This window comes from Schistocerca americana, chromosome 4, assembly GCF_021461395.2.
Source record: "Schistocerca americana isolate TAMUIC-IGC-003095 chromosome 4, iqSchAmer2.1, whole genome shotgun sequence".
In the NCBI taxonomy this organism is placed as follows: Eukaryota; Metazoa; Arthropoda; class Insecta; order Orthoptera; family Acrididae; genus Schistocerca; species Schistocerca americana.
Window position 1 is genome coordinate 422,215,149 of NC_060122.1, and position 1,069,417 is coordinate 423,284,565.

At 43.0% G+C, this 1,069,417-nt stretch overlaps 2 protein-coding genes, 2 long non-coding RNA genes, 2 other non-coding genes and 1 pseudogene across 6 annotated transcripts in view; 3 read left to right on the plus strand and 4 right to left on the minus strand.

The window, feature by feature from the left end:
- Window positions 1-126,304: 126,304 nt before the first annotated feature.
- Window positions 126,305-827,428, minus strand: LOC124614004. The gene is made up of 4 exons (XR_006979673.1): window positions 827,282-827,428; window positions 455,317-455,353; window positions 260,170-260,228; window positions 126,305-126,415 (listed from the first exon to the last, which is right to left on the minus strand). It is a non-coding gene; the product is annotated as an uncharacterized LOC124614004 (long non-coding RNA).
- On the plus strand, window positions 183,017-185,218 carry LOC124614003. The gene is made up of 2 exons (XM_047142812.1): window positions 183,017-184,926; window positions 185,159-185,218. The coding sequence occupies exon 1, from the start codon at window positions 183,158-183,160 to the stop codon at window positions 184,910-184,912; it is 1,755 nt and encodes a 584-aa protein (XP_046998768.1). The 5' UTR covers window positions 183,017-183,157; the 3' UTR covers window positions 184,913-184,926; window positions 185,159-185,218.
- On the plus strand, window positions 278,081-278,155 carry Trnas-cga. The gene has a single exon. It is a non-coding gene; the product is annotated as a tRNA-Ser (tRNA).
- LOC124614233 lies at window positions 344,874-344,991 on the minus strand (annotated as a pseudogene).
- Trnat-agu lies at window positions 510,823-510,895 on the plus strand. The gene has a single exon. It is a non-coding gene; the product is annotated as a tRNA-Thr (tRNA).
- A 130,499-nt stretch (window positions 827,429-957,927) lies between the features above and the next one.
- Window positions 957,928-963,160, minus strand: LOC124612851. The gene is made up of 2 exons (XR_006979579.1): window positions 962,974-963,160; window positions 957,928-958,317 (listed from the first exon to the last, which is right to left on the minus strand). It is a non-coding gene; the product is annotated as an uncharacterized LOC124612851 (long non-coding RNA).
- A 45,582-nt stretch (window positions 963,161-1,008,742) lies between these two features.
- Window positions 1,008,743-1,069,417, minus strand: part of LOC124612765 (F-box/WD repeat-containing protein 7) — a 139,768-nt gene continuing 79,093 nt past the window's right edge. Inside the window, exons 8-12 of the mRNA XM_047141159.1 lie at window positions 1,062,672-1,062,853; window positions 1,055,039-1,055,264; window positions 1,046,339-1,046,549; window positions 1,037,800-1,037,904; window positions 1,008,743-1,010,663 (exon numbers count right to left, since the gene is read on the minus strand). Of these exons, the coding sequence (XP_046997115.1) occupies window positions 1,010,497-1,010,663; window positions 1,037,800-1,037,904; window positions 1,046,339-1,046,549; window positions 1,055,039-1,055,264; window positions 1,062,672-1,062,853 (891 nt within the window). The 3' untranslated portion in view covers window positions 1,008,743-1,010,496. The remainder of the gene's footprint in view (window positions 1,010,664-1,037,799; window positions 1,037,905-1,046,338; window positions 1,046,550-1,055,038; window positions 1,055,265-1,062,671; window positions 1,062,854-1,069,417) is intronic.

The window sequence follows — 1,069,417 nt, forward strand, 5'->3', positions numbered from 1 at the left end:
GAAGCAAGTGTGTACCACTAGCAAGAAGTGTTGAGGATCGAGGACGCCAGTGAGATTGTCGTTGCACCGAAACGACCTCAGTATCGATGCCGCCCGGGAACGATTACAATACTGCATTAAGGAACCAGCGTCACGGCTCCTGCCTCGGTGTCGCTCCATTAACTGCAGGTTTCGCTGGCAGACAGCTACGCTGGCACAGCCCGCGTTGCCAGACGGCAGGGCGGGGCAGGGTGTTACGTAACCGCCGCCAGCCCGGCACTTCTCGTTCCAGCGGGTGGCGGCCTATCGCTGCAGCGCCCGCCACCTCCTGCGTCTGTTTGTTTGGGTCCGATAGAGGAGCGGTTACTCGGACACGACCTTGCCAAGGCTGCCCTCCCGTCGTGAGCTGAGCACTACTATCGGAAGCGCAAGCGCAACGCTCTTCGTTCGGCCCGCACAGTAGGCGGATTGTCGTCAATTGAAACCTTCTGTATTTACTAAGTCATTGGCTACATAAAAAATCTACTTACTAAGCGGCGGCAGGAGAACGCACATACAAAAAATTGTTACAATTTGCAAGTATTCGGAGCCATCTTTTGGCAGAAGGGCTGAAGGGGAAAGAAGAGGGATGAAGGAAAGGGACTGGTAGGGTTTGGGAAGATGGATAGAGTTAGAAAAAGTCGCCCAGGGCGTACATGACGAGAAGGAATGACTCTCATTCCGTCAGACAAGTCTCCCCTGACCTCGGGATCTGGGCAACGTTTTCGAATTCTCAGCAGTCCTTTTCCTTCACCCCTCTTCCTTCTCCTTCAGCCCTTCTGCCAGAAGAAGGAGTCACTGGACCTGAAAGGTTCCACGCTGTAATATCTTTTTGTACATCCGTTCTCCTGCCACCGCTTGCTGAATAGATTCTTTATATATATTGAGTTACTCATATTTTCAGGAATTGGTTATTTTGTTGATATACGAGGGTGAGTCAAATGAAAACCTTAAATTTGTAATAACAAATCGAAATTTCGCGCCCTTATCCTGTAAGTTGGTAAGCGTGCTACAAACAGCGTGCAGAATGGCCTGTAGGTGGCAGCATAGAGCAGATGCACACATACCGTCGCAGTATCAGTATAAAGATGGCCGATCCACGTGCGACTTGCACCAGAGAAGAACAGCGTTCTGTTATTCGGTAGTGAAGGTATGAAACCTATTGAAATTCATCGACGAATGAAGGTTCAGTACGGTGATGCATTTTTGTCACAGCAGCAAGTCTATGAATGGAGTAGGAAGTTCGGAAATGGTGTGACTTCAGTGGAAGATGCTCCTCGTCCACATCACGTACAACGAGTTGTCACCCCACAGAACATTGCAGCATTTGAAGCCATAGTGAAGGAAAACCGCCGAGTGACACTGAATGACATTGCAGCATGTTTCCAGATTAGTCACGGGTCTGCACACCACATTGTGCATAATATGCTCCAGTTTCACAAAGTGTCTGCAAGATGGGTGCCACGGCAGCTGACTCCTCAAATGAGAGAACGACGTGTTGATGCTTGTGAAGAACTTCTTCGGCGCTTTGAACGAGGTGATGGCTTCCTTGCAAGAATTGTTACTGGGGACGAAACCTGGGTTCACTTCCACCAGCCGGAAACGAAGAGAGCGAGCAGGGATTGGCGCCATTCCTCATCACAAGAAAAAATGGCTCTGTGCACTGTGGGACTAAACAGCTGAGGTCGTCAGTCCCCTAGAACTTAGAACTACTTAAACCTAACTAACGTAAGGACATCACACACATCCATGCCCAAGGCAGGATTCGAACCTGCGACCGTAGCGGTCCCGCGGTTCCAGACTGAAGCGCCTAGAACCGCTCGGCCACACCGGCCAGCTCATCACCAAAACCAAAGAAGTTTCCAACAGAACCATCGGCAGGGAAGGTTATACTGACAATCTTTTGCGACAAAAAGGGCGTCATTTTGGAGCATTACACGCCTAGAGGGACCACTGTCACCAGTGCATCATACACAGATCTCCTAAAAAATCATGTGTGGACTGCAGTCAAACCAAAGCGACGTGGATTGCTGTCAGCAGGCGTTCTTTTGCAACATGACAATGCAAGGCCCCACACTGCCCGTACAACAGTTGCAACAATCACAGACCTGCATTTTGAGTGTCTTCCTCATCCACCATACTCAACAGACCTTGCCCCAAGTGATTTCCACATGTTTGGACCACTCAAAGGCGCAGTGGGAGGAAAGAAGTTCCGTTCTGATGAAGAGGTACCCCACGCGGTGCATGAGTGGTTGCGCGGACTACGAAAAGAATTTTTTTCTAAAGGAATTAATGCACTTTGTAAGCGCTGGAGGACGTGGGAGAGATTATGTTGAAAAGTGATATAGCATTGTACCACTTCTTCACAATAAATAATATTTAAAACAATATTTAAAGTTTTCATTTGACTCACCCTCGTATTAACTTCGTATTTACTGACAGACCTGTAATCCGTTACTGGTTACTAGTATCTATTACCGACACATTAGTGTTTTCATTTCAAGACATTAATTTTTTCGATTAATATCCCCTGAGAAAAGCGACAGAGAGAAAAATATATTTGTCACCGATCTGTAAATATCACTAAAATTATTATTAAACCCTTTGGAAAGGAATTAGATTTTATTCATGTAGATAAATAAGCTAGCATTGGAAGCGATAAAGCACAGTCGAATATTTGCAAATTGTAGAACGGAATGATGCGTATGATTTATCACTTTGTCTGTAAACTTAAGTTACTATACTGAAGAATACGCAGGATGGATGACCTAAAACTTGCATCGCAAATATTGCGCAACCGGAAAAGTTCTATTGATGTGCGGTTTTCACAGAATGGATTGGTAGTCAGGGGCTAGAACTGTTAACCAATCAACAGATCATAATAATGCTTGGAAAGTGTACATTTTGTATAAACATACATTTTTAAAAAAATGGAACAATGTCTACTGACATTAACAGACTGAAGTTGGGGTAAATTAGTATGTCACTGGTGTTTGCAGCAGTATTCCAGTGCGAGTCGTTTACGAGATAACGTATTTTGAAAAGTTCCCACAGGGAGAGTTGTACAATACCTGTGGTAGCATACCCTAAAGAAAGTGCATACGCTAGTTATGTGAGTTCTGACCAGTAAAGAGACAACAAACTATCACAGATTGTGTTCAAAATGACCACTAGGAAGCGGCAAAACACACTTCCACTCTGGTGTGGAACAACTGCTGAACACTTGTTAGTATTTCAACGGAGATGTCCGAGCAGCTTGCAGCAATACGTAGTTGCGTATCGTGAGGTGTAGTTGGTATGTCCTTTTAGACAGCATCTTTCAGCTTTCCCCGAGAGAAAAAAGTCTACAGGCGTCAAATATGGGCAACGGGTCGGCCAAGGTACAGGTCGAATCCAATGATTTGGATACAATTATGAAGACATGCTGTAGTACTTCATGCACTATGGCCTGGACAGCCATCATGTTGGTAGCACAGATTCCTCCTAGTCTGCAGAGGAATGTCTTCTAGCATCCGTGGAAGATGGTTTGTTAGGAGGCTGCGATAGTTGTGCGCGTTTAGTGTTCCGTCTATGAAAAACGGGTCTATGAGCTGACGGTTCACTATCCCACACCACACGTATTGTTCACAGACCAACAGTGCATATTGCGGCGGTTTACCTGGCCATAATTGGTAAATGTGGCGACATCACTGAACAAGATACATGATACATCTGGAGTATTCAGTCTTAATGCCCATATACAGAAGTTACAACGATTCTCATAAATGTTTTCATGCAACTCTTGATGGAGAGAGATGTGACAGGGATGGAACCTTTGTCGATGGAGAATGTGTGGGGCACTTGCCTGGTTCATACCACTTCCTAGCGCGATTGCGCGAGTGCTAACGTGCGGATCAAACGCAACAGAAGCAGTCACTTGTTTCCTTTTGTTACGTTGTCTGGGTGTTACACTACAACTTACACACAATTGTTTGAAGAGGTCGAGAAATAACCACCGAGATGGTTGACGTCTATTGGGATATCTTGCCGCATACACCGCAGAAGAACGAACTGCCGTATTCCCTATACTCTGCATACACAATGAGCATATCGGCTTTTTCTGCATTGGTAAATCCCATCGTCTGCTCACGACCTACTGCTTGGACTGTCACCCAGTAACTGACTAGCAAGTCGTAATGCACTCAAGGAACACACAGGCACACTGTAAGCAAACATAACAGCATAGTATCAGCAACTAAACGGGTTGAATGGTACAAACAAGTGTCGGTGCGAAAATTTTCCGAAATACGATATCTAGTAAACGAATCGCACTAGAATCCTGAAACAAACACTACTGACATTCTACGGTACCCTTCTTTTAAGTTGTTAGTGTCAACAGGCATTGTTCCATTTAAAAAAGTATATGTTTGCACAAAAATACGTTTTCTAAGTATTATTACAATTTGTTTATTGGTTAAGAATACGAGCCCCTAACTACCAATCCATTCTGTGAAAACCGCACATCAATAGCACTTTCCATTTCCGCAATGTCTGCGGTGCAAGTTTTAGGTGATTCACCCTGTATACAATTCTAGAACTTGCATTAAACTTTATCTGCAACAACACAAACACAACAGCACACTACACAAGCAATGAAGTCATCCATTTGGCAATCTATACGAAGAAAATGCCTATGTCATTTATCTCAGTATTTCAGCATCCCTCATGATTATTTCCCATCACATCAGTATTAACATCAAGAAAACATCTACATCTACATATATACTCCGCTAGTCACCAAGCGGTGTGTGGCGGAGGGCACTATTCGTGCCAAAGCCAGATTTTTCCCCTCTGTTACACTCGCGCATCGCGCGAGTAAGAAGCGACTGTCTGAATGCCTCAGTACGAGCTCTTATTTCGCTTATCTTTGAATGATGATCATTGCGCGATTTGAAAGTTGGTGGTAATAATATATGCTCTACATCCTCGGCGAAGATCGGATTTTGGAATTTAGTGAGCAGCCCCATCCGTTTAGCGCGTCGTCTATCTGCAAGTGTCTCTCACTTCAAACTTTCTATGAGATTTGTAACGCTCTCGCGATGGTTAAATGTACCAGTCATGAATCTTGCCGCTCTTTCTTGGACCTTCTCAATCTCTTGAATCAAACCCAACTGGTAAGGGTTCCATACAGACTATAAATACTGGACGAACTAAACTATTGTAAGTAATTTCCTTTGCTAAAGGACTGCATTGCTTCAGGATTCTACCAATAAACCGCAATCTAGAGTTCGTCTTACTCGTTACTTGTGCAATCTGATCGTTACATTTGAGATCATTTCGAATAGTCACATCCAGACACTTGACGGATGTTACCGCTTCCAAAGACTGGGCATTTATTTTGTATTCGTACATTAATGGGGCTTTTCGCTTTGTTATACGCAGTAAGTTACACTTACTAATATTGAGAGATAACTGCCAGTCATTACATCATGCATTTATTTTCTGCAATTCCTCATTGATTTGTCACACCTTTCGTGTGATACTACTTTCCTGTAGACTACAGCATCATTGGCAAGCAGTCTAATGCAGCTGTCAATACCATCAACCAGATCGTTTATGTAAATCGTAAAAAGCAGTGGACCTATTACGCTGTCCTGGGGCACACCTGATGTTACACTTGTTTCTGTTGAAGTCTCCCCATTCAGGACCACATACTGGTCTCTGTCTGCTAGAAAACTTTCTATCCAACCGCATATGTCATCCGATAGACCGTAAGCGCGCACTTTTTGGAGCAAGAGACAGTGCGGAACTGAGTCAAAAACACCTTCCGAAAGTCGAGGAGTCCGCAGCTCGTGGTCGTGCGGTAACGTTCTCGCTTCCCACGCCCGGGTTCCCGGGTTCGATTCCCGGCGGGGTCACTCTAGAAAGGTCATTATGGCTGAACACAAAATACCTTCCATGATTCTACAACAAATCGATGTCAGTGAAATTGGCCGGTAATTATGTGCAACCGATTTTCTGCGCTTTTTATAGACTGCTATGACCTGGGTCTTCTTCCATTCCCGTGGAACTTTCCGCCGTTCCAATGATCTCTGATAGATGATGGATAAGAATGGTGCTATATTTGTAGCACAGTCAACAGAAACCTTATGGGGATACCGCCTGGGCCAGATGCCTTCCTGGCGTCTAAGGATCTTAGACCTGTTTTACTATCCTAGATACACTTAACACTATGTCGGCCATCATTGCCTTTGTTCGATAACTGAAAGGGGGAATGGTGCTGAAGTCCTCTATCGTAAACGAGTTTTTGAAAGCTAGGTTTAGAATTTCGGCCTTCTGTTTATCATCAACCGTTACAATACCCGTACTGTCAGCAAGAGAAGGTATTGAACACCACTCTCAGACTGTGATAATGTGCGGGTCGGAGTTAAAATCGCTAATTTGTAATTTAGCAACTACGTTACGCGTTACTCCATGATATTTCCCCCTCTGCTTTCATTTACCTTTATTTAAAGACACAAACAATGTTTTGATTATAATAATAACGAAAAGGATTTCTTATAAATGCAAAGAGAAGAATTCACGACACCCATAAAGCGACGTGAATAAACTATTTGTTTTATATCTAAACACAACCAAAAGTGAGGACATAAAGTGACGCTAGGCAGGCGGACGCTTAGATCCCCCATGGTACACAAAACGGGTCAGATCGCTGTTGCAGAAGCCACGAAAAAAGCATGCCAAATTTAAAAGAACGCGTACTTCAATGCGAGATACTTTTAATAATTTCCATAACGAAACTCTGTCTCGAAATCTGGCCGAAAACGCGAAGTGATGCTGGTCATACGTAAAGTACATCAATGGCAAGACGCAATCGATACCTTCACTGTGCGATAACAATGGTGAAGTCACTGATGACAGTGCCACTAAAGCAGAGTTATTAAAAACGGTTTTCCGAAACTCATTCATCAAAGAAGACGAAGTAAATATTCCTGAATTCCAATCAAGAACAAATGCCAAGATGAGAAAAATAGAAGTAGATATCATCGGTGTCGGAAAGCAGCTTAAATCAATAATGGCAAGGCTTCTGGTCCAGATTGTATACCAGTCAGGTTCCACTCAGAGTATGGTGATACAATAGCTCCATATTTAGCAATTATATACAACCGCTCGCCCACAGAAAGATTCGTACCTAAAGACTGGAAAATTGCTCAAGTCACACCAAGTGGGAGCAATCCGTTGAACTACAGGCCAATATCACTAACCTCGATTTGCAGTAGGGTTTTGGAACATATACTGTATTCGATCATTATGTAGTACCTCGAAGAAAATGATTTATTGACACATTGTCAGCAGGCATTCAGAAAATATGGTTTTTGTGAAACACAACTAGCTCTTTATACTCATGAAGTAATGAAGTTATCGTCAGGGGATGTCAAACTGATTCCATATTTCAAGATTTCCAGAAGGCTTTCGACACCGTTCCTCACAAGCGTCTTCTAACCAAACTGCGTGCCTATGGAATATCGCCGCAGTTGTGCGACTGGGTTCGTGATTTCCTGTCAGAAAGGTCACAGTTCGTAGTAACAGACGGAAAGTCATCGAGTAAAACAGAAGTAATATCAGGCGTTCCCCAAGGAAGTGTGATAGGCCCTCTATTGTTCCTGATCTATATTAACAATATAGGAGACGACCTTAGTAGTCGTCTTAGATTGTTTGCAGATGACCAAAACGACTTGCAAAATGATTTAGATAAGATATCTGTAATGGTGCAAAAAGTGGCAATTGACTCTGAATAAAGAAAAGTGTGAAGTTTTTCACATGAGTGCTAAAAGAAAGCCACTAAATTTCGATACGCGATAAGTCACACAAATCTAAAAGCTGTAAATCCAAGTAAATACTTAGGGATTACAATTACAAATAACATAAATAGGAACGATCACATAGATAATGTTGTGGGTAGAGCAAACCAAAGACTGCGATTCATTGGCAGAACACTTAGAAGGTGCAACAGGTCTACTAAAGAGACTGCTTACACCACGCTTGTTCGCCCTATTCTGGAGGATTGCTGTGCGGTGTGGGACTGACGGATGGCATCGAAAAAGAACTAAGAAGGGCGACTCGTTTTGTACTATCGCGAAATAGGGGAGATAGTGCCACAGACATGATACGTGAATTGGAGTGGCAATCATTAAAACAAAGGCGTTTTTCGTTGCGACGGGATCTTCTCATGAAATTTCAATCACCAGTTTTCTCCTCGGATTGCGTAAACATTCTGTTGGCACCCACCTACACAGGGAGAAATGATCATCTCGATAAAATAAGAGAAATCAGAGATTGCAAAGAAAAATTTAAGTGCTCGCTTTTCCCGTGCGCCTTTCGAGAGTGGAACGGTAGAGAAACAGCTTGAAGGAGGTTCATTGAATGCTCTGCCAGGCACTTTATTGTGAACAGCAGAGTAATCACGTGGATGTAGATGTACCCTATGGGAGGCTGCGGGTCGCAGCGGACGGCGAGACTCGGTAGCTGGCGTGGTCGGAAGTTACATGGCTGTGTGTCATTTGCTGTGGGAAGCAGACAGGGAATAGAATGTTCTAGAACTATCTTGACGGAGACAGAATTTCCATGAGCTAAAATTCGCACGGGATGTCGACGTCGAAGGGGAATCCATGTACTGACCTATGCGATATCTGGATACATCAGGAATGTCGTAAAATAGTCGCTGTTGTTTCTAAATCCTTCCGGTTAAGGACAGTTTATTTTATTAAGATAGTAAAGAAGGGAATGAAGGACAGTGTTAGTTTCCTGTTTTAGATTTAAAATGATTCCATTCATTTGCGACATTGAGTGAATCTAAAGTAGGGTTTTTCAAACTGTGTTCCGCGGAGCACTGGTGTTCGGCGAGAAATGAGTAAGTGCTCGGCAGAACACTATTAACAACATCGCGTTTTTTCGACATTTTTATGATAGTAATATGTTTTTAAAATTATATTACGTTTTCTGTGTTATTAGACATGATTTAAAATTTAAGTAATCACTGAATAAAACAAGATTTTATCATCTTTTAAAAATTTATTAGCTTTCAGAGTAAACCAGGTGTTCCATCAAAGTACCAGGATTCTACGAAAGTACCGTTAGAGGAAAAGTTTTAGAACCCTGATCTAAAGGAACTCACTGTCAGGAAGCATGTCTCTAGTGGAGAGGGATTACAGCTCGAAATATCGAGTTGCTACTAAACTGGCTTAGAGGCAGGTCGCGTACACGAACGCAGCACTCTGAATGTTTATTTCGGAGTTAAATTAGTACCGTTGAAGTACTAGCGCTTTTCGGATAGTGCTCCGAGTATCCGAAGTAACATTTGGATAGCGACGGGTTATTATTTTGTAGTAATCACACTGAAGAAACGTGTGGGGTGAGTGACTATCGCTACGGTCGCAGGTTCGAATCTTGCCTCGGGTATGGATGTGTGTGATGTCCTTAGGTTAGTTAGATTTAAGTAGTTCTAAGTTCTAGGGGACTGATGACCTCAAATGTTAAGTCCCATAGTGCTCAGAGACATTTTAAGTGACTATTTGGCTGTGTGTGTAAGCACAATTTCTGACGGTAGGTTCTGATTTCGAGTAAAAACGCTGTTTCAGCGTAAAGCGTAAGCGATTCAGGCGTATGGATTTGCATGTGCGAGAATATCTGATGTTAAGTCTTCGTTGCTCAATAACGCAGATGGCCAATTGGTCGGGTGTTCCAACTATTAAGCGCCATTTTTTTTTTTGCTACAGTTTTAAATTTGATACATGATGCAGAGACTGGTAGTTTGACGCTGAATGTAAATAAATGTAACATATTGCGCATACGCGGGATAGAAAATCTACTAGTGTACAACTACACCATTATGAACAAAGTGTTGGGGGCAGTATCTGCCACACAAAACACTTAGGAGCGACAGTAAGTGGAAGATCACACTAAACGAATAGTTGCAAAAGCAGATGCCAGACTGAGATTCACTCGACAAATCTTAAAGAAACGTAACTCAAGCACAGAAGAAGTGAGTTATAAAACACTTGTTAAATCAATTGTTTAGTAGTGCTCATCACTCCAGGACAGTTACCATGTAGGACTAACAGAAGAGATGGAGACGGTCCAACTAAGAGCGTTGCGCCTCGTGTGGGATCATTTAGCCAGCACGAGAGAGATACAGAGATGCTCAAGAGACTTCAGAGGCAGAAGCTACAAGAGACGCGCATCACGCAGAGGTTTACTATTGAAATTCCGAGAGAACTCTTTGCGGCAAGAGTGGGCTAACATATTAATTCCTCCAACATACAACTCGCGAAATGCCCACAACGAGAAAATTCGTGAAATTAAAGCTGATACAGAAGTTTATCAACAATCATTCTTCACCCGCGCCATTGAAATGTTCAAATGTGTGTGAATTCCCAAGGGACCAAACAGCCAAGCTCATCGGCCCCTAGACTTACACACTAATTAAACTAACTTAAACTGAGGACAACACACACACCCATGCCCGAGGGAGGACTCGAACCTCCGGCGGGAGCGGCCGCACAATTCGTGACATGGCGCCTCTAACCGCGCGCCATTCCTCAATCGAACAAGAAGGGGGAATCATTTAGGGGTAGCAGTAACTCCGTCCACCACACACTGTCACGTAGCTTGCGGGATACTGATGTAGATGCAGACGATGCTCAGGCGGGCAGGTGCTTCTTTAAGAATCGTTGTTTAAAGTCCCGCGTGGGTGTGGAAATTTTGTTGTATAAGAATGGAAAGCAGAAAGTTGGAAGGAGTATATAGAGTGTCTATATAAGGGCGATGTACTTCAGGGCAATATTATGGAAATGGAAGAGGATGTAGATGAAGATGAAATGGGAGATATAATACTGCGTGAAGAGTTTGACAGAGCACTGAAAGACCTAAGTCGAAAGAAGGCCCCGGGAGTAGACAACATTCCATTAGAACTATTGACAGCCTTGAGAGAGCCAGTCCTGACAAAACTCTACCATCTGGTAAGCAAAATGCATGAGACAGGTGAAATACCCTCAGACTTCAAGAAGAATATAATAATTCCAATCCCAAAGAAAGCAGTTGTTGACAGATGTGAAAATTACCGAACTATCAGTTTAATAAGTCACGGCTGCAAAATACTAACGCGAATTCTTTACAGATGAATGGAAAAACTGGTAGAAGCAGACCTCGGGGAAGATCAGTTTGGATTCCGTAGAAATACTGGAACACCTGAGGCACTACTGATCCTACGACTTACCTTAGAAGCTAGATTAAGGAAAGACAAATCTACGTTTATATCATATGTAGACTTAGAGAGAGCTTTTGACAATGTTGACTGGAATACTCTCTTTCAAATTCCGAAGGTGGCAGGGGTAAAATACAGAGAGCGAAAGGCTATTTACAATTTGTACAGAAACCAGATGGCAGTTATAAGAGTCGAGGGGCATGAAAGGGAAGCAGCGGTTGGGAAGGGAGTGAGACAGGGTTGTAGCCTATCCCCAATATTATTCAATCTGTATATTGAGCAAGCAGTAAAGGAAACAAAAGAAAAATTCGGAGTAGGTATTAAAGTCCATGGAGAAGAAATAAAAACTTTGAGGTTCACCGATGACATTGTAATTCTGTCAGAGACAGCAAAGGACTTGGAAGAGCAGTTGAACGGAATGGGCAGTGTGTTGAAAGGAGGATATAAGATGAACATCAACGAAAGAAAAACGATGATAATGGAATGTAGTCGAATCAAGTCTGGTGATGCTGAGGGAATTAGATTAGGAAATGAGGCAGTTAAGTAGTAAAGGAGTTTTGCTATTTGGGGAGCAAAATAACTGATGATGGTCGAAGTAGAGAGGATATAAAATGTAGACTGGCAATGGCAAGGAAAGCGTTTCTGAAGAAGAGAAATTTGTTAACATCGAGTATAGATTTAAGTGTCAGGGAGTCGTTTCTGAATGTATTTGTATGGAGTGTAGCCATGTATGGAAGTGAAACGTGGACGATAAATAGTTTAGACAAGAAGAGAATAGAAGCTTTCGAAATGTGGTGCTACAGAAGAATGCTGAAGATTAGATGGGTAGATCACATAACTAATGAGGAGGTATTGAATAGAATTGGGGAGAAGAGGAGTTTGTGTCACAACTTGACTAGAAGAAGGGATCGGTTGGTAGGACATGTTCTGAGGCATCAAGGGATCACCAATTTAGTATTGGAGGGCAGCATGGAGGGTAAAAATCGTATAGGGAGACCTAGAGATGAATACACTAAGCAGATTGAGAAGGATGTAGGCTGCGGTACGTACTGGGAGATGAAGCAGCTTGCACAGGATAGAGTAGCATGGAGAGCTGCATCAAACCAGTCTCAGGACTGAAGACCACAACAACAACAACAACAACAACTATATTCTAGTGTTACACCATTTCCAAATTCAAAGTGCTTGTGGTAGTTTTCTTGGAGTTTGTAAACAACTAATGAATGGACAGTTTCTTTCTGTAGTAAGTGCCTATTTCGTGCTAAAGATAATGATTAACGTGACTGACAGAAGTGTCATCCAGGGCGCACAAGGGAGGGCATTCGCCAGATACGAATGTCTTTCGTGTGCTGTCGTCAGAAACAATAGGTGCTAAACACGACTGCAATTATCAGTCCCTTGGTAATGTGAGATGCAGATTCAGAGAGGACAGTGCGCCCCTTAAGTAAAATTCTTATTTCATTATAGTTTCGATCTTTTTATTTGTTGCTGAACTCCTACTTTCCAGGTCACCTTATTTATCTAGATTACTTTTAAATAACTACAGCGTGTAATATCAAGAGCGGAGGAGAGCAGGATTATCCTTGAGTGCAAAATCGACGTGATGCTAATGTGTCTTGGTTTCAAGTGCTCGCGGCATCCTGCAAAGTGAGAGTGTCGTTGTCATGCAACGTGCCCTGACTAGTTAATGGGGTGGCACCTATGCACTCAGGTAACTGGATACTGACTCCTACTGAGACAAATTATATTCCCCTCATATGTAGCTTTTATTTAAAGAAAAACATTCTTCCAGTTACAGCTATAATAACGTGAAATTTTAGTTAATATTTTTCAAGTCATCGCCAAGCAGGAAAGCTTTGCATGCTCATAAGTACATACACTGACGGAAAAAATCGCAACACCAAAAAATAATTAATGTAGAGTACCGAAATTTCGGGAAGCATTTGATTAATAACCGGTGTAACCGCCAGAAAGTTGAACGCAAGCATGCACTTTGTTGTACAGGTGCCGGATGTCTGCTTGTGGGATGGATTTCCATGCCTGTTGCACTTGGTCGGTCAATCCAGGAACGGTTAATGCTGTTTGTGGATGACACTGGAATTGTCTTCGGATGACGTCCTAAATGTACTCGACTGGAGACAGATCTGGTGATGGAGTGGGCCAAGGCAACACGTCGGCACTCCATAGAGCATGTTGCTTTACAACAGCGGTATGCGAGCGAAAGTTATTCTGTTAGGAAACACCCCCTGCAGTGCTGTTCATGAATGGCAGCACAACGGGTCGAATCATGAGACTGAAGTACAAATTTGCAGTCAAGATGCGTGGGATAACCAGGAGAGTGCTCCTGCTGTCATACGAAATCGCACCGCAGATCATAACTCCAGGTGAAGGTCCAGTGTGCCTAGCAAGCAGACAGGTTCGTTGGAGGCCCTCAGCTGGCCTTCTTCTAACCCATACCCGGCCATCACTGGCACCAAGGTAGAACCATCTTTCTTCAGAAAACGCATCAGATATACACCCTGCCGTGCAATGAGCTCTCGTTTGAGACCATAGAAATCGGAAATGGCAGTGGTTTGGGGTCAGTGCTATGCGTATACAGGGTGCCTTGATCGGAGGTGTCCTTGAAGTAACCGATTTGCAACTGTTCGTTGTGTCGCTTTGGTGCCAACTGCTGCTCAAATTGCAGTTGCAGGTGCGCAATGCGCCACAGCCACAAGGCGGACACTTCCTCTCGGCAGTACCACGTGGCCGTCCGGAGCCCAGTCTGCTTGCGAAAGTACATTCTCGTGAGCACCGCTTCCAGCAATCATGTACAGTGGTTACATTCCTCAAAAGTCTTTCTTCAGTATCGCAGAAGGAAAAACCAGCTTCTCTTGTCATATAACAAGATCTCACGCAAACTCAGTGAGGCGTTGATAATGGCGTCTTTGTCGCCTTAAAGGCATTCCAATCTCAAAGGTAATTAACACTCACTACCATTCTAGCGTGTATTTAAAGCAAACCTGATTTCCATCCTCATATTGGCGCTACGAACGGTACTCTTAAGCGACTGGCGCCAAATCTGAATAGACATCATATTTCAGATGTAGGAACAGGCCTTCCAACTTCCGTTTATATCGCTCAACTTAGCCTTGGTGTTGCGATTTTTTTTCCCGTCAGTGTATTTTCGATCTACTAAGAAGAAGAATTTAAATCTCTGACGTTTCGTAGAGCTTTAGAATTTCCATGGCTTCGCTGAATTGCGTGAGACAAATACCATGATCATACCCTTGTCAACGACGCGAGTGAGCTCTTTCCTCACCTTTGACTAGTTTGAGAATGTGTTCTGGCTCTAATGATCTCTTGTTGGGTGCTACGTAGTTTTAGGACATGAGTACTTATTTCAATGTATGGTTTAAATTTGTTGCGACTTATCATCCTGTGAAGTCTAAAAAATGGTTCAAATGGCTCTGAGCACTATGCCACTTAACTTCAGAGGTCATCAGTCGCCTAGAACTTAGAACTAATTACAAATAACTAACATAAGGACATGACACACATCCATGCCCGAGGCAGGATTCGAACCCGCGACCGTAGCGGTCGCCCGGTTCCAGACTGTAGCGCCTAGAACCGCACGGCCACTCCGGCCGGCCCTGTGAAGTCTGATATCTATCTTTTAATAATGTGTTAGTGTTTGTCTCGGTTTTGGAAGGTTCTTTATAAAATGTGCGACCCATTAATAAATAAATATTATGTAAGCCTATTGCGATTGACCTGTAAGACGATTCTTGTGCTAATATAAATTTACATACTCGATTGCTGTGAGTTATCCAAATATAAAAAATGAAGTTTGATAAGCACAAATAAAAATTGGTTACAACATTCAGGTTTGATCCAATCAACGGACACAGCCTGTACAGGTATTTCTTGCCAACTAGAGTGGTTCATTGGTATCACGAACTGCACGATCATTTCTCTTTTTTGTCTCATAATCAAGTACACATGTTATTAAAAACATTTTGTGTTTCGCAGTCTTATTTTTCTGAAAATTCTAGTGCATCTGGAGTATTTATCTTAAAAAACTTTATGAAAACATCTTGAGTGAAATCAGAAAAAAAATGTATTAAGCATGTGCTTCGAGCGAAGAGATTCGAAGATAACAAAAAGTGTCGTATAGAATAGTAAAGCAATGTGACCAGAAACGAGGACTTATTAAACCTCATTTTCTCTTTATACGTTAACTCCAAATCTAACCTATTTTCACCACCTTTGACTCCATACGGGAACTGCTGTGCACACCGACTGTGTATTATTATATACGGGAGAACTGGAACATAGAAATCAGTTGCAATCCAACTGGTTTCTTACTATCTCCAGATAGCAGCTATAAATAGCCATCTTCAGTGCATCTGAGTCAGATGCAATCCAACAGACTTCCAGCAGCACAGTTCACCATGCGACTGTATTGGTGTACAGGCAGATACGAGAGCAATAATAATAGACAGCTGTGGTCTTGGGTGTGTTCACCGAATGCACTGGACATCGACTTACAAATGTGTCAGGAATAGCATACCGAGCCACTGAGTTGTTGCTGTTATGAGATGATTTACCTACATGCAGATTTGTCACAGGGTCAAATATGATTATGCAACAACTACGGCAAAAATAGAAGTCATCACAGATTATGCTAAGGCTCAGTCTAGATACAGTGTGGGTCATATAGTGAAAGGGAAAGAAGATAAGGATTTCTGGCCAGACGAGTATAGGGTACTATTAACAGAATTAGAAAATGGTATACCGAGAGTAGTATTCGTCATGAATAAAAAAGCAGGGCAGAGAGAGAGTCATTGTGAACAGTGATAGGGCCGTTCTCAACAGGATCGACAGCAAAACAGCACCGACGATAATAGTTCAGGTATACATGGCGACGTCGCGAGCAGAAGATGAAGAAACAGACAAAGTATATGAGGATATTGAACGGGTAATTCAGTAAGTAAAGTGAGATGAAGATCTAACAATTATGGAGAATTGGAACGCGGTTGTCGAGGAGGCAACAGAAGAATGGGTCACGGGAGAATATGGGCTTGGTAGTAGGAATGAGAGAGGAGAAAGACAAATTGAGCTCTGCAATAAACTTCAGCTCACCTAGACTCACAAGAGGAAGAGGTATAGTTAGAAGAGATGTGGAAAGTTTTTAGTTAGATTACGTCATGGTTAGGCAGAGATTCCGAAGTCAGGTATAGGATCGCAAGGTGTTCCCAGGGGCAGATGAAAACTCAGATCCAATTTAGTAATGATGAAGAGTAGAGTGAAGACTTAGAGAATAGTCAGGGAGAAGGGAGAATAAATGGGCTCTGAAATGATATACACCCCCCCCCCCCCCCGCCTCCCTCCGAAGTACTAAGGAATGATGACATTAGCTTGAGGTTCTCTGAGGCTACATACTGCAATAACGAGTAGCTCATTTGGCAGTTCAGGTGAAGAGGAATGGACATCTCTAAAAAGGGCAATCGCTGAAGTTGCAAAGAAAAGCATAGATACAAGGAAGGTAACTGCAGAGAAATCACGTGTAAGGAAGAAAGGCTTCATCTGACCGACCAAAGATGGAGAAACAAAAATGTTTAGGGAAATTCAAGAATACAGAAATACAAGCCACTTAGGAATGAAATAAATAGGAAGTGCAAGGAAGCAAAGGTGAAATGGCTGGTTGAAAAATTTGATGAAATCAAAATGATATGTTTGGCGGAAGGACTGACTCAGCATTTACAAAAGTAAAAACAATTTTCGGTGAAATTAGAAGCAAGTATGGAAGCATTAAGAGTGCAATGAGAATTCCACTGTTAAATGCAAAGGAGACAGTGGGTAGGTAGAAAGAATACACTGAAGGCCTCTATGAGGGGCAGGACTTACCCGATGACAAGACAAAAGAAGAAACAGGAGTCGACAGAGAAGAGAGAGGGGATCCAGTATTATAATATGAATTTAAAACAGCTTCAGACAACTTAAAGTCAAACAAGCCAGAAGGGATAGATGACATTCCACTGGAGTTTCTAAAATTGTTGGGAGACGTGGAAACAAGAAGACTATTTACGATGCTGTTAGAATGTATGAGACTGGAGATACTATACTATCAGACTTTCGGAAAAACATCGTCACGCAATTCCGAAGATAGAGCCGACAAGTGCGAGAATTATTGCGGAGTCAGCGTAATAGATTACTCATCCAAGTTGCAGACAAGAGCAATGTACAGAAGAATGGAAAAGAAAATTGAGGATGTGTTAGATTTCGATCAGTTTAGCTGTAGGACATGTAAATGCACCAGTGAGGGAATTCTGACACTGCGGTTGGTAACGGATGCAAGACTGAAGAAAAATCAAGGCACGTTCATAAGATGTGTCGACATGGGAATAGCGTTCGACAATCTAAAATGGAGCAAGATTTTCAAAATTCTGAGTGAAATAGGAATAAAAGACAGGCAACATGCAGTATGTACAAGAACCAACAGGGAACAATATGGTTGGGAGACCAAGAACGAAGTGCTCAGATTAAAAAGGATGTAAGACAGGGCTGTAGTCTTTCGCCCCTATTGTTGAATCTATACATCGAAGAAGCAATGACGGAAATAAAAGAAAGGATCAAGAGTGAGATTAAAACTCAAAGTCAACGGATGTCAATGATAAGATTCGCTGATGACATTGCTACCCTCACTCAATGTGAAGAATAATTACAGGAACTGATGACTGGAGTGAACGGTGTAATAAGCACAAAATACGGATTGTTAATAAATCGAAGACAGACGATAATATTGAGAACTAGCAGAAATGAGAAGAGTGAGAAAAGAAACTTATCAGAATAGGGGATCACGAAGTAGACGTATCAAGGAGGACATAAGAAGTAAACTAGCACTGGCAAAAAGGGCAGTCCTGGCCTAGAGACAGGTGTAGAGGCTAAAACCTGTAGGGGAAGACAAGAGTTTGGGATGGGATACATCCAGCAAATACTCGAGGATGTAGTTTGCAATTGCTACTCTGAGATGAAAAAGTTGGGACATGAGAGGAATTTGTGGCGGGTGGCGTCAAACCAGTCAAGAGGCTGATTACTTAAAACAACAAAGTCGGATGCATAACATAGTCCTTGTCGTATGCGTCCTCTTTGGAGCCTAACCTTGACTAAGTTACGCCTGAGTAGTAGGCATCTCGCCGCTTTTATTTAGGCTGTGTGCCGTTTCTGTTTGGTAGGCACAGACGGTCTCAATAGCTTTCCGAACTCCTCATTAAGGGTCATAGGCTCTTGTATCAGCGTGACGTAGGTCTGTTCCAAGAAGTGAACCTAAAGAGGAATGCATGCCACCTAGCGCGACGCGCAGATGTGACAGCAGAACAAATACAGCAGTAGCAACGCTGAGACAACTGCGCGTCACCCCACCCATTCCTTGAAGACAGTACTTGGTTACAGCCTTCAAAGCAATAGTGCCAATTTTTATTGAGACAGAATGGCTTCGTGACAGGTATTAAATGAACCAAGAATGACCCAATGTGCAACGTATACTCAACATTAACTAGTAGTGGAGCGCTGTCTTATCTATAGAAAACTGTCCCTCAAGATTCAGTTCAGATGGAGCTGGCCACTTAAGCAAGGTGCTGATAGCTACGAACATGAAGGCGCCACCAAAAATAATGTCAACATAAGAGACAGTTCTGGCAGCAACTGTTTACTCTAGGGGTAGCGTTAGGAGCGCCTCAGGGAAGTGTGGTAAGACCGCACTTGTTCTCTATATAACTAAATGATCTGACGGGTAAGGTGAATAGTAATCCGCGACTGTTTGTTGATGTCGCTGTAGTGTATGGGAAAGTTTCGTCGTTGGGTAATTGTAGGAGGATACAGGAGGAATTGTACAAAGTTTATATTGTTCTGATGGATGACAGCTTGCTCAAAATGTAGAAAAATGTAAGTTAACACTGGCGAGTAGGAAAAACAATCCAGTAATGTTCGAATACAGTATTAGTGGCGTGCTGATAGATAATGTCACGTCGATTAAACATCTAGGCGTAACATTGCAAAGAGACATGAAGTGGAACGAGCGCTTGAGGTCGGTAGTAGAGAAGGAAAATAGTCGACTTCGGTTTATTTGAATTGTTCTAGAACAGTGTAGCTCGTGTAAAAAGGAAAACGGGTCCAGAACACTAGTGCGACCCCTTCTCGAGTACTGATCGAATGTCTGGGATCCCCATCATGTCGGATTACAGGAAGGACATGGAAGCAGTTCAAAGCCTCTCTGCTAGATTCGTTACCTGTAGGCTCCATTATCACGCGAATATCAGGAAGATGTTTCGTGTACTCAGATGGGAAGATGAAGTTCCTTTCGCGGGCACTGTTGACTGCGGAACGATTCTACTGCCGCCAAAGATCATTTCGCTTAAGGATCGCGGAGACATGATGAGAGAGCTCGTGTGGAACCATACAGACAGTTGTGTCTTCCTCGCCCCATTTGCGTGTGCAGCAGGAAAGGCAATGAATAGTATTGCTGTAAGGTACCCTCCACTATGCACCGTGTAGTGGCTTGCGGCGTATGTACGTCGATTTAGATGTAGATTTTGGAACATGTACTGTGTTCGAACATCATGAATTACCTCGAGGACGACGGTCTATTGACATGCAGTCCGCACGGATTCAGAAAACATCGTTCTTGTGAAACTTTAGTTGAACGATGACATTGGTAATGTTGTGGGGAAGACAAATCCAATGATTACGTTTTAGTGGCGGAGCACTTGAAAGATGCAACAGGTCTACTAACTAGACGGCCTGCTCTGCTCTTGTTGGTCTCTGCTAGAGTACTGCTGTGCTGTATGGGATCCGTACCAGAGAGGACACCGAAAATGTTAAAAGAAGGAAAGCTAGTTTTATATTATTGCGAAATGGGGGAGACAGTGTCACGGATTTGATAAGCGAGTTGGGATGGCAATCATTAAAACAAAGGAGTTTTTCGTTGCGGCGAGATCTTTTCACGAAATTTCTGTTTCCTGTGAATGTGATAATGTTTCACTGTCGCCAACCAATATAGGGAGAAATAATCATGATAATAGAATAAGAGATATCAGAACACGTACAGAAAGATTTAAGTGTTCATTTTTTCCACGCACTGTTACAGACTGGAACGGTAGGGAATTACTTTGAAGGTGGTTCGATGAATCCTCTGCCTGGCACTTACGTATTGCAGAGTAGTCATACAGATCAGATGTAGATCATAGTCAGGCGCAAATGTCCTTTAGGTGTAATGTGCGCAGCACGTTTGTCAAAATCAAGAAGGAAGGGAAGTGCAGTAATGCCTGTACAAAATTAGTATTTCCCTTTGATAAAGAGACTCAAAAGAGAAAAAAAAAATGCCAATCAGGTTTCATCTGTGCACTGCGATGAATATTTGAATAAACGGTAAGTGTTCTTTGTAAATTATTGAAATATGATTACGAAAGTGGCGTTGTTGTTTTACATGTTTTAATGCATTTGCAGTACTATAATGGAATGTGCTTGCCGTTGTCATAGTGCCACTTTACTGTGCTAGTTTTTGAAATGTGTAATCGGAGTGATCGTAGTTAGTACATTCAAGTTCCTGGACGAATCTTTCTGTCTGTATCGGTGTGTGCGCACTTTCGGAACTCCCTGGCAGATTAAAACTGGACTGGGATCCGAACCCGAAATCTTGCCTTTCGCGAAAGACGCAAACTAACCAGGCACGGTTCACGACACCCTCAGGGCTCCAGTTCTGCTAATACCTTGAAACGTTCCGTTCGTTCGTCCTCGAAGCTTCCGTAGCGTCGCGCGAAATTACGAGGGCGTGTTGAACAGTAATGCCTCCGAGCTTTTTATGCGAAAACAGTTAAAAGCTTTTTAAATAAAACAAACGTTATTAACAATCTACATCTTTATTCTTCATGTCTAAATATTTATTTCTCAACACAGTGACCCTGGCGTAGCCGTCCTAGCGACAACACATTTCTCTGAACGAAAGACCAGTTTGTTAATACGGTCGCTGCAGAATGTTTGATATTCTTGACGGTCTCACCTCTGCTTGCACCGCTCCATCACTGTCAGACTGAAGTCCTCCCAGGTGTTCAAGTTCTCTAAACAGACGAAAATCGGATAGGGCCAAATCGGGGCAATATGGAGGATGATCGATGACAGTGAACAAAGAATGGTTCAAATGGTTCTAAGCACTATGGGACTTAACGTCTGAGGTCATCAGCCCCCTAGACTTAGAACTACTTAAACCTAACTAACCTAAGGACATCACACCCACCCATGCCCAAGGCAGGATTCGAACTTGCGACCGTAGCAGCCGCGTGGTTCCGGACTGAAGCCCCTAGAACCGCTCGGCCACAGCGGCTGGTGACAGTGAACTCAGGGCCTTGAATTACTGCAGATGCCACAGCGCTCGTGTGTGGTCTGGGATTGTGCTCCGTGAGCACGCGAACCCTTCGGATTCGAAACTCGATTACAGTACGCTGTTTCTCACGCACCGACCTAGTTGCGTTACACGTCGGCATGTTACTTACTACAATTCGAAACTCTCTAGCGGCAAAGGATTGCAAATATGTAGACATGAAGAATAAAGATGTAGAGTGTTAATAAGGTGTGTTTTATTTTGAAAGTTTTAATAGTTGTCACATAAATTCGGGGGCATTACTTTTCAGAACTCCCTCGTACACTTGCGGCTACGGCCACACACACTTCGAGATTTGCGGCGCGAGAAACATACTCTGCGGCGTACTGCTCCGCTGATGTAATTGGAAACGTTCACTGGCAGACCAGGATTAATTCTCTGGATTGCTACACACGTAAAATCAGTATCAATAACGGTCACCAGCCCCGCTATGACCGGCGAGACAGAGCTAATTTTTCACCGAGAGTCAATAATTAAAATCCCTGTTTCAGTCCAACTATTTGAATAACGATTCTGAGATTCGACCACCGTACTGGAATATGTTCATCGCCAACAGTTCAAACACTGCTCCCAACTGGCCCCTAACAATAAATCAACCAAACAAAACACCATTATAGTTCAAAGCCAAAGGAAAAAGTCTCGCAAAAACACCACACTTAAATCTGCCTGGCAACAAATGAAATTTATTGTCGCGAAATACACCTGGCCATGTCCGTTACATTTACCCGACACCACATTCTGCTAGCTAATAACTCCACGCTCTGCTCTGAGGCCTCTTTTCACTGAACAAGCCCACTCTCACCACATGATATGATTGAAGTCATGGGATAGAGAAATGCATATGCAGGGTGTCCCATTTATTTTGACCACCATAAATAACTGTTTGTTCAGATGCAAACTACAAAATGTTTCAAGCAAATGTTATTTATCCGTCAGGGGGACACCAATCAGTATGATTGCCTTCGTTGTAACTTTGTTTTTTACAAAGATATAAACAGTAGTATGACTTCTTTAAATGGCACCATGTATTTTTTATTCGGTAATTCATTTCCTTTTCTCAAGTCCTATTCAAAAATGTATCACAGTGCACCATTCACTGAAACACAACGTTATTAATTACATAACACAACACTGACTTTGAGCCCAGGATCACAAACTCGTCCACTTGCTGGAGTTGTCAGAAAACAAATGAAAACCACGTAAGGACATAACACATAATAACTTTGACTCTCCTGTACCATTGCTCAGGAGTAGAACATTCGAAGGTGCTTAAAGTGGTGACCCTGGTAACCGATACACTGGTGCACTCGTTGAATGAAAGAATTATTTACTGCTTCCAGTGTTGCCTGGTGAAGAGAGTTACAAGCAAGCACGATACGTTCCTGCGTGTCCTCTGGAGTTGTTGGAATACCGCGATAGACAACGTCTTTAATGCATCCCCAAAGAAAGAAGTCCAGAGGATTTAAATCAGGAGACCTAGCAGGCCAAGCAACTGTTCCTCCTCGACCAATCCATCTGGCAGGATACCTTCGGTTCAGAACACAACGTGCACGCAAGGCATTATGTGCTGGATATCCATCTTGTTGATACCACATAAGCATTCTGGTTCTTAGCGGCACTTCATCCAGAAGAGGAGGAAGAATTCATCTGAAGAATTTGGCATACGCTGTGCCGTTTAGACAACTATTGATGAAATAAGGGCCAATAATTGTTGTGCCAAGAATCACACACCAGATATTAACTCTCTACTGACGCTGATGTCCCACCTGTCTAACCCATAGTCGGTTGTCGTTGGACCAATAATCCCTGTTTCTTGTATTTACCTGTCCTTTCTTTGAGAAGGAACATTCATTGCTAAATAGAACATTGGAGAAGAAGTTCGGGTTGGCGACGATTTGCTGCTGTGCCCACTGACAGAACTGTACACTATTCTGGAAATCATTCCCATGCAATTATTGATGTAGGTGTACATGGTAAGGATGGGACCGGTGACGTGTAAGAATACGATGTACACTGGATCAAGCTGTCGTGTGCTCACAAGGGAATTCATAGCAACGGAAGGGAGAACAGTAACTTTGGCAGCTTCGTCTGTGCCAGTGCTACGACGATTGCGTTGTTGTGGGTTGAAACTTCCAGTTTCCTAAAACGTCGCAACAAGACGAGAAAACATCTGTCGGGAAGGTGGGTTCTCGGTTCAAATGACTCTAAGCACTATGGGACTTAACATCTGAGGTCATCAGCCCCCGTGACTTAGAACTACTTAAACCTAACTAACCTAAGGACATCACACACATCCATGCCCGAGGCAGGATTCGAACCTGCGATCGTAGCAGCAGCGCGGTTCCGAACTGAAGCGCCTACAACCGCTCGGCCACTGCGGCCGTCGTGGGTTCTTGTCAGGATATCACACTCTGTACAGTTCCGCTGCTTGTGTAGCATTGCTCCTACCTTCAACAACAACAATAAAAAAACGTTATGTCGAGGCAATTTCTAGGAAGGACAACCTTTACTGTATGCCTACTCTACACAACAGTATTTAAAAGGACTAAACTACTGTAGTAAATGTACCCTACATAAGAAAACAGTATTGTAATGCTGTTCTGCTAACTTACATTACCCATAGATGCGTAGCATTTCTACCCTCTCTTAGTTGGTGTACATTCTACTCACATAACTCTTCAACTGACGATGGTTGATGGAATGACGGGTGCGCATTCTACTTATGTTTACATTTGTCCTCTGTCAATGTCAGCACGTAAATGTGTTCCATTACCCCCGAGTACGTGCACTAAGCGCTGGGGGTGTCAACGTCAAAGTTGTGTTATGTAATTAATAATGTTGTGTTTCAGTGAATTGTACACTGTGATACATTGTTGAATAGGTCTCTAGGAGAGGAAATGAATTACCAAATAAAAAATACAGGGTGCCCTTTAAAAAAATCATACCGCTGTTCATATCTTTGCAAAAAACAAAGCTACAACGAAGGCAATCATGTTGATAGATGTCCCCCTGACGGCTAAAGAACATTTGCTTGAAACATTTTGTAATTTGCATCTGGTCAAGATAAATGGGACACCCTGTATACAGCTGGCAGTAGTATAGGATAAACAAGTACGAGTATAAAAGGGTAGTACATTGGCGGAGCTGTCATTTGTACTTAGGCGATTCTCGTCAAAGGCTCTGACGTCATTATGGCCGCACGACTAGAATTAATTTACTCTGAACGCAGAACGGTTGTTGCAGCTAGACTTATGTGAAATTCCGTTTCGGAAACCGTAAGGAAATTCATTATTCTGAGATTTGCAGTGTCAAGATTCTGTCGAGAATACAAAATTTCAGGCATTATTTTTCATCACGGTCAACACATTGTCCGACGGTTTTCACTTAACGACCGAGAGCAGCGGCATTTGCACAAGTTCTCAGTGCTAACAGACAAGCAACGGTTCGTGAAATAACCGCAGAAATCAACGTGAGACGTACGATGAACGTATCAGGGAAGCGCGACGAAATTTGGTGTTAATGGGTTATGCTAGCAGACGGCCGACGCGAGTGCCCTTGGTACCAACATGACATCGCCCGCAGCGCCTCTTCTAGGCTCGTGACCATATCGGTTGGACCCTAGACGACTGGAAAATCGTGGCCTGGTCATATGATTCTCGATTTCAGTTGTGTGAGCTGCTGGTAGGTTTCGTAATGGCGCAGATACCACGGAGCTATGGAACCAAGTTGTCAATAAGGCACTGTGCAAGCTGGTAGTGGCTCCATAATGGTGTGGGGTGTGTTTAAATAGAATGGACTGGGTCTTCTGGATGTTCGGCCACTTGAAGACCGTGTGAAGCCATTCATGGGAGAGATCCGATTTGACTTTTGTTTCATGACTTTTGTCACCTCAGTGTACTCCAGAACACTCGCCGGGAAAGACTGACAAGTGCCTACGCAGAGTTCGATGTTCACGGAAGGGAAGGCACTTTCGGTTTGTAGACTTTCTCCAGCGAAAAAGTATCCTTGTTGGTCACGAAAGATCGCTAAGTACAAACAAACGAAAAGTTAACCATTTAAAATTCAGAGGGCCTATAGCTTGCCTTCTCAACCCCGTGAGGAATATCGGACGACTTCTCGATTTCGCGAGCGCCCAATCACTCTACGAAATCGTTTAACCTTTTAGCCAATCAGAATCAGGAGCATTCTTATTGGCCATCTTCTGCTCCTGCTTAAAGTGCTTCTCTCAGGTTCTGCCTCCTTGCGCTGTCATGGGGGAAAATCTTTTTCTCTAAGCCACTCATGCAGATTCTCCCCCCATAACCGAATTAGGTGGGCTAAGGAAAAATCGGCCCATCAGATTCAGCTTCGTTTCCCCAGAATTTGACGCTGTCACAGACTTGGTAAACTGAACCTGAATAAAACAATGAAAGGACCAGTCTTGTTGCGTTAAAGTAGCATCATCAGGCGGTTCTATACAGAAAGGTAATCTGTATAGTACACAAAGCCTGCGAAAATTTTCAGTTATTTATTGCACAAGAACTAAACATTGTACAGATGTCATACATACTGCATTTTGAAGAAAAACTCTGAAAGTTTTCTTTTTCGATATGCGGACCATGATTTCTTTGGACTCCTTATGAATGTGTCTCGTACGCGCTCCACATTCACTTCACCCGACGTCCGCTTCTCTTTGCCGGGCAGAAGCAACCTGCCGTAATGAATTTGTTGCGCCAGTGGTAAATTGCCTTCCTTGTTGGTGGCTTCTTGCCGTACTTGGATCTAAACATCCGTTGAACAGCTGTAGCACACTTGTTTTTGTCGAACTCCAACACACAGAAAGCTCGCTCCGCATCTGAACTCGCCATGTTTGCGACTAGCGTTGACTATCGACAAATTACCAAACTACGCTGTGGTCGTATACATGAAAAAGAAACTTTCGGGGTTTCTCTTCAAAATGACGTATCTATGTTATCTATACGATGTTTGGTTCTTGTGCAATAAATAATTGAAAGTGTTCTCGGACTTTTAATTTAGAGTCGAAACATTTCTCCCAGTACTCGACAATTTGTACGCCGAATTTGTGAGGAGGAAGGAAAGCTATAGAACACTGTTGGACTCCTTCACAGTTTTCAGTAACCTTCAGAACAGTTCACCTGATGATATTACAGAACGTGCAACAAGACTCCAAGCGTCATATGACACAGTTTTAGAGCCTTAATTCCCTAGTGAATGTGTACATTTTGCAGAACTTTTGAAATCTTAAGGATCGGTTGGTAGTGCATGTTCTGAGGCATCAAGGGATCACCAATTTAGTATTGGAGGGCAGCGTGAAGGGTAAAAATCGTAGCGGGAGACCAAGAGATGAATACACTAAGCAGATTCAGAAGGATGTATGTTGCAGCAGGTACTGGGAGATGATGAAACTTGCACAGGATAGAGTAGCATGGAGAGCTGCATCAAACCAGTCTCAGGACTGAATACCACAACAACAACAACAACAAGAGATTAGTGATATACCAGTCGAAATGAGTAAATTTTTACGAAAAGAGAGGTTACAGTCCATGTTTCCGGATGTTGACATTGTTCTTAGAATACTTCTATGTATGGCACTTACAAATTGTTCAGCAGAAGCTAGTTTTCGGCTCTTAAAAGACTGAAGTCGTACCTACGTTCTACGTTGTCTGACGAGAGATTGAACGCCTTGTCCATTCTTCACATCGAAGCAGACCTCCTAACTGATAACCGTCTCAACTATGAAGATATGACCAACGAGTTTTCTGCCGTCAAAGCCAGACGCAAACTTTGCTGACTGGTGAGTTTGTTTATTTATTCATATTAGTTTTAAAAATTTGAGATTTTAATGTGATTTTTATTATAACTTAAAGCGCCATTCATTGGATTTACAAACTACGTATTACCTGTTTATTTTACAATTGCCGATGGCAGAACGCGGAACTAAACCTCGTTTACGTGCAGATGTGACCGAAGGCACCCAACAATACTAAACAACACCAAAATGACCCAGGGCGGTCGGCGATGTACTGATACTGTAGTATATTACAACTGGAGCGTATTCTTGGCGTCTGCTGAAATGTATAGGCACCGCGGAAATATACGTTATCGGAGAGCACGATCAGATGAAAAAATGTTAATAAATAACGTAGTTCAGTTCTGTCGATAAATACGTAAAAGCTTTGTTAATACCGTTAGAAAGAGCTATGGTGAGAGCAGTAGCTGCAGTACAAAACTGTTCAGCCCTTACATGGGTTAAAGGTATTGTGTACATTTATTATGCAGCTTCTAGCTGCACAGATCCTAATGCTTTACACCTTAACTATTAGATTATAAAACAAATTTGATTTTTCCACACTAATCTGTAAAATTATGTAATAGCAAATCCAGTTCTGTGTTTGTTCGTCTGCATTTAGATATTAGTTCGTGCACCGAAATTTGTATTTCATTATCATTTCTTACCCTTTCCTGTGGATTCACGTGTTAATACCGAACGTGTTTTTTTATCTGCTACAAGTTATTAAATCGTAAAACGACAGTTTCATTTTAATTATGAACGCATCTCTGTAAAAGTACGTATTAATTTCGAATGTATGACAAGTTCGCTTCAATTTTTAGATCGTAACACAACTTTTATTTTCATTTTCGACAGTTTCGTGTAAAAGAACATATTCAAAGTGAATGTATAACAAAAATCGGTTGTCTCCTACACGCTCTGCTGAATTTTTAGGCAATAAAGGAAAAGTTATTTTCCTTGTGTTTGTTTTGTTGTCTTTCGACAGATGAATGTGTTAACACAATGCCGTTTTAAGTTTGTTTTATCCGCTACCGTACACCAAGTACCGTTCAGAAACCATATTACATTTTGATTGAACGCGACTAGATCGCTGACGCGTCCTTCAGAACAACGAATAGCAGAGTACGGAGACAGCTCACAGTGCTCCCACCCAAAACGGCAGTTGTGAAGTGATCGGGTTATAGTTATTATTTAAAATATGATTTTTTGGGGGAGGGGGGGGGAGGGAGGAGCAGATAACATGGTGTGCCTAAGGGCTAAAAATTTTTAAATCCGCGACTGTGAAGGACAGCCAATAAATGTAAACCTAAACAAAAAGTATTACAGTTGTGCTCTGTATACTAGCACACGGAGTCGCCCCCAAGATTCGAGGTTACAGAATGCAATCCGATGAAGAGGGGAAGTAGTGAACAAATAATAAGCGGCACAGCGCTGGGGCATATAGTGCAAGGGATGAGGCACTACGGCAAACAGAACCGTAGTTAATGTAATAAATGTGATTAGGATCTAAAACAAGAAGCATAAAGTAAAATACCGTCAGCGGAGTGTCTGTCTGAGAAATAAAACCCTTTAAACAGCCCCGTTACTGCAAGTATAAAAAAATCCCCCAGAAGGAAAAAGTTATGCAAGATTAAAAATCGGGAAGCGAGAAGTTAATTAAGCTGTTAGGCCTAATGTGCAAATTGAATGCAGATGAAGGAGCAAAAGTATTAAAAAAACCTTATAAGGCTATAACTCTTATTGAAGACAGTTACCAGTAACAAACTACTCAGAAACGAGAATGAACATCAGATAATAAGAGACCCCATTTATAATGGCTAACCTATCGAACCAGAGGAACAGTTTAATGAACCGCCTAACATAACCTGAATGTCGAAATAATCTTACTTAATCTTGCACAACTTTTTCTCCTGGGTTTTTTTATCTTTGTAGTAAGGGGCTGGTTAATGGCTTACGCTTCTCAGACAGACACTCTACTGATGGTATCTTATTTTATGCTTCTTGTGTTACATATTTTAATCATATTTATTACATTAACTAAGGTTCTTCTTGTCATAGTGCTTCATCGCCTGCGCTGTTCAATCCACTGCTCTCCCGGTTATTTTTTGTTGACTACTTCCCCTATTCGTTGGGTTGGATTCTGTGACTATGAAAGTTGGGAGGGAGGGGGGGGGGGGCGGGCGCCTCCTTGTCCTAACATACATTACACTACTGTAAGTAGTTTTTATTTAGATTTACTTTTATGGGCTGTCCTCAATTTCTTTAATATATAGGTTACAAGGATGCTTACCTTTCTATGTAGAACCACTTGAGGATGCTGCTTTAAGGCAGCGAAATAAACCGTTTGCGGTTTTATTCGAGTTCAGTTTACCATGAATTTTAACGGCTGTGGCTGACTATATCATAGAGTTGTATGAAACTGTCGTAGACAACAGGTAAAGGAAGGGCGCACAGCACGAACACGAATTGAGATATTATAACCGTCTTCTATTTTCCGAACTTAAAAGTCGTTCTCACTCATCGGTTGCGGGGTCAGCACTTCTACGATATTCCGGAGAAACGGCGTAGTCTAAGAAGTGTTTCCAAAATCAACCTTTCACTATGCAATGGAGTCCATGCTATTTAGAAATTTCTTAAAATTATGTTTCCGACAGAGATTACAGCCATGACTTACGATCACACCTCACAGCTACGGTAAGAGATTTGTCCACGAAATGAAGGGCACCAGGTTCGAGTCTCAGTCGGGTAGCGCAGTTTATATCATCCTGAAAGTTTCAATATGAATTATTGTTTGTGTTGTTGTGGGTCAAAATATGGTTAAAAGAAAGTAAAATGCTGAAGCCTTGTATGAGTATTCTCAGTAAGCAGTCCAGTCCTCTCGAAACGGAGTAAAGTTACGTCCAAACAATGCATCTTTTCAAGTGTTAAGAGACGCTAGGGACCAAAAGCGAATACATTGAAATTGGCTGAGTATACGCAATCACTACAAAGACGCTACAGCATCCGCACGTCATCTCGATGTTCATGCAATCGACGTTAAATGTCACTATAGGATTTGGTATTCTGCTTGTAAAACTGATAATGAATCTCTCTAGATAGTACACATTATGAACACGTTTATGAGACAATTGACACGGGAAGATGCATACTGTGATTATGAAAGAGCACTTGTAATTGGGCATTCTGACGTAAATCGCACCCTGAGCCAGTCCAGTTACGATCTCCATCCACTAGTATACCGAGAAGTGGTTAGCACACTGGACTCTCCTTTGGGAGGACAACAGTTCAAATCTGCATCCGACTATCGTCCTGAAGGGTTTTAGGTGATCTCTTCAAACTGCTAAAGGTAAATGCCAAAATGGTTCCTCTGAGAAGGACACGGTCCATTTCCTTCCATATCCCTGCCAAATCAGAACTTGTTCTGTGTCTCTAATAACCTCATACCTAATTGTCAACGGTACGTTAAATCCTAATCTCATCTTCCTGTCTTCCATCCACAACTCACATCTTCTATGTATAAAGCCAAGTGGTTTCTAAGAGGTGTATATCAAAATCTAGTAAATAGAGTTACAATATAAACACGAGCCAAGTCAGCTTTAATCGAGCAACTGCAAAGAAAATTTGAAGTCTACATGTACATTTATGATTTGTATACCACTATGAAGTGCATTTCAGGAAGGTACTTCCCATTGCACAACATATTACGGTTTCCTCACGGTCGCGTACGGAGAGCACTGTTGGTAGTCTAATTTTGTTTTCACGTTCCCTACCGGTGATATAGGTAAGGGGTGGTTGTATGTTGCTAGATTTCTCAAGCTGTACTATTTACTGAAACTCTGTAAGTGTACTTTCGCAGGATAGCTGGCGCTTTTCCTTTAACGTCCGCCAGTTCAGCTTTTTCAGTATCTCTGTGACGCCGTTGCGAGGGTAAAACAAATTTGTGACAATTCGTGCTGCCCGTTTTTGCACACCTTCAACGTCCACCATTATTCCTATTTGGTATGGATCCCTCATGCTTGAGGAGTACTCTAGGATGGGTCGCACGAGTATGCTGTGAGAAATGTCCTTTTTAGACTCATTTCATTTTGCCGGTATATTACCAATGAACCGAAGTATAACATCTGTCTTTACGTCCCCCGTCGGAAGTTTAAGTAGTGTGTAGGCTTAGGGACCGATGCCCTCAGCAGTTTGGTCCCGTAAGACCTTACCACAAATTTCCAATTTTTCTTTACCTATGATTGGGCCTACATGTTCACTGCATTTCATGTGTCTACAAATGGTTGCGCCTAAGTATTTATGTCAGTTGATGATTCCAGTTGGGACACCTTGATAATTCAGTCTTAATATACTATGTTCTTTTCATTTTGTGAAGAGCGTAATTTTATATTTTTGAACATTTAAAGCAAAATGTCGGTCTTTACATCACTCTTAAGTCTAATCAAGATCTGACTGAATACTTATTCATTATAGATAACTACATCATCTGCGAAAAATTTTAAGTTACTGTTAATAGTGCTAAGCCAGTAATAAAAGATAAGAACACTCTTCGACAGGACTCGCCTGAAGTTACTTTGCCGTCTGTTGATGACACTCCACTGCCGAGAGAACATGCCAAGAAATCCTCAGGTCATTCACAAATTTCGTTTGTTACCCACGTAATCGTGCTTTCCTCAATAATCGTTTGTGTAGCACTGAATCAAATACTTTTCGGAAGTCAAGAAATACTACACCTATCCGACTGCCTCGATCCGTGGCTTTCAAGATTTCAAGCGAAAAAAAGCGTGAGTTGGGTTTCTCATGAACGATTTTTTAGGAATCCATGCTGGTTGACATGGAGGAGGTGATTCTGTTCGAGATACTCCATTAAGTTTAAGCTCTCAATATGTTCTAAGATTCTACATTAGATGGATATCAAAGGTACTGCACTGTAATTTTGTGGATTACTTCCGGATATTACTTATGCTTTCTGTTTTGTTCGAGGGATTGGCTGTGTGTTATGATTAAAAGGGGGGAAGCAAATAAAGTGATCAGTCACAAGGTCATAAACTTTGCAACCTGATGTTTTCTGCATGGCTGTAACTGCACCACTAACATTGGACTACGCCTGTCAGTATAGATTAACGTTTTGCGTCCACGTGTCCACACTTCAGCGCTCGAGTTGCTGTTCAAGGGAAAATAAGCATAAATGGCTTGTTATTGCCACGTGTACTTGGAGGCACAAACGAACCTAAAAAGATACTACTCCTAATACCTGTAATTTTTTGTCTGCAAATGAAGTAAACACTAATGTAATATTTTTCAGTACACCGTCCTCAGCCACCAATAGAAACATCTGGACTTTTACCCGTTACAACCTGTATGTATTCAATGATGTGTGTATCTGGAGAATAAGGATTTCATCAAGCAGGCACAAACAGCATTTAATGTACTGGGTGACTTGAGCTTCAGTGTGTTGGCGATATCAGGACGTGGCGACACTATCTTCAAAGCGAACTTCTGAGGGATGATAGGGCGAGCGCCCGGGCTGCAATTTGCAAGGAAACGAGCGGAGGATGGCCGTGGCCGTGCGTGCCGGCAGCGATAGCGGCAGCTGACGAGCCTGCGGAGGGCGCCTCCCGAGCTGCCGACTGCTGCTGCTGCACGTCCTGACCCAGCTGGTCACGCACGCCACACAACAGCTTCTTCCCAGCGCCGTGACGTCACATACTACGGGCTGCGGCCAACGAGATACACGCGCCCTGCAACGAACTTGTGGTTTCACACTAGTTTGCTTGTCCGCCACTCTTCGCGAACACTCGGCTCCGTGCAGGGCCCACAGGGAATTTTTTATTTATTTATTTTCACTTCAAGTTCCGTAGGGAGCACATCTCCTAGGTCATGGAACGTGTCAGTACACGAAATTACAACATAAAAGTAATAACAGTTAAAATAAAATGTTTATGAACCCGAAAAAAGCCAAGCCACAAGTTTAAGTAAACGCAAACAACAATACAAGACGAATCAGCTTGATTTTCCAAGGAACTAAAAATGGTTCAAATGGCTCTGAGCACTATGGGACTTAACATCTAAGGTCATCAGTCCCCTAGAACTTAGAACTACTTAAACCTAACTAACCTAAGGACATCACACACATCCAGGCCCGAGGCAGGATTCGAACCTGCGACCGGAGCGGTCACGCCGTTCCGGACTGAAGCGCCTAGAACCGTACATCCACCGCGTCCGGCTCCAAGGAACTCCTCGACAGAATAGAAGGAGTGACCCATGAGAAAACTCTTCAGTTTCGATTTGAAAGCGAGTGGATTACTGCTAAGATTTTTGATTCTAGTGGTAGGTAATTGAAAATGGCTGCTGCAGTATACTGCACACCTTTCTGTATAAGAGTTAAGAAAGTCATATCCAAATGCAGGTTTGACTTCTGCCGAGTATTAACTGAGTGAAAGCTGCTTATTCTTTGGAATAAGCTAATGTTGTTAACAATATATACATATATTGAGAAGCCAATGTCAAAATACGCAGACTCGTGAAATCGGTATGTAATTGAATAGGTAGCCACTAAAGGTCTTAAATTTCCCGTGTGCTATCGAGAGCTTACATGCATTTAAACGAGCAGTCAAGAATTATTAAAATCGTCTGAAGTAGTTACTCGCTTCCCGCCGGAGATGAATGCTGGCACTCGTAAGACCTGCAGTGAGACATGGTGTGACGTACGCGCCATGGGCTGTCTTTCTCGTGGGCCACGCTATGGGTACGGGGCCCACAGGAAATACGGGACCCGCAACGAACTTGTGACGTCACAACAGTTCCCTCGAGGCCCACGAGAAAGACAGGCCGTGGCGCGTACTTGGCAGCACGTAGCCGTCTCCAGCGGAGAGCGAGAGACTGTTTCAGACGAATTTAATAATTCTTAGCTGCGTGTGTAAATACATGCAAGTTCTCTTCAGCACATGGCAAAGTTCTTTAGTGGGTACACTTTCAATTACATACTGATTTCTTGTGAGCCCTGCAAGGAGCCGAACACTCATGAAGTGTGGCTGGCAAGCCGACTACTGTGACGTCACAAGTTCATTGCAGGGCCTATATATCTTATTGGTGCGGAGCCTCCTTGCCTGATTTACATCGCGAACGTTCGGCTACATCTGGGGCCAGGCGGGAAATCGGTATGTCAACGAAAAGGTATCCAATGAAGTACGTAACTTCGCCATATATTATACAGAACGCGGGTCTATTTAAATGTACAGCTACGAAGTATTAAACTGCTATGAAATAGTAACTCGCTCCCCACAGGAGACTGATGTTGCAAGTCGTATGACCTGTAGTGTCAGGTGTTGCGATGTACGCCTGCTACAAGCACCACAAACAAACCATGCCACGCCTAGGCAGCTGTCTAGTGAGAGCGCGACACTTCAACTGTTATCCTTTTCCTTCATCGCTGTACATCGATAATGCTTCTGATACGATTGTACGAGGGTCACTCCAAAAGAAATGCACACCACTTTTTTTTTAATCCATGTTTTATTTTACATGTTTTAAAGTTTTATAGCGTGTAGATACATCCTTTAGGAACAATATTTTCATTTCTCCACATAATTTTCATCCCTCTCAACTGCCTTACGCCATCTTGGAACCAGCGCCTGTATACCCGCACGGTAAAATTCTGGGCCAACCTGTTGGAGCCATTGTTTGGCAGCGTGCACAAGGGAGTCATCATCTTCAAACCTTGTTCCACGAAGAGAGTCTTTCAGTTTCCCAAAGAGATGATAGTCACATGGAACCAGGTCAGGACTGTAAGGGGGGTGTTTCAGTGTTGTCCGTCCGAGTTTTGTGATCGCTTCCATGGTTTTTTGACTGACATGTGGCCGTGCATTGTCGTGCATCAGCAAAACATCTAGCTTTTACCGCTGTGGTCGAACACGACTCAGTCGAGCTTGAAGTTTCTTCAGTGTTGTCACATATGTATCAGAATTTATGGTGGTTCCACTTGCCATGATGTCCACAAGCAAGAGTCCTTCGGAATCGAAACACACCGTAGCCATAACTTTTACAGCAGAAGGTGTGGTTTTGAATTTTTTTTTCTTGGGTGAATTTGCATGATGCCACTCCATTGATTACCTCTTCGTCTCTGGTAAAAAATGATGGAGCCATGCTTCATCACCTGCCACAGTTCTTCCAAGAAATTCATCTCCACCGTTCTGGTATTGTTCCAGAAGTTCGCTGTCTACCGTTTTTCTTGTTTCTTTGTGAGCCACTGTTAACATCCTGGGAACCCACCTGGCACAAACCTTTTTTAACGCCAACAGTTTCAATATTCTGCAAATACTTCCTTCCCGTACCCCAACGTAGCGTGACAATTCATTCAGTGTGATGCGTCTGTCAGCAGTCACCAATTCGTTAACTCTCTGCACATTGTCTGGAGTGTTTGCAGTACGAGGCCTGCCGCTGCGAGGACAGTCCTCAATATTACAGTGCCTACTCTCATCACGTAACCTGCTTGCCCACCGACTAACTGTACTGCGATCGACAGCAGCATCTCCATACTCCTGTTTCAACCTCTTGTGGATGTTTCCCACTGTCTCGTTTTCACAGCACAGGAATTCTATGACAGCACGTTGCTTCTGACGAACGTCAAGTGTAGCAGCCATCTTGAAGACATGCTGTGACGGCGACACTCACGGTAACAGGTTGAACTATGTTTGAAAACAAGCGGGAAGGATGTATCTACACACTGTAAAACTTTCAAACATGCAGAATGAAAACTGTATTTTTACAAAAATAGTGTGCATTTCTTTTGGAGTGTAATACATCCATTTTCCACGTGTTCTATGATGTCAAAAAGTAAAGTCGTATGGAACTGTTAGCTGGAAGAGTCCGAAGGTCAGAATCAACCGCCCTCATTTGGAACGTTTTGTTTTACTTTCGTCCTTTGCGCACACTGGCACCTTTCCTTCGTGAGGTGTGAGAGTTTTGTGTTTCAAGCTCACACACCCACTCACCTGCTCACCTACTTTACCACCCATCCGAATGCACATACATACACACACACACACACACACACACACACACACACACATAAATAATGTAATGGAGCAATTTACAAATAAATAAACAAAAATAAAATAAAAAGTGTATCAGATAAGCATCGGGGACTGTAAAGGGTGTGTGCTTAGTGTGATGTGCTTGTGTTGGATGTTAATGAGAGGAGGGAGATCGTGAAACCCGCTGCTGGCACATAGCGTACTCTTCTCGAACACCACCGAGGGGGCCGCCGAGTTGAACGTCCCCATCTGACGGACGGATCACCATCAGTAATGCCACATAACCTCACTTCATGAGACCCTGCTGAGAGGTTTGGAGTTTAATACAGGACATTGGTGTAAATTTTGGGCATCAAGAACTGTACGCCAACGTCCCTCCTCCCCTTTGCCGTAAGGGCAAAGGGGACGCTGTTAACAGCACGTGGCTTACCCATCTCAGTACTGCCCGCGCCGGAAGTTGCGTAATCTTGGTGATCTGACAGGAATCGGCGCATTCAACGAGGCAAGACAATAGGTTCTATGAAGTCTGAAATAGTAACACAGAATATAAGAGCAAAAGCAAAGAAAGAGAGTTTCTTCGTAACAGTACTGACGACGCGGGGTAGCTACAACTAATTTCTACAGAAGGCCGTAAAGAACCAATTCCAAAAACCTCGCTCGCTATGTGTTAATAATATGCTACTTTGGGGTCAGCTTTATGAGCTTATGAGTCACTCCACTGACGGAGAGAACCAGGTCCATGTCTACAAACTACCGTGTGGTTATAATTAAAGTGCAGCTACTCACAGAGGTACATTAAGGGCCTTAATTATTTTATGGCAGTGAAACCTGGTAGACATGTTAGTACGTTAGCGAGGAACCAGTTTACGCTGGAAGAAAATTAGTTCCAATTCTGGCCACCAGAAGCAAATCTGGTGCTGTTGATCACGTTGTTTTACAGATGTAGCATCTCGTCGACGTCTACGGTGCTCATATCGAACAAATTGTGTTTGTGGCAGTTAACAATCAAATCAGCATTACGACTTTCTCAGTTGTTTGACCTTTTCTACCCACGTCCCGTACCTAATCTATTACATGCAGAGAAATTTCTATAAGTCATTCTTACCTACACACAGACAGACTTGCACCTGGTGGCTAAAACTGGAACTAATTTGTTTCCAGCGTAAACCGGTTCCGCATTAAAGCAGTAGCATATCTACCAAGTTTCGCTGCCGTACTAACTGTAGTCCATACTGGACCTCTCTGACAAGCTGCACTTCAATTATAACCACCAGTTACATCTATAGCTATTCTTCGCAAGCCACCTTACGTGATGTGGTATTGGGCACTTGTAGTACCACCATCTTTTCCGACAGCAGCCTGGGTGGCGAATTCGGCAGCGACACGTTGCTTGTTGAAATCATGCGTGAGGACTGCCTGCAATGTTCCGTACGACACACCGGCAATGGCAGCGTTGTCGTCTATTGTTCTCTGGCGACCCTCATGCACAAATTGCCTAATTGTTTTCGATTGGTTTGCTCGTGAAATGTCGTCCTGATCTCTTGTTGTCTTCCAGTGATGTTGCTGTGCTCTTGAAGCGCGTGCCACTCAAAACACCTCTCACGACTCCTTGCAGCTTCGCTGTACGCTTCGAAAATCATACCAAGCGTCCCTGTGGCGGCCTTTCCCAGTTTAAAACATAATTTCACGTTCGCTCGTTGTTCTAACTTGCTGGCCATGCTGAAATCACAGTCGATGTAAAAAACATGGTCAGAACAGCAAAAGCTGCACAGCTCCCGATGTAAACAGGACGCTGTCTCTCGCCGTAGTGACTTGTGCGTACGGCCTTGCGCTGTCATCTGCTGGCGGGTTCTGAGCTAATAACGAAACGTTTTGTAGAAAAAGAATTACAAACAAACATTAATCTTATGGCACATATGACGTTAACTGACGAATGGCTTTCTTGCCTCTGGGAGTGGTAGTGCGTCTTCAACTGTCAGAAGTTAGTGAAGTTTACAGCAGAGGCGCGGCTGCGTTTGTTACGCTGTGTTTTAAACTTCAGATTGGAATCATGCTTCACTATTTGGGTATCGAGCAACATTATTTGGGAATCTGTGACCCGTGGTCTAGGGCTAGCATTTTTGATAAATAATCCAAACGTCCTCGGTCCCGTTTTCGAAACCCGCCTCCAATTAAGCTTTGACTAACAACAATCAGCATTGGCGGCCGAAGACTTCCGGCATAAGAAGTGACCTTCATTCTACCAACGGCCTTGTCAGACAGGGTGCACAGAGGTTCAGGGCACTTTCTTATCCCTGGGATGGGAACTGATCTTAAAGGCTGAAGAATCAGCAATGATCACTGGCATGAGGACGCAGAAGGCAATGGAAACCGCTGCTATAAAGACACATAATGTACATCCACAGGACATGTTGTCTGCAAATCAAAAAGTTTAGGGACGATTCTCCATTGCCGAAGGATTTCAGATTAGTCACCCATTCGAATCTCTGGGAGGGGACTGCCAAGAGGGAGAGAGGGAGGCGACTTTTTGGAAAAGATTGAATGACCACGAAAGGATAACGTCCTACGAGTCGTTGTGTGGACTGTCAGAACTTTGAACGTGATAGAGTAGCTAGAAAATCTGAACAGGGAAATGCAAAGGTTCATCTAGATATAGTAGAGGTCAGGGAAGTGATATGGAAAGAAGACAAGGATTTCTGGTCGGATGAGTATAGAGTAATACAGAGTGACAATTAACTGAACTATATGAAATAAAATCGGCATAACTTCTGAACAGTTTGCGTTAGGACGTTCAAACTGCACGGTCGGCCGCGAGACATCGTGGGAATCAGTACGCGCATGCATGGTTTGGTTTAGCGACGAAGCCCACTTTTATTTGGATGGTTTCGTCAATAAGCAAAATTGGCGCATTTGGGGTACAGAGAATCGAGAAGTCTCTTCACCCTCGACGGATGACTGTGTGGTGTGCAATGTGCAATCACGAAATAATCGATGCTATATTCCTTGATGGCACGGTGAGTACCGAACGATAGCTGACGGTTTTGGAAGCTGATTTCATCCCCACTATCCAAAGCAACCCTGGTTTCGACAAGGTGTGGTTCATGCAAGACGGAGCTCGACCCCTTCGAAGCAAGAGAATGTTTCATGTCCCGGAGAGCACTCTGTGGACGGCATCGCGGCTCTGAGATATCCAGAGGCCACTGGCATGGGCCTCGATTTGCCGCCGTATTCTCCGAATCTGAACACATGCGACTCTTTTGTTGGGCTATATTAAAGACAAGGTGTACAGCAAAAACCATAAAACCATTGCTGAGCTGAAAACAGCCATTCATGAGGTCATCGACAGCATCGATGTTGTGACACTTCAACGGGGTCTACAGAATTTCGCTATTCGTATGCGCCACATCGTCGCCAATAATTACAGGCATATAGAACATGTCATAACCTGAATCCGAATATCTGTAGTGAAGTTTACATATTGAATAAAGTGAGTGCAAGCCGTAGTTTGTAACTAATTTACGTTTTTTTTCATATCGCTCAATAATTGACACCCTGTATCAACCATAACAGAAAATTGTATAATGGGGGTAGGATTCGTTATGAATAGGAAGGTAGGGCAGAGAATGCGTTACTGTTAACAGTTCAGTGATAGAGTTATTCAGAATCGACAGCAAACCAACACCGACAACGATAGTTCAGGTATACATGCTGACGTCGCAAGCTGAAGATGGACAGATAGAGAAAGTACATGAGGATATTGAAAGGATAATAAAGTACGTAAAGGGAGATGAAAATCTAATACTCATGGGAAAGTGATGAAGTTGTGGGGGAAGGAGTAGAGGAAAAGAATGTAGGAGATTATGGGCTTGGGACAAGAGGAAAGGCTAATTGACTTCTGTAGTAAATTTCAGCTAGTAATAGCGAATGCTCTGGTCCAGAATCACAAGAAGAGGAGGTATACTTGGTTCAAAATGGTTCAAATGGCTCTGAGAACTATGGTACTTAACTTCGAAGGTTATCAGTCCCCTACAACTTACAATTACTTAAACCTAACTAACCCCAGGACATCACACACATCCATGCCCGAGGCAGGATTCGAACCTGCGACTATAGCGGTCATGCGGTTCCAGACTGTAGCGCCTAGAACCGCTCGGCCGCCACGGTCGGCGGTATATTTGGAAAAGGTGGGATGATACGAGAAGATTTTAGTTAGATTACATCATGGTCAGACAGAGATTCCGAGATCAGATATTGGATTGTAAGGCGTTCCCAGAAGCAGATACAGACTCATATAATGAGATAGTGATTAAGAGTAGGCTGAAGTTTAAGAGATTAGTAAGAAGAATCAATAAGCAAAGAAGTGGGATACGGAGGTACTAAGGAATGGCAAGATACGCTTCAGTTTTCTAAGGCTATAGATAAAGCAATATGGAATAGCTCAGTAGGCAGTACAATTGAAGACGAATGGACATCTCTAAAAAGGGCAATCACAGAAGTTGGAATGAAAAACATAGGTACAAAAAAGTAACTGCGAAGAAACCATGGGGAAATGAAGAAATAATTCAGTTGATCGATGAAAGAAGGAAGTACAAATATGTTCAGGTGAATTCCGAAATACATAAATACAAGTCACTGACGAATGAAATAAATAGGAAGTGCAGGGAAGCTAAGATGAAACGGCTGCAAGAAAAATGTGAAGAAATCGAAAAGGAGATGATTGTCGGAAGGACTGACTCAGCATATAGGAAAGTCAAAATAAGCTCCGGTGAAATGAAAAGCAAGAGTGGTACCATTAAGAGTGCAACGGCAATTCCACTGTTAAATGCACAGGAGAGAGAGGATAGAAGGGAAAGAGTACATTGAAGGCCTCTATGAGAAGGAAGATTTCCCTGATGTGACAGAAGAAAAAACAGGAGTCGCTTTAGAAGGGCTAGGGGATCCAGTATGAGAATTAAAATTTAAGAGAGCTTTGGAAGACTTGAGATAAAATAAGGCAGAAAGGATAGTTAACATTCCATCAAATTTATAAAATAATTGGACCAAGTGGCAACAACACGACCATTCATGTTGGTGTGAGTCTGGTGACGTACCATCTGACATTCGGAAAAATATCATCCGCACAATTGCGAAGACTGCAAGTGCGAGAATTATCATACAATCAGCTTCACAGCAATGCATCCAAGTTGCTGACAAGAATAATATACAGAAGAATGGAAAACAAAATTGAGTATGTGTTAGATGACGACCAGTTTAGCTTGATGACGATCAGTTTAGCTTAGGAACGGTAAACACACCAGAGAGGCATTTCTGACGCTGCTGTTGATAATGGAAGCAAGACTAAAGAAAAATCAAGACACGTTCATAGGATTTGTCGACCTGGAAAAACCATTTGACAATATAAAATAGTGCAAGATGTCCGAAATTCTGAGAAAAACAGGGATAAGCTATAGAGAAAGACGAGTAATATACAATATGTACAAGAGCCAAGAGGGAATAATAAGAGTGTACAACCAAGAACGAAGTTCTCGGATTAAAATGGGTATAAGACAGGGATGTAGTATTTACTCCGTTCTGTTCAATGTGTACATCGAAGAAGCAATGATGGAAATAAAAGAAAGGTTCAAGAGTGGAATTAAAATTTAATATGAAAGGATATCAACGATACCATTCGCTGATGACATTGCTATCTTGAGTGAAAGTGGACCAGAATGACGTGATAATCTCAATGGAATGAATTGTCTAATAAATACAGATTATGGATTGAGAGTAAATCGAAGGAAGACGAAAGTAATGAGAAGTAGCAGAAAAGAGAACAGTGAGAAACTTAACATTAGGATTGATGGCCAATAAGTTGCTGAAGCTAAGAAATTCTACTACCTAGGCAGCAAAATAACCAATGACGGATGGAGCAAGGAGGACAACAAAGGCAGACTATCACTGGCAATAAGGGCATTCCTGGCCAAGGAAAGTCTACTAGTATCAAACATACGTCTTAATTTGAGGAAGAAATTTCTGAGAGTGTACTTTTGGAGCACGCCATTGTATGTAGTGAAACATGGACTGTGGTAAAACTGGAACAGAAGAGAATCGAAGCATTTGATATGTGGTGCTACAGACGAATTTTGAAAATTAGGTGGACTGATAAGGTAAGGAATGAGAAGGTTCTGCACAGAATCGGAGAGAAATGTGGAAAACACTGACAAGGAGAAGGAACAGGGCGATAGAACTTCTATTAAGACATCAGATAATGACTTCCATGGTACTGAAGGGAACTGTAGAGGCCAAAAACTGTAGAGGAAGACAGAGATTGGAATACATCCAGCAAATAATTGAGGACGTAGGTTGCAAGTGCAACTCTGAGATGCAGAAGCTGTCACAGGAGAGCAATTCGTGGCGGACCGCATCAAACCAGTCAAAAGACTGATCACTAACAAAAAGACAGGGAGGGGGGGGGGGGAGGGAATTCACTCACCAATGCTTGAAAAAGAAAACTACTAAAATTAGAAAGGTTCGATTGCTACAAGCGTAACTCCCGTGCGTTCTGCGTTTTCATTCGAGTTTCCGCTTTGCAGTGCTCACATAACCTATCGAATATTTTGTATTTTTTCACACACTGGCCATAAAATTCGCGAATAAAGAATATTAGGTCTTTGCTATGTTATTTGATGTTTTGTATGTGCCTCTTAGTTGTGTATTGGTTTGCGTTTTGACTCTGTAGGTAAAATTTAACTGCCCCACTCCCCACCCCAGCCAGACCACTCCATCTTCGCGAGGGAAAACAAAGGAGAAAGACCTTTCAAAGCGATATCTAGTAATAAAACATATACACCTCTATTATTTCATACATCTACTGAAGACTCCTCTCAGTTTGTTAAAATTTACCGAACAAAGCTACAGTGGTTTGCTGCTCACCTCATACAGCAGCTTTTTTGACTTTAATGTTTGTGTTCAGTGGACTATTGTGCTGAGGATCGAAAGGCAGCGAAAGAGAAACAAAACGCCCATACAGTAAATTGTATCCTCCAACAGGAAGAGTCCACGTTGTAGGGAAAACCTTAGCATCGTTAAAGGGCAACGTTTCGCCGCGAGAGATACCGCAACTGTATATTTTCAGAATATTTTACATTTTTTATTATCGGTTGCATGACGAATAGTATCTACCATTTACTTGAATTAGCGATACCAATTACATTCATTAATGACATACAACTGGGACTGTGAAAATAAGGATTTCTTAAAGCTTTGACGTCTTTGTATAATAGTCATCTTACTGAATTTTACACTGAACTGTTCGGGAATGTGGCGTAATTATCTCAGTTAAGAAGCTAAAGGTAATATCCCTGTGAACTGCTCATTGCGTAGTACATTACCGAACGAAAAAAATTCCTGACGAATTCAGCCTTGAAGCAATGAAGTGAAATGTAAATGACGTCTTCGATTAAGATAAAGAATCTGTTGTTGGCTTTTGGTTGCGCACTCATTTATTATTTTTATGACAATTTTTAAAAACTAAACAGGCTTTTTATTTCTTCAAATACGTCATTACATGCTTAAAACAGTATTTGTGTTATTTGGAGTAAGTTTTCGTCATTAGTGCACACTCCTCGACTATTTCTCCATTAATCGTGATTTTGTTTGATGTTTTCTTTTCCCTAGCAGTGTACATTTGACCTCGATTTACACAGTAGTTATACTGTCTACCATTGAGCACGTGGCGACTATTTCAGATGAGCTACCGCTGCGTCCTTTCTGCTACATTCCCACTCCATACAGATTCGCGCGATCACCTACGAATTCCGAAGCCTGTCACTCTTCAGAACGCCTAGAGGTGACTCCGAAGGCATGCACTGACGCACAGGTATTGCGTTGCAGCACGTACTCGTCAGCGATAACGAGTACCAGCGCCTGTCTGCCGTATCTCCCCAACCAATTGTTTATTGTTCCCACCGCACTTCAAGTAAGCACCTCTTATACTCCTTCTCATGCACTTTCCCACATTAAAGAAAAAAAAGAAAAATTATAATGCGGAGCAGGTTTTTCTTCATTCGCCATTCACTTCTTGACTAATTCTCCACGAATGTTGATTTCCTTGCTGTCTAGGGAACTACTCAGTGTGCTTTGTTCTACCTAGTGGGCTTCGATGGAGATATCCTACAAAAAGTTCTGTTGATCCTTGAGGAATGAGGCGCAACACTAAGTAACATGCAATTAGTGACTACACAGCCCGTAAAAGGAAAGGTGACTGATTTCGTCATTCATGCAGGAAGTTTCAAGAGGAATCGGACATTGGTAATTAGATGATAGTGTGCCTCATTCGACGGGGACGACTTCGTATACACTGATGAGCCGAAACACTATGAGCGCTAGCCAGCGCAAGATCGAATCCTGCCTATTGGCGTCGCAGGTAAGTGATGCTGTAAATATACGAGTGCTGTGTTTTTTTTCCAACCTCCGATCGAATGCGATATGGAAATCACAATGAAAATCAAAAATATTTTATTTACAACATTTGGCTACACCTTCCAACTACTCCTCTACATAGTAGTCGCTCCCACTTGGATGTTTGTCGTAGCATAGTACCAACTTGCCAACATCCTCGTCATAGAACGCAGCCGTCTGGGATATCCGCCAGTTCCCTACGCTGGTCTGCAGATCGCTTTGTGTGATAAAATACTGTCCTCGAAGCCAGCGGATCATGTGATCGAAGAGACGAAAATCAGAGCGAGCTAAGTGCGGGCTTTATGATGGGTGATCAAACACTTCAAGTCGAAAACGCTACAGGAGCATCTACAGTGCATATGCAGTATGCGGCCTGGAATTGTCATGAAGAAGGAAACGCATGGAAGTTACGTTATATTGTCTGCATGGAAGCTGACGGAACCGGTCAGTAGGACTCACACTTGGCGGGAGATGCTATTTTTGTAGGCACATTTATGTGCTCACCGTGCGCTCAGAACTGAAATGTGCGATGTGTGGCTGTAATAGCCATCGTATAAGCAGAGTAAAGTTGGATGGGGATCATTATACGGAACCTAAATCGGGGCAATCTACTGACAAAAGAGATTTGGACAAAAGGTAGACTGTTACGGCACGGTGCCTTGGACCGAGGACCTCGGAAACTGCGAAGCTGGCCGGGTGTTCGCAGGTTGCTGTCGTCAGCATCTGTGCAAAATGGCTGAAGGACGGTGGAACCAAGAGTAGGCGACAAGGTGTTGGACGTCGACGCTGCATCACAGAAAAACATGAAAGTCGCAAGGTTTCCCTCTCTGTAAAGCAGGGTACGCAGCGATCTGTGGCAGATCCGACGACAGGGTACAATTACTGTGCAGGCACATGCGTTTTGGATCACACCATCCAGCACGCATTGCTAAACCTGGGGATTTGCAGCAGACGACCCCTACGTGTTACATTGTTGACACTACGATATCGTTAATTACAACTGCAGTCGGAACAGGCTTATGGAGATTGGACAGCGGATGAATAGAAACGTGTTCCCTGGTCGGAGGAGTCACATTTTTTGCTACACCAGGTCGCTCGTCGGCTGCTCAAGGCACGTACCGCGCAGCGTATGCAGGCTGGACAGCGGTAGGGGGGAGGGGGGATCTATGAAAATTGTATGACCTGTGCGTAGACATCTGGTCCCATGTACTTTCGGAAAACAACCAAAGACTTGGAGAATCCATGCCAAGAAGAATCGTTGTTAAATTGCTTTCCAAAAGTGGACTAGCACGCTATTAAGCAGGAGTCGTAATGTCTTTGTCACATCAGTGTATATTAGCAACAGTTTCCGAGAAGCAACAAACTTTGAACATAATTTCCAACCTTTTCTAATGTTTTTCTCGCTTAAAGCTGAACATCAGATAGTTAACAAATGAACTCATTTGTAAAGTAATTAGGAGTTTGAAGCTGTTTTATACATAAGAGTTCCATTCTTAAAAGTATCGGGGGTTTACTGGAACAAAACTAGTTGTGGCAAAAATATATGCCTGGCTCAGATTCTACATCTACATCTATACTCCGCAAGCCACCTGACGGTGTGTGGCGGAGGGTACCCTGAGTACCTGTAGCGGTTCTCCCTCCTATTCCAGTCTCGTATTGCTCGTGGAAAGAAGGATTGTCGGTATGCTTCTGTGTGGGCTCTAATCTCTCTGATTTTATCCTCATGGTCTCTTCGCGAGATATACGTAGGAAGAAGCAATATGCTGCTTGACTCCTCGGTGAAGATATGTTCTCGAAACTTTAACAAAAGCCCGTACCGAGCTACTGAGCGTCTCTCCTACAGAGTCTTCCATTGGAGTTTATCTATCATCTCCGTAACGCTTTTGCGATTACTAAATGATCCTGTAACGAGGCGCGCTGCTCTCTGTTGGATCTTCTCTCTCTCTCTTCTGTCAACCCTATCTGGTACGGATCCCACACTGCTGAGCAGTATTCAAGCAGTGTGCGAACAAGCGTACTGTAACCTATTTCCTTTGTTTTCGGATTGCATTTCCTTAGGATTCTTCCAATGAATCTCAGTCTGGCATCTACTTTACCGACGATCAACTTTATATGATCATTCCATTTTAAATCACTCCTAATGCCTACTCCAGATAATTTACGGAATTAACTGCTTCCAGTTGCTGACCTGCTATTTTGTAGCTAAATGATAGGGGATCTATCTTTCTATGTATTCGCAGCACATTACACTTGTCTACATTGAGATTCAGTTGCCATTCCCTGCACCATGCGTCAATTCGCTGCAGATCATCCTGCATTTCAGTACAATTTTCCATTGTGACAACCTCTCGATACACCACAGCATCATCTGCAAAAAGCCTCAGTGAACTTCCGATGTCATCCACAAGGTCATTTATGTATATTGTGAATAGCAACGGTCCTATGACACTCCCCTGCGGCACACTTGAAATCACTCTTACTTCGGAAGACTTCTCTCCATTGAGAATGACATGCTGCGTTCTGTTATCTAGGAACTCTTCAATCCAATCACACAATTGGTGTGATAGTCCATATGCTCTTACTTTGTTCATTAAACGACTGTGGGGAACTGTATCGAACGCCTTGCGGAAGTCAAGAAACACGGCATCTACCTGTGAACCCGTGTCTATGGCCCTCTGAGTCTCGTGGACGAATAGCGCGAGCTGGGTTTCACACGACCGTCTTTTTCGAAACCCATGCTGATTCCTACAGAGTAGATTTCTAGTCTCCAGAAAAGTCATTATACTCGAACGTAATACATGTTCCAAAATTCTACAACTGATCGACGTTAGAGATATAGGTCTATAGTTCTGCACATCTGTTCGACGTCCCTTCTTGAAAACGGGGATGACCTGTGCCCTTTTCCAATCCTTTGGAACGCTACGCTCTTCTAGAGACCTACGGTATACCGCTGCAAGAAGGGCGGCAAGTTCCTTCGCGTACTCTGTGTAAAATCGAACTGGTATCCCATCAGGTCCAGCGGCCTTTCCTCTTTTGAGCGATTGTAATTGTTTCTCTATCCTTCTGTCGTCTATTTCGATATCTACCGTTTTGTCGTCTGTGCGACAATCTAGAGAAGGAAATACAGTGCAGTCTTCCTCTGTGAAACAGCTTTGGAAAAAGACATTTAGTATTCAGTGGAAGAATCCTAAGAAAAGCTCTTCCACGGGAGCAGGAGCGTCCATAGCACTCGCTGAAAAGATGCGTGACTATTGCTCATCAATCTGGTATCTTTACTAGGTAAATTAATAGAGGAGATAAAATCCAATTAAGAGCGGCGCGTTTCGTCACAGGTTTTATTAATAAACGCGAGGTTTGCACCAAGATGCTCATTAAACTCCAGTGGCAGTTGCTATAAGAGTAACAACATGATGAAGATTACTGTTGAAATTCCAAGAGCGTACGTTGTAAGAAGAGTCATAAAATATACCATTTTGTCTCACATACAGTTCGTGAAATGACCGCGACGAGAAATCAGAGCAATTAGAGATCACGCGCAGACTTAACGGCTGTCACTCTAGCCACGCTCCATTCGCCACCAACGGAGCTAGTAAAGCGAGAACGATAGCGGTAGTACAGAAAGGACCGTCCGCCACGCTCCTTGATGTGGCCTACAGACTGCAGATGTAGATGCAGATGCTGGGACTTGCGAGCTTCCTATATTTATGCACTCTTGGAACTAACTCAGCTCTCTCCGTCGGTCCAGTCTAGTAGAAATTATATAATTACAGTATTATATTAACTAAAATTGTTAGTAATCCTATGTTATTGCATTGGATCAGTAGTTATGTACTGCCAGGAGCATAGCCTGACGTCAAACAAAGCATGTTCGATATGATGTGTGGAGACTTTTACCCACGTAGCATATTTAAATTTAGAGCTGAAAAATTTCCGTACAATTGAACATGGCCGGCCGGGGTGGCCGAGCCGAGCGGTTCTAGGCGCTACAGCCTGGAACCGTGCGACCACTACGGTCGCAGGTTGAAATCCTGCAACGGGCATGGATGTGTGATGTCCTTAGGTTAGTTAGGTTTAAGTAGTTCTAAGTTCTAGGGGACTGATGACCTCAGAAGTTAAGTCCCATAGTGCTCAGAGCCATTTGAACCATTTGAATTGAACATGACTCAACTCTGTTATGTATGTATAGTGGAACTGAAGCAAAGGCACCACGTTTCCGATTTCCATAACCAGATGAAACTGACATTGTGCCAACAAGAAGTGGATGCACGCGTTGATCGTCTTCAAGTCTCAGATAAGATCACTTTAAAGACGCCGGCTACACAATCTTGATGAAGACAGACAGACCATTAAGGTTACAACACGATAAAAAGTTTGTTATCAGCAGATACTTGTATTTGAGAAATAAGGTTGTCTGCAGATGGGTAATGACCCGGGATGGCATATTTGCAGACTGGAATGTTAATAACTGAAGGATATGATCGGACAGAACGCTTATCTCTACAACTGGTATGAACCACATCTTGAACACATTAAACGGCATTGCTAATTCACTGGCCTGCCTGAACATTTTTATGCGGTTTCCCATACTTGGATGAATGCTTGGTTCTTTCCCCATCGCCTCAGAATCTAAAACACTGAAGTACGAGGGGGGATCCAAAAGAAACCGGACTCCGAGGGCGCTGCCACTCGTAGACGCAGTGCAGGGTTCTCACGCTAGATGGTGTTAGTAGAGACCTTCATGAAACAGCTGTGCAGACGGCGTAAGTGTAGAGCTGAACGTGCAAGTGCGGTATTGTGTTTCTCTGACTGTTGGCGGGTTACCTCTGCGAAGTCGTTATGACAAATTTAAAAGAACAAAGATTGTGTGTGAAATTTTGTTACCTGCTTTAAAAAAACTGCAACGGAGACACACCAAATGCTTCAGGAAGCTTTCCAGGAGGACGCTATGAGCCGCACACAGGTTTTCGAATGGTTTGGGCGCTTTAAACGTGGTGAGATGTGTGTTGAAGACCAAGCTCGTTCAGGACGCCCTTCATCATCACGAAATGAGAACATTGAGAAGGTCCGCCAAAAGATCAACGAGGAACGTCTCCAAACGATCGACCACTTTTCAGCAGAGACAGGAATCAGTTGGAGCTCGTGCCAGCGGATTCTGAGTGAGGATTTGCACATGAAACGTGTTGCCTTCTCACACAGGAGCAAAAAACCTCCCGCATGAATGTGTGTCACGACTTGAAAACAGAGATTGCACGTGATCCAAACTTCTTGAACAAAGTCATTACAGGGGATGAGAGTTGGTGTTACGGGTATGACCCAGAAACCAAGCAAGCGTCAAGCCAGTGGAGGACTCCCAACTCTTCCAGACCAAAAAAAGCAAGGCAAGTGAGGTCAAATTTGAATACGATGATCATTGTCTTTTTTGATGTTCGTGGAAGTGTGCATCGGGTATTCGTACCCCCTGGCCAGACTGTTAACCAGCACTTTTACTTGGATGTTTTAAGGCGTCTGCGAGAGGATGTGAGGAGGAAACTCCCGGAACTTTGGCGATCAGGTGACTGGTTTCCGCATCACGACAACGCTCCAGCACACACGGCCTTACGAGTGACCCACTACTTGGCATATCAGAGGTGGTCTTTCGTTCCCCACGCTCTTATTTCCACGAATGAAGAAAACGCTAAAAGGGGAGCGTTATGACGATGTGGAGGCGGTAAAGACAGCTTCGCAAAGGGCACTGGACAGTATCAAACTTGAATAGTTCCAAACATGCTTCCAACAGTGGGAAAAGAGACTTGACAAGTGCATCGCATGTAATGGGAAGTATTTTGAAGGTGACTGAAGTAATTTTGTAAAAATTTTCATCAATAAACTTTTTATGACAACAATCCGGTTTCTTTTGGGTCCCCCCTCGTACTCTGAGAGACTGACGGAATCTGTGCACAGAGCTCCTCTCCGTAACTTATGAGGACGTTTTAACTTCACAAGGGGCATCCATAGACAGGAACAAAAGTGACGAGTCGAAGGCGAACAAGTGCTCACGAGATGCATATACACTCCTGGAAATTGAAATAAGAACACCGTGAATTCATTGTCCCAGGAAGGGGAAGCTTTATTGACACATTCCTGGGGTCAGATACATCACATGATCACACTGACAGAACCACAGGCACATAGACACAGGCAACAGAGCATGCACAATGTCGGCACTAGTACAGTGTATATCCACCTTTCGCAGCAATGCAGGCTGCTATTCTCCCATGGAGACGATCGTAGAGATGCTGGATGTAGTCCTGTGGAACGGCTTGCCATGCCATTTCCACCTGGCGCCTCAGTTGGACCAGCGTTCGTGCTGGACGTGCAGACTGCGTGAGACGACGCTTCATCGAGTCCCAAACATGCTCATCTTGCTGGCCAGGGTAGTTGACTAACACATTCTAGAGCACGTTGGGTGGTACGGGATACATGCGGACGTGCATTGTCCTGTTGGAACAGCAAGTTCCCTTGCCGGTCTAGGAATGGTAGAACGATGGGTTCGATGACGGTTTGGATGTACCGTGCACTATTCAGTGTCCCCTCGACGATCACCAGTGGTGTACGGCCAGTGTAGGAGATCGCTCCCCACACCATGATGCCGGGTGTTGGCCCTGTGTGCCTCGGTCGTATGCAGTCCCGATTGTGGCGCTCACCTGCACGGCGCCAAACACGCATACGACCATCATTGGCACCAAGGCAGAAGCGCCTCTCATCGCTGAAGACGACACGTCTCCATTCGTCCCTCCATTCACGCCTGTCGCGACACCACTGGAGGCGGGCTGCACGATGTTGGGGCGTGAGCGGAAGGCGGCCTAACGGTGTGCGGGACCGTAGCCCAGCTTCATGGAGACGGTTGCGAATGGTCCTCGCCGATACCCCAGGAGCAACAGTGTCCCTAATTTGCTGGGAAGTGGCGGTGCGGTCCCCTACGGCACTGCGTAGGATCCTACGGTCTTGGCGTGCATCCGTGCGTCGCTGCGGTCCGGTCCCAGGTCGACGGGCACGTGCACCTTCCGCCGACCACTGGCGACAACATCGATGTACTGTGGAGACCTCACGCCCCACGTGTTGAGCAATTCGGCGGTACGTCCACCCGGCCTCCCGCATGCCCACTATACGCCCTCGCTCAAAGTCCGTCAACTGCACATACGGTTCACGTCGACGCTGTCGCGGCATGCTACCAGTGTTAAAGACTGCGATGGAGCTCCGTATGCCACGGCAAACTGGCTGACACTGACGGCGGCGGTGCACAAATGCTGCGCAGCTAGCGCCATTCGACGGCCAACACCGCGGTTCCTGGTGTGTCCGCTGTGCCGTGCGTGTGATCATTGCTTGTACAGCCCTCTCGCAGTGTCCGGAGCAAGTATGGTGGGTCTGACACACCGGTGTCAATGTGTTCTTTTTTCCATTTCCAGGAGTGTTCATCAAATACGCGATAACGCCAAGGAAACTCTCTCAGGAAGTTCCACAGGCACACCTGGGTCGCGATTGAGCATTCTCAAGCACAACGCATCTCGCAGTAGTTCTGCCTCTTCAGCGTGTGTAGGAGAGCTTCAGTGGAGCCTGCAAAGTAGGACAAGGAAGATAGCATTTTAAAAGAAGTGAGGCAGGCTGTGAATCATGCCTGGATCACTGAATCGACAGGGTATCGATCTCAATGTGCAGAGACTTGTTTCTGAGTTCCAGTACAGCGCGGAGTCTCTTAAGAAGTTTCTAGATGAAACGTATTGGTTGCTAGTGGTTTTCCACAAGAGCCTTTTCCATCACACTGGACACTGTGTTCCCCCCAGAATCCCACCACAAAAAATTCGAATTCGGCTACAGCCTCAATGTTGGCATGACATACTGAGAAAATTTTTAGGGCTCACTAGCGTTTTCAGTAGCGAGTATCACATTAAGTGTCAGCGACTGTAGAGCTGTCACTTTTTAACCAACACAATGTAGGCTTTTAGGGTTGCATAACTCAATGGATGGTGCTACAGAAAACTGCTGAAGTTTAGATGGGTAGATCACGTAACTAATGAGGAGGTACTGAATAGAATTGAGGAGAAGAGGAATTTGTGGTACAAGTCGAAGGGATCGGTTGATAGGACATGCTATGAGGCATCAAGGGATCGCCAGTTTAGTATTGGAGGGCAGCTTGACGGTTAAAAATGGTAGAGGGAGACCAAGAGATGAATACACTAAGCAGATTCAGAAGGATGTAGGTTGCAGTAGTTACTTGGAGATGATGAAGCTTCCGCAGGATAGAGTAACATGGAGGGCCGCATCAAAGCAGTGTCTGAACTGAAGACCACAACAACAACAACAACAAGAACTCAGTGGGTAAAAGACGGAATGCTTACAGCATCACTTTGTTGTCCGTCTGTCTGTCCATCTGTTGAAACCACTTTTTCTCAGGAACGGGTAAGGGCATCAAGTTGAATTTTATGTCAAACGCTAAGTTCTACGGACCCTTGGCGGGGAAAAACATTTAAGCTTCTAAGTCAATGCAATCAAAAAGCACGGCCGTCTGTGAAGAGCCCTTTTTCTCAAGAACGGGTAGAGGTATCAAACTGAGATGTACGTCACATACCAAGGTCTGCGGTCCCTTCGAGGCGCAAGAAGTTCAACCCTCTAAGTTAATGCAGTCAAAGGATGCGGCCATTTACATAACGTATTTTGATACTCGCAACCTCACTTACGAAAATCTATAGGTGAACTATGTATTACACAACTAGCGAACCCGTCAACGCTTCGCAATTATTAAATATGTATGGGAATTGGATTTATATCTTGTTCTCCATCTCCCCGCTTTCTCTGTCCGTCTTCTCATCCCCAACTCTTTGTCCATCTCCTCCTTCTCCCCCCCCCTCTCTGTTCATAACCTCCTCCCCCCAAATCTGTCCATCTCCTCCGCCATTATGTAGAGAAACTTACTACAATGAGCTTTGCCACCAAACTGTGAAACTACTACAAGAAGTAGTTATCATTATAAGTATGATTATTGCCATTCAAATAAATTATAGAGTAATGGCTACCAGTCAAAGCTTGTAAAAGACACGCGTTAGAATTAAACAGAAGCTTCTAACTAACAATTGAAAAGTGGAAAGAGGTTTATATTCTGCGTAGTATAAGGTGAGAATAGTGGGACATGTTCACCCTGGGAAGAAGACAAGAGCAAGAAAAGGAACAAAAAGAGGATGTGGAAGCCGCACTTCTTGATGAAGGTAAAAAATCTCAGAACTCCCTTAGACACAACGTCAGGTGACATGCAACCTTCCTTATGAGGGGCGCGGGAACTGGGTACTGACGGCTACTGAACACTAAGCTCAGAAATAATAGGGAACTTATAGAAATGTATCGACTGAAAGTCTGCGGGACGAGAAAGCTGTTACAGCATAGGTTTAAAAAAAAGCCGTTCGTTATGCAAATAAAACGACGAAACACTGAATGGAGAGTGACAAAATAGAAGCAAAAGTAATTTGTCCAGAGCAACAGAAGGCAGACAACTTCAGATAAGACAGAAAGAGAAGAATAGCTCATGGCATTCTTTGAGAGAGTAACAAAAGATGCCAGAAAATGTGATTAATTCATTATTTGAATACGTTAGATTGCAGAAATAAGCCGACATGAGTAGTAATAGATTTTTCAAAAAATTAGAGAGCTCGGACACATTCAAAAGATTTGCCGTCGTAAAAACTAGTTTTGTAGTTGTTCCTGCCTAAGTATTTCATAGTTGAACGTCGAAAGTCTCTTTGCAAAAATGACGAACGCCTCACTAGCAACATCAAGTGTTTGTATTACCCGTTACTTGCTGCAAGAAAGCCTGAAAGAGAGCAACGCGAATAATTATTTTACTTGTTGTGTAACACAAACTAGATGTCACGTGCCGTTAAACGGCTCATAAAAGTACAGACTGATTATGAAGATCAAGTACGATCAACATAGCATGTCCGTATTGATGAGTGTGTGCAGGTTCTGCAGGGACATTATTTTTGTATGTAGTTCGCTAATGAAGTGGGGGTAGGGTCCAGTGACAATCATTGAACTGGGAGTCGTGATGATCTTTGATCGACGTATGGTTTTCTGTGGTTTGCCTAGATCGCTCGAGGTGGAAGTCACGACGCTTTAGTAAGGAAGTCTATATCCAGTCCCATTAAAATAAATTAGTCTATTATGAACGAAAATTAAATTTCTAAGAATACGTTTTTCACGAAGGGCCAAACCTATAAAAAAGCCATTACTCTCCAAGAAAATATTTGTAAACCTAAATGAATACATCATAAGGCATATTATAGCATTTTTCTTTTCCATCGAAGTATTGTGGATTTCTCTATTGCTTTGAGTCAATCGTTAACAGTAATTGGGAATTTAGGTATCCTCTCTGAATGCTTTCACAACTGTTGCCGATCTTTCACCTATCAAATTTCTTGCCGAAAAGGGGACAACGCTTACAATTATTAAAATTATTTTTATTCGTGGCAGAAGCACAAGTACAAAAAAAGGGAAATTTCAGAATACACAAAACAAGTAACTTAAAGCTAACACTTCTCGCTACAAACGCATGGAAGGTTCCACGATAGGCGACAAAAAGTGCGCGGCCTCAAGAGGATTTGGAGCTTCCTTCTCGGCGCAAGACGCGGGACAGAACCGACAACAGACTAAATGGTCCAGAGTTTGAGCTTCTCTTCATTCTCAGTTGTTACTGACGACGGGATACCCTCATTTTTGGAGAATATATTTGGATCTTCCGACTCCACAGCGTAGGTGATAGAGAGCACGCTATATAGCGCTCTTTGTGGTTAGGTTGGAGATTTCAGATTGTAGAGGCCAATCAGCAGCGATTAAAGCTTGTGCTTTACACATTTACATTCTTGCTTTGAATGGAGTCATTGCTAGTGTTTCTGAAGATACTCCTGGACCTAAGTCTCTTAGGGGGCGATCATCAGTGTTCAGAATCGGACGCAAAGATTTATTTCTCCTCTTCAGCATCACTTCTTCTGATCAACTTTAGGCCAAATGTTTATGAAATTTGCAGGGCTATCCTCCCTCACCTTCTCACCCCTCCTTACTGCAACATTTTTCTGACTGCCATGCTGTAACAAAAACTTTTTCTGGGAATGTAATTCGTCATTGAGCAAGTAACGCGTTTCAAATGAGAGAAATAATCGGTGCTGTGGACATCGCTCTCTTATCAACCATTTGATAAGATGTTAACTGATTTCTCAAGATGGGGACAGGCAAATAAGATAAGCTGTAAAGTCTAATGGCGATGACCACATTTCAACTTTATTTTTGCCCTCTGGCAGCTGCTGACGAAACCTGTGACACGAACGCTTTGGGGGCGCCACGGACTTCGCTGTGACAGGGCGTTATTCTTTCTGCTGGTAACAACGGTAAAGATAAGATTACCTCCTCACCTATGAGGCGACAGACATATCAAAAAATCTTAATGCTACAATCAGGGTGTAGCAAAAGAAGTGCATTGGGGATGGAAATGCTAAAATATCCAGAATTCTAAAGCGTGATTTCTCTTCCGAAATCAACTTTATGAATTCTCCCTATAAACAGTTTCTCTGATAAAGTTAACTGTTTGTGCTGAAAATCGTCATCTATGCCAAATATATGGGCGTGAAAGTTTGAATATTTGGAACTGGTCAACTTTCACGAATTGTGTGATAAAAGATGTCTTTCGCAATAGACTGTAGAAAATCACCAAGAAGTTTCAAATGGCTCGGAGGACACACGGCACCTGTACTCGTACATGCTACGTGTGTCTTAAGAATCAGTCAATCCTCTTATCCACGATTTCCTTCTGTGGATTAAATTGACATAGGCCATCCCTCCCATCGGTCCATCAATGCTTTACCTCTCCAATACGTAAACAAAATCGGGTACACACCATCTTAAATCTTCAACAGCATGCACAGTCTCTGAGCCTTATCTTTATACCTCCCAATGACGAAGTTTTCCCATAAGATATTGACTCTACCCAGTTACTCCAATGTATGTTTCCTAACTCCTCCTTTCATGGCTGCTACATGTGTTGCAGTTACAAATTACCTATATTACATTATCTAACAGAAAGCCATCTCTGAGAGAATTCTTCTTACGTTTGTTACGTTATTTGATAGTAAAAACATTCATGCATATTTTTCCAGGCGGTCTTCACATTCCCGGAAATACTATTTGTTAATTACTAGATTACATGGTTTAGCTTTATTCTTTGCTAATAAAGTTGTCACATTCTGCCCACATTTAAAAAACATCAAAAACAGTTACAGCATGAAGTGTCAACTTTCTTTTTCTCATTTCTTTTGGCCAGTACTCGGAATATATATTAAGAAGTGACTTCACGAGTGTGTTGAGAATACTTGTATGTTTGCCCTTAATCTCTATTTAATCATTCTAGTTCATAGTAGATAAAACACACATACTTAATAGGTAACCAATCCCTCGGTTTCACATTAAGAGGCTTGATATGTTAATCACTACAGCCTTTTTATTGCACACACTCAAATAATTTATTTATTATTACTCTCTTGTCAAGACATAATTCGAGCCTTCTGTATCACTTTCGTCCATCAACTACTACACTATTTATTAGCAGTCTTTTATCAGAGATAGCCACATGCTTGGATACATCAACCAGACAATTTCCTCACCGGATTACTGCTTTACTTTTCCTTACATGTTCGCACATCACACTTGTCTTCACTTGGGGAATGGTTTGCATTCCTATCCCTTTCCCATTTCTATTTTTTTTTTGTTTTTTTTTTGTTTCATGGCTAACTTGTGTATCACCGCTAAACATCGTGTGCCTTGGTTAGCCATATATGGGTCTTATCGTTGTACGTATCTTACTGTATGATGCTATTATACATTAGTAAGTTGTAATTATGGTGATGTGGTCTGCAGAACGAAGAGCCGTTTTCAAAATTCTGCTGAAATGATAATACAGCATTGAAATGACAGAAATAGAATATTGGCTTTTCAGAAATGTTTTGTTTGCATTGTCATTGGTCTTGCACTTTAATGTTTCTCTACCTGAGACTTTAGTTTGCTTTTAGCTCGGTACATTAAATAGGACGCGATTGTATGGCCGAAGAGGGACGACACGGTGTCTCTAGACTTCGTTGCCACTGATTCAAATCCAGGTGATGCTCACGCCACCCTCACATTACTGGTAGAGTGGTGTTAACGTCCGGGCTACATGCCATTCAAACGTTCAAACAAAATCCCAATAGTCTTTCGCGCAATAATTTCTTGTCAGATTTACGAATGGCTGTATCACTGAATCAGATCTGCTGTTCTGTTTTCTTAGCTTCGTAATCACTCGATACTGTCTCTCTCGTTGACAGCTTGTGTGTGGAAAGTTTTCCAGTTGATTTTGTCGGTTTAGTTTAGACTACAGCTGTCTTTTATGTTAAACCTGGAATCGATAGCGTTACGAACAAGAAACGCACACGGCTCAATAATATACCCCATGACTACTGATAGGGCAGAGCGACCACGAAAGCTCCACTACTTGTCATTCAACTTCGCGGTGTGTGGTTTGTCACTTGTTACACCGTCTGCGCAACATCTATACCGGAAGAACCTGCGAAAAATTATTGTCATCGTGAATAGTGTAAATCACACTAAGAAGTATTAGAAACTTTATGGACCTACGTGAATTACTGAATACCATTTTCAGTAGTTTTTGGCGAGTACTTTGACGCCTTGAAACAGCTTCTATTACTCCCAGAATGAAATGAGGAGACGAGGTACTGGCGGAATTAAAGCTGTGAGAACGGGTCGTAGTCATGCTTGGGTAGCTCAGTTGGTAGAGCACTTGCTCGCGAAAGGCAAAGGTCCCGAGTTCGAGTCTCGATCCGGCACACAGTTTTAGTCTGCGAGGAAGTTTCAGCCTTTATTATTGACCATCTAGTGTGTGAATTACACGGTGACAATATACTAATATGCCTTGGATGGAGTACACATTAGAACGAAGAGCAGCAGACAACAGTCGGTCAACATGTACTACACTTGTTGTGTTGCGATATTCCCTGGTTGCTAGGTTATTTGTTGTTAATTGGAGGTAGAATGAACACAGTATCAACGAACTAGACTATAAAGTGAATATATGAAAAGAGAAGAAGAAACATTGTCAGTGAAAAAAAGACATTATTGAGTGACGGTACGCCCTTCTGGGCACCGAGCAATGTCATGCACGTGAGTGCACTGGCGAGTCAGAGTTGAGGAAGCGTGATCACCCGACGCTCACCGGGCAAAGCCCAGAGTCAGACATGAGAAGCGAGGAGGCAGCTCACGGTTCGGCCTGCAGGCGACAGTATTCGCCACGTGCCTGTCCAAAGCGATTTGTCGGTAGATATGTTTGTCAAGGTAGGAAGGCACGAGGCACCCGAGTTTGACCAGATACACGCGGTGCCTTTCACGATCCTTTGTGCCCGCTGCGAAAGCCTATCGGACGTTTTGAAACTATAGTCACAAGAGAAAGAGCAGGAAACACTATAGTTATGTAAGAGTTAAACATATTAGATTAAAGGTCACATCGAGACGAAACAGATAGTCTACGCTAAATTATGGAGCACAATTAGTTTGGTAGCTATAGAGCCGTAAGTACATATTCCCGTAAATTACGAGTATTTACATTCGTCATATTAACTGTGCAGAGATGAGCGATGGCTGAGAAGAAACGTGATGCAAAGCTGAATGCTGGTCTGGTACCAAAAGCTAGGAATTAATATTTATTTTTGTACTATTAATGCTTTTCTATATTTTATTTGGAGTCTTAGTAAAAATATTGTTAATGATAATTACAAATACGAAAACTGATGCCGTATGATGAAATAGAGGTAAAGCCGAGTTGGCTGAGATGCCGTAACCTATGGTGTATACAACGTGACTCGAGAAAATTGAGATTAAGCTGTATTGGAAACGCAGTAGCAATTGCAATCGCCCACACTAGCACCTAAGAATAGCACCCGCTTTCGATAACAGTCGCCACATAACAGCTGGTGATTCACCCTTCCTTAACATGTGATAAAAAATTTCATACTATTTTTAAGTGACCTGCCTTTGTGTAACCTTATATACTGCAGGGCATGAAAGACAAGTAATTTGACATTTATAACATCTGTGTAAACTGAAGACTTTTAATGGGGCGAGGATACATGTAATATGAATGACGCTCAGGAACGGTCAACTCGACTATAAATAGGCGAGAGAAGCGCTTGGGTGAGCAATCTTTTGCTGCCCAGGGTTGCGAAAGGTCATGGTAGCATGTGTTGGGAGATGAGCGATGAAACGGCCACGTGATGGTCTTTTTTCTTTTTTAAAAAAAAGAAAAAAATTGGTAGTGTGTTAAATTGCGGGAATTAAAAATATTATGACCAGTTTTGGGCGTTGCATATTTTTCGACAGTCATTGGATAAATTCTGACAGTTGCTGGGTCTTAGGCCTTGGAAATATGGTGACTGTAGTCTGATTTTCGAGCGTCGCTGAATTTTGAAATATTTTCGACCGTCGTTGCATTTGATTATGCAATCTCATGGAGGCTATGATTTTATGTAGGCAGCTCTGGAATTTCAAATATTTCGAACGAAGTTTGGACTTTGATTATTTCTTTTGAATTGGCAATGTGACAGAAGACAGAACATTCGTCCGTTGATCAGCAGCAACTGAAACTACATGCATTTTTGCATAGTGTTATTGTGTTGAGGAACTACTAAATGGAGTGATTTCAATAATTACATGTTTCACGTAAAGATCTCTCTCACTAAATTTTTCTAAGAAAAGAATCGATGTACCGGTACCGGATGACTTAATTAGCCGGCCGGAGTGGCCGAGCGGTTCTGGGCGCTACAGTCTGGAACTGCGAGACCGCTACGGTCGCAGGTTCGAATCCTGCCTCGGGCATGGATGTGTGTGGTGTCCTTAGGTTAGTTAGGGTTAAGTAGTTCTAAGTTCTAGGGGACTGATGATCTCAGAAGTTGAGTCGTATAGTGCTCAGAGCCATTTGACTTAATTAGATTGCGTTGAGCATGAATCTAAAAGAGCACCCATCCTCCCTCGGCTCTCTAGGCACCGGAAGAGGGGGTAAGGTCGTAATTGTCAGAAAAATGATAACGGTAGTGAATGGTACTGGTATTAGCTAATTAGGATGCAAGTAATGAGAGGATCGCATTCATATATGGAGTCCAAATCAAAAGCAACTCCGTCTCTAATGACTTCGTTGTCGACGGGACGTTAAACACTAATATCCTCCTCCTCCTCCTCAAAAGCAACTGTGAAGATAATGTTTCAGAAAATGAGACACCCAAGCTACGACAGTGCTGAGGAAATTAGATAAATATTTTTCATCCTTATTCTCTACTATGATAGGCTGTTGTACAACGTTGTTAATTGCCTAGCCCGTCATTTAAGGAACTCTCCGAAGCAAACATAGTTACACCTGGCTTGGTGATAGTTATCTGGTGTCTTTCTGTTAGTTGTCAATCCAATGGCTTAACTTTTTAGCATGAAAACTTTTGTTTAAGTAACGTATAAAACTCTTAATAAATTTCATTCTTAAAAAACTATTGTTAGAAGTCTCAAATACACAAAAAAAAGAACAACCTACCACGAAGAAGTGATGCAAACTGGTTAGAAATTGATATTCATATAGGTATCGACGGAAAATGCAAATTCCAAATCTATCCGCTGTGACGGATGTAGTGATGGCATATGGCACTGTTAATGGTGATCAATCTCTCGGATGGGAACGTTAAGCTCGGCGATGCTGTTCGTGAGGAGTAAGCTATATACTTGCATGGTGTTTCATATCTCCGTTCCTCATTATCATCAACAGCAACAAAAGATGACATTACATATTACGCACACACACACACACACACACACACACACACACACACACACACACTCCATACATATATGAAATACAAGTAGTTACAAAAAAAATGGCTCTGAGTACTATGGGACTTAACATCTGTGGTCATCAGTCCCCTAGAACTTAGAAGTACTTAAACCTAACTAACCTAAGGACGTTACACCCATCCATGCCTGAGGCAGGATTCGAACCTGCGACCGTAGCGGCCACGCGGTTCCAGACTGAAGCGCCTAGAACCGCTCGGCCACACCGGCCGGCAGCAAGTAGTTACAGCTAAGACACCTAACACGCACAATGTTCAAGTGGTGTCAAGTATTTCATAGCTAGGCTTGTAGCAAGTAAATAATTGTCATTGTTAATATAAAAATAGCTCAACAATCTGTAATAACTACAGCTTATTGGTAGTGAAAACAATGTATACTGTAAACATGTGCCGATTCATTGAGTACTAACTCTCAGTTATCGGCTTAGTGCATATATTTGAAATCGTTATGACACATTTCTGAGGGAAGCACCTTGGTCATAGACTGATGATTAATCATAATTAATAACAACGCAATGTCGTTCTCTTGCAAACCTGAATACAGTGTCATTTACCAACAGATCGGCTTTTTTCTCAATTAAGCTGGTTGGTCTAAAAGCAACACAGCGATCTTTAACACACTTGTGACATTTCTTTGTAAATGAACCGTTATGAATGAAAAGTTGTAGATGCCTCGCGTGGTGTAGGTTAGTCTCACTGGACTGTTATATTTTCAGGGGACCTTGATAAATTTCTTCGAACAGGCATCGAGCAAGCTTTCATCTCGTACCTACAATGATTGTTAATTGGGGCTGTCTTTCTCAGAAGCTACGCTTAAATCATAACATTATTATCCATTTTCTACAGCCTGTTCACAATCCAGCTTTTCACGTCGTTACATTGTTGCCTCTACCCTCAGTATAGTTTAAGCATTTTTGTTGTGCTCGCGTGTAATAGTTCAGACAGTGCAGTATCTCGTGGCTTTCTCGTTGTTAGACGTGACGTACAAGCAATGAATATCTGAAACGCATGGAATAATTCTCAGTTACTTTAGCCGCAACACTTGTACTTACACTCATCATTTCTCCTTTTGTACTCATTTCTAACTATGACTAGTTTTACTGTTTCACAACCAGCCGCCGGGAGAGCTTACGTAAATCGCAGTTCTCTCCTTTGCTTTTTATTTCTTACAACTTCTATTCAAGGGTAACCTTTCAATATCTTACTGTTGGTCCACGTAATGCGGAGTAGGCGATGTGAAAGGACATCTAATCCCTTGAGAGTATATTCGAGAACCACAACAGGTTTCGAAAAATTTATAAATACTGTTAACCCTTTGGTAAAGTGTGCAACTACACAACAAGGTTAATGTGGTATGTAGACTATCAGTTTTTTTTAGTGTTTCGATTAAATTTACCGTTTCTTCACGGTCTGTAGACCCTGTCTTTATGTATTCATACTTATTAAACTCGCCGTCTTCAGCAAAACATTCTCACCTCTCTCTTCCTACAGCGTTGTTGAAGGTCTCAGGCACCTACTAGGTACTCGAAAACAGACGTAAAACGACACTTTGCAGGCTCTCGGAATGCATATCTTTAGTAATCTTCAGTAATCTGTCATTGCAATGTTAAGAGACTTGTAAATTACGTTCATGAATTACATTATCACTCGATACTAGAGTTTCCATCTTATGGTTTGTAGTTTCGTCTCAGACTACTTCGGATTGTGAGGTTGCTGTTAGAGAGCATTCCGACATGATATGATATCAACAGCTATTACGCGTCTTATCCTGAAGCAGATACTAAATAAAGCTACAGAAATAGCGGTCATGGTCGCGCTTTATTCGTTTCTCGTCGAAGATAAGAAACGGGTCCACGTCAAAGACGACAGGAAATACCAATGACTGTAAAACGTTTTCCTTCGGGTATGAACCGTATAACATGGCGGCTGTAACTAAAAGATACCGTCAAACTAATGAAAGGTAAACGACTATCTTATCTTTTAACTTGTGGATATTATCAGCACAAAGCGAAGTTTGACATCTACTGTAAACAAGTGTAAGTGGAACTTATCTCTTATGTAGAACTCGCTGCAGCCTGTGATGTCTTTACTAGCGTAAGTGTAAGCAACGTTCTACTGTTCCCTGCGTTGAAGATAGAGTGAAGATCAAGAAGTATTGTTCACTTGAGGTGAAACATCTGTTGCAGGCTTACACTGACGTGACTATCTTCAACGCAGGGAACAGTAAACTGGTCCTTACACTTACCCTAGTAAAGACAGCGAGTTCTACATAAGAAATAAGTTCCACGTAAATCGCAGTTTTCTCCTTTGCTTTTTATTCCTTACATCTTCTATTCAGGAGTAACCTATCAATATCTTACTGTTGATCCACAACGAAGGTTGTGGGATAGAGATGAGCACATACACAGACGGCGGTGTATCGCGTACACAGCATACGCGAGGGCAGTGCATTAGCGGAGTTGCCATTTGTACTCAGGTGATTCATGTAAAAAGGTTTCCGACGAAATTATTGCCGCGCGACGGGGTTTAACGGACTTTGAATGCGGCCGGGTAGTGGGAGCTAGACGCACGGGGTTTAACGGACTTTGAATGTGGCTGGGTAGTGGGAGCTAGACGCGTGGGATGTTCCATCTCGGAAATAGTTAGGGAGTTCAATATGACGAGATTCACAATGTCAAGTGGGCCGAGAAAACCAAATTTAAGGCGTTACCTCACACCACGGGTAACGTAGTGGCTGACGGCCTTCACGTAACGATCAAAGCGTAGAGGCGTTTGAGTAGAGTTGTCAGCGCTAACAAAGCAACACTATGTGAAATAACCGAAGAAATCATTGAGGAAACTACCTTGAACGTATCCATTAGGACAGTGCGACGAAATTTGGCGTTAAGGGGCTATGGCAGTAGATGACCGATGCGAGTGCATTTGCTAACGGCACGACATCGCTTGCAGCGCCTCTCCTGTGCTCGTGACCATATTGGTTGGACCCTAGACGGCTGGAAAACCGTTTCCTGGTCAGATAAGTCCCGATTTCAGTTGGTAAGAGTTGATGGTAGGGTTCGAGTGTGGCACCGACCCCATGAAACCATGGACCCAAGTTGTCAGCAAAGCATTGTGCAAGCTGGCGGTGTCTCCATAATTGTGTGGATTGTGTGTACATGGAACTGAACCGATCGTTGACTGGAAATGGTTATGTTCGGCTACCTGAAGACCCTTTGCAACCTTTCGTGGACTTCGTATTCTCAAACAACGATGGAATTTTTATGGACGACAATGCAGCACGTCACCGTACCACAACTATTCGCTATTGGTTTGAAGAACTTGCTGGAGGATTCACACGAATGATTTGGCCACCCAGACCGCCCAATATGAATCTCATCGAACGTTTATGGGACTTAATCGAGAGGTCACTTCATGCACAAAATCCTGCACCGGCAATACTTTCACAATTATGGACAGCTATAGAGGCAGCATAGCTCAAATGGCTCTGAGCACTATGGGACTTAACATCTGAGTTCATCAGTCCCCTAGAACTTAGAACTATTTAAACCTAACTAACCTAAGGACATCACACACATCCATGCCCGAGGCAGGATTCGAACCTGCGACCGTAGCGATTGCGAGGTTCCAGACTGAAGCACCTAGAACCGCTCGGCCACACCGGCCGGCTAGAAGCAGCATGGCTCAATATTTCTGCAGGGGACTTCGTAATATGCACGCCTACATTTTTTTCAGAATCACATTCTCGTGATATCAAAAAAAAGGAATTCAACGTAAATAAAATAATAAATAATTACTGTAAATGACATAATTTAAAATTCTGTAAGAAAATATATCTCAGACAATACTCATGGAAAAAGATAATGAAAATCTCCATCTTTTGTTATCTATGATTCCTCTAGAATAATCCTTCTTCTTGTTCGAACTGTTGTACTGATCGGACGTGGTTGATGTCTCGTAACACAGAGCTCTGTAAAAAACTGTATTATGTTGTTAATTAATGTTTGAAAAATAGAGTTGATGTGTCATTGAAATGAATCTTCTTTGTTTGGAGTTTTATTTCATTATGATTCTCGTCCTATATAAATGTTGTTTTCTGATCCGCTACAATGGAGCGCAGCCTTTAGCTCTGTTGACCTACAGCGCTGTTTATTGGTAAATGTTGAATAATAAGCGATTAACATTGAGAAATATTTTCAAATGTTAATGCATATAGTAAAGATATAAAAAGATTTAATATGTATTATTTGTTAGTGGTAAAACAGCGTCTGAAGGAGAATCGATACGTTATTGTCTTATGTTAGCCGCCATCGTAGTGAAATATTACAGCGGCAGTTTTAAATTGAATTTTTATACAGACATAAACATTGTTGGTCATAATTGCGATAATAGTTGTGTACTGGTGGACCAGAACCCACTCAGAAGTAATAAATTCCAGTTAAACTGTGAATAATCTTTAAATATAGTTAACTCCTAAGAATGCAAACCGCATCTTACGTGATATAAATTGTTATCTGCTGATGTATGAAGCCTGGTTATTTCGTAATAACTTTTATGAAATATTGTGACAGGAAAAAATACATTAGTGTTGCGTGTGTCTGGTATTGTGTGACAAAACTGTTCATTTTGCTTAAAGAAAAGTGTTGCCGCCTCGAGTAACAGTATCATTAAATTAGATAAACGATCTGTAACTAGTAATTAAACTATTATGCAACAGCTCTGAAAATTACTAAAAATCGTTACTCTTGTATAGCTCAGATTATTTATCACACATTTAGATTCTTTGCTGCTTATCTATGATTACTTATGTGAATGAATTTAGTACCATTTACACTGCTTGACAGGCAACATTCTACACGTTCCTAGGTGGAGATTTCTTTAGCAAAATAACGATCACTAGCCGGTAAAAGCAGTGATTAAATAAAACCTCATGTTACATTAATAATAAGTAACTGGTTTTGTTGTAGTCTTGCCGAAATAGAACAATACGACACGCCACAACTTCCAACGACTTGTTGAGTCCCTGTCACGTCGAGTTACGTCAACAGGCCAGGGAAGAGGAGCTCCGACACGATATTAAGTGAGATCCCATCACTTTTGTCACCTCAGATTATAAACCCTGAGAGTATTTTACGGAAAGCATAACAGAAATGCGACGCCCTCAGCAAAACCTATTTATAAGAGCTGGCGAATCGATTCTGGTTGGAAAAGATGCGTACATATTCGATGTCCTGGATAGGAGGAACAATACGTGACATAATTTTATCTCAATATAATTATTTTAGCAAATATTAGTAAATAAGGCTACCTTACAGTACTTTGTTCATTATGCATTACAAGGGACTAAATTAATGTCGTGGGGCTCGGCTTTTCAGGTGGTATGTCACCAGCACTGAACGTGCCTTTGTGTTGAGAGGACAAGAGTGCATCCACGCATACAAACGAAGATATACGATAAATACAGCCATCGAATTATACACACACCTCTCAACTGTTATGTTCACAGTGAATGCGAGTACCCTGGATTCCTTATGGATAGACGACACGCATTCCTCAGCGCATAACTGTAAGTGCTAGTGGATGAAGCCTCCATTCCTGAAGTCCTTCGGCGTTGAGTGTTCTCAGTTAGATCCATAGTGGTCACTAGTGTTCTGCGAATAGCGTAACACAATTATCGAAACAGAGAAAAACGTCATGATCGTTCCGGCGACAACCAGCAATAATTCCAAGCCGGCCGCGGTGGCCGTGCGGTTCTGGCGCTGCAGTCCGGAACCACGGGACTGCTACGGTCGCAGGTTCGAATCCTGCCTCGGGCATGGGTGTATGTGATGTCCTTAGGTTAGTTAGGTTTAAGTAGTTCTAAGTTCTAGGGGACTTATGACCTAAGATGTTGAGTCCCATAGTGCTCAGAGCCAATAATTCCAAGAATCAATTGACAACAATCACCGAGCGTATTTTGTTAAACTGCAGACGCTTTTACATGGTAATAACAATGACAACAATATCGAGTAGTTTACATATGCTATAACTGATGTCATGTCAGGGGCCTACGTGCTCCCGCTCCCCTCCCCTCCCTTCGCCATCACCCTTTTTTTCAAAAGAGGTTCTCATTTGGCCTTACGAAGCTGAATGGCCGCGTTCTAGAAACTTCAGTCACAGGAACTTCTGAATTGGTTATTGGGAATTCAACTCGGGACGGCCATTCGGTGCTCAATGACCCTAACTATTGCGTTATGGAGGAGGTCACTTTACACTACGACTCGTATTTATTTCATGCCATTTTTTATCACTGATTCGTGCTAACAACTCGCTTTTGGGGGTGCACGGTTCGTAGCGATGCCTATTCAATTCACGGCTAGCATTGACCGTGGCATTTGAATCTGAATGGCAGAAGTTCAGTGAATGCGTCCTGAAAAAATGTAAAAAAGATGAGAGAGGACGGGGAACGGAGGGGGCGTGCGGAGAAGGGAATGGCGGGTGATATTAAGAGATTCTAAAAAAGTATGAGGCAGTTTCTGAGTCTTGGTGGTATCGGTCAAAAGTGTCTGCAGTTTTACTTTTCTTGCTACATTTATTATTATTATTATTTTCTTTCCATACAGCATTCAGTTACGGCTATGTATAATCACGAGGAGTTTCCCGATTATGGACTTTACCCTTGGCGAAGGGCTGAATTTCGGTCTGATAGGATTTCTGACGCTGCTGAGAGTTCAGATGATATTCTGAATCAGGAGCATCTTGGTAGTATGTGAATGCGAATTTTTCGAATTGGAGAAAGGCATGAAAATTTTTCAGACAACATGGACTAGGAATACCGACAATTATTTCCGAATGTATACAAATTTTTCACTGTTATTTGATATCTTGAGCACCAACCTGACTGGGGAGGGGGGGAGGGGGAGGGGCAGTGTTTCTCGATGTATGATTTTTTGCAGACACATTTATTTATTTTTATACTAAACTGCCAGGAAACTGTCAGTGCGATTTCTTTTTTTTTCATATCATTAAACCTAGGTTGTCTTCACTTTGTATACTACCCAAGTAGAAGAATTCATTTACTTTCGACGCGCAGGTCGCCGAAGTGGCGTCAAATCGAAAGACCTGCACCAGGCGAACGGTCTACCCGACGGGGGGCCTTAGCCACACGACATTATTATTATTATTATTATTTACTTGTTCTAGAGTTGTGTATCCTATCTCAATGTTTGTTCTCGGTTGGCTGCCCAATTTATGAACCACAACCATTTTAGTTTAGTTTTCATTTATCTGTACACGGTTGGCCATTAAAACTGCAATACCACGAAAGCGGCATGGTACAATCATCAAATGGTCATTGTTCGATGTGCTAAATGCACTGCTGGAAAAATAATAGTTACGCCTGGCAAGACGTAGATTTTGATCCGATGATGGCATATGCCCCTTGGGGGTAGTAGATATACTGATAACGATTTCAACGTCGCCCGCCAACACATACCTGCCAGAGGGACATCTGTGTCTACCTTTTAATAGGGAATACTCATAGCCAGAAGGCTCAGTGTGGTACATACGTGCGAAGCAAGCAGGCAACCATGCTACGGAGACGCAGTCGTGCATCTTACACCCAAATGAGCCAATGGAAATGGAGATGTCGTGTGGCTAGGGCCTCCCGTCGGGTAGACCATTCGCCTGGTGCAAGTCTTACGACTTGATGCCACTTCGGCGACTTGCGTGTCGATGTGGATGAAGTGATGATGATAAGGACAACACAACACCCAGTCCCTGAGCGGAGAAAATCTCCGACCCAGCCGGGAATCGAACCCGGGCCGTTAGGTATGACATTCCGTCGCGCTGACCACTCAGCTACCAGGGGCGGACAATGATCCAATGAAAGAGGTCAGCGGTGGTCTCGTGGTTCTAGGCGCGCAGTCCGGAACCGCGGGCCTGCTACGGTCGCAGGTTCGAATCCTGCCTCGGGCATGGATGTGTGTGATGTCCTTGAGTTAGTTAGGTTTAAGTAGTTCTAAGTTCTAGGGGACTGATGACCACAGAAGTTAAGTCCCATAGTGCTCAGAGCCATTTGAACCATTTGAAAGAGATCAAATTGTGGCTTTCGGAATGGTGGGATGGTCCTTTAGGAGAATTGCCACCCACATTGGATGTACTGTATCGTTTGCAATGACGCTGGTATCAGGTCATGTGAACATTCTCACACTCGTAGACGAGCTTCTGGACGTCCACGCAGCAAAGACGCCCGCCAGGATCGTCGTATTGTGAGGGCAGCAGTACAGCCACCACAGCACAGGTAAGAGGACTTGTCAGCCCAGACGTGTCAACACGAACTTTTACGAACTGCTTGCTAGCAATGGGAGTACGTGAACGCTCACCTCTAGCCCGTCGTCCACTCGTGTGTAGGACTTGGCTGGCGCCACTTGGAATGGCGCGCCGTGGTCTGCAGTGATGAAAACAGATTCTATCTCCACGCATGCGATGGTCGTTTGTGCGTACAACGTAGACCTGGTGAGTGCTGTTTCGTAGAGTGCATTCGTCCAAGATACAATGGCCTCATCCCAGGCCTCATGGTTTGGGATGCGATAAGCCACAACGCTCGCTCATCTTTGGTGTTTCTGGAGGGGACGCTAACTGGCGCTCGATACGTGGAGAATGTTGTCACACCCGTTCTTTTGCAGAAAGGTGATGTGTTGTTCCAACAGGCCAACAGGATAGCACTCGCACATATACTGCCCGTGAAGCTTAATGTGCTATAAAAGACGTGGAGCAACTTCCCTGGCCAGCATAGTCCCCTGGATTGTCTCCAATCGACCACGTGTGGGATATGATAGGACGAGAAGTGATTCGTACGACTATACAACCAACAACTCTTAAATAACTACGTAAACAGGTCAAGCAGGCGTGGCATAACGTATCCCAGGACAGTATTTGCTATCTGTACAATCGACTGGATGCCGGAGTCAGCGCCCGTGGAGGCATTATGCTTGTTTCAGCATGGGTCGATATCTGGTACCTCAAACGGCTTGTGCTATTGACTTGTAAATGTAATTATTTCATACATTCTATAAGTGCCGTAGCAACAGCAAATCCTGGCCAATTGGAAACCTCTAAAAAGGTGTACTAATTTCTTTCCGGCAGTGTATTAGCATATCAATACAACCGCTCAAAGAAGTTAGGAATAACGCAATCAACTGTCTGCTCATATGAAAAGATTGCACAGTGAGTTTCTTACTCAGAAATGGAGTTTGAGTGTTGGTAGTTTGCGAGAACGTCGTGTTATGCTTCTTGTAAGAAGTAGAAATGTCTACGAGCATGTGTCGGGGTACGACAGCGCCGGTTTCTGTGACTGGTTTGATGCGGCCTGCCCCGAATTCCTCTCCTGTATCAATCTTTTAATCGCAGAGTGATGGCACTTATTGCTTGATGCTTTAACACGTGTCCTGTCATCCTGTGTCTTCTTCCTGTTAGTGTCTTTCATACATTCGTTGCCTGGCCGACTCTGCGGAGAACCTCCTCATTCCTTACCTCACTAGTCAACCCTTTTTAAGCATTCTCCTGTAGAACCACAACGCAAATGCTTCGATTGTCTTCTATTCTGGTTTTACCAGAGTCCATGTTTCGCTGCCAGAAAATGCTGTGCTCCAACGACTTTTGTACGAATATAGAATAATGGGCTCAGACGAGTAATACCCAACGTATCTCAGCATGACTAGCGCCCGAGAGGACAGACTTAACTGAGGTGACAAGACTCATGGCGTATATCTTACTATCGTGTCGGACCTTCTTTTTCCCGGCGTAGTACAGCAATTAGATGTGGCATGGACTCGAAAAGTCTCCCCTGCAGAAATATTGAGCCTCTGTAGCCGTCCATAATTGCGAAAGTGTCGCCAGTGCAGGACTTTATGCACCAACTGACTTCTCGATTATGTCTCATAAATGTTCGATGGGATCAATGTCGGGCGAACTGGGAGGCCAAATCGTTCGTTCGAGTTGTGCAAAATGTTCTTAAAACCAATCGCGAACAATTATGGTCCGGTGAAATGGGGCACCGTCATTGATAAAAATTCCATCGTTGTTTGGGAACATTTCCAGTAAATGATCGGTTCAGTTGGACCAGACGATCCATCCACGCTGGTCACACCATTATGGAGCCGCCATCAGCTTGCGCAGTGCCTTGTTGACAACTTGGGTTCATGGCTTCGTAGGGTCTGCCCCACACTCGAACGCTACCATCAGCTATTCCCGCTGAATTTGGGATGTATCTGATCTGGCCACAGTTTTCGGGCCGCCTAGGATCCAACCGAAATGGTCACGAGCCCAGAAGAGGCGCTACAGGCGATGTCGTGTTGTTAGCGAAGGCTCTCGGTCGTTTGCTCCCGTAGCCCTTTAACCCCAAATTTCGCAGCACTGTGCTAATGGACCCATTCGTCACAGTCTCACATTCATTTCTGCTGTTATTTCACGCAGTGATGCTTGTCTGTTAGCACTGACGACTCTACACGAACGCTGCTGCTCTCGGTCGTTAAGTGAAAGTCGTCGGCGATTGCGTTTTCCGTGGTAGTCTCGGCGTACTCTTGACTTTGTAAACATCCGAATATTGAATTCCTTAACGATTTCCAACGCAGTCAGCCGCGAACAGATTCGCAACTGCGCCCAAGTTTGCACCTCCTTGTTCGAATGAAACCGACTCCACGCATGTCTTTCTTCCATTCGCCAAAGATTCCATTATCACACGGCTAAAGATTCGGGCTGTACGGACGATGTTTCAGTGTTTCCTTAATCAAATTCCTGAGACATAGCCTAGGTCCAATTGGTCCAATTGACAGTGTGTGAGTGGACGTTATCATGGAACAGGATGATTCTGTCCGACAGATGTTTAGACTTTATGGCGCTTCGCAGTTTCTGCAAAGTGTCTTCATAGCACTGCTCATTGATTGTCGTTCCAAGCTCGAGGAACTCGACGAGCAGAACTTCACGATAACGCCCGCCCCCACACTGACAATCAGACTGAAGCTACACTTCAGCGATTTGTTTGGGAAACACTGCAACACCCTCCGACCAGCCCGCAGCTTTCACCGTGTGATTTTCACATCTTCAGCGATCTGAAGAAAGATGTGCGTGGACGTCGGTTTCAGTCGGACGAGGAGGTGCAAGAGTGCGAGCGATTGTGGATTCCCAGCGTCTGACCGCGTTCTACGAAAAAGGAATTGATCGTCTCATCTCCCAATGGGTAAATATCTACATCTACATTTACATGATTACTCTGATATTCATAATAAAGTGCCTGGCAGAGTGTTCAATGAACCACCTTCAAGCTGTCTCTCTACCGTTCCACTCTCGAAGGGTGCGCGGGAAAAACGAGCACTTAAATTTTTCTGTGCGAGCCCTGATTTCTATTATTTTATCGTTATGATCTTTTCTCCCTATGTAGGTGGTTTCCAGCAGAATGTTTTCGCAATTGGAGGACAAAACTGGTGACTGAAATTTCATGAGAATATCCCGTCGCAACGAAAATCGCCTTTGTTTTAATGATTGCCACTCCAGTTCACGTATCATGTCTGTGGCAGTATCCCCCCATTTCGCGATAATACAAAACGACCGCCCTTCTCTGTACTTTTTCGATGTCACCCGTCAGTCTCGTCTGATGTGGATCGCGCACGGCACAGCAATACTCCAGAACAGGGTGGACAAGCATGATTTTAGCAGTCTCTTTAGTAGACCTGTTGCACCTTCTAAGTGTTCTGCCAGTGAATCGCAGTCTTTGGTTTGCTCTATCCACAACATTATCTATGTGATCGTTCCAATTCACATTATTTGTAATTGTAATCCCTAAGTATTTAGTTGAATTTACAGCCTTCAGATTTGTGTGACTTATCGCGTAATCGAAATTCAGCGGATTTCTTTCAGTATTCATGCGAGTAACTTCACACTTTTCTTTATTCAGAGTCAATTTCCACTTTTCGCACCATACAGATATCTAAATCATTTTGCAGTTCGTTTTGGTCATCTGATGACTTTAGAAGACGGTAAATGATAGCATCATCTGCAAAAAATTTAAGGCGGCTACTGAGATTGTCTCCTATGTCGATAATATAGATCAGGAACACTAGAGGGACTATAACACTTCCTTGGGGAACGCCGGATATTACTTCTGTTTTACTCTATGACTTTCCGTCTATTACTACGAACTGTGACCTTTGTGCGTTGTTGAATTACGTGATGCAAAAAGTAATCTTGCGGATGGCACGACTTCAGATGCTTATCGTTTCCGACGAGTAACTGAAATGCAGAATCACAGGGTGGGAGAATTAACAACAGGTGCCGATTTTATCTCTCTCGTAGGCCGATAGGATTCGTTACGTAAAGATGGCTTTCTTTTGTGCGTCATCCAACGGCAGGTGTATCCTTTATATAACACTACTTTTATCACGTACTAAGCAAATTACACGCATTATGACTTCAATTGTTCTCCTCTGTACTACAAAAACCTAGCTATAAAAAAATAAGACGTTTAACTAACCTATGGGCTTCGTGATAAATTGCTCAACCGTTTCTGGGCAAGATCATTGCTGTCCAACGATATGATGTCTTGTGTTTTTCAGTGTCAGTTTGATCTGTGCCAGAAATATTTAAGAATAAATTTATGAAAAAAAAACAGATGCAAAAATTCATGCCGATCGGACATCGTAGGAGGTAGCAATTATTCTGTCTCGTTTGTGAACAACATTAATGCACTGCTTCCTTTTTTTAAAGAAACGTAAGCCTATGAAAACTGACGGAGTTTGTGAAAGACTGACATATCGAGTGGAGACAAATCCGCGACATTGAAACTCTTATTCTAATATTTCTATAGCAACCTATTGTCGCAGTTATCTTCATGATATTGCAGGTTTTGCTGAAATACTGAACTTCATTGTGCGTTCAAAGTCTGTTAATTCTCGTCGTGCGGCCATAATCACGTAGGTAACCTCTTCATATGAGTCACCCAAGCACAAGTGACAGCTCCGCCAATGAGCTGCCGTTTTACGCCTTGTGTACGTGACATTACTGCCATCTGTATGTGTGCATATCAGTATCCCGTGACTTTTGTCACCTCAATACAAATGCGCAAAACGCAATAAAAATATTAAAATAATAACTGAAGGATTGTTTGAAGTTTCTGTAAGCGTTTCTCAGTTTTAAAGTAGAGACGAGTGTCACAATGACAGGTTACAGAAACTGTTCAAAGAAGTTCTCTAACATAGCTTGTAATTGACTAAGCAGTCATCACTGGTTCATGGGCATATGAGTTACTACTGCCATACAGCTCGAGAACTTATTTTGGAGGACGGTAGTAAGTACTTAAGTGGAAACAGCTTCTGCCCCGATGCCCCAACAAAAATGGTTCCCACGCAGAATGAAATTCGAAAGACAGCGAAGAAACAAACAGAAATAAGTTTCTAATCATGAGACTTGTTACAGTAGTGGAGTGTGATAATACTCAACAGCTAACATAGGAAGATTACGAAAATACACAGATCGTAGAATCTACAGATGGCAACGGGAATTACGAAAAGGGTACAAACAGTATGGACATGAAGTGAAAAATGGAAGAAGTTTATACCCGGACCCACGGCCTAATTTCGAAATGTGTTAAAAAACAATGAGACTAGCTAAATTAGAGGATATGCCTGTGTTAACCGTAGCAATAAGACGCCTGGTTAGGCACATTGATCGGAAAAGTTGTACCTTACATTTTCCTGTCCTGAAGGAAGTTGATCATATACAGCTCATTGTCAACAACTTGTCTACAAATAGAAAAGAACTGCATACTCTACATGTCGTCTTTAAGAGGAGGAGAACAACCTTGATATTGAGCATCTGTACAGGCAATTAGTGATAACACATAGCCGAGATGTACATAATTGCGTGTTAGACTGGCCTCATAGCCATGAGTGCGCTAGGTTCCCGTAGCATTCACTTACAATCAAATCGCATCTTAGCGGCAATTGAACAGAGACAAATGATTAAAATCGGTCAGATAAATGCGCAGGGCAGTGTCATGGTGATAAAAGAACTCGGAAAAGTCTTAGAGGAGTTGGACCTACACGTACTACTTACACAGGAGCCGTATTCCAGGAACGGGGCATTACCCCACATAGCAGTTACAGCAGAGATCATAATATCAGCGCATCATAGGACAGTGATTGTGGTCCCAGATAAAGACATGACAGTGGCAAAGATACTGGTACATCAACTCTGTGACAAACACGCGGTTACATAGAAATAATGGCTGCCTTAGAAATATTTTGTATAACTAATCAATTTTAAATACAAGGATACAACCACACATAGAAAACTTAAAAACGGCAGCAGTACAGGGTTGACACGAAGACACATTTTCACAAAGGACGCAAACGCGAAATAAACAATGTGGCGTAGCAGGGTCATAGATAAGAAGTGGACTCTGTCTTCAGGACGCTAAACAAAAACTTGGTCTTCATGCCATGAATAGGTCTCTCAACCCAACTACTTTCCAAAATCGCGAAGGCGCAGCAAAAAAAAAAAAAAAAAAGACAATACGCTGGCAGACTCAAAAGCCAGTGAACACATTGCCAAGTGAAATGTCTGTGATGGACTTACAGCAAGTGCCCATACTCTCATTTATTTTACTATTACAAACGAAATAATGATCTAGATGATAACATCGATTCAGTGTGACTCTACAGTCTATGCAAACGAATTGGCAACTTTTAAAGGCAGAATTCAAGACACAAACACTGCAAGGAAGCGGGTTTGACGTAGACGCCTAAGCCGACAAATTGAAGCGAGCGTTGCAGAGGGTTTAAAATTCCTGCAGTCGCGCCCTACAGTCCTTAAGACGCAGAGAAAGGCAGGCGAGGAGATACTACCAAAGAAACTTAGAGGAAACAGAACGACAACGAACGCTGAGTTCCTATAGAATAGTCAAACAGCAATACAAAAAACTTGTACTATAAAGAAGAGAAGAAACGTAGGAGGCGTACATTAGGGACCAAATGGTAACAGATGTTTGCGGTTTTGCATACAAGCTTGCAACAAACAAGATTGGTCACCCACTGTATTATCAACGATAATATAGGAACGATCCGATGACGACAGACTGGGAGAATTCAGCGCAGTACCTACTCAGGACTTTGTTACCTGACGATACAAGGATGGAAGACACAAAGTACTATCAGCATCGCCGGCCGGGGAGGACGAGCGATTCTAGGCGATACAGTCTGGAACTGCGCGACCGCTACGGTCGCAGGTTCGAATCCTGCCTCGGGCATGGATGTGTGTGATGTCCTTAGGTTAATTAGGTTTAAGTAGTTCTGAGTTCTAGGGGACTGATGACCTCAGAAGTTAAGTCCCATAGTGCTTAGAGCCATTTGAACCATTTTGAACTATCAGCATCTTCGATCTGAATTACTAGAGCGGCATGTGAATAACAGTGTTGTGATTCCATTTGTCCAGGAGGAAGTGAGACAGACAATAACGAAGTTAAAGAAGAAGAAAGCACCAGGACCTGACGGAATACTGGCCGAAATGTTGCATATACTCGTGGACCAATTTGTGCCATACACAACAGTGGATCTGGGAAATCTCGAATAATATTATACTGAAAAAAGGTAGACAAAGACCAAAAGAACTGAAATTTTACTGGCCGATTTGTTTGGTAAATGCGCTAGCCAAAGAACAGGAAAATTTTCTGTGCCGCCATCTGAGAGACCGCAGACAGGTAATAGGAGGCATGAGCCACCTGCAGTACTGTTCAGGAAAGTGAGATGCACTGAGGTTGCGATAAGTCACGCAATGAATTCTGTAAACACCTCAGAAGACAAGTGTGTTACAGGTATTATGATTGATACAGCTGGTAGGTTTGATAATTTGTGGTGGCCTGCCCAGATCAAAAGACTTGAGCAGATGGACTGTCCCAGGTGTCTTTATAACAGTCTACGAGATTACTGCACAAAGAGGCAGGTTCAATGAGAATGTCCCGGAAAGGCAACTGTGAAAGATATCACCACAGCGCTCTGTTTGTGGTCCAGAGTTCTGGGATGTTGGCTCAGAGCCATTACTGAACTAGCTTCAGAGTATAACGAACACTAGAGGCCGCATCGCAGGCGATCTGCAAATTATAGTCTCTGCTAACACAAGGACTAACTGAGACCAAAACAGTAGGGTAGTTCTTGAAACCCTAAGCACGTGGTGCGCAGAAAACAGACTAAGATGGTAGCGCACAAAACATTTTATATTTACTGAAAGGAACATTATCAAGAAGGAGAAATCCCACAATCAGAATAAATGACCAACTTGTGAAAGTAGAAGAAATATATATGTATCTTGGCATTAACGTTGACGAAAAGCAAGAAATCATGTGCCTGACACGCAGACGATTGGCCAAAGAAGTTTTCAGCTGCCACTAAGGGCAATAAGAACTTACTACAATGCAGCCTTACTCGCTATTGCGGGGTATGGGTCGAGCGTTTGGACTCATAGAGCCAGGAAGGTAAGGACAGCACAGGCGGGCATAGAGAACTGTATGCCTGCGCCTGACAGATGCGTTCAGAGCTACTACGGCTGAGACGCTGCTACTGATATTAAGCTTGCTACCTTTAGACCTAGCAACAAGAAAGTGAGGCGTACAATACCGGTACAAAAAGCGCGAATACCATAAATTAAAGGCGATACTAGGCACAAGTTCCGTATTGAGTAAGGAAATAAAGGCATACGTTCATAGAGACAAGAAACCTGGGACAGGGCTGAAACAGGAAGAAGAACCTACCAGTTCCTTCGTGACATAAAAGAAATAACAAGAATGACATACCTCCTTCTGACCAAAGGAGCTACAAATTATCTGTCGGGACATGGTTTGGATCGCAGCTACTTAGTAAAAATACGACAGCACACCACAGACACTTGCGAACGTTGAACAATCGGCACTCCAGATCACATCGTCTGGGAATGTGCTATTAGAGAAGATGTTACAGACCAGCACAGCAAAGCAATGAAAATACAACAGTCTATGATATCATAATGAAAGAGGACCTATGGCATAAGCTGAACTTACCGACAGCTAAAATAGCATCTTATGAACTGAAAACGTACGTGGCTTACTCGGCCGGAGTGGCCGAGTGGTTCTAGGCGCTACAGTCTGGAACCGCGCCACCTCTACGGTCCCAGGTTCGAATCCTGCCTCGGGCATGGACGTGTGTGCTGTCCTTAGGTTAGTTAGGTTTAAGTAGTTCTAAGTTCTAGGGGACTGATGACCTTAGAAGTTAAGTCCCATAGTGCTCAGAGCCTTATGAACCATTTGTTTTTCCTGTGACCCCATCTTCCATCTCCCAATCTGTACACCTTGGCTGGCACAGCAGCGCAGCCTCTATGTATCATGAGTTGCATCTCAGAACGCCGGGGGCTAAAAATTCAGACAAATGAGAAATCCAGCATGGTTGTGATACCAGTCATCTTGTTCTGATACAAATTACAGTAGTGTAGTGTTGTGTAGTGTAGTGCCCTGTAATGTAGTGTTGTATAGTAGTGAAGTCCAGAACTATATATTACAAAATCTGTGATCACCAGTGCTGCGTAGTGTAATAGAGTAGTAGCCTCTGGATTCCGGATGAAAAGATATCTGTGCTCCAGGTGGCCAAATGACAGTATGTAGATTTTCTTTATTTTTATTTATTTATTTTAGTTATTATAATTATTTTTCTTTTTATGTAGATGTTGTATGTAGATTTTTTCCACTTAAACAAAATAATTCTTAGTTTTTACTAACACATTTGAAATTATGTTAAAATATTATATGCAATATTCATGCCAATTCATGTCCAACAGTCGTCTGTTCTTTTATTTAATAGGGTTGGAACTTTAATAGTGGCAACTATTTATTTACAGTTCGTGGCAGCCCCATCAGTCAAACAAATCAGTAACAGCTTGCACTGTACGTGCTTGAGCATTGTCCTGCAAAATGATGGTTACGTCCTGCAGAAAGTGTCATCACGTCTGTCTCTAAGCTGGTCGTAGGTTATGTTCCAAAAATGAACAGCATAGAGACAGAAGTGATGACACTTTCTGCAGGACCTGACCATCATTTTGCAGGACAACGCTCAAGCACCTACCGTGCAAGCTGTTACTGATTTGTTTGACTGATGGGGCTGCTAAGTGCTATACCACCTACTGCACTCCCCTGACTTAAGCCCTCGTGAGTTCAACTCGATTTCTAAACTGAAGGAAACACTTCATGTCATTCTCTTCAGGAATGCTACAAATTCGTCGGGCAATAGACCGCGCTACTCGAACTGTCTACACAACTGGCACTGCTAAGAGTATCGTACGACTTCCACATCGTTGGCAAAGGGTTATACACAATGCTGGTGACTACTTTGAAGGTCAGTAAAACTTTGAAATACGTATCTATTTTGTACGAGCTGTAAATAAATAGTTGCCACTATTAAAGTTCCAACCCTCGTACATAACGGATTAAATATTAAAACAAAATAGCAAATAAACAGATGTCCACTGTAGCACAAGCGAAAAACAGAGAGTCTGACACAGAAGCCCCAATGTCGAATTGAATAGTGATCCTACGTCCACCCACGGTGTCATGCCGCTGCTCGTCCGTCACCCCCCCCCCTCCCCCTCCCACGATAGGTAGCTAAACCCATTAGGGGAGAATCCCTCCACGGCAGGGGACCGAGGACGCCACTCTCAACTAATGGAGGAAGCCGTGTTCCTGTCTGTCACCGAGACGCGCAGTCTGCGTTGAAGTGTGATACGAATTTAACACCTTCCCTCTCCCAAAGAGAGTACTAGTAAAAAATAAAATACGAGAACCAACGCAGGCTCAATTAAAGTCTGATGCCTGTAACATATTAACTAGAATATTACACAGAATAATAAAAACAAGGCCGCGCGGGATTAGCCAAGCGGTCCAAGGCGCTGCAGTCATGGACTGTGTGGCTGGCCCCGGCGGAGGTTCGAGTTAGGGACTGATGACCTTAGCAGTTAGGACCCATAGGATTTCACACACATTTGAACATTTGAATAAAAACAAGAAATTTATTTGCGAGCTACTGGTTAATTGGGCCTCGAAAACAATGTGGATAACTGGGCGATGATTTCGACGTTAGTTTGAAAAAGTTCATTGTGCGATTATGGAAAGTACTGTAGTCAGTCACGGAATATAGAATTTCGTCCGGCCTTTTTGATTAGGCCTACTACACATCGAGATTTCTTTTGTATTTGCACTGAATGTGGACTCGTTTGTGCGACCAAACGGATTCTAAATTGTATCTACTTACTTATTCAGCAAGCCACTGTAAATTGCATCGCGGAGAACGCATCGCACCGATTTCTATTCCATTCCCGTATTGAACGAAAGAAAAATACACTCTGTATACCTTTTTCTCACATACTATGGTTAAAGCATAATAGTCGCATTGTCTTCATCGAATACAAGTTACCTAAACTTGCCCAACAAGGTTTCACGGGAACGGAGCCGTATTTCTTCTAAAGATTCCAAGTTCGCCGAGGATTTCTTTTACACTTTCGTATCGGCTATAACCAATCTGTGTCGATGTCGATCTTAACAGCGAGCCTTTCAAATTTTTTCGTTGTACGTTTTAATGCTCACTTGATAAGGACCCCAAACACCGGAACAATACTCTAGATTTGGTCGTACTGGCCTCTTGAGGGCGTTGTGTGCAAACGCTAAAATGAAATGAGATGGTCGGCAAAGAAAAAGAATTCGTGGCGGGCTGTATCAAACCAGAGAGAGAACTGGTGAGATAAAAAGACATCTTGTATGCGATTTCCTCATAGGTGCATACATGCACTGAATTTTCCCAGAACTCTTCCAATAAATCTACGTTTTTCATTCGTCTTTACTAATTCTGATTTTATGCTTCGTCCCATTTCACATCACTTTTTAGTATTACCCCTAAATGCGTAAACTAAGTGGTATGCACAAAATGTTCACCATTAATGTTGTGAATATTTAGTGTCAACTTATTTCACTTTCTTAAAGCCGTTGCATTACAGAAATTGCAATTATGGAAAAGTCTTGATCGTAAAATTCTTTATTAAATGCTTCACTTTTCGAAAAATCATCTTCAGACGTAAGTCTTGGGACAATGTACAGGGATTATGAAAAAAAAGGAACAAAAAATGGCTCTGAGCACTATGGGACTTAACATCTGAGGTCATCTGTCCCCTAGAATTTAGAACTACTTAAACCTAACTAACCTAAGGACATCACACACATCCATGGCCGAGGCAGGATTCGAACCTGCGGCCGTAGCAGTCACGCGGTTCCGGACTGAGTGCCTACAACTGCACGGCCACCGCGACCGGCAAAAAAGGAACACATATCAGTATAATGCATTGTCATGATAAACACTGAATGCACAGTTATTTCAATACTTACATGTATATGGTTTTAGGCTCAACAATATGAGCACATGGACTGTGTACAATAATATCATTCTCATTTCACAGAGGCCGCATATTGTAGTACTGTTATCAATACAATGAAAAAGTGTCAAAGTGGCTGTAGCGTATTAAACTGTCAAAGAAATAAAATAGACCGGCAGACGGCAAAAGCATTATCCAACGACAATTCGCATCGATGAGTAAACATACTAAGATTACTTTCTCTGTAAACGACGTAAGAACTTTTATGAAAGGAGAGTTTTAAATGCTGTCGTTGGGTAAAAGTTAAATGAGAGTAAAATGTGCACCTAAATATGACAATGACACAGATAATAGTTAATGGCAGTAAAAAGTATATCGAAATACAACAGTAAGGCAGTAGGTAAAAACTAATCATTGTGTGTGTATTGAACTGGGGACCTAGAAACGAGAGACTGGCTTCGTCCCCGCCATAGCCCTCACTGGTTCACAACCCCCACAACAGGCTACAGGAGTTCACGCACCTCACCGCCGCCCCACACCGAACTCAGGGTTGTGCTGTTCGACTCCTTTCCTTTTCTTTTAGGATGAGAATGCGCGGCCGCCTGGAACAACTCAAGTGGAGAGGAGGATATGTGGCGAATGGACTGACGTGTCCCTTTCCCTGACTTAACTCCCGTCGAGCACTTGTCGGATGCGTTGGAGAGACGTATTGGGACACGTCCATATGCACCAGTGACCATCCAGCTGCTGTCAACAGCGCCCGTGGAAGAATGGAATGCTTTACCAAAAGGACTCCACACCAATCTTCAGGCCAGCATAGGAGCACCTTGTAGAGGGTGCACTACCGACCGTGGTGGCCACATTCTCTATGGAGAACGATGTTCCACCTTTGTAATGTCCAGAAGACCATGAGGAATCGCGGCGACTTCAGTAGAATTTTTGTCCTTGAGTAAAAGTGAAATTTCTGTTCATCTCATTGCGTATTTCTTTTAGTTACCTTCTGTACTATTTCGTAGTAGTTATTTCTATGTATGGTCCAGGTTTCATCGAGTTACGTTACTTAGCAGCGAAGCATAATATGACAGTTACTTTCGTCTTTAAGTTTTGCACACCAGTGTATACTGAAAACATTAGAGGTCCTATTATGCTTTCTTGGGGCACACCCGAAACGGTTCAAATGGCTCTAAGCACTACGGGACTTAACATCTGAGGTCATCAGTCCCCTAGACTTAGAACTACTTAAACCTAACTAACCTAAGGACACGACACACGTCCATGCCCGAGGCAGGATTCGAACCTACGACCGTAGCAGCAGCGCGGTTTCGGACTGAAGCGCCTAGAACCGCTCGGCCACAACGGCCGGCTGGCACACCGGATCTTACTTTCGTTTCTGTGGTACATTCGCCGTCCAATGTAAAGTACTGGTTTCTGTTAGTCAAATATTCATCGAGCCAACCACATGTTAGATCATATCTTAGCTAGTAGCCTACTATATGGTACCGAAAATTTCACAAGTGAGTCACACTAAAGTACGAGGGTGAGTCAAATGGAAACCTTAAATATTATTTACTGTGCAGAAGTGGTACAAAGCTGTATCACTTTTCAACATAATCTCCCCCACGCTCAATGCAAGTCCTCCAGCGCTTCCAAAGTGCATAAATTGCTTTAGAAAAAAAATTCTTTTGGTAGTCCGCGCAACCACACATGCACCGCGTGGCATACGACTTCATCAGAATGGAATTTCTTTCCTCCCATTGCGTCTTTGAGTGGTCCAAACATATGGAAATCACTTGGGGCAAGGTCTGGTGAGTATGGTGGATGAGGAAGACACTCAAAATCCAGGCCTGTGATTGTTGCAACTGTTGTACGGGCAGTCTAGGGCCTTTCATTGTCATGTTACAAAAGGACACCTGCTGACAGCAATCCACGTCGCTTTGATTTAATTGAAGGCCGCAGATGATTTTATAGGAGATCTGTGTATGATGCAATGGTGACAGTGGTCCCTCTAAGCATGTAATGCTCCAAAATGACGCCTTTTTCGTCCCAAATGAGAGTCAGCGTAACCTTCCCAGCTGATGGTTCTGTTCGAAACTTCTTTGGTTTTGATGATGAGGAATGGCACCATTCCTTGCCCGCTCTCTTCGTTTCCGATTGGCGGAAGTGAACCCAGGTTTCGCCCTCAGTAACGATTCTTGCAAGGAAGCCACCATCTTCTCGTTCAAAGCGCCGAAGAATTTCTTCACAAGCATCAACACGTCGTTCTCTCATTTCAGGAGTCAGCTGCCGTGGCACCCATCTTGCAGACACTTTGTGAAACTAGAGCAAATCATGCACAATGTGGTGTGCTGACGCATGACTAATCTGTAAACATGCTGCAATGTCATTCAGTGTCACTCAGCGGTTTTCCTTCACTATGGCTTCAACTGCTTCTGTGGAGTCACAACTCGTTGTGGCTGACCTGGACGAGGAGCATCTTCCACTGAAGTCACACCATTTGCGAACTTCCTACTCCATTCGTAGACCTGCTACTGTAACAAGCATGCATCACCGTACTGAACCTTCATTCGTCGATGAATTTCAATAGGTTTCACACCGTCACTACGCAAAAACCGAATAACGGAACGCTGTTCTTCCCTTGTGCAAGTCGCAAGTGGGGCGGCCATCTTTATACTGATACTGCGACGGTATGTATGCATCTGCACTATGCTGCCACCTACAGGCCATTCTGCACGCTGTTTGTAGCACGCTTACCGACTTACAGGATAACGGCGCGAAATTTTAATTTATTATTGCAAATTTAAGGTTTTCATTTGACTCGTCCTCGTAGTAACATCGATCTGGAACCGTCTAGTTTCTAGCATGACATTCTAGCTTGCAGGATCTGAGTCAAGTTCAGAGCTACAGTACTCTGCCGATTACTTTTTTCGGCAAGGTTATTAGAGCAGCTGGGGAGACGCAAGCAGCGTGGCGCGTAAGCCGGTGAGAAGCCGTCCTTGGCTGGAAGAGTACTGCCAAGGGAAACGGCGCTTCCTCTTTTTCAATTAACGGGAGGTAGGGAGTTATTCCGCGCTGTCTAACTCAAATGAAAAAGGCTCAAAACACAGAGATCCTGCGACGGCAGTCGCGAAAGTTATGAATGTTAATCAGAGATGAGTTCTGTTGATCGCAAACTTTCTGCCCTCGCTTTCCATTTATTTGCATCGCGCCCGTCCTCCTGTAGTCAGGAATCTGACAGCAGGCGTTCAGCCGCCCGTCGGGAGAACATCGCGGCTCCCGTTTCATTAAACGTCGTATCAATTTGGCCGGCCACGCTTTGTTCCTGTGTGTGTGTACGTGCGTGTTGCGTGTGTGTAGTGGCGCATTTTTTACGGAACTCGGACGGCTCAAACAAAATATCCACTTCGTGAATGAACGGCAGCCCGGTTATAACGGAAGGTAATGCGCGTGAGTGGCTTTTGAGTACAACCTTACAGACAAATTAGCTATGCTTGAATTGTTCAACGAATGCGAACGTAAAACTCTATCTACCAGTTTGACAGAAAATCCTAAAAAGTTTTGTTTTACGTTAAATCACTACACGATTCTAAGTCATCTCTCCAGACAGTCTGTGACCATAAGGCAGTGAAACAGAAAATGACACAGAAAAGCCCGAAATACTAAATGCCCTCTTCCAAAACTGTTTCGCCGAGGAAGATCGAGTCGTAGTTCTTCCTTTAAATAGTTGCACGAATGACACAATGACAGATATAATGGACCGAGGCATAGAAAAGCAACTTAAATCCCTCAACAGAGAGAGGCCTGACGAGATACCAGTTCGGTTCTGTATAGAATATGCGAAAAAACTTGTCCTTCTTATAGCACCAGTATACAGTGCGAAGCTTTGCCAATGACTGAGAAAAATACAGGTCATTCCCGTTTTCAAGAAGGATAATCGAACAGATGCAGAAATCTATAGGCCTACGTGTCTGACGTCTGTCTCACTAAGAATTTTTGAACATGTTTTATGCTCGCATGTTATGACATTTCTGGAGACCAAAGATCTCATCTGTAGAAACCAACATAGGTTCCGAAAACAACAATCGTGAGAAAATCACCTCGCTCTGTTCGTCTACGAGACCCAGAAAGCAGTAGATGCGGGCGCCCAGGTAGATGTCGTGTTTCTTCGCTTCTGCAAAGCATTCGATACAGTTCGACACCACTGCCTGGTGAATAAAATACGAGTGGACAGAATATTAGATCAGCTGTGTTACGGAAGAGTTTCTAGCAAAGAGAATACCGCATGTCATTCTGATTGGGAAGAGGTCTTCAAGCGTGAAAATAACTTCGGGTGTGTCCCAGGAGAATGTTATAGGACCGTTACTTTTCACAATATATATTGAGTGTAAGGGGCAAAGGTGCAGATATTTCTGTCGGTGAGTAAGGACGGTCAACAGAACAACATTACATCAGTTGGCTGGGTTGGGTTGTTTTGGGGAGGAGACCAGGTCATCGGGCCGGCCGCTGTGACCGAGTGGTTCTAGGCGCTTCAGTCCGGTACCGCGCTGTTGCTACGGTCGCAGGTTCGAATCCTGTCTCAGGCATTGAAGTGTATGATGTCCTTAGGTCAGTTAGGTTTATGTAGTTCTAAGTGTAGGGGACTGATGACCTTGGATGTTAAGTCCCATAGTGCTTAGAGCCCTTTGAACCATTTATTCGAGGTCATCGGTCATTACATCAGTATTTACGTCATTTGAAGGTAGTATGTTTTTAGATTGGTTAGCACCTCTGAATCCATGTGGTAATGCTTATTTTACCCTGGGCAGCAGGTCAGGTGTTGAAGTGTGGACACATGGGCCTCAAACGGTTGGTCCTTACTGTCAGGGGTAGTCCACTTAGCGGTACAGTTACGACCGAGCAGAAAACATCTGGTTGTAAAGTTTGTGACATGTTTGTGGGAGGACTGCTCAACACAGAGAAAAAACAACCAATACGCTGATGTATGTACATATTAAGGTGTCACATATAAAAATATCTGCACTTATACCTGTTACATCCTGTGTAAATTACCTAGTAGATAACATGCCGGAAGATCCAAAAGGCTTTTTGAGGATGATGTTGTATACAGAGACGTCGGGCCGCTATAAAATTGTAGTGAAATGCAAGAAGACCTGCAACTATCGACTCTTGGTGCAGTGAGTGACAGATGACCTTCAACATAAACAAATATAACGTATTTCGAATACATAGACATAGAGACCTATTATTGTATGGTTACAGGATTGCACACAATCACTGGAAGGAGTTACTTCCGTAAAGTATCTAGAAGTATGCGTACCGAACAATTTGAAGTGGAACGACGACACATAATTAATCGCGAGTAAGGTGGTTCAGCTTCATCGTATTAACTACTATTAAAATTTCAAGAGCGTACGTTCCTAGTCAACCAACTAGTCAGCCACTGCGTATATTGCTACCTCCTATGCCTGTCTCGCGAAAAGACAACCAAGGTAAATTCAAAGAGATTCGAGCCCACCCGGAGATACCAGCAATCGTTTTTCTCGAGAACTATACGAGAGTGGAAAGGAATAGGAGGAAGTGACAAAGTGACACTTGTACACAAAGTACCTTCCATCATACAACGTTACGTGGTTTACGGATTACAGCTTTAGATGCAGATGTTTGTCACTGGTATCACTCTATCAATTACACACACATCTGAAACTTCTGTGCAGATTGATACAGCAAAATAACACTGACGGACGAAGCAGGGACGACGTAAAAATGAGATTTATACAGCCAAGGTGGGCATTCCGAGCCAAAAGAAGTCTAATAGCATGAAACATCGGTCTTTATTTGAGGAAATTTCTGAGAGGCGTGGGCTGTGGGAAAACTGGAAAAGAAAAAAATCGAAGCGGTCTAGATGTTGGAACTTAGATAGACCGGTAAGTTAAGGAACGAGGCGGTTCTCCGCAGCATCGACGAAGAAAAAGGAAAAAGGGCTACAGCTAGAGGAATCTGCAGCAGGTAAAAAAGGCAGCGGATGACGGAGATTTGAAGACATCCAACAAATAATTGAGGATGAGGGTGCAAGTGTTACTCTGAGATGAGGAGGTTGGCGCAGGAGATGAATTCGTGGCGGGCTGCATCAGACCATCAGGACACGACTAAAAAAGAAGAAAAATAGTGTGCTGAACCGGCGTTTGAACCAGATACTTTGTTTCCACAGGGCATTGCTCCGTCGTGGCTTACCAGCGTCACTACTGCTAGTACCAGTCTCATACTTTCTAGACTTCACAGAAGCTCTCTGGTGGGGTGCCCGGATAGTTCAGTCCATAATAGCCTTATCCGCAAAAGGCAAGGTTCTGGGCTCGAGTCCACATCCAGCACACAGTTGCAATCTGCTAGGAACAGCGCACACCTCGCAGCGCAGAGAGTAAGCTTCATTTTCTAAACATCTAGTTGTTTATATTTATGATGCGAGTGGAGCTTCTTCGGAAGTCAATTGTGACTAATAAAAGTGGAAGGTCGATAAATACAAGTTCCTGTTGTGATGAGAGTAAGGAAGGGAAGGTTGAGAGGAATGGAAAGCATGCTTAGCGTATATTATTGCTTAAGAATAAAAAGACGAAGGTGATAACGAGTAGCTGAAAGGGGAACAACGGTCTGGTTAATGACAAAATGGGGAACCACACGGAAGTGCTAAGTAGGATACGCAGGACTTAGGAACAAGGACGACATGAGAAGGGCATTGGCTCGAGGAAAGAATACTTTCTTCAGTAAAAGAGCCCTACTACTGTTAAGTATTAATTCGTAAATGTTAAGGTCGTATGGCATTGCGACTGACATATCCCGGGACATGGATTCAGCCATATTTTCTCCGATCACACAGGCGGATATGTGATGGTTGTGTCGACTCTGGTTTTATGATTGTGTTGTATGATGATGATGATGATTATGATGATGATGATGAGAGGAGGGAGAGGGTGAAACCCGGTGCCAGCTCGTACGCTACTCCTTTCGAAGTAGGACCTCCGAGCTTAACGTCCTCACCAGATGCACGGACCACCATCTACAGTGTCACGTGCCCTCTCTTCATGAGAATCTACCGAGGCGTCTGGAATTTATTTCAGGACACTGACGTAAATACTGGTGATCAGGAGCATTAAGTCAACACCTCTCCTCCTCTTGCCGGCCAAATACTGGCAGTGAAAATTACACCCAAACGGCTATCCTGCGGATCGAGCACCAACGCACATGCGGGTAAATATTTTTATGTAATTGAGGACTGGTTGGAGCACAGCGTTATTTCAAAGTATATAAATACGCAGAAGAAGAAAAAGGAAGCGTTAGAAATGTGGTGCTATCGAAGAGTCATAGATATTAAATGGACAAATAAGGTCAAAAATGAAGATGTACTCAAAAGACTAGGCGAGGAAGAAGTCAATCGAAAACTCTTGACAGATGAAGGGAAAGTTTAGTGGAACATGTGCTACTGGCACCCAGGCATAAGTAGGTGTTATAACGAGCAGCTGTTGTTGTAGTCTTCTGTCCTAAGATCGGTTGGCGGAACCCTCTATGCTGACCTTGATCTCCCTCTGGAGATTTTACTCCCTACACTTCCCTTCTTAGCCACACTGAAAATTTCGTGATACGTACATCTGTCAACTGATCCCTTGTCTTAGTCAGCTTTACCACAAATTTAGTTTGTCCTCAGTTCTATTCAGTAACTCTTCACGTTTTTCTGCTCTACCCATCGAATCCTCAGCATTCTTCTGTAGTACTGCATTTCAAACCTGTTTCCTTCTTGTCTGATTTATCTTCCATATTTCACTTCCATAAAAGGTTACATTCCAGACAAAAACTTGAGAAAAACGCTTCTTAACTCATGAATTTGTATAGGATGTTAAAAAATTCCCCTTTTCCAGAAACACTCTTTTTGATAGTGCCAGTCTGCTCTCTCTATCGCTGGCCGAAGTGGCCGTGCGGTTCTAGGCGCTGCAGTCTGGAACCGCGAGACCGCTACAGTCGCAGGTTCGAATCCTGCCTCGGGCATGGATGTGTGTGATGTCCTTAGGTTAGTTAGGTTTAACTAGTTCTAAGTTCTAGGGGACTAATGACCTCAGAAGTCGAGTCCCATAGTGCTCAGAGCCATTTGAACCATTTTTTTGCTCTCTCTATCCTCTCTACTTCTGTCACCGTCCCCCCTCTGCAAATGACAAACTCATCGACTACTTTTAGTGTCACATTTCCTAATCCAATTCCATCAGCATGACCATATTTTATTCGACGACATTCCATTACCGTTGTTTTACTTTTGCTGGTTTTCACCTTATAAGCTCTTTTCAAGACACTAACCATCGCTAATGAAGACATAAGAAAATTATGGCCTATAGAAACGTCTACAGAATCGCGTTGTTGACACGCAAAGCTACTGTGTCCAGCGTACAGAAACTGTCGGTAGCCATGTTTCTTAATTTAGATAATGTACTTGTACATTTGTACATTATGCGTGTTTCTTTGTAAGACTGTTTCATAATTTCAAGGTGTTTTCTCGAATATATGAAAATGAAGCCTTTTCGATGCTTCACTACAGACACAATTCATTTGTTGTTTTCGTTTCTAATAGAAAATTCGCAGAATGAATACACGGACAAAGTGAGGATTGTCAGCTAGTTGTAATACGGGGAGTTTATAAATTAGTTATACAAAAGCAATCATTAATTGTGAAAGAAGTAAAAAACTTACAGAAATATTTGATACTGAATGCAGTATATCTTCACGTTTTATTTACAAATGTTCAATGTGGCTACCTTTTTTAACAAGACAAAAGTCCCATCTGTAAGCAGTTTCTTATCAAATCCAATGAAGCAAGTCTTGAAGTACGGTGGCAACTGATTGGGTTATCCGTTGTCGCAGCTCGTCGACGTTTGCCGGTAGCGGAGGAATAAACACTCTGTCTTTAATGTAACCCCATACACAGTGATCCATTAGTGTTTAGTGAGGTGACTGCGATGGGCAGGATATTGTTCCACCACGTTCAATCCATGATGACTGTTGGAATAACACTCATTCGCGCATGCCACCTACCGGGAATATCTGGAATTAACAGTGGCAGGCGGGAATAAAATTTGAAGATTTACTGCATTCAGTGCTGTATCAAACATGTCTGTAAATCATTTACCCTTTTCACTATTAAAGGTTTCTTTTGTGTAACTAATTTATAAACACCCTGTATAAGGTATAGCTAATCGGAAAGGAGACCCTGGCTGTAGCGGCGTTGTATGTAATCACAATATGCAAATGTATTTATCTAGAGATCGCTGGTATTCCCAGTTGAATTAGGGGAATTGGTGACTTCGCAGCAATTTCTTCATTTCTGGAAAGTTGTTTCTGAAGTACTTTCCATGATGGATTCCTCCCGATCAGCACAATGAGCGGTTACCCAATTTCTTCACGCAGAAGGGGATCAGGCTTCAGAAATTTATCATAGGATGAAAGAGGTGTTCTGAGGGCAGTATCTCGCACGTTGCACAATATTCAGGTGGTGTCTGCGTTGCGGTGCGGAACGTGTAAACAGACAGGACATGCCACGCCCTGGGCAGGTCACCACTAGTGCCGCGATTTCGGCTGTGGAGGAGCTCACGCGGACGAATCATCGGACTGCCAAACGTGGCACTGCTATTGAACTGTCGATAAGCAAAGAAACTATGCAGCACATAACCCACGAGGAGCTTCGTTGGGACAATGTTTGTGCACGATGGGTACCCAAGCATCTTTCAGAGAATCAGAAGAGGACGACCCATCTGTTGAGATACGCGGACCAAGGAACGTATTCCATTGCTCAGATTGTGGTATGTGATGAAACGTGGTGTCACCACTTCGACCCTGTCTGCAACCAGATGAGCGTGGAGCAGCGGCATCCCGACTTCACTCATCCCAAAAAAAAAAAAAAAAAAAAAAAAAAAAGCCCGTCCTGCCACGAAAGCCGCAAAAGTGATGTTTAGTTTCTTTTCAACGAAGAAGAACCACTGTTCATCGATTAGCTACCGCGGAGTCCAACAGCTAACGCTGAGCAGTACTGCAGCACGTTACTGAGATTGAAACAGGCCACCAAGAACAAGCACAGACGCAAGCTATCGAATGGGATAGTGCTTCTTCAGAAAAACGATGGCCGCATGTGACCAAGAAAATCTTGAGCTCTTCAAAACTCAAACATCCTGCTTACAGCCTCCATATCTCCCCATGTGACTGTGCATTACGTTGCTTCGCTTTTGTCGACTACCTTGCACCTAAAGCGACGTAAGTGACTACTGCAAACGTAGCTATTTTGTCCTTAAAGAACTGCGTTGTTAGAGGTACTTTGATCAAATTCGTTCCCGATATACATTTATTGCCTACAAACGCAGTCTTTGTACAACATCAGTGACGTTTTGGAAGTACTGTCTATAATCAGAAAAAAATTATTTTTGTAAGTCGAACCAGCCCTCTAGAAAAAAAAGAAGAGAACGAACCACATGTACAGCAAAAATTTCGCACCATAATGTCAGAAAAGGCCAATTAGTGCAACACGTAAGGCTTGTAATATTCTCAAATGCAGTAAGAAAACAATGAAAGTGTCTAGTGTGACTACGCTTTAATACTTGAGGCAACAGATTGTCACAACACATTATATTTTAAAATGACAGATCATCCTGCACGGACTAGCTTTCAAGGGGAAACTAAAATATTTGACTCCCGAAACGAGTAGACACAGACCTTTGCGAACATAAGATCTGAACGCTAAAAATTAGAAATAAATACAAAAACGTGAAAGATGGGAGCGTTTCAAAATACAGACGTCTTCGAATTACTTTATAACACGAAGATTTCATTTTATGTAAAGCGATTTTGATATTCAGAAATAATCCTTTTCCAGTTAGCTGTATCAAAGGCCACGGCCAAACATTTGAGCGAGCTTTTCTCAGACGTTCTTAGTTTTCTCTAGTTTCTTATCATATTGCTGTTAGTGTCAAAATTGTACCGACAACAGCGAACAAACACAGTTCTGAAGGCATCTCAAAATAAATTTTAGATGTCACACTTATTACAAAGCTAATTTGAGTACCGGAGCACAGGTCTTTCCTATGTGAAGTGCAATTATTATTACCCTTGCTCACAACAATGGAAGAAAAATCCACTTTTTATCACCAGTAACAGCACAAGAAAAATTTTGGCTTTCGGCGCTTTTAAGCAGTCCACAGATTCATCTATCCCTTTCTGATCTTCGTGCGTTAGTATCAGCATTTTCTGCCACATCGCGAACAATGTTATTGCAGTCCAGTACATCAGATACAGATATAGCTTACGAAACTTTTGAAAATACGAGTATCAGTAACCCCGAGGCGGTTACTACTTTCTCACTTCTACATTGGCAAGGAACACAATATCAGCTACGTGTTGTAATAGTATGTTTAAGTACAAATTTTCTTATCAGATTCATTGATGTGACTTTTAATTTCCAATATAAATTTAGAAGGAATACTGAATGCACGCACAAATGCGCAGCTCAAATGGTTACTGATTTAGTCGCGTCAAATACTTCCGTAACTGTAGGTTACAGCGAAGTGCTACCAAAATGGAAATCGCCAGATTCCACTTTGACAACAAGGATATGAAGCTATATTTTGATGGGAAACAGCTGAACCATCACGAAAGTCCGCATTATCTAGCGGTCACTCTCGGCACAACGGTCAACTTGGAAGAGAACTTGCTGAAAAAAACCGCTAAGACACGTTGCAGAAACTTTGTGATAAGATATCGGTCTCAACACCTCCAACACTAAGAACATCCACTCTCGGACTGGTGTATCCTGTGGCAGCCTGGATCAACGGCCCATATACCAGCCTCGTCGACACACAGCTCATTCAGACTATGGGCATCGTCACAGCAGCAACCAGAATCACTCCAGCTTTCTGGGTACCTATTCTCAGCCATATACGAGGGCGTACTAAAAAGTAGTGCCTCCGAATTTTTATGTGAAAACTCTTAAAACTTCTTACATAAAATAAAAGCTATTAACACTACATATGTATTCGTGTCTACATATTTATCTGTCAACATAGTCACCCTGGCAACGAACACATTTCTCTTAACAAGAGTTCAGTTTGTTGATACCGTCAGTGTAGACTTGAATTTGTTGACGGAGCCACAACCTCACCTTTGCTGGCACTGCCTCTCCATTATCAAAGTGAAGTCCTTGGAAACAGACGGAATGGAATGGGGCCAAGACGGGACTGTATGGAGGATGATCGATGACAGTGAATCCAAAGCGTTCGGACTGTTGCAGATGTCGCAGAACTCGTTTGCGGTCTGGCATTGTGATGCTGAAGGAAAGGTCGTTCCATGTGTGGACGAAGTTCGAATCCGAAACTCAGATTGCAGCACGCTGTTTCTCACGCGCCTACATAGGTACGTTACATAATGCAGTGTTACACGCTGCAGGTCGAGGCCCTCTTGCGGCAGTGGGCTGCAAATATGTAGAAATGAAGAATAAAGATTTAGAATGTGGGTAAAGTTTGTTTTATTTACTAAGTTTTAACAGTTTTCACAAAAAATTCGGAATCATTACTTTTCAACACATCCTCATAGCTCCGTCATTTCTGCCGCGAGAATCTGCTCGAAAGCGGGAGTTAACAGAAGTAGCTGATGATCCTTACCCCTCTGTACATGAGGACATTCTCGTATTCAATAAGAAAAGACTTCGCTCCCGTCATCCAGCTCGACAATGTGCAAAACGTTTGGTGGGTAATGGAGCAACAACAACAGACGGAAATATGGCGGGACAACGTTACCGCAGAACAGCTGAAATGCCTCGTATCTCTCCCTGGCCACCAGGTTTTTAGGAGCACCGAAAGATAGCGCCTACGCTCAACGGCACTGATAGTAAACTTGGGCTGAGTCAATGTACAAATCGAGATTGACAACATCGCCTAGCTGTGACTGTAGTATCGCCTAGCTGTGACTGAGGTGCAGAACGACAAACTGTTCAACGTATCATACGTACGTGCCCAAAACGATCCTTTCCTGGCGATCCGGAGGAGTTCCTCATGGTAACAAAGATATCAATTGAATATGTTCACCAGTTGAATGTATTTCTGGATCTTCTGTGCTTTGTTAATATTTAAAATTTAATTAACTCATAAGCACGATTTTTTTTCTGTGTGTTAAATATGTGTGTATATGTATTGATCGAGAAAAATGTTTTCTTGTGTAATGTAATGCTAGACATACACTAAATACGCTGATACTCGTATCAAACAACAACACTAAGAACTACAAGAACGACGACGATGACAGCGACGTTGACGATGACAACGACACCAACAACAACAACAATAGTGATTATCATGATAAGGGAAGCAAGTCACTTTCCTCGTACACATACCTCTATCCAACACCCACAGTTTGCAAATCATATGCAATGAGTTGGCCGAATAGAGGGACCAAGCAAATGACGTAAAATCCATGTGGAAAGTACTCATCTTTCCCATGATAATATCGGACAGCGCCACTGTCCCGAAACGGGTGAAAGGTCTACAGGCCCTAAAACGCATCCTTCTCTTTGTTGCAGCGCGGTGTAGCCGCGTGGTCTTAGACGCCTTGCCACGGTTCGCGCGGCTCCCTCCCGTCGGCGTGGATGTGTGTGTGTTGTCCTTAGCGTAAGTTAGTTTAAATTAGATTAAGTAGTGTGTAAACCTAGGGACTGATGACCTCAGCGCCGGCCGAAGTGGCCGTGCGGTTAAAGGCGCTGCAGTCTGGAACCGCAAGACGCTACGGTCGCAGGTTCGAATCCTGCCTCGGGCATGGATGTTTGTGATGTCCTTAGGTTAGTTAGGTTTAACTAGTTCTAAGTTCTAGGGGACTAATGACCTCAGCAGTTGAGTCCCATAGTGCTCAGAGCCATGTTGATGACCTCAGCAGTTTGGTCCCATAGGAACCTACCACAAATTTCCTTTCCTTCTCTTTGTTGGAAACTGAAGAAAGCAATAGTGCTGGACACCTGCAGAACAGCATGGAGGGGTCTTGGAGAACTTAATTATAACTTGTTGTTTAAGGCATTATCGTCATATCAATAGCGCGTTGATGTGAGTGAGCTAACATATAATAACCTCAATTCAAATTTGCACGCCGGCCGTGGTGGCCGTGTGGTTCTAGGCGCTGCAATCCGGAACCAAGGGATTGCTACGGTAACAGGTTCGAATCCTGTCTCGGGTATGGATATGTGTGATGTCCGTAGGTTAGTTAGGTTTAAGTGGTTCTAATTTCTAGGGGACTGATGACCTAAGATGTTAAGTCCCATAGTGCTCAGAGCCATTTGAACCATTTGCCAAATTTGCACGTGCTTGAAGAAAGACATGTAAATAAATGTGTAAAAGTACTGACAAGCAACTTTCAGTAATGATTCAAGATATAACATGCACCGTATACACGTTATTCGCAGATAAAAGCGTGGCAATAAAGATTAAATGTAGCAACGGCAAATAAGCGTACACAAATATCCACCCACGCATCAGTCTTGCACGGAATGAGGAAAATGTAATACCGAAGGATCAGATACTCAAGGCGATGTGTTGAGATCAAATTTAGGTGTAAAGACTAAAAACTTCTGGCTTAAACCAAATTGGATGGGCCAAACATCACTGCCTGAGCAAGTCGGGTGGTTGTCAACGGGAACGGACAGACACTCAGTGTAGTTTCTCAACCGTTCGCATCGCTGGCTTTTCCTCGTCAGTTGCAAGCGTTATGAGTCGTCACAAGGTCGGAAATAATAACTGCGGCGTCGCAATTTAGTGAACTGTTTTGCTGCAAGGACGCCCGCGTACAGCCTTCCTCTAATGCTTTTTCCGTTTGTTTCTCTACTTTACTAACAGGGAAAAAGCTGTACGCTATGTGCAGCTTTAAGAAACGCTGGCCTCCAATTCGATCTGATTTATCCATTTCAGCTGTTGCACGCCCCAAACCTATGCAGTAAGCAACGAAAGACGTGGACAAATAAGCTACCAAAAGCATCAGCCTGTTATCTGAACGAGCACACTACGTTTTTCTGACCCATCTCAATCAACGGCTTTAGCACGTACTTGGTTCTGAAACAACATACATTCGCGCGAGCAGTAGTACAACGTGGTGAAAAGCGTCCTGGCTATTCTTCCCATTGAACTGCAGTGAGGGCGGATACTGAAGTGAGACGTTATGTAACGGCGTAGTGTTACTTTCAAAAGATTCTCTTTAACGTTCGCTGGGATCCGCATCCGCATCAAGCGATTCTACAGGCTGGTCAAGATAAAAGAGGTCCCGTGTTATACAAAAGGTGACATTTGAAGCTATCTGAGTATTGTTATTTCTTAACGCTAGGGCGGCGCTCGAACGGCATCACGTGATGTCGAGCGGCGTTTTAGTGATCAGTGCTGCGTTATCAGCAATTAGTTTGCAGCTTGTTGTCAATACAGTTCTGCAGGATGCCTTCTGCAATCGAACAAAGAGACTTTATTGTTAACACTTTTTTCAATGTAAATCGTTTAAAGCGTTAAACGACGAGTTCATGACAAAATATCCAGAGACAGCTGCTCCTGCAAAAAGTGTTGTGTAGAAACTGTTCACTTCAGTCGCTAACGACAAACGTAACCGTGTAAAGAAAGCTTGTTCGCTGCAAAGTATTGAACGTGTTCGCGAGACTATGGTAAGAAGTTCACGGAAATCAACTAGACGTCTATCCTCCCAACTAAACTCCAAACGAACGTCATGCCAGAACATGTTGAAGCTGTTGCATTTGCGAGCATACTAAGTAAGAGTGTTGCAAGAATTAAAACCTACATATTGCGCACAGTGAGAACACTATAACGAATGGTTACTCACGCATGTCTTCCCGGGTTCGATTCCCGGCGGGGTCAGGCATTTTCTCTGCCTCGTGATGACTGGGTGTTGTGTGATCTCCTTAGGTTAGTTAGGTTTAAGTAATTCTAAGTTCTAGGGGACTGATGACCATAGACGTTAAGTCCCATAGTGCTCAGAACCAGAACCACGCATGTCGTTGATGGTTCTCTGGGTCCAAATCATTACTTCAGCTCAGACAAAGCATGGTTTCACCTTAGCAGATACGTAAACACTCAATCACACGCCATTGGTCAACAGATAATCCCATGGAACGCTCCGATGTATCCGTGCATGATTTAAAAGTACGCGTTTGACGTGCTTTTTGGTGCCGACGGATTGTAAGCACAATATTCTTTAACAACACTGTGAACTCTCAAGTGTATGACACGAATTTCTTGGACCCACTGATAGCGCAACTAACGGAGGAAGAACAAGACTACGCGTTTTTCTTGCACCAAGATGGCGCTACGGCACGTACTTCACGGTTTTCAACGTCATACGTCCGTGAAACTTTCGGAGAAGAACGCACAGTTTCCGCAGGTTTATGGTCCCCCAGATCGCCCGATCCGTCTACCTGTGATTTTTACCTACGCGGTGATTTATAGGGTAAAGTCTACAGCAACAACCCGGATACAATTGAAGAGTTGAAAACATACATTCGCAGCGCGATTGCGGAAATCATATCAAATGAATTGGCAAAAGTTTCCGGACATTTGTTGAGTCGTGGTGAGCTGTGTATCGAAGTTTATGGTGAATACTTTCAGCAGCTCCTATGAACTGTTGACCTACTTAATTTTCAGTACGCTGTTTTCGATAATAATAATTTATTACTCTGTATTCTATACAATAAACGACTGAATTGTCTGTAAGTAGTTTATAAGGCATGAGGCCATTTTTAATCTGACCACTCTGTATTTAGCGTGCGGTAATGGAGGATACGCCATTTGTGTGGCAATGTGTCGTCTGTAATTCTAGAAACTGTCCTTAAGTTCTGTTCAGGGTGATACTCATTTGAAATGAACCGCCGGTTCCCAGAGCACCGTATAAGCATACCGGGTAAAATATTAATTGAGCCTAGGAGACGTAACACTAATACTGTAGATCACCGCCTGCAGCTTCGACAGTGGTCTCAGTTCGGAGAGGAAGAAAGTCCACAAGCTTCTTCAGGTATGCAATACTCAACTGAAGCCACTTATTTACGATTAGATTATGTAGAGCTGCCAAACTGCGGGGGTATGGATTCTAAGTTTCACCCGCTGTTTCGAATAGGGGCAGATTTTTCTATGGGATTAAGAATCAGTCGAGGTAGCCTGAGTGTTCGTTAAACCATGAACGAAAGCGTGTTGATATTGTGGAAGAAAGGATCGCTCACGGCTTACTCACCATGAAGACGTAGAAGAAAGGACAACACTTGCTCTCCCAAAATGTTCAAATAATCATCGTTCACGACCACTTAAACGATTAGGCCTAAGTCATGGTAGAAGAAACACCCCCAATACTTCAAACGTCTCCGGCCTGAACTACACCTTCTACACACGGCAGGTTAAGCGCCAGATTGGGCAGCTGGTGGAGTCGACTCCTTGCATCGTTTGAAGAGAGGAAAAATCATGACCCTCCTTACCACACCACACAGCTACTTCAGCCGGCCGGAGTGGCCGAGCGGTTCTAGGCGCTACAGTCTGGAACCGCGCGACCGCTACGGTCGCAGGTTCGAATCCTGCCTCGGGTATGGATGTGTGTGATGTCCTTAGGTTAGTTAGGTTTAAGTAGTTCTAAGTTCTAGGAGGCTGATGACCTAAGCAGTTAAGTCCCATAGGGCTCAGAGCCATTTGAACCAACACAGCTAGAGTCAGTTGCTTTGCAGTTTTTGTGTTGTTTGGCCCATCATTACAGACGTGAACCTATACGCTGAGATGAAAAAAGTCATGGGGTAACAATATGCACATACACAGGTGGTGGAAATATCGCGTACACATGGTACAAAAGGGCCGTGCGTAGGCGGAGCTCTTATTTGGATTCAATAGACTTTTAACGCCGAATGGTAGTTGGAGCTACAGCTAGACGAACAGGACATTCCATTTTGGGAGTCGTTAGGGAATTCAACATTCCACGACCCACATGTCAGGAGCGTGCCGAGAATTCCGAAATTCAGGCATTACGTCTCACAACAAACAAGGCAGTGGGCAGTGGCCTTCATTTAAGAACCGAGAGCAGCAGCGCTTGCGTAGCGTTGTCAGTGCTATCACACAAGCAACACTGGGTGATCACAAATCAATGTGAGACTTGCGACGAACGTATCCTTTAGGACAGTGCGGCCTGATTTGGGGTTAATGGCTTATGGCAGCAGACGACCGACGCAAGTGCACGGCACCCCCCCCCTTCCCCCTCCCCCCCCCCCCCTCCTGCAGCGCCTCTCCTGTACTCGTGACCATATTGGTTGGACCCTAGGCGACTGGATAACGGTGGCCTGATCGGATGTGGCCCGATTTCAGTTGATAAGAGCTGACGATAGGGTTCGAGTGTAACTCAGACCCAACGAAGCCTTGGACCCAAGTTGTCAATAAGGCACTGCGCAAGTTGCTGGTGGCTCCATAATGGTATGGTCTTTGTTTACATGGAATGGACTGGGTCCTCTGATCCAACTGGACCGATCATAGACTGGAACGGATTGTGTTCAGCTACTAGGAGACCGTTTGTAGCCTTTGTGGACTTCATGGTCCCAAACAACGACGATGTTTTTATCGTTGGCAATGTGTTCTGTTACCGGACCACAGTTGTGCGCGATTGGTTTAAAGAACATTCTGGACAATACGAATCAATTATCTGCCTACCCAGATCGCCCGACATGAATCCCATCGAACATTTATGGAGCATTTTCGAGAGGTCAGTTAGTGCACAAAATGCTGCACAGGCTACACTTTCGCAAGGGAATGACGACAGTAGTTACTAGAAAAAAAAACATCATTCTTAGCTAAAGGGAGGCACTTCTGATACTTTGGTAATTGGGTAGTTGTGGTGTCGGTCTTGACAACAAGGAGCCGGTTGGACAACTACACATGCGCGTATGCTTGCAAGACGACGTTTTATTGTTTTTGAAGTTGGCAACACTTAATCGGGGAGATATTTCTTTGAGACGTACTCCTATTACTTTATTTGCTCTGAACAATAACAAACAAACATTACTCGAAGTATTTTTTATTTAAATTAAAAGGAAGGTCAGCGGTGGCCGTAATATTGATGTTTTATTGATGGCAGAATCGATTTTCGATCACATAGTGATCATCTTCAGTGCTGATATGTACAAATTAAACTCAGACACTGGTATCAAGTTATCAATAACCAAAACTGAGAAGCGATCACAATAACTATACCAGAGACAATCTCATAGCCGACGCCACGTGATGGACAGTGGAGCCCTCTGTACTGACTATATAATCAGCTCTTCCTCGAGTTCTCTCGAAGTTCGCCGCAGTACCTCCGAGGATGTCTCCCGCAGTCGGAGACGAAACGTCAGGGGAGAGTTTTATATTTCGACCACGGCCTATCAGCCCGGAAGTTTTAAGTGAAGACTGTTGATGGTGATCCATCTGTAGGATGGGGACGTTAAGCTCCATGGCCCCCTTGCTGCTATTCAAGAGGATTAGACTATGTTCATCCCAGGTTTCATCCTCTCCCTTGCCTCATCATCATCATCATCGTCGTCATCGTCACAAAATTTGTGAACCTGTCTACGTAAAAGATGAGATTGAACATGTGCGGTCAACTTTCGTGAAGAATGGCTATTCTAGCAAGGATATAGATCAAGCACTTCGCTCTAGGCAGAGAATCAGGATCAAAGACGAACAACAGTCGCCCAAGGGCAAAGTTTTTCTTCCGTTCATTAGTAAGGTCACAGATCGCATTGGGAAAGTTTTAAGCATGTATGGGGTGGAAACTATTTTCAGACCCACCAGGAAAATGAAAGAATATTTAAGATCGGCAAAAGAAGCACGACACCTTTTAGCTACACCGGGGGTATATAAAATTCCTTGTAGTTGTGGACAGGTTTATATCGGTACCACAAAGAGAAGTGCGAACACCCGTCTTGTTGAACATAAGAGGAATTGCCACCTGGGTCACACGGATAAATAGGCCGTAGCGGAACATGTTTACCAGGAAGGTGATCATGAAATAATATTCAGCGAGATGAGCGTCATATCAAAAACCTTGCATTATTATGCACGCATGTATAGAGCGCCTATCGAGATTGATAAACACCGTAATAATTTTAACAGGAAACACGAAGGTGTTAAAGTCGATAAAATTTGGATGTCAGCGTTGCACCGCAAGCGTGACGATCGATTACTTTCAATCGAGAATGTTGGCATTACCAGAGACAATCTCATAACCGACGCCACGTGATGGACAGTGGCGCCCTCTGTACTGCCTATATAATCAGCGCTTCCTCGAGTTCTCTTCGCAGTTCGCCGCTGTACCTCCGAGGATGTCTCCCGCAGTCGGAGACGAAACGTCAGGGGAGAGTTTTATATTTCGACCACGGCTATCAGCCCGGAAGTTTTAAGTGAAGACAATACCGGCCGTGAAAGCTTACATTGTGTGATCACCATCATCAGTGTCGCATACCCTCACTTTTCTGAGACACCTCGAAGAGGTTTGGAATTTAAGACAGGATATTCGTGCAAAGACTGGTGCAAAAAATTTACGCCACTACCTCTCTTCCCCTTGCCGGCCAAATAATATCAATGAAAATTTCAACCACAACCAGGATTAGAACCAGCTGACCTCCGAGTTGAGCATCACAGTACAAGGGTGTGTTAGCTACTTCTTTCAACTGAAGTTAACCCTTCTTTTTTAAACATGGAATTGGCACAATGATTGTCAGGGGTAAGGGGAGCGAAGTCGGCAGGGGTGGCAAACCGAGGCCTAGCCGCTGTGTCACCGTCACCCATGACAACCGCTGTGCCAGGTTAGGACATGAATAGAAGCGATGTCGAATGGGAACCGCCATTTATTTTTGTCCCGGGTGCTCAATAGGGACAGACTTCCCTAACCGCTCAAGGCCCGAAAACATTGGGGGTACGACATGAAAGGGAAACAAAAGAGGAGGAAGAAGGCAAAAACAAAGAAGGGTAAGGTGGGAGGCACAGTGCTATTTCTTCGAGTTTATCTTCTGCTCTCTGACCGGGGCTTGGCTGGTACGCCATACCGTTCTGGAAAGGTCGTGATGCGTCAGGCAGGTCGAATGTCGGGTTCGGCAAAGTTACACTCTATGAGGAATCGGTGGTATTATGGCGTCCGTTCAAGTGCGGTGTGAGCATACCAGAAGTCGAGCTTGGAGTGCGCCCCGTCGCTGAGGAGGTAGACGGTCGTCAGGCCCTTGAACCATGTGATAGCATGGAGCTTGGTGAGTGGAAAATTCGTGTCCTCCGGAAGAAGAAGGAATTGCGAGCTGACCATCGTTGGCGGAGCGCCGAGATAACAAAATAACAAACCAGTTTCCGTTGCACGAATTGCCAGACATCAATCGTCGACGGACATCAGTATCCACGCTGTGGCAGCTAGTACATAACAGTGATTCAGCCAGACCAACGCGCTAAAGTCGCTGGTTTGTCGGGTATTTACTGTCAGCGACGCGGTACCACAGGGCTCGTTCTTCGGTTGCAAGGAAGGGGGTTGGGGTTGTTTCGGGGGAAGAGACCAAACTGCGAGGTCATCGGTCTCATCGCTTTAGGGATGGACGGGGAAGGAGGTCGGCCATGCCCTTTCAAAGGAACCATCCTCGCATTTACCTGGAGAGATTTAGGGAAATCACGGAAAACCTAAATCAGGATGGCCGGACGCGGGATTGAACCGTCGTCCTCCCGAATGCGAGTCCATTGTGCTAAGCACTGCGCCACCTCGGTTGCAAGGAAGGGCGTAGGGATGTCCTTCCACCCCGTGATACCTGGGCGGAGGTTCTTCAACGTATTGTGGGGCGTGCGCTGCGAAAACAGCTTGTAAAAGTCTTTCGTTTATGGTGCGCACGTGGTCGCAAGGGCGTCAGAGTAGGTCGATGTTTGGGAAAGTGCTAGTGCAATGTGTGCCACATTGACAGGCGAGACAGGAGAGGCCAGCATAAGGACCTCCAAGAGGCTGGGTGTGGGAAATGTGGAAGGCCCGCGCCAACGCCTTGTCCTATTGGTTGAATATAAAGCGGATGTTCTGGCTCGAACAAGAACGGGAGCGAGTCCTCCTGCTGAAGTGGGGAAGGTGAGGGCGTCGCACCGGAACTTAAAGACGGTGCCCGCCGATAAGAAGCACACGAAGGCCATCTGGAATTGCCGTACTATGGCAAGTGGCAGAGGGAAAATTTGGGCAACGTTTGCCAGCTCGGGCGTAGCCCTCTCGCTAGAGCGGATTCAAGCTGCGGTCGAGGTTGTGTTGGATGTGGGCTCGTATCGTCGGAAGCGATCGTCAGAAGGTGTACACCATTGTACGGTGGGTGTGTCCGCTAAATGTGATACCCAGCTAACTGAGTTTGTCCGCTGTGGGCAGCGGCAGTGTCCCCTCGTCTTGGAGGCCTCGACAGATGTTCGTAATCGCTGGTTTGGTCACATTGGGGATCTTTCCCGAGGTTCTTCACTACTGATGATTCGTGCGGTGGCATTACGTATGGGTGTACGTGCCAGAAGGAGGACGTCGTCCGCATGTGGACATCTGCTACGGAGGTCGCTGTACAATCACTGACAGGCAGAAAAGCGCAGTGTCGGTCAGCGTCGCAGACCTTTCGGAAATTTAGTAAGACGTCCTAGGTGGTGTGAGGTGGTTGTTATTGTGAAGGCCGCGTCTGTATGAAGAGGAGGGTCTGCGAAGCCTGGGAACCGGCGTTATGGAAGCGGCAGTGCGGCGGCAGCAGCAGCAGCTCACGCGGTTTACGGCGCCGGGCTCGTCTCGCGTGGTGGCGGCGGCAGAGGCGCCGCCCGCGCCTTAAATATTTGAAGCCGCGAGGCTCGCCCTTGCAAATCGGCCTGTGACGCTTTACGACGCGGCTGTGGCGTCGGCGGGGTAGGCGCGTCCGCATTCGCCGCACGCAGCTGACGCTCGTCGCGTGACGCGCCTACACTGCCGACGCCACAGCCGCGCTGCGGCAGTGCGTACGGGGCGGCAGCTCACAATGGCTCGCACCTCCCAACAGCGAAGCCGTTTCGGGAAAATCACATAACACAAGCTGTTTTACTTTATTGAGACCCGCTTCGGATACTAATCGACTACTCTGCTCAGATTTGACACCTCTACCGCTTCACCAGACGCATGTTATTTCCGGTAATAGCTTAGAACGATGCGTTTCGGCGTCTCAAGGCACCTTCAGTTGCATATATCTTTAAATTACTATACAGGGCATGGTAGCTAAAATATGAATGCAGTACAACACGGATCTGTTCTGCGATGGAATTCACCGTGTAATATTGCTGTCCGGAATCGCTTTGCAAAAAGTATCTGTGCTCAGTAACAACGTTTTACTCAGTTTATATAGTAGCCATAGTAGTAAGTGCACGAAGCTTACCTAAGTTACATGTTTGTTTACATTGAGTACGGTAGTGGCACCTCTTCCCCTCACTGTTGGACAGTGGTTAGCGACGCTATTATCTTGTTACTATCGGATGGACCACAGGTGTCCGTTGCAACTTAGTGAAAACTGCTCTTAAATAGATTTACTCGTTCTGGATTTGCTTCAGTGGCCTGTCTTAACTGAGTCACCCAATATTTTTGTATTGTTCACACTCTTGATGACATTAATGTATGAAAAAACACCGTCTGGATCACAACATTTGTTATTGACACCTATGCTCTGCCGACCTTCTTCAGCTCTGAAACTCTGACTGTTTGTCAACAGTTGTACGTCATTCGTACCACTGCTGGCAGGGTGCTGTTTGTGAACAGTCGTTCGTCGTTTGTAGCATTGCTATCAAATTGCGTCTTGCTGCGCCAGATCTGCAGGTCATCTGCAGGTCGGATCAGAGAGGTATGCATCAATAAAAGAAACTGTGATCTAGTCGGTGTTTCTTCATTTACGTATTACTGCAACTCAAATAACGTGTCCTATGATATGGCGTCACTCATGAAACTCTTGATGAGAAGTGACATTTGCCCACTTAACCTCATTGGAAACACGGAAGAAACAATACCCTGGAAAACGGGAATGAAAAACACAAAACAATGTAATAATAAAAACACAGCAGCACGTGAAAAACAGCCGCGCACCGAAGGGTTCAATCGTGCCGTATTGATTGAAGCGGAGGAAGAGGGAAGTTTTGAAAATGACACTTACGGATGTAACCGAATTACCTGTAATATAGATCTCGAACCCGCCTCCTTCGCCGAGGTCGCTAGCGCACGCCTTTGCGATGGTGCTGGACTCAAAAGTGAGCTGGTGCGAATCATGGTGATGAAAAATATTCACTGACAGTATTGGCCTGACAAGAGGAGGGGAGGTGGTGGCATGAAGTTTCTGATTATCTGTCTTTGCGTCAATGTCCTGCATTAAATTACAAATATCTCTGCAGTGGCTCTCGAAGGAAAGTCGTATGGCATAGTTGGCTGTGAGACCCTGAAGGGCAGGCTGAGCCACGTCAGTTGAAAAGGTGTTTTCTACCCTTCGCACCCTTAGAGACCTTTCCTTCGCAAAGTGTGTGAGTTGTATGCTGTTTATATGGAGCTTCCAAGTGTACATGGCTTTTGTGTGTGTGTGTGTGTGTGTGTGTGTGTGTGTGTGTGTGTGTGTGTGTGTGTGTCGTATGACTATTGATTATAAGAGAAGGGAGAGGGTGAAACCGGGTTCCAGCACACAGACTACTCTCGAATAACACCAAGGAGGCCGCCGAGACTAACGTTCCCATCCGACGGACAGATCAACAGTGTCGCAAGCTCTCACTTCATGAGACACTGCGAAGGGGTTTGGAATTTAATCCAGGACACTGGCACAAAAATTGGTCATCAGGGACTCTGCGCCACCACGCCTCCTGTCTCCTCTACCTTGAAGGTAAGGGAAAATTGTGAACAGCGTGATGCATACCTGGACGGTCACTATCCAAGTACTGGTCACACCCGACGATGCTCGACTTAAATGATACGACATGAAGCGGTGTGTTCACAGCGGCACGACAGTTGACACTCATCAAGTGATGGCATGTGCCACTGCTGATGGTGATCCGTCTGTCGGACGGGGACATCATTAATGGCCTGATTGCGGCTGTTCTGTCGAGTTATTGTCTCCATTTCATACTTTTTCCCCGACGACTCAGCAGTGCTCTTCTGGTGCTGGTTGGAGCACACTTCCAGGAAACTTCGCAGCACCTGAAGAACAGCGCTGGGTCGGTCGTCGGAAAATTGTGTACTAAATGAAACACTAACTTGGCAGACTACCGAGAAGCAAACCATTCATTTGGGTCACCTAGGAAATCCTGGTGACATTACGGTTGGTGGTCTCCTTGGCGCTAATAGACAGGATTAGGCTATGTGTCTGCACTGGGTTTCAGTCTGTCCCTTCTCTCATCATCATCATCATATACGGAAGAGCCAAAGAAACTGGTACACCTGTGTAGGGCCCCCGCGAGCAATGAGAAGTGCCGCAACACGACCTGGCATAGACTTGAAAAAAGTCTGCAGCTGTGCTGGAGGGAAGTGACACCATGAATCCTGCAGGGCTGTCCATCAGTTCGTAACAGTACGAGGGGGTGGAAATCTCTTCTGAACACCATGTTGCAAGGCATCCCTGATATGCTCAATAAACTCTGGGGATTTTGATGGCCAGCGGAAATGTTTAAACTCAGAGGAGTGTTCCTGGAGCCACTCTGTAGCAATTTGGGGTGTCGCATTGTCCTGCTGGAATCGCCCAAGTCCGTCTGAATGCACAATGGACATGAATGGGTGCAGATGACCAGAAAGGACGCTTACGTACGTGTCACCTGTCAGAGTCGAAACTATACGTAACAAGGATCCCATATAACTCCAACTGATAACCCCACACCATTACAGAGACTCCACCAGCTTGAACAGTCCCCTGCTGACATGCCGGATCCATGGATTCATGAGGTTGTTTCCATACCCGTACACGTCCATCCGCTCGATAAAATCTGAAACGAGACTTGTCCGACCTGGCAACATGTTTCCAGTCATCAGCAGTTAAATGTCGGTGTTGACGGGCCCAGGCTACGCGTAAAGCTTTCTGTCGTGCAATCATCAAGGGTACTCGAGTGGGCCTTCGTCCCCGAAAGCCCATATCGATGATGTTTCGTTGAATGTTTCTCATGCTGAAACTTTTTGATGGCCGAGCATGAAATCTGCATAAATGTGCGGAAGGGTTGCACTTCGGTCACGTTGAAGGGTTCCCTTCAGTCGTCGTTGGTGTCGTTCTTGTAGGATTTTTATCCTGTAGCAGCGATGTTGGAGATTTGATGTTATACCCGAGTCCTGATATTCACGGTACACCCGTGAAATGGTCGTACGGGAAAGTACACACTTCATCACTACCTTGGAGATGCTGTGTCCTATCACTCGTGCGCCGACTATAACACCACGTTCAAATTCACTTGAATCTTGATAACCTGACATTGTAGCAGCAGTAACTGGTCTAAAAACTACGCCAGACACTTGCGGTCTTATATAGGCGTTGCCTGTTTACATATCTCTGTGTATGAATACGCATGCCTATACCAGTTCCTTTGGCGCTTCAGTGTATAACAGGAACACAACGCTACACCACAGGAGCATGCGTCGCACTCAGCTACCAGTCGACCACAATATTATTGCACCTGGAAACGAAGGTGCTTCGGTCGGCTTACCGTGAGTCTGCGCGTAATCGGGGTTGATAAGGATGAGCACAACTAAGCTGAAAGCATTGACAGTGCGACGCATTTTCCTTAGTCACCACTGTACTTGTTTACTGCAACGTCGCCGTGTGTTTCTGATAAAGGTCAAGTGCAGTAATATCGTAACTGAGTAGTACACTTCACAAATACACATACAAGACAACTGTCACCTATATGCAAGGATTGGTACCGATGTGCGCGGAGGAAAAACAGGCTTACCGATAGGCGGCTCAACCCAATCCGCGGAATATCCCAGTCAACTATGTCCGACGCTCGCTCGCTCTACCGCTAAGGCTGAAGGCACAGTGGCTTCGATATCGGTGCAATCCGCCGACGACTGACATCGGCCGAAGATTTTTTCAAATCAGTACGCCACGACGTGCGCGGTCACATTATAGCCGATTTTATCTCCCGAACGTACAGACTTTGGACGGCAATAGGAGGAATTCAGATCAGTTTGTTTTCTTCGGTCAAATCGACCGACGTTCTCGCACACGAAATATGGAGCCTGACAAACTGATAAATTAAGTCCAATAAAGAATGAGTTTGTGGCATCCATAGGATGAAAATGTCATAATCGGGATATAGTTCCTATCTATTGAGTGAAATCGCAGGTTTGTATATGTAGATGTATGTTTATTCGAAACCGCAAAAAGGCAAAATCTTTATTGGAAATTTTAGGCATAGTTTTAGGCATAGATTAAACCTCAAAAAAATAATTTGTTCAGGTGAAAAGGGTGGCGTATCTTATATGCTAATAGCTACTATACTGGAGCTCTTTTGTGCCTACAAATTATTATTACTGCTTACTGGCGTTTGATGCCAGTAGGGTAGTGATTCTGTAAAATGAAGTGGTTTGCAAATGTGGTGTGCGGTATGTATTTCCACTTTTAACTGCTTTAGGTATTCAGAGTATGTTATGCTACGCTTTATGCTTGTCTTTCGCTCATGTGCTAAATAAAAGTTGTTGAAGGTTAATTGATGTACGTCTGCACAACTTTAAGCAAATACAGCGAAACGGAATGTTTATAACTTGCTTTTCAGGGTCAAGATGAATTATGTCGAGTATGTAGCTGAACGTTTCTCCCGTCATATCTTATATTCGTAAAACTTGTATCATTATTCCGATAACCAAGGACAGAGTGGCTAGTACCCACCACGTTCTTTACGAGACAGGAAAGCACTCGTAGCCAAGCACAATGGCGTCATGATAGCCATTTCACCCTAAGAGATTAAAATCTAACCTACTTCATACATAGAACAGATTCTAACCTAATCTAACCTAACCTAACATTCTTTGACCTTGACAAAAACCGACGTAGAAGATAGAAGATCGGACGCACTATGACCACACAATCGGCCGATGTTATCGGGCAACCTCTGGCGACGGTGTCTGGTGACTGTTGGCGGTGCTACTGTGAACGCAGCCTAAGCAGCCAGATGCAACCACCAAGCGTCTTTCTTCTGCCGCTGCCTCGGTGACCCGCTTCTTCCGTTGCTTCCGGACAGATTGCCCACGGTCTCTCTCGTCGCTAAACCGGCGGCGCTTGCTGCGGCTCCTTTGATTGATTCCAACACCTTCCCGCCTGTACCAAGAAAACTGCCCCTTTGGTGCCACCCGCTGAGTGGGTCGGAACCACAACTGTGCCCGATTATCACGGCACAGTGTACGATGATCAAAATGTTGATGTGTCTGAGGACAGCAGACGGCAAGCGCCTGTATTCCAGGCTCAAGAACTTATTTCGGTGCCCATAGTTTTTCCATAGTTTTTCCTTGTTCTTCTCTGGCACCCCTCGCCAGTAGGACGCTGTCTTACACTTAACTATCACAGTGATAGAAACTGACAACATGCGTGCTTGATATTCACTCTAATACTTCCACTATTAACTTTCTTTGCACATTACGCGAACAAGGGAATTTCTCGGCATATAGTCGAAAAAAATAGCTTTGTGGTTGACAGATTGCACTGCCACGGGGCAGCGTTGGCGGCATGGAGTCAGCCATTTTTGAAACAGCCCTGCATGTATCTACAAAAGATGCAACTCAGAAAGTACACTGAAGAGCCAAAGAAACTGGTACACCTTCCTAATATGATGTAGGGCCCCCGCCAGAACGCTTAAATTCCCCAACACAACGTGGCATAGACTTGCCTAATGTCTGAAGTAGTGCTACATTGAACTGACACCATGAATCCTGCAGGACTGTCCATAAATCCATAAGAGTAGGGGGGTCGGGGGTTGGAGATCTCTTCTGAACAGCAGGTTGTAAACCGTTCCAGATATGCTCAATAATATTCATGTCTGGGGAGTTCGGTGGCCAGCGGAAGTGTTTAAACTCATAAGAGTGTTCCGGGAGACTCTCCGTAGTAATTATGGACCTTTGGGGTGTCGCATTGTCCTGCTGGAACTGCCCAAACATGTGGGAATGCTCAATGGACGTAAATGAATGCTTACGTACGTGTCACCTGCCAGAGTCGTATCTAGACATATCAGGGGTCCCATAACACTCTAACTGCACACGCCCCACACCATTACAGAGCATCCACCAGCTTGAACAGTCCCCTGCTGACATGCAGGGTCCATGGGTCCATGAGGTTGTCTCCATACCCGTACAAGTCCATTCGCTCGATACAATTTGAAACGAGACTTGTCCGACCAGGCAACATGTTTCCAGTCATCAACAGTTCAATGTCGGTGTTGACTGGCCTAGGCGAAACGTAAAGCTTTGTGTCGTTCAGACATCAAGGGTACACGAGTAGGGCTTCGGCTCCGAAAGCCCATATCGATGATGTTTCATTGATTGGTTCGCACGCTGACACTTTTTGATGGCCCAGCATTGAAATCTGCAGTAATTTGCGGAAGGGTTGCACTTCTGTCACGTTGAAGGATTCTCTTCAGTCGTCGTTGGTCTTGTTCTTGCAGGATTTTTTTCCGGCCGCAGCGATATCTGAGATTTGATGTTTTACTGGATTCCTGATATTCACGGTACGCTCTTGAATTGGTCGTAGGGGAAAATCCCCACTTCATCCCTAAGTCGGAGATGCTGTGTCCCATCACTCGTGCGCCGAGTATAACACCACGTTCAAACTTAAATCTCTACAACCTGGCATAGTGGCAGCAGTAACCGCTCTAACAACTGCGCTAGACACTTACTGTCTTCTATAGGAGTTGCCAGCTACAGCGCCGTACTCTGCCTATTTACACATCTCCGTATATGAATACGCATGACTATACCAGTCTATTTGGCGCTTCAATGTATAATGACTTGTTTAAGCCAAGGATGTACTTCTTTTTTTGAAACAGTTGAGGTTTATGTCAGCAAAATTTATCAGAGGTTTTCAATGGGTGTATTGCATTTCCGAAGTTTGGTTCTGGATCTTCAAAACTCTGTATTGTACTGAAAAATATTCCATCTACAAATTTCGTTGGAAGCGGTGTTACTAACAATCACTTTCCAGAAGCCATTTCTTAATTTTACGTGGTACACATACTCGTTGGTACAATGATAATTAAAATGAATGTGGCGGAAGAAAATTCTGGGAATCTGGAAAGTCACGGAAGCCATACGACGTCCTTCATTTGAGCTAGCATTTTTAACAGTTTATCGAGAAGATTTATAGCAGCTAAAGCAGATTACTGTCCGAAGGTGAGCATCAATAAAGTCTTGCGATAAAGAGCTGATGCTGAGGCACTGATTATATGTGGAGATATTTTTATCATGTTAGATATTGTGACGTAACCAAGCTTAATGCACGTTAGAAACCCTTCTTTACAGGTGCATATAGACCGCTTCGTTTATAAAAAATTATAACCTCGTGTAAATTGAATTTCAGTCGATACGAATAAAACGTTAATTAAAAGTTAATTAAAAAGAAACATGAGTATGTAAATTTTATAAAGTTATTTACTATAATTTTTTCACTAATTTTTTTTGCTATATTCACGTAAAAAATTTATGTAAGGCAATGTAAATGATTAGATTCTTTGCCTACAATTGTAGTCTCTCTGATCTCTCTCGTTTGACGGGAAGAAGAATGAAAATGTCCGACACTTTTGTGCAGCCCTAGCGAGTAACTGGAATCCTGTAGTTTAAGTGTTCACTAAATACAGAAGCTGGAATTAATGAGCTTTTGTTACTTAGTACTTCAAATCACCCATTGTGCTATTACGATTTTGGGAAGTTCTAGAGCAGGGGTCTGCGTGTTGTGTTGTCCTTATCCTCGTACAGTCATAACTGACACGAAAATCCGCTGCATGGCGTCACATGAAAAGTTTAAGCCGATGTAATTTCGTATCGGTGTATGTCTCGACCCTAATGAATGTCCTGAATTATCGAAACACATTATCGTATCTTCCATTGTTGAGATGGCTGAATGAGCACGTCCCGAAAGCCAATTTTTTTTTTTAAAAGGTTTGAGAGATCATAAACAGGAAAATCTCGAGACAACAGACATACCCAGAAATAGACAACGAAGCCAACATACAACGAGATAAGTATCAGTTTTTCGATTTGTCAAAATGAACATGACTATTTGCAATTTTACGAAAAATAACGAATATCTCTACAGTTTGTACGTCATTGGAAACATAATCCCTTTTGAAAGAGCATGTCACAATAGTGACGTCTCATACAAAAGTGACAAATATTATGAAGAGAAAATAATAAAAAAGTATGCTGGACTAAAACTGTTTGAATTGAGAATTATTAAGTGATTGATTCGGAAAGATAATTTATGGCATAGAAGTAATGTTGATGAATTGTAGACCTTTAAAGTAGAAAACTTTCTTTGTAAAACGAAAAAACATGTCGATAATTCGTAGGGAACATTGAGTCCTTATGATTACCAGACTGTTGTGCACGTAAGAAGAAGAGTGGTGGAGCGGTGAAGAATTGCCCACCAGACGTGTTCGCTGGGTACCAATTAGGCGGTGGACTATTTTCTGATGACGCGGCCTTCGATGTCAACGAGATGCACTTGTAACGGGACATCATCTTCTAGTATTACTTCTGCTCAACAGTAGTTGTCTATACCAGTATTATTTTTCGAATTTTGAACAGGTAAAAATTATCTCAGTTGCTTTTCTGAAAACTTTCATATAATTTTATACACAGTATGTTGTATTTCACGCCAAAATTTATGAAAAGGAAGTACTTTATAAAATATTTTAGTTTCGATGTTATAATCGATAAGTACTAGTTCTGAATGTACAGTTAAATTATTTTTTAGAAAGATTTGAAATTACGAATTATTTGCACACTTAAAATTTCTATTATTAATAATGCAATCCTGTACTGTTTTCTATGTTTATTTCTGGATTCATCTATGAAATTATAATGGAAATTAATAATGTAACGAAAACTGGTAGGGCTTCATTTGTTAAGAAACATTGTAAACCCTTTGGAATATTGTTATTTCCCCAGAGTGTGAGAGTCGTAAACTTGCCTCTGATGAGATCGAACGTATTTTTGTATAATAGATGGGGCTTTGTTAATGTAAAAAATCAAAATACTGTATAATATTCGAAGATGTGAGAAAATCAGTGGAAAATATATTTATGTAAAAAAATTCTGCAACAACAATCTTCAGATTTATTTAGTTCAAACCAACACTGAGGACCTGATGCTTGATTTTCAGCTTCAAGAACCAGACTCCTAGACAACAAGAACTGGAGCCATCTCAAAATGACAAGCTAAGTAAACTTGAAAGAGTATTGTACTCTTTGCTCCTCTCAAATGTTCATAAAAGACTTTGCCTATTAATTACTTGAACGGGGCATTGATTAATGTAGACAATAGATGAAAGAAGAAAGGAGGAAGGAGATTACACACTGCACTTGTTTTCACGCTCAAAAGTCAACTTATGAGCCTTCAGTGAGTGACCTTGGCTAAAATGAACATTCTGGACACAAGACAGATGACAGTTTTGGGGGTACCTGTGCGCCATCTGCAGTCGGAATCCTTTATTGGTCGAACAGTGTCAGACATCCTTAGAGCGTGGTTGCATTCGGGCCGTACGTTCTGGCTGTACGTGGTTTAGTTTATATATCGAGACTGAGCAAAGGGTAGTAATTTATTTGGAGTGCGTAGACCCACAGTAGTCCTACCATGTGATCCGAAGAACATAGGAATGATAACACAGCTACTGTTATAAATTTATACGGCAGTTTGCAGAGTGTGATTGCAATAAAACGCTTTGAGAGTTTCAGTGCAGAATTTAAATCATCTCTATTTACGTTGCATGTAGAATAAATTAATTTACTAAAAACGGGTAAGAGGCAGAACTATATTTGAAATGATATAACCGGATTGTTTATCTGTTTGTGTTGTAATTCGTCTGACTAAATGGCCGTTGTAAAAGAGACTAACAGTTCTAATATATCGTTTAATTTTCAGTCCCATTTGAACATTTTTTTAAATACGCGACTGGTTTAGATCTGCCTATGTGGTTGCATCAGCAACCCGTCGTGCCTCTGTCAGAACTGCACATTGGAATTTTGTTCTGACACGGGCACGATACAACTACAAGCTCTGAAGATGCTCCAGGAACTAGTCATGTACTTCAAAAACGTTCAACTGGGAATGAAAAATGAACGATATATTAGAACTCTTTCAAATATTAATACAACTGCTGTTCTTTCACAGTGAATATGTCGACTGTAATGATAACATACAAACTTTCTGATAAATCACGTGAATATAATATCTTTCAATCTGCGTTGGAGACATCGCTGAACTTAATTTAACAAGTACTACAGGTAATGCAAGATTTTGATATGATATCAGAAGTGGCAGTGTGACAGTTCAAATCTAATGTTGACCAGTAATTACTCAGTCTTACCCTATAACTAGATTCTGTAACTACAGAGGATGGACGAAGATATGTAAACACCAAAAACATAACACAGTATCGTGCCTAATACGGTGTAGGAAACTGGTTGGCATTCAAAAATTCTTCCATTCGTCTCGGAATGAATAAATAGAGGTCCAGTACTGTTTCATACCATCGTTCCTGCAAAATAGTGACGGAGGTGAATAGCGTCACGTACTCTTGTCTCTGGACTAGGCAACAAACGTTCAATAATAATGAGATCTGGTGACTGTGGTGCCCAGGGCAGATGCGACAATTAATCCTCGTGTTCAAAAAACCAATCCCGGACGATGCGAGCTGTGTGAACATGGGCCTTGTCGCCTTGCAACACGGTATCACCACTGAGGAACAAACATTGCACCAAGGGCGTTTTCCCTTTACCGTGTACAATAGGAGGCAGCGGTGCCCAGAAACACTCTCGGGTTTGTAACGCTAATTCCCAGCTTGTTCTTCTTTGACAGAAATATATGCACTGATGTTAGATAACTCAATCTTGTGTTGCTTTGAAACGTCGATAACGTCACTGATGTCTCGCGTCTCGTAGGTTCAATGACGCCATTGTTCAAATAGATACGTATCTTGACGGCCAAGTGGATTATTTTGTGCGTTTCAGAACGTTATGTAAGCGTTTTTCTCACATAACTCAATGACAGCCACTTCATGAGAAGACTTGGCTGCTGCAGCTGTCATGCCCCCTTCAGATTGCCATTCAAGTTGATTTATAGTGTCTTAAGATCAACGTAACAGGCGCAATGCTTGGGCGACACAGACTCGATGGGAATGATTATAGTTAATCTCTATTGAGACATTCAATCACTGTTTCATCAATGGTGAAATTTTTAAGGTACCCTTAGTTGCTTTTAAAAATATAATTCCTGTATTTGCTTTACAATTAAAGTTTCTAGCCGAGCCTTTCTTTTTGTCTTTGTTTTTATTTCGTTCCGAAAGATGACAACAATACTTTTCTAAAATCATATCCTACCTGCTGCGAATAACGTATCATCATAATCCAATTTGTTTGAGTTGACCCCGAAAATTTGTCAATGAAATAACACACTTTGCGTCGTAACCACCTTCACAAGATAAAGAGCGTCAAATTTTACATTGATAATTATCATTGTCTCCACCATATTTTACAGTTTCAAATTGTCCAGAATACCAACAAGTATTTCCTTCAAAAATGGTTCAAATGGCTCTGAGCACTATGGGACTTAACATCTGTGGTCATCAGTCTCCTAGAACTTAGAACTACTTAAACCTAACTAACCTAAGGACATCACACACATCCATGGCCGAGGCAGGATTCGAACCTGCGACCGTAGCGGTCACGCAGTTCCAGACTGAAGCGCCTAGAACCGCACGACCACACCGGTCGGCCAGTATTTCCTTCAAAAGTTCCATATACATCGACAGCACGCGCTAAAAACATAACCTCAAACGCCACACAGTGGAAAAGAAACGTGACTGACGGATGAAACTCGAGCGACGTGAAGTAAGCGAGCGAACTTCATGACTATGTTCCATTTAACACCTGAATCACGTGTTTGGAAGAACGGCTTGCATTTCACACCCGTGTGTGATTGGAAGATGGGCATGATGATATGCACAAAAGTTTAGAGAGGAAATTAGTGTAACAAACTCGTGCGTGTTTCAAGGCACTATTGCCTCCAACTGAACACGGAAAAGGAAATACGCTACCAAGGGATGGCCCTGATCATCAAAAATGGTCACATAATCCTTGGCAGTAATACAGCCTTGCAGAGTAGGCATGGGGGTCCATGGGATCCATGGAATACCACCATATGACTGCCCAAATGATCACCGAATCCCCGCCATGCTTCACTCTTGGAACGTAAACTCGGCAAGAAGTTGGAAACAGCGTGCAACAATACTCATCCGCCCAAATCATTTTCTTGCATAGTTCTGCAGTCCATGTTTTACGGTTTCGGCACTATAGTTTCCTGTTACGGCCATTTGCATCACTCATGAGTGGTTTTGGAATTCTAGCTCGCCTTGCTGGTCCCTGCTTACGGTGCTCCCTTCGGTTTGTTTTGGTGCTAGCAAGGTACGCGAGTGCAATATTCTGTTCTGCAGTGATTTTTGCAGCTGTCCTCCCCTTATTTTTCGTCACAATCCTCTCCAATGACCTGTATGTTGCGATCACTCAACGCACATTTTCTTCTTAATTGTGACTTAGTGGATGATATTTTTCCCCTTTTTCTGTACGTAATATAAATCTTCGATATGGTGCTTCTCGAAACACCAAACACTTCGGCTGCCTTGGTTACGGACCCTGCATACGAGCACCAGCAGTTTGACCACTTTCGAATTCCGTCAGATCCGACACAATGCACTCACAGCTACACAAAACACTGTTGTGATCACGACCGACACTTCCAACATATTGAGAACGCTACACAAGTACCGTTCGTGGTCAAATACAACAGCGCAATCTGTAGGTTTGGCTAGCATCTGCATTTACGTTGAAGCATGCACTTTTCGCGCTATTTCCATATTTTGTCCAACCCATGTATGTTTCAATAGATCAAAGTAACCATTACTCTACCTGCAGGGTAAATAGACTCTCTGAGTTACATTAAGCTTCAAATTCTACAGGCCCCAATCGAAATAACAGGCCTTTCGCATACATTCTAATCAAAAATGCTGCCATTACTTTCGCAGACGACATGTGTCGTACCAGCATTACTACAGTGTCTATTATGTATAGCTGAGAATGCGCAGAAACTCGTGTTTGACCTCTTTCGCAACAGCGACATCTAATCCACAGGGAGTCTCCGTACTCCTTTGGCAAAATATAGGACAATGTTCAGGGATATTTTCTGAGTATTTTGGTTTAAGGGAACTGCGGTCTATATCTTTGCATGTGTGTGTACTCTACCGATAATATATACACAACAGTGTGACTGTCGACACAAAGCGTTGTGTGTCTTCTTTGGAAACAAACTTGTTCCATTCATTCAGGGTACTCACTGTTGACGACAGTAATGCCCGTTTCACTCTTCGCCTTCGAGCTTGCTTTCACTACTGCTGGGTTTCGTCTTGGATTTATTTTTCCTGCAATATTAGCTGTACGCTAAAAACTCCCTACTGCAGTATGGATAGGTTTACTGATAAAGAGTGTGCATCTCCTGCACGGGTTCACTGAATGCAGTGGAAATGCAGCACAATGGCGCTACGCTGTCCCCGCTGCGACGGTAACCACATCACAGTACACTGGCATCTTTGCATTCCTCTGCGTTTTGTGTTTTACGATATGTGTTGGTGATTACACGTGACAGGGTTGTCACTATCGCGAAGATATTATCACAGAAAACAAAGGCAACTAGAGTAAAAAACTAAACACGCCATAGTCTCTTTATTAATATGTAAGGAACCGCCGAAATCACGGTTCCTACATAACAAAATATTCCGAAAATTTTCCATAACAATCACCGAAACTATTGGTGGAGTTTGGGATCACCGAGTGTATAGTGTACCTAATTAAGGGGAGAAAGGAAAGTTGGAACTAACGTTATGAGAGACGGGGCACTAAACAGGAGGAGAAACGTGGAGAAGGAAGTAACAGTGACTTGTTTGAGTAAATTCCGGTATTCATCGGCAGTGATTCATGGAGCCATTGAAAATCTACAACGATACAATTAGAGCCACAAGTACCAGAAAAAAATCACTTGATGAGATGCAGTTTATTTCCACTGCTAAATTACAAACATATCACGCGCTGTGCTATTTGAAATGGTCGCTGAACTAATTATCAGGCTAAACACAGGTCAGGTGAGGTACAGCGGCGTGCGCCTAAAAGAATTTGCGTAGGCAACTTGCCGTGCTCCAGCGTGTATCATGCTGCACCCGCAGGCGCTCGTTAAACGAAGCAGTGTTCGCATGTAAGTCAGGTCCTTCGACAGAAGATTGTATACTGTAAGTGATCCGAACAGCCACATGACATAGCAACAGATGTTTCTATTTCATTTAAATGTACACTCGGATTCCGACTTTCTGAAGGTTGGTAATGAATTCTTCACAGAACTGCATCTAGTTCTGGCGTCAGAATCCGGCTTCAGAGCCTAGTGCAAAGTTTATTATCTTAAATACTGTCTTATGACCACACATTTAAGTGGAATGATCAGTTTTTCAAACCGATAGTATGTCTAGGGGAAGCGCCTCAGCCTCGATACTTTTGTGTCGTGGAAACAGTGCAAAGGGGAACTACGTCGTTTTCATGAACACCGCAGTAAGATTAATCCGAAGATTCAGTTCACCATGAAGAAAGAGCTAGATGGCAACGTAAGGATCTTAGTGATGCAAACTCCAACCTTTTCCTGGCAGCAGTTAAAGACGGTACCTCCACTTTGCAAAACGACATATCCTGTATTATTACTTTCTTCTTGGTACGTAATATACTTTTACTTTCAGGTAATTCGTGAATAAAGCCTAAAAAATTATGTGAATTTCCTTTTTTGTATTTTTTTTACAAACAGAATTTGTTGACAAGAGGTCATCTAAATGAGCAGTATACGGTTGATGTCGATAAATAAAATGTGATACAGTTCTTTTAATGTTTAAGTGCACCATTATCGTTGGACTCTTTAAAGACTCTGTGTCTTTTATAATGTAAATGATGAAATGGGACAGGATTTACGTGTTATAGAAATATGAATGCTTTCGTAACAGTTGAGTTGTTAGGCCGTGTAATTTTCCTATTCGAACTCCTAGAATAGTTGAATTTTCTACTCTTGCGCTGGGATATTTTTCAGAATTCTCATGCTCTCCTAGGATGGCTGTTCAGCAGTGTTCAATTAGCCAGGGACACCAGCAGGTATCTCGGGAATATATCAGCAGGAAGGATCGAAACGTCGAGTATCTTAGATATTTGAAGAGAAAGATGACAAGGCCTAACACTTCAGAAGTTTTTATAAGGCTTGACATGGTCAAGAATGTGTAAAAGCGATCTTAATTTTCAATATAAGCTTTATTTGTCAAGATCGCGAGTCCGTAAAACGATGTAACCGGTTTCGCAAGTACTAGCCATCATCTTCAGGTCATAAAATATCGTTACAGAGAGTAATATGCCACATGTTGCGCAATCAAGTACTGAGTAGTGACTCAGTATTTGATTGTACAACATGTGATGTTGAAGAAATGAGATTTTAGCACCAAAGCTGTTGTTTATTGCTATGAGTGAATGTGCTGAATGTGGATAATAAAGTTATCAGTGATAATATGATTCATGTGGTAACTATTAACGTGTTTTTATTTAGGAGATGGTTGGTGTGGACGGTTCATATCATGTCATCACACTTAAATGTACCCCATATCTTCGTTAAAAGATGTCATCGATGTAGTTAACCTTATAGTATTATGCTTACATATGTGCGTAATATATATTTTTCTTAATTTTGGTACCTTCATTATCCAGCATGATGTGATCCACGCGACAGTGATATTGTATACAGAATGGAGAATGATTCTTACTGGATTACACTGTGCGTCACACTGGGTTGTTCGGTATCGGCCGCCATCCTGTCGGCCGCCCTTTCAAACACGAGCGCCCCCAGTTATGTGCCGCGTTCCCTACAAGCGCCACTGCCACACGAGGGCGCCGCCACGAACGATTACGCCGCTGCCAATGAGATGTCAGCATCCACTCGCCGGAGCTCCAGAGGCGGGTGTACTTAAGTTCGAACATTCGTGGACTGACCCCCTTTTTGAATGTTTGCCAGCTGAAGAACATTTACAGACTTCTACAGTGACCTGAACTCGGCATCTTCTGAATAGACATTTGTATTGAAGAGTGACAGATTTATAAATCTTTTGTATCTGTTTATATTTGTACATTCAAATTTACTGCTAGCATCTGACGCTGCCATTACAGCTACAACGTTATGTGTTATTTTTACTTCTGGATATTAGATGTAGAATAAATTAATGTCTGAATTCTCTGTTCATGAACGGCGTCTGTCCCTTGCTCTGTATCCACCACAGCACTGCACAGCGTGCAAAGGAAAAGATAACAAACTTTTTTATACTAGTTGTTCTCTTAATGATGACAGATGATCGTGCAAATAATTTTATTATAAGGTCTCACATAATGTCTGGTATATCCAATTTACGCCGCCATTGTATTAATATCATTATCTACGTTCAGAGCGAGAACGTTCCATCACATCACAGATGTACAATAACCTGTGATTTCCTTTTCAGCACTATTTAAGAGGATATGAACCATTTTATCACTGATACCTTTATTATAATTATACTTATCTTAGAAAACAGTTTAAGGAAAGGCAAACCTACGTCTCTAGCATTTGTAGACTTAGAGAAAGCTTTTGACACTGTTGACTGGAATACTCTCTTTCAAATTCTGAAGGTGACAGGGGTAAAATACAGGGAGCAAAAGGCTATTTACAATTTGTACAGAAACCAGATGGCAGCTATAAGAGTCGAGGGACATGAAAGGGAAGCAGTGTGTAGGGAAGCAGCATACTCACGCCGTATAAAATTCGCATCAGTCTTTCCATTGTGTGCCAGCCTAGTCCGCTGTAACTAGCTCTGACGTCATAAATGTTGCGCAATACTTTAAAAATCAAGTAAATAACTTGAAACTTTTCTAGCATGTCAGGAGTAATACTAAATCAATATATGTTGAATATCAGTTCAATAACTTTGACCATTTTCGAACTTTGGACGTTTTTCTGTAAAAATCATTGGCGCAACAGAAAAGAGCTAGAAACTTAAAAATTTATATTTGGATTCCTTTTGCATAATAATTTAGTAGAAACAGTATTCTGGATCTCACAAATTAAAATTTTAGTTGAAATTCATGATTTTCTGGTTTTTGTCTTAAAAAATTAAGGAAGCAAGATAGATTAAGTAGGCGAATAAATAATGCTAGGATGTTTAAATTTAAGTAGAAGGGAGATCCGCTATAATCATGAAGATGTGAGAAGTTTCAGCTGAATAACTATGAAACTATAGCGATAGCGTATCTCCAAAGGGCAAGTTCAGAGCTCGTCTATTGTGTGTAGTGTAATTAAATTAATTCTCTCGCCAAAAATAGTTGACTTAGCCACGTCAGACTTTTATTATGATTACTTACCTGTGTGCTGATTGGACATTTAAATTAAGAGCTTCATCGGCCATCAGCAAAGGAGGCAATGATTTATTGAATAACTTAAAGTGGTGCATTACTAGCCCAGTGGCTAGTCGGGAGAGCGGATTTGGTCAGGCGTTCCCTTAGCCGTCCGCACCGCGGCTTTATGTATAAGAACGCTGCGCGAGAAAGGAAGGCCCCAGTTCTCTCCAGACGCTGATTAGCGCACCACCTGTGCTGGTAGTCGCGTTGCGTCGGTATCATTGCTATAAACAGCCTCGGATGCCGTAATAAGTTACTCGGGATACGTGTAACCATGAAATCGTTTTCGAGTGAAGTGTTAATTCTCGGATGACTTTAATGATCTATTTTCAGTTTGCGTATGTCGTATTTGCACGTGCTGCCGCGGGACAGACATTCTACCATTACTTAGCGTGGCGTTTGATGAACATTATCATCAAATTATGGCGAGCATTCACTTAAACATTTAATTTGAACAGTTATAGTTGCATCAGCGCATTGGACTCTGAACTGCTCTGGTAGTTGGATTGTGTGGATTCTTTTTGGTCTGTGACTTTCAGAATATAGTGAACATTTTAGAGAGAATCGTTTTTGATTATGAATCCCAGACAATCTCCTAATTCCTCAGAGCTATAAGCGGTAGCTATAAATGTATTTCTCAGATGAAGTGGGCACTAGGAATTCTAATTACAGGCTTCACGTTTTGCTAATCACTTTCTGGTTGCCAATATTGTAGTTAGAGAGCCAGTGTTGAGAACGGCAAACAACAGCAATAAATAATAGGAACATTTTAATAACAAAATATTTCACCCACCGCCCCACAAGTGGTTGGGTAGGGAGTGAGACAGGGTTGTAGCCTCTCCCCGATGTTATTCAATCTGTATATTGAGCAAGCAGTAAAGGAAACAAAAGAAAAATTCAGAGAAGGAATTAAAATCCATGGAGAAGAAATTAAAACTTTGAGGGTCGGCGATGACATTTTAATTCTGTCAGAGACAGCAAAGGACTTGGAAGAGCAGCTGAACGGAATGGACAGTGACTTGAAAGGACGATATAAGATGAACATCAACAGAAGCAAAACGAGAATAATGGAATGTCGTCGAATCAAATCGGTTGATGCTGCGGGAATTAGATTAGGAAATGAGATGCTTCAAGAAGTAAATGAGTATTGCTATTTGGGGAGCAAAATAACTGATGATGGTCGAAGTAGAGAGGATTTAAAGTGTAATCTGGGAATGGCAAGGAAAGCGTTTCTGAAGAAGAGAAATTTGTTAACATCGAGTATAGATATAAGTGTCAGGAAATCGTTTCTGACAGTATTTGTATGGAGTGTAGCGATGTATGGAAGTGAAACATGGTCGATAAATAGTTTGGACAAGAAGAGAATAGAAGCTTTCGAAATGTGGCGCCACAGAAGAATGCTGAAGATTAGATGGGTAGATCAGATAACTAATGAGGAGGTATTGAATAGAATTAAAGAGAAGTGGAGTTTGTGGCACAACTTGACTAGAAGAAGGGATCGGTTGGTAGGACTTGTTCTGAGGGATCAAGGGATCACCAATTTAGTATTGTAGGGCAGCGCGGAGGTTAAAAATCGAAGAGGGAGACCAAGAGATGAATACACTAAACAGATTCTGAAGGATGTAGGCTGCAGTACGTACTGGGAGATGAAGAAGTTTGCTTAGGATAGAGTAGCATGGAGAGCTGCATCAAACCAGTCTCTGGACTGAAGACCACAACAACAACAACCTTTATTATACACATTCTGCACATGCATCAGAATAAAATTTTGTTCTCTGTAACAGGTGACAATGGTGAAAGCCCCAAACTAGTCAGCCAGCAAGTAAACAACAGCTTTGGTGTTAAAATGTCTTTTCTTCAACATTTGAAAGCTTCAAGACACGACGATCTGAAAACGTTTATAGCATGTGATGTGTTACATACTGTAACGATATCTTATGATCTGAAGATGATTATTAGAACAATCGAAACCGGTCATATATTTTATAAAGATTTTACCCAGAAGATCTTACTGTCAGCGATTAAGGAGGTCTGCTCGTTACGCAAAATGATGACGAGAATACTGGGCACAAAAGGAATTGGCTCGTACCTGCAGAGACGGCGCGGCATGGGCGCGGGGTTGGGTGGCTCAGGGGTATTGGTGGGGGCTCCATTGTGAATGACCATCACGTGGCAGGGGAGGTACAGTTCGACAGCTGCTTTGCACAAACGTACCTCTCGCATTACTTGTAAGCCACAGCCACTAGCCCGCGTTTGATCATATTAGCAGATTAGTTGTCATTTGTTAGTGTCACCAAAAATTCGATAAATATGTTCGAAGTCAATAGTTTCTCACTAGCGTACCGACAATGAAATAGTTACATAAACAAAGGATCAATCAAAGAAAAACAGGATCGATCAAGCGCTGCCACAATTAAGTCTCATTAAAACAAAAAAGGGGCAGAAATGTTCGTGCAGCAGACAAACTCGCTTACTACAACATTTATAACGTGTCACGTAAAAATTATTTTGGAGTTTTCTGAGAACTTGTTCGGCAGAGATACCTAAAAATAAAATTATATTGTCTTTCCTATGCATCTTTCCAAAGTGTCCGCCCCCGGTAGCTGAATGGTCAGCGTGGCGGATTTTCATTCCTCTGGGCCCGGGCTCGATTCCCGGCTGGGTCGGGGAATTTTCTCCGCCCAGGGACTGGGTGTTGTGCTTTCCACATCCTATCATCCTCATCGACTCCAGCTCTCCTAAGAGGCGTCAGATTGAACGACCGGCACCCGGCGAAGGGCCTGCCCGACAGGGGGCCCTAGCCAGACGATTATATAAATAAATCTTTCCAAAGTAATGAAACTTCGAGAAGTACCTGTAGCTATGCTTTACACGCTGTACTGTGTGACTTGAATACCTAGCACTCAAACACAGTTTCTAATATGACATTTGTTTCCTCGTTTGTCAGTTCCGATTAAAATTGGATGGCCCTGCATATAATCACAAGCCTCTGATTATCAACAACTTCCTCAGCACGTACAGTGCACGAAGAGAGCGGTGACGTGCTAAGCAGTGGGGAGATAGTAACGAGAATGTCAGAATCGTGCAGGTCGCTAGGCGCCTGCCAACTGAGGCGGCCGTCCCTTTGGAACCACGAAACGGAATCGCCAGCGATCGTGACGAGACCACGTTTCTGCGCCGGTGTGGCGTTATCTTGCGCGAGCTCTGGCTGCTACTGTACTGCAGAGCGCAGGCGCGGCGCCTGGCCACCTACCTGAGTGTGGCGTAGCCAGTGGAAGACGTGGACATGGCAGTGGCGTTGGGGCGGGGCTGCCCCGCGCTAAGGGCGCCTCTCTTCTCGTCGCGGCCGGCCGCTCCCCGCTGACCGTTACTGCGAACAAAACACACGCGCCTGTCAGGGAGGACGCCATCTGTGCAGCACAACAGTCCTCCTTTTACGACAGATTGTGGCCGGTTACTGTACCAGGCACCACGATAAACCCATAATTACACTAAACTACAATAGAATACGAATAATCTAGCAAATGAACAAGCACATACAGCATAGAAACACTAGCAAAACGTAGATATAGGGAACAGTTATGTAAGGGAAGAATCGATTCGTGACATCTGAGACGTGAATTATCTCGAGTATTAAACTACGAGAGTGAGTCAAATGAAAAACTTAAATATTTTTTAAAAATATTATTTACAGTGCAGAAGTGGTACAAAGCTGTATCACTTTTCAACATAATCTTCCCCACGCTCAATGCAAGTCCTCCAGCGCTTACAAAGTGCATAAATTCCTTTAGAAAAAAATTCTTTTAGTAATCCATGCAACCACTCACGCACCGCGTGACGTTCCTCTTCAACAGAACGGAACTTCTTTCCTCCCATTGTGTCTTTGAGTGGTCCAAACATATGGAAATCACTTGAGGCAAGGTCTGGTGAGTATGGTGGATGAGGAAGACACTTAAAATGCAGGTCTGTGATTGTTGCAGCTATTGTACGGGCAGTGTGGAGCCTTGCATTGACATGTTGCAAAAGGACACCTGCTGACATCAAACTACGTCGCTTTGATTTGATTGCAGGCCGCAGATGCTTTTTTAGGAGATCTATGTATGATGCGCTGGTGACATTGGTCCCTCTAGGCATGTAATGCTCCAAAATGACGCCTTTTTCGTCCCAAAAGAGAGTCAGCATAACCTTTCCTGCTCATGGTTCTGTTCGAAACTTCTTTGGTTTTGGTGATAAGGAATGGCGCCATTCCTTGCTCGCTCTCTTCGTTTCTGGCTGGTGCAAGTGAACTCAGGTTTAGTCCCCAGTAACGATTCTTGCAAGGAAGCCATCACCTTCTCGTTCAAAGCGCCGAAGAAGTTTTCCACAAGCATCAGTTCGTCGTTCTCTCATTTCAGGAGTCAGCTGCCGTGGCACCCATCTTGCAGACACTTTGTGAAACTGGAGCACATCATGCACAATGTGGTGTGCTGACCCATGACTAATCTGTAAACATGCTGCAATGTCATTCAGTGTCACTCAGCGGTTTTCCTTCACTATGGCTTCAACTGCTGCAATGTTCTGTGGAGTCACAACTCGTTGTGCCTGTCATGGACGAGGAGCATCTTCCACTGAAGTCACACCATTTGCGAACTTCCTACTCCATTCGTAGACTTGCTGCTGTGACAAACATGCATCACCGTACTGAACCTTCATTCGTCGATGAATTGCAATAGGTTTCACGCCTTCACTACGCAAGAACCGAATAACAGAACGCTGTTCTTCCCTGGTGCAAGGCGCAAGTGGGGCCGCCGTCTTTATACTGATACTGCGACAGTATGTGTGCATCTGCACTATGCTGCCACCTACAGGCCATTCTGCACGCTGTGTGTAGCACGCTTACCAACTTACAGGATATCGGCGCTAAATTTCGATTTGTTATTACAAATTTAAGATTTTCATATGACTCACCCTCGTAATAATGGAATGTATTGCTCAGGAGCAGCTTCTGACCAGCACCGGTGAAGGTGCAACTGTCTACAATACTAATATTTCCTGTCTTATTTTTATTCTTTTCTTAAAAACTGAAATTTTGTAATTTCCCATTTCAAAAGTTTCACATTTTCTAGTTTTAGAAACTAATCACAACTGTAACTTATACAGGAGATGAAAAAAATCTCCACATCGCCACACCTCCACGTGATGCTGCACGGGCAATGGTGATCGCGGCCTTAGCTGCGTAGTGAAATTTCGCTGTATGGTGAGGGCCGATAATGCGGACTATAATCCAGTCGGCGTAAGAAGATCCGTGACAGCTCACAGCGCTGTTGCCAGCTTTCAGCTGCGAGTCGCTAACGGCTGCAGGCGAAAACAGTAACTGTCTGCAAAGCTGTGACAACACTGAGACCGAGCGAGGTGGCGCAGTGGTTAGCACACTGGACTCGCATTCGGGAGGACGACGATTCAATCCCGCGTCCGGCCATCCTGATTCAGGTTTTCCATGATTTCCCTAAATCGCTCCAGGCAAATGCCGGGATGGTTCCTTTCAAAGGGCACGGCCGATTTCCTTCCCCATCCGCCCCTAATTCGATGAGACCGATGTCCTCGCTGTCTGGTCTCCTCCCCCAAAAATCAACCAATCAACAACAGTGAGGCGTTGCCATAAACACGTTTACAAAATCGCGTTACGTTATTGGCTGAGGCAGTCCCGCGAAGCTGCCGCGCCAGGCCCACTGCAACTGTTGGGGATCACCTTACGCCGACCCAACTATAGGTGGACAGAGTGGAGCACTATGGCCCACAAAAAAATTATCACATGGTGGGCCCTAGTTGTCTAAATGCGGCCTTTAAAAAGTGTAGCCTTGAACAAGTTCTCTTTGTGTCCAAATTCAACTAAGGAAGAATATTGTACGTTGAAGGTAGTTCACATAGGAAGACATGTTTCGTGGTCGCTGTTTCAATCTAGTGACCGATTTTAGAATAAAATGAAAGAGTACACACGCCATAAGTAGTTTTTCGCATCTTCTACCGTTTTTTCGTTGCTGTGAGACACATGACTATGTTTTGTACAGCTTTGTACAAATTACCAATACTACATACTTAAGTGTTGTGAAATACATTAAAGCTATTTCCAGGATAATGTTAATTCTTCAGTGAGAGACCTTTATGCTGAGCAAAATTTTGTATATTTTAAAACTGGTCAGATAACATGTGCGTGGTTAAACCGTAGTTCGTCAGTCGTGCACAATCTCGTACCTTGGAACACGTGATATCTGCAAATGAACTGAGCTTCTTTAAATCCTGAACAATGTTCCCTATCTTGAAAATGGAAGTTTCTCTTGGTTGCCGATAGCTTCTATTTCAAAATATTTTTAACTTTTAATTGATTTTTGATAATACTTCCTCTTAATTTAATTTCAATTACTGATTATTACTGTGTATTAGAGTAATAATCTATGACACAGACTGATAGACTGAGACGACAAAAGTCATGGGACACGTCCTAATATCGTGTCGGACCTCCTTTTGCTCGGCGTAATGCAGCAGCTCGATGTGACATGGATTCAACAAGTCGCTGGAAGTCCCCCGCACAAATATTATGCCATGGTGCCTGTATAGCATCTCTAATTGCGAAAGTGGAAAGTGTTGCCGGTGCAGCATTTTGTGCACGAACTGACGTCTCGACTATATTCCATGATTGTTCGTTGGGTTTCATATTGGGCGAACTGGAGGGCCAAGTAATTTGCCTGAATTTCCTAGAATGTTCTTCAAACCACTCCCGAAGAGTAGTGGCACGGTGACATGACGCATTCTCATTATTAAAAATTTCATCGTTGTTTGGCAACATGAAGTCCATGAATGGCTGCAGATGGTCTCCAAGTATCGGAACATAACCATTTCCAGTCAATGATGGGTTCAGTTGGAACAGAGAACCGTGTCAATCCCAAGTAAAGACAGCCCACACCATTATGGAGTCACCACCAGCTTGCACAATGCCTTGCTGACGACCTGGGTTCGCCCGCATCTCGTGGTCGTGCGGTAGCGTTCTCGCTTCCCACGCCCGGGTTCCCGGGTTCGATTCCCGGCGGGGTCAGGGATTTTCTCTGCCTCGTGATGGCTGGGTGTTGTGTGCTGTCCTTAGGTTAGTTAGGTTTAATTAGTTCTAAGTTCTAGGCGACTGATGACCTCAGCAGTTGAGTCGCATAGTGCTCAGAGCCATTTGAATCACGACTTGGGTTCATTGCTACGTGGGGTATGCACCATACCCGAACTCTATCAACAACCACGGTTTTCCTGTCATCTAGGATACAACCGGAGCGGTCACGAGCCCAGGAGGCGCTGCAGGTGATAGCGTGCTGTTAACAAAGGCACTAGCGTCATCGTCTACTGCCATAGCCCCTTAACGCCAAATTTCGTATGTCTCACAACGATTTCTTCTGTTATTTCACACAGTGTTGCTTGTCTGTTAGCACTGATAGCTCTACGCAAACGCCGCTGTTTACGGTCGTTAAGTAAAGACCGTCAGCCACTGCGTTGTCCGTAGTGAGAGGTTATGCCTGAAATTTTGCATTCTCGGCACACTGTTCAAACTGTGGATCTCATAATATTGAATTCCCTAACGATTTCCGAAATTGATTGTCCCATGTGTCTAGTTCCAACAACCATACCGCGTTCAGAGTCTGTTAATTTCCAGTGTGCCGGCATAATCACGTTGGAAACCTTTTGGCATGAATCTCATGAGTCCAAATGACAGTTTCGTCAATGCACTCCCGTTTTATATCGTGTACGCGATACCGCCGCCATCTGTCTATGAGAATATCGCTATCCCATGACTTTTTTGTCACCCTCAGTGTAAAGTACACTAAGGACAAGATTTTCTCTACTACAAATGGCTCTGGGCACTATGGGACTCAACTGCTGAGGTCATTAGTCCGCTAGAACTTAGAACTAGTTAAACCTAACTAACCTAAGGACATCACAAACATCCATGCCCGAGGCAGGATTCGAACCTGCGACCGTAGCGGTCGCGCGGTTCCAGACTGAAGCGCCTTTAACCGCACGGCCACGGCCTCTACTACAACACTTTTAAAATTCAATAGAATATTTGTTCCTCGGTAAATGACCAAGTTTCAGCTTTTCACATTTGGAGAAACATTTTTTCCTCGGAGTAAGTTCTGTAATTTCAGAGAAAGTCGGCAGCACACGTAAAGTGAACGCTACCGTTTCCCAACGGAATAAGCAAATATTCACACATCAAAAAAAGTTTTGCATCACCTCTGTTCCGAGAGTTCCGGAACCTGTACAGAAAATTGGAATAGACATCAACATTAACATCATTTCCGCCCTTTTTATTTCTCATGAAAACCACACATTGCATGTTGTACCACCATACGGCGAGACCTTCAGAGGTGGTGGTCCAGATTGCTGTACACACCGGTACCTCTGATACCCAGTAGCACGTCCTCTTGTATTGATGCATGTCTATATTCGTCGTGGCATACTATCTGCAAGTTCATCGAGGCACTGTTGGTCCAGATTGTCCCACTCCTCAACGGCGATTCGGTGTAGATCCCTCAAGAGTGGTTGGTGGGTCACGTCGTCCATAAACACCTCTTTTCAATCTATCCCAGGCATCCATGTTCGGTAGGGTTCATGTATGGAGAACATGCTGGCGACTCTAGTCGAGCGGTGTCGTTATCCTAAAGGAAGTCATTCACAAGATGTGCACTATGGGGGCGCGAATTGTCGTCCATGAAGACGAATGCCTCGTTAATATGATGCCGATGTGGTTGCACTATCGGCCGGAGGATGGCGTTCATGTATCGCACAGCCATTACGGCGCCTTCCATGACAACCAGCGGCGTACATCGGCCCCATATAAAGCAACCACAAAACAGCAGGGAACCTTCACCTTGCTGCACTCGCTGGACAGTGTGTATAAGGCGTTCAGCCTGATTGGCTTGCCACTAAACACGTCTCCGACACTAGTCGTTGAAGAGAATGTGATGCCAATCCTGTGCAGTCCATACGACATGTTGTTGGGCCCATCTGTACAGCGCTGCATGGTGTCGTGGTTGTAGAGATGGACCTTGCCATGGACGTAGGGAGTGAAGTTGCGCATAATGCAGCCTATTACGCTCAGTTCGAATTGTAACACGACATCCTGTGACTGCACGAAAAGCATTATTCAACATGGTGGCGTTGCTGTCAGGGTTCCTCCGAGCCATAAGCCGTAGGCAGCGGTCATCCACTGCAGTAGTAGCCCTTGGGTGGCCTGAGCGAGGCATGTCATCGACAGTTCCGGTCTCTCTCTCTATCTCCTCCATGTTCGAACAACATCGCTTTGGTTCACTCCGAGACGTCTGGACACTTTCCTTCCTGGCGATCGAACCGTTGTATTGACCGTCTAGGCATGGCTGAATTACAGACAGTACGAGCCGTGGACCTCCTTCCTGGTGGAATGACTGGAACTGATCAGCTGTCGGATCCCCTCCGTCTAATAGGCGCTGCTCATGCATGGTTGTTTACATCTTTTGGCGGGTTTAGTGACATCTCTGAACAGTCAAAGGGACTGTGTCTGTGTTACAATATCTACAGTCAACGTCTATCTTCAGGAGTTCTGAGAACTGGGGTGATGCAAAACTTTTTTTGATGTGTGTATTAAACTTCTATTACACGGCTGGCTAGAGCGGAAGTCTGAGAAGTCTTCCAATGTACAACACTCTCTATGTATAACAGTCGCGAAGGAGATATTGACAAATACGAAAACTGATTATGGAAGGATAGAAAAGATAACAAAATTTAAATACCTAGGGGAAATAATACAACCGAGTGCTTTGGACGAAGAAGCGAACTTAACAAGGACAAGGAAAAGGCAAGTAGGTTTTCAATCAGCAAAAATCTAGTGTAGGAAGAAATTTTTGTCCATAAATGCAAATCTGAGGTACTACAACACTGTCATTAGATCAAAATGCCGTTATAGTTTAGGATGCCTTTCTTTAAATACAGACAAACAATTAGGCGAAATAGAAGAGAAGGAAAGGAAAATATTGGGACCAAAATATGAGACTGTAAAATTGAAAATAAGGAGTAATAAAGAATTTTATGAAAGAGTAGAACAAATATTAGATGCAATGTGGAAAAGAAATGCTGCATTCTATGAATACTCAAAAAGGCTAGATAAGAAAGGAATAACAAAATGAATTTTTTACTTTTTTGACAGAAACCCAAAAATATCATTGACGTGGATCAGAAAAGTTAAAGCAGACCTGAAAGAAATGGAAATAACGAAGGAACAAACAGGAAAAAGAGAAAAGTGAAGAACGAAAGTAAAAATGTTTCGAGGGCTTCTGGGAGAAAACAAACAAAAAAAGAGTATTATGGACAGAATAAAGAAGAAAACAACGTAACCAAAGAAATAAACTATTGGAAAGAAAGAAAAAACATAAGAAACAAAACGTAAGTTATTTCATGTGGTCTTCAGTAGACTAAACTATGAAAGAAAATGATGTCTATCCTGCATTCCCACTAGTACCCTCCAATGCAAAGCAAGACTCATTGAAGTTCATGATGAATTGTCTCTCTGTACAGGATAAAATGACACTTTGGAAGAGCTGAACTCGACGTTAGCACAGTGGAAAATACACAAAATCAACATTAGCACGATAGAAATAGACAACCCTGAAGATGATCACTTGCAGCTTTGATCTATAAACCACGAACGCGCAATCATATACCCAAAAATGTTTTACTGAAAATACAGAACGGTATGCTTCATCCATCCGAAGATATGTACCGGGTGTTTATTGTTAAAGTACAGTTACCCAGAGGTACAGTGTGGGCTGTAATTATCATATGACAGCGAAACTAGGTAGATATGATAAGGCGTTAATGTGGAACCGATTTATACTGGCAAAAAAATTAGCTCCAACTGTGGCTATCAGGCGCAAATCTCGCGCTACATGTTGTATGTATGGCGATATGACATCCACACTGTCATTTGACAAGCCATAACGTGAGTGAACATTACGGCTACCAAGCAAAAGAGACCATGCACTGTTAGTGAAACTGTTTTATGTGAACGACAGCAATTACAGTGCTGCAGAGAGAGAGTATTGCCGACTGAAAAGTCTGAGGAGAGGCCTGATGTCATAAAATGTTTCACAAAAGATGATAATAAAATTCTAAGACACAGGAGAGTTTAGTGTGGCACCTGGAAGACGAAGGCCTACGACGAGATTGTTGTTGCTGTAACTGACCATGCAGCACGTGCAGTGTCACGAAAATTATCCATCCCATGGTCAACAGTACGGGAAGTTTTGCGTCTGTTTTAAACTAATATCCGTACAGGATCCAGACGGAGCAGCAACTGAAACCTCATAATCCACAGTAACGTTCTGAATTTTTTCTTCGGTTCCTGGCACAGATCGAAGTTGACAACATATGGCCGGGAGTGTCGAGGTACATTTTACACTACAAGGTGCAATGAATACACAAACTGCCGAATTTGACGTACTGTTAAAAGACGTGTTGCGCACGAAGAGCCATTGCTCTCCACGTATGTCACTGTCTGGTATGGATTTACAAGCACCTTTATTCTCGGTCCGTTCTTCTTTGAAGAGAATGCACCCAGACGATCTGTCAGGGGTAGCGTCACGTCTGCACGTTATCGGGACCTCCTGGTACAGCATGTGATTCTCGCTTTGGAAGAGCGTACCTATGTAGAAACCACTCTTTTTATGCAATATGGGGCAACACGTCATATCGCTTACCCACTGAAAGATCTGCTTGCTGCAACCTTCCATGAACGTATTATCACCAGAGGCTTTCCAGATGCTTGGCCTGCAAGATTATCTGACCTGAAGGCCAGTATACAGGATCATGTTGCTCAGATTCCACGGGAACTGTTGCGAGCAACTGTCGACAACGTCGTTTTACGGATGCAGCATTTCGTTGACATTTCAGGTGCTCATATTGAACAAATTGTGTAAGTGCGGTTAACAGTAAAATCAACATTATGCCTGTCTCACTTGTTCAACTTTTCCTGTCCGCGTCCTGTTTCTAATTGTAACATTATGTGATTGCCCTACCACTTTAAACCATTCACTAACCGAGCAGTCGCTCGGCAACAGCTACAGTTAGCAAATAAAGTCCTGTGACGTGACGTGTTTATTGTGGAATCTCCGTCAGAGATACAGTGAGCTATTGACTTTAAAAGCCGCTGCGCGAAAGGCGGACAAAAGAAGAACATTTTTAGACATTCTTTTTGATGTACGAGATATTCTCGATGAACAGCTACTCATTCTTCTGTCTCTCGTAATTTGTGTCGGACACGCATGTCTTGCCACCTATTATTATTGTTTAGAAATATTATTTTAGTGTAATGTGAAAGTGCCATACTGCATAGCAGTAGATTCATGTGGGCAGCCATATTGTGCGACGTGTATCTGGAAATGTTAAAAGATGTAAGTTCGTTATATATCGACTGCCACAAATTCAAAGTTAAATGGAACTTGTGTATGGACTAATTATTTGGTATAGAACCTATGTCTCACTACCTCATGACCATACGTATTCAATTTTCTTTTATGTTTCTGCAAATTTTGATGTTTCACAGTCATAAATTGTTTCGTCGAAATCGAACGGAAGTTGCATACAGCGAAATAGTTTCTCCGCACCTTATTCTACTGGTAAATGCATGATAAACTTCGGTCCCTTAGGAAATTCATGTTGAGATATCCAAAAACAATTATATTTTTAATAGTCATTTAGCCCTGACCAGTAAAGGTATTCAAAACCACTACAATAACTAGTTATGCTATTGGCCTAAAATACAATATATATCGTTATGTGCTTTTCTCTGCAAATATATTTCCACGGCAGATTATAGCTGTATGATAACGCACAAAAGTAAATATATTGTTATATAATCCATCACATATGGAATCATTTCTACACATTTGTCTTACATTAAGAGCACAAGATTTGCATCTAGTGGCCAAAATTGGAGCTATTCTTTTCCAACCTAAATCGGCTCCGCATTAACTTATGAGAATACGATATTTACAGCCCACACTGGGCCTCTGTGAATAGCTGCACTTTAATTATAACCACATGGTATTCTCAAAATGGTTCAAATGGCTCTATGGGACTTAGCATGTGAGGTCATCAGTCCCCTAGACTTAGAACTACTTAAACCTAACTAACCTAAGGACAACCCACATCCATGCCCGAGGCAGGATTCGAATCTGCGACCGTAGCAGCAGCGCGGTTCCTGACTGAAGCGCCTAGAACCGCTCGGCCACAGCGGCCGGCTGGTATTTTCAAGACAAAGGTGTTTTACTACTGTTTAACCACGTCCTTGTGCGTCTTTCTAACGAGACTTGTAAGATCACAGGCGCTGCTAACGCACGGAGGCTTGAGAAACAGACAATAGGATGAGGTGCGAATCCAAAGACAGTCGAGCATAGTTCTTGAGGAGGCAGCGTGTTACAGCTTTGGGAATTGAGCAGGCAACGACTGAGCCAGTGCTATTGGCGGGATGTACCGACCATAAAGGAAACCGTTGCCGTCATAAGGGCAGCGGGGAAACTGAAAGGTTAGAGCTAGTGAAATTCCTTGGCGAGCGGCTATTTAAAGGTGGTCCATGGGGCGAGGGCCAATATGGCGGGAAATGGAGCGTGGCGCGATTTATTTCACGACTGCTGCGAGAATAAAACCGTACCAATAAACGTGCGGAATAGGCAATAGCACCATATGAAAGGTAGAACCGAGGCAAGGAAGCACATTTAAGACCTACTCTGCAGGTGACGCAGAACATTTGCTAGAGACGATGAAAGCAGTAGAGCTATCTTTCTTTTTTTAAATTAATAACTTTCGAAGGTCTTAAGCGCCTGTAAAAAAAGCGTCCACTGAAGGCCCTTTAAGTGCGCTTTGGGTATACGGCATGAGAATGTTATTTTTATGATCAAAAAATTTAAAACATAGTATAAAGGTGGATGGGATAAGAAATGAGAGTACCAATCTTTAGATGTATAATTATTCTTAAGTTTAAATAAGTAGTTAACAGTAATATCAATTCTGATTGCTTAATCACATAATATGTAAATATCAAACTATGTGCCCCAGAACACCTAGGACACTAAGTAAACGCCAGCAAAATTCTAGTCCTGACTTCATACATATCAGTTCTTAGCGAAAAATTTTAATATAACTGTTATTCGTGGAAAAGTACACGCGTAGTCGGCAAGCGATAATATGCAAGATTTGCCTATGAATCACAGTGAAACAGTCATAGTGTTAATTGATAATTAATCGAAACCCTCAGCTGCCGACAGGTGTTGTTGATATACCTCAGTGGGGACAGCTGAAAATGTGTGCACCGACCGGGACTCGAACCCGGGATCTCTTGCTTACATGGCAGACGCTCTATCCATCTGAGCGGTCGGGGCACACACCTTAGCTGTCCATTGAGGTATATCAACAACACCTGACGGCAGTTGAGGGTTTCGATTAATTATCATTTATTCTAGAGAAGCTGCACGGTCATCAATGGCATCTGTTCTTTCGAGAACAGTTACTGTCTTCATATATAGTATTAATTGTCAGCGAAATCAGTGTAATACACTTGCGCAATGTTCGGATATACAGTGTGAACATTAATAAAATAGAGGAACTGCAGGGACGGATTCCGCGTACTGTAAGCAGCAGAACGGTCTGGTATTCATGTCGGGAACAAGCCGAGATGTTATTTGGTACGGTCAGGCAGATGGAAACGGTCGACTGGCAGCACGGCTATACCAAAACAAATACCCTCACAGGCAACAACCACATACACAACATTTCAGGCCCTTTTTGGGTGTTTGTTTGATTATGGGTTATTTCTGACAGACGAATGTGCTGGGAAGCGATGGACTGTGCGTACACCAGATTTGGAGGACCAGATTCTGCCTCTCGACCGTTTCCATCTGCTTGGCCGTACACAAACACCATCTCGGCTTGTTCCCGACATGGGTACCGGTCCATTCTTCTGCTTACCGTAAGCTACGTCAGTCATACAGAGTGCAACACACAAGGAACCCAGCCATGTTGTCGGAGGAACGCTCGTTCTTCAGCGGCATCTACCATGGCAACGATGCATTACCGGACACATGTTCATAGGAGCTTTTTTCGTCTGTTTCCAGTCAGGAATCTGTCCCTGCAGTTTGTCGGTTTTATTAATGTTCACCCTATATGGTTCGCATGAGAGCATAAAAAAAGTAAAAGCATTTCTGTTAGTTTTCCATAAGCAGATTGACACCTATAAAACCGACACACCAACATTGGTTTTGTATGTGTTCAACGAGATAGGACCCCTGGTAATGCGGAATCTTGTGGACATGACACTTCTTGGGACCTATAAAATTTCTTGATATTCTCACAGACTTAGGAAAAGATTTCTACAGCAGATTTTGCAAACTCTGACTCTGATCTGCAGCGTGGTGTTCAGCACCGTAAACTGTTGCGTGATTTCGGGAATCGTGATAATTTCCGCAGTTATCTTAACGGATTTTAATTTATTTCATGAATCACAACGAGAGAACAGAACTTTAAATTATCTTCTAAGGTTATCATACCTGCATCTACAGCATTGACCTGTAGCTAGATTCGCGAGTGTCTACGTGCAGCCGCTATCATAGGCCAAAATGTGAAACCAGCCCCATAGTGGGAGAGAATTTCTGCTTTCTGTCCCACTCCAAGAGAGAAGGATGAGTTACTGGTTGATCAAAGCAGATTCTTTAAGAGAAATTGCCAGTATTTTTACGTATTTTTCATTGGGCGGAAACCGGAAGGGGTCAACAGCGGTTGGCTGGCGATAATCTGGTGATGGCACAACCAGCAAGATTTTGAGAAGCATATATATATATATATATATATATATATATATATAGGGGTGTATATATATATATATATATATATACACTCCTGGAAATTGAAATAAGAACACCGTGAATTCATTGTCCCAGGAAGGGGAAACTTTATTGACACATTCCTGGGGTCAGATACATCACATGATCACACTGACAGAACCACAGGCACATAGACACAGGCAACAGAGCATGCACAATGCCGGCACTAGTACAGTGTATATCCACCTTTCGCAGCAATGCAGGCTGCTATTCTCCCATGGAGACGATCGTAGAGATGCTGGATGTAGTCCTGTGGAACGGCTTGCCATGCCATTTCCACCTGGCGCCTCAGTTGGACCAGCGTTCGTGCTGGACGTGCAGACCGCGTGAGACGACGCTTCATCCAGTCCCAAACATGCTCAATGGGGAACAGATCCGGAGATCTTGCTGGCCAGGGTAGTTGACTTCCACCTTCTAGAGCACGTTGGGTGGCACGGGATACATGCGGACGTGCATTGTCCTGTTGGAACAGCAAGTTCCCTTACCGGTCTAGGAATGGTAGGACGATGGGTTCGATGACGGTTTGGATGTACCGTGCACTATTCAGTGTCCCCTCGACGATCACCAGTGGTGTACGGCCAGTGTAGGAGATCGCTCCCCACACCATGATGCCGGGTGTTGGCCCTGTGTGCCTCGGTCGTATGCAGTCCTGATTGTGGCGCTCACCTGCACGGCGCCAAACACGCATACGACCATCATTGGCACCAAGGCAGAAGCGACTCTCATCGCTGAAGACGACACGTCTCCATTCGCCCCTCCATTCACGCCTGTCGCGACACCACTGGAGGCGGGCTGCACGATGTTGGGGCGTGAGCGGAAGACGGCCTAACGGTGTGCGGGACCGTAGCCCAGCTTCATGGAGACGGTTGCGAATGGTCCTCGCCGATACCCCAGGAGCAACAGTGTCCCTAATTTGCTGGGAAGTGGCGGTGCGGTCCCCTACGGCACTGCGTAGGATCCTACGGTCTTGGCGTGCATCCGTGCGTCGCTGCGGTCCGGTCCCAGGTCGACGGGCACGTGCACCTTCCGCCGACCACTGGCGACAACATCGATGTACTGTGGAGACCTCACGCCCCACGTGTTGAGCAATTCGGCGGTACGTCCACCCGGCCTCCCGCATGCCCACTATACGCCCTCGCTCAAAGTCCGTCAACTGCACATACGGTTCACGTCCACGCTGTCGCGGCATGCTACCAGTGTTACAGACTGCGATGGAGCTCCGTATGCCACGGCAAACTGGCTGACACTGACGGCGGCGGTGCACAAATGCTGCGCAGCTAGCGCCATTCGACGGCCAACACCGCGGTTCCTGGTGTGTCCGCTGTGCCGTGCGTGTGATCATTGCTTGTACAGCCCTCTCGCAGTGTCCGGAGCAAGTATGGTGGGTCTGACACACCGGTGTCAATGTGTTCTTTTTTCCATTTCCAGGAGTGTATATACACTTGGTGCTAGAGATGCAGAGAGAGAACACATCGGCTTTGTCTGTGCTTTCAGTAGACAATGCTTAAAAGCTGATGATCGTTTTTAAACATTGTGTTTTTCTCAGAGCTGATCGCAGATGCTGTGACCAAACTTTTAATTTTCAGTACCATTGAGGCCAATCTCTGCATCTGAGTTCTAGAACGAAGGTAAACATATGCAGCATTTATGAATAACGTGAGGAGCTGGACGAGGAGTCATTTGTTTTTCCGAGTCCGAGTCTTGCTTTCCTGAATTAATTCGCGCATTCAACTAGTTGAACTCAACATTTGCTTACGCAAGGGGGATAGGGCTCGTACATTGACGGAAAAATATCGCAGCACTAAAAAATAATTAATGTAGTGTAATAAAATTTCGGGAATAAAATTGTATGGGTAACATATTTAAGTGATTAACAATACAAGATTACTGGTTGATGTAAGGGCGAGATAAGCCATTGCAAAAGTGAAATGTTGGTACATTAATAACCTCGTGTAACCGCGAGAATGTTGAATGCAAGCATGCAAACGTGATCGGTCAATACGGGGACGGTTAATACTGAAAGTGGTTGACGCTGGAGTTGTCTGATGATGTCCCATATGTGCTCTAAGGAGATAAATTTGGTGATCGAGCAGCTCACGGCAATATATCGACACTCTGTAGAGCATGGTGGGTTAGAACAGCGGTATATGGGCGAGCGTTATCCTATTGGAATACACACCCTTAGACGCTTTCATAAAAGGCAGCACATCAGGTCGAATCACCAGACTGACGTACAAATGTGCATTCAGGGTGTGTGGGATAACCACGAGTGTGCTCCTGCTGTCATACGAAATCGTACCCCACATCATAATCATAATCCTAGGTGTAGTCTGACACGCGGACAATTTGGTTGCAGGTCGTCAAATGGCCTCATTCTAACCAACACGCCATGCCATTACTGGCACCGAGGCAGAACCAGATTTCATCAGAAAACACAACAGACTTACATTGTACCGTCCGGTGAGCTCTCGCTCCACACCTCTGAAGTCGAAAATGGCGATGTTTTGGGGTTAATTGAATGAACGTTACAGGACGTCAGGCTCAGAGTTGTCCTTGAATTAACCGATTTGCAGCTGTTCTGTATTTCACTGCACTTAAAAACGGGTCCCGAAGGGAATGGCTACAACTATCAGGTTCCTGAGATGACACCAAAACTTTATCGGTACCTCATCAGAAAATAAAGGTTGTAATGGTACTTGAATTACGTAACCATTAGGGCACCTCACCTCAACCTCGCGATAGCAGCAATATTCTACAGTGTTTCTGTAAAATAGTTAACATATTTCTGTGACAACATTCAGATTTGATTTCATTAATGTGGAGGTACTTCGATACATAGATATGTATATATTGCAACGATATTGTTCTTATGTGTATTCTTTCTTTTGTCACTATGATCTTTGACGTACTTGTAACTCTGATTTTTGGCCGCGTAAGCGGTTATTAGAGAGTCAAGCTTTGGTCGTCATGTTAAAAAGACGCAAATTGTAGTCAGTTTATGAAACGTGAACTTTAACAGTGAGGAAGATATTTTCAAGTATGTTTTATATTGTGAAGTGGTGTTTTGGAACGAGTTATGACATATTGCAATAAAAGTAATAAAAAGGAAGTGTAACTTAAATTCGAAGTGCTGATTACTTTTTTACATCACCATTGTCCTAACTTTCAAAAGTTTAATCTTCAAGAATGGTTTATGAAACACATCTATAAAACTTTCGAATATCGCGGAATAACACCTAGGCCTCTTTGCATCCGAGCTTGGAATCATCACTACCTAGATTTTCGACGATTGAGCCATGAGTTCACAACGAGACCAGCGTGGGAAACACAAAAAGATGAGTGCCTAGTTTATCCATTATTTCAAGAAATGACTTTATTAACTGTGCTCTAATGACATCTGCCGCATAATATAGCTTTGTTGTTGCCCGAAAATGCAATATTTAGCAGCGTGAGCAACACTACAATCATAATTAATTTTTGATCTTCGTTGTGTTAGGGTTGTAACACATTGACTTTTAGTCACTTGTTGTCAAAGACTACACGATTGTGAGTCAATGTTATAAGTGCTGCGAGTATGATCACTGGACCAAAACAGGTAGAAAACAAGAGGCTATATGCTCCAAATGTGGCCAAACCGGCCACAGATAGTCCGAACGCAAGGCCAGTTGACCCATAGCATGTGTCCCATGTAGACACAGGAGGTGACAGTTCAGTATAATAAGTCAAAAAGAGGAGAGTGCCAGACATACAGACAGTTACTAGACAGTCTCAAAGGCAGTACTGATTATGGTAATTAATCAATACACAGCGAACAACATTGGTAACAATAATATACGCGACAATACTACAAGAAAGCACAAACCTCCCTCCACCGGAAGCTGAAACTTGCGGCGTGCATCTCATGGCGCCGACAGCTCGACCTACTGCCGGACAGCACGTGCAGTTATGATCACATACCCGCACTGTTACATACAACAACACTATCGGAGAGCTACACATTTACAACGGAATGTATTGATGATATTATTTTAAATGGATCGACACATAACGAAGTAGCAAAACTAATAAAGAAACAAATGTTCTAGTGGATTGGCTTTCAGACTTTGTTAATCCAAATAACAGAGAAATTAGAGGACTGGTTACTGAACGATCCAGAATCAAATGCTGGGGAAAAATACACCTCCGTGTCAGGAACAGCCGCGGGAATATACAATCCAAACACTAGATCCAACGCAAGGCAACACACAACTCACACCGAAAACCAAACACAACTAGAAACCACAACTAAGAAGGAAAGTAAATACAATACAACCAAGTGTGAGTGCTACACAAAGTCTGTGGCCATTCTATCAGCTGGACTATTGGACCCAGACACACCAATACCAAACACTGTGACCAAACCACTTATTACAGAATGCATCAACAAAACCGGAGAGAAAGAGACGATAGACAAAGGAGACATCGACTTAAAAACATCCACTCCTGAAACACTACCGACCCCAAGATCACAACCAGAGACTGTGGTTACACAAAAGATAATACATTTTGAAAACGAAGTTGCTAACGATGAAAACAAAAATGATGGAAGATCACATAACTGTAACATACATAATCAAAACACACCAACAGATGGAACCACCACAAAAATAACCACTACTCCACCGGTACAACAATCTACCACTGCACAATCCAACAATGCCACTAAAGAGCAAAGCAATAAACGCCCATCAACATTCAATTCTCAATCTAACAACAACATACCAAATCAGAAGAAACCTACTCCCAATGTAGCAGCTTGTTTCGTAACACCAGTAAAACCACACAAAAAGATTCTTCTACAGACGGCACAAAGTCTTTTAAGATCTTTCCGAGGACGAAAGAGGTGATCAATGCGTATGACGTAATGAAGGTAGTGTAATACCAAGATACACAGCACGCGCCACAAAATGCCGACATCAGTACGTCACCAGACGCCACGCCTACGTCCAAGGCTGCTGCCCCGAGGTCCAACGCACCCACCACCAACGGCGCCATTGCACAAACATTTCGGTCCCGGTCCCAGAGATGCCCTCACCCGGCACCAGCCCGATAGCGCTTAGCATCGCAAAAGCCGGTTCAAATGGTTCAAATGACTCTGAGCACTATGGGACTTAACTTCTAAGGTCATCGGTCCCCTAGAACTTAGAACTACTTAAACCTAACTAACCTAAGGACATCACACACATCCATGCCCGAGGCAGGATTCGAACCTGCGACCGTTACGGTCGCGCGGTTCCAAACTGACGCGTCTAGAACCCCTCGGCTACACCGGCCGGCGCAAAAGCCGGGCCCACAGCAGCCAACAATAGTGCGTTAGAACTTAATATTAAGCTAAGTAGGCTAGAAAGAAAGCAAATTTTACAGGTAGCTCAAAGGATGCTGTTTAGGCGGCTGCATACAAAGGGGGAAAAATTGGAAATTTGTGGTAAGTTCTATGGGACCAAACTGCTAAGGTCATCGGTCCCTAGGCTTAACTCTACTTAATCTAACTTAAACTAGCTTACGCTAACGACAACACACACACCCATGCCCAAGGAAGGACTCGAACCTCCGACGGGGGGCAGCCGCGCGAACCATGACAAGGCGCCTTTGACCGCAGGGCTATCGCGCGTGGCATCCAAAGGGTGACTTTGTCTGTTTCCCAACTATGGAACAAACAGACCGAATCACTCTTAAGATGGAAAGCATACCTACCGACTCCGACCAGTTGTTAGACTTAATGATGCAAGTATGTATACGAAGAGGAGAACAGTTTAAGACAGACAATATTTATGCGGGCCATGTCAGGGCACACGGACGGAAACACTTCGACTAAGCTCAAACTGATTGCAAATGCTACGTACATGTTAAACAGGAATAGCATCACTAATGAACATTCTTCAGCTGAATGCAGTGAGCAGCAAGCAAGTTAGTGCCGAACTCCTCAAAATAGTTAAAGACATAAACACAGATATTCTGTGACTACAAGAACCATACAGTAACGAAGGCAAGGTGACATGCTTTCCGACAAATGTGATAACCACAATCGGTAGTCAGGACAGCAATACAGGAATTTCCATATTGAATAAACACATAAACATTGTCAAAATAACCAAATTATTTAATGAACACTTGGTAATATCCACAGAAGATATCCACAGAAGATATCTGGATAATTGCTTCATTGTATGCCCAATACAGTTTTCCAATAGCGCCTTACGCAATTTGCTTTTTGATCCGTCATGTGCACTGTGTGTCGGTATCTTCCCTTCTGTGTTAGCTACGTGTAGTCTCGTTTCCTGTATGACGTCGTTTATTATGCGTCCTCTGTCGTCTGTTGTGTCAGAGCACATGCGTACCTTCTTGCCTTGCACTTATTCGCAAGGTCCAGGGAAAAATCTTGTGCAGGCATTTACAGGCGCACAGAGCACTCCACGGCCTAAGCCAACACTAGTTCGGCTTCAAAGAGGGAAAGTCGACTGATGCTGGAATCAACCAAACATTAAAAATTACCAACAGTACCACGGCTAAGTGTGCAATGGCAATTATGGTCGACATTGCCATTGCCCTTGATAATCCCCGATGGCCCGCAACGTTTAAGTGACTCAAACAACTGGAGGTACCCAAAAAAAAAAAAAAAAACTGTCGAACAGTCTACTAGGCTACAGTAAGAACAGAGTGATCGAATGGCAGATGGACGGCCGAAAAGTTATTAAACGTGTTACAAAAGGCTGTCCCCAAGGGTCGATCTAGGGCCCCATTTTCTATTAGGACATCACTGTTCAACTTTTCCTGGTACTACTGGACGGAACAATAACAACAAATGGAGCTGTCACATATGCATACGATCTTTTAGTTGTAGTGTCTACTGACAATAGGTCCCAGCTAGAAGAAAGAGCAAGCAGAACACTAAAACATTAACACAATAGTGTCACAATGATAAACTCAAGATAGTCGATAACAAAACAACATATGCTTTACTGAAAGAGTCCCTTTAGAGAAACCTTAGTGTTAAAATATCGGACACAAACATTAAACGAGCAGTCACTACTTAGACTACACATAGATGTAAAGCAAAATTACCATGAACACATGCACATTGTCACAAACAAAGCCGAAGAAATACTACAAAAACTGCCAAGATTAAATTCAGAACAGCTGAAACTCCCCTTCTCACTTTCACGGTCATATCATTGTACTCTCTTCGAGTCAGTGCTTAACTTCGCCGCCAGCACATGGGCGGACAGGCTGAGTCTATCAACAAACCAGACCCTCGTCAGTCGAGGACAAAGGAGCGGCGTACTTAGATTGTCGAGAGCTTTCGCCACCACCTCAGTAGATTCACTCTGTGTGGTGTTCGGAATCTACCCAACAGACATTACGATAAGGTATTGAGCGGCTGTGTAGTGGCTTAAGGCGGAAGGCACGACCAGGTTCAAAAGATCGCTGGAGTGGCAACTGACACGAAACACCAATTAAGAAGTTGGAGAATGGGTACGTTGCACGGTGAGTGGGCCACAAAGACCGCAGGCTACACCAGTTCTTTCCCCATGTAAAGGAGAGTCTGAAACTCAAACGTATCGATCCCAACCGCAGTATGGTCCACTTATTAAAAGCACTTAAACCGCGTGAGTCTCAGGCAGACACTAAGATGTCCGTGTGGGGAAGAAGGCTCCCAAGAACACAAACTCTTGTTCTGCGAACAATATACCAACACCAGACACCCATTACACGTAAACCTCAACAATATTCAAGAGGCCATAAACGCAATGCTCAGAGACGAAGACCAAAGGACCATGTTAAAACGCTCACTGACGATGTATCCAAAGCGATATGTTGAACGTCCGAGCCAGACAACGAGCCTATATGCAAAAACAAGAAGGAATCCACAGATTCACAGAGTGGGAAACAGCATTGATTCTGGCATGGAATCAAGTGATTCCGACAGGCCTGTAAACGAAAACGAAGAAATACCCTAAATACGCAACACAATAGCTAAAAAAAACATTAATGTTAAAAACTCTGCATCTAAGTAATGAAAGAAATACTGACAACATACTGTAAAGACAATTGTTAGAAATCAAGGTTTACTTAATAGGAAATCTAGAGTAGATCTTAATTTTAGATGAAGAGCTGTGATTGTCTTGATGGACAATTCCAAGAGACGCACCGTCGTAAACACTTACACTATCATCTTTTCTATCTTCTGTTTTTATTCTTCCTAAAAATTCGGTTATGTTTTATATTTACATTTTCCAAAATTCTGTTAATTTAGTAAATTTTTTATATCTGCTGCAGACACAAACAACAAAAGATGACCAACAAGAAAAATTTAAACAAAAAAAACAAAGAAAAAGTAAACAAAAAGTATAAGGAAACAAATAGAAAAGAAATACAAAAGCCTGCCTTCACGTGGCGGACACGGGCAACGGTGCTATGGGAGGTGGGAGTTGGCCTGATCTGTACAAATATCTCAGTCCCCGCGACCCATCGCAGCGGCCAATGGCTATAAGGCAAATAACGACCCACCATAAGCAAGCAGAAGGTGGATCACAAAGAAAAATGGAGAAAGTGAAAAGAAATGAAAGTGTCGCTGTGTTGCCAACTGCTGCTCGAATTTCTGCTGCAGACGCAGAACGATGCGCCAGAGCCATACGCCGAATGCGATGGTCTTCCCTCTTGGTAGTGCCTCATCGCCGTCCGGATCCTGGTCTTCTTGCTGCCGTACATTCTCCTGACCACCGCTGTCAGCAATCGTGTACTGTGACTAATCCTTCCACGTCTTTCTACAATATCTCAGAAGGAACATCCAGCTTCTCGTAGTTTTATTACACGACCTCGTTCAAATTCAGTGAGATGGTGATAAAAGGCATCTTTGTCACCTTAGACGCGTTCCTGACTAATATCAACTGACCCCATCCAGTACCAAAGGTAGCTAACGCTCTCTATTGTTAGCAGCGTGTATTTAAAGCAAACCTGACTTGTATCCTCATAGCTTCTATATCACCATTTATAGCCGTCCTATCGCCTTCACCCCCAAGTACCTTGGCGTCACCCTTGACCGTCGCCTCTCCTGGACCCCCCATCTCCGGACAATCCAAGCCAAGGCACACTCCCGACTCCGTCTCCTCAAGCTCCTTTCTGGCCGCACATGTTGTCTGGACCCCTCCACCATCCTCCACCATCCGCATCCGCCCTATCCTCTGCTACGCCCACCCTGCCTGGAATCTCCGCCCCTCCTACCTTTTACAAATCCCTTCAAATCCCAGAACGCCATGTTCTCCACCTCACCTATTGCATCAGTCTCCCCTCCCCATGCGGATCTGGTATGACCTTATTTCGTTCCTGCACTCCTCCTTTTCCTTAAACGGGTATGGATCCTCTACACCTCCTGTAAACTTGATCCGCCTCACCTGCTTGTCTCTCCCAAACTCTCCCACCCCTGTCCGCTGCCTCGCCTGTATTCCCACGTCCCCCCTGCTCCCCATCTCTCCACTCTCCATACCATCTCCCAAGGTGGCTTCCACCAACTCCCCCTCCCTGATGATGCCCTCATACCCTCCATCTACCCCACCTATCAACTTTGATCCTCCCTATCCTCACCCTGTGTTTCCTTAGGGCACCCTCTCTCCCTTCTCTCCCTCCTCCCTTCCTCCCTCCTTCCTCCCCCCAGGCTTCCCTACCCCTGTACCTTCTTTTCTCCCCCTCCCATCTCCACTGCCACTGGCATCTACAGACTCCCCTCTCCCTCCTCCCCCACCTTTTCCCCTTTTGGCAGGTCCCCGGACTCGCACACGTCACGTGAACATTCGCGCGCTGGAGATCATCGCCAACGGTTCTGTGTGTGTGCCGTCGTGTTAGTGCTTTAGTGTTTTCACCATCAACGCTCCATCGTTCACGTGTGTCGTTTCAGTCATCAGTGTCCGTGTACAAGTGCTGAACGTTATTTTTATTATTATTATTATGTGCGATTGGACCCATATGGATCACGCAAAGCTTTCCGATTAAATTTTTTAATTCTCCAAACTTCTCTCATTCTTTCCCCATGAATTCTCTTTCTTTCCTCTGTCCATTTTGTCCCCTGTCTCTTGCAAACTTCATTCTCGGGTTGTACTTTCCAACTATTGATTTTTTGCCTGTATACATTTCTGTCTATAACTTCTGAAGAATTTATTTGTGCATTTGCTAGATCTGTTTTGGTTTCTTGTATCCAGGGTATGGTTTTCAATTTTTCAATGTATATTAAAATTTTGTGGGAGAGTCTGGGTGTTGGGAGTCTGTGGATATGACCGTAAAATTTTAGTCTTCTTTTCCGGATGTCTGCGGCGAGGTTAGATAATTTTTCTGTAGTTTTCCGAGACTGTAACCTGTATCCATCTTCCGTTCTTTTTGGGCCAAGAATCTTTCTGATAATTTTGCGTTCCTCTTTCAGGATGCCTTCCAGGTCGCCTTTTCTATGGAGTGTGAGTGTTTCGCTGGCATATAGTGCTTCGGGCTTGATTACTGTATTGTAGTGTCGTATTTTTGAGTGGATGGAGAGACATTTTTTATTGTAGATGTTGTGGGTTTTCCAGTATGCTCTTTTCAGTTTTTGCAGTCGAACTTTTTGTGCAGTTTTCTCTCCCCCTGTGGGTTCTAGGACCTCGCTTAAGTATTTAAAGAATGGAACTCTCTCAATTTGTCCATATTTTGTAGTCAGTGTTTGAGTTTCAAATTTTGAGCAGATGAATTTGGTTTTTTGGAAGGAAATTTGTAGCCCAACTTTTTCGGCGCATTTTTTGAGAATGTCTATCTGTTTAATTGCTGTAGTCTCGTTTTCTGCTAGAATGACCACGTCATCTGCAAATGCCAAGCATGAAATTTTAATACCATCTTTAGATCTTCCTAGTTGTATAGGCTTCCAGTAATTTTGATTCTTCAGTTCTTTTTCCCATTCTCGGATGACTTTGTCTAAGACAAGGTTGAAGAGGAGTGGAGACAAGCCGTCACCTTGTCTGACGCCGGTTTTGATCAGGAAGGGCTCTGATATTTCACCCAGGAATTTTATCTTAAAAGTTGTGTTTGTGAGCGTTTCTTTGATAAGGTTTAGGGTTTTCGGATCGAGTCCTAGCTCCTCAAGGATAATAAAGAGAGATTGCCTATCGATTGAATCATAAGCCTTTGCGAAATCAACAAAGGAACAAATGATCGGACTGTTTCTGACTGCTTTGTATTTTAGTGTTGACTTCAAATTGAAAATTTGTTCTGCACAGGATCGGTGAGGGCGAAAGCCAGCTTGGTATTCACCAATACTGTGTTCGAGTTGTTCTTGTGTTCGTTGAAGAAGACAAGCTGAGAGGATTTTATAAGTGACTTGGAGAAGGGAGATTCCTCGATAGTTGTTTATATCTGCCATGTCTCCCTTTTTATGCAGTGGATGAATTAGGGCGCATTTCCAATCTTCTGGTAGTTTTTCTGTCTGCCAAATGTCTGTGATGATTTGAGTGAGTTCTTTGAGGGAATTTGGTCCAAGATTTTTATGTAGTTCTGCAGTGATATTATCTTCTCCGGATGCCTTGTTGTTTTTCAGTCTATGAATATGTCTTTGGGTCTCCTCTAGTGTAGGTGGTGGGGATTCTGGATTTGTGTAGATAGCAGTTTCTTGAGGGAATCCTGAAGAAGGTTCAGGGCAATTGAGGAGTCCGGAAAAGTATCTTGCCAGCTCCTCACAATTTTCCCGATTTGTGAGCGCTAGTTTTCCATCTGGTTTTCTAAAACATAGATTTCGTGAGCCGTATCCATTGATTCTCCCAGCAAAGGTCTTATAGAAGTCTCGTACATTATAGTTACGGAAATTTTCTTCAATAGACTCACACTGTTCCTTGAGGTACTTCCTCTTGACTTGTCTGATTGTTTTTGCCACTTGTCTTCTGGTGTTGTGGAAGTGATCTAGATTTTCTGGGGATTTTTTACTGTTATACTTCAGAAAGGCTTTCTGTCTTTCTTCCAGCGCTTTTTCACATCCAGAGTCCCACCAGGGGTGTTTTGTGTTCTTTTTCAATGGGATCAGTTCTTTTGCCTTCTTTGTAATTTTTGTTCGAAATTTTTCCCAAGAGTCAGCTGGTTCCTTTTCCCACTCCTCCTTCAGATTGGTTTCTTTGATTGTTCGTGTGTCAAATTTCATCATGTGTGTTTTCTTCGGATAGAATTTTTTTGGGGTGAATTTCACTTTAATGCGTGTTAAGTAGTGGTCTGAGTCAATGTTCGCCCCTCTGCGGACTTGGACATCATGGATCTCTTTCTGTACGAAATAGGAGATGGCAATGTGGTCAATCTGATATTCGCCGATCTCTTGTATGGGGGACCTCCAGGTCTTTTGTTTTCTAGGTTTTTTTCTCAAAGATGTAGACATTATTTTTAGATTATTTTGTTGGCATAGTTCAATAAATCTCAGTCCGTTTCTGTTGGTGAATCTGTGTGCTGGATATTTTCCTACAGTTTTTTGGTGTTCTTTCTCTCTGCCAATTTGTGCATTGAAATCTCCCATTAAGATTTTGATATTATCCCGGGGAATTTTGGCCATGACATCATCAAGTTTAGTCCAGAATTTTTCAGTTTGTAGTTGGCGTTTTTTGTTGTCTATGTTTGTGGGTGCATGAACATTTATCAATGTGTATTTCTTGTTGGCGCACTGGATACGCATGGTCATGAGGCGATTATTTATTGAAGAGACCTCTCTAATTGAGCCTAATATATTTCTGTGCACCGCAAATGCCATGCCCAGGAGTGGCGTACCATTGGCAATTCGTTTGTCAGTCTTGCTCTTGAAGATGCGATAGTTTCCATAGTCTATTGTATTTTCATCCGTGAATCTAGTTTCTTGTAACGCTAAGATCTTAATTTTTTGTTGGTCTAGCTCTGTTACTACGTTGTGTAATTTTCCAGGTTGAATTAGGGTCTGAATGTTAAAGGTACCAATGTACATGGGAACCTTGGGACGAAGTTTGCTTGAGAACTCTGATCGTGATGGCCCGGGTTCCCCAGAATCCGAAAACCCAGTTGTTGTCTGTCGACGAGTGGATTGGTTACCACCTGGGGTAATTCTGTCATTACTCTCACGAATCATGATAGCTTGTAAGTTTTGGTTCAGTGTTTCCACTGGGTGTTTAGAACCAGGGATTGTCAGTTCCTGGAGCATATAATACAGCCGCACCTACTAGATGGACAGACGCTGACCTCGCTGCCGCTCGACTCGAGTACAGACGCATTGAGGATTTGGAATGTGAGATTTTTTTTCAAGGTTTTCTCCTATAGATCCGCCGTGTTCCGCGTGTGAACGGCTCCGTGCTTTTTTATTCAAGTATCTACTGTCTTTTGTCCACCATTATGTTTTGTTTTTCTGTATCTTCCTTGTGTCTATTTGTTCTATCTATGGCCGAAGAGCGGCGTAATATTGGCGCTGCCGGCCTACCTTTTGTGTAAGGTATTGAAATAACAATAAAGGGAAAAAAATCCTCATACCGGCGCTGCTAGCGCCACTCTTACGCGACTGGCGCGAATTTCGAGTTGAGGACATCTTTCAGATATAGAAACATGCCTACCAACTTTCGTTTATATCGTAGAACTCTTTCTTGGTGCTGCAGCTTTTTTCCGTCAGTATACAGGGTGTTACAAAAAGGTACGGCCAAACTTTCAGGAAACATTCCTCACACACAAAGAAAGAAAATATGTTATGTGGACATGTGTCCGGAAACGCCTACTTTCCGTGTTAGAGCTCATTTTATTACATCTCTTCCAATCACATTAATCATGGAATGGAAACACACAGCAACACAATGTACCAGCGTGACTTCAAACACGTTGTTACAGGAAATGTTCAAAATGTCCTCCGTTAGCGAGACACATGCATCCACCCTCCGTCGCATGGAATCCCTGATGCGCTGATGCACCCCTGGAGAATGGCGTATTGTATCACAGCCGTCCACAATACGGGCACGAAGAGAGTCTACATTTGGTACTGGGGATGCGTAGACAAGAGCTTTCAAATGCCCCCATAAATGAAAGTCAAGAGGGTTGAGGTAAGGAGAGCGTGGAGGCCATGGAATTTGTCCGCCTCTACCAATCCATCGGTCACCGAATCTGTTGTTGAGAAGCGTACGAACACTTCGACTGAAATGCGCACGAGCTCCATCGTGCATGAACCACATGTTGTGTCGTACTTGTAAAGGCACATGTTCTAGCAGCACAGGTAGAGTATCCCGTATGAAATCATGATAACGTGCTCCATTGAGCGTAGGTGGAAGAACATGGGGCCCAATCAAGACATCACCAACAATGCCTGCCCACACGTACTGTAGAGCAATGAGTCGCATGTAAACACAAACACCAAAGTCAACATTACCTTCCTTCAATTGGGCCAACTGGCGGTGAATCGAGGAAGTACAGTACATACTGACGAAACTAAAATGAGCTCTAACAAGGAAATTAAGCGTTTCCGGACACATGTCCACATAACATCTTTTCTTTATTTGTGTGTGAGGAATGTTTCCTGAAAGTTTGGCCGTACCTTTTTGTAACATCCTGTATATAGTTTTCTGGGGCTTTCCTTTGATCTGTTAACTAATGTAGCAATCAGTAACGGCTTGTGTGGATATAGCTAATGGTACGTCATTATTACCATTTACTTTCTAGTTTCTTCCACTTGTGACAAGATGTTATCGTATATGTTTAATTATCCACTTGAACCATTCTGAACCGAGCGAGGTGGCGCAGTGGTTAGCACACTGGACTCGCATTCGGGAGGACGACGGTTCAATCCCGTCTCCGGCCATCCTGATTTAGGTTTTCCGTGATTTCCCTAAATCGCTTCAGGCAAATGCCGGGATGGTTCCTTTGAAAGGGCACGGCCGATTTCCTTCCCCATCCTTCCCTCACCCGAGCTTGCGCTCCGTCTCTAATGACCTCGTTGTCGACGGGACGTTAAACACTAATATCCTCCTCCCTCCCCTCCTGAACCATTCTGCACTTAATAACCACTTGTATATCTGTATATATAAGAGAATTTTATTTTGACCTTTTGATTCATATCGCAGATAGATGAAACCTTACTCATCACATCTGTGTGAGGTATAGTGCTCATATTTCGTGCATGAATGACCCACCGCCTTATTCAGACGTCTAATATAATTATCTGTTGCGCAGCTTCTTTTTAATAATTCGCATGGTCTTGTGGGGCGCTATCTGTTCATTGTGTAGGTCACCGGGTTGAGATCTTGACAGCCTCAACCGTAACCTCACACCGGCAGCTACCTGCCGCCCCGGAGCTGAGGTGCCGGTGGCGGTGGCGGTGGCGGGGCAGACCACGGCGCAGCCGCAGACGTTGAGCGCGGCGCGGCGTCGCAGACTGCCTGATTGGGGACGCTGCACACTCAGCAGGGCGGCGGGACTCAAAGTCCGCCACAAAGGCACAATTAGCAGCGCCGCAATCAAACGCTCCTTGCCTGCTAGGCTCGCCACCTGCAGCGCACCTGTCCGACCAACCAACCCGAGCTGTCACCCCGATGGGGTCTCTCTGCGCTGACGACTTTCTCCGGTCTGATATTTAGAGCGAAATGTCTGACGGAAATAACACGTCTTTCCCAAACATATGTACAGGGTGACAATTACTGAACATGTAAAATAAAATCGTCATAACTTCTGAACAGTTTGCGGTAGGACGTTCAAGATGCACTGTTGGCCGCGGGGCATGATGGGAAGTAGTATGCACACGTGTCGTTTGGTTTGGAGACTAAGCCCACTTTCATTTGGATGGGTTCATCAATAAGCGAAATTTGCACATTTGGGGGACTGAGAATCTGCGTTTCGCGATCGAGAAGTCTCTTCACTCTCAACAGGTGTATGGTGTGCAGTGTCCAATGGCGGAATAATCGGTGCGATATTTCTTCCTGCTACGGTGACTACCGAACGGTACGTGAAGGTTTTGGAGGACGATTACATCCCCATTATCCAAAGTGTCCCTGATTCCTACAGTTCCCCACAGTCGTTTAATGAACAAAGTAAGAGCTTATGGACTACCAGACCAATTGTGTGATCGGATTGAAGAGTTCCTAGATAAAGGAACGCAGCATGTCATTCTCAATGGAGATAAGTCTTCCGAAGTAAGAGTGATTTCAGGTTTGCCGCAGGGGAGTGGCGTAGGACCGTTGCTATTCACAATATATATATATAAATACCCTTGTGGATAACATCGGAAGTTCGCTGAGGCTTTTTGCGGATGATGCTGTAGTATATCGAGAGGTTGTAACAATGGAAAATAGTACTGAAATGCAGGAGGATCTGCAGCGAATTGACCCATGGTGCAGGGGATGGCAATTGAATCTCAATGTAGACAAGTGTAATGTGCTGTAAATACAGAGAAAGAAAGATCCTTTATCATTTAGCTACAATACAGCAGGTCAGCAACTGGAAGCAGTTAATTCCATAAATTATCTGGGAGTACGCATTAGGACTGATTTAAAATGGAATGACCATATAAAATTAATCGTCGGTAAAGCAGATGCCAGGCTGAGATTCATTGGAAGAATCCTAAGGAAATGCAGTCCGAAAACAAAGGAAGTAGGTTACAGTACACTTGTTCACCCAGTGCTTGAATACTGCTCGCAGAGACAGAGACAGAGAGACAGATAGAGACACAGATAGAGAAGATCCAACGGAGAGCAGCGCGCTTCGTTACAGGAGCACTTAGCAATCGCGAAAGCGTTGCGGAGATGATAGATAAACTCCAGTGGAAGACTCTGCAAGACAGACGCTCAGTAGCTCGGTACGGGCTTTTGTTGAAGTTTCGAGAACATACCTTCACCCAGGAGTCAAGCAGTATATTGCTCCCTCCTACGTTTATCTCGCGAAGAGACAATGAGGATAATATCAGAGAGATTAGAACCCACACAGAGGCATACCGACAGTCTTTCTTTCGACGAACAATACGAGACTGGAATAGAAGGGAGAACCGATAGAGGTACTCAAGGTACCCTCCGCCACACACCGTCAGGTGGCTTGCGGAGTATGGATGTAGGTGTAGATGTGGTTCGTGCAAGACGGAGCTTGAAGCAGGAGAGTGTGTGCTGGCCTGGAGGAGCACTTTCGGGACCGCATTCTGGCTCTGGGGTACCCAGAGGCCACTGGCATGGGCCTCGAATGGCCACCGTATTCTCTGGATCTCAACACATGCGACTCCTTTTTGTGGGGAAATATTAAAAACAAGGTGTACAACAGTAACCCCAAAACTATTGCTGAGCTGAAAACAGCCATTCAGGAGGTCATCGACAGCATCGATGTTCCGACACTTCAGCAGGTCATACAGAATTTAGCTATTCGTCTGTGCCATATCATCGCCAATGATGGCAGGCATGTCGAACATGTCATAAGCTAAATCCGAATATCAGTACTTATATATTGAATAAAGTATGTGTACGCCGTAGTTTGTGACTAATTTACGCTTTTTCTTATAGTTCAATAATTGTCACCCTCTACTTGCCCTGGGGAAGAGTGCGTGTTAATCCTGTTTGTAAGATACGTAATAGAGCTGATGCTTGTAACTCAGACCTAAATAGATGTCAGAATGTCAAATCAAACACCCTTCACTCCTCTAATTTCCAAACTGTTATTTTATTGAGCTATCAGTTTCGGCGAAATATTACGCCATCTTCAGGTACCCTGACCGACGTGTAGGAAGATTCCATCCTCGATTCCCGTCAAAATAGGGACCAGCATTCAGAGACTGGTATCTGTAGATTCGACACAGTCGGCAGGTGATGTTTGAAGTGATCGCTGTACCAAGCGGAAATCTACATATACCGTCTTTGAATGCTGGCCCCTGTTTTGACCGGAACCGAGGTTGGAATCTTCTGACGCGTCGGTCAGGGTCCCTGAAGATGGCGTAATATATAGCCGAAACTGGTAGCCCAGTAAAATAACAGATTGGAAATTAGACGGCTGAAAGGTGTTCGACATGACATTCTGTACTGATTAGCCGTGTCCCGCAACCATCTCTGAAAAGATGGACATACAGGGACTAGATCAATAACGTCCGTTGCAGGATACTACAACTTTTTCTAAGGTGTAACATTGTCATGGTTTGTTTATGACATTGTAATCTTGTCAGAGACAAGAATAGTGCTACTGTAATATCGTAGTTTATCGATCCTGTCGGAGTCTGCTCCTCGATGAAGATTCCTGCGAGCGCCACGAGCGGTGCTTTCAACATCGTCACTGATAGGATGATCTGACCAATGAAGAACCTCCAGAGCGCCGACGAATGAAGACCGCCAGGACAGTGTTATAACCGACGTGCACCTAGCCGCCTTCTTTAGGTTCGAGATTAGTTCCGTGTTACTACTTGGTGCGGAACGTTACACCGAACTGTTGATAGCTAGCTCTACCGGGAAGCATTCAGTGTACATAGACACACGTTCACATCTTTCCTCTGCTTACGGCTAGCCACGGCCGCCACAAGTTGTCAACAGTGTAGTGGCTCTCCAGAAACAGGTTGAGTGAAATATATTCATTTAAACTGCACATGTCACAACTAATCTTTTGCTTGCCTCTCCAGGTTCCTACGGCGACGTACCCCTTTGGCCATCTTCCACCTACACTCCTGGAAATGGAAAAAAGAACACATTGACACCGGTGTGTCAGACCCACCATACTTGCTCCGGACACTGCGAGAGGGCTGTACAAGCAATGATCACACGCACGGCACAGCGGACACACCAGGAACCGCGGTGTTGGCCGTCGAATGGCGCTAGCTGCGCAGCATTTGTGCACCGCCGCCGTCAGTGTCAGCCAGTTTGCCGTGGCATAGGGAGCTCCATCGCAGTCTTTAACACTGGTGGCATGCCGCGACAGCGTGGACGCGAACCGTATGTGCAGTTGATGGACTTTGAGCGAGGGCGTATAGTGGGCATGCGGGAGGCCGGGTGGACGTACCCCCGAGTTGGTCAACTCGTGGGGCGTGAGGTCTCCACAGTACATCGATGTTGTCGCCAGTGGTCGGCGGAAGGTGCACGTGCCCGTCGACCTGGGACCGGACCGCAGCGACACACGGATGTACGCCAAGACCGTAGGATCCTACGCAGTGCCGTAAGGGACCGCACCGCCACTTCCCAGCAAATTAGGGACACTGTTGCTCCTGGGGTATCGGCGAGGACCATTCGCAACCGTCTCCATGAAGCTGGGCTACGGTCCCGCACACCGTTAGGCCGTCTTCCGCTCACGCCCCAACATCGTGCAGCCCGCCTCCAGTGGTGTCGCGACAGGCGTGAATGGAGGGACGAATGGAGACGTGTCGTCTTCAGCGATGAGAGTCGCTTCTGCCTTGGTGCCAATGATGGTCGTATGCGTGTTTGGCGCCGTGCAGGTGAGCGCCACAATCAGGACTGCATACGACCGAGGCAAACAGGGCCAACACCCGGCATCATGGTGTGGGGAGCGATCTCCTACACTGGCCGTACACCACTGGTGATCGTCGAGGGGACACTGAATAGTGCACGGTACATCCAAACCGTCATCGAAGCCATCGTTCTACCATTCCTAGACCGGCAAGGGATCTTGCTGTTCCAACAGGACAATGCACGTCCGCATGTATCCCGTGCCACCCAACGTGCTCTAGAAGGTGTAAGTCAACTACCCTGGCCAGCAAGATCTCCGGATCTGTCCCCCATTGAGCATGTTTGGGATTGGATGAAGCGTCGTCTCACGCGGTCTGCACGTCCAGCACGAACGCTGGTCCAACTGAGGCGCCAGGTGGAAATGGCATGGCAAGCCGTTCCACAGGACTACATCCAGCATCTCTACGATCGTCTCCATGGGAGAATAGCAGCCTCCATTGCTGCGAAAGGTGGATATACACTGTACTAGTGCCGACATTGTGCATGCTCTGTTGCCTGTGTCTATGTGCCTGTTGTTCTGCCAGTGTGATCATATGATGTATCTGACCCCAGGAATGTGTCAATAAAGTTTCCCCTTCCTGGGACAATGAATTCACGGTGTTCTTATTTCAATTTCCAGGAGTGTATTTGTCATTAGCAAAGGGTACGTAGTATTTGGCTCCTCGGAATAAACGTTTACCGACAAGCATCATAACATAATGTCTTGAAAATAGATTATAAGATCACCATCAATAGAAGTGAGATAAAGGAACGCAATCGAATTAAATCAGGTGATACTGATAAAATTAGATTTGGAAACTAGACACTAAAAGCATTCGGTGAGTTTTGCTATATGGGAAGCTGATAATGGTCGAAGTAGTGAGTATATGACATGCAGACTACCAATAGCAAGAAAAGCGTTTTTGAAGAAGAGAAATTTGTTAACATCGAATGTAAATTGAAGTTTATGTACACATATACAGGGTGGTCCATTGATAGTGACCGGGCCAAATATCTCACGAAATAAGCATCAAACGAAAAAACTACAAAGAACGAAACTCGTCTAGCCTGAAGGGGGAAACCAGATGGCGCTATGGTTGGCCCGCTAGATGGCGCTGCCATAGATGAAACGGATATCAACTACGTTTTTTAAAAATAGGAACCCCCATTTTTTATTACATATTCGTGTAGTACGTAAAGAAATATGAATGTTTTAGTTGGACCACTTTTTTCGCTTTGTGATAGATGGCGCTGTAATGTCACAATAGTGGTATCACGTAACATTCCGCCAGTGCGGACGGTATTTGCTTCGTGATACATTACCCGTGTTACAATGGACTGTTTACCAGTTGCGGAAGAGGTCGATATCGTGTTGATGTATGGCTATTGTGATCAAAATGCCCAACGGGCGTGTGCCATGTATGCTGCTCGGTATCCTGGATGTCGTCATCGAAGTGTCCGGACCGTTCACCGGATAATTACGTTGGTTGGTTGGTTGGTTTAAAGGCGGGAGAAGGGACCAAACTACGAGGTCATCGGTCCCTGATAGCTTAAGGAAACAGGAAGTGTTCAGCCACATGTGAAACGTCAACCACGACCTGCAACAAATGATGATTCCCAAGTAGGTGTTTTACACATCATTAGCAGACAAATTGCATGAGAATCTTGAATCTCAAAAACATCGGTGTTGAGAATGCTACATCAACATCGATTGCACCCGTACCATATTTCTACGCACCAGGAATTGCATGGCGACGACTTTGAACGTCGTGTACAATTGTGACACTGGGCACAAGTGAAATTACGGGACGATGACAGATTTTTTGTACGCATTCTATTTAGCGATGAAGCGTCATTCACCAACAGCGGTAACAGATACCGGCATAATATGCATTATTGGGCAACAGAAAATCCACGATGGCTGCGACAAGTGGAACATAAGCGACCTGGCCGGGTTAATGTATGGTGCGGCGTTGTGGGAGGAAGAATAATTGGCCCCCATTTTATCGACGGCAATCTAAATGGTTCAGTGTATGCTGGTTTCCTACGTACTGTTCTGCCGATGTTACTACAAGATGTTTCACTGCATGACAGAATGTAAATGTACTTCCAACATGATGGATGTCCGGCACATAGCTCGCGTGCGGTTGAAGCGGTTTTGAATAGCATATTTCATGACAGATGGATTAGTCTACCATGGCCCGCACGTTCACCGGATCTGACGTCCTCGTATTTCTTCCTGTGGGGAAAGTTGAAGGATATTTGCTATCGTGATCCACCGACAACGCCTGACAACATGCGTCAGCGCATTGTCAATGCATGTGCGAACATTACGGAAGGCGAACTACTCACTGTTGAAAGGAATGTCGTTACACGTATTGCCAAATGCATTGAGGTTGACGGACATCATTTGAAGCATTTATTGCATTAATGTGGTATTTACAGGTAATCACGCTGTAACAGCATGCGTTCTCAGAAATGATAAGTTCACAAAGGTACATGTTTCATATTGGAACAACGGAAATAAAATGTTCAAACGTACCTACGTTCTGTATTTTAAGTTAAAAAACCTACCTGTTACCAACTGTTCGTCTAAAATTGTGAGCCATATGTTTGTGACTATTACAGCGCCAGCTATCACAAAGCGAAAACAGTGGTCCAACTAAAACATTCATATTTCTTTACGTACTACACGAATATGTGATAAAAATTGGAATTTCTATTTAAAAAACGCAGTTGATATCCGTTTGACCTATGGCAGTGTCATCTAGCGTGCCAACCATAGTGACATCTGGTTTCCCCCTTCAAGCTAGACAAGTTTCGTTCTTTGTAGTTTTTTCGTTTGACGCTTATTTCGCGAGATATTTGGCCCGGTCACTATCAAAGGAGCACCCTGTATATGCGTGCTGTCTGTTCTGACGTCGAGTTACTGTAAGAGTTTGAACATATACTGTGTTCGAACATTATGAACTACGTCGAAGAAAACGTTCTACTGACGCACATAGCATGGATTTAGAAAATGTCGTTTGTGTGGAACACAACTAGTTCTTTATTATCATTAAGTACTGAGTACTATCTACAGGGATTTTCTAATTGGCTCCGCATTTCTATACTTCCGTCTTTCTTTCATTTTTTCCTTACTCTCTGCTGTTCTGTCTGTGTGTTCTGTTATGTCGGACATGTCAGTCGGAACGTCGTAACAGACACCATACGTATATATATGTGTGTGTTTCTTCATGTCTATGAGCGCGATAGCCGTTACCGTTATTATCGTGCAGATGCACATTATGTCCGAACTCCTGTGGGAATCAGGGTGAGCTGCTAGCAGGAGGAGAATGGACAGGGCTGCTACTTGCACACTACAGGATGGGAATTTGGTTGGTTGGGAAGCGTGCTATGATAGCCAAGGAGGTCAAGGCAACCGCTCGCTTCGAGCATGCAACCCGAATTTGAATCCCGGTCCGGCACAAATTTTTAACCTGTTGTCTATATATTAATTTCAAAGCCCCGAATGTGGCTGCTGTAGCTGGATTCTCTTAATTCATAAACTGAAGTGTCAGGAAGCCTTTTCTGAAGGTATTTCTCTGGAGTCTTGTATGTAAGTGAAACGAGAACGGTAAGGAGTTAAGATAAGAAGAGAGTGGAGGCTTCTGAAATGCGGTGTCATTAAAGATTGCTGAATATTACTTGGGATTATTTTCTAACTTATGAAGACGTACTGAGTCGAATTCTAGGGAAAAGAAATTTGTGACACGACTAGAAGAAGGCATCGGTTAATAGCACACATTTGAAGCATCAAGGGACTGTCTGTTTGCTAATGGAGGAGGGTGGGGGTGGGGTGGGTGTAAAAACTGTAGAGGGAGACCAAGATTCGAGAACAGTAAACAGGATCAAACGGCAGAATTTACTGCAGAGACGAAGACGCTTGGACAGGTTGGACTAGTGCAGAGAACTGCATCATACCCGTCTTTGGACTGAAGACCAAGAAGATTTTCTCAAGGATTCTGTGATAGTGACAAACAACTAGTGCAAAACACACCTCGCCATATTCAAACATACTCTCATGCAAATATGCTTACAGCAAAAATCAGTAGTCAACCTCTTAAAAATGCACACTGGACGCTTTGAAACGATGTAGATGGCATAGAACTGGTATCGGTCAATCATACGACCACCCACTGCTGAGGTTATAATTGTGAAGTGGTGTGTACAAGAAACTTCCTGGCAGATTAAAACTGTGTACCGCACTGATAGTCAAAGTCGGGACTTCTGCGTTTCGCGGGTAAGTGCTCTACCACTGAACTTTCACAGTAGAGCTCCTGTGAAGTTAGGAAGGCGGGAGATGAGGTATTGGCGGTAGTAAAATTGTGAGGACAGGTCGTGGGTCGCGCTAGGGTAGATCAGTCGGCAGAGCTCTTGTAAAGCTCCCAACTTCGAGTCTCCGCCCGGCACACAGTCTTATTCTTTCAGGAAGTTTCATATCAGTGCACAATCCGCTCCAGAGTGAAAATTTCAGTATGGTGTGTACCCGTCAGTTGCATGGAATTGGCGCGTTGAGACGGGACATGGAGACGTGGCAGAATGACAGAAAGAAGGAGCTATCGGTTTGGACGTGCCCACGACCATAACGTGAATGAAGTTGCTCGGTTTGTTGGTGTATCAACGCGATACAGCGTGTCGACAAGGAATAGTGTACTACTGGCAGCCGTGTAAGACGGCATACGAACAGGAACATAATGTCACGGCTTATCGATGGCAATCGATTTCCTAACGCTCACGAATTGATGCTGGCAGTGAATGCACGCCCCTATCACCTAATTTTCGTACGAACATACCGAAATGAACAGCTTGCAATGGACATTTTGAATCGGATACCAAGTTGCCCGCATCGCCACAGTACGTTGCAGGTTTTCAGTGGTCCAGACAACACAGAAACTGAGCGGTAGTCGCGGTAAGTAATGTGCATCAGTGGCAGCACAGAATCAATACATTCACTGCACGATAGTTATGGTGATGTCACCAATGGCAATGCTACTGAAGTTGAGTTACTGTATACGGTTTTCCGAAATTCCTTCATCCAAGGAGACAAAGTAAATATTCCAGAATTCGAACCAAAAAGTGCTGCCAAGATGAGTATTTAAGAAGTAGTTTTTTCAGGTGTAGTGAAGGAACTCAAATCACATAATTAAGTCGTCTTCCGGTTCGGGTTGTATACCAGTCAGATTCCTTTTCCAGTATGTTGATATAATAGCTCAGTTCTTGGCAGTCATACAAAACCGCTCGCTCGACGAAAGATCCGTACGTAAAGACTGGGAAGTTACAAGGGTCACACCATTAATCAAGAAGGGAAATCGGAGTAATCTGCTGAATTATAGAACAATGTCACTGAAGTCGATTTTCTGTAAGATTTTCAATATTTACTGTGTTCGAACATTATAAATTACTTCGAAAAACCAACAATCTATTGGCACATAGTCAGCAACGATTCAGAAAACATCTTCGTATGGAACACAGTAGTCTTTATCCTCACGAAGTAGTGAATGATATCGACAGAGAATCTCAAATTGGTTACATATTTACAGATTTCCAGGTGGCTTTTGACACCGTTTCTCACAGGCGACTTCTAACCAAATTGCTTGCCTGTGGAGTACCATCTGAGTTGTGTGACTGGTGCGACTGGATTTGTAATATGATAGAAATTCATCGAGTAAAACAGAAGTGATATTCTCGTTCCCTATATAAACGATTCAGGAGACAATCTGAGCAGCCCCCTTAGATGGTTTGCAGGTGATGCTATCATTTACGGTCATTACATGATCAAAAATAATTGCAAAATCGTTTAGACAAGATATCTATATGGTGTGAAAATAGGCGATTGCTGTAAATAATGAAAAGTGTGAAGTCATCTAGTTCAATAATAAAAGTAATCTGATAAATTTCGGTTACACGATAAATTACAAGTCTAAAGCCTGTCAATTCAAACAAATACATAGGGATTACAGCTACGAGCAACTTAAATTGGAACGATCACGTAGATAATGTTGTGGGGAAGGCTAACCAAAGGTTGCGATTTACTGGCAGAACACTAGGAAGATGGAAAAAATCCAATAGAGAGACCGCCTACACTAACCTTGCCCCTTCTCTGCTATAGTACTGCTGTGCGGTTGGGATCCTTACCAGACAGGACTAACAGAGGACACCGAGAAAGTTCAAAGAAGGCAGTTTGTTTCGTATTATCGGGAAACAGGGGAAAAATACGATAACAGAGATCAGGTGGCAGTCATTAAAACAAAGGCGTTTTTCTTTGCGGTGAGATCCTTTGACGAAATTTCAACCACCAAGTTTCTCCTTGAAAAGAGAAAATACTCTGTTGACATAGGGAGAAATGATCCTCGTCAGAAAATAAGATAAATAAGAGCTGCCACGGAAAGATTTAAGTTTTCGTTTTTCCAGCACGAGAGTGGAACGTTAGTGAAACAGGTTAACAGAGGTATGATGAACCCTCTTCAAGGCACTTAAGTGTGAACTGGAGAGTAATCATGTAGATGTAGTAGTAGATTTTGTCCCTTTTCAGACGAAAAAAAGGCGTCGAGTACACCGAACGCCCAGTATGATGATTAACCCACAGTGCGCAGATGATGGTGAGGTTGGTTCTGTGATGTTTTGAGGATATTTATCGTGCCGTGGCTTAGGCCCAACCATTCGGGCTACCATGGAAATGTACCAGGATTTCTTTACAACATTCCCGGTGACGAAGTATACCCATTTCTTCTACTTCCTGTACACACTCACATCTTAAAGATGACAAAAGACGTGTTCGCTGTACTGCACAGCACATTATTGGTTTCAAGAACACTCAGGCATTTTATTGAACCTGGACAAACCCTTTAAACCACCCGATCTTAATTCCGTAGAAAATGTGTACGACTATTTTGAACTGCTGGTGAAACGAAGAATCCAGTATTCCCGCAATTTGCTGGCTCTGCAGGATCTGATTATCAGTGGGTAGTTTGAGTTGGACATACCATACCTGAATGAATTGTGGACTCTCTTTCTCGCCGAACTGAGGCCGCAATAGGGCTAGAGGCGGTACTGGCGTGATATTTCTAATTTTTTGTCCGGTTTGTTTCGAAGGTACCCGTGTACTGCTAGACTCCATCTGTATTGCATGGTCAACGGTCAACTGATAACCAAGACACACACGTACACAGTATCTTCACAAGAATGTAAGAGACTAACAGAACCTAGAACGTTGTACTGGACGGCGACAACCGAAACTAACACCGGTTGTGGATCAAGGAAGAGTATTATGAGCCGTAATATATCAAATACGCCGTTTGGTCGATGTAAATCTTTTTAGAATTTTGATACGAGGCACGCTAACCTAGAACAGAGCAGTCAACCTTTAACTAAAACTTTAAATTTTCTGTCTTGATAGTTGTGACTGTTCCGATTTCTGATGATCTATTTACTATGTACGCTGTCACCAAATGTCCAAATCACTTTCCCAGCCAGTTTTATTTTGGCCACACAAACGACCTCTCACGTGCAGTTAGCTATCTTTCAGATTGGTCGCTGACGGTGATACTATTTACAGCAGTGTGAAGGTAATCGCAGTGCAGTGCAGTAATACTTGGTCAGAATTTTCAATGGGTGTAATGAATTACAGCTCTCTTTAAATGTGAGTAAATGCAAGATAATTCTCACAATAGTCCGCCATCGTACCTCACAGCCAGCGTGTTTGGCTGCTACACTGAGGTCCCGCATTCGATTCCAGGTACTGCCAGGCATTTTCCTTCGTGGGAGGACTGGTATGAGGTGCACTTCGACCTGTTTCACTGTTGACATGATTTTCCAGAATTATTTAGAAGGTGATGTATTCTAGAATAGTATCTTACTTTAGCAACAATAATATCCTCAGTAAATCAGAGTTTGAGTTTCAAAAGACTTCCTCTACAGAACGCCATTTATATGTTCGCTCACCAAATTTTACAAGAATTAAATGATAAAATAGCACCGGTTTGTATTTTTTGCGACCTATCTAAGGCATTTCATTTGGTGAATCACAGTATTCTCCTATATAAACACAAGTTTTGTAAGACTGATGGTGCGGCCAACCAATGGATAATGTCATATCTAACCAAAAGAATGCAGAAAGTTGTATTTAGTAATTCAACCAATATAGTTCTTGGACGTAATTTTGACTAAGAAGAAATCACGTATGGGATTTCCTAGGGCTCAGTCTTATGTCCACTATTGTTCATAATATATGTAAACGGTCTTCCCTCTAATACACAACGAGCATAATTAGTTCTTTTTGCAGATGACACTAGTAATAAACGAAGCATACATACAGCAGCAGAAGAAATGAATGTTCTTAAAAGTATCATTGATTGGTTTTCAGCGAATGGTCTCATCCTCAGTTTTAAAAAGACACAATATATTCAGTTCTGCAGATCTAGGGCTACTACACCAATGATAAGTGTAACACATGGTGAGGAAAATAAGAAATACGGTGAAAACTTCAAAATTCGTGTGTGTCCCTATTGGTGAGAATTTGAACTGGAAAGCAGATTTTGGAATGCCTAAAATAACTTAATTCAGCCAAATTTGCACGCAGAATCTTTGAAAATATTGGGGACAGACAAATCTGTAAGTTGACATATTTTGCATATTTTCATTCAATAACGTCACGTAGAACAATTTTCTGGGGTAACTCATCCTTGACAAAGAAAGTCTTCATTGCTCAAAATCGTGCTGTGAGAAGAATATGTGGTGCTCTCCCACGATCATCTTCTAGACGTCTGTTCAAGGAGTTTGCGACTGTGACTACTGCTTCACACTATATTTATTCCCTCATGAACTTTTTTGTAAATAATCCACTACGATTGAAATAAACAACTATGTACATAATTACAATGCTAGAAGGAAAATGACAGTCATTACTCCAAATCAAGGTTGTCTTCAGCAAAAAAAAGGGGTGCACAATGTTGCAACAAAGCTTTTTGATCACTTACCCAGTGATATAAAATATCTGACACACAACGAAGTAAAATCTGAAAACAAACTGAAAAAGTTTTTCCTTGACAATTCCTTCTATTGCATAGAATAATTTCTGGTACACTAATGTGTAAAAGGTAGTGGGTAGGAATAAAAAAAAATTTAAAATGTTCACCACATAACCATATTTACAAAAAAAATGGATCAAATGGCTCTGAGCACTATGGGACTTAATAGCTGTGGTCATCAGTCCCCTAGAACTTAGAACTACTTACACCTAACTAACCTAAGGACATCACACACATCCATGCCCGAGGCAGGATTCGAACCTGCGACCGTAGCAGTCGCGCAGTTCCGGACTGCGCGCCTAGAACCGCGAGACCACCGCGGCCGGCCCATATTTACAAATTAATTTGCAATGCGAACATCAAATGACTTCTTCCTCATCACCACGACATATCACGCAGAATGATTCATGCAACATGAATCTAACGCAGTCTCGTAAGGCCAAAAGAGGAGCTACTTGAAAGAAGTAGCGGCCCGAAATCCAAGAAAGCCGACAGCAACCAAGAGCGGTTTGCTGATCCCACACCCTTCCAAACCCCACCACCCAATGACGCTGCTGGCAGAGGGTGACACGGCGGCCGGTCGGTCCCGACTGGCACCTCATCGCCAGGAGCGTAATTCTGCTGCTCACAATAATAACATCAAAGAACGGGACAGTATCAGGGTACAAGATTAGAGGTAAACTTGTGAAGCCCATCACCTCATTTAAATATTTGGGGTTATTACTAACAATAAAAAGGAATGTGAAATTGGACAGACAGGTAATGTTTGTAGTAGGTAGGCGAAATGAAGTCTTAGATTCGCTGACAGGGTTGTGTGAAAGGGCAGTGCCTTTGAAAAGGAAATCGCATGCTATGCGCCAATGTGACAAATTGCAGAGTACTGCTGCATTATTTGATGTCCTTATCGTGTGGACATGGCAGCAGAAGTCGAACGAATTCAGAGTGACGCAGCTGGAGTTGTAAGGAAGAAGGGAAAGTTCTTATGAAAGCGTGAGAGAGATGCTTGTGATACTGAACCGAAAATTTTTGGAAGAAAGGTTCCACTGTTCTCGTGAAACCCTGTTCGATAAATTTAGAGAACCGATATTCCAGGAAGGCAGGGCGATAATTTCGCTGCACCGTCGGATATCTCGCGTAGGGAATATGGGCAAGATAGATTAGTGACTGTACAGAGGAAATACACAGTAATGTTTCCATCGCCCCGTACGCAGATGGAATGGGGTATAAAGTTTGTTATATTGGTACGAAGTTCCAAAAAAGAAAAAAGAGTAGGATTTATCGCCCCTTCGACGAAGAGATCGTTACAGATGGCACACAAACATGAATTACGGAAGGGTAGGGAAGGAACCATCCCAGCATTTGCCTTAAGCGATGTGGAAAATCACCGAAAACCTTGATAGCCGAGAGGATATTCAAAGCGCCCTCGAGCGGACACCTATTTAAAGTGTAAATGCGAATGTGGAAATTTTTTCCGATACCAACAAACAACGAACAGTTGGTGACCAAATGAGGGTGACAACTAAAAGCAGATGAAACGGCCAGAAACACCAATGCAGTTCTTGAGACTGGGGTTGTGGCCCAAAAACGCGGTGAATCGGGAGGATAAAATATTGTGACTAAAGACAAAAATATTGCTAACCTGAATAGAATGAAAGTATTTTACAAAGACGAAGCATCTGGAATGGATGAAAAACCATGCCAAAATTTGATAAAATGCTAGAGATAATATGAAAAGAGTAAGTGTATAATTTACGATTGTAGAATACTACCAGTAGAATTGAGACAATTAACACGATAACCATATGTATGATAGGGTATGCTAATTATTTAGAAAGTTGAAGAGCGTTGGCGCTACTGTCCCATTAATCGAGAGTTGCACAAAATATTATTAAAGAAAAGTTAACAGATGAACGGGTATCTAAGAAGAGACCAATGTTGATTGAGAGGAAAAGAAAGGAACAGCAGAAACCAGAATAACTCTGAGCTTTACTTTAGAGAGAATTATTACGATGAAGAGAAAAATATATAGTTAACCTAGAAATGGCTGGGTGATACTCTTTGGAGATTTGAACAAAACTAGAAAACACTTCGGGGGAGGGGGTATAAAACACAGTCAATTTACACAAAACCGTGAATACAGAATTAGATTTTATTGACGTTAAGCAGCGACTAGAATAAAAAAGGAAATCAGATGAAGCTATCTCCCATTCCTGTTCATTTATTTTCTTTACAGAGAGTGAAATAAAAAAACAACACAACCGAACAGTTAGAAGAATGTATTCCCGGAATTTCTGTACTCTACTTTAATTATTTTTTAGTGTTGCGACTTTTTTTGCCAGTGCATTTCCCTCAACATATGTAGGGCGTGTTTATGTAGATTATAGATAGGGTACTATAATAAACTTTTTCTCGTTTATAGTTAAAAATTTCTTTTAAATCTTTCAGTGGGAAGTACTATTGTAGGCATTTTTGCCTACGATGAACAAGAGCTTCCACAAATAGCTTGTAAAATTCTGATCTAGCTTTCACCATTATTTGAATATTTGATATTTGATAATCTCAACTAACAAAGAAACATCATCAACTCGACCTCATATTTCAAGGAGGGAAAAGTACACTTGCAAGATATCAGCCCTAATAATCGATCTCTTTCGAGATTTTAGACCATAACTTTCATAGTAAAGGGACCGATGACCTCGCTGTTTGGTCCCCTCTTCCAAGTCGAGCATCCAACCACCTGACAGTGCGCAGTTACTATCTTCTGATACGGCTTTTAAGTGTCGCGCGAAGTACTGTACAGCGGAATGACAACGAGAGCCCTCGTATTCCCAGATTGTTCAAGGTGAGGGAAGAGGAGGGGGGCGGAAGGTGGACATATGTCGCAAATGTGTTATGAAATCGTGTTCTGGAATACATCTTATTCTACGTGAAAAATAGGTAAGTAATGTGAGTACAGTACATTATGTGACAACCTTACGAACATGTAAGTTCGGTATTATTTAACAATATTTTTGTATTGATATTCTGCATCTGTATACGCTACGAAAGCAAAATGAGTAAACCTAAGCAATTGAGGAATTATTGTGAAATGAAATTATTTTCGATTTACAATCACTTTTAAGAATAGGACATCTTTTGCATAAGTACTTCACTTTAACATTGCCACCTTCAAAATCCAAAGAAAACAACGCACAACTGTGGTGTGATTATGAAATAGTGCTCTCTACTTCTTAAATGACACGCTCATTCGTTTCATTTACATACGATGCATTTGTGAATATCAACATAAAAATGTTGGAAGCAAAGAGATCTCTGACAAAATCTACCAATGTCACAGAAATATTTCACAAACCTCTTAGTCCACTGTGCAGTACTCCGCACTCGGATGCTAAGCGTCTGCAGTGGGGCGTAGCGAGTTGTAAACACACCGCGAAATTTAAAAGCTGTACATCCGGAAGATCATAAGTGCGTAGTATTAGAATTATGGTCGAAATTTTCGCCTGTAATAGATTGCTGGGACTGATATCTCGCAAGTTGGTTATTTCCTCTTAAAATACGAGGTAAGTTGGTGATGTTTTCTTGTAATTTAAAAATTTACATGAAGTGTCTGACAAGAATTATTAAGAAAGGAAATAACTTTCCTGGATGAGTCCGCGATCATTGTCAATATTTTGTAAATAAAGTCATCACTTAATTTATTTCTTTATTCATTACATCGTTTTTGCCAGTGCTATCAAATATCAAAATCTTAGAACTTGCAAAGAAAGGCAGTAGCCGAAACGATGCAATAAATAATCTAATTTTTTAAGCCACCTAGATGGATTCATTAACAAAATGTATGATAATAAAATTGACTAAGTCTCTGTGTAGGCATAAGATACGGTTAAATACAGACAAAATTAAATTGCGGTAATAGATAAATTAGATATGAAACTGAGGGTAGGAACTCAAGGGGACTGCGGCAGAAAGTGCTCAAAATTAATTTGGGAAAAATTAGAATGTTCACGTTATCTGCTGGTAATAAGTACTTCCATGTGTAAAGCTAAAATATACTGTCTTCTATATACATTGCTCCATCTTACTGTGATTATGTTCTTGTCTTCGTATTTAATCAGATATAAAATGCAGTTTCTCAAAACACCCTCTTGTGGGTTAGCACTTTCTGCCGCTGCCCTCTTCCGTTAAGACAAGAAATAAGCAGAGTATGCGATCATAGTTGGTACGGTTATGTAATATTTGACGACACACGTTAAACTGATTCTTTAAGTTTATGATCTGAGAATGCCTGAGCGCCGAAACGCTTAATCAGAAATAATGAAATGCAAGCAAGAGAGAAAAATTTTATGTGCAAGTGCACAAACATGGTTCCTGACTTCTATAAAGACTTCCTGCCTTGCATTACTATCCCTAATGACCTCGTCGTCGACGAGCCGGTAGACAGATCTTTCCTCTTTTATTATCTGGATCCTATGTTACACATTGGATCGTTTGTGACGGTTGTGAGACTACTAACCCTACGGGATATTTTTCCACTGGATTCCTGATACTGTTGTTGGTTGACGACACAGGTCTAGTGGCAAAAAGTAAGAAGTACTTGTATTTTAAATGTTTGGGTAGACGTTAATGAAGAATGTAGTAACGACCTTCCAGTTAATAACAAGGTAGTTCACTACACGAGTGGATAAACGCATACAAACTGGCGACTGTGACTGTGAAATTGAACGTAAAGGGAAATTCACGATACAGTATGCCATCTTCATTCTTGACAGTTTCAACAACCAATGAAATTCAGTTTAAGAGAAGCCTAAAGGATTTATTGGTGGCCAACTCCTTCTACTCCATTGATGAATTTCTGAGGAAAACCAACTGATTTGTATATAAGTACAACATAACTTCTGCACAATTTCAGTGCAGTAATGTGTTCACTGAAAATTTGTGTGTGTGTGTGTGTGTGTGTGTGTGTGTGTGTGTGTGTAAGTATAATCTAACTTCTGCACCATTTCAGTGCAGTAATGTGTTCATTGTAAATAAGTATTACAGTAGTTGTATTACATGTTTCTTACCTTATAAATAAATATAAAACTTTTTTATTTTAAATTCAGTGCAATAGTATTTGTAAAATGACTCTTAGTGTTAATTAAAAAATGACGATCATTCCACTTGGGACCTGTGGAATGGTACATTAGCTTATTTGTTTTAGTTTAAATATTTGTCATGTATTGTTGTTTTTCTGACATGTTCCACATCCTGGAGGACCTCCTCACTACGGATCAATTGGAATGAAAGTAAATCTAATCTAAAAAATACTGCGGTATCCCGGGAAACGTCGATAGTAAAATACATGTTTATATAGTGTTTTTGCTTCATGAGTGCAAATAAGGGAATCATACCGAAACTAATGCTTGCTATTTCTTTGTAGTCCAGTTTGGCTGTCCGAGGCAGATTATGTCACAGTTTAATTTTTCAATCTTGTTAGATTTGTTTCGTGGTCCTCCAACAAAAACAGCAACAACAAGGAGGCATTTCAAAACGGGGTCTGGCATCGATATGTGTGTAAAATTAGTGTTTGAATTCCTCTCTTCCTATTAACATCCGTCGACAATTGCTGAAGGTGTATGGTGACGATACAGTAGACATGAATAATACGAGGCGTTGGGGCAGTAGTGAAAAAGGCGTGCACCAGAAGTAATTTTCCAGTCAGTTTTGGTCAGCTGCTATTCCTCATAATTAACAGCTTTTCGATGAACACATCCGTTGCGGTCGGTGGATTATGGTCGAGGTGTGGAGACCAGAACGTCAGCTGTAATGACTTAATCGATAAGTTAGGCGTCGTCGGTTATCGGAAAGCGTGTGCTAGTTAGGACCCGCGGATGCTACAGGAAAAAGAAAAAGATTATTGAATGGAAATTCGTTGCGATCTATTGGATCAATACGAGGCTTAACTGAGAATTTTCTGGGCACCATAATTATGGAACATATGCTTCCGCCTCTGCGCGTCGGAATGCAGAAGATAGTCTTTGGAATTGCGATAGGCAAATTTTGCAGCAAAGGTGAAGTCTGTGGCACGGTCATCTGCATACTAAGGTGCACGATCTTCTGGAACGTACAGCGTATGGTTCTTTCTGATGACTTGCATCCCAAATTAGCTTAACTCAGGACGCAATAAGACGACACAGTCTAGTTCGAAACCGTAAATTTCCAGTTTTGGAACTCATTGCCCAGTTTGGTCGGACTGTACTATTATATCAACCGTAAGTTCTGATTTAGCACCTTAAGACCTCCATCTCTTTGGGGCTAAGAAAGATGGACTATGTTGCCAACATTATCTAGACCCAGATGACGTCTTCACTGCTGTAAGACGGCTAACCTAAGCTACATCAGAATTTTACGAGCTATTTGAGCAAGCTCTTGTTCATCGTAGGGAAAAATGCCTACAATAGCACTTCCCACTGAAAGATTTAAAAGAAACTTTTAATTATGAACGAGAAAAAGTTTATTATAGTACCCTATCTGTAGCCCGCCCGGTTAGCTGAGCGGTCTAACGCACGGCTTTCCGGAGCGGGAAGGAGCGCCTGGTCTCCGGCACGAATCCACCCGGCGGACTTGTCTCGAGGTCCGGTGAGCCGGCCAGTCCGTGGTTTGCTTTAGGCGGTTTTCCATCTGCCTTGGCGAATGCGGGCTGATTCCCCTTATTGCGCCTCAGCTACATTATGTCGGCGATTGCTGCGTAAACAAGTTCTCCACGTGCGCGTAAACCATCATTACTCTACCATGCAAACATACGGCGGGGACGGAGCCTCTCCGTCGTTTCTAGGTCCCCAGTTAACATACATCATACAACCATATCTATAATCTACATAAACGCGCCCTACACATGTTGAGGGAAATACATTGGCAAAAAAGTCACATCACTAAAATGTAGAGTACAGAAACTTCGGGAATACATTCGTCTACGTTACATATTTAAGTCATTAAACTGCAAGATCACAGGTTAATGCAATGACGAGGTAAGTCATTTACCCACCAAAATGTTGAATGCGAACATGCATGCATTGTGTCGTACAGGTGCCGGAAGTCCGTTTGCGGGATGCAGTTCCATGCCTGTTACACTTGGTCGGTTAATACAAGGATGGTAATACTGACGCTGGAGTTGATGTCCAATGACGTCCCGTATGTGCTCGACTGAAGACAGATCTCGCAGGTCAAGGCCACGGCAACATATCAACACTCTGCAGAGCAACTTGGGTTACAACAGCGATATGCGTGCGATCGTTGTCCTGTTGGTAAATACCTCTTGGTATGCTGTACATGGGTGGCAGCACATCAGATGGAATCACCAGACTGAAGTACAGATACGTAGTTAGGGTGTGTAGGATAACCACGAGAGTGCTCCTATTGTCATTCGAAGTCGCAACCCAGACCATAATTACAGGTGTAGGTACAACGTGTAGCACACAGACAGGTTGGTTGCATACCCTCAAATGGCCTCCTAACCACCGCACTGCCGTTGTTGTCACCGAGGCAGAACCCACTTCATCGGAAAACACAACACATCTTCACCCTGCCCTCTGATGAGCTCTTGCTTGACACCACTGAAGTTGCAAATGATGGTGGTTTGGGGTCAATGGGCCGGCAGCTGTGGCCGACCGGTTCTAGGCGCTTCAGTCCGGAACCGCGCTGCTGCTACGGTCGCAGGTTCGAATCCTTCCTCGGACATGGCTGTGTGTGATGTCCTTAGGTTAGTTAGGTTTAAGTAGTTCTAAGTCTAGGGGGCTGATGACCTCAGATGTTAAGTCCCGTAGAGCTTAGAGCCATTTGGGGTCAGTGGAATGCACGCTACAGGGCTTCTGGCTCGGAGATATCCTTGAAGTAACCAATTTGTAACAGTTTGTTGTGTCACTGTTGTGGAAACTACTGCTCAGATTGCTGCTGCAGATAAAGCACGATGCGCCGGAGTCATACGCCGAAGTCGAATGTCTTCACTCTCTGTAATGCCACATGGCAGTCCGGACTCTAGTCTTCTTGGGACCGTACATTCCCGAGAGCACCCCTGCCAGCAGTCATATACAGTGGCTACATTCCTGCCGCGCCTTTCTGCAGTATCGCAGAAGGAACATCCAGCTTCTCGTAGCCCTATTACAGACCTCGTTCAAACTTAGTGAGGTGTTGATAATGGCGTCTTTGCCACCGTAAAGGCAATCCCGGCTAACTTTAACTCACCATGTCCAATCTCAAAGGTAACTACCGTTCACGACTTTGACAGTGTGCATTTCAAGAAACCCTGATTTACATCCTCATATTGGCGCTACTGGCACCACTCTTATGCGACTGGCGCGAAATTTGAATAGATATCATCTTTCAGATATAGAGACACGCCTACCAAACTTTTATTTATGCCGCACGACCACTTCTCGGTGTTGTTATTTTTTCAGTCAGTGTATGTGGAAAAATTACTGTAACTGAACTCCTGTTCTATTTACCTACGTTATTATTCTTTCTGTTGCAAATTCCATGAAATTAAATGTGAGGCGCCAGTTTCGTAATGACGCTCGTAGTACCGCCTCATAAGGTAGTACCGTTTGCTCCTGATACAGCCTGCATTTTCACTACGTACTCAATGTTTTACTGTCAATCCGTGTCAAAGTATTGTGAAAGGAACCGACTTTCTTCTCACCGTGTACTTTTGTTTCTTTCAAAGAAAAAAGGAAGTAGCTTAAATCAGTGCAGACAAGTGTTTATGCTTGATGTACTGCCTATAACTTTCCTAAACGAATGCCGAAAGGGTTCCGCGCAGAGTAAAACTTAAGTTATCGTGTCTGCGGGTCATTAAATCAGTGGCGTATTACAAAACGAAGGATGGGCTGTGAGGGCACAGGGTACTTGAAAGGACACTGCGCGACTGCCGCCGTCTCACTTCAAACCACAGGGATGCTCCTCCCCTCAAAAGCCAACAAAGATGTGTTGGTTTTGTTCATTAGTCGCGAAGCCCCTGCGACACGGCAGAAGCTGCGTCCAGCAGGGGTGTGAAGCGTCTCCCCCCGGCATGCGAACGGCGCGCCGGTTATGAGGCGGCGGCGACGTCACAGGAAATGACGAAGATTCCGGGCCGCAGAAGCCAGCTGGCCAATGACGCAAATCGAATAAGAATTCCTGCCGATAGCTGGCGGCCCCGAGGCCGGGACAAACCCTAAAGGAAATTACGTCTGGCGCGCTGTGCTGCCTCTGCTGCTTAATGGACGCTGTATTTCATTTTCTTATCCAAACAAGCAGCGAGGGAACTTCATTTCTCATTTCGCAGCCGCGATATTCCTCATTTGCTCTGTGCGCGCACCCCCCCCCCCCCACCCAACCCCACCCCTTCATCGAACAACCGTCCTCCCAGCTGAGCTTTTAGATAGGGAGCAGATGGCGGACCACTTGTTCCATTCACGCTACTGCGCGAGACGTGAGTAGGAACGAGTCTACAAACAACTTCGTTCCGCCGACTCAGACATGTATTTTGAGGCAGGGTGGGATGCAAGCAGTGCCACGTAGTGATTGATAAACACACACACACACACACACACACACACACACACTCACTGGTCATACCGGACTCGAGAGTCCATTACCACAGCAACGTATTTTCGCCATCTGTCCCTGTCTTGGGCTATTTACTTCCATTCACCTTCAATACCTAGGCCCCTTAAATCAGCCTTCACATTGTCCTCTCATCTACGCCTCGGTCTCCCCACAGGACGTTTCCCTTCAAGTGCCCTACCAGTACTCTGCGCGCTGCCCTGCCCTCATCCATACGTGACCCGCTCATCGCAGCCTACGTGATTTAATAATACTGATTATGTCAGGGCATGAATAGAGTTCGTGAACCTCTTTGTTATACAGTTTTCGCCACTCTCCGCTAATGTCATCCCTTTTTGCTCCGAAAATTTTCCTCAAAATTTTGTTTTCAAATACTCGAAACGGCTTTTCATTTTGCACAGTTGGAGACCAAGTCTCACACCCATACAGCATAACTGGTAGAATAATAGTTTTGTATATTCTAATCTTTAAATTCCTAGACAATATCCGTGATGAAAGTAATCTATTCAGTGAGAAGTAGCACGCATTTCCCGCCCGTAATCTCTTCTTCAGTTCGGATTCAATCTCATTTCTCGAAGTGATGTCCACGCCTAGATACTTAAATGTGTTCACTTTTTCAAACTGCATGTCTCCAACTCTTAACATTTCCTGATCTACTGCTGTTGGCATTCTAGTAGTAACCAGGTATTTAGTTTTGTCTTCACTTATCCTTAGTCCTACATCTTCACTAGCCTTGATTAATGCATTCACATTTACTGTTACAGATTCTTTCCTATCGCTAATGATATTTAGATCATCTGCATACCCTAATATCTTAATATTTCCATTTAACTCCACACCCTCTGAATTATCTGCTGCCGGTCGTGGTGGCCGAGCGGTTCTAGGCGCTTCAGTCTGGAACCGCGCGACAGCTACGGTCGCAAGTTCGAATCCTGCCTCGGGCATGGATGTGTGTGATGTCCTTAGGTTAGTTAGGTTTAAGTAGTTCTAAGTTCTAGGGGACTGATGACCTCAGATGTTAGGCCCCATAGTGCTCAGAGCCATTTGAACCATTTGAATTATCTGCTGTCATTCGTACAATATATTCTAGGACTAAATTAAAAAGTAGCGGAGACAGGGCATCTCCCTGCTTAAGTCCGTTTTTTTTTTTTTTTTTTTTTTTTTTTTTTTTTTTTTTTTTTTTTTTTTTTTTTTTTTTTTTTACAAATTCTTCTGACTCCAATTTCCCCACGCGTACTCTACCTTTTGCGTTTTTCAGACTCGCTTCTGTAAGTCTAACATACTTCTTTGGTATTCCAAGTTCCAAAAGAATTCTGTACAATTGATACACATATCGTATAAAATACTTGCCACCCCAAGCAGGCGCCTAGCTAATTCGTATAACACCGTCTCTAGCCTTGCTAATGGCTCCAGTGCAAAGAGAAAAAAGAGTTCAAAAATGGTTCAAATGGCTCTGGGCACTATGGGACTTAACATCTGTGGTCATCAGTCCCCTAGAACTTAGAACTGCTTAAACCTAACTAACCTAAGGACATCACACACATCCATGCCCGAGGCAGGATTCAAACCTGCGACCGTAGCGGTCACGCGGTTCAAGACGGAAGCGCCTAGAACCGCAAGGCGACGCCGGCCGGCGAAAAGAGTTCGTAAGTTTGTTCAAGTTCACTATCTGATCAAAAGTATGCGGAATTGATTACTAAATGTCACGAGAGGTGGATCCGCCAATACAAAAGGAGGCGGGAATTGATGGTTTGTCAGTAGGGAAGCAGCACAGTTGGGCGGCCGAGAGTGCTCAGTGACTTTATGCCGCTAAAGGGAGTGGTAGGGTGATGGTGAGCTCCGATTGGTAAGTTAGCCTTAAAATTTTTATTCTCAAAATTAATTTTACAACAAATATTCAGCAAATTAATGTGGCACAGTTTAAATTTGCATTATACTACGTAATGTCTTCAACATCTCAACACTGAGGTGCGTTACAATTAGTTCACAATTTAAACAAGAAAATCAAAATTCACAATTCAAAGAAAAAGCAAGTCATACACTGCTAGCATTCCAAAATAATATTAACACACAAGAGCAACGAATTCCTTGAATATTTCAACAACTTCTTGTGTCAAGAAAATTGCCCGACGGCAGTCAGCAAAACAACAACAGACGGCCGGTGTGGCCGAGCGGTTCCAGGCGCTACAGTCTGGAATCGCGCGACCGCTACGTTCGCAGGTTCTAATCCTGCCTCGGGCATGGATGTGTGTGATGTCCTTAGGTTAGTTAGGTTTAAGTAGTTCTAAGTTCTAGGGGACTGATGACCTCAGAAGTTAAGTCCCATAGTGCTCAGAGCCATTTGAACCATAAACTGTTTATTGTTCATGTTTCAGTTCCATACATGGCTACACTCCAGACAAAAACCTTCAGAAAAGACGTCCTATATTCGATGTTAACACATTTCTTCAGAAACGCTTTTCTTTCCATTACCATTCTACATTGCATATCCTCTTTACTTCGGCCAGCATCAACTATTTTACTGGCCAAATAGCAAAAATCGTCCACTACTTTATATGTCTTCTTTCGTAATCTAATTCCCTAGCATCACCTGATTTAATTTGACTACATTGACGTTCATCTTATATTCTCTTTTCAAATCACTGTTCATTCCGTTCAATTGCTCTTCCATGTGTTTTGCTGTCTCTGACAGGTTTGTAATGTCATTGGCAAACCTCAAAGTTTTTATTTCTTCTCCCTGAATTTTATTTCCTACTCCAAATGTTTCTTTGGTTTCCTTTACTTCTAATTGAATATACGGATTCAATAACATCCGGTGTAGGCTACAATCTTGTCTCGCTCCTTTCTCAACCACTGCTTTCCTTTCATCCCCTCAACCCTTATTGCTGTTGTCTAGTTTCTGTACACGTTATAAGTAGCGTTTCGCTCCCTGTATTTTACCCCTGCTCTCTTCAGAATTTCAAATAGAGTATTCCAGTCAACAGTGTCAGAAGCTTCCTCTAAGTCTACAAATGCAGTAAATGTAGATTTGCCTTTCCTTAACCTATCTACTGTGATAAGTCGTAAGGTCAGTATTGCCTCGCGTGTTCCTACATTTCTCCGGAAGGCAAACTAATCTCCGGTGAGGTCTGCTTCTATCAGTTTTTCCATTCGTCTGTAAGGAATTAGTGTTTAAACTGATAATTCGATAATTTTCACACCTGTCAGCAACGGCTTTCTTTGGAATTTGAATTACCACATTCTTCTTGAAGGGTAGGGATATTTTTCTTGTCTTATACATCTTGCGTACCAGATGGAAGAGTTGTGTCACAGCTGACTCTATCAGTAGTTCTGGCAGAATGTCGTACACTCCTGGGGCCTTGTTTCAACTTCGATTTTTTTTGTTATGGTTTTAGGGCGCAAAACTGCTACGGCCATTAGCTCCCGGTCTGTGGCTTAGGGAATGGAAAAAAAAAACAAACAGGAAATCAATAGCAATGGGAGCATAACTCAAAAAGTGGGGAAACAAAAAAACAGAAGGAAAGCTTAGAAAACCAGTATAGGGGGGGGGGGGGGGGCGGGGGGTTGTTTTCCCCAAAAAGAGCTTCATATGACCGACGTCATCTCACTGACACTAATAAACTCGAGGACGCGATCGGCTGAGCGCGTGTCATCTGCTAAAATGGAAGATATATCAGGCGACAGCTGTAGACGGGCGCGTAACGGAGTAAAATAGGGGCACTCAAGTAAAAGGTGTCTCACCGTCCACAGCTGAGAGCATTGGGGACAAAGCGGGGGAGGATTGCCACTTAAAAGTTGCCGATGGCTAAAAGGACAGTGCACTATCCGGAGTCTAGTTAAAATTACCTCCTCCCGACAACGAGTTCGGGAGGAAGAGGTCCAAGTACAGGGAAGAGCTTTCACGTCCCGCAATTTATTATTGGGAAGTGTAGACCAATGTGCGTGCCGTAAAAAAGCAACACGACGACATAAAATACTCTGTAGATCGGCGAAGGGAATCATGCGAATAGCTGGCTGAAGGAGAGAGACTGCAGCCTTGACTGCTATATCGGCCGCCTCGTTTCCACGGATACCAACGTGTCCTGGGATGCAGAGGAATGCCACAGAGACGACCCCCAAGTGGAGCAAGTGGAGGCAGTCCTGAATCCGGTGGACCAGCTGGTGGACAGGGTAAACGGGTTGGAGACTGAGGAGAGAGCTCAGAGAATCTGAGCATATAATATACTGTATCCGCTGATGGCGACGGATGTGTTGGACAGCCTGGAGAACAGCGTAAAGCTCTGCAGTAAAAACCGAACACTGGTCGGCAAGCCGAAATCGATTAGGGGTGTCGCCAACAATATAGGCACTCCTGACTTCGATATTCCACAGCTTTGTCAGATTCTTCTCGCAGTATCGTATCTCCAATCTTATCTTCATTTACGTCCACTTCCCTTTCTATAATACTGTTTTGAAGTTCTTTTCCGTTGTATTGACTCTCTGTATACTCCTTCCATCTTTCAGCTTTCCTTTCTTTGTTAGGACTTTTCCCCAAAGGTCTCTTCAGTTTTCGTGTAGGCAGTATCTATCTTTCACCTAGTGAAATTTGCTTCTAAGTCCTTACATTTGTCCTCTACTAATTACTGCTTTGCAATTTTGCATTTCCTATCAATATCATTTTTAGACGTTCGTATTGCCTTTCGCCTGCTTTATTTGCTGCATTTTTAAAATTTTCTCCTTTCATCAATTAAAACCCCCTAGGTAATATAAAATTTATATTTGAAGCGGATTCGTGTTCATTGAAACACATTAAAGAAAAAAAAGACCATCTTGCGACACAGTTAAGTGAGAAGAAACCCGATCAACTACGAAACAAATATGATGATGTCCTCCTCGCCGTGTCCGGCGACAGCGACTCCGTCAGTCTTCTCTGTCCTAGTTGTGGTAGGCTCGGATGTGGCTCGCGAATCCGAATTTCGCTTTGAATATCCTGTTGCATGAAGCACAGTGAAGTTGACCAGCAGAGTTGTAAGTATACGTATAGACAGGCTTGAGCTGAGATTTTCGGAGCTCTCTTTTAGCATCCAGGTTCATTAGACGCTTTTGCTCGAATTGTTCGATGCTCTTATGTACAGTTGATCGCCACTCCGATCGGCGCAATGCTAGCTCCTCCCAACGGTTGCTTGGAATGCCACAGGCTGCAAGGTGGCGTTTAATGGTGTCTTTATATCGCAGGTGTTGGCCACCTTTCCTCCTCTTCCCGCACGAGAGCTGCGAGTAGAACACCGCTTTAGGTAGCCTACTGTCATCCATGCGTACTATGTGACCACTCCATCTCAGTTGATGTTTCATTATTAAAGCTTCAATACCAGCCAGTTTCACGCGGCGCAAAATCTCCGTGTTTGGGACACGGTCTTCCCATTTGATGCGCAGAATTGATCTCAGACATCGAAGATGAAATTTATCTAGCTTCTTAATGTCAGCTTTGTAACAGCACCAGGTTTCCGAGGCATAGAGTAAGGCGGACAATACTACTGCTTTGTAGACTGCAATTTTTGTTTGTAGTTTGAGATCATGTGATTTCCATACTCGGTCATTAAGCTTACCGAAGGCTGAGGCTGCGCTGGCTATACGCGCTGCGATTTCCGTTGTCAGGCTGTTGTCACTTCTAATTTGGCTTCCCAGGTATTTGAAATTTGACACATTTTGCAAGGGTTTGTTATTTATCTCAATACTGGAGTCATCTACATTAAGGGGGGACGTACATGAAAATGACCAAATTTGTGAAAAAAATTTTATTGGCTCTTCATTTACTACATGGTATTGAAATTTCAATTACCAAATATTACGTTCCAATTCCGCTTCTAAGGGGGAAAAAAATAATAATTTGTAATAGCTTGCACAGGGCGACGCCCCCCCATCTTGGTCTTCATCCTCTCATATATCTATTTATACTGCGTTTTTTTCCAGTTTTGTGCAGTCACAATGCAGGGAACGTTTGTGTACTACATCAAGAAGGCTGTGGAATAATATCTCTGCCGCTGGTTTTATATTCTTTGATTTATAGCGTTTGTTTACGAGTGTTTGTTTGGAATACATTTTTACGAAAGTTGTAAGTAGACTTGTTATTATATTTTGCAGCATGCCGCGTTCTAGTAAGGTGTTTAAAAAGGTTAGAAAGTGTCAAGCTTCTCGATGTAGTAAAGACAACTTGAAAACCAGCCCCATAATAACAAATGGAAACGATACTTCAACCAAGAAAGCGAGTGCTTCGAGAAGGAAAATTGACAGCTGTCAATCACTTGATGATTGTGGCTCAGACACTCAAGCTACTAGTGGTTTTAGGCTTATTGATTTGAAAATACTATCTGATATTATATCATCTGCTTGTGTATGTGCTGACTGTGGTGCAAAAAGTTTGAGATTATATGACGAAGAAAACAGAATTGGAATAGTGTGTATGTTGCATCTTACTTGTGAAAGCTGTCATTCAGACACTGCTTTTAGAACTTCGGCATCAAGTAACCGGATATATGAAGCAAATATGCGTTTAATATATGGCATGAGATGTTTGGGCATAGGCAGGGAAGGTACCAGACTGTTTTGTGGGATCATGAACATGCCACAACCAAGTGCTAGGTACACCACTGGAAATAAAACACTGCTAAGTGCTCTTCAAGAGGAAGTGGAAGAAAACTTGAAGTCCTCTGCAAAGGAAGCTGTGAAGATGAATAGTGAACTAAAGACAGAAGCAGATAACACGCCAGACACCGATTTGTGTGTGTCATGTGATGGAACGTGGATGAAGCGTGGACATACATCACTGTATGGAGTATCATCTGTCATTAGTGTTGATACTGGAAAAATTCTTGACGTTCAGGTAATGAGCAAATATTGCTATAGCTGTGTACTCGGAAAGAGAGCTGGTGAAGTGGAAGAAAATAAGTGGCAGGTTGAACACAAGAAAGTGTGCTGTAGAAATTATTCTGGTTCTAGTGGTGGAATGGAACCTGCAGCTATGAAACTTATGTTCCATCGAAGTGTGGAAAAGTACGGTGTTAGATACACAAAATACCTTGGTGATGGTGACTCCAGCTCCTTCAAAACTGTTTTGGAAAGTGAACCTTATGGTCCCCATTGTGCTATAGAAAAGTTGGAATGTGTTGGACATGTGCAAAAACGAATGGGAGGCAGACTTTTAAAATTGAAACGTGAATTGAAGGGCAGGAAACTTGAGGATGGAAAACTTTTAGGTGGTCCCAACAGACTCACAGACAAAGAAATTCATTCTTTACAAGTGTACTATGGCAAGGCAATAAGGGACAACAGTGGAAATTTGAATAACATGCAGAAGGCTGTGTGGTCTATTTATTTTCATAAACTATCCACAGATGACAAACCTGTACATAATTTGTGTGACATATCGTGGTGCAAATTCAAGCAGGCTGAGCGTGATGGCATGAACTATTCACACAAGCACAGTTTACCTGTGGCTGTTTTAAGTGCTATAAAACCAACATTTAGGTGTTTAGCAGAGCCAGACCTCCTACGAAAGTGTGTGCATGGAAAGACACAAAACCCTAATGAAAGTTACAACTCACTGATTTGGAAACGTTGCCCAAAAACAACATTTGTTTCAACAATTATTGTTGAAATTGCTGCATATGATGCTTGTTTAGTTTTTAACAATGGTAATCTTGGAAGAATAAAAACTCTACAGAGGCTAGGATTTCATCCAGGAGCTTTCACCTATTCAATATTGAAGGACATCGATGACAAAAGAGTTGCTGCGGCTGATATTACAGCCAATAAAATTGAACAGCAGGTTAACCAAAGAAGACAAGCAAAGAAGAGACTGCTTGCAGATGAAGAGGAGTATGCATATGGCTTGCACTAGTTCACACAGAGACGGTAAGACCTAATACAAACACTATCAAATCATTGATTCAGTTTTCCCGTAACTTACATTTTTATAACTTTATGTACCTTTTTCTCAAAAACCACAAAAGGTAGAGAAGTGAAATTTGGTATATGACTAGTCAGTACTATAGTGAAAAATTCTGTGGAAGGAATTTTCATTTAATAAAATAGTAAGGTATTTATGGTAGAAAATATTCCTTAAATTTGATATATTATTTTTCAGGGAAATTGGGAGACCCGTAAAAACTGAACAAAAGAAGATATAAAAATTCTGCTCCACAGAGTTTTGTAATTATTTGGTATGAAAGTGTGTACAAAAATTCATTAACATTGCTCTCACAGTTTTCTCAAAAAAGGAACATTTGTAATTACATTGTTGAAAAAAAATTAATTGTTAATAATTAAAGATGTAAAAGGTCAATAAAAATGAAAATTTAGGTTCATATGCGCATAACATTTCTTAATAACTGTACCAAATTTGGATTGATTATCTTAAAAAATTAGAGTTTTATAAAATACTTTTAAAATTACTGCAGTTTCGTGTACGTCCCCCCTTAAGACCTCTAAGTGGCTGTTTGAGAACTTGCGTCTTAGTGATGCTAATGGCTAAGCCAAATCTTCTGCAGGAGGCAGTTAGCAGATTTATGTAAGTCTGAAGAGTTTCGCAAGAATTAGCCATCATGCATACATCATCCGCGTAGAGAATCTCTAAGATGGATAGTTTGGTTACGCGACTTTTTGTTCTGAGGCGAGAGATGTTGAAGACACTTTTGTCTGTCCTTGTGTCGAGACTATTTGATTACTACAGGCTTTGGTCGTGTCTCTCATAACAACTGCGAAGTAAAGTGAGAAGAGTGTGGGAGCCAGAACACAGCCTTGTTTTACACCACGTGTCACGGGAAACTGTTCTGAGAGCTTGTCCTCATGGCGGATTTTTGCCATCATGTTTTCATGAAACTGCCAAATCAAACTGACAATTTTGTCAGGGCACCCAGTTTTCTTTAGTATGATCCAGAGACCTTCCCGTGGGACACGATCAAAAGTTTTTTCCAGGTCTACAAAGCACATGAACAAAGGCCGATGTTGCTCTAAGCTTTTCTCTTGCATTTGTTTGACAACAAATATGGCATCCACTGTGCCTCTGTTTGGGCGAAAGCTACACTGGGTCTCTGGTAGCAGTTTTTCTGCAAAATGTGTTAACCGGGTGTTAATTATGTGGGCAAGGACTTTTCCCGCTGCTGAGAGAAGAGAAATGCCCCTGTGGGAGCTGCAGTCTGATATGTCACCCTTGCCTTTATAGATCTTGGAAATACAAGCATCTTTCCAGTCTTTTGGAATCATTTCATACTCCCAAATCCTTAAGATCAGAGCAAACAATGGTTTCTTGATGTTTGGACCCCCATATTTATATAGCTCTGATGGCAAGTTATCTAATCCTGCTGTTTTGTCATTTTTCAGCTTAGCCAGTGCTGAAATGAATTCATCGTAGGAAGGGGCATCCGCAAGTTGTTCCTCAACTGGCAGGTCTTCAAGTGCTTCTATCTATGGAATATCGGTTGTCTGATGGTCGGGATTAAGAACGTCTCTCCCTGGAGGCACCACCTTATCGTAGCACTGTCCGTGCGGGTGGGAGAGTTTGCGTGTTCCTGTGATGCTGAGAGCTATACCGGTGGTAGCGTAGCTACTGGCAGGTTCAACCTAGCCGGTCAGGTCTCAGCAGAGGAGCCAGACGAAGTGTGCCTCACAACGACCTACTGTCCTTTCCTCCCTTTCCCTTCCAGTCCCTTCCCTTTCCTTCTTCCCTTCTGTCAGTCTCTTCATCGGTGTAGGAGGCGGGTAATATCGATAGGTAAACACTCACGGCTTCTGTACCGACGAAGCAAGGCACCTGTGATGTGCCTTAAGGGCGTATGTCAGGATACTTCCAGTGGCATATGACCATTCAATGCATCCCCTGCCTCTTGCCAGTCGTATCGGCCCTACGATCCACTGCCAACCAGAGGTAGAGGACGAGAGAGTGGATCTGCATCTGCGCAACTGCTTGTCCACTTTAAATACCTTCACGCGCAGATGACTCCGGCAAAGTTTCAATGGACTATGAGCTTTGAAAGTCCTGCGGCGATGGAGTACTGATGGTGAGGCAAGGGTTTGGTGTACCTGAACCTTAGTTGGTGCTCTGCACGTTAGGCGGTCAAACGGTGATGGTCGTTCTGGTACTCGTGAGAGACGGGAGGACTGGTTCGGCAGCTCGTCAGACGACAAAGCAGCCCTATTTAGGATCGCTCTGCTTTCCCTAGTCCAGGGAGGGGCCTAGAAAAGGTGGCCTAAACATAGCCCGTCTCAACTCAGCACAAGTGGCAAACTGCGGTCACTTGTTCACTAACATATGCGGTCAAAAAAATAATAAAATAAACAGTTACCTTAAATATGTAATGATTGGAGTCTGGAACGTCCGTACTTTACAGGATAACGACAATAATCAGTGCCCAGAGAGAAAGACAGGACTTATCGCAAGGGAATTGGCTAGATATAACATCGACATTACCACCATAAATGGAACACATCTTAGTGACTCTGGACAGTTATGTGAACCGCTCGGAGGTTATACCTACTACTGGAGTGGAAAATCATCCGCTGAAAGGGCAGAAAGTGGGGTAGGCTTTGCCATACGCAATAAATTGGCATGTTCACTAACAGAACTCCCAAAAGGTATCAGTGACAGAATAATAACACTCAGACTTCACCTGGCATCCAAGAAATATCTTCACTTGATCAATGTATACGCACCTACATTGCCATCTCCGGATGAAGAGAAGAACAAGTTCTACCAAGACCTCCGACATGTCCTTAGGGATATTCCTTCTGCAGATAAACTTCTGTTACTTGGTGATTTTAATGCTCGTGTTGGGAATGATTTCAGTGTTTGGAATGGAGTCCTCGGTCGCCATGGGATTGGAAAATGCAACTCGAATGGTTTGGATCTTCTAACTCTATGTGCCGAGTTTGAACTCTGTCTGACAAATACATATTTTCGTCTGCCTGAAAAATATAAAACGACATGGATGCATCCGCGATCTAAACACTGGCACCTTCTGGATTATGTGATAGTACGGAAAAAAGATCTTGCTGACGTACTGGTCACACGTGCAATGAGAGGCGCTCAGGGATGGGCAGACCATCGACTCGTGTGGTCCAAATTAAAGATAACTTTGAAGGCACCACGCCGAGCTTCACACAAAATACCAACAAAATCGTCCTGCAAAATCTTAGCCAATGATCAGACGATGAGTGCAAAACTGGATGAAAAATTTGGTGTCGATGGCCTTTTGATATCTGAGTCTGCCCCTGTAGATGAACAGTGGAGTGCATACGCTAGCAGACTGCGTGGCTGTGCTTCAGAAGTCTTGGGAAAGCCTCAGAAGAAGCACCAGGACTGGTTTGACGACTCAGATCCAGAGATCAGAAAGCTAATTAATGATTTCAGAACCTCTCTTCGCACCCCTGATGATAACAAGCGTAGAGCAGCGCATTACAATCTGAAAGTGAAGGTACGTGCTCTCAAAGACAGTTGGTGGGCAAATAAAGCAAATGAAATACAGTTATATGCCGACACACACCAAACGGGCAGATTCTTTGAGTCCCTGAAAACTATCTTTGGTCCAAGAGTTGGGAAGATAGCACCAGTCTATAACAAAGATAAAAGTTGTCGGCTGACGCAACTGAGTGACATCCTGTCTCGGTGGGCGGAACATTTTAATGACGTTCTTAATCCCGAAACAAATATACTACGTGTAAGTTGTCACTATATGTGCGCACATGCCAAAATAACAAGTACAAAACGTGTGTAGTGTCCTGAACACAACTGCACTACTGCACTGGCCAGTATATCTTGCTCAGAGGCAACGTAACTGCATAACTAGGTGAGGATACACAATAAATAGAGATTAGCCTAGTAACGCCAATAAATGTTGCACCTAGAAGTCACTAGGTTCTCTCAAATCGAAGACACTACTGATTGCATCAGGGACAGAGCTTACCAGCAATTGTCACGGAAAGTTAGAATAACCCTGTCTGCTCAGTCACCCAGGCTAAGCCGCTGTCTCCAATGTTTCCTTTCAGAAACAGGCCTCTCAGATAGCCCTAAAGCAAACTGGCACCCGGCGTGCCGTACTACAACAGTTCGGCCAGCTCACTCTTCTTAATACCAGCCAATTCGACCACGGGAGGTCAGGCGTACGGTTACATCCATAAGCCTCGCTTCTTGGGCGGTGTGCGCAGGTTTTTTCCCGATGTTTGTCGTCGCACTGTCGCTACCTGTTCACGCCCGGCGCCTGGCAGTGACGTCCGTGTTGCGGTGCGCTCGCCGGCAGCGTCCCAAAGAAGACACTCAGCGGTGTCCGTAGAGCACCGGCGCGGTTATTCAGGAGCTGCGGTTCAATTACGTATTTTGACCGCACGAACTTCTAACGTGGACTAGTCATTAAATGTCACCTGAGTAAGAAACCAATCGGGGATATTTCAGCGCTTCCAAAGGTGCCGAAGTCGACTGTTACTGATGTGAATGCGCAGTCTAAATAGGAAGAAAGCCGGCCGGGGTGGCCGAGCGGTTCTAGGCGTAACAGTCTGGAGCCGCGCATGCCTCGGGGATGGATGTGTGTGATGTCCTTCGGTCAGTTAGGTTTAAGGAGTTCTAAGTTCTAGGGGACTGATGGCCATAGAAGTTAAGTCCCATAGTGCTCAGAGCCATTTGAACCATTTTTTTAACCACGAAGAAACAATCACAGCTAAACCAAGACCAAGCAGACGTACAGGAGCAGTCGAACGTTCAAGAAAGTGTTTCTACAAGATCACCAGAAATCAACGGAAGGATTTACATGCGAGTTCTAAAGCGCTATATGAAGTGTCCGTTTTGTGAAGGTGCATGATACAAGATGTAACAGAAGTCATGGAATACCTCCTAATATCGTGTTGGACCTCCTTTTCCCCGGCGTAGTGCAGCAACTCGGCGTGGAATGGACTCAACATGTCGTTGGAAGTCCTCTGTAGCCGTCGTAATGGCGAAAGTGTTGCTTGTGCATAATGTTGTGCACTAACTGATCTCTCGATTATGTCCCAGAAATACTCGATAGGACTCATGTCGGGTCATGTGGGTGACATAACCATTCGCTTGAACTGTTTAGAATGTCCCTCAAATCAGTCCCAAACAATTGTGGCCTGATGACATGGCAAATTGTCATCCATAAAAATTTAATCATTGTTTGGGAACATGAAGTCCATGAACGCTTGCGAATGGTCTGCAAGTAGCTGAGCATGCCCATTTCCAGTCAATGGTCGGTTCATTTCGGCCAGAGGCCCCAGTCCGTTCCAGTGTTCCGCGACTGTTTGAGAGTGAAGTAATAGAGAATTATTTTGAAGATGGTTCGATGAAATCTCTGCTAGGTACTTAAGAGTGATTCGCGGAGTATTGATGTAGATGTAAACACAGATCACTCCACTATGGAGCCACCAACAGCTTACACAGTGACTTGTTGACAGCTTGGGCCCATGGCTTCGTGGGGTCTGCGCCACACTCAAATCCTACCATCAACTCTTCCCGTCTGAAATCGGGACTCACCTGACCAGGGCACACTTTTCCATGTGTCTTGGGCCAAATAGATATGGTTGCGAACCTAGTAGAGGCGCTGCAGATGATATCGTGCTGCTGGCAAAGGCACCCACGTGGCTCGTCTGCCGCCTTAGCCCATTCACGCCAAATTTCGCCCCGCTGTTCTAAGGGATATGTTCGCCGTACGTCCCACATTGACTTCTGGGGTTATTTCACGCGGTGTTACTTATCTGTAAACAATGACACCTCTACGCAAACGCTACCGTCTCGGTGGTTAAGTGAAGGCCATCCGCCAATGCGTTGTCTGAAATGAGAGACAATGCTTGAAATTTCGTGTTTTCGGCAGATTCTTGACACTGTTCATCGCGGAATATTGAATCCCCTCACGATATCCGAAATAGAATGTGCCACGCGTTTAGCTCCAACTACATTCCGCGTTCAAAGTCTGCTAATTACCGTCGTGCGGCCAGAATCACTTCAGGAACGCTTCCACATGAATCACCTAAGTAATAATGACAGTTCTGCCAGTGCAATGCTCTTTTACACGTTGTGTACGCGATACTATCGCCATCTGTATATGTGCATATCGCTATCCCATGACTTTTGTCACCTCTGTGTAGAAACCGTGGTAGCCAGAACAGTAGAAGTTTGTCTAATCTATGAAGGAAGAGAACAATAGTCTCTGGACTTTCTGTGAATAACAAAAGAACAATCTTGGATTCGCGGCTTGGTGCCACGGTAGCGTCCGTCACAGTTTACTACTATGTAGAACGTCCTTGGCCTGGTTGTAGTTGATGCCCGTGACGGTGGGAGCTGGATATGGAACTCGGTGATTACATCCCGCGACGTGTTGCACAGGCAGCACTCGGTGAGGGTCAGAGGTTTGGACGCGGCAAGCGAGGTACTCCTTAGACTGCGGATGTGGGCGGACGTCAGTCAGGCGAATCTGGTGCGCTCGGTGACGGGAGCTATGTGTTGGGGGACTGCAGCAAGGTGGCAACAGCCTTACTCCCGACGAGTTGCAGCTGCGCTAGGTGAAGAGAGCTACCTCCTGAAGAACCACGAACGGTCGGCGCCTGGACACGGATCTGCTCCGGCGTGCAACTGCCGTAGATCGTTGTTGCTTATTTGGCGAGCATTCCTCGCTCGGCATGTGCGCAGGTTTGTACATTAGAATGTTATTCCTGCTAAACCTCTCGTTGTGGTGTGTGATTACCTGACTTCCTGAATCAGCCTCAGTTGGTGTAAAGATGCTTGTCGTCGAGCTGGTGCGAAGAAATTCTCGGACCAAGATTGGCCTCCAGTGAGGTTGCACAGGTGGAAATTATTGTCGCAGCAGGTTCGGCCAACGTGTTGGCCTGCGGTGATATGGGTGGCCGTGTTTAACAACGAGACGACTGCGAGATTGACTCACTGCTGTAGATCGTCCGAGCCGCGACCTCTACAGCTGGGTCTCGGAGGGATTCTGGGACCAGCGCTTGTAACCAAGTGACTGGCTGCAGCGAGGTAGTGCCGCGCTAGCAGCGACGCCTGCAGCGAGCCTTACGCACCCAGGACGCCTGGCGACTTCCGGAGTCTGTGTAGCGAGTGGACGAAGAATGCAGGCCGCTTCTCCTACACAGATGTCTGCAGGGTAGCCGAATCGTAGGCGCTAGCTATACGAAACTACACTACCAGCGGTCCAGCCAGCCCAATTACTGTGTGTAGGGAGTTGATACCCTTCTCTCAGTTTCACCATAGTCGGACCGCCGTAAGAGGATCCCTGGCAAGTAGTAGCGCTGCTGCGAGCTTTCAGCTTTGGAGACCAAACGCCTGCAGGCTAAAACAATGGCCATCTACAGAGCTGTGACAGTACTGAGGCATTGCTACACTGAGGCATTGCCCAAGCCACTGCATCTGCCCATGATCAACTTACGCCGATTCTACTCTATACGCATACAATTAGGGTACACATATTCCGCCGTTGGAAGGTAAAGAGGTGGCGGCAGGAAGGGCATCCGGTAATCCTTTAAACTAACAATGCCACAACGGAGGTACAAGGAATAGAGGAAGAAGGACTGTTAAAAATGACGACTGACAGACTCAGTGTATGAATTAGAACAACACATAAAATTCTGTCGCATGCTTGCGAAGCCACAAGGTGAAGACTTTGCATCGGACGGCCGACGTGAGCGGTGTGGAAGTCTAAGGTCTTGGTAAGTTGCACTAGAAGAATCAGTTTTGAGTTCGGCGTGCATGCTGGCGCTGGCGCCACATGTTGAGGATCCTCGATTCGTTGCTGATTTGTCTTCTGAACACGCTGGGTGTCTTTCCGAGGACGTGGAGAAAGCGACCAAACGGCTCGACGCTGACACACACTGAGGGAATTCAAGACGGAGGAAGCTGTCTTCTGCACCGTCCGAGCTTTGGACGACACCGGGAGTTTTACATCAGCTGACATCTCGCAAGATGTTCCCCGTGAGCACGTTTGTGAACTTCCATATTTCTAGAAGCTAGCTTTAACCGAGCAAGAGCCGTTTCGGAGAGTGATCGCATCTCTGTGTTTGGCGTTATTCGTGTCCCTGTTGGAGAAGAAGACTCCGCTTTGCTCTCTGCCCTGTGACTTGGCGTGCCGAGGTGCGTTGACTTCTGGCTCATGCTTTAGCTCAGACTTCTAGTTTAGAATTGCGTGGTGGCCGCCAACGTACAGTCTCCAAATTAGAATGTAACGGCCAGCGTTACTCTGCGCGCCGCTTCTAACCACCTTCTGGTGGGTCACACTAGTCTTATTTGTGCCTTAAAGTCTAACTAGTTATTGCGAAGAAGTTTGCTAAATTTTTATTCCTTTGCTGTTTACTTATGTTTAATGTATTACTACCAAATTCTCGTTATGAATCCCAGCTGGGACTGACACGTGTCTTGAAACTTAAGTCTCGCGGCATTATGTAGTAATCTGGTGAACCATTATTACTTCTGCCCGCGTTAAAAGCTGCCTGGCAGCGGTCGGAGCAATCTCTGTAGCCAACGTTTCGATAATATTTATGCGTGTAAGTTGAATCTGTTCTGCGTGCCGACGCGTGTATTCGTTTCAGTTCCCGCACCAAGAGTGTCGTATTTAAATTTTTTAACGGTTGGCGTTTGAACTTACATTAATCCGGTCTGGGGTCTACTCAGGAGCGGGATATAACCCTTCGGCTTTGACCAATGACATCATAATTTACTCATAGATTTTCATGTCTTTATTTTCGAGCCATAGATAATAAATCGATTATCTTCCGTGGCGTGGCGTCATAATTGAAAATTGAAATAAATAAATGTGATTTTAAAAGACATGGGTAGACATTGTGTACAATTTGTGTCGGTTGTATTTATTTAAATCATTTGTTCTGACAATTCAATCGGTACTTGTTTTCATTCTTAGTGAGTTTCAGATATTTCGGAAGAATTGTTTTTCATTCTGGGCAATTTTTAATTTTTGATTTTCGATTGTAGGTATGGATTTATCTATTCTTGTGATTATGGAAGACTTGCAGCACGATTCGTCTACTGTAGTACGGAACATAATTTTTACAGTTGTCGCTTTTTTCCGCCTTCACTAGCACTAGTACAACTACGATATTTTTCAGTCGATACTAGCACTATCGAAGGCGAAAAGACCGACATGCGAAAAATTTGTATCTGTACTTCAGTCGATCTATATAGGTCAACTGAACAATAAGATACTAGTGACATCAAAGACGGAAAAATCTAAATACGCAACACTAGCATCCTGTATCTCAGTTGAACTACGAAGGTAGTTTCCTGTTCTTCAGCTGATATATATAGGTTAACTGAAGTGCGGGATACAAATCTTATGTATGTCACTATTTTCGCCTGCGCTAGCACTAGTATCCGGTTCATCAGTTGACTTATATGCAAATTTTAGTGTTGTAGGTTTTTTCGCCGTCGCTGGTACCGCTACGATAATTTTCTGTCGATATTATTAGCATCGAAGGCGAAAAAAAAATTTGTATCTCATACTTCAGTTGATCTATATACACTCCTGGAAATTGAAAGAAGAACACCGTGAATTCATTGTCCCAGGAAGGGGAAACTTTATTGACACATTCCTGGGGTCAGATACATCACATGATCACACTGACAGAACCACAGGCACATAGACATAGGCAACAGAGCATGCACAATGTCGGCACTAGTACAGTGTATATCCACCTTTCGCAGCAATGCAGGCTGCTATTCTCCCATGGAGACGATCGTAGAGATGCTGGATGTAGTCCTGTGGAACGGCTTGCCATGCCATTTCCACCTGGCGCCTCAGTTGGACCAGCGTTCGTGCTGGACGTGCAGACCGCGTGAGACGACGCTTCATCCAGTCCCAAACACGCTCAATGGGGGGCAGATCCGGAGATCTTGCTGGCCAGGGTAGTTGACTTACACCTTCTAGAGCACGTTGGGTGGCACGGGATACATGCGGACGTGCCTTGTCCTGTTGGAACAGCAAGTTCCCTTGCCGGTCTAGGAATGGTAGAACGATGGGTTCGATGACGGTTTGGATGTACCGTGCACTATTCAGTGTCCCCTCGACGATCACCAGTGGTGTACGGCCAGTGTAGGAGATCGCTCCCCACACCATGATGCCGGGTGTTGGTCCTGTGTGCCTCGGTCGTATGCAGTCCTGATTGTGGCGCTCACCTGCACGGCGCCAAACACGCATACGACCATCATTGGCACCAAGGCAGAAGCGACTCTCATCGCTGAAGACGACACGTCTCCATTCGTCCCTCCATTCACGCCTGTCGCGACACCACTGGAGGCGGGCTGCACGATGTTGGGGCGTGAGCGGAAGACGGCCTAACGGTGTGCGGGACCGTAGCCCAGCTTCATGGAGACGGTTGCGAATGGTCCTCGCCGATACCCCAGGAGCAACAGTGTCCCTAATTTGCTGGGAAGTGGCGGTGCGGTTCCCTACGGCACTGCGTAGGATCCTACGGTCTTGGTGTCCATCCGTGCGTCGCTGCGGTTCGGTCCCAGGTCGACGGGCACGTGCACCTTCCGCCGACCACTGGCGACAACATCGATGTACTGTGGAGACCTCACGCCCCACGTGTTGAGCAATTCGGCGGTACGTCCACCCGGCCTCCCGCATGCCCACTATACGCCCTCGCTCAAAGTCCGTCAACAGCACATACGGTTCACGTCCACGCTGTCGCGGCATGCTACCAGTGTTAAAGACTGCGATGGAGCTCCGTATGCCACGGCAAACTGGCTGACACTGACGGCGGCGGTGCACAAATGCTGCGCAGCTAGCGCCATTCGACGGCCAACACCGCGGTTCCTGGTGTGTCCGCTGTGCCGTGTGTGTGATCATTGCTTGTACAGCCCTCTCGCAGTGTCCGGAGCAAGTATGGTGGGTCTGACACACCGGTGTCAATGTGTTCTTTTTTCCATTTCCAGGAGTGTATAAGTCAACTGGAGTATGGGATACAAATTTTGTATATGTCGGTTTTTTTCGCGTTCGTGTAGTTCAGCTGAGGTACAGGATGCCAATTTTACACATATCGACTTCCTTGTCTTCGCTTGTACTAGTATCCTATATAGGTCAACTGAAATATGGGATACAAGTTTTACGTTATGTCAGTCTTTTCACCTTCGCTAGTAGTAGTATCAGCTGAAGAATAGGATGCTAGTAGTAGCAGAGGCGAAAGAGCAACACCTGTAAAACTAGTATCCTGTACTGAAGAACAGGATGCTAGTGTTAGCGAAAGCGAAAAAGTCGATATACGTTAAATTTGCATGTCGTACTGCATTTAGCCTTTACAGATCAGCTGAGAAGTTTTGGATACAGCTCATATATGTCAACTGACATGTTAACGTTACTTCTGTCCTCTTTTTTCTTTCTTTTTTCCACTAGTATCCCGTTCTTCACTTGTGCTACATAGGTCAACTAATGAATAGAATACAAGTACTCAAAGTAGCGATATAATTAACATTATGTTCAAAATATGAATGTACGTGATACATGTCTACAATCTGTTTTCTCTGTTCTGCATTCCTCCGTTTCTCAACATCTGTCTTTGTGTTAAATCTGTGACAATTTCTGACGTCACTGCCCAAAGCCGACGGATTGTAGCCCATTCTACAGTAATCCCCCGGTCGGCAAGGACCAAGCGAACGAGGTGCTTTCCAACCTGCTAAATTTGTTACCTCGGTTGGAGATGTTCTTATCGGAAATTACTTTAAGTGCATTGTTGTCCTTTGTTTATTTGTTATTATTACAATTCTTGGTGGTGTTCAGCGATGGTACAACGCGCAAGTAGTGTGTCTTGGCATGATTCTGAAACTGGTACGCTAAATTTGCAATTATCATGCCAGTCTCCCGATATATTTGCTTTGGTCGTTTCGGTGCTGCCTAACGCAGCCTCCTCTGTCTTCCCCTCACCCTGAGGGGTGACTTGTCTAATTCTTGATTATATTTTGTACCTACACAGTCACATGTGTCTACGTCACTTGTTTTAGAAGGCGAGAGCAGGGATTCTGTTAACTGTACTGACTTCGGCCCAATGGCAGCGCACACTGTGGGCCAGTTCTCTTGTGTTGTCATTCCAACATTCTATTGCTCAGAGCTTGGTTAAAATTACGCTCTGGACAACTTGCTGTTCTAGAGTATCACTTGGGTAATGATGTTATTAATTTCAGGTTTTAATGTTAGTAACTGTTGTTTTTGAACTGCCTAGTGACTTGATTGGATCTCAGGTTTTGGATATAAGTAAATGTTATTAATCTTGCCAGACCAATTTAATGTTCCAATAAGCAATGAGATGCTATCTTTTTACTAGCTTAAACAGTTTGGTTAAATTACTTACATGTTTCATTTTTAGTAAATGTGTAACTGTTCTAATTTACCCATCTTATATTGAGTATCAACCTGTTTTGCTACATGCCTTTCGGAATTAATAAATGTTGTTTTGGAAACTTGTCAATGTTGTGAGTCCCCATTTTCCCTGTCCTTCCACTTGCAACCAACCGGGAGCGGAGTCTAGCGTAATAATCACGTTGTTCATTGGTCAGAACTCCTCTTCCAATCCAACGATGACGATATTTGTTCCAGTGCTTACGGACATTCATACCTAAGTCTAACGGTGAAAAGTCGTGTTGAAAACACATTCTCTCGCGAATGACAAGTTATACATAGATCAACAGCATGTTATGGCAGTACATCTAGAATGAACACAAAGTAACACGCGACATTCAAACTGGGTGGTAGCATGTAAGGTTCTGTTCGTTTACCTTGTACAACTTCAGTACAGGCGTTTACAGAGAATCCTAGATGGTTATCTGGGACAAGGATAGTGAGTGGATTATCACCGTTCCAAACATGGCTGTTATGGCAACTGAATACACACCATGGATGAAAGAGGCCTCATCTTTGAATCCGCAGCTTGTGGTCTCGCGGTCGCGTTCTAGCTTCTCGAGCATGTGATCCGGGTTCGATTCCCGGCGGGGTTAGGTATTTCCACCTGCCTCGAGATGACTGGGTGTTTGTGTTGTCCTTATCATTTCAACCTCATCATGAAAGTGGCGAGATTGGGCTGAGCAAAGGTTCGGAATGTGTACGGGCGTTGATAGCTGCGCCGTTGAGCGCCCCGCAAACAAAACATCATCATTTTTGAACAACAACAACTAGGAAATTCAGCAGAGTAATTCCGAGTTGGGTAATTCATTGACAGAAATGATCTCTGGGTTTAAACTCAATTTGCCCAACTATTTGCACACGACTTTTGTGATAGGATTTAAAAGTTTCTCCCCTCATATTCTTCTTCGGATTATGCATTTCACCGGCAAGTGACGGCTACTTATTTATGAATCTTCTCCCAAAAGAGCTTGTAACACCTGAAATTTTGGAAACCGTTATTTTTTGAGAACCTTTGCTATCTCCCTGTGGCTTACTCGTATATTTTCATCCGCCGCCGCGATTATCCTGGTAAACCCGAACTTTATCGACAACATTTCGAAGGATATTCAAGAATATTTCTTGACAAGGGAAATTCGCCATCGCATCCTCCTCAAATTTAGTGGTAAAATAATCTACTGGACAGCCCGTCAAAAACTGAACATATATCAAACACGAAAACAGGAAGAAGGTGCACCGAACTGTGAAAAAAGAAGCGAAATGGAAACAGCGAAAGGCCCAAGCTCAAGATATGCAACATCGAGTAAATTGCAAGAACTGCGTCGTCGTAGTTGTACGTTCATGGTGTTGGACTGCCAATTGGCAGGTCCTTATTCAAATCTCCCTCGTACCCAATTTGTTTCACAAAATTATGAACTTTCTGTCCGGTCTTTGATGTGTCTGTTCCCCTTCTGCAGTCTTGGCAGTTGTCATACTATACACTGGTTATAGAGTATTGGTCATGTGGTAAGAATATATTACCGTCGCAAGTACATGTGATGAATAGTGAGAGCAGGCGAGATCTCACCGAAATGAAAACAACAAATAATCGGGTGCAAACTATGTTAGAACAATGAAATTCAAGAATAAGACTTCCAAAACGGAACACAAGAGTAATAACATGTACTTGTGTAGAACAAACAGGAGGTACGAACGTCAGAAGGTCCTTTCCATACACCTTGCTGTTGCAAACCGAAGTTATACCACGACACAGACACAAATTTGAATACGGCGAACAGACACGTCAGTGAATGGACGGACTGTTCATAATTTTGTGAAAAAAATGGGGCACGGGGGAGATTTGAACACAATCTCGCCCTTCGGAGACTAATGCCGCAACCACATGACCACCACGCCGTGGCTCTGCCAATTCGCTCGATGTTGCACATCTTGAGCTTCAATCGTTCACTATTTCTGTTTGCTTCTTTTTCACTGTTCATTAAATTTTCTTCCTATTTTTAAGTTTGATCAGTTTTTTATTGGTTATCCACTGCACTGGGCCATCTAACCACTAACTCTGAGGGGTTTTTGTATGTCCATCCTTCTGACTGGAGGTTTGAGGAACATCGACCGTTCAATTATGTAATAAAATGGAACACTTACAGACGTCCTTAGGATATTATTTATTATATGGCTACCACTTTCGGTGCTTCAGTATACCACCTTCAGACCTTAAATGACGCTGAGGGAGTTAACTCCAATCTTATACAAGATTCATTAGTGGTCAACATCTATGAACTGGTTTTCCCAGGCTACCTGTAAGGACATATTGTTTCTCCAACAATCAACTACAAACTTTTGTAGTTGTTATTTGGAGACACAACATCGTTGTGTATGTGTAGAGAGCAGTTTTCATTTAGTTACTAAAATATGGCTACAACTTATATTTTATGTTTGCATGCGGTAATATTCGTCTATTACGCTTTTGACGGATGATGAATGCAATGTATGTTCAGATAGCAGAAATATTTTTACATGGTATAATTACAATTTAACAAATTTCAGATTTTGTTTATTTTACTTGTACTCAGAAACCTTGGTTCTTGCCGAATTTAACTGATTCTAGGTCAATGGGAAGAACCCTATAGGTTTTGATGAGTGAGTTTACTATTATCATAACATGTGACATAAATGCTTGTTTCTTTTGATTGCATTGACTTAGAAACTTAAAATTTTTACACCACCAAGGGACCATACACCTTAGTAAGTGAAATAAATTTGAAATTGATACGGCAAACTTTTCCGGAGTAGAAGGGTCTTGACTGACGGACGGACGAACAGACAGATGGATAAACAATGAAAATATTTTCTTCGTGCTATGTAGTTACAAATTAACTATTTTCAGATTGTTTACTTTATTTGTACTGAAAAACCTTTCTCCTTACCAAATTTCTTGATTCCAGACCAACGGGAAGTACGCCATAGATTTTGATGAGTGAGCTTGTGAGTTTCAAAATATATGAGGTAAATGACAGAAGCTTTCTATCGTATTGATTTAGAAGCTTTGCAACGCCAGGGTTCCATAGACTTCAATATGTGACATAAATTTACCAGAGAAAAAGAGGTCTTAGAAGACAAACACATAGACGGGTGGATAAAATATGACAAAAATATTTTTTTTTCGTATGATATTATTTCAAATTAACAATTTTCTGATTTTCTTCTTTACTTGCAGTGCGAAACTTTACTTCTTGCCATATTTCACGATGCCATGTCAACGGGAAGCATCCTAAGATTTTGATGAACGAGTTTTCGAGTATCAAAACATGACATAAATGGCCGTATCTTTTGGCTTAACTGTCTTAGAAACTTAAAATTTTGACACCTCCAAGAGACCATACACCTTAATGTGTGACATAAATTTGATCTTCCTGAGAGAAAAAGAGTCGGACAGACAGAGTTCCGTTTTTACAGATTAGGCTACGTAATCCTAAAAACGAAGCATAATATGGCGTCAACAGTTACGTTAATAATGAAAAGGTTTAATTAATATAACATGTTAAAGTAACTGGAAAACGATTCGAACATTTTGTTTTCTGTTGGAGCCGATCGATGACATATCAAGTGCAAGGAGTCGGTAGGAAGAGATCAATTCACGAGAACCGAACAGGATGACGGAAGATTAATCCGGGGTTCCCCGGCCACTCTGTCTTTCTACGGTACAGCCTACAAAATAGCGTTTCTTTAAAAAGATCCAGCTATGATTTGTCTGGAGAACTCTCCGTATCTTCAGTGACTCGATGATAATATAGGGTTCAGCTAGTGAACATACACTGAATCAGACACGATAGCCCTGCTGGGAAATGGGAGGTGCTGTGGTCACGTAGGTGTCTGTCGTTGACCCACTTATCGATTCGGTAATGGGCGATGAGAGCAGCGCCAATCAGCGCTGTGTCTGTGTCTGCGGCCGCCCTGCCCACTGACGCATTCCCGAGTTGTCCTGATCCCTCTCTCCTCCAGGCGCCCAACAGAGGGCGACCTGCCACGCTGGCTATCCGCTGAAGAACTGTAGAAGAGGGCCCATTGACGTTGTGCAGCAACGAAACAAGAGGAAAGAGTAAAACTAAAAGGTCATTGGAACGTCTTAAAGATAACAGTAAAGATATTGTATTATTTGCCATCGAGTGCATCTTGTACCAACAGTCAGTCGGCACGTTGACTCATGCAAAAAAATATTAGCCACAACGCATTTCAGTTTAACGATAATTCTAAAATATATTTCCATGAAAAGCCAAAGGAACAGGTACACCTGCCTAATGTCGTGTAAGGCCCTATCGAGCACCGATAAGTGCCGCAACAAGACAACTCTCTGAAGTAGTATTAGAGGGAACTGACACCATGAATCCTGCAGGGCTGTCGATAAATCCGTAAGAGTACGAGGGATGGAGATCTCTTCTGAACAGCACGCTGCAAGGTATCCCAGATACGCTCAATAATGGGCAGTTTGGTGGCCAGCGGAAGAGTATAAACTCAGAAGAGTGTTCCTGAAACCACCCTGTAGCAATTCTGAACGTGTGGAATGTCGAATTGTCCTGTTGGAACTGTCACCTGTCAGAGTCGTATCTAGAAGTACAGAGCCTCTAACAGCTTGAACAGTCCCCTGCTGACATGCAGGGTCCATGGATTCTTGAGGTTGTCTCCATACCCGTACACGTCCATCCACTCGATGCAATATGAAACGAGACTCGTCCGACCAGGCAACTTGTTTCCAATCATCAACAGTCCAATGTCGGTGTTGACGGGCCCGGGCGAGGCGTAAAGCTTTGTGTCGTGCAGTCATCACCGCGAGTGGGTCTTCGGCTCCGAAAGCCCATATCGGTGATATTTCGTTGAATGGTTAGCACGCTGACGCTTGCTGATGGCCCACCTTTGAAATCTGAAGCAATTTGCGGAAGGGTTGCACTTCTGTCACCTTGAACGATTCTCTTCAGTTGTCGTTGGACCCCTTCTTGCAGGATCTTCTTCCGGCTGCATCGGTGTCGGAGATTTTATATATTACCGGATTCCTGATATTCACAGTATGCTCGTGAAATTGTAGTTCGGAAAAATCCTCACTTCATCGCTACCTCGGAGATGCTGTGTCCCATCGCTTGTGCACCGACTATAACACCACGTTCACTCACTAAAATCTTGATGACCTGCCATTGTAGCAGCAGTAGCCGATCTAACAACTGCGCCAGACAGTTGCTGTCTTATACTGGCGTTGCCAACCGCAGCAGCGTATTCTGCCTGTTTACATATCTCCGTATTTGAATACGCATGCCTATACCGCTTTAGCGCTTCAGTGTACATCTGAACAGATACGCAATTCGCCGAAATGCCTTTATATTACGGTGTAGTGTTCCGTTTCGTTATCAAGACGAATGATGCTGGTCGGGGCGTGGGCTCCACAACACACGTAAAATATGCACAGGAATTAGAAAAGATAAGGAAACAACAAAAACACAACACATTACCATGCCTAATACGGCGCAGGGTACCCGTTGGTATTCAAACCAGTTCAAGGAGTCTTGGAACGGATAAGGACAGGTCCTACATCGTTTCCAAGCGAATGTTAGACCATTATTCCTGTAAAACAGTGGAAAGTTCTCGGAACGATGATGATGGTGGATAGTGATCACACAAATTTCTTTCCAAAGTAAACAACAAAGGTTCAACAATATTGACATCTGTTGACTGTGGTGGCTATGGGAGATGCGATAATTCATCCTCGTGCTCACGAAGCCGATCTTGGACGATAAAAGTTGTGTCAACAGGGGCCCTGGGGTCCTGGAACACAGCATCACCATTGGGGAACAAACGCTCTATCATGGAATGGACTTGATCAGCCGAAATGGTCACATAATACTTGGCTGTAATGCCACCTTGCAGAGAAACAATGAGGCCCAGGGAATATCACGATAAGACTGCCCAGATAATCCCTTTAACTCGACCAGATGTTGGAAAGAGTGTGGAACAAGACTCATCCGACTAAATGGGTTTGTTCCATTGCTCCATAGTCCACGTTATATTTCTACGGTATCAAGCTGTCGTTTTACGGACATTTCGCCACTGATGAATGGCCTTGGAATTCCAGTTAGCCTTGCAATTCCCTGCTTATCGAGCTCCCTTAGTGTTCATGCTTTTGGCGGGTATGCAGCCAGAGTTCATCGTCCTGACGATACCATATTTCGACGGTCCAACTGGCCATCATCTCCACGTGAGACAGCACGTGCAACAATCAGGCCGGATGTGAGGTAACATCAGGTACGGCGGCTCTTTTAGATACGGGAAGAGGCCGCTTTTTATCATTCCGCCACATGGAATTGGAGCTCTTCATCGGTTTTTAGATCATTTTAACTGCCTTCATCCACGTATCAAATTTTCAATGGAAATTGAAAAGGATGGAAAATCACTATTTTTTGGATATTTTAGTACACAGAAAATAAAATGGGACATTGGAATGCATATCGTAAACCTAAGCATACGGACCTTTACCTCCATGCTACTACTTGTCATGCACCACATCAACGCGTGGGAGTTTTATGTACACTGGTCAAGAGAGCCTACACTACTTCGGATTCTGATAATTTGACGCAGGAAATGAAATATCTTAAGGCCGTTTTCAGGCAAAATGGATGTACTGATAATCGTGCTTTCCAGTTTGGATCCCCTTGGAAAATTTTGGAAGTTTGTGGTAAGGCCCTAAGGAACTAAACTGCTGAGGTCATCGATCCCTATGCTTACACACTAGTAGTTAATCTAACTTAAACTAACTTACGTTAGGGACAACACACACACCCACGCACGAGGGGGACTCGAACCTCTGACGGGAGGAACCGCGCGAACCGTGACAAGGCGCCCTTAGCCCGCGCGGCTACCCTGCGCGGCAATCCCCTTGTGAACCAGCAATGGACACATGTAAATCAGTTCCTTTTTTTTTTACCTTTGCGTGAGTATTTCTTCGAAAATTTCAAGAATACTCGAAAAGGACGATATTCGAAGTGTTCTTTTGCCTTTGGTCAAAACTAGAGCCCTTCGTGGATCTGTTGAAGATGATCTGTGATTGAGAAAGCCTGAAGTATATAAAATTAAGTATCAATGCGGAGAGGGTTATATTGGGAAGACTGTTCGAACGGTTTATCACGGATGTGTGGAACATCAGCGTCACACATGTTTGCTACAGCCTGAAAAATCTGCCATCGCTGAGCATTGTCTCAATGAAAGGCATAATATGTCATCTAAAGAGACGCAAATTATTGCTCCAGCTTCCCATTACTGGGTTGTGTATTGAAGGAATCCATCAAAATACGATTATCCGACGACGTTATTAATAAAGGTAAAGGTTTTCCTTTAAACAAGATGTAGAATCCTATTTTATCAGATATCAAACAAAAACGATCGTGGTTTCGACCAGCTTTATTTTAATTTGCGATTCATCGATGCTGTTAATTTCTAGCGCCGGCGGCGCTGCAATTCTTCGCTTTGCAAAGGGCAGCTAGCTCTTCCACTTTTCACGAACGTGCAGCGGACTGTTCCTGGGTATAATGGTGTCGCCGTCTCTGATGTTACTTCACTTCCGGAGCTATTATGCGTCTGCAAACTCACATGAAGATGGCGGCCAGCTGGACAGTCGAAATATCGTGTCGTCTGGACTGTGAAATCCGGCTGCATACGCGTGAAGAGCCAGAACATTTATTACGCCGGAAAGATCTACGTAATCACTCCCTTCCTGTTGTTTTTGTACTGACAGGGTTCGCGAATGCGACGTTCAGTTATGCAGTGACTTTTGCAGCTGTCGTCGCCTTATTTTTCATCATAACTCTTTTCAATGACAGTCGGTCACAATCATTGAACACATACTTTTTGACTTAATTGACGATACACTGGAGGTATGAATTAATAAACGCCTTCAGTCACAACTTTTCCTGTTTTATTAAGTACACGATGTATTTCGGACGCTGTGAGTCCATCATCAGGTGTAATCTGTCTTAATACATGCTTTATTTTTTCCCATGAATGAGGTGAAATGCATATTCCACGTAATACAAGAACGCATTTTTAACGATTTAGCGCCAGCATACATTCTTTTCTCCTTCGTTTTCGTACATATCGCTTCATTCGGGAGTCAAATTTGCATACACATGTTTGTTAACACTTCATAGATGTTTACGTACACAAGTCGAAGCTGCGAAATACTTATAAAATTAAATCAACTGATTATTTTTTTCCGATTTCCCTGTATGTGGTATAAATCTTTCATACGGTGCCTCTTGAAAGAATAAACACTTCGGCTCCCTTCGTAACTGAGGAAGCATCCACCATATGAGCACCAACAATTTACCGAAGTCGAAGTGAGAATTCACTTAGGTCCGACGTAATGCCCTGACAAGTACACAGAGCACTGTTCTGACCTGCGATGGCCGGCCGGTGTGGCCAAGCGGTTCTAGGCGCTTCAGTCTGGAACCGCGCGACCGCTACGGTCGCAGGTTCGAATCCTGCCTCGGGCATGGATGTGTGTGATGTCCTTAGGTTAGTTAGGTTTCAGTAGTTCTAAGTTCTAGGGGACTGATGACCTCAGATGTTAAGTCTCATAGTGCTCAGAGCCATTTGAACCATTTGACCTGGGATGACACTTGAAACGTATAGAGGACATTGCACGGGTACCATTCGTGGACAAATACAGTGTGCAAACTGCAGACCTGGCTATAACCCGCTCTTATGTTCAAGGTCGCACTTTTTTTCTAGACGTTTTTCCATACTGTTTCGAACCGCTGTACAGTGTCGACCTCAAATTCGCGACACCATGAAGGTGGCCTGCAACATACGTCAAATTGTCTTAAACTGTACTACATGCTTGGATAAGCAAATAATCACTTGCCGCAATCGCAAATGGAAGGTACCAGTAGCGCCATCTGCTTCACGTATATAAGAAAAGATTACGCAGCGGGATTCTCATTCAGAAATGAATTTGATAGTTGTTTGTGAAAAGTTTCTGTGATTCCTCGCGTAAGAAGGAACCAGACCGTTTCAGAATTCGAAAGTATTAGGATCGTGGCCAGCTGGCTCGGTAGCTCAGCGTGTTTGGTCAGAGGGCTGGCTGTCCTCCGTAATAAAAAAATAAAAAAAATTGACAGAAGTATTCAGCAATGAACGTGAAGGGATGTCATGTGACGTCCGCCCCAGCCAAATGCCGACAAACAATGACGAGCAAAGTGAAGGAAAAAAAAATGGGAATAACTTCTTTGACTACTAATCAGAATGTCCTGGGACCAAGGTTCGAACCTAGACAGTAGTTAAACTTTGAATATAAATCCTCGGCAGTGGTGGCCGAAGACTTCCGGCATAAGAAGACACTCTCATTCTGCCAACGCCCTTGTCAAAGAGAGCGGAGGAGTGGACAGAGGTTCAAGGCACCCCTCTTACCCTTGGGGTAGAAAACTGCCATTTAACGGCGAAAGGATCAGCAAAGATCAACGGAATGATAATGCAGAAGGCAGTGGAAACCACTGAATAACATTTATCTTGTACCAGAGAAAAATGAACTCGTCGTTACAATGTTTGGTTCTTTAGCTTGCTCCGGGAGGAGATCAAGTGGATACTATAAGACATAATACATTAGTTCACTTTATTACAGCATAGATAAGAAGAATTACTTAACATTGTACAAGCCATTCTACAGGAGTGGCACGAGTATTTATAATTGTCTCTGAACATTAACGTGTCAGTTGATACAGATAGTATTCAAGTCTGTCACTCAGAGTACATTGAACAACTTTCACGTTGAGTTGTGCCAAATACTTTGATCACACCGCTAGCCTTCTAGAAGCTGTCGTCTTACTCGATGATCGCGGACTGGACAGAGCGGCCCTGTCCTCGGCCGTAAACAGAAGAGTTGTTACGGCGGCGTAGCGAAACGTTTCTGGGCGTGGTTACGCCGGTGTCGCTCATTCATCGATCACCAAAATATTCCGGTGGTCATGAGGTAAAGATGGAATAACCAACGAAGGGGCAACATTTTGCGAGTTAGAGTATGGAATGTCAGAAGTTTGTACCTAGTAAGAAAGCTAGAAAATCGGAAAGGGGAAATGCAAATATCCAGTCTAGAAACAGTGAGAGACAGTGAAGTGAAATGGAAAGAACATAAGGATTTCTGGTTAGACGAATGTAAGTCAATATCAACAGGAGCAGAAAATGGTACAATGAGAGTAGGATTCGTTATGAAGAGGACTGTCGAGCAGGGCTACTGTGAACAGTTCAATGATAGGGTTTTTCTCATCGGATTCAACAGCAAACCTACGTCGACAACGATAGTCGCAAGTAGTAGATTGAGAATAGAGAGACTGTACGACGTTACTAAACGGGTAATTCAGTATGTAAAAGGAGATGAAGACCTAATAGTCATTAGGGACTGGAATGCGGTTGTAGCGGAAGGAATAGGAGAAACGGTTACGGGGAGTATGGGAATGAGAGAGGAGAAATGTTAATTGAGTTCCGCAATAAATGTAAAAATGTAAGATGGTAACAGCGAATACTCTGTTCAAGGATCACAAAATGAGGAGTTATATAAGGAAAAGGCCGGGAGATATGGGAGGATGTCAGTATGATTACATCATGGTCAAACAGAGTTTGTAAGGTCCGAGCGGTTGCAGGTATAGACTCATATCACAATTCAGTAATGATAAAGAGCAAACTGAAGTTTAAGAGAATCGTCAGGAAGAATTAGTGTGGAAGGAAGTAAGTTGCTTATGTTGTGAGGAATGATGAAACGCGTTTGAAGATCGCTAAGGATGTAGATACTGCGATAAGAAGTATAAGAGTAGGCAATTCAGTTGAAGAGGAGAGGACATTTCTAAAAATAGCAGTCACTGATTTTGGACAGACAAAAATACGTACAAGGAAGGTAACTGCGAAGAAACCTTTGGTAACAGAACAAATACTTCAACTGATCGACGAACAAAGCACAAAAAAGTCAGAGAAATGCAGGAACTCAGCAATATAAATCTCTTAGAAATGAAATAAATGGGAACTTCATGGCAATCAAGGAGAAATGACACGAAAAAATGAAAAAAGTAGTGATCGTCGTGAGGACTGACTCAGCATACAGAGATGTCAAAACAACGTTCGGTGAAATTAAAAGTAAGGATGGTAACATTAAGAGTGAAATGGGAATTTCACTGTTGAACATAGAGGAGAGGGAGTATGGGTGAAAAAAGTGTACTGAAGGACTCTATGAGGGAGAGGACTTGTCTATGGGCATGATAGAAGAAGAAATTGGAGTCGACCTGGACAATATAGGGGACCCAGTATTAGAGGCAGAACTGGAGCTCTGGAATGCTTGAGATGAAAGTATGCAGAAGGAATGCATAACCCTCCATGTTGATTTATCCAGTCACTGGAGGAAGTGGAAGCCACATGACTATTCAAGTTAGTATGTAGAATCCATGAGACTAGCAACGTTCGATCAAAATTTCGGAAAAATAATATCCACACAGTTCCGAAGATAACAAGAGCAGATAAGTGCGAAAATTATAGTACAATTAGCTTAACAGCTCATGCATCCAAGCTACTGACAAGAATAATACAAAGAACAATGGTAAAGAAAACTGAGCATCAACGATTAGTTTGGCTTCAGAAAGGGTGAAGACGCCAGAGACGCAGTTCTGACGTTACATTTGATAACGGAAGCAAAACTGAGGAAAAAGAAAGACATGCCCATAGAATTTGTCGATCTAGAAGAAGCGTTCGACAAAGTAAAATGGTGCAAGACGTTGGAAATTTTGAGAAAAATAGAAGTAAACTATAGGGAAAGACGGGTAATATACAATACGCATGAGAAGCAAGAGGTAACTATAAGAATAGAAGACAAAGAACGAAGTGCTCGAATTAAAAAGTGTGTAAGGCAGCGTTGCAGCCTTTCACCCCTACTGTTGGACCTTACTTCAAAGAGGCAATGAAGGAAACAAAAAAAGGTTCAAGAGTGGGATTAAAATTGCCGGGGAAAGGATATCAGTGATAAAATTCGCTGACGACATGTCTATCTTTAGTGAGCGCGAGGGAGAACTACAGAATCTGTTAGATGGAATGAACGATCCAATGAGTACGGAAAAAGGACTGAGAATAAACCGTCAAAAGATAAAAGTAGTGAGATGTAGCAGAAATACGAATAGCGAAAAATTTAACATCAAAATTGCTGATGACGAAGTAGACGAAATTAAGGAAATCTGCTACCTTGGAAGCAAAATAACCCATGTCGGACGAAGCAAGGATATAAAAAGCGGACTAGCACAGACAAAGAGGGCATTTGTGGCCAGGAATAGTCTATTTGTATCAAATGTAATCCTCAATTTAAGGAAGGCGTTTCTTTCCCTATAGCTTACTCCTATTTTTCTCAGAATTATCGAGCATGTTGCACCATTGTATGGCAGTGAATCATAGACAGTGGGAAAACCGGAACAGAAGAGATTCGAAACGTTTGGTACGTGATGCTACAGAAGAATCTTGAAATTTAAGTGAACGGCTGTTGTCTGAAATATGTTATATGTACTAGAAATTTAACTGAAATATAACATAGGTACAGGTTATGAGGCTAAGGCATTCCAGTTGACAAGAATTAATCAGTTATCGACCTCGTACATGAAGCTGATCAATCAAGCATAAAATTCTGATGGCGATTGAATTACATTGCAGCCTATCTATAATTTTCAGAATAACAAGAGAGATTATTTAATAGTCAGTAACTAAAGCCGAAATTTTTTCTCAGTTACTGTATTATTTTGTGCCTTGAACTGCTAAATATCAGCTGGTACATGTTGTTGATGTATTTTACCAGGAATTAAAACAAATTACAATACTGTCGTTAAACATACATTCTTAAAAGGTTAAACGTGTGTCTGTATGTTGCGCCAGTATAAGTCTCAGACAAATTCTCGGTTCTTTATTTGTCGTAGGAAATTCGAATAAAGTTCTCATTTCGTTCTTAATGTTCGAACTACATTCTCTCAAGTTGACAGGGTAATGCCAATTTTAAGATGAATAGTTAAGTGTCACAGTACTTTGACAGTGTCTTGAACAAGGCACTGATGAGGTGGCTCGTTGATTTGAGAGTAACACTCTTAAAAACGTAGTGGACCACCCATATTTAAGCTTTCTATGGTTTCCTAAAATCGTTTAAGATGAATAATAAGATGGATCCTATATGAAAACATTTTGATGACAAGATTATTTTTCACTGAATGGTGGTTTACTTGAATCAAGCTGGAGGTAATGTGGCTGCCGGCCACAGAGATTTTCTCACTTGCTTTCGATAGCAAATCAAATAAGGATACTTAATGGAACAGTAGATCTAGTAATGAATAAGAAAATAGGGATGTTGTTGAGCACCATCATAGCATCCTCATGGCCGAGATACCTAACCAATGCTCACCAAAGTAGTGCACGTTTATATGCCTACTAGAGCTTAAAAGAATGCGTGACGTGAGGAGATGAGAGAAATTATTCAGATCATTACGGTGAACTTAAGTTTAATTCTGATGGGAGGCTCAATATGAGGAAAAGAAAGAAAAATGGAAGAAGAACATGGATTTGGAGAAAAAATGAAATTGGAAGCCACTTGGTAGAATTTTTCATAGAGCAATCATTGGTAACACTTTTTTTCAGGATCATGAAAGAAATCTGCATAGGTGGAAGAGACCCGAAGGAAACGTAAAGTATCAGATCGATTAGACAGAGATTTGGAAAACAGACTTTAAAATACGGAATATTTATAGCGGTAGATGTGGAAGCTGGCCTTAATTTTTTGGTTATGAACTGCACACTGAAACAAAAGAAATTGCGGGAAAGTAGGTAATTAAAAAGATGCGAGCTTGATAAATTGAAAGAAACACAAGTTATTGAGACTTTCAAAGATAGCATTAGGCAACGATTGACTCAAATAGGGAAAGGAATACAACAGAAAACGAATGGGTAGATTTGAGAGATGGAGGAGAGAATGCAGCAGCGGATCAAATACGCAAAAAAAATAAGGCCCAGTAGGAATCCATGGTTTCCCAAAATCGACTAAGGCAGATTTCCTTCCCAGTGTTTGTTCCTTCTACGCTTGTCCTCGCATCCAGTGACCTTGTCGGCTAGTCCTTAAACCCTTCTTTCCTGAGCGACGTCTGCTTCCCTCGAGCACGTAAAACTCCCTCACCCTCTGAGAGTTTCACGTTGTCGAAGTTCAGAGTCTCATATAAACCGCAGTTATTGAAACACGCGTCACTGATGGCACAAGCGCTTGATTTGGTGAGATTTCTACGGTGCTGCGAGTGTGTGCAGCAGGAAGAGATTAGGTTTTATCGGCTCGCATTGTCCGCCGACTGCACGTTTTTCACTTTTTCTGGCTATCGGCCGTAACACGGCGTTAATAATTTGGCACTGCACCCGGCCGCGAATGCGGTAATAGGCTCGTATTGGACAACTCCGGCACGGTATGACGTCAGCGCGACATGCGCGGCCAAAGGTCAAACAGCTGCAGGCCGGCGTGAGCACCGCGGTCCGCTGGAGGACAATCTCTTCTTCTGATATTATCCTACACCTGTTTGGCGAGTACTGAATACTAGCGCGGAATCTTTCTACCGTAATACTGACGAAGATATGAAAAACAAATATGAGATAACAAATACCCCTCTAAGACGAAAAAAAGAAAAAAAAAAAACGACACACCATGAAGGAATTATCCGAATGGGACGGAAACCGGTAGGTGTGATGTGCGTGTACAGACAAACAAACGATTAAAATTTCAGAAAAAATGGATGATTTATTCAAGAGATAGAGGTTCACAAATTAAGCAAGTCAGTCAGGCAACGTGTTGGTCCAACTATGGCCTCTATGCAAGCAGCTATTCGGCTTGGAATTGATTAACAGTTCTTGGATGTCCTCCCGAGGATATCGTCCCAAATTCTGTCCAATAGGTGCGTCAGATCGTTAAAATCCCGAGCTGGTTGGAGGGCCCCTCCCCATAATGCTCCAACATTCTCAATTGGGAAAAAAAGATCCGGAGATCTTGCTGGCCGAAGTACGGTTTGGAAAGCACGAAGGCAAGCAATAGAAACTATTCCCCTGTGGGAATGGCCATCATAAGCTCAGCATAGCTTGCTATGACGGGCAACAAAATGGGTATAGAATATCATTGACGTTCCGATGTGCTGCAAGGGTGGCACGGATGACAACCAAAGGGCTCCTGCTTTGAAAAGAAGTGGCACCCCAGACAATCAATCCCGGTTCTCGGGGTGTATGGCAGGCAACTGTCAGGCTGTTACCCCATCGCTCTTTGGGGTGACTCCGGACACGTCTCTGGGCTGGAATACCATTGACTGGAGTAGGATTGTCTTCAGAGATGATTCCACTTCGATGCAAGCCCTGATGACCAGCAGAGACGAAGTTGGACACGCCTCAGTCAGTGACAAGAAACCAACTTGATTGTCGCCCACCATAGGCCAGACAATCAAGAGTGATGGTCTGGGGGGCCCTTTGCTTCTCATCCGCGGCAGACTTGCAGCACAGCTGTACGTCTACGATATTCTACACCCCATTTTGTTGTCCTTCCAGTCAAGCCATCTTGGGCATTCATTTCAGCACGATAATGTCCGCCCTTACACGGCGAAAGTTTCTACTATTGTCTTCGTGCTTACCAACCCTTCCTTGGTCAGCAAGGTCGCCGAATCTCTACCCTATTGCGAAAGTTTGCAATTTTATGGGCAGGGCCCTCCAATAAACTCGGGATTTTGACGATCTAACGCACAAATTGGAAAGAATTTAGCACAATATCCCTCAAGAGGACGTTCAACAATTCTGTCGATCAGTGCCAAGTCGAATAACGGCTTACATAACGGCCAGAGGTGGACCAACTCTTTATTGACTTGCTCAAATCGAGAAACCCTTTCTCTTGAATAAACCATCCAAGTTTTCTGAAATTGAAATCATTTGTTTGTTTCTACATGTACCGATTGCCGTCCCATTCGTGTAAGTCCTTCTTGGTGCGTCTTTTTTTGTCTTAGACTGTATTTCTGTCAACTACTTAAAATTGTCCTTTTATACAGCATAATCCATAACACGTTGAGTTTCCATTAATTGTTATTACTTCTCTGTCTCTGTTTCCGTTCCACACTACCACTTATAGATTTCTTCTATCTAGAATGCTATTTCTAAATTTTTGCACTGCTTGTAGAAACATATACAAGTTCCATATAGACAGTCCCTCCCCCATCCCCCCTAAGAACCACACACCTTGAGGTAGCTTGGGAGTCCTAACGATACAGAAAGAAGTCGTACCGCAGGTGCAGCTACACCGACGTAGTTACAGAGGCAAGAGTCTGTAAGATTGACTGGCCTTGTAACATCGGCCATGCCATGTTGCTACTACAAACGGTTGAAAGCAATGGGAAACTATAGCTGTTACATTTTTCGAGAACATGAAGCTTTCCTGATGATAGTATTCTTCTGGGCAAAATATTCCGGAGGTGAAACAGTTTCTCGTTTGGATTTTCGGACGGAGACTACTAAGGACGATGTTATCGTTAGAAAAAGGAGACACTCCTCGGGTCGAGACGCGGAATGTTAGCTCAGGTGGTTTGGTTAGTTAGAGAATCTGAAATGAGAGAAGGATGGCGTGAAGTTACAGTGGGACTCAGTGAAGGCAGTGGTAGAACGAACAGGATTGCCGGTCAGATGAACACACGGTTATCGAGAGACAATCAAATAGGGATAAAGCAAGCGTATGTATAGTAAGGAATAACATAATAGCAATGTAGGTGGGCTACCATAAACACCATGGTGAACGATTACCATAGCGAAGACATACCCACTACAGTATTACAGTTATGTAAACTGCTCCACAAAACTTAAGATAGAGGCAGATAAAGTAACGCAACAGATTAATTACTCGATGAAAATGAATGAAAGTGTGGGAACATATTTCCAGAGGTCTCCTAGTCGAGGACAGAAAGTTGGGAGTCGCATGGCTTGAGGTCAACATGAATATAGTGTCAAATGAGGCTGTCCCCGGAACACGATGCAGTTGAAGGAACGCGAAAAGACTGTGCGTGTCAATGAGCGGGCAGTTAAGGTGCGCTATGGTGGTGTTCTTCATTACAGTGTGACACGGAGACAACATCTCGATGACTTCACACGGAGAAGAGTCATCGGGAAACTGGAGGAGGTGGACCAACGCATTATTGACTTGCTCAATTTGAGAAGCTTGTTCGCTTGAATAACCCATCCAGTTTTTCTGAAACTGTAATCATTTGTTTGTCTGTAAGTGTACATCATGTCTACCGATTTCCGTCCCATTCGTATGAGTTCTTCTTGGTGCGTCTTTTTTTTTGTCTTAGAGTGTAGCCCACGAGTTTGATACTGCTCACGGCATTGTTTCACGTGCATAGGTAGAGTTCCGAACCACAGGCGGTGCTGCCCGAAGGAGAGTACCTGGTCGACCAAGGTGAACTGCAACAGCAGACCACCGCTACATTGTACGAGGGTATTTCGGAAAGTAAAGATACACCGTACGCTAGAGGAACAGAAGAGTTTTGGCGAGCAAGTTGGCAACACTGGTATTAACCTTGAACTGTTAACTTTCTCCTCGGGGTCGTTCGGCAGTTGAACATAGCTTCTGGTTGGAGTAAGTCTTGTTTAAAATGGCTGCGCCGATTCAGAATCCCGCCAAATGAGAAGTGCGCTCCGTCATACGTTTTCTTCATGCAAAAGGTCAGCGACCAGTGGATATTCACAAAGAAATTGTTTCTGTTTATGGGAGCATTGGCAAAAGATTCCGGAATAGACCCCCATTCAGATCTCCGGGAGGGGATTGCCAAGGGGGAGGTTACCATGAGAAAAAGATTGAATAATCAACGAAAGGATAACGTTCTACAAGTCGGGGCGTGGAATGTCAGAAGCTTGAACGTGGTAGGGAAACTAGAAAATCTGAAAAGGGAAATGCAAAGGCTCAATCTAGATATAGTAGGGGTCAGTGAAGTGAAGTGGAAGGAAGACAAGGATTTCTGGTCAGATGAGTATCGGGTAATATCAACAGCAGCAGAAAATGGTATAACAGGTGTAGGATTCGTTATGAATAGGAAGGTAGGGCAGAGGGTGTGTTACTGTGAACAGTTCAGTGACCAGGTTATTCTAATCAGAATCAACAGCAGACCAACACCGACAACGATAGTTCAGGTACACATGCCGACGTCGCAAGCTGAAGATGAACAGATAGAGAAAGTGTATGAGGATATTGAAAGGGTAATGCAGTATGTAAAGGGGGACGAAAATCTAATAGTCATGGGCGACTGGAATGCAATTGTAGGGGAAGGAGTAGAAGAAAAGGTTACAGGAGAATATGGCCTTGGGACAAGGAATGAAAGAGGAGAAAGATAAATTGAGTTCTGTAACAAGTTTCAGCTAGTAATAGCGAATACCCTGTTCAAGAATCACAAGAGGAGGAGATATACTTGGAAAAGGCCGGGAGATACGGGAAGATTTCAATTAGATTACATCATGGTCAGACAGAGATTCCGAAATCAGATACTGGATTGTAAGGCGTACCCAGGAACAGATATAGACTCAGATCACAATATAGTAGTGATGAAGAGTAGGCTGAAGTTCAAGACATTAGTCAGGAAGAATCAATACGCAAAGAAGTGGGATACGGAAGTACTAAGAAATGACGAGATACGTTTGAAGTTCTCTAACGCTATAGATACAGCAATAAGGAATAGCGCAGTAGGCAGTACAGTTGAAGAGGAATGGACATCTCTAAAAAGGGCCATCGAAGAAGTTGGGAAGGTAAACATAGGTACAAAGAAGGTAGCTGCGAAGAATCCATGGGTAACAGAAGAAATACTTCAGTTGATTGATGAAAGGAGGAAGTACAAACATGTTCCGGAAAAATCAGGAATGCAGAAATACAAGTCGCTGAGGAATGAAATAAATAGGAAGTGCAGGGAAGCTAAGACGAAATGGCTGCAGGAAAAATGTGAAGACATCGAAAAAGATATGATTGTCGGAAGGACAGACTCAGCATACAGGAAAGTCAAAACAACCTTTGGTGACATTAAAAGCAACGGTGGTAACATTACGAGTGCAACGGGAATTCCACTGTTAAATGCAGAGGAGAGAGCAGATAGGTGGAAAGAATACATTGAAAGCCTCTATGAGGGTGAAGATTTGTCTGATGTGATAGAAGAAGAAACAGGAGTCGATATAGAAGAGATAGGGGATCCAGTATTAGAATCGGAATTTAAAAGAGCTTTGGAGGACTTACGGTCAAATAAGGCAGAAGGGATAGATAACATTCCATCAGAATTTCTAAAATCATTGGGGGAAGTGACAACAAAACGACTATTCACATTGGTGTGTAGAATATATGAGTCTGGCGACATACCATCTGACTTTCGGAAAAGCATCATCCACACAATTCCGAAGACGGCAAGAGCTGACAAGTGCGAGAATTATAGCACAATCAGCTTAACGGCTCATGCATCGAAGCTGCTTACAAGAATAATATACAGAAGAATGGAAAAGAAAAGGTGACGATCAGTTTGGCTTTAGGAAAAGTAAAGGGACGAGAGAGGCAATTCTGACGTTACGGCTAATAATGGAAGCAATGCTAAAGAAAAATCAAGACACTTTCATAGGATTTGTCGACCTGGAAAAAGCGTTCGACAATATAAAATGGTGCAAGCTGTTCGAGATTCTGAAAAAAGTAGGGGTAAGCTATAGGGAGAGACGGGTCATATACAATATGTACAACAACCAGGAGGGAATAATAAGAGTGGACGATCAAGAACGAAGTGCTCGTATTAAGAAGGGTGTAAGAGAAGACTGTAGCCTTTCGCCCCTACTCTCCAATCTGTACATCGAGGAGGCGATGATGGAAATAAAAGAAAGGTTCAGGAGTGGAATTAAAATACAAGGTGAAAGGATATCAATGATACGATTCGCTGATGACATTGCCATCCTGAGTGAAAATGAAGAAGAATTAAATGATCTGCTGAACGGAATGAACAGTCTAATGAGTAAACAGTATGGTTTGAGAGTAAATCGGAGAAAGACGAAGGTAGCGAGAAGTAGTAGAAATGAGAACAGCGAGAAACTTAACATCAGGATTGATGGTCACGAAGTCAATGAAGTTAAGGAATTCTGCTACCTAGGCAGTAAAATAACCAATGACGGACGGAGCAAGGAGGACATCAAAAGCAGACTCGCTATGGCTAAAAATGCATTTCTGGCCAAGAGAAGTCTACTAATATCAAATACCGACCTTAATTTGAGGAAGAAATTTCTGAGGATGTACGTCTGGAGTACAGCATTGTATGGTAGTGAAACATGGACTGTGGGAAAACCGGAACAGAAGAGAATCGAAGCATTTGAGATGTGGTGCTATAGACGAATGTTGAAAATTAGGTGGACTGATAAGGTAAGGAATGAGGAGGTTCTATGCAGAATCGGAGAGGAATGGAATATGTGGAAAACACTGATAAGGAGAAGGGACAGGATGATAGGACATCTGCTAAGATATGAGGGAATGACTTCCATGGTACTAGAGGGAGCTGTAGAGGGCAAAAACTGTAGAGGAAGACAGAGATTGGAATACGTCAAGCAAATAATTGAGGACGTAGGTTGCAAGTGCTACTCTGAGATGAAGAGGTTAGCACAGGAAAGGAATTCGTGGCGGGCCGCATCAAACCAGTCAGTAGACTGACGACAAGAAAAAAAAATGGGAGCATTATGAATCGACAAAATGTAACGAAATGGTGTCGTCACTTCTCTGACCGTAGGACCGATGTTCATGACGAACAAAGAACAGGTCGGCCATCTGTGATCTCTGATGCCCTTCTTCGGAGAAGAATAGACGTCTCACATTGAAAGAATTGCTTCAGATCGTGCCGGACGTGTCAATGACAACTCTTTATGACGTTGTGACTGCCAAGTTAGGGTACAGGAAATTGTGTGCGCGCTGGGTTCCAAAACTGTTAACGGAAGAACACATAAAGAAAAGGATGGGCTTTGCACTCGACTTCCTCAGACGCTATGCTGAAGCAGGTGATGCGTTCCTTGATCACATTGTGACAGGTGACGAGACGTGGGTTTATCACCATACACCCGAATCCAAGCAACAATCAATGCAATGGCGCCATTCGAATTAACCAAAAGCCAAGAAATGCAAAACGTCGATTTCAGCGAAGAAAATCGTGGCTTCTCTTTTTTGGGACGGACAAGGCATTCTTCTGTTGGAATTTATGCCTCCTGGAAAGACAATTAATGCTGCTGCGTATTGCCAGACTTTGAAACGTCTTCGAAGGGCAATTCAAAACAAACACAGGGGAATCCGCCATACAGCCCGGACCTTGCGCCCACCGACTTCCATGTCTTCCGTTACCTGAAGTCAATCTTGGTGGAAAATCATTCCACGACGATGAAGAGATCAAAGATGAAGATGAAATGTGGTTCCGACAACAGGCGGCAACCTTCTATGACTGTGGGTTATAGAAGCTCGGGCACCGACTTAACAAATGTTTGGATAACGGTGGTGATTATGTCGAAAAATAACAAATAATCCAGTTAATAAGATGTAACTGACGTTTTATAAATAAATGTTCTATTTAAGGACTACGAGCCATTTTATCTTTACTTTTCGAAATGCCCTCGTACAACAGTCAAGAAGGGACCCCGTGAAACAGTGGGTGCAATTGCACCCACATTTAACAGGACTCTCCACAGTGGTATGGCAACTGCACGGAGCTGTTCACTCGACGACCAGTGCGCTATGTTACGTTGACACTCGCACAATGACACCGCAGTTTACGATGGTGTCAAAGTACGGAGACTGGACCAACGAGGAATGAGATCGAGTGCTCTTGTCGTATGAGAGCAGATTCAGTTTGAGTAGTGATTCTGGACGGTTTTATGGATAGCAGTGCGCGAGAGTTTCCAAAAGCGCGCTTGGAGAAATTTTTGGAACGAGAGGATATTCGGCGAATGGACTGGTCCCATCGAGCATGCGCGGGGGGGGGGGGGGGGGAGGGGGGGGGGGGGACGTGTTGCAACACATCCACATGCTGTTGCAACACATCCACGTGCACCAACGACCATCCAGCAATTGTCAAACTCGCTGGTATGGTAGAGGAATGGAGCGCCCTACCACAAAAATTCCTTAACAACCTCGTGGTCAGCATGGGAGGACGTTGCAAGAGTATGCAGTGGCGTCCGTGGTGATCTCACGATATATTAAGGACCTTGTCTCTCTTTTTGTAATGTCCGGGCGATCATCATAAAACGGCGGTGTCTTCAGTGTAATTATTGTCTTTGAAATAAAAGTGTCATTTCTGTTCGTCTTATTGCGCATTTTCTTCAGTTATCTTCTTTATCGTACTGTATCAGTTTTTTCTATGTGAAACATCATACGAATCCTACTTTCATTCTTAAGGTTTGCACACAAGTGTGTACATATTAGTTTCGCATACGATGAAGATACTGAAAAAAGGTATGATTAGATAAAATAAATTATTTAGTGCTTAAAGCAGATACAAATTTAACTGTTATGGAGAACTGGAATTCAACAGGTAGGAAAAGAAAAAATGAAAAATAGTAGGAAATATGGACTAGAAGCTTGTATTCGTGGAAGAGAAATTTATACAGCAGTATGTTTCAGATAGATTATGTAACTGTAAGACAGAAATTTAGATATCAAATTTTACACTGTAAAACATATGCGCTCTGACCATAATCTGCATATTAAACTGAGTCTCAGTTCATAAACTAAAAGAAAACTCCGCGCGAACAGACCATGAAGGCCTCACGGTATCGACCGGCCGCCGTGTCATCTTCACCCACAGGGATTACTGAATACGGATATGGAGAGGCATGTTATCAGTAAACCGCTCTCTCAGCCGTACGTCAGTTTACGAGACTGGAGCTGCTGCTTCTCAATCAAGTAGCTCCTCAGTTTGCCTCACAAGGGCTGAATGCACCCCGCTTGCCAACAGCGCTCGGCAGACCTGATGGTCACCCATCCAAGTGATAGCCCAGACCGATAGCGCTTTACTTTGCTGATCTGACGGGGAATCGATGTTATCACTGTGACAAGTCGCCGTTGGCGAGTTGCAGTTCATGCATAACTGAAAAGGACGAATGAGTGTGTAAGTGAAAAGATTCCCATCCGGAGAGTGACTGAAAACATTATTATAACTGATGTAACCTCAGACACTTGTGTCAGTAAGAGAGACTTGCGTCGGTGCATTATCTCACATGAAGTGAAAGCTATCAAACCCGGGGAATGAGTGAAAAACATTCGTGAAGCTACGTGGGCACATGGACTAGTTTCATTACACTGAAACAACCGAATGAACTAAAAAAGAATCGGCTCCCCAATCAGTTGCTAAAACCAGTCGTTTGTCCCCATCACTAATTGTATCCAGTTCCAGATGTTATTCAGTCTGTATAGTGAACCAGCAGTAGAGGAAAACAATGAGAAGCTTGGAAAGACAATTAAACTGTAGGGTGAAGAAGTAAAAAATTTGAGGTTTACTGACGACGTTGGAGTTCCGTCAGAGAAGGCAAAAGGCCTGGAAGATCAGTTTTTCGGAGTTAGTAGTGTTTTGAAAAGAGATTGTGCGGTGAACGTCAACAAAAGTAAAACAGGAGTAATTGGGTGTAGTCGAGATAAACCAGATGTTGCTGACAGAATTATGTTACGACACGAAAAACTTAAATTAATGGATAGGCTATACTATGTGAGCAGCAAAATAACTAACAATGTCTCACATAGAGGCTACAGCAAGAAAAACGTTTTTTATAAAGAGAAATTTGTTAATGCTGAATATTAATTTAAGAGGTAGAATAATTTTCTGAAAGTATTTGTCTGGATTACAGCCTTGAAAGGGAGTGAAGCGTGGGCAATAAACAGTGCAAACAAGAAGACAATGAAATCTTTTAAAATGTGGTGCTGCAGAAGAACGCTGCATATTAGATCAGTATGTTGAGTTAATACTGAGAAGGTGCCGAACAAATAGGAGAGCAACGAAACTTATGGTATGATTAAAAGAAGAGATTTGTCGACAGTATGCACACTGACGCATCAAGTAATAGTATGGTAGTTGATGGCATTGTTTATGTGGGGGATGGGAAAAATATCGTAGAGATAGACCATTCATTCCACTAATAGTGTAAGTAGAGGAATGTGTTACAGTGAACGAATGTAAGTGGTGATAAACGGGAATGAGAGAAAGAACATCTGTTGTTCGTCAGATAGTATGTGGCACTTGTCCTCTGTGTAAATGGATGCTTGACTAGTTTCTTTGTTGTATCCTTCGTACTTTTTCCATCAGACACTTTGATGTTGAATGTAAGATTTTTTAAATCGTGTATCAATATGCTCCACAAAAATCTCTAGGTATTTGACAACACTTACCAGAAACGGGCTGAAATATTGTAATGCCAAGAGTGGCTCATTCCCACTGCTTGCAGACTGAATTGTAGGACAGCTCAGCAGTTACACCTTGAATGCAGGAAGTGAGGTTTTTTTCTTGTGGTAAGCACGAATACTGACTCCTGCACGCAAGATTTCTTCCCAACAACGAAAGTTGAACGGGTCGGCCTGCATGCCAGGCGTAGTGAGTCTGCCAGCAAATTCTAGCGGCCTACTATAGTGGTCGCTAGCAGAGCGAGAACTATGTCCCGCTGTCACGTGGAACAAATAGTGCGGAGGTTGTTATCATTACGCACCGGTACGTAAGTCGCGCCCCGCGTCTTAACCTGCAGGGTCCCAGAGACAGTCAGTGGGAGTTTCAGTTTATCTCATCTCACTTGTTTAAAGACGGAAATGCCACGGTCGCTGACGACGAATCAGGTTTGGGATCAACTACTTATCATCAACACAAGACGATGCCACGGAGTAAAGTCTACAGTGAAAAGAGGACATTAATGTTCACCAGCTGAATTTGGTCCCTCAGTGGGACTTGCACAGGCAAGAACTACAGTACAGCCATTCTTGAAGTTGAGTATTTGTGGTACTAAATAAATGAGTTGGAACTAGAATTTGTAGTCATTCTAGTGGATGCGCTTTATACGTATGTGTACCTGATGCTATTGGTTGGGAGTAGCGCCCCTATTCATACTGACATGTCAGCTGCACCTCGAGATTTGTTGTCAACGTACGAATACATTTGAACTTACAAGATGTATAATCAATAAAACTCATAGTTTTTCACGATTTTCAGGAGAAATATATATTTTTTGCTGAGTCATTTTCAAGCTGTATAGGAAAGTAATTCGGTTACAGTAACTTTAATATGTAAAACTTCCGATAAACAGACTGCAGGATAATTTCAAATGAAGTTTTTTATTTTTGTACTTTTTATCTATTTTTTACATATAAATGAGATTTTTCAATTTAAATTATTCGTAGAAGCAATAAGTAAAACCTTGAGGCAGCTACACGAGCAATGAACAAAGATCAATATGTTAACGCATGCTAACGACGATCACTTACTCCTAGATTCTTAAACGAAAGTGGCAAGAAGAATGCAGTTATGCAGTTAGGATGCGAGGTTGTATAAATTAAACCACAGTGAAGAGGAAAGTTCAAATACTTAAGTGAGTAGTTCAAAAAAATTACAACAGTGGGGCACGATGCGTTCAGAAAAGAACAGATGATTACGTTGTGCACTTTGCTTAGCGGAACAAAACTTAAAATGTATAATTTCATAACAGATACAGAATATTTATTTGTATAATAGACGTTGAGTGCCACGAAGGTCAATGACATGAGCTTCTGAACTAGTGAGACTGTCTACTAGCCTAGTATTAGACACTGACTTCCGCACAAGCATGAAGAATCAGTAATTCTACAGCGTGTTAGACCAACCTAATGCTGCACGAAGAGTGAAGATAAGACATCTACAGTGGCAGGAAACGTAGTGTGTAACACTTGACATGTCCGAGAAAAGATCGTTTTGGTTCTGACATTCAGCGGGGCATACCTACTGTACATGTACACTGACTGGAAGACCAGATTTCGAGGACTAAGGACAAATGGGAAACAACGAAGCCTGAACTGTTGCATCAAAGGTATTCTGTCATTGAACAGAGTGTGTGTGGTCAGTAGAATAGGAATACCAGCATGAAAGGAACAAAGCTGAAAAAAAGCAGTAGATATGTAAAGATACAGTGTAACATTTAAAGCTGAAGTCAGCTTTCAGTAAACTTTCTCTCCCTTGAGAAATGTCATGTTGTCTCAGATGATTGGCTACCCCCCTTAAATGAAATAATGTTCTACAACCAAAGAAAACAGTGATTTAGGCAAGAAAACTTAACGCAAGAATAACAAGCGCAATCCTAATGTGTCATCATTGCTATTGCTGTTTCAATATATTTGTTTAAAATTTCAGGTATATAACAAAAGTACTCCACGTTGATGGTACAGATGCGAAAAACAAGTTTGGGTAAAGAAATGAAGACACTGAATATTTTTATCGAAACAGTCAGATGCCAGTCCTATTATTATTCCTGCAAACGCTGCTACTGAAAAGCACAACAAATCAAAAGACAACCATTTCACTAACGCAGAGGTCTTTATATTACAGTCGCGCTGAATTTTGTACTCAGTTCCTGATGCATGACTGTACAGCGTCTTACAAACGTGTTGTCATCACGAAGCGGTACATGTTTGTCAAGAGACTTTAGTGTACAATCACAATATATTTGCATAATCACTACCCTCAGTATACGAGTATCTATTACGAGTGATAGTAGGACCATGGAACATCACGATACTTTAAAGGCAACACACACACACACACACACACATACACACACACACACACACATTTTCAGTGGGTGCAAAGTACTGCGAAAGTCGTATGATTCTTTTGCATCCTACATGATAAATTTCAAACTGTTGTCAGATTCAGTACGAAATACAATATATCAAACCAATTTTTTAAGGAATTTATGGTCAATGTACTTTGCCGCAAACGTTATCTCTTTCGCTGTGCAACTTTTCATCGCATAAGTTAGCATTTGTAACTTTCAGTCGTAAACCGTAATGGAGTTTGCGACCATTTGCTGGGCTGTGTTTTATGGAAACAGACCATTCAATATGTTTATTGTGCGCTGCTGTCACTCATGGTGAGATATCTGACGACAGTCCATTTCATTATTCTGTGATCCCTATCAGTCAGAGGCGAACGTCGACAACAATTTTCCTTATCTGATGCCTTACGAATTTGCTTAGGCATCGTAACAGCATCAAGTGTGTCTTTTGATAAGTCGAATAACTTGACGCTGTTTGTAATAAATGATCCTTTAAATGAATAGTACTATCTGCATCTTGGACACGATTTCATATCTTCCGTTTTACATGATCTGTTTAAAACCTGTTTGGTAAGAGAGTTACTGATACACAACACATTGCACTACATAGAATATAAAGAAAGATCCGGGTTTAGGTTGTTTCTGGCGGTTCGTGTGAAGTAATTTAGCGAAACCATTGAAAATCAATGGACGACCGACAGATTTTTACCTGAATTTTATCAAACGTGAGTCTAATCTTTCAATTTCTTCACAACATCGCTTGGTCGTAGTACGCGTATGAAAAATCCCAGTATCAGAATCACCCTCCACGGAAGGTCGTCCAGTTGCAGACCCCTGGAAGTAACTTAACTGCTGCGAAAGACTGTAAAATTTCTTTTCGATGCTCTTAACGGAAGAATTAAGTCGGGTGATGCTGAGGGAATTAGATTAGGAAATGAGGCATTTAAAGTAGTAGATGGGTTTTTCTGTTTTGGGAGCAAAGTAACTGATGATTGCCGAAATAGAGAGGATATAAAATGTAGACTGGCAATGGCAAGGAAAGCGTTTCTGAAGAAGAAAAATTTGTTAAAATCGAATATAGATTTAAGTGTCAGGAAGTCATTTCTGAAAGCATTTGTATGGAGTGTAGCCATGTATGGTAGTGAAACGTGGACGATAAATAGTTTAGACAAGAAGAGAATAGAAGCTTTCGAAATGTGGTGCTACAGAAGAATGCTGAAGATTAGATGGGTAGATCACATAACTAATTAGGAGATATTGAGTAGAATTGGGGAGAAGAGAAATTTGTGGCACAAGTTGATTAGAGGAAGGGATCGGTTGGTAGAACATGTTCTGAGGCATCAAGGGATCACCAATTTAGTATTGGAGGGCTGCGTGTAGGGCAAAAATCGTAGAGGGAGACCAAGAGATGAATACACTAAGCAGATTCAGAAGGATGTAGGTTGCAGTAGGTACCGGGAGATGAAAAAGCTTGCACAGGATAGAGTAGCATGGAGAGCTGCATCAAACCAATCTCTGGACTGAAGGACAGAACAAGAACAACGGAAGAATGTGGATAAATGAAAAGATGTTGAAGGCAGTGTGACAGGACCCGTACAATCTACAGTATGTACATATACTTAATCAATCTTGTGAATGACATTGGAATTCCATGAGGCTGTGCGCAGACGATGAGGTTGTCTATAATAAAGTAGCAACGCCATAAGACTAGTGACCTGCAGGAAGACCTATAGCAGGTTGATGACTGGTGCGGGGCCTGGCAGTTCATCCTGGACGTAAGTAACAGTAACAATTTCACAAAATAGGTGAAGGAATCGGCTAGCGAACAGTTATACTATTGGTGACAAATCGCAGGAAACAGTACCCGTGAAATGCCTTGGAGTAACCATCCAGAGCGACTTAAAGTGAAATGACGACATGAAACAAATAGTAAGAGAACCAAATGAGAGGATGAGATTCACAGGCAGCTTCTTAAGATAATGCAATTCATCTACGAATCAAGAGGCTTACAGAACAGTTGTTCGAGCAACTCTTGAGTGTTTCATATCGGTCTGAAATCCTTACCAGATTCGATTAATAGAACAATAGGGACGATCCAACGAAGAGCGGCGCGTTTCCTCACGGGATCGTTAAGTCAGCGCGAAAACGTTATGGATACGCTCAACAAATTCCAGTCGCAGACGCAACGAGAGAGGCGTTATTTACTGAGACATTTACTACTGCGATTCTGAGAGAGTATCTTCCGGGAAGAGTCAGGCAACATATTACACTATTGGCCATTAAAATTGCTACACCAAGAAAAAATGCAGATGATTAACGGGTATTCATTGGACAAATATATTTTACTAGAACTGACATGTGATTACATTTTCACGCAGTTTGGGTGCATAGATCCTGAGAAATCAGTACCCAGAACGACCACCTCTGGCCGTAATAACGGCCTTGATACGCCTGGGTATTGAATCAGACAGACCTTGAATGGAGTGTACAGGTACAGCTGCCCATGCAGCTTCAACACGATACTACAGTTCATCAAGAGTAATGACTGGCGTATTGTGACGAGCCAGTTGCTCGGCCACCATTCACCAGACGTTTTCAATTGGTGAGAGATCTGGAGAATGTGCTGGCCAGGGCAGCAGTCGAACATTTTCTGTATCCAGAAAGGCCCGTACAGGATCTGCAACATGCGGTCGTGCATTGTCCTTCTGAAATGTAGGGTTTCTCAGCGATCGAATGAAGGGTGGAGCCACGGGTCGTAACACATCTGAAATGTGCCGTCAATGCGAACAAGAGGTGACCGAGACATGTAACCAATGCCACCCCATACCATCACGCCGGGTGATACGCCAGTATGGCGATGACGAATACACGCTTCCAATGTGCGTTCACCGCGATGTCGCCAAACAGGGATGCGACCATCATGATGCTGTAAATAGAACCTGGATTCATCCGAAAAAATGACGTTTTGCCATTCGTGCACCCACGTTCGTCGTTGAGTACACCATGGCAGGCGCTCCTGTCTGTGATGCAGCGTCAAGGGTAATCGCAGCCACGTTCTCCGAGCTGATAGTCCGTGATGCTGCAAACGTCGTCGAACTGTTCGTGCGGATGGTTGTTGTCTTGCAAACTTCGCCATCTGTTGACTCAGGGATCGAGACGTGGCTGCACGATCCGTTACAGCCATGCGGATAAGATACCTGTCATCTCGACTGCTAGTGATACGAGGCCGTTGGGATCCAGCACGGCGTTCCGTATTACCCTCCTGAACCCACCGATTTCATATTCTGCTAATAGTCAATGGATCTCGACCAACGCGAGCAGCAATGTCGCCTTACGATAAACCGCAATCGCGATAGGCTACAATGAGACCTTTATCAAAGTCGGAAACGTGATGGTACGCATTTCTCCTCCTTACACGAGGCATCACAACAAAGTTTCACCAGGCAACGCCGGTCAACTGCTGTTTGTGTACGAGAAGTCGGCTGGAAACTTTCCTCATGTCAGCACGTTGTAGGTGCCAACCTTTTGTGAATGCTCTGTAAAGTCAATCATTTACATATCACAGCATCTTCTTCCTGTCGGTTAAATTTCGCGTCTGTAGCACGTCATCTTCGTGGTGTAGCAATTTTAATGGCCAGTAGTGTGCTTCCTCCAACATACGTCCCGCGAGATGACCACAACGAGAAACGTAATGCGGATGTTGACCAACACTTATTCTTCTCACCTGACATTCGTGATGGAACAGGGAAGGGGGGACCAGATAGTGGTACCAGATGTACCCGCCGTCGCGCACTTTATGACACTTTGCGGAATATAGATGTAAATGTGAATCAAACAGGACTAATGCAGGAGTTGGTCTAATAATAAATAAGAAAATAGGAATGCAAGCGGGCTACTATGAACATCATAGTAAATGCAGTATCATAATCAAGACAGACACAAAGTCAACGCGTACCATGTTACTACAAATTTATATCCATACTACCTCCGTTGGTGATACTGTAAGAATGTATGATGAGAGAAAAAAAACCGTCCATATCGTTAAGGAAGATGAAACCTCAACTGTTGTGAGACACTGGAATTCAATAGCATCAACATGAAGGGAAAGGAAAAATAACAGGACAACACTGAGTATAGGAAAGAAATGAAAGGAGAAGCCACCTGGTAGAATTTTGCAAAGATCACAATTTAATCACTGCTACCAAATGCTGTAAGAATCAAGAGAGATGTTAGTATATTTGGAAAAGAGACAAGGAGATGTCAGAAGGTTTCAAATAGATCACAGTATGCTAAGACAACGACTTTGAAAGCAGTTTAAAATGGAAAACGTGTACAGGGATAGATGTAGACTTTGGACGTAATTTACTAGAAATGAACTGCAAACAAAACTAAGAAAATTGCAAAAAGTTAAGAAATTAAGAAGGTATGAGGCAGATAGATTGAATGAACGGCTAGTTGCTGAGAGTTTGAAAGGGAGCATTAGGCAAAGATTGAATTAAACAGAAGAAAGGAATGCTATAGAAGACGGATGAGTATGACTGAGAAATGAAATAGTGAAGGCAGTAGGGGAGCAAATTGGCAAAACGACGAAGCCCAGTATAAAGATTTGAATAATACGCGAGATATCGAAATAAATTGACGAAGGAGAAAATGTAAACATGCAGCAAGTGAAGCAAGCAAAATGAAATATAGGCATCTAAAAGCACGAGAAAGCGTAAAATGGCGAAACAGCAATAGCCAGAGGAGATAAGATATGGAAAGCTATTGTAGCACGTGTGACTATAAGAAAGGTGGATGCCACCTATAGGAGAGCTGAAGAAATCTTTGGAGGAAAGAGAAGCAAATGTAAGTATATCAAAAGCTCAGACACCAAATCACACTTCGCATTAATGCGGAAAATGTAGATGCAAACTAACTGCTGGCAACGTTTTTGAATTAAATCCCTCCCCCAGCACCCCTCACTCTATCTTCCTCTCCCTCTCTCTCTGAGACCACAGTTTGAAAAAAAAAAAAAAAAGTTCAAATGGCTCTGAGCACTATGGGACTTAACATCTGAGGTTATCAGTCCCCTAGAACTTAGAACTACGTAAACCTAACTAACCTAAGGACATCATACACTTCCATGCCCGAGGAAGGATTCGAACCTGAGACCGTAGCAGTCACGCGGTTCCAGACTGAGCGCCTAGAACCTCTCGGCCACAACCGATGGCCCACACAGTTTGCAGTGGCGAATATAGTAGCGTACTGTGTCTTAATGGTGGTGGGATCTTAATAACACGAATTCTGTCTCACCAGTCACCTAATTTAAAATTCGGTTGTATAACTTGTATTGTAAGTGCAAGATTTCATAGGCCTCGACATCCTTCTTAGATCTGTGTCTTTAAGGGGTCAAGCAAGCTATGAGTGAGTGAAGGAGCCGTTTGTATACGGGGATGAATGTTCAGTTTTGCAAATGAAAAATGTTATCTGAAAGAACTTCATTGTTACAGAATTGAGAGAAGGACAATTATCGTGCCTCTGTGTTCCATTTCGCATGAAAAGAATGTATCACAGCCCAGTTAGATGAAATTAATTTCTACGAAAGGGTACGCGAGAAACTGTCTCATTCTGCGTAGATATCTGGGAGTAGTTTTTAGCGCTGCAAATTAATGACAAACACCTTCTTTATCGCTAGTGTATGTTTTATTGATCACGGAACATTCGTACATACTGAACGTCTGCACTATGTCCACCGTGGATTTACTCTGTCAGTAGCATTTAACTGTGTTGTGCCGTGTGTGCGGTTCAGTTATATCAACACCAAAGTCATCCTTTTTAAAATCTGATCCACTGTTCAGTACCACCAAGGTCGGAATTAGTGTTTTCCAAGGGTGTAGTAATAACTACACACCTCACAGGAGCACAGTGAAGTGTGATAATCGTAAGTCTGTCAAATATTTTTCATCGCAGACACATTTAAAACTGATAAACTGTGATTCTGGTTCACTGACCGCCATTGCATTATACAGGGAGGAAAAAACTTTGCGAGATTATTCAGAGGTGTTTGTTGGGTATGCGGCGCGGCACGTTACTTTTTACCGCCCTGCCAGTGTCCATCAAAGTTCATTTGTCCAGCTAAAAGCTGTAGTAGAAAATACTAGACGACTACTGTCTATTGCAGGTCGCAACATACATAGAATTGTCCGGTAAACGTGATGTGGCTAGCTACTGAAATAAAAGATTTAACTTGGCAATGTAAATTTTCAGGTGTATATTTAGGATAAAGATCACAGTTAATACTGCCAAGTCCGTACTAAGTGGCTACACAATGTAAAGTTCACACGCACACCACAATCACACACATAGCCAGTTTATGGTGTTTACACCCGTTACCGAAGTTAATAGAGTTCACCGGATCGTTTAGTTATGAAAATGCTCACTCAAATGTTGTGCACTCTGCTCTACACGTAATACCTGTTCCAGTCTTAGATCGCACAACACGCCACGCGGTTTTAACTAACAGTCAAAAGCAATCATTTTGATATTCCGTCCGAAATTCCACACGACTTCCACTATACCGTTCACTTAAATACACTTTGTACTACTTCGCGAACTCGTAATTAGCATTTTTCCGCGATTTTACAGTACTTTCGTCGGAGCTGCTTTCAATGAGATGTTACTAGTTCGAACCCTCAGCCCCGACCCCCCCTAGATCACACCAAAGGCTTTGTTATCAGCATAGATTGGCGCGAGCCTGCATTTTTCTGATTGGCTGATATCACAAACAGCAAATCAGGTTGCAATATTATCCCGCGCTAGCCCGCGCTTTACTTCAATGACCAATCATAGTAAAACATTTCTTTCTATGGCAATTGCTAAATAAATAAATTTAGAAAAGTATCAAATATAAAGCTATTCCTTCTGAAATTACCGATTAATTTATGTTCTACTCACGATTTATTAGTACCATAAACTGGCTGCACATTTAATTATAGTAAATCCTCTGTATAGTTTAACTGGTACTTCGTGAATAAACAAAACAAGTTTCATTTACTTCTGTTCTTCTTCACTCATATAACACTCACACTGCTAATTACTACACACATAAAACAATTATAATTATGCAAATACATTAAATATTAATCAAACATAACTTTACAACATTATTTTGACTGCGACTGCTAGCACCGTCCATCAACTGCTGACCTCTGCCGCCTACTAGTACAACTACGTGCAGCTCTGTAACTCAGGTCCATGTCAGCTGGTAACATCTGTTGATGACTCATACCTATAACGATATCGTCCTAACAAGTGACAGTAGCGATGCGAAGACGCTACGTCTCAGGTAGTTTGTAATCCGAAAACCGTGTTCTTCATTTGAACATAGTATAATTTGAATATAAAATAAGTATAATAAGTTGATGGTGATGTATTTGGCAGACAACGTGTCATATAACGAATCAAATAAACTTAGCTAAACGGGTCAACTAATTACGGGAGTGTGCTGAAAAGTAACGCCTCCGAATTTTTTATGTGGAAGCGCTTAAAGATTTTCAAACAAAACAAATGTTGTTAACATTCTCAATCTTTATTCTTCATGTCTACATGTTTATTTCTCAACATAGTCATCCTGGCGACGAACACGTTTCTCCCAGCGAGAGACCAGTTTCTCGGCACCATCACTGCAGAATGTTCGACGCTGTTGATGGAGCGACAATCTCACCTCCGCTTGCACCGCTTCGAGGCATAGGATCGTAGCACACGTCGCGGCGCTCGTGTGTAGCCTGGCATTGATAGGCTGCTCCGTGTGTGGAGAAACTCCCCTGATATGTACTTTCAGTTTTCTGAGGGTCTCTCACACAGCGACATAGTCACGTTACACACTGCCCTATTACTCCATACAGTTCAGAGCTTTCTAGCCGTAAAGGGTTGTAACCTGCGTCAAGCGAAGCGGGAGAGTAATATGCATGACATGTAATACGTCAACCGGTATTGAGAAGGAGTAAAAACTTCAAAGGCATTACTTACATGTCCTCGCACTAACGTATGATATCTTTCTTTCTTTTTTTATGACTATAACATCGCATATCAACGAAGAGATAACAAAAACTTACGAAACAAAATACGTAATACAACAACCAATGATCACAACACTTACATCTTTGTAACAGACTTTGAAGCGAAGCATCGCAAACTATCGCACATACTCAAGCAACCACAGAAATTCACCTATTAGTTTAGTAGTGGCGACAGTTCAAACGAAGAAGTAGACGCGAGTGTCTCTTGAAGTCTTGTAAACTAGGATATTCACAGGGTAACAAATTTCAACTCATTTTGGTCTGCCTGTGTCCATTATAAGGCCAAGACGCACACACACCGCGCCGCCACTCGTGGGATATGAACCTCCACTGCACACGTTTGAGTGGTTTGAGCGGGGGCGTGGGACAGCCTTCCCCGCGCTGACATTTGGCTAAGTAGCTCTTGCGTAAATGTCTCTCCAAAACGGTGCACGCCGCTAATATAGGAGTCGCTATTATGTTCCCTCAGAACTGTCCCAAGTCGGGTTGACATTCACAAGCGAACTTTGGCCAGCGACACGTAAAACCCAACACGGTGGCGCACTGGTTAAGACAACAGACGCGACTATGCGAGAGACATGCTTAAAATTCGGCCATCACAATTCCTTTTTAATGATTTCACCGAAGCTATTAAAGAAAATACTGAAATCGTTCCTTTGGATAAGACCTAGACGATTTGGTACCTCTCTGTTGTCAATCCAAGCTTACCCTCCTCCTGTAAAGATCTTGCCAAAAGTACGTTAAATCCCAATCTTCCTTCTTTGTGTGGGTGTAAAATATGGTATCTTCATTTAGATGAAAAGGGTTGGCGCATTCAGCTATACACCGATTTGTAGTGTTGCGAACAGAGTCCCCGCTTAATTAAGAAGACATCTCCTCTTTTGGGGAAAGAAAAAGGAAGACTGGGGGTAAAGCCTGATCGAGGATGATGTCATAAGACACAGAGCACTAATCGGATTTCCTCGGGCCTGGTGGTCTAGTGGCAAGGCGTGTGCATGGAAACCGAGAGGTCACGGGATCGAGCCCCGATCAGCTTCGAAAACTGGTGTTCTTGCCTATACTCTTTACCATCAACTTTTTACTGAAATGTGAGGCTGCGCTACAGTTTCTCAGAAACTGTTTCCTAATACTTAAATTTTTATTGAATGTTAACATATTTTTCTTTTTCAGAAAAGCATGTCTTATTATTGCCATCTGGACTCTCCTATCTGTTTCCTTTGGCCATCGCCAGGTATTTTACTGTCGGAATAGAAGAAATCGTTTTCTACTTTTAGCATCTTATTTTCTAACAAAATTTATCTCAGCATAACCCGCTTAATGCGACTACACTTGTAACCTCCTTACAACGTCATTTCGAGACAATGTCCATTCCGTTCAACCGATTTGTCGTTTGACATTTGTGACAGAACTGAAATGTCATCTACAAACATTACTTTCTTTTATTCCTGATCCGTAAACTTTAGTTCAAAACTGCTGTCTCTCTTCCACAGCTTTCACCACTCATAAATTCAGTTTGATTTCTAAACAAATTTTTATCCCCGATAACTGCGGAATTTCGGAAAGTGTATTCCAGTGAAAATCAACAAAAACATTTTGTATGTGGTGTCACCGCCAGACACCACACTTGCTAGGTGGTAGCCTTTAAATCGGCCGCGGTCCATTAGTATACGCCGGACCCGCGTGTCGCCACTGTCAGTGATAGCAGACCGAGCGCCACCACACGGCAGGTCTAGAGAGATGTACTAGCACTCGCCCCAGTTCTACAGCCGACGTTCATAGCAAAGGTTCACTGACAACTACGCTCTCATTTGCCGAGACGATAGTTAGCATAGCCTTCAGCTACATTTGCTACGACCTAGCAAGGCGCCGTATTCAATTGATAATTAATATTATGAAGCACGTACCGTAACGAGAGATGTTCTACAATTGTGGATTAAAGTTAAGTGTTACATCATCTACGTACTTTATTTGCAATTCTCAAGATATTGTCCTGTTCCAGACCTCACGCCAGTCAGCGTGTAATTAAACGCGTGCATTTCGGCCTCCTCTAGAAACACAGTGTTGGCTCTTCTGCCAATACTACATTCTAAATTTCTAAAAACTATAATTCTGAGCTACTGCCTGTTTTCTAAAACGTCAGTGTTGCAGTACGTGTCGCTACATTACGGCTGAATCCAAATTTATCTCCTGTTACTTCAGCCGCGCGGGGTAGCCGCTAGCTACTACTACGTTGGGGCTGGATATCTCGTGCTATACACTGTATCACCTCGCTTTAAGCTGACTAAGAGACAATAAATAGAGATTCAGATGAAAGATAATATAGGTGTATACATCTAAAATTGCGGAAATGGAAGGTGCTACTGATGTGCGGGTTTCACAGTATGTTTTGGTAGTCAGGATCTGGTATTGTTAGCCAATCAACAGATTGTAATATTATTTAGAAAGTGTATTTTTTGTGCAAACATACGCTTATTAAATGGAACAATCCCTATTGATATTAAAAGACTAAAAGTAGTGTAAATTAGAGTATTAGTGGTATTTGCTGCAGGATTCTAGCGCGAGTTTTCTACAAGATATCGTATTTTGACAATTGTACAATCCCTGTGACAGCAGACAGTAAATAATAACAGAAGTGCATACACTAGTTATGAGGATTCTGACCTGCAACGAGACGACTGATGATCACAGGTTTTCAAAATGACTACCAGCAGCGGCAGTAAGCCCTTCCGGCCTGGTATGGAACGACTGCTGCAAATATGCTAGCATTTCAGCGGAGATGTCCGAGCAGGCTGCAGTAAAACGTCGTTGCATATCATCGGGTGTATTTGGTATGTTCTTGTAGACAGCGTCTTTCAGTTTTCCATACAGAAAAAAGTCAACAGAGGTCAAATGCGGATAATGTGCCGGCCAAGGTACAGGTCCTTTGCGTCCAATCCAACGATATGGAAACAATTCGTAAAGATGTACTTCGTGCGCTACGGGCTGGGCAGCCATCATGTTGGTACCATAGGCTTCTCCTAGACTGCAGAGGAACGCCTTCTGGCGTACGTGGATGATGCGCTGTTGGGAGGCTGCGATACTTGTGTGCGTTCAGTGTTCCGTCAGTGAAAAGTCGCCCCATGAGCACATAGTTCACTATCCCACATCAGACGTTTACATTCCATGGACGTTGACTTTCCACCTGACGAAGCCAAAGGATATTGCCAACGGACCAGTAGTACATGATTCGGCGGTTCATCACTAAAGAAGATACGTGGTACATCTGGAGTTATCCTTTCTTAATGTTCATGTACAGAAGTCAACACGATTCTCATAACTGTTTCCATGCTGCTGTTGATGTAGAGAGATGTGATAGACATGGAACCTATGCCGATGGAGAATTTGTTGGAGACTTGCCTGACTCATGCTACTTCCTCGTGCGATTGCGCGGAAGCTAACATGAGGATCAAATGCAACAAAAGCGGGAAGAACATTAATTTCCCCCTCTTTTGTCATCACTTCTTTATTTCTGTTACGTTTCCTAGTCGTTACACTACCATTTTCACGTAATGGATGCATCGATGATAAATAATTGCCGAAGTGGTTGACATCTGTTGGGATATCTTGCAGCATACACCGTACACGGACGAGCTGCATTTTTCTACAATCTCCATATACCAAGAGCATGTCGGCTTTTTCTGCTTTGGTAAATCCCAGCTCCATTCACCATCTATTGGTTGGAATGTCACACACTAAACGACTAGCAAGTCGCAGTTCACTCAAAGAACGCACAAGTTCCCTTTAAACAAACATAACAACATCGTACGTAGCAGCTACTGAGTTTCAATGCACAAACAACTGTCGGAGTGGAAACTTTCCAAAATACGGTACCTCTTAAACGGGGAGTTCTTTGGATCGGCGCCAATTACGGCTTTCCGGCGAAAATTTGAAAGGGCCAGTTTTGTCTTGGTCACTCGTGGTTGAACTTATGCACCGGCTGCCCGCGGATGCTGCCTTAATTGGTGAGCTCACGTGATGCTCTTTTGCATAGGAAGCACATTACTTTTTTAGTTTCCTGGATTAACTTGCAAGAAGTCGGTCCTCTTCAGATGTTTCTTTGAACGATGATAGAATTATTCATTTATTGACGTCTTGAAACGGAACTCTGTGATTTGCAAATTGATTTCAGCTTCACGCCTGTGTGGACTTGGATATCCAGTCAGTCTTTCCACTTCCTTTCTTGTATAAAGGGCATGTAGCCTCTATATTATCCCCCTAATTTGTGATTATTTTAAGCGGAGTCTGTGATGGTACGGTAAGATAATATATTAAAGAATTAACTTCAGATATCCATGGTCGCCTGAATATTTGAACATTGTTAATCAGTCGACAGTATCCGCATATTGGCGTGCGGGTCAGGTATCGAAGCTTGAAGCTCGTTGCGGAGGCTAGAATCATACGTAGACTGTATGCAGCCGGCTCGATCGTGGCGTTCAACCTCCTTACCACTCCGTCCCGATTTACTGCCGTCTCTTATGGAAGATAAATGGAATAAAAAGTCCGAGCATTCAGGTTGCCCCTCCCTCCATCAGTTTCGTGGGTATAGCTTTTATTCTAATTTCTCGATATTGCAAGTATTGCTTGTTTCAGTATGTAATAAAGCCAGATAATGATTCTTCTCGATAATTAACAACCATTATGATCTATTTTTACCAGAGACTCAACTATATAATGTCTTTTCTCTACCCAAAAAAACAGACGGTGTAATATTTTTCTACAAAGTTAGTAAGATACAATAAACAAGCAATAAACCCACAGCGCGTGGAGTGCATATCAAGCTACATCGTAATTGCATGTAGTCTTTGGTCCACATAGTAGTGTATTTAACATACATTTAATTACAGGCGTACTCACTTTCCGCACTCAGGGCCAATGTCACATCGGTTCATAAACGCTATACTACGAATTGTATGAAGAGTATGCAGCCTCTCTCAGCTGGAAGGAATCCAGTTAACTAATTTGGGGGCTTCTGTTATGCGGTACCTTCGAGTGTTGTAAAAATGTTATGTGTTGGCCTTTCTTTGTGGAACTGAAGACCCAGTGTGTGGATAATGGGTATAACCCTTGTAAGGGCTGAACAGTCGACAGTATACACCTCAAAACCCCTGATACCTGCCCAGAGGAATTACCGCCATTTGGAAAGAAAGGCATTAATCATCGGATATGGCGTAACGAAACTTTTGATAGGGCAAGCTACCGCCTGATCGTAAGCCCTTGTATTGTTTTGTATGGAAATGGGGACCTAGAAACGAAGGATAGGCGTTGTCGCCGTCATAGCCATAAGTGATTCGCAACCCTACAGCAGGCCACAGCAGTCCACTCACCCCACCGCCGCCCCACACCGAACCCAGGGTTATTGTGCGGGTCAGCCCCCCAGTGGACCCCCTCCCCCTCCGCCGTCTCATACCAGACGAGTGTAATTATGGTGTACGCGTACATGGAGAAAGTGTTTGCACAGCAGTCGCAGACATAGTGTAACTCAGGAGGAATAAGGGAAACCAGCCCGCATTCGCCGAGCCGATGGAAAACCGCCTTAAAAACCATCCTCAGACTGGCCGGCACACCAGACCTCGACACTAGTCCGCCAGTCGGAATGCGTAAGACCGCACGGCTAACTGGGTGGGCTCATAAGCCCTTACTGGCAATATTAGAGCCGCACAATAAATTACCAGAGCGGACAGCACAGTGCCTGTAGCGATGGACCTTGCTGCTCAGTAGCTACAACTACGGAATCCTCTAACTTGCACAATTAACACGATAATGCCGGCGCGTCGTCCTGCCAGCCTATGGGTCCCCACTCAGAGTCCGGTGGGCAGAGGTCTGCTTCCATATAGACTCATCATGCCCTGACACTGTACAAAACTTTCCCAAAACATCTACCAAGACACCGAATGCCACACGACACGACTAAACGCTTTAGTATGTCCTGAATTGGTCCCATCCACGCTGCCTCCCAAGTTACTAGCCTCCACAACTTCCCCTCTGCAGACCCCTTTCGCTTAAAGGATCTACTAGTTATTGGTGGAGTTATGCTGCTAACCAGAGTTCTCAAATTCAGCGTCGTTATTTCCCAACCACGGTGGTCTCAAGAGTTTACATCTTCTGCGTGAGGGCCACTAGGGGAATGAATCACAAGGAGAACATCATGGGTCGAAATGTGTATTGGCCGCAGATCAATAAAACACTGAAAATCCGGCCAATATGTGTCCAAGGTGTGCTGAACAACAAGCAGCCCGCACCTTGTCCAGCTGCAAGGTAGCTGTAGAGCCTGCTCTCGCTGTGCCTGTGGGCAGCTACAAGGACACATCTCTGGTCCAGCTCATGAGGCCCGAGCATTCAGGCACCATCATAGGTGGGTTCGAGCGACAATCTTCCGTAATCAGGGACACCGCATGTGTATCATCTCCACCAAGGGCAACAAGATGGTGCACAGATGATGCTATGGTGTATCGAGAGGTTGTAACAATGGAAAATTGTACTTAAATGCAGGAGGATCTGCAGCGAATTGACGCATGGTGCAGGGAATGGCAATTCAATCTCAATGTAGACAAGTGTTAAGTGCTGCGAATACATAGAAAGATAGATCCCTTATCATTTAGCTACAAAATAGCAGGTCAGCAACAGGAAGCAGTTAATTCCATAAATTATCTGGGAGTACGCATTAGGAGTGATTTAAAATGGAATGATCATATAAAGTTGATCGTTGGTAAAGCAGATGCCAGACTGAGATTCATTGGAAGAATCCTAAGGAAATGCAATCCGAAAACAAAGGAAGTAGGTTACAGTACACTTGTTCGCCTACTGTTTGAATACTGCTCAGCAGTGTGGGATCCGTACCAGATAGGGTTGATAGAAGAGATAGAGAAGATCCAACGGAGAGCAGCGCGCTTCGTTACAGGATCATTTAGTAATCGCGAAAGCGTTACGGAGATGATAGATAAACTCCAGTGGAAGACTCTGCAGGAGAGACGCTCAGTATCTCGGTACGGGCTTTTGTTAAAGTTTCGAGAACATACCTTCACCGAAGAGTCAAACAGTATATTGCTCCCTCCTACGTATATCTCGGGAAGAGACCACGAGGATAAAATCAGAGAGATTAGAGGCCACACAGAAGCATACCGACAATCCTTCTTTCCACGAACAATACGAGACTGGAACAGAAGGGAGAACCGATAGAGGTACTCAGGGTACCCTCCGCCACACACCGTCAGGTGGCTTGCGGAGTATGGATGTAGATGTAGATGTAAATGTAGAACCAGCTGCTGAACCGAAGTGAAGCAGCCGCTGCCACCTTCCCAGGAATTACGCACAAAAGGAGGCGGCTTTTTCTCCTCTATGGATGCCACCAGGCACCAGCACGAGTACCTAACCTCCCAGTATGCTTACAAATACCACAACTGGCAGTGTGAAACCAGTTTTCAAGTACCAATGGAATCAAGATAGAACCAGCTTCCGACAGCAGGGGCTACTCCTGCCTTCGACACCCCCCTACCCTCCCGCCGGCCCTCTTCTCTTCACACACAAAACCAACCCCAGCCACGCCTCTGTAACTTCTGTGACTCCTCCAGTGCGCAGGCACCGGAATGACTATTAGTGGCTATACACACTAGTCAACAGTTAAAATGGAGAGGAATCATATATCCGTGCTGAAGCTAGGTCCAGACACAGTTCATAGCAATATAGAGGGCATGCTGAGGAGGTTAGCAGCCAGCAGAGGTAAACATGCAGCTGCTTACGGAAGTTGCCGAAGACAACAAGAAGGGCGGCTCCAACCTGTCGCTAATTCCCACTAGAACAAATGGGAACTGAGAGGGCGCCGCTGATTTTCACGTGACGCTAGGCTGGCGGCACCATGGGACCTGGGAGACTCCGCTCGTCCGGGGCTGTATATGACGCCAACCTGAATAAGCTACAAGCAATTCGTGTTTAATTTTCGCTATGATCCATCTGCCTCAAGTATCATACACTGTCTTTGACAGCTGTGACCTGTTCTTTGCTTACAGTTTAACCCTCGGACTAAAGAGTGATTCTTGCGCATATGACTTGCCCTGGATTACCTTACCGACTCTGCTTAAGGATCAACTGCGAGCGAATTCTGTCCTTGGTCTCTGCTCTGAATCACCGTTGGACTGTGTATGTGATTTTGGTGTGAACTATGGTGAGTGTCCAATAAACACTAGCTGAAATGGAGAATAAACCTCCTACTTACCTAGCTGCACACCACATCCTCCAACTCTCCGTTGTCACCAAAGTCACATGAATATCCTGGTTCAATGGAGTAATACGTGCAAACTTCAAGTAAATCTAAAAATAAATAAATAAAAATAAAAAAGCCAAGCCAATACGTTTTTCCGCACCTCTCGCATTTCCATGGTACATATTTCACCTATCTGTTTACCACCAATCCCCAATCCACCCCTCCCACTAAGACAGGACTCAGGACTAAGCCTTGATATGAAATTAATGTGGAATCCTCAACTCCTTACGGTCCAGCACAAAGCCCGAAACCGACTGAAACCACTAATAGGCCATAGTTGGGGTCTACATCCTCCTACCAATATCCTCACCTGTAAATCTCTCATCTGCGACATCCAAACATGCTGTAACGATCGTCCATGGTACGACCGTTAAGGAGGGCTGGGGGGCCATTCTTCCGGTTGACAGGATGGCATATCTCTGGGGTTGGATAGATGGCGAGGGAGACAGGAGCCCGTTGTAGCGTCTTGCTGTTGCACAGGACAATCATCATTCCAGATTCATCAAGAACAGGTAGACTTCAGGAGAACTATTTATTCTTACATCAAGATGGAGCCGAAACAGATGTGCACCCTCATCTGGTGGGTGCAGCCTGGTGTCAACACACGGTATCTCCACATTGCGGCAGTTGCAGCCACGCACACTGCTGGAAGGCAGCATGATGACATAGCACTGAGGTGGCAGTGGCGGGCAGCTGGTGTCAAGGCAGAGGTCTTCCAGGCCACAGTGACTGCGCTTAGCACAATTGACAGTTGCTAGGCGAAGGCTTCACTGGGTTCCATTGGCAGCTCAGCGGTGTCGAACGTCGGACCCCAAGGAGTATGGCCGGCGGCTGCCTAGCGGTGGTTCACGACTCACAGGTTCGCTGCGCTCTATCGCCCAACTCTTTCTGCTGGCAGGCCACCGAGCCTGCCTATCGGTAGCATCCTCAAGCTGGGTTATTTTGCCGTCTGGCGACAGTGGCATGTGCAGCCAACTGACGTAAAGGTGTGTAGAGGCGTCGTTACCTGAGTGTTGCAATCTGTTGGCATAATACTAGGGTGATTTTTAGGTAAACTGAGTCGTCATCGAATGCCTTTGGGATGGTAAGTGGCTGTCTACCGAAATTCTTCTACTTCGTGGTTTTCCATTCGCACTGTGACACCAATATTGTCTGGAACTCCAACTCTTCTGCATTCTACGAATAGCAGAAAGACATGAAGTTTCCATCGACTTCCACATCACCTTGCCCAACTTACATTCTGTATCAACTCACCCTTTTCCCGCGTCTTTTGGTGCACCTTAAGGACCAATATATTTATCGGCAAATCCAAATGCACTACCCAACATCCTACCGTATCCAGATTCCCTGCCACTCCACTACATCCATATCAAACCTCCTATGCAGTGCCATAGTTTATACACCCTCTCCTACTGTACTTTAAAGTCCCCTACCCAGTTATGAAATCCATCCCGAGATACTCCTTTCCTTTCAGTTGAAGTCCATAACGCACCAACTAAGGCCATTTTTCAGTTTTCTCCCTGCATCATGCTCCTCCACTCCGCCCCCCCCCCCCCTCCCCAACCCCTCAAGACCCGTTAGCTTCTTCCTGCTGTTCCACAGGGCATTCATCATTCCAGCTTCTTCTAGAACATGATAGTTTTCATGGACCTCACTTAAATAGTACTAGCATCAAAAGGATCTCCCATTATAGCCTGGTGTGTAAAACTTAAGGACGAGAGTAATATCCGCATGATGTGTCACTGCCGTGTAACATACCTCCAAGGAACATGGACCACACATGCAAAGAACTGCTGCAGTATTGTACAGAAGGTAACAGAAATATGCAATGAGACGAATAGAAATGATATTTTTTATTCAACGACAATAATTACACTAAAGTCACCTTGACCCATAGTGGTCTGCTGGACATTACAAAAGGCGAGATATGTTCCTAATAGGATATCTGATCACTGAGGATGATAATGCAAGCTCTGCGACGTTTTCTCCTGCTGTTAACAAGGTCGATAAGGAGTTCTTGTGGCAGGGCGCTCCATCAGCGGGTTTGACACTGCTGCATGGTAGCTGCTGCACATGGACGTGCTGCAATACGGTCATCCAACGTGTCAACATGTGCTCGATGGGGTTCAAGTCGGGGGAACGGGCAGACCAGTCATTCGCCGTATACCCTCTCCTTCATCTTCCACCTACGCCAATTGTGGTCCATAAAAATGAAAAAAAATGGTTCAAATGGCTCTAAGCACTATGCGACTTAACTGCTGAGGTCATCAGTCCCCTAGAACTTAGAATTACTTAAGCCTAACTAACCTAAGGACATCACACATATCCATGCCCGAGGCAGGATTCGAACCTGCGACCGTAGAGGTCGCGTGGTTCCAGACTGTAGCGCCTAGAACCGCTCGGCCACTCCGGCCGGCCATAAAAATGAAGTTAGGGCTGAGTACACTCCTGAAAAGACAAAGACGCACTTAGAGAAGGAGGACAGTGGCGCAATAACGTTGGTCGATGGGTGTTCGGCCGGCCCGTATGGCCGTGCGGTTCTAAGCGCTTCAGTTTGGAACCGCGTGACCGCTACGGTCGCAGGTTCGAATCCTGCCTCGGGCATGGATGTGTGTGATGTCCTTAGGTTAGTTAGGTTTAAGTAGTTCTAAGTTCTAGGGGACTGATGACCTCAGCAGTTAAGTCCCATAGTGCTCAGAGCCATTTGAACCATTTGATGGATGTTCAGAGGTTTAGAGGTCAGTATGTTCACACAACAGTATACCACCCCAAATCAGAACATCTGAGCCACCAAAATGATCATTTTTGACAATGCTGGACCTAGCCTCATCTGGTGAGAGGTGAAAACACCCCCTGGAATGCTGTTCATTAATGGCAGTACAATAGGTCGAAGCACCAGACTGACGTACAGTTTTGCAGTCAGGATGCGCGGGATAACCGCGAGACTGCTCCTGCTGTGATACGAAAGCGCACCCCAGACCATAATAACGGGTGTAGCTGCAGGTGTGTCTATCACGCAGCCCGGTTGGTTGCAAGCTTTCATCTGCCCTCCTAACCACCGCACGGCCGTCACTGGCACCGAGGCAGAACCAGCTTCCATCAGAAAACGCAACAGACCTCCACCTTGCCCTCCAATGAACTCTCGCTTGACACCACTGAAGTCGTAAATGGCGGTGGTTTGTGGTCAGTGATTGTACGCTACAGGTCGTCTGGTTCGGAGCTGTCCCTGACGTAACCGATTTGTAACAGTTGTTGATAGCAACAGCTGCTCAGATTGTTGCTGCAGATGCAGTACCATGCTCCAGAGCCACACGCGCCGAACACGATGATCTTCCTTGTCGGTAGTGCCACGTTGCCGTCCAGAGCCCGGTCTTCTTGCGACGGTACATTCCATTGATCACCGCTGCCACTAATCATGTACAGTGGCTACATTTCTCCTAGGTCTTTGTGCAATGTAGCAGGAGTATCCAGCTTCTCGTAGCCTTATTGGACGACGTCGTTCAAACTCAGTGAGGTGCTGATAATGGTGTCTTTCTCGCCTTAATGCATGTACGAAGGCCACTCCAAAAGAAATGCACACTATTTTTGTAAAAGTACAGTTTTCATTCTGCATGTGTGAAAGTCTTACAGTCTGTAGTACATCTTTCCCTCTTGTTTTCAAACTTAGTTCAACCTGTTCCAGTGAGTGGCGCCGTCACAGCATGTCTTCAAGATGGCTGCTACACTTGACGTTTGTGAGAAGCAACGTGATGTCATAGAATTCCTGTGCTGTGAAAACGAGACAGTGGGAAACATCCACAAGAGGTTGAAAAAGGTGTACGGAGATGCTGCTGTCGATCGTAGTACAGTTAGTCGGTGGGTAAGCAGGTTACGTGATGAAAGCGGGCACGGCAATATTGAGTACTGTCCTCGCAGCGGCAGGCCTCGTACTGCACACACTCCAGACAATGTGCAGAGAGTTAACGAATTGGTGACTGCTGACAGACGCATCACAGTGAACAAATTGTCACAGTGCGTTGGGATAGGGGAAGGAAGAGTTTGCAGAATACTGAAAGTGTTGGCGTTAAAAAAGGTTTGTGCAAGGTGGGTTCCCAGGATGTTGGCAGTGGCTCACAAAGAAACGAGAAAAACGGTATGCAGCGAACTTTTGGAACAGTACGACAATGGTGGAGATGAATTTCTTGGAAGAATTGTGACAAGTGATTAAACATGGCTCCATCATTTTTCACCAGAGACGAAGAGGCAATCAATGGAGTGGCATCTTGCAAATTCACCCAAGAAAACAAAATTCAAAATCACACCTTCTGCTGGAAAAGTTACGGCTACGGTGTTTTTCGATTCCGAAGGAGTCTTGCTTGTGGACATCATGCCAAGTGGAACCGAAGAAACTTCAACCTCGACTGAGTCGTGTTCTACCACATCGGCAAAAGCAGGATGTTTTACTGTTGCACGAGAATGCACGACCACACGTCAGTCAAAATACCATGGAAGCGATCACAAAACTCGGATGGACAACTCTTCAAACACCCGCCTTACAGTCCTGACCTGGCTCCATGTGACTGTCATCTCTTTGGAAAACTGAAAGACTCTTCGTGGAACAAGGTTTGAAGATGATGATTCCCTTGTGCACGGTTCCAAACATTGGCTCCAACAGGTTAGTCCAGAATTTTACCGTGCGGGTACACAGGCGCTGGTTCCAAGATGGCGTAAGGCAGTTGAGAGGGATGGAAATTATGTGGGGAAATGAAAATATTGTTCCTAAAGGATGTATCTACGCAATGTAAAACTAACAAACATGTAGAATAAAATATGGGTTTTTTAAAAAAAAGGTGTGCATTCCTTTTGGAGTGACCCGCGTAGAAACACGTCTACCAACTTTCGTTCGTGTCGCATAACTCCTTCTCGGTTCTGCGATTTTTGGAAAATGAAGAGATTAGCGCAGGAGAGGAAACCGTGGCGGGCCGCGTTAAGCGGTGTGACTTCCGTTCGCACAACAGCATCATCCTCGAACGGCGAGAGACGCTACGAATCGCAATGTGAGCGGCGGATGTGCCGCTCCGTTCGCGCAGTGGGTGCGGAGTAGGCCAGGCCGGAGCCGGGCGTCCGCGGGCGCCGCCGGTTCGTTAGGGCGGCTCGCGGGGGAGTGCTCGAAGCGGGGCGCCGCTATCTGCAGGCGTGATTAATGCAGCGGATGGCCGCTCGTTATCCCGGACAAAGCGCGCCACCGCCCGCTAGCTGACAACGGCGCCCGCTCCCCGCTCCGCCAGGCGCAGCGCGGCGCGGCGCCGAGCGGCGGCCATTTATCTGCGGCCATTTACTGCTCGGCCGCAACTTTTGCCGGCGCTCACCTTTTATCGTTCGATTAGAGCGGCCCGCTACGCGGCTCACGTAAACAGAGATGAAATAACGCCCGCGCGCCACAGATATTACGGCGATCAGCAGCACCGCGCTCTGGCATCCCGGTCACGCGGTCCCACCAAACTTGCTGGCGGGTAATGCGATCCTGAGCGGCAATTCGCCACTCGTCGGCCGGCCTGCCTCTCAAGCGTGACGCGCTGTTTGGTCCAGCTACTTTGGTGCCCCTGCTACTGCTGACGGTGTGGCAGAAACGCCAGCGACAAAACCCGTGTTTTGGTAACTACGAGATTGTAAACAGTGGCGACTCAAGTATTGATATGGCTAATTTGGCCAGTAATTCAATAATTCAAAGCCTGCATACTCGTGTTATAAGCTACTACTTCCAACAGCCCTACCACAACAAAGGCCAAACTTTAATAATGATTGTGGTGTTGCTCACTCTGCTAAATACTGCATTTTCGGGCAACAACATAGTTATTATGTGGCAGGTGTCATTAGAGCACAGTCAGTAATGTCATTTCATGTAATAATGAATAAACTAGGCACTCATCTTTTCGTGCTTCCCACGCTGGTCTCATTGTAAAATCATGGCTCAATCATCGAAAAAAAATGGCTCTGAGCACTATGGGACTTAACATCTGAGGTCATCAGTCCCCTAGAACTTAGAACTACTTCAACCTAACTAACCTAAGGACATCACACATCCATGCCCGAGACAGGATTCGAACCTGGACCGTAGCGGTCGTGCGGTTCCGAACTGAAGCACCTAGAACCGCTTGGCTCAATCGTCGAAAATCTAGGTGGTGATGATTCCAAGCTCGGATGCAAAGAGGCCTAGATTTTATCCTGCTATATTCAAGAGTTTTGAAGATGCGCTCCATAAACCATTCTTGAAGATTACACTTTTGCTGGACAATGGTGATGTAAAAAAATAATCAGCACTCCGAATCTAAGTTACACTTCCTTTTAATTGCTTTTATTGCAATATCACGTGACACACAAACATCACTTCACAATTCAAAACATACTTGAAAACATCTTCCTCACAGTCACTGTTAAAGTTCACATTTTATAAGCTGACTACGTCCAATACTTGACCTTCTCAGTCTCTAACTCTCTAACAACTAACTAATAATCGCGTACCCGCTAAAAAATCAGAGTTACAAGTACGTCAAAGATCATAGTGACAAAAGAAAGAATACACATAAGATAATATCATTGCAACATAAACATATCGATGTATCACAAATGAAATCAAATCTGAATGTTGTCTCAGAAATATGTTAACTACTTTACAGAAACATGGTAGAATATTACTGGTATCGAGATGTTCAGGTGAGGTGCCGTAATGGTTGCGTAATACAAGTACCATTACATACTGAACTTCCGAAAGCGATAGATAAATCTGTCGATACAGGTTAAGTGCACTAAACTATTTCATTTGTGCAGTTGACGAATGATTTTATTTTGAAAAATATATGCAGGGTGTTAAAAAGAGTATTCAGTAATTTGAGAGATGGTAGTACACTCAAGAAGAACAAAAAGTGATCAGTAATGTCGCGTTCCGGCTCAGCCTCACTATACCAGAATGAAGTAAGTGCGAACTGCGTATCGCAATCGGGATGTCAACGACGATGGGTTAGTTATAAATTGCTGTCAACCTTTATATCGGAGATGAGAGGGAGAGAATCTGCTTGGGTTGAAGCAAATAAGTTTGCTGAAAATAGATTACAGAATTGCAACAGGCACAGAAGATTCGTTAGTTTCCATCAAATTTATACTCCACATACGTATGTGAGGTGTTGGGCCATAAACCCCTTAGTAAGATTCAGTCTATTTATTCGAACTTGCTACTTCAAAGCTAACTGCCGGTACATATAAGAAACAAGTACAAAGCAGTCACTTGTTCTTGGTTAGCACTGAAATCTCTCTAAGTAATTGAGACAAAGACTGACGGCCTCTGTTCAACACTATTCCAATGAAACTCTAAAAATCCTACTTGACCTGCAGTTCCCGAGCGCCCACCAGAGTCTTTCACCGTCTTCTCGTAGTTGAAGTCTTCATCAGCTGTATCGGCTGCTATGGGCCTACCCGGCCCCGCTGGCGTCTCCCTGCGGAATCTCCAAACTGCCGGCACTGGCTCTGAATCTGCATCTGAATCTCTGCCTCTAGCTATTCCGCTGCCTGCCCTTTTACTTCGTTTCTCATGCACTTGGGTGCACACGAGTTAATTTGTTTCACACGACCCTTTCATTTCTAAGTGATCGGATTGCACAAGAATGTCTATGGTTCCACACGACACTCTCGTTTCTAATTGTTCGGCTTGCACAAGAATGCCTTCGGTTCCATACGACACTTTCGTTTCTAGCTGCACACAGCTTAATTTGGTTTCACACGAGTCTTTTCCGCACGTGACTGACACTCTCTCTTGCTATATTATCGCCCTGGTGTTTGCGTCTTCCATTGCACAAGTTTGATTCATGTTGCTTTCTCTGGCAGGAAGTCAAACACTACATTATTTGATCAACGAGCCATACTTGGCAGCCTCCTGGTGGACTATTTCTTAATGTCGGCTGGCTGTTTACCTATGGAGCCTGAGCTCTTATTATGGTCACAAAAGCAAGAATAAAAATTTTCTGCGGTCACGACAGTAAGCATGGTCTCTAAATTGCATACCTTAAGAGCTATTGCAAATTCTTTGGTTTCCGTATTCTGAGAGGGGATAGTTGACACGTCCGTTTCATGCTATATCGATCACCGACTTCAATGACGCCCAGGATGGACAGTCTGCCCACGGCGAGAGGTCGCTCCGCTGTTTCGGGGAGTTCTTAGGCCGAGCGCAAGCTCAGGTAGGCGGCTGTGTCTCGTGATTGCTGCCAGAATGGACGGAGCGCGCGCAGTGCCTGAGTGTGGCGGCCTGCGTGGGCGCTGGGAGGCGTGCCATTCACTGAGCCAGAACGGCGCGATTAAGAAGCAACGGTGTAGAAGGAAGCAGTCCTGTTACCGCCGCGGACGAGGACGTTTACCACAGGGCACAGCAACGCGCGCTTCGCTGAAGGAAGGCATGGTGCGGTGTGTGGTTGCCGGATCAAGCCGAGGGCTGTGGACTTGACGGCTGTTTCCGTTGTTCCACAACTGGAGAGGATCTATCAGATTCCCTGTTACCGGCAAACGCAGCTGTATCGCCAAAGTGTCAAATATTCTTCTGTAAGCCTAGGGGCAGCAGCCTTTTCAGTAGTTGCAAAAAAAAAAAAAAAAATGGCTCTGAGCACTAAGGGACTTAACAGCTGAGGTCATCAGTCCCCTAGAACTTAGAACTACTTAAACCTAACTAACCTAAGGACATCACACACATCCATGCCCAAGGCAGGATGCGAACCTGCGACCGCATCGGTCGCGCGGTTTCAGACTGAAGCGCCTAGAACCGCTCGGCCACTTCGGCCGGCTAGTAGTTGTAGGGACAACAGTCTGGATAATAGACTGATCTGGCCTTGTAACACTAACCAAAACGGCCTTGCTGTGCTGGTACTGCGTACGGCTGAAAGCAAGGGGAAATTACAGCCGTAATTTTTCCCGAGGGCATCCAGCTTTACTGTATGGATAAATGATGATGGCGTCCTCTTGGGTAAAATATTCCGGAGGTAAAATAGTCCCCATTCGGATCTCCGAGCGGGGACTACTCATCTACATCTACATCAACATCTACATGACTACTCTGCAATTCACATTTAAGTGCTTGGCACAGGGTTCATCGAACCACAATCATACTATCTCTCTACCATTCCACTCCCGAACAGCGCGCGGGAAAAACGAACACCTAAACCTTCCTGTTCGTGCTCTGATTTCTCTTATTTTATTTTGATGATCATTCCTACCTATGTAGGTTGGGCTCAACAAAATATTTTCGCATTCGGAAGAGAAAGTTGGTGACTGAAATTTCGTAAATAGATCTCGCCGCGACGAAAAAGTCTTTGCTTTAATGACTTCCATCCCAACTCGCGTATCATATCTGCCACACTCTCTCCCCTATTACGTGATAATACAAAACGATCTGCCCTTTTTTGCACCTTTTCGATGTCCTCCGTCAATCCCACCTGGTAAGGACCCCACACCGCGCGGCAATATTCTAACAGAGGACGAACGAGTGTAGTGTAAGCTGTCTCTTTAGTGGACCTGCTTCATCTTTTAAGTGACCTGCCAATGAAACGCAACCTTTGGCTCGCCTTCCCCACAATATTATCTATGTGGTCTTTCCAACTGAAGTTGTTCGTGATTTTAACACCCAGATACTTAGTTGAATTGACAGCCTTGAGAATTGTACTATTTATCGAGTAATCGAATTGCAACGGATTTCTTTTGGAACTCATGTGGATCACCTCACACTTTTCGTTATTTAGCGTCAACTGCCACCTGCCACACCATATAGCAATCTTTTCTAAATCGCTTTGCAACTGATACTGGTCTTCGGATGACCTTATTAGACGGTAAATTACAGCATCATCTGCCAACAACCTAAGAGAACTGCTCAGATTGTCACCCAGGTCATTTATAGAGATCAGGAACAGCAGAGGTCCCAGGACGCTTCCCTGGGGAACACCTGATATCACTTCAGTTTTTCTCGATGATTTGCCGTCTATTACTACGAACTGCGACCTTCCTGACAGGAAATCACGAATCCAGTCGCACAACTGAGACGATACCCCACAGGCCCGCAGCTTGATTGGAAGTCGCTTGTGAGTAACGGTGTCAAAAGCTTTCCGGAAATCCAGAAATACGGAATCAACCTGAGATCCCCTGTCGATAGCGGCCATTACTTCGTGCGAATAAAGAGCTAGCTGCGTTGCACAAGAACGATGTTTTTTGAAACCATGCTGATTACGTATCAATAGATCGTTCCCTTCGAGGTGATACATGATGTTTGAATTCAGTATATGTTCCAAAACCCTACTGCAAACCGACGTCAATGATATAGGTCTGTAGTTCGATGGATTACTCCTACTACCCTTCTTAAACACTGGTGTGACCTGCGCAATTTTCCAATCTGTAGGTACAGATCTATCGGTGAGCGAGCGGTTGTATATGATTGCTAAGTAGGGAGCTACTCGAGAGGACGTCGTTATCAGGAGAAAGAAAACTGGCGTTCTACGGATCGGAGCGTGGAATGTCAGATCCCTTAATCGGGTAGGTATGTTAGAAAATTTAAAAAGGGAAATGGATAGGTTATAGTTAGATATAGTGGGAATTAGTGAAGTTCGGTGGCAGGAGGAGCAAGACTTTTAGGGTCAGGCGAATGCAGGGTTGTAAATACAAAATCAAATAGAGGTAATGCAGGAGTAGGTTTAATAATGAATAAAAATGTAGGAATGCGGGTAAGCTACTACAAACAGCATAGTGAACGCATTATTGTGGCCAAGATAGACACGAAGCCCAAGCCTACTACGGTAGTACAAGTTTATATGCCAACTAGCTCTGCAGATGACGAAGAAATTGAAGAAATGTATGATGAGATAAAAGAAATTATTCAGATAGTGAAGGGAGACGAAAATTTTATAGTCATGGGTGACTGGAATTCGGTAGTAGGAAAAGGGAGAGAAGGAAACGTAATAGGCGAATATGGATTGGGGGGAAGAAATGAAAGGGGAAGCCGCCTGGTGGAATTTTGCACAGAGCACAACTTAATCATAGCTAACATTTGGTTCAAGAATCATAAAAGAAGGTTGTATACATGGAAGAAGCCTGGACATACTGGCAGGTTTCAGATAGATTATATGATGGTAAGACAGAGTTTAGGAACCAGGTTTTAAATTGTAAGACATTTCCAGGGGCAGATGTGGACTCTGACCACAATCTATTGGTTATGAACTGTGGATTAAAACTGAAGGAACTGCAAAAAGGTGGAAATTTAAGGAGATGGGAGCTGGATAAACTGACTAAACCAAGGTTGTACAGAGTGTCAGGGAGAGCATAAGGGAACAATTGACAAGAATGGGGGAAAGAAATACAGTAGAAGAAGAATGGGTAGCTTTGAGGGATGAAATAGTGAAGGCAGCAGAGGATAAAGTAGGTAAAAAGACGAGGGCTACTGGAAATCCCTGGGTAACAGAAGAAATATTGAACTTAATTGATGAAAGGAGAAAATACAAAAATTCAGTAAATGAAGCAGGCAAAAAGGAATACAAACGTCTCAAAAATGAGATCGACAGGACGTCCAAAATGGCTAAGCAGGGATGGCTAGAGGACAAATGTAAGGATGTAGAGGCTTATCTCACTAGGGGTAAGATAGATACTGCCTACAGGAAAATTAAAGAGACCTTTGGAGATAAGAGAACCACTTGTACGAACATAAAGAGCTCAGATGGAAACCCAGTGCTAAGCAAAGAAGGGAAAGTAAAAAGGTGGAAGGAGTATATAGAGGGTCTATACAAGGGCGATGTACTTGAGGACAATATTATGGAAATGGAAGAGGATGCAGATGAAGATGAAATGGGAAATAGGATACTGCGTGAAGAGTTTGACAGAGCACTGAAAGACCTGAGTCGAAACAAGGCCCCAGGCGTAGACAACATTCCATTAGAACTACTGACAGCCTTTGGAGACCCAGTCCTGACAAAACTCTTCCATCTGGTGAGCAAGATATATGAGACAGCCAAAATACCCTCAGACTTCAAGAAGAATATAATAATTCCAATCCCAAAGAAAGCTGGTGTTGACAGATGCGAAAATTATCCAACTATCAGTTTAATAAGTCACAGCTGCAAAATACTAACGCGAACTCTTTACAGACAAATGGAAAAACTAGTAGAAACCAACCTCGGGGAAGATCAGTTTGTATTCCGTAAAAATATTGGAACACGTATGACAATACTGACCCTACGACGTATCTTAGAAGCTAGATTAAGAAAAGGCAAACCTACGTTTCTAGCATTTGTAGAAGTAGAGAAAGCTTTTGACAATGTTGACTGGAATATTCTGTTTCAAATTCTGAAAGTGGCAGGGGTAAAATACAGGGAGCGAAAGGCTATTTACAATTTGTACAGAAAGCAGATGGCAGTTATAAGAGTCGAGGGAAGCAGTGGTTGGGAAGGGAGTGAGACAGGCGTGTAGCCTATCCCCAATGTTATTCAATCTGTATACTGAACAAGCAGTAAAGGAAACAAGAGAAAAATTCGGAGTAGGTATTAAAATCCATGGAGAAGAAATAAAAACTTTGAGGTTCGCCGATGACATTGTAATTCTGTCAGAGACAGCAACGGACTTGGAAGAGCAGTTGAACGGAACGGATAGTGTCTTGAAAGGAGGATATAAGATGAACATCAACAAAAGCAAAACGAGGATAGTGGAATGTAGTAGTATTAAGTCGGGTGATGCTCAGGGAATTAGATTAGGAAATGAGACACTTAAAGTAGTAAACGAGTTTTGCTATTTGGGGAGCAAAATAACTGATGATGGTCGAAGTAGAGAGGATATAAAATGTAGACTGGCAATGGCAAGAAAGGCGTTTCTGAAGAAGAGAAATTTGTTAACATCGAGTATAGATTTAAGTGTCAGGAAGTCGTTTCTGAAAGTATTTGTATGGAGTGTAGCCATGTATGGAAGTGAAACATGGACGATAAATAGTTTTGACAAGAAGAGAATAGAAGCTTTTGAGATGTGGTGCTACAGAAGAATGCTGAAGATTAGATGGGTAGATCACATAACTAATGAGGAGGTACTGAATAGGATTGGGGAGAAAAGAAGTTTGTGGCACAACTTGACTAGAAGAAGGGATCGGTTGGTAGGACATGTTCTGAAGTATCAAGGGATCACCAATTTAGTATTGGAGGGCAGCGTGGAAGGTAAAAAACGAAGAGGGAGACCAAGAGATGAATACACTAAGCAGATTCAGGAGGATGTAGGTTGTAGTAGTTACTGGGAGATGAAGAAGCTTGTACAGGATAGAGTAGCATGGAGAGCTGCATCAAACCAGTCTCAGGACTGAAGACCACAACAACAACAACAGCCTAGAAAACTTCCAGTGCCGCAGTGTAGTGTTTTAACCTACCCATGCACGCATGACAACCTCGCAAGCAAGCTGCCGCGTGTTATCAGTAGAGCGAGCTGCTCTATTCCCATCCAAGCCAAGCTATTCCCCGACAGCCCGTCCTCCCGCTGTGTAACGCAATGGTTTATTCTGTATGCTTTCATTAGAGTGCGGTTCGGATGTTGATGAAAAGACTTTTTAAATTTCTTTTTATTTTTTATTTTTTGAACCCGAGTATCACAAGACCATGCTCAGTGAAATACACATTCAATTTGGGTTATTGTAGGTCAGAAAATAGTGGATTTATTTGTTGTTTTTGTTTTTTTCCTTTTCGGCTGATTACGGGCTTATTTACGGTTTTTTTCTGCAACTTCATTCTCTTTCGACTAGTACTGGTTATTCTCAATTAGAAACATCATCAGGACACCTCTAATACAGGTCTCTTGTAGTAAGTGGAACCATTTCTGAAAGTCGAGATACTTATCACCTAAGAAGCTGAAGATTATGGTAATGCAACGCCAAATAAAGCAAGGTTTTGGAAGTCTAGTTTCTGCTACCATATCGTGTTTCAGCCAAATACGTGCCCGGCTATCCCAGTTTCAATTAATTTTTCCAGGATGCGTATTGCGCTGCATTTATTCTAAGTGGCCAAAATAGTCCATTGTAAATTTATCAAATGAATTTTAGCAAATACGAAGTTTGTTTATAATTTTTATTGTCTGAAAGAAGAAGGTTTTCTTTCACACTACGCTTTCTTCGCACTACGTTACATACCACCGGAGCGAGTGAGGTGGAGCAGTGGTTAGCACACTGCAATCGCATTCGGGAGGACGACGGTTCAATTCCGCGTCCGGCCATCCTAATTTAGGTTTTCCGTGATTTCCCTAAATCTCTCGAGGCAAATGCCGGGATGGTTCCTTTGAAAGAGCACGTTCGACTTCCTTCCCCATCCTTCCCGAGACCGATGACCTCGCTGTTTGGTCTCTTCCCCCAAACAACCCAACCCAACATACCACCAGAGTGTGTTTTTAATATCCTCTGAACAATACTTTTTTTCTATTTCGCTCAATTTTTGCCGTAAATGTAGACAGCCTATACACTGCTAAATGGCCTCAAGTCCTTAGTATATATTTCCACACACTTGTCAGCCACCAAGTCTTTGTCCTCTTTCAAAATATTTATGGAGTGATGAAAGTGCTGGTTAAATTACAAACATATTGTAACATACTCCAGGTTCCCAAATGAGTGGTTAGTAACTTTTTACGCAGTTTTCAGTTCGAGACACTTACCGATTCATCTGAAAACATTTCCCGTGCTGGACTTGCGCTCTGCTTCGTTTCTGGTATATGATCACCAATTCTTAATTTATCCTCAGTCTCCTTTAAGTCTGATTTATTGATTTTGCCGCTCTCAGATTTATGATAAATGAGCTGCAGTGAAAGTACCTACGCATTCATATACCTGGCTTTGAGACAGCAACCAACCACAAATTTAAGTTCCTTTATTCAAAAGGTACCGTTGCCGGTTTCGAATCATTACAACTCATCGTCAGAGGGCTTTCATGCTTTCATTAGAGCATGTGATGCATTTTTTACTTATCAGTTGTCCTAAAATATAAATAATACATAATTATAAGCACGTCACACAGATGGTTGCGTTACACATTTGCACTGGGATGTGACTCACGTGAAATGTCGGTTTGGAGTACTTGTTTCCATACTCAAAACTGGCATTTCACGTGAGTCACAGGACTGGAATACACCAAAGTTTTTTCATGTCCAGTGGGTTCAGATCGGAGGACCTGGGAGGTCGTGGTATTGGCGAGCCACAACCGATACACATGTTGTCGATGATGATGTTTGGTTTGTGGGGCGCTCAACTGCGCGGTAATGAAGGCCCGTACAATCTCCCAATCTTAACACAGTCCAATTTTAGCCACGTTCACAAATGATGATGAAACGATGGGTACACCCCAAACACCCAGTCCCCGGGCAGAGAAAATCCCCAACCCGGCCGGGAATCGAACCCGTGACCTCGTGATCCAGAGGCAGCAACGCTAGCCACTAGACCACGAGCTGTGCATACTTATTGTCGAAACGCTACGTACCTGTACCTAGTATCGGGAATGATAATAATATCAGACCAGTTTTTAACTTTCTAATTCACGGCTCGCTTGTTGCGTTTCGAAACAAATATAAAGTTAGACATTAACCGTGTTGTAACATAGTCATGACGGCTTTTGTGCACACGTTTTTGAGGAAACCACTGGTTTCCAGACCAATGTTTTTTAGGGTTAATTGCTTGTTTCACTCTGCTTTACTCGTCTCTTTAGTTTGAGTCTATAATAATCAAACACGTCGTAAACCTCTTCCTCTGGACCCTGCGGAAATCGCTACTTACCTACGTCATGGAGCTAAAATGTACCTGGATTTTCAACGCAGTTCAGGGGCACACGCTGTTTTTCCAGTCGTGAAAGAGAGTCCTGCGCACACCAGTCTCTCAACATTCCTAGAACGATAATTAGAGGCTTAGACCGTGCACGATTTGTTGATGTACAGCAAGAAGAGTTTTGAGCACGAGAAATTTCCCACCGAATTAGCGGATGCCACAGCGACTTCATTCGAGCATCCATTTACCACAGTGGGACACAAAACAATGAAAACCTGTCTCGTAATGGTCGCCCACGGTGTACAAAATTAGCTACCGGGTTACGAGAATACTATGCGACATGCTGTCGCTGCATCTACAACTGTGCATGCACACTATCTGATCAAAAGTGTCCGTACATCCTATGTAATGCAGAATTCACCACTAGACTTCACAAGAGCCGAACCAGCATTGTGCTGCCAGCAGAGAAGCAGTAACAGCAGAGTGGGTTGGTCAGGAGAGCCCGGTTTCTTAGAACGTGGACTACTCATTGGATGTCACTTGACCAACAAATACTTCAGGGACTTTTCAACTCTTTTAAAGCTGCCAAAAGGAACTGTTGGTGATGTGACTGTGACTTCGGAACGCGTAGGAACTACCGGACCTAAACAAAGACCATGCAGATATCTTGAACTGAAGGCCAGGGACCATGGAGCATCGCGGAGGGTTGCTGTAAAAAACCCGTAAGAAATCAGCGGAAGGAATCAATCAGGTGTTCGAAAGTGCTGCCACCTCTCCAGCTAGCACAGTGACTGATAATCGATGCTTGATTTCCGATAAAGAGTGACGCAACCGGACAGTGCCTGACTGCAGACGAGTGATTTGGACCGATGAATCACGATGTATCCTGGGGAAAACCCATGGAAGTGTTTGATTTTGGGTTTAGCCTCGAGAACGATACCTGACATCGCGTATACTGCCAAGAGTGATGTACAGAGGAGCTGGTGTTACGATTGGAGGTGTTTCTCGTGGATATCGTGTGGTTTCCTATTGTGCTTAAGAAAACGCCAAATGTCGAAGAATAATTTTAGGGCATTGTATACTGTGTACTGAAGAGGAAAAGTTGGGAGACGATGATTGTTTGTATGGGCATGACACTGCAGCCTTTTATAAAGCGGCATCTATGAGGTAATGGTTTCTGGACAACAACATTTACGAAATGGACTAGCCCGCCCAGAATATTAACCTGACCGTAGTGGAACACATTTGGTGTATAATAAAATGCAGCACCTGCAGCCGCAGTTTTCATGTAATTTTATTATATAGCAACCAGTTTCAGTGAATTAATACACAATCTTCATATCTCAACTAAAGCTTAGGAGGTGAGCCCAAGAGGCCTGAAGATGGTGTATTGATTCACCGAAAATGGTTGCAATACACTCTGAAGAGGCAAAGAAACTGATACGCCTGATTTATCTCGTGTAGGGCCCCCGCAAGCGCACCGAAGTGCCGCAACACGACGTGGCATAGACTCGACTAGTGTCTGAAGTAGTGTTTGAGAGAACTGACACCATGAATCCTGCAGGGCTGTCCATAAATCCATAAGTGTGCGACGGGGTGGGGATCTCTTCTAAATAGCACGTTGCAAGGCATCCCAGATATACTCAACAATGTTCATGTCTGGGGAGTTTGGTGACCAGCGGATGTGTTTAAACTCAGAAGAGTTTTCCTGGAGCCACTCTGTAGCAATTCTGTACTTGTGGGGTGTCACATTGTCCTGCTGGCATCGGAATGCACAAGGGTTACGAATGGATGCAGGTGATCAGACGCGATGCTTACGTACGAGTCACCTGTCAGAGTCGTATCTAAATGTATCAGCGGCCCCATATCACTCCACCTGACACGCTCCACACCGGTACAGGGCCTCCACCAGCTTGAACATTCCCCTGCTGACATGAAGGGTCGATGGATTCATGAGGTTGTCTCCATACCCGTACACGCCCATCCGCTCGATACAACTTGAAACGAGAACCGTCCGACCAGACAACATGTTTCCAGTCATCAACAGTCCAGTGTCGGTGTCGACGGGCCCAGGCCAGGCGTAAAGATTTGTGTCGTGCAGCCATCAAGAGTACACGAGTGAGCCTTCGGTTCCGAAAGCCGATATCGATGATGTTTCGTTGAATGGCTCGCACGCTGACACTTGTTGATGGCCCAGCATTGAAATCTGCAGCAATTTGCGGAAGGGTTGCTCTTCTGTCACCTTGAACGATTCTCTTCAGTCGTCGTTGGTCCTGTTCTTGCAGGATCTTTTTCCGGCCGCGGCGATGTCGGAGATTTGATGTTTTACCGGAGTCCTGATATTCATGGTACACTCGTGAAATGGTCGTGCCCGTATCTCGTGGTCGTGCGGTAGCGTTCTCGCTTCCCACGCCCGGGTTCCCGGGTTCGATTCCCGGCGGGGTCAGGGATTTTCTCTGCCTCGTGATGGCTGGGTGTTGTGTGCTGTCCTTAGGTTAGTTAGGTTTAAGTAGTTCTAAGTTCTAGGGGCTGATGACCATAGATGTTAAGTCCCATAGTGCTCAGAGCCATTTGAACCATTTGAAATGGTCGTACGGGAAAATCTCCACTTCACTGCTATCTCGGAGATGCTGTGTCCCATCGCTCGTGCGCCGACTATAACATCACGTTCAAACTCACTTCACTCTTGATAACCTGCCTTGGTAGCAGCAGTAATCGATCTAACAACTGCCCCAGACACTTGTCTTATATAGGCGTTGTCGACCCCAGCGCTGTATTCTGCCTGTTTACATATCTCTGTATTTGAATACGCATGCCTATACCAATTTCTTTGGCGCTTCAGTGCAATAAAATAACAGCAAAACGACGTCTGCAGGTGTTTCATTTTATTACGTAAGTAAACAGCCGAAGTCCTGTAGACCATCAGTCAGAAGGATGCACGTGCAAAAACATTTGGAATGATTTATAACGTGTACTTCTGTATAGACCCCGCTGTTCAACGAGACTACCTCCTATGGTTCTCTCCGCTCTTGACGAAAAATTGGCTGCCAATCCTCCACAAACATTCAAATACCTCATTTCAAGTACCCTCGGCAGGGTTCATGTCGTCATAAAGGCGGAGAGTGGACGGATACCATTTTAATGTTTACTCTTAGCTGTCTCGATATTTTTGATCATGGGTGTATTTGCTTACATCTACCGAGCGAGGTGCCACAGTGGTTAGCACAGTGGACTCGCGTTCAGGAGAACGACACACCAGATTCGCGTCTGTCCATCCAGATTCAGGTTTCCCATCAATCATCTGAATCGTTCTAGGCAAATACGAGGATGGTTCCTTGGACGCGGCGCGGCCGATTTCCTTCTCCGTCCTTGAAGCATTCTGAGCTTGTGCTCCACCTCTAAAGAAATCAGTGGCGGCGGAAAGTTAAATCCTTTCTCTCCTTCGTTTTATATCTGTATTCAGCAAGCAACCAAGAGGTGTGTGACAAAGGGTCCATCTATCTCTTGCAGAGGTGGGTATGTGGTGCATTTATCCACATGTACCACCTGCGTGTTATGAGACGTAGAGAAAACTCTCTAAACCCCTGTAATTCATTAACCTTAATTGGGATTCTTCCCGTAAACCAAGTGGGGAAGATAACTTTTAATTGGCTGTTCTATGTTTTAGTTACATATATGTATATTTACTTAAAAACGTGAGTTTTGCGGAGGCTTTTGTGAAATAAATGATACAGATGAAATTGACAGAGCTTCGTCTACCTGGTAGTTCCTGGCAGATCCTGTACGACGAGGGTCAGGCTTTCCGGAACCGCCGTCTCCTGAAACATGTAAAGAAGGAATTGTACGTGAGGCAAGAACCTCGCTTTCTCATCATTCTAAGTTAGAAAACACATTGACCTGAAAACTTGTTGATTACACAACGTTGATCGCGGAGATTGAAACAGCTACAAAAATGATATAGTGAACGTCATCGGCGTGAAATAATGCAGCCCTGTGCGAAAACTCATATGCAGGTTACTTAATAGAAAAAGAAAATTGCATAATTTTCAGCACTTCAGAAAGTTGAGTAGATGTAGTCGTTAACGTAGGCTAATGTGAGGGCCATCAACCCGAAGAAAAGTAATTCAAATTCTGGTAATAGGAGAAAATATAATCGCAAAAAAAGACAGGGAAGGCGAAGAATGGTCGTAGGCTACTCTCCTGATCACTAGCCCGGGCAGCAGTGTCTCGGGTTAAAAATCAGTGTATCGAGAGATGAGGCTATGTGACAGTAATTAACTCTATCCGTCCGTCGGAAGGAATATTTAAGTGCGGCAGATTCACATGTGCTTTCCGAGTGGAGAGGGCTAAACACTGTCACGTGTTTTTACTTTCTCCCTTCCTTTCATTTTGTCACATACGACCAATGTGTACCACACGACAGTCACCTATATGATCCAAGATACACATTTCACAAGATGACAGCAGCCATGTACGTTTCCTTGGACTTCGCCAAATTTGCAGAGCAGAGTTGCCATGCTGACCTCTAAGCTCAGCATCGTGTGTAGTGCTGGTTTTTGGAACCACGGCGTATAACAAGAAAAGTGCCTCTCAGAGCATCATTAGCTGAAGTAATAGAATTTGATCGTTCCCTGAATATTGAGGGTTGTTTGATATGTCTGATAAATGTCCATGAAAGAATGGAAAATTTTTGTTGCACCTTCGCGGTTGGTAATCTCCATTATTCCAAATAATATTACCAATGTACAGCGAATGATTCATTGTTGACAGTCTGAACTTGTCAGTGTGTCCACTACGATTGTAAATGGAGTAAACCGAATTTCGTGCTGTTACTAAACATTTTCATTTCAGGGGTTGGTCTCCGGCACAAATCAAAACGGAACTGGATGAAGTTCACGCGGTCACTACACCACCATTGAAGACCAATTACTTTTGGATTAATGTATGTAAACATGTTCGAACAAGCACCGAAGACGATGCGCGCTCAGCCCGTCCAGTTGAAGTCGTCACAAAGGAAACCATTGACAAAATCCATGACATGGTAATGCGAGACCGCCGAATAAAAATTTGCGACATTGTTGAGACCGTAGTCATCTCAACTGTGCGAGTACACAATATACTGTACGGAGAATTCGCTATGAAGAAGCTATGTGCGCGGTAGGTGCCGCGATTGCTCATAGTCGACAAAAAACGCGTCTGGTACAACATTTCAACACAATGTCTGGCGATGTTTAATCGGAGTTCGCAAAACTTTTAGCGCATATTTGTGACTGTTGATGGAACCTGGATCGACCATTACATCAAAGTCAAAACGGCAGTCAAAACAATAAAGTTTGGTGAAAGTGCACCAAAGAAGGCACAAACGATTCTGTCAGCTGGTAAGGTGACGACCACTGTTTTTAGGGAATTCCAAGGAATAATCCACATAGATTTCTTCGGAAAAAGCAGACGATAACTGTGCCGTGTTATGCGTCATCACTGGATCGTTTGAAACTTGCAATGGCTGAAAAGAAGACAAAGTTTGGCGTGGAAATAGTGCTCTTTCACCAGGATAACGCACCATCTCATACAACAGAGATAAAAATGGCCAAAGTGCATGAATTGGGCTTTGAATTGGTTCCTCATACAACCTAGTCACCAGACTTAGCCCCAAGTGACTTCTTCCTCTTCCCAAACTTGAAACTTTGGTTTGCTGGCAAGAAATTTTCATCAAATAAGTGATAATTATAGCCAACGAGTATTTTTGCAGAACCTGACGGAACCTATTTTTCTGAGAGGATGAAAATCCTGCGGTACGCTGGACCAAAGGAGACTATGTTGAAAAGTAAGATGCGTTGTTTAAAAACAAAAAAAATTTTCTTGTTTTGTTACCAGACTTATCAAACTGCCCACATATGAACCTTTACCAGCGTTTAATGAGTAGCCGTTAGCCGGCGTAAAGCAACCAAAAATAGTATTTTATGACCCCATGATATTTGAATTTATCCCATTATTTCTGAAACATTCACATTTCTGCAGCCAAAAGATGCCATAAGAACTAAGTAATTCCCAACATTAAACATGATGACTTAGAATTTCCTACGTATTTACAAAAACCCGGTTATTAATTGATATTATTATCTCTCTGAAGGGCGAGAACGTTTCACCTTGATCTCGCATTTCACAAAATAAACGAAAGTTTTGATTGAATAAGGAAATAATAAAGCAGAAATAAATCAGGGCAGTGAAGTGTCATGCATGTGTCAGGAAAAATAGTCGTAAAAAGATCCTAATCGACTGCAATCGGAGACGAGTGTATCATCTTGTCACTGCTAGTGAGTCCCAAAGCCTACAGGAATTGCTGCCGACAGCAAATGCAGACACATGCAATCAGTCTCCAAGCGAACATAGCGGCGAGAAGAGCACGCAGTCGTTGCTTGGAGCCAAGTACCTCGCAAAATGCTCTTGCCCACAGCGCCAAATAAAGTTAAGTCTCCAGTGGGCCAAACAACACAGAAACTAAGCAGTAGCTGTAGAGCTGGGGGCGTTTAGTGTGGTCCGATGAATTGTGATTTGACCCTTTTTCAAATGACCCTAGTCGACGAGTGTTCCGACTTATCAATGAAACGTTTAACTCGCAATGTGTGGAAGGTGTAATTCTACCTGGGGTGCTTATATGATATTCTGGGGGCGTTTATCATACCATGAGTAGCGCACACTGATTCGGTTACCACGAACGTAAATCAAGATGTTTACTTTATCATTCTTCTACATCTTCATTATCAGTGTACTGTTTCCCTTTCTTCCACATCTTTGTGATGAGTGTACTGTTTAAAATAGTGCAAGATGTTCGAAATTCTGAGAAAATTGGGGTAAACTGTAGGGAAATACGGGTAATATACAATATGTACAAGAAGCAAAAGGGAACTGGAAGATCAAGAACGAAGTTCTCAGATTAAAAATGGTCTAAGGCGGGGATGTAGTCTTTCACTTCTACTGTTCAATCTCTTCATCGAAGAAGCAGTGACAGAAATAAAAGAAATGTCCAAGAGTGGGATTAAAATCAAGGTGAAAGGATATGGTGCAAATGGCTCTAAGCACTATGGGACTTAACATCTGAGGTCATCAGTCCCCTAGACTTAGAAGTACGTAAACCTAACTAACCTAAGGACATCACACACATCCATGCCCGAGGCAGGATTCGAATCTGCGAACGCAGCAGCGGCGCGGTTCCGGACTGAAGCGCCTAGAACCACTCGACCACAGCTGCCGGCGGTGAAAGGTTATCAGTGGGAAGATTCGGTGATGACACTGCTATCCTCAGTGAAAGTGAAGAACTACAGAATATGTTGAATGAAATGAACAGCCTAATATGTACAAAATGTGGATTGGGAGTAAATCGAAGAAAGAGGAAAGTAATGAGAAGTAGTAGAAATGAAATACGGAGAAACTTAACATCAGGATTTGTGATCACGAAGTAGACGAAATTAAGAAATTATGCTACCTAGGCAGCAAAATAACCTATGATGGGCGAGCGAGGAGGGCATAAAGAAGAGACTAGCACTGGAAAAACAGGCATTCCTGGCCAAGGGATGTCTACTAGTATCAAACAAAGGTCTTAATTTGACGAAGAAATTTCGGAGAATGCACATTTGGTGCACAGCATTGTATTATAGTGAAACATGGACTGTGGGAAAACTGAAATAGAAAAGAATTTCATATGTGATGCTACAGAAGAATGTTGAAAATTCGCTGAACTGATAAGGTAAGCAATGAGGAGGTTCTGCGTTGAATCGGAGAGGGAAGGAATATATGGAAAACACTGACAAGAGGGAACAGGATTATAGGACATCTGTTAAGACATCAGGGAATAACCTCCCATGTACTGGAGGAAGTTGTAGAGGGTAAAAACTGTAAAGGAAGACAGAGATTGGATACGTCCAGCAAATAATTGAGGATATAGGTTACAAGTACTACCCTAAGATGAAAATTTTGGCACAGGAGAGGAATTCATGGCAGGCCACATCAAACCAGTCAGAAGGCTGATGACGCAGAAAAAAAAAGAACTGTTGGCACTCCCGTTTTACAAGATAACTTCAGCCATGTGCACGGGGCATCAAACACACGTTCCTGGTGCCCAATCGCACCTCCAGTGCCCCACTAAATCAACCAATCTTAATCCTATAGAAAATGTCTGGTATGTTTTAGAATAGAGGCTGAAATGCAGCAATCAACATCTCGGCTCTACGGGATATAATCATCAATGAGTGGCTTCAACTGGATACGGTGTACCTGAACAAACCTGGGGACTCTCCTCTTCTCCGTCCACCTCAGTGGCTGTGTGGACACCGTAGACCCTTGCTACGCAGAAAACCTGGGATTACTCTTTAGTGGAAGGATTGGGATGGGCTCCCCTCAGCCTCGCGATGGCAGTGCAGTACCTACTTGAATGAGAAGTGGCCGCTCCAAAATCTGCAAAGCGGATAATATCCGAGAGAGCAGTGTGCTGACATCCACATGACGCCATTGCGGGAGGATGACACGGTGGCCGGTCGGTTTCGATTGGCCCATTTGTGGTCAGAGCGTCAGAGCTTTGCTTTGCTGCTTCTCCAAATTGAGGCCATTACTAACGCTCAAAACTTGAACCGTATTAGCAACACACTAACTCCTGGGTGTAGTAATGTGGCTGAATTGTCATTTAGAGTACCCTACATATCTTTACTTATATTTTTATGGTCTCATGGCACTTCTCAGGTCTATTTACATAATGAGTGGGTAACTGAAACGTTCTTTTCGTAGTTCGTATTATGCTTGCGAGATGCATGTGTAACTCCACACATTGCCTACAGTTAAGATAGGAACTGAATTAGCTGTTCAGTTCCGTTTGTGAGAAAAATGTGTGTGAAATCTTATAGGACTGAACTGCTAAGGTCATCAGTCCCTAATCGTACACACTACTTAACTTAAATTATCCTAAGGACAAACACACTCACCCATGCCGGAGGGAGGACTCGAACCTCCACCGGAACCAGCCGCACAGTCCATGACTGCAGCGCCTTAGACCGCAAGGCTAGTTTGTGAGAAGCTGTATTTTATTTATTCGGCATGTCAGCCTAATAGAGAGGCGGTGAAGGGGAGCTAGCGACCATCCTTCGGCGCGGCCATAAATGTAAAGTGGGCTTCAGGGCCGAAGCTGCCTCCACCCTCGTTTTTTTCTCCCGGCTCAGCGCGGGTCATGTTAACGCAAAGGGTGGTAACGCGTCAGGCAGCTAGCAAGCCCTCGTGGAAAGACACGATGGCGACGTGAAGGAATGTCTCCTTTACTTAAACGAAAAAGGAGGCGCTTGGAATCTTCCGTGGGAACTGAAAGACATAGCATCTCAACATCTGCTTTGGAACGTGGTTGGAAATACCGATGGCTTCTCCCTCTTGCAGACACTGTGCCGAAATCTTGGAATTTTATTGGAGCAGTGGTCGCAATCTCGGCAAAACTTGGCTCTTTTGACGGCGCTCGGATTCATTGCTGCCACTGGTGGATGAGTGGAAGCTTTTCCAAAATTAGAGAGACGATAGAATTTTAGTAAAGTCACAGACAACTCTGCCCTCTGCCTAGAAGAACGACCGTCTCGCTGAAGCTTCGTGGGCAGCGCGCGCGAAGATGGGACCTGTACACTGTCGACTGCTGCACTTGGCCGGCATGCACACACGCACGAGTATTGGAAATGGCTCTGAGCACTATGGGAGTTAACTTCTAAGGTCATGAGTCCCCTAGAACTTAGAACTACTTAAACCTAACTAACCTAAGGACATCACACACATCCATGCCCGAGGCAGGATTCGAACCTGCGACCGTAGCGGTCTCGCGGTTCCAGACTGTAGCGCCTAGAACCGCTTCGTCACCCCGGCCGGCGTATTGGAAATCATTTGTTGAGATTCAGGCAGCATTTAGGGGCACAGTCTTTGTTTACATTGCGGAGTCAGTAGTTTCATTTATTGATGACCACAGTTAGTTGTTTGATTTGCAGGGTGGAAACTTCTTGGCAGATTAAAACTGTGTGCCGTACCGAGATTCTAACTCGGGACCAGTTGCTTTTCACGGGCAAGTCCCGAGTTCGAATCTCGGCCCGGCGCACAGTTTTAATCTGTCAGGAAGTTTCATATCAGTGCACAAGAGTGAAAATCTCATTTTGCAGGATAGACTTTACCAGTGTGGACAGTGTTGCTCTTCGAAGTTCACGTTTTATGTATTAGCATTTTCTGATATCCTTTTCGCTTGACCGTTGGCAATATTCACTTTGCGAACCAAACACTGGTACCAAGGTCGGAGTTAAACATAACTGTTTCTTGAACTTTGCACTTATTGTCATCTGGTTGAAGGTTTCGCACTTGAATGCACATTAAGAGAAATAAACAGCATCTTTTATAAGCTCGCATTTTCATTAAGTAGTTAGCCGTTTGCCTTGACTAATATGTGGTTTCGTGTGGTGGTTGACCTGCGTATTTCATGCGTGACAATTAATTTTTAAACGTAGGCCTATCCCTGTTAACTTCAGATTTGATAAGACGCTATCTGTTATGCGACTTGTTTCATTACCTTTTAAAAGTAAATTCGCATGATAGCATAGGAAGCGTCATTCCGTTTTGCGATCATGGGGGCGTTACTTTTGCACCTCAGGGTACAGCAACCGCAAGCACCTCAACTCACAGTGACTGTCTTTTTTCTTTTGTTCGTTTCAGTATGCTATGAACGGCCCTCCCGGTTAGCCGTGCGGTCTAACGCACTGCTTCTAGGCGGGAAGGAGTGCCCGTTCCCGGCACGAATCCGCCCGGCGGATGAGTGTCGAGGTCCGGTGTGCCGGCCAGTCTGTGGATGGTCTTTAGGCGGTTTTCCATCTGCCTCGGCGAACGCGGGCTGGTTCCCCTTATTCCGCCTCAGTTACACTATGTCGGCGATTGCTGCGCGAACACTTTCCACGTACGCATTCACCATAATTACTCTACCACGCAAACATTGGGGCTACACTCGTCTGATGTGAGACGTTCCCGGGGAGGGAGTCCACTGGGGTCCGAACCGCACAGTAGCTTTGTGTTCGGTGTGGGGCGGCGGTGGGGTGAGTGGACTGCTGTAGTCTGTTGTGGGATTGTAAACCGCTAAGTGCTACGGCGGGGACGAAGCCTCTCTGTCGTTTCTAGATCCTCAGTTCCATACAATACTATGAATGTGAATTTTGTTACCTGTCGGAATCTGTCCTTTGTTAACCCTATATAACTTCATACCACGGTACGGAACCTGTCTTTTGTTAAGCCTACTTAACTTCATACCAGGGTACGTCTTAAAATTATGTGTACAATGAATTGTCAAAACGAACTGTTGTACAAAATTTCCAGTGCCCAGATAGCTGTATGGGCACGTTTCGAAAGCTAATAACTTAGAAAGAAACTTCTTGTTCAGCGTACTTACAAAGAAAATATGTAACCTCGGTACAGACATCTTCTTTCGTCTCCAGCAGACTCGGTGAACTGGCAGAGACTGGAAATTGTTTTGAAGATCAAAACCGATCGGTTAAGACTTGAGGAAACAGGTTCTCTGTGGTTACAGCAGGCAGGCTGTGCGGACAATGAGTCCGGCTTTTGTCGGCAACAAAATCACGGGGGCGGCAGCCGGCGACAGAGGGAGACTGGACTGGACGCTGGCTGAGATTTACGACTTGTTTGCCGGAGCGCAGAGCACGGCAGCAGCACAGTGGGGGCGGCTCTGGCCGCTGACTGCACGTCCCCCGCCGCGATAGCGTGGGCGGCTGCAGGGACAGCAGTTTCCAGGGCCCCAAACAAGTTGTCTCGCGTCCGCCGCACTGTTTTAAGGCTCCAGTTTTATCAGTGACTTACATCTAATATTTGCTGCTGGACATTAAAAAGAATGTTTACCGAAATGAAATTAAGCGTTCTTCGCTTTCCATTAATGTAACTGCAGGACATTAAAATCCCCACACTGAGACGGATAAAAATAACTGGTCAGGTGCGACTAGGGTTTACGCACTGGTGGTTCCGCACAGTTAATGTAGACAGTTCATCCCTCCAGGAAATCTAGAATCACGACGATTTTTGCCTGTTATCTATAGTGATACTGGCAAGTTATCGCTCCTAGGAATTCCAAGACTTTCGAGAATGTTTTAAGTTCGAAATCGGATAGCAAATGACAAAAAATATTTATATCGTGTTATATAATTATAAATTAACACTTCCCACTACTTGTACTGCCTGGCTTTATGCCAAATTTCGTGATTGTAGGTCAACGGAAGTATCCTACGGTTTGTGATGAATGAGTTTGCGAGTAACAAAATATGTGACAAGTGGCCGTACCTTTTCATTTTATTTACTTAGAAGGTTACATTAATTACACCGCCAAGGGAGTGGTGGGTGGTTGTTGGGGTGTTTAAGGGGGACTACCGCCAAGGGAATATAGACCGTAGCAAGGGAATAAATTTTACCTTGGGACGTCTACCCGCTCCTCAGAAAAAAAATGGGTCTTAACAGACAGACTGACGGACAGACAGTTGGATAACAAATGATTTTTTTTGTGTGGTATAATTAGAAGTTCACAATTTTCGAATTTTTTTCCTTTAACTGTACCGTAAACCTTGCTTCTTAGCAAATTTCATGTTTCTAGGCCAACGGTAAGTACACTGTAGGTTTTTATGAGTGAGTTTTCGAGTATCAATATATGTGACACAAAAAAAAGGCAGTATCTTTTGATTGGACTGTCGTAGAAGCTTCAATTTATTACACCATAAGGCACCGTAGACCTTAGTATGTGACACAGATTTCAACTTGGTACGTCTACCCGTTCTTGAGAAAAAGGTGTCTTAATAGGCGGGGCCGGCCGTTGTGGCCGAGTGGTTCACGGCGCTTCAGTCCGGACCCGCGCTGCTGCTACGGTCGCAGGTTCGAATCCTGCCTCGGGCATGGATGTGTGTGATGTCCTTAGGTTAGTTAGGTTTAAGTAGTTTTAAGTCTAGGGGACTGATGACCTCAGATATTAAGTCCAGTAGTGCTCAGAGCCATTTGAACCATTTTTGAATATACTGGGGTAGGGACAAATGTAATTACCAATTAACAATTTTCGGATTTTTTTCCCTTTATTTGTTCTCTGAGACCTTGCTTGTTGCCAAATTTCTTGATTCTCGGTCAAACAGGACGTATAGATTTTGATCCGTGAATTTTCAAGTATCAAAATACGCGACACAAATGGCCGTATCTATTGATTGCATTGACTTAGAAGCTTCAATTTTTTGCAGTGCCAAGGGACAGTAGGCCTTAGTGTGTGACAGAAATCGAACAAACTCCTGAGGAAAAGGGGTTTCTAACAGTCGGACAGTCAGAAAGACGTACAACGAAGTGATCTTGTGGCTATTCCATTTTTACCAACTGAGGTACGGAATCGCAAGAACGAAATTTTATTTATTGTGCGTACACAGTACAGCAGTTAGAATAGATGATTAAATATGTAGATTTGGTGATATACAAGGTCCGAAATTTAGTGCACAGTGGTGTCACCTCTGGCAGCAACAAGGCCCTAGCTCTTCTGTGTATTATGTCGGACTGAGCTTGGATAACAGGCACATGTACTGCTTTAACTATATACTGGAATTCATCAGTCATAGTTGCAAGAGTTTGGTGGCGTGCCAGTCTCTTAGCTAGCAACGACCAGATGTTTTGAATGGGCTGCAGATGTGGAGAACATACCGTCAAAGGTAACAGTCAGACACCTTCTGTATCGATGATGCAGTCTTACATTATCTTCTTGACAGATAACGTTCCAAATACCTCAAAGATAGGACACGGGAACAGGTCTTAAGGCCAGAGTTGTGACGGCTGCTCTCTAAATTACCATTTGTGCGAAGCAGAGATGGTCATGTGACACACTCAATTGCTCTCCATACAAACATGCCGCCTGCTGGCCCGTATGAAGATGACGAATACAGCCTGGCACACTCGTTCTCCTCGAAGCCTAGACACTTGGTTATGGTAAAAGGGCCACTACACATTGTTGTAGAGTCTGTGAGAGTCTTATTTAGGTTAAGTTTTGTGAGTGATGTGTTTTTGTATGACAACGATACAGTGTATGATTCATTATTTTTATATGAATCTGGTCGTTTTAAGAAAATGCTTGTGGTTTTAAGAAATATTAACCTTCTGTTTTTCTCGTAAGATTATTTTCTCTCTCGTGTGAATGTATCCGAGTTGAGACAGTGACAATTATCAGATGATCTGACTAGTTTATGTTGCCTTTTCTCCAGATGAAACTCCAGCATTAATTCACCTTGATTCAGATGTAAGTTTTAATTGTGTATTCGCTTCAAGAATCGTTCAAGGTAATGTTCAGAGTTATTCCCTTACTGGTTAAGCAGTATGGGTGGACTAGCCCGTTCCTAGAGCTAGTCAGGGCTAGTCTGAACATTTTAGTGGTACAGCTTCTTCATGCTACTGAGATGGTGAGATTACAATCGACCATTTTGACGTTATCAATGGCTGGTTGCCTCTGACACCACGCAGTTACTTTTGCTCTCCTCTGTTTATCTCCACTCTCTTGCTGTGTCGTTGACGCTATTCTGTATGTCTTCTTCTGTGAAAAAATGATATTTCACGCTGAATACTTCTGACAGTACCAGAATTCTATCTCATCTTCTAACGGTTTAATCACTGTAGCATCGTCTATATCTGCATTTATGCTCCGCAAGCCACCCAACGGTGCGTGGTGGAGGGCACTTTACGTGCCACTGCCATTACCTCCCTTTCCTGTTCCAGTCGCGTATGGTTCGAGGGAAGAACGACTGCCGGAAAGCCTCCATGCGCGCTCGAATCTCTCTAATTTTACATTCGTGATCTCCTCGGGAGGTATAAGTAGGGGGAAGCAATATATTCGGTACCTCATTCAGAAACGCGCTCTCTCGAAACCTGGACAAAAAGCTACACCGCGATGCAGAGCGCCTGTCTTGCAGAGTCTGCCACTTGAGATTCCTCAGCATCTCCGTAACGCTATCACGCTTACCAAATAACCCTGTGACGAAACGAGCCGCTCTTCTTTGGACCTTCTCTATCTCCTCTGTCAATCCGACCTGGTACGGATCCCACACTGATGAGTAATACTCAAGTATAGGTCGAACGAGTGTTTTGTAAGCCACGTCCTTTGTTGATGGACTACATTTTCTAAGGACTCTCCCAGTAAATTTCAACCTGGCATCCGCCTTACCATCAATTAATTTTATATGATCATTCCATTTCAAATCGTTCCGTACTCATACTCCCAGATATTTTACAGAATTAACTGCTACTAGTATTTTTTTCTGATATAATATAATCATACAATAACGGATCCTTCTTCCTATGTATTCGCAGTACATTGCATTTGTCTATGTTAAGGGTCAGTTGCCACTCCCTGCACCAAGTGCCTATCCGCTGAAAATCTTCCTGCATTTTGCTGCAATTTTCTAATGCTGCAACTTCTCTGTATACTACAGCATCATCCGCGAAAAGCCGCATGGAACTTCCGACACTATCTACTAGGTCATATATATATATATATATATATATATATATATATATATATATATATAGTGAAAAGCAATGGTCCCGTGGCTCAGTTCCTACAGAATACAACAAGTACCGAGTTTGATATAAGAATACCACAATGAATGGTGCCTATAAAAAAACAATGGATGTGAACCAAACAGATGAGCAGTGTGTCCGAAGGCGGGGTCAGGGACAAACACGCAAACAGAAACAGCGGGACAGCGTAAAGAATTTAACACTTAGGCAAAGCGAGCATAAATATGAGTAAGCAAGACTTGTGTTAGCTTACAGCTGACTGTGGAGTCCGCATGGTAGAACCAGAAAGGCTACGGCTCCACAGCCGTTGTCCAATGTGGACACTCTTGCCGCTTACGGTGGAGTTGCGGATCATTCCGACTTTCGACCATGAATAGTTCCTTGTCTGAGATACCTGTGCATGAGTCTAGTGGGGATACCAAATCCATTCCCCCTTTAAGAGGCACATACATCAGAAGACGCCCAATCGTTTGCTAGAGTAACTGAGTCAAGGGATGTTGGGGCGCGTGGGATTTCTGCCAGAGGTTTCGCCTAAGCACTCTCCGCCTACACATCATGAGCGTCGATTTGGATGGTGACGGGCTGATGGTCCACCAGAGACTGGTGGTCGAGATCTGATGAGAACTGGAGGCAACTCCTCCTGGCTGTGGCAACCATGGAGAGAGGCACTCCACCTCCATCAGTTCTCCTGAGTAGTGGGTTTCTCTGGTTGAGGGCATAAGTTATATGGCGAGTTGGACACAGGCGGTGTGAATGTCTGCGGGTGCCGCTCGGTGCTTCGAGCCATTGGCCCCTCCCGCCTGTGCGAAGGTCTCCGGTATGTCTGATCTGTAGATCCCTTTGCTGAGTTTGATGTGGGCGTAGCTGAATAGAATGGCATGCCATATGCTACTGACCTACTGCAACTATATAAAGTTACACTACTGGCCATTAAAATTGCTACACCAAGAAGAAATGCGGATGATAAACGGGTATTCATTGGCCAAATATATTATACTAGAACTGACATGTGATTACATTTTCACGCAATTTGCGTGCATAGATCCTGAGAAATCAGTACCTAGAACAACCACCTCTGGCCGTAATAACTGCCTTGATACGCCTGAGCATTGAGTCAAACAGAGCTTGGATGGCGTGTACAGGTACAGCTGCCCATGCAGCTTCAACACGATACCACAGTTCATCAAGAGTAGTGACTGGCGTATTGTGACGAGCCAGTTGCTCGGTCACCACTGACCAGACGTTTTCAATTCGTGAGAGATCTGAAGAATGTGCTGGCCAGGGCAGCAGTCGAACATTTTCTGTATGCAGAAAGGCCCGTACAGGACCTGCGACGTGCGGTCGTGCATTATCCTGCTGAAATGTAGGGTTTCACAGGGATCGAATGAAGGGTAGAGCCACGGGTCGTAACACATCTGAAATGTAACGTCCACTGTTCAAAGTGACCTCATTGCGAACACGAGGTGACAGAGACGTGTAACCAATGCCACCCCATACCATCACGCCGGGTGATACGCTAGTATGGCGATGACGAATACACGCTTCCAATGTGCGTTCACCGCGATGTCGCCAAACACGGATGCGACCATCATGATGCTGTAAACAGTACCTGGATTCATCCCAAAAAATAACGTTTTGCCATTTGTGGACCCAGGTTCGTCTCGTCGTTGAGTACACCATCGCAGGCGCTCCTGTCTGTGTGCAGCGTCAAGGGTAACCGCAGCCATGGTCTCCGAGCTGATAATCCCTGCTGCTGCAAACGTCATCTAACTGTTCGTGCAGATGGTTGGTGTCTTGCAAACGTCCCCATCTCTTGACTCACGGATCGACAAGTGGCTGTACGATCCGTTACAGCCATACGGATAAGATGCCTGTCATCTCGACTGCTAGTGATACGAGGCCATTGGGATCCAGCACGGCGTTCCGTATTACCCTCCTGAACCTACCGATTCCATATTCTGCTAACGGTAATTGGATCTCGACCAACGCGAGCAGCAATGTCGCGATACGATAAACCGCAATCGCGATAGGCTACAATCCGACCTTTATCAAAGTCGGAAACGTGATGGTACGCATTTCTCCTCCTTACACGAGGTATCACAACAACGTTTCGCCAGGCAACGCCGGTCAACTGCTGTTTGTGTATGAGAAATTGGTTGGAATCTTTCCTCATGTCAGCACCTTGTAGGTGTCGCCACCGGCACCAACCTTGTGTGAATGCTCTGAAAAGCTAATCATTTGCATATCACAGCATCTTCTTCCTGTCGGTTAAATTTCGCGTCTGTATCACTTCATCTTCGTGGTGTAGCAATTTTAATGGCCAGTAGTGTATTTGCAACACTTCAAAAACGTTGGATCTGTAATGGCAAGAGTATACAACACGAAAACGGACTTAGATGTGAGAGCAAGTTCTCACCACCAATTTGATATATGTCGCGTATCGTGATGACGGCATCTACGAAAAACGTAGCACAGAGTACGACGACACGTGGCACTCGCGAAAAATACCGGATGTCAACCCAAATGTCGAGAGGTAAGGCACAAGGCGCAGACAGAGATAAACACAGAAACTGTAAGAATGCGTCAGAATTTAACACACAGGTGAGCGTAAACAAAGTAAACGAGATCCGGACTTGAGCTGTCGAGCCGGCCGCTGTGGCCGAGCGCTTCTATGCGCTTCAGGCTGGAACCGCGCGACCGCTATGGTCGCAGGTTCGAATCCTGCCACGGGCATGGATGTATGTGATGTCCATAGGTTAGTTAGGTTTACGTAGTTCTAAGTCTAGGGGACTGGTGACCTCAGATGTTAAGCCCCGTAGTGCTCAGAGCAATTTGAACCATTTTGAGCTGTCGAGCCGGCAAAGCCGCGACTCCAGACTCATGTATCCGACTATCACGCCACTTTCAGCGGAGTTGTGCATCACTCTGACTCTCCACCGCAAATAAATGAGCTTAGCGGGGATACTAAAATTACGATTGTCACATCCTAAGAAATTCATACAAATATCTGTATATGAGTTCTGACTTTAATACGCTTGGTGCTGATTAGCCACCATGCCTGTAGCTCCATTACTTTCCTGTTGCTTTTCTGACCTATGATTACGCAGAAAGTTTTCCTCCGTTTGACGTCCTCAACTGTTTTCAGGCAACCTGACATCATCACCTCGAGAACTCATCAAACCACAACGTTGCCATGTATGGAAGCTCTTATTTCAACCCATGATATCCTCATAATCTACGTCATCGTAGTGATTTGGTTCTAAACACCAGGCCCGTTAATCCGTTACTTCTGTCATTAATATTTACATGTTATATCAGATCTATATTCTTTCGATGATTATTTCACATTTTCATCGATTCTTGTGCATGGCCGCCACGGAATTCCAAAACAACACATTGTGGAAAATCACCTAATAATTAGCGTTATACCTGGTGTGAAATTTCCATAGTCAAAACATTGTGTATAGTAAATATGAATACAACACACTCGGCTTGACAAACAGCATATGTAACGCAAAATTACGCTACTACTGTAGAATATCCAGTTTTGTGATTTTCCTTTACTTATGAAGTACTTCTACCAAGCAGCGACGAAAGGATCAATTAACATGATGCTCTTCGAACGTTGTTAATTAATCGAATTATAATTTTGTTTGGAAAAATCGGATTTTATCAAACTAAATGAATTACTGAGTTAGGAGAGCGACCACTTCGTCGTTTGATGAAGACTGCTTCGCTGTAAATCGGATTTTGAGCAACAGATCGCTTGGGGATAAATCAGGTGATCCAAAAAACAGAGCTCAAAAAGTAGCAGTTCGCCATTGCGACTATTGATCTCTGAGATGAAACGTTCTCCAAGGGGAAGAACATTTTTCTGGTACGCCAGTCTTCATCATTTCCAGTCTGTTCTTATATCCGAAACACACTGCAACAACTGATAGAGTACTGACACACCTTAGGCCAGACTGATTGAATAAAAACACATGTATGTTGTAGAAATCGGACCACTGTTTCTCCATTAACTCAAGAATACTAAGTTTACTACTCCACATTTTATCCAAAGGAGGTTCTAATTTATAGGTTATGCATTAGTTAATTACTATGATTACATCTCCAGTGGTGTGTTACACACCAAGGGGGAGGGCGCATCTCATTATATCATTATATAAGGAACAAAACTGCGATTTACTTGTCTGAAATATTGTAGCAAGTTCTCATATTTTTCAGCTGATAAATCAGATTTTTTCTTTTTACACACGTGATTTTTTTGACGGCACCAAACCAGGCATATTTCTGACAAAGAGCTTCATACAAAATCAAAACTACAAAGACTCTGCTGCCACTACCGCAAAGAGTTTTATTCATTTTCGACTGTTAATATTTCTCATCTCTTCGTAATAAAATAGATTACAATTGGTTTTTATTATATAGAAACAATTTCACAAAGGTTTTCGTATTTAAAATTTCTGCCTAAAATTAATAACACTGTAATCTTTTGTGAAATTCTCTTTTTCCATTACACAAAAAAGGAGTTTTCTGTTTTTGGTTATGTTTGACATGATTCAAGACTCGCCCACACATTTAAATTAGTTTTTTTTTTGGTAATAAGTCGTGTACAGTTTTAGCATTCTGCCGGTTGTTTTTTATTTTATACCGAAATTGGAAACGCAAGTTGTCCCAGCAAAGTAGCACCCAGTGTCTGCGTACTTTTGCCTTACATTACTAACGTGCGCATGTACTCTTTTATTTACAGGGTGGTTATAACTAAACTTTCGCTACTTGAGAGGGACCCCCACGTAAAACGCGTGTTCATAGGACAATGAAACTTTGCGGAAGCATTTGTAAAGACATGCGGAAACAAACAACGAATAAATGATTGAAAGAAGCAGAATTTAATTTTCACGTGAGAGGGTGACATTTGTTAACTGCGTACCACGTTTCTCGTTCCCGGTCACAAACGTTGCTCAGTGTGATTAGCATCTGCATCTACAACAGTTCGGAACCAGACTAGACGCTGCAGGACTATTGTCTGCAGCAATTGTCCAACGGTGGACCATGGAGATTCAGCTCTCGTGACACGGCTCGTTCACTGCTTGAAGAACGCAGATTGCGTCCAACATTCTTAGCCGTGGCCATAGTAACTTCCTCAACAATTTGTGGCGCAATTGGCCGTCGGATTCTACCAGGACCAGTTCCCAAATCCCCAGTTAATTCGAACTTCCGAATCATGTTCTTCAACCACGGTGCGGAAAAAGGATCTCTCCGTATCCCTTTAATGTGTCGATATTCGCGAAGAGCAGCATCACTATCACTGTTGTTTCGATAAAACAGCTCTACGAGTAAAGCGCTGCTCACCTTGTCCAGAGCCATGTTGACTGTCTGCAGCTGTAATGCACACTGGTTACTGCGTTTCAACTCTACGTCGCCGTACCAGTACCGGCGGCTAACGGCAAGTCACGACGCCACCACTACTAACAACACAAATCTTGCAGCGCACAGTCTGCGCATCTTTCATATAAAATTGGGTACCAATACGGTAACTGGTTTTCTGCCTGCACTGGCTCACGTGGCGAAAGTTTAATTATAACCACACTGTACATCCAAAAATGTTGTCTTGTTACCCAACAACACATTGAAACACCAATCAAGTATCTTGAAATATGCAGGGATCGTGTGCTTCACTAGTTAAGGTATTGCATTTTTTAGTAACCTGAGTCATTTACATTTCAAGTGGCAGTATGTGTTGATGTTATTCTACATGTGTTATCGCTGTCCTGCTGGTAGAGCTGTTTTTCAGCCATCTCTTCTAAGAATGAAACTTCCTGACCGTTTAAAACTGTGTGCCGGACCGAGACTCGAACTCGGGACCTTTGCCTTTCGCGGGCAAGTGCTCTACTAACTGAGCTACCCAAGTACTACTCACGACCCGTCCTCACAGCTTCAGTTCTGCCAGTACCTCGTCTCCTACCTTCCAAACTTCACAGGAGCTCTTCGGTATAGGTTCGCAGGAGAGTTTCTGTGAAGCTAGGAAGGTAGGAGACGAGTTACTGGCAGAACGGAAGATGTGAGGACGGGTCGTGAGTCGTGCTTGGGTAGCTCAGTTGGTAGAGCACTTGCCCTCGAAAGGCAAAGGTGCCGAGTTCGAGTCTCGGTCCGGCACACAGTTTTAATCTTCCAGGAAGTTTCATATCAGCGCACACTCCGCTGCAGAGTGAAAATCTCACTCTTCTAAGAATACCTCGTGGAAAGGTGCGTACGCAGTCTGTGAGTTGCGCTGACAAGAATTCGTAGTGGTGAAACTTCCTGGTGGGTTAAAACTCTGTGCCGCACCGAGTGGTGCGGGCAGAATAACAGCTTCGCCAGCAGAACAATAAGACTACATGTATAACAACAACACAAACTATCTTTGAAGATGCTTCAATAAATAAATCCGAAACGCATGTAGTAAAACGTATATTGCATTTATTGAGTTAGTCAAAGACAGACCTAACGTAAAAATGATTAACATAAATCTACTAGCGACATAGAATTGCCAAAATAAGGACATTATAAAGTTGATAATGCTAGCAAAATATCAGTTCCTTCTCTTTCGCCCTATCGCACTCTAGATGAGTGCCGACAAGCAGCTACACGTCGTATCGTTTTTAATTGTTCGAAAAGCGTATTTAAGAATAACGGTGCTAGTAATAACGGGATTCATCAAAATTTCCTACTACTTCGTCAAAATTTACCGACTTCGCCCTTGAGAAAGAAGCAACCATTTTACGCACCCGGCTAAACGGATGAAACCATATCAACTGCGTGCAAGGTACACCGTAGGTAATTGAAAACGAATGTAGACTGAGAAATTAGTATGGTGAAGAGCAGCCAGCGAGCAGATGGCGGCCGCTCCCCACTGTTGCCGGCAAAGGGCTCTCGGAGCGACAACCGCCGCTGTTTGAGGTAATCGGTAATTACGCGGCGAACGAACGAGTGTGCGCTGGAAACCGCGGAACGTGAAAATCTAGCTTCCATTTCTCGGAGAGGACCAATTAAAGTTTTAATTAGCAGCAATGTTGAAGGGCTACATTACAGAAATGTTTGACGTCAACCCTCGGCTTGGACGTCGTCTTGTTTTGGAGGATTATGTCATGAACTCATTCCTGCGGTGATGCAGCGGTACAGTCACTCAGACGACTTCGTGGAATAGGACGTGGAGTGCTTCCCGATTAACAACCAGCAATCTTAATTGGAAGTAAACGTGTTCTAAAAATTACTTTTTTTTTTTTTTTTTTTGCTCGTGGACTGCCACAAAATACAAAATTGGATTTCCGGTAAGTGGTCCGTCAGTTAGCTCCGACGGTGTAGCACTATCATTTTTACAAAATTAGTACTCCTTTAGGTTTTCGCTATTGGCCATATTTTCTGAAGCAGTCACTAAAAGATAGCGAATGTGTTGTAAAACGGTGACTACACAAATTTCCCCCTTTTTTTTAGTGCGGCGGGGCGGTTGATAAAACTCAACCTCTGCACTTAAGTTTATCGATTATTTTTAGATGGAGATGTGACTGTAATCCATACAAAAAAAGTATGAGTTAAAAACATTTTGCAACAAGTACGCAGCCAGACTTCGATGTATAAAATAGACTCGTTGTACGAAAACTCGGTTTAAGCAGTTCAGAGGTGGTGCTGAAAAGTAACGTATACGATTTTATTATGTGAAAACTCTTAAAGCTTTTTAAATAAATCAAAAGTAATTTTTTTTAACATATACATCTTTATTCTTCATGTCCACATATTTGTAGCCCTTTGTCGCTAGAGGGCTCCGAATTGCAGCATATAGCTTGCTGGTGCGTAACGTAACTACGTCGGTGGGTGAGAAATAGCATGCTGTAATCGACTTTCGAATTCGAAGAGTTCGTCCACACATGGAGCACCCTCTCCTTCAGCACAACAATCCCAGACCACATACGAGCGCTGCGATATCTGCAACAATCCGACGCCTTGGGTCCACTGTCATCGATCATTCTCCATACAGTCCGGACTTGGCCCCGTCCGATTTTAAAATGTTTCCAAAAGTTAACTCTGATAGTGTTGAAACGGTGTAAACAGAGGCGAGGTTGTGGTTAGATCAACAAAGTCAAACTTTCTGTATTGACGATATCAACAAACTGGACTCTCGTAGGGAGAAATTTGTTCGTCACCAGGGTGACTCTGTTGATAAATAAATCAAATTTTTAAACATGGCTGAAGCAGCAACTATCGTAAATCTTCTCTTCATAATTACGCTGTACAGATGGAGGTGATATTTTAATTTTAACTACCGACGACGCCTTTGGCACGATTGTTTTATGTATCTTCGCTGCAGAATGTGATTTTAGTAAGTGAATAGAAGTTTTTGTGCTTGTAATATTTCGGCAGTTTTCAAGGTTACTTAAAGCTATAAGTGTTTGTTTTTTCTTCTACCTCAGTTATGTTGCTAAGTTTTTTGCTAATGAAGGTGTCTTCCTGTTCACGCGTATTTATGCTTCTGATGAAGGTATATTTAGATATATTTATATATACCGAAACCGTGGTTAAGGATTTCAATAAATCTTTATCCTGCAACTGTTTGGGTGTTATCATTTACCATCACACTTAGAATAAAGATGTAGAATGTTAAAAACGATTGGTTTAATTGAAAAGCTTTGAGTTTTCACATAAAAAATTACTTCTTAGCACGCCCTCGTAATTTTAATGCAAAATAAAAGGAAAAATACAGGTAAAATAATAGTCATATGAATATCTGCCAGACAGTACCTACATAAATTTCTTATGAAATCCAATACCACAATTTGAATAGTTCCTAGATCATCGCTGGCCAGAGTACCCGAGCGGTTCTAGGCGCTACAGTCTGGAACTGCACGATCGCTACGGTCGCAGGTTCGAATTCTGCCTCGGGCATGGATGTGTGTGATGTCCTTAGGTTAGTTAGGTTTAAGTAGTTCTAAGTTCTAGGGGACTGATGACCACAGCAGATAAGTCCCATAGTGCTCAGAGCCATTTGAACCTAAATCATCTGTGTCAATTATATCACATATGTCAACAACATAGTCAATTTCTCACAGTGATATTATAATTCATATGGTAACATCGCATATGTACATACTTCTCCTCCTCAACAGTTTCACTTTTGTACAACCCAGTTATCAGCCTCAAAATGCAATCCTACCTTTTCCTATATCGTTAAAGATGACGCTTTACATACCCTGTTTTTCTATCGTGGATTCGTGTCGCTACACGAACACAACGGTATTCGTGTTGATACATGAGTGTTGGATTGGTAGAACAGAATCGAAAGGCGGTACAAGAGTCCTTACAATGACACAGCATTCCCTCAGTAACCAACCAGGATGCGTGAGAGAGAGGCTATGCGACTGCCTCCTGCGGCTACCTGGAGATCAACTCCTCTGGCTCTCGTTCCTTCGTATTTTAGCTTTGCTCCAGGGCAAATGGCTTAGGGCAGGCTATCTGCTTCGGGCGCTCTTGTGTTTTAGCTTGGCTACAGAGCCGATGAGCTTAGACCAACTGCCTTTCTCATTCCTTCCGTATTCGTACTGAAAATATCTCTGTTCCCTACGATTATGTTTGTCTTGCCACTCATCCCTGTTGCCTAAAAGATGGGCACTCAATACAACTCTAATTTTCGTTGACCGTCCCACTTTAAACCCTGTTACCGAACACAGATTCTCGGTCGACACTGCCACAAACCACTGGGCGTCCTGTACACTTTTATGTTACATGTCATTCCGATGACGGAACATTTCACATGAACTGTTACATCTCTACTGCAGCCACGTACACGCATTACTGCTGTTTTCACTCACAATCAGTGGTAAGTAGAGCTCCGCTCTACCAAAACTACGGTTCGGTAATTTTGGTACAATACACGTGGTTAGGCCATTTTAATCCATAATTGGAAATAGATGATAGGGATAGAGATGAGGTAGAGCAAAATGCTTGAGATAAAAGCTGTAGATGGTAAAGAGGGTCACACACTACTACTAATGACCGTGATGTTAAACGTGATTTTCAAGGTGGTTTGGAGGTTAAAGTCATTTTTAAATGGAAACCCCAATATTTGATTTAAGATTTGAAAAGAGCGGCAAATTTTATGTATAAAATGATACGTCATTCAAGGTCATGACAAGGTTCAATGAAGGTCAAATAAGTAAACATATTTGTAGTTCTAGTAAGGATTATCTCTGAATGGAGGAGGGATAAAGTAAAATACGTTGTCAAATACAAATTGGAAAGAGCACTGGAAAAACTTAATTATCTAAGGTCACTCGAAGGTTGAGTTTTGTTTCATGGAAATCCCCAATTATGGCGTCATATTTGGAGAGAGCGAAGAGGGATTTCTTTTAATGTGTTTATTGGTAAAATAAATACATCACATTGTACATATTTTATTTTGACTTTTGAAAGACACATTAAAACTAAAAGAAAGGTAGATCATTGATTTACAAGTCGCTGAGTGAGTTCCAACACCTCTCATTACTTGGGATGCCCCTTCCGGACTGTATCTGACATTGTATTTTACTATCTCTAGTATCACTAAAAATGTATTTGCCTATTTGACCTTCATTGAACCTTGTCCTGGCCTTGAAGAATGTATCATTTTCTACGTAAAATTGCCGCTCTTCTCAAATCTTAAATCAGCTATTCGGGTTCGCATTTTAAAAAATGACTTTAACCTCCAAATCATCTTAAAAACAACGTTCAGGATCACGACCATTAGTAATAATGCGTGACCATCTTCACTACCTACAACTTTTATCTGAAGCTTTTTCCTGTATCTCATCCCTATACCGAATTATTCTCTATTATGGGTTAAAATGTTAGAATCATCGGTACTATTGTTAACATTGGTAGGGAAAGAAACATAAATGAATGCACGAAAGAAACTGAGAGCAGACGGCTTCTCTTTGTTTTTCGTTTGTGGGTGGTTCAAATGGCTCTGTGCACTATGCGACTTAACTTCTGAGGTCATCAGTGGCCTAGAACTTAGAACTAATTAAACCTAACTAACCTAAGGACATCAAAGACATCTATGCCCGAGGCAGGATTCGAACCTGCGACCATAGCGTTTTCGTTTGTTTTGCACATAAATAGGAAAGCACATCGTTCAGTGTGAATCCATTGTGTTTTCTGTATCCTTATAAAATGTAAATTGCAATTTATAAGCAATACAAATTTGTTGATCGCGTAACTTCTGCACTTTCGTGTAACCAAAGCAATTAATTTTGATGCAAAAAAAAGGTTCAAATGGTTCTGAGCACTATGGGACTTAACATCTGTGGTCATCAGTCCCCTAGAACTTAGAACTACTTAAACCTAACTAACCTAAAGACATCACACACATCCATGCCCGAGGCAGGATTCGAACCTGCGACCGTAGCAGTGGCGCGGTCCCGGACTGCGCGCCTAGAACCGCTAGACCACCGGGGGCGGCAATTTTGATGCAAATATAGTGTACATGCACAGGTATAAAATATCTATATTATTATTGTTGTTTATTGTACTGAATAGAGCCTTCTTCATCATAAGTTTCCTTTTATTATTGATAAGTGCGAGAGATGTTTATGAATAACAAACAGTTCGCCACTTCCAGTTTGTAGGGGAATCTTGTACGGGGAATCTTGTATGACACTGATTGCATACGCACACAAAGTGATCAAAATTAGGTAACGCCCTATGGTATACAACACCAATGCTTTGTGACTGACTTCTGCAACTAACAATAATAATAACAATAATAATATATACTCCATAATAATACTGTGTTGGCGCTATAAGAGTGTAGTAGCCTAAGTGATTAATGAAGCAATTTCTCCTCTATTGTGGAAACTACTAAACCAAAGAAGTGATTTTCATGAGATATTTAAGCATCTGTTATATATGTGTCTTAATTTTACTGTCATAGATGTATGATACAAAGTACAAAGATAGTGTGTATGGTGGGTGGACAATCTGAGAAAGATGTTGATTTTTCGTTTCACAAGCTGTAACTTGCACTACACTTCAATGCTAATATTTGACAAAAAAAAGAGAGAAATTGGTAACTACTTACGTTATCAGTATTCCACACCTACAAAACAGTGATAATAATCATTTTAAAATAACTTCCTGATGAAGCACAACAGCAACATTTTGTTTTGATCCTTCAGAAAATTTCATTTTACCCCTTATTTTACCACGGGTTGGGAACCACTGTAATAGAGGTTAGCACTGAATTTCGCCTTGCGCAATGTTTACATAGAGAGAGAAGACAGTTCTGTGATTAGATATAGTACAAACTAGGCAAAAACGAAGTTTCAGACATGGAGCTATAATTGGTCAAGTATCACCATACCCACAAAGCCATACGTAGAATAGTTCATGAAGTGTTTAGCCAATTAGGTGCTAGAGGAAATTAACAGCTGCGGAAGGAAACCACCATTTGCTATCAAGTAGGAACAAAATTATGAAAGTGCACGTTTTACATTAAGAGGTTATTGTTTTAATTTTAGCGTTTAACTAGGCCTAACAAACTCCAGTGGTTTCTCGCTATATTTCTTGTTTCACCCACGAAAAGACGTACGGACTACTAATAGTCCGGTGCGACCGGCCAGCCAGGGTTTCCCCGGGTGCACGTGCGTGCGCAGCGGCGGTGGCGCCGCCGGCGGCCGCCGCCCGTACCTGGCGTGGCGCAGCTGGCGCGAGCGCGCCCAAGCGAAAGATCGATATGTCCGCGCCTAGCCGCGCCACCCGGCATTCCTGCACACACGCACCGCAGAGGCGGGCCCACGTCCGCGCCAAGTGCCGCCATATCTCACGGCGCCGGGGCGGCTTTACCCACGGGACGTCTCAGATCATTACACAGGGTGTCTGGGACACACCTAAAAACTGGAAGGCCTTAATTTCGACCCTGACACCTTTTCTACTAATTTTATTTTGTTATTTCGAGAACAGTAAGGACTAACCTGTATGACCAGTCGAAAACTAATAACCAGCCGAAGACGTAGATTACATCCCTCCATATCCTGAAATCCTTGATCTGACCTTGGCTGTCCTATAGCTCGAATTGAAATGAAATGATCACATGGCATTGATGGCTGGGTGTCCCTCCCTGAAGTCTTTGCAGTTGATGTCACATTGGGCGACTGCCGTGTCGATGATGATGAAATGATGATGACAACACAGCACCTACTTCCAGAGCAGCCGGAAATCGAACGCGGGCCCGCTGTTCGGTAGTCAGATGCCCTGACCACTCTGTTGAGGGGGCGGACATAGCTCGAATTATATGTGATTGACAGTGGGTGAGGAAGCTAATATTTCGTGCAAGCAGCCATACTTGACACGGTTCTCTGCTCGCACCTACAAAACAGGCAACGCAGCGAGATGGAAGTAGCATTGAGTGACATTTGGCCTCTACCAGTCGACTCGCTGATACATCAATAACACTTTCCTTGCACGTGTACACCAATATTGCCTAGTTATCCGCTCAATTAAAAGTTCTGTCACTCTGTTGAAATCCTGCAACTCTCCGTCTTGCCGTCCGCAGTCATTTACCTTTCCTCGCGCGGATGCTTCATCTCCCTTTAACCACAAATAGCCCTACAAAATATGCACATTCCATTGGATCTGCTGTAATTTCCAGTCACGATGTGTTGAAGTGGCTGTACCGAGACACACTACTTACCCTACACCTACATACACTACAAATCTTTTGTCAACGAAAGTTCAGTGAATTACCAGGCTGTGAAACCTGACCCTGCCTTCTCCTTCCAATAATACCTCCTACTCTTCCATCCGTACTACACCCTCCGTAAAGTCTCCCCTTTCACTCTCTTTTCCTATTTCATTCTGAAAGTATGAATTAAAAAAAAACGCCTTCAGTCACAAATTTCCCTATTTTATTAGATGAACAATGCATTTCTGACTCTGTGGGTTCATCATCACGTGTAGCTTGTCTTAATAGATACTTTATGTAGGGTGTAGTACACAGGGAAGATTAGGAAGTATTATTGGAAGGAGAAGGCAGGGTCAGATTTCACTGAATACAGTTACGTTTGAAGCAGTAAAATGTGAATAAAATTACTAAGTTATTCTTCTTCACAGGATCGTCATGGCACAGTCAACGCTCAAATTCTCTACCTTATTTATATTTTCCACTATGCACCCCATCACCTACCCTTATCTCCACAGCTGTAGCCCACTAGACGCCTTTGTTTACACCGGAATCTACGAACCTACAGAACGCCTACGTTTTCTCTCAAATGGTTCAAATGGCTCTGAGCACTGTGGGACTTAACATCTGAGGTCATCAGTCCACTAGAACTTAGAACTACTTAAACCTAACTAACCTAAAGAAATCACACACATCCATGCCCGAGGCAGGATTCGAATCTGCGACCGTAACGGTCGCGTGGTTCCAGCCTGAAGCGCCTAGAACCGCTCGGCGACACCGACTGGCCGTTTTCTCCCCTAACTATATTTTCCCAGAGCTGGTTTTTCAACTTTCAGTGAATATACGTGAATATACTGCGCTTCATTTTAAGATTTTCGTCTTTATGAACCACATTATTCACTTTTTAATGTTTTTAATTAAAAACAAATAAAATGAAGGGTTTATTTTCTAATGCTGTCAACGAAAGTGATACTTTTAATAATTTAAAACCGTATGTAAATGTCTCAACTTCTTAATCACTCGATTTCATGTGTTTTTAAGCCTAAAGGTCAAAGAGCGCGATGTGTTTGTACTACTGACAGCCAGCGCCTCGCCCATATGCAGCGAAGGAGGATGAAACAACTGCTTCCCAGTTTTCGTTGGACGTGATTCTGTGTCTCGTAGCAAGCCTAGACTACTTCAGGAGGACGTCGAGTGGCTACTACAGCATACGTGAAACATTAGTTCAAAATTTTGGTAAACATTTTTGGAATTCAGTGATCAATTAATTGTTATATTTAGATTAAAGTTCAGTCTTGATCACGTTATGTCTGTTTTAATGAGTAACCGGTTTCGGTTTTTTCTATAAAACCATCCTCAGACCCATTGGCTCCCTTGGGTTGGTAGGTGGAGCTCTCCTTGCTGCTGTGCAGTTGACTGCACAGCAGCAAGGAGAGCTCCACCTACCAACCCAAGGGAGCCAATGGGTCTGATGATGGTTTTATAAAAAAAACCGAAACCGGTTACTCATTAAAACAGACATAACGTGATCAAGACTGAACTTTAATCTAAATATTAGTTCAAAAAATGGCTCTGAGCACTATGGGACTCAACTGCTGAGGTCATTAATCCCCTAGAACTTAGAACTAGTTAAGCCTAACTAACCTAAGTACATCACAAACATCCATGCCCGAGGCAGGATTCGAACCTGCGACCGTAGCGGTCTTGCGGTTCCAGACTGCAGCGCCTTTAACCGCACGGCCACTTCGGCCGGCGAAACATTAGTTGATATGAGTAAAACACTTTACTCTCCAACACTCAACTTCGATGCTTTCCATGTCCATTCGAATGTCGCCGAGCACAAGACTACTATTTATACTTGGCTAGCACTGAAGGACAGGCACATTATCAATTTAATTTTAAACTTTGCTGCACAGTTCTGACTAATAATACAAGCTCTGCCTGGTCTGAGCTATGTTGATGCTGTTATCTTCACTGACGATCACTGAGTTGGGAGAGCAGTGCTGCGGTCTGACGTAAAAAGTCTTCTGGTAGGCGCGGCATATGGAAGCTCTTAAGGGTGTGTCTTTGTCGACGATTTTATTTGTCGCTGCATCTAGCAGCGACTGTCCTTAGCTCATAGTGCCGCTGCGAGGTATCATCTGTAATCTGGGACCACACTCTTCGGACCGATACCGTACATGATGCTATCTTAGGACGGTATTGCTTTTTGAAACATTTTATGAAGGGGCTTCGTAATGACGAGAGTTTGCTCTTGACATTACAGATGCAGCAGCAAGCACGGTGACTGAATATTTAAGTCGCTTGGTTACGTGGGAAGTCCTGATTATGGGAAGTTGTTAACAATATTACGTAACTTCAATGTAGACATCTTCCTCGGCCGTTGACCAAAGTGGCTTTGCACTTCATCCACAATCACCTTGACATAATGAACATTCAGAACCAAAATAAAAAAACATGACAAAATTATGATTCTAGACTGGTCACCTTTTCCAGCGGATTAGCTGCAAAATAAATATGCAAGAATTATTTCCAAGAAGTTGTTGGTGTGAAACGGAAGTAGAATGTTGTTCTCTTAAGAATTATCTTCAATAACCATTAAGTAACGTTACGTAGTCTCGCTATTGCTTGATGGCTGCAATACGCAACGATGCAGAGCTAGTGAAATGCGGGCAGTGGATGATAACTTCTGTACTGATCCAAGACTAAAATGTCAACTAGGAAAATATAATCAGAATAGCGGAAGCACTGAAGCCAACGACATGAAACGTCACAAAGAACTTCAAACGAGAAAAGAGCTATAAATATGTTAGGCTTCAAATTTCCCCTTTTAATCATACAAAATCAACAACAGTGAATGCCCAGCGTTACTCGCAAACGTTGACCACCGTTCACCAAGCGATCAAATCAAAATGACCAGGTAATCTGAGCCGTGGGGTCATTCTGCTCCTTGACAATGCAAAGCCTCATACAGCCAACACAGTCACGGCCCACCTGCAGATATTCAAATGGGAGGTTCTCGGCCACCCTCTATACAGTCCGGAATTATGTCCCTGTGATTACGCCATTTTTGATCCCCTTAAAAAGGCTCTCAGGGGCCCACCTCGGACGACGACGTCCAGCTGTACATGTGGAACTGGTTAACATGGCAGCCATTCACCGCCTTGTGTTACTGTGGGACAAGTGTCTCAATAGCCAGGGTCAATACTTCTAACATACAGGTACTGGTTTCTGTAATTATGTCTCCGGCTCTTTCCTTTTTGAACGCTCCGTATACATAGGTAATAAACATATTATTGAGTATGTCAGTAATCAGTGACAAATGCCATAGAACAAATTGAGATCTAGTAAAGAAATATGATCAGCGAGTCCATGAACAGAATTTCAAAACAAGAATTAAAATGAAGCTAAAAGCAAGATGTAAGACAAATCGCATAGTACGGAGCTGATCCTATATGCATCACTTGAATTAAGAGTGACCTTCTAATATTTCTGAGTATCTGTTGACAGATTGAATGTGTACTAGAACAATAAAGTGATTGCTTGGCGTAAGCCTACCTGTTACAAAAGAAATGAGATAACTGACAACATTCTGATTGCAGATGACCCAACTTAAGTGTACGTTATCATTGATGCATCAATTTCAGAAGTCCAGTATGGCTTCGTGAGAGGAAATCCGCGTTTATATCTTTTTAAATACATGCAACAACTCAAAAGAATGAGCAGAACTCAAATAATAAATAAATTGTTAATAGATAACATGAAAACATTTGAAATAACACTGCGAAAGATAGTATAGAAAGCATTAGAAATAACTGAAATATCATCGGGTTTGATCTGAAGTGCTGAACAACAGCATATCAATACAAAAGTTGAAGCCCTGCACAACCCCAATAAATTTAACGACTTAAGTCAGACAAGAGAGTCCACTTTCATCGAATTTCTTTAGCGGATTACATTCCACACATGAATAGTGGGCGAGGCAAACCTTTCTAGAAGTTTAGGCTCTTTAGGAAGATCCCAAGGAGCTGGAATTGAAACGAGGACAATTCTGGATGATAACACTTGAGACAGGATTTTAAAAAAACGTTGTTTACTATATAGTGAAGGAGAATTGCCCAAATGGCTTGATGTAACCTATGGGCATGGATATATTACTTTATTCCACAGTTAGTTATATGTGTAACCCTAGGGTAATTCGGTCATTTAAAATTTAATCTCATATAAGTAAAACAAATATATTTTGCCCAAACTAACTTTACATACTCGTAAATATGGGGGTTCACAGAAATTTTTCCGGGAGGGACGGGAGGGTGGGGGGCCGGGGTGGGTTGGGGACTAGGGAGAGGGAAGGGAAGAGGAAGAGAGGGAGGAGGGCTGGGCGGTAAACGGACTAAAACTGCAATTGTTGATATAAATGAGCTTGTCAGTTTCGAGACGTATCATACTACAAGAAAATATAGGTGGTACAAACTTATTTAACCCCAGAGAACGGATGGTTACTAATTTGCTTCTAGAAGTGCGTGATAATTGCTGTAGTGAAAACAGAAATTTGTGCTCCAGATTCCAGGGTGGGGGCGGGGTTGGAAAGCGGCATGGAAGTATTTTAACTACTATTCCTCCATAAAAACTTTACCCAACTAAGAACATGTTTTTTGAGCGAATGTGAAAAATCGCGATATGGTCACCATCCAGGTTATTTTGATCAGTACATAAGGGGAGTTTTAATGAAAAACAAAAAATTGCTGGGTAGTAGCTACATATTACTTACTTACGGCTTTATTAGAAAAGGATACAGAGCTACAGACAGCTTATTTTATGTAACTGCTAAAGTATATGAGAAAATGAGCACTGGATTATGAGTTATTCTTACTTTTTCCATATATTAGCTGCAGAATCATTTAGTACAAAAGTATTTGCAATGACAAGCAGAACAGAAGTTATATCTTAGATCATAATAATAGAATGAGTGTTGACGTTTGAAACCTAATTCAATTACATTTTCCATGAACAAAATGCTTTTTGCCAAGAGCTCCAGGTTTCATGGAATCATACATTACATCTTCGGCAGCTTATCATCTCACGCTTTGCCGCAACTCAGTTTGAATCGTCCAAGACACCGCACACAAGAAACACGAGGAACAGTCTATTAATTGATATTTGACGTTGTTTTCTTCTTCTTGTTAGATTGTCATGCGACATTTTCAGGTCTACATAATGCCAAGACCTTCAATGTTATTTCCACATTTCTCTGTGTCATCTGATTTCTTCTTTGGAATGGTTACAGAGAATGGTGAATTGGAGACATAGACGCTTGTTGTCCTGGTTGGGGATGTGTTAGAAAGGAGAGACTAAGCTGGAGCGTCAAGATTATAAGACTTTTGCTCTGAATTCTAAGGAGGGTAAATACATGCCATGTGGGATTGTACTTGAAAAAACCTTTCTTTCGTTAAAATATTACCCTATCCAAAGGCTGTATACATGAGCAACCAGGGGTGATGTACCCTTTCTATAGCCATTGGTTCTCTTTGAACGGCAGCATAGTTAGTTATGGGGTAAATTATATGAAAGGTAGAAGTGTCACTTCAGCTCTGTATTAGATTTAGAAATCATAGTGACTGACATCTGGCAGTACATTCCAAAGGTGTCAAAAAGCTTTGACTGTTATTATTCAATACTTCCCCAGTCAGCAATGGTATGTACGCATAGTAATGATTTTGACAGTGGTTGTATTGGTTATGGTATGCGGTCATTATTAAAAGAACGAATAAGACCAACAATTGTAAGCTCTGCTACAGTATAAGTGCCGAAAATTACTACACTTAAATTGTGTTAACAATTTGACATCAGAAAGAACACAACTAATGTTCATGAGGACCGCTGTTCAGATCTCTGACCGGCCATCCAAATTTTGATTTTCCGTCCCTTAACTGCTAAAGGCAAATTTTGGAATGATTTCTTTGAAAATAATATCGCCGATTGCCTTCTCCTGTCTTACCAATCCGAACTCATCCGCCGTCTCTAATCACCTCATAGCCGGCAGGACGTTAAACCCCGTCCTTCCTACCTTTTTATAAACTTCTTTGAAACACTTGCTTTTGAACTTGACAACATGCAATGTAAAACTTGCAGCAGCTTTGCAAAAACCTACAGCTGTGACATTCTCAGCTTTTTCAACGTCTGTCAGCTTAAGAGCTTCACGCATTCCTTATGTGACAACAGTTTCTGTTTACGGCAGCTTGTTGTTTACGGCAGTTTGTTGTTTGGTGGAGACCCGGTTTCAACAATATTAGGTTTCAACAATATTATTTGCCAAGTATTCCATCACATTTGCTTCAGTCACAACTTTGTGATACATTTAAATGATATCCAGTTCAAAAATTTTAATCATTCCAGAAGTCGGATGGCCAATCTGCAGCAGTCTTTAGGTTCCCTCAAGAATGCTTTTTCTTTTTACGCTTATACAAAGGTAGGTTTTTCTTATCCCAGAAGCTATTTGAGTTCTATAGCGTGATACTTTGTTCTATAGGGTCGCGACAGGCGCTGCATAGTGCAGTCCCAGAGCGCATGAACGTTGCTGTCCAGGCACAACACTTGTAATAGGACAACTTATTTTTTGTTCCGATCAGTGAACATCACACAAACAGCGAAACAGTGTATGTTACGAAGCATCACTCAGACACCCTGTAAAAGCACAAAAAGATCCGATCTTCATAAAATGACGCACGGGAAGACAATAATTGTAGCTGTGCTGTAAGTACCAAACAGACTTGTAATAATAGGATAATAAATAAAATCCACAGTAGATGGAGAAACTTCTCCGAAACATCTAAAAGGAGAAAAAATGTGTTTGATCAAGGCAGAAGCACATTTCCTTATAATTTGTTAGGAAGCAAACGCGGGCAAGAAATGAATTTCGACTCAAAATGAGTCGATCGTCTTTTCTCTTGTACGTCTTAAATAAATAAATGCTACGAATTTTTTTGCACTTTTGATAATGGCATGTGATCCCAGTATCCTCATAAAAGTCTGATCAAAATAATCCAAAGTGCAAAATCACATTCTGAAGGTTGGCTTCAATGCAATGTGAAGGAAAAGCAAAAAAGGAAGTGGCGTCATAAAAGTAACGCATTGTAACCTATGACTATGAAAAATACACAGCACTTAAACTCGAATGATAAGTTTCCAGAGCTTCAGCTGTACAGCAGGAAAGTTACCAGTGGAAGGGTTCATCTATATACTGTTCACGAGGAAAATTTTTCTAGAAAAACAAACGTTTGCAATACACAAATAAGAGTTCACATTAACCTCAGCTGCAGCTACATTCGGCTGGCGCCAAATACGAATAGACGTCTAACAATGCAAGTTACGTTTATATTTATACCGTCGTGTAGTAAGCCCAGGTTAATCAAGTTCTCTTAAATAGCGAATTCAAATCAAATGAACTGGCATTTTGCGAAGGATGCTGCATAGAAGTATAAGATATTACTAATGGGTTAGTCTGTTAGCAAGGAAGTTACTTAAAATATATTTTGTAAATTATGACGTAGTTAGTGATATTTTAAGGGGAACTGCTTAGGACAGATGGCAGTTGATACTAAACTATCACACAAAATAGACATATTTCAGTTGTCGAAGTCTGCAAGAGACGTTTTTAAGGTTGGCAACATGTCACTCTTCAAAAATGGTTCAAATGGCTCTGAGCACAATGAGACTTAACTTCTGAGGCCATCAGTCCCCTGGAACTTACAACTACTTAAACCTAACTAACCTAAGGACATCACATACATCCATGCCCGAGGCAGGATTCCAACCTGACCGTAGCGCTCGCGCGGTTCCAGACTGTAGCACCTAGAACCGCTCGGCCACATGTCACTCGTGTTCGTGCATCTATAATGTACGCTGTATTGGCTTGTGTTTGTTTATTTACAAAATGAACACGTAATCTCTGAAATGCCTTTTTTCAGTAATACCTGTACGTCACCACTTATTACCTCGGACTAGTAACGGTCCAATAGTAACGGTCCAATCCCGTGGACCCGCATGGCTGGCACATGGAAGCTAGTAGAAGCAAAGGTAACTATTTACTACGATCATGCTGACGCATTCCTGAACTTGTTACATATCGCAGATTTATGTCGCCGTGTGCTTAGAAACGTGGCACAAATAGTAAAGAATGTCACAATCTAATATCCAAATCAGTGGTAGACAATCGCCTCCTCTCTCTTTTCGGTACATAGTAGTAAGTAGTAGTCTAAGCGCTGTACAGAAGTGACGGGAGTTGGCCTCGCTCTGCCACAGTTACGACAGGGACCGGCGTCGGGAGAACGCTTCCCGGATGCCTGTAAAATATGATTCGATGCGAAAGTGAACTCTGCTGTGTAATTTCATTACATTCGCGAGCTGCGATAAAGCGTTAAGTAATTCCTCACTTTCGAGTCGTTTAACATGACGGGAAGCTCCGAATTTATGGTAATGGGAGCTCTAATTTATCATGGTTCCTGTGCCTATCGGAAGAACCACATCGCAGAGAAGGCTGGGGAAATTAAACTTTGGTATTAATTTTTATGGTTTTAATGAATTGGGGGGAGTGGCTTTTAAAGTAGCTTTAGGAAGTCTGTAACTGCCGCACTGCCGCTCCTCTGCAGTACTCCATTTTTTGACGTCGCTCTGGCTATAGAATGTCTGGTAGTTGAGATGGGTGTGCGACGTTATTGGCTGCATTATCTGTCGGAGTCAGACCACATATTTGCTATGCTCTAAATGACGCTTATAGCTGTAATTTTCGAGGGTTTATAACTTGTGTATTGGAAATCACGGAGCAGTTCTAAGAAAACAGCAAACACGATTCAGTCATATTGGAACGAGGTTTTCGGCAAATGATGTACAGTGTAGGGGAAAATAATTTTTTTATATGGGCAATACACTTAACTCCTGTATCAACCGAGATACTGAATAATAGTCACTTTGTCGTCACAGGGACCACTAGCGGGAAAGTTGTTGGGTAGTTCTGATTTTTTCCATTCTATATATTTTTGGGTGCTGAATCCGAATCTGAGATTATTCAACATAACTTCGTGACGCAGCATTGAAAAAATACAAGAAAGGTAAAAAAATTCTCTTTCTGGAAGTCTTGTGCTTGTAACTTGGAAACCACCAACTTTTCGTAGTTGACCTACATAAAATTTCCTAAAAATCTCACTATTTAGACTTTTACGAACGTTTGATACTCAACCGCTGTTTGAAAATTTACGTATTTCTGTTGTCCCCGCAGAACTCTCTTCTTTCCACTCCAGAATTCTTATGTGTTATTAAAGACTGTAATTTAGTGAATATCTCCTAGTTTTAAGTTTAATACAAGTAGACTGATTCATCTGTTATATCACATTGCATTTAAATTCTGTGCTAATATCATTCCATCTTGAACGTCTTTTCGTTCTTCGTCTGCGCCAGGACCAGTTCGAGAACATTTTTCCACACGAGCGAGCTATCGTTTGGCGTCCTCCCGTACCCTTTTCCCTCGTACAAGTTCATCCGTGTCAGTTTCCGGTACTAATTGTGAAACACACCGTATAAATATCTTGCCGCTTGGGCGACCCCCTCCCCCACCTTGACGCCCCAAGTGACAGACCTCGACGACATTACGGTAGCAGGAAATGTCTTTCTCATGGGTCTACTTGGCCGAGAACATGGACTACCCCGAACGATTTGAGGTACAGGCAGTACGTATCTTCATTGTATAAAAATAAAACCAATATTGCCTTACTACTACCGAAGCTGCTGCACGACAACACTCATTTCGAGTTTACTTTCAGGTGCAGCAGTGGTTATCCAGTCAAACCACACTCGGTGTTCGGCCGGCCGGGGTGGCCGAGCGGTTCTAGGCGCTACAGTGCGGAACCGCGCGACCGCTACGGTCGCAGGTTCGAATCCTGCCTCGTGCATAGATGTGTGTGATGTCCTTAGGTTAGTTGGTTTAAGTAATTCTAAGTTCTAGGGGACTGATGACCTCAGAAGTTAAGTCCTGTAGTGCTGAGAGCACTGGGTGTTCAACAAAGAACGAGTAGGGGGTGGAAGGCAACAAGGCGTAGTCTCGTGCAACTGCCAACCACTTTGAACCCTCCACTGGACTCGATACACCGGCCATTTGTTCTAAACGTGAACAAAGACTGTCAACACAATTGTAGATGTAGGGAGGCAGACATTCAGTGTAACTCGATGCACATAGTGCGAGGAGTTGTGTGAAAACGTCGAGCCGCCGAAAGACAGCGTTGACATAGATGAAGAAGAGACGAAAGAAAAAGACCAAGAACGTATTGAAAAAAGACGCATACACCATGCGGAAGGTACGTCTAATCACATAATCTGTTTCGTAATCATTCGTCTTTTCTTGAGATACGATCACAAGTTGTTTTCTCGCCATCTCTTTCACTGTCCAGATGAACAAGCCCCAACGATGATGATAGAACGACTCGAACCTGTGCCAGGACGCGCCGCCTTCGAAGAATCTCAAACAGGACCCTCTAAATGACAACGGCGTTTATAGTATTTGCTCGTATAACAATGTAGTATACACTGAAGAGCCAAAGAAACTGGTACACCTGCCTAATATCGTGTAGGGCTCCCGCAAGCACGCAGAAGTGCAGCAACACGACGTGACATAGATTCGACTAATATCTGAAGTAGTGCTGGAAGGAACTGACACCACGAATCCTGCAGGGCTGTCCATAAATCCGTAAGAGTACGAGGCGGTGGAAATCTCTTCTATACGGCATGTTGAAAGGCATCCCAGATATGCTCAACAATGTTCATGTCTGGGGAGTTCGGTGGCCAGCAGAAGTGTTTAAACACTCAGAAGAGGATTCCCGGAGCCACTATATAGAAATTCTGGACGTGTGGGGTGCCGCACTGTCCTGCTGGAATCGCCCAAGTCCGTCGGAATGCACAATGGACATGACTGAATGCAGGTGATCAGACAGGATGTTTACGTTGCTTACGTACGTGTCTTATAGAAGTGTTGCCGACCGCAGCGCCGTATTCTGCCTGTTTACATGTCTCTGCATTTGAATACGCATGTCTACATCAGTTTCTTTGGCGCTTCAGTGTATAATCATATCTGACATAGTAATAGGCAAAAAATTTTCAAGATTATTCGTTAGAATTTCAACTTTTTTGTAACTCAGTTTGTACAATTTCGCATTTAATTAAATAACTTGAACATAACGTAATTTTAGAAAAAGACGAGCGATTTTGCATATATGACCTTAATAAGGTATGTGCAGAGAATTGGGAGCAATTCACTGGCAGCCTATAACAATAAATTAGAGTTTTGATGCGGAAAAAGAGGAGCGTTGTGGAGACAACAGAAATACGCCACTTTTTCAATTAGCGCTTCATCGCTAAAGGTTAGTGTAAGAGGAAACTTTAACAGTGAAATTTGTAGGACATGTTATGTACTATCATTCCGAATAGGGAGGTTATGGACGGCAAGAAGATAGTTTCCGAGTTATAAGCAAAAAGACTTCAAGGAGAATATAATACACTCCTGGAAATGGAAAAAAGAACACATTGACACCGGTGTGTCAGACCCACCATACTTGCTCCGGACACTGCGAGAGGGCTGTACAAGCAATGATCACACGCACGGCACAGCGGACACACCAGGAACCGCGGTGTTGGCCGTCGAATGGCGCTAGCTGCGCAGCATTTGTGCACCGCCGCCGTCAGTGTCAGCCAGTTTGCCGTGACATACGGAGCTCCATCGCAGTCTTTAACACTGGTAGCATGCCGCGACAGCGTGGACGTGAACCGTATGTGCAGTTGACGGACTTTGAGCGAGGGCGTATAGTGGGCATGCGGGAGGCCGGGTGGACGTACCGCCGAATTGCTCAACACGTGGGGCGTGAGGTCTCCACAGTACATCGATGTTGTCGCCAGTGGTCGGCGGAAGGTGCACGTGCCCGTCGACCTGGGACCGGACCGCAGCGACGCACGGATGCACGCCAAGACCGTAGGATCCTACCCAGTGCCGTAGGGGACCGCACCGCCACTTCCCAGCAAATTAGGGACACTGTTGCTCCTGGGGTATCAGCGACGACCATTCGCAACCGTCTCCATGAAGCTGGGCTACGGTCCCGCACACCGTTAGGCCGTCTTCCGCTCACGCCCCAACATCGTGCAGCCCGCCTCCAGTGGTGTCGCGACAGGCGTGAATGGAGGGACGAATGGAGACGTGTCGTCTTCAGCGATGAGAGTCGCTTCTGCCTTGGTGCCAATGATGGTCGTATGCGTGTTTGGCGCCGTGCAGGTGAGCGCCACAATCAGGACTGCATACGACCGAGGCACACAGGGCCAACACCCGGCATCATGGTGTGGGGAGCGATCCCCTACACTGGCCGTACACCACTGGTGATCGTCGAGGGGACACTGAATAGTGCACGGTACATCCAAACCGTCATTGAACCCATCGTTCTACCATTCCTAGAGCGGCAAGGGAACTTGCGTTCCAACAGGACAATGCACGTCCGCATGTATCCCGTGCCACCCAACGTGCTCTAGAAGGTGTAAGTCAACTACCCTGGCCAGCAAGATCTCCGGATCTGTCCCCCATTGAGCATGTTTGGGACTGGATGAAGCGTCGTCTCACGCGGTCTGCACGTCCAGCACGAACGCTGGTCCAACTGAGGCGCCAGGTGGAAATGGCATGGCAAGCCGTTCCACAGGACTACATCCAGCATCTCTACGATCGTCTCCATGGGAGAATAGCAGCCCGCATTGCTGCGAAAGGTGGATATACACTGTACTAGTGCCGACATTGTGCATGCTCTGTTGCCTGTGTCTATGTGCCTGTGGTTCTGTCAGTGTGATCATGTGATGTATCTGACCCCAGGAATGTGTCAATAAAGTTTCCCCTTCCTGGGACAATGAATTCACGGTGTTCTTATTTCAATTTCCAGGAGTGTAATTCCAATCCCAAAGAAAGCAGGTGTTGACAGATGTGAAAATTACCGAACTATCAGTTTAATAAGTCACAGCTGCAAAATACTAACGCGAATTCTTTACAGACGAATGGAAAAACTGGTAGAAGCCGACCTCGGGGAAGATCAGTTTGGATTCCGTAGAAATGTTGGAACACGTGAGGCAATACTAACCTTACGACTTATCTTAGAAGAAAGATTAAGAAAAGGCAAACCTACGTTTCTAGCATTTGTAGACTTAGAGAAAGTTTTTGACAATGTTGACTGGAATACTCTCTTTCACATTCTAAAGGTGGCAGGGGTAAAATACAGGGAGCGAAAGGCTATTTACAATTTGTACAGAAACCAGATGGCAGTTATAAGAGTCGAGGGGCATGAAAGGGAAGCAGTGGTTGGGAAGGGAGTGAGGCAGGGTTGTAGCCTCTCCCCGATGTTATTCAATCTGTATATTGAGCAAGCAGTAAAGGAAACAAAAGAAAAATTCGGAGTAGGTAGTAAAATTCATGGAGAAGAAGTAAAACCTTTGAGGTTCGCCGATGACATTGTAATTCTGTCAGAGACAGCAAAGGACTTGGAAGAGCAGTTGAACGGAATGGACAGTGTCTTGAAAGGAGGACATAAGATGAACATCAACAAAAGCAAAACGAGGATAATGGAATGTAGTCAAATTAAATCGGGTGATGCTGAGGGAATTAGATTAGGAAATGAGACACTTAAAGTAGTAAAGGAGTTTTGCTATTTAGGGAGTAAAATAACTGATGATGGTCGAAGTAGAGAGGATATAAAATGTAGACTGGCAATGGCAATGGCAAGGAAATCGTTTCTGAAGAAGAGAAATTTGTTAACATCGAGTATAGATTTAAGTGTCAGGAAGTCGTTTCTGAAAGTATTTGTATGGAGTGTAGCCATGTATGGAAGTGAAACATGGACGATAACTAGTATGGACAAGAAGAGAATAGAAGCTTTCGAAATGTGGTGTTAGAGAAGAATGCTGAAGATAAGGTGGGTAGATCACGTAACTAATGAGGAGGTATTGAATAGGATTGGGGAGAAGAGAAGTTTGTGGCACAACATGACTAGAAGAAGGTATCGGTTGGTAGGACATGTTTTGAGGCATCAAGGGATCACAAATTTAGCATTGGAGGGCAGCGTGGAGGGTAAAAATCGTAGAGGGAGACGAAGAGATGAACACAGTACGCAGATTCAGAAGGATGTAGGTTGCAGTAGGTACTGGGAAATGAAGAAGCTTGCACGGGATAGAGTAGCATGGAGAGCTGCATCAAACCAGTCTCAGGACTGAAGACCACAACAACAACAATAAGCAAAAAAACGCCAAAAATGAGGTTTTTTCTCATTTTTGTATTTTTTAAATGTTGCGTCACGAAGTATTGTTGACAGCCCTCAAATACGGAGTCAGCACCCCAAAGAACACATAGAGTGAAAGAAATCAAAATTATCACACAACTTTCCTGGTAAAAACACAGTTCGAATGGAGCAGAAGTAATTATTTATTTAATGCAACCATATACCTTTTTAACGGTATTATAAAGGGCTTGAAAAAATGAGTACAGTGTTATAACGTTTTTAATGTTGATAAAAAATCCCCACAGTTGTTATTGCATATGCGTTTGTTATGCCACAACCGGTTTCGTTCTAACTGCACATCTCCATGTGACAAGATATTCACATATATACACGGTGTCTCTCGTACGGGTCATAAGGCGCATTTTCTTTGGTCCAGCAGATGTTTGAAACGCTGCCCATCACAACTTTCCTGCGACATCTAGCGTCAACGGAGTACGTCTGTTTGTTTCTTGTTACAAACAAAATTATTTTTAAAGTAGAATTGGCTAATGGCTCTGAGCACTATGGGACTTAACATCTGTGGTCATCAGTCCCCTAGAACTTAGAACTATTTAAACCTAACTAACCTAAGGACATCATACACATCCATGCCCGAGGCAGGATTCGAACCTGCGACCGTAGCAGTCGCGCGGTTCCGGACTGAGCGCCTAGAACCGCTAGACCACCGCGGCCGGCAAAGTAGAATTTAACGAGTCCATTCGATGGAGCGGTCCTATATCAGTGTAGGGTGATGTTCGGTTTATCGGTATATATAGTAATAGGTGAAGTAAAACACGAAGAGCAAGCAGTACTCCAGTAGCGGCTGAGTTGCGCTGCTGCACGGCGGTAACTGACAGGATAAAGCAGAAGAAACTCCTTTAATTTACCTTATCGTTAAGTATAGCACTTAATGAACGGCAAGACTATACATTTGCAACGGAATTCCTGACCAACTAAACAGTGAATAAGTTGGCGTGGTTGGCTGCTATCAAAGAAAATTTCAGCAACTGATTTGGATTCCACAATCAAAAATGAGCTTCTTTTGCTACTTTGTTATTAATTCTACATTGTGGACACATGATCGATTAACAGTCCGCATAGTATTAAAAAACCCTTAAGTTTTCTTATATTAAAGTAGCCAATAATTTCTTACAGTAAAACAAAGTAAAAAAAAAGGAAACAGGAAAAGAGGAATCCAAAATTAATCACTATTTCATTGGATCAGTCCCTTACTGTATGCGTTCAAACAAACCGCCGTTTCATCTGCGGCACCGTTCCAGTATAGAACGGATGCAAGCTGTAGGACGCAGTACATCATTTGACGTATCAAACCCAGATAAGCCCCGGCTGATGCGACTTTTCATCTCGTCACTGTTTTTACATTTTTCTGCATAATATAAATAGAAGTCAAGGACGGACACAACGGGTGACCTAATTGGCAATTCACCATCAATATGTCTGTCTATTGCTTCATTGGGAAAAAGATCCCGTCCTCCTTGGCATGCAGATGCAATGCAGCGGCACGGTCTACCATCCTGTTGCATCTACGCCACATGCCTCGTTCTTAAATTAGTATCATAGTGCATAGTAGGCAGTTCGTTCCGATGGAAGCTGGTATACATCGCTCCCGTTCAACCTGCCTTCAAAAAAATTGGCACCAACAACACGCACAGCGATAATACCAGCCCAACAAATGACGGAATTGGTGATCTGCAGCAGGCAGTTATTTGGTTCAGCAGCATTTGGCAGTACGATTTAGAGCTTCTGCGCTGAAAAATTATGAGTCGTCTGTGAATAGGGTTTTTCTTGTACAAGAAGACTTTACCCATTATCAAAATCACATTTGTTTCCTACGGAAGCGGGTACTTGTTGGATTCTGCAGTGCAGCGTGGCGAGAAGAAGACGTATGTCCTCTGTCAGCTGCAATGTCTTCCGGCACTTGTCGTATTGGTAAACATTTGTCCGCCACGTCTTCCTTGCCCAACTTCTTCCCTCTCGTGAGCCACCGAGCCACGCGCCGTCTGCTACCTCCGTGCGGCGCCGCTACTCCTCCCAATTAATACATATCGATAAACCGAATATAGCTCTAGACTAATCTGAAACCGCTTTATCGAATGGGCTCCGTAATTCAATTTTAAAAATAATTCTGTTTGTAATGGGAAATAAGTCGACGTTTTCCGTGGAATCTAGACGTCGTAGGGAAATGGCGATGTGCAGCTACTCATATGTAAGAAAAACGAAATTGCGAATTTAAATATCTTCAACATTTCGCGGCCCTGTCAGCAACTGTATAACTATTAATTTTAATTTTAGTAATGAACAGCCTCAGTTGCACCGTTTACCTAGAATTTACCTAGGTTTCATTCAGGATAACGTAACCTTCTTCAGAATAACAGTAACTACCGTTTGTCCGTAGTGGACATCGTCAGACTGTAAAAACTTATCTGAAACTGTCTCGGCCCCACTTCGCAACCGCGTCGTGGTCGCGAAGTGGGGCCGAGGCAGTTTCAGATAAGTTTTTACAGTCTGACGATAATTCATGGATTTGTAGTTTTAGCTTGACGATGTCCACTATGGACCAACGGTAGTTACTGTTATTCTGAAGAAGGTTACGTTATCGCGAATGAAAGCTAGGTAAATTCTAGGTAAACGGTGCAACTGGACCTGTTGATTATTAAAATTAATATTAAGAAATCGCGAATATCTGCCTAAACATGCCTGACAACTCTTAGGAGAGACACCCTGCAAATCGCTTGTTCTAACATTAGTCAGGTGGATTTTCTCTACTGTTTCGGCAGGTGCGAGGGACATTCAGTAAGTAATACAATGCGTTTTGAGCAGTAACGATTGGAAAAATTGGTAATTTGTTGTGTAACACCATGGAATATTCCCGCTTCGGGCCCAATAGTTTCCTGAAGGTCCGATAGGTGGCGGCGCTATGTGTAACCTTCAAAATGCTGTTTGTAACGGAGGTACGTTCCAAGCAGAGTGCTGTCGTTGAGTTTCTTTTGGTGAAAAAACAGAGCATCGCAGATATTCATAAATGCTTTGCGGAATGTCTACAGAGACTTGGCAGTGAAGAAAAACACGAAGAGTCGTTGGACGTGGCGTCTGTCATCATCGCAACAAGTTCGCGCAAACCCGTTCGATTTCCCGTGTGCCGGTTGGCAACACACAGCTGTGAATGTTGCAACGTTGGAACGTTCGGAGACTCTCATTCGAGGAGATCGACGTATCACAAACACGTCGCTGCACAAGTGGATGACTCTGTTGGTCGCTGCCACACTCGTCCATCAAGTAGGATATTGAAAGATGTGTGCCCACTGGCTTCCCCGCAGTCTATCAAAGGTCCGTAAAGAGTAAAGAAGGGTCATCTGTGCGGCATTGCTTGCGCGTTACGTGGCTGATCGTGACAATGCTTTGTCGAACATCGTCGCTGGTGATGAAACACGGGTTCATCATTTCGAACCGGAAGGAAAATAGCAATCCATGGAATGCCGCCACACCATCTCTCCTCCAAAGGAAAAGTTTAAAGTCGGGCCATCAGCCGGTAAAGCCACGGCAACGGCCTTCTGGGACTCTGAAGGGTTATTCTGGTCGATGTCCTCCCTGATGGTGCGACGATCAGCTTTGAAGTGTACTGGGCGCCCCTCAAGAAACTGAAGAAACGTCTTCAGTGTGCTCACCGCCACAAAAATGTAAAACGAATTCTCCTTCTCAATAACAACGCCAGGCCTCACACAAGTCTACGCATCTGAGGGGATCTCACAAAACTTCATTGAACTGTTCTCCCTCATCCACCCAACAGCTCGGATATCGCACCTTCCGACATCCATGTTTGGCCCAATGAAGGATGTACTCTGGGAGAAGCAGTACGTGAATGATGGGGTGACGCCGACCAGTAGAGTGATATCCTGCTGGCATACAGGCCCTCCCAGTAAGGTGGCGTTAAGGCCGTCCCGTTCAAAGACCGTCGCAATCAATGGAGATTATATCGAAAAATACGATTTTGTATCCAAAAGAGTGGAGAATAATATAGTGTATTGGTATCGTGAATAAAACCAACCCTCTTACAGAAAAGAAATATGTTGCATTACTTATTGAATGTCCCTCGTTTTTGCAATTTCATTGTGCAAGTTGTGTGCGGAGTTAGCCCAAACAGATACTGCTCACGACATCTTTCATGTGACCCGCAGTGACGGTGGAAAGAGTCGTTTTCTGCCGTTACAATGAAAATGATTTTAAAGACGAATTTTATTTGCCCTTTCGATAGAGCGGTCCAAAATTAGGTTAGTGGGATATTCGTTTCATCGGTATGTATTAACGGGGATGATAAGTCAAAGAATTACCAATACTGCAGCAGCAACAGCACCGCCCTGTAATGTCTGCTGCCGTCATGCAGCAGCGCTGCTCATTCGCTGTTGGAGTGCTGGTTATTCTTTACGTTTTACCGCCCCTGTTAATACATATCGATAAAACGGATATCGCACTAGACTAATTTGGGACCGCTCTATCGAATGGGCACGTAAAATGGCAGTTTAAAAATCATTTTGATTATAATACGAAACAAACTGACGTTCCTCATTGGCTGCGGGCGTCGCGTGAATCATATGATGAGCAGGATTTGTATGAGCTGACTCCAACTACGCAATGCAAAACGAAATTGCAAAGACACCGGAACATCAGAGGAAACGCGCCTGAACGTTCTTGGTAGACACACCCTGTATATATACTGTCCGAGTGTGTGGCGTGTAAACACTTGTTATCTATCTTATTAAAGCCATTACAACCTCTCCTTAAGTAATTTATTGCAATAGCGCCCGACATTCATTTGCGTATACTTCTGGTAACAGCAGAACGTAATTATTGTAACACGCTCGTTCTCTTTAAACTGTTAATCAAGACAGACACAGCAAGACTAATAATTGATAATCCGACTTCTTCTATGGAAAAGAGAATCTTAAGAAAGCAGGCAGCGATACGCTGTATCTCTTACTTGTAGCAAATATTCTTTCTGGCCTATGGTAATAGGTGGATCATTAATTTGTCAGTTCATTTTAAAATTTTAGTGATATAATTCCAATCCGTGATGGAAGGGGGAAAGCATATGACATGTTACATATAGTGACTCGAAAACTGACCACATGCGAAATAAATCGCTAAAAGGCACAAGCTGGAGTGCGACTAGCACACTGATTGAGTTCGCCGGCCTCCAAGCATAACCAGCAGGGAACGTAGAGGCATGCAGCGCTATACTGACTCTATGTAAAACTTGTTACAACCTGCTACTGTATTATATCTGAAGAATACACGTGTTCAATTGTTTTTCCTTGATTATCGTGAGATCCTATAAGGTTCCGCAACTGTAGAAATTTGTAATAATTAAACAACCAATCCAGTTGCACGATGCTATACTCACATGACCGGTTTAGAAAACTGGCTAGTAATTATTCACAGCGCCGTTCACGAGGGCACCACAGTTCTGGATCGGTCGAGGATTTTGTGTCTGCCCACTGCCAACAATGGTGATCTAACAGTACAGTAACCGCCTGTACCGTAGCCGTTACAATGTCAATGTTGAGTGATGTCATGTCAAATCGGTAAGCGTATGTGTAGAGCCATCCTGCACCACTTCACGAAAGCGGGGCTTATTCTCCCCCCCCCCCCCCCCCGGCCCATCCCATCACTTCACCCCCCTTCCACCCCCGCCCCCCGCCGCTCCGAGAGACCCTCGGCTGGCCACATGGTGGGGCAGTAGGTGGGCCAAGGTTGCTTCCTCTGATGCCCGAGTTCCTCTGAAAGTACGTCCAGGACGTTTTGAAATAAGTGTAGCCATCATGAGGTTTTCATGAAATGTTCCGTCTTTAATGACTGTTTAAGGGGACGTCCATGAATTATATGTGAGCTCAGAATGGGGATTTGGAGGCGGGGGAGGGGGGAAGGGAGGGTTCCGACAAAACCATGCCAAATCTCATTCAAAGGGGCGGGTTATGAAAATATCATGTTAACTTTTTAACTCAGAGAATTACATTATTATAAAGGATAACATTTTGTTCTGTACAATTAATCCTGAGGATAGACGATATTAAAAATATGAAAGTGCCCACCAATCTTTAAGGTCTCTCTGAACTGACCCTAATGTTTTACACATGTATATGACTGGGAGTGCCCAATATTTGAGACAAGTGCCTCACAAGTGTTAAATTACATTCGGAGACTTCTCTGCTGCGACGGTCGAATTCACAGCGCGTAAGCCAATGAGTCAGTCGTGATATTCTGCAATGCATATAAAGGTGACGTTAATGTGTTCAGCCTTAATTCGTATTAAAACTTTTACAATGTGTATGTTAAATGACATGCCGACAAGTCTAAACCCAGGTGCAAGCAAGACGTTAAGCATTTGTGAGAGAAAATTAAGCTTTTTGTCTTAGTGATAATATAAATCAGGACATTGAAAAGCTACATAATGATATAGTTCAAAGTAAGGTACAAACAATGTCGTCTTTCAAGTGCAAAGTAAATAAAAGTTCAGTGACATTTAATGCATATAATACACCAATGAATAGTCAATCGAGTTTACTATCATTTAGTATGTTTGACGATGCTGGCGCTGATTTAGCGTTCAGCATTTGAAGATGCCACTATGGCTCCAGTGACATGTTTATATGAAACAGGTATGCCTCATCATATTCAAAGTGCACAAATGCACATGTATGTCAGTAATACCATATTATTATTTTAAACTGTAGACAAACTGCTGGTTATATTTGTGTTTTCCGCATATTTTGCTGCAGATCTGAAGATGGTCATTATAGACCAAAACTGGTCAGCACGGAGAACGAAAACAATTAGAAGCTCTTTTTTCCAGGAGGTTCTCGAAATCACTATAGAGCGACACTTTGATGCTGCTGCGATAAGACGCCAAGATGTCTGTACACTGTCAGGGTAGACAACTGAGTTTCTGATAAGTATCCCGCAACAACTACTATCTTCAGTCTTCTGCCAGTTGGAGAAGAACAAGCACTATACAATTTGTCTCTGTCAGTAACGAGTAATATTTGACATTTTCTGTCTCTCAGAATATGAAGAGGAACAAACGCTGTCCTATACTTATCTGAAATTGTGACTAAGATATTTGACTGTGTACTGCAGGAACGAGTAGCAAGCAGAGCTCTTGTCTCTCACAGAACAAGGAAGAGCTCAGAAGCCGCGAGTTGCTGGAAGTGCCTAACCTATAGAGTGTCATGGTGAACTCATCGATTTACAAAGACATACGAAAGGCGTCACTTTCATTCCCGTAACGCGAGAGGAGTTCCTGGCAAATTTCAAGTCTATGCGCTTTCATTTCAGGAGTCAGCATCAGGGGTACCCATCCTGCACAGATCTTCCGATAGCCAAGCAAAGCAATAATGTGACCCAGACGTTCCTGTGAAATGCCGATTCTACTTGAAATTTCTCTCTGAGTGGTACGACGATCGTCCTTAAACAATCTGTCAACATTTTGCTTGTGGAGCTCGGTGGTAGATGTCGCAGGATGTCCACCTCTTTATTTTTCACGCAGGTCAGATGTTCCAACCTCAGTATCTCTCCCAACGACGCACAGTACTCGCATCAACACAATCACCATAAACTGCTTTCATTCCCTGATGAATCTCCTTTGGGGTGACACCTTCTGCTGTCAAGAATTCAATGACTGCACGTTGCTTAAATCGCATTGACCGACCGTCTACACAGGGTTCCATACTTTACGCTGTAACAACACAACCGTTCAATGCTAAGGCTTCCCGCCAACTGGAGCTGTATAAGAGAAGAGGCTACAGATCAAGACTGTACCTGCCGCATATCAATGCTGCAAACTGCTGAAGAGTTACGAAGGTGGAGGCATTACTTTTCAGTCAATCCTCTCCAGACAAGGGTAAACTACTGGGAGAATAAATTGTTCTTAAATTGAATCCTGATGTATTTGCACCCTTATCCCCTTCCTACGAATCACAGTTTCTCCTCTCTATTCCAGAAATACCTATGGTAAGTATCTCCCTCTCATTCCGTTAACGGTGACTCATCAGACCTCTACCCAATATGGCAGTATTATTGCCAACGTACTTATTGTCTACAAGGGACCACATCTTCACATCCTAGCTTCTGATAGGACCTTTGGAGGGACGCAACACAAGTGCATTTGTAACCTTTATGTTTCAGTTATAAGAGTCGAGGGGCATGAAAGGGAAGCAGTGGTTGGGAAGGGAGTGAGGCAGGGTTGTAGCCTCTCCCCGATGTTATTCAATCTGTATATTGAGCAAGCAGTAAAGGAAACAAAAGAAAAATTTTGTGTAGGTATTAAAATCCAGGGAGAAGAAATAAAAACTTTGAGTTTTGCCGATGACATTGTAATTCTGTCAGAGACAGCAAAGGACTTGGAAGAGCAGTTGAACGGAATGGATAGTGTCTTGAAAGGAGGATATAAGATGAACATCAACCAAAGCAAAACGAGGATAATGGAATGTAGTCGAATTAAGTCGGGTGATGCTGAGGGAATTAGATTAGGAAATGAGGCACTTAAAGTAGTGAAGGACTTTTGCTATTTGGGAAGCAAATTAACTGATGATGGTCGAAGTAGAGAGGATATAAAATGTAGACTGCCAATGGCAAGGAAAGCGTTTCTGAAGACGAGGAATTTAACATCGAGTATAGATTTAAGTGTCAGGACGTCGTTTTTGAAAGTATTTGTATGGAGTGTGGCCATGTATGGAAGTGAGATGTGAAAAATTAATAGTTTGGACAAGAAGAGAATAGAAGCTTTCGAAGTGTGGTGCTACAGAAGAATGTTGAAGATTAGGTGGGTAGATCACGTAACTAATGAGGAGGTATTGAATAGGATTGGGGAGAAGTTTGTGGCTCAACTTGACTAGAAGAAGGGATCGGTTGGTAGGACATGTCCTGAGGCATCAAGGGATCACAAATTTAGCATTTGTGGGCAGCGTGGAGGGTAAAAATCGTAGAGGGAGACCAAGAGATGAATACACAAAGCAGATTCAGAAGGATGTAGGTTGCATTGGGTACTGGGAGATGAAGGAGCTTGCACAGGATAGAGTAGCATGGAGAGCTGCATCAAACCAGTCTCAGGACTGAAGACCACAACAACAACAACATGTTTCAGAAGCAACTATACTAGCAGCTCGCTAATCCTAATCATTCAAGACATCGTTTCAGCCTCTAGACGGAACAAATCTTGCAAATACAGTGTCACGCAGCTGAATCTGCAGTTCACCTATCACACATTTATCAGTTAAAATACACAGCGATAAGACCTTCATCGAGTAGATTAATACCGAATAATCAATGAATAAACATTTGACCCACCAGGTTATCCGAGAGCGCTAATGCGCTGCTTCCTGGATTTGGGCAGGCGCGCCGTTCCTGGATCGAGTCCGGCAGGCGGATTAACGACGAGGGCCGGTGTGCCGGCCAGCCTGGATGTGGTTTTTAAGCAGTTTTCCACATCCCACTAGGTGAATACCGGGTTGGCCCCACGTCCCGTCTCAGTTACACACCTCGCAGACATTTGAAATACGTTCGCACTATTTCATGGTTTCCACTAGATGCAGACAGCTGGGTACACTCGTTCTCTCTGGGGGGTATGGGATGGCGGCAGGAATGGCATCTGGCCGCCCCTTAAAATTAACCACGCCAAATCCGATTTAACCATGTCGACCCAGGGCAAAGCTGCGGGACAAAGGCCTTAGCAAAAGCAAAAGAAATCAACAAATAAACAGATCAGGTATCCAAGTGTATATCGATGTATCTTCCGAAAAAAAAAAAAAAAAATATTGTCCAGCTTCATCTGGGCGCTTTCAACGATTAGGCTGATGTTAACAAATGTCACGTAAATGATGTTCCAGTATTTGAAGAGTTGTTGCGAATTTGTGGCTAATGCCCAGAGAAAATCCTATTGAATGCCGAATCACAATTGTTACAGCCTCTTCTTCTATCCTCGCATGCTGGGGTTTTGATGTATACATTTTTTTGATAAATAACTCTATAAAAAAAGACAAACGAGCTTCCCGCCATGCTGTGAAAGCACAAAGAAAGTCTACCGGCCGCCGTGGCATCCTCTGCCTTGCAGCGTCATGCGGGTCTGGTACGAGGGGCATATGGTCAGCACACCACTCTCCCGGCCGATAATGCAGGCTTTCCAGACCGTAGAACCGCTATTGTTCGGTCAAGTAGCTCCACAGCTGACATCACAGGGCTAGGAGCTCTCCGTTCCAGTCCTCCTACCAAGGAAAAAGACCTGTCAGTACCGGGAATTGAACCCAGATCTTCAGCATGGCAGCCATCTGCGCTGGTACTCACCTGCGGAAGTGGCCACATGCCTCTATTGCAGGTTTCTTGATTTTCTTCTTGATCAGCATAATAATCGTTTTTTTATTGGTTGAAAGCTCATTACAATTTTGGATGTTCTTTTTTCCATCTTGTGACATCTACTTTCTATTTATTTATATTCTCCATAATTTATTCGATAAGACCTGTAACTTCCAATTCCTGTCTGGTTACTCTCTTCGTTATTCCGGATGATGGCTTGTAGCTAGCTAATCTTCTTAAAAATCTTATCTCTGCAAGCTTGTACTCGTTGTACATCGCCAACTGTTATTGTCCGTATCTTGCTTCATCTACATCTACATGATTACTCTTCAATTCACATTTAAGTGCTTGGCAGAGGGTTCATCGAACCACAATCATACTATCTCCCTACCATTCCACTCCCGAACAGCGCGCGGGAAAAAAGAACACCTAAACATTTCTGTTCGAGCTCTGATTTCTCTTATTTTATTTTGATGATCATTTCTACCTATGTAGGTTGGGCTCAACAAAATATTTTCGCATTCGGAAGAGAAAGTTGGTGACTGAAATTTCGTAAATAGATCTCGCCGCGACGAAAAACGTCTTTGCTTTAATGACTTCCATCCCAACTCGCGTATCATATCTGCCACACTCTCTCCCCTATTACGAGATAATACAAAACAATCTGCCCTTTTTTGCACCCTTTCGATGTCCTCCGTCAATCCGACCTGGTAAGGATCCCACACCGCGCAGCAATATTCTAACAGAGGACGAACGAGTGTAGTGTAAGCTGTCTCTTTAGTGGACTTGTTGCATCTTTTAAGTGACCTGCCAATGAAACGCAACCTTTGGCTCGCCTTCCCCACAATATTATCTATGTGGTCTTTCCAACTGAAGTTGTTCGTGATTTTAACACCCAGATACTTAGTTGAATTGACAGCCTTGAGAATTGTACTATTTATCGAGTAATCGAATTGCAACGGATTTCTTTTGGAACTCATGCGGATCACCTCACACTTTTCGTTATTTAGCGTCAACTGCCACCTGCCACACCATATAGCAATCTTTTCTAAATCGCTTTGCAACTGATACTGGTCTTCGGATGACCTTACTAGACGGTAAATTACAGCATCATCTGCGAACAACCTAAGAGAAGTGCTCAGATTGTCACCCAGGTCATTTATATAGACCAGGAACAGCAGAGGTCCCAGGACGCTTCACCGAGCGAGGTGGCGCAGTGGTTAGCTCACTGGACTCGCATTCTGGAGGACGACGGTTCAATTCCGTCTCCATCCATCCTGATTTAGGTCTTCCGTGATTTCCCTAAATCGTTTCAGGCAAATGCCGGGATGGTTCCTTTGAAAGGGCACGGCCGATTTCCTTCCCAATCCTTCCCTAACCCGAGCTTGCGCTCCGTCTCTAATGACCCCGTTGTTGACGGGACGTTAAACACTAACCACCACCATCACCACCCAGGACGCTTCCCTGGGGAACACCTGATATCACTTATACTCGATGATTTGCTGTCTATTACTACGAACTGCGGCCTTCCTGACAGGAAATCACGAATCCAGTCGCACAACTGATACGATACCCCATAGGCCCGCGGCTTGATTAGAAGTCGCTTGTGAGGAACGGTGTCAAAAGCTTTCCGGAAATCTAGAAATACGGAATAAACTTAAAGTCCCCTGTCGATAGCGGCCATTACTTCGGGCGTTGCACAAGAACGACGTTTTCTGAAACCATGATGCTTACGTATCAATAGATTGTTCCCTTTGAGGTGATTCATAATGTTTGACTACAGTATATGCTCCAAAACCCTACTACAGACCGACGTCAATGATATAGGTCTGTAGTTCGATGGATTACTCCTAGTACCCTTCTTAAACACTGGTGCGACCTGCGCAATTTTCCAATCTGTAGGTACAGATCTATCGGTGAGCGAGCGGTTGTATATAGTTGCTAAGTAGGGAGCTATTGTATCAGCGTAATCTAAAAGGAACCTAATCGGTATACAGTCTGGACCTGATGATAATGCATTTGGTTTATAGTACTTCCTCTTAACTTTGTATTCAGCGTCCTGTACATGGTCCCACTTATTCATTGCCTGACAAAAAGAAGGTTAAAGACACAGAAGACAAGGTCGGAATTCAATGTAACTTCGTATACGTATACACCATCGACCGGTACATAAATGATGAGAATGCCTGTTCTGTGTGACTGGTTGAACAGCCACCATAGTCCGTAACCTGGAGACTTCTCTGAAACGTAAACGGTCCAGTCACGTTAACGTGACCACCGCCTATGTTCGATGCCAACACGCAATAACCACTCACAGACGGCAGGTGGCAGCAACTAGCGGTGGACTGTGTATAAAGCGTGTCGGTGGGACGCGGAAAACAGAGCAGCCGTTATCGTAATGCGAAAACGGAGCGGTCTATCTGACGTCCTGAGGACGACCCTCGTGCCATAAATGGAAACATTTTCGAAACGGCTAAATTTGTAAACTGTTTGCGTGCCGCCGTAGTTGAAGTACACTGTGCAGAACAAAATGGCGCCATCCAATACCGGCACCCAGGTAACAGGGGTGCACCAGGGGCAATAGATGACATCGGTGAACGACCGCCGAAGAGATGGGTATGGGCGAATAGACGTGCAACTCTGAGCAACTAGCCGCCCAGAGCCACCAGATGAGCCGAGGGCCTGCGAACACTGTCTCCTCAACGACCATTCAGTGGACGTTGCTGCGTAAGGGTCTTCGCAGCAGGCGCCTGATGCTGAATGCTGTTCATCGGGGACAAACGCTGGAATTCATCCCCTACTATTCTTACAAGGGAACCTCTCCATCGCACCCCCCTCAGATTTAGTTATAAGCTGGCACAGTGGATAGGGCTTGAAAACCTGAACACAGATCACTCGAGAAAACAGGAAGAAGTTGTGTGGAACTATGAAAAAAATAAACAAAATATACAAACTGAGTACTACATGTGCAAGACAGGCAACTACAAGGAAAGTTTGAGCTCAGGAGCGCCGTGGTCCCGTGGTAAGCGTGAGCAGCTGCGGAACGAGAGGGCCAGGGTTCAAGTGTTCCCTCGAGTGAAAAGTATACTTTCATTATCTTCAGACAATTATTATGCGAAGCTGCACAGGTACACAGAGCAGTATTGTTTACGTGATCGTGTGTCAATTATCAACGTTCAGGCACTCACACATAATCAACTTCGCTCTCCAAAATTCCAGGACATGTTCAGGTTTGCAGGATTTGACGGTCTACACACGGAAAAATTTGAAAACGTTAAAAACATATTTTTTGACAGAGCACAGGCAAAACTGTGCGACTGTGAAACTGTTGCAGTCATTTGTTTCAGTTTATGTGACAAACTCCTATGTTTTAATCACTTTTTTGGGAGTGATTATCACATCCACAAGAAAACCTAAATCGGACGAGGTAGAAGAATCTTTTTACCCATTCGCCAAGTGTACAAGTTAGGTGAGTCGACAACATATTCCTGTCATGTGACGCACATGCCGTCACCAGTGTCGTATAGACGTCGTATCAAACGCATTTTCCTGTGGAGGAATCGGTTGACCTATGACCTCGCGATCAAATGTTTTCGGTTCCCATTGGAGAGGCACGTCCTTTTGTCTACTAATCGCACGGTTTTGCCGTGCGGTCGCAAAACACAGACACTAAACTTATTACAGTGAACAGAGACGTCAATGAACGAACGGACAGATCATAACTTTGCGAAAATAATGAAGGTAAACTTTTCACTCGAGGGGAGACTTGAACCAAGGACTTCTCGTTCGGAAGCTGCTCACGCTAACGACGGGACCACGGCGCTCTTGAGCTCAGACTATCCTTGATGTTGCCTATCTTTCGCATGGGCTACTCAGTTTGTATATTTTGCTTATTTTTTTCATAGTTTCACACAACTTCTTCCTGTTTTCTCGATTGATCTGTGTTCAGTTTTTCAAGGCCTATCCACTGTGCCAACATAACTAAATCTGATGGGGGGGGGGGCGATGGGGAGGTTCCCTTGTTAGAATAATTCGGTGAATAAATTTTTAGATTTTCTTTTACATTTATTAGTGCAATACTTATGAAAACTGCTTCTGCTTACGATATGTGAACGGTTGATACCGCCGTACCATACCGTAAAATGGTGTACGGTAATAAATAAAACACACAAGTTAACAAACTGAACACTGCTATCTCCTATCTTAAATACGAAATCAATGACAGAAATGCATCTTATAAATGTCATCGTGATGATACAAGTAACGTAGTCCGAAATGAAAGCAGACGTATGTATCTGACATGGTAGGTACGTAATTCTGTAACACATGGTAAACAAGGCGAATACTGAATGATATTTTCACTCTGCAGCGGAGTGTGCGCTGATATGAAACTTCCTTGCACATTAAAACTGTGTGCCCGACCGAGACTCGAACTCGGGACCTTTGCCTTTCGCGGGCAAGTGCTTTACCATCTGAGCTACCGAAGCACGACTCACGCCCGGGTGTGAGTCGTGCTTCGGTACCTCAGATGGTAAAGCACTTGCCCGCGAAAGGCAAAGGTCCCGAGTTCGAGTCTCGGTTGGGCACACAGTTTTAATCTGTCAGGAAGTTTCAAGGCGAATACTAACTCTACTGACAACATTTCTCATGTTGTTCCGGCACGTTTCCTGAGTATTACGGTGCAACATGCCAGTGTCTCAAGTGACTCGTCACAGACCAATAACTACATTAAGATGTATTTGTCTTGTCAGTCAAGTTAGCTTTGTATCTGAGAAAACGCTTGGACAGTAAGTGAAACCATTATAATATGCAATCACTAAAACATACAACAGAAACGCAGATAATGCACAATCCACAGGCAACTGCCTACGCCGCAACTGGACGTCGATGGCGATAGCTGGCCTTTTCAGAAGAATCACTTCTTGTGCCGGCGTGAAACGTCGGAAGGCAAAGTCTCCAGGCAGGAGGAGGGAGCTTTATGGTCTCGGTAATGTTTTCGTGGCACTCCCCGGGTGATCTCATCATCCAGTGAAGCACATGGAACAACCAGATATGCATTTATCCTTCGGGACCATGACCACCACTATATGCAGTTCATTTTTTCTCGACACGATGGCTTCCCAGCAGGACAATGCAACGTGTCACACAGCTCGCAGTTTACGTGCATTTTTCGAAGAGCACCAGCATATTTTTATCGTACTCCCCTGGCCACCAAACTCTCCTGATTTAAACCCAGTAGAGAATTTATGAGACTACGTCCATCGGGTAGTTCACTCTATGGATCTTCAAACGAGAGATCCAGACAGCTGTCCACCGCACTGGAGCCAGCTTTGCTTCGTGCACGTCTCGCACTGCAAAAGATTGTTATCCAGACAACAATTTTTTTCTGGGTTTGTGACCGCATTGTCAATAACTACCGATGTTTCGGTCACTGTTGCAAGTGCCGTACTTCAGGGTGTATTTGTTTACATTTTATTGACTGTGACAATGGCCACGGAAGCCTACGTTTATGTTGGAAATTGGAAATTTGTGGTAAGGTCTAATGGGACCAAACTGCTGAGGTCATCGGTTCCTAAGCTTACAGACTACTTAATCTAACTTAAACTAACTTACAGTAAGGACAACACACACACCCATGCCCGGGGGTTTATATTGTTATTCAAATTTTTGAAAGGTGGTCATATTAATGTGACTGGACAGTGTAGTATTACGTGACAGGCCGGCCGATGTGGCCGTGCGGTTCTAGGCGCTTCAGTCTGGAGCCGCGTGACCGCTACGGTCGCAGGTCCGAATCCTGCCTCTGGCATGGATGTGTGTGATGTCCCTGGGTTAGTTAGGTTTAAGTAGTTCTAAGTTCTAGGGGACTGGTGACCTCAGAAGTTATGTCCCATAGTGCTCAGAGCCGTTTGAACCATTAAGTGACGGCACTTACCAGTTATAATGTTTCTGTAACGTTCCACGGAACGCGAATAGAGAAATACGGTATTCGTTTGACAGATCTAATAATACGCAGTATTAAGTCTATCGAGGTACATCATTTAACTGCGAAAGCCACTGTCCACTCCCCTTCTGCCTGGAAATGAATCATTCACATCAAACATACATAACGTTAACGATAGAAGTATTTTATTATTTTTATATATACCGCCAAGAAAAGCATTAAAAAACTTGCAGCTAAGGAAGGTTTATAGCAGATTTTTGGCGGTGTACATAGAAATGTCTATTACCAAGGCAGCGGATCACAACTTAAAGTAGTGTGTGTGAAATATTTTGTAATGAAGTCTGTTAGATTCAGAAGGTGTAAAATCAACAAGAGAGTTGTAGATAAAAATTTCAATAATATTATAACACTGACTGATTTTCTGCTGTCTTTTCATAAGTTACAACAGTGTTTACGGTCACCTGCGTAGTCGAATGTCCGGACTTGTTCTGCAAGTGATCTTTGCCTAGTATTTGATGGTGAGAACTATCATTAGGGTCCTCCCCCTCCCTCCTCTCCCCTCTCCGGCCTGAGGGAGAACTTGGTCTACTCAACGTACTGCACAGGGCTGATTTCTTCAAACGCGAACCATGCGGAAACAATGGACTGGGCCAGTAGCGCCCATCAGCTGTTGTTTAGTGGACATCTTCATGCCCGTGTGGATCCTCCCACCAGGACCAGTTGGTCAAATTTATACCTCAACCTCATTGTCATGTACTGCGACCGTTATTGTGGCATATAGTTATGTGCATCCCCCACTCCCGACCATGCGTCCTCCTACGGCCAAAGACGCCTACCTCACCCTGCTACGTCGAGTGTTACGTAACTTGGTCCAACAGAAGTATCGTACGATGCGTTGGCAGTTGTGTGGCGCAATATCCAACAAGTTTACCTACCCACATATGTTCGAGCGTCATGGAACTTGGCTACCAGTGGTAAAATTGAGAAGTGACGGAAGTCACATGCAATTGGATTAGCTGACAGCCTGTTGTGTGCCGCCTGCCAACACTTCTACGAGGACGCGCACTACCTCACGTGCCCATCAACGCTTGGTGTCTGGGAGCACAGCCGCAAGATGGTCGCCTACTTTCTCTGCATTTCCCTGACCATGGTCGAACGTAAGGCATATTCTCTTTCCTGAGGACATACACTTCCCGGCTGCCAAAACCAACGCCATACTCTGAATAAAAGGTTGGACGCTCAGCTTTCTCTATGGCGATGGATACAAATCAGGCCTTAGCCTTTGGTGCGAGTTACAGACTGCCCATGACGCCTTGGAGCGACGACCAAAGTACCGGGCCTTGTTCGCCAATTGCTTGCACGTAGTATTCTTTCTCCCCTGCCCAATTGGGACGTAATGGGCCCTATTCCCAGTACGCCTCCCTGTGACTTACCCCTCCCGCTCTTCTCGCTGCATTTTCATATTTCGTTCCCGTCTCCTAGGGACGTCACAAAGGCTAACGCATCTTCCCCGCCGAACAACAAGGCAACCTTCATAAGGCAGCACAATTACACTCCCCCCCCCCCCCCCCCCACCAATTGTCACAATGCTGATATAAGACATCTAATCCTAGAATCATGTCGTAGCCTTCACTCACATGTGGCTCAATCTCTGTACATTGTTTAAATTGAACCATATCCAGCAAAAGCCTATGTCCATCGATTCTAATGGTGTGAATCTGTATCCCCCACTCCAGTCTGTACCGTGGTGTGTGCCACTGCTTATGTTTCACCAGGTCACTAATGGCGACTGACACATGCGCCCCTATGTCCAATAATATCCTTCAACCTTTTTTTCCTGATATTGCTCTTATCGCAAAATGCACCTTTGCAATCGATTTCGTATCATCCAGTCTTACTGGGAATGACTGTAGATTGACCTGGAATTCCCGTTGGCGTTTAACACCTTATTGTTCCCCAGTCCTCTAATTCTAAAATTATTACTTCCTCTTACTTTATCCACATCATCGTAAGGATGGGACGGTGCGGCCTTATATACACCATTCGTCCACACCTGAAACATTTTATACTAGAAAACACTTTCTATTTACCCTGCATTCCAGTCGACAAATCGATGTTCTCACACTCTATAGCTAACTGCACTGTTGTGCGTAAATCCGTTGGACCTCCTGTCCATACACGTCTTGACATATCCGCTTGTCCCCCAACCCTCTTAAAAAGCATCGATCGTACTCTGCTCAGCCTCTTGCAAAATAATTTCATTAACTGCAGCACCCTGTGCTAATTCATAGGTACATCTATTAATTTTCCTTGTCGTATCCGCAAATTGTTCGATAGTTTCCTTATTTTTCTTAGTTATTATCTCTAGTTGTTCCCTACAGCGTCTGGCAATATTTCTTTTCGTGTATCTCTCAATTGACTCTTCTTTAAATTTTTCGAATGTTGTGGCTCCCTTAAGAGCTTCTGTATACCCTACATGAGTTTTCCCTTCCCCTGTTAGTCTCAGTTTTGCAACACTCAATAACTCCTTATCATACCAACCTTCCATCTCCGCCAGATTTCCAAGGCCGGCATATCTTCGGATTCCTTAAGAGAAAAAAGGAGCAATGAAACTTGCGATTGAAAAATCTACACCGTGTTGTGATGATCGCAACTCTACCGACCTACGCACTTCTGTATTATCCACTGTTAATTGTACCATATTTTCTAACAATATGTGTACTGCTTCTGGTTGTGTCACACCTTACGTCACTGGTTTTGTCGAGGCCTTGTCCTTGCAGGACTCATTTTGAGAACAAACTTTCACAAGACAAGAAATAAAATAAATTAATTCTTACATCCAATCATGAGCCATCCTGACTCCCGGCATTGCCTAGCCATATGCCCCTAACGGTTACTTGTATAACGTTTTACCAGAACTACTTCTGTACATGGTTCCGAGTACCCCACATGATCACGTTGTGCACATCTAACAGGCACTAACAAATCGTGGCTTCCATAACCTCTAAAATTAGATTAATCCACTGGTACACCACTTGCAATAAAATCTCCTAAAAAAACGCACAACTGTCAAACGAATCCTCCATGACCAAAATAGAGTCCAAATTTTTGGATTCACTGTACCATGGGCTGTCGGTTCAGACATTGCTCTGACGCCAGTGTTAGATGTCACACGGATGCAGAGTGAAATGAGGTGTCAGGATGACAGCAGATTTGGTTTAATTAACTTTTTTATTCTGGCCCTGAGTCGTAGCATATCAGTAACAGCTTCGTGGAGGCGTCAAATTCTATCTCATGAGAAACAATAGACGTCCGGCATTGCTGACAGTGCAAAGAGCGAGGCCGAACGTGGCATCACTCGAATGATGCTGTCGAGCTGCGACCGCGATTACAGGCGGCGTGGCTGACAGATCTGTGAAGGCAGCTGTGACCTCCCTCCAGCCAGCGGGCAGCTCTCTGCTCCACCAGCTGCTGCTTTTGTCATTAGGGCAGGCTTGTGCTGTAGGCTATGATACTAAGAGGAGAAATTTTGGTACACAATTTGGTGAGAACTTATACGCTCCAGACTATGTTCGTTTGAGGCTTAAGGCACGTACTCTTAAACTCTTCACTGGTGGCAAGTGAGGAAAGGCTTCCTTCCCTACGCTAGCGCATTGCAGCGTCAGCTGATACTGTACTGTGCCCAAATGGCTCTGCTTCACAACACGTATAGGACGTGTTTTGCATCCTGCTGGCTGCAGCTGCCTCTGTTGCAGCTCATTTGTACACTGGCATACTTTTTGACTGAATGCCTGTCCTGCTGTCTCCTCTTTATTGAACTCAAACAGAAGAATTTGTCAGAAATGTTCCAATTTCCCCACTTGGAGCTTCGTTTCATAGCGTCATCTCCAGATGACAAAACGACATTACACACTGCTGGCCATTAAAATTGCTACACCAAGAAGAAATGCAGATGATAAACGGGTATTCATTGGACAAATATATCATACTAGAACTCACATGTCATTACATTTTCACGCTATCTGGGTGCATAGATCCTGAGAAATCAGAACCCAGAACAACCACCTCTGGCCGTAATAACGGCCTTGATACGCCTGTGCATTGAGCCAAACAGAGCTTGGATGGCGTGTGCAGGTACAGCTGCCCATGCAGCTTCAACACGATACCACAGTTCATCAAGATTAGTGACTGGCGTATTGTGACGAGCCTGTTGCTCGGCCACCATTGACCAAACGTTTTCAATTGGTGAGAGATCTGGAGAATGTGCTGGCCAGGGCAGCAGTCGAACATTTTCTGAATCCAGAAAGGCCCGTACAGACCTGCAACATGCGGTCGTGCATTATCCTGCTGAAATGTAGGGTTTCGCAGGGATCGAATGAAGGGTAGAGCCACGGGTCGTAACACACCTGAAATGTAACGTCCACTGTTCAAAGTGCCGTCAATGCGAACAAGAGGTGACCGAGACGTGTAACCAATGGCACCCCATACCATCACGCTGGGTGATACGCCAGTATGGTGATGACGAATACACGCTTCCAATGTGCGTTCACCGCGATGTCGCCAAACACGGATGCGACCATCATGATGCTGTAAACAGAACCTGGAATCATCCAATAAAATGACATTTGCCATTCGTACATCCAGGTTCGTCGTTGAGTACACCATTGCAGGCGCTCCAGTCTGTGATGCAGCGTCAAGGGTAACCGCAGCCATGATCTCCGAGCTGATAGTCCATGCTGCTGCAAACGTCGTCGAACTGTTCGTGCAGATGGTTGTTGTCTTGCAAACGTCCCCATCTGTTGACTCAGTGATCGAGACGTGGCTGCACGATTCGTTACAGCCGTGCGCATAAGATGCCTGTCATCTCGACTGCTAGTGATACGAGGTCGTTGGGATCCAGCACGACGTTCCGTATTACCCTCCTCAACCCATATTATGCCAACTGTCATTGGATCTTGATCAACGCGAGCAGCAATGTCGCGATACGATAAACCGCAATTGCGATAGGCTGCCATCCGACCTTTATCAAAGTCGGAAACGTGATGGTACGCATTTCTCCTCCTTACACAGGGCAACACAACAACGTTCCACCAGGCAACGCCGGTCAACTGCTGTTTGTGTATGAGAAATCGGTTGGAAACTTTCCTCATGTCGGCACGTTGTAGGTGTCGCCACCGGCGCCAACCTTGTGTGAATCCTCTGAAAAGCTAATCATTTGCATTTCACAGCACCTTTTTTCTATCGGTTAAATTTCGCGTCTGTAGCACGTTATCTTCGTGGTGTTTTTAATGGCCAGTAGTGTATAAACTTATCTAGTAACAGTGAACTACAAATAAATAATAACAGACGATATAAATCCATACCAAACTGGAATAAGAACATGCAAAAAAGAAAAAAAACGCACGAAATTATGCACCAACCTAGTATTTATACAATTTCGTTTGATGTTCTTGTCTATGGAAAAGCCTAGCCGTTCGCCATCATTGCTTTCTTTCAGAAATTAACTCCGATTCCAAGCTCTTACTGACACTGTGGCGAAGGGCATGAGGAGAGAGAGTAGTTACACTGATTCATTCTGGGACGGCTGATTTTGTCGTGCACTGGCAGTGGGTTGTTTATATAGAGAGAGATAGTATCTAAGTGACGGCAGTCTACGCTACTCCTGGTGGTAAATCGTCTCCAGCGCAGAGTAATTGCAGACGAAAAGCAATCAGAGTCGTCGAGCACTGACTTTGACAATTAATCGAAGAGCTAACGAGGCACAGGTGGTGCAGACGACGTTCAGGAACTCCGGCAACACGTTTTTGCCATTAGAGGCCGCCGACAGTTGTGGAAGTTGCGACAAGACAGAAACGAGACTGCGCGCAATACTAAGGAAGCATTTTTCGCCACGTGTTTGTGCCCACCCGCTCTCCAGATCGTCCGAATCAGTGTTATTAGCCGAACAGTTTGTTAGGCAACAACATCGTGTCTCCGGCGAAGTCTCCCACACAATGTCACGCAAAAATGTTTTGACCAGTGGTACCAGTGAATGCAGACCTCTGTGGTCGGAAACTAATCCTACTTTGAACGCGATCACTGCTTACTGAACATGTATGGCAAGTAAACGAATTTGTTGCGGTAGACTTATTCCCTTTGTTCTATTCTTCATACACACTTTAAGCAATTGTAAAAGGTGTGCCTCAGACAGTGTAGTGTGCCAGTAGGACCCCTCTGTATGAGATCCTATTTTCCTACGGTTAGCTTTGTGGTCATCAATGACAGTTCGCCGTTTATCATTGCATCAATGCTCTGTCAGAGAAAAGAGTGTGAAGCTTTGATATGAGAGGTTGGGATTCGTAGTATTCTACAGACGACAAACTATTTTAGAATGTTTTTCTTCAGTAATCCAGGTGATGAGCGAAAAGATTATGACCAGTTCTCACTGTGAGTACCTGTGCCGCGTTTTGGCTTTGCGGGTACGTGACGTGGCAAAGAAAGTACACGAGTGGAGCAGGCACGCAATGGGGATTGACTCTAGCGACAATATGGGCCGCAAATTCTACTGACATAAGTCACTTTGACAAAGGACAGGTTGTTTAGCCCGGCTCCTGGGAACGAGCATCTCGACGAAGGCGGAGATGGACGGCTGTTCGCGTATTGCTGTTATGAGCATCTGTGGAAAATGAGCGAAGGACACAGACAACATCATTAGGTGACAAGACGTTGGACGTCCAAGCCTCATCATAGATCGTGCATGACGGCGGCTTGTCCGCTCTGTAATGAAGGATAGACAGAGCTGATGACAAAGTACAATGACGGTGCAGGCACGAGTGTATGGGAGCGCACTGCAGAGCGTACATTGTTGGGCATGCGGATCTGAAACAGACGACACCCACGTTTTCGCACGTTAATCCAACGACATCGCCACTTACAATTGCAGTGACCACGGGCTCATTAAGATTGGACCGTGGATCAATAGATACTTGTCGCCTAGTCGGATGAATCACTTTCTTGTTGGACCACGTCGTTGGATAATGTCCGGATACGCCGTCATCGACGCGAAAGGCTGTTCGAAACATACACTGTGTCACAGACACATCCCGGCTGAGGCAGTATTATGCTACGGTACTATGAATGAGGTTCACCTGGTCATACAGAGGACCTGTGGTAGAAATCGAAGGCACCATGGAGGCTGTGAACTACGTGAACGTTATTGTGGACAGACTCATCCCTTCATGTCTAATTTCTTCCCCAATGGCGATGGCAACTTTCAGCAGGATAACTGTCGGTATTATAGACCCAGAATCGTGCTACATCGGTTTGAGGAGCATGATAGTGAACTCATGATAATGTCTTGATCACCAAATTCAATTGATCTGTTGGAACACATCTTGGACGCTGTTGGCCACCAGCTCTGCGTCCGTAAACCATCGGCCTATAATTTTTGGTAGGTATACACGTGACAGTTTGCCACTCACAGAGAGATTTTTCGATTAATAGGTGCCGTGTAAGCAGTGCTGAGAGTCAGCTCGCCGGCACTTTCCCAGAGTGAGACAATATCTCAGGTAGTCGCACTCTGCGAGTTTAGACCTCCTGGGTACACGACAACCTCCATGTCTCGAGAGCTGCTCGCCCTACCTCTCAGACAGGAAAAGCCATACCGGCACCGACAGGACAGCTGAGAGTGAGAATGACGAGCGGCCATATTACGCCCCAGATACCTGCCGTATTTCACAGTTCGTTCACTACCACATCTTAGTAACATATTTTACCATACTCGTGCACCTATGAAATAAAAGTGCATGCGAAACTGCGTGTTTTTAGCAATAACTTGTCGCCGTGGCGTGTTTCTGAGCGAATAAATTGCCCGTTTTACCTCCTAAACGAAAATCACGAACAGTTAGTCTATTTCTAATGTTATACACGTAAACAATGAAGCGCAGCAAAGGACGTATTAAATCATTGTAGACAATTATATGGAATTAGTAAACGAGAAGAAAAAAATGTCACTGTGGAGACTCAATACCACGATAGAATGAAAATATGAATTATCCTCTGCGCCACATTACCAGCATTGTCAGGACACTAGCAACTTGAAACTAATGTCAGAATTGCTACGCACTGTGAAGTGAATGTCAGCGCTGTGTCGCCAAAGGGGTGAAGAAGAAAGCTACCAGGAAGTGCATTCAGGACGAAGTGTACGAGCGAAGACCAACGTTATGGAATGTACAATTACTGGACTAATGGAACTGACAGAAGAAGTAAATTTTTTTGGCTGAAGTTTTTAAAACCATCACAGAAGATATTTAGCGGAATGGCCAAAATTTAAGGAATTCCGGAAATATTATGTAAACAATTTAGCTGAATCAGTTATATAGGCCTATGTTACTTTTAGAGTGAAAGTGTGAAATTTTAAAAGGAAGTCCTTCAGGTTTTTCTTAAATTCGAAAGTGTATTGAATTCTACGTATTGTGTAGTTTAGCTTGTTCTGGAGGCTAAAAACAGCAATGGAAAAGGAGTTTGAAAATATTTTTCTTTATGGATGGTCACCGCTGCGCTAGATAAGAAAGATGTGGCGCTGCGCCTGGAGAGACGTAACAGCCATTCGGCATGTGATGGAAGACACTGAAGTGCCTGCACACTTAGGAGTCGACGAAACACATATAGCATATGGAGGTAATGCAATTATCGTAACCGGTCCTATGGGGCACTGAAATAGTGAAACAGATGGACGTTGCAGACGCGAAGTGTGTAAGCAATCATAGTTTTGTTCGTCAAGAACTTTCACTGCTCTTGCCGTGTAACATTACAGCTGCAATAGATGTGATTCGCCAGAACTAATGACTACACAAGTTAACGATTCACATCCAGTGGAAACTTGTTATGAAGCTTCTGGAGGTAACAGCGGCAAGCAAAACTTTTCCTACACGTGGCACTATAAAGACAATGTAGATTGTAAGGCCAAAAGATTTTACAGACTTCACTGTCAAATTGTCGCCGAAAGTCGTCCGAACACTCCACACTTTGCGTGTACTATGCATGCTGTTGCACCATCTTGCTAATAATAATTTCTTTAGTGTTTGCCTTACGTTCTCATGAAATACCGAAAAAGTTTTTGGATCACTTTATTAGTATGAAAACTCAACACGCTTGGAATCCTACAAATTATCTTCACAGATGTGCAATAGATTCGATGACATACTTTGTTAATAGAGCGTAGTGCGTTACACTGAAACGCGAATTTTGAACAGAAAGTTACAATTACTGTGCGCAGGGCAAACATAATACACTGCTCTGTAAAACTTAAGGACGAGCTAGATAAAGTAACATATTTACTGCTCCACGGAAATGAATGAAAGTGCGAGGGCACGTTGTCAGAAATCTCTGAGTCGTGCATAGGAAGTTCACCGTCACATGACGTCATAAGTGCTTGTTATATGGGGTGCTTGAGGTGCTCTGGCAGGCGTGGTCCACAACAGCAGTGAAAATTTCAAACATATATTCGTATTTTGCAGCTTTCTTCATTCTAATTCCGTAAAGAGCAGAATTAAAGACTGTCTCAGCGCCACATAGGGCAGGCCGCAGAAGACGAGGCAGCTGAAGGAACAGGAAAAGAGTGTGTGTGCGTGTGTGCGTGTGTGTGTGTGTGTGTGTGTGTGTGTGTGTGTGTGTGTGTTCTAAGGCGCTGCAGTCATGGACTGTGCGGCTGGTCCCGGCGGAGGTTCGAGTCCTCCCTCGGCCATGGGTGTGTGTGTTTGTCCTTAGCATAATTTAGGTTAAGTAGTGTGTAAGCTTAGGGACTGATGACCTTAGCAGTTAAGTCCCATAAGATTTCACACACACATCTGAACATTTTTTGTGTGCGTGTGTGTGTCATTCGGCGAGAAGTTACGATGCACAGTTGTGGTCTTCTTTATATCACCACGGGCTGGAGACAACATTTGGCGAGGCGTAAACGGGGAAGAATCATCGGAAAATTGTAAGACGGATGCAGTGTGACGATTGTGGTCCAGGAGTTTGGTATTACTCACAGTATTGTTTTACGTGCATGGGAAGCATTCTGAACCACAGACACTGCTCCCCGAAGGAGAGCAGATGGTCGATGACAGTGAACCACAGCAGCATACTAGGTGTGGCTACGAAATTTTGGAAATTTGTGGTAAGTTCCTATGGGACCAAACTGCTGAGATCTTCGGTCCCTAGGCTTACACACTACTTAATCTAACTTAAACTAACTTACGCGAAGGACAACACACACACCCATGCCCGAGTGAGGACTCGAACCTCCGTCGGGGGGAGCCGCGTGAACCGTGACAAGGCGCCCCAGACTACCCCGTGCGGCGGCTGTGAAATAACGGGACTCTTGGTGTAAAACTCTATCCCAACTCTATCCCAACACCTGTCCATGCGAATTTTCCGTTGATGGAAACAATGCTGAAAGCCTTCTTCTGTTCCTTGATTAAACGTGCCGCGTTTTCTTTCTCTGCTTCGGTAGACCGAAATCGTGTTCCGTTTCACGCAGATTTGACCTTGGCGAACAGATGAAAGTCACATGGTTGTGGGTCAGGAGAATAAGTTGGGTAGTCTAACAATGGGGTACTGGCGTTTTGCTAGGAACCACCTAACAGACAGTGCGGTATGAGATGGTGCGCGGTCTTGACGCAGAGCACGTGACTTGTTTTTCCACAACTCGGATCGTTCTTATTCTCTTTTTTTCTTACGGAGTTTAGCAAGTACCTCCAGGTAGTAATGCTGATTAATAGTTTGATCTTCAGGAACCTAGTGAAGATATACAATTCCATGAATGTTGAAATAACAATCCTCGCTCTGAATCTTGATTCGTTCGTTCGAGCTTTCTCCGCTCTGGGTGAAGTTGGCCCCTCTAGTGCATGGGCTGGGGCTTATTTTCTGGATCATAAGTGAAAAACCAAGATTCATCACCTGTTATCACTCTTTCCAAGTAATTAGGAGTATTTTCAATAATATTCAAAGTGTCAGTACAAACGTTTTTACGAGTTCCTTTTTGTTCGATCGTGAGAATTTTCGGGACCAGCTCTGCGCACAGTTTTCTCTTATTAAATTGGTTGCGTAAAATTTTCCATGCGCATTCTTTGTCAAGCCATACACTCTCAGCAATCGGTCTAATACTCAACCGACAGTCATATCGAATCAGATTACCTACTTTTTCGGTGTTTCCATCCGCATTTGGTATTAAAAGGCATCCCGGGCGTGAGTCATCTCCAGTTTCTTTTCGGGTATCTTGTAAACACTTGAACCACTCAAAGCGTCCCGTAAGTGATAAACAGTCTTCGCTATATACTCCTTTTAGTGAAAGATGGGTTTCAGGAGCGGTTTTTCGAAGTCTCATGTAAAGCTTCACGACAATTCGTTGCTCTGTTAATCCACTTATCATTTTCCAAACTAAACTAAACTCCGTCCGAACAGGCCATGAAGGCTAAACGGTACCGACCGGCCGCCGTGTGATCCTCAGCTCACATGCGTCTCTGGATGCAGATATGGAGAGGCATGAGATCAGCACACCGCTCCCCCATCCGTATGTCAGTTTCCGAGACCGGAGCCGCTACATCTCAGTCAAGTAGCTCCTCAGTTTGCCTCACAAGGTCTGAATCAGCCCGCTTGCCAACAGCGCTCGGCAGACCGGATGGTCACCCATCCAAGTGCTAGCCCAGCCCAACAGTGCTTACCTTCGGTGATCTGACGGGAACCGCTGTCACCATTCCGGCAAGGCCGTTGGCTTATCAGTTTTCAGCCAAAACTAAATAGCAGCTCTTACACAAACGAAGGCCAGGGCCAAACTGATTTGTGTACAGACACCAGTGAAGGCGCAATCGACCGAGGAGGCTTCACGCTGCACGGGTATTGGTCGTACATTTTAGCTGCATGCGCACTCACTCTGTGACGGGATCAGACCAATTATTTTATAGCCGCATCTCGTATCACCGCTACATTGTGCAACAGACTCACGTCGGACAGCATGCGCAATTGCAACTACAGTTAATAACACTGCAGGGCACGCTATCTCACTCTCCACAGTGGCTCGGTGACTGCATGGTCGACCGAGCGAGGTGGCGCAGTGGCTAGCACACTGGACTCGCATTCGGGTGGACCACGGTTCAATCCCGCGTCTGGCCATCCTGATTTAGGTTTTCCGTGATTTCCCTAAACCGCTCCAGGCAAATGCCGGGATGGTTCCTTCGAAAGGGCACGACCGACTTCCTTCCCCGTCCTTCCCTAGTCCGATGATATCGATGACCTCGCTGTCTGATCTCCTCCCTCAAACAGCGCAGCCCAACTGCACTGTCGTGGTCTCCTTGCTCAAAGACCAGTACGTTTTTTTGTGTTGACTCTCGCACATCGGAGGTGCGAAGAGCGTAGGGAGTGGACCAAAGGGGAGTGTGTTCGAGAGCTCGTCTCGGATGATAGCTGATTCAGTTTGAGTAATGACTCTGGACCTACCCTCATATGGCGAGCAGTGGGAAAACGTAATACATCCAGTAACACTGTAGAGCATGATCGTTTTGGTGGTCCAGTTATTATGGTATGGGGAAGCATAATGTTGTTTCTGCGTGCTGTCCTCCAACTCTTTGAACACGGTACGCTCACTGATCGACATTATTCTGACGATGTACTACTCCTTCCCCATGTACGTCTTTTGAGGGACGCATTCGGTCCTGAACTCAGTGTTATTGGCGAGAATGGGCGACCGCGTCGAACAGAGCAGGTGGGGGAGCTCTAGGAACGATAGGGTATTCGGAGAATGAACTGGCCTGCCCGTTTCCGCAACTTGTAGGGTATTGTGGGGAGGCGTATTGCCGCGTGTCCTATCTTGGCTGCCTCAACATGTATGCGGGCCGGCTTTTCGATGCGTACAGTAACGTCGCCTGGAGAACGTGCAAATAATTTACAGACGATATTTGCATCAGAGCTTTTTGTTTACAGAAACGACCTTTGGAATCTGGCTGCAGGTGGAAAGGGCAGCAGAAGAGCAGCAGTACGCAAATATTAGACTAACCAGCTATGCGGTTTTTTCTTGTTTGATATTCACGACGCACGACGCATATGTACCGGGAAAAGTACGTCACATTCGCTCGACGACATTCTCCAGATAGTGCTGGAAAAGAAGTACAGTGTTTCTGAAGTCAGGACCCATTTGCGATTGTCGCTACTGAAGCTCTCGTGCATATCTTGATCAACATGCTTCGTTCAGGCGAGGCAGCTCTAATGAATTCGTTATAATTATATCTATCTTCAAGGGCTTAAGGGCTAACTTAAGCACAATATATAAAGCCATACAGGAAGTCCTTATCGGAGCTCATTAAAAGCCGGAAGTTAATTTTCTGGAATTATTGCTTATCAGCACTGTAATCTCCATAAGAATAACATTGCCCGAAGTGAATTTTCCAGCAACAAATAGACAAGTAAAATAATAGACGGAGAAAAATTCTAAGTCCGAATCAAGTTCACGCGCTCAAAGAAGCGAAACCCACCCACCATCCCCGCTCCTATACACAATAGACCACCCATAGTAAACTATCTATATGCCTATTTTATTCACCCTGAAAAGGAGACCTCACTTACCGTGAGGCCATTTTATTGGATGGCCTTCGGCTGTGCGTCTGAGCAGGACTTTGAGGTTTTTAATCTATTGAGGTAAAAAGAATCTACAATAATAATAAAAATAAGGGATTAGGGATTATTCTGCAACAAGGTCCTAGTAATACTAGGTCCCTTGTTGCTGCAGAAAAGAATTTATTAAGGGCTAACTTAAGCACAATATATAAAGCTATACAGGAAGTCCTTATCGGAGCTCATTAAAAGCCGGAAGTTAATTTTCTGGAATTATTGCTTATCAGCACTGTAATCTACATAAGAATAACATTGCCGGAAGTGAATTTTCCAGCAACAAATAGACAAGTAAAATAATAGACGGAGAAAAAGTCCGAATCAAGTTCACGCGCTCAAAGAAGCCTTTTTGCAGCTGCTGAAAATGGGAAATAGTTTCGTAAATACTGGTTTATATAAGAAAAACGGTATCTGACTTTTCGATTTCTCTCACAAAGGGAAGGCCTCAGAGACGGCCAAACCCATTCGGCTCGTTTTGCGGGGTCGTTTGTGTAAAATTTAAAATGAAAGACCCCCAGTATAGTTTAGTTCAACACATCAAAACCTCATGAGGTGCAATGGACTCAAAATCGACACGATCGGTAGATAATCGAAAACTGGGCGTATTTCATTATAATGTATGGGATCCACAAACGCGTATTTTCCTAGAAATCGAGGAAAGAAGCTGTTACGACAGTCGCTTATGTATCCATAAAGTAAACACTTCTCAACGAAAGCGCCGCTGGTGTGGCGAGAAAGACATCTGGCTGGGGAGTAGAGGCCCTGTGTCCGATTTGCAAATGCATTCTGCAATTTTTTCTATTTATATTTTTTCGGTATCGAAATTGGTGGAAATAAGACGGTTAATAAAGTAATCAATAAGGAATAATTACAAGGTAGGCGAATTAATTTCTTAAATGACTTGTATTAGTAAATGATATTAATTTTTATCCAGTTTGCCCTGCAATGTCTCTTTTACTCACCCTCTTACATGTCCTCACTTTCCTTCGAAAAAGTACGTGGATCGTAACAATCATACAAACATTCGAAGCAAATACACTCGCGACACCAACAACATCTAATTAATACAGTCTTCGCACTACTACGTCGTTCCTTTCGAAAATTTGGCGGAATTCAGACTTGGTTTTCATTTAAAATCTGTCTTTATCGGGAATTAATTTTAATGCACATCACGCATACGGTAACATCGCCTGAAAAACTATGCTGCAAGTTGGTCATAAATTATACTATGAATTGCTGTTGCATCCGCGCGGCTGTGAATTGTCCGCTGGGTTCACAGAAACACATTGCAATTCTGAAACCTCCAAATAAAGCTCTGTACAGCACCTCGCTGTAAACAAGCATCGCTCGGGCGACTATTTGTGGTCCATCGTGAGCAATTTCTCAGCAATGTTCAAATGGTTCAAATGGCTTTGAGCACTATGTGACCTAACATCGGAGGTCATCAGTCCCCTAGAACTTAGAACTACTTAAACCTAACTAACCTAAGGACGTCAAACACATCCATGCCCAAGGCAGGATTCGAACCTGCGACCGTAGCGGTCGTGCGGTTCCAGACTGAAGCGCCTAGAACCGCACGGCCACACCGGCCGGCGTCCCACCCATCAAATGGTTCAAATGGCTCTGAGCACTATTGGACTTAACATCTGTGGTCATCATTCCCCTAGAACTTAGAACTACTTAAACCTAACTAACCTAAGGACGTCACACACATCCATCCCGAGGCAGGTTTCGAACCTGCGACCGTAGCGGTCGCGCGGTTCCAGACTTAAGCACCTAGAACCGCACGGCCACTCCGGCCGGCCTCAGCAGTGTTACTCGGAATTGTTTACATACAGCGAGGCTTCAGTTTTCTTTCTTGTCTAATGCAAGTCGTTTGAGAAATTAATTTTCCTACCTTGTATTATTCCTACTAATTGTTTTACTAACCCTTCTATTATAAAATATACAATATATACAGAATCGAGAATAGACAATAAGAATGGAATACCAAGAACGAAGTGCTCTGTTTAAAAAGGGCTTAAGACAGGGATGTAGTCTTTCGCCTCTACTGTTCAGATTATACATCGAAGAAGCAATGACAGAAATAAAATAAAGGCATTAAAATTCAGGCTGAAAGGACATCAATGATAAGATTCGCTGATGATATTGCTATCCTGAGTGAAAGTGAAGAAGAATTACAGGGTGTGTTGGAATGAAATTAACTGTGTAATGAGTACGGAATATGGACTGAAAGCAAATGGAAGAAAGACTAAAATAAGAAGAAGTAGCAGAAATGAGAACAGCAAGAAACTTAACATCAGAATTGGCGATCACGAAGTACACGAAATTAAGGAATTCTGTTACCTTTGCAGCAAAATAACCACTGGAGGTTCGAATCCTGCCTCGGGCATGGATGTGTGTGACGTCCTTAGGTTGGTTAGGTTTAAGTAGTTCTAAGTTCTAGGGGACTGATGACCTCCGATGTTAGGTCACATAGTGCTCAGAGCCATTTGAACCATTTGAACACTGGGCATAAGAGGCAGACCAGCACTGGCAAAAAAAGGGCATTCGTGGACTAGTATCAAAATAGGTCTTAATTTGAGGAAGTAATTTCTTAAAACCTACGTTTGAAGCACAGTATTGTACGAGTATAGTAGTGAGGCATGGACTGTGAGAAAACCGGAACAGAAAAGAAGCGAAGCCTTTGAGATGTAGTGCTACAGAACAATATTGAAAATGAGATGGACTGATATGGTAGGGAATGAGAAGGGTTTTCATAGAATCGACGAGAAAAGGAACCTACGAAAAACACTGACAAGGAGATGGGACAGGATGATAGGAGATCTGTTCACACATCAGGGAAAAAGTCCCATTGTACTAGAGGGAGCCGGAGAAGGTAAAAACTGTGGAAGAAGAGAGAGATTGAAGTAAATCCAGAAAATAATTGAGGATGTAGGTTGCAGTTGCTACTCTGAGATGAAAAGGTTGGCACAGGAGGGAAATTCATGGCGGGCCGCATCAAGTCATTCAGGAGGCTAATAAATACAAAAAAATCCTATCAATTTCAATGCAGAAATATACAAATAAAACAGTTGAAGAATGCGCTTCACAATCGAAGAAACGTTGTCGACTCCCCAGGCAGATGCCTTGGTTGCTACATCAGTGGCGGTTTCGTTGAATAGCGCTTACCTTATGGGTGCATAAATGGCATTCTCGAGAGTATCTTTCTTCTATTTCTACGAAAATATGCGTTTGTGGACGCAGTACATTATGAAGAAAAATGCTCAGTTTTCAATCATCTATCGACTACGTCAATTCTGAGTTGATTGCGCGTCATGAGCTTTGGGGATGGTTTCTCAAAACTGGAGAAGTTTTGAGCTGAAATATCTTGGAGTCTTGGACTTTAGGTTTTACACAAACGGCCTCCCAAATACGAGCTGAATCGGTTGGCCGTGTCTGACTCGTTTCTCTTGGCAGCATTAACTGTACATTATTTCATTTTTTTCCACACGTAGATGGGTCTCACTTTGTGTACACTACTGGCTACTAAAATTTGAGCGTCAAGAGGGCAGCAAGCGACCTCAAATTGTCATGAAGTGAACTACATGTTTGGATTGGCATTTCTGTACAATAAAACACTGTAGGTGGAAATGATGTCATCTACATTCTGTATACAAGAAAATATTACTTCACAAACCGCATATGGATACAGGTCGTTTGTGGAAAGATCTTATTATGCCTTGCGTAGGAAGGAGAAACGACTACAGATAACCATCGCGAGTAGAAATTCAACAGCGGCGGGGTCAAGGTCGAGACTGCTGTTTATGGTTTCGCGATAATGCTACTTGAGTTGGTCGAAATCTCTCAACTGTCACGCGAATATGGAATACATGTGTTCAGGACAGTCATAAAGCCATACAGGATTTCAGTGGCCCCGATCGACTAGTGCCCGAGAGGTCAGTTATATTGTTCGCTCCTGTATTTAGGACCGTACTGCTGTGTTGCCTACCCTGAGTCTAGACACTGGCTGGTTTGTAGGAAGACATGTATATATACAGATAATACGACAGGCTCTCGAGTACCACGGATTATCACCATGACGAGCATTGTTGCGGCTTCCTTTGACGTGACAGGAGAGATATTGGGGCTGACAGTGATGCCCTCAACAAGAAGACTGGACACGGGGATTTCAGACGAGTTCCATTTCTGCGCGCTGAATGACGAATGTCATAACCGTGTGCTGAGGCTACGAGGAGAACTAACTTAGCGAGCTTCAATTCATCGTTGTCGCACGAGCCAAGCATCTGGCGTTATGGCATGGGGTACCATTGGGTACACAATAATATTACCTCTAATTTGGACAGCAGACCGTAATTTTATGACGTGTTACAGTCGTTGGCAGTGGGCTTCTCTCTAGGTTTCCGTATCTTAAAACAAGCTAATACAAGATCCAACATAATTGCCCATCTCGATCGCCGTTTCTATTTTTATCTTTCAAACAATGCTAAAATAAATAAATTCTATTAATCGTTTTGCGTCCGCGCGGCTGTGCAGTTACCGCTGGGTTTCCAGAAGTACATTGCACTTTTAAATCCTCCAGAAAAGGTTCTGTACCGCGCCTCGCCGTAAACAAGTATCGTTCAGTCGGCTGTCTGTGGTCCATCATGAAGAATTCGCGGCAGTGTTACTCGGTGCTGTTTTCATACAAAGAGGCTTAAAATTTTCGTTTCTTTCCAATCCAAGTCATTTGAGACATTTATTTGCCTATCTTGTCATTATTTCTTACTGATTGTATTATTAACGTTCCTATTCCTAACAACTTCGATAGTGAAAAATACAAATACAGAAAGTTGCAGCCTTAACGCGTTTCGGGGACAGCCGTCACCAGAATCTGCCCCACAAACAGAACAAATGAGAAATAATTTTTCTACAAAAAATAAAACAACACATTGAATTCAACAAGTCGAAGATATGCTACATTGAAAATCTCGATACACAACTTCCTGTCAATTTGCCTGTACACTTGTACCACGAATATTGCTGCCCAGAGAGTAGCCTACTTAAATAAGAATCTGCGACCGTTAGGTGGCGTTAAATGCAACTGGAATTGTCGAATAGAATTAACATTAAAGTCTACAAACTAAGCCTGTAGTTGTTTAAAAAAATAATCTATAAAAATTACGAAATGGGAATGTCACGCTAATATTCAAAGTAAGTACATTGAACATTGAGTCATTTCATAAAAAATGGCATCCAGTCATTTCATACAAAATAATATATAAAAAGAAAAAGAAAATGGACAGTTGTTAAAAACAATTTGGCGTATGCATTTAAAATTACACAAAGCAATGTTTAATGTAACTTCATTGTTACTGTAAGTTGCGTAAAGCTGTATCGCGATCTCTTTTTCTTTTCGTAAGTTGAGGACATAAAACATAATGACTTTATTATTGAAATATGTTGCAAGGGCATTACTTAACTAGTTAACGTAGAAAGAGCTGTCGACTTTGGTATCGTCACCATATCGCGTCTGTTGTGTTTAATTGTCGTGTTGATGCTGCAAACATGACCTCATCTGTCGCGACCTGCGGTCGATGCCCACACGAAGCAGTCAACAGTGTGAGCTGGCTTCCATTTCCACTCACTAAATAAATGCCAAAGCTGTTTAATAATGCATGATGTAGTGGTTCCAGGTCGGTGGTGGGAGCAGTGCAACTAAATATGTGGACCGATTGATTTTTTGAAATGTAAGTTGCATAACACGAACTCGTAATCGCTCTATGCTGTGTATTTAGTCAAAACTGTCTTTGAATAACTGCAGGTTCACGTTATACATTAAGAGAAAAAGTGATAATGATAATTTGTAACAAAGTCATACCAATAGCGAATGGTTGCCACGTGGAAGTGTTGCGGATCTCCCGCAAAAAATTGGAAAGTAAAACTGAAAATAGAATGGTAGTTAACATAAATATGTGTAGCGGAATAGCAATAAATCACTCGAACACATTTTGGTTGAGTATTAGTTTAATATATTATAAATTATTCAGACGTACAGGGAACGATGCTTACATGGGGAGATCAGGATGATAAAAGACGAAAGCTAAGATCGAGGCGTCTGCTAAAACTGAAGGCCGCTACCGCATTTATTTGTGCAGATATAAACGTTTCCAGAATGGCAGAAGTGAAGCTGTGTGGAGGGGCGTGAGTCGTGCTTGGGTAGCTCAGATGCCAGAGCACTTGCCCGCGGAAGGCAAAGGTCCCAAGATCGAGTTTCGGTCCGGCACACAGTTTCAATTTGCCAGGAAGTTTTTAAAATATAAATGTTAACATATGGACTCATTGGACTCATTTGTCCACAATAGTTACGCAAAGTTTTACACACAACAGATAATTTTTAGAAAGGGGTATTGCAAGAGGCAAGCACAATCCTCGGCTCAGGCTGCCCACATTACTACACCAGTAAGTTTGGAAAATTTCAAAGTACGAATTTAATCTGAAAGCTTTTGATCGTTCAAAAATGGTTCAGATGGCTCTGAGCACTATGGGACTTAACATCTGAGGTCGTCAGTCCCCTAGAACGTAGAACTAATTAAACCTAACTAACCTAAGGACATCACACACATCCATGCTCGAGGCAGGAGTCGAACCTATGACCGTAGTGGTTGCGCGGTTCCGGACTGAAGCGCCTAGAACCGCTCGGCCACACCGGCCGGCCTTTTGTTCGTTAAGCAATCGCTATTACTTAAGACAGTCTCTCTAACTAAACAGCACTGGTCAAGAGACAAGTGTATCGGTGAACTGACGAGGTACAATGTACCGAGATTTCAAATGTGGTATGTTTTCGCTTTGTTCTATGGAATATGTTATTGTATTCTGGTAGAAAAAGTTATTCCCCCCTTTTTTTTTGACAGATTGTGATGATGGCTGCGGTAGAGGCTCATTAAGATGTATATTTTTAATAAATGAAAATGTAAATAGCCATCAGGGCAGACAACTGTATTGACTAGTTCAATGGTTCAAATGGCTCTGAGCACTATGCGACTTATCTGAGGTCATCAGTCGCCTAGAACTTAGAACTAATCAAACCTAACTAACCTAAGGGCATCACACACATCCATGCCCGAGGTAGAATTCGAACCTGTGACCGGAGCGGTCGCTCGGCTCCAGACTGTAGCGCCGAGAACCGCAAGGGCCACTCCGGCCGGCTATAGACTAGTGATAATGTCGCAGACTTGTACAGTGATTTTATTTTATTTATAGAAAAAATAACAGAAGAACGCCTGCTGCGCATGATATCCTGACCTACCTCAGTAAAGAAGATGTTTGGCTGTTACCCTGGCCAGATCGGTCTCCAGATCGAGTCACGAGTTGCCGAGCGAATGTCACTATACCACTTACTAGTCACTACTACTGATGAAATGTGGCATAAAGTTGAAACAGCATGTAATAGCGTCATCTGTCATCCAAGCTCAGTTGGACCCAATGTCTAGCCGGGTTAGGGCCGTTGTTACTGCCTGAGATGGCAGCTCAGTGTGCTTAATTTTAATCACCTACAAATTTAATCCCGTGATCTTTCTACTGTTTGCCTCCATAGGTGAATGATCAACGCGGCTGACTGCCATGCATTGTAAGTGGATTTTTATGTTGGCGGGAATACTAGACCGGGTCACTAGTGGATCCAGGTCAGCAAAACTGACGATGGCCTGGAGATCGGTGTTGCTGACCCCACGCCCCTGTATACCGCATCCAATGACGTCATTGGCAGAGAATGACACGGCGATCGGTCGGAACCAATGGGTACAGTTTACGTCACGGTACTGTACACGGATTATAAGGAATGTTTCGATATTCGCTATCCTCGCTGGTGGCCAGTGGTGCAGGCGGACACTGGCAGGTAAGTCGGCGGGTTTGCAGGCTGCGCTGCGGGCTGCAGGCCGGCAGGGGCGCGTGTCCGGCGCGGCGAGCGCAGGGTGGGGCCGGCGTATTGATCCCGGCGGCGGCGGCGGCGGCGGCGGCGGCGGCGGCGCGCCCACCGAGGCTCGTAGTACGGCGTGCACGTGGTGTGCTGCGGTGTGGCCGCCATCCAGCCGGCCGCGCCTCTCAGCGAGCCCTCCGCCGCCTCCGCTATTGAGCGGATACCTGTAGCCTCACTCCACCGGCTGCAGCTCCACTGCCTTCCTTTCTCACCTCCATTTGCCTGCCTACTTGCTGATCACATCTCTGCAAGGAGTCTATAATCTACTAATCCGACTCAGTGGTGCCGTAAATGCACTGTCATTAATGCTTCTGAGATTGGCCTGATTCATCAGCCACATGACACCGATTCTGTATGGAATAAAAGAGGTAAAGTCGTCTTAAACCTGAAATTTCGTTCTAGTTTTGTTTTGGGTTATCAGTTTACTCACCGATTTGTTATAACCTACCTCAACTTCCTCTCCTGTGTCAGCGCCTTCATCTCAGAGTAACACTTTTATCCATTTTTTGTTCGATGTATTCCAGTTTTGGCTCTCTAACGCTCTAGTACTATGGAATTTATTTCCTGCTGTCTTAATACATGTGCTATCATTCTGTCCATTCCTCTTGTCAGTGCTTTCCATATATTTCTTTCCTTGCCAATACTGCAGGGAACCACATCATTTAGCGGTCCACCTAATTTTCTTCTTCTACAGCATCACATCTCAAATGCTTCCATTCACTTCTATTTATGTTTGACAACAGTCCCTTTTTTCACGTCCATACATTGCTGAACTCCAAACGTTCATTCTCTGAGATTTCTTCCTCATGTTAACTCATTGACACCATAATACTATTTTAGGGACGAATACTCTCTTTGTTTTTAGAGGGGAGTGTTCAAAATGGTTGAAATGGCTCTGAGCGCTATGGGACTTAACATCTGATGTCATCAGTCGCCTAGAACTTGGAACTAATTAAACCTAACTAACCTAAGGACATCACACACATCCATGCCCGAGGCAGGATTCGAACCTGCGACCGTAGCGGTCGCTCGGTTCCAGATTGTAGCGCCTAGAACCGCTCGGCCACCACGGCCAGCCGAGGGGAGTGTTGTCCATGGAGCATAGTATACCTAAGAATACATGATGTTTCCTAGTCACCGGGTCAATCTAGTGATCAATTTTAGAATGACAATAAGGCCCTTGCACAAGAGACCACCATAAGCTGTTTGTGCCAAGTTTTTATTCTTTTTGTTGTTGTGCGACATGAGGTTGTGTTTAGTACAGCGGTTGTAAACATTATTACAAATTCTACATGTTTAAGTGCTGCATGACATGTTGAATTTATTTTGAGCTTACTCTTAACTCATCAGTTACAGAATTTCATGGTGAGTAAAATTCTGTACACTGTATTTTTATAACTAGTTGCATAACTTGCGGACGGTTAAGCCATACTTCACGAAGAGTCGTGTCCCACTTTGCACCCAGAAACAAAATGATGCCTTTATCATGGAACATTTGATACTCGCGAGTGAACTAAGTCTTGTTACTTTCTCTACAACTTTCTCTGTCTCCGAAAATGGAAACTTGTGCCAAGTTGCCAAACTCTTTTTAAGTTCTAGCTGTTTTTTTATATTAGTTATTTTAAATTTGATGTCACTTACTGATTGGTGTGTAACAGTATAATAATGTAACACATAGAATATTAAATAAATATTAACAAGATTTTCTCCATTGTAACACTTTTGAACTTGAATAGTGTATTTGTTCCTTAGTATGTGACCATGTTGTAGTTTGGAACAGTTTTTCACATTTGGGAAAGTGTTACCTTTCTCGAGGAAGCCGGCCGGAGTGGCCGAGCGGTTCTAGGCACTGCAGTCTGGAACCGCGTGACCGCTACGGTCGCAGGTTCGAATCCTGCCTCGGACATGGATGTGTGTGATGTCCTTAGGTTAGTTAGGTTTAAGTAGTTCTAAGTTCTAGGGGACTGATGACCTCAGCAGTTAAGTCCCATAGTTCTCAGAGCCATTTTTTTTCTAGAGGAATGTTTGTACATTCAGAAGAAAAGACTGTAGCACACATATAGTGAATCATATCTGTCATCTGCGATCATTCTAAATACTTCCGGGTATCCCATTCTTCTGCAAAGAATTTCGTGGACGCAGTCTTCCCTGTCAATTGATGCAAAAAACGATGGCAGACCTGCTAGCTTCTGAAATACATACCTCAGGCACAACCGACACACACCATCTGACGAAGATGAATCGCTGGGCTGTCGATTGATTACGCGGAAACCGTTACATCTCAGGTTTTCTCGGCGTGACTGATTAACGGCGTGCTTTCGAGTGGTTACTCCAGATGTTGATTCCAGTTTTCTGCACGATATTTCGACGACCGACCCAGTCACCTTCTCCAGATGCTGTGAGCTTTATTATTATGCATGCTCACGGCCTGCGCCCTAACCACACTGTCGGTGTCGCACTGCCGATTGCGGCCTACGGCATCCTCTATGCCCTTTGACGCTTATTTGTTTTTCGGAACCAGCACTTTTATTTCGTAAAACATACATCCTCTCATTGTTTCCCACCTCTTGATAGATGAACTGCTTGGAGAGATATTAACAACATCCGAAAGCAGACTCATAAACATACAAGATATACAGTGGACACTGTACTGTTGCGACCTAATTTCTTGCGTTTATATTAGTTTGTCACGGCTCGTTTCCGATAATGTATTGAGATGTAATGTTCTTGAGTTCTTATCTCACGCCCCACACCGAAACCAGGGTTATTGTGTGGTTCCGCCCCCAGTGGACCACCCCCGGGAACGTCTCACACTAGACGAGTGTTACCCCAATGTTTGCGTGGTAGAGTAATGATGGTGTACGCGTACGTGGAGAAAGTGTTTGCGCAGCAATCGCCGAAATAGTGTAACTGAGGCGGAATAAGGGGAACGAGCCCGCATTCGCCGAGGCAGATGGAAAACCGCCTTAAAAACCATCCACAGACTGACCGGCACAACTGACCTCGACACTAATCCGCCTGGCGGCTTCGTGCCGGGGACTGGCACACTTCCCGCCCGGAAGGCAGTACGTTAGACCGCGCGGCTAACCGGGCGGGCAAAATGTATATGCTTTTCATCAGACATATTGTAATACTCCGTCGCTCTTGTAAACCACATCGAGAAGTAGTGATAATTTGGGATACCGCAGCAGACATCACGGTCATCACTGTAATTTGCACAGGGCTACATTAAGGTGGCACAAACCTATTCTTTACCGCTCATATTCTCTCTATACATAAATGACCTGGTGGAGAGCGTGAACGCCGCGCGGGATTAGCCAAGCGGTCTAGGGCGCTGCAGTCATGGACTGTGCGGCTGATCCCGGCGGAGGTTCGAGTCCTCCCTCAGGCATCGGTGTGTGTGTTTATCCCTAGGATAATTTAGGTTAAGTGGTGTGTAAGCTTAGGGGCTTAGCAGTTAAGTCCCATAAGATTTCACACACATTTGAACATTTTTTGAGAGCGTGAAAAGAGATTTACGGGTGTTTGCTGATGGCACTGTGGTGTACAAGAGGGGTCGTCCTTGAGTGACTGTAGGTGGATACAAGATGACTTAGACAGAATTTCTATTTGGTATGATGAACGGCAACTTGTTCTAAATGTAAAAATATTAATAATTACTATTAAAAACAGTCTTGATCACGATTTATTTAACAAGGTGACCGGTTTCGACCACTATTGTGGTCATCTTCAGACCATTGAGTAGGAACCTCTTTCTGTTGGAGAATCACTACTACAGGCAAATATTACGGAGATACTTGGTGAAATCAAATGGGATTCCTGGAGGGAAGATGACGCTCTTTCCGCGAAGTACTGCTGCGCAAATGCAGATAACCGGCACCTGAGATCGACTGCAGATGGATTCCACTGCCGTCAACGTACATTTAGTGTAAGGATCACAAAGGTAAGAAGCGATTAAATAGGGCTCGTACAGAGGCTTATAGACAATCGTTTTTCCTTCGCTCTGTTTGCGAGTGGAACTGGAAAGGCTATGACTTGTAGTGATACGTGGTACCCTCCGCCACACACCATACGGTGGATTGCGGAGTATGTGTGTAGATTTTGATGAGAAATTTTAGAGTTCACAGGAATGGTAAGCCAGCTGCTTAGCAAATCAGTTTTAATGACTTATCATTGGGAAGGTGCCATAGGTACTACTTGTTGATTAAAAGAATTATTACATCCTAAGAAATTTATTCTGTGGTTAACTTAAGTCCCATATCTTAGTGCTGTGATACAGTATAAAAGAAAATAAATTCACTAACAGGATATTCACAACGACAGAAGAAGATGCACCATTGACAATTATACTCTGACGGGAAAAATCGCAACACCAAGAAGGAGTTGTGCGATGTAAACGATAGTTGGTGGACGTATTTCTACATCTGAAAGCTGATGTCTATCCAGATTTCGGGCCAGCTGCGTAAGAGTGGCGCTAGCAGCGCCTCTACGAGGGTGGAAATCAGGCTGTAAGGGTCCGGAGCGTTAGCTACCTTTATGATTGGACATGGTGAGTTGATGTTAGTGAAGAATGCCTTTAAGGCGACAAAGCCGCCATTATCAACACCTCACTGAGTCTGAACGTATTCGTGTAACAGAGGTACGAAAAGCTGGATGTTCCTTCTTCGACACTGCAGCAAGACGTGGCAGGAATGTAGGAACTGTACACGATTGCTCGCAGCGGTGTTCACGAGAATGTACGGTCGCAAAAAGGCCGGGCTCCGGACGGCCACGTGGCAATACCGAGAGGAAAGACCATCGTGTTCGGCGTATGGCTTTGGCGCATCGTACTTTATCTGCAGCAGCAATTTGTGCAGCAGTTGGCACCACCAACAGTTACAAATCGGTTACTTCAAGGACAGTTCCGAGCCACGTACGCTGTAGCGTGCATTCCGCTGACCCCAAACCACCACCATTTGTGGCTGCAGTGGTGTCAAGTGAGAGCTTATTAGAAGGCTGGGTGGGGTCTGTTGTGTTTATGATGAAAGCTGATTCTGCCTCGGTGCCAGTGACACCAGTGTGTTGGTTAGAAGCAGGCCAGCTGAGAGCCTGCGGTCAACCTTCCTACGTTCTAGACACACTAGACCCATACCTGGCATGTGATTTCGTATGACTGCAAGAGCACTCTCGTGGCTATCCCTTGCACGCTGACTGGAAAACTGCAGTCAATCTTGTGATTCGACCTGTTGCGCTGCCATTCGTAAACAGCATTCCAGGGGGCGGTTACACAGGCTATTAACTTACCAGAACTTCACATTTTCAGTGGATTATCTCGCGATTACATAGACCTATGATCTTGCACTGTTAATCACTTAAATATACAAATGTAGATTCCCGAAATTTCATTCCTTTAGGTTAATTATTTTTTGGTGTTGCGATACTTTTTCCGTCAGTGTATATAGATGTAGAGAACACATGCTACTATTCATAGTAACAGAAACACACATTTCAGAGCTGAACAGAGAATGTCTGAACCAAGAAAAAATGTGTTGGAAAAACAACCGCCTAATTGCTACTAAACAGTGGGATAGCATGTTAAAATAAAGCCTATTACGCACAAAAGCGTTACGGAGCATTACACGTATCCTAATACAGCCCAAGTGTATCAACACCCACGTAGTTCAAGTCAAAAACGAAGTAGCATAAATTCACTTCTTAGAATCGTAAACTTATGCAGTCCACAAGTAAGACACTGCCACGATATTTTACGAGTAAATAACGAATAAGAGCAATTCAGATACATTTACGGGTACTGCTGGTTGAATCGGTTGACTTACTGCCAAATGGTTTAGAACACAAAGAAAACGGCATAAATCCATTTATTTAAATCGGAATCTACACGAAAATCACCGAGTGCAACATTCCCGCAATGAATGAAGGCAACTTGGAAACGTTTACTATTATTACAAGTGAATAGGTTGGGCTACGGTCAGGTGGTTCAAAACGCAAATGAAACGCCCTACATTCACGTGATGAAACCGTTACCTTTGCAAAACCGATGGCCGAAGCACTTAGCGATACCCCAAGCACTTGAAGAGCATTCGGAACACTATATGGAGGAACATTGCAGCTCCTAACACTAGACCAAAGTTTACCAACGGTGGCCTGCTCCACTGCGTCCACCCACGGCTTCCGCTAGAGAATTATTCTGACCATTGGAGATACCGAGTGCTACCATAGCAGTTTCACGCGTGATTTTACCTTTATCTAATACTGACAAAGGCTGGAGGAGGAGGCTTTGACAGATTCACAAATTTCTCTGGTCAAAGCCTCGTGTATGCAACCACAGACTTAAAGGTGCTCTGCACCGTTACAGCTGAATATTGGCGGAATTATGTAAGTTACAAAGAGAAGAATTGAGCTGCGAGACATGCCTTCAATTCTACAAAATGTTCATCATTTCTTCAAGTTCGAGGGCCGTTCAATAAGTAATGCAACACCTATTTTCCTGAAAGATGGTTTATTCAGGATTCCAACACATCATATTATTCACCACTCTTTTGGCTACAAAACCTTAGTTTTGAACATAATTTCCTTTCATTGCCACGGCCGTACGCCGCCTTATTGTGAGGGCCTGTAGGAACGCATGGTACCACTCTATGGTCGACGTCGGAGCCAAAATTTCGGTGCACCAATGACCTCCCCATCATCCACATACTGCTTCTCGCAGAGTGCAACCTTCATTGGACCAAACAGATCGAAGTCGGAAAGTGCTAGATCCTCAATGTAGGAACAGCACAGCACTCCGTCTTCAGGCCACAAGTGGGCCATCGGGACCATCCGACCGCTGTGTTATCCTCAGCTGAGGATGTAGATAGGAGGGGCGTGTGGTCAGCACACCGCTCTCCCGGTCGTTATGATGGTTTTCTTTGACCGGAGCCGCTACTACTCGGTCGAGTATGTCCTCAATTGGCATCACGAGGCTGAGTGCACCCCGAAAAATGGCAACAGCGCATGGTGGCCCGGATGGTCACACATCCAAGTGCCGGCCACGCCCGACAGCGCTTAACTTCGGTGATCTGACGGGAACCGGTGTATCCACTGCGGCAAGGCCGTTGCCTGAATGTAGGTTGGAGGAGCCTAATGACACAGCCCAATGACACCTCGCACAACCACTTACTCTGCTTTTGTTCACTGACAGGTGTCCCTATAAATTCCGCAAGCGACTCTGAATATCTGGGATCTTCTGGTTTTCCATCAAAAGAAACACAATGACAAATCCTTGCTTGGATAGCAGGGAAACAAGACAAAACCAAAAGAAGCCAGTTTCTTAATGATAGAAGCACGTGTATCAGAGTTCTGCTAGCTCTCTACGAACGCAGATTTCCTTATTCTTTACGTTGCGAAACCTAACTGTTATATAGGTTTTACTTCATTTTTCATCAAGCGGAATTGTAGAAGAACACAAGCAAATAACTTATTACAATTACTCTTAACAATGACGAGTGATGGTGTGGTGTCGTGAGGACAAGGTAAATAATTTCCTGAAATAATTTTTATTGCTTCAGTGACTTTTTACAAATATTGATTAGCACAACGGTTTTAGACAACTTATTGCAATCATCAAGTCATTACTTTTACATGCACATTAATCTGAAGAGATGGGGATTACTTGCTGGATATGCGAGTGAGATTATATACGAAACTTAACGTTGTGCATAGAGTTTAATTTCTGTTAGTGTGTAACTCACTTGAGTTGTATGTCACTAATGTATTTACTTACATTTTTGTTGCAAATTTTTTTATCTGGTACACAGAACAAAACCAATAAACGCATCAACATCACTTATCACTTTCATATTCAGATGTTTACATTCCTAAGACTGACAAATATTGTTAAGATAAACGTATTTAAATGATAAGGTAGCACCAACAATGAAAACACGAACTTTTTTGTGAAATCATTTGCATGTCGTGACACATATTAAATAGTATTATTATTTGTTATTTCTTGGTTTTTCAGTAATGTTAAGACAGTATTTTTATTAAGTTAACTCGTTGCATTAATAAAACAAGCATTCCACAATGCTCAAATCTTTGAAAATATTTACATTGTTACTTTTGAGCTTATCATTTAGCAACCAGCTACCGTTTGCCGTACTTTGAATAAAAATTTCTAAATCTTCATACAAGTCCACTTCGTGTCCCTTGTCCATTTTATGTAAGAAATGAATAGCATTTTCTGTACGTTGGAATGGATGGCATAATGCTTAATGTGGATAGGTATTGGTGATTTCAATTGATTGTGTGGTAGCCATTTATGTGTAGGTTGCATCAGTTTTGGCTCTCCAAGTTTAAGTTATATAGAAGGCTTTGCGCGTACTACAGATCACTTTGTAAATGCTTAATTGTGTGTGCTTATCTGTTTGTCTGTTTATGTCTTGAAGTTTTATGTAAATTTCCTGCAAAACCACTAACATTAGCTGGACACTGAACATATATAATCTGAAATTGAAAATAAATCTGACTGAGGAAACGTGTTGGACATCTACGGTAATAACCATTAAAATACCATTGACTACTGCTCCTTAAAGTGGAGGACAAGGAAACAAATTTTAAAAAACAGTTATTCATTGCTGGTCTCAGCTATAGTACTGCTTGCTTAAAAAACTTCTCTTCTGAACATGTTAATGGATTTTTGTGTTATTTTCATGCCCTCTATTTTTTAATGTTTGATTAGCGTAGTTAAAGATGAACGAAGTATGTTTTGAAAGCTACTTTTTTCTTGATTATTTAAGCAAAGCGATACCCACAGCCAGCATTTTAACCTCCCAAAACGAGTGTCAAATCTTCCGGTAGAACCCAGGCTTAACGACCTCGAACTGAGCCGCGATGTTCCTTGTCTACTCAGTTTGCTAAGTTATTGCGCAGCTATGGCAGCTGGACTGCAGAATTAGTCTCCTTGTTACTTCATGTTGCGCTGTGTACAGCCTTCAGAGTTTGTGGTCTCAAGTCGTGGAGTAAACGTCCAAACTCCACTGTTTTTCCCTTTGTATCTGATGTACAGAACGGGAAGGACAATTTTTTTGTTGAAAGGGATGGATATCGACACTGAACTTCAGCTATGTTTATTTTAAGCTAGGGAATGGCGACAGTATCCGTGTGACAGGGTGCTGGAACGGTCGCAGCGCAATAACAGCCATACGAGGAAGCGTTACAGAAACGATTGGAAAATCTATTTCGGCCATATTTTACATAGGTTCATATCCTTGTTGACCTCAGGATGTGTCGAAATTTCTCCCCACCAATGGTACAACTTTCTGTGAACAGACAGATAACCAAACCTACCTAAACGGTACAGCCAAAAACTGCTACACCTGCCTAATATCATATGGCATCCCAAATAAGCTCAAAAATGTTCACATCTGGGGAGTTTGGAGCCACTCTGTAGCAATTCTGGATGTGTGGGGTGTCGCATTGTTCAGCTGGAACTGGTCAAGTCGGTCGGAATGCACAATGTACATGAATGGAGGCAGCTGATCAAACAGGATGCTTACGTACTTGTCACCTGTCAGAGTCGTATCTAGCCGTATCACGGGTCCCATATCACTCCAACTGCACACGCCCCACACCATCACAGAGTCTCTAGCAGCTTGAAGAGTAGCCTGCTGACATGGAGGGTCCATGATTTCATGAGGTTGTCTCCATACCCGCACGCGTCCATCCGCACAATACAATTTGAAACGAGACTCGTCCGACCAGGTAATATGTTTCCAATCATCAACAGTCCACTGTCGGCGTTGACGGGCCCAGGCGATGCTTAAGATTTGTGTCGTTCAGTCATGAAGAGTACAGGAGTGGGCCTTCGGTTCCGAAAGTCCATAGCGATGATGTTTCGTTGAAAGGTTCGCACGTGACAGTTGTTGATGGCCCAGCATTGAAATCTGCTGCAGTTTGCGGAAGTCTTGCGCTTCTGTCACGTTAACCGATTCTCTTCAGTCGTTGTCGGTCCCGATCTTGCAGAATTTTTTTCGGGCCGCAGCGATGTCGGAGATTTGATGTTTGCCGGATTCAGATATTCACGATACACTCATGAAACGGTCGTACAGGAAATTTCCCACTTCATCTCTACGTCGGAGACGCTGTGTCCCACAGGTTGTGCACTGACTAAAGCACCACGTTCAGACTCATTTAGATCTTGATAATATACCATTGAAGCAGCAGTAACCGATCTAACAACTGCGCCAGACACTTGTTGTCTTACATAGACGTTGCCGACCACAGCGCCTTATTCTGCCTGTTTACATATCTCTGTATTTGAATAGGCATGCCTATACCAGTTTCTTTGGCGCTTCAGTGTTTGTTACATAGTGACTGCTAAGGACTGAATCACAATCTATCATTTCTGGAAATGAGCAGGAGTTTTTTAAGGGATAAAAACGTCACCTGTTTCCCTACCCTCCTCCCCCTTTGGGGACGCCTATGAATTGAGATACATCAACTCGCAGTAAGGTACAACGATGGTTCAGAATTAAACTGAGACAAGAGACACTGTATGTCAGAATAACTAACAAAATCGACCTGTATTTTGATTCGTAGAGGTACAATTGGTCTGAAGAAGAATGGGAGGTGTCCGTGAACAGTTCCCACAGATGGAGCTAAAGCTAACGCATAGACGTTATCTTTGAGATGACTGATGACATGTGAGAGTCAATGCCAACAAGAATCCGGCTTGTAACGTGAATAGACGCTTGGAAAACTGAGGAGATAGTTTGGTGATTAGATAGACCACATCTTATCGAAGTATTACAAAGAGGACTGTGGTATCATAATGAAGCTTGCTGAGTCCATGTTGAATGAGATAATCCAATCTCTTGAATAACAGATTTCCGTGAAGGCGAGCTCAGTTTTCGTCAAAACTGTTTTCATTGGATGCATTGCGGAGAGCTGCCGAAATTTAGAAACTAATCTTAGTGATATGAAGAATTCAGAAAGGTCATACAAGTTCAAGAACATTGTTGTTGCGCGGGACGGTAGTATAGAAGTACACTTGGTATAAAATTGGGCGTAAGTCAATTTCGCACTCATTATACAGTCCGTTACTTAGTCAGACTATCGAGCGCGAAGTAAATGTTGAATGACCTGTGAGAGCTTTCGTTTTCGGAATTGGTGAAGCAGATTTCCCTGGTGTGAGCTTATCTATTTGCAGAATTGTCTTAATTGGGCACATCACGCAGAGAATCTGAAATTTCGAAACTAATATCAGCGATGCGATGAATGCATAAAGGTACATAAAAATTCTAAAATTATTGTATCAGGATATAGTTGCTCCATAAGATGATAATACCGCAATATCCTTGGTGGAAAATGGGGCATCATACTACCTCGCTCACATGTCATACTGTATACTTCACAGTCAGATTGTTTTATCGATCACCAAAGCAACGTTGAGTGACTGAGAGCTATCGTTCTTAGAACACTAAGGCCTTTAAAATGGGAAAATATAAAATAAAATGCATGGCTTAAAAGATTGGTGAGTAGACAGATATTAAGCGATGAACGCGTTTTTCAAAAAGCATAAATGAGCGTGCACATGTTAAGAAATGACGCGTAACAGTTAAGATGAAGTAGATTGTGTACCACATACCGTCGAATGTAATGAGTAGAAGGAATAGTTTCATAGGGCAGCAGTACCTACCACAAACATCAAATTTTGTTACACACTCCGAAAAACGCCTAGAGTTACCCAAGCGTTATGGAAAAGGCTTAGAGACAGAAACCGGGAATAGAAAATGTGTTTCCTACTGGTTTAAACGCTTTTTAGATGGAGAAGGTGCTGTTAATGATGCCCAAGTGAGCTGGCGCGGAGGTTAGCAGAATGGACTCGCATTCGGAAAGAGTGAGAATTTATAATCCATTCCGGCCATTTGGAGTTTGGTTTTTGGTAGTTTCCCTACACTGACTAATGTGCACACCGGATGGAATCGATGGAGGTGCCGATTTTCCTTTCTTGTTCACAATCTGTCCGAGGTTCTACTCTGTCTCTAATGACTACATCGAGGATTGGTAGATAACCTCTCATTTAGGTGTGGTCTTAGAGATTGATACCTCAGGAATTAAAAAGTACTAAGAAATGAGAAATTTCCTTATAAATTTATTTTCCTTGTCAAACACGTAAACTGCGGCTTACGAACGTCAATCTTATTTATTTAGCAATAAATAATCAATAAATCAAATAAATAATTGACAAATAAAACTTTTTGACAGTCATGAGACGTAATTACCATGATTAACAATAACATGAAGACTGTGGACCCGTTCAAAAATGGTTCAAATGGCTCTGAGCACTATGGGACCCAACTGCTGAGGTCATTAGTCCCCTAGAACTTAGAACTAGTTAAACCTAACTAACCTAAGGACATCACAATTATCCATGCCCGAGGCAGGATTCGAACCTGCGACCGTAGTGGTCTTGCGGTTCCAGACTGCAGCGCCTTTAACCGCACGGCCACTTCGGCCGGCTGTGGACCCGTCATCATCTACTTACTTTCTGATACAGATAGTACATGGTTTGATATGACCGCTTTCAGTTGCTTCAGATCGTCACCTTCAATTCAGTATGCCGTAACGTGTTCTTTCAAGCCTTAGGAAACAACATTATTAACGGTTAATGACAGTGCATCATCTTTATTCAGTGTGAGGCAATAGTGGATTACCCTTTAATACGACTGAAACCGCTCGTATAAGGATATAAACATTATTGCATTAGGAAATAAATCAATTCTGACTGCACATAGCAATGAAATGAGGTCACCTTGACACCTGGAGGAGATCAGTCTTCTTGGTAGCTAAATAAACTTATCTTTTACCTTTCACTGATACTTTACATTCAACTAGTACTTTTACTATGCCAGTTTGTTTTTATATGTAATAAAATCACCTTTGACTACATTTTCTCATATCGTTTTACTAAAATGGTTATTATACGTAATTGATTACTGTATCACCTTCCTTTTGACTGTAGTTTCTGACATTTAATTACGCTCAGTAAATATTTCATATTAAAGGTCACTTACCGACGCTGTAGGTGCCAAGATTTCTGACTTTTACCAAGCAGTTTGTTAATAACGTCGCTGAACTTTACGATAGGTGACCTCTGTGTAGCCGGTTTTAAGTTAATTAGCTCTCTTGCTGTCCGTACGTATGTAATAACTTCATGTTTCACAAACTCTGAATTTCCTTTGTTTTTCTTCTCGTCTTATACCTGTAGAAAATAAAATTAAAATGTCGCTAATATCTGTACGAAAATACCAATCACGGGGATCTCCATAAAGGACTTCATAAAAAGAGCAAGATGTTAAGAGGAAATCCTGTTCGCATTTTACACTGCACAAATTGACTGACGACCAGATACAACACCAATGGACGCTAAGGTAAAGTTTGTCGACACGTGTGACAAAGATCCTTAAGTTCAGAGAAGCAGCATCAGCTGGAACGTGACGTGGTGTTACCATTTCGATAAGAATAGTAAAGTCTTTTCTTATACTCTTCGTGACAAAGATACAAAATGACATATTCCAGCAGGCTAACGGAAGACCGCGCACTCTTGTTCATACCACGAACGCCTTGAGAAATGTACGGATCCTATCCTCTCGTAGTCATCCTTAGAGTAAGTCTGGGATACGACAGGAACACGTATACTTTTGTATGTCCTCCTATCCAGCAATCTTCATGAACTGACGCAGCATGAGTTTCAAGCACGATGAAAAATTCCTTTAAATGACACTCACAGACTGTTTGCTTCCATGCCACAATGAATAAAGGAGTGTATTCATTCCCGTTGGGTCACAAGTAATACTGATGTTAACGATGGAGATCAGTTCCAATATGGAATTGAATGTTTAAGTGTTTAATATCCGTTACATCTCCACATCCATACATTTTATAAAAAGAAATAGCTGTATGTATGAATGCATGTGTGTGTGTGTGTGTGTGTGTGTGTGTGTGTGTGTGTGTGTGTGTGTGTTCGAAATCTCATAAACGACGGGAACGATTTCAACCAAACTTGGTACACATATCCCTTACTGTCAGGGTAAGAACCTACCTCATGCATGCATTATTGTTACTTCTGTCCCACTGACTCTATTCGCAATAAATTTTGCAGACAGCATCTAAATATTCCGCTAAACTCACCTACAAAATTATATCACGGTGTCCAACATAATGCCGGAGCTACGACGTCGTAAACACTGAGACGTGCAAAGAACTGCCGCATCATGCGTGACGTTTAAATTTATTACTTCTTTTCTGCTAATTCTATTCCCAGCATATTTCGCAGACAGCATATGAATATGTCGTTGAAAGTATCTACACGACTACATCGTCGTAAGACACATAGTTGAAGAGGTAAGACGTCTCAAACGCTGAGATGCGTGCAAAAAATGCTGCATCATTCATGAAGTTTTAATACATTTATTCTTTACCATGAGTAGATCCCTTCAGTCGAGCCCACTGAAGAAAGTACCTAACACCCGGTAGCGCTTCTCACAGCTTTCAGCTGCGAAGCATAAACGGCTGTGGGCGCAAAGAATAGCCGCCTATAGAGCTATGAAGACGTGTTGCCACAAAATAGCGTTGTAGGCATGCGAAGCTGCTGTACTTATACATTTGTACATTAAGCATGCTTCTCCGTACGACTGTTTCATAATTTCAAAGATATTTTCAACAATAAATGGAAATGAAGTTTTTTCGGTGTTACACTGCAAATACAGTTCATTTTTTTGTTTCCGTTTCTAATAGAAAATTTGCAAAATGAATACCCCGAGCAATGCCGGGTTTGTGAGATGGAAGTTTTTGTAACTATGTCATTGAATGCTTCATTGTGTAACAGTTTCCATTTACGCCAGCAATTTAAAAGATGTAATGTGCTGTAAAAGCTGAGCACAAGTTCTCTAAAAGCATACTGCGGACCCTTTCTGTTTGTTAGAGCATTATCTTATATTTATTCACATTTAATGAGAACTGAAATTCTACATAGCTTGGGACATAATTACATCAAGCTAAACCGAGTGAAATGTTTTGAAATGAGTCAGTAGTATGACTCACGCACAGTTGTCAACGTAAAGTCAACGGGACCAGCGCGTTCGCCAGTATGTGGAGAGTAGGCGCCACAGCACGGCCTGCAGTGGACACGATGTATGGCACACGAGTTTCATGCGAAACGCCGCTGGCGCAAGAAATAAAAGGCTACGTACGCAGGGCTTAGATGCGTCCATATTTATTACCACCGGTCGGCAACACGCTGCTCTGGCGTTGTTTTGTTATTTCACCAGTTTCAAAACAACGGGGCCTGCCCTTATCGCTTTTCCGGTCCATTTGATTCCGATAGAAATGCATCACAGTCCGAGCAGCGCTGCTAGCTTTTAGTACTGATAATTTTTCATTTTTGTCTTTTTTTTGTATCAGCTCTGCCATGATACGAGAATCAAGACTGCTGCCATTTACAGCAGAATTATTTATTGAAAAATGAAATTTGGCAACTGGTGCAACATACACTCTGTGTATTAGAACCGAGTCCACAGTGCCGTAAGGACGAGGCCAGCTGTGGCAGACGCACTGTCCCACAAAATACGAAGCAGTCTGACGAGATGCACGTCAAAGTCAACACTGTACACGCTGATTCAGCTGCTCCTGCCTATGTCGCTTCTTCAACTCGCAGTGTTATATCCGGTCTTAAAGACCACGCGGGAGATTTTCATATTCTTTCTCTCGCTACGCACAATCTATTAGTCGTACAGAAAAATTAACAGGACTTTTTATAGAAAATTTATGATAGTTAAATTTTGTACACAGATAAGTTTTCGCTGGGTGCCACGATCTTCGAGTAACTCAAGAAAGACATACAAAACTGATCTTCAAACGCATCTCCACCCCCACACTAATATGTCACCTGTCAGGAGTGTTGGTACGTTGTTCGTGGCACTCCTTCCTACAACTGTACGACTATTTCAGACTACACGAACTATTCCCGACACTGGACTCGCATTCGGGAGAACGACGGTTCAATCCCGTCTCCAGCCATCCTAGTTTAGGTTACCCGTGATTTCCCCAAATCATTTCAGGAAAATGCCGGGATGGTTCCTTTGAAAGGGCACGGCCGATTTCCTTCCCAATCCTTCCCTAACTCGAGCTTGCGCCCCGTCTCTAATGACCTCGTTGTCGACGGGACGTTAAACACTAACCACCACCACCACTATTCCCGATGTTCGACCTTTCTTGAGCCCTATTCATTGAGGTATTACATCACCAGCATTGTCGGTTATCTCGCTAACATTATTAATTTAAACGTGCCTCTGACGGTAATGAAACCAATACGACTTTTGTAAACGTTATGCTAAAACTACACTGAAGCGACAAAGGAATTGGAAGAGGCATGCCTATTCAAATACAGGGATATGTAAACAGGCAGAATACGGCGCTGCGGTCGGCAACGCCTATATAAGACAACAAGTGTGTGGCGCAGTTGTTATCAAGATTTCAGTGAGTTTGAAAGTGGTGTTATAGTCGGTGCACAAGCTGTGGGACACAGTATAGCCGAGGTAGCGATGAAGTGGAGATTTTCCTGTACGACCATTTCATGAGTGTACCGTGAATATCTGAATCCGGCAAACATCAAGTCTCCGACATAGCTGCGGCCCGAAGAAAATCCTGCAAGAACGGGACCAACGACGACTGAAGGGAATCTTTCAACATGACAGAAGTGCAACCCTTCCGCAAATTGCAGCAGATTCAATGCTGGGCCATTAACAAATATCAGGTACGAACCATTCAACGAAACATTGTCGATATGAGTTTTCGGAGCCTAAGGCCCACTCCTGTACTCTTCAAGACTGAACGACACAAAGCTTTAACCCTCACCTGGGCCCTTCAACATTGGAGTGTTGATGGTTGGAAACATAATGCGAGGTCGAACGAGTCTCGTTTCAAATTGTATTGAGTGGATGGACGCGTATAGGTATGGATCCATGGGGACTCTTCAAGCTGGTGGAGACTCTGTGATGGTCTGGGTCGTGTGCAGTTCGAGTAATATAGGACCCCTGATACGTCTAGATACGACTCTGACAGGTGACACGTACGTAAGCATCCTGTCTCATCAGCTACATCCATGCATGCCCATTGTGCATTCCAAATGAACAATGCGACGCCTCACACGTCCAGAATTGCTACAAAATGGCCCCAGAAACACTCTCCTGAGCTTAAACACTTCCGCTGGCCACCAAACTTCCCAGATGTGAACATTATTGAGCGTATTTGGGATTCCATACGATATTAGGCACATGTATCATTTTTTGTCTGTTCAGTTTAGGTAGGTTTGGTTATCTGTCTGTTCACAGAAAGTTGTACCATTTCCTTGGTCCGGAGAAATTTCTACACATCCTCTAACTACGCTAGTCAAACATTAAAAAACGGAGGGCATGAAAATAACAAAAATAAATCCATGAACATGTTCAAAAGAGAATTTTTTTAAAGCAAGCAGTGCTATAGGTGAGACCAATGATGAAGAACTGTTCTTTTTTTTTAAATTTCTTTTCCTGGTTCTCCACTTTAAGGAACAGTACTCACTGGTATTTTAATGGTTATTACCATATATATCCAACACAGTTTCTCAATCACTCAGATTTATTTTCTATTTCACATTGTATACGTTCAGTGTCGACCTAATGTTACTTGTTTTGCCGGAAATTTACATATCAAAGTTCATGACACATAGAAACACAACAGACAAACACATAAGAACACACAATAAGCATTCACAAAGTAATGTGTAGGACGTGCAAAGCCTTCTATATAGCTTAAACTTGGAGAGCCAAAAATGATGCAACCCACACATCAATGGCAACCACACAAACAACTGAAATCACCAATACCTACCCACATTAGGCAGTATGGTCATCCATTCCACGATACCGCGAATGATCTTCATTTATTTCATAAAATGGACGACGGACACGAAATGGACTTGTATGAAGAATTAGAAACTTTTATTCAAAGCACAGCAAACGGTAGCAGGTTGCTAAATGATAAGCTTAAAAGCAACAATGTAAATTTCTTCAAAGATTTCTGCAATGTGGAATGCTTGTTTATTAATGTAACGAGTTAACCGAATTTAACTCATTAAAGGAACTTTACAAATAAAAACAGCACAAACTGATAAAGTCTACACACACACACACACACACACACACACACACCACACACATACACACACACACGAAAATATATAAACTAAAATCTGCAAAGACGCACCGTTTACACACAAAAGAAATATCATATAAAAGTCAACACACACAGCTAAGAAGCGCAGAGAAAACACACACAGTCCGCAGCTCGCGGTCGTGCGGTAGCGTTCTCGCTTCCCGCGCCCGGGTTCCCGGGTTCGATTCCCGGCGGGGTCAGGGATTTTCTCTGCCTCGTGATGACTGGGTGTTGTGTGATGTCCTTAGATTAGTTAGGTTTAAGTAGTTCTAAGTTCTAGGGGACTGATGACCATAGCTGTTAAGTCCCATAGTGCTCAGAGCCTTTAAAAACACACACACACACACACACACACACACGAGCGCGCGCGCACGCACGCACACGTACACGCACGCAAGCTCACTCACACACACACACACACACACACACACACAAATATAAAATGCAAATAAAATTCAAATTTGGCGCCGAACTTTCTCGTGAACAAATGAACACTGACTGGGCTGGGACACATAACAAACCACAATCACTCTGTGTTGTGGTGAAGTGAAAGGTGTTATTTGTGAAAAATGTTTGTTGTAAATACGTTTGCATCACAACACCTCAGCGGAGAATGGAAGTACTTGTCACACGAAAGCGTAAGTAAAAACGAATATAGACGCGAAAACATCGCGAAAAACGGAATTACATTCTAGAAGATAGGTTAACTAGCAGAAAAAAAAGATTCTCATCAACATCGTTTGGTTGCAGATGACAAGCTACCTGTAGTAATTAACACACAAGTGATCCAGAAAATTCATGCATACCAAATGTAAAGGTAGTTACAAAAAGAAACGATCTGTTGTTTGAACTAAAAATGCACATAATTTTATAATCATTTAACTAAAATGTTCACCTTGCAGAATAAATAAAAACGAAAACCCACTGATAATGGCACAGTGGAGCCAAAACATGTTTGGGTACTGAGAAAAACGGTGTTTTGCATAAGTAGCGGACCCCACATTCAACAATTTTAACTGCAAACACGGCCAACACAAGGAGCTGCAAATCAAAATGATGGTTATTTGAAGTGTAGTTTAGGTAGTTCTTCTACATATCCATCACAACAGCGCGTTACGTAGAACTATAACACGTGACCCTTAGTAGGCTACAATTTTCTTATACTGTAGCACCAAAGGTACAGTATGCGGCAGTGCCCGAGTCAGACAGTGAAGTAAAATTTAGTACTAACAACAGTGAACTGAAAAAGGTTAATTATGTTAAACATAATGACGAATTGCAAAACGGCGAGAGTAAAATTACGATCGGAAAAATGGAGAACAGCGCTGTCATCATTTCGTCGCTTCCCATTATTCGACGTTGTACCAACTGGCACTGTACGCTCGACCAACAAACGAGGATAGTAGAAACACAAGAGGGCAAACTTGAAAGTGATGATATGACGCGTGTAGGGAAAATACGACTTCTTGAAATCGTGAGTCTGTAGTCAAAAGCCAGTCACCAGCATGAAACGTGCTGCAGCCATTACTTGTTATCCGATGATCAATGAGTCGACATCATGTGGAACTCCATAACGCAGCGTCAGAGGCATCCAAGACTCACTGACACTTTCACCATGACGCAGTGGACGTTCAATAGACGTTCTCTACACACCACAGAGGGAACCCTTGAGATTTGGCCTAGCGATGTAATATAACACAGCCACATTTTTAAGTCTTCGATTTTAATCTTTAGGGAATACTCCGGTAGTTGTATGTATCGATACCAACAAAATACAAATGGAAAGTTTGCTGTTAGAAACTCAAAAGTGACGAAGACTCTAGTCCGTTAGGCAGTGAGCTGACGAAGTGGTAAGCCAAACACTCGCATCCAGGAAGATCGGTGTTCAAGCTCACGTCCGGCCAGCCAGATTCTGGTTCCATGGTTCCCCAGATCTTTAACGCAATCCGCCATTTCCAATGACCTCGATGTTGACGGAACATTAAATTATGATCTTCCTTCCTGTTTTTTTTCGACAGTTTTGCTGTTCGTTAGTAGTACTAGGATTTGTTTTTTCCGGAAGTGTCTAGTAGTGTAGTGTTTAACTTCAATTTTATTGCCCTGAATTAAATTTCACTTTAGTTACGTCTTTGTCAGTACCTCTGTTTTCTTTGTCACACACTTATTTCTTTCGTTACTTTTTCTAAAGCACATGTTACGTTCATTACAGAAGTAATAATGAATCCGCCGCACTGCAAACAACGTTTTAAGGACCTACTACAGACACAAAACAATTCAGCTCTTGAGCGAGAAACAATAAACATACGAATGTGGTTATAATGACAGACTAAAGCCGTGCTCCGCAACAATATTCCACAAATTGACATACGTGTGTAGTTAGATTTGTCAATGGCGGTTTGATCACTTATTAAATGTGGCATCTTACAAGAGTCAAATGAATAATAATAATGAACGTATGGCATTGGTGGCCGGGAGACCCCTCGCGGGGCGGTTCGGCCGCCGCTCCACGAATTCTTTAACGCCACTACGGCGACTTGCGAATTAATGAGGATGAAACGATGATGGAAGACACACTACACCGTCCACTCGAGGCAGAGAAAATCGCTGACCCCGCCGGGAATCGAACCCGGGACATTGTGCTCGGGAAGAGACAACGCTACCGCAAGACCACGAGCCGCGGACAATAGTCGAATATTCATTCTGAAAGGGAGTATACAAGGAGATACAGCTGTACCTGCCGATCTCGTTCTATGCAACCCGCAATGTTATATCTGGCCTTCGAAAACCTCTCGTGAGATTTTCGTATTCTCTCGACCTCTTCGAGCGAACTATTAATCCTACAGAAAAATGAACGAACCTTTTTGTTGGAAATTTAATATAATTAAATTTTGCACTGGGATACGCTTTCACTAGAGGCCGTAGTTTTGCAGGTATTCAAGGAAAACGCACAACGGTGACCTTCAACTGCACCCTCATCCCCACACACTGCCTCTGCTGATCAGGGTTTTTAGGATGTTGTTCATGGCACTCCCTCCTACCACTGCACAAAAATTTACCACTGCACGAATCGTTTGCCATATTCGACTTTTTTCGGTCTTCATTGACTGGTCCGTTTGCGCACTGTCTTAGCCGAGCACTTACACATTGTAGAAACGACGGTTGAGTAAATTTACCTGACGATTTTGTGAATTTTAACAGCATAAAGTAACCAATTACATCTTTGTATTCGTCGGGCTTATAAGGGTTAAGTTTGGATTGAATTATCTATGCAATTAAACTGAAGAGCCAAAGAAACTGGAACACCAGCGTAATATCGTGTAGGGCCCACGCGACCTTCGCCTTCGGCTCCGAAAGCCCATATCGATGATGTTTTGTTGAATGGTTCGCACGCTGACACTGGTTGGAGGCCCAGCACTGAAATCTGCAGCAATCTGCGAAAGGGTTGCAATTCCGTCACGTTGAACGATTCTCTTCAGTCGTCATTGGTCCCGTTGTTACAGGATCTCTTTCCGGCCGCAACGATCCTTTCTGTAGAAGGGATCGCTGTGTCAGAAATATGCGGATACCAGTCGTTGAATTCTGGCCCCTATTTTGATTGGAAATAGGAAATTGGTAAGTTCTTATGGGATCAAACTGCTGAGGTCATCGGTCCCTAGGCTTACACACTGCTTAATCTAACATAAACTAACTTACGCTAAGGACAACACCCACACCCATGCTCGAGGGAGGACTCGAACCTCCAACGGGGGGATCCGCGCGAACCGTGACAAGGCGCCCAGACCGCTCGGGTACCCCGCGCGGCTTTTGACTGTACCAGCGATGGGAATGGCAAGTGATGATCTAAGAGATCGCTGCGTTCAAAAATCTGTGGATACCAGTCATTGACTGCTGGCCCCTATTTTGACTGGACCGGCGATGGGAATCTTCCTACACGTTGGTCAGGCGGTCTGAAGATGGACTAACGTATCGCCAAAACTGGTTGGTCAATAAAATAACGACTGGAAATTTAGACGGCTGAAAGGTGTTTTGATTCCACATTCTGTACGTGATTGTAGTGTCCCCAGCAGTGTTCGAAGCGTCGTAAAGACTAAGGGTGGACACATCCCATTTTAATTTCCACTATTGGATGTCCGGATATTCTTGATCAGGTAGTGTACATATCGTCGTAATGCTTCCGGCGCACTTAGGAACCTGTCAGCTGCATATGATAAACCTGTCAGCTGCATATGATACCATCCTCCAAAAACTGCAGGTGAATGAGACCCATGACAGGATGCAAAAGCTCACACTATCTTGTGCCACACGGTGTGTAGGAAGCTATAAGTAGGAACGTCAAAAGCGTGCGACTTCTTCCGTTACATTTCCGAATACTAATTCATTCGAAACAGAAGAATATTGAAGCCCACGTATTTTACTCGCGCTTCTCACGTGACTGCAGTGGTCAGTTCCGCATTACGTAGAGGTGTCCGGGTACTTTTCATCGGATAGTGTAGTTCCGGTTATCGAGACGAGCGCGTCAGCCTGTCCCGGTGTGTGCTTCGGCGGCGGCGGTGCGGCAGCGCTCCAGAGCCACGGCGGGCGGGCTATCGCTCCGCGGCATATACTCTGTGCTCTGTGCACTGTGCAGGCCAGCCGCAGCGGCGCGACGCTCCTATTATTACTGGTCCTCCCGCGCTACAGTTATTAACGGTCCCGACCGCGAGAGCACCAAGCTCCCGGCTCGGCGCCAGCGTCCTCCCTAATCCAAACTTAATTATAAAACTCACAAATTTCACCGGGAAAGGGGCAGCATTCTGGCGCGAGATAAGGACTTAATTTAAACAGTGTCCAGGGCGCGGCGCTGCAGCTGTTTCGAGTCCGATATTCCGCCGCGGGCGAACGCTGGCCCACCGACAAAGGGGCTGGGAACCTGGGAACCTCTCGCTGGAGCGGTATGCGCGGTCTGCGGGTGCCGCCACGCGGTGATAAGGGCAGGCCGTACTGATCGATCAAGCGCGTCGTTACCGAGCCCAGTACTGTAACTACGTAGTACGCTAGACCATACACTGATGGAAAAAAATTCGCAACACCAAAAAATACTCAATGTACAGTAATGAAATTTCGGGAATACATTTGTCTAGGTAATATACACTACTGGCCATTAAAATTGCTACACCAAGAAGATGACGTGCTACACACGCGAAATTTAACCGACAGGAAGAAGATGCTGTGATATGCAAATGATTAGCTTCTCAGAGCATTCACACAAGGTTGGCGCCGGTGGCGACACCTACAACGTGCTGACATGAGGAAAGTTTCCAACCGATTTCTCATACACAAACAGCAGTTGACCGGCGTTGCTTGGTGAAACGTTGTTGTGATGCCTCGTGTAAGGAGGAGAAATGCGTACCATCACGTTTCCGACTTTGATAAAGGTCGGATTGTAGCCTATCGCGATTGCGGTTTATCGTATCGCGACATTGCTGCTCGCGTTGGTCGAGATCCAATGACTGTTAGCAGAATATGGAATCGGTGGGTTTAGGAGGGTAATACGGAACGCCGTGCTGGATCCCAACGGCCTCGTACCACTAGCAGTCGAGATGACAGGTATCTTATCCGCATGGCTGCAACGGATCGTGCAGCCACGTCTCGATCCCTGAGTCAACAGATGGGGACGTTTGCAAGACACCAACCATCTGCACGAACAGTTCGACGACGTATGCAGCAGCATGGACTATCAGCTCGGAGACCGTGGCTACCCTTGACGCTGCATCACTGACAGAAGCGCCTTCGATGGTGTACTAAACAACGAACCTGGGTGCACGAATGGCAAAACGTCATTTCTTCGGATGAATCCAGGTTCTGTTTACACCTTCATGATGGTCGCATCCTTGTTTGGCGACATCGCGGTGAACAAACTTGGAAGCGTGTATTCGTCATCACCGTAACTACCCTTGATGAACTGTGGTATCGTGTTGAAGCTGCATGGGCAGCTGTACCTGTACACGCCATCCAAGCTCTGTTTCACTCAATGCCCGCCAGGCGTATCAAGGCCGTTATTACGGCCAGAGGTGGTTGTTCTGGGTACTGATTTCTGAGGATCTATGCAGCAAAATTGCGTGAAAATGTAATCACGTGTCAGTCCTAGTATAACATATTTGTCTAATGAATGCCCGTTTATCATCTGCATTTCTTCTTGCTGTTGCAATTTTAATGGACAGTAGTGTATTTAAGTGGGAAACATTGCAAGATCAGAGATTAATGTAAGCGCGGAATAAGCCATTGCAAATACGAAACGCTGGTAATTTAATAACCGATGTAATCGCTAGAATGTAGCATGCAATCATGCAAACGTGCATGGATTGTGTTGTGCAGATGGCGGACGTCAGTTTGTGGGATGGAGTACCACGTCTGTTGCACTTGGGTCAATACAGGGACGGTTAATGATGTTTGTGGATGACACTGGACGTGCCCAATGATGTTCCGTATGTATTCGATTGGAGACAGATCTCGTGATCGAGCAGATCAGGGCAAAATGTTGACACTCTGTACATCATGTGTTGTTGTTCTTGTTGTTGTTGTTGTGGTCTTTAGTCCTGAGACTGGTTTGATGCAGCTCTCCATGCTACTCTATCCTGTGCAAGCTTCTTCATCTCCCAGTACTTACTGCAACCTACATCCTTCTGAATCTGCTTAGTGTATTCATCTCTTGGTCTCCCTCTACGATTTTTATCCTCCACGCTGCCCCCCAATATTAATTTGGTGATTCCTTGAAGCCTCAGAATATGCCCTACCAAACAAACCCTTCTTCTAGTCAAGTTGTGCTACAAGCTCCTCTTCTCCCCAATTCTATTCAATACCTCCTCATTAGTTATGTGATCTACCCATCTAATCTTCAGCATTCTTCTGTAGCACCACATTTCGAAAGCTTCTATTCTCTTTTTGTCCAAACTATTTATCGTCCATGTTTCACTTCCATACAGGGCTACACTCCATACAAATACTGTCAGAAAGGACTTCCTGACATCTATATTCGATGTTAACAAATTTCTCTTCTTCAGAAACGCTTTCGTTGCCATTGCCAGTCTACATTTTATATCCTCTCTACTTCGACCATCATCAGTTATTTTGCTCCCCAAATAGCAAAACTCCTTTACTACTTTAAGTGTCTCATTTCATAATCTAATTCTCGCAGCATAACCCAACTTAATTGAACTACATTCCATTATCCTCGTTTTGCTTTTGTTGATGTTCATCTTATGTCCTCCTTTCAAGGCGCTGTCCATTCCGTTCAACTGCTCTTCCAAGTCCTTTTCTGTCTCTGACAGAATTACAATGCCATCGGCGAAACTCAAAGTTTTTATTTCTATCATGTGTTACAACAGCGATATATGGGCGAGCGTTATCGTGTTGGAAAGCACACCCTCGAATGTTATTCATGGTTGTCAGGACAACAGGTCCAATCTCAGGACTCACGTACAAATTTCCAGTCAGGGTGCGTGGGATAGCTACGAGAGTACTTCTGATGTCATACGAAATCCCATACCAGGCTACAACTCCAGGTGTGGCTCCAGTGTGTCTAGCACGCAGGCAGGCTGATAACCAACACGCGACCGTCAATCGCAGCAACGCAGGACCAGCTTTCACTGGTAAACACAAAAGTCTTCCACCCTGACCTCCAGTGAACTCTCGCTTGACACTACTGAAGACGCAAATGGCAATTGTTTGGGGTGAACGGGTGCAACATGGTCTACATCAAAATCACAAAAAATCTGCGAGCGGCCATCAGTGCATCTCTGCTTGGCAGTCATCAATTAACTCGTGAACAACACCGATCATTCCTATCCTGTATCGTTAGTGGCGACGAGAAATATCTTTAAGCTAACGTAAGGAAAAGAAGGGAATGTTGGGCCCAAACAAAGCAACAACTCCCCGTACAGAAACCTATGCGCATCCACAAAAATAATGTTATGATTCTGGTAAAACAGCAACGGTTTGGTGTTCTACAAATTGCTTCCCCGACATGTAATCGTCACTGCTGATACTTATTGTCAAGAACTGAGACGTCTTGCAGGCACAATCCAAGAACAACAAGACTGCGTGAAGTGATGCTACTTCACCATAACACCTGCCCGCATTGTGCTAGAGAGACATATACAGGAGTTGGGTTGGGAAGTCATTCTGCACTCACTTTGTTCACCTGATCTTGTGCCATCACATTTCTACCTTTCCTGCTCTCTATGGAACAGCCTTAAAACTACTTTCGGATGAAAATGTGCTCCTAAAACTGCTCGACGAGTTCTTCGCCTCAAAACCAAGTGATTTCTATAATCGCGGACTCGAAACGTTATCCCAGTGTTGATAGATTGTTTTAAACAGCGAAGAACATTACATTATTGATGACTAAAGTCTCTGTTATGTGTATCTGTAGTGTTTATTAAACTAATAGAAAAACGCTACGAACTTATGCACCAACCCAATAGACACCACGTTTAGGTGCGGTCCCATGTACAGGCATATCCGTTTGAGGGGAGAGCGAGCGAGCGAGCGAGCGAGCGAGCGAGAGAGGAGATTGAGAGACTTTAATACCGGGTGTAAGACTGGCGAACTATGGAACCACTTACCCGATTTGCCTCTTTCTTTTTGAACTCGCTAAATTAAAATAAACCCGTTGGAATACTTTAATTACGCAAAGACTGACAGCTATCTAAACGGTCATGAACTCTAGTGTGTTGATTTAGAAAAATGGTTCAAATGGCTCTGAGAACTATGGCACTTAAATTCTGAGGTCATCAGTCCCATAGAACTAAGAACTACTGAAACCTAGCTAACCTAAGGACATCACACACATCCATGCCCGAGGCAGGATTCGAATCCACGATCGTAGCGGTCGCGCGGTTCCAGACTGTAGCGCCTAGAACCGATAGGCCACACCGGCCGGCTGTTGATTTACACCTGAGCAACGGGCGTAACAAGATACAAATTCGATTAAAGAAAAACAGAGGAACCTGTGAAGACTCTACAGTTTACGTGACTGAAGCTGCTGTCGTTACGCTAATTTTGTTATATAAAACGTTTCCGGTGTACTTGTCGTCCTAAATCTGGGTAAAACTTCGAGGTTTTCATGAAATGCTCCGTCTCCGTCATGAACAACTGACTATCATGCAGGATACTGTGATAACTATTTATAGCCCACAGGTGGCCTGTGATTGATCGGCGAACGTCTTCATCACGTCATGCTGAGAGAGATTGCGTCCATGCCTATGCTTCTTGTTGGAACGCGGACAGTTCAGCGCATGAGCTCGCTTCCAAGTTCTACCAAGACTGCAACCGCTGTACCGATCGAAGCTGACCTCTCCCGTTAAAATTCTTGTTGCATTTTTAACGGTACTATAGGACAAAATGTTGTTTTCATCAAACATTATCTACATTAACATACATAATCCACATGCCTTAATTTATCTTGCCTTCGCGGTCCTTACATGGTATATATAAGACACGTTGGTAGCAGCAGAACTCTTCTGTGGTCAGTTTCAAACGCCATTTCTCTAAATTTTCTTTGTAGTATTTAGCGAAGGGAATGTCGTCTTAGCTCAAGGGATTCCCCATCTGAGTTCGCGAAGCATCTCTGTAACACTTGCGTGTTGATCGAACCTCCAGGTGACCATTCTTCGAGCACATCTCTGAATTGCTTCAATGTCTTCCTCTCATCAAACCTGGTAGCAGTTCGAAACACTTGGGCAGTACTCAAGAATGGTTCGCACTGGTGATCTGTACGCAGTCTCCTTTATAGATGAGCCATACCTACTAAAATTCTCGCAATAGCCCGAAGTCGACCATTCAATTCCTCTCCTACCGTCCTTAGGTGACCATTCCATTTCATAATACTTTGCAAGGTTACGCCTAGGTGTTTAATCAACGTGACTGTGTCAAACAGCACATTACTAATGCTGTATTCGAATGTTACTGGATGGTTTTTCCTACTCATCAGCATTAAGTCACATTTTTCTGCATTTAGACTTAGCTGCCATTCATAATTCAAACTAGAACTTTGGTCTATGTCATCTTATATCCTCCTACGACACTTTCCCGTAGTTCACAGTATCATCAGCGAACTACCGTGGACTGCTGCCCACTCAGTCCGTTAGATCATGTATGTGCGTAGAAAATGACAGCGGTTCTAGCTAACTTCTCTGGGGAAATCCTGATGGTACCCTTGATTCTTACGAACACTCGCCTTAGAGCGTTCTTCAGAATCAAGGGTATGATCAAGATTAGAGTTAGAGGACAACGTACTTGGTCCTATTACTTAAAAAGTGTTCAAGGCACTCACGCATTTGGGAAGCTACTCTGTATTTTCGGACCTCCGTTAACAGTCTGCAGTGGGTCACCATGTCAAGCGCTTTCCGGAAATCTAGGAATATGAGTCCGGCTGTTTCTCATCATCCATTGTTTGTAGTATATCATGTGAGGAAAGGGCAAGCTCAGTTACCCACGAGAGATACTTTCGAAATCCGTGCTGATTTCTGAAGCTTTTAAGTACAAAGTAAATTTATTGTACACTCCTGGAAATGGAAAAAAGAACACATTGACACCGGTGTGTCAGACCCACCATACTTGCTCCGGACACTGCGAGAGGGCTGTACAAGCAATGATCACACGCACGGCACAGCGGACACACCAGGAACCGCGGTGTTGGCCGTCGAATGGCGCTTCCTGCGCAGCATTTGTGCACCGCCGCCGTCAGTGTCAGCCAGTTTGCCGTGGCATACGGAGCTCCATCGCAGTCTTTAACACTGCTAGCATGCCGCGACAGCGTGGACGTGAACCGTATGTGCAGTTGACGGACTTTGAGCGAGGGCGTATAGTGGGCTTGCGGGAGGCCGGGTGGACGTACCGCCGAATTGCTCAACACGTGGGGCGTGAGGTCTCCACAGTACATCGATGTTGTCGCCAGTGGTCGGCGGAAGGTGCACGTGCCCGTCGACCTGGGACCGGACCGCAGCGACGCACGGATGCACGCCAAGACCGTAGGATCCTACGCAGTGCCGTAGGGGACCGCACCGCCACTTCCCAGCAAATTAGGGACACTGTTGCTCCTGGGGTATCGGCGAGGACCATTCGCAACCGTCTCCATGAAGCTGGGCTACGGTCCCGCACACCGTTAGGCCGTCTTCCGCTCAAGCCCCAACATCGTGCAGCCCGCCTCCAGTGGTGTTGCGACAGGCGTGAATGGAGGGACGAATGGAGACGTGTCGTCTTCAGCGATGAGAGTCGCTTCTGCCTTGGTGCCAATGATGGTCGTACGCGTGTTTGGCGCCGTGCAGGTGAGCGCCACAATCAGGACTGCATACGACCGAGGCACACAGGGCCAACACCCGGCATCATGGTGTGGGGAGCGATCTCCTACACTGGCCGTACACCACTGGTGATCGTCGAGGGGACACTGAATAGTGCACGGTACATCCAAACCGTCATCGAACCCATCGTTCTACCATTCCTAGAGCGGCAAGGGAACTTGCTGTTCCAACAGGACAATTCACGTCCGCATGTATCCCGTGCCACCCAACGTGCTCTAGAAGGTGTAAGTCAACTACCCTGGCCAGCAAGATCTCCGGATCTGTCCCCCATTGAGCATGTTTGGGACTGGATGAAGCGTCGTCTCACGCGGTCTGCACGTCCAGCACGAACGCTGGTCCAACTGAGGCGCCAGGTGGAAATGGCATGGCAAGCCGTTCCACAGGACTACATCCAGCATCTCTACGATCATCTCCATGGGAGAATAGCAGCCTGCATTGCTGCGAAAGGTGGATATACACTGTACTAGTGCCGACATTGTGCATGCTCTGTTGCCTGTGTCTATGTGCCTGTGGTTCTGTCAGTGTGATCATGTGATGTATCTGACCCCGGGAATGTGTCAATAAAGTTTCCCCTTCCTGGGACAATGAATTCACGGTGTTCTTATTTCAATTTCCAGGAGTGTATTTGAACTTACAATATGCTCAAGATTTTTGCTGCAAACAGATATTAAAGATATTGGTCTATAATTTTGTGGGTTCATTCGTTTACCTTTCTTATACAGAGCGTCACAGAAATGTTGTGACAAATTTCGAGGGGTTGCAGAGAGTGTCTTGAGAAACAAATCGGGGATAGGAAGCCGTCTCCGGAAATGTCTCCCTAGTTACAGGCGCCAACGCCTGTCAGTAGGCCGCCCCTTCGGCAGCCGAGTGACGTTGTTCGCTGACAGGCACTAGCCGGTAACTCTCGCAATGTTTGTTATTCAGTGATGGTGACTGATTGCCACGACCTAGCTGCAGCTTAGACAGGCCTTGTCTCCTATGATTGCGATGCACTGTTCCCTTGGTGAATGACGGTTTCAGGCACGGGTTTCCATTTGAATTTTATTTTTCTACTGCGTACTGAGAAACGCTGAAGATTTTAAAAAATATTTCCAGGAAAAAAATGAACTGTGGATGGAAACCCGTGCCCGTCATTCAGCGAAGCAACAGAGACTGCACCATATTTCTTCAAACAATAGACGTTTCGACCCTCTTCTGAGATCTTCTTCATGATCTGTGGTGTCCACTGTAGACTGAGCATTCAGTTGAGTCTACAGTGGAAACCAGAAGATCTTGAAGAAGATCCCAGCAGACAGGTTGATTGTTTGAAGAAATATGACACAGTCTAACAACGCAGAAGATTTTAATTTCACCTTGCTTCTTATTCTTCTCTGAGGATCGTGGTAATCAATCGCGTTCACCGAATAACAAACAACATTGCGGTCCGTCTGCGTAAAAAGTCACATTTGCTGCTGAAGGGGTGGCCTTCGGCAGGCGCCGGCTTTACTGATTCCTATCTTCCATTTGTTTCTCGAGACACCCTATACAACTCATCGAAGTTTGTCCCAATATTTCGTGTGCATCCTGTACGCAGTAGTCACCTGCGTTTTTTCTAGTCACTGGGGACTTTGTGGTGGGCGAGAGCTACGCGATAATTTATGTGTTCAGCAACTAATGATTTCTCAAGTTCTCGATTTTTAATGTGCCTTCGGTGTTCTGGACAGAGGCCACTAACGGTACCGACTGATCGATGTAGTTGATTCCACGCTGACAAATGTGAGTGCTGGGGTGCAATGCTTCGACTGCATCACGTACCCACAACCATGGGCAGTACTTTACTAGGTGGTGATCAACGGAGACAAGGATCATCAGCTAGTAAGCAACCATAATTGTCCTTGCACTCAAAAATTCACAACTGAGACAGAAACAGACATGAAACTAAATTTTGTACCCATTACCATAGAATGGTCCATCAGTAAATAAATACCAATAACCGCAATTGCAACAGCAAGTCCAACCATAATCTGACAAACACTTATTTGTGAATACGTGCTATACAAAACTTAACAGACTCCCACTAGTCAAAGGAAGTAAACAAAGAAAGTAAACACAATACACCAAACAGCCAGAGAAAATGGATACAATAGGCAAATAATAACCGAAGTAAATACGAAAATAAACAAGCAAATGAACAAAGAACAAACCATGGGTAAACTGCCAGTCACAATAACGAATCTTGAAAAATTTGATAACTTATCTTCTATGTCTCCATTCATCTAGTTTCCAAGTAATAATATCCGCAGGTATTCTTAAATATCACAAGACATTACAAAAAAATTCACACCTAAACTGGACAAATAGTTCCTCAAGAGTAAATAGAAATTAAACATAAATGTTAAGAGTTGTTCGCCGAAGTAGGTTGTGAGCTGCTGGTAAAATGGCAATCAAAGCAGAACGGTCAGTCAAAGCACTATATGCGAGAGACACTAGGTAAGCGGTAAATCTCATGAAAGGAGCGTTAGTAAATTAGAGGATTTTGCAGCGAGAAGCGTCAAGGAAAAACCGTCGGCGCCAGCAGCGATGCAAAGCAGCATCCGCCTCAGCGGTTCCATATTAAGTCTCCAAAAGTCACACACGCCAAGTTTTCTTTCCAACTTTGGCCGCTGGAAGCCGCTCTTGTTTTTCGCTGCTTGTTTATCTGTTTACGCACAGCGCTTGCACAGCTGGACGAGTTTCTTCAGTCTCTTATTTCTTTTTCTGTCGTTTAGAGTTTAATGCGCCCAACAGTTTTAGTTGAATGCAGTAATCTTTTAGGACAACTAGAAGTTACTCGATTTAGTTCAACGCAGAAATGACGAGATAGCTATACCGAGATCATCTCGGAGGCCAAAAGGATATCATAAAATGCTTTATGAGCTATTAAAGATCCGACATCGGAAGGAGTCTTCCGTGGACTAAGAACCATCCCAATATTCGTCTGAATTAATTTAATCACAGATAAATATTAATGAAGATGATACGTTTACAGCCGCGGCGCGGTATAATCTATTCTGATACTGTCTGTGAGCTACGGCAATCTAGCGTCGATGTTCTTACTGGAAGGAGACGAAAGAAAGAAAGCGGCTGCATTAGCGACACCTTCTGCCGGAGACCAGGTAATACCTGGCTGCAAGGAGCATTAAAGTCGTTCAGAACCTCAAAACCCAGCATCTTCCTCTTCCTTTTTATTAAGCAGATACGACCCCAAATTCGTAAACTCAAAGACACCTTTCATTCTTATTCAACAATATATACCAGCATTGCAAATCCATCAACTAGTGCCCCGGAGACACTTCATCATCATCAGACTCAATGATCCACATTACCATTCACCCACACTGGAAATTCACTCATAACAACTCTCATAACCCCTCCACAAAACAGACCTAGCCACTACGCCGAGCCTCGAACATTCTCAGCGTTCAGAATGCGATTTTCACTCTGCAGCGGAGTGTGCGCTGATATGAAACTTCCTGACAGATTAAAACTGTGTGCCGGACCGAGACTCGAACTCGGGACCTTTGCCTTTTGCGGGCAAGTGCTCTACAGTTTTAATCTGTCAGGAAGTTTCATATCAGCGCACACTCCGCTGCAGAGTGAAAATCTCATTCTGGAAACATCCCTTAGGCTGTGGTTAAGCCATGTCTCCGCAATATCCTTTCTTCCAGGAGTGCTAGTTCTGCAAGGTTCGCAGAAGAGCTTCTGTGAAGTTTGGAAGGTAGGAGACGAGGTACTGGCAGAATTGAAGCTGTGGAGACGGGTCGTGAGTCGTGCTTGGGTAGCTCAGTTGGTAGAGCACTTGAACGCGAAAGGCAAAGGTCCCGAGTTCGAGTCTCGGTCCGGCACACAGTTTTAATCTGTCAGGAAGTTTCATTCTCAGCATTGTTTAGCGAGATTAACTTAGAACACACAGGCAAGAAATTAAAAGTAAATTGAACTTACTACCAAGAATTTACGTACGAAAGGCACTATACATTAGAAATGGTAATAAAGGATCTCACTCCTTAGTAAGAGCATTTTCAGCACCACACGATATCAAAGACAAAAGTAAAAAATGAGACCTTGGTTTACCATAGGAAACATCCTGCAGAACCGTTTAGAACAACTATTCAAGTATATCGATGGCAGTGATGTCCCCAGTATAACGACCACGTGTCCTAAAATCGCAACAATCAACCACCTGTCCTGCAAGAAACACCGCCTTTATAAACAATGGTCGAATCTACAATCTCCATCTATCTGCAACACGCACGAGAAATCTCAGCCTACCTATACCCACAAGTGAAAATCCAAACACCCTCCCGAAAAACCTGAACTCAGCGTTCACATACGCACTGTTGATAAACCACTGCATACAAACCATTCCCTTCGTCCTCCACGCACCATTGAAGACACGATCCGTTTCGTAGCCTTAAGTCTCAAAAATATCTACGCTTTCTAAAGATTACCTCCTTCAGCAAATCAAACTCGCCAATCGCATTATGTTCCGGCTCAGTACATACGTTACCTACTTCCAAAATCGGATCTATTTCATTTTTGATAGCTTCCAAACTCTAGGTTAATCGTAACAGCTCTCTGTCTAAAAATGGCGCAGCACACATACAATTTTCTGTACCAAAACATCCATTGCCTTCGCTTCTTATCCATACTCTCAGACAACGTAAAATCCATGCACTTCTCCTCAATGAATCCTTCCTCCAATCCCACGTTTGCGTACGCATGTTTCCTTACATCCTACGTCGAACTGGTAATACCAGTCCTATTGGCCGTGGCGGAGTAGCCATTATCCATTTCCGAAATATCCCTTCCACCCCTCAACCACTCCTAAACGATCCAACTGAGCATCTCATCTTCACCCTCTTTCTCCAAAAAATCACATTAATCCTTACCAACAATTACACCAACCCCACATGGCCACAACATGTACATCCCTGCCCACACCCAATCTAACACAAACACTAGCACTAATACCATTATTGCTTCCCCTAATCTCATCAGGTGTACCAAAGTAGAAGTCCTAGACACAACTGAAAGTGATCATGTACCTGTCGTTTACCAGCTCTCATACCTTGTTCTAACCAAGTCCTAATCATCCGCTCCAGAAAACCCATGAATATTCCCGCGCAGACTGGAATGCATACCGTCCGCAAATTCAAATCCTGATCGAAAGCTACGACCTCCACCTTCAGCGTGAGGCTGACTTCCTACAACAGACCATCTCAAATGCAATTTCCAACCATATCCCATACCCAAATATCTACTGTGGACGCTCCATTCTCCCTCCACGCACTGTTGCTCTTTTCCAAGAATCCCATAGTCTATATAGAGAAGTCCTTCGTACTTATGGCCGAGACAGACTCCTGCGCCACCGGCAACTTCAGCGACATGCTCGCTGTTACTTGCAAGCTAAACAATGGCGAGACTGGCAGATGAAACGCTCTAAATTAAACAAAACACCTACAAAGCACCGAAAATCATTCTATTGGCTCTTCAGAAACATCCCCATTCCCACGTTTTCCACGTCACTCAACAACAGACCCCTTCCTAACAACTTCACCAAAACAACTACTTTATATTCTAATTGTATGATACTCTCACCATGCCACTTGATCCTAATATTGATAACTCGATGCGTTCAAGCTTCTTTATATATATGTCCGAAAGAACAGATAGCATCTTGATATTGATACAGTTAAGACTCACCGGACATTTGACCATCTTTTTCTGTGCGGATGCACAAACAGTGCCCGAACTCTTACGGTAATCGGCGGTAAAGCCGCGAGTAATGAGTATGATGGACAAGGGCACTATGAATATAGTGCGGGACAATAAGTTGCGAATGTGAGTATCACGGGAGGCGTGCCGGAGATAAGTCCCTGCAGTCGCACTATCCTCTGTGTCCTCGGTGGCTCAGATGGATAGAGCGTCTGCCATGTTAACAGGAGACCCCGGTTTCGAGTCCCGGTCGGGGCACACATTCTCAACTGTCCCCGTTGACTTCGCCAACGCCTGTATGCAGCTAAGGGTATTAATTTTATTATAATTTCAAGCTTCTTTACCATACCCATTTTATTTCCCATCAACTAAATAAAAGAAAATCTCCCATACTTGTCGCCACGGACATCCAAAAATGCCTTTGACGAGGAATGTTCTCCAAGATACAAACCTTTGGGCCCCTCGTTAACTACGTCTACCTTATAGCGTCCATTCTTCACCACCGTCCTACAGATGTCACAATCAACCGCAACTGCTCACGCCTATTTAACCCCAATGCGAGTACGCTTCAAGGCTCTGTCTGTTCCCCCTACTTTACATCTGGGACACTAGGGACATTACAGACATCACCAGCAACCTGCCTCCTGCAATACACGAACGGCACCGCCTACATAGCTATCCACCGAACCCAACAACTCTCTCATGCTTCCCTATAACGCAACTAGACCCTCATGTTCGAGTCGCGTGGAAACTTCACTTGAATCTACAGAAAAGCCAAGTCGCCTCTGGTCGCACAACTCGACGTTTTCGTCGTTCACATTTCCACATCTTCGTCTATGATCAACCCGCCCCTCTGAACAACACAATAAACTAACCGCTGACAGAAAGCTAATATGGAATATTCACCTAATTACCATCTAACAAAAAGCCCAGAAATTAATAAAATTACTAGCAGGACACAAATGAGGTCTACAGCCTTCTACTATTATCCTCACTTACAAATCCCTCACCCGCCCTATCCTAACTTACGCCAACATTGTCTGGATCTCCGCCTCCCCTAAATTCTACAAGTCTCCTGAAACTCTGGAAAACCATGCACTCTGCCTTACCTTCTGCATCATCTATCTTCCTCATCTCGTACCATGTACGAACACACCCGCTTACAACACCTTCTTCTCTTCCTACAACACCTTTGGATCCAATAAGTTAATCGAAAATCAGATTCAGTATCCAATAGTTCACCCAATAATCACCAATCCGAGTATACTTTTCCGCCACTACATCCGCACTGCACCTACGTTATGCTTTCATGCCTTATCCATCCTCTTCCCCGGTAACTTCAGATGACTGCCACTACCCAACGATGAAATCCGTGCCGAGATATACCCCTTCTTTCAGCTCTTGTCACAACGCTCAACCTCCGCATCGTCCCATCTTCCTCCCTCCCCCTCCTTCCATCACACTGATTTCTGCAGTCGTATTCATCGCTGCACCTCCATCACGAGCATGACCATTTTCATGTACCAATAGAGTCGCCATTACACAATAACACCACAAACGTTTAATGGTGATTACATTTTAACTTAAGATTATCTAAAAGTTTTAAACATTATAAAACTGTTCATGAATGTTTTACTTATAAAACGCTATTTTAATTATTTCTTATGTGTTTCAAAACGCCATTTAAATATATCTAACCTTTGGCTCAGGAACGTTTTTGTTCTCTGCCAGCTCACTCATTCGTGGACAGTTGAAAAAATCGTAAAAAAAAGAAGTGAGGTCATTAGTTCTGTCTATGTTAGTCGTGACTCGCTCCATCTGACCTGTCAGACTGACTCACCTGTTCTCTTGGGATCGTCAGACCCAACCCTTAGTGACATTTTTAAACCAGCTTAAGCATTTAACGTAGCACCCTTGGCGCAGCAAGCAATTGATGATGAGTTAGAAGTAGAACAGATGGTAGAAGTCAGAGCTGTAAATGTTACACATCTGATGACAATTTCCTGTCATCATCCTCGTACTCTCCACCGTTTGCTAGTGCAGCAACAACGGGTAACAAAGTAGTTAGATCAGTTTTGATTTTCACTAATTTCTTCCATTTCGCGTACGATCGGACCTTACTTTCCGAAATGTCCTCGCACAGACGGGCAAGTCAGTATAGTGTCAACCTATATACCATTCAATGTAATGTCTGTAAGGAATATAAGAAAGTTTTTCCACCATTGTACGATTGTGATAAGGGTTTCATAACGCAGGTATAATTTGAGTGAGGCATTTTAGTCACATCCGCTCCCGGTATCACTTGCAATGTGCGGCATACTTTAAAAGGAGACTAACTGGAGGACAGTGCCCAATCTAATATAGACGTCTACCTCATTAGAGGGAAGACGTGTCCGATGACGTGATAAAAGAAGAAACAGAAGTCGATTTAGAAGAGATTGGAGATCCAATATTAGAATCAGAATTTAAAGCAGCTTTGGAAGATTTAAGATAAAATAAGGTAGCAGGGATAGATAACAGTCCATCATCATTTCTAAAATAATTGGGTGAAGTGGCAGCAAAACGACTATTCACGTTGGTGTGTAGAATATATGAGTCTGGCGACATACCATCTGTCTTTCGGAAAAATATCATCCACACAATTCCAAAGACTGCAAGAGCTCACTAGTCTGAGAATTATCGCACAATCAGCTTAACCGCTCATGCATCCAAGTTGCTGACAAGAATAATATCCAGAAGAACGGAAAAGAAAATAGAGGATGCGCTAGATGAGGATCAGTTTGGCTTTAGGAAAGATAAAGGCATCAGAGAGGCAATTCTGACGTTGCGGTTGATAATGGAAGCAATACTAAAGAAAAATCAAGATACATTCGTAGGATTTATCGACCTGAAAACGACGAAGTAAAACAGTGGAAGATATTCGAAATTCTGAGAAAAATAGGTATAAGTCATAGTGAGAGACGGGTAATGTACGATATGTACAAGAGCCAAGAGAAAATAATGAGAGCGGACGACCAAGAACGAAGCGTTCGGATTAAAAACGGCGTGAGACAGGCATGTAATCTTTCGCCCCTACTGTTCAATCTGTACATCGAAGACGCAATGATGAAAAAAAAGGTTCAGAAGTGGAATTAAAGTTGAAGATGAAAGGATGCCAATGATACGATTCGCTAATGACGTTGCTATCCTGAGTGAGTGAAAGTGAAGAATAATTACATGATATGCTGAATGGAATGAATAGTCTAATGACTACAGAATACGGACTGAGAGTAAATCAAAGAAAGATGAAAGTAATGAGAAGTAGCAGAAACGAAAAAAGCGAGAAACTTAACATCAGGATTGGCGATCACAAAGTAGATAAAGTTAAAGAATTCTGCTATCTAGGCAGCAAAATAACTCATGACGGACGGAGCAAGAAGACTAGCACTGGGCAAAAAGGGCATTCCTGGGAAAGAGAAGTCTGTTAGTATCAAACATAGGCCTTAATCTGAGAAAGAAACTTCTTAGTTTCTGAGTCTGGAGTACAGCACTGTATCATAGAGAAACATGAACTGTGGAAAAACCGGAACAGAAGAGAAAGGAAGCATTCGAGTTGTGGTGCTACAGACGAATGTTGAAAATAAAGCGGACTAAATAGGCACGGAATGTGGAGGTTCAGCGTAGAATCGGAGAGGGAAGGAATGTACGGAAAACGCTGACAAGACGAGGGAACAGGACGATAGGACATCTGTTAAGACATCAGGGAATAAGTTCCATTGTACTAGAGAGAACTGTTTCTGTAGAAGGTAAAAATTGTAGAGGAAGACAGAGATTAGAATACATCCAGCGAATAATTGAAGACGTAGTTTGCAATTGTGACTCTGAAATAAAGAGGTTGACACGGGAGAGAAATTCGTGACGGGCCGCATCAAAGCAGTCAGAAGATTTATCGTTAAAAAGAAAAAAAAACTCATTTGCGTCCCGACTAGCAGACGGTCAATTCTTCTTTAAAATCGACTTAGCAGACGCTTATTTACAGTTGCCGGTGTATGTAGAAACAAGGGTGGCACTGAGGCTTAACAACCCTGTTGGGTTATATCAATACAGCAGGCTTCTATTTTGCTGCAGCTATTCCACCCCCATCCCCCTCCCCGCCGCTACATTTCTACGATAGAGCAGCTCATTCTGGGCATAACTCAGAGTGAAAACTACCTGAACGTAAGGAGCAACACTGGAGCAGCACCTAGCAAATCTGCAAGCTCTACTGGAAAGATTGAAATCACACGATCTGTACTGCTGGCTGGACAAATCCAGTAGGCTCTACCTACGCCATATGATTAAGCAGGAACTGATTGAAACCTTCGGGCGAGAATGACGACGCACATGGGACAAGTCGCTTCAAATCCTGGAAATTGTAAAGAAATGGATACAAAATCCAGCAAAACTGTGTTCTTTTTAAATTTTTGAGGTCGCCGATTACGAATCCGAATTACAAAATTCAAACTGCTGGATCCAATAGACCGGATTAAAATTTATAAATTTAATGAACTCGAGTATAACATAGTGTATAAGGTGTTTTGTGGCCGCTGATAACGAATTAGAAGTCGGACTTACCGTACTGAAATGTTCTGTTTGATATTTTACATTTTTAAATCGAAATGGTAGTCACATTCGTGGCTTGGGACATTGTCGCTACTATATAGCGCAAAATTAATATTATCACATTAATATAAAGCACTAAGTGTTGAACGATAATACGAACTTGGTGGTATTCTCTATAAATGTACTCCACCCGTCCAGCCACTGTTTAATAGCAACGTCAAATCGGGCGCTTTTCCTTTGAGCCTGGTACCACCTCGTCCTCAATTTCGACAATATTAATCGCAATTGCTGTCCATTAGAAGCAGTCAGCTGAAACTGACTGCCTACGTCCTCAGACAATTTTACCTGCCCAACCACGAATCAAGACTGTTAGTACCCATACATCATATAAAGTCAAATATTTATTTGCATCTGTACCTTCCTGAATGTGAAATATATGCTGAAAAAGAAACCATTTAAAATGGTCATCACAGTATTTATTGATTAATTTTCTATTCAGTTATGAAGTAGTTTTTAATTGTTTGATAATTTATTAACTACTGTGCATTATTGCACAATAGTTTCCACAATATCGTAAGTTACTGCAGAATGTTGTGCAATACTGCACAACAATTGTCGTGTGGCACTGCCCAGCGGCAAAAAATGGACATCCACTAAAACCGCGCAAACACGACCACATAAATACATTTAAACTTTCTAACTATTATGGAAGTAGGACAGCCATTTACAAAAGTTATACCACACAGAAGAAATTTTGTAGCCAACGATTTCGGATGGTATCAGTAGTAATTTAGTTTGTTGGTATATGTCGTCACATCGGTTCAAAATGTCGCAGACCTACCTTCTGGAGTGCTAGCCATCTTATTTTAACCTGACAACTGGCATGGGTCACTATCATATATTAAACAGGCCACACGAACAATATCTGAAAAATGTGGCATGGTGCGATTCATTTTTTATTCACAACTGTCACGGTACGTGTTATATCAGCTTGAGACGTGAATAGCATCGCAGGACTGGAAAACTATGCATCAGTCCTACCTACACTAGTTTCCTCTGGAGTAAAGTCGGAACGTGCATTCTTTTCTATTTCTACTCTGTGCAAGTTCTGAAGCTAGCTGGTCTACTGTCCGATGCTATATTTCTGTTTCCCACTCCCAGAAATCTGAAGGAGCCACAGTATTTCATGATGAAATTAACTACAGCTCGAAGTTAATTCTGTAGGCAGCCCAAATAGCAAACTCGTGCAACTGCGCAAAGAAGGATTAAGTTTGTATGACCAGAAGCATTTCAGAAAGCATTTCTTTAGCTAAAAAAGTACACGAAATCCGATCCCTGCCTGCTATCTTTTCTCCAGGTAAGTTACTAGTTCTTGCGACAGATGCGTCACGGTACGGCGTAGGCACCTTACAGTGACACGGAAGCGATGACGGAACTAAGTAAACACTTGCTTTCCCATACAGAACACTATCAGAGCAGAGTTAAATTATTCTCAAGAGAATAAGAAGTCTTGGCAATTACCAGTCGAATCAAAAAATTCCTTGGTGTCTTGTGTGGCGCCAAATTCCACCTTATAACTAACGGGTAATTCAATATGTAAAATGAGATGAAAATCTAATTCTCGTGGGGGACTGGATTTCGGTAATAGGGGAAGGAACTAAAGATAGTATTACAAGAGATTATGGGCGTAGTAGTAGGAATGAGAGAGGAGAGAGGCCAAGTAAGTTAGTGATAGTGAACAGACTATTCAAAAATAACAAGAGGAGGAGGTGTACTCTTACTTGGAAAAGGCCTGAGATAAGGGAAAATTCCAACTGAATTATATGGTGGTCAGACAGAGATTCCAATATCAGACACTGGACTGTAAGGTATACCTGTAAGTAGATATAGATTCAGATCACAATTTAGTAACAATGAATAGTAGACTGAAGTTAAGGGACTCGCTGCTCATGCCCATGAATCCAAAAGTTTACGTAAGCGTTCTAACGCGCCGCAAATAGATGGAAAACAGTTTTCTTGAATAGCAATTTAGCCTACAAATTTCCCTCAATAACCAGTTTAAGAGATGAGCAAAGTTATCAGAGAAGAAACATAAGTCCTTGAAGTTCCAGACATTGTCATAATGTCCTTGTGAATAGTTGTCTTGCTACATACACGTCTATTTTCTAAGATAAGTGGTGTGACTGTGCCACCCTGTACAACGGAGTGAATGTCTGTCCTCTCGGGTGCTGGTCGCGTGGGGCTGTTGATATGCTGTAGGCGTTAAGTAAGATCCTCCTGAACCCGTCGATTCCATATTCGTAACACAGTCGTGGGATCTCAACCAACGCGAGCAACAATATCGTGGGCTGGCAGCCTGGATAGGCTGCAGTCCTACGTCGAATTCGACACCTCTCGTTATATGCTTCGCTTTCTTACCCGAGGCATAAGACGATCGCCTCAGAAACTACCAAAACAAATGCGATTTTCAAATGAGAAACGCTGCTGAGTAATCCTTATTTACGTACAGAATGTCGAAGGCGTTATTCCTATTTGCGCCAAAATGCTACTCGTTTGTATATCTCAACAAATGGAACACTTTGTGCCAGTTATTCATGATGTCGCAATTTTAACGACAAGCATTGCACATATCGTGAACACTAACGGCCCTAAAATATTCCCTTTGGACGCCATGATCTACGTTAAGATCGATCAGCTCAGTTCTGTCTATGGAATACTTTCCAATTCGAGTTTGGGTTCTAACGACCTCTCATCGGCTCATCGGGCATAACATTACTTCCTCCCTGATGTTTCAGATTGAAATATCAGCCTGCTAGGCACTGACATATTCGCCACACATGCCCTCAGACGTTGTTTGGTGGGTGTGCCTTCCCTGAGGCAGAGCTGACACACGTCCTGTGAGCTACGCCAGCAGGGCTTACCGTGGAATGAGCAGAGGCCCGGGGGAGGCGTTCAGCTCGTCAGACGGGGACGTCCGCTGTCCCCCACATTGATCCACGTCCTCGACGCTACAGTACCATTCGTGACAATCCACTCGAAAGAGACAACAAACGTGAATATCAGATCAGCCTGTAAGTACAGCACCATATCACGTTCGTGCAGTGAGACCTAAAGGTTTGTGGGGATTAACAGCAGCGGTTCGGAGACCAATGAGCCGAACAATGTACCACAAATTTGGGATCAGGTCTGATTCCCCTATAAGAACGTGAAACACCGTGGATGCCACGCAAGAATAAATTTTATGGGAATCCACAAACTCATTTTCACAGGTCTAGTAGAGATGTTGCTAAACTAGTAAAATCAATGCGGCAGAGTACAGTATTGATACCAGCCGCGTGTAGGAATGACCTAGGAGCCCTGTTGAAAGGAATGACAAAACAGTTGTTACAGAGTAGTAGAATCTTGAAGATCAAAAATGTATCATGTAACTAACACAGAAGTACTGAATCGAATTGGTTTTATATACTAGCTCTTTTTACAAACTTATCCTGCATAAGCATATGTTACATATACTTAACACATGCACAGGATGTTTAGAAAAAGTTGTCACGTGTTCCTATAGGAGGTAGTTAAAATTAGAAGTTCGTATAGTTGTATGACCGGAAACCTACCCCTGTTGATATATTGGCAAAACTGTTCTCAGCTTCCCGTCTGTCCGTTACTTAGAATTAGATTCCCTAAGCAGTTCTTTGTGCGGTTACCACGCATCCTGACACATGCTTAAGCCCTTCTTCGCAACGAATCACGCACTTTTTCAAATACACCTGTCACTATTCGGATTGCCTCGCATGCTTTCGTCACACACTCTTGTAACGTCTGCATATACTTAGTGGGTTGGGCATACACCAATGTCTTTTAATGTTCCCACAGTCAGAAAACCACTGATTTCATGTTTCGTGAACGGAGAGACCACTCCCCCGGTTCTCCTAAATCAATTCATCCCCATGAAACGTTACAGCGAGATACCGTCGCACGATTCGTAGGAGATGGGATGGCGCTGCGTGGTGCATAAACCACAGGCGTTGCCTTTCTGCAAAGGTAACGTTCTCCAACAGCGGTGGTAGCTCATCGCCCAGAAATCGGTGATACACAGCACCTGTTAATATCTTCGGTAAAGTATATGGCACTATATCTCTGTCGCTGCTTGGGGATTTGCATCTGCCCACACGTACGCATTGTGGTAATTTACGATGCCCTCTCTAGTGAATCCAGCCTCCGCTGTAAATAACACCATGGAACACTACGTATTACTCGTCATATGTGAAACGGCACATATATTAACAAGTATTAGTTTCCGGACAAATAATTAGCCACGCGGAGTGGCCGCGCGGTTTGAGGCGTCATGTGACGGACTGCGCGGCCATTCCCGCCGGAGGTTCGAGTCCTCCCTCGGGCATGAGTGTGTGTGTGTGTGTGTTGTTCTTAACATAAGTTAGTTTAAGTAATGGGTAAGTCTAGGGACCGATGACCTAAGCAGTAGGAATATGTGACACTTTTGTTTAAACAATTTGTATAGATTTCTCGTGCATTTAACATTTGACTCATATTTGTGCACATATCTTGTTTGAATCTGCGGCGAATTCCGCTCTTGAGTTTCATGTAAATCCAAAAGAAACTTGTATTTCTACCTGGGTAAGAAGTATGTAAAAAGTAGTGGACAGTTATTCAACATTTTAGATGTGAAAAGGGAACAAACATTTTTATGTTTGTAACTGGATAATAATTTCATCTCATTTTTTCACTTTCATTCACATTCCTCCTCTTGTTAATGTAAAATAAGAGACAGATTGCGCTTCATACTTTAAAGTACTGTACTCCAAGACAACTAAATAGATATGAGAAATGCCAACGAGTCGCTTTCTATCATTTTTACGTGTCACTGCTTCTCGTTTTCATCACCACTTGTATATAACTAATAATAAATTATTATTACTAAATATTATTGAATTTGCATATGAAGACGCATTTTTGTATGTATATAATACGGTTGCGTTATTAGAAATGTTCTGCGCTTATTTGAATTTTTGTTGGCTATCGGACTTCTCTTGCATTTCATTTGTAGTTGCAGGCAGCGGACTCCGAGAACACAGGCGCTTGACGTAATCAAGAGAATCCTCCTTCTATGCTCTTCACTTTACTTCAGTAAATAAAAAATACTTGATATTGTTGTTCACTGTACTATTATTCATGCACACGTATGATACATTGAACTCGCAACACTTCATATTTAAAATCGGACATCTTCATCGTCCTTCTACATACGAGAGAGTGTGTGTGAAAAAAAAATCATGCACAAATAATTGAACGAAAAAATGTTTTTTCGTTTGTCTGCGCCTTACCGCGCATTCATAATTAACATCTTTGCTACCTTTTATGTTCGATCGGTGTTTCAATCTTTTGTTTTTTCGTTTTTTAATAAATATTAATTTTAAGATATCCTGGTGGTCTTACCTCATTTACCTACACACACACCGATCAGCAGTAGGCACATCTTACTGCCTCAGCATTTTCGTACAAAGGATGAATCGTGTGTGTACCAAATGTTGTTGTGATTGCTCAAGGCGTTGGTGAGTTATACTTGGGTGTCACCCCTTTGCATCCTCATACTCAGCCACAGGAATGATAGAAATGTCCTACTGGGACACTAATCTGGGACGCGAATCTTTTTCTTCGACATTTGGTACAAATTTGTTCAGGCGGTATGGAGATATGCTGATATGCCACTGCCTTTGCTCCTCAACACAACACCCCCCCCACCCTTAAAGGTGATACGTCATTGAGATCGTCATCAATGAGCCCAGCTACTCCGAAAGCTACAGCTTCGATACTAATATCGATTTATTGTGTATTCTTAAACGTTACAACTCCTCAACCCCCTTACCCCTAGCGGTGGTAGGGGTACATTACCTCCACCATATTTTATGCAGCTTTAAAAATTACAAATAATGACTCGTGGAGATATGCTGACTCGGTTGAAAGTTCTGCAGACGTTTCTGTGTTACGGTCCTCTGCCACGATATTTTCACCTCCACCCCTAGAGGATGTAGGTGGTTCTTACACCCACATTGCTTCTTCGCAGGTAGTAAGTGATACGTATACCGATTTTGTTGGAATCGATCTTTGGTTAGGAAGAGATGTTCAGTATACATACATATATCAGTGCATCCATCCATCCATACATACATACGTACAATGACTTCTTATAGCCAGACCAGCCGATAAAGCAGACGTTGTCCAGGTATTTATTTATTCTAGTCTTCTATTAGCCTATCCCCTCCTCCCTCGTCTCTCTGTCCATCTCCACCTTCCCCTCTCTCTATCCATCTCCCCCTTCCCTCCAGCTCTGTTCATTTCCTCTTTCCCTCTTTCTGTTCAACTCCTTCTGCCGCCTCTGCAATCTCCTTTGCACCCTCTCACTGCTCATATTCTCATCCTCTTTAACATCCATCTCCACCTTTCACCTGACTCTACAGCCATTGTGGCCCGTTCATATACTACCTGCGACACATTCTACATACATATTCTACATACACATACTACATGCGCATCATGCCAGTACTGATGGAAATCCAATTGGACAGGCGGTTCTCCATGTACTTCACAGTAAGGATAAGCTATTTTTTCACCCAATCCCCACCTCTACAGGGGGTATATGTTCTTACCCCCACAACAGTTCTTCCCAGATTGTAAACAATAATTATGTCTAGGTGGTTACAATGGTTGTGTTCACGCAGTATCTGTATACGCTGAGAGGTGACAAAAGTCATTGGACAGCGATATGCACGCATACAGATGGCAGTAATATCGCGTACACAACGTATAAAAGGGCAGAGCATTGGCGGAGCTGCCATTTGTTCTCAGGTGATTCATGTAAAAACTTTTCCGACGTGATTGTAGCTACACGATGGGAATTAACAGATTTTGAACGCGGAATGGTAGTTGGAGTTAGGCGTATGGAACATTCATTTCGTAAATCGTTAGAGATTTCAATAGTCTGAGATCCATAATGTCAATAGTGTGCCAAGAATACCAAATTTAAAAACATTACCTCTCACCACGGACAACGCTGTGACTGATGACCTTCACTTAACGACCGAGAGCTGCGGAACTTACGTACTGTTGTCAGTGGTAACAGACAAGCAACACTGCGAAAAATAACAACAGAAATCACTTTTGGACATACGACGAACGTATCCGTTAGGACAGTGCGGCGAAATTTAGCGTAAATGGGCTATGGCAGCAGACAACCGACGAGAGTGCCTCACCTGCTCTCGTGAACATATCAGCTGGACCCTAGGCGACTGGAAAACAGTGGCGTGGTCGGATAAGTCCCGATTTCATTTGATAAGACCTGATGGTAGAGTTCTAGTGTGTGTGTGTGTGTGTGTGTGTGTGTGTGTGTGTATGTGTGTGTGTGTGCAGAGAACACGAAGCCATAGACCCAGTTGTCAATAAGGCATTGTACAGGCTCGTCGTGGATCCATAATGATGTAGGCTCTGTTTACATGAAATGCTCTGGGTCCTCTGGTTCAGCTGAACTCTTCATTGGCTGGAAACGGTTATGTTCGTCTTTTAGGAGACCATTTGCAGCGATTCACGGACTTCATATTCCCAGACAACGATGTACCATGTCACCAGGCCACGATATTTCGTGACTGATTTGAAAAACATTCTGGACATTTCGAGCAAATGATTTGGCCATCCAGATCGCCGGGGATGTATCCCATCGAATATTTACCGGATATAACCGAGATGTCAGTTCGTGCACAAAATGCTGCACCAGCAACTCTTTCGCAATTATGGACAGCTATAGATACAATATGGGTTAATGTTTGTGCAGGGAACCTCTAACAATTTAGTGAGTCCATGCTACGTCGAGTTCCTGTACTACACTGAGACAAGGAAGGTCCAACACGATATTAGAAAATATCCCAAGACTTTTGTCACCTTAGTATAAAGCATGCAATTCCGAAGGACATTGTAATGTGAAAATACAGACACTGTATAAATACAGACATTGTAACAATCAATGATGTATCCATGCCTCGACGGGCTAAACTGACGATAAATCATTTTTCTCTCCCTGTGCGGGAATCACGAAACATAAGAGTGTAAATGTTGTGAACTTCGTAACATATAGAAGTTTTGGTCAGTCCGGAAGGCGTGTTAGGACAGCCAAAGTGGTTAACGCACGCACTCCCAATAAGCTGAAAATCCGGGTTCGAGTCCCGGTCTGGCACAGATTCTCATGAGTCACAAACAGCTGACGTCAATCCGGATTCTCAAAATACGAAGCCACTTCGTAATATAATTGTGTGTATAAATTTTTGTTGAAATCGATCCAGCGACTTATAAGGAGAGGTGGAACATACATACGTACATACATACGCACGTAGATAAATACATGCACACTCACATAAATACAGAGATTTTTATAATATGTATAGATTCATTGATACAGTTACCCTGGGAAGATGTGGACTACCACTCCCTCTCTTGCATTTAACCAGGTCCTCAAGTATTTTGCTTTGCATTAATTACAATACAGATGTCATAAGAAGTCTTATATTTAATATGAAATCTAACCCTTAGAAATAACCATATCAAAAGTTGCAGAAGTAGTAGTAACTGTAGGGGAAAATAAAATTCGTCAGTGAAAAGTAGAACAACACAGGCAGGCAGATTTATACTCAGGACGCCGACAGCAAGTACGTGAGGGAGGGGCTGGACAGGGAGAACAGGAGGGACGTGAGAGAACACGAGCAATGAAGAGAGGTGGACAGAGAGCTGCGCGGTTGATTAAGAATGGAAAAAAAGAGAAGTGTTGCTGCGAGAAGATGTTTGACAGAGATAAAGTGGCCGTATGTTAAATTTTAAGGGAAAAATTATTGGACAGACGAAAGAAAGTTTGTAACACTCTAGAGGATGCCTGCAATAGATCCATGGTACAGCGCTACTCCTTTACCAGGATTTTTAAGTTGACCGTGATCGTGTGTACTAATGGGAAATAATCGGAGCAAATTTCGTTTCCTGAAGGATTAAGTATTGAAAGCAGCAAAGTTATTCGAACAGGAGTCGAACCAATGGTACGTTGTTTAAGAAGCAAAAATTATGGTCATGCAAATCGAATACGGTGGCCAACCTAAATTAAGCAAAAGTGACTTCAGGTAAATGTATATTAAAGACGGTTATCTAATTGATTAATTTTCATTACATTTCTGTTAGGTAAATGGAAACGACAACAGCGGAAAACTCTAGCATGTATTCGCAAAATAATTAGTCATGATCCTAAAAGTTGTTTGTTTAAGTTAGTGGCAACAATATATTTTACGCTAATGTATACTGCTTGCGTTACAGTATAAAAAATAATGCTAAATTACACTACAGCGCTTAATATGGGAAAAGTACTGACAATTTGGACATGAGGTGGCCCTAAAACTACAGTATCTAATGAGAGTACTTTTTTTACTGTTACCAAGTTGTTATTTTAACTAACATGAGCACTTAAGGTTCCATAGACGATGTGTAAACATTTGCATTGTGGAGAAGATGAGTTGTATGAGGGGGCCCTGGATCTGTAATGATTTAATAGCACAAATAGTTCAATAATAATTAATTAAGTTTTACGTGGACTTCCGCTCTGGATTACTGGCTAACTGACATTAACATGGTGGGGACCCTAAAACTGTCCTGTCTCACAACACGTTTCTTGATTAAATCTTCCAATAACAAACGATAGTAACAACGTACATAAAAGGAATAAACACACAAAATCACTATTTACAAACGTATTATAACGATATGACTGTCTTAAGCCTTCAAACTGTTAGGGCCTAGACCTTGTGTCAATAATTACAGTTCTCTAGTAACTAAATTCTGAGAAATGGTTTTAACAAAAAGTTTAACTTCTGAATAAAATAGCAGTTAAGTGTTCTTTTAGTATGGTTTAAACTTAAGAACTTTAATGCCCACGTGGAGCACTTTCCTAAAAAGACTATTTGCACAACCAAATCACATTACTCCACGAAATTCAACAATTCTTTTAATTATTGCCATTCATCATTTAAGCACTTTCACTTCCTTATAAAAGGAATACTAATAACACCTTTGTAACAGGTACAGGGACCAATCAAGGTTTAGAGTGAAACTATAGGGATAGAACAAAGCCGTATGATGCAATCACAGCTCTTGTTGCAATATGCTCTGCAAAATATCTTCTTAGCGTCGTAATTGCAGAGTTTAGAGCTACCCAATAAATGCCACTATTCACTGGCTAATAATTACTCCACTTTTACTGCAATCTGTGCCTCATTTATCATTCAGGACAGTCACTTGTCGAGCGCTAACCACTGATTATATGTGCTACACAGACTTCTCGCACTAAATCGCGCGACTCCACCTTTTCTTTTCCCACCTAAGCTTTTTCGTTGCGGATGGACCCCCTTTCAGCTTTTCTGTAGCATACAATTCTACATGTCCTAAGCATGAACCAGTTGTGCAACGTGTCCCATGAATTCTGCGACAAACTTTGAGGGTTTCAGAGGGTGTCTTGAGCAAAAAATCGAGGACAGCGGACGTCGTCCAACGACGCTACAGAGCGCTGAAGTTATAGGCACCAGCGCCTGCCACCAGGCCACCCCTCTGGCAGCAAACGTGACTTCCTACACTGACTGACTGTAGGCGGAATGTCGCACAATGTTGTTGGATTTTCAGTGATCGCCACTAATTGCCACAATATTCAATGGAGCTAGCCGCTGTGTGAAAGTGCTCTGTTGCCTTGGTGGATGCCAGTTGTGAACACGTGTTTCCACCTGCAGTACATTTTTCTCCTGGAATCCTCGAAGCTCACCAATGCTTTTCGATATAGAGGAGAAAAATGAACTGTAGGTAGAAATGCATGTCCCAAACCGTCATCCATCAGGACAATAGAGCATCGCATTTGTAGGAGACAAGACATTTCTGCACAGCAGCTAGCTCATAAAAACAAGAGCACAAGATAGGAAAAGAATGACAGCATAAAAAGGTATGAATCCATAATTTTTCAAATATCTGTAATTACGATTTCAAAACTAATAGCTACATGTATACAAACAGCAAAGAACACTCTTTATCTTTAACAGATGAAAAGCCCACTGAAGATGCTGCAACTGCAGTGAAACATGTTTGGGCTAAAAAACAAAATTGTGTTTTGCGAAAGGCAGACCCTATCCAAAAACATACGTATTGTTAAAGCAAACACGGAAAAAAGAGCTTTAACCCCAAAATGATAATTGGTAAATTCTGCATTTATTACTCTTATACTAAGAAATGTATGTGACTGAGACGATGCAAAACGTGTTCATGTTTTCAGCTAAAACAGGAGGAGCTTCTCTATCCAGACTGGTTTGCAGTGAAATAACAACTGTCCAACATCGCACAGTAAAAACAATGGGAACCAATAGGTAGAGTTTAGAATGGAAGATCAAAACATAAAATTGTAATATTTGTCCCAACACGAGAAGAAATTTGTTTGAATATTACATAGACGATAAGGCAGCGAATAAACTACTGAAAATCGAGAGGAGTCACACGGCTACTAACGTAGCAAATAAGTAAGTAGAACAATGAGAAGGGTGAAAGCCATTTTCATAAGTTTTTAAATGTATATCTCCTAACTACAGTGATGACTGGGTGTTGTGTGATGTCCTTAGGTTAGTTAGGTTTAAGTAGCTCTAAGTTCTAGGTGACTGATGACCATAGATGTTAAGTCCCATAGTGCTCAGAGCCATTTTTCCTAACTACAGTATTTACTAGTATCACAACATCTAGAAGTAATTGAGACTGTATAAGCCGTGTTTGTGTTCTTTGCTAAATCAAAGTAAGCTACTCGTTCAAGATTGGAAGGCAATTAAATAATCATTGAACCACATCACACAGAGACAATGATGGGAACGAAAAGGCAGAGTTTAAAATGCAAGCTCGAAACCTGTTCCATCACGTAAAGACGTTTGTATGAATGTCATTTATGAAAACGTGGCAGATCAATACCATTACTGACTTAGCAAATAGTCAAGTAGAATAAAGAATAGGTTGAAAGCAGTAGATTCGTAAAAGTACCTAGACACGAAGGATGCCTGTTATTTTTTATCTCTTGCTATTTAATTTATTGGTCTGTAACTATAGGACGATTGCCTAACCGTTGCCGCATAATATAATATGAGTTAATATGGATACAGTTCTAAAATGTAGATGCATGTGAAAAAATTGCCCCCATGTATAATTTTAATGTGAGCTATATAATCTAACACAAATATTTTCTGAACAGATGAAGTACAGTGTCGAATATAACGAGTGAAATAAATAAAATGTCCACCCTAAATGGTTCCAACGCGCAACTCCACATGCACGAACACTGTTGTGTCTAAATAACGCAGTTTTTAATTCCGTTAAATGTCGGTTTTATGTCCGGGAAATGAAGTTACTCTGACGCTCGATAACACGTTACGCGTAACTAGTTTCAGTTGTGTTGTGTTAACTGCGACACAGGCACCGGAAACGCGCCGTACCATCTGTTAGGCCAGTGAGGACGGCGCTCTCAGTCCTGTACGATGAATCAGCGGTGACGGGAGCTGCGGTACCGGGAGGAAGACGGCGAGAACTACATAGGAGGACGTCCTCTGTTCCAGTACTGCCGCAGCGCACACTGGGCTTTAAACAGCCGTATTTTGTATCGCGATAGCGGCTGCATGAACTGGGTTTCATGGGAGGCCAAATACGTTCTGAGATCTATCAGTATTTGCTTGGTGGCCATGGCTGTTGCTGATTTGGCGGTGAACATCATTCACGGTAAGAGAAGGAGTGCCCTTCACACCCAGCGATCCAAAGCCGCTTTTTAGCAAATCGTGAGGGAAGCAAAGGAGAAATTTCGAATGAAAGTAAGTTCAGAGAGAAGAAATAAAATTTTGAGGTCTGCTGATGACATTGTCATACTGTCAGAGACAGAAAAGGACTTGGAAGACCAGCTGAAAGGAATGAATAGTGGTTTGAAAAAGGGTTTTTAAACAAAAGTGAAATAAGGGCAATGGAATGTAGCCTAATTAAATGCTGAGGGGATCAGGTTAGGAAAATAGACCCTAAAAGCAGCAGGTGAGTTTTGTTGTATGAGCAGCAAAATAAGCGACTATGGTTGAAGAAGAGAGAATACTCGCCGGCCTCTGTGGCCGAGTGGTTCTAGGCGCTCCAGTCCGGAACCTCGCTGCTGCTGCGGTCGCAGGTTCGAATCCTGCTTCGGGCATGTATGTGTGTGATGTCCTTAGGTTAGTTAGGTGAAGTAGTTCCAAGTCTATGGGACCGATGACCTCAGATATTATGTCCCATAGTGCTCAGAGCTACTTGACCATTTTTTAGAGAATACTCAGTAGCATTAGTAAGAGAAGAGTTTTCCAGAATGAAATTTTCACCCTGCAGCGGAGTGTGCGCTGATATGAAAGTTCCTGGCAGATTAAAACTGTGTGCCGGACCGAGACTCTAACTTGAAGCTGACTCGAAGCTGTGAGGACGGGGCGTGAGTCGTGCTTGGGTAGCTCAGTTGCTGCCGGCACGGTAGCTCAGCGTGTTCGGTCAGAGGGTTAACAGCCCTCTGTAATAAAAAAACTGAGCTAATCGATCAACAACGAACTTCAACGGTTGTCTTACGACGTCCGCCCCGAGCAGATGCAACGAACAAAAGCGAGCAAAATGACATAAAAAATATAAAAAAAAGTTGATACAGCACTTGCCCGCGAAAGGCAAAGGTCCGGAGTTCGAGTCTCGGTCCGGCACACAGTTTTAATCTGCCATGAAGTTTCAAGAGAAGAGTTTCTCAAAAAGACTAATTTGTCAACATCGAATTTAAGTTTTAATGTTGGAATATCATAAACATATCTACAGTCTTATGTAAACTGAAGGTAGAGGGAGGAGAAAGGAAAGGAATATTGCAGTCAGCTGCATCGGGACTTTATTCGGGATCAGCGACGACGAGTGAAAATGTGTGCCGCACTGGGATTCGAAGCCGGGATCTGCTGCTTACTAGGCTCTTTCGTTAACTACTACGCCACCCGGATACAGTATTTATCGAAATCGCGCGGACTATATCGGCACACTTCTCGGCCTACCTACATTTCCACCTAGCGCCACCTATCTGCAGTTCCTGTTCATGTCCTCCATGCTTACTACTTTGAGATTGCCGCATGAAGTTGGGCGTAATTGTGTATCCGCACTGAAAGTGTTTGACTCATTTCCCATCGAAGCGAATAAACACCATGCAGTCATATAATATCTATAGTCTGCTCGTCGATTTTCAATTTGCATACGACAGCCTTCACAGGAATAGCCTATACAATGCGCTGCATCACGACAGAATCGCCGAGAAGCTAGCGAGAATGGTGGAAACTTTTATGGATGGGTTAGGTCAGAAACGTTAGAGATTGAGAAAAGTCTGAGACAAAGGGATGCTGTCTCATGCATTCTGTTCAATGTCATCTTTGAGGAAGCAATAACAGAATGTAGGCAACAGGAGTGAGCTGGAGTACAGATGGACGGTAATTTCAGCTGTCTCGCATATGCAGACGATACAGTGCTATTAAGTCTATCAGACTGTGAGCTGAACGAAATGTACCATAAAGTGTACTATTACGCACAGAATTTTGGGCTAAAGGTTAATCAAGACAAAGCGGAGTTCATGCAATTGGGAAGAAGACAAGAGCAGGAAAAATTTCTTGGAGCAGCTGGCATGAGGTTCAAGAAAGTTCACCAGTTTAAATGCTTGGTATCTCGGGCTACCAGTGACAACAGAACAGGAATGGACATCATGGAAAGAATCCAGCTGGAATGAAATGCATGTATTTCCTCAGGGAGACGCTCAGCCCCATATCAGTATCAGTGAATACTAAGATGAGAATATGTAACACTGTGACACGCCCAGCAGTCATGAACGGTTCAGAAACGTGGAACATGACTAAACGAGAAAACTAAAAACTATTAATATTTGAAAGTAGAGTTCTAAGGACTATAAGGGGACCGATATTAGGTAAAGAAGACTGGAGGAGGAGGAAGAAAGAGGAAATCTACCTATTGATGCAATAACCAACAATCTTACATAAGATGAGGAGCAAAAGAATCCAGTGGTCGGGCCATGTAGACCGTAAGCCAGATGGAAGACAGGTGAAGAAGGACGACCAAAGCAGCGCTGGGTGGACGACCTGACGAAGGATGTGGCTGCCCTGGGGATTGAAGACACCTGGAGGAACGGAGCACAAAGCAGAAAGGAATGGAGGCATCACGTGATCTGCAGGGCCTGCGACCGTTGGATACGTATGTATGTATCTGTTTTGAAGGTATTCGTCTGGAGTGTAGCCAAGCACGGAACCGAAGCGTGAACGATAAACAGTTCAGACTAAAACCGATCAAATCTTTTGAAATGTGGTGTGATACGAGTACACAGAAGATTATATGGGTAGCTTGGATAACTAATAAGGAGATAATGACTCGAATTGGCGTAAAAGTAATTTATGGCAGAAACTGACTAAAAAAGGGTCGGATAATAGAACACATCATGAGACATCAAGGCACTGTTAATTTGTAAGTGGAGTGGAGAGCAATGCGTAAAAGTTATGGAGCGAAATCATGTCCTTGTTTTGGTTTTAGGGAACTACTTTTTCTGCTTACTGCAAATAAAATTTCACATTGCAATAAGCAGAAGAATAACAGCTCCAAACCCGGAACAAGAACACAAGCATAGCAGTATCTATGAAATTTGCCATTGGACATGCCGTTCGAATAATAAAGGCGAATCACGTATGGCACGAAAAATTCACTTCATTCCATTGTTTTATAAAGTGAAAAGTAACAGCACAATATTAGACGCAGCTGAGTATGACAAGACGATAAAACTGATGATGTTTTTCATAGTCTGTTGTAGGGACAAATTAATTTTTTGGCGAAGCAAAAAAGTTTACAAAGGTATACGTCTCAACATTACTATTGGTCTCCAATCGACAGGGGATCTCAAGTTGATTCCGTATTTCTAGATTTCCGGAAAGCTTTTGACACCGTTGCTCACAAGCGACTTCGAATCAAGCTGCGGGCCTATGGGGTATCGTATCAGTTGTGCGATTGGATTCGTGATTTCCTATCAGGAAGGCCGCAGTTCGTAGTAATAGACGGCAAATCATCGAGTAAAACTGAAGTGATATCAGGTGTTCCCCAGGGAAGCGCTCTGGGACCTCTGCTGTTCCTGATCTATATAAATGACCTGGGTGACAATCTGAGCAGATCTCTTAGGTTGTTCGCAGATGATGCTGTAATTTACCGTCTACTAAAGTCATCCGAAGACCAATATCAGTTGCAAAGCGATTTAGAAAAGATTGCTGTATGGTGTGGCAGGTGGCAGTTGACGCTAAATAACGAAAAGTGTGAGGTGATCCACATGAGTTCCAAAAGAAATCCGTTGGAATTCGATTACTCGATAAATAGTACAATTCTCAAGGCTGTCAATTCAACTAAGTACCTGGGTGTTAAAATTACGAACAACTTCAGTTGGAAAGACCACACAGGCAATATTGTGGGGAAGGCGACCCAAAGGTTGCGTTTCATTGGCAGGACACAACAAGTCCACTAAAGAGACAGCTTACACTACACTCGTTCGTCCTCTGTTAGAATATGGCTGCGCGGTGTGGGATCCTTACCAGGTGGGACTGACGGAGGACATCGAAAGGGTGCAAAAAAGGGCAGCTCGTTTTGTATTATTACGTAATAGGGGAGAGAGTGTGGCAGATATGATACGCGAGTTGGGATGGAAGTCATTAAAACAAAGACGTTTTTCGTCGCGGCGAGATCTATTTACGAAATTTGAGTCACCAACTTTCTCTTCCGAATGCGAATAATTTTGTTGAGCCCAACCTATATAGGTAGGAATGATCATCAAAATAAAATAAGAGAAATCAGAGCTCGAACAGAAAGGTTTAGGTGTTCGTTTTTCCCGCGCGCTGTTCGGGAGTGAAATGATAGTTGATTGTGGTTCGATGAACACTCTGCCAAGCACTTAAATGTGAATTGCAGAGTAATCATGTTGATATAGATGTAGAAGTAAAGTGATATTGCTTAAATGTTGTGCTTGTATAGTGATGGAGGTACCAACAAGGGTCGACGATGACGAGAAGAAAAGAGAAATGAAGAGAAGAGAAGGAAAAAAGAGTCTTTCGTTGTTGTTTACACCAACGGAGCAATGCCGTAGGTGAAAACAGGTGTTTTCGTTCAAATGCAAGATGAATCAGTGACATTAAATGGTTCCGGTGAGAATCTGCTGCCGCAAGATCGTCTCACTCCCGGCGTTCCCTCTAATTTGAGAGCAGCAGGGATTCGCGTGACGCTTCCGCGGCCATTTACAAAATTAATAACGAAGGCTGGAGCCGTGCGTCGTCACGTCTTCCGTGACCACACGGCAGAATCCCCGCTTGTAAATGTCACTCCCGTTACCACCCTAAACTGGACGGACGGCACCACCCAGCTGCCGGCACGCAAAGTTTCCGCGTTATGTCTTCCCCTCTATATCTACAGCTCGCTACCGCGGCTGTCAGTTGAGATTATATCGATCTGTATGTCAGCTGAGACGCGGCAATTAACATAGCTGTAACGCACGCGTCAACACTTCTCTGATGAACTCGTGACCTGGTTTTATGAATGAAACAACAGACAGCTCAGTTGTGGCACTGGTTATAAAACTTCCACGGCTGAAACTGGGTGTTTCGTCTGACTACTGGAGCTTTCCGAAGGGCAACTGGATCAGATATTACTTGCCGCTAATACTAAGAGAGACCGTAGAAAGAAGGGAGTGTTGCTAGCATAACGATGTGAGTTCACAAAGTAATGGCACCCAGAGACGCAAGTAGGGCATGGCGCCGCTTCCGTGGGGGGCGGAGTTTTTTGACAGCCGAAAGAAAAGTGGAACGCCAGAAGAAAGGCGAAAAACGGAAGCTACAAGGGAGAAGAAGACGAACAGGAAGAAGAGAAATGATTAAAGCGCAGCTGAAGGGCAGTAAAATTGAAATGAGGTGAGGATGTATGGTAAAATCAGTACGATATTCTGAGCAACAGATACGTAAGACATATCTTTCCATGTCAGGGAGACTCTCGTTTCTTGTTTTCGGCAACTGGATGGAACCACTTCGTTACGCCAAATGAACCACTGCAGCATAAGTGTAAAGAATATATATGACGTTTGTCATTTATTAAGGCTTTCTGTTTAACGTCAATAAAACAACGAAAATGGAACCGCAAGAAATGGGACATTTGGTAGTATGTTGTTCCATTTTTTGAATCACAGCAGTCAAAAAAAGAATGTTTCACCTTTTATTTTAAGTAAGAAAGTAATTAAAAATATGTGTTGAGTACGCACACGTATATCTTCTAGCCATTTCTGTAAACAGCTGGAAATATCAACCACCATTACGCAGTACATTTACTCACATATGAAACTTGTTATCAACAATCCATTTGAGTTTCAGAGTAACAGAGATGGTCATAGTGCAATACTAGAAAGAAAAATGAACTGTATGATCCTTTAAGGCATCTCAGTTTCTCGCAGAAAATGGTGAAATATGCAGTTATAAAACTCTTTGACGATCTAATCACGAAAATAAAATGTCTGACAGATAGCTGAAGTGCTTTCAAATGTGCCGCCCGGAGTGGCCGGCCGGAGTGGCGCTACAGTCTGGAACCGCGCGACCGCTACGGTCGCAGATTCGAATCCTGCCTCGGGCATGGATGTGTGTGATGTCCTTAGGTTAGTTAGGTTTAAGTAGTTCTAAGTTCTAGGGGACTGATGATCTTGAATAGAAATGGTTAGTCATTTACAATTTTTTGTAGATAAAAATCCTCTGCCCTGATAGCATAAATCCATATAAATAGAGTTTACGTTTTTTTAAAGAAATTTGTGTTCTGCGATTGTTCAGTTGTCACATTCCACATCGTAACGTTTATATGATCACGAATATCTAAATGAGATAACCATTTTAACCACCGAAGGCTGTCAGTTAATAATCAGTCAGTTAATAATGGCCTGAAGCCGAAACTGGGCAGTAGTGTAACTTATACGCACGGTCCATTACAGGAATAAAACTGACAGCCATCGGTTGTTGAAATGGTTCCGTCATTTAGACGACATATTGAAGCTGTGGACCCGTACATGAAGGATGTGAAAAATTGATCACGAGTCTGATTTTTGAAATACATAACGAACAAATGGTAAAGTCATGTTGATTTCACTAAATGAATAAGTAAGCAAGTAGCGGTGAGGATTAAAGATAATACGGGGTTATGCCAGCGGGGAGGAGTATGACGAAAAGTCGAAGTTTGATCTGGGCGGTAGTAACTGTACCCGTGCCACTGACTGCGCCGACCGTGATCATATATGCTGCTTTATTTTTCATAGCGAACGCTGATCCCCTTTCCATACCGAGCAAACCCATTACTGAAACAAGAAGATAGTAAGAGATCTGTAATTAAAGTAGTGGCAACATTGATAGAAAGCAATATTTACTGAACCAACACGTACAATTGCATTATATTCCTTCAATGTAGTTACCTAAAAAAAAGTGACCACACTGAACTTCTTGTAATATGCTAGAGAGCTGTTGGGACCGATGGCAAAGCGTCCTCTGTTGCCGATAGCGACGGAGCGCAGCCCTGCGCGGAGTGCAGATGCCGCGTCAGGAAATCGGCACTCTCGAAAGGGTTCCTTCAAGAGGTCGAAGTCACAAGGATACATGACCGATGAGCATGGAGGGTGTTCCAAGACGTCCTAGTGCCACCGTTGCAAGGACTGAGCCACATTTTGCGTCATGACAACATGCTTTGTCATGCAACACGATAGGGCTATCGCCTCGCAATAAAGGTAGAGGTTTGCGCCGCATAGCCGGACGCAAATGTCGCTCCAGAAATCGGCAATCTCATCTTGAGGAGCGGACTCGTGCGCTGCAAATTAGACTTGAATATTACTAAGGACCCTACAGATTTTTGTTTATACATCTTCAGAAATCTTTTCACCAACTATGTAAATTTTAGTGTGGACTATTGCCAGCCACGCCAGCGTAAGCGTGCATTTTTTCCTCTGATTGTTCGACAGGTTAGCTAAGCTTGACTTAAGCCCAGCCCAGTATTTGTTGGAAAATAAATTGATATTATCTCACAAATAGGTCTGCATAAACCGTTACGCTGAAAGTGCGATACGGAGCATTTGTGAATCGGTTTTCAATAGTAGAAAAAAATCTGTTTCTTATCCTCCCAAGAATCCACCCAAATTTGCATCTGCAACCCACACAGGGAATTTCTGTAAACTAAATGCCAATGCATTTAAATAAAACATTACACAATTTGGCTACCAGACGCGCAAGAAACTAAAGACAGTTTTGCGCACATCTGTTGGCAATACGTAGAATAAATTTACAAAGTCGGGAGTACATAAATTCAGCTTTGGGTCCTGTGATAATGTTTATATTGGGCAGGCAGGGTGTGATTTTTTAACCAGATCCGGGGAGAAGTGCAATAAAAACACTGCTGCTTTGGGTTGTAGTCCTAGCGATCAGAAGCATCATTTTGACACGACAGAAAGACGTTTAACGATCTTACACATAGAGCCAAAAGCTTTACACTTAGATATTTATAAGTATTTTACTGATAACCAACGCGTAATCTGAAATGAACAGATCCGTTCTCGCAGGAAATGGCTTTTCGATGTTTTCCAGAATTTGCTATGAGAGCGGCTGAGCACTTCGCTTACTGTGTGGGGCATCAATGTCTGAATCTGATAAACAATATTGTTTCCGTTTAATTTTCATGTAATGCATCTCCCCCGTCCCCCAACATCTTCCTCCCCTCCATTACCCTCCATCACCACAAACTCTTGGTGTCTGCCATCTGTGTTTAATATTTTATGGTTTGAGATGCACGATTACACTACGTATTTCGTACTCTGAGTTTATAGCATTTGTAAAGCGTTACAAAACGCTACTATTTTGACGTTTGACGGTGCGTGGCACCAAGTAATATTTCTTATTTTTATATGCACATGACGTATAATCTCCCATGGCTGCTTTTTGATTGTACTAAAATATTTACAATGTTTTATAAAAGAAAGTGGTTGTACTCTTTAGCAGAAAACGGTTCTTAGATTTGATGTAAGCACAGTGGCGCAGGTTGGGTGCTTCCTGGCTCCGAATTTGGGTCTGACAGACTTTCTGTCCTAGTTTCAACGAAAATATTGTAATCCCCTTCCCCTGTTTTACTGCCTGTATTTAACGTTGAGGCATATGTTTGTATTGATGACTTCCATTTTGATTTTATGTGTCTTGTCATATTGCACATTGTTGTGATTCTAGTTTTTGACTATGTGTGGACCCACGTAATATCCTCGAATTCAAACAAGTATTCTGTGTACCCTTTTATCACTATAATTTTGTCACTACCGTTTGTATAAAGAAAATATTTCTCTTATTCTATTATAGTAAGTTGGTTAATAGCCACCAGACACATGGTACAATAAATGTACATTAGTTGACACGCCTTGGAGCCACTATACAATCTGTAATACCACTTGGCGGCAAAAATATCTTCTTGATCCGCATTCTGCAGAATTGCGTCTGCTGTGTGCGAATTTTTGTTTCACATCTAAGTGGGCAATTGCTCCTAGGTAGGTTCAGTACAGTTTGTGCCAAGTGGTTTCAATCAAGTGGAGTTTTATAGCTATCAGCTACTGTGTTTTATAAAATATATTTTGTATTTGATTTTGTGTAGGTATGTGGTGATGGATAAATTCAGAAATGCCACATATGAGCAATAAAGTGACTCTTTGCCCGATGGCTGACTTTTGCCTTTGCGAGCTAGTGAAGCTGCATGCAGAACTACTAATTTTTATAGTGATGGTTGCCTGCCTCAGGCATGACTTTATATCACATTTGTACCAATCTTCCTTCTTATGTATAAAAGTCTATTGCCAAGCAGGTAGGTCTGTATCAGCAAACCACGATAGGACCATGCTAAACTCCGAAACTGGCGCCGGCAAAAGGCTGGCGAAGCTCTGTGGTGGAGCACTATCTGAAGGCCGGAGGTCGAGTTCGTATTGCCGACATCCTGGTGGAGCTAAGAGTGAACTGAATTTTTATGAATGTTTCAGATGGGACACAGTCAGCTGTTCGCTTAGTCTGCTTCTAAAGGCTGCTCAGTAAACACATCTATGGACGACAGGCTCGTTCCTAGGGGAGGTGTGGACGTTTTAGTGTGTGTGTGTGTGTGTGTGTGTGTGTGTTTTGGGTGGCCGCGGGGGGGGGGGGGGGGGGGGGACGGTTTCGTTGTGTAGGTGTGCTTTGCCTTGGCAGTAATGGAGGCGTCCTCCCAGATGCGAACAAGTTTTGCTGTAGAATTTCTAGCAGTCGAATTGCGCCTGCAGAACTCAGCCGCGCAATCTCCATTATCAGTGACTACAGACCTTGAATACTCAAAATAACTGACCACCACGTAGCCAGTAATATTTGTGGATGTTCAAATGGCTCTGAGCGCTATGGGACTCAACTGCTGAGGTCATTAGTCCCCTAGAACTTAGAACTAGTTAAACCTAACTAACCTAAGGACATCACAAACATCCATGCCCGAGGCAGGATTCGAACCTGCGACCGTAGCGGTCTTGCGGTTCCAGACTGCAGCGCCTTTAACCGCACGGCCACTTCGGCCGGCTTTGTGGATGTCAGGTCTGTTGTCATTAGGACAACCTATAATCATCACTTTGGTCTTTGTGATGTTAATTTCAAGAGCATATTCTCTTCTCGTTCAGCAAACCTTCGCATGATGGTTTGCAGTTCGAAAGCTTCCTTGTAATCCACGAAGCACATGAACGTCTTGATCTTATATTCCTTTACCTCCCCTATCAGCTGCCGTATGCTTATGATCTGTTCACTGGTTCCCTAGCCTGGAATAATCCCTGCTCGTTCATCCAATATTTGCGAAAGTAAGAAGGTCTTCAGCCTCTCATTCAATATAGGGGGCATGATTTTATGATACGTTTCGCGCAACTGTTTTACACATCGACTAGCGACCCGCTCCAGCTTCGCATGGGTAGTATTAGGTACCTACGGTCTGACGGCTTGTCTGGCGTAGCAGTAATTGGTTACATATTCAAATTTTCCCCATGACCCAGTCTGTTAGCGAAAGCCGATCAATTTTTGAGATTAGCCTTCAAATACGGACGGAAAATCTCAGCGGTGGACTTTAATTCATCATAATCCACCCTTTTGCAAGAAATATTTAAAATTATAAACATAAATGTTCCTCGTGAATCTATTACCGAAAACCGTAACAAAAATATTAAAGTAATTCCTTCACATACAGACAGAAAAATGCGGCGGGGGACTTTAATTTTCAGTATGCATAAATCTATAAAAGGCAGATAATTGTAATTATTTTTAGTAATTATTGTTTTTGTAATTTGGTCTGATGGTTAGCACTGTAGGCTACTGACACTGTAGTCCCTGGTTCTATTCTCACCAACTACCCCAAAATTAACTGAAGTGGAAAGACCAGGAACTATATGGATTCAGTCTTGTACGGTTAGGTTAGTACACATTTTATTGGAATTAAGTTAAAAACTTTCTTCAAATGTGTGCAACGGAGACAAAACGGTGAAACATATTCATATAACATTCTGTTATATAGTTCACAACTTGCAGGTCGTCCGCCTCTGCATTCAGCTAGTTCCCTTGCTTCATCAAAATACAACGCTTTTTAAAGGCTACTGCTGAAGAGTTATATCAATGCATGAGATAACAGCGTCATACAAATAAGGCAGATGCACATCTTAATGAATTAGGTATATTTGTGGCACTGTCAGATCAATCTCATTCGGTGGTTGCGTCCTTTATCCAGTACTGGCATCTGGATCCCAAAGGTACATCTTCCAAGCCGAAAATTCATAAGAAGACAGAGTCTCGTAAGAAATCAGTTCTAAATAGCCAGTTATACGGCTGAAGTTATATAAAGCGCTTTTGGTCGACCTGCGAACTGGAGACGTTTTAGATGTTATCGAGAAGTGTAAAGAACGCTGGAAGGTAAGTCCACCTTGCAATGTTTACCTCACTGAAACGTTGAAGGTTTGATCTGTGCAGTGAATGACTAAGAGTTCGTGGCATCTGTCTCTGACGGTTGTGCAGATAAAGAAAAATCAGTCGTATTGTAGAGAACTGACGCAGGCATTTAAAGACGATCTGTGAGCATGGCAGGAAATGACACCGAATTCTGCCGTCTGGTTGTCAAATTTAATATAGGGTATTGCGGAAGGATTCATCAACCCGCCAGGTTAGCCGAGATCGCTAATGCGCTGCTTCCTGGGCTCGGGTAGACGCGCCGACCCCGGATCGAATCCGCCCGCCGGATTAACGACGAGGGCCGGCGTGCTGGCCAGCCTGGATGTGGTTTTTAGGCGGTTTTCCACATCCCTCTAGGTGAATACTGTGCTGGTCCCCACGTCCAACCCGTTACACGACTCACAGACATTTGAAACACATCCGAACTTTTCCATGATTTCCACTAGACGCAGACAGATGGGGTACTCTGATTCCGTCCCAGGAGGTACGGGGTGACGGCAGGAAGGGCATCCGGCCACCCCTTCACATTAACATGCCAAATCCGAATTAACCACGCCAAGGCGCAAGCGATAGAATAGAATAGATAGATTGCGAAAGTATTCATCTGATTTGATGAGTCTGTACCTTCTACGTGATTGCAGACAGAAAGTTTTGAATTTTAGCTTATCCAACGAAACTGTATGTTGGCGCTAGATTCATGTGTTTGCGTGTAGCTGTTGTCTGGTGGAGTTATTTGGGCCGCTCGCTCTTCCATTACCCCATATACAATGCAGCAAGAAAAGTGGTTTTTCTCCTATCCAACAGGTGAAATTCAGTTTACACCCACGTCTCGTCATTTTCGTTGACAGTAGGGCACTGCATCTCCTACAGTGCAAGAGCTGTGAGGATTTCACGTTGCACCATTAGCCTGTAAAGTCGCCTGATTATCTTCGTGAAGCTTTGTGAAATACTCCGTCTGTGTGTCTCCAGTTCCAACAAATTTGGATGGACTACACGCCATATAACAACAGCAATGAGTCAGACGTGCTCAGAGGTAGTTCACGGGTACCTTTCGAGTATTTCGATATAAGGAACCAACGGTCTGCGGTGTCAAACAGAGTTACTGTGTTAGGCTTGTATCCTACTGCGTTGAAAATAGTGCACAACTATGGAAATATCGACGGTACGCGCTGTGAGTCTTGTTTCCATTCGTTCGTGGTACCTGCTGCTACCAACACTGATGCCCTCTTGAACTTGTTGCCCTAAAGCAATTGTTTGTAACTTGGGGGCAATTACCCTCTGAGGTATAAAATGAAATTTTCTAAAGGGTAAAAACAAAAGGGTTCAATTGTGTTTCGTTCAAGAAATCAAATCATTTTTGAAAGGTCATTACTACTACTACTACTACTACTACTACTACTACTTCATGAGACTGTAATAGAGATGACATTAGTTCCCAGTAAATACTTTTTACAGTACATTGTTTCATTAACGTGTGACACAGTGTGTTGGAGGTTATAGCTAGCGAAACGATGTATGAATATCTTCGGCACACAGTCCACCCTCTACATATATACTTTGTACCATGCATCTAAGACAGAAAATACATATGGTTAAATATCCCATGAAAATGCCTTGTCGGAGTTTGCGTAGTTCCCAAAATATATTAGAAATTGTCTGTTTATTCACTTCGAAACAATAAACGAATCAATTGACTGTGAAACACTACTGAAACCATGTAATGGCTACTTCATTGCTGTAGGGTCTACACTGTCTTATTACTATTGTTATTATTACTGTTATTTTTACAAGTGTCCAGACACAAAATATTGGCAGACTGAAGTCTTCCAGTTCCTGTCAAATCAGAAGTAAGGTGCCCAGTAATCAAATCACTTACAGGCAATAATTATGGTACACACATTTTATGCTGTTTGACTTTAAAATGGGGTGTAGGTTGTGGCTGTGGAGGTAGCAATTGTCTACCCTTTCTTTTCTAGAAAAAAGTCCGCCCCTGGTAGCTGAGTGGTCAGCGCGACGGAATGTCATACCTAACGGGCCGGGTTCGATTGCCGGCTGGGTCGGAGATTTTCTCCGCTCAGGGACGGGGTGTTGTGTTGTCCTTATCATCATCATTTCATCCTCATCGACACGCAGGTCGCCGAAGTGGTGTCAACTCGAAAGACTTGCACCAGGCTAACGGTCTACCCGACGGGAAGCCCTAGCCACACGACATTTCCATTTTTTTTTCTAAAGAAGAGTTGTAGGTAGTAGTCACGGTATACCGAGAAGTTCTTCATCAGACTATATATATAAAAACAAGATTGCAAGCAGTAAGCAATAGTACTACTGACTCACTAGTTCGTGTTTAAAAACCATGTATTATCTATGTTTCGTCATTGTAAAAATAAGAGGATTTCAAGATAATTCTTTTTCATTCTAAAGCTCAGTTAGGCACTAACGTTGATGGTGGTTGATGGGCCGGCCGGAGTGGCCGTGCGGTTCTAGACGCTACAGTCTGGAGCCGAGCGACCGCTACAGTGGCAGGTTCGAATCCTGCCTCGGGCTTATCCGTGTGATGTCCTTAGGTTAGTTAGGTTTAATTAGTTCTAAGTTCTAGCAGACTGATAACCTCAGAAGTTAAGTCGCATAGTGCTCAGAGCCATTTGAACTATTTTTGGTTGATGGTAGTTGGGGAGCGGATGGTGGGTAGGTAGGTCGGGGAAATAGCTAATATCTGTTCGCACACGGTGGTAATTGTCTCAGAAAGGTTGCCCTAAAGTTTGCACCCAGTACTGCTCGGAGCGGACAGGGTTACTGATAAACAGTTGGCCGACATACAACTCGTGCATGGATCTACTGAATGCAACGGAATAGCGGCACAACAACACTGTGCCGAGCTGTCCCCTCTTCGACAACCACGTCAGCCTTACATAGTCATCTATGAGAAACCAAATCCTGTGCTTTGTGTTATACTTTTTGACGATTACCTATTACAAACCTTTTCACTGTTCTAGAGACATTTGCTCTTAAAAAAAGGAAATTGGTGCAACAAACTTAATAAATCGTAATTTCATTGTTGTACTCTAACGAACTGCCTGACACCGTGGGTTATGTCAAAATACTCAGAAGGTGTCCCTGAACAACCTCTGAAAGTTTGTCTGTGTTCCGGTTCACCATGTATGTTGTTCAGATATAAACTATGATGGTGTGCAACAATTTAATATCTACGGAAATGGCCTGTTGATTGAACTATCACAATGTGTCGCTGTTATGTACACATTATTGGACTGAGGACGGAGAGATTAGCGATGAGCAAAATGGAGAATTTCCACAAATCGTCAACTCTGTTCCCGAGTATAAAAAGGAACAGAATACACATTCGAGAAATGAGATCAATTACTGGTACAGCCTGCCTGCTTGGAATACCCTGCGCTTCAGTCAAGCAGCCGTTGCACTCGTAAACTTCTAGGTTTTGGATGTGACCGTGTCCGTTATATATTCTTCCATGCCACCTGCTGCCTTGTAAAGACAATAATTTTATGTAAGTAAATCAGAGATACATTCGTTTCTAATGGTGGATTTTCGAATAACATTTTCCTCTTATGTTAAACATGAAGTATGCACGACCCAACATATTTTTCATGTATCGTTTAATGCGGTGTTCCTTTATGTATTGCAAATGGTCCAAAGTCCGTTAAACACTAACCTTTGTTTCCGTTCCATGCGCCATGAACTTTCCTGAGAGAGACCTTGTGGCATAACATCACTGTAATAAAACCCTGGAAGTAAAACCATTTGACAGTGTTGAAGCGCTGCAAGCAGAGGCGAGGTTGCGGCTCCGTCAACAAATTCAAACATTCTACAGTGCGGATATCATCAAATTGGTCTATCGTTGGCAGAAATGTATTCGTCGCTAGGATGACTATGTTGTGAAACAAATAAGGCAGCATATAGAATGAAGATGTAGAATGTTAATAACGTCTGTTTTATTTAAAAAGCTATAAGAGTTTTCACATAAAAATGTCGGAGGTATTATTTTTCAGGACGCCTTCCCGTAACACACTATTAAATTGGACTAAAAAGTATAAAATAATTTCTCCTAGCCTCATACAGATTTCTAACCCCATATAGACTGTCCTAAAAATTTGTGGTCGTCAATTATTAATGTAAGATTTACATCCGAAACCGTGGGACACATGTAGTGGATAATAGTTAGGTGAACTATTCATGCATCAGTTATGTTTCGCATGCGCCCCACATTTTTCGTTGCGAATCTTACAAGCATTGTCAAAGTTATTAAAATACACAAGCAAAAATTTTTGGCATTGTCTGTATGGGGCTAGCAATCTGTAAGGGTCTAGGAGAAAATATTTTATACTTTTTAGTCAGATTTGAAAACAAATAATATGAAAAATGATTTTATTTAAATAATTATTTCATTCTAGGCTCACTAGCACGAATTTAGAGAATTCCTACCACCTTTAATGCTTAATAGGGTCTATAAGTTTCTCACCCTCAGCAGCGGCTGCGAGTAGTGTAACCTAAGAACTTCACATAGTAAGTTACATATGTCATGCCACGCCAAGACCTTTGGTCAACAACAGTGGCACATTGGCAGACGAGAGTACACGTTCCGGTTCTGCTGCGCTGCAGTGAACAAGTTCATCACAGTGTAGGAGTGAAATGGCGCGGCGACTGGAAAGGTACTCCTGAGTTGAGACACGCTGGACAATACGATTCTTGCGGGCAAAACGTTTAAATTTCACGCAGATCCACAGTGAACGCTTGGTTGTATATGGACCGAGCCATAGTCAAATGGTGCCAACTATTTGACGAAGAGCCCAGAGGCGTGGGTGCTGAGGACAATTTGAGGAAAACCGAGGAAGAACACCTGTGTGGGGAGCAAGACTTTTTCAACAACGATGATGACGATCACGCAGCAGTTACGGAATGGCTCCGTGACCAAGGGGCGGGATTCTTTCATCCAGGAGTTCAACGATTTCTAGAATTTTCCAGCCGTTGTTTACAGGGGCTTGGATGACTACGTTGCAAACTGTGTGATGTATATGCATCACTTTGAAGCGTAGTGCAGCATTCAATAAAAGTTACTTGATCTGCCATAATAATGTGTAACTTACTTTTTCAAGTGACCTCGTACTAGATGAAAACGTAAGTTATTCTGAGAGCATGACTACAGTTTGCAGTTACACTAAAGCAATTCTCACTGCTCTAAAAAATGTGAAAAAGGACTGCAAAAGAGCCAAAGTGCCACTCTTATTGACCGATGGTCTTGGCATGGGATGACATGTTTAATTTACTATGTGAAGTACTTAAGTTACCTTACTCGCAGCCTCTGCTGCGGGTGAGAATCTTATAGACCCTATTAAGGTGGTAGGAATTCTCTAAATTTCGTGCTAGTGAGCCTAGAATGAAATAATTATTTAAATAAAATAATTTTTGTATTATTTGTTTTTAAATCTGACTAAAAAGTATAAAATATTTTCTCCTAGTCCCTTACAGATTTCTAGTCCCACACAGACAATACCGAATCTAGGCGCTCAGTCCGGAACCGCGTGACTGCTACGGTCGCAGGTTCGAATCCTGCCTCGGGCATGGATGTGTGTGATGTCCTTAGGTTAGTTAGGTTTAAGTAGTTCTAAGTTCTAGGGGACTGATGAGCATAGATGTTAAGTCCCATAGTGCTCAGAGCCATTTGAACCATTTGAACAATACCGAAAATTTGTGTTTGTGTATTTTAATAACATTGACAATGCTTGTAAGATTCGTAACGAAAAATGTGGGGCGCATGCGGAACATAACTGATGCATGAATAGTTCACCTAACTATTATCCACTGCATGTGTCCCACGTTTTCGGATGTAAATTTTACATTAAAAATTCGCGAGCACAAATTTTCAGGACAATCTAAAAGGGGTTAGAAATCTGTATGAGGCTAGGAGAAATATACTTTTTAGTATAATTTAAAAACGTTTTACACGAAGCAGTGCTGAAAAATAATACCTCTCTGAGGGAAATCACTTTGAAATCGATTACAAACCAATAAAATAAAGCAGAAATGTTTGGGTTAATGATAAACTGAGCTTTAACCTTTGTTCTGTTGCCATATTGACAATACGAACTCTTGACAGCTGTCCTCAATTTCTTGTACACCTAAGTATAAGGGGAAATCAAAAAGTTTCCGTTCGGAGAGTGTACAGTTCAGAATCGGTATGGCAATCGTGCAAGATCGGTGTGAGCACTGAGGCAACCATCCCACCGACGCACCAGGTTGAATGTTGCCATTTCATAAAGCACCGCGTCCTGCTGGGGGAAAGTCCGTAACTGTCTGCTGCACATCTTCATCTGAGAGGAATCTTCGAACCTTCCAAGTCTATTTTTATGGGACCAAAGGTGTGATATTCGCAAGGGGAGAGATCAGGACGATTGGGTACGTGCTATAGCGTCATCAACTTTAGTTGCTGTAACTTCTGTGTAACTTGCAGATGGACCAGCGTCTCGAGTCGAAATGCGACGAGAACGGATTTTGATGCACAATTCCACAACTGTGGCTTCCGACAGACATGCTGCCACATATACATTCTTCGGTCTCTACCGGAAATCTACCGGTGTTTTTCCTTTGTCAGCCAAGAAAAGAATAACAACACGTTGGCTCTGTTTTGATGTATTTGGTAATAACGTCGCCATACTTGACGTTCCGCATTTGCCGCACACATGGTGGAAAGACACGAATATGGTGGTGATAAGTTCTTGTGGGACAAAACTGGTGAGGTCATCTGTCCCTTAGCTTAAATACTACTTAATCTAACTTAAACTAACTTACGCTGACAAGACACACACCCATGCCCGAGGGAAGACTCGAACCTCCGACAGGAGGAGCCGCGCGAACTGTGGCAAGGCGCAATAGACCGCTGAGCTACCCAGCTCGGCAAAGACACGAATGGCACACTAATCCCTTGAGTGCGTGTCGGTGCTTGTATACTCGCGCCAGAATCGAGCTACGTTGCATGTACGCTGCAGCAGTGGCCTCAAACGGAAACGTTTGATCGCCCCTTATACACTACTGCTCATTAAAATTGCTACACCACGAAGATGACGTGCTACAGACGCGAAATTTAACCGACAGGAAGAAGATGCTGTGATATGCAAATGATTAGCTTTTGAGAGCATTCACACAAGGTTGGCGCCGGTGGCGACACCTACAACGTGTTGACATGAGGAAAGTTTCCAACCGATTTCTCATACACAAACAGCAGTTGACCGGCGTTGCCTGGTGAAACGTTGTTGTGATGCCTCGTGTAAGGAGGAGAAATGCGTACCATCACGTTTCCGACTTTGATAAAGGTCGGATTGTAGCCTATCGTGATTGCGGTTTATCGTATAGTGACATTGCTGATCGCGTTGGTCGAAATCCAATGACTGTTAGCAGAATATGGAATCAGTGGGTTCAGGAGGGTAATACGGAACGTCGTGCTGGATCCCAACGGCCTCGTATCACTAGCAGTCGAGGTGACAGGCATCTTATCCGCACGGCTGTAACGGATCGTGCAGCCACGTCTCGATCCCTGAGTTAACAGATGGGGACGTTTGCACGACAACAACCATCTGTACGAACAGTTCGACGACGTTAGCAGCAGCACAGACTATCAGCTCGGAGACCATGCCTGTGGTTACCCTTGACGCTGCATCACAGACAGGAGCGCCTGCGATGGTGTACTTAACGACGACCCTGGGTGCACGAATGACAAAACTTCATTTTTTTTCGGTTGAATCCAGGTTCTGTTTACAGCATCATGATGGTCGCTTCTGCGTTTGGCGACATCTCGGTGAACTCGGTTGGAAGCGTGTATTCGTCATCGCCATACTGGCGTATCACCCGGCGTGATGGGATGGGGTGCCATTGGTTACACGTCTCGGTCACCTCTTGTTCGCATTGACGGCACCCTGAACAGTGGACGTTTCATTTCAGATGTGCTACGACCCGTGGCTCTACCCTTCATTCGATCCCTGCAGAACCCTATATTTCAGCAGGATAATGCACGATCGCATGTTGCAGGTCCTGTACGGGCATTTCTGGATACAGAAAATGTTCGATTGCTGCCCAGGCCAGCACATTCTCCAGATCTCTCACCAATTAAAAACGTCTGGTCAATGGTGGGCGAGCAGCTGGCTCGTCACAATAGGCCAGTCACTAGTCTTGATGAACTGTGGTATCGTGTAAAGAAGCTGCATGGGCAGCTGTACCTGTACACGCCATCCAAGCTCAGGTGTATCAAGGCCGTTATTACGGCCAGAGCTGGTTGTTCTGGCTACTGATTTCTCAGGATCTATGCACCGAAACTGGGTGTAAATGTAATCACATGTCAGTTCTAGTATATTATATTTGTCCACTGAATACCAGTTTATCATCTGCATTTCTTCTTGGTGAAGCAATTTTAATGACCAGTAGTGTATAACTGGAAATGATCAGCACAGAGGTGCATTTGCTGTGGGGCAGACTTGATGACGCTGCACTGGCATACAACGGGGAGAGGATCGGATCTAATAGCGAAGACGGAGGATCTCAGTCGCTCTTGCAAAATAACGCCGTTGCCAGAATTTAAGTAGTAAGGAGCATCTGGAAACAAACGGAAAGTAACAAACATCGGAGAAGTACTAACAACTCTTTCCGTTCTGCCAATAGCAACCAACCCGCAAGGAAACGCAAACGTGAACGCGTTGGAGTCTCGTACTTCTCAGCTCTCCTATGTCGAATAGTCGAACAGCAGGTGAGAAGGAAAGGCACCGACTTTCTGCGAGAAGAGTGACGTGGACGGATGAGGGCGGGCGCCGGAGTCGGAGACGAGTATCGCGGGCCTGGCAACGGGCGGCCGGCGCGGCGTGCTGCCGGCTGCTGCGGCCACACCCCTCGCGGCGCGGCGCGGCGCGGCGCGGCGCAGACCGGGCTATTGATCGCAGCGGCGGCGGCGGCGGCGGCGGCCGGGAGCGACCGCGCGCATAGCGCCGAGCCGCGCCTCTGCGCGCCGCGGGACGCGACGGTGGCGGTGGCGGTGGCGGTGTCGGGCCACGCCGCCGTGTCCGCGGGCCGGCCTCCAGAGGCGCCACGCCGCGCGCCGACAGCCTCTCGCTTGTTGGGGCAGGTGGAAGTGTCTTCCTCGCCAGCATCGTGCCCTTTACGACGCGAGTTCGCGCAAGGCGGGCGACTAAAAGACGGAAACGCGTCTGGTATGCGGCTGAAATCGGTCAGCGGTCACCTGACATCCCCCGCTTCTGCGGTCCGATCTTTGTCTTGACTGACAACTTTGCGAAAGCGTTGTTAAGGATTCCACCACAGCTACATAACTGTGACAAGTAAGGCGATAAATATGATTCATTTTCAACAGTTTAAATTGTGCTCTTAGGTGCCTGCCTAATATCTGCCTGATATAGGGTGATTCAGTTATAAAGTGATTCAGCTGCCCCTATCCAGGGGTTTTCTGCAATCTACAACACCTTCGAATGCCACACATAAGATTTTCGTATTCTTTCGCTCGCTATGTGCAAACTGCTGCTCCTAGAGAAAAAATGAGCAGGACCTTTTTGCAGGAAATTCAATGTATTTAAATTTGGTACTAAAATGCGTTTCTGCTAGAAGCTGTAGTTTTGGAATTATTTACGAGTAAAACATGTAAAAATGAACTTCAAATAGGTTTTCATTTAATACCACGAAAACAGTGGCCTACAACGAAAATATATCCCAGTAAAAAATTTACCTACATTAAACTTCCTACAAATAGGTGCTTTCCAGTTTTTTTTAATAGTTTGCACATAGTGAGTGAGAGAATATGTAAACTACACACGTGGTTATTTAAGGCTTTGCACCTTGCATAAAACCTATCGGAACGGACAGCAGATTCATCGTATTTATATATATACGGGGTGCTCCATTGACAGTGACCGGGTCAAATATCTCACGAAATAAGCATCAAACGAAAAAACTACAAAGAACGAAACTCGTCTAGCTTGAAGGGGGAAACCAGATTGCGCTATGGTTGGCCCGCTAGATGGCGCTGCCATAGGTCAATATCAACTGCGTTTTTTTAAAAATAGATGGCGCTGTAATAGTCACAAACATATGTCTCACAATTATATATATATATATATATATATATATATATATATATATATATATATATATTGCCTTTACAAATTTCTGCTTGTGTCTGTGTATGTGCGGATGGATATGTGTGTGTCTGCGAGTGTATACCTGTCCTTCTTTCCCCCTAAAGTAAGTCTTTCCGCTCCCGGGATTGGAATGACTCCTTACCCTCTCCCTTAAAACCCACATCCTTTCGTCTTTCCCCCTCCTTCCCTCTTTCCTGATAAAGCAACCGTTTGTTGCGAAAGCTTGAATTTTGTGTGTATGTTTGTGTTTGTTTGTGTGTCTATCGACCTGCCAGCACTTTCGTTTGGTAAGTCACATAATCTTTGTTTATATATATATATATATATATATATATATATATATATATATATATATATATCGGGGCGGTTAGTAGACCCGCAACCGCCGGCCGAAGTGGCCGTGTGGTTAAAGGCGCTGCAGTCTGGAACCGTAAGACCGCTACGGTCGCAGGTTCGAATCCTGCCTCGGGCATGGATGTTTGTGATGTCCTTAGGTTAGTTAGGTTTAACTAGTTCTAAGTTCTAGGGGACTAATGACCTCAGCAGTTGAGTCCCATAGTGCTCAGAGCCATTTGAACCATTTGAAGACCCACAACCGAGCGCCTCCCCAGGTGGCGGATAGGGGAATGCCTCCTAGATATAGGTGGTACCGAGGAAATGAAATACTCGGGGCGGACCAAAACTACTAGTAGCGTCTGTTCCCACAGTGGGCGGCTACAAAAGGCGTCTGCTCCACATGTCAGTGGCGGCCTCAACCAACATCCTGATCTGGAAAGTCAGGTTGTAGTCGGCAGCATGCCATACATCCAACTACTAAACATTATGATGGTACACCGAGAAAAATCTCATTTCTCGGGGCCCCAGTCAATAGACTGGGATCGTCGTGAGCATCGGATTCCGGGGGCTCACGGACATCATGAGAAGAATCGGAGCTTCTCAAACTCCCTCAAGACCAAACGCAAACACTACATCGGCACACTCAACGTGAACACACTGATGAAGACAGGAAAGATGAAACAACTGACAGACACTCTCAAAAAATTTCAAATCAAAATATGTGCACTGCAAGAATCACGATTCACAGACGAAGATCATTTCAACACGGAGAATTTCAGAATATACAAAGGAAAACCATCGAGACAACTGAAAAACCTAAGGCTTTATGGCACAGGATTTGCAGTACACAGGTCTATCACGGACAGCATAATCGACTTTTCGTCACCAAACGAAAGAATCAGCACCATCTCAGTGAAATCAGCCAATAAATCCTACACAATAATCAGCGCACATGCACCGACTAATGACTACAACAGGAAAAACCCGGACGAAATTGATGACTTCTGGACGACAATGGAAGAAACTATCAGAAAAATTCCTACACATAGAGTCAAAATAATACTGGGAGACTTCAACGCTAAACTCGGAAAAGAAAAGATATACAGACATATCACAGGAAAACATACTCCACACAAGGACACCAACAAAAACGGAAAACATCTGATAGACTTTTGCAAAAGCCACGACCTCGCCATTATGTCAACAAAATTCAAGAAACCAAAACGAAAACTTACCACATGGAAATTCCCCAGCGGAAAGCAAGAACTACAAATCGACCACGTAATAGTCCAGAAAGACTCACAAAAATAAATTTTGAACATAGACACCCGTAAAGGCTACTTCGACTCAGACCACCACCTACTACAGATCAGGATTCGTCTTTTGCCCAATAAAAAGTTCCAGAAGAACAAAATTGTTAGACCAGATCCAGAATACGCTACTTTAAACCAGACACAAATATTACACAAAATTAAAATGGAGAAAACGACAGACTGGACACAACTTTCACGAAGAATCCGGGAGGCCATGAAACTAGCAAAAGCACCACGCACACGGAAACACCGTTGGTGGAACCAAACATGTGACCAAGCTATTGACCAACGAATCAGTGCATGGAAAAAATTTAGTAGCCATTAATCCCAAGAGAATTGGATGAACTTCTTGAAAACACAGAAGCAATCAAGCGAAATCATTCGCAGTGAAAAACGACAGTATGACAAACGGCGACTGACAGAGATCGAATCGGACTTCATGAAGAACAATACAAGAAACTTCTACAGAACGCTCAGAGAAAATATGACTGGATATCAGCCACCCAACTTGCGCTTCAGAAGACCGGATGGAACCCTAGAAACCAATACCAAAAACAATTGTGACATTCTGGCAAAGTACTTTGAAAAACTGCTCTACACGGACCCCCCTATGGAAGAAATGATGACAGAAACGAGCACATACAATCCAGATAGTGAACCTCCAACTCTAGAAGAAGTTAAAGAAATAATCAAGTCACTCAAGAATCGTAGAGCACCAGGAGAAGATGGCATCATCGCGGAAATCTGGAAGTTACAAGACCCAGAACTCACCAAAGACATCCACAGGATCTTGGAAGACATCTGGAAGACCATGAAAATTCCTGACGACTGGAAAACTGCCCTGATACACCCACTACACAAAAAAGGTGACAAGACTGACCCGAACAACTACAGAGGAATATCCCCACTACCGGTCACATACAAGATCCTCTCTAAAGGTTTACTGAACAGACTAGCATGCCAGACCGACCACTTGATTGGGGAATACCAAGCAGGCTACCGTAAAGGGTGGTCTTGTGCGGAACAAATTTGGAACCTGAAAATGATTTTACAACACAAACAGAACCTGATCATTACCTTTGTTGACTTCAAAAAGGCGTACGACTCTATCGACCGGAAAACTCTCTTCAAAATTCTAGCAGAATACAAAGTAGACAACAGAACACGGGCTATCATAGAGCAAACTTTAACCAACACGACCTCCAAAGTAAAGTTCTGTGGGGAACTATCAGAGCCCTTTGAAATTCGCACAGGTGTCCGACAAAACGATGGCCTCTCACCTCTCCTTTTCAATCTGGTGTTAGATAAGGTCATAAAAGAATGAGAAACATCACAACAGGGGATAACCTTAGGAAACCTACAGATTAAATGCCTGGCTTTTGCAGACGATTTGGCGATTGTCACGAAAGGTATAAAGGAAACAAAAGACGCTATTGAAAAACTGCACGAAATCGCTTCCAAAAGTGGACTACAGATCTCTTACGAAAAGACACAGTTTATGAGCACAAAGAAACTCTCATCTCTGAACACAAAGTATGGAACGATTTACAAAACGGCAAACTTCAAATACCTCGGTGAAACACTACAAATGAGTGGACATAACAGAGACTCAAACGAAGAAAGAAAGACTAAACTGGACAAGGCATACAAAGTAGTGTGGAATCATCACAACAAGAAGTCTATCTCACAAAAAGCCAAATTACGCCGTTACGACACGGTGGTGCTCCCCGAGGCACTATATGCAGCAGAGACCACACTAATCCTAGGGCATACACGTATCAGACAATTAGAAAAAATAGAACGGAAAATACTTAGGAAAATATTTGGTACAACTAACAACAATGGAATATGGATCAAGAAACCTACAGAGGAACTGTACAAACATACGGAGACAATCACAGAAAAGATTAGAAAACGCAGACTACAATTCTATGGACACCTATACAGAATGCCATCACACAGGCTGACCAAACAGATCTTTGACTGGGTAACCACTAGAAACAACAAATGGGTGGCAGAGGTAGAAAACGACCTGAACCAACTCAACATAACAGCAGACACAATAAACGACATAATAAAATTCAGAAACATCATTAAGAAAAGTAAACTCCATGAGATACAATGTGACAAACGAACAGGCATAAAATGGACCGAAGAACGCAAGCAAGATCACAGCCTGAGGATGAAAGAAATATGGGCAACAAAAAAGGCAATCAAGATGAAGCCGCAGACACAAAGCCGACAAAAAGCATGGACAGAGGACCGGAAACAGAAACACAGCGAGCGAATGAGGGAAGTTTGGGCAGCAAGGAAGGCAGCAAAAGGAAGCTCTATAAGGGCAAAACACCAATAATACATATATATATATATATATATATATATATATATATATCATTGCTACTCGTTTTACTCCCAACGCATTAAGCTGTGATCTAAGAGTGATGTCTAATCAGAGCCCCAGAAGTCGCGATGTATTAGGAAGAAAATTGATCAAATATTTATTACAAGAAGGAATATAAATGACCTTGCTGGTTGTTTTTGTTCCACACGCAGCATTTTCATCTTTCGTTCTTGATCAGACTGAAGTCACACTGTGGAACGAACTCATTACTGAGACAGCACGATCTTAAATATAAATAATATCGAATATCACAGAAAATACTTCTGTTATATGAATAACATACTCCCAGAACGTGTTGCAAAGATGCCAAAAAGATGTTAGCATGTACCTACATTGTAAACTACTTCTGTCGATCTGCATCAAAATGTCTCTGACCACAAAACGAATGCGTGCAACTGATTGCTTCAAAACCGATCGCAGTACACTTTCTTGGGACTTCTACAGACGACGCGTCATTAACTGACATTTAATCACAACAAATCGCACCTACACATAAATCTTCATTGTGCCTTTGGTTTAAAACGGCATAGTGTCATACTACGCAAGCTATAATATGGAAACAACCGTAATGTGTCGTATCAAAAATAGCGAACAAGGAACGTCATGTGACCGCTTCCAGATTTCTGCTGAATGTCAGACGCACTTCCCAATTTTAGTCTCTCGTAGTGCGCGACGTCAGCACCAGACCATGCAGGCGTTGGTTTACACAATACGAAATTAATACTTCCGCAATGGAAACAGCTAGTATCTAGCGTGCCCCAGGGGTCGCTACTAGGTCTGATACCCTTCCCATTGTGTATCAATGGTGTGCCATCAGTCCTGTCACATCATGCACCTCAAACATCACTTTAAGTGGATGTCCTGCTTAGCAGATGCTTCTTCATCACCAGCGTCGTGTCTTTGCGACGTGGAACGACATATTAGACCTAGCACACTTCGATCTCCTTCTCGTTCTTCTTCTTCTCCTTTTTATTTCTTCTCCTTCCTTCCTCCTCTTCTTTTTCTACCCGTCTTTTTCCATTTCTCTACCGGCTAAGCAATTCTGAATGGATTTTGGATAGTGGTGGTCAGATGCCCTTCCCGAAGCTACTACTCCCCCCCCCCCCCCCCCCCCCCCCCGTCCCTCACCCCTGGGACTGGATTTGTGTTGCTCATGTGTGTCGGCGTCTAGAGTAAATCTCGTGTTCAAGTGAGGTAGCATTTTTTTAATTTTTTCTTACATCATTCTTCAGACGGATAGTGTGACACCAGATAATAAATACATGCGAATCATTTAATAACTGTGTGTCCTTATTTAATATTAACTGCGATCGCCTTCAGATCCGTCAGTATGCCAGACTAAGTCTCCTGAACGATATCATCCATTCGTTCACTACACCTTACTACCAATTGTTACTTTGAAAGCTTTATTGAAGCAGTTGGCGACAATTCCTTTATTTACCACTTATATAATAAACGTGTGATATTCAGGATATCCTAAAAGTGTCCAGTTATCACTAGTTTTTGCCCTATATGCCCAGGCCGCTCAACACGAAGCTGTAATGGGGGCATGTCCAGCACGTTTTCCATCCCAGCAGGGGGAAAAGAGTGGATGACATTAATTCCACCCGTTGTGTCCAAGCAGACAGTCTCTGCAACTCCCCAACCTCTTTAGCTGCCACCTTCTTCTTAAAAAGCTTTACGTAACTTTCGATGTTCTCCAGCAGACGCGATTACAAGTATGCCACCACGCTGAACATACACTACTGGTCATTAAAATTGCTGCACCACGAAGATGACGTGCTACAGACGCGAAATTTGACCGACAGGAAGAAGATGTTGTGATATGCAAATGAATAGCTTTTCCGAGCATTCACACAAGGTTGGCGCCGCTGGCGACACCTACAACGTGTTGACATGAGGAAAGTTTCCAAACGATTTCTCATACACAAACAGCAGTTGATCGGCGTTGCCTGGTGAAACGTTGTTGTGATGCCTCGTCTAAGAAGGAGAAATACGTACCATCACGTTTCCGACTTTGATAAAGGCCTGATTGTAGCCTATCGCGACTGCGGTTTATCGTATCGCGACATTTCTGCTCGCGTTAATCGAGATCCAATGACTGTTAGCAGAATATGGAGTCGGTGGGTTCAGGAAGGTAATACGGAACGCCGTGCTGGATCCCAATGGCCTCGTATCACTAGCAGTCGAGATGACAGGCGTCTTATCCGCATGGCTGTAACGGGTCGTGCAGCCACGTCTCGATCCCTGAGTCAACAGATGGGGACGTTTGTAAGACAACAACCGTCTGCACGAACAATTCGACGGCGTTTGCAGCAGCATGGACTATCAGCTCGGAGACCATGGGTGCGGTTACCCTTGACGCTGCAACACAGATAGGGGCGCCTGGGATGGTGTACTGAAAGACGAACCTGGGTGCACGAATGGAAAAACGTCATTTTTTCGGATGAATCAAGGTTCTGTTTAGAGCATCATGATGGTCGCATCCGTGTTTGGCGACATCGCGGTGAACGCAGATTGGAAGCATGTATTCGTCATCGCCATACTGGCGTATCACCCGGCATGATGATATGGGGTGCCATTGGTTACACGTCTCGGTCACCTCTTGTTCGCATTGACGGCACTTTGAACAGTGGACGTTACATTTCAGCAGGATAATGCACGACCGCATGTTGCAGGTCCTGTTCGGGCCTTTCTGGATAAAGCCAGCACATTCTCCAGATCTCTCAGGAATTGGAAACGTCTGGTCAATGGTGGCCGAGCAACTGGCTCGTCACAAAACGCCAGTCACTATTCTTGATGAACTATGGTATCGTGTTGAACCTGCATGGGCTGCTGTACCTGTACACGCCATTCAAGCTCTGTCTGACTCAATGCCCAGGCGTATCAAGGCCGTTATTACGGCCAGAGGTGGTTGTTCTGGGCACTGATTTCTCAGGATCTATGCACCCAAATTGCGCGAAAAATTAATCACATTTCAGTTCTACTATAATATATTTGTCCAATGAATATCCGTTTATGATCTGCATTTCTTCTTGGTGTAGCAATTGTAATTGACAGTAGTGTACATCCTTTGCAGTGAACCACACTACAAAAAATACACTAATAGTACTCTCAAACCCCACGTAGGAAGGAGCTATTGTGCGCGTAGGAAGAAAATATCTTCCGATTAGGCGGCTGAACCTCCCCATCTGGATCTCCAGACAGAAATAACATACGACTCATGCTTTACAGATCCATCAGAGTAAGTCAAAATCGAAAGGGTACGTACGTGGATTACCCTAACTTGGAACTTAAGAAAGCCCATCCCTGAAGAAACAAACAGCGCACACTCTGCTGCAGAGTGTAAGATTCTTTATGGAAATGTCCCATAGCATTGGCTGAGCTATTTATCCGCGATAATCTTTTGCCCATGATCAAAGTATACAAGAGCGCTTCTGTAAATTTTAGAAAGTGGGGGAGGCGTTCTGGACGAACTGAAATAATAAGGTCAGGAGCGCCTGATTGCTCAGTTGGTAGCAATATTGCTCCAGAGAGACAAGGGTCCGAGTTCGAGTTGGAGGCTGGCACATAGTTTCAAAAAGTACTTGCTGTTGGAGGTCGACGATTCTGGTACAAAGATATACCGAGCACTAAAAACCACGGAGAGCATAGAAAAGAGGTATGGCTAACCTCCAAGACCTTTGAGTGGGAAACTTACGTAACAGATGAATTAATTAGAAAGTATCAAGAACATGAAGAGAGAGAAGGCAACGCTAGCCACTGTATAAAGGGCGAAACGTATATCTATATCCAACGCATGTAGTCTAATAAATTAATCTCTTGTTGGTATACTTGTTAGGGGAAAATTTCAGAGGTGTCGGGAACTGGTTTTCATGACTCCGCAAGGCGGTGATGTCAGGGGAAAAAGTGTATATCTGTGTGTTTGGAGGAGAGGGAGGGAGATGGGGGGATGGGGTGATGGGGGGATGGCGGGGGGGGGGGGCTGATTGCTGTCGTGGTACCTTCTCAGACAACAGTAGCAGCAACATGCACGTACTGACATTTGCTGTACCACAAATGGTGCCCCTACTGAGCACGTGTAATGTGAGTTAAATACTTGGAGAGATGTTCTACGCACTGAAACCTGTGTCTGTTTTCTGTACATGTTGCAGTATTCGCACAGTCGTCCTCGGAAATTCCAAAGGTACTGATGGATACACTGCAATAGTAGAGCTTTATTCAAATCCTTTTTTTATTTTTAATACTAGCCTTTTTCTGTTTTGCTTTCACTTAAAGTGCAAATCGTCTGGTTTAAAGAGAAATAATTGTCTATCTATTTAATGTATCGTTCGCAGAACTATATCTTAAAAGCACATTCAATTAAGTTGATGTAAGGTAATATAAAATGATATAAATCAGGACAAGTAGATACATCTCAATCATGTTTTCTTTAACAATTTTGCTCAGTTCTGCCTTCTCTCAACTTAGACCTTAAATGTTGAGTTGCAGGATTCAGATTTGTGGTCCTATTTCCTTTGAGTACTTAAAGAGCTGTTTTGTCATAATTCGTATAGTCCTGATTCTTAAGGGCGTTATCACGTTTGATAATGCTGTAATCCTAGGTAAGGATGCCTTATTAGAAGCCCTGCTACCCATACACGTTAAAAACTTCATACGAATTTGCTGGTTATAGACATTTTTTGAAAGTGTACCTGTTACTAATAGGGATATTTACATACGATATTTACATTGAGAAAAACAGAAAAAAAGGTCAAATGATTTGGCTAAAAGTAAGAAATAAAATACACTGAGGTGACAAAAGACATGGGATACCTCTTAACATCGCGTCGGACCTCCTTCTTCCCGACATAGAGCAGCAACTCGAAGAAGGATGCTCTAAAAAAGTCGTTGAACGCTCCCCACGGCTTCTAAAGCCGTCCATTATTGCGAAAGTGTTGGTAGTGCAGGATTTTGTGCACGAACTGACTTCTCGATTATGTCCCATAAATGTTCAATGGGATTCATGTCGGGCGATATGGCTGGCAAATCATTCGCTCGAATTCTCCGGATTGTTTTTCAAACATTTCGCGAACAATTATGGCATAGTGACGTGGCGCATTGCCATCCATAAAAATTCCATCGTTGTTTGGGAACACGGAGTCCATGAACGGCTGCAGACGTTCACCAAGTAACCGAACATAGCCATTTCCAGTCAATGATAGTTTCTGCGCCGCGCTTTAACCCTCCCATCAGATCTTACCAACTGATAGCGGGACTCATCTGACCAGACCACGACTATCCAGTCGTCTAGGGTCCAACTGATATGGTCACGAGCCCAGGAGAGGCGCTGCACTCGACGTCGTGCTGTCAGCAAAGGCACTCACGTCTGTCGTTTGCTGCCATAGCGCATTAACCCCAAATTTCGCCGCACTGTCCTAATGGATACGTTCGGCGTATCCCACATTGATTTCTGCCGTTATTTCACGCAATGGTGCTTGTCTGTTAGTACTGACAACTCTACGCAAACACCGCTGCTCTCAGTTGTTAAGTGAAGACCGTCGGCCACTGCGTTGTCCGGCACACTTTTGGCTCTGTGGATCTCGGAATATTAAAATCCCTAACGATTTCCGAAATGGAGTGTCTCATGTGTGTAGCTCCAATTACAAATCTGCTTACAAAGTCTGTTAATTCCCTTCGTGTGGCCATAATCACGTCGGAAACCTTTTCAAATGAATCGTATGTGTACAAATAACGACTCCGCTAATGCACTGGTCTTTTATACCTTGTGTACGCGATACTTCTGCCATCTGTATATGTACGAGTTCATGTACTACATGCATTATCGTTCCTGATGCTTGGAGGATGATTCTCTGTTCATAAATTCTTGAGACTGAAACATTATTGAAACTTTTTTGCGCCTTCAAGCACAGATAAAAGAAATTTGTCAAGGCTACACAGTAGCAGATTGAACAGTCTACGTGGCTCAACAGAAAAATATCTTCTAACGCTCTTTAAAATTGTTTGAGTCAAAGTTAAACACTAAATTTTAGATTTTACATTGGCACCTCATTAGCTGTCCATGATTTCGAGCACCATTCAAAGGCGCGTCAAATGCTTTGCCGATATGTTTTATTCGTTTCTTTTGGACAAATCATTTCACAAAAAAATTTACAGTTTTCTCTGATTTTTCTTTCTTCTTTCTTGTTTTGTTCAGAAAGGATGAAAAATAGTATATGTAAATATCGACCTGTGTTCTCTTATCATTAAGAGTATGTATAGCACGGGAAAGCAGATGAGGTGTCTATTCAGAATTTAACGTTCAGCGTTTATCTTAGAATTTGAAAGAGTACCTGAGAATATTTGACTGGTGGACTTTCCTTCATTACCTTAATTACTTTCAAGTAATTAAATCTTTTCCAGAATAAATTTTTACTCTGCAGTAGAGTGTGCGCTCTCTGGCAAATTAAAATTCTGCGCCTGGCCGGATCTCGAACATGGGATCTTTGCCTTTAGTTGCACATTTGCGCTACTGATTCAACAATTGAGACACGACTGTTAGCAGATCGAATTTCGACTCTGCAGAGGACTGTGATCTGATTTGTAACTTCCTGGCAGATTAAAAATGTGTATCAGACCAAGACTCGAGCCTGGTGCCTTTGCTTTTCGCAGACAAGTTCTCTACCGACTGAACTATCCAAGTCCCACTCACGATCAACCTGTACAATTTTAATTCTGCCAGTGCCTCATATCCTGCCTTCTAAACTTAAATTATCATTTGTTTCAGGAGTGCTAGTGCCGCGAGGTATGCAGAACTTCTGTGAACTTTGGAAGGTAGGAGATAAGGTCCTTGCTCAACTAAACCTCTGAGGGCAGGTCGTGACTCACGCTTGGATAGCTCAGTCGCTCAGTCTACTCTCCTTACCGGTGTAGTGTGGACGTCTTGTTTACATCACACCAGCAGAGCTGTGTGTGGGCAGTTGTTTACTTCCTGGCTGTAACTAGAGCAAACGCTCTAAATACGACTTTTTTTGCAGAGGGCATCGCCTTCCTCTGCGGGTGTCGACTGTACTATCTGGATATTGGCACTGCACGTAAACTCCTTCAGATCAGCTCCCATGCAATTCCCTGTGCGCTGATCTTAACATATTCATCCATGATCTTCAACTGGTGAACACATGGTACCACATCCACAGTATAGACATGACTATACTTACTTCACCGGTCACACATGCAGCCGACTCAATCGGACTTAGGTCACTCACTCCAGATGGCGATATATGAAGCGGAACTGGCCAACATGTTTTTTTTTTAATCACTCGGCCTCCACTTGTGCCATAGTCCTCATTCCCCTCAGAGTATGGGAAAGCTGGTGCCCTTGGAAACTCAACACTGCCCACCCGGCCTCCTAGGTCTGTCGAACAGCCATAGAAGATACATAAAATAAAAGTGTCGACCTTCACAGTCGTTACCCCTCAGGCCTAGGAGGGTGGATTGACTGTAAAACTTGCCCTCAGGAGGACCTTCATAGTGCGTGGTAGAGAAGCAGCTGCATGGTGCACACACACAGTGGACTTTCACTTTATCATCCTCAGAGAATGTTCCAATCAGCCACCTCCACTGGACAGACTGGCATCAGTCAATTATGTCCAAGCAAAGACCGTTCCTCTCATGTACCTCCATTTGGAAGGAGCCTTAATGCACGCACATGCACAAGGAAGCTATCCATGGAACGACCTTCAATGTATTAAATGCTCACAGAGAGCAAAAGGCGGCGACAGGTGCTGGCCCACATTATCCACGTGGAGGACAGTAGACGTATCAGCGAACAGTGGGATATAGCCAAGGCTTTTCATGAGTATCATGCTCGACTGTACTCGGTGCAGCAACCGGATCCAGTGGTTGTTATGGACGTCTCAAGGTTGATCTACGGCTCCAAACCGCGGGCGTTGGAAGCTGAATTGAAAGGGATCGTGACAGAAGACAAGGTGTCGGATACTAGTGACAGGGGGGCGGCCAACAAGACCTCAGGACCGACTGGCCTCCCTTTGGTATTTTATCGGGCCTTCAGGCAGCTGGACAGACATATGCCACGAACTTACGTCGCCAGATGTACCACTCCTTGTAACCTTCTAAGAAGGGTTGATAGTGCCTATTCATAAACGGAATGGTAGCTTCCGTATCCATGATTACCGACCCTTGACGCTGCTGAATAGTAACATAAAACTTTTCAGCAGACTGGTGGCCCAGCGTTTCAGGAGTACAATACAGTACGTAATTTCGCAGGATCAGGCATCGTTTGGGGTCCCCGGCCCCACAACATGCATGCAGCTCTGTGCCGATGTAGGGACATGGTAACATTGGTGAATGTTCGGCGCATAGCACGTGCGCTGGCGTCCATCGACTTTAGTCAAGCGTTTGACCGAGTTGACCACTCATTCTTGACTACACTTCTCCACAGCATGCGATACCCAGGCGGCTGTATTGAAGTGGGGATGCGCTTATTTCGCTATGCATCATTGAGGGTGCTCGTTAATACTTGTTTTAACGGTGGCCATCCAGATTCGACTTTCAGTGTGCCAAAGTTACCCACTGTCAGCGACATAATACAAGTTGGCTTTAGAACCCTTGTTATGTAACCCTACGCTACAGACTGACTGGAATGACGTTTAGTACAACCATCTTCCGATGCACCGCATGTGCTAACGAGTCGGTGCTGGTCTCCCGTGGTAGTGACCATACGAGAATCACCATGGAATGGGTCAGACTTACAAGGCCGTCTCGGGTAGTCGCATTACGGTCGAAAAGTCAGTCGCCACGTGTACTGGTATTGGATTTCCACGTGGCAGTGTCATCCCTTTACGTGTCAGCGACCAGAGGAGATGCTTGGGTTTAGATTTCAAGAACGATATACACCATACGACAACCCATAATTATAGGCGCCTTCTGCACCAAATTAGAGCATGGATAGCAGATCCTTTGGGCTTTGAACATCCTCTAGAAGACACAGTATGCCAGTGTCTATCTAGCATCGCGCATTCCACATATTGCGTAGGCACTTCCAATGGCCCGTAGCATAACGGCTACTCTCGGCTACTTCGTTAGAACAGGGACGTTGTTCAAAGTTCGATAGCAATCAAGGACTTCGTTAATTAACATTTACGGTTACCACACCATTGTCCCACCAGCCTCACGAACTTGCTGCCAGAAGGACTACCGCCGACCTCCCTCGAGTCCCCAGAGTGGTTACAAAACATCCCCCACCGTTCCTCTAACTTGGGAGTTTCTACTTGGAATTCAGTTACACACACGAGACGCTTTCCTGGCTTCACCCTCGGCGACGGTGGAGGAGATCAACTGCGCCCTGCAACGGAGACCATAACAGAACGTGGTGGAAACGAAATATCCCAGCATGGAATGGCGCGTCGTGTGGCGGACAGTCCACGCGGCCATGATTGACTCCGAAGTCCAGACCACTTGGTATGTCACAGGCAATAGGAAACAAGTCTCATAGGAATGTCTACACAAAATCCGCGTGGTAGAATCCCCCAATTGTGTGCAGTATAATATGGCTGACACGGACGAAAAGCGTCTTTGCTGCGCAGAGGCCGCTGTCGTCTGGTACATCGTGAAACACATTTTGGATATTCTACTGCGGGTAACACCGACACACTTCATCACTAAAACTCTTCATCTTCCGGACGAGACGTACCATCCGGGACCAAGACCAGCGTCATGCTGTCCATTACTTATTTAGTAATGGACCAAAGAATGTACTCGATTTCTGCAACTGCATACAGAAACGGCATTGCTTGGTAGTTCGGAACCCCAAGTATAGACAATATTTTTCAACTACCTCTTCCTCCGCGCAGCTGGACCATCCATGACGAGAGAAGATGAACTTGTAACGCAGCTGGCTTTAGAACTAACAACGATGACCCAACAAAAGTTGCGAGAAGGTACGCTAGGGTGGTCTGGCGACGTTAGGACCGTAGTTGCAACTACTAGTGGACTGAACGCTCCCTCAGTAGGAGAGGGACCTCCCTTTTCTCTTCTTTCTTCGTGGCACGAAATAACGTCGTGTATATTGTGGGGAAAAAATTACTCCTGGATAGAGTTTGCCGTGTTCTTTTCATCCGAGATTCCCCTTCCCCTCCTTCTTCCCCGCGATGTGAAGGGGGTATCGTGGGGGAAAAAAAACGTCGGTAGAGCGCTTGCTTGCGAAGGGAAAAGGACCCAGGTTCGGGTTCCGGTCTAGAACACAGCTTTGATCATGCAGTAAGTTTCAGCCTTTTTTCTGCGTAACTAGAGTGACATTGTTCAATTTGATACCCAACTTCTCCATTTCTCACTGTTCGTTTGGCTATGAAAATTCGAACAAGAATCAATTATGTAATTTATAGGGAGTCTTTGTTTCGCTTGGCTCAAGTATTTGACACTGTATAACATTATGTTCTGAAAGCTGTTCGTTTAGATTATATATCGTGTGCTTCAAAACCAAATTTATTAAACGTTTTCACCAATTAATAGCAATATATATCAGTCTACCGTCTAATAAAATATGAAATCGGAAATGTTATAATTCCCAGCAATTTTCTACTTATTACTGGAACCTCAAATTTACATCTTGCATCATCACTTACTTTATATGTAAGTTAGTGATTGTTTAGTAGTGTATTGTAAGAAATGTCTTATATAGTTTTTTGTTCGCTGCTCTTTAGTGCCATAGCTGTTTTTCCGCTCTAGTTTCTACCTCATTTACATCATTTGCTCCATAACTAATAAAATATTCAGGGAATTTCTCTTGTTAGATATATGGTGTTAAGGTACAGCTCTTTGGGGCCCGTCTAATTTTGCTATTTAGACCAGAAACAATTCTGACCTTTATTTCTCGATATCCTCTCTCCCTCGTTACATAGTGTCAGCATGACTTTCTATAATCTCAAATTTAGTTAAAAATATAAATATCAAAACAATTATTAGAATTTACAAGTTCGCTTTGTCGAACACTTTTTATCGGAGTAACTCGTGATTCGTAGTAATGAGAAGTTCCTGTGCAGCCCTCACATTTTGAGTCCGTAAACAGACGTAATCCAGTGATTATGCTGAATGAAAGTTCCAGTCTCTCTGTATTTTCACTTTCCAAATAAAATTAATTGATTTTTACAGTGTCAACTACAATATGGAAATAAATATTGTAAGTCATAGGGGAAACACCATAGCTCAATCTTTTAAATATTTACTCGCTGTATTGGTAATAACACGACAAAATGGGACCACTCATTGACCTAAGACGACATGCGGTAAATTAGCCTGGTAGTAGGAAACGTCTTGTAAATTTAAAGAAGTAACACGTAAAAGTGACATGTACTTCGCCAGCTATTCACGTCCTTAAGCTGATGTGTTAACCTGAAAATTACGCTTCGATTGAAGCAGTCAATATGAGGTTCGTGTTATTTACCGTTTCAGCAAGTATATTTAACACTGAAATCCCAAAACAATGCACTTATTATTCAGAAATACGCCCGCCCTAAAGGGTTAAATTACTGTATATTCAGTAAGGAAATGGGGCGAAAAATAGCGCTGTTCTTTTCGTTAAAAAGCTACAAGTGGGAATCGATGGGCGACCTTTCGTGACAGGCTCGAATTAATAATAGGTTCCGGAACGAAAATACAAAGCCTCAAGTCACGGGCGGTCAGGCGTCGCACGCACGATCGAAGGCAGGATAGCGTCGCATTCCAGGACCTGCGGACCACCGAGAGCTCAAAGGAAGGTGATGGCTGAAGCCGTGGTGCTCAAGGCGACTCGGACATATCACTCTGCTGTGCGGACGTTTTCGAGAGTACAATCCGTTGGAAGCGCGAATCATCCACGTCAAGCGACCCGTGTGCTACGAAGTCGGGTCGAATTAAATGGGGCCGGCCGCGGTGGTCTCGTGGTTCTAGGCGCGCAGTCCGGAACCGCGCGACTGCTACGGTCGCAGGTTCGAATCCTGCCTCGGGCATGGATGTGTGTGCTGTCCTTAGGTTAGTTAGGTTTAAGTAGTTCTAAGTTCTAGGGGACTGATGACCACAGCTGTTAAGTCCCATAGTGCTCAGAGCCATTTGAACCATTTTCGAATTAAATGGGGGGCAGTCAGATGAAAGTGAGACACATGGAGAAAACGTAAGTAAGCCGATTATAATTTCAAAAGTAATCGCCATAAATGATAATACATTTATCCGCCGGCCGAAGTGGCCGTGCGGTTAAAGGCGCTGCAGTCTGGAACCGCAAGACCGCTACGGTCGCAGGTTCGAATCCTACCTCGGGCATGGATATTTGTGATGTCCTTACGTTAGTTAGGTTTAACTAGTTCTAAGTTCTAGGGGACTAATGACCTCAGCAGTTGAGTCCCATAGTGCTCAGAGCCATTTGAACCATTTGAACATTTATCCCACTCTGAGACAAGATGGTCAAGTGCCTGCATGGAAAAATTGCACTTTCCTGCAGAACCATGACTGTACCCAGAGTGCTCCTCTTCGTCCAAAGAATTCGACGGCCACGAATACCTTTCTTCAGGGCTCCAAAAATGTAGAGATCACATGGGGAGGGATCGAAACTGTATTGAGACTGTGTAAGGGCTCACAAGGAAACTTTTGCAGCTTGCAAATATGTTGCCAAGGTTATTTCCACTACGCTCCAGAAGTTTTGCTGGGAAGCACTTACACATCTTCCATACAGTCCCGGTTCCTTCTCATGCGATTTCCATATTTTTGGAGCTCTGGAGAGGAACATTCGTGGGTGTCGATTTGCTTCATGTGAAGAGGTCTACACCTGGCTACAGTCATGGTTCCGTAGGCAACCGCAAACATTTTCCTCTGAAGGCACTGACCGTCTTGTCTCACACTGGAGTGAATGTACACTACTGGCCATTAAAATTGCTACACCAAGAAGAAATGCAGATGATAAACGGGTATTCATTAGACAAATATATCATACTAGAACTGACATGTGATTGCATTTCCACGCAATTTGGGTGCACAGATCCTGAGAAATCAGTACCCAGAACAACCAGCTCCGGCCGTAATAACGACCTTGATACGCCTGGGCTTTGAGTCAAACAGATCTTGGATGGCGTGTACAGGTACAGCTGTCCATGCAGCTTCAACACGATACCACAGTACATCAAGAGTAGTGACCGGCGTATTGTGACGAGCCAGTTGCTCGACCACCACTGACCAGACGTTTTCAATTGGTGAGAGATCTGGAGAATGTGTTGGCCTGGGCAGCAGTCGAACATTTTCTGTATCCAGAAAGGCCTGTACAGGACCTGCAATATGCAGTCGCGCATTATCCTGCTGAAATGTAGGGTTCTGCAGGGATCGAATGAAGGGTAGAGCCACGGGTCTGACGCATCTGAAATGTAACGTCCACTGTTCAAAGTGCCGTCAATGCGAACTAGAGGTGACCGAGACGTGTAACCAAAGGCACCCCATACCATCACGCCGGGTGATACGCCAGTATGGCGATGACGAATACACGCTTCCAGTGTGCGTTGTCCGCGATGTCGCCAAACACGGATGCGACCGTCATGATCCTATAAACAGAACCTGGATTCATCCTAAAAAAAATGACGTTTTTCCATTCGTGCAGCCAGGTTTGTCGTTGAGTATACCATCGCAGGAGCTCCTGTCTGTAATCCAGCGTCAAGGGTAACCGCAGCCATCGTCTTCAAGCTGATAGTCCATGCTGCCGCAAACGTCGTCGAACTGTTGGTGCAGATGGTTGTTGTCTTGTTGTCCCCATCTGTTGACTCAGGGATCTAGACTCGGCTGCACGATCCGTTAGAGCCCTGCGGATAAGATGCCTGTCACCTCGACTGCTAGTGACACGAGACCGTTGGGTTCCAGCACGGTTTACCGTATTACCCTCCTGAACCCACTGATTCCATATTCTGCTAACAGTCATTGGATGTCGACCAACGCGAGCAGCAATGTCGCGATACGATAAACGGCAATCGCGATAGGCTACAATCCGACCTTTATCAAAGTCGGAAATGTGATGGTACGCGTTTCTCCTCCTTACACGAGGCAACACAGCTACACTTCACCAGGCAACGCCGGTCAACTGCTGTTTGTGTATGAGAAATCGGTTGGAAACCTTCCTCATGTCAACACGTTGTAGGTGTCGCCACCGGTGCCAACCTTGTGTGAATGCTCTGAAAATCTAATCATTTGCAAATCACAGTATCTTCTTCCTGTCGGTTAAATTACGCGTCTGTACGACGTCATCTTCGTGGTGTAGCAGTTTTAATGGCCAGTAGTGTAACAACATGTGTGACGATTAATTTTGAAAAAATAAATAATATATTTACTTTTTCCATCTGTCTCGTTTTAATTTGACTGCCTCTTATAAACAGCACATACAATGCTGATTATAGTCAGCGTTCACGCTTATCAGGAAAAGTACGGACTGAACCGCTCTATGCCTACGACTACGAGGATCGCAGAATCTGCTACAGTTAATGTTGATAATGAAGTCTAAAATTCAACGATGTAAGAAATTACCGAGCTCTGAATCGTAACAAAGTATGTTTTTCTGGCCATTATTTCGAAACTGATCTGACGCAGCTCTTCATGCTAGGTTTTCCTTTGCACATCTCTTCCTCTTTGCAGGAATGTAGCAACTTAAGTCAATTTGACACTTCTTACTGTAGTCAAGTCCTGGTCTTCCTGTATCATTTTTGTCTCTCACACTTCTCCCGGTTACAAAGCTGGCGATTCCTGTATTTTTAGAACGAGGCCTATCAACTGATCCCTTCTTTTACTCAAGTTTCGCCACAAATTTATGTTTTTCCACATTCGATACAGCACGTCCTCATTAGTTATCCGATTTCCCATCCAGTCTTCAACATTATCTCGTAGTACCTCATTTCAAAAGCTTCTATTCTCTTCAATTATTACTGGTTTCCTGATCGTAAGTTTGGTGCAAATACAGAATTTTTTGACCAGCCGAGATTTGATTTTCATTTATAAAGCACCTTCTGTGGACATTCTAGGAATACGGATACGTAAGGTACCTACAGGTTTCGGTATTTACTGATAAAAACAGTATTTCTTTATAAAATTACCCTATTGTCTACTTACGGGGGTTCTTACCTCTTGTTCACATATTCTGCACTACTTTTTCCTTCGTTCTTAGCGGAGGCTGAGGTCGAAAGAAACTTAACTACTCCTTCACTCTAGACAATTTTTCGCCTTTTTAGTTTTCCGTAAATCAGTCGATAAAAAGGGAGCCTATAATAGGATCACTTTGTTGTCCGTCTGCCTTTCTGTCTGTTAAAAATGTTTTTCTCAGAAAGAGGTAGAGGTATAAAGTTGAAATTTACGTCAAATACCAACACTTTTAGCCCCTTGGAGATGTACAAAATGTAAGCTTCTGACTCAGAGCATTCAAAAGACACGGCTACTTATGTCACGTATTTTGATACTCGCAAAATCACTCATCAAAACCTGTAGATGAACCGTCTGTATACACAATTAAGTTTGTACCGTACCGTCAATGCACTAAGGTTAGACTGAGGGGAGGTGGCCATGCAAACAAACATATTGTATTCTGTTGTTATCTGAATTATTCTGTTGTTATCTGAATTATCCATGTTTCACTTCCTTATGAGGCCTCACTTCAGGAATATAACTTCAGAAAAGGCTCACATTTAAGTTTACATTCGATGTAAAAAAAATTTCTCTCTTTCAAAAAAGTTTTTATCATCATCACCAGTCAACATTTTATATTCTCTCTACTTCGGCCAGCATCAATTGCAGCATAAGTGGAACATACGTCTTCTACGTCTAGTGCTTCTTTTCCTAATCAAAGTCCCATCACCTGATTTAACTCTGTTACATTCCATTACCCTGGTTTTAATTTTGATGATATTTATCTTACAATCTCTGTTGATGACAGTACCCATTCTGTTCAACTGATCTTTCAAGACCTTTCCTGACTCATAGAGTTACGTCATTCGGAAACCTTAAAACTGTTCATTTCTTCTCCTTGAACTTTATTTCACTATATAAATTGGTTTTCTGTACCCCTTCATCAATGAACAGATTGAATTACGTCGGATATAGGCTACAACTCGTTTTCACTCCCTTCTCGACCACCGATTTCTTTCATGTCCTTCAACTCAAGACAAATTAAGAAGTGCGAATGCATGCCAAATGGAACGCACTGACGAATATATCGTGTCTTCTATTAGATATATCAGAATAAAGATGTCATGTGGAGTTGAAGACTGTTTCACTTGAGCTTTCGGCCAAAGCCTTCTTCAGAAAGGAAAACACACAAACATTCACACAAATATGCACAACTCATGCTCTCATGAACGCTGTCTGTGAGTGCTCCGGGGCAGCCGGGGATAGTGCTCTTGTGTCCGTGAGGTGTGCTTGCTTCTGTAAATCTGTGTCTGTTTTACTTTCTGAAGAAGGCCTTGGCCGAAAGCTCATCTGAAAGAATCTTTTCCATTTGCCTGTCTGCAGCTCTACGTATCATCTTTACGGTGGGTATTAATCAGTGCTTCCGGTAGTACTGTTGATATTACGACCTGGATTTTCCATTGTTTGATTTATCAGAACAAGGTATGTAGCAAAACACATTTGCCGTACCACCGCTGATCTCAATTCCTCTTTCGCATTTACAACGAATTTTTCGTCCAATATAAATCTTTTCCAGTTATTTGACTGTTGCTTTCTCTTCTTTCAGCCTAAATGTTGTTTCGTGATCTGTTGAGTCAGTGAACGCAAAAGTGGTGCGCATATAGAGCAGGTTCTTTTCTTTGGTCTTCCGACTGCTTTTGTATGGCCCACAATCATTTTTTCTCTTGTGTCAATACCTGCACCTAGATCCTACTTCCTCAGTTATTTGTTTTATGTGTTCTAAGCTCTCTCGTCCTCTACAGTTTTTGCACTCTACAGTCATATAAGCTTTCACCTGGCGTCATAACGCATTTCCTACAGTCCTATCACTTTTTTCAATTAGTGATTCCATTTCTTTCCTCAAGGATTGGCGGAGTACCACCTCATTTCTTATCTTACAAGTCCACTTAATTTTCTGCTTTCATCTGTAATGCCTTATCTTATACGCTGATATTATCTTCTTTTTCCGATATTCGATCAACTAATATTTATTAAAAGATCACAAACAGGAAAGTATTATTAGATAACGTAACCTGTTTGTCATACACGAGGTGCACATTCCTACTGTACCACATGTTTTCCAAGAATTGATGTGTTCGAATTTTTTTCTATGAAATTCCTTTTAGGAAAATCTGGTGCCCGCGGTCAGCTAAAAACAATCAAAAACTAAGTCAGCTCCAGAATGTAAAATACTGTAAGGCAATTACAAAGAACGCTATTCTAATGATTAAGAAAACTCTAAACGGAAGTGTATATAGACGCGCTTTTTGTATATAACAGAATGGTTAAGGGGGAAAGGAAGAGAGGAGGGAGATAACCGTTTAAAGGCCGCTCCACATAGGAGTAATTGGACTTTGTCTTGTCTGTTTTGTGGATAGGTAATAATTAATATTGCAGTAGTATTTAATTAACAACGGTGTTATTCATGTGAAGTGATTTGGAGAGATAGCTGATCTGTGTGGCTAGACGAGATTTATGTCGGACAGAAATAAATAGCATGTATTCTCGTTATAACCCCTACTTCTAGCGAACCTCTCTGCTACTATATGAAATCGAGGAAAAGGTGCAAACATCATTGTTCCTGCTTAATATTCTGGTGTGGCGTTGGACGTTATTGCATAATATCCATGATACCGTTATCCAATGGTTCAAATGGCTCTGAGCACTATAGGACTTAACAGCTGTGGTCATCAGTCCCCTAGAACTTAGAACTACTTAAACCTAACTAACCTAAGGACATCACACACATCCATGCCCGAGGCAGGATTCGAGCCTGCGACCGTAGCAGTCGCGCGGTTATACCGTTCTCATCTAACATGTGCAAGAATGAGAAGATTCGTGTCGTGTAGCTTGTACGACGAAGCAAATAGGTCAGCACAGGCTTTCTCAACAACTGTGCCCAGATTAAAGGATTATCCACTGAAGTAAAGGTCTTCGGCATACACGTACTATGTACTGTGGGACAGAAATAATGACACGTCACAGAAATATGATAGGAAAAGCATCGGACCTAATATCGCACCCTCGTAGACGCCTGTCTCCGTTGCAAATGAATTACATTTGTATTCTGCCACCAGTGTCGGCATGGTCTTGTGCCTATAGCAAGCAAAGTATGTAATGGAATGAAGCACCGAACCATTTAATCTTCATTCATAACATAAGAGGAATATAAATTTGTTTATTTTTTGTTAATATTTACAGACGCACTTCCGCAGTTGTTACGTCAGTTACGTTTTTCATCATTTATTCTTAATTAAAATTGTGAGACAAGAGAAAGATAAATACATCAAAAAATGGTTCAAATGGCTCTGAGAAATATGGGACTTAACTTCTAAGGTCATCAGTCCCCTAGAACTTAGAACTACCTAAACCTAACTAACCTAAGGACATCACACACATCCATGCTCGAGGCAGGATTCGAACCTGCGACCGTACCGGTCGTGCAGTTCCAGACTGTAGCGCCTAGAACCGCTCGGCCACTCCGGCCGGCTTTAAATACAGCAGTTCAGGAACATTTAACAATATTATGTAATAGCTGCGACTCAAAATACACTACTGGCCATTAAAATAGGTACACCACGAAGATGACGTGCTACAGACGCGAAATTTAACCGACAGGAAGAAGGTGCTGTGATATGCAAATGATTAGCTTTTCAGAGCATTCACACAAGGTTGGCGCCGGTGGCGATACCTACAACGTGCTGACACGAAGAAAGTTTCCAAACGATTTCCCATACACAAACAGCAGTTGACCGGCATTGCCTGGTGAAACGTTGTTGTGATGCCTCGTGTAAGGAGGAGAAATGCGTACCATCACATTTCCGACTTTGATAAAGGTCGGATTGTAGCCTATCGCGATTGCCTTTTATCGTGACGCGACATTGCTCCTCACGTTGGTCGAAATCCAATGACTGTTATCAGAATATGGAATCGGTGGGTTGAGAAGGCTATACAGAACGCCTTGCTGGATCCCAACGGACTCGTATCACTAGCAGTCGAGGTGACAGGCATCTTATCTGCATGGCTCTAACGGATCGTGCAACCGCGTCTCGATCCCTGAGTCAACAGATGGGGACGTTTGCAAGACAACAACCATCTGCACCAACAGTTCGACGACGTTTGCGGCAGCATGGACTATCAGCTCGGAGACCTTGGTTGTGGTTACCCTTGACGCTGGATTACAGACAGGAGCACCTGCGATGGTGTACTCAACGACGAACCTGGGTGCATGAATGGAAAAACGTCATTTTTTAGGATGAATCCAGCTTGTGTTTATAGCATCATGATGGTCGCATCCGTGTTTGGCGACATCGCGGACAACGCACATTGGAAGCGTGTATTCGTCATCGCCATACTGGCGTATCACCCGGCGTGATGGTATGGGGCGTCTTTGGTTGCACGTGTCGGTCACCTGTTGTTCGCATTGACGGCACTTTGAACAGTGGACGTTACATTTCAGATGTGTTAGACCCGTGGCTCTACCCTCCGTTCGATCCCTGCAAACCCCTACATTTCAGCAGGATAATGCACGACCGCTTATTGCAGGTCCTGTACGGGCATTTCTGGATACAGAAAATGTTCGACTGCTGCCCTGGCCAGCACATTCTCCAGATCTCTCACCAATTGAAAACGTCTGGTCAGTGGTGGCCGAGCAACTGGCTCGTCACAATACGCCGGTCACTACTCTTGATGATCTGTGTTATGCTGTTGAAGCTGCATTTGCAGCTGTACCTGTACACGCCATCCAAGCTCTGTTTGACTCAATGCCCAGGTGTATCAAGGCAGTTATTACGGCCAGATGTGGCTTTTCTGGGTACGGATTTGTCAGGATCTCTGCACCCAAATTGCGTGAAAATGTAATCACATGTCAGTTCTAGTATAATATATTTGTCTACTGAATACCCGTTTATCTTCTGCATTTCTTCTTGGTGTAGCAATTTTAATGGCCATTAGTGTATATTGGAATGAATGTGAGAAATTTTAATTTGAGGTACAAAGGAAACGAAAGGGCACTGATGTGTGACTGTATCCACTCCACATACGCATAGTATCTAATAAAAGAAAATCATCTAACACTGAGTATTACGGGTAAAAACAAAAGCGGCAGTCTTATGCCATAACGAAGAAAGAAAAGGAATTCTCACACTCGAGGAAAAATATCTCATAGAAGCCATCCAGCACCCGCCCTCCCTCCATCTCCACCCCAACACGCCACACTACTCTCGCCCTGCACAGTTCCCACGATCTCTTAGTCATGCTGCTGCATCTGATCAAGCCAATGTGGAGTATGCTGCAGTATAAGTTGTGTGGAGTGAAATGTTTAAACCTGATATATCAGGCACAGGCCAGCATGGAAAGGATTGAAGCCTTCCAAGTGGCGGAAGGCTCCTTTCGGTGAATTGCCAGAAAAGTTGGACATGCTGTAACAGTTGTGCAACGATCTTTGCATCAGTGGTCACGTGAACATTCTCACACCCAAAGACGAGGTTCTGGACGTCCACGCAGCAGAGACGCCTGCTAAAATCTTCGTATTGTAAAGAAAGGAGTGGCACATCGTGCAGATACCACAGCACATATAAGAGGGCTCGTAAGCTCAGATTGTTGCTAACCGGTTATTAGCAGTGGGACGAGGGTCACGCACATCTCTGGCCCGTCTTCCACTCACGCCTCAGCATCGAGTTCCACGGATCGACTGATGCAGTCATAGGATCACTTGGTAGATGGGATGGCACGCCGTGGTCTTGAGTGATGAAATCAGATCCTGCCTGCAAGCAATTGATGGTTGTTGAAGCATACGACGTAGACCTAGTGAGCACTGTCTCGTAGAGTGCATTGGTCTGGATGCGATAATCTACGACTCTCGTTCATCTTCGGTGTTTCTGGAGGGGCGATAACAAGCGTTCGCTATGTGCAGAACGTTGTTAGACTCGTTCTTTTGTCTTCTTTCAACGGAAGGTGACGTGCTGTTTCAATAGGATACTGTTCTCCCATACACTGCCCGTGAAACTTAACATGCTATGCAACACGGGCAGCAACCTCCCTGACCAGCACAATCTCCAGACTTGTATCCATTTGAGCACGTGTGGGATATGACGGGACGAGAAGTGACTCGTGGGACTCGCCAACCAACAACTCTGACAGAATTACGTGAACAGGTCGGGCAGACATGGCATAACGTACCCGAGGACAGTATTAGCCCTCTGTACGATCGACTGGATACCAGAGTCAACACCTGCAATGCAACCTGTGGACGTTACAACACGTACTAAAATGAGTGTTTCAGCTTTGGTACCTGACACCCCAGAGCCGCTTGTGCTACTGATGCGTAAATGTAATCATTTCATGTACTCCATACGTACTGCTGCAACAATAAATATCGAGTGAATTTGACGCCTCTAAAAGGGTGTACTAATTTATTTCCTTCGCACGATGATGGAATTATTATTAGAGTTCATTACATCTGGCAATTCTCAAGTACACTGACGTGGATCATTGTCAAGTATTGCGTTTAAATAAATGATCTTCATCAGACCCCGAAGGTCTACATCTACATCTATATCTACATCTATATGATTACTCTGGAATTCACATTTAAGTGCTTGGCAGAGGGTTCATCGAACCAAAATCATACTATCTTCCTACCATTCCACTCCCGAACAGCGCGCGGGAAAAACGAACACATAAACCTTTCTGTTCGAGCTCTGATTTCTCTTATTTTATTTTGATGATCATTCCTACCTATGTAGGTTGGGCTCAACAAAATATTTTCGCATTGGGAAGAGAAAGTTGGTGACTGAAATTTCGTAAATAGATCTCGCCGCGACGAAAAACGTCTTTGCTTTAATGACTTCCATCCCAACTCGCGTATCATATCTGCCACACTGTCTCCCCTATTACGTGATAATACAAAGCGAGCTGCCCTTTTTTGCACCCTTTCGATGTCCTCCGTCAATCCCACCTGATAAGGATCCCACACCGCGCAGCCATATTCTAATAGAGGACGAACGAGTGTAGTGTAAGCTGTCTCTTTGGAGGACTTGTTGCATCTTCTAAGTGTCCTGCCAATGAAACGCAACCTTTGGCTCGCCTTCCCCACAATATTATCTATGTGGTCTTTCCAATTGAAGTTGTTCGTAATTTTAACACCCAGGTACTTAGTTGAATTGACAGCCTTGAGAATTGTACTATTTATCGAGTAATCGAATTCTAACGGATTTATTTTGGAACTCATGTGGTCTTCCTGAACGTGGGAAATCACTAGTATCAAAATGATCCTCCTCAACACCAGAAAACCATGTTCTTGCCGTGCTCTGTCCAGTGTCATTATCCGCATACAAGGTGCAAATGGTTTTGGCAGAACTCAAAAAAGCATGTGATTTCTTCATTTGACGCTCCGTTTCCTACCGTCCACAGCTCCACTCACAGTCTCCAGGTGAGAAAATGTCAATGTATAATCTGAAATAGCAACAGTAAACTATAAATAAAATTTGACAGTTGATGAATAAACGCATAGCAACAGGAATATCAATATGCAAAACTAAAACGCGACGAACTTATGCACCAGCTTAACAGTATGTATGTATTTAATCATGTATTCTCTCTACAACACTGTACACGCATAACACGTAAAATTTCGTAATTTGTGATCTTCCGCAATGTTGGAATTTATTAGACCAGCGTAGACATGCTAGTAATCGTTTACATGTCACTGTTCCACTGAGGCATCAAGTGAATGTGAGGTGAGCCCAGTGCTGGCAGGCAGTGGGCCAGAGGAGACAGCCGCGGAACGTGGCAGGGGGGGTCGGCCACGGAGGGCGAGCAACGCGCCGGCCGCGGCGCCGTGGTGCGGGCAGCGGCGGCCGCGATGGCCCTCGACGCTAAGCGGGCGCTCTTTGTGGCTCCGAGGGCACTCGGCCGCCGGCGACAACAGCGGCGCAGCAACAGGCAGCCGCCGCCGGCCCGCCGGCCATCGATAACCCCGCGGCGCTCGCGGCCGCCGCCACGCCGATCACTCCACCCGCCCTCGCAGCGCGGAGCTGCGGCTGCGGCCGCGGGCTGCAAATGCCGGCAGCTGCGCTCCGCGACACCGGCAAGGAGCAGGAGAGGCGCCGCACACAAATCGCATTCGTTGCAGGTGAAAAGGATACGGGCTACAGTTATAGTTGGTGGTGATTTCAATCACCCCTCGGTGTGATAGTGAAAACACTTGTTTAAAGTCGATGGTAAGCATGAAACGTCGTCCGAAATCGTACTGAATGCCTTCTCAGAAAAATTATTTTGAACAACTAGTTCAAGTACCCCACTCTCAGCATCAAATAAACCTGAGGAAAGAGGCAGCATCATGACGCATACAGGATTAGTGGCCTCATGGTCTTTGTAGAGTGACTGAATACCGTAACAGTCAAATAAATCAAAAATAAACACAAAATATATCAATTGAAGAAAGCACATAAAAACTCGCTTGACGTCTTCCTAAGAGACGGTCTCCATTCCTTTCACCCTAACTACGAGGGCTGCCCAGAACGTAATGCGAAACGTTACGCATGTATTATGTTAAGTCTCCTTAGTGACCGCGACAAGTTTCCGTCACTTTCGACAGATAGCGTAACTGCAGGACAGTGTCATAATGGTGTCTGTAGCTGCTGTACGTTACAAGCAACTTGCTGTCATTGAATTTCTCACTGTAAATAAATAAACAAATAAATAAATCTGTGGGGAATATTCACAAATGCTTGTGCAAAGTCTATGGAGCATCTGATGTCGACACAAGAACAGTGGAAACTTCGTGGCAGATTAAAACTGTGTCCGGACCAAGACTCGAATTCGAGACCTTGTTAGAGCACTTTGCCCACGAAAGGCAAAAGTCCCGAGTTCCAGTCTCGGTCGGGCACACAGTTTTAATCTGCCAGGAAATCTCATATCACCGAACACTCCGCTGCAGAGTGAAAATCTCATTCTGGAAACAAGTACAGTTAATCGCTGGGGACGGTTAGTGAGGTCATCAGAAGGGAGTTTGGCGGAGCTCCACGAGTTGCAGCGGTCGGGGAGACCATCCACGGCTGTCACACTTGACGTGTTGCAGCCACCTGATGTCATTAGCGAGGACATTAAAGGATGCCATTCGTGGAATACATTTTGAGGACGATGAGGAGGTGATTCTCACAGCGAAGCACTGGCTCCGCACCTGGACAAGGGTTGGTACTGTTAGGGCATACACGCCCTTGTTTCACGCAAGAGGAAGTCCGTAGAACGGGACGGAGATTACGTGGAAAAATAGGGTGTATAGATAAAACACCTTCCTTTCGTGTGTGTGTGTAATTCTCATCACGTTCAATAAGGAATTGTTGAAGAAAAAAATGTGATGCATTACTTTCTGTACAACCTTCGTATGTAAGCACAGATCAGATGTGGTTTAAGTTCAAAGAAATAATATGGATAGCAATTGAGAGATACTCTCAGGAACATAAAAAAACACACAGAGGGAAGAAAGGTACCAAAGCGAATCTTTGCAAATAAGTACAGTGAGATCCGATATACAAATGATCCAACTCTGGTGCTAACGCGCATGCCCACACAACCTGCAATGGCGCTGCAGTCGGGCAGGGGGCCTTATTTAACCAACTCATAGTGGAAGAGTCATACATGCGACGGTCACACCGCGACTCGAAGAGGACGTTAGCAGGCGCGGATTGCCAGGAAGACGTCAGACGACATTTCTCTCAGTTAAGCCAGTTTGAGCGAGGCAAAATCATCTGCATGAAAAACACAAACTGGTCGACACGCCTTATGGCTCACCACGTCGAACGATCGAAGTGTTCAGTCAGACTATGCTGGGAGCAGTGGACACAAAATGGCACTCACGTCCGAAGTACATCGTCCGGAGCGATCAGGAAGACGACCAGGCGAGAGGATCGAAGGATGTTGCGGCAAGCCGCTACGGCTCCTACAGTGACTCACGATACAAGCAGGTGTACGCGCACCAGTTGTTCCACAAACCATTTACAGACACCTTGTGGATGCGAATTTCTTATCCAGGCGTACTTGTCGTGTGCTGCACTTAACACCGAAACATCGGACACACTGTCTACAGTGGTGGCAAGACAGGACGACGTGTACTGCCACATGTTGGATGATCTTTAGCGATGAATCCCTATTCGTTTTGGGGACGGATGATAACCGCATACTGGTGTGGAGGCAGCGTGGTGAACGTTACACTTCCACCTATCCTGTTGCGCGCCACTCCGCTCGCACAGCCGGCGTAATGGTCTGCGAGGCCACAGACTTACAGAGCGAATCCCTTCTAAATGTGGTACGTGGAACTTTGACGGACCAGTGTTACATTGAGGACTTTCTTCAGCACCAAGTGGGACGTTTCCTACATGGTCTACCAGGGGCACTCTTCCAGCAAGATAACGCTTGTCCGCTTACCGCCCGAGATGCTCAAGACCTGCACCATATAGAACATGTGTGGGGCCAGCTGAAACGCCACACGTAACAGTGTCATTCAATACATGATTTGGAGGTGGTTGTTCAAGATTTGTGGGCCAATCTGCCTCAGGACAACATCAGATGTCTAATCAGCTCGATTTCCGCACCGTATTGTGGCATGTATTGCAGCAAAAGGTGGTCCAACGTGTTACTGACGTTGCACGTATTTGTCTATTTTTACTCACTGTATTTGTTTATTTTTCTTGAATTTGGTATCAAGTGAATCTCTCATCTGTATCATTATGTCTAATAAATTTCACTTCGATTCGATGCTCCCCTCTTGATGCTCTATTTTCAACGTTCCTCAGAGTATATACCAAATAAATTAATAAGAGATGATGCTGACCTCACATGATACACAAAACAGATCAGAACACTGTTGCAGAACCAACGGATAAAGCACACAACATTTAAAAGAACTATTTCAAAGATAAATAGCTTGAATGTGGTTCGATGAACCCTCTGCAGGCATTTGATTGTAAACTGCTGAGTAATCATGTAAATGTAGATGTAGACGTAGAACAGACTGTAGAATTTCCCAGCGTGTATTGCTAATGGAAAGCTGTAGGATCACGTTTCGGGTGGCCAAGTAGAGATAAGTGTCATACTCGTCATCTTCTGGTGAAGTACGACCATTCGAGCGGACGACCATACATCCCGACCAACTTGCAGATGTGGTACTGTGTACCAAACCAAGAAAAATATATTTGCTAAAGATGGGCTCTACCGTAAGAGCTATGAGCACTTGTTCATCTTAGATATTGTGAAACACATCGCTTCTACTGCAAGCACTTTGCTTTCATTAGTTTCAGAGGGGTAGCATGGACCAAAACAAGAAAAAAAGTCCATGTAAACATGGGCTATAAAGTGTATACCTTGAGAATAATGAGCATTTGTTCAGTAGAACAGATGTGTTTCACAGCAGCGAGGATGAACAAGTGCTCATAGCTCTTAAGCTATGCTTTTCAGAGCCCACGTTTACTTCACTTTTTTCTTGTTTTGGCCCATACTTAAACGTCCACATTTGTACCTAACTAAGGTTGTCGGTGCAGTTCTGGCACACCCTGCATACAGAGAGGAAAGCATAAATGAAATAAAAATCGATCAGGGAGCAAAACAGGGATGTACTCCTTCACCAATACTTCTTGAGTTTTATATTGACAATGTCACTAAAAATTAGAATTCAGATAATTGTCTGGGAAACAGACAAACAGATTTATCTAAGCTCCTAATTATTTGCAGATAAAGTAAAAATAGAAGAAATTTATGAGGAGTCCCATATATCAGAAATCAGTTAAACCAAATATATACAGAATAAAGTCTTCGAATTACAGTCCATAAGTCGAAAGTTACATCTAACATTAATATCGTCTTAGGGTGGAGAAATGAATATTACACATCATCTTCAGCTTAGGAAAATGGAGGAAATCGGTTGGTTCTTTTTGCATCTGATGTGGTCTTCGGTGGCTCTTAGAAAACGTAAAAAACTTTTTTTGCCATTTTTGTATGCCAAAACCACAAGCGGATTCTTGGGTGACTATCCGTAGAAAATGGCTGAAATTATTACGATATATTCCTAAGACTGTGATCTCTAGCAGCCTTGAAAATTTTCGTGATAGCTTTATCCGTTAAAGAAGTTCAAAGTTACCCTACTTGTACGTTCAAAATAAGCACGTAAATCCCGTGTCAGGTGGAAACGCAGTGTATAAAGTGATACAGCACGGAGAGATATCGTCTAAAGTGTCTCCGTCATCACCGTAAATGTTCTATGAAGCACATGTAATACTGAAGCTCATGCAAAATATTTTTGCAAGTAAAGTTCGTGTAGGGTGTACAATTAGTTTTACGTTATTTCAACTTCTCGTGAGTAAACTATCAAATTTTACTAACCAATACATTTATTTTCATATGAGTGACGTGCTCTACTGCGACAGGGAAAAGAAAGAAATCAGCGGAACAGCAAGATGGCATAATGTTTCGAATTACTGCCAATGTGTAAAGTCACGTTTTTCTGTGTTTTTAAGCAACAGCACGTCGACCAACGAACATGACATGCTGTATAACGAAAAATGACAACAAACGTAGAAAATACGCCGAAAAACGGCAACAAACATACAAGCCATGCAGTGACTCAGAATTGAATTAAAAATAATAAAGGAAAAACACTAATGATAGCGATATTGTCGCTGAAGCTAGTTTGAGAAGAATGTAAACAAAAGTGTTTTGCATCAAGGCGGACTAACAATGCCATATTGATGTAATACAACATTTTAAGTACTCCTTTCGCTATTGTCTGTTACCATCAATTCGCCTTACACTAGCACAAAGATTTCTAAATTAAGCAATCGGTGAGTAATAATTTCCAGCACAGGATTCTACAAAAAATATACTGTTGTCCAAAATTACAGCAAAAAACTGAAATTTTGCAGAGTTGCATTTATTTTGCCACTAAACAGTATACACAGATGAAAGTGAAGTAGAAACAATGTAAAGAGCACAGAACGCAAATAACTGTAACATGCATAACAGTAGACAAACATGATCTTCGTTTTTTCCAACTTAACAGATTTATACACACATTCCGACAACTGGTTACTGTGCTCAGGTGTGTGACCACCTCTGGCAGCAGCGCAGGCCTGATAACGATGCGGCATGCTGTGAATGATGTCATCAGTATCATGTTGGGGCAATAACGCCCATGCTTCCTGCAGAGCTGCTCGCAAGTCTTGGAGAGTGGTTGGTGGATACTAATTTCCCGTATTCCTAGTGCATCCCAGGCATGTTCTGTGGGGATCAAATGGGGAGAGCGAGCAAGCCACGCCACGATTGCAAATTTTTTCCGTTTCCAAAAAAATGTCAATCACCCATGCGGACGCGCATTATCGCCCATTAATACGAAATCTGGGCCCACAGCACCTCGCAACAATCCCACATGAGATTCCAAGAACTCTTCACGATACCTGACAGTAGTTAAACCTTGCTGATTCAACCGTGCAAGTTCATGAAGAGGAGTTCGAGTGGTCAACATAATCCCTGTTCGCACTATTAGGGACTCTCCTCTATATCGATATCTTTCCACAATGTTTGGGTCCCGAAATCGTATCCCATGTTTCCTCCAGATGCGAATTTGTCGAGAATCGCTCTCCCAGACCAAATTGCGACTCATTTACGAAGAGAATATTGGCCCACTGTTCGGCTGTCCAGGTGGCATGTTGACGGTTCCACTCTAGACGTTCCCTTTTGTGAAGACGCGTCAGACGTACACGCACACTAGGTCTCCGGCAATGAAGGCCACTCGGCAGGAACCTGCTGTACACCGTTTGCCTCGATACAACACGTCCAGTGGATGCTGTGAAGTCACATGCCAGTTGCCGTGTAGTACTAAGGCAGTACCTTCGTCCCCTTCCTTACAGCCAAATAACGCTCCTCTCTTTCTGATGTCACGCTGGGTCGACCCTGCTGGTCTTCGGGATACAGTTCCGATCTGTATGAACTGTTGCCACATCCTAAAAACAACAGTAGGGTTCACGTTAAGCCATCGGGCGACATCATTTTCCGTCTGTCCTACTTCCATGCTTCCTGTGTCCTCCCACGGCAGAGTCTGGTAGGCGTCTTTGCTGTGCTTTGCCGCGCGGAATTAGCCGAGCGGTCTAGGCCGCCTCAGTCATGGACTGGGCGGCTGGTCCCGCCGGAGGTTCGAGTCGTCCTTCGGGCATGGGTGTGTGTGTTTGTCCTTAGGATAATTTAGGTTAAGTAGTGTGTAAGCTTAGGGACTGATGACCTTAGCAGTTAATTCCCATAAGATTTCACACACATTTGAACATTTGCTGTGCTTTACAGCACCGACTATGACTGGGTACACGGCGATTTGGACTACCCGACAAATACTACCCTGTTTGATAGGCACCCTGACGTCATCGTTGGCGTGGTCGTTCGTTGACCGGAATGTTATCTTCCGTACAGAAGGCTATCGTACGGACATCTATTGACAGTTGTATGATTATATCGTGGGTATAAACTGGACAGGGAGATAGTGGTTTGTTACTTTCATTTTGGACACGAATATATACAACAACCTTCGTCTCTAAATGCAAACTACGAGGGTAGGAACTTTAATAGTGGCAACTATTTATTTACAGCTCTTACAAAACAGATACGTGTTTCAAAGTTTTGCTGACCGTCAAAGTAGTCACCAGCATTGTGTATAACTCATTGCCAGCGATGGTCGTAGGCTGTGTTCCAAAAACTAGCAGCAGAGAGACGGAAGTGATGACACTTTCTGCAGGACCTGACCATCATTTTGCAGGACAATGCTCAAGTATGTACAGTGCAAGCTGTTACTGATTTGTTTGACTAATGGGGCTGCTAAGTACTATACCACCTACTGCACCCCCCTAACTTAAGCCCTCGTGAGTTCAACTCGATTTCTAAACTGAAGGGAACACTTCACGGCATTCGCTTCAGAACTGCTACAAATTCTTCGGGCAATAGACCACGCCGCTCGAACTCTCAACACAACTGGCACTGCTAAGAGCATCCTACGACTTCCACATCGCTGGCAACGGGCTATAAACAATACTGGTGACTACGTTGAACGTCAGTAAAACTTTGAAACACGTATCTATTTTGTACGAGCTGTAAATAAATAGTGCCAACCCTCATATAACACTGCAGCACTGCCGCCAACTATTTTGTATACACCGACCCTTGTTTAGGCGTGATTACACTACGCTACCATTTGAACTATTTGACCATAAGTTCAGAAATGGTTCAAATGGCTCTAAGCACTATGGGACTTAACATCAGAGGTCATCAGTCCCCTAGATTTAGAACTACTTAAACCTAACTGACCTAAGGACATCACACACATCTATGCCCGAAGCAGGATTCGAACCGGCGACCGTAGCAGCAGCGCGGATCCGAACTGAAGCGCCTAGAACCGCTCGGCAACAACGGTTGGCCCCATAAGTTCCTTTATGTCACTGCGCAGGAATGCAACAGAGAAATTTTGAAACAAGAAAATTTGCCGATGTCCATAGAGAACAATTTCCACCCTCCTCTTTTGTTTGATTTTCCAATACGCATTGTTAGGACATCTCCACTTAAAATCCTTGTGTTGTTCTACCACAAGCCACCACAGACTCCAGACATGCGCGTAAAAAGAGTGATGCGTGAAAACTTCTCACTGAAGTTTCTCGTAGCATGTGGGGCAACGGATGAAGGAAGTACTCTGCGTGATTTCATCCATCTCAGATGGTCTCCCACATGTCTGCTGGTTCTCTTTTCCACGCTGTATGTACATCACAAGATTTTCCTGAAAAACGTTTTTTTCTATACTTAAACTGTATAATAACGTCAAATGAGTATTTATTAACGTTAAACAGGGAACCGTGATCATATTATTTGAAACAACCAACGCTTGCTAGATCGTGTTTCATCATTATAACGGCAGGTAAGCAGAGGGCGAATGTGCCATCTTCTGCGCCTGTACGTTTCATAGGGACGACGACAGCGGTGATGGTGTGTTTTGTTTGTAGGCTTGACAACGAAGCTTTTAGCGCTCTTGGTGCTGTCGTTGCCAACCTATCGATTGTCAACGCCGCTTTTAGTCTTTGGACCGGCTAACTGTGGTCAGAGGCCGTGCGGACCGAACGAAAATGCTTGCTTAAGCCGTGCGCAAGAGCGGAGCTGGATCTGGGTTATAGCAGTAGCCAGCAGAGAGAGGGCGTGACTGGCGTGTGCCAAGCGGCTTGTATGCTGGACACGTGAGCTTCCTGGGGCAGGGCAGCGAGAGTTCCTGTGCACGTGACTTCACTCTAGTACGCCGCCGCCACAAGCGAGGGACCTCCAACCATTTTCACCAGCGTTTGTTAAAGTATGAAACTTCTTTATTTAAATGAGTGAGTCTGTACTTAAATTGCTGAATGACTGAGACCCCCAATATCCTAGCGCAACGCAATCTGACTGCTCAAAACCTGACTTCAAATAATTAATTCAAAAGAATGGCCCTGACTAATGAGAAATCCTAACAATAACCTATACATTTCATTAAGCACTTACCTCACAAAAATCTTCATTACGCGAACTACTGCAATACAGTGAGCGTCAATATTGCCAGCTAAATAGAAGATTCTAACTGCTAAAGGCACTAACTACTAATAGGCATGTGGTTAGCAGAGGAAAGATTTTATTGCAAACCAAATAATAATTTTTTTACCTTAATAATGCGACATCCAGTTCAGACACGAATATAAATCGTCATTGACCTCTAGTACAAAGGTATACAATCATGAATAATTTTCGATCTCCGTGTCGGATACTTCCAGATCGTTAGCCATCGCTAACACTTCAGACACATACCCTCCATCAATGCTAACTTCTCTTACAAGTAACGTGATATTTGAGTGAAGGAGTTTAGGTCTGGCCAGATCATGAAAGTTACGACGGTGCATTTTGGTGCTTAAACTGTTTTTGAATAGAGTCACTTTGAAATTATTGAAATAAAACTTTTGTAAAACATTTCGAACAAAGTCAATTGTTGCTAAAGCTTTTTCCTCTGTAATTGTCAATGATGTATTCAAATTTTAACTAATTCATTCAAAAGTCTACAATCACTAGTGTTAAGTTTTTTTAATTCATTCGTTCTGCGAGCTTAAAATATTTGTTGCTGATGAAGGTTTGGACGTTCATTTGCTCTATCTAAACAGAAAATTTTACTGGCATCAGCCATTCAGATATTTCTGAGAAATTTTACTAGTTTATGAAGTCACGATTTATAACTGCAGTTGCTGCATTTGTTTTAAAGATTTGGTCAAATTAACTCTTACTTTGTGTTATAAAAGTATCAATCTACGCAAGTATTTTCTGTGACATCTAATAAATGATTGTAAGTGAAAATCTTACAGAAGAGTGCAAAGAATAGATGTGCATTCGACCATTCAGTTATCAGCAGGCAGTGTTAAGTAACGGGCTTGCGGCGGTGTCGTGTCAGCACTAGAGTGTCACAAATCGCAATTGAGTAACATCAGCAAATCAAGTGTTCAAGATATTCTCGAGGATGTTGAAGAAGAGAAAAGTCTGTGACTCCCGAACAAAAATAACGCCACGTGGATGTCTGCTGTGACTTGATTTAAATGCAAATACGGACAGCTCTTTCCTGGAAAAGATTGTCATGGATGACTAGACTTGGTGTTATCAATACGAACCTACCATGAAACGAAAAAGTGCAGAAATCCACTTGGAGAGTAAACGCTTTCACGACATGACCGTCATTGAAGCCAATGTGACGCGCGAGGTGAGCAACGTCCCAAAGAAGGTCTTTTCTGACAGTTTAACGTGGGTGTATGAATGTCGTGTGCGTTGTATTCCAGTGGGACGGAGGGGGAGGTGGCAGGGGAAACAATGTAGACCACTTGAAGCATTAAAACCACCATCTAAATGTTTCTACAACTGTTACTAATCGAGTCTCGATACTTTTACCCTTATTTACGACAAATAAGTTTCAAGTACACCTAACTGTGTTGAATTCATGGTGAAATAGACCTACTCTAGCTGAAAATGAAAACTGAATGGTTCTGAAGAAGATATGTAGAGACATCGCACACACACACACACACACACACACACACACACACACACATCACCGAATACATTGTATATATTAATGTCGGCGTGTGGGTGCGTGTTTTCCTTGTTTTTTGTTCTTTTATTACAATCTATATTATTGTACAAAGCTCAAAAATATAAAGATGGCCTGCATACTGCAATTTTAATGCCATGGAAACAGAAATATTTACACATACGCCCTGTCTAAGGCAAACAGAAAATAAGTAACGTAATTTGATGGCCTCAATATCTCAATATATGTTTAAAAAATTGACATCCTGCCATAGTTGAAAATCATTGGCCATCGTTATACAGTGTATGCGAGAACATGTCAGTATGAAGTCAGCATGCATAACTGAATGAAAGGTATTATTACGGGATCGGTGCGTCGATTCTACAAAGGGCAGGTCAGAGCAGTCCCGCACTAAACTGATGCACTATCAAATCTCTCAATAAACTCGATGACAAAGCCGGCCGCGGTGGTCTAGCGGTTCTAGGCGCGCAGTCCGGTACCGCGTGACTGCTACGGTCGCAGATTCGAATCCTGCCTCGGGCATGGATGTGTGTGATGTCCTTAGGTTAGTTAGGTTTAAGTAGTTCTAAGTTCTAGGGGACTGGTGACCACAGATGTTAAGTCCCATAGTGCTCAGAGCCATTTGAACCATTTTTTTTCGATGACAAAGCAAATCATGTTGTGTAGCCTACATGCTTCATTCAATGCATCGTACTGTAATTTACGTTTCCAATATTTCTGCTTGCTCGCACTAACAAGGCACCTACTTCTTCATCTTCACAACTTAAAGAAGATATTTCGGACGTAGCTGACTCTTTCATTTACTGCTTACAGTGCTGTGTAGACTACACGGCATTAATGAATGAGAGCAATAAATCAATCAGTGATCAGCCACTTTTGTGACGTAACCTTCGAAGAGATTAGAGTCCTGATGCCACTCTTTCGTTTAGAACAGAGGCGGCCAATGATCCGTCTCGCGGGATGTGCCCTGGCATAACTGCCGTTGCGCTCTGCCTACCTGCACACTCCCCACCCCCCAGCCACCGTGGCACGCTGTCACAGCGTAAGGAGGAGGAAGAGGGGGAAACTGTGAATTCGCCTCATTTATATCGCAGCTGCAGTCGCTATGCATAGGATGTGACTTCGTATTTGACATTCCCGTAACGACAATCACAAACAGAACATATTTTGAGTATTAATCATTTTTGGCGCGCTGAAGACATAATACAGTTTTTATCTGGTTCAAGAAAGTGTCGGCCTACCGGCAGACACAGACAATAGCACAATTTTTGCACTCTGGTTTCCACATAATAGTGACTTATTTAGTTTCATAATCGAAAAAAGGACATTTGCACACACATGTTGATCGAAATACTGTAGAAATTTTCCAACGTCACTATGGAGGTGTGGAAACCTGAGGAAAACAATGTAGCCATTGTGGACAATTTAATGCAGATGAATTTTCCTTTAAAACATGGATTACGTTGCAGACCAGTCAGTTGCATCTTCGCATGCATGGGGACACTTTCTACTGAAATGGCAAACGGCCTCGAATACAGCTCGAAAACGGAAGTAAGATTGGCAATCTTCAAAATATTTAGAAAATTATTCTTATAATTTCTGCAAGGCAATAATGAATCTTCAAACCTGGCGTTTTCTTTAATGCCACTGAGCTTAGAAAATTATCATTATAGTTTCTGCAAGGCCATAACGAATCTTCAAACCTGGCGTTTTTTTTAATGCTACTGAGCTTAGTGAACTGGACAGTTAATAACTTTTTAATAATGTGGGGCCACTGTCACAACATATTTCTTTAAAGTCAGTACCGCCATTAGACTGTTTTTTATTTGCAGTGTTAACATTTATACGATCATGATTTCGGCTTTAAAGTGCCATTATCAAGTGTTTTAATGTTATACAGTGCCTAAGTTGGCATATTGTCGTATTTAAAATACACTATTGTACACATTGTCTAAGGGTCAAGATGGTATACTCAAGTGATAAAACAAAGCAGTAGGCTTTTACCAGAAGTATTGACCCTTAGACAATGTGTCTAATAGTGTATTTTAAATACGACAGTACGCTATCTTAGACACTGTATAACATTAAAACACTTGATAATGGCACTTTAAAGACGAAATCATGACCGTGTAAATGTAACACTGCAAATAAAAAACAGTCTAATGGCGGTACTGACTTTAGCCGGCCGCGGTGGTCTAGCGGTTCTAGGCGCTCAGTCCGGAACCGCGCGACTGCTACGGTCGCAGGTTCGAATCCTGCCTCGGGCATGGATGTGTGTGATGTCCTTAGGTTAGTTAGGTTTAAGTAGTTCTAAGTTCTAGGCGACTGATGACCACAGGTGTTAAGTCCCATAGTGCTCAGAGCCATTTGAACCATTTTTTTGAAGCCGGTACTGACTTTAAAGGAACTGGACAATGTTTGTCAGAATTTGTCCCTTATACCCTGTTATTTACTTTTTAATGTATTCCCATCAAGTCAGAAATATATTCTTTCTAACCTCGCAGTGTCTTACTGTGGGCAGTGTGCAGTCAAGTCCACTTAAAATGCGAGGTCTGCAGTCCATTCTAGATGTTCGGACTTTCGTTTCTGCTCTCCTTTTTCTTTCATAAATTCAACAATAGCGGATTGTAAATCTTCGAAGCAGGCCCTTGACTTAACCAGCGTACTTTGCAGTAACATATAAATTCTCCATACTCTCCGTTCAGTTCCATTGAAAACTTCTGCAACTGACAATGAGACTTCAAAAATTTTGCTGTTCATACTAACAATTTCTTCACGTGCTCCATGCCTACAAATTTAGCACGAAGTACCTCTTGATTTACAGAACAGTGAATCCCATCTGTCGTTCTTTGTAATTGTTTGCTCCCTCTTTGCCCACTACATCTTCAAATTCTTTCTGCGTGATATTGCAACGTCGTTTCATAGCAAATTTTGAAGTACCTGCGGATGCAATTGCATAATGTATATTGAGACTTCTTATCCCTCTCTTCTGTGATTCCCATCCAGTTTTAAAGGTTTGTGACGACGGATTGCTGCACAGTCTCTTTTTATGCAAACAGCCACTGGACCTGTGAACGTCCTTCATACCACGAAGAAATAATGAAGGGAAAACAGCACCGACACTACGATCCTTCCGAACTGTGAGAGTGTTACCGAGCGAAAAAAGCCACACAATAGTAGAGCAGGAAATGTTGCTCTGTGCCGAGTACTTCCGAGGAGAACCGAGCGAAGCCGAGACAACATAAGCCGCTGTCGGCCCACGGACCGCATACCTGCTACGTGTGCTATTTGGCATCCCATGGCCAGTCTTTGTTTACTATAACAACTGATCATTTGCAAATATTGATAAAACACTTCTGAATTTTTGCGTGAGCATATACTTCGTAGTTCAAACTCATGTTAGACTTTCTTAACATGCCCGATGAATTTTGGCTGTATCACTGTGTAAGAACGTTATATGCATCACCCAAAAACGCCACGTGCTACCCGTGCTTCGCTGGTGCCCTGAAAGGCTTTGTGGGCGATTTGTGGGTAAGTTCTCGACGGTAGCTTGCACTTGAAAAGCTGCCCAAAGCACACTGATTGAAAGGAGGAGGAGGAGATTAGTGTTTAACGTCCCGTGGACAACGAGGTCCTTAGAGACGGAGCGCAAGCTCGGCTTAGGGAAGGATGGGGAGGGAAATCGGCCGTGCCCTTTGAAAGGAACGATTCCGGCATTTGCCTGAAGCGATTTAGGGAAATCACGAAAAACCTAAATCAGGATGGTCGGAAACCGGTTTGAACGCGCGTGCCGATTGAAACCTACATGTTTACTGTGTCACGAATGATCATCAGTGACAGTTTATTGCTGGCTTTCTAAATTTTTCGGTGTTATGATAATGCAGTGGTGTCCATCCACAGCGATATGAAATTGGATCTGCGGGAAACACAATTATCGAAACAGATGCCCGATTTTCCCAGAGGAATGTTGGAGCATAATGTGTTTCCATTATCATATTCGTACAATCTGGTTTAATGAAGTCGAAAGTATTGTCTTTTGACGATGTTAAACCTTACGGTACACAGCTGAAAGCGTAACTATTTATTATGTTCTAACAAATGAGACGATGAAGGCAGCTGGTTGGGCAACAGTTACTTCATGTATCGATCTCTATATTTTCCCCACTAACAGATTTAGTGCTTGTTCTACAATCTTCACTGACGAAGTTAATACCAATCTGATACATCCAGTGCGAATAAACTCAACATTCACAGACGCATTGTTGTACCAAAACCCGATTTAACAACTCATCTGTAACTACTAAATTTTAGTAGAAAGGATGGAAAGAATAAAATATGGTATAATCGTTCGCAAATAAGGGCTGTTGTCCGTGGCTCAAAGTGGATGATACGTTCTTTAAAGCTACTGTGAATATATTACTACTAGAGATAGCAGTTATCGTTGAAACAACAGGTTTTCGGTTACACCTGGATCTTTTAGTCTTCCATTTAACATGTCCGTTAAAATCGCACAAAAACGGCCGGTTTCTGAAATAATCGATTTTCGGTTTTTTATTACATTTACTTCCAGTAATAAACGTAGACTTCAAACAGCATTTGAGAGATTCTGGTGGAGGTGAAAGAGGAGCAGCTCGTGACCACACGTCAGTAAAATGAAAGGTACATCAACTAAATTTATCTTCTCCTCCGAGGAACATTGTGGATGTTTTCGCCTTCGATAGTGTCGCATATTTGTTGTGCCTCCTCCCTTTTTAATATTTCAAAGCAAAAGGAGCATTGGCATTGCAGTTCACTGCTACCACTCTTTGTTTAATAAATCCAAACTAGGCATGGTACCATTCACCAACACAACTGATGGCCTGGGACGGCAGCGAGAAACCGCCATATAGACCAGATGGGGACAAGTCTTGCACATTACATGTACAAGCATGCCGTCTAGTAGGCCAGGTCGCACGGTGACAGGTACATCATTGTCCCTGCGATACTGTACCGATTCCTATGTCATATGTTTGTTGCTAGCTTCTGACTGTAGGCATCGTCATAAAAATGCGGCTAATCACATTTCCCAGTTCCTACAATAATTCAATATTTAAAAGCAAAGGAAATTTCAAGAACAAACTTACTCGTTTTCAAAAAAGTTGTACTCAAAAACGAAAAATTTTAGCGCTGCTGCTACGGCAAATTGGTATGCCGGTTTTCTTACCTGGTTATTAGCGAAAACTGAAAAAACGTGTTATAACCGAAGCCAAAAAAATACCGAAAAATATCGGTTATTCGAAACTAAAATAACGGTGTCGGTTTTAATCGGTCGGTTTTTTTTCATGCCTCATTTCTGCTAGAAAGGTGCGCCAGAGACCCATTGTTAGCTTCATATTATCTACAAGCTTACTGCAAAATCTGTTCCTAAGATTGCAGTAGTCTCGCAATGGCTGTACAATGGTTGAGAAACCTAAGTAACCTAAATATAATTTCAAGTAACATCGCATATCTCCTGAATGTCGAAAAACACGTATGTTAGGAGCTGCTTACGTAGGAACACTTCCTATATAGCCTCCTCAGTCAGATGCGCTGTCAGCATAGCAGATAAAGCCAGCGTGAGAGTACTTCACTACAGGACCACTTCATGACGTATTTCCAGACAGACAAATTTACCAATGAGCCATCCGAACAGCATCAGATCGACGGAGGTGACTTATCGCAAATGTAACATATCATAAAATGTTACACTAATATTTGAAAGAACCATTTCCCAAGTATCACCAAACCATACAGGGAAACCACTTGTAATTACTCTACTGAGGTACTATTGCTACGTCTTTAGCAACCAGTGTATGCCGTACGCCCTTTGCGTTGCGTTAGTGCTACGTCTTGTAGGATGCATCAAGTAAAGGCAGTACTTACCGCTGCTTTTGACGCTAGCCGCTCCGCATGTCGATTCCTGTAACAAAAAGAGATGCGGGTCAGAAGTCGAGATAATTAATTACAGCGTAGGAATGGGAAATGGTTATGTGAGAGATAACAGGTTGAAAGGCCAAAACCTATCCGTAGAAGTACTTAAACAATAAAGCAAAAAAATAAATAGAATACATACTTCGTTTTCAGCATTTATAGAGGTCTAAAATACTTCACTGATAAGAGAAAACCCGGGTTGAGAGACGATGACCATTTCTTAAAAGATTGTCAGCACACTGATACATGCTAGTCTCAAGACAACCAAGTTTTACCGCCTTTGGTGAAATATCACAGGGGGGAGAATTTCTCACTGCGATTCAGAGTTTGTATTCCAATTTGCCGCCTGTTAGAAGAGGGCGTACGTTTAAACGGGTTTCAGCAACTGCCGTCTTCGCGCTTGCGGAAACAATCTTAAGTGTTTTTCTATAGTACCTTAATATAAAGGATGTAATGTCATCAATTTTCCGTATATTTCTATCCAGCACCACTCTCTTCTTGTCTTAATAACTTTTCCCCAATTTCTGCTCCCAAAATTTCTCATCTGGTCAATTTTTCTTCCTTACAGCCCTCCCTCTATTACCAGTTGTATTAACTATGGTTAAGTTGCAGCCTCTTCTGCCTAGAGTTCTCCGTAAATATCTCCCTTATCCTTGCTATTTCCTCTTCATCCCTGATCAGAGTGGTGGAGTGATAAGAAAATGGACTCGGATGGTGATTTAAATCCTTTTCCAGCAATTCAGATTTAGGCTTTTCGCAGTTTCCCTAAACTGGTCGAGGTAAATGTAGGGATACTTTCTGTGTAAAAGACAAGCAGACACGCCGATTTCCTTCCCCGTGCCACATCCCGAGTTTGCGCTCGGTTTCTAATGACTTCATTGTCGAGAAGATATAACTCTAACCTTGTTTCATTCATGTTAATTCTGCCCCTTATTAGATCAACTTGCTTGTCAATAGTCTTCGCAGTACCATATTTCAAATATTGCTAGAATCTGTTCTTCTTGGACTCCTTTCGACTTTCACTTTCGGTGAGTTTATTGTGCGAACATTTTTCTTGATTCTAGACCAAGAGTTGTTTTATTGAGAGAAGTCGCTTTTCTTACAATTCAGTTTGGTTGCTTCCAAGCTATCTCAGTTATTTTCCTTGATCCCTGCTTCTCCTACAAAGAAGAATAAATGAAAATAGGAGCCTACCGAAATCCTCTATCCGAATAAGGGGCATTAAATACGCATACAGGATTATCTAACGACGCACTGAACAAGAAGTGTATAGTGAGAATTGTATTAGCAGCGAAAGGATATCCGAAGAAGATAAAAATCTTGGGAGTTATATACTGTATACAACGGACGTCCAATAAGAAATGCAACACTTTTTTTCTGAAAGCGGGTTTCTTTTATTCAGCATTCCAATACACCATGTTATTCCCCGATAGTTTGGCTACAAAACCATTTTTCTCAACAAAATCTCCGCTCAATATATCGGTCTTACGCAACCTTATTTGGAGCGCTCACCTGTACTCGTATGCCCGCATGGTACCACCCTATTGGTCGACGTGGGAACCAATCTCTTGCCGCATCAATAACCTTCCCATCGTCCACGCAATGTTTTCCACGGAGTGTATCCTTCTTTGGGCCAAACAGATGGAAGTTGGAATATGCGAGATTCGGGTTGTAGAGTGGATGAGGAAGAACAGCCCACTAAATGTTTTTGAACTCCTGTCGGGTGAGCAGACTTGCGTGAGGCTTTGCTTTGTCATGGAGGAGGTGAAGTTCTCCTTCATTTTTGTGGCGACGAAAACGCTGAAGTAGTTTCTTCCATTTTGTGAGGGTAGCAAAATACACTTCAGACTGATCGTTGCACCATGAGGGAGAACAGAAAACAGAGTCCCAGAAGGCTGTCGCCTTAAAATTACCGGCTGAGGATGCGGCCTTGAACTTTTTCTTCAGAGGAGATGTGGTGTGGCGCCACTCCAAGAATCGCCATTTTGCCCGGTTCGAAGTGACGAACCCATATTTCATCATCTGTGACAATATTCGACAAATAATTGTAGCCTTCAGCCTCGTAATGCGCAAGCACAAGCAATTCCGCACACACTGTACTTTGTTGCTGCTTGTGGTCTTCCGTTAGGCGGCGAAGAGCCTTTGAGTACTCCAACTGGTGGACGAGTGTGTCAGCACTACCAACAAAGACGTCCACTTGTGCAGCGAGATGTTTGATTGTGATCTGTCGATCAGCTCGCATGAGAGTGTCCGCACGTTCCAAGATTGCAGGAGTCACAGCTGTGTGCAGCCGGCCGGCACGCGTGAGATCGGACAGGTTTGCGCGACCTTGTTGCCATTACAGACGCCTCGCCCAACGACTCACCGTACTTTTGTTCACTGCCAGTTCTCCGTAGACATGCTGCAAGCGCCTATGAGTATCTCCGATGCCCTAGCCTTTCACCAACAGAAACACAATGACAGCTCTCTGCTTGGAGCAGATCTGTGTTACAAACGCCATTTTGAAGACTGCGCACAGCGCTGCCACCTATCGAAACTTTGTGAAACTATAGATGATGAAGCAGGAAAATTCCGCGATATCCCTTAACAAAATCCACATATTTTTGGTCACGAAAACAATATGTTGCATTACTTATTGAACACCCCTCATATGTAGACACGAGGAGGTCAGCGCAAGAATAGACGAGTTCGGTGTGTCTGAACCAATTTTAAGGCAAACGACTTAAAATAAGTATAAGTGCCTAAGAAACAGCAGACTGACGTTGTTTTTGCAGATGTTTCTATGTTGTCGTCAAAATAGTGAGGGATGGTACAAATCGGTCACGCGGAGTGGCCGCGCAGTTTGAGGCGCCATGTCACAGATTGCGTGGCACCTCCGAACGAGGTTCGAGTCCTCCCTCGGGCAGGAGAGTGTGTATTGTTCTTAGCATAAGTTAGTTTAAGTTGGTGTGTAAGTCTAGGAACCGATGACCGAGGGGGGGGGGGGGGGGGGGGATTTTACACAGTAACAACTCTTGGGATGGGAAGTGACTTCAAAGTAGACAACACCGAGATATTGCCAATCTCAGGTCTCGTGGTAAATCGATTTTCTGGGGAAAGTAAGCAGAGAAGAGTCCTTTGCTGATACAGTGGGAAGAGCGTGCCTATGACACCAATTGGGATGAAGAAGTTAGAGACGCCAGTATGGACGTTCTCTGAAACAGACCGCACAAGAATGGACATCGGTTTTATGGGTGGTACAAGAGCCCACGCGTTGCAGTATGTAAATAAACTCTCCGCTCGTAGCAAAACACTGGCGCAATTTTTCCTCTGATTTCTCTCACGCTCACAATACGTTTTTATCATTATAATTTGTGTACTGAAGTACGTGAAGACTATCTGCAATTATTAACCAGGATCTCGGTTTTTATAAATTATTTTACAGCGTAAATAATAGATTGTGTGCTACCCCCCATTTATTTTGCAGCTCTGTACTCGGTCGACGCTCACAGTATTGCTGTCCAACATTGCAAGTAGGATCGAAACATTCAGTCAATATGTTCTGATACTCTTTTCACAAGGATCAAAGGATTACATTAATTCGGCAACGTGCAATATGCGTTTGAGGTCACCATACAGGTGCGCTCTCTGCCATGACTAATGGATCTCAAGCGGAAATCAAAAGAGGAGTACAACTATAATTGGAACAATGACTAAATTGACTTTCAGGATGTTCTTATAAGAACCTCTGGTCGATCGCGACATTAATACCACAGCGAAAAGTCGATGAAGCGCTGTGCAGATGTGTTGCACATCTTCTCTAGTATGCGCGCGGTCACATCACGCTGCACTTCTCAGTTCTGAGCACACGTGAGCACGTAAAAGTGCCTACAAAATAGTGCTCCCGCCAAGTGTGAAATGTCTGCCGAGAGATTTCGCCTGATTTTATGCAACTCCACGTAACATACCTGTCATGCGTTTCCTTCTTCATGACGGTTCTCGGCCGCACGTTACAGGTGCAACAACGACGCTCCTGCACCGTTTTCGATGGGAAATGTTCGATCACGCACCATTTGTTTTTTCGTCGTCAGTCTTGTGTTTGGTTTGAAGCAGCCCGCCACGAATTCCTCTCCTGTGCTAACCTCTACATCTCAGAGTAGCACTTGCAACCTACGTTCTCTATTATTTGCTTCCTCTACAGTTTTTGCCTTCTATAGCTCCCTCTAGTACCATGGAAGTCATTCCCTCACGTCTTAACAGATGCCCTATCACCCTGTCCCTTCTCCTTGTCAGTGTTTTCTGCATATTACTTTCCTCTCCGTTTCTGCACAGAACGTGCTCGTTCCGTACCTTGTCAGTCCACCTTATTTTCAACATTCGTCTGTAGCACCACATCTCGAATGCTTCGATTCTCGTCTGTTCCGGTTTTCCCACAGTCCATGTTTTACTACCATACAATGCTGTACTCCAGACGAGCATTCCCAGAAATTTCTTCCTCAAATTAAGGCCGATATTTGATATTAGTAGACTTCTCTTGGCCAGGAATGACCTTCGTGCCATTGTTAGTCTGCTTTTAATGTTCTCCTTGCTCCATCCGTCACTCATTATTTTACTGCCTAGGTAGCAGAATTCCTTAACTTCATTTACTTCGTGACCATCGATCTTGATATTAAGTTTCTCGCTGTTCTCATTTCTACTACTTCTCATTACCTTCGTCTTTCTTCGATTTACTCTCAATCCATACTCTGTACTCATTAGACTGTTCATTCCATTCAGCAGATAATGTAATTCTTCTTCATTTTCACTCAGGATAGCAATGTCATTAGCGAATCGTATCATTGTTATCCTTTCACCTTGAATTTTATTCCCACTCCTGACCTTTCTTTTATTTCCATCATTGCTTCCTCGATGTACGGATTGAATAGTAGGGATGAAAAAGGTTCAAATGGCTGTGTGCACTATGGGAGTTAACATCTGAGGTCATCAGTCCCCTAGAACTTAGAACTATTTAAAGCTTATTAAGGACATCGCACACAGCCATGCCCGAGGCAGGATTCGAACCTGCGACCGTAGTGGTCGCGCGGTTCCGGACTGAAGCGCCTAGAACCGCTCGGCCACCGCGGCTGGCTAGGGGTGAAAGACGTCTTACACCTTTTTTAAAACGAGCACTTCGTTCTTGGTCGTCCACTCTTATTATTCCCTCTTGACTGTTGCACATATTGTATGTGACCCGTCTCTTCCTATAACTTACCCCTGTTTTTCTCGGAATTTCGAACATCTTGCACCATTTTACATTATCGAACGTTTTTTGCAGGTCGACAAATCCAATAAGCGTGTCTTGATTTTTCTTCAGTCTTGCTTCCATTATCAACCGCAATGTCAGAATTGCCTCTCTCAGTGAATTTACCTTTGATAAAGCCAAACTGACCGTCATCTATCGCATTCTCAATTTTCTTTTCCATTCTTCTGTATAGTATTCTTGTCAACAACTTGGATGCATGAGCTGTTACGCTGATTGTGTGATAATTCTCGCACTTGTCAGCTATTGCCGTCTTCGGAATTGTGTGGATGATGTTTTTCCGACGGTCAGATGGTATGTCGCCAGACTCATACATTCTACATACCAACGTGAATAGTCGTTTTGTTGCCACTTCCCCCAAGGATTTTAGAAATTCTGATGGTATGTTATCTGTCCCTTCTGCTTATCTGATCTGAAGTTCTCCAAAGCTCTTTTAAAATCTTATTCTAATACCGGGTCCCCTATCTCTTCTAAATCGACTCCTGTTTCTTTTTCTATCACATCGGACAAATCTCTCCCCCCCCCCCCCCCCCCCCCATAGAGGCTTTTTTTCACCTATCCGCTCTCTCGTCTGCATTTAACAGTGGAATTCCCTTTGCACTCTTAATATTATCAACCTTGTTTTCAATGTCACCGAAGGTTGTTTTGACTTTCCTGTATGCTGAGTCAGTCCTACCGGCCATTATTTCTTTTCGATTTCTTCACATTTTTCATGCAACCATTTCGTCTTAGCTTCCTTGCACTACCTATTTATTTCACTCCAGCAACTTGTAGTTCTGTATTCCTGAGTCTCCCGGAACATTTTTTAACTTCCTCCTTTCATCGATCAATTGAAGTATTTTTTCTGTTACCGTCGATTCTTCGCAGGTAGCTTCTTCGTACCTATGTTTTCCTTCACAACTTCTGTTATCGTCCTTTTTGGGGATGTCCATTCCTCTTCAACTGTACTGCCTACTGACCTATTCCTTATTGCTGTATCTATAGTCTTAGAGAACTTCAAGCGTAGCTCGTCATTCCTTAGTATTTCCGTATCCCACTCTTTGTGTATTGATTCTTCCTGACTAATCCCTTAAGCTCCAGCCTACTCTTCATCACTACTGCATTGTGATATGAGTCTACATCTGCTTCTGGGTACGCCTTACAATCCAATATCTGATTTTGGAATCTCTGTCTGACTATGATGTAATCTAACTGAAATCTTTCCGTATCACCCGGCCTTTTCCAAATATACCTCTTCCTCTTGTGATTCCTGAACAGAGTATTCGCTATTACTAGCTGAAGTTTATTACAGAACTCAATTAATCTTTCTCCTCTCTCATTCCTTGTCCCAAGCCCACAATTTCCTGTAACCTTTTCTTCTACTCCTTCCCCTACAACTGCATTCCAGTTCCCCATGACTATTAGATTTTCACCTCCCTTTACATACTGTATTACCCTTTCAATACCTCCATACACTTTCTCTAACTCTTCGTCTTCAGCTTGCGATGTCGTCATGTATACCTAAAGTATAGTTGTCGGTATTGGATTGCTGTCGATTCTGATAAGAATAACCCTGTCATTGAACTGTTCACAGTAACACACTCTGTGCCATATCTTCCTATTCATAACGAATCCTACTCCCGTTATGCCATTTTCTGCTGCTGTTGATATTACCCTGTACTCATCTGACCAGAAATCGTTGTCTTTTTTCCATTTCACTTCACTGACCCCTACATATCTAGATTGAGCCTTTGCATTTCCCTTTTCATATTTTCTAGTTTCCCTATCATTTTCAAACTTCTGACATTCCACGCCCCGACTCGTAGAATGTTATTATTTCGTTGATTATTCAATCTTTTTCTCATGGTAACCTCCCCCTTGGCAGTCCCCTCTTAGAGATCCGAATGGGGGACTTTTCCATAGTCCTTTGCTCGAGATCATCATGACACTTCTTCAATTAAAAGCCACATGTCCTGTGGGTACAGGTTACATGTCTTTCATGCAGTGGTTTACAATGCCTTCTGCATCCTCATGCCGTTGATCTTTGTTGATTCTTCCACCTTCAGGAGCAGTTTCCCACCCCTAGGACAAGAGAGTGCCCTGAACCTCTGTCCGCTCCTCCGCCCCCTTTGACAAGGCCGTTGGCAGAGTGAGGCTGACCTCTTTTGCCGGAAGTCTTCGGCCACCAATGCTGATTATTAATCAAAATTTAGGCAGGAACGGGGTTCGAACCAGGGACCGAAGACGCTTTCGTTATGAATCAAAGACGCTGCCCCAGGACAAATTACGAAAATTGAGCACCCTATGCCCTGGAATTCGCTCCCTCTGATTTTCATCCTTTCGCTCATATGATGCTCTCGCTATGAGGACAGATTTTTACAGACAGCGAGCTGCAGATCAAAACAGGGAATTGGGAGAAAACACGAGTGGCTGCCTTCTATGACGAGGCTGATGGGAAGTTGGCATAACGCTTCGTCATGTGCATTAGTCGGCGCGACATCTTTGTGGAGAAGTAGTAAATATGCGCTTTCCATTTCGCGACCCATCGGAAATTGAAAAGCAACAGCCTTTATACAATAGGGGGACATTCGTGAGCTGTTAAGATTGTAATTCCAGTATCTTACGAAGTAAGGAATATAAAACAACAGGGGTCTGCATTCCGTGTAAAAATCGTGGGAAGAAATCCTGTGGTGCCACGGGAAGGAATTGCCCCACTTACCGGATGCTAGAACAACGTCTCATTTCAAGAATCGACTATGGCTGAGCAGAGCTCAACTAACAGGATGCTTAAACACAAGTCCCCGAGTAAAAGAAGGAGGGATGCTGTGAGGGATAATAGATTTAAGGAATTTTTAAGGTCGCTTTCGAGCACCTTAAAAACTACGACAGTCGAGAAAGAAATTCAAACAGATCCCTTTATGGTGGACAGATGCATTCAAACTGATTCTCAGGACAGGAACACAGCTCCCCCTTCCCCAAACCGGGGAGAAAGGCCGAATAAAAATCTTCAACGGCAGAAGCATCCTGTAGTGGTGGCGGCCTCCCTGGCCCCTACTCACGAAACTAAACAAACTAAACGACAACCACTCCAAGAAAGTACAGTTACCAGCACCAGCGCAAACCAAACTGAGGCTGATACTCCAGTAATCAGGCTACCGCCTGTAGATCCGATTAGGGTGTATCCCAACATTGAATTCACAGTGCAACTGGCAAGACTGGAGCAGCCGGCTATCCTGACCACTGCCTTACGACATGTGGTCCGGGTAGGACATGAGGATGGAAGAAAGGTCACCTTCTCGGTAATGGAGGCTGTGGATAGAATACAATTAAAGTCAGTGAACCTCCCCACCGACTTCGGAGCCCTGCGAGACTTACTTAAGAAGTGTTTGACAGACGTGGGGAGAAATTTGACTTAAATGACGTCTACACTCAATCAGTCCTGGCTCATGGTCGAATCGCATTTGATTGGAGCAAGACTTGGCCTGACGATAGAATGCACACTTACTTCCCATAATGACAAAACTAACTGTTGGACAACTAAACACGCATAACAGCAGACTTGTGATGCAGGAGCTCCGAATAGAGGTGGAGGAGAAGAGGCTTGACGTACTCTGCTTGCAGGTGCCGTACTCTCAAGCTGGGAAACTTTCATTTGCAGCCGCTACATGGCAAACAGCTAGTAGTGGGGAAGCCCCCAAAGCGGCAATTGTCATCACAAACCAGTCTCTACGTCTAACAACACTTGCACAATTTTCCACCAGTCACTGCAATGTCGTGGGGGTACAGGCTCCCATGGGAATTATAACTTTTATAAATATGTATTTACAATACGGAGATAACATTGAACAACATCTGGATCACCTAACCAGGGTAGCCACGGCGTTGCGGGGACGCAAACTGGTTATAACAGCCGATATAAATGCAAAATCTCCCCTGTGGTACAGTGGCACAAGAGATGAAAATAGCGAGAAAGTGGAGGATATGATTATGGCTTTACAACTTGTGGTTGCAAATAGACCTGGCAACCCTCCCACTTATGCAGCGGGAGGGGGGCGCGGCACCAATATAGATGTAACGTTAGTTACACCAAATTCTGCCAACATCATTCAGAATTGGGAAGTCAGAGAGAACGCCACAACAAGCGACCATAATCTTATAATGTTCAGCCTAGGAAATGGAGGCTGTCACTGGGCCGCAGGGTGGGAGTTGCAACTGAACTTCAAGAGAGCTGACTGGGAGAGGCTAGCGAGAGAGTGCGACATTCCTCCATTGCCAGAAGGTGACGCACAACAGGACCTGGACATAGACAAGCGGGCTGAAGAACTGGTGGGCGCAGTTACCAGAGCGGTTAAGGTTCAAAATGGTTCAAATGGCTCTGAGCACTATGGGACTTAACATCTGTGGTCATCAGTCCCCTAGAACTTAGAACTACTTAAACCTAACTAACCTAAGGACATCACACACATCCATGCCCGAGGCAGGATTCGAACCTGCGACCGGAGCAGTCGCGCGGTTCCGGACTGAGCGCCTAGAACCGCGAGACCACCGCGGCCGGCAGAGAGCGGTTAAGGCTGCTGTTCCAACCAGGAGGAGGGCCATGGCGGCCTCCCCGTCACCATGGTCAGCTGAACTTGAGGAAATGCGTCAGTCTGTCAGAAGGCTGAGGAGGCACTACCAGCGCAGTGTCGTCTGGTGGGAAAAGCAAAGATGGTTACTGCTATACCGGGAGGCAAAAAACAAATTTCAAAAAGAACTGAAAGAAGTTAGAATACGCAGTTGGGAAAGATTTGTGCTGGACCAGCTGGCCTTGGATCCATGGGGAATACCTTACAAACTAGTAAGGGAAAAGATCCGATCCCCAATGACGGAGTCCTGGCAGGAGACTGCCGAGGTCCTTCTCCGGTCCCTGCTCCCTGACAACGATAAGGCCAGCGACACGGAGGGCCAGTCCCAGTTACGAAATCAAGATCTGGATAGAGTAGTTAACAACAGGGCAGTCTGCCCCTTCTCTGAAGAGGAGGTGGCTGGTCACATTAAAGAACTAAAAACAGGAAAAGCCCCCAGCCCAGACGGCATTGTGGCGGAGGTGGTGCAGTTCCTGGCACCTCAACTGGTGGCGCCACTAACCCAGTTATACAATGAGTGCCTAAGACAGGAAAAATTCCCGAAAATCTGGAAAGAGGCAAACGTTGTAATAATCAAAAAGGGACCCAACAAGGACCCAGCGGACGTCAAGTCCTATAGGCCGATTTGCCTACTGAACATCCTTGGGAAATTATTTGAAAAACTGCTAGCTGACAGACTGACTGCACACCGAGTGCTGTGCGGGATGAGTGGCAGGCAGTTCGGCTTCAGGCCGGGGCGATCGGCAACCGACGCGATCGCTCTGGCGGCTGAGGTCTGCGACTCTACCCCATACAAGTACGTTGTTGGCATCATGGTTAACATCAGTGGCGCCTTTGACAACCTGTGGTGGCCTTCGCTCTTCTCCTGCTTGCGGGAGAAGGAGTGTCCAGGGTCGCTATATGGTTGCCTGAGGAGCTATTGTGAAGGGCGGGAGGTCTGGCTATCATCCCCTAGCGGTAGAGTAGGAAAAATCTATAACTAAGGGATGTTCCCAGGACTCCGTCTTAGGTCCCCTGTTCTGGGACATCCATACGGAACCGCTTTTAGATAGTTTGGAACAGAGTGAAGAAGTGTTAGAGGTGATAGCCTACGCGGATGTCCTCCTTCTGCTGGTCGGCGGCCGGAGCAGCGAGGACATCGAGCCAAAAATAGACAGGGCAATGACCAAATTACAACTGTGGTGCACAAATACCAAGATGACGATCTCACCGACAAAATCGACGTACTTATTACTGAAGGGACAGCTGGTAAGGAACCCCACAGTCAGAATCGGAGGCTCACCAGTTATAAGACGACAAGAGACTCGCTACCTGGGCGTCATCATCGATGAAAGGTGGAACTTTGGAAGGCACATTGATTCCGTAACCCAAAAAGCATTACAATTATTAAACAACCTTACCTCAATAGGCCATAAACGATTTCATCTTCCACCACACCTAATCAAGTTGTACCATAATAGCATATTAACGTCAGTAGTGGGTTACGGATCGGGAGTCTGGGCACATAGGCTCACGAGGGTGGTGCCTGCCATGGCAGTGAGAAGAGTACAAAGAAACATGCTCTTAAGATCCATAGGGGCGTACAGAACATCTCCAGGAAGTGCACTTTTGATAATAATGGGGCTCTGTCCTTTAGATATAAAAACTCGAGAACAAGCAGCATGGTATTGGGTCAAGAAGGGGAACAACGCGAAAATAGAGAACATCCTGGGAACACTGGTAAGGGACAAAGGAGAAATACGCAGAAGGGGCGAGGACTTATGGCAGCAGTCTTGGGAAATAGAAGAAACTGGCAGAAGAAACTTCGGGTTCTTGCCAAATGTTAAAGAAAGGCTAGGGATGAAGTACTTCGAGCCAACGCGGGGTCTAATACATTTTCTCACTGGTCATGGTCCATACCCGACATACTTGTGTCGGTTTGGGAAAAAGGCTACACCCGAGTGTGACTGTGGTGCTTCGGAGGGCACTCCCGACCATGTGGTTTACGAGTGCCCCCTTTTCGATGATGTAGCAATGACACTAAGACAACAGCTTCTACATAATAACACATATGACTTATTAAGACACGAAGGAACTTTTGAAACTCTAAACAAACTGGCAAACGAGGTGTCACGAAAAGTACTGACGGCATACTTGAGTGACTTTCATGATTAACGACATATACCAAATGTGTCCCATTACGGGATACTTGAGGGACTTTCATGATTAACGACATTTACCGAATATGTCCAATTACCCTAATCCTATACCGCCTGTGCGTGGACAGGTCGACTTTTCAGTTGCAATCCGCTACGTGCAGGACTAGGGGGATCAGGGTACACTAATGAAGACAAAGCACCGGAATTGATGTAGGTTAGTACAGTAGTTGTAGCTTTAGATATAGATATTAAGTTAGGAACCTGCAACGACAAACAGTCTTGGCCAGCCCAGTGTCAGGGGCACGCTCATCGGGATTAGCTCGATGAGCAGGGCCTAAAGCAGTAGGTTTATATCTATGCTGACACTCCTGTAACGCTGCAGGCAGTTACGAATTAACAAGTAGGAAGAAACTAACAATTACCAAGTAGAATAGAATAATAGCTGTAGTCTGCCTATTATCCGTAGTATCCTGTCTGTAGCTTACAATAATTAACATAGTACCATATAATAATAATAAATAGAAATAGCTGCTGAATATCTAATACTGTAGAATAGTTATGACCCACTAATCACTAAGGTGGTGGGTTCCTTTGTATAAATATTGATGTTGAAGTAGCGCCCCCATAGCTATTTGCGGTACACGGCCTGCTAACTTAATGTGCAGACAACCGAATACTGCGATGTCCTGCAGCCCACTACACGACGCTCATATCGGAGCAGTCCTGTGCGGCATTCGCAGTCGCTGTAACGTACGTTTACTGTGTCGGTGTTCCTTTGTTAATTTCCTCTTTTTGCGCCATCCTCGCGTCGTGCCAGTAGCGCCTACCCGAGAAAGCGTGACCCGCATCGCTGAGCGAGCACCTACCAGCTAGCTGCTAGGTTGTCTGGAGCAGCAATTAAGCCGTTCCGGGTAGCCCGGGAGCAGGCGCAGGCCACGATGTTGATTTGCATGCATGGCGGACGCCGCGCTAATGCCAACTCTCATTACACGCCTTATCAATTTATGTTAATCCACTTTTAATTATACGTTCGCACCCCAAGTTGGCCCGGGGTGTTATGGTTATCACTTGCTAATTTCTTTAGATGCGCTGTGGATCAAACAGAGTACTGGCACAGGACATTAATATATGGATAAACGTACAGCGCTTCAGAATTATTTTCTTCATAAAGAACAAAGCTTAACATGTTAGAGCAAACACTGCTGCCACCATCACTGACTGTGCCACTGAATTAGAGTATAATTTCCTGAAAACGCTAATGCAATTGCATAATGTGCAATGTGGGGCGTAGCCTCGGGTCGCATAAGCACCGATCATGTTATTAATTCGCTTTTATTTGAAAGATTGCTGCCCACTAGCAAATATTGCAATTTTTTGCTTTCTACAATGAATACAAGAAACATAATGCATGTGATACATTTCCGAAATGTTGAGAGAGGAATGTACAAGGCCGTACTAAAGAGTAATGCTTCCGAATTTTTAATGTGGATACTCGTAAATCTTTTTAAATAAAATAAACATTATCAACATTCTACAGTTTTATTATTTTTGTCTACATATTTTTTCTCAACATAGTCTCCCTGGCGACTAATACATTATTCCCAAAAAGAGACCAGTTTGATGATACCGTCACTGTGGAACTTTTTTACGCAAGGGCCAATACTGCTGTTGTGCGGCAGCACCTCGGCCCGCGTAAGTACCGATCTTGTTATTAACTGATAACCTACATAAATTAGTCTGTTATTAGCCCCCAATACATTAGCTATGTTAAGCCAAAGATCGGAGGAACATCCGCAACTGAGCATTACAGCACAGGTTGAAAATACCACTTCACTTGTAAGGTTATTTCTATTATTTAAAACACGACCGGTTTCGGACTCTTGTATGCCCATCATCAGGTGTTGTAACTTTGTGCTATGAGCCCGAATGCCGCGGCTGGCGAGTACAGGACGCGGTGTATCACCACGGAGCACAGAGCACTTGGAGTCACAGCATCTGATGATGGGCATATAAGAGTCGAAACCGACCATGTCTTAAATAATAAAAAGAACCTTACAACTGAAGCGGTATTTTCAACCTCTGCAGTTATGGTAAGGTTTCAGACTGCTGCCACCCTTCGTAACCCCAAAGTCATTGCACTGTAATTGCCTGACGATATGTTGTATTTTTGTGTGATCCAATGATTATTTGATCAATAACAATAACTGTGCCTAAGTGAAACGCATTAAGCAATACGAGGCGTTCAGTGAACGTTCTTTATGTCATTTTTCTTCTACTCCTCGCGTTGTATTACCACAACCTTAATTTAATATTCATTGCCACAGATAAGTACCGCATTCGAAGATCACCGTCTATGTAATTTTTTTTTATTTATTTATTGCCAAATTATAGACCTGTTACCTGGTGTTTAAAACAGGTCGTACATCTTACAATTTTCGGTTTTGATCTTTTTACAGTTTTCTTTTCTTTTGTTTTATCTACAACATTTACAGAGAATGATACTTTTCAAAATAACAATAATTTTTAAGGTTGAAATATAAAGAAAATTTGGTTGTCTTTTAAGAAGAATATAAAAGATGACAGGATAGAGGAGAGATTTGTTAGTACCATCACCGAATGTGACTGACAGTGAATACCTCGGAAAAGTCTCTTCGAGCCGTTGACCGCCAGTCGCACACACACAGAAACACACGCGCACGCGCACACACACACACACACACACACACACACACACACACACACACACACACACACACACACACAAATGGTTATTAGATTAATAGAGAAATAATATTGCTTATCTTACTTACTACTAATCATATGTATTATTGCCATCCATGTACAGCATTTAGTGATTTCTTGGCTAGATCGCCAGCATCTTATGCTTATTTACTGTCACATCTCAGCTTCCTCCTCCTGTTCCTCCTCATCGTCACTATTTGCGCTGTCACTGTGGGTATCGCTGTCCACCCTCTGGAGATTTTTGTTACGTTGCACTGTAATGCGCAGTCACGAATCCACTTTTCTCCCGTGTCAAAATCTATACGATAGGAGCTGATCGGTAAGAGCCTCGCACGGCCATGAGTTGCCAGCACCGGAAGACAAACAACACGAGGTACTAAAATAAGTAGACGATAACGGGCTTTCGGCTGAAATCGACCGATTAGATGTGGCACGAATGTAAACATCAGCCTACTCTACAGGCCAATCTGTTGGCAAAATCTTTGTCTGATATTCACATTCTTTGGCTGCGCCAACTTACAACCAGTCACCTTTCAACGTTACCTGGACCTCGAGTCACGCTACAGACCAGTGACACCACAACTAAACAGGCCAGTTTCAACCGAACGCCAGTTGCACCGCAGCCATTTTAGCGACTCACCAAGCAATAAAACATGTCCCCTCTCACACCTCTGTTCTTGCAGTGGCCACGCTATGTACCGCTCTGGCCACGACGTAAGCGGTCACCTCTATCTAGTCCATGACTGAATACACTAACGTAAATTATAATTAAGCACATCTTAAAATACTTCTGTGTCTCGAATTTTATTTATTTATTTTGTTACTGGGCAGAAAGAATACACTACTAGAAGGCTCTTAACGTAAGCTGTAGTTTTTGGATTCAGCTGCTAGTTGCTAGGTGTATACTACAGCAATATAAAGTATGGCTGAGAACCGCGGTCCGCACGAATATCTGCTTCGGGTCTCATGCGGTCCGCGGTTCACAGTTTAACGACCACTGCTGTGTACTGTTCAACTTTGTTGACGGAGCCACAACCTTATATCTTTCCAGAATGAGATTTTCACTCTGCAGCGGAGTGTACGCTGATATGAAACTTCCTGGCAGATTAAAACTGTGTGCCGGACCGAGACTCGAACTCGGGACCTTTGCCTTTCGCGGGCAAGTGCTCTACCAACTGAGCAACCCAAGCGCGACTCACGCCCCGTCCTCACAGCTTTACTTCTGCCAGTACCTCGCCTCCTACCTTCCAACTGTCTGGAAACATCCCCCAGGCTGTGGCTAAGCCATGTCTCCGCAATATCCTTTCTTTCAGGAGTGCTAGTTTTGCAAGGTTCGCAGGAGAGCCTCCGTAAAGTTTGGAAGGTAGGAGGCGAGGTACTGGCGGAAGTAAAGCTGTGAGAACGGGGCGGGAGTCGTGCTTGGGTAGCTCAGTTGCGCCGGCACGGTAGCTCAGCGTGGTCGATCAGAGGGTTAGCTGCCCTTTGTAATAAAAAAACTGAGTTAACCGATCAACGACGAACTTAAACGGATGTCTAACGACGTCCACCCAGAGCAGATACAACGAACGAAAGCGAACAAAATGAGATTAAAAAAAATGCCGGCACGGTAGCTCAGCGTGTTCGGTCAGAGAGCCGGTTGGCCTCTGTAATAAAAAACTGAGTGGAAGGATCAAGCACCGAACTTGATGTCTTGCGACTCCGCAACGACCAAACACAACGATCAATAACGAAAAAAAAAAGAAAAAAAAAGTTGGTAGAGCACTTGCCCTCGAAACGCAAAGGTCCCGAGTTCGAGTCTCGGTCCGGCGCACAGTTTTAATCTGCCAGGAAGTTTCAACCTTACATCTGCTTGCATCGTTTCATCACTATAATGTGAAGTCTTCGAAGGCGTTCCTTAAATTTTGAAAACAGACGAAAATCGGATGTGGCTAAGTCGGGACTGTATGGAGGATGAACGATGGAAGTGAATGTGTGTGTGAATTTCAAAGGGACCAAACTGCTGAGGTCATTGGTCCGTAGACTTACACACTACGTAAAATAACTTATGCTAATAACAACACACACACCTATGCCGGAGGGATGGACTCGAACTTCCGGCGGCAGAGGCTGCGCAATCCGTGACATGGCGCCTCTAACCGCACGGCCGCTCCGCGCGGCCGATGTCAGTGAATCCGAGGCGTCGAATTGTTGCAGATGCCGCAACGCTCGTGTGTGGTCTGGCATTATAAAGCTGAAGGGAGGGTACTCCATGTGGGGACGAACTCTTCGAATTCTAAACTCGATTACAACACGCTGTTCCTCACCTATCGACATAGGTTACTTTTTAAGTCAGTACCGCCATTAGACTTTTTTATTTGCAGTGTTACACTTACACAACCATGATTGCGGCCTTAGATTGCCATTATCAAGTATTTAATGCTATACAGTGCCTAAGATGGCATACTGTCGTATTTAAAATACACTATTAGACACATCCAGTCATGGGTGTCCCTGGAGGAGAGACGACTTTCTTTTCAAGGAAAAGTATTGAGAAACCGGCATTTGAAGCTGACTGAAGAACGATCTCGCTGCCGCCAACATACATTTTGCTTAAGGACCATGAACATAAGATACGAGAAATTAGGGCTCATACGGAGTCATATACTCGCAGACAGCCGTTTTGACCTTGCTCAATCTGCGAGTGGAACAGAAAAGAAACAACTATTAGCGATACACGGTACCGTAGAGTGGCTTGCAGAATGTCTATGTAAATCTAGATCCCGTACTCCAGCAATAAACTGACGCCAGTAAGTTAGGACTGTACTTTTGTGCATCTGTCCTGAGAACATTTATAAATACAGGAACGATCTGTGCCACATGCTAGCCACGTGTGACGCCCTTCCATTTCTGGTACACAGTAGAGACTTTTTCTTCCAAAAAGGACCTTTCTTATAGCAGAAGGCGTTGCTAATTCCCTGAGTTTCTTCCAGGCTCTTCTGCGACGCAGACGTTACAGCTTGTTGCGGACTGGTACGGACATCTCCGCTGCCAGTTACTTCAGACGGCGGGCCCCTATAATGCCCGGAAACTTGAGTTTGGTTGCGCGATGACGCGGCGGGACGGGTTGTGACAAATGTCTGCGTCGGCAGACATTCCATTAGCAAGTGTCGATAGCAGCCGCTGCCGCCCTGCTGCCGTGTCTCGAATAATGAAGCGACTGACAGCTGGCGGAACAGAAATCGGGAGGCGGTGGAGCTCTGTTTCCGCGAGAAGATGGGTCCGCCTGGTAGGCCCTCCCCCCTTCTCCCACCCCCGCCCCTGGAGTTCCATATCTTCACTTAGACATTCAGCTTGTCCCTATTAATTTCGTTCCGCTGCTGCACTTGCATCACTGGTTAAGTCCCATTTTTCGCTCTATAGCTGTTCCCATTCCTACACCATTTTTAAATCACACGGCATTCGCAAGTTGCGCCCAGGTAGTTTTCAGATGCATGCTTGAAATACTTCTTTTAATGTAATTAACTTCGTTGATGGTCTATCTCCTGACTAACTACTTGGACAGGTTCTTTTTAAACTGTATTTTGAAACTAGTTGTACATAATAAGTTTTTCTGCAAGACTTAGCATCGTCGGATGAAGGAGATACAGTGATTTCTATCATCGGTAAAAAATTTAAATTCTCTTGAGTGCAGTAAAAAATAAAGTTGCGATTTACTGTTTACCGGTTTCGATTGATTAACAGCCATCTTGTGATCTGGCTTATTAAAGAATTAGTATCCATTTACAATCTTGACCACAACACTTTGTTACTAAGTATAACTCAGATCATGCTTACTAATGAGTCAGTAACTACGTACAGTGTCGGCCGTAATATCATCGTTAGTAATTCTAGCATATGTAACGCTAAGTAAAGAACCAGTACCTTAATTTAATGTTGGCCATATCGCTATCGTTAGTAATATTTTTAGATTTCCAGGAGGCTTTTGTCACCGTTCCTCACAAACGACTTCTAATCAAATTGCATGCCTTCGGAGTATCGTCTCAGTTGTGAAACTGGGCCTATAATTTCCTGTCAGAAAGGCCACACGTCGTAGTAATTGACGCGAAGTCATCGAGTAAAAAATATGGCGTTCCCCAAGTAAGTGTCACAGGACCTCTGCTGTTCCTAATCTATACCAACGATTTAGCAGACAATCTAAGCAGCCCTCTTAGATTTTTTGCAGATGATGCTGTCATTTACCACCTTGTAAAATCACAAGACATCTGTATGCTGCGAAAACTATCAATTGAATCTAAACAATCGAAAGTGTAAGATCTGTCACCTGAGTACTAAAAGAAGTCCGTTAAATTTCAGTTACGCGATAAATCACACAAATCTAAAGGCTGTAAGCTAAACCAAATACTTAGGGATTTACAATGGCGAATAACTTAAATTGAAACGTCCACGCAGATAATATTGTAGTGCAATGTCTCCCCTTAGAAAAATTAGACATGAGTGTGCTTAAACTGACACACAATATTTGTAGAGCAACGCAATCTGACTTTCAAAAATCCCTACAAAAGAATGGCCCTGACTACCAATAACCTATACCTTTCATGAATCACTTACCTCACAAAAATCTTCGTTACTCGATCTACTGCAATACAGCGAGCGCCACTACTGCCAGCTAAATAAAAAAATGGGTTCAAATGGCTCTCAACACTATGGGACTTAACATCTAAGGTCATCAGTCCCCTAGAACTTAGAACTACTAAAACCTAACTAAACTAAGGACATCACACACATACATGCCCGAGGCAGGATTCGATCCTGCGACCGTAGCAGTCGCCCGGTTCCGGACTGACACGCCTACAACCGCTCGGCCACCGCGGCCGGCAGCTAAATAAAAGATTCAAACTACTGAAGGCACTAATTACTGATAGGCATAGTTAGCAAATGACAGATTTTGATAGAGAACAAACAATGTATTTACCTTAATAATGTTCAAAAGTCATAATATATATATCAGTCCATGATATCCAGTCTTACAAATTTACTGTCTCTGATGGACACACGTCCAGATCTTCCGCTCTCAAAATTCCGCCATCTCTCTCCCCACATCCACCACTGCTGGCAGCTCACCTCCAACTGCGCAACGCTACGCGCTGTTAACAGCCAACAGCCCAACACTACAATAGCGAATATTACAACAATGCCACCCAGCCACAGACTGCACACAGCACAGCCAATGATTTTCATACAGAGCGCTACGTGGCGTTACCAACATAAAAACCTAAACAGCCTACTTACAGTAGGAAAAGCAAACCAAAGACTGCTTCTATTGGCAGAGACTTAGAAAATTCAGCAGGTCTACTAAAGAGACAGTTTACGCTACGCTTGTCCGCCCTCTGTGCAGCGTGGGATTCGCTTAAGATAACGATAGACAATATCGGAAAAAATAAAACAAGGGCAGCTCGTTTTTTTACTATAGCGAAATAAAAGAGGGAATCCCACGGGTATGATACGTGAACTGGGGTGACAAAGATTAAAGATTAAAACAAAGGCGTTTTTCATTGCGGCAGAATCTTCTCATGAAATTTCGATCACCAACTTTCTCCTCAGAGTGTGAAAATAATTTGTTGACACCCACCTACATAGGAAGAAATAGTCATCATAATAAGATAAATCAGATCTAGCACGGAAAGATTTAAGCTTTCTTTCTTTTTCTCGCGCGCTGTAGGACTGTGGAAAGGTAGAGAAATGACATGAAGATGGTACGATGAAGCCTCTGCCAAGTACTTACGTGTAATTGTGAACTGCAGGGTCATCACGTAGATGTAGAGAGAAGCGTAACTCAGATCATGCTTATTTCTACCTAAATACACCGGAACATGGTATGAACCGTTAACAAACATGTTGTGAACAACATTTTATGTTGAAGCGTTAGTGTCAGTAACGATGATGAGGGCAACACTGTACTTAGTTGCAAATTCCTTACTAAGCATGATCTAAGTTACGCTTAGTAAACGATAGCGTTGCTACCAACACTGTACGTAGATACTGGTTCTTTAGTAAGCACGATCTGGAGATGGTTATTAAACAACCGAAACCGGTAACCAGCGAACAGTAATTTTACTTTTTATTATAATCAAGACTATTATAATTTTTAACGCATACGTTTTAGCTGTCACTTCGTTTAGCAAGCAATATAAATTGGTCACGTCCTTGCCGATCACACGACCATACTGGCAGTAACGTTTCCCTGAATTTGTTTCTTCATATAACTAGTTATAAGCCAGCAATTATTAAATTAACCACTGAACCTACCAGTTAAATCTACTCTCCACAAAGTATTTAAAAATATAATAATAATAGTAAAATACTAATAACAATAAAAATGTGAGAGGGAGAATCGAAAGAGGAACAGATTGGAGAAAACAATAAAGAAATGAGTCGAAATACATAAATATATGAAGGGAGCGACAGTACTATGGCAGTTTATGAGTTGCCTTAAGTAATCTCACTGTCCTTTTCGCACTAACCTGACAAGACTGGTAGGAACCAAGTTGACAGCTTACTGAAGTACTTCCTGTTTCAACCTGTAAGGTAGATCAGTCACTGAAGATCCAGTCTTACTTTCAGACTTCGGACTCTAAAACTAATAGCCTTCGGAAATGAAGATAAGCTGACGGTTTACTAAACCCTTTTCCCTCCGTTCCTATCCTAGTATCGAGCCAATCGCCTCTCCCACGGCATATCATGTCCTTCTGCCCTGGACAGTCTTTAGTTGGCTACTTCATTCAAGAAGCCAAATTTCAGCAGCAGTCTCCTACAACTTTTGCCTCTCTTCTTCTATCGAAGACTAAAAAATTGGATATTCCCGAAGGACATGGTCACGTGTACCTATGGTTCCACAGTCACATATGGGGTGCTCATTTCTCAGTATTACATATACACTCCTGGAAATTGAAATAAGAACACCGTGAATTCATTGTCCCAGGAAGGGGAAACTTTATTGACACATTCCTGGGGTCAGATACATCACATGATCACACTGACAGAACCACAGGCACATAGACACAGGCAACAGAGCATGCACAATGTCGGCACTAGTACAGTGTATATCCACCTTTCGCAGCAATGCAGGCTGCTATTCTCCCATGGAGACGATCGTAGAGATGCTGGATGTAGTCCTGTGGAACGGCTTGCCATGCCATTTCCACCTGGCGCCTCAGTTGGACCAGCGTTCGTGCTGGGCGTGCAGACCGCGTGAGATGACGCTTCATCCAGTCCCAAACATGCTCAATGGGGGACAGATCCGGAGATCTTGCTGGCCAGGGTAGTTGACTTACACCTTCTAGAGCACGTTGGGTGGCACAGGATACATGCGGACGTGCTTTGTCCTGTTGGAACAGCAAGTTTCCTTGCCGGTCTAGGAATGGTAGAACGATGGGTTCGATGACTGTTTGGATGTACCGTGCACTATTCAGTGTCCCCTCGACGATCACCAGTGGTGTACGGCCAGTGTAGGAGATCGCTCCCCACACCATGATGCCGGGTGTTGGCCCTGTGTGCCTCGGTCGTATGCAGTCCTGATTGTGGCGCTCACCTGCACGGCGCCAAACACGCATACGACCATCATTGGCACCAAGGCAGAAGCGACTCTCATCGCTGAAGACGACACGTCTCCATTCGTCCCTCCATTCACGCCTGTCGCGACACCACTGGAGGCGGGCTGCACGATGTTGGGGCGTGAGCGGAAGACGGCCTAACGGTGTGCGGGACCGTAGCCCTGCTTCATGGAGACGGTTGCGAATGGTCCTCGCCGATACCCCAGGGGCAACAGTGTCCCTAATTTGCTGGGAAGTGGCAGTGCGGTCCCCTACGGCACTGCGTAGGATCCTACGGTCTTGGCGTGCATCCGTGCGTCGCTGCGGTCCGGTCCCAGGTCGACGGGCACGTGCACCTTCCGCCGACCACTGGCGACAACATCGATGTACTGTGGAGACCTCACGCCCCACGTGTTGAGCAATTCGGCGGTACGTCCACCCGGCCTCCCGCTTGCCCACTATACGCCCTCGCTCAAAGTCCGTCAACTGCACATACGGTTCACGTCCACGCTGTCGCGGCATGCTACCAGTGTTAAAGACTGCGATGGAGCTCCGTATGCCACGGCAAACTGGCTGACACTGACGGCGGCGGTGCACAAATGGTGCGCAGCTAGCGCCATTCGACGGCCAACACCGCGGTTCCTGGTGTGTCCGCTGTGCCGTGCGTGTGATCATTGCTTGTACAGCCCTCTCGCAGTGTCCGGAGCAAGTATGGTGGGTCTGACACACCGGTGTCAATGTGTTCTTTTTTCCATTTCCAGGAGTGTAGGTTATCCGGGTATGGACCGCGTCCTCAGAAAGAGCACAAGACTGGCGTTTGGTTGAACGTGATCTGTTAGGAGTCTGTCACTGATATTTGGAAAGAAGCAACAGTCCGCCCTTCAGTGGCAGATAGACTGGTAACTAAAAACAAGTTATGGATCATGCGCAAAATTTTATAATACAGGAAAAGAATTACCTGAAACTTTCCAGGGGGGCAGTGACTGCCATAAATAAACAGAAACGCTCACACTTAATCAGTTCAGCACAGGACTACGGGTCCTCTGTGTCGCTACCCTTTTGTGAGAAATAAATCACAATATGACAAATACTGTGAATTCTTCGGTTTAGTTATCAAAATGTAGTAGAATGATATGCTATGACTCATAGGTTCTCTCGAAAATCACGCTGCTCTATAAGGGGAACATGTTCAGGGAAGGAAGATTTGGTTGGGGAGGGAGTTCTGTGCCTCAACACTGATAGTTCCGATCGTTCCACTAAAATGATTAGTAATATCATTCAATTCAGCACTTCCCCTACCCCTACACCCTATCCCTACCCCTCCCCCCTCCTTCCTTCCCGCCAACATACCCCTTCCTATTGCCTCAACTTATCTGACTGCAACATTTCACGCTACCGTTTCACTGCCATTTTATGGATCAGCGGGCTGAAGTTTATGTAACTCAACGCATCTGTCGTGGGTTGTGAGTTCCAATGTATGTAGGTATGTATGTATTTATTGAACTGGGGACCTAGAAGCAACGGAAAGGCTTCGTCCCGCCGTAGCTCTCAGTGGTACACCATCCCACAACAGGCTACAGCAGTCCACTCACCCCACCGCCGCCCCACACCGAACCCACGGTTATTATGCCGTTCGGCCCCCAGTGTACCCTTCCAGAAATGTCTCATTCTAGATGAGTGTAACCCCAGTGTTTGCGTGGTAGAGTAATCGTGGCGTACGGGTACGTGAAGACAGTGTTTGCGCAGCAATCGCCGACATAGTGTAACTGAGGCGGAATAAGGGGAACCAGCCTGCATTTGCCGAGGCAGATTGAAAACCGCCATAAAAACCATCCACAAGCTGATCGGCAGACCGGACCTAGACACTAATCCGCCGGGCGGATTCGTGCCGGGGGCCGACACGCCTTCTCGCTCGGGAAGCAGTGCGTTAGACCGCCGGCTAGCCGGGCAGGTTGAGTTCCAATGTAAGTAGCTGTCTATACGTGTGGTTTTCCGAATACTCTGTCTTAGAAGCTACTCTCTCTTTTCGAAGGCTAACACATCTAAAACTGCAAGCTCCTCTGCCATTTTGAATTAAATTTTACGATTAACCTCACTCAGATGTTCGTTAAAAATAAATTATTCCATCTTGCTGCGTATCTAAAAAAAAAGACTTTTTGTCTACGTGAAGCAATTAGATTTTTGAATTTTTAGCGGCAGATTCGAATGCTTATACCTCGAACTTCTCCATGAAGATATTTGTCACCACCGACGTAAGGGGCAGTGTAATAAACAAGGACGTCACATCAAGACTAATTAACACGTTCTTTGCATACCGAGTTATTCCGTCCATTTTATTAATAAAAAGGACTAATTCTTGACATGTGAGTGCATCGTCACTCAAAAAGACTGCAGTTGGGCGGATTGAGGAATCGATGGCACTTAATATATGCCATGGTGAAACAGAGATTCATTTACTTAGTTACTAGCCACGATGCGCATCGCTCTCGCACTGAAGCCACACTGTTACTCTCTATGCGTATCTCTATGCAGTTAATTAGTTAATTCAATTTTCCGTAGATCATATTCAATATAAACATGTCAGTGCAGGGACAGTTAAAATAACGCTGGACGTATTTAGGTTTGTGATTAGCTACTTATTTCTATTTAAACATTCCAGTGCGGGATGGAAGCTATTAAGAAGGGATGACTCTGATTTGTATTTGAAAAACTACTGTCCCCTGTAAGACATTTTACTTCCGTGGGCGTATTGTCAAAAAGAAGCTGTGTTTTTAATTGCTCTCTGTGCCGAACTTAGACTCTGCACTTGCAGAATATTTATCCATCTAGTTACTGCCAGACTTCAGTGGATTGTTGGGAAGAAATTTAATGAGTGGATAGATGTCCTGTGGAGCTGTGGTTACTTATTCATAATTGGTTGCAAGATGTACGTTTGTGAAGTCCCCACACACAATGCTAATTATTTGCCTTTGTACAATGAATACTTTTTACCTCACAGAGAAGTTACCCGTTACTACTGTCTCGTTGGCCATCAGAGAAAGAAATATATTAAGCTGTTGATTCATATGTCCCCCAAATCGGCAAATATTCTTACGACAAAATTAAACTAATCCAAACGTTATAGCAATTTCACTATTTGGCTCTTCCAGCTGAAGTTTTCGCCAGTGGGCCTATCCAAGAATTTATGAGATACAAGTTTCTAGCTATGAAGGAGAAATAACAGCTTGTCACGACATTTATGTGGAGTGTGCTTCTGTATTATTGTGAAAGCTGGGCCATGCTGATTAAAGAGAGAAGCCCTTAGAAGGAAATGGGAAAATGGAAATTGAGAAGCGTACCGAGGACCAGCTTAATAGAAAGAAAGTCAACTGAATATAATTTGAAAGAGATCTATGAGTAAACATCAGAAAAAGTACCGAAAAAAGGAGCACGGAACTTCTTGATTTATTTAGACAACAACAAGTTCATAGGGCAGAAAAATTTTTGAAACAGAACAAATGGGAAGCCAAAAATAATATATCTGATGGAAAAGAGAAAGCGTCAGAATTATCAATAAATGACGATGACAGCACAAAGCAGACAATAGTAGTTATAGATCATGATCGTGCGCCAGTTCATTATTTTTCATTGGTACACTACATTCATACGAGGGGCATTCAATAAGTAATGTATCAAATTCTCTTTCTGAAAGCAAGTTGGTTCTATTCAGGATTTCAATACACCACATTATTCCCCATTCTTCTGGGTGCGAAACCTTATTTTCCAACATAAATTTCGTTAAATGCGACAGCGTTACGCCACCTTAATGGTAGGGCCTTAGTGGTCGACGTCGGAGCCAACGTCTTGCTGCATGAGAAACCTGCACGATCAGCCTTGTAACGCTCAAGCGGTTCCACTCAGATGGTCCTTTGCTGCTCTTTATGGTCTTCCGTAAAGCGGGCACGTAGCTTTGATTTCCTCAACTTGTGGACGAATGTGTCGGCACTGCCAACAGAGACGTCCAGTTGATCAGCGCGGTGTTTGATTGTGATCCGTCGACGACCTCTAATGAGAGTACCACCACCAGCACGTTCCAACACTGCAGGAGTCACAGCTGTGTGCGGTCGGTCGGCACGCGGGAGATGTGACAAGTTTGCGTGGCATTGCTGCGATGCCGATACTCGGCTCACCCAAAGACTCGCTGTGCTTTTGTTCGCTGCCAGGTCTCCGTCAACATTCCGCAAGCCCCTAAAAATATCTGCTATGCTCTAGTTTTCCGCCAAAAGAAACTCAGTGACAGTCGCACGAGATTAGCTGAGCGGTCTAAGGCGCTGCAGTCATGGACTGTGCGGCTGGTCCCGGTGGAGATTCGAGTCCTCCCTCGGGCATGGGTGTGTGTGTTTGTCCTTACGATAATCTAGGTTAAGTTGTGTGTAAGCTTAGGGACTGATGACCTTAGCAGTTAAGTCCCATAAGATTTCACACACATTAGCATTCGAACAAACTCAGTGTCAACTCTCTGATTGGAACGCAGCTCCGTTACAGATACTATTTTATAGGTTAGATATAGTGCCGTCAACTACGGAACCTCATCATACTATAGAGGCTAAGCAGGAATGCCCCACTGTGTCCCAGAACATATTTCACATTTGTTCAAATGAACTGGCCGAGGAAAAAATGTTTTGCATTACTTACTGAACACCATCGTAGAAAGTGGAGTATTTTTAACAGCATAAAACTGAATGAGCTGTTTTTTATTTTTCTAAATTTATGGCACGCCAATTTATGCAACACCGGTTAATGCCTATAACAAAAAAAAGTCATTAAGTATTTTTCTCTGTCGTTTCGTTGCTCAGTCTGACAATAATTCTCCTATCAAATGCAAATACAGCCACTTCTGATTGGAAGAAAGGAAGGTTAAGAGGTGAACGTCCTGCCGAGAGCGAAGTCATTGAGGACGGAGCACAAGCTCGAATTGGGTAACGAGAAAAAAGGGAGGAAATCTGCCTCGCCCTTTCGAAGGAACCATCCGTGAACTTCCTTAAGCGATTTAGAGCGGATAACCTAGCCGGCCGGTGTGGCCGAGCGGTTCTAGAGCTTCAGTGTGCAACCGCGCGACTGCTACGGTCGCAGGTTCGACTCCTGCCTCGGGCATGCATGTGTGTGCTGTCCTTAGGTTAGTTAGGTTTAAGTAGTTCTAAGTTCTAGGGGACTGATGACCTCAGATGTTAAGTCCCATAGTGCTCAGAGCCATTTGAATCATTTGAACGGAAAACCTACATCCGAATGACCAGACGTGGATTTGAAACGTCGTCCTCTCGAATGCGAGTCCCGTGTACTAACCACACAGGAACTTCTTTTCCTAATTGGAGTTGAGAAAGTAAGCGCGGCCGCGGTGTTCTCAATAGAAGTAGCAGTGACCTTGAAATAAGGACGTCCGAGTTCCATTTCCACTCTGGCACACAGTTTTGCCTTGCTACGAGTGATCTATCTGATTTCGGACACTCTGACAACCATACGAATGTTCCAGAGGCTACCTCACTACATATAATCACTTTTCACATAAGAGACGGCAGCGTAGCACCCGAAAATTTCTTTCGACCGAAGTGCCCTGTAAGGGAGGAAAGGAGACGGAAAACTGGTGGGGGGGCGGGGGGGGGGGGGGGGTCAGCTGTCTGCTGTGCAGACGCTGGCGGCGGCGACACCTGGCGGTGTGCATAATGCAGAAGCGAGGTGTCAGCCGGCAAGTTGGCGCACCTCCTTGTTTCATTATTAAAGGCCGGCGTTCGCGGGGATTATGCAGTTAATATTCAGAGTGACGGCGGCGGCGACGGCGGCAGCTACCGGGCCGCTTCCTAACAACTTTCTCATAATGCCTCGTCGAAAAACTTTGCTTGTGCCCGCTACCGCCCGACTGCAGAAGTTAATTTGTCCCAGTTTGCGGCTATTCTAGTCCGCCGGCTTGTTTGTGCAACTTGTAACGAAGGGCCGCCTCGACTCGTCCGATGGACTTGCGCGCGAGTTGCGCGCCGCAGCAGCAGCGCCAGCCGGAAGATTCTCGCCGCGCTCTTCCGCGGCCTCCGCCGTCTTCTGTGATTGGCCCCCGCGATCGCAGCGGATGCCATCTCCCGTGCCATTCGCGGGCGAATCTCGTAACGATTCCGGGGGCATTTCATCCGTCTGAAGCAGTGAGTCCATTTAGCCCGTCCAGCATTTCATGTTTTTCGGTGACAGATGTACGAGGGCGTGCTGAAAAGTAAGGTCTCCGAATTTTTTATCTAAAAACTCTCAAGGCTTCTTAAATAAAACAAACTTTATTAACATTCTACATTTATATTCTTCATGTCTACACATCTGCAGCGCTCTGGCACTAGAAGACTCCGAATTGAACCGTACAGTATGCTGGAGGTACCGTAACTATGACGGTGCTCGTGAAACAGCATCCTGTAATCTAGCTTCGAGTTCGAAGACTTCGTACACACACGGAACACCCTCTCCTTCAGCATCACAATGTCAGACTACCAGACTACACACGAGCGCTGCGACATCTGCAACAATCCCACGCCATGGGTTCACTGTCATCGAAACTTAAAGAACGCCTTCGAAGACTTCACTTTGACAGTGATGAAGTGGGGCAAGCAGAAATAAAGTCGTGTCTCTGTCAACAAAGTCCAACATTCTACAGTGACAGTATCTACATCTACATCTACATTCATACTCCGCAATCCACAACTAGCATCTTCTCTCCCTGTTCCACTGCCAAACAGAGCGGGGGAAAAATGACTTCCTATATGCCTCTGTACGAGCCCTAATCTCTCTTATCTTATCCTTGTGGTCTTTCCGCGAAATGTAAGTTGGCGGCAGTAAAATTGTACTGCAGTCAGCCTCAAATGCTGGTTCTCTAAATTTCCTCAATAGCTATTCACGAAAAGAACGCCTCCTTTCCTCCAGAGACTCCCACCGGAGTTCCTGAAGCATTTCCGTAATACTCGCGTGATGATCAAACCCACCAGTAAAAAATCTAGCAGCCCGCCTCTGAATTGCTTCTATGTCCTCCCTCAAACCGACCTGATCGGGATCCCAAACGCTCGAGCAGTACTTAAGAATAGGTCGTATTAGTGTTTTATAAGCGGTATCCTTTACAGAAGAACCACATCTTCCCAAAATTCTACCAATGAACCGAAGACGACTATCCGCCTTCCCCACAACTGCCATTACATGCTTGTCCCACTTCATATCGCTCTGCAATGTTACGCCCAAATATTTAATCGACGTGACTGTGTCAAGCGCTACACTACTAATGGAGTGTTCAAACATTACAGGATTCTTTTTCCTATTCATCTGCATTAATCTACATTTATCTATATTTAGAGGTAGCTGCCATTCTTTACACCAACCACAAATCCTGTCCAACTCATCTTGTATCCTCCTACAGTCACTCAACGACGACACCTTCCCGTACACCACAGCATCATCAGCAAACAGCCGCACATTGCTATCCACCCTATCCAAAAGATCATTTATCTAGATAGAAAACAACAGCGGACCTACCACACTTCCCTGGGGCACTTTAGATGATACCGTCACCTCCGACGAACACTCACCATCGGGGACAACGTACAGGGTTCTGTTACTTAAGAATAAACTGGTGTCTCGTTGGGAGAAATGTGTTCGTCGCTAGGGTAACTATGTTGTGAAATATATATATAGAACTGGAGAACAAAGATGTGGAATGTTAATAAAGTTCATGTTATTGTAAAAGCTTTGAGTTTTCACAGAAAAATTCGGAGGCATTACTTTTCACCAAATTGTCGCAATAGCTCTTCAACAGTATTGAGTGAATAGTGGAGCCGAAAAATCTACATAACACGCTTGAGCAATGGCTGCCTGGTTTGTGTTTGCGCATACCACCTATTCCTTCAGTCCAAAAAGTATCGAGACTGGATTAATAAAAAATTGCGTTAGGATGGTGCTTTAGGTGTCCTACACAATCTCCCCCCATTTGTGTACAAAGCACAGAACGGTCATACAACGACGAGAAACTGTCAGAAACGTCATTCTGTGGGATACCACTCTACTCTTGCGTCATCCTGGCTTGAGTATCGGCTGTATCGTCAAGGCGTTGGCTCTTCAACTCAGTTTTTCCAATTCGTCGTTTTTGGTAGGTTCGCACTGATAACACCATGTCTCGCCGCCCGTGATGATTTTCCCAGTCCTTTTTTAGAATTTCAATCGTCGCGATAGACGTCTACGCGTCGTTGCTTCTGTTCGGAAATCATGTTGTGCGGCACAGACTTCGCATTTATTTTTCTCTTCTTCAAAATATTTTGGAGAATTTCTTGAACACTTTATTTAGAAATGTTCAGTTCTTAACTCAAACGATTTGTGACACAACAACGTTGACGCACTACGGTCGCAAGTCCACAACCCGACCTGCTCACACCTGACTGGTCAAAAGCACATCTGTTGTTCACAGTTGTGAGTTGCGGTTGCCACCGTAGTTACTGCGCTGACGTCACTTATACGACAGGAATAAAACCTGCTCTCTGATTTTTTTGGACGGACTGTGTGTTCAGCTCTCTTAATATCTGAGAAGTGTTGAAAAACTAATGGGAATTTTGCAATTTCTCTTATTCTTCTAGCCCGATTCGCATGGTGTTTTTCTTGTTGTGTTAGTAAACAGTCCCGAAAAGTATTTTTCAGTGTTAGACATATCGGATATTTAGTTCAAATGGTTCAAATGGCTCTGAGCACTATAAGACTTAACTTCTGAAGTCATCAGTCCCCTAGAACTCAGAACTACTTAAACCTAACTAACCTAAGGACATCACACACATCCATGCCCGAGGCAGGATTCGAACCTGCGACCGTAGCGGTCGTGTGGTTCCAGATTGTAGCGCCTAGAACCGCTCGGCCACCCCGGCCGGCGGATATTTAGTCTGTAGTCTTCTGTCAAAAGTTACAAGTGGTTTGATAGGATCGGAGATTATTTATTTTTTATAAAAATGAATCAGAGGATTTGTATCAAATTTTGCTGTAAGAGCGGAATGAAGTTCATTGAAGTTTTAGAAATGTTACATATTGCTTTTGATGAGTCTGCTACGTGTAAAACAATGGTTTACAACTGGTATAAGCATTTCGAAGAATGCCGTGAAGACATTTGGGGTGCTGATGTCCTGTACGCCCCGCACATCATCAATCAGGGAAAATGCGGAAAAAAAAATGATTATGAAAAAAAAAAATTGTTCCAGAATTCTTAAGTATCGATCAGAAACAGGGACGAAAGCAAGTTCCACAGGAGTTTCTAGATGCAACGACGACGCATGCATCATAAGATGTAATAGAACACGATTTTACCGGTACTAAGTCCAAACTAACGCTTAATCGTCTCCATGGAAGCATCTAGGATCGCCAACATGGGAAAAAATCCTGGTCAAATGCGGTAAAATGTGAGGATGTGTTCTTCGATTTTAACTGCATTGTGCACCAATAAGGAGCACTACTTAAATGTTTTACGCCGTTTGAGTGAAGCAAGCCGGAACGAAAACGCCGTGATTTGTGGCGAAATAATAAACGCTTTTGCACCATAATAAGACAACTGATCACACTTAGTTGCTTATTAATGTATTGCCATCTCGCCATACTCGCCAGACATGGCTCCACATGCCTTGTTTTGTCCCCAAAAATAAAGAAAACCTCAAACGGTGGTCTTTTCAACACTTAAATTGGCTACCACCTTGTCTCTTTGTCCTGCACAAATTTTGCACTTGATTTCAAACTGGGCCGGCCGCGGTGGCCGTGCGGTTCTAGGCGCTTCAGTCCGGAACCGCGTGACTGCTACGGTCGCAGGTTCGAATCCTGCCTCGGGCATGGATGTGTGTGATGTGCTTAGGTTAGTTAGGTTTAAGTAGTTCTAAGTTCTAGGGGACTGATGACCTAAGATGTTAAGTCCCATAGTGCTCAGAGCCATTTGAACCATTTTTTTTATTTCAAACTAACTTTCTGATGAGCTAGAGACATGAAACTTTCAACATAGCTTACAAGTGGATGACAATGCAAAATTAATTTGTTTTCGTGTCTGTGTGTTTCTGTGGGTTTATTTGTTTGACACATATTTTGCAACTGATTTTAAACTAACTTCCCGATGAACTAGGGACTTAAAACTCGCTTTATTGTCTAGTGTGTGACAGACGATACATTGTGCACCACTGCCATTTAACCTGTTCCAGTGGCGAGCGATTGCTAGTAAACCTCCATGTGAGCTCGATTCTCTCTAAATTTTATCTTCACGGTCTTTTCGCGAGATATGTGTAGGAGAAAGCAATATATTGTTTGACACGTCTTATAATCTCATCAAAATGTTTGAAATCAATTGAAAAATGTCATCCACACAAGACGGAAAAGCGCAAAATAACTATTTAAAACGTTTTAATATAACGCGTCTTTAAAACTGCCTTAAAAATATAAAATAATTTCTCCTAGCCACATATAGATACCTGACTCCAGAGAGGCGGCTCTTAAAACTTGCGTTTGTGAATTTTTGATAGATATGACAATACTTGTAAAATTTAAAACGAAAAACCTGGGGAACATGCAATAGATAATAGGAGAGTAGGCAGTAGATGTCATTGAAAAATATCACAGATCAGTTCATATCATTTGCAGTGAAAAAAAGAATTTCTAGTCACTTAGGCGGTGTACTCATGCATAAATAACCAATGGCATGCACCGCACGTTTTTCGTTTTAAAGTTTGCGAGTACTGTCATAGCTATTGACAATTCACAAGCACAAGTTTTCATGACTATATCTATATGGGGATAGGAATCTGTATCGGGGTAGGAGATATGATTTATTACAGTTTCAAAAATATGTTATTTTAAAAATATTTTTTCAAATAATTATTACAAGCTGTAACCGCCGGGTTAGTCGGACGTTACATTGGGTTGGGCAGTTGAGGCCAGGTCGAGTTCAGGACGCCGTGGAACGCCCCTCAGGAAGCGGGTCAATAGTGGCTCGACGTGTGGATGTCTGACGACGGGTAGTCGATAATATCACATCATTGAAGAGGCAAACATTTATTGTTCAACAATACACAAATGATGCGATGACGTTGCAAGTAGCAAGCGCCGGCGGCGCGCTGGCAGTAGGCGCCCGCTTACGGGGAGTGCTGATAAGGCGTGGCTCGCAGCCTTAGGTGGAAACGTCAGTTACTGTGACGTCACGAGGCCATCAGTTTCGTTAAGCCAGCACACAGCATCGTCCGCACTGCCCAAGGTTGGTGACCTGACCCTCATGATCACGCTGTAGACAGCAATAACGAATGTCAGCCAGCGGCGGCTGAACGTGCCCTCGAAGTAGGAGGTGGACAGCCGAGACTGTGCGCCCCTGCGACGAAGGAAGGGTAGTTGCAGGTCCCCGGATGTGAGTCAGAGACCTTCAGGGTGGAACACGATAGCAGTCATAGTACGGCCCCCACGTGGCCCACTGATAGAAAGCGCGTAATTTCTTCTCATTAGACTCTGCAAGGATTATGGCGCTGTGACTAACAGTATCGAAGTCCCCATGGTGGGAATTGCTGTTTCGTGGAAGGTTGTAGACAGCTAGATGGCTACATGGTAGATCGAAGTAGGTCCCTCCTCCGGGTTGGTCGGCTGCAGAGTAGAATACTTCCTCTGGAAGTGAGCGATATTTGTATTGGGAGGCAACAGTGACATCACTTAGATTGGTTTTCGTGTCTGATCAGCTTTCCTGAACACCTCATGATGTTCCAGCCCTACACTTCACACTGGCTAGTGTATTTTGCAACATCAGTGCAACTCTTGTGTCCGATTTACGCTTTCTTACTTAAGCGTCGCCGGTCGAAGTGGCCGTGCGGTTAAAGGCGCTGCAGTCTGGAACCGCAAGACCGCTACGGTCGCAGGTTCGAATCCTGCCTCGGGCATGGATGTTTGTGATGTCCTTAGGTTAGTTAGTTTTAACTAGATTCTAAGTTCTAGGGGACTAATGACCTCAGCAGTTGAGTCCCATAGTGCTCAGAGCCATTTGAACCATTTGAACTTAAGCGTCCGTGTTCACCATAAGGACAACACCTCTTTCCCTACGAAATCGTTTTGTTGCGTTGGCGTCTAGGACTGCTCGGCTCAAACGGTGTGTAACAATTCTTTCGATAGTGTCAACGGTAATATCTGCAATATCAGCGGACTCTCCATGTTGAAACTCTATCCTACTGCTATGGCTTCACCCATTTTCCTCCCTTCTTGCATTGCCAGGGAACGTGTCTGAATTTTTACTTGGCAGCACCAATACATTACTGCGCATATCAAAGAACCATAGATGGGACTGAAAACGTAGCGCTGACAGAGCTAAAAGCTATCGCTAAGATCGAGTTCCAGAAGTGTTTCAGGGATTCGAAAAAGTGTCGGCATAACTGTGTAATATGCATTGGAGTCTACTGGAAATATTGAAGTAAACGAAAGAAGGAAAAAAATTCTCTCGGAGAAAAAATCCTTTTTTTTTAAACGCACATTGTAATCAGTTATACAGGGTGGTCCGTTGATCGTGACCGGGCCAAATATCTCGCGAAATAAGCGTCAAATGAAAAAACTACAAAGAACGAAACTTGTCTGGCTTGAAGGGTGAAACCAGATGGCACTATGGTTGGCCCGCTACATGGCGCTGCCATAGGTCAAACGGATATCAATTGCGTTTTTTTTTAAATAGGAACCCCCATTTTTATTGCATATTCGGATATTTTAGTTGGACCACTTTTTTCGCTTTGTGATAGATGGCGCTGTAATAGTCACAAACATATTGCTCACAATTTTAGACGAACTGTTGGTAACAAGTACGTTTTTTAAACTAAAATACAGAACGTACGTACGTTTGAACATTTTGTTTCGGTTATTCCAATGTGATACATGTACCTTTGTGAACTTGTCATTTCTGAGAACGCATGCTGTTACAACGTGATTACCTGTAAATACCACATTAATGCAATAAATGCTCAAAATGATATCCATCAACCTCAATGCATTTGGCATTACGTGTAACGACATTCCTCTCAACACCAAGTAGTTCGCCTTCCGTAATGTTCGCACATGCATTGACAATGCGCTGACGCATGTTGTCAGGCGTTGTCGGTGGATCACGATAGCAAATATCCTTCAACTTTCCCCACGGAAAGCAATCCGAGGACGTCAGATCCGGTGAACGAGCGGGCCATAGTATGGTGCTTCGACCACCAATCCACCTGTCATGAAATATGCTATTCAATACCTCTTCAACCGCACGCGAGCTATGTGCCGGACGTCCAGCATGTTGGAAGTACATCGCCATTCTGTCATGCAGTGAAACATCTTGTAGTAACATTGGTAGAACATTACGTTGGAAATCAGCATACATTGCACCATTTAGATTGCCATCGATAAAATGGGGGCCAATTATCCTTCCTCCTATAGTGCCGCACCATACATTAACCCGCCAAGGTCGCTGATGTTTCACTTGCCGCAGCCATCGTGGATTTTCCGTTGGCCAATAGTGCATATTATGCCGGTTTACGCTACCGCTGTTGGTAAATGACGCTTCGTCGCTTAATAGAACGCGTGCAAAAAATCAGTCCTCGTCCCGTAATTTCTCTTGTGCTCAGTGGCAGAACTGTACACGACGTTCAAAGTCGTGGCCATGCAGTTCCTGGTGCATAGAAATATGGTACGGGTGCAATCGATGTTGATGTAGCATTCTCAACACCGACGTTTTTGAGATTCCCGATTTTCGTGCAATTTGTTGCTATTGATGTGCGGATTTGCCGCGTCAGCAGCTAAAACACCTGCTTGAGCATCGTCATTTGTTGCAGGACGTGGATGACGTTTCACATGTGGCTGAACACTTCCTGTTACCTTAAATAACATAACTATCCGGCGAACGGTCCGGACACTTGGATGATGTCGTCCAGGATACCGATCAGCATACATAGCACACGCCCGTTGGGCATTTTGATCACAACACGATATCGACCTTTTCCGCGATTGGTAAACGGTCCATTTTAACACCGATAATTTATCACGAAGCAAATACCGTCTGCACTGGCGGAATGTTATGTGAAACCACGTACTTATACGTTTGTGACTATTACAGCGCCATCTATCAAAAAGCGAAAAAAGTGACCCAACTAAAACATTCATATTTGCGCTATCTAGCGGGCCAACCATAGCGCCATCTGGTTTCCCCCTTCAAGATAGACGAGTTTCGTTCTTTGTAGTTTTTTCATTTGATGCTTATTTCGTGAGATATTTGGCCCGGTCACTATCAATGGACCACCCTGTATGTATGGTGTCTATCCTTTCAGACACCACACATATAATTGTGTAGATATGTCTCGATGGGAAATATGAATATTTCGATTCGTTCGTCCCCTTGCGAGGGTATAGTGAGGCTGTGAGCAACGCAGAAAATGAACTGTGTCACAAGACCAGTGGTGAGCAGCTCTTGAGATGAGTCCGGCGCGAAGCTTGGACGTAGATCGAGGTGGTCATGGTGACCTTTGGCGAGAAACGGAGAACCCGGTACGACTCCCAGGCCAAATTTTCAAGTGCAGCTGTTGAATTATTTCTACACCCATAGCATCCAGTTATCGCTCGAAAACCGAAAACTTGCCCTACGTTTCTAAGTTATATGCAGAACACATTCACGTACTGTATCTTCATTAAATAATTTATGAATGAGGACAAATTAAAGTGACGAGACACTTGGAAAACAAAATTTACTGAAGTTCGTAAAGTCATCATCTTAAAAGTTAAAGAAGTCGATGGTTAACGAATGCATAATGTCTGATCTTCAGTATTGCTCCTGTTATCAAAAAGAATATTATGACATAAATATAAATGAAGAAAAGAGTGTAACATATTCGTCAAGCCCAGGCCAAGCGGCTCATCCTGTTCGGTAATGTGTATGCCAAAATCTGTTTCAAATATCCTGTAGACGAGGCTTTTGTCTGGTCTGGAGAACACGAGTTCTTCTTTCCACAATCCTCCTAAACGAGTTGTGACCAGGGGCTACTCGGCTGTCGTAAGCATCCATGTATTTCCCAGCTGTTTGCACCAACAGTTGTTCTGGCATGTACCAGCACTTTGCCAAGTAACCCTGTTAGTGCTAACTGGAAATGGCAAATTGAAGTAGCTGAATTCGGTTTCTGAGACCTACTGACAGAAAGCCTGAATGCTGAAGCACTCTCGTGGAGAAGTTTGGAGCTCAGCGAAATCTGGAAGTCGATAGGCAGCTCTGCTGGGCGCAGGGGCCGTGGTCTCTCTGGAGCGGAGATGCTCCTTTCAGAGTTTCTGTGTTAGGAGAGTTAGTCATCGACCGTGATCAACGATGTGTTTCCTGCAGTAGCAAAATTGATAGAACTGGTAAGCGCATTTGCAGTGTGTAGGTATGGAATGTTATGTGGTGTTCCGGTTGTGTGCAATAGTGCGGTTTAGGGAGGCGCATGTGGTTGGTAGGAATTTGGCTGGAGGTGAAAACAATAAAATTCCTTTTTCTCTCTTGGTAACTTGAAGTATGGTGTTTTTGTGTATCTTTTGAAGAGCTGACTGTGAACAGTTATCCTGTTTCTGTCTTTTGGAGAATTCTTAGGAGCCAGTTGTAGGCAGTGTATGAACACGATATCCTGCGAACTATGGATGAAGTGCAACAGGCAGATTCCCGAAAAGCGTTTGACATGGTGCCGCACTGCAAACTGTTAACAAAAGTACGAGCATAAGGAGTATGTTCGTGGATACAGGAGTGGCAGAACCCATTACGTTGTCCTCGGCGACGAGTGTTTATCAGACACAAGGGTATCGTCATGAGTTTCCGATGGAAGTGTTATAGGACCAGTGTTATTTTCTGTATACGGGAGAGGGTGAACAGCGATCCGCGGCCGTTCGCTAATGACGCTGTAGTCTACGGGAAGGTGTTGTAGATAAGTGACTATAGGAGCATACAAGACGATCAGTTATTCACAATGACAGTCACAATCGCATAATCTACACTCCTGGAAATTGAAATAAGAACACCGTGAATTCATTGTCCCAGGAAGGGGAAACTTTATTGACACATTCCTGGGGTCAGATACATCACATGATCACACTGACAGAACCACAGGCACATAGACACAGGCAACAGAGCATGCACAATGTCGGCACTAGTACAGTGTATATCCACCTTTCGCAGCAATGCAGGCTGCTATTCTCCCATGGAGACGATCGTAGAGATGCTGGATGTAGTCCTGTGGAACGACTTGCCATGCCATTTCCACCTGGCGCCTCAATTGGACCAGCGTTCGTGCTGGACGTGCAGGCCGCGTGAGACGACGCTTCATCCAGTCCCAAACATGCTCAATGGGGGACAGATCCGGAGATCTTGCTGGCCAGGGTAGTTGACTTACACCTTCTAGAGCACGTTGGGTGGCACGGGATACATGCGGACGTGCATTGTCCTGTTGGAACAGCAAGTTCCCTTGCCGGTCTAGGAATGGTAGAACGATGGGTTCGATGACGGTTTGGATGTACCGTGCACTATTCAGTGTCCCCTCGACGATCACCAGTGGTGTACGGCCAGTGTAGGAGATCGCTCCCCACACCATGATGCCGGGTGTTGGCCCTGTGTGCCTCGGTCGTATGCAGTCCTGATTGTGGCGCTCACCTGCACGGCGCCAAACACGCATACGACCATCATTGGCACCAAGACAGAAGCGACTCTCATCGCTGAAGACGACACGTCTCCATTCGTCCCTCCATTCACGCCTGTCGCGACACCACTGGAGGCGGGCTGCACGATGTTGGGGCGTGAGCGGAAGACGGCCTAACGGTGTGGGGGACCGTAGCCCAGCTTCATGGAGACGGTTGCGAATGGTCCTCGCCGATACCCCAGGAGCAACAGTGTCCCTAATTTGCTGGGAAGTGGCGGTGCGGTCCCCTACGGCACTGCGTAGGATCCTACGGTCTTGGCGTGCATCCGTGCGTCGCTGCGGTCCGGTCCCAGGTCGACGGGCACGTGCACCTTCCGCCGACCACTGGCGACAACATCGATGTACTGTGGAGACCTCACGCCCCACGTGTTGAGCAATTCGGCGGTACGTCCACCCGGCCTCCCGCATGCCCACTATACGCCCTCGCTCAAAGTCCGTCAACTGCACATACGGTTCACGTCCACGCTGTCGCGGCATGCTACCAGTGTTAAAGACTGCGATGGAGCTCCGTATGCCACGGCAAACTGGCTGACACTGACGGCGGCGGTGCACAAATGGTGCGCAGCTAGCGCCATTCGACGGCCAACACCGCGGTTCCTGGTGTGTCCGCTGTGCCGTGCGTGTGATCATTGCTTGTACAGCCCTCTCGCAGTGTCCGGAGCAAGTATGGTGGGTCTGACACACCGGTGTCAATGTGTTCTTTTTTCAATTTCCAGGAGTGTATATTGCCGCCAACCGGTTTCAACTCGCTTTGGGGTCATCTTCAGGGAAATTTACACCATTTGGTCGCTCACTGGAGTCGTCACCCTGCCTGTGCACGGTTGGTGACTACTCCAGCGAGCGACCAAATGGTGTAAATTGTCCTGAAGATGACCCCATCGCTGCTTGAAACCGGTTGGGGGCAAAATAAATAATGCGATTGTGACTGTCATTTTGAATAATTGATTACAAGTAAATTAATCGCTGTTATCTCCACACAACTATGTTGTCTAAAAATTTATGCATACAACACGACTTAGAAAAAAAATTCTAATTGGTTTTAATAAAGGCAGCTAGCTCTAAATGCAGAAAAATGTAAGTTAATGCGGATGAGTAGGACAACAAATTCGTAATGCTCGAATGCAGCATTAGTAGTTTGCTGCTTGACACAATCACATCAATTATATATCTAGGCGTCACGTTGCGAAGCGATATGCAAGGGATGCGTCTTCTAAGGGTTGTAGTTGGGAAGACGAATGGTCGACTTCGATTTATTGGCAGAATCTTAGGAAAGTGTGGGTCATCTGTGAAGTAGATGGCATTTAGGACATTAGTGCGATCCATTCTTGACTACTGATAGTGTTTGGGATCCCCACCAGTCCGGTTTAAAGGGCCGGCCGGAGAGACCGAGCGGTTCTAGGCGCTACAGTCTGGAACCGCGCGACCGCTACGGTCGTAGGTTCGAATCCTGCCTCGGGCATGGATGTGTGTGATGTCCTTAGGTTAGTTAGGTTTAAGTAGTTCTAAGTTCTAGGGGACTGATGACCTCAGAAGTGAAGTCCCATAGTGCTCAGAACCATTTGAACCGGTTTAAAGGAAGACATCGAAGCAATTCAGAGGCAGGCTGCTAGTTTTATTGCCGGTAGGTTCGAACAACGTAAGCATTACGGAGATGCTTCGGTAACTCAACTGGTAATCCCTGGAAGGACGGCGACGTTCCTTTAGAGGAACGCTATTTACAAAATTTAGAGCTCTGGCACTTGAAGCAGATGGCTGTTGCCAACGTACATTTCGCATAAGGACCACGAAGATGAGATAACAGAAATTAGGGCTCGTACGGAGACATATTGACAGTCATTTTTCTCACGCTCTATTTGCGAGGCGAACAGGAAAGGAAATGACTAATAGTGTTACAGGGTACAGTCCGCCACGCACCGTGCGACGGTGGCTTGCGGAGTTCGTACGTAGATGTAGATATAGATGTACATGTAGAACTGCCCTCCCCATGGACTATCACCATAACGTTGGTGGGGACGTTTGTGTGCCTCAGTGATCCACTGAGCTACGCTGGCGGGAGCAGCAGTCCTGGCAGGGTCACTCATATCAGGCTGATCAGTTGGTGAGATTCGAGACAAAGTGTAGTCCAAATCTTTAAGATAGTGCAGCTCTTCAGCAAATCGTGAATTGCTCAGATATTAAGACATTCAGCCTTCAGTTGCAAGGTAAAAATGACTCTGAGCACTATGGTACCGTAGCGGTCGCGCGGTTCCTGACTGAAGCGCCTAGAACCGCTCGTCCACTGCGGCCGGCCAGTTGCAAGGTAAAATTTTATTAGTTTACCTAGGTTTCGATGCCAATAATGGTATTTTCTTCAGTACAAAAATTAAATTATTTTGAGGGCCAAACGTTGGCCATGTCACAGAATAAAATTAAATTCTGTTGAAGGTGGGTTTTACGGAATTCTCCAGCATTTCACTCCGGTAAAAGAGTTTTAAAAATTTTTGTGGGAAAATCTTCTAACAAACTGTAGAGTTTGCTTGTAGCTGCTAATCCTCATTTATTGTGGAGTGAAGGTACAACCGGTTTCGCAATAATGAATCACATCTTCAGGTTAAATTTGGCTAGATCACATTAAGCCATTGAACCAATAAGGTCTCCGAACGTTCTATAACGCAAATATCCTGGCCTCATCAAATGGAAGAAATGTCGAAGGACCCATCAATAATCTTAGATAATTATGAGTCATCTCTAACGGACATTCTAATTTGAACCAGTGTTAAACTCCCAGTAGCTATCTCGGCTGCGATGAGGAAATGATAACGCCATGTACAGACGCAGCCGCTAGTAGATCACAGGGAAACTGACACGAGCAGTGGGCCGTATATTCCACATCGCCCGACATGCCATCTTGGAATTCGCAACGCAACAACAGAACCAACTGTATCAAAAAAAAAAAAAAAAAAAAAGAGAGAGAGAGCAATACTTAACTATATAATTCTCTTTCATTTAATAAATTGCATGATCTTTATCGTTAGTGTACATTTTCAATCATTATTGCAAATTCTTGAAAAATTACACTCAACATTTTTTTTTCAAATTACAGAAAGCTTTTCTCTGCGACGTAATTCAGGTGATGTCTGGAGAGGAATTATACTCTTTACTGGGCATCACGAAAACATTTTGAAGTAGATCATGTGTCACCTTGTAAGTAGGCTGTTTAGCTTTTATATTGGTAACACCATGTACCGCTCTGCATGAAAATCACTGGCTGTGCTGTGTGCAGTCTGAGGCTGGTCGGCATTGTTGCAATAGTCGCTATTGTAGTGTTGGGCAGCTGGATGTTAACAGCGCGTAGCGTTGCGCAGTTGGAGGTGAGCCGCCAGCAGTGGTGGATTTGGGGAGTGAGATGGGGGAGTTTTGAGAGCGGATGAGCTGGACAGAGACAGTAAATTTATAAGGCTGGCTGTCATGAACTGGTATATATATTATGACTTTTGAACACTATTAAGGTAAATACATTGTTTGTTCCCTATCAAAATCTTTCATTTGCTAACTATGCCTATCAGTAGTTAGTGCCTTCAGTAGTTTGAATCTTTTATTTAGCTGGCAGTAGTGGCGCTCGCTGTATTGCAGTAGTTCGAGTAACGAAGATTTTTGTGAGGTAAGTGATTTGTGAAAGGTATATGGTTCAAATGGCTCTGAGCACTATTGGACTCAACTGCTGAGGTCATAAGTCCCCTAGAACTTAGAACTACTTAAACCTAACTAACCTAAGGACAACACACACATCCATGCCCGAGGCAGGATTCGAACCTGCGACCGTAGCGGTCGCGCGGTTTCAGACTGTAGCGCCAGAACCGCTCGGCCACCAGCGGCCGGCTGTGAAAGGTATAGGTTATTGTTAGTCAGGGCCATTCTTTTGTAGGGATTTTTGAAAGTCAGATTGCGTTGCGCTAAAAATATTGTGTGTCAGTTTAGTGTTGATCAGAATAGGTAAAGAGCGAAATGTCTGAGTACGTTCAGTTCTGCTCAGCTGTTTGAAAATCAAATAATGTAAGAGGTTTATCAGCACAGTAATTCATTAATTTTTCTAAGGGGACGCATCAACCTGTTTGTGAAAACCACTGGACGGAAGAGAAATCACGGTAATTGCATGTTGTCTAACTACTTCATAATATCCGAAGTTCACGTACTACAAAAACCATACATTCCCTTATGCAGTTTTTACTGAACCTGCTGTGTGAAGCCTGTTCCTCATGCTGTTGCTCTGACCCTACCACAAGTAAAAAGTTGCAATCCGCTTGCACAACCTGCGCGCTGAGGTACGCTTCGGTCGTTACTTATCAGCCTCTCCGCTATTTCATTAGGGCAGAGGTTATCGCCGTTTGGAAACCAAAACTGGACGCAGAGGTAGCGGTGACAGAGAACGACGGTGGAAGTCGCACCTGCGACTGGCCGGGTGGCGGTGGGCGTTTCTCACTTCCCTCGCGCGCTCATTACGCTAAAACCGCGATACGTCGCTGGCCAGTGGCACGGCCGGCTAAATGGCGCTGGGCGTAGCACTTAAAATGCACGGCCGCGGTCGTGGCGCCACGCGTCGCCTTGACAAATGGCCCGCCACAAGGCCCACCCCACGGGTAACGCCCACTGCTCGCGGAACTGGCAGCCTGCTAGCCCCGTGTAGCGTAGCTTCTTACAGCCCAGTGCCGTCACCACTGGCGAACTGTTCCGACCACTACTATGGTTGCCATCAGACTTTTTTGAGACGGCATGCTTAAATAAAATCATCTCGGTTTTCAAATCGTGTCAATTCAAATACACCGATCAGCCAGAACATCATGACCACTGACTTCTATCGATATAAACGCGTCGATGCCACAAGTCCAGGCGACAGCAGCCGGCCGCGGTGGTCTAGCGGTTCTAGGCGCTCAGTCCGGAGCCGCGCGAATGCTACGGTTGCAGGTTCGAATCCTGCCTCGGGCATGGATGTGTGTGATGTCCTTAGGTTAGTTAGGCTTAAGTAGTTCTAAGTTCTAGGGGACTGATGACCATAGATGTTAAGTCCCATAGTGTTCAGAGCCATAGAGCCAGGCGACAGCAGCATCACCTGACAAGGAATGACTGCTAGTCAAACACACGCACTGTGCATGTTGTATCACATGAGCGTGTACGCGTGTAGAATGGGGAAGGCGCGCGATCTAACTGAATTTGACGGAGGGCAGATTGTGACGGCCCTGAGGCTCGACACGAGTTTTGAGGAAACTACACGACTTGTCGTGTGTTCGAGGAGTGCTGTGGCGAGTGTCTTCAACACGTGGCGAATACCACGTCGAGATGCCGTGGGGATGGGGGGCCACGCCTAATTACAGGTGTCGGACGCCGTAGACTGGGCAGACTGATAAAAAACTGGGCAGGCGGCGAACTGTGGCGTAATTAACATCAGACTTTAATGCTGGGCAGAGTACAAGTGTGTCTGGTCACACAGTGCACCGAACACTCCTAACGATGGGCCTCCGCAGCCGACAACCCATATAGGTGCCAACACTAAAACCACGACATCGACAACTACGACTCAAATGGTCACGTGACCATCGACACTGGGCTATGGCTCAGTGGCAGAGCGTTGCACGGTCTGATGAATCCCGACACCACCTTCATCACGTCGATGGGAGGGCCCAAATCTGCCGTCTTCCAGGGAAACAGCTCCTTGATACCTTTACTGCAGGACGGAGACAAGCTGGCGGCACCTCCATTGTGCTCTGGGGAACATTCATGTGGGCTTCCATATGTCAAGTGGAGCTCGTGCAAGCCACCATGATGGTCACGACGTGTCGTACACGTACCTCGTACACCCCTTCATGACGATCGTGTTTCCCGACGGCAGTGGCATTTTTCAGCAAGATAATGCTCCTGGTCACAATGCGAGGAATGTAATGGAGTGACAGTGGTGAGTGCCAGGTGACGTGCTGGCCCCCTCAACTCGCCAGATCTGAATCTGATCGAACACATCTGTGATGTGATTGAACGTGGCGTCACAGCTCCTCGCCCTCTTCCCTGGAATTTTCGGGAATTATGTAAATTGTTTGCGCGGATGTGGTGCCAGATCCCTCCAGCGACCTACCAAGGCCTCATTGCTTCCGTGTCACGACGCGTCGCCGCTGTTATCCGTGTCAAAGGTACATACCGGCTATTAAGTAGGTGGTCATAATGTTCAGGCTGATCGATGTAAAGTTCTCGAGCTTTCAGTGGCTACCTCCGTCATCGTCATCATCAGTAAGAACCACTGACTGCCGGGGCTGGCACGGTTTTCCTTATATAGTCATCTGTTGCCAATCAGCGAGGGCCGAAACGACACGTGCGAGGAAGATGAGTTGGACAGCTCGTAACAGCTCGGGGTCGCTACGACACTGAGTGACGTGAAGTTGCGCGAAGAGCCGTTGCCACGTTTGAAACTGCTAAGAGAGACACTGCAAAGCTTTCACGTGTCACCGAAGAAGGAGCAGAAGAGGCCCAGCTGGCTGCTTTCCTGTCATACTGTGGGGCAATTCGCAGCAAGTTAGAAAGTGTGCTGCAGAGACATGGACTGAGACCAGTATTTTGGCCCACCCCAAAGATACGAAACATGCTGCGCCCTGTTAAATACGAGATGGAATTCCGCTGGCCTCGGTGTGTATGGTGTCCCTTGGAAATGCGGCAGCGTCTACGTAGCACAAACAGTCCGCACAGTTGCGGAGCGTTGTGCCGAGCACTAGCAACGTATTAAAAAATAGGGAGCTTGACAAGTCGGCCATAGTTGAGCAGTACCTGGAATACAAAAACAAAGTACAGTCTGAAAACACGAATATCTTGGTTCATGCGTCAACATGTTGGGATTTCATTATAGAGAAGGCGGTTCAAGTACGAATAAACAGCAACAGTTTTAACAGAGAACAGGGTACCCAATTAGTAAGACGTGGGGGCGGTCTTTCGATATCGAAAGAGAACAAAGACGAATGCTTGACGCTTGTAGATAGGCAGGAGAGACAGTTTCAAATGTGGCACTGACCCCTCGCGCCGCTTGGCGTCACTTGGTCCCCTGGCGGACCGGAGCTGCTACGAGCTGCCCGACTCACCTAGCGCGCGCGCGTCATTTCGGCGCTCACTGATTGGTGACAGATGCTACAGTCGTGCCCACATAAGCTGAATACCGTGACACCCCGGCAGTCAGTTGCTTTTACTCCTGACGACGATGACGGAGATATCCATCGAAAACTCGACAATTTTATTAAAACTGACAAGGCTTGAAAACCGAGAAGATTTTATTCACTTTTTAATGTGGTTATTACCGATTTATAAACACGCCGAACCAAAGATTAATCACTCGTCCTTCCCCCAGGACAGTTCTCGCTAATACTGCGTAACAACTCCAATAGCCTTAATAACGGCTTAAATTCGGTGGTGTAGACAGTCCGCAAGATTTTTTTTTCAGGTATGCCATACCGAGCTGTAACAGCTCATTGCTCATTAGATCCCGTGGAGCTATCAAACTGAGGGGCTGTTGATTGCTACTCCTCACCTGCTGTTCCAAAGCCTCCCATTTTCTATGGGGCTGAGATCGGATGATTTAGAGGAACATTCGGGGTGTGGTAGGCTACCTGAGTATTCGTCAAATGCATGTATGTAGCCCTGTGAACATCGCTTGTAAGGATGCCACTAACAACAGCAGCTTCAGGAAAGGTCCTGAGAGACGACCACTAGACTGGAATGGTTTACCGCTAACATTTCAGTGGATAGTCTCCAACCGGCTACCAGTAATTGCCTTTGATAATCGCCATAACAACTAAACAGAAACACAGTTCTAAGTAATAAGAGAAAGGGTCACAAAAACACTAAGTTCAAATCTGCATGGAAGCAAATGATATTTTCTATACAAGATGTTCAATTAATCTGAAGACACTGAAATATCTCCAAAATAACACATTCGATTTAAAAAAAAATAATTAAAATGAGTTCGTCTCGTAGGGGGACATCCAGTGTTACCAAACCCAACTCCCCACACCACTCCATGTGCGTGGGCTGTGGGGCGGGGAGCTCCTTTGAAATCTTTAATGCGGACTCCCAATTTTTATTACAGAAACGGATTCTACGGAAAAAATACACAAGTTGTGTCTGTAAACTTTTTTCATTTTGCGGCAGATGGCGCTGCAATCGGAAAAATCAAAATGGGTAGAAAATGGTATGTTTCAAAATACTGTCAGTGACTTAACTCCCCACCTCCACGTTGCGAGGGCAGGGCAGGCATTACAGTGCTGAGAAAGGGGCTTCCTATTAAAAGTTATGAAATAATTGCCGGTCCTATCCTTGCACCGTGATGGTGGGGGGTTAATTCAAGTGTCAATGGATACCATTTTGGAAAACGATTTTCTACCCAATTGATTTTTCCGATTACAGCACCAGCTGCCACGAAATAATAAAATCTCCAGACAAAACTTGTGTATTTTCTTCCGTAGAATCCGTTTCTGCAATAAAAAATGGGGCTAGAATTTAAGATTTCAAAGTTGCCTCCCTGCCCCACACACGGAGTTTTCGAGATATTTCGACATATTTCAATGTTTTCAGATAAACAGAACACCCTGTGCAACCATTAACTCTAGTCCAGGCAGTCACTTTTACCCAACAGCACCTACATTTAGCTAATGTCTCCACCCTTCGCTGTGAAACTTTTTTTACCGAAAAGTCGACATTCATTAATCCCCAGTACTCGCAGAGAAAAACAAGAAAATGCCTGAACAGACGCCCGCGCCCGGGAACGTACTTATCAATACGTTGTAGGTTTTCCGTACCCGTAAAGTAATTTGTTGCTCACGTAGGATGACTAGCTCTACACTTCCGAAATAATAAGCCCTTAAAAAACGCCAACCCGGCCCAGAGAATACACAACTGGCCACCTCAACCCAATAACGGCGCCCGGCCGACTCCCCAATACCGTGAGCTTTAAAGCGCTCCACGAAATTATTTAACCTACGGGTTCTCGGCCAGTCACAAGCAGGAGCAAATTGAGAGCATTCTCACTGACGATTTCCTGCTCCTGCTATTCAGTGTTCCTGTAAGGTACTGCTTTCTGGCTGGTCCTGTAGAAATTATTTTGAAAAAGGGTGTTGGAGACACCGACTGTTCTGGTGTAAGGCCGTTAAAATCCACCTTGTCAGCTCCGACCACCAAACATTTAGAAGGATGAAAGAAAAATCACCTTCTTCCTAAAACTGGAAACTGTCTGAGGCGACTACAAAAGCGAACAGGGGTAGCACACATGGGCAGCCAGGAAATGATATGTTACAAAGTGAAATGCGGACCATCGCAAATTCGGAGAAGAAAACAATGGAGACATTTCAAATGTGATACTATTGAAGAAAGTTAAATAAAAGTGAACAGCTTAAGTGCGAACTGAAGAACGACTAAAAAGCGTAGACGAGGGAAAAATTCTGTGTAAGATCGTTCCCAAAAGAGGAGACAAGTTAATGGAACACTGGATATGACATCCGGGAATAGTTAACCCAGTGCGAGAAGAACTGCTGAGGGAAAAAAAACAGTAGAGGCCGCCCGCGACTAGATATAAAAACAGATTAATGAAGATCTAGGTGCAATTCAGCAAAAACCCCTGAAAAACAAATTAACACGAAAGAGTTACCGCTCTACTGCTGCATAGAACTACAAAATCGAAATCAGCGACCCTACATTCCATTGTACGTAATACACACTTGCATTTTTGGGGGTAGGACTGCATTTGGTACATTGAAAATGTGAGGGAAGGATTGTCAGCGTCGCCTTAATGAGATTAGGTGCCATTCACAGAACGCATTGCCGTGTACTGGAGATAGGTCAGACGAAGACAGACGGGGGACCGAACCCCACGCTACATGGCGTCTCCTCTTGTTTCAGCTATCTAACACACTGCGCAGAAGCATTCGTGAAGTCATTGATGTATGAAGTGACCATTCACGTCTATAGACTTAATCACTGAAGTTAAATTGTGCACTGGCCTGGAGCTGAATGGCGCCTGTTGTCTTCACGCATGAGTCCCGTCTTAGCTTCCATAGAAACTAGGCACGATCCGATTTGGCAAAAATCACAACTGTCAGCTAATAAACACACACGAAAGCTGTTTCTTCAGATGAGGAAATGTCTGTTGTCTGCACCAGAACTTTATATCAAAGGAAGGAACCGATTGAAGGTGGGACGATCACATAAATCTTGTAATTGTGAGTCAGATGTATTGGAAGAACCATATGGAAATGTAATTCAGTTGTGGTAGAGGTTGAAAGATGCACATCGTTGCATGCAGCTATTGGTAATTCGCCGCTAACGTCGGCCTTGTTTCTCTGGTGTGCGATCGGTGGAGTTACCGCAGAAATCCAGGGACTGTTGAGCAAGGTATAGAGTATTTGGAACTTCTGATATATCCTTACTGAACACCTTTTCTCGGCGTACTATATTCCTACATTACATAAGCCCATTTAAGATTCTATGTTTTCGTAAACTGTGTTCACTCAATTGAACCTAATTGAAATTCCTTATCAAATTGTATTAATTTTCATAAATAAAAAATTCTGCATTTTCTATTTCCTAATAAAGCAATTTCAACTTGTTTCTAATTTTTTTATTCTAACTTAAGTATTAATTTTGCCTAAAGGATGTTCGAATGTCATATTATATTGCAGTAAGTAAAAAAATACACTTTATTTTGGCTGAAAAAGTGGCAAAAGTATTGCGTGAGGGTCATAAAAAAAGTTTTCAGAAAAGCAACAAAAGTGACACAACGCAAAGAACTAATTAATAATTACCAGATAAAACCCTACACTCGACGTTAGCGGAACTACATGTCCATTTTACTGCTGTACAACATTTAATGGAATCTACTGCCAGAAATACATACTTGCAATTTAAAGGAAGCTTATGCTATTTTAAAATAATTTTTACAGAATTCTTTAAGTTTATTTTTCTCAAGTTTTGCATTTTTGAGGTGTGTCACTGTTCTTGGCGTGGTGCAATATGTGCCACGTAGTAGTGCAGACAAAAAGTATGAATGAACAACTTAAGCTATTCCGCACGTGTTGTGTATCCATACATCAGCCACGGTGTATTGATTGAGTCTCGACTTTGAACAGTGATCTGTGTCATTAGAATTAGCTGTGGAAATGCCGTGCTGTGTATTATACACTCACTGCGGTAGATTTCGGTCAGTGTAGAATATACAGCACGATATTTTCACAGCTGACTGTGAAGGTATCAGTGATATACTTAGAAACCAATTAAATTACTATTACAAAGGAAGAACTTGACAATGTTCACGAAAAAGCGTCGATAGACTTGTGCAGTTTGGCTGTGACATTTATTCCTATTTACGTACGATAACAACGTGTGGACCCGGCAGTCTTGTGAAAGAATAATTTTCAGAATAGAGTTAATATTACCATTAATGGTATAGCAGCGCCCGTTCCCTCCGTGGCGAAGTTTTGTGCTATGTTGGAACATTCCGGGGCTCCTACGAACAACAAAGCCACGGGGAAGGGGCAGCCCGCGCTGCAGCTTCAGTTACGTGGGTTAGACCATGGCAGGTAAACAAACTTCCTTATTTAATTGCGTTTCGGCCACGGTTGCAGTGGTCTTCTTCTGGGTGTAGACAGTGGCCGAAACGTTGGTTTTTCTCCAGAAGCAGCAGTTTTATACATTATGACGCGGTATCACACCCAGAAAACATTTATGTCGACAAACTTTCTTATCGCTTACCTTCCCGTATATTCTTCCAGCAGGGCTGCTTACAAATTCGCTTACAAAAACCCCGTTCGATCGATTTTCGACAATTTTTTTAGATATGAGACCATTATCAAATTAGATTAATGGAAGAGATAGACAGTCCTCAAACGAGGGCTATGCTCTTCGCCGCGTGTTTGCCCAGTAAGCGTAAGAATGCACAGACGATCAGCAAGTTGCAGCGACAGGCGTTACAAGGCGTTGGGCACCTCGAATGATGTCGATGTTTGGTTTGTGGGGCGCTCAACTGCGCGGTCATCAGCGCCAGTACAAAGTGCCAATTTTTTTAACAGTACACTCCAGACACTGTCACGAATGATGATGAAATGATGAGGACAACACAAACACCCAGTCCCCGGGCAGAGAAAATCCCCAACCAGGCCGGGAATCGAACACGGGACCCCGTGATCTAGAGGCAGTAATGCTAGCCAATAAACCACGAGCTGCCGTCGGGCACCACGGAGAATCTTATTCTCTAAGTGCTGAGACCTAACGGTTAATTACACAGCCTGACAATTAAAATGAAGCTCCCAGAACTGGAGGAAACGAATTATAATTTCATGGACCGGGAGGGTATGTGATGCTATTTCAGTGCTTACGAAATCAAGTCAGTTTTTTTACAAAGTACTTAGCAGTGTCATCTCATTTAGAGTATGATAATTCACCTCCTCTGGCCTGAATGTGTGCACTGATTCATTTGGTAAGGATATCGCAAAGGCTTTGTATCCTCTCCCGAGGTAATTCGGCTCTGAACTATTGTAACTGGTCATTAATATCCTGCGTACTGCTCCCACACAGGTTCTGTCGGGGACAAATCTAGGAATCTCACTGGCAACAGGAGTACGTCGCCGTCATGCAGACAGTTCATAGAGGCACGTGCCATGTGTGAACAAGCATTGTACTATTGCAAAATGATACCACAGTACTGTCGCACGAAGAGTGACATATGAGGATCAGGATGTCTGATACGTACCGCTATGCCGTCAGAGTTCCCTCGCCCACTACCAGCCCTGACCTGACTCCTCATGCCATGTTGCCAGGACTAACAGCGCCGTGCCTCCCCAAAACGTTGTAAGAGTGGGACGTCTCCCCACGTTGCCACCATAGTCAAAAAAAATGGTTCAAATGGCTCTGAGCACTATGGGACTTAACATCTATGGTCATCAGTCCCCTAGAACTTAGAACTACTTAAACCTAACTAACCTAAGGACAGCACACAACACCCAGCCATCACGAGGCAGAGAAAATCCCTGACCCCGCCGGGAATCGAACCCGGGAACCCGGGCGTGGGAAGCGAGAACGCTACCGCACGACCACGAGATGCGGGCCACCCTAGTCACGTACCGTGGTCATCTGGAGTAATGCAGAACCGCGATTCCCCGCTGAACACAATGCGACGTCACTGATCTGCAGTCCATGCTTCCAGGTCACTACACCACTCGAAACGTAGCCGTTTGTGTTGTGGTGTTGACGGCAGTCTGCTCAATGCACGGTAATTATATAGTCCGGTGTCTGCTTGACTCCGATCAACGGCGCAAGATAACACAGAGTGTTGCAAAGAGTCCAACATTGGTGCTCGGTTGGCAGGTGCAGATGTAAAGAGGCTACGATTTGCTTGGGACACAACATGGCGATCCATCCTTGTGGTGGTCAGACGCCGTCGATCGTAATCTTGACGACCAGTGTGTATGCGGCATCACCGTGTCCTTTACAGTGAACATTCAACATCTGACGCTGTTAACGCTTCGTATCCGTACAAGGCCAGGTAACAACATTAAACAGTAACGAAACTAATGCACTTCGATGGCCATTCTATTTGCCAGAGAGAATTGCAACTCTAACCATTTATACACTGAAGAGCCAAAGAAACTGGTACACCCGCATAATATCGTGTAGGGCACTCGCGAGCACGCAGAAGTGCCGCAACACGACGTGGGATGGACTCGGCTAATGTTCGAAGTAGTGCTGGAGGGAATTGACACCATGAATCATGCACGGCTATCCATAAATCCATAAATACGAGGGGATAGCACGTTGCAAGGTATTCCAGATAAGCTCCATAATGCTCATGTCTGGGGAGTTTGGTGGCCATCGGACGTATTTAAACTCAGAAGAGTGTTTGTGGAACCACCCTGTAGCAATTCTGGGCGTATGGGGAATCGCGTTGTCCTGCTGAAATTGGCCAAGTCCGTCGGAATGCACAATGGACATGAATTGACGCAGATGATCAGAAAGCATGCTTACGTACGTGTGACGTATCAGAGTCGTATCTAGACGTATCAGGAGTCTCATATCAATCCAACTGCGCACGCCTCACGCCATTGCAGAGCCTCCACCAGCTTGAACAGTCGGATGCTGCCATGCAGAGTTCCATGGATTCATGAGATTGTCTCCATACCCGTACACTTCCATCCGCTCGATACAATTTGAAACGAGACTCATCCGACCAGGCAACGTATTTCCAGTCCAGTGGCGGTGTTGACGGGCCCAGGCGAGGCGTAAAGCACTGTGTTGTGCATTCATCAAGAGTACATGAGTGGGCCTTCCTTTCGCCGAATGATTCGCACGCTGACACTTGTTGATGGCCCAGCATTGAAATCTGCGGCAATTTGCGGAAGGTTTGCAATTCTGTCACGTTGAACGATATCTTTTTTCGGCCGCAGCGATGTTGAAATTTGATGTTTTACCGGATTCCCGAAATTCGCGGCACTTTCGTGAAATGTTCGTACGGGAAAATCCCCACTTCATCGCTGCCTCGGAGATACTGTGTCCCATCGCTCGTGGACCGACTACAACACCACGGTCATCTTGATAATCTGCCATTGCAGCAGCAGTAGCCGACCTAACAACTGCGCCAGACACTTGTTATCTTATATAGGCGTTGCCGACCGCAGCGCTCTATGCTGTCTGTTTACATATCTCTGTATCTGAATACGCATGCCTATACCAGCTTTTAGGCGCTTCAGTGTACGTAACCACTGATGGTGTGTACTTGTACATTGAAATCTGTGCATGTCTTCTGGGTTTTTCATTTTTTTTCTCATGCAGTGTACGACTCATGTACGAACATCCATTGTTATTTGCTGTGAAATATTCTCGTGTAACTGCTACGATGATGAAGCACCAACACACTGGTAACTGCATGTTTGTGAGTCATAAATGAAACATTTTCATTGGGAAGTGTGACCCAATTCCCTGGCCACTTAGTTCGCCAGATATCACTCCCCTCGACTCTTTGTTTGCTGTACGAGAAAGACATCGTGAATCGGAAAAAAATAAGGCCCTGATCCCAAGCAGCGATTTCTTGGCGCACATTGCTACAGCGAACGTGGCTGAAACCGAGTACTGTCTAAATGACGATCATGCGACTAAGTGTGTCCATATGCAGGTGTTTAAATTGAGACAGAAAAACTTAAGTATACACTTATGAACCAAATCATTATGACCACTGTTCTCAGCGAGACTGAATGCCGCCTGATGACGCTGTTGGCATGTTACGCGGAAGGGGGTGAGAAAAGAATATGGAGTATCAGATACGAATGAGGACAATTTATCTATAAAATTGTCCACCTGCTTAGCTGGGTGGTAATGTCCTCGCTTCCCATACAAACTGGCCCGAGTTCGATTCCCGGCCGGGTTGGAGCTTTTCTCCGCTCGGGGTCTGGCTGTTGTGTTGTTCTCATCATCCTTTCATCCTCATCACCGGCCCACAAGTCGTCCAATGTGGCGTCGATTGAAATACGACTTACACTTGGCGGCCGGAAAATGATTCCACACGCTCATTTCATTTATATATACGAGGCCTGTTCAGAAAGTAAGCTCCGATTGATTGCCAAATTGAAACCACAGTGAACATCAGAAATGTTTTACTTGTAACAATTAGCTACACCTTTCAGCTACTTCTCTACGTAGTCGCCGTTCTGACTTAGACTTTTGTCATAGCGTTGTACCAACTTTTCAATAGCCTCATCGTAGAAGGCAGCCGCCAGTGCTTTCCGCCAATTCTCCACGCTGGCCTACACCTCGTTGTCTGTGTCAAAATGTTGTCTTCAAAGACAGCGGTTCATGTGACCAGAGATGAAACTCAGGGGGAGACAATTGTGGACTGTATTGTGGGTAATCTCACATTTCCATTTGAAAACGATGCAGGAGCATCTTCATTGCCCCTGCAGAATGCGGCTGAGAATTGTCTTGAAGAAGAAACAGCACGACAGTTATGTAATGTTAGCTGCATAGCTTCAGGCGAAATTTCTCACCAGGCCCTCGTACTTGGCGGCAGACACTATTTTCTAGACATCTTTACGCACTCACTGCGAGCTCAGAAATGAGAAGAGCGACGTGATGCTAACTGGGGTTATACTAGAGACACTACCCAACACATCTGTGCAAAGCTTTATCGGATTTTCATAGTCGTTTCCATTTCGCGACCGATCGGAGCTAACTTTCTCAACGCCCCTCGTATAAAATTAAGGTGAGAAGGCGTCTGATCTCTTCAGTGCAGATGCACACTAAGCTAGACTCTTACGGGAATCGGCGAAATGCCACGAGTAATGAGGATAATGGGCAAGGGGCACTTTATTTGTAGTGCGTGGATAAGATGAGAATTTGTGTGTGATGGATGGCGTGCTAGGCTAATTGTTGCAATGACCACTGTGTCCGGATGGCTCAGTGGTCACAGCATCTGCCTAGTAAGTAGGAGGCCTGGGTTCGAAACCCAGTCCGACACAAGTTTTCAACTTTCCCCATTACTTTAATCAATGTCCGCTCGCAGCCGCGGTCTGTAGTTCCTCTGTGTCTTTTTTTTCGTGGCTCCAAGCTATGCTCAAGTTACCTGTGAATACCTCATTAGAAGCCATTTAGTAGAGATTAGTGTGATGCCCAGATATGTACGAGTATATATTTCAATTCTGTTGGTCCATCTCCACCTTCCTACTCTCTGTGCCATTTCCTCCGGTCCCCTGTCCCTCTCCATCTCCTTCTTTCCATAGTCTGTGCCTACCTCGTCCCCTCCCCCCCGAACTCTCACCATCTCCTTCTGCCCCTCTCTCTATCTGTTCTCCGGCTCTCTCTGCCCATCTCCTCTTCTCCCTCTCTCTGCACATCTCCTCCTCTTCCCCTTCTATGTCCGTCTCTCCTTCCCATCTCCCTCCTCTTGTCTTTCTCTATCCATCACCTCCTCCCCCTCCCTCACTGGCCACCTCCTCCTTCCCTCATATCTCCTCAAGTATGCGTCATATAATAGTTAAATTTTGTTGGTACGTTTATCACTATATCTGGATACCGTCTGATAAATGTGTTAAGAACAGAGTTAATAATAAAGAGGTAATAAATGTAAACGTCATGTCTGATGTGAGAGTTTTACTGCATGAACAATGAAAATATAGTAAGCGATGAATATTTTTCCTTTCACTATTATGTGGGGGTGTCAGCGACAAAGAGTTTCTTAATGATTTGAAATTATATGTAAAGTCTGTCGCAAGTCACTAACAGCTCTCGTTCACGAATACCGGGTAATGTGTATAGTAGATACGTATTACGCGATGTGTAAATTACGCAACAAACAATGTGTAAGTATGGAATAAACATAGTGAAGATTGTATAAGCACTGTAGTCATTATTTTGAATCGTATCACGTAGCACATATTAACTAAGAAATATATACAATGAAGTTCTAAAGTCAAAGAGTATACAGCTTTTTCAGTGAGTAAATACGTTTCCCTAAATTTGCTTAATATTCTACAAATCAATAAGTATTTTGTACTACACATTTTCTAAAGTAGCCTGTGTTCTTTCTCAGAGTTCAGTGATGAATAAAATCTGGATGTGTGCCCTACTCTTTTTTTTTTTTCAGCCCGACCCTTTTGACAGGTAGGTGGTCCTTAGGCCGACAGTGACTGTTTCCAGATAGTAAGTGATATATGTAACGAGTTTGGTTGAAATAGGTCCAGCGATTGCGGAGGTGAATTGGAACATACATACATAAATTTTTATAATATGTATCAATACATTTTTTTTCTATTATCTGATTTGGACGAAATATAGCCTGTACGGTGCACCTAGCTACGCTGACGTTATCAGTGAAACCCCATAAAAATCCTTATAGTATTTTTGGAGAGTAGAGTGATCAGACAGACAGGCAAAGTTCTTGTAAAACTGTAAATCGTGATATCCTTTCTTTATCCGTGATCCGGTTTTGATTAACTAAAACCTTTATGGTGTTCCAAGCTATGTTCAAATTACCTGCGAAAACCCCATGAAAATTCGTCCAGTAGTTTCGGAGATTGAGGTGTTAAAAAACAAACAAACACGACGGTTTTATATATTCATTATTAGTATAGATAACCGTTCCTTAGAAGAGAGAATTCTTTCCGTTATTTGAAATAATAAATGTGATATTCATCATTCTCGTCATTGTTTCTTCTTGGCTGTTTCATATCCACTTTCATCCCTTTAAAACGGCGTACATACGACCATTACATACTCCGGCCGCAGACTCGACAAACTACACATTGCTCACCTTATAATGCCTATAGCCGCCTTTGTTTTTTACTTGTTATATTGCAGTACAAAAAAGCCAATGAATGAAGAAAGAGTATACCACCCCTGTCTAACAAGTTGCTCCTTGACCCATATGTCAACAAGTACGAAGACAACTCACCGAAGTGAGACGTTGGACTCCTGAATGCGCTGCCAGTCACTCGGCGCCATCAGGGCGTGGCGGCAGAGAGGCCCGTGATTCGGCGGCGTTACTGGGGCACCGCTAGGCCACGCCAAGCCACGGCCCTACATTCGGCGGCGGCGCAAGGCGCGCGTTCGTGTGGCCGGCCGACACGCGAGGGCAGCCGCTGCCGGACCCTGCCTCTGTCCGCTGCCCGCTGCCCCAGAAACGTCGCGCCTAGCAGGCACGCAACCAACAAAGCAGCACTGCTCCACGCCGCTGACGCTGCCGCAGGCGCACCAGGCAGGCGCCCCTATATATTCCCGTAATCCGTCCAGCGAAAGAATTTACGACCTCGCCGGTTGTTAAGCGGTCGCGGAACACGCAGCCAGCACAAGTTCGTGCCGGACAATTTGTCCACATCTCTCGTGTTCTCGCCGTACCTAATGTTACGGTACGACGGCTCCAAGAAAATATAGCTCTGCTGAAAAAAACTGCTTTGCAGAAAACACATTACGACTGATATATGTCTATTCCTTCACGTCATTCACAACCATCTGGTGTGAAACACGTTGTAATAGAGCGGGACAAGTAACCGAGGAATCAGTGGTTGAAAGTCAGTCGCTGTCGTTCGGCTAAAAGAATGATGCGAGTGCTGGTTCAGAACTGCAAAACATCAGTTAGGCATGTAAGCTGGAGATACGAAGAACGAAAATTGCTCCTTGCATGTGGTCGGGTTCAACGCTACCCAACGTGACGGTCGCTGACGGGCTGGCGTGGAGTGATGACTCTCCAGGATTGGGAGCTGTTGATTCATCCGCCATTGTGCACGTAAGAAAAAATAACAGAGTTCGGCATTTACCTCGGTATGTTCGATGTATTGAAAAATTAGTTTCCTAAATTCATGGGAAACAGTTTTTTTCAGATCCGCAGGGTTGTTCCAAAGGACAGCGTATGAAAACGGGGCTCTTCCGGGGCTCTTTCGTCAGGTTCTATTGGTGACATAAAGGTAGGGTCAAACGTTTTGGCTAGCCCTTGGGATAGAGACCATTTGTATACCCAACAGAAGAATTGTCTTAGTGTCACTACCTACAGTACAGGGTCGAAGTACGATTATTACACAGTTCCTCCCGCTTGAGCAAATGGAGCAAATCGTTTGGTACATTCTGCATTTGATTTGCCTACGTGCGGCTTGTGGACGCACGTCATTGCGCGGTTCCTTATAAAAAGTCAAAAAATGTTGTTTTGCCATTTTTTCTCATGAAAACCGAGCGGCTGAAACGTTTTACGATATAGTCCCCGACCGCGAACAATCTTGGCAAATTTCGTGACATCTTTATCCGTTTCCGAGATACAAATGCTCAAAGTTATCCTAAATCTACACGTAAAATACGCACGTAAAATCCAGTATGAGAAGAAATATAAGTAATAAGTAATGAATAACCGCAACAAATTGTTAAAAATTTACCAGTGTATTCTCGTGGAATTTATGTAGATGTGTCATCTTCGTGTTTTCAAAATTATTTATTATTTCATTGGCGTTTTCCTTAGAAAACCCCCAAAAAGCGTTCATTACCGTTTTTCGTATTAAATCCGAGCCACAGATTCCAAGACTGCTTTGCTCAGCAAATAGCTGAATTTTTTATGATACGAGGGTAAGTCAATTATTATCCGCAAGTAGTTATAAAATTTTATTGTAATCAAATAGGAAACTTACAAGAACATCAGTTTTCGACATAGTCTCCTTGTGTTTCAACGCGCTTGGTCCATCATTGTACAAGCTTCCTGAAGGCTTCATAAAAGAAGGTTCTCGGTTGAGATGTGAGCCAAGAATGCACTGCTTGTTTCACTGCTTCGTCCGAGACAAACCGATAGTCCCTTAATGCCTGTTTGAGTGGACCAAAAGAGTTATAGTCAGAAGAGGCAAGATCGGGACTATATGGAGGATGATCCAGTACTTCAAATTTGAGTTTCTGGAGCGTTTCAGCAGTGGGGGCAGCATATGCGGACGGGTATTGTCGTGTAACAACACAATACCTTTTGACAGCAATCCTCGGCGTTTGCTTCGAATTGCAGGCCTTGGCCTGGCAGTAAGCATCTCACTGTAACGTACACTGTTTATTGTTGTGCAACTTTCCCCACAATGTTCCAGTACTGGACTTTGTTCCAAAAACCCGTAAGCATCAGTTCTCCTGCGGATGGTTGGGTCTTCAACTTTTTCTTTCACAGCGAATTTGGATGTTTTCATTCCATACTCTGCCATTTACTCTCCGGCTCGTAATGCTGGATCCTTGTTTCATCACCAGTAATGATCCTGTCTAAGAAGTTGCCCCCTTCGTTACTGTAGCGATCCAAATATTTTTTGCAGATGTCCAAGCGCGTTTGTGGATGATTTCGTAGGCAGAACCGTGACTAATTTGCAGACGATGTGCAACTTCGTCAATAGTTAATCATCTGTCTAAGAGAATCATTTCACGTGAATGCTCAATGGTTTCTTCATTTGTGGCGGTAAATGATCGTCCGGCTCCTTCATCGTGCGTAACACTTGTGTGACAATTTCGAAATTTTTCAATCCGTTCGTAGACACTCCGTTGTGGGAAAACACTGTTTCCGTACTGTACCGAAAGTCTTCGATGAAATTCGGTCCCTGATATGCATTCCGCCCACAAGAAATGGATCACTGAACGCTGATCTTCTTTGGTGCAAATAGACAGCGGGGCAGCCATGATTAACAGCACGGCAGCGATAATGAAACTAACCTAGCAGCTTGAAAATTGTAAAGATTTAACAACAAATAAACAAAGCATGCGTCATCAACTTAAAACGATAGTACTACCAAAATAAACAAAAATATAACTAAATTGCGGATAATAATTGACTTAACCTCGTACATTCCTAAGATGCCGATCTCGAACAACCTTGAAAATTTTCTCGATATCTTATACGTTTCCAAGATACAGAGGTTCAAACTTACCCTACTTCTACACGTAAAATACGCACGTAGACGGTTCAGCGTAAATAATATTAGATTAACATAGTAATAGTGCTTCAGCAAGGCTAACAGAGGAAACGTGTTGTAGATTGTTAGCAATAACATTAATTTTAAAAAGTGCTATTTTGGCTTAGCTCTGTACACTTCGTTAGTCTTGACGGATGTTGTTCCACATGTTGTGTTTTCGATATTGTAGGTTGATTCGTTGTGTGATAGGGCATAAAAGTGAATGTCAATAGTGTTTGAGCAGTCCAAAGCAGATGCTGGTTTCTGTCTGTCATGACAACAACACCCGCCAAAACAATACGACCTAGTAAACACAGGGCGATTCAGTTGCTCCTACCGATGTAGTTTTATGCAAACTAAAATGTTACATTTGGCCGTCAAAAAGCACACTCGACATTTTCATGTCCTCTCCCTCGCTACTCACAAACTGTTAATCCAACAGAACAAATTATCATGACCTTCTTGTAGAACATTTAATTTAGTTAAATTTTGTACTGGGATACGTTTTCGTTGGGGGCTACTGTTTTAGGGTTATTCAAGAAAAACGCACAAAAGTGACCCTCCAACGTACTTCCACGTCGACACTCATCCCTCACCAGTCAGTATTTGTAGCAGGTTGTTCGAAGCTCTCCCACCTATTACTGAACAAAAATTATCGGCTACACGAACTATTCCCGATGTTCGACTTTTTTAATCTCTATTGATTGGAATATTATGCTACCAGCATAGTCGGCTGGTTGACATAATTAATTTAAGCGTGGCCGTGAGGGAAATGAAAGCAAAGTGCTTTTTGTAAACGGTACGATAAATCGAATTACGCTGACAATTCGATCAAACTTAACACTTACAAGCACAGTAATTTCAGAAAGCCTGTCGAATACAATGAGGTAATTGTTTATTTTATGCTGTTAAAATTCACAAAGTCTTTACCTAAAAATTACATATACCTCAATGTTACAGACTGTAAGCGCTCCATTAAGCTGGTGACGTAATAAGGCCAGTCAATGAAGACCAGGAAAGGTCGAACGCGAGAAATAATTCGCGTAGTCGCAAATTTTTATACGGTGGTAAGAGGGAGTGCCGTGAACAATATACTAGAAATCCGGACTGGTGGGAGATGACTGTGGGAGTGGGGTTGCGTTTAAATGTCGGTTTTGTACGCTTCTCTTGAATAACCCGAAAACTGCGGCCTCTAGCCAAAACGTATCCCAGTACAAAATTTGACTACATTAAATTTCCTACGAAAAGTTCCTCTTAATTTTTTCTGTAGGACCAATAGTTTGCGCGTAGCGAGCGGGAGATTATGAAAATCTCGCGTGTGATTTCTGAAGGCTGGGTATATCATAGCGGGTTGCATAGAAAGACATCCGTAGGTGCAACTCAATCACCCTGTATAATCACTATTATCTTCGTAGCGTGTATATCAGGATGAGAAATCAGGATCGATTTCTTAACATACAGAAAGAAAAAATAGTATTTATGTGAAGGCCCTTAATGAGGCCTCCATTTTTCTTATACTTCGTTACTTTAAAAATATTTGCACAAAAAATTTTCTCCGTTCGATGTCTACGTGTCATGACCGCAGAAATAGCTAGTACGCTAACCACTAAGAAATATGAGTCGAAAACCACTACACTATCAATGTTCGGGCGTTGATAACCGCGCAGTTGAGCGCCCCACAAACCAAACATCATCACACTATCAATGGAACGTTCGGGCGTTGATAACCGCGCAGTTGAGCGCCCCACAAACCAAACATCATCACACTATCAATGGTTATGCTATCTGGTTCTGAAAATGCTATAGCACCACCGTAAGCAAGGTCAGAATCCATTACCTAACAAAAGAATTGAAGCATCAGGAAGACGTGGTCGGATGTCAATGTAACTTTATATACATACATACTATCTGTGGATAGGTAAATGATTATAATTGATGCTTTATCGGTACCAGGGAGAGTTTGAAAGGCGACTCGTGGGACTCCGTTTGTCAGTCTGGTAGAATCACGCAATATACATAATTGTGGGGCATTTTGATGTTACATAGGTCTGACGTTGAACTTCTTTGGAATGTGCATACTCGTCGTCAAGGTTACGGTCGACCACGTCTGACCACCACAAGAGAGAATCGCCGTATTGAGCATCAAAGACCCTGTAACGGCTTCAGATCTGAGGCTGCCATACGAGAACGAGAAACGACTCCCCGGAACATTTTGTGCCATTCCACACCAATGGTGGGAGAACAGCAGCAGCCGGACTAGGGAATTACCAGCACATGCGGAGGCTACGGTGTGTTCAGCGGTTCTGCACTATCCCGGATGACCATCATCGGTGAGTTTAGTGGTGAGCTGGCCAGAGGTTCCATTTTTCAGTTCTTCTGGAGAGGCACAGCGGGCTGCTCTTGCTATTGTGGTATGGTGAGCCATCGGGTATGACTTCATGTGCTGGCTGTGACTGAGAGGACTCTGGAGGCACTACTGTACGTTACAGACATCCGGCGTCCTCATACGTTACCCTCATGTGGCCGTATTGTGGTGCCAGTTAGCAACAATGCAGTTTCGTTTTGAAGCAGATCAATATTTATGACGTCATACCTCCTGAACTATGTATCGTACGATGACATAATTTTGAACGTACATCCAGTCATATACGTGAATACTGTTCCGCAATGTGTTGCGAATAGAGTTGGTAGTATGGAACTAATAAATTAAAATGTCACGTCTGATGCGACAGTTTCACTGCATGAAACTTATTTGCTTTCATGATTTCTTGGGAAATGTCGGCTACAAAAGGCCTCGTAAAGGTTTTAAATTATGTGTGGAGTTCGTTGCAATCACTAAGTGGTCTCATTCTCAAATACTAGAGGAATATATTCTGACTATTTGCGCATCGTCAGCTACGCTTTTTTTTCACCCCGACTCCCACCCTTTTGAGAAGTCGGAAGTTCTTAATCATACAGCGGTTCTTTCCAGGCAGTAGGTCATACGTGACCCAATTTAGTCGAAATCTATCCAGTGGTTTAGGAGGAGATGTGGTACCGACGCAATATCACTTTTATAATATGCATGGGTTGGTCACAGAGCTGCGTCCTTCAATGTATACCCACTCAGCCGACCAAAATGCCACTGTCTGTCAGTAAAGAACACTGTTAGTGCTCCACTTTTAACCTGGGAGCCACTGAGTTTCCTCTGGAACCGCTGTCATCTCGCCCAGGAAAAGACACTAACCCTCTTCTGGGTTGCTTGTTTCCACATGCAACGGGCACGCCCCAAGGTGACCGTTGGTGCAGTTCCGGTTTTGGTTTCACAGCGCACCAGCTCTGGCTAAGGCTTGATGTTGTTGGCAGTCGATCTTCTGACTGCTTTCTCTTCACGACTCTACTACTGCGACTGCGGCCACCGCGACGCCTTCGGTCTGAGACGCTGATTGAGACGATTTGGACCAATGCCCAACTTTTGGTCCGGCTCCCTGCTACCACTGGTCAGCCGTTTGTACCACGGCTACTGCCTGAGGCTCTTGTTGTTGTCGGCGCATGTCCCGCTCCGCTGTGCGCACCTCCAGGAGAAGCTCGCTTCTGCAACTCCCGTCGCCGCCCCCGGCTTCGTCACACCGCATGCTTCCCCACCGCTGCCCCAGACTCACGGCACTCGCTTCTGGGAGTGTGTTCACCCAGGCAGTAGAGCTGATGACTGACTTCCATCTGTCTCATGCCACCCCAGCCATACTCGTAGCGGCTCCAGGGGTGCCAGCAACGACGCCGATTGCACCCCCGAGCCAGGACCTAGCGCGAGAGTAGTTACAAATTCGTAGCACAATATTTTCTTTGAATCACTTATAATAAAGGGTGACCATAGCACATTGAGAGGACACCGGTCACGTATGCAGAGGTTCATAAAAGTTATCACAGTGATACGTATACCCCAGGAGTAAGATATCGGAAAGTGCTGTCTACAAATAGTCTGATGCCAAATCAACAGGTCAAGCAAATGAATGGTTTATGAAAAACGTCAAACGACCAGACAGCTTACATAATGAAACGAAAGGAAAACCTTTAGCACCTCTAGGAGGCAGGCCTCTCATGATCTACATCGTCGTGTACTAACCCCATAGTGGTATTCCAAGCAAGCAATCCCACGCAGGTTTTATGCGATGCTGACAGGCCTGAAATTTAAAAATTGACGCTACAAAAGACATCTACCCTTGAGGAACACCTGATACTAGTTGAGTTCTTTTTATTGAAGAAAGCTTCTTCCGCCTATATTAATATCTGTGTTACATCTTCCTTGCGTGAACTGTCCCGTCTGATTTTGCTTCCTAACTAGAAGAATTCTATCACTTGGCCAAATACTGTGTCGTTTCCAATTTTGCTGTTAAGAAGGCGTTTTGTTCATTGTACCGCTATTAATCACCTTCGCTTTGGTTGTATTTGTCCTTGTACTGCGTACTGTGCCAAGCTGATGGCCCTTTTTTTTAACAGGACTTCACATCCGGCCAGAAGAGCTATGATGGCTACTAACCTAAACACTGTTATCTGTTCCCCTTCTATTCTTATTCCGCACCAGAGCAACCGTTGAAAGTAACGCTCCCTAGTCTCAGTGCATCCAATAAGATGGCACTGGATAATCCACTGACGGAACCGAATTATCAGGTCAGGTACATGGGACCGCATGGCTTTCACACAACGTTTGTGATACTAATACAATATATAAGCTGCGTTAGTAATCGCCACACTGCATTCTTCGAAGCGTGCGTTTTACTGTCAATTTGACAGACACACGATAAGACACCATCATCATAAATTCTATTCTGTCAACAGTTCTTTCTTGAGAACCTGCGCCGGCTATCTGTGAAGTTAACGACGCAGTTTGTCGTACGTTCCTCTCCACAGCGATACTTATTCTTCCAATAAGGATGTCTCCTGTTGTAGAATTTTTCTCTGTACATTCATTTGTCTTCCCGCGCTCTACATCTTTCTACATCATACATTAAATGCCTGTCTGCAAGTTCCTTTAACGACTAATATGTCCGACAGTCACACACAAGCTGTAAACAGAGATTAACTCTGCCACTGAACACTTTGCAGACGATTTTGTCTTTACTGTTTTACGGCAGCGCCACCATCATGGATGCGTCAGGCAATTCCTTTCTGTAAAACGTAAGGAGTTCTAAACACGTACTTCACAGGAGTTCCTCCTTCCAGCTATCGTACGGTCAAAATACACATTTACATTTTAGGATCCTTCACCGTCTGTATAATTTTGATCCTAAATGATTACTGGACGTTTTGCTTACAGTGAGCAAGCAGTAAAGGAAATCAAGAGGAAATTTGTAAAGGTGATTAACAATCAGAAAGAAGAAACAGAAATTTCATGGTTTGCTGACGACGTTGTATCCAATCAGGGACGTTAAAGGATTTGGACGAGCAGTTGAACGAAATGTACAGTGTCTTGAAAAGACGACAAAAGGTGAACATCAACCAAAGTAAAATAAGGGTAATTGAATTAAATGGCATCTAACTTATTCAAAGCACATTTGGTGTTTTACGTTTGGAAGCAAAGATGAACAGAAGGTTTGTGGTTGTCTAATACGTGAACACTTTACGTACACGGTAGTTATCTGTCTTTTAGTCACTCCGCAATCCTGGAATATTTGCTCTTTATTGATAGTCTTACTGTGCGATAGTATTACCGGAAATAAGGATCTTTTAAAGCTAAATGGGAAGTTAGCTGAAGTGAATGTTATTCATGGTTTGAATATCGTCTTGCCCTTTTCTTTCTCGGTTAATGTTTCCGCATCTGTGATGCTGTTCAGAAGATTTTTTACGGGATCATATAGTGAACACTGAGAGAATTTAGGAATTCTGTTGGGATGTTTGCGCTTTCGTCTCGGTTCGTCATTGAATGAATGGTGTGAAATATTTCTTCTTCCCCTGGTATCATAGTCTGTACTCTCTGATATTTTTTATTGAACTACGTCATATTTTGTTGCAAAATTTGTTCGCTCACGCTACTATTACTTGTTTACGTTGTCTCTCCCTACAAGCAGATACACCTTTTGGTGAGTCTGTCTTTAGTTCGTTGCGCAACTGATTGGTTACGACGAATTTTTCGGAGTGTGTATCAATGCGATATGTGTCGTTTGGATACCGTATTCCAAAACATTTTAGATTGTGTTAATTCAGTCTGATCCCCATACTTTTAACGTTTGGACACTCGCGCAGTTTATGTTTGTAAATTTCAATCTTGATACAACAGCGAATGGACTGTTTCTGGTAACACTCTTGCTACTGGACTAGTTTCACACGATTCACCGCCCGCCGTCACTACTTTGATTCCGTTTGTGACTTTCCACAATTTTCCAAACATTACAAACGCTCTCCTGCTCACTTTGCTGGACAAAACCTCCTTGTAGAAAAGATAGCGCGTAGAGGAAACCTTGGCCACAGTCACGGTCCTATTTCCAGAATGATTCTTTCAGTGTACAATAGAGACTAAGCTCTTGTGGAATTTCATGACAAATTAAAACTGTCTGCCGGACCCTTGTCCTCAAAGGTCTACGCCATCCAAAAGTGTCACAGAGGCGGACACTCAAAAGTAGATTTGAGATTCTGGACGTCTCTTTCGTCCTGTTTTCTATTTTCAAGGAGCCCGTGCTGCAATGGCAGAAATGCACTCGGTTGTCCCCAGACGGTACAGCAAGTGGGATTGCTGCGCCTCCGTTTACAGGTCATTTGCAGCAGGGCTGTTTCGGAAGTGCAGTGGGTGCCACACCTTCCCACCTCCGCCGCCTCTTCCCGCAGGTAAACATCGTCATTAGCGCCTATCAAATCAACGGTGCGACCAAGTGCCGCTGCATTATTCATACGGACCGCCTGGTGTTGCGCCACGCGCGCCCCTGTGGGGAGGTTCGGCGCGCAGCGGGTTGCAGACCGCAAGGCGCTCCCAATAACGAGAAGTTCTCGGAGTCTTTGTATCTGCATCTACATAATTATATACTCCGGAAGTTACTGTACAATGCCTGGTGGAAATCAGATCGTATCAGTTTTATCGATTTTCCGTCCTTTTCCATTGGCGTACTGAGCGATGGGAAATGACTGTCCACACGCCTCGGTAATTGCCATTTTCCTAGCAGAGATTGCCTCCAGCAGATACAAAAATTTCGTCAAAGACACGTAAAGAATTTATTGTTTCTAAAATACATTACAGTGATAATATCAAGTTCGGTGGAACAACAATCGGGAGAGAGTGGTGAGTGACAAGGATCTGAATTTTCTTGTACCTATCAGAAAGAGAAGTGGCTCGTATCGTTATAAATGAATTTTCTAGGTCCCAGCAAGTCACATTCAGTTATTTAAAAATGTGACAGGTATAATATTCCGTAGTAGTCAAAGTTTTGTAAAACAGCACCATTCTAATATGCATGCTAATCTTACTTTATTTCTTGTACAGCCGTTCAACGATCGAAACTGCAGTTACTTTGCCTTTTTGTATAGTATCTTGATTATAATTATGTTTGTTTTTCGGGTATTAAGTCTTGCGTGAATTTTCTTTGTGCCTTTACGAATAAGGGAGAGGTAAGCTACTCAGAGTGAACTGTTGTCAGTCTTTATTCCGGCCAATTTGTTGTCCTAGTCTCCAGTTACGCAAATCTAATAATGGAATCTACATTACTAAACCAGTACTTGCAGGTTGTCTATCTAACGGCTTCCAGAGTCAACAAAAATTTTATTTTCAATATTTCGCGTAGTTATCGACTGAATTAAAAATTTTAAAATGTGGCATGGGCTAAGAGGTATAATCTAACATTAACACAAAAGACAAGACAAGAAACTGTCTTTGTCCTGAGGCAACGTAACTGATCACATGCAGATACCAGGACTTTAATTATCCATTTTTGAGAATAATAACACTTAATTTGCAAAAAGTTTTAACGTAATTTACGAACCTGTTTATAGTTGACGTCTTCAACAAAATTTTGAAATGGAGAAAGTTTATCGCTTACTACATTTTCGCAGTTTGTGCAGTAAAACGTCAGCTTCAAGCATGACAGTTTAATTTATTAGCGCATTTCTTTACTACCGACTCTATTCCCAACACACTTTGCAAACGGTATCCACATATACCATTGGATCTACCCGCAAAATTATATCATTATACGACTCATATTTCAGGAGGCATCATAAATATTATATTTAGGTGTATGAAAAACTAGCTTTTGCTTAAAATAGCGCGCCACTAAACTTCAACAACACGCATGAGGTTTTAATTTATTACTTAATCACTTCCAGCACTGTTCATAACACAGTATCTACCTGTGTAACTCAATCGTTTGGAAAATTACGTCATTGTACGATACATAGTTCAGTAGATATGACGTCGTAACCATTTAGATGCGTAAAAACTAGCTTATTCTTAAACTGGCATGCAGTAAAACTTCAACTTTATGCATGATGTATTAAGTTATTAAAAACTGTATTTGCAACAAATTTTGCAGTTAGTATCTAACTATGTCACTGAACCTACCAGCAAAATTATATCTTTGCACGACACATGGTTCGATTGATACGAAGTCATAAACATTGAGATACATGAAAAACTAGCATTTACTTAAAATGGAGCGCTTATTACCCACACTATCTTCACCCAGTATTTCATAATGAAACTTCCAAGAAACTTTAAACATAGTTTCGAGTTTTTCCTAAGTTTTTTTATCGCTTATATGCATAATTGACACATTAACTCATTTGCAAAGTAATCAGACATTTGAATCTGTTTTATACATGGGAATTCAATTCTTTACAGCTTTGAGGATTTACTGGTAACACTGTAAACGGGACCCTGCACGACGAAACGTTACAACGTGCCTCATAACAATATGCCTTCAGGGTTCCTCAATTACTACAAGCCGTGACCTGAAGTCATACCCGATGGCTTCCCACACCATGAGACCAGGAGTAATCCCGCTGTTCCTCGGCAAAGCATTGGGAGAATGTCATCCATGGTAGTGCAGAAACACGATTCACTGCTGAACACGTTGCTGTGCCATTCACCATCAGTCCTCGAATCCCGGCCACGCCACCACTCCGGGTGCAACTGTTTGTGTTACTTTGTTATGTAGGGGACAGTAATTCCTTAGTATGGCTGCTGCTGGTTTCCGGCCAAAGGTCCGGGGTAACACAGAATGTTGCGTGGAATCCATCGCTTGTTTTCCGATGGCGAGCGCAGATGTGAAGGGGATAAGACGTGCTTGGTGCACAATACAGCGACCTGCCTTGCGGTGACCAGATGAGGCCGTCGGAAACTTGATGACCAGTACGTTCGCCATCACGTTTCTGCGCAGTCCAAAATCGGATAACTGTTACATCCAAATGCCGTAAAAATTAGAATATTGCACCATTCGACTATTTGGTCAAATGGAGACCCACAATAAGGCCATTTTCGAAATCTGTCAGTTGCTGGTAACGCCGTCGCACAGTAGTAAACGATATCTCCAAGTCCTTCACAGTGACCGCTCAACATCTGGCTCTATTCGTGCCCCTTATGTTCCCTATCAGGCCAGACGGTAACGCTAAACATAATAAACACTAAAACGCTTTGGTCACCGTTTTTCTCCCACCACAGACAATTGCATTTACATACCACTGATGGTAAGTTTTATGCCGGAGCCAAAGTAGGCCTGCCGGCCAGAGTGGCCGAGCGGTTCTAGGTGCTACAGTCTGAAATCGCGCTACCGCTACGGTCGCAGGTTCGAATCCTGCCTCAGGCATGGATGTGTGTGATGTCCTTAGGTTAGTTAGGTTTAAGTAGTTCTAAGTTCTAGGGGACTGATGACCGCAGCGGTTGAGTCCCATAGTGCTCAGAGCCATTTGAACCAAAGTGGCCCCTGAGGGCCGGCAACCCATATTACACCACAGAGGATGGGGTTGTCTATGTCCAAGGCGTTCCAAAAGCACCATGGTAAACACCAGCTATTTACGTACAACATAATAGAGACAGACATTCCGAGCACTACTTCCCGCAGGGGGAGAACGAGCCACGGCCTGCAGGAAGTATCACTACGTCAAAACCTGATTGGCTGGAGACAGCTATTTAGGGGCTAGGACCAGCCCCGGAGTTCAGTTCACTCTGGATGCCCACCTCGTGGACTTCGACGGCGGAAGATAACGTCTTCGCCTCTGAATTGGACTTTTACTAGTGTGTGTTACCACTAACCTTCGTGGAAAATTAGAAGTGAACTTTTTTGCCTCAATTAAGAGACTGTTACTGGCATCGCTATTGTTACCTTTCTTTTGTTGTTCACTCATCAACCTTGTAAACTTACACAAATAAAAGCATCGTTTGTGAAAACTTGCGAATTTTCAGTGACAACAGTATGTACATGTACAAACTTATAGCGACATACAACCATATCTTCTGGACGCCTCACTTTTTTACCAGACAGTTGTTGTGGTCTTCAGTCAAGAGACTGGTTTGATGTAGCTCTCCATCCTACTGTATCCTCTGCAAGCCTCTTCATCTCCGAGTAACTACTGCAACCTACATTCTTCTGAATCTGCTTAGTGTATTCATCCCTTGGTCTCCCTCTACGATTTTTACCCTCCACGCTTCCCTCCAGTACTAAATTGGAGAACCCTAGATGCTTCAGAACGTGTCCTACCAACCGATCCCTTCTTCTAGTCAAGTTGTGCCACAAATTCCTCCTCCCCCCAATCCTAGTTAGTTTACGTGATCTACCCATCTAATCTTCAGCATTCTGCTGTAGCATTACGTATCGAAAGCTTCTATTCTCTTCTTGTTCAAACCATTTATGTCCATGTTTTACTTCCTTACATAGCTACACTCCACACAAATGCTTTCAGAAAGGACATCCTAACGCGGAGGACTATACTCGATGTGATTCAACTGCCTCTACAGAGAGATTTAATGCAACCCGCAACACCTTAAAAAGCCCACAAGATTTTGGTATTCTGTCGCTCGCTACATGCAAACTGTTAGTCCTACAGAAAAAACGAACAGGACGTTTTTGTAGGAGATGTAGTGTAGTTAAATTTTGTACTGGGATACGTTTTCGCTGGAGGCCACGGTTTTCGAGGTATTTGACAAAAACACGTTTAAAGTCACTTTTGTGTATTTTTGGCTGGTTCAAATGGCTCTGAGCACTATGCGACTTAACTTCTGAGGTCATCAGTCCCCTAGAACTTAGAACTAATTAAACCTAACTAACTTAAGGACATCACACACATCCACGCCCGAGGCAGGATTCGAACCTGCTACCGTAGCGGTCGCTCGGCCGCAGGCTGTAGCGCTTAGAACCGCACGGCCACTCCGGCCGGCCTGTATATTTTTCTCGAATAATTCGAGAACTGCCGCGTTTAGGGAAAACGTATCCCAGCACAAAATTTGAATACATAAATATTTCATACAAAAAAGTATTGCTAATTTTTCCTGTGGGACTAATAGTTTGCGCGTAGTAAGCGACAGAACACGAAAATCCTGCTCGTGGCTTTTAAAGGCGTTGTGGATTGCAAAAAACTCATGGTTATGGAAGGGTAGGTGAATCACCTTATATACTAGCAGCGTACGACTGCAAGTAGCGTGTGGAATAAGTTGTAGATGCTTCTGGCAATGCCGGAAATTACCGCCAAACGGGAGAGAAGCGAGGTAGCAGGTCCGCGCACCTGTCGTATTTATCAGTATTACTAAGGCACGGGGGCAGCGGATCGATGCGGTGTGGGTGTTGCCACGGAGACTGGCTGCATAACAGGGCCGCCCGTGACCGCCGCGCCGGCGGCTGTGCCCTCGCCTCGGCTGCCTGCCTCTGCTGTGCGACCTCGTTTGCGCTGACCCGGCCTTCGGAGGCCCAAACATTTAACAGCACGGAAGCAGATGGCATCAGATCTTTGCCACGCAAACTGAAATTAACGTCCGCCGAAACGAATCGCTATCACCGTTGCAGATGGTAAACTCACAGCATACTGCTCCTTCCGTTTGCCTACGGAGGTTGTTTCTCTTACATAGTGGAGTTTAGGAAGTTCCGAGAAATGCGGGACTACACTGCTAAAAGTTCACACTACGCCAGGTTTACCGAGCGAGGTGACGCATTGTTTAGAACAATAGACTCGCATTCAGAAGGACGACTATTCAAATCCTCCGCTTCTGGTGATTTTAAAGACACATCTGCGGAAAAAGCTAATTTTATGAACAAAATATTTGAAACGTAGTAAATAAATGAATAAAATATCAATTAAAAATTGCGAGCTGAGGACGGCTGTATCAACTGTAGGATACAACTAAAGAAAAAATTTAGAATTATGTTCCTCAGTTAGTTTGGTGAAGGGGACGGCACCTTTTAGCCTTAGAAGCGAGCCAAGATGTACGCTTCTCTGTGATTACGGCAGATTTATACGACAAACCGCCATTATCATTTATATTTTGCTTAATACGTCTCAGCCGGCCGGGGTGGCCGAGCGGTTCTAGGCGCTACAGTCTGGAACCGCGCGACCGCTACGGTCGCAGGTTCGAATCCTGCCTCGGGCATGGATGTGTGTGATGTCCTTAGCTTAGTTAGGTTTAAGTAGCTCTAAGTTCTAGGGGACTGATGACCTCAGAAGTTAAGTCTCATAGTGCTCAGAGCCATTTTTTTTAAGTCTCATTGTAAATTTATTGTTGATCTGTGAATACAGTGATAATGCATAATTAACACATTAATTCATTTGCAGAGTAATCATTTTATGTTAAAAGTCATCCTCAGCTATATTGTATCTTGAAATGTCGAAAGGTTCCGCGTTCTTTAAATGAACATAAATAGCATTGTACGAAACATTTTTTCGGTGAGTAAATGTTTTCGAAGTCCGATAAAAGAAGTTTTCATTTGAAGATATATCCACGGTAGAGTAAAAGAATCAGAACGGACTTTACACACAAATAAGGGAAATGAATTAACAAAAATTATTTATTTAAGAAAATAATTAATTATTTTGTTAAGTGTGGATCACTCCCTAGCATTTATCTATGCACGATCCCATCAGAAATAATAATAAAAGAAATTTTAAACGACCAAGATCTAGATTTTCCGTTATTTCCCTAAATCGCTCGAGACAAATCGGGGTGGGGGGGAGGGGGGGGGGGACAGTTCCTTTGAAAGGCACGGCAACAGTTCGAGCTTATGGTCTGTTGTCTCCAATGATCGCAATGTTAGCGGGACTTTATACTCCAATCTTCCTTCCTTTTTTGCAATGAATTTCCTCCGTCAGTGTTACTATCATTACTTAGCAAACAGGCCTTAGGCCAGTGTCAAGTAAATTAGTTGGCCTGAGCTAATAATCAACCTTTGTGTATTGTAGATCTCCTTACTTTCCGAGCTTTATTTTAATTATTAATATGCCTGGCATAGTGCTATCAAGTATTTTGTGTTTGTAATCTAGTGCACACATCGGCACAAGTGTTACATCACTCTGATATGTCGTGGAGGTGTGTTTCTCCTGCAACTGTCCTTGTACCGATTAGAAGGCCGCCTCAAATATTGTTTGTAAACATGCACTAAGTTTTAATCAAATGAAGTTATATAGTTGCTGAGATCTTTTCAAGCCTCAGTACCTACTGGATGTATATGCAGACTGAAACGGAGACCCGGGCTCTAATCCCGGCCTTGATACACATTTTCATCCGTTGCTTCACTGAAGATATACAGCGTGTTTTTTTCCACCGTGTACTAACTCTATGGATTGATCGATGATAGGATACGGAACCTAAAAGATCTAACGAATGTATGTCCGGAAATCCATGGTTTCCATGCTAGAGACGATTTCTTCAGTCATACATTGTTACAGAGACTGCCGTCTAATACGCACTGTACTATAAAGCCACAGTCACGGTATGTGTTGAAAATGGTTTCCATGTGCTTCAACACATGCGTGTACACGTCGTAGCACATTCTGTCTTACATGTTCACATCGGCCAGACTGCGTCCGAACAGTATCAAAGGCAGCATGAATACGCTGGGATGAGCTCTGCATACACGATATTTCTGAGATGGCCCCGTAACAAGAAAACGTACGAGTTGAGATCCGGTGTACGAAAAGTTCATGGAACTCGATCCCCTCGTCTGATCCATCGACCAGGGAAGACATGATTGAGATGCGTCGGGTCGTTAACGGCGAAGTGGGTTGGAGCACCATGATGTAGTAGCTACATAACCCGTCGGATCATCAGTGACACTTCTTTCAGCAGGGGAGGCAAAGTCAGCCGCAAGAAACGCCGATAGTTCCGGCCTGTTAGGCGACGTGGAAGGGAGACTGGTCCCAAAATATGGTCCCCAATTAACCCGGCCCACATATTCCGGCTGCACTGATGATGATGATTTGCTGTCACCATACCATGGGGTTTCTGCATACTATCCTACAGATTACTGTCACGAAAGCTGAAGATATCACTCCGCGTAGTGGCGGCCTCAACCGTGGATAAGATGGATGACACCGGAATTGTGATTGTCTGATGAAACCAGTGACAAAACTGCCCCCGATGTGAAAAGTCTGTAGCTAGGAAGCCCTGATAAGGGTAATAACAATTGTCGTGGAAAGTATTACACACGGTCGTCTGGCTTAGCCTGTACAGGCGGGGCAACTGCCTGGTGCTGACACGGCGGTCGCCTTCCACAGTTTTAATCACGTTTTCCTCCAAGTCTGGTGTCCGAACATTTCGGGTACACCCTTCATGGTTTCCTGCTTTCAGGAACGATCCTGTCTCAGACAAACGGCGAAACACTGTTGAAAATACTGAATGCTGTGGTTGCTGCCGGCGGGGATAGGTCTGATACAATCTTGCCGCTGTATCAGGTCTACTACATGGTGAGTCTGCGAGAGAAGTGAATCGGACACAACATTATCAATTACTATGACAGGAGAGGACTCTAGCGCATGACGTATGAGGAACAGCACCACCCTCCAGGAGGAAACCATGCATACTGTAACTGTGGCTGCATGGTACAGCGCGTATTAGACCGCATAACAATGTATTATTAAATAAATGGTCTCTAGCACGGAAACCATGCATTTCAGGACATAAGTTCATTATACCTTTTTTGTTCCGTATCCTCTCATCGACCAATACACAGAGTTTGTACACGGTGGAAAAAAATTATCATATATATAATTATAGCGTCCACATCATCACGCTACGCGCAGACGGCTTGTCAATCAGGGAGATTGCTCGACGTGTGCCCCAGAGTCAAAGTCATGTGGTACGGATATGGAATCGGTTCCAAATTTTTTAAAGTGTTTGATGACTTGCGCACCGGCCTTCGATATCTGCTTTGGAATAGAGGGAAGCGTGGCATGAATGCTCCAGGACTGAATTCGGCGTTCGAAGAGGCTGCAGTATGTCGTGTATCGCATCAATCCTAAATCACGCGGAATGGACGACCCAGGATTGTCATCGGGTGTTGTTTACGGGCGAACTCAGATCTGTTTGTACCAACCTGTTTCCAGAGCTAGTTTACAGCACCACAGTAGAGTCCCAAACGGACTTCATAGCACGCATAGCCGTTGGTGGTGCGGAGATCCAAAATACGAAGGGTATTTTCGAGCGCATGTATGAAGGAATCATTAAGCAATGGAATACTCGCACTCAAGCAGACGGTGCAAATTTCGAACGCTTTCTGTTAACATGATGTGTTGTAAACGCAGAAGTTACAAAATTATTTTCCTCGCTGAAACCTATCAAAAGTTGTTCCTGCTTTGTGTTTCTTTTCTTTCCTCCCTTCTTTTTTATTTGCAAACTTTATACAGTAAAGTAAAAGTAGATAACATACTGGTAATGACGCATTTCGGAAGCTTATACCCATTTAATTGTGACGCAGTACGGTAGGTTTTGTTGTACTCTACTTTGCAATAAACCAGCGGAGATCGCAAGACCGGCAAATAAAATAATAAGTATTACCTCAATGTAAAGACATTATTGTCTGACTCAGTGAAAACAACACTGCCTGCCAGACGCATGACTCGAACCGTGAGCCCCACGCGATAAAGATGCGCACGTAGAGCAGGACCCTCAGTCATGTGAATACTTGACTTGGTTTGACATGACGAAGTGCGACAGACTGATATGCTCAGCTGCTCCACGAACGATGAGGTACGTCGTCTTCTGACGTCACATGTTGCACATTTTTTATCCACTTTCGTGGTACCAACATTTGCGGTCCCAAGAATCTTGTATTAAATTACTTGTCTCAGTGTCATCTGCGTCGCTTCCAGATTTTTATATGTTAATAAGCATCGCCCTGTATATTACAGAGATGTGGCTACAGGTTGCAGTCTTGTCATACTTCTATGTTAATATCCTTTGCTTTATTCCTAGCTTCCCCAGTTACTTAGATTCTTCTGTTACTATATATCTTCTGAAATCCCTCTATAAGATGTACATGAGTACATCTCCTTCTCAATGTCTCCCAGAATAATCGGCTATTTATTTTATCGTAGGACGTCATATAATCTATGAAAAGGATGTATGTTTGTCGTATTCCCCGTGTTTCTCCATAATTTGTTGCAGTATAAATGTGTTTCCTGTACAAATTCTTCTGTGAGTTCACATCTACTTTGTGCCAATGATAGGGTGCTCTCCGTTAAGGGCTTCGGCCTGAAGCAGTATAATACAAAAATATATAAATAGATAAAACACTGAAGACAGTTTATAAACTATTGAAGAATTTATGAGGAAACGAAAAGTATACTTGGAGATACACCGTTAGTCTATCAAGCCGAAAATGCCTGAGAGATCACCAGTAAAAGAAAAATAATGAAGTCTACCTTGAGTAAGAGAAAACTCTCCCGAGTTCTTAACGAAAGGGTACCAATAAAACAAATTATTTTTTACATATTCTGCAGATAGATCGGTATATGACACTGTTACAGTGGATACAGTGTTATTTAGTCTTTAGTTGTACCTAACGTTACGAGGAAGACACCAATAACTCCAAAGGAAGTGAAAGTGGTGGACTACACTCGAAATGGAGAAACAATCCATTTCAGAGCCGCAACTGTGACTTTTTCAGTCATTTCAGTAGATTTCAAAGCAAAAGGTACACTGTTATTAAAAATCATAGATGAAAAGGTAGGAAAGACAATAGAGCTACCACTGTAAAAGAAAGAGCGGCCATGACGGTGTTCTCTCATTGTTCTCAGGTCTTAAGACAGTACCATTGGTCATAACGTCGCTTCTGCATCGTTTGTTGTTTTTCGGTTCACTAGTCACTGTTCTGGCCACATTGCGTTTCAGTCAACTGCACCATTACTACACAATACGACGAAAAAGAGAGGTGACTAATAGATACTTTTTGGAACACTGTGTGTTACTGTGCGATTGTTTTTCGACTTTTCTTTGGTACCGTACCCTGTGACAAGTTTCATCGCATTTGGCTAAATCAGTGGTGGACGAGAAGTTTTTGTATATACGCACTCCTCCTTGTGCCATAAACTGTTGCGTACATAGACTGGTGTAAAATAAACGAGACTATTGCTGCCAACCTTACTCATCGAATATGTCCACATAAGGGGAGCCGGAGGTGGTCAAATCCTAAAAATTACGATTTTTTTTTTTTTTTTTTTTTTTGCTACCGAAAATTAATTTGAACATTCCTCTTTAATGTAAACTTTGAATTATTGTTCTACTCGCCCTAGAAGTTGAGTTATTACCATTTTCCCCCACGCCTGCAGAGGAAATTGGCGGCCGCTGAATGCATCTAACACCCTCTCGTGACTTCCTGGCGAACTGCTTGGGATTTTCTCGGCCTGTTACGCATACAGCGCCTTATGTTACGCATACAGCGAGTGTGCAAGGGTTGGCTATATTGTTTTTTGTGACAAATGGAGCGCTGAGAGCGCGGAACATCGTCTCTTTGCTGTTTACTGTTTCGAATTAGTTCAGTGTTGCGCCTGTTGTTGATAGTATTATACTTCTTGTGTAAAGCGTTGTTCTGGTTACGATGCCACGTTTTAGTAACCGTGTATATAAGAAGAGGAAGAACGTAGGGAAAAGAAAATTAACACTAATACCAAGTTGCAATACTACAATTACTGAAACAGTGCGTTCTTCTGCTAAGCAACACATGGCCGGCCATAGCCCTGTGACATCTTCTAGCAAATACTACCTTGGGGAAGGTGACTCCAAAGGTTTCAAGACTATAGATGAACTGAAACCATATGGAAATGAATTTGTAGTTGAAAAGTTGGAATGCATTGGGCATGTGCAAAAGCGTATGGGTGCACGGCTTCGAAGGCTCAAACAAACTATGGGTTCAAGTAAGCTCAGTGATGGAAAGACAATAGGAGGGAGAGGCAGGCTTACTGATGAGGTGATTGAACGTCTACAGAGATACTATGGGTATGCTATAAGGCAAAATACTAGTAATGTTAGTGACATGCGAAAAGCAGTGAGGGCATTGTTCCTTCATACTGCCTCTTCCAATAAATACCCTCAACACAGCCTGTGCCCCAAAGATTCCTGGTGCAAATATAATGCAAAAAAGGACTATGATCACAAACATGGTTTGCCAGCAGCTGTGATAAATGCAATAAAACCAATTTTTCATGACTTAGCACAGCCAGAATTGTTACACAAATGTCTACACGGAAAGACGCAGTATCCTAATGAGAGCGTAAACAATTTGATTTGGAAAGTGATTCCTAAAAGGGTGTTTGTAAGCATAAAAACACTGCACTTTGGCATTTATGATGCAATAGCAACCTACAACCAAGGGAACAGCGTGAAGTGTGAAGTTCTGAAGGCATTAGGATTTACAGCTGGGGTGAACACTGTACGAGCACTAAGAAATATTGACAGAGAAAGGATAAGAGAAGCAGAAAGAAGAGAAAGGCATATGAAGTATGATGGAACAACAGGCCAGAAAAGAAGACAGAAGAGGAAGCTTTTGGAGGATGAAGATGAAGACCCTGATAATCCATCCTATAGTGCAGGAATGTATTGAGAAACTTTGATAGCCATTTCCCGGAAATTAGAATTTTTCGAATATAAGGAACATTTTCTCAAAATCCACTCAAGCTAGAGAGATCAAATTTTTATACAGCACTCCTAGTGGTCAAACGTACATTGTAACACAGCCATTTCGCAATACGTTCAGTAGTTTCATTTCAGTTTAATTATAAAGCAATTATTTGTAAAAAAATTTGGGTCATTAATAAAAAAAATTATTGGAAGCAAACTAGAAAAGATACTCCAAAATCCCTCTGTCATAACTGCAATACTAAACCACTCTATATGTAAAAAAAAATTCAAATTTTTCTATTTGGTAGTTTATTCATAAATGTTCCTCAAACTTAGTGATTTTAACATGGGCAGCATAGGCACCTCCGGCTCCCCTTAATGTTGGTCGCCGTTAGAGTAAGATCCACGTGAATCCACATACGTCTACATTCGTCCCTTCCTTTGATCAAAACATTTCTATGTGTTCTTTTCTGCGACGCAGTGAAGTAGCTCCGTTATGGTTGCATTCAAGCAGATCCGAAGAAACGCTTCTGTTGTGAACTGTTCGACCAAAGCCATTGATCGGATTAGTTTTGAGCGAAATTTGTCATAATTCTGAGGAACAATTCAAACGACGAGAAAGATCGCGGACTAAAAAGCCGCTAGGAACGCGAGCAGCTGCATTTGATTTTTTCCATTATATACGGTGTTCCAAAAGATTTCATCCGATTTCATAAGACTGTGGCATGTACATCAGGCTGGGAAACTTGTGACCTGCGGGCCTGATTTACATACATTTACATACATACATCGCAGCCGCGTAGTCAGGTGATGCGACAGCAGTGCCCCTAGGGAATCAAGTCAAAACTACAGTGACCATGACGTTAACTCGTATGGCGTAATCCACCTACATGAATGGCACCAATTCCGCGAAACGCCATGCCATTCTAGGTGTGGACGTGATAGCTACTAATTCTGTTTCACGGAGAAGCTGCGTATTCGCGTGGGACAGTGTTATTAGCACCTGACAGGGTTTGAAAGGGGCTTGGTTACGAATCTCCAATTGGTCGACTGCTCGAATACACAGATTCATGGCCCACTCAGAAGTGACAGTGGCCCAATGCTGGACCGAGTGGAGATGTGAGGAGAAGCATCCTCGTCGTCAAGGTTGCGGTCCACCACGTCTGACCACGACAGGTGAGGACCGCAGTATTGTGCACCAAGAACATCGTAATCCATTCATATCTGCGGCTGATATCCGAGAAGGAGTATTGGCCCTTCAAACACCTGTGTCATCTTACACCACTGGACGGAGACTAACACAGCCAGGCCAGGAAATTACCGTCACATTCGTAGAAGCGATGTCGCGACCGGGACGCATGGACTGCCGATGAACGGCGTCGCATAGCGCTGAGCGGTGAATCGCGGTTCTACGCTAACCCGGATGACCATCAGCGTCGTGTGTACTGCTGAACTGGGGAGAGGGTCGCGTTCTTCCAGTGTTTTGGTGAGGCACGTCGGTGTTACTCCTGGCGTCGTGGTGTGAGGTCACAGCTGATAGTGACTGAGAGAACCCTGATGGCACAGCGGTACGTCCCGGACATCCGGCGTCCTCAAGTGTTACCACTCACGCGACAGTATCAAATGTTCAAATGTGTGTGAAATCTTATGGGACTTAACTGCTAAGGTCATCAGTCCCTAAGCTTACACACTACTTAACCTAAATTATCCTAAGGACAAACACACGCACCCATGCCCGAGGGAGGACTCGAACCTCCGCCGGGACCAGCCGCACAGTCCGTGACTGCAGCGCCTAAGACCGCTCGGCTAATCCGCGACAGTATCGTGGTGCCAGTTTCCAACAGGACAATGCTCGTCTACAGGTGCAACCTTCTACGTGGTGTTGCGGTATTCAAATGGCTAGAAAGATACCCTGGCCTGTCCCCGATAGAAAATGTGTGGTACTAGCTCGGACGTCAGCTCTAGCTCCGCCCGAGAGCCAGTATCAAGAACGTGAAGAACCAGCTACAACAATCGTGAACCAGCTTACCTCAGGACGTCTTCCCAACCAAATTAGTCGATCCATCGTGACCATAGGGGTGAAACGTCATACCGATATTGCTACACTGCCTAGTTCTTTATAAATTTGACTCGATATTACACCCTGCGAACCACTGAAAGTCAATTTCGTATCGTCTTGCCCCATTTGGGTGCTGCCAAGTAGTGTGTTTTGCGGCTGATAAGACGCTTACAGGAATCAAGAACCTCGACATTTTGGAAGCCGCGTTCTTCCAAAACTGCGAGATGGCGCAAGAAGTTTAATTTTTCAACTGCAAGGAGCAATATTACGCTGGCATTTCCATTTAACAGCATTTGTTAACAATGACCTACTCAACGATAAATCGACCGTAAGAGACGTACCGATGTCGAATTGGCTCCAGAAGTCACCAGATCTTACGATACGTAACTATTTGTGACGATTTGTGAAAGTCTCCGCTTATGTGTATCTCTTTCCAAAACCTTTGGACGAGCCGCAACGCCACACAGCAGTAGCAGTGAAGGTAACAACTGCAGACCGCCTCGCAAAAGGACAGGACGGGATTCACCATGGTCTGAAGCTTTTCTTGCGACCGGTGCAGGGCACGTTGAAAATTTGTGAAAGGAAAATGAAAATTTTGATCCCAAGCTGAATTCCTATAGTTGTATGCACATGTGTCTAAAATGTATACCTTGTCAATAAGACCGGATCTTTTGAAAATAAAAACTTTGTAGATCTACTCGTAAGTTAAACTTAACATTGATTTATTATTTTCATTCATGTAAAACATATAGTCTTGTGAACTCGAATGAATGTTTTTGAATCATTCTGTAATTTATCAGTTTCTTAGCAGTACATGATGAACTATAGCCCTAAATAAAGAAACCTAATGCATCAAGGAACAGTTAATTTGGTCATAGAGATAAGTTACGTAAGATTTTATTTGAGATCTCCCAATGACATAATAACCACCATACGGCTCGAAAGTAAAATAGTTTTCAGTGAGTGTTTACAGCGTACTTTCAAAGAGAACATTTTGATAAGAATTGCGAGAGATCGCGAGACATGCAAAATGGTTGAAAAAAAAAACACGTTAGCAAATTGGTTCAAATGGCTCTGAGCACTATGGGACTTAACAGCTATGGTCATCAGTCCCCTAGCACTTAGAACTACTTAAACCTAACTAACCTAAGGACATCACACAACACCCAGTCATCACGAGGCAGAGAAAATCCCTGGCCGCGCCGGGAATCGAACCCGGGAACCCAGGCGCGGGAAGCGAGAACGCTACCGCACGAAAAACACGTTAGCAACTGGAGAGAAAGAATGTAAGAGTTCATTGTCTCCGAAATGAGATTCATTCCTTTTTCTTTTGTGATGGGACCTCGGCGTCCCCGAATGGAATTCGGTATAGACTAAAAATGTTTGATATGATTCTGTTTGATACAGTTCCCCTTTTCGTTTACCAATACCACGGACTAGACATACAGGAAACGAAACCACAGAAATTCCGGCGAACGCAGGCACAGAATACCTGCGTTCAACAAGGATAAGGTCTTGCGAAGATTACAAAGGAGTTTATCCTCCCACTCTATAAATCACAGCGACACTATTCAGAGTCAGGATGAAATATTATAGTACTGATTTCCACAAACAACTGAAGGGGGAGGGGGAGGGGGGGTATGCAGCAGTACACAGTTTCCGCTCGCCGGTTTCTTGTATGCTAATGGGTTTGTTGTAGTTCCAGAAAAAATAGGAGTGCGGGTTAGCTACTACAAACAGCATAGTGAACGCATTATTGTGGCCAAGATAGACTCAAAGCCCATGCCTACTACAGTAGTACAAGTTTATATGTCAACTAGCTCTGCAGATGATGAAGAAATAGATGAAATGTATGACGATATAAAAGAAATTATTCAGTTAGTGAAGGGAGACGAAAATTTAATAGTCATGGGTGACTGGAATTCGTCAGTAGGAAAAGGGAGAGAAGAAAACATAGTAGATGAATATGGATTGGGGGGAAGAAATGAAAGAGGAAGCCGCCTTGTAGAATTTTGCACAGAGGATAACTTAATCATAGTTAACACTTGGTTCGAGAATCATAAAAGAAGGTTGTATACCTGGAAGAATCCTGGAGATACTAAAAGGTATCAGATAGATTATATAATGGTAAGACAGAGATTTAGGAACCAGGTTTTAAATTGTAAGACATTTCCAGGGGCAGATGTGGACTCTGACCACAATCTATTGGTTATGAACTGCAGATTGAAACTAAAGAAACTGCAAAAAGGTGAGAATTAAAGGAGATGGGACCTGGATAAACTGAAAGAACCAGAGGTTGTACAGAGTTTCAGGGAGAGCATAAGGGAATGATTGACAGGAATGGGGGAAAGAAATACAGTAGAAGAAGAATGGATAGCTCTGAGGGATGAAGTAGTGAAGGCAGCAGACGATCAAGTAGGTAAAAAGACGAAGGCTAATAGAAATCCCTGGGTAACAGAAGAAATATTGAATTTTATTGATGAAAGGAGAAAATATAAAAATGCAGTAACTGAAGCAGGCAAAAAGGGATACAAACGTCTCAAAAATGAGATCGACAGGAAGTGTAAAATGGCTACGCAGGGATGGCTAGAAGACAAATGTAAGGATGTAGAGGCTTGTCTCACTAGGGGTAGGATAGATACTGCCTACAGGAAAATTAAAGAGACCTTTGGAGAGAAGAGAACCACTTGTATGAATATCAAGAGCTCAGATGGCAACCCAGTTCTAAGGAAAGAAGGGAAGGCAGAAAGGTGGAAGGAGTATATAGAGGGTTTATACAAGGGCGATGTACTTGAGGACAATATTATGGAAATGGAAGAGGATGTAGATGAAGACGAAATGGGAGATACGATACTGCGTGAAGAGTTTGACAGAGCTCTGAAAGACCTGAGTCGAAACAAGGCCCCGGGAGTAGACAACATTCCATTAGAACTGCTGATGGCCTTGGGAGAGCCAGTCATGACAAAACTCTACCATCTGGTGAGCAAGATGAATGAAACAGGCGAAATACCCTCAGACTTCAAGAAGAATATAATAATTCCAATCCCAAAGAAAACAGGTGTTGACAGATGTGAAAATTACCGAACTATCAGTTTAATAAGTCACAGCTGCAAAATACTAGCGCGAATTCTTTACAGACGAATGGAAAAACTGGTAGAAACGGACCTCGGGGAAGATCAGTTTGGATTCCGTAGAAATGTTGGAACACGTGAGGCAATACTAACCTTACGACTTATCTTAGAAGCTAGATTAAGAAAAGGCAAACCTACGTTTCTAGCATTTGTAGACTTAGAGAAAGCTTTTGACAATGTTAAGTGGAATACTCTCTTTCAAATTCTTAAAGTGGCAGGGGTAAAATACAGGGAGCGAAAGGCTATTTACAATTTGTACAGAAACCAGATGGCAGTTATAAGAGTCGAGGGGCATGAAAGGGAAGCAGTGGTTGGGAAAGGAGTGAGACAGGGTTGTAGCCTCTCCCCGATGTTATTCAATCTGTATATTGAGCGAGCAGTAAAGGAAACAAAAAAAAATTCGGTGTAGGTATTAAAATTCATGGAAAAGAAGTAAAAACTTTGAGGTTCGCCGATGACATTGTAATTCTGTCAGAGACAGCAAAGGACTTGGAAGAGCAGTTGAATGGAATGGACAATGTCTTGAAAGGAGGATATAAGATGAACATCAACAAAAGCAAAACGAGGATAATGGAATGTAGTCAAATTAAATCGGGTGATGCTGAGGGAATTAGATTAGGAAATGAGACACTTAAAGTAGTAAAGGAGTTTTGCTATTTAGGGAGTAAAATAACTGATGATGGTTGAAGCAGAGAGGATATAAAATGTAGACTGGCAATGGCAAGGAAATCGTTTCTGAAGAAGAGAAATTTGTTAACATCGAGTATAGATTTAAGTGTAAGGAAGTCGTTTCTGAAAGTATTTGTATGGAGTGTAGCCATGTATGGAAGTGAAACATGGACGATAACTAGTTTGGACAAGAAGAGAATAGAAGCTTTCGAAATATGGTGCTACAGAAGAATGCTGAAGATAAGATGGGTAGATCACGTAACTAATGAGGAGGTACTGAATAGGATTGGGGAGAAGAGAAGTTTGTGGCACAACTTGACTACAAGAAGGGATCGGTTGGTAGGACATGTTTTGAGGCATCAAGGGATCATAAATTTAGCATTGGAGGGCAGCGTGGAGGGTAAAATTCGTAGAGGGAGACCAAGAGATGAATACACTAAGCAGATTCAGAAGGATGTAGGTTGCAGTAGGTACTGGGAGATGAAGAAGCTTGCACAGGATAGAGTAGCATGGAGAGCTGCATCAAACCAGTCTCGGGACTGAAGACAACAACAACAACAACATCTACACCACAAAGTCAGCAAATTGACGCATCATCCACATGTCTGAGCGAATCACCGGGAAATGAACTTAAACGTAAGTAAGTCCACTAGTACTCCAGGTGGAAGTGAAAAGTTGGTGACACATGAAAATAAGCCAAACCGACCAACAGCAGTGACGTATCCATAGTTTTCAGTGTTACTGTGCTGACTGGTGACAGTCTTGGTAATAATTCACTCCTGTGTAGGGGTGGACGACACTATTAGTTACGAGTAGTTTTCTCCTAGATTCTAGTTCCAACCAGTTAATAGATTCCGTAGTCATTTTAATTATTCAACAAGTTCCATGCAACATTAGACAACAAATGCCACATTTTTTTACATAAAAATGTCCCCACAAGTAACAGGCTATTTGTCTTTATTTATGATTGAAACTGCACACGTCTACATACAAAGCTGAAAGTAAAACTTCCATACTCGACATTCCTATAGCATATCACATTTGCATAGTACGCGAGGATAGGGCTGCAGCCATAATGCGCAGCACATTTGGAGCTGTAAACACAACATCGGCACCGCAACGTGGTGGTACTACTTCCAAAATGGGTCCACTCTGTACTTAGCAATCCTGCCCCCTTAATATTGCCAACGTGCCGAATTTATTGTGAATGTAAAATTTGTTTTCAGTAGGAATCTGTTCTTTGTTAAGCGTATTTAACTTACTACCAGGGTGCGACTTAAACTAATGTATACTCTGAATTCTCAAAACAAACTGTAGTACATCATTTCCAGTGCTGAGATGGCTATAAGTGTACATTCCGAAAGACAGTATATAAAAAAAGGAGGCAACAAATACGTTCCAGCCACGGGCAGCACCTTCCTTGCATGTCAGACCCATTTATGTGTCACGGCTCCTAAACGGAATTTCAGAGATGGATCGATATGTAGGAGTGAATACGCTGCACGCGTGCGAGTAGAATGAGAGAGGGAAAACTGAGGATGCTCATTACAAATGGTATCGATTTGTTGAAAAATTACCGAAATTTTAATAGCAGGAAGAAAAGCACAGTAACTGAAAGTGAATAGTTTTCTTATTGCAATACAAAAATTAGGTGAATTATGAAACTCACTTTTCTGTTGGTGAATTATAACCAAATAAAGTTAATGCTGTTTATCGTGGAAAGTATTATTTACTTAAAAGATAAGACCCAGGTACAGTGTCATTTTAATAGTTACTTGAATATCGCCCAATCCGCTTCTAGAAGCGTGAGTAGAGGTACAAAGAGCGTGAGATGTAAAAATAATTGAAGAAAGCTGAGAAATCTACAACTTTCAGGACCGCTTGGTAAGATATTTGACATATTTGCTGAATTTGTAAAACATATTACCTTATAATTTTATACAGTCTGCATATTTTTAAAACATCATTTATTGTATGATTATATGATAGCGGAACAAACACTGGTAGCAGTTACTTCTGTAAAATATCTGGGAGTATGCGTGCGGAACGATTTGAAGTGGAATGATCATATAAAATTAATTGTTGGTAAGGCGGGTACCAGGTTGAGATTCATTGGGAGAGTCCTTAGAAAATGTAGTCCATCAACAAAGGAGGTGGCTTACAAAACACTCGTTCGACCTATACTTGAGTATTGCTCATCAGTGTGGGATCCGTAGCAGATCGGTCTGACGGAGGAGATAGAGAAGATCCAAAGAAGAGCGGCGCGTTTCGTCACAGGGTTATTTGGTAACCGTGATAGCGTTACGGAGATGTTTAATAAACTCAAGTGGCAGACTCTGCAAGAGAGGCGCTCTGCATCGCGGTGTAGCTTGTTCGCCAGGTTTCGAGAGGGTGCGTTTCTGGATGAGGTATCGAATATATTGCTTCCCCCTACTTATACCTCCCGAGAAGATCACGAATGTAAAATTAGAGAGATTAGAGCGCGCACGGAGGCTTTCAGACAGTCGTTCTTCCCGCGAACCATACGCGACTGGAACAGGAAAGGGAGGTAATGACAGTGGCACGTAAAGTGCCCTCCACCACACACCGTTGGGTGGCTTGCGGAGTATCAATGTAGATGTAGATGTAAATGAGCTAGACTTTATAATGTAGACATATTAATTCATTTTCCCTTTTAATATAAGTCTGGGGTGAAAGATAACTGTGCGACGTCAGTTAGCCGGCGATATGGTAACATTTGCAACCTAGGAGAACATACAGAGTTCTTCTAATGGATCAACATCTCGGCCAGCAGAACTGTTTAGCTCATGGAGCTGTCAACATTATTTCTCAACCTGAATCTCACAGAATATGTCTGGAACGCTCTTAAGCGAGGATGGGAGAGTTGTCGCTAGGAAGTCCTCCTTACCAGATCCTTACCAGAGTTGTCGCTAGGAAGTCCTCCTTACCAGATCCTTACCAGAGTAAAATATTTATGAGAAGAATATCATATTATTATAATTCTCATGTCAGAAACATATAGGCATATGTACATACATTTCACACAGTGATGATTAAATTTCTTTTGACCAAAACTTGGCCACTTCCAGTGCATTTTCTGTTGCTTGTCGAAGATCATCTTCTGTACCGGAGACTGGGCACAATCGACACCGAAGCATGTGCCGAACCGTCTGTTCTCCACAGTCACACCGAATATCATTTGAATCAGGGTATCCCCATCTTGCCAAGACAAACTCCGGATCTATCAGTCTATTCAGGGACTTCCCAGTTGTCCATTCCCCTTCATGGTCTGGAGGTAAAGCATCAACAACTCTTTTCCAACCAGGGGTAAGGTAGGTCGCAGCCCTCCATAGTGGTAACCTAGCTTTTTCAGCAGTGGTTCTAAGTTCCTTTGATGTCCTAAACTCTTCCTTGACTTCAGTCGTTGCGGATGCGGTTCATACCCATGCAGAAGATGTTAATTATCTGTTCCACTGCCTGTCTTTCCTTGTTCGCAACTATCTCTCTTCGAACAGGTGGTGGTGCTATTCCTCCGAGATGGTGAAGACTTTCGACTGGAGTGGATTTCAGGCAAACAGTTATAATTCTGCAGGTTTCGTTGAGAGCTACATCCACCTGTTTGGCATGCGTTGAATTATACCAAACAGGACAGGCATACTCTACCGCAGAATATCATAGTGCCATTGCAGATGTTCGGATTGTTTCAGGTTGACTACTCCACTGTCTTCCGGCCAGTTTCCATAGGAAATTGGTCCTCGTCTAAACTTTCGACTTGCATTTCATGCAGTGCTTTTTGAAAGAGAGAGATCTGTCAACACAAAAGTTTTGTCTCAAGTACAGATAGTGTTGAGGAACAGTGGACAAAGTTCAAAACCATCGTACAATATGCATTAGATGAGTATGTGCCAAGCAAGATCGTAAGAGATGGGAAAGAGCCACCGTGGTACAACAACCGAGATAGAAAACTGCTACGGAAGCAAAGGGAACTTCACAGCAAACATAAACATAGCCAAAGCCTTGCAGACAAACAAAAATTACGCGAAGCGAAATGTAGTGTGAGGAGGGCTATGCCAGAGGCGTTCAGTGAATTCGAAAGTAAAGTTCTATGTACTGACTTGGCAGAAGATCCTAAGAAATTTTGGTCTTATTTCAAAGCGGTAGGTGGATCAAAACAAAATGTCCAGACACTCTGTGACCAAAATGGTACTGAAACAGAGGATGACAGACTAAAGGCCGAAATACTAAATGTCTTTTTCCAAAGCTGTTTCACAGAGGAAGACTGCACTGTAGTTCCTTCTCTAGATTGTCGCACAGATGACAAAACGGTAGATATCGAAATAGATAGATAGGATAGAAAATAGAGGGATAGAAAAGCAATTAAAATCGCTCAAAAGAGGAAAGGCCGCTGGACCTGATGTGATGCCAGTTCGATTTTACACAGAGTACGCGAAGGAACTTGCCCCCTTCTTGCAGCGGTGTACCGTAGGTCTCTAGAAGAGCGTAGCGTTCCAAAGGATTGGAAAAGGGCACAGGTCATCCCCGTTTTCAAGAAGGGACGTCGAACAGATGTGCAGAACTATAGACCTATATCTCTAACGTCGATCAGTTGTAGAATTTTGGATCACGTATTATGTTCGAGTATAATAACTTTTCTGGAGACCAGAAATTTACTCTATAGGAACCAGCATGGGTTTCGAAAAAGACGATCGTGTGAAACCCAGCTCGCGCTATGCGTCCACGAGACTCAGAGGGCCATAGACACGGGTTCACAGGTAGATGCCGTGTTTCTTGACTTCCGTAAGGCGTTCGATACAGTTCCCCACAGTCGTTTAACGAACAAAGTAAGAGCATATGGACCATCAGAGCAATTGTGTGATTGGATTTAAGAGTTCCTAGGTAACAGAACGCAGCATGTCATTCTCAATGGAGAGAAGTAAGAGTTCAGGTGTGCCGCAGGGGAGTGTCGCAGAACCGTTGCTATTCACAATATGCGTAAATGACGTTGTGGATAACATCGGAAGTTCATTGAGGCTTTTTGCGGATGATGCTGTAGTATATCGAGAGGTTGTAACAATGGCAAATTCTACTGAAATGCAGGAGGATCTGCAACGAATTGACGCATGGTGCAGGGGATGGAAATTGAATCTCAATGTAGACAAGTGTAATGTGCTGCGAATACACAGAAAGAAAGATCCTTTATGATTTAGCTACAATATAGCAGGCCAGCAACTGGAAGCAGTTAATTCCGTAAATTATCTGAGAGTAGGCATTAGGAGTGATTTAAAACGGAATGACCATATAAAATTAATCGTCGGCAAAGCAGATGCCAGTCTGAGATTCATTGGAAGAATCCTAAGGAAATGCAATCCGAAAACAAAGGAAGTAGGTTACAGCAAACTTGTTCGCCCATTGCTTGAATACTGTTCACTGGTGTGGGACCCGTACCAGATAGGGTTGATAGAAGAGATAGAGAAGATCCAACTGAGAGCAGTGCGCTTCGTTACAGGATAATTTAGTAATGGCGAAAGCGTTACGGAGATGACAGATAAACTCCAGTGGAAGACTGCAGGAGAGACACTCAGTAGCTCGGTACGGGCGTTTCTTGAAGTTTCGAGAACATACCTTAACCGAGGAGTCAAGCAGTATACTGCTCCCTCCTACGTATATCTCGCGAAGAGACCATAAAATCAGAGAGATTAGAGCCCACACATAAGCATACCGAAAATCTTTCTTTACACGAACAATACGAGACTGGAATAGAAGGGAGAACCGATAGAGGTACTCAAATTACCCTCCTCCACACACCGCTAGGTGGCTTGCGGAGTATGGATGTAGATGTAGATGTATATGAAGTGTCACTCCTAGGTATTTTGGAGGCTCGTAGAGTTCCAGTTCGACCCCCGACCACACTATTTTCAACTTGCGAGTAGCTTGCTTGTTTCTCAAATGAAAAGCACACCCTCTGGATAGATCTGCAAGGGCATTCGTGAGGTTGTTCTCAACTGATTCAAAATCTGTGCTCTAGGTGGCTAGAGCGAGGTCGTCAGCTTATAAGAAGCTCCTGGTGTTTGGGGATATAGGTTGGTCGTTCGTGTATATATTACACGGAATTGGAGCCTAAACACTTCCTTGCGGGAGGCCATTCTTCTGTAGTCTACATCGATTATGCTGTCCTTGAAAGTCGACGAAGAACCTACGATTCTGCAGAAGGGAGGCGATGAGCCTGGTTAGATCTAAATCTTTGGTCAGATTGTAGACCTAGACTAGTAGTACCTGGTGATTGCTATACGAGTTCAGTACATCTCCGTTCGATGATGCCGCTAATGACTGTGTTTATGAGATTCACAAGGTATTTACGTGGTGAATCTCATAAACACAGTCATTAGCGGCATCATCGAACGGAGACGTCCTGTAACCGTATAGATGTAACTTTTGCTATATTAAACTGACACTTCTATACAGTTAAAAATGTTACACATTCGAACATTATTTATTTATATGTTTCGATAGTTTTTTACCGTACTTTGATAAATGTGTCTTCGCTTCAATACGTAGAGTTGTTATTCATTTTGCGATTTTTCCTTGATTTGCGTCAACTATTTAGAATGAGTACAAGCTGTACGACGTTTCGTGTAAACAGAATATAAGGTCAGTAGGACCGCTCCACTACTCCGTGCAAGCAAGCTCTTCGTGTTCTTATTCCGGTACGAGCCTCCATTTTCAGCTTCCATCGCTACTACAACGATTATAAGCAAAACCCGGTCATGAAAGCCCAGGAGTCACGATACCTGACATGCTGCCCGCTATAAGTCGCCCACGGTTCGCATGCTGTCTTCGCCGGAGGCCTACATCAGCTATCTGATACTGCAGCATTACGTGGGATGTGGGATGTCGATAGACCAGCCGTTTAAGGTTAATTCTTCTTCGTTATATTAACTGCTGTACCTTCTACTAAGACTTTCCTGAGAGTCCTTTCCACCGAGACAGAAACCTTATGTAGAACACTTCATCTTCCATACTTTCAGTACCATTAGCCCGTTTGTGTGGAGCTGTAAATTTCAGTCTCGTATAAACATCTATTGCAGTCATTGGCAATATCGCCAAGCGTGCAACCTGACAGTTAGGTCAAATGCGGAGTGGAAATGGGAAAGGCTGTAAGTGCCAAAACTCACATTTGTCACGAGAATTAAAAAAAAAACAATGTATTTCTCTTTGTATATATTTGCATTAAAAAGGTATTCTGATACCACAGAATTATGCTGCCCACCTCATCACTTCAAAACATAAGGAGATAAATTAGAAAATAAATAATTCCTTAAGAACATTCTAAGCACCATACTAGGAAACTAACTCATTCTAAGCGCCAATATGGTAGTTCCGGTTTCAAGTTCTGTTAATACAAAACCAAACGTGTGATAACACACGTACACAATTACAGCACTAATATTCTGACTAGTAGGATTCTAGTCAACAACAACAGTTTCTAATTTCTTAAAAATATTTTATAAGAGAATAAAAAAATTTAATTCCAGAAATAAAATCTCCCAGTACTGAGATCTCTTTCTAACACAACTCCATGTTTGAGATCAGATGCTGTAAAGTTTACTGTACAACATCGTGTGCTGTTGAGGAAGAACTGGCAGCATCGCCAACAGGCCTTTCTGTTTTGCAACTGTTAAAATTTGGCTGGACTTTCAGATGATGTACGGGATGCCATACGTCTGCCATCGTTATCCTTCTTTTGAATACAGTGGCATTTTTCCATTCTTTATTTCATATTAAGAATATCTACACATCTATTTCAGAGAAATTAATCATATAGCATTTGGACATTTGAAGCTCTTACATGATTGCATAGACAACAATGAGTCAGCAGCATCTTAAGAGTCAAACTAATCCGTTACATGCATTGAAATTACATGAATAGCTTTATGTGGCTCAACAACTTTGTGTAAATCTTGTGGAAAACAGGACTTGCTTGCCTTTCTTTGTTACTCTTCAAACTATCCCAGGCCAAATGGAGATCTTGGCACACGGAACATGGAGCTCCATTAGGAAGTACTACTTGGCTCAAAGGTCGTGCGCAGTCTAGTAGTGAATGTTTGAAACATTTCTCCAGGGCTAGACACTTGGAACAATTCTAGTGGCACAATAACACAGAAACACGTTGTGTAAAAAAGATTTATAGTTTGAATGCTTTCTATTTCCATTAAAATACACTCTAAGACAAAAAAACCACGAAGTTGTTGTTGTTGTGGTCTTCAGTCCTGAGACTGGTTTGTGCAGCTCTCCATGCTACTCTATCCTGTGCAAGTTTCTTCATCTCCCAGTACCTACTGCAACCTACATCCCTCTGAATCTGCTTAGTGTCTGCTTGGTCTCCCTCTACGAATTTTACCCTCCACGCTGCCCTCCAATGCTAAATTTGTAATGCCATGATGCCTCAGAACATGTCCTATCAACCGGCCCTTCTTCTTGTCAAGTTGTGTCACAAACACCTCTTACCCCCAATTCTATTCAATACCTCCTCATTAGATATGTGATCTACCCATCTGATCTTCAGAATCTTCAGCACTCTTCTGTAGCACCACATTTCGAAAGCTTCTATTCTCTTCTTGTCCAAACTATTTATCGTCCATGTTTCACTTCCATGCATGGCTACACTCCATACAAATACTTTCAGAAACGACTTCCTGACACTTAAGTCTATACTCGATGTTAAGAAATTCCGCTTCTTCAGAAACACTTTCCTTGCCATTGCCAGTCTACATTTTATATCCTCTCTACTTCCACCATCATCAGTTCTTTCGGTCCCCAAATAACAAAACTCCTTTACTTTAAGTGTTTCATTTCCTAGTCGAATTCCATCAGCATCACCCGACTTAATTCGACTACATTCCATTATCCTCGTTTTGCTTTTGTTGATGTTCATCTTATATCCTCCTTTCAAGACACTGTCCATTCCGTTCAACTGCTCTTCCTAGTCCTTTGCTGTCTCTGACAGAATTACGATGTCATCGGCGAACCTCAAAGTTTTTATTTCTTCTCCATAGATTTTAATTCCTACTCCAAATTTTTCTTTTGTTTCCTTTACTGCTTGCTCAATAAACAGATTGAATAATATCGGGGAGAGGCTACAACCCTGTCTCACTCCCTTCCCAACCACTGCTTCCCTTTCATGCCCCTCGATTTTATAACTGCTATCTGTTTTCTGTACAAATTGTAAATAGCCTTTCGCTCCCTGTATTTTACCCATGCCACCTTTAGAATTTGAAAGAGAGTATTCCACTCATCATTGTCAAAAGCTTTCTCTAAGTCTACAAATGCTAGAAACGTGGGTTTGCATTTCCTTAATCTTTCTTCTAAGATAAGTCGTAGGGTCAGTATTGCCTCACGTGTTCCAACATTTCTACGGAATCCAAACTGATCTTCCCCGAGGTCGGCTTCTATCAGTTTTTCCATTCGTCTGTAAAGAATTCGAGTTAGTATTTTGCAGCTGTGACTTATTAAACTGATAGTTCGGTAATTTTCACATCTGTCAACACCTGTTTTCTTTGAGATTGGAATTATTATATTCTTCTTGAAGTCTGGGGGTATTTCGCCTGTCTCACACATCTTGCTCACCAGATGGTAGAGTTTTGTCAGGACTGGCTCTCCGGAGGCCGTCAGTAGTCCTAATGGAATGTTGTCTACTCACGGGGCCTTGTTTCGACTCAGGTCTTTCAGTGCTCTGTCAAACTCCTCACGCAGTATCGTATCTCCCATTTCATCTTCATCTACATCCTCTTCCATTTCCATAATATTGTCATCATGTACAACGCCCTTGTATAGACCCTCTATATACTCCTTCCACCTTTCTGCTTTCCCTTCTTTGCTCAGAACTGGGTTTCCACCTGAGCTCTTGATATTCATACAAGTGGTTCTCTTTTCTCCAAAGGTCTCTTTAATTTTCCTGTAGGCAGTATCTATCTTACCGCTCGTGAGATAAGCCTCTGCATCCTTACATTTGTCCTCTAGCCATCCCTGCTTAGCCATTTTGCACTTCCTGTCGATCTCATTTTTGAGACATTTGTATCCCTTTTTGCCTGCTTCATTTACTGCATTTTTCTATTTTCTCCTTTCATCAATTAAATTCAACATTTCTTCTGTTACACAAGGGGTTTCTACTAGCCCTCGTCTTTTTACCTACTTGATCCTCTGCTGCCTTCACTACTTCATTCCTCAGAGCTACCCATTCTTCTTCTACTGTATTTCTTTCCCCCATTCTTGTCAATGCAATGTGATTATGGAAATTGGTTAGAAATTGATATTCATACAGCGATATCGACGAAAAATGCAAAACTGTAAGCTTTGGTTGACTATGGATGAATGTGTGACGCTGTAGCGTAGTTTCACAGCGCAGCTGGCAAGCATCAAAGATAGTAAATAAAGGACATGTTGATATCAGTTGATGATGTCTTTGTGAATTTCATTTTGTACATTCAGTAGGACAGTAACTATGTCTCGCAAACAGGGGTGTGAACAATGTACGCAGATGTCAGCATTTGAGAGAGGTCGTTTAGTTAGGCTCAAAGAAGCCGTATCGAGTAATGAGCGAATTGCTTGACATTCGAATGGGAGCAATGCCACTATTCAACGATTTTGGAAGGAATGGGTGAAACTTGGCAAGAAACAGTCATGGAGAAAGCGGTCGGACTAGAGAGAGATGATCGAACTAGACCGAGCAATCGTCAGAGACACTCAGAGCCCTGAAGTCATCTTTATCCCCGATCTGTCTTGCAACTGATGGTTCAGTGACCAAAAGGACCGTTAATAGACGGCTACAGAAATGGGGTTGACCTTACGGAGTCTCTTGCGCCGACTACCATTGACATATGTACAGAGCCGGCCGGGGTGGCCGAGCGGTTCTAGGCGCTACAGTCTCGAACCGCGCGACCGCTACGGTCGCAGGTTCTAATCGTGCCTCGGCCATGGATGTGTGTGTTGTCCTTAGGTTAGTTAGGTTTAAGTTCTTCTAAGTTCTAGGGGGCTGATGACCTCAGAAGTTAAGTCCCATAGTGCTCAGAGTCATTTGAACGTATGTACACAAACAAGCCCATTGGCAGTGGTGTAGGACACATTCGCCTTGGAATCTCATTGACTGGAGTAAAACTGTCTTCATTGATAGATTCCACTTCGATCTGAACCCCGATGACCAGTGAGGACATGTCTGGAGACGCCACGGATAGCCGTGGGATACCAGCTTGACTGTCGCCCCCCATTCGGCCCGACAACCATCAGTCTGGGGTGTCATCTCATTTCACAGCAGGATCCCTTTAGTTGTCATCCGCGTCACGCTTACGGCACAGCGGTTCATCGACGATATTCTACGCTCCCCCCCCCCCCCCTCCCTTCCTTCATGGCAAGCTATCCTAGGCTTACATTTCAGCAAGATATATGCACACCCGCATAAGGCAAGAGTTTCTACTTCTTACCTTCGTGCTTGCTAAAGCCGCTTTTGATCAACAAGGTCACCGGATCTCTCCTCAGTTGAGAACATCTGGAGCATTCTGGACAGAGTCCTCGAAAAAGGATCTAACGCGCCAATTGGACAGAAGTTGGCTTGATATCCCTCAGGAGGACATCCAACAATTTGTACCTACCTAGTGAATCCCGCTTATCAGGTTCTGGACGTTGCCGGTACACTCTGTGTGGCAACGATCTGACTGAAATAAAATTGATAGTACGAACTACGTTAATTGATTAGTCAGCAGGATCATATTGGCCAAGATGTGTAAGTGATCCCGTTTCTCACTATTAATTTAAATAAAATGTCAGCTGTAATTCAAAAAAGGTTTCATGCCATAACCAACCAATGCCATAAACTCTTGCACTCTCATGACACAACAAGTGTTGGGTTCCAGAAGTTTATCTTGTATTCTGCATTCTGTTCATAGGATGCTTTATGAGGCCAAAGAAGTATATAGTCTTCTTTTACACGTCAGTGTACTGTTGTCGTGACCTGTCAACGAACCTATCATTGTACAAGAAATCCCAAAACCAAAAATAATACATATTGTAGAGTATCCAAAACAGGATACTCAGAGATAAAGAACTAATGGCCCGAACAGAATCTTTTTTATTACTCTTTTGGTCTAGATTTAACAAATTTATATTTCAAAAAAATTGTTGAAATGGCTCTGAGCACTATGCGACTTAACTTCTGAGGTCATCAGCCGCCTAGAACTTAGAACTAATTAAACCTAACTAACCTAAGGACGTCACACACATTCATGCCCGAGGAAAGATTCGAACCTGCGACCGTAGCGGTCGCTCGGTTCCAGACTGTAGCGCCTAGAGCCGCACGGCCACTCCGGCCGGCAAATTTTATTTCTTCCACTTTTTTGGGGCTCAAATGGCTCTGAGCACTATGGGACTTAACATCTGAGGTCATCAGTCCCCTAGAACTTAGAACTACTTAAACCTAACTAACCTAAGGACATCAAACACATCCATGCCCGAGGCAGGATTCGAATCTGCGACCGTAGCGGTCGCGCGGTTCCAGACTGAAGCGCCTAGAACCGGTCGGCCACACCGGCCGGCCCTCTTTTTTGTATACTGGGTATATTTACCTTGACGCAGTTGCACGTGGTGGATACCTTGGTTGCTTCCGAAACTGTGCAATCCATTTTCTAGAGAAATAGTATCCACCAAACCGTTCCACCTTTTTTCCTTGAACTTTATTCGCAGCCCTATTTGGGAAAGTTTATTTCCATTTCCAAAACTGACCTGAAAATGAAGTCTAGGGAAAGCTATGTAACTGTTTGTTGGATTCTTTGCATCTAGAAAGAGAACAGCAGAGCTGTGTACCCGCCAAGGCATCCAGCACGTGGGATTACATTAAGATGTTGTTGTTGTGGTCTTCAGTCCTGAGACTGGTTTGATGCAACTCTCTGCGTTAAGATAAACATCATCAAAGAAGAAGATATCGCGAAAAGTCATCCAAGGAGCTGTGATAGGACCGCTCTTATTCTTTATATACATAAACGAGCTGACGGATAGAGTCAGCAGCATTCTGGGGCTGTTTCCTAATGACGCTGCAGAGTACGAGAAAGTGACGTCGCTCCTTTCAGTAATGAAGAGCAGCGTGCTCTAAACGAGGAACAACGTAAGTTAATGCAGGTGAGTACGAAAGGAAAAGAATTCTGCAGTGTTCGAAAACAGTGTTAGTGGTGTGGAAGTTGACACAGTCATGTCGATTATACAAATAGGAGTGACGTTGCAAAGTGACATGAAACAGAATGAGGACGTAAAGTCGGTTGTAGGGAAGGAGAGTTCTGGAAAAGTGTAGCTCATCTATAAAGGAGTTCGCGGATAGAATACTTCTGCTACTAATTCTTCAGTACTGTTCGAGTGTTTTCAGATCCTCACCAGGCCGGATTAACGGAAAACATCGAAGCAGTTCAGAGGCGTGCAGCTAGATTTGTTACCGGCACGTTTGATCAACATGCAAGTATTATGGAAATGCTCTGTCATCTCAAATGAGGATTCCTGGAGGGAACGCGACGTTATTTCTGCGAAATGCTTTTGTGAATGTTTAATTAATATGCATTTGCGACAGATTTAAGAACGATTCTACTGCCACCAATGTACTTTTCGCGTATGGAACCCGAAGGTAAGATAAAGTAGAGCTCGTACGGAAGGATACAGACAATTGTTTTTCCCGTACTCCATTTGCAACCGAGCTACCGTCCGCCATCGAAAGTATGGTGGTTTGAGTAGTGTATATGTAGACTGTGATGTAACCAAACCTAATGCCTGTTAAGAACCATTCGATACCGGTGGGTATCGAACACTTCATACTTTGGTACTAATGCTTTCATTCGGTATGAATAGAATAATTTACAGTTAATTAAAAAGAAACATAACTAAGTAAACTCTATACAATAAATTACAACCAAGTTTTCCATAAATTTTGTTACATTTTTCGAAAAAAATAAGAGTAAAGCCAACTGGCTTTCGTTGCCACCAACGAAAATTATTATATTCGTTGCCTACAATTGTAAGCTTTCTGATCTGTCGTGCTTGGCGAGAAGATACGATGAAAATGGCGGACACGTTAGTGCAGTCGTAGCGAGCAGCTGGAATTTTGCAGCACGTGAGAGCAAATGGAAACTGTATTACGTCGAAGTTGAATGATTATTGCTGAACCAGTTTTTTTGAGTGTTTAAAAGATAAGATGAGTGAGCTTTTATCATTTAGTAGTTAGAGTCGTCCACTGAGGTACTACGATTCCGGAAAGTTCCAAATTTCTTTGTAATCGAGACAACAGTCACCCCTAAACAGGACGACGAAACCAACCCATGACCAGGCAAGTACCAGATTTATAATTTATCAAAGTGGACATACTACTTTGTGTTCTGCGAAAAATGAATAAATGTAAAGTTGATGCAACGCAAGAAACAATTTTGGAAATGTCTTGGCCACAAATTAATTTATACGTCGTTATATGTTTCGATACATCATCAACAGAACACAGCTGTGGCGAGAATAAGAAATGGAATAGAACAAATGCTAATGAAAACTTTTTTTCATCCACAATACAGCAATTTTTACCCATACGTACAATAAGATACAAAACAAATCTAACGGTAGTGAGCCCACAAGTCACCGAAAATGGCTCTCAGTAACTACAGGGTAAATAGCCTAAATGTCTAAGGACCGATTACGTATGGATGAAAAAAAAAACATTACAGACGCCACATGGCTCTAACAGTCATACAGATTATTAAATCAATATTAAATAATATGATCACTATGAAAAAGAAAATGAGGCGATGTATCGATTAACCGTTACATGAAGTCGCAACTAAAGAGAACCCACAGAGATGTAATACATTAAAATGTCACATTAATAACATATTACAAAAGAATTTGCATCATGTAAAGGTTGAGAGTATATACAGTATAAACACAGACATCAAGATAGCACTACGTAATAATTACAAAACATGCACAGAAACGGACTAGTGTATAGTTGATATAAAAAAATAGAAAACATAATTTTTTGTTTACAATCCATTGTGGCAAAGGCAATAGAAAAATTGCATCGACACCAAGAACAGCCAAAAAATCAGACAGCCTAAATAACGTACCACGTGACACTAGAACGAAAGGGTTAAAATGTACACTGACATAAGCCTAACGTCCATTAAACAAATAAGTGAAACGGTTATAGCACAAAACGTAAAAAAATTGTTTATACGTACTATCGTCAACTATAGCAGACCTGAAGTCGCAAGCAAAGGAAAGCCACCCAGATTTGTTGCATTAAAAGTGCCACAGTAATAAAATACTAACAGAAGAACTTGCTTCGTGAAATCTTTCTATTTTCTTGTATGTACGAGAAGAAATTGCTGTGCTGTGGATGAAACTTTCTTTTCATTATCGTTTCTCATATTGTATTCCTTGATCTCACCACAGCTGCGTTCTGGTGATAGAAACACGTAACGACGAATAAATTAATTTAAGATCACGTTATTTCCAAAATTGTATCATTTGTCGAATCTAAATGGCCCATTGCCTTATTTACGGAAGAACTCCTCAATCAAGTGATATCTGTTTGGTAAAACTCTGTTTCCTGGTGCGTGAAGAAGTCCGTAACTGTCTGCTGTACATCATCGTCCGACAGGAGTCGTCGACTTGAAGACCTTTCTTAAGGGGCCCAAGGCGTGATAATGGCGTGGGGAGATATCCAGACTAAAGGGTGGGGAGCTGGAGTGACTTCCACTTTAGTTGCCATAACTTCTGATCTTTCCCAGATCAACCGGCGTCTTGTGTCGAATCGCAACCCGTGCAGAAATTGGTGCACCATTCCTCAACGGTAGTTTTCGAATACTCCATACATATTACCCATCCTGCGATGGATGTCTGCCGGTGTTAGTGCGGCGGCGGCGACGCGTCGTAGCTTGGAAACAATGAGGATTTGGTAGGTCGCTGTAGGGTCTTGGCACCACACAAGTCACCTAATTCCCTAAATTCCGGGGAGGGGGGCGTAAGCTCCGACGCCGTGTTTAAACACATTCCAGATGTGTTGGACCGGGCTCAGATCTGGTGAGTATGGGGGCCAGCACATCAACGGAAACTCTCGGCTGTGTTCCTCGAACCACTGGTCTTGTGACACGGCACATTGTCTTGTTGAAGAATGTCACTGCTGTCGGGAAACATGATCGTCATGCAAGGATGTACGTGGTCTGCAACCAGTGTACGATACTTCTTGGCTGTCATTTGGTCTTGCACGAGCTCCACTGGACCCATGGCTGATCACTTGAATGTTCCCCAGAGCTGCCGCCACCTTGTCTCCGTCCTGTAGTATAGGTGTCAAGAAGCTGTTCCCCTGTAAGACGATAGATTCGCTCCCTCCAATCGACATAATGAATAAGGTATCGTGATTCATCAGACCATGCAATGTACTGCGACTAAGCCAACGTCCAATGCCGACAGTCGCGTGCTCAATCAGTGGTAGTGCCGATGTCGTGGTATTAACATTGGCACACGCATGGGTCATCGGGTGCGGAGGCCCATCGCTAGGAGTATTCGGTACACCGTGTGTTCAGTCACACTTATACTCTCCTCAGCAATAAAGTCTGATGTTCGTTCCTTCACTGTGCGGCTGGTCCCGCCGGAGGTTCGAGTCCTCCCTCGGGCATGTGTGTGTGTGTTTGTCCTTAGGCTAATTTAGGTTAAGTAGAGTGTAAGGTTAGGGACTGATGACCTTAGCAGTTAAGTCCCATAAGATTTCACACACATTTGAACATTTCTTTTTTTTTTTTTTTTTTTTTTTAGTTCCTTCACAGTTCGCCGCCTGTTCTGTTTTACCAGTCTGCCTAGAGTACGTAGTCCGACATCTGTAGTGAGGGGTAGCCGCCCAACCCCTCGACGTCTGGACGTGGTTTCACCTTGGTTTCGCCACGTGTTGAAGACACTCGCCACAGCACTCCCCGAACATCCGACAAGTCGTGCAGTTTCCGAAATGCTCGTGGCGAGCCTCCGGGCCATCGTAGTCTGCAATCGATCATACACGAGCAGCACGGTTGGCAAAAATGGCCCGGAGCACTATGGGACTTATCTTCTGAGGTTATCAGTCCCCTAGACCTTAGAACTACTTAAACCTAACTAACCTAAGGACATCACACACATCCATGCCCGAGGCAGGTTCGAACCTGCGACCGTAGCGGTCGCGCGGTTCTAGACGGTAGCGCCTAGAACCGCTCGGCCACCCCGGACGGCTGAGCAGCACGGTCACTTATATTGCATGAACCGTGCGTGTGACTGACTAGTAGTCGTTCCTCGCTATATGACGCTGCTATCGCATGAATGGTTTGATGTCGATAGCAGATCGGTGGTCATAATGTTCTGCCTGGTCAGTGTATACTCTGAACCAACGCTCTCAAACGGAAACTTTTTGATCGCACCTTATACAATCCCGTTTAAAAGGACGTATCACAAGATGTAGATGTAGCTTTTATTATTTCTCCCCGATACTGGCATCTTCAGCAAGTACAGTCTTCTTACCACGGACCAGCCGTAGTTCCAATAGTTCGCAGAGATGAACAAGTTTACGAGGAATGGAGTAGCGTAGAGAGCAGGCGCGGGTCGTGGTATCTATACTGGGGAAGGCTGCGGCATTTGTCGATCGGAGCCAACATAGACCTCGGGTTACGCTACAGATTACTCTGACATAAACAACTAAGAATTCAGGGGGAGGGGGTGGGCAGATCACTCTCTACCCATAATTTTACGTACTGTATCTTCTATAATCAGGTATTAAATATCATTAGAAGCTAACTTCGAGTTAAAATCTTTGGTTAGTGTTTTTATACGTCTTCATTACATTTTCTGACACTTTGCAGCAAATCATATGAAAAGACACGTTTCGGAGAGCTCTTTAATGCGGGTCTGGATGCACCAAGTTCTTTCACTTTCATCCTATGGCCATGTTCCAAGTTTTTACCTATTAAATTGCACACTGAATTCATATTGCGCTTGTTTCACACTCGCGGTATGTCGCAGATATTTACCAGCAAGTAAAACTCACTAAAATCTTGCAAAATATACTCCGAAAAAGAAACTTGCTAATATCACACGGTATCAACCAAAGCAGTCAGCATCAGCAAGCAAGGAAAGTAAAGTAACGGGACAAACTTCGTGCGCTTTGTCCTCTAACCACTTATGAAACTCTCGCTAGATGGCAGTACGGGTATGTTACTGTAGTGTAGTGAACTCTGGCGGGATATTTGCAAACCTATTCTAAATGTGGATAAAATAGCCAATGGCAGAAACAAAACTACTATGTAAAACATTATCAAAACAATAATACTAAACGTCGATTAATGACGCATCGAAGCGTAGTAGAGATGTGCAGAGACAGAGATTGGATAGCGAAGTTTCGGCCACTCTACATTCCTTTATTACATAGATAGCGGAACCTGAAAAATGTGTGGTGGTTGGTATGACACCCTTAGGCTGCAAGCTCTGAGCCTTCGGGTTGCCCATAAAGAGCAGTACTATGTAGATGCCACGCCCCAAAACCGCTACTACATGCAGCTTACGGACGTTCCAACGCGCAGCCTAAACACTACTAACCGTTCGGAAAGCATCTATCGACACAAACAATTCCAAAAACGTTGACCGTCCTTATTTTAATCGGAATGGGAAATATGCGAAATTCGTCCTGATAATTTAAATTATGTAATACGTTCTTGCGAAATTTGGGGCGGCTCCGCCTCAGAGCCTTTAATTACGAGCCGCGCCTGGTAGAGAGGTATATCATACCAGTCTTTGGACTGAAGAGTTCCACAGCAACAAAAGGGGTAAACAAACGTAGTTTCTGTCCCAGAAAATGGCACTTGCGAGACAACAAATAAACTGTGGGAGCGCCAGGACTTGCGGCCTCGCTGGCCTCCCGACTGAATGATCCGCACCCGCCGCGGTCGACAGGGGGAGCGGAGAAGTCGGTCGGCGGCAGCCAAGAAGGCGGCGAGGCACGGCACGCGCTAACACGGCGGGGAGCTCGTTAGGCGCAAGGGGTGCACTTTGCTCTCGGATCGATAGCCTCCGTAGAGTAGAAGCGAGCCGAGGCAGGCTAGGCGCCACTCTGGCCCGTGTGCAAATTCGAGCTCCGCTATGAATGTGGCGGCCACGCCGGCCGCACGAAATGGCAAATGTCAAGCGGGCCGGGCCCCGGCGGGCTGCGCCGCCCCTCGGCGGCGGCGGCGGCGGTGGTGGAGACGGCAGCGGCGGCGACGGCGGTGGTGGCGGCGGCGGGGCGCACGCCGCTCGATAGCAGCACGCCGCCGCCGCCACCGCGCCCTGCGCAGGTCGACCGCGCCACACTCGACTGACTGCTCGCGCCTACTTCCTCCTTATCGACACTCGCCGCGATTGACGACGAATCCTCTGCTGACAGCTCTGCGTACCTTCTCTGAGTGAGGGCATTGCCTTTGTCGTCCGTCCGTCGGATGAGGACTTAAAGTACCCCTTAACAATGCACCGAAGTAGAAGATGGCTCAAATGAATGGGAAATTTTGTAACGTGTTGTGGCAACACTGCGAAGTAGGTGGCGCCGAATGACATGTCTCAAAATAAGGGGACATTTTGGATTGGACATTAGTGGATGAGCACAATCACTTAACACATATTGACTTCTCTCAATGTATATTACAGAATATGACGTCATTGACTGTCACAAACATGTTTGTGTTTCTTCAATATCACATCCGATAGATGAGATCCCCCTTGGTGTATAACATTACAGTAGGAATGATGGAGATTTCCTCTCGTATTACTGCTTTACGTTATTCGGTGGGAGAAGTCCTAGTACAGTAAACCGCGCTCTTAAGGTGACCCCACAAAGAGAATTCCACGCTGTCAGGTCAGGGCTTTGTCAACAAACAGACTTTCGCTATGGGTACAGCAAAATCCACTTCAGCTATACGAGTGTCCAATGTACGCCAGTAAGGTTGTAGTGTGGTGCACCATGTCATCGATTGGCGATATAGGCCCCTACTTTTTTCATGATGATCGTGGGTGCGCAACAACTGTAGCGTCTGTTCGGTATGTTCCCATGATGGAAAGTTTTGTTGCGCGTGAAGTGCCCCATTTTTCTGCCAACAGCAGTTGGTTTCAACATGACGGAGCAACGGCACATGCGGCACGGATGTGGGTGGGAGCTGTGCGACGATTGTTTGGCCACCGTGCCATTTCAAGGTACGCTGGCATTGCGTGGCCCCCAAGATCGCCTGACCTGGCAGCGTGTGATTTCTCTTTGTGGGGTCATCTTAAGAGCGCGGTTTACCGTACTAGGCCCGCTACCATCGAAGAAAGAAGTAGTAATACGAGAGGAAATCTCCAATATTCTTATTGTAATGTTTGTTCGAGCCTGCATAACGTTCCTACGAGGATGCAGAAACGTGTGCACCGAGGGGGAGCTCATCCTTCGGACGTGATATTGTAGAAATACAAAAATGTTTGTGCCATTCAATAATGGCATATTTTGTTATATACACTGACAGAAGTAAGTATGTGTTAAGTAACAGTGCTCATCCATTAATGTCCAGTCCAAAATTTCCCTTTATTTTGAGACACCCTGTATCTTAATCCTAATTTAGTGCACATCAAGGTCTACCGCCGCAATAGAAATACTCGTAGTAAGCAGTTAAGAGGACAACTTTGTAACGAAAATAGATCCTTTACTTATGTTGCAGTTGGCGCCAGTGTCCATGCTTTCGTGTTTCGAGGATGGCTATAATAAAAATTTATAATGCTCATGGTTCTTTTTTTCATAAGACTAAAACGTAACGCTCTAATTCTGACAAATCCACTTTTTATTTTCGTATCTTTAAATCCATCAAACACACTACAAACATTTTTATGTGAAATGAAGTCATATTTTCCGTAATAAAAAGTTTGGTACGTAGTAACTCTTTGTTATACCACACTCAAACCAAAGACTCTTGAGTCTATAGAGCATGAGCACGGTCGAAAGAATAGTAAGCAAATGGTCGTAGTTTTGGCGCCAACTTCAACTGTTTATATCAAACAGATGATATTCTCGAAGCTTCCAGAACTTTATTGTCGATATAAAAGATATTTTCGAAACTAAAAAGACAAATTAGTTGTTTTCCAAAAATCCAGAGATTGCGGTATGTCATAAAATCAGCAAACATATGCTGGAAAATTAATAAAAGATTAAGCAACATTTCTCACAAATTACAGTATTCTGTCTTCATAAAATAAAATTGAAAATAAATTGTATTCTAGACTATGTAAGCCATTTATAGCAAGATTAAGTCTCGTGGCATAACCAGTTGACGTATTTAAATATCGATATAGAAAATGAACTAACTTTATGCAGAAAACAACTTCGTCAGACAATAAAACGTTGTGTGAATATCTAAAAATGTGAGTTACATCCGTCATATCAGAATATTTGCACGTCCATGGCGGAAAATAAAGACGTATCGTAAGGTTTCGTAATCAAAAAAATTACGTAAGATCTTGGATTGTTGTAGAACGTGAAGCTTTGCACCCACTTACCGCTATAAGACAACGGTTTTCATACCCTGTCTTCTCTCTCTCTCTCTCATCGTTACTGACAAGAACATAACACTAAACTGCACGCACAGTCGCCTAAAGCCCAAGACACTTTGGAATGTTCCTCTTATCCGCCCAGTGCTTACGGCGTGTTGAGCAAAGACCCACACGCACTGTTAGTGAAGTAAGTCCGCGAGACAATTTGCGCGATGTAACGCTCAGGTACAAAGAAGGTAGCTGCGAAGAAACCATGGGTAACAGAAGAAATACTTCAGTTGATTGATGAAAGGAGGAAGTACAAACATGTTCCGGGAAAATCAGGAATACAGAAATACAAGTCGCTGACGAATGAAATAAATAGGAAGTGCAGGGAAGCTAAGACGAAATGGCTGCAGGAAAAATGTGAAGACATCAAAAAGATATTATTGTTGGAAGGACAGACTCAGCATACAGGAAAGTCAAAACAACCCTTGGTGACATTAAAAGCTACGGTCGTAACATTAAGAGTGCAACGGGAATTCCACTGTTAAATGCAGAGGAGAGAGCAGATAGGTGGAAAGAATACACTGAAAGCCTCTATGAGGGTGAAGATTTGTCTGATGTGACAGAAGAAGAAACAGGAGTCGATTTAGAAGAGATAGGGGATCCAGTATTAGAATCGGAATTTAAAAGAGCTTTGGAGGACTTACGGTCAAATACGGCAGAAGGGATAGATAACATTCCATCAGAATTTCTAAAATCATTGGGGGAAGTGGCAACAAAACGACTATTCACGTTGGTGTGTAGAATGTATGAGTCTGGCGATATACCATCTGACTTTCGGAAAAGCATCATCCACACAATTCCGAAGACGGCAAGAGCTGACAAGTGCGAGAATTATCGCACAATCAGCTTAACAGCTCATGCATCGAAGCTGCTTACAAGAATAATATACAGAAGAATGGAAAAAAACTGAGAATGCGCTAGGTGACGATCAGTTTGGCTTTAGGAAAAGTAAAGGGACGAGAGAGGCAATTCTGACGTTACGGCTAATAATGGAAGCAAGGCTAAAGAAAAATCAAGACACTTTCATAGGATTTGTCGACCTGGAAAAAGCGTTCGACAATATAAAATGGTGCAAGCTGTTCGAGATTCTGAAAAAAGTAGGAGTAAGCTATAGGGAGACACGGGTCATATACAATATGTACAACAACCAAGAGGGAATAATAAGAGTGGACGATCAAGAACGAAGTGCTCGTATTACGAAGGGTGTAAGACAAGGCTGCAGCCTTTCGCCCCTACTCTTCAATCTGTACATCGAGGAAGTAATGATGGAAATAAAAGAAAGGTTCAAGAGTGGAATTAAAATACAAGGTGAAAGGGTATCAATGATACGATTCGTTGATGACATTGCTATCCTGAGTGAAAGTGAAAAGGATCTGCTGAACGGAATGAACAGCCGGCTGAAGTGGCCGTGCGGTTCTAGGCGCTGCAGTCTGGAACCGCGAGACCGCTACGGTCGCAGGTTCGAATCCTGCCTCGGGCATGGATGTGTGTGATGTCCTTAGGTTATTTAGGTTTAACTAGTTCTAGGTTCTAGGGGACTAATGACCTCAGAAGTTGAGTCCCATAGTGCTCGGAGCCATTTGAACCATTTTTGAATGAACAGTCTAATGAGTACACAGTATGGTTTGAGAGTAAATCGGAAAAAGACGAAGGTAATGAGAAGTAGTAGAAATGAGAAGAGCGAGAAACTTAACATCAGGATTGATGGTCAGGAAGTCAATGAAGTTAAGGAATTCTGCTACCTAGGCAGTAAAATAACCAATGACGGACGGAGCAAGGAGGACATCAAAAGCAGACTCGCTATGGCAAAAAAGGTATTTCTGGCCAAGAGAAGTCTACTAATATGAAATAGCGGCTTTAATTTGAGGAAGAAATTTCTGAGGATGTACGCCTGGAGTACAGTATTGTATGGTAGTGAAACATGGACTGTGGGAAAACCGGAACAGAAGAGAATCTAAGCATTTGAGATGTGATGCTATAGACGAATGTTGAAAATTAGGTGGACTGATAAGGTAAGGAATGAGGAGGTTCTACGCAGAATCGGAGAGGAAAGGAATATGTGGAAAACACTGATAAGGAGAAGGGACCGGATGATAGGACATCTGCTAAGACATGAGGGAATGACTTCCATGGTACTAGAGGGAGCTGTAGAGGGCAAAAACTCTAGAGGAAGACAGAGATTGGAATACGTCAAGCAAATAATTGAGGACATAGGTTGCAAGTGCTACTCTGAGATGAAGAGGTTAGTACAGGAAAGGAATTCGTGGCGGGCCACATCAAACCAGTCAGTAGACTGATGAAAAAAAAAAAAAAAAAAAAAAAAAAAAAAAAAAAAAAAAAAAAAAAAAATAGCGCTCAGCAGATCTTGCCATAAACTAGGCATAGTTCCCCGCACCGCCACTCTATTAAGTCTTAATAACGGTCGCTAGCGTCGCTTTGACCCCTGCGAGACAGGGTTAAATTTCTCACTGAAGTCTATAATTAAAGCCCTGTAGCTACCTACTTTCCGCAAGATTCCGAGATTCGGCCACTAGACTGGAATATACTGTTGCGCGAGGGTATACCGGCCAGGGCGTGGCCCAATGGCGAACTGACCAGTTTCCTTCATACAGAAAGAGACCCAAATGAAATTAATTTGATAATTCCAAGCCTGAATACTTGCGTGATCGCACACGCAATATGAGGGAGGCACCCGAAATCCAGAAGTACCGTAAGAACATGCATTGAGAGAATGGTTACAACTTCCTGATAATCCGGCTGCCACACAGCTCGGTGAGAGAGGCCAAATGTGGTCATAGGGCAGTGGCCACACCGGACACTACCGCGACCGGCTAAACAAACAGCACACGCAGAACTGGCGTTTCTCCTCAATTCACAGCAGGGAGACACGCTTCCTCTCCCCTTCCCTCCCCTCCCAAAAAAAAGTTATCGACACTTCGTAATGGGCTCTGAATTACCAGAAAGTCGGGTAACCCACGAATAGTCACCCATCACTCCTCCCAACCGACCAGTGGTATTTGAGTCATACGTGGCTCATGTTCGTGCCATCTTTATTTAGCATCTTGTATTTACCGTACGGCTGCCTTGTCATTTTAATTTCAATTACTGGTGTCTCTGACTTGCTGTCTTGCCTGCCCGTGAGTGGCAGCAGCTGCGCGTATCGATAAGTGCACTGTCGTACATCTCTGTGCGACCGATAGTATTTACGGGTCGTCATGTGTCTGGCAGTCAGTTGGAGACGGACCTGGAGGGCGGTCGGGACGGAGCCCCAGTGAGGTCCGCACAGCCAGTACCAGCGGGGACGACCGTTGGTTGGTCGTTCGGTCGATCGTCTCATCGACGACGTGTTTGGGTCAGTTCCTTCCTGTGCTGAGATGTCGGTTGTGTTCCCTCTGCATGGTTGGGTCCGAGCCAGTGTCTCCGGGACGTCGTCCGTTCGAAGGAAGTCAGTGAGTGGGAGACGCACCAGCAGTGCAGTCGCGGCGGAGCAGCAGTCGTGGACGGACCAGCAGTCCAGTCGGTCGGTTAGCGTGGAGCAGCAAGCAAACACCGCACGGCGGAGTCGGGCTGGAGCCGTTGGCAGCGTGCACGCGCGGTTGGACTGTGAGGTGCTGCTTGCGAGTGCTACGAATTTCCTCTCTCACCTATCTTGGACATGAAAGTTGAGTCTTCACTTAACGTACTATCTAGCCTCAACTGTTTATATTTCTTCGTTTGATCCTGGTTGTCGCTTTTGGGACATTCTCGCAAGAAACAACGTGTGAGTATTTAAGCCGGCTAAGATTCAAGCCATGTTCCTGTGGAATTCAACTTAATTTATTTCCTGTTATTGATGTTTACCAGCGGTATCTTCTGCGTTGTGGCCGTTGACGTTCCGGTTACCTGCCCTGGTCGTTGACGTAATTGTAGGCAGTGTATTTTCCTCGTCGCGTTGTTGCTCTCCAGCGCCGCGTCTAGTTCGACAGCTGAGGTGTTGTTAGTAGTTGTGGGCTCCAATATTCTGTGTGTCGTTGTATTGAAATCTTGTAGTCGTTTTGCTGGTTGCGTGGAGCGGAACTGATTTGGTTGATTGGTCGGTCGGCTACCTGTCGGTTGGGTTGCCTTCCGATTTAGAGATTCTTGGTCCGGAAGCCTGCCTCGTCTAAACGGGCGTTAGTGTAACAGTTCCAGGCCGACCCTTGGAAACATCTGAGCGCCGTTCCGTGTCTGTTACGTAGTAACTTCCCTGTTTGAGTTTTAGTTATTTGGTTGATATGTGGCCTTCAGCCGAGTTTCAAGATTTCTTACATGAATGTTCTTGCCTTGCCCTTAAGGCATGGGATTGTTATTTTTTTATAGGGGCCTTCAGCCGAATTTGGTATGAAAATTTTTTAGAGAGAGCCTTCTGCCTTTTAAAATTGAAACTCTTCTTTCTAGGGCTTAAGCCGTTAAATTATTTACTGATGTGCGGCCTTCAACTGAGTTTTAATACCTCTTAAATTAATGTTCTTGTCTTGCCCTTTTGCATGAAATGTTTTAAGATAAGGCCTTCTACCTTTTGATTGTAACTTATCTTATTGCTTAATATGCGGCCTCCAGCCAAGTTCCATTGAAATTAAATTGCTAAGGCCTTCAGCCGATCAGATTGAAGATTTAGAAAATATTCTTTGGTGAAACCTTCGGAAGAACCTTGTATTTCAATTTCGCTTAGGCCTTGTGTCTTGGATTGTGAATGTGACCTTCAGCCGATCTAAAGTTAATCAAAGGCGGTCTATTAAGGTTTTAAGTGTCTTGCATCCTTGTTGTAATATTGTGTGTTGACAAATAAAGTTTGTATGTTGGGTGCAACTGACAGCAACCTATTTTGGCCCCTTTCCACAACCTAACCCGCTCTGGCCTGCTACACCAGGCATTTCACTGGTAGCAGAGCGTGATTACGTTTGTGCTTGCCATTCCAGTTACTGTCAGTTTCATCATTGTTTCTGTTCTGTGGCATCATATTGTTTTGGTGGCTGATTGTTTCAAGCGTATTCTAATGGCGGTCAGACAGTGTCCAGGGATCGGCCTACTCAGGAAGGACCATCTAGTTTACGAGTTGGCAATAAGGCGCCAACCTATTGAGGGCAGTGTTCCGGATTTAGTGGCTCGTTTGCGGGCTGCCGTTCTTCATCCGGTTGACGTCACGACAGCGGTGTTGGGCGAGACAGGAGCGGCCTTTGAATTGTTGTTTAAGGCCTTTCTGTTTTGGGAAGGCACTCAGCCTGGTGACAGTCAATTGAATAGCGTGCGCGCACAGTTAGTTCGTTTTTGAGTAGGTGGCCAAACTTTGATGGCCTTTTAAATTCTCGTTGCTACTTTTCGTTGTTCAGCTTCGGATTATCCTTCAAGTTGGTCATCTTGTGAAGCTTAACTCGGTACCCTCTTTGGTGTAGGGATGACGGGTTGCCTATGGGCATATGTTTCCTCTGCATAGTTGAAGTCCGAGCGGGTATCTCGCTTCTTTCATTGCTGACCTAGCAATGGTTTTGAGTTGATCATCTTGCGGGACTTTGGTCGGACCCTTCCTGGTGCAGGGATGTCGGTCAGCTGGTGCGTCGGTGTTACCTCTGCAGGGGTGGGTCCGAGCGGCTGTTTCGCTTGCGGCTACTCAGCCATTGTCCTTGCCTTCGTTTGGGAGCTGCCAGTCTATTGCATTTTGGAATATCACCCCCGGGTTGATGTTTGAGAGGGGTGGAGGTTGAGCCGTGCGTGGCTCACGTTCGAGCCATCTTTATTTAACATCTTGTTTTCACCATACGGCGACCTCGTCATTTTAATTTCAATTACTGGTTTCACTGAATTGCTGTCTTGCCGGCCCGTGAGCGGCAGCAGTGCAGTCGGGGACGACCGTTGGTCGGTCGTTCGGTCGGTCGCCTCATCGACGACGTCTGTTTGGGTCGGTTCCTACTCCTTGGCGGTCATGGTGCCTAGCACGAGCTCCACTAGACGGATGGAAGACTACGTGAATATTCTGCAGAGCATAATGGAGCAGCTGCCAGCTTGCTTCCGTCCTGCAATACAGGTGTCAAGGAGCCCTGCCATCGGCATTATAAGCAAGGCACCGGGATTCATCAGACAATGCAACCCACTGCCACTGCGCCAACGTCCAATGCCGATGGTCACGTGCCCATTTCAGTCGTAGTTGCCGATGTCTTGACGTTAACATTGGCACATGCACAGGTAGTCGGCCGCGGAGGCCCGTCGTTGGGAGTGTTTGATGCTTTGTGCGTTCAGACACACTTGGACTCTGCTCAGCATTAAAATCTAATGTCCTTTCCGCCACAGTTAACCACTTGTCGTGTTTTGCCAGTCCGCCCAGTGTACGACGTCCGACATCTGTAATGAGTGCTGGCCGCAAAACTCCACAACATCTGGATGTGGTTTCACCTTGGTTTCATCACGTGTTGAAGACGCTCACCACATCACTCCTCAAACATCCGACAAGACGTCCAGCGTCCGAAATACTCGTGCAGAGCCTTCGGGCCATCACCATCTGTCCCCGGTCAAACTCAGGAAGCTCGCGCGCCTTCCCCATTCGACACACCTACGCCACACTCACCAATACTACATGCACTGTACTTGTGCCTGACTAGCAATGATTCCTCGCCACGTGACGCTGCTATCGCCTCGATGGGTTTATATGGATAGTAGGTCGGTGGTTCAAAATGGTTCAAATGGCTCTGAGCACTATGGGACTCAACTGCTGTGGTCATAAGTCCCCTAGAACTTAGAACTACTTAAACCTAACTAACCTAAGGACATCACACACATCCATGCCCGAGGCAGGATTCGAACCTGCGACCGTAGCGGTCGTGCGGTTCCAGACTGAAGCGCCTTTAACCGCGCGGCCACTCCGGCCGGCCAGGTCGGTGGTCATAATGTTCTGGCAGATCAGTGTATGTGGTAGTAAATGATATATCTCATGACTCAATTTCTAAGCTCTCATAAGTTCAACTTCTCCGTGCTGCTCAACGTATATTTGTATGGTTACATCAGCACTTCCTCCCTCCTTCCTTGACACGATGTTTCATCTTTAGTGTCCTATCCCTCGACAAAACTTAATCATATAACATATCTTCCCTCTAGCTTATCTTCTAATTCTCAGTTTGTGCTTCTAATAAGAACGTACTCAGAAACGCTAAAGTTGAAGAGGCACCATTTGCAAAGAAATATACGAATAAAAGTTATACTTCGCTGTTTCCTAGTCGTCTTATTAACGCGAACGCACGATAAAATCAAATAAATTGTTTGGAGACGGGGAAATTAACAAAAGATAGCGCACGCAAATGTCACAACTGCATGAAGCTTGGCGCCAAATATTAGGATGTGCCGAATTTCAGAGAATATTGAGAGCGCTCCTCCAGATCTGCGTTGACAACGAAGCGGAAATGGACAAAAGACGCAGTGTGATCGGATAAGGCAAGATACAGAATTTTCCCAGAATCCACGAACATAATGAACTAAACAGTGCTTCAATGATACTGGCGATCTTAACTCTAAATTGTCACTGTTTTCACAGGCTATCTATTAGCAAACAGTTGTCTGATTTCACGTGCAATATAACGCGTCTAATCGATAGTTAAGAGACAATCGACTCGTTTTATCTGTCATAAACTGAAATGTCTGTAGCACTTAAATAATAAATATAACGGTAAAGTGATGCAACACTGCCCGAGACCTTCAGTCTAGGCAGAGGGACAAGGAATTTTTATGAACTGGAGGTTCCAGTGTGGAACTGTCCTGACGTGGCACGGCGTCGCCCACCTGGGCACAACGTCATCGCTAGCTATTGCCTGACAACAGAGCATAATAAAGATTCTGGATCCTGAGTGGCCGAATAGTTTGAGGCCAAGAACACAATTGTCACTGCACGAGGAGTCTCGGCGCGTCGGCTCAAACGTACCGTCGTTTGTTGATCATTGGTCGTACAAGTGTCGCAAAACGTACTAACTATTGTCAGTTAAAGTTAATATCATATCAAAACGCAACGGGAACTGTCACGAAAGTGCTTACAATCGTAGTTATTTAACCGGACTTGAATGTGACGATGGGGAATCACAGCTTATTATAGCGTGTGGTTAGGCACCATTGAATTAATGTGCTGTGTGGCATCAATGATTAAAACAATGCTGTGCTGCGGCAAGAACAGCAGACAGTAATATAATCTGGCATCCCTAGAATTTACATGTAGTGTTCATTACTGAAGTCATTTTCCACATTGTCCTAAGATTTTCACTTAACGGTACTCCGACATCTCAACGAGTCCAGGAATCCACGACCTACTGCTATCAACTACTGCGAAAGGGAAATCATCTGTAGAAGACGGCAGGTGGAAGATCTTTATAGATAGTCTTGGTGAAGTGTGAGAGCTCTGCACAGCTCCAAACACAACTCTTGTGAGTACAATCGATTTATTATAACTAGACGCCAGGGCATGTACTTAATGACGTAATGGGAGTGTTGTGTCTTGATAACAGAGGTTATGGCATGTTTTACAGTTGAAGTTAACCAAGATTTTTTGGTTAGGAGATTTGTTCCTACGTTTAAAAAATTTTCCCATAATCTGACATGAGTTAAACCTGGCCAAAAAAATCTATAAACGTATATCTGGAAACAAATGCTATGGGTCAATCTGTCCTATGATAGTCATCTGTCTGTTGACACTACAGAACGTGTTCTATATGGTTACCACTAATTCCTACACATCCTTCAACCCATTCTCAAAAAATTACTGCTCGTGTGAATAAACCTGGCTGCCCTCTTCTTTGCTCACAAGCATGAGGCATACGTTACTGTATGGTGCGCATGTTATCGATGGATATGGAATACAACAATTCCTTTAAATGTCCTCATAGCCACAACCTTAAGCTATTACGGTAAATTATCACAAGCTACGACATAGCGAATTGAGCAGTGACCGTTATATACTGTAGAATAAATTTCCTTTACTTTACGTCTATGGCCACTAGGGCTCCAGTATATTAGGACATGTTTTCATAAAACAGATCTGAAGCTGATCATTACAGACCGAAATCGGTAGTCTGATGACAAAAAATTTGTGACCACAGACGTAAAGGAAATTTATGGTTAAGTATTTAGTAATTCAAGGGCCTGGTACAATCCTCCCAATTAGACGCCACTTCTGTGATTTGCGTGTCCTCAGTACCCCAGTGGGCTTTCCAGGGAAAAGGGACTTGTTGTTTAGCGTGGACTCTGAAGCAGAGGCAGACTGAAATATTCGCTGCTCTTATGCTTCCCCCCCCCCCCCCCCTGAACCATGGACCTTGCCGTTGGTGGGGAGGCTTGCGTGCCTCAAAGATACAGATGGCCGTACCGTAGGTGTAACCACAACGGAGGGGTATCTGTTGAGAGGCCAGACAAACGTATGGTTCCTGAAGAGGGGCAGCAGCCTTTTCAGTAGTTGTAGGGGCAACAGTCTGGATGATTGACTGATCACGCCTTGTAACACTAACCAAAACGGCCTTGCTGTGCTGGTACTGCGAACGGCTGAAAGCAAGGGGAAACTACAGCCGTAATTTTTCCCAAGGGCATGCAGCTTTACTGTATGGTTAAATTATGATGGCGTCCTCTTGGGTAAAATATTCCACAGGTAAAATAGTCCCCCATTCGGCTCTCCGGGTGGGGACTACTCAAGAGGATGTCGTTATCAGGAGAAAGAAAACTGGCGCTCTACGGATCGGAGCGTGGAATGTCAGATCCCTTAATCAGGCAGGTAGGTTAGAAAATTTAAAAAGGGAAATGGATAGGTTAACGTTAGATATAGTGGGAATACTGAAGTTCGGTGGCAGGAGGAACAAGACTTCTGGTCAGGTGACTACAGGGTTATAAACACAAAATCAAATAGGGGTAATGCAGGAGTAGGTTTAATAATGAACAGGAAAATAGGAATTCGGGCAAGGTACTACAAACAGCATAGTGAACGCATTATTGTGGCCAAGATAGACACGAAGCCCACGCCTACCATAGTAGCACAAGTTTATATGCCAACTAGCTCTGCAGATGACTAAGAAATTGAAGGAATTTATGATGAAATAAAAGAAATTATTCAGATAGTGAAGGGAGACGAAAATTTAATAGTCATGGGTGACTGGAATTCGTCAGTAGGAAAAGGGAGAGAAGGAAACGTAGTAGGTGAATATTGATTGGCATTTAAAGTAGTAGATTCGTTTTTCTGTTTTGGGAGCAAAGTAACTGATGATTCCGAAATAGAGAGGACATAAAATGTAGACTGGCAATGGCAAGGAAAGCGTTTCTGAAGAACAAAACTTTGTTAAAATCGAATATAGATTGAAGTGTCAGGAAGTCGTTTCTGAAAGTATTTGTATGGAGTGTAGTATGGAAGTGAAACGTGGACGATAGATAGTTTAGACAAGAAGAGAATAGAAGCTTTCGAAATGTGGTGTTACAGAAGAATGCTGAGGATTAGATGGGTAGATCACATAACTAATGAGGAGGTATTGAATAGAACTGGGGAGGAGTTTGTGGCACAACTTGAGAAGAAGAAGGGACCGGTTGGTAGGACATTTTCTGAGGCATCTAGCGATCACAAATTTAGCATTGGAGGGCAGCATGGAGGGTAAAAATCGTAGAGGGAGGCCAAGAGATGAATACGGTAAGCAGATTCAGAAGGATATAGGTTGCAGTAAGTACTGGGAGATGAAGAAACTTACACAGGATAGAGTAGCATGGAGAGCTGCATCAAACCAGTCTCAGGACTGAAGACAACAACACACACACAACAACATATGCTTTCCCGCGAAATTTCGATTTCCAGCCACGCCGCTTACCGTTAGGCCAACAGCCTGACTAGGTCAGGTGAGGAGACAATGTTACTGGAACTATTCGACCAATCCATCCGCTGACTAGACGTTTGAGTTAGTTGCTGCCATACGATGCAAAAAAATCGCGTAGTGCTCTGTTGTGCCTAAAGGACACCCGTTGTCTTTTGTGATATCCAGTAGCTTGGATAATTTCTCGTCCAGAGATTGGTGATAAATGTCACCTTGGTAATTTTTGCGGTAAAGTGTGTGGCGCTACGGGTCCTTCGACAAAATTCCTGTTCACAGATTCATACTAAACGAACTTGATGCAGTAGTTTCATGATCACAAGAAGATTTGCTTTGCCTACTTGTAGTTATTATGGTAATTTATCACCCTACTCTGCGTGAATCCCTTCTCATCCATAAATAAAATACAAGTTGTGAACGGCAGATCTGCATCGCTCCTTCTTAGAATACATTGGCAGAACTGTAATCTTGCTTATGACCTGATAGTCTGTACAGGCAGTAAGTGAAAAGCTCGTGCAGAATTGAGCTCCAAGAGCGTAATATATGCCTGTAACTCTTGCATATTCGTTTCAGCATCATCTTCTACTCGTCATAACCTTCAACATCCCGAGTGCGAACAGTGCGTTTGCTTGTCGTTGTCGCTGCAAGAAACACTAAACTTTTTTTTTCCAAGTGGAATGCGGCGATGAGGACGTCCTACGACTAAACCGTGTTGTTTCTAAACCATTACAGAGTACTACGTTTGCCATCTCCCTCTGTGTCGTAGTTTGCGGCACATTTGTCTTTCCCACCGCTGACCGAGGCGATTCGGGAGGGACACGCAGCGCACGGCGGTAGAGAGCCTGTATACAGAGAGAGTGGCCATAGGTGAAGTTGCCCATGATTGGTTGATTAGCTTTGGCGGAAAAACGGCGCCAAATGTCTCTCGCGCTTCCTATGTTCGCCGTGCTTTTGAGTTGAATTGAAGTTCAGAGAACTTTTGGAAACGATTAAAAGGTATTTGAATTATTGAGAGACTTGTTATGCGTTGTGCATGCATGTTGGATTTAGTTGTATATTGTTTTTAGTGCGTAATTAGCGTTTGCGGTCTTAAATACGAGTTGAAATAATGAAGCGTTTTGTGATGAAGTCGGTAGGCCTACACGTTTGAAGTAAACATGTTAGTAATTGTATAGTATTGTTTTTGACATCTGTAATTCGTTCTGCAGACGTTCGTAAACGATGCCATGTTGTGCTGCATTTGGTTGTTCCAATACAGGCGAAGGTGGATTTCGCATGTTAGCATTTCCACGCAATGAAGAAAGACGAAATCAGTGGGCAGTCACAGTCAACAGGGCTGACATAAATCAAACAGGAGCCTTGTGGAAACCAACCAAGTACTCTTATCTACGCGAAGTAAGTCGTTTTTGTTTTTTACTACATATAAAACATCTTGCAATATACATAGTTAAATTTGAAAACAGACCTGCAAATAGGCTGTGTGAAAATTATTATAACACATTATTCTTATAAACAAAGGCATTTAACGATTGATTTCGCCATATTGTCTTGTGCTTTTGATTCGGTGAGTGTGTACTCCAGTACTGCACTACTGGCCATTCAAAAGTCCCGCCCGCAGTTTGGCAGAAAAATGGCCGCCATCACCGGTCAGCGATAGGCGGTCGCTTTGGAGGAGTCAGTTGGAATAGGCCAGCAAGAGCGAACTGTGCTATCAGGTTGGAGCAGCCGCCAGGAGACGAAGCACGAAGCGCGGAGGAGCAGCAAGACAGCTGGGTGGCTTGACGGCCGAGGTTGATTGTGGCTCGCTGTCAACACGGGGCACCGTTTCGGCTGCAGCAGCGGACGTTGTTCGCGCGTGCAGAAGGTGCGATGCAGCAGGGAACGTGGAAGTGGTTGCTGTAGCGCAGCGGTCGCCAAACTGCGGCCAGAGGGCCGCATGTGGCCCCTGTCGTGTATTTGTCCGACCCGCGCCTAATAATACGCATACAATCGCACCGAAAAGTATTGGAACACGTGCGTATTTATTGTTGCTGGTTACAAACGCCGCACCTTCCGGTACACAGCACATGTACGTGCTACCTCACATACCAGACGTTACAATTCTGCCCACAGTGCCTACCATTAACAAAGAAATGCAGTGCCACGGGCGAACATATATCTCCTCTGCACACAAAACGTATTGGCACAGAGCGTGGCTTCTCGGTGTATTGCTGGGTTTTCAGGTACTGGAACGCCATCTGCTGACGCAATAGACTCTGCGTGTTGTTGAAGGCTTAGTCGGTTAGTATGTTGCTGTATTGCGCGATAGTGTTCAGCACGGGTCCAAGAAGAAGGAACATTCAGTGACGTTGCGTGAGAGAGTGGTATTGCTCTATTCACAAGGGAGAAGCTATCGACAAATCGGAACAGAGGTGTCCGTTAGCTACACCGCGGTACGAGCCATCATTCATAAATATCAAGAGACTGGAACCCCAGTGAACAAGCGTCGTCCTAGACGTCCAAAAGTGCTTACAGCCCGAGACCGTCGCCGTATCATCGCACTTGCTCGGAAGGAACCTGCTACAAGTGCAGCAACTATTGCTGTGGGTGTTCAGACAACGTCCGACAAGACGTTTAGTGCTCAAACTATACGAAATGTCTTGATTGAGGCTGACATGCATGGACGTTCTCCCAGGAAAAAGCCATACATATCGGAATTTAACGGCAGAAACGCCTGCAGTTTGCCAAGGACTAAATCAGCAAGCCGATGGACTTTTGGAACACTGTGATATTTAGCGACGAATCGAACTTCACTGTGTTCGGATTTGATGCAAGAAAGAAAGTTTGGCGCAAGTTGAATACGCAACTCGACATCGAACACATGCATCCCACAGTCAAACACGGTGGGGGCGATATCATAGTCTGGGGCTATATGGCGGTGTCCGGCGTTGCAAATCTAGCTGTAATCCACGGTACAATGAATCATATGAGATACATCGACGTATTGCGAGGTAATTTACACGCTAGTGCACAGACATTGGGCCTTACTGGTGTGTTTCATTTCCAGCAAGACAACGAGCCAAAACATACCGCCATGAAAACCCGAGAGTGATTACTGTACAATGCCCCCAGAAGGGTTCTAACACAACCTCAGAGCCCTGATTTGAACCCCATTGAGAATCTGTGGGCTCATCTTGACACACAAGTCAGAAAAAGGCGTCCGTCCGGTAGAAACGACTTGGAGAAAGTGCTCCTGGAGGAATGGTCGAAATTTACCCCTGATATCACCCGGAATTTAATACAAAGCATTCCTAGGCGTTTGCGTGCTGTTATAAATGCTAAAGGGATGCACACTAGCTATTAGAAGGTGAAAATCAATGAAGAAAACGAACACACTGTCCGAGTCATACGCGTGCGCCAATACATTTTTGGATGCAGAAGAGCGATTTTTATTTCCATAACAATGGACGTTACTTTACAGACAGGTGATTTGGACATATTTGTAACCTATGTAACGTAATGTGGCACGTGTCTTGGTTCTGTTCTGAAATATATGTTTTGCTTAACCTACAACCAGTAAAATGTAACTGTGCCAGTACTTTTTGGTGCGATTGTATACCAAACTAACGGCGGAATCGACAATGTCACATTGCATTAAGATCTCTTTAAGACTGAAGTTTTTCTGGTCGGTAACAATCAAAAATACTTACAGAGATAGTAATACAGGGTGGAGCGAATAGAAGTGGCCGGGAGAACAGAGTTATAGGATACAAAGAAACACAGCAGAGGAAAGGAGATACAGTATTAACCTGACTATAGCAGATGTTGAAAGTGACGACCAGTCATCTCTTGCCACATTTAAGTTCTGGTCACCAGGTTGCTGAAGGCGGATCGAAGCTAAACTGTTGCAATTTCATCCGAAATGTTCTGCTGCAGTTCTAGAAGACTGTGAGGGTTGTTGCGACACACCTTAGAAGTGAGCGCTCCTCACATGAAGTAATCTTATACTGGCAAATTAGGTGACCTGGGTGGCCATTTAAGGCCGGTCACAGACTCACTTCTGCTACAAACTCTGTCAGGCGTGAAGATAGTTTATATGTGCTCCAAGGTTCGGCGGCTGTGTGGGCATTTGCCCCATAGTTGTGAAAGCAACTGTACGTCTGTTCCTCCTCCGTTGATGCTGCCACAAATGGTTTCAAAATTTTGGCAATGTAACGCTCCAAAATCAGTGTCTTATGAGAGAAGATGGGACCAATAATGCGGCTTGCACACCAAACCCCAACATTCTGATCACACAGTGGTGTTTCGTGTAAGTTATGCGGATTCTCCGCTGGCCAGAACCTGTGATTCTGTGAGTTGACATAACTACTCTTGTGAAACCAGGCTTTATCAGACATAAAGAACAGATCCATGACCAAGCCATTTGTTGTTATCTCAGTGAACAGCCATTCACAAAACAGGAGATGCTGAGGAGCATCTGCTGGTTTTAATGCATGGCCATCAGACATTCGGTAGTGATTCATGCGCTGGTCCAGGTGGAGTATTCGTCCGTATAATCCAAGTGATACGCCGGTGTCTTGCGACAGGCGTCTGGTTGATTTGGTAGGACTCTGGAGCATTTTTTGGTCAACTGTAGCCACATTTTCTGGTGTTCTGGCACTTTTCGGAATTTTTTTTTTTTTTACTTTTTTCAAAACAAATCCTACCTGACGCCATTTTCGGACGAAGCATTGCATGGCACCATTTGTTGGCATTTTGACACATTAAACTTCTCAACAAACAACTGACCACGCCGTTTCCACAACTTCTCTGACACGCAACTTTCACACCGCTGCTCCACTGCGAGTACCATCGTCCCCTTTATACAGCTCCAGTCACAGTGGCGCAGTCTGCACTGCGCTCTGGACCGAAGAGATTACATTTGAGTAACACAACGAAGTCGCTGTTGGGCCTGAATTGAACTGTGCTTAGGACGAAATTTGTCTATTGTTGCTTTTGGTTAAATGTTTCTTAATTGTTGCAGCGTGTGCATATGGCTAACGTCTTACTGTCGATTGTGTCTGTCTATTTATGTTGTCTGTCTGGTTTTAACTTAAGGTGTTGAATTTGGTTGGGTTCATTTGTGATTATATGCTGGACCAAGATCCTTTATTGGGTACCCTTGTGTACTCCTGTTGCTGTACGTGTTGTTATTTCAATGTTTCCTTTCTTGCAAAATTTGTTATCTCACAAGGGAATCGCAACTACTCATCACTGACTTCGTCCACATTTATGGTATACGCAGGGCTTGGCCACAACTGAAAGAGACAGAACTGGGAGCTGCAGATGGCAACACAGCGTTTAGAGAAAAACAGCATCTTTGCCGCAGGTCGGGCGAGTCTAGAACGATTTATGTTAGTGAAGTTTCCAGGTAGCGGTTAGCGCAGTGGAAAAAATACAGAACGGTAATTAGAAGGTCGTGGGGTCGTATCCGACTGAGTAAACTTTAGTTTCAGATTTTTACTTTGCTTCCACTGCAAATAAACCGAAGTTATGCTCAATATATTTCATTTATTAACATTTTCCTGAAAGGTATGGAAAGGAAATGCAAAGAAGATTGCAAATAAATTTCCGAGAAAGATTTGTACATGCAGCGTCCTCAATGACTCAGAAAATAACTTTCCAAGAAGGGACTGTACGAGGGTAAGTCAATAAGTACTCATAGTTTTGATCTAATAGTTTTAAGGTTGACTCTACGGCTTTGTGTGTGTACCAGCCGCTAGATGGCACGTTTTTCTTCGCCTGTGGTAGTTTGCAGCATTAACACTTAGTCGGCGTTGCACGAGGCCAACGAGATACAGGGCCCGTGCAACGAACTTGTGACATCTCACTTGTCGGCTTGTCTGCCACACTTCACGAACACTCAGCTCCTTGCAGGGCCCACGGGAAATCAACATTTCATTGAATAGATTCCCACTAAAAGTCTTCATTTTGTCATGTGCTATCGAGAATTTGCATGCATTTAAACACAGAGTAAGAATTATTAAAACTCGTCTGAAATACACTCCTGGAAATGGAAAAAAGAACACATTGACACCGGTGTGTCAGACCCACCATACCTGCTCCGGACACTGCGAGAGGGCTGTACAAGCAATGATCACACGCACGGCACAGCGGACACACCAGGAACCGCGGTATTGGCCGTCGAATGGCGCTAGCTGCGCAGCATTTGTGCACCGCCACCGTCAGTGTCAGCCAGTTTGCCGTGGCATACGGAGCTCCATCGCAGTCTTTAACACTGGTAGCATGCCGCGACAGCGTGGACGTGAACCGTATGTGCAGTTGACGGACTTTGAGCGAGGGCGTATAGTGGGCATGCGGGAGGCCGGGTGGACGTACCGCCGAATTGCTCAACACGTGGGGCGTGAGGTCTCCACAGTACATCGACGTTGTCGCCAGTGGTCGGCGGAAGGTGCACGTGCCCGTCGACCTGGGACCGGACCGCAGCGACGCACGGATGCACGCCAAGACCGTAGGATCCTACGCAGTGCCGTAGGGGACCGCACCGCCACTTCCCAGCAAATTAGGGACACTGTTGCTCCTGGGGTATCGGCGAGGACCATTCGCAACCGTCTCCATGAAGCTGAGCTACGGTCCCGCACACCGTTAGGCCGTCTTCCGCTCACGCCCCAACATCGTGCAGCCCGCCTCCAGTGGTGTCGCGACAGGCGTGAATGGAGGGACGAATGGAGACGTGTCGTCTTCAGCGATGAGAGTCGCTTCTGCCTTGGTGCCAATGATGGTCGTATGCGTGTTTGGCGCCGTGCAGGTGAGCGCCACAATCAGGACTGCATACGACCGAGGCACACAGGGCCAACACCCGGCATCATGGTGTTGGGAGCGATCTCCTACACTGGCCGTACACCACTGGTGATCGTCGAGGGGACACTGAATAGTGCACGGTACATCCAAACCGTCATCGAACCCATCGTTCTACCATTCCTAGACCGGCAAGGGAACTTGCTGTTCCAACAGGACAATGCACGTCCGCATGTATCCCGTGCCACCCAACGTGCTCTAGAAGGTGTAAGTCAACTACCCTGGCCAGCAAGATCTCCGGATCTGTCCCCCATTGAGCATGTTTGGGACTGGATGAAGCGTCGTCTCACGCGGTCTGCACGTCCAGCACGAACGCTGGTCCAACTGAGGCGCCAGGTGGAAATGGCATGGCAAGCCGTTCCACAGGACTACATCCAGCATCTCTACGATCGTCTCCATGGGAGAATAGCAGCCTGCATTGCTGCGAAAGGTGGATATACACTGTACTAGTGCCGACATTGTGCATGCTCTGTTGCCTGTGTCTATGTGCCTGTGGTTCTGTCAGTGTGATCATGTGATGTATCTGACCCCAGGAATGTGTCAATAAAGTTTCCCCTTCCTGGGACAATGAATTTACGGTGTTCTTATTTCAATTTCCAGGAGTGTAGATAGTAGCTCCCCGTCAGCTGTTGACACTCGTAAGACCTGCAGCGTCACGTGCTGTGACGTACGCCCCGCGACCTGTCTTTCTCGTGTGCCATGGCGCTGCGCTATTGCAAGGTGAAGGCAGCCGCGGCGCTCCCAGTTTGCACCAAAAAGAACAGCGTTCAGTAAATCATTTTTGTGGTCTGAAGGTGTACCAGGAGCGGAAATTCATAGAAGACTTTCAGCACCGTACAGGGATAATCTTTTGTCAGAACGAATAGTTTATCAGTGGACTGAACAGTTCAAAAGTGATCGGACGTGCTTGAAAGATGAGGAAAGAGTGTGGTGTCCAGTTACACCCACAACTGATCCCATTATCTAACAAGTCAGTGCCTTGATCATGAGTAACAGAAATATGACTCTTGATGATTTGGTAAACCACATGCAGATTACTCATGCTTCTGCACATAAAATGAGCAAAAGAGGATTAACTTTCACATAGTCTCTGCGTTATCAGTCCACCTCCTTAGCCGAGTGGTCAGCACGTCTGACTGCAATGCAGCGGTCCCGTGTTCGTTTCTCGGCTTGGTCGGGGATTTTCTCCTCTCGGGAACTGGGTGTTGCGTTGCCCTCATCATCATCGACACGCAAGTCGCTCAGTGTGGCGTGAACTGAAAAGATTTGCATCTTCGCGGCCGACCTTACCCACCTGCGGACTCCCGGTCATCAATGCCATTTGATCATTTCATTGTGCGATATGGATCTCTAAACAACTTGATGAAGAGCACAAGCGCCATTGTGTGAAACACTGTCAGCACCTACTGGACCCCCACGCTAACTAACGTAAAAACGTTTTCGAAAGAAATCATCACTGAAGACGTTCCACTTAAAAGAATTGATTGCATTAAGTTATTGATTTACACGTAATTAAAGTGTACAGGATTTCGTATTCCGTTAGTTTAGCTTTGACCTTCGAGAAGCCGGCGGCAGCTGCACGCGAGCAGTAGTTTCACAGGGCTAAGCCGGCCGAAGTGGCCGTGCGGTTAAAGGCGCTGCAGTCTGGAACCGCAAGACCGCTACGGTCGCAGGTTCGAATCCTGCCTCGGGCATGGATGTTTGTGATGTCCTTAGGTTAGTTAGGTTTAACTAGTTCTAAGTTCTAGGGGACTAATGACCTCAGCAGTTGAGTCCCATAGTGCTCAGAGCCATTTGAACCATTTTAGCCACAGGGCTACAACGCTGCCTACGGATACACAGCTCGTTCGCTTGCTAGCTCTCAAGCGAGTAATGTTAACTTTTCGGCAATATTGTGCGAAACAGTGAGAATAATGATTTTCTACAGAAACTTCAAAACAACCATGAAATTGTAAGCACGCGGCGTTTGTAACTTGTACAAAATGCCGAGAACATTATTGCTTCCCATGTTCTTTTACTATGTACTGGGTGATCAACAAGTCAGTATAAATTTGAAAACTGAATAAATCACGGAATAGGTAGATAGAGAGGTAAAAATTGACACACATGCTCGGAATGACAGGGGGTTTATTTGAACAAAAAAAAAAAACAAAGTTCACTAAACGTCCGACAGATGGCGCAACTGCTACCGTGACGGGTGAGAGGTACGCCGATATGTTACAGAATCGCATCATCCCCAGCCTGGCTGATAAACATCTGCTGGAACGTACGATGTTTATGCAGGATGGCGCTCCACCCCATATTGATAGACGCGTGAAAGATCTCTTGCGCGCGTCGTTTGGTGATGATCGTGTGCTCAGCCGCCACTTTCGTCATGCTTGGCCTCCCAGGTCCCTAGACCTCAGTCCGTGCGATTATTGGCTTTGGGGTTACCTGAAGTCGCAAGTGTATCGTGATCCACCGACATCTCTAGGGATGCTGAAATACAACATCCGACGCCAATGCCTCACCATAACTCCGGACCGAGCGAGGTGGCGCAGTGGTTAGACACTGCACTCGCATTCGGGAGGACGACGGTTCAATCCCGCGTCCGGCCATCCTGATTTAGGTTTTCCGTGATTTCCCTAAATCACTCCAGGCAAATGCCGGGATGGTACCTCTGAAAGGGCACGGCCAACTTCCTTCCCCATCCTTCCCTAATCCGATGAGACCGATGACCACGCTGTCTGGTCTCCTTCACCAAGCCAACCAACAACCGGAAATGCTTTACAGTGCTGTTCACAACATTATTCCTCGGCTGCAGCTATTGTTGAGGAATGATGGTGGACATATTGAGCATTTCCTGTAAAGAACATCATCTTTGCTTTGTCTTACTTTGTTATGCTAATTATTGCTATTCTGATCAGATGAAGCGCCATCTGTCGGACATTTTTTGAACTTTTGTATTTTTTTTTTTGGTCCTAATAAAACTCCATGTCATTCCAAGCATATGTGTCAATTTGTACCTCTCTATCTACATTATTCCGTGATTTATTCAGTTTTCAAATTTATACTGACTTTTTGATCACCCGGTGCATTGAAGAGCCAAAGAAACTGTTACTGATACCTAATATCGTGTAAGGCCCCCGCTAGCGCGCGGAAGTGCTGCAACATGACGTGGCATGGACTCGACTAATGTCTGAAGTAGTGCTGGAGTTAATTGGGATCATGGATCCTGCTGGGCTGTCCATAAATCCGTAAGAGTCCGAGCGGGTTAGACGTTTCTTCTGAACAGCACGTTGCAAGGGATCCCAGATATGCTGAATAATGCTCATGTCTCGAGAGTTTGATATCCAGTGGAAGTGTTAAAACTCAGAAGAGTGTTCCTGTAGCAATTCTGTACCTTTGCGGTATCGCATTGTCCTGCTGGAACTGCCCAAGTCCGTTGGAACGCACAGTGGACATGAATGGATGCAGGTCATCAGACAGGATGCTTACGTACGTGTCACCTGTCAGAGTCGTATCTAGAAGCATAAGGGGTCCCATATCACTCCAAATGCACAAACCCCACACCATTACAGAGCCTCCACTAGCTTGAATAATCCCCTGCTGACATGCAGGGGCCATGGCTTCATGAGGTTGTCTCCATACCCGTACATGTCCATCCGCTCGATACAATTTGAAACGAGACTCGTCCAACTTGGCAACATGTTTGCATACATCAACAGTCCAATGTCGATGTCGACGGGCCCAGGCGAGGCGTAAAGTTTCATGTCGTGCAGTCATCAAGGGTACACGAGTGGGCCTCCGGCTCCGAAAGCCCATATCGATGATGTTCCGTTGAATGGGTCGCACGCTGACACTTGTTGATGGCCCAGCAATGAAATCTGCAGCTATTTGCGGAAGGGTTGCACTTCTGTCACGTTGACAATTCTCTTGAGTCGTCGTTGGTCCCATTTTTGAAGGATCTTTTGCCGGCCGCAGCGGTGTCGTAGATTTGATGTTTTACTGGATTCCTGATACTCACGGTACATTCGTGAAATGGTCGTACGGGAGAAACCCCACTTCATCGCTAAATCAGAGATGCTTCGTCCCATCGCTCGTGCGCCGAGTATAACACCAGGTTCAAACTCACTTACATCTTGATAACCTGCTATTGTAGCAGCAGTAACCGATCTAACTGCCCCAGACACTTGTTGTCTTTTATAGGCTTTGCCGACCACAGTGACGTATGCTGCCTGTTTACATGTCTCTGTGTTTCAATTCGCATGCGTATACTAGTTTATTTAGTGCTTCAGTGTTTCTCACGCTGGTACCTGTAAATTATCAACTGCAAAATAATAAAAGTATCTAATTTTATATACGAATTTCTTGTGTATGCTTTAAAAACCGTTCCTGGAAACTTGCCTGCAAACCAAAATCTTTTCTTGCTTTCCTTTTCAGGTCACGAACGGAAAAAATTAATAAAACAATATATTCAACATTATTTCAGTTCATTTCTAGTGTAAGCAACGTAAAAATTGAAAAAAATTACCTCATAGGGATTCGACTCCCCGACCCTCAAGTTACCCTTCTGTACCCTTTCCGCTGACCCAAAAGCTATCTGGAACCTACCGTACCATAACTGGCGCATGCCTCGCCCAACCCGCGCCAAAATGCTATTTTTTCTGAGCTCTTGGCCAAGAGCAATCCCCACTTAAGCCACTTTCATTTCTGCCCGAGCCCTGCGTATGTCCAGTAGGCGCGATCCCTTGTCAGAGAGTCTAAATTCTATAACTTGCGTTGTTTTCTTAGGCTAGTGTTCTGTTATTTTGAGATATTTATTAATGCCCCTTTTGTGAAGCTGATTAATTTCAGCAGGGAAAATATTTCGCAGTGTATTATATTATTGTAGCAGGGCTCTAGTGTCACCTGATAAACTGAGCACAATATCTTTTTTTATTCCTTATCACGTATGCGCTCTAAATTATTATACTAAGAAATAATTTTGAATTACATTTCGTTATTACTTTCTGGCCAAACAATCCCACTGCAACTTTCCACGACCACAGTTTCCCGCACACACCGCGTAGAATAAAATGGCTCCATCATACTGTTTACGTTTTTCACATTCCACGGAATGCGGGAACTTCTTGTGATACAGCACAAACGACAATATGATATATACAGAATGGCTGATGCAGAAGACAGGTACAAGTGCTATGTCTGACAGCAGCATCAAAGACACAGGCAAATATAACGAATAACAAATGAGTAATGAACGTCAACAACAAGGCAGCATGCACCACAGGGTGCAGACATTTCTTGACACAAGTAATATGCTCCATATCTCAGCTATTATTTTGGTTCTGGGCATGTGTTATAAACGTTTTTCTAGTTTTGATCAGTACCACCTTCATTATAATAACAATAATAACAATAATAATAAAGCCGTGTGGCTTAACGGCCAGGTGCAGCTGTATCAACTAGACGTCACATCGGCGACTTACGTGTCCATAACTTACGACAGTAATAAGAAGAGGGAAAGGGAACCCTCAGTTTAACGTGGAATCCCGAAACGTCTCGGTTTCCAGACTATAATTCCAAGCCCAAAACTGTCTCCATTAAGAACAGGGTACCTTTATTTTTGGACATCCAATACATTTCTATAATTTTACGTCTTATAGGTACAGACAAATACTTACGGTTCATTCTTGAATCAATTTCTTGCTTATCTATCTGTGCAAGATACGCAATCTCATCAAAAGTATCTGGACGTCTGGCAGTGGACATTAATCTGAGTGTGTCCACTTTTCGCCTTTATGAAGCCTTGAATTCTTCTGGTGACACTTCCAATGAGGATTCTGAATGTCTGTGGAATAATGGCCTGCCCATAATTCCTCAGGAGCGGAAAGGAGAGAAGGCAGTGATGTTGGACGCAGAGATCTGGAGCGAAGCCGACGTTTTCACTCAACCAAAAGGCGTCCCATTGGGTAGAGCTCGGAACTGCGGGTAGGACAGTAAATTTCAGAAATGTTATTGTCTACTAACCATTTTCTCGCAGCTCCTCCTTTACAATAGAGTGCATATTCATGCCCACATAAACACTCATCGTCTCGGAACTGTTCCTCTAGTATACTGAATGCGGTACACAATGCTGTACATATCCGCCCATACTTAGCGTTTCCTTAAGAGCAATATGAGAGTCACACCGTAACCATGGAAAACAGCCAGTCAGTGCTACACATGATAGTATCCAATGTTCTCCAAGCAGTAGCCAAACTCATATCCTTCCACCGGACCGGCACAAGGTGCAACGTGATTCATCACTCCAAATCACTCGTTTCCAATCATCCACTGTCCAGTGGCGCCGCCCTTTACACCACTCGAGCGTCGCTTAGGGTTGACTACAGAAATGTGTGGCTTATGAGGATCTCCTCGATCATTGTACCCTTTTTTTTAACTCCTTATGCCCAGTCATTGTCCTAGCTGGACTTTAGAACTCACAAATGCTGATTTGATGTAATTTATTTACAGTCATGCTCTGCAGTACTCTACGGTCCCGCTCCGTCAGTACATGAGGTCTGCCAGCTCTTAGTTTATCTGCGGCTATTCTTTCATTTTTCCACTTCACAATCACATCACCAAATGGGCGGCTTTAGAAAGGCTGAAACGTCCCTGATGGATTTGTTACACAGGTGGTACCCAATGGCTAGTCCACGTTCAAGGTCACTGAGCTCTCAGACCGATCCATTCTACTGCTGCTCTGCTTCTATATTGGTGGGTTCGCTTCTCTTGACATTTAGTGATCAGTTCTGTATAACACAGGAGTGTCCTGATACGTTTTATGGGATAGTATTCACAGGTCTATTTTACCCAAAATGCGAGGGATATTCGGAAAGTAAGGAACGATAGATATCGAAATAGAAATCACAGTGAAAATCAAAACTGTTTTATTTGCAACAGTTAGCTACACCTTGCAGCTACTTCTCTACACAGTCGCATCTCCGACTTAGACATCTGTCGTAGCGTTGTACCAACTTTTCAATTCCCTCGTTATAGAAGACAGCCGCCAGCGCTTTTCTACTCTGGGCTGCAGCTCGTTGTCTGTGTCAAAATATTGTCTTCATAGCCAGCGGTTCATTTGAGCAGAGTCCGCCCCAGTAGCTGAGTGGTCAACACGACAGAATGTCAATCCTAAGGGCCCAGGTTCGATTCAACGCTGGGTGGGAGATTTTCTCTGCTGAGGGACTGGGTGTTGTGTTGTTCTAATCATCATTATTTCATCCCCATCGACGCGCAAGTCACCGAAGTGGCCTCAAACCGGAAAACTTGCACTCAGCGAACGGTCTACTTGATGGGAGGCCCTAGTCACACGACATTTACATTTGCGCAGAGCTGAACCTCAGGGGTAGTCCATTACGGTCTCTATTGTGGGTGATCAGACACTTCCTATCGAAAAAGCTGCAGGAGCATCTTCATTGCCCGTGCAGAGTGCGGCCGAGAATTGTCGTGTAGAACGAACCGCATAACAACTATGTTATGTGGATTGCATAGCTTCAGGCTAAATCATTCGCCATGTCCTCATACTAGGCGGGAAACGCTAATTTCTAGCCGCCTTTTCGTTCTCACTGTGAGCTCAGAACTGCAAAGAGCGACATGATGCGATCGACAGGCGTACTAGACACAGTGCCCAAAGCATCTGTGCAAAGCTTCATCAGATTTTCACTGTATTTTCCATTTCGCGACCAATCGTTCCTTACTTTCCAAATAACCCTCGTATATCGAATCTGAGGCATAGGATAACTATAGTTACAGATTCTCTACTCACAAAACTGCCGACAGACAAACAAGTTTGGTTATCTCTCTGATCAAACTATGAACAGATGGACACAGCACAAACTAAACCGATTAGTCTGTCTACTATATTGCAGTCATACTTCCGAGTTTATTAAGCAGAAACACGCGGAATGTGGTCCACTTCTGCTGTAGATGTTCCTTATTCTGTTAACCCCCTACACTATATTCTTCTGGTAATTTTCATTTCCTCACTACAATTTCTAATTTGAGCAAGAACATGGAGGCGGTTGTTCGTTAACTACCGTATTCAACCTCCTTGCATATCGTGCATCTCCACAGATTCTATGAGCTTAGCTTCCCGTACTGGTCTGGTTGTAGACAGCTGAGTATGCAGCAGACTGCCCATTATCTTGTGAGAGGGAAGATCTCCATGGAGAGTGGAATCATAAATTTTCTTCTACTTCTTGACAGCTGCCTGTTGCCGCTTGACAGATGGGGTGCTATGTTGCTTAATACATGAGGCGCTGCGACAGAATAAAGACCGTGAGACGGTTCTCCTGAAGTCGTTGAGGTGGACATCTATTTTCTTGCCTTGGCAGATAAGCTCAGCTACGTACTGTGCTCCGTACTTGTCCTTCAAATAAGAGATGCTCCTATTTCAACGGTTTCCTCAGTGGGTTACTTTTAGTATTTTATTTTAAGAACGTTGTTTCCAGATGCCGATATCAGTTAATGAAAAATAAAACTTAATTTGCCTATACTATGATTGCTACAGCGTAAGGCGGCAGTTTGACAGACCATCAATGAAATATGGAACATAATACGTTCACTGACTGTGAACCTGGTGAAGCTCAACACTTACATATCAATTAGTGACCTACTTCGTTAGATCTTAGGCATAATACAAGTGATGTCCGTCCATGACAAACCTTATTTACTTTAGAATCTCGCGGTTGTTAAGAACACATGGTGACAAGAGCCTTGGCTTAGCGATATGAACATATACAGATGGTGGTAGTACCGGGTACACAAGGTATAAAAGGACAGTGCACTGGCGGAGCTATGGTTTGTACTAGCGTGATTCATGTGAAAAGGTGATTCACTACAGACAACGCAGTGGCCAAGGTCTTCACTTAATGACCGAGAGCAGCGACATTTGCATAAAGTTACCAAGACTAACAGACAAGTAACACCGCGTGAAATAACCGCAGAAATCAATGTGGGAGACATTCGACGGACATATCCGTTAGACAGAGCGGCGAAATTTGGTGTTAATGGGCCACAGCTGCAGACGACCAACGCGAGTGCCTTTGTTAACAGCGTGATATCGTCTGCAACGCCTCTCCTTGAATCGTGACTATATCAGTTGGTCCCTAGACGATTGTAAAAACGTGGGCTGGTAAGATGAGTGTCGATTTCAGTTGGTAAAAGCTGATGGTACAGTTCGAATGTGGCGCAGACTCCACGAAGCCATGGACCCAAATTGTCAGCAAGACTCTGCAAGACAGTCGTGGCTCCATAATGGTGTGGGCTGTAGTTACATGGAATTAACTGGTGCCTCTAGTCCAACTGAACTGATTATAGACTCTAAATACAACCGTTCATGGACTTCATGTTCCCAAACAACTATGGATCTTTTTATGGATGACAATGCGTTATGTCAGCGGGCCACAGTTGGTCGCCATTGGTTTGAAGAACTTTCTGGACAACTCGAGCGAATGATTTGGTCACCCAGATCACCCGACATACGAGGGTTTTCCAGAAAGTAAACTCCGATCGGTCGCGAAATGGACACCACAGTGAAAACCCGATGAAGCTTTGCACAGATGTGTTGGGTAGAGTCTCTAGTATGACCACCGATCGCATCATGACGCTCTTTTTAATTGTGAACGCACTCCGAGGGAGTAAAAGTGCCTAGAACAACGATGTCTCCCACCAAGTAGGAGGGCCCGCTGAGAGGCTTCGCCTTAATGAATGCACCCCACCTAACACAACTGCCACGCACTTCCTTCTTCATGGCAATTCTCAGCCGCACTCTGCTAGGGCAGTGAAGACGCTTGTGCAGCCTTTTCGACGGGAAGTGTTCGATCACCCACATCACAGCCCTAATTGGCTTGTCCTGATTATCATCTATGTTCACATGAAACTCTGGATACGAAGACAACACTTGGGCGCAGGCTACATGCTATAGACGAATCTAGAGGATTATTAGAAAGTGCAGATGGCTAGATTCTATGACGATGGTGTTGGAAATTTGGTATAACGCTCCGGCAAATGTCTAAGTCGGAGCGGCGACTATGTAGAGAAGTATCTGGAAAATGTAGCTAGCTCTTGCAAATAAAATGTTTCTGATTTTCACTGTGGTTTCCATTTACCGACCGATCAAAACTTACTTTATGGACAATCGTCGTGCATCCCATCGAACATATATAGGACATAATCGAGTGTTCAGTTTGTGTACAAAATTCTGCACCGGCAACACTTTCCCAATAATGGATAGCTATAGGGGCTTCCAGCGACTTGTTGAGTTCATGCCACATCGAGTTGCTGCACTATGTCGTGAAGGAGGAGGCTCGACACAAATCAGGAAGTATCTCTTCACTATTGTCTCCTCAGTGTATGCTTTATATTTCAGTTACATAGATGGAAAACCAACCAGTTGTCGATAGTCAGCCTGTCAGCATTCAGAACGTCAGATCTAAATGTTATAATACATACTGTACGTTAACTAGCTTAAATCTACGCTATTATGTAAATGAGTTAATGTGCCCTATACTCCATGGTTTAGAATGAACAGTTGGCGCTTGATTGTATATAAAAATTTAAGTTGCATGAAAGTAATGTTTCTGTTAACAATACTACCCTTTACCATGAAAGCACGGATGTCTTCGTTGTCCACAAGTCCACAAGCTCACTAACCTAGATCTAGTTAAAACCACCGCCGCTCTCCTACGACTGCCGGTCGGAGTGGCCGTGCGGTTCTCGGCGCTACAGCCTGGAGCCGAGCGACCACTACGGTCGCAGGTTCGAATCCTGCCTCGGTTATGGATGTGTGTGATGTCCTTAGGTTAGTTAGGTTTAATTAGTTCTAAGTTCTAGGCGACTGATGACCTCTGAAGCTAAGTCGCATAGTGCTCAGAGCCATTTGAACCTCTCCTACGACCCCTCTTATAATATTTTTCTCCACACACCATTGCGAAATAACCTCGACAGGAACTCTCTCAAAATTCTGTTAATCTGTTCTATAATTCATCTATCCTATCCCATATAAACATTTCTTCGCGTCGACAGAGGCGACACACTATTTGAGATAATGACTATACTTGGCAGGACAGCATCTCAAAACTCAACTCGGCCACTCCAGTACGGCCGCACTTTGATTCCCGCAAATCACTATGAGCGTATGATCAGCTAATTTTCAATAAGGTGGCACCCTATTCTGTCCTAATTCCATGTCCTACTAAACTACTCCTTTGTCTATAATGACATCGATTGATAACCTTTGACGTTACCTCATTCCATTTCGTCTTCAGTGATATTGTCGTTGTGGATTTCAATCCAAAGAGTTATTTGATGCAAAAATGTCATCATATTCAGTGTTGTTTTGAACACCGCAGTGCATCACTAGAGTGGCCGGAAGCTACACCTCAAGGTCACAGCCGCTACCTGAGGTCTGCAGACGTTAAACGCTGTGATTCGCCCGCCTCATAGCTTTGTTGCCACACATATCGCGTGTTCACGTGGCTCCAGTCTATTATGAAACGGCGCATTGATGTACATTTGGTAGTGAGTGAGATGCAGGAGCAAGAAGCTAGGTGTAGGGCTAATCTGGATGGTCTGTGTAAATGGCGAAAAGAAATTCGAATACAATCTGAAACTGTCGTATCGAATGTACTGAAGTTTGTTACTAATTTGGGCAAGAGTGAAGAAGCCAAGAAGAATAGAAATGTTGCGTAAATTCATACACTGAGAGCAAAAGCTTGCGGTATTTCCAAGTTGACTGTAGGCTGTATTAGTAGATCGGTAACATCGGCAAAAATCTCCAGATGCGGACATGTGTTTCGATTCACCAACAAAAAAGGGCACAAACGAGATCTTAAATCTACGGAATGTGACTACTTGAACAAAGAGTTTGTGTGTAGAACTGTACTCGGTTTTTACGATAGAGGAGAGTATCCAAGGACCAAAAAAATATACTGTGATCTCCATTAAAAAATCAATTATTCTGCCTCAGAGACCTCCGTCCTTCGTCTTCTCCACTGTCTTGGTTTCCGATTCAGAAAGTTAAACGATGGACGACAATTTTTAATGGAACGCAAAGACACTGCAGAAGCAAAAGCGAAGTTTTCGCGTGCAATGTGCTTATTGCATGCTGAGGACGACAGGCGTGTAGTGTACTTAAATGAAACTTGGGTTTCACAAAGCAATACACACAAATAAATTTTGCTCGTCTTCAACGAAATATTGGCCTCATAGTACCTGCAGTTACTTATGTATAGCTTATATCGGCGATTTGGGTGATGGGTGCAGCAACAAATAGACAGCAACAGCCGCAAACAAAAATTTTCGGGAGGTAGGGAATATTCCCGGTCGTATTAAGGCAAACAGTCGGAACTAAAATAAAATGCGTTCAAATGTCTCAGATGTTACCGAAATTAATTTTATGGTTTTCTTAACAACTCTCTCGCTGGAAGTTTCTACAAGGTCCAACGCAACACAGATTCATTACAAAGATATATTTCTTTACACAGATGGAACAGTTTCCTACCTCTTACGGTATTTTATTTTTATATCGGAATACGTTTATGTTTTCATGATAAAATATGAATCACACGCATCTATAAACTTTAAGAATGTTCATGCATTTCTTCAATCTAAATATGTCACTGGTTCTGTTTTTTTTCCCACTGGTTGGAGTAAAAAATTATTTTTCTTCAAAATTTTTTGTAACATTATTCTTTTTCATAGCAACTAGCAAGAAATTTCTTTTGGGAAAAACTCCATCGTATTCTAGACTAAAAATATAGATGTCTAATATTGTTTCGGAATTTTTACTAACTTTTGAAATTATCACTAACTGGCAATGCTGTAATGGCCTTGAAGTTTCTAGATTCGTCACGGTAGCTGCAGGCATTATCCTAAGAGAAACTGTATGCTGTTACCTTCGTCCGATCTTTGGCCTCAGTTACCGAGCCAGTTCAGTCTCTACAATTAACGTGGACTCCCAAGCACGGTGCAACTCCGTATTTTTGAAGTCCGCAAACATTTTTAAAGACGAATGGCCGGCCAGAGTAGCCGAGCGGTTCTAGGCGCTATAGTCTGGAACCGCGCGACCGTTACGGTCGCAGGTTCGAATCCTGCTTCGGGCATGGGTGTGTGTGATGTCCTTAGGTTAGTTAGGTTTAAGTAGTTCCAAGTTCTCAGAAGTTAAGTCTCATAGTGCTCAGAGCCATTTCAACAATTTGAAGGGCGAACGACTGATAAATAACAAAAATATTTGGACTGGTATATATACTAGAAATCGAATTCCAAACATCTGCCTCATCCTCTCTCTTTATTCATGCTCTACGATCAATTACATTAACGCCTCCATGATCTTACTCATTCCTCCCCTCTATTTTCGTGTATCCAATACCTGTGCATCTCCACTGTTCCTTCATTTTCCGTCATATTAATTTCACCACCGTACGAGCATCACAGCCGCAAAAAGCGCCAAGGGACTATTAACATCTACATTGTCCTACCAGCTTCTGCCCAGAAATCATTTTCAGATCATTATCGCCACTTTTGTCAACATTTGCACTTGCCATTTAACTATTAAAGAACACTTGCAGACAGGTATCTCTTTCGGCAGAACGAGCTTACACTAATGAACACACGAGATGATAAGAACTGACAGGAAACAGCAATGAGTCATAATGCAATTTATCAACATTGTACAAGTCTGTTAAAAGTTCAGTACGATGTCGTCTGGGATGTGATGTTAAGCACCGAAATTTATTGTCCAGTATTCAGCTAAACTGTAACCCGTTACGCTTTTAATGCTGTTTTCATATTACTGTATCACGGTATAACTAACCTCAAAATGGAAATTTAAGAACATTTTTGTGGACCTATTCTGTCATTCGGTCTACAGTTCCCTGCCCAGTGACAGGTACGTGGCGTGAGTGGCACTACTCAGCAATAAAGAGAAACCGAAGTTGTAATGTGTGGACAAGAAACCGGCCTTCTGCCGTGGACTACCATTAGCATTCGCAATCGTTTGCATGCCTACTGGGCAGTTCGAAGTTCTGGGAGGGTCACCAGACTCACTTCATCATGTCATCTAGTCATATGCACAGAATGACATATTTTGGGACGTACGATGAGTGCTCCTCGGTCACACTCTAATGTGACACGTGCAGTTACTATCAGACTGTAATGTGCGACATGCAGAGAGCGACGAAACACAAAATATTATGCCGGTGACTACAGAATCTGGGAAGGAATGCTATTTTTGAAGCACACCGAATGTGAGACGCTTCTACGGCGTGTCGACAACGACACCCAAGGAGAAAATTGATGAAGGAAAGAACACTCTTGGTCCAGTGGTGTAGGCTCCTGGGCAGAAATCAGGAACTCGGGAAATCATGGTTATTTTAATCCAAGCCGTGGTCTTACCTGAGGAATGGAAGTGGTAACTGAGTTTTTATGTAGAAATGTAAAACTATGTTGAGAACCAATCTACGATAACTCGCAGACTGAAGGATTCTCCCATCTGAGGCAGAGGAAAACCTCGAAGCGAACAGCAGGGATCAGCTGGCAGTCACCTCCGGAGTATAACGGCCACACGCGAGAGGCCAGCGACCCAGCACGGCCGACTGAGGGTAAATGTTTGCTTTCTAAGCTGGAGCTGGACAAAGGACTCAATCGGTAGCAGCTACAGCAGCAACATTCCTCACACATGACAAACCATGTAATGCCCTATAATACCTCTCGCCTAATCAAGCGATGCTTATAGTACCGGACATTCTTATTCATTTGTGTAATTGTTGTCGTTGTTGTCTTCAGTCCTGAGACTGGTTTGATGCAGCTCTCCATGCTACTCTATCCTGTGCAAGCTTCTTCGTCTCCCAGTACCTACTGCTGCCTACATCCTTCTGAATCTGCTTAGTGTATTCATCTCTTGGTCTCCCTCTACGATTTTTTCCCTCCACGCTGCCCTCCAATACTAAACTGGTGATCCCTTGATGCCTCAGAACATGTCCTACCAACCGATCCCTTCTTCTAGTCAAGTTGTGCCACGAACTTCTCTTCTCCCCAATCCTATTCAATACCTCCGCGTTAGTTATGTGATCTACCCATCTAATCTTCAGCATTCTTCTGTAGCATCACATTTCGAAAGCTTCTATTCTCTTCTTGTCCAAACTATTTATCTTCCACGTTTCACTTCCATACATGGCTACACTCCATACAAATACTTTCAGAAACAACTTCCTGACACTTAAATCTATTCTCGATGTTAACAAATTTCTCTTCTTCAGAAATGCTTCCCTTGCCATTGCCAGTCTACATTTTATATCCTCTCTACTTCGATCATCATCAGTTATTTTGCTCCCCAAATAGCAAAACTCCTTTACTACTTTACGTATTTGGAGTCCAAAACAGTGCAAATTCAAGGTCAATGTTATGCCCTTAAGGTAACTACTACAAGAAGAAATCTTTCTTTGTTGTTACTTGGTGCATGTTTGATAACTTTCTCTATACCACCATGATCATCTCAAGCAAAATGATAGGCTACAGAATCACACATCGCGGTTTATCTCTGCTGTATCCATTGGGATACAGCCATCTATGCACGGTCGATCGCTCCGCAGTCAACAACGTAACCACAACTTAGTTTCCATTCAGGCTCACAAACGATGCCAGATCTGCCAGGTGGCATCAAAGTGGCCGCACTAATTTATAAAGCCAGTCAGGTACACAGAAGCCCAACGTTAGTCGAGCGTTTAGGGACTGCGCGATCCAACGACACAGTTGTCTTCGAGTGTTCTTTTGAGTTGAAACTTCCTGGCAGATTAAAACTGTGTGCCCGACCGAGACTCGAACTCGGGACCTTTGCCTTTCGCGGGCAAGAAGAGCTTCTGTAAAGTTTGGAAGGTAGGAGACGAGATACTGGCAGAAGTAGAGCTGTGAGTACCGGGCGTGAGTCGTGCTTCGGTAGCTCAGATGGTAGAGCACTTGCCCGCGAAAGGCAAAGGTCCCGAGTTCGAGTCTCGGTCGGGCACACAGTTTTAATCTGCCAGGAAGTTTCATATCAGCGCACACTCCGCTGCAGAGTGAAAATCTCATTCTGGAAACATCCCCCAGGCTGTGGCTAAGCCATGTCTCCGCTATATCCTTTCTTTCAGGAATGCTAGTTCTGCAAGGTTCGCAGAAGAGCTTCTGTAAAGTTTGGAAGGTAGGAGACGAGATACTGGCAGAAGTAGAGCTGTGAGTACCGGGCGTGAGTCGTGCTTCGGTAGCTCAGATGGTAGAGCACTTGCCCGCGAAAGGCAAAGGTCCCGAGTTCGAGTCTCGGTCGGGCACACAGTTTTAATCTGCCAGGAAGTTTCATATCAGCGCACACTCCGCTGCAGAGTGAAAATCTCATTCTGGTTCTTTTGAGTTGTCTACGACTTGTTTACGTCTGTCACCCAGCGTTCTACAGTTGTCTACGCCTGTCTACTTCCTGGGCGATACCCTGAAGGCCAGTGCCTCTCGAATGGGCTTAAATTCGGGAAGGTAGGAGCTACCTTGTTTCGGACTTAGTGTCTAAGCGATCATTAAAGGACGCATGGTACTCTCCGAAAGAGTTAGAACTGCATTTACTGTACGTGTAACAAATGTGGTGTCATTGATTCATCTCTTAAACTCAGTTACTTACATGTTCCATACATCATTTGAAACGATTCTTTTACGGGAGATGTATAAGTGATTAAAGCAACTACACTTAAAAGCAATATTTTTTACACGATACCAGTTTTTAAATAGGGTACATTTATTGCTTGATTTCTACCTGTCATGCATTTTCTGGTACTGATCAAGTCATCAAAAATTTTTGTTGTTGCATATTGAACTCCTTTCTAAGTTACTGAAAGCCTTAATAAAACATAACAAAGGTCATTTTTTCTCCAGAACAGTAGGTGTCGACCTCATTACTCTTATCAAATTCTGATGGATTGCTTATGACGAATTTATTTAGCGAAAATACGGGCATGCATTGTGACCGTGCAGTTAAAATGCCTAGCTCTTTGAAGAGATACCTTCAGTATTTCAGTGGGTGAACACCACATATTATTCTTCCTGCTCACTCTTTTGCAAATAATACTTTCTTTCTAAGTGGTGAGCAACTCCAGAAAATTATTCCGCAAGACGTTTTGGAGTGGAAACATGCAATACATGTCGGGAGGCTGATTCGTTTGTTTCTAAGACTAGCAATTACGAATATACGATGAGAAAAAGCAGCTGAACTTCATTGTTTGAGAAGCTCACTAATATGTTTCTTTCAGTTCAAGTTTTGATCAATATATACACCCAAAAATTTGGAGTATCCTACCCTATTTACTGACTCTCTTCGTGAGCTACATCAATTGATGGTAGATTATTTGTTGTGAAGAAATGAATGCAGTATGTTTTTCCAGATTTTAGAGACAGACCGTTGTCAGAAAACCACTTAATAATTCTTTGAAAAACATCACTAACAATATTTTTTGCGGCTTTCTCTTCAATGGGTTTTATTATAGCGCTAGTATGGTTCGCAAAATGTACCAGTTCTGCTTGTTGAATATTAAGTATGAGGTCATTCACACGTGCAAGGAAAAAGAGGGAACCCACAAATTGATCTCGTGGGACTCCCTTTGAGCTTTCTCCCCAGTCACTAAATTTTTGCACCATCTCAAGATCGTTTGAGTAATTCAGCAGAACCTTTCGCATTCTGTTTGTTAAGTACGATTAAAACCAGTTGTGTGTAAAGCGAAAAATTCCATATAACTTAAGTTTTCTAAAACCGTAACTGATCTACACAATCAAAAGCCCTGGAAAGATCAGAAAAAAACAACCAACTGACGGTATTTTATTATTTAAGGCTTGGAACATTTAGGGGGAGAATGTATAAATAGTATTCTCAGTCAAACATCCCTTCTAAAATGCGAACAGTGATACTCTAAGATAATTGTTTCTAAGAAGATGCGAGGTTATTCTAGAACACATTAATTTTTTGAATATTTTTGAACGATAAGGTCAGTAAGGAAACTTGAAGACAGTTATTTAAGTCTTCCTTCTCACATTCCTAAAAAGGCTGGTTTGATGCAGCTCTCCACGCTACTCTATCCTGTGCAAGCTTCTTCATCTTCCAGTAACTACTGCAACCTACATCCTTCTGCTTAGTGTATTCATCTCTTGGTCTCCCTCTACGATTTTTTCCCTCCACGCTGCCCTCCAATACTAAACTGGTGATCCCTTGATGCCTCAGAACATGTCCTACCAACCGATCCCTTCTTCTAGTCAAGTTGTGCCACGAACTTCTCTTCTCCCCAATCCTATTCAATACCTCCGCGTTAGTTATGTGATCTACCCATCTAATCTTCAGCATTCTTCTGTAGCATCACATTTCGAAAGCTTCTATTCTCTTCTTGTCCAAACTATTTATCTTCCACGTTTCACTTCCATACATGGCTACACTCCATACAAATACTTTCAGAAACAACTTCCTGACACTTAAATCTATTCTCGATGTTAACAAATTTCTCTTCTTCAGAAATGCTTCCCTTGCCATTGCCAGTCTACATTTTATATCCTCTCTACTTCGATCATCATCAGTTATTTTGCTCCCCAAATAGCAAAACTCCTTTACTACTTTAAGTGTCTCATTTCCTAATCTAATTCCCTCAGCATCACCTGACTCAATTCGACTACATTCCATTATCCTTGTTTTGCTTTTGTTGATGTTCATCTTATATCCTCTTTTCAAGGCACTATCCATTCCGTTCAACTTCTCTTCCCAAATCCTTTGCTGTCTCTGACAGAATTACAATGTCATCGGCGAACCTCAAAGTTTTTATTTCTTCTCCATGGATTTTAATACCTACTCCGAATTTTTCTTTTATTTCCTTCACTGCTTGCTCAATATAGAGATTGAATAACATCGGGGATAGGCTACAAACCTGTCTCAGTCCCTTCCCAACCACTGCTTCCCTTTGATGTCCCTCGACTCTTGTAACCGCCATCTGGTTTCTGTACAAATTGTAAATAGCTTTTCGCTCCCTGTATTTTACCCCTGCCATCTTCAGAATTTGAAAGAGAGTATTCCAGTCAACATTGTCAGAAGCTTTCTCTAAGTCTACAAATGCTAGAAAAGTAGGTTTGCCTTTCCTTAATCAAGCTTCTAAGATAAGTCGTAGGGTCAGTATTGCCTCACTTGTACCGATATTTCTACGGAATCCAAACTGATCTTCCCCGAGGTCGGCTTCTACTAGTTTTTCCATTCGTCTGTAAAGAATTCGCGTTAGTATTTTGCAGCCATGACTTATTAGACTAATAGTTCGGTAATTTTCACAATTGTCAACACCTGCTTTCTTTGGGATTGGAATTCTTCTTGAAGTCTGAGGGTATTTCGCCTGTCTCATAAATCTTGCTCACCAGATGGTGGAGTTTTGTCAGGACTGGCTCTCCCAAGGCTGTCAGTAATTCTAATGGAATGTTGTCTACTCCCGGAGCTTTGTTTCGACTCAGGTCTTTCAGTGCTCTGTCAAACTCTTCACGCAGTATCATACCTCCCATTTCATCTTTATCAACATCTTCTTCCATTTCCATAATATTGTCCTCAAGTACATCGCCCTTGTATAGACCCCCATATACTCCTTCCACCTTTCCGCTTTCCCTTCTTTGCTTAGAACTGGGTTTCCATCTGAGCTCTTGATATTCATACAAGTGGTTTTCTTTTCTCCAAAGGTCTCTTTAGTTTTGCTGTAGGCAGTATCTATCTTACCCCTCGTGAGATAAGCCTCTACATCCTTACATTTGTCCTCTTGCCATCCCTGCTTAGCCATTTTGCACTTCCTGTCGATCTCATTTTTGAGACGTTTGTATTCCTTTTTGCCTGCTTCATTTACTGCATTTTTATATTTTCTCCATTCATCAATTAAATTCAATATTTCTTCTGTTACCCAAGGATTTCTACTAGCCCTCGTCTTTTTACCTACTTGATCCTCTGCTGCCTTCACTACTTCATCCCTCAAAGCTACCCATTCTTCTTCTACTGTATTTCTTTCCCCCATTCTTGTCAATTGTTCCCTCATGCTCTCCCTGAAACTCTGTACAACCTCTGGTTTAGTCAGTTTATCCAGGTCCCATCTCCTTAAATTCCCACCTTTTTGCAGTTTCTTCAGTTTTAATCTACAGTTCATAACCAACAGATTGTGGTCAGTCCACATCTGCCCCTGGAAATGCCTTACAATTTAATACCTGGTTCCTAAATCTCTGTCTTACCATTATATAATCTGTCTGAAACCTGTCAGTATCTCCAGGCTTCTTCCATGTATACAATCTTCTTTTATGATTCTTGAACCAAGTGTTAGCTATGTTTAAGTTGTGCTGAGTGCAAAATTCTGCCAGGCGGCTTCCTCTTTCGTTTCTTACCCCCAATCCATATTCACCTACTACGTTTCCTTCTCTCACTTTTCTTCTGACGAATTCCAGCCACCCATGACTATTAAGTTTTCGTCTCCCTTCACTATCTGAATAATTTCTTTTATTTCATCATACATTTCTTCAATTTCTTCGTCATCTGCAGAGCTAGTAGGCATATAAACTTATACTACTGTGGTAGGCGTGGGCTTCGTATCTATCTTGGCCACAATAATGCCTTCACTATGCTGTTTGTAGTCGCTTACCCGCATTCCTATTTTCATATTCATTATTAAACCTACTCCTGCATTACCCCTATTTGATTTTGTGTTTATAACCCTGTATTCACCTGACCAGAAGTCTTGTTCCTTCTGCCACCAAACTTCACTAATTCCCACTATATCTAACTTTAACCTATCCATTTCCCTTTTTAAATTTTCTAACCTACCTGACGGATTAAGGGATCTGACATTCCACGCTCCGATCCGTAGAACGACAGTTTTCTTTCTCCTGATAACGACATCTTCTTGAGTAGTCCCCGCCCGGAGATCTGAATGGGGGACTATTTTACCTCCGGAATATTTTACCCAAGACGACGCCATCATCATTTAACCATACAGGATTAACAGTTTTATATTTACAGTTTTATATTAACAGTTTTATATTAACAGTTTTATATTTTAATCTGTCTGGAAAAAATTTCGTGTGAAGATGACGCACTGTGTGATCAAAAGTATAATAGGTGCATTGTGCTGCCACCTACAGCCAGGACATCGTGATAGTGCAGAATGGGGCGCTCCGGAGGACACACGGACTTCGAATGTGGTCAGGTGACTGTATGTCGCCTGTGTCATACGTCTGTACGCGAGATTTCCACATTCATAAACGTACCTAGGTCAACTGTTTTCGATGTGATAGTGAAGTGGAAACTTGAAGGAACACGTACAACATAAAAGCATACAGGCCGACCTCGTCTGTTGACTGACAGAGACTGCCAACAGTTGGAGACGGTCGTAATGTGTAATACGCAGACACCTATCCAGACCATCACACAGGAATTCCAAACTGCATCAGGATCCACTGCAAGTACTGTGATGGTTAGGTGGGAGGTTAGAAAACTTGGGTTTCATGGTCGAGCTGCTGCTCATAAGCCACACATCACGCAGATAAATGCCAAACGACGTCGCGCTTGGTGTAAGTGGCGTAAACATTGGACAATTGAATAGTGGAAAGACTTTGTGTGGAATGTAGAATCACAGTACACAATGTGGCGATCCGATAACAGGCTGTGGCGATCGCCTGGTGAACGTCATCTGCCAGCGTGTGTAATTCCAGCAGTAAAATTCGAAGGCGGTGGTGTTATGGTGTGATCCTATGAGGTTTCCTAGACCCCTTGTTGTTTTGCGTGGCACTATCACAGCACAGGCCTACATTAATGTTTCAAGCACCTTCTTGCTTCCCACTGTGAAGAGCAATTCGGGGATGGCGATTGCATCTTTCAACAAGGTCGAGCACCTGCTCATAATGCACGGACTGTGGCGGAGTAGTTACACGACAATAACATCCCTGTAATGGACTGGCCTGCACAGAGTCCTGACCTGAATCCTATAGAACACGTTTGGGATTTTCTGGAACGCCGACTTCGTGCCAGGCCTCGCCGACCGACACCGATGCCTCTCCTCAATTCAGCACTCCGTGAAGAATGGGCTGCCATTCCCCAAGAAATCTACCAGCAACTGATTGAACGTATGCCTGCGAGAGTGGAAGCTGTCATCAAGGCTGAGGATGGGCCAAAACCATATTGAATTCAAGCATTACCACGAACTTGTAATTAATTTTCAATCTGGTGTCCGGATACTTTTGATCACATAGTGTATTACTAAGGACATTAGTTAGTAACTTATAATAGCTTTTTAGAATTCTGTTTGAAATTCCATCAAAACCATACGGGTTTTTATTTGTTAGATTCTTTTTAATTCCATTAATTTCAGTGAATAATGTTGGTGCTACTTCAGCTTACTTAAAGTTCTTTGGAATGATATTTTAAATATCCTTTTTTTTTTCAGCTGAACCAGTTAATGCCATTTTTTGCAGCTACGTTTAGAAAGTGATTGCTAAAACTAGTCGCAACTTGTCAATTATCGTTTAGAACACTGCCTTGCGGTGTAACTGTTACGGTATCTTGTCAATGACCGACTGTCCTGTTACCGGTTTGAAAATATCCGATTTAGTTTTAACCTTATCGACTAATTATTAATTTCGGCCGGCTGGAGTAGCCGAGCGGTTCTAGGCGCTTCAGTCTGAAACCGCGCGATCGCTACGGTTGCAGGTTCGAATCCTGCCTCGAGCATGAGTGTGTGTGATGTCCTTAGGTTAGTTAGGTTTAAGTAGTTCTAAGTTCTAGGGGACTGATGACCACAGATGTTAAGTCCCATAGTGCTCAGAGCCATTTGAACCATTAATTTCGGTTGTCTGAAACATGACACATGGTGATGCTCACAGCAAACTCACTGAAGGTCGTCATTCGATGCGTTACACGAACTTCTCTTCTTTAAAAAAATTAACAAAATGAATGATTGCCTAGGAACTAACTGTATGTTTGCATTTAGCAGCACTCCAATTGGCAACACTATTTCGCAGATACACTCTGTACACGCACGAAATGCGTCCGGCTGTTGCACGCTGCTGCAGCATCTGGGCGTTTCCCTTGAAGAACGAAAGCGTCCCGAAATTGCGAAATCGGTGGGCAAAGGCTAGAGCCCAGTCACCGGAGTCTGCCGCTGGAGTACGGTCAGGACGCCGGTGCCTCGCATGCAGCGCGCTTCGTAGGTGCACGCCTCCAGCGCGCTGCCTCCGCTCTGCCGCCAAAAGGGATGCACCGCAAAAAAGAGCGCCCGAGTGTGTCGGCGGCCATTTGCCTAATTGCTGGAGCGTCGCTGCCGCCGCCGCCGCCGCCGCCGCCGCCGCCGCCGCTTGATTGGATGAGACGGGCACAGGGCAGGCCGCAAGCAAACAATGCGCTCGCCAGATGAGATGCGAGAGGTCGCCGCCAATGGCTTCCCTTTCTTCTGCTCCGCCAAGGGCGCGGGCAGCGCCGGACCCAAACTTGTAATTTGGACGACGTCGCCGGCGCACGGACTGCTCTTTCTCTTTTCTCAGCCGCACGACTGCTGTCTCTAGATTAGGGACGTCTCGTGGAGCATGCACACTTCGACTATCCCAGGACTCCCATTAACTCGTACGGCTTAGGTTGTTGGGAAACCCAGCGTGTAACATTCCGGTTCAGTTCGTAGAACTTATTCCGTACCTACAGTGTGAATAACCTTTTAATTCGTGAATTGTCGAAGACATCGAAAATATGTTTTCACCAAATGACGGTAGGCATATACACTACTGACCATTAAAATTGCTACACCACGAAGATGACGTGCTACAGACGCCAAATTTAACCGACAGGAAGAACATGCTGTGATATGCAAATGATTAGCTTTTCAGAGCAGTCACACAAGGTTGGCGCCGGTTGCGACACATACAACGTGCTGACATGAGGAAAGTTTCCAACCGATTTCTCATACACAAACAGCAGTTCACCGGCGTTGCCTGGTGAAACGTTGTTGTGATGCCTCGTGTAAGGAGGAGAAATGCGTACCATTGCGTTTCCGACTTTGATAAAGGTCGGATCGTAGCCTATCGCGATTTCGGTTTATCGTATCGCGACATTGCTGCTTGCGTTGGTAGAGATCCAGTGACTGTTAGCAGAATATGGAATCGGTGGGTTTAGTAGGGTAATACGGAACGCCGTGCTGGATCCCAACGGCCTCGTATCGCTAGCAGTCGAGATGACAGGCATCTTATCCACATGGCTGTAACGGATCGTGCAGCCACGTCTCGATCCCTGAGTCAACAGATGAGGACGTTTGCAAGACAACAACCATCTGCACGAACAGTTAGACGACGTTTTCAGGAGCATGGACTATCAGCTCGGAGACCATGGCTGCGGTTACTCTTGACGCTGCACCACGGACAGGAGCGCCTTCGATGGTGTAATCAACGACGAACCTGGGTGCACGAATGGCAAACGGTCATTTTTTCGGATGAGTCCAGGTTCTGTTTACAGCATCATGATGGTCGCATCTGCGTTTGGCGACATCGCGGTGGACGCACGTTGGAAGTGTGTATTCATCATCGCCATACTGGAGTATCAGCCGGCGCGATGGTATGGGGTGCATTGGTTACACGGCTCGATCACCTCTTGTTCCCATTGACGGCACTTTGAGCAGTGGACTTTACATTTCAGATGTGCTACCACCTGTGGCTCTACCCTTCATTCGATCCCTGCGAAACCCTATATTTCAGCAGGATAATGCACGACCGCATGTTGGAGGTCCTGTGCGGGCCTTTCTGGATACAGAAAATGTCCAACTGCTGCCCTGGCCAGCACATTCTCCAGATCTGTCACCAACTGAAAACGTCTGGTTAACGGTGGCCGAGCAACTGGCTCGTCACAATACGCCAGTCACTACTCTTGATGAACTGCGGTATCGTGTTGAAGCTGCATGGGCAGCTGTATCTGTACACGCCATCCAAGCTCTGTTTGACTCAATACCCAGGCGTGTCAAGGCCATTATTACGGCCAGAGGTGGTTGTTCTGGGTACTGATTTCTCAGGATCTATGCACCCAAGTTGGGTGAAAATGTAATCACATATCAGTCCTAGTATAATATATTTGTCCAATGAATATCCGTTTGTCATCTGCATTTCTTGTTGGTGTAGCAATTCTAATGGCCAGTAGTGTATTAAGTCTTGTATCAACCGGGACCTTGAAGGATTTATGATTTTTGAAATGCAACTATCAACTTTTTAACGGCATTCGTAAACTCTTGAAAATTCGAGTACTGTGATATATCGCTTGTTAATGCTGGCGTTAAAACTTTTCAGAAAACTATCCGAGAAATGTGCCGAAATTCAAAGAAAAGGCAGCCTGAATCGGTTATTACGGTGTCAAAATTGCCAAATGTGGCTCTCATGTCAGGCTCCCCCGTTGCATAGAGTCCTTACACCGTTTATTTATTTCTGCAAAAGCAAACAGGAGTATGTACACACACCTGAAATATAAAGGTCGATTGAAAAGTTTCTGTTCGATGGCCGTATAATCCAGAAACGGTATGCCAACAGGCAAAATCGCCGTGAGTAATGCTGCGATCATCCCACTAATGCACCAGGTTGAAGATACACCTTTGATAAAACATCGTGTCATTCTGCGTGAAGAAGTCGGTAACTGCCCTCTACACATCCTCGCCCACTTAGAATCGTTCATCCTTCCTTTTCTAAGGTACCGATGGGGTGATAAACGCAGGGTAGAGGTCACGACCATTGGGCTCGTGTCCACAGCTCGTGGTCAAGTGGTTAGTGTTGCTTCCTCTAGGTCCCGGGATCTCGGGTTCGATTCCCGACCGGGACGGGGATTTTCTCGGTCCGGGGGCTAGTTGTCTGTGCTGTCCTCAACTTTTCATCATCATTTGGGTAAATGGCGAGACTGGGCTGTGGAAAGAGTGGAAATTTGTGCGAGCGCTGATAATCGCTTCGTTGGGCGCCCCACAAACCAAACACCAACGTCGTCTTGTAGGGCTGGTGCACGATTGTGTCCCCCTTGAGTTCTCGTAACTTCTACATTACGACATTTGCGTTATCGGGACGGGCGTTATCGTGAAGCAGCAGTATCCCTTGGTGCACCGTTCAACAACGGTGGTTTTCGATAGACATGCTGCCCCATACACAATCTTCATTCTCCGATGGCTGTCCTTCGGCAGCCAAGAAAATAATAATAGCTCGTTAGTCCTGTTTGGACGCATTTGATAATAACGTCACCATGGTTCACGTTTCCGCGTTTGCCTCACGCACATCGGAAAGACAAGAATGCCACAGTAATTACTTGCCTGCATACCGGTGCTTATATACCCTCATCGGAATCGTGCTACGTTGCATATACGCTGCAGCAACGCCCTCAGACGGAAATTTTTATCGGTCTTTGTAGTATTTACAAGTCTAAAAGACACTGTGGAGCGGCAGTGTTTGGAACAAATATAATCAGACTACAGCCACTGACCTGGTGAACTTAGTACGGGACAAGTCAATATTCGGAGCAAGAAATACGAGGGTTGGAACTTAAATAGTGGCAACTGTTTATTCAAATGTTTGCACCTATTACTGTCCTTCAAAATAGTCGCCAGCGTTGTGTAGAACCCGTTGCCAGCGTTGTGGAAGGCGTAGTATACCGTTAGCAGAGCCTCTTCTGTCGATGGTGCGAATGGAGCGGTCTACTGCCTGTCGAATACCACGAAGTGGTTCCTTTATCTTCGGAATCAAATCAAACTCAGAAGGACTTAAGTCCGGGGAGTATGGTGGATGGTACAGTACTTCCCAGTTCCATCGACCGAACAGAACAGCCAAAACTTGCGCTGTATGCGCCCGCACATTGTCGGGTAAAATGATGGGTAGGTTGCGCAGAAAGTGTCGCCGCTTCTTTCGTAAAGCTGGTTGCAGATGATGCTCCAAAACTAACAGTAATACTGCGCATTGACGGTCCTGTTTCGAAAACAAAGTAAGACTGTTGCGTTAGACAAGTTGTGTTTCCCTCGATTTTGCGCATGCCGGTAACGTGGGACGGGAGAGTCCATTTGCTCTGAGGTGAGGTAGGTATGTTAACAACGTGTGCTATCAGCGACAATAGTAGATTCCATTGCATAGTCTCTCCACAGCAGTGTTACCACTATTTAATTTCCAACCTGGGTACTTGTCATTCGTCATGGCAAGGAAGTATAAGTTCTCAGGTGAAACTAAAAGAAATGTAATATAAACATGTAACAAGTTTCAGATTATGTACAAGCACGAGCGTCACTGGCTTTAGGTTCTGTGCAGTTCTCGGAAAAATTTGAACCTCATACAGGACCGGCTGAAAGCAAAGCGGCAGAGCAAAAGGCAGACCGGATACACGGTTGCCTATCTGTCCGGTAACAGCGTTGATGGAAGCCAGTTCAGAGATGCGTCCAAATTTTCTCCAGCAGTAATTCTTTACGGGGTCAACGGAGAAAAATTGTTCATAGAAAACAGTGTGAAGAACCGGTAGAGTTGTTTCTTTTGGACTCATGCTTTTCTTCACTGGAGAAAAAAAAAATATAATCAGCACTGTATAAGATCACGACCATTCAAAAATATAGGGCTGGGAGTTTGTATTATGTTCCATATAATTAGTGCTAAATCATTACTGAAACGATAATTGATTTGCATAGAGGTTCAATACCTGTAGAAGCAGTGCATCCGAAGAATGGAATAGCTGGCAAGGTCCTTGGGCCGTTAACATCTGTAAGCATCTAGGGTTACGCCTTGCTAGCACTCTCCCCCTTGGTGAAACCTTTAAGAGTACCAAAGTATTGTCTATAAACAATGGTGACACACGTCAGTGTTTGGTCTCCATATTCTTATTAAAAACAAGTGACATCGTTGTGAGACTTTGCTTGTGGTTCAAACTAGTCGCGTCACTGGCAGCGATCAAGGTGCAATCTTCCCCTCTAATTTTGGATTTGTGACTTCGAGTACTATTGTAAAATGTAAGCTTTCACTGCCGGAAATGTCGAAGTTAATAAAATATTCCGGTCCGTTTTGCCATCATCGGATACATTTCACATTAGAACCCAACGTTTCGTTCCCATCTCCAGAGGACATTTTCAAGGATGGTCGCAGCTTCTTTGAGTGTCTGATTCACGCCGTAGCTCACTACTGACTGCAGCAAAATTCCTTTTACGCGTGCTCCCGCGCATTGGGGTGACGTCACATGTCGTGAAGACCCTAGCGCAATTGGCCGTTAGCGCATGCCGTCGTCCGATGTTGCTACAATACGTGATCAAAAGTATCCGGACACCGGGCTCAAAATGACTTACAAGTTCGTGGCGCCCTCCGTCGGCAATGCTGCAATTTAATATGCTGTTGGACCATCTTTAGCCTTGATGACAGCTTCCACTCTCGCACGCATACGTTCAGTCGGGTGCTGGAAGGTTTCTCGGGGAATGGCAGTCCATTCCTCACGGAGTGCTGCGCTGAGGAGAGGTATCGATGTCGGTCGGTGAGGCCTGGCACGAATTCGGCGTTACAATACATCCCAAACGTGTTCTATAAGCGTCAGGTCAGGACTCTGTGCAGGCCAGTCCATTACAGTGATGTTATTGTCGTGTAACCACTCCACCACAGGCCGTGCATTATGTACAGGTGCTCGGCCTTGTTGGAAGATGCAATCGCCATCCCCGAATTGCTCTTCAACAGTGGGAAGCAAGAGGTTGCTTAAAACATCAATGTAGGCCTGTGCTACGATAGTGCCAAGCAAAACAACGAGGGGTGCAAGCCCCTTCCAAGAAAAACAGGACCACACCATAACACCATCGCCTCCGAATTTTACTGTTGGAACTACACACACTGGCAGATGACGTTCACCGGGCATTCGCGATGCCCACACCCTGCCATCGGATCGCAACATTGTGTACCGTGATTCGTCACTCCACACAATGTTTTCCCAGTGTTCAGTTGTCCAATGTTTACATTTCATACACCAAGCCAGGCGTCGTTTGGCATTTACCGACGTGATGTATGGCTTATGAGCAGCCGCTCGACCATGAAATCCAAGTTTTCTCAACTCTCGCCTAACTGGCACGGTACTTGCAGTGGATCCTGATGCAGTTGGAATTCCTGTGTGATGGTCTGGATAGATGTCTGCCTATTGCACATTACGACCCTCTCCAACTGTCGGCGGTCTATGTCAGTCAACATGCGAAGTCGGCCTATACGCTTTTGTGCTGTACGTGTCCTTTCACGTTTCCACTTCACTATCCCATCGGAAACAGTAGACCCAGGGACGTTTATGAGTGTGGAAATCTCATGTACAGACGTGTGACACAAGTGGCACCCAATCACCTGACCACGTTCGAAGTCCGTGAGTTCTCCGGAGAGCCCCTTTCTGCTCTCTCACGATGTCTAATGTCTACTGAGGTCGCTGATATGGAGTACCTGGCTGTGGGTGGCAGCACAATGCACCTAATATGAAAAACGTATGTTTTATGGGTGTGTCCGGATACTTTTGATCACATAGTGTATCAACCCATTGTGGAAGACTAGTACACATCCCTAGCACCGGGATCCACATTCATTCAGTTTCACGCCCTCCTCCTTCCTGTGTAAACTCCTGAGTTAACATTCTCTAGGGCCCTTCTGTATGGCTTTCATGGTATCCGCTTATAGTTTCTAGTACTTCAGTTTTATCAAAATGAGTGTGGTGGTCTCCTGGCTGCAGTAGCGAGCCTGGCTGTGAATCTGACACTCAAAGCTACGATCCTACTCAAAAATTTCTTCCGCAGATGAGAACGAAACGTTGGATTTTAAGGCGAAATCCATCCGACCACGGCATAATAAGCCGGAATATCTTTTTAATTCAAACATTATTCCTGAAAATAATTGTGTGTCGGTATTTCCATCATTAAATTATAATGCATTTATACATTTTCCTCGATCATAAATACGCCAGAATGATTTGGTTAATATTGTTTAATAAGAGTTATCTTCGTTCCGCAATAAAAGGCGGCCAACAGCTCTACACATCCAGTGATGAAGCTACTGATACATCAGTTTCAGAAAGTCAATAAGCCTTGCAGAATATATTGACAACTCAGATGCGTAACTTAGTGCAATAACTCTAAAATAGGGAAAACATGCGTTGCCAACGCGTAAGACAAGCATTGAGATTAACCGTTACATACTTAAACATAGATCCACATTAGTACCAAACAGAAAAGGAATCATATCGCCTGAAAAGTTAAAACTTATGAGGTTCGCGAACTCGAGAATATTTTATATTAATTGCTGACTGATTGAAATATGTTAAGAATTAAAGAGAATGGAAGAGAAAAAATTATAAAAACAGAATAGAGAAAAATACTGAAGGATCAAGTAGACGAAATTTTAAATGGAAGCCTTGTATTACACAGATAGCAAGAAGTTCATGTTGTGAAGCAGTTAACCAATAATAATGATAATAATAATAATAATAATAATAAAACCCGTGGAGGCCCAGGAAAAGAATAGGCCTCCGGTATGTTCTGCCAGTCGTAAAAGGCGACGAAAAGAACAAACCACTAATAGGGCTAACCCCCCTTTTAATGTGATTAGTTGGTTCAGGACAGAACTAATGAAGCCTCGGACAAGCGCTGTCATGGTCGGGGGCGACGCTTGAACCCTATGCCCGTCCACAATGGTAACGTCACTGCTAGCGACACGGAAAATGATTTAAACCCAAATAGAGGTGTTTTGCAGGATATGCTTCCGGCAACCACCCTAGAAGGAGAACAAAGACAGAGGATGAGATGATGTTAACCGACACCTCGTGTTCTGTTATTACCAAGCAACAAACTTAGGAACCAACACAACTGGATACAGATCACAAGTATACACAACATTTATTACCAGATACCCAGAATTAAAATTTTTAACAGAACAATGACTAGCTGATCAGATCCGTGTAATATTAAAAAATAACAGGATATCCCAGTCAGAATTAGAAAACATCAAACAACAAGTACAAGAAATACTAGAACAAAATGATACGCAATCAGAAGAAGAAGAAAATGCAGTAATGGACTCAAACATCCCAGAGCAAACAAACAAAACACGCATCAGTTAAACAATCAGAGAAAAACGAAATCTTAAGACAGCCACCAGAACAACCACAAATAGAACACGAAGTGACACACATCTTAGATATAGAAGAAAAATTTCAGCTGCCATATATAGAATACAAAGACACAAATACAGACATTAGACCATTCTTGCCTAGACCACCAAATAACCCAAAAGTCGAAACAACAATAACAACTATCAACACAATCATACACAACAAAATAAATGAAAATACAACTATGGAAGAGTTACAACTACTGGTTTATATAGAAGCACTCACTACACTAAATATACACACACACACTAGGCAGAGATCAGAACCAACCAACACACAGAAGAAACCCACAAAACCAGCATGGCAACACAGGCTACAGATCAGAATAGAAAAACTGAGAAAAGACATCGGACAGCTAACACAATGTCTAAGAGATGAAATATCAGACAAAAAACGAAAAAGGTTAGGTAAAATCTCACAGCAAAACGCGATAGAGCAATTAGATGAAAAGAAGCAGAAATTACAAGTATCGGCCAAACGACTTAGAATATACAAAAAAAGTGAAAATAGAAGGAAACAAAAACAAACATTCAACACAAACAAAAAGAAATTTTACCAGGCAATAGATAACACACACATTAAAATAGACAATCCACCAAACATAATAGACATGGAACACTTCTGGAGCAACATATGGTCAAACCCAGTACAACATAACAGAAATGCACGGTGGATACAAGCAGAAACAGACACATACAAGATGATACCACAAATGCCTGAAGTGATAATTTTACAACATGAAGTCACCCTAGCAATTAATTCTACGCACAATTGGAAAGCCCCTGGAAAAGAAAAAATAGCAAATTTCTGGCTAAAGAAGTTCATCTCAAACACATTCACTCCCAACTAAATTATTTAACAGTTACATTGCAGACCCATACACATTCCATGATACACTTACACAAGGAATAACTTCTCTGAAACCTAAAGATCAAGCAGACACAGCAAACCCAGCAAAATATCGCCCCATAAGATGCCTACCAACAATATACAAAATATTAACTTCAGTCACTACACAGAAATTAATGACACATACAGCACAGAAGAAAATTATCAATGAAGAACAAAAAGGCTGTTGCAAAGGAGCACGAGGATGTAAAGAGCAACTGATAATTGATGCAGAGGTGACATATCAAGCTAAAACTAAACAAAGGTCGCTACACTACGCATACATTGATTACCAAGAAGCTTTTGATAGTGTACCCCACTCATGGTTACTACAAATATTGGAAATATACAAAGTAGATCCTAAATTGATACAGTTCCTAAACATAGTAATGAAAAATTGGAAAACCACACTTAATATCCAAACAAATTCAAATAATATCACATCACAGCCAATACAGATTAAGCGTGGAATATACCAAGGAGACTCATTAAGTCCTTTCTGGTTCTGCCTTGCTCTGAACCCACTATCCAACATGCTAAATAATACAAATTATGGATACAATATTACTGGAACATACCCACACAAAATCACACATTTGCTATACATGGATGATCTAAAACTACTGGCAGCAACAACTCAACCAATTAGTAAAGATAACAGAAGTATTCAGCAATGATATAAATATGGCCTTTAGAACAGAAAAATGTAAGAAAAATAGCATAGTCAAGGGAAAACATACTAAACAAGAAGATTACATATTGTATAACCACAGCGACTGCATAGAAACGATGGAAAAAACAGATGCCTATAAATATCTAGGATACAGACAAAAAATAGGAATAGATAATGCAAATATTAAAGAAGAACTAAAAGATAAATACAGAAAAAGACTAACAAAAATACTGAAAACAGAGTTGACAGCAAGAAACAAGACAAAAGCTATAAATACTTATGCTATACCAATATTGACCTACTCATTTAGAGTAGTGAAATGGAGTAACACAGACCTAGAAGCACTCAATACACTTACACGATCACACTGCCACGAATATAGAATACATCACATACATTCAGCAACAGAAAGATTCACATTAAGCAGAAAGGAAGGAGGAAGGGGATTTATCGATATAAAAAACCTACATTATGGACAGGTAGACAATTTAAGAAAATGCTTTCTAGAACGAGCAGAAACTAGCAAAATACACAAAGAAATCACTCATATAAACACATCGGTTACATCATTGCAATTTCATAACCACTTCTACAATCCTTTAGATCACATAACATCAACAGATACAAAGAAAGTAAATTGGGAAAAGAAAACATTACATACAAGCACCCGTATCATCCAACACAGCCACACATCGATCAAGACACATCCAACACAAGGCTAACAAAAGGCAATATATACAGTGAGACGGAAGGATTCATGATTTGAATCCAGGATCAAACAATAAACACCAGATATTACAGCAAGAATATTATTAAAGATCCCAATACCACAATAGATAAATGCTGACATTGCAAACAACAAATAGAAATAGTAGATCACATCACAAGTGAATATACAATACTAGCAAATACAGAATACCCCAGAAGACATGACAATGTAGCAAAAATAATACATCAACAACTTGCTATAAAACATATACAACACGTTCCCACATAGAAGTATGCACCACAAAATGTACTGGAGAATGATGAATACAAATTATTCTGGAACCTAACCATTATAACAGATAAAACAACACCACATAACAAATCTGACATCATACACACCAATAAAAAGAAGAAATTAACACAACTAATCGAAATATCCATCCCCAATACAACAAATATACAGAAGAAAACAGGAGAAAAAATTTAAAAATACATCCAACTGGCTGAGGAAGTCAAGGACATGTGGCATCAGGATAAAGTTGACATTATACCGATTATACTATCAACTACAGGAGTCATACCACACAATATCCACCAGTACATCAACGCAATACAGCTACATCCAAACGTATATATACAACTACAGAAATCTGTAATTATTGAAACATGTTAAATTACCCGGAAGTTTCTAAATGCAATTTAACATATACCGTACAGTTAAAAGGAAGTCACGCTTATCAAGGTCCGCGTCACTTTCCATTTTTAACCAGACATAACGTCTGAGAAAGGAAAGAAGAAAATAATAATAATAATGGATGACAAAGAGTTTCCGTAGTTTAATTAATTTCTTTTACCGAAATACTTCTATGAGGATGATGAAAAATAGAAAATAGATTTTGTTGATAATTTAATATTATGAAGAAATTGAAACATTTCCCCTTGTTCTATCAAGGAAAGGTCGCTGCTTGGAGGAATTTTCTGTTAACACTCAACGCAAGATATAACTGTTTCATCTCCATAGGCTGCTTGCATAAAAATGAAAAATTTTGATATGCACTATATTAACTGAACATAAGTTTGTTGTAAAGTGGATAAAGGCAAGAAAAGTACGATTCTTATTTCTCCTTGTACCTGCGAATCCGGACATATATATTGGAAGCAATAATTTCGAATTCCTAGAACTACTCGAAGTCATTCACGCATACAAAAAACAGTTATACAATTGTACAGTCATATCAGATGTTTAGTAAGAGATTCATATGAATAGTAATGAAACATGATTCTTCAGTTTGTACCCTCATATTTAATGACAAAATAATATACACGTATGCTGCCGGCAGTTCATTTTCAACTGAAAATTCGCGTTATAAATATTGCAGTTAAATCTGAAGAAAGAATTAAAATTATAATCGCAAATTTTAATGGGAAGACTTCGAACGTTACCAGTTCTTTCAATAATTGTGAAGAATAATTCGCTATGATTACAAAATTCGCATGTTGTCCATCAGCTGTATTTCACGGTAAGCTCCCAACGTGTCGTTTGATGAGCTGATTCCTCTTAAGCAGTGTTTTTTTTTTCGTTGGAGCTGTTTTTCCGTTGTAAGCTATTATGCATTTACAACTACGGACCCATTCCTATTGCAAAGCGACGATCCGGTTAGGTGCGTTTTCCGGTCACCAAATTTATGCGACTTCTGTTCCTTAACCGCACATTAATAAGCACCCTCTTCTAGTCGCAATTCCCAGTTGCCAACCGCGTGCGATATTTATCTAAGCGAGCAGCTATTATTCGTGGCGTTTTAAAATGCATTTTCTTATTTATGTAAATTGTAGCGGCGAGAGTGTATGTGTGTTTGATATTCATGTATTCTCGCGGGGGCTGCCGCCGGGGGCTATTCTTGGCAGCAACAGTGGCGCTGCGCGTGTCGAAGAATTGCATTAGCTGCGTGGTCTGCGCGGTCGGTCCGGAGACGTTGGAAGCCGAGCGTCGTAGAAATGACAAAACGAATGTGATGAATCGTAAGCGGAACGCATGGGATTGCTCTTAGACTGTGAAGAAGCGTTGATACGTTAATAAAACGGCGAGGGACGAAATCCTAAAGGATAGTAACTGCATTACGACATATGGCCACATTAACTTAATACGGAACATTATTGCTAGGTGTTCGACATTTTTTTTTTTTTTTGCGTCCTGTGTTAAGAAATGATAGAGTAAAAAGGAGACTAACGGTAATTATAATGCAGCTGTTTTGCAACAATTTTCCGAACTGTTTTGAATGGATACTTCAGTTCTAGAGGGTCTATACAAAGCCGATGTTCTTCAGGACAATATTATAGAAATGGAAGAGAATGTAGACGAAGATGAAATAGGAGATATGATACTGCGTGAAGAGTTTGACAGAGCGCTGAAAGACCTAAGTCGAAAGAAGGCCCCGGGAGTAGACAACATTCCATTAGAAATACTGACAACCTTGGGAGAGCCAGGAGAAATACCCTCAGACATCAAGAAGAATACAATAATAGCAATCCAAAGAATGCAGGTGTAGACAGATGTGAAAATTACCGAACTATCAGTTTAATAAGCCACCGCTGCAAAATACTAACACGAATTCCTTACAGACGAATGGAAAAACTAGTACAAGCCGACCTCGGGGAAGATCAGTTTGGATTCCGTAGAAATATCGGTACACGTGAGGCAATACTGACCCTACGACTTATCTTAGAAAATAGATTAAGAAAAGGCAAACTTACGTTTCTAGCATTTGTAGACTTAGACAAAGCTTTTGACAATGTTGACTGGAATACTCTCTTTCAAATTCTGAAGGTGGCAGGGGTAAAATACAGGGAACGAAAGGCTATTTACAATTTGTACAGAAATCAGAAGGCAGTTATGAGAGTCGAGGGGCATGAAAGGGAAGCAGTGGTAGAAAGGGAGCGAGCCAGGGTTGCAGCCTATCCCCGGTGTTATTCAATCTGTATATTGAGCAAGCAGTAAAGGAAACAAAAGAAAAATTCATAGTAGGAATTACAATCCATGGAGAAGAAATTAAAACTTTGAGGTTCGCCGATGACATTGTAATTCTGTCAGAGACAGCAAAGGATTTGGAAGAGCAGCTGAACGGAATGGACAGTGTCTTGAAAGGAGGATATAAGATGAACATCAACAGAAGCAAAACGAGGATAATGGAATGTAGTCGAATTAAATCGGGCGATGCGGCGGGAATCAGATTAGGAAATGTGACACTTAAAGTAGTAAACGGGTTTTGCTATTTGGGGAGCAAAATAACTCATGATGGTCGAAGTAGAGGGGATATAAAATGTAGACAGGCAATGGCAAGGAAAGCGTTTCTGAAGAAGAGAAATTTGTTAACATCGAGCATAGATTTAGGTGTCAGGAAGTCGTTTCTGGAAGTATGTGGTGCTACAGAAGAATGATGAAGATTAGGTGGGTAGATCACATAACTAATGAGAAGGTATTGAATGGAATTGGAGAGAAGAGAAATTTGTGGCACAACTTGACTAGAAGAAGGGATGGGTTGGTAGGGCATATTCTGAGGCATCAATGGATCACCAATTTAGTGCTGGAGGGCAGCGTGGAGGGTAAAAATCGTAGAGGGAGACCAAGAGATAAATACACTTAACACACTCAGAAGGATGTAGGTTGCAGTAAGTACTGGGAGATGAAGAACCTTGCACAGGATAGAGTAGCATGGAGAGCTGCATCAAACCAGTCTCTGGTCTTAAGACCACAACAACAACTTCAGTCATGTCTGAGTACGTAAGTTCCCGTGGTAACCGGTAGTTGAACGGTAAGTCGCTATGTGTAGTCCGTATGAGGGAGAACGGTGACTCAACCATTTGTCGCAAGCGATTCAGTGAAATCATGGAAAAGGTAGCCAGCGTGATCTGGACGCCTCTCAGCTGAACACGAATGCGTATGTTTCACGCTACGATACCTCGTTCCACACCTCAATTCCTTTCGATGCTCAACAAGCATCAGTGGCATACGTCAACACGGAAAGATTTACTTTTAACATTCCGAGAACAGCCAGGAAACGTATTACTTTTTCACATAATGCCTCACGAAATGATCACGATGAAAACATCAGAGTAATTAGATATCATAAGAAGACTTTCCAGCAGTTATTAGTCCCACTCACAGTTCAGAGATGTTCGGACATTGATACGAGAAGTGTCCTCTGCGACATAGTAGAGTACTTATGTCGATAAGGTCAACGGTCTTGCCGCGGAGGTAAACCGGTTCCCGTCAGATCACCGAAGTTAAGCACCGTCGGGTGTGATTGGTTCTTGGATGGATGGTCATCCGTGCTACTATGCGCTGTTGATCTGTCGGGGTGCACTCAGCCTCATGAGGCCAATTGAGGAGCGACATGACACAGAAGTGACGGCTACAGGTCATGAAAATTGACAACGGACGAGGAAACAGTGCGCTGACGTCACGCCACTCTGATGTGCATCCAATGATGCCAGTCGGCTTAGGATAACACGGCGGTCTGTCGATGCTGCTGGGCCTTCCGAGGCCTGATCGGACGTAGTTGAGTTGTTGATGTAGCATATAACTGCATTGATGCTCAAGTAATCAGACGGTATATACAGGAAGTTTGAATGATAATTAAATGGACACCCTAACTGCAAACAGGTGTTGATATACTTCATTGGGGACATGCTGAAAATGTGTACCCCGGACTCGAACTCGGGATCTCCTGCTTACATGCCACCGAGGGCACAGAGGCTAGTGCACCTGCAGGAACTTATCCCTTTCACGCTCCTCACGCTTCCCAACATCTCCACACCACTACATTTGTAGTGCGCCTATTAGATGTTTGCCTATCATACTCATTACTCGTGGCAGATTAATCTACCAAGTCCCGTAAGAATTTGGGCATAGCGTGTGCGTTCGCACAAGAAGGTCAATGGCCGGGAAGACATATTTTAACTATATCCCTTTCCACCCTGACAGAAAATTTCTTAAAACGTTGTCTCATATGTACCAATTACCATACATTATTACGTGTAGAATCAGGTAAAAATACTGAAAAAATTCGGATATTGATAATTTATTCAAGAAGTGACCAGCATTATCGTGCTACTCGAAATTCAAACATGTATAAAACGCAAGTAGCATTTCATGAAAGTGTGTAGACGCCTTACACACCTTAAGTGAAAGATTCTCAGTCTAAAATGATGCAGGAATTTCCTTAAACTAATGAAATGTAGGAAAACAGAATGCATTTATCTCGGTAACGCATGGCTTTGTCTTGTCGTCGAAGTTTTAAATGATCTGTTGCACTCTGGTGGTCACAGCATGAAATAAAACAGCTGCCAAACGGAAGCTGGGAGCTCGCACCATCGCTGCAGTCTGGAGTGACGCAAAAACGCGATGTAGCTGAAACACGAATAATTTATAATCGAACCCGCACGATTGTGCGGGCCAGAGTGGAAAGGGATATATTAAGGTAGTATCTGTTCACGAAAGAACAATTACCGTTGATGACCATGCAGCATTTATTAGAATGAAATGATAATTAAATGGACACCCTAGCTGCAAACATTCTAACAAAAGCTGCATGGTCATCAACGGTAACTGTTCTTTCGTGAACAGGTACTACCTTCATATACAGGAAGTTTGTTTCAACTTGCACAACTAAATATCTCGAAAATGATGCTTCGTACGAAAAACATGTTGTAGATGAAAAGTTAATATTATAAAAGGGGACATCAGTTTGTACTGCAACTGGTTACCTCCTACACGCTCCTCCTGCGCGGGCGCGGCCAACTTCGTATTTTCAAATGGGAACAACCCATTTTACTGCATATTCCGATTCTTCGCCAAAAAATACATCCGGTTTACTGAAACCACAGTTTTCCGTTCGTAGAAGATGTCGCTGTAGTCGATGTATATATCGGTAATGCCAGTTACGAACCTATTCCACATTCAATTTACGAGGTAAATGTAAACTTTTTGTGTTCTAACTGTTGATATTTATGTTCGAAATTCACTTTAGTGTTGCAAACTTGATTGTACAGTGCAATATGGTTAGCCGTTTCAATGTCTGGTTACAAACTACGAGCGTAATCCCAAAAGTAAGGCCTCCTACTTTTTATAAGTTCAGAACTCGGTTTGTGTGGCAGTTGGTCACACTGTCATGAAGAGTGCTTCACGCGCTGTGTGTAAACATGCGCACGCCGCGCTGAGGCGCTGTCTTGGCTTGGAAGCCGTTGATAATGGAGCTCCCGTTGGATGTTACCGCCAAGTGCGAATTGCGCGCAGTTATTCGGTTTTTGAACGCAAAGATCACTGCGCCGATTCAAATCCATCGCCAATTGTCAGAAGTGTATGGTGAGTCGTGTATTGGAGTCAAAAAGTTCGTAAGTGGTGTAGAGAGTTTGCAGCTGGTCGGACCGAAATTCACGATGAACAAAGGAGCGGGAGACCGTCAATTCCTGAGGAGACAGTGTTGAAGGTTGAGCAAAGGATGCGTGAAGATCGGCGGATCACTCTGTATGATCTCTGCATATTGGTTCCTGAGCTTTCCCGAAGCACCTATCACAGAATTTTAACGGAAACATTGAACTACCGGAAGGTGTGCGCAAGATGGATGCTACGCATGCTGATTGAGGACCATATGCGGCAACGAGTTGATGCTTCCCGCGCATTTCTTCACCGCCTTGCAGCCGAACAGGACAACTTTCGGGACTCAGTTGTCGCGGGTGACGAAACCTGGACATACCACTTTACACATGAGACCAAGCAACATTCAAAACAGCGAAAATTCAAACAAACACAGTCTGCCGGTAAACCCAGGACAACCATTTTTTGGGATCGGAAAGGGGTATTCAAAATGGCTCTGAGCACTATGGGGCTTAACATCTGAGGTCATCAGTCCCCTAGAACTTAGAACTACTTAAACCTAACTGACCTAACGACATCACACACATCCATACCCGAGGCAGGATTCGAACCTGCGACCGTAGCGGTCACGCAGCTGTTGCGTCTAGAACCGCTCGGCCACCCCGGCAGGCGGATGGGGATATTGTTGGTCAACTTTATGCCCACTGGGACCACAATTAACGCTGACAGCTACTGTGAGACTCTGAAAAAACTCAAACGGGCAATTCAGAACCAGAGAAGAGGAATGTTTAGCAAGGGCGTACACATTCTCCATGACAACGCTCGCCCACACATCGCTCGGCAAACCGTTGCTCTCCTGCGACTGTTTCAGTGGAACATAATCACCCACCCACCCATCCTATAGTCCTGACTTGGCGCCCAATGACTATCACCTGTTCCCTAAGTTAAAAGAACATTTGACCCGAAAGCGATTCAGCTCCGACGACGAGTTGAAAGAAGAGGTTCATAACTTTCTGAACAACATGGCGGCGAGCTGGAATGACATGGGCATACAAAAACTGCCACAGGGTCTACAAAAATGCATCGACAAAAATGGTGATTATCTCGAAAAATAGCCAAATGTTCAAGCTGTAAACTGATGTAAACCATTGCAGAAATAAACCGGTCTATGTACTTATAAAAAATAGGAGGCCTTGCGTTTGGGAATACCCTCGTACGTTTACCGTGATCGAAGAATAACGACATGGAAGTAATAGTTTTCTGTTCCCAGCGTGATTTCTGATATCCGTGAGTCCAAGTGCATCCCATCATTGAGGTGCTTGATTTCTGTGAGTTTCCTTGTTATCACCACTCGGGTGCTAGATTTCCGTGAGTATCCATGTCAAGTGCGCCTGTCACTATAGCTTCATGGACATTTTACCTTATTACAATGGTTGCTTTTGTATACCGTTGGTATCCGAGTAGCGACCAGTTAGAGAATTATGGCGATTGGATAGAAACACACACCGAAATCAGTCACCCTGATGACAGGATTCGATGGCGGCCACCGAAATCAGCCATTCCGATGATTTTGGGGGTTCACTACAGTCAACAGCGAAGGGAAGAGAAAACTACGTTACTATAGAAATAACTTATTTGCATAGCCATATTATTTGTACTGCACAATCTCATTTGCAACATTCGAGTAACGTTTGGACATCATTATAAACTCTTAGAACACAAAGGGTTACATTTATATTGTAAGTGAAATTCAGAATCCAATGCGCTCGTTTTGAATTGCATGAACAGACACACTTGATATTTGTCCATTCCAGCACCATCTACCACGAATTGAAAACAATGGTTGAATAAATCGTACGCAGAATCCGAATATACCATAAGAATGGGGGAGGGGTTCCTATTTGAAAATACAAAGTTGGTAGAACCCACGCAGGAGGGGTGGTTAGGAGGTAGCCAGTTGTAACACAGACTGATGTCCTCTTTACTAATATTAACATTTCACTTGCAACTTCTTTTCGTATGAACGATCGTTTTGGATATAATTAGCTGTCTCGCGTTAAAATAAACACCCTGAATATAAACTATGGTCAGAAACTGTCTGAAAAGCTTCTAAGGGTGTTGCAGGGTAGGTTGGGCTGAGAAATAATTGTTAGGGAAAAACTCGATACGTTGAGCCGTTTCGAAGTTAATTAGCACTGAAGTTAGCCAATCAATCAGGACATTGCGTGCACAAATTCAAGCAGCCCGCCAGAGATGGAGTCGCGAAACGTGTTCTTCATTTAGTTTCCTAAAACCGGAGAAGAGAGTGATACAAAAATTGGACATGGGACGGTTGTAAGGCTCGAACCCGAGTCAAAGGCTGAGCAGTCTCGTACTGAATCATGTGCGCTACGAGAACAACTGACACTGACTGACTGGCTATCTCCAACGCTGACTGACACGGAAACGGAGCAACGTATCGAATTTTTTTCTTAACAGTTATTTCTCTGCGCAACTTATCCTTCAACATCCTCTTCAGACTGTTTCTGACCATACTATAAACTGCTGGCCCTTAAAATTGCAACATGCGAAAGAGTAGCAAATACGGAATTTTTATGTATTGTGCGAATACGATATAATGGCAAGAACACACGTTTTAATTTCTAGGTGATTTGTAGGTGTTCAGGATAGGAAATTTAGTACACAAAGCTGCCACATCGGGCAGCGCCTAAGCTAGATGACAGGTATGCGTATGTTATCCACGCTTTCTCAACCTTATGCTCGACGTCATCGGTCGTAGTGGTTGGTGAGTGGTTGCTCTAGTCTCTCAAAAACCCATGACTAGGTGTTCTCAGCGGGTGAGACATTGGGCCACGTCAACAATCGAATGCCCTCTGTGGCGAAGTAGTTCAGGTCAGCACGGGCAAGGTGTGATCTTGCGTTATCTGGTCGAAACATAACGTCACGGAGTCTTCGAAAATAAAGCACAATCGCCAGCTTTAACACGTCAGAAATGTGACGCCTGTTGTCCAGATTACTGGCTATGCGAACCAGAGGCGATGTTGTTGGATACCCAGCGTCATCCCATACCACCGCTCCAGCTGCTGCAATACGACGAGGACGAACTCTCCTCTGAGCATCTACACGTGGTTTCGTCCATGCAATGCTGCATGCAGCAGCAGCACTCGTTTGTCTCTGGGTGCACCGCTGGCGGCTCACCACTCTATGCTGCCGCGTCAAGATCAGCCTCAACAAAGGTTACGGGCTGGTAGTCCATGCTGCTCCAAACGATATCCGTCAGTCCTTGTGGAAGCACTCCGTCTTCAGGCCACAAGTGGCCCATCGGGACCATCCAACCGCCGTGACATCCTCAGCTGAGGATGCAGATAGGAGGGGCGTGTGGTCAGCACACCGCTCTCCCGGTCGTTATGATGCTTTTCTTTGACCGGAGCCGCTACTATTCGGTCGAGTAGCTCCTCAATTGGCATCACGAGGCTGAATGCACCCCGAAAAATGGCAACAGCGTATGGCGGCCAGGATGGTCACCCATCCAAGCGTCGGCCACGACCGACTACGCTTAACTTCAGTGATCTGGCGGGAACCGGTATATGCACTGCGGCAAGGCCGTTGCCAGTCCTTGTGGAAGATAAATTAAAAATGAAACACTTTAAATCGACTCGAGGTGCAGTAAATTTTCTCACTGGACATTGTCCCTATCTGGCATATACGTACGAGGGGCGAACAATAAGTGATACAAAACCTTCTTTTTTCTCGGCCAATTTCGGTTGCATGAGTTGTGAGAGATTGTGGTATGCTCCCACTTCAGCCCTTACAGTTTCATGAAGTTCTAATAGGTGGCGGCGCTATACGTAGCCTTCAAAACGATATCTGTAACGGAAGTGCATTCCAAGCAGTGAGCTGTCATTGAGTTTCTTCAGGCGGAAAATCAGAGCATCGCAGGTATTCGTAGGCGCTTGCAGAATATCTACGGAGCTGGCAGTGAAGAAAAGCACGGCGAGTCTTTGGGCGAGGCGTCCATGACAAAAATGTCGTGCAAAACCTTCCGATCTCCCTCGTGCCGTTTGGCCGCTCACTGCTGAGACTCCTGCAACGATGGAACGTGCGGACACTCTCATTGGAGGTGATCGTCGGATCAAATTCAAACATCTCACTGCTCAAGTGGACGTCTCGTCTACCAGCTGGCGTACTCAATTGTGTGTGCCCGCTGAGTTCTTCGACGCCTAACAGAAGACCGTAAACAGTAACGGAGGACCAGCATTACGGAATTGCTTACGCGTTACGAGGCTGATCGTGGCAACTTTTTGTCGAACATTGAAAGGCAATGAAATGGGTGTTCGTCGCTTCTACTCTGAAACAAAACGGCAGTCTATGTAGTGGCGCCACACTACCTCTCCTCTGACGAAAAAGTTCAAAGCCGCTACCTTGGCCGGTAAAGCAAAGGCGACGGCCTACTGGAACTCTGAAGGGGATATTCTGTTTGATGTGCTCCTTCATGGTGCAATACTCGACTCTGAAATTTATTGTGTTACCATCAGGAAATCAAAAAAATCGCCACAAAAATACAAACGAACTTCTTCTTCTCCATGACAACGCAAAGCCTTATAGAAGTCTGTACACCATAGAGGAGCTCACAAAACTTCATGGGACTGTTCTCCTTCATCCATCCTACACCTCGGTTTCGCTCCTTCCGCCTTTCATCTGTTTGTCCTAATGAAGGACGCAGTCTGCGGGACTTAGTAGGTGGAAAGTAAAAACATTTTCACATATACGGTAAAGTTTGTAAGTCATACATTATTCAGCTTTGCATGAGAATATTTACTGCTCCATACTTCACGGATTTTTGGCCATCACACTCACCCACTGCTACGCACCGCGATCAAACTGCCTTACTAACAGGATAATACCCCTAATGAGATATACGTCTGTATGCAGCTCATATCTAGAGAGGTACTCATGTCTTCTCCCACGCAATATATTCTGACGCGTGCAACGCCGGGTTTCTCAGTTAGTACTAAATATAAAAAAGAAAAATTGACGTCCTAATAAATACTTCCTTGCTGCAAAAAAGATCAATTTCCTGACTAAAGAATCGTGACATGGCTGTATACTGCATTGTCAAGCGAAGAAAGTGTCTTTCCTCTATGGAGCTAGTTCCAGGACTACTCACATTACTGTAATCCATTTCTTTAAGTGCAATACGCAATGAATAACAACCGGCATATAAAAAATACGTAGTAGGTACAAGTACCTCACGAATGGAAACAATTCAATGAGCTGTCATAATCCTACCGTACGTATCATAAACAAACTGTTGGTTAGCACACGCTACGGTTACCGTTTCCGGAGCAGTTACTTCTGCTTGGAAAAAAATATTCAGGAATGTATGTCAGTAAGAAAGTATTCAGCAAGCCAAGTTAATCGGAAATTACTATCACCAGTGCCACTGCGGTCACCTACGGTGAGTACAAAATCGGATCCTCGGATCTTATTCCGTTTCTTTCCGCTGCAATAAATTCTGCTCTGTGTATCAGGATCTAAAAAATGGTTCAAATGCCTCTGAGCACTATGGGACTTCTGAGGTCATCAGTCTCCTAGAACTTGGGAACTACTTAAACCTAACTAACCTAAGGACGTCACACACATCCATGCCCGAGGCAGGATTCGAACCTGCGACCGTAGCGGTCGCGCGGTTCCAGACTGTAGGGCCTAGAACCGCTCGGCCACACCGGCCGGCATCAGGATCTATGTGACTCTCTTGGAATGTTCATGTCCTTAGCTACCATTTGTTTAGCAGCATATTTCTCATTAGTTTCCCCTATACTCGAGGTGAATTGCAGGATCCTCTGATATCTAACGTACCGAAATGTGTGTTGTTGTGTAGTACTGTGTGGAAGTGGGCATAGAGCGTACACGACTAGAAGCTGAAGCTGAAGAGCGTAGGCCCGTTGTTTTTGGTTTCAAAGCTCGTTGAATATCTGTATGACAGACATGGATGCTGTCACGTATGCTGGGCACGTTTTCCGATGATGAGGCACATTCCATAGCGACTACTGTGGTCGACCAGCCGCCACGCAAAACGAGTTTCACGTCCCAGTCAGATCACGTGCTCATAACCGACGGACGCTGTGCGACAGAAGGTACGCACCAGTAACGTTTCATTATGTAGCTGTCCCACACTTTATCTTCATCAAAAACCCCACTGTCGTACTTATCAAGTGACTAAAGATTCTACGGACAATGAAGGTTCATTCTTCACGAGAGCACGTAAAGAAAGGAGGTTCTTTATTAACGACTGAGCAATATTGAGGTAGTTACTGACAGTACTAGCTGAACTGAAGGAGAATCGTTGATGTCGGCCGTGTTATAGCGGTTCCTTACCCCCTGCCTAAATAAATGTCTAATTAGGACGAGATGAGGGACGTTCCTGCGGTGACGCATTACTGCTAACAGTGGAAGTTTTTCTCTGTGAACTGTTGTATGTGCAGAGCTATGTTCAATAATAAGTGAGAAAAACTTCAGCATTTTCCACAGTATATCTCCTAAGGTGACTAGGGAGCGGTATGCTTACCTCGTGCCTTGTATACCAGTAGTTGTCTCGTTGTCCCCATTGGACTGCTTCTGCTTTGGCCGGAGGTTCTAACTTGCATTCGTTAAACAGTGAATCTTTGGAGAAGCGTATGGAAATATTCAGTATTACGATAATGAAAGTTCAGAATATTGGGATGCCACATTAATTACACAATTTTTTAAACTCAAAATCAGGAGACGAGATATGCCGGTACCGTTCATTTTTTTAAGAGCCAGTTTTCATGAGATATCGCTGAATCTTATTATCACTTATCAAGCACGATAAGTCGCAACAGTCAACACACGAGTTTCTCGATATGTAGAAACCGCCAAAGAATGTTTCCGATGCAATTTTAATTAAAAACCCATTTTTGCGTTAAATAATATAACGTCTTCTCCACACATCCTTATTGTCTAAAAAAATGGTTCAAATGGCTCTAAGTACTATGGGACTTAACTTCTGAGGTCATCAGTCCCCTAGACTTAGAACTACTTCAACCTAACTAACCTAAGGACATTACACACATCCATGCCCGAGGCAGGATTCGAACCTGCGACCGTAGCAACCTCGTGGTTACGGACTGAAGCGCCTAGAACCGTTCGGCCACAGCGGCCGGCGACAACTTCTGATGGACTCTGAACGCATTACAACCCTTCCTGAAGACTGATATGTGGCCATTTCTGTTTTGTGGCGTCGACGGATACCGCGAGAGCATTGCGAGAAGATCTCATAAGAGCCCCTGTAGCCGCTGAACAGGTTACACGAAAGGACCTTACCAGCTTGACGGCCTTTCAAATACCCCGCGCCGGCTGTGGTGGTCGTGAGGTTCTAGGCGCTACACTCTGGAACCGCGGGATCGTTACGGTCGCAGGTTCGAATCCTGCCTCGGGCATGGATGTGTGTGATGTCCTTAGGTTAGTTAGGTTTAAGTAGTTCTAAGTTCTAGGGGACTGATGACCTGAGAAGTTAAGTCCCATAGTGCTCAGAGCCATTTGAACCATTTCTTGAATACCCCGCTTGACACAACCACCTCTTGCAGCTCGTCTTAGTTCTGCCGTTCCCCTGTTAAATGGCAACATCGTCACTGGCGAAGTGCGTTATTCACAGCCGAGTCTAAAAATTTCTCTGACGCAAGATGATGGCCGTGTTCGTGTGCGCAGGCCAGCAGCGAGAGGAACCTGCCAAATGTTTTCCAGGAAATTGATAGATTTCCAACGTTCAGTGATGTTGTGTGGAGGCTTCTGTTTTGACATTCGTACGAATCTTGCCGTTATCCATAGTCGTCTTACCGCCAGGCAGTACATCGAAAGATCCTTTTGGAACGTGTGGTGGCTGTTGCAAAAGTTGGTGGCCTGAATTCCTTCTAATTCCAGGGCCTACTTGGGGGCGTCAGCAGGAAAGTCTTGTGAAGCCTGGACGTTGAAGTAATGGTATCGCCGGAGGTGAGTCCCAACCTGAACCTTGTAGTGCATATGTGGGACATGCGCGAAGGACGTGTTCCACCACAGACTCTCTCTCCAAGATTCTCATATGTTCTCACTGGAGATCGGCAACGGATACCACAGGGTGACTTCCGTAGACTCAAAAGGAGCATGACACGTAGGGGGAAGGCAACGATAAATGCTCACGGTGGGCGCACACGTAATCCAAAGTCCAATGAAAAACACCGAGGGTGACAGGATCAATGATTGTTTCCACTCTGTTCTCGACAACTGTCGGACAATTTAATTCTTTTTATATAAACGATCGAGGATGTAATGCTGTGCTATGTAATTAATTAATGGTACAGGTATAACTTGGTGACATGCTAAGTTATCAATTATTGCGTAATGGAGTATGGCAGACACCCAAAGTTATGTTCCCCTAACTCTTCTGAGCAGTGGATAAAGCTGTTCAGAGAATAATAACAGCACATCGCTGTTCGCCAACTGATCCCATTCCTAGTACTTCGTTGGGAGCCGCGGTGCTGTGTAATCGTCAAAACAAATGTTCATCTGACGATTCGATTAATATTTGAACAGAGCATAAGAGAACCGGATTACAAAACTAACTAGGGCGTCCGCGTCGGAAAACATGCACACGGCCTCGAATTTCTCTGTGAATAGTGATAGTGGTACTTCGTGCGCCCTACATACTGTGGTTCCCGTGCGGCTGGGCGCTAGATGACTAAAATATAAAACAAACTTCGAGATCATATAAATCACTGTTCACATATTTAAATCTTCACAATGGAACTAATTACGAACTAGTTTTTGAACTGATGAAGCAGGTGGTGTTACTACGTCGCAGAGGTGCAACTGTAATATGAACCCTTCGTCGAGAATTGACAGTTCACAAATTTGCATTTAGTTATTAACTTGGACAGGACACCACAAATAAAACGTCATCGAATCATCCTGGCAAATGGCAAAAGGGTCACAGAGAACACATGCAGAGACCGGTATTCCCCCGTATAACGCCGAGTTACTGTAACGCTTCTCTGCCTGCCACAGCATTAAAACTTCAGAAGGGCTCTCCTCTGTAGCGTTATTTGTTTCCCGGAAATTACTGTCGATCCTGATTCGAAAGTTACATTCACCAGGCGGACGAAGTTGGTAACTCGGCCTGTAACCTTCAGCTCTTTTGTTAGCACGACAACCTAATTATGTTTCCGTGCCAGCACAGAGAGAGGGCCGTGGGCGGGTGGAAGGAGAACATGAATGATTGGCGGAAAGAGGAAAGGGGGGAATTGGCCCTTCCGCCGGCCACGTGAATGTACCCTCCGCCACGCTCTCCTTCCGCCCTCGTCAGAGTCTCACTTTCTTTCCAGTCGGCCTCTCATAGTGAATCTCCGGGCACTCCCCGTTCCCCCGTCCATCCACAAGTCTTCCTCGCCAGTTCCCTAACTAATAATGAAAAATCGCCCGTCGCCATTAAAGTTTCGCAATAAACGGCCGATACGGGGAATATCGTGGCTACGGTCCCGAAAATGGTGCTCTTGCAGGCTGGCGAGAGCTGAGGGGGGGGGGGGGGGGGGGGAAGTGAACGTCTTGGCTCAATGGAACGAATAAGCGTAGATTCCGTAACACACCGCACGTATCCCTTCCAGTGCAATGCGCTTCCAGTATTAAACATTAATGTCTGTAAGAATTCCAAGTACTGGTCATTTGCAAACCTTGCACAAGTGCTGGACAAAAATATGAAAACACCGCGAGAAGTGCGTGCTTGAATATTACTGCAGATTTTGCGCTGATGTATTGGACAACGAACGGCACCTGTGCCAAGCTCTTGATACGTTGCAAGTGTCACTCGTGATCGGAATAGTGTTCTGTACAGTTTTGAGTGCATCATGTGGGACCCAAATTGATTCGAACGTGGAAAAGTCGTCAATGTTCGTACAGTGTGTGCTTTCGTAGCCAAAGGAGCCGAAGTGTTTGGTGTTTCAAGAGACATCGTATCGAAGCTTATACCGCATACAAAACTTTGTGCTGTGCCTTATGGCAGGTCTGGTCATGGGGGAAGCCTCCTCACAGAGTTTCACCGCATGAGCGTCTAGGGAAGTGATTTCAGTGGTGGCTTCCCGCTGCCTTCCACTGATGATGATGAAACGATCATGAGGACAACGCAACACCCTGTCCCTGAGCGGAGAAAATCTCCAACCCAGCCGGGAATCGACCCTGGGCCCCTTGGCGTGACAGACCGCCGCGCTGACCACTCAGATATCGGGGCGGACATACCGCATACAGGGCAAGTGGAAAAAGATCATTCGCTAAGTCACAACGCGAACGATAGCGTGTGACGAGTGATCGAGACGGACGTTCATTGAAGAGGATTCCGACGAAAAATGAATCACAGCTGCAAAAGTCATTGCAGAACTGAATCTCGCATTCGCGAACGCTGTCAGAAGCAAACAACACGATAGGAAATTCCATATTCCATAAGCAGAGAAGTGCAGAGCGAGCTGGAATTCCAAAACCACTCAGCAGTGATGCAAACAGCCGTAACAGCAAAACGTAGTGCCGAAGCCTTAAAACCTGGACTGTGGAGGAATCGAACAAAGTCTTTTGGCCGAATCAGTCTTGGTTCACACTGTTTTCATCGTCTGGCCGAGAGTACGTCCCAAGAGTGAAACATGGCGATGATGATTTGGGTAGCCATACCATGGTACTCCATGGTCTCCATAGTTACTTGTGAGGTCGCATTACTGCTAAGGCTTGTGTGACCATTTTGGCTGATCAAGTCCACCCCACGGTACCATGTATATTCCACAAAGGCAATACAGTGTTTAAAAACGACAGGACCCCACTTCACGCAGCTCGCATCATCCAAAGCTGGTTTCGTGAGCACGAGAATGAGTTGTCGCACCTCCCTTGGCCACCACACTTACGTGATCTCAGTATTATTTAGCCTTTGTCGTCAAGTTTGGAGAGAAGAATGCGCGATCGCTGTCCACCGTCATTATCGTTACATCAACTTGTCACTATTTAGCAGAAATAATGATATGAGATTCCCGCGAAAACCGTTAACGAGCCATGCTGGAAGCTGTTTTGAATGCCGACGGTATTCCTACACCTTATTAGGCATGGTGACATGTTGTATTTTTTGTGTTTCAATATTTTTGTCCGACCCCTCTATTTTAAGAAGTTCAATGGAGCCAATCAAAAGTATATTAATTTAACTCTCATTAAAGTTTACAGAAGATCTTCTTCCCCAGAGCTGATGATGAGTACTACGAAGCGAGAGGAAATAGAACGTACACTTGAATTAACGTGTACAGTACGTGAATGGACGACTTGGAATTTTGGAAAGCGTTGTGCATCTGTAAAGAAATCGTACACATGACGCTAATGCAACTATTTCTACATTTATGCTGCTGCATTTGGCGTCCTTTGCAAATAACCATTAAAGTAGATATCCAACGCACTGCAGGCGCGTTCCTGGAGACGTAACAGGTCAATACATTTAGTGCATACAAAAAGGTGAAATGCTAAGCGAGTTAAATAGGAATCTATGATAGCAAGGCCGGCCAGAGTGGCCGTACGGTTCTAGGCGCTACAGTTTGGAGCCGCGTGACCGCTACGGTCGCAGGTTCGAATTCTGCCTCGGGAATGGATGTGTGTGATGTCCTTAGGTTAGTTAGGTTTAAGTAGTTGTAAGTTCTAGGGGACTGATGACCACAGCAGTTAAGTCCCATTGTGCTCAGAGCCATTTTATGATAGGAAGACGTTTTGATCACAAATACCTACCAGGTAAATTAGGGATTCTGCTGATTTCTCCGTAAAAACGTATCAAGTAATTTTTTCTCTCCTTACACACGCGAACGGCGTAACAGAAATTAGCTAATACTGGTACGAAGTCTCTGAACCGTGCAGTAGGCACTAGCTACCAGAGTATATGTGATGGTCTGGAATGTATACGATTTGTAACTATGTTGTAAGAGTGGTTTTTGTTTTCTGTCTTAAGCTGTTGCTGCCTCTGTAGATGTGCATGGAATAAAATGTAGGGATAATGTGAAATCTCATACCAAAATGTAGCTGACTGTTACCGAAAACACGTAATATTCGAGTCTAAAAGATAAATCATGCCGTATCCTGTGACTCTCTACTACAAATCTCCCTCACAAGTTTGAAAAGCACACAAAAATACTAATGTGCTACAATCTGAGCCTATCGCGCTAAATTCTCACGATAAAATCTTCTTTCCCCACCAAAATTGTAATCGCCTAATATGGCATCTCTAGAGACGAGTTCGCTAAGAATATGGGATCTCGTCCAGATAAGCTAATCAAAATGGAATTCTCTTTATCATTTACATATTTAACCATCAGTTCTATGTTTTATTGCGATGCTATAGATTCCTGCATTTTTTCTTGGTAGTAATCTTTTGCATCGAACAGCCTAGGTCTTTTTTATAGCCTAATCTTTACCTCCCACTGTAAAAATTTCTTCAGTTTCGCTCCAGCCAGCGCCGATTAACTTATGTTTGGTCACATTATCGCATAGCCCATTAACACGCATCTCCTTCTACAGGGAGCTTCCATGTACTTCTTTGTTCACTTATTTTTTTCCAGCTTTCTTTCGTTTCGTATTTTAGTTAATTTGTGACATTATGCAGTGGCAAAGTTCAATTGTTTGAAGCTTCTTCCCACCAAGTTGCCCTATAGTTCAAGTTACCTTCACATACATACAGTGCAGGAACTTCTTATGTTTACGTAGTTGCTATTTCGAAGAAAGTATTCTCTTCCCTCACCTCATATTGAGTAGTCTTTCTTCCTAGCTAGCGGAATTCCCCCACTTCTTCTCTGCGATTTTATCATTTAGCAAGAGTATCATCTCAGTCTTTTTCGTCTTTGCTTTTATTAGCCTTAATAAATACTTTTCGACAAACTATACAGTCAAAATTTCTTTTAAGCGGTCTACGCAATCATCTTGCACAAATGTAATGAGCCGCGCGGGGTAGCCGTGCGGTCTGGGGCGTCTCGTCACGGTTCGCGCGGCTCCCCCCCTCAGAGGTTCGAATCCTCGCTCGGGCATGGGTGTGTGTGTGTGTGTTGTCGTTAGCATAAGTTAGTTTAAGTTAGATTAAGTATTGTGTAAGCTTAGGTACCGATGACCCCAGCAGTTTGCTCCCATAGTCCTTACCACAATCAAACTCAATCAAATGCAAGGAGTGTAAAAGAGTAAAAAACCAAAAGATATTAATTGAAAAAAATTAGCACATGTTGAACTGCACCTTTCACAATGTAGAATACATGTGGGGAACGCTATTTTAACTTCGTAGAACATCACAAATGTTGAAGCTTCTTCCTGGCAGATCACCGTAGACCAACTGAAAAAGGTTTCTAAACACGTTGTAGTACAACTCTGTTGAAATAGGTGCACTTTTTGTCAGTCTCAGATCGACTTTGACCACTCCCTCTAGTCTTCTTAACGACTGCTTCAAATGAAAACTCCTTAATAAAGCATAATCCAATGGTCTATATAATAGAAGTTTGTTCTGACCATAGTGGACAATTTCGGCCACTACACAAAACTGCTTGAAATTATCAGTCTCTTTCTGTTTTGATTTTCTTGTATTTTATAAAATTTTCCTCTCTTTACCATCATATATTGGGAGACGAAACCACCTGCTATTCATAGTGACGTAATATGTTTTGTGGGGGATAGCTCACATAAGGTAATCGGTACGAGAACACTGCTCATCGTAATTTTAACTCTTTAGAGACGTCTTTTGAAACAATTGATGCATTTCGGTCGATGCAGGAGGTCAAAATACTTCTATTCTGATAGCTAGTTTAGCTTGGAAGACAATGGTATAATTACTATTAATTAATTAAAATATAGGTAAAGATGAATCGATAACTTTCATAATAATTTGCTTACACAGTCCAGTTTCAGTTTCGGAATCCTCCAATCAAAACGGAATCGTTTGTTATACATTACGACAACACTGTTTGATCTTTATTTCGGCAATTATGTAGTGATACTTTTGAACATTTTTTAGCCTTTCCTGCCCAGTTCACTCAATACATTATAAACACGATTTGCATGCGAGCAGAGCGGCAACTTATGAAGGACTTTGAACGTCTTATGGACGCACTGAGTTATCCGTTAGCTGGCCATCACCATAACTTAAAATTATATGACTCTGTATCGTTGAATAACTAGGTGCATTTATTAAGTCGCACTGCTCGTTTCTCGGAATAGCATTTTAAGTCAGCCCTCCAAGAGGCCTGTGAAGATGCACAGCCGTCGTTGACTGGTTGTTACAAAAGTTCTTCATGTTACCTTTTCCTTGCCGGTAATATTATCTGTAAAAAATCATTATGGATTTTAATCAGTTTGGCTTTACTGCAATAAATGCTATAAAAACGTTTTTTCGAACGTCTTGAAACTGAAATTTTGTAAATTATTTTGTTTTCCCAATACCACACCACATCAGTCTAAGTCTTCTGACAAATTTAATTTTTAGACTGTCGGGTACAAAATCATCACCGTAGCACTGAATATGATTCGTATTATACGCCGTAAGACTGATATAGACATTGTTCGATGCCATGTGAATAACATCACAAACCACCAGAAGGAAGGAGGCAACCTCGGCTAAAGATGTGGGGTCAACCGTGGTACAACATCGACAGCTGTACGAAGCTGACGCTTTCACAGCTATAGTATACATATTTTCAGGATAAAGTTGTGCTGTTTTCGCCTAGTTTGAAAGTGGTAACACTGAGACAACAATGAGATTTATAAGTGTAGCTCAGTCGTGTTGCTGTTTTTGCTTGCAATCCGAATAAATAAACACATTGCAAAGTTGTTGTTTTTTACATTCAACGTCATACACCACTTCAAACATAATGTGGAGCCATGGACCTGTAACTTTGGAGGAAAAAACAACCAGCCAAAGAAAGTTTATCCATAGGAGTTGCGGATTTTGGATCCTTCATAATCAGTGAAGGCTCATTTTAGTGCCATATCAGATAAACATGAGCAGAACTCAGCTGGGGTCTCCTGATCTGCTACGTCTTTTGAAATGACTTTTTAGCTCTCGTGATTTGTTGCAGTAGAGCGTAACACCCACAGCGCAAAATCATTGAACATCAAGGAATATGAAAAGTGCCTATTTACATTGTTTACGTATTTATACTTGGTATGTGAAATATATACTTCATTCAAGACTAACAGAATAAGTACTTTTTTGATTTTTTTTATTTCTTTTGAAAATTACGGGTTTATTCAGTGTAAAACTAAGAAAACTGCTACGATTCTGAATACCTACTGACATTACAATCGATCCAAAGAGTAGTGGGGAAGAGAAAGAGTGTTGTGTATGTTTAGTTAAATGACGTACTGATGTTCTTGCAATACCAGCTAACATTTCTTATGGCTCAGATTATTGCATTTCTTCTATCAATTAAACACTAATAATGGAGGTTTGTGAGATAGATTAACTGGAATGAACTATAATATGATCGAAAAGATCGCTTGTCTTAAATTAGAAAGTGCTTCTTCAAACACAGTTTTGACGGGAGAGGTTTGTGAGAAAGTTGGCACTGGAGCATAGCAAACGTGTGTCTTATACGTATACAGTTCACTCAGCTATGGTGTACGAAAGAGAGGGTGAATAACCGTCGACACCTTGGACGACCGACGCTACCTCACCCAATGAAACAGCCGCTTGAGCGGCTCGCGTAGTCGCGGGGATAGGACGTGGCTGCCGAGTTGCAGAGATCGCAAGTTCGATGCTCATCCGCAGGCCTTGCGTGCGTTGTGACGTAGCTAACCGCCATGTTTTCTAGGCCGCATGGAAGAGGGAGAAGATAGCGTCACTCGAAGCTTACTGTGAAGTGATGTCAAAATTGCGTGTCTTCCATAAAACTCGATGTGAATATGAAACTCGATAGCAGTCGACGAATGAAGAACTTTGACAACCCCATATTGAATTTCGTCGTATTTCATTGTTTTCGTATTATAACTTGCGTGTTACCACAGTAATCCATTTCAAGGCAACGGTGCACTGGAGATGTATCACAAACACGTCGCTCATGGTACGATCTGATATAATTAAATGTCAGTTAATGACACATCAACTATAAGATGAAAACACTGTTGCTGGATGTTTTGTGTGTTCACTGTGGTGTAGTCACCAGATGTGGAATTACGGAGTCGCAAGAATTAGGTTTGATTCCTCCAGTATTCAAATATTTACCATACATCTTTGTGTTGTTATTCTATTCTAGGCCTTTCTTATTAACGTAGTAGGAGGGTGTTGTGCCATATTAAATGTTGTTTATATGTAAGAGCACTCTTCCTCAGGAGGGAGTTGTTCGATTTTGCGACTTCAGTCTGATTGAAAAACGAAAGATTAAACTGCTGTGAATGAAATGAGCAGCAGTGACCTTTGTAGTCTTGTTGTTCACAAATATTTGGTTGCTTAGCGCGATCTCTGAAGCTGTGGTTAGACAGGGACCTCACAGCACAGCTTAAATGACAACCGCATTCCCGACTGTCACAAATATTCAGCTTATTTTTCATATTTGCGAAGATCCATTAATATATCTTACTTACGTAAACCTCGATGGGATCACGAAATTCGATAGCAGTCGACAAATGTGTTGGACAAGTACACTCCATCTTGACGTCACTTCCCAGTAAGCTTCGAGTGAATCTACGTAGCTTCTCCCAATGGCAGAGGCCACATACCTATTTGGTCAATCTCGGTGAGTGCAAATGCTGCTGCGCCGCTTGGATAGCGAGTAATGGGGAATAAGTGTCACTCACTCGGCTTTGCCAAGTGAATGCATGCTCTAGTTGACACTCTAGCAATCACAGTGCAATAGTTAAGAGTATATGCTGCCTGAGATGGAAACTTGGTCAAAAGCTGAGTTTGACACTGTACGAAAGGAATGCTCTTTTATGCAGTGCACCAGTCAACAAAAATTCAAAGACGTCCGCAGTCTTATTCAATGAAAAGACCTTAAATTAAAAACAGACGTCTCAGCAGTCAAAATTAGAGACTCACGTAATGTCAGCCAGTGGCTGCACACAAGACCAAATAGATGTAGTAAATAAAGTTGAGGCATGAATCATTGTGTGGCAGAACATAAAACTAAATTAAGAAAAGAGGAATCTGAAACCAACCAACAACTAACAAAAGTTAATATTAAATTACAGACTCTACAGGAAGTTGGCTTTCGAGATACGGTAATGATAAGTTGGACAATGTATCAGTGAAATTATTTTATGGGGAAGTAAAAAACACTCAACAGATTTTATTTTATTTTGTAGGGATAATTTTGTACCTGACATGACAAACTCCCTAAAAATTAAACCCTTCGACTGTTGACTTGAACTACTACTCTAAGAAAGTGACTACCTGATAGGTTGCAATGAGAGTAAGTAAATGAATCTAGTATTTCAATGGAAGATTTCCTAAAGTACCTTGAGAAGTTGTATGGACATAAGAAAGAAAATGCAGGCGTCTTCACACTTCGCAGAACCCACAATACTAATTCTAGAAATTATCCTTCTGGTAGAGCCCAATGTACAGACTTCAGAGTCAAAGGAGTGAGGTGCCTTTTGAAGCAGGTGAAATTAGTGAATTTAGTATTCTACATTATTAGTGGAGGCTCATGTTAATGCTACTTCAATTACACATCCCAATATGTAATTATAATTTCTAGTTCTGGTTGGTTTTAAATTTATCTCAGTACAAACTCATAGGTAAAATTAAATGTTTTCCTTTGAAACATGTTTGTTGAAAATAGAAACAAGATGCAATAAAATTGTTATATTTCTTCCTGAGTATGAAGCGTATTATGTTTTATAGTAAGCGTAAAATTAAAATCTGCAAGTTTAACAACTGATCTTCGGAACTTTCTCAGAAGCACACTAATGGCATCAAAATAATAAAGAATTAAGCTACTACATTCGCTCGCAAAATCCAAAAACCTATGATACTGAATTTCTGTTCGTCAGTTTAATATTTATTACCCCTCTATCGCAGACATGTGAAGTATTTTTCAAATGTTCTAAATTTTTTCTTAAAGAACTACACAACAACGCTTTTTGTGATTGTCAATAACAGTATTTTCCTAAAAAGAGAACTATTAACGGCTGCGTTAAACATTATTATATGGAGAAAATGATGTAGCAAAATTATTGAGAAGAGAAACTTAACTTTATTTAATAAGATCTTGCCTTCTTGTACATTGGACACGCCTACTCTTTCTTAAATTAATTTTATGTTCCTTTAGAAAAGTACATTTAAATATAACATAATGTTTATCACTGTGTTATACATTAATGCATCATTGTTCAAATTTGATAAGCTATTGTGACAAGACATGTACACCTCTACTCGATGCATAAAGGGTGGAATTCAGCATAAACTGGCTTTTTTGCTCTTACTGTTAGTAGTTACCTTAATGTCTTTGATAACCTAAGTTCAGTTTTAGGAAACATAGAACTTACTGAACCATAGTCATTGGCGCTGGCTGGACTTATTTGGTGAAAACAGAGAGTTATTCAGAGCTATTTTCTGTGGCGTAGGGTTCTTTAAACTAAATGTGTTTTATTGTTTTAGATTTCAGTTAATCCCCATTTTCTTTAAATTTGATAATTTTTTTATGCGCCAGTTATTCGGTATGGGTTGTCTAGTTCCTATCTAATGAATTTTGGCTCTGGTTTTAGTTTCTGATATTATTTGTGGTGGTCATGCACAACTTATTTGGCACTCGGGATCTGTGTAAGTTCGGATTTACTAATTGCTTGTTTAGTGTAAAGCACGTGAGCGCTGTTGTCTAAATTTTATATACGGTTTACATTATTTTATAGAACAACTTAAAATTACTCTCTCTCGGCTAAGATCTGTATTCTACTTAATTCTATGTTTGGCTATTGGTCCCTAATCTCGGACTGTTAGATAACCACTACCTATTTATAAGAGTTCAAATAGTCTTCATCTGACTGACGTAAAAGTTATATTTTACATTGTTTTTACTGTTGCTCTTTGCCTGTTGTGATCCGGCGTGTTTACAAAATATTTATTCACGTTATATGTATTAGTCTGGAAAAATTGTTAATTGGAATATTTTCTGTCTGTTTTAGTAGTACGTAAATTCATCCTATGCCTTATTGAATCTATTTTGAGACAGAACCACCTGAGTGAGGTGAAGCTCTACGGGAGCTACTATTTCAAATTAATATTGACCAAATTTGAAGAGCTACATGTTTATTGCTGATTTTTTGGATTGTTATAAATAATTGCATTGATTTGAGCTTGTCAAATTTCATACCTTAAGAAAGAGAGAAAAAATTCACAATAATGGTTTGTACACATACTTACATAAAAGTAATTTTTCTTTTCTGGGTCCATGTTATGTTTTTGTGGTCTGGCGCCTCACCATTCCCAGCTTAGTCACTTGCCAACCATTTCACTTTCCGGAGCTGAGACATCATATGACGCTGAGGGACAACGCATGGCTTGTTTTCAATAGTATCACCCCCTCTATTAATATCAACAAGTTTGGAAATTTTGTATAAAATATTTACTATCAAAGGCCATTCTTTTATTTATTTAAGACATAACTAGTTTCAAAGGATCACCGTTCATTTTCAAACATTACAATGTTTTATCTTAACGACTTCACAAAAAGAACAATTGTAACATTCTATCTGAACTCAAGAAATTAGTGATGTCTTATGGCTACGTGGAGACATTTTGTACAGGATGAAGCAGCTAAGACAGCCACCAAAATGTATCCAGAAGAAGTAAGTATATCTAAATTCGTTTTTTCCTAAGTTGTAGTGGACCAATTGTCAAATTATTTGACGTTCACAAGTAATATTTTTAACGTTTATAGCTGCCGAATTATGACAACGGTCTTTTTAATAGAGCTATGCGCTTTCCCTTATGGCATTGGAAAGATTCTTCGAAGAGGACGTGAACTGCATAAAATGTGTGCAACCTGGCCAATAGTAATAACATCTCCGCAAAACCACTGTCCATTGTCCCGCACCAGAAGAGCAGATCACACAAGCGTCTGCATTGCTAAATGAAAGCAAACATGTAACTCAGATGCGGTTCGTGCGTTTACCTAAGTGAATGTCGACAAACTGTTAGAGCAGCGGTGGAGTTGCACGCTTGCATTTGTTACGGTACGGTAGATGGTTTTGGAACCTCTTCTGCTGATAAGGTAATAGTTTGCGGTGCAGTTATCTTGTTGCTATTTTATCAAATTCACACACGTTCTGTTGAGTGAATAAAATATCCAACCAATAAACTTTTTAGAATAAAATTATACAACCGGTTAGTTGTATACTTTATCCAATGAAAATTAATTTACGGTTTCTGCTGGCAACCATGTTTAAAATTTTACGATATTCTATTGTTGAAGATATTTGAAAGGCCCCTTCGAAATCCAGAGAAAAAGTACATGATTTTTGCTGTGAACGCGACTCAAGAGGTACACTACAGTTCCAAGAGAGACCATCAGATCGGCAGAAAATTTGATTAACAGGGACAAGGGTTTCCTTCTGATCAGGAGGTGGAACTCTGTGCTCTCCTGAAGATGGCGGACAGATGGCTCGCCGAAATGTCGAGTCATGTTGATTTTAAGATGCGACCGCAAGCCCGAAGACACTATCAGGAATTATTTCGCCGGAATAGCATAGAAAGTCACAGTATACCGCGTCATTTGCTGGTGCCTCCAGAACACACATTCGTTGGTCATACTCGTCTACACGTAATGTGGATTCATGACTAACACTACAAATTTTCAGGCCGGGCTATCTGTAACACCAGACAAGATACCTCTATCTTTCCTGACAATGGTGGGCAGGATTACTTCAGATAACATCAAAGTTAATCAGCATCACTTCTGGCAAGGGTAAAGTTGGCCACTGAAATACGCTGGTGTGCAGAGACGAACAGATGTGAAACTTTTAGCCGGTAGAAGTGGCCGAGCGGTTCTAGGCGCTTCAGTCCGGAACCGCGCTGCTGCTACGGTCGCAGGTTCGGATCCTGCCTCGGGCATGGATGTGTATGATGTCCTTAGGTGAGTTAGGTTTAAGTAATTATAAGTTCTATGGGACTGATGACCTCCGATGTTGAGTCCCATAGTGCTCAGAGCCATTTGAACCATTTTTTTGTGAAACTTTTATTCATACATAATAATTCGCTGAGGTCACCGCGATTTATGGTGGTATCCTGGACATTACAAAAGGCAGAGTATGTTTCTTGTGTGTGTGTGTGTGTGTGTGTGTGTGTGTGTGTGTGTGTGTTTTGGGGCTTACGGGCGCTCAACGCCGAGGTTATCAGCGCCCTGACACACACTGTACAACATTAGTAAAATAGGAGCATACACGCAAAGAAAGTGGGAAAAGACAAAAAATGCTGCATAAGAAAAAAAAACGATAAAGGAGCATCAAGGACGCCACAGGAAATTGTCACTGGCTGGCCACTTACGTAAAACATGAGTGAACCAGTCATCCTGTAAACAAATAAAGGCCGTCTCCCTAAAATCTTGGCAAAAACATTGGACAAGTCACAGAACTTTAAAACTTTAACCATATTCGTTTGATTATTGGCTAAAAGAGACGGCAGATCCCCCGGCAAGTCAGCCACGGTCCGCTGGTCAGAAAGTAAAACGCAGTTCAATAAAACGGGGAGCACAGTGATCTGGACGCCACAAGCACCACACATTGGAGGATCCTCTCTCCGGAGCATAGGACTGTGAACTATGCGAAGACGAGTGAGGAGAACTTCGTACCGTCTACGTGGCTGGACGGAAGAATACCACACACGCGTAGTGGGCTTCACTAAACGGAGCTTATTGTCAGTCTTTTCCAGCCATTCATCCTCCCACCAACGGAAGACTCGTGAGCTCAACAGCGAGGTGAGTGCGTGCAGGGGGATGGCACACTGAAATACTTGCGGATCGACACACGTCTCCTTGGCTGCGAGATCTGCTCTTTCGTTCCGCAATGCCGACAGGCCCTGGAATCCAGCAGAAAGCCACCTCCTTCCCCAGTCATTATAGATGGAGGAGGGCATCCTGGATGGTCTGGACTATTTTAGCTGCTGGATACAAATGTTGCAATGAGTGAAGGGCACTTAGTGAATTGGAACAGACAGGAAATTTAGGACGGGAAGAGCGTCTCAACTGCTTCAGTTCCCGCAAGATCGCAGACAACTCTGTATCAAAGACAGTAAACGCTTTAGGCAGTCGGATCTTGAGGACACGATCCGGAAAAACAACAGAGCAACCAACAGAGTCCCCCAGTTTCGACCAATCCGTAAAAACAGCTACATAGTCGTGGTGCTCAGATAAAATGGCAGAAAATGTTGCATTAAAAACGGAAACAGGAGTGCAATCTCTGTTGTACCGCACCAACTCACTCTGGGCCTCTTCAGAAACCAGCGTGCCAGGTGGTTAAAACTTTGAATTTGGGCCGGACGGGCTCCACACCGAGAGACTCCAGCACACGTTGCACCCGGATCCCAAAAGGCATCGTGTCTCGGGGACAGTGGGGTAAAAAGACGGTCCAGTGGCGGATGAGCGACAGTATGGTGAGCGGATGAAGTTGGAGCTACGAGAAACTTACACACTTGGCGCACCAGAAGGGGCTGCCACCGGATGATAAGTGGCGGTTCTCCGCCCTCAGCACAGAGACTGGGTATGGGACATAGGGTGAGTGATGGACGGCCAGGCATGCTCTGCAACATGCTTACATGCTGGCTACAAGATTGGTATTGAATTCTTATGATAAGCCGTTCTATGCCTCCAAAAGCGCGGTTGACAACTGCTCAATGATCACTGGTGCATGCGGACGTACTGCAGTTCATCTCCTCACCGTGTCCCTCACGCGCTTCATGAAATCAAAGTCCGGGGGTGGGGCAAACCAGTCAATTCGCCGAATATCCTCTCGTTTCAAGAGCTTATCAGCCTCCGCAGTTCGACGAGGTCGCGCGTTGTCATTCATAGAAATGGCGTAAGGGCCAAGGAGCACAGTGTCACAATAACGTTGATCGGCGAATGTAACGCGTTCAAAGATTTGGAGGCCAGTACGCTCATGCAACATTATGCCTGCCCGCACCATGACACTCGGACCATTTAAACGATAATGTTCGCTCACGATTTCCCTCCAATGGAGAGAGTTGAAAACACGTATTGCACTCAGGAACATTGTCGAACATAATCGTTTTCGTGGTCCAGGCGTTATGGCGAGGGGAGGCATAATATTGTGAGGGCGTACTGCCCTCTAGCACTTTGAACACGGTACACTCATGGGTCAACGTCATTGTAATACACTACTTCTTCCCTATGCGTCTTTTCAGGGCTGCATTCGGCCCTGACTTCACTTTTATAGATGGTAGTGTGTGACCACATCTAACAACGCAGGTGGAGGAGCTCTTATAAGAAGGGGATATTCGACGAATTGGCTGGCCTGCTCTTTCCCCGATTGAAAAACCAACGATCATGTGAGGGACGCGTTGGGGAGACTTCACGTGCACCAACGACCATTCAGCAGTGGTCAACCGGCTGGTGGAGGCATGGAAAGCCTTACCACAAGAATTCACTGCGAACCACGTGGCCAGTTTGCGAACACGTTACAGAGCATGAACTGCCCATCGTGGTCACCGCACGCCCTATTAAGAACCATGACCTGCCTTTTGTAATGTCCACAGGGCCAACATAAATAGCAACGACTTCACTGTAACTATTCTCTTAGAAGAGAAGTTTTGTTTCTATAGTTTCACTGGATTTTCTTTCAGTTATTTTCTGTACTATACTGTTCTATGAGTAGAGGGGTGGAATGTCAGAAGCTTGAACGTGTTAGGGAAGATAGAAAATCTGAAAAGGGAAGTGCAAAGGCTAAATCTAAATATAGTGGGGATCAGTGAAGTGAAATGGAAAGGAGACAAGGAGTTCTGGTCAGACGGGAGTAAGATTCCTTATGAATGGGAATGTAGGACAGAGAGTGTGTTGCTGTGAACAGTTAAGTGAGAGGGCTGTTCTCATCAGAATCGACAGCAAACCAACACCGATAACGATAATTGAGGTAGACATGCCGATGTCGCAAGCTGAAGACGCAAAGATAGAGGAAGTATGTACGGCTATTGAACGGGTAATGCTGTATGATAAGGGGAGATGAAAATCTAATAGTCATGGGAGATTGAAATGCCGTTGTAGGGAAAGGAGCAGAAGGAAGGGTTACGGGAGAACGTGAACTTGGTACTAGGAAAAGACTAGTTGAGTTCGAAAATATATTTCAGCTAGTAATAGCGAATACTCTGTTCAAGAATCATAAGAGGAGGAATAGGTCAGGAGACACCGGAAGATCTTAGCTAGATTACATCGTGGTTAGACAAAGATTCCGAAATCAGATACTGGATTGTAAGGTGGACCCAGGAGCAGTTACAGACTCAGATAACAATGTGGTAGTGATGAAGAGTAGGCCGAGGCTTAATAGATTAGTCAGGAAGACTTAATACGCAAAGAAGTGGGATAAAGAAGTACTACGGAATGAAGAGATACGCTTGAAGTTGAAACTTCCTGGCAGATTAAAACTGTGTGCCGGACCGAGACTCGAACTCGGGACCTTTGCCTTTCGCGGGCAAGTGCTCTACCACCTGAGCTACCCAAACACAACTCACGCCCCGTCCTCACAGCTTGAAGTTCTCTGAGCTATCGATACTGCAATAAGGAATAGCTCAGTAAGCAGCACAACTGAAGAGGAACGGACATCTCTAAAAGGGTGAACCACATAAGTTGTAAAGAAAAACACAGGTGCAAAGAAGGTAACTGCGAAGAAACCATTGGCAACAGAAGAAATACTTCAGTTGCACGATGAAGGAAGGAAGTAAAAAAATGTTGAGGGAAATTCATGAATACAGAAAGACAAGTCGTTGAGGAATGAAGTAAACAGGGAGTCCAAGGAACCTACAGTTGCATGAAAAATGTGAAGAAATCTAAAATAAATTATTGTCGGAAGGACTGACTCAGCATATTGAAATGTCAAAACAACCTACAGTGAAATTAAAAGTAAAAATGGTAACATTAAGAGTGCAACGGGAATTACACTTTTAAATTCAGAGGAGGGAGCGGATAGTTGGATAGAGTACATATGAGGGGGGAAAATTTGTCTGATGTGATAGAAGAAGAAACAGGAGTCGATTTAGAAGAGATGGGAGATATAGTATTAGAATCAGAATTTAAAAAAGCTTTGTAATACTGAAGATCTAATAAGGCAGAAAAGATGGATAATATGCCATCAGAATTTCTAATATCATTGGGGGGAAATGGCAACAAAACGGCTATTCACATTAGTGTATAGAATTAATGAGTCTGGCGACATACCGTCTGACTTTCGGGTAAAAATATCATCCACACAATTCCGAAGACTGCAAGAGACGACAAGTACGAGAATTGTCGCACAATCAGCTTAACAGCTCATGCATCCAAGTTGCTGACGAGAATAATATACAGACAAATAAAAAAGAAAATACAGGATATGTTATGTGACGACAAGTTTGGCTTTATAAAGTTTTAAGGCACCAGAAATTCATTTCTGATGTTACGGTTGATAACGTAAGCAGGACTAAAGAAAGATCAAGACACGAGCGTTCGACGTCGTCAAATGGTGCAAGATGTTCTAAATTATGAAGAAAAGAGGGGTACGCTACAGGGAGAGATGTGTAATACATAATATGTACAAGAGCCAGGAGTGAATAATATGAGTGGAAGACTAAGAACGAAGATCTCGGCTTGAAAAGGACGTAAGACAGGATGCAGCCTTTTGCCCCTAATGTTCAGTGCATACATCGAAGAAGCAATGATGGAAGTAAAAGAAAGGTTCAGGAGTGGAACTGAAATTCAAAGTGAATGGATATCCATTACATGACTGGCTGATGACATTGCTATCTGTAGCGAAAGTGAAGAAGAATTAACTGATCTGCTAAACGGAATGAATAGTCTAATGAGTGCAGAAATATATTGAGAGTAAATCGAACAAAGACGAAGGTAATGAGTAGAAGCAGAAGTGAGAACAGCAAGAAACTTAACATCAGGATTGATGGTCACGAAGTAGATGAAGTAAAGGAATTCTACTACCTAGGCAGCAAAATGAACAATAACGGACGTCGCAAGGAGGACTTCAAAAGCAGGCTCGCACTGACAAGAGGGGCATTCCTGGCCAAGAGAAGTCTACTAGTATCAAACATAGGCCTTAATTTGTATGGTAGTGAAACTTGGACTGTGGGAAAACTGGAACAGAACAGAATCGAAGCATTTGAGATGTGGTGGTACAGGCGAATGGCGAATATTAGGTGGATTGATAAGGTAAGGAATGAGGAGGCTCTGCGCAAAATCGGAGAGGAAAAGGAAATGTGTCCAAGGAATAGAAAAGCAATTGAAATCACTCAACAGAGGGAAGTCCACTGGACCTGACGGGATACCAATTCGATTCTACACAGAGTACGCGAAAGAACTTGCCCCCCTTCTAACAGCCGTGTACAGCAAGTCTCTAGAGGAACGGAAGGTTCCAAATGATTGGAAAAGAGCACAGGTAGTCCCAGTCTTCAAGAAGGGTCGTCGAGCAGATGCGCAAAACTATAGACCTATATCTCTGACATCGATCTGTTGTAGAATTTTAGAACATGTTTTTTGCTCGCGTATCATGTCATTTCTGGAAACCCAGAATCTACTCTGTAGGAATCAACATGGATTCCGGAAACAGCGATCATATGAGACCCAACTCGTTTTATTTGTTCATGAGACCCAGAAAATATTAGATACAGGCTCCCAGGTAGATGCCATTTTCCTTGACTTCCGGAAGGGGTTCGATACAGTTCCGCACTGTTGCCTGATAAACAAAGTAAGAGTCTATGGAATATCAGACCAGTTGTGTGGCTGGATTGAAGAGTTTTAGTAAACAGAACACAGCATGTTGTTCTCAATGGAGAGACGTTAAAGCAACCTCTGGCGTGCCACAGTGGAGTGTTATACGACCATTGGTTTTCACAATATATATAAATGACCTAGTAGATAGTGTCGGAAGTTCCATGCGGCTTTTCGCGGATGATGCTGTAGTATATATACACAGAAGTCGCAGTATTAGAAAATTGCAGCGAAATGCAGGAAGATCTACAGCGGATAGGCACTTGGTGCAGGGAGTGGCAACTGACCCTTAACATAAACAGATGTAATGTATTGCGAACATATAGAAAGAAGGATCCTTTATTGTATGATTATATGATAGCGGAACAAACACTGGTAGCAGTTACTTCTGTAAAATATCTGGGAGTATGTGTGCGGAACGATTTGAAGTGGAATGATCATTTAAAATTAATTCTTGGTAAGGCGGGTGCCAGGATGAGATTCATTGGGAGAGTCCTTAGAAAATGTAGCCCATCAACAAAGGAGGCGGCTTACAAAACACTCCTTCGACCTATACTTGAGTATTGCTCATCAGTGTGGGATCCGTACCAGGTCGGGTTGACGGAGGAGATAGAGAAGATCCAAAGAAGAGCGGCGCATTTCGTCACAGGGTTATTTGGTAAGCGTGATAGCGTTACGGAGATGTTTAGCAAACTCAAGTGGCAGACTCTGCAAGAAAGGCGCTCTGCATAGCGGTGTAGCTTGCTGTCCAGGTTTCGAGAGGGTGCGTTTCTGGATGAGGTATCGAATACACTGCTTCCCCCTACTTATACCTCCCGAGGAGATCACGAATATAAAATCAGAGAGATTCGTGCGCGCACGGAGGCTTTCCGACAGTCGTTATACTGTAGCTGCTCTTTCTACGCATGGTTCAAGATTCATAGAGCTTTGTTGCTTGTCACTTACATCTCATGCGAAAGTTACTTTCTTCCTTATGTTTCACACATCAGTGTGCTAACATTTTACAGTATTTTTGTTCACGTTTACACCTTCTGGACTCAGGAAAAACCATAATAGATCGTTTCTTCGACTACAGCACTCTATACCGGAATTGAACCGCCCAACAGTCGTGGGCTATGACAACGTGCCGCTGACTCGAGACATCTTACTGAGGAAGTCTCCGTGACAAGTGAAGCGGCGCTCGCGTGCCCAGGGTGAGCAGTATCGATTTCCCATTGCCAGCACTTCACACGCAGGACATTACAGCCGCACGCACCTCAGCTAGCCAAAACTCTTAAAAAGGGTGCACGTCGTGTTATCTTCGACCCACAAGGTAGATAACTAGGTACAAGGCTTTTAATAGCACGAAAGAAACAAATAATGTTTGTTTCATACAACAGGAGGAGAACATTGTATGACTTGTTGTGATACGCAGTTGAGATGGCTAGGGGTGGCATCTGAATTTACTAATCTGCTAAATTACGGATACGGGCCGCAGTTCAGTTGGACACCGTCGCTTAAATAGAGTAACGTACCAGTAATCTACCAGAGGTGAGATTTTAAATATATTCTCATATTTCCTTGGGAAGATGCAATGATTTCCTACTTGCGCCTAATCTGTCAGTGCTACAGGTTATATTAGACTTCATCGGCTCAGTGGGAAGTTCATAATCGAACAATAAGTCAAGCTCCTTTTGACAAAAACTGTTATCAATCGCCCTGGAGGAATTTTCCAGATTCTTAAACTGGGAACACTAAAAGGAAATCGGACAAGTGTAAAATATATAACGGACCATTTTTTTTTCGTACGACACGGAAGTTTTCGTCTCTAGTACAGAGAAGCAACAACATCTAATGGATAGCCGTAAGTATAAGTTTGAAAAGCGGCCTGAAAATCGGTTACAATAAGTCTATTAAAATGTACATTCAAAGCATCGAATAGAGAACAGTTCAGTTCAATAAAGACGTTACAGAACCAGTACATGAGTTACCTGCGGCTGCTGATGCTGACGAGTGAATGGGCGGCAAAAGAAACCAAGATCAAAGTAAAAATCTCCTGCAGTGTATTCATAAACTACATTGCTCATCAGAATTAATAGGTTACTTTTCCGCAACCTCGTAACTGCCTACCGTTGCGACGCATAAATTTAAAATTTGGCTCAAAAGTGCCTACAATCTTCTTTTGCAAATGGTGCAACAGCGTGGGGCCGTGCGACGTCGCCCTCTCACTCGACGGCGCTTCACGCAGCAAGGTGTCGACACGTGCGAAAAAAAGGCCGCAGCTCAGAAGCTCATGTGACGTGTGATGTGGGTTAATGATGTCATATTGGCACCATATTTCACCGCAATTCTGTCCAAAGCCACCGTCCAGGAGTCAGCGGAGTGGAAGGACCTCAAAACCCGGCTTATCCACATTTCACGCATTGTTTTGGCTCTGCGATGGAGGTCTGAACTGTGACACGCAGCGTCGAACTCGCGTGGGTTTCGTATGTGTGCCCAAGGATGTGTTTTCGCATGTGTCGACACCTTGGTGTTTGCAGCGTCATCGAGCTCTAACGTGACGTCGCAAGGCTGCAAGCTGTTATAATATTACATAGGAAAGTCGTAGGCACAATTTCAAACTTATGCGTCGCAATGGGAGACAAGTACGGGATTTCTAAAAAGCTATCTTTAATTCTGTTGTGCAGTGTAAATAGGTCTTTCAAAACGAAAATTTCGACGTATCTATAATGGAAAGTTTACAATAAGCCTGTCTTACCAGCCCAGTCATGACAATGTGACATGCACGAATACTGCGAAAACATCTTACAAACTGAACGTTGTTCATCGATAAATTGAGCGATATTCGTTGAGAATTACTAGGAAACAGAGAGAAACAAATAAACTCACCAGGGAATACACTAGGGTGAAGATGCTAATTAGGACTGTAATCAAAACAAAATGGAGGGGAAAGGGACATTTAACCAGGCGAATGGATGACGGATGATACGATGGGTATTTCGCTGGATTCCAAAATAGAGGAATAGAGCAAGAAAAGAGAGGAGTGGGCATTAGGAAACAGGAGGAACATTCATCTGTACAGCTGAAAAAGTTTAGTGGAAACCTTTAGCTAGCAGTTAATACCATAAAGCTTATGATGACTAAGCTCTTGAATGCTGTAGCTGTAGCAGAACTGGTAACATGTGGTCACATGACCCACCAGTGCTGACGTCAAGTCAAGACAGTGGACCGGTGTGTATGTGTAAGTATGATGATGATGATGATGATGATGATAATGATGATTGGTTTGTGGGGCGCTCAACTGTGCGGTTATCAGCGCCCGTACAAATTCCCAACCTTTGCTCAGTCCAATATCGCCACTTTCATGAATGATGATGAAATGATGAGGACAACACAAACACCCAGTCATCTCGAGGCAGGTGAAAATATGTGTAAGTAGTCTGTAAGTAATCAGTGCAGTGACATAGGACCTGTGGAGAGTTGGCATAAGGCCGAAAAGAGTTACCATGTTTGGACTAAAACTTAATCGTGAAATTTACCAGATTTGCGTCGTATCAAAGTGGGCTGCTCAATGTGTCCACAAGCAATAGTCCACCACGCAACGAGGTGTAACAACAGTGGTCGTGAAGAGATGTTATCCGACAGGGATCGGAGAACGAGTATCCCGTTTTGTCCATGGCAATTGGTTTCAAAACCGACAGGAAGTGCTGCTGCTAGTGAATGCTGGTCCATCTCAACCAGTTTACAACAGCATATTGCGATGGAAACTGCATGGAATGGACATTTGGAGCTGGATACTTTGCAAAAGGCTGTTGCTCATAGCATCATACACGGTCCAGTCACCGTAATGTGACCACCGCCCATGTTCGACGTCAATGTGCAGCAACCGCTCACAGACGGAAAGTGGCAGCAGTAGCAGTGGTATGTATGTAAAGCATGTCGGCGGAACGTGGAAAAGATTGCAGTCTGTGTCGCAATGCGCAATCGGAGCGATTTACTTCATGTCCAAAAGGGCATGATCTCTGGCTTTCGGCCCTAGGGTGGAAACGTATTCGAAACGGCTAAGTTTGTTAACTGTTCGCTTGGCGTCATGGTCAAAGTATACCGCGCATGGCAAAATGGCACCATCCAAAACTGGCTGCGAGGCAACTGTGGAGCGCCGCGCGACGTAGGGGTGAACGACTGCTCAGGAGATGTGTGTGATCGAATAGACGTACAACTGTTGAGCAACTGACCGCGCAGGTGAACCAAGGGGTTACCAACAGTGTTTCCTCAAAGACAGTTCAGCGATTGTTGCTGCGTATGGCCTTCGCAGCAGGCGTCAGGTTCATGCACCCATGCTGACAGCTGTCCATCAGCGACGAAGGCTGCAATTCGCACGGGAATACCGCAACTGGACGTGAACTGAGTTGCGACGGGTGACCTTTTCAGATGCCACATGGCCGTTGGCGTGTACATCGTGCAACATGTGAAAGCAAACTTCCAGCAACAATCGTCGGAAGGGTCCAGGCCAGAGGAAGAAGCGTTATGGTCTAATAAATATTTTATAGCATTCCCTGGGTGTTCTAGTCAATCTGGAAGGCACAGTAGCTCAACAGAAGTATGAATCTATCCTTGGGGACCATGTCCACCCTTTCGGGCAGTTTGTTTCTTCTCGACACGATAGCATTTACCAGCAAGACAATGCAACACGTCACGCAGCTCGTAATGTACGTGCGTAGCTCCGTACTCCCATTCGCGCCGTGCATCGTCGAACGCGAGACGTAACGGACCTGGCCACGGAAGAGGAGTCATCATGGCTCCCCATCCGTGTTGGTATCTTCCAGAATATCACTGACTTTCTTGCTACGTGTCCGCACTGTAAAAGGTGGTTATTTAGACTTTCCACAGGTGCTCACATTAATGCGACTAGACTGTGCATAAAGCCACACGTCTTCAATGGGTTAAAGAACACAGATGGTGAAATGACTCGAGGAGTGTCGTGTCCTCCGACGATTCTCGATGTCCTATGAGGTGAGTAGAGGTTGTAGTTCAAACTGTAGGTGGTTCCGAAACAATTTCCTGGCGTTTTTCACACAATGACTTGGCGCTTCTCATTCAGGTTACCGTTATCATGAAAAAATACGTTTATTTCAGTATTCTCAGTGACAAAATGTTAGCATTTTTTGTACATTTTAAATGCTGTGGACACATCTCTCTTCCAGGATGACAGGAGCTGTATTGACATGGACGCATGCTTACGTTTCTTGATTTACAAACACTAGGGTACTCTATTGCATCCCGAGTGGGCAGCTTAAACAATCGATCTTAGTCCCATAGAGAATGTCTGACACTATCTGAAATAGCGAGTGGAGCTACCATAATCTCGCAAGTATGATAGCTCCATGAGATCCATCAATAAATGAGTGGCTTCAGCTGGATGTGGCTTATCCGAAGAAAATTCTAGACTATCTTCCTGTCCGAAATAAGGTTCTTATGAAGAAGAGAAGTGGAGTCACACACTATTAACGTCATCTGTGCTGGGTCGGGGGAGGGATTTTTTTGTCGAGTGTGCCTAAATTATGGATAAAAACAGGCGCTGTTGTTGTTGTAGTCTTCAGCCCGAAGACTGATTTGATGCAGCTTTCCATGCCACTCTGTATTCATCTCTTGGTCTCCCCCCCCCCCCCCCTCACTCTTACCTTCAAGCCTAGTTTGGTAATCCCTTGATGTCTCAGAATGATTCCTGTCAACCGACTCTTTATTTCGGTCGTTGTGCCACAAATTTATTGTCTCTCCAATTTCTATTCAGTACATCCTCATTTGTTACGTTATCTACTCATCTAACCTTCAACATTCTTCGGTAGCACCACCACGTTTCGAAAGCTTCTATTCTCTTTTTGTCCAAACTGTTTATCATACATGTTTCACTTCCGTAAATGGCTATGCACCATACAAATGCTTTCGCAAAATTCTTCCTAACTCTTAAATCTATATTCAATGTTAACAAAAATAACAGACGTACAATAAGCTATTATTTGGGCCATGCAAGCTCCAGCCACATTAATCTAACCATCTTCCAAAAGTCTGAATATCCACCTTTTGCAGCGGGGACCGCTGCGAGACGTGCAGTACGGATGTGGAGCCACGCTGACTCCAGTGCCGTGTCCAGCTGCACTATGTTACTTGGTTGAGGATCCATGGCGCGCACAAACAGATCGAGGTGGTCTTCCAGAGTCCTGATTGGGCTTATATCAGGTGAGTCAACGTGCTACATACTATCTACAGGTACACGGTCTAGTCATATCAATGTGACCACCATCTATGTTCGACGTCAACGTGCAATAACCACTCACAGATGGCAGGTGGCACTGGCAGTGGAGGGCATGTAAAGCGCGCCGGAGGGACGCGGAAAACAGTGCAGTCGTTGTCGTAATGAGGAAAAGGAGCGATTTATCTGACGTCCAAAAGGGCATCATCATTGACTTTCGGGCTATGGGTGGAAACATTTTCGAAAAACTGTTTGTAAACTGTTCGCGTGTTGCCATTGTTGAAGTATACCGTCTAATGAAAAATTGCGGTGCCTAAATAGGCGCCGATACAACTGTGATATTCCACGGGCCATAGATGCTAGGGGTGAACGACGGCTGCAGAGTATATACGGGTGAATAGATGTGCAGCTGTTGAGCAACTGACCGCCTAGGTGAACCATGGGGCACCAACAATGTCTCCTAAACGACCATTCAGCGGACGTTGCTGCCTATGGGCCTCCGCAACAGGCGCCTGGTACATGCACCCATGCTGACTGCTATTCATTGGCGACGAAGGCTGGAATTTACAAAAAAAAATGGCTCTGAGCACTATGGGACTCAACTGCTGAGGTCATTAGTCCCCTAGAACTTAGAACTAGTTAAACCTAACTAACCTAAGGATATCACAAACATCCATGCCCGAGGCAGGATTCGAACCTGCGACCGTAGCGGTCTTGGGGTTCCAGACTGCAGCGCCTTTAACCGCACGGCCACTTCGGCCGGCCAGCGGAATTTACACGCCAGTACCGTAATTGGACGTCTGTTGAGTAACTGCAGGTGGCCTTTTCAGATGAATCATCTTTTATGCTCCATCGGACAGATCGTCATTGACATGTATGGCGTGGAATGTCTTACAGCCCTTCAATAATCGTCCGCATTACAAAAACTATTGCACTGTTTTACGCCTCCCCCCCCCCCCCAGCACCCTAAATGTTTTTTATATCTTCCGCTGGCAGTGCTGCCACCTGCCGCTTGTGAGTGGTCATTGCACGTTGACGCTGAAAACAGGCGGTGGTCACATTAATGTGACTGGACCTTGTAGTTGTAGATACTACACAGACATGCACTGTACAATGAAAAGTATCCGGACACCTATTAGTAGGCATTAATACGGGGTCTAAGCGAATGCTTTCGCGGCCGTTGTCCCTGTGAATAATATTCTTCTGGGCTGTTGACCGCATTGTAAATATATATCGTCAGCTCACCACAAAGCCCTGAGAAAGGCCACTTGCGACAGTGGCCGAAACGTCCGACAATTTTATATATTCGCAATGTGGTCAACAGACCAGAAGAATTTTATTGACATTAATCTGGGATGTGTCACCATTCAACCTTATAACGGCTTGGACTCTGCTGGGACGCTTTCAGCGAGAAGTCTCAATGTGTATCTTGAATTTGGAATTCGTTATTCCTCAAGACCTCAGAGAATCATAGAAGGTAGTCGCGTGGGACGCCGCGGTCTGGAGTGCTCAGGTAGGAACCCTAGGCAAGCAAGTCTACAAAGTTCGTCTGAAAAGTTTGGTTAATGTTATTGTTTGCCAATGATCGCCAGCTGCCTTTGAGAACGAGAGTAGAAATGTTGAAGATAAACAAACACAGTGTCAGCACTGTTATTCAAGAACATTCGCAGACGTTACGGATTCCAACAACGGGTGATCACGGCGACTCGGGCTATTCCACAAGAATCGTTCGTTGACAGTTTCCAATAGCTTTAAGTCTGATGTTATAAGTGTGTTGTAGCTACTGGTAGTTTCTTAGAAGGCCAGTAAAGGTATTTGCTTTGTAACTTTTAGCCGGCCGACGTGTTCGAGCGGTTCTAGGCGCTACAGTATGCCTCGGGCATGGATGTGTGTGATGTCCTTAGGTTAGTTAGGTTTAAGTAGTTCTAAGTTCTAGGGGACTGATGACCTCAGACGTTAAGTCCCATAGTGCTCAGAGCCATTTGAACCATTTGTAACTTTTATTTCCTTAGTTTTATGAGACCAATCATCGAACCTTTCACACGCGCCTTCTATTTCAGGAATGACCACAAAACTTTGGTTCACAGACGCTGCTTTACGACAGGATGCATTGTCACGCTGACTCAGTCATCGTCACAGCGCTATTGCCCTACTATATGCGGGACACAATGCTGTAAAATGTGTTCATATCCTTCCGCATTTAGCGTTTTCGTAAGCTCGAAAAGGGGACCACATAAAATCATCACGAAAAATACCCTGTGTACTTTAATCACCCCGTCTGTACCTCACTGTTGGCTTTGCACAACATGGCAGGTAACCTTGTACATTCGCGAAACTCAAATTCAAACCCTTCCATCCTCAGTGCGCAGTGTGATTCTTCACCCCAAATTACTCTTCTCCAGCCGTCAGATACCCAGTAGCAGCGGTCTGTAGGCTTTACGTAAATTGAAGGTGGGAGGGGGAGAAAGGAATGGAAAGGAACTAATGATATCGGCTTCATCGGGATTTGACGCTGAATTAGCGGCGACGAGTGAATGAGTGCCGAACGAGGACTCGAACCAGGGAACCCCTGCTTACTAGGCAGTTGCGTTAACCACTGGGCAACGCGTACACAATGTTTATCGCAAATGCCCGGACTGTCTCAGAACGCTCCCTGGCTGACACACACTATAACCTACCGCTACCTAACTGTAGTGCACGTCCATGTCCTAGGCGCTCGCTAATTTTAGTTCTCCGTTAGTGGTCGAATCTAAATGTGGATCCGCATTGAAGGATGTCTGGGTTCATTGTCCACCGAGGCGAATCAGTTACATATGCAACTGTCAAACCTATTCATAAGAAAGGGGACAAGAGTGACTTAAATAATTATAGACCAATCTCATTGCTGACTTCATTTTCTAAAATATTCGAAAAAGTTATGTATTCAAGAGGAGTCTCACATTTAAGTGAAAATAATTTACTCAGCAAGTCAGAGTTCTGATTCCGGAATGGTTACTCGACTGAGAATGGTATCTACACATTTACCCAACAAACAGTACAAGCCCTAAATAACAAATTATCGCCAGTTGGTATTTTTTGTGATCTCTCCAGGGCATTTGACTGTGTGGATCATGTCACACTCTTAGAAAAACTCAGGTTTTATGGAATTGAAGGCTATACACACAGGTAGTTTGAATCATACTTAATGAACAGAAAGCAAAAAGTTGTACTGAATAGCACAAATAACGTAGGGAGGTTGGTAAATTCTAGTGAATGGGGATTTATCACAGAGGGAGTCTCTCAGGGTTCAATTTTAGGCCCTCTGCTGTTCCTTCTTTATGTAACTGACCTCTCATTTAACGTTCAGCAAGCGGAACTAGTACTTTTGGCAGATTACACGAGTGTTATAATAAATCCCATTCCATAAAAAACAGCCGAAGATATTGTTGAGGATGTCTTTCAAAGAATTATTAAGTGGTTCTCAGAAAATGGACTCTCCCTTAATTTTGAAAAAACTCACTATTTCCAGTTCTGTACACCGAATAGAGTCATACTGAGAATTGATGTAGCATATGAACAGGGCTCAGTTAACAGGGTAGGTTTCTCCAGATTTTTGGGTGTTCACATTGATGACAACTTGAACTGGGAGAAGCATATTACTGAGCTTCTCAAACAACTAAGTTTAGCTTCTTTCGGTCTTCGTATAGTCGCTAGTCTTGGTAATAACCAGACCAGCGTCCTAACGTGTTTTGCATATTCCCATTCAACAATGTCTTATAGAATAGTTTTCTGGGGTAACTAACCACTTAGACATAAATTATTGATTGCACAAAAGAGAGCAGTGAGAATAATTAGTGGTGTTCAACCAAGGACGCCATGTAGGCACCTTTTCAAGGAGTTAGGTATTTTAACTGCGCCATCAGAGTATATATATTCGCTAATGAAATTCGTTACAAATAATCAATCTCAATTCGCGAGCAACAGTGATGTCCATATGTACAACACAAGAGGGAAAAATGACCTTTCCTATCCGTTATTTAAGCTGTCAGTTGCTCAAAAAGGAGTACACTATTCAGCAACAAAAATCTTTGATCATTTGCCCAACAACATAGTCTGGCAGATACCATATCAAGTCTTAAATCTAGCTTAAAATCATTTCTTTTGGACAACTCCTTCTACTCCATGGACGAATTTCTGTTTCAGAAATGGTAAAAAAAATTTTGTACCTCTAAATGTAGCTGCATGTGTACAACTAAAAATTTCAGTAATATTAATATTAGCACTATTCATGTGTGTATACATATCTTGTAATCTGACTTGTTCCACATCATATTGATAAAATAATCGGGAAAATGATCTACGGAACATAATATAACTAAAACTAAATGCGTGGTGCGCGTGCTTCCGGACAGTGTTTGGGTGGCGCAGTGGTTAACGCAGCTTCCTGCTAAGCAGGCCGTCCCGGGTTCGAGTCTCAGTCTGGCACAAATTTTGACTCGTCGCTGCTGATGTCGCATGAAGTCTCGATGCAGCTGGTATGATTAGTTCCTTCCCTTTCCTTTACTCCCCCCCCCCCACTCATTTTTCAGTTTATTCAATATTTATCACAGCTATGGATTCCGCTTTGTGCCTGTTCTTACGGACATGTCCGAAAGAGCAAACACCACACACTACGCATTCATGTAACTCTATACACCATCTCAAGCGTCACTTACCACAACTACAGAAATGTGTGGCTGAAGAGAAGTTGCTCGACCACTGCACCACATTCTTTTTAAAACCCCACACACTGTCGTTGTGTTAGCTGCGCCGCTGGTACAACTTTGGAACAAACGAGTGATTCCTTATAATGATTTCGCGCGGTTTTTACAAGCTCCTTACACAGTGTTCCATGGCCCCTGTCCGTCCGTATATGATGTCTGCTCAGTTTTGGTTTTGCAGTGGTTGTTGCTTCGTGTTTCCACTTTCACATCACCAACCGTCGATTTGGACAACTTCACTTGATACTGACGGGTCCGCCTCTCGTAACAGCCAGTGGTCATTTCCATTTTACATAGGGGTATCGAGATACTTTTGATGCTATACTTACTGTGGATTCGGCTCAGAGTGTGCCACAATTTCGACCTTATTGCTCGACCGTAGTCTGGTAAGATCGACACGCCGTGCCGGGGAGACGGCGGGGCTCAGCTAGCGGAGCGCCTGCTGGCTGCTGCTTCCCGCTGTACACGGCGTCGCGTTATCCGCCGCCAGTCGTTCGCCGGGCGGCCGCCTGATTTGTATTCATAGCCTGAGCCACTTCGTGAATCTTCCGGGTCTCGGGCCGGCCGCCGACGCTCTAATAAATTTATGTAATGCGATAGACAGTATTCGGTGCACTTTTCCCGACCACACGGCATACTGATTCCCGGCTCTCGGCCCCTGCTCGCTATGCCGTCCGCACTTCGCCTGTGCCCGGATTTACTGCCACCGGTACAATGGCCATCCTACGCCGAGTCAGTGAGCACAGAGCACATCTCGCGCGCTGCACATCCTCTGTTTCATCCTGTCATCATTTATCAGCAACAAGGTATTCACATTCTCAGGTTCGCTCTGTCTCCCATGTCATATTTCGGCAACTGCAGTTGTCTTCGCCGAAGGCAAACATAGAGTGGGAAAAGTTACGTTCTTAATTGAGGGAATGGTACAGGGTGTGGGTAAATACGAGGGTTGAAACTTTAACAGTGGCAACTATTTATTTACAGCTCGTACAGAATAGATACGTGGTTCAAAGCTATACTGACCTTCTAATTAGTCACCAGCATTGTGTATAGCCCGTTGCCAGCGATGTGGAATTCGTAGGATACTCTTAGCAGTGCCAGTTGTGTTGACAGTTCGAGCGGCGCGTTCTATTGCCCGACGAATTTGTAGCAGTTCTGAAGCGAACACCGTGAAGAGTTTCCTTCAGTTTAGAAATCGAGTTGAACTCACGAGAACTTAAGCCAGGGGAATGCAGTAGGTGGTATAGAACTTAGCAGCCCCATCAGTCAAACAAATCAGTAACAGCTTGCGCTGTACGTGCTTGAGCATTGTCCTGCGAAATGATGGTCAGGTCCTGCAGAAAGTGTCATGACTTATGTCTCTAAGCTGGTCGTAGGTTGTGTTCCAAAAATGAACAGCATAGAGGCGGAATTGGTGGCACTTTCTGCAGGACCTGACCATCATCGTGCAGGAGAATACTCAAACACGTACAGTGCAAGCTGTTACTGATATGTTTGACTGATTGGGCTGCTAAGTGCTATACCACCTACTGCACTCCCCTGGCTTAAGCCCTCGTGAGTTCAATTCGATTTCTAAACTGAAGGAAACGCTTCACGGCATTCGCTTCAGATCTGCTACAAATTCGTCTGGCAAAAGACCGCGCCGAACTGTCAACACAACTGGCACTCTTAGAGTATCCTACGACTTCCACATTGCTGGAAACCAGTTATACACAATGCTGATAACTGCTATGAAGGTCAGTATAACTTTGAACCACGTATCTATTTTGTTCGAGGTGTAAATAAGTAGTTGCCACTATGAAAGTTCCAACCCTCTTATATGGAAACACCGAAAACACAGCATATTGTCATTACTAATACGGTGCAGGGAACCGGTGATATTCAAAACAGCTTACAGTCGTCTCAGAATGGATAAACACAGTTCCTGTGTGGTTTTCAGGGGAATCTTATACATTTTTTCTCAAAATAGCGGCAAATGATGGAGATGGACAGCGATCACGCACCCTTCTCTCCAAAGTAGACCACAAAAGCTCAATGTATACTAACCATAAATATAAAAAAATTATGATTATATCAAAACATTGTATAGAATTTATTTTTATTGCTGTTAAATCCCCAAACATCTCTGGCACATTAAATGTGGAATGGGGGGCGAGGAATGGTGGAGGTGAGAGACAGTGACTGTGAGATCCCCGCGTCCAAGTGGAATTCTGGATCCGCTCCTACTGAACGAGTACTGGGCGCATCAGTGTCACCGCGAGACAAAGCGCGTGGCTTCATCACCACCAAAAGAGGCGAAGACCAAGCCAGCGTCTTGCAAGGTGAAGATGACAGCTTTTTTTGGGTTCTCATATTGCAGTGCTAACAAATTATGCCCGTGGTGGGCAAATCGTCACAGCAGCGTACTATCGACGTGTCCTGAAGTGATTTCAGGAGCGCGTTGAGATGAAGCACCACGGGCAGCAGTCTGAGCTGGCATTTTCACTGCATAACCACTGCAACCCATTTCCGTTTGAACGTGGTTACTGTATTCATACCTTGGTGTCCCTCTACAATTCTTATTCCCTGTATTTCCCTCAATTATCAAACTGACTAGTCCTTGCTGCCTCAGGATATATCCAATAAAATGATCCCTGCCTTTAGTCATTTCATTTTTCCCCAGTCCTATTCGGTACCTTCTCATTATTTATTCGACGTGCAAATTCTATCTTCAGCATTCTTCTGCATCACCGCATTTCGAAGGCTTCTGTTCTCATCTTGTCTGAACCGCTCATCGGCCACGTTTTACTTCCGTACAAGGCTACATACCAGAAAAATACCTTCAGAAAAAGCTTCCTCACTCAAGTTTACATTTGGCATTAACAAATTCCTCTTTTTAAGAAATACTTTTATTGCTACTGTCGGTATACATTTTATATTTTCTGTAGTTGGCCCATCATCAGCTATTTTACTCCTCAAATAACAAAACCCGTAAACCACTTTTAATGTTGCATTTCCTTATCTAGTTCTGTCGGCATCGCCTGGTTTAATTAGACTGCATTCCATTACACTAGTTTTACTTTCATTTACGTTCATCATATAATCTATTTTAAAACACTATCCAGCCCGTTCAATTGCGCTTCCAAGATCATTGCTGTCTCTGATACAATTACAATTTCATCAGCAAGCCTCAGAGTGTTTATTTCTGTTTCCCGATCTTGAATACCCTCTCCAGCTTTCACCTTCGTCTCCTTTACTGCTTGCCCAATGTACAAATTAGTATTTAGCTACTAACTGAAATTTATTTATTTATCGTATGATGACAGGGGAGTACAGACAACTATTTACAACTAATACGAGGATGAATCGCAAACTGAGATAAAGATATTAGAGTCGCGTGTCCCAGCTTGAAATTTATTTTCTTTTACAACATACTCCCCTTGTAAACGTAAACATTTATCCTATCGTTCTACAATGCGTTAAAAGTCTGCAGCATAGAATTCTTTTAGCAGCTTTCGTATCTGACTAGTGACCACTAGAAATGTAACAAGTGTGTTTGGTTCCTCAAATTGCTGCTACCCACAACATCGGTCTGTCCTGGTGGTAGCGATACACCCCTGGACGTTGTGCCGTAAACTGCATAACCAGAGCGAACAGAACGCTCCTTGTTTGTGACTTCTTAGTCCTTTGCTGAATTCTTGTATCCCACTGAACACAAATTTCCATGAAATACATTTCTAACCATATGTGGGACGAATTTCGCATGGACGTGCTATGCTGACAGTCGCTGGGCTCACAAATCTCGCGTTGTCCTAGTCGGGTACACACTCATCATACACCTGCCATCTTGATGTGACGGCAGATCTTTAACTATTGGCCTCAGCGCACTTTGTATCGGCTACCTTCCACCCGATATGTGCTGTCACCTTCTAAATACATATAGACGCAAAATTTAAAACGATGTGCGGTATTCTGGCGTTTTTGATGTATTGTGGACTCACCTTCGTACATTCTATAGAGATAAACACAATATCAAGTTCGTAAGGGGCTTATAAGCTCTAATTACAGGTTGGAAATCCAGTCAGAAGCTTCTGCAGACAAATTGTGAAGGTTTTCCATGATAGATGTGAGTGCTCTGAGAGAACTTTTAAATGGTATGTGATGTATTGTTCGTTGCTCTTCACAGCAGTCACATTCAGGCGAGAACTTCCATTCCCACAGGTGCAGCGATGCCCCACATCAACACCGGTAAGTTCTGACGCGGTTCAATATGCACCTGTGTCGTTGGGTTAGATGGAAACCAGCTGATCGCTCCCACGGAATTTTGATTAGTTGGTGATGCTTCATGAAAGATTGCTTCTACTTTGATTGCTCAAGCTGAACAAACCTTGCTATAGTCAAGGTCTTTCAGGCATCTGAAGAATCCGATACAGTTTCTAATTGTCCCTTTCGCCGGGGTGCATGCAAGATCTTATAGACGAATCCTTATTGCGTTGACCCTGACTGGATATACGCCCCCTAATAGAGTTATCAACTTTACCAGTACTCCTAGGTTCTCCAGACAATGCGCGCTGCGCCTGTTTTACGAGGCCAGCACGTAGTCTCGGCCGCCTCCCTAAATCGTACGCGCTGTGGGCAACACGCGAGAGGGCGTTCCCGAGTGGCGTACTTAACCCAGTTCCAGGGGCAATCGCTGTTCGCTTCTTCGATCTGCCCTCACCCAACTTCCGGGCATCCGAAATTCTGAAAGCCCGTTCCGCCTCCTGCAATCATTATCTGCTGAATATTCAATTACGTGTCAGATGGATAAAGATTTCTAATTAGAAGGCGTGCACGAGAAATTCATGGCTTTATTGTCGTAAGCCCGCCAGTGTTGTGGGAAAATTCTGGAATGGCACAGAGGAATACATCGGGACTTACGAACATGGGTGCTCGGCTTCGAAACGCCAAACAAGTGTTACTTTCTCGGTATTTTAGAGACAGTAAATTTACTGTCATGGCTGTAGTCTTCAGATTTCCAAATTCTATCTAGATGAATTCCTTGTTTGTTCCTTAGAAAAAGGCTGATACCTTGTCACAGTCTTGTGCAGTCCGAGCTTATCTCTGCCTGACGTCGTCTAAGTGATGCTAATTTGTAAGCCTCCTTCTTCGTCTATAATGCTTGGAACAGTGCTTAATTTCTAGAATTCCAACTATAACCCCCCCCCCCCCCCCCCCCTCACGACCCTGCCATACAAATCCGAAGTTTCAGTGTTTGAAAACTTATGATAAAACAATGGGATCATTTTTTATAAAATACAGTTCTGAAATTTAGGTTGTTAAAAAATAATTTCTACGATTTCCGAGGAAGCGACTTGTCAACAACAGGTTAGATAATTGCACTAAACTCGTTAAAATGAGACGAACTGAGGCACAGGGGATAAAATCAATGAGGTGCAAAGTTTTTGACGTAAGACATAACTGACACTGAAAATATATGTTAGTCAAGAAGTTGTGTTCAGAGGACATGAATAATTAAAGCGATTCCTTACGATATGCAGAAGATCTGAGTCGGGTACAAATTCTCGTTTGTCACAATATATTTACTTGGTTAATTATTGGATTCCTTCATAAGCCCATTACTCCGCTCATAGACATAACGTGTTTCTTATTTAACATGTGTTTTCGAACAGCGTAACGCATAAACAAACAGTCATTGATTATTGCTATCATATTCTTCGTTTTTGCTGGTATCACCGCTACATTCCAGCTAGACGGGACGTAACAAGGATGTCCACGTCTTCTTAAAAAAAAAAAAAAAAAAAAAAAAACAGAAATAATTCATTTCACGGTGTGCTCATTTTTTAACCGTGTGGTCGACTAGACACAAATGGTACTCTTTTACCTGAGAGTTAAATTTATTATCCTCCACAATTCAGCGCCAATTGACTGCGGACATGGAACAATGCAGTGTAGCAGACAATACTCTAGGAGCGAGTCAAACGACATTTTTATTCGATTTCGTCACGTGAAAGATGTTTTGTGTTCGTTGTAGCTTCACTTAATAATAATTAGCACACATGTGTGAAAGATCATTTTATATTTTCACAACTATGAGCCAACGTGTGTTGTTATTCTCAATGTGAACCCTTCACTGTGTTGCCGCTTTTCTGTCCAAAAGTGTAACGTCAGCCATGAGAAGTTTGAACAACTCCAAAAATATCATTTCTTCTTCGTCTATACCAAGCAAAGCGGAACTTTCATTCATAAACTGTTTTGAATTGTACTGTGAGTACTAAAAGTATCTCAAGCTGTCAAAAGGTTCATACTAACAAAAGGAAAAAATCGTTAGCTACAGACTAACATTAATTTAAAATGCTTTCTTGTGGAACCATAATCCGTAAATCCGAAACTTAAAACAGCTGAGTGCAACTGATAATCGTATTTTCTGTATTTCAGCTGTTGTTTAGAACAGCAACCGCGGCTTAAACCTGAAATGTTTGCATTTAAATGTGACTACATTTTGCCACATACTATGCAATGAGAGAGGAATATGTCAACAGGGGCAATGACACTTGCTGAAACTGTAAACCAAAAATAAAATACGATTATCAGACTGCCAGAGAGACACTAAAAGTAATAGATGAGTTTCTTCACTTAGGCAGCAAGATAAATGACGATGGCTGAAACGGAAAAGATATAAAATGCAGACTGCTAGTAGCAAGAGAAGCGTTTCAACGTCTGTTGTAAAGTTATGTGTTACGAAGGCTTTTCGGAAAGTATTTGTCTAGAGTGTTAAGAAGTCATTTCTGAAGATATCTGAAGTGTAGACCACTACGGAGACAAAATGTCGACGGTAAGTAGTTCAGATCCTAAGAAAATAGAAAATTTTGATGTGTGGTGCTACAGAAGAATGCTGAATACACTCTAAGACAAAAAAAAAAGTACCACGAAGGAATTATCTGAATGAAACGGAAGACTGTTGATGTTATCTACTTACACAGACAAACAAATTATTACCGTCTCAGAAAAATTGGATGATTTATTTAAGAGAAAGAGCTTCACGAACTGAACACGTCATTAACGCTTTGGTCCACCTTTGGTCCTTAAGCAAACAGTTATTCGGCTTGGTATTGATTGATTGAGTTGTTGGATGTCCTCTTGAGGGATATCATGACAAATTCTGTCCAACTGGCGTGTTAGATCGCCAAAATCCCGATTTGCTTGGAGGACCCTGTCCACAACGCTCTAAACGTTCTCAATTGAAGAGAGATCTGGCAACCTATTTGGCCAAGATAGGGTTTGGGAAACACGAATAAAAACGAGGGAAATTCTCGCCTTGTGGGGCGGGCTTTATCTTGCTGAAATGTAAACCCAGGATGGCTTACTGTGAAGGGCAACAAAACAGGACGTAGAACATCTTCGATGTTCCTCTGTGCTATAAGGGTGTCGCAGACGACAACCAAAGGAATGCTGCCATGAATTGAAATGGCCGTTGGAGGGCGACATTCGGGTTGGTATTCCACCACTGCCTGGGACGTCTCCAGACACTTTTACAATGGTCACCGGGGTCACTTCGAAGCGTGGTTAATCACTTAAGACAATTCTACTCCAGTCAATGAGATTCCGAATCGAAGGCATGTCTGGGGATGCCCCAGACAGCCGTGGGACACCAATCTGACTGCCGCCCGCCTTTGAGGCCGACAACCACGAGTGGTGGTCTGGGGTGCCATTTCATTTCATAGGAAGACTTTGTTTGTCATCCGCGCTGCCCTTACAGAACAGCGATATGTTGACGGTACTCTACGACCCGTTTGTTGCCCTTCACTGCAGACCATCCTGGGCTTACACTTCAGCAAGATAAAGCCCACCCCACACGGCGAGAATTTCTCCTGCTTGTCGTATTCATGCTTGTCAAATCCTACCTTCGCCATTAAGGTCACCAGATCTCTCACCCATTGAGAACGTTTGGTCCCGGCGGAGGTTCGAGTCCTCCCTCGGGCATGGGTATGTGTGTCTATCCTTAGGATAATTTAGGTTAAGTAGTGTGTAAGCTTAGGGACTGATGACCTTCTGAGTTAAGTCCCATAAGATTTCACACACTTTTTGAGAACGTTTGGAGTATTATAGGCAGGGTCCTCCAATCAGCTGCGGGTTTCTACGATCTACCGCGCCAATTGGACAGAATCTGGCATGATATCCCTCAGGAGGTGAGCCAGCAACTCTATTAATGAATGCCAAGGCAAGCCAAATAACTGCTTGCATCAGGGTTGTGAGTTAACGAGTATTGCGCTGCCAGCCGTGTGGCCGTGCAGTTCTAGGCACTATCGTCTGGAACAACGCGACCGCTACGGTCCCAGGTTCGAATCCTGCCTCAGGCATGAATGTGTGTGATGTCCTTAGGTTAGTTAGGTTTAACTAGTTCTAAGTTCTACGGGACTGATGACCTCAGCAGTTAAGTCCCATAGTGCTCAGAGCCATTTGAACCATTTTTGAAGTATTGCGTTCTCATTTAAATATATGGCCGAAAGAGTCAGCCTACAGGAATTGTGAAACGAACCCTGTCGTCCAGGACCGCATGCCTCAAACGGCGAAGATTCACCACGAGATGGGGAAACCCACCGGCGTCTATTGTCTATTGAGACCTAAGCGCTGTAGTGTGCGAGTGAGACAGACGAGAGCTTCCGGCATTGGGAAACCCAGTAGAAAGATATTGTGGCCGAGGAGACTTAGTAGTGTTAAATATGGCGGACCTAAGATCGGCTATAAAAGGAAACATTTATGAAAACTATTTAATTCTGTAGTAATGCAGGGAATCAAGCCACAGTAATTTTAATCTGCCATCCTCCATAAATTTTCATGGTGATCCCAATAAAACTTGAATATTGATCATATCTACAATAGTTTAGGATTTACTATTAAAGTGAAATTAACAAGTTTTGAAACAACGACCTGAATGATAAAATCTGAACGCTTTGGTCGATCTTAACGATCGACATTTCATATGGAAGCGCATCAATAAAATGACAACGTTGTAAACACCAACTCTAACTTTATTTGTTTAAAAGATATAGTAAATTTAGATTTTCAGTATTTACAGTTAAGCATTAGATCATCATTTCCTCCACACAAAACACATTGAACGATGACAGCATGACACCTTATTGAATCATTAGGTAATATTCAAATGGTTCAAATGGCTCTGAGGACTATGGGACTTAACTTCTGAGGTCATCAGTCCCCTAGAACTTAGAGAACTTAGAACTACTTAAATCTAACTAACCTAAGGACATCACACACATCCACGCCCGAGGCAGGATTCGAACCTACGACCGTAGCGGTCGCGCAGTTCCAGACTGTAGCGCCTAGAACCGCTCGGCCACCTCAGCCGGCTCATTAGGTAATAGAATATTTGTTGTAAAGATTAGTGCATAATAGTTACTTTTGTTCTTTGTTTATTTATCAGAAAGCACATTGGCGCAAGGCTGCTGACCATGGCAATCAAAGCTAAGAAGGAAATTGTACTGGTTTTACGTAAAAGAATTTAACGCACATTATGTAATGGATATTATTGTTACTTTATTTGAACGTGAAAGTGGTTAAGCTTTGATTATTTAAATATTTTAAAATATAAAATAATGTATAATAAGCTGTAGCCAATCAGATGGACGGCTTCAGGAAAGGGAACTGCCCTAGTCAGTTGAGCGACAATATTCGAGGCGCGGGAAACGTGGCCGCGGACGGGCAGAGGACAGTGCTAGTGCAGACTCGAAAGCGGGCAGTTCGGCTGGAGACACCAAAGGGTACAGTTCGGATTGAGACGCGAAAGTGGACAGTCGGTATTTAGCCAGCTGGGATGTAAAACGACTTAGAAAATGTCGCGTTGCGTGGTAACACGGGACTTAGTCTCTGAGCGGTGAGCAGCCGCGCGCCTGGTGTGAACCCTAACTTTTCGCGTAGTTAATGAGGTGGAGTATTAGACTTGTAATTCGCGATGGGATTGTGAATGATCGGACTGTGTCAAATGGATATGCGCTCGAGTGTAACAGTAACTCTAAATACGACCACTTTCTCTATTAGTTTACTTTCTGAATAAGCGTTATTCTAACCAAATCGCAACTGTGTGGCCTACATCATTTATGGGTCGTTAATTTAGTTCCAGACATTATTATTACTGTTATTACATGTTATGTTAACTTTGTATTTCGCAAACTTGCCATCAGCCAGACAATTTAACCAAAGGGTCACATGAGTCTAATTTAGGGCGTGTAATGCGACACGTGCGGTTCAACCCCTAGACGAGTTTGAGCCAAGACATGTCGACGAAGAGGAACCGCATGTGAGCCCGAATATCTTACGAATGTCAGAGATGGACCAATGCGTTACTGCCTTGCTCAATTTGTGAAGCTCTTCCTCTTGAATAAATCTTCCAATTTTTCTGAGACTGTAATCACTTGTTGGTCTGTAAATGTACGTCACATCTACCGAGTTCCATCCTACTCGGGTAATCCCTTCTTGGTGCGTCTATTTTTGTATTAGAGTGTAGTAGTAGGCTTCATCGAATAACTACTTAAGTACTGAATCGAATTATTGGAGAGAAAACAATGTTATGACTCAATTTGACTAAAAGAAAGATTCAGTTGGTTGGGTACACCATCAGGCATCAAGTAATCGTCACTTTGTTTATGGAGGGAAGTACTTGGGGCTGGGGAGGGGCGTACAAATTGTGGACGGACATGAAGGCTTGACTACAGGAAGGTTCGACAATATTTTTCCACTCAAGCGACTTATTATTTGACCTCCTGCTTTTCCCTCTTACATTTTTACCCCTGTCAGTTCACTCTACGAATTGTGATATGCACAGTAAGAAAATCTTGAAAGGGCCTATATAGAAATCTTACAGTTTTGACACCTCTGGCGTCCGTCTCAGCTTGGTGCCCCAAGCGGCGCCTTGTGCCGCTTGCCGCTTGGTCCTTAAACTGTTCTGCTTGACTGCAGTAAACAGGTGCAAGTGAATTTAAGTGTGCATACGTTACGCAGAGATGAAGAGGCTTGCGCACATTGGATGACCTTGGTGAACTGCTACAATGCAGTCTTAGTGCTGAAGACGACAACGACTACAAATCATATTGCTGATTTACAGCGAATAATATCGCCGGCTCTTGTACTTAACTAAAGACCTCTTTTCGAATATCTACAACACGGCTGTCAAAATTTTCTCGCTAGAGGCGCAAGAGTTTTCGTGTACGTTGTAATTGCTATCAGTTAATGATATTTAATGAGTAATATTATGAGGAGCGTTCAATAAGTAGTGCAACATATTTTTTTCTCGGTCAGTTTAGATTGCAAAATGCGGAATTTGTCTCGCGACATCGTGGAATATTCCCGCTTCAGCCAGTATACACTACTGGCCATTAAAATTGCTACACCAAGAAGAAATGCAGATGATAAACGGGTATTCATTGGACAAATATATTATACTAGAACTGGCGTGTGACTACATTTTCACGCAATTTGGGTGCATAGATCCTGAGAAATCAGTACCCAGAACAAACACCTGTGGCCATAATAACGGCCTTGATACGCCTGGGCATTGAGTCAAACAAAGCTTGGACGGCGTGTACAGGTAGAACTGCCAATGCAGCTTCAACACGATACCACACTTCAAGAGTAGTGACTGGCGTATTGTGACGGGCCAGTTGCTCGGCCACCATTGACGTTTTCAATTGGTGAGAGATCTGGAAAATGTGCTGGCCAGGCCAGCAATCGAACATTTTCTGTATCCAGAAAGACCCGTACAGGACCTGCAACATGCGGTCGTGCATTATCCTGCTGAAATATAGGGTTTCGCAGGGATCGAATGAAGGGTAGAGCCACAGGTCGTAACACATCTGAAATGTGACATCCACTGTTCAAAGCGCCGTCAATGCGAACAAGAGGTGACCGAGACGTGTAACCAATGGCACCCCATACCATCACGCCGGGTGATACGCCAGTATGGCGATGACGAATACACGCTTCCAATGTGCGTTCACCGCGATGTCGCCAAACACGGATGCGACCATCATGATGCTGTAAACAGAATCTGGATTCATGCGAAAAAATTACATTTTGCCATTCGTGCACCCAGGTTCGTCGTTGAGTACACCATCGCAGGCACTCCTGTCTCTGATTCAGCGTCAAGGGTAACCGGAGCCATGGCCTCCGAGCTGAAAGTCCATGCTGCTGCAAACGTCGTCGAACTGTTCGTGCAGATGGTTGTTGTCTTGCAAAAGTCCCCATCTGTTGACTCAGGGATCGAGACGTGGCTGCACGATCCGTTACAGCCATGCGGATAAGATGCCTGTCATCTCGACTGCTAGTGATACGAGGCCGTTGGGATCCAGCACGGCGTTCCGTATTACCCTCCTGAACCCACCAATTCCATATTCTGCTAACAGTCATTGGGTCTCGACCAATGCGAGCAGCAATGTCGCCTTACGATAAACCGCAATCGCGATAGGCTACAATCCGACCTTTATCAACGTCGGAAACGTGATGGTACGCACCCTTACACGAGGCATCACACCAACGTTTCACCAGGCAACGTCGGTTAATTGTTGTTTGTGTATGAGAAATCGGTTGGAAACTTTCCTCATGTCAGTACGTTGTAGGTGTCGCCACCGGCGCCAACCTTGTGTGAATACTCTGAGAAGCTAATCATTTGCATATCATAGCATCATCTTCCTGTCGGTTAAATTTCGCGTCAATAGCACGTTATCTTCGTGGTGTAGCAATTTTAATGGCCAGTAGTGTAGTTTCTGGTGGGCCGCGGCGCTAGACGTAGCTTTCACAATGGCTTCTCACGGAAAACCGGGGCATCGCAGATATTCACGGACGCTTGCAAATCGTCTGCGGAGACCTGGCAGCGAACAAAAGTATGATTAGTCTTTGGACGAGACGACCATAGTCATAGCAACAACGTCGCTCGATCCTGTTCGTTCTCCATCGTGCCGTCCGGTCGCACCCTGCTGTGACTTCTGCAATGATCAAATGTGCGGACATTCCTGTTCGAGGTGATCGGCGGATCACAATGAAACACCTCTCTGCGCAACTGCGCAATTGGACTTCTCTGCTGCTAGTGCTGGCAGAATCGTCCTCCAGTAGGGGTCTGCCCGCTTGGTTCCTCGCTGCCTAACTGAAGACCACAAAGAGCAACAAAGTACAAAAAAAAAGTAAAAAAATGGTCCAAATCGCTCTGAGCACTATGGGACTTAACGTCTGAGGTCATCAGTCCCCTAGAACTTACAACTACTTAAACCTAACTAACCTAAGGACATCACACACATCCATGCCCGAGGCAGGATTCGAACCTGCGACTGAAGCGCCTAGAACGGCTCGGCCACAACGGCCGGCTAACAGAATACCATCTGTGCGGAATTCCATGCGCGTTAAATGGCTGACTGTGTCAACTTTTTGTCGAACATTGTCACAGGCGATGATACATGGGTTCATGACTTCGAACCGGAAACAAAACGGTACCCCCTGGACAGGCATCACACCAATTCTCCTCCAAAGAAAAAATTCAAAGCTACGCTATCCGCCGGTAAAGTGATGGCTACGGTCTTCCGGGACTCTGAAGGAGTTATTCTGTATGACTTCCCTTCTCACGCTGCAACTATCATCTCTAAAGTGTATTGTGCTACCCTAAGGAAACTCTAGAGACGACTTCAGGGCTTTCATCGCCATAAAAATGCAAACGAACTTCTCCTTCTCCGTGACAACACATGGCCTCACTCAAGTCTGCGCATTCAAAAGGAGCTCACAAAACTTCACTGAACTGTTCTTCCTCATCCACCCTACAGCCCAGATCTCGAACCTTCCGACTACTATCCGTTCGGCTCACTGGAGGATGTACTCTGCGGGAAGTTATTTACGTAGAAAGACGTTGGCTCTGATGTCGACAAGTATAGTAGTACCATGCAGGCGTACAAGCCTTCCCAGAAAGGTGGCATAAGGCCGCCGCAATGAAAGGAGATTATGTTGAAAAGTAGGATTTCATAGCCAAAAGAGTGGGGAATTGTATGCCATATTGTAATCCTGAATTAAAGTAACCTGCATTCAGAAAAAGGTGAGTTGCATTACTTATTGAACGCCCCTCATTCTTAACGGAAAAGATCCTTCGGCAGTACTTGCATAAAACTTTCTCCAGATATCTCTCGTCTCGTCTGATACCGCGACAGTGAAAGGCTGTCATCTGCACCTACATCTACAAGGGAGTGGGGGGAGGGGAGGGGACAAATATATGGAAACACACAAACATAACACAGTTAGCTTGATATGCAAAACAGCTTACAGCCATCTCGCGTTATGTAGATAGAGATCCTGCATGATTTTCAAGGGAATCGCACACCACTCTTCCTGCAAAACAGTGGCAAGTTCAGGTAACGATGATGGAGGTCGATAGCGATCTCGCACGCTTCTGTCCAAAGTACACCACAAACGCTCAGTATACTGATATCTGATGACTGGTGCTCAGGCGAGATGCGACAATTCATCCTCGTGCCCACAAAACCAGTCCTGGAAGATGCGAGCTCTGTGAACAGGGCCGGCCAGCGTGGTCGAGCGGTTCTAGGCGCTTCAGTTCGGAACCGCGCGACTGCTACGGTCGCAGGTTCGAATCCTGCCTCAGGCATGGATGTGTGTGATGTCCTTAGGTTAGTTAGGTTTAAGGAGTTCTAAGTTCTAGGGGACTGATGACCTCAGAAGTTAAGTCCCCATAGTGCTCAGAGCCATTTTTTTTTATGTGGACAGGGCCCCTGTCGTCTTGGAACATAGCACCACCACTGGGTAAAAATACTGTACGGTAGGCTGGACATGATCCGCCAAAATGGTCACGAAATCCTTGGCAGTAATGCAACGTTGCAGAGTAACCAGGGGGTCCATAGAGTACCGCGATATAGCTGTCCAAATCGTTACCAAACGCCCGTCATCGTTCACTTTTAGCAGCAAGCAGACTGCTCCATAGGCTTTGAAAGGCATACACCAAACGTAAACTCGGGTTTTGCATCATTTGGTGTGTTGTTTTCGAATTCCAGCTCGCACTTTAATTCCTTGCTTATGGAGCTCGTTTCGCGTTGTTTTGGTGCTGACATGGCTCGCCTGTCCGCTTTCAGTTCCGCAGTAACGTTTGCAACTATCGTTCTCTTATTTTCCGTCACAGTCCTCTTCAATGACCGACTTTCATGATCACTCACACAACTTCCTTACTCATTGTGAGTTATCGGATATATTTCTCTGCTTTTCCTGTCTCTGGCATAAATCTTTGATACGGGGCCTCATGAAACATCCAGCGCTTTGGCTACTTTGATTACAGAAAAACCCTCCATACGAGCACAAAAAATCTGTCGATGTTCGAGTTCATTTAGCTCTGAGATAACGCACTCGCACCCCCACCATGAACCACGGATCTTCGAGTTGTTGGGTGGCTTATATCCTTCACCGATACATATAACTGTACCGTAGGTTCAGTCACAACGAAGGCATACCTGTTGAAAGGCCAGACAAACGTATGACCCTTTAAGAGGGGCGGTCTCCTTTTCAGTAGCTGCAGTGACAACAGCCTAGATGATTGACTGATCTGGCTTCGTATCATCAGTCAAAACGCCGTGCTGGCACTCTGAATGGCTGAAACCTAGGGGAAACTACAGTCATTATTTCTCCCGACAGCATGCAGCTCTACTGTGTGGTTAAACCATGATGGCATCCCCTTGGGTAAAATAGTCCGTAGGTAAAACAGACGCTCATTCGGATCTCCGGACGGGCCTACTCAGGAAGAGATTGTCATCAGGTAAAAGAAAACTGGCATTCTACGGGCCGGAATGTGAAATGTTGGATATGTTAATCGGGCAGGTAGGTTAGAAAATTTAAAAAGGGAAATGGATAGGTTGAGTGTAGATACAATGGGAATTAGTGAAGTTCGATGGCAGGAAGAGCAGAACTTTTGGTCAGCTGAATACAGGGTTATAAATACAAAATGAAATAGGCGTAATGTAGGAGTAGGAACGCGGATAATCTATTTTTAACAGAACAGTAAACGCATCAGACACGACAGCCAAGACAAACACGAAGCCGACACCCACCACCGTATTACGAGATTATATGCCAACTAGATCCCAGGTGATGAAGAGATAGAAAGAATGTACGAGATGATGCGATAAAAGAAATTATTCAAATAGTTAAAGGATATGAGGTTATAACTGTCATGGGTTACCGGAATAAGGTAGTACAAAGAGGAAGAGAAGTAAAAATAGTAGGAGGATGTGGAGAGTGTAGGGAAGGAATGAAAGAGGAAGCCGACTGCTGGGATTCTGCACGGAGCATAAATTAATCATTGCTAACACTTGGCTTAAAAATCGTGTAATAAGGTTGTATACGAGGAATACACGGGAAGGTTTCGGACTGATTGTGTAATGATAATACACAGCTTTCGGAAACAGATTTTAAACTGTAAGGCATTTCCTGATGCAGAATGTGGACTTGGACCACAATTTATTGGTTATGAGCTGTAGATTAACTGAAGAAATTGCAAAAAGGTAGGGAATTAAGGAGACGAGACTTGGATTAATTGAAAGAAGCTGAGGTACGGATCATTAGGTAATGATTGACTGAAACAGGTAAAAGGAACACAGTAAAAGAGGAATGGGTAGTTTTGAGAGATAAAGCAGTGAAGGCAACCGAGGGTGCAATAATTAAAAGACAAGGCATAGTAGAAATCTTTGATTATCACAGGAGGTACTGAATTTCACTTGTGAAAAGAGGAAATATGAAAATGCAGCAGAGGAAGCATGTGAAAGGGAATACAGAAATCCAAAAAATGAGACTGACAGAAGGTCCAGAACAGCTAAGCAAGGAGGGTTAGAACACAAATGCATGCCAGTAGAAGCATATGCAACTAGAGCAACGATATATTTCGCCTATAGTAAAATTAAAAAGACTTTTGGAGAATAGAGCAGTACCTGAATAAATATCAATAGCTCTGGTGTAAAGCCAGTGATAAGCCAAAACGGGAAAGCTGAAAGGTGGAACGAGTATATGGAGGGGCTGTACAAGGGAAATAAACTTGATAAAAATATTATTGAAAAGGAAGAGGACGTAAACGGAGATGAAGCAGAGATACGGTACTGCGAGAAGAATTTGAAAGAGGTCTGCAAGACATAGTCGAAACAAAGCACCTGGTGTAGATGACATTCCATATGGACTACTGATATCCTTGAGAGAGCGAGCCGTGGCAAAACTATTCCACGTGATGTGCAAGATGTATGATATAGGCCAAATACCCTCAGACTTCAAGATGATTGTAATAATTCCAATTCCAAAGGACGCAGATACTGACAGTGTGAATATTACCTCACTATCAGTTTAATAAGCCATGGTTGCAACATACTAACACGACGTATTTACAGAAAAATGGAAAAACTGGTAGAAGGTGAATTCGGGGGAGATCAGTTTAGATTACGGAGAAATTGTGGAACATGCAAGATAGTACGGACCCTACGACTTACCTTAGAAGATAGGTTAAGGAAAGGCAAATCTATCTTCATAGCTTCTCTAGATTTGGAGAAGGCTTTTAAAAATGCTGACTGGAACACAATTATTGAAATTCTGAAGGTATCAGGGGTAAAATACAATAAGAGGAATGCTATACAGCAGCACCGAGCGAGGTGACGCAGTGGTTAGCACACTGGACTCGCATTCGGGAGGACGACGGTTCAATCCCGCGTCCGGCCATCCTGATTTAGGTTTTCTGTGATTTCCCTAAATCGCTCCAGACAAATGCCGGGATGGTTCCTTTGAAAGGGCACGGCCGACTTCCTTCCCCGTCCTTCCCTAAACCGATGAGACCGATGACCTCGCAGTTTGGTCTCTTCCCCCAAAACAACTCAAGCCAACACAGCTATACAGCAGCGCGGGGTTGCCGCGCGGTTAGAGGCGCCATGTCACTGACTGAGCGGCCACTCCCGTCGGAGGTTCGAGTCCTCCCTCGGGCATTGGTGTGTGTATTGTTCTTAGCATAAGTTAGTTCAAGTAGTGTGTAAGTCTAGGGACCGATAACCTCAGCAGTTTGGGCCCTTAGAAATTCACACACATTTGAACATTTGAATGTTATACACAACTTGCATAGGAATGAGTCGGCTGTTATAAGATTCGAGCGGCATAAAAAGGAAAACAGTGGTTGAGAAGAGAGTGAGACAGGGCTGTAACCTGTCCTCGATGTTATTCAGTCTGTAAATTGAACAGGCTGTAAAGGAAAACAAAGAAAATTCGGAGAAGGAATTGAAGTTAGTTTAGTGAGGAAAAATAAAAACTTTTAGGTTCGCCGATAACATCGTAATTCTGTCAGAGAAAGAAAAGGACCCGGAAGAGCAGGTGAACGGAACAGGTGTCTTTAAAGCAGGATAGAAGATAAACATTAACAAACTCAAAACAAAGGTAATGGAATGTAGTCGACTTGAATCTGATGATACTGAGGGAATTAGATGAGAAAACGAGACACTAAAAGCAGTCGATGAGTTTTGCCATTTGGACAGTAAAACAACTGATGAAGGCCCAAGTACAGAGGATGTAAAATGTAGACTAGAAACGGTAAGAATTGTGTCACTGAAGAAAAGAAATTAGTTAACATCGAATACAGAGTTAAATGTTAGGAACTTTTTTCTGAAGGTTTTTGTCTGGAGTGTAGCCTTCTTGTACGGAAGTGAAACCTGGACGATAAACAGTTCAGGCAAGAAGAGCGTAGTAGCTTTTGAAATCTGGTGCTGTAGGAGATTAGAAGATAATAGATAGATCGCGTAACTAATGAGGAGGACGCAGTTGGGGAGAAAAGAAATTTGTGCATAACTTGACTAAAAGAAGGGATCTGTTGGTAGGACACATTCTGAGATACCAATGAACCACCAGTTTATTACTGGAAGGGAGTGTGCGGGGGGGGGGGGGGGGGGGGGTAAAAACTGTAGAGAGAGACCAAGAGGTGAATAAAGCTTGAAAAGGATGTAGGTTGTAGTAGTTCTTCGGAGATGAAGAGGACTGCACAGTATGGAGTAGAATGGAGAGCTGCATCGAACCAATATTCGGACTAAAGACACAACAACAATGCACTCACAACTACACAGAAAGCTATTCTGATCGCGACTAACACTATTGAGGACATTGAAAAAGAGCCGTTGCTATCAAATACAGCAACGCAATCTGTAGACTTGGCTGTGTTTATGTTCAGACACGCATCTCTCGCGGTGTTTCCATATTTATCTCTAACTACTGTACATCTACACTCCTGGAAATGGAAAAAAGAACACATTGACACCGGTGTGTCAGAACCACCATACTTGCTCCGGACACTGCGAGAGGGCTGTACAAGCAATGATCACACGCACGGCACAGCGGACACACCAGGAACCGCGGTGTTGGCCGTCGAATGGCGCTAGCTGCGCAGCATTTGTGCACCGCCGCCGTCAGTGTCAGCCAGTTTGCCGTGGCATACGGAGCTCCATCGCAGTCTTTAACACTGGTAGCATGCCGCGACAGCGTGGACGTGAACCGTATGTGCAGTTGACGGACTTTGAGCGAGGGCGTATAGTGGGCATGCGGGAGGCCGGGTGGACGTACCGCCGAATTGCTCAACACGTGGGGCGTGAGGTCTCCACAGTACATCGATGTTGTCGCCAGTGGTCGGCGGAAGGTGCACGTGCCCGTCGACCTGGGACCGGACCGCAGCGACGCACGGATGCACGCCAAGACCGTAGGATCCTACGCAGTGCCGTAGGGGACCGCACCGCCACTTCCCAGCAAATTAGGGACACTGTTGCTCCTGGGGTATCGGCGAGGACCATTCGCAACCGTCTCCATGAAGCTGGGCTACGGTCCCTTACACCGTTAGGCCGTCTTCCGCTCACGCCCCAACATCGTGCAGCCCGCCTCCAGTGGTGTCGCGACAGGCGTGAATGGAGGGACGAATGGAGACGTGTCGTCTTCAGCGATGAGAGTCGCTTCTGCCTTGGTGCCAATGATGGTCGTATGCGTGTTTGGCGCCGTGCAGGTGAGCGCCACAATCAGGACTGCATACGACCGAGGCACACAGGGCCAACACCCGGCATCATGGTGTGGGGAGCGATCTCCTACACTGGCCGTACACCACTGGTGATCGTCGAGGGGACACTGAATAGTGCACGGTACATCCAAACCGTCATCGAACCCATCGTTCTACCATTCCTAGACCGGCAAGGGAACATGCTGTTCCAACAGGACAATGCACGTCCACATGTATCCCGTGCCACCCAACGTGCTCTAGAAGGTGTAAGTCAACTACCCTGGCCAGCAAGATCTCCGGATCTGTCCCCCATTGAGCATGTTTGGGACTGGATGAAGCGTCGTCTCACGCGGTCTGCACGTCCAGCACGAACGCTGGTCCAACTGAGGCGCCAGGTGGAAATGGCATGGCAAGCCGTTCCACAGGACTACATCCAGCATCTCTACGATCGTCTCCATGGGAGAATAGCAGCCTGCATTGCTGCGAAAGGTGGATATACACTGTACTAGTGCCGACATTGTGCATGCTCTGTTGCCTGTGTCTATGTGCCTGTGGTTCTGTCAGTGTGATCATGTGATGTATCTGACCCCAGGAATGTGTCAATAAAGTTTCCCCTTCCTGGGACAATGAATTCACGGTGTTCTTATTTCAATTTCCAGGAGTGTATATCTATATGTCTGTCTATTCCGCACCCATTTTACGGTGTGCAGCGGAGTGTACTTTCGGAACTAATCAATATCCCCTCCTTTCCGTTCCATTCAGGAATAGTGTGCCAAATGAATGACTACCGTTAAAGCCGCGTATCATCGCTATTCTCCATTTTTTTCTCGTCATGATCGATTCGCGAGACACGTGATAGGAAGCAGTATACCGGCCGGTTCTTCTTGGAACGTACGCTCTCGAAATTTCAACAGCAAACCTCTACGTAATGCCCGTCGTCTCTACTGTAGAGGATGGCACTGGCGTCTCGGCTATCGCCGAGGAAACGATCCCGTGATGAAACACACCGCACCTCGCTGGATGTTCTTTACCTTTTTTATTAATCCTAAATATTCCAGTCTGATGATTAATATTCATGAACGGGTCCAGCAAGTGTTTCGGAAGCCTGTTCTTCCGTGGATGAAATTTATTTCCTTAAGATTCTGCCAGTGAGTCTCAGCGTGGAATCTTGCTTTCCTTCAGTTTTTATTATGTGCTCATCCCGCCTTAGGTCGCTCCGGATCCTCACTACTAGATGTTACGCTGTCCATCACATTAATGTAACCACCTGTCAAAAAACCTGAATAAGCACTTATTAGAGTGCTGATCTCTGCGAGACGTGCAGGAAGAGAGTCAGGGAGGTTCTCGAAGGTAGCGACAGGGACGTAGAACCATGCCGAGTCCAGTACCGTTGCCTGCTGCGCTACATTTCTCGGCTGAGGATCCATGACTCGAACTGCCCGACCGAGTTAGTCCTACCAGATTCTCCACTGGGTATAAATCAGGGGAATTTGGTGGCCAGGGAAGTACGACAAATTCATCCTGGAACTCTTCGAACCATGTATGCACGCTGGGAGGTGTGTGGTTCAAAAATGGTTCAAATGGCTCTGAGCACTATGGGACTTAACATCTATGGTCATCAGTCCCCTAGAACTTAGAACTACTTAAATCTAACTAACCTAAGGACATCACACAACACCCAGTCATCACGAGGCAGAGAAAATCCCTGACCCCGCCGGGAATCGAACCCGGGAGGAGGTGTGTGACACGTTGCATTGTCGTGATGGCTGAGGAAAAAAAAAACAAATAGTCTATAGGGGTGGACTTGTTCCCCAAGGATAGATGCATACTTGTGCTGATGCATTGTGTCTTCCGCAATGACGAGATCAAATGGTTCAAATGGCTCTGCGCACTATGGGACTCAACATCTGAGGTCATCAGTCCCCTAGAACTTAGAACTACTTGAACCTAACTAACCTAAGGACATCACACCCATCCATGCCCGAGGCAGGATTCGAACCTGCGACCATAGAGTCGCGCGCTTAAAGACTGAAGCGCAAAGAACCGCTCGGCCACTACGGCCGGCGAATGACGAGATCATCCAGGACATGCCACGAAAACATTCGCCAAGACCACAACGCTGCCTCCTCCGGCCTGGATCGTTTGCTTTCAGACGTTTCATGTCGTATACGCCAACGGCCATCTATCCGATGGAGCATAAAACGTGATTCAGCTGACAATTCCATCTGTAGTCAGTCAGGGATCGTTCCCTGGCGATACTGGCATGCAAATTCCAGCTTTCGTCGCCGATGGACAGCAGTCAGAATAGATGCATGAACCAGACGCTTCCTGCAAAGGCCAATAGGCAGCAACGTTCGCTGAGCGGTCGTTGGGCGACATTGTTGGTAGACCCCTTGAGTCATCCGGACGGTCAGTTACTCAACAGTTGCACATCTATTCGCCCGTACACATGCCCGCAGCCGTCTTTCACATCTGTCGTCTGTGACCCGTGGTGCATCGAAATTGCCTCGACGCCCGTTTCGTCATGCAGGGTAATGGCGGTAAGCGAACAGTTTAAATACTGAGCTGTTTCAGAAATGTTTCCACCTTTGTCGCGAAAGCCAAAGATCATGCCCTTTTGGACGTCAGATAAATCGTTCAGTTTCCATATTGCGACAGCGACTGCACTGTTATCCGAGTCCACCGAACACGCTTTACATAAACTCCGCTGCTAGTGCTGCCACCTTCTGCGTTCGGGAGGACGACGGTTCAATCCCGCGTCCAGCCATCCTGATTTAGGTTTCCCGTGATTTCCCTAAATCGCTCCAGGCAAATGCCGGGATGGTTCCTTTGAAAGGGCACGGCCGCCTTCCTTCCCCATCCTTCCCTAATCCGATGAGGCCGATGACCTCGCTGTCTGGTCTCCTTCCCCAAACAACCCAACCCAACCCCCACCTTCTGCCTGTGAGTGGTTACTGCACGTCGAAGTCGAACACAGGCGGTGGTCACATTAATGTGATCGGACCATGTATAAGGGGCGATCAAAACATTTTCGTTTCAGGACATTGCTGCGGCATATGTGCAACCCAGCGCGACTTCGATGCTGGTATATAAGCACCGACATGTAGGCAGGAGCTAGTGTGGCCTTCTAACGGGAACTTTTTGATCGCCCGTTACGTACGGCAGTTCAGTGTAATCGTAGAGTCAGGGGTTTGGGTCAGTTGCCTGTCCCTGCACCTATCGTCCATCCTCTGCAGGTCTGCCTGTTCAAATGGCTCTGAGCACAATGGGACTTAACATCTGAGGTCATCAGTCCCCTAGAACTTAGAACTACTTAAACCTAACTAAACTAAGGACATCACACACATCCATGTCCGAGGCAGGATTCGAACCTGCGACCGTAGCGGTCGCCCGGCCCCAGACTGAAGCGCCTACAACCGCTCGGCCGCGGCGGCCGGCGGTCTGCCTGTATTCAAAGCTGATTTTCCTTAATTAAAATTCTCCCGGAGCCTAATCCTTCAGATGGTTCTGAAGCATGCAAAGTGTTGTGGTGAAGAGTGGAACAAAACCTGCAGTGAGAGTTCCTGAGAGGGGCGTTTCGCTAGAGCCTCTCTCTCCCGCGGAAACCGGGCTGCGTTGGACCAACTCTCCGACCGCGGCGAGCAAACACGCCGCTCGCGGATATTGGAAACGGTAATAGGTTTTGTGAAACACATATTCTCAAAATTGGATTATACAGCAGACAACGACTGGCGGCCGTTCCGCGCATTCGTAACGACGACTCCTGGTAATTGTGTTTGCTTGTAGCGAGCGTTCGCCAGGCTTGAAAATTACAGTCCGCATAAGAGATCGGCCGTTCGCGGAAACTCGCGAGAGCACCGACAAATTGGCACGCACGATGCAGTCTAGCACAAATGTTCTTGAAGATGCAGCGTGATATCGTCCTATTCGCCACCACATTTGCACCGGCCGCTTTGAGTATAGGAGATAAGTAAGCTATAAGGTAATAATAACCAGTCATTGCCCGACATTCCCATTTACAAGTTATTTCTCTCTCTCTCTCTCTCACTCCCACACACGCGCGCACACACACACACACACACACACACACACACACACACACACACACACACACGGACGTTCGTTGTACATTCGGTTTGACAATCCATCGTAATCGTTGTAAGCACGGATTTGGGCAACAAGGGGGAACTAGTTTCACTCAGCATCGCCATTGTTGACATCTAGCCACGCGAATACCGGTGAATACCGGTGAAATGCCGATACGGAGATAGCCGGACGGCACGGTTTGCCGCAGTTTTGCTGATAACACCTTCGCCGGATTGTTTTCTCTGCCGTTTTTGTTGTTGTTGTTGTTGTTGCGATCTTCAGTCCAAAGACTGGTTTGATGCAGCTTCAATGCTACTCTAACCTGTGCAAGCCTCTTCATCTCCGAGTAACTACTGCAACCTACATCCCTCTCAGTCTACTTACTGTACTCATCCCTGGTCACCTTCTATTATTTTTACCCCTCACCTTCTCCCCCAATCTTCCTTCCAGTACTATATCCATCAAAAAAAGTTTTTGATCAGCCCTGTTCCCAGTACTCCTGAAGATAGACGTTGACTGTGGATATTGTATCACAGACACAGTCCCTTTGACTGTTGAGAGATGTCACTAAACCCGCCCAAAGATGTAAACGACCATGCATGAACAGCGCCTATTTCACGGAGGGGGTCCGACGGCCGATCAGTTACAGTCATTTCACAAGGAAGGAGGTACACGGCTCGTGTTGTCTGTAGTTCAACCGTGCCTAAACGGTCAATGCCGCGGTTCGATCGCGTCCGCATTGTTACTTTGTGTCAGGAAGGGCTCTCAACAAGGGAAGTGTCCAGGCGTCTCGGAGTGAACCAAAGCGATGTTCTTCGGACATGGAGGAGATACAGAGAGACAGGAACTGTCGATGACATGCCTCGCTCAGGCCGCCCAATGGCTCTCTTCACCGAAGAGTGCCGCATATGCCTTCAACCAGACAAACGTCGGAGACGCGTTTGGAGGCAACCCGGTCAGGCTGAACACATTAGACACACTTTCCAGCGAGTGCAGCAACCTGGAGGTTCCCTGCTGTTTTGGGGTGGCATTATGTGGGGCCGACGTGAGCCGCTGGTGGTCATCGAAGCCGCAGAAACGGCTGTACGATACGTGATTGCCATCCTCCGACCGATAGTGCGACCGTATCGGCAGCATGTTGGCGAGGCAATTCGTCTTCATGAACGACAATTCGCGCCCGCATCGTGCACATCTTGTGAATGACTTGCTTCAAGAAAACGACATCGCTCGACTAGAGTGGCCAGCATGTTCTCCAGACATGAACACTGTCGAACATGCCTGGGATAGATTGAAAAGGGCTGTTTATGGACGACGTGACCCACCAACTACTCTGAGGGATCCACGCGAATCGCCGTTGAGGAGTGGGACAATCTGGACCAACAGTGCCTTGATGAACATGTGGATAGTGTGCCATGACGAATACGGGCTTGTATCAATGCAAGAGGACGTGTTACTGGTTATTAGAGGTACCGGAGTGTACAGCAATCCGAACCATCACCTCTGAAGGTCTCGCTGTAATGTGTGGTTTTCGTGAGCAATAAAAAGGGCGGAAATGATGTTTATGGTGATTTCTATTCCAATTTTCTGTACAGATTCTGGAACTCTCGGAACCGAGGTGATGCAAACCTTTCTTGATGTGTGTGGCTTTTCTTAGACTACGCGTCCATCAAACTAACAGCGAAATAGACAACGTCACACTACGTTATGATTTCCTTCAGACTGTAGTGTTCCTGATCCGTAACGAACAAAAATACTTACAAAGACAGTAGGACAGAGTGGGGCAAACAAAATCGGTTCGGAGGACAGACTTCTAGGCTACAAAGGAACACATCTCTTGGCACTCTAAGGCCCTGGTCAGCAAGTTACAGATGGCGGATCGAAGCTGGACTGCTGGAATTGCTGCAGTCTCATCCGAAATGTTTTGCTGCAAGTTCTAGAAGGCTATGAGGGTTGTTACGATACACCTTAGACATGAGGGCTCCCTACGCAAAGTAATCGCCCGATGACAGATCAGGTGACCTGGGTGGCCGGCTAGGGCCGCGACTGGACTTACCTCTGATAACATCGCTGTCAGGAGTGAAGATTGTGTAAATGTGCTCCAAGGTTCGGCCGGTGTATGGTCAGTTGTGGTTATATGCATACATTCACGTCCAGTCGTACTCACTCGTCTGGGCAACTTTTATTTGCTCCACCCTTCAATATACTGAAGCCATCATCATACTATCAATACTTGCGACAGTATTTTCATTTGGCAATGCGCTCTCAAGCAGCCAAGATGTCGAAGAATTATTAAGCGGTTGTTGCTATTTTATTAACTACGGATGACAAAACAATAACAAATGAAAAATGGGTACAAGAATGGTTGAGAAAAAAGAACGACATGGTCCATGTTAGTTTCCCCACTGAACTCCGATGTCAAAAGTGTGACGGTACAGAATAGAATCCACCACGAATCACTCAAGACAATGCCAGATTCATTGTGAAATGCACTAACAAACCTCATTTCACCCCCGTCCTAGACCACTTACATGTTGGCCATTAAATCTGTAACATCATGAAGACAGCATCGAACGAACGTGAAATTGGGATGACGTGGCCTTCCTCCCTGTATGTACAAATGATTAGCATTGCAGTGCAGCAGCTCAAAATAAGTAAGGGTAACGCCATCAATTTAGTTCTTTCAGCATTGATCGGCACTGCCCCTATAACTGCTGCAAAGTAGCAGTTTGAAATGTGTGTTGATTCACGCATGAAGATAGGCTATGGCACAGTCTACGGTCACCAGACTGTTTTCCTGCTTCCTGCAGATGGCGCATTGCAGCAGTACTTCGGTTTGCGAGAACGCTGGTGGACATCGATAAGATAACATGGAAGCAGACAAGAACGGGCAATGGTGGACAGTGTGGCTTCTCTGGAGGGAAGGAGTGACTGCTTCAGACAGCAACAAGAGGTTGGTGGGAAATAGCTAGAAGTGGTAGATCCGTGTTTCGTTGGGTAGAAGAGTTCGGGGCGGCACAGACAGTGCTGAACAACGCAAAATCCCTGCGATCCAGTAACTGCTCGCAAACCAAACAGCTCCCAGCGTGTCAATGACTTGACAACGGGGCACAGGCGAATCACGTTTGATGAACTAGAAAAGGCAACTGGTCCATTATGGGGAACCCTCCACACCATCCTGTAAGAGGATTTGAAAAGGAAAATGGGTGCCTCATTCGCTCACCATTGTGCAGAAATATAAAATTGTGGGGGTATGACAACAGCTGGTACAACAGGACACCGCAAATCCAGCGGAGTTCTTTGAGCATGTGTTCACGGTCTAGGATTCATGTTTTTTTCCACGAGACTCCAGGAAACAAACGACAGTCTATGGAGTGAAAGCACACTTGGAGCCTCGTCCAAAGAAGTTACGCCCGGGTCTGTTCGTGCAGAAAAAAATTGCGACTGTGTTCTGGGATCAGGAAGAGATGCTGCTGGTGGATTGGCTCCATCCCAGTAGGACACTCAACAGCGACCGTTACTGCACTTCACTAGACCAATTACGCCGACTCATTCGACAAAACCGCTATGCATAATGGGCCCATGGCGTTCTGCTTCGACACGTCAGTGTGCGGCAAGATGTCAGTCGCTAGACCATTGTCACCGTGGGTGATCTAGGTTTTACAGTATTGCCACATCCTGCATATTCACCGGATCTGGCTCCTAGAGCCTATGACCTATTCGACGCTACGAAAGAGGTGACGCGGGGTAAGAAGTTCGCCACCAATGACGAACTTCATACAGCTGCCCACCAGTGGCCCCAGGATACTCCTGTCAGATGACGACAAAACTGTGTAGTCATACCTGTAATATAACCTGTATTCGTTTTTACAGTAAATCGATACTGTGAACACAAAAAGTTTGTATTGCCCATCATTTTCGAACGCCCCAAGTACATTCTGCGTATAAGGAAAGTTTATCGGATTTCTCATTCGGTAGTAGCATTTGAATGGTGGTAGTTTGTGCAGCAAAGAAAAATGTGTGCCAGCGAGTGTCAGAATTCTTCAATGGAAGAATCGTAACCGATCCCCACTGCAGTTTATCGTTACGCGATATTGCTCCTCGAGTGGCCACTCGATTTTTTTTTTGCGTTCAATCTATTTTTTTTAAACAGAATGAAACAACTGAATGACACTAGTCTCTGCAGCCACGTCAGTTATATGAATGTTTTTCACTCACTCTCTGGGTTTGGGTGGTTACACTTAACATGAGCAAACCGTACGACTTGGCCCTCTGAGAGTTACGTCGATTACATAGCGGTGACGAAAGTCATAACATAGCGATATGCATATATATGAAGATGGAGGCAGTATTAAGTACACAAATCATAAAATGTCAGTTCACTAGTGGAGCTGTCACTTCTACTCATATGATTCATGAGAGACAGTTTCCAACGTGATTATGGCAGCACAACAGACTTTCAAAGTGGAGTGGTAGCTGGAGCTAGACCACGTGGGACATTCCATTTCGGAAACCGTTAGGGAATTCGACATTCCGAGATCCACAGTGTCAAGCGTGTGCCAAGAATACCTAATGGCAGGCGTTACCTCTCACCACCGACAATGTAGTGGCCGGCGGTATTCACTTAACAATCGAAATCAGAGGCGTTTGCGTAGAGTTGTTAGTACTAACAGACAAGCAACATGGCATGAAATAATCGCAGAAATCAACGTGAGATGTACGACGAACGCATCCGTTAGGACAGTGCGGCGAAATTTGGCGTTCATGGGCTATGGCAACAGATAACTTACGTGAGTCTTTTGCTAAGAACACGAGCACGGCATCGCCATCATCGCCTATCCTGGGCTCTTGATCATATCGGCTAGACCCTAGACGACTGAAAAACAGTGGTATGGTAAGATGAGTCACGATTTCAATCGGTAAGAGCTGATGTTGGGGTTCGTGTGAGGCGCAGATCACACGAAGCTCTACACCCAAATTCTCAGCAAGGCACTGTACCGAACGAGATGGCGCAGTGGTTAGCACACTGGACTCGCATTTAGGAGGGCGACGGTTCAAACCCGCGGCCGGCCATCCTGATTTAGGTTTACCGTGACTTCCCTAAATCGCTTCAGGCAAGTGCCGGGATGGTTCCTTTGAAAGGGCACGGCCCACTTCCTTCCCCATCTTTTCCTATTTTAATAAGGTCGGCTATAGAGGCAGCATGGTTCAATATTTCAGCAGGGGCTTCCAACTACTTGCTGAGTCGATGACATGTTAAGTAGCTGCACTATGCCGGCTGAAGGAGATCCGACACCATATTGGGCGGTATCCCACGACTACTGTAACCATAGTGTATATGAACGTTTTTACTCTGGCTTTGGGTTTGAGTCGTTTCGCTCACATTTACTTCAGCTTTTTCGGATATTCATGAAACATGATAAGAGCTTCTAAATGTTTTAGAGACATCTAACGTATCTGTGTTCAAGGAAGGGTAAATGAAAAATTTATTTCTAAAAATGAAGTGTTTGCAAAATCTATGTACCATACTTATTTACTCATATACGAATTTTTCGTACCCGAATCGTTACATATGGATTTTCGGTTGGTTTTTAAATGTTAATAACCGGCGCTACATTACAAATGTATGTTTAAATAAATAATTACTTTTTAATTCAAATTTATTGAAGCTCTGTCTGTTTCTTCTCATTGGTTTGCATCCGTCGTCGATAGTTCTCTTCTGGTAAATGTTGTGGTGACGTGAACATAAAGCATATAAAATGCGATTTTTTTATTGTTGGTGACTTAATCGCTTGCTTTTTAAGCATACACTGCCACTTGTCGGAAGTACATTTTGGAGAACAATAACAGGTGCGGGAGTGAACTGGCGATTTTGAAACGTCCACAAGCTATACAGATTTATTCACACCATGAATTTACAAAGCTTGCAAATGAAAATGCCCGTCACTTGAAAATGACAGTACAGAGGTGGCCGCAATTATCCTTCACACATTTCGAGCCTTTTACAGAAGTTAGCCATCACATCTTGCCGAAGTGGCATTGGAATTCGATTAACTTCGTCCTGTATTTGACCCTTCAGTTCTTAGATATGTGCGGTGGGCCACACCAGAAGATCTGAGATTTCAAATTACTCCAGAGGAAGAAATCACATGCTGGAAAGTCATTGGGTATTGGAGGGTGTGAAATGTCTCCGTTCTTGGAGATGAGACGACCGGGAAGGATGTCCCATAGCGTGTTAATGGAATTCCACGAGGTGTGGCACGTGACCCCATCTTGCTGGAAGGATGTATTCGCAGTTACAGTAGGATTAGCAAGCTGTCACTCTAGGAAAAGCTTCAACATGTGAACATAACGATCTGTATTCACAGTAACAGCATTGGAAAAAAGACAGAGAGAGATACAGAGAGAGTGACCTTGTGATTCCAGAAGAGGATACGCCGCACCACATTACCACTTTCTGACCGCGAAATGGCATTTCTTCAAGTTTTCATGTGATCAATATTTGCTTGTTAGAGAAGCCTGACACATAAAATTGACCTCATCGCTCAGGATCAGTTTGTCGCGCAGGTCTGGGTTCCTATTCATGAGTTGCAACAACTCCTAGCAAAAGCGTAGCCTCTTTGGAAGGTCTTCTGCATTCAGCTTTTGCAGTATGTGAGTTTTGTACGGTGGTATTACAGTTCTTTGTGTAGCATTCGCCGTTCACTGCGATTCGCAACGTCAAGTTGCAGCACATGCTTGAGCGCAGAATGCCTCGGACTTTGGCTGAAGGCTACTTCCAATCTTGCAACATTCTTTGATACGCCCACCCGTTTTGCGCTTCCACCCCTCTTTCACCTGTTTCCTCGAAGTTCTGTACCTAAACTTTGATAGCATTGCCGACGGGACTGGGGCCAGATGCGTAAGACTGCAATGAGCGCGAAATGTTCGTTACGTGGCTACGCAGCTGTCATTGTTTTTGTAAACCGTCTTCACGGCAACAGCGCGTTGTTCATCTGTCCACGACGCCATCTCGACTGCTCGTTGATATCAGCGTCAAAGGCAAAGATTTGTTGTCCAGATGGCACTACTCACGTTTTCTGATTCCTAACGTAGCGTGCTATTTCCAATATCGCCGAATAGTCCGATCACTTCCGCGCCTCTTATTTGCATCATTTTAATTTTATTTAAATTTCTTTAATTAATGCAATTTCATTATATGAATCATCCTTGGAAATAATGTATATCGCATTGCATTTATGTTGAGGATCACTTTTTAAAAAGTCATATGGTTTCTTGGAAACGTAGTTTGTTTCTTCTCACCACTGAATGCGCCGTAGGTCGGGCGAGTCCTGTTGTCGATCCCAACATTTCAGAGGTGTGCGAACTTTGTTGCAGACTGTCTACATTTTACAGTGTTGGCTAGATATAGGTTTAACTGTGAAACAAAAGTACCTACGTGTGAATGTGCAGTTTTTCACACCTATAAAATACTATCGACCTACCTGCTGTTTTTCACAGACTTGTGTGCATGGATGTGAATTGTGCCTAGATAGCCGATGACATAATTTTCTGTACAAATTATTTATCTCTCACATAAACAAATGGCTGAATGAGTTTCAAGGGCTATATTCAAATGATTTTTAATTTATGGAGATCATTTTCAGTAAAACGTAATGCAGACTGTCGCTAAAACTTGGCAACATTTCTCGACTTTGTACCCCAGCGACGCATCAGCTTAATTAGTTACCCGTTAATTGCACCTGCAACAGCTGAATCCGTAGTAATATATTAATCAATTTTAAATGATGAAAAGTGTAATGAGTCCATTTAGCACATAATTAAATGAACATGTATTATGAATACTTTAACTTCCGCGTACTTCCTGATATGTCTTCATGTACTGCCCGTGGTAGCAGTACCCTCCGGGCGGATGCGTACGCAAGATGTATACCACCGCTTTAGTTCAACCAATGGAAACACTACAGATTGGTTTTACTCATAAGAATGAATAGATAGCTGAGTCAGATAAAGTATGGTCTCAATTGAAAGAACGTACACATGATTCGACAGACAGAAAAAATAAAGGCTTGAAAAGAAAGACTGACTAATAACTCAGTCAATATGCGAAACTACAACAGACCGTAGCGACTGTGATTGCATCCACAGCCTGATTTCACTCCAAAGAAATGCAGTACACTATTGGCTATTAAAATTGCTTCACCAAGAAGAAATGCAGATGATAAACGTGTATTCATTGGACAAATATATTATACTAGAACTGACATTTTCACGCAGTTTGGGTGCATAGATTCTGAGAAATCAGTACCCAGAACAACCACCTCTGGCCGTAATAACGGCCTTGATAGGCCTGAGCATTGGTCAAACAGAGCTTGGATGGCGTGTACAGGTACAACTGCCCATGCAGCTTCAACACGATACCACAGTTCTTCAAGAGTAGTGACTGGCCAGGGCAGCAGTCGAACATTTTCTGTATCCAGAAAAGCCCGTACAGGACCTGCAACATGCGGTCGTGCATTGTCCTGCTGAAATGTAGGGTTTCGCAGGGATCGAATGAAGGGTAGAGCCACGGGTCGTAACACATCTGAAATGTAGCGTCCACTGTTCGAAGCGCCGTCAATGCGAACAAGAGGTGACCGAGACGTGTAACCAATGGCACCCCATAATACCATCACGCCGGGTGATACGCCAGTATGGCGATGACGAATAGACGCTTCCAATGTGCGTTCACCGCGATGTCGCCAAACACGGATGCGACCATCATGATGCTGTAAACAGAACCTGGATTCATCCGAAAAAATGACGTTTTGCTATTCGTGCACCCAGGTTCGTCGTTGAGTACACCATCGCAGGCACTCCTGTCTGTGATGCAGCGTCAAGGGTAACCGCAGCCATGGTCTCCGATCTGATAGTCCCTGCTGCCGCAAACGTCGTCGAACTGTTCGTGCAGATGGTTGTTGTCTTGCAAAAGTCCCCATCTGTTGACTCAGGGATCGAGAGGTGGCTCCACGATCCTTTACAGCCATGCGGATAAGATGCCTGTCATCTCGACTGCTAGTGATACGAGGCCGTTGGGATCCAGCACGGCGTTCCGTATTACCCTCCTGAACCCACCGATTTCATATTTTGCTAATAGTCAATGGATCTCGACCAACGCGAGCAGCAATGTCGCCTTACGATAAACCGCAATCGCGATAGGCTACAATCCGATCTTTATCAAAGTCGGAAACGTGATGGTACGCATTTCTCCTCCTTACAGAGGCATCACAACAACGTTTCACCAGGCAACGCCGGTCAACTGCTGTTTGTGTATGAGAAATTGGTTGGAAACTTTCCTCATGTCAGCACGTTGTAGGTGCCGCCACCGGCGCCAACCTTGTGTGAATGCTCTGAAAGGCTAATCATTTGCATATCACAGGATCTTTTTCCTGCCGGTTAAATTTCGCATCTGTAGCACGTCGTCTTCGTGGTGTAGCAATTTTAATGCCCAGTAGTGTAATACTCAGTGACCGTGAAATCGAGCACCTATGTGCAGAAGAAAATAAGGACTGAAATAGGAAACTAAAAATCTGATCACTGAAGATGTTTTGAAATTAAGCGAAAAGACGGTATAGGTTACACATTACCTGTATAAGCGTGACAGCGGAAACGAGGCCTAACAACAACAAAATGCTCTGCTTTCTTCCGTAAATCCATGTAACTTAACACTTGTCTGAATTAGTGACATTGTGATATACCATACATAGCGCCTAATGTAAGATTGTAGTGGTATTAGTTTACCGTTGCAGGCCTGCTAGCGATGGTTGATATATCTCTTATCACGTTCATATCTGAGGTAAATGCGTTGTTCTATCTGTATCGTTAACAATGATTTTTAAAATAAGATCGGCACGGCTCAAATCTGTGTCGGCGCATAGCCTACACATCTTTGGCAGCTTAATATTCCTATCAGACAGAGAGAGCAACATCAACGCACCATGTAAATTTAGTACTGGATCTTTTTATTCGGGGACTCTATTTTTGTGCGTCTCCTATCGTCACGAGAAAAAGGCTGTGTTGAAAATTTATTACACTACAAAAATCCCAACCTCTGCTTGGTGTACTACCGCACTATCGTTATTCAGTGAACTCAGGCGTGGAACAGGGACAAGTCACCATATACAGAATTCAGATGGTTCTACGCCAACGGTTATTACCTTCATTAGTTATTATTATTTATGAAGTGCCTGCAAACTCCACTGTAACAGTTATTTCTGGTTATTTAATGAAATTTGTTATTGCAAACATGAATCATAAGAAATTAAACAATGGATACGATCACGAAAAACCTTTTCGCTTGAAAAGCTACGAAAGTAAAATACGAATGCGACAGAGCGCTGATCGAATATGATCTACAGAAATACAAGATTAACTGCACATTAAGATGCTGAACTATAAAATAAAATAGGAACCACTTGTTACAAGTGATTTCTATTTTCACACGTCAGCGTCGTTCACCCGTAACAACTTTCAAAAGTTTTGCAGAATTTAGATATAACGCGAAAATGGTGAGTAAGGCAGTTACGAGAGGCAGTACGGAATAAAGCAAGTGGATAGTTTCCAAAGAATTTGGCGACTAAATGTATCTCATGAAGATGCTTTTCAGATGAAATGTATAATACTGCCCCACTACAACGACAAGCAAAGTGTAAGGACCAGTTGCGCGTTGACAAGACAAGAAATGAAAACAGTTTATTTGACTGAAATCGATTCATTACTGTTCTTTTATATACTACACAGTACACTGACGTATTGACCAGAAAAGAATCTATCTGAAAAAGCTTCCGAACACAGCACGCCAGTCAAAGACATTATCTAATCTGTAGAAATAACTGTGACCCAGACAAGCGTCACCGTCGTTCACCGAGAGCCGAAAAGAGAGGATCAGTCATTTGCATCATGACGACATGAGTTTCTTAGATTACTCAGAATAGTTGACGGAAGATGTCCTCATTCTGGTGGTAATGTGTCCCTGGTGCAGCTCCAAATACATCTGCTCAACAGTGTTACGGGAAGCGGTAAACGATTGATCCACTAACACTGTCAGGTAGGCGATAAACGAAAAGGCAGACGAAAACGAAATGTTGTAGTTACGTCTATTCAGACCGCCGCAGACTCCGTATTACAATTGTAGCAGTCCTAGCGAACAACAATATAACTCAGAAAACAAACCAAACTGTCAGCAGCCCTCATCGTATAGCGTACTGCTCTGCGTGTGTCGACAGGTGACGAACACTGCAGATGACTGCACACAGATAACGCCATGTTTCGTTTTGGACAGGGTAATGTAGGTAAGATAACGTAACTAGAGCACTTACACGTGGAGACTAGAACGTGTAACAAGTTTACACTTGTGCGCAAGTCGTGTGAACTGCGAGATTGTGGGTAAATGGTGTAGACAGGAGACGGTTTTGGTGTATATATGTCCCTCCACATCGCCCAACCGTTCCAGAAGAATTTTACACCCACAAACCAGCTCAGTCGGTGGACATGTTACTGGGTGACATACAGTTCACAGTCTTACTCATCGAACTAGGATCCAGTTGAACACGTCTGGGCTTCTCTGGACAGTAATACTGTGGCCACGTCAACAACTCCCATGGCATTTTCAAAGCTGGTGATAGAATTTAGAAAAAATTGCTTCAGCACGAGACACAGGTCAATAGTAACAACAGTGAACTACATAAGTTATCCAACACAGCTTGGAGAATCAAGAAATTTCTGTTTAAATTACCTCTTTAGCAATGTGCTTCTCTGCTGTGGAATATAATGTCCCGCTGTTGCATGCATCGGCATATGCCAAGAGGGTCAACTATGTTCTAGTGAAAGCCGTGGGGCCGGCCGCGGTGGTCTCGCGGTTCTAGGCACGCAGTCCGGAACCGCGCGACTGCTACGGTCGCAGGTTTGAATCCTGCCTCGGGCATGGATGTGTGTGATGTCCTTAGGTTAGTTAGGTTTAAGTAGTTCTAAGTTCTAGGGGACTGATGACCACAGCAGTTGAGTCCCATAGTGCTCAGAGCCATTTGAACCATTTGAAAGCCGTGGGCTGATAAGTGTCTGACTGAGACCAAATCCTACGGAAACTGTTATGTGGCTGACATCGCACTTCCAAAAATTAGAAAAACAACAGCAGTGTAAAAAAGGGAGAGAAGCTGTCTGTTTTCTTACAATACCAGCTTCATGGCTTACAGCTTCCTGCCGAGAGACTGAAGACCAGGCACAGCTCTCTGAGTAACTACAGACTTCTGGTGTCAAACCACTTCTCTACCGGAGAGATGTATAAATATCTATGAGTTATCATTGGATACCACCAGCAGAATAGCTTTCCACCGAGGGAGTTTTGGTTACATGGATGTCAGAGAACAAACACAGCACGCTACTCAAAGACATTATCTAATCTGTAAAAACCAACCCCCACCCCCTCCACACACATACACACACACACGCATACATAAACATACGCACTGACGCTCGCGCGAGAGCTTGAGTTTATATGTGGGAAAATGGAAACATTCTGCCAGGAACAGATTAAAAATAATGCCAATCCTCAGGTTCCGACGAAAATTTTAGGAACTGGCATTCCCCTTCCTCTCTAATATTCTTAATAGGAATCGCTTCTGCTTTCCGACACGGCATTTCGCTAAAAAGAGCGGTGACCTATAACGGGCCAGATTTCAAATAGCCCGCTCCACTCCTCGGAGTACAAAATGAAGAGAACAGAAAACAATAACAAGCAATTAAATGAGAAGCTTTGTTATATGCAATGAAAATCTGTTCAGCTTGAGTTGCCTCCGCCTCATAACATCATGTGAATGCGCTAAAACATAGATGGTTACGCATACACACTCTTGCCCTCCGTACCCTCGAGTGTGCTTCCGGGAACACATATGTGCGTTTCGTAGAAGGGAGGACGAAAGCGTTTTGTGCCTTTAACTAATTACTAATCCCTATTTTTCTCCATTGCTCTTCTCAATCGTATTGTGTAATTAAAACAGTGTTGTGCCTTTAACTTGTTACTGTTCAATATTTCGAGAAGAATGTTAATCAGCGGTACAGAGTCCGTCAACAGTGCGAGAGCACGAAATTCGCGTCGAGTGAACGTGACACCCCGGCTGGTTTTCGGTGTCGCCGTTGCTGGCTGCAGTGGCGCTCGTGCGCGCCCGCTGACGTCAGGGATGACGCAGCGGGCGGCGCGGCGTTGCCGTGGCGACCACGTCGGTGACGTGTCCGGCGGCGGTGCCCGGGCGCAGCCACGCCCTGGCCGGCCGGAGGCGCGCGCATGCGCTCTGCGCCCGCCACCCGGTCACTGGGCCCCGGGCGGCCGGCAGCCTCTCGTCTGGCGCGGCTACATTAGGGGCCGGCCGGCGGCGCCGCCTACCCGAGGAATCCCGCGTTACGCGTGGCCGCCGGGCTCGTCCGCACGAGTCCCACACACCACGTCTGCAGAAGACGAGGGAAAGCGTCGACTGCACGCGTCCGTATACTGCTGCCTTTAACGTAACACCTTGGTTAATGCCGTATTCGAGAAGAACGCATTTCAAGCCCCATCCAACTGACCTATTTAGCTTTTCGGTTTTTTTTCCCTCTGAACCACGTCGGCAATATCCTTCTACAACTGTGGTCGTTAAACATTTTCAAACAAGAACGAATGCAGACTTTGTATGATGCCCGCTAGGACCGCATACGTACCGATTTTATTAGTTGGTAACCTACATAAATTAGTATGTTATGAGACAGACTAGCTACTTCAAGAGTGCGATAAGTTAACCGCCAGGTCCCGAGTGATGATCGTTAAAAATTGGCGCAATGTGGAACACTTCATGTTTTAGATTTTTGCCGTCCTCATCGACCCCAAAGTTCTGACACTAACTGATGACGGGGTGCTACTGTATTGTCTCTGTGAACGGATGATTAATTTACTAATAACAGTAATTGTACTTAAATGCATTGTGCAATATGAGATACGATCATAAATGTTTGTAGGCCGGAGTGGCCAAGCAGTACTAGGCGCTTCAGTCTGGAACCGCGCGACCGCTACGGTCGCAGGTTCGAATCCTGCCTCGGGCATGGATGTGTGTGATGTCCTTAGGTTAGTTAGGTTTAATTAGTTCTAAATTCTAGGGGGCTGATGACCTCAAATGTTAAGTCCCATAGTGCTCAGAGCCATTTGAACCACAAATGTTTACTAAAACTATTGAATGCCATTTTTCTTCTACTCGTTGCATTATATTACAAAAGCCTTACTTCAATTACATATTCCTTGCTACAGATTTGTACAGCATTCGAAAATGACCTTCTCTGTAACGAGCATATGCGAACCCATGTTACATCCGTTTGAAATTATTACCGTAGCAGCTGATCGGTACGAATCGCGCACGTCCATGAGTTACTTGTAGTGAAATACGTGCAATAAAACATACACAACCCCCTTCTCACAGCCTCAAGGCCACGATACTTACTCCTCTGCCCCTGAAGTGTAAGTTACTTATCTCACGATCGAATTCGCTGACGTGAGTTAAAATTCTCATCGTAAAATATTACTGTCTCTAAAAGTATTTTTGTTTGTCACGGACAAGGGAAACCATAGCCTTAAGAAGATATTAACGTAGGGTGACGTTTTTTATCCTGCCATTAGTTTGACAGGCTGAGAAGCAAGGGCCGCACGAGTACGTGATTCGGCTCGTCTCAGCCATCTGCATGCTACTGCCTTACTATAACGACTCGAAAAAAAAAAAAAAGATTCAAATGGCTCTGAGCATTATGGGACTTAACTTCTGAGGTCATCAGTCCCCTAGAACTTACAACTACTTAAACCTAACTAACCTAAGGACATCACACACATCCATGCCCGAGGCAGGATTCGAACCTGTGACCGTAGCGGTCGCGCGGTTCCTGACTGTAGCGCCTAGAACCGCTCGGCCACCCCGGCCGGCCATTGTTTTATAACCGTGAATATAATAAAGTATATGAAGTTTCACTTGAAGTGTTTAAACTCGGTTTATCTACTCTTAAAAATCTCATTACGAAATATTAAAATTAGGAGACTTACGATATGTTTTATTGAAACACGTTTTTATTTCGAAGAAACACTTGTATACACCGTTCTTACAAGAATGTGCCTTAGTGTGGTACGTTTTAAAACACTCAGGCACACAAAGGTCTACATCACAATTTGGACATCATGAAGATGTTTATTTCGGCGCGTTTTTCCCTTCTGATTCTCATTGTGATCAGAACACGCTTTGTAGAAAGGTGCTGGGTGCGATTTTTGCTATACATTTTACTACCGAAGTTGTTTTACGAATGTTTATTTAGGCGATACATTATATCAAACGTTTCGCTACTGTTTTTCTTTTATTTATGGCATTGCTCGCCACACAGAAATCTGGATCGATCCCAGAATCAGCAGCTTTCCCTTCCGAACTGGAATCGACGATTTCTTCTTCCAGGACATTGTAAACATATTTAGCACCCCATTGCCAAAACTATTTAGAGCGCGAGCAGTGGGCAGACAAAGATACAGCCGAAAGCAGTATGACACTCAGCACAGAGCAGAAACGCAGTGTGCGTTTTTGTAGAATACAGGTAGTTCAGAATTCGAAAACTACAGAGACCTTGCTTTGTGCAGTCTGCAAAGCTTCCAACAGAGGGCAGGAGACGCAACGTTAGCTACCGACTTGTTTTTTTTTTTTATTATTATTGAATGGCTTTCAGGTCGTGCCCAAAAAGCCATCTCAACAGTGGAATGTCAGTTATGACGATATGAATGTAATGTCAACACAACAACCAGTCCCCGAGCAGGAAAAATATCTCCGACGCGACCGGGAATCGAAACCATTCCCTTTGGTTAGCAATCCACTGCGCTGAGCGCGCAGCTACCGAGGCAGTCAACCGAGTTTTGCTCACAGCATTAACAAGATGCGGACGCCGTCCACCTGACCGTCACTGCACTAGTCTACCTGGGCTCCGTGTGTAATGTGTTATGTGCCAATAAATGCATCCAAAGACCAGTCCTAGGATTATCATCGTAAAACTACAAGTCACATAAAAATATGGGACTGTGGGTCCACCTTTATACAAAACAGCTTTTGTTTATCTTCTTCCGTAAACCAGTTTCAGCGACAATATCGTCATCATCAATGGGTTTTTCTTTATTCTAAATCATGCAAAATTAGCACCGCTATAAAATATTAAAAAACGATATTACTTATATACTGTGTGAATAGTTTTTATAAGATCTTTTTGCTTTTCAGTCACTGAATGGGCCGGCCGCTGTGGCCGAGCGGTTCTAGGCGCTTCAGTCCTGAACCGCGCTGCTGCTACGGTCGCACGTTCGAATCCTGCTTCGGGCATGGATGTATGTGATGTCCTTAGGTCAGTTAAGTTTAAGTAGTTCTAAGTCTAGGGGACTGATGACCCCAGATGTAAAGTCCAATAGTGCTTAGAGCCATTTGAACCATTTCACTGAATGGTATCTATATTTGTTGCAGTTTTCCGGTACATTTCCAACGTTTCTTGCCTTTTTTCGGCCTACAGCATGTTATCTGCAACGGTATGAGCGGCTGTTATTAACAAACATGAAAAAGTGAACCTACGTAGTCGGTGTTACGTTATTAAGAATTGAGGTGGTGTTGCGGATACAGTTTTGATGGCCACTAGGTTGTAACGTAATCTGTCAATGTACACACGTTCGTTGGTCGGCATGCAGTTGCTTTAAAAATCACGGAAAAACCTAACTTTACATCTTGGCAGTAATTCGAAACATTAAGCCATCTTGCTGTTCGCGTGTGCCGTCGGATGTATCGCGTGTCGCGAGAAGGTTTTGAAAAATGTAGCGGGCTCCTGACGACATCTGTTCCCTATTTATGTCTCTATGTGTCACGGGGGGGGGGGGGGGGGGGGGGAGGTGCAGGGGGGGAGTCAGGGGGGGTGATCGTGCGTACGTGTGAGTGTGTGTGTGTGTGTGTGTGTGTGTTATGTGTTAGCTCTCTTAAAGCCATAAACAGTGGGGTGTTACAAAGTAGCGTGTTTTCATTTATTACGTTGTTGTCTTTCAGTATAGCATTTTGTATGTGATAATTTTCTATTCTTAGGTTTCGGTGTAAACGATTGCTGTGTTTTATGATGTGTAGATCACTTTCGGTTTTTATTTATTAAGTGTTCTGCGGAATTAGAATGTGTGCTGTCACTCTTCAGAGCTCTAGCGGGCTCTGTGTACCTTGTTCGGAAGTTTCTGCTTGTTTGTCCTATGTTCTAGGATTGATAGGAGTTGCATGTGAATTGGTGTATTCCTGTAATGCTGAATTTGTCTGAGGTCCTTCTGTCCGATCTTAGTATTTGTTGCAATGTGTAGTTTGTTCTGATATGTTACTGTGATCCCTTGCTTCTTAAGTATACGAGTATTTCCAATTCTGTGTGCTATTTTATTATTGCATGTTAGTGTGTGCTGCTCCTTCCCGATGTGATATGGCCAGATGTGTTGTCCGTGTGTTCCGCCTCTGCATGGTATAACACTGTTGTATGTACTCTCAAATTTCCATATTTGTTAATAACAGCCGTCCATACCGCTGTAGATGACATGCAGTATGCCGAAAAAAGGCAACAACCATAGAAAATATGCCAAGAAAATAGCAACAAATTGCACCCCGGCAAGGAAAGTAACACAGGTCAAAAAAACAGCAATTTTTAGTTTATATCACTAAAAAATACTTGTCATGTACCCCAAAGTGCACAAAAAATGTCACATTCCAGCTCACAATTTGTCCGCTTCAGTGCAGTTGTGTCGGTTTTGTTGTTAGCTAATTTATGATTCGTCACGCCAAGAAGAGTATCGTTTGTGCGTTGCTACTGGCAGGTGTACAAGGGTAGTTCAAGAAGAGCGCCACATACTGATTTGTGTCACTTTTCATGTACAAGATAAGTTGAATGTAATTTTTAATATAATTGATTATTACAACGTCTTTGTTTATACAGTGTCCGTCGTGTACATGACAATGTCCTTCAAACATGATTGTTTGGTTGGTTGATTCATGGGAGGGATATAAACAGTGAGGTCATCGGTCCCATCGGATTAGGGAAGGATGGGATGGAAGTGGACCGTGCCATTTCACAGGAACGATCCCGGCATTTGCCTGAAGAGATTTAGGCAAATCACGGAAAACCTAAATCAAGAGGGGCGGACGCGTGTTTGAACCGTCATCCTTCACGCATGCATGCATGTCTGAAGGGAAAGACACTGTTTCGACGATTATAACGGTTGTAAAACATACGAAGTTTCGTGCGCTGGGGCGTTCAAGGAAAATATGGAAATTTCTGCGGTAAAGGAAGTTCATGCAGAATCCCTTTTCTCGGCAAAAAGTATTCCTACATTATATAAGCCTGTTTATCATCCTATGTTTTCGTTAACCAAAAATAGCTCTGAGCACTATGGGACTTAACATCTGAGGTCATCAGTCACCTAGAACTTAGAACTACTTAAACCTAACTAACTTAAGGACATCACACACATCCATGCCCGAGGCAGGATTCGAACCTGAGACTGTAGCTGCAGCGCGGTTCGAAACTGAAGCGCCTAGAACCACTCGGCCACCTCGGTCGGCTTTCGTTAACCGTGTTCCTTAAATTGTACCTAATTGTTGGGAACCAAACAGTACACGTATAATAACATTTTATAATATTTTGTGACGATATTAATTTTACGTATTTTAGAATAAGTAAAAACTCACTGATGGTGGCGATATTGTCGCTGAAGCTAGTTTGGGGAAGAAAGTAATTAAAAGTTGTTTTGAGTCATGACGGACCAACAATTTCAAATTGCTTTTAATCAAACACGGACTAACGGAAGAGTCTTCAACTTAAGTTATTGTTTGAGTCCCATTATAACTGGCTGGGTAAGTTACTTCAAAGCTCATAGTAGGGCAAAGGCGTAAGCATTTAGTTCATTCATGCCTAATAAAGCATCTTGGTATTCAAACCAACGTTCAGGTTGACTCCAGCTTCAGTTTACGCACTACTGCTAAGAATCTGTGCTGGCACACTTCGCCTGACCACTTCTTCCTCTAACAACTGAAATCCAAAGAAGGTGATGCCGAACCGTGTGGCGTTGAAAGCATGTGACTCGATGCTACATGTAGGCGTGAACCAAGCAACATCGACTAATCAGAGCTTATAGTGGGGATGAAGCCTATATGAACACTAAGCGTCGTAACAACGACAGGAGCCCAAACTGGGCTCGTTAATTGAAATTTATTGCACAATTTACGATTTACAAGTAAAGAGGAAAACCAATATAAGGCACTGAAGTCTGGGGGAAGGAGTGCGCCATTATTCAGTATTAAGTTTCATATGTACGATCAAAAAAAAATGGCTCTGAGCACTATGGGACTTAACTGCTGTGGTCATCAGTCCCCTAGAACTTAGAACTAGTTAAACCTAACTAACCTAAGGACATCACAAACATCCATGCCCGAGGCAGGATTCGAACCTGCGACCGTAGCGGTCTTGCGGTTCCAGACTGCAGCGCCTTTAACCGCACGGCCACTTCGGCCGGCTATGTACGATCAAGCAACAAGAAGTCACTGTAATGTTTAGACGCGCAAGAGAGAAATACTACAAATGGGGAGCAATGAGGCAGATCTGACGTTGTGATTAGTAAAAAGCGAGACCTAAGAAAAATTCAGACAAAGTTTTAGAATATGTCGACCTGGGTAAAGCTTTCGACGCACTATAATGGTGCAATATGTTCTAAATTTCGAGAAAATGGGAGTAAGCTATGGAGAAGGACGGATAATACACAACATCAACAAGAAACAAGAGGGAAGAGGAACGGAAGACCAAGAATGAAGCGCTGCGACTAAAAAGGCTGTACGACAGGAATGTTATCTTCCATTCTTATGTAAACAAGATACTCTATTCACAACACGGACACGTGCACTTGAATGGCATTGTAATCCGAAACAATCAAAATTGCTGTCCAGAAATCTCTAAATACAAGCAAATAAAGATTACGCTACAGCTACTGGAAATGACTTTTTATAAAACCCTAAAGTCTTCACTGCTAACAATAGCCTCCAGGGAAACATGTTCTCGCTTTCGAAACTTGCTTAATTACAATTTCTAGCGACTTTGCTGGATTCGAAATACGTCTTTCGCATCAGTTCCTCATTTTTCCTTTGCCTGCAGAGAAAAGAAGTCCCCAACTTTTCTGCTTAAGAGTCTTGACCGTTAAATTTCTAACCACACGAGATACAAAATTTTTATGCATCGTAGTCGCAGGTTGTCTTCAACGGCAAAATAACGCATTAGTCACTATTGCTATTTTGTGCTTATTATGGCTAAACTAATGTGTCAGAAAAAGTTTCTGGGCGGGTTGGTACTATTTCTTTTTTTCCTGTTAAGCAGCCCTGAGCAAATCAACTACATAAGCTTACTACTGCAAATATTTCGTATCCAAGCTGTCTATTCTCATTGTTCATTTCCACTTCTCTTGTAAGGTTCTGAATACGCGCAGCGTTTCCTCTTCCGTAACAGAGAACGGACCCACGAAACTGTAATAATTCGCATTCGATCATCACCGCACAGAAACCTGCCGCGCAGAACCAGTCCCATTCACGTGAACTGTGCGAACAATCAAGTATCAATTACGCCTGCATCTCTCAGTTATTCCCAGTCCCCTGTAGGCAGCGGCACTCTTGCGTTACACGCGATGCTCCGGCCGCTCGCTTCAGTTTTTAATGAGATACAGCCCTCTCCCTCTCATCCCAGTCTACCGCTTGTATTGGTTGGCCAAGGCCCACAAACACACAGGACGGGCGTACTGGCGGTCGGGCTCCGGATGAGTGATCCCACAAAAATCCCTCCATCAGTTGCTCCTTTCTACGCACTTCGGCAAATGCCGTGAATCGACGAGAAACGGGGGTTTCTCTTCCTCCCTAAGAGCATAATCCAGCCACAAAATACACGCCAGACAACACTCGCAGAGAGCATCTGACTGCGCAACACCGAATGATTTTTTTTTTAATGGAATACGTTGTGAAGTCATTCGTAAACGGCACACTGAAAACGTGTCCTTGCCGTTATTCGAGCGTGATGCTGCAAGTTTCAACATAGTGAATAGTTGAACAGGATAAAGAGAAAAAAGGAGAAGAATGGGAGAGAAAGCTAAAATCAGGACGGATGGACAAAAGTTACATCTAATTAAAATTGTAGTTAATACCTTCAGCTGATGACAGGCGTTGATATATATCAACGGGGACAGGTGAAAATGTGTTCCCAGACCGGGACTCGAACCCGAGATCTCCTGCTTACATGGCAAACGCTCTATCCATTTTTTTTTTCATTTTTTCGTCGTTAATCGTTGTGATTGGTCGTTGTGGACGTCACATGACATCCGTTAAAGTTCGTTTGTTGATCCATCCACTCAGTTTTTGGTTACAGAAGCTAACCAGCTGTCTGACTGAACAAGCTGAGCTACCGTGCTGCCTCTATCTGAGCTACCGAGGACACAGAGGATTGTACGACTGCAGGGATTATCTCGCGCACGCCTCCCGCGAGACCCACATTCTCACCTTATATGTCCACACACTACATTCGTAGTGCCCCTACCCAACACACTCGTTACTCGTGGAAGACATTCTTACCAAGTCCCGTAAGAGTCCGCGTAATATGTGTGCATCCGTGCCGCGCGGGATTAGCCGAGCGGTCTGGGGGCGCTGCAGTCATGGACTGTGCGGCTGGTCCCGGCAGAGGTTCGGGTCCTCCCTCGGGTATGGGTGTGTGTGTTTGTCCTTAGGATAATTTAGGTTAAGTGGTGTGTAGGCTTGGGGACTGATGACCTTAGCAGTTAACTCCCATAACATTTCACACATTTTTTGTGCATGCGCACAGAAGAGGAAGGTCATGGTCGGTATTGCCAGAACTATACACTTACATGGATATGGTGTCTGTTCTTTTGGACATCTCCGAAAGAACAGACACCATATCCATATAAGTATGAAGTTACATCTGGTCTCAGAATTCAAGTACTTGTATGGACTTCACAAAGGAAGATACACAAACCTTCTCACGCCAAGACCACTGAGCAACAAGAGTGATGCATTGCCTGAAGAAAGTAAATGTTTCCGGTTTGCTGTAGACAGTTCTGCTGCGGTCTGGATAACAGGTTCATCAAAGTGTGCCATTGAAATGGCACGGACAGCGCTGAAGTGAGCAGAGCGTCTAACTTTCACACGGATTTTTCTTCGAATTATGGCATTATGTGGACCAAATTGAATGTCGAGTCCGGCCACAGTGAAATGCCGCCAACCATCTGACGAAGGTCACACAGACGTGAGTGATGTTGATGAAGGCCATCGACGTGGACCGTTTGCGACAATGTCCAGGCAGTCAAGGAAGAACAACTGGAGGAAACGGATTTTCCAATCATGAGCACGTTCAAACAGTGGTTCTCGAATGGTTCCGTGGCTTGGAGCGGATTTTTATCGTCGAGGAATTGAATGATGCTGGAAAGTTCCTAGCGTTGTTTACAGAGACTTGGTCTGCATGTTGAAAAATAGTGTCATGTGTCTGTGTCTGTCTGTGTCACTCTGAAGTGTAGCACGGCATTCAGGAACAGTTACCTGGCCAGCAATAATAATGTGATAAGTCCCTTCATATTACAACGCAAGACATAAAATATGACACAGATGCCCGCATCTCGTGGTCGTGCGGTAGCGTTCTCGCTTCCCACGCCCGGGTTCCCGGGTTCGAGTCCCGGCGGGGTCAGGGATTTTCTCTGCCTCGTGATGGCTGGGTGTTGTGTACTGTCCTTAGGTTAGTTAGGTTTAAGTAGTTCTAAGTTCTAGGGGACTGATGACCATAGATGTTAAGTCCCATAGTGCTCAGAGCCATTTGAACCATTTTGACACAGATGAAAGTAGAGATATTCGAGCAATCGTTCAACAAAAATAGGAAACTGCTATGCGAGCCAGTGAATAAAAGACTGAGGAAAAGATGGGACGAGTGCTAAACAAGGACTGTAACTACGGAGCAGATACCTGTACTTTACAAAAAGACGAGGACAGAATGCTGAGGGCACTGCAGATTTATTGGGAATTTAGAGGGTATGAGTTGAGACGACAGGATTTGAAACGATGGGGTGTTTTGACGAGATGGGGAAGACAGACACTCCTTAGACATCGTAAGGAAAACGAAGAAAAATTGTCTGGGCCTCACCTTGAGAATACAATACTTACTCCACTACAGAAATAAAAGAAGAGAGATATCAAAGAAGAGAGATATCAACTAACGGACAGCGTCAGGGAAGAAACAGATAAGTATGCAAAAATAAAGAAGTGTTCATCCCCTGATACAGTATTGTTGTGCGTAGAACTGATGGAGGACATCGAAAAAGTCCAAAGAAGGGCATTTCGTTTTGTATGGTTCAAATGGCTCTGTGCACTGTGGGACTTAACATCTGAGGTCATCAGTCCCCTAGAACTTATAACTACTTCAACCTAATTAACCTAAGGACTCCACACACATCCATGTCCGAGGCAGGATTCGAACCTGCGACCGCAGCAGTCGCACGGTTCCGGACTGAAGAGCCTAGAACCGCTCGGCCACCGTGGCCGGCTTTCGATTTGAATAATCACGAAAGAAGGGAGAGAGTATCACGGATACGCTTAGCGATTTCGGGTTGGCTATCATTAAAACAACGGCTTTTATCATTGCGGTAAGATCTTTTCACGAAATTTCAATCACCAACTTTCTCCTCTGAATGTGAAAATATTTTACCGTCGCCAGGCTACATAGGGAGAAACGGCCATCGTAATAAAATACGAGAAATCAGTGCTAGTACAGAAAGATGCAAGTGTTCATTTTTCCCACGCCCTGTTACACACTGAACGGTAGAGAAATAGTCCGAAGGCGGTTCGAAGAACCCTCTGCCAAACATTTAAGCGTAAATTGCAGTGTAGTCACGTAGATGTAGATGCAGATGAATTCGCAAGATAGGTACAGGTGGCGAATTACCACAGCTGGGCCTGCTTCTAGGCAGAACAGCTACTGACGATGAGAACTGTTTCTGTAAGAGGAAAACTGGAGTTCCCGACTAGTAGAACAATACTATTGGTGCAAACTGAAAACAAAATAAACAATCTATTGTTAAACACCTATGATCTACGTAGACACATTCTACACAGAAAGTAGCATAGGCTCCCAAAACGTCCATCATCTGAAACTCAACCAGTCTCCTTCACACACGAAACCCCTGGTGCCATGGATAGAAGAAATCACGTGTATTCGGTGTTTCTAAACTTTCGAAAGGTATTTTTCTTTGTCACATCAACGCTATGCGTATGGTGCCGGGTGCTTATAATTAATGTGTAGCTACTCAAAGTGGTCCAGTGTGGGCTGTAATTACAATATGGCAGCGAAGCTTGGTAGATCCTAAAGAATTAATGCGGAACGGATTTACAATGGAAAAAAAATAAGTTTCAATTTTGACCATCAGGTGATAATCTGGTGGTATTAATGCAAGAAAGACGTATAAAAATGTAACTACAATTAAATTCAGACCTCTATCTGCTTACAGGCGTTGATAAATATCAACATGAGTGCATCTGCACTGAAGAAGATCATTGGCCATAGGCCTTATCTATGAGTTCTTTCCGATATGTCCGAAAGAACAGATACCATCTTCAACCGCGCTGAAGAAGATCATTGGCCGGTAAGCCTTATCTATATGAAGATGGTATCTGTTCTTTCGGACATGTCGGAAAGAACTCATACCATCTTCATATAGATAAGGCCTATGGCCAATGATCTTCTTCAGTGCAGATGCACTCACATTGCCCGAACTCTTAGGGGACTCGGTAGATTGACTGCAGCGAGTAATGAGTATAGTGGGCAGGGGCACTACAGATGTAGTGTGTGGACAGTAAGATGGAAGCGTGGGCCTCACGGGGAGCGTGCCAGAGATGAGTACCTGCAGTCGCAATATCCTCTGTGTCCTCGGTGGCTCAGTCGGATAGAGCGTCTGCCATGTAAGCAGGAGATCCTACGTTCGAGTCCTGGATGGGGCACACATTTTCAACTGTCCCTGTTTATATTTATCAACGCCTGTAAGCAACTAAAGGTCTGGATTTCATTGTAACTTCATTCTTCGAGAGCTACAAGATCACCAATGGTATCTGTTATTTCAGACATGTCCAAAAGAACGGATACCATGTTCATATGTATAAAAATGTTACCATACGTAATGGATTAGGAACTGGACGTGAGCAGAAAAGGTCAAAAAAGTGAGAATTGCATAATGTTTATTTTATTATTAACGGCCGCTTACACAGTTCCTTCAGTATGAGCACCGGAGACATCGACGAAATGCTGTACAACGCCAGATTTGCGCCTGGAACTAATTTTTCCAGCGTAAATCAGTTCCTCATTAACGCACCGACTTTTCTACCAAGTTTCGCTGGATCTTCGTGAGTACCTGCCCAGCTCTGCGAATGAATCGAAAATTTTCTGAGGAAAGACGCAGTATGCTATCCTCGATGGAGAGTCACCTACAAATATCGAAGTGTGTTCCCAAGGTGAGATCAATAGGACCGTTGCTGTTTATGTTATACGTCTATGACCTAAAGGATATCATTAGCTGCAGTCTCGAGCTTACAGCAAATGATGCAGTTATCTATAAGCACAATTTATCCGGTAAAAGAGTGCGATAATATCTAGTTAGATCTCGACAGAACTTAGGATGTTAGAAAGACTGCCAACTACTCCTTAACACAGAGAATCGCAAACTTGTGGGCTGTACGAAATGTGAAAGTACGGTATCCTTTCTCTATACAGGTTTAATGACTCACTGTCTCTTAAATAACTCTCGAAGGAAGACACCGCACATCTAGTGAGATGCTGCTTAGAGAATTTGATCGTCCGCTGTGGCCGAGTCGTTCTAGGCGCTTCAGACTGGAACCGCGCGTCCGCTACGGTCGCAGGTTCGAATCCTGCCTCGGGTATGGATGTGTGTGATGTCCTTAGGTTAGTTAGGTTTAAGTAGTTCTAAGTTCTAGGGGACTGATGACCTCAGATGTTAAGTCCCATAGTGCTCACAGCCATTTAACCATTTTTTTAGACAATTTGAAGAACTGTCTTTCAAGGCAGAAGCTACGACTATTCTTCAGTGTCCAACATATCTATCTCATAGGAATCGTGCAGAAAAAAAATAAGCAAGTAACTGCTCGCAACAGATGTATAATGTAAGCAGTCTTCCTGCCCACATTCCATTCGAGAATTGAACGGGAAAAAATCCTAATAAGAGATAAAATAAAAAGTATCCACTGGCTTGCACTTCACGATAACTGGTCGCACGTAAATGTGTACATAGAGATAGTGGAAGTTTCTACATCTTGAATCGTGCAACGAAGAGACACAGGATGTATTCCTCCAGTTTCGTCGACTACGCAGGTTCGATCGGTATACACAGTTCAATGATACTGAATGCTGCACGAGAGTCGACGGCCAGTCGCTTGTTCGTGTCCCACACACATTCCAACTGTAACCAAGCAGGCCGTGGCACAAGAGCCATCGAGCGCTCAGGGAAACAGCCCGCGATATTGCGGGCAGTACTTGGCCAGTCGGTATCCTACTTGACGTGTAACGTGTATGCCAAGGAAAGCCACATGATGTGCCCTTTGTAGAGTCATTGGGCCTAGAGATCCTGCTACTGGTGTGGTGGAAATCCTCGACAGCTGCAAGACCTTCGCGGCCGATTGGTAAGCGAAGGGGCCCGGCTTCGATTCCCGCTCGGTTCGCAGATTTTCTCCGCTCGAAATGAGTATATGTGCTGTCCTTTTCGTCATTTCATCATCATCGACAAGCAAGTCACCGAAGTGGCGTCAAATAAAAAGCCTGGCACCAGGCGACCGAACTCCCCAGGAGGGGACTACCAGCCAAAATTGTCAATCACACATCTTATCTTATATGAAAGTGTCAAAAAAGTCTGATTATAATTCCCATTCCATTAAAAAAGCACTCCGTCTTCAGGCCACGAGTGGCCTACCGGGACCATCCGACCGCCGTGTCATCCTCGGTGGAGGATGCGGATAGGAGGGGCGTGGAGTCAGCACACCGCTCTCCCGTTCGTAAGATGGTATTCTTGACCGAAGCCACTACCATTCGGTCGAGTAGCTCCTCAATTGGCATCACGAGGCTGAGTGCACCCCGAAAAATGGCAATAGCGCATGGTGGCCTGGATGGTCACCCATCGAAGTGCCGAGCACGCCCGACAGCACTTAACTTCGGTGATCTCACGGGAATCGGTGTATCCACTGCGGCACCATTCCATTAAAAGGCAGTTTAAATGTTGGAAAATTTCAATAAACGTTGAAATGAAGGGGTAACGCCATAAGCCAGTGGTTTCTGATCGTTGGACCATGTTCTTACTAGACAAGAGACAGGTAAATTACGTTGTATGACGGTATAGTGTGCGATATAGACACTTCGAAAAGTGTTAATCTGCAGACAGGATTTATATATGACAGTTTGAGAAATTTCTTCTGTTCCATTCAGATTTCCAAGCCAATATGTTTACTGTAGAGTAAAATTAGGAAGGTTAATTGCTAGTGCCTACTAATATATGCGATTAATATTTTACTTTCCCTAAGAATGAACGAAGATAAAGCATCTGGTACCAGGAAATCAAAACCGAAAAATTTTGGAGCGGTTCTTGGTTGGTTGGTTGGTTGGTTTGGGGAAGGAGACCAGACAGCGTGGTCATCGGTCTCATCGGATTAGGGAAGGATGGGGAAGGAAGTCGGCCGTGCCCTTTCAGAGGAACCATCCCGGCATTTGCCTGGAGTGATTTAGGGAAATCACGGAAAACCTAAATCAGGATGGCCGGACGCGGGATTGAACCGTCGTCCTCCCGAATGCGAGTCCAGTGTCTAACCACTGCGCCACCTCGCTCGGTGGAGCGGTTCTTAGGCGAAGTACTAAATAATAGTCTCCCCACATAAACAATAGCAACTTCTTGTGTGTATACGGGTGTGCGTGCGTTCTGATAAACATGTGGTTATCATTAAAGTGCAGGTACCAACGGAGGTCCAATGTAGGCTGTAATTATCGTATGTCAGCGAAATGCAGTAGATATGCTAACGCTTTAATGCAGAACCGATCTACGCTGGAAAAAAAATTAGTTCCAATTTTGACCAGGAGGTGCAGATTTGGTGTTGTACGGCATCTCGTCGACGTTTCTAGTGCTCATATTGAAGAAATTATGTAAGCGGAGGTTATGCCTTTCCCATTTGTTTGACCTTTTCTATCCACACCCGTTCCTAATCCATCACGTATGGAAACATTCTATAGATCCTTGTTGCATTCACAGTGCTAGGTTTGCACCTGGTGACCAAACTTGGAATTTATTTCTTTGCCAGTGTAAATCCGTTCTGCATTAACGCATTAGAATATCTACCATGTTTCGCTGCCATACGATAATTACAGCCCACTTCAAATTCAACCATTCAATATATAACTCTTTCATGAGTGTCATTCTCCTCCGTCCTCTTTGTTCCTGTGAATAGTAACTCATCACTTAATGGATGACTCTACAGAAGTAAAACAAAGTTTGTAAGGCACCATTTCAGGGTAAGATGTTTGAGCAAAAGTCGTTTCTATGGAGAGTGACTTCCAAGAGAAGGGAATCTATTTTTTCAGCGTAGGTGGGATTTGTTCTACAATCATTCAACTCTAAGCTCTTTTCTGTGATATTTACTCTGCAATGTGCGCAATACGTACCAAATGCATACGTTAAAATTTTGATTATTGTGCGCTACTTTATAAGGAAGAGAAAAAGTAACACAGAACAATCAATAAATATGATGTAGTATATAGCCGTGTTATAAATTGCTACTTGGCTACATGTCATAACATCAAATTGGCTTACTAAAAAGGCATTTCGTAATGTCGCTGCGGCACTATTTATTAGAACAGCTACTCAGCAATACGGTCAGATTCAGTACCAAACCTGAAAGAATTTCGGTGGGCATACGTTTCTTCCCACAATAAAAATAATAACTGCAGCTAAGCTATGACATGCGTTGCAGACAAACGAAATGCCTTTGCATTTTGCTTTTCAAAGCTATAAGCAAAGTTCTTTCCAGACATTGAAGGCAAATTGTTAAGATGCCCATGAAACTTGTTTATAAAATTCACTGTACGTTTTAAATGGGTAGTGTCTGTACTAGCGATGTAATGACATTCAAAATCTGCAGAGTGCTAGCGAGCCAATCTTATGCCGTTGCATAGTCACGTGACTGGATGCAATGTATTTTGGTGACAAAAACTCTGTTTTGTTCATCTTAGTACTCACTACATACACAGGGTGTCCCAGCTATCTTGTCCACCCAAAATATCTCTGTAACAATAACAGCTATTGGAAAACGACTTTCACCGGTATCAATGTAGGGCTGGGGCCCATGAATATACATATTTGGAAACATTCTAAAACGAAAGCATATGTGTTTTTTAACACAAACTTATGTTTTTTTAAATGACCTCCTATATTTTTTCTTCAGTAATCCATAGCATGACAAAGCACATACACAATGGCGTTGATTGCATCGCAATATTCCCATTACATCCCGCGATATTGAGACGCGAAGTTGACGCTTGAAACACCCGACATGCGCTGCTAGCGCACGTCCTGAGGCTCAGGCGTGAACCCCATGCTGCCCGTAGTCGCGATGTGATTGACATGTGTAATCGCACCTCCATACTTATCAAGAGGTCCGAAACGAATAATACGGTCTGCTGCCATCAACTCTCATAAGCACATAATGGTTTCCCTCTCGCACGTTTTATGTATCTACGTACACAATATGAACCAGTACCGATCGGTGTACACCCGTCAGGTTGTATTATTTATCCTGCACACCCAAAATAAGGTTTATCTAATGCGTTATATGACCCATTGTGCCTGTCGCGCAGGGCCTGGTTCTACCTAGTCAAGTGTCCAACGTAGTTCCCACTACTGCCACAGTTACCACGTCGCCTTGTTTATGATTTGCGACCCATGCAAACTCCTGTACTCCACCACCCTCCGAGCATCCCATTTGTTGTTGCTTTGGCGTGCAGTACACCGCTTGCCAGTGTAGTCGTGCATCAGAGTAATCTAGTGACGGCATGGAGGTAGTACACATTGTGAATAAACTTTGTGTTGTGGAACTTATACTGTACAGTATAATGTACACACATGAAGATATGGTAGACATGCTGCTGATCTATGGAGAATGTACGTTGACGGGAAATACGTTATGAGATTGCTTGTTTGTTGATAGTGCTGTTAGCGAACATTATGATTATTAAGTTAATATGTCTGTTTTCTACCCTACTCTACATACCTGTACTGTACCCTGTTGTAGGTGGACGAAATGCTGTTCAGGCTGAACGACTGTACAGAAGACGATTCCGTGACAAGCCATCGCCTTCGCGCCGGATGTTTGGTCGTCTCACATCTCGTCTACGTGAAACGGGAAGCTTAAATCCAAGACCTCGACATCGTCCTAGAACACGCACAGATGAACGTGCTGAAGTTGCTGTGCTCGCTACCATAGCTGTGAATCCTCAAATCAGCACACGTCAAATTGAACGTGAAGTTGGTGTGTCGAAATCAAGTGCACAGCGTATTCTTAAACGTCATAAATTTCATCCTTACCATGTTCATTTACACCAGGATCTTCATGGAAATGACTTCCGCAGTAGGGTAACATTTTGTCGGTGGGCTCAGCAAAAACTTCTGACTAATCCAAATTTTTTGCAGATGTTCTCTTTACTGACGAGGCATCATTCTCCAACAAAGGAATTGTCAATATGTGGAATATGCATTATTGGTCCGCAGACAATCCAAAATGGCTCCGTCAGGTAGAGCATCAACGTCCGTGGAAAGTTAATGTTTGGTGTGGGATTATTGGAGATACCATTATCGGACCTTTCTTTATAAATGGCATCCAAAATGGCAGACAATACTCCAGATTTATACGACACAATCTTCCTGTTCTCCTGGACACCGTACCTCTGAACCGGAGAATGGTCATGTGGTATCAGCATGACGGATGCCCTGCACATAACGCCTTACGAGCACGACGATTTCTGAGCCGTAAGTTCCCTGGTAGGTGGATTGGACGAGGTGGCCCAGTTAGGTGGCCTGCCCGATCTCCGGACCTTACACCGCTGGATTATTTTCTTTGGGGAGCAGTGAAGGATGCTGTTTACCAACATGAACCAACAACACCAGAGGACATGAAGCAACGCATTATTGATGCTTGTACAGCCATCAAAGAGGAAACAGTAGCACGAAGTAGGGCATCCTTCATCCGCAGAGTGACCCTATGTATGCAAGCCAATGGGCATCACTTTGAGCATGAGATGTGAACGCCATGTTTAGTATGTAGTGCTGGTATCACAGTGGAAGTTTCTACAAAGGGCCATTTTACCCAGTGATGTTAAGAAACATTTGTTTGCAACAATTTGTCATTTAACGCATTAGATAAACATAACATTGATAATTATGTGCTAATAAAACTAATTGGTTAAACATGTTTACATTCATCTTCTATGTCCTACCTGAACTTCCCAAATCAAAACATTTTTACCTAAACAACGGTAAAACTTTTAGTTCACTTGCTCGTTTCACTAAAACCATCAACATGAATTTTACTATTACGAGCGAATGATTAACTGTCACTTGCGCTAGATCTACAGTAAAGTAAAGTTTTAACGTTGAACGCCATTACCTTTTTAGTAACGGATTAACGATAAGCGAAGTGACTAACGTTGCGGTACACAGATATGTTACAGAACAGCATCACCCCTAGCCTATGGGATAAATACCTGCTGGAATGTACGACGCTAATGCAGGATGGCAGCAGACCGTATTATTCGTTTCGGACCTCTTGATAAGTATGGAAGTGTGATTACGCATGTCAATCACATGGCGATTACGGGCAGCATGGGGTTCACGCCTGAGCCTCAGGACGTGCGCTAGCAGCGCATGTCGGGTGTTTCAAGCGTCAACTTCGCTTCTTAATATCTCGGGATGTAGTGGGAATATTGCGATGCAATCAACGCCATTGTGTATGTGCTTTGTCATGCTATGGATTGCTGAAGAAAAAATATAGGTCCATTTTAAAAAAACATACGTTTGTGTTAAAAAACACATATGCTTTCGTTTTAGAATGTTTCCAAATATGTACATTCATGGGCCCCAGCCCTACATTGATACCGGTGAAAGTCGTTTTCCAATAGCTGTTATTGTTCCAGAGATATTGTGGGTGGACAAGATAGCTGGGACACCCTGTATATCTCTACACTGTAGTTCTTATTGTGTGCGATCCGTGATTGGAATAAGCAGGGGGAGAAATCAATATTATCGAAAGTTCTCTCGCAAAACCTAAAGAAATTCTCGTCATATGTAAAGGCGGTCAGTGGTGCCAAAATTAGTGTCCAGACACTCACGGACGAGATATGAACTGAAATTCAGAGCAAAATCAGATGTAATGAATTCCGTTTTCAATTGTTCCTTTAGTGACACCTCCGCCCCCGGCCACTTTCGCCAACTCGCAGCGCCAGCGGCCGAGGAGGAGGAGGGAACCAGGTACCCTGCAGCGAGCGCCCAAGGAGAGGACTCTGCAGACATTATCCAAGCACACAGCGGAAAGCCGGACGGACGCCCTAGCTCTCTCGAGAAGGGACACGTTGCGAAGAGCCTGGCTGACAGTGAGAAGCGTGCCAAGAACTGATGGATGGTCTCCTGCAGCCATTAGGACGGAAAGTCAAGAATTTTCGAAAGTATGTGAGTTCTTCTGGCCTGGCGTCACTCATTTTACTTGCCTCAGAAAGAAGGAATGTGCTGATAATTCCGGCACCCCACGTGCACAGGGAGGAGCGTACACAAATCGTGGAGAATTTGTGTGTGAAACAAGTCAGAGTTCTTAAGAAGTTTTTATCGACAGTAAAGACGATCCTTATAAATGAAAGATACCAGCAGACTCTGAGACGAAGCCCAAACATCTGTCCAGGTCTCACTCATAGCAGCCACAAAGAAGTGTTGTGTAGCTGCTCTCACAGTAGCTTCGGATTGCAGAAAAACATCGTAGGAACATGGCATCGTGAGAAAGATGCCAGTTTCCGAGGCACACATCAGCTCGTGCAAGATAAATTACTTCCAACCTCCACTAGAAAGGCGTGGTCATGAAATGACGGTCTCCCATTGGCCTGCTTTGCAAAATGAGTCCGCCAATGACAACGCCGCGAGAGGAGAAAATTTCGAGGAAAAGATGAGCTGGAAAATGGATGAGGAGAGAAGTAGGGTCAGTCGGTGAGACAGCGTGGAAAGGAGAGGACATGAGGTCTCTTCCATGAATCACCAATATCCGCCTTCCGCCACCGTGATATCACAGCTTCACCTGCGCGACCGACGACGGGCAGAGCTACAAAGTCGCGATTGCTGATGAGGGCAGCCGACTCACGCCGTACAGTTCCGAGGAGTAAATGGCGTGTGACTAAGGCCTCCCGTCGGGTAGACCGTTCGCCGGGTGCAAGTCTTTCGATTTGATGCCACTTAGGCGACTTGTGCGTCGATGGGGATGAAATGATGATGATTAGGACAACACAACACCCAGTCCCTGAGCGGAGAAAATCTCCGACCCAGCCGGGAATCGAACCCGGGCCCTTAGGATTGACATTCTGTCGCGCTGACCACTCAGCTCCGAGAAGATGCGCCGTACCGACGCAGCGCCTGCCGCCGGCAGCACTACACGACGAATGATCACGAATAATGGTGGGGCGATTCGCCCCCCCCCCCCTTCCTTCGCTTTAGTAACTGACTCGTTCACACGCCTAGTCAAATCGGCCCTGACAGTTGTAACTTTTTTTCGTTTGTGTCAACAGCACTGAAATAAACACATTTGTTTCATGTTTTAATTATCTAAACAATCCTTTTACCTTCATACATACATCAACCCCTTAATTCAGTACCGGTTGTATTTGATTTCGTTTGATTATTGATATCCATCATTAATTGTTGGCTCCCAGCGTGGTGCGATCTCATCGGTAATTTTCGTGTTATGTCATGTCACCAAATAATTTTTAGAGATTACAACATTTTATGGCGCCCTACGTGGAGCAACCTCATTAGTCATCTACTTGTCGTTTCATGCCCGACAGCAGAGAAAAATTCTCCGTTCACCAATTCATTTACAAGGAATAATGCAAGAGTACTGTCTTATTTAACTCTCACATCACTGCAAAGATGAGTGATATACGAGTTGATAATAGTGTCTGTTGCGTTGAGAAACAGCTGAATTGCTAAAACTGAAAAAAGATCGATGGAAAACCTATCAGTTCATACACTGAATTTGGAGCTGAGCTAGTCCTTCTCTCAGTCACAACATACCGAGGATCCCTGGAACAAAAAACCGTGTCCAGTAGTTGGAAGAAAACATTGGTCACAACCGTCTACAAGAAAAGCAGCAGAAGTGATCCACGAAATTTCAATCCACTATCCTTGACACTCATCCGCTGCACACTCTTAAAACATATTTTGAGCTCAAACGTAATGAAATATCTCGGACAGAATGGACCTCCTCCATGCCAGCCAGTATGGATTCAAAAAATATCGATCGTGTGAAACACAACTCGTATTTTTCTCACATCACGCCCTGAAAACTATGGATAAAAGCAGTCGGGTGGATGCAGTATTTCCTTACTTCTGAAAAGCATTTCATTTCTTATCATACAAACGCTTACTATCGAAAGTACGACGGTATGAGGTATCAAATAAAATTTGTGACTGGACTGAGGATTTTTTGATAGGGTGGAAGCAGCATGTTATCTCGGATGGAGAGTCATCGGAAGATGTGAAATAACCCCAGGTGTGTCCCAGGGAAGTGTGTTGGCATCCTTGCTGTTCGTGTTGCATATTAATGACGTTGCAGACAACATTAATAGTAGCCTCAGACTTAAGGCTGCTGATACTTTTATCCATAATCTTATAACAGCTGTACAAACATTCACTCTGATCTTGATAAGAATTCAAAGCGGTACGAAGATTTGCCTTGCTTTAAATGTTCAGAAATGCAAAACTGTGCACTTCACAAAACGAAACCAACGCAGTATGCTATGATGTCAACTACTCACAATTAGAATCGGTGAACTCATCCCCGTGTAACAATTTGTAGGGATATGTAAGCGGAAGATCACATAGGATCAATCGTAGGTAAAGCAGGTGGCAGACAGCAATTTATTGGTACGAGCGGCTTTCAATAAGTATTGCGACACATTTTTTTTTTTCTGAAAGCAAGCTCGTTTCGCAGGATTCCAGTACATCATAATATTCCCCACTCTTTTGGCTACTAAAGTCCTGTTTTCCAACATAACCCCCGTTCAACGCGACGGCCTTCCGCCACCTTACAGGGAGGGCCTGTATCGCCGCATGGTATCACTCTGCTGGTCGACGTCATAACTAACGTCTTGCTGCATCAATAACCTCCCCATCATCTATGTACTGCTTCGCGTGGAGTGCATCCTTGACTGGGCCAAAAGCGTTACTCCTTATGGTCTTCTGTTAGGCGGCGAGGAACCCGTCAGGTAGACACCTTTTAGTACCCCAACTGGTGGACCAGCGTGTCCGCGCTATCAACAGAGATGTCCAGTCGTGCAACGAGATGCTTGATTGTGATCTATCGATCACCTCGGATGATAGTGTCAGCACGTCCCAACATTGCAGGAGTAACAGCTTTGTGCGTCCGGCCGGCTCGCCTGAGATCGGATAGGTTTTCGTGACCTTGTTGCGATGATAACAGACGCCTCCCTCAACGGCTCACTGCCAGGTCTTCCTAGGCATTCTATAAGCGCCTAGGAATATCTGCGATGCTCTTGTTTTCCGCCAAAGGAAATTCAGTGACAGATCTCCGCTTAGATTGGTTGGTTGGTTGGTTTGGGGAAGGAGACCAGACAGCGTGGTCATCGGTCTCATCGGATTAGGGAAGGATGGGGAAGGAAGTCGGCCGTGCCCTTTCAGAGGAACCATCCCGGCATTTGCCTGGATTGATTTGGGGAAATCACGGAAAACCCAAATCAGGATGGCCGGACGCGGGATTGAACCGTCGTCCTTCCGAATGCGAGTCCAGTGTCTAACCACTGCGCCACCTCGCTCGGTGATCTCCGCTTAGAACGCATTTTGAATGCTAGGCATAGCGCCGCCACCAATCTGATCCTCATGGAACTGAAGCGGAATGCCACGTGGGGTAGCCGCTCGGTCTGGGGCGTCTTGCACGGTTCGTCCGGCTACCCCCGTCGGAAGCTCGAGTCATCTCTCGGGCATGGGTGTTGTGTTGTTCAAATGGTTCAAATGGCTCTGAGCACTATGCGACTCAACTGCTGAGGTCATCAGTCGCCTAGAACTTAGAACTAATTAAACCTAACTAACCTAAGGACAGCACACAACACCCAGCCATCACGAGGCAGAGAAAATCCCTGACCCCGCCGGGAATCGAACCCGGGAACCCGGGCGTGGGAAGCGAGAACGCTACCGCACGACCACGAGATGCGGGCCCACGAGATGCGGGCTGTTGTGTTGTCCTTAGCGTAAGTTACTCTAAGTTAGTTTAAGTAGTGTGTAAGACTAGCGACGGATGACCTTAGCGGTTTGGTCCCTTAGCAATTCACACACATTTTGAAGTGAGAATGTTCCACCATGTCGCATAACAACTTTCGCATTTTTCAACCTAAAATGGCGGAGAAAAAAATTATAGCAATACTTATTGATCTTCCCTCGTAGAATGTTAGGGAAATGCAATCATTCTAGAAAGGAGATTACTTACAAAACACTCGTGCGACCCATCCTAGAATATTACTTGTATGGGACTCACATCAAACTGGACTAACCGGAGGTGTCGAACGTATACAGAGAAGGGCAGCACGAACGGTCACAGGTCTGACTGATTCATGGGGAAGCGTCACTGAGATGCTGAAGACACTAAACTGGCAGACGCTTGAAGCTAGAGGCAAGAACCAGCTGAAACCGGTAATATACTACTATCCTCTACATGTCGCGCCCATAGGAATCTTGAGAACAAGACTGATTATATAGCACAACAGTCGTTCTTCCGGTTCTCCATACGTGTATGGGACGGGAAGAAATTCTAATAAATGGTACAATCGAAAGTTCCTCTGCTATGTACAACACAATGGTTTGCAGAATATGGATGGAGGTGTAAACTGAGTCCGTCCCACACACCACACGCTTGCGGAGCGCGTATGTATGTGTAGATGCAGATCTTTCGTCATTGCTGACGTGTGTAATGAATAATAGCTGGAGAACGACTGCTGAAGAGCTTGTTTCAGTAAGAGATTTATGTAGTGATTCAGAACGAGCCGGTAAATGGCAACCACTGCTACCTCTAGAAGCCGGTTAGCGAGCGCATTCGACACATACGTTCTACTCTGACGTTCTGCAAATTGTAACGTCCTGAAAGCTGTTTAGTGCTCTCTCCCGTTCTTCCCTCTTCTAATTGCGGCTCTTCGAACGTATTCACTGTTAAGCGTTAAGTGCTGCATTACTCTTACAGATGAGTGATCGAAACAGTCCACCCATAAGGCAGTGGCTGTATAGGCGACCATTACATCTGACACGCTCCCATTGTCTGCACGACTGATCACTTCAGTCAAAGTGCAGAGTTGTAGCACAACACGCCCCTAGCAACAGCTAACTGACGCGTCAAAAAATTAAGATAAGTCTGTCTGTCGTTAACCTTTGGGGACAGGACACAATGGTTTGTAACCCGAAAGACGATACTATATTTTTGCTCACTGTTGTTGCTGTGACTCTATTACTTCTGCAAAAACGAAACGAAACCGCTTCGGTCACTAATCGTGATTTTTATATCAATACTCGTCACATTTCGAGCCTTGTTGTATGCTATAGTTGCCGTACGTTGCACATAGTCGAAAGAGGACGAATTCTTGATACGTTGCAAAGAGCATGCTAATACTTTCGGGTTCAACTCTATGACTAATTCACAATAGCCAAACATATGTATCTGAACAGACACACACTAAATGATATTCACAATAGTCTGACTTTACTCACCACATAAAATAATAGAATAAAACTTAATTTGTTAGAAGAATTAGAAATTCTGTTACACAGAGTACTATTTTGTGACAAAATATAAATTGAACAAACAAAGTCAATAACTATAGGTTTTTCAGCAACATGAAAATTTTATTTTTTCCTAAAGAAACCATGATTTAACAGTTAGAATCACTTTTACAACATACAGTCATACACTGTGTGATCAAAAGTATCCGGACACCTGGCTGAAAATGACTCACAAGTTCGTGGCGCCCTGAATCGGCAATGCTGGAATTCAATATGATGTTGGCCCACTCTTAGCCTTGATGACAGCTTCCACTCTCTCAGGCAAACGTTCAATCAGGTGCTGGAAGGTTTCTTACGGAATGGCAGGCCATTCTTCACGGAGCGCTGCACTGAGGAGAGGTATCGATGTCGGTCGGTGGGGCCTGGCACGAAGTCGGCGTTCCAAAACATCACAAAGGTGTTCTATAGATATCGGGCCAGGACTGTGTGGAGGCCAGTCCATTACAGGGATGTTATTGTCGTGTAACTACTCCGCCACAGGCCGTGCATTTTGAGCAGGTGCTCGATGTTGTTGAAAGATGCAATCGCCATCCCCGAATTGCTCTTCAACAGTGGGAAGCAAGGAGTTGCTTAAAACGTCAGTGTAGGCCTGTGCTGTGATAGTGCCACGCAAAACAACAAGGTGTGCAGGCCCTCTCCAAGAAAAACACAACCACACCATAACACCACCGCCTCCGAATTTTGCTGTTGGAACTACACACGCTCGTAGATGACGTTCACCGAGCATTCGCCATATCCTCATCCTGCCATCGGATCGCCACATTGTGTACCGTGATGAATCATGAATCATCTTAGAAATAACAGGGTCTGTGTATGAACAAAAATGTAACTTCTTCTTATTTGAATACTGTTGCACTTGTGTAAAATTTATGACAATGTGCTTTGAAACTGAATGTATTCGTACGTCTGTAAATTTGTTTACACACTCTGTACCTAAAAACAGTGTAACCACTCATAGAAATAATACGTAATTTTCTTTTTTGTCTTGTTGTTGTTGTTGTCTTCAGTCCTGAGACTGGTTTGATGCAGCTCTCCATGCTACTCTATCCTGTGCAAGCTTCTTCATCTCCCAGTACCTACTGCAACCTACATCCTTCTGAATCTGCTCTGTGTATTCGTCTCTTGGTCTCCTTCTACGATTTTTACCCTCCATGCTGCCCTCCAATGCTAAATTGGTGATCCCTTGATGCCTCAGTACATGTCCTAACAACCGGTCCCTTCTTCTTGTCAAGTTGTACCACAAACTCCTCTTCTCCCCAATTCTATTCAATACCTCCTCATTAGTTACGTGATCTACCCATCTAATCTTCAGCATTCTTCTGTAGCACCACATTTCAAAAGCTTCTATTCTCTTCTTGTCCAAACTATTTATCGTCCAGGTTTCACTTCCATACATAGCTACGCTCCATACAAATACTTTCAGAAACGACTTCCTGACATTTAAATCTATACTCGATGTTAACAAATTTCTCTTCTTCAGAAACGCTTTCCTTGCCATTGCCAGTCTACATTTTATATCCTCTCTATTTCGACCATCATCAGTTATTTCGCTCCCCAAATAGCAAAACTCCTTTACTACTTTAAGTGTCACATTTCCTAATCTAATTCCCTCAGCGTTACCCGACTTAATTTGACTACATTCCATTATCCTCGTTTGGCTTTTGTTGATGTTCATCTTATACCCTCCTTTCAAGACACTGTCCATTCTGTTCAACTGCTCTTCCAAGTCCTTTGCTGTCTCTGACAGAATTACAACGTCATCGGCAAACCTCAAAGTTTTTATTTCTTCTCCATGGATTTTAATACCTACTCCGAATTTTTCTTTTGTTTCCTTTACTGCTTGCTCAATATACAGATTGAATAACATCGGGGGCCGGCCGCGGTGGTCTAGCGGTTCAGGCGCTCAGTCCGGAACCGCACGACTGCTACGGTCGCAGGTTCGAATCCTCGGGCATGGATGTGTGTGATGTCCTTAGGTTAGTTAGGTTTAAGTAGTTCTAAGTTCTAGGGGACTGATGACCACAGATGTTAAGTCCCATAGTGCTCAGAGCCATTTGAACCATTTGAATAACATCGGGGAGAGGCTACAACCCTGTCTCACTCCCTTCCCAACCGCTGCTTCCCTTTCATGCCCCTCGACTCTTATAACTGCCATCTGGTTTCTGTACAAATCGTAAATAGCCTTTCGCTCCATGTATTTTACCCCTGCCATCTTTAGAATTTGAAAGAGAGTATTCCAGTCAACATTGTCGAAAGCTTTCTCTAAGTCTACAAATGCTAGAAACGTAGGTTTGCCTTTTTGTCTTAGTTACGTAAAAACTGTAGCTGCATTACAACAAGTATATCATTTTGTAATATACTGGTACCTGTGTACTGTTAAGGACCAAGAGTAACTTGTTTTCAAGAAATTATATAAAATGTTCAAGCACCTGAAGGTGACACCCTAAGCTCGAAATTCATCATGTACTGAAATGAAAACCAGATTTACGGAGTAAAGGCGGTTTTCTCCTTTCTTTAAGCGAGATGATATTGTGGTGGAGAATAATAGTTTCCATCGCATTTCGTGGAGTGAACCCTTGACCGAGCTTAGCTGAAGAAGTAAATTGCGTCTTATCTGCTAATAGGATAGACGGTGCAGTTAACGAGTCACACTGTTGTTAAGCGATACCTTCGCCCGTATTTAAGGATGCACTTTCGTTAGCTTGTTAAATACATGCAAACCGCAGGTAAAACATGAAGCAGAGAAAATAAGGTTCTTTGCAGCCGATTGTGTCCATGGGATACGATTTATGGCAATTTTACTGCATGTCTCCTGTGTAAGGTATTAGAAAAGAAAATTATTTCCGTTTAAAGTGTCCGGCATCTCTACCACATCAACTGACAATGACGACAGAAGTGTTGACCATGAGCTCAATCACTCTCGCCCATCTCTGGTGGTTAGGCACTGCTCACCTTCAAGCGTTTGAATTAAAGCAGTGGACGAACATTTGATGCAAAAATTTCCGACGCTTCCAGCCAAGCTCTCACAGGCAATAGGAAAATTTCAACAAGTTTTCTGTTGACTCATTTGAAATTTTCAGTCGGCGACTGTTTACAGCCGTGCTTTGTTCTGGGAAAGTATTCAGACACACAGACACACACACAGGTTTCAATTTTGTGTTGTTAAACACTGCATAAGCCGCGCCACGAAAGCGATATTTCACCGTTGCATCTGCATTGTACGAGAAAAAATAAAAATATTCACCCACCCGTTGTGCGGGCATACATTTCGATAATCCGGAACACAAAATCGGTTCTTGACGTGCGGTACATCTTTACGTCCCTACCTGTTTCCAGAGTGAAACTCTTATCGCAGCCATCTCATGTCACATCCAACAACTAATACTTTATTATTTTTGTCGCAGTTACGAAATTAATTATTTCCAGAGATGAACCAAGACACCTCAACAATTTTTTCTCTAGGATAGCATGTGATGACTTACTTACAAGCAATGGGACAGTTTTCTTCGTCTGATCATTGTGTAGGACACGTTGTAAGAACAAGGGCGTTCAGTAAGTAATGCGATACATTTTTTTTCTGAAAGCAGGTTAGTTTTATTCAGGATTCCAGTACAAAATATCATTCCCCACTCATTTGACTACAAACCCCTATTTTGCAACATAATCTCCGTTCAGTGGGACAGCCTTACGCCACCTTACTGTGAAAGTCTGTATACCCGCTTGGCACCACTCTACTGGTCGACGTCGAGGACAACGTCTTGCTGCTTAAACAACCTCCCCATCATCCACGTACAACTTCCCGCGGAGTGCATCTCTCAACAGGACAAACAGATGGAAGTCGGAATTGGGAGGTGCGATATCCGAGCGGTAGGGTGGTTGAGAAAGTTTTGTGAGCTAATCCATTGAAATTTCGTGAGCTAATCTCGGGTGCGCAGGCTTATGTGAGGTCTTGTGTTGTCATGGAGAAGGGGAAGTTCTTCAGTTTCCTGAGGTTAGTACAATACCCTTCAGAGACGATCGTTCCACTATGAGGAACGACATGAACCAGAGTAAACCCTTCAGAGTCCCACAAGACCGTCGTCATGATTTTACGGGCTGACGATGCGGCATTGATATCTTCCTTCGGAGAAGACGTGGTGTGGCACCACTTCATAGATTGCCGGTTTGTTTCCGGTTTGAAGTGATGAACGCATGTTTCATCGCCTGTAAAGAAGTTCGACAAAACTTGTCACGATCAAACTCGCAACGCGGAAGCAATTCCTCACAAATGGTCCTTCGTCGCTCTTTATGTTCTTCTGTTAGGCGTCGAGGAACCTTTGAGTACCCCATCTGGTGGACGAGTGTTTCATCACCACCAACAGAGACGTCCAATTGAGCACTGACGTGTTTGAGTGTCATCCGTCGAATGAGACTGTCCGCACGTTCCAGTATTTCACGAGTCACAGCTTTGTGAGGCCGGCCGGCACGCTGGAGATCTGATGGGTTTGCGCGATCTTGTTGGGAGATGAGAGACGCTCGTCCAACGACTCGCCGTGCTTTTGTTCACTGAGAGGTCTCCGTAGATATTCTGCAAGCGCCTTTGAAAATCCCATAATAAAGTCCCCATTTTTTCAACCGAAACTGACTAAGAAAGAAATTCGTTGCATAACTTATTGAACGCCTCTTGCAGTAGTGAAGAAAATAGTAGGCAAAGGTCCCGAGTTCGAGTCTCGGTCGGGCACACAGTTTTAATCTGCCAGGAAGTTTCATATCAGCGCACACTCCGCTGCAGAGTGAAAATCTCATTCTGGAATAGTAGAGATTATTTGCTTCTCGAGACATTTGTACCCAAAGTAATGAAAGAGAAGTTATTTTACAATATATTTTATTATCTCAGCTATTTTTGTACAGAGTCCCCATTCAAATTTACACGTCTGTTGTGGCGCTCTTCCGCATACTCAGTTGCCAAAGTTTTGAACCAGTCACCAACGACCTGTTTCAGTTCGTTGCCATTTCCATAGTGCTTTCCACCCAGAACATCCTCCAGTTCGTCAAAAAGATGGTAATCACAGGCGTCAAGTCAAGGCCATATGGGAAACGTTCAAAAACTACTGAAACATAATTCTTCTTCAAAGCAGCAGAACGCGGACAGGCGTTACCGTGAAGAAATACAATGCCGGTGGACAACAATCAGCGCCATTTGTTTGAAAGGGCGCGGCTGTTCAGTGAAGGATCTGGTCGTAGACAACCCTTACGGATGTAAAATCAATGATTAAGACGCCCTTTCGATCCCAAAACATTGTGGATGCAACCCTTCTGGTATTCAGAATTTGATTGGATTATTTTGGCTTTGTTGATGATCGTGAATGATACCATCCCATTGACCTGTGCATTGTTTCTGGACTTTTAATGCGAAACTCAGATTTCTCCACCAGATACAATATTGTTCTGTCCATCCTTGTCGTATCGAGTGATAAAAGGTAGTGCATTTGCCATTCGTTGATTCATCTGCCAAAATTTGAGGAACTCACCAAGAACACACCTTTCCATAGTCCGAAGCTCCACTAAAAGTTTTGCCGGCCTCTGTGACCTAGCGGTTCTAGGCGCTTCAGTCCGGAATCACGCGGCAGATACAGTTTCAGGTTCGAATCCTGCCTCGACATGGATGTGTGTGATGTCCTTAGGTTAGTTAGGTTTACGTCGTTCTAAGTCTAGGGGACTGATGACCTCAGATGTTAAGTCCCATAGTGCTTAGAGCAATTTGAACTAAAAGCTTGATACAGAATTGATCGTGAAATTTCAGGAAGATGCATTCTCAGTCCATCAATACTGGACGCCTATCCTGCTGAATTTTTTCCTCGATCCTTGATGTGTGTTGCTCAGTTGCAACTGAAGGTAGGCCTGATTGTTATTCACAATATCATAAATGACCTTGTGTATGACATCGGAAATTCACTGAGGCTTTTTGCGGATGATGCTGTAGTATATCGAGAGGTTGTAACAACGGAAAATTGTACTGAAATGCAGGAGGATCTGCAGCGAATTGACGCATGGTGCAGGGAATGGCAATTGAATCTCAATGTAGACAAGTGTAATGTGCTGCGAATACATAGAAAGATAGATCCCTTATCATTTAGCTACAAAATAGCAGGTCAGCATCTGGAAGCAGTTAATTTCATAAATTATCTGGGAGTACGCATTAGGAGTGATTTAAAATGGAATGATCATATAAAGGTGATCGTTGGTAAAGCAGATGCCAGACTGAGATTCATTGGAAGAATCCTAAGGAAATGCAATCCGAAAACAAAGGAAGTAGGTTACAGTACGCTTGTTCGCCCACTGCTTGAATACTGCTCAGCACTGTGGGATCCGCACCAGATTGGGTTGATAGAAGAGATAGAGAAGATCAAACGGAGAGTAGCGCGCTTCGTTACAGGATCACTTAGTAATCGCGAAAGCGTTACGGAGATGATAGACAAAATGCAGTGGAAGACTCTGCAGGAGAGACGCTGAGTAGCTCTGTACGGGTTTTTGTTGAAGTGTCGAGAACATACCTTCACCGAGGAGTCAAGCAGTACATTGCTCCCTCCTACGTATATCTCGCGAAGAGACCATGAGGATAAAATCAGAGAGATTAGAGCCCACACAGAAGCATACCGACAATCCTTTCCACGAACAATACGAGACTGGAATAGAAGGGAGAACCGATAGAGGTACTCAAGGTACCCTCCGCCACACACCGTCAGGTGGCTTGCAGAGTATGGATGTAGATGTAGATCGTGTGCGTTGTTTGTCCGCCATTAAACTTGATTTTCGAACTGAACTTTCATTCATTATATTTCCATAAACTTCGGTTATCTGTCTGTATATCAAGATTGAGCGTACCTTTTTTAGCACTCAGAGACCATTTTACACTACGAAATCACACTTGACGAGATCGTTGATTTTGTCACTCGTTTTAAAACCGCACAAGTAAACAGCAAACCATTACTGCTCGCTGTTAGCATTATACTGGCGCCAACGATAAGGAGAATCTATGATACGGCAGTGGCGGTGAGGACAGAATTGCGCAACTCGTCGGATCGTAGTGTTCTATACTTTTGTAGTGACCCTCGTACAATAGCGAATAATGGACTTTGTGAATATTGTAGTATTTGGTGTAGCTCTCCTACAACGAACGCTCGTTGTCAGTCTTCCTAAATTGAGAAATAATATAACAGTGAACACTCTTTTCGCGAAAGCCTATTTCTGACGAGTAAAGTCTAAAAATGAAGGCGAGTAAGAATGAATATATAACAACGGTGTAGTGCGGCCGTAAGTGACAGCGGACGCCGTAAAGCGTGAAGACTGGAGTTGTCAGTCCGAAACTTTCACGCTCTGCTACTTCTGTGCCGCCGTTATTCACGTGTAATGGTTCTCGTAAACACGGAGAAGCCGGAACGATGCAATTTTGCATAAAAGATGCAACGGCAGTAATTCATGGTGAGGTCCTTGTTTCCTGGCAGCGTCGTCTTTGAAGAAAATGGAGGCAGCGCCGATCTTACCCGTGGTCTCTGCCAAAACTGTCAGAGCTCCAAAACAGACCATGTAGCTTGGCCGCTCGAGGCGTCCGCTGTTTATGAGAGTCCAGGTACCTGTTTAAGAACTTGAAGCAAATGAGCAAGGTTACAGCCTAACACGCCATCAAAGTTGAGGCTACCAGTGATGGGACAATGACTGAGGTGGACGTCAACATGAAATGGACTCTGCCTTCACATAAGGAATCATCACATATGCTTAAATTTTTCCGTGCTACATGGAATGTTGTGAGTACTGAGACTATACTGAAAATTTATGAAGTAATTTCTGCTGCTTCAATCACTTTTTTACTAATATTTAATTAGCTCGACATGTTTCGGCAGCATGCTGCCATTATCAGGTGCATTCCAGATACATGTACGTTATATTAATCTGAATATTTGTTGTGTTCATTTGCTGTGTGTGCTAATTAGGTTATGTATCGACGTACAGTACTGTACAGGTAGATAAGTACATTTTAGTGTGTTCAGTAAATGATTTGCATTTCCACCATACGTGTACGTAAACGCAATAGTGAAATGATTTGAACGAGCAAATCAGTTAATAGAATGAGATTTTCACTCTGCAGCGGAGTGTGCGCTGATATGAAACTTCCTGGCAGATTAAAACTGTGTACCGGACCGAGACTCGAACTCGGGACCTTTGCCTTTCGTGGGCAAGTGCCCTACCAACTGAGCCACCCAAGCACGACGACGCCCCGTCCTCACAGCTTTACTTCTGCCAGTACCTCGTCTCCTACCTTCCAAACTTCTTTCAAGAGTGCTAGTTCTGCAAGGTTCGCAGGAGAGCTTCTGTTAAGTTTGGAAGGTAGGAGACGAGGTACTGGCAGAAGTAAAGCTGTGAGGACGGGGCGTGAGTCGTGCTTGGGTAGCTCAGTTGGTAGAGCACTTGCCCGCGAAACGCAAAGGTCCCGAGTTCGAGTCTCGGTCCGGTGCACAGTTTTAATCTGCCATGAAGTTTCAAATCAGTTAATGTTCGCACTAAAACATGTTTATCTTTCTGTAGAGGATTTTATTTCGATACATAATCTCCTTTCATACACAGCAAATGAACAAATTAATTTAATGTACATGTAATAGGAATGCATCTAGTGATGGTAGCATGATGCCGAAATGTGACATACTAATTAAATATTGATAAAAATGTGACTGAAGCAGTAGAAATTATTTCATGAAGGATATATGATTTTCTAAGGGTGGATTTGTAGTACGAAGATTTGAACCCTCTCTTCTAACATATAAAACTGTTGGTCCAGATAGTCTAATGGCAAAGCTCTTGTTAGGAGACGGACAGGTCGCGGGATCGAATCCCAGTCGGACTAAGGAAATTTTGATGCTGTCTTTAATCTAGCCTTCATCTCTTAACTACGTGAGGAGTTACCGGGAACGACACCCAGTTCATATTCCACGTCAAGTCGTCGAAGAGGCGTCGAATAGAAAATCATGCACCCGACCACTGACCCACACGAAAATATGAGTACTAGTATAGGTCTACATATAAAATTGCAGTGTGTTAACCACTGCGACACTTCCATCGTAGTATAACAAAATTTTTGACTTGAACATGTTATTTATCCATCAATTCTGAGTGTCGAGAGGAAATCACGCCTAAACTTGTGATAATTTCTGTCGAAGTGATTTCAGGCTTCAATAACTCGGCTGAAAACATGAAAGGATGGAACTGTCTTGGTACTGCACTACACAGAACATTCGTGGACGCCAGTCGTCGTGTACTGCGCTGACGCCAAATCAACCCACGACTTTTTACTTACGGATACGTCGCATGTCCTTAACGACATCATACTAATTATAGGATCAGAGTGAACCAAGCGCTATAGAAAAAAGAGAAGAGACTATGTACTGCAGATGAACCGGGGATCCAACTGTCTATTGTAAAATATCAAAAAGATATGGCGCTGAGAATTTGAATATGTCTGGATTTACTTGAAAACTCACGTTATATGAGGGCGAAGTGCAGCATATGTACAAAAACAGAACATAAATGAACAGCGCATAAAATTCCAGAGAGCAAAGCAAATTACATTTTACTTATGTAGTGGAGCACATCTTACTCTTACTCGCGTGGAAAGCTCAAATGCTAAAAGCATACTCTGTCGGTAAACTGAAGACCGAGCAGGCGAGTGCCCACTCTCCCTACCGAACTACGTCACGAGGAGCTCATGTAGGCTGTTTCACAACGTTATACCCGACATTCCGCAGTATGTCTTTTAAACGAGTAGTAACGCTGTACTCTGACACGCCTGGAATTGTTTATTACCCACGAAATGTGTTAACAACATATCGAATACACAATTTAGTAATCAATATAAGTAACGCAAGAAACACACATCAACGGAATTTACGTAAATCACCGCACGCTGCACTGCACAAACAGGTTGATTCTCAGTCATCATGTACGGCAGATAAAACGTTCCCCCGGGAAAAGCTACTTCTTTTACCTCAAGCGCTGCTTGCTCTTCAGTTTACAGACTGTGACAGGTAACTATCATATTATGATAATATAGCAAATAATTTTGGTAGATGTTCACATTATATCACTGTTTACTGCTATTTAAGCAACTTATGAAAAGTTTCTCCAGTTTCGAAACAGGTTATACAGTTGAGGGTAATTGTTGTTATCGTTATGTTGTTTTTTCCCTTAATTTGACTAGACTTATTGCAGAAGAAGTAAAAATGTGACAAGCCAGACCTGAATCACAAAATGGTGTATCCTCAACGCAGTTATCGCTTATCGACGAACCAACGCCGTCTTGTACGATGAGAAGACGCATTACGGTATTTGATTCTGAACACGTCGTATGTTGAGCTCAGTTATGATCTGTCTTGCAGATAACCATTATATTAAACGGAGGCGGTTGTTCGTTCTTGAAAAAAGAGAAAAAAATAAGCGGAACACATCTATTCATAGCTCATCATGCGCGTCCAACTGTGCCCGTCCTTTTCATAAAAACCCTAATCTTCACGCGACCCTTCCAGCTGCACATGCATATCATGAAGGTTATAAATACCGAAATGTAGGTTAAGAGTAATCTGAACGACATAGAAATATGGAAACAGCGAAGTTTCCTTTAGGCTTAATAGCAAGTGAGGAACTTATTGCAATAGCTGCAGGTCGGATGTTTGCAGATGCGTGGCCGGCCACAGGTGTGGAGTCTTAACTGGGCAGAGAGGCTCCCTCAACTTCTTGGGCTCCGCGTCTTCACAGCAACTTCCGGAAACAACTAGACCTCAAATCTTGGGCCTTAATGCGTGGTCAAATAACAGGTACCAGAGCAGTAATATGTCGAATGGGGTCCCCTGTCAGCAGTCCTCTGAAAGTCGTTGTTTACTGTTGGTTAGAAAGAATAAAGAATAATAATAAATTGTAACTTTATCAACAGAGAATGTAATTACGAATTTTTATTCTAGGAACTGCTTGTAGGAGTAAATGATTGCAGTTGTACCAGTTGTCACTCCCGCACTGTAGTGGCTACTTTTGAAGGCTCACGTAGGAAGTGAAATCTGCCGTGTCCGTTTTGCGGGAAGCCATGCTGGACGCCCATTATATAGTGATCCTTCTGTATTATCAACAGATTTTAAGGGTTGTTGGGTGCTGGACTGTAGAAGGTAAACTAAGAACGATCAAATTTATAGTGTTGGAAAGAGATTACACGAAGTAAAATGCTGTATTACTTTGTATTTCCAGCGAGTTAAGGAAATTAAGTAATTGCACGGTACAACTAAAGGTACTTGGCCGGGGTGGAGGATCATCAGCACGTTAATTATTCCATTTCGCTCCCTGAACTCAGTTGTGTGGTGTATTACCCATATGATACGATTATTTTGTGGAAATCGTCTTAAGTTGTTTATTAGGTCATTTTATGCTCATACTTTGCTTTTTTCCTCTTGAATTTGAGTATCAAAAAAGACGAAAACTAAATTCAAATAATTTGAATTTGAAATCCCGCTAAAACGCTAATTTTGAGTCATGTGATGGCTGTGTCGTCACTGGCTAACACGCTATTCCTACTGTCGTGAAACTTCTTCACAGCGATACCTTGTTCTGAAATTTATGTTTCGAGTATGGGAACCAAAGGTTTGTAGCACCGCAATGTATAAATACATCTATAAGAACTCCTGAAAATTTTTTTGAGTGTTCCAAAGAATGAGAAGACGCGTAAAATGTGTTTGCATCTCGCAGATATCCAAATGCGATGGTGAACACTACGTGTGTCTATTTCTGTGAGGATCATTTTGGTGTAAATAAAAATTTCATATGAAACTTATTATTCTGTTAATTCACGATCAAGCATTATACTCTGCAACATCGAAGGTGGAAAGTGTTATTAGTAAAGGTTAGTGTGCTTATGTACGCCAAGGATTTATGTCTAATTAAAGCGTTTTCTAACATACTTTATGACAGTAAAAATTTCATATTGTTTTAGTTCAGTATAAAGAGACTGGCCTACAGTAGATAAGCTTCATACGACAGTGCATGATGCCGAATTTTTCGAAGATAGTAAATCATAGTTGCAAAGGGGTCTAAGGAGGAAGAAAAATAATATCTTAACATACAGTGTTGCCGTAGCTTAAAAAAATCAGTCTGGTCTGATTTTTTAAAAGTTCGCAATTTTGAAATTCTTCTTTTTTTCCTTCCTAAAGAAACTTCGAAAGAACTCTAGCTTTCTACTACAATATGGAGTTTCATCAGTGTGTAATAACCACTGCCCTTTTGTTTCATACTTTGCATGTGTACAGTCAGTTCTTAGCTACGCAACTCTTTTCTAAGGAACAGCCCATAAAATATGAACACAGTTTTCAAACTACAGAAAAGTGCCGTAAGAGTAATAACTACAAGTAATAATCTAGCTGATTGAAACGATCTGTTCAAAAGAGTGGAGATTTTAACTACATATAAGTACATTCACCAATCAGTTGCAGGCCGGAGTGGCCGAGCGGTTCTAGGCGCTTCGGTCCTGAACTGCGCTGCTGCTACGGTCACAGGCTCGAATCCTGCCTCGGGCATGGATGTGTGTGATGTCCTTAGGTTAGTTAGGTTTAAGTAGTTCTAAGTTCTAAGGGACTGATGACCTTAGAAGTTAAGTCCCATAGTGCTCAGAGCCATTTGAACCATTTTTGAACCAATCAGTTATACACATGACAAACAATAATTCTGCACAGACAGCTCTGGCCATGACTGTGGCACAAGATCTAGACTGAACTTACACTTACAGGGCGATGACTATTGAACTATAAGAAACGAAAAGGTCATAACTTCTGAACGACTTCCGTTAGGACGTTCAAACTGCACGGTTGCGCGCGGGGCATGATGGGAATTAGTGGTTTGGTTTAGGGACGAAGCACACACTTTCATTTGGATGGGTTCGTCAGTAAGCGAAATTGGCGCATTTGGGGGACTGAGAACCCGTATTTCGCGATCGAGAAGTCACTCAACCCTCAGCGAGTGACTGTGTGGTGTCCAATGTCCAGTCACGGAATAATCGGTGCGACGTTCCTTGATGAAACGGTGACTACCGAATGGTACTAGAAGGTTTTGGAAGATAATTTCATCCCCATTATCCAATGTGACCATGGTTTCGACACAGTGTGGTTCATATAAGACGGAGCTCGAGCCCATCGAAACAGGAGAGTGTTTGATGTCCGGGAGGAGCACTTTGGGGACCGCATTCTGCCTCTGGGTACCCAGAGGCCACTAGCATGGGCCTAGATTAGCCGCCATATTCTCCGGATCTGAACACATGTGACTCCTTTTCGAGGGGCTATATTAAAAACAAGGTGTACAGCAATAACCCTAAAACCATTGCTGAGCTGAAAACAGCCATTGAGGATGTCATCGACAGCATCATGTTCCGACACCTCAGCGGGTCATGCAGAATTTCGCTATTCGAATGCGCCACACCATCGCCAATGATGGCAGGCATATCGAACATGACATAACCTAAATCCGAATATCTGCAGTGACGTTTACGTGTTGAAGAAAGTGTGTGTACGCCGTAGTCTGTAACTAATTTCCGCTTTTTTTTAATATAGTTAAATAATTGTACCCTGTACCAAGAGGGAATAAACATGAAGCATTTTCAAATGGTTCAAATGGCTCTGAGCACTATGGGACTCAACTACTAAGGTCATTAGTCCCCTAGAACTTAGAACTAGTTAAACCTAACTAACCTAAGGACATCACAAACATCCATGCCCGAGGCAGGATTCGAACCTGCGACCGTAGCGGTCTTGCGGTTCCAGACTGCAGCGCCTTTAACCGCACGGCCACTTCGGCCGGCATGAAGCATTTTCTGCGACGGAATAAGACTACAAACAATCTTCTAAAGAGATTACTAAAACGAAATTATTTAAAAAGAAAATTTAGAAGTACCTATATAGCGCAGGATTACTTAGATAACTCAGAATAGGTGTTTGGTAAAAAATATAACACAAATAAATAATAATAATGATAGTAAAACATCTATCTTTTCAAGTAACACCTTCTCAGTATGTTTTTTCCATATTTCTACCTTTTTTCTTGAAAACCTTTCTCGCAAAATATTAACACCTTATCTTCTTTCTGAGTTCAATATCTTACTCATAACAGAGCGATGCCGACTCAGCTTTTGGAGTAATGTGTGTATAGTGGGCGCAGTGACCGCAAGCGAGAAATGAATGAACAGTGCAGCACTGACCTTTCATATTATTTAATAATTTCCTTGCAAAACATTACACTAGATACAAACGGAATGAGATAACATGGTTTAAACGGACTGGCCTTGTATTCGGGTGGGTGAAAGCCAAATCTTCATCCGGCCATATTCATTTCCGTTTTCTGTGGTTTCCATAAATTACTTCAGGTAGATGCCGGACTGTTGGCTACTTAAAGGTCACGGACGACTACCTGTCCATTCCCTGTCAAACTAGACTTGTAAGTACGTAAATGCCTATATATTACTTCATTCTTGTCGTGTCGTTCTTAAACTGTAATACTACGGCATGTTGTCCAATATCCTTGTTGCTACTAAGAGGTGTCTCAGACTTCGAGCGGTTGTAGAGAGTGTCTTGAGGACCAAATCGAGGAAAGGAACCGGTGTCTGGAAACGTCATCCACCAATGCTACAGGGCGTCGAAGTTACAGGCGCCGGCTCCTGGCGTACTGGGCTACCCCTTCGGCAACATACGCGACTTTCTACACAGACGGACCGAAGGCGAATAGTTTCGCAATGTTGTTTGTTATTCAGTGATTGTGACTGATTGACAGATCGCCAGTGGGGAAGATTGAGCTAGCTGCTGCGTAGACACGTCTTGCCTCGTACGAATGCAATGCTCTGTTGTCTTAATGAATGACGGTTTGGGTCAGGGGTTCCCATCTGCAGTTTATTTTTCTCCAGTATGCGGAAAAACATTGGAGATTCTAGAGGGTTCCAGGAGAAAAATAACCTGCGGATGGAAACCCGTCCCTGAAACCGTCATCCAGTGTTGCAACGGAGCATCGCATTCATAGGAGACAAGGTCTGTCTACGCAGCTCCATCAGCATGCAAAGTCACCTTTGCTGCCAAAGGGGTGTCCTAGTGGCAGACGCCAGTGACTGTAACTTCGACGGTCTGTAGCGTCATTGGATGCCGTTTCAGGACACAGGTTTCTATTGTCGGTTAGTTCCTCAAGGCACCCTCTACAACCCCTCGACGTCTGTCGTAACATTTCTGGGACACCCTGTATACTACTACTATTACTATCGCTATTGCCACTAAGAAGCCGGAAATTCGAAAGCTGTAGCTATTTGCCACGGTCCACGATAATAGCAGCCATAATGGTAATACCAGCCGTTGAGAATCTGGGCGATTTATAGCAAATCGGAGGCCATCGCTCAGCGCGGTACTACAGTTTCCCCCGGAAAGCGGCGGCTGACAACGCGTAAAAGTGGCAGCCTTTCTCTTGCCACGACGTCCGGCAATCGCGAAAAGAGGTCTTCCCCACTGCGTGGAGAAGCAACGGCTAGTGCCGATGTTTATCATCGCTACTCCCGGCAGCACACTTCAGTTATTGATAACCGCCGAGCTGTTGGTTGGCTGAGAGAATTTAAGGAAAGGAAATAAAATTAGCTTTTATTTACGGCTTTAGGGGGGAAAATAACAATTCTTCCCTGCCATAGAAGCACTGACGCGTTACCTCCCCCTCCGGGGCCACGTAATGGGTCTCACGAGCGATGAAGGGACAGAGAATTTATGGACGACAACCGCTGGAAGAGTTGGTGTGAACACAGTCCACGAGAACAATCACCGCACAATCATACGCAGTTTCTCTACATGTAAACCAAAAGGTAGCACATGTTCTCGAGCCGTGAATGCGACGCCAGTGTGGTACGCTCGCGCTCCTCACTCCTACTTACGCACATCAAAAAAAGTTTTGCATCACCTCGGTTCCGGGATTTCCGGAACCTGTACCGAAAGTTGCATTGGAGATCAACACAAACATCATTCCCGCCCTTTTTATTGCTCATGAAAACCACACATAGCATGTTGTACCACCATACACTGAGACCTTCAGAGGTGGTGGTCCAGACTGCTGTACACACCGGTACCTCTAATACCCAGTAGGATGTCCTCTTGCATTGATGCATGCCTGTATTCGCCATGGCATACTATCCACAACTTCATCAAGGCACTGTTGGTCCAGAATGTCCCACTCCTCAACGGCGATTCGGCGTAGATCCCTGAGAGTGGTTGGTGGTTCACGTCGCCCATAAACAGCCCTTTTCAATCTATCCCAGACATGTTCGATATGGTTCATGTCCGGAGAACATGCTGGCCACTCTAGTCGAGTGATTTCGTTATCCTGAATGAAGTCATTCACAAGATGTGCACGATGGGGGCGCGAATTGTCGTCCATGAAGACAAATGCCTCGCCAGTATGCTGCTGATATGGTTGCATTATCGGTCGGAGGATGGCATTCGCGTATCCTACAACTGTTACGGCGCCTTCCATGACCACCAGCGGTGTACGTCAGCCCCACATAATGCCACCACAAAACATCAGGGAACGTCCACCTTGCTGCACTCGCTGGACAGTGTGTCTAAGGCGTTCCACCTGACCGGGTTGCCTCCAAACACATACAAAACACATACAAAACAGGCTTACATGTCGAATGCCTAACTTCTACCGCTAATTCCTGGATGCTGAAGGACGTTTTTGTTATGATACATCGTAGTTAGTACCCGAGGACGAATTGCGGACGTCAGCGTGCATGACTGCTATTTGGAAGACCTGGCTTCAATTTCTAGTGCTGCTAGGGATTCTTCCTTGGTGGAAGGACTGAAATTAAATACTCTCAGCTTCGTGATACCATGTGAGAAGCTACTTCAGCGAGAAGTAGCCGTTCGAAGATCTGGGAAACTGACAACGGCCGGCAGATTCAAATGGTTCAAATGGCTCTGAGCACTATGGGACACAACTGCTGAGGTCATAAGTCCCCTAGAACTTAGAACTACTTAAACCTAACTAACCTAAGGACAACACACACATCCATGCCCGAGGCAGGATTCGAACCTGCGACCGTAGCGGTCGCGCGGTTCCAGACTGTAGCGCCAGAACCGCTCGGCCACCAGCGGCCGGCACGGCCGGCAGAGCGGTGGACTGACCCCGTCCCCATTCATAGCGCAGTCGAATAATGCCATTGGGGGAGACAGACGTGGTGGTTAGTCGGTACTGGTTATTATAATTATGTGAGCTCCTCGCCAGTTAAAGCTCGTAGGATGTCTACCGGCCGCCGTGTCATCGACCGCCTCGCGGCATCATTCGGATGCGGTGTGGAGGGACATGTGGTCTGCACACCGCTCTAACGCCGGTTTTGCAGACTTTCCAGACGGCGGAGCCGCTACTGCTCGGTCAAGGAGCTCCCCAATTGGCATTATGAGGCATAGTGGACCCCCTACCAGTCTTCCTGTTAATAAAAAATCCTTGGTAGTAGCGGAAATAGAACCCAGGTTCTCCGCATGGCAGCCATCTATGCTGACGGCTACGAAGCGCATTTATTATAATTATGGACTTGTTACATGAGAACCTGTATCGTAATACACAGATGTAGGTCCTTACCAGGGGCTTCATGTAGACGACAGCGCCTAGTTCACGCTATTACGTCTACACGCGTTCTGACCGATAGCATCAACGCCTGTCCTGGACCGTTCGACAACCCGATTTACATATTGTCGAATATATGAGGTCTAGTTTTAAGCAGATTATTAGGTTCGTGTTTCGTCTCTCATTATACATTTTATATAACTGGTATCAATTAGCGCAAACGGTCCACAGGCTATATGTAGCCCACGCCATTTCAGGCGTATTGTTTCACGAGTTCCTGCTATAGTGATAACTGTCTGTACGTATATGAGTGTACACACAAATATCTTAAATTGGTTACACGAATGCATTAGTACGTTGACATGATCATGCTCGGACGACTGCAAACTCAACACAGGAAAATTATGCAATGAACTGTCGGCAGAAGTATAGGAAACGGGACATATACACACATAAATCTCCCGAAACGAATTTAATTTCCTTTAATCCGTCTCTTAGGATTTCCATGACTGGGAACCACGTATCTGAGAGTAAAACAATATAAAATATACATGACACCTGTCTTTCTAACAGCTTTGACATTTTTCACGATACACAGGAAGTATCATAATTTAGAGCGGAAACTGACACGGGTCAACGTTTACGGTAATGGAAGTGAAAACATTCCAGCAGAGTGAGTTCACAATGGGCCCATGTGTGGTTAGAGCTGCCACTGACTTCAGTATAGTCCTAGTTAGTGCGAATGTATTTGAAATGTAAACTTTTCGATCAGGACCCTACCTAATTGGTCCGAAATTTTACCCATGACTGGTGAATTTAGTGGATGGGGCACAAGCACATACTGCTGCTGATGAAAAACGGAATGTTAGGCGCCATTATGGTCTTAGACGGACAGGTCTAGCAGGTCTTATACCTTGGCCTCCGAGGACACCGGCCCTCAGCGCTATGTCTGGGATCATCTCAAAAGTTAAGTGTACAATACTGTCTTTGATACTGTTGAAAAACTAGGACAGCGAATGGTACAGTCTCGTCAAGATTTAGTAGACGATCCGGATCTGTTTGAAATAATTCGTAAGTCACTGGAGAGGTAAGTCTAGTATTGTATCAAAATGCGATGGCGACATGTGGAACACCTCCTTTAACTGGCATGAGTGTAGTTCACTGAATTGTAATGTGTAACGTGCTGAATCAAAATCATATTTCTTGTGAAGGTAGAACGCAAAAGTAATTAATTAGGTCGGAACTTAATCGGGAACGATGTACTAAAAATACTTTTGTTCTACTTGGGGTAATATTTCGTACTGAAGTAAACGGTGGCTTGCGACCATAAATTCTCAACTGTATCACGAACAGCCCGTTGGCAAACCCATGTTTACTGCAATCTTTTTTGCTTTTATTATCGCATATTTTCATCCGATATATCGATATGCACACATCTGAGAGCACGCCATGTTGATCCACGATCTTTGGTGTGTTGTCACACAGCCTCTGCCCGAGGGCACAGACAGAGAGAGCATTATTATTAGCCGAAGTTTGTTAGGAAGCAGCCGCGGAACTGAATGGTTACGGAATTTTTATCTAGAATTGAGCTGCTAAATACTGAATATAGATTTGCTGAAAATTATTGAATAAGACGATGATGAGAGTATTTATGGGTTGCTTCAAATGGCTCTGAGCACTATGGGACTTAACTTCTCAGGTCATCAGTCCCCTAGAACTACTAAAAACCTAACTAACCTAAGGACATCACATACATCCATGCCCGAGGCAGGATTCGAACCTGCGACCGAGTATTTATGGGTTTGAGATAGATTACTGTGAATAACTGTGATTCGAGGTAAGCTGCAGCTTTGAATACTTGCGCGTAGTTAGCACCCTATTGCAAAAAATTAATTGTCGTACCGAAATTTGTGTGAAACATATCTCATGGATTGCTCACAGCTAGGGAAGATAGTTCTCCTACCCCACATATACATTTTGTGAAAAAATAGAGATCATTTTCGGTAGGTTAATCTTTTGTATGAAGCTTTTTTTTCTTTTTTTAATAGTCAACCTACTTGAGCTGTTTCTAAACCCAGTCATTTTTGTGTAAAGTTAATATTGCTACCGTTCTTGAAAGTCAAGTTATAAAGTAATTCTGTACTACAAAGTTATTTCAGAAAATTCATTTCCAAAACATTAGCACCCAAAATTATGGAAATACTAATAGCTGTGTCCGCATTGCACGTTGCGCTACACACGCTTTTGTATATCATTTTTAGTTCCAATTTTAATTTAGCTTTGCAGCGGCACTGTTTACTGTGCTCCACTTTCGAGAGAATCTTTACTGTACAAAGGTAAGTGCAAGAATAGTTCATTGCCATAGTCATCCAGTTACACTGTATTTACAGAAAAATGTCATTACACAGTTAATCAGAGATTAGGTCAGAAAGCTTAATTCAGTTTGGAAGTTATTTTATTGTTAAACAAAGTACATTTCAGTGAACAGTGCGATATAACTGTACGTGAAACATTTTTGTATTCTGAGTTTCGTTTCGCAAGTTAGCTATATGAATCTACAGTGGACTTTAATTGAAGTAATTTGGATGCGGACAAAATTTAGTAGTTCATTTGACGGGTAATTTTTATTGGCTTTATTTTTGCCTGTTATTGAGGTGCTGAAAACTGCCCACTGTGACGCCAGGCAACACACCACTCGAGGCTTAAGTAATCACATTTTTCAGTAATTAGTATCGTGCACTTACGCTCTACACACATACACGCACACATACGCACACAGTTAGAAAGCAGAAATGTTACACCGTGGCAGTTTTCGATATTAATTATGACGCACCCTGCACAGTAGAACGTTTTTCTATGATCTCAGCATGTTAATTATAGCAAAAAAACTCCTAAATATTTCTACAATTATACTGAAACGTCGTGTCAGCAGTTACTCGTATTAAGAAACCAATTTGCGCTAAATTATTTTAGTACTAATCAATGATATTATGGACATAATAGCGAACTATATACGATGCTCATCATTCGATCTGTGACCAGAGCTTGGTTCATGACTGTGCAGTTTTCTTCCAACCGTTTTCTCAACTAATTTGATATTCAGGTACGTTCTCTACGTGCGCAATATCAATACTTCGATATTTGATAATGTTCTTGTTCAGGTATTCTGTTCGCGACGACGTACGTGAAAACCATAGAAACAACAGAAATATTGTTACTAGGACAAACCCAAAACTGCCCCGACAAGTACTGCAATACGTCGCCACCGTGTAAATATGATGACCAAAGCAGTAATTTCTTTTACGGTAGATACTTCGTGGCAGCATAGCGGTGACTTCTTATAATCATCCCTGTATATTTGTATTTCAAGAGCGTAAGACGTAGAGGAACTGAATTTCATATCGCACTGCCAGTTCAGCAAGCTACCTCAGACCGCCAAAATACGGTTGGACGTTATTCATGAAACTCTTGTATCGCCATATGGAGCTCACTCCGGATTACGGAAAGGATATTGCGACCGAACAGACCACTTGTCAGCGTATCCTTTCCAGCATCTGCAGATATATCGTACAACATTCCGACAAATAACACGTGTTTCAGTACTGTTTACAGTGATCCGCAGCGCAGCGCAGCGCGAAAGATATATCAATCTATGCTACCATCTCGCCCTCCAAAAGTCACTATTGGCCTGTCACTATGAATTACATACAGCCTACAATGGTTAGAAAAAACCTTTCAGTTGTTTTCGTCTAAATACATGACACTGTATATGTTATTGCCAATATTCCTAAATACACTCCTGGAAATGGAAAAAAGAACACATTGACACCGGTGTGTCAGACCCACCATACTTGCTCCGGGCACTGCGAGAGGGCTGTACAAGCAATTATCACACGCACGGCACAGCGGACACACCAGGAACCGCGGTGTTGGCCGTCGAATGGCGCTAGCTGCGCAGCATTTGTGCACCGCCGCCGTCAGTGTCAGCCAGTTTGCCGTGGCATACGGAGCTCCATCGCAGTCTTTAACACTGGTAGCATGCCGCGACAGCGTGGACGTGAACCGTATGTGCAGTTGACGGACTTTGAGCGAGGGCATATAGTGGGCATGCGGAAGGCCGGGTGGACGTACCGCCGAATTGCTCAACACGTGGGGCGTGAGGTCTCCACAGTACATCGATGTTGTCGCCAGTGGTCGGCGGAAGGTGCACGTGCCCGTCGACCTGGGACCGGACCGCAGCGACGCACGGATGCACGCCAAGACCGTAGGATCCTACGCAGTGCCGTAGGGGACCGCACCGCCACTTCCCAGCAAATTAGGGACACTGTTGCTCCTGGGGTATCGGCGAGGACCATTCGCAACCGTCTCCATGAAGCTGGGCTACGGTCCCGCACACCGTTAGGCCGTCTTCTGCTCACGCCCCAACATCGTGCAGCCCGCCTTCAGTGGTGTCGCGACAGGCGTGAATGGAGGGACGAATGGAGACGTGTCGTCTTCAGCGATGAGAGTCGCTTCTGCCTTGGTGCCAATGATGGTCGTATGCGTGTTTGGCGCCGTGCAGGTGAGCGCCACAATCAGGACTGCATACGACCGAGGCACACAGGGCCAACACCCGGCATCATGGTGTGGGGAGCGATCTCCTACACTGGCCGTACACCACTGGTGATCGTCGAGAGGACACTGAATAGTGCACGGTACATACAAACCGTCATCGAACCCATCGTTCTACCATTCCTAGACCGGCGAGGGAACTTGCTGTTCCAACAGGACAATGCACGTTCGCATGTATCCCGTGCCACCCAACGTGCTCTAGAAGGTGTAAGTCAACTACCCTGGCCAGCAAGATCTCCGGATCTGTCCCCCATTGAGCATGTTTGGGACTGGATGAAGCGTCGTCTCACGCGGTCTGCACGTCCAGCACGAACGCTGGTCCAACTGAGGCGCCAGGTGGAAATGGCATGGCAAGCCGTTCCACAGGACTACATACAGCATCTCTACGATCGTCTCCATGGGAGAATAGCAGCCTGCATTGCTGCGAAAGGTGGATATACACTGTACTAGTGCCGACATTGTGCATGCTCTGTTGCCTGTGTCTATGTGCCTGTGGTTCTGTCAGTGTGATCATGTGATGTATCTGACCCCAGGAATGTGTCAATAAAGTTTCCCTTTCCTGGGACAATGAATTCACGGTGTTCTTATTTCAATTTCCAGGAGTGTATTTGGTGCCAACAAGAGTTAAAAAAATAAAAAATAAATAAAAGTCGGGCACTGAGTGTTCCGTACATAGTTTGCGAGTATCAAAATATGTGACATAAATCGTCGCACCTTTTATATGCATTGACCTTGAAGCTTAAATTTTTTGCACTGCCAAGGTACCGTAGACCACAGTATTTGACATAAATTTCAACTTGATACCTCTACTCGTTCCTGAGAAAAAGGGGACAGACAGACAGACAGATAGATGGACAACAGAGTGCTCATGTAAAGGTTTTTTTTCCCCCGATTGAGTTAGGGAACCCCAAAACCTCTATCAAGTGTTTTTTTTCTCTAAATTTCCGTCCTTGCGCCTCTCGTCTACAGATGGGTTTTAAGTTCCATTAATCTTCTGAGGTTAGTAACAACCTATATTCCCAATTCTAGCATTCATTTTGGTCGAGTAAGGAACTGTTCATGTAGAATATACTGTATCTTTATGCAGAATGTATACAAATTAATGGAATTACTGCTTTAATTTTGTTCCATTCCTCACAAAGATTAAATTTAATATAATAACAAACCATCTACATTTGTGAGTCCCCATTCCTGTGCTCTAACCGATGGGTAAAACGGATGTAATAAAAGCAGTCAAGGAAAAATCCCCCACCGAAGCCAAGCTTTCGCCTAAGTACGCAACTTACGACACAGTTATTTATATTTGGAACCATCTTTTATTCAGTAAATCATTAGTGGTTTTCTGTTGCCTGTTCCGCGTTCTACAAAATTTTCTCGCAGAAACATATTTTTAAGATATATCATCAGAAAAAACCTTTCAGTTGTTTTCTTCTAAATACATGACACTGTATATGCTGTTGGCAATATTCTTATCATACCGTGAGATAAAAGTTTCTTAGAACGAAATAGGAACATTCTTGAGAAAGCTAGAAAAGTTATTGACGAGCGACGAGTACTACACTGTACTGATCTAAGAATATTTTTCTGGTTTCGTATGACTCCACACACTACCAAACGAAATTACTGAGCTTATACATTTACAGTACCTGTAGCTTCAGGCATGTTCATTGGACATTATAATAACGCTGTTTCCTGGTTAGTGCAATGGTTACCGCAGCGCTACATGACACTGTATATGCTGTTAGCAATATTCTTATCATACCGTGAGATAAAAGTTTCTTAGAACGAAATAGGAACATTCTTGAGAAAGCTAGAAAAGTTATTGACGAGCGACGAGTACTACACTGTACTGATCTAAGAATATTTTTCTGGTTTCGTATGACTCCACACACTACCAAACGAAATTACTGAGCTTATACATTTACAGTACCTGTAGCTTCAGGCATGTTCATTGGACATTATAATAACGCTGTTTCCTGGTTAGTGCAATGGTTACCGCAGCTGCCTGTTAAGCATGTGATTTTTCTCTCGTCGCTGCTAATTCCGCTAAATGTCCCAGTGCAGCTGACAGCAGTGATCCCCCTTTAGTTTACATATACTGCCTCATTTGCTTACATATCTGATTTCCCAAAACACTTCTAGCGTATCTGATGTATTGGACACATTAGCGTCACTTTCTGCAGCAGGACATGTGGCTGTGCTAATCCGATCTAGAAGCAGGTTCTGAGTAAAACTTCCGTAGCCCGTATAGGAAAATATGCTTTGTCTGTGGCGTAAAGTTCTTGTGACTGGATTCACGATTTCCATCCGTCCAGAGTCCAGAAGGTGCGTTATTACAAGTAGCTCGAACGTGATTGTAATACAGATGGGCTTATCCTTTGAACTTAGCTTCATTTATGACGATCTTAGTTCCCAACACTTTTTTCTCCAGTTCACGTTTTGAGTGTCCTGAGATGGAGTGTCCCCGGATGCTGATCTCATCTGAATGTCGCAGATAAAACTATCCTTAGTGCTCACGTGGGCGAAAATAGTGAAGTGCGGGCGTGCAGCAGGTAGCTCTCGGCAGGTCTGATGGCGTTCAGCTGCGGGAGCGGCCGTGAGCCGGCGTGTGTTCCGCTGGTAGCGCCCCCAGGTTGGCAGGCTTGCAGGCAGGACTTTGTGGCGGCCGCTCAGCCGGCAAAGCTGCCACACTCAGATAGGTGCCAGGCAGGGGTGGGTTAAACTGCTATTTTCCGCTATCAGTGATTTCCAGGAATACTACATTTCGGTAACTGCGATTCTTAACTGCGATTTACGCGATATCTGTGGCTTCGGCGATTTCTGCGAATTACGCGATATATCATTGGTAGATATTACACTGTCATTAGTCGCAAGTAAGAAGTGAACTGTGTAAATGCAACAAAAAAATATGTTTCCCGCGTGTGTAGGTGATTACTTGCCAGGACTTACGGATAACGTTTCAATGAACCAATTGACAAAAAGTTGCGTGAAATGGTATTATTAATATTTCCAACTATTCTTCCTCAGCTGTTACATGATATACGAATGGTACACCTGCCCACAGCCATAATTTCATATAAACAAACAGTCAGTAGCAAGTGCGTTTTACTTATGTTCTTCCTTTGGCTTTGAAAATGGTTTAAATGGCTCTGAGCACTACGGGACTTAACATCTGAGGTCATCAGTTCCATAGACTTAGAAGTACTTAAACCTAACTAACCTAAGGACATCACACACATCCATGCCCGAGGCAGGATTCGAACCTGCGACCGTAGCAGCAGCGCGGTTCAGGACTGAAGCACCTAGAACCGCTCGGCCACAGCGGCCGGCCCTTTGGCTATGATTTTGTATTAATGGAACAAGTGTGAAAATATTGATATTGTGATGATGAGAATCATAACACAAACTACCACGCCGGCCGCTGTGGCCGAGAGGTTCTAGGCGCTCCAGTCCGGAACCGCGCTGCTGCTACGGTCGCAAGTTCGAATCCTTCCTCAGGTATGGATGTGTATGATGTCCTTAGGTTAGTTAGGTTTGAGTAGTTCTAAGTCTAGGGGACCGATGACCTCAGATGTTAAGTCCCAGCCGGCCGAAGTGGCCGTGCGGTTAAAGGCGCTGCAGTCGCAGGTTCGAATCCTGCCTCGGGCATTGATGTTTGTGATGTCCTTAGGTTAGTTAGGTTTAACTAGTTCTCAGTTCTAGGGGACTAATGACCTCAGCAGTTGAGTCCCATAGTGCTCAGAGCCATTTGAACCATTTGTTAAGTCCCATAATGCTTAGAGCCATTTGAACCATTTTTGAACAAATTACCACACAGTACCATAAGAGTTCATGTTTACCATACGGATTCTAACCACGTTGTTACGTTCACAGGTATTTGAACCACATTTTCAGTCACTCGATAGAGCGATAATTCAAAATATCATTGACAGAAGAGGTGGATAAATTGTCACAGCGTCCTTACACCGTCCTCATCGGAAGTAAGGTTAGTTTCTAAGTTTGTGAATGACGTAGTGACATCATTTGTGCAAAGTGTGAAGCCTCCTCCCCTCACTCGATAGCTTTCATTACCAGAAATATTAGCAGTTGTATAATGTGAATTGTATTGGTAGTAATTAGTAGCAGTATAAAAGTTTAACAATCCTCGTGATTTTGGCTGCTCTGCGAACCCCTCCACATCTAGAAGAGATAATCGTGAAGATTCAAGATGACTCTTGAAAAATTCGCATCTTGAAAGAGCCATGATAGATAAAATAAGCGTGCAATATGAGTACTGCTACAGTGTCATTGAGATCATTATGAGTTTTGAAAGTGATGATAAATAAATGTGAACAACAGTGTGAGTGAACAATTAAAATTACATTTTCACCTTGTGTAAGCCATCCCATACCCCAAAATTTTCAGCTGTGTGTAAAATGATAAAAACTTTCTAGAGTGTGATTTTGATGCGTCCATCCATCCCTCCCGCCTTGAAATGGCTTTGATGACAGACTGACCTGTAGGGTAGCCCAAGATCTACGTTAGGTCGGAAGGTTGCGCGTTTTAATGTTGATGATGTGCAAGTGAAAAAAGTGGAAAGTACTGATATTACAGTTAAAAGTCGACATTGGCAAGAGTATTAGTGCAATGTTTGAAAACACAGACAAAAGTTTAAGTGCGTATTGTACTGTCGGAAAAAAATATCCGTCTTGTGAATACAGTTGTTAAACATTTGGTAAAAGTTACATAGCATACACTAGACTGCATTTTTAGTAGTTATGTACGATATATATGTGTGTAATACGCATCAATATGTTTATCAGAGTTTTATCCATTATCTGTTTCTTGAAACTACCCTGCAGTTTTAGCTTTTATGATGAAAAAGAGTGTTTCAATATGTCACGAAAATTCCAGGCTATACTATAGATCTATCTATTAGCACTACATTTATTAGGCATTCACAATCGTTGGTTGCACCAAATCTCAACCGAGTACAAAATTTTTCTCGTGGCTTATCAGCTTCATCGTTAATTTCTTCGACCACTAGTATGTAATACATTCATATCGTGAAACACAAGGTTCTTAGAACGAAGTACGAACGTAGATGAGCAGATGGCATACGGCATCTAATAGTAATTGCGCTTATTAGTTGCTACTTGAGACTTCTAGTTGTGACTTGTCACAGAAATCACAAAAAAATGGCTCTGAGCACTATGGGACTTAATATCTGAGGTCATCATCCCCTAGAACTTAGAACTACTTAAACCTACTTAAACCTAACTAACCTAAGGACATCACACACATCCATGCCCGAGGCAGAATTCGAACCTGCGACCCTAGCGGTAGTGCGGTTCCAGAAAGTAGCGCCTAGAACCGTTCAGCCACTCCGGCCGGCAGAAATCACAGCGTGTCGCAAGGGAAAACCGTAATACTAACGTACGCCATCAGATGGCACACGGCGTTGAATGTGGACTGCACATTTCAGTTGCTACTGGGCGACTTATCACTGAAATCGCAGCAACACTCATTAGCGGAAACAAGGTTCACAGAAAGAAGTACGAAATTCGGCCAACAAATGGCACTCCGCGTCGAATGTTAAATGCTACTTGCGACTCCTAGTTGTGACTGAAATCACAGTCAGATTCAGTGAAGTTATTATTGTGATATCTGTGACTTCACAATCTCAGTGATTTGTAACAGATACGCGATTTCGCAGGCTCTATTGCGTTCCATGCTTCTGTCTGTCGTCTCTGCTAGCAGAGCTGCATTGGCGTCCCAGTGTGGTAGGGCTCTTATAGCGGCGTGCTACGCCACTGTGGCGCGTCGCTGTACCAAGCTGATCCTACACCCATGGTAGAACTATCATCGCTTGCCACAGCAATGCAGCAGATTACTAACGACAGAGCATATGTCTGTTTACATGATGGTTAAACTTAGATGAATAAGGTACAGCATACTCCGATGGTCTAGGACAGCCGGCGCGGTAGCTCAGCGTGTTCGGTCAGAGAGCCGGTTGGCCTCTGTAATAAAAAAACTGAGTGAATGGATCAACCACCGAACTTGAACAGGATGTCTTGCGACGTCCGCAACGAACAAACACAACGATCAAAAAAAAAAAAAAAAAAAAAAAAAAAAAAAAAAAAAAAAAGGGGATAGCGTCTTTGATTCATAAGCAAAATGTCTTCGGACCCGGATTCGATCCCCACCACTGCTTAAATTTTGATAAATAATCAGCATTGGTGGCCGAAGACTTCCGGCATAAGAAGTCAGCCTCATTCTGCCAACGGCCTTGTCAAAGAGGGCGGAGGAGCAGATAGAGGTTCAGGCCACCCTCTTGTCCTAGGGGTGTGAAATTGCCCCTAAAGGCGGAAGAATCAGCAATGATCAACGACATGAGGATGCAGAAGGCAATGGAAACCACTGCATTAAAGACACGTAACGTGTATCCACAGGACATGTGGCCTGTAATTGAAGAAGTGTCATGATGATCTCTCCATTGGCAAAAGATTCCGGAATAGTCCCCCATTCGGATCTCCGGGAGGGGACTGCCAAGGGGGAGGTTACCATGACAAAAAGATTGAATAATCTACGAAAGGATAACGTTCTACGAGTCGGGGCGTGGAATGTCAGAAGCTTGAACGTGGTAGGGAAACTAGAAAATCTGAAAAGGGAAATGCAAAGGCTCAATCTAGATATAGTAGGGGTCAGTGAAGTGAAGTGGAAGGAAGACAAGGATTTCTGGTCAGATGAGTATCGGGTAATATCAACAGCAGCAGAAAATGCTATAACAGGTGTAGGATTCGTTATGAATAGGAAGGTACGGCAGAGGGTGTGTTACTGTGAACAGTTCAGTGACCGGGTTGTTCTAATCAGAATCGACAGCAGACCAACACCGACAACAATAGTTCAGGTATACATGCCGACGTCGCAAGCTGAAGATGAACAGAGAGAGAAATTGTATGAGGATATTGAAAGGGTAATGCAGTATGTAAAGGGGGACGAAAATCTAATAGTCATGGGCGACTGCAATGCAGTTGTAGGGGAAGGAGTAGAAGAAAAGGTTACAGGGGAATGTGGGCTTGGGACAAGGAATGAAAGAGGAGAAAGACTAATTGAGTTCTGTAACAAGTTTCAGCTAGTAATAGCGAATACCCTGTTCAAGAATCACAAGACGAGGAGGTATACTTGGAAAAGGCCGGGAGATACGGGAAGATTTCAATTAGATTACATCATGGTCAGACAGAGATTCCGAAATCAGATACTGGATTGTAAGGCGTACCCAGGAGCAGATATAGACTCAGATCACAATATACGAGGGCAGTTCAATAAGTAATGCAAAACATTTTTTTTCTGAAACAGGGGTTGTTTTATTCAGCATTGAAATACACCAGGTTATTCCCCAATCTTTTAGCTACACAACACTATTTTTCAACGTAATCTCCATTCAATGCTACGGCCTTACGCCACCTTGAAATGAGGGCCTGTATGCCTGCACGGTACCATTCCACTGGTCGATGTCGGAGCCAACGTCGTACTGCATCAATAACTTCTTCATCATCCGCGTAGTGCCTCCCACGGATTGCGTCCTTCATTGGGCCAAACATATGGAAATCCGACGGTGCGAGATCGGGGTTGTAGGGTGCATGAGGAAGAACAGTCCACTGAAGTTTTGTGAGCTCCTCTCGGGTGCGAAGACTTGTGTGAGGTCTTGCGTTGTCATGAAGAAGGAGAAGTTCGTTCAGATTTTTGTGCCTATGAACACGCTGAAGTCGTTTCTTCAATTTCTGAAGAGTAGCACAATACACTTCAGAGTTGATCGTTTGACCATGGGGAAGGACATCGAACAGAATAACCCCTTCAGCGTCCCAGAAGACTGTAACCATGACTTTACCGGCTGAGGGTATGGCTTTAAACTTTTTCTTGGTAGGGGAGTGGGTGTGGCGCCACTCCATTGATTGCCGTTTTGTTTCAGGTTCGAAGTGATGAACTCATGTTTCATCGCCTGTAACAATCTTTGACAAGAAATTGTTACCCTCAGCCACATGACGAGCAAGCAATTCCGCACAGATGGTTCTCCTTTGCTCTTTATGGTGTTCGGTTAGACAACGAGGGACCCAGCGGGAACAAACCTTTGAATATCCCAACTGGTGAACAATTGTGACAGCACTACCAACAGAGATGTCAAGTTGAGCACTGAGTTGTTTGATGGTGATCCGTCGATCATCTCGAACGAGTGTGTTCGCACGCTCCGCCATTGCAGGAGTCACAGCTGTGCACGGCCGGCAGTCTTGCTTGACCTTGCGGCGATGATGACACACGCTTTGCCCAACGACTCACCGTGCTTTTGTCCACTGCCAGATCACCGTAGACATTCTGCAAGCGCCTATGAATATCTGAGATGCCCTGGTTTTCCGCCAAAAGAAACTCGATCACTGCCCGTTGTTTGCAACGCACATCCGTTACAGACGCCATTTTAACAGCTCCGTAAAGCGCTGCCACCTGTCGGAAGTCAATGAAACTATACGAGACGAAGCGGGAATGTTTGAAAATATTCCACAAGAAATTTCCGGTTTTTTCAACCAAAATTGGCCGAGAAAAAAAATGTGTTGCATTACTTATTGAACTGCCCTCGTAGTAGTGATGAAGAGTAGGCTGAAGTTCAAGACATTAGTCAGGAAGAATCAATACGCAAAGAAGTGGGATACGGAAGTACTAAGGAATGACGAGATACGTTTGAAGTTCTCTAACGCTATAGATACAGCAATAAGGAATCGCGCAGTAGGCAGTACAGTTGAAGAGGAATGGACATCTCTAAAAACGGCCATCACAGAAGTTGGGAAGGAAAACAGGTACAAAGAAGGTAGCTGCGAAGAAACCATGGGTAACAGAAGAAATACTTCAGTTGATTGATGAAAGGAGGAAGTACAAACATGTTCCGGGAAAATCAGTAATACAGAAATACAAGTCGCTGAGGAATGAAATAAATAGGAAGTGCAGGGAAGCTAAGACGAAATGGCTGCAGGAAAAATGTGAAGACATCGAAAAAGATATGATTGTCGGAAGGACAGACTCAGCATACAGGAAAGTCAAAACAACCTTTGGTGACATTAAAAGCAACGGTGGTAACATTAAGAGTGCAACGGAAATTCCACTGTTAAATGCAGAGGTGAGAGCAGATAGGTGGAAAGAATACATTGAAAGCCTCTATGAGGGTGAAGATTTGTCTTATGTGATAGAAGAAGAAACAGGAGTCGATTTAGAAGAGATAGGGGATCCAGTATTAGAATCGGAATTTAAAAGAGCTTTGGAGGACTTACGGTCAAATAAGGCAGAAGGGATATATTACATTCCATCAGAATTTCTAAAATCATTGGGGGAAGTGGCAACAAAACGACTATTCACGTTGGTGTGTAGAATGTATGAGTCTGGCGATATACCATCTGACTTTCGGAAAAGCATCATCCACACAATTCCGAAGACGGCAAGAGCTGACAAGTGCGAGAATTATCGCACAATCAGCTTAACAGCTCATGCATCGAAGCTGCTTGCAAAAATAATATACAGAAGAATGGAAAAGAAAATTGAGAATGCGCTAGGTGACGATCAGTTTGGCTTTAGGAAAAGTAAAGGGACGAGAGAGGCAATTCTGACGTTACGGCTAATAATGGAAGCAAGGCTAAAGAACAATCAAGACACTTTCATAGGATTTGTCGACCTGGAAAAAGCGTTCCACAATATAAAATGGTGCAAGCTGTTCGAGATTCTGAAAAAAGTAGGGGTAAGCTACAGGGAGAGACGGGTCATATACAATATGTACAACAACCAAGAGGGAATAATAAGAGTGGACGAACAAGAACGAAGTGCTCGTATTAAGAAGGGTGTAAGACAAGACTGTAGCCTTTCGCCCCTACTCTTCAATCTGTACATCGAGGAAGCAATGATGGAAATAAATGAAATGTTCAGGAGTGGAATTAAAATACAAGGTGAAAGGATATCAATGATACGATTCGCTGATGACATTGCTATCCTGAGTGAAAGTGAAGAAGAATTAAATGATCTGCTGAACGGAATGAACAGTCTAATGAGTACACAGTATGGTTTGAGAGTAAATCGGAGAAAGACGAAGGTAATGAGAAGTAGTAGAAATGAGAACAGCGAGAAACTTAACATCAGGATTGATGGTCATGAAGTCAATGAAGTTAAGGAATTCTGCTACCTAGGCAGTAAAATAACCAATGACGGACGGAGCAAGGAGGACATCAAGAGCAGACTCGCTATGGCAAAAAAGGCATTTCAGGCCAAGAGAAGTCTACTAATATCAAATACCGGCGTTAACTTGAGGAAGAAATTTCTGAGGATGTACGTCTGGAGTACAGCATTGTATGGTAGTGAAACATGGACTGTGGGAAAACCGGAACAGAAGAGAATCGAAGCATTTGAGATGTGGTGCTATAGACGAATGTTGAAAATTAGGTGGACTGATAAGGTAAGGAATGAGGAGGTTCTACGCAGAATCGGAGAGGAAAGGAATATGTGGAAAATACTGATAAGGAGAAGGGACAGGATGATAGGACATCTGCTAAGACATGAGGGAATGACTTCCATGGTACTAGAGGGAGCTGTAGAGGGCAAAAACTGTAGAGGAAGACAGAGATTGGAATACGTCAAGCAAATAATTGAGGACGTAGGTTGCAAGTGCTACTCTGAGATGAAGAGGTTAGCACAGGAAAGGAATTCGTGGCGGGCCGCATCAAACCAGTCAGTAGACTGATGACAAAAAAAAAAAAAAAAAAAAAAAAAAATTACTCCGATGATATTATCAATCGGCCAAAGAAGGCTTTATTTCGAAATTCTCTTTTATTTAGTCAGCAGATCATACTAATCGAAACTCTGGAGCATCAAACGGTGTGGCTGGCGGGGCAAGTAAATTACATGTCCGCTGCACCTCTTCTGCTTTCTCCCTCCACTGGTGGGGCATCCGCAAAGGCTGGTCCCGTTGTCCTACTGCTTCTCTCAAGCCCCCCGTCAATATGGAACAGGGAGTACACAAGTTTTATTCATTACAGAATTCTGGTACACTGCAAAAATGAACCTCCTCTTTATTAAGGAGGAGTGTATTGATAATGGTGATTCTGTGGTTACTACTCAGCAAGCATAGATAGGGTTTTATTTGCGATCCTTATTTACAAAAAATAGTAGTTTTCTGTCCGTTGATCGCTGTTTTTTATTTCAAAATGTCCGCATTCGTCCAATGTCACCCATCTTCAGATAATGTCTCGTAGTTACGGAGTAACCTTTGCTAACAGAACTATCAGTTCACTGTCATATACTTGGTATATTTTGTATCTCCAGAAGTGAATTTCCGTATTTCCTTAAACATCTCGTGTAGACAGTTCTGGCTGATCGTATGGAGACATACTAGGGCTTCTCGAAACTGAGGTTTCCGTACAAACTTAATTATCCTGGGAGTTGAGACTACCGATGATTTTTGAACGATAAGTACGCTATAGGTTTTCACGAGTGAGTTGGCGAGTATCAAAATATGTGACATGACTTATTTTTTGACTGCATTGACTTAAAAGCTTCACCACCAAGGGAACGTAGACGGTGTGTAACATACATTTCAACTTGATACGTCTAGCCGTTCCTGAGAAAAAGGGGTTTTGACAGTTGGGCTGACAGACAGATAGCCAGACAAGAAAGTTGACCTATAAGGGATCCGTTTTTACCGATTGACAAAACCCTAAAAGCGACAATTCTGGTCCTTCCCTCAGCCCGTCTCCCCCGGATAAGTCTTTCCCTCACCCCGTCTCCCTCGGATAAATTTTAGCGGACGCCCGGAAATTGTCAAAAATTGGAGCAATCTTTGGTCAAATAGCACACTTGCTTCAGCATTCGCTCGCCGACTTGCAATACCGTAGCGAAATAGCAGCAAGAACTCCACTGTTGGACATGGTCGAACTGTGTAGGTAGCAGTTGTGTGAACCACTGCACAGCTTCCACATTAACGATGTCGGCGATATACATCTGTTCGAGTAATAGTAGTTTCTTTACGACGGCACTTGGACGAAATGAAGCGCATGCGTTTACAGTTCCGTGTGAAGGAAAAGGCTTCTACAGGCCACAGGGTCCGGCAAACTCACCTCCCGTATTTGGAGAGGTCGCTGTGACAGTTGCAGTCAATATACTGATGTGAAGAGGGTCTCATTTCCAGTAGGCACAACTGCTTGGCCAGGTGAGCATCGTGCCTTTATTATGGAGGAGTATATTGATAATGGTGATTCTGTGGTTACTACTCAGCGAGCATTTCACATTTGGTTCGAACTTGGTCGACACTATTCTGTTCGTGATAGGTGAGCTATTCGACTTTGGGTATCAAACTTCGGAGCACTAGGTGCTGCACTGAAAAGAACTTCTACTGGCCGATCTCGGGCTGTAACAGCGCCGGAAGACGTGGCGCCTCTGAGAGCCGCCGACCGGCTGTCTCCGAAGCGTTCAGCATTTAAACATGCAGCTGCCCAGTAAATGTCTGATAGTAGTGTAAGAAGAAACCTGCAGAGACATCTCCACATGCACTCATACAAATTTGTGGTTACCCAAGAATTAAATGAGAGAGATTTTGAAGTACGCAGAGGTGTGTGTGTGTAAGAAAATTCGTCAGAACTTTCCCCCTGGCACTGTTTTGATGTCTTCCGTTTAGGCTGACATCCACTTGTTAGGTGCTGTAAATACACAAAATGTCCACTAATTGTTAGCAGAAAACCATCAGGGGCTTCACCGAGGTTCGGTGCGCCGTTGCTGGAGTTGGTGTGTGGGTCCGTTGTTTTTTCGAAGACGATGGTGTAATAATAGCAATTAATTCAAATCGTTACTATCACAAGATAGAGATCTTCCTCCGACCTATGTTAAACAAGTTTGTTGAGGACCACGAAGACGGAGAATTCTGGCATCAACAAGATGGAACCACAGCTCACACATCTCGGCGTTCTCTAGAAATTTTGAAAGAGTTCTTTCCTGAACATCTTCTCTCTTCGCGAGGAGACATCCCGAGCCCTCAACGCCACCCTATTTGTCACCTTGTGGTGTTTGTTCTTTGGGGACAGTTAGAGGCTGAAGTGCACGGACATCGCTCCACCAACCTGCAATCAATTACGGATGCAAGCACCCAGCAAGTGGCTGTTATTTCACCTGAAATGACACAAAGAACTATGAAAAACTTCCGAGAAAGACTTCGCCATTCAGTCAACAATGGAGAACGCCATTTCCCAGACATAATTTTTAAAACCAACTAATATGAAACTACACAGTATCTGTTGTTCACAAATAAAACTACCTTTGTTTGTTTGTTTGTAACTACCTTTTGAAATACAGGAGATCTTTTTGCCGGATCCTGTAATTGTACACATAAGACAAGAAACGTGAACAGGAGAACTCACATACCTCTCCTAGCTCATTCTTAAGCCGTATTTTTTCCTGGTTTTTTTCCTAATAAGTTTTCGGGCCCCCTTTCTGCTTGCACCATAGGCGAGGTCCTATCTCGATATCCTCCCGGTATGGTCCTGCAGTGGCGCTGGGATTTAAGTGCGTGCCAGGACCACTGACAAGTAAACAAGCATAATATTAATTATGTAACTTTAATTCTTTCGAGGTGAAAATTTAGACTTTATGACTACCTCTCGTATACACTGAAGTGGCAAAAGACAAAGGATACCTGCTAACCTCGTAACGGATATGCTTTTGTCCGGCTTAGTATAGCATCTCAACGAGGCATGGACTCAACAAGTCGTTGGAAGTCCCATGTAGAAGTACTGAGCCTTGCTGTTTCTGTAGCCATCCATAATTGCGAAAGTGCTGCTGGTACAGTATTTTCTGCACGAACTGACCTTTCGAATAGTCCCATAAATGTTAGATGGAATTCATGTCGGACGATCTCGCTGGCCAAATATTCGCCCAAATTGTCCAGAATCTTTTTAAACCAATCGTGAACAACTGTGGCCTGGTGAAATAGCGCATCCATAAAAAAACATTGTTGTTTGGGAACATGAAATCCATGAATGGCTGCAAATGGTCCCCAAGTAGCCGAACATAACCATTTCCAGTCAGTGATCGGTTCAGGTGGACCAGAGAACCCAGTTCATTCCATGTAAATACAGCCCACACCTTTATGGAGCCCCCATCACCTTGCACAGTGCCTTGTTTCTTGTTAACAACTTGGGTCCACGGCCCCTGCGCTACACACGAACCCTACCATCAGCTATTACCAACTGAAATCGGGATTCATCTGACCAGGTCATGGTTGTTCAGTCGTCTAGGGTCCAACCGATATGGTCAGGATCCCGGGAGAGGCGCTGCAGGCGATGTCGTGCTGTCAGCAAAGGGACTCGCGTCGGTCGTCTGCTGCCTTAGGCCATTAATGCCAAATATCGCCGCACTGTCCTAACGTTGGTCTGTGCTTATTTCACTCAGTGCTGTTTGTCTGTTAGCATTGACAACCCTACGCAAACGCCTCTGTTCTCTGACGCTAAGTAAAGGCCGTCGACCACTGCATTATCCGTGGTGAGAGGTAATGCCTTAAATCTGGTACTCTCGGTACACTTATGACACTGTGGATCTCTGAATGTTGAATTCCCTAACCATTTCCGAAATGGAACGTCCCATGCGCCTAGCTCCAACTACCAATCCGCATTCAAAGTCTGTTAATTCCTGTCGTGCGGCGGTAATACAGTAAGAGTACGAGGGGGTGGAGATTTCTTCTGAACAGAAGGTTGCAAGGCATCCCAGATATGCTCAATAATATTCATGTCTGCGGAGTGCGGTGACCAGCAGAGGTGTTTAAACTCAGAAGAATGTTTCTGGACCCAATGTGTAGCAATTTTGGACGTGTATGGTGTCGCATTGTCCTGCTGGAGTTGCCCAAGTTCGTCGGAATGCACAATGGACATGAATGAGCGCAGGTGATCAGACAGAATGCTTACGTACGTGTTAGCTGTCAAAGACGTATCTAGACGTACCGGGGCTCCTTATCACTCCAACTGCACACACCCGCCGGCCGTTGTGACCGAGCGGTTCTATGCGCTTCAGTCTGGAACCGCGCGACCGCTACGATCGCAGGTTCGAATCCTGCTTCGGGCATGGATGTGTGTGATGTCCTTAGGTTAGTTAGGTTTAAGTAGTTCTAAGTTCTAGGGGACTGATGACCTCAAATGTTAGGTCCCGTAGTGCTCAGAGCCATTTTTGCATGCACCCCACAACATTACAGATCCTTCACCAGCTCTGCTGAGATGTAAGGACCATGGATTCACGAGGTTGCCTCCATACCCGTACACATCCATCCGCTCGATACAATTTGAAACGACATTCGTCCTACCAGGCAGCATGTTTCCAGTCATCAACAGTCCAATGTCGGTGTTGACGGATCCAGACGACGTGTAAGGATTCGTGTCATGCAGTCATCAAGGGAACACGAGTGGCCCTTCGGAGCCGGCCGGAATGGCCGTGCGGTTCTACGCGCTACAGTCTAGAGCCGAGCGACCGCTACGGTCGCAGGTTCGAATCCTGCCTCGGGCATGGATGTGTGTGATGTCCTTAGGTTAGTTAGGTTTAATTAGTTCTAAGTTCTAGGCGACTGATGACCTCAGAGGTTAAGTCGCATAGTGCTCAGAGCCATTTGAACCATTTGGCCCTTCGGTTCCGAAAGCTCATATCGATGATGTTTCGTTGAATGATTCACACGCTGATACTTGTTGATGGCCGAGCAGTAAAATCTGCAGCAATTTGCGGAAGGGTTGCACTTTCCTCACGTTGAAAGATTCTCTTCAGTCGTCGTTGGTCCCGTTCATGCAGGATCTTTTTCCGATCGCAGCGATGTCGGAGATTTGATATTTTAGTGGATTCCTGATATTCACGGTACACTCGTGAAGTGGTCGTAAGGAAAAATCCCCACTTCATCGCTACCTCGGAGATGCCGTGTCCCATCGTTCGTGCGCCGACTACGAGGTGCGAAAATAAAGTAATGAGACTGACGTGAAAAAAAATGTTGCTTACCGTTTTAGTCAAGTTTAGTGTTGTCTCCTTCAAAGTAGTTTCCTTCTGATTGCACACACTTTTTCGAGCGCTTCTGCCATTGATGGTAACATTTCTGGAACTCATCTTCTGCAATGTCCTCCAAGACTCTCGTCACAGCTTTTCGACATCTTGTGCTGTATCCCTTGACCGCCGATCTGACTCTTGGAAATAGAAAAAAGTCGCACGAAGCGATATCTGGTGAATAAGGTGGCTGTGGTAGTACTGAAATTTGTTTTGAGGTTAAAAATTGCTTTACTGACAGAGCAGTATGGGTTGGCGCATTATCGTGATGCAGATTCCAATTGTCAGCAATGTTGGCACGGACACGAAGAACTCTTTTATGAAGTCTTTCTAAAATTTCTTTGTAGTAATATTGGTTAACTGTTTGTCCAGGAGGCACATACTCTTTATGAACAATTCCCTGGGAATCAAAGAAGCACACAAGCGTGCATTTCACTTTTGACTTTGACATGCGACCTTTTTTTGGTCTGGGTGATCCCTTTGAGCACCATTGCGAACTTTGGCTTTTTGTCTCTGGATCGTACTGAAAAACCCAACTTTCATCACCAGTGATAACACGGCTCAACAATTCTGGATTGATTTCCGTTTGCTCTAACAGATCGGCTGCCACATTGTTCCGTGTTTCTCGCTGTTGTGGTGTGAGATTTTTGGGGACCATTTTTGCACAAATCTTTCTCATACCAAGATCTTCAGTTATTATTAGACAAACCGTTTCTCGATTGATGTTCAGTTCTTCTGCAATGATTTTCACGGATAATCTTTGATCAGATCGTACGAGTTCACGTACCCTGACCAAGTTGACATCCGTCCGTGAGGTTGATGTTCTTTCACTGCGGTCTTCATCTTCAACATTCGTTCTGCCTTCACTAAAGATTTTGTGCCAACGAAAAACTTGAGCTCTTGACATAACCTCCTCTCCAAAAGCCTTCTGAAGCTTATCGTTAGTTGTCGTCGCTTCTTCACCCAATTTAACGCAAAAATAAATGGCATGCCGTTGCGCAATGTTTTGCGGTTCCACTTCCGTGACGAGAGACACAAACACGTGTAAACTTATTACAGCACAACTCATGACTGAGCAGTTGCATCGATGTGCCGCTTGGACTAGAAGCAGCTTATAGACCTAGGTCAAGGATACTGTGCCTAAACAAGCCTGCAGGGTTGCCACATCTTGCAAAGAACATCAGTCTCATTACTTTATTGTCGCACCTCATAGTCTAGCATATTTTGATCAATATCCCATAACAACTTGGTAGTGATGATGATGATGATGATATGCGTTTAAAGGGACTAAACTACTGGGTCATCAGTACCTCCTTATGATGAGAGAAACAAGCAAAAAGGTAAAAAGCGGTAAAAAATGGCGATTTGGCTGCTTCAACTATACAGGGTAGTTCAAAAAAGACTTTACAACTTTGAAAATTCTTATAAATTAATTCAATAAATTAATTCACAGTACCTACATAGTTGAGTGCAGTGTCAATTTGTAGGGAAATCAGTCTCATGACTATATTGTCGCACCTCGTATAGCACCACGTTCAAACTCACTTAAATCTTGATAAGCTTCCATTGTAATAGCAGTAGCCGATCTAAAAACTGCGCCAGACAGTTCTTGTCTTTTATAGGCGTTGCAGACCGCAGCGCCGTATTCTGCCTGTTTACGTATCTTTGTATTTGAATTCGCATGTCTGTATCAGTTTCTTTGGCGCTTCAGTGTATATCCTGTGTACGCGATACTACCGCCATCTGTGTATGTGCATATCGCTATCGCATGACTTTAGTCACCTCAGTGTTTAAGGCCTGGCTGCCTGCCTCGGCGAGGCTTACAGAGCAGCGGTGCAGCGGCGAGCGGCGCGCCCTATTTTGCGCTACTTCGCAGCCCGGCATTCGGCAACAACAAGTGAGCACGGGGCCCGCTGTCAGCACCGGTGAACCGCGCAATCTCGCAACACCCTTACGGCGCGGCGGGACAATGACGGCGGGCCGCGCGCGTCGCACTGCGGCGGCCACGGCCGCTCCCCCGCCTCCCGCGCGCTGCGTGCCGGCCACGGCGCGCTCGCACACCGCCGGCTTCCGGCTAATGTCGCAGCCGGCCAGATTGCCACCGAAATTGGCCGCAATTTTTTCGTCACGAAAATGCTGCGACCTCGCCCGCAAATAGTCGCCGGTACTCAATAAAAGGCTAGCCGGGGGAACTAGCCACTATGTTTAGCTTCCGCGATAAACGCGAGCTTTTCTAGGCTGTACGAGTCGTAACGTGATACACACCATCTAGGAAACGTCAATAACAGACGTGCTGGGCAGTATTGGATTTGTTAAGCGACGACGTAGACGATCAGTTGAACAGTGGAAATGGAAAAGGTGCCAAACGACGTTTCACACTAACCCGCTTTCAGTGCTATAGTGTTCTGGGTATTCTGCTGCACATCTCTACACTTGATCCAGATGCCAAACCACAGAGAAAGACTTAGTAGAGGGGCGTGGCGTTTGGGCCGAGCTGTGCTTTCCTCTGTAGTTCCAGTATTTAAAAGATACGAGAAGTAATTTTTGTTGACCACAAATCTCCTACTTACAAACCTAATGCTGTTTTTCTTGTATTGTAACAAATACACGGTCCAGTCACATTACGGTTACCAACTACTACGATCGCTGTCAACATGCAGTAATTACTTACAGACGGCAGATGGCAGCACTAGCAATGGAGAGTATTCAAAGATGTGTAGGGGGACGAGCAATACAGTGCAGTCGTCCTCGTAATGAGGAAACAGAGCCATTTACACTGAATCGCCAAAGAAATTGGTATAGGCATCCATATTCAAATACAGATACGTAAACACGCAACGCCTATACAAGACAACAAGTGTCTGGCGCTGTTGTTAGATTGGTTACTGCTACTACAATGGCAGGTTATCAAGATTTAAGTGAATTTGAACGTGGTGTTATAGTCGGCGCAGGAGCGATAGGACACAACATCTCCGAGCTAGCGATGAAGCGAGGATTTTCCCGTACGACCATTTCACGAGTGTACCGTGAACATCAGAAATCCGGTAAAAAGTCAAATGTCTGGCATCGCTGTGGCCGGAAAAAGATCTAGCAAGAATGGGACCAACGACGACGGAATAGAATCGTTCAACGTGACAGAAGTGCAGCAACCCTTCCGCAAATTGCTGCAGCTTTCAATGCTGGGCCATCAGCAAGTGTCAGCGTGGAGACAACCTCATGAATCCGTGAACCCTGCATTAGCTGGGGACTTTTCAAGCAGGTGGAGGCTCTGTAATGATGTGGGGCGTGTGCAGTTGGAGTGATATGGAACCCCTGATGCGCCTAGATACGACTCTGGTAAGTGACACGCACGTAAGCATCCTGTCTGATCACCTGCATCCATTCATGTCCATTGTGCATTCCGACGAACCTGGGCAATTCCAGCAGGACAATGCGACAGCCCATACATCCAGAATTGCTGCAGAGTAGCTCCAGGATCACTCTTCTGAGTTTAAACACTTCTGCTGGCTACCAAACTCCCCAGACATGAACATTATTGAACATATCTGGGATGCCTTGCAACGTGCTGTTCAGAAGAGATCTCCACCCCTTCGTACTCTTACGAATTTATGGACGGCCCTGCAGGATTCCTGGTGTCAATTCCTTCCAGCACTGCTTCAGACATTAGTCGAGTCTATGCCACGTCGTGTTATGGCATTTCTGCGTGCTCGCGGGGGTGCTCCACGATATTAGGCGGGTGTACCAATTTCTTTGGCTCTTCAGAGTATCTGACGTCCAAAAGGGCATTATCATTGGCTTTCGTGCCAACGATGGATGCAACTGTGATGCACCGGTAAACGACGCTGCGGAGACGTGTACTGCCGAATAGACGTGCACCTGTTGGGTAACTACCCGCCCAGTTGAACCAAGAGCTACCAACAGTGTCTCCTCAATAGCTGTTCAGCGAACGTTACTGCGTATGAGCCTCCGCAGCAGGTTTATGGTTCATGCACGCTTGCTAACTACTGTTTAGTGGCGACGAAGGCTGGAAATTGCGAGGCATTACCGCATTTTGACATTCGCTGTGCCGTAACAGGCGGCCTTTTCAGATGAATCACTTTTCACGCTCCATCGTACATATGGTCATTGGCGAGTACGGCGTGAAACGTCTTAAAGTAAACAGCCTGCGAGCGGCAGGGAGTGCTGTGGTCGGGGGAATGTTTTCATGGCCTTCCCTGGGTGATCTCGCCATTCTGGAAGGCACGACGGATCAACACAAGAATGCATTTATTCTGGGGACATATCCTCTACTTTTCCTCGGCACGATAGCATCTACCGGAAAGACAGTGCAAAATGTCACACAGCTGGAAGTGTACGTGCATGATCCGGAGAGCAGCAGAATGAGGTTACTATACTCTCTGGCCACCATAATCCCTACACCTAAACTGAATCGAGAATCTGTGGGACCACTTCGATGGTCGGGCTATAGGCCTATACGCTATGGATCCTCAACCGATAAACCTGGCGCAGCTGACCACGGCGCTGGAGTCGGCATTATTCCACATGCCTGTGCGTATGTTGCAGAACCTCACTGTCTTTCTTTCTGCAGGTCTCGCAGCGGCTGGCGCTGCAAAAAATGCTCGTTTAGGCTTTCGACAGGTGGTCACGTTAACATGACTAGACAGTGCAAAACTTAGTAGGTGAGTATGGCTCTTGGAACAAATACAACAAATACTTTCTTCCTGCAATTTAGCCGAAATCTGACATTTTTGAGACGGTAGCTGCGTAAAAAATACAAGTTGATTCTTGGAATCAAAAAAATCAGAAGCCAGCCACTATTAATAACGTTATTTGTTTACACAAGCAGCGCCATTACCAATATGGCACCGACTGGCTCATCTTCAGACATCTGTTCACATTCATATCACACCTGTTGCAGTTTTCATTAGTTGTTGAAAGAAAACAGTCTACAATTTACGTAAACAACTACAGATTAAATATAAACTGTAGTCGGAAGACCAAATGTTGGTTCTAAAGCACTAACGACGCTATTTTTGTAAATAAGTAGCATTATTAACAGTAGTTTGTAGCTGTTTTATTCTCTGTCAGAATCAACTTGTAAAAATATTATTCTTAGAACCAGTCAGCTTCGTGGTTCGGCAATTAGAACTTTCTGAACGATGTATTTATTTTCTAATTTGTCTCATTATTTTTTGCGGTGATTTGGATACAAATCAGTTATGTAAAAACAGAGATACATTGTTTTTTCATTCTCCTGACAAATGTCACGTATGGCACTCTTCAGTTACTGTACATTCACACTGTGTCATATTATTAAAGTTTTCCCTAGACTTCTCAGTAAAAATAAGGAGTAATGTTGTATAATTTTTAGTTTACTTCGAAATGTTGGTCAAATAGACGCTGCTCCTGTGGTAATTGCTCTACTTTGTTGCAAGCAGAAGAAGAAAAAGGAGGTGGATGAAAAGTTGGTATAAGAAATGTCAGAAATTCACTTATGAAAAGATGTTTGGAGAAGCGAGATTGGCCGAAATATATATCAGAACATTTTATATTCATTGTCCAACATTTGATTAAATAGAGGAGATAGTTGGTCCTCTGCTTGTTCTTCGATAAATTAACATTTTAAGAAGATATACATTCGTAACTATAGGTTTACTGTGCTCTGTATTTAGCGAGTGACAACTCATACCAACCTTAAGTTTCTCTTTTTTTTATTCATCTGCCCTAACATCCCATATTAACAGCAATGGTTTTTACAATACGAGGCATTCTAATATGAATGGTCTTTCTTCTCGTTCTGAACTCTTTTTAGCAGATACAGGTAACATCGGACTCAAAGAAACCCAGAGACTGTACTTCTAAGAAACATATGATATTTCAGTAATGCCCAAAGACTGTGCAATATTTCTCAATTAGTACAATATATTTCTAAGTTTTTGATACGTTCAGTATAACTACACATTATCTCAACTTAAACAACACAAGTTTAATATTATTCTACAGTCGAAAATACTGAGTAATAATATTGACCGTTTAGAGGCTCCTTTAAAAACGCTGAGAGACCAGGGGCTCAATCTACAAGATGTTTCTAAAGAACTTCACAAATTTGAATATGCATACAAACTTAATCGTTCGATTTATAGACCTAAATTTGGTGTAATTTTGTAGCAAAACAGACCAATTTTTGACTCACATAGTACACTAACACGAACTATACCGACAGAAGCGATAGCGAGTTGTAGTAAAGATGGCTGGCTACCTTCAATCGTCCGTAGCATGCTCGGTGTGCTTTTCATTTCGAAGAACGAAAGTCTGTGACAGCTGTGCAACGTAATTTACGCAGCGAGTACGGTAACGATCTTCCCAGTAAGCCTACCACTTATTAGTGGCATAAGTGTTTTGTTGAAACTGGGTGCTCAGTAAGCCATAAAAAATCCTCGGGTCGACCATGGGAGTATGAGACCATCATAGAGCGAGTGAGGCAAAGCTTTGTACCAGTCCTACAAAATCGAGCTGCCGTACTTTTGAGTCGAAGTTAAACAACCACAACTGAATTAACGGAAGCAAACGAAAACTGTCATTTAACAAGTTACAAAATTCAGGTCCTGTGGCATTGTTGCCAATGTGAAGATTGTGAACACACTGTGTGTGAAATGGGTAACAGTTTTGCTCGTGTAATTTTTTGCCATAAGCTTGTTCTTGGTACACTGACATGTATTGAAAGTAGAAAGAATAGCTGTTTCAAGCAATGTGCTGAAAATTCTGGTAAACATTCTACGATCAGGAATTCGACTTGTCGGAATGCGCCATCGGTATTCTTCGATATCAGCAGGAGCACTAGCACCGTAGAAGCCGTAAACATACACCATATCTGCATATTGTTCATTACGTTAGATGCGGGACAGTTTAGCCGGTACGTGTACAAACCCAGTTGACAGATGCTTCTCTTTGATACGCTTTTAATCCCTCGCACTACACCGAGCGAGGTGGCGCAGTGTTTAGACACTGGACTCGCATTCGGGAGGACGACGGTTCAATCCCGCGTCCGGCCATCCTGATTTAGGTTTTCCGTGATTTCCCTAAATCACTCCAGGCAAATGCCGGGATGGTTCCTCTGAAAGGGCACGGCCGACTTCCTTCCCCATCCTTCCCTAATCCGATGAGACCGATGACCACGCTGTCTGGTCTCCTTCCCCAAAACAACCAACCAACCAACCTCGCACTACTAGTTTAATGGAGCAAGACATACCAAGCAAAGAAGCTGAAAGCAACGAGGTTTGTTGGGCTACAAGAAATCGTCAAAGAACTTTGGTGGTAAGACACATACGTACGCGCTTCTAGCTCAAAAATAGACGTGCAGTAAATGTATTCCATCTCGTAAAGCATTTATTTCAAATGAGCTTTTCTGTCATATCCCTTAATATTGGTCATTCCTCCTGGAACACTCTGTATATACCTAAAATGAACATCTACTTTAACATCCGCACTCCACGTTTTGTGGAGAACGGTTCTCCTGGCACCACTATCGTTTTCCTCTCCCCTGTTCCATTCTCGAATTTTGCGTTGGTTGCACAACTGCGACTAACCGCCGTAATATTTATAATTTCTTTGATTTCTTCATTGTGGTCGCGATACTTGTGGGAGAAGTTAATATACTGCGTGACTCTCCTTGGGTCGTATATTATCGCAATTTTAACAGTAAAGATCTCCTAGATAGTCAACGCCTCTCTTGTAGATTGTGTCAACTGAGTTGATAAGCATCTCTGTGACGTTCTCGCGCTTACGAAACAAATCCATGACGGTATGTCTTCTCTAATTCTTACATTAATCCTGCCTAGTAGGGTTCCTAGGCAGATGAGTGATACTGAAGAATCAGACTAACGAGTGCTCTGAAAGGCACTTCTTTCGAGCCCTTTAGGTCTTGTAGTTTGTTCAACATTTTTACATTCAGTACATTTTCCCCTTAAATCCGGATCCAAAAAATGTGCAAATCACTTTATTCAGCAACCATATCATCATCTTTTTTTTGTCATCAGTCTTCTGAACGCCTCTGTACAGCCCACTCTGATTCTTCCTTCTGTGCCAATATCTTCATCTGAGCGTAGTACTTACACGCAACGCCCTCGATTATTTGATACGTTGCAATCTGTTCCTTTCCCGACAATCTTTGCTCAATATGGGTCCCACCAGTAGCATGGAAGTTATTCCCTGACATGTCAACATGTATCCTACTATCCAGACCCTTCCTCTAGTTAGTATTTGCACATATGCCTTTCCTCGCTGACTCTACTTGTTTCTTACGTTATGCCTCATTAGCCCTTTTAACGGCTAGTTTCGTGGATGGGGCGAATGTTCTAATTTTTCATAACTCAAATTCCCATTTCCTTCGGGAGCTGGTGTACTGATCTCTTCTTCTTTTGCTTGTGCCTTTGTCCTGCATTGGCTAAGGGTCATCATGGCTATAAACGGATTTGGCGTGGTTAATTTAAGGGGTACATGGATGCCCTTCCTGTCGCCACCCTGTTATCTCCATGGGGCATAACATGAGTGTGCCAACTTCCTGTGTGTAGTGTTATCCACGTGAAAGTGAGCGAAAGTTTTCGAAATGATTACGAAGCATGTTACTGATGTGGAACTTCGGTATCAGCACAACATTCACCTAGTGAGAAGTGGGAAACAGCCTAAGACCCACGTCCAGGTTGGCCGACACACCGACCATCGTCGTTAATTCGCCAGGCGGATTCGATCCGGGCCCAGTGCAGTTTCCCGTCCTGGAAGTATGTACCTATGGGATAGAGTTTTTGTTTTTCATTATACGTTTGTCTGAATGTAGCTATGTCTCTCTGTTACTTTCATTGTGACTGGCAGTTGAAACTAAAGGGTTCGATTAGCCTAGAACAATAGAATCTGTCACCTCTATAGTTCGTGGCCTATAGTACCCTTCATTAATGTGTATATCCGATTCTTAAATAAGTTATAGGTCAGGATGGCCATTTGTTCTGGTAAATGATTGGAGACTCTAGCATGCCTCATCTATGTTATTAGAAGCCGGTATCTGTGCCCTTCTGCATGTTCTTTGCCAACAGGTGAAGAATCAATAAAGAGCAGACCAGTAAGTCAAACCAGAGTCTCATTTCTTCTATCATCTCCATGTGCACCTCATTAGCCTAACGTCCGAGTCAATCTGTACTGCCTCCCACCACACAGACCTGAAAAATCTCAGACCCTTTCGAGTATCAAAAATGGTTCAAATGGCTCTGAGCATTATGGGACTTAACATCTATGGTCATCAGTCCCCTAGAACTTAGAACTAATTAAACCTAACTAACCTAAGGACATCACACAACACCCAGTCATCACGAGGCAGGGAAAATCCCTGACCCCGCCGGGAATCGAACCCGGGAACCCGGGCGCGGGAAGTGAGAACGCTACCGCACGACCACGAGCTGCGGACTTTCGATTATCACTCTTGTATGCAGATACTCGCGTACCAAGAAACGAATGACCAAAAATCCCGCTTCACCTCTGATCTGAGCATGGGGTTCTAAAGCAAGTATGTCGCGACCCACGTCGGGTTACAACACATGACTTCCCACCCTTAACATGACTGAAAACTGTAATTGCCAAATCACGTAATATTAGACCCCACCAGACAAATCGAACGCTTTAGACTTTGGCAGAATCACCAGGAAGGAAATGAAGTGTACTGTGTCGCAACAGAAAGATGTTAAAAATCAAGTAGGCATTTAAAATATGTATTAAAGTGCTACTAGAACGACTTACGGAGGTAAAGAGTCTATTAAAAATCGTCAGTAGTACAGGAAATAGATTATTGGAACATCTAGTATGGCAAAAAGGAACTGACTGTAAAAATTATAGGTACTGATAAAGTTATGAACAGATCAAAAAATGTTGATGAAGTTACTACGAGAGAACTTCAAAAAGTAACACATTATTATGATGGGCCAAGTAAATTTTATTGAATGCTGCACCACACTTCAAAGGAATTCAGATAAATGACACGATTTTTCAGCATAGTCACCAACAACAGACAGAATGTCCTACCAATCGTTCAAGTACTCGATGGCAGAAATACGTTTCTAGTCAGAGAGCCATTCGACAACCTTTGTCAGAGTCAATCTGTACTGCCTGCCACCACACAGACCAGAAAAATCTCAGCTTGACCCTTTCCTCATCACGGGAAAAACTGGAATTGCCGCTTTTTCTATCTTACTCTGCGCACGTATAACACAGTTTATGATCACTCGCACTTGCGGCAATGTAGAGACCGGAGGAACTAACAGGCGTTCTCTGAGGTCGATAACGGAATCCCGAAGTGAACAGCTAAACAAAAACAAGCCCAGAGTGTAGCAAAGTCGTCTTTTGCGTAGACAAGCAGTCCAGAGAACAGTCCGTATCAGAAATGTAATACAGGCAAGGATAAAACTCCACTGGTCAACGGGGCATACTGATGACTTCAATGATTACAGTGAAGTGCACGTAAGAAGGCGGCAGTGCGATGCATTCTGAACAGAGAGACAGAGTATTCTTTGCGGAGTCACCAGTTCTTATCTGACACTGTCCCATGCTTCACGCTCCAGCTGCTGCCTGCACTGCTAACAAGGGAACCTTCCCATCGCACCCCCCTCAGATTTAGTTATAAGTTGACGCAGTGGATAGGCCTTGAAAAACTGAACATAGATCAATCGAGCAAACAGGAAGAAGTTGTGTGAAACTATGAAAAAATGAACAAAATATACAAACTGAATAGTCCATGTGCAACATATGCAACATCACGGACAATGTGGGTTGAGCAGCGCCGTGGTGCCGTGGTTAGAGTGAGCAAATACAGAACGAGAGGTCCTTGGTTCGAGTCCTCCCTCGAGTGAAAATTTTACTTTCTTTATTTTCGCAAAGTTATGATCTGTCCGTCGTTCATTGACGTCTCTGTTCACTGTAATAAGTTTAGTGTCTGTGTTTTGCGACCGCACCGCAAAACCGTGCGATTAGTAGACGAAAGGACGTGCCTCTCGAGTGGGAACCGAAAACATTTGATCGCAAGGTCATAGGTCAACCGATTCCTCCACAGGAAAACACATCTGATATATTCTATACGACACTGGTGACGGCATGTGTGTCACATGACAGGAATATGTTGTCGACCCACCTAACTTGCACACTTGGCGAATGGGTAAAAAGATTCTTCTACCTTTCCCGATTTAGGTTTTCTTGTGGATGTGATAATCACTCCCAAAAAAGTGATGAAAACATAAGAGTTTGACACATAAACTGCAACAAATGAATGCAACAGTTTCACAGTCGCACAGTTTTCCCTGTGCTCTGTCAAAACATACGTTTTTTACGTTTTCAAATGTTTCCGTGTGTAGACCGTCAAATCCTGCATATGTCCAAGCAAATCTAAACATGTCCTGGAATTTTGGAGAGCGAAGTTGATTATGTGTGAGTGCCTGAACTTTAATAATTGTCTGAAAATAAAAAATTAAACTTTTCACTCGAGAGAAGATTTGAACCGAAGACCTCTCGTTCCGCAGCTGCTCACGCTAACCACGGGACCACGGCGTTCGTCAGCCGACACTCTCCTAGATGTTACCTATCTAGCACATGGACTAATCAGTTTGTATATTTTTCCTATTTTTTTCATAGTTCCACACAACTTCTTCCTGTTTTCTCGATTGATCTGTGTTCAGTTTTTCAAGGCCTATCCCTGTGCCAACTTATAACTAAATCTGAGGGGGGTGCGATGGGGAGGTTCCCTTGTAAGCAGCAATGCAGAGGTGAGCGCTACTCCCGACCACAATTTCTGCTTCTGACTCTGCCTAGCAGAATTTATATGCACAGAAAATTATCGCTGTCGCTTCTTAATGTATTACTCGTATCTTTTGCTTTATGCTGCCCATCATTAACACCGTAGTGGCTAAGTAACCTCACCATGAACATGAAAATCAACGCTAAATGTACTCCAATGCGCGGGCTGCAGACAAACATGGCTAACTGACGCTATTGGCTGGAGCGTCACGTGGCGTCCTTGGCAATGCGCATAGCCCAATGAGCCGCTATAGCGGGAGACTGACAGGCGAGTATGGGCAACACCGACTCAAAGGAAGGCCTCGGCGCTTGTTCGTGACGTCACGTCAGCTAGGCACGGCGAACGCCAGTTCTGTTGCAGGCATACTCATAATGGGGTGTCTCCCTCTCTGACACAGGAAAATGTGAAACTATTGTTCTGAGAGATTTCTGCAATCAATTAATTGTGCAATTCATTACACTTCTTAACAAATAGTGTACTCCTGAACTTAAATTTCCACCTGTTTTAAGGATTGACATACAAAAACAACTTCATGGTCCATCAACAATTCGTGCTTCTTTACCTTATTTTTAAATTTGAGGAAGTTACGTTTGAACTGGGTTGCTTATACAAGAAACTGTGAACATATTGGTACTCTTCTTTAGGTATCTTGGTTGACTATGGGGTGAGGAGCACTGAATGTTAATGAAATATCTTGCGATTGTACACGTTTGGGGAGGAGGTGGGGGACAGAAGAAGAGGCAAAAGAGAGATACTTGTTTTATCAAATAAAATTATTTTATCTTATAAAGTTTCTCCTTTCAGTTGCAAGAGGGGAATATTTATCTTTTCTAATGTGCATGTTTAAAAAAGTTTAAGCCTAGCAGTAATTTCGATGTATGAAGCTATTTTGTTTCCTGTTTAGAATTGCTTTCGATGAAAACGACTGTAATCTAATAACTGGCAACAGTCGGACATTTACACATGTAAATTAGTTCACATTTCCGTGACGATGTCAAACGAAAATAAACAAATAAATAAAAGAAACTAGTTCATTCTAAGGGGGTTGGGGTAAGTTTCGATAACAAAATGGATCAAGTAAATATAGCTACTTGAATGTAAAATTTACGAAGCTTGCAATGGGGCAAGGCATCTTCTCATGTTGATCTACGTTTGTTCCGACAGGATTCAGTAATACAGAACTATGATCTTTATTTGTAGCTTTACGATAGTAAGAAAATCTTTCATCTAAATAAAACTGCAGAATCCAAAACAATACCAAACATTTTGTCCAAAAATAAGAGATTTATAGTGATAAGCACTCCCAGGCGTTTCCCCTGCAACAGACCTGGCGTTCGCTGTACCTAGCTGAGGTGACGTCACGAACAAGCCGCGAGGCCTTCCTTTGAGTCGGTGCTGGTATGGGCCGCGGTGTTTACAGGCGTATCGTGTCAGTGGACGGCTCCACGTGGCATGCTTGTGCCTCAGGTGGCCCCTCTCAAGGGAACAAGCTCCAGCCAGAGTATGAAGTCCGAGTATCTCTGACCTGCCTTCCACATCGATACTCGGTCTAGGGGGGAATCCAAATCACTGTCGGACACTAAACTAAAAAACAGATCCTCTATTGCCTGGACGTTGCCTGAGGCCTATGCCGAAGTCTTCGTTTGCGGTCGGCATCGCCGACATCTGTAAGGTCTTGATCGGATGGTTGGCACCATTTCACTACGGTTGGACGCGACATTCCGTGTGGTCCATACACCGCCAGAATTTCTGAATCTGTTGCAGTTTAGATGATCTGCTCGACAAGAATTAAATTGTCTTGCGTACTTCAACAATGTAGTACGTTTCAAGTTGCAGCGCCATGTCGCTCGCATGCCTGCGATGGACCTTTTAAGCGTATCACAACAGAACTGTGTCTGCAGGAAACCCAGAACATGTCCTCTCTTCTGATAACGCGGCCGTCTTCTTCTGGCCTTAGCGTGGGGCGACGTGTACAACTTACTTTTGCAGTCCTCTCGTATGTAGAGACGAGCAAGGATGGGGAGAGATGAAAGTCACAACAAATGACTCGAACTACTGAATATTTAAAAACTTTATGAATAACATCTTCTGTTTGTGAAGGTTCAGTGACCGAATATGTTCTTTTATTTTTTTATGACACAATGACATAAGCTATTCGCAATTCCGTAACTGCTTTCCAACAGCCAGTGTTCTTGACCCCACAGAGGAAACCACTTGCATCATTTGCCTTTGGTCTGAGGGTAACCTCAGACTTGTCCAAAACGATTTTGTCACTGTGAGAGGCTCATGTTATCCGTTAAAAAAATAAAAATAACAGTCATGAAAAACAAAAGAAGCTATTTTTATTTCAGTGCACAGCTACTTCAACAATTCACTGTTTACAATTCTAAAAGGGTTGTGGATACAGGATGACTTCTGTGCCCTTTGCTTCTACTAGCGAACCTAACGAACTGGCATTCTTCAATTTTCTTGCTACAGGATTTGAAGGTGAGTGCTTGAACATCAGTTTCATTTGAGGAGTATAGATTTCCGAGTCCTATTAAGGATAAAACATTCGCAACCTACACTGCCCGACACAAAAAAGCATCCAAAAGAGGGGGAGGGAACAAAATGAAACTTCATGATTTAAGAGGGTATGTGGTGATATTTCGATGATTACAAAACTGAGTCAAATAAACGAAAAACTTGACAGTATGAGCACATTTCTCAGTATGACATTGTCCTCCCCTCCCCCCCCCCCCCCATCTGGCCTGAATGTGTGCACTGACTCGGTTGGACAGATTGTCACAAAGCCATTGTATGTTTTCCTGAGGCAAGCGGGACTGCAAGTGTTGCAACTGCTCTTTGGTGGGGTACGTGCACGATATGATGGCCGATGCACAGTGACCAGTTTTCGTCCGAAGCGCTGGGCGCTTTCCTTTGTTTGTTCTGAAGGGGGGCCGAGCGAGGTGCGCACTGATTAGCACACCGGAGTCGCATTTGGAAGGACGATGGCTCAAACACACGTCCACCCATCCTGATTTAGGTTTTCCGTGATTTCCCTACAGCACTTAAGGCAACTGCTGGGAAGGTTCTTTGAAAGGGCACGGCCAATTTCCTTCCTCATCTTTCCCTAATCCGAGCCTGTGCTCCATCTGTAATGACGTCGTTGTCGACGGGACAACTAATCTACTCGCTCCCCCGCCCACTAGGAAGGGGAAGCCGGCAAGTGTCTGCCACCAGCCGGTCGGCGACGTCAGAATCGAGGCGAGCGCCCTGCGGTCTTTCTCAAACGAATTTAAAGAAAGTAATGGGAAAAAATTTTTGTTTTATATATCTTTATATGTCAGCTTCGTGTTGATGCACCCATGATTTCGTTAACTGTCATAGTTATTCCGTTACTTACGTGGAAGTAAGACTGTGCGAAATTCGGAAATGTTCGCAATGAAAAATAGAGGAAGCTATGATCTTGAGTTTGATGCTTATTGCATAATATGTTGATGCATATGAAATTTAACTAACGTATTGAATTTTTCTTTTTACTTGGGTAGAGACCTCTATGTGTCATCAACTGATCTGACGTAGCACACACATTAGCAATCGCGCCACGCCAGCGATAAAGCCAGAGTGAAATATCCACAAAATTCCTCATATTTTATAAACAGCTTGAGACATCGAAATGAGATTTTGGCCAATGATAGCACACAAAGAGGAGAGAGTTTTGCCATATCGTTACTACGCAAAATGCCTCGACTGCAAGGCACATTTGTAATCACCGTTCCAGAGTTAGATGAACAGATGAAAGTACATTGGGTGATACGACGTTTCGTGCTGTGAGGATTACACGGCGTATAGCGTTTGGCATAGTTGGGGCTTCATGATAGACTGCACCTTTTAGTGCTTCCCATAGGAAGAAATCCAGAGGAGACAAATCAAGAGATCTGGCCAATCACACTGTCGCTCATCCATTGGTACTTCATCTGGAAGAAAAGACAGAATGTTCGTAAGAAGATGTGCATACGTATTTCAGTTTGAGATCCTGAGAAGAAGTAAGGTCCTGCAATGGAATTTCCTATGATGCCGCACCAAAGGTTGACGCTTGACGGTCCTGTCGTTGTTGTACCTGATGAAGTGGATCTTCGGCTACGCGGTACTGCATGTTACGAAATTTACATTACTGTGATTCGTAAACGTTGCATATTTGGTAAAGAGCACAGACTGTAAAAACACAATCTCGTCTCCTAAGAGATGCAGAGCAAACGAACAAAATTGTATCCAACTTTCGAATCACGTCCACCAAGTGCCTGATGTAGTGACAGATGACCATGGTGAAATTTGTGTTGCCGGCCGGACTGACAGAGCGGTTCTGGGCGCTTCAGTCTGGTACCGCGCGATTGCTACGGTCGCAGGTTCGAATCCTGCCTCGGGCATGGATGTGTGTGATCTCCTTAGGTTAGTTAGGTTTAAGTAGTTGTAAGTTCTAAGGGAATGATGACCTCAGATATTAAGTCCCATAGTGCTCAGAGCCATTTGAACCATTTTTTGAAATTTGTGTTGATACAAGATGCGAATGACACTCCTCTAGCTGATCGTACACTCCTTGGCAATACGCCTCATACCACCATTCATCCTATAGAAGTAGCATGTCTAACTTCTCCCCATTGGTGCACATGTACGAGTGCAAGTGATGTTGAAGCAGAAATGACCTGACGATATACGGTACAGTTCCTGCTAGTTCCGCAGTGCAGACAAGTAAATAGTCGAAAGGATTGATACAACGACGAAGGATAGCATGAGCGTGTTTACAACGCAATAACTGATTGCAGCCGACGTGCCTTTCAGTTATAGAATATTTCTGGGGTTCTTTTGTGAAGAGTTTCAATCTTAACCTTCACAAGCATCATATCACTGCACTCGCGCTTTCAAACGCTTTCAGATGCCGTTAGAAAAAGTATGACATTCTATTTTAAAAACTCAGCCGGCCGGGGTGGCCGAGCGGTTCTAGGCGCTACAGTCTGGAACCGCCCGGCCGCTACGGTCGCAGGTTCGAATCCTGCCTCGGGCATGGATGTGTGTGATGACCTTAGGTTAGTTACGTTTAAGTAGTTCTAAGTTCTAGGGGACTGATGACCTCAGGAGTTAAGTCCGATAGTGCTCAGAGCCATTTTAAAAACTCATACTTGCTTCAGTACCTCGATCGATAAAAAGAGTTAATATGCTTCATTATCACACACCAAAGTGTGTGCCCTTTAGCGTATTGTCATTTGCCGAAAACCTCGTTTCGATGTCTGGAATCATTCACGAAATCAAAAAGGGTGTCAGGTCTTACGTGACTCACTATATGCATATATTACAACTACGTCATTCTCTCAAATGGCTCTGAGCACTATGCGGCTCAACTTCTGAGGTTATCAGTCGCCTAGAACTTAGAACTAATTAAACCTAACTAACCTAAGGACATCACACACATCCATGCCCGAGGCAGGATTCGAACCTGCGTCCGTAGCGGTCACGCGGTTCCAGACTGAAGCGCCTTTAACCGCACGGCCACACCGGCCGGCTACGTCATTCTCTACTTCAGGAAACCCACGTAAGGTCACTGAACATCAAGTTCCGTAAATATGGAGAAAATCAGAATGGGGGTCTCCATAAGACTCCCTTTGTTAATGAAAGCACCTATTAATTTCGATTTGCCCTCTTAGATCGACCTGAGTCAACCACGGGACGGGGTGCGCGAGCGCGAGGACTGTAGCTAGAGGAGCCTGCTCCCCTAATTAAGTGACGCTAAGTTCGCAGTTCACTGTAACTAGTTTCAAGTTAGCCTACATTTCAGAAACAAATGATAATCTCCACAACAGTTAAGGCGGAAACGTATCGGTGGCTCCCTCTTCCATTCATAAAGTTTTCTTGTTCAGAGGCACATTTTCTTCCCAGAACGGATTAACATTCATTATCTGGAGGAAGGAAACAGGGTCGCCCAGAGACGGGAATCGTGCCAGATATCCGATTTGGAGCTCATCGATCACCGAGCCCCGCCTAGCCGCCAGCACCGCCGAGGAAGAAACTGTGCCGCCCGCAGGGGGCACTGCTCCCTCTCACGGAAGCAAAGCAGTCGCTCTTCAGCTGTCTGACTGTAAACAGGCCACTCACGGCATTGTACTGGGCTAACCCCAAATACACCGACAACATGTCGGACTTCTTCAAGGATGTTGTCTGGGTAACTGCGTATTCTAAGCTCAAAGACCACTTTGACTTCCCAGAAGGCAGAGGCACAAGAGATGCTATCCTGTACCTTCCCTGTGTAACTGAAGAAAGTTTAATGGTCAACAGAAAGATTTACATTGCTTTCGTAGACCTTCGACGATACCAACTGGAACAAACTAATGGAAATTATAAAAATGATTCAACCAATGATTCTCTACGCATCTGAGACATTAAACCTTCAACACAGAACACTGAAAGAGGAATTAGAAGTGAAAGAACGTAAAATAATGAGGAAAATCCTAGGACCAAGAACTAAAGATGGTGTGCATTATCCAAAACCCAATGCAGAAATATATATAAAAATATCTCCAAAATAACAGACACAATGCGCATGAGAAGAATCCAATTCATGGGGCATTTAGAAAGAATGGACTCAAACAGGTTAACGCACAAAGTCCATACATTTTTAAAAGAACAAAACTACAAGACCGAACTGGTACAAACAGACGGAAAAAGATCTGAGAGAATTAGGGTCTCCAAATCTACACGATAGAAATGAAATCAGAAAAATCACAAACACACGGGGTTTTGAGCAAGAAGAGAGAAAAACTAACCGACATACGTGGTCTGCACAACGAAAGCTATCCCATTCGTTGTTTATGAAGGAATACTGGGCGAAAAGGAAGGCCAGCAAATGTTGATTACGCGTGGTCCTAAGTGATCCATCCTCGAAGAAGAAGAAGAAGAAGATTCAACCAAACTATAGGGAGAGAAGAATAATTCAAGAACTATACAAAAAACAAGCATCAGTGGTAAAATTAAGAAATACTCAAAAAGGAGCTATAATCCTTAAAGGAGATAACAAATATTAAAAAAGAAATTTTAGCCATGTAAGTTTAAATTCGTATTCAACGATTCCGCACAATCATGAGTTAGGCTTTTTGGCCATTCTCAAGTGGAATTTGAAGTCTCAGAAAATGACCGGACTGGCTAAATGACATGTCATCGTCGAAATAACATTTACCTGGTCGTACAGAAAGTTCTACATCAAGGATAAACTATTATGGATTCAATCTGTCCTCGTCCTTATTCAATATCCACATACATTCAGGTGACTAAAGTCATAGGATAGCGATATGCACATACCCAGATAGCGTCAGTATCACATACACAATGTATAAAAGGGCAATGCATTGACAGAGCTGTCACTTGAACTCAGTTTATTCATGTGATTAAGGCCACAAGACGGAAACTAACAGACTTTGAATGGCCGCGCGGGATTAGCCAAGCGGTCTCGGGCGCTGCAGTCATGGACTGTGCGACTGGTCCCGGCGGAGGTTCGGGTCCTCCCTCGGGCATGGGTGTGTGTGTTTGTACTTAGGATAATTTAGGTTAAGCAGTGTGTAAGCTTAGGAACTGATGACCTTAGCAGTTAAGTCCATAAGATTTCACACACATTTTTTTGAACAGACTCTGAATGCGGACAAACGTGCGAATTAAGGCGCTCCTCCCGGGACGAGGAGATGCGCCGGCTCCGTATCGAATCCGCCCAGAGGATTAACGACAAAGGTCGCTGTGCACGTCAGACTGGATATGATTTTCAGGTGGTTTCCCACATCCTACTAGGTGAAAACCGGGCTGGTACCCATCTCCCGCGTCAGTTGCACGATCCGCAAATTTAGGAAAATTTCGCTCACTTTCACATGTATAACACTAGACGCAGACAGTTGGCGTACGCACACTCCGTCCCGTGCGGTAACGGGATGGCGAAAGGGAGGGTATCCGACCGCCCCTTATACTTACAATGTCACATCCGTTGGTAACCAAGCTGACTGTGGGCCGACGTGGGACAAAGGCACAAGAAAAAGAGGAAGTTAGAATGTGCGGTAAATGAGTGCAAAGAATATCGTACAGGTATCAGGATAAATTCAGAAAGAGTACATATGTCTATGTTTGCAGATGATATAGCTGTGGTAGAAAGAAATCTCCACTCTAACCAGCTATGGATTTAGTACTAAGCGATGAGTACAAAATAGAAATTTACTCAAAAGATGACAGAAATACTCGTGTGGTCCCAGGATCTAGAAGGGAAAACAACGAAATTACAGGAAATAAAATAAAACAAAAAAATTATAGAATTATCGAGGAAGTAAGATAACCGAATATGGAAAAAGCAATGAAGACATAAAACAAAGAATTATAGAGCCAAAGTTGACTTGTTTGGTGAAGGAGACCAGACAGCGAGGTCATCGGTCTCATCGGAGTAGGGAAGGACGGGGAAGGAAGTCGGACGTGCCCTTTCAAAGGAACCATCCCAGCATTTGCCTGAAGCGATTTAGGGAAATCACGGAAAACCTAAATCAGGATGGCCGGACGCGGGATTGAACCGTCGTCCTCCCGAATGGGAGTCCAGTGCGCTACCCACTGCGCCACCTCGCTCGGTAGAGAGCCAAAGGTATGTTCCTGAATAAAATTAAAAGAATTTGTTGAATGCTTGGTGCGCCGCAGCTTTCAGAAATTTATTAAAAGACATCTTCTATACACCATGAGCTATGAGCTGCACTAGAATTGTATTGTTTGCCAACACCAATTTCCTGTTTAGAACCCGTCATCAGTGTCATCTGGTACACAGGAACAAACAACTGTACGTGCACCGACTTCTACAAAAAGTATAGCAGTAATAAAAATCTGCTTAGATTATGCGCTTCTGTAGCAGTGGCCCGTTTGTCAGTTCATACGACAGGATGTAGAGTAAACATTTAAATGGCGTATACGCTTAACATGATCAAGAATTGACACTGCCTAAAATTTGACAGCAGTAACGTACAAGACAAACTGTATACTATGTTACAGGACCCATTTCAGATCCTGTCGTACTGACAAGCCTGTCATTGCTATAGAAGTGCATAATGTAAACAGACTTATATTACAGCTGTATAATTACCGGTGTAACTTTGTAGAAATCGATGCCCATACAGTTGTTTGTTCATTTGTATCAGATGCCACTGTTGATGGGCTATAAACCGGAAAACCGGTTTTGGCAAATAAACAATTCTAGTGCAGCTCAATGTATAATAGAAGATGTCTTGTAATGAAAAGACTTCATTCAGACAACATAAATACTGACGTGAGCTGCATTTACGGCTGTGAAACATGGACAATAGAAAAAAACGTAATGAAATCTCTTGAAGCATCTAAGGTATGGTGCTGGAGGCGCCTGTTGAAGGTGAAGTGAACAGATAAAATCAACAACTAGGAAATTCTGCAAAGAACTGGCGAAGAAAGGTATTTTAGGAGAACAATGGAGCCATGTTCGATTGGTCACACAATACGACATAACCAGATCCTTGCAAATATCCTGAAAGAAACATTACAAGTGAATATAGCACAAAGAAGATCGTGACAGACATTTTTAAAACGAGCTGTACCTAATACAGGAGTCTCTAATAATGAAGAATTGATCAAAGTAGCTTCTGATAGATCCAGGTGGAGACCAGGCAACCATTCGAAATATCGATGACGAAGAACAACGGCACCAACAACAACAACAACAATCTCAAAAATTACAACGTTCCTGGAACAAAACAAGCTTCCCCCAGACAATGAGCACGGATTTACGGAAAACCACTCGTGTGAAACGTAGCTTGCTTTAAGCATACACTACGCCTTGTAAACAATAACATAGAGCTGGCTGATTAACGATGACATCGACCTACATTTCCGCAAGGCCTTTGATACTTTACCACATCGTCCAGGATATTGAATATGTTTACAAATATGTGACTGACTCGAGGAATATTTGATAAATATAAAAGGCAGTCAGATAAAAACCAAACACCAATTAAAAGTAATCATCACATGCGCTAAGACATTTATCCCACTGGCAGACGAGACGATCAATCTCTTTTTCGTAGGAACAGAACGCGGTTCCACAACCGCGCCCATTCTTGCACTTCCTCGTCCGACTGAAACCGACGTCCACATGTCTTTCTTCAAGTTGACAAAGATGTGAAAATCACACGGTGAAAGATGCCGCTTGTACGGAGGATGTTGCAGTGTTTTCCAACCAAATCTCTGAAGCGTAGCCTTTGCCTGATTGGCAGCGTGGGGGCGAGCAATTTCGTACAACAGGATTAATTCCGTCCGACACCATTCCGGCAGCCCGAGGGCAAAATATCAGCAGTCAGAATATCCCACATCTTCTTCACCAAAGATATCCAAAACTGTCGACACAAGTTCCGGTAAGGTCATGATGACCTCCTCCTTCGGCTACAGGGGTTCTCTGTTCACCGAGTTCCTCGAGCGTGGAACCGCAATCAAGGTGCTGAGCTATGAAGACACTTGCAGGTACTGTGACGCGCCATATAGTCAAAACATCCAGAAATGTTGTCGGTCGGAATCATACTGTTGCACTGTAACGTCCACACCCACACAGTAAATCGGAGGAATGGTACGCTTCAGCGATTTGGCTGGGAGACTCTGCAACATCCTCCGTACAACCCATATCTTTCACTGTGTGATTATCACATCGTTGGCGACGTGAAGAGTGACAGCGTGGGCGTCGGTTTCAGTCGGACAAATAAGTACAATAGTGGGTGCGGTTGTGGATCCGTCAGGACCCGACCACGTTCTACAAAACGGGAATTGATCGTCTTGTCTCCCACTGGGATAAACAACTTAAAGCGTGTGGTGATTGCTTTTGAGTGGAACCATTCCATGGTCCTGTTGTGGCGGGTGTTCTGTTTTCATTTGACTGCCTCTCGCAGAACTCATTACGTTATTCTGGTCGATGAATGTCTCACAGAAATGAAATAAAGATCAGGTGCTTCCCAAGAAAGCGTAATAGAATATGTTCAAAAATGTTCCGATGTGTGTGAAATCTTATGGGACTTAATTGCTAGTCATCAGTCCCTAAGCTTACACACTACTTGACCTAAATTATCCTAAGGACGAACACACGCACCCATGCCCGAGGGAGGACTCGAACCTCCGCCGGGACTAGCCAATAGAGTATGCATAAGCGCTTTACCAGGTAGGATCAGTAGCACTTTAAGATCGCTCGCTGACGATGTTGTTTTGTAAGGAAAATGAGACTGGAAAACCAATTATGAAATTCTTAGGTATGAAGGGTATAATACATCGATATATTGTTCAACCTATACATCGAAGAATCATTGAGGGAAATAAAAGATAGATTCAAGAATGGGATTTAAATTCAGGGTGAAAGGATATCAATGTTAAAATTAGTTGATGAGATTGCTACACTTAGTGAAAGTAATGAAAAATTGCAGGACCTGTTGAATAGAACGATCAGTTTAATAAGCACACAATATGGACTGAGAGTAAATCGAGGAAAGATGAAAGCAATGAGGAGTAGCTGAGATGAGATTAGTGATAAACGTAATATTAAAATTGGTGACTGCTAAGTAAACGGTGTGAAGGAATTCTCCAACCCTGGAACCAAAGTAACACGTGACGGACGAAGCAAATAGGACATTAAGAGCATGCTAACACTGGTGTAGGGGGCATTTCTGGTCAAATGAAGTCTATTACCATCGAACAACGGCATTAATTTGAGGAAGAAATTTCTGAGAGCGTACGTTTGGAGTAGAGCATTGTATAGAATGGTTCTTGGACTATGATAAAATAGAAGGAAAAAAGAATCTAAGCGTTCGACATATGATTCTGTAGAAGGATGTTGAAAATTAGGTGGACTGCTAAGAAAAGCGGAGTGTTCTCTGTAGAACCGGCGAGAGACGAAGACGAGGTGTAATGAATGGCAGCTCTCTTTCTACACGTAAATAAATGTAAGAGTATATCTACAGTCAAGACAAAGATCCAGGCAGTATGTGGTTACAGGATTAGTGGTGTTTCCCACCAGGTCGTATCAAAGAAAGACATTGAAACCATTCAGAAGCGTACTGCTACATTTGTTATTGGCAGATTCTATTACGACGCGATTGTTACAGCGATGGTTTGTGAACTCAAATGGGAATCTCTGGAGGGAAGACGACGTTCTTTTCGTGGAGCACTATTGAGAAAATTTAGAGAATCGGCGTTTGAAACTTGACTGCAGAACGATTTTCCTGTCCAACGCACGAGGGTAAATCAATTATTATCCGCAAACTAGTTGTAAAATTTTGTTGTAATCAAATAGGAAATTTACAAGAACATCATTTTTCTACTTAGTCTCCTTGCGTTTCAACGCACTTGGTCCATCGTTCTACAAGCTTCCTGATGCTCTCGGTTGAGCTGTGAGCCTGGAATGCACCGCTTCTTTCACTGCTTCGTCCGAGGCAAATCGACGGCTTCTTAATGCCTGTTTTAGTGGACCAAACAAGTGATAGTCAGAAGCGTCAAGATCGGGACTATATGGAGGATGATCCAGTACTTCAAATTTCAGTTTCTGGAGCGTTTCAGCGGTGTTGGTAATAGTATACGGACGGGCATTGTCGTGCAACAATACAACACCTTTTGACAGCAATCCTCGGTATTTTCCTCGAATTGCAGGCTTTAGCCTGGCAGTAAGCATCTCACTGTAACGTACGCTGTTTATTGTTGTTTCCCCATAATGTTCCAGTACTGGACCTTATGTGTTCCAAGAAACCGTAAGTATCAGTATTCCTGTGGACGGTTGGGTCTTCAACTTTTTCTTTCACAGCGAATTTGGATGTTTTCATTCCATACTCTGCCGTTTACTCTCCGGCTCGTAATGATGGATTCTTGTTTCGTCACCAGTAATGGTCCTGTCTAAGAAGTTGTCCCCTTCCTTACCATAACGATCCAAATGTTCTTTGCAGATGTCGCAGCGCGTTTGTTTATGCAACTGTGTGAGTTGTTTTGGGACCCATCTTGAACAAAATTCATGAAACCGAAGTCTGTTGTGGATGATTTCGTAGGCAGAGCTGTGACTAATTTGCAGACGATGTGCCACTTCCTCAATAGTTAATCGTCTGTCTAAGAGAATCATTACACATGAACGCTCAATGGTTTCTTCACTTGTGGCGGTAAACGGTCGTCCGGCTCCTTCATCGTGCGTGACTCTTTTGCAACCATTTCGGAATTTTTCAATCCATTTGTAGACACTCCGTTGTAGCAAACCACTGTTCCCGTACTGTACCGAAAGTCTTCGTTGAATTTCTGCCCATGATACGCCTTCTGACCACAAAAAACCAGATCACTGAACGTTGCTCTTCTTTGGTGCAAATAGACAGCGGAGCAGCCATGATTAACAGTAAGGCAGCGATAACGAAACTAACCTAACAGCTTGAAAATTGTAGTGATATAACAACAACAAAACAAAGCATGCGTCTTCAACGTAAAACGACAGCACTACCAAAATAATTGCGGGTAATAATTGACTTACCCACCTATATTTCGCGTAATAAACACAAAAATAAGATAAATCATCGTTCGTGTGGAGGTATACAGACAGTCGATTTTTCCCTCGCTCTATTTACGAGTGGAACAGGAGAGGAAATAACCAGTAGCGGTGTAAGGTGCCCTCCGTCATGCCCGATGCGGTGGATCGCGTGGCATGTTAGTAGATATAGTTGTAGAACATCTTCAGCACATTACATTATGTACGTATTTGGGGGGGGGGGGAGGGGTAATGCCACGAAACGATAATAAATCGGACGATCACGTAAAATCAGTATTAGGGGAGGCGATTTGATGACAAGCTTGACGATTTTTTTTTCTTTTTGTGGGGCCACAGTCGTGTAGAATTTTCGAAATGATGTTATCGTCGATTGACGAGTATATTTATATCACAATCTAGATTTTCCAGTCTCACAACGTCAAAAAACGCCTGTCGAAAAATACATATTAGGTTATATAAAGCAAGTGTGAGAACATACCTGCGTTACAGAAAGAGACTGGGAATTTGTATGTCTGGCAAGTGTAGTGAAGCTATGATGTAAACTGGACGTCTTAAACACAGATATAAGCTACATTACACTCTGTCCAAACATAAATTCTGATCAACTTGATGTTTAGAAACAGTGTAACGCATCTTACACCTGTGTTTTGGACGTCCAGTTTACACCACAGCTCCACTACATCTGCCAGACGTGCAAATTTCCAGCCAGTTCCTGTTTCGCAAATATGTTCTCTCTCTTACTTACGAGACAATTGGTTTATACAACCTGATACGCATATTTCGGCGATGATTGGCACAGTCATTTCTTCTTTCTAAATACGCAAATGGGACAGACTAATATGTCGCTAACACTGGTACGAAGTACCAACCATTATGTAATAATAATAATAATAAAATGATGATAAAGCCCCACCGTTCTGGCTATAGAACAGACAAATAGGGACCGACCGGCCGCCGTATCATCCTCAGTCAATGACGTCATCCGAATGCTGTAGGAGGGGCGTGGACCAGCACACCGCTCTCCTGGCCGTTTTCGGCTGTGCAATCCTTGAAGCAACTATTCCTTATTCAGGTAGTTCCTCAATTGACAGCACGAGGATGGGTGGATTATATTCCAGTCCTGCCACCAAGGAAAAATCCCTCACATTACCAGAAATTGAACCCGGAGCCTCCGCGTGGCAGTCAACCACTCAGGAACAGGGGTGGACATAATGCAGTGGCTTACGAAACATATGAGTAGATGTAGCAATAAACAGGCAGTTGTAAGGTCACACTGTCACAATCTTTGACATCTCTTGCGCCTGCAAGTAAGGTCATTTGGCGAAAGATACTTACAACTAAGTGTCTATTAGACGACTACTGAGTGATTTTCCACGTAGAATAATGCAGAACGGAACAGAAATAAAAGCTGAGGAGATATTATACGATGACAGTTCACTTCAGGTAAAGGTAGCCAAGTAATTCTCGTACGCCAAATAATAATAGAAGAGTACGCAATAAAAATATATAAGTTACATAGATATATGAATAATACAGAATATCTACAAAAATAATGGGAATAAGAAAACCGAAAAATCAAAAAATACAAGCTAGTGTTAGAAAGGGTTGCACGTTATCTTAAATGTTGTGTAGTCCTGTTCGCCCGATCCTTGATTATTGTTCATCTATCTGGAATCTCTATCAGATAGAACTGACAGAGGAGATAGAGAAGATCCAACAAAGAGCGGCGCGTTTCGTCACAGGATCGTTTAGCTAATGAGAGAGCGTTACGGAAATGCGAAACAATATCCAAGACAAAAAGCACTCTCTCTCCAGTTCCTTGAGTGCCCTCAATAAGAGTCAAAGCAGTGCCAGGTAAGTATCTATGTGTCCGTTGACTGTTTAGGCAATTATATCGGCACAATTAAAGAACGACGATGATTCTGTTTTGTGAACTTAAAAGTCTTAGTGGCTGCACATTACCTACCAGCAGGACACTGCAGTTATTGCCTATGACTCGCCATAGTGAGCGTACCGCTGGTCCCATGTCTCCCCATGTAAAGTCATATCATATAAACATTACCCATACAAGCACAGCTACGTAGGATTCGTCGACTTATAGAAAGTGTTCGACAATGTGAAGTGGTGCAAAATCAAAAATGGTTCAAATGGCTCTGAGCACTATGGGACTTAATTTCTGAGGTCATCAGTCCCCTAGAACTTAGAACTAATTTAACCTAACTAAGCTAAGGACATCACACACATCCATGCCCGGGGCAGGATTCGAACCTGCGACCGTAGCGGTCGCGCGGTTCCAGACTGTAGCGCCTAGAACCGCTCGGCCACCCCGGACGGCTGCAAAATCAAAAATCTCCGAAAAATACATATGTGTTTTAGGGAAAAACGGGTAATATACAATATGTATGAGAACCAAGTGTGAGCAATTAAAACGAATGGCCAAGAGCGATGATGTCAGATCAAAAAGGATGTAAACCAAGGAATCAGTTTTCCTCTTTACTGTTCAGTCTTTACACCGTAGAAGCAATGACGAAAATAAAATAGAAGATCAAGGGACAATAATGATAAGATTCGCTGAGGTACTATCCTCAGTGAAAATGAAGAAGGACCTGTTGAACGGCGTGAACAGTCTAATCGATACACGATATGGACTGAGAGCAAACTGAAGGAAGGCAAAAGGAGGAAGAGTGGTGAAAATGAGATTAGCAATAAACTCGAAATTAAAATTGAGGACCACACAGTAGTCAAAGTGACGAACTCTGTCCCTATGAAGCAAAGTAACTCATTACGAAGTAAGGGCGGTATAAAAGGAACACTATCACAGAGAAAGGGGGAGTATTACTCGCTAAGAGAGTATTAGTATCAAATAAAGGTCTTCATTTGGGGAAGATATCTCTGGAAAAGTACGTCTGGAGCACAGCATTGTATGCAGGTGAAACACAGAACGCGGGAAGATAGGAAAAAAATAAAAATAAAGAGAGACTTGAAACGTTGTAGATGTGGCGTTAATAGATGCTGCAAATTACGTGTGCTAATAAGAAATGGGGAACTTGTCCATAGAATCGGTAACGGAAAGTATAAGCGGAAACATCGACGAGAAGAAGGAGCAGCAGTTTCTTAATGTACACTTCTAACGTGAACAACAAAAGTGTGTGGGTGGTACCGATTGCATTGCCGAGGTGAAGATCTTAGAGGGAACCTTTGCCGTTTTATTCACTTGCATGTTAATGTTGCACTCCCAAGTGATCACGGCACAGGAGGGCGGAACACAGGAGGGTTGAAAAAGCATAAGTACCCTTTGCTGGTACGGATCACGTTAATTTCGTCGAATGGTTTTGAATGGTTCCTAGTGGCTTCGTCCTGTACACTAGAGCAAAAATCGCAGTCGCGCTGCATTCCAAAGGGGTCCTACCACGTTCAGTGAGGAAGCAACCCCACAACTTCCATAGAGAAGGTCTGAAGCGTCCGAGGGAGTCAGCAGTGTCAAAGGTTGTCAAGAACATCTTCCTGTTGCTCATAGACCTGCGAATTGCCGTTTTCAAGAGCGAATTGTGTGGGAATCAACGCCCCTGAGAAAGGGGTACCTTCATTGACACACTTTGTGACACTTCCTGACGCTTTTTAATGTCAATTCTTAGCAGCGGCTTGTCTGAAATGTTTCCTCGGTCACCCATTACAAAACCGCGTGATTTCAACGTTCTGGCCTCCATCGCAGAGACATCAAAAGAAGGGATGAAATGTGGGTAAAAGGAAGTGACGATCTATTCATTGCGTGGTACATTCACGGTGGCGTTGGGCAGAACTGCGGTGAAATTTGGTGCCAACGTGACATCAATAATACACCTTATAGCTCATATGGACTTCTTTAACTTCTGAACTGTGGCCATGTGCTGACACCTCGCTGTTTGAACAGTCGCCGAACCCGAAGGTGGTATCCCAGGGCGCCACGCTTTTCCATCATTGCAGAGGAAGGTGTAGACACCACTGAGACAAATTTCAAACATGTGTCGCATACGGAGACAATTAGGAGATTTCGAAAAAGTGATTCTATAATTTTGCTGCGCAGTTGTCGTGGGATCGCAACTCCCCTCTAGCCTTGTCTTCCCTCTAGCAACGCTGGTTGCACGGCAGTCTACCTGGCAGGCGGAGTGAGACATCTAGCAGCTCGAGCGGCCTACAACACTGGTCGCCCACACAGCAGGAACTACGTAACACGTCGTCGATCCGGGAAACAGGTAGCGCGAAGTTTCATATCACAGCGCAAACCAGGTATAAGCTGTGTGGCTTAACGGACAGTTCCAGTTCCACCGCAGTTCACCTGCCGAGGACCTGCGATTTGTAAGGAATAGCCACGCTCGCCGATGACGAATCCAACGGGTGCCAGTGTCAACCGGCGACAGCTCACCACCACGGAGCAGCGATTAGCCTGGGAAGAAGACAGTCATATCCACCGATTTGGACTAAGTCTCTGACAGTGGCACAGGCTAGACGAATTTGTACAGTGATCACGTAATAGACATTTGTAATTACACCGAAGAGCCAAAGAAACTGGTCCAGGCATGCGTATTCAAATACAGAGATACGTAACCAGGCTAAACACAGCGCTGAGGTCGGCAACGCCTATGTAAGACAACAAGTATCTGGCGCAGTTGTTAGATCGGTTACTCCTGCTACGATGGCAAATTATCGACATTTAAGTGAGTTTGAACATGATGTTACAGTCTGCGCACAAGCGAAAGGACACAGCATCTCCGAGGTAACGATGAAGTGGGGATTTTCCCGTACGACGATTTCACGAGTGTACCGTGAACATCAGGAATCCGGTAAAACATCAAATCTCCGACATCGCTGCGGCCGGTAAAAGATCTTGCAAGAACGGTCCCAACGCCGACTGCAGAGAATCGTTCAACGTGATGGAAGTGGAACCCTTCCTCAAATTGCTGAAGGTTTCAATGCTAGGATATCAAAAAGTGTCAGCGTTGCCAACCATTCAATGAAACATCATCGAGATGGGTTTTCACAGCCGAAGGCCCAGTCGTGTACCCTTGATGACTGCACGACACAAAGCTTTACGCTTCGCCTGGGCCTATCAACACCGACACAGGGCTGTTGATGACTGGAAACTTGTTGCCTGGTCCGACGACTCTCGTTTAAAACTGCATCGAGAGGATGGACGTGTACGGGTATGGAGACAACCTCAGGAATCCATGGATCCTGTATGTCAACAGGGGACTGGTGGAGACTCTGTAATGGTGTGGGGCGTATGCAGTTGAAGAGATGTGGGACCCCTGATACGTCTAGATACCACTATAGGTGTCACGTACGTAAGCATCCTGTCTGCTCACGTGCATCCATTCATGTCAATTGTGCATTCCGACGAACTTGGGCAATTCCAGCATGATAATGCGACACGTCACACGTTGAGAATTGCTACAAAAAATGGTTTAAATGGCTCTGCGCGCTATGGAACTTAACTTCTGAGGTCATCAGTCCCCTAGAACTTAGAACTAATTAAACCCAACTAACCTAAGGAGATCACAAACATCCATGCTCGAGGCAGGATTCGAACCTGCGACAGTAGCAGTCGCGCGGTTCCGGACTGAAGCGCCTAAAACCGCTCGGCCACCGCGGCCGGCTAGAATTGCTACAGAGTGGCTCCAGGAACACTCTTCTGAGTTTAAACACATTTGCTGGCCACCAAAGTCGCCAGATATGAACATTATTGAGCATATCTGGGATGCCTTGCAAAGTGCAGTTCAGAAGATATCTCCACCCCGTCGTACCGTTACGGATTTATGGACAGCTCTGTCGGATTCATGGTGTTAATTCACTCCAGCATTACTTCAGAAATTAGTCGAGTCCATGCCACGTCGTTTTGCGGAATTTCTGCGTGCTTGCGGGGGCCCTACACGATATTAGGCAGGTGCACCAGTTACTTTAGCTCTTCAGTGTATATGTATCCAAACCCGATACTGTTTGCTGAGATTAGCGCCTCTGTCCGCTAAGACATATCAGCGGCACATCGTAGGCTGTTGTATATGTACAGAAATCACACTAGCCACGTCGATTGGCGACGAAGTGGAGTTACAACAGCATTGCTGAGGAAGAGGGAGGCTACATTACGCCTTAAACCTTATTTGCCGGCCGGGGTGGCCGAGCGGTTCTAGGTGCTACAGACTGGAACCGCGCGACCGCTACGGTCGCAGGTTCGAATCCTGCTTTGGGCATGGATGCGTGTGACGCCCTTAGGTTGAACCAAACCTTATTTACGCTGTGGCTAGCAGGTATACCGTCATAAGGAGGTTACGCCACAGGACGGAAGGATATGGGGCTCGCTAGGCGGCAGTCGTAGAGGCGGCAGCCGAAGCGGAACGGACGCGACATAGCAGCCAGTTAGGAGCTGGGAATGGGGTCCGGCCGTGTTGTGTTCTGAAACAGTGCGGCGCGCGCTGCCGGCTGCCGGCTGCCGGCTGCCGGCTTCCGGCTTCCGTCCTCGGCGCCGCGCCGCGCCGCGCCGTGCCCCGGGAAGCGCAACTCAGGTCAATAAAGCCGACGCCACAGCCACAGCGGCCGCCGACGCCGCCAACGCCCGCACTCCGGACCCTCTGCTCGGCCGCCGGCCAGCCCTTCCGGAATTTTCCTCTTCTTTAACCTCGTGTCACCTCTTCAACCACAGAAACCCTTAAACAAAATTAAAATCTTATATGGTTCTAGGGCCCTTCAGTTCCATCTACATCTACATCCAAATACCGCAAGCTAAGGGTACCTTAGGCCACCACTAGCCATTCCGTTTCCTGATCCACTCGTAAATGGAGAAAGGGTAAAACGACCGTATATATGTTTCCGTTATAGCCCTGATTTCTTTTATCTAGTCTTCGTAGTAGAGCCACCGCCACGCGGAGTGGCCGCGTGGTTTGCTGAGCCACGTCACGGACTGCGCGGCCCCTCCCGCCGGAGGTTCTAGCCTCCCTCGGGTATGAGTCTTGTGTTGTTCTTAGCATAAGTTACTTTCAGTAGCGTGTAAGTCTAGGGACGGCTGACCTAACCAGTTTCGTCCCTTAGGAATTCACCCACATTTGAACATTTTGAGTAGAGCCACCCTACGGTTGGTGGATTTTTTTAGTTAATTTGGAGTTGGTCTAGTAACTCCAATGTCACAGGGTGTACAGCCAGAGTATCCCCTACCTGCCAGATTTTTTCCATTATCGTCGGACATAAGGAAAGCATCTAAACAATAAACAATCTGAATATATACACTCCTGGAAATTGAAATAAGAACACCGTGAATTCATTGTCCCAGGAAGGGGAAACTTTATTGACACATTCCTGGGGTCAGATACATCACATGATCACACTGACAGAACCACAGGCACATAGACACAGGCAACAGAGCATGCACAATGTCGGCACTAGTACAGTGTATATCCACCTTTCGCAGCAATGCAGGCTGCTATTCTCCCATGGAGACGATCGTAGAGATGCTGGATGTAGTCCTGTGGAACGGCTTGCCATGCCATTTCCACCTGGCGCCTCAGTTGGACCAGCGTTCGTGCTGGACGTGCAGACCGCGTGAGACGACGCTTCATCCAGTCCCAAACATGCTCAATGGGGGACAGATCCGGAGATCTTGCTGGCCAGGGTAGTTGACTTACACCTTCTAGAACACGTTGTGTGGCACGGGATACATGCGGACGTGCATTGTCCTGTTGGAACAGCAAGTTCCCTTGTCAGTATAGGAATGGTAGAACGATGGGTTCGATGACGGTTTGGATGTACCGTGCACTATTCAGTGTCCCCTCGACGATTACCAGTGGTGTACGGCCAGTGTAGGAGATCGCTCCCCACACCATGATGCCGGGTGTTGGCCCTGTGTGCCTCAGTCGTATGCAGTCCTGATTGTGGCGCTCACCTGCACGGCGCCAAACACGCATACGACCATCATTGGCACCAAGGCAGAAGCGACTCTCATCGCTGAAGACGACACGTCTCCATTCGTCCCTCCATTCACGCCTGTCGCGACACCACTGGAGGCGGGCTGCACGATGTTGGGGCGTGAGCGGAAGACGGCCTAACGGTGTGCGGGACCGTAGCCCAGCTTCATGGAGACGGTTGCGAATGGTCCTCGCCGATACCCCAGGAGCAACAGTGTCCCTAATTTGCTGGGAAGTGGCGGTGCGGTCCCCTACGGCACTGCGTAGGATCCTACGGTCTTGGCGTGTATCCGTGCGTCGCTGCGGTCCGGTCCCAGATCGACGGGCACGTGCACCTTCCGCCGACCACTGACGACAACATCGATTTACTGTGGAGACCTCACGCCCCACGTGTTGAGCAATTCGGCGGTACGTCCACCCGGCCTCCCGCATGCCCACTATACGCCCTCGCTCAAAGTCCGTCAACTGCACATACGGATCACGTCCACGCTGTCGCGGCATGCTACCAGTGTTAAAGACTGCGATGGAGCTCCGTATGCCACGGCAAACTGGCTGACACTGACGGCGGCGGTGCACAAATGCTGCGCAGCTAGCGCCATTCGACGGCCAACACCGCGGTTCCTAGTGTGTCCGCTGTGCCGTGCGTGTGATCGATCATTGCTTGTACAGCCCTCTCGCAGTGTCCGGAGCAAGTATGGTGGGTCTGACACACCGGTGTCAATGTGTTCTTTTTTCCATTTCCAGGAGTATATATATATATATATATATATATATATATATATATATATATATATATATATATTCAGGGCAGGCCTGTTGGTCAGTGACTAGATATTGTGCTCGCCTACACGCCACTCCACAAGAGTTGTTTGCAGTTGGCGACAGTCTCCGACGAAGCAATCGTCGATATGGGACTTTTTTGCCAAGTGCCCACTCTTTCAAGACAATTATGTTAGAAAAATCTAACTTGTTATGTAAATTTGTAACAATTACATAAATTGAGAACTTACCCTGTATATATATATTCAAGAAAAATTTATTATTAATACCGAGAAAAGTAAAGCAAAGTGACTGAAAAACTTTTAGGCGTCGTTTTCGCACAAATAGTCATTTCCGCCCTCACCAATAGTCGTGCACTGTTCGAGAACCAGCATTGCATATCCTGGGCACTCGACTAAAATATCAGTGTTGGGAACCTTTTCCGTAAGCCAGCAGTACATTCCTATTCAGTCATTCCGGTCTCCCCATTATAATTACACGTAACCCTCCAAAAACATTTACGTTGCCAGTATTCACTATTTTTTCACATAAATAACAGTAAAAACGGCAGACAATAGTCTTACTTCATGGCTGGTCTGTTGGTCTCTGAGTAGATATTGTGCCCGCCTACACGCCATTCCACAAGGGTTGTTTGTAACTGGCGACAGTCTCCGACGAAGCAATCGTCGACATGGGAATTTTTTGCCAAGTGACCACTCTTTCAAGATAATTATGGCAGAAAAATCCAACTTTGTAATAATTACATAAAGTGAGAACTTCCCCTGTGTCAGAGGTTCTCAAAACCTTACAAAACGTGCCTGCGATGCAACTCGATATCAAGCTTCCTTCAAATGACTGTACTTAATCGGGTCGGGAGGGGGGGGGGGGGGGTGATTTGAGTGATGCCTTTATGTACGTGCCGTACAGTTGAACCACTGTAAGGACACACGAATTCAAATGGCCTTTTTGCCCGCAATAGCCATTTTGCTCCCCCCCAGCCGCCTCCCCTCCCCTACTTACCTGACATGTAGGTGGTAACAGTAGGATCAAACTGCAGTTTGTCGCAAATTCCATGTCTCTGCCTTTCCTAAATAGTGTTTCGCGAAAACAATGTCGTCTTCCAACCAGACATTCACATGTGATTTCATGGAGTTGTTCTCTAATACTCGCGTGTTGATCAAAGCTACCGCAAAAAAAATTTCGCCTCTAAATATCTTCCTTTAGTCCCACTTGATGGGGGATCTCAAACACTTGAGCAGCATTTAAGAACTGGGTGCAGAAGTGTTCAAGGTCTATCTTATTTTATTGCATCACCCTCTTTTGTGCTGTATATTTTACTTAGTTTTGTGTTGTAATTCAACTCCACCCTAATCTTTTACGCTGGAGGTTTTAACGTGTTGCAGAGTGGCTGGTTCCTCCTTTTATTTTCTTGATCGGCCAGCCGCGGTTCTCTGCTGTGCAGTTTTAATTCTTCCTATCTTTCTTCTATATGTTGTTTTTGTTGCTGTGTTCCATTTTCCATGTTGCCTTACCATTGATCTTGGGGCTTTTCTTCCCCCGGAATTTTGTTTTTTAGTGCTTAGCCTGACTGGTGGATGGTTTCAACATGCTCTGTGTGTTTATGAAACAAGGGACCGATGACCTTTGTAGTTTGGTCCCTTTAATCTTTAAACCAACCAACCAGAAGTGTTCAGTACGCGTTTTCCTTCTTTGGCGAAATCTCCCAATAAACCAAGGGCGATCATTCTCCTTCCCCAAAATCAACCAGTTCCAATGCTTCTTGAGGTGTCGTTGACGACCCTAAACACTGATAAAACGCAATGCCATGTTCCTACATAACACAAGGGTGGATTAAAAGGGTTTACATTTGCTGGTGTCGCTGCAGCGTAGATGCGACCCAGCGCGAGTCCGCTACGAGACCATGAGCGTCAACATTTAGGCAAGGAGTTAGTGTGGCCTGAGAACATAAACTTTTTAATCGGTCATTGTATTCGCGAAATAACTATATTCACAACAAATGTTGAGGAAATCCCAGGCCTAATAAAAAAAATGGTGTATTCAGGAGACGACACGACTATGAAGTGCTATAAACATGCAAAAATGTTCAAATGCACCATTCATTCGTAGGCGAAGGACCGTTTTCTATGGCCACATTGTCCATATGAGTCCTACATGGTTGAGCTATCGGATGTTCCGTTACTTTCTATACGAGAAAACCAAAGACACATGGTTCACCGAGGTAGAAAAAGACCAGCAAAAAGTGAAGATAACACTGCAAGATGTCAACAGACGCATCACTCTTAAGCGGAAACTCCGAGAGCATCTTGGTTTCCAAGAATAGTCAAAACTAAAAACTGCAGAAACGCGAGGAAGTACCAGCACAGGAAACGAATGCGGTAATACTGAGCTACAGTTAAGGCCCACAAGCAACGGCGTAGCTGAAATAGTATGATCGTGAGACGGTCAAAACGAAAATAAATGGAACACATATAAAAAGACTACACAGCATTATTAACAAAAAGAAGGTAAAAATCAGTTGGTCAGAAGAAACTAGAGTAGATTTATAACATACGAACACTACAGAAGTGGCATAATAGCTAGCGTTTGGAACACTGGAAACGAAGCACATATTCACGGAGAATCTCAAAACGAAGACTGGCAGGAAATGATCAAACGAACAAATAAATAAACTTATTCATTTCATATAGAGACTTTGGGAGGATAAGGAGACAAGAACAGTCAAGTGAACTATCAAAATTAAACGCGCTCCTTAATTGGGAGAAGAAAAGATATTCAATTCTTATTATACGTATCTCTCAGAACCACTAACATCTTTGGGGGAACCACCCGTGACAGGAATATTCCACTTAGTATGTGGGGTACATGAGACAGGCGAAATGCCCACAAACTTCCAGATTGTGGTAATTCCAATTACAAAGACGATAGGCACAAACAGATATGAGTATCTCCGAACCATCAGCCACATAGATCATGGCTACAAAACACTAACACCAGTTAGTAACAGAGAATGTAACAATTAGTAGAATTTGAAGATAAGATCAGTTTGTCTTTCGAAGGAATGTAGCCAGTGCAGGCACTACGATTTATCTCAGAAAACAGATACAAACTAATATCTGTGGTATTCGCAGATTTAGAACAAAAACTTGGACATTGCTGACTGGAATACACTCTTACATCTACATCTACATCTATATACATATTCCGATGGCCATCGTACTGTGCCTGGCTGGTTCTCTAAATTTTGTCAATAATGTTCCTCGAAAAGAACGCCGCCTTAAATTCCAAAGTTATCAGATAAAGTAGAGGCAGTGAAAAGAAATATATAATTTTTACAAAAACCTGACTGCAGTTATAAAATTCATTTAATATAGGTAGTAGCTGAGAAGGGGATGAGACATGATAATAACCCATCTCCCTTATAATTGAAATTTTGTATAGAAAAAATATCGAAGGAAGCTAAGAAGAAATTTGGAAAAGGAACTGAAGAACTGGAAGAAGAAATAAAAATTTATTGTAATTCAGGCAGAGACGAAAAAGGAACATAAGTTGAACGGAACTGATGTCTTGAAAAGAGGCAATAAGATAAATAATAAATGTAAAACAAGGATACGGGAGCATAATTAGAAAATGAGACACTAAGAGTAGTACCACGACGGAAGTAAATAATATAAAATGCAGCTGGTAACATCGTGAAACTTTTTTTTTTTAAGATAAGTGTGTTGACATCCAAAACAAATAAACGTTAGAAAGTCTTTTCTGTAAATATTTGTCTGAACTGCAGCATCAGTATAGAAGTGAAATGTGTACAGCAAACAGAACAGACACAAAAATAAATCTGGTGCTTCAGTAGAACTCTGAAGACTGGTTCAGCAGCTAGAATAATCAATGAAAAGGCATTGCATAAAACCAGCCAGGAAAGAGTTTTATGGTATGACTGTACAAAAACAAGGGCAAGATTGATAGTACACATCCTAAGTTATCAAGAAACTGTTAATCAGGAATGAAGAGACTTGCGAAGGACAAACGTGAAGTACTGCATTAAACCATTGATCGCTTGGTAGTGGAAAGGCGACAGATTCTTTAAAGATTATGAAAAAGAACATGCTCCCCTTCTAGCAGTAATTTATCGTAGATCGCTTGAGTAACGAAAGGTACCTAACGTCTGGAAAAAGCGCAGGTCATTCCCGCTTTTAAGAAAGGCCGTAAGACAGATCCACACAATTATAGACCTATATCGTTGACGTCAATCTGTTGTAGAATTGTGGAACATGTTTTATGCTAAAAAATTATGATGTTTCTCCAAAATGAACATCTCATTTATAAAAATCAACATAGATTTCGCAAACAAAGATCCTGCGAAACACAGATCGTTCCTCCCTCAGATCCACAGCGCAGTCGACAACAGCGATCAGGATGATGCCATGTTCCTTTATTTCAGTAAGGCATTTGACACCGCCCCGCATTGCCGTTTGATAAAAAAAAAAAAAATACGAACTTACGGAGTACCAGAGCAGACTTGCGATTGTATTGAAGACTTTCTTGCAGACAGAACTCAACATGTCGCTCTTAACGGAACAAAATCGACAGACGTAAAGGTAATATCCGGAGCACCAGAGGGAAATATGACAGGACCGTTGCTGTTCACAATACATGTAAATGATCTTGAAGAAAGCGTTGGGTGCTCTTTAAGACTATTCGCAAATGATGCAGTTGTCTATACCAAAGTAGCAACGCCAAAAGGTAGTAAGAATTTGCAGAACTACCTGCAGAGAATTGATGAATGGTGCAGACCCTGGTAGTTGATCCTGAACGCAAATAAAAGAAATCCAGTACTATACAGCTACACTATTGATCACTAACAGCTGGAGACAGCGTCTGTCGTAAAATATCCAGGCGTAACTATCCAGAGTGACCCGAAGTGGAATGACCACGTAAAACAGATAGCGAGAAAAGCAGATACCAGACTCAGATTCATCGGAAGAATCTTAAGGAAATGTAACTCATCCACGAAAGAAGTCGCTTGTAAGGTGCTTGTTCCCCCGATTCTTGAGTATTGCTAATCTAATTGGGATACCCGTCAGGTAGCACTGATAGAGGAGATAGAAGGTCCAACGAAGAGCGGCGCGTTTCGTTGCGGCATCGCTTAGCTGGCGAGAGTGCGTTACGGAGCTGCTAAACAAACTCCACTGGCAGACGTTGCAAGAGAGGCGTTGTGCATCACGGAGAGATTTACTACTGAAATTTCGGGACAGCACTTCTCCGGAGGAGTCAGGCAACATATTACTTCCCCCCACATACATCTCACGAATTGACCGCGAGGAGGAAATTCGAGAAATTAGAGCCAATACAGAGGCTTACCGAGAATCGTTCTTCCCACCCACTATTCGCGAGTGGAACAGGGTTGGAGGGATCAGATTGTGGTACCGAAAGTACACTCCGCCACATTTCAGTAGGTGACTTGCGGAGTATGATGTAGATGTAGATGAAGACTACAACAGCAATTTCTTCTTCGACTCAGCATTTCGGTACCACTGCTGCCACCTTTTTGAGGAGTTCTTAGGGTAGCCAACACTTTCGAGTGACCCTGTTGCTTCCTAACATAAGAAACTAAATTCTGCAATCAGGCCCTGAAGACCACACGATGTCGACCGGCCGCCGTGTCATGTTCTGCCACGTGGCGTCATGAGGATGCGGTATAGAGATACATGAGGCCAGCATAGCACTCTCCCGTTGTTGTCCTTACTTTTCAGATCTTGGAGCCGCTACTTTTAAATCCCTTGAAATATCCGAAACTGAACCCAGGCCTTCTGCATAAGAGTCAGATGAAGAGAACACTCGGCACCGGAGGCGCACCCGCAAGGGCAATTAATGTATCAATAAAGAAGAGTCAAATATAACAACCACAACATTGTGTTAATTAACTACAGTGAAAATTGTATGCGATATTCCACGTCAGAATGCAGCACTTATTCCGAAAGTATTATTCAGTGAATATTTTTCACATCTATACAGCTATTCGCCGTGTCGTACGTGACTATAAATTGTTTGTTGCCATCAGTGTAAAACCGGATATAACCTCCCAGCCATCTGGTGAGTATTTGTTTAATGTTTCATTCCATTATATACGCTTCTAGTGCACCTTTAAGAAGTTGTATCAGGTTGGTGGATAAGTTCGTAGCATTTTGGTTTTGCATGTTGGTATTACAGCTGCTATGGCTCTATTTATCGATTGTCTTTTTTATTTGAAGTTTACTGTTGCTATTTGAGGTTCCATATTGTCATTTTGTCATTTGCAGATAGAGAGTGGAGCTTTGGACGCCAGAAAATTAAGAACACCGAGACATACGAAAGAAACAATGGGAAGTCTTAGAAAAGGATGCAAAACTTACGAAAGTTTTCCTAATGTGCCAGAAGGAGTATAACTATACTTTTCCCACACAACATGTGGAACAGAGGAAAGTGACCTTGGTCCTTACCGTATCTGTGTAGGATAGAGAAAAGCTTTACACTGAGTTGAGAGTGTGGTGTTCCTGAAGGAATTTTATAATACCTCGGTGTCCTATACGATGACCATGTGATGACAGATGAAATAGTAAGAGAGAAAGATAAATAAACTCAATGGTATAGCAGACGTAGTATCCAAGAAACCCCCGTAATAATGTGCAACATTCGCAGCGAAGAGGCACAAATTACAAACCCATCGACTGGGGCTGCTAGACGTGGACTGGGCCCGACTTGGCTAGGCACATTGTCAATGACCATTGACGATATAATGATGACAGCAGTATTCATTATGATTGTCATATAGAATTACAGAACATATAAATAAACAAACAGAATAAACAAAGGAAGGAAGGAAGTCAGGAGTTTAATGTCCCATCGACAGCGCGGTTAGTAGAGACGGGGCGCAAGTCAGATTACGAAAGGAAAAGAAATCGACCGTGCTCATTTTCAAAGGAACCATCCCGGTATTTGCCTGGAGGGATTTAGGGAAACCGAGTGAAACGTAAATCTGGATGGCTGGAGAGGCATTTGAACTGTCGTCTTCCCTACTGCGACCCTAGAAACGGAATGAATTTATAAGTTTATCTTAAAATTTGACAACCAACTCGGTGTCACTTCACGCAAGTCTTCCAGGCCTGTTTTAAACTCTTAGGGTGAGATGGTCATTATGTGAGGGACGTTCAATAAGTAACGCAACACTTTTCTGAAGGCAGGTTGGTTTCATTTAGGATTCCAATACACAATATTATTCCCCACTCTTTTCTCTAAAAAACACTGCTTTTCAACATGACCTCCGTCCCGTGTGACGGCTTTACGCCACCTTACTGGGAGGGCCTGTCTGCCCGCATGGTACCATTCTACACCACTGGCCATTAAAATTGCTACACCAAGAAGAAATGCAGATGATAAACGGGTATTCATTGGACAAATCTATTATACTAGAATTGACAGGTGAATACATTTTCACGCAATTTGGGTGCATAGATCCTGACAAATCAGTAACGAGAATAACCACCTCTGGCCGTAATAACGGCCTTGATACGCCTGGGCATTGAGTCAAACAGAGCTTGGATGGCCTGTACAGGTACAGCCGCCCATGCACCTTCAACACGATACCACAGTTCATCAAGAGTAGTGACTGGCGTATTGTGACGAGCCAGTTGCTCGGCCACCACTGACCAGACGTTTTCAATTGGTGAGAGATCTGGAGAATGTTCTGGCCAGGGCAGCAGTCGAACATATCCTGTATCCAGAAAGGCCCGTACAGGACCTGCAACATGCTGTCGTGCATTATCCTGCTGAAATGTAGGGTTTTGCAGTGATCGAATGAAGGGTAGAGCCACGGTTCGTAACACATCTGAAATGTAACGTCCACTGTTCAAAGTGCGTCAAACCGAACAAGAGGTGACCGAGACGTGTAACCAATGGCACTCCATACCATCACGCCGGGTGATACGCCAGTATGGCGATGACGTATACACGCTTCCAATGTGCGTTCATCGCGATGTCGCCAAACACGGATGCGACCATCATGATGCTGTAAACAGAACGTGGATTCATCCGAAAAAATGACGTTTTGCCATTCGTGCACCCAAGTTCGTCGTTGAGTACACCATCGCAGCCGCTCCTGTCGGTGATGCAGCGTCAAGGGTAACCGCAGCCACGGTCTCCGAGCTGATAGTCCATGCTGCTGCAAACGTCGTCGAACTGTTCGTGCAGAAGGTTGTTGTCTTGCAAACGTCCCCATCTGTTGAATCAGGGATCGAGACGTGGCTGCACGATCCGTTGCAGCCATGCGGATAAGATACCTGTCATCTCGACTGCTAGTGGTACGAGGCCGTTGGGATCCAGCACGGCGTTCCGTATTACCCTCCTAAACCCACCGATTCCATATTCTGCTAACAGTCATTGGATCTCGCCCAACGCGAGCAGCAATGTCGCGATACGATAAACCGCAATCGCGATAGACTACAATCCGACCTTTATCAAAGTCGAATCGGAATGATAGGCATTTCTCCTCCTTACACGAGGCGTCACAACAACGTTTCACCAGGCAACGCCGGTCAACTGCTGTTTGTGTATGAGAAATGGGTTGGAAACTTTCCTCATGTCAGCACGTTGTAGGTGCCGCCACCGGCGCCAACCTTGTGTGAATGCTCTGAAAAGCTAATCATTTGCATATCACAGCATCTTCTTCCTGTCGGTTAAATGTCGCGTTTGTAGCACGTCATCTTCGTGGTGTAGCAATTTCAATGGCCAGTAGTGTACTTATCAACGTCGGAGTGAACGTCTTGCTGCATCAATAACTTAATGGTAATGTAGATGCGGTATCCAAGAAACCCTAGCAATAATGTACAACATTAACTTCTACCTCAGACACGTACTGCTTCCCGCTGAGGGTATCCTTCATAGGGCCGAACAGATGGAAGTTGCGAGATCCGAGCTGTAGGTTGGATGACGAAGAACAATCCAATGAATTTTTGTGAGCTGCTTTCGGGTGCGCAGACTTGTGTTACGGCCTACGTTGTCATGAAGAAGAAGTTCATTTGCAGTTTTGTGGCGACGAACACGCTGAAGTAGTTCTTTCAATTTCTTGGGGATAGCACAGTACACTTCAGAGTTGATCGTTGGACAATGAGGGAGGTCATCAAACAGAATAACCCCTTTAGAGTCCGAAAAGACCGTCGTCATGATTTTACCGGCTGAGTTCGCGGCTTTGAACTTTGTCTTCGGAGGAGAGGTGGTGTGGCGCCACTCCTTGGATTGCCGTTTTGTTTCCGATTCGAAGTGATGAATCCATGTTCCATCGCCTGTGACGATGTTCGTAAAAATTGTCACAATCAACCTCGTAACACGCAACCAACTCCGCACAGATGATCCTACGTTGTTCTTTATGGTCTCCTGTAAGGCGTCGAGGAAACCAGCGGGCACAGGCCTTCGAGCTTGCCAACAGGTGGACGACTGCGTCAGCAATACCAAAGAAGACATTCAGCATGACTGTGATCCGTCGATCACCTCGAATGAGAGTGTTCGCGTGTGCAATGCTGTGGGCGCCCGGCTGGCACAGGGGGGGGGGGGGGGGGGGGGGGGGGGGGGGGGGGATAGGACAGGTTTGCACGACCATGTGCGATTATGACAGACGCCTCGCCCAGCGACTTACGGTACTTTTGTTCAGTGTGACATTCTATAAGCACCTCTGACTATCTGCGATGCTCTGGTATTCAGCCAAAAGAAAGTCAATGACAGCTCTCTGCTTGGAAAGCACCTCCGTTACAGACGCCGTTTCGAAGGCTACGTCGGCCATCACCTGTCTGAACTTTATGAACCTATAGGCGCTGAAGCGGGAATATTTCACGATATCCCACAACAAATTTCGCCTTTTTTTCATTCGACATTGGCCGAGAAGAAAAATGTGTTGCATTACTTAACGAAAGTCCCTTGAAATTTCTTTTATTACATGTTCCGTCGCACCACAGTCAGACGCTGCCCTTTCACAGTAAGCCCACTTCTTCACGAAAAGCCCATTTCTTCGCGACGTGGAAAATCAACCACGCAGTCTTCGTCTTTGGACTTTGAATTAGGTGAGCATACTGAGGAGGATTTTAATTCCGGGGTTCTTTCCACTGTCCGGTGACATCAAAAACGTCTGTAACCCAACAATCAATCGAAGGTACATAACGTGACTGGAGGATTCACGGAAGTTGCATTTGTAACTAGGTAGTTATGAGACTCTGTCTTCTTAAGAGTCTGTACATTAGGACCTTCTCTCCTGAGATACGAAGTTTATCTCATGGTCCTCACGACCTAATACTCAGAAATACATCTACCTTAGTTGTATTTACGCTGTTTTTCCTTGCGGGGCAGCAATATTCAGCAGCACGTCACACAAGTAAAACTGCAGCTTTGCATTTGCTCCCCAGTTGTTTCTGGCTATTTTGTGGAGTAGATATGTTTCTGGCTATTTTGTGGAGTAGATTTACTCTTGGGCCAAGCTTATTTGGCAGGTTCGTACAACGCTCTTTAAATGACAAGTGTTCGATCACTGGTGACATATAAATATTTGGAAGTAACAACGCGAAACTTCGAGATCATCAAACTTAATGCATCCCTTTTTATTACAGTAATGGAACGCTGTGACCTCCGTTTTACTTGTGCTTCACTGGAGTTTTTATTTGCAGAAGTATTCATTGAGTAGGTTGAGGTCACTTGAGGATGTACTGTCAAAGAGTTTCGTAGACTTATTTTAATATATTAATACTAGGCATCTGCCTACTGGATTTTCCTGCAGCTTGGAGCTCGCATGTCATGGGTGTACAAGTGTACAAAATAAAAAGAAATGGAACCAGGAATGGTCCCTCAAGCAGACCACTGATCAGAAAATCAGAGCTCGCATGAAAAGATTGGAATGTTCCTTTACACCATGTGGTGTTCGAGAGTGGAACGTAGAGAAATTGTGTGAAAGTGGTTCGATGAAACCTCTGCGAGGCACTGAAGTGTAAACTGCGTAGTAGTCATGTAGATGTAGGGCCCTTCACCTGACAGGAGAACTGAAAACCGAGGATCAGAGAACATGCTGTTGAGTAAACTTGGTAGCGTGTGACATGGAATGACAGAAATGGAATATAACGTTAAATCAATAGCGTAATGCAGTTCTAGTAACTTACAGTTAGGACTCCCCCTGAGATTCGGTTAGTAAGGAGCAAGGTAATCATAAATGTAAATAAGTATATAGATGATTGTATAATTATTACAATCAAATATATAAAATACAATATTACTTGCAATTTCAGAAGTAGAATTGTGGCATTTTCTTCTCGGTTTATGAGCCTGGTGACGGACTTTAAGTAACAAAGATAGTAAATAAAATTAGATAAAAATGAGTGTCTCTTAACTTCTTGAATTTAGAACCTAAACGATACCTAAACGAGAAAATACTTTCAGATGATTAAGTAAACAATTTGTAACCGGGAATATCTTGGTGGGTAAAACGCAACACATAGTCATGGATGGAGAGTCATTTACATAAGTGAAGTACATTGGATATGACTAATGAAAGTATTTGGTTCCCTGCTGCTTGCGTTCTGTTTGTATGACTTGGCAGTTAAATTCACTTCACGGACCATTCATACAGTACAGAACAGTGCGAATACTCAACTCGTGTTATAACAAGGTTTCAGTCTAGTACAAATATTACCAATTGCTTCTGAACATTATTGTTTTGCTGTTGTGCTCTTCAGTCCGAAGACTGATTTCGTGTAGCTCTCCACGCTACTCTATCCTGTGCAAGCCTCTTCATCTCCGAATAACTACTGCAATCTACACCCATTTTAACCTGCGTACTGCATTCATTTGCTGCTCTCCCTCTGCAATTTTTTGCCCCCTTACGCACCTCCAATACTAAATTGACGAACTCAGAAAGTGTCCTATCAACCGATCTCTTCTTTTAGTCACGTTTTGCCACAAATTTCTTTTCTCCTCAGTTCTGCTCAATATCTCATCTTTAGCTACGTGATATACTCCTCTAATCTTTAGCATTCTTCTGTAGCACCACATTTCAATACCTTATATTTTCTTCTTGTCTGAAATGTTCATCGTCCACGTCACTCTAAACTCAGGAACTTTAATTTTTGGGATTCACTTCAAGTACGTTTTTATCACAGAGCCGAGGACTAATAAGGGGCACAACTGAGTCACGGAAAGTAGTGGGAGTAAAATTAAATTTGGGTGTGAGCGGGAGGACACGATTGGTTCAGTTGAATGAAAAGAAAGTAACAGGCGGTGACTCATTTTTCAGGTTTTTGGGAAACTGCTGTTTGTCTAACTACTTTTTAAAAAACATGTACAGCTGTATAGGAGTTCTGTTCAAATTTGCAGACTTCGTTTCATGGTGGATGATGGGGTCACGAAGAGTACACAGAATATGCAGCGGTGTATCGCTCATACAAGTAACATTTAGCAAGCAGCCGAGCTTTTAAAGTTAATTTTCAGTACATACCCAATCACCAGGACGAAAATACCAAAAAATAGCTATAAATCTATTTTACCACAACCTAAGAATAAGAAAACTTATAATTCTGAAAAATCAGAAGTAAGCGGGAAACAACACATTACTTTTTTTCTTTTTTGTATTGTGTAGTATTTTTAATGATAGCAGATTCCGCGTTAATAATAACCACAAGAATTTCTTAATGAAAATCTTTGCTCAGACTGAGAAAACCAGTCTTCTGGTACTGAACTCTTCCTGCCAAATTCGTCTTTTTATGTACGTGAGTAGCATCGCTCGGTGTAAATTTTTTTCGGGGAGTATATCTTAAAGGTATTTGCCGCACTAATTTACGAAAGTCATTCGCCTTGACTGAGTCCGGCCATTCAGGGATTTCTCTGGAGTCTTCAAAAAATTTCTGCCGCAGGTCGTCCAGTCAGCAACGGCAAAGCGACCAGTCTCATTAAAAATTTCCAGAGGTGCGGCAGTCCCCGCTGTTTTATCGCTTATTGCAGCGAGCGCCATAAACGGCAATTAAATACTGCCATAATGTCATTAGCTTTTCTCTAATTAAGAAGCTCGTATTGTTTTCGCCTTCGCGTAGACGAATCTTGGTATAAAATGTAGGAAATAATATACTCCCACTGCCTCGGACAACCTTGCATATTACGCTTCTCTTTTAAAATTTGTGTGTGTATGTGTGTGTGTGTGTGTGTGTGTGTGTGTGTGTGTGTGCGCATGAGAAGGATAAATAGAAAGAGAGAGAGATAACTGGGGGTTAGTTGTGAGTAAAGAAGAGCGAACTGAAACGGGAAAGCCAGAGAATTACAATTCACTCAGACAAATCACATGCGACATATACGGCAAGTTGACACGTTAATACCATGCAGATCTCCAAATCACATGAATGAGAGACTAACCAAGGTCGAAACGCCCACCCTGATTTATGTTTTCCTTGGTACATCGATCTCAGTCCGGACGTCGACTCCCTCCAACATCCTCCATCGCCTCTGATTTGATCTTAAACTTAACCCCTAATACCAGTGTCCTCCCCCATTATAGTTAACTGATTCGGGAACTGCTTTAGAAGAATGAGATTAAAATTTACGTAACGTGGGCTCAGCAACACCATCTCCTGAGCAGATGGAGAGGAAAAGAATATATTGAAAACGCTGACTAGAGGAACAGGCATTTACCAATCTATTAAGAAACAGCTTCCATGGTACCAGAGGGCAAATACTGTTAGGGAAAACAGAAATTGGAATGCTGTATATCCAATAAATAATCGAATACGCTGGGAGCAAGTACTACTCTGGTATGATGCTGGTACAGAAGAGTAAGTCGTAGCGTTCACTTTCTAGTGTTATTACTTAACATTTCTAAATAATATTACATCTAGACTACCATGTTTAACTAATTTAATTTCTGGATAATTCTCTGATTTCTAATTTTCAAGAACATCGACAACATATATATTAAAAACAAAATGTGACAGAGTACGCCCTAATCTCAATACTTGATCGATTCTTAACTCATCTGTCGTGTTCTTTCCTGTATTTATTACCGTTTATGTTTCACGAAGTAAGGTGTTGGTTGCGCTGAGAAGGTATGGTGGATACTAAAATGGTTGTCATTGTTACCCATACGTTATTTCGATCTCCTCGATCGAAAGCTTTCTCAAAACATGTTGAAACAATGTGGTTTTCTACTTTCCAATGACTCGATTTATCGTAAAGATATGTGTATTACTAAGCGACTATCTCCGAACCCGAAACCTGGCACCAGTTGGTGGTTGCCTCTCTAACGGCTGCTAGAGGGCAACCAAAATTTAATTTCAATAATTCGCGTAATTAATGCTGCATAATCTGCTCGTTGAGAGATATACTCATATGTCAAAAGCTTAGCACAATAATACAAGCATTACATTCACAAACCGTAGGTTTGCCTTGAATCAGTGTAAATGAAGGCCAGCAAATACCCTGACATTAAACATCCAGTATTTGAGAATCAGACACATAATTTCAAGCCCTTAGGAAACCTTTTCTCGCTAACATCTCCCACAAAATGATGAAACGAGAAGGTTTATCGCTTTCTACGTTTCCACTGTTCATGAAATACTATTTCAGCTTCAGACATGACGTCTTAATTTGTTACTTCTTTACTACTAACTCTATTCGTAGGAAATAGTTCAGGACATGCGTGAAAAACTTGATTTTGCTCGAAGTGGACACCAAATTAACCAGACTATATTCATCCACCAGTGTTTCATAATGAGAGTACTTAGCAACAAACTTTAAACCAATTTTCAAACCTTTTCTAAAGTTTTATTGCTTACATGCTTCTTGTCAGTTATTTAAAACAATAACTCGTTTGTAAAGTAATCAGACGCTTGAAGATGTTTAAGGAATCGGCGGTTTACTGGTTGTCATTATTCTAACGCCATTTGCCATATCCATTCTGATCATGAAGAAATACCATAGTTCCTGAGGTTATTCTACAGTTCAAGATTTATTAGTAAGTCTTGCGCGCAGAATTCAACAGCGTAATGTCACTGTAATTCCGCATTCGTATCTTCAGCCTTATTGCACAAACTGATGATTTCCTCCGTCTTCTATGGGTTGGGGATTTTAGAACCTTGCCAGCACATATTGATAATATGTAGGACTCTGACATGAAAAGAAGTTTTTGTAAAGTTGACTAGCTCTACTTTTATTCAAATTATTTCTGCATCTTCCTTTTTTTGTGAGCGTGTTTTGTTATGTACCCATAGTGATACGTATTGCCAATATTTACAAAGTCTTTTTCTTCATCAAAACAAATATCGTCCTCTTTGCATCATAACTTTTTATCTTGTCTAATACATTGATCTTTGTCAAATTCTGCTATATCTTTTTGACTAATTTATACGTCTTTTTATCTCAAACGGTAGTGTTAGTCTTCCAGGAGTATCGTGTTAGATATTGGGGATGAATCTATTCCAAGGCTCTAAAATGGAACTAAACACAAAACATGTCCAAATTGTTTTACTGAATTTGTAAATCAAATGGTAATACATACAAAGCATGTACCTGTAACTGTTCTGCAAGGCAAGAAGGTTATGGCGTGAGAGGTGAGGAATTCGGCCTCACGAAATGAAGAGCAGTAAGTAATACATAATATTCCACCCTTTCCCTAGTATTTACAAAGTACGTGCGTCTTGTACGAAACGTTATAAGATTACAGGTTCGGTCGAAGAAATATGTGTTTATTAGAAGTGAAGACTACAAGTTGGGTCGAAGAAATATGTGTCTATTAGGAGTGAAAAGCTAGGGTAATTCTGATTTGAAGTTGATTTGGGGTCAGCGAGAAACAGCTTAACCGTTTCGAGTAATAATTAACTAGGATGACCAGCAAACAGATTTTAATGTAATGTGTCATTCAATTTCTTTTATAGGTGCTGCACGGAGATTTTATCGTCAGACCAGTGCACAAAAAATAATACCAGCTTTGGCGGCAGGATTAGGGCTAATTTGTCTCAATCGAAAGATTCGTAGAAGTTTGATTCAATATGACGTTTTAGAATCACAGCACAAAGCTTAGAAAAATTAGCACACTATACCACCGTTGGCTCTGTGGATGCTTTAAGCCTTTTGCGGTTTTTAGAACATTTATCTCCCACTGCAGTAATACACAGTTTTGACCATTGGGGCGTATATATCTAAGGGGTGGACATACAGAAGTCTGTGAGCGATCACACAGAGCAGCTTGTGTTTAAAATGTGTCTGTTTCACGAAAATCAGATCGAATCAGCACCTTCTCCTTTCCAAAAGTCTCTGATGTAACTAACTATGTTTTCTTATACATCATATACATTGTTTTGAAACATTTGACGTGCCTCAATAATCCTGCTGGTTTGTACTTAATTTGTACGTAGTGGGACGTACATGCTCCAGAAACTTCATAGAATATAGAAGATATTGGTGTGTAGTATGTGAAAGCCATCTTCAAATGATATGTTGAAAACTTCTGTGTGATATCTCATGTTTTTCATTGTCGGGAGAATAAACGTGTTTTCTTAATGATTCGTTATTCTTTTTTCCATGATTGCCACACTGATAAAATCGCTATAAAATAAATAATTTAACTCTCAAAATCATAGGTTCACATGAAAACAGGAATCTAGTTAGGTTCGTGGGACACATGTGTCCCACATCACCGATTTTCAACACTGACCAGCCTCATATTTTTTTGGTTGTGAAAGTACATTATTTATTACAAAGGAAGATAGTTTTGACCTTACGCTTTTCAGATATATGCTAAATAATTTTTAACCATGAAAGGGTTAAGTGAACTGAATAATATGTAGCACAAGTAAATTATGTGCACGAAAAATTCAAAATACATTTTCCCTCTAGTGTACGAAAAACCTATGGAAGAAAAAAGCAGCGGGTGTGTTACATTTTGATTTCAAGCCAATAGCTCTGAAATTTGACACAGAAATTCTTCCCAAATAATTTCTAACGCCATTTTCTTGGCCGCTAGAGTATTCTATTACGACTTCAAAGAAATGGGGAAGGAGAGAAAGAAAAGGAAATCTCTCTCGATTGACAACGTCCTTACGGACATTGTCAAAAAAAAAAACCGAGTCTTTATAGGGACTTGTGACATTGATATGCTTTAAAGGATAACCACAAAGTACCTTACACTTGCAAGTAGATGAGAAGGAAGATACTCATACATAGAAATGTTACTGATAACAGAGTTAATTTAATGAGTAGCTAAATATTTTGCATCGACAGATAACGAACATTTCGCTACATACTGGTAATAAAATGAAAAATCTGCCAGCACAAATCCACTAAGAAATAAGGATATTTATTTAATGACTGAGTCAAGTAAACGGTTTATGGGTCGCAAATTTAGTTTCTAAGCAAATTAGAAGCCATTCTTCGCGAGTTGACCTTATTAGAAAACCCGCGCCACCAGATGTGATGATTGCCGATGATATTTTTACAATTCTTGGAAGACCGTTGAAAGTGGGTAGTAAACATACAGGGGCGTGATGAAAAGTGACGACTACGAATTTTTTTATGTGAAAACCCTTAAAACCTTTTAAATAAAACATTCTATATATTTATTCCGCATGCCAAAGTATTTATTTCTCAACATAGTCACCCCGCCGACGAACATATTTTCATCAACTAGAGACCAGTTTGTTGATATCATTATTGTAAATGTTTGACTTTGTTGCCGGTGTCACAACCTCGCCTCTGCCTGCACCGCTTCAGTACTATCAAAGTGAAGTCCTGGCGGAGTTCTTTAAGTTTTGGAAACACTCCAAGCTCTGTCTCCTTTATTATGCGCACGAACAACCCAACATCGCACACTACTGATGTCGATGCAATCATCACAGTGCACAGTTTTCACTCTTCCGTGGATTTCAATTGGAGGTAGTTTTCTGGGATTACAACACGCTGTTTCTCACTCACCGACATAGTTATGTTACGCACCATCATACTACACGCTACAATTCGGAGCCCTCTAGCGGTATAATGTTATAGCTTCAGTCATCAAAGCGGAAAGTCGACCGACTAACTTACATGTCATGCAATATATCAACCGACATTGAGAACAGAATATAAAATGCGGAAGCATTACTTCCAGCACTTTCTAGTATTATCGTGAGTGATTATTACGAAGCAGAATAGCATTTTCAACCACAAATCAAATATTAATCCATAAATATCTATGTAATTCAAGTCTTTCGTTCACATAATTGGTAGCAATACATAATGCAGTAATTCATCTTCAAAGCTAAATGGAAATGACATGTGAAATATGTATCCGAGGGAACCTACTACGCTTGAATGGTAGTTAATGTTTCAAATGCGTGTTTACTTATTATATACACGTCTAAGACAAAAGCTACTTGAGAGAAATAATGAAAATTACTTTTAAGGTTTTGGTGATGATAATTTAAAAAAAGGATGTCGTTTGAGGAAAAACTGATAAATGTTAAAAAGAAGCCAACAGGCGGTGGAGATTTTCTCATTGCTGAACCTACCACTGGGGCTTGAAGGATTCCACCGCCGAATATTTAAATCTGTAATGTACAGAGTAAATATTCTACCCATTCCACCCCCTCCTAAAAGAGATTTCTCTCTAATAGAATCGAAGATTATTACTAAAGCTAGGCAATCGTTTTTCGAATCAAGATCACAACAGAAAGGCTCAATTGACGATTTAGAATATAATGTGTAGATGCGTTACCTTATAATATGCAGTGATTGCATGGTGTTACTGTGCTATCGCTGCTACTTGAGCAGTGTCGCTATCAAGATAAGCTACAGTACTGCCGTCATGGCGCTGTACACTGATTTGATTCCGCTCTGATACTTTAAGCTCCAGTAAAGCTACCCCAGCGGGTTCCTGAAACGGAACAGATATAGTCCCAGGAAAGTCTAGTGACTTAAAAAAATCTATATTTTTGCACACTACAGTCAGCTGTCCAGATAGTTATATGACACAGTTAAGAACTCTCTATGAAGTGCGCTTATCATGGAATCGATCATATGTTGCATAATATGTACAGGGTGACCAACGGGAAACGGACGTTTTTGAAAGGGACAGAACTCACTCCGTTTTGAATGAGAAAGTAACTTCATTATATGAAAAACTTCATAATGACGTGCCATATTATACAGCATTAAGGTTGAAAGGTAATGGTAGGCAAGCAACGTCTTTTTTCCTGAATGCAGTTTTCATGCCTTTGTTGAAAATCCCATCACCTCTCGATAATTTTTTTCCAATTCCTAGGAGTGCAGAAATGTTGTTTGAAGTATCTCGACAAGATAAGTTGCAAACGGTGCAATCAGCGGACCTTGAAGATCGTAGGACGTGGCCAAAGCATGTAATCACCTATTCTTCAAATAAGCATTAAATCATGTCCACCGGCTATCTTGCAGCGTGTGCGGTGTCATATGTCTGTCCAAACTGGCTTAGCAAACTTAATTTTTATTCGTTGTTCATGAGTGTGACAAAGTTCGGTATAAATTAAGTTTATACGTCGTCAAAGAAACGTCGGCTTTGTTGGAACATTTTTCTCATGATATTATTTGAAATACGAATGTAAGGAAGAAAGCGCTGTTTTTCGGTGTTTCTAAATCTACTGCAAACTTCTAATGTAATTTACGACATCAATTTTTAACATTTTGATTTTTAAAGACATTTATGTGAAATTAGTGAGTTTTATGGAAATATGCGCCAATTTTGCGGCTCAGAATCAAAATAATGTTGTACAAAAAAAGAAGACGTTGAAAACTCAACTTCAAAGTTATAATTAATTAAAAAATCGTTTTTAAGAAGTAAGAAATTGTAAACCAACAAAAACGTGTAAGTTGTAAAAATAAGCATGACAGAAAGTTCTCGATTAGACACTTCTCCTTTGGCGTCACCAATCAAGTTGCGTCGCTCGTGGTCATTCAGGTTCAACAAGTTGTGATAGTAGGATAATGGAACTATTCAACTGATGTGCAGTTTTTTCGATTGGAGATATGGTATAGGATGTGTTTATAGGAGGAAAAAAACACAAAAAATGTATAATTCACTGATAAAAAAGCCGATACACTACTTGTTATACGAGGAAACATCGGAAAGAAGAAGGCAGCGCACTTTAAACATGAACAACAACGAAGACTTAGCTCAACAAACAAGTAAGATGAGTTTAAAAAATCATTTGTAGGCCTACTTCTCATTCTCGCGCTATTTTGTCACATGTACAATAAATTCGTCGAAGTAAGAAATTATACACTGAACATTTTTAATAATCTGAGCCGAATAGAGAATGTAGAAGATACGGGGATTGCACAAATCTGTTAGAAATGAACATTTTGCACGTTAAGCAGTCGTCTTCTTACATGTGGCTGCCAATGTAGCATAATCCTCATCTTTAAAAAAAAGAAGAAAGTGCGCCAGAGATGGCGGAAATGCTAATGGCATACCACACTGTTTTTTACAAGCACTGAATGGAGAGACTTTTAACATATTTTACGATGTTTCCCATTCGCTTGTAGCGGAAATTATAATAACGACTTCACGCAAATGAGAGAAAGCCCAATCCCCTACAATTATTGTTCTTTTATTTTCTTTAAGAAGCATTACCATTCCCAAAATACAGTCGTCTCGTTGACCATAATGCATTATCCTAAGCTGTCGAACAATACGCATCTTGTATGGATGTAATTAAAAATCATTTAACACTACCTTGTGCTCTGGCTCGTGAAGTAATCTTCACTCGCGCTCGTATTTCATACAAATCGCCTTGGACCCTGTCTTACACTCTCGGTGCTTTTTGAAGCCCTTGCACTTTATTCCAAGTAGGTGGCTTCTGTGCAAGGCTTCATGTTATTCTCAGACTATGAAAGCACCTAAGAATTATACTGCAGGTAGAAATGACATAACTGCGCTTAATGTTGAAATGAAACCGAAAAACCCGATATACCAATATGACAAATTCACCATTACGCAGATAGACACAGATACGAGTATGCAAACATGTTTCGTTCTACCACCCACAGCTCCGTATCTCTTGAAAAGACCTTGAGTAGCGAGGTCAATGACCGTTGGTTCTTCCACCTACCTATCTACGAGCAGTAAAATGGCTCTGAGCACTATGCGACTTAACTTCTGAGGTCATCATTCACCTAGGACTTAGAACTAATTAAACCTAACCAACCTAAGGACATCACACACATCCATGCCCGAGGCAGGATTCGAACCTACGACCGTAGCGGTCGCTCGGTTCCAGACTGTAGCGCCTAGAACCGCTCGGCCACTCCGGCCGGCTACGAGCAGTAAACTAGCTGTTTCAAAAACCGCTCGTTCTCGGCGATCAAAATGGTGAAGCGCTTTCTTAGAGTAGGGCAGGGAAAGGAAACGGTAGTGCCTTTGTCAGAGAAACCATTCCAGCATTAGTTTGGAACGATTCAGAAAAATAAAAAAAAGTTCATCTGGATATCCGAAAGTGGATTAAAGCCCACTTCATCTAAATTCGAGTCCCGTGCATGAACAAAGATGACATTTCAAATCACTCGAAAACTACATCAGCGCCGGAATCCATAGTTTTCAGGTCTTATTTGATCCATGGGAGAATGTCACAGAGATATTGAAGGAACTAAAATGGCAGACTCTTGAAGACGGACGCAAACTATCCCTAGAACGTCTGTTAAAAAAAGTTTCAAGAACCGGCTTTAAATGATTACTGTAGGGGTATACCACAACCCCCTAGGTATCACTCACACAGGGATCGTGACGTTAAGATTAGGACAATTACTGCATGCACAGAGGCATTCAAACAATCATTCTTCCCACGTACCATACGTGAATGGAACAGGAAGAAACCCTAACAACTGGTACAACGCGACGTACCCTCTGCCATGCTCCTCACGGTGGTTTTCAGAGTATAGATGTAGATGTAAATGGGTATCGGTCTTGACGATATTTAATGGTTCAAATGGTTCAAATGGCTCTGAGCACTATGTGACGTAACTTCTAAGGTCATCAGTCCCCTAGAACTTAGAACTACTTAAACCTAACTAACCTAAGGACATCACACACATCCATGCCCGAGGCAGGATTCGAAGCTGCGACCGTAGCGGTCGCGCGGTTCCAGACTGTAGCGCCTTTAACCGCTTGGCCACACTGGCCGGCAACGATATTTAATCCACGGATGTAGGATTGGCGGTAGGAATGGGTGACACAGAAATCGTAACTCTGGAACGCTTCGAGCACTAAGAATCAAACCTGGTACACTATTCGGGGAAACAATACTGTTTGTTTACGACACTCTTTAACACACCTGGGGAAAGTTCTGGGGTTAGGGGTTGGAAGAAAAAGGAAGAGAATGAGTTTTTTGTGTCATCAGTCTTCCGACTTGTCTGATACGATCCGCGACGAATTCCTGCCTTTCACCAACCTGTCCATCTCAGAGCAGCATTGCACCTATTTGCTCAGTTGTTGTCGGATGTATTCCATCTCTGTCTTCCTCTGCAGTTTTCAGCCTCTACAGCACCCTTTAGTACTGTGGGAGTTGTTCCGTGATGCTTTACACGTATCCTGTCATCCTGTTTCCCCTTCTAGTCAGGCTTTGTCGTATGTGCCTTTGCTCGTTGAATCTGCGTAGAACCTCCACACGCCTTGCCTTATCTTCTGTATCCAATAAATAATTTCGAGATCTGTCTGACCATCATCTAACCCAGCTGGAATCTTTCCATGTCTCCGGGCCTTTTCCAGGTATACCTCCTCCACTCGTTATTTTTGAACATTGTATTCGTTATTACTAGCTGAAATTTATTGCAGATCTCAATTAGTTTTTCGCCTCTCTCATTCCTACTACCAGTCCCATATTCTCCCATAACACTGTCGTCTATTCCTTCTCTTGCTTTCCAGTCCCCCATGATTATTAGATTTTCATTTCTCTTTACAGACTGAACTACCCGGTCAGTGTCCTCATACACTTTCTCTACATCTGCTTTTGACGTTGGAATGTATACCTGAAGTATTGTTGCTGGCGTTGGTTTGCTATCTACTCTGGTGTGAACAACCCTACACTAAATTGTTCAGATTAACTCATTCTCTGAGCTACGTCCCTATTCATAACGAATTCTACGGACATTATACAGTTTCTTTGCTGCAGTTTCTACTATCCTGTATTCGTCAGAAGTGTTTATCTTCTTTCCATTTTACTTCATTGACTTCTACAGAATCTACATTCAGCCCTCCAATTCCCTTTTCAGATTTTCTAGCGTCCCTACCTCTTTCGAATTTCTAACAGTCTACGCTCACTCGTAGAATGTGACCTTTTCGTTAGTTGCTCGGTTTTTTTCTCGTGACTGCTTCCTCTTTGGCCGTCCCCTCCCGGAATCTGGAATCTTTTGCTAATGGAGAGATCATCATGACACTTTTTCATTTAAAGGCCACCTGTACTGTGGGTACATATTACGTGTGTTTAATGCAGTGGTTTCCACTACCTTCTGCATCCTCAAGCCGTTGGTCATTGCCGATTGTTCTGCCCTTTAGGGACAGTTTGCTACCCGAAGGTCAGTAGGTTATCCTGAAACTCTGTCCACTCCTCGTCCCTCTTTGACAGGCCTGTGATAGAACCAGGGTGACCCCATACACCGGGAGTCTTCGGCCAACATTGTAGATGAGCTTTATTCCGAGTTTAAACAGTAGATGGGTTTGAACCCAGAACCTAGGGCTTCTTGATTACTAATCAAAGACGAGAATCTTGATTAAGTGTAATTCATCCATGAAAGAAGGGGCTTACAAAACTTGGTCGACCTATTCTTGGGTGCTGCCCATCAGTCTGGGAGCCAAATCGGGTTGGATTAATAGACGAAATAGACAAGGTCTAACGAAGAACGGCGCGTTTCGTTACGAGATCGATTAGTCGGTGCGGTGGCGTTAAGGAGGTGGTCAACAAACACCAGTGGTAGACTCTGAACGTGAGGTGTTGTGCATCCCGGAGAGGTTTGCTACTAAAAGTCCGAGAGAGTATGCTCGCGGTCGAGTCGTTCAATATATTATTTCCACAGACGTTTCACAAAATGGCTGCAACGAGGAAATCCGAGAAATTAGAGCAAGTACGGAGATTTACTGAAAATCGTTTTTCCCACGCATCATTCACGGGATGGAACAGGAAGGGGTATCAGATATTTGCTATCAGAAGTACCCTCCACCACACACCGTAAGGTGACCTGTGGCGTACATAAGTAGAACTGTATAGCACTTCCACTGATACGCTTAAAGAACTAGGGCAATGAATTTTACATTCTTGTCAATATTTACTAGGTGATAAGGGGATATTTGAAAGAATTCGTACCTCACTGCAGAGACGAATGTAGTATTGCATCTAAATGCGAGGACGAAACGTGGGTCAGCTCCACATCAGGTACGAGGTTGCGTTACACTGTAACATTCAACGTACTGAAGTATTATTGCACACTTCTCTTATGCTACTGCTTGCCAGACACTACTATAAAATTCCGACTACCATGGGAGTAGCGAAAACTGCGCTTTGTTTCTGAGTGCTAATGTTCACTACGATAAAAAGCCCATCTTATCTGGTGACAATTACCACTGGCAAAGATTTTTAATTATTATAAGCTTTACTTTGAATAATTTGAACGTCCAAATCTCACACGTGTTGCAGGTTCATAAATTTGCAATCACGACAATAAAAGGAATCGGACGTTCCCTGGGCGACATCATAGAATAGCATCCACATCGCAGACCTTTTCAGTACCGCAGTTAACGACCAGCAAAATAAAAATATATCGACTATGAAATTCTAGCGTTCCAGTTGCACATCGATTTAGAATTATTCACGGTTGGATTGCTAAGGTAATACATGAGTGAAACCTACCCGGTTAGATGGAGACTTGCAGGTAATCGAAAAGTTTACATTTGAAATACTTTGTACGAACTTGGACAATATTTCATACTGCAGTTACAGGGCGACTCGCAACTAAAAATTCGCAGTTATCTCCTTTACGTACCATTGTTTACTGATACATTTTTGCTTCTATTATCGCAAATTTGCATCTGTGTCAGTTTTCGTTATTAACGATGTTACACTTGGTAAGTGCATTTTCCAGCGTGCCATCTTAATGATATAGTTGTCCTATTTCCACAGTGGATTCACACTGTACAAGTGAAACGTAATTATGGACAAATCTGCATCTATCTGACAGCGGTCTAGTAAATGATTATATAGAGGAGTAGCTTCTTCTGTTAAAAACAGGAGAAGGCTCACTTTATAGTCGAAATTGAATCACGGACGGGAGTAATCATTCAGTACTTCTACTCTAGATAAATCCCCCTTGTTCTCCATAAGTTCAAGATTTCCTGGTCTGAACATAACTGGTAAAGTAGAGAAGAGATACTAACTAAAACAAATTTCCAACCTCATTCACTGAAACCTCCTTTTGGTGGATAAATCGAGTTGTACTTGTATGCCTCTATGACAGACAAACATTTAATATACTGAACTATGCCATGTAAAATTTTGTTACACGAGGTAAAACTGCTAAACTTCTGAAATTACTCGTATTGTACACAATCAGAATTTTTTTTTAAGAATACACCGTAATTTGACAATATATTTCTGTATTTTACTTGTGTACAATCTAGATCACGGCTTTCACGCAATTATCGACTACAATTTTTTTAGACCATTAGCATCATTTGCTGTGTATTGTGTTGGGTGATAAATACACCGTTCAACACATTTGCTTAATATTGATATCAGTGGTACAAAATTAACATCTAGTTGGAATGCAGCACGTTATCTTGCATTCACGTCATACCTGGGAAAGTCAGAATGTGGTGAACTGTGTATTTGTCATAGAGCAAAGTGCACAGCAAAATGGTGTTAATGGTCTAAGAACATCGTTCTCCATGACGGCGTGAAAGCCGAAATCTAGATTGTACACAAGTAAAATTCAGATATATGCAGTCAAATGACAGTGTCTTCTTTCAAAAATTACTATCTGTAGGACTGTGGCTCAGCACAACCAGAAACGTTGCTATGAAGCACACAGGTTATCAGTCTCTGTTTCACTACACATTAAATACTCTTATATATTCTGAAAACGTATATTTCTTATGAATTACAGGATTTAGGCTTTAATAAGTTGAAGTCAGGAAGGATGTTTTAGCGTGATCAGAAGCACACTAAATAGTTACTCCAGTCATTCAGCTTCAGCGACCTCGCTGTCATTGTTGTATTTTTTATGGCTTTCGGTATGTGCCCATACAGCCGTCTCAATGGTGGAATATCAATTATGACGATGCGAACATGGGAACAACACAACACCCAACCCGTGAGTGGAGAAAATCTCGAAATAATTGCGTATTTATAAGTGACTACAACAGAACGCTCGCCCTTCTGCATAATATCCCGAAGCCTGAAGCGCATCTGAACAAAGTTTAGCACTGGATATGCTGGGAGGTCATTCCCCACCGCCTGTCAGAAGGATATAAATACATTTTTACCAGGCGTAATGACACGCTTTCCCCGCCTACGAAATCATTTTCTTAACAGATGGATTAGGAACTTGAATCGTAATGTCCGCTACGAAACTCAGTTTCAAGTGTCAAGCTAATAGAAAGACGAACCCAGTAGAATGACAGTGATACATTCAAGTTTTGACTGGTATTGTGTACAGATGTGCTTTACATTTGAGCAGCACTTAAATTAAAAACCCTATCTTTATCAAGTGGGATGATTTCGTGTAATAAATATGGTGAGAGCAGAGTATCTATTTTAGAAGCGGGCTACAACGTATATCATCGTTATATTTGCGTCGTTAACTTTAAGGAAGCTAAATACATGAAACCTGCCTACTATTCAACGGCTCCTTGGATGGACAAATAGATCTACATTTGGTTTGGTGAGAGACCAGAATAGTGCAATACTGTCATAATAGCGCTTGCCAGGCACTACTCTCAAATTTCGACTACCATGGGAGCAGCGAAAACTGTGCTTCGTTTCCGAGTGCTGACATTCAATACGACAATAACATTCGTCGTATATGGTGACAATTAGCACAGAAAAAGATTGCTAATTTTTGTAGGCTTTACTTCGAATAATCTGAACGTTTATATTTGACACGTGTTGCAGGTTCAAACCATCAGCAAATTTTTTTATTATTCTCGTATCAGAAACATATTATACCCACATTTATAACTTTATTACTTGACACCAAAACTTGGCCACTTACTACGCATTATATGCTGTTTAATACACGAAAGAAGCGGGGCACACGAAAGGAGTCTCCACAAAGATTGCGATCACTTGCGATCAGGACAGTAAAAGGAATCGGGCGTACCCTGGTAACGTCAGAGAGCCTATCATACAAGAAATATCTACCTCGGGGGTCTTTTCAGAGCCGTAGTTAACGATCAGCAAAATAGAAATGTAACGACTATGAAATTCTAGCCTTCCACAGAAGATCACGGAACATGCACAACTGTTTTGAATTAATCACAGTAGGATTGCTATTAATACAGGGTAAGACAAATAAAAATGGCCCGGGGAACAGGGTTCTAGTGGCAAATAAACACAGCAGAAGAAAGGAAATACATTGCTATCCTGACCATGGCAGATGTTGGCATATTCCACAGTAGGCTTCTCATTCAGATATCACATTCGAATGTTGGTTCTTTGTGAGATGTTGTTGTCCGCGATATTCCTGCTCGCGTTTGTCGGGATCTGGCTGGTGTCATGCGAACTTGGAATCGATGGGTTCGGGACAGCCATACTCAATACCATGCAGGACTTCAACCGCCTGACGCAACTGACGTTCGATAGGACGGACACTTGGATCGCTCGGTCATGTATACCCGTAAAATACCTACAGATTTAATAATTACTCTTATCACTAAACTCCATCCGTACAATAAGTAAAACTTCGTTATTTGCTATCGTTCTTGGTGCTGCAGTTTCATTGGCGAGGGCGTAGTTGGGCGCGTAGCCTGCCACAGACCCCTTTGCCGGGCAGAGCAAGCAGCCCGCAACGCAGCTACCGTTGTACTGCGCGCTTCGCCCCCAGACAGAAGCTTCCCATCGAACGGTAGCGTCCGCGTCGCGCCCCCGATATCACGGATCGGCCCTCGTCCTATGCTATTTAACTCTGCTCGGATCTCAAATTACAGCTCTATTGTACAAGTGCATGACAAAATCTTGTCCGTCCAATTCACAGCCTAAATAGCACACCAGCTAAAACGTTCAGAGAAGATTTTGATGAAAAATCTATACACGCGTTCCCAGTTCATGTTACACATAATCCAGCCCAAATAAAAATTGTTCAAAATCTTGTAAGTGTACTTACTTCAAGCCAAAATCACTACCACCCACGGATATAGTGACTTTTCGAATGATTACAATTGACATAAGTACATACCTATTTTTCCAATAAAAACATTATTAGAGTAATGTCGCTATTCTGCAAAACAGAATGTTAACGCTACACAGCAGCAACAAGCCACAAACAATTTTTGGTTTATTTTATTTTAAAAAATCACCTTTACCGATTTTGAACTGATACAGTCACCTCCATACAGCTCCCATGTTTTATCAAAATCAACGTCCACATGTTTTGATAAAAACAAGCAATCCGCGTGTGTGTGTGTGTGTGTGTGTGTGTGTGTGTGTGTGTGTGTGTGTGAATATATAAATTCGAAACTGTGCTTTTTGGTAAAATGTTTCAGTAGAGTGAAAACAAGACTTCCTAGAAATTAAACAGTGGATTTATGTCCAAATTTTCATAGCCAAACTAAGTGTCGGAAATAGCTAAACGAGGTATCAAACTGACTAGCTTCAAAGTAATTAGGTTAATTAAGAAATTCTTAATTCATCATTGAAGGGAAAATTCAAATAATGTGTAACTATGTAATGAAGTGTCAAAAAGTTCATCTCTTCAAGGCCTAGTTATTTTGTGCATCAAAGATTACAGTGATCTAGGAATTGTGGAATACTTTCTTTCAAGTTGAAAATAAAAATATCAGATTACGGCATACACTGAAGATTTTTTTTCTTTCTCTTGATCTGTATACCCTTAATAATAATAGAAAACTGATCGATATTTAAAATTTTTATATTTCATGCTTTCTGTACAAAACCTGAAAAAATAACGTTCAAATGTTTTGTGCTCTGATTTGTCTGAAATTACATGAAATTGATTAGAGAAACATTTCATAAGCTTCATCTGCCGAACGTGATTTCGAGCATCATTCAAAAGCGCTTCAGATGTAGTTCTAAACTACTTTATTTCTTACGTTCAGGAAAATCAGTTCATTAAGCATGTGACCTCATTTTTTTCAAAAACGTTTTTTCTTATTTTAATAAAGTCAACTGCCAAGTCTGTGGCTGGTTACTACCGTTATCGTTCTATGTAATGAGGATACTGGTATCCGAGACCAGTCACACACGAAATATTTGTTCATTTCCATTAAATGGTTCTCAAGCCTTTTCAGGCTCATCGAACGAGGCATGCAGAAGCTACATGCTTATGTTCGTAGCTTGATTTCGGGTACTGTGACACAAACCTAGAAAACGCTAATACTCTCTGCGTTCTGCAATATCCATAAGAGATAAACTTCATTACAAATGGTTTTCAAATTATATGAGAAAACACAGAAGAAGCGACGAAGACAAATAACTTTACGGTAAAATCGAGCTACGTAAAGTTGGTTAGTTAGTTCTTCTGTAGTTCCATTTGTGGGACTTCTGTCGAAATAATATAAAACGAATGCGTTTAGAGGATATGTGCATCTGGTTTGTTGTGGGTGTATGAGTGCATGACGGCCATTTACAGTAAAAATGTGGCTCAAGCTTCTGATAAAAATGAGAATTTTTAGTCTTCTACTAATAAGGAGAAGAAAAAAAGACTAGCATTGTTGGCTGAGGGATCTCGAGCGGAGTACTACGTCACCTAAATGGTAAGGTTTTCATATCTAATTCTGTGTTTTCTCATATAATCTGCAAACCATTTGTAATGAAGTTTATCTCTTACGGACATTGCAGAACACAGAGAGTATTAGCGTTTTCTAGGTTTATGTCACAGAGGAGCAATCTCCGGTACCCAACATCAATCTACGAACATAAGTATGTAGTTACTGCAAGCCTCGTCCTTACGTTCACGAAGAGTGAAAGAGATGCTTCTTCAGTGTATCTGTTAAAAGAAGGTGACTGTAATCGCTGTGCATATGGTATGGCGTTATGTTTGTGTTGTATGATGATGAGAGAAGCGAGTGCCACTCAGCCTAGGCCAGCCGCGCAGCACTAACGGAGTCGCCGAGCTTGAAGCTCCATCCGACGGGCAAATCAGCATCAACAGTGTTACGCGCCCACACTCCATGAGACACTGCAGAGAAGTTCGAAGTTTCATGCTGGTGTCTGCGAATTTTACAGCATCGCTTCTCCTCCGACCTGCCGGACTAATACTGGTAGTGAAAATTTCTTCTACCGAAAGGTTTTGAACTGGCCACCTCTGAGTCGTGGACCACAGCACACGAGCTCGTTTGCGACCTCGGCTAATATGGTAAATTAATAAGGTCAGAAAATAACTTGAAAGAGAGGTTCGTGTTTCTACAGAAAATTGGATAGTATAGCGTTAAAGGATACATCTTATATAATTAAAAAGTAGGTGCATATATAAGCGCACACGTGACAATATGTAAAGTCCTATCAGAGAATATGTGTGTGTGCGTGTGCGTCGATGTGTGTGTTTGCCCTTTCGTGCGTGGAGATACAATTAATCTCAAGTACGTGATCCCCTCAGTGCAGACATCAAAGGCAAATAAATGGTGAAGAGCCGTCATAAGTGAATGTGTCACCCTATACCTACGCTTTCCAGTCACACCTCACCGATCGGCTCCCCTCTCTCATTTTTAACTAGGCTCCTTCCTCGTTTCGCCTCGTGTTAATGCCATATTGGTTGTTTACAAAAACCATAGATGCTTTCTTCTCTGCAGCTTCGCCTAAAAAAGCTTCGTCTCTAATGACCCCGACTTTGACGAGACATCGAATATGCTAATCTCTGCCCCTCCTCTAGACAGAGATTCAGTGAAAGGTCACTGTGCCAATCAGTTCACTGGCTGTCATCAAATGACAATATAAGAGATGATGAAAACAAACTACACATTCTCACACCTGAGTTTTAAATCTGAGGTGCTTTGATTACCGGTAACTTGCCTTAGCTAGTGGGACTAACTAGACCGCCATGTCGTATGCAGCATATGAAATATGTACATGAGGTGTTACCGTCTTAACTAACCGGTACTCTCGGAAAAAATAGTAAAGAATACCGCAAAAAAAGGTGAATTTTGTTGGACACAGAACAGAACAACGTTTAAGTAGATCGGAATAGTTTTATTTTACAAGAATATATTTGTACAGTGTCAAACAACGCCAAATATTAACAGAATTCTCACATGTGATATGAAATATCACATAAAACAAAAACGGAAGTACAACACTGAAATCCTAAAGCGACTACATATTTACTGATGAATTACTAGTGAACAATAAGCAGAACCAGGACCTACATCGCAACCGCATTTGAGACAGTAGCTTTACAATCCCCTCGAAACTGTGTGATGCTTGAGCACAATCAGTGCTACAGAACTAAATGGCACACTTGCGGCTGAATACACCTGAATCCCAAATATCTGTTATATAGGTTTCATTTTCGCTAACATTATTTCTATTTGGCTGGGTTTCTGTAATACAGTTTGGCCAGACGCTTGTACAAGATTGCGATTGATTTCTATCCCAGTCGTTGAAAAATCAGAGCACATATTGTATCTAAAATAACATCATTGACGCTCAGGTTCTGAAACGTAACAAAAAAATAAAAGGAATTATTGTTTTCAAAACTCAGATGCAAGTAGGTCATCAGAGGACAAGCTCTGAATCGTGGCCTCTAGTAATGGATGATTTCTGTTTACATTACTAAATAAATAGCAGATATCCAACAAACCACTTCATCTTTTCCCGCTTCACCTATACTACGCATATGTTTTTGTTGTTCATCACAAGTCACTGCAAGTAATATCCGAGTGCCTCCAAAAACTGTATCCCGCTAAAATCCGGAAATATTCAGCATTAGGCTTCTCTTGCTAATGATGTCGTCCAGAATAGGTGGTGAATAACAAAAAAATAGCGGCCATGTGAATATGCAGCCGGGTCAGGAGCGTCCGCATACGTGGTGGAGGAGGCAACGATATGAGCTGAATCTGCAGAGCGGAGGGAAACGGTGTCCCGCGTGAGATCAGTCAGCGTAAACTATTCACACAATATTTTACATTTACAGTTTCATTTAACCCGTCCGAGTAAACTTGCAGAACAAATCGTGATTCACAACCTTTGCAAATTTACATTTAAAAGGTCTGTAACACATTTATGTCTCCTTCTTATATCTTGCTTAAGGATCATGAGTACAAAATAATAGAGAAGAGGGAGTTTACATAGGTACATAAACAATTATCTTTCCCATATTCCACGCGCAGGTAGAGGGTGGTTAATTACGGTACGAATTACTATCCGCCATGTAGTACACAATGAGTAGTAATTATGGCGACATAGTTATGGAAACTACCTTCTCTCGACAGTCAAAATCTCGTTGTCGGCACCAAGCGTGGCGGCACAACGGCTGTGATAATACACTCGTATTTAAAATAGAGTTGTGTACTTTCCACAAATTATTTTAGGTGAATCCCAGGACGCTTCCTGAAATGGGCGGCGACCAATTCCCTCCGCCATTCTTTCGAACCTATCTAGTATTCCGCCTCTAGCATAGGTGATATCCGTGATAAGTTAAGCCCTAAGCGTAGAAACAACGAAAAGCCTTGAAAACGGCTCATCGTAGGAGTATGTTTGAATGTGCCATTTGAAATATCTCGGGTGTCTTTTTTTATTCTCTACAGACAACCAAAATACTAGAAGAATATAGATTATGGGTGGGTAGAGCTGTCAGCTACACAGACTATGCGTTTTAACCTAAATAGAATTCATTGGGCTCAGACCATACCCTTGACTTGTCTCGTACAGAATAGGAAACCACGAACTTTTCGTATTCTGCTGGAAGGATTACTAAACGTGGAATCTGACACTCCATGTCCCACCGACTAGCTTCACATAAACAATGCAGTCTTTGCTGCAGTATAATGCACAAGTTTAAGTATAAAAAATTTCCCTTAATGCCAAACTTCTATCGAGAAATAATGTCGGAGCAGCTTCGTCATTAGAAACAGCGATACTGTTAACATGTCAAACACCTGCAACTTTCTGCCCGCCTCGTCGTTAGAATTCTGGAAACCGATTTGTCGCAACGGTAAATTCGAATTACCTGAAGTGTTACATACAACAGAGAACGTCAGATCCGTTAGCAATTTGGTACAGTGCGCACGATTCGAAGAAAGATACAGGGATTGCCACCGAACTGAATACAAAGATAACAGTTCCGCGCAGTGGAAACAACGCAGCAGAAATGGATAATGACGGGAATGTCACTCTTCTCTGTATCAGGTAAAGGTAACGCCAAGAAATCTCTCCTCGGCCGTGGAGTAGAACCCAGTAAATTTACTTCCGTAGTCAATATTTGAACAAACAGCTACCTTCATATAATTTTCAAAGAAATTCATTGAAAGAGTGAGTTTCAGTCGCACTGGCCGACACAACGTTAGTGCCACTGAACTTATTTTAGAGACACGTATAAAAAGACAATAAAATTCAAGGTCAAATCCGCCACACCCTACCGCCAGGCATTATTCAGACCTTCTTATTTGGTTTTCTACTAACTATGCTTTGCCTTAGTGACGGAAAGGGTCGGAATGTGCAGAACCGATATATACACACTATATATATATATATATATATATATATATATATATATAAAATCACGCATGCACTGTTTGTGGGAAGAGCAATAGAGGAGATAACGTGTGTCAGGTAGAGGTAAGCTCAGTTGGGCGAAGATAAAATAATCGGGAATAGTGAGTCAAATCCTAGCTATAATCAGCAGGAAAAACTCGGGTGATTTACAGGCACGTGCAGATTGCAGTGACACATTAATGTTGTTGACAATGATGATGAGAGAGGGTGGAAAGCGGTGAATCATCATAATCTACTCCTTTCCAACTTCATCAACGGGTCGTCGAGCTTAACGTAACCCTACGATAGGAGAATAACCACCAACAGCTGACATGCTCTCACTCCTCAAGACGCTACTGAGAAATTTACAGATTTAACGTGAAACATTGGTGTGTAATCCGACGATCGGGAACTGTACGCCACCATCTGTATTCGTTTTGGCAGTCGAATATGTGGTGCAGGATTTTTCCGCTTCGAGGATCTGAACTTGCAACATTCACGTCACGCGCCACTGTACTAGAATGCTACAGTCACCGGTGCAGTGATGCGAGTAGACTAAAACAGGGGGCTGAGCAGGGATACTGTCACGTGACACCTAGCGACATAGTAGTATCGGAAGCTCTTCCACAGTGCGGATCTGCGTACTGACTCTTTCGGTATTGTCTGCAGACACGAACGCTGCAGCAAGTAGAGGGTTGGCTGGGAAGGACGTGCGGCCGCTGAGCCACGAGCAGAATCGCAGCAGGCGCTCGTCGAGGGCAAAACTCCGCCTGCCTGACGAGCTCGTTAGGAGAGGAGGGCGACGAGAAACGTGCCCGCGAGTGACGGAGCGGTGCCGCTCGATTCGTGCGGGCGGCGAGGAGCACGCGGTCGGGGCGCAGCGGCCAGGGCGAGGTGTGTGTCGCTAATCAATGTGCGTGGGAGCGGCCGGCGCGCTTACCTGGAGCCGGAGCCGAGCTGGCTTGGGCCGGCGGCGCGGGCCGCGTCATGCCTGGAGAGCTGAGCCAGATGTAGCGCGCTACCGCCCGGGCACCCGCACGCACTCCTCCTGCTGCTGCCTGCTGCCGCTCAGCCGCTCGCCGCTGCGCTGTGGCCGGCTGCTGCCCGCCTTCGCCTTGCCCCTGCCCTCTGCGCCCGCTGCCGCTCCCGCTGCCCCGCGCTGCGCTGCGCTGCGCACCGCCCTTCGCGCCGCAATCGATAGCCGCTGCCGCGGCCGCCACCGCCTCGCCCTCGGCCGCAGGGTAGCAGCACTGGGCGCGCGCCACACGCGCCCCGCAGTTCCGCGACTCCCTGCCAGAGGGTGGGCTCGGCGCTGCCGGGCGCCCCAAATGGCACCCGAATTATTAGGTTGGTGCCCAAATTTGTATCGTTTTTTACATCTTGTTCTTCCAGTTGCTATAGGCTCTTAATCGAATGTAATTTTTTATTTGTTGTTCATTGTTGCTATCTGAGTTTACATATCGTCATTTCGAGGTAGTGAGTGGAGCAGTGGATACTAGGTAATGGAGTGGCAAGTGGAGAAATCGGATCATTTCCCGACATATTCTTCCGTTTGAGTTCAATGCAGGGGTGGCAGCAGCTGACATTGACAGAAACATTTGCACCGTTCAGATGGTTCAAATGGCTCTGAGCACTATGGGACTTAACATCTGAGGTCATCAGTCCCATAGAACTTAGAACTTTTTAAACCTAACTAACCTAAGGACATCACACACATCCACGCCCGAGGCAGGATTCGAACCAGCGACCGTAGCAGCAGCGCGGTTCCGGACCGAAGCGCCTAGAACCGCTCGGCCACGCCGTCCGGCACATTAGCACCGTGTATGGGCATAGTGCCACTGGACAGAGCGTGGCAAGGAAATGGTTTTCTCTTTTTAATGGGGTCGTCCTGACATTAGTCACTCTCCACATTCAGGAAGAGTTACGGAGGGATTTGATGAAGATCATTTAAACGCGTTAATCCACAATGATCCACAACAGCGTGCTCGAGAACTGACGAATGTGATGAGCTGTGACCATTCCACCATCGTGTGAGATTTGCAAGCAATGGGCGAAGGTTCAAAAATCGCTTACGTGGGTACCGCACGCTCTAACCCAAAATCACAAAAATCAGCAGGTGGCCATATGTGCATCTCTGCTTGCTCGTCATCAATTGGCTCGTGAACAGCGCCGACCACTCCTATCCTGTATCGTTACTGGTGAAGAGAAATGGTGTATTTATGCCAACGTAAGGAAAAGAAAGGAATGGTCCAGCCCAAACAAAGCAGCAGCTCCCCGTAAAAAGACATGCGCGCTTCCACAAAAGATAATGTTTAGCTTCTCGTGAAACGGCGACAGTGTGGTGTACTACGAATTGCTTTCCCGAGGTGCAACCAACACTGACAAAACTCTACCATCTGGTGAGCAAGATGTATGAGACAGGCGAAATACCCCTCAGACTTGAAGAAGAATATAATAATTCCAATCTCAAAGAAAGCAGGTATTGACAGATGTGAAAATTACCGAACTATCAGTTTAATAAGTCACAGCTGCAAAATACTAACGCGAATTCTTTACAGACGAATGGAAAAACTGATAGAAGCCGACCTCGGGGAAGATCAGTTTGGGTTCTGTAGAAATGTTGGAACACGTGAGGCAATACTGATCCTAAGACTTATCTTAGAAGAAAGATTAAGGAAAGGCAAACCTTCGTTTCTAGCATTTGTAGACTTAGAGAAAGCTTTTGACAATGTTGACTGGAATACTCTCTTTCTAATTCTGAAGGTGGCAGGGGTAAAATACAGGGAGCGAAAGGCTATTTACAATTTGTACAGAAAGCAGATGGCAGTTATAAGAGTGGAGGGACATGAAAGGGAAGCAGTGGTTGCGAAGGGAGTGAGACAGGGTTGTAGCCTATCCCCGATGTTATTCAATTTGTATATTGAGCAAGCAATAAAGGAAACAAAAGAAAAGTTCGGAGTAGGTATTAAAATCAATGGAGAAGAAATAAAAACTTTGAGGTTCGCTGATCACATTGTAATTCTGTCAGAGACAGCAAGGGACTTGAAAGAGCAGTTGAACGGAATCGACAGTGTCTTGAAACATCAACAAAAGCAAAACGAGGATAATGGAATGTAGTCGAATTAAGTCGCGTGATGCTGAGGGAATTAGATTAGGAAATGAGACACTTAAAGCAATAAAGGAGTTTTGCTATTTGGGGGGCAAAATAACTGATGATGGTCGAAGTAGAGAGGATATAAAATGTAGACTGGCAATGGGAAGGAAAGCGTCTCTGAAGAAGAGAAATTTGTTAACATCGAGTATAGATTTAAATGTCAGGAAGTCGTTTCTTAAAGTTTTTGTATGGAGTGTAGCCATGTATGGAAGTGAAACGTGGACGATAAATACTTTAGACAAGAAGAGAATAGAAGCTTTCGAAATGTGGTGCTACAGAAGAATGCTGAAGATTAGATGGGTGGATCACATAACTAATGAGGAGGTATTGAATAGAATTGGGGAGAAGAGGAGCTTGTGGCACAACTTGACTAGAAGAAGGGATCGGTTGGTAGGACATGTTCTGAGACATCGAGGGATTACCAGTGTAGTATTGGAGGGCAGCGTGGACGGTAAAAATCGTAGAGGGAGACCAAGAGATGAGTACACTAAGCAGACTCAGAGGGATGTAGGCTGCAGTAGGTACTGGGAGATGATAGAGTAGCATGGAGAGCTGCATCAAACCAGTCTCAGGACTGAAGACCACAACAGCAACAACATGAGCATAGTGCCACTGAACAGAGCGTGGCAAGGAAATGGTTTTTTCGTTTTAAAGGGTTCGTCTTGACATTAGTGACTCTCCACATTCAGGAAGACTTAGGGGGTGGCGGGGGGGGGGGGGGTTGATGAAGATCGTTTAAACGTGTTAATCCACAGTGATCCAGATCAGCGCACTCGAGAACTGGCGAATGTGAGCCGGCCGAGGTGGCCGAGCGGTTCTAGGCGCTACAGTCTGGAACAGCGCGACCGCTACTGTCGCAGGTTCGAATCCTGCCTCGGGCATGGATGTGTGTGATGTCCTTAGGTTAGTTAGGTTTAATTAGTTCTAAGTTGTAGGGGATTGATGACCTCAGAAGTTAAGTCCCATAGTGCTCAGAGCCATTTGAACCATTTGGCGAATGTGATGAACTGTGACCATTCCACCATCGTGTGACATTGGCACGAAATGGGGGAAGGTTCAAAAATCAGTTACATGGGTACCGCACGCTCTAACCCAAAATCACAAAAATCAGCAGGTTGTTATACGCTTGCTCGTCATCAATTGGTTCGTGAACAGCGCCGACCACTCCTATCCTGTATCGTTACTGGTGAAGAGAAATGGTGTATTTATGCCAACGTAAGGAAAAGAAAGGAATGGTCCAGCCCAAACAAAGCAGCAGCTCCCCGTAAAAAGACATGCGCGCTTCCACAAAAGATAATGTTAAGCTTCTCGTGAAACGGCGACAGTGTGGTGTACTATGAATTGTCTGCCCGAGGTGCAACCGTCACTGCTGACGATTATTGTCAGTAACTGAGACGTCTTGCAGACGCAGTCCAATAACAACGACCAGGAAGACTGCGTAAAGTGATGTTGCTTCACGATAACGGCCGCCTGCATTCAGCTAGACTAACAAAAAACAGTATGTAGGAGTTGCGTTGGGAAGTAATTCTGCACTCACCTTATTCAACTGATGTTGCGCCTTTAGATCTTTACCTATTCCGCTTCCTATCAAGGAACCTGCGAGGAATTTGCTTTCCGGATGGAAATGCGTTCCGAGCGTGGCGCGACGAGTTCTTCGCCTCAATATTGGATTAGATTCGATTTACTTTCATTCCAATCGATCCTTAGTGAGGAGATCCTCCAGGATGTAGAACATGTCAGAAAAACAATAATACACGACAAATATTTGCAACTGAAACAAAGCTAATGTACCTTCCACAGGTCCCAAGTGGAATTATCGTTCTTTCTTTAATGAACACTATATGTAAGAATCATTTTGCAAACACTAATGCACTGAATTAAAAACGAAAAAAGTTTTTTTTATCTGTAAGGTAATAAACATGTAACAGAACTACTATAATACTTATTTACAATGAACACATTGCTGTACTGAAATGGTGTTGAAGTTAGATTGTACTTACATACACACACACACACACACACACACACACACACACACACACACACACGTGATTTCTACAATCGCAGAGTCTAAACGTTACACCAGCTTTGCCAGACTGTCGTCAATAATAAAGAAAAATATATTATTGATGATCAACATCTCAGTTATGTGTATCCGTTGTGTTTGTTTTAAAACTGCTGAAAAACCGCTACGAACTTATGCACCGACCCAATACTTCCGTTGTAGTTCCAGGTGATGATCGGTCCTCTACAGCTGATACAAGTACACGCCGTCGTCTCCTAAGAACAATGACTTATCCGTTCTGTCTCAACGCTGACAAATCGAAATTCAATCATCGCCTCCAAGAAAAGGTGCAGATCCACCTGTCACCCCAACTTTTAACATGACGCAGATGAATATGATTTACTTCTTTTTCTACTTCTTCTTCCTCTATCTCTTCTTCTTCTTCTTCTTCTTCTTCCTAGGCTAAAGCCTGTTTCCCTCAGTACCCTTTAGTCTACTGTGAGGTTGTCACGTCACGTTTTCCCACCAGCTGGTGATTTATTCCTTATGATTTTCACAATCTTCCGTTCACACATCTATGTGTTCGTTCTATTTATGCTTTCTCTCCTGTAAGCACTCATTAATGGAGTCCACTATTCTAATGCTCTCACTTCTCTCTCTGTCTCCCAGTGTCTTCCCTGTAATCGTTCGCAGATTTTTCATTTTCGTGGCTTCAAAAACTCTTTCTGTTTTTGAAGTTTTCAGTCTTGTCTCAGCTGTATTTGTCATGACTGATCTCACTACTGTTTTGTATATTCTTGCCTTCGCATGTTTTCCTACATGCTTGTCTTACCAAATAGTATCATTTAAACACTCTGCCACTTCGTTCACTTTTGCTACTTGTTCTCTAACTTCCTTTTCGACATTTCCACTGCTGGACACTTCAATGACAAGATATTTAAATGCCATTACCTGTGAATATCGTTTCCATTTATTTCTAGTTTGCATCTAATTGGTTCCACAGATGCGGTCATACACCTGGTTTTTTTTTAGTGAATATGACCATATTTAGGTATCGGACTGCCACGTTAAATACCCGTAAAAGTTTCTGCAAGTTATCTTCGTTGTTTGCCAGCAGAACTGCATCATCAGCATAAAAAATGATTTTCATTTCTTCATTCCCCATTCTATAAACACTACCAGCCAAAACCTTTTTTATCACCTAGTCTTGACTATATTAAACAGTGGGAGGATCAAAGAGTCACCTTGTCTAAAATCACTGTTAACTGCTACGCATCTAGTTAATTTGGAACCAATATTTGCCTGGATGTAGGTGTTGGAATAAATACCATCAGTTGTTTTTATTAAGTTGTAAGCAATCCCTCGCAAGTGTTGCGATCTTAAAATCATGGTAACACACTTCAAAACACTACACAGAAAGCAAGGAATATGGACATCACAAGACCCCACCATGGGCAGAGTTTCAAATTGATCATGTCCAGATGAAATTTTCAAGAAATCACGAAAATTAAGAGTTAAGAGAGGAATGTAAGTTGATTCAGAACACTGCTCAACTGTGGCCCACATGAGATTTAGTCCGAAACATAAAGCCATGAAACAGACCAGATCGACAAAAAAAAAATGAAAGACTGAACTTTGAAGGAAAATGAATGCTTTTGCAAAAGATGTTTAAGGAAGTGAATATTGATGACAACAACGTTTCAGAAATAATTAAACATATTGCATTTGAAATAGCTCCAGAGAACAAGCAAAGATAGCGCAGATGACAAAATAATAAATTTGAAGAACCACTTAAACAAAAGAAGAAACGTTGGAGCAACTGGTATAGCAAGAAAACAAGCATTAATTGATTAATCTATTACTTTGAGAAGAAGCGAGCAGATAAAATTATTAGGCCACGGAAGAGGTGCTCTGAGAAACAGCAACTGAAAAGTATAGAAGAACTTTAAAAAATATAAAAGATTATTACAAAACATTCAAAAACTATACATTTCGGTACATTTCGCAATCGCTATGTTCGAGTTGGAAAACTCGCGATTAACAATGAAGAAAACTGCTATTTACTGCCAGTATATTACAAAAAGCTTCTGAACTCTGAAAAACCGACCAAACAATTGGACTTCCACGCTACTATTCAAAACGAAAATTCGAAACCACGAAGTATCGACATGGTTAAAAGTTACATCAAACAAAAGTTGCATCGCACAAAGAAGCTCCAGGTGAAGATGGTCTCAAAGCAGAAATTCTAAATATTGCTGGAGATTTAGGTGCCACAGTTATAAAAGAATAACTAGATAATGTCTGGGACACTCAAACAATTCCAGGAAACTGGAAAGTTGCATTAATTCACACTCTTCACATAAAAGGAAACACAACAGGTATCAATAATTACAGAGGAATTTCATTACCGCCCTTTGAATACAAAATCTTTTAGAAAGCTCTTCTCGACGTATTAGATCCTCAATTAGGTAAACAAATTCGAGAGTAAGAAGCCGGATTTAGGCCTAACAAGTAACTTCCAGAGCAAATTCCAAACATTAAACAAATAATTAGGTGTACGAAAATGTCAAATAAAACGATAGTGTTCATTTTTGTTGATTTTAAAGAGGCATACGATTCGATAGACAAAGACTCCCTCCTCAAAACCCTGAAAGAGTTTGCAGTAGATAGGAAAACTCTGGAAATAACTAAACAATCTCTTCCAAACAGTATTTAAAGTTAAATTTCTTGGAACAACTGCTAGTCCATTCCAAATTGTATCATGAGTCAGACAAGGAGACAGTCTGTCGTCATTATTATTCAGCTGTGTGGAAAAAAAGTTATAAGAGAATGGAAAATAGAGAAATAAAAACAAAAAGTTTATAACTACATAAAGTTCGATAGACTGAAGAACTAATAAATTGTTTGACCTATGCAGACGATCTCGTAATAACAGATGGAACTCAGAGAATGCTAAAGAAAATAGTGGAGCTTCTGCAGGAAATAGCTGAGAACGCAAGTCTTCAAACGTCGTTTGAAAAAACTGAATACATGACCAACGAATGTAACTCACAAAGAATATTAAAGACCAGTCGTGGCAACATCAAGGAAACAGATAACTTCAAATATCTGGCTGAAGGCATAAACGTAAAAAGTGAAAAAGAAGCAATTAAAACGAGGACAAAGTAATGAAAAGAGCATACATGATAGAGAAAAATCTGGGCAATAAAAATGTTCTTCTAAATATGTTAAATTAAGGCATTATAACACAGCTGTAAATCAGAAGTCCTCTATGGGTCGGAAACATTACTTTTGCTAAAGGGCATTAGAAGATTTGGAAAATACCGAAAGAAAAAGTTTGTTAAAAATATTAGGTACAATCAAGAACAAATATGGAAATTGGGTTTTGAGTCCAAACAAGGGAATATAATGATTCTGCCCCAAAAAGACGTGTTACTCTCTGTGGACGTGGATATCTAGGGAGAATGAAGGAAGATAGATTGACAAAGAAGATTCTCACATTCGTAGAAAACAGGAAACAGACAAAGTAAAAAAGATGGGGCGGCAAGATAAAAAAGGACAAATGCAGATAAAACAGGAGACCTTACTCAAAAGAGACACATTCAGACTAGTAGTCAAGAAATGCAAAAGTTTTCAGCTAAAACAAACTGAAAAACAACTGGTGTTAAATCGTCAGCTAATAGGAAAAGAGCTCATTCTGAGAAAATGAAAGTGTTTCAGAGAAAAATGAAGGAAAAGAAAAATGCATAAAGGACCACGCAAATTTTGTACTTGATGTGAGATTTTCTCAGGCTCCACTCTTCTTTCACTTTCTCAGTTTCTTTCTTTCTTTCTCCCGACCGAGTTGTTCCAATCTTGAATTTCATGACTTCTTCGCTTACTTTCTACTTTAGTGCTCTGTGGCTGAATGTCTGTTAGTGTTGTATATGTGGGTCTGTTATGCCGGCATCCTTCATGCCTTTTCTGACTTCCGTGATCACATCATATTCTTAATGCGTTCTGTGTACTCCAAGATCGTTTAGGTTGTCGGGTGCCCGGTATTCTCTTGATATTCCCGTAAAATTTCAGTCAATGTTTCTCCATGTAATGTACTATGTTAGGCATCTGTTCGGTTCATTGTCTACTCCGCAATCTGCATCTTTCTTGTACCTTACTGGGCCCTTGGATTTTTCTGACCATTCTTCACTTTAGTTTCTTGATATTTTCTAATGCACCTTTCCGATCCATGACTGGCGTTCGTGGCTTGATGACAGCGCTACAGTGTCTTTCTTTTACATTTCGTGATAAGCACGATCTTTGTTTGTAGATGTTTCCAGTGTTTCAGAATGCTCCAGTCATCTTTCGATGTCTCTATGTGTGGGTTCCATTTTCTGTCCCATTTGTATCATCTCCCCAAGGTAACTGAATTTGTGAACTCTATTGATCCCACCATATTTCGTCGTTATCTTTATTATTATTATTGTAGGCATCAATTGCAACAATGAAACTGTTACTTGGATTTAATCAAAAAAATACATATTTGTCACTATTTACACCATATAAGCATTCCATGGCACGGACTACACAAGAACGTCAGAATACTCAATCCAGTGGTACACAGAGTGGGATGCTTCATGTAGACACTTTATATCAACAGGGGGGTAACGTCTGTTAGAGCACCTATTTACAGAGTGGCTCATTGAATATAACCACAGTCACACGTACTATCAGAGAAGAAGCCTCATTTGTGCATATTAAGTTTGATCATATCTTTTCCAGTCCGGAATCTACAGCGCCGGAAAAAAATACAGCACCCACGAGGACAAGGTAATTTTATTAACAAGTGATGTGTCAAGTAGTTCATCATTTTAGGTCTATTTGACATCAAAATCAACCCAAGTAAAACACACGTCACAGCAAAGGGTGCCCATCAATGTACGGAATATCGAACTCTAGCAGCACTGCAGGAGTGTATTCTAGCATGAAAACGATCATAAAGGTGCCGAATGATAGCTCGTAATAGAATGTCCCAAGCATGCTGCACCCTTTGTTGCAATTCGGCAATGATTCTAGCAGGCTCTGGAGAACGAGTAAATTCTCATTTCGTCAAGTCGTAAATGTGTTCGCTTGGCGTGAGATCTGGTGCCCTCGAGGCCAGAGAAATTGTACACCATGAAAAACACGTTGCGTAGCAACAGTTGTATATGTACGTGCATTGTCCTGCTGAAAAAGCACCTCACCTTCCTGTCGAAGAAATAGCAGTAGCAAGGGGATAACAACTGGTGAAATGTAGCGGGCACTAGTTACACTACTGGCCATTAAACTTGTTACACCACGAAGAAATGCAGATGATAAACGGGTATTCATTGGACAAATATTTTATACTAGAACTGACATATGATTACATTTTCACGCAATTTGGGTGCATAGATCCTGAGAAATCTGTACCCAGAACAACCACCTCTGGCCGTAATAACGGCCTTGATACGCCTTGGCATTGAGTCAAACAGAGCTTGGATGGCGTGTACAGGTACAGCTGCCCATGCAGCTTCAACACGATACCACAGATCATCAAGATTAGTGACCGGCGTATTGTGACCAGCCAGTTGCTCGTCCACCATTGACCACACGTTTTCAATTGGTGAGAGATCTGGAGAATGTGCTGGCCAGGGTAGCAGTCGAACATTTTCTGTATCCAGAAAGGCCCGTACAGGACCTGCAACATGCTGCCGTGCATTATCCTGCTGAAATGTAGGGTTTCGCAGTGATCGAATGAAGGGTAGAGGCACGGGTCGTAACACATCTGAAATGTAACGTCCACTGTTCAAAGTGCCGTCAATGTGAACAAGAGGTGACCGAGATGTGTAACCAGTGGCACCCCATACAATCACGCCGGGCGATACGCCAGTATGGCGATGACGAATACACGCTTCCAATGTGCGTTCACCGTGATGTCGCCCAACACGGATGCGACCATCATGATGCTGTAAGCAGAACGTGGATTCATCCGAAAAAATGACGTTTTGCCATTCGTGCACCCAGGTTCATAGTTGAGTACAGCATCGCAGGCGCTCTTGTCTGTGATGCAGCGTCAAGGCTAACCGCAGCCATGGTCTCAAATGGCTCTGAGCACTATGGGACTTAACATCTATGGTCATCAGTCCCCTAGAACTTAGAGCTACTTAAACCTAACTAACCTAAGGACATCACACACATCCACGCCCGAGGCAGGATTCGAACCTGCGACCGTAGCAGTCGCGCGGTTCCGGACTGAGCGCCTAGAACCGCTAGACCACCGCGGCTGGCGCAGCCATCGTCTCCTTGCTGATAGTCCATGCTGCTGCAAACGTCGTCGAACTGTTCGTGCAGATTGTTGTTGTCTTGCAAACGTCCCCATCTGTTGACTCAGGAATCGAGACGTGGCTGCACGATCCGTTACAGCCATGCGGTAAGATACCTGTCGTCTCGACTGCTAGTGATACGAGGCCGTTGGGATCCAGCACGGCGTTCCCTATTACCCTCCTGAACCCACCGATTCCATCTTCTGGTAACAGTCATTGGATCTCATCCAACGTGAGCAGCAATGTCGCGATACGATAAACCGCAATCACGATAGGCTACAATCCGACCTTTATCAAAGTCGGAAACGTGATGGTACGCATTTCTCCTCCTTACACGAAGCATCACAACAGCGTTTCACCAGGCAACGCCGGTCAACTGCTGTTTGTGTATGAGAAATGGGTTGGAAACTTTCCTCGTGTCAGCATGTTGTAGGGGTCGCCACAGGCGCCAACCTTGTGTGAATGCTCTGAAAAGCTAATCATTTGCATATCACAGGATCTTCTTCCTGTCGGTTAAATTTCGCGTCTGTAGCACGTCATCTTAGTGGCCAGTAGTGTACTGTAGTAAGCAGAAACACCAAATGTGACGGCAAGTTGTAATTGATGGCTTCCCACACCACGAAGACTGGAGTAGGTCCTGTGCATCACAGGTACATGCACTCCGGAATAGACTGCTTACCAGATCTACGCCGTACACATGTACGTCTCTCACTCACATACAGGAAGAACCTAATGTCGTCATGAAGACGACAGAATGCTATTCACCCTCGTCCACTACTTCACGACACCACAGTAACCATGCCCTGCAGTGGCGTGATATCGGCGCCTGGCCAGAGGCACAAGCGATATTAGTCCTGCTGCAAGCAGATGGTTCCCAATAGTCCTGCTGTTACAAACATATGGTTCTCAGTGGTCCTCGGTTACACGACGGGTGCAGCATGTGCCCTAATTTCTTCTCTGGATGCTGTTCGGTCGGCCGCCGCTGCTCAAACAGTGCGTCAGTCATGACGTGCGCCTGTACTACTCGGTCGTCCAGAACCTGGTCTACAGGGGCGAAAATGTTCCCTAGGCCACAGCTGACAGCGCCATACCACTGATGTGTTGCGCCCAACATGTGAAGCAATACGTCGTTGTGTTCATTCAGCTCCACAGGCGCCCACCATGCAACTCCTTTCAAATGACTGCAGTTGCTCAACAGGAGTACGTACTCGTCGGAGGGGCATAGTTGTATCCTAGAATGAATGGAGCAATCACTGTTCATCTATAAACTCAGCATAGTAGTTGTCTGCAGGTAAAAAACGGAGGGCACACAGAGAAACCTCCTGAGCGTCATCTTATCACCACCGTCAGTGACGAATCACTAACACGACAATCCCTCAGGATGCACGTATTATACCCTAGTGCCACTGAACACTGTCCTTCTTGGTGTTCCATTTTTTCCGACAGTGTATTAAGCTATGCCCACACTTACCTAGGGTGATGAAAGCGTGGAATCTTAACAGCTGGATTGTCAATAAGTTCGTGGTTCCGGGATTTTGTAGCTTGCAACTCATATTTCCATTCACTGCAGCAGTTGAAACCAGTAGAGGGCATTTGAACTCCTTCTTTATAAGCTGGCCTTCCGGATTTGAGGCCTTTTCTAATCAGCAAGAGTAAATCTTCAGAAAGAAGGATTGATACATTTTTTAAAATTGGCTAAAAACGATTATAGAGCGTCGCCTTTTGACGAAGGTGAGCTAGACAGATATTCGATAGTATTGGTAGCCATTATGTAGGTGTAGATTTGACTGTGTTGCTAATGGTTCCCATAGTTGCATTCAAATGAAAGCTTTCTTCGCATGGGCGCTGCAGAGCCATATTTGTGCGCAATTTTCTGTTGTAAAGTTTACCACTGTAAGGGAGGCTACGCAGAGAACTGGTGTATTTATTCCCCATGTATTACCGGCCAGCTTTCTCACCGGGTTTAATCGTGTTAGTACGTTCTTAGCTGTGTTAGAAAGGTCAAGATATTTCGGCTCATCGTGATACTTGACTATGCCAAGAAGGCGAAACCGCGGGCTGTTCTTTGCTGATACTCGACGGTTAGAAATGTGGGATAGATATACTTACGTTTTCTAAACTTTAGCTCTAGGTCCTCATGTCTTAAAATAATCATAAAATTTAGTGACGCCTTTTCTTAGGTGTGGTTCACATACTGAAAGATCTTAATTCTGATATGAAATTACAAGATCATCTGCATGCTGGGATTTCCGGCGTCAATCTGGCAGGTCTGCTGTGTAGAGATTGAATAACACAGCAGCAAGAATAGAGTCTTGGGACAAGCCCTTAATGTGCACATCAGTTCTTCGTACATCACTTTAGCATTACTATCAAGCAAAATACAATATTTGCAATAAATTTGTACGGAAATTTGATTCGGAGTAAAGCAAAAACTGACTAAAATAACAAGGAGTAGCAGAAATGAGACTAAGGATAAACTCAAAATCAACGTCCGAGGACAAAACTCAACATCAAAACTGGAGCCCAAGAAGATATGGAAATCTGCTATTTTGGAAGCAAAATAAAGCGTTATGGACGAAGTAAGGCGAATATAAAAGACAGACTAGCGCGGGAAAGTAGAGAGAGCATTTCTCGCTACGTGAAGTCTACTAGGGTCAAACAGGCGCTGTTCACCGACACGCAGCAGACTCGTTACGGGACCTAAGAAAACGGAATGTCACGCTGGCCGATGTGTAGGAAGGGCCAGATGGATGGCTTCCACGGAGATGGTGATGTATAACAGGACTGATTTTAGTGTAAGATATTAGTCATAGATTCAGAGCAGTTTAGAGTGTAGGGTGAGGTCGCAGTTCGTTACTAATTGCCCCCTCACTCCTTCAATTTAATTTGCCGATGCCTAGGATTTGAAAATACTAACTATAACACTGTAAGACTTTTTTTGCTTCGAATGATAATTCCTGTCATATGCCTGAATATTGACCATTCTTCAATGACCATTCAGCGAAAGTTGTTGCGTATGGACCTCAGCAGAAGGCACCTGCTTCATGCATCGGCGACGATTCTACTGGACTTCCACAGAGCGGCAACAGGTGCTCTTTTCAAATGAATCACATATTATACTCCATCGGGCAGATGGCTGTTGGCGTGTACGGCATGAAACATCTGAAAGCAAACACCCTGCAAGAATCGTCGGAACTGTCTAGGCCAGAGGAGGGAGCGTTATGGCCTGAGAAATGTTTTCGTGCCATTCCCTGAGTGATTTCGTCATCCTGGTAGGCACAATTGATCAATAAAAGTTCACATCTATCCTTGAGGACCAGGTCCACTCCTACATGCAGTTTTTTTGTCCTCAGCACGTTGCCATCTACCAGCAGGGCAACGAAACTTGTAACACAGCTCGCAGTGTACGTACACGGTTCAAAGAGCACCAGAATGAGTTTACCGAACTCCACTGGCACCAAACTCCCCGGATTTAAAGCCAGTACAGAATCTGTGGGACCACTTCGATCGGGCTGTTCGCACCACGGATCCTCAACCGAGAAACCTAGCGCAGCTCGCCACGGCACTAGAGTCGGTATAGGGTGTTTCACTATGTGTTTGCCCCTGTAAGTTACGAAGTAATAGGCGACTGAAATATTTATTATGGTAGGTCACAATAAGAAATGTTACACTGTCTGCGGAGCTATGAACATAGTTTATTGTGTTATTATCCAAAGCGTTACAGCAAAAAGATACAATTTTTCAATGTAACATTAGTTGTTTCTATCATGCACTGGAATCAGTAACACCAGCTGTTTATAAGTCAATTTAAATTACATTCCTATCACTTTTAGTTTGGGAGCTACAACCCTTCAGAGTTTCAGGGGCAGATACCACACGCGCTGCGCATAACGCAATGCGCCTTGTAAATGTGGTGCGACCGAGTTGTAACGGCACCGGTGTCAAGGAGCGCCAAGCTTCCTCAATGCGCGGTTAGACTGTCGACTGTCGCCGCACAGGGCCGTATACCCGGCAGTTCGAGCCACACAAACAAACCGGGCTCAATATACCACAGTTACTGACATCGGATGAAGATGGCATACACGAACAACGAGTACGTTGACACGATGCCACTGAAGCAGCCGTGAGATATCCTAGCCGAAGAATTCCGGCAGCCATTACGTTTTTATGTGCCTAACAAGGACTTCGGGAAACAGGCAGCTTGGTAATGCGCCGCAGTAACAGACGAAGTGAGGAGACGGAGGTGTTCGTTTTAGCTGCAGTACACCACGATCCTCATGTCAGCTTACGAGCCGTTGCTGCAGTCGCTGGTGTCAGCCACACATCTGTGTATATGGCCACAGGTTTCACCCGTACCGCCTGTCACTGACCCAGGAGCTGCATGGGAACGATTTTCGTGCGATAGTTACATTCTGTGAATGGGCCAAGCGTAATTTCACGCTGGAGTCTTTATAAGGTGTTATGTTCTCTGATGAGTCCACGTTCACAAATTATGGTGCAGTGAATCGATCGCCATAACGTGCACTACTGGGCCACAGACAATCCCCGGTGGGTACAACCTGTCGACCGTCAACGTAGGTGGTCTATTAATGTATGGTGTGGAATCCTTGGGGATGAAATCATCGGTCCACACTACTTCCTAGGTACACTGGCATGTGAGTTATATCGCGCGTTTGTAGTCGACAGTTTGAGTGGTCTCCTTGAACATGTGAGTCCATATGTGGATGCAGCACGATGGTCACCCAGCCCAATCTGCGTGTGCTGTTGTGGAAGAACTAAACAACAGGTTTGCAGGAAGGTGGTTGGGGCGTCATGGTCCTCATTCATGGCCCGCAAGGTCGCCCGATTTAGCACCATTAGATTTCTTTTTGTGGGGATATCTAAAGGATCGCGTTTATGTCACTGAGCCCACATCTCCAGATGATCTAAGACGGCGCATCGAGGACGCATGTTGCTCCGTGACACCGGTGATGTTACATGTCGTCCGCTGATTCTTTAAAAGGCGCATTGCATTGTGCATTCAGGAACATGGACACACGTTTGAACATCTCATTTAAATCAACTTTCCACCGCCAGAACATCCATCACCCACCACACAGCCATGTATTATCTACAGCGTGTGGTATCTGCCCCTGAAACTTTGAAGGGTTGTAGCTCCGAAACTAAAAGTGATAGGAATGTAATTTAATGTATACACAGCTGGTGTCACTGATTCCAGTGCATAAAAGAAACAACTATTGTTCCATTTAAAAAATTGTATCCTTTTGCTGTAACACTTTGGTAATAACACAATAAACTATGTTCATAGCTCCGCAGAAAGTGTAACGTTTCTTATGGTGACTTACCGCAATAAATATTTCAGTCGCCTATTACTTCGTAACTTACAGAGGCAAACACATTTAGTGAAACAATTTTAAATTAAGGCATTGAAATATCACGAAAACTACACTTCAGATCAAAAGAAGCTATAGTTTTTGTTTGTCTCGGAGGGGGATATGATACTTCACTCAACCCATCACCCCATCCCGTGTATGACTGGCGGGGTACAACTTTGAGATCTTCAGTGGGAACCCCCATTTCTTATTGCAGATTATGATTCTATGGCAAAATCTATATCAGTTTTGTCTCAAGCATTTTCTTCGTTTCGCCATAGATGGCGCTGTAAACGGAGGCATAGAAATGGGTTCTCAATCGTAATTTACAGCGTGCTACTCAATGGCTCTGGAATATCGAATGGCACGTGGGACTACACCTCCAAGCTCTGAGGGTAGGACACGCCAGACTTCCATAATATCTAATTACAAATCCCATTTGCAATGTTGTATTCTTCCAACACATCAAACAGGGAACTACTCGATGGGCCACTGTGGCTGAGGCTCGAGACGAACGCTACTCAATTTTTTCCACTTAGAGTAAGTATTCAAACGTAGTACCACCAACTTCAGTACACTTAGTGATCCAGTTTTCAAATGACCGTACACAGGACAGAAGCATGTTTGCAGGAATGTCAGCATAGGCGTTTCTCACGTGGTTGACCATGTCCTCATGACCTGTAGGCGCTTGCAGGTACACTCTATCTTTTAAATATCCCCACAGAAAGAAATCCGGCAACGTCAAATACGGCGACCTAATGGGCCAATTAATAGGGCCACCTCTACTGATCCACTGACCAATGAAACACGTTCCAATACCTCCCCTGCTTCAGTTGCATAATGCGCTGGCCATCTGTCATGCTGAAACCACATAAATTGTCGAACGTCCAGGGCAGCATCCTGCAATAGTACCGGTAGTTCCTGTTTGAAAAACTTTCGTTATTTGCGTCCATTCAACATGCCGTCCATGAAATACATACCAGTGAGTTTGTTCCCCATGTTGCCACACCATATGTTAACTGACCATGGACGTTGATGGTCAACTTGCCGCAACCAGTGGGGATCGTCTGCGCTCCAGTAATGCATGTTATGCTTGTTAACGCTACCATGGTTTGTGAAAGTCAACTCATCGGAAGCCGGCCGAAGTGGCCGCGCGGTTCTGGCGCTGCAGTCTGGAACCGCGAGACCGCTACGGTCGCAGGTTCGAATCCTGCCTCGGGCATGGATGTGTGTGATGTCCTTAGGTTAGTTAGGTTTAACTAGTTCTAAGTTCTAGGGGACTAATGACCTCAGCAGTTGAGTCCCATAGTGCTCAGAGCCATTTGAACCATTTTGAACTCATCGGAAAATAGTACGATGGCAAAAAAGTGGGGGTCGTTTGCATCTGTTGCCGCGCCCATTCACAAAACACTACCCAGTTATGGTAATCGGCGCTATTAAGTTCTTGATGCAGTGACATGAGGTATGGATGATACTTATGACGATGCAGTATTGTGACAATACTACCTAGAGACATAGAATCGCGATGTAATTGCCAGGCGCTTATCTGTGGGTTGTGGTGCACTGCTGTTAGTACAGCTCTTTCAGGATGTTTGTTTCGTTTTCTTTTGCTGGTCTGTACGCTGCCATCAGACATAAAGGCGTTTACAACCTTATAAACGAACGAAAGAGAGCGACCTTTCTCTGGAAAACACTCGGCATACAAAGCAACAACAGATTCAACATTTCTCCTACATCCTCCATAAATTAGGATCATTTCAGTTTTGTCTTCTGTCGTTGCAACATTCATCGTCCACTTGCACGTTCTCGATATGATAGGTAGGAGTGCAGGCTATAAACACTACACAAGTATTGTAATGTTTAAAGTCGCTATCTGTTCTACAACTGCATGATACTTGAAGCCCGGACACAGTGTACTGCCTGTTATGACACATAGTAGTTCGCTACATATATGTGATCAGCATGACGTCCACCACCACTGACTACAACCTCAATACTCTCGTCCAGATATTCGCCATCGAAGGGTTCCCTTACACCATAATATCAGACAATGGGCCCCAATTCATAGCGACGGCTTTCGAAGAGTTCTGCACCTTCAGTGGCATCATATACCTGTTTAGTCAGCCGTTTCACCCATCTTACAATGTCGAAGCGGAGCATATTGTGTGAGTGCTTAAGCAACAAACGTTGAAGGCACTAGGCACTCCCGCCACCACCGCTACGCTCACCATGTTTCTGAGCACCTACAGGACCACCCCTTTCCAGACCATTGCCCAATGAAGCTCCTCCATGGGTGGCAGCTGCCTACTCTCCTCCATCTCCTGGCCCCACAGCCCAAGGACACTTTGACACACCATACCAGGCACTACCTGCCAGGATCAAATGTATGGGCATGCTCATGTGCAGCAGAATGCTCGTGGGTGCCAGCTTCAGTGGTTGACACCCACAGGTGATACTTTACAACAGTTGACACTCTGAGGGGCTCCAAGCACTATCATACAACTCCATCTATGCCTACCGACTGAACCACTGCCAGTGGCTCAGTCAGACCCAAACAGCCACCAATCTTCCACCCGTACAAGTACACCTTGCGGCACCAGCGACAGTCCCCATGGACGTGGGCAAGGAGGTAGAGTCCTCAATGCAGCCTGCACCCCTCCTGCCCTCGTCGTCTCTGCCATTACGCCCCAGCGCGTTGCCAGACACCCTGAGTTCTTCCCTACAGTTGGTGAATCATCCTTGACTCTTCCACAGCCCTATGCGCCAGTGTCAAGGGGGAAGGATATGTTATCCCGGCCTTGCGAGTTTGAAAGCACACTGGAAGTTATGGATCTCGATGACGGCCACTAGAACGGATCGTTCTAATCTGCAAGCATTCCTGCCATCACTGAAATGCTGGCTGCAGAGTCACGCCCATCCTCCCAACCTATCAACAATTGCGGCTGCCCTTTAAAGCCAGCAAAGCCGCCGTTCAGTCAGTCTGTTGCGATTTTACTGTGTTATTGTGGGACATTTGTTCCCTCCTCCCAGCCACAGGCAAATCACCTTCCTCCAACTTCCCTCACCAGGAAGGGGTCCCTCAGGCCATTTCCTTCCAAGGTTTTTGCTGGTCTACAACCAGACGCCAGCCAGTGGCTGAAGGAGACACAGGATGCTGGTCACAGATTTTCCTGATCATCATCATTGCCTTAAACTGGTTCGGAGAAGTCCTCACAATTATCCAAATCCTCTAAGGTGAGGAAAAGTAAGAAGTAGTCCTCCAAGAAGAAGGAGATTCCAGTGGCCCCCACGCCATCAGATCCTGCCTGTTCCACTCCTAAGGCAGAGATACTGGCGGTCCCTGAGCCCCCAGGTGGTACCAAACAATGGGACCCAGAACGTATGTGTCTTGATACAATAACACATCAGCCAGTGGCAGCAGGTGACCCTACAGCATTATCTGCCTCCTTGGTCCCTTTATAGCCTCACAGTACATTGACAACATTATTCTTCAGTGGAACTGTAGCGGTTTTTTCCACTACCCTTTGTTCTATGACATCTCTTAAGCACTTCTCCTGCCTTCTACATTGCTTGTCAGGTGACTGGGTTTCCAGCGACGTAGACCCCAGCCCTTTGTGGATATGAGGGATATTAGAAGAATCATGCTAACTATGAGATGGTGTCGGGTGGAGTTGGCATTTATGTTCTGGACACTTTATATAGCGAACTTGTTCGTCTCAACACACCTTTGGAGGGTGTGGCTATTCGGTTAAGGGCATTTCAGAATATTACCATCTGCAATGTTTACCTCCCTCTTGACTGTGAAGTGCCTCAGAACACATTGTTTGCATTCGTTTCTCAGCTCCTCCCACCTTTCCTAATCCTGGGTGATTTAAATTCCCATAATCCTTTGTGGGGTGGAACAATGACCACTAGCTGCACTAAACACCTTGAAATTTTACAGGCATAACTAGACCTTCACCTCTTGAATACTGGTGCCCCCACATAGTTTCTCGGCCATTGACTTTTCCATTTGCAGCCCTTGTCTTCTTCCATCCCTCTGGAGAATTCACAATGACCTTTGTGGTATTGGCAACTTTCTGATCTTCGTGTCGCTCCCTCAGCGCCACTCCCCTGGATGTCTGCCCAGATGGGCTCTCAACAGTGTTGATTGGGGTGCTTTCACCTCTGCTGTCGCCCTTGGATTCCCACCTCATGGAGATATTGATGAGGCAGTCTAGAATATAACTACAGCCATTCTTTTGACAGCTGATTTAGCGATCCCCTATTCCTCAGGACTGCCCCGATGGAAGACTGTACCTTGGTGGTCATCAGAAATTGCAGAGGCCTTCAGAGGTCATAGGCAGGCTCATAATCAGACATGTACCTGGTATTACCATGAATGGCGCTATCTAGACTGATCCAGATGCTGTAGCTACGCATTTCACTCTGCATTATGCCAGAACCTCTACATCTGAGAATTATCAACCTACCTCTCATGTCCTAATTCAGTGGATGGAGTGAAAGCAATTATATTTTACTACACGCCACCTCGATCCTTGTAAAGCTCCATTCAGCGAGTGGGAATTCGTAAATGTTCTAGCCCGCTGCCCTGATAGAGCTCCAAGGCCCGACCACATCCACCCACATCTACAACTAAATGCTCAAGCACTCATCGGTGGACTGTCAGCACCATATCCTTGCCATCTTTAACCGCATTTTGGGTGAGGGCGAGTTTCCATCGCAATGGCGAGAAAGCATCATCGTTCCAGTATTGCAACAGGGTAAGCAACCTCGAGAGATAGACAGGGCTAATATGTGCAGCACAGTACTTTAATATTCTGCTAGGCACTCCATCATAAACATGAGAGTCCTTAGTCTTCAGTGATTTAATTATTGACTCAATCTCCACCTTGCCTGTATCACAGAAGAGTATTTCAGACATCAATCTCAGCAAGCCATTTGCCAAGAAAGTTATATGATTCCCTGTAGCAATTAAATTTTTATTTAATTCACCAGAAATGCTCAGAAAATAATTGTTAAATACGGTACATATATCTGATTTATCAGTAACAGAAATATTTTTACTACGAACTTACTTTATATTGTCGACCTTGTGCTGCTGACCAAACATTTCCTTCCCAACTGACCATATGGATTTAATTTTATCCTGTGAATTAGCTATTCTATTTGCATACCACATACTCTTTGCCTTCCTAATAAGGCAACACATTGTTTGCATTCGTTTCTCAGCTCCTCCCACCTTTCCTAATCCTAATACTGTTTGTAATGGGCTACTGCTGCTTGATTGTGACTACTTCAAACATTTTCATATAATTCCCGCTTTGTTCTACACGATACCCTTATCCCACCAGTTAACCACCTGGGCTGCCTGTTACTGCTAGCACCCCGTTTAGAACGTTCTAATAAAAAGCAACTCTCAAAGAGCATGAGAAATGTGTTAAGGAAAGCATTATATTTATCATCTGTGTTATCTTATCGGCACTATAGACATCCTGCCAGTCTTGTTCCTTGACAAGGTTTAAAAAACTTTCTATTGCTGTTGGATTAACTTTCCTACATAGTTTGTAATTACATGTGACATTTGTTTGAGTACAAAAGCCTTTTAGAGTTAAAATTTGTACATCATGGTCCGAAAGGCAATTCACCCTTTTACTAACAGAATGCCATCTAGTAATGAAGAATGAATAAAAATATTGTCTATGGCTGTGCTACTGTTCCCCTGCACCCTAGTTGGAAAAAACACAATCTGCATCAGATCAGATGAATTTAGGAGATCTTCCAACATCCTTTTTCTTGCACAATAATACACAAAATCTATATTGAAGTCACCACATGTAACTAATTTCTGGTACTTCCTACAAAGTGAATCAAGAGACCTCTCTAGTTTGAGCAGAAAAAGTCAGAGTTATGGTACCTATAAACAACAACAATTAGAAATTTAGTGGCCGGCCGGGGTGGCCGAGCGGTTCTAGGCGCTACAGTCTGGAACCGCGCGACCGCTACGGTCGCAGGTTCGAATCCTGCCTCGGGCATGGATGTGTGTAATGTCCTTAGGTTAGTTAGGTTTAAGTAGTTCTAAGTTCTAGGGGACTGATGACCTTAGAAGTTAAGTCCCATAGTGCTCAGAGTCACTTAGAAATTTAGTTTCACTAAATTCAACTGCCCCTGCGCAACATTCAAATATCTGTTATGTGCAGTGCCGTGATACATCTATGGACTCAAATGGAACACTGTTTTTTATGCACATAGCCACTCCCCTATACCACAAGGAACTCCTTAAAAAACAGCCAGTTAATCTGTATCCTGGTAAGGGAAGCCTCTGAATTGTCAAATTATTTAAGTGGTGCTCTGATATTCCAATAATTTCAGAGCTAACATCTATAAGCAGATGATTAACTTTATCTCTAATACCTCTTATATTTTGATGAAATATGCTATTTCCTTCTCTACTTGGAAACATGACATCCTCTGAAGGTGAGCCCTTAGTTAGAGAGAGACTTCCTTTAAGCAGGCATACCTATCAGCTGACTTCAGTTTAAAAAAGATGCACCTCTAACGCAAACTACTACGGAATTTTTCCGTGAGTGATCCCACCAACACCCACTACACTCTCACCTATAAGCGCAGGCCATGCCTAGTGAAACCTGATCTACCGATAGACCCAACTGGCATCACTGACATGTGACCCATGCCCTCTGCCATCAACGCCCTGTCCAGCTCCATATTAACGCGCGTAACAGCCGCATTAAGATGAGGCCGATCATGACATTGAAACAGTTGCACGAAATGCACATTAGTGTCACCAGCTTGAGTAGCTATCTTTCTCAGGTCACCACCTACATCATATTCTCCTTCCCTATCAAGACTGCTCCTTGCTCCACCCACTATCACTGTCTGATCCTCCTTTGTAATATTCCTACATAACTCCCCTATACTGTCAGTCACCTGAGCCAACTATGCACTAGGCTTCACAATGCTAGTGACATGGTACTCAATCCCCAACCGTCCTGCAACTGCTGGCCCACACCTCTACCGTGAAAACTGCCTAGCAGCAGAACCTTCTTCTTTCTGTTAGACTTTGCAACTAACCTAGGCCTCCTAACTGCTGAGGACTGCTGCACATTCCCTACATCTACAGCTACAAGAGGCTCCTCTCCACTCAACTCTGACAGTTGGTCAAATCTATTGCATATACGCGAAGTACAGCTGCCTTTTTGCCAACTGCCAGTTCCCATTCCCCACCACCCTTCACTCTCCTCAACCTATCTAGTTCCTCCTTTACGCGTTGTAAGTGCACCTGAAGGGCACAGATCTTAACGCTCCTGCTCCTCTATCAACTTCTTTCTACTACAGATTCTTCATTCCCAGGAGAGGATCTCATTAGAACGCGCATTAGCTTCTCCACTGCATTCCCCCAGTGAAAATACTTTGAACAAACCCCACATCGTAATTCACGACTCACAAACCTACGACAGAGCCCACACTTCTCACTCACGGTAAAATGTTACAATTACTGAAGAAAACTATACGTCTACGTCACCTAAGTTCAGTTACACCAGTAGTGCCAGCCGCGGTGGTCTCGCGGTTCTAGGCGCTCAGTCCGGAACTGCGCGACTGCTGCGGTGGCAGGTTCGAATCCTGCCTCGGGCATGGATGTGTGTGATGTCCTTACGTTAGTTAGGTTTAATTAGTTCTAAGTTCTAGGGGACTGATGACCTAAGATGTTAAGTCCCATAGTGCTCAGAACCATTTGAACCATTTGAACACCAGTAGAACTATTTATAGAACTAACAACAGCGGTCTCGAAATTCTCTCTCTACTAAGAAAGCAACTACTTGCAGTAACACTGCTACGCCACAGCTAATACCAATACCAACAAAACTTCACAAAATTACTAGCTAAAACCAAAAATTCAAGCGGCCACTGGAACACTTAACGAAGTTAGAACACTGAATGAAAATTTTCCTGAAATATTTCACTATAAACAATAAGAAACGTCAGCTGAAAACTAATGCACGAAATTTACTAATCGACTTCAACGCACAGAAAACTCTAAAAAACAGAGCGAGCGAACGTTTCCAATAGTTTATTAAATCGTTATTTCGCCACAAACAGCACGAAGCACCGCTGAAAACTATTAAATTTACTAACTGTATAACAGTGCACAAATAAACTTGTCGGTCTTAGCTTTATACCCGCTACAGCTGCACTGCACGCCGCAAAATGTAAACACACTACTGAGGCGTGAGGCTTGGACGAACAACGTGCGCACACTCACAAATAACAAACCACTCGTGTCAATGACACAAGAAGAAAGACTAAGTTTAATGAAAATCCACTAATAAGTTACTTTTATGGCAAGTATTAACACAAATAAACTGTAAAATAAGTAACTGAAGACTAGAACTTTATAAAATATTGACGAACAACTTCAACAGCAGTCCAGCACACGTGACGACACATCCCTAGCTCATGGCTATTCAGGCTTTTCTGTATACCCTTCAACAATGTGGACGCTCAGTGACCTTTGTCTGGACCCTGGACGCCGTTAGGACCCCAGGAAATGAACCAGCTGATAGCCTGGCCAAATTGGCTACCAGTAAGCAGACTCTTGACATCGGTGTTCTGGAAACAAACCTCCGATCGGTATTACACCACCAAGTTTTATGGATAAGGAAAACAGAATCGCTAATTCTGAATTCACCAAATAAAATACAGGTGACAAAGGAGACTAAGAATCTTAGGAGGACCTCCATACAGGCCTCGTGCAGAGACTCTACTGTCTTTTGCTGGCTCCACATCAGCAATGCTTGACTGACTCATGGTCATCTCCTCGATCACAAGAACCCACCCCACTGTCATTGTAGTTCCCATTAGACAGTGGTTCACATTTTGCTGTACTTTCCCAACCCTGCCGCTCTGAGGCAATTTCCCTGACTCTCTACCCGTGGTGTTAGGAGACGATGCCTCAGTGGCTGATATAATTTTACATTTTATTTATGAAGGGGGCTTTCACCACTCTCTTTAAGGTAGGACCACTTAACCTTATCAGCCCATTGACGGGTAGGTAGAACACTCTGTTGCCTTTTCCATGCAGAACCGAGTGGTGCTGTCTGGGCTTGGTGATCCACACCAGCCCCAACCCCCACCCCACCTGCTTTTCACTCTTCCTCCCCCTTCTCGCGTGGTGTGTTCGACCTGTTCGTCTTTTGTTCTATATGTACTTCTCTTGTCCCCTTATCTAGCCTCCGTTGAGCTTTGGTGGACCTTGGGTTTTAGTTCACCTCGGTTTTGCACGGTAGGTCATCTCTGATGTACAATCGTGTAGACTTGTCTGTTCGACGATAAAGGGACTGGTGACCTAGCAGTTTGGTCCCTTTAATCATCCAACCAACCGATCTTAGTGAATTATTGTATTGATCTCGCAGTACATCGTTGTTTTTAGTTATGTCTTAGGTTTTCTATCTTGATTTGCACGTTGGTCTTGTTATTCCTGCATGCCGTCGACTTTGTCTGTCTTTCTCGCATTGTTGTCCACATGCTTGTTTACTCTCTGGTGGCTTGCTGTTGACGCCCTCGCACTGTTCCCGCAGCTTCTCGAATCATTCCTGGTCTTGTTCGATTCTGGTCACTATACATTAATCATTAAGACTAGATAGATTCGAAGACATCTACACACATCAAAAACATATTTGCTTCACTCCAGGTCCCAGAACTCATGAAGATAGACATTGACTGTGGATACTGTATCACAGACACAATTCCTTTGACTGTTCAGAGATGTCACTAACCCGCCCAAAGATGTAAACAACCATGCTTGAGCAGTGCCTATTAGACGGTGGGGGCCCGACAGCCGATTATTTCCAGTCATTCCACCAGGAAGAAAGTACACGGCTCGTGTTGTCTGTAGTCAACCATGCCTAGACGGTCAATACCGCGGTTCCATCGCTTCCGCATTATTACTTTGTGCTAGGAAGGGTTTTCATCAAGGGTAGCGTCCAGGCGTCTCGGAGTGAAACAAAGCGATGTTGTTCGGGCATGGAGGAGATACAGAGAGACAGGAACTGTCGGTGACATGCCTCACTCAGGCCGCCCAAGGGCTACTACTGCAGTGGATGACCGTTACCTACCGATTATGGCTCGGAGCAACCCTGGCAGCAACTCCAACGTGTTGAATAATGCTTTTATGCAGCAACAGGACGTCGCGTTACGACTCAAACTGTGCGCAATAGGCTGCATGATGCGCAGCTTCACTCCCGACGCCCATGGCGGGGTCCCTCTTGCAACCACGACACCATGCAGCGCGGTACAGATTGGCCCAACAACATGCCGAATGGACTGCTCAAGATTGGCATCACGTTCTCTTCACCGACGAGTGTCGCAAATTGCCTTCAACCACACAATCATCAGAGACGTGCTTGGAGGGAACCTGATCAGGCTGAACGCCTTAGACACACTGTCCAGCGAGTGCAGCAAGGTGGAGGTTCCCTGCTGTTTCGGAGTGGCATTATGAGGGGCCGACGTATGCCGCTGGTGGTCATGGAAGGCGCCGTAACGGCTGTGCAATACGTGAATGCCATCCTTCGATCGATAGTGCAACCGTATCGGCAGCGTATTGGTGAGGCATTCGTCTTCATGGACGACAATTCGCGCCCCCAGCGTGCACATCTTGTGAATGACTTATTTCAGGATAACGACTTCGCTCGACTAGTGTGGCAAGCATGTTCTCCAGACATGAACCCTATCGAACATTCCTGGGGTAGATTGGAAAGGGCTGTTTATGGACGGCGTGACCCATCAACCACTCCGAGGGATCTACGCCGAATCGCCGTTGAGGAGTGTGGATAGTATGCCATGACGAATGCAGGCGTGCATCAATGCAAGAGGAGTGCTACTGGGTATTAGAGCTTCTGGTGTGTACAGCAATCTGGACCACCACCTCTGAAGGTGTCCCTGTATAGTGGTACAACATGCAATGTGTGGTTTTCATGAGCAATAAAAAGGTCGGAAATGATGTTTATATGACGATGTCTATTCCAATTTTCTGTACAGGTTCCGGAACTCTCGGAACCGAGGTGATACAAAACTTTTTTTGATGGGTGTATATTGACAGCAGTGTCGGTATAGTTGAATGATTGGCCACTAACCAGTTCATCTCAGAAATTTTCGCTGCTAACTTGGAGTTCGGTGTAACTACCTTGCTACCCGTGTGGTGTGTCTCCCCAACCCGTGAACCATGGTACCATTGCTGCCCAGAGTTCATTTACTAAAAAGATCATTTAACTGTTATGCGAGAATATATCACCTATCCAAGAATTACTGGCTGTGTATGTTGTCTTCACATGGGATCACCTAATAGTGAATTCTAAGTGGGTTGTTACATTATTATAAAAGACTTTTACTGAGTTTAATAATTGTTAAAATCACTCAGTAAAGAGCCTTGCAAGAATCTTATAATGTTTATGTAATTCAGGGAATTTATAAGTTTGGCCAGTTCGTTTTTGATCGCATTTGTAAAGGCCCAGTCTGCCAACTAGCTAAGCCAATAGAGGAAGATAGAGCTCGAAAACTAGCATATTGCTCATTTAGGCTTCTGTTACAGAGCGAGGTTGTTTCTATTTCCAATTGCTTCTGCCCCAAGCGCTCTAATAGTTCTATTGTTCCGGCCACCGACATCGCATTATCCGAGCAGCGCCGAGCTCCTTCCAGGCACGTAAGGGTGGAGGGGGGGGGGCGAGATCCAGGACTTGAAGTCCTATTGGAATTGGAATTTTCAAGATGTAAAATTAAGAAAGAAAGAAACTAGTAAAGGAATTTTGAGTCAGTACAACCCACTCTAAATAGAAAAACGCAGTACTTCACTCTCGAATCCCATTATACTGGATTACGAGGACATCTTGAGAGGTTGTTCCGCCGTATTTCTTTCTCCTGCTACAATCCATTCTTACCTAATACTCACTTTGAAACTCTCTGTAAAAAGTGATTCTTTTAGTTTATCGAGGTACGATCTCCTTAATTTCTGCAGTTCATAACTAATAAATTACAGTTAGATTGTGCATCTCTCCCTGGAAAGGTTTTGAAGTTTAAAATCTGGTTTCGAAATCTGTCTTACCATTGTGTGATCTGTCTGAAACCTTCCGATGTCTCCAGGTGTTTTCTATATAAACTAATATCTTTCATGGTCCTTCAATCAAGTATTAGTAATGATTAGATTGTGCTGCGTGCAAAATTCGACCAGCAGTTTCACCATTCAGTTCTCTCGCCCAGTTCATGTTCTCTTACTAATTGTTCCTCTCTTACGTTTCCAGTCACAATTAATGTTAGTTTCCTTTGACGATCTGAATAATTTCTTCTCTCTCATCATACATTCTTTCAATCTCACCATCATCTGCGGCGCTAGTCGGTAGACAAACTTGTCCTCCTGTAGTGCAGTTTGGCTTCATATCGATCTTGGCTGCAATAATACATTCACTATGCTTTTCATCTTACCAACATTATTTCTTATTGATAATTAGACCCACTCTAGCATTACCCTTATTTGATTTTGTGTTGATAACCCTGTACTGACCTGAGCAGATGTGCTGTTCTTCTGACACCGCACTTCACTAAGTCCCATTGTATCTAATTTCAACCCATCCATCTCCCTTTTTTAAATTCTCTAACCTGCCTACCCAATTAAGAGATCTAAAATTCCACAACACTCCGACCAGCAGAATTCCGATTTTGTTTCACCTGCTGAGAATATCCTCATGAGAGTCTCCACCCAGAGATCTGAATGGGGAACCATTTTACATTTGGAACATTTAATCCATAAGTATGCCATCACCATTAAGACATACAGCAGAACTGCATGTCCTGAGGAATTTCAGGGGCTATAGCTTGAGCTGCTTGTAGTATCAACATTGCAAGGACATGTTGCTACCGCTACAAGACCAGAGAGGCAACCATCCAGACTGCCGCCTCTGCAGTTACTGAAAAGGCTGTTGTCCCTCTCCAGGAACCACGCTTGTCTACCTCTCTAAAGCAACCCCTCCGATGTGGTTTCACCCCATCATGGCAAAGACCACGGTTCAAAGAGGAGGGGGGAGGAGGAGAATAGTCTCATTATGGTTCTCAGTCGTGACCTTTGACTATGTCCATTCACTAATTGTAATGAATGTGATTACTTCAGTGCCTTGCAGTGTATTTAAATTCACCTGTACTACTGCGTCCACTACAAATGGCAATAGACAAGCTCTGCAATACAGAGACCATGATGAGGTTTCAAAGAAATATAAACTGGAAAATTTATAGCACAGCCCAGTTCAGATTCCAATAATTCTGGCGCAAAGTTTCGAGGTCGTTGAACGATATTGTATGTTTGTTGTTGTTGTTGTGGTCTTCAGTCCTGAGACTGGTTTGATGCAGCTCGCCATGTTTCTCCTGATAACGACGTTCTCTTCAGTAGTCTCCGCCCGGAGATCCGAATGGGGGACTATTTTACCTCCGGAATATTTTACCCAAGAGGACGCCATCATCATTTAACCATACAGTAAAGCTGCGTGCCCTCGGGAAAAATTACGGCTGTAGTTTCCCCTTGCTTCCAGCCGTTCGCAGTACCACGACAGCAAGGCCGTTTTGGTTAATGTTACAAGGCCAGATCAGTCAATCATCCAGACTGTTGCCCCTGCAACTACTGAAAAGGCTGCTGCCCCTCTTCAGGAACCACACGTTTGACTGGCCTCTCAACAGATACCCCTCCGTTGTGGTTGCACCTACGGTACGGCTATCTGTATCGTTGAGGCACGCAAGCCTCGCCACCAACGGCAAGGTCCATGGTTCATGGGGGGAGGGATATTGTATGTAATATTAGGTTTATATTCTTGTTAAAGTGGAAACCGAACAGCACAAAAAGCATCAACATGGTAGGAACTGTAGGTGATGATAATCATTATGATTGTAAATTTGCTTTTCTTTACTAAGAGGTACAATCTCCAGCTCTTCAACCAAAGGCCTTTATGAGATAAATAAGAAACAAGGCAAAAATAAATTAAAAATGCCAAGTTAAAAGATCTTTAAAATCAACGAGAAGATGGTTGCATGATACTATTAAAAATTATAAATTAATTTTTCTTCATTTAATTTAAAATTAAAAAGACTGGCAGATAAAGATAAAAAGACAAAAATAGATACGTAAAAAGAACTGAAACAATTTTGGCAGCTTTCATTAAGAAAGAGCACTGCACTTCCATTAAAAAGCTGAAGTACCTGCACTAGGAGCAGGAAAGGTTGGGAAGGGGAAATATGCTCCATAGTATGGAAGGATGTGGGTAAAAACATAGATAGGAAACAAAGGGGATGAAGGTAAGTGCTGAGGTGGATAGTGGGAAGCCAGAAGGTGAACAACAGTCTGGTGGATCAACTGGGCCGTGATATCAAGTGTGGATGGGACCGGAAGGTGTGGATAGGGAAGAGGAAGCTATGATGTGGAGTGGGATAGTGAGGAATTATAGTTTGTAGGACGGAGAAATATCAGAGTGGATTTCATTATCTGGGGGAGAGAGAATCAGTTGAAGTTGCGTTGGTATAGGATATGAGGAGTGTATAAGTGTACGGACGGTGGGATGTGTTTGTAATGTAGTGGCAACATACCAAGATTGGCAATCATAAACATAACAGTGGGTTTATTGGAATCTACTTTGCGTATAGCGTAGGCTATGCAGAGGTGCTCCATGTGGGTGAAGAGGGGTGGTAATTTGATGACAGACGATCCACTTGGGAGAAGGCAAAGGTATGTGGAAATCAAAGTGGAATGCATGACGTTCAAAGGTTTGGAGGGACTGATACAACCTAGGCGGAGCCGATATGAATGCAGTGTTTGCATATGAGACGATGAGTCGAATTCAAGGTTCTGTAGGCGTCGAGGATATTGAAGTGGTGGACAGTTAGTAATTTTAACCTGTTGTAGGCTTTCTGTTGAATGGTTAGTGTATGGGGTTTCCAGGTTAAATAGCAGTCAACTGTTAGTCTGAGGTAATTTAGTGTGTTAGTTAACTGTACAGGATGGTTGTAGATGGTTGGGTAGAAGCCATGGAGACAAATTGCTGAAATTTCGTCCTATAATTAATGCCTGGGTTTTGGAAGGTTCATCTTGAGAAGCCATTGGTTACACCAGGGGGTAAACTGATTGAGTTGGATTTGGAGGGTTGGTACGATTTCTGGAGTGAAGGGCACAGGGCGAGAAAAACGGTGTCATCAACACGCTGAAGGAGGTGGACTGGAGAAGTAATTTTGGTTTGTCAGCAATGTAGAGGACATAATGGAGAGGTGGGAGGATGCAGGCTTGAGGCACACCAGCAGTAGGACGGTAGGTATAGGAGTTGGTATTGTAATAGTGACAAAGGATGGGTGATTAGATAGGAAAGACCCAGTAAGGTGGACATAGTTAACTGGAAGTGCATAAGTCTGGAGTTTGAGAAATAGACCAGAATACATACACTAGTAATGGCCACGACGTCCCAAACTGCACACGAGTATGATACATGGGCCGAGTGTAGGAGGCTTAGCTTGTCTTAGCTTTCCTCGGTGCTTCTAGAAAGTATTCGGTACAGCGCCACGTTTCATTGTTTCATTTAGCATTTCCGGTGCCGCATTTTTCGGTCGACTCGACTCTCTTCAGTCCGGCAAAATTGTGGTGTCGACGATGTTTACCCTTCGCTATTTGTTTGTGGTATAAAAGAAGTTCACAGATCCAGATGCTGTTCGCACAGAAAGAGGCAATCTAGCGATCTATCCTCACAAGCTTTTAAAAGCGAATGGGAATGACAGAAGAGAAGTATAAGCATTCTCCAAATCTCAGCGCCAGTAGTGTCAGTGTCGTCGTAACTGCCGTCCGCTTCACGTCTGCTGTGCAGCGAGCTACTTTAATTTAAGTATTAGCTATATTTTTCTTACTTGTCACTTCTTCTTCCGTGTGTTTTTGCTTTTAGGAAGCTTTAATTGTCGAATGCTAGTAATAGTGTTCCATAGATTTCGTATTTGTTTTGAATACAGTCAGAGAGAGTCCCTTCAGTCAACCATAGTTCCAGTAGTGCTAGTGTTTGTTTTCAATACAGTCCAGAGACAGGTAGTGCTATTTTCACTGTTTTGTACAAGAAATGGCTAGCAACCACAGTTTAGTCAACAATCAGCCGCCTTTAGTGAATTAGCAGTCTAGTTAAAAGTTGATTAACTCTCTACAGTAAATTGATTTCTTAGGATGGATAGGATGTGTGCCTGCTGTGTACGGACGCAGGAGGAGCTGGCCACTGTTCGCGAACAGCCGAACGTGTTGATGGCCGCGGTCAGCCCTCTTCAGGCTGCTGCCTCGGAGTGTAGCGGCAGTGGGGAGTCTGGTGCGCCCCACGGTACACCCCAGGTGTTACATGCTTCACCCACTGTCCCTGCTGTCGAGACATCTTCGCGGGTACCGGGCGCGGTTGGGCCACCCTCTCCCCAAGGGGAGTGGCGGGTTCAGCGGCGTTCGCGGCGCACGAGGCGGAGAGTCAATGTGTGTGTCGCATCGCCCGCTCTGCCTGTGAGTGGACATGTGGCCGCTCCTTCAGCAAGGTCCGAGCAGGCACACTGGAGGAGGGGTTTATTAGTTATTGGGAGCTCTAACGTTAGGCGGGTGATGGAGCCCCTTAGGGAAATAGCGGAAAGGTCGGGGAAGAAGGCCAGTGTTCACTCTGTCTGCTTGCCGGGGGGTCTCATCCGAGATGTGGAGGAGGCCCTGCCGGCGGCGATAGAGAGCACTGGGTGCACCCGACTGCAAATTGTTGCTCATGTCGGCACCAATGACTCCTGTCGTCTGGGTTCAGAGGTCATCCTCAGTTCGCACAGGCGGTTGGCGGAATTGGTGAAGGCGGAAAGCCTCGCTCGCGGGGTGGAATCAGAGCTAACTATTTGTAGTATCGTTCCCAGAATCGATCGCGGTCCTCTGGTTTGGAGCCGAATGGAAGGCTTAAACCAGAGGCTCAGACGATTCTGCGGAGATCTGGGGTGCAAATTTCTCGACCTCCGCTATCGGGTGGAGAAATGTAGGGTCCCCCTGAATAGGCCAGGCGTGCACTACACGCGGGAAGCGGCTACAAGGGTAGCGGAGTACGTGTGGAGTGCACATGGGGGTTTTTTAGGTTAGAGAATTCCCTCCCTAGGCCCGACAAGACGCCTCCTGAGACGCGGCAAGGTAGGAGTAGGCAAAATGCAACAGGAAATTACAATATTAATGTGCTAATAGTAAACTGCAGGAGCGTCTATAGAAAGGTCCCAGAACTGCTCTCATTAATAAACGGTCACAACGCCCATAAAGTACCAGGGACAGAAAGTTGGCTGAAACCAGACGTAAACAGTAATGTAATCCTAAACTCAGATTGGAATGTATACCGCAGAGACAGACTGGACACTGAAGGGGGAGGCGTGTTTATAGCGATAAGAAGTGCAATAGTATCGAAGGAAATTGACGGAGATCCGAAATGTGAAATAATTTGGGTGAAGGTCACTGTTGACTGGGAGACTCAAACGTTCATAACGGGTGGCAGGGACAAAGAATCCAGTGAAACTTTTTTAAGTGCTTTATCTGAAAACTACCTTGAGCAGTTAAACAGAGAACCGACTCGTGGCGATAACATATTAGACCTTCTGGTGACAAACAGACCCGAACTATTTGAAACAGTTAACGCAGAACAGGGAATTAGCGATCATAAAGCGGTTACTACAGCGATGATTTCAGCCGTAAATAGAAATACTAAGAAAGATAGGAAGATTTTTCTGTTTAGCAAAAGTGACAAAAAGCAGATTGCAGAGTACCTGACGGCTCAACGCAAAAGTTTTGTCTCAAGAACAGATAGTGTTGAGGATCAGTGGACAAAGTTCAAAACCATCATACAATATGCGTTAGATGAGTATGTGCCAAGCAAGATCGTAAGAGATGGAAAAGAGCCACCGTGGTACAACAACCGAGTTAGAAAACTGCTACGGAAGCAAAGGGAACTTCACAGCAAACATAAACATAGCCAAAGCCTTGCAGACAAACAAAAATTACGCGAAGCGAAATGTAGTGTGAGGAGGGCTATGCGAGAGGCGTTCAATGAATTCGAAAGTAAAGTTCTATGTGTTGACTTGGCAGAAAATCCTAAGAAATTTTGGTCTTATGTCAAAGCGGTAGGTGGATCAAAACAAAATGTTCAGACACTCTGTGACCAAAATGGTACTGAAACAGAGGATGACAGACTAAAGGCCGAAATACTAAATGTCTTTTTCCAAAGCTGTTTCACAGAGGAAGACTGCACTGTAGTTCCTTCTCTAGATTGTCGCACAGATGACAAAATGGTAGATATCGAAATAGACGACAGAGGGATAGAGAAACAATTAAAATCGCTCAAAAGAGGAAAGGCCGCTGGACCTGACTGGATACCAGTTCGATTTTACACAGAGTACGCGAAGGAACTTGCCTCCCTTCTTGCAGCGGTGTACCGTAGGTCTCTAGAAGAGCGTAGCGTTCCAAAGGATTGGAAAAGGGCACAGGTCATCCAAGTTTTCAAGAAGGGACGTCGAACAGATGTGCAGAACTATAGACCTATATCTCTAACGTCGATCAGTTGTAGAATTTTGGAAAACGTATTATGTTCGAGTATAATGACTTTTCTGGAGACTAGAAATCTACTCTGTACGAATCAGCATGTGTTTCGAAAAAGACGCTCGTGTGAAACCCAGCTCGCGCTATTCGTCCACGAGACTCAGAGGGCCATAGACACGGGTTCACAGGTAGATGCCGTGTTTCTTGACTTCCGCAAGGCGTTCGATACAGTTCCCCACAGTCGTTCAATGAACAAAGTAAGAGCATATGGACTATCAGACCAATTGTGTGATTGGATTGAAGAGTTCCTAGATAACAGAACGCAGCATTTCATTCTCAATGGAGAGAAGTCTTCCGAAGTAAGAGTGATTTCAGGTGTTCCGCAGGGGAGTGTCATAGGACCGTTGCTATTCACAATATACATAAATGACCTTGTGGATGACATCGGAAGTTCACTGAGGCTTTTTGCAGATGATGCTGTGGTGTATCGAGAGGTTGTAACAATGGAAAATTGTACTGAAATGCAGGAGGATCTGCAGCGAATTGACGCATCGTGCAGGGAATGGCAATTGAATCTCAATGTAGACAAGTGTAATGTGCTGCGAATACATGGAAAGATAGATCCCTTATCATTTAGCTACAAAATAGCAGGTCAGCAACAGGAAGCAGTTAATTCCATAAATTATCTGGGAGTACGCATTAGGAGTGATTTAAAATGGAATGATCATATAAAGTTGATCGTTGGTAAAGCAGATGCCAGACTGAGATTCATTGGAAGAATCCGAAAACAAAGGAAGTAGGTTACAGTACGCTTGTTCTCCCACTGCTTGAATACTGCTCAGCAGTGTGGGATCCGTACCAGATAGGGTTGATAGAAGAGATAGAGAAGATCCAACGGAGAGCAGCGCGCTTCGTTACAGGATCATTTAGTAATCGCGAAAGCGTTACGGGGATAAACTCCAGTGGAAGACTCTGCAGGAGAGACGCCCAGTAGCTCGGTATGGGCTTTTGTTAAAGTTTCGAGAACATATCTTCACCGAAGAGTCAAGCAGTATATTGCTCCCTCCTACTTATATCTCGCGAAGAGACCATGAGGATAAAATCAGAGATTAGAGCCCACACAGAAGCATACCGACAATTCTTCTTTCCACGAACAATACGAGACTGGAATAGAAGGGAGAACCCATAGAGGTACTCAGGGTACCCTCCGCCACACACCGTCAGGTGGCTTGCGGAGTATGGATGTAGATGTAGATGTAGGTATTATGTGATTACAGTAGGATAATCGACATGTGCCACAAATTTGCTATGGAGCAACATAACACCAAGCAAAAGAAATTTAAAAATTTAGTTTGTGATGATAGAGCAAAAAATTAGAACGATCGACAGAGGGGATTCCTTGTTCTGTGCATCAGGCAGTACTTTGTGCTAAGTTAGCAGGCACGAAGCACGCTGAAGTTGCATGCATTATTACACTGTCCATTGCAACAGTTTTCGATGGAACTGAGCGAGAGTGTGCAGATTTCATAAACACTAAGACAAAAAAGAACGAACCGCGAAAGAATTATCCGAATGGGACGGAAATCAGCAGGTGTGATGTACATGTAAAGTGCTACTTCTGCAGCGTTCGCAGGAGAGCTTCTGTTAAGTTTGGAAGGTAGGAGACGAGGTACTGGCAGAAGTAAATTGTAACCAATTTCATTACTTTCTCCTTTGCAACAGACTATCTCTTAAAGTTTTTCTCCGTGAATAAAAGTATAGCAGTGTCTTGTAAGGACTGTTCACCTTCAGTGATTGTTGACCCCACCATTAACAGTATTTATTGCCATCATTTACTTGTTTTGCTTTTCAGTGTATTTGTACTAGTCGTTGTTCGTGTTATGTGTCTTTGGAAAGGTGTGCTTCAACGTGTATATACAGTAGTTTAGGTAGAAGAATTTATGTGTTGTACTGTGAAACACGGCCAGACGTGTAAGTTGAGGCATCCACCATCGAAATTGTTTACACCGACCAAAGAAGTAGCTTATTCGTCATTGGTTCAAGTTAGTGTATTGGGGGAACAATGAATCTAACAACTGTTAAAGTAGGTTATCTTTATTTACACGCCACTTAACGTCATATTTCCATTCATTCATGTTTAGATGCAAGTTTATCTGAGTTTAATTGTTACTGGTAAACAAAATTACAGTATACCGTGTCCTAATTTATCAAATTAACTTCGGAGTGTTTTACTGTTTTCACTGTAAAAGGATTTTGTTATTAGAATTTTAACAGGATTGGGAAACTTCTCATTTAGAGGTTTGCTTCTGAAGTTTCCTGAAGTAAAACGGGTACTTAGGGTTTATACAACATTAATTCACTTCCTGCAGTTTTTCTTTAAACATTTTCTGATTGCAAATTCACAGTAATTGTAAATCTCCACGAACCGCTTTCTTCACAAAAGCCACAATGCTTTCTTCAAACCTCGCATTTTCTTTGATGCCAGTGAACTTAGGGAACTGGATTGCGCTTGTCAGAATGTGTCCCTTCGACAAGCCGATTTTTAAATGCGACCCCATCAATTAAGATAGTTGTTTCTCACCTTGCAGTGTCTTACTGTGGCCAGTGTGAAATCAAGTCCACTTACAATGCGAGGTCCTCAGTCAACTCCGCATGTTCTAACTTTCGTTCCTGCTCCCCTTCCTTCTTCATAAATTCAGCAATAACCAGTTTTAAATCCAAAAATCGCTCCAGGCATGCCCCCTGTCTTAATCAACTTACTTTGCAGTAATATATACCCTTCATTCAGTTATATCGAAAACTTGCAATTCACAGTGGAATATTGCGTGTGACTTCAGAAATTTCACTATTCGTACCATGAGCTTCTTTAAGTGCTTCATGCCTGCAAATTTAGCACAAGTGCTACTTGATGTACAGAAAAATGAACTCTGTCTGTTGATGGTTGTAATTTTTTGCTGTTACATTGTCAACTATATCTTTGAATTCGTCCTGCGTTACATAGTAATGTCGTTTCATAGGAAATTTATAGTTGTTGTTGTTGCAATCTTCAGTCCAGAGACTAGTTTGATACAGCTCTCCATGCTACTCTATCCTGTGCAGGCTTTTTCATCTCCCAGTACCTACTGCAACCTACATCCTTCTGAATCTGTTTAGTATATTCATCTCTTGGTCTCCCTCTACGATTTTTACCCTCCACACTGCCCTCTAACGCTAAATTGGTGATCCCGTGATGCCTCAGAATGTTTCCTACAAACCGACCCCTTCTTCTAGTCAAGTTGTGCCACAAATTCTTCTTCTCCTCAGTTCTGTTCAATACTTCCTCATTAGATACGTGATCTACCCATCTAATCTTCAACATTCTTCTGTAGCACCACATTTCGAAAGCTTCTATTCTCTTCTTGTCTAAACTATTTATCATCCACGTTTCACTTCCATACATGGCTACACTCCATACAAATACTTTCAGAAACGTCTTCGTGACACTTAAATATGTACTCTATGTAAAGAAATTTGCCCGCTGGTAGTACAAAGCTCTCTTCGTTGTTTGCTGCTCTGGCATTTCAGTGACAAAATCATAGCCTCGATTATGCAGGCAACCCAGCTCCTCTGCATATAGTTTTGAAATAGACGTCTCTTTGTCTCTTGCCCTCTTCTTTGCGTGGTTCAAAGTCGTCCTTACTTCCTACCGAGCGACATCTGGAGGTCCTCTTTGATGCTCGAATGAAAAAAGCACTGTCGAATCCCTCGTTTTCAGCATTCCTCGGCAGTGGTTTGCTCTCTGTCTTGAACAGCGCCACGTTACTTCTTAGTTCTCTTCACTATGTAAGAATAACCTTCGTAGTGGCAACATGGCTTACCGTGATTAGTGGCTGAAAATTCCATATCTGAACTACTGTGCCAAAAATACACGAATCGCGAGATGTGAACTCTTCGACAGCCAGAGCGGCACTAAGGCTGTGTTTGTGTATCAGACAGTCGGTGGCTGTGCCTAGTACCGGGGGGCAGGTCCCTGTGTCCGAGGAGCAGGTAGTTTAGGGTGATTAGGACGGCCCGGGCGTGGATAAACCCGACACAAAGGGAGCAGGTATTGGGCGCGAATCTCACACATTTCTGGTTGGACGCGAATCTCACTGGGCGCGATTTTTATAGATTCAGTCAAGACAGGGAATGCATACCGCCTACATGGACTTCCTTCCCTAATCTGACGAGGCCGATGATCTCACTGTTTGGTCTCTTCACCCAAATCAACCCAACACGTGTAAAGAAAGGTAAACGTGAACATAAAATCAATGTACGCTCAAAACCACCTGTTTTGTTGCATAACTTGGTGGTGTGCCATGGCCAGAAAGGGATACCACTCATATCGGTGTGGTACCCCATAATGGGGCCAATGAGATACATGGGCCTTGCAACTAAAATGCCACCCTAAAATGGGTGAGAGGAGAGGAGTATTTTAATTACTACTGATGCTGAGTGAGAATAAAATATACAGTTTCTGTAGCTCTATATATAATTGGACAGTAGTAATAGTGAATTCTGAAACATACCTTCAGAGCAATGTAATAGTACACGTACCAAGATACATGAAAACTTGAAAGTTTCAATCATAGTTAGTAAAAGTGCATATAATTACTTAGCTACACCATATGATGAGATACTGAACTTTGATATCTCCGGGGGTTATTGCTGCAGAAAGTCCCAATGTTCAATGTTACTAGTGTACTAATTTTTAAATAAAACGCAGAGTAAATCACTTTTATTGTTTTGAATTATGAGCAATTAGTATACAGGGTGTTACAAAAAGGTACGGCCAAACTTTCAGGAAACATTCCTCACACACAAATAAAGAAAAGATGTTATGTGGACATGTGTCCGGAAACGCTTAATTTCCGTGATAGAGCTCATTTTAGTTTCGTCAGTATGTACTGTACTTCCTCGATTCACCGCCAGTTGGCCCAATTGAAGGAAGGTAATGTTGACTTCGGTGCTTGTGTTGACATGCGACTCATTGCTCTACAGTACTAGCATCAAGCACATCAGTATGTAGCACCAACAGGTTAGTGTTCATCACGAAGGTGGTTTTGCAGTCAGTGCAATGTTTACAAATGCGGAGTTGGCAGATGCCCATTTGATGTATGGATTAGCACGCGGCAATGGCTGTGGCGCGGTACGTTTGTATCGAGACAGATTTCCAGAACGAAGGTGTCCCGACAGGAAGACGTTCGAAGCAATTGATCGGCGTCTTAGGGAGCACGGAACGTTCCAGCCTATGTCTCGCGACTGGGGAAGACCTAGAACGACGAGGACACCTGCAATGGACTAGGCAATTCTTCGTGCAGTTGACGATAACCCTAATGTCAGCGTCTGAGAAGTTGCTGCTGTACAAGGTAACGTTGATCACGTCACTGTATGGAGAGTGCTACGGGAGAAACAGTTGTTTCCGTACCATGTACAGCGTGTGCAGGTACTATCAGCAGCTGATTGGCCTCCACGGGTACACTTCTGCGAATGGTTCATCCAACAATGTGTCAATCCTCGTTTCAGTGCAAATGTTCTCTTTACAGATGAGGCTTCATTCCAACGTGATCAAATTGTAAATTTTCACAATCAACATGTGTGGGCTGACGAGAATCCGCACGCAATTGTGCAATCACGTCATCAACACAGATTTTCTGTGAACGTTTGAGCAGGCATGTTGGTGATGTCTCGATTGGGCCCCAGGTTCTTCCACCTACTCTCAGTGGAGCACGTTATCATGATTGCATACGGGATACTCTACCTGTGCTGCTAGAACATGTGCCTTTACAAGTACGACACAACATGTGGTTCATGCACGATGGAGCTCCTGCACATTTCAGTCGAAGTGTTCGTACGCTTCTCAACAACAGATTCGGTGACCGATGGATTGGTAAAGGCGGACCAATTCCATGGACTCCACGCTCTTCTTACCTCAGCCCTCTTGACTTTCATTTATGGGGGCATTTGAAAGCTCTTGTCTACGCAACCCCGGTACCAAATGTAGAGACTCTTCGTGCTCATATTGTGGACGGCTGTGATACAATACGCCATTCTCCAGGGCTGCATCAGTGCATCAGGGATTCCATGCGACGGAGGGTGAATGCATGTATCCTCGCTAACGGAGGACATTTTTAACATTTCCTGTAACAAAGTGTTTGAGATCACGCTGGTACGTTCTGTTGCTGTGTGTTTCCATTCCATGGTTAATGTGATTTGAAGAGAAGTAATAAAATGAGCTCTAACATGGAAAGTAAGCGTTTCCGGACACATGTCCACATAACATATTTTCTTTCTCTGTGTGTGAAGAACGTTTCCTGAAAGTTTGGCCGTACCTTTTTGTAACACCCTGTATACGTTGATGGAAGATACATTACTTGTCTGATAGCCTCCGAAAGAGTCTCACGCAAACAGTTCTCGGAAGACAATAATGTAGGGTCACTGACTGACTCTCTCTGCTCTGCTACTGACTACTGACTCCCTCTCTCTCTTTCTCTCTCTCTCTCTCTCTCTCTCTCTCTCTCTCTCTCTCTCTCTCTCTCGCTGCCTTTTCTGAGTGGGTCATGCTCGACTTCTTTTTATATAAAACTAAACAGTAGAATACATTGTTAAATGTAAGATGTTCAAAATAACAATTAAAATTAGATAATTTTCGGTACTTACATCAAAAAAAGGGCCATATATTGTCGTACAAGTTCTGACATTCAGCTTGGAAAAGGCTACCTAAATTCATATTCAATTTTAATGAATTTTACAGTACAACAATTTAAATTACGTTTTAGTTAATTATAAATTAATTACTTTGAATAAAATATTGTTAATAGCATACTGGTTTGCTCTCAAGTAGAGCTATCTTTTTAAATAATCATTATGAATAAACATTGTAGCTTTTCAGAAATAGGGGAGAAGTAAATATTGAAGAATATGTGGTGCAACATGGCTGCACAGTTCATATCACAAAATTTCAAAATTGGATTATTAACAAATGGCATACTCCCCTTAGTTGCTAATATAAATAGGGTAACATGTTAATGTGATATTTAATCTGAGACAGTTAACTCATATGTACTAATTTTTTAAAGGGCAGTTTATTATTGAAACTGGGTATCGACATAACAGTATAAAGTCCAGAAAGTTACAAATTCGAGCTAAATTGATCTCTTCAGTTGACATGAGGAAGAAATTGCGTATAGGGATGGGAAGGTAGTCCAATTTCGTAACGAACTTGTGACGTCACACTAGTAGACTTGTCCACCATATTTCGGCTCCATGCGAACCCCACGGCAAATCCATATTTAACTGAAAAGATACCAACTAAAGGTCTTAATTTTGTCGTATGCTAGGAACAACTTGCATGCAGTTAAACAGGCAGTCAAGAATTATTAAAATTGTCTGAAATAGTTACTCGCTCCACGCCGGACACGGCTGCTGGCACTCGTAAGGCCTGCAGTGTCCCGTGCTGTGACAAGCGCCGCGGCCTGTCTTTCTCGTGAGCCTCGCCACATAAACGTTAACGTCACAGACGCTGTAGTTTTCACTTATGCCCTAGGATCGCTGCTGTCCTGTCACGCGAGCTTAAGTAACCATGTCAATCAAGCCAGAGGGTTACCAAAGGTTGCCCATGCCTGCATTAAACGAAGGAAAGTAAGCCCCTCTCCTACACAGACCACCATACTTTACGAATCTCTTGAACATGCTGTCACACAACCAGATCTCTCACTCCCTCCAACGTCATTTAAACTATCTAACAGACTGCTCTGGTATGTGGGAGGAACAAATTAGCTTTCAGAAACGTGAAGTTGCCATCATCACTCTATGATTTTGTCGACCTGTTCTCCACATCTCCATTACTCCCACTAACGTCGTGTGTTACCTGATATGAAGCAATTCTGAACGCACTAACTTGCCTAAAATTACAAACGGGCTGCATTTGTGACATCTATCAACTAAGATCAGTTTGTCCATACTTTAATCACCACATTCTTACCTCTGTTCCAAAATTTGTAAACTCCTTAAACCGCTGTAGAGTAATAAGCTACACCGTGCTTTCCACATACAGCTGAGCTCCACAGTAGCCTTACCTTGGCTCTCTCCTCGGCTTGGACTGCCTATTTCTTTCACTTTCCTATCATATCAACCATCCTTTCATCACCACCGTAAACGTATCCAGCTTCATCTTTTTGCGACATCATCGCTTGCAGGAAGAGCTTCGACACCATCACCTCTTCCAGATATTAACTGTCATGGCTGTTAAATGTTTTGAATTTTGATTCATGAAGAAGTAATAGTCTATTCTTGTAAAGTCAGAAAGTAATAATCATACGTTATTGCAATTCTGTTGATTATCATGGAACTGTTTCTGTCTCACAAGCAAACATCACCTATTCGATCTCATTTTTTAAGAAGAAAAAATACACTTGCATGATATCAGCCGCAGCGAAAATTTGGGCCATAATTATGCTATTTTGTTTCAGCTGCAATTGACAGTAGATGTGCTTTGTTAGCGCTGCACATTTTGGTAATTTTGAATGAGATACATTCCCGTTGCACTGTCCTTCGGCACGCCACCATAAAAGTGAGCACAGAAACAGCTAAGTGAAAAATTCGTGAAATATACTTTTATTTATATATAACACACTTTGTGTGAGACCAATTGTACAACATTCGTGTGCCGGTTTGAAGTTCTAGATTCGCATATTTTACTGTTCAAGTCCTTTCTGCATAATCTTTCACTTATTGTATCAGTACCCGTTTGAACTGTGATATATTGTGCAATTTTGATCATCCGCTAGTGTCGCGAGAAACTCGTACTGTTATCGTCAATTATACATTTAAAATTAATTGCGCTCTCTTAAAATTTTTGAGAACAACAGGCCAATCGTCGTTCAAAACAATCGTTCTCTAATTTCATCGTATAATTATGTGATAAATAACTTATTTTTGAGAATTTTCGGACGTTTGCAAAACTTGCCGATAGGAGTGTTTTGGATACGTAGCCCATTTTGTAGAAAATAGTGTTTGCGGTTCACAGTTACTGCCGAAGAATTTGATTGTATCAAAACATATAAACATTCGTTTTTGAGAATTTTCGGAAGCTATCATTGTCCATTGCGTAAGGTATGAGTAATCTGTGTTACATCTAGTTTTCCCTTAAAGAGGAGTAACCCAAAATATTACCAACATTTATCGTAAATTAACTCTGTTTTCGAGTTTGCTAACTACTATAATTAACCTAAAAATGTTTTAGCAGATTTATTTTTACCAAAGGTTTTTCTGTTGCCGTAATAGAAATCTCGTTTTATGTATTTGCTTCAATTCTTATAGGGAATTATCAACTTTTTAGCTCAACAGATTAAAAGATAATCAGCGGGAATAATTTTAAGTTATTTGTTCACTGCCTTGTAATACGCTGCACCAGCCAAACGCAGCCCCCTATGAATACTGTACTCAAACAGGGGATGAATTGGTTGACATTCGTAAGCAGCTGGAAGTTGCCCTGGCCAGTGCCAAACGATTGGTAGCTGCTGCAGATTGGTGAGTTGAAAGAGCTCCCGACAGTGATACCTGTACCATAGGTACCTCAAATACTATCCTCTCCTGTAGAACCTGATTCCTCTGTGAAATGTAAAGGGTCCGTCATTACTCATCAACTTGACTGCGAGTGGCATGTCAATGGTAAATCTGGGGGTCCTGTACAGGGTGGATGGGGGTCTGGGAGGACTCAGGGTGTTGTATTGATTCCCTAATCAACAAGTTTGAGGTGCTGTCTTTCACGGAAACTGAAACTGAGTCAGTGGGACTCACTTCACCTGGGAGGACATAGGGTGTTGCACCGATTCCCCTAATCAACGAGTTTGAGGTGCTGTCTTTCACTGAAACTGAAACTGAGTCATAGGGACTCACTTCGCCTGTTTTGAGGAAACCTGTTCCGTCTGGTGTCAAGAGGAGGCAGACGCAAAAGGGTTGAGGTCTATTAATTGTTGGCAGTTCAAACGTACAGCAAATGATGGTATCCCTTATGGAAATGGCAGCAAGGGACAGGAAAGGACTCCACATGCACTCAGTGTGTATGCCTGGGGGCCTCATTCAACATGTTGATGAGGCTAATCCAGCGGCCATTGAGGGAACAGGACGCAAACAACTGCAGATTGTGGTGGACATTGGAACAAATGATGCCTATAATCTGGGGTCCGAGGTCATACTTGAACTATTCCAGCGACTGGCAGAGAAGGTTGAAAAGACCAGCCTTATTCATGGAGTTTCAACGAAGATCACAATTTGCAGTATTCACTAAATGTATTTGCAATTGTGAATATGGACAACCATGAGCCATAGAATGGAATGACAACAATGCAAAATTTGTGCTGCACCAGGACTCGAGCCTGGATTTCCCGCATATCGCGATCGGTCGCTTACCATTTGGTTATCCATGCACTACTCACGACCAGCCATGTGTTCGACCGTCAGTCGTGCGCGATAGCCAAATAGTAAGGCGACCACTCCCGCTACGCGAGAAATCCGAGTTCGAGTCCCAATCCGGCACAAATTTTCACTGTCGTCATTCATTTCTACAGTTGAGGTTGTCCATATTCGCAATTGCGAATACATTCAACGTACTTCATAATGGCTGTAGTCGGCGCAGTGCCTGTTCCTTGGTATATGCATGCATGTCCAAAGGTACACTGCACCGTAATTCGGAATAACACAGGCACTGAAATATCGCATTTGCAACATTGTCCCCATAACTGATCGTGACCCTTTGGCTCTGAGTCAAATGGAGGGAATGAACCAGAGATTTCGAAGATTCTGTGACAAATTAGGCCGCGACTACCTGGACTTGCGCCACAGGACTGAGAATTGTATGGGTCTCCCCAAATGGGTTAGGTGTGCTCTACGGGTCAGAGGCTGCTATCAGAGGCTGTTACTCAGGTAGCTGACTGCATGTGGTATGCACACAATGGCGACTCTCCATCCAGTCCAGGCAACGAAAGCTGCAAGAAACCCTGAAGTCTCAGTGTAAGATCGAAAAAAATGACTCCCACACTCGAAACTATTAAAACCCTGATTGTTAATTGCAAAAGCATTCGCAACAAAGTGTCACAGTTTGAAGCACTCCTGAAAAACAGCAAAGCTCTCGTAATAGGCGTACTAAGTACAGAAAGCTCGTTGAAACCTGAAATTGACAGCAGTTAAATTTTTGCGGAAAAATTTAGTGTTATCGATAGTATAGGCAAATGGGAAATGGAGGTGGTGTATTTGTCACAGTGGGCAAGAAACTCAAATCCACTGAGATAGAAATTGAAACTGCATGTGAGACTGTTTGGTCAAGACCCATTATCAGGGATGGGCATAAAATTATAATTGGATCTTTCTATCACCCACCAAACTTATCTTCTGGTGTAGCTGAATATATTTTCGAGCATCCCTCAGTTCACTTGTATATAAGGGAAATCAGAAAGGTGTGAGGAGTATATAGACAGCTTACACAAGGGTGATGTACTTGAGGACAATATTATGGAAATGGAAGAGGACTTAGATGAAGATATAATGGGAGATATGACACTGCATGAAGAATTTGACAGAGCACTGAAAGACCTAACTCAAAACAAGGCCCTGGGAGGAGAAGATATAAACTGTAGACTGGCGATGGCAAGGGAAGCGTTTCTGAGAAAGACAAATTTGTTAACATCACGTATGGATTTAGGTATCAGGAAGTCTTTTCTGAAAGTATTTGTATGGAGTGGAACCCTGTATGGAAGTGAAACATGGATGATAAATAGTTTAGACAAGAAATGAATAAAAGCTTTCGAAATGTGGTGTCACAGAGGAATGCTGAAGATCATCTAACTAATGAGGAGGTACAGAATAGAATTGGGGAGAAGAAGAATTTGTGGTACAACTTGACTAGAAGAAGGGATCGGTTGGTAGGAGATGTTCTGAAGCATCGAGGGATCACCATTTTAGTATTTGAGGGCAGCGTGCAGTGTAAAAATCGTAGAGGGAGACCAAGAGATGAATACACTAAGCAGAAGGATGTAAGCTGCAGTAGCTACTTGGAGATTAAGATCCTTGCACAGAATAGAGTAGCACAGAGAGCTACATCAACCCAGTCTCTGGACTGAAGACTACAACACAAGAAGTATCATGTTCTTTACAAGCTTCATGTAATGGATTATTTATCTATTCTAGCTTATCTTTCTTTTAATGTTGTTCCTGGACCACAAAATCGATAACCTGGAAGATGTATTTCACATTGTAATCTGTTAATTAAAGTATTAGGTGATCCTTATTCATATATTTCTCTTTTCCAAAACATTTGTGGCAAATTATTAAAAAAAATCTAATTAAATATGGAATTCCTTTTGGATCATTAATAATGAAATCATTAAATTTATTAGTTTACATTTGAGTTGTTCCTATTTTTCCATTATGATAATTTTTATTTCCAGCTAATTCTTCTCCACAAATTACTGCTTATCCATCAATTAAATGACGAAAATCATCCATCCAAACATATTCGATTGGTTTTTCTGAATTTTTTTTTACTAAACGTTCACCAACTTTTTCAAATGACTCACTAAGATTTCTTTCTGAAAAACTGTGAAAATATTCCTCAACAATCGTTTGTATCAAATTATTATATTTTTTCCATTACTTGATTTTATTTTATTTGGATTACATTCATTATATACAGCATTTGAGTCGAATAAAATTCTAGCATAATTTTGTAAATCAAGAGAATCAAATTCATCTATTGTAATTTGTTTTCAAGTTAAAAATTTCATTAATCCATCTGTACCTACATATTCTCTTACACCAATTTTTAATTTATCACCATTGAATTCTGTTAGTAAATTACCAACTTATTTAAACTGATTTAAAGATATTTTTGAATATGTTTGACTTAAATAAAAATGATTTATTCCTTTATAACAACCTCTAGTAAATTTTTCTCTAACTATATCTTGATTTTCAAGAATGAAGTCATGGAAAATTACAATCGAATTGTCTCCACATTCATCTAATGGAATAATTTCATCATTATTTTCAATAAAACTAGCCATTTATCGTTAATTTTATCCTCAATTTTTTCCACATCTGTTTATAAAGTCACGATATTTTGATTGATCTAAACCTTTTGAATAAATATACAAAGGATTAATTTTTTCCAATTTAACTATCCTAAGGCTAGAATATATTTATCAGTATTTAATGAAGTTTTTCCACAACCACTTAGTCTTATGACCACACATCGAATAGAATTTGGTAAAACTTTACCATTTTTATCCTTTAATTTACTCCCCAGAATTATTTTTTCCTTCCTGATATATCATTTTTTCATAATTTTTACTAATGTAAATAAGTAGATCCTTTCAATAGAGTGATAATTCATCTCTTCTTAGAAACATATTAACAGTTCCAATAAGGGAAACTTATAAAAGCGTTTCACTAGTTGGTTTTTATTCATCTTTTCTGACTCCATATATGTCATTGAGAAATAATAAACTTTAATGTGATGAAGAAACGAAAAAAATTCCTGCTGATCAGTACAGCTCAAAAATTTATAAATAATAATTCAGTTAAAATACTTAATATACTCATTATGCAAATAAAATTTTATACAAGCTTGTCATCGAAACTTATGTAAAATCATATATGCACACAAAAGAAGATAATATTGCGAGTCGTCTAAGATTTAATAATCGAATTATTAATGCAAAAGAAAAAACTGTTGTTAAAGATGGTCCTAAGATTGTTCCTTTTGAAGTAATAAATGTAAATTATAATTTGGCTTATGGAATATTTCTTAAACATAATGATCATTTTCATTGAGAAAATGATATTATTGCTTCATTTAAACCTAGTGCTGAATTTGGTGGCCCAATTATTTATTAAAAAAACTATCCTATAAGTATTCCAATTTTTGATACTATTCAGAATTTAGAAATAACTACAACTTCTAATGTAAAAAAAAATAAGTTAAATATATTTCAATTTTTTCAATTTTAATCTGATAATTATATATATATTACCTAAGGGACCTTTAACAATGAACAATAAAAAATTGCATTTGCAAATTAAATCATTAATAAATGGGGCAGCTATGAGTTGTATAGAGGACAAGGAGTCGCCTTCTGTCCATGACCAGGATGCCGCAGTATTCTCTGCTGTAGTAAAGGCTGTTTGAAAATTATAAAAATAATATGACATTTAGGTAGAAATAAATAAAGGAAAAGAATAGAATAAGAAATCTGGTGAACACTAAATATATTCAAATAATTCTCACAAGCAATTAGGGCTTATTTGCAAACAGTATATCTTACATAAGTAATTTTCTGACTATATGGTATGATCAGATTTCAGCCTGTCTTGTGCTAGCTTCTTGGTTCACGTTTTTGTCACAAATTACAGTCATTACTTTTATCCTTCCTTCGAGACAATTCTTGCACTGTTCAATGCCTTCATAACAATAACTTGACAATTTACAGTATCGAACATAAATTACTTGAATTTTATTAATCGATAACTGTTGTCTGCACACTGGCAAGACCGCTCACTTTTAAGGCTTAAAGACGACCTACTTTACGCTTTCACATTACAAGCAGAAGTACGTCAAAATCTGAAGGTCTACAAAGGTTTTTTACCGCCATATTTTTTATTTAGATTGAAGCGGAACAGTCAGTTCGACTGCACAATCAACGTATTAGCGTTCGCACTAGATGCACATCTTTACAGTTCCATAAATTATGTAAGACAAATGTCTTTCAAAGAATAGGTCTCATCTCATAAGTTGATCATTTAATACACAGCTAGGTAAATGCCTTTCCAAGGGTACTCACAGCTTTCATACGATGGAAACCACAATAATATTACATCGCTTCCCGCGTGAGGGTAATGATTCTGAAAGATCGTTACACTCACGCGCAGTCGTAATATTATTGGGTTCACATATTCAGTGAATGAAGTATTTAAGGATTTGTAGGGAGCAAAACATACATAACATATGGCATATAGAGATATATACGTTTCACATTAAGTAGTCAGAACTTATCACAGTTGCTTTATCATTAACAAACTTGGTTGTGGCTTGATGCTATCATAAGTGTTCAAGGATTTAACATAGGTTCCTTCGTGGGTATTCTCAAGAATTACTCTCAATCAATAGGAACATTTAAATACTAACAGAGAAACAAATACAAATCCACTACACATACACATACATATATACACAAATATTGATAAGAAGAAAAGAAATTTGATTATAGGAATTCATTTGAAGTATTGGTGCATTTCCGCCAAGTTTGAACAGAATATAAAACTTTTATCAGTCTTTCTCGTAGCGACGTCACTCTTCACTTGGTGGTTGGGGGTATTTCTTACGAACTCGGGTGATTTTCGCAGGGGAATTCTTTCATCAGCTTCCACTTTTCACTGCACTATAACTGGGGATCACTTTTTCACATTCTGGTGGAAAACACTGGAAATTTCGCTATGTGAGGGAGGAAGTGATATTTCTTGACTCGACGATCCATCAGGTCATGTCGGGAATCAGGAAAGTTGATGACTAGTTCAATGACGAATGAGTCAGATTGGTGGCTGTCTTAATTTCATTCCAATTCATGTGTCAGCACATTAAAATACAGAAAAAAATCTGTATTAGGTCTTGCTCATTAACTAGTATCTTAATCTAAGGGAATATAGAGTAAGAATTTAAGAGAATAAAAATTACTATACAGACTATGTACATATATATTATATATTATTCATGGTTTGTGTCTAGGTTTCATATTCTTTCATTAGCAAGCATTAGCAAAACACGTTTCGTCTTGTACAGCTCTTTCTTAAGCAATGTGTTTAGCAATATTGCCGTAGCAATTTTCATAGTTAGGGAAAAGTTATCATTAGTGTCCTTTTCATGTAAATATAGTAAAATCGTGCTTAGTTTATTAAGGTTTAATTATTTTTATTTCCATTTTCATCTCAAATCTGGAGCACACTCACGCCTGTTATGGAGAGGAATGCTTATCGTTGAGAGCGGGCTGGCGAGCAGTTATTGAATGTTTCCACAGTGCTTCCGAACTGGCGGTTTAACAGCGTTGGCAGTCCACGTCCTGCATGAGGCAGATAGTTCAGTGGCTACCAACCTTTTCTTTTTTTTTTTTTTTAACTTGTGCATTTTGTTGAATCATGGGTACCGGAGCAGCTCGTCGAGGCGACATGGTCACCCTGGACGGTAAATTGACTGCGCCAGTGACGAGCAACAGTCGTCGATGAAAATGACTATTATTACCTATTCCAGTAAGTACAATAGCTTGTCTATCTTTTGTCTGATAGTCATTGTATCTTCGTTGCAACGTGAGAATACTTATAATGCTACTTCACACGTCGAATATCACACATGTCCATAAGTTTATCACAGTTTTGACTCACACAAGAGATAACTAGTTTTTCGTGTCCATACGTGCGTCAGATTACGATTTTACACGCACCAATATATATATATATATATATATATATATATATATATATATATATATGTCAAATCATTTTGTCACTAAGTGAGGCACACGCAGCAATCCATACATGTCCACATAGGTGTCTTTATACCACAGAGTAGCACAGGTAATGCTAAAATTACTTATCATAGAAGGATCATTTACAAAATACACATAGTTTTTTTAACTACTGTCCAAGACCTAACGAAAGTGTGTTTGCTATTCTAAATGGTGCTTCTGAAGCACATTAGATTTTATATGTATTTTTAGTCTGATTCTTTTCCTTTTCGTATTGTTCTATAACAGCCTTTTTTTTAGTTTCTTTGTTCATTTACTCCGTTACATCAATAATCAGTAAAATATACCCTCTTTGGCCTGCCGAACAGTTCACGTTCAAAACTTCATCTAATAGAAATCTGGAAAATTATCCATATTTCCTAGGATGCTTTGGCTCACAGTAAATCAGATTTACATCACGTTTCGATAAGTAACTGCAGATACGCATTAACCAATGAGCCGCGATCGTCAGTACACACGATATACACGCGTCGAGTCTTTTGAACGAATTTCCAAATTTCTTCCCCTACTGGGTAAGATACAAAGGTAAGAATGCTAAAGAAGAAAACTCCAATAGGATAACGCAAAAAAATAAAAGATACGAAGACAGATAATAGGTGAAATAATCAGTTAGAGCGAGTTCATTCTTCGGCTCCACCCCTTTTAATGTCATCCAGGCGGCAGAACTTCACTTCAGTATTAAAATGTCGCACAAATCCTCTTCCAAAGCATCCTCAAATATATCTCAAAATCACGCCACGCTGACATAGCAGTAGAATATAAGTAGATTATCTCAGTCCTCAACTAGGTATCTTAGTATCGCAGGTTTCTATATGATACTCGTGGCATAGGAATAGTCTCTCTAAGTTTCTCCAATACAGGACCTAATTATCATTATAAATGCATATTTCTTGACCTGGTTGACTTATATTAATAAATAAATTAAAGTTGCTCTCCAGTTGCGAGTACCGTTACTCATTTCTTTGTACATTAACTACATGTTGCTGCTTATACTCAGTGTAATCTACAGATTACATTCTATCAGTTTTGCATCGTACATGGTTCTAACGACTTAAAATATCAATCCTCTGAAAGCATAACTTAGGTTATTATTTCACATATACGGACATTCTGGTATGAATGAGGGATTTAAGGAAAACCTTCACTACTTGGTAAAAAGGAGATTTGCCATAACTTAAAACTAATGCAGTAGGTGGCACTTCGGCACATCTCTTACTCAGTTCAACGACTACAGCCCTCTATGGCTCAAGAAACTTAAAACTACCTTAAAACTAAGGTAAAGCTTATTGTCCAAATACGTAGAGTACCTTCTTCAGTCACTTCATATCCATCAACCTCCAATATTACTTGGCGTCCACCTCACTCAAATGATTACGTCACCTGCAGAATACAACATGCACATGCTGTTGACTCACATACTATCTCAACAGATCATACCCTTGTTTCAAGTTGCAGCTTAACGTAATGAATAACTTCTTAATGTTTTTCATGGTACTTCTTTAGGTCTACACGGTGGTAAAGTCCTTTTGCTCGTCCACTAACTGAATCTGCCAACACATAACAACCAATACGTGGCTTCCTGTCTATAACAAACGGTCCTTCGTATAGGTATTGCCACTTACAATTTTTACATAAGATGAGAGATCCTTTGAAGTGTGTCCTCAGAAGAGCACGCTCGTTCAAGCGATACGACAGAACTTTATTGACATGCTTGTCAGATGCCTTTTTTCTTAAATTAGCATGAGTTGTGAGAGAAATCAGGGCTTGTCTTAACTTGTTATCAAGGTTGACTTCTTGACCTTGTATCTTGGGGATAGGATCATTTCGTTCATTGCATTCCTTTGGCCTGAAGATTAGTTCTGAACATGTGAAACCGGTCGAAGTGTGCGGAAGGTTATTTACAATCTCTTCAAATGGAGTTACGAAATCGACCCACCGTGTTTGCTGGTTCGGTACATAGCTGCAAATAAAACGATTATTTCTTTAAAGACTCGTTCTGTCGGGTTACTTTGGGATCTAAATCTTGAAATTAGAATGTGTCTAATACCATTACTGGCAAGAAACTGTCTCCACTCTTTTCCAAAGAAGTTTGAAGCATTATCAGACAACATGGTTTCCGGCTTACCAAAACGAGGAAAACAATCCTTTCCTATTCGTCTTATTAACGATTTTACATTGGAAGACTTCATCGCGTATAAACGCACGTGCTTAGTGAAGAAGTCTAGCAAAACAGCAAGGTACTTAGCACCTCCTCTTCCTCTCGGAAGTGGACCTGCATAGTCGAGACTGACTATTTGGTTAGGACGCTCAGAGTAGATAGGATTCAAAGGTATGACATTCGACAGATTGAAGGGCTTTGTCTTCTGGCAGATTAAACAAGTGCTTAGCAGTTTATGAATTCTCTTATGCAGATTGGGTACGAAGCAATAGGCAGAAATCTTTCTTTTACACTTCTCAGGGCCATAATGTCCCCAGGATAGGTAAGTGTACCATATGAAATATTCAACGTACTCCTCAGGAATACAAACACGCCATTGCTCCGTCAACATAGATGTACGATGTAATAAAACACTATTGCGTGATTTATAAAATTTCGACAAACGATGATTAAGGTTGTCTTGTAGAAGCTGTTTGACTCTCTTCCCTTTACGGTCACTTTCTTGCAGAGTACCCATCTGTCGGCAAAGACGTAGAAAATAACTACGATTCAAGGGATCTTTCATAAGGAGTATCTTGTGATTGGAAATCTGTTCTGGCTTCGGCGTACCTTCCAGCATGCGTGACAATGCTTCTTCAACGATGCTGTTCTTGCCTTTCACGTAAACCATTTCGAAATTGAACTCCTGTAGAAATATGCACCAGCGAGTAAGTCTCGGATGAAAGGAGAAAGCTAAGAGCTTGATGGTCGGAATACACTTTGATCGGAAGACCATAAATGTAATAATTGAAACGGCGGAACGCCCATACAACTGCCAATCCTTCTAACGCCGTAACAGAGTACGATCTCTCGCACTCCGTCAGCACACGACTGGCGAAACTAACTATCCTAATCCCCTCTTTATCTCTAGTTTTCTTTAGCTGGAACAAATAAGCGCCGAAGCCTTGAAATGAGGCGTCACAAGAAATGCAGAATTCTGAGTTCATATCCGGATGACTGAGGATATTGCTATTCAGAAGAGCTTTTTTGATTTTGTCAAAGGCTTGCTGACATTCAGAGGTCCATACCCAATGAACGTTTTTCTTTAATAGATTGTGCAACACTGGATTGTTCATGGATTGATCTGGTATAAAGCGACGAAAGAAAGACGTTAACCCTAGAAAACCTTTTAATTGTCTTTTGGTGCAGGGCACAGGGAAGTTTCTTATAGCAGACAGTTTTTTAGGATCGGGAGTAATTCCCTGAGAAGAGATGATATGACCAAGGAATTTTACTTCTTTTTTTACAAACTTTGATTTCTGTAAATTGGCATTAAAGTTAGCAAACCTCACGAAGATTTTCCGAATCATGTCAAGATGTTCCTCCCATGAAGTCGAGGCTACTAAGAGATCATCGATATTGTCCAGTAAATCATGGCCTAAGACATGGTCAAGTGCGACAATAAAGACACCTGAACTAATATTCAAGCCAAAAAGCCAAAGGGTACGACACAAAATTGATATGACCGACCCGCAAAGATAAAGGCCGTGTACTTCCTTGAAGATGGCGACAACATCACCTGCCAATAACTACTTCGAAGGTCGATGGAAGTTAGAAATTTGATACCATGAAATCTTTGTAGTTGCTTCTCCAATGCTTTCGGTCGGGTATTCACAGGAACAATAACTTTGTTGATGTTCCTAGCGTCTAGAACAAGCCTAATACTTCCGTCCTGTTTAAATATAGACAATAATGGGCTCGAATATGGAGAGTCAGAGGGCTCAATTATTTTCCAGTTTAACATTTGGCAGATTTTCTGTCGTACTGCTTCCTTGCGGGATTGCGGAACTGCACAGATGGTTTTACAGTAGGTGCTGTGGGGCAATACATAGTTGGCTATGATTCCCGGCTTCTTAGAAAACACATTGATAAATTGTGTAAACAGGTCGTATAGTTCCTTTCTTTGTCGGTCACCTAATCCGTCAGGTTCATTAGCCTTCGTCAGTAATTCTTCATTTGTCGGTAATGAGTCAAAGTCTTCGTCCGCGTCTCCTGACACGTCTAAATAAATGAAATATTGTTGTCTAGATGTGAGCTTGCGGAGCTTTACTTTATGTTCTTGGCTAAACAACGTAACTTTGGGCCTCATAAGTCGAATCACTATACTCTTATCATTGCATCTAAGAGTACATGTACCTTCATACAAATCTATGATGACACGATTCTTACGTAGAAACTCCATTCCTAGGAGGCAAGGTACTCACAGATTTTTAACAACTATAAAAGTACATGGTACGGTGTCTGATGCAAATCTCACTGGTACATGAATTTGTAGCGTCACTTTTTGAACTAAAGAGCCTACAGCTCCCTATACAGTACACCCTTGTACCGTCAATGACAGAACTTTTGCTACAGAACGCACTTTCTTATATACACATAAAGACAAAACATTGATATTGGCACAAGTATCTATTATAGCGACAAGTGGTACATCATGAATATGAATCATAGTGGATGCCTGAACCTGGTATTCCCATAAATCCCCACCCTTCAAAACGTCGTTCTCTTTCAACAAGTCATCCCGTAAGTCACAGTCATTGTCATATCGTATAAGGTTGATTTGTTCTCTAATGAAATCGCCCCCAACATGTTCCACAGCTTCCCCAAGGAGGCCAAAAAAAGAAACTGCTTTTAGTTTTCCGCATGCTCATTAGGTTGATTTTCGTTCACAATTGCCTTTGAATCACCGGGCGGTACGCTCGGTATGAAGTTTGCTTCCGTATTCCACTTAAGTTGCGGGCTGTTTGTCGGAATTTCAGCCGAGATGGTGTGTGTTGGCTGGTTTGCTCGGACATAATAGATGTGAGAATTTTGAGGTTCATGATTTTGAACTTGATTGTTAGTAAAAGGTGGCGAACTATTCCTAAAGTTTGGAGCATACCGTTGTTAGTATTGCTTGGAAGGATCTGGAGCATTTCTCCCTTGAGAACAGTGCTGGAATCTAGGCTGGTTACCATACTGCTATTCACTGTTGATGTTAATCCAACGTCCATTTTACATTGAAATTATTCTTATTATTATTGCATTGGCGATCGTTATTGTAGTGATAGCGATCATTGTAACCAGTGAATTACCGTATTGCTGTTGTGTTGTCTGGTATATGGAGTGGTACCTGTTTTGATCCTGGAATTTATGTTTCCGCTTCCCGTTGCGGCGATAGTAGTTGTTTTTATCACACGGCACGTCGTGTCCCTTACTGTTGATGGGTTGGTATGACATACCTGAGTCTGCGCCTACGCCGTGCGGCTGTGTAATGTGCGGGCCAAGATTACAATTACTCCGCGCACTTGTACGCACAGCCTCTTGAATCCTGTCAAGGTTGTCAAGTACTGACAGAAAAGCCTCCGTGTCGTCGTCACTGGCATTTACTAACTTCTCCCTGATTGATACCGGTAGCTTTGACTTAAGGATCATAATTACGTCCTTCGTGGAAATGGGCGTGTCCCAATATTGTATTTTTCGCAGATATTTCTCAAAATACCTACGGAGACTAGTATTTCTCGTATTAAACGGTTCAGCATTATATACTTCCTTTCTGAGGCGTTGTTGTATGCCTGAACTCCAGAATTTGTTCAGAAATTGTTTTTCGAAGTCAGCGTAATTACATCTGTCAACCACTTCTGTTCCCCAGACAGAACCCTCTCCTTGAATGTAACCTACTATAAAGCGCATACGTTGCTTGTCATCCCAGCTCTCAGGAAAAACACCATTAACTGACTTCAGAAAAACCATTGGGTGGATGTTGCGTTTCTCTGGCAGAAAAGGCTGGAAAACGCGGTGCTTGAGATCGCTTTCTTCTTTCATGAGCTCGACAAGAGTTACTTGATCATTCTGGTTAAGTACTAACAGGTTGTTATTGCTGTGACCATGAACAAGTGGAGAGAATTTTACACGAGACACGGGATTATTATTGTATTCATGTACTGAAGAAAGCGAGTGTGAATACTCACTTCTGTTGTCATTAGTAAAGTCATTGACTTGTTGTTTCAACTGCTCGATTTTCTCAGTGAGGTGTCGTTTCCACTCGGGAAGATCCCGGTGAAAAACTCTACGAATCTCTCCTAATTCACTGAGAAGCGTATCTCCTGATGTACCTGGACCAGCTAAAACTTCAACTGTGGCTGACTTACCGGCTTCTTTTAAGTCTTGTTGAACCTTGTTTTCTATGTGCTGTTCTTTAGTCTCGACCCATTCTACAAATTCTTTTCCTATCGTGGAATGTACGTTTGCGGCAGCATCATTCACCCCATTTTCAATGCTAATGTCGGATAGCGCCTGTGTCAGGTCATTGACGTGGCCTTGCAGAGTGACGACATTGTCTGCAAGCTTGTTTACTTTAGTTCCGACCTCAGCGGACTTCTTTGAGACATCCGTTGTAACTGCCTGGCAACTTTCTACTTGTACCTTGAAGTCTTTGTACATGTTACCTACTGTGCTCTCACATGCATCTACCTTCTGCAGAATACCTTCCATCCTTTCATTAACTTTAGTACTTAATCCCGCGATATATTCCACCGTGACTGTCCTTATTCTTGCCTCTAAGTTGGCATCAGTATTTTCTAACCGAGTTTTCATCGTACCAGTAACAGAGCTCAGATTACCATTTTCGCTCTGTGGCCTGTTCCTTTTCCCTTTCTTTTTGTTCCCTTTCTTGTCTATCACGTTGTTATTGTAATTTACAAGCTTCCCTTTCTTGTCTGTCACGTTGTTCTTGTAATTTATAAGCTTCCCTTTCCAGTTTCTCCTGTTCTCTTTCTTGAAAAAAATTCTCATCATTTCAACCATCAAAAATTCTCCCGCTTGCTGTGACGATGATTGCTGTGACGATACGTCACGCACACTATCATCGTCTGCTGTTCTCTCCATTCGCGAATCGGGTCTGCCTGTTCCAGTTCGCGAACGTAGTGGGTATGACTTGACAACTGTATCATCACCGTCATCTATACTGTTTGTCGGCTTGCCTCTGTTATCTGCCAGGTTTATTTTCAAATTTGTGACGTAACTGCTCAAATAAATCTTTCGCCTCACGCCGATCGTCAACTCTCAGATGCGCACTTAGCGACGCTTCCTGATAGTCAAACGTCACACCGCGGTAATTGACAATTGCAGAGCTATACCGGGTAGAAGACAAGATGGCACCTAGCTTTGAAAATAAGTGAGAATCACCTACTAGACACTGAATCCTGCTATTATGGCATCCATCTTGTGTCCTTAACCCTAGCAACAATGAAGATGCTAATAATGCTAAAAAAATAAACTTTGCATGAAGAGATGATCTGAAATGCATTCTAACTACGTAAATAAGCAATACTGCAAGGTAATTAACAGTGGCAGGATAAAATGAAGCAGTAAGGACAGAAATACCGGAAATCAGTTTTTTTATACAAGACGCGAGATTCTATACCTAATGAAAACCGAACTGACATCCTGACTGCTGTTATTTTTCGGAATTTTTTTAATACTTCCACGGTTTTGTTCAATACTTCCTTTATGGCTTCCCAATGTCCACCGGATGATGTCATGAAACAATAATAGAACAGATTAAATTTTTTTTATCTGGTCCCTGTTCGGGCGCCACATCTAGTGTGATAAAAGAAAAAAATAAGTTAAATATATTTCAATTTTTTCAATTTTAATCTAATATATATATATATATATATATATATATATATATATATATATATATATATTATGTTTCATACTAGAATGTCGTGTTCCCAGTTTGGCACAGCTTTGCCACAGGAAACACGAAAGCGGTCGAAGACGTCTGTCTTCTGGTCAGCTCCTGATCGTTGTCAGAAGGAGGCTAGTTTTTGATTACGCAAAGGCTTCTATTACTTGGAAAAGAACAACCCGGATTTCTTTACGTAATCAGTATGAATTTTATAATTACCTAAGGGACCTTTATCAATGAACAATAAAAAATTGCATTTGCAGGTGAAATCATTAATAAATGAGGCACCTATGAGTTGTATAGAAGACAAGGAGTGGCCTTCTGTCTATGACCAGGATGCCGCAGTATTCTCTGCTGTAGTAAAGGCTATTTGAAAATTATAAAAATAATATGACATTTAGGTAGAAATAAATATAGGAAAAGAATAGAATAAGAAATCTGGTGACAACTAAATATATTCAAATAATTCTCACAAGCAATTAGGGCTTATTTGCATAAGTAATTTTCTGACTATATGGTGCGATCAGATTTCAGCCTGTCCTGTGCTAGCTTCTTGGTTCACATTTTTGTCGCAAATTACAGTCATTACTTTTCTCCTTCCTTCGAGACAATTCTTGCATGTTCAATGCCTTCATAACAATAACTTGACAATTTGCAGTATCGAACATAAATTACTTGAATTTTATTAATCTATAACTGTTGTCTGCACACTGGCAACACCGCTCACTTTTATGGCTTAAAGACGACCTACTTTACGCTTTCACATTACAAGCAGAAGTACGTCAAAATCTGAAGATCTACAAAGGTTTTTTACCGTCATATTTTTTTTTTAGATTGAAGCGGAATGCTCAGTTCAGCTTCTGTTAAAATGTTTCTTTGACTGTGCAATTGATGTATTAGCGTTCGCACTAGATGTGCATCTTTACAGTTACATAAATTGTGTGAAACAAATGTCTTTCAAAGACTAGGTCTCATCTCATAAATTGATCATTTAATGCACAGCTAGGTGAATGCCTTTCCAAGGGTACTCACAGCTTTCATACGATATATTACAAACTGATGAAAATAATATTTTCATTGACTTTAATGGTGCTTACGTAAAAGTTGTTTTACAATTGAAATAATAAATGTATGCCTACATAAATCATGAAATTTATTGATAATTATCAATTTTAATCTTTTCCTGTTAATGAGAAAACAAAAAATTATTTAAATCTTCCTAACAAAGGAACAGAAATTAATATTAATATTGGTGACGTTTGGATTCATCTTAATTGTATGCAACTTTATATGGCTTTTGATGGTATCCACACAGATGGAACAGATTTTTCAGCTTACATTGGTAAATTGAATATTAAACTATTTGATAAGTATGTTTTAAAATTGTTTTATGTTGTTACAGTCAAAAACGAAATAATATTTTATCGAGAATAGAACGTCCCTTTATCTCTTATTTGTTTAACCTCATCTCTATCAAATAAATTAGATATGGAAGGACAATTTCTTAACAATGGTAAGTTTTAATACAAAAAAATGAGGTACTTTATCTGTTTGAATTATTTGGTATATTTCTTAAAGATTACTAAGAGATTATGCAAGAAGGTCATTTAACTGTAATTTTTACTTGGAGTCCTGAAAAGACCAAGGAGATTCTATACTTCGCTGGACTACTGCAAATGATAGTGGTACTCTTCCTAAAGAAAGTGAAATTGTTGTTTAAAGTATGGGATTCGTGTTCCTGTGTTAAATATGCACCAGAATATTCACTTCAACTAGAACAAGAAAGATTAAAAATCCAAAAATTCCAGTTTTCTTCTTTGAACTCCAAAGAACTGAATTTGCTGGATTACAAGGAAAAAGAAATTTCGACCTAGATATTACTAATTATTATAATTCTACCAAATTTTATACGACTTACTTTACTTTCATTGTTTTCCATACCTATTCACAGAATAATCAGTACAATGATTCTCCTTCATTTGATCATGTTAAATAACAAAATATCTGTGTAAAAAAATGGAAGAAATGAAGTTTTTCCTCAAGAATTATGGATTATTGATTGACCTAATAACTTCCAAAAAGCTTATGATGCTTTTAGAGATTTTAAAAGAATAATCCAATTAGCTAATGATGTACATGTAAGTCATTTGAAGTTTGTTCAAAATTATCCTATCTATGTAATTAATATGTCTGGAAGAATGAATGTTATAACTACCCAAAAAACGACAATGGAATTATGTGCATTTATTAATGAAAATGTACCTAATGATACTATTGCATATGTTATTATGTACGATAAAAATAATTTGACTTATGATTCACAACACAGAATGCTTACTGAATGAATGAATGAAAAATTAGAAAAAATTAAAGAACTTCTAACTTACTGTTTTCAGTTCCTTTTGAAATATTTCCCTGAAACTAGAGAAGATAAAAATTGATAACTTAAGATTTTTCAAAAATTGAAACGTTTTAAAATTTTTCTATATAAATAAACTCAAAACAAAATGAATATGAATGGTAGCATTGAAAATCTATTAACTGAACTTAACAATTATAGCAATAGTTGTGCAGAAGTGTTCATTAAATCATCAGAGCTTAAAAAACATAAATCTTATGTCATTTCAAGAGCTGAAATTTTACCAACTAAATTTGGGGATAAAGTTTTATTACTCTTAGATGATAAATTTAAAATTTCTCTTCTAGAATGGTATACTAAAATCTTCACAAATGATGATGATGAATTAGATAACATTGTTGGATTACATTTTATTTATCAAGGTAAAAAACTAACAAAGATCATGCAATTCATATTGTTGAATTTGAACAAATTGCAATTTTTTAAATTTTTGATTATTAAATTTTAAATAGCTCAGCTTTGGTGTTCATGTACAATTTTAATTGTAAATTTCGTTTTGTGGGTATGGATAAATGTTTTTGATTGGGGGTAAATCCAAAACTAGAATCTTGGTTTGTATGTGGAATTTTTAATCCAATATGCTCTTTGGTCAAGAACTGGCATAAATATACTACTAGCAAAGCAAAATCTGAAATGCTTAACATAGTTTTCAAATGTTCATTTACAAAGGAAAGGAGAATTCCTCTAATTTAATCTTCATACCACTGAAAAGATGAATAAAGTATTAATATCAGTGGTGTTGAGAAACAGCTGAAATCGTTAAAACTGAACAAAGCTTTGGGGTCCCATGAAATCCCTGTCAGATTCTGTGCTGAAGTTGTGACTGAGTTAACCTATCATCTAACTATAATCTTTTATAGATCCTGCGAATAAAATACCGTGCCCAGTTCTTGGGGGAAAAAGCACAGACCACATCTGTCTACAAGAAGGGTAGTAAAACATATCCACAAAACTACCATCCAATATCCTTCACTTCAATTAGTTGTAGAATATTGAAGATATTCTGAGCTCAGATATAATAAGGTATCTTGAACATAATGACCTCATCAATGCCAACCAGCATGAACTCCGAAAACATCGATCATGTGAAACCCAACTTCCACTTTTCTCACAGGACATACTGGAAGTTTTGGATAGAGGCTGTCAGGCACATGCAATGTTTCTTTACTGCCAAAAAGTATTTGACTCAGAACCACACCTACATTTATTGTCACATGAAATATCAAGTGAAGTTTGTGACTGGACGGTGGACTTTTTTGTGGGGAGGATGCTGCATGTTGCCTTGGATGGAGAGTCATCGTCAGATGTAGAAGTAACTTCAGGTGTGCCCCTGGGAAATGTGTTGGGAAGCTTTCTGTTCATGTTATATATCAGTTACCTTGTTGACACTAGCAATAGTAACTTGAAATTTTTTGCAGATGATTCAATTATCTATGATGTAGTACTGTCTGAAAGAAGGTGCTAAATATTCAGTCATATCTTGATGACACTTGATGGTGCAGAGATTGGCAGGTTGCTTTAAATGTTTAGAAATGTTAAAGTGTGCACTTCACCAAATGAAAAAACGTAGTTTCCTATGACTATAATACCAGTGAGTCACTGTTGGGATTGGCCAACTCATACAAATACCTGGATCTAATACTCTGTAGGGATATGAAATGGAATAATCACAAGGGATCAGTTGTGGGTAAAGCAGGTGGTAGATTTTTGTGTATTGATAGAATACTGGGAAGTGTAATCAATCTACAGAGGAGATTACTTATACATAATTTGTGAGACCGAGTCTGGAATTTTGCTCAAGTGTATGAGACCCATACCAAATAGGAGTAACATGGGATATTGAACTTATACACAAAAGGGCAGCACAAATGGTCACAACTTTGTTTGATCCATGACTGATTGTCACAAGGGTACTGAAGTAACTGAATTGGAAGACTCCTATCCCGAGAAAGCCTACCAACAAAGTTTCAAAAACCAGCTTTAAATGATGGCTCTAGGAATCTACTACAAACCCCCAAGTACTGCTGATATAGGGATCGTGAGGATAAGAGTAGAATCATTACTGCACTCAAAGAGGCATTGAAACAGTCATTCTTCCCCCGCTTCACACGTGAATGGTACGGGAAGAAACCCTAATAAATGGTACAATGGGACGTACCCTCTGCCATGCACCTCAAGCTGTAGATTTAGATGAAAAGCACAGCTTTAAATTTCGCGCTTACCTGTTGTTTGTCACGCCCCACAGCACCCTCCCCAATGTCCGAGTACGAAGGGAACACATATTCTATGCGAAAAATAGGTAAGTTACTTCAGTGCAATTTATAACAACGTCACGGACATATGCGTTCAGTATTAAAATTCTCGTACGGTATTGATATTATGCAACTATACATACGTCTCAAAAGCAAAATGAGTAAACCTAAGCACATGAACAATTATTATATAATGAAGTTAATTATTTTCGTCTTGCAATTTAATCATGCCAATCTCGTCCGCCCCCGGTAGCTGAGTGGTTTCCGGCTCGGTAGCTCAGCGTGTTTGGTCAGAGGGTTTAGCTACCCTCTCTAATAATAAAAACTAAGTGGACAAATCAACGAACAACCTGAACGGGTGTTATCGGACGCGCGCCACGAACAAATACAACGAACAACATAGAACCAAATGAGATCAACAAAAAAAAGTGGTCAGCGCGACAGACTGTCAACCGTAAGGGCCCGGGTTCGATTCCCGGCTGGGTCGGAGATTTTCTCCGCTCAGGGACTGCGTGTTCTTTTGTCCTAATCATCATCATTTCATCCCCATCGACGCCCAAGTCGCCGAAGTGGCGTCAAATCGAAAGACTTGCACTAGGCGAGCGGTCTACCCGATCTCGATGAAGAACAACGCATCACCTGCAACTGTTCTTCACTTTCACACGGTCATCTTTAAAATCGAAAGAAAATAACGTACAACAGAGGTTTTAACAATGAAATAGCTCTTCGCTACTTCTTTAATGACACGCTCATTCGTTTCATTCATTTACACTGCGTTTGCGAAAACTTTCAAAGGAAAGAAATCTCTGGCATAAGCGACAGGTTAGAAACCATGCACGGTGACATACAGTAATGTACAAGTATAAAGCATGTTACCTATGTCACAGCAATATTTCACAAATCTTCACTCAAACTACAGAGAACTTCGCCCTTGGCTACGGTGAGTGACAAACAATAGGTGCGCGCGAGACTTAAAAGCTGTACATTCGGAAGGTCATAAGTGGGTAATAACAGTATTATGGCCCGAATTTTCGCGCGGAATCGCTTGCTGCGCTTGATATCTTGCAAGTGCGCTTTTTTTCTCCATAAGATATCAGTTGCGATGCTGATGTTTCCTTGTCAGATATCACTGCAAAATAATATCTCAAGAGTGGTGAAGCCAATGCCACATGTCTCGTCTATTGAGAACTGAAATAACAACAAAGGAAAAAGTCGCTTCGACCAAATCCCAAACCAAAGCACACCATTGTTAAGTGCAAAGTGCATTGCGTGCTGGTGTTAACAGTTTGTTATCGTTGGTCCTGGCCAATCGAGCAGTAGTACACGGTCGGCAAAGAGACTCGCTCGATCTTATGATCTTGATATCACTGATCACTATTATTTGACCGCTTTTTTTTTTTTTTTTTTCCGACTATGTCACGATTTCCGAGGATGTGGTTAGCGTGGGATCTAATATCTCAGCTTCAACTGCTGCCATGAAACGAGCAGCAATAGAATTTGTAACCTTCGTTGTCTCAAATATTTGACTGCTTTTTCGTAGTAAATTGCGTTTCCGGAGGTGATGGTGGTTAGTGTGGAACCTAATAGCTCAGCTTAAAGAAAATACCGGGTAACTTCACATACCAAATAAGGAAATCTCGAATAAATCGCTAGCTACCAACACCCGACTCATGATTCGTGGTGTTCACTGCAGCATGCAACGAGAAAGATGGACACAGCGTAAGTGCACTTTTACCAGCACTGCCATATGACGTGTGTAGTCCACAAATATCACTTAATTCAAGACTGCAAACATGTCTGAATGCTCACGTAATTACAAATTCCAACCTTCAATCTGAAGTAACTGCGAAATTCGTAGCCAAAGTCACTCCACATAATATATTATTCCCAAATACAAATTAACTGTATCCATACATCCCATTCATTTCATAGCGACAACTCGTTATGTCCCTCCAAAGAAGACATCACTCACTCAGTGACTATTGCTCTACAGAATATCAATTCGGTTCCACACTCTCCGCCAATTCATATTAGTCACCTTCTCCACATTTTAGCTAAATATCAAGGTCTCTTATTCCCACAACCAAGCCCATTTCCCTTTCAACCGCCTGCTCACACTCTTTAAACACTTCAGTCAAATATCACGTCCTTAACGACTGGGTCCCTTGTCTTCAGCCACATTTTATAAACTACAGAACATTCACTTATAATGCAGATATTTTTAAATTAATGCAGAGTCGGAGGCTTATTATTTCATATTAGCTGATTCTGAGGTGACTGAGAAACAGTTTACTAGCGGTCCTTTTTTGTGTCTCTCTATGACAAAATACCTGTAACACATAAGTCCTTAACAGCGAACCTCTTTTGATAAATACAGATACATATTTATTCCCCCCTTGCTGAGGGGTCATTGCTGCCATTTGTCAGGAACAATTCAGAAAATTTTCTTATCAAAAAGCAGTTGGGTGTGGTAATGACTCAGAACACAATAGAATAATAAGCCAAACCCAAAAAAAACTATTGGCCTTCTCATCACTAACAATTCAGTGTGTCCAGATATCAAAGACAATGGCTCAGCTTTTTTCAACAAGACTCTGAACAAGCAACTTTCACAGGAACGCCAACACATACCTGTTAATTCAGTTTCACAACTAAGCCTAGGCAATGCAACAGTGCATACCAGCTGTAATGGCGGAAGCATCCAGAGACGTCATCTTGGACGACTGTCATATATTTTACAGTGGGAAAGCTTGATTTCCACCATTATAATCGTGAAGACTTTCGTACTAACATAACCAGTAACAAACGAACTTCACCATCATACACTCCTTTTTATCAAAGGAATTTCATTTTTGTCACTCCAATTTGATTCCCTTTGGCTGATTTTAAGAGTCTAGCTTCCACTCACGTACAGCAGACAGTGTAAGTATGACAGTTATGCAGGGTAAACATTAATATAATCGACAAGCTGCATGGACGGATTCCGACTGGAAACGGGGTGGAAAAGGTCCTGAGCCACCTTCGCAAGGTTTTCAGGAATAACGGCTACAGCACCCATCAAGCGAAAGAAGTGATTTCTGGGAAATATCAGAATAAGACCTCCGACGAAGAGCAGGAAAAGAAACTTGCTTTCCTGCCATTCTGTGGCTCTGTGTCGGGCAAGATAAGCCGCCTGTTGAAAAGACACAAGATCAAATCAATCTTCAGGCCTCCGATGAAAATCCGTCGATTACTGAGGCCAGTTAAATACGCTGTAGGTCTCAGAACACCTGGAGTCTACGAAATACCTTGTGAGTGTGGCCAGAAGTACATCGAACAAACAGTGCGCACTGTGGAACAACGCAGGAAAGAACATGAGAGGTATTATCGCCTACGCTGTCCAGAGAAATCTGCGTTAGCTGAGCATGCATTAGAAAACGGTCACCACATAAAATTTGGCGATACCTCTGTCGTGGCTCGCACTAACGGCTTCTGGGACAGTTTAATAAAGGAAGCTGTTGAAATAAAAGTTACCAAAAACACCCTGAATAGAGACGGTGGCTTACAGCTCAGCGCTGCGTGGGATCCAGCGATCGCGCGGTTGAAGACGGCACATCGAACGCCGACTCAAAACATGCCCATATATGGCAATGTCACGGGCACCAGTGACGTCACAGCCGGCAGCTAGCGTATATAAGGGCGCACCAACAGCCCGCTAGTAGTCATAACACTTGACAATGGCCAAAGAGTGCTTGGCCGGAAGCTCGTGTAGTTTTAACGAACTGACGCGGTTGGAAACCCGAGAACATTTTATTCAATGTTATCGCCGCAACACTCTGCATTCATATAATGATAATTGCCTTTCTCCTCATTTTTCTCATTGGAGAATAAGGCCATGGTTATTTGCATCTTACGCTCACTGGCAAATTTTGATAAATGGAAAGGGCTAACGACTATATGCTTGTCCTCCTCACCTAACTTGCTTTTCTTATGATATCCAAGTATTCTGCGCCTCAAATTTAAGTATGTCCTAGATGTTAATGTGCAACTTGATACCAACAACGTTGTAACACTTTAGGGTTATAGATAGCGAGATGCTGAATGAGACACATCTGGCTGTCAAGAGAGCAATGTGTGATGCCTTCAGTGACATAGCAGAATATTGTAAAATGACGTTTCACAAAATCCAAAGAAATTCTGGCCATCTGTAAAGGCTGCTAGCGGCACCAAAGCTAGTGTCCAGTCCACAGCAAATGAGACAGGAACTACAATTGGGGGTAGCAAAGCAAAAGCTAAAATGCTTAACTCAATTTTCAAATGTTCCTTTACAAGGAAAACCCAAGAGAATTGCCCCAGTTTAATCTTTGTACCACTGAAAAGACGAGTAAGTAAGTATAGTGTCATTTGTGTTGAGAAACAGGTGAAATGGTTAAAATTGAACAAAGCTCCACGTCATAATGGAATCCCTGTCAGATTCTACGCTGCATTTGCGGCTAAGTTAGCCCCTCTTCTACCTATAATCTATCATATAGATTTCTCAAACAAAAAACCATGCCCAGTTCTTTGTAAAAGGCATATGCCACACCCATCTACAAAAAGGTTAGTAGAAGTGATCCACAAAACTAACGGCCAACGTCCTTGACATCAGTTTGTTGTAGAATCTTAGAATATATCCTGAGTTCAAACCTAACGAGGTATCTTGAACAGAATGATCTCCTCAGTGCCATCTAGCATGGATTTTGAAAACATTAACTGTGTGAAACACAACTTGCACTTTTGTCAAATGATGTACTGAGAGTTTTGGATCAAGACAACCAGGTAGATGCTATGTTTTTGATTTCCAAAAAGTATTTGACTCAGTACCACACCTACACTTTTGTCAAGAGTATATCATATGGAGTGTCAAGTGAAATTTGTCACCTCTTGGATGGAGAATCATTGTCAAATGTGGAATTAAATTCGGGTGTACCTCAGGGAAATATGTTGGGACCCTTACTATTCACATTGTATATTAATGACCTTGCAGACAATATTAATAGTAAGATCAGCCTTTTGCAGATGACATAGTCATCTATAATCAAGTACTGTCTGAAAGAAGCTGCGTAAATATTCAGTCAGATCTTGATAAGATCTCAAAAGTACTGCAGAGATTGGTAACATGCCCTAAATATTCAGAGATTTAAAATTTTGCACTTTACAAAATGAAAAACAAAGTATCCTGTTACTGTAATATCAATGAGTCATTGTGAGAATGGGCCAGCTCATACAAATACCTGAGCACAACACTTTTTAGGGATAGAAATGAAATGATCATATAGGTTCAGACATGGGCAAAGCAGGTGGTAGACTTCAGTTAATTGGTAGAATACTGGGAAGTGCAATCAGTGCCCACTCATTCACATGTGTGACCAGTTCTAAAATATTGCTCAAGCGTATGGGACCGATAACAGACAGGACTAACAGGGGATGAATGCTTACAGAGAACAGCAGCAAAAATAGGCACAGGTTTGTTTAGTCCATGGCAGAGTGTCACAAAGATACTGAAGGAACTGAACTGGCAGACTCTTAAAGACAGACTTAAACTATGCTGAGAAAGTCTATTAACAAAGTTTTAAGAACCAGTTTTAAATGTTTCCTCTAAGGATATGTGTATTGCTCATAGAGGGATTATGAGGAAAACCTGAGAATAATTATTGCACACACAGAGGCATTCATACAATCATTCTTCCTACACTCCATACATGAATGAAACAGGAAGAAAACCTAATAATTGGTACAATGGGATGTATCCTCTGCCATGCACCTCATGGTGGTTTGCAGAGTATAGATGTAAATCTTACAGTGACTTTCACCAAACAGTTTCAAATCTCCATGAACATATTATAGGTGTTCTAATATATCCCAAGTCACATATATAATGTAATTGAACAGTGGAAAATTCTGGATGGAATGTAACAATATTATGAAGTAGAAAGTCGCCACTCACCAAATAGTGGAGATTCTGTGTTGCATATAAACACAACAAAAAGCCTGTAACTTTCCTTTTCATACTATAATATAATTGCATAGATAAAAAAATCCACTCACCAAGCAGTGGCAGGAGAACACACGTATAAAAAAAGGTTTAACTTATGCAGGCTTTCGCAGACAGAGGCTCCTTCTTCTGGCAGAAGGGCAGATGGGGAAGGAAGAGCGGTGAAGGGAAAGGAACTGGAGAGCTTTAGGAAAAAGAGCAGACTTACTGGACAGGATGAATAGAAAGGACATTGTTGGTGACTGCAAACAATCATTGGAACCTAGAATATTTCCTTTATTTTTACTTCATAGATTAATTAAATTATAATCATTCAACACTGCTGCACAATTTCATATTTGCGGAGCCCACTAAAAATTTTACTTTCAGCTCTTGTCTCTGATTCCTCCATTAACCACTTTCTCTAATTACAAATACATAACAATAACTTCTTACATAACTTGCTATCATGCATGACACAAAGTCGCTAACCCACTGCTTCCTCAATATCAAATTTCTCCATTATACATCAACATAATCATCAGGAAACCCTAATATGTTTCCATAATCCTCTATTCTCACAATATATTCTCCTTACCTTACAGTTCATAACAAAATTTCATCAACAGCAATAAACTCACATTACAGACACATCATGGCAGCAGTATAATAATCACTTCCTCATAACCATATTACTGATAACAATTTCAACAAAATCATCATTATATTCTCATAAACCAAAAATAAGCAAATTAATTTCTCATATAGTTGTTCTATGATGACACACCCACTAATAACATTTTCATTATTTCACTGATCACTGTTGCTACAGCACACCAGTAGAAACCAAATTACTCATTTCCCCATCTTCAATAATGAACATAGTTCTGCAGCTTACACACGGTATAGCTAAATAAAAAAGAAAAACATGAAATACTTGAAAGCTCCAACATCACTAATCAGCTGCACCACAAAACATTCTTTTCTCCAATGCAATTAAAACATCATCATTTTGAAAATGATCATCAGAACTGACTAATTGTCTATGCATATTGGTTGCAGCATTGACATTGTACAATGGCTTTGCAAGTTAAGATTATAATGTTTTGTGTGAAAGTTAGTTACTGTTGTAAATATTTCATTACTTCCAGTATCACAACAGATGTGTAAGCTATTGTTTCTAAATTAACAACAAAATTCTTCTTGGTACAATGACCACATCAGGCTGTAACTGCCTGCAAAATTTAACGGAATTTCAGAAAAATATGTGACCTTGAAAATTTCAGGTACTTCTGTCCACACTGATCATTGCAAGTAATAGATTTCATCCAGGATTCAGAAAGTAAATACAATACTACTACTTTGTAAGGTTAAGGTAAAGTTTTCACTTTTACATCACTCACAGATTTCATTTTGTCATTTATGCATTTTGCTTAAATTACCAAATCAGACTGTGAGTCACTTATATCATTATTTTCAACTTGTACACTCTTCTCATTTAACATCTACAAATTTGTTAAATCATCTTCAGCGCTATTGGTCATAATCTCCCTCCTTTGTTGTTGCTACTGTCTTCATTGTTAAGTCTTTACATAAGATTCGAGAAGAGTACGATTTACAATAAACTTTTTACCTATCTTTTCCCTTGTAGTTGGCTCCAGTTCTTCACGTCCAGGGGTCCGATTTTTGAAGTTGAATTCTTCACATTTTAGGTTCTCATGGTCCAAATATATCTAAATAAATTTGAAGAGTGCCTCTGCATAATTTTTGTTTTTTCGATGTTTATTAGCACCATGTTTCACTATATCACACTGTCTTTAGAATTTTCACATTAACAAAGCTGAAATTACGTTGTTCTTCCAAAATACAAAATCACGTCTGATCATATCAGAGGCACGATTACTACTACCTCACTCTGCAATAATAACAATACTCCAAAGGAATTACAATTTATTATTATTATTATTATTTTATAAATGAGTCCAGAAATAAACAATCCTAAATTGTGTAATTAATAACAGAAATTTTAAATGTGCCAAATATTTTGTAATTTCAAATGTTTCTAAAAAAAATAATTTTAACTGTACATTCAGAGATAGTACATATCGATTGTGACAATGAAAATAAACTAATTCCTTTTCATAGATTTTAGCTGGAAATATAACATAGTGTGTACAAAATTATATAAAATTTTCAGAAAACAGCTGAGATAATACTAACCTGTCTAAAATTCTAAAAATATTTCTGGTATTGATTACTTCTGTTAAGGAAAAGTAACACTAGAGGAGGATGTCCTTTTACAATATCCCCCTCACAAAATCTGGAAACAATGTGTTTACAATATTTCGTCACGTACTATAAGGTTTGCCAAACGGTGCACAAAATGATGCCAAAAGATAGAATACAAACGTATAGGTGTATCTGATACATAACTTATTAAAGAAAACATAAGAAAATTATACACTACACAAGTCATAATTTATACATATATCAAGACATGGCATTCAGATTTTCAGATCTGTTGTACATTCTGTCACAAGACAAATGACACAAAGTCAAAACTACAGCATTACACCACTAAACTATAGAAATAAGCGGAGAGACAATGTAAATTACTAGTATTACAAATGGCAAGTTTACATCTATAAAGTCACACCTTCAAAATCTTCAAAAGATAAGAAAAATATTCAGAGACTAAGTGTATGATGAGTGAGTCAACTCAAAAAACTCACAACGATGGGTAAGGACCAAAAGAATATACTCAATCATCAGTAGGAATATAATGCAAAATCAATCAGCCACATAAACCAGAGTATGTAAGGATATGTTGACTCATGAAAGGAGAAAATAATGAAAAAATATTAAGTCCTAAGCTTAAGATGTGGGGAGTGTACCATGAATTCAAACCACAACAGGTACACACCAGCGGCGATGTTTCAACACTGTAAAATGTGTAAAGTTCATAATCATATATCAATAAGCTCAATCATATGTAAAGAGTAATTATAGGAAGCATCTAACATCAATCAATAGTTGCACACACTCTTCGAGTGCACACACAGAGTCATGATGACCAAGGGTACCCAAAGCAGAGTTAAGCATGAGTTTGCCCACGACTCAGGTAGCAATGAAATACAATATTGCAGTACTCAAGATAAATACAGGTAATCAGAGTCATAAATAGCTTTGAATAATGATATAACTGAGTAGCTTGAGGACCAAACTCAGTGTGTGAAATCAGAAATGTATATGTCTTGTTGCACTGTCTATACTCGTAAATGTCTTCCACACTCTTTGCTAATTGTTCATATAAACTAACCTAGAAAATTCATTTACAATTGATAAAAAAATACATACTGATTTAAAATAACATAATATATTGGAAGCTAATCCTCCTCCTTGAAAAAACATACATTTATGTCTAATGACACTGTCTATGACAGTACTGCTCTTCTAAACAAATAATTCCATGAATTCTTCATATAGGATAATTGCTTGGCTAACAATTTACAAATCTTAGTCACAACACTGATCTAGTTGACAGATGCTAGAGTACTAATACCCAGTACCTATGATCTCTTGTAAGTCGACTGGACCAGCAAGGGTACAGCCATACAGGAGTGTGGGAGTGGATCCGCCCACATCTTTCAGTTTCCTCCCTAGATTTCTCATCACATGCTCCTATGGATAGGTTACTTCCTGTGTAGCTTTCACATCAAATTCTGAAACATTGTTTTGTGCACTGAGTATGCTGTTCAATACCTCCCTCACATCACACGGCATATGCTCTGCCTATTTATAATGAAAAAACAAGTAGACAGGGTTTATGTCACACTGGATGAAAAAGTGTTCACATATGAAACTTTAATAAACAGAGCTAAATGCAATGAAAAAAATGAACTAATAAGGTGATACACACAGATATACTAAAATACTATTCCTAAGATATGAAAACTTATTACTAGATATTTAATGACCTTGTCCCATTTCAAAATTGTAGAAGGATCTATGCATTTAGTATCATGGCATATATGTATCAAATTCTAAAGCACAATTCTATTGCAAAACACAATTATATATTTATATGAACCTATAAATATAGTGTGGCACAGATCTAAACTCAGTCAACAGATAAGATAGAACTTTTGAAATCACATGATCTTACATACTACTTTCCTGTCAAACAAAAAGAATTACATAGTTATATGAATCTGCAAACATAGTGTATATTTTCTTCCAGACTAGGTGTCAGTATGCATTCATATTCAAAGGTTTTGTCTTCTATACTAAAAGTTAACAGTACCTGAGATTTTACCAGTTTGCTTTGTTTACCAGTAACTCCGATGTTTATACATATAGTGGACATTTCCACAAAATTCTTGCTATACATGATCTTGTCTCTAAATTGTTCAGATATACCACAAATAAGGCCACCTGTATCAATCAAACAGTTACCTTTCCACTGATCAATCTTAACTTTAATGTAAGGACACCCAGAATCTGAATCCTCTTCTCTGTTCTCAGACACTTCATGCAAAAGATCCCTTCCAATGTCATCAAATACTATCCACATTGTCTTCACAGGATTTTATCAACTTTACTGGTATCATAGCATTACTTTGGTTACTCATGTTGTCAGGTAAAGATTGAACACAATGAATGGATTCCACGACACAACTAACATCACTTGTTACAGTTGTTGTTGTAGTCTTCAGTCCAGATACTGGTTTGATGCGGCTCTCCATGCTACTCTATCCTGCACACGCTTCTTCATCTCCAAGTACCTACTGCAACCTACATCCTTCTGAATCTGCTTATCCATCTCCTGGTCTCCCTCTATGATTTTTATCCTTCATCCTGCCCTTCAGTACTAAATTGGTGATCCCTCAATGCCTCAGAACATGTCCTATGAACCGATCCCTTCTTCTAGTCAAGTTATGCCACAAACTTCTCTTCTCCCCAATTCAATTCAGTACGTCCTCTTTAGTTACGTGATCAACCCATTGAATCTTCAGCATTCTTCTGTAGCACCACATTTTGAAAGCTTCTGTTCTTTTCTTGTCTAAACTATTTATCATCCATGTTCCACTTCCACACAGAGCTACACTCCATACAAATACTTTCACTTAAATCTGCAGTTGATGTTAAGAAATTTCTCTTCTTCAGAAATTCTTTCCTTGCCATTTCTAGTCTACATATTATATCATCTCTACTTTGACCACTATCAGTTATTTTGGTTCCCAAATAGCAAAACTCATCTACTACTTTAAGTGTCTCATTTCCTAATCTAATTCCCACAGCATCACCTGATTTAATTCGACTACATTCCATTATCCTCGTTTTGCTTTTGTTGATGTTCATCTTATATCCTACTTTCAAGATACTGTCCACTCCATTCAATTTCTCTTCCAGGTCCTTTACTGCCTCTGATAGAATTACAATGTCACTGGCAAACCTCAAAGTTTTTATTTCTTCTCCATGGATTTTAATTCCTCCTCCAAATTTTTCAATTGTTCCTTTACTGCTTGCTCAATATACAGATTGAATAACACCGGGGGTAAGCTACAACCCTGTCTCACTCCCTTCCCAAACACTGCTTCTCTTTGATGCCTCTCAACTTGTATAACTGCCATCTGGTTTCTGTACAAATTGTAAATAGCCTTTTGTTCCCTGTATTTCACCACCGCCACCTTCAGAATTTGAAAGGGTGTATTCCAGTCAACATTGTCAAAAGCTTTATCTAAGTCTACAAATGCTAAAAATGTAGGTTTGCCTTTCCTTAATGTATCTTCTAAGATAAGTCCTAGGGTTAGTATTGCCTCACATGTTCCAACATTTTGACAGAATCTAAACATCTTACCTGAGGTCAGCTTCTACAAGTTTTTCCATTTGTCTATAAAGAATTTGTGTTAGTATTTTGCAGCCATGACTTATTAAACTGATAGTTCAGTAATTTTCATACCTGTCAACACCTGCATTCTTTGGGATTTGAATTATTATATCCTTCTCAAAATCTGAAGGTATTTCACTTGTCTCATACATCCTGGTCACCAGATGGAAGAGTTTTGTCATGGCTGGTTCCTTCAACGCTATCAGTAGCTCCAATGGAATGTTGTCTACTCCCAGGGCCTTGTTTCGACTTAGGTCTTCCAGTGTTTTGTCAAACTCTTCATGCAATGTCATACCTCCCATTTCATCTTCATCTACATCCTCTTCCATTTCCATAATATTGCCCTCAAGTACAGCCCTTGTATAAACCCTCTATATATTGCTTCCACCTTTCTGTTTTCCCTTCTTTGCTTAGAATTTGGTTTCCATCTGACCTCTTGATATTCATACAAGTGGTTCTCTTTTCTCCAATGGTCTCTTTAATTCTCCTGTAGGCAGTATCTACTTACCCTAGTGAGATAAGTCTCTACATCCTTAAATTTTTCCTCTAGCCATCCCTGCTTAGCCATTTTGCACTTCCTGTTGATCTCATTTTTGAGACGTTTGTATTCCTTTTTGCCTGCTGCATTTACTGTATTTTTATACTTCCTCCTTTCATGAATTAAGTTCAATATCTCTTCTTTTACCCAGGGACTTCCACTAGCCCTCATCTTTTTACCTACTTAAACCTCTGCTGCCTTCACTATTTCATCTCTCAAAGCTACCCATTCTTCTTCTGCTGTATTTCTTTCCCTCATATTTGTCAATTTTTTTTCCTTATGCCCTCTCTGAAACTCTCTACAACCTCTGGTTCTTTCAGTTTAGTCAGGTCCCATCTCCTTAAATTCCCACCTTTTTGCTGTTTCTTCAGTTTTAATCTACGGCTCATAACCAATACATTGTGGTCACAGTCCACAACTGCCCCTACAAATGTCCTACAATTTAAAACCTAGTCCCTAAATCTCTGTCTTACCATTATATAATCTATCTGAAACCTTCCAGTATCTCCAGGCCTCTTCCGTGTATATAAACATCTTTCATGATTCTTAAAGCAAGTGTTAGCTATGATTAAGTCATGTTCTGTGCAAAATTCTACCAGGCAGCTTCTTCTTTCATTCCTTGCCCTCATCCATATTCACCCACTTCTTTTCCTTCTCTTTCTTTTCTTACTATAGAATTCCAGTCTCCCATGACTATTAAATTTTCAGCTCCGTTCAGTATCTAAATAATTTCTTTTATCTCTTGTTACAAAAGGAACACAAAACACATTACCATCAAAATTAAACTTCCTGTTCAGATCCTCTTTCACATCTGACATGTTCTACATCCTGGAGAACCTCCTCACTATGGATCAATTGGAATGAAAGTAAATCTAATCTAATCTAATCTAATCTTCATTCTACCAATTCCAATACAAATTCTGACTGACCACAGATAACTTATTCCAGAATGCACATTTATCTATGTTAGCATCAGTCTGGTACCAAACAAACTTCAAGAAGTTCTCACCTTTATTCTACAGGCTCACCTTTACTGTTTGGGTTATTACTCTGCATGGCATTAATGAAAAACTGTTTTGACTGGACTGGTATTCCATGACTCTCACTTACAACATCACATACAACATTTACCTTACCTATACTGTCAACATCATTCACAAATAACTCTGAAACCACATTATTCTTAAACTCCACAAATCAACATCATCAAATTCCTCCAAAATTACTTCATCAACATCACTAACAATACAAGTCTCATCTCCATCAAAGTCACTTACCTTACCTACATTCACTTTCAGTAAGCCACCAGTCTCAGACTTACCAACCTCAGTTATTTCACAGCTCTCATTCATATCTACATCAAAAATACCACATAGTTCAGACCCAGTACAGTCATCAACTGATTTACGTACATCAACAACACTGTTTTCCGACTAAGAGAAGAAATCATTAGTACATACTATATCACAATTCCCACTACTTTCACATTCTGGTTTGTGATTAGCACCTACATCACCATAATTAAACATAGTATCCCAAAATTTTTGATCAAAACATAAATGGGAACTCTGATATTCCTTCTGTTCAATTTCAGATACATGTGTGACATCATTAACACTGCTATTATTGTCTAATTGCAAGTCTAACTTGGGGATCCTGTGCTTGTTATGTTTCCTCACACCAAAACTGTGGACTTTCATTGAGGCAAACAGCTACTTCCCGAGTAGTTACTTCCACACTTGTTTCTTCTATTAAAATGCCCATGGTTATCTCCATTATTCCTATCCTGCTGATGTTCAACATTTCTCTCTCTATTGACACTTTTATCCTGATAGAAGTTACCATTATCTCTGTTTCTGTAATTACTTCCTTTGTGATTTCTTAATTTTAATTTTAATAATCAACAGCCTCAGTTGCACCATTTACCTAGAATTTACCTAGGTTTCAGTCGGGATAACCCAACGTTCTTCAGAATAACAGTGACTACTGTTTGTCCATAGTGGATATCAAGCTAAAACTACAAATCCATAAATTATCATCAGACTGTAAAAACTTACCTGAAACTGCCTCAGCCCCACTTCGCGACCGCGATGCGGCATCCACAAGTGCTGTACTGGAACTGATCGTAGCATCATGAGGCCCACCTAGGCGGACACAATGCCTTACACCTGCGCATAAACTGTATGGTAGTTACTTATTGGACGAGACGCGAACTTAACTCCTGGCCTTGAATTTATTAGTAAAGTGAAATAAAATGTATAGCTGAGGAAAAGGGCATATATGTTATACTGTGCAGAGCCTACTTAGATTGACTATCTTAACATTTATGAAGTATTCATTGGTCATGATATGAGGAAGACATCATGTGCGTACAAGGTATGGCCTGTCTAGGAAAATTTTGTGCTTAAGCATGAAGTTCAATCACCTAAAAAGAACTTAGGAGTGGGAAGGATAATATAAGGCCAACATCGTCATTATTATGACTAGGTCTAGAAATGTTTAAGATGTAATTGTTAAGCACTTGCTTAGCTATGGTTACAATGCATGAACATCCTAATGACTTACCACACAAATGGTCATGACTGAACTTACAAACAAGTCTATATCTAACCTGTAACATCCGGCAATACGGGCCATATAAATTAGATGGTCATAATTCAAGATTGGTATATTAGACCTGAAATGGTCTTGAATCAAGTCAAAATCTAATGTATGTGCCTGATTGAGCTTCTTGACAAAGTTATGGTTATGAGTTGCAGAAAACACTAAAGTAGGGGAATGTATGTGATGTATTCTATATTTGTGGCATTGTGATCGTGTAAGTGTATTGAGTGCTTCTAGGTCTGTGTTATTCCATTTCACTACTCCAAATGAGTAGGTCAATATTGGTATAGCATAAGTATTTACAGTTTTTGTCTTGTTTCTTGCTGTCAATTCTGTTTTCAGTATTTTTGTTAGTCTTTGTCTATATTTTTCTTTTAGTTCTTCTTTAATATTTGTATTATCTATTCCTATTGTTTGTCTGTATCCTAGATACTTATAGGCATCTGTTTTTTCCATCGCTTCTATGCAGTCGCTGTGGTTATCCAATATGTAATCTTCTAGTTTAGTGTGTTTTCCCTTGGCTATGCTATTTTTCTTACATTTGTCTGTTCCAAAAGCCATATTTATATCATTGCTGAATACTTCTGTTATCTTTAGTAATTGGTTGAGTTGTTGATTTGTTGCTGCCGGTAGTTTTAGATCATCCATGTATAGCAAATGTGTGATTTTGTGTGGGTATGTTCCAGTAATATTATATCCATAATTTGTATTATTTAGCATGTTGGATAGTGGGTTCAGAGCAAAGCAAAACCAGAAAGGACTTAATGAGTCTCCTTGGTATATTCCATGCTTAATCTGTATTGGCTGTGATGTGATATTATTTGAATTGGTTTGGAAATTAAGTGTGGTTTTCCAATTTTTCATTACTATGTTTAGGAACTGTATCAATTTAGGATCTACTTTGTATATTTCCAATATCTGTAGCAACCAAAAGCTTTTTGGTAGTCAATGTATGCGTAGTGTAGCAACCTTTGTTTAGTTTTAGCATGATATGTCACCTGTGCAACTATTTAATCAGTTGCTCTTTACATCCTCATGCTCCTTTGCAGCAGCCTTTTTGTTCTACATTTATAATTTTGTTCTTTGTTGTATGTGTCATTAATTTCTGTGTAACGACTGAAGTTAATATTTTGTATATTGTTGGTAGGCATGTTATGGGGCAATATTTTGCTGGGTTTACTGTGTCTGCTTGATCTTTAGGTTTCAGATAAGTTATTCCATGTGTAAGTGTATCAGGGACTGTGTATGTGTCTGCAATGTAACTGTTAAATAATTTAGTCATATGTGAATGTGTTGAGGTGAACTTAATTTAGCCATAAATTTGCTATTTTATCTTTTCCAGGGGCTTTCCAATTGTACGTAGAATTAATTGCTCGGGTGACTTCATGTTGCAAAATTATCACTTCAGGCATTTGTGGTAGCATCTTGTATGTGTCTGTTTCTGCTTGTATCCACCGTGCATGCCTGTTATGTTGTACCAGGTTTGACCATATGTTGCTCCAGAAGTGTTCCATGTCAGTTACATTTGGTGGATTGCCTATTTTAATGTGTGTGTTATCCACTGTCTGACAAAATTTCTTTCGGTTTGTGTTGAATGTTTGGTTTTGTTTCCTTCTATTTTCACTTTTTTTGTATCTTCTATGTTGTTTGGCCAATGCTTGTAATTTCTGCTTCTTTTCATCTACTTGCTCTATCGCTTCTTGTTGTGAGATTTTACCTAACCTTTGTCATTTTTTGTCTGATATTTCATTTCTTATAAATTGTGTTAGCTGTCCGATGTCTTTTCTCAGTTTTTCTATTCTGATCTGTAGCCTGTGTTGGCATGCTGGTTTTGTGGGTTTCTTCTGTGTGTTGGTTGGTTCTGATCTCTGCCTAGTGTGTATATTTAGTGTAGTGAGTGCTCCTATATAAACCAGTAGTTGTAACTCTCCCGTAGTTGTATTTCCATTTATTTTGTTGTGTATGATTGTGTTGATAGTTGTTATTGTTGTTTCGATTTGTGGGTTATTTGGGGGTCTATGCAAGAATGGTCTAATGTCTGTATTTGTGTCTTTGTATTCTATATATGTCAGCTGAAATTTTTCTTCTATATCTAACATGTGTGTCACTTCGTGTTCTATTTGTGCTTGTTCTGGTGGCTGTCTTAAGATTTCATTTTCCTCTGATTGTTTAATTGATGCGTGTTGTTCTTTGTTTGTTTGCTCTGAGATGTTTGAGTTCATTACTGTATTTTCTTCTTCTGCTGATTGCACATTATTTTGTTCCAGTATTTGTTGTACTTGTTGTTTGCTGTTTTCTAATTCTGACTGGGGTATCCTATTATTTTTTATTACTACACTGATCTGATCTGCTAGTTGTTGTTCTGTTAAAAAAATTTGTTCTGGGTATCTGATAATAAATATTGTGTATACTTGTGATCTGTATCCAGTTGTGTTGGTTCCTAAGTTTGTTGCTTGGTAATAACAGAGCATAAGGTGTCGGTTAACTTCATCTGACCTATTCATCCTCTGTCTTTGTTTTCCTTCTAGTGTGGTTGCAGGAAGCATATCCTACAAAACACCTCTATTTGGATTTAAATCATTTTCCATGTGGCTAGCAGTGTCGTTACCATTGTGGATGGGCATAGGGTTCAAGCGTCATCCCCAACCATGACAGCGCTTGTCAGAGGCTTCATTAGTTCTGTCCTGAACCAACTAATCACACTAAACGGGGGCTTAGGCCTATTAGTGTTTTTTTTTTTTTTTTTTTTTTTTTTTTTTTTTTACGACTGGCATAACATACCAGAGGCCTATTCCTTTCCTGGGCCTCCATGGGGTTTATTATTATTATTATTATTATTATTATTATTATGGTTCATTATTATATAGGGTAGCAGCATAAATGGTTAATATTTGGCGTATTGAACACCTTGAACGTGCACACAGATGGCCAACCGATTTTCAGTATGCACGTTCTAGAGTTAAGAACGATTTCAACACTTGATTTCATTGGTGGATAATAACTTTGTCGGTCAATAGTATATACCTGTAGTAACCGGAATAACGATCACCAAGTCATTACCCCTTTACAGAATATAGGTGCTACTACATAATCCTTCAATATGACTGATAGTGGTCAATACTATATGTATACAATAGCAGTGATGCCATCACCTAGTCATACACAACTTTTTATTAACTTAATTAATGGGAGTCATATCCATTTAAATATCATGAGGAGGGAATGTCACCTTGCCACAATCTACTTGATACGGAGTTTTGGTTCAAACTAGCCGGATGAGTTTTAATTGACCTTACTCAATGACATTTAAAGGTGTCCTTGGAGCATTGCTCACCAAATCATATAATAATTTAACCATTTTCCCGTCATCCTCCCATAATTTATACTAGTTCATTAAGTACATTTTGAACTATGTCGGTCGGTTATCTAATGTGTGTTGACCAAAGCAATGTTCGCCAAGTCACACTTTAGCTTTGAGCATAATTGACCTTTGTCGGTCAATAGTTTTAAGAGTGTTGACTAGAGCGATGTTCGCCAAGTCACACTTTAGCTTTTAACATGATTCCACTGTCATTCTCTAAGTTCAATGGCAGTGGTCACCAGGCCTGAATTATGACGGCAGTGGTCCACACACAGTTTTCACAGCATGTGTGTGGATCACCTCCATGAAGGCAAATTGAGTACCCCATTGAAGCCACATTATCCCCTACTTTAGTGTTTTCTGCAACTCATAACCATAACTTCATCAAGAAGCTCCATCAGGCACATGCATTAGTTTTTGACTTGATTCTAGACCATTTCAGGTCAAATATACCAAACCTGAATTACGACCATCTAATTTATATGTCCCATATTGCCAGGTGTTACAGGTCAGATACAGCCTTGTTCATAAGTTCAGTCATGACCATTTGTAGTTTTAGCTTGATATCCACCATGGATAAACAGTAGTCACTGTTATTCTGAAGAACGTTGGGTTATCCCGACTGAAACCTAGGTAAATTCTAGGTAAATGGTGCTGTTGCTTATTAAAATTAAAATTAATATTTATACAGTTGCTGACAGGGCCGTGAAATGTTGAAAATATTTTGTAATATCTATCATTCCAATTATTACTATGGTACATACTTCTTTCTACTACCCTATCCAACCTGTCAACATATCGTAAAAATTTTCAAGACAGTTGTCAGGTCCCCTGTACTAAATCTCATTGCAACGTTTCTGGTAATCTCTTTTTAAGTGCATCTTTCAAGGTCATTTCATCAAATGGTTTGTCAAGGTGTGTTAATTTTTTAAGTTGGTTCTTACAAAACTCTTTCAAAGTGCTGTTCTTATTTCTATAATTAGGACCATTCAAAAATTCACTTTTGATTCTCCCCTGTTCAGCTTCCGACCAAAATTTATTTAAAAAACTTCCCTCAAAATTTCAATGTTTCCCACTGACTTAAATTTAAATTTGCCCATGACAGAACCTTGCCTTCAAGACATCTTTTAACAAATTTAATTTTTTTATTGTCATTGATGCCTGACACAAAACTATCTCTACAGTGGTGCAGAAAATCTACTGGATGTAAATTGTTTGATGGAAAACTTTTAATAGGAGTGTTGGACCATGGAATATCATTATTTGCACACAGACTTTGGTTCACATAAATTTCCCAAACTCCTGAAATTTTTTTATTTGAAACAGTTACATCAATTTGCATATTGTTTTTGACATTTAAAATTTTTTGGTTTAAACTGACGAGATTCTATTCAATTTTTTCTGCTAGAGCCTTCTGTTCAACTCTCTCATCAACATTCTTTGACTGTTTTTTTTTTAATGCAACTACAGCACATTTTCCAAAACAATAAAATTATTTTCTAAAAGATCAACTTTTTCATTCACATTTTTTAACCCCTCTGACAACCCATTTTTTAGTTCTGAAATTTGATTACTAAATTGGTCCATCTGACCTTGTACTTCACATAATTTGCTTTTGTTATCTGTCTTCATTTCCTCTATTTTTGGCAAAATTAACTGAAAAATATTAGTTTTTACTGTTTCCTTACTGACTACAATTTCACTCAGCTCAGACATGTCCTGACTGGATCCTTCAGCTTTCATTTTTGCCTCGCTCCTGCCCTTGTCTCTATTCATTTTGTTAACAAGTACACAAGTCCACAAACATACTAACTTCACAAATAGTTTGTATTTATTTTCCCTTTTTGATGTCCCTGCTAGTAGTTGTAAAGTCCTCTTTCATTCAACCTGGTCCATCGTTATTGGTAGTACATCATCACTGTTGGTATGATTTGCTTTGTTGGACAGCTTTGAATTTTCTTGTTTAGTGTTATCGTACATTTATTCATACACAAATTGTAAACGACATAAGCTTTCTTTTCCGCAACAGACAAAACTTCATTTTTAGTCAATTGGTCCCATATGATGCCCACAGTTGTAATCTACCCCTCCCTCCCTTGCTGTCACTACTGTCTTTATGGTTAAGTCTTTCCATAAGATTCAAGAGGCGTAAGATTTACAATAAACTTTTTACTTATCATTTCTCTCATAGTTGGCTCCAGTTCTTCATGTCCAGGAATCTGATTCTTGAAGCTGAATTTTTCACATTTTGGGTTCTCATGATCCAAATAGATCTAAATAAATTTGAAGAGTGCCTGTGCAGAATTTTTGTTTTTTTGATGTTTATTTGCATCATGTTTCACTATATCACACTGTCTTTAAAATTTTCACATTAACAAAGCTGAAATTACATTGTTCTTCCAAAACACAAAATCACATCTGATCACATCAGAGGCAAGCTTACTACTACCTCACTCTGCAGTAATAACAATATTCCAAAGGGTTTACAATCTTTCTTGACAAATGTATTTGTATTAGTGTATTATTATTATTATTATTTTATAAATCAATTCAGAAATAAACATAATAAACAGTAATAGATTGTGTAGTTAATAACAGAAATTTTAAACATGCCAGGTATTTTGTAATTTCAAATATTTCTAAAAAATAATAATTTTAACTCTACATTCAGAGCTAGTACATATTGATTGTAACAATGAAAATAAAGTAATTCCTTTTCATAGATTTTAGCTTGAAATATAACATACTGTGTATAAAATTATATGAAATTTTTCAGAAAAACAGCTGAGATAATACTGACCTGTCTAAAATTTGAAAAATATTTCTGGTATTGACCCATTCTGTCAAGGAAAAGTAATGCTCGAGGAGGATGTCCCTTTACATCCTGGCCTCTGCAATTAAAGCTGTTAGTGTGTACAGTATTGACATGATCGAAATTTCCAAAAAGATATAAATTTATTTAACATTTCATAAAAGCAATGATAATAGGAGACAATAAGTGTTATATTTATGGTGAATCAAGAAGGTAAAAACTTTACTAATTGGTGTATCAGAATCTACAATACTTTGTGAAAAACAAGTTATGCTGAGCAGTTCCATTACAAGGTGCATGTACTTTCACACAAAATGCATCTTAAGAACAATGTCAGTCAATAAAAAAAGAGTCTGAATGTTTAAAGCAAGGATGATCAGAACAAATTGTAGGTTGACATCACAAATATCATAGGCAGTAAAGAAAAATGGTGAAAGCTGGAACCATGGGCCCAGTTGCTGTGGCATATACAGCATAGCAATGAATTTTCCCTGTGGTGCTGAAGATGTGATGCAGCTAACTGGTCAGTTTTCCGTGGGCTGCTATCACACAAAGTAACTGGCAATTGTCCAACATTTGTTGCCACTGGAAGAACAGAAGTCGCTTCCTCTGAATTGCACAGTGACTGTTCTAATGAGATGGCATCCATAATAGCCGGCTGAATACCCTCATGTTTAATATGCTTTTGGTCATCCATAACCTTATTTAGGGTCACTATTTTTTGGTACATCATTCCACAATATAATACAAATTATGTAAAACCACAGTCTTTATTAAATTGCAAACTGAATACATATGACATTACAAAGAGGATACTCACTAAATAGAATATGTGATACACTGACAGGGAAATTAGCTAGATACTCTACACTTCATTGTTTTGGTGATAGTCTTTGACTAATTGCACCACTACAGAACTTAATATTTTGTTCCTAGTGGGACAAAATTGATACATGTAAAGGTAAGTTTGGAAATGCCCCAAGGGAGAGTTATAATGCCATTTCTGTTTACTATAGTATTGTCAGAAGACTATATCAAAACACACGAAGGCCTGCAGTGGATTGATATTTGATGTAGGAACTGGCAGTTAAACCTGAACTTAAATAAATGAAATATAATCATGTGAAGAGATCCATTACTGTTTAATTATACTATTAGCAAGTAATCACTAGGAATGACTGTCCCAGGTAACCTAAAGTAGAGTAAGTACATCAAACTAACTGCAGGGAAAGTAGATACCAAGCTGACATTCATTTTAAGAATGAAGAAAATAATAATAATTTATCCACAAAAGTAGCAGCTTACAAAACACTTGTAAAACAAATTCTTGAGATTGCTCATCATCTAGGACTTTTATCAGGTTGGAATAATAAAAGAGGTGGAGAAATTCCAGTTCACATTTCATTGTGAAATTGTTTAGTATGTGTGAGAGCAATATGAAGATGTTCAACAAACTCAAACTGCATGTGCTACAAGAGAGGTTTTGTTTCTCAGATGGGCTTACTACTGAAATTCTGAGAGAGTGTGCCTGAGTAAGAGTTGGGAAACATATTATTTCCTCATACATGTCTTGTAGAATGACCATGACAGGAAAGAGAAATTAAAGTTAATGTGGAGATTTTTTACTGGTTCTTCCCAAGCATCATTTGCAGATTGAACAAGGAAAGGGGGGGGGGGGGGATAATAGTGGTACTGAATTACTCTCTACACTCTGCCACACATTGTAAGACGGATTTCAGAGTATAGATGCAGGGTAAAAGTACTGACAGTCTACTGAACACAAACAGGAAATATCTTAAGTTTCACAAAGCAGTTGGAGATGGTTTTAATTAAATTATGCAGACTTAACTGAAGAATCATTGTTTTTGGAGACTTTAATGTTCATTTCACAACAGTACGGTACTGACTTCCAATCCAATTTGTTGTCCATCTTTCCCAACCACATATATTGTTCCACTTCTTATTGCTGGTTTAAGACTTTTACTTTCATAGTAAATATTAACTTTATTTCTTTTTTTTCTCTCTTTTTCTGAAAATATGTGATGAATAATTAGTATCTCAGTTCTAGTTTTATAATATTCTGGATATGAGCATCCATATTCAAATAAAACTCCTTCTATCTACAGTCACTTACATAACTGCAGTTGTGCAGCAGATTAACAAGGTAACCATATTTTGCACTTTATGTTATGACAAGAGGAATATACTGAATTTAACAAATATTCAACAGATGAAATTGGCTCACTAACTATTGTAAATCCTGCTCAAATTTCTGAATTGTTTAATGAATTCTTTATAAATGTAAACAAATCTGATATCAATGTAGCAGAGTATCCAGACATGGTAAATTTCTTCAACGGTGAGCAACTTTACCGTGAATTTTTCAGTACATTTACAAAAACTACTGTAAAAGATATAGAAAATGTGATACTGTCACTAAAAAGTATAACATCAGCAGGATTGGATGGGATACCAACAAAAGTGTTAAAAAACAGTCTCTAAAATAATTGCACAGCCACATACTACAATAGTTAACCAGTCCCTTCAAGAAGGTTGTTTTCCAGGAACACTGAAGTACACAGTAGTTAAGCCATTATCCAAAAAAGGCACAAAAGAGCATATGGGAAACTATCATCCAGTCCCTCTTCTTCCATCACTGTCAAAAATATTTGAGAAGGTAGTCACCATACAAATTCAAAATTTCATAGAAAAATTTAAAATAATCTCAAAAAATCAGTATGGATTTCAAAAAGGCAAAACCACAATATCTGCTATAAATAATTTTGTAGATAAAATTAGCTCATCTCTAGACAACTCACTGCATGCCACAGGCATTTTTTGTGACCTGTCAAAGGCCTTTGATATTGTGAATCACTCCTTGCTACTCCGTAAACTGAAAAAGTATGGAATTAGGGGCACGGTATTAGAATGGTTTAAATCCTATCCAACCAACCGAAGACAAAGAGTGGTTATAACATCAGAGAGAGGGACTTATACTTCAAAATATAAAACCATTTTACATGGAGTACCCCAAGGTTCTGTCTTATGTCCCATTCTGTTTTTGTTTTACATAAATGATCTGCCTCTTAATATTGAGTGTCACTCATTTTTATTGGCAGATGACACATCTTTAATTATTGAAAGTAACATAACAGATCAAATTCCACAAACTGTATTAAATACTTTAGAAAACTTAGGTACCTGGTTTGATTTAAATGGGTTAAAATTAAACATGGAAAAGACTCAGTTAAAGCAATTTAAAACAAAACAAGCAAAATTAAGTGATATTCAGATCAGTCACAGAAAACAGTATTTGCAGGAAGCTAGCTGTGTGAAATTCCTAGGACTGCAACTAGATAAAAATCTGTCATGGGGGTCACACATACCTTGCAAATAAATTAAATAGCCTAGCATATGCAATGAGAATATTGTACAATGCTACCAGTATGGGCATAAGAAAAGTAGTATGTCACAGCTACATTGAGTCAGTAATAAGGTATGGAACTGTATTTTGGGGTAACTCAAACTATATGTGTCGAACACTAAAACTTCAGGAAACCATCATTAGAAATACACACAAAGTAGGGCGAAAAAATCATGTCGCCCACTCCTAAAAAAAATCTGAGAATACATATATGAGCTGATTATCTTTGTACACAGTAACCCTGATTTATTTGTAGAATTTTCAACATGATTATAACATTGGTAATCAAAATAATTTTATGCTGCCCACCCACTGTCTAAAACTTCATGCTCAAACTCCATATTATATGTGTGGTGTCACCGCCAGACACCACACTTGCTAGGTGGTAGCCTTTAAATCGGCCGCGGTCCATTAGTATATGCCGGACCCGCGTGTCGCCACTGTCAGTGATAGCAGACCGAGCGCCACCACACGGCAGGTCTAGAGAGATGTACTAGCACTCGCCCCAGTTGTACAGCCGACTTTGCAAGGAAAGGTTCACTGACAAATATGCTCTCATTTGCCGAGACAATAGTTAGCACAGCCTTCAGCTACATTTGCTACGACCTAGCAAGGCGCCGTATTCAATTGATAATTAATATTATGAAGCATGTACCGTAACGAGAGATGTTCTACAATTGTGGATTAAAGTTAAGTATTCCAGAAGCTACATACTTTTCTTTATAGCATTCATTACGTATCCTGTTTCAGACCTCACGCCAGCCTGCGTGAGTTTAAGCGCGTGCCTTTCGGCTTCCTCTCATTGTGTCTAGGCTGTCTTGTCTAGACACAACATTTTTGGCGACGAGTAAAAACGTGGTCTTGTTCTTTATACTTGCTTAGATTACTTGTGTCATGGCTTTGCCACAATCTCCAGATGTACTGTCTGAATTTTATCGCTTGCAGAATCAGCAGACGCAGGCCTTATTGGATGCCATTGGACAGCTCGTCCAGGGTCAACGTGCAATGCAAAACGATGCGGCAGCCACCGCTCCACCGCTACCGCAGCCACAACACGCAGTAGCACCACCTTTTCGTCGATTTGATGCGGCAATGGAAAGCTGGACGGAGTGGTCACGCCAATTTGGATTCCATCTCGCCGCCTACAGAATTCAAGGTCACGAGCGGCAGCCTCATTTATTGGCGTGTGTAGGGGTGCAGACGTACGGTGTGATAGTGAAATTGTTTCCCCGACGCGACGTAGCAACTCTGTCCTATGACGAAATTTTGTCAGCATTAGATGCCTATTTCAAAGAATCAGTCAATGTAGTTGCAAAACGGTATACGTTCTTTCGTACAAAACGTACGGCCGGTCAAACTAATCAGGAGTGGGTTGCAACTTTGCAAGGCCTTACAAGGGATTGTGCTTTTGAGTGTGAATGTGGACTCCCTTATTCAGATACTATGGTGCGTGATGCAATTGCACAGAACGTTTCTGATGTTCGTATATGGGAGCAAATTTTGAAACTAGTCAATCCCTCCCTTCAACAAGTGATAGACATTTTGGATAGGCAAGACACACTTGACTTTGCTCAGGAATCATTTGAAACTTCGCCAGCTGTGTGTCACATTACCCAGCCCGCCGGGCGAGCTGCACGGAACGGTAAACAGCCCTCGCGCACGTCCGCGCAGCCACGTGTCCCGCGCCAGCAAGCAAATGCGGTGCTGAAATCATGCCCGCAGTGTGCTACTAGACATTCGCGTGAGAATTGCCCATCATGCCAAGCTATTTGCTTTTCTGTAATAAAAAAGGACATGTTCAGAGTGTTTGCCAGACAAAGCTCAGATCGGACATTCACAACCATTCCAGGCCCTTTGCTTCACGCCGGAATCGGAATCGGAATCGAACCAAGAATACTCAGGCTCATGAACCTTCGCCCATGGACATTCATGTAGTTAATTCCACTCCGCCCAGTGCCACTCTCTCTAAAAGTGACTGTGTGCGTCCCACAAAAAGTGTCCGTCGACGTCGCCGGAAATCACGTCAATTAGCAAGTGATTCTGTACCAGTGTCTGTTCACGTTGCACGAGACAGTCGCTCTTGTCGTCGGCAGGACAATAAACTTTTTGTAGACTTGGACATTCTTGGCCACGTGATACCATTCCAGCTCGATACTGGAGCTGCAGTTTCATTGATCAATAAAGACAAGTACAAACAACTGGCCACACCTCCCTTGCGTGCCGCAAATGTTAAGCTAACTAGTTATTCCGGACAGCATATCCCAGTGTTCGGACAGTTCAGCCTTCTTGCAACATACAAGGGACAAACAAAACTTGTGTCATTTTACATCCTTCGTTCTTCTTCTGCTGTGAACTTGTTTGGTTTAGATTTATTTCAGTTGTTTAACTTGTCTATAGTCAATCAGGTCCTACCAGTGAATCAGACTGTGCCTTCAGCCGGTGTTTCTCGTCTTTGTGAAGAATTTTCAGACATTTTTGCACCGAGCCTTGGTTGCGCTAAGAACTATAAAGCACATTTGGAACTGGAAGTCAACGTGCAACCAAAATTTTTCAGAGTGCGCAATGTTCCCCACGCATTGCGTGATGAGGCAGCAAGAACATTACATGATTTGGAATCGCAAGGTGTGATTGAACGTGTGCAGGCTTCTCTCTGGGCATCACCCTTGGTGATTTTGCAAAAGCCTTCCGGACAATTGAGACTTTGTGTGGACTTCAAGGCAACAGTGAATCCACAACTAGTGGTTGCAACTTTTCCTTTACCCCGCCTGGAAGATCTTTTTGACAAACTGTGCCCGGGTAAATATTTTTCGAAGTTGGACCTAGCAGATGCGTACTTGCAAATACCAGTGGACGACGAATCCCAGCGTGTCTTGGTGGTTAACACGCATCTTGGTTTGTACCGATTCAAAAGACTGCCATTCGGGTGTGCATCCGCCCCTGCATTGTTTCAGCAAAATCTGCAAACTGTTTGTGCCTCGGTCCCTACTGCAGCAAACTATCTGGACGATATTGTGATCTCCGGAAAGACGGAAGAAGAACATCTAGCTAATCTCAGAACATTATTTCAGGTCTTGCGACGAAACGGTCTTCGCTTGTGAAAGGACAAATGTGTATTTTTTGCTCGTGACTTCCCATATTTGGGACATGTAATCAATGCACAAGGCATACATCCGAGTCCAGAGCACCTCCGTGCCATACAGGACTTGCCTTCGCCACAGAATTTGAAGCAGCTACAGAGTGTGTTGGGAAAAATTAATTATTACCATCATTATGTTCCCCATGCCTCTTCCATTTCAGCTCTGCTTCATCGCTTACGCCGTAAAGGTGTTCCATTCGTCTGGATGACGGAATGCGAACACGTCTTTCGCCAGTTGAAATCGGTGTTGCTTTCCAATACTTGCCTTACGCCATTCGATCCCCAGAAACCCCTTTTGTTGATGGTCGATGCATCAGATTTCGGGATCGGTGCTGTGCTTGTGCACAAAGATGGATCGCATGATCGCCTTATTGCCTTTGCGTCCAAATTGCTCTCGTCTGCACAAAGAAATTATTCACAGATACAGAAAGAAGCTTTGGCTCTCGTATTTGGTGTCACAAAGTTCCATGATTTCTTGTGTGGTCGTCACTTTACCATCATTACAGACCACAAACCTTTGACTTCGCTTTTTCATCCGAACAAGCCTGTACCACCACGTACAGCGCAGAAATTCATTCGCTGGTCAATTTTCCTCTCGCAGTACCACTACGATATCTTGTATCGGTTCACTGCTAAGCACGGCAACGCTGATGCATTGTCCCGTTTGCCTGTTGCTGAGGATAGAGCATTCGATTCTCCCGAACTTGCTTGCATGTTCATTGATGCGGAAACCGATGATGTGGTCGAATCGTTTCCGATTGATTTTCGTCGTGTAGCTACAGCCACAGCTGCTGACCCTGTCCTTGCTACCGTTTTGCGTTTTGTTGCTACTCAATGGCCCTTGTCAAAGTCACGGATCGAGGATCCGCTGGTTCGCCGATTTTTTGCACACAAGGAGAGACTTTTTGTACGGCGTGGTGTTTTGTTGTTGCGTTCTGATAATGATCAGTCCAGAGCGTGGTCCCACGTTCGTTACAGTCCTCTGTCTTACGGCTTCTCCACCAAGGACATTGGGGTATAGTGTGAACGAAACAACTTGCTCGTCAGCACTGTACTTGGTTTGGAATCGATGCTGCGATTAAGAATATGTGCTCTTCTTGCATGGCGTGTGCCGAACAACAATCCGCACCACCGCGGAAATTCTTTGCATGGCCAAAAGCCACTTCCCCTTGGCAACACTTACACATCAATTTTGCTGGTCCATTTTGGAATGCTCGATGGTTGGTTGTGGTCGATTCTTTCAGTAATTTTCCTTTAGTTGTCCGGATGTCTTCCACGACGTCATCTGCCACCATCCAAGCATTATTCACTATCTTTCGCATTGAAGGTCTTCCACAGACTATTGTTTCCGACAATGGCCCACAATTCATCGTCTGCAGAATTTCAGTCATTCCACAAGGCCAATGGTATTCAACATCTGACATCCGTGCCGTTTTCGCCTCAATCCAACGGTGCCGCTGAACGATTGGTCTGGACTTTCAAGTCACAGATGTTGAAGTTGAAAGAGTCGCATTCTCGGGAGGACGCGTTATTGCTCTTCTTGTCTTCGTATCGCTCTCAGCCCTGAGATGGTCGCTCGCCGGCTGAGTTGCTCCACGGCCGTCCTCATCGAACCTTGATGTCTTTGCTGCATCCGCTGCATCAGGTTCCCGTGCAGCAGCAGCCACCTGTTTTTGCCCCAGGCGACATTGTCTACTACCGCAACCATCGCAGTTCACGGCGTTGGTTCGCAGGGCGCATTCTTCGCTGCCTCGGCCGTGCTATGTATCTGGTTTTGGGGGCCTCTGGTGAGGTGCGTCGGCATCTCAATCAGCTGCGCCTCTGTCGTCGCACGGGTTCTGCTGCTCCCCGTCTGCTTTCAGCGACAGTGCCATCCGGTCAGCGCCCTGGGGACCCATCTACTGGCTCACCTCATCCCCAGGTGTTACCGACGCTGCCTTCCATTTTGCCACATGCCGCCGCAGCCGCCGCCGGCACCGCCCGCAGTGGACGCTTCACTGCAGCCGCCAAGCACCTCCCTGGATCACGCGCTGCCAATCGCTTCCCGTGACCAGCTGTCCTCCGACATGGACCTCTTGCCCGCTCCGGACCAGATGTCGTCTACGCCAGTCGGGTGCTCCAACTCGATCGAGGTCGACCCTCCGGCCCCTCCTGACTATCTTAGGGCGCATACACCGCATGTTGGCGTGCACCCTGGACTAGGTTTTCAGGCGTTTCCTAGCTCCCCTCGGACCGAATGGCCGGGTGCGGGTGGCACAGCCTCGCCTGTTGTTAAGCTCCCCACCTTGTCGCATACGTCAACATGGGGTCCTCCCCACGGCGGGCGGAAGCCTTATAACACAACCGTACGCCGATTTGTGGGGAGGAATTTGGTGTCACCGCCAGATACCACACTTGCTAGGTGGTAGCCTTTAAATCGGCCGCGGTCCATTAGTATACGCCGGACCCGTGTGTCGCCACTGTCAGTGATAGCGGACCGAGCGCCACCACACGGCAGGTCTCGAGAGACGTACTAACACTCGCCCCAGTTGTACAGCCGACTTTGCAAGGAAAGCTTCACTGACAAATACGCTCTCATTTGCCGAGATGATAGTTAGCATTGCCTTCAGCTACATTTGCTACGACCTAGCAAGGCGCCATATTCAATTGATAATTAATATAATGAAGCATGTACCGTAACGAGAGATGTTCTACAATTGTGGATTAAAGTTAAGTATTCCAGAAGCTACGTACTTTTCTTTATAGCATTCATTACGTATCCTGTTTCAGACCTCACGCCAGCCTGCGTGAGTTTAAGCGCATGCCTTTCGGCTTCCTCTCATTGTGTCTAGGCTGTCTTGTCTAGACACAACAATATGGGTATGAAAATTTACAACAGAGTGAAAGGAAGAGAATTGCTCAGCATAAATTTAGGAACACTGAGAAAATCCTTGTATGAGAAACTAGTGCAGAAATGTTACTATTCAGTAGAAGAATTCATAAATAACAACCTGAAAATTTGAGCAGGAGAGAGCAAGTACTTAGGACTGTTAATCTTAAAAGTTTGTTACTTTTGAAGAAAAATTATTAATTGCTTAATTAAGTAATTATTCAGTACTGTATATTATGTTGCTGGTATTACAAGAAAAATTGTAAACCAGTTTTTGTGTTTTGATGAGTCTCCTGTACTTTAAAACAATGGCTTGAAATTGTATGTTATGAGACAATAAACTTCTATTTCTATTTCAATGTCTTTTGTTGGCCAAAGATACACATCATATTTCAAGCTAGAGAATGAAACACTGGCTTTAAGCTCACAAATCAGAATTATAATCAGATGTTTATTGCCTCATAACATACAAGTTGAATAAGTGATTTATTTTACAGGAAGCTCATCAAAATTATACTACACTAAATTTTAGTTTTACAATACTTTGGAGTTATACAGGGTGCACAAATTCATTACAGGGCCAGGCATATATTTACAATAACACTGAACCTTGTTAATGAAGATATTGGAAATGGCCCTTGTTGAAGTTGATGTAGCGCTGTGATCAGTTTATCATACTGTGAGCACATGCAGTAGCTCTGCCTGAGCAGCAGCAGCAACAGCATTCTGAATGTTTTGCTGTAGCTCTGCAGCATGTAAGGATTGTTTGAGTACATCTGACCCTTTCAGTTTGCCCCACAGATGTAAATCACTCAGAAACAGCAAGGTGGCCAAAGGTTGCACTGCTTCTCCTGACTATCCCCTCCTCACCCAACACCTTATGCCCTCATAACAAGGTTTTTAAGGCACTGTGTTCTATAACTCCTTCTTTCAGAAAATGTCTTCTGTGTGTTGAACGACACACGAGCTCTGTTCAAAAAATTACAGAACATTCGTATTTTGTGTCAGTGGTGATTTGGAGCAAAATGTGCTTGGTATTCCTGCACATGTATGTGTTTAATGTGTAACTGCCAGAAGTTTCATTGCTGCATGTCTGTCAGTTTTTTTCCGTGCTGTATTGAGTAGAACATTGTGTTACACAGTTTGCAAATTTCGAGATGGCAGAGTTAGAGGACCAACACATCTGCATTAAATTTTGTGTGAAACTCAAGAAAACCTTTACAGAGATACACCAAATGATGCAGGAAGCCTACAATGATGAGTGCTTAACACTCAGTGATACGAATAGTTCACATGGTTTTAAATTAGCCAGACAGAAGTTAAAGATGACCCACATTCAGGAGGCCCTTTGACTTCAGGAATGTCAACAAAACTGTGCATGTCAATCAAAGACTGACAGTCTGAGAGATTGCAGAAGAATGTAATATTTCAGTTGGATTATGTTATGAATTCCTGGTTCATCACATTGGAATGCATCATATTACTGTTAAGTTCATCCCACGGCTCATGATTCAAGACTAGAGGGACCTCACAATCTGTGAAAAGCTTTTGAATCATGCAGATGAGAATGAGATGTTCCTTAAGAGAATCATGATGTTGATGGGATGTGGGACTATGGTTGCAATGATGAGAACAAGGTTCAGTCTTCATAATGAGTCGAGAACAGAAAAAGCTCGTCAAATCAGGTCAAATGTCAGAGTCATGCTGATAGAATTCCTTGACTTTGAAGGATTAGTTCATCATGAATTCGTACCACAGGGACAAACTGTTAATTGACAGTACTAATGGGATGTGTTATGATGCCTGCAAGAAAATATGAGAAGGAAACAGCCTGAAATGCGGTGAGACAATTCATGCCTCTTACATCATGTTAACACACTCACACATTCATCCCTGTTGGTGTGTGACTATTGCACAAAAACGAAATAATTGTGCTGCCTCATCCTCCATACTCTCCAGACCTGGCCCCTGCAGACCTTTTTCTTACTTCCAAATTTGAAAACTCCATTGAAAGGACAAAGATTTGCATTGATAGACAAGATATAAGAAAATTTGCAAATAGCACTTTGCATGATCCAGCAAGAGTGTACCAAGACTGTGTCCAGAAGTGGAAATGGCACAGGGAGCACTGTATCAATTGTGGAGGAGAGTATTTCAAAGGATACCAAGCACAGTAAGTAAAAGGTAAGCATAGAAAAATTATGTGGACCAAGGTTTGAATATTTTTCAACAAGTCTCATGCAGATTAAATAGTTTTTGGCCATACTAGTTAGCATCAACAGTTTGGTGAAAGAATCATATTATAGTGTGGATGCCAGACATTGTACACCAAACACCAACCTTGAGTTTGTGCAATAGCTCTTAAAAAGTAATTATGGGAATTTTCTGATGCATAATGGTGCATGTCCTATGCGTTCACATACAGTGACAGGCCTCATCTGTAGAAATTAAAAACTGAGGATCCAGAAGTCCTGGTTCCACTTCACTCTCTAACCACTGGCAGAACTTGAAACGTGAACAATTTCCATTTTGATGTATGGGTTTTGCAACTCTTGCAGATAATACCTTTTCCTTTTAAAGGCCCCCCAGCATTCGTTTTAAACAAAGTCAGGAAAATTTTGTGGCATATTAATTACTTAATAATGTAGTCCACACAGTAAACTTTGACTCCAAAATGTGGCTATAAGATAATGGGACTATTGCTGTAAAACATTTTATCTCAAAAACAAACATATTTAGTTACTGTCACTCTCAATATACTCCCCTCCTCTGTCATAATAATGCTCTATGTAAACTTTTGATTGATGGAAACAGTGCTAGAAGACTTTCTCTATGAACTCTTTGATGACAAATGCCATTTTTCCTTTCACTACTTCAATGGACTGAATATTGTTCCTTTTAATGCAGATTTGACCTTTGGTAAGAGATAAAAGTCACAAGGCACTAGGTCAGGTGAATAAGGTGGGTGGTCTAGTGCTGGGATGCTGTATTTCCCTTGAAACCTTTGAACAGATGATGTGGTACAAGCTGGTGCGTTGCATTACTGCAGAACCCATGACTTATTGTTCCACAATTCAGTTTTTTTTTTTTTTTCACAGAGTTGAGAAAGAACCTGAAGGCAGTAATTTTGATTAAGCGTTTTCCCTTCAGGAACCCAGTGAAGATACACAATTCCAGATGAAAAAAATCACCATTGTTTTGAATCTTGATATGCTTATGCAAGCTTTTTTACTGTCAGTGAAGTTGGCCCTTCCATTCCATGAATTGGTATTTAGTTTCTGGATAACAAGTGAGAAATCAAGATTTTTCATGTATTATCACTCTTTTCAAGAAATTAGGATCATTGTCAGTGGTATCCAAAGTGTCAGCACAAACATTTTCACGAGCTTCTTTCTGTTCAATAGTGAGAATTTTTGGCCCTGTTTCACACAAACTTTTCTCACATTAAATTAGTTACGTAAAATTTGGCTTATAAATTCCACGTCAACTCCTACAGTTTCAGCAATCAATCTAATACTCAATTGATGGTCAGATTGAATCAGATTACCTACTTTTTTGATATTTTCATCCATTTTTGATGTTGAAGGGCGTCCTGGGAGTGAGTCATCATCAACATGTTCTTGGCCATCTTGGAAATGCCTGAACCACTTAAAACCTAGTATACATGATAAAAAGTATTTTCTATGCACTTCCTTTAGTAAAAGATAGGTTCCACTAGCAGCTTTTTCCAAGTTTCATGTGAAACTTCACAATAATTTGTTGTTATATTATTAAATCATTTTTTCTCTAAAAACAAAATAAGACCTCACACAAATGAAGGCCAGAGCCATAATGATTTGTCTACAGACAGTAGAGATGCTGCATTCAACTGAGAAGGCTTCACACTTCATGTTATTGTCATTCACCTTTGTCATATGTGTGTTAACTCTACGACAGAATGCTCCTCCCTCATCTGGGACTGGGTTGATGGTGTATCCTGGGCCAAGGCATACTGGGCCCACAGGGACAGTACAAATAGACAAAGTGAAAAGTTTAGCCAACTCACAACACGAAAGCCACAAGAAGTTATTTTTGGATGGTCCTTTGTGAACAGCATGGGGAGCTCTTTTAACGATGTGACAATATCAGTGGTTGCCTCAACCTGTTCTGCTGCAAAACTGGCCTCTCTACTCAAGCCATATGTGGGTAAGTGTTGTCACCATATATGTTATTCTGTGGATTTTGTCAGTTGCTTGAAGGCAGTTAAGCTTAGCAGCTTTGATTTACAAGTTAGCTTTGATGTGGTCTCTCTTTTTACCAAAGTGCCTTTAATGGGCTTGTTACATATTATTGGTAATTTATTCTTATTTAATAAAGAACTATTTGAACAAACAGGTGGCACTGCCATGGGAAGCCCCTTTTCCCCTGCGGTGGCTAATCTCTTTATGGGGGACTTTGAGGAGAAAGCACTTGAGTCTGCTGTTTTAGAGCCCACAATTTTCTGGTGTTATGATAGTTTTGTTGTATGGCCTCAGGGCAGACAAGAACTGGAGAAATTCCTTTGTCACATTACATGAGAATGTCAAGTTTATGATGGAGATTGAGAAAGAGGGGACTTTACCCTTTTTAGATGTGCTAGTATGCTGTAAGAATGATGGATCTTCAGGACATTCCGTGTACAAGAAACCCGCATACACAGATCTATATCTCCAGGTGTCTAGCTGTCATCAACCCACACAAACTGCCGGTGTTCTCGTACCTTAATACCTCTGCTCAGAATTAAAACACTTGGAGAAGGCTTTTAAAGGGAATGGCTACACTTCATACCAAATAAGGAAGGCCACATACAGCTATTATAACAAGAAGCAAAGCACTGAGGACATTGATGATGACTTTAAATCAACTGCATTCCCTCCATATCCTGGAAATGTGTCCTCTAAAATAGGCAAATTGCTTAGGAAAAATAAAATCAAGGTTACCTTTCATCCACCAACACAGAGCCTGGCCCTGTTTGGTTCCATTATAGATAACTTACAACTGAAAAAAGTGGTCATTTACAAAATTCCCTGTGAGTGTGGTGCTGCATATACAGGCCAAATGACATTAACTGTCCAGGAACATCGTACAGAACATGAATGATACACCCGTTTCTGACAACCATTAAAATCAGCAGCAGCAGAACACTATATTTCCATGGAACACTGTGTAATACAATAGATCAAAAATTTTATCTCCAGTTTCCAGTTTTTCAGATTCGATAATCTCATAAATCGTGACAATGGCTTTCAATTGAATAAAAACTGGAATCCTATAATTAAAATTACGTAATCACAGTGGAGTTGACAGAGTCATTCGATATGTAATGATTAGATCATCTCTCACTTCCACCACTGAGGGCGGCACAAACAACTCAGCTGTCCTGTGCATGTCATCACTTGACACCTGTGCCAAAAGACACCAGCACATTTCACATGCATAAATACCACGAATGCACCTGGACATTTCAGTAGTTGTCTACTCACCTGAAGATGGCCAGACGTCTCTGGGCTGAAATATTGTGTCAGAATGTCAACGGGATCTGGCTGCACACCCAAAAATTGTTAGAAGAATCTTTAATATCTTTTCAATTAAACAAATTTTGATATTTCTAACACATTCTCAATATTATAAACTTAGGTACTTCAAGTAAAATTACTGTCCTTCTGCCTCGTCAATTTAGAAGTTACTTTATTTGCATCTGTTTACATGCCAATTTGCGTTACAATGTTTAACAAGTAATTTATTGAATTTACAATGAAAATCAACCACCTATATTCCAAAGTGATTGTTTTGTACATGAACATTCATATATAAATAGATAACTAACTTAATGTATCCTTCCAATGACCAATGTGTGGTACCATAGTGTGCAGTTGACATGGTATCAAAGTAATCATAATGTGTGTTTTCATTATGCTACATTACATACTCCCACCAGTACCACCCCTCTCACCTACCTCCTATGCCTGACCAAGAGGATTGTACACAACACTTATGTATGTGACTCTGCCAGGACATGCATGGAGCAGAAAGGGGATATTTTATACAAAAATTCAAAGTTTTGGTGTTTCTAGATATGTGACAAAATAGTGACAATAAGACCCCCATTAATAAATTAATGAAGATCACATAACAAGAGCACAGTTTATTTACATTACAAACACATGGACACAAAAAGAAAAATAGAAAGCAGTGAAAAGAGTACTGATGAAATTTCACAAGCTGCATTAATTGGTGTACACATGTAGTGATGTGATATAATGCAGCCTGCTATTAATATTTATGAAAAAACAACATCTTGTTACAGCTATTTGTTCTAATATACAAAATTTTTGTAAATGCCTCACGTCCTCCTTTCATGATGTGAAAGGAGAGCTAAAGTACACAATTTTTCACTACCTTGTGTCACACTTCTGACAACTTTGGTCACACGCTTCACTTCTCAACCCATCAGGCAGTCTCTGAAATTATGCATTGTCCTTATTACCAAGTGTTTAATCAGAGCACTATTAAGGTTACTGAAGAATAGATCTATCAAACAATCAATGCTCATGAGCGAGATTCTTTATGAAGTAAAAGTCAGACATAGTGTAATACTAATGGCACACATCCATACGAATTTGTGGCAGCATAACATCTCTGACTCAGTAAAAGGAGGATCACTGCACCAAGAGGCAGTGGCCAGTTAGTATGCTCTGTATGCTCTTAATGATTACACAATTTACATATATCGTGCTTACCAATAAATATTGTATCTCTATGCTGTGTCACTATTCTGCTATCATACCGTTAGTATCCCATTTCCCATAGTGGTGACCCCGAATGAATCGGGTTTGACATCTGTTAATGCAGACAGGTACTGGGATGGAACATTTAATACGCTCAAATCTCTTAATAGTGAATAACAAGGCTCTTGTCACTTTTCTTATAATTTTTTTGCAAGGTCAATATTGTGACAACGAAGGCTTTCCTGGCATAATAATTGATAATATTTTTCTCGGGTGTGCAGCCAGATCATAACATCATCTTGACACAATATTTCAGCGGTCCACCTGGCCGCCATCTGCAGATGAGAGTGCTGGTACACGATCTCACTGGAACTGACTTCTCAGCGCAAGCATCAGCCCCTATATAGGCCGCAAAAGGCCCACAACGCGTGCACGAGAAGGTGCCATAACTGCCCTCTAGCGCAAGTAAACATACAGCGCCCAAGTGGTAGAAACAGGTGAAATCAAGATATTGCTATCAAAAATTAAACATTATTCTGATGATCGAAACACAGACCGTTGTTTCTTAATGTCTGATAACACTGGGTTCCAAGTCTTACTTAAAAGGTAACCCTTGTCTCTATAAATAAGATTATCAGATAATCAAATCTCTATGGATTCCTTTAAAACACAATCCCAATAGCGAGCTGCAGGGGCCACCATTTGTGTCCCCTCATACAGCATTCTATGTCGATCGGTGAGACAGTTCTCCGCCACTGCAGATTTCTTAGGCTGAAACAACCGTATGTGCCGCTGGTGCTCAACACATCAGCCCTGAAGGGTCAGGATAGTCTGACCAATATAAGCCTTCCCACAGTGGCAAGGAATCTTGTACACACCAGGCTTTCTCAAACCAAAGTCAAGATGATGTTATGATCCGGCTGCACACCCGAGAAGAATATTATCGAGGTCAATATTCTTTTCATAAGTTCTTTATTTCCCCAAAAGATTATGCTATAACTCATCACAGATTCAAAGTAACGGTGTTGCAATATTTTTTTTCTCATATACATTTTCAGTAAATAATTTTTTATTTGTTTTATGGGAAATGTGGTACCAGTGGGAGTGCATACATAATAAATGGTACACAGAGTGTGATAGACAAATCCTTAATTTATTTGCTGGACAGAATTACTGGATGGTTGTAATTAAACTTTCCCTATTTAACACATTATAACACAGAAACTAATTACTGTACAAGTGCCAGACTTGGTAGCATTAATGTCCAGAGTATGGGGTTCATGATTTTCATGCATCACAGTGCCACCATCCAGTTCCAACTATGCCCCCCCAGGTGTCATGATCAGTCGTCATAATTCATAGTCTCACACACCTGACCAGTCGCAGTGCACTTGTTGACATGTCAACATGAGCTTGGACAAAAGGAGCATGGCATTATTGGTGAAGCTCTGTTAACAAAACAACAGTGATGCTGCAGCTGCACTTCGAGAATATCGTCAGCTGAAAGTATTATGGAAAGGTCCTCTTTCTTCACCTGCTGTGTAGAGAATGATGAAGAAGTGTGAACTGACTGGAGAACTGGGCATTGCTCCGGAAAGAGACTGACAACTGGTGGCGATACAGGTGGTTGATGAAATCACTGTCGCTATGGCAGACAATGCTGTGTGGAATGTCTTTCAATATCAGGCAGTGCACATGCTGTGTCACCACAGTTGAACATCCTGTGGTCCACTGTATGGAAAGTAATTTAAACCATTCTCAGACGGTATCCATACAAGATTCATATCACACAGCTGCTTGCACCACAAGATGCAGAATGACATGTTGACTTCACTCTCCACTTTCTTGCAAGGATTGAAGTTGATGAGGGCTGGCCCTGGATCATTCTATGGACAGATGAAGCTCATTTCTCTTTAACAGGTGAGGTGAACACACAGAACTGCCAAGTGTGGGGATCTTCACCTCCAGTCACTGTGCACGAAGTTCCTCTGTATGGTGAATGTGTCACCGTACGGTGTGGCTTTGAGGCTACATTCATTATTGGCCCATTCTTTTTTGAGCAGGTTGGTGTGGAAGAACCAAAGATGAGCAGTGTGACTGGCCAGCATTACTGTGATATGCATCGCCAGCATGTCATACGCACCCTACAGAAAAGAGCCGCATTGAACTCAACAGTTTTCATGCAAGATGGGGGCCACACCGTACATCGCTCATGACATTTACCTGCTTCTCTGAAACGCATTTGGAAATGATCGAATTATCAGCCGAGCATTTCTAAATGCCTGGCCAGCACAATCTCTTGACCTCACTCCCTGTGATTTCTGGTTGTGGAGCTACCTTAAGGACAGGGATTACCAGGGGAACATCCACACATGTGCTGATCTGATGCACAGCAAATCAAGAGAGGTAGCCTGCCTACCTATGGACATGCTACGTTCTGCTGTGCAGAATGCAATCCTGCACCTTCAGACTCTTCTGGATGCTGATGGGCGCCATATTGAGCCCCTTTTCTAATAGTAATGGTATGTAATGGTATTATGTACAGTATCAGCACATTAAAAGTGTTTTAACTGAATTGATTCTACATTATTTCTCTTCCCCATGTCCTTAAAAATAATGCTACCAAGCTTGGTACTCGTACAGTAATTAATTTCCATGTTATAACGTGTTAAATAGGGAAATTAATTATAACTACCAGGTACATTGTGGTGCACCATTCAGAGATTTGATGCATACTAACTCGTCACAGATGTTTTTGTTCACTCTGCTGCACAGTGCAGCAATGTTTATTTTGTCAGTCAGAGGCAACATATAATCACTATTTCACCACAGATTCCCCCCACCCCCCTCTACCCTTAGTGCAGAGCACTGAAGAAGGGAAGGTGTAGTGAGGAGGTGGTGTGTTGATGTTGGTCTGTAGTGGAGCCAGCAGCAGTGATGTCAGAGATCTTGTAGTCTCTGAGGCGAGCAGGAGGCTGGAGGGCTCATCCACAATGGGAAGTAGCCAGTACTAGTGCACTATCATCAGTAGAAGCATTGGCGGTAGGCATCAAGGGTGGAGTGGCCAATAGTGTAGTTCTGTTGTGAGCTATAATTGGGACAGCCATGCTGTAAGCTGGGGTAGTCATGATGAGGGAGCTCCCGGTAGTGAGTAGGGATGTCAGTTCTGCCGTGTTCACATCTGCCGGTATGGGGACGGTGAGCTGGCCCCATATCTTCTGTCTTTGTACTGTGCAGAGGTGACCAGGCTTTTGTCAGTGAGCATCACAGATATATCCTCAGGGAGAAAGTCGGACAGGTTGAGCTGCAGTGTGAAAGGGGTAGAAGATGGTTGGTTGGGTGCAGGGCTAGATGGCGGCTGAGGAGACCATTTGGTGATAGTCCAAGCTGGCTTCAGTTTGTCAACAGACACTGTCCATCATGATATCGAATGTGTGTGTGCTGTAAGTAATTACTTTATGAGGACCTGTATACAGTGGATGGAGAGCCAGTCTCACAGTGTCAACACGCAGCATCACATGCGCGCAGATGGATATATCCCTATGGATGAAGAGCCACAGTATTGCATGGTGTGATGACGGGGTAGATACAGGTTCTGTACATGGTATCTGATGTGGGCAACAAGATTTGGCAGGTCATGATTGGTGTGCACTGTGGCCTGTACGATGAAATCAGTGGGAAGAGATAATGTCTCGCCATACAGGATCTCGCCTAGGGATGCATCGAGGTCTTCCTTATGGACAGTGTGGACGCTGAGCAGTACTCAGGGAAGGGCTTCTGTACATGATTCAGGTGGCACATCTGCGGCACTTTTAACATGCTGTGCCATCTTTCAATGAGACTGTTTGACTGGGGATGATACATGGTGGTACTGAAATGGAGGCAACCTCAAAGATGACACAGTTCATTGAACAGAGAGGACTCAAATTTGACTGCCCTGGTCGGCAGTGAGCAACACAGGGCAACCAAAATGTGCATCCACATAGTGGCAAAAACTTTGGTGACAATCTCAGCAAATATATCAGCAGTAGGTGTGGCCTCAATCCACCGTGTAACTCTATCAACCAGTGATATAATGTAACACTGTCCATACAAGACTGGAAGTGGTCCTGTTATATCCATATGCACTTTGGGATGCACACCCTGGTCCATGTGGCACAGTCTTTCCCTGGTCCATGTGGCACAGTCTTTCCGCATGTGGGGCAACACAAAATATTATGTCACAGAACGTACAGAGGGATGTACTCCAGGATGTGTGAAATTGTGGATGAGATTGAAGATTTGTTTATGAAAACGTTTCAGGATGACTGGTTGGACCCAGTCAGGGGACACATTGCACCAAACTGGTTTGGTGAAGCCAGAAAGGTATGTTGCTTAAGTTTGAGGCCTTCCTCTGGGTCACAAAGGAGGTCCTGCACATCTTGGTCTGAATCACTATATGCAGCAAGCGGCTACACAGGTAGCAGGGGTTGTGTGGCGTGGACTGGGCGGTTTTTTAGGTTAGATGGCCTCGGGCAAGTACAGAAAGGGCAAACAGCCTCAAAGGGTGCGGGGCAAAGTCAGGACATGCGGGGACCAAGCAGCAATCGGTATTGTAGTTGTAAACTGTCGAAGCTGCATTGGTAACTTCAAGCGCTGATAGAAAGCACCGAAGCTGAAATCGTTATAGGTACAGAAAGCTGGCTGAAGCCAGAGATAAATCCTGCCAAAATTTTTACAAAGGCGCAGACGGTGTTTAGAAAGGATAGATTGCATGCAACCAGTGGTGGATAGTTCCTGTGAATTATTATGGGTGGAGGTTACACTCAACAACCAAGCTGGGTTAATAATTGGTTCCTTTTACCGAGCTCCCGACTCAGCAGCATTAGTGGCAGAGCAACTGAGAGAAAATTTGGAATACATTTCACATAAATTTTCTCAGCATGTTATAGTCTTAGGTGGAGATTTCAATTTACCAGATATAGACTGGGACACTCAGATGTTTAGGACGGGTGGTAGGGACAGAGCATCGAGTGACATTATACTGAGTGCACTATCCGAAAATTACCTCGAGCAATTAAACAGAGAACCGACTCCTGGAGATAACATCTTGGACCTACTGATAACAAACAGACCTGAACTTTTCGACTCTGTAAGTGTAGAACAGGGAATCAGTGATCATACGGCCGTTGCAGCATCCCTGAATATGGAAGTTAATAGGAATATAAAAAAAGGGAGGAAGGTTTATCTGTTTAGCAAGAGTAATAGAAGGCAGATTTCAGACTACCTGACAGATCAAAACAAAAATTTCTGTTCCGACACTGACAGTGTTGAGTGTTTATGGAAAAAGTTCAAGGCAATCGTAAAATGCGTTTTAGACAGGTACGTGCCGAGTAAAACTCTGAGGGACAGGAAAAACCAACCATGGTTCAACAACAAAGTTAGGAAACTACTGCAAAAGCAAAGAGAGCTTCACTCCAAGTTGAAACGCAGTTAAAACCTCTCAGACAAACAGAAGTTAAATGATGTCAAAGTTAGCGTAAGGAGGGCTATGCGTGAAGCGTTCAGTGAATTCGAAAGTAAAATTCTATGTACCGACTTGACAGAAAATCCTAGGAAGTTCTGGTCTTACATTAAATCAGTGAGTGGCTCGAAACAGCATATCCAGACACTCCGGGCTGATGATGGCATTGAAACAGAGGATGACACGCGTAAAGCGGAAATACTAAACACCTTTTTCCAAAGCTGTTTCACAGAGGAAGACCGCACTGCAGTTCCTTCTCTAAATCCTCGCACAAACGAAAAAATGGCTGACATCGAAATAAGTGTCTGAGGAATAGAAAAGCAACTGGAATCACTCAACAGAGGAAAGTCCACTGGACCTGACGGGATACCTATTCGACTCTACACAGAGTACGCGAAAGAACTTACCCCCCTTCTAACAGCCGTGTACCGCAAGTCTCTAGAGGAACGGAAGGTTCCAAATGATTGGAAAAGAGCACAGGTAGTCCCAGTCTTCAAGAAGGGTCGTCGAGCAGATGCGCAAAACTATAGACCTATATCTCTGATGTCGATCTGTTGTAGAATTTTAGAACAAGTTTTTTGCTCAAGTATCATGTCGTTTTTGGAAACCCAGAATCTACTCTGTAGGAATCAACATGGATTCCGGAAACAGCAATCGTGTGAGACCCAACTCGCTTTATTTGTTCATGAGACCCAGAAAATATTAGATACAGGCTCCCAGGTAGATGCCATTTTCCTTGACTTTTGGAAGGTGTTTGATACAGTTCCTCACTGTCACCTGATAAACAAAGTAAGAGCCTACGGAATATCAGACCAGCTGTGTGGCTGGATTGAAGAATTTTTAGCAAACAGAACACAGCATGTTGTTATCAATGGAGAGACGTCTACAGACATTAAAGTAACCTCTGGCATGCAACAGGGGAGTGTTATGGGACCATTGCTTTTCACAATATACATAAATGACGTAGTAGATAGTGTCGGAAGTTTCATGCGGCTTTTTGCGGATGATGCTGTAGTATACAGAGAAGTTGTAGCATAAGAAAATTGTAGCGAAATGCAGGAAGACCTACAGTGGATAGGCACTTGGTGCAGGGAGTGGCAACTGACCCTTAACATAGACAAATGTAATGTATTGCGAATACATAGAAAGAAGGACCCTCTATTGTATAATTATATGATAGCGGAACAAACAATGGTAGCAGTTACTTCTGTAAAATATCTGGGAGTATGCGTACGGAACAATTTGAAGTGGAATGATCATATAAAATTAATTGTTGGTAAGGCGGGTACCAGGTTGAGATTCATTGGGACAGTCCTTAGAAAATGTAGTCCATCAACAAAGGAAGTGGCTTACAAAACACTCGTTCGACCTATACTTGAGCATCGCTCATCAGTGTGGGATCCATACCAGATCGGGTTGACGGAGGAGATAGAGAAGATCCAAAGAAGAGCGGTGCATTTCGTCACAGGGTTATTTGGTAACCGTGATAGCGTTACGGAGATGTTTAGCAAACTCAAGTGGCAGACTCTGCAAGAGAGGCGCTCTGCATCTCGGTGTAGCTTGCTCACCAGGTTTCGAGAGGGTGCATTTCTGGATGAGGTATCGAATATATTGCTTCCCCCTACTTATATCTCCCAAGGAGATCACGAATGTAAAATTAGAGAGATTCGAGCACGCACGGAGGCTTTCTGACAGTCGTTCTTCCCGCGAACCATACGCGACTGGAACAGAAAAGGGAGGTAATGACAGTGGCACATAAAGTGCCCTCCACCACACACCGTTGCGTGGCATGCGGAGTATAAATGTAGATGTAGATGTAGAATCTTGCGCCTCAGTGATACGGTTGTAATCGAGCTGGGCAGAGGGAGAGGCAATGTACGACAAATAGTCTGTGAGAACGTTGTCAGTGCCTTTGATGTAGTGCATATCAGTTGTGAACTGTGAAATGAAATTGAGGTATCGAAAATGCCTGGGGGAGGGGTCCTCAGACAGTTTACATATGCATCAGCCAGGGAACAGTGATCCATGTAAACATTAAGAGGTGTGGCCTCTATCTCTTTTCAAAAGTAACAGATGGCCTCTTGAATGGTGAGTAGCTCATGATCAAAGGTTGACCGCTTATGCTGCGTGTCTGAAAGTTTATGAGAAAAACCGCAGAGACTGGGGAATGCCGTATATCTCCTGTTGTAACACAGCATCAATAGCAAGGTCACGCACGTCCGCTGTTATATTAAGATGGGTGTCAGGAGACAGATGAGCCAGTGCAGTCACACGCAGTAAGTCATCTTTGATTTCTACATCTACATATATACTCCGCTAGCCTCCAAGCGGTGTGTGGCAGAGGGCACAATTCGCGCCAAAGTCATATTCCCCCCCGTTCCACTCGTGTATTGCGCGATGGAAGAACGACTGTCTGAACGCCTCAGTACAAGTTCTAAGTTCCCTTATCTATGAATGGTGATCATTGCGCGATTTGAAAGAGCGGATTCCAGAATTTAATGAGCAGCCCCTTCCGTTTAGCGCACAGTCTATCTGCAAGTGTGTCCCACTTCAAACTTTCTATGAGCTCTGTAAAGCTCTTGCGATGGCTAAATGTACCAGTCACGAATCTTGCCACTCTTCTTTGGACCTTCTCAATCTCTTGAATCAGACCAAACTGGTAAGGGTCCCATGCAGACGAACAGTACTCTAAGGCTGGACAAACTAACGTATTGTAAGCTATTTCCTTTGCTGAAGGACTGCATTCCTTCAGGATTCTACCAATAAACCGCAATCTAGAGTTTGCCTTACACGTTACTAGTGTAATATGATCATTCCATTTGAGATCATTTCGAATAGACAGCCCCAGATACTTGATGGATGTTACCGCTTCCAAAGACTGGGCATTTATTTTGTACTCTTGCAGTCTTTTATCAGAGGCAGCTTGCACAGGATGTGTCCACTTGAGGCAGCATTTCCCCACAGTGTTCTTCCTGTGCAGGATTTCTGTCAGAGAGAGGAGAGTTTCAGTTGTGTGTGGAACATGTCTCCCCTAGAAATTTATGACGCCTAAAAATCTGCTTAACTCTTTGTAGGTGGAGGGAGGTGGGCAGAGTGATATCTGGCCAGTCTTCTCTGGTGTCGGGTGGATGCATGAGGCATCTACAAGCAAGCCAACGAGTGTCACTTGGGCTTGCCACAACTGATGTTTGTCTTTGTTAATGATTACCCCATGGGTCTTGTTGTAAGTGAACCTCATGCTCTTCTGCTGATGGTGAGAATATAAGGACGACGTCTATGTAGGTATAACAAACTGGTAGACTGAACAAAACTTTGTCAATAAAACATTGGCATGTTTTAAATCTATAAGACATATACAAAAACTCAAAGAGTCCAAAAGGTATAATGATCGCTGTCTTTAATATGTCCTCTTCTGTGACAGGAATCTAGAGGTAAGCTGTTTTATAGTCAATAACGCTGAATATTTGGGTGCCAGCTAAAATTACGGTGAAGTCCTTTAAGTTATGGACTGCCTATAATTGTTCAGCCATTGAGCCACCAGTAGGCACCATACAGGCACCATGATTTGTCTTTCTTTAAAACAAACTTTAGGTGAGATGCCCAGGGACTGTCCCATGGGCAGACGGTGCCTGCCTCCATTAGTTTGGCCATGGTGGCCTTCACCACTCTAAGTTTGTGAGGAGGGAGGCATCAAGGTCTATGTTGGACAGATTGCCCAGATTTAGTGTTTACAGGATGAACAGTACCATCACAAACAGCGCAAACTGCATGTGGTCTGATAGTAGAGAGCACATCTGTGGCTGCAAACATGTTAGACTGTAGAGCAGGCTCACTGGGTGGAACAGAGGGTACACTGTCAGAATGACGCACTGAAGCTGGATACACCACTTCACTAATCTGGTCTGATTCCTTTCAGATAGGATCTGGAAGTACCTTGGTGTCCATCAAAGAGGAAGACGTGCGGTATGGCAGTTGCAAATGTTGTAGGACAGCAAGGTTGTGCTTGGCTGCGTGAAGTGATGTTGCAGTGTCAGCGATGTGCTGTCAAAGCTCCGTGTTTTTGCATCTTGTGATGTCATTTGCACTGCATAGTGAAGGATAGTTGGACATCAGAGAGCAAAGTTCAATGAAGAGCACTGAGCACTTTAGGAGGAGGTCCAGTGATGTATCTCCATGTAATGAAGAGGTGGGATGTAGACAGAAATATTCAAGGAGAACTAAACTGATAGTTCAAATGATTGGCTGCTGACTGTCACAGTGCAATAGCAAACCACAGATGAGGTCAGGGGGTAGGTGATGGTGATGCAGAAAGTCTGCTCCCAGGACTGACTCAACCATCTCAGTGATGAGGAAGGTCGAGTGGATGTGACTCTCCACCTCTAAGTCCAAAGTGATTGAAGGGGTGCCGGTGACTGCAATGACAGTGTCTTTCATGGCACTTAATCGGAGTGATGATGACGAGAGAGTAATGGGCATTCAAGCTGGTGAGAGGGTGCTGACATCAGCATCTGTGTCAGTGAGGAAGTAGGTTTGCATCAGACAGTCATAAACAAATAAGAATAAGCTGTCTGGAGGGCGATGTGAGGTGGCAGAACTGTGCAAGTGTGGTTGATTAAAGCATCTTGTGGTTGTAGAGCAGCTTGATGCACCTACAGCAGGTGGCTCGTTTGAATGAGTACAAAGTGCTCTGCAGTTGCTAGCCTCCTGTTTGAATCTTCTATGGAACCAATAGTATCATTCAGCCATCAATGGGGCGGAGGTGGGCAGGAGTGTCCTCTGAACTGGCATCTGCTTGTGAACAATGCCAGGGGGATGGTAGGCCGGGGAGGTGAGCATATTTGCTGTATCGTTCAGCGACTGTTGTCCGTTGGTACTGTGAAGGTCACATGGCATGTAGGTGGAAGGAGACCCAGGCCGAAGCAGCTGGAGTCAGCTGATCTCGGACATGTCATAGACGCATGGAGCAGAGGCAATGATGGTGGCCGGTGGCAGGTGGGGGAGTTCGGGCCAGCTCGGTGGTAGTTGTTTAGCCTCAGTCGTTTCTTAGCTGAGTTGGGCGATGGCCTTGCTGCTGTCAGAGTAGCTACTGATGAGAGTATGATGCTGTGCCATGAGGCAAAGTTTGGCATTGAGGGGGTCATCCTCATGCAGTAGCATTGCGGTCTGGATGTGTGTGGGAAGTTTCAACCGCCACAGTGTCCAGAGTGTGTGGTCAGGCATCAGCAAAGGATCAATCTGCATCCTTAGGTGTCACCAGGGTGAGGATAATGGGTTGTCTCTGATAGTTTCTTCATGGATTTTTATGTGTAGTTGTTGTTCCAGGAAGTACGGGAGGCTTTGAAGGAGCAAAGCCTTAGTCATCTTGTTATTATTGTGAGTGAGTGCTACGAGGACTAGGTCACTGATTATGTCCACATCATTGCTGAGATGACTGAGTAAGATCATAAATCTTGTGTCATCATCGACAATCCCATGGGCTGGGACATCAAGCAGTCACACAGTGTGCACCATACTGCTGGAAGATCAACATGGAACAGGGACAGTTTAAAATGACGCCAGGTGGCATAGAGACTTTCTTTGGGTTGTACATGTGGGACTGACCAGGGTATGGTGTTGGCAGACACAGCCAGCACAGGAGTGACAGAGCATGTAGTATGCCATTGCTGCATTTTGTGGAAGTGCCTGTCTGGTGTCAATGTGGTGCAGACATCACGTCATATGGAGCACAGATTTCGGGCGATGTACCATACTGATGAAACGGTCGTGGAAGCATGTTGTTGTGTGGCTCAAAAACTGATGTCACAGGCATGGGATGTATAATGCTCAGTAAATCAAACAGATGTGTCCCATCCCCATGAATGGTGTACGAGAGGTCAAAAGCATGCAGCTGGTGTGGATATGACATCACTTTTGAGCATAACAAACAGTGCAGAAATAGTTGTGACATGAGATTCAGACACTGTGGCAGGATTGGCCATCATAATTTGCCGTCCTTACATAAAAGCAGTAGATGAGATAACAGCAGGATCATCTGACAGAGTCCATCGTTGATGCATTGGAAAGTCACCATTAGGAACACATGTATAGCATTGTGGCTGGAGAATATCTCTCAAAAAGTCACTGGAAAGTTTCAGAAGACTGCAGTAGCAGCCAACTGAATGTTGCCTCAGACTGAATTAGTGATAACTAAAGAAAATAAACAGAAGGGAAATTTGTTCAGTACATAAACTTGAAATTGATATTAAATTGACAGATTCTTTGACCAAAAGTTGGCTTACACTACACAAAGTGTTTTCGCAGTAGAAGTTTTCTTCTTAATTGAAATTCAAGACAGTTTCTGTTCATCAGTATGTTTGAGAATTATTCCCAAACTAAATTTATATATAAAAAAAGATTTTAGTGACAACTGAAGTATAGTAAGTTTGATTTTGTGGCTATTATTTATTTCCATTTATCTGCTTTCCTTTCCTGATTTTCTTCAGCTGCCATATGTGGCACAGCTGTTTCTGCCAGAATGATGGATTTTCATTTCCTTACAATGCAAATAAAGATGGAAAATATAATGCTTAAGTTAAACAAGGAAAAAAAAATATGGAAATTCCATGTAACATAAAAAGAATGAAATACCGCGTAACTGGAACTTCAGTAGTTATGCGAGGCTATTTGTCTGCATGGAGGCTGAGAAGCTGGAAGACGCAGATCTCCATGTTGATGCACCACTTTATGGTGAACAACAGTTTGTCAGTGAAGGAATCATTCCAATTTCCATCAGCTGAAGTCTTGGAACAAGAACTGCCCTCCACACAACAATGACCTGTGCCTGTGCACATTTTTGCATTTATGCAAAAGCAAAGTCAATTATGTTGTGTTTGTTTCTTCAGTGACAGTACGTCTATAGGAAATAAGTTTGCAGCAACATTGCAGTGAGAGTTACAGAAGATGAAATGGGTTGTGACTACGACTGTGAATTCGTTTGTTTATCATGTGCATAGTGATGTAAATTCTTTATCAGAGGCCAGCAACTGATTTGGACATAAGCTTACAAGAATGAAGTCACTTCTTTTGTCTTGGCTGAATACAGTTTAAAATAATGTAACATATCATACAGGTATGTTACTTACCTGGTTTATGCTTCAGGAGCAAAGGTTGTGAGAATTTCAGGTCTTCTGATGTAATAAATCCGTCATTTTAGGATAATCTGGGCAATAATTTACTTATTTCTACAAACATGTCTGGGGAAAATAACATCTTAATAGAGACTCGGCTTCTGTGTATGTAACAAGATAATATTAATGACAAAATCTGAAATGGAAATGTCTAGTTGGGAGTACTGACTTGATTGTGTAACTTAAGCCATAGCTAATGTAAATGATGTGGTTGAGAGATGGTTATGACAGTTCACTTCATGGTGTATGGCTGGTAAGTGCCTTTTTTTGGGGGGGGGGGGGGGGACTGTGTCTCGTGTGAAAGCTTACACTGTCATCTCATATCTGTAACTGATGACCAAACAAAAAGATAGCACCACTGTAGTTTATTTGTTGGAGTAAATATGATGCAGCCACAGGGATCAATGTATGCCTCATAGCTCTCTTGCTATGCAGTGCTGTGATGGAAGACCTCAGCAACATCTTTTGACATGCATCTGGCTGCTGGTGTTAGGCATTTTTCCAGATCACCGAACCCCATTCACAAGAGTTTCACTAAGATATTGATGGCAATGATACAATTAATGTTGAAACACACACTGCCTGAGAAAGCAGAGAAACGTAATTATGATTTTTGCAGAAAAGTTACTGAACATATCAACAATGTTTTGTAATCAGTAGCTGCAGAAGACTACTATGCTAAATTAGTGTCAAACCCCTCCTCTGTTTGAAATGGGGGCCACACTCTTGGTACCAAGTTTGATTTCATTTTGCAAGAAGTATGCAATTTTCACTGTAGGATTTATTGCAGAAAGCCAATGAATGACTCCCAGACTGAGATACAATTACTATAAAAATGCTTAGAATACAAATTGACTGAACATTACAGTTATGGAGTCATTTCACAAATATTCAATGATCCATCTCCCAACCCCCAGTCTGGTTAAGGTTCATTCCGAATTCAGGGTTGAGGCAACCTATCCACATTCCTTCAGAACCTCAACATGATTTCTCCTATATGCTTCACCTGGTCCTCCTCTATGCAATGTGCCACCTTCTTGGAAGTTGACCTCCACCTCTCTGATGGCTCCATCCACACCTCAGTCAACATGAAACTCACTAACCACCAACAGTACCTGCATTTCAACAGCTGCCATCCCTTCCACACAAAAAGAAAATTCCCCCACATACAGCTTAGCTATGGACAACATATCTGCTCTGAGGAGAACTCTCTTGCCCTGTATGCAGGAGGGTTCACAAAGGCCTTCGCAGACAGCAACATTCCCCCAATCTAGTCCACAAGCAAATTTCCAATGCCCTAACCTCATACACCCGCAATCCTCCCACCATCCCCCTGTTTGACACTACCGCACCACAATCAGCCCACCTGCCACAAAATCAAAATAGCACTGACACTGTCAGCATAGCTGGCAGCATGTAGAGAGAGAGGGTGTTTGTTTTTGTTAGACTAGCTTGGCAAACGATAAATCTTAAAGCTAGCAAGTTATCCTTCTTTTGTTTGTGCCTATCAACAACTCAATACCTCTGTTTTTCTGTGAGTGGTCTCCTGTAATCCTAATGTGTTAATCTTGGTTAAAACATGCATATGAACTTCTTTGAGCAGAATTTCACTAGAAATATTTTATGTCATAATAGATGTCTTCGAAAGTTGAACTGCTTTTCATGAAAACAGAAAAATCAAAATCAAAAAATTGAATTAAGGGATGGTGGAGTAGGTGCTAGGGGGTTTCTCACTACGACATCCAGTATGACTATTTTCCTAAAGTTTCAAAAGCTTATAAATTATTCCCCTTATTTTTCTTAATTTGGCTGGGGTATAAGAAAGGTGGCAAGCTACAGGTTGTCCATTGATTATTCTTAACTGTTTTAAAAAAATAATGTTATCTCAAAGAAATAACACAGATAAATAACTATCAACTATATGCCCTGAGTAACAGACATTTAGAACCATGGGTATGCCATGTCATTAACAATATGGCTTAACACTGTATCTTACTTTTATTGATATTTACAAACACAAATCGCTCCATTGCTATCCGAGCCCCCCCCCAAAATTCAAGGTTAGGACATTGTCATTCTTACCCCCCCCCCCCCCCCCCCCCAGTCTGTTTGAGAGCATGCTAACTACCCTTTCCAGCCATAGGTTTTAACAACTTTTATTTGTATTACATTTATATCCCTTTTCTTGCAAAAAGTGGGTAATTTCTCTTGTTCAATCTTACCATTTTAAGTTATTTCTTTAGATTGCTGTTACAAATTTTACACACAAATAATACATATAGCTAAAGAAAAGACAAGAACAATGAATTTGTATGTGGTGCATGCATAGCTAAAGAAAATATTATAAGAAAAGTCACGTAAATAACGTTACACCTTGGGGTTTTTTTCTCGGATTTCAGCCTTAGCTGGGACTAATCTTTTCCTTTCCAGTATTGTAGCCAAAATGGTCTGCCATGGTGTCTCACAGATGACTCAGTCTTCACTGCCTTTTATCTTCTTCGAAGTTGCTAATATTATGATACAGTTCTTCCTACTGTGCCAGCTACCCTTTGTAGTGCATTACTTCATCAGTTATCACTGTTTCGTCAATCTTCGCTGTTCAGGCTGATCTGACTCTATCCTCTCAGGTAGCCCCCATCATTCACGTGCAGTTGGCCAACATCACCTTTTTTCCTTTCATATCAGAGTGATCATTGTGGACGTCCACCTGTGGTGTCAGTGTCTCTCATGTTGTTGAGAGTGATCTTTAATTTGGGAGGCTGTTGTGACACCCATTTGCGCACTGACCTGCATCAATCACGATTCTGCTTGTGCTCGCCAGTGGTGGGCTGATCAGTAGGTGGCAAGCCTCCTTCAGTAGGGACCAGGCTGCTTCCAACTCAGCAGATCGTATGCTCCTCACAATGAAATTGTATAGGATTCCCAATGAAGTACATCAACAAATGTGATGATTCTCGTTGTAAATATATCGAATCCATGTTCACCTATAGTAACTTCAATAGTGAACTAGAAATATTTAATTTAAAAGAGGTGTCTTATTTTAAATATGATTTGACAGAACTTTATAAAATCAACAAAAGACTGTTCTCACACCAAAACATGGGAAGTAACATCGTTCACAGAAGTTACCCCGTCCACTTCAACTACTGAGTATTGTCTCTATGCTGTCAGACTATGCCCAAATACTGATGTTGCATGCTTGAGGAATGTCCATAAAATACAGCAGAAGACATTGTTAAATGCTTTAAGAATGGCTATAGATTTCTGGCTTATTTAAGATACATGGGCAGGAAGAGTACGTTACGGCAGTGCTCAAAAAATGACTGTATTCCAATCATGGAATGGTAAGTAAAATATATAAGATTTGTAAAATGAATAGCTTACGATGTGCACATTTAAGGTAGTTTTATTTTTCCTATCAACAAGTGAAGAACAGTTCTCAGTACATTTCTTAAGTTTCATCCTTTGTGGCCATTATTCTGATAGTTTTAAAGTCTTATTTTGATATGTGTATAAAGATTTTTCGTTGTATTAACGCATCATTTTCTGAAGAATTTGCTTGTATTCTACATTAAAGTCATCAACATGCTAATCAACAATGGTTAATGTAGTGTCTATTTTTGTTAGCTAATAACAGTACTCACTGTAATTTGTACAGTATTGATAGCATATCTACACACTGTAATGTGATAGTTACAATTACATTTTTACAGATTTATTATCCAGTTGTGGCAAAGGAAATGCACCGAGAGTAAAGATGAGCAAAATGTGAAATTATAATTGTATTAAAGATTACAGTATTGATTGAGATTTTATTACATTGGCATTCATTGTCTAATATTCCAGGTTAAACCTGGTTTGCAGGGACGAAGGGCATAAGGTACATTGCACTAGTAACACCACTGACAAAGTACTGCCAAAGGATGTGAATGTTACCTTGAGGGAGTATCCTGTACAGCTTGCTTCCTGTGTTGAAATACATATCTAATACTCTTTATTTGTGGGAAAGCAGTTTCTAAATAGCCAATTTTTTAATTAGCGATTTTGTAACACTGAAATAAAAAATATCGCAAACATACAAATCTGCTAGGAGTGATAATACTACACAGAAAACATAAATATGTGGAGCCTTTAATGATTAAAAATTATTTTGTATTTAATGTTTTTTGTGTAAACATTCTGATGTCTTTGAGTTATGTAATACACCAAGGAACATGTGGAAGACAATTGCGCCCTAGTTTCCTTTGGTCAGACCACAATAAAAAAAGAAATCAATATTTTTCTTGGCCAGTGGCCTTGCCGCAGTGGTAACACCAGTCCCCGTCTGCCGAGTGCTGTTGACAAACGAGGTGCAATCAGCCCTTGTGAGGCCTATTGAGAATCTGCTTGACTGAAAAGTAGTGACACTGGTCACGAAAGCTGACAACGGCTGGGAGAGTTGTGTGCTGACCACATACCCCTCTGTATCCACACCCAGTGATGCCTCAGGGCTGAGGATGACACAGCAGCCAGTCAGTACCATTGGGCCTTCAAGGGCCGTTCAGAAGGTTGTTTTTTTTTAAATACTTTCTTGAACACGCTGGAACCATGTTATAAATGGGTCTACATCCACTGACTATTATATCAAATGTTTGTTGATAGTAAATATTGGAATTGAGAATAGTTAATCGAAAATAATAATGATACAAATGTATATTTGATACCCATTAGAAGCAATCCTGACAATCTGTACTGATGCACAAATCCGTGAGGATATCACACTTAAAAGCAATGGTTGTAACTGTAATTAATTTATTCAGGAAACTTGGATACATTTTGTTATAAGGCACAGCTTCCATTACATTTTGTTATAAGGCACAACTTCCATCCATTTGAACCTGCTTACAATAGTCAAACCTGGGCGCACCTCTGTAATTTTTATCCCACCAACTTCCCTCCAGTACCAAATTGACTTGATGATTCCTTGATGCCTCGGGATGTGTCCTAATGGTCAGTCCCATTTTTTAGTTGTGCTTTTAATTTCTCTTCTTACAAAATTTATTCAGTACCACCTATTTAGTTGAAACTTCCTGGCAGATTAAAACTGTGTGCCCGACCGAGACTCGAACTCGGGACCTTTGCCTTTCGCGGGCAAAGGTCCCGAGTTCGAGTCTCGGTCGGGCACACAGTTTTAATCTGCCAGGAAGTTTCATATCAGCGCACACTCCGCTGCAGAGTGAAAATCTCATTCTGGGACCTATTTAGTTATCTGGTACACCCATATAATCTTCACCATTCTTCTGTAACACTACATTTCAGACACTTTATTCTTATGCAAATTAATTTTCAGGTTGTGTAGTTATCTGGTACACCCATATAATCTTCACCATTCTTCTGTAACACTACATTTCAGACGCTTTATTCTCATGCAAATTAATTTTCAGGTTGTGTAAACACCTACTTTATCACCCTAAATGAACACTGACATAACAAGATTGAACAGGTGTTTTGTTGTGATGACTGATCTTTAGTGTAACCATAGGATTATGTTAGGGTGGCTAGGTGACAGTTCGGTTACTTGTGGCCAAGCTGAATGTGAAAGCAGAGTGTTAAAGAAGAAAGTATTGTCCCATGCCTGTGCATATAGTATTGTATGGGTAGGTACAGTGGAAGTGGTGGGGGTTTCGTTGTGTGTGAGCACTATCTGGTAGGGGGGATTCAGTTCAATGAATGAGGCCTACTCAAAAGCAGAACTCCTAAGCTACAGTTAGCGACAAGTATGTCATGAGTGCACAACATACATTGTACGTAATCTACAAAAAAAATTCTGTGGGGGGAATGTCATACTGTCTTTTAACCACATACAATAAATAGTTCTAATTTATTTCAAAAAAATGGTTCAAATGGCTCTGAGCACTATGGGACTAAACTTCTGAGGTCATCAGTCCCTAATTCATTTCATGATAAATAGTTGAGAAGCTCTAACTGGTATTACTACATGACTTCAGTATATCACTGTTTGTTTATATTCCATGCAATGACTAAACATTTAAATATCACATTCTTTGGTCACATTTTCATATTTACTGTTACTGCTACAAATGCATAGACAAATCCATGAAAAAGGAAACAATTACATTCCTTTCATAGGACAGTATTACAAATGTTCAATTATATTAGTAGGACATTGCAAAAAAACAAATGCACAGAATTTGCATGAAAACAAAGAAGTCATTGTATGAGAGTCTGCCTGAACAAGAAAGGAACAGTGATTTTTTTATGGGTGGTTCTGAGAAAATTACTATGCTGGAAGCATCTGGATTCAATGCAACAAAGGAGAAGGCTGCTGTTGTATGTAGGCAATGTCCTTATAACAGAAGACTATGTATAAAGTGAAGACAATGATGTGCTGCTGCCTAAGAATCCAACTTTAGCCCTTTGTGGTGATGACTCGTGATTACTCTTACATATAAATGTCAGGTCATGGTGTGGGTTCCTGTAGTCATGTCCTAGTTCATGAACCACGGGCAACGTATGAGTGGCCAAGTAAGTGGTCCCAACAGTCGGGATACCAGTTACTTTGGAATAAGGCTGGGCATCTCGGACATATTCTGAGTCGTGTTCACCTTTGTGCTCATACGGCAAATACTACCAAATCCACCGGTTAGTCCCTCAGCCGTTAGGGGTAAAACCCAATGGGACTCGGGGCAAGTAAGGCTAGCAACTTACTTCCCTGGTACTTTAAATATGATGCTGGCAACAATCAGAGCAAAATGCCTCGGACCTTTGGAGGTGACGGAGTCCCACCTCTAACTGACAAACCAGTGACTCCAAAGATATGACTTGGCAAACAAATGGTAATGAGATGGGGAGCTATTAATATCAATGGGGGCTACTCTGGGAAGAAGGTAGAGCTGGCAGAGGCTGCAAGTAAGATGGGGCTGGACGTTTTAGCTGTTAGTGACATTCGGGTAAGGGGTGAGAAAGAAGAGGAAGTGGGAGAATACAAGGTCTACCTGTCAGGAGTCAAAGCAGGAATAGCACAATGGGGTGTAGGGCTTTACATCAGGAAAGAAATGGAACCCAGCGTAGTTGCAATAAGGTATGTAAACGAACGACTGATGTGGATAGATTTGACCAGTGTCTAGCAAGAAAATTAGGATTGTATCAGTATATTCGCATTGTGAAGGGACAGATCAAGATAAGATGGATAGTTTTTATGAGGCACTCAGTGATGTAGTTGTTAGAGTAAAGGACAAGGACAGTGTTCTGCTCATGGGTGATTTTAACGCCAGGATTGGAAATCGAACAGAAGGGTATGAAAAGGTTATGGGTAAATTTGGAGAGGATATGGAGGCCAACAGGAACGGGAAACAACTCTTGGATTTCTGTGCCAGTATGGGCTTAATAATCACAAACTCCTTTTTTAAACATAAGAACATTCACCGGTATACTTGGGAAGGCAGGGGAACCAGATCTGTCATTGACTATATAATAACAGATCAGGAATTCAGGAAGACTGTGAGGGACACACGTGTATTCAGGGGATTCTTTGATGACACTGATCATTATTTAATCTGCAGTGAAATTGGGATTGTGAGGCCGAAAGTGCAGGAGGTCAGGTCCATATGTAGGAGGATAAGAGTGGAGAAACTTCAGGATAAGGAAATCAGGCACAAGTACATAACAGCGATCTCAGAAAGGTATCAGTTAGTTGAATGTAGTCAATTACAGTCATTGGAAAAGGAATGGACAAGGTACAGGGACACAGTACTAGAAGTGGCTAAAGAATGTCTTGGAACAGTAGTGTGTAAAAGTAGGATGAAGCAAACAGCTTGGTGGAATGATACAGTCAAGGCAGGCTGTAAAAGGAAAAAGAAGGTGTATCAAAAATGGCTACAAACCAGAACCCAGGTAGACAGAAAAAATTATGTTGAAGAAAGAAACAAAGCCAAACAGATAATTGCAGCATCCAAGAAGAAATCGTGGGAAGACTTTGGAAACAGGTTGGAGACTATGGGTCAAGCTGCTGAAAAACCATTCTGGAGTGTAATTAGCAGTCTTCGATAGGGAGGTAAGAAGGAAATGACAAGTATTTTGGACAGGTCAGGAAAACTGCTGGTGAATCCTGTGGATGCCTTGGGCAGATGGAGGGAATATTTTGAAGAGTTGCTCAATGTAGGTGAAAATGCGATCAGTAATGTTTCAGATTTCGAGGTAGAATGGGATAGGAATGATGATGGAAATAGGATCACATTTGAGGAAGTGGAAAAAATGGTCAATAGATTGCAGTGCAATAAAGCGGCTGGGGTGGATGAAATTAAGTCGGAACTCATCAAATACAGTGGAATGTCAGGTCTTAAGTGGCTACACAGGATAATTGAAATGGCCTGGGAGTTGGGACAGGTTCCATCAGACTGGACAAAAGCAGTAATCACACCAATCTTTAAACATGGAAACAGAAAAGATTGTAACAACTATAGAGGTATCTCTTTAATCAGCATTGTGGGTAAAATCTTCTCAGGTATTGTTGAAAGGAAAGTGCGAGTATTAGTTGAGGACCAATTGGATGAAAATCTGTGTGGGTTTAGGCCTCTTAGAGGTTGTCAGGACCAGATCTTTAGCTTACGGCAAATAATGGAGAAGTGTTATGAGTGGAACAGGGAATTGTATCTATGCTTTATAGATCTAGAAAAGGCATATGACCTGGTTCCTAGGAGGAAGTTATTGTCTGTTCTACAAGATTATGGAATAGGAGGCAAACTTTTGCAAGCAATTAAAGGTCTTTACATGGATAGTCAGGCAGCAGTTAGAGTTGATGGTAAATTGAGTTCATGGTTCAGAGTAATTTCAGGGGTAAGACAAGGCTGCAACCTGTCTCCACTGTTGTTCATATTATTTATGGATCATATGTTGAAAACAATAGACTGGCTGGGTGAGATTAAGATATGTGAACACAAAATAAGCAGTCTTGCATATGCGGATGACTTAGTTGTGACGGCAGATTCGATCGAAAGTTTGCAAAGTAATATTTCAGAGCTAGATCATAAATGTAAGGACTATGGTATGAAGATTAGCATCTCCAAAACGAAAGTAATGTCAGTGGGAAAGAAATATAAACGGATTGAGTGCCAAATAGGAGGAACAAAGTTAGAACAGGTGGACGGTTTCAAGTTCTTAGGATGCATATTCTCACAGGATGGCAACCTAGTGAAAGAACTGGAAGCGAGGTGTAGTAAAGCTAATGCAGTGAGCGCTCAGCTACGATCTACTCTCTTCTACAAGAAGGAAGTCAGTACCAAGACTAAGTTATCTGTGCACCGTTCAATCTTTCGACCAACTTTGTTGTACGGGAGCGAAAGCTGGGTGGATTCAGGTTACCTTATCAACAAGGTTGAGGTTACGGATATGAAAGTAGCTAGGATGATTGCAGGTACTAGTAGATGGGAACAATGGCAGGAGGGTGTCCACAATGAGGAAATCAAAGAAAAACTGGGAATGAACTCTATAGATGTAGCAGTCAGGGCGAACAGGCTTAGATGGTGGGGTCATGTTACACGCATGGGAGAAGCAAGGTTACCCAAGAGACTCATGGATTCAGCAGTAGAGGGTAGGAGGAGTCGGGGCAGACCGAGGAGAAGGTACCTGGATTCGGTTAAGAATGATTTTGAAGTAATAGGTTTAACATCAGAAGAGGCACCAATGTTAGCACTGAATAGGGGATCATGGAGGAATTTTATAAGGGGGGCTATGCTCCAGACTGAACGCTGAAAGGCATAATGAGTCTTAAATGATGATGATGATGATGATAAATGTCAGGTCATTAAAAAATAAAATTGGTATTCTTAGTATTCTGTTAGGTGTAAACAAGAAGACTACATTATGTGTTAGTAAACACTGGCTCAGTGAAGATAAGCTACAACTGTACATATCATGGGGGATGGTCCTGGCATACTGTGACATATCGAGCTGGCATCCACCACCTGCTCTAATTACACCCCAACTACTACCAATAATTTTTTTCTCTTTCCTGTCTCTGGGTGTCTTTTGGTTCTGATTTTCAGTAATATTTGTATGTGATGTACGCATAAATCTGCCCATTTGTTATTTAATTCAGGTTTCATTGGTACAGCCGTAGTCTCAGTATCCAACAGCAAAAATACAATTAGTTTTGTTTAAAACCATGTTAATTAAAAGTTATGTCTGATTAAAAATTTTACTATAGTAAATAGCAGTGAAAATATTTTGAGCTAATAAATAGAATTGTTAAGGATGATACCACTCATTGTAAAGACTAGCATTCCTACTTTTCAGTAACATTGTTAAAATTTTGTGGAAAAAATTAACTTACAAGATAATTGTCATTTAAGTTCAGAAGCAGACACATTTTACAACGCAAATTTTGACTCTGTGCTCATTAGATTTCATCTCTGAGTGCTGTACTTCTATTACTTCAATTTTTATGCACATGGTGGCTTACTTCATTGACTGATTGAGCCATTAGTTATGAAAATTGTGTAATCTCCCACGATGTTCAGTATTGCGCTTGTACCCATAAATGGATTAGTGCCAATGCAGATGCGTAAAATGATTCCATATACTATTCCAAAGTCCTAGATCACCACATTTTTTACTAACCAAATTATTGTTAATAATTATAGTCTATCCTGAGTAGTACTTTTTTTCATATGACATTAAGAAATTGGTCATCATCCAACAATGGGACCTTGTAGACAATATACGAAAAAGTGAAACCAAAATTGTGGTGGTGTGTACATTTTTGTGGAAACACCATCCTGAACTCATTAAGATTTTCCACTTTATAACTTCAGAATGATGTGCTAGCGAAGAGGCATCATAGAAGAGACCACATAAACCAGGTTGGTGGGCCTACAGTACTTATGCAATACAGTGTCCTTGGTGTGGATAATACAAGCCTAAAAAATGCAGTGGAAGCAGCTTCACTGTTATAGCCCATGTTAGAAATCATAACTATATTTTTTTACTGTATGCCAGACATTAATATTGAAGCATTTGGGCAGTCCTTGGAGAAAATTAACTTATTTTTTGCAAAATGGTGTAAGGAAAGGATATATATTCTTGGAGACATAAATACTGATTTAAGACTAAGGCAACCACACAATTTAGTTTTCTTAAAATGCTAAGATTGGATGACTTGCACTGCATTAATGATAGTTCATAACAATTGTTCTGTCATCTTCAGGGTTCATTAATGATACTGCAGAGAATGGCAGTGTTTCGACTACCTCCTATCATGTCCTGAAATGAAAAATATCCCCCCCCCCCCACACACACACACGTACGTACAGAGGTATTCCATTCCGCTGCCTACGCGATGTCCTTGTCTGGCCCTATTCCACCCCTGCTCCGAGCCAATTGTCCCTCGGGGCTTATCCTGTAATAGATGCAAAACCTGACCCATACTACAACATGCTCCAGTCCTGTCCCTAGCATCTCCCATCCCATGAAAGGCAGGGGCAAATGTGAAAGCAGTCATGTGATCTACCAAGTTATCTGCAACCACTTTCTGTCATACTACATGGTCATGACCAATGCCAAGTTGTGTGTCCACATGAATGGCCAGGGCCAAACTGGCCAAGAGACAGCTGGATCACCCATTTGCTGAGCATGCCACCCAACATGATATGCTTGAATTCAATGACTTCCCTGCTCCCACTCCAGCCCTACACAACCTTTTACCCCAGTGGCAGAATCCTTTCCCCTTCTCTACTTTACTCCACTTCCCCCACAGTCCCAGCATAGCCTGCAGATGCTGCAACTAGCATCTCATTATCCTCTCTCTACTATGTCCCAGCATGCTCCCAATCTCTCTCTTGCCTGCTCAGTTTCCTTTTTCTATTTTCTAGATTCACCAGTGACTCTGTGTTGTTGTTCTCATTTCACAAGTGGGATTTCAAAATGTTTACACAAACAACTTTTCTCAGTTCTACATGAGTACATAAAATGTATATAATTTGAGTTTCATTGTAAGTGTCAATCACTCATAGTGATATCTGAAACTAAGATCATGATTTAATGTATAGTTTACTGCAATAGGTGTGCAACTGGCGCCACTTGCAGGATTGTAAGATTCAGTTTTTGGATTCTGCTATCTTTCAATTGTACAATCACAGTTCTTTTATTTTGGACTATGCCATACAGTACTAAGAAGTCCACAATCCATGTTGCTTATTCACTACCTGTATAAATTTCAGTTACTGTCATCTTGGCAGGCTGTTCTACCACTTGTGTTTATTCATAAATTTTTTTTGTCTGAAGTAATGGTATTGTGATCAGGTATCTTATTACACATATTTGATTAATCTTAATGGTACATGGAAAATAAAAAGTAACTGTGAAAGTAAATACCTTTTTTGGGTTTTCTTGTATAAATGTCCTGACATGAGGTCCTTCCTACACAAGATTATACCTACTCAACAAGAGTCCTTTTTTGTAGCTCTTTGTCTTAGGTACATATCACAAAATATTTAAGCTGGATAGCACCTTCATGGATGTAGATCTGGTGCAAGTGTTACTGCTCTCATTTACAACAGAAGTATTCTGTTACTGTGTGTACTAACCCAAAGAAATACTATTATTAGAACATGCTATCATTTTGTCAAAAGGAAGGAATTATATTTGATCCAACAGCTATAATCCTTATCCCTGAATTAATTAAAATTTTGGTAATTAACACAAACTGAATTCAATATTATTCATCTGTGAAAGGTAATTTTAATCCAGAAAGTTACGCAAATGTAGTGAAAGGTTTCATGTACTTTTTTATTTATTCTATTTAGCCTTCAGCAGTATAATACTATTTAGCCAAGGGTTCCTGTACTTGGAATATGTTTATTGTTTATGGATTCATAGCCTCAACAAAATCATTGCATTAGTATGTAAACTATTCCATAATTTCATTGTAAAATGTGCATATTAACACTTTCTATAGGTATCTAGCCCCCATTTGTAATTTTAGTTTTCCTAAATTTGCCTGATGAACTTATAATTGACTTAACAGTAACTCTTACAGGCATATCTTGTATACGAAGGATAGAAATCCTTACAAAATGGACTCATTCCTTATATGATTTGTTTACTTCACGAAATAGAAACAAACACTTCAAGTGTCAATGAGTGCACTGTACAGTATAGTATTTGGTATTGCAGTTTTGGACAACCTGTTTTTCCAGTTGGAAAGGACGTTGCTTACAAAACACTTTTTTTTTAATGTGCACTCTTCTCATACTTGGTTGTACAGGTAGCCAAATTTTATGTTTAGTACATCATTAGGAAGCTTTTCATCTCATTAGGGTTTCTACAGTTGCCCTGTGAAAAGCTAACCACACTATGTAACATTAATGACCTGGTTATATTGCTGGTATTCTTTCGTAATGCTAGACTTTTGAAGCCTTGTTCTCTGAAAGTGGCTGAAGATGGACATGACATCATTGATTTAAACTTGAGATTACTTCACATTTCTTAGTGCCAAAACACACAATGATGAAGATTAACTTCTGCTATAACTATTTTTATAGTTCAAATAGACCAAGTCAGCTACTACACTTGAGCTCTAAACAGTGGCAGGTTCTTTCCATGACGAAGTCATCATCCAAGTCTGCATAAAAAGTAAATCTTCAGAATATAGCATTTGAAAGAACTCAGTCACTGAAGCTTTACTAACACTTTAACACAGAGAAGTTATGTGGATGACTACAGACAGATTTTCCAAACAAGTTCATTGAATAATTACACTGAGTGACTGTAACAGTAAGACCTGCTCATATTAGTGACTTTGACATTGAAATGTGGAATGGAGGAGTGCACTCTATGGATTTTTACATTGATATATTAAGATAAAAATAGTTAATCATGACTCTACCACGGAGAAGTTACTGTAATGATTACTAGGACCTAAATTCCTATTGCTATATAAAGAGATAATTTAGAAATTAGTGGCAATGACATTATGGGGAAGCAACTAATAATTTGGTTTATCTATGTGATAGATGACTGGGAAATAAAAAAAGTTGGGTGGATTATTTTATTCATGTCATGAGCACTGTTGTGGAATTTACCAAGCCTCTTGTAAATTTAATGGGATAGTAGTTGTCTCCATTTCTTAATTGTCAAATTACTCTGATAACCAAAGCTATTTTCTAGTTCAGAAAAATTACAGCAAGAAAATTATAACCACACCTATGATTTTGTAAACATACTCAAAGGTCCAAATAATAATATTATTTACTGGGTGTGGAAACTTTAATTATGAATAACATTTTAATTAATGACTTTCCACAAATAATAAAATGTTTACTGATAGAATGAAATGAGGGCTTTCAAATACTTTATGTCATTCTGGAAATGAAAAATTGTTAGATCACAATATGTTCCTGAGCATATGCCTTCTGAGTAAATTACAGATTTCTCTCAGTTAAACTGATAGATAATGAATTTTACTGAAACAGTAACTAAATATGAATTTTGGTGCTTTATGTAAATGTGGTACATACACTACCAGCAAAATATAAAAAAGAAATAAGAAAGTTTTGTAAGGAGTATTTATAGTAAATGGCATTACTCCAACTTGCTAAGTTTCAAGTCCCTCGTCTGTACAATAGAAGTATGTATTCTACTGTCCCCACCTTAAAAAACTGAGTGTACAGTTCTCAAATCCAAAATGGTGTATGTCCATCAGTGTTTATGAAGCTACTGTTGATTGCTTTAGCACTGCAGATAATCTAGGTGGATTATAAAAACCTACCAAATTTGGGATATCTTTAACCCAGCACACAGCTACAAGTTTCTGAGGGGAACACGGTATTTAAAAAAATAAAATCCTGTAAAATAATAATAGAGCACTTGTGTATATAGTACACAGATCTACAAAAGCAAACTTAAGCGAGTGGCATACAAGGGCAGTCAAATTAATACGAAAAAGATGGAAAAAAGTAAGTAAACTACTCATTGACACTGAAGTACTTGCCATAGTTCTTTATTCCACTGTAATTGCCTTACAATGGTCAACACCTTTGTGGAAAAATGTTGCCAGGCACGCACCTCTTTATCTGAAGCAAAGGGACAGCCATGAATGTCTTTCTTCAGTGCTTTAAAAATATGGAAATCACATGGGGAGAGATTGGGACTTTATGGAGAATATGTGTTTCCCCCAAAACTTCTATGACGTACTCTATACAAACTTGGCAGGTGATTTATCGGCAGGTTGCTTAAACTATAATTCAGAGTTTTGTCTGGCAAGTCTTCACACAACCTCCATGCAGTCCCAATCTCTCCTCATGTGATTGCCATATTTTTGGAGCCCTAAAGAAACATTCTCGGCCATTCATTTGGTTCACACCAAGAGGTGCACACATGGGTACCAGTTTTGTAGAACACCGCAAACATTGTTCCACGAAGCGATTGACCATCTTGTCTCACAGGGGCTTAAATGTATTCACAGCTATGGTGATTACTTTTGAAATACTAAACAGTTAACTTACTTTTTTCCATCAGTCTTGTTTTCATGCAGCTTTCATCCTGTGTACTCTTTATGAAGTTTTGCATCAGTGTAACCAAATATATTACAACAAAAAAAGACAAATATGACAGGGTTCAGAACCCATGCAGAGCCAATCACAAAATATTTTGATTTCATTCATCACTTTCAATTTTTTAATTCTACTATGTTGACTCAATGATAAATCTATAATGGCAGATCCATGATTAGGTTGGGATTTCTTAATTAACACATACTAAGACAGATTTTTCCACGCGAGCAGTGCAAACCGTCCCTTCTCAATGCCCCCCCCCCCCCCTCAAAAATTCATAAGACCAATTTTGTTTATCAGTTTGTTTAGGTGGCAGTGTGCATAAACACAATTCACACACACATACCTGACCACAGTTCCTGGCTGCCAAGGCCAGAATGTGAGCAGCAGTGCAAGATGCTCTAAGCCTTGCCTTGGCAGCCAGAGACTGCGGCAACGTGTGCGCTTGTGTTGTGTGCTGTCTAAATCTAATGAAGACCTGTTTAGCCGAGAGCTGTGTTTGACAGTCTTTTTGTTGTGGCTATCTGTGAATCAGTGACTCCACTATATGGTGGGTAGCAACTATCCTTTTCAGTGCTGTGAGAAGACAAAGCAATCCAGGTACAGTTACTGGCATCACTATTTTAAACCAAACAACTGCTTTTGTTGTCATAACCAGTGCTCGATTTGTGATGGTATGCCATACCGATACCTCTAGTAAGTCACAATACTGGCACCTCTTCTTTTTTATAAATCAAGCACTGGCCATAACTGTTACTACATCTACTTGTTTTATTTCTCCAAGATCATGTCACATCCAAAAGGTCAAACCAAACTGAACATAACTAGCAGAAACTGTTGTAAATTTGAGTTCATTTTCATAGCCCATTATGTACTCTCACAGACTGATCAATCTGAAGTTACAAACAGAGGAGAGGTGATATGTGGAAAGAATCAAAGAAAAAGAACTTAACACATGCCAAATAAGAAACTGTGCATCACTGGCCGAATGTGTTACAATTGGCTCATTATACCTTATTCTAAACATATACATAGTGAATCTTTGATGAGGCTCAAGTTGCAGTCCGGCAGAAATTTTCACATGTCACTTATATACCTACAGCTGATGTCTAATAGTTCACAGTAAGCAAATAAATTTTGAATAATTGAATATATTATAACAAAACATTCAACATTCCACGCAGAACGAATCACAAAATATTTTTATTTCATGCTTTTCACAGTTTTACTTTTGAAGGAATGTACGCAACTCAGTGAAAAAATATTATCCTTGGACCTATAGTCATTAGTGGATTGACCATTGAACTAATGATTCTTGATTCTGTAATTACTTTCTCTGGGTGGGGATGGGAGCAGGGATTGTGAACAACACAAACATAAAATGGCACAATACAATATATGTAAAAGACATAACTCCTTTTGCAATAAACAAATTTATTTCACTGCAGTTGTTTTCAACATGTCATACTAAAAAATTACATTCATTGCAACAGTAACTCCAACACAGGAGATACAAGTGTCATCCAAGTCAATAAATATTTTATGACAGTGGGTTTTCACAGTGGAATGTAAACCATTTCATTTTCTTTAAGTGTATCTATGATATTACTACAGACAGTGACATAACATTAATATATTACCAGACACATTACTTTGGCACAGATGGTAAAATGAAAATAATGATCTTGTGTACTGGCTGTTGCCTATCCCTAGTAACCATCCCAGAAAATATAGGATGGTGGCAGAGAACATTTGGTTGTGCAATCCTGTAGTCACTCTGTTGTGGTACTGGATTTGCAATGTGCTTCTGAAAATAAATCAGAGATATATTGAATATTTTTTGATAGAACCTGGCAGTATAGAAAAGATCAAACATAAGTAGAATAACATCACTAGATGTCAAATTAGAAAAGAATTAAGTATGTACTGATCAGTAACATGAATTTTATACGTAGAGTACACCACTCTGTTGCCAATGAGATGCAGATCAATCTCAAATGAAGCCCCTAGGAGTAAAAACTCCTACATTTCAGCACATATTAAGTTGTTAAATGGTGGAACATATAATTAGCTAATCTGATCATGTATTGCATTCACATTGCAACTGGGCAGCTGAAGATAGTGATGCTATAGATTTGCCAACAGTCATTATGAACGTGCGTATTCAAGCCATTAAACATTCCAACAGCACCTTCACATTATGTACATTTACTAATGTGGCTTGACATAAATAAAACATGACAATTTCAAAAGAATAGAAATTTATTCTACTCATTCATCATATTCTGTACATCCCACCAAGAAGGTGGACAAGAATAGAAATTTCTTCTGCTCTGCCACCAAGAAGGTGAACCTACAGGGAGCAAGTGAAAGTAAACATTAACAAACAACAACCAAACATTGCTTAAGCTGTACACTATAGTAACAAGAAACTATCACAACACTGCTTAATGCTAGTTCTGTTTATGCCAGTTAAATGTGTTCTAGTGAATCAGAAAGAAAGCTGCTGCTACTTCAGTTATATTAGGCAGCTGAAGGATGTCTCATAAGAAACTTAATATTTACTTCATTAATCAAGTATTTTTTTCAAAGAAACAGCAACCTAAATATGTAATTACATAGGACAGTTTACAACACACTACCTGCCATCCCTCTAAAGAAGGAATCAAATCCTTGCACTAAGATAATCAATGGAAGGAGTCACCAATGAGATATGTTTTAATTTTCCTTTGAATTTGTTGAGACAACTAATTACTTGTTGCATGTCAGATGGGAGCTTCTCAAATATCTTCATACCATAGTATATAACTTTGTTAAATCCTAGTTAAGGATGCGAAGTTTAAACAAAAGTTATACTTCTGTCTTGTATTGACAGTGCAGATAACATTTGAGCTTGAACTGATTTTTCACAACCACACCACACACAGACTAAAGTAACTCTGTGATTGTGGCTAGGAGTCAGTCAACTGGTGTACTTTCTTGACACCTATGTGCCCACTATAAGGACTGATTTTTTGGGCAGCACACAGCTTTCTCAGGCACAGTATGATGCACAGGAAGGGGAGAGCCAACTGTTGCCCTATCCACCATCCCCACTGATGTACTTCCCACTGCTGCTGACAATGACAACAATAAAACTAATCTGAATGTATGTTTTGCTCTATTTGCATTGCATGTGAAGCTCTTGATCGTTCTAAGTATGTGGAATGATGTACATAATGAACAACCCTGCACCACCATAGCTGCCTGTCAACCAAGAGGTTATTTTAAATCAAAATTTAGAAGAAAACATAATAACCGTTTATCACTAAGTCTGCCAAAGGTTCACAAAAGCATCCAACAATAGCCACAAAAGTTATTTTTTTATTATTGTCCCATCAGCTTTAATCACTATCATCAGATGGTACATATTTACTGCATGTTTGCAGCTTTGTTGGAGTTTTGCAGCTGTGGCCAGGTGTGAATTGTACATACTTATAACCACATTCAATGGGTATATGTTTCGTTCTCTTGCATAACTACATGAGCCACAAGAATGTTGCAAGTATGCAATAAATATGTACCGTCTGATGATAAATCGCTTGTTAATTTAAAACCTGTATGGTAAATAGAAACTGAAGAATAAAACCAAAGGCAACTGGCTGCTGTAAACCTTTACAAAAATTTAAATATGAACTGAAATTGCTTCTTCTGTCAACTTCTGCTCTGAAGATGGATATTTAACAAAAACATTGTGGTATAAAAAGACTACAATGATTGCTTGTGCTATTTAAAAGTAGATGTAAACATTCTGCAGCAGTAACATGAGTAGTGGCAGAGACCAATATGTTCATTAACATTACTTTTCAGCCAATAAGCTAGCTGGTAATCTGTAAATATCCAGTATGTAGGCATAAACAAAGACACAGAGTGTAAATCCAAAGTAATCTACACTATTTTGATAGAAACAGACCAATGGTCCTTGGAACACAGCATTATTTTTAACTAATCAAAACACACACAAACTACATCCAAAGAACAAAATCAGTCACCTACTTATCAATTATAAAATGTAGATTGATGTAAAGTCATGATTCCACCTGCCTGTTTTGACCAGTAATGCCATCAACATGGTGTACACTATTTCAAACACATACAATATGCCTACCACAACATCCCTCATTACACCTGCGAACAAACATAAATAGCACGTGAAGTACTTAACTCCAGAAATAGAATGAAACTAACAGGACAACCAAATGAAGAGGACAAACTAAATAAACGACAGTAATAATAATGACATCACTGCATAACAAATACTCACCAAAAAATCAAGCACACAAAATCCTCAAATCTTAACAAACAAATGGCAAAAATTAAAACTATTGGTGACCTAAATTTCACATGACCTAAGGAGTTTCGCCATTTGGGGAGCAAAATAACTGATCATGGTCGAAGTAGAGAGGATATAAAATGTAGACTAGCAATGGCAAGGAAAGTGTTTTTGAAGAAGAGAAATTTATTAACATCGAGTATAGATTTAAGTGTCAGGAAGTCGTTTCTGAAAGTATTTGTATGGAGTGTGGCCATGTATGCAAGTGAAACATGGATGCTACATAGTTTGGACAAGAAGAGAATAGAAGCTTTCGAAATGTGGTGCTACAGAAGAAAGCTGAAGATTAGATGGGTAGATCACATAACTAATGAGGAGGTATTGAGTAGAATTGGGGAGAAGAGGAGTGTGTGGCACAAGTTGACAAGAAGAAGGGACCGGTTGGTAGGATATGTTCTGAGGCATCAAGGGATCACAAATTTAGCATTGAAGGACAGCTTGGTGGGTAAAAATCATAGAGCAAGACCAAGAGATGAATACTATAAGCAGATTCAGAAGGATGTAGGTTGCAGTAAGTACTGGGAGATGAAGAAGCTTGCACAGGATAGAGTAGCATGGAGAGCTGCATCAAACCAGTCTCAGGACTGAAGACCACCACAACAACAACATATATCTCAAATGAAGACCTCAATACCAGTAACCCATACAGAACTCAAAAACTCAGCAAACTTTCACTTGAGCTACACAGCTCCAACAAAGCCCTCGATACCACGAACCAACCACTCTAAAACATGGTGTTGCAAATTTCACTTCACCCACAAAGTCCAAGCAAAGCCCCACATACAACACTTTCACTTACTCTATCTAAACCAAAGTTTTCAGTACAACAAACCAAACCATGTTCACATGACTAACATCAGAAATGTATCCTAAACAACGATGGCACATCAGTACCCATGATACCTACCAATAACATTCCAACAATCACCAAACACTAACAAGGAAATCCTGAAAATTCATGAAAACTTCCACCACCAATTTTAATATACACAAACAGCTTCGCTCATTGCAACATGCAATGAGCTACTCATAAATATCTATATCTTCTTCACCATATAAGAAAAAAAGGAAAATATTAAATCTCTGACCACAAGAAAGACACGCACTATTATTTCTAAACATAAAAATGAATGCAACAGCCAAAATATGCAAATTCAAAGTAACTCACCAGAAAGCCAGCACAAATTCTTTCTTTCAATACCAACATGAAACATTCAATTCATGTCATACTACTCACTAACAAACATACTGCACAACAGAGAACTGCCAGATACTACAACACGCAATCTACAAACACAAAGAATCAAAAACATCTAGGCTCACCATGACATTATAGGTCAAAGCAGGTGGGTGTAGCATCAGCACCTGCCCGAATAACCTCACGTTAGCCTCAGGTGATGAGGTAATGACTGCCAATTGATAAGAAAACAGTGCATCTTTTTGGTACAACCCAAAAAGGCCAGTACTGCCTGCTTTGCACTTAGGAGATCTTTCTCACTGTACTGGCCCACAAACAATACTTTTATTCAATCTATCCTACAGCATTTCCTTTCTAAACAGCACAGCTAAGATCTAAAAATTGTCCATTCTAACATTGAAATTCAATACTTAATCCTAAACCATTTACTGCCCAATGGTCCTTATGATTAATAATGAAGAGTGAATTTACTAGACACTGATTTGATTTAAAAATTCTATCTGCTACCTCAGCATCTTATTTTGCAAATGCGAATTTCCCAGAGTAACGGTATCTCCAGTATTGCTGCATTTCTCTTCCTGTTTTTAGCGAGTTTCATCGCTATATACTTCAGTGGCTAAAAATAAAGTCCAGCAACTCCATTAATTAACTTCTCAACATGTTTAAACGAGAGTTACATTTGAAGAAGCCTTCCAAAAGCCACAACAGTACTAAGTTGCATACAACACAGCTATAAAACTATATCTGCCGTTTATAACGTTCATGAGTACAACACTACACGTGCAGCTTGAGTACATACGTCACAGTACTAAATAAATCCCATATATTTGTATTCTATGGGAAAATACTATATTCTAACCACAATCATTTTACCGATCAGCTTGTTTGCCTACCAGCAAGCGAATGAATATTACGTTTCCTTTTTTCTCTCCAAGAATTTTGCGTTCCACTTTTCGTCTCTTAGAAATCACAATACTGCAAAGCCTATTACTGAGTTACTACAAAAGTTACACGCGGCACATACCATTATACCACCTCGACGACAACAATAACAAACACAGATCTTTTTGCGCGCCAAAAATTTCGTCTTCAAAGATAATACTCGCAACGCCTTCAAAAAGATGTGGTAACTGCTGTGAACTACGTCGCTTCCCGTGTTACGCTGTCGCTAGAGTCTAGTCTCCTGCTCCTAGTCGCCTGGTTTGGCGTGCTACCACCTTAAAAAAGAGTTCACAATTTATACTGGGTGAGACTATTTGTAACCGAAACAATAAGAACTCTTCATTAAATTTGCACTCTTTATTGCCTATTAGTTAATAACTTTCTCTTTTGTGTGACATCAAATTAAATATAAGAAACATAAAACCAGTAAAGAGAACAGACACGCAAGATAGTAGGGTAAGGGCCCCAAATATCGCCTACCATTATTATTTCCCTGTTTATCAGCTTCTTGGTTTATGTAATCAAGCTTTAAACTAAATGAATATTAGTAGAAACTATCTTTGGTTTCCATACGCCAAATTACTTCTAAAGCTATGCTACTTTGAGTTAGTTTGGAAAATTTAGGAAGCGGTGAAAGGAAATTGTCTGAGAGTGGGTTCCTAATACCACCTACCCCTGTTCCTATTATCGCCCACCCAGCGAAATTAAGAGCACCTGTTCAAAAATGGAACAGCCCATATTTGTTCAGTTTTTATAAGTGGATTTGAACATGGTTCTTTGAAAAAAAAGTTAAAAGCAAGACCAAATCAAATTGTTCGGAATTTATTGGAAAACTATAACGCAATTGTACAATTAGATGGGATTATTTACATCAGAATTATGTAAAACAAATTTAATAGTTAGTTATTTAGACAGAAGAAACATATGTATTTTTGCCGCTCGTCACTCGCTGCATCACAAAATTTGTGATTCCAGTTTGCCACACGAAGAGCATATAAGCCACTGTTCTCCACTAAAATCGTCGAAAAATTCTTATTACAAAATGCACAAGTGGCATCTGAAGAACCATCACCAACATCCAGATCATGATCGTCATCGGTGTCTACCAGTGAAGGTTCACCAGCAGCCTCATTGTCAGAAGAACTTGACATTTTTTACTATCTTTTAACTTTCCTCTTGGTGACAAGATTCCTCTTTTGTGTTGCTCCACTTGTTGAAGTCTCATTGGAATTGTTTGTGCCTTTAGAAGCATAAAAGGTTTCCAACTTCATCTTATAAGGAGAACTACTCAACACAACGCTTCCCCGACACTTTCGTTTGTAAGATGCTGGTTGAACTTTTGGTACAGTTTTTATGTCTATGTGCGAGACTAAAGGATGGAATTACATGGAAGCAGATGAGCAATGAGATTCATTTTCACCAGCAGACGAAATTTCATTGTCAACACTATGTGAAATAGGCCTACATGCTAGATCAACTGTGGCAGTATTTGCAAATAATTGACGCCCACACTGAGCTTCAGAAATAGGCTGTGGTCTGTTATCGTTCGCTTCATAAATAAAATCAGCTTCAGTAAATACTGGTTTGTCATAAGGATAGATACCAATGGCACGAAAACCATTCAATGCATTACCCATGGTTGCTGCTCTAATGTAAGCTTTGCCCATGAGTTCAGCGACGTCATATTGAGTCAAAATTCTACCCTCATTATTGGAAATCCACTTCTCAGTTTCTTGATTGCAGAAGGTTATAAATGGCTTCATGAAGGCAACATCCAGTGGCTGCATCCTATGAATACTGTGAGGTGAAAGACAGACCAATATGATGTGATTTTCTCTGGCAAAGTTTATAATATATAGATTCCTTGTGTGTGAGAAGCGTCCATCCAGGATTAACACAACTGGGTCTTCTGCAGTAGGCTTTACAAAAGAGGCAAAATGCTTCATCCACTTACAAAACAAATCGCACTGAATCCAGCCTGATGGGTGAAATCGTGGAATAGCTCCAGGATGGGATCCTTTCATTAGCTTCAGGTCCTGCTTCTTTCTGGGGAACACTATCATCGGAGGAATGTACTGGCTGGCAGCTGACATGCAGGTGATGATGGTGCTCAGCTTTCCTCTTTCTCTGGTGATGACATTTTGTAGACTGCCGATTTCCCTTTTTTATGCAAATCACCTTCACATTTTTGCTTTGAACAGTTGTTATTCCAGTTTCGTCAACATTAAATGTTCTAGCAGGGTTGAACTTGATTTTATCAAGTTCTGCTCTGAGAATACAGAAAAATGACATCACATTGTCTTGAGGAAAGCCTAAGATTCTAGCTCTTGACAGTGATTGTGGTGTTCGTATTGTTAACTGGGTCAATTTCTTTTCATAAAGAAGTTCAACCACTTTCGACCTCCCATGTTTCCAGTTTTTGAAAAGGGGTGGGGCAGATTGTTCCTTAAGGCAAGTTGGAATGCCATCTGCTTTACATCTACATCTACATACATACTCCGCAATCGACCATACGGTGCGTGGCGGAGGGTACCTCGTACCACAACTAGCATCTTCTCTCCCTGTTCCACTCCCAAACAGAACGAGGGGAAAATGACTTCCTATATGCTTCTGTATGAGCCCTAATCTTTCTTATCTTACGTTTGTGGTCTTTCCGCAAAATGTAAGTTGGCGGCAGTAAAATTGTACTGCAGTCAGCCTCAAATGCTGGTTCTCTAAATTTCCTCAGTAGCGATTCACGAAAAGAGCGCCTCCTTTCCTCTAGAGACTCCCATCCAAGTTCCATTTCGATTCAGTACTCAACCAGCTCCTTCTCAACTTCAGGTGTCAACACAGGTTTCCTTCCAAGTTTCTGTCTTACAACTGCAGATTCCTGTTCATTCTCCCCTTTTGCACTTCTTTTAATGTACTCTCGAATCGTTGATCTGGGCACTTCAAACGTCTTTGACGCTTTTTTTTTTTTTTTTTTGGGACAGCCCGACATGCAGTCTGAAGATTTGACGTGCTCCAAGTCTGTCTCTTCTTCTTTCCCCTTGGCATCTTGTGTACGAGTTCTACAACAACACAAATGAGTAACTGAATAAAATAAATCACTTTGAAGACGAAAATAGGTTTGAGATAAGTACGAGATAGGTCGGTTAACAAATTAAAATAGCTGCTCCCAATATCGCCTACTGGCGATATTACGATCCAGTTGATGAGCGATATTGCAAACACAGTACAATCAACAAAAACATACATGTTACAGTTCTTCAAAACACCTTCTTTCGCTATTAATAACACGATTGCAATCCTTATTTAAGATACTTCCTAGTAAGTTAAACGAAATTATTATCAGTAAACATTTACCTGGTAGCTTCCTCGATTTGCTGCAGGCAGTAAAAACGATTGACACAGCCGCAAACACTTTAAATGCTATACGTTTTCCAGTTTCCACTATTACCACAGTCTAACATTAACAGTCGCGACACTTCGCTTCGCCTCGATTTTGTTGACTACAGCGCCAGCAGCGCCCCAAGCGGCCGGTAGGTTGAACTGTGAGTTCTGCGCAATCGTGAAAGCGAGTAGTGATTGTTTATTTTGATTTATACAATGGTTTTTACCATCGGGAGCGTTTGTAGCGCAATAAATTGCAGCAACAACAGGAAGAAGACACCACAACTGTCTTTTTTTAGGTTTCCTAAGACTCCTGAGAGGTATGTACCATCGTGTTACTAACTGTATCGTCAGGATTCACTTGCAAACTATACGTGTATAAATGATGAATGTTTCGTTTTAGGAGCAGAAAATGGGTATTTAATAGCAGACGAGAAGACCTTATGAAGAAAGACCTAATTTACCTGTATAATAATATTAGGTTTTGTTCGCTACATTTCGAGCAAAACCCGTTCATGAACGCAGAAAATAACAGACTCGTTTGGAATGCAGTACCCACACTGTTTGACATTCCAAATAAGCCATCTCAACTGACGATGAAGAGGAAACTGCCACAAAGATTCGACAGTCAATCTAAAGCTGTAAAACAGTCCTATGACACAGAAGCAGCCAGTTTAACTTCCATGTGAATCTTCAACACAAACCTGCTTTGACGATGAAGTGGTTAGATTAAGTGCAACTGTTCGTGTCTTACAAAATCGTGTGAAGTGTCAGAATGTGCAGATCGCTAGACTTCGAGCGAAACTATTACGGGACAAGGAAAGTGCCTACAGACAGATTGTTTGAAAATTATTCAAATATTTGGTTTTCGTGAAATGTAATGTAATCAGCTCATTATAATATTTTCAGCATATTTCTCCCACTATTTGGCAGTTGCTTGTCCCAGTTAGAATCGGTTTTGCATGTAGAGGTACATGTCTGTGCTTCTTACATGTTAATCTGTGTGTTTATATTCTCTTGATATCAACGTGGTAAGCTCTAATTCTGTCCAATGTCACAAGTGTTTCTTCACGAATGTGTTGTAACTTGCCACTCTATTCATTGTTTTTGTCCATACTCGCGCATATTTTAGAATCATGTTTAGAAATGTATATGCCTTCTGATACTACACAAACTCTTGGAGGCAAGGAAATAACTCGAATAATTCGGAAATTACGTAGGAAATTGATGCAAACAAACATTATGCTTACGACGCGTCTGACGTTCACCTTACCTGCCGCTTGGAGCGCTAGTGTTGTTCCATCTGTCAAACGGCAACAACTTTTACAGCAGTGAGTGTCGCGACTGTTATGTTAGACTGTGCTATTACTCTTAGGAAGCTTGCAACAAGTGCCGTCTGTGGCAAAACTTTAGAGGTTCAAGTTTACTACACATACTCATAGATGGCACGCTTAACGGCTTGGAAATACAAATAGGCGATATTAGGCACAGGGGCGATATTTGGGACACCTACTCTACACATTTCTTCAATCCTTAGGTCCCAACATTTTTTTCTCTCTAATCTTGCAACAGATTTACATGGCGCGACTTTTTTTCAGCGAAAATCTATTACCTTATCAAAGTTCGTCAAACGTTTTTCTACATGAAAAATGTAACTGTCATTGTGCAATACTAAAAAAGCTGTTAATGCGAATAGTACCAATGACTAGTGTGGTTTCTTGATTTGATAACATCTGTTTTGTCACTGTCTGCTACATAAAACGAAATATGCCTTTCTGATATTGCAACAGTTTAACACACACTAAATAAGCGAGACTGTTTTGGCACAAATGGTCATTTTTGTCTACCTCATTTACACAAATAACACGACAGAAAATAATTCACAAAGTGCATATTAGACTTACTACAAGCAAAAAAAATTATGTTAGGAAATAATTTCATATGTCATTCACACGCTTCAATTTCTCAAGCATTAGTACGAAATTCTGATAAAAATTTGGAGTCGTCATAGTCTTCTTTATAATTTGTGTGATGACCCTGTTTCTTCTCCTTCCTCATTCTAACAGGCAATTGTGTCATCACTAATTCTGTAACTATTCGTGCCACTGTCAAAACTTATTCTGCAGTTAACTTTGTCATCCCTGCCATAATCACCGGTTCAGTTACACCGCATTTATTATCCGGTTAGGCGTTATTACGTGTTCGTACAAAGCGCTTTACGCGCTGTTCCGAGAATAGAACTTCAGCGCCTGCTGACTGGGACTTTACAACTGGCGCTCGGTAGTGTAGCGATCTGGTAAAAATTTCCTGCCAAAATTTCGTTTTCTTGCATATACTGAGAAGATTAATATGTAATCTTTCTTACCTGTTGTTCCTGTTAGTAGTTTATTACCACTCTGGTAGTCTGAATCTACGCATTTCGCTAATAATTATAACAAAGCTGATCATTCGCGCACCCAATCAAGCACATAAACCAAGAGCGATTGTCGTTCACCCGTTCATGTTTATTCGGCTCAGTTAGTATAGCCCCGTCCCATTTTGTCTGCGGGAAGGTTTTTTTTCTTTTCCCTAGATGCGACGGGATTTCCCTGGAGGAGACGGGATTTCCCGCATTCAAAAATCAACTTATGATTCGTTCAGAAACAAACTTAGAATGTCTTCTCCCTGACGTTTCGTTCTCAACTATGAAGAACATCTTCCGAGGTGAGTTGATGACTGGCTGCTAGGAGCTGGGGCCGACACTTATATGGAGATCGTAGAGGGAGCCACCGCACGTCACGTGGCGTCGATGTGTAGCTATCTCTGGCTATCGTCTGTTCTCTCGATTGCAGGCAATCGATTGTCACGTGATTGATGCAACGTCGACCACCATATCTTGTCCAATTTTAATCCTTCTTCTTTACAATTAAAATTGTATTGATGTTTGTGGATTTCAATTGCCTCTCTATACATACGTGTATAATAATGCGACGTCCTCGCTAGCACGCTTGTCCCACCAAATTTTATTTCGTGATCTCCATCATTAAAAACATGTTCCGCTACTGCCGATATGCCGATATGTCCCAAGCGACAGTTTCTTTTGTGCTCCGTCAACCGTGTATTGATGCTTCTTTTTGTAGCTCCTATGTAAAGTCTGCCACAACTACACAGAATTTTATATACCCCTGGGGTGGCTAGGGGGTGACGAGCATCTTTTGTTGATCTTAGGCATTCACTAATTTTCTTAGTAGGTCTGAAAATAGTCTCCACCAGAATCTTGGCTAGTACTTTCCCAATGCGATCCGTGATGTTATGGATGAACGGAAGAAATACTTTTCCAGTTGATGGTTGTTGCTGTCTCCTATTTTTAGGCATTTTTCTACTTGGGTGAAGTGCTCAGTTAATCTCGTTTTTCGTATAACCATTTTTTGCAAAAGCCATTCGTAAATGATTTAGTTCTTCTTGTAAGTAGCCTGGTTCACAAATATTATTGGCCCTATCCACTAGTGTTTTTATGACCCCCCTCTTTTGCCTAGGGTGGTGGTTTGAGTTCTTATGGAGATAGCGATCAGTATGTGTACCTTTCCTGTAGACCTTATGGCCTAAGGTCCCATTTGCCCGTTTGATAACTGATACATCCAAAAACTTAAGTTGTCCATTCTTTTCTTTCTCCATAGTAAATTTGATCTTTCGGTTGATGCTATTTAAGTCTACCAGGAAATCATTCAAGTCTTCTTCCTCATGATTCCATATTACAGAGGTATCATCCACATACCGATACCACTTTGAGGGGCTTTTTTTGGCCGACTGCACTGCTTGATGTTCAGAATATTCCATGAATAAATTCGCAATTGCGGGGCTTAGGGGGGCTTCCCATAGCTACCCCATTAATCTGTTCATAAAATTCACCATTGTACTGAAAATAGGTCGAGGATAGACAGTGTTGGAACAAGGCCACTATATCAGTAGGGAACATATCGGCTATATGAGAGAGAGCTTCATCAACTGGAACCATAGTGAACAAAGACACTATATCAAAACTGACAAGGATGTCATTAGGACCGACAGTAATTTCCCTCAATTTCTCAATGAAGTGTAGAGAGTTTTTAATATGACTCTCAGTTTTGCCTATGTAAGGTTATAAAAATGAGCAAGGTGTCTGGCTAGTTCTTGGGTAGGAGCTCCAATTGCGCTGACTATCGGTCTCAAAGGAACATCAGGCTTATGTACCTTTGGTAATCCATATAATCTCGGAGGATAAGCCTCCGTTTCACAAAGATACTTTTTAACTTCTGTAGGAATGGAAGACTGTTTTATCAGACGACTGGTGGCATTCAGCACATTTGTTGTGGGATCCTTTTTCAACTTCTTGTATGTGCTGGGTTCCTGGAGATCACTGATCTTCTTGTGATAATCCTCAGTATTCATTAAAACAGTAACATTTTCCTTGTCAGCGGCAACTATAATAACATTCTTGTCTGCATTGATCTCCCGCAATGCCTTCCTTTCCCCTTGAGACCGATTGCTGCTGGGTGGCTTAGCTTTACGTAATATCCTGGAGGTTTCCATCCTAATTTCATCAGCAGAATATGATGGTAACTGACGAATTCCTGCCTCTATATTAGCAATAATGTCCTCCATAGGAACCTTGGATGGAGTGATTGCAAAATTCCCTCCTTTAGACAGAACAGAAAGTTCTTTCTTAGACAATTGTTTTTCCGATAAATTAATAACCGTTTCGGAATTGTATGGAATCGGTGTTTCCTGTCGACCCTCTTGTAGACGATCAAACTTCTCCTTCTGCCTATTGGAAGACACTTCTGCATTAATCTCCATAGATCTAAATGTTAAACTGTCCACTTTGCTCCAATGACAAAACTGCATAGTATTGCTAATAAGTAAATGAAGATTTAGCTGTTGACTATCACATACCGCCAGTCCTCATCGTGTCTGATGTATCCGCTCACATACTAATGCCAGTTCCATACGAGAATAAATACGGTTAGCTTGAGCCGAATGAAACATTCTTCTCACTTTTAAAAACTTGGAAACTATACCAGTATCACGACAGCGTAGCAGAAAAGTGAGTGAGCAAAGTTGTTGACCTTTCTTCTCGCGTAGGTTCTTCAGTCGTCGTACCCTAGTTGACATTTCCTCCCCGTAGAGGCGTCGAATCATCCCATGTAGCCTTTCACTGCCGGCGTCTTCATCAGTAAACACTTCTGGGCTAAGTTGCCGTGGTCGATCTGTAGAACTTCTTCTCCCTGACGTTTCGTTCTCAACTACAGAGAACATCTTCCGAGGTGAGTCGACGACTGGCTGCTAGGAGCTGCTTATATGGAGATCGTAGAGGGCGCCACCCATGGAGGTAGGAAAAGGGGAGATGGCGCTACAGACTTACGCTGTACGTTGTTTTGAAGCCAGTGGGCGGAGTCTGCCGCCATCTTGGATCCCCCAAAACATTAGCAGACGAGTGTTTACAATTGCTTCTTGTTCGTTATTTCTGTCGTGTTTACGCGATATTTGTTTTATATAGTAAATGTTACAGTGTTTTAGTGAACAACACAGCATAAGGAACACAACTAAAAAACTTTTTTTGGCCTTAAATGCGTATTCGATACGGTAATACGACACGAAAATATGACGCTTCTGGCCTCAGTACTGTAATTCCTTTTTGTTTTTACACTTTGGATAAACGAGAAGAGAAGTACGTGCTATGAAAAGCGCGCTTTCGTAATCCATTTCTATTCACTTTCATTGTGTTTGTGTCAATAATAGACAAAGCCAGAACTCCAAAAGCAATGATTGATACTTTAGAGGCACCAATTTGTATTCGTTGCATTTTCAAGTCAAATGCAAATTTTAAATGTTCAAGTTTGCAAGAAAGTTACCTTATTTCCTTTGGTGTCCCTTAGATGTATGCAGAGATGATATAAACAATTTAGGCATTTTTCTACTTGCTAGGCGCTACATGAAACTAGGTTTTTTCCTTCAACAATATGAATTTTGTGCCCCCTGAAATTTCCTCCCCGGGCAGACAACCCGGTTGCCCCCCCCCCCCCCCTGCCCCTCCCCCATCTAGATCTGGGCCTGCTTTGAGTCTTTGAGTCTTTCAGAATTGTTGAGGTTAGTGGGAATAGAACCTGGTTTACTGAGTAGTGGTCAGCTGTGGTATTCTCTACACTGTAGAGATGATCACAAGCAGCGTCTGAAACTGAGAATAATAATTCCACTACTGAGGAAGTCAGGCATAATGTAGAATCGTACACAAGTTGTGAATCATAACATCTGATTTCAAAATACTGTCTACAGAAATGACTCATTTCTCAGTCTTGTTTTGCTAACAGTTGAAAACTACTGAATTCATTTTGAGAAAAAATTATAAATCGCCAGATTTATTTACAAAAAAGTCACTTGTACATCAGTTCAATTCTTCTTTCCTGGGACAAGCACAAGAATTTCCCTATTACGTTTATGTAAAACGGGGGCTAGCTCCTCAAGGTAATAAGGGTCTGCTTCTCTACTGAAAGTAGATTAAGTCACTCAAGTCTCTCCTGTGACTGTGTGCTTCTTAGATATGTGCTGATTCTTTTCAGAGCATGGAAAGATATTCCATTGAAAATGTAGGACATGGAATTGCCAGTATCAAAGTTGATAGTTTATACTCTTCATTTATACACTGATTTCAGACCATCTTCGTTCATTATTGAAACTACCTAATAAACATTCTTTGAAGATAATTCAGATGAAGCGTATAGTACAATGAGTTCGTTTTTCAAAGTAACGTTACCTAAGAGCGGTCCATAAATTTAACACAGCTTATGGAAAAGATGGTCAGGAAATTTTACTTTATAATTTTCGTAGTTCTGAGAGTAAATCAAGTGAAAAAATTCCAGCTTATCGGAAGAAGTGAACCTTTGTTTTATCTCACACATAATGTAATCAACTATTTCAAAACACATTCGACGATAAATGTCAATTTCTGTTTCATCTGAATACAGTCTCTTTACTCCCTGTCTCGAATTTGTTTCACAGTTTTGAGTTACAGAAAATTTCCAAAACCGTTCTAAAGTGTGTTCCCTGTCAAACTGCAGCTGCTCTGAAATCTACTTAATCTTCTTGAGCAATATACACCATCATATTTTTTCGTTTGCAGTGTGCTATATAAGGCGTATGTGTAACTGAACAGCTTAGAAAAAATTTCCAATAAGAAAAATTGACAAAGTCGTTCAGAAAAGCAAAGAAAACCTTGCGACTTCACCATTGCGCCGTTGTCCCAATTATCACTATTGTCCAGAAGACTGTCAAAGAATTGTAACGGTTCTGCTCTGTGTTCTTTAACTGTGTGGACTAATCTAGATGAGAAGTTCCTCCTAGTTGGGGCAGGTGATGGCAACTGTCTATGAACAAATTCCTGTAATGCGTAAGTTCTTTTAGAAGATTTGGAAAAAAAAAATGAAGAAAGGCGGCCCAGAGTATAGAGAAATATTTTACGTTCTTTTATATTAGAGATGCTTTGTTGCAAAACCAAATTTATTACATGGCCATAACAGTGAGTATAGAGAGCCTGTGGATGCTTTTGAGAACCCCATACACTGTAGGCCATTAAATGATCACTCATTACTGATGCTCCATCATACGCTTGGACAATGAACTTCTCTGCAATCGAAAAACTGTCAACTATGTGCTCAACATGAGCAGACAAACCATTACAGTTCTGTCTGCACTGATGTCAGTAAAACCAATGAATCTTTCTTTCACATCAACTTCATGAACGTTACACAGAACTGTGGACAGTTGCGATTTAGACCGAATATGTGAAGTTTCGTCATGCATAATGGCGTCAAAGTCCTTCACTACATCAGAAATAGCTTTAATAATATCATTTTTTATACTTATGGAAGTTTCTCTAAATACTGCAGAAGTACTCAAGTGTGCCTCTAATAAGGGGTCATACTTTTGAAAAATATTCAGTGATTCCAGGTAATTTCTTTTGTTAACAGAAGCATTTAATTCATTATGCCTTTGGAATGGGAGCTCTTGTTTAGCCGAATAACACACTGCATCGAAGAGTCTTTTCAAAAGTTCCCTGTTCCTTTTAACTTGTTCGCTGTCCTGGCTAATTTCAGTGCTGCTCGTTTAATAATATGTCAACTCTGCCCTTCCCAAACATTTGTAACTGCAAAAATGACTATGATTTTGTGATTTCAAATGTCTTTGTTGGCTGAATGGCAGGTGATTTAAATCTGAAAAGCCGTGATTATTCCACGCCGACTTTTTCCTAGGAAACAGCAAACATGGCGAACAGAAAAGCTTATTTGAATTGGTACAGCCTGTCAACCAGTCACTTTCATACTGTGAAACAGAAAAATGTCTGGTGTAGTGTTTTTCTTTGCTCTTATACTCCGAAACTAGGTTAGGTCATGGTGGTTTCCGCCTTCCTGTTCTATCTACTTCCTATTTCTCTTGAAGTGTTTTTGTTGGAAACTGTTTCTTCAAGCAGGTATTTCACGTTTGTATTGTTATGACTTCTGCACCACTTGTTAGGAGCAGACACAGTGGTTGCGCCAAAGACTGAGACGGCGTGGAGATTTACAGTTATTTATTGGACTTTCTTTACAATTTCTCCCTCGTTGTCGCTGCCCAGCTCTGCGGATCCCTCCGCCTGGCTGCTGCTGCGTAGATCCTGCGACAATGCGCGCAACCCGTCGCCGCTGATCGCACTCGGGAGCCTCAGGCCACCAGTGCTCCACTGAAGCCAGGATGCCCCGTGGTTGAGATGAACTCGTCGCCACTCGGCACCCCAGTATGGGCATGCCCACGGAGCCGCATCGCTGTGAGGTCAGCGGCCGACGCCTGCTGCACCGGCAGCTGGGAAACGATGCTGAATGACGCATCTGGCCAGTACAACGTCAGATGAGTATCTGTAACCTTGGTGACTCCCGTGACTGTCGCTGGTAAGCTGAAACGATCCCCTACTATTTCACAATTTGTCCCATTTATTAGCAAACCACTGTCCCATAATTCCATCTCTGTGGTTGCTGTCGAATTCCCATTGTCATAACACTTGGCTGATATCCTCTCCGTAGCGAATACTGAATACAACCAATGCCTCCCAACTTGCTGAAAATGTGGCGTAGGCTTCACTATTATTCTCCGACACTCCGAAGATTCTGCTTCTGCCCTAAATAACTGGATCTCACACGACCCCTTGCCTGTGGAAACAACCCATGACGGACAAATGGAAACTGACTCGATTAGACGTCCACACAGCTCTAAACTCGACATAGTAGCATGAGTATCCCCCTCCTTAGAAATTAATAAAATCTCCTGTGTCCTGAACTGTACGCCCTTCCCCATGCGCTCCCATCTGACTGGATAAGGATGCACTGAGTAACAGTGATACTGTCTCCCCACGCTAGTTACTGGAAATCTAATCTCTATACACATCTTAACTAGATCTGTTGTTGCCTTAATCCTAGACATATGATAAAAAAGTGACATACTCACTTCAATTATCGGCACTACATGCTCTACCCCCTCTGGAAACTCTCCCTCTGCCTGCTTCAGACTCCGTCTGAATTTTTCTGGTGACATCAACATCACACTCACCTGCCCGTGCAATGCGTGATGTACGCCTCTTGCAATTCATCCATCCTCATCCGTACATCACTAATGCTGTTAACCAGTTTCCGCAGCAATTTAGCCATTTCCAGCTTCCTTTCCACTATATCCACTCGCGTTTGTACCTGTTCCAGATCCGTATTCAATCATGATCTATATATGCTCGTAATCCTGTAGCCATACCACGCACCATGCATGTCACATTCAACAACTCTGTACCTAATCCCCGTACCTCTGTTGTGTGTATATCCACTAACTTCCCTATGCTTTCCTCCCTGTCGCGAATAACTGTTAAAGAATTGTTCAAACCTTCAATATCGTCACTATCCGCTGTTCCAAACATTGTTTTCAGCAACTTCCCACCTGCATTCAACCAACCCCTCTTTACTCTCTTTCTCCTCCCTGGAATCTTGCTTACGACTTGGCGTAGTTGTTCCCTTATTTCCTTACATGACCTATCCAAAGCCTTGTACTCTACTTGCACATCCCGTAATATTCCGTTCTTAGATACAACCGCTTCCACACTCGATACCACCTCCTGTAGCTGCCGCATCTCGTTCCTTACCTGCTGGATGTTGAGTACCAGCCGAGGCGTCCACTTGTGACTCATGAGGAACACATCTGTTTGTTTCCCAAACAATACCCACTTCACAACGGCATATCCTGTACCTGGCCAGCTTGTGTCAGCTGCCAGAGGACTATGCACAATACTATCCACTTGTACCCCATCCTGCATCACCCACTTCTGACACCGCTTGTTACGACTTCTGTACCACTTGTTAGCAGCAGACAAAATGGCTGCGCCAAAGACTGAGACGGCGTGTAGTTTTACAATTATTTATTGAATTTTCTTTACAATTTCTCCCTCGTCGTCGCTGCCCAGCCCTGCGGATTCTTCCACCTGGCTGCTGCTGTGTAGATTCTCCGACAATGCATGCAACGCACGCCACTGATTGCACTCGGGAGCCTCAGGCCACCAGTGTTCCGCTGAAGCCAGGATGCCCTGTGGTTGAGATTAACTCAGCGCCACTCGGCGCCCCAGTATGGGTACGCCCACAGAGCCGCGTCGCCGTGAGGTCAGCGGCCGTCACCTGCTGCACCAGCGGCTGGGAAGCCGTCAGTCGCGAATTCCGTGAGGTCCCGTCATGGACGGACCATGCGCCATGGGGCCGGGTTGCCGTGAAGTCCAGGCGTCAGTCCCTGGCAGCGCCTGTGACCAAGACTGCACTGCAGTCGGTCCTGCTGGAAGTTCTCGTTGTAGTTAGTCAGCCATGGTGCCGACCGATCTCGGGCTGACCTCCAGAGCTGAAGTTGACATCTGGCGGTGAACGGATGACCCCTGTGAGCTGGAAAAGACTTCCGGAATCGTCACCTACGAAGATTAAACATTCGGACACAGACCGTGTCTGTTCTCAGATTCAAACTGCTTCCTAATGGTTTCTGTCTGTTGCTGCCTGCTCTCCACTATTTATATCCGACAGGAGGACGTTTTTTACCCTCGGTGGTAGCTTTTTGTTATTACTCCTGCAGCATATTGCAGTATAACTTAGCGTGCTGGCCTCACTTCCCCTTACTCAGTACTATCCAGGCTTCGCTCGGTCTGTGTGCGTCCTTGTGTCACTCTGTAGATTGCTCCTGTCAGCAAGGCTATGTGTGCCTGCCTACTTCGCAACGCCTCGGTCGCCGGCGTGCCTCTGTTTTGCCATTCTCCACTGCATGGAACAACGCTTACTACATGTGGCTGCAACAGTATTTACTTCTAGTGCCACTTTTGAAGTGAAATAAAAACACTAAGAACTATGGTAGTTTTTGAAATAAAACACTTCAGTAAATTTTAGATGATTGAAAACATCTGGAGTTAAAAAAAAAAAAGAAAAAATCACAAACACCTCTGAGAATGTATCTAGACAACGCCAACACCCATATGAGAACTGCAAAATCGTCCTTGTCAGACGAAGCGAGCGGTGCGGTCTCTTCACTGCACACAAGTGGCCATGGATCTACTCTGTCTATATCACAGGCAAGATGGCTTCCAATGCCCAAGCCAGTATCTTTAGTCAGCCGTGCACACACATTCAGTGACATCAAGTCGCACCCCCTCCCGGAAACTGCATGCGCTCGCACCCCTCCGTCTTTCCCCTCCTGCCCTCATTTTCTTGACGAAGTGTGCAGCTTCGTCACAGAACGCTTCCCCCTCCACAAGGCGCCTGCCCCCTGCAGCTGAGTGGTCAGCGCGATAGAATGTAAATCTTAAGGCCCAAGATTTAATTCCCGGCTAGGTCAGAAGTTTTCTCTGCTCAGAGACTGGGTGTTGTGGTGTACTAATCATCATCATTTCATCCCCACCGGTGCGCAAGTCGCTGAAGTGGTGTCAAATCGAAAGACTTGCACACAGCGAACGGTCTTCCTGATGGGAGACCCTAGTCACATGGCACTTACGTTTTACTCGCACAAGGTTCAGCTTACCTGCTGGCGGTCAACGTGTCCGCTGACCCCAGACAGTTTGCTCAGAAGCCAGAAGACTGCTATCGCCCTGCAGCATGTAGAGTGCCACAGGTTGCATTAGTTGTCCTCGTATCAAAAAAATGGTTCAAATGACTCTGAGCACTATGGGACTTAACATCTGAGGTCAACAGTCCCCTAGAACTTAGAACTACTTAAACCTAACTAACCTAAGGACATCACACACATCCATGCCCGAGGCAGGATTCGAACCTGCGACCGTAGCGGTCGCGCAGTTCCAGACTGTTCTCGTATCCTACAAGAGCAGAATATATTGCTGTTCTCTGTCTCTCCGCTAATTATTTTCCAGATATTTCAAAGTAGAAGTTCTGTATTCATTAAAACGACTAATTTTTGCAGGTCTGCGGCGCAGGCCTTGCGCTCATTGAATATATGTCCCTAGTGGGGAGATTCGTCATCTTCCATTGCTTCCTGAAAATGTTCACATAATTTGCTTCTGACGTTGTGGTCATTTCACATAAATGCTGCAACAGCTGTATGCAGTACGGTTTCTGACGTAATTGCCTCCGCAGAATCTGCCACAAGTTGGCTCTCCACTGTTTCCTCTGTGACAGCTAGTCGCCAGGGACTTTTTCTTTTACAGAGGCTGCCTGGGTCCTTGAACTATAGATACCATTGCAGAATTCTTTGGTGGGTTATTGGCTGTATGTTGTACTATCTGTGGAACACTTGCTGCATGGTAGTGACGAATTCTGTCTTCTCATACTGCAACATACAAAATATTTTCAGTCGATTGCTTCCATTTTGTAGACTGTTATCACCATATGACCTGGTGCATCAGAATGGGAGCAGCAATTATATAAAACTAACCTTTAAAGTATGCCCTTTCGATTGGTTAGTAATACAAATGCCTGAGCATTTGAAGCTTTAAGACGTCAAAACCCAATGAATCATTTGTAATCACCCTGTATTTTCAAAAGTTACTGATATGAGTGTTTAGGATTTCGTAGCAAATCAGCGTTTGTGGTCCACAGTTACTGTCAAGCAATACATCTCACCTGAATTTTATCGTATATCAAAGCAAATAAACGTGTGCTTTAGAGCCCTTTGCATAATCTACAAGTAATTTGTAAAAATTGGCATTTGTTATTTAATTGCTGTAGCAGATATTATAACTACATCTAGTTTCCCCTTAAAGAGAGGAGCACTGTATACTATCTAAATTTATTGTAAATTAACTCTGTTTTTTGAGTTTGCTAACGACTATAATGAACCTCATAAAGTGCTGGGAAACTGATAATTTTTACCACAGGTTTTTGTGTTGCCTTAATATAAATCTCTTTGTGTGTATTTGCTTCAATTCTTATAGGAAATGAGTAGCTTTCAACTCAACAGATTAAAAGATGATGAGTGGGTTTAATTGAAAGTTATTTGTTCACTGCTCTGTAATACATTACACCAGCCAAAATGCAGCCCCCTTATGAATGCTGTTCTTGAACATGAAATGAGTTAGTTGACATTTATAAGTACTGGAAATCACCCTGACTTCTCTCAAACGATTGGCAACTGCTGTGAATCGATGTGCTGGAACAGCTCCTGAAAGTCTTGTACCTGTGATACTGGTTCCAGAGGTACCTCAAATACTATCCCCTCCTGTGGACCCCGTCTCCTCTGCAGAAAGTACATGCAGGATCTGTTATTACTCATCCACCTGACTGCAAGTGGCATGTCAATGGTAGACTAGGCACCCTGTACAGAGTGGATGGGGACCAGGGAGGCCTCAGGGTATTGTACTGATCCCCCAAACCAACAAGTTGGAGGTGCTATCTTTCATTGAAACTGAGTCAGTGGGACTCACTTCATCTTTTTTTTTTGGGGGGGGGGGGGCTGTTTTATCTGGACTTAAGTGGATGCAAACGCAAAAGGGTAGGGGTCTATTAATTGTTAGCAGTTCGTACATATGGCAAATAATGGCACCCCTTAGGGAAATGGCAGCCGACACAAGGTGCACTTAGTGTGTATGCCTGGTGCCTCATTCAACATGTAGAAGAGGCTGTTCCCACAGCCACTGAAGCAACAGGGTGCAACTGCAGCTTGTGGTGCATGTTTCAACAAATGATACCAGTCTTCTGGGCTCCAAGGTCTACCTTGGGTCATTACGCTGACTGGCAGAGAAGGTTGAGAGTTTCAATGAAGCTCTAAATTTTCAGCATTGTCCCCGGAAATGATCATGTCCCTTTGGTTCTCAGACGAGTGGAAAACTGAACCAAGTCTGTGACAAGCTAGGCTGCAACTTCCTGGACTTACGCCATTGTGTTGAGTACTGTAGGGCCCCCCTAAATGGATCAGGTGTGCACTACACATCAGAGCCTGCTGCTCCAGTAGCTGACTGTGTATGGGGTGCCCACAAGGGATTTTTAGATTATGCTAGTCTCCATCCAATCTGGACGACTGCTATAGGAAACGCAGAAGTATCAATGTGAGATCGAAAGAAATGCCTCCCAAAGGCAAGAGTATTAAAATCCTTATGGTTAACTTCCGAATCAATTGCAACAAAATGATAGAGTTTGAAGAGCTCCTGAAAAGAAGTTTAGTTCATATAATACGGCGAAGCCTTTATTTTACGTTTTTGTGCAGTCCAGACTTAAAAAAAAAGCAAAATTGTGGAAAATGCAGACAGAATCAAGAAAAACATAAAAATCTTGCAAAACACAATTGGCATATACATAAAATTTGTATAAATAAAGTAAATTAAATGTACAATACAATAATTGTACAGGAATTTATGGTTATGAATTTCATCACTTCTTAAAAAAATCACAGATGTGTAACAGCACATACAAACTCATCAAAAATTTGAAATTGCTATCTGGGTACAAGGTAATCGAGCTCTTTTCCGACATGCCATGACCACAAATTATACATTGAAACAAATGTTTGTGAGACATCTTTCCTTTGTGTTCACTCAGGAAAAAAAAAAAAACTTTGATGAACGTGATGAATTTAACCGAAAGCTGTGAAAGGTGTCAGAATCTAACGCGGTGTGTGTCTATTTTCCTCCTGTGGCCAGTGGCAGTTTAATTGGGGCGAGTCGACTTCACAGTTCGCACAACGTTTTGTAGTGGTGACATCACTCATGGAGGTAAGAATAGAGGGAGACGCCGTGCCGTCACAGCTGTGAAGCTGTGTGAAGCCGAGGGTAGCCATCTCAATCCGACCAAAACATTGCTGCTGTAAGCTTGTGTGCCTAGGCTTGTCGTTCGCTTTTGGAAGGATTTTGCGCTATTATGGTGACTTGTGTGGTGTTCGGATGTAGGAATCGTTCTGATTGTGATGCGAAATCGAAGGGAATAACATTTCATGTGTAAGTTGTCTCGTTAAGTGTGATTTTACAACTTCATTGTGAATGAACGTGTGCTACATCGGTACTTGTACTGTAGCGAGTTTTTCTCCTGTATGATTTTTGATTTCCTAAAAATGAAAGTCGGAAAGTTCTGTGGGAGAATGCCGTGAGGAGGAAGAATTGGCGTGCATCTAAATGGAGCACTATATGTTCTCAGCACTTCCGAGAAGAGGACATAGACCGAACTCCCCTTTCAACAGTAAGGCTCCGAGAAAACGCTGTACCATCAGTTTTCCCTACGCACCCAAAACACCTGCATTAGGTAGGTTAATTCAAAGAATTAAATTCTTAGTTTTCAAGTTCACGTTTCAGTATAATATGTACGTATCGTCGATAATCGAAGTGGTGAGTAACTCACTTTGTCTTCATCATGTACCAAATTAAAAGCTAACACTACATTAACTGGCGTAAAGTATAGGCCTAAACAGGACACTGTGTAGATTTGCCATTCTATGTACCGTATTTCAGTAAATATTGGTGGTAATGAACAGTGTTTCCCAGTAGTGTAACGTAACTGAAATGTCCCAGTACGTATTACAAACAAGATGTATTTATAGGGCTTTGGAGGGAGGGTATAGCTAACTTAGTTTTCAGTTTCTGTTATTTGGTTTGTGATACACGTTTATTACTGAATTATCAAAATTGTATCGTTTACATTGAAGGCTAGCTATTCGTAATATTACATTAAAAACTATTTTTAATCAGAAGAAACACGGAATTTCGCCTTTACGAGATTTTATTTTAAACAAAAACTTTGAAATAACCAATCTGATGACGTTACATGCGTATATGGTGCAATTAGCGACTTTAATAGACGCAGCGCTATAGCACACTGGCAATGTTTTGGTCAGAGTGTCATGGCAGTGAGCCACGCCTCCATGGCTTCAAAACGTAGTACGGCTGGGATACGTAGCACCATCTCCCCTTATTCTTACCTCCATGACATCACTAGTCTGCTTTCGACTATCGACTTTTGCGAGCCCTTGTAAATGACCCCAGTCCCAGTGTGAACCGTGTGCATTTCGATTAGTGATGGGCTATACTGCGATTTTCCGATATTAGTGATTTCTGTGAATGCTACTTTTCAGTATCTGTTATTCTTAACTGTGATTTATCGCAGTTAAGGAATCAAGGTCTTGTATCCCTCCGCAGTCTACCATAGAGTAAATATCTCTGGAGTGAGCATTCGGAGGATGCTAAGTTCACCCAACCTGGATATGATGTGACGTCATTATAACGTATATACGCTTTAGTCGATTAACACACCTATCGACTATTACGAACGTTCGAGATTCTAAACTGTCGTCAGCTAGTGGTTTGTTTTGACACGTGCGATTCTTATAACAGCTCAGTGTGGCAGCGTATATGTATTTCGCCAAAATAAAAGTAAAAGAGCTGGATATTAATAGAAATATTCCTGACCGTGGCCTTGAAAACACCACGGACAACACGTTTCGTAAAAAAGTGAAGTCTTCTTATGTCCCGACCAGATTAGAGTGTGTGAGTGTTGTATTGAATGCTTACGCCGAAAATAATATTTATTTATCATCAATATTTTAGTATGGTTTCATACAATTGGTCTTGTCAGTACATACTAGTTTGTAGCAGCATACTCTTGCTGCCTTTTTTTTCTTAATTTATATAGCTGAAAGAGAACTCGTGCAAGTTTGTTAGCTAAGTAATTTATATGTCCATCCCATGATAGTCTTTTATCAACCATAATTCCAAGTAATTTTACACTCGGAACGCAGAGACGGGTATCTTAGTGTCCAGTAGTGACTGGTGTGTAGAATGATTGAATTTCGGACTTAAAAAGAAAAATATGTGGCATTGTTGAAGAAAAATCGTTGACTGGAGATGAAATACGAGGGGAAGTGGCTTTCTCAATGTAATCTTAACCAAAGGTTAGTGTCTTGACGCATCTAAAGATTTTGCCTGCTGAGTGCTTCTTCTCACCGAGTACGAATAACCGACGCACTTCAGCTGGGTCAGAAGTACATCAATTTCTGCTTAAGATTCACAATAACCAGGCAATTGCCCGTCGTCATCGATGCTGAACTCTTTGAGCTTTTCTCTCATTAGTCTCTCGAATGCTGAATACATAATTAGACATGAGCAAACGAAAAACAACGCACAGGACACAAACACAATACAATACACGATTTAAACGCAAGGAACGCAAAACACATTTAAACGAACGGCACAGAGCACAGCGCTACCCTGTCACAGCCTTTCGAAAGTTCACAAAAGTCGAATAGTCGATATACGGTTTCTATCGTTTTCGATGTAGCGTGTATACGTCATAATGACGTCACATCGTATCCTAGTCCGGTGAACTTAGCATCCTCCTGGTACTGAACATTCACATGCGCAGAACAGATTGTGTGTTGTCAACATAACATACATTGCCGGCCTGGTCACGTGTTCTCGGGACGTCGTGTCTCGTGTGTTTGACCGTATAGCACCCTGTATATGTAGAATGTCACTACATCCCTAATACAGACGGGTTCTTTTCGTACGTGTCGTGGATTATTTATACATGTTGCGCAAATATTCTAACAGTATCCATTTGATACCGGGAACAAACCAGCTGCGTAACTTTTAAGGACAAGTGATATTACATCCTGCTTCTTTGCAATAGGTGTCACAGTTCAGATGCACTCGATTTTTGGTAGTTTTTGGTATGTTACGGCACTTTATAGTATTACAGAGCCTGACGTATGTTTTTGCAGTGATAGTCTTGCAAAACGACTTGACAGTACAATAGTACTTTTGCAAGTGTCCGAAAAACACCGAATTTGCCACACATTAGCGATTATATCCCTGTTCATTCGTCCTTTTTTTCTGCTATTTCTGCGTATTTATTTTCTAGTGACACTTTGAAGTATTTATTTAACGCATTTTACGTACTTGCTCCCAGTTTATTAAATAAATAGTAGACTGAGTAATCTACATACATAATCGACAAGTCACTGATAAATGCATGGAGGATGGTACTTGCTGAAACAACTAACCATTCCCTTTCCTGTTCCACTAGCAAATTTACGAGAGGAAGCGATTGTTTGTACACTTTTGTACGATCCGTAATATCTATTATATAGTCATAAAATAGTAGAAAAATAGTTCTACAGAATCAAGCCTTAATTATAATGCGTCTCGAAATTTTTAAACATATACAGTGTCTCTTACTAATATGATAATTGTAATTAGAGCTACATGGTATGTACCCATAAAAAGTTACTATCCCTCCTTTCACATATTTTTCTTTGCATCCATAGCAACAACAGTAATACACCATCGCTATTACACTATCAACAAACGGTGAACCACAACAAAAACTCTTTATATTATAAACTTCAAATGGCTCTGAGGACTATGGGACTCAACTGCTGTGGTCATAAGTCCCCTAGAACTTAGAATTACTTAAACCTAACTAACCTAAGGACGTCACACACATCCATGCCCGAGGCAGGATTCAAACCTGCGACCGTAGCGGTCGTGCGCTTCCAGACTGTAGCGCCTTTAACCGCTTTTTTAACCTTTTTTTCCTTTATTAAAACAATCATATATGTACATAAGCACAAAAACAAATTATTGAAGTGCTGGAACTGATTCAACACGAGTTGTATCCTACAATAGACTGAATAACACATTTCAATATAGTGCCATTTGTAAGCTTACAAAATAGAACATAAATAGTAAACTGACAATAGCCTCTTCAGTCCAGACAGAGACATAGATCCGAAACGCAAACATATATATAATTGATCGTCTTAACTGTAATGACAGTTCTGTCATTTGATTCGTAACCGTCCAAACTCAAAGTCATTTGGAGCACACAAACGGATAACAAGAGATGCACAGGAACATAAATTATGAAAACGTCATAATGAAGTTAATAACACCATTGAGAAGTCGGGAGTAGCCCTAGGAACTGGTATAACCCCTTATGCGTTGTGTATTTTGTTCGCTACATAGTCTTGCATGTGATTTGTGTCCTTACCGGCATCGAGAATTACCCTACGCCTCGTTTTTCAAAAATTATGTCTAACATGTTAGCGAACATCTTCCTGAAATTTGGGTAACGTTTCATCTTCCAGCGTGCCGTTCTCATGTAAGCCTCGAAACTAATGAGATTATCTTCATTATTGTGGATGATGATATATGTCACAAACTGTCCTAACATCCACATCACGGTGTTGTTCTTGGTAGCGGGACGGCCACTCCGGCCGACTTATAAACTTCAAACGCTGCAGAAAACACGTGACTATCCTGGTTTAATGTTGACAACATGCGCAGAACGCAATACTCACTCCAGAGGTATTTACTCTATGCACTCTACCACTGCTATTTCTGCGACTTCTGCAGCTTATCACCGTATGAAAAAGACTTGTTCACTCAGAGAACATCTCAACAAAACTGTCATTAGCATGTATGTTGTACATTTGTTCTTCCGTTGGCTTTGCTACTGTATTAAAGAAACAATTATGAAAATATTAACAGTGTAATTAATATGTAAGTAGCCATACAGCACCGTAATAGTTCGTTTTTAGAAAACGAATTCCGACGTATTATTCTGTTCACAGGTATCGTCGTCAGACGAGAGGTTAGTTTCTAAGTGTTTCGATGAACTTTATTACTTACATGAGATCGTTCTTGCAAATGTGAAAGCTCCCCCTTTGAGTGGTCTTCATTACAGCAAATATTAGTAATGCTACTATGTCAATTACATCGCTTGTAATTAGTGACAGCAAAAATGTTTAAGACTCCTTGTGATTTTGCAGACGCAGTTCCGACTCTGATTACTGGTTGCTGTACGTATCTATCCACATCAAGGCTCTTGAGAGAGAATCGTAAAGATTCAAGACAGCTCTTAGAGGATTTGCAGTTTAAAAGTGCAGTAATTATGAAATAAGTGCGCAGAATGAGTGATTGAACTGTGTTTAATTGAATTTGTTATGCGATTTTAAAGGAATGATAAACGTTAATTTCCACATGTTAACCCGCCCTATACCCGTAAATTTTCCACCATTTAATTATTGGTAAAGACTTGTTGCAGAGTGACATGCTGCTCCCCCCCGCCCCCAACAATCTTGGTGTGACACTGACCTGAAACATAGCCCCGAGGTCTAGAATATGCATTTTGAAGTTAACCCAGGAAAAACTTACTTATGTAGGTGGTTGCAGCGTCGGCAAAATAGTTCTTGTGTATGCAGTTGTCATGTGGAACACCAGGTGTAACATTTTTCTCCAGATTCTTGAATTGTGTCAGAACAAAAGTGAGGCATTCATATGACTAAATAATATTGTTTTCATTTCATTACACTTATACAGATGTCTGAGTTCTGCTGTGTTAAAATTGCAAAGTCCTGTAGGCATGTGGAGTATTGACCACAACTGTCATACTGGAAGCAGAATCACTTTTCAGGTTGGTTGTCTGTAAATGATATTTTCTGGAGAAAAAGGTAATGTTGCTTCTTATTGATATAATACATTCAGGGTCACTGCTCTGTTTGAGCTACCATAACTGGTACTAAATGTGCATATCGTCATATAATATACAGACACAGTACATCGATCTCGTGAGGCACAAGGTTCTTATAACGAAGTACGAACGTCGGTCAACAGATGGCACTAGGCAAAGAATGTTAACTACGCATTTTAGTTGCTGCTAAGGGCTTCTAGCTGCGATTTGTCACAGAAGTCGTAAGTGGACTCGATAGCGAATCGCAGCGAAAGAGCGTAGTACAAACTTTGGCCAACAGATGGCACTGCTAACTGCGCTTATTAGTTGCTACTTGCGACTTATAGCCGCGACTTGTCACTGAAATCGCAGTTAGATTCTGTAAAGTTGTTATTGTGATATCTGTGACTTCTCAATCACTGTGATTTCTAACACACGTGATTTCCTGCCCACCCTGTTCACGAATCTGGGTATTTTGACATTGGCCTATATATATCTGTCGAGGAGTTCCTTGAAAAAATTAAGCTGATTCTTATTGTATTGTCGATTGCGTTTACGTAAACTTATGGACTGACTTTTTCGAATTCATAAACATTTATTTTTATCTGTTATTACTTTTATGTTGTAATTTCATGAACTGACACGTTCCATGACCTTGGAGATTTTGTTCCTCAATTTGGTCCTACGGAACTTAACGGGTAAATAAAAAATAAATTTGATTAGAGAATGAAGGATGAAATAAGTATTTGCCTGTTTATTCCTGAAAGCTTGGTGATTTCCGAGTGTGTGGTTAAGCACAAATCTAAGAGGACAGCTTGCATTCCTGCGAGTGAAACAAGCAGCAATAAAATTCAAATTGTTCCCTGTCACAAATATCTGGTTGTTTATTTACGAATATGCCGCGATTTCTGAGGGTATAGTTAGGCACGAACCTACACTATGTGATCAAAAGTATCCGGACACCCGCAGAAACATACGTTTTTCCTATTAGGTGCATATTCTGCCGCCTACTGCCAGGTACTCCATATCAGTAACCTTAGTAGTCATTACACATCGTTAGAAAGCAAAATGGAGCGTCCACGGAACTCCTGGACTTCGAACGTGATCAGGTGATTGGGTGTCACTTGTGTCATACGTCTGTACGCGAGATTTCCACACTCCTAAACATCCCTAGGTCCACGGTTTCCGTTGTGATAGTGAAGTGGAAACGTCAAGGGACACGTACAGCACAAAAGTGTATAGGGCTACCTCGTCTGTTGACTGGCAGAGACCACCAACAGTTGAAGAGGGTCGTAATGTGTAATAGGCAGACATCTGCCCAGACCATCACACAGGAATTCCAAACTGCATCAGGATCCACTGCAATACTATGACAGTTAGGCAGAAGGTGAGAAAACTTAGATTTCATAGTTGAGCAGCTGCTCATGAGCCACACACCATGCCGGTAAATGCTAAACGACCCCTTTTCTTGGTGTAAGGAGAGTAAACATTGGACGAATTAACAGTGGAAAAACGTTGTGTAGAGTGAAAAATCACGGTACACAATGTGGCGATCCGATGGCAGAATGTGGGTGTGGCGAATACCCGGTGACCATGATCGGCCAGCGTGTGTAGTGCCAGCAGTAAAATTCGGAGGTGGTGGTGTTATAGTGTGGTCGTGTTTTCCATGGAGGGGACTTGCACCTCTTATTGTTTTGCGTGGCACTATCACAGCGCAGGCTACATCAGTTGATGTTTTAAGCACCTTCTTGCTTCCTACTGTTTGAAGAGCAATTCAGGGATGGTGACTCCATCTTTCAACACAATCGAGCACCTGTTCAAAATGGTTCAAATGGCTCTGAGCACTATGGGACGTAACATCTATGGTCATCAGTCCCCTAGAACTTAGAACTACTTAAACCTAACTAACCTAAGGACATCACACAACACCCAGTGCACCTGTTTATAATACAAGGACTGTGGCGGAGTGGTTACATGACAATAACATCCCTGTAATGGACTGCCCTGCACAGAGTCCTGACCTGAATCCTATAGACCACCTTTGGGATGTTTTGGATCGCTGACTTCGTGTCAGACCTCACCGACTGACATTGATACCTCACCTCAGTGCTGCACTCCATGAAGAAAAGGCTGCCATTCCCCAAGAAACCTTCCAGCAACTGACTGAATGTATGCCTGCGAGAGTGGAAGCTATCATCAAAGCTAAAGGTGGGCCAGCACCATATTGAATTCCAACATCTCCAATGGAGAGCACCACTAACTTGTAAGTCATTTTCAGCCAGGTATCCGGATACTTTTGATCACATAGTGTAAGAGGACAGCATAAATTGCTGCAAGTCAAATGAAGAGCAATAACGTTTATATTCTTCCTTGTCAGAAATATTTCACACGTTGTACAATCACAAACATATTCCCCTTGATAGTTCTTGCTACACCTGGGATTCTCGTGTCAGTAAGACATCCATAAACATCAGCTTGGCGCTATATCGATCAACAAATCTATAGCCTCATGCCTGGTCACATTCACAGTGCCACCACGTCACAATTACATCAGTTCCAGCAAAAAGTAGTGCGAAATGTACTTCACCCATCATAATTGTGTGGTGAAACTAAACATTGCAAATTGTTTTGGCAACGCCGATAGTGGATTATGTCAGTGTTTCCTCTCTTATGTCTCTTCTCCACAGTGGCCTAAAATATTCCTGTAACTCCGCAACCATCCATGGTATGAGCTGTCTGTCTTTTGTGCCACATATAACTCACTCAGTCACATCCGATTTCAATAGGAAGAAAACAGAACGAGGTCAAGCGAAACATTCAGTAAGAATGTAGAATCACATAAACCTTACTAGGAAGAAATGTAAAGTCAGGGAATTTTTACCATTGACCTTTTTAGTTTTTCACTGGGGCTATGAATTTATTGCACAGAATCGCGAAAAATGTAAAATCGGAGAACTTGAAACCAAAGTTCCACTGTACTAGGTACAGAAAGTTCGTTGAAACCTGAAACTGACAGCACTGAGATTTTTAGGGAAAATTTAAGTCAATATCAAAAGGTTAGGCGAGTGGGTTTTTGTTGCAGTAGACAAGAAACTCAGTTCCACTGAGATAGAAATTGTACCTGCATATGAGGTTGTTTGGGCAAAACTCAGTAGATTAGGGGTGGGTATAAAATGCTTGTTGGATCCTTCTATTGTCCAACAGACTCATCGCCTGATGTCACCAAGAACTTGAGAGAAAATCTCTATTCACTTGGTCGTACGTTCCCCAATCGTACTGTAATCATCATACAACACTTAATAGGGACAGTTAAAGTTTTGTTAGTGGTGGAGGTCATAAGACATTCTGTGGAACATTACTAAATTCCTTCTCTGAAAATTACCTAGGACAGTTGGTTAGGAACCCCACTCATGATAGAAATATATTGGGTTTAACGGCAACAAATAGACCTAACCTCTTTCAGGACATCAACATCAAAACTTATAACAGAGATCATGATGCAGTTGTGGCAACAATGATTGCCAAAGTAGAAACGACAACTAAACCAAGCAGAAAGATATATATGTTCAGTAAACTAGGCTAGATAAAAAATCAGTAGTGACATATCTCAATGAGGAACTTGAAACTTTCAGCACAGGGCAGGTGCCTGTAGAGGAACTATGGCTCAAGTTTAAAAGAATAGTTGACCATGTGATGAATAGATATGTACCCAATAGAACAGTTCATAATGGAAGGGATCCTCCATGGTATACAGTAAAGAAACTTGTAAAGGAACAAAGATTACTGCATAATAGGTGTAAAAGGTGGGAATTTAAAAAGATGGGACCTGGATAAACTGACTAAACCAGAGGTTGTACAGAGTTTCAGGGAGAGCATAAGGGGACAATTGACAGGAATGGGGGAAAGAAATACAGTAGAAGAAGAAAGGGTAGCTTTGAGGGATGAAATAGTGAAGGCAGTAGAGGATCAAGTAGGTAAAAAGACGAGGGCTAGTAGAAATCCTTGGGTAACAAAGAGATACTGAACTTAATTGATGAAAGGAGAAAATACAAAAATGCAATAAATGAAGCAGGCAAAAAGGAATACAAACGTCTCAAAAATGAGACCGACAGGCAGTGCAAAATGGCTAAGCAGGGACGGCTAGAGGACAAATGTAAGGATGTAGAGGCTTATCTCACGAGGGGTAAGATAGATAATGCCTACAGGAAAATTGTATGAATATCAAGAGCCCAGATGGAAACCCAGTTCTAAGCAAAGAAGGGAAAGCAGAATGGTGGAAGGAGTATTTAGAGGGTCTATACAAGGGCGATGTTCTTGAGGACAATATTACAGAAATGGAAGAGGATGTAGATGAAGATGAAATGGGAGATATGATACCGCATGAAGAGTTTGACAGAGCACTGAAAGACCTAAGTCGAAACAAGGCCCCAGGAGTATACAACATTCCATTAGAACTACTGACAGCCTTGGGAGAGCCAGTCCTGACAAAACTCTACCATCTGGTGAGCAAGATGCATGAGACAGGCGAAATTCCCTCAGACTTCAAGAAGAATATAATAATTCCAATCCCAAAGAAAGCAGGTGTTGACAGATGTGAAAATCACCGAACTATCAGTTTAACAAGTCACAGCTGCAAAATACTAACGCGAATTCTTTACAGACGAATGGAAAAACTGGTAGAAGCTGAACTTGGGGAAGATCAGTTTGGATTCCGTAGAAATGTTGGAACACGTGAGGCAATACTGACCCTACGACTTATCTTATAAGAAAGATTGAGGAAAGGCAAACCTACGTTTCTAGCATTTGTAGACTTAGAGAAAGCTTTTGACAATGTTGATTGGAATACTCTCTTTCAAATTCTGAAGGTGGCAGGGGTAAAATGCAGGGAACAAAAGGCTATTTACAATTTGTACAGAAAGCCGATGGCAGTTATAAGACTCGAGGGACATGAAAGGGAAGCAGTGGTTGGGAACGGAGTGAGACAGAGTTGTAGCCTCTCCCCGATGCTATTCAATCTGCATATTGAGCAAGCAGTAAAGGAAACAAAAGAAAAGTTCGGAGTAGGCATTAAAATCCATGGAGAAGAAATAAAAACTTTGAGGTTCGCCAATGACATTGTAATTCTGTCAGAGACAGCAAAGGACTTGGAAGAGCAGTTGAATGGAATGGACAGTGTCTTGAAAGGGGGATATAAGATGAACATCAACAGAAGCAAAACGAGGATAATGGAATGCAGTCGAATTAAGTCGGGTGATGCTGAGGGAATTAGATTAGGAAATGAGACATTTAAAGTAGTAAAGGAGTTTAGCTATTTGGGGAGCAAAATAACTGATGATTGTCGAAGTAGAGAGGATATAAAATGTAGACTGGCAATGGGAAGGAAAGCGTTTCTGAAGAAGAGAAATTTGTTAACATCAAGTATTGATTTAAGCATCAGGAAGTCGTTTCTGAAAGTATTTGTATGGAGTGTGGCCATGTATGGAGGTGAAACATGGACGATAAATAGTTTGGACAAGAAGAGAATAGAAGCTTTCGAAATGTGGTGCTACAGAAGAATGCTGAAGATTAGTTGGGTAGATCACATAACTAATGAGGAGGTATTGAATAGAATTGGGGAGAGGAGGAGTTCGTGGCACAACTTGACTAGAAGAAGGGATCGGTTGGTAGGACATCTTCTGAGGCATCAAGGGATCACCAATTTAGTAATGGAGGCAGCGTGGAGGATAAAAATCGTAGAGGGAGACCAAGAGATGAATACACTAAGTAGATTCAGAAGGATGTAGGTTGCAGTAGGTACTGGGAGATGAAGAAGCTTGCACATGATAGAGTAGCATGGAAAGCTGCATCAAACCAGTCTCAGGACTGAAGACCACAACGACAGGTGCAAAACAAAGCATAGGGCTGTAGATAGAGAAATGCTGAATGAAACTTGTCTGTCTGTCAAGACAGCAATGCATTATGCTTTCAATAATTACTGCAGCAGAATATTGTCAAATGAACTTTCACAGAACCCAAAGATATTCTGGTCATATATAAAGGCTGTTAGTTGTGCCAAAGTTAGTGTCCAGTCTTTAGCGAATGAGAAAGGAACCGAAATTGAAGGTAGCAAATCAGAAGGTGAAATGATTAACACCATTTTCAAATGTTCCATTACAAAGGAAAATTCAGAAGAGTCGCCTCAGTTTGATCCTTATAACACAGAAAAGGTGAATGAAATAAGTATTAGTGCCAGTGGTGTTGAGAAACAGCTGAGACTGTTAAAATTAAACAAAGCTCAAGGGCCAATTGGATCTCTGTCAGATTCTGTACTGAATTTGTGGTTGAGTTAGCCCCTCTTATAATTATAACCCATCATAGATTCCTTGAACAAAAGACCGTGCCCAGTTCTGGGGAAAAAAAGCACAGGTCATACCTGTCTACAAGAAGGTTAGTGGAAGTTATCCACAAAACTACCATCCAATATCCTTGACAACGATTTGTTGTAGGATCTTAGAACATATTCTGAGCTCAAACATAATGAGGTGTCTTGAACATAATGACCACCTCAACACCAACCAGCGTGGATTACATAAACATTGATCATGTGAAACCCAACTCACAGTTTTCTCACATAACATACTGAAAGCTTTGGATCAAGGCATTCAGGTAGATGCAGTATTTCTTGATTTCCGAACACAACACCTCTGCTTTTTGTCAGTCATATGGGGATCAAATGAAATTTATGACTGGATTGAGGACTTGTTTGGTAGGGAGGACACAGCATGTTATTTTGGATGGAGAGTCATCGTCAGATGTAGAAGTAACTTCAGGTGTACCCCAGGGAAGTTTTTGGTACCCCTGCTGTTCATGTTGTACATTAATGACACTGCGGACAGGATTAATAGCAACCTCTGACTTCTTGCAGATGATGTATTTACATATAATGAAGTAATGTCTGAAAGAAGCTGCATAAATATTCAGTCAGAACTTGATACTATATCAAAGTGGTTTAAAGTTGGCAACTTACTTTAAATGCTCAGAAATGTAAAACTGTGCACATTACAGAACGAAAAAAAAGTTATATCGTATGACTATAACATCAACGAGTCATTGTTGGAATCGGCCAACTCATGCAAATACCTAGGAGTAATACTTTTCAGGGGGTATGAAATGCAATGATCGCATTGCCTCAGTCGTGGATAAAGCAGGTAGTAGACTTCAGTTTATTGGCAGAATACTTGGAAGTGCAATCAGACTATAACAGATACTGAAAGTAAACAGAGAAGGGCAGTATGAATGGTCACAGAGTTGATTGATCCATGGGAGAGTGTCACAGAGACATTGGAGGAAATGAACTGAAAGACTCTTAAAAGATAGATGTAAACTATTCTGAGGAAGCTTATTAATAAAGTTTCAAGAATCGGCTTTAAATGACGACTCTAGGAATATACTACAAACTCCTATTTATAATTCACGTAGGGATTGTGAGGATACGATTAGCATAATTACTGCACACACAGAGGCATTCAAACAAATTGTTCTTCCTATGCTCCATATGTGAATGGAACGACGGGACGTACCCTCTGCCATGCACTTTATGGTGGTTTGCAGAATGTAGAAATAGACACATATCATTAAAACTTGTAGATCCACCTGATGATGGAGGTTTAAACCTTCAAAACACATTGTGGATGCATATACGAGGTGGAATCCTAAATTTTCAGGACTGGTGCTGCCATCTGGAAAGTAATAGCAGTAGTAGTAGTAGTAGTAGTAGATCATCTTTGCAACACTGGGTGGCGAGAGCTGCATATCTGATGAGTCAATGTACGCAGTGGCATTCAGCTGGGAGGACATTGATGCATGTCCACAGTGATTTCCGTAATACTCTGTGTTTGGTGTGTGGCAATTTTACGACGGATCCGTGAACAGAACAGCGCATGTGTGTCAAATTCTATGCGAATCTCACGAAAAGTGCTATGGAGACCCTTGCAATGATTCAACAAGTGTTTAGGGTACAGAGCATGAGCCGTACATGCGTGTTTGAGTATAAGAGCCTGAGATCTCCAACACCCAAAAAAAGTGAGACAGATGAAGAGCAAAGTGAAGAGCATGATCACCGTTTTCTTTGATACCAAGGGAATAGTGCACAAAGAATTTGTCCCACCCAACCAGTCAATTCCACATACTACTGTGACGTTTTGCGATGGCTCTGTGAAAGCGTGCAGCGGCAACGGCCCGAACTTTGGCATCAAGGAAACTGGCTGCTGCATCATGACAATGCGCCCTGTCACATGTCCTTGCTCACCAGGACCTTTTTGGCAAAAAACAACATGGCGGTTGTACCCCACACACCGTACTCACCAGATTTGGCACCTTGCGACTTCGCGCTATTCCCAAAACTGAAACTCAACTTGAAAGGTCATCGGTTCGACACTAGAGAGGATTCAAGAACCATCGCTGGTGGTGATAAACACCCTCAAAGAGCAGGAATTCCAGAAAACATATGACCAGTGGCAGAAGTGCTGGGACCGGTGTGTATGTGCAGACGGGAACTACTTCGAGGGTGATCCAAAGGTAAGGTTTTCAACAGACGGCAGCACCAGTCCTGAAATTTTGGATAGCACCTCGTAAACAGTAAACCGGTTTCATTCATTAAAAACTGGAAAATATGGTTCAAAGGCTAAATTTCACCTCAGTCTTTAAAGAGAATTTTTGGAGACATACTGCAAAGAAAAATGGAAAACTGTCAGTAAATGCACCACCCTTCAGTTTAATTAATAATTATTCATTCACACATCATTTTCCATGAGTTCCATCATGAAGGAGAGTGCAGGTATGTAGAAGGAATCAAGTTATACATTAGCAGGTGGAAGTAACCACTGGAAGCAACCAACTGCTGCAGCTACTTCTGTAAAGTTTACTAACAACAAATTTTGTTTAGTGCTAATCTTCTCAAAGTAATAATTGTGGTAATGACTTGCAGATTTTATTATATATGGAAGTTAGGAGAAAGCTGACTACTTTGAAAAATTACTGTTCATCCTCTTATACTATTCAACTAGTGTTTTGCTTGATACTTAAAATAAATCATTTATGTAACTTCACACAGACCAGAGATAACTACCAGTATCTATACACTGGCAAGGTCACGACCTGTCTAATACAAATATTCTTGCATCCAAGTATTCTGATAAATTGAGGAGTGGTTAATGAGGTACTCCTTTACTTTCTTTTTAAATATTTGGGGAAGTTCAGTTTCCTGCTTGGTGTCCACTGGTAACCTGTAAATAGAGTTTTGCATAATAATACAAAACTCCAATTTGAACCCTAGAGAGGGCTGCGTAGTCTACATGGGAATTAATCCTGCTTCTGATATTGTGGTTGTGAATTGCAGAGTGTATCCTAAATTCACTCTTGGTATTAACTACAAGTACCATTAGGAGTACCCATGTATATTTGCACTAAACTTTCAGTTTTTTAAAGATGAATTCCCATGTATAAAACATGTTTGAAGCTTCTGAGTACGTTGCAAATGAGTTAATGTATTAATATTTGAGATTAAGCATATAAGCAAGAAAAACTTTAGAAATGATTTGAAATTACATTTAAAATTTGTTGTAAGTTGCTGAGTGCTCTCATTATCAAACACTGGATTAGTATAATCTGGATAATTTGGACTCCGTTTTAACCAGAAGCTAGTTTTTCCATGCACCCTAATGTTTATGATGACATATCTCATGAACCATGCGTCATACAATTACATGGTTTTACAGGTACATCCAGTGATATATGTGGACACTGTCCAGAAAATGTGTTATGAATACAGTTAGTAATAAAGGAGAAATAAACTAAAATGTCTTGTCTGATGTGGCACCTTTACCACATGAACAGCGAAAATGTAGTAAACGATGAACTTTATACCTTCATCATTTTGTGGGGGTGTCAGCAAGAAAAAGTTTCAAGAAGGTTTGAAATTATGCGTAAAGTTTGTTGCTTGTGAATAAGTACTCTCATTCTCAAGTAATGGATGCATAGAGTTTGGGTATTTGCCTCACGACACGCACATAGTCACTTATAGGTCAACGCCTTCCAAGTCTGCCATCCACAGTCATCTGAAATATTTTGTTTTGTCTATCTACTGTCATTCATCCTCTCTGTATGTCCAAACTGCCTCAATATGTCTTTCTCAATACTTGACACTGCATCATCTTTCAGCCCACAAAGCCCCATGAAATTAACTTAATAAATTGTACTTAAAGTGTTGAGTCTTGAGCAAACAACAAGCATGTTATATAAAATTCAGTATTATTCTAAATAATATTATTTATTTATAAAATTAAATTTTAAAATTTTTTTAATGTAACAGAACCAGTACATTGTTCTCTACAATTAATGTTCATTAAAAACAAGGGTGTTATCAGGAGTGCTTCAGGGCTTGTGATAGGATTGTTCTTATTCTCTATATACATAAATGGTCCAACAGACAGGGTGAGCAGCAATTTATGCCCAGTTGTTGATGACATTGTTGTGTAATGGAAGGTGTCATTGTAAAGTGACTACAAGAGGATACATGATGACTCGGATAGAATTCCTCGCTGGTGTTATGAATGGCAGCTTGCTCTAAATGTGGACAAATGTAAGTTAATGTAGATGAATAAAAGAAACAATCCTCTAACATTCAAAAACAACATTAGTAATATGCTGCTTGACACAGTAACATCTATTAAATATCTAGACACAATGTTGCAAAGTGGTATGAAATGGAATGAGCACATCAAGTTGGTATTAGGGAAGGTGAATGATTGACTTAGTTTTATTGGAAGAATTTTGGGAAAATGTAGCTCATATATATATATAGGAGACAGTGTATAGTACACTAGTGCAACTCACTCTTGAGTAGTTGGAATTCCCACCACTCCAGATTAAGAGAAGACATCAAACCAATTCAGAGGGGTCCTGCTAGATATGTTACCGGTTGGATCGATAGGCAAGCATTATGCAGATGCATCAAATGATAAGTCGCCTGTGTAGAATGAACACACTAATCTAAAAATTCTTTAAATTGGCAATCATTAAGAGCTTAAGTTATATGGAGTTGATAACCTTTATCACCAGTTCCACACCAGTAAAACTGCAAGTTTCTCCTGGAAATGCACGCAAACAGCTCTTTGATGAATGATGCAATGGTATGTAAGTATCTTTTGATTAATTTTCTCTTTCAAAGCAGCAACAAATCTATTTCTTATGCCAGTCATATTTTTCACCCAATCTGTTGAAATCGAAACAATTTCATCAAGTGAAATATGTCGTCACTCAATACACTCAATTACAGCATTTGCTATGTCTTCTCTATGCATTGACATTTGAGTGGTAAGTCTTAAATTTTCTTCTTTAGGACCTGTAAATCAAATAAACTGTACAGAAAGTATAATTTATGTCACAAGGGTCATCATCATCTGCTTTTGTAAAGCTTAAATCAGTTGAAGAAGATCTACTTGCTGGATGATTATATTTGAAGATATTCTGACAGTTCTTTCTTTCACTGTTTTAGTAGTAGACAATGGTAACTCAATGTTTTTTTAGAATACGAACTGTAGTCTTAAAATCCTGAAATAATTCTTCATTTGTATATAGTTTTTGTCTCTTTGCATTCTCTTTTTAAAACCACCAAATTTATAATGTCAATGTTGATGGAAGATTGCATCCAACAATTAAATCCAGAACTAAATTTTTCCTGACTCTTCAGAAGATACTCCACTGCATTTTTCCTTGAGTCACCAGCAGGGTATTTATTACTAAACTACACTTGTTTAGCTGTAAAGTGTATCTCCAAATTTGAGTTCTTGCCATGAGCCAGTTTTTCTTAGCAAATATGACAGGTCAGGCCTTTTAAGTTTTGAATAAATGCAAAATTCTCAGTCTATTAAACTTTAAATTCACTGTTTTCCTTTTCTTCTTTGTAGACATCTTAAATAGAGCACCTGAAATAATGTTTCGTTTTATAATACAAAGCCACCAACACAAAATAACTACAATTTGTAAATTGATGACAAAATAGTGGTTGTATTTGCAGCTGGTTGGAAAAATACAAGTAACTTTATGCTTTGATAGGTACTTTTGTGGCCTGCGCATGATTTGTGGACATGACTAGCACTAATTATGTGCAATAACACTGCTGGCTGACTGGCCCATTTAACTCGTGCATGAATCATGTCTCTCCCCTGCGTGTACACACCATTTGAAATTTTTTGGCTTCTAAATGTGCAGAATGATAGTGAGTAGAGGGGAAAGTGTCAATGATGGGATAACCTTGGAGGGGAGGCAAAGCACTTCAGACAGCTGCAATTAACAGTCATAGGGATATGAATTTTAACAACAAATTCTAATCTTTCCTAAAAGGACATGTGCTCGGAAGTAAAACCTTGTATAACACAATGCAAAAATAGACTTGATGACATGCATTGACATTTTATCTTTCTGGAAATGTATGGGCATACCCACACTTGGTATTTTGTGGAAGAGCCACACTTAAGGGGCCAGAGAGCTGCTTGTGACTCACGAGCCATGGGTGGGGTGACTAGTGTCCTTAATTGTGTGTAATTTTTCAGGTACATTCACTAATGTATGTGGACATTGTCTGCAAATTGTGTTGCGAATAGAGTTAGTAGTAAAAAAAGTAACAAATTAAAACATGCAGTAGTTTTTCTTCATGAACAGCAGAAGTGTAGTAAGCAATACACCTTTTTCCTTTTATCATTTTGTGCAGTTTGGCAGCAAGAAAAAGTTTTGCAAAGATTTGAAATTATGTGTAAAGTCTGTTACAAGTCACAAGGTGCTCTCATTCTCATATATTGGATGAATATAGTCCAGGTATTTGTGCACAGGGAGTTGTGCTGTCTCGGGACATAGACAAGTTTATAACTATAATACTTGTCTTAGCATGTTGAACCTTTCACACAAGTTTATACCTCTTAATGATTAGGCTACGTCAACATTAAAGATTTTTTTAATTTGGTCATTAATTTTATGAAATACTGAAAATCAAATTTTTATTACGTCTGAAAGCTGTTAGATAGGCAACATGCAACTAGATCCCATTCCATGCCTTGGGATATTCACTTAGTATTACAAGTAAATACTTTTTCACCTCCATAAGATTATGCTATGTCAGAATGGAGTGAAAGTATACAAGTATAGATTTTAGTGTTTTGGCCGAGATACCATCATAACCAGAAATAAGTGAATGATTTTTCTGATGTTTCTAAAAGAAGAGTTGGAAAAACTGATCTCTGGTGGTAGAATATGCATTACTTGTCTAATTAAATGTATTGTATGTGTTTTTGATGGATGATTATTTGTCCACATGTTCTCGGCAACAGTTAGGAAGAAATCATTGAATTTAGTAGCTAATGGTTTAATTTCATATCGCATGTCTCCCTGCCATCTGGGAGTACATTACCATTTATCTTGTCCGATTTTGTTGCATCTAATAACGCTCCAAGTGTGCTTCCCTTGTTCTTGGAAATCTGAATTTTTTGTATACAGTACACAGTTTGCCTTTTCCATGATATGCTGAAGAACTTTGCGATACTACTCAAAGTGCATTTTTGTCTTAATTCAAGCTAACATTTTTTTGCATTGAATAAAATTCTCTCTTTCTAGCAAAAGATATTTTGATCCCAAATGTTAGCTTCTTTTTTATTTTTATTTATTTTTTTTTGCTATAAATGCTGCTGACCTGTTGTAAATGAAAACTGGAATCATCATGATGTTTAGAAAAAAATTGAATTCCTCATCTACAGCAGAGTTTAAACTGGACAGTCTCATATCAACCCATATTGACAAATGTTCTGTGCGATATTAGGAGATTTTATGTTTACATACGTATGCCACTATGGCAGTAAAGTTGTTTTAAACTCTAGATGAGTATAGATATGTGTGACAACTGCAGTTATTGTAAGAGCTATCTCTGCTAATAAGTTTATAACTTATCACATTGATTTACAAAACCAGTTATGATGTCTGTGAGCAAGCAGCTTACCTGGCAGCACTTCTTGAAACTTCTCCCTACATCCCCACCAGAAGGCAAGTCAATTCTGTAAATTAATTATTAACATATTTACATTTTCTTGGTTTTACAGATACCTCACACAAGCGGCAAACAATCTAAGTAGGGCTGACTTGCCAGTCTTGTTAATGACTGGGCTGAGATGAACTAACCAAAATATGACTCCAATTAACTACTGCTCTATCTTAGCCCTTTGCTGACCCAGAAACTTTAGAATTTTTAGAAATTTGCACATTACTTACTTCATCCCTCTTTGGCAGCAGGCTTGGTTGCACCACATCACACTGATGTGAAACCATTAGCTACTCCACGATTCCTTCTCACCTACCCAATTCCTATCGCACTTTGTGAAATGGACTGTCTTTAAACATTAGACACATTGACACACATTACTACAAGTATATTTCTATTGGTATTTCTCTGGAAGCCTGATGGCAGAATTCATGCCTGCGAAGATTTTAAACAGTTGTCAGTGCTCAGTCAGTTATTGAGACTTACTCCATTCCTTGTCCCCAAGATATTATGTGAGAACTAATAGGAATAAAACACTTTGGATTCAATTTCCCAGTAATCAATTCTCCATTCAGCCTCTATTGCTACAATTACCTCCTTTTGGCATGGCTAGTGTCCCAGCAGTCTTTCATAGTTATCTGGAACAGCTTATCTACAAAGTCTGTGCTTCACTACTAGCTAGATGACATCACTACTAGCTAGATGACATCCTCATTACTGGTGAAACAAAGGAAGCATATCAAACCTAAGGTTGACTATCTGGTACACATCTTCAGTACAGACGGCTTACACCAGATGAATAAAAATGTAAAAGCTGTGAACTTTTTCTACCAACTAATGTTACAGAATTAGTAATTTCTGAGAAAAGCCAATTATTAGGAGAAATTTATCCCACATGCATAAGGAAGATACAAAACCTTTCAAGCTCCTGAGAAAAAAATGCACTATCAACTGGACCACTACTTGCCAACAGGCTTTTGACTGCTTGAAGTGCAGCCTTCACCGTGCCCAGTGTCTGGCCGTGTTTCTCTCCAGTAAACCCTGGTCTTCACTACTGATGCCTCACAGTATGGCACTGGTGCATTTTTTATCACACAAAATCCTAATGATACAGATCATCCCACTGCATAGACTCCAAAAACATTAAATTCTGATCAATTGAACTACAGGGATATTCATAAATATGTCTGAGGTTTCAGATGATAATTATATAAAAACTACAAGAAATAAAGAAAATACGCACATATGTGCGGATAGGGCATCTCTCTCCAAATAGAGGTGTTCAATATGGGCACCGTTTGTGACATGGCAAATATCAGTATGGAAGTCAAACTCTTAGACTACATATCTCAATATGACATAGTTGATATCAGTGAATATAACTCTTCCAAATTAAGTGGCATTAGAGGAAGGGAAACATGATCTTCAGTACAGACGGCTTACACCAGATGAATAAAAATGTAAAAGCTGTGAACTTTCTCTACCAACTAATGTTACAGAATTAGTAATTTCTGAGAAAAGCCAATTATTAGGAGAAATTTATCCCACATGCTACAATTACCTCCTTTTGGCATGGCTAGTGTCCCAGCAGTCCTTAAGAAGCAATAATATTGAGTTAGCCAGTGACAGAGCCACAATTGGAAGCACATCCAGTCCAATGCTCAACCAGGTCAGCATTGACTTAATCACAAATATCTGAAAGAAAGTGTGATGGAGAAACATTTTGCTGCAAATTGAAGTCTTTAGTGCTCTCAGTCTTCCTGCGGTTGTGGCATAAGCCATTGTTGCACGATATCCAGGTACACAAAGCCAGTCACAGCTTTCCCCTAAAGGAAAAATGGTCCATGAACTAAATATTTATTTGACACTACAGTAGTGAAGCTGTAGTCACAGTACATAAAATTTTTCTTAAAAAAAAGGGGGGGGGGGGTTATGTTACCAATTTCAAAGTGCTGTTCATCATTTTCAAAAACATCTGTTGGTGAATAAATACTGGAAATTATGACCATATATATTCTCCAACTGATGTTTCACATTTGAAAATGATGACACAGGGTTCACTGAAACCAGTAATGTAATCCCCCCATTTTTTTCTTCAAGAAAAATTTTATGTATTGTGACTATGGCTTCACAATTGTAGTGTCTAATAAGCATTTAACTTATATTACAGCCACACTCCTTTACGACAGTTACGTCGGAATATAGGTCCATTAATTTTTGAAGAGAGCGTGCTACAAAATATGTTAATTTTAGATGAATTACAAATGTGTTCCTCAATCTCACGTGCCCGAAACATGCACATTATGACAACATTTCCAGACACATGAAATGTGGCTTGTCACTGAACAATGATCTTGCTCCAGTAACCACGCCAAGTCATCGAAATCGGAATGAAGCTTATTGATCCAAGTAGTCAGACATTTAACAACTGCAGCCAATATGGTTTTAGAGACAGATGTTTCTGTAGAATGTGCCACACAGTTGACTGAGGTATCTGCAGTTCTCTGCTTGCACGTGTCTTTGACATCTTCAAACTCCCAAGAAATGATTCCTATACAGGCTCCCAACATTCTCTGCTGAGGGTCCCAGCTAACCTGTTTTCTTCACGACACGTAAGCACTCAGTCTTCCAGAATGTGTTATATCATGCATGGGTTGTTACTAATTAGAGCTTTTATCTGATATTTAGTATGAAATTATCATTAAACCATCACAACTTGAGCACATTTAGTGAATTCAAGGACACAAAATGTGTGAATCACAATGTCCTGATATGCCTGCCCCTAGTGATGGACTCAAACTATGCCATGGCACATACGGCGTGTCCCACATGAAACCGGTACGCCTCATGCCCTAGATTCAAGCAACAATGAAGTAACTAAAAAAGAATAAATAATACTATTGTTAAAAATCATGTAGTTACCTGTTTATAAGATGTGCTGGAAGTGGTGGCCATGGGCATCCAGGGATTGCAGACTTCGTGTGATGACATTACTACCCACACACTGCAATTCCATAGGCGTAATGATGTTAATTTCTCTAGTAATGTTCTGTTTAAGATCATCTATTGTGCAAGGATTGTCAGCAAACAGTTTGATTTTTGGTGTGCCCATGAACAAAAATCTCACAATGTTAAATCGTTGATGACATGGGCCATACTTTGGTTGGTTTTAGGAGCAGTTGCTCCATCCTGTATAAAGATTCTCTGCATCTGTTAATTGTTAATAAAAAAAATCAAAACTCTATAGATATCTGGCACTGTCTAAGATGTAATTGAAAAATATACAGTGTGGGTTTTGGGTATCATCACAGCTAGTCTGGGCAGCAAATGGGGCATGCTTGATGCGATATGCAAATAAGCTCCAGCCTCGCCTTCCACCCACTGAACTAACAACCTGGCTTCCTCCAATACTGGCCCCAGCCCAGTATCACTTTTGGCACATTCCCATTCTGTCTGATGGCCATTTACAAGAATGACAATGCTGAGGTACATGATGGCATGATATTCGGTGAATTGCTCACTGCTCCCACCATCCAGGTTTTGATGCTCTTGACACATGCTATCTTCGGAGGTGGAGATGGACAAGGCAACTCCTACATCCCTGCCAACACCAGACGTGGAGATGCAGCCTCCTCCGGCAGAAGCAATTGGCAAGACATCCAGCTGAACTCCCCTGTCTAGTTCGTTGTAACGGTCTCTGACATATTTGGCTGTACCAACTAACTGGGAAGGGGGTATGCCTTACATCTCATCTGGATAATGGAATTAATTCCTCATTAACATATAAACATTATCAAGTCAAAAGAGGTTGTGATACCTGGCAACACTGTATAGGCAGTGCTAACAGTGACTCCCCTGGTCCTGCCACAGAGTTCAGAATGCATTTATTAAGCAATGGCTGGGAGCCCCAACATTATATAGTTCACCATATGATGACTGTTGATATCATCCTCGTGGCGCACTCCTGGAAACTGGTTAGTCTCTACTGGAATGCCCTACAAACTGCTGTAAGGATTATTAGTTACTGTGATGATTACAACTTTATGAGGGCATTTGGACTTTCTGGTATTGTTCTTTATCATCAAAGTTTAGTCTCTCATCCCCACCTCACTCATTCAGCTTTTGTGAACTAATCTCTTTCTACGGTTGTTTAATTGTGAATATTAATTGTGCACACTGGTCCATAGCAACCAAACAAGTATGTGCAACATTTATGAACTAAATTCTTTTTGATTTTCAGCATTTATCACTACAAGTGCTTCACGTGTCATGTTAACATTTTTAATTTCTACATACTTACGACAAGAATGCTACAGCTCAACCATCTTGAGTTAAAAACTAATACTTTGAGCACATTTCAATTCTAGAGGTTTTTTTTAATGCACATGCAGTTCCAGGGTGCCAACCTGTGGAAGACTTGTAAACAACAATCAGCAACTGTCAGGGAGAGAGAGAAATGCTCAGAAAAATGTAACGAAACCAAAATAAATAGTTGCTTTGAGCAAATCACATATCTATGCATGTCGGTAATTAAGCATATGTTTTGAAGTAAAGAAATTATGTTTCATATTAAGGTCTGACTAAGCTGGAGGGAAAATTTACTTCTTTTTCCCTTAGATTGATGTTACACCCAGACAAATTATAGTCTGTGGCCATTCTAGGTTGTAACATGAGAATATCGCAATAAACGTTTGCATTCTAATTTAATTTCATTTCTGCATTTCAGTTTCTGCGTGCGCACTTGCATGTAACAAGCATCCATCATTTGACCACAATCAGATGCCTTCATATAGTACGTCTTGCCCATCCTACTGCAGACAGTCAAGGTGATGGCCGGAAGGAGGTGGTGGTGGTTAGTGTTTAACGTCCCGTCGACAACGAGGTCATTAGAGACGGAGCGCAAGCTCGGGTGAGGGAAGGATTGGGAAGGAAATCGGCCGTGCCCTTTCAAAGGAACCATCCCGGCATTTGCCTGAAACGATTTAGGGAAATCACGGAAAACCTAAATCAGGATGGCCGGAGACGGGATTGAACCGTCGTCCTCCCGAATACGAGTCCAGTGTGCTAACCACTGCGCCGGAAGGAGGTCTGAATACAAAAATCACATGACACACTGCCCTATTCCACTCACCAGGAGTGCTCTCATTGCAATACAGCAGCTATCTAATTCAGTCACTCACAAGTAGTTCTCACTTCACTTGTTCAATTTGCTCTTCCTCCTCATCTTTGCTTCAACTCATCAACAATCTTAAAGAGCAATTCAGTCGAGATGTTTGTATTGAAGTATAAATGGTTTATAACAAACTCCTATATTTTTCTCCACAACTCACTTAACCACCGGCATCAAAAGTACTATAAAACTTTTACAGTGTGCTGATAATTTCAAGCCTGTCAAATTTCACCTTAGGCTAATGGACAGTATTAGTGTATCGCTAAGATAAAATATTAGCAGTTGACTAAAGCTGTTTTTCACGACAGCTTAAATTTAAGAAGTGTGCACCTGCAGCAAAATATTTAAGATTTTCACTAATTTTGTGAGAATGGGCTCCAATGACACTGCTCTGTGAAGCTTGCTAATCTCATGAAAAGTAGATATTTCTGCCAGAGTATAATCATTTCCTCAACTCTTAACCAATTCTGTTTCCAGTAAAATACTGTAACCCACTGACTTTAGAAAGGGAACTGAGAAATGCCTGTAACTCTGTTGACAATTATGGACATTTTCTTAAGTGTTTTACCTTAGGCCCCTCCAAGGTTGTGCTCAAAGAAAGAGATCTTCAGCACATGGGGAAAAAGAGAGACAATATCAATTCCAAATTAATAATGTAAAGACTATAGGAAACAATACAATCAAATGACAAAATCTGTTAATTCAGGACCATGACTAGTGGAGTAAGGAAGCTGACAGATGCAAACCAAAAAGAAGATGGTGAACTGTTACATGAGCTAAATATAAGTAAAACAGAATGTCACAAATACAAAAGATGTACATTTCATTTTAATGGTTTGAAGGTGATAGTTTTTTAATAGGGGCATTGCAACATTTACAACATAAAAAACTTTTTTCCTTCTTGAAAAATGTGATTTGCCCTCGTATAGTGTTTTATTTGGCACATCAAGCAAGTTGTCTTATGGTTTAATTTCTTAACTGCAAATTTTTCTCTTTTTTACACAAGTTTCTACACTTCTTCAATTATATTTAAGGGACTTGTGCGTTCAGTTACTTTAAAGTGTAATTGATGAAGCAAAACTGTAATTTATGGTCAGTATTAACAAGTTATCCAAATGTTAAAGAAATACCTGACAGTAAATTATTCCTGTCCTCCCCATTGCTGACCTTATTTTACTTTCAATAACGAGTATGGTTTTCTAACTATTTTAGTACAATAAATGAGAATCAAATTTTCATGAAAAGAACTGGAATTAAGTCACACTCTTTGGTTGCACAAAATCAATGAGATGTTTCATGTGATGCTGTACCACATGCCGTAACAGCTGGGAGAAATAGCTAGTAACTACCAAGCCTCTTGGGAAAATCTGTAATTGTGCAATGGATGAGCACAAATTGTTTCACACACATATATATTTTTTTGTTTCAAGAGCACTTTGGTGCATAAGACTATATCATTGTAGAGGGGTGATGGACAATCCAATTTTTGATTCCTGAAATGTGTGTTACTGTCACATATTGTTCTTAATTTGGTCAAAAGTCATTTTTAGCCAGCGCCTTCTTAAAGACTGAATGAAAAGTTTTGAAGCTTTAGGAGGATTAGTAGGCTAATGTTTGTAAATATAATGACAACAAAAGAACACAAACAGAAAGGCAGAAAAAAAGTGTGTGCATTTGGTGCTCAAGTTTACAATTAAAAACACCATGACTATTAAATTCTTTGAAACACAAGAAACAAGGTGCAGCTCTCTTGCTTTTGCCTTTTCCACTACTGTTATTACCACCTTCATATGGATGTGCTTTTTTTTTCTTTCTTTCTTTCTTTCTTTTAGCAAACATCGATTTATGATCATTTGCTGAATGATTACAGCAAATGCATTATTCTCTTAATGAGGAACCTTAATGTGCAGCAGATAATTAATATAATGAATCATTCTATTAAAACACTGACTCCTCCTGTAAAGCATTCAGCTGAGCTATTGTCTACAAATGATGTTACTAAATAATGTGTTTCTTGTGGGTACAATGAATAAAAGAATAAAGATATTACTGCGTGTTACCAGAGTTTTTAGAGAAACATTATTTTGTCATCTTGATAATTTGCACTACTACTGACTGATCGCCAACACAGTTTTTTTTCTTGCTAAATAAATAGTGACTCTTCCAACACACTGCTAGAATACTTTTTAACAAAAGATTTAATTACAGCACAAAAGTACAGTTCAGTCATTTAAAAATGTACAGTAACTATGAATTTAATAGCTGCAAATAAATAAAGGTCACTTACATCCTCTTGGAAATTGCACATTAACGTATTTGATCATAAATTATGTAGGTGTTCTCAACCCAAGAAATTTCCCTTGCCATTCATGTTTCTCCCTTCTCTTTGGAGATTGTGGTAATGAATTGAAACAACTATGCGATATAATGTGGCGTTCATGTTGCACTAGTAAACAATTTATTACATGTATATTACACAACATTTTACAAAAAGGTGATTTTGAGCAATGTTTCTCATGTGTACTCATGATACAAAAGATATACTAGAATCTGACAAGAAATGTATTACAAGAGGGGTAAAAAAAGGGAAGGAAAAAAGAAATCATGAGTATTAAATACATCTTACAATGTCAGAAATAAACAAGAGATTTAAAAGTTATCTTCCTCAATTTTCCCTCACTTATTGTTACACATTCGATGTAAAATATGCAGATCTTACAGTATATGTTTTCATGCACCACTTCACAGCATTATGCAAAACAGGCTTCTTGCTTCAGCATATAGCTTTATAATTTTTAACAAATGAGTAAAAAACAACCAACAGTTAACTTTCTGACTGTTATATTTACATTTGATTTACAAGTAACTAAAAAAAAATTTTTTTTTACAAATAATTTGGTCTTAAAATAGTTAATGGCAATGTATTACTCCTGAAGATTTCTGTAAAGGTTTTTTCAACTGAACTGACCAGTTGCTGGCAGCCTCAATATGTAAATTTTACCCAGATTAGTGAATTACACTGATGGAACAGTTTATTAACAAAACTAACAAAATTTCACTTCTATTGCAGTTTCTTACAATACACTTCTGTTCCCTGGTAACCTCTGGGAGCAGCTGCAAAGTACAGTGCCAAAATCAAATTTAAAATTTTCTTAAGTGTCCTGCACTTGATTTAAAAGAAATGCCTCCACAAAGCCTGGAACTCCAGGTATCAAAATTTTAGTATCACACGATACATTAAGATACCACATACTGATCAGTACATTTTGTTCTAATCACTTAAGTCATTAAATTAGGTTTTAAAATTCTGAAAGCTTTCTGTAAGTACAGCAAATAACTATCTTGCAGACCTGGAATTACAAGAACATTGGCAGAGCATGAGGAATTAAGACATCTTCCTGTCATTCCTCTGTCCCTCCCCCTGCCCCATTTTAAGGATGGAAACACACACACACACACACACACACACACACACACACACACGTGGAGGGGAAGTGCAATTTGGAACCACTTGTGAAACTTCAACAAACAGATTTGTACATTCCAATAGCTGAAAGAAATTAAAAGGTACATTATTTCTTAGGTTCTGCAAGAAGGTATCTGTTGTAAACGAAATTTAAAAAATTCAAAATAGCCATATCAAAATGAGGATACAGAAATATACACTGGCAGAAGGTACTGCAAAGAATGAAAAAAGTGCTTCACAACAGTTGACAACTCATTAAAATAAATACTTGTGTCTGATATTTTCTGCTTAAAATGAAAGCTGGTTATCAGAAAAAAGTCTGATAACACATGAATTGTCCCTGTGAGATGAAGATGCATTATGCACAGTGGGCAAATTATGAGCTCATTTCAGTCGACACTACCCACTGTGAATGCCAATGTATATAGATCCTCCAACAGCTCATTATGGACTGGAGCTCATGAATATTCATTGCTTGGGGTCCACATCAAAATCTAACACAAGCAGTTTTGTTTCTTCAGTACCATTTCGACTACCAACAGCACACACAAGTTTAGTCTCATTTGCCCGAATTCGCCACACAACGCCACCACTGCCTCCACTCTCCAGTGCAACGAGATTACGGATAAACTCACCTAAAACAAAAACCAAATATCACATGTCATTGCACAAATTTCATTTATTTCTCATTTATAACCAGCAATGCTCAACAGTTGAAATGATTCTTATTAGTTGTGACAAATATAAGAACATAATATTGTCAAGTAACTAAAATTATACTGTTTAGCAAATCCACTGTAGCCTTGTTTAGGACAGCAAAAGTGCAAACTGAAAGGAAATGAAAATGGAGAAAAATAGTAATTCCAAGCTGAAGGCCACAATCCTTTAGGATTAGATAACCACCCACCCACTGTCAGACCAGAATACAACAGGGATTCTATGAAGACATCCTGGAAATCCTAATTAGGTTTGGCTAAACTTAAAAGTTACTTAATTATATACCAGGAAATAATTTCTAACTAATTTTCTCCAACCAGCAGCAACACCCAACAACCACCCAGCAACTGTACTCTTTCAGTCTGAATTTTTAGACTTGAAAATCCTGCAGCCTTGCAAAATACTCTTGTGCCAGCTCAGAAACACTCTTCCATCAACCAGCTTAGTCAACCAAGTAAACAGGTATAGTACAAAAAAAAAAAATTCATTCCAAGACTGTATTCACGAACAGTTTCACAAGTATCACTTAAAAATTGCAGTTAAATGAATAGTTATTAACACGAAATCTGACAAGGACAGCACAGACTCATACTAACCGTAGTCCTATGCTCTCTGAACTGACTCCAACAGTCAGTCATTTATGGGAACTCATTTTAATATGGAATCTGATCCACACACACAAAAACAGTTTAATCTTGAATGAAATTTTCATTCTGCAGTGGAGTGAGTGCTGATATGAAACTTCCCGGCAGATTAAAATTGTGTGCTGGACTGAGACTCGAACCTGGGACCTTTGCCTTTCATGAGCAACTGCTCTGCTGACTGAGTTACCTAAGCACGACTCATGCCCCGTTCTACAGCTTTAATTCTGCCAGTACCTCATCTCTTACCTTCCAATCTTGTATCCACAGTATCTATGGAAATGATATGTCAGAGCTGTAGCAATTGCATAAATTCCTCACTCACTTTCTTCCAACTTTCCTGTCCAAAAGATAAGAATATGCAGTACTTGATGGGAAGTCATCTAGTGAAACAGAAGTTATATCTAGGGTTCTCCAAGGAAGTGTTATAGGCACTTCGTTGTTGTTACCTATATAAATGATTTAAGAGATGATCTAAGCAGCTATTTTATATTGTTTTAGATGACACCATTATTTGTCACCTAGTGAAGTTGTTAGACAATCAACCTGGACTTCCCATTGTTTGAAATCTCAAAATTATTCACAGACGATATCCGCGTGGTGCAAGAAGTGGCAAATGACTCTTGACAATAAAAAGTATGAAATCTTCAACATGCATATTAAAAATTGTTTAATTTTGGTTACATGAAGAATTACATAAATTTAGAAATTCTCAATTACAGTTAACAACAATTTAAATTTGAACCATCATATACAAAATTTTGTGGGAAAGACAAACCAGTGACTTGAGTTTTACTGGCACAGCAGCTGATGGTACAACAAACCTACTTAAGAGTGCCTACACTACATTCCTCTGTCCTGTTCTGAAGTACTGTTCAGTGGTATGGGACCCTTATTGAATGGGAGTGATGGAGAACCAAAAAAGTTAGAAGATAAGCCTGTTTTATGTTATCACAGATATGATAAGCGAGTTAGGGAGGCATTTATAAAAACAAAGTCTTTTGGCTGATGAGCTCATTTCACGAAATTTCAATCACAAACTTTCTCCCCCAAATGCCAAAATATTTTGATGATCCCTTCCACTCAACTCAGAACCGAGGTGGTCGCATCCAGTTCTGCGACAACTCTGCGGAGTGTTAGCTTTGTTGAATTTCCATGAGAAAAGCACTTGTAGTAGAGCAAACTTAAAGATCTTGATTTGATTGATGCTTTGCATAACAATTACTGTCTTTTGCCAGTTATGAAGATTGGAATTCAAATTAATTTCATTCATCATAGGGATATGAATAAATGACCTACAGTTTTCAGTTTTGTTTCTGGTTATTCATACACCAATGGGCCAAAACATTATGACTACCTGCTAAATTTTATTTTGGTCCATGTCTGAAACACAATACAGCAGGAATTCTGCATGTCATGGATTTGACGAGTTCTTGGTAGGTTTCTGGAGGTACATGACATCAGATGTCTATGCACAGGTCATCTAATTCCATGAATAATGGGCCGGTGGTTCGTGTGTACGAAGCTGACACCGGAAAGCATCCCATGCGTGTGTTCCACTGTGTTCTGGTGACGTGAATCTGGTGTCCAAGACATTACCATGGCATCTCTATCATATCCATAAATTACTGTAGAAAGATTCTGGTCTGGTGACATTGCAAGTTATCCTGCTGGGAACTGTCATCACCATTGGGGTTGACGTCAAGGATGAAGGGATACAAATGGTCTGCAATAATGTTCATCTTGCCCACAGCTGTTATATTGCCTTTGACTAATATCACAGATGAATGTCTCCCAGATTATAATACTGTCACCAGTGGCCTGTGCCTGTAGTGTGGTGCACGTTTCGAGCAGCTGATGGATGATGGCATATCCAGACACAACCCAAAACCTGCGTAACAAGATATGTTATTCATCCAACAAGGCAGCACATCTCCACTGACACATGGTTCAATCTCGATTCCATACCCATTACAATCATCACGCATGATGCCGTTGGGCCAATATGGGAATACAGAGGCCCACTGCAGCAGAGTGCCATGTTCAACAATATGCACACACACACACACACACACACACACACACACACACACACACACACACGACTGCTATCTTTGGCAGATCGGACCGGAATGTAACTGGCACATTGAATGGAAGCAGCAATTTGAAGGGACAGGAAGCAAAAGGGATAGCAGGGTATGGCTGAATGGAGGGAAGAATGCTGCCTGTTGGAGTGTGCTGGGAATAGATTCTCCAACAGGCACACAGTTGGGAGTCTTTGGGGCAGGGAGAAGGGGGGAGGGGTGGGGAGTGGCGAAAAATGAGAGGAACGAAGAAGGGGAAAGAGTGTTCTGTGTGTTGGCAGATAGCAGCACACAAAGAGGGAGTGGAGATTGGAATAGGGAAGAGGTGATTTGGGGGGGGGGGGGGGCAGAAACTGATGGGTAGAGGGGGTGTGAGGACAGTAGCTTACCATAGATTGAGGCCAGGATAATTTCGCACTCTTTTGTAACTGGTTCTTGGGGGTGGGGAGGATTGTGGTGTGTGGGGAAATGGCACAGGAGATCTGTCTGCGGACTATCTCAAGGGGATGGTGGTTGTCTTTGGAGGTCTTTGTGAGACCCTCAGCATACTGAGCAGAGGAGTTCTTGTCACTGCAGATACGTCATCACCAGGTGTCCAGGCTGTATGGCAAGGATTGTTTGGTGTGTAAGAAATGACAGCTGTTAAAATGCACGTGAAGTTGGTGTTTGGTGGGTTTAAGAGGTGTGAATGGAGCCATTAGAGAGGAGGTGGTCAGTGTCTTGGAAGGTGGCACACTGGAATGAGGTTCAAAAATGGCTCTAAGCACTACGGGACTTAACATCTGAGGTTATCAGTCCCCTAGACTTAGAACTACTTAAACCAAACTAACCTAAGGACATCAGACACATCCATGCCCAAGGCAGGATTCGAACCTGCGACCATAGCAGCAGCGCTGTTCCGGACTGAAGCACCTAGAACCGCTCGGCCACAGCAGCTGGCTACTGGGTTGAGGAAGATCAGGTGAAGAGAAAGGGTGAGGTGATGTTGAGGTTGTGAAGAAATGAGGATAGGGTGTCTTGGTCCTGAGTCCAGATCATGAGGATATCATGAATTAACCAGAACCAGACCAAACCAGGGGTTTGGAGTTTTGGGAGGCTAGAAAGGTCTCCTCTAAATGGCTCAGAAACAGATTGGCACACGAATGTGCCATATAGGTGTCCATGCCTGTGCGATGGATTTGTTTGTAAACCTTCCCCTCAAAGGAGTAACAGTTTTGAGTTAGGATAAAGTTAGTAAGGTGTATGAGAAGTGAAGTAATGGGTTTTGAGTCTGAAGTAGAGTGTGGATTTAGGAGCTCAAGGGGTGGGGATGGTGGAGGATTGGTGAAGAAGTGGTTGGTATCTTTGACGTGGGAGGCTACATTACGGGTAGTTGGTGGAAGTGCTGCTCAATGATGTCTACAATTCTTTCAGTGGGGGCACAATAACCAGCTAGAATGATGTGTCCGGTATTGTTGGGTTTATGGATTTTGGGGAGCATGTAGAAAGTGGTTGTGTGGGGTGTCATAGTGTGCAGAGGGAAACAGATTCAAGAGTGAGGATCTGGGAAGGGCTAAGGCTTTAAGCAGGGACTGGAGGCTATCCTCTACTTCTGGGACAGAATCTGTTTGGAGGGATTGGTGGCAAAGAAATGTTTTCATTGCTGGGATCAGAAGGAGAGTAGGTCTTTGACAAGTGAAACTTGGTTAAATTTGTGTGTCAGGCTAAAGGTCACGCCTTTGGATAGGACTGAAACTTCTATGGGGGCTGATGGTTTCGGAGAAAAGTTTAACAACAGTATTGTGTGGATGCTTAGGCTCTGGATTTGGTAGGGTGTTGGCAAGGAGTTCTGTTTTTGGGGGGGGGGGGGTGGCAAGTTGGAAAGGTGAGCTAGGCAGGGTCTGGGTGCTATGAAGGGTTAATGAGGAGGAACACTGTGGGTAGGATACGAGTTGGAGAGTCATGTCCCAAGGCAGCAGTAGGATGTCATTAGGTTGGACTACTTATGAAGGTGGTATCTGGAATGCTCCTGCAGGTGCTGGAGACCAAGCACCAATTTCAGAGACGTGAGGTATGTAGCAAGTATTGCACAGTAGATTATCTTGTGGAGGCAGCAGAGGTGGATCTGGGATGCCTGTGCTATGAAGATGTCTCTTTGCAGTACCAGGTTTATGTGGTCCAGGGACGGGCAGAATCTCAAAAGTTGGGGTAGGATCCAGAGAAAGGAATTTTTATGGTTAGGTTGTTGGGCAGATTCCCCCACCCTACAGCCTCCAACACTGCACCTGATGCCCCTTGCCTTTAGCTAGTGTCGTCTAATCTTCTCCGTTTCCTCCCAAACTTGCTTTTGGCCCCACTTTTCATTTACGCACAGTTTTTTTTTTATGATTCAGCACATATGTCTCTTTCTAATACAGTTTCATAATATTATTATTATTTATTTGTGAATTGACCACTTAGGACCACGCTACAATTTCATTTCTTCTTTCTGAAATTTCCTCTTTCTCCAGTACTCCTTCACATGGACGCTGTGTTCTTGTTTCTGTTCATCCGTTCAAGGTCTTCCAGTCTATTTAGTTCTTTCGTCTTGAAATCCTTCCAAATTTTGAATCATGGTCTGAAATGTACCCCTATTTAACAGCTGAACTTCCTGAATGTCGAACCTTTGCAGATCCTTACGAGCTTCCTTAATACACGTTGTTGACTTTTTTTTTACCACAGATAGTCAAATATCCTTCTGGTTAGTCTGGTTTTGTCCATTCTGTACAGGTGTCTTAGAAATAATAACCACCTCTTTTTCATGTTATTATTATTATTATTATTATTATTATTATTATTTTCTTTCCTTTCTCAGATGTTATGTCTGGTTAAAAATGGAAAGTGACGTGGACCTTGATCAAGAGTGACTTTCTTTTAACTGTACGGTATATGTCACATTGCATTTAGGAACTTTTGGGTAATTGAACATGTATCAATAATTACAGATATCTGTAGTTGTATATATAAGTTTGGATGTAGCTGTATTACATTGATGTACTGGTGGATATTGTGTGGTATGACTCCTGTAGTTGATAGTATAATTGGTATAATGTCAACTTTATCCTGATGCCACATGTCCTTGACTTCCTCAGCCAGTTGGATGTATTTTTCAATTTTGTCTCCTGTTTTCTTCTGTATATTTGTTGTATTGGGTATGGATATTTCGATTACTTGTGTTAATTTCTTCTTTTTATTGGTGAGTATGATGTCAGGTTTGCTATTTGGTGGTGTTTTATCTGTTATAATGGTTCTGTTCCAGTATAATTTGTATTCATCATTCTCCAGTACATTTTGTGGCGCATACTTGTATGTGGGAACGTGTTGTTTTATTGCAATCATGAATCCTTCCGTCTGACTGTACATATTGCCTTTTCTTAGCCATGTGTTGGATGCGTCTTGATCGATGTGTGGCTGTGTTAGATTATGCGGGTGCTTGCCATGTAGTGTTTTCTTTTTCCAATTTACTTTCTTTGTATCTGTTGATTGATGTGATCTAAAGGGTTGTAGAAGTGGTTATGAAATTGCAGTGGTGTAGCCGATGTATTTATATGAGTGATTCCTTTGTGTATTTTGCTAATTTCTGCTCGTTCTAGAAAGAATTTTCTTAAATTGCCTACCTGTCCATAATGTAGGTTTTTTATATCTATAAATCCCCTTCCTCCTTCCTTTCTGCTTCATGTGAATCTTTCTGTTGCCGAAAGTATGTGATGTATTCTATATTTGTGGCATTGTGATCATGTAAGTGTATTGAGTGCTTCTAGTTCTGTGTTACTCCATTTCACTACTCCAAATGAGTAGGTCAATATTGGTATAGCATAAGTATTTATAGCTTTCGTCTTGTTTCTTGCTGTCAATTCTGTTTCCAGTATTTTTGTTAGTCTTCGTCTATATTTTTCTTTTAGTTCTTCTTTAATATTTGTATTATCTATTCCTATTTTTTGACTGTATGCTAGATATGTATAGGCATCTGTTTTTTCCATCGCTTATGCAGTCGCTGTGGTTATCCAATATATAATCTTCTTGTTTAGTGTGTTTTCCCTTGACAATGCTATTTTTCTTACATTTGTCTGTTCCAAAAGCCATATTTATATCATTGCTGAATACTTCTGTTATCTTTAGTAATTGGTTGAGTTGTTGCTGCCAGTAGTTTTAGATCATCCATGTATAGCGAATGTGTGATTTTGTGTGGGTATGTTCCAGTAATATTGTATCCATAATTTGTATTATTTAGCATGTTGGATAGTGGGTTCAGAGCAAGGCAGAACCAGAAAGGACTTAATGAGTCTCCTTGGTATATTCCACGCTTAATCTGTATTGGCTGTGGTGTGATATTATTTGAATTTGTTTGGATATTAAGTGTGGTTTTCCAATTTTCCATTACTATGTTTAGGAACTGTATCAATTTGTATATTTCCAATATTTGTAGTAACCATGAGTGGAGTACACTATCAAAAGCTTTTTGGTAATCAATGTATGCATAGTGTAGCGACCTTTGTTTAGTTTTAGCTTGATATGTCACCTCTGTATCGTTATCAGTTGCTCTTTACATCCTCGTGCTCCTTTGCAGCAGCCTTTTTGTTCTTCATTTATAATTTTGTTCTGTGTTGTTGTGTCATTAATTTCTGTGTAATGACTGAAGTTAATATTTTGTATATTGTTGGTAGGCATGTTATGGGGCGATATTTTGCTGGGTTTGCTGTGTCTGCTTGATCTTTAGGTTTCAGATAAGTTATTCCTTGTGTAAGTGTATCAGGGACGGTGTATGGGTCTGCAATATAACTGTTAAAATATTTAGTTAGATGTGAATGTGTTGAGGTGAACTACTTTAGCCAGAAATTTGCTATTTTATCTTTTCCAGGGGCTTTCCAATTGTGAGTAGAATTAATTGCTTGGGTGACTTCATGTTGCAAAATTATCGCTTCAGGCATTTGTGGTATCATCTTGTATGTGTGTGTTTCTGCTTGTATCCACCGTGCATGCCTGTTATGTTGTACCGGGTTTGACCACATGTTGCTCCAGAAGTGTTCCATGTCTGTTATGTTTGGTTGATTGTCTATTATTATTATTATTATTATTATTATTATTATTATTCAACTTCATCATCTGATCTTGCAACTTCCTTTCAACACTGTCACATTATTTTTGTTCTGCTCTTATCTTTTATTTTCATATGCAGCTTCAGAGATTTAATCATGACCAATGAGCCATTGATTTCTTTTGGTTCTTCATTAGTACCATGGAAATTAAATCTTGTTTCCTTTAATACCCTTCCTGCAAGTGCTGTCTCTCTCAATCCATCATTCACACACACTTATTTCCCTCTAGCACCTACACAACCAACCTTTAGGCTTTTATTAATTTTATTCTCTCATTTCACAAGTGCCCAGCAGTCTCAAAAAATTATCTTGCATTGTTCTTGGACTGGAGTCATGCTCATTCCTGTTTTGATTACTGGTAAGCATGTATTCCTCCTCACTCAAAATATTTTAATGTTCATTTATGATTATTTTCACTCAAACATGAAACCAGGGAAGATTTGCATGAGAGTGTTCTTGTAACTTATCATTAATAGATGTCAATAAAGCAAAGTTACTTTTAAAGTGTCATCTTGATAGTTGTGAGAAAACTGTTCTATTTGGAAGTACAGAATGGAGGAAGGAGGGCCATTAAAGAGCTTAAGTAAATAGGACACCCAGAAACTAATGTCAAGGGAGATGACATGACAGGACAAAGGGAAATATAATAACCACCATAAGCTTTAAGTCAGAGACAAGAAAACGAAAGACTGAAAACGAGGTAGACATGTGAAAACAATGAGCAGTGTTATACTACTGATGGAGAAACACTAACTCAAATGCTGGCATTAGTGTTATATTTTCTCGTATACTGCCATTTGGTAAGTAGAACCCCATTTTCTGTGTGTTTGATATTAAAATCTCTAGGAATTTACATGTTAAAATTGAACACAATACTCATGTTTAATTTGTTGATGTGGATGAACATGGCTGATTGCAAAAATGACCAACATACTGAAATAATGTAGACTCTATTCAGCATTATTTTATAAGGAAAATTTTGGTTGCTATAATAATGGATAAAAATAAAACTTTACTTGTATGCCTGGATAAAGAAAAAAATCATTAATGATGACTGACAAACATCTGAAATTTATTTGAAAGAAATCTGCTGAATGCAAAAATCTTGGCATTGGCTGTGTTAGGTATAATTGTACTACCTATTAAACAATGGAAAATTCAGGATGGAATGTAACAATGCTGTGAAAAGGAAAGCTGCTACTCACCATATAGCGGAGATGCTGAGTCGCAGATAGGCACAACAAAAATACTGTTATAAATATAGCTTCTGGCCAGTAATGCCTTTGTCAAATTAGACGGCAAACACACACACACACACACACACACACACACACACACAACTGCAGTCTCACCAACAAAGGCCTTACTGGCCGAAAGCTATATTTGTTAGTCTTTTGTTGTGCCTATCTGGGACTCACCATCTCCGCTGTGTGGTGAATAGCAACATTCCTTTTCACAATATTGTACAACCTAAAAGTGACATGAAAATTTGTGCCAGACTGGAACTCAAATCCAGATTTCTCACTTATCATGAGCAGTTGCCTTAACCACTTTGGCTACCCGTGAATGCCTCCTGGACATTAACATGTCTCACTGTCTACACCCCCATACCGTAGTCCCCTACATTGAGCACTTAAAGCTTGCAGCTTTACTCTGTATTCCTACACCAATGAGAATGAAACTTTGAGGAATAGAGACCCATGATATTGTTGTCTTGTGCCCGCCCTGACATGCAATACTTGCCTCTCTGGATGAACAGACATTAACAATGACAGACAGCTGTCCAAACTTTATCTGACAAATTTGCTGAATGCATGTATCTTGGCATCGGCTGTTTTTTTTTAATTTATTTTGTTTTTTTTTTATTTTTTTTTTTAGGGCGCACAACTTTAATGGTCATTAGCGCCCAGACTACGTTAGGAATGCAACAAGAGGCACAAGTTTAAAACAGCAACTAAAAGGGAAAACACGATAAAAGACAGATTGACAGGCATAGGATTAAAAAAAAAAAAAACAGCATAATCAAATGTCCTTAGACATGTTTGTCAAGGTGATAAAACGAAGAACGCGAGCAGCTGCTCCTGGGTCATCCGCTAAAATGGCATCTAGAGTACATGGCCGAGAAGGGCGTGAGGAGGACGTCCAAGCCGCAGGAAGAGGTTTCAAGGCCCGAAGCTTGTTGTCCGTAAGTGCAGCCCAATCGGCATGCCATGGTGATAAAATGCGCCGACAAATGACCCTGCTACAATCTGATGAAGGGACACAACAGGAAGATGTCCGAGGCTGGAGGACCGCAGCCTTGGCCGTGGCATCTGCAGCTTCGTTCCCAGGGATACAGACATGGCCAGGAACCCACATAAAGCTAACCGGAGAACCGTCGTCCACCAGCTGCTGAAGAGAGCGTTGGATCCGGTGCACGAAAGGGTGAACCGGATACGGATCACTGAGGCTCTGGATGGCACTCAGGAATCGGAGCAGATGACATAAGCAGAATGTCGGTGGCGGCAGATGTAAAGAACAGCCTGGTAGAGGGCAAAGAGCTCAGCTGCGAAGACCGAACAATGGCCATGGAGCCGGTATTTGAAACTTTGTGCCCCGACAATAAAAGAACAACCGACCCATCATTGGTCTTAGAGCCATCTGTATAAATGAAGGTCATATTAATGAACTTCGAACGAAGTTCGACAAAACGGGAGCGGTATACCGAACCGGGGTAACCTCCTTTGGGAGCGAGCTGAGGTCAAGGTGAACGCGAACCTGAACCTGGAGCCAAGGTGGCGTGTGGCTCTCGCCCACTCGAAAGGTTACAGGGAGTGAAAAATCAAGGTGTTGAAAGTGGCGACGAAAGCGAACTCAAGGGGGTAGCAGGGCAGAGACATACAACCCGTATTGACGGTCGAGGGAGTCGTCAAAAAAGGAACGGTAAGACGGGTGGTTGGGCATTGACAGTAGCCGACAGGCATACCGACAAAGCAGTATATCGCGCCGGTAGGTGAGTGGCAATTCACCGGCTTCAGCATGAAGACTCTCGATGGGACTAGTATAAAACGCTCCGATCGCAAGACGTAAACCCCTATGTTGTATGGAGTTGAGGTGGCGTAAGATGGACGGCCGTGCAGAGGAGTATACGAAGCTCCCATAACCCAGCTTGGAGCGGACGATCGACCGATATAGGCGAAGTAGGACGGTTCGATCCGCTCCCCACGACATACCACTGAGAACACGGAGGACATTTAGAGAAAGGGTATAACGGGCAGCCAAATATGACATGTGGAGACCAGCTAAGATTCCTGTCAAATGTAAGACCTAAAAATTTTGTTGTCTCCACGAATGGGAGAGCAACGGGACCGAGTCGTAAGGACGGTGGGAGAAACTCTTTGTAGAGCCAGAAGTTAAAACAGACCGTCTTCTCGGCAGAAAAATGGAAGCCATTGGCGACACTCCAGGAGTAAAGACGGTCAAGAGAATGCTGAAGACGGCGCTCCAGGAAACATGTACGCTGCGTGCTGCAATAGAGGGTAAAATCGTCCACGAAAAGGGAGCCTGATACATCAGCTGCGAAGCAATCCATTATTGGATTGATCGCTATGGCGAAGAGAGCGACACTCAAAACTGAGCCCTGTGGCACCCCATTCTCCTGGCGAAAGGTGTCTGACAGGACAGAACCCACACGTACCCTGAACTGCCGATCCATTAAAAAGGAACAAATAAAAAGAGGGAGGCGACCGCGAAGGCCCCATGTATGCATGGTGCGGAGAATGCCCGCCCTCCAACAGGTGTCTAAAGCCTTCTCCAAATCAAAGAACACAGCCGCGGTCGGGCGCTTCCGCAAAGAAGTTATTCATAATGAAGATCGACAAGGTAACCAGATGGTCAACAGCAAAGCGGCGCCTACGAAATCCACATTGTACATTGGTAAGTAGGCATCGAGATTCGAGCAGCCAAACCAAACGAGAGTTAACCATTCGCTCCATCACTTTACAGACACAGCTGGTAAGCGAGATGGGTCGATAACTGGAAGACAAGTGCTTGTCCTTCCCCGGCTTGAGGAATCGGTACAACAATAGACTCACGCCAGCATGTGGGAACATGGCCCTCAATCCAGATGCAATTATAAGTACGAAGAAGGAAACCTTTACCCGCAGGAGAAAGGTTCTTCAGCATCTGAATATGAATAGAATCAGGCCCTGGAGTGGAGGACCGTGACCGGGCCAGTGCATTTTCGAGTTCCCGCATGGTGAATGGGGCATTATAACTTTCACGATTCGAGGCGCGGAAGTTAGGTGGCTTAGCCTCCTCCGCCCGTTTTCGGGGGAGGAAGGCAGGGGGGTAATAAGCGGAGCTCGAAACCTCTGCGAAAAAGCGGCCAAAGACATTGGAGACATCCTCAGGGGCCACAAGGACGTCATTTGCAACCGTCAAGCCAGAAACTGGTGAGTGGACCTTAGTGCCAGATAGCCGACGCAGGCTACCCCAGACAACAGAAGAAGGAGTAAAACTGTTGAAGGTGTTTTTGAAAGCAGCCCAGCTGGCTTTCTTGCTTTCTTTAATAATACCACGACACTGTGCACGTAATCATTTATAATTGATACAGTTCGCCACCGTAGGGTGGCGTTTAAAGGTGCGTAAAGCACGTCGACGAGCACGTAAAGCGTCTCGTCCACCAGGGGACCAGTACGCGATGTGGAGAAGAAGTAGTGTGAGGGATGGAATATACAGCAGCAGTGAGAATGACTTCCGTGAGGTGTGCGAGCTGATTATCGCAGCCTGTGAAGGTTTGATCCTGAAAGGTCGCCCTGGAAGAGAAGAGCCCCCAGTCTGCTTTGGAGATGTTCCAACTAGTTGAAAACGGAGGGGGGGGGGGGGGTATGATGCAGGAGATGGATAACACACGGGAAGTGGTCGCTCAAATATGTATCAGAAAGTGCATACCACTCAAACCGGTGTGCAAGTTGGGTAGTATATATAGAGAGGTCTAAATGGGAATAGGTGTGAGATGTGTCCGAAAGAAAAGTAGGGGCGCCAGTATTGAGGCAGACAAGATCGAGCTGGGTGAAAAGGTCTGCTAACAAGGAGCCCCTCAGGCAGGATGCTGGAGAGCCCCAAAGGGGATGATGGGCATTGAAGTCTCCAGTTAACAAAAATGGTGCAGGTAGCTGAGCAATAATTTGCATCATGTCTGCCCTGGTAACGGCAGACGACGATGGAGTGTAAACGGTACAAATGGAAAATGTAAAAGTGGGGAGAGTAATTCGGACGGTAACTGCCTGCAGGCCGGTGTGCAATGTGATGGGATCGTAGTAAATATCATCCCAGACCAGCGACATAACCCCTCCATGAGCCGGAATACCTGCCACAGGGGGTAGGTCAAAACGCACAGAGGTGTAGTGTGCCCAGGCAATTTGATCGCATGGGCGTAGCTTCATTTCCTGGAGGGCTACGACGAGCGGACGGTGCAAGCGGAGCAGCAACTGTAAGTCCTTACAGTTGGAGCAAATGCTGCAAATATTCCAGTGAATAAGTGCCATCGTGAGAAAAAAAGGAAGATGAAAGAAGAGGTCACCTCGAAGGTCGCTGAGGGCCTGGCTTCGAGCGAGCACTGCCGCCGCTATCAGTAGGCGGACAGTCATCGTCCATTGGTTCTATAGGTTCATCGGCCATTTGTTAAGATGGCCGGGAGGGGGAGCTTCCTCTGCAGGTGAACGGCCAGATGTTCGGCTACCAGCGGTGCGGCCAGGCGAAACAGATGACAGCCTGGGACGGCAACCGCTGGATGGCGCAGGAGAAGAAATGCGCCGTGGCGGAGAAGGAGAACTGTGCTTCCTATGAGCCTTCTTGGAAGGACGTTTAGTGGAAGTACTGGTCGACGGCTGGAAGTTCGAGGTACGTAGGAAGTCTGCATGGGACGGTTCCTTCTTGAAGGCCCGTGCATCTGACTTCTGGGTCTTCGTCTTGGCAGAAGCTGATGAAGGTGCTCGTGTCTGAGGGGTGACGGGAGGAAGAGGAGACGTCGACCGCGCGATCTTAGCACTGGTCAAATGGACGACCATGGTGCTGAAGGTCAGATTGCATGTCTGCGTCGCCACCTCCATGGTAGTTCTAGGAGAGGCGAGGACAGTACTGTATTTCCCACTGGGAGCAGCGTGGGCTTCCTACTAGCAAATAGCTTGCGAGCAGCCGAGGCTGACACTTTCTCTTTGACCCGAATTTCTTGGATACAGCGTTCTTCCTTGTAGATGGGACAGTCGCGGGAGGACGCTGCATGGTCACCCTGACAGTTCACACGAGGAGACGGAGGTGGACAGTCACCCTCATGGGCATCCCTGCCACAAGTGACACATTTAGCCGCATTGGAACAAGACTGGGGAGTGTGATTAAAACGCTGACACTGGTAGCAGCGCGTAGGTGTCGGGACATAGGTGCGAATAGAAATAACCTCGTAGCCCGCTTTGATGCGTGACGGCAGCTGAACACTATCAAAGGCCAAGAAAAGTGTCCGGGTCGGTACAAGGTCATTGTTGACCTTTTTCATGACCCTATGGACAGCTGTCACACCCTGCTCAGCGAGGAAAGACTGAATCTCCTTGTCAGACAATCCATCGGGTGATCTAGTATATACCACCCACGAGACGAATTCAAAGTGCGGTGAGCCTCCACCCGGACAGGGAATGTGTACAGAAGTGTGGCCCGAAGCTGTTTTTGTGCCTGATAGGTGCTCTCAGTTTCTAGTAACAAGGTACTGTTACGCAACCTGGTACAAGACTTGACAGATCCAGCTATGGCATCTACGCCCTTCTGGATAACGAAAGGGTTGACAGAGGAAAAATCCTTTCCGTCCTCAGATCGAGAAACTACGAGGAACTGTGGGGCAGGCGGTCGTACTTTTGTCACTGGTGGCTGGTCAAGTTTCCGTTTTTGGGCACAAGTCGAGAGAGAAGAAGAAGAGAAATCCATTGCGGAGGAATCCCCCATGATTGCCAGCGTCTCCGATGGTGCGCTCCTTCCTTGTGGGGACCCTCTCAGAGGGCACTCCCGCCTTAGGTGAATGTTTACACCTCAGGTCACACCTCCCGAGAAACAGACGGAGGGACCAATCAGCATGGTCAGAAGGTATCAGCTCAGGCAATCATCCCTCCCTGGGCCTGGCCTTTACCAGGGGGTACGTGCGTGCCTTACTTGTCTACCCAGGGCGGGGAATTACGCGTTACCCCGTCACCGGCTACGCGTGCAAACGCGTGGGTCGGCCTTCAGGCGAGCACAGGGAAGAAGGAAGAAGAGGAAAAAGAAGAGAGAGAGGGAGAGAGAGGACAGACTGTCTCAAACGCCGAGGCGGAGACCAGAGAAGGCAAGGAGAAGAAGGCAAGGAGAAGAAGGCAAGGAGAAGAAGGCAAGGAGAAGAAGGCAAGGAGAAGAAGGCAAGGAGAAGAAGGCAAGGAGAAGAAGGCAAGGAGAAGAAGGCAAGGAGAAGAAGGCAAGGAGAAGAAGGCAAGGAGAAGAAGGCAAGGAGAAGAAGGCAAGGAGAAGAAGGCAAGGAGAAGAAGGCAAGGAGAAGAAGGCAAGGAGAAGAAGGCAAGGAGAAGAAGGCAAGGAGAAGAAGGCAAGGAGAAGAAGGCAAGGAGAAGAAGGCAAGGAGAAGAAGGCAAGGAGAAGAAGGCAAGGAGAAGAAGGCAAGGAGAAGAAGGCAAGGAGAAGAAGGCAAGGAGAAGAAGGCAAGGAGAAGAAGGCAAGGAGAAGAAGGCAAGGAGAAGAAGGCAAGGAGAAGAAGGCAAGGGAAAGAGTAAGGAAGACAGTGAGATGGAGAAGAACAAAGAAAGGAACCAACCAAAGGAAGGAAGAAACGAGAAGTGAAAAACCAAAAAGACCACAAATATAGGTCGTGGAACCGTCCGTCTCCGGACGCAGGCGCTAACTACCCCCTTGAGGGGGATGGACTCCTCTTAGTCACCTCTTACGACAGGCAGGAATACCTCGGTCCTATTCTAACCCCCGGACCCGCAGGGGGGTGGATGGGTCTGACAATTAGCAAAATTAGTGCATTTGGGGGGACAGAGAATTCTCATTTCATGATCAAGAAGTGTCTTCACCCTTAAAGGGTGAAAGTGTGCTTTGTCTTGTCCAGTCACGAAATAATCGATGCAATGTTCCTTGATGGCACAGTGACAACCGAATGGTAAGTGAAGGTTTTGGATGATTTCATCCTCATTATCCAAAGTGACCCTGTTTTTGACAAGATGTGGTTAATGAAAGATAGAGCTTAACTCCATCGATGCAGGAGAGTATTTGACGTCCTGGAGGAGCACTTTGGGAACCGCATTCTGGCTCTGAGGTACCCAGCAGCCACTGGCATGGGACTTGATTGGCCAACATATTCTCCGGATCTGAACACATGTGACTCCTCCTTGTGGGGTTATATTAAAGACAAGGTGCACAACAATAAATCCAAAACCACTGTTAAGCTGAAAACAGCCTTTCAGGAGGTCATCAACTAGAACGATGTTCCAATACTTCAGAGGGTTACGCAGAATTTCACTATTCGTCTGCGCCACATCACTGTTGATGATGGCAGGCATATTGAACATGTCATAACCCAAATCCAAATATCTGTAGTGACCTTCACTTGCTGAATAAAGTATGTGCATGCTGTAGTTTCTAACTAACTTACATTTTTTCCATGTAGTTCAATAACTGTCACTTTGTACTTTTTACATGAGAATCTTGTTAGTCAATTGCCTTCGAACAATGGCACCAGCAGTCACTTCAGTGGCTTGCTGTATGAGCCTCACAATATTAATACATGATAAATTCATAATACGTGAATATATGATTCAAATCTGTTCACAGTAATCATTAGTTTCATTCATTTACCATGATATACTGGGAAAAGTTTTCATAATAAGAATGTCCCAGATCTTTCTCTCATACTATAAATTCCACAGGGAAAAAATTCAAGCCGTTAACAAGAAACTGCTGACCACAGGGGAGGGGAGGGGAGGGGGGGGGGGGGGGGGGAAGAGGAGCATGCTTTTGCCAAACAAGCTACTTGCAATGAGGTTTTGTGTGTTAATATCATTAATTATATAAATAATATAAATTATAAGTGGAGAATGTAGTCATGTTACTAATATTAGCTAAACTGTTCCATAATAATGCCTTCAGAAACAATGATGACTGGCTATATACACCTTTGAAATGCCAAATGTAGTACAAGAGAAGTTCTCAGAATATTACATCTTTTTACAGTTCACACCTAATGTCCCTTCATAAATGTTACAGAAATATCAGTGCACAACAAAAATTTTAAATTCATAAAAGTGATACGCAGTTGCAATTTAATCAGCAATTCAATTGTTTATAATATGAAAGGATTCACATTGCAAGTTTTATGCACATTTTATTTAATCCACTTTTCTGTAGTTCTGTAAATGGCATATGATACTGATTATGGTAATGAGACAGCTTTTCTCATCCGCTAACAATTTTATTTATACCATATTTTTTGTAACATCCATACCGGACATGGTGAGTAATACTCTCAAATTTAAATTTGGAGGTTGAATAATTATTTTCTGCTTTGAAGCTGATCAATGTGTTCTGCTATTTAACAGAAAAATGGCTGAGTGTAGTCCACAGCTACAACAATCTGCCATTCTACGAGCTCATGGAGATGTGTGCACTGCTCAAAGTCTGCTCTAATTTGACAATAATGAACAACCCAAGCATTTGCTGTTACAGTTTCAGTATGCTACTTTTTTGCTTTCTAATAGTCATTATGTCTAGTTCCTTGCAACCCAATTTGTAAATTATTGTGTTAAATTAATATGAGCAACGAGTTATATACAATGGCAGTGAATGCACAGATTCAGCTATGAGATGTGGTGTGAGTTGCACACTAGAGAGAATTTTACACATATGTATAAATATGAAAAATCATCTCTAAACCTAAAGGTGAAAGTGCCATCTGATGAGGAAACTACGTTGAACAAAATTTAAATGTACTACAACTTCCTCTTTAAACCTTACAACATATCAAATTCATGGGACATCCCAGTGAATGCAGTGCATGACGATGTCAGAATATGTATCCAAGGATATATGAGAGCAGTCGACAATGCGTTTGCAGTATAGACCCTTTTTTCTGCCAGAATTAGTAAAATAATGTAAGTCCAAAGTTCAAGCTTGCTCTTAGAGATTTTAAATGCATTCCAAGTATCCCACTATATAAATACTAATGTAACTGAAACATCAGAATCTCAAACATCAACCTGGTAGCCCTAAGAAACTAACAGATAAAGTAGCGCTGAACACTTAAGTAAGAATATCAGCAACGGAATTATCTATCTACGATGATGCCCTATAATTTTTTCTCAGAGTGTATTTATTTTTAAAGAGTTAAAATTTGGTGGCAATATCAATCAACATTTCTTTTGCATGTAGTATCTTCCTACATAGTCTCCATCACATTCCATTGCCTTAAGCCAGTGTTGTGTAAGAGTATGTATTCCCTGTTGGTAAAAGCTCTTGTCCTGTGCCTATAGCCATGATTTCACTGCGTGTAATACACTCATCATCATCATCATCATCATCATCATCATCATCATCAAAGTGTGTACCCCACGGAGAATCCTCAAGTAGCCCAAAAACTTGAACTCCAAGGCCATTAGGTCTGAGCTATAGGAGGGGTTAAGACAATGATGTTTAAGTCATCTCATTGAATCGGGTGTACTGCCGGTGGTCTGTGTTTTTCTAACACAATATTTCGACATCGTACCTTGGCGTCGTCAGCATCAGGTGCTTCCTGTGACTGAACGACAAGCTGACCATGTCCTGTATTTATGTCTGGACAGTTCTGGTGTTCCCTACGCTGTCCACTCCAGCTGCGACTGTGTCGGTTGGTCGTCAGATGTTCCATCTTCCGTCCGCGCCCGCTCCCGCTGTTTTACCCAGTTGCAGCCATTTCGTGGCATACCCTACTAGGTCCGTGCCCACCAGGTGCATTCCTAGCACTGTTGACAGGCTGCATTTGCTGCTGGTGACCGTTCTGACTTTCTCCACTGCCCCTGTCATTCTTCCGGTCTTGTGTTTTCTTCCATTGTTTCTGTAATAGGTCCAAAGCTGGGTTCCACACCATGCTGTTGGTATACAGCTTTCCGGTGTATCAAGTTCTTTGACATCTTGATTTCGATCGATTCAGTGATGACTCTGTCACCACATCTGCAACTCGTCAGACTTCGTGGAACGTCTCAAAAACCTACGAATCTCTAACAAAGACATCATGTTCAGCTTCGATATTATGTCTTTGTTCATTAGGATACCACTTCAAGACACACTCAATTTAATCAGTGAAAAATTTGATGGAGCTGTGTTGGACCTTTTCAAGCATATCTTGACATTGATCTATTTCCTATGTGAAGGCAAATTTTATGAACAGGCTGAAGGAGTGGTGATGGGTAGTCCCTTATCTCCGCTAATGTCAAATCTGTTTGTGGAGAGATTCAAGGATGAGGTACTTACGACTGCTGCCTACAAGCCGACCTGTTTCTTTAGGTACATTGATGACATATTTGTCATCTGGCCACAAGGTCGGGAAAAATGGAACAAGTTTCTTGACCATCTGAACTCGAGGCAGCCCAGCATTAAGTTCACAATGAAACTAGAAAATAATGGTCAACTTTATTTCCTGGATGTCCTGGTGAAAAGGAAGACAGACGGCACATTAGGCCATAGTATGTATAGAAAACCTACACACACCGACTTATACCTACAGGCTGACAGCTGCCATCATCCGGCACAGAAGAATGGGGTGCTGAGGACAAAACACTGTCCGACTCAAACAGCTTGACAGCAGAGTTAGAACACATACAGCAAGTGTTTGCAGACAACGGATACTCCTCAAGGGACATCTGCAAGGCGCCACGTCCCTCCAGATGACCTGGTACTAAGGGAGAAGAACAAGAAGAGGAGACGAGGAAGGTAGCCTTTGTACCATATGCAGGACCTATATCTGCTAAGATCAACAGGATACTGAAAAAGCACAGTATCAAGAGTGTCTTCTGCCCACCAAACAAGATCAGCGTGCTTCTTGCAACGGTTAAGAATGATCTGGGATTGAGGAAACCTGGTATGTCTTACATTGGACAGACCACCAGCACCGTTGGCATAAGATGTAAAGAGCACCAAAGGCATACCAGGCTACGGCAAGCCACTAAATCACCGATAGCACAACACTGCTTGGGACTTGAGCACACCATGAATTATGATAACACCAGGATCTTATCTCAGTCCCTCTAATTTTGGGATACCATCATCACTGAATCGATCGAAATCAAGATGACAGAGAACTTGAAAATCCAAGAAGCTGGATACCAACTCAGCATGGCGTGGAACCCGGCTTTGGACCTATTACAAAAACAGTGGAAGAAAACACAAGACCAGGAGAACGAAAGGGGCGCTGGAGAAAGTCGGATTGGTCACCGACAGCAAACGCAGCCTGTTGACAGTGCTAGGAGTGCGCCTGGCGGGTGAAGACCTAATAGGGAGCGCCATCGAAGGCTGCCACTGGGGAAAACAGCGGAAGCGGGCATGGACGTAAGATGGAACATCTGGCGACCAACCAACACGCTTGCAGTGGGAGCAGATGGTGTAGGAAACGCCAGACACCATCCAGACACAAATACTGGACACAGTCAGCCAGTCATTCAGTCACAGGAAGCACCTGATGAAGACGCCGAGGTACGTCGTCGAAATATTGTGTTAGAAAAATGCAGACCACCGACAGTACACCTGATTGAACGAGATGTCACAAAATTGCCGAGAAAGTCTAAGAAATGTCCAAGTTAATTTGGAAAAATGGTCCCATGTTCATGCTCCATCAATTTTGATGAAATAACTTTTCTTTGCACCTTGTGGTCTGTTTAGAGTATTCATGGAACAAATCTTCAGCACAGCTTTGAATATCCATGAGACTCAGTCGTTACAAATGCTCTTCCCATGCTCACCAATAGCTGTACAGCGAATCGTTGAGTTGTGATGCACCAATCAGCATGAATAATGGTATCCACATGATTCACCATGTCGGGAGCACTAGCTGTGTCAGGAAACCCCAAATATGGCCAATCATGGAGCTCACTTTATGCACTTTCTGACTCTTTAGCTATAGCCTCAATAACAGTACTATCAATTGTACAATTACCATGCATGGCACAGAAGCATTTATAGGTGTTCACCACAGTTTACTTTTCCAAAACCAAGCATTCAATTACAGCATGTTGATTGTAATGGGTGTTTTGTGTAGATGCCATTTTGATAGTTCATTGCAGCCCTGAAATCTGGACTTCACACATGTGCACAAAAAACATCAAATTTGAAGCACCCAGAAGGACATTCTCTTATATATACCGTACTTACTTGACTATAAGATGATGTTTTTGCCAAAATCGTCAGCTGAAAAATACAGGGTCGTCTTAGATTTGCAGATTAAAAAATTGCTGCTGAGGTCAACATTTTAACGTTGTTTAATAGATTGATACAGGGGTTATGTTACATTTAAAGATGAAGCTTTGGCTATTGAGGTTACATGCAGATTTATTTTGAAGAACTCTGAAGGGTGTGTCGGGCAAATTATACTTTAACTCGAACATACTCTAGACTTCCCAATATGCTGAAGTACTCGATATGCTATACACGTTGCTCGAACAATCAAGTGATGTACGACTCTTGTGGCATTAGTGCACAGTGTACACAAGAAACTAAGAACTAACCACCAATACAATCTGTTGCTCTACTTAAAATCTGACAATTTTGTGAACTAATGAGGACATAGAATTACATTGTATCATCTTATAAACTCATGTAGTATTGGAACAGATTTGCAACAAAAATTCTCATGTGTGTATGGATACCATTTACAAACATTTATGGTGCTTTTTAAGTAAAGGTAATACTGATTAGTGAAAATTTTGTCCCTCAAGGAACATTACTTGATTCTGAATGCAAGTTACTGTTTCTGTTCACATATTAGAATACTGAGTAAGAATGTTACCACCTTCCAGTCAGCTTTAGAACAAGGTGCAGCAAGTAAGAAAATTAATCCACAATTAAGTATCTAAGAAACGAAATAAATTTTATTAATCTGACTGTAATAGTAATCATGAGAATAAATACAGCAGAAAGACCCATCATGGAGACAGTACTGACAGACATCACTAGATCACTGGATGAGCAAAAGATTGAGTACTGAACCTAACTGTGACTTTAATGTTTTATTTATGTATTAGTTGGTGTTGTTACATATGACCGGTAACCTAGAAGATAATGCATGGAAGGAGTGTGCAGAGAGGAATGGTGAGCAGACAGCAAATTCTGTCATGCTGCCAACCAAGGGAATCTATACTGTGTACTTTAGATTTTTATGAACATCTACCACATTTAAACTTTGTTTGCCTGAAGCCATTTGAATTGACTTTAAAATCAGACAAATACACAACAATAGCATACATTTCTTCAAGAGAGAGTAAAAGTCAAAGCAGAGTCCAGTAGCCTACTTACGTGTTTTCCTGCAGCAACATTGTCGATACTCACCGTCAAGTATGGTGGGAATGAAAGGGGGTGTGTCAGTTGCTCGTTCTATGCAGTAAATGAGAGAGCAGAGGGGAGATGATACATTTGTAAGCAAGAAACATTATAAAATTTTTACATCAGCATAGTAGTGAAATCCGATATGTATTTGGCAAAAAAACAGCTGAGCTCTCATCAAATATTTGTGACAATGAAGATATAAAGTTCAGAACTGTGCTATTAGGATGATAGTGCCAACTGAAACTAAGGATACCCCAGATGACGGGCTTCGTATAAAAATTAATGTAAATAATTTCTTTTTGTTTATTTTATTTCTCCTTGTATTATCAAAATATAGGCAATCAATAAATGACCTAAATATAGAATAGTTACAATGCTATGCAAAAGAGAAAAGAAATGGGATTTTATTTAATGATTTTCATAGAAGCAGGACAACTATATTCTCATCAGTGTGCTGATACCCAGAATCCACTGATCACAACAAGTAAACACCAGTGCTTGGAATGGTACACCACCATATACAATGGTCTGTGGAGTGATGAAGGTGGTTTTATAGTGAGGTGACAGATAAGTAACAATTCCCAATACAGCTGCCCTATGAGCAGGAGCTGGAAAATTTTATTTATGAGCACTGTGGCGATAGTGAAATTTGGTGGTTGTGTAGTCACGGTCTACAGCTATTTCTCATCAATCTGGCTCAAAAAATTAGGGCTGACCAGGAGTGTAATGAATGCCGATGTTTATGGAGATGTTAGAACAGCATGCTTCTCATTTAACTGGAATCCATGCACTGTGGTTCAAATAATACCAAGCACATGAGCTGGTCTCACCACCTCAAAGTCACAATATGCACATTTGCGGTGACCTATTGTCATTTACATGCCCACTCATGTCTGCCAAAAACCTAACGTATACCTATTCATTACGGTTCAAGAGAATGAAAATTCTGCCTTGAGCTTATCTGAACTTTGGTAAAAGCCTTTTGTGAACATTGCACCACATATTGGCCACGAACACACAGCCCATTAATGTGCTAGTGATCCCACCAACCATTAAATCAACTTACTGCAAACATAGAGTTCACATGAGGGGTGAAGTACTCCCCAGCTGAATTTCAGTGGAATAATTATTTGTCAGGATTGTGATCAACACTAGATTAGCAATGTTTTAAGAAGTCTGAAGCACAAAAATAACTGCAAATATGCTTCTCAGGTTTGCCACCAGATCGTATTGTGTAACTCGCACAATATTTCATCAATGCAACTACTCAACATCATCAGGTGGTGGTAGCTGCCGCTGTCACTGTGCTGCCAAACGCTCCTGCAGTTAAAGTTGGAAGTTCTTGTTTTTCCTGTTTTGATTTAATGGTAGCCAGTGCTGGATTCTAGGTGGCGCTTAGTTTAAAACCTGCAACCCTGTTGATAAGGTTGTCTGCTACATGGATATGTATGGCCTCCTTAACACCACTCAAGTGACGCAATGCGCAACTGAGATTTAGTTCAGACTTTAACTGCAGGTGCATCTGGTAGCACAGTCATCGCCCATAGCACATGCGCAGATGGCCTTTCTGCGGCTCCCAGCAGGGGGCACCAGGAGCGCCGCTGTCCTCCAACTATGAGAGTCTTCCCACGCACGCATATTGCCTGCTCCTGGCACGATAAATTCTGCCACCGCCGCGTGATTATCTCCAGTCAAGTCTTGCAGCAGTGACAGCAGCAGCTACCACCACCTGATGATGTCTAGCAGTTGCATAGATGAAATATTGTCCAAGTTACACAATACAATCTGGTGGAAAACCTGCAACAGATCCATCGGGAAAGCATGAAAAGTCACATCTGGTACCTCTACTGGGAGGAGATGGCCAACGATGTACGTGAGTTTGACAAGTTACACAATAAGAGAGGTAGACTGCTGTGCGCTATGGCGTTTTTATTGAGATGCCATGACAAGCAAACTGTCCCAACGTTTGCTAAATTTAAACGTCATATTGAATCTGCAGCCGCTGTTATAATTAAACGACGGGTGAGTGCAGCCCTACTGAGAGAGAGGGTACGTTATAGAATATGGGAACTGCACATGGTGTCCACAAAATTGCTATCACTGAATCACTGCATCACTGCTTCTGAAGATCTCTTCGAAACTCTCAGTGTTATCTTGGGACTGGATGGATAGCGCTACATGGGCGCTAGCTGACTGGTCAAAACAACAAGCCAAGGTCCGCCAAATGTCCAAGTATTCTCTTCTTGAGGGCCAACAGCAAGAAGGGAATGCACCACCAACACACAACAATCCTGCCTATCAAAAGCTAAGAGATGATCCGACTGGCAAAATCCAAGAGAACAACATTAGATCTTCTCAGGAAGAGTTCTATTCCTTCTAAAGTGACCAAAAGCCTACACCAATAGGCTGCAGTCCCCCCAAGACTGTACGGCCTACTCAAGATACACAAGGATGGAACACCTCTTCGCTGATTAGTGATCAACATTAGAGCTCCCATTTATTTTCTGGCCGAACATCTTACTACACTGTTGGGACCTCTCATAGGCAAGTGTGATCACCATATCTGGTATTCAGAGGACATTTAAGCTACAAGCGTAGGATATTTTCGTTAGTTTTGATTTTGTATCTTTGTTTACAAAAGTACCTCTGCAGGGTTCGTTAGATCAGCAGCCAGTTTGAGAGAGACATTGTGGCATTATTGAAACATGTGCTAACCTCAACTTATTTCTTATTCCATGACCAGTATTTTGAACAAGTGGACGGTGTTGCCATGGGAAGTTCAGACTTTAACTGCAGGTGCATCTGGTAGCATAGTCATCGCCCATAGCACATGCGCAGATGGCCTTTCTGCGGCTCCCAGCAGGGGGCACCAGGAGGCTCATGGTGGCCAACTATTTTATGGAAGACTTTGAGGAAAAAGCATTACAGTCACCAAGTCTCAAACCACCTTGTTTCCGGTGGTATGTAGATGATACTTTTGTGGTGTGGCCCCCACGGAATAGAGACATTAACTGGGTTTATCCGGCATCTGAACTTGCTCCATCCCAATATTCAGTTCACAATGGAGGTGGGAAAGGGTGACATCTTAGTCAGAAGAAAAGCTGATGGTACACTGGGACACAGTGTCTAACACAAATCAACTAATATGGAGCTATATTTGCAGGCCACAAGTTGCCATCATCCTGCATAACGCAGCAGTGTCCTAAGCTCTTTGGTGCATAGAGCACATGTAGTCTCAGATGCCGACAGTCTACCTGGTGAGCTACAACACCTGAGAATGGTATTCCAACAGAATGGCTATTCCAATAGGCACATATGCCATGCATTCTACTCTAAGAAAACTCGAAGCAGGGATGTAAATGAAGATGCAGAGGCACCCACTGGCAACAGCGTTCTTGCGCCATTTTGGCGGCATGTCTGAGAGAATAGAAAGAATCCTCAAAAAGCGTGACGTCAAGTGTGTTTTGCAGCCACCAAAAAAAACTGAGGAATTTATTGTGCTTGGTCAAAGACGACCTTGGCCTTAGGAAATGTGGTGTGTATAAAATCCCATGCCAATGTGGAAAATCATATATTGGACACACACGCCAAACAGTGTAAGAATGCTGCATCGAACACCATCGTCATACACACCTGGGACAACTTGATAAATCAGCGGTAGCAGAGCATTGCCCAGACACGGGACATCATATGCTTTACGAACAGACTGAAATTTTACCCGCAGCAACATCTTTCTGTCACTGTGTTGTTAAGGAAGGCGTACATACCCGTATGACAGACGATCTTATCAACAGGGATGCAGGTTTTCAACTAAGAGCCACCTGGAATCCAGCAATGGCTGCCAATAAATCAAAACAGGAAAAACAAGAACTTCCGATTCATCAAGTGACGCAACACACAACTGAGATTTTGTTCAGACTTTAACCGCAAGAGCGTTTTGCAGCACAGTCATTGCCCATAGTGCACGCATGGATGGCCTTCTGCGGCTCCCAGCAGGGGCACCAGGAGCACCGCTTTCTTCCAAGTACGAGCGTCTTCCTGCGCACGCGTATTGCCTGTCCCCTGCATTATAAATTCTGGCACTGCTGTGCGATTATCATCAGTTGCGCCTTGCAGCAGTGACAGCAGCAGCTACCACCAGCTGATGACGTCCAGCAGTTGCATCCATGAAATATTGTGTGAGTTACACAATACGATCCGGCGGCAAACCCGAGAAGCTTATTTGCAACAGATCTATCGGGAAAGCATGGAAAGTCACAGAAAAATAACTCCTCCCACACTCTCTTCACCTCACACTTTGTTACTTGCAGTGGAAATTGATTTGAACAATCTGCAAATATACATAGCAAATAACTAGAAAAGCTAAAACAAAACAACAAATGTGAAGCAATCAAAATAAACTGGGATAACAGAGTCAAGCCACACACAAAATCAATAATATACAAAGTTTTTAGTGTACAAGTTAACATTCTAGTTTAGCTGGTAGTATATACTGACTTTTAAAACCTCTTTTGTTCCTACACACACACACACACACACACACACACACACACACACACACACACACACACACACACAAAAAATAAATAAATAAATAAAATTTAGAATACAATACAAGAACATACGGTTGATGGCACATACCTGTTCTCACATCCCAAAGCTTAACAGTGCCGTCATCTGAGGATGTTATCACAAACCTGTGGTTGAACTGCAGACACGTTACAGCTGACTGGTGTTTATTGGGACCTGATACAAGAAATATTTCTTTTTGCACACTGGAATAAGATAATCACAGAAGGCAATATTTATTAACATAGAATAAAGATAAAAAAGGAAAACACAACGGATAATGACATACCCAGGAAGAACGCTCGCTTGCCTGGGGCTCAGGAAACCTTCCACAGACTTTTCAAAGAACAATCCTGACATTATGAAAGTGTGGAAGAACTGAATCTGTATGAACAAATGGGATTTATTTCACACTGCTCATGAACACAAGCTGTCGTTCCAACACTAACCCTTAGGGCACAGGCTTTGACAGGAGCCCTCAGCTCATTTGTGGGCATGCGGCCCAATTACATTAATTCTGCATATGCATAAACAACATGGCCAACCCTGCCTGCATGCATTTGGACAGTGCACAACTGTCGCCTAGGCTCTGGCTCGGCTGCCTGACAGTCACCCTTTTGCCCACCCCTGCCCAATTGTGTCTATGGGGGCCTGGTTGCCTGACAGTGGGCATACAAGCTGGAGCAGCCTGCACTGCACCACCATTTCATTTAAAGCATTGGACAGTGAAATCTTTTAGTACTCAAAACATTGTTAAACTGAATAGAAGACATATGCACAGAGTGAATAGAAAATTTCTTCCTTTAATAAGAGTCATTCATCAAACTGTATTCATGACACCATGGCTCAACACTGAATTCTGTATATTCATTTGGAAGACAACTGTCAAGAAGATAGTTCCACAAAAAGTGAGTGAGTTAGCAAAAGCAGTCCTCTGCTTAACTCTATCATCTACAATGATGTAAAATTAGGATACTTATCTGAAGAGATATAAAGAGATATAAAGCACGGTACAGAGTGAACCCACTTAAAAATGAAAATTTTAGGTATGTGTGGGAGTCTTTGTAAGACATCAACTGACCATAACTTTCTGGGATTTGTTAAATGTGCACAATATTTTGATACAATTTTCGAAGCACATGAGTACATCATTGTACTGATATTGGGTGGAATACTGCTGCACTGCCTGTAACTAAGGTACAGTACTTGGAAATATGAAGAGCATGAGTCATATTCTATACTGAATTTTATGTGACAGAATTGTTGGCCAGAAGTTTACCTTCGAGAGAGAAACTATTAAGTGCTGCCAAAGACAATCATAAAATTACACAAACTATCCCAGCTTTCAGAACTAAATGGTGTAGCAGTGGAAGGGTGATTTAGTGATCCTGGAAATAGCATGTTCTGTTAGGAATCAGAAAATAATACTGGTGCCATCTGGTGAACAAACCTCTGCCACTGACCCCGATATCTATGTTCTGTCTACAGGAGGCTGCTGAAACTTTGCACTTGATATATGCATTTCAGGTTGGCAGCTTAACAGTTTAATGCGCGAGAGAAGCACAAGGCACTAGGTGTGCATCACGAACCAATCCCAGCACAGTAACTGCTTCCCGTCATGATGTCAAAGCTCCCACATTTCCAGTTAGCGTTGGTTTCCACCGTAAACTTGCAATGTTCTGTGCTTTAGAAAATTCTGATATGTGAAAAATGCCACAGAAAAGAGGTTGTTCGCCTATTGACAATCCTTTGCATCAAAGTGTGCTGCTATACAGCCAGGCATTGGAGTTACTACAGAGAACCATAGTTTTATGAGCAGAAAGCAGTGGAACACACATCAAAAACTCTTGGAATTAGTGCAAGAACAGTAGTAAGAGAGTGTTACTCTAAAAGTTGAGGGATTTAGATGTGAACTGTAATGATTTCAAGGCATCTGGATCAGAAGTGTATATTTAGCGACCTCTGGGAAAGAAGAAAAAGCAGCTTCACCTTGTCACCTACTTAGATCCTTTCCAGACTGATCCAATTTGCAGGCATATTTATGCTTACTACAGCAGCTAAAGTATCCTACTGTAGCAAAGTTGCTAGTGTTGTTGAAAGAAAGTGAACTTTTACAAAGTGCTAGACAGAAAGAAAGTCCTGTTAGAAAAGGTGCATATTGTAATAGTTTGAAGCATATTCTTTCGCAAAATTGTGGGTGAGGACATTCATTCCACAATATGCCTACACAGAATGTTGTTTAACACCGAGAAAGATGCCAGTAAATGCTGCATGGATGACACTCCACGTACTAGTGGTCATCACCGACAGGAAGAGGAGCAAGATTAACTCTGGACCATGCAGGTTCTTACAGTGGTTTCCGTCATGATTAACTTTTAGTTTTTCAGTCCAAAAAGACAGGTGACTACCAAGAAGACATGGATCAAACCCAATTTGCTGAGTGGTTCAGGAACCTTTTAAAACAGTTTTCTGTCCCTACAACAATTGTAATGGACAATGCTCCATATCATTCAGTGATACAGAACAAAGCCCCTACCACAAATGACTGCATGATGAAGATTCTGTGATATTTGGTTATTAAAGAAAATAAGCCTATGCCGCCTACGTATGTAGTAGACAATATCGTTACGGCACAGCATCATATTGTAATAGGCCTACCACTGTATCACTGCCATTTCAACTCTACTGAATTAGTATGGAGGGATGAGAAGACATACATAAGGAAGAATAATAAGTCTTTTACAATAACAGAGGTGGAAAGGCTATTGTGTATAGCTGTTGCGACTGTGGATGCAGCCTCGTGGAGAAAAAAGGTTGAGCACGTGTTTACGATATGGAACAGAAACCTCTGTCATCTGCTATTTGTATAAAGGCTGCTGTTGCAACATCGTTACTGCAGTGTAGCCAACCAGACTTGTCACAACACAAACTGTCAAGTATAATGCTGGCACAGATATAGATGACGTCCTGGACCAGTGAACAACACAATGTTGCCATGGTGGTGTTTTACAAAAACAACAGCTACAGCTACACAACCACGTAGCATGTATATCGTGCTCATTACACACACACACACACACACACACACACACACACACACACACACACACACACACACACACACACACATCCCGCCCCAATCCCATTGGCACATGCTATCAAACTGAGGGTACAGAACTATTAGGAAATGGATGATACAGTGCGAAAGAGGGGTGGAAGTGCAAAACGCATGTCATACCAGAGGATGTTGCAAGAGTGGAAGCAGCCACCAACCAAAGACCCAGGCATTCTGCATGGATGCATGACGTATCAGGTCACAATGTATGGCGAATATTTCACAAGAAACTGCAAAGTTCACGGAGTGCTAAAACTGATTGCAGACAGACTTTCACAGAGACTGTAATTTTGCTGGGAATTGGAACTCATGAATGATGACCGAGGCCTCTGCAACGATCTGATCATGAGTGGTGAGACCAATTTTTGTGTGTCGGGCTTCGATAACAAGCAAAAACTTAGATACTGGTAACGTGAAAATCCTGAAATGCTTCATGAAATGCCATATCATAGACATAAAGTGGTAGTGTGTTATGGCATATCAGTGTTTGGAAACAGAACTTTATTTATATATTTATTTAAGACGATTGTGATGATAATGTTACTGTGCATACAGAACGTTACATTCACAGGCTGAACCATTTCCTAGTGAGACATCTTTCTGACCTTCCTGTAACTGCAAAACACATTCTTCCAACAAGAAGATGCCACATGCCATAGTTTGCGGCATTCCATTTATGTGCTACAAAAATAAGTCCTGGTCATCTCATCTCCAAGAATGGTGACATCTCATGGCCTCCAAGACCCCCTGACATTTCAGAATGTGATTTCTTCCTTTGGGTAATTTGAAATCTCAGATCTTCCTCTGTGATCCACCACACACCATAAGGGAACTGAAGAATCAAGTGTGGTCCCACAAGATCTTATGTCTAATTTCTGATTTCTGTAGAAGACTTGACATGTGTGAAGGTAAATAGCAGTCACCTGCATTATGTCACTTTCCAGTGATCAGCATTTTAAACTGCAAGCATTGTCAATTCATGTTTTATTTCTTTCAAATTATTGTAAATAAATTCATAGCACTAGTGGAGGTTTCAAAAACTCCTGTTTCACTGCCACTCCTGTTATAAGTTCCTTCTTCAGATAGGAGGGAAAGGAAGATTAGGAGATTAAAATGGAAGGGCAGGTAAATTAGACCCAAGATCCAACTGTTATGAGAGTATTTTAGTTTTTTCCAACTGAATTTTCCTTTCGATACAATATTTCATAATGTCACTGTTAGTTCACATAACAAAGACATTGCAAAGAAAATTAAAAGGTAATCATGAGTCAGTTCCTATCCTCTTCATTTTACTACATAGTAACACACGTACAGTTTTTTCAGAGAGAGAAAATTCGTTGCACTTCACAGAACTCAAAGAATCGTTTAAAAAAAAAAATAAAGAAAAATACTGAAAATAGATGTAACAGTAATTATGAAGATACTGTTAACTCAGTGGTAACAGGTTATAAAAGCAAAGCCATGCACAGACTGCAAAGAAAGGGCTATTAGTACAATGGAAGCTCTCAACATTTAGAAGTACCTGTGTAGGCTACATAATGAACATGTTTTGATGTTGATACAGTATAAACCCACTTTTACATTCCTGGAATTACCATTTTCCTGCCATTTATAACATTTTTCATCGGTCCTGTCAAATTTCCTATGCCCACAATGTTAATTTGCACCTGATTTTGTGTCAGCATATTTTTAATTTTCCCGCGATTCACGCATTACGAAAAAATGTTTTTGGTCAAAATATGACGATGGCATGGTGTTGGCCGTCCAGTAGTGTTTACAAATATTAAGTGGAAAAGTTTCTTGACACCAGGGCATTCTACTCAGTGGATTTGCACTGGTAAATGAGTAAACGTTTTAACAATTCCTGCCATATCTCCCACCACTGCCAAGCTCTAATGGCATGGTGGCTGATGGGAGTAACTAGGTTCCTTCGAGTGAAGCTATCGTGATCAATCACAACCATTTCCAAACTGTCTCTACTGCGCAAATGCAGTTTCATGATTGTTGTGATCATCGTGACAACTTTAAGGAACCATATTTAGCGTGTTTCGGCATAAAGCCATATGGAGCGCTAGTTGACACCATCACTCACTTTGCATTGCTCAAATGTTTTTAGTGCAAACACAGCGCTGGTTATGTATTGAATTTATGCTGAGCAAAATGTGTTACAAGAATTTATTCTCATTGTCAAGTGTAGTATTTACGTATGTATTCTTTGTAATGTTACACAAACAAACAATGAGAGTGATGGTTTGAGTGTGTGTGTGTGGTTTCCTACATAACTGATGAGGCACAGTAGCTGATAACCTCAAAAAGAAGACTACAGTGCAAGAGACGCAGAATAACACATATTCAAACACCACACAAAATACATATTTGCACTTGACAACGAGAAAAAAATTCTCAAAACGCGACACACTAAGCATGAAAAAATACGTAACTGGTGCAGTATTTCAAAAACATCGATTATGACATGAAATTGAGTCAAACGTTCATGCTTCCCAGATAGTTATCAGTTCCAGTTACATCAGCGGATTTTATTCGGTAATAAATCTTCATTACATAGTAAAAAAGTCCCTGACAAGTCTTTTGATGGCTGTTATGTACATATATCAGATAGAAAGTGCAAGGGGGTATCCTATATGCAAATTTTACAGCTTAAAACATTATTTTCCACCTTTTACATTTTCCTGCAGTTTACACCATTTTTTTTTAAAGTCCTTTGAAAAGGGTAAAAGCGGGGTTTCACAGTATTTCATTGAGTATCGAGTTATTGAACTCAAAAGGCTCTACTTACGCTTTCATTCAAATTTTTCTAGTTTTCTTCAAAATTAAGAAAGGACTTGAATCAAACAGTCAAATTTAGGTTTTTCAATTTTTTATTGTCATTTCCTACAGAAGGTGCAAATTTTGACTTACAAGGGGAAGGCCTCAGACACAGCCAACTGATTTGGCTCAAATTTGGCAGGTCGCTTGTGTACAACCTAAAACGAAGGGATCTAAGATATTTTGGGTCAACACCCCCGCAGTTTTGAGAAAATCATCCCTAAAGATTATGATGAGCAATCAACTTAAAATTGGCGGGATCAATAGATAATTGTAAATAGAGCATTTTTCATCAGCAGGTATGGGGTCCGAAAATGCATACTTTTCCAGAAATTGAGGTAAGAAACTTTTACAACAGCTGCTTCTGTACCCACATGGTAAACGCTTTTCACCGACAGCACAGATAGCGCAACAGCCAAGGTAACTGGCTGGGAATTGGAGAACCCGGGTTCGAATCTCTAAGAAACCTAGCACATGTTGTTTTCGTTTGTATTTTTCCATATCTCAATTGATAGGGATAGGAGGGTTAATACGTTAAGTGAATCAATAAGGAATGATGATAATAAGGTAGGCAAATAAATTTCTCAAACCTCTTGGGATAGTAAACAACTAAAATGTTACTCCAGGTCACTTTACAATGGTTCTTCCAGTCACTGTTACGTGTCCTCACTTTTCTTCAAACAACTACATGGATGGTACTTGTCATATAAACATTTGAAGCAAATATACTCATGGTGCCAAGAACATTTAATGAATGCAATCTTTCGACAGCTACACTGTTCCTTCCGAAGATTGGTGGAAAACAAACTTCGTTTACATTTAAAAATATGTCTTTTTCAGGAATTAATTTTGATGCGTACCACATATACGATATTATTGCCTTAAAAATTGGGACTGAAAGTTGGTTATGAATTATGCTGTGAATAGTTATTGCAAAAAAAATGGTTCAAATGGCTCTGAGCACTATGGGACTTAACAGCTATGGTCATCAGTCCCCTAGAACTTAGAACTACTTAAACCTAACTAACCTAAGGACAGCACACAACACCCAACCATCACAAGGCAGAGAAAATGCCTGACCCCGCTGGGAATCGAACCCGGGAACTCGGGCGTGGGAAGCGAGAACGCTACCGCACGACCACGAGATGCGGGCTGCTATTGCATCTGTGCAGTTGTGCAATTTCCACTGGGTTTCCAGAAGCACACTGCAATTCTGAAGCCTGGAAATAAAGTTTTTAACCTGGCAATAGAAATAGACATCACACGGCTGGCACACAGATGTGCAGTTTGGCGGTATTACTTTTACTGTGTACGTCGGCTGACCCTCGCCATCTATAAACATTGTGTCATAGATTGTAGTATTAATTTATCCATTCCAGGAATCTAGTATTAGACAAAACTTGTTATCAGAAATGTATGGTTTTAAAACATTCTCAAGAAATGTTCTGTAAATCACATTCGTCAGTTTCCCGGATTTGGAGCAGGTAATGTAAACATTTTTCAATGAGTCAGTTAAATGATTGAGGTCTTCTATAACCCAAGGACCAAATGTAACATTCATTTCTTGTAAACACAGGAAAACCTTAGGCAACACTTTTCCAGAGGTTGTGATGGCATATTGCGCCGTGTACCAATGTGTTAGTTTTTTACTACCAACTGTGACAAGGTTTTGTTTTTCTCCTTTATGCGATAACATGCATCAATGTTCACCCGATACTCGCATCCTGTTTGATCGGTGTTGATCATGTAATCATGATTAAAACCAGTCATAAGTGACGCTGTTTGCGTGCTGAAAAGAGCCGCCACTTTCTGTATATCTTCTATATTTTGTACCTTCTTATGAGAGACAAACTTAGTGACGCGCCGTCGACGAATTTTATATTCCGATTTGAAATTTCTTGCCCAAGATAATGATGCAGCAAATGTAAACACCTTGTTGGCCATATACTGAAGCACTGCACCTGCAGCCCACTCCTGAAATATTCTCGTTCTTAGATTCTCATTACGTTTGCGGACCCCATACCTGATGATGAAAAATGCTCTATTTACAACTATCTATCGATCCCTCCAATTTTGAGTCGATTGCTCGTCATAACCTTTAGGTGTGATTTTCTCAAAATTGCGGGGGTGTTGACCCAAAATATCTTAGAGACCTTCGTTTTAGGTTGTACACAAGTGACCTGCCAAATTTGAGCCAAATCGGTCGGCCGTATCTGAGGCCTTCCCCTTGTTAGACCATCAGTTGGATTTATGCAGTGCAAATCTAAACATGCATCTTTCACAGATGGCTGTGAAACACCTTAAAACCAGTACATGTGGTGATGATGAAATCAATGTTATGCTTTTATGAGAATGAAATAAATGTTTTGTTTGAATCACTAACAACATACTTCATCTCAATGCAATATTTATATTGTCAAAAGCATGCGGTGCATGGCACTAAAATCACGATAGATTCTTCTCAGTATTTAACATCAATAAATGTAGTACACATTACATACATACTTTCATAGTTGTGAATTTTCATTTTTCTTCAATCACATCTGTACATTTACATTAGTTCTATTCTCTACACTGATGTGCATATATTATCCGTTTAGCACATGTTTCTATGTATACTTTACACTTACTGCTAATGTTCATCAACACCATATGAAATAATGTAAGTACCTGACAGTGTTTGCAGACATTGGCCAGTAACAATATCCCACACTTTAACTGTGGAGTCAGCATTTCCTGAGACAAGAATGTTATTTCTTAGTTCCATGCCTGACGTTAGAGACTGGTGCCCCATGAGCGTGTGTCGACATGCGCCCGTTTCCACTTCCCACACACGAATACTTGTATCCAGGGAACCACTCACCACGTGCACTCCGTCGAACTACAACCAGTAACATGTTATTGTCATAACAGAAAAAAGATACAGGCATTAGTTCACAAATAGAAGTTCATTTTTTGTTCACACTAACAGACAATTTATAAAACACAAATTATTTTTCTATGAGCTTTCTGAGGTTCATTGCATTTCAAAAAATACATAACGTGAAACATAATTTGTAATCATACGCTTCTAGATAAGATGTCCATTACATTTAAATTGAATTTGTACAGATTTTGGTCACAAACAGAATCTCTTTATAGGAAACCTATTATCAGACAGACAAACAAAAACAAAAGATGATGCATGAAAAACCAACAATTGTCACTTGACTTTTGAAATGGAGATTTTCATTGAACAATGGTATAAGTAGACACAATCACTCACTGTATTAGTTGTGACATTGAGTAGTGGACTGGCACATAAGAACATCTGACAACACAAAATGACCATTGCTGGACACTAAACTGCCAGCCATGTTGCAAAGGAGCCAAGAGTTTACAGTGCTGCTCATAAAAGTAAAGCAAACTTCTAAAATTTGTGATGATAACTGAGAGGGTTGCATCTTACTGACACTCATTCTAAGCATTTACCCTCTGAAGAAATACAAGAAAATTTGCTCTTTATCATTCCCAGGATTTCAGATATGGAAGGGCACCTGACGCCGTGACACACAGTCAAGGGCAAAACAACAGTAAGAAATACCCAAATACCAAAGCACTTACTATAGTGACTTCATAATTTGGTGCTATAATCTAAAGACTGCACATTCGTCTGACTAACTGGATGGCCATACATGACCACACATGGCCTACTAATACCAAGCCCATAATGGGACTGGCATGCAACCACTGCACGACTAAGTTGTCTGCACACAGCCAGCTGACAGACATATCCCAGTAAAATGGCATTGGACTTAGTAGAATGTAATCGGTGCAAGCAAACACCTGTTGTTACTTGTGTCTGGGTGTCTTTTGCACTTTATTACCAACTATGAATATAGAGATGTTTAAAAGTCTTGTGTATGAGAATAAGTCACTGTGGAATATGAAAGACAAGAGATATCACCGCTACAACTCACAGAGGAGCCCATGGTTGAAAATTACAGAACTTGAGTGGGAAGCTAAGTGGAAATGCTAACGATAAAAACAAAAAACATAATACTGTGTGATCAGATTTAATGGATACATCACACATGATGTACAGTGTCCATTCAATAAGACTGAATAAAAATTTCCAGAAACTGTATTTCAAATAAAAACTGAGTGCACCACCTACACCTTAAGTAATTAGTATTCTCTAAAGTAGTCAAACAGCTTCCACTCTTGCACTTTTTCTGAGCAAAGGAAAATCATAAATTTATCTTGGATGGAATACTCTGCACTGCCAACAGAAGCATATTCTTTTGTTGATTGTGTCAACTTACAAGTGAATGCAGCTGCTGGTTCTTCCCCCTCCATGTCAATTCTGATGACATGTAACAAGCATGCACATTTGAGTATAATGTCAACACTATCAGATTTATCGACTTCAGTACTTTTTTGCAGGAATTTCCATTTACTAGTCATTATCCTAATCTCACATTATATCACTTGTTGAGTCTTAGAAAGACACCTATTTAAACAGTTTGCATTGGTTTGGTCAATCTTTTGACACTGGGAATGGTCTCACTTCTGTTGCCTCGTGACCAACTGGTGTGACTTGTGTCAGATGTTACTTGGCTATAATCATATTATACAGACAACCTGTTAACTGGACGAACACAATCCCAGTGGACATCCAGGCTTATACTTCATCCTGTAAAGGACAGAGGCTATGATTTGATTTACAAATATCTCATTTTCTGCTGCCCCTCCTACGCAGCCAGGGTGAAATTTGAAAGGTTATTGAAGGGTCTTGGCATGAGGTCAGGCCAGTTATCTCGCATGGTCCATTTTGTCTCCATCCACTCATTTTCAATGGGCTAAGGTGGGTGCAGAAGGAGGTCAGTTGAGAAGAGAGATTTCTGTACTATGTGAACCATTTCTGCACCATAGCTGACACATATTACGACTGATGCTAGTAGAACAGAGTATTTCCTCTCAAAATACAGTTGTCACACTGACTGAATCATAACATCACCCATAATATGAGTATACTGGGCAGCACCCAGTCTGACAATTATACTGTGAAGCATTCTAAGTCAATGGGGATACATCCAGTCCCCAACTGCCACAGATACACAACCAATGGAAGGCGACAACATAGATATATCTGGGACCAAACAGACAGTATGTGGTTTTTATACTTATACTAGCCCATCATTCTCTAAGGATTCTGATTCAATAGAAAATTTACAGTAAGTCATTCAAAACAGATATTTTCCTCAGGAAACAGTAATTGGCAGAGTCGATAATCGCAGCACCGCTGTCACACGTTTGCTTTGTAGTCCAGCCTCTCAAAGCCAGAGCCAAATCATATCTAACCACCCAGGAAATGCAGCAGTATCTTCTAATTGCAACACATCCAAAAATCATTTTTATATGAGGTGTTTAGGTTAGGTTAGGTTAGTGTTGTTTTAACGTCCCGTCGACAACGAGGTCATTAGAGACGGAGCGCAAGCTCGGGTTAGTGAAGGATGGGGAAGGAAATCGGCCATGCCCTTTCAAAGGAACCATTCCGGCATTTGCCTGAAACGATTTAGGGAAATCACGGAAAACCTAAATCAGGATGGCTGGAGACGGGATTGAGCCGTCGTCCTCCCGAATGCGAGTCCAGTGTGCTAACCACTGCGCCACCTCGCTCGGTTATGAGGTGTTTGTCTGCCTCCATATCTGAGTGGTGTTTGCAGCTGACTGCCACGCAGAGTATCTGGGTCGATTCCCAGTACTGTCAGGTATTTTTCCTTTGTGAGAGGACTTGAACAGGGTGTGCTCAGCTTCATTAGGCCAACTGAGGAGCAACTTGATCACGTAGTAATGGTTCCAAGGTCAAGAAATCCAGCGACGACAGGGAGAGTAGTGTGCCGACCGTGTGCCCCTCCATACGGCATCCAATGCTGCCACTGGCAAAGGGTGAGATGGCAATTGCTTGGGCTCAATTGGCCTCTCTAGGGCCAGAAAATGGAATTCTACCTACATTCACCTATAGTGTTTATGAATTTCAAGTTCATTATCTTTTAATGGTGGTGGTACATGACAATGTCCACTTCCCACATATGCATTGTGTTCTCCAGTACCACAATGTAACTTTATCATTTGCCACACAGTGTGTTTAGGAATCATAAAAAAAACTAGGGATAGTACCATTACTCTAGTGATTGGGTGCTGCAGTGAAGATTCTAGCAACAGCACACAATGTTCAAAGTATTTATGTTCTGTGGTATACGTTTACTTTCTGGGTTTGTTGTAACTAGCTAACGTGGTATGCTGTCAGGATACATCGCTTTATCAGTACTACATTCCTAGTATAGAACAAATACGCAACTTTATAGGTGACCCCAATGTGGTCAGTATATGTAACGTGACCAGAAGCAACTGCAACGCGTTGTTTCAACCACCTGATGTACTTGACACAACTGCACCAGCTGCATTGCACTGCGCATTTCTTATGGTGACCACGGTCATATCCCCATGACAGAGATGTCACCTATGACCGAGCTACCAGGAAGTGAGACAATTTCCTGGCATTATAAAATTTCTATTGCTATTTTATATGTATCCATGCACAGTTGAAGCCTCTATTCAATGATTTGTTGAGAGGTGCTCTGAAACTGAAGGATGAAATCTTATGGACCTCTGAGAATGAAGTAGTTTCGCAATAGTGAGAACAGCCATCACTTGAACTATGGTATTAGTGCACCTGGTAGCCAAGGACCCCTTCACTTTGATAGTACATGCAGTGGCAACAGTGACAGGTATCATACTACAGCATCAAACGGAACAGTGTTGACAACCTCTTGCATTTTTCAGCGAAGAACTTTAACCAGCACAACAAGGCCGGTCAACATATAATAGTGGCTTTATGCAGCATATCCTGCCACAAAAATATTTCGTTATATGCTCAAAGGGAAGCAGTTTACTTTGATTACCAAACACAAACCACTGATGTTTGCTTTTCATCAGAAGCCAGACAAGACATCAATACAACTGCTATGCGCCTTAGAGTAGATCAGCCAATTTACAATGCACGTTATCCACATGCAGCGTAAGTTGAATATTCCAGCGAACACTCTCTCTCATAACATATGGCTCACAGTTGCAATAGACTATTCTAGTGTTACCTTTTCTTATCTTATCCTCATTAGCTATTGAAACAACATCGCTTTGTAATGTAATTTTAATTTTCACCAAAAGCACATTCAACACATCGCGGAAAAAATACACGTCTTTCGTATCAAGACAAGAGAGAGAGAGACATCCATTAGTTCTTAAAAACAAAAAAAACTACGCAAAAGTAAAAAAAAAGAACAAAATTATTTATAAAATCGGTCGCTGGCGCAGCGTTCTTCTGTGTGCGCGATCGTAAATTATAACTTTGCGGAAGTCAAAGTACCATTACAATGCCTCCTCTACTGACACGCTCCGCAAGCGAGCATGGCAGTCTAGAAAATTTACATAGATACATACATATATGAGAAAATAAGAAATTTACATATTACAAAAAATATTTCTGAGCACAATGCTCTTTGCACATCAGTCTTTGTATACAGTCTTTTTGGTGTGTATCTTCTTTAGGAGTCGTAACATTAATGTCTTTGAATTGCAGCGTATTATCGTTGCTTAGCACAGCGTTTGAATTCAGTTCACATGATTCGTGTTTACAATGGAATTAATTCGAACAATAAAGGTTTCTATTATATTGCTCCAATGTCTTTAAACGTAGTATCGGATTCTGAGTGTGTGTGTACTGCCTGGATCTCTTGCGTGTGACTTGAAGAAAATCCAAAGTTTGTTCAATGTGTCAACACGAAATTGTGATCTCCAGCAGTCGAATTTTGGTGGCGTCTACCGGGGTATAAATGGTCAATGAGGGCACAGGAAACACCTCACTGCCTACGACAGGTGATGAGCTTGTCTTTTACACCAACCTGAAGACCTGCCGGCTTCCACAACACCACACACTTCAAAGCATATTGACACTACGTAAATATTGCTTGACCAGTGTATCCATCCACATATCCATCCATTGTGGATGGATATGTGTGTGTGTGCGCGAGTGTATATCCGTCCTTTTTTCCCCCTAAGGTAAGTCTTTCCGCTCCCGGGATTGGAATGACTCCTTACCCTCTCCCTTAAAACCCACATCCTTTCGTCTTTTCCCTCTCCTTCCCTCTTTCCTGATGAGGCAACAGTTTGTTGCGAAAGCTTGAATTTTGTGTGTATGTTTGTGTGTCTGTCAACCTGCCAGCACTTTCATTTGGTAAGTCACATCGTCTTTGTTTTTAGATATATATTTCCTACGTGGAATGTTTCCCTCACACTCATTATCAAAATGCGACAAACAATGCATGAGACAGTACAGTAATGCATTTTCAGCTTAGAGTGATGTAAACACCTATAACAAAGGAAACAGCACTTAACAGATCAAAGAAAAATAAGCAATCAATTCAAACCAGACGAACCACGTGAAAAGGGAAGGTATCCGTATGAATACGGACAGAGCACCTGACGCATACCTACCTGGTAAAGCTTAACTGCTAAGCTTATGACCCGAATCAAACTACTGTAGCTGTATCATTATTCATTCGACCTAAATTGTCTCTCATATTACAATGGACCAACATTGTTTCGATTTGGAGGTGCGGCCTAAAACTTTCCTCTCCCCTTGAATTTCGAGTCTCAAATTTCAGGTGCGGCTTAGATTTGGGAAATTTTTTTTCTCTTGATTTTGAGTCTCATTTTTCAGGTGTGGCTTAGATTTGAGTGTGGCTTGGATCCGAGTAAATACGGTAGATGTTTGTTTGACAAAGCACTGCTTGCCAGAGGAATACCATCACTTGGTATGTCGAAGCTCCACCTAGAACATTTATACCACCTAATCAACAATTCAAGCACATCCATTTAGACATAATCGGACCGTTGTCACCACCTGAAGGATTCACATACTGTCTCACAGCCATCAACTGCTTTCCGCTTGGCCTTCTCTGGGAATAACATAACTGTTAAAACAGAGGCAACCAAGTTCTTTCAAGGATAGATTGCCCATTTAGGTGTGCCTCTTCAGGTCACAACAGATCAGGGCTGCAAATTTGAGTCTTATTTGTTTAAAGTACTTGCCACTGTTAGACACTAAGCATATCCATACTACAGCTTACCATCTTGCAGCTGACATGTGGAAAGACTGCACCAGCAACTGAAGGCAGCAATAAGATGTCATGATTTGCCTCATTGGACAGAAGCATTATCCAACGGGCTTCTCGGCCTCTAAGCATCCATTTAAAAAAACCTCAAGGCTGCAGTAGCTGATCTTGTGTATTGCCAAACAAAATGACTACAATGTGAATTCCTTGAGAATACACCTAATGACTATGTTGATGCATCGGACTTTGTCTCCAAGCTACGGGCAGAAATCCAGAAACTCTGCTCTGCTGCATCAAGGGGCCAACTCAGTCATAATATTTCATTTTCAAGGACCGAGCAACATGTCACCCAGTCTTTATCAGCACAGTACGGTATGCAAACCACTCCAACCCCTATACAACAGACCTTACACAGTCCTGGACAGGGAAGACAAGATGAACAAGGTTGACATTTGGGATATTTCCACCACAGTCTCTATGGACACTTAAAACCTACATTTTGTAGCTCTCACCCATTGGCACAGGCAACTTAGATGCTACACCTACTCTGAATACTGCACCCTCATTTACCAGTAACCAACCAGACACGAACCAGTCACAACAATCAATGAACGACAGCTACTACTGCGGACATGATTCTTCCACAACACGCAACAAATGGCAGTTCACAAAATAACGCACCCAGCTACATGAAGCAATGATCATGTGAGCGGGATGCCACATTTGCATCAATACCCAATATCACTGACACTAGTGCGCGAGTGATGTAGTGATCAGGTGTTTCAGAGAAGATCATAGTGACAGCACATTGTTCGAAGTATTTATGTACAGTGATATGTGTTTGCTCTTTGGGCTCATAGTAGTTAGTTACTCCTTGGTCTTAAATAATAAACGTGGTATCCTATCTAGATACATCACTTTATCAGTACTATTGTCCTTGTACATCACAAGCACACAACATTATTACAAATGATTATCAGCTGGTACTCTTCCACCGTCATTTTCATTATGGCTCTCTTCACGTTCTTAGCATTTCCACTACAATTTCTGTCAATATCTAGCCTATAATTAACTTATATTATTCCTAAAATTACGTTGTTGCAATGAACCCTCACCCACAGCTATTAACAAAAAGGCCGAATGTCCTTGTTCAACATTCAGTGTAGGCTTTTGTAGCGTACTATCAAAGAACTTTATAGTTTCTACAGTAGAGCTGGTACAAGGGGCAAAGGGAGAGACTGAAACTGGACAGTAAAGAAAGAATCAGTGACCTCTGTGAGTACTGTTCCTGGAAAATTTATCATTTAAATAATGAACAAATCTGTATCTTTTTTTACTTGTTTAACATAAACATGTGGATTGCATTATTGCACATGTTCAATTTTTTGTTACCTCAACATATCCTTCAGGAAATAAATGCACAAAAATATAATTGGTGTGAATATGTTTGCTAAGGAAGAAAGTGGGATCATTTGGCAAAAATATTAATACGAATATACTGTCTGCATTGTTATCTGATGTTGCTGCAGTCTTTTCCAAGGATATTCTGTAGAAATGTTGCACATTTAACCTTGTTATGTGAGAAGGGTACAACAAGGAAAATTAAAGTCTTAATGAACACTTTTGTTGATCATGATTTAAAAAATTGTATTTAAAAATGTGAATGAAAATGTGGGTATCCATTACCATCATTCAAACATCTACAGATTTATGCATAATCCGGAGACAGTCTGCACATAAATAAATCACAAATCAACACTTTGTCACAGCAAACCGGAAATGCTAGTGTGATTTCAGACATTCCGCATTCATTGACGTGCATGTTAGCAAGATACTTTTAAGCGTAGAAATAATGGAATGAACAGTGAGCTAGTTCCCACTTTCTCAATACTGAAGCAAGTAGCTAGTTTCCTCCTGTTTACAGCTAGTTTCGTACCTAGCACAACAAACGTCTCTCCTCAAACAGGAAAAATTGTTTTGCACATTTTTGAGAAATTTGCTCCCTGTGTACATTTGTTAAGTGCTTAGAGTGATGACAAAGTTCACATTACTATGAAATCTCAGCTGCCCCTGTGTAATAATGATAACACAATGTTCAAGATATTACATCTACTACACATTCTGATCTACTTGAAGTTATTAAAAAATTTTCTACATTAACTGTTTTAATTAAAAATACTTATAGCTCAACAGCTACAGAAGCCATACTGACCTGAAGGGAGTACACTCTGTTTGTATGCCCCTGCAACGTGTGCAGACATTCTTCACGTTCAGGATTCCACACTTTCACCATATAATCGTATGCTCCACTGACTACCAACCGCCCATCATATTGCACACAGCGAACAGCCGCCAAATGTCCTACCAGAACATGGAGGCACTCACCGGAGTCAATGTTCCACACACGTAGTGTTGCATCCCGTGAACCACTGACGACCCTACAAAACACACAAATAATATTACTTCAATTACTTTTAATATGAGCTTGCAAGCTAGGGATGTGTGCCCCTTCTATGAAGTTTATACATTTTACATGGGACTTTGAAGAAAATAAGACCCAAAACAAAAACAGTATGACAAGTACAAAAAGCAGTGCCTATGTTATTAACAAGTACAATGCAATGTTCCTTCCAACACACATGACAAGTACTTATAAACAAATAAGCAGTGAAGTTAGTTGCAAAAAGTCACTTACAAGAGCCTGGAACGAGAGCCTTTAATTATGTCCTTGTTAGGGTTAAGATAACACACTAAGATGTTCATGCTGTGTAGCTGTTAGTATCCAGAAGGCAACAACCTCAGTGGATATTTATGAAGATTGGCTAGGCCTCTCACCAACCCACATCACAGAACTGCTACAGCTCTAAGTACACTTAAGTGCATTACAAAAAGAGTGACTGCAAAATGACAATATTCACATGAGGTGCCACCTAGCATGTGTTCAGCATGTAAACTTGTTGTGTTGATCTCAGGCTCCCAGATTTAGAAACAGCTGGACGTAGGTTTGGACTGCTGTGAGCACAGCTATGATTAGGTTTAGGACTATTCATGTGGCTCACCAAACTCTTTGGGTCCTTGGGTCCTGGTAGGATGATGTACCATGGGTTGGTAGTCTTAGACCTTAATACCACTGAGTTCATGGGACATTGGTTGTTTACCTGGCTCATCAGACTATTGGGCGTTTTAGACAGAGTGAACTATAACAATGGTCTTAAGCCATGAGGCATATAGATCTTGCCACAACAATTTTGCCTAAACAGACAATGTAGATCTTGAGAACCCAAGAAGGACTTCAGTCACAAAGGGTGCAGGTTGAACACAGGAAGAACGTAGATAGCAGTTGTAAATTGTCGTAGCTGTGTTGGGAAAGTACCAGAGCTCCAAGCGCTAATAGAAAGCACTGATGCTCAAATCGTTATAGGCACTGAAAACTGGCTAAAGCCAGATATAAGGTCAGTCAAAATTTTTGCGAAGAACCTAACTGTGTTCCGAAAGGATAGGCTAAACACGGTTGGCGGTGGTGTGTTTGTTGCTGTTAGAAGTAGTTTAACTTGTCACGAAATTGAAGTAGATACTTCCTGTGAGTTAGTATGGGCAGAAATCATTGTTGGCAACAGGAATAAAATAATAATTTGATCCTTTTACCGACCTCCCAATTCAGATGATACAGTTGCTGAAAGGTTCAGAGAAAACGTAAGTTTGATTTCAAACACGTACCCTCGATATGTTGGCAGAAATACATGTTTAATTCCGGAGGTATGCATAAAATATCATCTGAAATTGTGCTAAACGCATTCTCTGAAAATTATTTTGAGCAGTCAGTTCATGAGCCCACACGAATAGTAAATGGTTGTGAAAACACACTTGCTTGACCTCTTAGCAGTAAATAGTCCCGAGTTAATAATGATCATCAAAACCGATTCAGGTATTAGTGAATACAAGGTTGTCATAGCGAGATTGAATATTGTAATCCCCAAATCCTCGAAAAATAAGCAAAAAATATACCTATTCAAAAAAGCAGATAAAAATTCACTCGACGCCTTCCTAAGAGACAATCTCCACTCATTCCAAATTAATAATATAAATGTAGACCACATGTGGTTTACATTCAAAGAAATGGTATGGGCAGCAATTGAGAGACTTACACTAAATAAATTAACAAATGATGGAGCTGATCCTCCTCTGTACACAAAACGGATTAGAACACTGTTGCAGAAACAACAAAACAAACATACCAAATTTAAACAGACACAAAATCCCCAAGATTGGCAATCTTTTACAGAAGCTTGAAATTTAGTGTGGACTTCAATGCGAGATGCTTATAACTGTTTCCACAACGAAACTATGTCGCCAAACCTAGCACAAAATCCAAAGAGATTCTGGTCATACGTGAAGTATGTTAGCGGCAAGAAACACTCAATGCCTTCTATGCGCGATAGCAATGGAGATACTATCGAAGACAGTGCTTCCAAAGCACAATTACTAAACACAGCCTTCCAAAATGCCTTCACAAAAGAAGACGAAGTAAATATTCCAGAATTCAAATCGATAACAGCTGCCAACATGAGTAACGTAGAAGCAAATATCCTCGGAGTAGTGAAGCAACTTAAATCACTCAATAAAAGCAAGTCTTCTGGCCCAGACTGTATACCAATTAGCTTCCTTTCAGAGTATGCTGATGCATTAGCTCCATACTTATCATATACATCCGTTCGCTAGACGAATGATCCAGACCCAAAGACTGGAAAGTTGCACAGGTCATAATACCAATATTCAAGAAAGGTAGTAGGAGTAATTCACTAAGTTACAGGCCCATATTGCTAACGTCAATTTGCAATAGGATTTTGGAACATATATTGTGAAACTTCCTGGCGGGCACTTGCCCGCGAAAGGCAAAGGTCCCGAGTTAGAGTCTCGGTCCGGCACACAGTTTTAATCTGCCAGGAAGTTTCATATGAGCACACACACTGCTGTAGAGTGAAAATTTCATTCTAGAAACAACCCCCAGGCTGTGGCTAAGCCGTGTCTCCGCAATATCCTTTCTTTCAGGAGTGCTAGTTCTGAAAGGTTCGCAGGAGAGCTTCTGTAAAGTTTGGAAGGTAGGAGACGAGGTACCTGCAGAATTAAAGCTGTGAGGACGGTGCGTGAGTCGTGCTTGGTAGCTCAGTGGGTAGAGCACTTGCCCGCGAAAGGCAAAGGTCCCGAGTTCGAGTCTCGGTCCGGCACACAGTTTTAATCTGCCAGGAAGTTTTATATCAGCCCACACTCCACTGTAGAGTGCAACTGTCATTCTAGAAACATATATTGTGTTCGGACATAATGAATTACCTCGAAGAAAACTGTCTATTGACACACAGTCAACATAGGTTTAGAAAACATCGTTCCTGTGAAACACAACTATCTCTTTATCCACATAAAGTGTTGAAAACTATTGACAAGGGATTTCAGATTGATTCTGTATTTCTGGAAGGCTTTTGACACTGTACCACAAAAGCGGCTCATAGTGAAATTGCGTGCTTATGGAATATCGTCTCAGTTATGTGACTGGATTTGTGATTTCCTGTCAGAGAGGTCACAGTTCATAGTAATTGACGTAAAGTCATCGAGTAAAACAGAAGTGATTTCTGGTGTTCCCCAAGGTAGTGTTATAGTCCCTTTGCTGTTCCTTATCTATATAAGTGATTCGGGAGACAATCTGAGCAGCCATCTTCGGTTGTTTGCAGATGACACTGTCATTTATTGATTAATAAAGTCATCAGAAGATCAAAACAAACTACAAAACGATTTGGAGAAGATATCTGGATGGTGCGAAAAGGGGCATTTGACCCTAAATACCGAAAAGTGTGAGGTCATCCACGAGTGCTAAAAGGAACTCAAACTTCTGTTACACGATAAATCAGCCTAATCTAAAAGCCGTAAATTCCACTAAATACCTACGTATTACAATTACGAACAACTTAAATTGGAAGGAACACACAGAAAATGTTGTGGGGAAGGCTAACCAAAGACTGCGTTTTATTGGCAGGACACTTGGAAAATGTAACAGACCTACTAAGGAGACTGCCTACACTATGCTTGTCTGTCCTCTTTTAGAATACTGCTGCACGGTGTGGGATGCTTACCAGATAGGACTGACGGAGTACATCTAAAAAGTTCAAAAAAAGGCAGCATGTTTCGTATTATTGCAAAATATGGGAAAGAGTGTCACAGAAATGATACAGGATTTGGGCTTAACATCATTAAAAGGAAGACTTTTTCGTTGAGACAGAATCTTATCAAGAAATTCCAATCACCAACTTTCGCCTCCGAATGCAAAAATATTTTGTTGACACTGACCTACATAGGGAGGAATGATCACCATGATAAAATAAGGGAAATCGGAGCTTGTACAGAAAGATATGGTTGTTCATTCTTTCCGCGTGCTATACGAGATTGGAATAATAGAGAATGGTGAAGGTGGTTCGCTGAACCCTCTGCTAGGCACTTAAATGGGATTTACAGAGTATTCACGTAGATGTAGAACTGCTTTTACTACTCTGAACTTAGGGGCGATGAATTCCACAACCTTAGGACCTAGCATAAGGTACCCGAGTTAAATAATGTCAAATGGGATAGAGCAAGATTATCGAAAAGGTAATAAAAAGAAGACACACAACACAAACGAGGCATATGTTTTATTAGAGAACAATGTGTGTGTGTGGGGCGGGGAGGGGGGGATTAAGTTATGGGTTTCATTGTAACATGGAAACTTTTTTGCATATCCTGAAGGAATAACAAACAGAATTACAAGACCTTTTTTTCTAAATTAAAAGATATTCCATGGAAATTATTCAACTGTATGCATCAATGTGCTCACTTTGGATGGTAAGGGGAAAAAAAGGGGGGGCAAAGTTGGGGGGAAGGGGGGTGACAAAGTTGACATTTGTTTGTTGTAGAATCTTAGAACATATTCTGAGCTGAAACTAATAAGCTATCTTGCACAGAATGATATCCCCAATGTCAACCATCATGAATTCGAAAAACATCGATTATGTGAAACCCAACTCGTACTTTTCTCACATGATGTACCGAAAACTTTGGATCAAGGCAACCAGGTAGATGCACGATTTCTTGATTTCCAAAAAGCATTTGACTCAGTACTACAACTACACTTACTATCAAAAGCACAACCGTATGGGTCATCAAGTGAAATCTGAGGAGTTTTTGGTAGGGAGGACACAGCATGTTATCTTGGATGGAGAGTCATTGTCAGATGCAGAACTAGCTTCAGGTGTACCCCAGGGAAGTAAGTTGGGATCCTTTCCGTTCATGCTGTATACTAATGACCTTGCAAACAACATTAATAGTAAAATCAGGCTTTTTGCAAATGATGCAGTTATCTATAATGAAGTACAATCTGAAAGAAGCTGCATAAATATTCACTCAGATTTTGATAAGATTTCAACGTGGCGCAGAGATTGGCAACTCGCACTAAACATTCAGAAATGTAAAATTTTGCTCATCACAAAATGAAAAAATGTAATAGCCAAAGACTATAACATAAATGTAGTATCCTAAGACTATAATATAGATGAGTCACTGCTGGAATTTGCCAACTCATACAAATACATAAGTGTAACACTTTGCAGGGGTACGAAATGGAGTGATCACATGGGGTCAGCATTGGAAAATCTGGCCCAACGGGGGGGAAGGAGGAGGGGAGGGGGGTGTACACATATACACTGAAGAGCCAAAGAAAACTGGTACACCTGCCTAATATCTTGTAGATGCCCCACAAGCAAACAGAAGTGCCACAACATGATATCGCATTCCTGGAGCCACTCTAAATTATGGACATATGGGATGTTGCATTGTCCTGCTGAAATTGCCCAAGTCCATCGGAATGCACAATGGATATAAATGGATGTATGATTTGCAGTGCCGGTGTTATTCTAATGACAATGCAATGCGGTGACTACAGCTAGTACCAAACATATCAGATGAATTCGCAATTGCGAATATTGACAACAATCAGCTGTAGAATACAATGTCTGATCTCTGTGGGAATACACGTAATGGATGTGTGAGTGTAGATTGTAGACGCATGGTTGACAACATATGGAGGTTTGGGTCTGGACGTACATCGTGCACGGATAGCTAAGTGGTAAGGTGACCACTCGCGATTAGCGAGAAATCCGGATTCGAGTCCCAGTCCAGCACCAATTTTCAATGTCATCATTCCATTCTACAGTGGATGGTAGTCATTATTCGCAGTTGTAAATTCATCTGATATGAATGGATGTAGGTGATCAGACAGGATGCTTAGCTAGTGTCACCTGTCAGAGTCATATCTAGATGTATCAGGGGTCCATATCACTCCAACTGCACACGGCCCACACCATTACATAGCCTACACCAGTTTGAACAGTCCCCTGCTGACATGATGATGACGATGACGACGTTGATGATGACTGGTTTGTGTGGCGCTCAACTGGGCGGGCATCAGCACCCGGACGAAGTCCTAATTTTTTTACACAGTCCGATTTTTTTCACAGTCCAATCTCTCCACTTGTCACAAATGATGATGATGATGATGATGATGACAACACAAACACCCATTTCCTGGGCAGAGAAAATCTCCAATCTATCCAGGAATCAAACCCGAGACACCGTGATCCAGAGACAGCAACGCTAACCACCAGACCTTGAGCTGCAGACTCCCTGCTGACATGCAGGTCCATGGATTCATGAGGTGGTCTCCATACCCATACACGTCCACTTCCATCCGCTCAATACAATCTGAAATGAGACTCTTCCCACCAGCCAACTTGTTTCCAGTCATCAACAGTCCTATGTCAGTGTTGAAGGGCCCAGGCGAAGCGTTAAGCTTTGTGTCGTGCAGTCTTTGGCTACGAAAGCCTATATTGGTCATGTTCTGCTGAATGGTATGCACGCTGACACTTATAGATGGCCCAGCATTGAAATCTGCAGCAATTTGTGGAAGGGTTGCACTTCTGTCACACTGAACAGTTCTTGGCAGTCGTTGTCGGTCCTGTTCTTGCAGGATCTTTTTCCAGCTGCAGCGATGTCAGAGATCTGATGTTTTACTGGATTTCTGATATTCACAGCACACTCTTGAAATGGTCGTACAGGAAAAGCCCCACCTCATCAATACCATGGAGATGCTGTGTCTCACTGCTCGTGCCGACTGTATCACCACATTCAAATTTGCTCACATCTTGGTAACCTGCCACTGTAGCAGCAGTAATAGCAGCAGTAACTGATCTAACAGCTGTGCCAGACAATTGTTGTCTTATATAGGCATTGCTGACCGCACAGCGCTGTTCTCTGCCTGTTTACATATCTCTGTATATAATACGCATGCCTACACCAGATTCTTTCGTGCTTCTGTGTATTATATTTGTGCTACATCTGTATATAATATGCATGCCTACACCAGATTCTTTCGTGCTTCTGTGTATTATATTTGTGCTACAGCTCCATTGGAATGAGGACCTGTCTAGGGTGGTGTTGGTGAGAGGAAAAAAGGTGTTGGAGTGGGGTACGTGAGGGGTGGAGGGAAAGACAGCAGATAGCTGGGTGGGAGAGTTCGCAAAGTAACACAAAAGGAATGTGGCACTGGTGTGTAAAGTGTAGCAATGATTATATATAAGATCAAATCCTTTTTTATTCCACTGGCCTGCTCATTTTACAACCATTAGTTTGCAGTTTATTTGTTTGTTTAATTCTTTAAGGAGAGGAGGAAAGAAATAAATGCTAATATAACTGCAGTTTCTGGAATCACTTTTTGTGATTATGTTTTGCGAACTGTCAACCTGTGGAAACACACTTAAGAAACTACTCACTTTTTTCCATGTAAATGCATACACCGCACAGTAGATGTGTGCCCATAAAGTGTATGAATGCACTGACCAGTCTCGGCATTCCACACTTTCAATGTCCGATCAGTGCTTCCACTAATTATTGTAGTACCCGACATTTGTGAAGACCACACTCCTCCTGTGTGGCCCACAAGGGTACGCAGGCACTGCAACAGAAAGAGAGATTTATAACCTTAAACTGGCTGATGAAATCTTTAAACTTCAATAATTTTTTTGGCACAGTTACAGTCTTGGACACCAAATTCCTGCAGCAAATAACTTCATAATGTGTGTACATAAATGAAGAGTTGAATTTTTGAAATATATTTGCATTAAAAAATGGTAAACTCAAATGTTGTCAAAGAAACTCCCTTTTGAGAGACAAAAAGCCTACAAGTATGCTGAAAGTTCATCTGACTGGTAGATATACACACAAAAATTACTGTGATTCATTCTTAAGTTACGAAACATTTCTTTTCATCATAAAGGAAAATGGTGATTGCACTCCACTATCAGTCCCCATTGATTTCAAAGCCACAACTTCCCACTTTCCTGAAGGTCCACTCAGTACAACTATTTTCAGTATCTTCCAGGTTTAAAATAGAGCAACTCTATGTAGCATAATATAACATGCCAAGATAAAAATAAATAAATAAATTACACAAAACCACAGTGAACCTCTATGGCAAACCAGAATAACTTTGTGCCTTAACAATCTTGTTTGAGTGGTCTTTAGCCCGATGATTGCATTGATACAGCTCAGCATACAAATCTATCTCACGCAAGTTTCTTATATAAGTAACTACTGATGGGTTGAGTGGGGCCAGGAGAAGGGAATGGGAGAGAAGGTGTTGGTGTGAAGGAATGAGGATAGTGTGTCTCGAACCTGAGTCTAGACCATGAAGATATCAATGAAGCTGAAGCAGACTAACAGTTTGGAAATTTGGGAGGTTAGGAGTGTTTCCTCTAGATGGTTCATAAACAGGTTAGGAGGGAGGGTTCCATGCAGGTGCCTTCAGCTGTGCCAGAGATTTGTTAGAATACTTCCTCTTCAGAGGAGGAATGGTTGTGTCTCAGGATAAAGTTAGATGTAGGAGTAATAACATAGGGGGTTTGGAGTCTGAAGGACCTGGGAAAGGTAGTGTTTAATTGTGGCAAGACCCTGGGTATGAGGAATGTTCGTGCACAGCTATGAGAGAGTGCCCATTCATCATCCAAAACCACCCAGGACTGGAACAACTGAAACACATCCTTCATCATGTCCTCCAATGAGGGACATCCTACCAAAATTCCTTCCCACCCCTCCTACAGTGTATTCTGTCGCCCACCCCACTGCCACAACATGCTACTCCACTCCTATGCTACTTGCAATCCCAACCCCTTGCCATATCCCTGTGGAAGACCCAGTTCTGAGAAGTGGCCAATCCATTCAACACGCACTTCCTATTCCAGCACTGTCACAGGCTTATCTTACCCCATCAAAGGGCGAGGCACCTGTGAAAGCACCAATGTCGTATACCAGCTCTGCTACAATCAAAGCACAGTGATTTTTTTTATATTGGTATGACTAATAACCAGCAGTCCACCAGGATGAAAGACCATCACCAAACTGTGGCCAAGAGCAAAGTGAACCACCATGTGCCACAACATGCAACTAAACATTACATGCTTGATTTCAATGTCTGCCTCATTACTCTGGCCATCTATATTATCCCCTCCACCACCAGCTTTACAGATATGTGCAAATGGAGTTATTCTTATAACATATTCTCCACTCCCAAAATTATCCCGGTCTCAACCTATGATAACGTACTGTCCCTGTAACTTCCACACAACACTTTCCGGCCCCTGGTGCCTCTATCCTATCGTGTCCTCTCTTTTCATGTCCCATGCCCACACTGTGTGCTATCATCTGCTAATGCAGTCGCCTGTCCCTTCCCTTCCCTGCTCCTCTCCTTTTTCACTCTCCTCTTCTCCCCACACACTCCACCTCTTCACACTGCACCAGGCAGTCTCTCCAGGCCACGATCCAGTCCCTGCACATCTCATGAGACAGCATTACTCTCTTCCACAACATGTACACTGCTATCCTTCCTCCTTTCCAGCCCCACGACAGATTGCTATTTACATGACAATCTTATTTCGGTCAGAACTGCTGGTGGTAGTGGCCTTGTGTATTGTGTGTGTGTGTGTGTGTGTGTGTGTGTGTGTGTACACACACACACACACACACACACACACACACACACACACACACACACAGAGTGTGAGAGAGAGAGAGAGAGAGAGAGAGAGAGAGAGAGAGAGAGAGAGAGGAGGGGGGGGGGGGGGTAGAGCATTACTGTATACCTGTGGGGTAGAGGGGGGAGTGAGGAAGGTAGTTAGTTTGTTTTTTTGTTTTAGGACACAAAAAACAACTGGGTCATACATGCCCAAGTCAAAACTATAGAACACGAATACAGAGAGGAGGGAAACAACTATATGTCAGTCCCAATGGACAGAATAGGAGACATCTAAAAACAGGCACGTGGAAAACGGACTATAAATAAATGCATAAAAACGCCATACAAAAATGGAGGTCCAAAACTATAGATTTAATGGCCTTTGCCATAGTGCTTCGGTTAATAAAAAGTAAAATGCGGTAGACAGCCCGTGCGTCATTCGATAAAACAGCTGATAAATCAGACGGCAAACCCAAGCTAGAATGTAAATTGTTAAAAAAGGGCATTCCAGCAGGAAGCGGCAGACAGTTAAAATTTGGGCACAATGCGTACGAAGCGGCAGGGTAGTGCCACTGAGCAAATGACGACAGCTAAAAAGGCACTGCCCAATATGCAGCCGAGTTAAAATAATCTCCTCCCGGCGGGAGGGCTGAGAGGTTGTCACCCAAGGCACCGGGAGAGGCTTAATAAGACAAAGCTTATTCTCATGAAGGGAGGACCATTGGTGATGCCAAAGGGACACCACCTCCTGAAAGATGGCAACACACAGATCATTGGACGGAATACAGGTACTCATTGGTTGAGGTACGAGGACTGCAGCCATGGCAGCAGCATCAGCAGCCTCATTTCCTGGCAAACCGACATGACCAGGGACCCACAGAAACATTTCATTGGCTCCACCAAGAGTGAGTAAGTGAATTTTCCTGGACCCACTGCACTAAGGGATGAGCAGTGTACAGCGTACATAGTCTTGAGGGCAATGAGTGAGTCTGAGCAGAGGACACAATTGGAAAGGCTGTGTCACCTGATACAAGGCGAAGAGCTCGGCAGTAAATACTGAGAAATGTGCCAGAAGCTAATATCAAAAGACACAGGTGCCAATGATGAAGGCACACCCAACCCCACAGTCAGTCCAAGAGCCATCAGCGTACACAAAGGTACTATTGCAAAGTTCCATGCGAAGGTCATGACACTGAAAGCGATATACCAAGGCTGGAGTAGTGTCCTCTGGAACCAAATGAAGGACAACGTTGACATGGGCCGCTTCACGGAGCCAAGGTGGTGAAGGGTTCACACCCACTGGAAAGGTTGCTGGTAGCGTGAAGTTAAGCTGCCATAGCAAGTGGCGAAAGCAGACTCCAGGAGGTAACAGAAGAGGGATGAGCCCCAAGGAAGGTAGGTAGAGGAGAAAGGAGAGGAATAGAGTGTGGGATGGGTGAAAGGAGAGCAGCATATTGCAGGGTAGTAGACTGTTATATGGCAAAAGGAGATGAGGAAATTATAGGATGGAGATGTGATGTGATGAAAGGAGAGGTAGAGGGAGGGAGGGAGGGAGAGAGAGAGAGAGAGAGAGAGAGAGAGAGAGAGAGAGAGAGAGAGAGAGAGAGAGAGAGAGAGAGAGAGATGGGTGGGTTGAATGCTTAAAGGCACCAAACAATGTCACCAGTTGCTCTTATCTGCAACAGATAAGTCAACAAGACTAACAACATAGAAGGGCTTAGTGCACAAAACCCAAGGAAAGAAAATGCCAAAGTCTACCGAAGATCAACATAGTCTAGAAAAAGGAACAATGAAGAAGAGAAATGGGGGAGGGAGAAAGAAATATGGGTGAGCATCCATTGAGCAGCTAGAGGCACCCAAAGGCAGAAAGTGTGATGGGGACATAACCCCACCACTTACCACACACACACCCCAACAATACCCAGAAATGACAAGCAACAAGGACAAGACAAGAGAAGCACAGGAAAACAGAGGTAGAATACTAAACTGAACAGAACAAAAGAGAAGGGAGAAGATGAGCAAGAGAGTGGGCAAGGCGAGGGCTGGGACAGACCACCAAGCCCAGACAACCGATGCCCATTTTGGGCTGAGGAGCTAACAGATTCCTGCCTACACCTCAATTGGCCAACAAGACTGAGGTGCCCTCCCTTAGAGAGAATGGTAAAAATCCAATTCATGAAAAAGCATAAAGCCAAGTCAGCCACTGAGATATCGTAGGTTAGCACCAGGGGAAGCAAGTCGGGAAGAATAAAGTGTCTGTCACACGGCGGATAGATTAGGGCAGCCCAGCAAAATGTGGATTACTGTGAAACAGGCACTACAATAGCAGTGGGGCAGTCCCTACAACAGAGGAGATGACCATGAGTCAGCCAAGTATGGCCAATTCAGAGCTGGGAGAGGATGATGGCCTTGCTGTGCTGGTACTGCGAACGGCTGAAAGCAAGAGGAAACTACAGCCGTAATTTTTCCCGAGGGCATGCAGCTTTACTGTATGGTGAAATAATGAGGAGGTATTGAATAGAATTGGAGAGAAGAGAAATTTGTGGCACAACTTGACTAGAAGAGGGGATCGGTCGGTAGGGCATATTCTGAGGCATCAAAGGATCACCAATTTGGTATTGGAGGGCAGCATGTAGGGTAAAAATCGAAGAGGGAGACCAAGAGATGAATATACCAAACAGATCCAGAAGGATGTAGGTTGCAGTAGGTACTGGGAGATGAAGGAGCTTGCACAGGATAGAGTAGCATGGAGCGCTGCATCAAACCAGTCTCTGGACTGAAGACCACAACAACAACAGCCACTGATAAGTATTGAAGCATTTGGCTGTGCACCCAATCCTGTCCAGGAGCCATGTCGGGACACAGAGCAAAGGCGCAGATGAATTTCCACTCACTAAATGTTGTGTTATATGGCTCCAGGTGGTGGGGAATGAAAGATAAAGGAAATCATTCCAAATGGTTGAGAAGATGGAATGCAAGCAGATAAAAGACCAACACTTAGGCCTGGCAAAATGGTCAGCAATATGGTCTAGGCTGATAGCGAGGGCAACACCATTCAAGGAACCTCCTGACACACCTCTAAGAGGATGAGGGCATAAAATGCGCCAGATCTTTGCCCATAACTGCAAAAAAAAAAAAGGGAGTATGTGGCCCTATGGCAGCAGCAAATAGTTCCCAACTAATATGTTTCTGGAATTTAAGAAAAAAAACAGGCTCGGGCACAAATCCGTCTAAATCCTGGAAGCAGTCGAGAGACGGATGCCGTATGCAGAGTTGGAGGGCACGAAGGCAGTCTTTCATAGCCTCGGTGATTTTGAGGGTCCACCCAGGCAGTCTTCTCCAGGGAAAACCCTAGGAAGAAGGAATTGTTGAAGCAGCTGTTGAAAGTATGGCATCGGTCAAACTCTGTATGAACTCATCAATGCTGTCATGCAGTGGAGCGGGTGGGATGGCAGCCAAGAAAAAGGCATCCCAATCAGCATTAGTAAAGGCCCATCTGGGAGAGCATCGAGGTGACTGATGCTGCAGAAAAGGTAAGACAATTGGTAAATGATCGCTATCATCATGAACTCCCAACAGAATGGAGGGGAGGAATCCAGGGCTGCAACAGAAAGAGCAATGCCTGAGATGGTCTTCAACAATCCTGCCCCAGCCAGTGGTCACAGTACAACCCTACAGCGGGTTATGGGCATTAAAACCTCCAAGATGAAGAAAGAGGTGAGGGAGCAGTTAGAGGGCAAGAACAGCAGAAAGCATAGGAGGCCAGTCTGGGGGGAGATAAAGATTGAATACCATTATTGCATAGTCTAAATCGATTTGAACAACCACTTCTAGTGCAGTATGCAGAGTAACAATGGAAGTAACAATTTCCATGTGCAACAATTTCACCAGAGGCTCGCAATGGGCCGACCCAGTTCCAGCAGAAGGCTTGGCAAATGAATATCCACAAATGAGATTCCTGCAGTACAACACAAGTTACAGAGTAGAGAGAAACAAGAGACTGCAATTCCAAAAGGTGATGCTACTGACTATTACAGTTCCACTGGAAGAGAATAGTAGAAGAGGCTGGATGGATGTTGAATGGGCCACAGTTGGTCATTGTGCAAAGTCAGTGTCTGTCTGCAGTAAGGATGGAATGACATCCATGAATGTAAAATTGGACCCTGATTAAGAAGGAGGGTCTGACACCCCCTGGGATGTTGTGGGTGCCACGTCCTGAGACTTGTGCAACTTTTTCTTCTCCTTCAGACTGCAAGAGGAAGTGTCATCAGGAAAAGACCAAGTTGCAGCAGTATCATAATCTGAAAGACAATGAGTGGCCTTGAGGCCCACACAGCATGGGTTCTGCATCCGACTCAAAGCGACAGTCTGCTTCTTGTGAAGACGCCAGGGATGGAGTTCATAGAGGGAGCCCCACCTCCACTGGGTGCCAGAGAAGAGCTTTTCTTCTCCAGCCAACGAGAAGGAGCAGTTCTGTGAGGGGAAGGAACAGGAACTGCTGGGGAGGAG

What these genes read in the sequence shown, in the direction of transcription:
- LOC124614003 (XM_047142812.1), top strand. Translation starts at nt 183,158, where the DNA reads ATGCCGCGTTCTAGTAAGGTGTTTAAAAAGGTTAGAAAGTGTCAAGCT.